Source organism: Rhinolophus sinicus, linkage group LG18, assembly GCF_036562045.2.
Source record: "Rhinolophus sinicus isolate RSC01 linkage group LG18, ASM3656204v1, whole genome shotgun sequence".
Taxonomy (NCBI): domain Eukaryota; kingdom Metazoa; phylum Chordata; class Mammalia; order Chiroptera; family Rhinolophidae; genus Rhinolophus; species Rhinolophus sinicus.
The window spans coordinates 6,568,927-7,426,423 of record NC_133767.1 but is presented as its reverse complement, the minus strand read 5'-3'; the positions used below and the strand labels follow the sequence as shown (position 1 = coordinate 7,426,423).

Here is an 857,497-nt window from a genome sequence, read left to right as displayed (position 1 = left end):
CAGGAGATGTTAACATTTTTAAGAGTGTTGAACTACGCCGTAGAATCTGGGATTAAATATAACCACCTAAATTGTCCGTCATTTTCTCTCTCCAGGACCATTATACTGAAATCACTATGAACAAAATTCTATTTGTGGTCTTTAAGTACATGCATTAATTCTGTTACCATCCAAGGATTGAGAATTTAGGGTTCATAAAGTTCTAATTGGGAATCCTGGTTTTGTATTATATTAACATACTAGTTATAGGCAGTAAAAGCAGTAAAATTTAAGGAAAAAAAGTAGGTAGTGCACTCACTACCTTCAAATACTTAAGTGACAAAAAAGTTCTTTGCTATTTTAAACCCTTAAACACACTCATGAACTGAAAAGGAGATTAAGTTTTTGGTCTGGTATAGTATGATTTAGCAATTTCTTTGTATCCTCGTTTAACTATTTCTCAAGGACACTATGAAATGCAATGTGACCTTTATAAAGTACTTGGATGGTCTTACATACATTCAAGGCATTTGAAAATATTAACATTTGGCTGCTCACTACACTTCCTACATGACAAATTCAACATCACGTATTTCTTCAAAACAAAAATGCTGCAAATTTCTCCCACCAGATCTGGGTTTGTCCAGTAAGTCTCTGGTACGCAGTAAGGACCCAGAAACCTAGTACTGACTTCTAATGAAACACCAGCCACACACACACTCAACCTCTTAACCCACAAGAGCTAACATACTGCATAGATTTCCAGTATTCCCTTGCCCCCTGGGTAGACCACAGCCCTTTCAGCCACCAGGTAAGGTGTCCTTCGTATGGAAGCCTTGGAAATAGAGCACCAAATCAATCCAGACTTTTTCATTTGCAATTCAGAATGGTCACCAATTCATCAACTGTGGCCTTTCACTGTCAAAAAACTAGCATCCTGCTCAAGAAACTTAAATATTATAAATCGGTTTTCAATATAAACAACGCTGAGAATTTACTAGAGAGAACTAGACGCACGATGGAACAAAAAGGTAAACACCATAGTCAACAGGGACCAAACTACAGGCCGAAGAATCACTTGGTGCTGCAAAACCTTTATTTAGCTGGGATTCAGAAACCATACAACCAACCCCCAAAAACTGTCATGTAGAGAACGATCCTCTGATCAGGTACGTGTGCCCTCTGCAAAATGTATCTAAATCTTCCTTTAAATGATGCAAGTCTGTATGTCTACCTCCCCACAGAACCTAATTTCCACGGAAAACATATTACGCCAAATCCCTACAACACATTCAATGTATATATATATATTTTTAATTTTTATCGGGGAATATTGGGGAACAGTGTTTTTCCAGGGCCCATCAGTTCCAAGTCAAGTCGTTGTTCTTCAATCTAGTTGTGGAGGGTGCAGCTCAGCTCCAAGTCATCGCCGTTTTCAATCTTTCGTTGCAGGGGGCACAGCCCACCATCCCATGCGGGAATTGAACCGGCAACCTTGTCAAGAGCTCACGCGCTAACCAACTGAGCCATCCGGCTGCCCCCAACGTATATTCATTTTTAAAAGCCCAAAAGGACAGTGGAATTTCAAATAAGTTTGCATTTTAGAGGTTTTCATGATGTAAAAAGTTAACATTACAGTTGAATTTGTGCTAAAAAGCCACAAACTCGCCTTGCCAGAGAGCCACCTGCAGTTTTGATTCCTGTCATTGTTTCTGAACCACGTGACCTTTGGAAGCCTGGCCTTCCTGTTCTACGGTGACTCTACCACTTCTCACTAGATGTGTACGCCAACTCAAATCCACGGAAAGGCTGCATACTGTCTCAGCGTAAATTGAACAATCACCCAAGTTTAAGAGTCTGCTCTTCCAGCTTTCCAAACCTAGAGGTGCCCCGACTAAGTACATTTACACAGGTTGAGGAATAGTTTGGAGGACGACAGGAAAGCCTATGAAAAGTATTTTCTTGTCTCTAGTGGCAAGATTCAATCTGGTGCCTCTATAATGCCCCCATGTGGATGTTCCCCACTGAATGTGCTAGCTCAGTGCTTTACAAGCTATGCTGACCACTGCTTTGCCAAAACCCACCAAGATACAGCATTAGCACAAGGGCCAAGAAACCTGAGACTTTCCCTAAGTTCCCTGGCTGATACGCATGCAGTGAGCCGACCACTGGCCTGAGGACGAGCTGTGGAAATCTTTGCAAAGACTACTGTACTGGGGCCCAGGTAACTAAATTAGGTTTAAAGTAGATGAGGACAAGGGTTACATCATAGGCATTCAAGTAAAACCAACAAGATACACAAAGCAAACAGTTTACTGAGAAGCAAATGCTACACTTTAATAATAAAATAACACAACCACCAAAAAGCACTGTATTTTCCCTCTGTTATATTAGCAAATACACAGAAGAGCAATTTAAAAAATGGATTCAAGCTACTGGTTCTTATACCCACGAATATATAACAGAATTACTTGTGCAGGTTTTTAAACAGTTTTGTCTAGACCTCATTCTTACGAGAACGCTGCAATGGAGATCAGGACCCAGGTATTTTTCAAAAGGCCTCCAGGCAGCTCTGATGTTAACTTCTGGTTGAGTTCACTGATTTTAGGTCAACTGAGGCACTTTGGGGTTTTTTGGCCATTGTTTGGGGGTGTGGGGAGCTTTTCTTGCCGATTTATTGGCTGTAGTGAAGAACTTGGCCTCAGGCTTTTTGGGTGTCTGTCTTGGGTCTTTTTTCCCCAAGGGAGAGTTTCTTTCCTTCTCCACCTCTTCTTTGATTCTTGGCTTCTTCCCTGGGCTCTTCCCTGGGGTTTTGGGCTCTGCCGTTTTGGGGGTCTCCAAAGCTGGGAAGGACTTTCTCTTCTTCCCGTGAGGTGTATTGGGACCAGGACCCTTTTGTGGAGATTTCTTTCCTGTAGCACTTTTTTGTACCTAAGGAGAAGAAAGTTAAGCGTAGGGGGGAAAAAAAAACCAACTGACAATGTAACTCCTAGTTACTGTTTTGGTGATTTGGGTCACCCCCAGAAGGTACACCATGGCATGACGAAATGAGGAATGGCTTTTCTTTTGGCCTCGCCGACACTTTGAAAGGCAGTCGTTATTCGTGATTGTAAAGACAACCCTGACAGGCTGCCTGGTCCACTCGGAGGAAAACCATCTTTCCCAAAGGTTGAGGGGAGGGCCTGCTGGAAATGCCCACCAAGAGCACAGTAGGGAGACCTGTGACCTCATTCTGACTCTTCTTTACCTTCACCTATGAATTCCTTACACATGCATTAGGGCAGAGGGTTCCCAAACTGTGTGTAAAAACCAACTGGGGTGCCAGTTAGAAAAACCCATGTCCCGATGTTTGATTCAGAGTCTCTCTGAGGGGAGTGTTATAGGCCAGGAATACTGAATTTTCGAAGCACCCCAGTGACTATAACTGGTGACCCAAGGACAGTATTCCAGCAATGAACTCTGTCCATTATAGAAGTAGGTTGTATAGACAAACAAGACAAAACAAAAACCAACAAAACTTTGTTTTTGAAATAATATAAAATGAAAAATTATGGAAAATCTGAAAACCATCAAAAATATAAAAAACAAAACTCCCTAATAACTCCCACAGTATTAAGTATTACTTATTGCCTTTCCCCCATGAGTAGGTATGCATTTAAAAGCCAAGTATTATGCCCTTTTCCCAATTATTTCATTAGTCTTTCCTAAGTGCTATAAATTCTTATCAAACCATTCTTTTGAATAACTTTACAAAAACTACTGCAAGGAAACATGACATTTTTTTCATTTTTTTGCTTGAACAATGACGAAACTTTCATATTTATTACCCCGATCACATTTCCTAGGTGGGTTCAAAGGGCTTACACACTTTGAAGGGTCTTGATATACATCACCCTGTCAGCTAGGCTTTCCACTCTTAATTTCCAAGGTATTACCTGCCAGACCCATTATAACCAAAACATCTTACTTTTTCTATAAGCAATTATATAGTTAATATACTAATCATTTATGTTAACTTCAAGTATTTTGATAAATTCAGTAGTGCTTTGGGGGTACTTTAGAAGGAGTATTTTCACTAACAAATATAAATTATAATACCCTTAAAAATTTTAAAGGTTACTGTTAGGAAGAAATATAAAATAGGTGAAGTGCAGTAAAAGCCCTGGGGGTTCCTGGTGCAGGCTGTGCCCAGAGGGACAGCAAGTCCTGTCTGCACAGAACGGGGGAGGGGTCCAGCCCTCTGGACTCAGGGACCTATTTCTCTCGTTTCCAAGAGGTCTTCTCCTAGTACCGTGTTTCCCCAAAAATAAGACTGGGTCTTATATTAATTTTTGCTCCAAAAGACGCATTAGGGCTTATGTTCAGGGGATGTCCTCCTGAAAAATCATGCTAGGACTTATTTTCCAGTTAGGTCTTATTTTCGGGGAAACACGGTAGTTGGATGGATACTACGTATGTGTCTGAGAAAAATAACATTATCGAAGGGTGAAAAAAAATAAAAACCTCAGTCCCTTTAAATCACCTCTTCTGAAATCCACGAAGTCAGATTTCTGTTAAGAACCACTCGGGGTGGGATGTTTGAAAGGTTTCAGAGGCAGGATCCAGCACCCACATTCCCCCTGGTAAGTTTTCTAAGACTGATTATGTGGTGATCCAGGACTCACCTTCAGAAACTGAACCACTGCCCAGATGTCCACCCTGGCCTACTAATTAAAACCACAGGCAATGTTTCCTAGAATTATTAATATGGTCACATCTCCCTCGATTCCAAGGTACATAAAAGGTTGTGTTTACTAGCCATTGCTCCAATATTTAAAAGAGGGGTCAAGTAAGTCATAGAAAGTAACTACTGGGTTCTTAGGGTTTACCATAGTATTTTTTTTGCCTATAGCTTCAAAATCTTTGGTAGGTTTCCCTTGAAATAGATTTCTACAAACAGTGCCTCCCATCTGTGTAACACGTCTTACATGCATCACTCAGCAATGACTGCCTGACACACAGTGGCCACTAAATCGATCCACTATGAATATTAAATATTAGCAAACATACCTCTACATTTGCTTTAGCAGATTCTCCTATTGGGACCAGTAGCGGAATTTCTTCTTCGGATTCATCTTGCACTTTATTTTGGGCTTTTATTCTGCAGGTCTCTTTCTTTTCATGCTTGGGGGTCTCTTTTTTCTGGGGTCCAGGGTCCTTCACTGGAGTACCACTAGTTTTAGCGGTGGCCTTCTCTGTAGTCAGGGCTGATGCAGCCTGTTTCACAGCACTTTCATTTCTTTTCTTCTCCTTTTGTTTTTCACGATATTCTTTGTGTTTTTGTATTTTCCTTGCTTCCTACCAAAAAAAAAACCAAACGCCATTTAAATAGGGATACTTTCGTTGGAAAATAAATGGCAGGGACTTAGCACTTGCAGCTCTGATTATTCATACGCTCCCTGAAAGGGCCTTGACCTGTACAAGCTCTGAGCACACAAACCCCATTACCAGCACTTGAACCCCAACTCCACTTTGTTTTTGAGTCATATGCACAGGAACATTTTATGTGGTAAATTATAAACAGCAATAATCAGATCGGGTATCTGAGGTATGCAGACACAGGTTTTGTGAAAGTCAATCTCATTTGTAAGTTAAGAATTATCCTAGATTGCATAGTATGTGATGTGAATTGTATCTCAATAAAGCTGTTACCAAAAAAACCAAAAAAACAAATAAATAACTTCTGAGCATTTGTTCCTGTTTCAGGTTGTGGCTGACAATTAAAACACTAAAAAGTTTACATAGCTAGAGGTCCATTATCCTTAGCACGGAGCACTGTTAAGTAACATCTATAATAGCATCCAAATTCCATTTTAACCAGCAATTCCATCTTCACAAAGCCCTCAATTGAATCTGCTGACAAACAGCAAAAAATCCAGATTTCCTGCTTCCAATAATAGCAGTCTATGTTATTTTGGATATGCCTCCCACTAAAAGTCAAAAGGCAGGGTAAAACTTGAAAATTTTTTTTTCTTTCATAGAAATACCAATGAGCTGATTACACTGTAAGAAATAAAAAATGAGGACCCAACGGGGTGAGCCCAGAATCCATTTCTGCCCAGACAGTATCTGCTAATCCCTCACCTCTGACAGCCCTATGGCACCTGGGTGTATGTGTGGGGGTGTTGAAGGGAAATCAAATCCCAGTGTCCACAGCATCTGGGTAGAAATTCTAAAAGGAATCCCTGCTCATAAGCTGGGACCCCGGTGAGTTCCACCCTCAGGACAAAGACCATCAGGAAGCAGAATTGTGCAAATTTAGTGCCATGGTTCAACCTGTCATTCAGGGACCCTCAAGCCTCGACTGTGCTTTCAGGTGGCCCAGGCTGAGAGTGGCCCAGAGTGCCCGGCAAACGTAAATGTCAATCCTCTGGAGAAAGGTCCTCCATCCTACACCTCAAATTATTTCTGCAAATAACTTTCCAAATGCCATGACCGTCACACAGAGATAACCAAACACACAAGGAACCAGCAGCAGAGATGACTAGCTGCAACACCAAGTCTCCTACTATTTGAATTATCAGACAACGATCGAAAAATCATGCTTAATGTGCTTAATTAAGACACACTGGAAGATTAATTATACATAATAGGAAATAAAAAAGTAAAGCCTATTTGAGAAAGAACAAAACATAGAACTTCTAGAAGTAAAAAAAATAAAAGCCCAAAATTAAAAAACTCACTGGACACAATATAGCTAAAGAAAGAATGGAAAACTACGGAGATTGGCCCAACAAAGAGCAAAAATTCCATTTTTTCTCATCCTGGCTTCTTTTGCAATAGTACCTGTTGGCACCAGAAACCAAGAGAAAACTGTTAGCCTAATACAGCCTTAAATTTTGACCATAAATAACAAAGTACTTAAGTAATATTGACTAATCTCATGTAAAAAAGGAATAAGGAGCACGAAAGCACAACCGCTGGAAAACTACTGAGAGATGAAAGCCAGTCAGGCAGGATGGCAACCCCGCTCTTCCTTCTGGGGCAGCATTTACACCCTTACGTCCACCCAGTAGATAAAATTCCGCTCACTTTCTTCTTCTGACTAGGAGTGCGCACGCCGTTGGCTTCATCCTGACTGCTCACAAATGAAGAAAAGATGGGAAGGGCAACCGATCGCTCGGTTTTCACGTACAAGAGTTTCACGCTCTCCCACTTCTGAAACAACAACAACAAAAAGTGATATAATCCACACGTTTGGTTTCTTTTAAATGATTGACCAATTGATGCATCTGCAAGACTATACCTCCGGCAATTTCTGTGAAAGCCTTTTCACGACAGCAACAATGTTTTCCATGATGTGCTGAACTTGCATTCCTGTGTGACCGATGCGGATAGTGCTGAAATTTAACAAAGTTGCAGACACAAAAGGTTTTAAAAAATAATGCTTCAAAATAAAGCACAGGCAGGTGAGAAATACAAATAAACAATCCTAAAAAATGTACTTTAAAGGAAATTTTTCATGTTCTAGAAAACGCCCTGCTCCTAAAATGCCCTAACAGGAAGAGGTGATGGAGGAGCTGGCACCTAACTGTGAGGCTGGGAGGTTCAGAGGGAGTTCTACCTTCATTCTAGAAAACACAGGTCAGTGAGTCGGCCCACAAGCTTTTCTGAGGACAATCACCCCCAGGAGTGGCTGTTTTGAAAGGAATGACCCCTAAGAGGGTTGCTTCTATCTTTATAAGAAGAGGAACCGCCCTGAGCCAGCTGCCATGTCTGAAACAAACATTTCTTTCTCCTACAGTATCTGTCTTCTGGCCATGAGCAAGGCCATCCCTCCATTTGAAGCAGAGTGCAGACATAAGCCAAGTGGGAAGCCCAGAAGTGCCCAGCGCTCAGCCACTGGGTCCGCCTGTCCCCACTGGCCCCACCATGGGAGCCGAGAGGCAGGTGTCTCAGAAGCAGGATGAGATGGGCTAGTGTTTCCGCCTCCCTCCATCTGTGTGCCTGCTGCCACCTACCTGCAAGCACACCTTGGCTTCCCAGATGGGAAAATAGCAATATGGGAAGGGGAGCAGAGGAAGGAAGAGAGGGAAAGAGGAAGGGGGGGATGGAAAGAAGATAGGAAGGGGAGAAGGAAAACAAAAAACGACTGTGTTGTGGAAAGGATATAAAATGGTTTAGGTTTCTTTCCTCTCTCTCTTTTTTCCATTAGTTGTTCACAAGGTTCCTTATGCTGTGGGTTTGGCTTGGAAAAACCTCAGGGGCAGGAAACTGTATCGGCCTACACGGTGCCATCCCTTTGTCCCAGCCACTCACCCACCCCATGAAGCAGGCCTCTGATGTTCAAGCTAACTGCTTCCCATCAGCCACTACTTTGACGTCCACCTATAACCAAAGAGTTGGGGTCTAGGCCTGACGACCAACTCTTCTCAGCTGCCCAATGACACCCAGTTAAGGGGCTTCCCACCTGCAGACAGAGGAAAAGACCAGAGCCCACTGTCTTGCCCAGTCAAGGCTCACAATGCCCTACCTGGAGACACTACTGAGGGCTGGCCTCCCTGGTGAGTAAAGACACTTTGGTGGTCCCATTTCATGGTGTGCGTGACCACTCAGTACACAGGGCTCCTGGGGTATCTTTGGGAGGAAGGACCATATCCTACAGCTGTGCCCTATAGACAGCTGCCCATCCCCACACCAGATGCCCCAATCAGCAGAGTAAGTATTTTATGGGATGATCTTGAACACGGTGAAACCAAGATGGAGGTGGATCTTTACTTCAAAGGATCATGATGCCAGTCAACATGAAAGCCCCAAAGTCCTATTGTTCTCTAAGCATGAATCTTATTCTCCTTGCTGTGCTCAATCTAGAGGCGCCCTATCCATTAAGGTAACCACTGGCCACTAGCCACATATGCCTATTTAAATTTCCATTAAAATAAAGTAAAATTAGAAATTCAGTTCCCCAGCTGCAGTAGCCACATTTCAAGTGCTCAAGAGCCCCTGGCAAATGACACCTATAGGGGACAGCAGGGACATAGATCATCTCCACCTCTTTGGAAAGTTCTACAGGACAGCACTGTCCTAATGAACTGAACACACCCAAGGAACGGATTTTAGTTTTAACAGAAAGATCTGGTGTCATTAACACTGTCCTGTGAAAAAAGTTTACAAAATCGTTATTAAACACGGGTACACATTAATGCGTCTTACCTACCTGCAAGAACCACTGCTAGAGATGTTTAAGACAGTCCCGCCGATCGATTCGTTGATCTCTCTGGAGAGGTTCTTGGCCAGAAGGTTTACAGGAACTGGAACCCTAGGACAACACACAGGCGGTCAGAGCGCAATGCATACACAGCTGTAAGTGTCTTGCTGCTCAAGTCCAGTCACTGCTCAGAAACTTACTTCTTCCTCTTATAGAAATGTCTCCCTAGGTGGGAGGGTAAGAGCCGCCTGATTCTTGCATCCGCAAGGAAGAAGTCAAAACTACCCAGGAGGCGGAGTTTGGCTTCATAGGCTTTATACTCCTTTTTTAAAGTTCGGAAGGGGATAATCTAGAAAATGTAAGACAGAGTAAAAACACAGAAAGTTAAGAAACTGATCAACGACAAGCAGAAATACTTGAGCAACAATTTGTGTTCAGCTTTTAAATGTCCTGGAGCCACGGTTTAGTGAACACGTGAGGGCCTAAAAGGTGCCAGGCACTATGCCAAATGCTGGGACATGGACACAAAAGGGATTGGACCTACGCTGAAGAAACGACACCAACTACAAAACAGGGTCAGAAGTGCCAAGTCAGAGGCAAACACAGGATGGTGCCCTGGAAGAATGGAGGGATGACCTACAGGAGGAACTGACTGTCAGATCTTCAAGAGATAAGTTACCGATGCTCACATCGAGCTTTTGGGTTAACAAACCTCGACAGCTCGGCCATCATAGGAAAGATAGAATGCCCTCTACCTACAGCCAAGGAGAATTAAATTAAAAAGAGAAAATTAAATTCTTCGGAGAGAAATACTAGGTAACACAGCAATGTATTACTTATCACTCCAATTGAATCAAATCTTTTAATTGTCTGCTCCCTACCTGAGAAATGGTTTTAATTCCATGCTTCTTCAAAAGCTTCTTATAAAAACGCTCTGTCTTTTCAGGAGTTACATTGGATTCATCCTTAGTAAATAAACAGATCTCTGCTAAATCCGATCGAATACTATGAGGCAAGGGTCTGCAGAATACACAAGAAGGAACCAAGGAATAAAGCATTATTACAGACAAACTGCATGTCTATATTCCACAGAATATACAATAATTTCACTGTCATTTCAATAACCTTCACTCATGTTATTGAAGCAAATACCGAGAACATTTTTCCACCGTACAGAAAGGAGACTTAAGTTGGAAGGAAATCACCACAAATACCCATAGGCCAAAATAGCAATTAATATTTGAGATACAGTAAAAGTTAAAAATACAATCAAAGACACCCAAAATAGTATATATATAACTATTATTTTATATGCTGCTACATATACACACACTAAAATGTGCTAGAGTAATCGACCTCCATCAGGACAGTTCTGGCTCTGAACCTGACCTTGCAGAAAACTCTGAAGTCCTTAAACAACATAGCTCTTAAAAGCTGAAACAGAAAACAGGCAGGGTTGCCAGATGTAGGTCCCAAATATTACATGGGACCTACTTATACTCAGAATTGACTTGTGTGTCTTTTTTTTTTTTTTGGTTAAGTCTGGCAACTCTGCAGAGGGAGCATCCCTGACCTAACAGTCCTAGCAATAAGAACGTGTCATCGCCCCTGGCTTCTTTTCCTTAAGGGATACACTGCCAAGTTCTTAACAGTCTCTGTAAAAAGGAGTCCAGTACCTCAGGGATTTTAACTTGCAACTAACTTGACATAGAAAGATAACAGACTCTATGAAAATACAAAAACTGTTTAATGTATTCTAACCTTTGTTCTCTCAAAAACCGGGTTTCAGATTCAACAGAACTGCTTAGGTTAACTGTCCACCAAACCCCAGAAAACTCGTGAAATTTCTAGAAAATTTAAGCAGGTTTGAATTTGTATGGTTTTTTAAGGCACAATCACTTAGTTTAACTCAGATTTTTATTTTGTGTTTGCAAAGTTCCCATTAGAAACTAAGATGCGACTGTTCCAGTCACACAGAACTGACCAAGCAGATAAAAACAGCACAGGCAGAAAACCAGAACTTACAATCTGACCCTCAGTTCTTTACTTGGAATTTTCCACAATACAACCATTAAAAAGAAATTTTCATTCTCATTCAAAAGCAATCCATTCGCGTTTTTCCTGGACCTGGAATGTGCCAACAGGGCTTCCACTGCCTTTTTGATCTGCAAAGTGGAGACACACAAATAAATTAACTCTAAGTCAGCATTTGCCCTCTCCCCACACTTTTCCCTTTTTTTTTCTGCTCAAATTCTTTTTTAATAGGCAACCTCCACAGCCATGGTTACTAGGACCCTGCAATTTGTAACCAGAAGAATGTAAGACTCCATCAGAACCATCTAGGTGTCCGCTTATACCACTCGTCTGAAGAAAAGCACCTCTTCTACGTAAGACTTGGTGCCAAATCGAACACCCGCTGCCGGTGACGAAGGCAGTGATCCCATTAAATAAATGCCCGCGCGACACATCCTGCAACTAGCATTTACGGAGCGCTTCCTACTACGTGCCAGGCCCCCGGTTACAGCGCTTTCCGGGCATCACCTCCTCAGTTCCTGGAGAGCGGAGGGCAGCAGAGCCCGTTTTAGATACGAAGTGATTGAGGCTTGTAAAAGTTAGCGGCTTGGCCATAGGCAAACGGTAGGGAAGCAGAGCCAAACGCATCTGCCCCCCAAACACCAACCTACACCTGCAACCCAATACAGGGGAGCCAGGGCTGGGGGAAGCGGGCGGCCTGCCGGTCGTATAAAGGAGCCCGCAGACTGAGCGCACCGCGAACCAGCGACCCCTCCGGAAGTTGCGGCGGGGTCTACGGAGGCGCTCAGCCCGCCGCCGGCATCCCGCGCCTCACAAGGCCACGGCCACCCGTTTCCGAACCTCCCTACCCCGGGGCCACGCACCTGCCCTTTGTCCAGCTGCTCCAGTGCGACCTGGGTCGCTAGAGTCGAGGCTGAGGTTGCGGCGGAGGTCGAGGCGGAGGTCGACTCCGAGGCCTCCATTTCGCTCTCACCTCGTGGAGGCTCGCGGGCAGGACCCCAAGACTGGCTCCCCGAGCGCACGCGCGAGCCCAGGCCCAAACCGGAAGTTACGGGGCGTGGCCGGGCTCCTGACGTCATTTCCGGGCGTCGCGCCGTAGTGCTTTGGCGGGCGCGAGCAAACTGAATGTCGCTCGCCGTGCAGTCTGAGTCTCTTCCTTGAGGCAACGACCCCTCATCTTCCCTTTTGCTCCGGGCTCCCGTGAGGCGCGAGGAGCAACCCGGTGACGTCTCGCTCTCGCTCTTCCACGAAGGAAATCGAGCAAGCGCCTGGAGGAGGCGGAGGAGGCCTGTCCACTCCTCCAGTGGGGTCACCCGCTCTCGGTGGACCCGGCCTTCGGGCAGGCGGCGTGAGACGTGCGGGCGAGCGGGGAATCCTGGCCCCACCACTTACGTGCTGGGTGATTTGGAGCGAACCACCTACGCTGTCCATGGACAGTCTCGTCGCGCGCCAGGGTGGCGGGAACCTCCCCGCAGCTAGTGAGGGTTCCGTGGAATCAGGCGTGGGAAACACCCGACACGTCGTCCCGCGCGGTGTGGGGCCCGGACGAGGAGCCAGAGCCAGCATGAGCTTCGGACGTCACAGAGGCGGGAGGTAAGAGCGTATAAACATAAACGTGCGAGCTGGGGTGCGTGGGAAAGCCTCCCTCCTGCCTCACGTCCCCAGGTGGCCACTGTCACCTGTTTCTCCTGGACCTTTCCAGGGATATTCTAGGCATGTTTAGGAGCTAGTTACGCTTTTGTCTCTTAAGGGATGGTTGGTTTTAAATTTAATCTTTTTTTTTTAGCACAAATAGTAGCTTAGTATATCCATTGTTCTGCACGTTTTTTCCTCTTAATATATCTTGGAAGTTGTCCAAGTCAGTACATAATGCTTTACCTCGTCTTTTTTAAAGGGCCTAATGGCTTTTTGCCAGGCAGATAAACAACGGTTTATTTTGGAGGTTTTTGGTGGCTATTCAGGATGGTTCTAGTCTTTTTGCAACTAGCTAGGGGAACTTTGAGAGAGGAAAACATGGGAGTAGGAGGCTTTCCATGTCAGTTGTTTTTTTAAAAAAATGCTCCTTCCATGTTGCCAAAGCTGGAGAAAGGGCACACCCGCTGCTGACCTCTAATAAGGACTGTCTTTAATCAACTTGTAGAAGAAATATTCTTAAATCTTTGGTATCTACTCTCACCTGTCTAGTCTACTCTCAATCTAGTCTAAGATTGGATTAATTTTAGCACAGGATTATAAATGGTTACATGAGGCTTCGTGTATCACTGTTTTCTAGTATTGTGAAAAGAGCATTAGGGCTGTCGGATGTGTCACCTGCATTCAAGTTTGAGAACCAGACTTCTGGGCCAAGGGAATGCCATGAATTCAGGTGAAAGAGCACAGCGGTGTTTGGAAGTCGTAAGTGGCTGGATCAGGGAGGACGTGCAGAGGGGAGGACTGGGAGACAAGGCTAGAATGGTAGGTGAAGGAATTAATTATCCAGCTGAGGGCTTATACTTTGGAGAAATCGTACAGATACAAGGTTTTTGAACTGGTGCTAAGGAAGAAGAGCAAGTCGTGATGAATTATGCTTTATAAAGTTAATCTGGGTGTAGTATTGGGATGGTTTAAAAAATGTGATATGCCCACACATTCTTTAATACTGAAGCGATGGACCTTCATTCCCTTCCACTTGCGTGTGGGCTGGACTTAGTGACTTACTTCTATCAAATAGAATATGGCAGAAGTGATAGGATGTAACTTCTGAGATTAGGTTATAAAAAGACTGTGGTTTCCACCCTGAGTATCCTTTTTCCCTCCATCTCTCCCTCCCTTTCTCTTTCCTTCATTCATATTACTTGCTCTGGGTGAAGTGAGCTACCATGGTCTGAGGCTAGTCAGGCAGCTTGCCGGCAACCACTTGAGCGAGCTTGGAAGTGATTGTCCCCAATCAAACCTTGAGATGACTGCAGACTCTTGAGACGCTGAGCCAGAACCATCTAACTAAGCTGCTTCCAGATTCCTGACTCATAAAAACTGTGATTGTAACTGCAGAACCAGCTCAAACTGGCGCTATCCTTTTTCTAACAAGATCCTGAGTTGCTTTTCAGAGACAGCAAACCAAAACCACAAGTCATGCAGCTGAAGCATGCGCAGAGACAATTTTGACCTCCAGTTGCTCCCAGAACCAAACTACCCTCCACCTCCCCAAACCAAAGGACTGGAACATGACTGACCAGAACTTGAACACCAAAACCCTTTCAGAAGCGAAGGGTCCATTGTTCCAGGAAGACCTGGTGCTGAAGTCCCTTACCATATCTTACCATAAATGGCAAAGTTCCAAACCTCTCCAATCAAAATCCGCCCACCAGCACTTGCAAACCAGCCTTACTTACCCCCCTAATCCCTTGAAACTCCCAACAGAAAAAATTTTTTAAAGGCAAAACAAAAACTCACCCTAAACCCTGGATCGGGAGACAGATTTGAGCCTTGTCTCCTGTCTCCTTGCTGGCAGACTTCACAATAAAACCTTTTTTCTCAAAAGCTGATGTCAGAGTTTTGGCTTCTGTGTGTGTTGGGCAGCAAGTCCGTGCTTGGTAACAATGTTTGTTATTTAAGCCACTGAATTTTGGGGTGATTTGGTACCCATCAAGAGATAATAGAAGTTTGTAGACTTCCGTCTTCAAACCCATCAACTGTGTTGACATTAGTCCTGTTAGAACCTCACACCCAACAGGTCCAACCATGAACTTATCTTTCCCTCAAACCTGCTCCTCCTGTGTTTTCTAAGTCATTGGTATCAACTGCCTAGTTGCCCAAGCCAGAATATGGGAGTCGTCCTTCACTCTTTTCTCCCCATCCCCCAAATTAGTCAGTAATAGTCAATAGTCTTTTTTATTCCTTTTAAATATATCTTGTATTTATCCAATTCTTTTTATCCCTTCCACCTTGCAGTGCAGGCTGTCTTTTTCCCTAATAGTCTCCTGAGTTGTCTTCTTACCTCTAGTTTTGCATCTTGTAGTCCATTCTCTGCCCTTCAGTTGGAGGGAAAATGTGATTATATGAAATCCGATCTTGTTTAACCATGTAATACTTAAATGAATTACAGTAGTTGCCAGCCAGAGTAAACATAGTGCTTGTAAAGGAACAGTATAGGTAGTCATAGAGCTGACTGTGTTACAGGAAAACTAAATTATCTTGAGCCAGGTATGTGAATTATTTTTTAAAAATAATACATATGACATCTCGGAAGAAATCAAGGTAGAGTGTGCACTTCTAATGGCCATCATTCTGCATTGGGAAGCATATATTCTTCACTACAAAGCTATAGCATCCAAGGAATTGATGCTGTTTTTCTGCTTTAAGATGCATCAATAGAAAGAACTTACGTGTCTGAAACTGGTTCCATGGGCCAAGTGTACAATTCTGTATTGTCAGTTTCCTACCCACTGCAGTTATAGTGCCTATGTATGGTTTGATGTCCAAACACATTAAGAAAGTTGTTCTTTCAACAATGAACAAAATGTCTTGTGGACATGGTTGGAGATCTGGTTATTTAACAATAGAAGTGTGGGAAATGTCAAACCATTTATTTGGAACTTTATATGAACCCCTGCTTTGATAGCAAGCTTGCTTGTAAGTTTTATTCAAGCTAAGGTTCATTTAATGCCAAATATCCATTTGGGACCATATCCCACAAAGGACCAAATAATAAAACCTTGACGTGATTCCTTTTTAAGCAAGAACCCATTCTAACTCAATAAGAGTGTCTATAGGAATGTATTGCTGCCGTTCCATTAACCACTGTGTACACTGCCTGTTTATCACTAATTTCTTCTTGCTCTTGCACAGTAAAGAAGGGCAAGTACTATTTGGTCTCTTGAGCACTATTTAAAATCCTGAACATAGAGGTTTGTAGTTCTGGCAGTATTATCATTGATGTTTCCCCAACTCTGTTCACATACAACCACATACTGTGATAGTTATTTGATTTATTAAGCATGTCTAACTTCTATAGGGTTGCTGTTTGTTAAGATTCAGTCATATACACTGTACAAAGGCCTTGCATACTGTACGCAAGCAGAGCACACGTTTGTAAATTCCTTATGTGACAGCTTATTAGATCCGCCCAATAAATCTGCTGGTAGATGGTTCCAGTACTTGATACAAAAATAAAGGACTGTACAGAAAACGAACAGATGCACTCATAGTATGATACAATACAGGTGATTACAAACAGACAAATCCTTTGAAAGGGTAGTTGACAGTTTTTATTATTACAAAAGCAAATATTTTTATACTTCAGTCATTTGAGTAATTCCAAGAGCAGACTAAGTAAGGGCTTAATCCTCACACAGGCACCAGTCAGGCACAGTAGGTAGTACAAATCATGAAAGATTTCTTCACCTTGGATTCCCATAATTCCTACCTAGAACATTCTGCCGTGCTTTGGAATTAGGTTAAAAAAAAACCTCAGCAAAAGCAAATCTAATCGATTCCCTTTAATTCTGCCTTTTTTCCTTTTTTTGGAGAGCTAGGTATTAACCTTCTGTCTAGTGAAAACTGGTCACTAAATCCTGGCCTGAGAGAGAGCCACATTTCCTTTAGAACAAAAAGGTGAAACTAGCTAAACAAAGTGCGTCCATTTCTGAGAGCGCAATGTGAGTCCATAAAAGGCAGACCTTCCGAGCTCAGACCTCGGTTGCACCTAATTCATGGGCATGACCACCTGAGGAAGGCAGGCGCTCCAGCTCAGCACAAACACTCTTCCCGGGCAGCAGGAAAGGAGGTAGCCTTAGGCTGACCTCTGAAGCGTTCAGCTGGTGTGCCTGGCTGAGGGGAGCCTCAGGAAGCACAAAATGTCTTTCACCTCTGCTGCCCACAGACCTGAGGTTTCCACGGTAAATGTTAAATGGCGCAGTGGTATGTGTAACAAGGCAGAAAGACAATTATTCCAAGGGCTGCTTAAGAAATCCTGTGTAACTTTGCCTAATCAGACATGGTGCCTAGCTGCTTTCCCTTATATTGGAGAACAAAAGGTTTTAATCTCCATTTCCACACTTCCAGGGCCCTTATAACATTCCTTACTAAACAACTTGGCTAGCATATTACTGTTTGAAGGAAGCAAAGGATTACAGGATTCAAAAGTGTATTTACTGAAGGGGAGACTTAATATGTTCTAGGATACTGAAAATCAAAAATATCCTAGAGCCAAAACCATTACAAGATGAACCAAATCTACCCTATCTGAATTCTGAAAGTAAATTGGTTCAAATGGAATCCACTGAACTACATACAGCAAAGTAAAAACATTTCCTATTCCTATGAAATCTAACGGACTGCTAAATTTAAATCTAGTCTTTTGAGTTGTGCTATGTAATTACATTTATTTAACAAGTTGCTGCCATGGCAAGATCTCTAAAGAAAGAAACAAGATCATGTATATTAGATGGCATCTGCTAGAGTCACTATGTAATTTGCTGGAGGAAATAAAAGCCTATGATTTGGAGACAAAATCGTCCCCTAAATCCTATTGATTGCCATCTACCTGACATGTCTGTGAGAGGATTAATGGCACAGTTTATTCTGATAAGGTAGGCCAACACGGAATATAACACTTAACCTACAATCAGAACTCTAGTGCTGGAACCAGAAGTTTCACAAAGGGTTTAAAGTTTGCAAGTTGCCTGATAATTAAGAGCTGTAATAGAACTGTATCTGTCCCTTGACTACCTTAAATCCCTGCCCAGCGCAATGAAGCGATGGTCCATGAAGCAGCCATCCATGGGGAAGTCCATGCCAGTGAGGAAAGGCGCCAGACTGCTGTCGTGTGGAAGCTCATCAAAGACCACGGAGGGAGTAGTCAGAACTAGTGTTCCTGAAGGCTGCCAGGGGTTTAGCTGATTGTTTTCAAAAGTTCATCATGGAAGCAGGTTTTGACCATGGATAGGGCCACCTTTTTCTTGGGCTGCAAACTTGCACCTGTTTGAAAGTATGACCCAAAATATCTGCAGCACTTCAGCTGAGAGGATGCTGGTAACTTCAATGGCATCACGTTCAAAGTCCATTCCGTATTGTAAATCAGTTCTTAAATTTATGTAACTAGCAGACAAGCATGAATTACCTTGTTACAGGAACAACTTGTACTTTTACAATTTACACAGTTTTTACATTCAATTATCACATATTTCAAGACTTTCAATCCAAAGCAAATATACATGGGCTTAATTATTCAAGAACTTCACTATTTGTTATGTAAGTTCATGGCAGTGCATACTCCGTCCAACTCTTCTGGTTTGATTTTACACATAGTTTCCCTGTATAAATCCTTTTTGAATATTAAAAACCAGGAGTAGGTACTGTATTTCCCTCCCCTTTAAATAAGGGTTAAAAATGGCAATTAACGTTTATTTCAATGATCTTAAATTCAGTTAATGAATTTAAAAAACTATAAATAACCTAGCATGAAAGTTATATAAAGAACATTATTAAAGCAAAGAAAATTGTGATTCTAACATATCTATGCTAAAGATAGAGGAAAAAATATTTAGGTCTGTAATACTCTAAATCTGTAGCCAATTACCCTGTTTTTGCATTGTCAGCCACATAAACACACTTGCACTAGCAGAAGACAGAATGACAGCAGAGGAATTTGTATTGCTTTGTCAAGGTCCAACATCTCCACACACTGCCAGTTCATTTCAGATATTTACTTCCTCATCCAAGTAAATAGCCAGTGTAGTTTAAAATGCAGCAATTTTATGAGAATACTTCTCCAAAAAACTTCAAAGCCCATAAAGCATATGGTGTTGGTTAATTTAACAGTGAGGTTTCTTTTAAATAATCTAATTATTTGCACAAATGTGCAAGAATCGATGAAATTTTTCTTTCGTAACTGCATTTATATTTACCATTTATTTTTTAGAGGTAGGCCCTTCACACTTGATACCCCTGCCCTTTTACTGTGTTGGCAACATGCACATAATATTCTAAAAGTGTAAATGTTTTCATAGCAAACATAACTAACTGGTTTTTTAAAATATGTTCAATTTAAAAATGGAAATCTTTGGAAATAATTTCAATGTGCTTGAGCTTTTAAAGATTCATTAAAATCCAAGCAATTGCTAGTATTTTGTTATTAACTTGGAAGTACAAACAGTTATGTACTGGTTAAAACTCCCACATATCCCAGAAAAATAAAAGCCCAGAGATTTGCAAAATAAAATTCAAATTTCACGCAATAGCCATGAGTGTAGTTGTAAGAAGCTACAGGACAGTAACTTTGCTTTGTTCATAGATGTAGCCTTGTTCATGAAATGAATGGGAATTCTATAGTTAAGAAAACGGTTAAATTAATTTCCAGGTTTTGTGACTGGAAATAGTTTGACTAGACTTTTTTTTGAGGAGAAAGATTACAGGGAAGGGACATGTCGTTAAATATATAATTACAAAGTATTTTATTTAGCGATAAATCACAATCTAAAAAGCCAAATCTTTGATAAATGGCAACACTCAAAATCAAAAGAGGCTTCTAATAAGCCCAGAAGTCTCTTCCATTTCCCATTTATTGTCATTAAAAATTTCAAAGTTATCCTTCAACCTAAAATCACCATAATGCTGCATTGTTTCATCCAAATCATAGTTTAACAAATTTCAACTGTATATTTAAGAAAACAGTCAATTTTAAATAGTCGAGAAAAACTTACACTGTGCTTGATTCTACTTATCACTGTTAACTTTAATATGTGCAGATTCTGATGGTTCTCAGTTCATTTAGGGCTGGATGAGATTTAACTTGAACCAGCAAGGACCATCCACCCTTAAAATCAGTGATACAAGTAGTAAACTGAGTAATTTGTAGAACTGGCACTTGCAGTTGATAACAGTTTTCATACTAGATGCATGCAGCTCTTATAAATTCTAAAGGAGGCATTTTTGCCAGGTCTCAACATGCTTTCTTTATTGTAAATTCCACTCATTTAACAAATTAATGGAATTTTCTGTAGGGGTACAATTTCATTACGCTTTACTTAATAAAAACTACAGTATGATGTTCTTTTAAAACAACTTACTGTAATTAAGAAATCTTGTCAAAATATAAATTGGCAGAAAATAATTGATAAAGACCTAATAAAGCAGTGTCACAGTTACATAAAGGTATTTAATTGTATGTATGCATTACCATCAAAAGAAGGGGTCAAACTAATTCTCTCCTTTAATACAAACTTGAATATTGTTTGTAAATGCCTCATTTAAAGTAGTGGATAGGGAAAGGGTTTAGAAAAGTCCAAGTAATAAAATGTATTCAATTACTTGGTAAAGTTAAAAAGCTAATGCAACAATTACATCCAGATAAAAAACGTTATTCAAAAGCAATTCAAATACCGAAAAGGGTTTCAAATTGAACATTTTATTAACACGGTAGTTGTGTCTTTGTAACGTGCACACACACTCGCACACTCAGAATGATCTGCCTTGGGGGGGAAAAGACTAAGTATGCCTAAGGGGAAAATGAAAAATTAAAAATTTCTGTAGGTTTTCATTATTGTAGGCAATTATGTCCACATCACTTACAAAGCTATTGCCAAGTCTGTCCAAGGAAGCAGTTTGAGAGGGGAAGAAAAAAATCTTGGGAAAAATTCAATAGTGGCATAGCAGAGCTCTCAATATGAGAAAGCTGACATAATGTGGACTTTTGCTGTGAATTTTGTCTTTGCAAAATATGGGGAGAGGTTTGTCAATGGGCAGAAAATAAGAGAAGGCGGTGTGAAGTAGGCTTTTGCAGTCAATTTTCCTCACAGTATTGTGCAGGGTCATCAAGAAAATGCTTAGTCTTTCTCTGGAACCAATTTCAGAACTTTTCCAATTGCAATGGTCTTACCTAAAAATGAAAATTAAAAACAAAAAAAAACACCTTTTCAGTAGTTGACAGCAAGGCTATGTAAGGTATTAAAGCTTATTATTTTAAATCATAAAAATAATGTTTACGATGTAAATTACTTATTAACTGGCTTTCCTACTGAAGGCATGATTTCTGATTAGGCAGTCTTAATAAGTGGGTCTTCTAAGTGGGAGAGCGGAAAAGAAGACAGACACAATTTCTTATATCAAAAACCTCTACTTGGATAAGTTAAATGTGGGACATTGGTACAATGGAGTACTATTCGGCAATATACAACACATGCTATCACCTCAAAAACATGCTAAGTGAAATAAACTAAAGACCACAAATTCTATGATTGTATTTATATGGCTCGTCAAAAAAGACCAATAAGGAGAAAAAGATGATGTGGTTGCTTAGGGCTGGGGGTAGGAGTAGGGAGTGACTGTAAATTGGTGTAAGGGCTTCTTTTTAGATATTCTAAACGTTCTAAAATTAGGATGTGACGACTGTACAGCTCTGTAAATACAATTCATTGAACTGTACACTTAAAACAGGTCAATTTCACATATGGGAATTATTTCAACAAGCTGTTAAAAAGGGCTCTCTGTCTTGTAAAAAACCTAAAAGTCAAGCGACTCTTTAGGAAAAATAATTCATGGGGTTAAGAATTCTTGCTATATTAATTTCCTCTGATTTTATCTGGTAACTAAAATTCTCACTTCGTTATATTAATAGGACAAACCGTTTGTCCCAATAACCAGTTTCACTATCATCAAGAAGAGTTTTTAAACTAAAAAAATGTAAGGCCTTTTAAATAAAATGAATACGAATACCATCTTTATACAGAATTCTCTGAACTAAGGTTCAGGGACCACATTCATCATTATATTCCCAGTGTTTATTTCCGCACAGTTCTTGCCATGCAATATATATACAGCCAATTTTTGCTGAATGGAATTGGAACTAACATGTGAATTGACTATTCCATATTCCAACTGAACCATAAAGTTTTACGTAAAATTTTCCAGTCTTAAAAATAGTTATCTAAGTTGACAATCCATAGAGAAATGTTTAATAAAAATCATTTTGTTTTCATGATACCAAAGAATTTCATGACCGCCAAGATAGAAAATTACAGCTGTTTGAATTCACTCAGAGGTAGGCAGAAATGGAAACATACACACATGAATATTAAACCTCTAAAAATAGGTGTTAAAAGACTATCAATCTATGTATCCCTTTTATTTCCACCCCCATATGAGTGTAGTGAATTTATCATATTTGATTTTAAAATGATTTCTTCTGACTACAAAAATAACAAGATGTATATCTCAGATCCTTGCTTAGCAAAATCTTGAAAGGGTAAGATAGGCTTTAATCACACACATTACAAAGGATTTCATCACAGAAATGTCTTTTTTAGTAAATAAATGACTCTCGAAACCAATTATTTAGGAAATATCAAAACTCTTCCTCCAGAGCATTACTGCTAACATGTATGGTTAATTCTGTCTGCTGTTCAATGCATTTAATTCATATTTATTATATGACTATATATTATAGAATATGCATCCAAGTTCTCTATAAACTAGCTGTAATGTGCACTATACTTGGATGAAAATTACCAAAGCTGAGCATCTTAGATACATGACACGACATCGATGTAAAGGCTTACCCTCATCTCTTAAGGTAAATCGACCCATCTGAGGGAAGTCTTTAAAGGTCTCAAGGCAGATGGTTCCTGCTGTCCTTAAGCGAGCAATGCATACTTGATCTTGTTTCACAAAACGGGGTCGAGTCTTACTTTTTTCTCCTGATTTCTTGTCTACCAAGCAAATTAAGGCCTATCCAAGAAAAAAGGATGAGAAGACATGAGAATAATGGCAAAGAAAATAATCTTTAAATTAAGAATAGGAGTGCAAATAAGAGTACATCACTATTGCCAATCAGAAATTATCCCGATTATCACGAAATGGTCTTAAAACACACAAACAAAAACTCCAATTATCTTAAAACTTACTGTTATTTCGACTTCCTCAATGCAGGTATGAATATGCAGCACTGCATTATAACCCGGGCAGATGATGGATTTGTGCTCTATAATCACTATCTGTCAAACAAACAAAAAGATTCACATCTTTATCTGTAGGGCAAAGGAAGAGCTGAATGTGCTCAAGTGCCATATAGTATCACAAGAAGGAGTAACTCACCATCTTACGCCAACTTATTTTTGTGTTAGAAGTGACAGGTCAGGTTTCCTGACCTCGAAGCATGAACTCTGATATCCTTACCCTACTCATCTCCTTGGCGAGTGCCCAGTCGAACTTTAAAAACATAGCAGGCAGACTTTCTTCTCTGGGAAGGCTTTCCTTTATACATCTCCCAAGTAAGTTAACCACTACTGCTCATATGCTACTGGGGTTTTGCCCTCCTAGATATGAAATTATAGTTTTATCCATTTCTCAATATCCAAGGTCCAATATCCAAGGTCCAAAAAGTATCTGGCATCTAAATCTAACTTGATTAGTTGTCATACCTTGTAACAACTCAAAAATTCTGAGAGCTACACCAGTCATTTACTCTTGTCACTGTCCTGGGGAGGTCAGGTTGCAAATAACATGGAGAAATTGTGCATGTTTTCCTGTCTGGAAAGTTATTTGCCCTGAATGAGCAAACTATGACTTCCAAGGCAATGTGTTCTACTTCAGGTGAAAGACACTGAGCAAAATATAAGTAGTGATAAATATAAACAGGAGATCAAAAATAAAAAGGAACTTACAAAGAATACTACCTACCCCAGTAAGACCTTGTACCACCTTGAAGACCTAATGTTTGCAAGATGTACATCATGGCTGTTGTGACATATGTGATCATATGGCACGTCACCCGTAATCAGGACAAAGAATATTTAAATTCTAATTTCATTTAGAGAGTAAAGATCACTAAGACAACTGGCTTACCTGGGCATCAAATGTGCGTCCAGAATGACAAAGATTATTAGGATCACAAAGTATGAATCCTGGAAGAATCTCCTCTTCTTCAATTCCTTTCAGTCTGATTTTGAGGTTTTCACCTGGGGCTACAGAATCAGTTTCTACATCATCCGAAAGGATTCCAAGAACTTCCACGTTGTGCTTAAAAAGAAACCAAGATGGAGGTTTTCCGACAGTCACTGCATTATAGCTCATAAAACGACCTGTTTGCTGAGTGGTTACACGTCACATTTCTCTGTGCTTGTTGATTAGCCAAAATACTTACTACATTTGTATGACATGAACTTAATGAAAAATCATATCCTAGAAGTACAACTGCCAATTAAAACATTAATTTGTCATCTTTCAATAGCATATCCTAATAATTTCCAAATAGAACATTATATAATCTAGCATTTGCCTTTTCAACTTTTTCAAAATTAAAACATTAAGTTTATATGGTTTTTTAACTTTATATAGATACAATTTTTATTACGGAGTTTCCAGGATTTAATAGACATAGCTTCCATTACTTATCACTACCCAAGAATGTACATTTCAGAAGGGTATACATCTCAGAAGTAATTTGAACAATTATGTTTAAAAAGCATATTGACTGTTTAATGGTACAAGGTTTCATTTTGGGGTGATAAACTGTTGTTGCACAATACTGTGAATGTACTAAATGCTATTAATGATAAATTTTGTCTTTTACAATAATTTCTTTAGGAACCATATAGATGGGGAAAATGTTAGAAGCAATACCCACAAGTATTCCCTTATTTTACTCCACTTCTGCCCTTGGTGATAATTTACATTTTTAAAACACATACCAGAAAACAACACAGCCTTCAAGACAAAATGAGCTATCTCATGACGGTAAATGAACTGTGGAGAATGCAGCAGCATTATATTCCGTATTAGAATTCTACAAACTGTCACTTGCTAAGCTCTAGTAGCTTTACCCCTCTCCCCAGTAATGGTTTTCTTTTCCAAAAGGTAACTTCTACCTTAATGATACCTGTTTATTGTTTTATTGGAATTCATTCAAGAAGTGAAACAGCAGTATTTGTTAGGTAAATTCTTTACAGCAACAGGACAAAGGGGTAGAAACTTAACAGTTCTATCATATACAAACTAAACAAGTACTGTTTTTTGCTCAAGTAATCCAACACAACAATCCTTTCTCTGCAGATATGGCCTTTTTTTATGGCTAAACACAATAGCATTAGTATGAGATTAAGTTAATCCATAGTTATCAAAAATTAAGGTTGAGACCAACAACTTCTCTTACTTATGAAAGGTATTCAAGATAACAACTTTCCCATCCTCTCTAGAGATCCAACACGTAGCTGTACAAGGAGTGATTTTAGGCTACACTGAAGCAATTTGATAGGGACACATGTTACTATTTCTAAGGAAAGGAGTACCTGCAACTGTCTTCATGACGTCCCTGTCTTTTCTGAGATGACTGCGGTACGGTACCCTGTCTCAGTTCAAAAAGTTTTGGACTCAAGTCTGCGATTTGTCTGACATTCCTACAGCATACGATCTTAAATGTTTCAGCCCACGTCCCTAATAATGTACGAGCTTTAAGTTTATACAGATATCCTTGAGTATCTCAGCTTCTCAGAAATGAGCATTCAGATTACTGCGCTGAAGGAGGGAAAAGACACTTTGCACTAAACTTGCAGATTTAGTTACCTCAACTTTTATATTTCTGTGTACAAACTCAGAGCCATTGGATTTGTAAATATCAGAGCAACATTCAGAAATTCCATCACACAAGATAGTGTTTTATCTTCCAACATCACATCTTTTGCTTCACCTTCCTACTACAGCCCAGCATAGGAAGTAGAGGAGGGATGCGGGTATTAGAACCATAGGCTTCCAAGGACTCCTTTTAAGAACCAAGAGTTAACAAGTCAGCAACCTAGAAAAGCTCTAAATACCAATCTGTACCTTAGAACAATTTTGTAAAATATCAAAGTAAAAAATGATCAATTTTTAATTTTACTCATTAACTTTTCAAATAATTTTTAAATACTGGGGTAGAATACAGAACATAAAATTTACTATCTTAAACATTTTCGTCAGTCCAGTAGTATTGAATACACACTGTTATGCAATCAATTTTCAGAACTCTGAAATCTTTTAATCTTGCAAAATTGAAACTCTGTACCATTAAACAACAACTCCCCATTCCTCCCTCCCCCAGCCCCGGCAACCACCATTCTACTTTCTGTCTCTATGGTATTTTACTACTGTAGGTACCTCACAGAAGTGGAATCATGTATGCATCTTTTTGTGACTGGTTTATTACACGGAGCATCATGTCCTTAAGATTCATCCATGCTGTCGCATGTGTCAGAATTTCCTTCTTTTCTAAGATTGAATATTCCACTGTACGTATGTGCATTTTGCTTATCCATTCATCCACTGATGGATGACATTTGCTTCCACCTTTTGGCTACTGTGAACAATGCTGTTATGAACATGAGTGTACAAATATTTCTATGAGGCCCTACTTTCCATTTTGGGGGTTATATACCCAGAAGTGGAACTTCTGGATTATACGGTAATTCTATGTTTTAGTTTCTTATGGAACTGCCACATTGTTTTCCACAGCAGCTGCCCAATTTTATATTCTTGCCAACAGTGTACAAGGCTTCCAATTTTTTCACATCCTCTCGAACATTTGTTATTTTCTGTTTTTTTCATAGCAGCCATCCTGATGGGTGTGAAATGTTACCACATTTCGTTTTTCATTTACATTTTCCTAATGATTAATGATGTGGAGCATTTTTCATGTGCTTTTTGGCCATTTGTACGTCTTTGTTGGAGAAAAGGCTATTTAAGTCCTTTGTTCGTGTTTTTAGTCAGGTTTTTTTGTTGAGTTGTAAGGAGTTCTTTATATATTCTGCATATTAACCTCTTATCAGATTTATAATATGCAATTATTTTTCCCATTCCATATGTTGCCTACCCATTAATTTTCAAATGTAAAATAATCTGGTATCTGTATCTTTTAAAATATTTAACTCTGTTCCAGAGACTCAGGAGGACCAAAGTGAACTGAGTAAATTTTTAAGGCTCACTTAGCCACAGGATATACGACACCTGCCCAGTAATCAGTATAAAGTGACAGCTTCCACAGAAAACAGGCACTTCGTCTGTAACTACCATGTTTCCCTGAAAATAAGACCGGGTCTTATATTTATTTTTGCTCCAAAAGATGCATTAGGGCTTATTTCATATTATGAACATCCTGAAAAATCATGTTAGGGCTTATTTCCCTAGCACGGTAGTAAGTTAAAGCCCCTCCCCTATACTTACAGCCCCCATATTAAGTTTACTTGCCTGTACTGAATTGTACTTCTTTCTATTGCAGTAAATACTCATCATAAAACTTATCTTTTAAAATCATTTTACATTGTACAATTCAGTGGCATCTAGTACATTCATGTTGTACAACCATCACTACTATCTAGTTCTAAAACATCACCACCCCAAAAGGAACCCCCCATTCTCCCTCCCTCAACCCCTTGCAACTACCAATCCCCCTTCCGTCTCCATGGAGCAAACTGCACTTCTGTGACTGCTCTGCAGACAAAACCGACCCATTATTTTCATTCAGTTGTCACTGACCTTCAAGTTGCAGAGTTAATGATCTTACAACAAGTAGGCTTTCAAGTAGAAACACTTTAGAACAAAGATACCGTGGTAGGGTACGCTAATCTCCAATGCATGAGGCATCAGGACCTCCAAAGTATAATTTGTAAGGTGCCAATTATACCTCAACACTATACTGGTAATGGGTACTTTTTCTAATTCACTGCGCCTGAAATTGAAAATGTCACTGAAATCTAATACTCCTGGAGTTTCTGATGATTCAGGTGTTTTCCTATATAAGCAACATCTTTGGAGTTGTTAGAGAAGCCCTCTCTGGAAAACAGGTAACAGTTTCTTAGTAACACGTCATCTGCAAATATCACCAAGTAAGCAGTCAGAAATAAGACAAAGGAATAATTCATGGAGATTTTGCATGTTTTACTAAAACCCTCTCCAATGATGAAATCACAGTAAGGTAGGAAAGAGTCAAAAAACCCATTTATGAGAAAGGCAAACCTTTTTCTCTTAAAACAAATTAGGAACATAGCTTAGACACATTATTTTATAGTGTCCAAAGAAAGAAAAAGAAAGCTAACTATAGCGTGATTAAAGCTGCATTTTCATCCCAGGCCACTTATTATACTAACCCACCAGTGTGTTAGCGGAAACAACGCACTTAACCACTCCAGATCTCTACTTCTCATAAAATCATGGACTTGAAGTTCTCATGGGGCATCTTTTAGCTCTAACATGTTGTTGATACTGACCTCTCCCCATTTGTTAATGAATAACCCCACATATTCTTTCTTAAATTTTGTACTTGACATTAGTAAAATCCCTGAGCTTTTTAAAAGTTCTGGCTCCTTGCTAGTATTTTCAAGAGAAAAATTAAACAGGAAAGAGCACTACAGATTCTTACCTTGTTTGGCATCATCACAAGCTGCTGGCCTTTACAAATGGATCCTGATTCCAGCTTTCCCAGAACCACAGTGCCCATATCCTATTGAAATTGAAAGTGAATAATCAAGTTTCAGATTTTCATTACCACTCCACAACAGTTCAACCCAAAGTGAAATCTTGAGAGCTTATTCACAAAAGAAAATCACTAGATCACGTGGTAGAATCCTTAGAATTAATCTTCAATACAGGATCGCTAACAAATACTCTAATATTTGTGTCATAAGCATATGCACAATTATAAAACTTTAGCATGGAGCTAATGAAAGAATAAAGTATTTGAGGGGGGCAAAACATTATATATTGATATTGCAAAACTTAAAAAATCAAGTTGAAAATCCAGCTAAAAATAATGACAACTATTTTTTAAAGACTAACATTCAGTGTTGGTGAGGCTATGGGAACCCAGCACTCACTGCTGGTGGCAGTGAGTCAGCACAGTATGTTGGAAGGCTATTTGTTACTAGGCATCAACTTGAATGTGCGAATCCTTGGAGGCCAGCAGTTTTACTTGTATGAATTGCTCTCTAAAACATAATCATTGTTGGCTCACTGGGGAACAGCTGAAATAATTTAAGCTGGTTGAATAAATTATGGTCCAGCTATATCACTAAATGATACATAGCCATTAAAAAGAGACATCTGTGTTACGTTATTAAAGTTGTTTCATAATTTAAAACAAAACACAACATTTCACCACCCATAAAACCCAGTTTCTTGAACATTTGGGTACCTTGTACTTATCCACAATTGGCAGCCTGATTGGTCCATCAACTGATCTATTGAAGTTTGGCAAATTATCCAGATATGGAATAAATGGTAATCCACTGAGAACACAACAACAGCCATTAAAGAGAGGCAACATAAATATCAAAATTTTTAGAAGTTACATGACTAACTTTATACAAAAAATGTGGTTATTACAATTTTCATTCTATGCAATGTTTAAATGTCCTGGTGTTTTTAAAGCCATGTTTACAGTCAATATTTTCTTAAATTACTTATTAAGAAGTAAACTGTTTTTTAAAGGAAAAAAGGTTACTTACATGTACCAAGGACAGAAATCTGACTGCTCTTTAAGATTTGCTCCAGTCAGTCCTGAGCAGGGCATAAAGTGGATGTCCTTTTTGGGATTGAAGCCAACTTTTTTCAAAAATGGCACTAGTTTCTCTTTACATTCTTCATATCTATGAATATTTGTAAATAATTCAATTATAATGTAAAGCAATTGAACTCTAGTTTCATCATTAAACAAATTAGTTACGTATGTATAAAAACCCAGTAAGACATCTGAGTTTACCTCTCGTTGCTCCAATTCACTGTCGGGTCATCCATCTTATTAATGAGCACAATTAAGTGTTTTACACCTGCTGTCTTTGCCAACATTGCATGTTCTCTTGTCTGTCCTCCTTTTTCAAATCCAGTTTCAAACTCTCCTTTCCTGGCTGAGATTACCTAGTCCAAGAAATCAAATAATTTATTCTTACACATTCAGGCACACCCTTCTAGCAGGAAAACATCTTTCCTTTCTGTTTTACCAGAAATTTTCTGTAAGAATGTTTATAACATACATGAGTTATAACATACATGCTTTTGAGTATCGCCAACAGTGTCTAAATGGTTTAAAATTTCAGTAAATGTTTCTTCTGATCCCCCAATTTTCCAAAGTTTAGTATACCTGTACATTTTGCAATTCAAACATGTATGTGATTTAGTGCCAGTACACTGACCAAAAGGAAAACAACTGTAAAATGACAGAAGGCACCAAGAAAATATCATTTCTCACTCATTTTTGTACCCAGTACCTATTAGTGGGCTTGGCATTTAGTGGACACTAAGTTCTGACACAGTAATGGATAATAGCAATGGCAGAGGAAAGTTGAAGCATACTTTCATAAGTAAATCAAATTATAAAGATTTCTTGAACAGATCAGTGAGACAAAAGTGAAAGTTGTGACCGTATATATTACAGTTCACCACAACCTAAATTCTAGCTTTTAGAAGGTAAATTCAAATATTTAAAATTGAAATGGGGCTGCTAACAAATACAAAGTTGAACTGGAAATGTCTTTCTTACCAGTACAGCCAAATCAGCTTGAGAAGCACCACCAATCATATTTGGGACAAAACTCTTGTGGCCAGGGGCATCTAGAATGGTGAAATGCTTTTTTTCTGTTTCAAAGTAGGCACGACCCACTTCTACTGTTTTACCCTTGTCTCGTTCTTCCTGATTTGTGTCTAAGGCCCATGACAAGTACCTGAAATAATTTTAAAATAAGAATAATATTGATAAGGACACGAGAATTTTAAAGAGATGCTTCTATGATTAAAGGTGTAATCGATGACATCCAGCTTTATGTCCATCATACAACATTTAAATCAGGAACAGGACTGGGGAGAAATGAAAATTAATTGACTAAAACTTGTGTTGTTGTGATTCAAACATATATCCAGTCAACTACATATTCTAGAAGCAAACATTGTGTATTAAAATAAGCTGACAACACACACAGAAGACTAGTTAGTACCAATGCCATTATCATCATGAGTTAAGTAGTAAGTTCCTTTATATGTCATTTCATAACCACCTGGCACAAAGTATAACACAAATAATGTCTGTCTAAGGATATTTTTCAAAAGTGAAGGCCACTAACCTGGTATTGGGAGCAATAGTTACTTGCTAAAAATTATTTCAATATTACTTTGCCATGTAAAAATTACTTATATAAGTTCAAACCATCCATAATAATAGGGGTTAATTTAGATCGCCTCATCTGTATTTCTCTGTATATAATCCATTTTTTGGTATAATATTATTAGAGGATTTTCCCCCTTAATGGAACACTATAATAAAAAAAAACACAATCAATGTCCCATTAGGATAAAACTTGTTAACTTTTTAAAAATAAAACAGATAAGGTTAGAAAAAAGAAAAAAGCTGACCTTTTTTATCACCAGTCTAGGCAACCACTGTCAATAATTCCTTCCGTTCTTTTTTCTTTCTAGTGTTTATTTATATAATGATCATATCCTAAGTACTATTATGTTTCCTGCCTTCTCTCCAAATTCCACTGTAACACCAGTTCTACTCCTGGTTACTATGAAGTCCATAAATGCAATTTTTAAGTGGTTAGGTAATGGCCCGATTAAATGGATGGTTTATAATTTATTCAACAAATTTCCTGTTACTGGATGTTTCCAAATTTCTCTGTGAGTTTTGAAATCATCAGGAAATGATCTACTGTGTAGTATGAGGGGAAAGGAAACTTTTCCTTTGTTAAGACACCATTTTAGACATCAAGAACTTTTAGTAGACTACAAAAGCATTAAGTTGGCAGTGTTTCCTTAAAAGTAATTTATAGGGTCATAAAAGTTTACTATATACCAAGTTTCTCTGTTTTTTTCTTTAGCTTCTCTTTCATATTTCTCAAGCGTCCGTTTGTCAACCATTCCAGTCAAATACCTAAAAGTGTTTAAAGAAAAAAGAAGTAAACAATTACTCAATGAAATTAGGAAAACTTTAAAGCACTCGGGGGGAATTTCAACTCCAGAAAACAGCTATTTTAAAGTAAAGGTACCTCAGGTAGATGCTTAAATCAGGAAGTTTCAGTAGAAAAGATATTTGCATAGTCTCAAATTAAGTCCCACAAAATAAAGAAGAAAAAATAATAACCTTACAGTAGAGAATCCTGGTAGAGAGCACCTCACCAAGTAATTATGGCTAATATTACCAATAATAAAAAAACATACCGAATACTGACATCATTTACCCCGATAGGAGGCCCTGAGAAGAGCACAACATATCTTCTGTGATATTCTTGCCCCAAATGACTAACCTCAATCTAATTGTAAAAAACATCAGTCAACCCAAATTGAAATATAGCTTTTAAGTGAATAGCATTCTTCAAATTATAATGGTCATGAAAGGTAAGACTGAGGAAATGTCGCGAATTGGGTAAGATTAAGGAGACAAAACAACTAAATGCAAAATGGAATTCTAGAACAGAAAAACGTTAGTGCGTAAACTGGTGAAATTCAAGTAAGATCTATAGTGTAGTTTACTGTAGCAATGTTAACTTCCTAGTTTTGATGACTGCAGTATGGTTATGTACCGTGTTATCATTGGGGTAGGCTGAATGAAAGGTGTTCGGGAATTCTGTACCGTTTCAGCAACCTTTTTGTAAGTCTAAAATTATTTCAGAATAAAAGTTTTTTAAAAAGCAAATGTAAACACTCTAAAAAGAAAATGATTCCAATAGTGTCCAGGCAATTAAATTTTACCAATACAGTTCAATATTTAATATTTTACAAATATTATTCTTCAAAGTGAAATTATTTTAGCATAATTCCTTAGTAATTCCAGTTCTTGCTTTCATCTCTGTGCTTTCTGTGTAGTCACCTACAATGCATGTTTCTAACCATTTGAATGTAGAATCCCAGTGAAATACCAATGAAAATTATAGCCCATAAGCAAAAAATATACATTCTTCTATAACACAAGGTCAAATGGGTCTGACACTTGCATCCATAGAGCCTTAGGTAAGGATCCGTTTAATAGCCTGCTTTAGGGTCGTTGGGGAAATCTTCAGAAGTGAGAATTGGCAAGATCACCAGTCAAGATTATTTAACAAGGCAAGACAATGGTGATATACCCTTCTAGATCCTCTGGCTACACTGTTTGAAAAAATGGGTCTCATTTGGAGTGATTAAATATTTAGGACCTTTTAATAAAAAAGATTTTTTTTTTTTAAAGAGGGCGCAGCTCATGGTGGCCAGTGTGGGGATTGAATTGGCAATCTTGGTGGTATTAGCACCACGCTCTAACCAACTGAACTAACCGGCCACCCCTAAAAAGATTTTTCAATACTAGAATATGTATTACTGAAAGCCAACCATGGTGTTTTCATATCTCGATAGCTTCTATAATATAAAAAAACACCTTAGTATGTTAGCCAGAGTACCTGTTTTTGATTAAATCCACATAAACTTGAGTTGATGAATGAGGAAAAACCAGTTCCCCCCATGCACAAGATTTAAAAGCTGGTTTCAGTATTCCTGAGAAAATTATATTCAAAGACTAAGATTTCCTATAAGCTAGGGTTCTATATTAGTTTTTATAAAAAGCATAAAAGACAGCTTTCAGAACTATATTTAATATTACATGACAGTCTGACAGTGCTAACAAAAGAATTTTAGTGAAAGCCTACAATCCATCAGAAAATACTAAGAATGATCACATTATAAAAATTATTCCTTAACATCAGCCTTCCTTACAGTTAATGTCATTTTATTATTGTTTTTAACTTGGGGTTACCCGTTTTATCTCCTTTGCATGACTTTATGAATGTTTACAATGCCCAAAATTCCTTCAATCCAGTTAATTATTGTTTAACAAAAAATACAGACTTACATAATTTGCCCTCCGATGGTTGACTTGCCAGCATCTGAAAGTAACAACATCATCAACAACATGCAAAACGTAGGTGTCAAAATATTTTTAAAAACCAACCACTATATACATTAACACACTAAAGATATGGTTTAGTATATATAATTAAATCTTGCAAAAGCAACTAAAATTAAAGAAATCTAGGGCATAAGCCCTGGTTACCCTCTCCCTTGGAAAATGAAGCTAAGGCCCCCTATATAGCTCAGTAATGATTTAGAACTACTGTACTGATAAAGAACAAAATAATTTTTGAACAGATTGCTCCCTGACCTTCAGCTAAGAGTACAACAGCAAGAGAATATAAATTACCCAAGGGGAGCCTCAGAGGAGAGCAAAAGTAGCCTAAGCACGGTGACTACATTTAGGCATCTGCCTTTCCCTTTCAGCAAAGAGACAGATGTTCCTTTACACATTTTAAAGGCGTTCTGGCAACTGAAAAACTAGAATGGTGTATCATCACATACAGGGGAAGGCAGGGAAGAAAAAAGGTCACATAATTCTGTATTTTCTGTTCACAATTTTGGGGTAGGTCAGATGATTAGAGAATATTTGAGTAAATCAAATGGTTTGTGTGTATGTGTGTGTGTGTGTGCGCGCGCACGCGTGCTACCCAGCAACCTGATTCCAATTTATTAATTTCTTACATCACACAAAATTAAACTACCTAGTATGGTTAATCCCATAAAATGAACAAATGAAGTTCACACACAAAATAGGCACATTTCCTGGGATATTAACAGACGTCATATACGCTGAGCCATCATCAGTGGACTAATTATGCATTACATGCAAATACACTGAAGCTTATTTCCTTCTAGCTTCCATGATGTTACAATATTGTTAATCCCCACAACCTTGAAGACAAAGTATTGGCAATTTTTTGCCTGCTAAAAAAATCTAGAAAGTAAAAAATCAAGACCTTTCAGATTAATTCAGTTTAGTTTCCCTAAACATCTCCAAGTAACTAAATAAGATGTTTTCTGTGTGATGTGCCCAATATCTGGTCATTTCTGACCATGGCTCCGAGTGCAGCTTACCGACATGCCCAATGAACACCACATTTACATGTTCTTTTTTAGGAGCACCGGGCGGCGCAACCACAGATTTCGGTTTTGGAATTTCCTCTTCCTCCTCCATCATTTCTTGGGCATTTTCTTCTGGAGGCCTTCCATCTCCCAAGGAACCAACCCCTGACTCTGCTTCACTTATTTCGTCTTTGTGCTCCCATGATTCTTCTGGGGACATTTCTGTCTCTCCATTTTCTACTGAAACAAGGCATTTTAACTTAGTATTCTGAAAAAGATTTATAATGTTTAAAACACAGAAGCTTTCAAACAACAAATGGAACTTTGCACACTTAGATCCATTTCCTAAGGTCTAGTGACACATAAGCAAGAAAATCTTTCACAACAGAAATGGATAATAATAGCTTTCAAGCTGGCCTCACTGCTGACATCAGAGCTCTGACTCAGACGATGAGAGATTGCTATTTTAACAAAGCCTCATTTTCATAAGGACAAACAACATATAAACAGGAGATCTAACATTCCTAATAGTCCTGTTATTCCACTTTTAAGATGCCAACAGTAGACAAAAGGGAAAGTTTAACATCAGAACACAGGAAAAGTGTGAAAGGATTTAGAACATATTTTCTTTTTTCTCTGCAAGTAGTAACTCTGGCATCAACTTTATTCATCGCCTAGGGAATATGAAGCCCTTAAGAGTAATAAAGTTACAAAAGAAAATTTTTCACAAAGTAAATGGAACAGGTACAACTATTTAAACTGACTTTAACATTCCTCCACTCAATTCTTTTATATTTGCAATCATTAAATTTATCACAGCAGTGTTAATGCCCGATTAGTTCTGCTTTCTAAATCTTAAGAGCAAGACTTAATGTCAGTTTTAATGCAGGCATTCCAATAATCATAACACTTACATTTATTTGCACCTTAAATCCTGAGAGTGAAAGAGTTTCTTATTACTGTATTAATATGGTCAGAAATTTTCTTACCAACAGGTTCTGAAAGTTCCATGCTAACAGCTGAATTTGAACCTAGACAAGAAATTGAGATATAATATATATTTACAAAACAATATCTAGCTTTACGCACCATAGACAACTTAAAGTTTTCTCAAATTAGATGGTCAGAGAATCACATCATAGAAAATTACCTTCACATAACAATGACTGTTCCTCTTGAGAAGGTTCCACAGGTGCTGTTTAATAGAAATAAGTTCTATTAAAACTTAAGATCTATACATCAGTTTTACTTATATTTTTAAAAACAGTAAAAGCAAGAGTTCAAAACACAACAAAAACTTCAACTTCCAAATTCAGACTAATGGCAACTCACTCAGGTTTTCAAATTAGAAATCACTATCTTCCTTTTTAAAAATCTATCAATCACTGCCAATTAAAACATTTTAAGTAACTGAAGTGTATTCATGAAAGCATGCTTATTCTTTTAATTTGCTTCGTAAACTTTTCCTTTACAGATATTGTAAAAGTAATCTGTAGCCCAGCAGAGATCAAATTAGTAAGTTTTGCTCAACGAATATACTATATTAGTGCTCTAGATTCTCTTTTGGTAGCTCTAGCTCAAGCAAGCTATGATTGGCCCTTTTTAAGAGTCTATAATCATACACATTATCAAGATCCTTGAATAATTACTTGATAGCAATAAAATAAATTACTTCATATAAAAATCCCTGAAATACACATATAAGCCCTGACAACATCTCAGAAAAGGTAGTTACAATGGTGCCAGTTTTGAGTTATATTAGAATTCTAAGATCAAGCAACAATCCAGTTTCCACACCACAAATCTACTTATGACATCACTGGAAGAGACATGTGAGAAATATATACTGATACCCAGTTATGAAGTCTATTTTTTATGTCTGATAAACTTAAAGGATACTCCAATATGAAAGTGCCCTTGCTTTAAAGTATCACCAAGATACAAAAAGACAAAGAATTTGAATCACGTGAATCCTGCACACCAAGAGATAAAGAATAATTAATTCATAACCGCAAAACTCATATTTGAAATCACTGCCCAGAATGTATTAACACCTGTAGGAGTCAAGAAAGGGTTTTGCACCCAATCTTCAATAACACCCAGTGTTAAAGAAAGCAATTTCCTGTCCCTGATAAAGGGCAATTGGGATTTTTTTGATAGAAGTGACATGTCGAGTATCACTCAGGAAAATCATTTCTTCTGTCATAGCACATAGATGAACTAGAGAGGGAATGAAGCCACAAGCAGAAAGACCAACATCACTACTACAAGAAAGCATGCCATTAGGACAGCTGAGCAGTGCAACCAGAGGGGAGGGTTAAGTGCAAAGATAATGGACACAACATCTGACAGGAGAGGAAGAAAGAGTGCAAGGCTAAGATGACCTCGACCTATGTGACCGATTAGCGGGATAGGAGAAAATCATTTGAACTAGGTTTAGAAGGGAACAGGGATTATACTTCAGATATAATAGAGATTTACTTTTTTTTTGTTTTCCTATTACAAAGCAAAGTTTATGGGTAAGGTAAGGAAAAATCATTTAATTTTCTGAGAAAGCCAGGCAGTGCTAAGTGAATGAAGTTCATATGCCACCCGAGAGAGGGAGGAGGCAGCATGGGGTAGTGATGAGAGGCCAGATCTCAGCTGACTCCTGACTTTTAATCATGGCTTGTCACTAACAAATTGTGAGATGCAATTATTTCACAGGAATTATGGAAATGACATGCCATCCACCTGACTGGATTGTTGCGAGGATTAAATGTGAGAATACGTTTGTTTAGCATCAACTGAATAATAGCTGGCACCTGACACCAACAAATGAGTCTTCACCCCATAACATGTACTATCAATTCAATTTTATCAACTCCTATGTACTCAGTATCTATTATGGGCCATACAGGATATGAAGCACTCACAGATCCGTGCAGCGCTGGAGGTGGCGTGGAGGTGGGGGCAGATCACCCTCACTCCAACTCATTGTCACCGAGCTTATGTGCTGAGTGCTGTCTCATTTAAATCCCACCCAAATCCTAGGCAATACTGTCATCACTACCGGTACCATCGAATGTACAGATATAGCAGACTCAACTGGGCTTTTCCAAGTTATACAAGTGCCATCTTGCCTTTCCTCAAACAGCTTTTGTTGAAAATCACTCAGTAAAAGTGAACCGAGTAAGTTATGAAGTACAGTATTTTAAGGCAGGAAAAAGATTCCGACAACTGGTATGGTGGGCTCTATCACCCACTAAGATATCCCCCAAACTGTAACTGAGTTTCTCAAAACCAAACGGTACATACACCTGGCCATCTAGTTCTACCACCAAGCCTTAGATTTACAAATACGAGTATACATGCATAAGGTCTAAGGCACTTCTCAGGACAGTCACATCAGTCGTGAGACCACCTCCATGGCTGCATAATGCAGCATAATGCAAAAAACCTGTTCAGGGTTTTAGTTTTCAAAACACTCTACACTTATGTTTGTCTTAAGTTTGTAACGCTCACAGAGGCAGAGACAGAGTCAAGTACCACAAGCAATGAAATGCTTAATACACATAACGATGATACTAAAGGGCTCAAACTAAGAAGCAGACCAGAGTTTAGCTGTGCTGGGAAAAAGCTTTCCACATACTAAGATCACAGATCACATTATAATAGACCTAATGACAATGACAGCAACATTTGCCAACTGATATTTTTCAAATCATGGGCCAGAAAAATCACAGATATAGCAAGATATTCTTTAAACTTCTCAATATTGTTGAACCCAGTCTTCACACATGCACAGGCAACCCTCTCCCTTCATCTCCTCCGGTCTTACTCAGAATGCACACCACGTCCCGGTTTTCCTGACTACTGATGAGCAGGGGCTTAGAATCCCCCCAGGCCCAAAGTCACTGGTTCATGGTTAGCAAACAGATGACCACTAGGGCTCGATTTCTCAGGTGCTGCATGGTTCACGTCTGCTGGTGAAAGAGTAGTTAGTAAACCTCCTGAGGAATGAAATTATGGTTGTGGATCTTCCAATGGTATCTCCATGTTAAGAAACACACCCTTATCAAATAGTCAAAAGAAGGACAATTCTAAGTGGGAAAGTTACCTGAGTGTACCAGTGAATAAAACCGTCATACCCCAAATTAAAAGGAGAAGCTAATACTATTGTTTATGATAGAGGAAGACTAATGAGCTGGCTGTGATACTAGGTATATTACCACAAATTTAAAAACAAGGACAGATTTTACCAGAAGACAGGCAACAGTACTACCTGTGGTGTAACATAGATGATAATCTGGATTTTTAAACTGTTAGTTAAAATTTGATCGTAGTGAGTGAAATAAGCCAGCCAGACACAAACGGTCACAAGTTGTATGATTCCATTAGAATGAAATACGCAGTACAGGTGAAGCCGTAGAGACAGAGAGCAGATTGGAGGTTGCCAGAAGCTAGGCGGAAAGGGAAATGGGGAGTGACTGCTTAATGGGTATGCGTTTCCTTTGGGAGATGAAAATATTGTGGAGCTAGATATTAATAATTATACAAAACTATGAATGTACTCAATACCACTTGACTGTTTGCTTTAAAATGGTTAATTTTATGTGTATTTCAGCTCAGTTTTTGAAAATATAAAATTTCTTTCCTTTTTTTTAAAGATTTGTTCATGGATCAGAGGACTTGAACACGATGACTATTTCACCAGCTCATCGATACAGCACAAGTTAGTCAAGGACGTCCGTGCGGTAAGTAATGAAATGCCATCATTTGATTCAAAGTATGTTTTAAACACAGGTGTTTTGCCAATTCTTAAAAAGTGCTTATTAATCCATATTTCGTAAATCAGCAATTTAAATCTGTACTGCTTTAGATATAAAATTAATCTTTAATCTTTACACACTAAACAGTGCTATTTAAAATAGCCATCCTAACTCAAATTTCTTAGTCCTGTTACCTAAATGGTGTGTTCATTAAAGGGAAAAAAAGAGAGAAACAGTGCGACAAGATTCCGTCCAATACAAGCTTCTGCAGTAACAGAAACATTCCGTATCTGTGCTGTAATGACAGTCACTAGCCATGTATGGCTATTAAGCATTTGAAATATGGCTTCTGTGAGGGAGGAACTGAATTTTAATTTTTATTTAATTTTAATTAATTTAAATAGCTACTTGTGATTCTCAATTATGGTACAAATTTGTCTTACCGGATTTTCTATTTCTATACCACTCCCAACCCATCCCATCACCCTGAAGGACTAATGGTCTCTCTTCTGAACGCCTCTAATATATGACCCTTCTTTCAATTACAGCACTTTTATTATTAGTTCTTGTTCCCTAGGAGATTATATAGCTTCAGAATGACTGTGGTTTTCTGAAATATGGAGACTTTTCTCTCTACTCTTGTAGTCTCCAGGGTTGGCAGTATACTGTATAGAGTAAAAACATACAATTGATTTATACTGAATTAACTTCAGTAGTTTTCTTTTGAAAACTACTAGCCCCTTGTAGTCTTATCACTTCACTTTTCTTACCATCCCTAGTGTCTACATGTTTACTGCATTTCCATTAGGGTTCAGTAGAGTAAAAACAATTTCATACGGGCCAATTTTCTAAGATGGGTTTTAGAGAAATACAATATCCACGACATATTACAGACTGAGTAAGTAAGTAAAAATTCTCTAGCACGCAGGTAACCATATAGTCTTACCAAACTTGCACGCTGAGGTATTTTTCTCCCTCAGACAATACTGGAATATAGTAAAAGCAGACCTCCGAAAGAAAAGACCACAGAACACATACAAATATCCATGGTGTTGCTTTAATTACCTAACACTCTAAAAATAAAAAGGCACAACACTACAGACAGTGAACGGAGCTGTTCAAAGTGTTTTCTATCTTCATTTCCTAAAATGCAGGAAGAAGCAATTTCAAAATATTGCTTTAATTAGAACATTACCACTCTGCTAGTACTGAGACAAACATGGAGACCACGCCGTAGTCCACAAACTCATGGGCCCAGTTTCTGAAAAAGTGTCTCAGCCAGAAAGATCTTTTAACATCAAATCACAAGGAAAAGACTAGCAGAGTCAGTATTACTAGAATAAGCTTTGAAATCAGACCTAGATTGAAGCCTAGCTCCTGCGTTTATTCATGGATTCACCTTGCTAATTTATTTAACTTCTGAGCTTTAATTTTCTTATCTATAAATGGGCCAACAGTCCCTATACCTCAAGAGATTGTTGTGAGGATAAGGGCATATTAAGCACATGGTAACTGCTCAATAAATTATTACGAAGCATTTCAAAGCCCCATAATAATTACAAACACTTTTTTTTTTTCATTAAATTTATTGGGGTGACAATTGTTAGTAAAATTACATAGATTTCAGGTGTACAATTCTGTATTACATCATCTATAAATCCCATTGTGTGTTCATCACACAGAGTCAGTTCTCCTTCCATCACCATATATTCGATCCCCCTTACCCTCATCTCCCACCCCCCACCCCCAATTACAAACACTTTTAAGAATCAAATATAAGAAAGGCAATTCCAAGGCCGCTTGCTCAGAAAATCCATACTGGTTGTAGTAATTAGCTCTTGGCAAGTTGTTTTCCATTGTTAAACAGCATGGTGTGGTGGAGAGAGCACTAACCTTGCAGTTGGCAAATTTGAATTCTAGACTCAACTGTGTCATTAATTCTTGTGAGTGACCTTAGGCATTCACTTCGCATCTCTAAACTTTATAAAATGAGGAGATTGTATTACTTACTCGCTAAAGCAATGCTAAGCCAATACTTATTCCGTCGCTAAAGCAATGCCAGTACCAATACTTATTCCGTCGCTAAAGCAATGCCACGTACCAATACTTATTCTGTCGCTAAAGCAATGCCACGCCAATACTTCGCTAAAGCAATGCACCAATACTTATTCCGTCGCTAAAGCAATGCCACGTACCAATACTTACTGTTAAAGCAATGCCACGCCAATACTTACTCCGTCGCTAAAGCAATGCCGTCCAATACTTATTCTTCGCTAAAGCAATGCCACACCAATACTTATTCCGTCGCTAAAGCAATGCCCGTACCAATACTTACTCCGTCGCTAAAGCAATGCCATACCAATACTTACTCGTCGCTAAAGCAATGCCACTCAATACTTACTCCGTCGCTAAAGCAATGCCGCGTACCAATACTTACTCCGTCGCTAAAGCAATGCCATGTACCAATACTTACTCGTCGCTAAAGCAATGCCACTCTAAGAACCTACTTATTCCGTCGCTAAAGCAATGCCACGTACCAATACTTATTCCGTCGCTAAAGCAATGCCACGTACCAATACTTATTCCGTCGCTAAAGCAATGCCACGTACCAATACTTATTCCGTCGCTAAAGCAATGCCACGTACCAATACTTACTCCGTCGCTAAAGCAATGCCACGTACCAATACTTACTCCGTCGCTAAAGCAATGCCACGTACCAATCGGCAGAGTAACTAAGTCCCCTAAGTTCCCTAAGTCCTCCTGCTCCAGCCATTCAAGCATGAAATGAGCCCAAATCTAGAAATTTAATAATCAGTAAGTCAAGGTAGGAAAAGAAGTAACACTCCAGGAAGAATACTTTTCCCTGATCTCCTCTGCCTACTCTATTCCGTTTACTGTGCTACAGAAGCCTGAAAAATCCTTCATATTACAACGGTTATTGCAGGTATCTGTTATAGGAAAAGGAAAAAAAATCTAAAGCCAAGAACCTTATCTGTCATCTAAACTTATCTATCCATCAACAGGTAACATTTAACATAACAATAAAGTGTAAGAATCCATCTGGAGGAAACAAGCATGACTACTTTCATTCTGTTATGGTCTCTACTCTGGGGCCCTGAAGAGGTCCCCTTTGAAACTACTCAGTGATGAACAAGCATCCACCAAGTAAGGATGGCTGCATAACTGTGAATAGACTAAAAATGAATGAACTGTACATTTTAAAAAGGTGAATTTTATGGTATGTGAATTATATCTGGATCATTAAAAAAAAGAAGAAAGAAAATCCCCCTGCACAGTAACATTCAGCAAAACCCAAACACTACAAAACAGAACATTTCTCTTTAAAATTCATGTTCCACAATACAACGTAGCACATTTTGGAGACACATCCTCCTATGAGGACCTACTGAGGACTGCTAGTTTATTCTATACTTATTTTTCAATGGCAGTGTTTAAAGGTGTTAAGGATAGAATGGTGGAAAGAACACTACACCATTACTTTCGAAGTTGTGGCTGTTCTAAAATCCAAGGGCTATGGTCTGAATGTTTGTGTCCCACCCAGCCCCCTGTACCCCCAAATTCTAAAGTTGAAATCCTAAAGCCTGAAGTGGTATTAGGTGGAGCCTTTGGGAGGCCCTAGGCCATGAGGGTCAGAGCCCTCACACATGGGAATAGTTAGTGCCTTTGTAAAAGGCATCAGAGAGCTCCCTTGCCCCTTCTGCCCTGTGAGGACACAAGTCAAGTCTAATATCTGAAGAGGGCCCTTGCCCAACCAGACTGGCACCCTGATCTCAGATTTCCAGCCTCCAGAACCGTGAGCCATACATTTCTGTTGTTCATCAGTTACCCAGTCTGTAGTATTTTGTTATAGCAGCCAAAGGACTAAGACCCCAAGTAACCTGAGTAACACTGCTAAACCTGTTTCTCATTTAATTAAAAACAACAACAAAAAAAACAAAAAACACTGCATAGGTGCAAATCGGAACTTAAAATAAGTACAGTCTATCACAGAAAATGTTTGTTCTAGTACATGTAATCCTTGTCTTCTGTATTTTCATCCACTTCAGGACCTCTACTTGAAAGAGCATGCCTTAGCCAATCCACGTGGGTATGTAGAGGATGCACTAAAAAGAATGACACTTAAGTGGGTTCTACTTAATCATTTCTTTGGAACCCTATATTACATTTTTAAAGAGATCCTAGGTCAACACTGAACTTGGCATGGCTGGAAACAGGCGTAACCAGCAGCCTTCCAGGGAAGGTGAATGACAGTATACAAAAGCATCTTCCTCTACTGGTTGCTCAAGGCACCCCTATAAGTAGTAAAGAAAAGAAGGAAGGGACTAGGGAAGGAGGGTGGGAGGGAGGGAGGAAAGGAGGAAAGAAGGAAGGGAGGAAAGAAGGAAGGAAAAAGAAACAAACTAGCCCATTTTCAAATGAAATAGATACTCATCATAGACAGACATATTTTAAATCATTCATTCTAGTGCTCTATCTCTTGACACCTTCAAAAGCTCTCCTTGTATCTAGTTTAAAAACACACCCACCACAAATTTCAGCTATGGCTTAACAAAAGGAAACATGCTAGCCCTACTGTCTGTTTCCTCACTATAAAAAACTGCAAACTTTATGGTTCCCCCTTTATAAATGTCAATCTAAGTGTTATTTCCATTTTTTCTCCTGCTTCGTCCAAGCTTAGCTCTCTGCTCTGATGATGACCTGAATGGACTGTAACATGCAATCCAAGAGTTGCACCGAACTTGGGACCTCAATTTAGAAAATCCATTCTTTTCAAATAGATATCCTACAGAGGATTTTTTTTTTTTTTAACATTAACTGATGTTTTGTAGAAGCAGCTGGTAAAGTCAGTAACACCAAAACAGGTTTCTGATAAAAAAGAAAAAGTTGACCATAATATAGGGGCTTTTCTTATAACCACTTCCCTACACCTTTTTACATCTCTAACTTCCAGCAGTGCCACAGAGAAAAGGATTAAGAGTAAAATTGCAAATTAGCAAATATCAGGAAGAGGAAAAAGTTCTCCTGCGTAAGAGGTAATGCCTAGTCACTCAACAATAACCACCACTCCACACTGGCTGATGGCTAGATAGGCTGGAATTGCAGCTTTAGGTCTAGCTAGTGTGGTGCTGGTGGCTCTAGAATAAGGAGGGAGGGACAAAAAGAAAATGTCTGGATAAACGGGATCTGCATGATAAGGTACGGGAAAGAAGCACTTTTAGGAGCTGGTAGGTGACGTAGTTTAGATAGGCAAAATGGCTTGATCTCAGCAAAGAAATAAAAGCTAAGTTTCCTTGTGCAAAGGGAAAAACATCAACTGCCCACAAGTAAAAGAAATATCAGTCACTAAAACAACCAAACCCCAACTGTGTGGTCACATACGTACTTTGCAAAAGTTATTTCTCCAAATTTTTTGCCCCTAGAGAAAAAACTGTAGCAAAAGTTTCTCAAGAAACCAAACTCAGAGTTATAATGTCCACTTATCTAAGAAAGACTACTGGTTGGTCAAGTCTCCCCTGTAAGTATTATAGTTCTATATAACACAGAACTCAAAAAAGAAATCAATCTGCTTTCACAAATTGTTGGGAACGGCTATGATCCTGTCCCATACTCTGACTATAATGCAAGGACTTTCAGCCTTTTCCTTTCTTTTTCTCTTTAAGCCAATACTGACAGTTCCTAAAATAAGCACCTTTATATAGGGAGAATACTTAAGTTCACTCATTTGTTATTCCTACAAAATCAGTACCTGAAAGCATGCTATCACTTAAGCAGCCCCTAAATACAGGAAGATTTTTAAAGATCGAACTTAACCACAGAAAGTTATGTGTGGTAGCTATAGTTAGAAAAGCACGTGATTATTAAGTTATAACAAACGCTCGAGTGTCTGAACATACTAATTACTGACACACGAACAGAGAAACAGTGAGGTATACCAAGCAACCTGAATAAGGTAAACGATTTTAACGCAATGAAAATCATAAACGTGTCACTGACAAGGGGAAAAGTCCAACTCCCCCTTAAGAAAAAGGGCACACAAATTAATGTAGTTTCCCACCCACATTAACATTAAGTGAGGAACTCTAATTTTGTGACACTCTGAGCTTTACGAGCTTACAGGATGGTAAGGATGAAAAAGATCTTTGTATTGATAGCCAACAGTTTCTGCCGGATCACAAGACTGCAATGCATCTTGGGATTCCTACAGGCCGGTTCGGTGCCATAGACATTTAACACGTAATCACAGCTTCAATAATAGAAATTACAGCCAGAGACGCTCTCTGGCCTAGGCCTCAGGTGAAGGGAAAACTCGAGCATTCGTCCTCCCCAACTCCTCGAATTTCTCCACCTCCAACCAACAGACTCCTGACTCCATCTGCCCTCACTGCTAGGCCTCGCGTGGCTGACCGCCGCCGCCCCCCGCTCTGTCCCCTCCGGTTCCCACATCCAGTGGGTAACTGTGGCCCTCGGGGGAGGAGAGGGCCTCAGGCCCCGCCGGTGTCCCCGGCGCGCCTCTCCCGCCCCAACGGGCCCTCAGCCGCGGCCGCCCCACGCAGGCCGCCCCACCCAGGACTGGCGACGCCGCTGTCAGCGCCCCACGTGCCGTCGAGCCCACGGCCGCGCGTCCCCTGGCCCTGCGAGGCGCCGCCTGACCGCATCCCATCCCCACCCCATCCCGGTGGGCGCCGGCCCCCAGGCCGCTGCTCCCGCCCTAGCAGCCGGCCTCCGCCCGCGTCCCGGCCTTTTACCCGAAGGGCCTCCCGCGCCGCTGCCGGCTCCGTGGTTGTTGGCGGTGGCGCCAGCTGAGGGAGGTGGCGGCTGGGCCGGGCCCCGCAGGAAGGACGGCACGAACTCAGCGGCGTGGACGTTGGGCACGAAGGGTTTGGCGTTGACGTTGAGCTGCCGGCTGAAGGCCGCACTGAGATGTTCACGCTGGGCCTCGGCCGCCGCCGCCGCCAAGGGGCCGCTGGCGCTGCCGGCGGCGCCGCACGGCCCCGGCCCAGGGGCTTCCATGTCTGCCTGGTCCCAGCAGTCGGGCGCCGAGTCGCTGCTGCTGCTGCCGCTGCTGCTCCCGCCGCCGCCGCCGCCACCACCACTGCCCGGATCCATGATCGGGGGGGCCGTGTGTGTGGTGAAGAGAGGGCGGGAAATGGAGGCGGGGGCGACCGGCCGGGAAGGAGCAGGCCGCACTGACCCCGAGAAGCGGCGAGGCAGAAGGGCCAGGGGCTAGCGACACAATCCCCGGCGTCGTCGCGGCGGCAGCTCGGGTCTCCACTCCGCACACGCGACGACGGCGGCGGTAGCTCAACCCTCCTCGTGTGTGCGAGCGGATCTCCTCCCACCCAACCCCAACCACCTCCGACCGCCTCAGCGCCAACCCCACGCCCGGCGCGGATTGAACCTCGCCGCCAGCCGTACCTTCGCCTTGGTAGTCTCGGCTCTGTCCGTTCCCGTTTCCGGCTATGGAGCGCAGCTGAAGACGGAACTACGAGTTCCGGCAGTGCCCGCGCGACCCTGTTGCGGTTTTCCCGGGGGCCGACGGGAGTCGAAGTTCCGGGGGCCGGAGCAACCGGAAGCGACTCGGGCTCCCAGCAAGCAGTGCGAGGGGGCGGAGATCTGGTGGCAGCTCGGCGGTCCCAGCTGTCACCGAGTGGGGGCAGGGGCTGGGGCAGCGGTGGCGCGACTGGGCGCCGGGCCGCGGACAGCGAGCCTTTCAGCCCCTGGGGGTGGCCCGCCGTCCTGTTAGGCACAAGATGGGGGGAAAACGGACAGCAGTTCTAATGTGGAAAAAACCTCTCAACTCCTGAAAATTCCGTCCTTCTCATTCACCATCCTCTCCGCGTTCTCTGCCTCACAGTCTCGCTACCTTGTTCTCTTTCTTTCCACCTTCTCCCCTCCCCCAGCCAGATTTTGCCCTACATTTCAAAGCCAACGCAGAGCGTCTTTCATTTTATGTATTCATTTGGTGGAAGAGACAATAAAACCTTGAGACATTATAACTTATACTACGATGTGGCTCGTAAAGCGCTCGGGCCCAGGCTCCGCCCGGCAAAGGGGATTATTAACTGGAACTTTCAATGACTCACTGTTTGACTAGTCATTCAGAGCCTTCACCCAGATTTTTCCATCTCGTCCTCCTCCTGGCCAAGTGCTTTGCAAATTAAACAGAGAGTTGCCATATTCCTTGATGGAGCCAACTGTACCCAACTAACAGCGTTATTTTCTTTCTTTTTTAACACGGTTACTTTGATGTGTCCAGCTTCTGTATGTACCATTAGGTGAAGTGGTTTTCTTTTGAGTGGTCCGATTCGCTCACGTAGTCTGAATTGAGTTTAGGTGAACATGAGAAAAGAATGAAAAAAAAGAAAGGAGAGAGAGAGAGAGAGAGAGAGAGAGAGAGAGAGAGAGAGAGAGAGAGATACTTAGACCCAACTGCATGAAGTAGGAAAATAACGTGGCTCTGAGGATCCATTAAGTTTTTCTGAAATTCACCCCTGTAGAAGCCCAAGCAGAGAAAAACATTTTTGATATTTTTCTGCAAGGAGTCTAGACAGAGTGCAACTAACCTGCTAGTAATTAATGGTATGGACACACAGAGAATAGATGTTTCTTAACAACCTATGTTAAGGTCCAAAATGTAGATCTAAATACGAATTTTACTTTTAAACATATGTATTTTAAAGATAAAACAGAACTCAGCCTAATGAGACAGGTAAAAAACAAAGCTGTCAGTTACCTTTTAAAACAAGTCCTACACTAAAGTGGTTTGAAATTGTGTTTAATATTAAACAAACAAATTTTATGTATTTAAAAAAAAATTTTATTGGGGAACAGTGTGTTTTTCCAGGACTCATCAGCTCCAAGTCAAGTCATTGTTTTCAATCTAGTTGTGGAGGGCACAGCTCACTGGCCCATGTGGAAATCGATCTGGCAACCTTGGTGTTATGAGCGCTGTGCTCTAAGCAGCTGAGCCAACCAGCCGTCCCTGTATTTTTTTTCTTTAATACATGACACTTGGGAAATTGACCACTATAGATGTGGAAAAAAAGCAAACAGAGACCTCCATTATAACAAAGCTGGCTTTACGTTTCTCATCAGGTCTGTGGCCTATGCTCCCTGAAATCTTTCGGACTTTTTTTTTCAGGAGAGATAATGTATTCCTCTGATTAATACAAAGTCCTGGTTACAGCCTATTATAATTCTCGGAAGACCCAATTGAATCTTTTTTTGAGAGTGTCCCACTTTAATGTTGGTATTAAGTGATTGCTTTCAGATTTACAGAGAACTCATAGAAATTGATATAAAAATCATACATTCTTTCCTTGTATATAGGAGACCTGCATTGCTATTGAATGAGATATTTTCATCTTATATTCACAAGAAGAAAATACAATATATTTGAAATAAAGTGCTTTCTCACTCAAGATTTGCACTCCCCAAACTACTCTTAAGAAACTGTCGCTTTTTTGCCCAACATTTTAGCGAGGCTGCAGCGGTAGCAGCTGCCCTCGGAGCTTCGCTATGCCGCCCAAGGACGACAAGCAGAAAGATGCCGGAAAGTTGGCCAAGAAACACAAAGACCCAGTGAACAAATTTGGAGGCCAGGCCAAGAAGAAGTGGTCCAAAGGCAAAGTTTGGGACAAGCTCAGTAACCTGGCCTTGTGTGACAAAGCGACATGACAAAGTGTAAGGACGTTTCCCCCTATAAGCTTATAAACCCCACTGTTGTCTCTGAGAGACTAAAGATCCGTGGTTCCTTGGCCAGGGCAGCCCTTCAGGAGCTCCTTAGTACAGGGCTTATTAAATTAGTGTCAGAGCACAGAGCTCGCGTCATTTACACCAGAAACACCAAGGGTGGGGAGGTGTCAGCTGCTGCTGAAGATGCATGAATAACAGGTCCACCAACTGTACATTTTGAGAAATAAAACTTTATTAAATAAAAAAAGAAAAAGAAATCGTCCACACAAGCAGCTGACTCAAATAGGGGACCACGCTGTCCTTCTCTAAGCCCTTTGTCATTGGACACCATACTTCACGGGGTATCACCCATAGGGCACTGGATGGTAGGTTAGTTCTTCACATCGAAGTACATTAGCGGTTCTTTGTGCCTGCTGCTTTTCCTAGGGACAAAGACAGAAACGGCGAAGAAAACTGCAGCTTAGAAAAGCAGTTGATGTCATTAATTTCCATGTCCCCGAATAGGATAATTATGGATATTCAGGAAAAAATCCACTGCATTGGTTTTCAAAAGCCTTGACCTGCCAAGGTTGAGGCACTGCTCCAGCCAGAGAGGGAGAAGTTCTTCTTGATAATGACTGTTGAGCTAAGACCGAACAACTTGAGGTCACAGTTTCTTCTTCATGTTCTTTATATTCCCAATGCCCAGTAGAATGCTTGGCATAGAAAACGGGCTTACTACATGTTTAATTAACGGATGGGTGCATCAATAGAGAGTTTGGGATGATACTGCCCTTTATGCTTATCTAGGGCAGTTGAGACTCAGGACTATCAACTTTAAGAGAGTTTTTCAAAGGACATCCCGCTATATTCTCTGTGATGCACACCCAGGGTGAGCCGGACAGCAGCTGTGCTTTGCCAAGCTACATATGCTCACTCAAGGTCTGAGCCATTTCACAACAGATTAATTCCCATCTTCCAGTGCAGATTCCAACAGCTGACATTCCTAGCAGTCTCTCGCTTTTGTTCTCTGTCTACCTATCCTCCCTTAGTTATTCTGCTTTTAAACTGAATCGGGGTCTCAGCATTAGCCCCTTTTAGTCAACTACACCGTACTTTGTTTTGTTTTGTTAATCTGAGCGTTTATTTTTTATGCTTCCAACCATAAGGCTGATATGAAAACTCAAGGCTGTCCTAGGGTTTCTGTGGGTGCACACAGAGGGACAATGGCCATCCCATTCCGGGAAATGTTTTCTACAGAAATATGAGCACAGGTGTGAAAAGCTGTTTTTTCCTGCATTTTTGCAATAGCTCCAAACTGGAAACAATCTAAATGTCCAATAACATGGAAATGGTTAAATACGTGACATTACACCAATGTTATGGAATGATATGCAGCTATCAAAGAGTAAAACAACATAGAGATACATTTTTTTTTAAGATTTTATTGGGGAAGGGGAACAGGACTTTATTGGGGAACAGTGTATACTTCTGGGACTTTGCCAAGTTGTTGTCCTTTCAATCTTAGTTGCGGGGGGCAGAGCCCACCATCCCTTGTGGGACTCGAGGAATTGAACTGGCAACCTTGTGGTTAAGAGCCCACTGGCCCATGTGGGAATCAAACCGGCAGCCTTAAGAGTAGGAGCACGGAGCTCTAACCGCCTGAGCCACTGGGCCGGCCCCGAAAATACATTTTTTTATAGATTTGTATTAAAATATAGCTAACATACAATATTATATTAGTTTCAGGTATACACCATAGTTATTCTGATCACCATGATATAAGTCCAGCAACCATCTGACGCTGTACCACACTACCACAATACTACTGACTATATTCCCTATACTGTGCATTACATCCCCAAGATTTAATTATTTTATACCTGGAGATTTGAACCTCTTATTCTTCTTCACCTTCCCCCACACTTTAACAATTTTTCAATTACAGTTGACAATCAATATTATTTTATATTCATTTCAGGAGTATAGCACAGTAGTTAAACATTTATGTAATTTAAGAAGTGATCCTCCTGACTAGTCTAGAACCCACCTGGCACTATACATAGTTATTACCGTATTATTGACTGTATTCCCTGTGCTTTACTTTACATCCCCATGGCTACTGTGTAAAACCAATTTGTACTTCTTAATCCCTTCCCCTTTATCACCCACCCCAACCCCCCTCCCATCTGGCAACCATCAAAATGTTCTGAGTTTGTTTCTGTTTTGTTTGTTTATTTTGTTCTTTAGATTCTACATACAAACAAAATCACATTGGGTAGAATATACAGTGTATCAATGTATCTAGTACAATTCTATTTCAAGTATCTAGCTTTTTTAAAGAAAAGATGAAATAGTGCCATTTGCAACAATGTAGATGCATCTGGAGATTATTATGCTAAGCGAAATAAGTCAGACAGAAAAAGTTGAAAACCATATGATTTCTGATATGTGGGATATAAAACTGAGAGCAACAAAGGAATAAGACAAACAAATACTCATAGACATAGACAATAGTTTAGTGGTTACCAGAGGGTGGGGGAGAAGGGGGGTGGTAGAAGAAGGTAAACGGGGTCAAATATAGTCTGGTCATGGAAGGAGAACTGACTTTGGGTGGTGAACACACATGTGATACATAGATGATATATTACAGAGTGGTACACTTGAAACCTATGTAACTTTACTAACCAGTGTCACCCCAATAAAGTTAAAAAAAAAAGTACCTATCTAGCTTTTTTCTTTCCCTGGAATATTCTTTACCTAGATCTACCTTGCTAGCTCCTTATTATCATTCAGCTTAGATGTGTATTCTCATCTCAGAGACCTCTCCTAGCTACCCTGGTGTGGGGACAGAGCCCCAGAAAGCAGTTTCCAGGCTCTCGGCCTCACATAGACAGGTGCTGGCTCAGGTAGTAAATGGCCATCAATGTGATTGGATGGCCATCAGCTTTGGCTAGTTGGCCGTCAGCTGTAACCAGTGAGCCATTGGCCACTAATATAACTACTGTAGCTACGATAGCAAAAAGAGAAGAATGGGGGCTAGCAAGAAGATGGCGGTTGGGCTGGCAAGCGTGGATGGCGGTTTGCGGACAGTGTGGATCCAGCCTCCAGTGAGAGTATAGTGCCGCCAGCGAGAATATAGTGGTATGACTCCCCTACCTATGGCTCCATGGGTGTTCCTTTTTAGCCTCACCATATCCTGCGTTCTTCTGTGGGGAGTGGGAGCAGAGACCCTGCCGGGTCTCCCGCACGACACCTGACCTCTACCAACCCACATCACTCTCTACTCTCTTACCCAGTTTAATTTTTCATAGCTATGGGGACCTGGCCCACAGGCAGCTAAGCTAGCAGGCAGTCAAGGTCTCCGAGCTCCATGGGAACGCTGCTTATCAGACAGCCAGTTCTGTACACTAGCCAGCAGTCAAGGTCTCCCGGCTTCTCGGGATGCTGTGTGCGTGAGAGCAGGCCTGCAGTGCCTGCCGGATGACTTCTCCCATGCAATGCTCTTTGTTTGCTGTACCCATATAACCTTGCTTCTTCTCTGCCTGGGTGCAGAGTGCTACCCCTCCAGCCGACAGCCACTGGAGACTCTCCCCCATCAGTAAGTCTCAGTAAACCATAAACTCAGCCACCTGACGTGTTCTTCGGGCTTGTGGCTTCTCAGGCACAAATCTTGGATCAACTCGGACTCAGTCCAAGCAATAGCACTTATCTTGATCTGAAATTCTTATTCATTCCCATCTCCTCCTACTAGAATATTCCATCAGTCTGTCTTATTTGCTATTGTGTTACCATCAACATTGCCTGGGTTGGTAACGTGCTCAGTAAACATTGGGGAAAGAAAGAAACATGCATATCTCTTTGTATGTTATCAAACTTTTAAAAGTGTGAACAGTTACATATGCAGCAGTTAATGAAAGATATATTTATGGGATGGGATTGACTGTGGAAAGGACAGCAGCTGGAAGAAGAAGAAATTGCAGTTATTATTTATATGTTTGGATTTTCCCACAAGCAAATTCTTATTTTTTTTTATTGAGGTGAAATTCACATAACATAAAATTAACCATTTTAAAGTGAATAATTCAGTAGGATTTAGTGCATTCACAATGTTGTGTAACCAACCACTTTTTTTTTTTTTAAGATTTTACTGGGGAAGGGGAACAGGACTTTATTGGGGAACAGTGTGTACTTCCAGGACTTTTTTCCAAATCAAGTTGTTGTCCTTTCAGTCTTAGTTGTGGAGGGCGCAGCTCAGCTCCAGGTCCAGTTGCCGTTGCTACTTGCAGGGGCGCAGCCCACCATCCCTTGCAGAAGTCGAACTGGCAACCTTGTTAACCAACCAATTTTGTCTAGATGCAAAACATTTTCGACGTGGTACAAAGAAACCCATAACCATTGTGGGAACGGTTCCCATTTCCATGGGAACATGCTTTCTATTCTCTCCTCTTTGCCCCTAGTAACCATCTTTCTATCTCAAAGATTTATCTATCCTCGTCATTTCATATAAATGGGATCTTAGATTACCTTTGTGTTGAGCTTCTTTCACTTAGCATAATGTTCTCAAGTTTCATCCATGTTGTAGCTATCAGTACTTCATTCCTTTTTATGGCCAAATAATATTCCATTATATCAATGTACCACTTCTTGCTTATCCATTCACTCATTGATGAGCAAACGGTGTTTATAACTTAAAGATAAAAGAAAAGTTAAGCTAATAAGTTGTGAAATTCTAATAAGGGTTTAGTCCTATAAGACTGCCTTCCCCCAACACACACACACACACACACACACACACACACACACACTTCAAACACCAGACACAAGCCCAGGTTCCTTGTGGGCTTGTGACCTGTGACCTGTGACCAACTAGCCACAGGTTGTAGGTTCCACCAACCCCCTCCAACTCAGAATGCCAATCACAAGTCCAGGTTGTCACCTGTACTTCTGACCAACTGGCTATAAAATCAGAGGTTCCCACAACCCCCTCTTTGGGTTCGATTAATTTGCTCGAATGGCTCACAGAACTCAGAGAAGTGTTATACATACTTGATTACTGGTTTATTATGAAAGGATACAACTCAGAAACAGCCAGATGGAAGCGATGCACAGAGCAAGGTATGGATGGGGGAGGGGCGTGGAGCTTCCATGCCCTCTCCAAGCACACCACTCTCCCCAAATCTCCATACTCACCAACCTGGAAGCTCTATGAACCCCAACCTTTTAGGTTTTTATAGAGGATTCATTGCATAGTCATAATTGATTGAATTACTGGCCATTGGAGATTGAATCGGTCCCCTCCCTGGGGTGGGGGATGGGACTGAAAGTTCCAACCTAATTACACAGTTGGTTCTCCTGGCAACCGGTTCCCACTTAGCTGCTTCCAAAATTCACCTAATTCGCATAACAAAAGATACCTTTATCACTCAACACTTAGGAAATTCCAAGGGTTTTGTGAGCTCTGCACTAGAAATGGGGAGTGAAGACCAAATCTATGTGAGAAATATATTTTGGTTATCTGCATGACCAAATGTGTATTTCTCATAAATCTCAACATCGCAAACAGCCTGCTCAGCACACCAACGTCCCTCTCAGCTCTTGTGGAGACTCAGAATCCAGGAAGAGAGATGCCCATTGGCCAAGCTTTTGTCACTTTCTTCCCCCCAGCTGAAGTGGACATGGAAGGCACTCCTATGGGACTGCTTCCCAGCAAGGGACAGATTACCCACAAAGGGGTTTCCCCAGCCAGAAACCCATGTGTCATTAGAAAGAGGGAATGGCTGTAGAATAGACCAAAATAACAAACACCAGGACACGGAGTCTGTATAACAGCCACTCGTGACAAGGACACAGCACGACAAATTCCAGGGCATGGAAACTGCATGACAAGTGTCAGGATATTAGACAACTCAGCCAAACTAGCAGAACATCATCCTTCCTGCTTAGTCGTTCATTTAAATAAATATTATTTCCCATCGACCATATTCAAGGTTTATTGAATAGTATTCAAGGTTTATTCAATAGTATTAGTGTGCCTTTGGTCATGCACTCAATCCATTTTTGCTGATCATAAACCTCGCAAATAATAATAAGCCATGGAGAGTGACTCTTGATTCACCCTGTACAGGGCAAGGTATGGGGAACAAGGTAAACCCCCCAGTTATTTTTATATAGGTGAATCAGGTCATTGTGACCACCCATAAAGAGAAGTGCTGAGAGTCTGTAAGTTTGAGAAGATCCAGGAGAGCAAAGTAGAACACAATAGAAAGAGTCCAACTTGGAGTTAGATAGACCTGGGTGGGAATCCTCCCACGGCATCTAGCTGTGTGACTTTTGACAAGTTACTTAACCTTTCTGAGCCTTTTCTTTTAAAGCTCTTAGTATGTTGCCTGTGCTCAGAAAATGGTAATTGTGATATGTTAAGAGACAAGATTGTGATGGTAGCATCCCTCTATTATTACTTAAGTCAAGACAACAAACTGGATTTGGATTGTTGCAAGATTGATTTAGGTTACACATCAGAAAGAACTTGTACTTGTTAGTCTGCCCAAATTAGAGAGAGGGCAGGGTCTGGGCTGCTAGGGCTACTTGGGAGGGCCCATCCAAGGTACAGATTGAGGGTCAGACCATGGGAGGGGCCTGAAAGGAACCCCTTGCCTAGAGGAAGAGCTGAGTTTTATATACGAGTAGGTGATGGGCCAGGTTCTGTGTAGGCCTTTGGGACCAGCCCACTCCCAACCTCCCTTTTCCCTCTCCCCCCTGCCTTTTTCCCCATCAGCTACTCTGTACACTTCGGCTGCTCTGACCTCCTTTCTGATCCCCCGACTCACCAAGCCTGTTTCCTCAAGTCCTGCACCCCGGCTGCTCTTCTGCCTGGCGTGCTCTGTTCCCTGCACCTCACATGGCTGGCTACTTCGCATCATTCAAGTCCCGACTGAGATGTTACCTCTTCCTCTGAGCGATTCCCGATGGAAAACTGACCCCTCCTCCTTGCTCTCTAGAACATCACACTGATTTACAGTTGATTTTCAGTATTTGCAGATTCTGTGTTGCCAATTTGCCTACTCGCTTGAATTTATTTGTAATCCCCAAACCCATACCCACGGGGCTTTCACAGTCATTTGCAGACGTGCACAGAATGGCAAAAATTTCAGTCACTTTAAGTGCACGTTCAGGGCTGAGCAGGAGCAAGGCCACGGTCTCTGCCTTCTTGCCTCTGCTCTCATTTTGTGAGCTGGTGTCCTTTTCAGGAGGAGATCGGCCACAAGCTGGCCAAGTTGTCCTGTGTGATGTGTCTTATTATCTAACCCAGCTCTGTGCAGAGGCTCTGGGAACAGTGGCCTTGGCCTTGGTTTCCACATTCCTTGTTATCCTACCTCCACCCCAACCCCAGTGCCCAGCAGACACTTAATAAGTATTTGTCACAACAGTGAACAACAGTGAAAATGATCAGGCTGTTGGCACTCAGGAGAGAGGGTCAAGAGCTGGGAGGGTCCAGTGTAAAACAAAACAAAACAAAAGAACATACGAAATAAAACAGAAAGAGACTCACAGATACAGAGAACAAACTGATGGTTACTAGAGGTGAAAAGGAATGAGAGGTACAAACTTCCAGTCATAAAATAAATAAGTCACGGGGATATAATGTACAGCATAGGGAATATAATCAATAATATCTTAATAACTTTGTACAGTGACAGATGGTTACTAGACATACCATGGAGATCACATCAGAAGGTATGTAGATGCAGAATCACTATGTTGTACACCTGAAATTAATATAATATCGTATGTCCACTATACTTTGAATAAAAGAAAGAAAAGAGATGGAATGGGTCATCCATTGACGGGATGGGTCATCATCCATTGACGGGATGGGTCATCATCCATTGACGGGATGGGTCATCCATTGACGGGATGGGTCATCATCCATTGATGGGATGGGTCATCATCCATTGATGGGATGGGTCATCATCCATTGACGGGATGGGTCATCCATTGACGGGATGGGTCATCATCCATTGATGGGATGGGTCATCAGCCATTGATGGGATGGGTCATCCATTGACGGGATGGGTCATCATCCATTGATGGGATGGGTCATCCATTGACGGGATGACCATACTGGGAAGTGTGAGTAGATGGGGCTGGAAAAGATGAAGTGAGAGGTGATCTGGGCCTGCATAGGGTGGGACTAACCTGGGAATATCCTTGTGGGTGCTGCCTACATGGAACGGATGGGTGCACTTCTGAGTGTTTACCCAGACACCCGGAATGTAGTCTGGAGGTAGGTGGGGCAATGGTGACATCAGTAGCATCCATTGAGTGGCCAACTTTTATGAGTCAGATGCTGTGCTTGGTGTTTCGCTCACATGTCTCTTCTAGTCCACACAACTGCTCTGTGGGGTTAGGATTATCCCCTCAAACGAGTGAAATAACTGGCTCACGGAACTAGCAAGTGGCAGAGCCGAAATTCAAACCCAGCCCAGTCTGATTCCAAGCCAGGAACCTCTCACCACCACAGCCGTGTGTCTCAGGCTCTAGACTTCACGTTTTTGCCATTGGCACTTACCATCTGTCCTAGTATTTACTGCATGCTTTTCCTTTAACCTGACACTCTTTCCCACCCAATTTATTTTCAAAGGAAACTTTATTACTTCTGTAAATGGAAAACAAGTATCCCTTACATGAAAAGAAGATAATTTTGAAAATATATACAAAGGAAACAATATTACATTTTGACCAGATCTTGTGGCCCTGATGGAGATCGACTCTCTCTTTGTTCAAAATGGGGGTTGGCAGGCCTTGGAGAAGTGTTACAGACAGAGTAGAATTTATCTGAGACTGTCTTCTAGAACACATCAAAGGCTAATTGAACAGAGTAATTGTCTCACTGTGTGACTCTGTTACTGAGTGCTGTGCCTCTTTACTACACACAAGCTTCTCTTATTCCTCCTAAAACCCCTTCATGTACCATTTTAGGCTTCAGGAAACAGCAGCTCACCTTTGTGGCCTTATGCCCCGATGAGCTTCCCTTCTGAACAGCATGAGGAGGCAAAGCTTATGTCACGGAAAGTGGTAGAGGGAATTTAAGGCGCTAGAAACGCAGCTCCTTGAGCTGACATTTGATCCAGTTCCAGAGAACAGGCTGAGAGAGCAGCAGCCCCAGGCAATGAGTAGCCTGCTGTGTTCGCTTTCTAGGGATGCAGCAAGGTCACGATGTCTGGCTTTGAGAATGGTGGTAAGGGTCATTGGAGGAAATCAAAATGCATGCTAAGGGCACAGTAGGGACACTGGTAATTGTGGAGTGGCACACTGCCTATAATAAGTGGAAAGCCAGTTTAGAAGATCATGACATAATATCTCTGTCTCCCACTCCGAGCCTTCGTCTGCAGGCCTTCTAGAAAACAAGCCAATTATTTGATGTGCAAAGAGGAAGGGAAGATATTCCCAAATGAGCAGGGGCAGAGCGGAGGGAGTGTCAAGCTGGAGAAGCTGTAGGACTCCTCGTGGAGCCTTAAGTTACACAGCCTGATTGTGACATTGGAGGCGAAGATGCATTTGCTGTGCGGTGCATGAGACAGCCTGGGGTTTCAATCAAATGACATCTGGTGGCCTCTCAGGGAACTGGCAGGTAGCTTGGATGTTGAGGGGAGAGGTTGCTAGAGTAGGTCTGGGGAGAGAGGAAGGCAGACACTGTTTTCCTACTTGCTTTTCTCTCTCCCCTACTTTTCGCCCTTAGTCATTTTACAGTAAACATATATCAAGGGGTCTCTATCTATTCAGTCATTCAGTCATTCGGCCAACAATCCTCGTCAATTACTACGTGCCAGTCACTGTGCTAGGCGCTGGGCCACCATAGGTGAACGGGATTGTCCGTGCGCTCAAGGGCTTCACGGGCCGGTGGAGAGGTGCTGGTGGTAAAATAAATGAACACAAAATACAGGATCATAGTTAAGACCCATGGATGAAAGAGACTTGCCTGAGTTCGGTTCCTGTGCTTCTTCCAGTTGTGCAGGTTATTTTACTTCTGTGTGGCTCAGTTTCCCCATCTATAAAATGGGGGAATCAATAGTACCTGGTTCACAGGGTGTTTTGCAAGGTTTAAATGGATTAATCCAGGCAGAGCACTTGGCACAAAGCCTAGGCTACCGTAAGTACAGCTCCAGAGCTCAAAACTATTAGGTCGGTGCGAAAGTAATTGCGGTTTAAAAGGTTAAAAATAATTGAAAAAAACCACAATTACTTTTGCACCAACCTAATATTGTTACTAATATTTTAAGCAACATACAAAGTAGAAGGTGAAGTAACAGAGGAGGGAATAATTCTATGGCAGCTGGGGAGGCTTTCCTGGAAGAGGTCATGATTTGTAAGTTGAGGTTTTAAAAAGACAGGCCAGAAGCACTACAGGGCGTAAAGGGGCGCAGGGCAGGTGGCACAGCAGACACGCGATGACACTCTCTTAGTAGAAGCCAGGAAGAGCAAGGGAGCAGTGAGCTGTGGATGTGACAAAGTAGTTGTCTAAATTGGTTCACACAACCTCCTGGTTTTCATAATTACAGCTGTGTGGGAAGCATGTAACATCTTCAGCGTTCCAGCTCCCAGTTTCTTAATAGTGTTCTCCAACATCAGTCACCAAGAGAATCCCTCGAGGAATTGATGAATAATGCAGATGCCTGGGCACCCATCCCAGAGGTTCTGGCAGGCCTGGTGTGAGGCCCAGGATTCTGCTTTTCACATAAGCATCCTAAGTCATTCGGTGCCAATGGTCCAACTGTCACACTTTGAAAACCTTTATCCTAGGGTTCCAGCTCTCAATCTGAAAAACACTCACCTAGACCTGTGATTATAGCCAAGCCTAGAATGAGTATAATCAAAATGGACTTTGACTATCTACTGAGAACCATCGCTTTGAGGATCCACATACCAGCCCTCACTCAGCCCATTTTCCCTTCAGCATCAGGATGGCTACTGTTTCTTTAGTTCTCTACCTGACTGTGTTAGGGGCCTATGATGTACGCACACACACACAAAGCCCATTTCTAAACCAATGCTGTTCACTAGAACTTTCTGTGAGGATGGCAATGTTTTATATCTATACTGTGGCTATTGAGTGCTTGAAAATGTGGCTAGAGAGACTGAGGTACTGATAATTTTTAGAATTAATTGAAATAGCCACATGTGGCTTACCGGATTGGACAGCTGGGATCTAAACACTGGAACAATGCTGAACACAGAGAGCCCACACTGCAAAGGCCGGGGACTGAGACAGCCTCAGAAGCCAGCAGCTGTGTCTTCTCCTGGGCTCGCCCTGGGCTTTTGGAAGAGAATGGAGGGCAGAGATTCTTGCATTATTTAAATGGTGATTCTCTCTCTCTGTCTCTCTCTGTCTCTCTCTGTCTCTCTCTGTCTCTCTCTGTCTCTCTCTGTCTCTCTCTCTCTCTCTCTCTCTCTTATGTATAATTAGATGTACCAAGTTAAAAACATGTATGATATGACTCCACTATGTAGGTTTTCAAAGCATCCCCTCATGATTTGTGTTTTCTGTGACTTATAAAAATTATTTAAAACCCCAAAGAATGGGAGAACGATAAGGGATCATATCCAGAATACATAAAGAACTCTTATAACTCAACAACAATGACAACAAAAAGAGCCCAGTTAAAAAATGGGCAAAGGACTTAAATAGACATTTCTCCCAAGAAGATATGCAGATGGACAATCAACACGTGAAAAGATGCGCAACTTCACTAATCATTACGGAAATGCAAGTCAAAACCACAATAAGCAACTATGTTGCACCCATGATTACTATCAAATAGGAAAGAACAAAAAACAAAACAAAAAAACACCCAGAAAATAATAAGTGTTGGTGAGCATGTAGTGAAAATGGAACCCTTGTTGGTGGGAATGTAAAAACAGTGTAATTGCTGTGGAAAATGGGAGGGTGATTCCTCAAGCATTAAACATAGAATTACCATATGATTTAGCAATTCGACTTCTGGGTTTATACCGAAAAGAGAGGAAAGCAGGGACTCAAATAGATATTCGCACATTCACGTTCCTAGCAGCCTTATTCACAGCAGCCAAATGGTGGAGGCAACCCCAATGTCTACTGATGCATAAGTGAATAAACAAAATGTGGAATATTATTCAGCCTCAAAAAAGAAGGGAATTCTAACACATGGTACAACATGGGTGACCCTTGAAGGCATTATGCTCAAGGAAATAAGCCAGTGACCAAAGGACAAATACTGTATGGTTCTACTTCCATGAGATACCTAGAGTAGTCACATTCCATGGAGACAGAATGTAGAATAGAATGGTGGTTGCCAGGGGCTGGGGGAGGGAAGGATGGAGAGTTGTGGTTTACTGGGGACATAGTTTCCGTTTGAGAACAGGGATGGTCGTGATGGTTGCACAATAATATGAATGAACTTAATGCCACTGAACTGTACACTTAAAAATGACAAATTTTTGTTATGCATATTTTACCGCAATAATAAATATAAAAGGAAAAAATATAAGGCAGGAAGATCTTAATGCTGCTTCCCCACCTTTTTAAGCCACTACTCCAAAAGAAAAAGTCCCAGGAGTGAATCCTAGAGGAAAATATCTCTGTAGACAACTTCTCCAAGGTGGGGGCCGGGGGGAAACCAGTAGGAAGGGTGGAGGGATCCCAGCCTAAAAATTCCCCCAACTTGATATCCACACCCTCACCTTTCCTTGTATCTGTCCAGGGTGGATATTATTGATTTATTTCTCAGACATGTCTTTACTGACGGTGAAAATCCTTGGCAATAACACTGCTTAGAGGGGCTATTGACACTGTCGATTAACTGCTCTCTACATCAATTAAACATGCAAATCTTGACGTGCAGTTTACAATTACAGCGGAATCTTACCAATACTTTGATGAATCAAATCATTCTTGCGGCTACAACCTCAGTTGGCACTATTATGATTCAGCTTTACAGGTAGGCTGAAAAATTGATCTGTTTGAGGATTACAGCCGTCTTTCGCTGGATGTTTTTTCTGAGCCTGTCAGTTTCATCGTGCTTATAGTAACTGTGGGAGTATAATGCAATACCCTACTTCTTACAAAAAATAGACATATATAAGAAAGAAAAAATTAGCTTGGACTGAGGGATCAGTTATTTACTCTTCGTCAGGCTGGAATAACGGAGGTAGATAAAGCCATTGCAAAGTGTTATGACAACCCCCTTCTTTGAGTAAGTACTGCCTTTTTACTCACTGAGAACATTGGTTGTGAGCTCATTGACAACTAGACACTTTGTTGTTTGAGACTATACCAGTAAGAGCATCCTGCTCTTATCTGGGGCATTTAAGTCACATTGACACAGAGACGCTGCCTCCCTTTCCAACTCAGTGCAGAGCATCAGATAAGAGGTCCATAAACACAACAGTCCACATCAATCATAACTGTAGTTTCCAAGGCAACACGACTCTGGATGTACTTTGCAGTCCAGACCTGATCTTGACCCCATTACTCACAGCCCTCTTTTGCTCTGAGCCTATCAAAACCCTGTTTTATTTAAATTTCTCCTATACTCTACCCTTTCCCTAAATTCTGTAAGGATGCTATTTTTTCCCTTTGGTGAGATACCCCGGGTTTCCTCTGGTGCATGGTCTCCCTTCTTGCAACAAGTCAATAATGCTGACTTTATGAGGCTACACATTTGTCCCATGTGACCCTGAGCTGATCGGGCTAAGACAATAGAAACCTCAATTGACAATAAAAAAAAAAATTAGTCAGTCAGGGTTTAATTTGTGAGTGTGTGATCACAGGAAAAGTAGTCACTGCAGAATCTCTTTAAATTGTGAAATCCCCCCTACTCTTCACACATTTAAAATTGCTCATTTGGATTTACTTGTAACATTTCATTTCAACATTAGTTTTGAACAAGGAAGAACAGTAGCCCTTGCGCTGCAGGACGGATTTGGCTTTTTCATAACATCCCCACTGAATTCCAAGGGGCCACCAGCAGAGACTGAGCCTAGATAAGGCCCTAGTGGTCCAGCGTCTGGTGAGTTCCCTTTGTGTATGTTTGTCAAGTCATTCGGAGGTTATCAGATTCAAGGACTGGTTAATAATTATGAACATCTTAAGACTCTGACATAGAAAGAAAAATGTCAGTTTGTTCCTGGACCTAGAGAAATGTCATAGCCAAGTAGGTTGGAATCCTGTGCTGGGTTCATCACAATTGTCTGCTATATAGGAAAGTATACACTAGAATCACATTACTGCAAAAGAGTTGTTTGGTGAGAATTTTAAAATTATTACTTGATTTTATGCATGCATCCATCCATGCATTCATGCATCATCCATCGTGCGTACATGCATCTATGCGTGCATGCATGTCAATTAGACCAAGATAATAAATACTGACTAACATTTACTGAGCATTTATTATATGTCAGATACTAGTCTAATCATTTTACAATTATGGACTCACTTAAGGTTTATAGGACACTTAAGGTACTATTATTATTCCTTCTTATCGATGAGGAAGCTGGGCGCAGAAATCATAAACAACTTTCAGAAAATCACAACTAAGAAGTGCCCGAGGAAGGATTTAGCGTAGACCCCAGACACATAGTCTTTTTTCTTTTTTACCCAGATTCCTCAAATGTTGACATTTGCTTTACTATATTTGCTCTATCTATTGCTATATAATTTTTTTTCTGAATTGTTTTAGAGTATGCTTTACCAGTAAATACATCAATTATGTGTGTATCTTAAGGGCAAGGACAGATCAAGATAGTATATTACTGTTTAATATCCAGATCTCATTCGATTTCACTAATTGTTCCACAATGGCCTTTTATAGAAAAGAAAATTCTGGATCATGATACATTTGGTTGTCATGTCTCTTTAATCTCTTTTAATTTAGAGCAATTATATAGTCTTTTTATATGTTTAATGTCATTGGCATTTTTGAGGAATACAGGCAAAATTGTTATACAATATATCAATAAGGATATACTGACATTGTACAGTCAAGATTATCACAAGGATTCCTCATGTTACCTTTTAAAGTTCTTGTTTTGTTGTCGTCTTTATATATCCAATTGCTTCACCAACAGTGTCTCCTCCATTGAATTCCTTTGTAGCTTTATAAAAAAGTCAGTTGAATATATTTGTGTGGGTCTATTGCTGGGTCCTCTGTTCCATTCCACTGACCTATGTTTCTATCCCTTCACCAGTACCATACAGTCTTGATTACTATAGCTATATAGTGTCTTGATGTTGGGTAGACCAATTCTTCCCACTTTATTCTTATTTTTTAAAATTGTTTTAGCTATTTTAATTCCATATACAGTTTAGAATGATCTTATTTTATACCTATAAAAAATCTTACTTGAATTTTGGTAGAATTGACATATGTATTATGTTGAGTTTTCCAATCCATGAACATGGTATATCTCACCATTTATTTAGATTGTCTTTGATTTCTCTCATCAGTGTCTTTTAGTTTTCAGTATATAAATCCTATATGTACTCTGTTAGATTTGCACCTAAGTATTTCACTTTTTCTGAAATATTGTAAATGGTATTGTATTTTTAATTTTGGTGTCTACATGTTCATTGCTAGTATATTAGAAAAGGCTTTTGAAAAAAATACAGATGTCTTGATCTCCAGGCCCACCTTCCAGTATTTGTCTTTTTGTGTTTGGCTTATTTCACTTAGTACCATTTTACATTCCCACCAACAGTACTTAAGGGTTTCAATTTCACATCTTCAACACATGTTGCTGTTTTTTTTTTTTTTTTTTTTTAATAGGCATCCTAATGGGTGTGAAATGGTATCTCATTGCAGTTTTGATTTGCATTTCTCTAATAATTAGTGATGTTGAGCATTTTTTTTTTTATTTATTATTATTGTTGAGCATTTTTTAAAAGTACTTGTTGGTCATTTGAATATCTTCTTTGGAAAAATGTCTCCTCAAGTCCCATAAGTTCTCTATGTGCCAGGATACCCAGTTCTGTAACATCTTTTTTCATAGCTGCATAGTCCTCCGTTGTATAGATGTTCTACATTTGATTAAACCAATTTCTCAGGGTCGGATGTTTTTCATTATTTTAAAGAACATGACTATGAACATTCTTGTAACCAAATCTCAGAAGGCTTCCTTAATTCTGTAAAATAATTTCTTGGATGTGAAACTTCTGGATCAAAGAATACAAAAAGGTCAGACAATGAAGTTCGCGAACTTTCTACCATGTAAGTGCACGGTGGAAAATTCACGAACTTAATTGTCCGGCTTGGATGCATGTTCCAGAACCTTCCAATCCACATTGCCTCCAGCCCCTTGGGGGCAGGCGTGCTGCCCAGACTGCTGTCCATGGTGGAACCCACGGTGGAAAAGAGAGCCATGCTGCATGAATATAGAGTTCAGAAACACATTTTAAGCCTTTTCCTTTATAAATTATAATTGTGTCCTGTTTCTTTGGGTTTAAATTGCCTTTGTCAGATTAGCTCGGCTGGTGCGTGCTAATTCTCACGACTGTTACTACCAGACACTACTAATGTTACTTAGCTAATAACAGCAGCAATGTTAGACTCAGAGGAGGTCCCCTTTTCATTTCCAGCCAGGCGATTCAAGTCTGTTTATAATTGCTTGGCGCAGACACTGGCTGATTTCCAATTAGCAAACCAGACAAATAGCATTCGTTTGAAATTTTTGTTTGTGTGCAATAAACAGTGTTTCCATCATTTAATTTCTCATTAAGTATAAAATCAGAGAATGATAATTTGCCTGATATTTTCTGATACTTCCTGGATAAATATTTGCACCCTTGTTATTTAATGATTGTTTTTGAGGATGCATTCGGCTTTTGTCTCCACTTGCTCCATGGTCTTTCAGCTTTGAAGTGTTCAATGTCGCCGTGACACAAAAGGCTTGTGTAGACCTGGGCAATGATATTCAAATGACAATGGCTTTGTCACAGTGCACCACCTCTTACTTTTCTTATGTCTACATGACATTTTATGTTATTCTGTTGTGTCGCCTGTCATGAATGGATGGTCCAGTTCTAGGCAGATAACATAATAAGTTGTGGTCTAAAGCCCTAGACTCAGAGAGATTTGGTTCCACCCTGTACCAGTTGTTTGACTTGGACAAGTAATTGAGTCTCTGTGCATCGGGTTTGTATATGAAGAGTCATAATAATAAGGACAGCTCCGCTTTAAATGAGAGAATGAATGTAAAAATGCTGAGTGTGTAAGACTGGTCCCTCAGTAAATACTAGCTATTGTTACTGTTGGCATTGTTATGTCATTGATGTCATGGCCTTCGGGATCATCCTGGGGGAATTTGCAGTAGAACATTTGAGAACAAACTGTAACAAGAACGACATTCGTAGTGATAAGATTGGTTTCAGGTCTGTTCAATTGACCTTGCTTTGAGTATGATCAGGGCTCTCAATTCCTATAAGGGACGTGCCTTATCAGCTCATAGTCTCTATGTGGGTTAAGGAGAAGAGCAGCTGGGACTGAGTTTATACTGTGGGGCCTTCACAGAGTAGGTGCACAATAAATACCTGTTGAATATTCTTCAGGAATGTAGCCGTTGGTGGATTGGGGCAGGCCATCACCATCTCATGGATTCTTCTCTCTTCCTTCCTGTTCTTCGAAAGTCCTTCTCACAATCCTTTCTGGAGTGGTGGCCCTAGTTGGTCATGTCTGGACTGCTTTACTCCACCTCTTCGCCAGGGATGCTTGGACTAAGGGGGGCACCTGGCTCAGAAACTGCCATTCTTCGAGGGAAGAATCCTTCCTTGCCTCTACTAGCTTCTGGTAATAGGAGGCAACTCTGGGTGTTCCTTGGCTCATAGAAACATCACTCCATCTCTGCCTCTGTCTTCACATGGCACTCTCCCTGTGTGACTGTGTCCAACTGTCTCTCTCTTCATCAGGACACTAGTATGGGATCAGGGCCCACCCTAATGACCTCCTCTTAACCCGCTAACACCTACAAAGACCCTATTTCCAAATAAGGTCACATCACAGGTGCAACACATCTCATTCTAGGGGACACAATGCAACCTATAATGGGTCAGGTGCTCTATGGGGAGGGGGACAATTGTCAGAGACCAGGGAAGGGGGGCTCCCGTCCTGAACCAATCCTGAGGAACAGGACAGCTTGGCGTTCTTTGGTGGGAAGAAGCTGGGTGTGTCTGAGGACAGTGTGGCGGGGACAGAGTTCGAGAAGGAGCTGAGTTTATCGTGGGGCAAAGGGACCCAGATGGTGGGGCTCAGGTCTCCTCTAATGATGCAGACCTGCCCCCTGTACCCCATCTTTGCCACGGGGCAGTGCTGGCCCAGGAGAAGTAAAGCTTTCAATTGTTAAAGAGAGGCTAGAAATCTAGATTTTTAAAATGTGCAATCTCCCGATTTTTAAATGTTAATAATGAATTCAAGTTAAAACAAAATTTATTTGAGGCTGTCAGTTTGCAGGATGGAGTTGGAGGAGGGGAGGGAGTCAGGGAAAGTGTCTCAGAGAAGGTTTTGGATGGTGAATAGGAGTGAAAAATAAAGGACGTCAGAAATGTGGAATGAGGTGGCTTGCATCCCCCATCCTCCTGCACTAGGGGCCTTTTCTGTTTTCTTTCTCGTTTGGAAGTCTGGCATCATCTTTTTAAATATCCCCACTCACCAGCTCTCTGATCATGGTTAAGTCCTCCAGCCTTTCTCATCTCAGTTTTCTCATCTGTGAAATGGGGCAAGTCCCTTAACTTCTCTGGGCCTCAGTTTCTGCTCTGAGCAATGAACTACCATGGCAGGGGGGCAGGTAGGGTGGGGAGGGCAGCTGTGAGGATTAAGGAAGACTCAGTTCTTAAGAGCCTCTGACCTGGCCTCCTCTTTTTCACCCCATGCCCCTCCCCCGCCCAACTGTGGAGGATTCATCCGCATCCCTGAATCAGCTCTTGAAGGGAGGGCAGTTGTCTCCCAGGTCTGCCCCCCTGGGAAGCATTTAGGTACAACCGTGGGGGCCTGGCACCCTTGGGAAGAAATTGGTGGAGGGATTTCTTAGCGGTTCCCAAGCACTTGCCTTGTTTCCTTAAACAACTGGCGGTGGTCCCAGCAGCTCTGCCTAGTGGGCAGATGAATAAGCAAACCAAGGGTTCCTGGGTGGGGGAGGGGGAGATAGAAGAATGGACACCCAATTACTCCTGTCATTCTGCCTGGATAACTCCTGGGCTGTGATTATGGCTCTGTGTGTGTATGCGTGCGTGTGTGTGTGTGTGTGTGTGTGTGTATTCTGTCACTGAGTGGGTCACCAGGAATGCCACGGTCCAGCCACAAAAACGAGAGGAAGCCGGCTAAATGGTGTCCCATCATCTGGTGTCCTTGACTCTGATCCCTTTATCTGATGCCCTTGGCTCTGGAAGCTTTATCACTGTGAAGGTTAATTTTATGTGTCAAACTGAGAGGACACAGGGTACTCAAATACTTGGGGAAACGTTATTCTGAGTGTGTCTGTGGGAGTGTTTCTGGGTGAGCTTACCATTTGAATGGCTAGACTGAGTAATTGGATGGCCCTCCCCAACTTGGGTGGCCCTCACCCAATCCACTGGGGACATGAGTGGAACGAAAAGGAGAAGGAAAGGGAGCTGAGGATTCTAATACCCCAGCCTCTTCCCTCCTGTGCTGCTCTCCTGCCAGTGTCTCCCATTGGCTGAACCATCTATAAGCAAGAGGGCACGGATCAACTGGTGTTGACGTAGTCGGTACCCATCCGCCTCCTGGGGCAGGAAGCAGGGTGGGGGAGGTAGAGGGCAGATACGGGTGGGTAAATGGAAAACATTCAGCACAGGAAGCGACTCTAAATGTCCTCCGCAACAATAGGCAGAACTTGCCAACAGTCCAAAAGATGGAACGGTCCACCTGATGAAAGACAAGGGTGTTTATAGGTAACTTGGTGGGAACAGCCATCAGCTGGGACATTGGACTACATGACCATTAAAGTTCCTATGAAGGACTTTGAGAGACTAAATGATTCTGTGAAAGCTGCGCCACTAGGTGCCATTCCATTTTATCCTTAGATGGGACAGCAGTAATAGTAATAGTAACATTAATACATAGTAATAACAACAGCCATAACTGCTAAGGTTTTAGGGGCTGGGGCATTTGGGAGGTGCTTAAGTGATAAGGATGGAGCCCTCACGAATGGGATTAGTGCCCTTATAGAAAAGGGTCCAGAGAGATCCCTCCTCCTTCTGCCAGGTGAGGACCCGAGGTCTGTGACCCAGAAGAGGGCCCTTGCCCAACCCGGCTGGCACCTGATCTCAGATTTCCAGCCTCCAGAACCGTGAGCCATAAATATCTGTTATTATGAAGCCACCCAGTCTGGTACTTTGTGATAGCAGCCCAAACTGACTGAGACACTGACGCTTTGGTCATTTTTATTTGGATTCTGGAAGAAGGTTCTTAGTGTTAAGCTTGGCGTAGGGTCTGGCAGGTAAATTATGGTAAAGACGGGCGAGGGGTGAGGGTGAAGGCATGTCCTCCAACTTCCCTGAGCCCTAGAGAAATTGTGTCAGTTAGAAACAGGTCGGGGTGGTTCAAAGAACAAGAAATCAGCTACTACATCAGACACACTGTGTGAGTTATTCCAGGAAAGCATAAACCTTGCAGATCTTTTGTCGAGATAGTAAAGCACCGTTGCCAGCAGCAATAAAGACAGGCTGGGAGCAATCGAACTGAAGTGTCTAGAAGGGAGACTGACCACTATGTGTCCACATAGGCTTTGCTCAGCCCCCAGCCCTCAGGTAACTGACTCGGTCTGGCATGTGGGTGGAATGAGTTGGGTCATTCATTCATCAGTGAGTCCTCAGCTTTTCAGCTGGTACCCTTCCTAAGACGTGGTCCATGCAGCTCTGCTTTGCAGGACTAGAAGCTGTGATGTGTGCCTCCGTAAAGATTACTCAATGTGTGTCAGTTATGTGGCACATACAACGGTCTTAAAATTCACTTATACATTGAGTCTTGTCTTTGAAAACAGCTTTATTGAGATATAATTCACCTACCGTAAAATTCACAAATTCAAAGTGAACAATTGAATTTTTTTGGTATATTCAGAGTTAGGCAACCATCACTGCCATCAATTTTGGATCATTTTCTTCATCTCCAAAAAAACCCTGACCTCATTAGCAGTCACTCCCCGTCTCCTCCCAACACCTACTCCCCAGCCCCAGCTAATCTACTTACTGCCTTTCTGGATTTGCCTGTTCTGAACACTTCATATAAATGCAATCCTACAATCTGTGGTCTTTTCTCACTGGCTTCTTGACCTGAGCATAATGTTTTTATGGCCCAGGAAGATTGTAGCAGGTACCTGTACTTCATTCCTTTTAATGGCTGAATAATATTCCACTGTACGGATAAGCCACATTTTGTTTACGCATTCATCTGTTGATAGGCATTGAAGATATTTCCATTTTTTGGCTATGAATAGAGAGTAATGTGAGTACAGAGAGTAATACTGCTGTGAACACAAGTGTACAAGTTTTTCTGCGGACATATGTTTTCGTTCTCTTAGGTACACACCTAGGAGTGGCATTGCTGGGTCATATAGTAACTGTGTGAACTGCTGGTTTGTCTTCCAAAGCACCACTTAACATTCCCAACAGCAATGTACGTGGGTTCCAATTTCACTACATCTTCCCCCATGCTTGTTATTTTCTGTTTTTTTGTTGTTGTATTTGTTTGTTTTTATGACCATCCTAGTGGATCTGAAGTGGTATCTCACTGTGGTTTTGATTTGCATTTCCCTGGTGGCTAATGACACTGAGCATCTTTTCATGTGTGTTGGCCCCTTGTATATCTTCCTTGGAGAATTGTCTATTCAGATCTTCTGCCCACTTTGCAATTGGGTACAGTTTCCTTAGCAATCACACTCTGGAATCCCTGCAGTATCTGATTCACAGTGGGTGCTCGTGATAAAGTTCTTGGCTTGGATTTGAATCCCAGCTTGGTCACTTCTTAGTACATGACCTTGACCATTCTCTCTGGACCTCAGTTTTCCCATCTACAAGATGCAGATATAATAGACATGTTAGCTAGTTCACAGGGTTGTTGGGATGTTGTGCGGATTAAAAAAGGCACTGCATGTCAAAGGCTTAGTTAGGACTCAGTAAATGTTACCTGTAATAGTAATTTAGCAACTCTTGCTTTGCTTTTTGTATTTTATTATGCGCACAACCTGGCAACCTTGCAAATAGGTATTATTATTTCCATTTTACAAGTGAGAAAACTGAAGCTCAGAGAGGTGAAGGAATGTGTCCAAGGCAACAGAGCTGGTAAGAGGCAGAGCAGAGATTCCTACTCAGATCAGACAGTCCAGGGCCCTCTGCAAATGTTAGCCTCCGGGAAGTTTCTTCGTGTCTCCTCTTGTGGCTTCTGTTATTCACATGAAACTGTAATTAAGCAAATGCTATCTGACAGGAATCAGAGAAGAACCCCGTAATTATTCGGGCAGAGAAAAGCTATAGCAACCCTAAGAAGAATGCATTCATCTCGCTTTGGGCTCGCGTTTGAGTCAGAGAATCTTTTCACAAAGTCCTGGCCTGCTCTCGGGCTTGGGTTTTCGCATGGCACTCTGAGAACCTCACAGAGCTGGTCAGAAAACAATGCATCGCTCCCTCTTCTGGAACCACTACTTAGGATTTCTGTGTAGTTCCCTATAGCAACATTGGGTGTCACCTTCGAGTTGCCTGAAGCCAGTCTCCCCGAGAAACTGACAAAATGCATTGTTTTCTGAGTTTCTGGCTCTCTAAGATCCAGTTTGCAGACCTTCATTACAGCACACCTGCCCCCACCTCGGTCTGGATAAGCTGGTTCTCGTTTATAAGGCCAAGTGTGGCTCTGAAAGAACAGGGCTCCTTGGAGCTGGATAAACTCTGAGTTTGAAAATGGGCTCCATGGCCATGACTTTGCACCTGATTTCAGTTCCGTTGAAAGGAGGAGAGTTTATGCAAAGCCCCTACCAACGAGGACGCTTTATCTCCCAGAGTTCTCTGCAATGTCCCTTTTCAGGAAAGTCATCTGCTCACACACCTGTGTCCACACTAGGCTGTGAGCAATTGTAAGCAACGTGCGGCAGGGACTCGACACCCTTCCTTCCTTCCTTCCTTCCTTCCTTCCTTCCTTCCTTCCTTCCTTCCTTCCTTCCCTCCTTCCTCTATTCCATTCCATTCCATTCCATTTACTGAGTACATATTATGTGCCAGACAACATGTACTGAGGCAATACTTCCTTCATGGAATTAACATTCTAATTTCTTATTTATCTGTATGTTCTCAGCACCTAGCACATAGTAGGCACTTAGTAACCGCTTTAGTGGCTTGGTCTGTTCTCTTCCAGTTATATATGCGATATTTAAATTTTAGATGGAAATGAAAACACTCCTTAGTGCTACCCTGCGACTCCCCCGTCCCACACCTAATAGTGTATTAATGACCTTTTTCCGTGTTAGAACATAAACATTGACTCCCGTCTTTGCATGTACCCAAATGCTATTTGGGGTCTCTCTGTCCTTCAGAATCTAGAAAAGACTGGTGTGAACCCCAAGTCCGTTCATTCCCTGTGGATTCTTAGGGTCCGGTTAGGAGTGGGAATGGGTTCCAATGCTCAGGTCTCATGGTCACGTCTGGTCCCCTGTTCATGCTTCTGCTGAATTTCTTCCATCCCCGTGTATTTAACCAGGCTTCTATGGATGGACAGTTAGGTTGTTTCCAGTATTTTCTGCTGTCACAAATGCTGCTGCAGTGAATAACCTTGTGCACCCTTTGTTTTATGCATGTTGAATAAACTGCTAGAGGTGGCATTGCTGGGTCAATTTAGCAATAGATGTTCCTTTAGATACAGATATAGCAATATTTGTCGATATTGCTAAATTTTCTCCACAGAAGTTGTACGAATTTTCATTCCTGATAGGATGTGTTATAAATTGTGATCTTTTCTTATCTGCAAATACACACACACACACACACACACACACACACTTCTTTTTCATGAGAAGTTCACCATCTCTCCTCCCAGTTCTTCCAGATAATGGCAAAGGAAAGTTACCCAAGGATGCGGATGGGTGGGGCAAACGTTTAATCACACTCCTTGTGTCTCTTCGCTGGAGCCTTACTCTTGTTTTGGAGACAAGAAAAAATGGTCACCCGCATGATGACTCAGCCAGCCCCAGGCCTCTTTGTGCCACTGCAGAATCCCCACAGACCCAAATGCTTAGCTTTGACCACCAGTGTTCACTTATTTTTTTAATCATCCCAATGGCTGGCAGGAAACGACCATCAGTCATGAGTCATGTAGGAATTTGTCCTCTGCCCTCTCCCATTTGGATGTTGTTTCTTTGAACAACAACACCCACGTTGATGGGCACGTCTTCCGTGCCATCTTATTTTGATTTGGCCTGTCTGTGTCACTGCTGAGTCACTGAGAACCAGGGCTGAGCCCGGCTTTGTGGGCTGTCTCCACTGACCCACATTGTGTCTCAAACATGGTTACTTCCTGGGGAACTGCTCTCAGTAGCTATCTGGTTAGAAAATGACCTCAAGCACAGTCCCCAGGGACGTAATGGCTGAGGGTGTTGGTGCTGCTCGGGGCCAGCCCAGAAACCTCCTTTCAGGGCTCTCCAGGCTGGTTCCTGAAAACTCCTTGTCATGGGGGGTCTCAGCTCCTCTCCCCACATAAGAACGCAGGACATGATGAGGCCCAAAAGGAACACCCACGGAGCCATGGATGGGGGAGTCACACCACTATACTCTCACTGGTGGCTGGGTTGGAGACACAAAAGCAAACATCCGCCAGCACCCCAACAAGGGATCTTCCTGCACCCCAGTCTCGCTGGCGGCCGGGGAGACACAGGAAGTAGGATCCACACGATCTGCAATCTGCCCTCTGGTTTTCTGCCTGCTAACCAATCAACCAACCAGCGCAGCCACGGCTGTCATATCAGTGGCCAATGACTAACTGGTTACAGCTGATGGCCCACCAGTCACAACTGATGGCCATCTACTACCTGGGCCAGCACCTGCCCACGTGAGGCCGAGAGCCTGGAAACTGCTCTCTGGGGCTCTGTCCCCACACTCCTCTTGCTCCTGAGGCTCCCTCCTTACTTGGCTTCACCCCAGGTGGACTGAGCACTGAAGGGGGTCCTGCCAGCGACACCCCCCGGATGGCCTCATAGCCGGCCCTGCCCTCTCATTTACAGAGCATCAGTTGTTCCCAAGATGGCTGCTCGTTCTCAGGATTTGGGAAGCTGAGGACCCACAGGGGTACAGCAATATCCAGCAATAGCCTAGAGGTGGCTGCAGCTGTCTGTCTGGAAGCGTGAGCCAGCAGCCTGACTCTCTCTACAAGACTGACATGAGCCCAGAGCCCCGACCCTGTACCAGCCACCATGGTGCCTTCCCCACGCCAGCTCCCTGCAGCTCCAGGGCTCTACAGACGGGCATTTCATGATTCTTATCTCACCCAACAGGAATCGGAGGCTCTCAGGGAGATTAAGGAACTCACTGAAAGTTATGCAGTGAGCAAGTCATGAACCAGGGTTTTGAATCCAGGTCCTCCAACTGGAATGTTGGCCCCAAGGCGCCCTTTCTGATGTTTTGATCTTTTCTTCTTTTTTTAGATCCAATAAATCAGACAGAGGTCACAGCAGAGCGGCCACTCAATAAGACCCACCTCCGAGGACCGACTTGGGGAATCCAAGAGCAGTAAGACCAGGTAGGAGGTGGTGTGAATATTAAAAGTGACACTTTTCCAGGTATCGGTGAGGTCCAGGTGACGGAGCCTTCTAGTGAGAAAGCCAGGGAGCAATGATGGGAGGCTTTCTAGCTCGGTGATGGGCAGCATTGCGCCTTTGGGATGTTCTCACATCGCAGCCTGTGTAACATGCAAAATCAAGTGCTTTGCCTCAGCCGGGGGATGCGGGGACTGTGATTTTACGCTGCCTGCGTCATCAGGGTTCAGCCTCTAGCGAAGTACGGAACGCCAGCGTGGTAGAAAGGATTTGAGGTACGTACAGCATTTGGAGCTAGGGATGAGGTAAGGTGCCTGGGACTTCAGAGGTGAGGAGGGTCACTGCAGGGCCATAAGAAGAGCAGATGTCCAGTAATTAGTACTTTGCCTTGCCATATAGATAGGTCAAGAAGGTTATCTCTGGTAATCTCTTTTTACAGGCAAAGCCCCTAATTCAAATTCTTCTAGGGAGTTAAAGGGGACGGGCAGAAGTTTCTCTTGAGCCCATAGCGTTTCCGTCGCTCTTAGCTCGAAATAATCTGCATACCACAAAGCAACATCTTGGGGTGACTCATTCTGAACCCTTACACCGGATTAGGGCAGGAACTGATCTCCTGGCTGGTATCCTCCTGAGAAGAGGGAATTTGCACAGAGGCAGACACAAGGAAGAGCGCCAGGGGAAGATGGAGGCAGAGGTCGGGGTGGTGGGTCTACAAGCCAAGGATTGTCAAGGCTTGCAGGCAGCCATTAGAAGTTGGGAGGCGCAAGGAAGGCTTCACCCGCAGAGCCTCTGATGGAACCAACACCTGATTGCAGACTCTGGCCTGCAGCCCTCTGAGAACGTAAATTTCTGTGGTTTTAAGGCACCAAGTTGCGGTCATTTGTTACCTAGGAAACTAATACAGTTGGTAATTATTTTGTTTGCTTATTTGTTTATGAGTTTTCTTCCACTTGAGACTTTTCTTTCTTTACTTCTTTTCTTGTATCCCTAGTGTCCTGCTGTGTGTCTAACACATAGTCAGCACTCACCAAATATTTTTGGAATGCATCGATTCTTTCAAACCATCAGCCATAACATCTTCTCAACTTGAGCTTGTCTTGTGTTCATTGCTCTGTATCACGTCCATTTTTTTGTTCATCATCTTCCTTTGAATCATTGTGAGAGCCTTCCAGCTCGTCTCCTCGGTGCTTAACTTCTTTTTAACGTAAAGCTAATCTTCTCAAATCTCTCCATTTGAAACCCTTTATTCTTGCCACATTGCCCTATCCTAGCTATTGGACCTTGGACACGCTCCATAAACTCTCAGCCTCAGTCTCAGTCTCCTCATCTGTGGAATGGGAGTAATTATTGCACCTACCTTACCAGGCTGATGGGAAGATGAACCAAGAATCAATGCAAAACACTTAGCATGACTCCTTGCACATGACAAGGACCCTGTGGGTGCTAGCTTTCACTGTGAAGGTCAGCATTAGTTTTGGATTGAGGTTAGAGACCCGAGGCCATATAAAGCAAGTTCTTGGTTCTGATGGGGAAAAGGTTTGAAAAATCACATGTTCAAAGCTAGCTTGCCCAACAACTGTTAAAAGGATGAAAGAACAGAGTTGGCCTAGCATTTGGCCTGCTGAAGTTGAACAGGTTGGCCTGTTGAAAAGACATCTATTTTGAAAGCATGAGTTTGCATATCATTATATGCACAACAAAAATACGTTAAATGGAAAATTTAAAGTAGGCTCACATTTATATTAAAATCATATCATTTGCACTACAGACATAATCTTAAATACAGGAATAAAGGAATTTATTTTAATCATAGTTCAGAATTGATGCTCTCCATTTCTGAAAACCTCTTAATCAGGAAATTAAAAAAAATGTTTAAAATGCATGGTAACATATTTCAGAGCAATTCCAAAATTTAATGTGTGCAAATTATTCATATATTCATAATTTCATTCTCGTGCATGAGATTTGAAGAATCAAGAACAGGGTAAAGGGAATATCCATGAGCTGTTTTAAAAAGCCTATAAGTGAAATGAATTTAAATATTTTAACTACCCTCCTATTGACTCAGAGCTGTCGCCAAAACACTAGCTATTTAATAAGATTGGAAGTTCTCATTGATTTGAAAGGCTAAATTGGTGAGAACTTTTTTAAAAAGCTTCCTTTCAAAAAGTCAGGCTTTCTGTAGAATTGAACCAAACTGCGATATGGTCCGCTGCTTTTCTGAAGCTGCTTTGGTTTGATTTGGAAAGTTTTAAAAGTAGTGCCAGCAAGGAAGGGAGTAAATGATTGAAAATGGAAGTACAAACACCCCTTGATAATGTAACTAGCCCTGGGGAGCTCCCAGCAAAATGAGCATGCCGTTATTTATTATTTATTAAAATAAGAAATTCTCCTAAAAGTTGAGTAGGAGAAACAGAGGCTTTTGGCCAAAGTGCCATGTAACCTGGAGGGTAGAATTGATGTTTCAGGCAGCCACCTCTCCAAGCGGCACACTCTGCCTGTCCATCCTTCCCTCCCGAGTGTGTGTGTGTGTGTGTGTGTGTGTGTGTATTTAGTGACCTTCCTGCCTTGTGATATGTCTGTTTCATGACCTGTCCCAGCAGTAGTTGTGAATCCTTGCGTTCCTGGAGTCACTCAGAGGAGGCAGAGACTGACAGGAAGACCTGGGGGAATGTTCCAGGCCATGAGAACTGAATAATGACCTGGCCCATGCCCAGTGAGAGAGAAGAACTCTCTCCACTGTTTTATTTATTAAAAAGTAAAATCTTCTTTATACAAGTAGACCTTCACAATGTATACAACCAAAAGAACACATGAAATGTTAATGTTCCTTGACCCACTACCGACCCCCTCCCCCTCTCCACCTGGGACCCTCGTTCCGCTCATTCCAAGATCAACAGGCATTGGTGCAATTATTTCCACGTGTCTTCTTCCAGATGTGTTCTATGCACTTGCCAACACACATGCACGTACAGCAATGGCTATAGGTTAACATGTGATTTCTAATTTACATCTTTTAAAATTCCAAGTTATACACGCTCCTAGTTTAAGGCTCAAATCGTGATATCAAACTTTTATGAAGAACACCATCTATTGAGTCCTAACTGAGAGCCAGAGACTGAGCTACCGTGGCGATCAAGGCAGTTCTCAACAATATCACAGATTGAATCGTCTTTCCCTCTGGGTGGACGACGCCCACTTAATAGCCCCCATCACTGGTGTCTGAAGTATTATCTCCTTTAACCGTCACAACAACTCAAGTGGTAGGTGATACCCTTATCGTTTCTCTTTTACAGAGGAAGTAGCCAAAGCTCCAACCAGTGAACAAAAACCTGACAAAGCCACGTGACTAGTAACAGGCCCTTTGCGGAAACCCCAAAGCAGGCAGCCGGACTCCATGAGGTAATGACTCGATGCAGGAACATTCCTGTTAGTTAGAAGGTTCTCTTGCATTGAAATGACAGTAAAGGTCAGGAAAAGAAATGCATTCAAAGGCAAAGCAAAAGGAGACGGAGGACATGCAACTTTGCATTCTGTGTCCCCGAGAGAGGGGCAGTCACCTTGAGTCAGGGCAGCAGTTCACTCACTCTTCGCATGTAGTTCAGAGGCCTCGGTTCCGGGGCGTTCTGTGCCCTGGAGAGGAAACTTTACGGAAGCTGGTGATAACATGGTGATGCGTATTGTGTCGCAGAACACAACCCCTGCTTGGGGTGTTGGGTTCCTTCTCAAGGTCAATTTCCTCACCGCGTTTTGTACTTGACCCTCCATCATGAAGAAAGCAAAGTGAAGCAATTGTGGAAAACGCTCTTGCTTTCAGATATTGGAATGATTTCACAAAACAATGTAGTCTGCTAGGGCTGCCGTGATAAAATGCTATGCACTGGGGGCTTAACAGAAATTTATTTTCTCCCAGTTCTGGAGGCTGGAAGCCCAAGGCCAAGGCGTCATGGGTTTGCTGTCCACTGAGCCTGTCCTTGGCTGGAGGTGGCCACCTTCTCACTGCGTCCTCCTCACAGGACCTTCCTCTGTGCACATCCATCCCTAATGACCTCATTTTATTTTAGTCACCTTTGTAAAGACCCACGGAAAACTAGCAGGAGCTAGCAGAGGCCCTCTGGACTTGGCCTCAAAGCAAATTAGCCTTTTCATGTCCACAAGCAATCAAGACTTCTGACGGAAGTACAGAGGTGATAGTAAGAGGGAAAGAAGGGGGCGTGGGCAATATCTTTGCACTGGACGCTGCTGATACAGGACTCGCTCAGCAGGGCTCCTGAGCTCTGTGCTTCATGAGGTACCGGCTCCAAGCTGTTTCATCTCCTTCAAGTTCCCTTAGCACAAGGCCAGCTTCCCCCTGGCTCTGTTTCAAGTTGAAGAAGAAACTAAACCATCTGCAGTTTATGGGTACATGAGAGGACTTACTGTTTGCTGTGCTTGTTAGTTTTGTGTTCTTTGGAAGTTTCTTTCATTTTGAACTGCAGTGCACTAGAAAGGGCTTATTCAGTAATATTTAGTTCTCATAAAGAAGTTTTTCGTGCCAGCGAAGAGGCAGTACTGCCCAGTGGTTCACACCATGGCCTTGGACTCTGTATCAGTCAGGATAGGTGAGGCCATGTTGCAGTAACAAACAGCACCAAAGCTCATTCACACACTGTGCCTGTCTTAGCTCGGGCTGCTATGCCAAAATATCATAGGCTGGGTGGCTGGGAAGTCCAAGATCAAGGTGCCGGCAGACTTGGTGTCTGGTGGAAGCACTCTTCCTGGCTTGCAGCTGGGTGCCTTTTCTCTGTGTCATCCCCATGCCATGAGCACAGAGCTCTCGGACATCTTTTCTTATCTGGGCACTAATCCCATCAGGGAGGCCTCACACTCATGGCCTCATTGAAACCTAATGAACTCCCAAAGATCCCATTTCCAAATACCATCACATTGGGGGCTATGGCTTCAATATATGCATTTGGGGGGACACAGAGCTGTCACCTTCTGGGGCACTGCCATTCACCATGGCAGAGAGAAAGAGGACGTGGTGAAGTAAGCACTGGCTCTGAACGCTGCTGCTTTTAAGTGGTACACGTCCCGTCTGCTCACATTTTCTTGATCAAGAGCAAGTTACACATTCCCATGTAACTTCAAAGAGGAGCATGGAAAGTACAATCCTGCCTTAGTCTCAGAAGGGAACTGTAGTGTTGGGAACACCTCCAGGGATCCCCAGTCACACAGTCAGAGGTTGCTGGGAAGGTATTTTCTAGGCGGGACTAACGTTTAAATCAGCAGACTCTGAATAAAGCCGATTGCCCTCCATCACTAGGTGGCCCTCACCTAATTAGTTGAAGGCCATAAGAGCAAAGAACTTTCTTGTTCCCAAACAAGAAAGAATTTGACCTCAAGATAGAAACCCTACTTGAGTTTCCAGACTGCCTGGCTTGCCCTCTGCATTTTGGACTGAAGACTCTTTCCTGAATTATCAGCCTGGTGGCCTTTCCTACGATTGCAGACTTGCCAGCCCCCACAATTGCATGAGCCAATGCCTTAAAATTATCTATCTGTCTATCTGTCTATCTATCTATCTATCTATCTATCTATCTATCTATCTACTATCTATCTATCTACCATCTACCTATCTCATAGTGGCTCTCCTTCTCTGGAGAACCTTCACTAATACATGATTACACCTGCATTATAGAATCACTCCCACATCCTGCCAACATCCTGTCCAGAGCTAAGCCTCGTTTCCTTGAACATTCTCCCAAATCACCTAACACAAGTTCAAATCCTTTCATACGAACTTTCTAACCTTCGCTAATTGAGTCGCCTAGTATGGGCTACATAACGTGCGGGGCTCAGGGCAAAGTGAAAATGCAGGGCCCTTATTTAAAAACTACTGAGTTTCAGGATGGCGACAGCACAGCGTTCATCCAAGTGCAAGGTGTGCGACCTGTTTACTTGCACATGGCCGGGCGCTTACAGGCCACATGCCCACATAGTCGGCTCTAGAAACACCCCACGGTTCCCCCTGGTTGTGTTCAGCTACCGGTGTGTCCCTCGTGGTCTCTGGCTGGAAGGCATTTTGAGAACTTCCTTCCAACCGTTCATATATACGTAATCTTAAGTGAGAACATATTTTCTCTCTTTACATATATACATTTTTCTATCCTGAACTTGTCATATTAAAAATTATTCGAAACCATAATATTGATCAGTTGCATCATATTTAATATTATATGTATCTATAACCATGTATGGATAGGCCACATTCCTTGTTACAATTTGCTGTATGTATCTGATTGCTTGTATGTGTCTTGAAGCAGTGAAAAAGAAATGATCCAGAAATATGTGAGAAATGAGCTTTTAGATAATACATATGAGAGCACATGGACAGAAAAAGCATGCTTGTGTTTATTTAAGTAAGCTCGAGTATTAAAGAAAGTACTAAATAATTACCCAAATAATGTTGTAATAAATACATTCTATAACTATCAAAGTAAACGATGTTGAAAGCATTTAGCTATAGATGCAGCATTGCAACAATATTTGAATTTCTGGATAATGTTTCTCAACTTAGAGAAAAGGGAAGGATTTGTCGTTGGTCTGGACTTGTTGTTCCCTCTGTGCCTGCTCCGTGCCACACTTGTCATCCTGTCAGAAGGGAACAACTCTGGCATTTTACGCATCACCTTCGTACTAACCGTTTGCCTGGATTCATTTCTCAGTCTCACATGCATCCTGTCCTCTGGCCTTGCAGTACCTCCTTGCCTCGTCTGCCTTTACGATTCCAGCATTTAATGCACAGTGCTGTTTTCCTGGCTTTGGTTTGTGGGGTGACTCTATTGATGTGGGGACTCCCCCGTTAGACTGCCTTAGCCAGCCTTGGGCAAACAAACTCCCCAGAGACGTGACTGGCTCGGAGCTTCTTGTTAATAGTAACAAAATCACTGCAGTTTGCTGGGCACTTACTCAGGGCCAGGGAACTGTGCTCTTAAATTATTTGCACCTAAACTTATGTGCTCTATAAATTAATTCTTGCAACAATCCCAGGAAGTTGGTACTATTATCGAGGACATTATTCCAGATAAGGAAACTGAGGCTCAAGAAGGTTAAGCCACTTCCTCAAGGCCACACAGCAGCCACTGTGGTGAAGCTGGGCTTCAGATGTTTCTGTCTCCAAAACGTATGCCTTAATCACAGTGCTGTGTCCCTCTTTGGGCAGGATCTGGACAGTTCTGCGTGAATATCTACATTGTAGGTTCAAAACAGGATTAAAGATGTGTGGTCAGGGTTGGTCAGGCAGCTGAGTCACCAGCATAAGAGACACTGTAGAGGAATCAGACCTTCCACAATTAAGGGAGGGGCTAGGGAGGCAAGAACCAGAGGAGTCTCTGACCAACTGATCCGAGAAGCCGGGGACATCCAGCTGCTAACGGGGGGTCGTGAAGGGGAACACGTAGAATGGTCCAGGTCTCCCCTGCGGATTCTCCATCTGGGAATCAGGAGCCAAGCATTAGGTGGTGGGGTCCGGGCCGCTGTTGGTCAGCAGGGCCAGCAGTTGGGAAGAAGAGCTGGAAGTGGAGCAAAGGACACTGAGGAGATACTTGAGCCCATTAGCATCTTTGAGACCATCTGTCACTGCACGCAACCATGATGTCCTTCAGAGAAGAGTGGTTGCTGCTTCCCGCCCACTTTCCAAGTTTCCTGCACGTTCCTCTGTTGGCAGTGCCCTCCTGGAACCATACAGAGATGGAGAATCTGGGAGACACAGCTCCCAGAGGAACCAAGTAGACACAACATGATGTAGCAGAGCCTATTCAAGGAAGTTGAGAGAAGACAAGGCTTGGATGTGTAGTCAGGGGCCTTGTGATGGTTAATTCTGTGTGTCCACTTGGCCACGGGTGTCCAAATATTTGGCCAAACATTATTCTGGTGTGTCTGTCAGGGTGTTTTTGGGTGAGATCAGCATTTGAATGGGTGGACTGAATAAAGCAGATGGCCCTCCCCAATGTGGGTGGGCCTCGTTGAGTAAGGTGAAAACCTGAATAGAACTAAAAGGCTGACCCACTCTTGAGTAAGAGGGAATGCCTCCTGCCTGACTGTTGAGTCGGGACATTAATCTTTTCCTGCCTTTGGGCTGAAACTGAACCACTGGCTCTTCTTGGGTCTCGAGCCCGCTGGCTCTTGGGCTAGAACTTACACCTTTGGCTCTCTTGGTTCGGGCTTCTGACTCAGACTGAAGCTGCACCATCATCATCGACTGACTCTCCTGGGTCTCCAGCTTGGCAACTTCGCAGCCTCTGTAACTGTGTGAAGCAATTTCTCATAATAAGTCTCCCTCCCTCTCTCCTGCTGGATCTGTTTCTCTGGAGAACCCTGACTACTACAGGCCTAGATTTATTTCCCTTTCTGAGTAAAAGAATATACTACAGTGGTTGGAAGAAATTGTATACTTTTGTTTGGAGTTAACTGCTCACGGTCAAAGTGTTCTGCTGTGAAAACTTGCTTATAGCTTTTCCCCAGTTTTGGAAAAAGCATCTTTTAGTTGGATTGACTTTTCCTTGGAGTGCACGCTAATGGTAATGGCTTTGAACATCTGAGGCAGCGTCTCTTTGCTTCTTTGGAGCTGTGAGTGAGAGGCAAAGCGCCAGGGTGACTCGGGGGTGGCTTTCCTCTGTTCTGTGCAGAGCGACGTCAGACCTATCCCTTTTTTGGTGATGCTACTATAGCAGCAAACTATCAGAAAATATCCTTATTTTCAAACCACGCTACTTCTGTTTTATCATGGTTCTGCTAAGTCCCCAAATCACAGTCTTTGAGAACTGAAGGAAATCATGGAAATAATCTAGCCTTTCTTTTTCCAAATGGTGTTCCACAAAACATATTCTAAATGCTCATAGGTGGTCCCTGAACAAAAAGGGATTCTATGGCCAAATAGGTTTGAGAAAGGCGGAATCCAAAAGTTTGAGATTCCTCTTAGACTTTGGAATGGAAATGGCAAGTAGGCAGTTGGTAGATGGTTCTGAATTTCAGGGAAAAGGTTAGCATTGGATGTACAGGTTTGGAAGTTAACACATTTAAAACATGGGAGAAGATGAGATGTCTCAGGAGAGAGTTTAGAAGGAAGAGTCTGTGAGATCTGGAGGTGCTGTAGCTCTCCTGCGACCCTGAAGGGAGGACCTAAGAATGAAGCCAACACCCAGAATATGGCGTTGCTGAGCCAGGTGACAGAAACCAGGAGATTGCTGGATGTAACTCAAGCCACTAAAGCTGATTCTACCATCGCACTTTTCAGGTATAGCCAGGAAATTCCTTTCCAGCTTAGGTTTTTGGCATTTAGTATAGAAAGAGTTCTGACTACTATATCTTCCAACTTCTTTTGCACATTTATGTCTCTTAGTCTCTGTTTCCCCATCAGCTTACCTGTCCTGGAAGAGAATCAGCTGACCCTAAGGTGTCAGAATTAACCAGTCACCCCTATCTTGAGGCGCAAAGGGGAAAGTATGACTTACCCCAATCAGTGTTGGTTGTCGACATTTCAGGCATGAGTGGAGGAAGCAGTTAAGAATTGGTTAATATGGTTAAGAATTTTATTTTTATGCTTGAATTGCTAGCAATCAACCAAACCTGACGCTGGCTAATTTAAGCCCCAAAGGGATGTTACTGGAAGGACCACAGGGTTCCCCACATAATGAGAGACAGAGCTGAAGGCGCTCAACAGCAGACCTGGGGAGGGGCAGGACCCCGAGCTGTCCTGGGCAGCCTCAGCAGGCTTTCACTGAACCCCTCTGGGCTGACCTTCAACATGCGGCAGCACCCAGGCCTGCCCACTCTATGTTGAAGCTCGAAATGACAGCGAGAGAGAATATGTTTGGGGGGCGAGAGCGTGAAGCCCCTTGACCTTGGTCCTTGGGAGACCACCCTGCATATCTGAGAGGCTTGGCGACAGGCCAAGAAGGGTCTGCTAGGACCTTTTGAGGGTGGAGCCAGCCCTGGGCTTCTCCAGGTTGCCCGAGACCTGCAGGTAATGAATAACCGCTGTAGGCTTCAGTGCTCTTAAGGCCAAGTGAGTGCGCCCGGGAAAGGCTTCCTTTGATGCTGTTGGTTTTCAGACCTCACACTGTCCCAGATTCTGCCCATCAGTGGTCTCTCTGCCATTTTTAATGGTCGTTCCTTTTTCCTTTGTCTATGCTCTTTAGTCTGAGACCTACCTCTCATTCTACTTTCCTCCCCCAAGCTCCCCGTCTGCTATAGATGGAATGTTTGTGTCTCCCCACCCCAATTCCTACATTGAAACCTAACCCTCACAGTGATGGTACTAGGAGGTGAGGCTTTGGGGTGATTAGGCCACGAGGCTGGAGGCCTCACAAATGGCAGTGGTCTTATAAAAGAGGCTTCAGAGAGAGCTCTCACCCCTTTTGTCATGTGAGGTTATAGTGTAAAGACGGCTGTTTATAAATGAGGAGGTGGGCTCTCACCAGACGCCAAATCCGCTGATAGTTTGATCCTGGACTTGCCAATTTCCATAACTGTGAGAAATAAATTTGTCATTTATAAGCCACCCAGCCTATGGCATTTTGTTATAGCAGCCTGCACGAACTAAGATACCACCCTTTAAAAAATGATTATTATTATTATTTTTTAAATGATTATTTTAAAAATAATCATTATTATTAAAAAAGAATTATTCAAACGGTACCAAAGATTTTTCAATGAATAGGAAGTCTTCTTCCCATCTTACATTTCCTGTCTCTTGCTAGAGGCAATAATTACTGTCGGTCTCCTGTGTATCTTCCCAGATGCAGCCTGTTTATGTCTCTATCTACAAAGCCTGATTTATTCATAAACACAGCAGATTATGCCCCCTGTTCAGTACCTTTCATTTTCCACTCAGTGATGCAGTGTTCCTATCAGAACACGTCTGTCCCATTCTTTTTGACGGCTGTGTAGTATTCCACTGCAAGGACCCCATGGATGGAGAGGCTTTTGCAGATACAAGTGATGCTGCAGTTAACGTCCTTGTACAGGTGACTTCAGGTACCTGAGGAAGCAGATGTCGGAAACAACAATGCTTTCTTTTCTAAGAGGTCTCAAAGGTTTGTTCTGCCCGTTTCCCCCCGACTGCCCGGCATGCATGCTGGCTGCCTCCTCCTTCTCCACTCCCTAAATACTGCAGCACGGCTTCCACCCACTGACACACTCAAAAGTCAACCGTGATCTCCTTTCTTAGTGCATCACCGCTGACTTTTCTGTAGAATTTTGATCTCACTGCCCATCACGTCCTGAAACTCCTTGCTTGGCTGTTATGGGAGATAATCTTTGTCCTCTCTCTAATCGTGCTTTTCCTGTGCCCTTCGCTTGTCTTCTAAAAGTCATCATTCGGCAGGAGGTCGAGGGAGTAGAACCTGCTGGGCCAGCCCTTTCCACTCCTGGTTGTCTCACCCAGGTCGTCTCACCATTTAGCTCACTGCCTGGACCCAGAAGAAGGTAAGGTTTCGGTCAATGTCCAGGGTCAAACTCTCTTTAGGCTCAAGTCCTTCATTAAAAAAAAAAAGGTGCTGTTTGTAATTCCTGCACTTTATTATCACTGTTCATATTTATTCTGTACTATTTAAAAAATATGAAAAATTGTAAAGAACAACAAAAAACAGAGTAACACAGCAAATACCAATGTACCCACCATTCAGCTTCATAAAGTGTGACCAGGACAGGTGAAGCCTCTTTTGTACCCTCCCTGCCTTTGAGAGATAATCATTATATTGAATTTGGAACTTGTCATTTCCTTGCTTTTTAACTGAGTCCTGCATTTCTGACTGACCTCTCTGGATATCTCTATATGGGTATCTCACTCAGCATGGTTAAAAGCAAACACAAGTGATTTCATTTATGCAAAAAGGAAAATACATTATATAAATCCATCCATCCATCCATCCATCCATGCATCCACAGAAATCCTTCTAGAAAGATCTGTATCAGGTCTGTTTGTAACCTCTGTGAGATGACATAACATTAACAGTGATTATTTCTGGATGCTAGGACTATGGGTAGTTTTTCTATCATATTTTCCAAATTTTCACCAATGGAACATGCATTACTTTAATAATAACAATTTGATAATACCCCAAACTTATCTTCCCCACCAACCTTCATGCCAATTTAGCTCTGACCCTAGACTTCCCTATTTCTAGCAGAATTCTGGCATCTTCCTAGGTTCAAAACTTGGTGGTCGTGATTGATACCCATTTCCCTCTCTCACACTCCCTATATTTTGGCATTGAGTGAATTTCCATCTCTTCTGTTAGATTGTAAGTTCCAAAGATAAGACCTTGTCTTATCCAGCTCCCTGGGGCCTGTCACGTAGCAAAGCTCATAAACAGATGCTTCAAAAATGGTCGCTGAACCTTCTGCTTGATGCCTAAGGCTTGTCTACATCTTGCAACTGTCACCTGGCTGAGACACTGTCGCTATAAATAAGCAGTTTCTGTTTCAGGTATGGTTTTCCCTTAATATTTACACACCATCTCTTACCCCACCCAAGCCTCAAACTTCGAGAGGGAGTTAGAGCTGGTATTCAAATCCTTAGCCCCAAAGCAAGGAGGCAGCCCCCGTTAAGACCCAAGCCATCCACGTAAGCTGCTTTTTATCTCCTCGGCGTTGTAGCTGCTGTCACTCCACTTGCTGGGGAATTCTTGACAAGATTTTGCTTGTCTTCCCATGCTGTTCTTTCTGTAGTCTCCTTGTTTCTTTTTGCAATCAAGTTCCAGATGGCTCAGCAGTGCTCCTCCCCAAATCAGTATTTTGACGGATTGCTGAAGGCTTGCAAACCGTGTCACCTTCGCTGTCCTAATGGCCCTCCGACATGTCAGCGTTACTGTAATAATACAAGTAAGTGCTACAGCTTGAACAATCCTTTGTCGGGGTGGAGGATTCTCTCTCTATTGACTATTCAAAGAATAAACATTAGAGGGAAGACGGTGAGGTTTTCCGAATCAAAAGAGAAAGGGAACAAGGCAATGATTTAAATGTCGACAGGAACCAAGTAATTATTCAGAACTAAACTCAATGTTGTTCAGCACCGTTAACAACCCAGTATTTTATCAACTCTTCTAAATAAGTGTTATTTAGAATTTGAAAGTAAATGCTGCTGAATTAGGGGAATTGGATGGCAAATAATCTTTACTTGGTGTGGATGTTATCAGTTCATTCTCTCTCTGACATTTCTTTTAATTCAGTGAAAGGAACCAATGTCATTCTCTGGACCTGTTTGGGCCTGAGCTTGCTAGTGTCTTTGACACTTTTCATACTGATGTTCTTGCTGAGTAAGATGAAATCTGAACCACTGAAGGATGAATTTAAAAGCACAGGTTGGTTTGATGGTCAATCTTTGAAATCTATTTCCAAGAGGTGATTATTGCGAGTTTCAGTTCCTTTTCTTTCTTTTTTTTTTACATTGACTGTTTTATTCAGTTAGAGCCCTCTGGAGTATTAGGGGACAGTTATGTTAAATGAACTTCTTGGTAGAAGGGAGCTGTCTTTCTGATGTTTACACCTTTGCAGGTGTCCTACCATGTCAGCCGTCTCCCACATTCTTCCCTTGGCAATTGCTCTTTTGAATCACTGAGGCTCCTGTGGGAAACCTCCATCTTTTGACGAGAGTTAGCACATTGATTAATATCATGCTGTCAGAAACTTCTAGCCAACTCTGTTACTATCGGGAAAAGTATATTTGGCAAGCTCCACGGCCATATTCTTAACACAAACATATGTTGTTTGCTTGGGTGAATGTTTTACTGCTGAAAATGCTAGAAATGTATAACCAGTAGTTCCTGGATTATTTGAACAATCATCTCAAAGATTATTATCTTTATAAGTTGTAGAGAACCAGTCCCAGAGAACTGAATGTTCCTTGAGAAATAATTTTCCTTAAGATCCTCAAGGTTAAGGGCTTCTCAAGGTAAAAATATTTCTGCAGCACTTTTGCCCATGATCTGATTCTCAAACACTCTGCAGCCATTGCCCAATTTTTTATGCATTTTTTGGGCATAATCTGCAAAGCATCACCTTGTTTTCAAGTGTAGGATGGAGAGATAAATAGTTGTGCCATATAATTCACTCATTTTTCTCTTTTGCCTGGAGTCTGAGAAACAGGTGGGGAGTAACTTAGCGGTGTTTTGGAAGATGGCGTTCGTTACATTGTGGAAGGTTGGGGAAGTAGTAAAACTTATCTTCACAGGCACATAATGGGGACACAGTGAAGACTTCTTCCTTAGGTGATCACAAGAGTGCCAATAAAAAAAAAAAAGTAATCTGCCGCAAAATGTGCAATGAGAAGCATCTTTACTTTGAATTCCGAAGTGTTTCCCACAGGCTGATTTTAGTGTGCTATAGCATATGGTAATTTGTCATTTCACGTATGTAAAAATAGGGCCAATACCTCAATGCCACCAAGGGCTATGGAGGTAACAAATGAATGTAGGGGGCCTGGTGAAGGCTTTGGCAATGGGGGAGCCCACAGCCTGCCTGAAGGAGACAGGTGCTATCGACTCCAGCCCATTGTTACCATGTAGGAATATTGACTCTAGGTTGGCGCATTTTGTTGTATTAAAAATAAAAGAGGCCAGTTGTCTAGATTTATATGTAAAATCTTGATTTTTAAATGTGGGCCAACATAAGCCAACACTTAAAAACACGCTACGTCCTAAAGCATGTCTTCACGGGCCGTGGGCCTGTGGTCTGCCACTTCGTGACTTCGAGTGCAGGACACCCTTCAGGTACTGCTAAGACTGTCACGGCCACACCCCCCGGGAAGTGTAGGGTAATTTTTCTGTTTCTGCACAATCAGAATCAGCTCTCCAGAACCAGGCGAATGCTGACCGGGACGCCAGAAAAGAGAGCAGCACCGGGGTGGAAATTCTTCTTCCCAGAGGCCTGGAGTACACAGTAGAAGAATGTACCTGTGAAGACTGTGTCAAGAGCAAACCCAAGGTCGATTCTGACCATCTCTTCCCACTCCCAGCGATGGAGGAAGGCGCCACTATTCTGGTCACCACGAAAACCAACGAGTACTGCGATGGCCTGCCGGCTGCCGGGAACGTCACATGGACGGAGAAACCAGTTTCTCCCAGATAATTCACCATGTCGACTGGCGCAGAGCTGATCGGAATATCTCTGGTCACAAGGAAAGGATAATACAGCAGATCTCTTTAGGGTGATTGCACTTATCAGTTGCTGATATAGCTTTTTGTCCTCTAATTCTGGAAAATCTTTATGTTAAAATGTATTTCTCTTAGTGTTGGAAGCTTAACTGTGGAAACTTCCTCGGTTTCATGATTAAATTCTTGACTCACTGAAAAAAAGTATTGCAATGTGTAGATCCCAGAGTCACCCACTTCTATGGCTGGACCAGTTCCCTTCTATCCACGCACATACACACTTCAGGACACACTGAAGTTTTCTGTTTTTGTTAAAGGAAAGCGCAGTTATCCTATGTACTTCTGTAGCTAGGAGAAGCCTAGAGTCAGCCATCCACTCAGTGTGCAATGCATGGGGAGTTCCTGACCTTGTCAGCTTCCAGCTTAGGCCTCAGGCATTATTATAACGGTATAAATATATGTATAATTGCTAACTGTGATTAAAGTATGCTAGGTATTGTTTTCAGACCCAAATGCAGGTAATACTGATGGCTACACGTATGTCGTCTTACTAATATGCCAGGGATTGTTCTAAGTGCTTTACCTGTACTAGCTCATTTAATGCATATAACAAACCAGAAGGTAGATGAACCATTATCATCTCCACTTTACAGATATGACAGAAGCTAAGTCAGAGCAAGGTAACATAGCCAGTAAATGGCAGAACCATAACTTAAACCCAGACATCTCAATCTATTTGTTTGTTTCCCTCTTCACATCGACTTAGTTCCATCTCTGACTTCCCCATCTCTTTGGGCTACCATCTTAGTCATTATAGGGGGGAGGGTTCCCTTGCTATGGTTGTGCAAAGTTCCTGGGGTTGTGTAAAGCTCCTTATGGAAGGGCTATAAAACAGGTGATGCCCTCTGGTCACCTGTTGACTTTAATCCTTATTAAGATGCCTAGTGGCACCACAGTATAGACCCTCAAAGTCTTGGGGCTTCGTGGCTTTTGTTTTGGGTTTGGGCTATGCGGAAACTTGGTGGGATCTTTTTACCCATTTGGGGCCCATCCTGGCACCATTCCAGGCCCTTGAGGGCCACAGGAGACAATACAGTAAAGTGGTTAAAAGAATGGCTCTTGGAGCTAGACTTCCAGGGTTTGAATCCTGTGTCTGTTACTAGAAAGTGATAAACCTTGGGTGACTATGAGCAAGTTCCTTAACCACTCTATGCCTCAGTCACATACACACTTACTTACCTTTTCCATAAAAGTCTCTGGTTCATAATAAGTAATTTGTGTTAGCTACATTGCTGTAATGATTTTTATTCGTCCCTTTGAGGTCCCCTCTCTGAGGGCAGGCACGCACATACTCCTTTCTTGTTATATGGCCTGGGAATATTGCTGCTTGCTTCTCACAGGCCCTCTTCCTTTTGCTCTCATCCCCTAGTACAATCCCCTCAATGAGTTTAGAGAGCTGCTGGCATTAGGTGTTTGATTCTCAGTCCTTCAGGAGCAGGCTAATATCTCAGGAGGAAGGAATGACAGTACTTAAAGAGTGGTTGGTGGTAGAAAATGTAAAGCACCAACTACATTTTCAGTAACATTCTGCGTCAAGTGCCACGAAGAAAAGGTACAGGGTGCTATGAGGTGTCACACCGCATCCCCACGACAACTCCGTGAGGCAGGTATGTGATGCCTTACCAAAGGTTAGAGAGGCAGGCAGACCTCAACTAGGCTTTCTGGGGGGGGAATTCAGACACATTGACTCTTTAGCTAGCATAACATTAACAATTGTATAATTTTGAAAATGGGTAAAATAACCCCACCAACTACACAAATATTTTCATTTAAAAAAATTAAAAATAATTTTTTTCAACTACAGTTGACATGTATTACATTAGTTTCAGGTGTACAGCACAGTGATTAGACATTTAAATAATGTGACCACCGAAGTGATCACCCTGATAAGCCCAGTACCCATCTGACAAGTATTTTCATTTTTACATTCTCCCTACTCATGGCTGTATGTTGACCCAATTGTAATCATGGTGTACAGACCATTTTGCACAGGGCTTTTTAAACATAATGTATTATCACTGGCCTTTCCCCACTTTTCCATAATCTTTATAATTAGCATTTTCATCTACCGCAGAGAGTCCATGTGAGGCGGGCCACGATTTGCTTAGCTATCCTCCTGTAGGTGGGCTTTGGTGCGTTTCCCATTTTCACTATTAGAAATAATGTTTTAGAGCATCATTCTCCAAAGAGCTCTTGACCTCTGTTGAGTCCAAAAGATAAATTCGCAGGGGCCAGAGATTCCCTGTTGAGAGACAATGTAGTAGGAGGCCTTGGGGCTATGGGTCACACAGAACTGGACTGGAATTCTGGCTTTTCCCAGTGGGGCTTGGTCCTCAAGTCAGTGTTTTCAACTGTGGATCAACTGTTTCAGTCAGCATTAAAAAAAAAAAAAAGAATACATTACTCACAGAATTGTTCTGTTAAACAACTACTTAAATGTACGCATGTATGTACGGGGTTGCAATGTAAAATGTATTTTTTCACTCTGGGTTACCGGCAAACAAATTGGGAAAATGCTCCTTTAATTTTTCTGGGTCCCCTTACTCCCATCTGTAAAATGGGGGCAGTAAACTGCATTTATAAGATTGTTGTGAACAAATGTTTGCACACAACCCATGCACCTACATCTCCCGTGACACCACCGTAGCCCCAGGCACTATTACCTCTTGCAGGACAATTGCAATGGCCCCCTAACCAGACGCCCCTTCTCCACCCTGCCTCACTACGGTCATTCTCAGCACAGGAAGGGTGATCGTCTTACAACCTACTTCAGAGGGTCACCCTTCCCTACTCCGAGAGTTGGGTAGAAAAGCCCAACCCCTCACCATGGCCTGCAAGGCCCTCCATCCACCTCTTCCATCTTCTCTCACTCCCCTCTCCCTACTCACCCTCTCGCTCCAGGGAACCACTCGAGGCAGGGCCTTTGCACTTGCTCCTTTTGGGACCTTTCCTGCAGATCTTCCCGGGCCGTCTCCTTATCACGGAGGTCTCAGCTCTAAAGTCGTCTCCTTAGCGAAGCCCCCGGGACGACCCATCTCCCTCGTCCCCACGCTTTGGCCCATTACTCCTTTTTCATTTTCCTTCTCAGCGCCTAGCGCTGTCTGGAACGACGTCTCACTTCTCGGGGCCTAGTTCACTGGCTGCCTGGCAGACTGCGAGCCCCGGAGGGCGGGGAGGCGTCCCGTTCGGTCCCTACGCCCCCGGGGACTCGCTGACCACAGAGCGTTCCTGTGGCGGTTCCAGTTGGCCTGAGGTCCCCCGCCATCTCCGCGCCGCGCAGCGCCCCAGCTCCTGCGCCCCACGCGGGCACCGGTGTTTACGTTCCGGGTCGGGGGGCGGGGCCGCGCTCCACTTCCGGGGCGGGGCGGAGGGCGGGGCGGGGCGCGCTGTCGCCCGGCCTGTCGGGAGCTCAGCGGCGGCTGTGGCGGCAGTGGAGGCGGCGGGGCGCAGGCACCGGACCCGGGAGCGGCACCATGAGCGGTGAGTGGCGGCCTCGCCGCTGTCACCCACCCCGACCGCCCGGGCTCCCGCCTCTCCAGCTGCACCTCCGGCCCCCGAGCCCCGCGCCCCTCTCGGTCGCTTGCACCCCTCGTCCCGTTGCTCGCAGTGTCCTGACCCCACGTCCCTCAGTTCCTGGCCCCGATCACCTGCAGTCCTCTGGCGCTCCTAGTCCCTGGACTCCTGTCCATCACTTACAACCGGTTCCTCGTCCCCGGTGCCCCAGGGCCTCCCAGCCCTCCGACCCCCTTGCCGGCTCACCCGACCCCCAGCTCGGAAATCTCCCGTGTCTCGGCGCCAACTCACTCCCAGACCCTCTCAGTCCCGGTTCCAGTTCCGGGCGCCCTGCGCCCCAGTCTCTCCTCCCACCGGACCCCTCGCCCCCAGTCGCCCCACACACGCGGTGTCCCCTCGCGACGCTGAGTTTGCTGACCCCCGAGTCCCGTGCCCTCGTAGCCCCCGGTCCCCGACGACTGTTCTGCAGCCGCTTTGTTTTCCTCGTCCCTGTTATCCTCCTGCTCTGTCCCCCGGTGCTTCGCTTCTGTACCGGTCGTTCCCAGTTACTTTGTTTTCCACTCCGGTCCTTGGTTCTCGCATTTTGGTTGTTTATTGTTTTTCCTACTCCAGCCCCTTCCTTTTCTTTTCGCAGATCGTTGGAGGTGTCCCTTGTCCTGTCGTGCCAGCCTTCCCTATTCATTCCCAGGCTGAGCCCCTTTGGGGACCGTCGCGTGCCGCCCCTCCCTTCCGCAAGGGGGCGGCGGGTTTGGCGGGGAGGCTGCGAGGGGCGGGGGGTGTGTGTGGCCCGCCGGCCCCGGCGTCTCGGAAGTTTGGCTCCTCGACTTGGCCGCGGGTTCTCAGCCCTTCGCTCTGAGGAGATGCGTTGTGTTTTGGTGCTAAGTCATTCCTGGGTGTTGCGTGTGGGGCTGAGAATGACTCAGGGAAGCCGCTCGGCTCCCGCCGGCTGGGACCTGCAGTCGCTCAGGAGGACCCGCCTCCCCGCACCCGGCCTGTTCTCCTCTCCCCGTGGGGTCGCCTCCGCGAGTCCCTGCATCCAGGTGCATCCAGCCCCCTGGCCGTCGCCTCACACCCGGGCGTCTCCAGAGGCGAGTGTGGGCACGGCGCGCGCAGTCCGTCCCGCTTCATTTTAAGAGAGAACTTTTAAGTTCTCCCTGTCGATCGGTGGTTTTTCTCTCTCTCTAAGTTATGTGCCTTTATGTTTTTGCCGTTCAAAAGCAAGGTTTGTGACATTGGTGGTCCCAAGGAGGGACCTGGGCGGTTTCCTGGGAGAGTGTCCGTCTTCTGTGTCCAGAGCGAATGCGTTTTGGTCCTTGAACCAAAGTTCCCTTGGTCCTTGAACATTAGTGATACCACAACAAAGATGTGATGAGCTGGTTTCCACCCAGGAGGTAAGTGCAGGCCCTGGAACCAGGCAGCCTGGGTTCAAATCCTGCCTCTGCCACGTAAAGCTGTGTGACTGAGAGCGAGTTACCTGACCGTTCTGGGAGTCCCAGCAAAATGGGGACAGACAGGAGTCCCTGTCTCCCAGGTTTCTTGCAATGACCAAGTGACATTCCTAAGGTAAAGTAATGTGCCTCTCACATGGAATTTAGAGCTGTTATTGTTGTTTCCGTAAGGACCCATGTGGGGTTCAGGTGGGGTTGTTTGGTGGCCCAGCTCTGGGACACGGGCTGGGGCTAAGTACTTCCCAAAAATCTCTTCCTTTTAATGTGACCAAGGAGGGTCAGCCTCAGGCTCACAGTTCTGGACCGTTTTCTCATCTGCTTTCATCACGGGAATAGGTAAGATTGACAAGCCAAGGAAAATTGATCAATGAGCAGTTTAATATTAAAGTAAGTTTTAAAATTTAATATAAAAAATCATTAGGTCTAAGGCCAATGCATTACAAAAGGAAACCAACAAATGGCTTTAAAAAAAAAAAAAGGGAAAAACTATTAAGAATGAAAGCCCTCTTTTGGAAAGATTGTAATTGAGACAGAAAAAGTGGTTGCTGAGGATGGAAGGGGAAGTCCAAGGTATTTTCAATTCTTTCTTGAGAATACAGTTGAAATGGGTTTTTCCCACATGTGGGATTGATAATTGGCACATAATAAAATAACATGGCATGGAAATATTTCCTGCTTTTCTTGTTCCTTTTATTAATAGAAAATTTCAAACATCACCAGTGGAGAAAATAGTCTAATGAACAATTTCCAACTCATGACCACTTCAACCTATATACCTATTTACTTCCTACCTCTCTCCCCAGTTTATTTTGAAACAAATCCCAGACACTATATCATTTCGTCAGTAAATATTATAATATGTATCTTTAAGACTCAGGGACTTCTTTTTAAAAACATAGTTCCATTTTCATACCTATAAGAACTTAGAAGTAATTTATTAGTATCACCAGATAGTCAATGTTCAAATTTCCATGATTACATTATAATTTTTTTTTATAGTGTATTTTTTTTTTTTTTTTTTTTAAGGAGAGCGCAGCTCACAGTGGCCCATGCAGGGATCGAACCGGCAACCTTGGTGTTATTAGCACCGCACTCTAACCAACTGAGCTAACTGGCCACCCACAATAGTGTATTTTTAAAACTCAGGCTCTAAATAAGATTTAAACAATGCAAATTGCTTTGTCTTTTAAGTCTTTAGGTCTCTTTTTTTTTTAGTGAAAAAAAAATTTAAGTGTTTAGTATACTCATAGAATTGTGCAAACATCACCGTAATCAATTTTAGGACATTTTCGTTACTCCAAAAGAAACCCTCTATCCATTAGCAGCCATTCCCCATTCTCCCTCGCTCAGCCCCAGGCAACCACTAATCTACTTTCTCTCTCTATGGATGTGCCCATTCTGGACATTTCATAGAAATTAATCCTACAACATGTGGCCTTTTGTGTGGCTCTTTTCATTGAGGATAATGTTTGCATGGTTCGTGTTGTAGCATGTACTTCATGTTTTGGTCATATTTTGTGCTTCATTCCTTTTTTTGGTTGAATTCATATTGTATGAACGTTCCACGTTTTGTTTATCCGTTCATCAGTCGATGGACATTTGACTTGTTTCTACTTATTGGCTATGATGAATTATGCTGCAGTGAACAATCCCATACCAGTTTTTGTGGCATATATGTTTTCATTTTTCTTGAGTGTATATCTCCGAGTAGAATTGTGGGGCATACGAGGGTCACATGGTAACTCTAAGAGGAGAATGGCTGGATCCAGTTGAGGAACTGTCAAGACTGCTTTCCAATGAGGAAGCGCCGTTTTCCTTCCCACCAGCAGTGCAGGAAGGTTCTGGTTTCTCTTCCTGGCCAGCGGTCGTTTTGATAATCGCCATTCTAGTGACTGTGAAGTGGTGTCTCTTTGTGGTTTTGATTTGCATTTCCCTGCTGACTAATGATGTTGAGCATCTTTCTATGGGCTTATTGGCAATTTGTATACCTTCTTTGAGAAATGTCTGTTCATATTCTTTGTCCATTTTTTAGTAGGTTGTTTTTCATTTTATTGTTGAGCTGTAAGGATTCTATTTCATTTCTGGATAAAAGTCCCTTATCAGATAGGTTATTTATAAACTTTTTCTCCCATTCCGTGGGTTGCTTTTTCCCTCTCTTGGTGGTATCCTTTGAAGCACAAAGTCTTCTTCTTTTTTTTTTTAAATTATAGGTTCCCCTCTCATCTTTCTCTTTTTCCTCCCTCGCAATTTTTGTTGAAAGAAACAGTTTACCCTGTAAGGTTTCTTTGCAGGATTTTGCTGATGTATCCTTTTGGTGTGGTTTCACGTGTTTCTCAGTCTCTTCTCTAGCCTATAAATTGGCAATTAGAATCCACTGTACTTTTGAGTTGAAAATGTTTGAGTGGAGTCAGAGGTCAGATGGGTTGAAGGCCAAATACATTAAGTGAGGAGAACCAGGAAGTGGGATGGCTCTAGGTAATGCATACGCAAGACAGATGGGTGTCAGGAGGCCAGAAACAAATAAGATGACCATAGGGAAGTGGATAAATATATGTGGGAGGGTCACATGATGGAAAACCTCAAAGACGTTAAAAGGAATAAAATGGATTTATATACATCACTTAACATTAACGTTCTCTAAAAATAAAAAAAAGCAGGGTACAGAATTATACCTAAAATATAATCGATGTACGTTAAAACATGCACACAAAACAGTGTTTTTGGATTCATATATGTATGTAGGAGTAAGCAAAGTGTCAGGAGGAAGGACATATCCACATACCACATGTGGGTGGTTGTCGTAGGGTGACGGGTTCATGATTTGTTTGTTTTTCTGTTAAGAATCCTGTAGGTAGGAATACTTGATTACCAGCCTCTGCTAGCTGAGAAATTCTGATTTTGAGATAATGCTTTTGCTGTTACTGGAAAGTAAACTTGTAGGGCCAGAAAGTCATGATTCTCAAGCATTGTCTTTTGTAAGACTTTACCTCTGAAGCCCCTTTGCTCGGTTCCATCGCTTGTTACTCTGTAAAGAATTCTTCTTAAGTTAGAAAGACACTGAAACTCCCGTTTCAAGGGTGGGGAAAGCCAGACCCAGAGAATCAAGTAGTTTGTGGAATAGAAAAACTCTAAGGGCCGGATACACCAGGGTTTGGGGCTTAGTGGGTAATTTACTGCTCTTCTTGCCTGATGTTTATGTACATTTTGGTAGGTTTTTCTTTCTTTTTTTTCTTGGCAGCTTTTTTTCTTCTTCAGTTTTCTGGAATGTTGAAGGTCATGGTTTTTCTCTTTGGTATTGACTGGGTCATCTCCAGCAGTGGCTTGTGTTTAGAATAGAGAATCAGCTGAAACGAGTCAATGGAAAAAGGAATATTTGTGGTTTTCATTCAAACAGAAAAAGTGATGATGTCAACTGTTGTTTTTCCCCCTAATGAAGGCCCTGAGTTGATCTTTTATGGCAGATTGTAAGACGTAAGTGTTCCACCATCAGCAAAGATTTGACCGTCTCCTATGTGAGCAAGTGGCGGTGGACTAAATGCCATTGACACAGACTCTCCTGCTCCTTGTTGCATGGCTCTGCCTGGGTCAACAATAGGACGTTAAGTTCTTTGTGTTCTTAAAGTATGGAACTGAAATCCAAGATTTTATGGGCTTCGCTAAATTCTGACAATGTGAACATGATTCCAGGTAAAGCGCCTTCCATCCAGGCATCTTGTCTATCCATAGGCCATGCATCTCCACGGTGGGTGATAGCACCCCCCGTGGGGTGAAAATCTTACTGTTATGTATACATCATCGATATGCAAGCAGTACATAAACAGATGTACAGTATATCTGTGGTATTAAACTTTCATGGAGAGGGTGATTAAGGAAAAAAACTCTAAAAAGAATCTTAAGGGGGAAAGTGATAAAAAAAGTTTGCGAAACACCCATATAGGCGGAAGTGATTTTACTATTATCATATACATTTGTATTTTGCTTTTACCCCTGACATTTCTGGATAAAACTTCAACACATTGCTACATGGTCTTCATATAGATCACTTTTATGGATTTCGTTAGCCATCGTTAATCCATCATCTTGCATGTAGCACACTTTTTAAACCATTGACTCTATGTGTGGAAACTTAGCTTGTTTCCCCCCACCTCCACCCCTTATTTTGGTTCCTACAATAAGTAATGATGTGGTGAACATTTGTGTTCAAGGTAGTTTTCATTCCTTTAGATTTTGTCTTTAGGACGATTTCCCTGAAGTAGCATTAACATGAAAGTGTGGATCATTCTTGATTGTTCTTTCTTTCAAAGTTGTTGTAGTAATTTACAATGCTGCCAGGAAGAGTGAGGGCTCTAGTGGCAGCAAAGCCTGGCCAGAAATACAGGGGTCAACATTCAGCAGACATTTATTGGATGAAAATTTGGAAGTCTTCTATCACTTAGCAAAGGGCTATACTTTTGGTGTGTGTTGAAGCAAATTGCATGAACCCACCAAAAAATGTGTTGGAATCATGGGTGTGTTAGCTAGGACCCTCCAGTTGCATGTGGCAGAAGCTGATTTCAGCACTAGTGGAATTTAAAGTGTCTTGTCATGGGAACGTTTAGGTATGGGGCTGGCATCAGGCTGAGCTGGATGTGGGTGCGTAGGGAGTCGTCAGGATTACTTTTCCTTCCAGCTCGCACCCCCATAGCAGAAAGGATTATGGGGAATCAGAAGCCTGCTCCTTGTGCCAGCCCTGGGTGGTGAACCTTCTCGGGGATGGAAAGAAGCCTTAACGCACCCCTGCTCACAGAAGGAACTCAACAATTGTTGAGTAGGACTTCCAAGGGGAGTTCCATGGCTCCCCAAGTGGCTGCTCTAAGTGGAGAGGGTCAGAACGGGCCAGGCGGCAGCAGCAGCTCGTATACGTACAGCCCAGAATGAAGAAGCAGCTTTGTCTGCTCAAGCACCAGCCCCATGAACAGATAAAATGGACAAGCATTAGTCCCCAAAGTCAGGGTGCTGGTTCCCTGTGTGGTGGGGTAAAGCGGCCCAGCTGGGCCAGGACAAAGGGACAGACTGTCCGCCACCACACGATGAAAAGAGGTGGCTCTGCCTTGAGACAGATGGGCTCAGGCCATCCGAGTGGCATATGCTGTCTAAGATCAAAGACCAAGTTAACAGCGGGTTTATAAATGGACGAAGAATTTACTCTAGAGCAGGGGTCAACAAACTGTCTGTAAAGGGCAAATGGAAGATATCTTAGGCTTCCCAGACCATAAGGTCTCTGACACAGCTACTCAATTCTGCCATCATCGTGTGAAAGCAGCTACAGACAACAGTAAAAGAATGGCTGTGGTGTGGTCGTTCCAATAAAGCTTCATTTACAAAACAGGTGGCTGGCCCACTTTGCCAACCTCTATTGTAGGAAAAAAACACCAAAATGGCAGTGTACAAACACTTGAAAGAGAAAGTGTATCTTCCCCCATGGCTGGAGAACTGCACGTTATATATACTTAGTAAATTAACTGCCACATGTTACCATTATGTATCTACTAACACCACCAAGAAACATTTAATGTGTTGGTCAAGCTATGGGGGAACAGGTACACACCACCAGTGACAATGTATCATTGGTGTGCTAAGTTCTTGAAAAGCAAAGTAGCAGGAAATACCAAACGCTACCAAAGTATCAAATTACTTTCCTGGCGTCTTGGAAACTGAGCTAAGAAGGACTAAGGGAAATGAGAAAAGAAACAAGTAACTATTTCACCAGTCCCTCTATATAATAAGGCACTGAATAAGGCACTGTACATTCATCACTTGCTTTCATTTCCACTTTCTGATAGAATTAAGAATCGGAGAAGTTTAATAACGTGCCAGTTCTACCTTAGGGAGTTAAAGCCAGGATTGCCTGAATCCAGGTTTTTTGTGCTTCAACACAATGATGGACTAAACATAGCACCGTGGGCGCACAGATGTTTCTTGCCGTGTTCTGGAACAGGGGTCTGCAAACTGTAGCCCCAAACCAAAACCAGCTGCTGCCTGTTGTTCTAAATAAAGTTTTATTGGAACACAGCCACGTGCTTTTGTTTATGACGTGCCTTTCGTTTACGATGTGCTTTTATCCTACAGCAGGGCTGAGTATCTGGGACAGAGACCAGAGAGCTTGCAGAGCAGAAAATATTTGTTCTCTGGCCCTTTGCAGAAAACATTTGCCAATTCCTTCCTAGAACATCATAAATGGAATTTACTTTCTTTTCCTACAGTGAGAGGAAGGTTAAGTAACTGTGGTTCATCAATTTTGTGGAATGTTATGCAGCCTTTTCTGATAATTGTAAGAGAAGAAACATGAATAAATGCTGTAAGTAGGAACACTAATGCAAATAATAGATTCAGTGCAATTATGTAAAATGCATATGCTTTGAACAAAGACAGACGTGGAGTACCTAAAAATCTGAATATTTAATGTGCCAGGAGCCTTCAAGATTTACTTATAAGGGGGCTCTACTGAAGAGTGATTCGCAGCCAGGGTGATTTCATCCCACACACCCACAAGGGACATTCGGCAACATCTGGAGACAGTTCTGGCACAACTGGGAGGGTGCTACTGGCATTTGCTGGGTGGAGACCAGGGGTGTGCTAAACATCCTGCAATGCATAGGACGGCCCCCCAACAGAATTATCCAGCAAGATGGGATAATCGAACCTGCTTTAGGGCAGAATTTCCTAACAATGGCACTTTTGGGCTGGTGGGTCTCCTTATTTGAGTGCGCCTGTTTCCTGTTAGGAGCTTGACTGATGCAGAAGTTAAGGACCTCCTGGGATCAGACTCTCCCCTCAGTGTAATCAGAAATGTGAAAGAGAAATGAGCGTGGGGTGGCTTTCCCACTGTGAGATTCAACGTGGGCGCTGGGGGCTTGCTGCAGTGGTCTTGTCCCACCCGTCCTGCTGTAGTTGTCCCTTTGGCTGGCATGTGCTCTGGCCAATTTGCAACCTGTTGCAACCCTTCCCATAAAAATATTTTTTTATTGAGGTGAAATTCTCATAGCACAAAACCGTTTACGGTTTTAATACCGTTTAAACAATTAACAACTGTTATTAGAAATTTAACAATTGTAAAAATAATGACCCACATTAAAGTGGACAGTTCAGTGGCATTTAGTACATTCCTAATGGCATGCAACCTCCACCTTCATCTAGTTTCAAACCATTGTCATCACCCCAAAAGGAAACCTCGTGCCCATTACGCAGTTGTGTGTTGTCTGAATGGATTTACCTGTTCTTTTCCTCCCGTTTTTAAAGCACCGCTCAAGTCCCTGCTTGTTCAGGAAGCCCCCCCCCCCTGGTCCCCCAACAGAACAGCCTGAGTCAGGCAGACCGGGGCCACAGCCTCTGATGCAGCACTTGCTTGGGCAGAATTCCTGGCGTGCAGTGGGCACCCAAAGCACGTTGCCCTCTTTTTCTTGTCTCCCTTCCACCTGCTTGGCGCGTTGCTAGGATTAGCCTTAGAACCCAGAAATGCCTGGCCTGATTTTACCTCGGCCACTGTGGAGAGGCAGGCTGATCAAGTGACCTACCTCCCCTGTGTGTGAGAAATGCATGCACCTTGACCGCCAGGGTTGTTGCAAGGATTAGAGAAGGACCAGACAGAGGGTGCCTGGGGTGTCTTGCTCGTTTCCCCTCCCCACACACCGTGGACCCTTTCCCACCTTTTAACCCGCCCAGGGCAGTGAACTTGGATTGAATTGCTTTGCCTGTGCTTTGGAGAGAAGAGAAGTTAGCCAGTTGAAAGAATTCTCAGAGCCAGAGCTCTGGCTTACACCACCACCACCACCAATAGCTAACACGTATAAAGTGCTTGGTATATCCATGCCACTGTTGTAGGTGCACGATAAATATTCACTCATTTAACAGACCTAGGAGGTGCAGAGAGGTTAAGTAAGTTGCCCATGGTCACACAGCTGGTGGTGTAGGATTTGCACCTGGGCTATGCCATTCTTAACCCCTGCCCATCTCCCCAGGAGGTCACTGAAGGCTGGATGTTTGTGGTGAGAATCAATGTAGGATCCTCAGGGTTCTAAACTTTCAAGACAACAGGGCTGCACCTGAACTGGGTGAGTGGTTTTCACACATAGTGAGATGTCTGAGTTAGAGCCCTAGGGGGTCACTGAGTAGCTCTGACAGGTTTGTGGCCCCCTGGGGGTATTTCCTGGGGTGCCTTTGCATATTCTGTTTTCATTTTGATGGTGATCTCCCAAGAAATTAAAAAGAAGTCTATTCTGGTTTATCTCATTGGTAATATTGACTGAGGGCGAACGGAGAAGGAAGGAAGCAGGAGGGCTGGGGTTTCACAGAGGAATCATTCCCAAACCTGCAGTCACTGGTTTGTTACAGGAGTTGAGAGTGAGCAAGATTTAGAGTTGGCCCAGCCAGGAGCCAGTGGCCCTGACATTGGATTCTGCTTCTAGCACTTCCCATAGGACAGGCCTTGGGTGAAAGTCTTTTCCTCTCTGAGCCTCAGCGCTCTGGTGAAGGGATGAACTGTGTCACGTAATGGCTTAGCCCACAGTTGGGCTCAGCGGGTGGGCATCCGTTTGAGGCTGGAGGAGTCTTGTTGGCCCTGGCTGGGCACTGTGCTCTCTTTGGCACTGGGAGACGGTAAGAGAGAACCGTGTGGCTCTGCCTGCCTATCTCTGCCGAGGCCCCACGTTGGCAGACTGCAGAGCTCCGAGGGGCTGAACTCATGCAGAAACCAGTGTCCAGGGAAGGGAAATGAGTGTCCCTGTCACATGGCCAGCAAGCAGCCCCAGCGGGATGAGGACTCATGATGCCTTGTGACTTCCTGCCAGCGCTCCTTCTTCTCTTGGCCAGGGGCCTCCAGGGCACCCCCTGCAGCTGCTCCCTCCACCCTGCGAGGCCAGCCCTTAATCCCTGCTCAGGGCGAGGTCGGCCCCAGGTGCCCCTTGTGAGGTCAGGGTGGTCTCAGTGCGCTTCTCGCCTGTGGAGAGATGGCAGCCAGCGAGGGTGAGCTGTGGGCTGAGCCTTCACAACCTCACGTTGTTTCTCTGCAGAGAACAGGCTTTTCTTCCCCCACGAAGAGAGGCTTTGCAAAGGAAGGCAGAGGAGGCTGCCGACATCGCATCGAGAAGCAGTGGCAGCAAGATACGGTAGCAAAGACCTAGGGTCACTCTGCCCATCATTACATAGATGCTAAACCCTTGTGATTCAAACGTGGGCCAGGAACCAGCAGCGTCAGCACCACCTGGGAGTTGGTGAGAAATGCAGAATTCCAGGCCCCCCCCCACAGACCTGCTGAATCGCAACCTGCCTTTTAACAAGACCCCAGGGGATTCGTGTGCATGTGAAAGCTTGAGAATCACTGCACTAAAAAGGATCAGTAGTGAGATCTTGGAGATTTTTTTCTTTGTACATTTTCCCTGATTTGTTACTGTATTTTTCTTTCACGTGAATTACTTTTTTATTGTGGTAAAATACACACCCAAGGCCCACCCAAGTAGACACTATTTGTTCCTTCCTAATAGAATTCTCACTCCACAAGAGGGTGGCTCTTTATGCCCTGTAACCCCGGGGTCCCCAGCACTTAGCACAGGAGCTCAGGAGCTGCTGAGTGAGTCCGTGCACACAGCTGCTTGTCTTCTCTGAGCTTCCGATTCCCTGTCTGAGGGACGGGGACCCTACTACCTGGCTTGTAGGGTGGCTGTGAACATTACAGGACATAATCCATGCAGAGCACTCACCTGAGTGCCTGGCCTACAGAAAGTGTTCAGTGCTACGTCGCAGTTGTTATTAGCCCTGGCCCTGGTGTGACTCGGATGAATCTTCGGCCATCTCTGCAGTGATGCCCTGCTGGCACCCGGGGAGAGAAGCAGCTTGGGGGCAGTTCCAGGCCTGCAATGTGGAGTGTCTGCTGTTGTAACCAGAATTTGAGTCTCCTTTGAAACGACTGTGTTATGTGTCTGGGGCATCATAATACGTAGCCGTGTCTTTGTGGATTGGAGTCAGGGGGCGGTGTGTGGAGCATCAGATGTAGTTCTGACTATGTGCTTTCAAGTGTCCTGCAGCCTCTAACGTGGAAGTTCGGTGGATGGCCCCTGAAACGCTTGGGGATGCTTTGGGCTGCAAGGAACAGCCTCACCTACAGCGGTTTGAACAAAGGGGCGTATGTGGTGTGTTAGAGGGAGGAGCTGTCCAGCACTGGCTCGCCAGCAAAAGGATGTCGGGGTTGGTGTCTTGTGGTGCCCTTGGCCGTCACTGCTTCATGGAACCAAGAGGCTGCTTGGTCCCACCCCATGTCTTTATGATTAAGGCATGAAGGATGGGAGAAGGAATGAGGAAGCGATTAACAGCTGTTTATCAGGATGGTATACTTTTCCCAGAACCCTCCAGTGCACTTCCGCTTATAGCTAGGACTTCTTAAGGTCAGTATTATGAGAGAGACTTAGAAAAGGAGTAATTAGCTTTTTAGTGTATACTGAAGAAGGCAGCATGGGAAAAGGGTGTTGGGGACGATGGAGAGGTCAGCCAGTGAGCAGTGCCTGCTGTGCTGGGAAACCTGTATTTTAAGTTAGACTATTGGTTCTCACCTGGGGCAGTGTTGTCCCCCAGGGGACAAATGGCAGTATCTGGAGACATTTTGTTGCCACAACTCATGCGTGTGTGTGTGTGTGTGTGTGTGTGTGTGTATATACATGCACTAATGGTGTCTAGTGGGTAGAGAGGCCAGGGGTGCTGCTAGACACCCTACAATTCATAGGGCAGCCCCCACCACAGAGGATTATCTGGCCCAAATGTCAATAGCACCAAGGTTGAGAAGCCCTGAATTGGACCATTGTTCAAACTGGGACCGTCGTTTTGCTCTTTCCCTTGATGCAGTCATCTGGAAACGGTCAAACGTCATCGTAATGACGCAGCTTATTGGTACCTGGTCTTGTTATTGAGATTGTTAAAGAGAAGGCTGGTGCTATTGGGGTCAGCCGTGTACTACCCGTCAGAAAGTCTTAATAGGAGGCTAATGCCAAACAGAACTAATGAAATCTCATTGCATTTTAGGATCACAGAACAATGACTTGAAAAGACAATTTCTGCTGGAGCGACTGCTGGATGCAGTGAAACAGGTAAGAGGAAAGCTCACGTTTGACCTTGAGATCAAGTAGTACTGTCATAATTAATGTAGGAGTCATTTCTGTCCTTCTGTAGACAGACTACGCCTGTCCCTGTGTATCTGGGAACAGTGAGGCCAGTGGTTTCCCCAGGAAATGGGAGAGCAGGTGGGGATGGAGGCGCTCCTGTGTCCTGACCTTCCAGAGCTCTGGAGGACCACGTCAGGGATGTTCCTTAGAGGAGGGCACTGATGTGGGTTTCAGTCTCATTGCCAAGCAGTGTTAGGGCAGCTGGTACGGGGGTGCTGAGGTGGTTGCCGTTAGCATCCCGTGAGCATGCGCAGAGACAAGGCGGGATGAGCCACGCCCAGGATCCCCGATCCTCCAGAACTCTGCTCTGATTGGCCAATGCTGTTTTGATGCGGGCTTTTGGCTGGGTGGGGAGTGAGCTTTGACAGGAGCTGGCTTGGGTTTGCCTGCCTGCATGGGCCGGACGTGCACCATCCACTGCGCGCTCCTCATGTGCTGGGCTCTCTGCTGAGTGCTGGACGTTTAACCCTGCCAGCAGCCTTACCAGATGGTTCCTACAATTATTTCCATTTTACAGCTAAAGAAACTGAAGCTCAGAAAGGTCCCGTAACTTGCGGAATGTGTTATAGTTAATCAATAGCAGAGCTAGGGCCCGGCCCTGGGAAATGTAGGTAGCTCACATTTTGGAAGGGGCTGCGGACAATTCCATGCGTGTAATCACAATACAGGGAGGTAAGTGCTTTACAGAGGTGTGTGTTGTGAGTTGGTGTGAGTGCAGAGGATTTCGCCTCTGCCCAGGCCTTGGGGCACCCTGGTGTGGTGGTAAGGACACCGGCCCAGGTGAAGCGGGGGTCGAGGGTCAGCTTCATCTCCCCCAGCTGTGTGTGCTGGGATGACTCACGAGCCTCTGGGCGCCCCTCTTCTCCGTAATCGGGTCACTGATCCCCACAGGGCCGGTGACGGGCTTGCATTTGTTAAAGCCGGTGAAAGCCTGCCCAGCGCCTGCTCCACTGTAAATTCGGAGCCCACTTTATGCGTTTCTACTTTCTTTGCTCCAGAAATGGAAAGTGTGACAACGTGAGAAGGCAAGTGGAACCACTGTAAATGCAGCAGTTAAACAGAAATACATGGGAGCTTACTCCCAGAGCCGCTGTTACTATTATTATTTGGGGAGGTGAAAGTGTTATGTATCTGCCTTTAAAAAATCAACTTTATTGAGGTATAATTTGCATATAATAAAATACACCAATTTTAAGTGTGTGGTCCTATGAGTTTTGACAAAGTATCATTTAAAATTGTGTGTGTGTGTGTGTGTGTTGGATAGTAAGCTCAGGAATCTTGGAAGCCTGCTCCCCACAGCGGAGAGTCTACACCTGTCAAAGAGAGTGCTGGATTGAGGTGATGACTGCACAATATTGATTGAGTTGTGTAACTAAAAATGGTTAAATCGGTGAAGTGTATGTTACCACTGTTTGCCACAATTAAAAACAAAAGGAGGATACGTTGCTTTCGTTCCTACCTCCCTGTAAGTTGTCACCCAGCACAACCAGACGACTTGTTTGAAGCGTGATTCACGCTGTCGCCCTTTCCTAACCAGTGATAACAACTTTGGGGCCCTGTGAACAGGGACCCATCGCTGCAAGTCTGTGGATGTTTTCATTATTTCCTGTCCACAGCTCTGTGTCAGCTGCTGACACATAGAAAAAGCTTCCCAGATAAGGTGCGGAAAGCTGTGTGCCTTTGTTTTCCTCTGTGCTGTTTTCCCACAAGGCGCCCTTCTGTACACATGGGTGATAAGGGCTTCCTTTAAGTGGTGGCTGGAAGGCTGTGTGTCCCTGGGCCTCTGTCTTGGGTTGACACCCAGGGCAGGGGGAGGCCCTGGGGGTTCTGGCCTGTGTCCCTCAAGACCCCGAGGCCTGTGTGTGCTGTTTTGTGACGTTTGAGTGTCCCATCCCAACAGCTGGTCTCAGCAGCTTCTTTTTCCGTGCAGTGCCAGATCCGCTTTGGAGGGAGAAAGGAGATCGCCTCGGATTCCGACAGCAGGTAAATACGTGATTTCTAAAACCGTTTACCATCAAGAGCAAAAAGGTGGCCAGAGATGACCAGCTTCTGTACTGTATTTTACCTCTGCAGCCAAGTGGTGCCGTGATTAAATTTGGGTGATCTGTAGCTGTCTCTGCAGTGATTAGTGTAAAATATTTCCAGTTTCCCATAGTTCTCCTTCTTGGATTCTGTCCTGAGGGAATTACTTGAAATACCTTTCTGCATAACATTATTTTCAGGGTAATTTATAATGATGAAAACCAGAAATCTGAATGCTTGGCAATTGGGAAATGGTTAGTAAAGTGTAGTGCATCAGTAGAACGAAACATTGTGTAGCCCTTAAATTGATGTCCCTACAGAGTTTGTTTTGGGCAGGAAATGTCTATGTAGAATTTAAAAATTATATATTTACTAAAAATAACAAGAGCAGGATACAAACTTACATGGACACTGAGTGATTGTGGCCGTGTTAACTCTGGCAGCAAATGGACCAAAATGTGGGCAGAGGGAGTGTTGGAGTTAAGAATATTGGAAATCTTTATAATTCCTCATATTTTATACTGTGATCATGTGTTCCTTTTATAATTAAAAAAACAAAACCAAGTCCTAAAAATTGCCACTGACCTTGGTGACCCAGGAAAGGCTGATATAATTGCATCAGCTTATAACATGGACTGCGAGGAGACACAAAGGTTTTGGCAGCAGCAAGAGATACGCAGGCCTTTGCTGGAAATGCTCTGCGAGTCACTGGGAGACGACCTGAGCTCTGCGGCCCTGGAGTGGCAGGAAGTGCATTCCTGCAAAGGAAGGGAAGGGAAAAGAAGGGAGATGGGAAGGGGATGGTAGGGGAGGGTAGGAGAGAGGAGGGAAAGGGAGGGGAGTTGGGGAGGGGAGGGGAAGGGAGGGGGGATGAGGCAGGGGAGGCGGAAGGGAAGGGAAGGGAAGGGAAGGGAAGGGAAGGAAGTCATTCGCTTAGCACTCTTCTCACCCTGGAGACTGTCCGCGTGGCACCCTCTTACCCAGCCCACCCAGCCTTCTGCTCCTCTGTTCCCTACTCTGTTCTCTCACACCCTCGTTCTTCTGTGACACTTTACCAGCCATGAGCAAAGCATGTAGCTCTACATTTTGGTAGAGCCGTGGGGACTATTGGAAACTGGTGCAGATTTAAAATGGTGCCCCCTGCCTTACGCTCTCTATCTGTTCTTTGTTTAGTTTTTCTCCGTAGCACTTATCACCAATGAACAGACTGTACATTACGCTTTTTAATTTTGTTTATTTCTGTCTCCTGTACCATAACGTCAGCTCTGTGCCGGCAGGGAGGTTGGGCTGTCTTGTTCACTGATGTATGTATCCCCAACGCCTAGAAGCATCTAGAGGTGCCTGGTAACAATTCATTGTTTGGTCGAGTGTGTGCATTGCATCGCACCATAGTCAAGTGTTTAAATACCTGTGTCACCACAAGGCTTCGGAGCTTTGAGGGCTGAGAGCAGCTTCTCCATTTTTTTAATTCTCCATGTGTGGCACCAATATTTTGGGGCTGTTGCACATTAGGTTCCCAGTATACATCTGTGGCGTTAGATCGCTCGACCGATTTATTGCTTCAGTCTTTCTGGGGGCTGTGGATATGCCCTGGGCAGGCTGGTGAGAGAGCATGGTCTCTCAAGGCCTGGCTTTGAAGCCTGGCGTTTCCTCTTTCCAGCTGTATCACCTGCCTGACTTCTCGAGCCCTCAAATTAGATCTACTGTGATATTGTGATTTATAATAAGAAATATATATTTTGTCCTTTGTCCTCATTCCTAGGACTCAGCTCCTAAAACCCCTGGAATTTCCAAAGTGAGGATAGCCATAAAGGTGTCTTTTGTTATGTCTATGTAGTAACTTTCCTGAAATCACTAGAGGTGGGGGCCGGTTGCCAGAAGAACCAACCATATGAATTGGAGGTTGGAACCTTCAATCCCCACCCCCACCCCTGCGGAGCCCAGGGAGGCTAGAAATTGAGTTCAGTCACTAACGCCAATGATTGACTCAACCATGCCTTGGTCATGACACCGCATAGAAACCCAAAAGGCCAGGGTTTAGAGAGCTTCCGGGTGGGGCAGCACGGGGATGCCCAGAGAGTGGCCTGCTCAGAGGGGGCATGGAAGTGCCACACCCCTTCTTCACACCTCGCCCTTTGCATCTCTTTCATCTGGCTGTTCCTGAGTTACATTCTTTTATAGAAATCTGGTGATCTAGTGAGTAAAATGTTTCCCTGAGTTCTGTGAGCTGCTCCAGCAAATTAATCCAACCTGAGGAAGTGGTCGTGGGAACCTCTGAGATCTATAGCCAGTCAGCCCGAAGCTTGGTGACAACCTGGACTTGTGACTGTCACCTGAAGTCAGGGGCAGGTGCAGTCTGGTAGGACTGAGACCTTACCCTGTGCCAGCTAATGCTGTCTCCAGGTAGATAGTGTCTGAATGGACTTGACTTGTGGAGCGGACAGCTGGTGTTGGACATTGGTGATGTGGGGAAAACCCGCACGTTGGTCTTTGCCTCGCCTGCTGTGGGGATTCAGTCGCATACTGTGTGTCAAAGCGCCAGACGTGTAGGCGTGTTAGTTTCATTCCATCTGAGGTCCTTGCTTCTCAGGAGTGAAGTTTGGCTGGACACTTGTTACCGCTTGTGACACCGACCCGCGCTGAGGCACATGGGAGATGACAAAGAGAATGGAAGGCAAAGGTGAATAGTGAGCCTTCTGACTATTTTCTTTTGCTCTCCAAGGAACAGCTGAAGATGCAGGATTTCTGTCCATATAACTCTGGGCATAGCTCTCAGTCCCCCCGGGAAAATGGAATTTCTTGTATATGTTTCTTCCCACATCATTCTCCTCTAGGAATCGAAGAACCTGTGTCCACTAAGAAACAACGGATAACTGGAAGAGGTTTTTCTTAAAAGGCCAAGTGTTGTCTTTGAATGCATAAAATTTACTGTCTAGGAGCAGTTCTAGGCAGGACTCTGAGGTTTGGGCTTGTGGTTGCAGCCAGAGAGTCCAGCTGGTTGGGAGAACAGCAGCAGGAACCTTTGGAAGGAGGGCACACTGGTGTATCTGCCAGGGCTCTTTGGTAACAAGCAACAGAAACCTACTGCACTTGGGGATATTGTGAGCCCATGCAATTGATGGCAGGCGAGGTTTGGAAACAGGAGGGAGTCATGCAGCTTTGGGAGGCTCCTAAGTTGGAAATAGGAGCTGAGAAATGGTCTCCTAGCAGAAACCGTGATCCAAATAAGGCTCTGCTGGTGGAGTGAACACCAGCTGTTTTCAGACTCTCGTTCTGCTCAAGATTGGCATTCGAAGGAGGAAGCACCTGATGCCCAGTTTCAGGTCACTTGGCCCCCCCCAGCTGCCAGCAGAGGGATTTAGCTGAAGGAGTTTCCTGGGACCCTGATGGCTGTATAGTGCAAAGATGTCTACTTGTCTGCACCATCCCGCTGAGACAGTATCCAGGGAGGAAGAAGTGCCCCCTCAAAATGACATCTGGGGGCTGTTCTGGAGGCTGAATGGATGCCGGGGGGCCAAAATGCCCAACGGTTGTCCCCTGTTGCTGCTGTATTGAAATGACCTTTCTCGTGACAGCACTGTGTGGTTGGGAGATGTTCACGTCTGTGTCATCAGTCTCATTTGATCTTTGCAATGACCCTGGGGTGCAGGAAAACAAGAGGGGGGTCGTTTTCTACTTTTACAGACACGAAAGCTTCGAGGCCGGTCATTTGTGCAGCTTTTGTTTATCATGTCCTAAGTGTCGCTGCTGGCGGCACGGGCTGAGGTCCGCTCGGGGGCCGCATGGTTGTGAGGTCGTGGAACGGCCCAGAGCTCAGACTGCATGTTTTCAGCATGGGCCCCACTCTCCACACCCCGCTCCCTCTAGTTTTGCTAGCAGTTTCCCAATTGAGAGAGTTGTGTCCCTGCAAATGCTCACCGTTATTTTAAGTGTTAAACGTCATAGCATTAAATCCCTTTCACTTGCCTAGTGGCTCAGTTATTCTTCCAATTCCTTTTAATTCTTTTATGTTATTGGGGGAAAGATTAAATTGGGCTGAATGAAATTGCTAATGCTTGATCGTTTTTAACCTACAAAAGTAACAGTATCATACAGTTCCACTAACTCATCTGTCTCTAAACTTCCCTTTAAACAGAGTGTGCAGGTTTTAGGCTCAGTCCTCCCCTGGCCGTGGCAGAGATGGAATTTAATACTTTGTTTTATTAATAGTTACATTTACTTTGAGGACCACTGTGTTTAGGGCCCATGACACCAGCTTTCCATTTGCAATAGCAATAGAGCTTTACCTTTTAAAACAGGCTTATTTTAAGGGAAAAAAGGATGTCAAACTCAAGACAAGTATATACCCTCAGATGTGACAGAAGTGGCCAAGCTGTTTGTGAATGACCGCAGTTTGGGAAAGAGTGTGCCGGCAGGTCTGCTGGTGTTTGGTGTTTGGTGTTTGAGCCTACGTGATGCACAGCGTTTTTCTGCTAAAACCAAACCGCACAGTGTGAGTGTGTGAGTGCTCGTGTGTGGGACAGAGATTTGTCTGATCTTGTGAGATTACACAGCAAGATGCCACAGTCCTCACGTGAAGTGTAAAATAGCGTTTACGTGCAGAGGAATGACAGGTGGGGCTTGTTTTGCCCCATCAGGTTTTGTCCTTAGAAACCTCAGGAGGAAGTGGCTGCAGTCGCCGGGCTCCCTAACGCGTGTGTTTCTCCACCTCCCTTTCTGTTGCTGTTTCTCCTCTGCTTTCCCCTGAGAACAAAGACCCATTCTTGTGCTTCATTAAAATTATTCCACATTCTGTCAGTCCGACTGGCCTGTGGAGAGGCTGTAAACATATCTTTTGAATGGTTCGCCTTCCAGAAATAATGGCCCAAGCGCTCAGCAGGCACTGGACGTTACCTCAAAGACTCATCTACGCTAGCGTCCCACAGAAGCATCTTCTTCCCATGTTGAGTTACAGAACGTAATCTGGAAGTTTTCCCTTGGAATTACAAATAGCAACCCAAACGGCGGGGTGGCAGAATGAACGTGGCATTTGGAGCTCAGACTTTGAATCCTGCTGTTGCTGGTTCTGAGTTGAGCTGGACTGTGGGCAAGTTTCTGACGTTCTTGTGCCTCAGTGTCCTCATCTGTGAATGGGGACAGTAGTCACGACATTCTCTTCATGAAGTTGTGGGTTAGTGCCTGTGCTACCCTTAGAGCAGTGCCTGGAGGCCAGTAAGTTTTCAGAAATTGTTAGCTATTGTTATTGTCATTATAATTTTATGTCAAGTGTCTTGACACTTGGTCAATACTCTGCACACTGGGTCTCTTTGCCACTGTGGGTGGCAATGGGTTGGCTTTGGGTATTTGTGTCAGAACATGTAGAAATTGTCAGAAGACCATGTCAGAGGAAATCAGGAGAGCATGCCAGGGAAGAATGATTTGTTTCTGGTGATCTTTTTCTATACCTGTTGAGGAATTAGGAACATTTTTGAACTTTTTAGGAAGCTGAAAAACAAAACCAGCCGCCCCTTGCTGTTCCCCAGTGTCATTCTCAGCACGGTGGCAAGCTGTCACGTGTGCGAATTTTCCTCTGGACACTTAATGAAACCAAATGGCTTTTTCAGGCATTCCTTCTTTTCTAAATGTCTCTGGATGGTCAGCATGTGATTTTCATCTTCGGTGCGTCAGCAGTGTCTTAGCCTTTTGTTAGTTTGAGGTGTTGACTGGGTGGCTGTTCTAATTCTTCCCATCCTGGCCAAAAAGTCCCAAGGTTTATTCCTCAGACTCTTCCTCCCCCACCCTGAGCGCTTTTATTTCCACTTTGAGGCTCTGTGTTAGGTAGTTCCACATTGCATCCTCTTCTATTTTATTATTTTGATCAAATGAATTGATTTTTTTTTTTTTTTTGGAAAAAGTATTTTTTTAGCAATTGGGGAGCTCTAAGAAATTTAGCAAGTCTGAGTACATTTTCATGTCTGAATTTTAATACATATTTATATTGTGTGTGTGGCTCGCTGTTGAGAGCACGGCTTGGCCCATAGGAAACAACATGTAAGCACTGTCATTCTCTTTCTCATTGTCATCGCTATCACTATCCTGGTGGTGGAGAGATGCCGTGAGCAGGAAGTATGCGTTTTGGTGTCAGACATACTTATCTCCATGGCCACCGGGACACAAATCACCAGTTACCAGCTGGGTTTTTGGACTTCCTTAGCTTCTATCTAGGCCCGCAGCACCGTCTGGAAAATGAGATGGTGATCACGGTACCACTTCCTAGGGTTGTAGGAAGATTAGTTAGATATAATAATGTTTGCTTGGCACACCCAGTAAGAACTTGATAAACTCAGTCCATTTTCTTTCTGTGACTAGACATACCAGGGTTTTGGCTAATTTGGAAACTAAAGGCAGAATGATTGCTCATTAATTCCTTAACTTCACAGATATTTATTTATAGATCACTATGTCTGTATTGAGGATGCAAACTGGATGAGATGGTTGTTGTCTTCAAGGAACTCAAAATTGAGTCCGGAAATGGACATGTGGCTTGGGGACAGTGTGGTGGCCTGCAGGGTAATTACACAGTACAAGTGTGAGAGGTGTGTACAGGGTCTTTAGTGGTCAAATGGGCAGGATGGGAATTCCAGACAGTGGGAATGGCACATGCGTAGGTGTCATGGATGGTGTGTCGTGTGTGTCGGGAGATGGGCCGGAAAGTCATTACTAGATCCTTCTCTTGATTTCATGGGAAAGTCTTTGAACTTTATTAATTAGGGTATTACTTCTTAAACTGTGGTGATTTGTGTAACATTTTCACATTTTTTTTGGCCATTTCTGTCTACCACCTGAGGCCAGAGAACCTACTCTGGTCTTGTCATCAGTAACACCGTCAGTGGAATCACGACTGGGGGCTGGTTGTATTTTTTTCTTGACACGTTAACAGCGTTAACATAAGAATGTTCATCTATGTTCCCCCTAAAATCATGTCATATACTGTATACTCGTAGCAAAGTGTGGTGTGGGTAAGAAACAAGGAGAGTGACAGCTTTGCATTTCAGAAGGCAAGTTTCTGTTCCGGGTACCAGGGGGTGGGCGGGGGGCCACGGGGTCGGGGAGAGCAGTGAGAGGGCTGAGGGGAGGTGATGGGAGAAGAGATAGAAGCATTGAGAAGCCTTAGGACTGAGCCTTGATAAGACAGTGACCGCCTGGACATAGCGCATGAGTCATAAATGCTCTGGCGCTAAGGTGCGGCCGGAAATCAGAAAAAATGTGTGTTGTTTCAATTGCTTTTTTTTTCCAGTGAGCTTTTGGTGTGGAGTCTTTTTCTCCCAGGCTGTGGACTCTGGCCAAATTTGGGGAGTCCGTTGGCCCTGACTTACTCTCACGTTTCTGTTTCTTCATTTCCCGTTTATTCACTCCTTCTGCATCTAGGCGTTCTTGGTTTTCTCTATTCCCTTTTCCCCTTTTGATTTACTGGCTCCTTCAGCCGATTTCTTCTCAGCTGCCATCTTCTGTTCCTGATTTTGAAGCTCCTCATCTGCCAAGAGAGTTCCAAGAGGCGTTTGCAGCCAGACCAAGAGCTAGATGTCTGTCTACTCCAGTTACTGTGTTTCTATGACTTTTGAAAATGGCCAGAAATGATGATTTAACCCATTTAAAAATGAGTTATTTTTCCAATTTCTGGTTCCTCTCCTAGAACATTCATTTGATTTGGTTTTACATGTCTGTCTGCCTTTCTCAAACCTTCACACGTACAGTATCTTGTAAACTACTGCCTCGTGAGCTTTCACTATTACCAAGTTTGCATTTTTGTCAACTGTTATTTTTTTTTTTCTGGCCTGTTTTTTTTCTCTATCATGTCTTCTTCCTCCCTTTGGGCAACTTAAGTTAATGATCAAGAATTATTTGCCCTATGTTTTTTTTCCTTATTCATTAATCTTTTACAAATAAAATATACATGTGTGTAACACACAGGTTTTATTGCCATTGGTTTACAAAAATTGAATTACGTGTATACAGCGTTCTGCATCTGTATTATCTCTTGTAGCACCATCCTGTCAAAACCCTTCCAAGTTGTAGTTCTAATAATTATTCTTATTAGGCTGAATTATATTGCATGATGCAGATATATAAACAATTGCCGATGAAGTAATACTGAATTTGTGTGCAGTTTTTACTGTGGTGGACAGCGAAACAATAGACACCCTTGAGCAGCTTTGCTTATATACTAAGGATTTTATTTCTTTATATGGATTTCCAGGAGTTGGGTTGCTTGGTCAAAGAGAATATGTGCTTAGTTTTAATAGTTGCAGTCAGGTATCTTTCTAAAAATTTCTACCAGCAGTGCAGGAGACTGTCCTTTACTTTTTTGTTAACGATAGATTTGAGTGTTGCTTCCAAGTTGCCTCAGTTTGATGGGTGAAAAGTGGTGGTACACTGTCACTTTAATTTACATTTCCTTGATTGCTAATGAATTTCAGTATCTTTTTCTTTTAATGTTTGTTGACTATTTGGCTTTACTCTTTTGTGAAAGCATCTTCATATTCTTTACCCATTTTCTTATTGGGTTATTTGTCCCCTTGTCAAGTTATGAGAGCTCTTTGTATATTATAGTAACTAATTAACCTTTCCTCTGTTTTCTGCATTGTAAATTCTTTTTTCCAATCGGTTTGCCCATTATCTTTGTAAGCACAGATATAGTATCCATTGTAACACCACATTTAAAAATCTTTGCATGAATAAATGTCTTTTAACTGACCATTCCTACCTACTAGTTTCTGGGTTTTCAGTGTTTTAAGTTCTTCCCCAATGTTAGAGTGTGCATATGGTCTTTTTAATTTTCTTGTAAGATTTTTATTATTTACAGTTAATCCTTTAATCCATCTGGAATTTATTTTTGTATCGTCTATGGGATAAGTCATGGATCCAATTTTAGTTTCTTCTAGATGGTTGCCATCTTTTCCATGTATCCTTTTGGCCCTTTGTCTCGGGGCTGCAAGTTCCTTTCATCGCACTGACTTAGCCCAAAGAAGGGGTGCTCAGGGCCAAAGCACGGAGGACTGATGGAGAGCGCTGTGCTCCTGTGCTGCTCTGGTCCTGGGACCCCTGGCAGAGCAAGGAGTGTGGGCGCGAGGCTGGTGTCATGCTGAGGAGCAGGTACCGTCTCAGCCCTCATTACCCTTCCTCTAGACGAGTTTGCCGGAATTTTCAAGGATGCTTACGTCCACCCGCAGGATGGCAGACATGCAAGGAATTGAGAGGACATTCTCATCGGATCCCACTCCTTTTTCTCTTTCCCCTCTGCCCCTTCAAATGGGAGTCATACCATTGATATTACTCTGTAATTTGCTTTAAAAAAATAAACCTGGCCATATATTTCGGACATTGTGCCAGGCCAACAGATAACATAATGGTGCGCTTACCACCAGTGGCCTCTTTATGTGTAATTAGAAAGCAAAACCAATGCCAATTTTAATTGTATACTTTCATCAATTATGAGGCATACCTAGAGTTCAGAGATGTTAAAATGTGGGGGAAAAAGGTGCTTCTTAATGTCGATTAAGTATCGTAGCTCATTCTTTTTAAATTTGTATGGAACATTTTGCAATGTGGAGGTGCTACACCGTACGATTCTCCTGTTCCTGGAAATCCAGGTTGTTTCTAGCTTTGTTTTTGCTTTTGCTGTTGTAAACAGTCCTGCAATAAAAATACCTATCTTTGTATTCCTATCAACAGTACCCATTCACACATATTCTTGTTAGATCCTTGATTGGTCTTAAAATCCATAGTCCTAAATTGATATGTTGGTATTGTGACACTTTCTTGGCCACTAGTGAGACTGAATATCTTTTCATATGTTTATTGGCCAACTGTATTTCTTCCTTTCGTGATTTGTGTGTTCACCTTCTTTAATGTTTTTTTATTTTCATTTTTTGAGTTGCTTGTCTGTTTTTTCATCCATTTGTAGAAAGCTCTTCATGTACTATAATTGTCAATCCTTTTTTTTTGATAGTTATATGTGCTGTAAATATTTTCTCCATTTATTGTTTTACCATATTGACGTCTTTTGCCATGTAGAAATTTACAAATTTAGAAATTTTGTGCAGCTAATTCTCTGAACTTTTAAAGCTTTGGTTTTAGAGTAATCTGTCCTGAGGGTCTTATGTATTTTTCTCTATTACTTTTGCATTTTAATTTTTGCAGCTATATTTTTCTTTGATCTTGATCCATCTGAATTTAGTTCTGTCTGTGGTTTGAGGTAGAAGTTTGACACAGTCTTGTAGCCACTTGTGTCAGTGCCTCTGGAAAGTAACCCACTCTTGCCCAATGAAATTGAAGTGCTACCGTTATTATATATAAAATATTTCCATATTTATTTGGATTATTAGGGGGTTCTCTCTACTGGTCCATCTATTTGTTTATCCCTGTGCCACGTCCTTCCTGTGGTTATAATTGGAATTATATTAAATTTATACAACCATTTGGGAGGACTTGATATTTTTATTTTAATAAATCTACCCATTCAAGAAAATGGTATCTATTTATTTTGATCTTTATGCCTTTTAAGAAAATGTTACGGTTTTCTTCATATAATACTTGTATCCTTCTTATTAAAAATATGATTTATTTTACTTTTGTTACCATTGTGAATGGAATTCAATCAATTTTGAATGTTATAGTTTCTTTTATTGCAATATTTTTTATTTGTGGGTGAGAAACATTTTTATAACTTTATACAGATCTACTGTTTTTTACTTATCATTATAATCTAAGCTTTTAATAAAATGGTATTTCAAGTTCTCTATAAACATTTAGAATAGTCAAATGGTTTTTCCTCACCATAACTTTTAAACCATATTTCTTCATTCTTTATAGCTCCAGGTAGCAATATTTCTGGTTCTTAGGACATGATACTTTTGTAATGCTTGTTTTAGAAAAATGCTAAGTTCAGAAAAGCAAAGAGGTAAGAAAGATATCACCAGTAATTTTTTTACCAAATGGCTCTTAATTCTTTTCACATAATTCCCTTCAGAATGTTTGTGGGGTTTTTTTGAGCATAAATGAGAGTATACTTAATATACAGTTTCATATCATGCTTATTTCATTTTATATTGTATTATAAACACGTTGTCTTATCATTATAAGCTCTTGGTAAACATTTTTAAGGCCTAAATAGCATTCGATTATATGTTGTGCTATCATTTATTTAACCAGTTCTTTAAGTGTTAAATATTTAGGTATTTTTTTTAACTTTACACTAGTATTAAACATTATTTAAGATAATTTTTATCTTAAATTTTTATCTGACTTGTAGATTACAGATGAGGATTGATTTCTGCCAGTAAAATTCATGGGGTAAAAGGTATGAGCTTTTTTGGGAACTTAATTTATGAAACATAAATGTAGGGCATAGCCCATTTTAAGTGTTTGTCATGTAATGGCCTTGCTTTGCAAGGCTAGTTGATAATTCTACTGTCTTAAATACGAGACATGGCTAAAGCTGTCAACTGGCTAATTTTTATGGATACAGTTGACTCCTTTTCAGGTGACATTGAAGCTTTCCATATGAGAATAGTCCAGTCCATTTTCATGCTTGTACTTGGTTATTCCCAAAAGGTTCTAACAAAGCTGTACCACAGTAAAAAGGATTAATTTGAACCCTTCTGTCACAAGGTTAATTTGGTAGAGTTTGTAAAAAGGCAGCGTTTACTGCTGATCCTGTCTGTTGTTCTAATATTTGCCATAAAAAAAAAAGCACAAGAGTCTTAGGAATCTTATTATAGACTAACATGGCAGGTTAAGCAGTCTTGAAATATAGGACAAAGCTCAGGAAAACCAGTGCTTGCAAAATTTTATCAGTAAGCTAGTTAAGCTTGTAGTGTCCAGCTGTGCTGGTATTGGTGGACACTTTTAAATTCTGCAGGAGGAAGTTATTTTATTTTTCATTCATTAACTCCTTCACTCCTTCATTAAACATTTACTGAGCACCTTGAGGGAAGTGTTTTTTTAAAAAACAACTTTATTGAAGTCTTATTTGCATACCATAAAAACCTACCCCTTGTAAGTGCAGTGATTTTTTTTTAGAGTTAATTTGTAGAATTGTATAACCATCACCATAACCCAGTTTTAGAATATTTTTATTATCCCCAAAAGTTCCCTTATGCCAGTTTATAGTTAATTCCTGATTTCACCCAGCCCTAGGCAACTACTAATTGACTTTCAGTTTTTATACGTTTACCTTTTCTCAGCATTTCGTGGAATCCTACAATGTGTGCTTTATGGGTCTGACTTCTTTCCCTTAGCATGATATTTTCCAGGCTCATGCGTGTTACGGCGTGTACCAGTACAGTGGTACTTTGGTTTTCAAATGTCTCCAATGACGAACATTTTGGTTTATGAACGCTGTAAACCCGGATGTAAATGCTCCGGTTTTCGAACACGACTCAGAAGTTGACCATATCACATGGCTTCCACTGAGTGCAAGATTCTGAGGCCTAGCTGTTAGCTGTTTTCGAATGTTTCAGAGCTCGTGGATTACGTTAAAAAACCGAGGTACCACTGTACTTTATTCCTTTTCATTGCAGATAGTACTTCACTGTATCAATACACCACATTTTATTTACCCATTCCTCTGGTAAACAGCTGTATGAATAAAAAGTTGAAGTGAATTCCTTGACTGATGCGTTTTGAAAACATTAAGACATTCACTGTTGATTAAGTGCCCCACTTCGTCAGAAAACATGCCCCCGTTTATTAACATCTGGTGGAAGTTAGATGCAGTATCATGCCCTGGAGGCAGCCTACCCACCACTGTGATGCCGGAGAGCACTTAGCAGAGAGCATTCTGGGAAATAGGAGAGCCTGAGATGAGAAAATAAAGAGCTCCAATAAAGCCGGTGCCCCTTTCATTTTGCAGGAAGTATCATATAACTGAGTAAAGATGAGAAAAATGGAAAACCTTAGGGTGACATGGTCATAAATCAGTGCCTGTCGTGTGCTCACCACAAGCAGCGGGCTATTGATTCATGAGGTTAGACATGTGTGTTCTCCTTGATTCACTAGTCTTAACTGACCTGGATTTGGATTACAAATTAGACAAGATCTCCGGAGATGCATCTCTCACCTAAATATACATCAAGTCCACATTCTGAGTTTCCAGAGGGGAGCGATCATTTTGGTCACATTTACGACAGACATTGTGCTAGGTACTGGGACAACTTAGATGAATGAGACATGGTCCTTGCCGTCAGGGAACTCAGGTTAGCAAGAGGAGACAGCTGTGGGAAGCAAATCAGTAACAGAGAGATTCACCAAGTCCTGTAGTAAAAAGATGCTCTGAATGAGGAAGCATCCAGGAAGGCTTCCTGGAGGAGGAGACCTTTGAGCTAAGTCTTGAATGACCAGTAGGTATAAGCTTAGGTCGTCAAATGGGGAGGTGAAAAGGGGACATGGGAGGGTGTTAAGTAGAATGACCTTCAGCAAGGCAGGTGTCATAATGAACTAATTATAGGATGGGGCCCACTGGGGTTTTTTGATGTGTTAGGTAGATTGTGACCTGTGTACATCTGGAAGGTAATACTGCTGATGTAATCCACACCTTGGCGGCTGGGTTTGTGCTGTTCATCTGCATTCCATTCCCCTCAGGGGCCTGGTGTTATCCAGAGTTGTCAGGGCAGTTACTGACTCGTGCATTGGAGCCAAGCAAACTGACGGGGATTGCTGAGTTAATCATTGTATTTACAGATGATTTGTTTAAAGGTACAGGCTGTGGTTTATTATGGAGAACTATACACACAGTCCAAGGTTGGGGTCTCCCCCCTTCCCCCCAAGACAGAGCCCTGGTCAGGCTCCATTTTTGCTATACCTCTGTTTTGGTTCCTTTGGGATTTAGATAGTTTGGGTATCCCAGCTCTCAAGAAGCCCTCAAATGTGTGTGCCTGCGTGGCTACGTAGAGAGACGAGCATATGCACATCTAATATTTAAGTGACATCTGTCCAGCAAAAAGGATTGTTTCATTGTGGGGGAATCAAGATTAATGACTCATTTACTGACCCACTGAAAAACCATTTGTGGAACGCATGCTCTGGACCAGGTGCCGGGGAGCCAGGAAGACCAGGTAGAAGGTGGGGACCAAATAGTGTAGTTGAGGACAAGTGGTAGGTTTGGGAGGCTAAATAGGCTTCCTTTCTGGGCACTGCCAGCTTTGCTCATTGGCAGTGGTCGCCTCGAATGCTGGCGTGGACTGGTGAAGGCATGGAATGGAGAGTAAATGTACTAGTGCTGGTATTTGCTGATGCTGGGCTGGGGTTTTCTGCTGTAGACATGACTCAGGTAAAGCTTGGGTATGGGAGGGAGAAGGCTTTTGTCTTCCAATGGAGCATGTTTGTCTTGGTGGTGTGGGGTGTGGCAGGATCAGCGTGGGGTGGATAGGACTGCAGAGCACATATTGCTGCTAATTTTGTACTGATTGTGTGCTGTCTCTTAAATGTTTTAAGCCTCAGTTTCTTTAAGTTGTAAAATGGAGAAAATAATACCTGCCTTACGTATATCATAATGTTGATGGAAGGAGCTAATGAATCATGGGAATGAAAATATTTTGCCACCCACAGAATGATAAACTCTTGGAGTATTATTACTACAGGTGTGGGGGTGGGTGGAGTAGGAAATGCCTGTCGTTAGGCAAGGTTGCACTGGATGGTGGTGGCCTCAGGGCCTTGGCACTGGGCCCCTCTACCCAGCTCGCTGACTCTTGTCACATCCAGGTCTTAACTCCAATGTTACCTTCATTCATGCCACAGAGCCGAAGCCCGTCTCTGCCCTGTCTCCACTTACCACCTCATCCTGTTTTATTTTCTTCAAAGTTCTCATCGACTAAAATGGTTTGGTTGGCTTCTTTGTTTGTGTATCTCCCCCTGCTAGAACTGTGCAATGTGGTGAGGCGGAGACCGTGGCCTGTCTCACTCCCACCTTCCTGTCCGCAGAGCCTAGGGTAGAGCCTGGCACATTGGAGAAGTCCAGGATTTCTTCACATTTGTCGCATCAGTGAATGGGAGGGTCTCACAAGTCCACAGATGCAATTGGGCTGGAGGCCCAGGGTCCCTGGGAGGGCCGTTCAGAATCCAGTGTCGTTACTGTGGGCTCATCTTTTTGCCGACATGTTCCTAAATCTCCAATTTCTTTGGTTATTGAGAAATGAATTCAATAAAATGCACAGTAATTATAGCTTAATTGAAAACTCTGTCAATTCTGGATCTGACTTCACAATGTAATCTCTTACAAGATAAAGAACAAGAATCAGAAATCATATTATTTTTTAGTGTATGTAACAGGCCATGAAATTACACAGTGTTTCCAATTTGGCAGGCTGGTGAATTCAATCTCTTAGAAGATAATCTTGTTCCTTAAACTACATGTGATATAAGCTTGAGTTGAAATTTGTGAATTGGATAAAATTAACACCCAGCCTCTCCCCGAACTGATTTGTTCTTAAATTGGCTTTTTTTCTTTTCTTCGCCCTCCCCTGCTGGCTGGCACCAATTCCATTTTCCCTTGTTTCTTGTGAGTTGTTATTGTGCTTTCGGCAGTCTTAGGAATATGCTGGACTGTGTGGGGCTTCTGTGAAATGAACATACACAGAAGAGGTGTGTGGGGCAGCCTGTCAACTCCATGTCAATTACCGGCCTGTAAATCCAGGTGTCTGGTTGCACCTTCACACCTGGCCACGCGCTGGCTCCCTGGAGATGCTGGGGCCACCCTGCTTGTTTGTCTCCCTTCCCAGGGTGGACTGATGAGTCACTGTTTCTCTTGCAGGGTGACCTGCCTGTGTGCCCAGTTCGAGGCCGTCCTGCAGCATGGCTTGAAGAGAAGTCGAGGACTAGCTCTGACGGCAGCCGCCATCAAACAGGCAGCAGGCTTCTCCAGCAAAACCGAAACAGGTACCGTTCGGCCAGATGCGGCCCGGAGGGCGCTCTCTTTCCGCTTGCTCTCACTTTATGTTTTCGTAGTGAGCAGGGCAGTCACTGTAGGGGCTGCTGGTGCAGAAAGCCATGTGGAAAGATGTCCATGTGTCAGTAATGGGGATGTCTGGCGCTTTCATTTAAATGAAGTCATCCTCTGTGCAGAATTCTCAGAGCCACATGTTGTGGTTCCTGAAGGGTTTGGGGGCCTGCAGCCAAGGTGCTTGTCTCACCACTGTCGTGTGGCAGTTGCTGGGAAATTAATAATCTGTTTTAATTTTATGCATGGGGAGAGCATGACATTTCATAATGAAATCCATCTTCAGTAACAGCCACAGAAACCACGCCGGTGTCTGAGCTTGTAAGTTCTGCTACCGTCCGTTTTAAAGTCGTCAAAGCATTTCCCAGCGGCCATGTGCTCCTGTGTCACTGAATGGCAGGGATAACGCTAATAATAAAAACGATGAACATTTAGGAGAATTTAGTGCACGCCTGGCGCGTTGTTAGTCTTCTGGTAGAGGAAATCATTCACTTCTCACAACAGCCCTGTGAGGAGGATGAACCTTTATTTTCTCCACTGTACAGATGAGATGCTGTTGAGAGTGATTTGCTTTGGATGGGAACCTTCCAGTGTATTCCATCATGTAAAAAAACATCCTCCGTCCTTTTCCTCCCCCCACATTTTGCTTGTGTCCCCTGCTCTCAATCCCCGAATCTTTCTTGTCACTGTGATGGTCACTGCTGAGTAAAATGTGTCATTTTGAACTGGTTCCTCACCTGTCACAGCTGAAACCCAGCCCTCACCGTGGTTGGGGGAGGTGTGTGGAAATCCCCTGCACTCCGGACCCTTTGCCTTTCCCTCTCCCTCGTGTTGGTGTAGCTCCCTGCCTTTTCCTGTCTGCCCTCCAACACACCTTTGATTCCTGTTCATCTCACCAGTCGCTCGTTTTCATAAATGCATTTGGTTCCTGTTGGGTCAGGGGACAGCTGCAAGAGGGATTCTTGTCGCCGTTGATTTTTCCCTGTGCTCCTGGGTCCCTCCTTTAAAAGTCAGAGATGTAGGGGGCTGGTTCAGAGAAAAGCCTCGGTGCTTGTAGAAACCCCTGCCAGCTGTGGCCACCTCAGAGGTCAGCCTCCATTGTCTCACGTCCAGGATACTTCCCTGGGCCTCTGCATGGGGGTGGCCGAGGGCGCTGCACTGGTTGATGAGCTGTTCCAGGACATAGCTTTTCCCACCATCCCCCTCGGCTTGCTTGGCCCTTGGATTTCTTCTCATTCCCATCTTCCCTGTGTGTGGGGAGCTGCCTTCATGAAACCAGTGCGGCTCTGGGTCTGCTTCCATCCACGTGAGGGCCGCTGCCGCCTGTGGCAGAGGCAACTCGGACTTTGGAGTCGGACTGGGAGGGTGAGTCTGGTCTGAGCCTGGGGGCGCTGGGGGGTTTAGTTGTTTTTACCTGTAGAGACAGATAGTCTCGTCTACCTGGGGGCTTGTCAGGAGGAGTCCGGGAGAATCGCATGTAAAGAGCTGCTTCAGTTCATAGCACCTAATAAATGTTTAACCAGTCGCCCTTCTTTCCTCAGAACACTTTTATCCTCCTCTTCCATCTCATCCCCTCTTAGGCGCTGACCTTTTGGCTGTGAGTAATGGCTCTTTCTGTTCCCATCAGACGAGAATTCTTGTCTTTTTGTTACTTGGCTCTGATAGTAGAGAAGTACCAGCACGCTGACAAGGCATCTTCAGGTTTGCGTTCTTGCTACTTTCCCATCTCCTGGCCTGGTTTCTGCACCTGCATCCCGAAGAGACTGATGTCTGGGTCTCTGGCTTTGTTTCCTGCTGAGGAGGATGCACCGGGCCGCTGCTGAGACAGTGAGAAGCAGGGGAAAGACCAGACTGCGGTAGCTCTGGAGGGGCTGCCACGGGCTTCTGCCTTCCCTGCTGGCCGTGCTAGTGAACAGTTCACTGGTCCAGGACAGTCCAGGGCTGACTCAAGCCTCTTTCCTGCTATTGAGCGTGTGATTAAAAACCTCACAAGAGAAGGGAGCAGGTGGTCTTTCAGCTGCTAAGAGCTGGGAAATACGACATCAGTGGCTTCTTGAGGCTGTTCTTAATGCCACTGGAATGACCCTTCCAGGCAGAATGAAGAAAATGACATATGAAGAGAAGAATGGGTGGAAATGAGCATTGTTCTGCCCCTTCGTCCCTGCCGGCTGCTGGTCAGGCCCTCGATGTAGCTTAGCAGTTTCTATCAGACTCGCAAGGCAGACGGCAGGGTTGACATCCTGGCTCAGGGACATACCACACAGGAGCTCTCTGGGACACCCCTCTCTGTGCTCCTGTTTGCTCATGGATAAAATAGGGTTAATAACAGCCCCTGCCTTGCAGGCTGGCGGTGGGGACTCCATGAGAAAGTGCCTGCAAAGCCCAGGCCTTGGTACGGAGCTGCGGGAGCTGGCACTTGAGGAAAACATGGTGATGACTTTCCGGGGTAGACGATGGTGTCCTTATTTTTCAGACGACAACAACAAGGCTCAAATAAATTGCCCAAGTCCCACCGCTGGGAAATGGCAGAACTGATGTCAGGCCCATGTCAGGTTCCGGGCTGTTCCCAGCTCGCCCTCCCCTGGCGTCGGGCCTCATGCCCATCAGTGCTCCTCTGCAGCCACTCTCGCTCAGTTCACTGCATGGAAAGTGACAGGAGAGAATAAACAACAGTAAATTCATCCACAAGCCTGCTGCATTAGCTCAGTGTACAGATGAGGAACATTGTTACCCTTTCGAAGAGAGAAAAGCAGCTGAACTTCAAAGGAAAGGCTGAACAAAATGACGTCGTTGAAAATCACAATACAGTCGAGATTCCTGGGAGTCGGCCAGAAGCATGACTGCATTTGGCCGTCTGCGGATAGGGTGCATGCGGGACTGAGTTTGGAAATTGGTGCCTTGTACAGCATACGTGAAAAAAAAAAGTTTTTTTAAGTTGCCAATATTTAAAAATTATGGGATGTTATGTTGAAATATGGATTTCTGGCTTTTCTTAAACTTGAGGACCTGTGACTCTGGGCCCGCCTTTAACTACTGACTTTGGTTGGAGCCCAGTCAACCCCTTGCCCTGTAGAGGGGGCAGCGCCCCTGTCGCCACACTCTCCACCTCTCCCTATTGCCCCCAACACTGGCGATGAGTGTGGGTTGGCATTTAATTTTGCACTGTCGTTATTGTTCCCACTGTTCTTACCTAAAATTCAGTGGATTTTAGGCGCAAACACCGCTCAGATTGTAAGCCTTTGCAGTCAGTTTCTAGAGTGCTGAAACAGTTGTTTTTGTCAGTTTTGTCCAGGTTTATAGTTGCTTTTTGGGGAGAGGGTTTGTTAGCGCTCATCTGGCTGTAGCCAGAAGTCCCTTGTTTTTTTTTTCATCTCCATTTTGAATACACTCTTGCCTTTGTGCGTGCCTGGTGTTTTCAACTGAATGCCAGATGTGAATAAAGAATTGCAGAGATGATTTGAAGTTTGGGATGATGTTATCTTTCTTCAGAGGGGATTTACTATTTCTTCTCAGGCAATTAGAGAAGAGGACGATCTATTTAATCCAGCCAAGGATTGAGCCAGTTCACATGTGGGCTTCAGCATTTGTGAGGGCTGCTGCCTTATTTCTAGGATGCAGGTCTTTGGGGTTTCTGGCTTATATCAGTTTCCTAGGGCAGCGTGACAAATCTCCACATCCTGGGTGGCTTCAAACGACAGAGAGAAATGTATTCTCTCACAGTTCTGGAGGCCAGGAATCTAAAGTGTAGGTGTCAGCAGGGTGGGTTCCTTCTGGAAGCTCTGAGGGAGAATGTGTTCCTAGCTTCCGGTGGTTGCCACAATCCTTGGTGTTTCTTGGTTGGTAGCTGTTCCAATTTTGGCCTCTGTCTTCACTTGGCTGTCTTTCCTCTGTGTCGTGTCTCTCTGTGCCCTCTCCTTAGAAAAACACCAGTCACACTGGATTTAGTTCCCATCGCCCTCCACAGGCCCTCATTTTAACTAATTACATCTACAAAGAGCCTTTTCCCATATGAAGTCCCATTCTGGGGTTCCAGGTGGACATGCATTTTTAGGGGACACTGTTCAATCCGGGACACGGCTGAATCCTTGAGGTGTTTACAGTGCTGTTCCTCCTTGGCAGGCCCTGAACTCTATTTTTTTTTTTTTTTTTCGTCCCTGTGGGAATTCTGACAGCTCAGCTTACCTTTTCATTGGAGCAGTTCTATAGTTGGAAAAAGCCTCAAGGGCAGAACAAGGCTCTAAATGTAGGAAGGACTCATATCTATGGACTTTACTTCTCTCCTAGGCCTTCAGTTTTAATTAAAAAAAGTTGTCTAGGTTTTTCCATTGCTGTTGTTTCTGTGGGAGAGTTGGTCTGATCCCGGCTAATCTTCCGTAGCTGAAAGTGGACTCTTGAAGTGACTCTTTCATTGTGTGCCTTTTCCTGTTGCCAGAGGTGCCACCTTTGTGTGTGACTATCTTTGGTTCCTTTTCTACACATCAGGTACCAGGTTTTCCCTTGGAGATAAACTAGAGCCTGGGAAAGGGAGTCTGCAACCCGTTTTCCCTCAGTTCTGTGATGATTTGAATCAGTGCCTGCAGACCTCTCCCATTCCCTAGTTTGCTGTCTGCCAGGTGTTTTTGTTTTATTTGTTTTCAGCTTAGCATTCAGGTTTCTTGTTGTTTTTGACTTGGGGAGTTTTGCCCTGACTTATGAAATGTTGGTAAGACAGACATAATTGTAAGCAGTTATGCTAACTCAGCTTTGTCATGCCCAGTATTGTTGGCGGGCTTGGCAAGCGGTGAGCATGCCTAACTGAGATCCCCTTGAAGACATCGTCCAGGTAGTGGGGTTACGAAGGCCCAGAGGGGCTGGGGATGAGGTTACGCAGTGCGTCTCTAGGAGTCAAACCCCAGAAGTGAGAGAGAGTCTGCTTGTCTGGAGGAGCCGGTTCCTTTTGCTTTGATAAGTGACTGGATTTGTCTACACAAATGATTGCCTCGGTTGGTGATGGTGAGATGGGAGTCTGCGTTTTCAGAGTCTGGTCCTGCTGTGTGTTCGAACTTTCCCTTCTAGTTATGCCGGTTAGCATGAGTGATTATAGCAAACATTGGTTTTCCCCCACCCAGCAGTTCTGTCCCTTCTTCTTTGGTCATAGAACTCTGATTTTGTTCACATGTTGGATGGCCAAGAGCTCCAGGCCTGCAGCTAGCCGCGGGGGGAGTGAGTCCGCATCAGGCCAGCTGTGATAATTATCAGCCTGCCGGTAGCTGGTCAGGAATAGACATGAGGTGCAGTTCTGACCAAGGAGAAGGAGGAAGTCTGGAGGGGCTCCTGAGACCGTTCCCCACTGATGAAGCAGAGACACAAGAGAAGGCTCATTGCAGGGCCTTGCAGTGTTATTTGTAACTGTGATGTTTGGACGTGTGGGAATGATCTTGCAGCCACGAAGGGGGATAAGTCTGAGGACAAATGCTAGTACACCAAGGATGGCAGCTCCGAAAGATGGGCAGTACCTGGATCCTTGATAATGTCACTGAGCTACTGAATTAACCAACGGTGGCCCTGCCCAACTGCTGGACATGTTACGTGAAATAATAAATTCCCTAATGTTTTAAGCCATTTTGAGTTTGATTGCCTTTTACGTGCATCCCCAAACATCCTAACTTAAACAGTAGAGAAAAGTAAGAACCTTAAAAAATCAAGTCAAAGGCCTTTGCTCCAGAAACGGGAGGAGAGACGTAATTAGCACATTAATCTTTGAAATGACACCTGGATGTTTTCTGCTCTTTCTGTAAATAAAGTTTTATTGGAACACAGCCGCACGCATTCATCTGCTTACTATCTATCTATGGCTGCTTTGAGGCAGAGTGGTGATTGAGACCACATGGCTGGTACAGTCTAAAGTAGTTACTATTTGGCCCTTTACAGAAAACGTTTGCCACCCCCTGTCTCAGAGAACAAAGGACAGGGAATTCCACTTTATCTTACATCACACATATTTAGTTGTTGACCATATGCCCCATTGGATGGTAAGCTTTGGGAAAGCAGAGCGCCGTGTCTGTTTTACTTCCTCTTGACTTTCCAGCTCCTAGAATAGTGTCTGGAAATACACAGGTTCTCCAATAAAAATATGTCCAATAAGTGCACTTCGGATGGAAGGAAGAGCATTACTCAATGTGCCTGGCACTGTACGTCACGTTTCCTGTGTTGCCTTATACGAGGATCCCTCCAGCGTGCTACTGAGCAAGTGATTCATTTCGGAGAGAAAAGCAAAAATTAATTTTTAAATTGATTAAAAATTAGTTAAAAGTGATCGAAAACTCTGCGTAGGCTGGGCTTGGAATTGGTGGGTCTTGCAGCCATTGGAAGCCAGTAGAGAATGCAGCGTGGAACAGTGAATTCTTTCCCCTTCTACTGGAGAGAGAAGAACCGCTGCAGTTAGTGGCTGTCTTGGTCCATTCAGGTTGCTCTAACACAGCATCACAGACTGAGTCGCTTATACACAACAGCAACTTATTTCTCACAGGTCTGGAAGCTGGGAAGCCCAGCATCAAGACGCCAGCATGGTTGGTTGAGGGCCCTTTTCCTGGTTCATAGCTGGTGCCTTCTCGCTGTGGCCTCAGGTGGTGGAAGGAACAAGGGATCCCTCCGGACCCTCTTTCATAAGGACACTGATTCCATTTGGGAGGGCTCCACCCTCATGACCGAATCCCCCCCCAAAGGCCCCACCTTCTAATACCATCACCTTTGGGGGTTAGGATTTCAACATAGGAAGTTAGAGGAGACACATTCAGATCACAGCAGTGACAGTCCATGGGCATAATCTCGGAATTTGATGTTGCTGTTAATCAATAATATATTCTCATCAGGTTATGCGTTGGCAGTCTATTTATAAGGTGGTAGGCATGATTTAGCACATACCAGAGACACACTTGCTGTAGAATTTAAGTTTAATTTTTGTTCAGTAGCCTTTGGCACCAGCGACCCTCTGACCTTGACACACTGCGTTCCCCTCTTCTGCAGTGCCTGACCTCTTGGCATACTTGCTACTTCTTCGCAGATCCATCTTGGCAGATCATTTCTACATACTTAAATACTATCATTCGTCTCTGATTCTGTTGTTGCCTCTCATTCCTACACATGCCGTCGGAGTTCCTTGGTGAAAATATCTGTCTCTGGGTTGATTCCTCTAAGTTGTGCCTCCGGCAGCTCACTCCCTGGAGCTCTGTCTCCCTCTTGCAGGTCTCTGTTTGAATGGACCACGGGGCTGTCAGCCTCCACGACTGAATCCTCATCATTTCCCCACATTTGCTCCCGTGTCCCTTGCTTCGTGAATGGCTCTGCCCTTCACACAGGACCCCTGGGCAGCCCTCGGGCTTCCTCCCAGCCTCCTCCTCCTCCTTCTCCTCTGCCCCCAAACTAGACCTTCACAAAGCACCATGTTCTGCCTCTCAGATGGTCCCCTAATCCACTCACATTTCCTCCACCTTTAATGAGTTCTCTTCTCTCCCCCAGTTATGTCTGTCTGCCTTCAATCTCGGTCAGCTCTAACCTACTCTGCGTATTACAGCCAGAGGAGTCTTACATAACCGACTCGCTCTCTCACCTAAAAGAGTTGGGACAGAGTTGACGTGGCTTCGAAGGTCTGCCCCCTACCAGCTTTGTCTATCTCTGCTCTTCCTCTAAACCCTGCCACACACCCAGGGCTCTCATGCAGTGGGCAGGTCAGACATTGCAACGCTTCTATCCAGTTGATAAAGAAACCATGCCCTGATTCCCACAGGTTCCTCTCCCGGCACAGCCCCTGCCCGGGGACCCCCGGGACCTCCCCACAATTCAACAACCACATCGTTAACGCTGGATACTCTGGGGAGAGCATCTTTGTACGACTGTCTTTTCATTGCTCGGTGCCTCTGCCCAGTGGAGATGGTTAAATGCTAAATTCTGAAGAGCCCTCCTGGTTTCTGCAACCCGGAAACTCTTCATGTCTGGTAGTACCCTGTGTTCTTTCCCTTCCACTGCTCTTCCTCCCCAACCCTCACCCAAATGACAGCTGCTCAAACTTCTATTTTCATTCTCTCTCTCTTTTAAATTGTGATAAAATATACATAACATAAAGATGACAAATCTAACGATTTTTAAGTGTGTAGTTCAGTGGCATTAAGTACATTCACACTGTACAACCGTCACCACTATTCATCTCCAGAACCTTTTCGTCTTCCCGTATCGAAACTCTGTACCTGTTAAACAATAACTCCCCATTCCCTCCTCCCACCCGCCCCTGGACACCGCCATTCTACTTTGTGTTTCTATGAATTTGACTATTTTCGGTACTTTATAGAAGTAGCCTTATGCAATATTTGCCCTTTTGTGTCTGGCTTATTTCATTTAGCATAATGTCCTCAGGGTCCACATTTGTAGCAGGTGTCAGAATTTCCGTTCTTTTTGAGGCAGAATAATTCCAGTTTATGGACAAACCCCACTGTTTATCCACCCATCTGTCCATGACGCTTGGGCTGCTCCTAGCTATTGACTGTTGTGACTAGTGTCCCCTGAAGGTGGGTGTGCAAACAACTGTTCAAGTCCCTGCTCTCAATGCTCCTGGGTGTGTAAACCCAGAAGTGGAATTGCTGGGTCGTGCGGTAATTCTATGTTTAATGTTTTGAAGAAACTCCATACTGTTTTCCATAGTGGCTGCTGCATTTTTACCTTCCCACCAGCAATGCACAAGAGTTTCATTTTTTCCACATCCTCACCAACATTTGCTATTTTTCTGTTTTTGGGAATAGTCCTTCAAGGGGCTGTAAAGTGGTATGTCATTGTGGTTTTGGTGTTTTCTCTCTTGAAGCTTCAGGCCACTCTCAAAAAGTCATTCATGAGCTCCCTACTCAGTTCAGCAGGACTGTTCCCCTCTTACAGGTGCCCCCCCGCCGCCCCCGTAGCCCTGAGTCCTCATCAAACCTGTGTATAGAGCTACCTGGGTTTTCGTTGACTCTCGCTCTCAATGGTCACAGATTAGATCCATCCCTGCTCATCCTTGTACCGTGTCTCCCCCAAAATAAGACCTCGCCGGCCCATCAGCTCTAATGCGTCTTTTGGAGCAAAAATTAATGTAAGACCCAGTCTTGTATAAGAGCCATAATATATTATAGTATAGTATAGTATAGTATACCTGGTCTTATAGTAATTTTTGCTCCAAAAGACACATTAGAGGTGATTGTCTAGCTAGGTCTCATTTTCGGGGAAACACAGTAGCTCCAGTGTATTGCAAGGTGCTTGGCCACCAAAAAACTATGTTTCGCTCAATGACTCAAGGACCGCGACTTCGGGACACACTGCTGACTCTCTTGGGCAGCCAAACCCCACCCTCTGCTGTCTGCACGTCTTCTCAGTCGGCTGAGCAGCAGGTGGCATTAATATACCCACAGCTGTAAAATTAGAGAATCCAACTTCCTTGATCCTCAGTGGGGATTTTTGAAAACGGTTGATTGCATTTGACTCAAATCAGAATTTATATTTTGCTTCATTGGGTCACCTTGGGCAACAATTTCATTTCTGTAGAAAGTGAATTATGGAGGAAGCCGCATGTGTCAGGAGAACCCTGGGCCCATCCTTTTGATGGTGAGGGGAAGTCAACTCTCCCCCCACCCTATCCCTATAATGTTTCAGTTCCCTCTTTGTGTTTCTCTGTTATATTCGTGAACTTGCAAATGAGCTACTTCTGGTGAGAGAGACCATGGAAGGATGTCTGCGGAAGGGGCTGACAAAATACTGAACTCTACCTAGGGGTGGTGATAAAAATGTTTAACAGCTGGTAGGGACTTGCCGGCCATAAGGAGGGAGCCAGAATCCAGAGAGCTGTTCTCCCTGGGCTCAGTGTGAACCTGTGAGTCGCTAGATTATGGGGTGTCCACAGGGTCCTGGGGACGGCCGAGAGCTCGGGCTGATGGCTCTTTACTAAGGGACACGAAAGTGTCCAAGCATATATTAAGATCTGTAATTGCTGGATTGATGCCTCTTGGCCCAAGGTGACCTTGGGCTGTTTCAAAGGTGTTTGATCCCAATGTCTCATAAACTAAGACTCAGGTTTGGCCTCCAAGTTGTCAGTTTTTAGCCCATAATCATCCAGCTTGTTGGTTCCATGGATCCTTTGCTTTGCTCCTGACAGCATGAAAATGGCTTTTCAGCAGCGGATGGGGCACACCCCTAGAAGGAAATGAGACACTTATTTTAGAAGTCCTTGTTTCTTTGGTGCTAGAGAAGGTTCCCGCTTTGTAACAAAGGAGGTGTCATAGACTCTTGTATAATGTGGGTGAATGCCAAGTGTGCTGTGCTGAGGCGGCAGAGCTTGGGACTCAGACCTCAGGTGCTCGCAGGGGCCGGACAGATGACAGAAATGAGTGAATCAGGCCAGTGAGAGGCACCTGCGAGTAGTGGAAACGGTGTCACTTGGCCACTGCAGAGCAGGCTGGGAATCCAGTCTGTCTGGGGGTTCCGGAAGAAGAGCGGGTCGATGTGGATGACGAGCTAGTGGTCTGCCATGGGTGGAGGTTTTACTCTTCTGTGTAGAGTGTTCAGACAGCCTCTTTCTGGGGACATTTTAATAGAAATCTAAGGAAATGAGGGCTCGCCGTGCTGGTATTGGGGCAGGAATTCCCAGTGGTTCAGCAAGTTCAAAAGTGTGTTCCAGTCAGTGCCTGTTGCTCTCAGGCTTGTTCTCTGCCCTTTCTTCCCCTGCACACCCTGTCCTCCCGCTTGGTCAGGTGGTGCTGCGTCTAGAAGGAGGGAGGAGGACGGGAGCTAGAGTTTTTCTCCCTGTCACCTCTGCTTTAGGTGACATCTCCGGCAATGGCTGTGCTTCGTCCATGGTCCTGGCGGCCCCACATGGCCCACGGCTTAGGCCTCCCTCTTCTCCTCCCACAGGCGTCTTTGGCACAGTCCCGCATTGCCCCGCAGCCCTGGGAATCCAACCCTTTCCTCTTGTTCCTCTGGCTCTAGGGATGGGCTGGGTTTTTGACATCGGTGATCGCTAGGTTGGCTCCTTGTTCCTAGTTGGCTTTTTAGCTCTTCCAAAATCTTTGTAACGGATGCCCTGTGCTAAATTCCCTCGATGGCCTGCCAGGTGTGCTTGCTTTTTCCTGGCTGGCTAGGCCCCTAGGCGTGGCCTGGTGGAGAAACACCCAGGAGACCAGTGCAGCTGCAGCTGGGCTGGTGATAGGGGCCGTGGGGCCATGTGAAGCAGCGCCGCAGTGGAGGCGCCGGCTCTCGCCTGGCCGTCAGTGGCAGCTTCTCCTTGTCTTCTTGCTTCATCTCTGTCCTCCCCTCCCACTCCACCAAGATCACTGGCATTTGTTCTACAGAGTCAGTAGTGATGCTTAATTTTAAAATTTAAGTCTACTGAAGCCTCCCAAAGTAATCTAGTATCTCAGATTATTGTGCCTTTATTCATTCTTTAAAAATGTGTCAAGTTTTGAATTCTATACTTGAAAGTGGTTAAGATGGTGAATTCAATGTTAAGTGAATTTTACCACAATTTGAAAAAAGTGGCCAAGTTACCTTCAATTGGCAGGTTTAAGATTTTTTTCTAACTGAAAGGGAGTTTAATAACAATTTTTCAGTTGTGGAAAAATAAAGGCAGTTCTACCTCCACCAAAAAAAAAAAGTATCCATGTAAAATGGTGCAGCCGCTGTGGGAAATAGTTTGGTGTTTCCTCAGAAAGTTTAACGGAATTAACCATATGATCCAGCAATTCTACTTCTAGATATTTACCTAAAAGAATTGAAAGCAGGGACTCAAACAGATACTTGTATATCTATGTTCATCTGAAGCATTTTTTGCAGGAGCCAAGAGGCGGAAATAACCCAAATGTCCATGGACAGATGAATGGATAAACAAAATATGGTCTATACATATAATGGCATGTTATTCAACCAAAAAAAGAAATGAAATGCTGATACATACTATAACATGGATTAATCATGAAAACGTGCTAAGTGAAAGTAGCCAGACATAACAGGACAAATATTGTACTGTTCCACTGATACGGTATCTAGAACAGCCAAATTCCTAGAGACAGAAAGTAGAATCGAGATGACCAGGGCCTACTAGGGACTCATTGATTAATGGCTATGTTTGGGATGATGAGAACATTCTAGAAATGAATGGTGGTGATAGGTGCACAGCATTGTGAATGTACTTTATGCCACTGAATTATACACTTAAAAATGGTTAAAGTGGTAAATTTTATTATACATAGTTTACAATTGAAAAAAAGCAAAAAAGAAAAGGCATCAAGTTGACATACTTTGTATAAGTCCTTATTATTTATGTATAGCTCATGTGCAAGCCACAGTCCCTGTGTTCTCGTTCCAGGAGGCAGTCTTGTGGCCGGTTGGGAGATGGCCAAGTGACAAAGCTACAGCCTTATTGGAAACTGCTTTGCTGATCCATTTGTGTGTTGAGGTTGGGCTCATCGGCCTTGGGGTGTGATGGGATTTCGGAGCACCTGCGCTCATCCCCGTCTCAGGCTGGGATACAGACGCACTTGGTTTGCCCTTTGTTCCTGGAATGGTCCATTCTGTTAGTTTCCTACCTAAAATCCATCTCCCTTTTCTTTTTTGTCTTAATTGAACCTGATTTTGCTTGGGGCTGTGGGCTGTCCTTCTCTAGGTAAAGGATTGTGAGTGACAAAGCCAGTCTTGACGTCCTATTCTCCATTCCCTTGGGGTTTTCTGGGATGACTTATCCTTGCCTGAAAAAGGGGTGATAAAGCTGGGTTTATCTTGTCTTCTTTCTTCCTGCTCCGATTGTGGCTATGATTCCCCACGTGGTGACAATCCTCTGAGACAGTGAGGTGAAGGTCGGGAGATTGGAAATGCTGCTGGTGACAGACTTTGAACCAGTGTCTCCCTCCAGTCTAAGTGTGTGAGGAAAACAAGCCTTTCTTTGTTTACGAGGAGCCTGGCTCTTTGTAGTTGGGTTTTTTGTTTCTTGTTGAGTAATGCTTTTGGTTGTTGTTTAGTTTTGCGGGACGCATTTGCCCCTATAATGCACGCAGGCACTGCTCTGAGCCTGGCGTGCTGTCCGTCTCTATAAATGATTATCAGATGATTGAAGAACACACCCGATCTCCCTGCATTAGGCTTCTCCTGGTTGTAAGTGTTAGCAAGCCACTTAGACTTAAACAAAACAAAAAAAGGCATTTGTTGACTTAAGAAACTAAGAAATCTAGGGTTCGAGCTGGATTATGTCCCCCACCCCCAATCTGTCTCTGTCTCAGCCCACTTCTCTCTGGGTTGGTGTCTTTTCTAGGTGGGCTCGCTCTACAGGATCACACAATTAATGAGCTCCTGCTTCCCAAACAGTAGTTGGCAAACTTCTTCCTGAAGGGATTAGATGCTAAGAATTTTAGGCCATAGGGCTCCGTCACAACTCCCTAGGTCTGCCATTGTTGCAGGAAAGCAGCCACAGACAATATGTAAACAAATGGGTGGGCCTGTGTCCCATAAAACTTTACTTACAAAAACAGGTAGAAGGCAGAATTTAGCTCTGGGTCCCTTGTTTGCTGACTTCTGTTCTAGAAGGACACAAGACCTTGCTTCCAGTAGTTCAGGTAGAAGTTGTGGGCCGGACCCTGTGGCCCAGAGCTGGGACTGGGTGAGGGCAGTGAGGCACTCACTTCAGCCACAAAATTTAAGGGAGCACCAAAAACTCAGCAATCAAGGTAAATAGTATTTTCATGCAGTATTACAAAAAAATCATGGTAAAAATATAGAAAAAAATCCGTGATACACAAAATATGAAACAGGGCCAGGAGGAGGGTGAGGCAGGTGAGGGTTGAGACACATGCCCTGCTGTGGGCAGGTGATCGCCCAGCCTGCGTTACCTGCCCAACCCTGTGGGAGGGAAGGGTGGTTGTGCTGGAGGCAACTTCAAATGGATCATGGTTCCCCTCGGAAAGAGGGGTGCAACTTCCAGAAGAAAGAGGAAAGGCTGTTGTTTGCCTGCCTTGGTGTGTTGGCACCGCGCTTCACATGTACGCTTTATTTTCTTATTTTTTCCCTCATAGCAAACTCATTTTACAGATGAAGAAGATGAAGGACAAAGTAAGTTACCCAAGGTCACACCATCTGAAATAGAATTTGAGCCAAGGTTTTGGTCCTCTTTGGCCTCCAAAATATGAATTCTTGGCATCAATTAAAGTTGAGGCCCGTTAGAAACTTTGCCAAGGCCTGTGCTATTTGTCATCCTCTGTTTCCCAGTGGCCCCAGGTCACTCGCCTCAACACCCCCTTCCTGGCTCCAGTTCTTGTTGGCAGATGGCTTTCAGGAGTTGGGAGAACCAGAAGCCCTTGCCCACTTTTTGAATTAGCCCCTTGTTTCAAAGCAGTAAGAGATCGGCGTATATTCCCAAATTAAATTACGGACACTGCAAGTGTTAAGTGGCAGGTGAGCTGCTCTTTAAATAGATCACATTAATTCTGGCAGTGGAAGCGGAATCCTGCTGGGATAATTCTTATCATCGTCAGCATCGCTCTGGCAAGCTTTAGAAGGATTCTGTAGCAGTAAGCAATTTGCGAAATTGAAAGGTGAAAACACCGTAGAGTGTTTCATGTGTATTCAAGGTCAGAGGGAGGTGACTGCAGTTTTCAAGAAAGACAGGACGTGGATGAGTCATTTGATTTGAATCGTGATGGATAATATTAATACAGATGTTTGTCTGGTGTGTTTCAAAACAGGTGGTTGGCAGGCTGGCTTAGGGCATCACTCTCACCAAATTCCCCCATCGTGGTTTCTGAGAGAGGCTTTGAGTGGAAAGAAGGCTATTAAGCACTTGTGTGGTTTGGGCTGATCTAATTCGTTTGGCATTAGTTTGGCATTTAGGTGTTGAGACAGAAGGTAGTCCTGAGCAAACTGCCCTGTTGGTGGTTTTTCCAGCCATTCTTGGGACGTTCATTGTAAATGATCCCAGAAGTCACACGACGCGCACACACACACACACACTCATATGTACATATACTGGGGGGGCCAAAAAGTGTACACACATTTTAAGAGATTTTATGTATGTATTACTTTTCGAAGTTGAATTGAATTATGGTAGCAATGTGTAGTATGACGTTCATTCAAAAGATGGCGTTCATCAATTGAATGCTAGTGTCACCATGCGACAGGCAGGACAATCAAAGAAAATGGCGGAAGTGCAGTAGTCATTCAAGGAGCGCAAGATCATTTTGAAGGGGTGTTTGACATTCGAGAACGTTGTGGAAGTACGACGACAATGGAGGCTTGAGTCTGCAGCAGAACCTCCAACACGCCTACCAACTGCACGCATTCGTGACAAGTCTGAGACGCATGGCGCTGTGTGTGACATGCACAAGGGAAGACCCGGGAGGCCTCGCACAGCGACACGTCCTGCTGCTTCCGCTGTGGTGCTGGAAGAGTCTACAGCTCACCACAGAAGTCTACCCAACACTGTTCGCCGTCATCAGAAGTGTCTGGACGCTGATGTAACCACTCTGAGCACCTCTTGTCATTGCAGAAGTCAAATGGGACTTGTACTCACCTTTCGTTATCGGTATATATTGAGTATTACCATTTTAACACAGTGTTTTCCTTTCTTACGATGTGTTACATGTTTTTGGCGCCCCCTGTACACTCATGCTGTTACAAGGAGGTAATTACTGAGTAAACCGTGGTTGGTCAGTGTGGGCTGAGCATCTCCGTGCTTTACTTCCCTTTCCTTCAGTTACAACCCCCAATAACTGAGGTGATTCTGCACTTTGGGGCTTATGCTAAGGGAGAAGAATCCAGAGCTTAGCACCGTCGAGTGACCTGCCCGGGCTCATTCCACTGCACGACCTCTGCGCCTGCTGTGCTGTCCGCTAGACTGGACTCTTGGTAGGGACGAGCCCTTCTTGTCTCTGCCTGGTAGCCCATAGCCTCGCCCAGTTCGTGGTGCAAGGCAAGCTGGGCTGAAATATTACAGTGAGCTTGTTATCCTGGCGTCGTGTATGGAGATGGGTGTATGTGCATCCTTCTGGATGGAAGGTTCTCGGAGCCTGGTTAGCTCCTGGATTCGAATCCCCATCTAGCAGCATTCTAAGCACTCTTTCCCATGGGATACTAAGCAGTTGTGAACATACATGATCATTTCAAAGAAGGTAGATGCCCGCTCACTTCACAAGGCCGGGTGATTTTGTGGTTTGTAGTTAGACAGCTCTGAGGTCCCATTCTGCTGTAGTGCTTACTGACTGTGTATCCCTGGGTGAGTGACTCCACTTGCGCAGGCCTCAGACCTTGTCTTTGACATGGAGATGGCAGGGCGATTGTGACAACTGAGGTCAGTGTTTGGCGCAGTGGCTGGTTTGTAGTTAAATAGTATCAGCTCTTGCTGTTGTTACTGTTACTATTATTGGTGGCATGAAAAAGTGTGGATGAGCCAATGTTAAGGACAGAAACTTGATCACAAAATTAGGAAGACACTAAAATTACAACCGTGGAAAAAGTCTGTGTGGGTGTGGATAATAGAGGCAGGATGGCAATAAAATGACTGTTTTTTTGGATAAAAAGAAAGTTTCTTGGTTTTCCCTTAAAGTCTTAAATCTGTTCCTATTCTCAGATCTGTGGAAATCTCTCCTAAGGAACTAGAAATACGGACAATTAGTTGTGTACAAAGAGGTTCAAAACAGGATATAGGGACAATTGGCAACATATCATGTTTCCAGCAGTCGAGATAGTTAAATTATGTTTAACTGGGAAGTCATGAAAAATCATGTTTCCAAAAATGTTTAAATGTTACAGGAAAATGTTTATGATGTAGACAAGAAAAGAAACAAACCAGAGCACAAAATTATGTGTGTGTGTGCGTGTGTATTTTTATATATATGTAGAAAAAGATATGTACAAAAAAAGATATGTACACGCACATTTATATGTATGTATGTGTATATCTATACACAAAACACACAGTGTGATAGTGTATTAGTTTCTTGTGACTGCTATAACAAATTACAACAAACTTGGATGTCTTAAAACAAATTAATTTTCTTACAGTACGGAAGGCAGAAGTTCAAAGTCAGTCCACTTTGCTCAAGTCAAGATGGGAGCAGGGTTGGGTCCTTCTGGGGGCTGAAGGGCAGAATCTGTTGTTGTCTCTCCCGGTTTCTGGTGGCTTTTTGTGGCCATGGCTGTTCCAATCTCTGCTTCCTGGTCACATGGCCTTCTCGTCTATGTGCAATCTCCCTCTGCTCCCTCTTGTACAGATGCCCGTGATTACGTCGTTGGCCCCACAGAGACTACCCGGAATAATCTCTTCTTAAGGTCCTTAATTGAATCACACCTGCAAAGTCCCTTTTGCCATAGAAGCTGAAATTCACAGGTGCGGGGATTGAGACACGGTTATGTTTGGGGGTTATCATCCAGCCTGTCTTGGACGTCAATTCTGTGTAAGAAAGAAAAGTACAGGAAAAAAGACTGGAAGGAAATACTGGAAAACGTTAACAGTGGCTGCCTCCGGAGGGTAAATTTGGGGGTCATTTTTATTTCGGGGATACTCTTCAGTATCTTCCTTTTTCCTGCGAAGGCAGTAACTCGCGTACAGGCCCCAAAGATGCCCAGGGAACGGTACTCTGGAAATGAGGCGCGTGCCCGGCCGAGCCCCACGCGCCTGTCCTGCTGTCTCCGCAGAGCCCGTGTTCTGGTTCTACGTGAAGGAGGTCCTCAACAAGCACGAGCTGCAGCGCTTCTACGCCCTGCGCCACATCGCCTCGGACGTGGGCCGCGGCCGCGCCTGGCTGCGCTGCGCCCTCAACGAGCACTCGCTGGAGCGCTACCTGCACATGCTGCTGGCGGACCGCGGCCGGCTCAGGTAGGGCTGCGGGTCCCGGGTCCGGGCGGCCGGGGGCGGGTCCGGGCGGCCGGGGGCGGGGCCGGGCGGCCGGGGGCGGGGCCAGCCGCTGCAGGCACCCAATCTGAGTCAGGCGCCTGGATTGGCATCTCAGGCCCACCGTCTGGGGCACTTGGGTTTCCCTCGGGTGCCGCTTGGCTGCGGGGGCAGTTGGTTTGGAGAATAAATGAGAGAAGGCCTGTGAAGGGCTCGGCATGACGCCTGCATACAACAAGCACTCAATAAATGCTTATTGGTATTAAGGCGGTGGGGGTGTGTGTGGAGAGAGCTATTATCTTAGGACAATAGCCTGCTCTTCACTTATGGAACTTTAATTTGAGCTTCTTTCAGATCCAGAATTTCTTTCTCTTTAGATGCTGGGTGTTTAATACCCAGTTTCACGTTTTGTCTTTCCTGGTGTGCTGGGTTCTTTACAACTCTTTCTGGGTTTTTTTTTCTTTTTTCTTTTTTTTGTTGAGGTTAATCAATACCAAACTGACTGAAAGAATATGGAAGTTTTAAATTGGGTAGAGAACTCATTTGTTATTAAGAAACAACTCCCCATTTTCTTGATCAAAACCACAAAGTTCCCTCTGTCGGGGGTATTGGCCAGATTATGCCTCCATAACAAACACCATGAAACCTCCAGCCACGTTCCCTTCAGAAACACTGACAATCCTGCTGTTTTCCCTGCACTCAAGATGTTCATGGTGTCTCTGTCTCTCTGTCTGTCTGTTTTTCTGTCTCTGTCTCTCTTTGGTCTGTAATTTTCCCTCTGAGAATGGTGGATCAAACAGGTAGTTTTGTGTCACTTGATGATACAAGGGGACAGTGATCAGTGCTGCCCTGGTCTCTTGAATAACTTCCAGCTCAGCAGGGTCCAGATCCTCAACAGTGAAATTTCATTCAATTCAATAATCTGGGATTTCATTAGTGCCGTGACACAGTCCTGTGATTTCATATCTTGCTGTGCGTTCCTTGGCTCAAATCTCCTGTTCTGTTTCTGCTGCCCCTTGTGGTGACCTCTCTACCGGTAATTTTTGAGGCACCCTGGGATTGTGCGCTAGGTCTCTAACAAATACCCTTGAAGTTCTCCCGTTGATGTTGCCTGTGGTGCTTTGTCTAGTTGTATGCTCAGACTGTGGGTCCAAAATGGGAGTGACGGGGGCCTGGATGACGTGCTGGCTGCACCTATGTGCTGCTTAGAGTTGGGAGGCTGCGGATGTCTGTCTGTACTGTTTCCCTGAAAATAAGACCTAACCAGAAAATAAGCCCTAGCATGATTTTTCAGGATGACATCCCCTGAACATAAGCCCGAATGGGTCTTTTGGAGCAAAAATTAATATAAGACCCAGTCTTGGGCTGGCCCGGTGGCTCAGGTGGTTGGAGCGCTGTGCTCCTAATGCTGAGGTCGCTGGTTCGATTCCCACATGGGCCAGTGAGCTGCGCCCTCTACAGCTAAGATTGTGAACAACAGCTCTCCCTGGAGCTGGGCTGCTGTGAGCAGCTGGAGGTCGGTGTGAGCTGTTGCAGGCTGCTCTGGCTGAGTGCTGCCGAGGGCTACTGTGTGCTGCCATGAGCAGCCGGCAGCCAGTGTGAGTGGCCGGCAGAGAGTGTGAGTGGCCAGCAGCCATCATGAGTGGCTGGCAGCCGTAATACCAGCATGGGCCAGGGAGCTGTGTCCTACACAACTAGACTGAGAAACAACGGCTTGAACCGGAGTGGGGCGGGAGGCAGAAGAAGGGGGGAAAAAAAGACCCGGTCTTATTTTTGGAGAAACATGGTTCTTCTTGAGAGTTAACTGGCTTTAGTTAAGGAGAACATACTTACGTTCCTTAAAGTGAATTTTCATCAAGTCCTTCTCAGCAGATCCTTTGCAAGTAGTTCAGAGTTGTACACTCAACATCGAAGTTGAATTTAACACGAGCAGTTGAAGGAAATCCTGCTGCTAAGAATCACAGTTGAACTTACCTGAATCACTAGCCACTTATCTAACTCCAGGTGGGAAAACCAGATTCATTTAAATGCACGAAAACTTGCTCAGATTTTTAAAGAATCACAATTTGGGGACTCAGAGGGACAGTTGCAAGGCCAGCTTGAACATGTGGCTCCTGCTTCCTCTGACATGCTGTAGGTGTATTGAAAACGATGCGTCTCATTTCTCTTTCTGTTCGTTGTGTTCAGTCACTTCAGCAGCTAATGTGTTCAGTCTCTTGCTGAACTATAGGTCGCTTATCGTCGACTGTGTTTTAGTGACACTGAACTTTGACTCCATTAATTTAGAGTCCGCTGACCTGGTGGGGAAGTCGGGGCTGAGGATTTTTGCTTGTTACTGTTTAGCAGGAAGCTGGATAAAGAGCTGGGGAATTGGACTGGGAGACTTGCTTTTGACTCCTGGCTGTACCATTTATTGCCGCATGAACTTGGACAGACCCTGTAGGCCTCTCTGCCCCCCTGCCCCCAACAGCTGTTTCGATATGTGGGGCCTTTTTAGCTCCCCAGCCCTTCCCTGGATAACTTGGGCTTTTGGGTCTGCAGCTCAAGCGGGTATTACATACGAATGACCTGGCTGATGGAGCCATGGAGCGCTGTAATTTCTGAAATGCTCTCCTTGCATTGGCCCAATCAGGGGGTCCCGTGGCCCAGCTTGGGTTTCCTGTCTGCCTCTTGGAGACCCTGCCTGAATGGAAGTCAGCCCTCCGTCCGTTTCTGCTCTGCTGCTTCATAAACACCACATTTACATCTCACGCCTATTTCAGTACTCTCAAGCTCAGGGGACTCTAAAGATCTCAGGGGACCAATGAGGACGTCATACGATGTGTACAGTCAGTCCTTTGTTTATAACCCGAAGCTTCAGCCCAGCAGAGACCTCCTATATCCACTCTGGAATGACCAGGCACGGATTTTCCAGAACCCATATCATGGAATTGTCTGGCTGAGGGACGCAGAGAAGCACTATTCAGAGCCTTTTCCTTTCTCTTTCAATTTGCAGCACTTTTTATGAAGACTGGTCTTTTGTGATGGATGAAGAAAGGTCTAGCATGCTTCCTACCATGGCAGCTGGTAAGTCTGGCCAAGGCCAGGGGTGGTGGGTTCCGGGGAGCCTGGTGAGCCGAGGAGAATGCTTGGGAGAGAAAGTGTAACTCCAACGGGTGCTATGATTTTCCCTGTCCCTCACTGACTTTCTGAATCACTTGCCACGGTTCTTCCTTGAGTGGCATTGAGCATTGAGTCCATTTATGTAGAATTTGATGCCCTCCAGGGAAAACATGGGCTTGAGGGTGTTTGGCTGTGGCTTTGCAGGTATACTGTAAAGACCCAAGGAACTGGAGGTGAAGCCTGGCTCTGCCCCTCCCTGGCTGGTGACCTGGGGCACGTCCTGTGAGTTCCGTGACTTCTGTTTCCCTCCTCTGCGAGGTGGGAATCCCGATAGCTTGCAGTCACCTTTACGGGGCTGTGAGAGCATCAGATGTACACCGTTAGTCAGCGTGAAAGCCCTGGAATGCCGTTCTGGTAGTTGGTGAATTGTTAAATTGTTTATCATTTGACTCTCGCTCAAAGGGTGAAAGATGGAAACAACCCGACAGGAGCAGGCAACTTGCTTCTTTCTTCCAAGTCCTTTGTTGGCTGCTTTGCCCCACCTCCTTTCCTGAAAGTTTGTACTGAGCCCCACAGACTGAGCGTTATGTTAGTCTAGTTCATGGATGAGGAAGAGCCAGACTCAACCATGATTTCCTCTGTTGGCCCTAGGATACCAGTGTGGACGTTGGCCTAAAACAATGGTAACGATACTGGTGCCCACTTTGTGATTGCTTGCTTAGCTGAGAGTGTTTGGTGGGTGATGGTCTTTTATACCTACTCTATGAAAGAGATACGGCGTCCCCATTTTACAGATGAGGAAACTGAAGGTCAGAGAGGCTGTAAATGGCTTGACCAAGCTCTCAGAGCTCGTAAGTGGCCGTGCTGGGGTTTAACCCAGTCAGTCTGACCCCAGAACTTACTCCTTAACCTCCCTCCCGACAGATAGCGAGAGAATTTGGAGAGACTCGGCTCCTGTGGTAGCTGGTGTCTGCTGACCCCAGTGATGGGGGTGGCGCGGTTTTTCTCAGCGTGTAAGATCAGCGTGCACCCTCCTGTGTAACTGCGATGTCTGCACCTGGTTCTCGCATCGGGGGTGGGATTCTGTTCAACAGCACACACTCCAGACTCTTCTCTGTTGGGGGCAGGTCTGAACTCCATCCTCTTTGCCATCAACATTGACAACAAGGACTTAAACGGGCAGAGCAAGTTTGCGCCGACAGTGTCGGACCTCTTAAAGGAGTCGACGCAGAATGTGACCTCCTTGCTGAAGGAGTCCACGCAGGGAGTGAGCAGCCTGTTCAGGGAGATCACGGCGTCCTCTGCAGTCTCCATCCTCATCAAGCCTGAGCAGGAGACCGACCCTCTGCCCGTCGTGTCCAAGCACGTCAGTGTTGGTGAGTGGGAACGGGCGCTTGAGGTAGAACCGAGCGGGTCATTGGGTAAAAGGACAACAGCCTGGGCGAAGGCGGACTCACCCCATCACCTGCCAGTGCCGAGGGGAATGAAATCTGATGCACTTGCGTGTGCAGTTCACAGTTGCGTTTATTTTTCTTACCCTTATTCACTCTAGAAGAGATCTGAGAGCTTTGCCTCAATGGGAAGCTGATAGGGAAAAAAATCTACCAAGCCGATCTACCAAGCCCTCTGGCATCATACATAGTGATCACAGTACTGTTGGCTATACTTGTATTCCCCGTGATGACTTTGTTTTGATTACATTTGTTTGGGTAACATTTGTTATATAAGTTTCAAGTGTACAGTTCTATACTCCATCATTTGTATATTGCATGCGTGCTCACCACCCAGTGTCTAGTCTTCTGTCGCCATGTGTTTGACCACCCGGTACCCTCTTCATCCTCCATCCCCCTTTCTCTTTGGTGACCACCGTACTGTTGCCATGACCATTTTTATAACTGATAATGTGTACTTCTTAATGCCTTCATCTTTTTAACCCATCATCCGCCCAACACCCTTCCCATTTGGAGATGGGAATTGTTCTCTGTATCTATGAGTTTGTATCTGTTTTGTTTGTTTATTTATTTTGTTTTTTAGATTCCACATGTAAGTGAAATCATATGGATTTGTCTGTCTGTCTGACTTATTTCACTGAGCAGAACAGCCTCTAGGTCCATTCATGTTGTCGCAAATGTTAAGATTTCGTTATTTTTTATGGCCAGATAATATTCCTTTGTATGTATCTACCACATGTTCTTTATCTAATTGTCTGTTGATGGACACTTACGTTGCTTCTATATCTTGGCTATTGTGAATAGCTCTGCAGTGAACATAGGGTGCATATATCTTTTTGAATTAGTGTTTTGGATTTCTTCAGATGAAATACCCAGAAGTGGGATTGCTGGGTCATAATGGTAGTTCTATTTTTAATTTTTTGAGGAACCTCCATACTGTTTTCCGTAGTGGTTGAACCAATCTGCAATCCCACCAACAGTGCAGGAGGGTTCCCTTTTCTTCACATTCTCACCAACACCTGTTTGTTGATTTATTGATGATAGTGATTCTGACAGGAGTGAGGTGATATTTCATTGTGATTTTAATTTGTGTTTTCCTGATGATTAGTGACGTTAAGCATCTTTTCATATGTCTATTGGCCTCTTTGGAAAAATGTCCTCTTTGGAGAAATGTCTATTCAGGTCCGCTGCCCATTTTTTAATCAGATTGTTTCTTTGGTGTTAAGTTGTATGAGTTCTTTATATAGTTTGGATATTAACCCCTTATTGGATGTATCATTGGTAACTATCTTCTTCCATTCAGTAGGTTGTCTTCATTTTGTTGATGGTTTCCTTTGCTGCCCCAAAACTTTATTTAATGTAGTTTCATTTGTTTATTTTTTCTTTTTCCCCCCTTGTGTGAGGAGACATATCCAAAAATTGTTTAAATCAGAAGTAGAGGCCCGCATCCATTTTGCTCAATCTCCTGTAAACAGATGTTTTCCCAAGGATTTAAAAAAATATCTGAGTTTATCTTACAATTTATTTTTCAGTAAAGTAGTAGAAGGTGCTTGACTACAGCCAAGGTCATTCGATCGTCCCTTTATCTTGCCTACTTTTTCTTCCTCCATATCTTCTCTTCTGCCAGATGCCAAAAGTAAAAAGGAACGGAAGAAGAAAAAGAAGGTGACCAACATCATCTCATTTGATGACGAGGAAGACGAGCAGAACTCTGGTGATGTTTTTAAAAAGATGCCTGGGGCTGGGGAGAGCTCGGAGGAGAACTCCGACCGCTCCTCAGTCAATATCATGTCAGCCTTTGAAAGCCCCTTTGGGCCAAATTCCAATGGAAGTCAGAGCAGCAACTCATGGAAAATTGATTCTCTGTCTTTGAACGGGGAGTTTGGGTACCAGAAGCTCGATGTGAAGAGCATCGATGATGAAGATGTGGATGAGAACGGGGATGACGTGTATGGGAACACAGCGGGAAGGAAGCACCCAGGCCCCTCGGAGTCGCCCGAGAAGTAAGTACCAATTTAGCTTCTAACGAAGGGTGGTTCGTTAGCTGCTTCCGCGTTCTGCAGTGTTGGGTGAAATAAGGGTGCAAGTTTTATGTTTGTTTAGGTCATCTTTCATTTTTCAGATCTTGATTTAGGAGGAAGGACTGTTACTAGCTTGCTGAGAACTAAAAGAGAGGAAGGGAGCCTATTTGAAGGTACTTATTACAAAATTAGGGTTGAGATGTGTGCCTTGAATTTTTTGCTTTAAATACACATCTTTCATTCTTGTTTCCTGGATTTCCCTCCCATCGCTTAACTTGCTGTAGCATTGGAAACTCAGGAGAAAGGCAGGGTTATTTTAGAGAATAACAGTCGTGGGCTAGTGACTTCTCTGTTTATCTGCCAGGGTGTGAACAGCAGTAATTTGCCTGCGTTTGCTGCTTTCACACTTGAGTTGCTGTAGATTTGTGCCTGTGGTAGGGGCTTGTGTGCGAAGGCATAAAGCAGGGAAGCATAGCTGAGAGCGTGGATCTTGGAATCAAGACAACCTGGTTCTCATTTACTAGCTCCGTGGCTTAGGCTGGACTCGGTTGGACAAGTTACCTCACCTCCCAGAACCTCAGGCCTCATCTGGGACCTGGGAGCAAAACAGTACCTGCTTTGTAGGCTTGTTGTCAAGATAATGGGATACTGTGTGTGGGCCTGTTGGCACGGGTGCTGGCACGTCACGAAAGACAATGCAGGTCAGCTGCTGCTGTCATGCTGCTCTTGTAACAATTCCCAAGTTTGAGTTTAGTCTTCATGTCAAATAAACTAGTTACCTCTTTGCTTGGGCTTCGTGGTGTACAATTGCCATCCTGACCACGGCTGACTTCAGAGCCTGCCCATGAAAGTGCAATGAAGAAATGGAGAGCGCACTGTGTGAGTAAGGGGTATGGTATGTCTCTAGCCCTAAGGTTTTCATTTTCATGTTGTTTTAATAAGAGCGTTTTTTCTTTCTCAGGAGACTATGCCTGTTTTTGTTTTTGATTTTTACCCTGGTTCTCATTCACGTGGATCCCTGTGTTAGTAGCATTACCTTGATCAGCAGTGATATGCCTGATGCTGCAAGCCGTGTATATACCTTCTCCTAAGCCTTAGGTTAGTGGGGGTCACCCCCACTTGACAGGAAAGAATGGGATTCAGTAGAGAGTTGAGATTTGTCAAAGCGATGGGCAAAGCTGGGGTTCAGGTTAGGTCAGGCTGTACTCCAAAGCTTCCACTGTCAAGTGTTTTCTGTGTTTCTACATCGCTGTGACTATCGATTGTTTGAGTTTCAGTCAGATCAATATGTCATGATTTGCTAAAGGTTCCCCAATTGTTGAGTATTTAGATTGTTGGCATTTTTGTTTGTTTTTGCTTTGTTGTTGTCAGCCATCCTAAAATGAACATTTTCATGCACAAGGCTTTTTTCTCCGGAAGTATTTGTGAGGGTAGCTTCCCTGTAGCATTGTGTTTGCTCACAGGCTGTGATTTTTTTTTGTACCTGGGACCCAGGTGTTGTGACATGCTGTATTAGTCAGGGTTCTCCAGAGAAACAGAACCAATAGGATGTCTGTCTGTCTGTCTGTCTATTCATCTATCAATCAATCATCTAACTAGATTTATTTTGAGGAATTGACTCACATGATTGTAGAAGCTTGACAATTCCAGAATGCAGGCTAGAGACCCAAAGAAGAGCTGCAGTGCAAGTCCTAAGGCAGTCTACTGGCAGAATTTCTTCTTTGGTGAACGTCAGTCTTTTTCCAGTAAGGCCTTCAATTGATTGGATGAGGCCCACCCAAATCTGGAGGGTAATCTGCTTTGCTCAAGGTCTACTCGTTTAAATGTTAATCACATCTAAAAAACACCTCCCCAGGAACTTCTAGTTCATATATCTGGCTACTGTGGTCTAGTTGACCCTTAAAATTAACCATTACACCTGCCTTTAGTTCTTAATCTGGGCCTTTTAGGAAATGCCACTTGCATTCTATGTCTGTGTAGGTGGGTGCCTCTCTGAGTTGATTCACTTTGTGGGTTTTTTTATTGGCCTCAAACACAGTCATTTCTCTTTCTGCGAGCCTGGTGCTGTTGAGGGGAGGACAGCTTGCAAGCCAGGGTAGCCGCCTGCATTTGTGATGTGTAAAACACAAAACAGTACAGGGTGACCTTTGCAGAGCCCAGGCCCTTCGAGCCTCCTGAGGTGACAGACAGCCTCTCCCAGCCTAACGGGGGTCCTGAGCGAAGCTTCCGCCGAGCATCTTGGGCAAAGCGCAGAGGAATGATGAGGTGGCCACTGAGGAATACTTTCCTTTTGATTCTAAGCTAATGTTCACATGAAGGGTTTCAGAGCATGAAGGGGCCCATACTTTAGCAGTTTAGCAGCACAGCCAACTTTGTGAGGGGGACATGGCCAGGCCAGGAGAAGCGTGGGGACGCGAGATTGTCTCTAAGATGCTCTGTTGGCCAAAAGTGACATTTTAATGCCTGTTTTTAGCAGTTAAACCACTTCTTTGATGACGGAGGAAAATCTTGTCCCACCTGCCTCAATACTTACAAGTGTTGGCTTTGCTTTTTGTCTTTTTGCTTAAAAGCAGATAATATATTATTGAAAGGAGTTTTTCTGTCACTTCTTACGTGTTCCGTGACACTGGTAGGGAAGTGGTGTGAAAACTTAAGTCGAAAAGAATTACAAACAGGGAAAATGTTGCTCCTCACTAATAATTAAGCAGATGCAAAGTGAAACCAGATACCATAATTTGCCCATAATATTTGTCAAGATTTAAAGTGCGAGCTGGACAAACAGCGAACCCTGGATTAGTGCCCTGGGTACAACTTGCTCTCAGTATGTCTTCAGGCTTGGTACCTCCCAGGCACACAGTGGGCGCACAGGAGCGGCTTCCTACATAGCGAGGAGTGTTGACAGCCTTCTGGGAAAACAGTTTGACACAACGTCAGGAGCCCTAAAAACATTTATCCCCCTCGATTTAGCAATTCCACTGCTGGGGAATCTCGGGAGACCTACCCTGAGGGCAGAGTCTCAGGAAAAAGGTTGCTGCATCTGGGTACCAAAGTCCTTTGGAGAAGCAAAACATTGACGTTACATGTGCAACCACAGAGGACAATTAGCAGCAGAGTATCGCGTTGTTTAAACCTTAGCATCTTAACATTTAGGATCTTAAACCTTTTAAACACGTTTAAGAGTGTCCAAATAATATGAAGACAAGCTTGTAAATTAATATTGAATGAAAGAGTCACATATAAGATCCTGCGTTTAGTTTCATTGTGACCTTGTAAAGTGTAGGTAGAAAGAAAGAAAAAAGACTAAGGAAGTAGTTTCTGACTCAGTTGTGTTTTGGGTAATGTGGCTTTAGGTGTAATTTTTCCCCCCTCCTTTTTTTGGTATTTTCTAGGTTTTCCAACACGTGTCTTACTTTTCTAATGAATGTTTTTCAGCCAATGGTGGCACCATGTTCTGAATTGTTCTCAGCCTCAGGGATCACACAGTGTAACTCATTTTTGAGGTGGTGGCCCGTGGCCACTTTTACTCGGGTTCCAAACCCCAGCTGCTGGGGCCTGGCTTCACCTTGTGCCCTGCATATGTTTCTGGAAAGTGGCAAGATTTCCCCCTCAGAAATCAGGGCAGCTAATCCACCTGGAGCCAGTGCAGTGGTGGGGAAAGGACTGGTGATTTTGCCGCCTTCTCCTGAGGGTGCTGTGACCACCTCTGGGTGTCCAGAGGTCCCCTTGGTCACCAGCTGCTGGATCGGAGCCTCAGGAAGGGGCGTCTGTACAGATTCTAGGGGCACAGCCAAGTTCATCTAAGAACGGGCTTCCTCTTTTGGGCCCCAATCTGCCGTCTGAGAGTCTCGTTGTGTGTGTTACCTGTAGGGTTAAATGATACATTTTGTAAAATTCTGGAAAGAATTTTGTTCAGTGCCAAATGTATGACCAAAAGCTAGAGAGGGCTGAAAGCAGAATCTCTGCATGATGGCCCCTGAAAGAGGAGGGGGCCAACTATGCCTGCAGGTCAAATCCACCTCCAAGCTAAGAATGGTTGTTACATTTTTACAGGGTTGTTGGAAAAAAAAAAAAAGAATGTATGGCCACGAAGCCTAAAATATTTCCTATCTGGTCCTTTATAGAAAAATGTTGTTGATTCCTGCTCTAAAAGAAAGGAAAACTGTACATGATGTCACGGTGGGCAGTGCCCGGGACACCCATTGTGATTGGGTTTGGAACACCTGGGCTCGAATCCCACAAGTTCTGGTTCTGTCCTCAGGGCTGGTGACCTCACACAGTCACATAATCTCTGAGATTGTTTTTTCTCCTCTCTCCTCCCTTCTTTCTCTCTTTCCCCCCTTCCCTCTGCCTCTCCCTCCTGCTCCCTTTCCCCTCCTCCTCCTCCCTACTCCCTTCCTCTATTAGGTAGGTATGATTGTGATCTGATCTGCTTTGGGCTTTACAATTGACTTGCAAAGTGATTTTATAGACTTTAAATACACAAATGTATCCTGGTGTTTATTAATATTTCCCAATTGCCAAGAGGCAAATACTGTGTCAAACAAATTTAGCTGAATCAGCCTGCATTGTGAAGATCGTACAGGTTACTTTTGTCCTTTGTGGATAAAGTGACAATATAACAGATCATATGAGCCTGGTTAATATTTGAGCCGACCCCCTTTCTTGGAAGGGACCCAGACATGATCTGGTCTGATTCTGCCCTTTCACCCAGGAGGGTTGGAGAACCAGCAAGGTGAAATGACGCAGCCCAAGGTCACGTGGCTGCCCCCATTTCAGAACCCGGAGCACACCGTGCTTCCACCCACTTCAGCGCTTTGCCCATGCTGTTCCCTCCTCCATCCCTCTTGTCCTTCCCCTTCACTCAGGGAACTTGTGTGCTCCCTTCAGCTCTCATCTCAATCCTCCCTTCTTCCACGAAGTCTTCCATGACCTTCCTGACCAGGTCCAGAAATCTGAGCTGCCATTTTACACCTTCTAGGGGGATTATTTGATTCATGTCTGTGTCCCCCACCAGACTGTGTAAGCTCCATGAGGGCAGGATAAACGCCAGCTGCTGGCTCTTTTGCCAACACAAAATGTCTGTGCTGTACACGGCCTGGCATATAGTAGGTGCTCAGTAAACACCGGTGGAAGGAACAAATGCAAGGGGTCTGGCTCCAGACTCCATGCTCCCGACTCCACCTGCGACTCCTCTGATGCTCAGCCCGTCTTGGCCTGGTTAGTTCCCAGGAGGAAACTTGTGAGAGGCCCAGCAGAGGCTTGCGGCGACCTGAGCCATGTGGGGCCCTCCACCCTGTCACACAGCTGCATTTTTTCTCTGTAGGTCACTGGACGGGAACACCTGCGTCTCCCAGAGGCACAGCTGGGCCCCGCTGCAGATGCTTCACGGTGACGCGGAGGCCCTCTTCCCGGTCAGCGGAGTGGGTTCCTACAGCCCTGCAGGTGGGTGTCTCCTGTCCGCTCTTTCCCTCCAGCCAGGCTTGGGCTCCGAGAACCAGCAGGGTGTCTGGGTCCCCTCTGCCGGTGGGAGTGGGACCAAGGAGGCATGGGGCTCCGGGCAGGAGGGGCTTGTTGAGATTAGGGGTGACGGGGGGTTTGGCTTTCCTTCCTGCTGAGCCTGGGTGATTTGAGGTGCCCTCGCCTGAGTGAGTTTTGGGCAGAATGGGCTGGCAAGTCACCAGGGAGCCCTCAGGCCTGTTTTTCTTCTTGCCAGTGATTTGTTGAACTTGGTCTTGTATACGCTGACCACAAGTGGTGACCAGGATTTTTGCCTCTTGGGAGGGGGGAGGTGACAGAACCCAGAGCTCAAGGCCCTGGCACCCTTGGCAACAAAGTGCTCGGGGGTCAGGGAGCAGCTTGCTGAACACCTGTCTGTGGAGTTCTGACCTGTTCTGCTGTTGAGCAGGCTTGTGTGTGGTTTGTTACTGTCTTCTTTAGCGAGAGCCAGTCACGGGGAGTGCACGTGGGGTGGCACGTGGATGAGCCCGGCTCGCCCACGGGGCTGGGTGTGCAGTGCAGCTGACGGCCTGGCGCAGAGAAGTGCTTGGTCACCTTCCCTTCCCCGCAGCACCGCTGCTTCAGGGAGGCCTCCGCCCCCCTCCCTGCCCCCCTGACCTAAGTGCCCTTCTTATCTTCCCAGGGCCAGGTTTAAGAAACTGGCGGGGCCCACCTACTGCTCAGGAAGCTGTTGACATTCTGAACCGGATGACAGACTAGTTCTTGTCCCTGGCAGGGAGCAGAAAACCCCTCAGACCAGCTCAGGTGCAGAGGAGGGGCTCTGAGCGGGCTGTTCCCGCTGTGCACCGAGGCTAATGAGGGCGCGGCTCAGTGGCTTCCATCCGCCAGGCCGGGCTCCTCCTCAGGAAAGTGCTAGACGGTGATGCTGATGGCCTGGACTCAGTGCAGGGCCGCAAGGGACGCGCCGGAAACTCATTCATTGACCACGGCCCGGGAGGAAGGAGGGGGGGTCGTTGTTGTGCCACTGTCCTCTCAGCTCTGTGCTGAAGGGTCCCGAAGGTCCTGTGGGAAAGGTGCCCGGCGACACTCACTGCCAACTCTGCAGCGCTGACGTGACAGGACGCTTTGTGGGCGGCCGTGTGGCCTGGCCGCTGGACACGGAATGGAGAAGACTCGTGACCTGGCGAGGTCCTGCCGTCTTCCTCACTCTGCGCCCACTTCCTTACGGGATCTGCCCCCGTCTCCTCTTTCTCCGGGTCTGTCTCTGCTCCTTCATCATTCTCAGCCCCTCCCCTTTGGCCTGTACTCGGCTGAGGTGCCAGCATCATTGAGCCTGTGACCTTCCCTCCCAGCCAGCGCTTCTCTCTGGGTCTCTGTTGAAAGCCCCAAGGACAGCTGGCAGGCCTTGGCCAACACAGTGAGCTCCTTTCCAAGGTGACCTCCCTTGGTCCAAGAGGCCACTGCCCATTCAGTGGCAGTGCAGACGCGGGCAGAATGTCTGAGAAGGGGCTGGGGGTCTGCAGAGAGCAGGGGGTCCTAATGTGTGTGCAGGACCACATTCTGATGTTTTCGTTCATGGCTTCCAAGTCGTGAGCCCCTGGAGGGACCTTGCAGTTGGGTTGTGAAGTATCGCTGGGCTGTTAGGTGTGTGTACTGGACAGTTCGTTTTGTTTCCAGTGGCTTTTTCGTTTCTTACCTGGGCGCCTCTAACCATCAGATGCTGGGGACAGCTTGCTGGCTGCTCCAAAATGCAATTTGCCATTTAGTTGGGCTTTAGCCTTAGAGAACCCAGCGTTCTTCCTCCCTCTCTGGGCTTTCTGTCGACCAGTGTCTCCAGGGGAAGTAGCTTCTGGCCAGCTTCCAGGGTCCTGGAGAGAAGACATCACCCGGTCCCACCTCTGGCTGTCAGCCTCACACACCCGGAAGCTCCCCCTGGTCACTGTTGATGGGACCTGAGCTCCAGCTTATCTCGTTTACCCCTCCAGAGATGCTGTGTAGGAGCCAGCCTGCCAACTGTGTTATTTACTACAGTTACGAAGCTGCCAGGAGTCTTAGAAGCTTGTGACAGCCTGAGGGGCCACCTCGCGTGGGCAGGAACATTGCATGGTGAGGCAGATTATTCTAGGGCTGCATGAAGACACTAGAATCAGAGTGGGGAGACTCTGTTACCTGATGGGAATGCCAAGCTGCATCAAGTCCCTCCTGGCCTGACGCCCCGTTTCTACGGGAGGCACGTGGCCCAGGTGGTGCTGGCACCAGCCTGCCTGCAGGGGGGCCCTTCCCTGGCCTCTTGTGGAAGCCAAATCTTGGGAGGGAGAAAGCGGCAGAGAAGGGGACCCTGAACACAGAATTCTCTTTCTGAAATCTCGGAGGAGGCAGCTCTGTGGGGCAGGGGCCCGCGCTTTGGGCTGCATTGCTGCAGTTAGGGAGGGGCCCGCGAGGGGCGATGCCCGCTGATGGTCCCACGAGACCCAGGCAAGCAGATGGGGGACTGGATACAGTCATTCCTCCAGCTGTGAGCATTACCTGCAACAGAGCAAAGCGCCTTTACCGCCGTCTCTTGGAGGCTGCAAGGGAGAGAGAGCCCCTGACGTCTTTTCCAACTGAGAATAACATGGAGGCGAACAAAGCGCCTGCGGCACAGGGTGCGTGGGAAACTGGTGCTGCCCATGCCCTCGCTGCGGGCCTGTGTCTAGTGTGGGGCTTAGCAAGAGCAGGGCAGTGTCCCATGGCCGCTGTGTATTGGAAACCTCAGCCTCCCCTCCCTCGGGTCTGACGTTCTTCAGCGTCTCCTCGTCCTGCCGTTACTTGCTGAGGGTGAGGTCTGTGGCTGTGCTGCTCTCCTCTGAGATGGTTAGTGGCACAGCGTGGCTTCCAGGAACTGATTTTACTATTTGGAATGTCACGACACTTGTGGTGGCCTCAGGGCCTGCTTTGTGTGGTTTCTACACCATGTACGTGGGTCGTGTGCATGGTTTGTTGCTCATTCAGTGGGCGATTCAGCTCTGGGTCAGCACTGTGCCAGGCTCTGGGGGACCCAAAGGCAGAGCCTCCCTGGAGTTCTGTGTGCAAGGAGGGGACAGGGACATCATCTTATCACCTGAGGTGAAGGAGAAAGGAATGAGTGGTGGAGCGTGTTGCCCTGAATCCCTTCACCACCCTGTTCTAACTCAGCCTTATCTCCTGCCTGGGCTATTGCAAAACAGCCTCTCAATCGCTCTCTCCGCTTCCACTCCTGCCCCACACCCCATCCATTCTTCTTTAAGTAGCCAGAGTGATTTTTTAGAGTGTGAGTCAGATTGCCTCATTCCCCTGCTCCAGACCCTTCCACCACACCTGGGATGAAATCCAGAATGTTCCCCGTGGCCACCCAGGCCCCCGCTCACCCCAGCAGCCTCATGTCCTTCCGTTTCCCTTTTGCTCGGTGTCCCCAGCCACACCAGCCTGCTTCTGCTTCCTCACACCGAGCGCACCATCATCTCTCTCCTCATGCTCCCCCAGCCTTCCTTCCCGTACCTTCAGGTCACGCATGCCCGGTGGGACTACCTCCCTGTCCCCTCCCCAGGCAGGCCAGGAGTCACATTTCATGATGTTGTCAACCCAGTGTGTCTCCAGGGCGCTGACCTCAGTTTGTCATTGTGTGTTTGTGTAATTACTTGTTAATGCCTGTCCCCCTCTCCCCCCATTAGTCTTGCCCATGAGAGCAAGACTGTGTGTCTCGATTCCAGTGTGACCATGACCCTGGCCAGTCAGGCCCCCAGCTGGGCTCAGGAAGCCTTTGCTGAGTGGTGCGTGGATGGATGCAGTAGGTGGGGACGTGGGCATGCTGTAGGGCGTGATATCTGGCTGGGGACACAATGTGGATGGAAGAATAGAGGCAGGGCCACCACGGATGTGTAGAGGGAGAAGCAGGTATCTCGGATCAGCTGAGCAAGAGACTGAAGTGGGCAAGGGCTCCGCTCTGCCGCTGGCCCAGGTTCAGATCTTCGCACTTCAGCTGTGTGGTCTCGGACAAGTCACTTAAATCCGCGAGGTCCGTTTCCTCGTCTATAAAATTAAGGTAGTAGAAGTACTGGCCTCAGAGGGGGCCTGGAGCGGGAGTGAAACAGCCTGTGTCCCTGTGATGCTCTGTGGGCCCGCTGCCTCAGGCCCCGTACAGCTGTCAGCTGGTCGCAGGCGTGTTACGATGGGAAATCCACTTGGGCGGCCAGGCACTGTGTCTGGGATGCTGGTGGGCGATGTTGGCCTTTCTTCCAGCTGTGGGTTTCCAGGGGTGTGCTGGGGTCCCCATCTGCTTCAGGGAGTGCAGTCTGACAGATGGGAGTGAATGGATGAGACAGGGAGGGACAGAACTGGGGGGCCTGCTGCAGGAGACTCCTAGAGTTCTGAAGCCTTTGACCTAGGGTGGCAGTGGGACAGCGTGTGAGCCAGGAGTGGGACATAATTAGTTGGAACCGGAATGTCTTAGGCACCACGAAGCTCTGTGACGGGAGGGAGGGTGAGCGCCACGCTCTTCTGTGCTTACAGCCCAGTGGGAAGTGGCGACAAGAGTGGCTTGGAAGGTGTGGTCAGTTGGCAGGCCCTGAAGGACGTCCCATAGCGCTTACTGAAGGCAGTTAGAAATGTGGGGCTGGGCTTCAAGATTCCGGTCCGAGCCAGAGACGAGGCCTGGAGAGTTGTCATTTGCACAGAGGTGAGAGCTGGAGCCAAGACCTTGCCGGACTCGCCAAGGGAGCAAAGGCCGCAGAGCCGCGCTTCAGGGATGAGAAGGAGGGTGTGGGAGGAGGACGCAGGGGTGGTGTGATGAAGGCTGAGAGGGGAGAGCTCCGAGGAGGCGTGCTTGCTCAGCCTTGTCACGGGCTGCAGGAAGGTGGGGAGCGGGGGACGAGAGCCTGGGGGTCCTTTGAGAGCAATTCCAGTTGACTGGAGGATGAGCGCCGGGGGTAGGCAGGCGCGGCTACAGAGCGAGTCGGTGCTAGCCATCGCTCACTGGGCGTTCTTACTGGGTTTCACATGGATCACAACTTCCTTACGTGGTCGGCGTTATTGAAATGCTGTGTGGTAGGCACCAGTGTCATCCCATCTCATCGATGAGGAAACCGAGGCAAAAAGAGCCTCGGTGACTTGCTGGATTAAAGGTGGGAGGCAGGGCTTGAACCCAGGCAGCGGGGCACAGCCTGCATCCTTAAGCTGACCACAGGCCCGGGAGTGAGGGAGGGGCGGCCGCGTAGACACTGTCTGTTTCCCCTTCGAACTTCTTCAAAGAGGTAGGAGTGAGGGGACTAGTTTGATGGGGACAGCAGGGTGAAAAAAAGGTGAAAAACCCTTTTTTCCCCTTAGAGTTCCCTTAGTTCAACCCCTTAAGAGCTGGGGAGTCTTGAGCAGGACAAAACCAGCACAAACAGCAGGAATGATGTGGAGGAGGTATGATGGGTGGCTTAGGGACACCGGATTGCTCCCTTCCATCTCTGTGTCCCCTGTGCTAATCCAGGCCTGGTTCTGTGGTGGACATTGACAAGCCAGACGTTTCTCCACTGAGCAAATGTTCTGGCTGACACCGGCAGTAATGTCACCATCCGGCCCAAGGGGCTGAAGATTTGCCCTTTTTCCTGGAAAGAGGCTTGAACGGCAGCTAATAGATTTATGAAAATCTTTAGTGCCTCTTGCCTATTGTTTCTAGAGATTTGTGGCCTTTCCCACGTGCCACTTAATGCAGGGCAATTGGCTTTTTAGAAAACCGCAGTCTGTTTTGACCTGAGCAGACGCTGTCAGCGATTAGACTGTGCTGCCCTCTCATGTCCGTCCTGCGCCACTGCAGCCAGGAGCAGCTCTGTGAAACAGAAAGCTGATTTATTTACTATTCCCTGATTCTGAGGTTGGCTCTGAATATGGAGTTCCTGGGAAATTCTAGGTGGCTCAAGGTCAAAAAGGTCAAGTGAGAGAATAGGGCCTTCTACCAGTGACTGATGTAAAATCGGAGATTGTAGCCCGAACAAAACGAAGCGGGCAGCAGCTAAAAATCCAGTGTGCCAAGGAGGAAAACATTTCTAAGTCAGCTGATGTAGCCGATGAGCCCATGTCTGCATTGTGTCCTTGTCTCCTGGAGAGAATGCAATGAAAACAGGGACCTGACTGTCCGTCTGCAATTGTGTCGTGCGCAGATGCCCCCCTTGGAAGCCTGGAGAATGGGACGGGACCCGAGGACCACGTTCTCCCGGAGCCCGGACCTCGGTACAGGTGAGTGAAACAGTCCTCGTCACAACTCAGCATCTGATTCTCTTGTAAAGATAGGAGCGCACCTGCTAGGATGGACGGGAAGGCCTTCCTTCACATTGGTGTTCAGGTCGAGTCTTAACGTCGCAGAATGTGACGTGATCTCAGAGCACGCGAGACTGTAAGAAACACGATTTGTCGAACTTCGTGTGCATGCCACCTTAGTTTGTACACTGCTGGGACCTCCTCCATTATTGTGTGCTGAATTTTAGTATTTGATAATAATGTCGAACAATTTTAGTATCGTATAATATTTAAGCTACTGAGATAGCGTATACTTCAGAAGTGTTTAGTCTGGCACTTAGACGTAAGTGCCATATTGATTTCATTTTTTCAAATAAAAGTATCTCAAAGACTTGCCCAAAGTCATTGGCTGTTTGGTGGCCAGGCCAAGGTGGACACCAAAGTCCCCCTTACGCATGCTTCTTGTTGCTGTTGCCATTTTCTTCCTTCTTTCTCCTCATGGTTTTCATTTGGTGTCCTGGGGAGACGTCACGTCTACATTTGCAACCTTAGCTCCAGGCTGGGAGTCAACGGTTACCCCACACCATGCTTGGTGGTGTGACCTCGCCCTGAATAGATGGGGCTCTGCTCACTGAACACCACTCTACCTGTAGAGGGCTGTCCCACTTAGTACAATGTGAGGAAGGATCGCTGTCACCAGGCCCGTGCAGGACTCTGAGTCCTTTGTGCAACAGCACAATTTTAGAAAAATTGGAAAACGCAGCATTAAATGAAAAAAATGTCATTCTTAACACCAACTCCATTTCATTGTTGATATTTTGGTCCCTTTTCTCTAAGTCGTGTGTGTGTGTGCGCGCGCGCGTGCTAACCACGTTATGGCCATGCTGTTTTCATGGAAGATGTGTAATTTTTTCAGGTTGCAAATTCTTTGTAAATATATGGTCCATCCTCATTATTTGTGGTAATTCTGTTCTATAAAGTTCCCATGAAGACTGAACCGCTGCTTCTGGGGGAAATACGGGGTTAGGTGCCTACGAGCCCCTGGGCCCTGCAGTTTTGTCAGCCAGTCAGCACATAACCTTGCTTCCTGTCTGTCCCTGTTTAAAGACATCTTATCTGACATACGTATTGTTGATTCACTGACGTTGAACTGATGGCCAACAGCCCTGTAACACGTGCTGGGACAAACGTTACCCAACACCCGTGTCTTCTCTGTAATGGACGTCACAGCCTCCTTGCTCTTACAACACCAGACAGCACTGTAGCACCACGTTTGGGGGCCTTTTTAAGCAGCAACATCACCAGGAAAAAGCATGAGGTTGTGAACAGTGTGGCACTAAACAGCCGCCTAAAGGACACGGGGACAGTAGGACAGTGAAGAAGGCAGAGCCCACTCTGTTGCTGTCACCTGGGAGCAAGTGTGTCTGGTGACCCAAACGTTTGGTCGCTCTGCTCCCATCCGTGAGTGACCTTGACAGCACTGTAGGCATTGATTTTGGGGTGGCAAGTAAACTTTAGAGAGCAGGTGAATTTGCAGGTATGGAACCCTCAAATAATGAAGACTGACTGTAATTTCAACGGCTGCTCTCTGTTCCTGTCCAAAGTGCACCTGTATAAATTAGCAGCAGCGAGCTTTCTGAATGGGGAGGCTGTGCTCTTCAGGTCACCGCATGTAACTTCTTTCTGCCTGCCTTTCTCCCAGTGTGGAAGCCAGTCCTCCGGGCCAAGGAAGTCCCCTGAGCAGCCTGTTACCTTCTGCCTCGGTGCCGGAGTCGATGACAATCCGTAAGTACTTTCTGAGTCACCTCCACCAGCGCCGGCACGCCATGTCTGTACCTTTGTGTTTGCCCCTGCGTGACTGCAGACTTTGCGAAGCGTGGGATAAAGGCAGGTGTGTGTGTCCTTGGTCGTGGACTTGGGAGTGCGTGACTGTAGGCTTGCTGGGCCATGGTGAACATGTGGCGTGCAGGTGTGTGCACGCTTGAAAGGACACACTTCAGGAGTGGAGCCGCACTGAGTTAGAAGGGAACCTTCTCGTGTTCAGGGTTTTGGAATGCTGTCAGCTACAGAGGAACTGTCCTAGTTGGGTTTCCTCTGTAACCCCAAGTGTCTTACTTCCTGTAAGGAAAGGTGTGTTTCTCAAAGATGAATGGAGATGGCTAATGATGAGGTTGAAACTTTCCTACCTCGCTACTCAGAAACAGTATTAGAGACGCGGCAATTAGGATTAGGTCTGAGTGGCTTTATATAATAAAGGATAAACCATCTGTGTCTTAATGAGATAGAAATGCTCTCTGTCCAGAGGTAGGCAGGCTGGGGCTGGTGTGCGGCAACATGGTCACCGGAGCCCAGGACTCCTTCTGTCTTGCTTTATAGTCCACCATGTCTGTTTTAGCTCCAGCCATCTTTTCCGCATCCCAGGTAGCAGGAAGGAAGCATGGGGGAAGGGAGAAACAGCCTCCATTTCCATAGATAAGACTCAGGGATCCGAACTTACATAGGGAAAAATTTTACATCCTTTTCGTGTAGCCTCTGATTGAAATTTAGCATTTTCTTAATTGGGAAAGCAGCGGCAAACCATAGAAATTGCAGTTGTGTTAGAAAATAGGTGACTGTGTCACTGAAAGAAGTCACAGGTACCTGCATCAATTGTGCCACGAAAAAAAAAGAATCTCAGGATGTCATTTCTGCTAAAAAATATGTCTTTTTTTCAATGTGATGATAAAGAATTGTTATTATTATGCCAGTGTTGTTTCCACAATGTGGTAACGCTATTTCAATATAATCAGTTTCCTTTGTAATCTTGTATGTCTTATTTTATGTAATTTAAAACATTTTTGGTTTTTTTCTAAGAGGCCCATGAGCCTCACCAGACTGCAGAATGGGTCCATGGTCCAAAAATCGTGACACCCTCACCCTCCAGCTATAAGGACCTTTTCTAGAAGGTGCACACAGTACCCCACTCATATGGCTAACATCAGTCCCTAGGCCTAGGAGGCCGTGTGCCCCCCCGCCCCCATCCCAATTAGGGTTTTCATTGCTAAGGAAGGAAAACAGTGGTGTTTGCGACACAAACAGTGCTCTCCTAAAGGATGAAGAAGGGAAGGTAGGTGCTGTAAGGCTGCTGTGCTGGGAGTGACCGGCCCCACTTTGTGCAGCGGAAGCGTGGGGTTTATGAGGGGGCTTCTCGGTCTCGCAAAGTGCCCAGCGTGTTCAATGCTCAGTAACCGGGAGGGGCTTCTGTGATTAACGTCCTCGGAGGGACCGTGGTGGCTAAGCCTCCTGAAGATGGTATCCGCGGCTTCCTGTTGACCTGCACGTGGGCAGCTCTGATTTCCTGCTTTATGTGCCATCTACTCCTTAGTCTTTCCTCTACTTAAGAGGAGATTAATCCCTACATTCTTTCTGTGACACGGGAGGCCTCAAGAATGGAAGTCTGATCAGATAGGGCAGTAGTTCTCAACTGGGGGAGATTTCAACCCCCATAGGACATTTGGCCATGTCTGGAGACGTTCTGGGTTGTCACAGCTTGGGCGGGGGTGCTACTGGCATGTAGAGGGTGATCCCAGAGATGCCGCTAAACGTCCTGCAGTCACAGGACCAACCCCAAGACAGTTACCCGCCTAACGTGTCAGCAGCGCCAAGGATGGGGAACCCCGAGAAGGAGGCGGGCGGCTATTTTCCAGGAACCATATTTTGTTTCAGCTCAAGGAATGAAACTTAGGAGACAAACTGACCTAAACGAAACGATAGATCCCAGAAAGCATTTGTCCTTGTGTGTGTACTTGGGAGCTATTTAGTTCCATCACCTCTGAAATGAAGATGGTTCAGGGGGCTTTAGGTGCATAAGGATTAAGTGTAGGAGGTACCAGAATACGTGATCCCCAACCAATAGCTGCAGAAATAATCACATTCAGCCCATGAGCTCACAGGTGCTATTTTTCTGGGACCTGTTGAAAATGCCTTCAGTCAGTCTTTATTGGTACTCACGTCAGCCTCACATCCCTTCACTTACTCTTTAAAAATGAGTTTCTACTCTTGAATTCATTTCTTTTGTTTGACTGATTATTTGGAAGCAGGAAGTGGCTCCATTGCTGCTGGTTGCGGGAAGAGCAGCCCTGGAGCCAGCAGGGGGCGCTCTGGCCCTTTCTTTGCTTTCCTCTGCGGCTTCGCTTCTGGAGCTGTGGGTTTTTGCCATCTCAATTTTGATGTCCAGTGCGGGCGTCCTATTTTAACAGTGAGGTGGGAGGGTGGTGGTGGTTGGAGCAATGGTCTCTTCTAGTTGAAAAACATCAGGCCTGCACAGAATATCCTGTTCCCCACCAGCATGACTATAGTACATTGGCTTTCTGAAGGGCGGGTACAGGTGTCGGGCCCTGTTCTGAAAAGGAATATACAGCTCATCAGAAAAGATTTCTCCTGTGTCATTGTTTTTCATGCGATATAATGGATTATCCATGGATATTTATTCAGCATTCGAAATCTAATCATTGCTTTCTTATACCTTTTTATTGGTGGGGGGTGGGGAGTGACGGGTAGTGGAGAGAGAGGTAAGCCCAGACAATCAACCCGACTGTTTTCTTTTGATTTCGCCTCACTTTTGATCTTGTGCCAGGGCAGAGAGGGCCAGGAAAAACATCCTCGGCTGTCAATAGGCCTTGTTGACCAGGTCCTTTTTATTCTCGGCTATTATGGGAAGGGATTCTCAATATTAGTGAGGAGGTCTGGCTCGTCGCCTGGCAACGCAATTCCAAACATTGGGCTGCCTGAAGGGGGCCTAGTAATGATGGAGAGGGAGGCGGCAAGGCCCAGCAGCTGGCCGGTTGCCTGACCGAGGGTTTGATGATACAGTTTTTGGAGGAGATGGTGGGGCCCGCAGCCATTACACTGGTGGCTCCCTGAGCCCACTGCCCCCTAACCTCAAGGAGTGACAGCCAACACAAACCCTCAAGTTTCCTGAAAGGGGAAACTTCTCACTTAGTTGTATCTACTAGACCTTCAGTGACTGACTTGGTAATTGGAACGTTCCAGATGGAATTTAGACAAGCCTCACTTCTCTATTGATTTGTTTATTCAGTCCAGAAATGTTTACCAAGCATCTGTCGCATGCCGGTACATGCTGGGGAGTCAAAGGTGAAGGGGACCGAGCGCTGCGCCGTGCCTCAGTTTCCCCATCACTGAAACGTAGTTCTAAGAGCCAGTACCATCGGTTGTTGTGAGGCCTAAACGAGGTGATACGAATAAAGTGCTTGTGCCTGTGCACTCGGGGCTCCGCAGCTACAAGCTCTCGTCATGCAGACCCTGCCCACAAAACCCAGTGGAAATAATGCTGGTGATAAAACACAGAAACAAAGAATGGTTGGATGGGGAAAAAGGAAGGCCGCTGGGTCACGTGGGGATGATGTATTCTTTGTTACCTGTGGGCAGTGAGTGACCTCACAGTGATCTTCCCCCACCCCGACCTGGCGTGGGCTCCCCGAAGCAGGAAGGCCCATCGAGGTTCTGATCACAGAGTACAGCCTCGCTCCTCCCCTGGAACCACAGGGCCTGGGGCCCACTGTAATTCACATAGATGTTTGTTTCCTCCCTGTCCATGCCTGGGGGGCGCGGGGGGGCTGCTGGGGAGAGTCTAGGGTGTGAGTGTAATGGGATGGGGGCCTGGTGTAGAGGGTGTCATGGTGTAGAGGGTGTCGGAGGAGGGAAGAGCTGAGGGGCGGGTGCAGCGGACCTAAGGAAACCCTTGCAGGGGGTGCTTGGCGAGGAGGGTAGGCGCTCCTGGGAGAGGGGCAGTGACACGCAAAGGCTGCAGGAAAGCATCAGGCACCGAGGCAGTGCTGCACGGCGCCAGCTGGCGGTGGGGGGCTTGGGCTGGGCTCTTCACACCATCAGGAAGCACTTGGGGAAGTCATGGTGATGCTACTGCTAAGTCGTCTGCCCCTGGCCACGTCCACTCGCTTTCCACAGCAGTCCCCGGAGGGAGGGGCTGCTGCTACCCCATTTGACAGACAGGTGACGACGGGACTTGCCCAGCATCGTGCAGCTGGTGGCGGGCAGAGCTGGGACTCCGCGGTGCTTAGCCCAGGAAGGCCGTGTTTAGCTTGGCCGGAGACCCAGCCCAGCCTGTTCCCCAGGGCGTGTCCATGAGTGTCCCCTTCAGGGTGCCCTCCTGCTTTAGGCTGGCGTCACTGCCGGAAAGCTTTGCCTTGACTGTGGTCAGCCATGGGGCTGCTGTCAGCTGCCCAGGTCGCAGCATCGTATCTGTGGGCTTGGCTGTCTTTGGAGTGAAACGTGATTTTTTATTTTCTCTTTTTGTAATTTTGTCCTTCCAGTGGAATTCTGTTGCATTCCTGCTGACCCCCCTTAGCAACTCAGACTCCTAATTTGTTTACAAACGTTCAGGTGGGGGCTCTCATTGACCCCCTCAGCTACCATTGACTTTTGGTCTTGAGCTTTCTAGTAGCCCTTTTCTCTCCCTCCTTCCCTGTTTCCCTCCCTTCCTCCCTCCCTCCCTGCCTCTCTCTCCCGCTCTCTCCCTCTCTCTCTCTGTGCTGGCCTGGCACAGCTTATGTAACAGTTTCATGCAATTCAGAGCTGAGCCAAAACAGGCTCCTTGCTCAGGGGATAAGGCACCATCAGACTTGTTTGAAATGTACCAGCAGAAGAGCCGGGGCAGCTCGGTTTGCACAGTTGCATCTGGGCCAGTTACTAGGTTTGAATTCGGGGGTGGGGGTAGCCTGGCTGGGCTGGTCACCCTGTGCTGTGTCATTGAAGGGGAGGGAGCGGTGAGGCTGGGAGGACACCCCTGCCCCTGCAGCCTCGTGGAGGGGCTCACATGGTGCCCTGCTGTCTGTTGTGCTTGTCAGCCCCCCTCCGGACCCCCATTTCCTTAGCTCTAGCAGGAGGTGAATAATACCCGCCTGTGAAGTGCTGAGCACACAGAAGGCCTGGTCAGTAAGTGGAGGGGTGCGTATGCGTGGGTTCCAGCCTAGTTCTTCCTCTTCCTCTTCCTCCTCTGACTGACGTCTGTCCCCCCACCCCCTGCCTTCGACTCTTCCTCCTCTTCTTCCTCCTCCTCCCCTGGATCTTAAATAGTAACTTTAAAATTTACTGTTCAATGTTTTGCTTTGTGCATGAATACATTTACACGGGAACACATCAGAAGATACTAATGGGACATAGGAGAGAGTATGTCTCAGCCCCTGGGACACCCGCCCAGGACTCTAACCTTTGGAGTTGGGCATCTGGAGAGCGCAGCTGCCAGACCGAATGGGGTCAGACAGAGCACTGCGCTTGCACTTGACCTTCCCGCGCGTGTGCTTGGTAGGCTGTCACGGTGCTTTGCAGCAGCCCCGAGTGACCGGGGCCCCTGCGCACAGGCAGGCGCATGTGCTCGTGGTGCTCGTCCTTCTGCCTGAACACCCTTCCCGCTCCCCTTCTGGCCTGTTCTTCCTGAGCTGTCGCCTCTTCCAGACTGAGATGCTGAGTAAAATGGTAGCTTTGTTATTCAGAAAGCTGACTGGGAAACAGCTGTACACCTGTGGGCAGGTGGACTTGCAAATATGTCAGCCCTGAGTTCACAAGTCATGGGAGACACCCCCCCCCCCCGCAGCTCCTGAGCGTACCCCATGGGTGGGCGAGCAGTGGGGGGTCCCCGAGAGAGAACCCCCAAGGGGCTGAGCTGAGCGTCCCTCCTCCCAGGCTTCTGAGCGAGACCGTCACCCCTCCCTCCTGGGAGCAGTGAGTGAGGGGCAGAGAGAGAGGGGTGGGGAACGGGGGGCACCGTTTCCATGTGGAAAGGGAAAGTCAGAGACGGGGTGGTCCTCCAACAGCGAGCACCTCACTAGGGAAGAGACATTTAGGTTTCAGGCTGTTTTAGCTACGTGATCGCGGGTGGGTGACTCTCTTGGGCTCTGTTTTCTCATCTGCAAAATGGATCCATAACCTCTTCCTCACAGGTGTATTGGGGCATTTGATAAAATAAAGCCTGAACCTGCTAGCTGACTGATGACCTGCATGTTAACTCCACGACCCTCCTCACTGATAGCTGGGTTTCATTTTATCGTGCCGCCTTCTCCCAGATCTTTCTCGAAACCCACATCTTCCTCTTTTTCCCTGAAGCAGGAAAGTGGAAGCACTGCTGTTGATTGGAGGTTCAGACCTAGTAGGGAAGTTGGTTTCGGTGAGGGAGGGGACAGCAAGTTGGTGCCGCGGGGTCCTGGGCAGTAGGTGACAGCCTTCAGCTCAGCGTGTTGTCACCCTTGGCCTACCACCTCCTGTGTGCGGGTGCACACGTGCTGGGGCTTCGTTGGACGCATACGTTACGGTGGGGGGAGGGGGGGAATGCCATGGCCTAGGTGGGTTTTGGCCTCTCCCCTCCCCACGCACACACACTCTCCAGCTGAGTTTTCTTACTCGGCCAAGAATTCGGAAGGTAGTGGAAAGAAACAAGGAGGCCCAGGGACCAGGAGCAGACGCAGCCCATCTTAGGCGGCCGTGCCCTCGCCTCTGGGCTTCTTCTCCAGCGTCTGGCTGGCCTTGGCGCCCCGTGCCGCTGGAGGCCCGCCAGCCTTGAGAAGGAAGCGGTCCTGACCGCGCCACTGCCCTCCCGGTCTTAGACTTGCTCGTATTCAGGAGGAGCCGCAGCACTTTTCCCTCAGGCACGCTCATCCGTCGGGCTTTCCTGGGCAGAAAGCAGAGAGCCCAGAGGGGCCTGTGCCTGCAGGACCCTGGCACATCTGTCCCCGCAGCCCGCCCTCTCTCTGTGCCTTGATACCTCGCACCTGGCTGGTTCTGATGGGGACTTTGACTGAGGACCCCAGGCACGAGTCCATTCCTCCCGGGGCATTGTGGCGCGGTGCCCGCCAGGGAGCGGGAACTCGGTGAGAAGGACGGCCTGGAGGAGCTCTGCGTGCCAGGCGCCGCTGTCACACGCGGCACCAGCTCCCTCGTCTGATCTCACGACAGCTCCGCGAGGCAGCCTCTTAGTAGCTGAGTGACGGCGACTCAGGGTACACACACTGGTGCTCGACGGGAGGTTCCTCAGCTCTGTGCCCTCCTGCTTCTGGCTCTTCACCATCACTCAGCCATTTATTCAACAAATTCTGAGAGCCTACTGTGTGCCAGGAGCTGCACTGGGCTTTCGGGCAGGGGGTCTCGGCCTCGGCACTGCTGACATTTGGGTGGCATCATTCTCTGTTGGGGGGCTGTCCTGTGCATTGTGGGATGTTTAGCAGCATCCCTGGTCTCTCCCCACTCAATGCCAGTAGCACCCCCCACCCCCAAAGCTGTGACAACCAGAAATGTCTCTGACTTTGCCGAATGTTCTGTGGGGCACAAGATCCCTCTCAGGCGACAGCCAATGTTCTAGGGACATAGCAGGAAATGTGGAGCTGACATTCTAGTGGGGGAGCACGGAGACCACAGACGTCAATCAATATCTCAGGTGACGCTCTGTCCTCTGAAACAAAATGAAGCTGAACAAGAACCCAGCTGGAGCATGGCCAGAGGGGCTGCTGTGTCCTACCGTCTTCGAAGGCCCCTGTGATAAGGGGACACTGAGAGGAGGCCTGATGAGTGAGCAAGGGAGCCATGGGGGTATTGGAGGAAGAGTGTTTCCAGCCCAAGGGGCAGCCAGTGCAAACAGCCTGGGTGTGGCTTAAGCTGAATGAGCCAGGGGCAGGAGGAGATGAGGGCAGAGAGGTCGAGTAGGGGTGGCTTTCTCTTTGACTCACAGTGAGTTGGGAAGCTGCGGGGGACTCTCCAGCAGAGGAGTGACACAGTCTGACCTATGTCCTAAAGGGCCTCTGGCCACTGGGTGGAGAGTGGGCAGACTGGGGGGTGGGCTGGGACCGGAAAGCAGCTGGTAGATGACTGTCATGGTCCAGGGAGCAGCTGCCGTCACTTGGAGGAGGGTCTGGAACTCTGCTTTAAGACGATGACCTGTGGGTTTTTTTATGGAAATGGTCAATACAATACATACCCACGGTTAGAAGTCCTGGCTGTGGCCCATCTCACTTCTAACCCTGTTCCTCTTGGAACTAAGAGTGTTAATCTTTGAGCGGTTACTTCTGCAGCTCAGTGCTTTTCCTTAACCACCATTTCTTGTATCAGCACTTTTTAGAAATGATCAATTAGCTTCCTGCTAGAATGGAAGGGATTGTGGGCACCCCACTGGGCTGAAGGAAGCAACTTATTTTGTTCTTTCTCAAGACTGTTATTTTTCCCTCCTCTAAATCCAGACGTCCTAAGGTAGCTTTTTGCCCCATTTTGCCTTTCAGACTGTTAGTTTCCCTCTCATTGTGTGCCTCCCTCTCTTAATCACAATTTATCGACCCCCCTAATTAATTCTAATCATTTTATATTTGCAATTTTCATTAGTCACAGATGTCCCTTGATAATAATGAAAAAGAAAAGTGCCTTCTTAATGTCTCCTTGTTTCCATTTATCTCCCCATGGTGCTCTTGTAATGAATTTATTCATCCATTCCTAGAGGCCTAACTGTGATTAGGGCCCTTCTAAAATTTGCTGACAAAAAGATGAACTATAGCTAGTTGGAAAAAAGGACCGGTACTCACTTCAGTTTCCTGAAGTTGCAAACCCACATCTCAGGCGCTCATTCCAGATGTGGCAGCAAAAAGTCAGAATTTGTTTCCTTGAAACTGTGGCTGCTACTTGGTCCCAGACCATCTGACAGTTGCCTTGTTTGAAAGTCACGGTGTGGTTTGATGCTTCTGGGCACTTAGAGGCCAGGAGAATCTTCTGACCGGAAACCAGACACAGAGCTCACCCTTGCAAGACTTCTCTGAGGCCAGTGCTTTTAGAAAAGTTCTTGCCACCCACGTTGCCTGGTGACGTGGCATCATCCAGAATCACTCCAGGATTAGCTTTGGGTCGGTGCCATCCTTTTCACGCACTGTAGTTGAAATGTTCTATATAATAAGCACACGAAATAGTTGACGCACTGAATACCGTGAGTACGCGAAATCTGCTACATATTTCGGCGCAAATCTTTGTTAAAAATAGTTAGTGACTCTTGTTTTTATTGCTGTATCTTATGTTTAGAGCATTCTTTACCTTCCAGAGACAGGTCCAAAAGACAAATTGCGTTGAGGAAAATGAACTGGAAAAAGGCCAGAGGCTTGCTACTGCAGTATCCGCACGTCTGCTGGGAATGTCAACTTGGTTTGCCTCTCTGCAGGTGTGTTGACTTGGCCCTGAACTTGGACTGACGTGCATTTTATGAACGCTTCTTTTTGCCAGTTGTCTGGCTCATCGATGCAGGAAGGCTTACTTGGGGGGTTTCTGGGAAGTCTGCCTCAATCCTTGGAGCGTGAGGTGACACGATGAGCCATTTGCCTCACAGTCAGAGCCAGTTAACTCAAATATGAAGCCGGGACTGTGCTAAGAATCTGATATGAAAAGAGCATTTTGGGGAGAAAAATCCACCAATATATCTTTAATGAAACTTGACCCTTAGTCTCAATTAGTTGTCTTCTGGGTAGCCCTGATGCCGTAGAGCAGCAGATGTCTTTTTTCAGGTAATATGTTAGCAATGGAAAACTAAAAAAATGGGAAAAAGTGCTGTCTGTGTTTTTGTGGATTCCTGTCCCTTCGCCCCTCCCCTCCCAGAAGCCTTTAGATTCGTCAGCATGGTCCTGTCACACCGTGGAGCCGCAGTCCCTGAAGTGGAGCGATCGCTCTGGAAAGGAGAGTTTGGCAGAGTTCTCTTTGTATAGATATTAAGCTCAGGTGATTGAGCTGAGAAGCTGGGACCGAGAGACCCCCAACCATATTTAATAGAGAGCTCAGCGGTGGGCGTGCTGGTTGGTCTAGCGTGGGAGGAGATAAGCACTGATTGCTTTCCTAAGGAGTCCCTCTGTCATCCATCTTCACTAAGACGGCCCGTCTAGAGGGACGGAGCACCGCCATCTGTGTCCCATCAGGGAGGAGGCAGAGACGCTGAAGCACGATCGTCGTAGCTTAAGTGACACGCTTCCAACCAGGCACCTGAGAAGTTTGGCTTCTGTAAATTTCATCTGCTCATCCCGGCTTGTGCAGGCTGAGGGTTGGGACTGAAAAGTCACCTTGCTCATGGGTTGATTCCTTTGTCAAGAAATGCATATGGCAGTGTGTGAGGCAGGAAGTTGCTCTGGCTACTGTAACACAGACCTGGAATAACCCTGGTTTAAATGAGACAGAATTTCATTTCTTCCCACATAACCGCTTGGGACGCGGTCTCCTTTCACCTGGTTGCTCTGTCATTTCTCAGATGTTACCTTGTCTACACGTCCATCACACTCACGTTTCTGCTAGAGACCAGGCACGGCCCCTTGGAAAGGTTCAAGCTCAACTGCCACATCACTTGCCACTTACCTCACTGTTGCTGGAATTAACCATGTGACCACAGGAGAAGATGGGACATGTTTTACTCTGAGTGGCCCTGTGGCCAGCTATAGAAAAAGAGGAAAATGGGTCCATGACCACTGGCGTCTGCTCCACGTGGGACAACACTGTCAGTCTGACCGTGGCACCTGTTTTTGAGGCATATGTAGTTTTATTCTTCTGTTTTGAAAGAATTTAAGCCTTACAAGAAATTGTAGAAAATAGTAGAGAATGTCTACGCACCCTTCCCCCATCTTCCCCCAATGACAGCATCTTCCAGAAACATAGTACGTTGTCAAAACCAGGAACTGACACTGCTGCGGACCTTATCTGTATTTCACCAGGTTTTACACGAGCCGTTGTGTCTCTGTGTGTATGTGTGTAGAAGTGAGAAATTTTATTGTGTGTCGAGATTCATGTGGCCCCCGCCGTAGGGGGCACTGATCCTTCAGAGGTTGCCCGTCCCCCCCAGGAGCAGCCCCTGCTCATGTTCCAGACTAATCTCCTTTCATCCTTGATCTTGAAATGAAATATAAACAGCTGGCGGTTCTCTTGTGTTTCCCATGTGGTTCCTTCACTTTCTGCATCTGCTTATGCCCATAGGTGTCTGACTGGCGGTCCTCCGAGAGTTTTGTTTGGGTTGCACAGTGTGGAAAACATTTTTTGAATTAGTTGCCAATGTTTAACCATTGGGAGATTTTCATGTTAAAAAAACAAAAACAAAACCCAACAACAAACCAAACCATTTGACCTCAGTTAGAAAACATCGGAACATCTAGTGACCACTAGACATCTTTGCACAGCATTCAGCAGGTGTCAAATAGTGGCTGCCCACGTCAGAAGGCCATCACCCGTTGCTCCTAGTCCCACCTGGCCGGCTCCCTGCCTGGGCCCCTAGGCAGCTGAGTGTACAATGCCTAACATAAGCAGTTTTCTCTGTTATGGGGGGGCTTACCCAATTTTGGGGGGCCAGCCACATACTCTTCAAGCCTTTGCACAGTGTTTCCCCTAAGGAAGCATTTCTTGACCCTCCTGCCCCACAGACATTTGGCGACATCTCTGCTTCTCTTCACACTGCTCCGTACTCACCCTGTTTGCCTGTCGGCGTCCCCGCACGTCTGCAAGCTCTTTGAGGGCAGGGGCTGGATCATGGCTCGTGCCTCTTCTCTCATCCGTCGGTGTGTCCCCAACATCTCACCTGATGCTGGGCACCTTCTGGGTGATTAGTAGGTGACCATGTGTTGACTGCCCCCCATAGGCCAGGCCTCTGCGTGGCCTCATCGCCCGCCTCCCTCCTCCTCTCAGGACTCTGCAGGAAGGGGTTCTTTTTCCAGCTTAGGAATGAAGAGACTGCGGCCCAGAGCGATTAAAGACCTTGTTGTCAGTGATAGAATTAGGTACCAAGGAAGCTATGCAATGACTTCAGCCATGGCGTTTGTTTCGCGGATTGATAGACAGTCCCTGAATGAGATGTAGACGTGTATTAGGGATTGCGAGAAAAACACAGGAATGAGGGAAAGGTTATTGTTGAGCCCTAGAGATTTTCCTGTTGATATGTCAATTGCTGTTTGCTGTCCCCAAGAAGATAATTTTGCCACTCCAGCTGAGACGGCACATGGGCTTGGCATCAGAAGGCCAGGATCTTTTGGACAATCCTTGGACACGAGAAGCCCTCTTGGTGGCAGAGGAAGTTGACTTTTACTAACCTTGTGTGACAGTCGTTGAGGAGAACTGAGGGAAATGTGGAAGGGTTTGGGTGAGTCTGGGGGAGACTGGCACCTTGCTCTTGGGGCTGGCAGCCCTGATGTCCCTCTGAGGGCCGTGCCGGGCCAGGCTATGGGGAGACTTGGTGAGTGACTTCCATAAGAAAGGAACTGTCTGGACTGACCATGGAGACCACGGCAGCTGGTATACCAGAAGCGCCGGACGCTGGCCCTGGCCCCACCCCTTAATCCTGTGAGTCTTGGAAGTGTGTTGCCTCTCCTTTCAGGAGCGGGGTAAGAGGCCTCCGGGCTATGTCTGCTACGTCACTGAGCTGGCAGGAGCTCCTGAGCGTATAGTCTGTAACCCCTTAACTCCCCCGACGACCTGTGGGTTGGGTGATTGTATCCCCGAGTCCAGATGCCATAGTTGGGGACGAGGGAGGTTCCGTTCGTTCCTCAGCGTTCCTCAGCTGGTGATTGTTGGAGCAAGGATTTGAACTCCGGCTCAAGGCTAAAGCCTCGGCTTGGTCACTGTGCCCAGCTGCCTCCATTCTCTGGCTGTGGCCTCACTATGGCACTGTCCACTGTGCGTGCCCACACAGAGCTGCTGCCAACTGGAGCACAGAGAGAACGCACAGGTAGGAAGCCGTCCAGTTCTCCAGCTCAGAAAGCCAGCCCCAGACTCTAGAAGCTTCCTGTGAGAAGGGCGTGGGCATGCTTACAGGCCCAGGGTTAACCTCTTTAGTGTCCAACGTCCTCATCTCTGAAATGGGCGTGATTGCCCTCACCTGCTTTCCTCACAGGGCAGAGTGAGTGTCAAGTTTGCGGGGGCCTTGAAAATGGTGAAGGGCTGCCCCTCTGGAAGCTGGGGCTGGTGTCGGGCGCGAGCTGGGTGGGAGGGGTTCTTGGAGCCACAGCTTGCCTGTCTCAAACTGCATCAGGTCTAGGACGACGACTCTTCCCATGTCCCTGCTTGGGGTCCTGAGGCAGGAGAGAGGGGGAAATATGATTTGTTTGCTTCTGCTCAGCTGGCCCCACCCTCATGGGGTTCAGCCGCCAGTCCTCCCCATTTAGTGCCACTTGCTACCACCATGGTGACCATGCATTAGTCTGAGTAAAGACGAATTTTCTAGCTCCCACGAGGGAACTTGGCACAGATTTTCATCTCTCCAGATGAGTGGGTTTTACGCAGATGTCTCAGATCCTAGAGCACGAGGGAAGGCAGACACGAGCTTTCCGTGCTGCCTCAGCCTGCCGAGCCCAGTCATGAGAATAGGAGAGCGTCTCACTATGGGGAGCAGGTGTGAGAGGGAGGGTGGGCCGCTTCATCCCCCTGATTTGCAGAAGAGGTAGAGGCTGGGCTCCCCGGCAAGAGTAAGGCCCAGGCTGATCACTGCAAACGAGGCTCTGTTGTCTAACGCCAACCTCTGTGCCATGACTCAGTTTACATGGCGGCTTTCTGTGTAGGGTCTGCAGACTTGAGCCCCATGAAGACAGGCTGGCAGCTAAGAAAGCAAACCTGACTATTAATAGAAAATGGTATTTTTCCTTGGAGGCCCACAGTTTTAATAAAATGGAACATGCACAAGGATTCCTGGAAAGACAGACAGTGTCGTGTGCACTGCACACGGATTCTTTTGAGTGAGATGGTGGCCTGTTGGGGCATGTGGGACACAGGTGCACATCCAACGCTCTCGCCCTAGCTCACTTCCCTCCTCAGAACCCTACTCTGGCCTTTTCTATGCTTGGGGCAAACGCCGAGTTCCCGCCACTGCGTCCCTGTGTGTGAGCTCCAGCCACGCCAGCCTTCGGGCACCTCTCAGACTTGACAAGTCTTTCTCGCTGCCGCAGGGACTTCCTTTTGCTTGGAATGTTCTCCCTTCCCTCACCCCCCCCCCCCCCCCGCCTACCTGAAGGACTCTTATTTAGTCATCTTTCAGTTTTCACCTTATTTTTCCTCAGCCTGGTCCGACCACTCCCTCCTCACGTAATTCGGTCCTTATTTTTTCCCTTCCCAGCATCTCTCTCAGTTTGTGACAATTTCTTTGTATATGTATTTAAATTGGGGAATATTAGGGAACAGTGTTTTTCCAGGACCCATCAGCTCCATGTCAAGTCGTTGTTTTCAATCTAGTTGTGGAGGGCGCAGCTCACTGGCCCAGGTGGGAATCGAACTGGCGACCTTGGTGTTATGAGCACTGCGCTCTAACCATTGAGTCAACTGGCCGCCCGACAATTTCTACCTGTGTTTAGTATCTGTCTCCCCTGGGGGTCTGAAGCTCTGTGAGAGGGTCCCCGAATCTCCATGGGCTAGTGCCATGTGTGGCACCCAGCAGGTGCTCGGGAAGAGCTGGTGGATGAGTGAGTGAGTGTTCCCGGGAGGGGACGACAGTAGACCAGGTGTATGGCTCTATGAACTGCCCAGGGCAGGCACCGGTGAGAGAACTCGGAGCCGCCCAGGTCCCTGAGGAGCTGCCCTTGTTGGAGCAGGTGGTTGGGAATTTGAGAGTGAAGGAGGGAGGGGCAGGGCTGCCAGGTGGAGACCAGCGAGAGGCCACGAGCTAATTGGCTTTCTTCCCTCCCACCTTGGTTTTAAGTCCACAAAATGGACTTGTGGCTGGGTGGCAGGAAGGGGCCTGGGTTTGGGTGCTGGCCCCCGCTCAGTGCTCTGTGTGGCACAGGCCGTGTGACCTGGGGGGGCAGCACCTCCTCCTGCGGGGAGCTGGGCTGGGCCGTGAGCCCCCTGCCTGGGGCCTGATGCTCATTCACAACACCTGGTCCCTGCCTCGCGCCTACTTATTTAGGGAAGCCCACGGCTTCCGGCTTCCAGTCAGTAGCCTGTGCTTGCCGGCCTCCGCCTCGCAGCCTCTGCTCACCTACGGTGTTTTGGAGCGTCGCTGCCAGGAGTCACTGTGAGTAATGGAAGCAGCCCAGGATTTGTGACTCTTAGCACAGGGAACACCCACACCGCAGGTCCGCGGGAAACGGAGGCCTGCCGCCTGCCTGGGGAGTGTCGCTCAGTGCCTGGCTGGGCCTCCTGGGGCAGACGGGGAATGGGAGGTGGCCCTGGGGATGAGGTCCGAGGCCCCACTGCACCTCTGAAAGCAGGAGCGCCTTCCTCTGTGGCTTTGGGGTTCAGATGAAAGAGGGAGATGGTTCTCTTGGGCGGCACTTGATGTGAGGTGCAAGCCCCCGGCCGAGTTAGGGGTTGACCATTTATTTTTGCCACGAGCAGCTTTTCAGCCTGTTTACCCTGTTTTCCCTGCCTCCCCTCTGCTCCTGTCCCAGAAAGGGAGCTGAAAGGAGCTTAGTTGCACAGACTTGTCTGCACACAGGGGATGTGGCCGTGTCCTCGGGCTTCCCTGGGAGGATGTGTAGTGGGGGGATTCTCTCCCGGGTGGGGGGCATGAACAGGAGAGGGGGAGGGGTTGGCTTTCCAGTGCCTATGGATGCTTGACTCGGTCCCTTCATTCTCGTTTAATCGCAAAATAGCCGTAGGAGGTGAATATCGATCTCCCCATTTTATGGGTGAGGAAATGGGTTAAATCATTTGCCTGAGGTGAAACAGCTGGTAATTGATTGACAGCCAGCCAGGTGTATCAAACCTAAGCCCATCGGAGCACTGTCATGCGGGAGACCCTGCTCGCTGCACCATTTGTCGTGCGGGGCGTCCGGTGGGGTCTCTGGTCCCGCTCCCCACACAAGAACGCAGGATATGGTGAGGCCAAAAAGGAACACCCACGGAGCCATAGGTAGGGGAGTCATACCACTATATTCTCGCTGGCGGCATCCGCCTCTCTGCAATCCGCTCTTGCCAGCCCAGCCGCCATCTTCTTGCTAGCCCCCATTCTTTTCTCTCTCTCCTCTAGCGTAGCCACAGCAGGTATATTGTGGCCAATGGCTCACTGGTTACAGCTGACGGCCATTTACTACCTGAGCCAGCACCTGTCTATGTGAGGCCGAGAGCCTGGAAACTACTTTCTGGGGCTCTACCCCCACAAGCACCAAGCTGGAGTTTTTTGTTTTTGTTTGTTTTGTGTTTTTTGGCTGTGCTGTGCCGCCTCCCAGGGAAATGAGTGAATATTGGGGACCTACTATGTGTGAGTGATTCTGACACCCAAACAAGTATTTTATCTCTTTCAGTCCCCAGGGCCGACCGTGGCATAGGTAATGCAATCCCCATTGTAACAGACGGGGACTCCGCAGCTTGGAGAGGACAGGAAACTCAGTTCTGAGTGGGGTTTGGGCTCAGTGTCGGGGTGACCCCGGGGAGGGCTTCAGAGGCCAAGGGCATCAATGTCATCATTGTTGACCTCCAGGTGGGCCTGAGAAGGGTGCCCTGTGGAGGTGGTGAGTCAGGTAGGAATGCTTTCAGCTGCGACTAATCAGAATCCCCACTAATAGGGACTAACCGAGTCCCTATTATAAAAGGCAGACCTCGCTTTGTTGTGCTTCACAGATAGTACTGTTTATTTTACAACTTGAAGGTCAGCGCCTCCAGCAAAACAGTTGTGACTTGCTTTATTGTGGTACTTGCTCCGTTAGCGTGTGGTGGTGGCCTGGAGCTGAGCTCGCAATGTGACTGGGGTATGCCTGTTTCTCACCTGACAGGAGGCCCCGAGGTAGGGGTTGCTGGTGTGTGGTTCAGCAGCTCCGTGCCACCAAGGGTTCAGGTTCTTTCTGCTCTAGCTTCGGTAGTTGTTGGCTGTTATTCTAACGCCTGTTGTCTCACGTTTGCAAGATGGTTGCTCTGTTCCAAATACTATATCCATTTTCAAGGGGGAAACAAGGGAGCTCGGTGTTTGCTGGCCCCTGGGCTGCTGAAGTCCTGACCAGGTCTGGTTAGTCCCTTCCACACACCTGCTCTGCTGGCAGGAGCTGTGCTTGGCCGGTCATGGGAGGGAAACCCAGAGGGCATGGGCTGAATGCTGCCTGCACAGAACTCCCCAACTAACAGGAGAGATTGTACAAGCTAAAGTGAAGGTCTTCAGGCTGCCCCAGCAGGGAGAAGTGTTGGCTACATCTTACAGTTTCCAGAAGGCTTCCTGCGGGAGAGGATGTCTGAGCTGGGTTTTAAAGGTGAACTAGGAGTGCAGTGTAAAATCCACGAATGCTGAAGGCCCCTGGCTGCTCAGCTCACCATGACGTCCGTTCTCCAGTATGGCTAGTCCTGCCCATGCTGTTGTTAGTGCAGGCGTCTCCTTTACCCGCCCCGGGCATCTCCTTCCTGCCGGGTGAAGGGAGCCCCCTGGTATTCCACCTGAGGTTAGTGATTCCTCTGCTCTCCGCATCGGGGACTTGGAGAGAGTTCTCGTGGCATTTGGCAGCGGCAATGGGAAACTCGATGCTCACGGACAGCGTGGTGAGCTCGGTGTCCGGAGAGCCAAGCGATTCCCATGTTTCCTGGCCTCGTGGGTGCTGGGTGTGATTGTCACTGTGCCTGCTGGGGCCTCACTGGCCTCGGCGGTAAACTCGGGAGCATCATTCTGCTTCCCTACCCTGCTGTCCGTGGCTGACGGGTGACTGGAGGGTGACTGCTTAGCCAGGCGTGAACGTGGCATCCTGCACTGGCAGGGCACCTCATGCCCCTCTCTCCTTGATCCACCTCCATAACCTTATAGGTGGGTGGCAGGTGCCATCACGCCCATTTCAGAGGTGGGGGACCTGAGAACCAGAGAGGGTGTGTGCCCCACACATGGCTGCACAGGAGGTCAGTAGCAGAGCTGTGACTGGAAGCCAGTCCAGCTTGGGGCGTGGAGCTCGTGTTCTGTGGAACAGCCATCATGGCATTGAGATGCAGAGCAGGGCAGCCCGGCGTTGGTGCCAGTCATTCTGGTGTGAAATCTGCCTGTGCCCTCTCAGTGGCCCGGTGCGTCTAATTAATTGCAGATTATGTGTGTGGGTCTGTTTTGAGATTTGCCCGTACGTATGATACCACAGCCTGAGGGTGGAAGGAAGCTGTGCAGCTGACATCCTAATTATTTATGGGCATTTCACACGCAATTAATCCTCCCTGCCATCCGTTAACCCCGCTACCCTGCTGTGCATGAAGCCACTTGCAGCAGATGTTGGTGTCACAGCCCTTGAGGCCATGGCAGACCCAGGGCTTTCGACAGGTCACGGTCACATTTCTGCTGGTTGTCCAGCCAGTGGACAGGAGCAGATGACGGGGACGCCTTCCATGCCACATTTGCTACGGGAGCCAGAAACTGGAAAGGCTCGTCTCCTACTCCTGATGAATCACAGCATCTCTCAGAGCTAGAAGGGGCTAGAGGACCAGCTGGTCTAACCTCCTGTTTTACAGACTGAACATCGGAGACCCAAAGTGGGTGTGAAATGCCGAGAGCACCTTGCCAGTTAGTGGCTGAGCAAGCCGTGGACTCGGAGTTGTTTGTTACCTGTCCTCACATCGCATGTCTTTGCTTATAATACCCTCTTCTCATCCTGTGTCTATCCCAGCTTACTGATCGCACTGGCTCTGCTGCCAACTCAGTGTAGGTTCCAAGTTGCAGGCTATGAGATATCACTCATTTGGTTGCAGGTGATAGGAACCCGCTTTAGTAAAATAAGGGAATGTTATTGCTGTCACCCCTTCAGTGTCCAGGGGCACAATGGCATTTAGGCAGCACTGGATTCCCGGGATTGGATGGTCTCCAGGTCTCCTGGCAGCTCTGTTAGGAGAGATGCTATGAGCGGAGTGAGAGCATGTCCACAACCAGTGGCCATGCTGACTCTGCCCGGAACCTGCTGAGGCTCTGTCTTTTCAATGACCATCTTGAGCACAGTGATTTTGGGGTACAATACAGAGCCAGCATGGAACCCTGGTCTGTTTCTGAGATCCCACTGTGGGGTTGGGGAGACAGTATCACATGGTAACTGTAGTTGTGGGTCCCAGTGTCAAATGGCCTGTGTTCTGATCTCTGTGTCTCAGTTTCTTTTATCTATAAAGTGGGGTTAATTCTAGCACTTGCTTCATGGGGTGGTTTGGAGGGTTTAATGACACAATTTACACAGAATTTCACTCATGGTTCTTTTTATACAGTCAAGTCCAGACTATCCTTCAGGTTCTCGGTAGCTGAAATATTGTCATGTGTAGAGGGGCAGCTGGAACCCGAGGCCCTGTCTCCTCGCTCTTCATCCGCTTTCCCTTTTGGCATGCTCACCTAACACTGAAAACCCCATACGTCCTCTGGGGGTGCTGTGTCCCCTTTAATGTCTAATTCTGACGTGGACTGTGCTCCTCATGGACACATCTGTGATCAGGCTGGAACAGTTAATAAGGTTTGTCTGAGTGTTGGGGTACATGTATGAGCCACCTTTCCCCCAAGAGGGAAAACACTCGCAAACTTCCCCAGAGAAACCATTGTTATTGTTCAGGACCAAGGACAGAGGCCTCCCCCATCTGGTTGTGTCCTCTGGTGGTGAAGACCTTGCTTCCTAGCTGTGTGACCTTGGGAAGATTATTTAACCTCTCTGAGCCTCAGTTTGCTTATCTGTAAAATAGGAACAGTGACAGCATGTACCTTGGGGATTGTTGGGAGAATGGATTGAGGTAATTTCTGTAAAGTCCTTTGGGCAGTGCCTGTCCCACGGTAGGAGTTTCTGTATGTTAGCTGCTGCCACTGCTGCTGGGCTCAGTCGTCTTTGGCTTGGGATCTCCTAGCTTGGAGATGTTGCAATCAACTGAGGAACTTTCCACAAAGACATCTGGAAAAGGAAATTGCATAGAGCCAGAAAGCGTATTAGTGGTTTCTGGCCAGGAGGAGGGGGAAACGTGGGAGACACTGCTTCGTGGGTAAGGGGTTTTACTGTGGAGTGGTGTCAGGAACTGTTTTGGAACCAGGTGGAGGTGGTGGTCACACAACATTTTGAATGTATGACATGCCACTGAATTGTACCCTTTAAAACGGTTGATTTTACATTGTGTGAATTTTACCTCAATACATTATTTTAAAAAACCACAACTGTACCCCTCTCCCACCCCCTTCCCTCTTCTTGCTGGCCAGATAAGTCACTCAGTTCTATTTCTTCTTCTTGAATCAACCTTCGAAACGTTCTCATTTTAGTTCTTCTGGCAGATACCTCTTTGAAACTAAATGATGTGCTGATGCCTTTTGTTTATTTTAACTTTAGAGATTAAATGTAGAGACTACTACTTGCCTCCTAGATGTGAAATATGTGGCAATGTCTGGAATTGAGCGACCTCCCTGCCCCGAGTTACTTGGAGTAATCTGACAATTTCATGAGTGCCCAGGTCCTGTCTTTTCTGGGCCTTTCTGAGTGGGGCAGGGCGGGGGTGCCGGGGCCCTGTTTGGTCCCTGATTTAATCACGTGGAGGCTCCTGGGGACCTGCCCTGAGCTGTCCAGTCACCACTGTCCTGTCTCCTGGAGGCTCTGCTTCCATCAGACACCTCCTCAGCCTCCTTCCAACTCCATACTTTTGACATTCTCTGTTGTGGGACAGAAAGCTGATTAAAAAAAAGAAATGGCTGTGCACATTTGTGCTGTTTATTTTCACCTGTTCAAGCTGACTGGTGGGCTGGGGGTGGGTCCCAAGGTAGGTGGCTCATCGCCAGGGTAGGTTGGGCCTGCCTGGTAAGAACCTTAAAATTGGTTTGTATAAAACCGGATTCTCTTGACAAATGAGACCTGGGGGCCGCCTGGGTGGGCTCAGCAGAAGGGACCCGGACCCTCTTCCCACCATCGCACGTCCCTCTGAGGACTTCATTGCGTCCACTGTCATTACCTATGTGGCCCTGTCCGCATTTGCTTTTGAGACACCTGCCTTAAAGTTCATACTACAAGTCATTATAAACAAGCACTGTGTGAGTGAGTGAGTGAGTGAGTGTGTGTGTGTGTGAGGGAGAGGGAGGGAGAGAGGGAGGGAGAGAGAGAACACAGACGACTGAGCAGGAGGACCCCAAATTACATGCATGGAAAAGTTAGTGAGGGTCTAGAACTTTAAGATATTACAGATGTTTTTCTTCTGTCACTTGTGATTTTCTTTTACTTCTCAGTCTGTTCTCAGGGGTTCCTCAATCCTTTTCTTCTCCTTTCCAGATTATATACCGTGTTTCCCTGAAAATAAGACCTAGCTGGACAACCAGCTCTAATGAGTCTTTTGGAGCAAAAATTAATATAAGACCTGGTCTTATATTATACCTGGTATTATATTATATTACATTATACTATCATATTATAGAAGACCCAGTCTTATATTATAGTAAAATAAGACTGGGTCTTATATTAATTTTTGCTCCAAAAGACGCATTAGAGCTGATGGTCCAGTGAGGTCTTATTTTCAGGGAAACATGGTAGAAACAATAGTTTTAAAGCTGAGGGGTGGAGTGTGTGTGTGTGGTACAGATTTAATCAGATTGCTGATTTTCCAAGAGCACAGAGGAAGTTTGGGGGAGTTGCTGGAGGCCATTGGGAAGTGGTGAGGGTCTTGAGGACATGTGCTCCGTGGGAGGGGACAGCTGGCCTGGTGCTGCCAGTACAGCTTCAGGACAGGCTTCTGAGGGCAGCTGACCAGTGCGGGTCCTTGCCCTGCCACCTCCCCACTGTGTGGCAGGGGGCAGTCACTTCCCTTCTCTGGGCCTCTGGTTGGTTCCCCATTCATATAATAGGTGCAGTAAGCCTTGCTTCTCGGGGATATTGTGAGGATAAAATGAGATTGTGTACTTACAGTGCCTTCTGCCTTGCTGGGTATACAGAAGACAATGCGTGGGGGCCACTGGCCACCCCAGCACTGGGAACATATTTTGGAGCATTTTTTTTTTTTCATCATAACAAATTGCAAAGTAGAAACTCGAGGTGGGCAGGGGAGAGGTGAGGAGGCAGGAGAAACAAAACAGTAAGCTAGAACAGCCTGAGATGGATTTTAAAAGTTACGTTTGGAGCTCAATAGAGTAGATCCTTCCTCTTAGAGATAAAAGGAAAGGGAGTGGGTAGGCGGAAAAAGATTGCAAATAAAAGCAGCATGTGAAGTTTGAAAAATGACGGTCTGGGTTAAGTTTATATCCACAGAAGAACATTTTTTATTTCTGTGCATGTGCCCTCGTGAGCTCTCGCTTTATGGGCCCCAAGGGAATATTTGTAAAGGCTCTTTTGAGGTTTTTGGAAAAAGATGCTATACAAAGTCAAAGAAGGATTGCACAGATCTATGTATTAATAAATGACGGAGACTGTGTGTGTGCACGCGAGCCCAGATGTGCGGATATGGCGGTCATACTCATCGAGTCTCCTCCCATTTACTTTGGCAAAGGGAGTTAAAGATCAATTTATCTCAAGATTATTTCCCTTTGGAGAGCCTTTAGTGTCTGAAGGTGGGAGGGCTCCCCGCTCCCCCTCCATCTCCCTGTGTCAGCGCTTTGTGTAGGAACCTTTGACACCCGTCATCATTGCCGAGTGGGACAGGGTTACCTGGAGGATGCGCCCGTGTTTATGTTTGCGTCCCTGGGGGCTGGGGGTCCGTCCCTGCTCTGCTGATCTGTTTGATGGCGGGGCTGGGAGTCACGTGGTCAGTGCCAAGGAGGGCGGGGAATGGTTTTGTAGGCTCGTCCAGTTTTAGGTCATGGAAGTGATGCATAGAATTTGTCCCCTCCCTTTCATGTGTATCCATCTGAGGCACATGTTGGAAAAAGCTCAATTTGAGCCTGAATCCCTGTCACAGGGGCAGGAAATTACAGCTGTGAACCCAATGGTTAGCATTCTCTGCTGAGGCCTTGAACTTACTATTAAAAGCAGTTGACATTTATGTCCGGCCCATCCCGTGCTCAGTAATGAGGGGCACAGCTTCCCGGGGGCGTCAGTCAGTTCCTCGTTTGTTAACTCAGTTGTTCATCTGGCCGTTGCCTCATTTTCTAGAGTCTCATGTGGGTACCATGGCCAGGGGCAGTGCGGGGCCCTGGGACCCCTGCTCTCAAGGGACTCCCAGGCTTGGGGCTGGGGCGTTGGTAGCCAGATCTGCACATGAACAGTCCCAGCCCGGGACAGATCCCAGCTTTCAGGGAGGTGTAAACATGGCGGGCGTGTGGGGGGGGCTTAGGGACAGAGGGATCTGGTGAACTCTCCCGGGCTTTTTTGGCCGTGAGGACGCAGGACCCACTGAGGTTTAGAATTCAAGGGCAGAGAGAGTCGTGGGCTCCCGGGGACTGGTGCTGGGTGGGGTCCTGTGGAAACCTGGGGGCCGTCCCTCCGTTGTGCCTGCTCATCCCTGTGGCCGCGTGGTCTCTGATGTCGCCCTCAGACAGCTGTCTTGGCTGCATTCGTACACAGGAGACCAAGTCAGCAATGCTGAGTTACCGAGTTGATAGGGGTTCTTTTCAGAGTGTGGGCTCCTCTGTGGTGTCTCCACAGCGTCAGGCTGCAGGGCTGTGTGGCGCCTGTGACATTGAAGGTGGCAGCTGCTTTGCTGAGCTCGGTGTTTTCTCTGCGCTGCGTGGGCTTGCCCGGAGGGGTTTTCCTGGCTCCTCTCTTTGATGGGTTTACGCCCTGTGCTTGCATCTCCTTTGTCCCCGGCCAGGCCTCTGGGTCTGGTGGCAAAAGAGCCCCTGTAAACTGTCCATGGCTCAGCTTTCAGCAGGTGGATCTTGTTGGAGCGACTCAGCACTGTCTGCTGCTGGGTGAGACGCACCGCTCCCATCCTCCATCTCTAGACAGAGACTTGGCCCATCTCATACTTCTGGAAGATTCTGTGTGATTGGCTCAGTTTGACTCAGCCAGCCCCCCAGGTCCCACTGGCTGCAGCATGGCGTGGGTGGGAACTAGGGGTTTCTAAGGACAGAGGAGGGACATAAATAAGATGGGACAGGTCTGCCACAGCAGGTGGGTGAAGGCATCACAGAAGACATGATCCTGAGCTGAAACAGGAGACAGCCAGGCCATCCAAGCCCTGGGTACAGCCTGTGCTGAGACACAAAGGCCCACGAGAAGGGGAGTGGTGTGATGTGGTGGGAGACAAAGGGGGGAGCCGAGGGGACAGGCCGTGGGTGAGCCAGGGCTCAGGCTGTGGTGTAAGTGGCCTGGAGCCTCGGGCCTCGGCATGGTGGGGGTGGTGGTGCAGCCCTGGCTCTGGATGCAGCTGCCCCTGAGGAACCTGTGAGGCTGGAGGAAGAAGATCCAGGGCAGGAGTTGGAGCAGGGTCAGCAGGAGGGACCAGATGCAAAGCCGAGGGGGTCTCTGAAGAGGTGGGGAGGGATGCAGTGTCTGCGGCAGCAGCTGCTCCACTGCCGTTTCATATCTGTTAAAGCCTGGTCTACAGTCTCTTGTTGGTGTCGAGCCAGCGGCCCCACCAATTGGCGCCTGTGTCTGGCAGGCCACATGCCTCACCACAGTGAGCCACCTCCAGCCCTGAGCTGGGCACAGTGGGGAGGGGCGGAGAGGGAAGAGCTTCTGGATGTTCTCCTAAGACGGGTTGGCGACCCTTTGGACAAAAGTCAGCACACCTTTCCTGTAAAGGACCAGGTGGTAAATATTTCAGGCCATGCAGGCCCCTCGGTCTTTGTCACAACAGCCCAGCCCTGCCACTGGAGCGTGAAAGCAGCCCTGACAATATGAGATCCAGTGAGTGTGCTGTGATCCCGTAAAGCTGTGCCGACCCCTGCCCTGTCCCGTGAGGTCGGCAATATTAGCACCATTTTTCCAGCCCAGGAAACAGAGAGGCAAAGAGGGAGTCATTTGCCCAGTGTCTCATGGGTTGGTGACACATGGGGATCTGGAATTTGATTAGAAAACCCCTTCTTCTTTCTACGCTGCCTGTTTGCTGCCCTGCTGGCAGGTTTGTCAGATTGGCCCTCGACGTGTGCACGTAGTAAAAAATCCCCAAAAATCAGAACGATTATTTCCTTAGCGGAGTTGTTCCTCCTCTCATGTTAAGAAAAACTTCTGCTGCTACAAGATGCCGTAAATGTTTGTTCACATATTATAGAGGTTTTATTGCTGCAGTTCACATATTTAAATTATTCTGTCGGAAATAGATTTCGATACATAGCAGAAGCAGAGCTTTAAGTCCTGTTTCTTGCTCCCCAAACGGTTCCTTGCCCTGGCCGGCCGCATTTACGGGCGATACATCTTTTCCAGTGACTTGCAGTCCTGCTCTTTATCCCGGATCGATTGCTTACGGTTCCAGTTAACATGCTTCTGTGCACTTGACCAGATGGGCTGTTGGGTTCTCTGAAGCCAAGCCAGGGACTGATTTTGAGATGGATGGTCCTTTGCCTGTGGGCCCGAGGTGCGCGGGAGGCCCGGCTCAGCCAGGCTCTGCTGAGGCTGCAGTGCTGAAACTCTGCTCTGTTGTCACTGTGATGTGTGCAGTGGCAGGTAATAACGAGGAAGGAAATCACAGTGATAGACTAAACAAATGATGGCATGCGTGGTGCTGGGGAGAGGAGAGAAAATGACAAGTTAGGCAGCGCCTCTGCCAGTGTGTGTCACTGGTGCTTGGAGAAATATAATATTTACGTGATATATGGAACTTAACCTAAATGTTTACCTACTGGCTTTACTGCCCAAGAGAAGTCAGGAAAGTGAATGTGTTTAAAGTGAAAGCCAGTTGAAAGAGTGTTTTTTTGGGGGGTGGGGTGGGGATACCAGCTCTCGCGCCATTTCCTTTCCTACCTTTACCATGAGTGTTGGGGATGGCAGTGTGGGGAAGGCAGAAGGGACCGTCTGACAGCCTTCTTTCTGTGATGGGTTTTTCCCTCAGATTCCAGTATCAGAAGTTGTGTGCTAACCGCAGGAGACAGAGGCGTTTAATTATTACACAGTCTGCAACTCGCCTGAGGGGTAGGGGAGTCACGGAGGCTTCCCGATGAATTTCATCAGGTTGGGAGTAGCGGGGAGGTGAACACGAGGAAAGACGGGTTCTGACCGGGAAATCCGTGCAATAACAATGTCGGAATAGTATTCAGCCTTAACAAAGAAGGAAGTCCTGCCATATGTGACAACATGGCTGAACCTGGAGGACATTATGCTGAGTAAAATAAGCCAGACACAGAAGGACAAGTCCTGCATGATTGCATTTATATGAGAAATCAAAAATAGACTCCGCGAGGCAGAGAGTAGAATGGTGGTTGCGGGGGGCTGGGGGAGGGGAGATGGGGAGACGCTGTTCAGTGAGTGCAGCGTTTCAGTTAAGCAGGATGAGTAAGTTTGAGAGCTGCTGTGTAATATTGTGCCTATTTACAGCCATTCAGAATCTAAGAGGGGAGATCTCATGTTGAGTGTTCTTACCACAATAAAAAAACCAAACAGTTGGGTTTGCATTTTACTCAGGGAGAGGCTCTCACAGTTGTGGGTAGGGACAAAATAGTACCATCAAAGTCACTCGGGAGAGTCCCTGAGGAAGGCCTGGGGCAGAGGCTGCTCCCCACCCCCCACCCATGGCTGAGTGCATCTGAGGCCAGGTAAAGGGGTAGGTAACGCCCGGTGACAGCAGGAGAGGGCATGACACAGCTGTCTCAGCATAAGGAGCCCTTCTGCAGTCGCAGCTGCTCCTTCCAGGGGAGGCTGGGCAGAGCCAAGGGACTGAGTGCCTGTGGAGCGTGTGCTTCTGTCCCGTGCGGTGCAGGCCTGCCTGTGCCGTGCGCTCTGCGGAGAGCTCGTCCTGCGTAGATCCAGTGCGAGTGGTTCGCTTGTGCAAGTCAGACGTGCAAGTGGTGTGCGGCTGCCCCTGAGCAGAAGCCTGGCGGGTCGTTTCTTTGATTAAAAGGCAATTTCACCAGGGCTTGGGGGAGGAACGGGCGACTAGGCAGAGCACAGAGGATTTTTATGGCCCTGAAACTAGTCTGTGTGATGCTGTAATGGTGGGTAGATGTCATTACACGTTTGTCCCAACCCACAGAATGTACAGAACCAAGAGTGAGCCCTGGTGTTACCACCTTTGGGTGTTATGCCCCAGTGTGGGTTCATCACTTGTAACACATGTCGGTTCACATGTAAAATGGATTGATCAGAGAGGCCTTCCCAGTGAAATGGCATCACTGCCCACCGTCAGTCTCTCTCACCTACCTCGCATTGGTTTTCCTCCTGGCGCTCCCATCACCCTGAGTGTTATGTGCTTGTTTGTTTGAGCGTCTCCCCTGCTAGAGAGGAGGCAGCTGAGCAGGCGGGGCTTTGGTCTGTTTTGTTCCTTCCTCACCCACGGTGCCAAGCGCAGTGCCTGTACCTCGTAGCTGCTCAGTGAATATGGGTCGACTCGGTGATTTTTGAATCTTTCTTAGTGAAGCCTTGGTGACATCACGAGGGGGATACCTGAGCCATATACCCCCTCACAGGCACCTTGGGAGGCCCCGTTTCTCCGCAGTTTTCACACCTTCGAAAGTACAATGGGGAAGCCAGGTGAAGACCTCTTAGGTATGTCCTCACCTTGCCGATGTGTCTGCTGTGGGTTCGACAAGGCAGGGGAGGGTCTATTGTTTGTCACTCCTCATCCGAACACAGGGGCTTCTAGTGCCCAACCTGGAGGCTGGGGAGGAGCCCCATAATTTGTTTCTTCCCCATGACACCTGGGCTGTGGGTGTTGGTCTCCACCCTTGCCATCTGAGCACAGCATGGGGTCCGTCACCCCATTTCTCCCTCAGGGTCTTTGGCAGGCCTCTGTCCTTGAGCATCTGAGTATGAGGGGGCGACACCCACCTATTTATCTCTGCCTTCTTCCTCCCCCATTTGCTCCTTCTTTCCTTCTCTGCAGTTTATTTAGACCCCAATAGAATGGGACAGTGACATGCATTTCTTAGGTGTGTGTAAAGGGTTAAGTGAGATAGTGCCAGCAAGGTCTTTGAACAGAGCTTGTCAAGTGTAAGTGTTCAAATTTTTGCTAAAAGGAAGAAACCAACAAACCAGACCTCTTTCCAAAAGAGGGTTTGAAGCAGCATATTAAAACATTTAAAAAACAATAAAGTGAGGCCAGTTAGAGGTAAGTTGGCACAGGTTGGTAAGGAGGTACAGGTTGGTGAAGGAGATCAGGGGGAGGGCTGGGGCATGTCAGGGTTGCCTCATGGCCGCAGAAATCACCAGGTGCGTAATTCTGGCTGGGAGCTTCCTAGCAACGCTCCCAAGAGGGAAATATACTTCATAGGGCTCGTGGGGGGTGGGCGGGGGGAGGAAACACAACCCCAAACAACTGGCTCTTCAGGAGAAATTCCAGGTTCCTGGTCTTGAGATCTGAGGGATAACAGTGAGTGGTGTCTTCAGTATGTGGATGGAGGGTGACAGCAGCTGTTTGATGTGGTAGGAAACCTGAGTGGTTATGTACTTTAAAGGTGTGGTTTCCTGTGGATGAATGCGTCCCTACAGAACAGGTGCTCAGAAGAGTAGCCCCTGTGGGTGATTAGGGACTGTGTATGGGAGAGGGGCACCCCCTTTCGAGTGTCGCCTGTGTACTAGCCATAGAAGTCTGTGCGGGAAAACCTGATGTCTTAGTAAACTTGGGGAGGCATTTCTATGTCAGTATGGGCCCAAATGTCACTTGCCGTGCTTCTGTCTGACCGTGGAGAAACAGCTACACGGGGAATTGGTCATTGTTCAAACCAGATGTTGTCCAGGGGCAGAGACTTGGAGAAGCACTTAGGAATCACACACCTGTTCTTTCCGGAGCAGCCGAGTGCATTCGCCACGGCAGCACCTCCATGTTCTGGCTCGTCCTGCCCTGTCCTGTTCTGTGTGGCTAAGCAGAGCGAGCAGCTGAGTCCACCAGATAACACAGGCCGTACAGGAATTATTTTTTTGAAAGGGAAAGGGAACTTGTGTAGACAAGTCATTCTGAATAGTGCGGAACGGAGGTTGGTGAGAGGACGGTGTCCCAGGTGAGACCTGCGATTCACGTGCCTTTGCTTTCTTCCCTCAGATGAGCTGCGACAGGCCATCGTGGCCATGATGAACCGGAAGGAGGAGATGGAGGAGGAGAACAGGTAGGTCAGCGCCAGGCTGCAGGCGCCGGGCGCAGTCGGCCCCCCACCGTCTCCCTCGGGCACAGAGCGAATATCACACAGGAAGGCCATCTTGCTTTAGGGGCAAAATTGTGACCAGGGGTTTCTTATTTTTCGTCTGGGAAGTACCATTGTAGTGTACATGTTGTAACCTGACTGTTAACAAGGAATGAAAACCTGACAGGTACAGCACCACCTCAGAGAAAACGAAAAATGTGGTAAAGCAGTCTTTTTTAAACTTTTTTTTTTTTGAAATGGCCTTTATTGAGATGTAATTCACATAGCGCACAATTCCGTGGTGTTTAATATATTCCCATCTGTGTGCAGGAGTCATCACCACAAGTTGAGAACATTTTATTCACATAAAAAGAAACCCCATACTGTTTAGCTGTCACCCTCTGACCCGCTAAAGCAGTCTTTTGAGTAACCTTTAATTTAAGGCCTATGGACCATGTTCCAGGCACATGAATACTTGTCTTAAAGTTTTCTCAAATACGGAATACAAGGGGCAAGATGGTATTTGAGTTTTTTGACTTCCTTAAAAGCTCCCTTGCAGACATGGAGAGGGCAAAAGGTTTTGTCTTTTATTCCCCGTGGAAACCGATGCTTGATACCCGGCTGGTATCAGCTGTGTCGCTACCAGCTGGCTGCCTGCATGGGAGCTGCCCGGCTGCCAGGACCTCGTCTTGGCTGCACGGTGGTCAGTGGAGGGATATGGCTGTAGTTACCTGCTAAGCTTCTGCAGGTGTGATTCAGATGCCTCTGTGGGGGTGAAGGGTGGTTCGTGTGCACGTGTGTGTACATACGTGTGTGTGCATGTGTGAGTGTGTGTTCACGTTGCCCTCTTATTCTTTTACTCAGAGCAGGCATTAAGCAATCATGGTGACATGTAACCCTGATTCTCCTTTTTAGACCTTATTTGGGGCCCTGCTTGACTAGCTTCTCTCTCCCCCTTTCTGGAAGCGTACAAGCAAACAAACATGATTTCTAAAACAAGGATCTGTAGAAAGCACAATTTTCCAACTGAAACTTTGAACAAAGTGCTTGTCGGCACCGCAGGGTGGCTTTTCCTTGCTCTCGCTGGAGCTGTTATTTTGGAAGAAGCCATAGGTTTTGTTTTACCTCGTAAGGAACAATAGTCATTGTCTGTTCATGTCTTCTGCCTAGAGAAAGAAGGAAATCATACCATGCCTGCGTTGGGGTGTCCCAGGCCCCGAGAGGGGAGTTTTCTCAAAACTCGCAAGGAATACAGGTCATGGAGAGTTTGGTGGACAGTGGGGGTAGGGAGATCAGACACTTGCTTATCTTCTGATGTCACATGGCAAGTGTCCTCTAGATTTGGGAGGTAGATGCACCAAAGTCAGTAAGTGGTTTCTGGGAACAGCCATTTGAGGTCCAGTGAAGTAAATGGTGAGCAGAACCATGTTTGGCTCACTTTTAGATGGTAACTTGTTATTTCTGCAGGAGCTGCTGTCTTCTGTGCTATTTAAGACCAAGGACAACAGCTATGCAAGTTGACATGTTTTGGAGGGTTAACAAGCTCCAGCTATAATATAAAACACGAAAAATGCAACATCAAACTGCATAGCTCTATAAAACACGATATATACTTGATTAACCTGGAGATGGCAAAGGACTAGGGTTACAGTGTGTTCTGTGGGTAGACATGGAAATGAAAGTAGACAGCTGTCACATACCCTGAGCCTGTATTCTATGTTTGTGGCTCTGATTATTCTTTGGGCCTGTCCTGACGTCCTTTCCTTTGTGAAACCTCTTCTCCAGGGTGGTTGTGACAAAATGGTCTCAGTGTAAGGTGAGTTGTCTGTAAAGGGGCTGCCTGGGATTCACTCAACTCATTGTTTTCCCTTGGTTTAAGCTGCCCACAGGCTCTGAGGGACACGGATTCTAATTCTTACCCTGAGGCCCTTGAGCCCAGTTTGGCATCTCCTTAAATCAGTTTGTATGAGATAGACTTGAATTATGGTTTATGCAGCGTCTTGTGGAAAATGAATGAATTAGGACTTGACTTAGGTCAGTAGCTGTTTCCTGGGCTTGATGCATTCTGTCTGGGTTCAGCATCTGAATAGATGGGCTCCCCTCTTCCAGATCACTGCGGAACCTGCTGGACGGGGAGATGGAGCACTCGGCTGCCCTCCGGCAGGAGGTCGACACCTTGAAAAGGAAGGTGGCTGAGCAGGAGGAGAGGCACGTCATGAAGATCCAGGCGCTGGCAAGGTAAGGAGGGCAGCGGTTCCGTGAGGTGGGCATGGGAGGCCTTGGAGCCCAAGCACGCCGTTCACCAGCACTTCTTAATTAAAAAAATGAAAAAGACAGACAGTGACTAATAGAAGTAAAATGTATGCATTTGAAATTGTAATCCAGAGTTAAGTATTGAATCAATAGTGAGTAATATGTATACACGTGGTTCAGAATACAGAAGGTACAGATGGTTAAGGTCTGCTGGCCCCAGCCACCCAGTTGGCCCTAGAGGTGGGCCATGTCACTGATTCCAGAGCTGCTGCCCACGTACACAGGCAGATACGGGTACACGTACTTCTGCTCATTTCCCTCCCCTCCTCCCTCTCCCCTTTTCTTCCTTATGCACAGTGGGGGCGTGTCTTCCCCCCCCCCCCACTAGCTTTATGTCATAGAGATTGTTCTGGATCCGTGTACATGGGGCTGCCTGCATCTTGAATGGCTCATGATATCTCATTGTCTCACTGCACCAGAGTTCATCTGGCCAGTACGCCAACAGTCAGCCATTGAGATGGTTTCTAGTCTTTTGCTACTTCCAGTAATGCCACCGTGAATATTCTCTGCATTTGTCATTTTGTTCCTATATGACTGTATTTGTTAGAAAAATTCCTGGAAGTGGAATTACAAGGTCAAAATTGCTGTGCTTTTTCTCAGTTGGATAGAGGTCATCAACTTGCCCTCCACGGAGGCTGAGCCAATGTACTTTCTGCATCGGCTGGAGAGGCCCCGGTGGCATAGCTGTGCCCACAGGGGGCGCTCCAGCCTGGCTGGCAGAATAGTCTTCACTTGCATTTCCCTAATTAAGAGCCTGGTCGAGCCTATTTTTATTTAAGCGCTATTTTATTTCTTTTTTTCTTTGTTTATATCTTTATTAAAGAAAACTGTAAAGTGAACCCCCCGAAAGTCCCAACTCCCATAAAAACATGCCTTTTTCCTGAATTTGTTCACATGCAAACATATTTTTATGTACTACTCTTACTATCATCTACGGTCTGTCGTTTCTTAGTCAGCCTCCTCCTCTGCTTAAGCTTCATGTGAACCATTTCTCGATGCCCTGATGTGGCATTTCATTGAGTTCATGTACCATGTTAAAATAACCACTTCCAGCCGCGGGATATTTGAGCTGTGCCAGTTTTATCCCCATTTTAGTTACACAGTATATTGGTGGTTCTTTAAAAGTACTTTAAAATAAGACCAGGAGAGAATGTCTGGTGGACGTGCGACGGACTCCAGAGTTAATTTCACAGCAGCAGCATTTATTGTCCCTGTGCTGTCATGATGTGAGTGGCATTGATGTGATTGTCACATGGATGTAATTGAAACTCGGCATTGTGATCCCATATTTAACTTTAATTTGAACTTCTTTCTTTACATTTGAAAATGACATCTCAAGAGCATCAGGGGCAGTTAGATGACTATGATAAATAGAGTAATCAGGGCCTAATTTGGCATTTTATCAACTCGACCACCATTTTACCTGGCCAGGCTAGGGTTCTGGGGTGTCATGGTGTTTGTTCACCGTAAAAGCTGCAGTCTGAAGAAACTCTGGTTCTGAATCATCAAAGAAAGACAGACTTACATTCCCTGCCTTTTTTGGGTTGTGTTAGGAGTCAGCTTAGCCACGAGTCACTGCTCCATTGCTTGAAGAGTGTGTGTTTGTGGGTGAATTGCTTAACTTCTGCAAGTGTGCATTTCCTCATTTATAAAATGGAGAGGCTCACCTTATCCACGTGAGGGCCCGAATGAGGAGTGTGTGTGAAAGAACGTAAGGTGCTGGCCACGAGCTCAATATTCTAAGTGTATTTTACAGTAAGTGTCTTTTAGTATGTGCGAATTCTTGGGAAAATTCTAGCCTATGAATGGAATAGAAAAAAATTTCTTCACCGAGCAATTTTATAATCTGAAGTCTCCTCATTTAAACAGTGGGTAGCGGAGAGTTTAAAGTGTCCGAAAGGTTGCCATTTGCTGGTAGAAGGAGCATGTGTACACTAGGCAAACACTTCAGGAAAAAACAGGAAGAAATCAGATGGAGAGGCGAGACGTGTAAGTTTTGAAAAAGTCAACTGCTGACATGTTGCAGACAGAGTTCACCTCTGCCAACTGTCAGAACTCTCTTCTTGCTACAGAAGGAGCAGGTGTCAGTCATCAGCTGGTCAGCCCGTGTGGTCACTTGTTCCTTGGGGGCTCTAGGGCCCAGGCAGGGCAGGGCAGTGAGATTGGAAGCCAGGCCCATGTGTGTGCATGGGGGCCACCCTGTTCTCAGGTCTACGTGTGTTCAGGTGGCAGGTATCGCAATGCATGTGGTTTAGCCTAGCGTTTGGTGGCCTGGATTCTGGCATTGGACCATGGCCCTACTGCTTATTTGTTGTATGACCTTGAGCAAGTTAATTTTTCTGTCTCTGTTTCCTTAGTTATAAAATGAGGAAAAGAAAATTCTCTGCTTCATAGGGTGGTTGCGTGATAAAATGAGACCATATGTCGGCTCAATAAATGTGCTTCATAAATGCTCAATAAATGTTAACTACCATTATCATTTTTCTTTATTATAATAGTTATATTACTAAGAAACCTTGCCTAATCTAAAGTTATATTTTAACTGCAGTGGTGCAGAAAAAAATTAAGTGCTAGGCTATTTCAGACTCAAAAGAGTGAAATTATTTTTGCTATAAGTATTCCAAGAGTGTGTTTGTGTGTATGATGAGTGTTTTACTGGCTCTGAGTATATGAGTAGATGCTAGTTGCCAAACTGAAACATCCCTGAACACATTCAGCATTTTATTACACATTTCCTTTTGCTCAAAATTAATGGCTTTCCTTTCGTGCTATCATGGCTTAGCCAAGAACAAGGTCATACAGCCAGCCCAGTGCTTGTGCGGCCCCAAGCAGCTGCTTCTCCCTGAGGCAGAGGCGTTATAATCAGTAGCAGTTCAGGGTGGGTAAGTCTCATTCTCTAAAGAATTGATTGATTGACTTATTTCCCAGTGAATTCATGAAAGTCAAGCTATGAGACAGGTGTTCACAGGAAGAAGACACACATTGACGCAAGAAGTACCTTTGAGAGAAGCAGGTGAACAGGGTTGTTGGATTATTGAGGAGACATTTTCTGTTTCTGCTCGTTGTATTAACTACCTCTTGCTGTGTAACAAATTATCTCCAAACCTGGCATCTTAAAACAAACTTTTATGATCCTCCACAATTTCTGTGAGTTAGGAATCTGGTAGTGGCTCAGCTGGGTGGTTCTGGCTCAGAGTCTCTCCTCAGGTTGCAGGCAAGCTGTTGGCCAGAGCCATGGTCATCTGAAGGCTTGGTGGGGCTGGTGGGGCCACTTTCAGGCTCACTCGTGTGGCTCTTGGCAGGAGGCTTCAGTTCCCTGCCATGTGGACCTCTCACAGCACAGCAGGTAGCTTCCCGGAGTGAGGAACCGAAGAGCCAGAGAACACACCCAACATGGAATCCACAGTGTCTTTTATAACCTAATCTCAGAAGTGAGACATGATCGCTTCCGCTCTGTTCTGTTGTCACACAGATCAACCCTAATTCAGTGTGGGAGGGGTCTGCACATGAGCATGAATGTCAAGAGGTGGGGATCGTTGGGGGCCATCTTGGAGGCTGCCGACCATGCCCACCAGCATTCTGTTCCCCTGGGGCAAACACTACTCCCGTCTTACATGGTGGGCTCTCCCTCACTCCCATTCTACTCATGTGGTTTGGTGTGAGGACCCTACCATTGCCCACCCTGGGCTCTAGGGCAGAGCAGACCACCCAGGCCTGGACAGTCAGCTTCTTCCATCCCTTGGCCACCATGATGGGGTCACAGAAGGCATGTGGCCAAGCTGATCTGACAAGAGCTGGTTGTAGCGTTCTTGGGAGGAGGAGATGCAAGGCAGGAGATGTTGGCCGCTGTCTTTGCTACTGTGTGGGAAGATCCTGACCCCATGTGGCAGCAACACAGTGAGAAGTGGAAGCAGAGAGAAACCCACAGGTCCTAACAATATCATTCAGCTCCTCCTGGGTCCGGTCTTTTCTGAAGCTAATTTTCCGCGGGACATTTTAGTTATGTGAGCTGATAAATTCCTTTTGTCTCGTGAGCTGGTTTGTGGCTGGTCTTTTCTCAGTTACAATCTGAGTCCTGGCTAACCAGGCTTCCTAGTTTGGATGTGAGGGGACTGGGGCAAGTTGTGTTTTCTCTCTGCTCCCTCAACAATCAGCCAGCTGGGTCCATGTGATTCCCCAAGGCTGTGAAGATGGCGTCTTGAGGGGAAGCTGCTGGCTTGTTCCACAGAGCACTGCTCAAGCCGTGTCTTCCTGGCTCGCGTGTCGGGACAAGTCTTACTCTAACTCTTGTGTCACAACTTTTCTCTCTGGTTGAGGGACTCTGGTGTACTAACAACATGTGGTTGTTAGTTGTGTGACCACAGCCGTTCCCTGTACCTTTCTGAGCTTCTGGTTTTTCATCTGCTTAGAAAATTGAAAGGAGGAGGTGGTGTGGGGCCCCCTGCTACCGCATGTGAGGTGACCTTAAGTGGGATGCTGTGTGTGTCATGGTCACTGCCGTCTCGGAAGGGCTGTGTCTTATTTAGGGAAGCAGCATGGTGAGCCTGTCTCTTAGTGACTCTTCAGATCTCAGTGTCCTGGTCCGTAAACTTGGGCGTAATAATCTTAACTAATATCGATATGCTTTGGGCAGTAGAAACCCAAACCAAATGAGCTTGGGTCAACGGGGGAATTTTGTGTTGCTGTAACTAACTGGTCACTTTCTTCAGATGTGGTCCAGTGAGGCCCGTGCCCTTTCTGCCCTGCTCTGTGTCCTCTCTGTGTTAGCGTCCCTTCTCAGGCAAGGCCTCGTGCAGGATCCAAAGGGAAGAGACGCTCCCTCCTGATGTCTACACGTAACATTTAGGACGGCGATTCACTGGGCATGTCGTGGCCAGGAGGGAGCAGAAGGTTGCGATGGCAGCTTCACCAGGTCCTCCGGGGAGGCTCTGTCTGGGCAGATGAGTCACGTCTGTTGAGCTTCCTCATAGGATCGTGGGGAAGGTTCATGAGCTGATGCCCCTGGAGCAGTCGGCGCAGCTCCAGGCCCATCGTAAACATTCAGTGCGTGTTCCCTGCTGTCTTCTTCTTAGCTGGCGCCTGGCACGTGGGTGGCGAGGGATGCTGCGGGCAGGCCAGAGCTGTGTCTCCCTCTCGTATCCCAGCTCCCCCTGCAACGAGCATCTTGGAATCTTTCGCCCCTGACCTTCATTTGACCTTCACCTCCTCCTGTTGGTATTTTTCCAGCCCTGCCTGTCCAGCATGCGTCCCTTTGTTTATTTGTCCCTGATGGGCTGCTGAGCAGTGACCTGCTGTGACAGTGTCCTGTGTGTGCCATAGAACCGTTCTGCACGATTGTAAGGGAAGGCTAGACCCCCGGCCTCGGAAGCCCTGCTCCCATCACGCCATCCAGCCCCTCTGGGAGAACCTCACTGGCTTTGAAATCTCCGTTTCTGCTCTAAGGCTCAGTCTCTGCCTTTTTACTTTGGCCTTTGTTTTTAAATTATCGGAGAAACATGAAGACTATGCCTTTTGTGAAAAAGGACAGTAAATTTCTTCAATGTCCATCTAAAGACATTGATTGTGTTTTTTATCACAAGAGGTCAGAGTTGAGAAAGGCAAACATGAGAGATACTGGCTTGAAATCTGAGCCTGTCCTGGGGAAGGGACGGCCTTTGGAAGCAAGAGCCTGGTTCTTTTCATTGCCAACTTCCCAGGGATAATACGTGCTCTGACAAGGAACGCCAATGGCTTTCATCTTGTTGCTAACTCCGGGTGTGGCTGCTTGGCATTCTGGGTTGAGCGGGGATTCCGGGGTTTCTTCTGGGTTCAGCAGGAAGCATTGCTGTTACTGATTAGCAATGCCTGCCGTGGCCATGGGCAAGGGAAGTGGTGGCAAGTATGCCAAGAATCTACCATTCATGCTGGTGGAGCAGTGGACACTGCTTGAGAAAGTCCCAAAGCCAAGATGGCAGTGTCGTACATGAGACCGAGAAAGGGAGAGTTCGTCATCCTGTTATGAAGTCCCCACTGCTCCCTTCTGTCTGGTAAAAGAAACGTGCTCCGGAGGAATATCTAAAGCCCACTGTGCAAAGCAAAATGAAACTTTGCTCTCAGGTTTGGCAGATACCAGAAATAAGGCCCGGTTTTTGTGAGTGCGTCTTTTGAAAAATTAACGTTCACTCTATTGTCTGATTCAAAAAGCCCATGTTTCTTGCCTGAGTTGGGGAGTAACAGCTGCTGTCGTGGACACTGTATTTTTCTAAAAGTCACCCCCCACCTCCATTTCTCCAACATTGGGGGACCAGCCTTGGCTTGATTTCTTTTTTTTCCCCCCCCCTTCCCCTTAGTTGGTGGTTGGGGTTGAACTCTGTCAAGCACCAAACTTCAGCCTGACTTGTCTAATCCGGTCAAGATGATTCCATTTCCTTCTATAGGGACTGGTTCAGGTGACCATGGCTTGAGCCAACAAGGTGCGGTGATTGGACCTGGTTCAGGAAATGGGCACACGATGTAGTTCTGGCCACGGAGACGTGGTTGGAGGTTTGCTGGGACTTTGGAGGGAGACGGTGCCTTGGTTGTGGGTGTCTGGGGGTCTCCCTTCTTCTGGGCCGTGTGCTGTGAGGGTGGAAAGGCTGGACCTTTTCACCACTTGAGGGAGAAAGCCTTAGGGAGAGGCTTATGCTACAGCTTGGAATGGAGTGGGGAGGTGAGGGAATTGGGTCTTATAACGTCAGTGGGCCGCTGCAGGAACTTGCCCTTGAAGCCCGATTTTCCACTTAAGTGGGCCAGTGAATCCCCTTTGCTGTTTATGCCAGTTTGTGTGGCATTTTCTGCTTCTTGCTACAGAAGGCCTGGACTTTCAGGACAGCTGGTGTCCCTGGGCCTTCATAAATGCTGCTAATTTCCCTTCACCATGTGATGGCCCTTAGACTTTGCCGTCCACTAGTCACCAGGGGAACTTGACAAGTACCATTGCAGCTGGAAGGCAGTACTGTTCCCCAGTGAGAATCATTGCGGCCGTTCTTGTCCCAATGTTCTCCTTTTCAGCACCATTTGCAAATGCATCATCAGAATTTTGTATTCAAGGGCCTTCCGGTCCCTTTTTGGTGGCTTCACTCTGGAATCTGTGGCCAGGGCTGGAACCCTGACCGCACTGAATGACCCACTGAGCTCCTGCTCCGTGTCGTCTCCTTGGGCACGAAGCTTGCCTCCCCCAGCTTGCTGGCTCTCTCACTTGGCTGAGTCTCGTCAGCTGACTGAGTTGTGCCCTTCGTCATTCTCTAGCACGTCCTTGTCAGCGGCTGGCAGGTCCTAATGACTTATCCCATTGCGGCCAAGGAGCGCTGAGTGCATGGGGAGGGACCGGGAAGCGGACACGACCCCCATGTCAGCTCAGGAGACAGGTGGCTTAGGAGGACCTGCTTTCCTGAAGTCGAAAGCTACCGGAATCCAGCGAAGGACGCGTGGCTAGTTAGTACTCGTTTGTGGACTCGCTCATCAGACATCTAGTCTGTGTTACACGTAGCCAATCAGAGAGAAACAAGATGCAGCGGACTCTGACCTCTAGCTGCTGGCTCATCCCTCTAGGAGGGATGATGTATAAACAGAGATTGTGACCTTTGGCTGACAATTCCTTATGCTCCGGCTGAGTTGGCCACGTGAGAAGGAGGTGCAGTGGCATGGGCGTTGAGCGCTGCTTCTGCAGGCCAGGCCCGAGGGTTAGGTGAGTGGGGCGGGAGCACCTCGGCTGCAGACTTCAGGGAGGCACTTACTCTGAGGGTCACGCAAGTGCTTCTGCCACTTCCAGCGGTGTGATTTCAGATGGTCATTTTATCCCTGTGCTTCTCATCTAGAAAACTGGGATAATAATAGTCTCTCCCTCATAGGTCCTGTGCAAGAGCTGAGGCATGAAAAGTGCTAAGCACAGTGAGTGCCCTGGTAAGTACTTAGTAAAAGCCAGCCACAATGGCGATTATTACTGGTTTTGTGGAAGTAAATTATTCCTCCATTCAAGGCTGTAAAGAGTCATTTTCTGGAGTTCATCTGGCCTGCTGTTGCTCAGACGTAACTAACTTTCTAACAAAGAAATCTCTGGGTTGAAGAGCTAAATGCCTTGCTTAGTCTCTGCTATACATTACAGTCACCAGGGGAGCTTTTAAAACTCTGTCCAGGCCGCCCTCCCAACCAATGAAGTCGGTATCTGTGGCGGTGAGAGCCTCGCCGCTCAGGTAGTTCCATTGTGCAGCCGAGGTTGACAAGTGGTGGTTCAGAGCAGGGCCTCATGCACCCGGGAGATCATGGTAGACTTCGGGCTCGGTTTCAGCAGGTCTGGGGGGTGCCTGGTAGGTATTTCTGACCAGCTCCCGGGTGATGCTGATGCTGCTGGTTCCTAGACCCCACCTGGAGTCGCAAGGGCTCAAGCAGTGTGCTGGTAATGATCTGAAAGGGCATTCAATTATCTGGGATCCCCAGGCCTCGGAGGTGAAGGCACCTGCGATTTTTATGTCAGGACCGAGTTGAGAGTTAGTTTCTTTTTGTTGGTTTGTTTGAAAAATACTAAGTATGCTATGACCCACTGTAAGAGCTAGTACTATTATAATAGCATTTGTAATTTTTGCTTTCGATTTTATTTTTAAGTGAGCTATACACAGCACGTCATCTTGCTCTGGGTGGACTTTAGGGGATCTGCATGTGAGCTTTTCACATGAGCCTATAGTCCAGCAACTTGTCACCCGACACCAAGCTGACTGCTTTCAAGAGAAGGGGCGTGCAGTGGGGCTCTCCGACAGAAGTTTGCATGACTAGCCAGCTTGAGATTTCTTGACGAAGCTCTTGTTTCCAAGCTTTAAACAATTAAGTTGTAAAAACAACATAACCCGAAGTGGAGAAAAGAGCCCCAAATTGCACAACCCTAGCATGACAATTATTTCCACTCTTAGTTCATTTTCTTTCCGTAGTTACACCACCACGCGTGTGTACGTGCAATCTTTATTCTCTTTATTTTTTTTTTAACATTTTCTTGTATTTCTATGTAGATTTCAAATTATGTCTAAATAGAAATCCCCCCCACACCCCTCTCCTCGCCAGGGAAGGACAGAAAAGTTTGAATAAGGAAATCACCTGGATACAATTACTTTTAATGTGTTTTATTTATTATTTGTGAGGCATTTTATCCCAGTTTATGTGTATATTCATTTTACATGATTTATATCTTTCTGCATCTATAAGTTGATGGCCCGCTTTGAAGAGCAGTTAATCTCACATCATAAACGTTTTCTCTTGTCATCCACTTGTATGGATGTCACCTCGGCCGTGTGGAATTCTGTGTTCGGATATGTCCTTGTTTCTCACACCATTTTCTTAAACATTCCTCCCCACTCCTCCCCTCCCCCACTTTTAGCAGCAGTATTTCCATGAACATATCTTTTTAGTAAAGCTCTTCTTTTGTTTATTTGGTTTTTTAAAATAAATCAGTTTCTGAATCTAGATTCCTAGAAGTGGAGTTCCCGTGTTAGACGGAACGAGGGTCTGTAAAAGCCCTTGATTCAAACTGCCCAAATCCTTGCCAAGAAAGCGGTCTAACTCGATACCTCCGCAGCGGTCTGTGGAGAACCTGCCTTGGTGTCATTTTTAATGGCCGTATAGCACACCACAGCTTATGGCGTGGTTTCCACGCGGGTTAGTGTTTGGGTTGCTTCTGGTTTTGGAGATTGTAGACAAGGGCTGAGATGCTCCCCTAGTGTCTGTAGGTCGTTTTCCCTCTGTCAGATTCATTCCTCAGTGTTCCCAGGAATGGGATCACAGGGCAAAGGACATGCGTGTTTTAGTGGCACAAGTTATGGGCTGTTCTGGCCCGAGGGTGAGGCTGGAGGACCCGCCCCCTAGAGCTTGAGCCGGTTCCATCATCGTCCTGCTTTTTGTGACCTTGGCATGAATGATTTCGCAGCTGATTTGTCTTTTGGGAGTAGAGATGTGGGAATTCACACAGGTAGGAGAATGGAAATGCCAAACGTGTTACCGTCTGAACTTAAAATTATGGAAGCACCTCCTCAAACACCACGGACAGTGGAGAGTCATATCAGTTCCTTCACAAGCCTTCCAGAATTCTGTGACCAGTGGAAGTTGCCTAGATGTTTGTCCCTATGAAAATGGTGGGCAGGATCAGATAGCGCCTCGTGGCATCTCTCACAGTGAGGCACACAAGCGAGAAAACCACGCGCTTGTTTATTTTCTCGAATGCTTCCAGAATCCAATCGAAGACTCAGGTTTTGTTGACGAACTAAAATTTTTAGGGAGTAAGCAGCAGAGTATATTTGTACGAACATCTGCATTTGGAAGCATGTGCCCACGTTGAGTGGTTAAGCATCAGAGCCATTAGTAGTTGGTGCCAGATGTTCTCCCCAAAATGTGCACCAAACACGGACTTCGGCGGTTCATCAAGTTGCGAAAAATAGGCAGCTGCTCAGGGAAGAGGGAGAGGAGGCTGCGTCTGAAACGTTCCTGTAGCCCATCACTTCCCCCATCAAAGCACGGAAACGGGAGGAGATAAAAAAATCATCAAAACCAATAACTGATAGAACCCTCATTAAAAGGTGGCGATAATTACCCACGGGGGAGGGAAATGCGCTTACCATTCATTAAAGCTCCGTTTGCTGTCTTTTTAAATGAGAGGCAGGTAGAGAAGTCTGGAGGAGTAAATAAGAAGAAAAGAATTTTGAGGGATGACAGAAGTCCAGGAAGGAGAAAAGTTGGGAGAGAGATGGCGCTCCTAAGTGCATGTCAGGATTTGTGTCACTTGAGAGAAATGGTGGAAAGTGACAGCCAGTCCCAGCTGATCCCAGCGCCGGAGCCTGTTGTTTCATTGAACGCCCTGGCTTCCCCTCTTTGCCTTGGGAGAGGCAAACTTTGTAACCTGGTTATTTGTAGAAAATAATTTTTCACATCTTCCCTTTCCGGCATGGTTCACAAGGTGGCAATTTCCATGTCACTGAACATGAAGCCCGGGTCTTAAATATAGCCAGCTGTGACTACCCTGCAGGCGTGACAGTGGCAGTGACATCACTGCCAAGTAACTTCTTGTTGTTTTGGAGCTGGGGAGGGACCAACAGAAAACTCAGTGGAGGGGAGATATTCTTGGCAGCTGCAGTAATGCGGTTTAAAGTGAGACCACGGTCCAGTCTAGTGATTCTGGAAGCTCCCAAAGTTTTTGTTCACTGAGCAAACACAAGGTCACCGAGTTCGTCCTGGGTGCCAAACCCCCACAATGCACAGGTGTGTGAGACGCTCAACCTACTGTCCCACGGCACCAACTGCCAAACAGTAATCAGATAAACGTTTTATTTTCAGCAGCGAAACTGTTTCTTCAAATACAGACTTACTGGGAAGCTCCAAATGTAACCTTACTGAGAGCTGAGCTGCGCAGTTTGAAGCAGAAAGTGGGGCTCCAGGAACCCCGCCCTGAGCTACAGAGCCCCCTGTTCTGAGCTACAGAACCACCCGGAAACGGCAATTTACAAATGTCTGTCTAGGGTGGAAGTGGTTTTCCTCTGAGTCCAGTTCTCTCTCGCTTCTGGTAGCAGGGAGTGAGGGGATGTTACGGCTGAACTCAATCCACAGAGAGTCTCCTCCACGTTTCTTCTCCATCTTGGGAGGCTGTTTCCTTTCCCAAGTTGGTTTTACTGGGAATGAAGTGAACTGCCTCCTATTAGATCTTGTATTTCTTCTCATTCACTCGTTTGTTTGTCAGATTTCACAGTGCGATCTCTCCCCTTCCCTGCATTATCAGTCTCCCCTGTTTTTCTCTACTTCTTTTTTTCATAGCGTCTGTCATCTTCTGATACGTTACTTACTATGTTCACTATTGCTTCCTTTTTCTCTTACGGTGGAAGCCTCCTGAGGGCAGGGGCGTTTGTCTGTGCTCGCTGGTAAATCTTATCTCAGAGGGCCTGCACACGGCCTGGTAGCGATAGAACTGAGACATTTGTTGAATGAACGAATGAGTATTTGTCAGTTACTTGTCCGTTGTTGCTGTGCTGTGTTTGGCTTACGTTTCTAGGGTCCTTTCATGGTGTAAGATGCCTGCGGGCGCCTCAGCCATCACAGCTGCGTTCTGGGCAGCAGGAAGGATGAAGCAGGGGAGGCACAAAGCGTGTGTGCCTGTTCCTTTTAAGGAGGTTGCCTGCAAGTCCTGAGGACAGAGTCTCTTACAGCTCAGTGGCCTCAGCTTACTCTGCCAGGGATGCGCCTTTTGGTTTTTTTTTTCTTTGGTTTTTAAATTTTTTATTGGGGAATATTGGGGAACAGTGTGTTTCTCCAAGTCTCCATCAGCTCCAAGTCGTCCTTCGGTCTAGTTGTGGAGGGTGCAGCTCAGCTCCAAGTCCAGTCGCCGTTTTCAATCTTTAGTTGTAGGGGGTGCAGCCCACCATCCCATGCGGGAATTGAACCGGCAACCTTGCTGTTGAGAGCTGGTGCTCTAACCAACTGAGCCATCCAGCCACCCCTGCACCTTTTGTTTTTTGAGTAGGGCACATTGTCACCCCAAATAAAACAGAAGGGGAGATCAGGTATTGTGGAGGGCGAGCAGTGGTCCACACTCCGCGCCTTGCACATAGGAGACTCATTAGAAAAGCTCACTTCTTTTGTTAGCGGGAGTGACCACATAGCTGAAGGTCTCTTCTGTGGTCGTCGCTGTGTCAGATCGCCCCTGGCGTGATTAACAGAATGGCTTTTGAGTCAGAAAGACTTTGGCTCAAATCCCTGTGTGAAGCACTGGCTACGAGCTGTGTGGACTTGGGCAAGTGTCTTGACATCTGTGAATCTCAATTTTAAAAAATCTATAAAATGGGGATAATATAGGCCCTCCTCATGGATGAGGGTAAAGGTAAAATGCCTGAGGCGTAGGAAGTGAATAAACGGGGCTGTTACGTCATCCCGTGATCTTTGTCGCTGTCAGTCATGTCATTTGTAGGTACCAGGGATGCAAAGATGACAAAGACGTGTGTTCTAGAAGCTCCCAGGAGGGCGTTCCAGGCAGAGAGAACAGCTTGTGCAAAGGGAGAGGCAGGAGCCAGGATAAGTGTTAGGGAAGCAGCAGGTAGCTCCTGGTGGGGTCCAGGGTGTGTTTGGGAGAATGACTAGGAAGGTTCTGGAAGAGTGATGTGGGGACAGATTCCAAAGGCTCCAATGAGGAGTTTGGCCCTGGTCTGTGGACGCTGGGGAGCGAGCAAAGGCCTTTAAGGAGGAGGGTGACCGATCAGGTCTGATCCGTGGGCAGTTCCCTCTGTCAGGCTTTTGGAGAACTGGATGGGAGGGGCGAGTCTGGGCTTGGAGGTTCTTTGAGATTCAGGGAAGACATGGTTAGAATTACACCTAAGCAGGGCCAGCGATTCCAGAGAGAGGATGTGGTGGGTGAGACAGCGGGTGGACTCAGCAGTGGTAAGTGCAGTGCTCGTTGTTCCATTCTTGGATTAGCGTCCGTCTTCCCTGTAGACTTTGTTGCCCAGGGCTGAGGGGAGGAGAAACAAGATGCACGTGAAGTGTTTGTGTAGCTGCTTTAAGTAGAGGACCAGCTCCAGCCCAGGGCCTCACTGGCACCAGTATCTTCACTGAGGACGTTCACTGTTCCTGAGCCTGTGCATCCGTGGTTGCCCTGAAGCCCTTACCTGGCAGGTCTTTTGAAGAGTGAGGCAACATCAGGACCGTGAAAACACATGCCCTGTGGCAGGTGTCACCACCAGGAATGTCAGCCAACGAGCTAATCGTTGCCCAGGGCTGACATCCTGAGAGCGTGTGTTGACACCGCGTCCCTTTGTAATCACCACAGTCAGGGCGTCAGCAGGTCCCAAGCCCACAAGATGGACGTTGTCCCTGGGTCACCAGTGGGGTTACAGCTTGTGATTGTGTTTCACTTGTGCGGGTTAGGGCTCTTGTGACTCCTTGAAAGTGGGAATTGCTCAGCTGGGCAAGAGGTCCAGTCATTTAGCGGATAGACGCCCACGGGAATGGACGTTGTGAGGTGGGATTTCCTCCCAGGTTTATTGCTAATAAGGATATGACCTTGGCTTTCAGAGGACCGTAACCAGGCCAGAATGGCTTCCCCTCTGCCACACGGCCATACGGTGAAGCTTTTCATACCTGTTTGCTTTTGTTTCTTATTTAACTTTTTTTTAAAAAATGACATTTGTCACCCCAATAAATTTAAAAAATAAATTGAAAGAAAGAACAACAACTTGACTTGGAAAAAAAGTCCTGGAAGTACACACTGTTCCCCAATAAAGTCCTGTTAAAAACAAAAAAAACAAAAAAACAAACAAACAAAAAAAAACACCAATTTTCCAAATACACACAAAAGTAGACAGACTATGTGGTATAACAAACCCCACGTACCCGTCACCCAGCCTTGGCCGTGATTAACATTTTATTACTCTCGTCGCACCCATCCCTTCCCATTCACTTTGTTTTTTTGCTGGAGTCCTTCCAAGCAAATCCTAGATATTATATTGTCTGTAAATACTGGTTATATATGAATCTCTACCAGATAAGAATTAAGAACAACCACACGCTACAGTATCAGCACAATTAATATTATTAGCAATAATCCCTTGGTCTGCTAGTTTCTAGATTCAAAGGTCCTTGGTTGTCTTAAACATAAACAGTGGTTTTGTCGGAATCAATTCTGATTGCAGTTCATGAAGGTGTAAATCGGCTCATGTCAGTCTCATGATTAAAACCCTCTGTTGACTCAGAAAGCAAATCCTCACCCTTTGCATGGCCTGCAAGGCCCGTGCCATCTGCTCTGTGCCCACCTGCTGCCCACCGAGCATCTCTGCTGTTTCTTCTGCCCATTACACCGGCCCCAGGGCTTTGCGTGGCTGCTCCCTCTGCTCATCTATGAAGGGAGGGCAGGCTTCCCGCCACTGCCCCAGTCATCTTCTCTCTCCCTGTTCTGATTATAAACTTCCTCGTGCTACCAGTTTTTGTACATTTGTGTTTTGGTTTGATGTGGACCCTTCCACGCATGGATGCCAGTCATTGCGGGCCTGGGCCAGGCCTGCTTGGCCACTGCCGTTGCCCCAGGGCCTGGCACACGCAGCAGCTGCTCAGTGGGTACGTGTAGAGCACAGCCACTCTCCGGGGTGAGGCCTGGAAGCCTGGAACACTCACCTCTTTGGGGAGAAGTCCTCACAAAGGGCGTTGCTCTTTCCTTTTCTCTTTTTCTTTCTGTAATTGTACTGTTGGCACAAGCGGTTCAGGCTCTCAGAAGAAGCCATGCCAGTGGCAGTGATTATTTACATTATTATGGCATCATTATTTGCTGTGGGCACTACATCGTGGAACCCTTGGTTCCTATAATTCTTTTAAGAGGAGGTCCCAAACCTGCGTTTGAAGTTTCCCCTTCCACAGCCAGGATGGGAAGCTGGTTTACAGGTGGGGATACCAGGGCCCTCCCAGTGGTCATTTCAAGGTTGTGCCCCAGATGGCAGCTGGATGGAGCGGAGATGGTGTGGGGAGGTGCATTGCACCCCGGGTTCCAGAGTAGGGCTGCTGGGAAACAGCATATCCCCGAGCGCCTCACTTGCCTCCTCTGACCCTCACGTTGCTCATGCGTGAAGTGGGGTGAGCTGACGTTTCCACACCAGCGGCAGCAAGGCCTTCCCAGGCTCTCTGTGTGCCCTGCACAGAGACACAATTTGTATTAGCAGCGACCTAATGGGGGGCTGTGTCAGGCCAAGAGGGTAATGCAGCACGCGCCCCACAGGTCCCGGAACAGATGCTGCCCCGTACTTATGGCAGCACGTGTTTTAATAGCCGTCCTTTTTCTCTTTTCAGAAGGGTCTCTGTGTGCCGGGCATTCTGCTGTCTGACATGCATCAATGCGGTTAATCCCCGCAGTGGCCACTGCGCTGGCTCTGTGATTTTCTCAGTGTACAGGATCATGGCAGGTTTAGCAGCTTGCCTGAGGTCACACACAGTGGCCGGCCTGTGGCTTGAGCCTCTGTCTGCCACTTGACTCTGTTTTTAAGTCCCACTGACATCCACTCTTCAGGGTCCTCAGAATGGCCTTTGTCCTGCGTGATTGTCACAGGCTGCCCCTGTTGTCATGTCTATGACTTTAGTGGGGGGTTTTTTGGTTTTTGTGTTTTGTTTTGTCCGAGGCCTGGCTGTTTTCAGTCAAGGATACTCATAGTTTACAAAGGGCTACATCCTTCCTCTACGCTGTAAGGAGGGGCATTTTCTCTTTCAAAATATCATCTGAGTCAGAATCTTCCCTCTCGTTCCCCCTCAGTCTCTCGGCCAGTCTCACACCAGGTCACAACGCTGGCCCAAAGCTCCCGCTCTGTCCTCACTGCTTTCCTCTCCCTGAACTGTTACGGTGAACTTCTGAACGTGGCTTTCTCAGAATGTTTTATGTAGCAAGACACTGTGACAGGAAGACAAATCGTTGAGCTTTAAATTGAAGAAAACCAGAAGGCAATTTGTCTGATGGGTTCCAGTTCTGTTATTCTACCTCCTTCGAGTTTGAATTATGGAGATGGTTGCCTTTCGCTTTGAAGGTTAAACTGCTGGGAGGTGTTTTATCGGGGAATGTTCTATTAAAGCATTAAGAACAATTAGATATAAAGTCCTTTTTGATTTTTACAGATTTTGACATACAAGGAAATGGAAGTTTGGCTCTCTCTCTTTTGCTCGTCCTTAAAAGAATTCTAGAATCACTGGAATAAATGGGCTTTAAGGGGAATTTGGCAGTAGGCTTACTGTAACTGCTCAGAGAGGGAAAAAAGCGTATTTACTGTTAGAGATGGAAACTTATCAGAGCCCGGCTCTGAGCAGTCACAGAGGATCTGGAAAATGCCAGCCATGTCCTTGGCTAAGCTTTGGCTTCAGGTGTCCTGGGTGAAACTTTTCTCCCTAAAGATGATGCTGACGTTTCACCAGTTGTGTTGGTGAGACTCAGGGCCCCGCGGGCCACCTCTCCGTGGGGACACATGGAATGTTAATCAGAGGAGGTGACGTCAGCAGCAGTAGGAGAACAGAAATCCCCACTGATTGGGAGAACTCACCCCTCGTGCCCACTGGGCTCATTGCCCCTAAGGAACAGCTGAGGGAGGGGTGAAAGCACAGGGCCGGTGGTTCGCTGCTACTTCTGCATCCCGTGCTCATGGCAGCCATCGTCCGTCAATCCCTGCACTCTTGCTGGAGCCCCAGCGTCTTGTTAGTCCCCTGTCCAGGGAGTCACTTTTGAGCAGAGTTGGGTTTTCAGTGAAAATCTCTTCTTTACCTTTCCATTCTCTCTGAACCCTAAGAAAGGCCTTTTCCAGAAGGAGTAGACGAGCCAAACTTCTCAAACATGGTTCTAAGGCTACGTGGAGATCGTGATCTTCAGCACAGCCAGGAGAAGGGCAGAGACCTGAGTGGGGGCAGGCGTGGCAGTGATGCCAGCGCGGCTGGGAGTGTCCCCCACTGACCAGGTCGCCAGTTCTGTCACGAAGAACTGCCTCTCCCTCTCTCCCTCACTGTATTTGCACTGCAGGTGGCCATCGTAGGGACAAAGGGCAAATTTTCACATGAAGAAACTCTTGCCTGGGTGGAGAATGCTTGGCCCTCACTTGGTTTGGACTCACGATTTGTTTGAGCCACTGAGTCCGCTTCCTGGGTTACACAGCAGAGGGCTTATGTGCTCTGCTGACCAGCCCACCAACTCTGGGAGGTCACAGGCAGAAGAATGGCCTTAAATGAAACATTGAAGAAGAGCGTGGTGCTCGCACAGTCCATAGAATTAGCAGATTTATAGAGACAGAAAGTAGATGCCTGGTTGTTGGGGGTCTGGCGCTGGGGTGGGGGCCATTGGGAATGACTGCTAATGGATACAGGGTTTCTTTCCGGGGTGAGAAAATGTTCCGGGATGGTGGTGATGGTTGGGAATGTACTAAAAATTGCTGAATTTTACACACTTTTAAAGAGTGAATTGTGAATGATATCTCCATGAAAGATGGAAAAAAACGCGTGGGGATTTTAAGCAAAATAAAATCCAATTGTAATAACAGCTACTATGCATTGAGCACTTAAAGAGTAACTTGGTGACCCAAGTGTTAATGTCCTGTTTCCCCATTTCTTGTTCTTTCATTAAGATCTCAAAGTGGGGAAGACAGTGGGTTTTCTCTTCTGGGTCAGAAGTAGTAGCAACTCGGTTGCTTTCCTTTCTGACCTTGTGCTTGGAGCACGTGTGATTTTGAGATATGCAGACAATCCTTTTTTTGCTTTCCTAATTCTTCTCAGGAATCCTGACATTTTATAAGTGGTTCAAGCACACATCTGATTACGTTTTTGACAGAGACAGTAACAGTAATTTCATCCTTCATTTGCGTAGTGCTTCTTTTCCCCAAAGAGTCGGCATATTTGGTACCTCAGAGCATCGTCTGAGGTTGTATTATTAACCCCAGTGACGGCCCTTGCAGCCACAGCTGACCTTTAGGTTTACAAGGAATGCCGTACAGACTGTGTTTTCCCTCGGGATTTACTCTCCACTCTCCTCTCCCTTGTTCTGCACCCCAGAAAATGCAGCTGATGAATTCTGTCCCTGGGCTTCCCTGCCCCCACTTCTGGTGGCGCTTGGCCTGTTTGGTCAATGGAAGGCGTGGCTGGAGGAAGGCAAGGGCAGGACATTTATTCCTCCAGCGCCCTGCCAGGCCTCGGGTTGGCGGTGGCTGTGTCCTGTCCTGGAGGCCGCAGCCCCTTACATGCCCGCCTGTGTCACGCTGTGTTCCCGTAACCACCACCTCCCTTCACTCTTTGTTCCTGGAGGACTGTGGGGTGATGGCTTCCCACCGCTGGCAGCCCCTGAGTCCATTACCATCCCTTGCTGGTTTCTCTTCACCTTCCCCGCTATAAAGTCTCTTCATGAAACACAATGGTCTCCCCCTGTGTGCCATCTGTTGTCTGTTGGGCTGTGACTGGGCTTCACCTAGCTTCATGGCTTTGCACTTGATTGTTACCCTTCTGGAATGTTCTTTCCTCAGATCTTGGCATGGTTGGCTCCTTCTCAGGATACCCAGGCTCAGTGCAGATGTCACCACCTCAGAGGGGCCTCGTCTGTCTACCTACTCCTGTCCTAGGACCTTGACATGTTTTCTTTGTGGCACTCTGACCCCTGAAATCAGCTTTTACTTGGTTGGCCTGCTGGTCTTGTCCAGGGGCCTCCACCCTCCTGGTAGACCAGAGGTTAGCAAACATTTTCTGTAAAGTGCCAGAAAGTAAATATTTGTGGTGTAGCGGGCTATATGGTCTCTGATGCCACCTGCCACTGTAACAAGAAAGCAGCCGCAGAGAATAAGTAAATGAATGGGCATGACTGTGTTCCAATAAAACTTTATGTACAAAAACAAGTAGAGCAGGAATTTGTGGTAGGTAAATTATATCTCAATAAAGCATTTAAAGAATGACAGAAAGTAGGTGGCACGATGGAGTTGGCCTATGGGCTGTAGTTTGAGACCCCGAACTAGACGGGAAACTCTTGACCACTGGAGCTTGTCTTGTTCACGTTGGGCCCCTGCTCTCTCAATGGGGCCTGTTCCATAGGAGGCGCGTAGTAAATGTTCCCTGAATGCAGATGCTTCCTGAACGCCTGCCCCGTGCAGGTCAGTGTGCTGCACAGTGGCAACGATGGTAAAATAAGACGAAACCCTTGCCCGCAGGGTTCAGTCCGGGCCGGGGGCCACTCCCTGCCCTGGCACTCGGTGTGGGGAATGGATGCTCGCCGATGCCGGTGCCGTTTCTGGATGGCTGGAGGCCGGTGGTAGTGCCTGGTGCAGGGCTCAGGCAGGAGTGGGTGGGGAGCAGATGTGTTCAGATTTGGACATTCGGGTGGGGTAGAGAGAGGGATGGTAACAAGGAAATGAAAAATCAGATTTCACATAGTGTAAGTACCGAGAAGACAGTGAAAGATGGTTGATGGGCAGCTGGCAGGGACATGTGGGGAGGAACAGCTGCTTTCCTAGGGAGGACGGCCTTCCGGTGGGGCTGGGCACAGAGGAGCAGGGAGGATGGGCAGATGCTCCAGGTGGACGGAAGGGCATACGCAAAGGCCCTGACGTGAGAAGGAGCGTGAGGTGTGTAAGAACGTCAAGAAGGCTAGTGTGACCGGAGCAGAATGCGTGAAGGGGAGTGAGGTTCCAAAGTAGGCTGAGGAGGCCGCCGTAAGGAGTTTGGGAAACAGTTTCCAGTTAACGGAGATTTCTGGTTAACAGTTACGCCAGTTGAAGAAAACCTGTGCAATAGTGAATTAGTAGGTCCTCGGGACCTGTGAGATGTACCTGGGAATCCTTGATTATATAGATGTGAGGCTTTAGCTGCTCCATTTTTCCTACGGCCCAGCGTTACAACTTTGAGATTTTTAGTACTGTTTACGAGTGTGTTCCTTTTTGGTTGATAATATATTTTTTTAACTTCTCACTTGGAAATGGGCTGGCACTTGAAAGCAGTACGAGCAGTCTGATCATTTGGCTTGTTTTTAATCATGGGACTGTCTTATTTTGGGCAGTGAAATTCATATGGAGTGTGTTTATTCCTGCTTCTTTGACTCACTTCTCCCACGGCTGTTCTTGAGTTTGCATCACGGCCATATGAATGAATCAAGCATTTGTCGTGTTCAGTCTTTTGAGGGACAGATAAGGAACACTTATCAGAACTTTGCGAGAGACAGTAACTTCTCATTAAGTGGAAAACAGCTGGTTTCACACAGAAATGAGGATGAATGTAATGGGCCCATGGTTTTGCCTTGCTGTCATCGTCACTCAGTCTTGCAAACATGCTTTTTCGAGGTAATCGACCTGAAGCATAGAGTCGCTTGAGTGACACCCCATCTGCAAACACCTTTGTCTTTACGACACTCTGCTTTCTAGTCATTTGGTGGCACATATGTGACTTGTAAGCCATTCATCGATTTAGTGGCGTGAGAAGATAGATAACGCGCCGTCATTTTTTGGTTTCAGGTCAACTCCCTGATGCCTAAGGAAAGGGACGAGTGATATATGCAGTCAAAATTGTCGAGCCTTCAGGTTCTGAGTGCTGACTCAGCGAAACAGTTTTTCTCAGCCTACTTTTCTAGGTCGATTTTTATCCTTGAAATATTCAACATAAGCTTTGATTGCCTTTTGGAAGGAGGGCAGTGTCTTCTGAAGCACTAGTGCGACCGACTGCTCTGTACACAAGGACGCTCTGATACCAAGGACGCCGGAAGGCGCCTTCTTGTGTGGGACGCTTCGTGGGATTTCTTCCTAGAAACGATTCTTGGAAGTGAAGAGCAGAGGAATTTCTCCTGGCCAAAAGGGTAGAGAGCCTAACTTTTCGGGATAATACAGCATGGGGGTGAAATTCATGTTTCTCTAATGATGGTTGTAGGAAGTTACTTTTCACATCAGCCTCTGTCTCCTGTGTCCCCAACTCGTGGCGTGTCAGGGATTTAGTTTTACTTCTCAGCTGTGCTCTTTACCAGCTGTGTGCCTTCAGGCAAGTCTTTTGGCCTCTCTGGGCCTCCGTTTCCCATGAACCCCAGTCTTTCTGTGTGTGAGGGTCGAATGAGAACCCTGACTTGCTAAACAAGTGGCATTGTTCTGGGCACATGTTGTTTGTTTTGTTTTTCTAAATTACACCAGAAACGTTGAGTCCATATTCTGGCAGAATTACTTTCTGATTCAGAGGGTTGTTTTGGTGGTGTTTTTCCTGCTTAACAACATGAAGGGCTGCATAAGCACGAAGTGCCAATTGGGACCCGAAGTGACTCTCGTGTTGTCTGGCTTTGCTCAGGAAATGCAGGCTCTGTGTGTTTTCTAAAGAAATAAACTGAACATGGCAGCTCTTCTTGGCAATTTTAGGGGGAGAGCATAGAAGAAAAGAGAGGGGCAGGGCTGGAGGGGAAGCAGGGAGACAGGCCGGAGGGTGTCACGGGGGCTGTGTGGGGCTGAGAGCTGTCATTTCCCTGGTGTCATGGTCAACGCCTCCAGCACCTGTGTCCCCGGGTCCTGAAAGAGGAAGAGGGGGACCGATGCGTGCGGAGCTGGGATTGAACCCCCACTCGCCGTTTCCTAGGGGTGTCGTCTTGGTCAGCATCCTTCACTCCCCTGAGTCTCGGCGTCCTCATCTATAAAATGGTTCCCGGTTCCCTAATATTAGCCTCCTCATAGGGTGGTTGTAAGGATGAAATTAAATAACCCGGACAAAGTGCTTACATTCAGGGCTCAAAGCGTTATCGTTGTCATTAATGTGGTATGATGCATGAATTTGATTTTTATAACCCTTTGAGATAGGAAGGACAGACGGTCTTGCACTTCTCACTTGAAGGGGAATGGACACTGACATTCAAAGATATGACAGTGACTTGTGTCAGGTAGCAAGTGGCACAGAGGTCAGCAAACCTTTTCTGTACAGGACTAGGTGGCCTTCTGGGCCATGTGGTCTCTGCTACAACTACTCAGCTCTGCCATTGTGGTGTGAAAGCAGCCACAGAGGACATCGTCTAATGATTGCGGCTGTGTATCAATACAACTTTATTTACAAGAACAGGTGGCGGCTGGACTTGGTCTGTGGGCAGTTTGGTGAGCTCTGGTGTAGCTGGTAAGTGGTCAGGTGCTGAGGTAGGTCTTGCATCCGGGTCTTCTGACTCCAAATTCCAGCCCTGTCCTGTCCCACTGTGGCGTGCAGCTTCCCCTACGTGCATGTCAGGAGATGCTTCTCTGCCAACCGGCAGCCAAACCCCTGCTTCTGGAGCTGATTAGAACCTGTGGGGAAGGGAAGGCTTCATCTCCCAACTTGGGAGATGCCTGCGGAGATGTTTCCTCTCTTACGTCTTTTGCTGCCACCCCTCTGCTGCTTGGTGGCAGTTCAGCAAAAATGACTCTGATTAGCTCAAAGTCTCCATCTGGAATGAAAGGCTCCTGCTAGTGCCCATCTTAGACTAACTGCGCCGTCGCTAAGCACAGCAGCCACCTGCTGGGAGGTAGCTGGGCACCTGCCCTGTGCTCCTGAGCTGCTGGAATAACCAGCAGTGTGGGAGGGATGAAGGAGTGAAACATCAAGAGAGCAGGTGGCCCTCAGTTACCTCGTAACCACCGTGACTGCTGAAAGGAAGGGCAGGGAGAAGGCCCCACCTTGGCCACATAAGTCATTGGAGATTTTCAGCCTTGACCTCTGCTCAGAGGAAAGGGTGAGAGGAACTAATATTTCCGCTGTGGGGCAGACGGGAGGCAGAGAGATTTAGCGTTGCATTTCAGCCAACTCTGCAGCAGCATTAGCTCAAGTTGACCTAAGAGGACTTCACGATGGCAGGAAAGCCACCTCGTGTGGCATTCACCAACTTTCAAGGTGGCATTTGAAGCTGCACAAAAGAATTCTCCGAGCTCATTTAAAAACCAGAGGAACAGGTTTGTTTTCCACACGCTGATGCTCTTGGTGCTTTATAAATGAGTGATGAAAAGCTTAGGAGGTTACAAGTGATAGGAACATGTAATCTGTGTTGAGTGGCTCATTTGGAACTTGCTAAGTTCTCTCGCCTCTTAGCAATAAACAGCATATTTAAGGAGATTTTGTGTCTGGGGGTTTTGCCCTTTGGATTTTCAGGAGAAGAAAATGTTTCTGTAAAACGCAAGTATTGGTAATCTTTTAAAATCTCGATTCTTTTGTCCCTGAGATAGGCGGCTTAGTGTCCTCTCCTGAGAGGTCCAACAAAAATTAATCGTATTTCATTTACTCTTTAGGTAACTTCTAGAGGCAGATTGGCTTGGGAATGCTCATTTGGGGATTATTTTATTTTTAGGGTCAATGTTGAAGGATTATCTAAATGGTTACTTATCTATTACTATGCTGCGTTTCACTGCCTTTGTTATAAATTTGCAGCAGGCGTTGGCTGCCTGGCAGAAGTAGGTCACCGTTACGGACTCAGCTATGTAGTCCCCACATTTGTATGCTGAAGCCCTAACCCCCGATGTGGCTGTGTTTGGAGATAGGGCCTTGGAAGCGGTAATTAAGGTTAAATGAGGTCATGAGGGTGGGGCCCTAATCCAATCCATGGATGGTCTCCTAAGAAGAGGAAGAGATACCGGGAACGTGCACACAGAGGAGAGACTAGTGAGGGCAAAGAGAGAAGGCGGCCATCTGCAAGCCAAGGGAAGGGGCCTCAGGAGAATCCAAACCTTCTACATGGCGGTCTGGGGCTTCCAGCTTCCAAAACTGTGAGAAATAAATTTCCATTGTTCAAGCCACCTGGTGTGTGGTATTTGGCTATGGCCGCCCTAGGAGATGAATACATTATTAACTGATGTCTCTTCTCCCAACTTTGGACGAGGTACAAGTTCAATTCCTAGGTCCAGTGCTTACTAGCTGTGAGTACTTGGGACAAACTGATTAACCTTTCCGTGCCTCAGTGTCCTTTTCTGTAAAATGGGGGTAGCGCATGTCCCAGAAGTTATGTATTCTGGGCATATGTGCTGTTTTAGTGTGAGTTGTGATAGGAGTTGTGACGCCATCTGAGCCCTGCTCTCTAATAACAATCTACAGGATGAATGATGCTCACTGTCCCCACATGATCCTAGCTTGTTTTCAGCAACTCGTGTTTGTCAGTGCTGGAGGCAAGTTTCTCCCTAGGATTTGTGACCAAAAGTGGTGTGGTGTGTGGGAAAATATGCTACTTCTGGGGTCGGGCTATGTGGATTTTCATCTATTTTGCCTCTCTGTTGGGTGTGACTATTGGCTAGCTGCTCTCCTTACAGCCTCAGTTTGCTCAGCTGTAAAATGGGGATGGGAGTGAGTTGGGCTGGCTTTTCCTGTATGTGATACAAACTTGATGAATTTATGATTCCATTTTAATAATCCACATGTGATGAGGCCCCTCATGACTGTGCTTGTGGTTTTTCTTCCCTGGTGGGGGGATTAGTCTGTGTAGGGTCTTAATGAAAGACATTCACCTTCTGGAGAGGCAGAGCTTGTTGGTTACATCTCGTGCTTGTCTCAGTGCCTGGTATATATATATTAGATGCTCAATTATTTTTGTTTTTTAACAACTTTATTGAGATATAATTGACACATCATATTATTCACGCAAAGAAAGCAATTTAGTGTTTTTTAGTACATTTACAGTGCTCAGTTATTTTTTTTCTCATTAAAAAAATGAGTGAATGAATTCTTTATCTAGTGCTTCCTATGTAACATCTATTCATTGATTGTGCCAGTATTTGCCGAGTACTTGCTCTGTGCAAGGTCGGAGGTAATTTCAACACTTAGGATGCCGCAGGGTCCCAGTCAGGAAATTCTCTGTCTCCATGGAGCCCCCCTTCTTGTCAGGAAAGTACTGTGAGCCAAGATTCGGTGGTATTTGGCCTTCCCTAGCTCATGTCACCTCTCTCTGACTATTGAAAAGAGCTACCCAGCCATAACCCACAGTTGTCTTGTCTTAGACTTGATTGTCCCCACCACGTTGCTCAGATAGGCTTTGCATCATTGTATTTTCATTTGATTAGTATTCATTGGACATGGGATGGGACCAAGGCAGGAAATATCAGCTGGAGTTTCCACGATGCACGGAGCTCCAGAAGAGGAGCCGTGAGGGGACGTGGCAGGGTGCACATTACCTGGTTACAGGGCTCAGCCGCAGTGGCCAGGCGACTCCTCTGGTCTCTTTTGATCATGTTCCCTTCCCTCTGCCATGATCTGTGGGTAGTTATTGTGTTGAAGGGGGCTGCTGTCTGCTGTTACTGTGGAGGGAAGAGATGGGAGGCTTGAGTTGTGCTCATTTGAGAGGGAAGGTGGAGGCAGTCGTTGCCCGTGGCCCCGTGGAATGCAGCCCTGTCAGGACACCCACCAGATCCGGAGATTCCACAAAGCCTCCTGGCTCTCAGCAACCTTTCAATCAACCAGGACCACAAAAAAGCCAAACTTCCTGAAGAAAAAGGCCTGTGGTCCTGGAAACAATATGGAACCCAGAATAACCAGGAAGCTCGTTTAATAGGCCTTTTTCTCTTCTTTTTGTGGAGAGGAGACTGGTAGGTACGTGGATTCACCAGGCAGTCAAAGCAGGACTGTCTGGTGTGCAGTTGACCCTTGAGCAACATGGGGCTTCGGCTCCCGACCTCCTGCACAGTTGACGATCTGCATATAACTACAGTCGGGCCTCTGCATACACACGGATTCCCACCGTGGACTTGACCCTTGAACAAGTCACCTGTATACCATGGGGTCCTCTCCCTTTTCCCTCTCTTTGACTTTCCAGTGGTGGTCATGTATCTTTGTGGACCTGAGTCATTAGAGTTCGTAAAGTTCAGACTAATTTGAATGATGTCTTGTTTTCTTTGTACAAATGTGTAACTTGGAAGGAGCATATTGGGCCAACTTGAGTCCCTACTCCAGCAGTATTGTTATTCTGAGTCTATTGTGTATACATTGTGGCAGAAAGCGCATGAGTTATGGTGGTGTGTGCTAATTCTATGATCCTGTATGACCTGGACATACTTTGTATGAGGCGAAAAGCACATACAAATGTAACGTAAAAGAGGGTAAGTAAACAACTCTGTGATAATGAATTTAAATTGGAAATAGCACAAACAGAGGTAATTTATTTAAAAAATATATGTTTATATAAATATATATTCCTATGTATAGATAATCTGTAAAGTCTCAGAATAACGCCAAAAATACTGGCACAATGTAATTGCTGAGAACAGATAAAATTTTTCACATATGCTTTCCCCGTTCTCCTCCATTCTTGAAAAAATATTCATTTTATATCTATATTACCTGAGAATAGAGCCAAAATAGACTTTACTCTTTCCCCTTAATCCTTGTTTAATCTTAGTTCCAGAAGTTGACGTAAATTCTGTGAGTTTTCCCAGCAGTTCTGTTGCTGCCTTGTCATTTTGGCAATCTCAAGCTTGTTCTTTGATAGATTCTGCAGGCGGGCTCATGGGAACAGTATTTTTCCAGTAGTTCTTAAATGTTATTAGGAGTTTGTGTTCTTTGTACTTGAAAATCAATTTGGTGGATCTCAAATCCTTACATCATGGTGTTTTTTGTTTTGTTTTGTTTGTTTGTATGTTTTTGAGTATCTTACATGTTAGTACATTTTGGGGAAGCATTGCTGTCAAAGTTGGATGGTAATGTCATTTTCATTCCCTTAGGAGTCACTTGCCCGAAGGAGCTCTTCTCTTTCTCTAAAGTTCAGTAATTCTGCTGGAATGCATCTTGGTGTTACTCATTCAGAATTAGTTATTCTCAGGTACTTGGTGTTCTCTTTCAATATGCAATTTCAAATTTCTTTATTTCAACAAAGTTTTTTCGTACCCTTGTTTAGTGTCTGTTCCTTCCCTTTGGTTTTCCTCTCCAGGGGAGGCTTTTTCCCCTATGTTGGCTCTTGTTTGCCTATTTTAATATCTGTTACTTTCTTGTCTCAAGTTTTTTTTTTTTTTAATCCCTTTTTTTGTTTCCTTTTAGTTTTTTTCTTCTTCTTTTTTTTTTTTTTTTAAGTTTGCTCTTGTCACTTTCTAGGTGTTCTTCTGAGGTTGGTCTTCACTTGTGAATTTTTTTCTTTCACTTTTCTGTGTTTTGTCGCCTCTTTATTGAGTTTTTCTAATTCTGGTTTATGTTCTTTCATGTCTTGTATCATGTCCCTGTTGTCTTTTAACCTGGTTTGAAATGGAAGGTTTCAGCTGAATGGATATTTCTGGCATGCCTTCAGTTATCTGTAGATATATTCTACTTGTTAGTCTCTTTTTTCTTCTAACTTTGTATGGCATTTTATCTGGATACTTCCTTGTTGCTCTTGTTTATGTGTAGTCAGGAAACTAAGCTTCTGGACTGAGGTGAGGTTGAGGGCAGCTTTTTCTAATTTTAGAGCTCAGCTCCCCTCCCTGTTGTTTTCATGTAACAACCAGGTTTCCTTAAACTTCTTTAACTTCTTGCCTCTGCTTTCCTCCCCTACTTTTCTCTAGAGCTTTTCTTTCCTTCACCTCTAGTGTCTCTGTACTGCTCAATTATAACTGCACTGCAGCATTTGTTCCCCTCACTGTGGGTTCCTGCCCTGGGAGTCCTCGTGGGACAGTTCTGAGAAGAAATGGAGGCCAGCCTGCGTTAGCCCTTCAGCGTCACTGGGGTCCCTTGTCCTCATCGTACTTGTATTGTAGCTCTTAACTCGGCCCAGCATGCCATCCTTTCCAGGGAGCACCTGGTGGTGATTTGGGGGTTCTTTTCTCAGGATATCTCATCAGATGCCCAGTGTCGTCTTCTGCATTCTCCTCCACAGATGCAGATGCCACACAGACCTCGTGGCTGTGGTGTGTCCTTGCTGGTTATAGTTTGGGGTTTGGGGGGCACCTTGCCACCCAGCTTAGTTATATTATCTGTGGGCTTTTGTTTTACTATCCAATTATTATGAACACACAGACACACACACACACACACACACACACTTAAAGAGACTAAAAACTTATGCTGGTGTTGTTACTGTCTTTCCAGAATCCCTTTCTAAATAGGCTTTTAAAATAATACTAATAAATTCTCCCCATGATAATAATCCCACCAGACAAAACAAAAGAAGCAAGCGATCAGTGAGGGTGAAATTGAAGGTGAACAGTCAGCTGGTAATAGGCCTATTGATTCCTGTGGATCAGAGCTCATTTTGCAGCACGTTAGTGACTGCTCTGCTGGCTGCGAACAACCTTCACTCATTGAGAGCAGAGCTGCCCGGCGAGGGTGCCACCAGGCCTCTGGGGGCCACCACAAGGGACTGAGGTGGCCCGAGCCCGCAGCCACTTTCCTCTGGTCTGAGTGGCTTCATCCGTTCACCTTCAGTGGGGTGTGGCAATGTCATTTTGAGCCTTGCTTAGAGATTTATTATGCATTTGTTTATTCATCAAACATTTCTTAATTTTAAAGAAATTCCCTGACTTTTTACTTTGAAAAAATTTCAAACCTAAAGAAAAGGTGGGAGACTAATACCATAAACTTAGGTACACATACCCTTCACCTAAATTCACCAGTTGTTCGTATTTTGCACATTTATCTTTATTTCCACTCTTTTTCTTAATAAATAAACATGAGTAGACAGATACACATGTGTATATGTAAATATATATTTATCCATATGTATTTTTTTTCTGTACTATTTGGAAATTGTTTCAGACACTGTGATTCTTTACCCCTCAAACCTCCTACATTTATCTCCCGAGAGTAAGGATAGACTCCTACGTTACCACAATATTATTACCAGGCCCACGAAAACTGGCAATAATTCTATGATATCCAACACAGTCTTTATTCACAATTCCCTAATTGTTCCTAAGGTGTCTTTTTTAGCCATTTCCCCATTCAGCTTCCAAACAAAACAAGGTTTATGAATTGCCTTTGTTTGTTACAGCATCAGACTGTCTGACCTTGAGCCTGAATTCTGTACCATGCACTCTGCTGGATTTGGGGATGCAGAAATCGGGCAGGGCCAAGTTCCTGCTTTTAAGGAGCTCATGGTCTAGAAGCAGCCATGTTACGAATAAAAGCAGTACAGATTTGGATCTCTCCCACCTTCCTACTGGTTGCTTTATTCCTGGGAGTTCCAATTCACCTTCACAATAAGTGGCCTCCAGCTCCCTCCATGCCTGGTTAGCTTCCTGGACTCCATTGGTATTTGGGCACTCATCTGATTGGCATCAAGGCAAATGTGCTTATTGGAGCAGCCAAGGACAGTTCTGTCGTGGCTGCTGAACAGAAGCCACCTAAATTTTATGTCAGTGCTTGCTTTGACCCGAAGTTCCCATGGTGCAGCTGTCTCTGGAATTTGTGTTCATGTGCAGTAGAGAGTCTGAAACTGGAATTCCTGCTGGGGCCAGGTGGGCAATGGGTATGAATAAAGCAGGCCATGTGTGAGCCAGAAGGAGGGGGGAGTCCTTGGGGAACTGGACAGCGTTTGTCCTCTGAATGAGCAGCAACTCCTTAGCGCCAGCCGTGAGTGACCTCAAGGGCACATCGGCCGTGGGGTTAGGCACGGGGAGTTTTCAAGAGAAGGTGGAAACCTAGATCTTTCAGGGAAATTGATTTTTAATTATTTGCATCTATTTTAAAACCACATCAGTCTCTCTCTCTCTCTCTCTCTCTCTCTCTCTCTCTCTCTCTCTCTCTCTCAAAAGAGCATGTCTACAAGCCACACCTTGGGGCTCGGATGAGTGGGAATATCCCCCTCCTTTGTCTTATTCTCTCTCTCTGCTGCTTGCCTTCCATTGTATTTTTGTTACCTTTTTATTTCTGCTTCATTCATAGTCCACATTTTCTGCCTGTGGGCTCAAGAGACTGGGATTTGATGAGACTGTTGTGACTTGTTCAAGAGCCAACTTGAATTTTCAGCTTGGTGTTCAGATGTGGGATGTCTCTCTCCCTCTCTCTCTCTCTCTCTGTCTCTCTCTCTCTCTCTCCCTCTCTCTCCCTCCCTCTCTCTCTCTCTCTCCCTCCCTCCCTCCCTCCCTCCTTCCCTCCCTCCCTCCCTCCAAACCCTGTGTCCGTCACAACAGCTCCTCCATGGCAGGTCCAAATCCCAGGCACACAGTGCCTCTTTGACAGAATGGGAGCCATCCTAGGCCTTTCCCCGCTTTCCTCATAGGCAGGTTGCAGATAATAATAGGGACCCCCCTCACTTGTACCTCTCCCTCCGAGGTGTTTTCCAGGCTCTCTCAGTGGTCCCCCCGGCATTCCCACAAAGGAGGTGGGCAGATTTCGTGAACTCCATCCATCTGAACCACAGCATTTATCAAAGTACTAATAGTAGCTGGACCTTGTTATTCCAAGTACTATTTAATATTTAATATGTTGTATTTATATTTAGCAAGCAAAATTGCTTGGCTTTTCAGTGCCAGTTATGAGCTATTCAGTAACCCTTTCAAACCTACTGTGTGGGCTGTTATTACAAACCCATGTTTTTGTTGACTGGGAACCTTTGTTTCCAAAGGGTTTCTTTTTTAAAACACTTTTTATTTTCAAATTATCTTAAATTTGCTGAAGAATTGTAATTATAAAAAGAACTCCCATCTACCCTTCAGTCAGATTCACTAATTATTAGTATTTTGCCATATTTGGGATGGATTTATCAATCTCTATCTATATTTATCCATGTAAACGTTTTTTCCTGATCCATTTAAGAGTTAGTTGTAAATATCATGACATTTTACCCTTAGGTACTTGTGTTTCCTAACAACAAGGGCAGTTTCTTACATAACTACAGTGCGATGATAAAATTCCAGAAATTGAACATTGATGCAGCCCATATTCATATTTCAACAATTGGGGCAATTAAGCCTTTTATGGCCATTTTCTTTGCCTGATCCAGGATCCAGGCCAGAATCAGACACTGCATTGAATTGTTCCCATTCTTTAATCTCCTATAATCTGGACCACTTCCACAGTTTCTTTGATTTTTCATGACCTTGACTTCTTTTGTATTTCTCTTCTGGCCAGTGCAGTTTACAGGTGATAAAACCGGGGCCCAGAGAGGTTAAGTGACTTGCCCAAGGTCACACAGAGGCAGAGCCAGCCTGTCTGACCTCAAAGCAAACACTTCTAATGGCACAAAGAACTGCAGTGAGCTGCCTTCTTGACATATAAATGCCCCAAGAAGTAACTTGAAGGAGTTTTGAGTGAGTGAAGTGACAGTCAAGTATGATTCCGGCTATTAAGTTTAGAACCCTGTGATTTTTCCCGTTGTGCTCAGGGTATTTTGGGTGTATGTTATCTGCAATTAATTACCTTCACGAGTTACTGGAGTTGTTTGGGCTGTTTCCCTGGCTCTGGATATGAAATGTGGGGGCCAGCATGCCATTCTGAGTGGAATTTTCCAGGTGGCTAATGAGATCTGGTTTAGAGAAGAAATCGTGAAATGATGGGAACAGGGGCGAGAGCACGAAAACTCAAACAGGCTTTTATGCACTGCCTCCCCGCTCACACAGCTCAGGTCAGGGAACAGTCAAGGAGAAATGCAGACTTCCTGGCAGTCTTACTAGAGAAAATGGCTGGAAAGAAAGGAGAAGCAGCCAGATTTCCTGAGCAAGGGCGGAGGCCACTGTTTTCTAAAAGGGTTTGAAGACAGGATATGGCTTGAGCGGTTCTTGGGCTCGAGTGTGGCCCGGAAGTGTCTCGGATGCTTGTTGAAATGCAGCCTCCAGGCCCACCCTGGAGCATGTGTTGCTAAATTCTGCAGCAGTGCCGGAGAATCTGCTTTTCACTTCTTTTGTTTTTTTAAACCCCTGAATGTGATGGTGTGTTGTTTCCTACAAGCAAAACATTCTCCTTCAGAACTGCATGCAATAGTCAAAATCAGGAAATGGACCTCGGTACCTTTCTACCATCTACTCCTCACTTCACATTCCGCTTTCACCAGCTGGCCCGTGATGGCCTTTCTTGCAAAACGATTGAGTCCAAAATGACTTGTTGCATTTAATTGTCATGTTTGTCCCCCCACCTCCGTCTTTCCCCCGAAACAATCCTTCTTTCTTTGACTTTTGTGACTTTGACAGTTTTGAAGACGATAGGCCAGTGTGTTTTGCAGAATGGCCCTCGGTGTGGTTGCTTTACTGTTTGCTTATGGTTTGATTCAGTGCTTGCGTCTTTGGTAGGAATATCGCAGAGGTGGGCCGCACAGGCGGTGCATATGCCTTCATTTTGTCCCATGACTGATCCTGTTAGCTTTGATCCCGACTGAGGGGCTGTCTGCCCCCCTTCTCCACTGTGAAGTCATCCTTTTTCTCTTTACAATTAGGTATTTTGTGCGGAGGTAGTTGGAGCCGTTGGAGCTGTTACATTATACATTAGACTTTCCATTTATTTACGGAGTTCTATTTTATTCAGTAGCTCATGATCCATTGTTACCACTGTACGTAACTGGTCTCCTGTGGCTTTGGAAAAGCGGGCTGGGGGAATCGGTTTTCTGAACGGCTCCTCCAGCTGATTCCATTGTAGGAGATCCTGCATCCTCTGACCACATTGGAAGAACCCTGGCCTGGTCATAAGGATGTGACTGCAGAGCTGCCCATGTACTGATCCCAGCTCTACCCCACGGTGACCTTGGCCCATCATCCACCCCGCTGAGCCTCATTTGCTCACTCGGCCAAGTGCAGACAGTGGCAGTATTTATGGTTATGGGCTGAAATGAGATAACTAAGATCCAGCCATTCTCCTCAAGGTCTCAGTCTAGATGGGGGGAGACGAGCACAGGCGAGGGTTACTAACGTGCTAGACTTGTCGAGAGAGAGAGGATTGTCTGGGATACGGTTGTGCGGAAAAGGGAGTGGTCACCAACCCTGGGCGATAAAGGTGGGTTAGCAGGCAGGGCTTTTGAGGACACTCTTGCAAAATCTATAGGTGTTCACCTGGGAGCCGGGCAGACAGGGGAGTTGAGGGCAGAGTGTCAGATCAGCCGCAGCACAGGAGTCCCAGCGCCCGGCTGGGTGGGTGCAGTGACGGCTGATGGCCACATCCTGGAGTGGGTGGGGTTCCGTGTTAGCCTGTCACCTGAGCTCCTCCAGGAGCCCTGGACCGCTGAAAAGGGAGGGAGGGGGACAGGATGGCCTGTGCGAAAGCCTGGTACAGTCTCCCCACCATGGCCCTGGGACGGGTGCTCTAAGAGGCATCCTTGACTCCCGACCTTGAGCCTCTGGCTGCCTGGCTGGGTGGGTGGCTGGGTGGCTGGGTGGCTGGGTGGGTTTATTTCCCCTAACCTCTTTTGGTTGTTTGTTGTGTTACAAAGGCATTTACAGAAGGGCAGTCAGGTTCTGACTCTGGAGTCACACTGCCCGGGCTTGGATCCCAGGACTGCCTCTTGTCACTCTCGTCACTTGGCAGGATAATCACTGAGTCTCCCTCTTGGCATCTGTATTTGTAGGTGTCTGAAAACCTGGCTGACCCTGCTCCCTGTCCTCCTCCCCCAGCCAGTGCTGGACGGTGTTCGCTGCTAGTGTCGTCGTCACGGTGAAGGCTAACGAGGGTGGGGACGCAGAGTATTCTGTGAAAGGCAATGCAGAAACATGTGCTGTGCTCATCCTAGGGATGGGCCGAGAGGTTCCAGGGCCTCAAAAAGGTGCTGGGGCTGGAGTTGGGGTCTGAGGAGACGAACAGAGGAACACACAGTCTGAGAAAAAGGATTTTTCAAATCTGACTGTTTTATTTTGCAGTGAGCTTGACCTTGAATACTTAGGAGTGGCTATAAACACCACAGAACGGTGGTTTATGCCTCCCTTTTTGCCTTCTGTTGGTCGCTGCTGGGGACAGTCGTCGTGTTTCCCCGGGATAGCCTGGTCACTCAGCCGTGTTCTTCCGGTCGTTGGGCTATGGCTATGGTTAGCGCTTACTCGGTCCCGCCAGACAGTGGATCGCAGGTGCCCTCGTGCCAGCGTCGCTGCGGAAAGCAGATCCCCGCAGGTGCGTCACCTGTGATGTTTTGTGCCTGTGAATTACCAAACGCACTTCACAGGGTCCTCGGTTTTGTTTTGAGTAATTATCCAGTGAGTGGTGCTGTGTGGAGTTGCGGTTGTTTGTTCTGACATTGGGGCAGGCGTAATTGCTTTGACTTACAAACATTAATTATTGCAGTCATCGGAAGCTGTTTGAGAGGCACTTGCCACCTCCTCCGTGATTTACTTCCTTTCCTGATGCTTTTAAGGAAACCGGCAGGGTGGCCAGCAGGCGTATTTGGGGCTGAGGGTGGGAGTTGGCAAGGCTTTCTGGAATCCTTCACATAAATATCCGAATGCTTCGCGTCTCCCCTGGTACCCCCAGTCCCCCCAGTGCTGGCCACCATCACTTCTTGCCTGGCTGGGTGATCACAGATTGCTTGTGGGCAGCACACTATCTACTACCCCCCTCTGTTTTCCCCACGTAGCACGGCCCCTCCCCTGCACACACCTTTTACTGGCTGCTCCGCAGGCTTCAAGTGAAGTTCTCATTTCTTACCACACCTCTCCAGGGGTCCCTGGAAGTTCCTCACCTGTTCCAGCCTCTTTGGCTTCTCTGAGTTCCGGGAACAGGTGCAGGATGGCCTTGGGCCTTTGCCCTGGCTCTTCCTCTGCCCAGAACCTCGACACTCCACATGGTCCAAGGTCTGGCAAGACCGGCATCCCCAGGAGGCTTGGCGGAAATGCTGAGTATCAGGCCCAGGCCCAGACAGTTGGAATCAGAATCCGCCTTTGGGCAAGACCCCCAGGCGAGCCTCCCCCCCCACTCCCAGAGCCTTCACTTTCTTCAGGTCTGGCCTCTGCCACCTTTCAGAAGGGCCTTCTCAGACTCGCCCATCTAAAGTACCGCCCTGCTCTGTATCCTTTCCCTTTGCTTTATTTACTTATTTATGCATTTTTTAATTAATAGGCTTTTTGGGGGAGCAATTTTAGATTTACAGAAACATGAGCAGAAAGTAGCAAGTTCCCACACTCTCCTTCCTCGCCCTCCTCCCCCATTTCCCTTATTGTTAACACCTCACAAAGGTGGGCACATGGGATACAATTGAACCCATGTTGATGCCTGATTAACTAAAGTCTGTAGTTTCCATCAGCGTTCACTGTTGGTGTTGCACATTCTGTGGGTTTGGCCACACGTATAATGACATGTGCCCATCATTACAGTATCACGCAGACTAGTTTCCCTGCCCTAAAAATCCCATATCCCACCTGTCCATCCCTCTCTCCCTCCTAACTCCTGGCAACCACTGGCCTTTTCACTGTCTCCTTAGTTTTGAATGTCATGTAGTTGGAATCAGTCTGTAGCCTTTTCAGGTTGGCTTCTTTCATTTAGCAACATGCATTTCAACTTCCTCCACGTCCTATTAAAGCTTTGTGGCTGCGTTCTTTTCATCACTGAGTTATATTCCATTGTCTGGCTGGACCGTTTGTGTATCCATTCACCTACCAAAGGCTATCTTGATTATTTCCAAGTTTTGGCAATTATGAATAAAGTGGCTAAATATTCTGTATAAAGTTTTGTGTGGACATAAGTTTTCAGCTCCTTCGGGTAAATACCAAGGAGCATAATTGCTGGGTCATATGGTAAGAGTATATTTAGTTTTGCAAGAAACCGTCCAAACTGCTTTCCAACGTGGCCGCACCATTGGGTGTTCCGACCAGCAAGGACAGAGTTCCGGTGGCTCCACGTCCTCGCCAGCATTTGGTGTCGTTGGTGTTTTGGATTTTAGCTCCTTTAACGGGTGGCTTCTGTAGTTAGTATTCAAGGTCCTCATTGTCATCTGTAGCCTATTCACAAACTGATTTGTGCATCTCCCCTTTGGGAATATCACTTCCACGAAGGTAGAGACCTAGCCTTTCTTGCTACCACCTCCATTTCTGTTGCCTAAACAATACCTGGTACTTAGTAGGTCTCAGGAAAGTACAAATTATTTACTTTCTGTAGCAATCCAGCGAGGTCCTCAGTACGCTCCCATTATTCAGATGAATAGACTGAGGTGCAGAGAGCGACATCCACCTTGCACACATTTGGCTGTGTGGAAATTCCTCAGACTGCTGGACTTGCACTTTGACAGAGGAGGGACTCGAGGGTACTCGGGCCCATGATTTGTCCTCTCTGGTGTTTTTACCTCTCTGTTCCTAGACCCCCAAAGTGAGGATCAAACCACCTCATAGAATTGTTATGAGTATTACATGAATGAATATATGTAAAGCTGTATTAGTTTCCAGCCATGTAACAAATTACCCCCAAATGTAGCAGATTAAAACAGTATATTTGTCGTCTCATAGTTCCTGGGGGTCAAAAATCTAGCCATGGTTTAGCTGGGAGCCTTTGGCTCAGGGTGTCTCATGAGGTCGTGCCAGGGTGTTCGTGGAGCTGTGGTCCTTTCAAGGCTCCACTGGGCCTGGAAAATCTGCCTCCAAGCTCATGCACATGGCTGCTGGCAGACCTTATTCCTCACAGGGTGTCCAGGGATCCATGACAGGGTGGCTGGGGATCCGAGATGGAGAGAGGAAGAGGGAGAGAACACGAATGATCAGGAGCTAGAGAGCGTCCCAGATGAATGTCATTGTCATTCTAACTGAGCTCAGAAGTGACAGCCCATCACTTTTGTTGTTAGAGGCAAAGAATAAGACCAGTACCCACTCAGGGGCTGGGTATTTTACCATGGTTGTTAATACTGAGATCACTGGGGACACTTTTGAGACTGAAAAAGTTTAGTGAACCCCTCACGTGGGCTTGGGAACGTTCCACATTGGGAGACTCTGTTTCAGGGCATTCTCTTTGTGTTGTGTTTCTGTTCTTTGAACTGTGAGGAAGTTGGATCCCACCACCCTTCACAGAAAGAATTGGACAAGTACTACAGAGGCAGCAGGGGGCGGGGGTGGGGGAGTTCCTGCAAGTTTGTCTGTGTGAGGTTGGATTCCCACTGCAGTTGGTTGGGTCACAAAGGAGTCCAGCTGACCAAACCCTCACCCCTGGGCCTCCTCCTGCTGTAGACTTCTCAGTGTCGCCATTACAGAGTAATCTCTGAGGGATCCCCCCCACTGTACCTCCTCATTTAAGGCAGATGTGTGAGTTGCAGCTGAAAGACTAAAACCTGGGGGAGAGGAGCCCAACCGGCGACAGATGCGTCACTGACCAGTCTGTCACACATCAGAGAAGTTCCCCAGCGGCTCCTGGAGCCCCAGTGACGATACTGGGGGCTGGGGGGTGGGGGAGTGGTGGAGAAACTGGTTGAACCCTCAGGACCTCCAAGCAGCCCTTTTCATGGAAGGTCTGAGCTCTGACAGTTCCTTTGCAACGGCAGCAGCTGTACCCCCAACTTTTGCAGGTGGTTTTCCAGGGGGAGTGTTAGGATTTGATTTACTCTGTTAGTTGCAGGAAGAGCCAGGTCTCACAGGCCGATCTTCAGCTGAGCTCTGTCCACCCAAGAGCCGGAGAGGACGCAAGTCCCATGCCGTGAAGAGGAGAGTCGCTCTAAGACGTAGTGGCAGAGTGGCACCCTCTGTGCCTCCTCGCTCAGGCGCACTGGCCGTGCCACCAGGCCGACGGCGCCTCCCCCGCCTGGGAGGAGACAGAGGGAAGGGGTGGCCTGCTCCATAGCAGCTTCGTCGTCCCTCTTAGCATTTTCTTTGTGTCACAACATTTTAAGACGAGGCCATGAAAGTGTTTTTTGTTTTCTAACATTACTTCGATATAGAAAATTAGACAACGTAGTCTAATTTTAAATTAAAAATTTTTTTTAACTTGTCGAACAACAAGTTAAAAGCAGAAGCCCTGTGTGTAGCCTTTTGGGCCCTGTCACTCTCACTGTCACATGTGCACACATGTACACACATGCACACGCATGCACGTAGGGTGGTGTGTAGCGAAGACAGGCCCAGGGCGCAGGGAGTGAGGTGGGCGCTGATCTCCGCTCACCTGGCCTGTCACCTGTTCAGGCTGAGGCCACCTGGCGCGTGACTGGTGCTGGTGTGGAAGGCCCCGGGGACGGGCTTCAGCCATCGCGATTCATCAGGCCTTTGGTAGCCAGGATGCGTGTAATTAATCCATCCATTCCATTGTCTCATGAGGTGTCAGATAAAAAGGCGTTTTATTTGATAATCATAACAGAGAACTGGGTAATCAGAATGATAAATTCCATATGGTTCTTCTGTCTACAAATTAAAGTCCTGTTAGCTGCTTGCAGGATAGTTGTTCAGAGTCTAGGAATTATCTTCTTGGGCCACTGACGTCTTAAGATTTAATGCCTTTTGGTGGGGCAAGACCTGTGTAGTTTGCCAAAGCACCCTGGCCCCTGTGTCCTCCTGTCCTGTCCCTGGTTTGCTTCACTCACTGGCCGGGCCCGTCTGACTGCCGAGGCCATTTATGTCTCTGTGACCATCTCAAGAGACACACCTGGCAGCGGGCTGTTCTGAGCAGCAGGTAACATAATGAGCTCGATAGGACCCCCCGCCACGTGCCCATGTGAGTCCTGCTGTTGCTATGGTACCACAGATACGTAAGATGTAACCCCTGGGGAGACCGGGCCGAGGGTGTGCACACCGACCTCTTGGTATTAGCTTTGCAACTTCACGCGAATCTATAATGACTCCAAAATAAAAATTAAAAACCAGAAGGGCCTTGTCCTGTCTGTGGGGTCAGCAGCCGGTTGCCTCTTCAGAGCGGTCAGTGTGCCCTTCTGCTCCAAAGAGATTGATCTAAACCAGAAGTAAAGCAGCCACTTGAAACGTTTCAGTGCTGGCTGCCAAGTCACAGATGAACAAGGAAGCCGAGTGTCGGCCTGTGAGGTGGGAGCTAATGGGAGGGGACAGCAGCCAAGCCCTGACACGACTCATCTGCCCGTTGGCCGAAATGAACCCGCCTCTGCCACCTCTTGGGGGATGTTCTGCCACGAGCTGTTGTTAAATTGTGCCACAGAGAAGTGCATGTAAATTGCATTCTTCCCCTGCTTTTTCAGGTCACGTGTGACTTGAATTCACATGTGGACATTAGGACTAGGCTGGATGCGTGACAGGACTCGGGCTGAGGGAGCCCAAGAAAACAAGCTGTAAATCCCTGTACCTGGGAGAATAGTTTTCCTCCCACAAAGCTTTTCAGGATGTTAGTTGTTTAGCTTCAGATGTTTGCTATTCATGTCACAGACAGAGAAAGTGCAGACACCTGTAAAAACACCCATGACAGGCTGTCTAGGAGGAGCTGACAGTGAAGGGACTCCTCCGTGTGTGCCTCTCTCTCAAGCTTCTGAGACGCGTGTAGCGTTCTTAGGTGACCCCGAAGTAGGTGGTGGTGTCGGCAGTTGGTACGGTTGTTCTTTCTGCCAACATATAGTGCAGAAAAGCCAAATATAGGCAAAATGCTGTCTTTGGCGGCTGAGTTGTAGGCAGATACATTGAAAACAGACGGCAGAACCAATGAGGGGTGGTCTCAGGTTTTTCCCCTGAGTAAATTGTGGCATATCCATAGCAAGGAATGCCATTTCCACCCATAAATAGCTCAAGTGAGAAGCTCCCTGTGGTGAATCATTAAATGAAACAAACCCAGTTGCAGAAAAATGTATAGTATGATCCAGTTTTATAAAATCAACTCAACTTAAGTGTGTCGGGTTTGCAGTGAGTAGATGAGCACGGAAGAAATGTGTTCATTACCAGGTTTGTCATGTTGACAGCCATGGGAAGGGGTGAGAGATAAGCAAACAAGGGGAAAAGTCTTCAAACAAAAAAAGGAGTGCGAAAGACATTTCATCTAAAAAATTATATATGTGTGTGTGTGTGTGTGAGCATGCGTGCGAGAGGCGTGATGGGATAGCTGTGAACTGTTGGGTTTATTTCAAGGTGTTGGGTTTTCAGCTGATTATTACACTCCTTAAATGTCTTCTAATTGGGTAATTTGCAAGGAGCATTTTTATTTTTAAATTTATTTTCCTAATCATAAAAGAAACCCAGTCTTAGCTCTTTTCATCATGACGAACTCTTCCTAGCATATTTAAAGGTAATCAGGGTGACGTGGAGACAGAAAATGTGGAAGAGCCCCTGTTTCTGGGGTAGCTGGGGAGAAACTAACTCCAAATCCTGAAGAAAACTGAGAAAAGCTCTTCTGGGCTTTGGGACCGAGAGACCTGTGTTCGGACCTTGGCAGTGCGCCCTATTTGTGACCGGGGTCAGAGACCTTATCCGTGCCCCCATTCCTTTCCTGTAAAACGGGGACAGTCCTACAGGGCCATTATAGGCACTGAGTAAACACTTCGCCACTGAATGAAGAATGGATACGTGAATGAATGCATGCTTGATTCAGTGAGGTCACATGTGTGAAGTCTGAGCTATGTCATAAATACTCAACCAAGTGTAGTTTTCTCTCCCCAGCCTCCCATCCGTCTCCTTGACCAGTATACCTGGGGAGTGAGTTCAGAGTGGGGTCTTGTCATCGCCTGAGTTCCATGTCTCACAGTACAGTCTTACATGGGGGCTGGTGTGGACTTGGTCGACTGCTTCTCCTCCTTGTGCCTCAGTTTCCTCATCTGTAAAATGAGTTGTGATAATACCTTGGAAGTATTAAATGAGATACCTGAAGACTTCGTATGGTGCCTGGCAAATGGTGAATAGTCAATACAGGTAGCAGTTAATAAAAATGTTAAGAGGATTCATTCCCCAGGTTGCATACACATGGTAGTATTTGGTTTGTGCTTCCGTAAATGGACACAGAATGGGCACCTAACAGACTGACAGATTCAAGTAACGTGAGCACAGCAAATATCAGCATCCTGAATTTGTGGGCACTGGAACCAGTTAGCTTATTTCCACCGTGAAAGAACAGTTCTTAAAGGCATTCTGCAAATGTGCTCTTGCTAACGTCGTCTTTTCCAGTGACAATCTCAAACATGTATTAATATTTATAAGCTGCACATTGTGTGTTTTTCTTTACACAGACTCCCCTCCTCCCTGCCCCAGTCTCAATTGCCAATGTAAAAAAATATTTTTTTTAACATTCTTGTACCTGCAGGGAAAATGAGGTGCTCAAAGTCCAGCTGAAGAAGTATGTAGGAGCTGTCCAGATGCTGAAAAGAGAAGGCCAAACAGCTGAAGGTGAGGGGGAGACGGAGCTGGGGTGGGGAGGGGGCCAGACTTTTGCATCTTTATCACGTCTGTGCCTGGCACATAGGAGACATTCTATGTGATGAGTACATAGGCGGATGCATTAGAAAAACAGGACTCCAGAAAATCAATTAGATGGAAAGCTCTGCTGTATAGTTTTGCTAAACTAACATTGTAAGACTTACCTGCTGGATTATTAGCAACAGTCATATAAGTTTGTGTACTTGAGGGATTTTATGTCTAGAGTCTTGACACACTTACAAGGTAGTGAACCTTGCAGCGTGATTGAGTCACCTCAAGGCTGGGGTGAAAGCGACAGAACGCCAGGGCGCAGGGCTTCGGCTGACCACATTCCAATCCCGTCTGGCTAAGCTTCCTAGTCTCTCTGTACCTGGGTTTCTCATCTCTGAAGTAGGGGTGGTTGACAGCACCGGCCTCATGAGGCGATCCATGTAGACGTCTTAGCATAACGTCTACCAGAGAGTAAGCACTGAGTACGTTTTAGTTATTGCTGATATTATTAATCAAAATACAAGTAGATAGAAAAGCGATCACTTGACACGTTCTCACAAAGGAGGTGGTGCCATATGCTTCTTCTCTCTGCAGTTTGGCTGCAGTTTAACTGTCATGAAAACACTAAAATGGTTCTCAGGTCAGCATGAAGAAAGAACAGTTTAACTTTGGCTGTAGTGTCTTGCAACCTTCAGCCACACTGACCATTGTAAGATTTTCTGAAACAAAAATGAGCTCTTGGAGTGTGGACATTTTAACAAAGGGTATACACTCCGTGCTCACAGGTCATGGGAGTCACCCAGACCTGGATGGGAATTCAGGCTCAACCCCTGGAACGTGACCTCTTGGAGTTATTTTGCCATCTGTAAGAGGAAACATCCCACCAGTGGCATGAGGTCATTGCAGGGATTTACCAAAACGACGCCAAGCTTGCAGTGTGACATCTGCCACATTACAGGTGCTCGGTACATGGTATTTTCTATGTGATAGAGGATGCAGGATTGGAATCTGGATATGGCTGGCATAGTAGTATAAAGACTTGGTTTTTCTTTGAAGTTTTTATTTCTTATGGTCTCAGTTTGATCAGACTCAACATATTGGTGACTTTCTTTTTAATAACATGCCTCACTTCATGTATGATTGGTCTGTAACTCTTACCAGTCTGAGGGTTTTCGTTGCCGAATTAACCATTAGTCTTGGCTTCCTCTGTGGGCTTGTCACCCTTTTCATGTGGTTGTTGCTCTTATGGCCCTGAATTTATTTCGTTATGTGGAGTTATGTATATGTTGGTCTACCGACTTTTCACTTCTCGTCTTTGTTTTCCCAGTGCCTGGCTTTGTAGTCATTCATTCCATTCCTTACATGTTTTGAATGAACAGTATTTGTCTAGCCCTTGACCCTTTTGGAGCAAGTTCAAGCTATTCTCATTTGACTGCGTAACTCTGTGGTGAGTAGGTCTCTTTCCTCTATATTAAAAAGTTTGATATCAGAGGCTCAGGACAGCTTATGGAACTAGTATATGTATCTGGGGTGGAGATGAACTCGGGTCGTTTTCTTCCAAATCCCTGGTTCTTTGCATTGTAAAGTTCTGAAAGTTCAGTGTGCAGAGGAATTACCTGGGGGGCCTATTAAATCTGCCTCTTCTCAGAGGAGAAGAGAATTCCTCTCCTTAAGCGTTCTTACAGTGGCTCCAGGCTGGGGCTCTAGATATGTGTCTAGTGCAGGTGACCTGTGGGCCACACCACCGTGTTCTGAGAAAGCTACACTCTACCTACACAGAACTTTGATTTGGTGCAATTAGAAAGTCCGGCCTGTTACCAGAGGGTAAGGGGGGTGGGGGTGGGAGATGAGGGTAAGGGGGATCAAATATATGGCGATGGAAGGAGAACTGACTCTGGGTGGTGAACACACAATGGGATTTATAGATGATGTAATACAGAATTGTACACCTGAAACCTATGTAATGTTACTAACAATGGTCACCCCAATAAATTGGGGGGAAAAAAAAAAAAAGAAGTCAGGCCTAGGAAAAGAGGAAGCCCCGCTGGGCTTGCTTTTGACTTAAAAGCCCAACCCTATAAAATGCATCTCCAAGTAGGAGCATTTTGGGAGTGATTCCCTCCGAATGGGTACATGGAACCTACAGTGTGCAGAATGGTTTCTCACGGCCGCCGGGGTTGCCTTTTCTGAGACCCGGTCTGCGTGCTCGGAACCAGAGCTGGGCAGGAGACATTTCAGCACGAGGTGGAGCTCGTCCTTAAATGCTTCGCAGCAGAGATAGTTATGCTATTGTGCTGCTCCGTGTAGCTGCGGTCCCTTACCCCTCTGTTTCTTAGCGTGTAATTCAAGGCCATCTACCTCGTCTGTGAGCCATCATCAGTGGAAGGTTTTTATGAAAGTCCTCAAGTGTGGGCACGCGCGGATGCCCTGTTTTGCTTAGTGAAGTCCGTCTCTCACTTGACAAATACTAGTGAGCAGCAGATATGTCCGCACCATGAAGCAGCCTCATTAAAAATTGCACTTGGGAGAGCATTTCAAGAGCTTTCACCTAATTTTCAAGTGATGTCCTCTATTACTCAGCTTGAGATTCGCTCCTTAACCACAGCTGGCTGCTGACTCAGTTCATTGAAAACTATTGAGTGTGAACCCTGACCAGGCTGCAGTGGCTGGGGTCTCTCTGGCCAGGCTGGGGTGCTCGGGTGTCTGGGGAGTTGGAGGAGCAGGAAAGGGAGAGTCCTTGCTGATCTACGAATTCCTTGGCTCTGGGTATTAGCGGGATGGCCGCAGAGATGGATGCTGGTTTCCCAGTTTCTAGGGGGGAATTCAGCATGCGTTCTTTACAATATGAGCCTCCTAGTTTGAGGATATGAAGCTTCTTTTTATCTTTTGGCAACAAATTATTTATGAAACTGTGAGCTCATCTGTAGGGGAAAGAGTAAATGTAAATTTCAGCCCAAATGTCTTCACGGTCGAAGGGATTGCTGAGGACTATGCTGGGATCCTCGCCTTCATTATGACATTGTTGTGGGAAAATGCCTCCAGGATAAAAACAAAACAAAACTTAAAATGGACCTTTAGCGTAGGTTCTTGACAACCTCTAATTTTACAGATACCGAATTTCAAATTCCTACCCTCCTCCTTTTTTAAAAAAGCGATGTAGTCCCTCTAAGAAAACCATGATCTAATCAGCAATATATGGAAGGGAGTTTTGGGTGGCCTCATCAGCTATTTGCAAGAATATTTTCCCCTAATGTGGTCCAGGAGTGAGGGTGGGTTACTCACCACCCAAATGCTCTTGTTCCTTGGTGAGGTCCAAGGATTTCCCAAAAGCTGTGCCTCCGTGTGTGTTTTTGGATCTGTCTCATCCTGGAGCATGTGGGACTCTCCCTCCAGCCTTAGAGCCATGTCATGAGGACCGTCGCGTCCATGGGGACCTGGCTTGGCTATTAAATTGCCATTGTGCCTCAATGGACGTGTGATCCACTCTCTTATCAAGGAACTTGCACAGCCTGTGTCCTCCCCAGGGAGCCAGGCTAGGGCAGGCGCGTGTCCGAGGATGAGCAGGAGGGCACTGCAGTCACGTTTCGTCTTCAGCGATTTTATGGCTGCAATTTGAGACAGGATGTGTCCGAGTTGGCTTGCTGTCCGGATAGTGAGGGGCCCGGGAGCAGGTGAACCCCCTTCACCTCAGATACTGTTCTCTTAGGAATGGACTCCTGTCAGCCAAGCACACAGAGAGTGATGTGTAATCAGAAGAGCAGTTACTTCATCAGTCACGAGAAGTAGAGCCACTGGGGAGACCAGAGGCCCACACTGCCGTTTAAGCCTGACGTCCTCTGGGCTGATGAATGTGCGGATCTGGAGTCTCACCTGATGGCTGCTTATTGAGTCAGAAGGGGGAACTAGTTGGGGGTTCACATGTCCAGTGGCTTGGAGAGGGAAAGGTCCCTAGGCCTGGGCAAGCCCCCCGTGGAGAGACGCTGTCAACTTCTGGCTCCTCACAGGGCCCTTTTCCTGTTTTCAGCTTGGGGGCCTCGGAGTTCTGAGCAGCGCTAGTTCCGTTGGATGTTGGTGGATGGAGAGGGAGAGGGAGGGGGAGGGGGAGGGGGAGGGGGAGAGAGAGAGAGAGAATGAATGAGAAGCTCTTACCTGTGACACATATTTTGTACTTACTTCATAACAGGTGGTCAGAAAATAACTGTGTTTCCTAAGAGATTGTAATTAATCACGGCCCTTCTCCTTCCCCCTCAAGTTTCCTATAAGACATAGATACAGGAATCAGACACACAGTGAGCAAAACAACATTTTTCTTACTGACAGTTGATTGGAAACTCCGGCTTGACCTGTAGCCAGTCTCATTCCCTGATACACTGCCACCCAGGGACCCCCTTTGTGATGGATTGTTGCGTCTGCAGAATTATTCTCACCTAGAGGGAACCAAGAGGGAAGAGAGTCCATGGGGCTGTTTCATTGTTTAATACATCAACTCTACCCAACAGAGAGTCTCACCAACCGGGTGTGAGGTGGGGAGTGAGGCCCAGGGCGTTACTATGGTGGAAGTCTCCATGGATACATGGCCCCAGGATAGAGGCCGTCTGCCAAGAGCTGTGATGATGGCAGCTGCTGAGGTGCCTCCTGAGGGTGATCCCAGGGCAGCAGGGCTGGGTCAGGGAGTGGACACCTCCTCCATCGCCTCCGAACGTCGGGAGAAAAGCCGTGTTAACAGAAGGAAGGCTTGTCTCAGCTGTGTCATTCGTCTAGGGTGTCACTTCATCCTGGTGCCTGCGTCTACCCCCGTGGAAGCAGACGTGACAGCCAAAACATTTGGGAAACACTGTGCATCCCATATGCTTCTCACGTGTCATGATGGGTATTAGTGGATGAGTGACTTCTGTCATAAAGACACTGAGCACTCCCCTGGGCTATGACCTTTCTGTGACTTAGTTTCTTCCTCTGTAAAATGGGAATTATACGAGTACCTTCCTCATAGGGTTCTGGAGCAAGAAGAGATGTATTAGTACATGGAACGTACTGAGAATAATGTCTGATACGTAGCAGCCACTCAATACACGTTAGCAATGAATATTATTAGTATTTTTACTTCTTCACGGTGTCCGTCCTGTGACGTGGGTAGGGCTCTACCCTCCGCCCTGCACTTGACCGTAGCCAGCTAGCTCCAGCTGAGTCTTGGGGCTCTAGTAGGCTACCCTGAAGAGTGCGGTCCTTCTCTTGGGCCTGCAAAGTGGGGGCTGCTGTCATTGTTTTGTTTCCTGTGTGAGGCTGGGAATGAGGCCATCAAAACGGGGAGAGGTGCCAAGCTGAGAGGCAGAGGAACCGAGTTCTGAGCGGGTCCTTTGAGCCCCTGAGTCCAGCTGTGCATGATGTGACAGTCCAACCCTGAACTTCTTGTTAATAGGAACAATAATTGCACCAAACTCCCCTGCCCCTATTTTCAAGCTTCAGTTGGTTTTCGATAGCTCCTATGCTCCGTGGCGAACTATCAGCTCTTTACTGGATGTGGAGCCCATCCTGTCCTGGGGAAGGGCTGTTGTTTCTCTGGGGTCTGTCTTTCCAAATGCACAGTGTCTGTTGCTGTGTCGTGAGGCTCTTCTTCCCACCCTCCCTCTCGTGAGGTCCACTTCCGGTCATCAGCTGTCCTGGCTGCCATAGTCCTCGAACGTAGGGATGGATTTGAAGGCTGCAAGCTCTGGTCGCATCTCCACTTAATTCATCTGCTGGAGGCTCAGGGACAGAGGAAGAAATGGCCTGTTGCTGGTGGCACGTAGAGTAATCAGGAGATGGAGTGGGAGGAACTCGACAAATGAGGGAGGCTTGGGAGCAAGTTTAAAAGTTTAAGAAACAAAAGAAGTGAAAAAAGGAAGTCATCAGCCTCTCTCACATGTCGTGCTGCCTGCATGTGGCATGTTCATTTATCCCTGTCGCAGACTGCATGAATATGTATGTACTTCATGCTCTCACTTAGGGGTTTTTCCCTGGGAGCCCAGAAAATAGGGCGGGATGGTTGAGAAGCCTGATTGTGTGGAGATGGATGGTCATGGGTGAGAGAAGATTAAATCTAGGCTGGCAGCCTCTTGCCAGCATGAGAACACCTGCCTGCAAATGGAGCCAGCACCCAGTGGGGCACCAGAGCGGGGGCACAGGTAGAGTCCTAGAGCCTGCCTTGTTTCAGGGGCGCGTGCAGCGTAACTTTTTATCCTGCAGCCTCGATCACACAAGCTTTGGGCCGGCTCCCCTGGGGTGTAAGTGCAGTTGAAGGCACCCTTACTGACTGCACCCACAGAGGTTTCCAGATGAGCTCCGACTGGCCCAGCGTGGGTGGCACGCCTCACTTCAGCTAATCCTGGGGACTGAAGGGGTGGTTAGAACTCTGAGGGGCCTAGGCAGGCTCTTGCTCATTCCTGGAAGGGGCTGAGGGGGGGCAGTGTGTGTCATCCACACACACTGGATTGAGAATGGGAGAGGGGCGGGCCCCCAGAAATAGGATGGATTCTGATACGAGAGGAGATGTTGGCGTGCCGTGGGACTCAGTGGTGCCTCCAGAATTTTTATGGGAGACGTCTGGCGTGTTTGGTGGGAGGCGGGTTCGGAGGCCTCGTCCTGAGGCTGCGTCTGTGTAGCACGCACTCCGTTTTTGTTGAATTTGTGTGTTTCTTTGGGCTCATGTAGCAGGTGGATGAGGCGTGTCTGATTAGAAAAGAAAACCCAAACAACAGTGACTTCCGCAGGTTTTTCTCGGGCCTGACACGCACCCAGAAGTAAGTAGTGTAGTCTAGGGCTAGTGTGAGGGTCTGGGGGTCGCTGGGAACTCAGGCTGCCTTTCCCTCTTTCCTCCACCATCCTCAGCACGTGGCGTCTTATCTTCATGGTACCTCGTTGGTCGCTGGTGTTCCCGCCATCACATCTGTATTTCAGGCAGGTAGGAGCAGAAAGTGGGGAAGGGCGGAGAGTGCATTTCACAGAAGCATTTTATGAGGATTTAAAGCTTTAAGGATAATAGTCTCTCTTTAAGGAGTTTTTAGGACCTTGCTCCCCCAAATGACTTCTACTTACAGCTCTTGGGGCCCCCTAATTGCAAGGAAAGCTGGGAAATGTGGTTGCTTCATTGGCATCTAAGGAAGGAGGGACGATTGGCTATTGGATAGGTCCCTGTGCCGGGTGGCTTTTGGGAAGGTGAGGCTGATGGAAATTTTGTGGGCTGTGGGGGGTGGTGGTTCCTAAAATCCCCCCAAGCTATTTCTTAGTGCCATCACTACTGGGAAAAGCTTCCTCAAAGGCACAGAGTCACAGTTGTGAGAGGATCCAGTCTGTGGTTTTAGAAGTGACCTCTCGAGAGACTTCCATAAGGGATAATGTTTTATTTGCTCAACCTGATTTTATCCCCTGCAGGACGCTTTCCTCTCCTAAATCATTGCAAAAGCAATTGTCTGGAAATACCAAGTATCGATTCATGATTTTTGTTCATTTCCTTTTTATTGTTAGGTAGGAAACAAAGGCCCAGAAACAGAACAGGAGCATTTGGGGCACTTCGGCTTTCTCCTCAGAGGCCTTGGCCAGACATAGATTCGTCATTGTGGTCGTTACTTTTTAGAGCTTTCTCAGCGTTGTGCTTATTGTCATGTCGTTTGTCCATCAGCATCTCGTTTGGTGTTCAACTTCTCTGCTGCCTGGAAGCTGACACGTGGCCTGCTTTGCTACATGCCACTTTGGTTCTGAAATCTCTGTTTTAGATTTCTAATTATAGCTTTTATAAGGCAACTGGTCATTTTGCTTTGCTTGAGTGGATAACGATGCCTTGTACCTCGGCTGAGAGTGACTTGTCTATATATATATCTGTTTTTTTTCTTGGACTGAACCGAAAAATAGACATCCTATAAAGAGATAAAGCCCATGTCTTCATCTGGGGTTATTTCACTGTTTTATGGCCTCAATTTCAGTCTTTCCACTTCAGTAGAAATACACTGCCTCCTCACCCCTCTCTGTGGAATGCCTCCTTGCCTTTCTGCCTTCTCTTCACTCTGTCTAGAATCTTCTGACTGCCCATCTGACTGCCCCTGATTCCTAGTCAGATGTCACTGCCCCCAGGAAGCCCTCTGTGATTCCCCCGCCATCACTTGCCCCAGATCTGTAGTATTGCTGCCTGTTGTGTACTATAAAATGTTTATTTCTTCCTTTCTATAGTGACATATTCAATAAATATTTACCAGGACGTAAGTTCTGAGAGCAGAGAATGACTTGCTTTTGATACTGCTGTGCTCCCAGCTTCTAAAACAGATACATGACGCCCGGTAGATGTTCGGTAGATGTTTGATGAATGAATGAGTGAAGGGATGAAGGGACTTATCGAGGACCAAAATTTTAACAATAATAGATAATATGGATTAAGCACCATGTGCCAGGCCCATGCTAACTGCATAGTAGGCAGCTTCCTGTGAGGTCGGTACTATTGTCCCCCGCACTTGACCGGTGAAGCCTCGAGAGGTCAGTGAGAGCGCACAGTGGTGCTGACCTGTGTGAGTGTCAAACTGTCCTCATCATTGCCCAGGCGCCCAGCTGGGCAGTGGTGAGCCGGACCAGGGACGCCCTGAGACAGAAGTGACACGCAGTGCCTACCCTGTGGAGCTCCCAGGCTGGGTGACAGGGTAGGGACAGTAAGTAGCCTGGGCTCCTGGACACGGAATGCTGGAAGCCAGTGAGCAGAACAGGCGAGGAGGTGGGCTGAACCATGTGACGTGTTACAAGGGTGCCGTTGACCTAGTTACTGGGAGGCGTTCTAGGTGCATGCTATGCCCCAGACTTCTGCCCTTGCCAGGCGCCCCATCACCCTTCCATTTCTCTCATCGTTTTGGGTACCCAGTCCTTTCAGAGGAATGCCTTCCTTCCCCAGGTGCAGCCACTAGGCCAAGCCGGCTCTGCCTTTGATGACTCTTGCCTGCATTTGCATTTGGGTTGTCTCATTAGAATGCCGGTAGCACCAGGCAGGGGTCCCATTGCCAGGCAGGCTGGAATGGTGCATGAACAGTTTCCAGGCCTTGTTTCTGTGGTCTTGGCTTCCTTCTGAGTAAAAGGAAGGACTTGGACTAGACAGTAAGCAAACATACACCCATGGGCCAAAAGCAGTCTGCTGAACTCATCACGGCTTGCCTTCAAATTGTTTTTCAGCAACTTTATTGTTGGAAAATAATTTGTGTGTACTTTCCTTGTTAAAAAATGAAAACATATTCATCTAGAGAATTAAAAAAAGATATAGATGAGTGGAAAAGGAGAAAATAAAAATAATTTCCCAACCCTCAAGCATTACTAAAATGTAGCAATATATTCTTGCAGATAGGTGTAGCGCTTTGCTCTGTGAGCACACTTGGGAGAAACACCCTGCCTGAAGGGCTTAGAGACACCTTACTGCCTTACTTGACACATGGACTTTACGGGCTAAAAGGAAAGCTCATGGCATTAAAAAAAATAACAAAAAATTGGTAAGTATCTTAATGGGAAAACCAGGCAGTGGTACAAACTGAGTGTAAATTATGTCAAGCGCCTGTCAGCAACACGTGCGCCGTGTGCCGAGATGACAGGAAGCAGGGTTTGATGGGCCTGCAGGCTGGCTGCTGCTGTCTTGGCCCCTTCCCACCTCTTTTCCAGAGGCGAATAGGACAGCACTCATGAAGGCAGCCCATGCCTGGAAGTGTTAGAGCACCAAGGTGTAGCCCATGGGTGTGGCCCTTTGCCAGCACTGCGACCTTGGGCAGGTTGCTTGGCGTTGTTTTTTCTCTCTCTGTATGTTTCATTTTGGATAGTTTCTATGGCTAAGGCTTTCAGTTCATTAATCTTTTCTTCTGCAATTTGCTTGTGACACTTTCGTGTGGCCACACCTAGCTGCAAGGGGTGCTGGGAAGCTTAGTCTCTTTTCCACCCACGTGGCCAAGTGCCCAGCACTTTGAAATTCTCCCCCCGTTTGGGTGAAACAGAGTCATCCTTCTCTCTCTGTCTGAGAAGCAAAGTAGTCTATTATTTTGTATCCTATGCTTAATTACCCTGTGACGCTAGCGTGCCCTTGTAGCATAGCACGAGGGATTGGATTTACCATTGGCACATGTCCTATCTGTCAGCTACTTGTCAGTGCCGAGAGAATTTGATTAACTAGGATTCGGACCTGGGTCTAAATCGTGGCTTAATGTATAGCTGTCACGTCGTTTTGAGATGGCATAACTCAGCCACTCCATCTGCAATCTGCGGATAGTAACTGGCTCGATTAACAGTGGATCCCAGGTTTCTAAGCTTAAGTTTCCAATGAGGCTATGTCATTTGGTCTCTCACCGGGAGAAGAGAATACAATTTATTTTCTTGGTTTCCCGTGACTTAGTACACTTTCCACCTTGTTTGGACAATTTCTAGCTGCAGAGTTCTTTGTATGACAGTTGATACCCAATTAAATATGAATTCTACAAGGTCTCTTCTGTTATTTGCAATGGTAAGAAAATGGTTAAGTATATTAGAGAGAATTGATTTTAATGAAAGCAGTCACTAGTTTGTATTTTATACATATTTTTATTATTGACTATTTTATTGGAATTTAAAAAGCAGTTATGTATACTCTTTACAACAAGCCCAACAATACAATATACCAAGCCCAGCGATGTATAAAGAGGTTAATAATCTCCCCCCCAATGCTATCCATTTTACACAACTAGAGTTCATTGATATATGTAAACTTATGCAAATCTATATTCTACAAACACAGGTATACCTATTCTCCTATTTCTCCCCCGCCAACCCAAATGGGATTACAGTGCCTATCAGAGCTTGGCAAACTACGGCCCATGGACAGGTCATCTGTTTCTGTACATAAAGTTTTACTGGGACACAGCCACACACATTTATGTATTGTCTGTATGTGCTTTCTCGGTATAACAGAAGAGTTGAGCACGAGTTCCAACAAAGAACACATGGCCTGAAAAACTGCAAATATGTACCATCTGGCCCTTTGCAGAACAAAACGCTTGCTGACCCCGATGTACTTTGCCTCTCTCAGATAACAGTGTATCATGTAGCAGTCGTGAAGCTTCCTCCAGAGAAATAGATACAGATCTAAAGCATTCTTTTGAATATCTGCATATTAGAGTCCATTGTGGCTGTGCTATAGGTTTTTAAATCATTCTGCTGTCAATGGCATTTAGGTTGTTTCTAAGTTTTTGCCACCACAAGCAGTATTGCAATAAGCCCCGTATACGTGTGTCCTTAAACCCTGGGGGCTTCATTTTAGTGGGAAAGATTGATAGAAGTACAGTCACTGAGTGAAAGCATGGTCTCTGTGCCCATCAGTTGCCTTTTGGTTAGAAACCAGGATGTGATGTCATCAATGTCCTCTCCGATCTGACATTGTTTTTTAGGGTCTGACGTCTTTTATAAAGTGGTTTTCAACCCTTTTTTTGCCTGTGACTCACAGTAAGAAATATGCTTTTAAGCACACACACTTATGTATGTATATAATCGACAGTCTTCCTGGAACAATACTTAACCTTTACTACGTGCAAAATGTTCTCATGTTTTATTGCCTAGTCCATTTTAACAAACATCAGTTGTGATGCGCTGAAATTTTTTTTGGCATCTTACTAAAGGGATACAACTATGGTTTGAAAAACATCATTTTATAGAAAAAGAGTATTCTGCGTTCTTGTGAGCTAGTGCAGAAGTTTGATATTCTATTCTCTGGTCAAGGCCATTCTTCCCGCCTTCCCTTATTTAAGGTCTAAATGGTATTTCTCTTACTGAAAAGTCATACATATTTTAATACATAGTGTCTTTAGAGTTGCAATGTGGGACACAGACGGATTTCCTTTGGTAAAGGGAGTTGTGCTTTGGTCATCCTGTCTCCCCAAAGAGAGTGCACTGGGGGCTTTGCCAGCATGTAGTATGGACTTGCCTTGAGTCAAGCCATCTCACAGGTGATCTGTCTTCTCAGGTCTCCCCGATCGCTCATACTTTGATCCTGACCACCCCGTGAGCCTAGCATGTGGGTGCATGCACACCCCCCTCCCCCACCTCGCCCACCCCCACCCCTGCCGGGCCTCCACTCCCACTGTGTCCCCTGCTTAGTGTTCTGTGGGCTTTGGCCTGTGATTCTGCTATTCCCTCAAGAGCTGTTGAAGCCTGCAGTCTTATTTTAGTACTGGAACTTCTCCCCACTTTGGCAAACAATAGACGCCACTGAGGCCAACAAAAAAAGTGTATCTGTCTCACAGAACTAAGAAGCTTAGGGTGCAGGTATGGCTGGATCCAGGTGCACAAACAGTGTGTCAGGAAGATATATCTCTCTGCCTCTTGGTTCTACCTCCAGTGTAGGTTCGTTTTATTTTCAGACAGGTTTTCTTTCTTGGAGGGAGGAAGAGGTGAGAAATGAGCTGGAGATACTCAGGGGTCAGAGCAAGGAGCGCTCCATGTGACTGGCTAAGAGGCTTGGGTTTTATCCTCAGGCCTGGGGGGACCCGGTGAAAAATTTAAAGTGGGATGTGACATGAGCCGATTTACATGTTTCCTCCCCTCACACAAAGATCTTCATGTGTTGTATTGTTTCTATGCATGTCAGAAACTGGATTTTGCCTCTAGAGGGACGGTTACTTTTAGACACCCAAAATATTTTTCTTTCTTTTTTTTTCCAAATTTCTGACATTGTTTGAATTTAATGATTCATATTACGAATTATTCATGAAAATGATCTTTTAAGCTTCTTATAATAGCTGAAATTATCCTTCATTAGATACTGACAGTTCCTGTGATGGGTGTAATTATAAAAAAAAATATTCTTAGGCTAGCTATATTCTGCAGTGTTAAAATTACGCAAATGAGCAAGGGCTAAGAATAGAAGCTGAGTAGGATGGTCAGATTTTATGGGAGAGGGAGGGTGGCAGCATTGACAATTTTCTAAAAATGCATAAATATGTGCTGTACACATTAAGTACGTTTTTATTACAGTCTGCGCTGGTGCTCACCCTCTCTTCATTGGCAAGGGAGCGAATTAATTTTAGCTCCCTGAATTGTTTGTAGCTCCTGCCCATGCAAAAATCTCATGAAGGAGAATTTATTTTTTCTCTCCTTCTTCATTCCACTCAGCATTTTCTGGAAGGCACGCTGTAGTAATTTCTAATAGTTGTGAAGACTGGCAGGCTCGTGACGAATACAGAGAAAGCTGAGTGGGGATGGCAGAGATCAGAGGGTGGGGACAGCAAGCCGTGGTCCATCGGGGGGGGGGGGACAGGGGGGGCGGGGCTCTGTGTGCACCTGAGCCTGAGAAATCAGGACCTCCTCTTGTTTGTGTCTAAAGGATGGCGAGGTGGGGTGTTCATGGCTTAGAGGGGCCAACCTTCTTAGGTACAACCTCTGCATGTGGGGAACCACTGTGGTGAGAAGAGCCGAGCAGCATCTGTTATAAAACCATGGCGGCCAGGGCCCCGTGGGACCGGGCCCTGCCAGCCTCCCCAGGGCCTCTGTTAGTAATGCCCCTTCCTACCTCCTGCTCCGGCAGTCCCTTCCTTCCTCGGGGCCTCTAAGAAACCCCAAGAGACGGGCAGGTTCTCAGGGTGCCGTCACTGACTGTGCCACCTCAGTTCAGCTCTAAGCAGAACCGATGGAGTGGACACTCCCATCTCTCTGTCTTTGGACGGGGCCACGCAGCAGAATGCTCGGAGGTGAAACAATGCTGGTGACTTTCCATTGCTCGGTGGCGGTGGCCCTGGCCAGCCAGAGGTGCTCAGACAGGCTTGGACCTGTTCTTGTGCACAGGTCTCTTCCTGTTACCTCTTCTGACTCCATCCTCCTTCCCGTCTAGGTTCTGAGCACGCCATGTGGCATGGGCACCACCCTGCTACGTATGGTGTGTCACGGTGGCAAGGGGATGGCGTGGTGTCCTCCTTGCGTTGTCTCTGGGCAGCGCTCCTTGGTGTTTGGTTTGCTCCCAAGACGTGCACAAACCTCACTGTACCTTCAAATGGCAAGAAGTAGATTGTTTACTTTCTGTTATATCTTAGCCACCAGAGGTTGGCAAACCTTTTCTGTACAGGCCCAATAGTGACTATTTTATGTCTCCTCATTTCTTCATCTCCCCCTCTCCTTCCTTCTTTCCCTCCTCCTCTTCCTCCTCCTCCTGAAACGCATAGTTTTTACAATAAAATAGGCCACGGGCTGGATTCCACCCACGGGGTGTAGTTTGCCAACCCCTGTTACAGACATTTGTTGGTGCTCAGCTGCCGCTTTCAAAACATGTAACCGCGCTCGTTCTCGTTGAGTCTGTCTTTGCTTCAGGGGGCTTTTCCCGCAGTTATTTTGTCAGCTTGTTCCTGAAGTGCTCTGGACGCACTTCTGTATTTTCTTCATTCCCTGTTTGTCTCCTGCCTCTCTGTCTGTTCTCGTTTTGCTCCAGACACACTGGTGCTCTGGAAATTGCTCTAAGGTTCAGAGGTAGTCGAATTAAGGGTGAGGGTTGTTTGCTTCTTGGTACTTTTCTTTCCACGTTTCCACGGTGGACGTGCATGTCTTTTATAAGCAAAAAGTCCACTCGATAACCAGCTGACCGCCAGCCTTTGTGTTCCGTCAAAGGGTTACTGGTTGGGGCCAGGCCCTCCCTGAGCTTCTGATGATGCAGGAGGTGGAGGGCCTCCTACCTCATTTTGGAGTGAAGCCGTACGGTTTGCAGACTGCTGGCTTCTGATCGATCCTTCGCCAGCCTTTTGAGGTCACCAGTGTAGACATCAGTCTTCTCACTTTATAACAGAAACCTGAGGCTTAACACAGGACTCCACAGCTAGCAAGTTGCGGAGCTGGAAGTTGAGTTTGGGTCTTTGGATTCCAAGTCTGGGACTCCCGCCGTCGCCTTCTTCAGACACGAGTCCTTCTGGAATGCTTTTCCTCAGTGAGGCTTGTGGCCGAGAGTAGGGCTTCTGGGGTCAGACTGTGTGAGGGTGAACCGGCTCTACTACTCAGCGGCTGTGTGACGTTGGGCAAGTTACTCACCCTCCCTGGACCTCTGCTTTCCTGTGTGTAAACTCGAGCACTGCCCTCGTGGGGTGGTTAGGACTGTGGAAGGAAATCACTAAGATAATGCTCAGTAAAGATTCACTATCATTGCTATTGCTTTTTTTTTTTTAATTGGGAAATATTGGGGAACAATGTGTTTTTTTAGGATGTCAAGTCGTCGTTTTTTCAACCTAGTTGTGGGGTGCACAGCTCAGCTCCAAGTCAGGTTGTTTTCAATCTAGTTGTGGAGGGTGCAGCTCACTGGCCCATGTGGGACTTGAACCACTGACCTTGGTGTTATGAGCACTTGGCTCCAATCACTGAGCAAGCCAGCTGCCCACTGGCGGCTCAGCTCCAAGCTCATGCCGTTGTTTTCGATATAGTTGTGGAGGGCGCAGGTCACGGGCCCATGTGGGAATTGAACCGGCAACCTTGTTGTTGAGAGCTCGTCCTCTAACCAACTGAGCCATCTGGCCGCTCCGCTCTTTCTTTTTTATAACGTTTATTTTTCCTTGTAGGAAAATACACATAAAATGTACCCCCTTAACCGTGTTGAGCATGTACTTTGGTAATGTTTATTACATTCACCTTGTTGTGTATTCAATCTCCAGAACCCTTTCCGTCTTGAAAAACTGACACTGTAGCCATGAAACAACGCCCCACTCCCTTGTCCCTGGCCCCTTGCAGAGCAGTGCGCACTTGGAAACAGCACCTAAAGTTTGTAGGCAGCTGTTCTGCTTTGCCCTGGTGTGGGCCCAGCACTCCTGGGCGGTGTGAGGCATTTAGACTCAGAGGGGCCGCTCTGTCCCCTGCCATCTGCTGCGTGCTTACACGCTGCCAGGCTTTTGGTGAAGCACTTCATGGTCAGTGCCTGACGGAATCCTTAGCACAGTACTTTCTGGCATGTTCTCATGGTCGCCCTATTTTACATATGGGGAAACTGAGTCTTAGGGTAAGTGTCGTCTTTAAGGCCAGGTGGCTAAGAGGGGGCAGAGCCAGGGCTCTTAACCCTGGCCCAGGGGTGTGGCTTTGCTTTTCGCCCCGTCCCCAGGTCTCGTTGTTGGAGAGCTGTAGTGAGACTTTTCTTAGTGCATGAGATATGTGTTCACTTGAGTAGTAGGTTATTGGGGCACCTGCCTCAGACTTCAGGAATGGAATAGATGTGGCAAATCATACATCTCCCTCCCTACTGCCCCTTTCTCCCTCATTCCTTCTTCCACTTCCTTCCTGCTCCTCCCTCCCTCCCTCCCTCCCTCCCTCCCTCCGTCCCTCCCTCCCTCCGTCCCTCCCTCCCTCCCTCCCTCCTTCCCTCTTTCCCTCCTTCCCTCCCCTTGCGTCATAGTTTTCTCTGACACACGTTTGTAGAGTGACTGCCGTGACCAGGCCTAGTGCAGGGTGCTGGATGCAGCCGTGAGACGGTCACTGCCCTCGGAGCTCACTGACAAGTGAAGCAGACGGACGAGTGGGAGAAGTTATAGGACAACATGACCCCTCACCTAACGTGGCACTGAGGAGAGTCCACGTGTGACAAGAGTGCGGCAGAGAGCCGTCCCCCATGCTCGGCCTAAGGACAGCACCAGGGAAGGGTTCTTGGAGAAAAGGCCATCTATTTTGAGGGCTGAAAGCTGAGGAGGGAGTCTCCAGGTCAAAAAGGGATGGCTGACATGGCCAAAGCGATCTGAGGAATTCTAAAGAAAACCTCTGTGCAAAAGCTGGAGGGTGGTTGAACATAACAATGGCTCTTTCTGTAGTCAAAGGATTTCTTTTTTAAACTTCTTTTTTTAAAACAACAATCAGGCACAAGACCGGGTAACCTACCAGGACGTGCTTAGTGGAGTCCCACCTCTGTGTCTTTTGGGTGTTTCCAAGGGGCCGAGGCACATGTGACAGCCTTCTAGGGGCAGGATCAGGTGACAGGGACTCAGACTAGTGGCTGTACCCAAGGCCAGCTCAGAACCAAGTCTGGGGCCCCCCAAAGAACAAAGGCTGTGGACTTGTTGGCCATTACGTTCTAGCCAAGCAAAGACAGTACATGTATGATGTTTTGAGCTAATCCGTAAATCTTGGTTTCCTTTCGCTTCAGTGAAAAATCTCTAACACTTATTATTCTTATGAACAAAGCCTCCAGGGGTGATCAGATGGCAGGGGTCTTCACAAAGGCATCTTTGTGAAGCTATGTCTATAAGAGGCATCTTTTGTACTTGGTTCTGGACGTGTGGTCAGGTTGCGGCAGGCATTTGGGTCAGCCCAGGCCCAGGACGCAGGGTAGAGGCAGCACAGAAGGGAAGGTTAAAGGTCCTGTTCTGAATCATTTGAAGATCTGAGCAGCTGACACAGGGATCTGACCCGATCTCAGCAAAACCCAAACAAGTCGCCATCTCCGCTCAGAACTCAGCAGGCCTTCCTCGACCTACATGTGTCGACTCTCCAGTGTCCAGAGTTAACCATCTTCACTGTTAACTCTGCAGTAAAACGCGAGTCAAAGAAGAGGCCCTCTGGCCTTCTCAAGGGCCCCCATTAGACAGATGAAGCGACTGAGGTCTGTGTTTTACATGTGGACACCAGCCAGCATCCAGCCTGCATCCTCCGGCGTTCTAGCAAGACGCGACTTCACCAGGGTGTGAAATCCCTCGCGTACAGATTTCTTTGCTCTCCCACTTCTTCCTCACAGTTAATCCTCATGATGATTAATCTTTTTGCTCCTACATCATCTAAAGAACAGTCTTGTTCAACATTCTGGCGACCTGAAAAGCGCCGTACGTGTTTAATGTTCATAGGCAGCCACTCAGAAAGGTGCAGAATGAATTGAATTAGCATCGTCTGGGGGTGTGAGATGTTGTACCCAGCCGAGGCCTGAAAGGGAGGTGTATGCTGACTCGAGAGCGCGAATCACATCCTTACGAAAGGAGAATGTTCTCATGACTTTTTAATGGCCCCTGAAAAGGAGTGTGCTCTATTAAGGTAAGCTCTTTAAAAACTAAGGCTTTTGTAAGTCTGAGAGTTTGAAGAGAGAGAGAAAGAGAGAGAGGGGAAGAAGAATCTGTAGACTGTATGATTCATCAGAGACAGGCAGCAGGGTCTCTGTCGACTTTAGAAAGGGGGCTTTGGTTTCCTGGGGATACCGAATGCCTTGGACTAAGCCTCAGGTTGTGAGAACATTTATTTAACACCGAGTCCACTAGCCAGCTGGTTTCGTCTGCAGGCAGCAGGGTCTGGCTATGATCCTTGATCCAGAATTCATTTGGATCTGCCTTTGGGACGGAAATTTGGACTTGGCCGATGCTCATAATTAGTTGGGATTATGGAGCAGGACTGTGGTGGAGAACAGACAGGGACGCAAACTCCCCTTGGGGCTTTTGTAAGAGCAGGTGTTAGTGTTGTAATGCAGCATCGCGATGGGTCCACCAGGGGGTACAGTGTAGTTCTTCTGGGGACTTAATTGCGGCCCCTCTTTGTTTCCTTACAGTTTCCCTGTTATTCATTCCACAGAGCTCAGAGTTCAGATCACCCTGTGGTTAGAAGCAGCCCCGTCAAGCTGATTTCTAGCCTTTGCATGTTTATCACTTCTTCTGTTTTGGAATGCATTTCCCCCATTCAGTGATCTTCCACTGAGTTAGGATGAGGTGTAGCTCCAGAAAAGATAGATGTCGGATACATATGTGTGATGTCGGTCATATTCCAGGGTGATGCTTTCTTATGGTCAGCTATCTGGAGAATTTTTGGAGTTCTTTTTATAGCGGTTGAGGGCTGAAAAAGTCAGCAAAGGTGAGGGAAAAAAAACACACAACTCAATTCAATGAATATTTGTCGAGTGTCCATTCTGTGTCAAGCTCTGGGAGCTGGTGCTCGTCCATGCAAATGTCTGGAGAAAAAAGAGTAAGTTCTCTAGATTGTTGCTCTTCAAAGTGAGGTCTCTGGACCAGCAGTATTAGCATCATTACCTGGGAGTGTGTTAGAAATGCAGAATCTCAGGCCCAGCCCCACTCTTTCAGAATCTGCGTTTTAACTGAAGATCCCCAGGTAGCTGTACACACATTATAGTGTGAGAAGCACTGCTTGAAGTTTATGTAGATAGATGGAGGGCAGATATTGGCGCACGTTGCCGTTACTCCCTCACCTGTGCCTGTGGCAGGCATTACTAATCAAACCAGATGCGTCGTCCACCGTCCCCTCCCCCCCCCCCCACGAAGAGCCCTGTCTGAGCTTCATAATACATCTCAGCACAGTCTTCTTGGTAGCCACTTCCGGTTGTTTAAAGCAATGAAATTGAGAACAAATTCATCCACGTTATCCCACCTCTACCACAGCCTGCGATTATCTCTTACGTGGACAGCAGTGACACCTGGTCTCCCTGCTTCTGCCCATGTCTACAGAGTCATCTTTTAAAAGTGCAAAATTTCCCTGCTTAAAACCCTTTAGTGGCTTCCCATTGCAATTGGGATAAAATCCAATTCCTTCTCATGCCTTGTAAGACCCTGCGTGCCTTGGCCTCCCTTTGTGCCTCCCTTTCCCCTTTGCTGCCGTTCTCTGACCCTCTGGCCTCATTCCAATTCCTGAAACATGCCACATTTTTCCCACCTCAGGGCTGGGACAGACCAAAGTCACAGTCTCCCCAAGTTTCCCCACTGTCCGTGTGAGAAAGGTGGGGAGCACAGTGATTTGATCTACCTGAGGCCACACAGCCAGTCAGAGCAGGAGCCAGTTCATTTCAAAGCCAGAGACGCTCGTGTGCACCACCTTCCCTCAGAGGACCACAGCGGGCAGCCTCCAGCCAGGCCTCCAAGTCGTCCTGTGCTTCCCGGGTCTGGAATGCGCCTCTCTCCCCCACCCCAATGCTGTGTGTGGCGGCTTCTCCTCATTGCTCAGGGCCGGCCTTGGGCCATCACGTCCCCAGAGAGCCCTTCTCTGGCTATTCTGCCCCAGCAGGCCCCACTCTTCTCTGTCTCGGCATCCCAGTTGTGTTCTCCAGGGCACTTGTCATAATTTGCAGTTAGTTTTACCTATTTGTTATTTGGCTTGTTTTCAGTCTCTCCGCTAGTATCTAAGCTCCATGTTTGTGTTATAGGCCCACACCCAGAATATCAGCACAGTTTCTGGCACATAGTAGGTGTTCAATAAATGTAATTTGGACATATGCATGAATGAATTATGGCAGTGGAAGGACAGTTTGTTCTAAGATGTCCAAATTAAACACCAAAACCAAAAAAACTTGAAAAGCCAGGTAGCTTTCGTTTGTTGTCCAAATTCGCTAGCAACGTGCCTGGAAAGATGGCTTTGAAGCTGTTCTTTGGATTCGGGAACTGGTTCTTCAACTTGCGAAATACTGTGTTTGGCTTCCTGTTTGGGCAAAGAGTCAAGCCATGATTTATCAGTTGCAAAAAATAGTTTTTCTTTTTCAAATAAACAGTCACATTCTCTTCATTAGAAACCCATCTGCCGGGCCCTCTGCAGTCCCGAGGAAAGGTTCTTGTAAACACAGTAGAAAGATTGCGTAGTCCAAGCTAACCCTGTTTCTTTAGTGGTAGCCGTTTTGTGGACATTGGACTGTTCTGGTGATGGCCATCTTTGCCCGGGTGCCAAGAGCCCATTCAGCATTAGTGGAAATGCCCGTACGCTTCAAGATGGGAACAAACAAAATTCACCAGAGTCAATCTGGAGACCTAATCTGGCTTTATTACAAGATTGATGAATCAGGCAGTATCCTGTCTAATGACCAGAAAGGTGCTCCTAGGAGTTGTACAAAATGGACGGTGTCTGTAGGAAGGGGGCTGGGCAGGGGAGCGATTAGCGAAAGAAAATAAAGGGTGATGTTGGGGCCAGGACATCTTTTCTTTGGGGGAAGAAAATGGACTGTGTCCATTTGAAAGTGTCACCAGTGAACAGGGCTTCTTGGCCACTCGCTCCAGCCTTAATGGATGGTTACCATTTAAACACCAGTAGGCAAAACTCTAGTCAGTTGTATTTGTATTTCCTGAGTTGCTATGGAGATGGAATACGTTTTTTTCCTCTGTATTTATAAATCAAATTTCCTTTTGATGAATTATCAGCTCATTTCCTTGGCATCCATGTTCTACGTATTTTTGCCATGGGTTATATGAGGGCTTGGCATCAATAAAGATGCTGGCTATTTTTTTTTTTAACCAGCAATGCCTCTTTTATTAATTAAGACTATAGCACAAATAACTGGCTTTTTGTTTTAATGGGTTCAAAGTTCTAGAGTCTAGGAATAGTTATAAATTGTCCTTCCCTTTTAAACTGTTGCCCAGTAGGTTTTTAGCATTTTGATGGTCTATATGTTGAGGATGACACCCTCAAGCCTTTGCGTGAAGGTACTTACAAGGACTTATGATCATTAAAGGGGAAAACGCATCGGTAAGCCCTGTTGAAATCCCCCTGCCCTCTTTCCCAGGGTATAATTTCTTTGGTAGTAGATATGGTTTAAAGCCTTGAACTCTGGGCTTGCTTTTCCTTCGTACACAAAAGAACAGCTCTGGTTTTCAATCTCCCAGTGAGACTCACAGTGGTGAGGTTGAAGTTTCCAGAAACATGGCTGCTCACGAGAGTGTAAATCTCCCCAAAGCTCCAAGGACTCCGGCTGAGTTTCTGTGAGGAGCGCAGCGCTGTAAGGACAAAGCAGGGGTTTCAAGAGCCTGTGTGATGGAGCGCTGGTGCCTGGCAGTGTTTGATGAGCACTTGTTTTGTGCTGAGCCCTGGAGCTCAGAGAGATGCTCAGGGATCAGGTGAGCTGCGGGGTGGGTCTTGGCCCCGCCCGTCTTTTGAGTTGCATCCCTTGGGAAGCCATGTGTCTGAGCTCTATGTTCCGCATCTGCAAAATGGGTGTGCTAATAGTTCCCTGAGAGCTGGCTTTCCAAAGACCACATGAGATGAACGAGCCAGTCCCAGCCTGGCCGGGCCTATGGCACAGGAGGGACTCTGATTAAATTTTTCTTCCTTGTTCTCTGTCTCACATCCGTGTACCTGGAGTTTATACAGTGCTTTCTTATTTATTACCTATTTTAATCTGTAAAATAACTTCATGGGTGCTGGCCTTTGAATATGCAATTCAATTTGTACCGTTGTGTCACTGCTTAAAAACCCTTCCTGGGCCCCTCACTGCTCTTAGTGTCCGCTCGCCTCAGCCTCAGCCCCTCGAGCTCAGCCCGCTGCTGCAATACACACACCCTTCACCCGTCTGTCTGCTCCAGCCACGTGGTCCAGTTTGCAGGAGCCATGTCCGTCTTCCACTTAGGGCCTCTGCATTGACCATTTGCTTTGCTTGAACCTCCCAGGGGGAAAAAGCCCCCCGCAAATTCCTTCCTTTTCTGACCAGCCAGTGCCTGTATCCTTTTGGCTTCACTCAGCCAGAGGTCCAAGGCCAAGGGGTCCAGGGGCTGGTCAGTCAGAGGATGCCGGGCACATCATTTCTCCTGTACTTGGCTTTGGGGGTCACCCTGAGAACAGTTGCCGTTATGTCATCGTTCATGTAAATCTGTGCTCAAGTTCTGTCTTCCCACTGGAAGCAGCCACTCCCTCCCTCCCACGCTCCCTGCAGCCCCTGGCAACCTCTGGTCTACTTTCTATCTCTATGGATTTGCCTGTTCTGGACATTTCGTATAGGTGGAATCGTGCAACACGTGGTCTTTTGGGTCTGGTTTATTTCACTTAGTGTAAGGTTTTCGGGATTCATGCACATTATAGCAGGTATCAGTGCTTCATTCTCCTGGAGTCCCAATAATATCCCTTTGGATGAATAGGCCACATTTTATTTATCCATTCACCCATTGATGGATATTGGCCTGTTGTTCTTACTTTTTGGCTATCATGAGTAATGTTATTACGAAGTTCATGGAAGTTGCATGAATATGTTCCTCATTTCTCTTGGGGATATATTTAGGAGTGGCATTGCTGGGTCATATGGTAACTGTTTAACTTTTTGAGGAACTGCTACACCGTTTTCCAGAGCCTCTGCACCTCTCACCAGCAGTGGAGGAGGGTGCCCGTTATTCCATGTCCTTGCTAGCAGTTGTTAGCCTCTGTCTTTTTGTTTTGTTTTGTTTTGTTCAGGCATCCAAATGGAAGTGAAATGGCATCTCATTATGGTTTTGATTCGTAATGATGGGTAACGATGTTGAGCATCTTTTCATGTGCTTACTGGCCATTTGTATACCTTCTTTAGCGAGATATCACTTCAAATCCTTTGCCCATTATTTAATTCAGTTGTCTTTTTTAGTGTTGAGTTGTGGGAGTTACTTGTATAGTCTGGACACGAGGCCCTTATCAGATATCTGATATGCGAATATTTTCTCCCATCCTGTGGGTGGTATTCCACTTTCTTGATGGTGTCCTTGAAGCACACATGGTTTTAATTATGATGAAGTTCAGTTCATCTATATTTTTCTTTTGTCACTTGTCATTCAAACCTAATTGAGTTTGTTTTTGAATTAATGTTTCTGTCAATTTTATATCTCAAGATGATTTGCTATTTAGAGATTACCCTTTGGCTCTGGCCCAATGATTTTGGGAGTCTTTTGGATGGAGAGCTCTTCATTCCCTGTCTGGACTCAGCCCTGTGCTGGACACACCTCTGTTACCGACACTGACATTACTTAGGGTGTGGCCGTCTCCCTACTGAGCATCATAGCGGGTGCACTGGGCACAGCTCTCTCCCTACTGAGCATCATAGCAGGTGCTCTGGGCACAGATCTCTCTCTACTGAGCATCATAGCAGGTGCTCTGGGCACAGCTCTCTCCCTACTGAGCATCATAGCAGGCGCTCTGGGCATAGCTGTCTCCCTACTGAGCATCATAGAATAGCTGCTGAGTGGATGATGGTGTGAAAAACGTTCCTTTCTGGTTCTTGATTTCCCACCATGCATGCATCACTGATTCTTCTGCTGCTTCGCTTCTCTATTCTCTCTGTCTCTCTCTCTCTCTCTCTGAATGTGTGTTTCTGTATATGTGTATGTCTCTCTCCCCCCCTTTGTCTCTATCCATCCTGCCCCATTTTTTTTATCTCTGTCTCTAGTCTCTCTGGCTTCGTCTCTCCAGCTCTCTCAGAGTCTCTCTCTCTCCTCTCTTTTTTTCATTTTTCTTTAACTTTTTCTTCTAAGCAGTTAACCGTGTTAAAGGTGCAGAAATAGCCAAACTAAAATCAGTGAATCACTGAGGTGGTGATTAGTAAAAATGTCTTGTGCACACACCAAAAAGACCGCTTGTAAACGAGGAACCCTCACAGCAAACATGGCCTGAGACTTGGGGGCCGTGTGTTGTTGCAAAGCAGCTTGTACAGTGAGGAGGCAGTGACTGCTTATTCTTCAGAGTGTTGGTCACAATGTCAGAATGTTCAGCGTTTACCTCATATGGACCAGTTCAAGTTCTGCCTGTGATTTTCAGCGGCACAAGCAAGAAATGGCCAAGGCCAAGTTCGTCTTGCAGTATATAAGGACCTTTAGCTTTGTGTGACCAAACTGGTTCTGTCTGCTCAGGGAACCTGCCAGGTTGGTCTCCATTTGTGTTTAACAGCCACATCAGATGCCCTTTGCAGGTGATTGGAGGCAGACCTGCGCTCTCTCCGTTTCTTTCTTTCCCGTCTCTCTGTGATTGTCTTTGGTGTTTCACAGGCTTAGGACAGTTGTACACAAAATGTTGAATTCTTCACTGATATGGCCCAAAGTTGGCAGAAGTTACCGGGGAGTCAGCTGGTACCGTGTGGCCACAGAGCTCAGGTTTCCATGTTCCCTATTGGGAGGGAGCCTGGCCCCCTGGCCTGCAGTAAGTACTTAATTTGAAATTTGGTTAGAAAAGCACAACGATACATTTTCAGATTCTGAGGTACAGTTTTGGCATGTTGGAGGGGAGCAGTGCAGGCAAAAATTTCCTCATGCACTGTTATTGCTGGAGTTTGCCAGGAGTTTTATTATGGAAATCACTATTTCTGCCTTTCCATTTTCCTGTTGCTCTCCTATATTGTTATATTTTCACCTGTACAATGTTGGAATATTCTTCTGGGTTCTTGCCTTATGATTCAGCAGCAAGACTCAAAATAACACAGAGGAAAGCAATGCAAAAAACCTCTGGGTAAAAGAGATTTGCACACCACACTTGTTTTATTGAAAGGAAAATTAATCAGTGTTTTGAATAGAAAACTGAAACACGATAAAAGGTGGCTGGAAACACAGGTTGTAAATTTGATGTGTGTGTGTATGTGTGTGTCTGGAGTGTAGATTCTGATTTATAATCACAGCTCTTTTTGACAGTGTATGGGAACCTGAGGGAATTGAATGGTAAGAGGTAAGGATTCAGAAATAAATAACACGTTAGGGGATATTGGAAAAGTACCGTTTTTTGTTTCTGTACGACTTGTTTCTGTCTGGAGGCAGGGAATCTGTGCGAAGTAAAACCTGGTCTCTCCGTTTTTAATGTATGCTGCTTCTGGTTGCATGTATTAAATAACCCAGGACTGCTTTACATATTTATTTCCCAATACTATAGGTTTTCATTTTATGACTCTGGTTTCTTCATACCAATGTGACATAAATCTCACTAAGTACATGTCCATCAACTGTTCAGCAGTTATAGGTCCTGTTGGTTGAACCAACAGACTGGGTTGGAGAAAGGAAGGCGTTAGTTAAACGTCTTCATTGGAAGGCCCACGTCCAGGAGACAGCAGGACGCTCAGAGGGCTTCCACCTGCCCTCTGTCCTGTGGTTAAGGAGCTTTCTTGCAAGTCTCCTCTAACAACTTGTGTTTACATCTGCCTGGCTGGATTTAGTGGCACCCCATGGGTGTCAGGGAGGCGTGAAGTGTGGTCTTTGCGCTTCCTGCATGGCTCTCCTGGGTGAAGTGGGAGGAAGGAATGGGCGACCAGGCAGGTGCCCCTGCCGGGCTGGAGACGTGGTGCTGGCAGGAGCCCGTGTTCACTGATGTCCACTGAGCACATTGCGTGTACTAGAGACGGCACGTGGGGAACCCGCGAGCCTGTATCGGTCTGCCGCAGCATCCGGCATTTGGGCGGCTGGTAGATGTTTAAATCGTTCAACACCGTTTCCTGGGCTGCATCTCGCTCGCCAGGCTGCAAACTCCTGAGGACAGGAGTACGTGCGTTTGGCCCCTGAAGTACCTTGCTCAGTGCTACGTACCTAGGAAATATCCACACACGTGTTGATTTATTAAACCGAGACTATTTCTACTGAAAAATGTATGTCTCTGTGTGTACGTCTATGCATTTTCTGATTATAAAAGGCTATACGTTTATTAGAAAGAATTTTTAAAACAGGGAGTAGGACAAAAAAAGCAAAAACTAAATCACTTTTAATCTCATCAACCAGAAGTAGCCACTGTTACGATTTTTGAAGTGCGATCTTTTTTCATTGTTTTCATGTCTCTGTGTGAAACAAATTTGGATCGTTCTGTGTATGTCATTTTGTATTCTCTCGTTTCACGTGGGATGATGTCATAAGCATTTTCGCATGTTGTCGGATATTTTTTTCTTAACAGATTAATGGCTTCATTGTGTCACACTTCCTGTGGCAGGGCACTGCCGTGAATTGTTACTCCTGCTGTGGTGACTGTCTGTATGCCTCCGTATGCAGATGTGTTAGTGGGTGGTTCTAATGATTTCACCAGGGTCAGCACCTATGAAGAGACTCCCTAGGCCTAAATTTAAGGCTCTTGACAAAGACTGTCAACATGCTTTCCGTGCCTGCTTTCCTTCAGCCTCACTGGTGTTGAGTGTCACTATTTTAACTCTCTGCTAATGTGGTAGCAAGTTTTATTTTCTATTTCTGCAGCAGTTGAATTTTTCCAAGTGTGTTGACCATATGTTGTGGTGGTGGTGGGTTTTTTTTCTGGCTGTGAAGAGTCAATTTATTGTCAATTTTGATTTTTTTTTTCCCATCCGATTTTCAGGTTTTCTATTTTTTGTTTACTTGTGTATATTTACAAGACTAGCAACACTTGGCCTTTTTTTTTTGTGGCGAGTATTTGTTTTCCTTTTATTTTTTTGCGTAATGTGTTTTGACCTGTAATGGTTTATGATTTTCACCGAATCAAATCTGTTGACTTCTTTTTGTGATTTCTTCCAGTGGTTTGGAAACTTCTTACAGGTTCTGAGAATAAATGTCTCCTTATTTGACTTATTTTAAACTTTTAAATATCTTTAGTCCATTTGGAGTTTATCCTAGTGTAAGATGTAAAGACAAGGTCTGACCTCTCCCTGTTTCTGTCCTCTACCCATTAATTTACCAGTTACTTTGTTCTACGTCCTTTAGTAATGAGTCTTCTCCCTCAATAATTTGTGAGACTGCTTTTCTGGGTCTGTCATGACATACAAAACCAATCATTCTAGGGCCTGTATCTGGCTGTCTTTCCTGTTGCATTGAACTGTTTGGTGGATACTGGTACTATATTCATTATTGTAACTTTGTTGTGTGTGTAAGTGTTGGAACAAGTCTCAATTTACTGGTTTTTGTTTGTTTTTTAAGGAGGGCGCAGCTCACAGTGGCCCATGCGGGGATCGAACCTGCACCTTGGTTAGTAGCACCATGCTCTAACCAACTGAGCTAACCGGCCACCCCTAAAGTAACCTTTTGTTTGCCCATTTTCTAGATGAGCTTTAAAATTGGGTCAGATTAAAAATATAATTAACTAGGATTTCAATTGTAATCTCATCAAATGCCTGGATGGCTTTTAAGAGGATTAACGATTTTTGAGTAAAACTCTTGTCGGGCCTGGCCTGCTGGTGCCTTAGAAGTCATTGTGATAAACAAAGGAATTGACGCAGGACTGAGGCAAGGAACCCTGAAGATTGCTAATCCTGTTTTACACTAAAAGGGAGTTTCGTGATAAAGGTGTCAAAGTTTTCTAGCTTCATGCAGTGCTTCATCAAAGACCTGGTGTTACCAGGACCTGGTGTGTCCCCATGTCTGCCGTCTGTCTGTCTGTCTGTCTGGGCCTGTGTGTGCTCTGACGTCTGTCAGTAGCTCTCGGCCTCTGCTTCTCTCCTTGTCTGTCTCTATGTCCCTGCCTCCCTCTCTCTCAGTTTTCCTCTCTTCCAGGTCAGTCTCCCCACGTGACTGTGAGCTGATTACAGCAGCTCCAGGCCTTACTTCTTTCTAGTTCAAGGCCAGTGTGGAAGAGCTCTTGCCTCCTCGGTCACAAAGCTGTGTACCCATTTCCTAAGTTGTACTGACTCTGACATGCCCATCTCAAGCAGTGGCGGGCCGGGGAGATGACAAGGCTCTGATGGGCCTGGCACAGGTCGCATGCCACTCCCGCACCTGGGCTGGAGGCAGTCCTGGGGTAGAGTCAACAAAAGTCAAGTGCTCTTTCCCAGAAGTTGGGTGAATGGAGTCCAGGCAAATGTCTGCACTGATTTCTTACGAGTGGAGGGACGCTCACAAGAAATGCACCATGGGAGAGTGCAGGGGCGTGGAGGGGCTCTTGAAGCTCCCAGTGCCCTGACCTTTCCTGGAGGAGTTGCTTTCGATCCTGATCTCGAATCCCATGTGTATTGGTGTTCATGGCCCTCTTGTATGTTGAAAGCTGCCAATCGGTCTGTCTTTGTGCTCAGAGGAGCAACAGGCCGCTAGGTTTCACAGGGAAGAGTGTTGATGCCAAGAGTTCATTGCTGTCTCTTGTGGCTGGCTCGCCTTATTACCAGAGAGACCCAACCCCAGGTAGCCCCCCAGAGGAAGACACTCTTGCCGATTTATTATCTCTCCAACAGCTGATTTCATGGAGGGATGAATCAGAGCAGCCATTCCTCATGTGGTTGTTGCTGCAAACCAAGACGGTGGTGGCTGGCCAGCCAGAAATTGTATGGAGGCCTTTGTGGTTAAGGATTACTGCACGAGGAGGAAAAATAGGTGCTTTGAAGAAGGCAGTCAGTGAAAGTGAGGGCCGTCGGTCTAATGAAAATATGTTCCCTTCTCAAAAAGCGCCGTTCATCTTCATGTTTTTTCTTGTCGCTCGTGTTTCTCCAGCACATTGTTCTGGGGCCCTGGGTGGCATTTTGTGTTCCCGTGAGAGGTCTTGCCAACCTTGGAATAAGTGGCCCGGTGATTGAGTCATTGGTGGCTCAAGAGGTGCCTCTTGTCTGTTAGGGACGCTCATGGCCTCTTGGGGCCTCCGTCCCAGCCCAGATGTGTGTGGGGCATTTCATCAGGATGAATAGTTGGGCTGGGTTTCAGGTCCGTCCATTTAGGAGACTCCAAAGGCACGGACCGCAGGCCTGGCTCTGCGCTCCCGGGAGCTTGGTGGGACCTTGGGCATCCCTAAGTGCCAGGGGTTCCTCTGCTCACACAGAAGAGCCACTGGTTTCACCTGCGTCAGTGAGTCACACAGATTATGTAGGATAATATCTGTCAAGACCTGGTGTGGCTATGTCAGTCCGTTCATCGCACCGGTGTCCGTTATCTCACATCAGGGTCCTTTGCGGCTCCTGCAGAGGTTAGGCTCCAGCAGCACGGATGAGGAGAATCACTAGTTAGAATTGCTCTGGGCAATCCCGTAGGAGGTACCATTTTGTAGAGTCTCCTTCTTCCAGCAGTAGAATCGATGGTTGTTTCTGAAGTCAAACACCAGATGAAGTGGCTGGTGGGTATTTGAGAGCTAGGTTGTTCTCCCTCCCTCCCTCCCTCCTTCTTTCCCTCCCTCCCTTTCTGTTAAACCCCACAACCTCTCACTTTAGGAGGAGCCTTGTACTAGGAGAAGCATGTGGCAGCTAAGACTCCCAGGGAGCAGTAGTTCTCATGACTGTTTCGTGCGTGTCTGGAGCTGGGGGAACGTAACTGCGGGGGGCACACAGTGTTGGCCTATTTCTCTCCCTCCCCTCTCTTCCTGCACCTTTCAGTGCAGGCCTGGTGTCTGTCTCACGCGTACAGTGATCAAACACTGATCCACGCACGTGGTCAAACATGAATAAACTAAATGTGCACTGATGTCACTCTAGGGCATGTGCCGGACGTGACTGAGGCCGGTCGCTAGCCGGGGCTGTCCCCCGGCTCGGAGAGTGAGTGCCGGGGCAGGTTTCCTGTCCGGCCCTTGCTGACCTCTGAGTCCGGGCTTCTCCCTTTCTGCCACCCGGCTATTTCTCTCCCCCACGCCTGGCACCTCCTTCTGTCGTTGGTGATACCTGCCACCTTGTGAGGAGGTTTTTAATGGTGAAGTCAGTGAGAACACATTGGGCTGAAGGACTCAAGGGGTGTGGGGTTGCAAGATAACTCGAACTAGATCCCGGTGACGACTTTTGTCCCCTCAGAGTGATAACGTGGGGTGTCAGGTTCTGAGAATGGAAGAAACTATTCTGTTTTTTCCTTCCTATCATCCCATGAATCACATGGGCTGAATGGAGCATTTCTTGTGCTTCCTGGAAGCAAAATCATCTTTGCAATATTGATTTGGGCCCCGGAGTGCCTAAGTGGAAGCTGGTTTACCGTCTCTGAGAGGCCGCCCCACACGCCTGACAACTGTTTTCTGCGGGAGGGACCGGGGAACGGTGCGGAGGGATTAACGCGCAGGATCGTCAGTCACGTTCAAGCACAGATGTGCGTCGCTCCCGGAGTCACATTTCTCACCATTTGTTACTGTTACTTAATTTGAAATGGCAGTTTTGTGCTCTGAAAAGAACAGTCACGTTTCTCCTTCCAGATTTGTTGTGGCAATTTACGGGTGGCTCTAATTATAATGTTTGTTCGCTCAGGCTGCAGGTAGGGCCCACCTAAGTGGTGATAGCGCTGCTTTAAAAATAATTCTGAAAGGCCATGTTTTTCTGATAATGACAGAGAACACTGATTTCTTTCTTCCCTACAAAAATTTCTCCTGAGTGGTAAATGGAAAAATGCAGTTTCCCTTTCTTGCTGGATCATTTCTGTGGTGGGTGAGAGTGTGGGTTCTGGAATCGGTCATTCTTCAGGCAGAATCCTAGCCTTGCTTCTTCTGAGCTGCGTGACCTTGGCTGAGTTCTGTGATGTGGCCCAGCCTCAGTCTCACCATCTGTCAAATGGTGGAATAAGAGGAGCTTCTCACAGGGGTGACTGGTACTGACATATCTGTGATGTGCTGTGACAATGTGTGTCAAGCGCTTAGTGGGGGGGGGGAGCCCTTCCCTTCCTAGAAACTGCCCGATACGTGTGACCGCTATTATGATTCTTTGCTTTCATTCTCATCATCGCTTGGCTTTTGAAAGATAGTGACAACTTTTGTTTCCTCTAGCTAACTTTTCCTAGTTTTATTTAAGGGAACAAATTCTCTTGAACACATTGAAAAGTATAGTGCCTAAAGAAATTTAATTTTACTCTTTTTTGGTTTGTTTTCTTTTTTACCAAACCCAAACTGGTGGTGGCCATTTAGCTCACGTCACTGCCGCCCACCTCCTGATTTATGGCAGGACCGCAGGCCTTGGCTCTGATGGATTCTGAACCAGACGTTGTCTCCTGCAGCAGCTGCATCTGTCTCTTTGGCTGGAGACACCCTTGTGCTGGCTGCTCTGGAGCAGGCTGGTTTTGCGGTTGGTGGTATGTTCTGGAGAGAGGAGTTGGTTGGGGACATGCAGAGTTTCTGCTGCAGGCACAGGCCACCTTGATTTCCCATGGAAGGGTTACCTGTTTGGACTCATCAGCCATTTGAAATTGGGTTAATAATTTCCTTAAGACTCACTCTTTTTCATCTGCGAACTAGGGCTATTAACGATGGTTACCGATTAAATGAGTCCACCAAGGGTAATTGACACAGTGCCTGGTGGGTAAGCGCTCCATAAATGTTAGCCGTGGTGCTTTTATTTCTGTTGCTACTTCCTTGGAGAGCGCTAATGATGACCGAGAGGGTGTCCACAGGTGTTGACGCTGTCATCCCTTTCCTCGGAGTCTGTCATTTGGGCTGATACATATCAACACTGAGAGAAGTTCGCTGGTAAAATGAGGTGGTACCTTTCTTTCAAAGGTGGGCACATTGTCTGGATGTCTCCAAGAACATCTGGCTTGCAGAAGTTCTGACGTGTGACTGGATGGTCCAAGGAAGGGAGAGGATGCAGGTGGGAGGCAGAGCTAATAATTAGTTGCGGCCAATAATCCTCCTGTTTGGGGCTGGGGGCGGGGGTCACTGCTGGGATAAGCCTTGGATCAGAAACAGTGCTCAGCGTGACCATTGGTGACTGACTCCTAGAGTCACATGTGGCCTTCAGGCCTGACCAGCACGGAAGAGCCAACTGGTGGCGTTCTGAGAAGATGCAGCCCCAGGCCCGCAGCCGTCACTGTCAAAGGCGACAGGTTCAGAGCATCTGCTCAGGTGTGTGTGGGGGGGGAGGTCGGGGACAGCTGCTCTGAGAAGAGATGCTGGAGCTCAGACAGTGAGGGGGGTGGGGTGGGGCCCTGAGCACGAGGACCTCAGAGGTTTCAGGAAAGGATTTGACCTTTATTCTGAGATGAACGGGGGACTGACAGGATCAGATCTGCTTTTTAAATTTCTCACCCTCCCCGCAGAGAGTTGAGGAAGGCAGAGTCCTGTTTGGGGTGACCAGTTGGCCACTGCAGTGGTCACCCAGGCCAGGGATGGTGGGTGGCAGCTGGGGCGGAGGTGATGGGAATTAACAGACGACTGAAGGATTTGGGAGCGTGTGTGGGGGTGAGTGGACAGCGCAGGACTCCGTGTCTTGCAATTTTAGCCAGAAGGCTTTGTGATCGGACTGTTCGTAATTCAGTCCTTGTGCCTTAATCTTCCTATGGCCTGCACAGTCGATTTCCTTCTACTTTTCCCTGAAAATGATCCTGTGGGTAAAAATATCTTGCAACTTCTTCAGACGAAGCAAATACACGCGTGACTGAAAGCGATTTGTACTGAGAAAGCAGCCGGCGGTCCACGGTCCGCTCAGGCGTCGTGTCTCCTCCCAGAGCCACTGGTTCCATGCTCCTTTTACCAAACACACAGCAGGGCCCACGTTTTGTGGTGGCGTCACCCAGCGCAGCGTTACAATATTTTGTTTATTTTCAGCTTCAATGAAGGCTGAAAAGTCCCACTTCCAGGCGGTCTCCAGGCTGGTTTTACTTTGCTTTAGATTGTTTTTTTTTTGTGTGGACTCTGCTTAGGAAGTGCTATTGTAGTGTGTCTTTAAGAGAAACCCAGCTGTAATGGAGGCCACTTGTGTTTCTGGCTCCAGCCCTGCCGCTGTCCAAGAGCGACGATCAATCTAATTTCTGTCCCAGAGAAAGGTGGCGAGTCCCCGTTGTGGTGTTTACCCGCGTGGGATTACCCCCCCCCCCCCAGTCCCCAAGCCCAAGTCGCCCTGATCACATGCTTGGATTGTCGCCGCCCCAGCCCCTCCTGGCCCTCCCTGCGTCCACCCGGCCGCACCTGCCCTGCTGTGCAGTGTCCGCTGCCTTCACAATGACCCTTTGACAACAGAAGTCAGGTCATGTCCCTCACCGGCCCCAGCCTTGCAGGCCGCCCTTTGTGCTCGGGACCCAGTCAGACCTGAGCGTGGCCCTCAGAGCCCCACATGGTCTGGCCCCGGCTCCTTTTTCTCTGTTTCCTGCCACTGCCCTGCCCCGGACACCTCCCCTCCTTCTTCCTCGGCACGTTTCAGTCTCAGACTTTGTTCTTGCTGTCTCTTTGGCCTGGAAGGTTCTACTTCCAGGCCTTTGTATAGTTCTCTTCCCCCTTCCGTCAGGTCTCCACAGTGGGGAGAACACCTACTCAATGGGATACAGGAGAGAATTAAGGGAGGTAATGTGCGCTGCCCAGTTCCTAGTAAGTGCTCAATAAACGATCGCCGAAACAGTGATCCAACACCCCAACAATCCATAGGAATCACCGTTATTCATGAGTATGCGCTGCCTGTGAACCGTGCTCGTCTCCTTGGCCTCTCACTCCTGCTCATAAAGGGCCGCTGTAGAACTGTCCCCTCCCAGTGCTGGCAGCCTCACCTCGGCCCCGCAGCATTACGGGGATAGCGCCGCTTCTCTGGCTCACATCCCCTAAGAGGCAGCAGCCATCTGGGGGGCTCTGGGCACTCGGCCATGCGGAGCCTTCCGTGGGCCACCAGCCGCCTCTCCAAGTGGCGCAGTGCCCATGGCGAGGGAGCAGCTGTCTCTTCCAGCTGCCTAATTGCTCGTCAGATCCACTTGAGCACCAGCTTAACAAATTCATTGCTTCAGCGCAGCCGTCTTCCTCATGATCTGGACTGCCATGCCTGGGGGTCGGGGTGGGGGAGGGACCGTGTGTCGGGCCCGAGGAATCTTCAGACCCAGAAGACGCTGGTGGTATTTGGGTCTCTGGTTTGTCTTTGTGGACCTGGCAGCCCCAAAGGAACGGACATGTGTTTATTCAGTAGGCGTCTTCTAACCCCCGCCATGTGCTAGGCAGGTCTTGAGATGAGAGATAAAATAAAAGGTGGTGGACGCAGTCATTCGGGCCATAAGCCACTGGTAACTGGACATTGACCTAGATGTAGTCCTTCGTTTGTTCATTCATTCCTTATTTTAACAAATACTCAGCAAGTGCCTATCATGGGCCAGATACTCTTACAGGCATTTAGGCAAACAGTGAACAAAACAGAAAAAGATCCCTGCCCTTGTGGAGTTGCATTCTAGTTGAGGAAAGACACATGACATCAACAAACATGATAAACAAGGTGTGGCCATATCACGGTATTTAAAACCCCAAGATTGGATGAGATCCCCAAGAGAGCAAGTGTAAATGGACTAGGACTGAGCCCCAGGGCTTCCCATGGTAAGAGGATGTAGGCAAATTAGGAGGTACCAGCAAAGGAGATGGAGGAGTGACCAGAGAGATGGGGGAACCAACAGAGTGTGGGGTCCTGGAGGCCAAAGGAAGAGTATGTTTGAAGAAGGAGAGAGTGAGGCAACTGTGGTGTGTCCAGGGCTGATGAGGGATCCAACGAGATGGCAGCCGTTGGTGACACTGACCAGCACAGGTCAATAGACTGGTGGGATGGAAGCTTCATTAGGCAAAGTTGGAGAGAGACGAGGAGAAGGGGAATTGGGGCCAGTAAGTGTAGACAGCCTGTTGGAGCAGGTTGGTTGCAAATGATACGTCGCGAGGAAACGTGGCAATGGACAGCAGGGATGTGGAGGAGAAACGTTTTTGAAAGACGATAATCAACACTCATTTGACAGTTGTTTATGGAGCACCTGCTGTGCGCCAGGTGCCGTGCTGTCTGCCTTCCAGCGGGGACAAGAATAGCTCCTGAGTACATGGGACTTAGCTCTACGGGGGTTTCATGGTAGGAGGGGGCGTGACCCTGACCTGTCCCCTTGGTTCCTGATGTGCACAACCCCTACGTTCTTCCCTGTTCCACTTGGGTTGTTGACAGCGGAAATGGAACACCTGTGCTGCCCCCAGACGGGTCTCTCTGGGCTGCACCTGAGGTTGGGGCAGGATTGTGTTCTTTTCTGGAAGCTCTACAGGAGAGTCCATTTCCTTGCTCATTCAGATGTTGTGGAATTCGGTTCCAAGCGGTTGTAGAGCTGAGGTCCTCATGTCTTTGCTGGTTCTCCTACCGGCCTCTGTCCAGTCCCCGCGCATCGGCTCCTGCACTGCAGAACCAGCCGTAACACATCGACCCCTTCGCACGCTTGGAATCTGACTCCCCTTCTGCGCGTCTCGTCTGTCTTCCTTCTCTGCTTCCTTTCTCTTCTGCTTCCAGCCAGAGAAAGTCTCTGCTAAGGGCTCGCATGATTAAATTGGGCCCAGCCCCTCCAGTAAGCCAAGATAACCTCCTCACATCCGTTTTTCTGTGTAAAGGTCCGTTTTTCTGTGTAAAGCAGCCTAGTCGCAGCTCCCGGAGATTACGGCGTAGGCATTTGGGGAGCTGTTCGCCTGCCACACCCATGTCAGTCAGTGCCACCAACTGGTTGTTGACACCAGAAATCTTGGAGTCGTCATCCTTTGTTTCTCTGTATGCTTCCTGTTCCATTTCCAACCCATGGGGAAGTCCTGTCAGCTCCAAAATACATCCCAAAGATGACCGACCTGTGTGACCTTCTCTCCCCTCCCATCCTGGGTCGGACCACACCGTCTCTTGCTGGGGGTTGTAGAAGCTTCTGACTGGTCTCTTTTCCGGTTCTCCCCCTTCGCAGTCCGTTCTTCACACTGCAACCAGATTGACTTAAAAATAAGCCAACAGAGCATATCACATGCTTCCCCTGCTTAAAGCCCTCCATTGGTTTGCCTGCTCCTGAGAATAAGGTGGAGAATGCTCTTCACAGCCTGCAAGGGCCTGTGTGATCTGGCTGCCATCTGCCTTACCGTTCTCATCTGTGACCCTCTCCTTGTTCGTGATGCTTCTATCCCACCGGCTTTCTTTCTGTTCCTTGAAGAAGCCCCCTCGATCCCATGTCCCAGCACTCACCAGTCCCTTTGCCGGAATATTCTCCCCTAGGAGATTTCCGTGACTGATCTTGTCTCGTCAGAGAGGTCTAATCTCCTCTTGTCTACAGGAGCTCCCCCCAGGTACTTTCTCCTGGTTTATATTTTGCATAGCAGGTGTTACCATCAGAAATTATCCTCTTTATTTATTTACTCGTTTGCTGCAATCCAGATGTAAGTGCTTGGTGTCCTCCCCCCGTGGGAAGCAGCGCATAGCCGCCTCTTACCGTTTATGTGCTGGGTGAAAAAACACGATTGCGGCATCAGAATTCTAGAGCTGTTTTGCAGAATGAGTTGTATTTCTAAAAGAAAAAGCACTTTCTCTTACTCTACTCCCAACACTTCTGGCACCAAATGTGGGCGGGAGGGGGGATGGGTTTCGACACCAACCGATTCTCCAACTTTCCTGACACCAGCTGGGTGCCCTGCAATTCAACTCCGGCCTGATCCTGACTGGAATTGGTGCAGACCCCACAGGTGAAGGGCCTGTTCCCATGAGCCCCGCCCCCAGTCCCACAGGCCCTGTCCCCACCTGGATGCCAATCGCAAGTGCTCGGTTACCTCCTGTGTTTCTGACCGATTGGCTATAAGTCATGGATTCCTCTTCCTCAGGCTTAGGAATTTGCTAGAGTGGCTCACAGAACTCAGAGAAACCTTGACTTACATTTGCGGGTTTATTATAAGGGTTATCACAAAGGACACAGATGAAAGGCCAGGTGAAGAGGGACACAGGGCGAGGTCTGGAAGTGTCCTGTGCGCAGGGGCGTCTGTCCCCGTGGAGCTGGGGTGTCCACCCTCCCAGCACGCGGTTGTGTCCACCAACCCTGAAGCTCCTCTCCCCCCACCCTGTAGTTCAGGGAGTTTTATGGAGGCTTCATCATGGAGGCATGAAGGAGCTTTAACCTAATCTCCCGCCCTTCTCCCTCCCTGAGGATGGGGGTGGGGCTGAAACATCCAAGCTTCTAATCTTCATCTTTCCGGTGGTCAGCCCCCACCCAGGGGAGCCCACCCAGTGTTACTTGATTAAAACAAAAGACTCTCCTATCGATAATCCAGGAAATTCCAAGGGATTTAGGAGCTCTGTGTCAGGAGCCAGGGTCATAGACGTGTGTGTGTGTGTGTGTGTGTGTGTGTGTGTGTGTGTGTGTGTGTCGGGGGGGGTTCTTATTATTTCACAATTTTAGCTAAAAGGAAACACTTTCCATCTGCCCATGTCACATGGGGCTTGTCAGAGGTGTCAGTGTGGCGAGAGTGGTTGCTTTTTGTTTAATATCCAGTCAGACACCCAGGAGGACTTCCTGCCTCCTTTGGGAAAGTTCCTTGAATCTCAGTCGGAGGAAGACTTCTGTCATTATCTGACCATAGTCATCACACACAGAGAGACTGCCGTAAGCAGACGAGCCGTCTTATCAGCACAGAGACACAGAGGGGGATTCAGGCCTTCTGCTTGGACTGTTCCAGTTCTTTCCCCAGGTCCCTCCTGCTGTGTCTTCTGTCCTCGGCTTCATCCAGCTCTTCCTCACTTTGGCTTCTTAGATACAATTAAGATTTTCTGGGAAGTTGTCAGGGCTGCTGAAAATCTCTGGGCTGCTGGAAATAGCCTCTGGTGCGTCATTTATTACGGTGTTCCAAATACATCCTGGTCTCTTTCTCACGTGGGAAGGAAATGCACTCACTCAGCTCCCAGGTGTCCAGGGGAGTCTGTCAGAATCCAGAGTGGTCACGGCTGGGCCACCTGCTTCCGCCCCATCTTTGAGGGGGCGCCGTAGGTTCTGTTGGCCTAGTAGGGTCACTGGCTGACCTGGACTCCTCCCTCTGTCTGCCCTCCTGCAGCTTGAACAAGCCCCATGGTGCCCAGTGGGGGGAGGGCCAAGTGTGTGTCTGCCTTGCCTCTGCCAGCAGCCTTGATATGAGCTGTGACGGAGGGCACTGTGCCAGGCGAGGCTCGTGGAGTGCCCAGGGGCGGGAGTGGGGCCAGCCCTGGCCCATCACGTGGGGCCTGCAGGACAGCCCCCGGATGTGGTTTTCTCCCATTTCCTAGTTTCTCTGTCTTAGGATGTTTTCGCATTGCCTAACGCACTGGTTCTCAAACTTAGTGCGTGCACTGAAACCACCCAGGTGTTTATTAAAATGCAGATTCCTGCCCCCCCAGACCCACTGAATTAATTTCTGGGAACAGGGGTCCAGGAACCTGCATTTAGGCTTCCCGCTCCTATCGCGTCGGTGCTGACCTAATGGTTCTCCCTGCTGGGGTCACCACCATGGCACGAGCCCCACTCAGCAGCCTTCCCTGCCCCCTCCTGCAGGGGTCTCCGCCCTGGTGAATGCAGCCGCTTGGACCTTTGCATCCACTTTTCCTCGGTCTGCTCTCTGTCCCTAAGCAGGTGGTGGCCATGTCGAAGCTTCTCCTGTGTGTCTCTTGTAACCTCTTTTTCCTTTCAGCTGTGGCCTGACCTGTGGCATTTTTTAGAATTCATAAGAGATGTGAGCTTTGAACATGATTTCTTTTCTAAGCCAATTTCTTTTCGCCCCTTGAAACATTACACTTCCCCATGGCCTTGAGTTTCAGGGATGATGATTGTCTATTCGCTGCCTGAGTTCTGGGCATCTCCATTTCTGCCCTGACACTGCTCTCCTATGGGTCCACAGATCAGGGACGGGTTTCCAGTTTTCAGCATTAATTGTGTGAGCTTTCCTTTAACCCCCTCTCTCGACAAAACCATCTTCCTTCTCCAGTATCTCTTGGATTACGGGCTTCCGTTGACTGCCTCTGTGCATTGGCTGTGGGCGTCCGGGGTGGTGACCATGCTTGCACACTGCTCCAGGTGCTTGCTTGATCGTGTGGTTTACACAATGAACGTTAGCACTGAAATCAACTTAGAAGGTCTTTTGCTTGGTTTCATCCATGAGGACGCTGAGGCCCGTGGACGTGAGGCGGCTGTTCAAGGTCACAGAACACTCTGTGGGAACTTGGGGCTGGGGAACATTTGTTAGCTATCAATTTGAATTTTTTTTTTACTGAGATATAATTCACATGCCGTATAATTTGCCTGTTTTAAGTGGATAGTTGAGTGTTTTGAATTTTTTTTTTTTTTGGCATATTCACAGAGTTGTGTAACTATCACCACTGTATAACTCCAGAACATTTTCTCACCCTGAAAAGAAATCCATTACCAGTCACTTCTCACCCACTTCTCCCCTCCCCAGCCCTTGGCAACTATGAAACTGCTTGCTGTTTCTGTGGATTTGCCTGTTCTGGACTTTTTATGTAAATGGAATCAAGATTTATCTATGTTGTGGCATGCGTCGTCAGTACTTCCATTCATCAAAGAAGTTTTTAATTGTGGTAAAATACATATAACATGCAATTTACCATCTTAACCATTTTGAAATGTACAGTTCAGCGGTATTAAATACATTTATATTGTCGTGCAACCGTCACCCCCGTCCATCTCTAGAATGTTTTCATCCTCCCAAACTGAAACTCTATACCATTAAACAGCAACTCCCCATTTCTCGCTCGAGCCCCTGGCACCCACCAGTCCCCTTTCTGTCCCTATGAACTTGACTGCTCCAGGTACCTCACAGAAGGAGAATCAGACAGTGTTTGTCTTTTTGTGATCAGCTTATTTCACTTAGCATAATGTTGTCCAGATTTATCCATGTTGTAGAACGTGTTCCAATTTCCTACTTTTAAAGACTAAATAATACTCTGTTGTATGAGTATTTCATGTTTTGCTGGTCTGATCCATTCACCCGTTGATGGACGCTTGAGCTGCTTCCACTTTTTGGCCATTGCGAATAATGCCGCTGTGAACATTCGAATACAAGTTTTTGTATGGACATATATTTTCAGTTCTCTTGGGTTGAATTTTTTAAAACAACCTTGTGCTTTTTGTATTACTTTTGAATTTATAATGAAATGGGACACAGAAAATAAGTGGGCACATCTAGAATATCAACTTTTCCGGACTCAGTGTGTTTTCCGGGATGCGGCCGGGTACGTGGGAAAGACCCACATCCTGGGAAACAGCTTACCCAATCCGTCTGAAGCTTGCTCAGGCACTTCCTCTGGAATCAAGATTCGTGTCGGTCTGTGCCAGGCCAGACTGCTGGTCGAGGGCAGGGGTGGGAGCTCCTGTGGATGGTGTAACACAGTGGTTAAGACTGTGGACTCCGTTCCCCCGCTTGTGGAATGGGAAGGAAGATGAAATATGTCAGTGCGTGTCAAGCGCTTACAATAGGGCCAGGCACTTAGTAAGCATCCAGTCAATGTTAACTGACTACTGTTGCTTTATGATTGGGTCTTCCCATCTCGGACAGCTGCCCAGCCCCTGAAGAGCTGCATGGACCGAGTGAGAGAGGAGGTGCTTACCCACCTTTGAGAGAATCCGAGCTGTTTTCGACATGCAATGGCTTCTCATGTGACTTGTCGGCCAGGTCGGGATTCACACGCTCGCCCTGTTCCTGGATTTGCAGGGCTCTGGTGGACATGTATGTGCCCCAGTGGCATAAAAATACCGAACTGGATTTGTTTTTCCTGCAGTGAGCATGTGTTACTTTCTAATCTGAAAAAATAAACCTGTTAAAGAAATAAAAGGACAACATATCAAGGCCCGAGCGTTGTGATACACATGCCTGTCAGTGAGATGGCATCTCGGGTGAGAGCAGCAAATCTTTATTGACCAATGTTCTTGGTAAGTTGCACTGTTGGGCAGTCGGTCAGGAAGTACTGAGAGTCAAATCTGTGCCCCGTAGATTCTGAGCATTTTGTGGGTTCAGACGAACAAGGTGGAGCCTTTAAGATGCTTCTATTCTAGGCGGATAGACAAGGTCACGATCTGATGTTCCATTAATTCCCTGACTCCTCCCCCCGCCATCGCCGTGGACAGAGCGTGCTCACCTCTGCCAGGTGCTTCGTCTGTGTCCTTGTTGAATCGTCCGACGGGAACCTGCGAGATGGGTGCGGTTGTCCTCTCTTTACCGAACACAAGTCGGGGCCCAGGACAGGAAGGGCCTTGCAGAAAGTGATGGAGCTGGGATTTGAACCCAGGTCCGTCTGACTCCCGCTCCTGTGTTCCTCTCATTCTCCTGACAGATCCTCTTGTGTCACTCACTGCATCTTATACGTGCGGAATGGCGTGGAATCCTAGGGTCCAGGCAGCTGAGAGAAACCCTCCGCACGGGAGTTTGAAATTCCGGGAGTATCTTCTTAAGGGCGGGTTGTACAGCGATTTTCCCAGGGAAGGTTTTGATTCCCATAAACCCAGATCTTACAGATGAACCATTTTTGCCTCTGATAGGTAGAGCTCCGCTGCTTTGAGAATGAATTGCAGAAGTCACACATGCTTGTTGTTTCATACAAAATGGTACAAAGGTTGAGAGTGAAGACATTGGCGGTTGCCTCCTGCTTCCCGTACTCAGGTTACCAAGGCTCACAGCTGGCTGGGCCCTTTGTCCTTGCTCTGGCCACCAGGTACACACCTGGACGGTATCCTTCCTCCCCCCTCCTTCCCGCCTTCCCTCCCACCAAAATAGAACCGTGTCACCCACATTTCTATTACTGGTTTAATCCTCGAGCCTAGACATGGCTGCATTCTGCAATGAGCAGTTTTACAGACAGCATTTGGAGCCATCTGTGTCACCTTGTCCCGCTGTGGGCAAGCTGACCCTCCCTTGGGCTGGGGCGTGCGGTCGGGCCCAGAGTCCTGTTCAGCAAACAGTCTGCACCACTGAGGGCAGGAAGTCGCTCTGTCTGGCATACCTCGCCACTTGTTTTATTTCAGCAAAAGAAGTGGTTTTCACTGTCAAACTACTTTTCACTTGGGAGAAAACACAACTCAAGTTTGTATCAGAGCGTCTGCAAAGCTACATCACATGAGCAGGTGAGAATGTGCTTGGCGAGGGGTGTGATGACAGTTCTGGTTTTATGCAACAGCCCTGCCCAGCTGTCCCTGTACACGTGTTATGTATATTTAGATGCTCTCTTGGCAGAGAGATGCGCCATCTGAACAGGTGAGCAGATTTCTCTGGAAAGGCCTGGAGGAGATGGAAACTTCTGATGAAAAGGCTTTCTGATTTGAAAAAGAAGGCAGCCTGTCATTTTGCATTCGCCTTTTAACATTTGATCGTATCTTTACTACTTGGAGTGAGAATATAAAGTAGTTTATATCCTTTTGTTTCATCTTCACCGAGAGGCATCATTCTCCCGATTTCACAGATGAGGAAACGGGAGCTCAAAGAAATGCAGCAGTGGGCCTGGGGTCTCACTCTCGTTCGTGACGGGCCAGGGTTTGAACTGCCTCTCTGCCCCCACTTCTCATCGTATGGAGCTCTTCCTCAGCTCTGAACAACACCCCCCAGTCCACAGTTGCCGGTCATGTTCTTGGGGGTGCAGACGAGTTTGCACTCTGGGTAGATTTCGTTGTTGTGGATATCACAGGGTAGGACCTTCTTTGTGTAACCTTTGCATAGCTTGGCTCTCACATGAGCCCCCTGCTTTGTACCAGACAATTGCCTGTCTGGGAGATGGGGGGGTTGATAGTAAGTTTTTAAAGAATTTGGTTTCAACTTTTGGAGTTTGAAATTTATAGCGTTCTTATACCACAAGTAGGCAACCCAGAGTGGAAGGGTGTTTTTTTTTTGTGTGTGTGTGATGCATTCGGGGAAGTGGCTTTCCTTTGGGGTTTTAGCACATGGCCCTGGAAGTCTGTCACAAGGGAAATTGGTACCACGGTGCTGAGTAGGCTCTGGATGGTAGGAAGGCACGTGGTGACCTGGGAAGAGCACGGGGCTTTGAAGTCAGGCAGACGGGTTAGTATTACTGGTGGTCTGTCCTGTGCTGTGTTTTTAAGAAAACCTGAGTCGCTATTTTCTGCTCTGTGCAGTGGCGATGCTGTGCAATGGATGTCAAGCCTTGAGTGAGACGATGTGAATCAGTGGGGTTTTGCTGTGCTCGTGGGGCTCAGTAAACAGGTCCTGTTTCCCCGAGAATAAGACCTAGCTGGACAGTCAGCGCTAATGTGTCGTTTGCAGCAAAAATTAACATAAGACCCGGTATTTATATTATATTATATATTATATTATGACCCAGTCTTATATTATAGTAAAATAAGACGGGTCTTATGTTAAGTTTTGCTCCAAAAGAGGCATTAGAGCTGATTGTCCGGCTGGGTCTTACTTTCGGGGACACAGGGTAGCTCTTTGCCTCTGTCCTGCCTGAGCCCAAGGCGGGGTGGTGGGACCTTCTCCTGCACCAGTAGGGAGTAGCCACTCCTTTTCAATGCCACCATCTCTTGTTTTCCTTCTTCCCCAAATACTAGGGCCTGGCTTCTCCTGAGAAACTCTAGGTTGAGTACAGATTTCTCAGTTTTGGGGGACTCCCTTCCCCACGGTTGGAATGAGCTGAGTAGCAGCCAGAGTTTGTTGTTGCCCCATCTCTACAAAGCCATAACGTGTTCAGTGTTAAATCACAGCCCCTGACAGAAACTCGCCCGAGATGCCAGGCCTGCTGCCCTGCTGACACCTGGTTTTTCTGAACTGAGAGCCGAGCTGGGGGCTGGTGGCAGTGGTGTTTCATCCTGTGGCTCTTTGGAGTTGTGACTATTATTATTATTGTTTTGTAATAGGAGGAAACTGAGCTTTCAGTGGTGGGGTGATCTCACCTCGTCCTGTGGTTTCTATCATCTTTATGCTATTGACTCCCGATTTTATATCGCCAACCCTATTCTCTCCCCTAAATTCCAGATTCATAGGCTAATGCATTTGTGCTATCTTTTTTCTCCGATGACTGAGGGTTGTATCAAATCTGAGTTGTCTGAAAACCCACTCCTGTGCTCACTCACCTCTTCCCGACCACACCTGCTCCTTCCCCAGTCTTGTCCAGCCCAGTAAAATGATAGCTCCACTCTCCCAGGTTCCTGAAGCTGCAAATCTCAGTGTTACGTTGACTCCTGCCTTCACCTACACCCCACGTCACATGTGTCAGCAGTTCTTACTGCTGTCCCTTGTCAGTTCTTACTGACTGTTCCTTGTCACCTTCTTCTGCGCCTTCTGACACCGCTGCATTCTGTGTGGTCCAGGCCAGTGTCTTCACCTCCTGCCTGGACCACGGGCCTGGCGTCCTGACTAGCTGTGTCTGTTGGATCCTCTAGGAAGCAGATCCGAGCCAGTGTCCACACTGCAGGAGGGACACTGGGGATAATGCCTGTGCAGGGTGAAGGGGACAGGCGCGTTGGGCAGGGAACTCTCAGGCTTGGATACAGAGCTAACGAAGTCTCACCACCCAGCCTGGGGGGAGCTCTGTGCGAAGATGGCCTGTCAGAGGGGTCCCACATTGGGCAGAAATACCTCTCTCTGCTCATCCACTGGCTTGGGCGGCCCAGGGGGAAGGAGTAGCACATCTGGAAGGTGCTAGAGCTGGAGGTTGTCAGCTAACTGTGCCCCTTACAACAGAACAGCAAGCCCTTCCTGGAAGGGAGGCTTGAGCTGAGTACCTTCCCTCCTAACCTCCCCACTGTCTCCTTCACAGAGAGGGTAGACGACCTTTACAAAAGTAAGTCTTGTCAGAATCTTCCAGGGGCTTCCCATTTTGCTCAGAATAAAATACCATAGCCTGAAAACCCTTGCCATCTTCTTGGTGGTCTTATTTCCTGTCAATCTCTCCCTCATCCATTTTACAGCCACACTAGCCTCCTTGCCTGTGGCTACCTCAGGGCCTTTGCACTTGCTGTCAACAGGAATGCTGTCCTCTGGGCCTTCACATGGCTCACACCCCCACTTTGTTCTGGTCTCTGCGCAGATGGTATCTCCCTAGTGAGGCCTTTCCTTACCCTTTATTTAATTAGTATTCTTCCACCGTGTTTTCTCCTGCTTTAACCCCCCCCCATAGTAGTTCTTGTATCCTGACCTTAAATAGTTCTTTGTTTTCTGAGTCTCCCCACTCGAGTGTAAGCTTCATATCAGCATCCCCTTTTAACACATCCCTGCATCTCTAGTGTCTAGTGCCTGGCACATAAGGAATCTTTAGCAACTAGTTTTTGAGTGAATGCATACGAGACTTTCTCAAGGTCACTCACTGGTGAGTGGTGGAACCAGACTTTCCACCTGGTATCAGATTGCAGCGCTCACGCTCTCTCGTTCCCCATGCTCTCCCCTTGCCATAGCAAGCTCTTGGAAAGTGGGAGATGCTATTATTATGAAGGCTGTTTCCTTTGCTGAAACAACTGTGGGCACCGGCTGTCCTGTAGGGATCCCTGTCACCTCCCCCAGGAGGACCCTTCTCCTTGGGAACCTTAAAGAGTCCCGATTTCCCATCACACAGAACCTGGCACACCTGCTGTTACAGGACCTCGCACACCTCCTTTTGTCCATTAGAATGTTCAGGAGAACCGTCTCTGAATTGAAAATGATTTTTTATCCTCTTCCGCCACCAGCGTCTCCCACTGTTTGCATGTGGGGTCCTGCTAAGCTTGTTCAAATTGAAAGCAAAACAGTAACCTTATCATACTGTTTGCCAAACTGCTCTCCATGGTACTTGAAGTTTTGCTTAAAATAATTTAGGCAGAAAACCCCATGTGTTCTCTGGTGCCTGACAGCGAGACCAGCACAGTGTCTCCTTATTGCAGATGACTTATCACAGACACTTTGAAGCAGCAATGGCGGGCTGCAGGGAGCTGACAAACAGCGTCCCGTTCTCCAGGTGTACGCGACCTGCTCGCGGCACTCACCAGCCCACAGCTTTCCTGGACCACGCGAAACAGTTCTGACTTAGAGTCAAGGTCTTTGTGCTTCCACCAAACACAGAGTCAGTGTCTGACTATTTGGATTTAAAAGGAGAAGGCTTATTGTTTGGGCCAGATTTTTCTATTTGAAGTCTAACTTCTGTAATTTTTGCCCCACGGATAAACAGGACAGGATGGCTGACTATGGGAGTGCACGTTGATGGAGTGCAGCTTTTCCTGAGACACGGGGAGCGTTTATACACAGTTTATTATAAAAGACCTTACTGTACAAGATAGGATGCTTCTAGCTGCCACCCGCCCCGCTTCCCTCTCCCCACAAACAGCTGCTTCAGACGTTTCACTGATTCCTTTGCTGCCTTGAGATCTCGCTGTCTCCTGCCACTGGTTGATTTCTCCGTTGTAGGCGCCATTGATTGATTTCTCCCTGTGGAAGATGAAGGTTCGCTTTCTTTGATCCCTCCACCTGCACAGAACACACACACACACACACGCTCTAGCCCAGACATACAATCTTTTCCGTCCAGGCCCCATGATTACATTATCACGACTCTGAAAACGCTCCCCAGCCGAGCCGTGAGGTACGTAATCAGTATTTTTGAACAGCTTTTTGATTTCTTTTGAGTTAATACTTCCCTGTTTCAAAAACTTTGGTTGGTGTTGCATGTACTTAATACCAGTTCAACTCCGAATGCTGCCTCAGCTATGCCAGTCTCCTCAGTATGTTAAAAAACTAGGCACCGGTCAGTTCCATCCTGAGGCAGCCTTTCCCAGCCAGTCCTCAGACCTGCTGTCGCTGGAGGAAGCCTGGCCGCTCGGGGGGACTGTGTCCAGTTCACTGTGGCTGTTCCGACAGGTGCCGCTGGGCTCCTCCTCCTGCCTCAGGAGAGGGAATTCACGTGCCAGGCAACTTACCCTTTGAAAGTGCCCAACTCACTGGTTTTTGGCACATGGGCAGGGCTGTACAACCATCACCGCTGTCTAATTCCAGAACACTTTCATGCCCCCCAAAAGAAACCCTGTGTACTCATTAGCAGTCACTCCCTCCTTCATTCCTCCCAGCCCCTGAAAACTAATACTTGTTCTGGACATTTCGGATAAAGGGAATCATACAACACTAGGTGGTTTGTGTCTAGCTGCTTTCACGCATTGGCTGTTTTTAAGGTTCATCTGTGTTGTGACATGGAACAGGGCTTCATTCCTTTTCATGGCTGAGTGATAGTCCATTGTATGGATGGACCACATTTTCTTTTATTTAATTAAATTTATTGGGGGTGACATTGGTTAGTAAAATTACATAGGTTTCAAGTGTACAATTCTGTAATACATCATCTGTGTACCACATTGTGTGCTCACCACCCAGAGTCAGTTCTGCTTCCATTACCATATATTTGATCCCCTTTTCCCTCTCCTGCCATACCCGCTCCCCCCTCACCCTCTGCACATTTTCTTTATCCATCAATCATCTGTGATGGCTGCATGTGTTGTTTTCACCTTTTGGTTGTTATGAAAAATTTTCTCCCTTGTGTTTGTGTTGGAGCCCTTATTTCTTGGAATCTGTTTTCTCCTAACTAAGTTTTTCAATCTTTTTGTTTTTGGTGGGAGGTCAAATTTGTGAGAGGTTGCATGTCTGAAAACGTCTTTACCTCCTTCTCAACACGGTTTGGGTTGGTGTATTAGTTCTAGCTTGGAACCAATTCCCCTGAGGATGCTGACGGTGTCACTTCATTATTTTCCAGCTTAGAGCACTGCTGTTTAGAAATCCTATGCCATTTCTAATTTTCTCTCCTTTGTAAAATTCTGCTTCCGCTCTGGAAGTCTGTGCCCACTTCTCTCTGTGTCCCCACGTTCTAGAATTTCCTGATGAGGTGCAAGGGCATGGCTTGTCCCTCATGCTGGCTGCTCGTGGAGCGTTTCCATCTCAGTCCTCGTGTCTGTTGGTTCCAGGACAATTCTGGGGTTGCATGTTTGATTCCCTCCTCTCTGTGTTTCCCTTTTTTTCCCCCCTTCCTCCTTTCCTGAGCTGCTCTCATACGGTGACTCTCCATTTCGTTTCTTCTTTTCCATTGGCTCTATTTTCTGGAAGTTTTCTGACCTCCTAGCCTTTATATCTAGTGTTCCATTTCTGCGCTCATAGTTTCACTTTCCAAAGAGCTTTTTTTTTGGAATGTTCCTGATAGTTTGCTTTTGAAGTATATGTCTCCCTCAATTGTGTCTCTCCTACAAGTTGTTTTTCTCGGTTTATTTTGGTCCCTATTTTTCACGTTATGTCTCAAATGGAAGGCGATTTCTGCCTGTCTGCTCAGAGGCAGGAGTGAGGTACTAAAACGCGAATTTAAAACTCTATGATCATTTTTTGGTGGGATGATCTGACTATGCTATTTCGCTGGAGAGGTCCCCCCCTCACCCCCCTAATTGGTCTGTTTAGGTCTTTTCAGCCAGTTAGATTTCCATGAAAAAGGTTTCTATTTTCTTGCTTAGAGGGCTGCCTGCTGTTCTGCAAATGGGTGGTGGCAGGGGGAAATGGAAGAACTTCAAAATTTCAGCGTGTTTTATTTTAATGTCTCTGTTTTCAATTATATATCCCTGCCTTCAATTCAGTGGAGACCCACTGCTTTACCTTTTCCAGAGAACAAACTCCTAGTCTTCTGTTAACTGCTTCTTAGCCCCAGGTTCACCACCGCTTCCGGAAGTGTCCTGTAGTTGATCAGCCTTTGGCAAGTTGTTCCATTTTAATTGGGCGGTAATTTGGTGTGGCCCCCTTGAAGCTAAGAATGGAGTTTTCTCAGGCCTGTCAAGTTATTTCCCAGTTATCTGTCTGCTTCTTGGCTTCTAAAATTTCGTTGTCTTCTTTCCTCTCCTTCTCTTTTTCCTTGAGGGCAAGGCCTTTAGAAAGAATTGGTTTAAGTTGGTCTTTTAATGGGATTCTAAGAGGATGTGACTGTAAATTAGTGTGTTCAGTCTGCCACCTTTAACCGAAAGTCCCTTAAATTTTTTCTTAATACTTATTTCCGGTTTCAGGTTGTTACTGGGTCACTCCCGACTGCAGTGGCTGGAGCCGTAGTCACTACCGGGGTGGAAGAACTTAGGGTTTCATTCTAGTATGTTTTGTATTGTCATTCAGGGGCCTTGCTGCCTCTGCAGACTCCCACTGGCTGTGGCCGGGGGACGCTTAGTGCAAGGGCTGAGGGTGGAGCCCCCGGTCAGTTCAGGCTCAGCGACCCCCACATTTGCTCAGTGCCACTCCCTTTCATCCTGTCCCCTTGTCTCTCAAATCCCTGTCACGGGAGGGCTAGCCTGACATTGTTCTTTTGCCTCATTAGCATCTCGTCACACTTAGTCGGGGCATCCAGGAGCCTTCCCTCCCAGAGCACACGGGAAGCTGGGTCTGCAGAGTTGATGAGACGTGGGCTCATCCGTATTCTTGACACACACCGTTGGATCGTTCTTTTCTATTAGTTTCTTTGTTTTTTATTAGTTCTTTTTTATTAGTTTCAAGTGTACAAAACAAGATACTGATGAGACATTTGCATCCATACACGGTGATCACCCCAACCAGTGTACTCTCCATCTGACCCCATACGTAGCTATTCCAATGCCAGTGGCCATATTCCCTACGCTCTACTTCACGTTCTGTGACTGTATTTTTTAAATGATAGTTGACATACAGTATTATGTTAGTTTCAGGTGTATAGTGTCGTTGTTAGGCGTTTGTATAATTTATGAAGTGATCCCCCTGGTAAGTCTGGTGCTCGTCTCACACCACACACTTAACATCACTGCCTCTATTCCCCGCGCTGTAGTTCACATCCCTGGGACTGTTTGTGGCTACGAATGCGGGCTTCCTAATCCCCCACCTTTCTCCCCCACGCCCCAACCCCCTCCCATCTACAGCCATCAGTTTGTGCTCTGAATCTATGAGTCTATTTATGTTTTGCTTGTTTGTTTATTCTGTTCTTTAGGTTCCACAGATAAGTGAGATCATATGGTATTTGTCTTTCTCAGTCTGACTTATTTCACTGAGCATAATACCCTCCAGGTCCATCCACGTTGTCACACATGGCAAGATTGCACTCTTTTTTCTTTTTTTCTGAACAATGTTCCATTGTATAAATGTACCACCTCTTCTTTATCCAATTGTCTGTGGATGGGCATTTCGGTTGTTTCTGTGCCTTGGCTATTGTGAATAATGCTGCAGTGAACATAGGGGTGCTTTGGACCTTTTTCTTAACCACTGATGCAGGAGTTTTTTTCTGCTCTTGTTTTACTTTTCTTGGGATTATCTGGCTCATTTGCAGTTTTGTATTTATTATATTTACTCTTCTCTACAAAGCGAGCACATATGGATATAGACCTAAAAGTAGGAATACCTATTGGTGCCTACCATGTTAATATTTTTTTTATGGAAGTTTTTCTTTTGATTTTTTAAATTTCACATATAAAGCCCACTGGGGTGGCGTTCAGTTCTGTTCAGTTAGCTTTAGAGAGCACGCAGAACAGACTATGTTCAAGAACATTTATGAAATCCTGTTTTGTTACTGAATCACTCTGTGCCAGATCCTTCCACCCCCTCGAACCATTTTACCATCCTTTCCCTGCTTTTAACGTCAAACCTCTGTAAAGGCCTACGTGCTAATTTCAAACCTCTGTCATAGCATTCCTGGACTAGTGCCATATGGCTCTTCCTTATTCACCCACCATCCCCTGTCTTGTGTAAATAAATACAAACTGGGAATGAGCCAGAGAAGTCCAACAACTATTGATGGAGACTGTACTATGTACCCTACCTTATCTTCAGACAGACCCAAGTCCTACCTCTGTCATCTGTCTTCCTAAAACATTGTTTTGCAAATTAATGTCACTGCACATGCAAAACCCCAAGGATCCTCTACTCATCAAAGTCAAAGCTTCTTAACCAGAGCTCCCTGGCCCCACCTTTTCTCTTCACTTCACCTCCCAATACCGTTAATTCTCGCGCTGACCTGGGAGCAGGTCTCTGGGTAAGACATCTTTGCATTGCCATTATGCATTGGTTTGAGAGGTTTTTTTCTTCCAGAAGCTGCCTTGCTTTCACTCTTAGTACAGTTTATCAACGCCACTTCTTAGTGGCTCTGCATGTACTCTGACCCCACTACATGGGCTATAGGCGGACGCTACCTCACTGGCAAACTTTATTGTTGGAGGAAAAGAAATTGGAGCCATATGAAAGATGCCGGTACAGGCCCTTCTGTCTCGCCAGTGCCTTGTCTGTCTCCCCCTGGAATGGGAAACAGTGACATGAGTCCCCAGACTCCTGTGCCTCTGTCTCTGTGACAGTTCTTCCATTTTTAAATACAGCTTATCATTTACTTCATTGCACTTGGGTGGAAAATGTTGCAGTGTCAAAGCAATTAGTATTGTGATTCTTTTTCCCCTTAAAAAAAAGAGCTTTCTCTCTAGAGAAGCCATTTGGAAAAGTTTTTTTTTTTTTTTGGCTGAGAGAAGAATTTTTGATTACTGCTAAAATATGTGTGGAATGCCTTTTCTTTTCCTACAGTTGTACCAAATCTTTGGAATGTTGATGGAGAAGTAACGGTCACTGAGCAGAAGCCGGGAGAAGTCTCTGAGGAACTGGCAAGCTCCTATGAAAGAAAGCTCATTGAGGTAAGGCTGAGAGAGGCTGTGCCTTCCTTGCAGATGGGGTGCCCTGGGGACTTTCCAGAAACAGGCCCAGCCTGTTAAACGGACGTTAGCAAAACAACCAAAGCATCGCACTTGGTTAAGAAAAGTAAGAGCCGGCTCTTTGAAACGTATCATTTAATTGAGATTTTTGGGTACCTTTGGCCAGGAAATAAGAGAGAAAACATAAATACGTAATGTTAAAAATAAGAAAACAAATGTACTTTTGGACTTGGAGAAGATTAAACACAGGAGAGAATACCACATGCAGCTTTGTGCTGGTAAATGTGGAACTATGGATCAGGTGGGCTATTTTCTAGGATAACGTTTATTAAAATTAATTGAAGACGAGGCCGACTATCTGAAGGTACCAAAAAACGTGTGGAAGAAAGTTGTAAAAGTAACTAAAGAACTGCTTCCCTGGAAGGTAGCAAGTTTCATGGTGAGTTCTAGGAAACCCTTCAAGGTGTACACAGAAGACCTTTGCTGTTTATATTTCCTTAAATCATTCTCTACAGTTATACCTATGTCTCTATCAATACTTATATCTGTCCCTCTGGATTTTGGTTCATGTGTGCTTTACTTTGATATTTAAAAAGCCTGACAAAGATACTATAAGAAACGATGCTGTAGACTAGTCTCATTTGTGCGTAGATGCATAAAAATTTTAGAAAAATACTAATCAAATTCAGTCACATATTAAAGGCACAGTCCACATAAAAATGGGGTTTCTTTAGAATTTCAAGGATGGCTTAATGTTAGGAAATTCATCAAGTCAGCTCATTAATAGGTCAAAGGAGAAAAACCAGGTATTGATCTTGATCGGTACTAAAAAGTCGCTTGACAATGTTCGTCATTGGTGCCTGATAAAAATATTCTTGGTAAATGCAGAATAAATGTACTTCTTTGATATGATAGTGTTTTTATTTTTTATTTTTTATCAGAAACCATTATCACCATACTCAATGGTAAAGCTGGGAGGCTGAGTTTTTGATTAGGTTACTAATATGTAAAATATGTATAGGTGTGTGTAGTAGTATTTGGTTGTAGTATTTGTTACCAGTCATCTGGGTTTGTGTACACACACATATAAGTACACAACTGTACTTCTGAGTTATTGTCGGACCCCCTTGCATTGTTTCCCATCAGCTGCCAGAGGGTTAAGTGTTGAACTCCCTCATCAGAGGGAGCGGTGGTCGGGTGTAGATTTGTCTTCTAGCCTTAACTTCTTTTCCTGTCCTGGTGTGATTTCCTCACCCCTGGAGGGATCCATAGAGTTGATGGATGGCTCTCGTCAGCATGCTGATCTTTGAGGTTGAAGCAGAGACGGTCCCCCAATGAGGGCATTTACTACCCCAGATTGATTTTTCTTCCTTTGTTTTGGTTGTGAAGTGAGAGCCTGTCAGTGAGCTTTCATCTGTGAATATCATTAGCATTTCATTACAGCAAGACTTGTGCTGTTAGCATTCATGGAGCCCTTTACAACGTTCTTTGTGATGCTTATCTGTCATTTCATTCATGGGTTGGTTGGCATTTACCAAGAAAGAGTTGTAAGCACGTGTGGGAGTGGAATAATGAAAGAACGTGGGGGGACAGTTGAGGTACTTCTTTTTCTATTTCAGAGGGGCAAACACAGAAGAAACATTTAAATTTAAATAACATAACTCTTTTAAATACCCCAATGGTGGAATTACTCTTCTGTGTTTCCTCCCAGTGAAAAGGGAGTTCCTGAACATTCTTTCTCTAGGTGTCTCTCCAAGCATTAAAACCACCTCACCCATCTGCACACACACACTGCACATTTGTGCTCAGTGACCTGGAATCCAGCCCCTCAGACAGCTCAGAACACAAAGTCAAGACTGTAAGTTATCTTTCAGTAACTGGGGGCGTCAGGGGCCAAGAGTGGAGGGTAGAAAGATGGTCTTGATGCCCAGTGATGGTGACTTTTGGAAGAACGGGAAAGAGAATGCTGGCAGGTGTAGGTTAATCTGGTCCGGGAGAAACGCTGATACAAACACGGGATCTTTAACAGCCACTGTAATACTAGCAGCTGGCTGTTAGGCGCATACTTCATTTCCAGGCTCCGTGCTAAGGCTTTTACACAAAGTGACTCATGGAATCCTTAGCTGCGTTCCTGGAGGAAGAAACTGTTCACAGACAGAGTGTTGAGCAGTTAAGTAACTTGCCCAGCATTTCTCAGCTGGTAAGAAGCAGAGTGGGATTCGAATCACCTGCCATCTAGCACCAGAGCCCAAAGCCATCAGCCTTCTGCTCTGCTCTGGAAGGCTAAGCTCCTTGAAGAAACAAAAGATGAACTTGACAGAAGGGAAGGCAGTTACTAGCCGTGTCTGGGAGAATGAATGGAAAGAGGTGAGGAAGAAAGCTGGCTGTAGATGACCGCAGTTTGCAATTGGGCTGGGAGGAGGCTCTCCCACTCCCAAGTTACTGCAGAAGAAGGTGTGGTGTCTTTTGTGCTTGGAATTACCTGCTTCCGAAGCAAATCGTAATGGAAAGCCAGGCTGGGAGCCCCGTGAAGGGATTGTGAGCGTTGTCTTTTAGTTGTATATTCATTGCCTAACGCGGTTCCTGCGTGCAGTAGGATTTCCAGGAGTATCGAATGGAGTGACAGTCCATTGAATGGATTCAGCTGTTCAGTGTCATGTTGAAAGAGTGCTCGATGTGACTTCTGGAACCCCAGATTGAGAAGGAGTCGTACCAAGGCCCCCACGATAGCTCGGAGCGCCTTGGTGGGAAGGAAACGGGGGTTCTTTAGAGGAGGTACACTTTCTTCTGGCACTCAATCGAGGGGAAGGTTTAGCTTGGAGAGCCTGGGGTGGCATAGAGTAACAGACAGATGGATGCCTCCAAACTCTCCTTTGGCACGTTTACTTGGTCCCTCCTGTGTGCAGCCTCTGGCGCCCCTCCTGCACCTCCAGTGCTTCCCCTACCCTGGGAGCAGGAGACGTGATGGTTCGAGGAGATGAGCCACGGACGGTGCAAGGTTGCAGCAGAGAAGGTCCCCAACTGGAGCTTCTCGAGTGTTCCCTCTTTTTCTTTGGGGATCTTAGTGATGACACTCAGAATTTCTTTGGTGAACTTTCCATCCCTCTTGAAGATGTAGACATCAGAGGACATGGATGGATCTGTTCTGAGAGTCCGCTTTACCTCTCTTAAGTATAATTTCTTTGGTGTAGACTCATGTCCAGAGATTTTTCCATTCTTTTCCAGCATTTTGCCATCAAGAAAAACATAAAATGCCGGTGGCATTTGGACTTATCTTGCATTTCTTCGTCACCACCTTCTGTGGCCTGGTCGTGTGTAGAGACCACATGGGACAGACTGAGTTCAGATTTGTCCCTTACTGTCATGTGCTCCTGGGCAGGCCACCTGAGCTCTCCAAGCCTCAGTTTCCCCGTCAGTGAAGCGTCGTCAGCGATATACGTACTTGGAGGGAGGCTTTGAGGACTCAGTACAGGGTCAGTGCCTGCAGCAGACGGGGGCATGTTTATGCTTCTCGTCTCCCGTCTGTTCTCATTTCCTTTGCAGGAATGACCTCCCCCATTATTGGCCGTCTCTCTGGCCAAGTCCCCACTTTGGCCCTGGGGTGGCGTGTGACCTGAGCCAGGGAGACGGGGCTCTAAGTCCTGACTTACACAAGCGTGGCTGAAACGCTCGGGAGCCATTTACTCAGTGGCGGGACCCTGGTACCTCTCCAGACGTTCCTGTGTTGGCCTGTTCTCCTTCTGGACCCCCCCCACTTTTCTGTCTGCTCACAGTAATTCCCTGGTAGCTGAGGCTAGACCCGTACTGTTCCTCGCCCCAAAGCTCATGTGTGTCTTCGTGTCTGTGCATGAACAGTGGGTGCTGTTCCCGTCGTTTCTCCTTCACTCTCTGCTCACCAGGCCACTCTGTTCTGCCCCGTGGTACTGTCCCGAGTCTGGCCTCACAGCCCCGTGTCCCCGCTGTGTGCTCACCTGTGCGCCCCCTTCTTCAGCGCCACCAGCCCTTGCTCTGTAAACAGATCTTTGCTTCCTCCCAGACTAGCTGGTGCTCGATTTTTCAAATTATAGGGTACTTATCATTTACTGTGAGTGTAGTTAGTCTCGGAATTTTGGCTCATGGGTGACATAAATGGTATATTAGCTACATTTATTGTCATTTTGATGGCAGAGTTACTATTAATGGAAAAGTAAGCGTAAGCATCAAGCTGGTCAAAAATGCATTCATTATTACACACCGTAGATAACTGAATGTGCTCGCCGTTCCGATAAAACGTAGAAGTTCCTGCAGCGCCTCAGACCTCGGGGGCAGTTCTGCCAGCAGCGCTTGCTGCATAAATTGGCACCAATGGATTCCAACACTCTTGATGTATCTGAGAATCATTTTTATACAAAAAAGGAGGCTTTTATATAAAATGCCAGATTCCAGGTAAGGATTCAGGAGAAAGAACTTTAAGCTGAGAACAAATTGAACTGATGCTCAAAATGGAAAGTATGATGTGACTTTGTTTTTATTTACTTTTATTCATACATCCAATATATGTAGGCATGGACAGAAGGATCTCATGGGCTTTCATGTACTCGTCACCAACTGCCACAGTTGTCAACTCGGGGCCAATCTTGTTTCAACCAGACATCCTCTTACTTTCCCAGCTTCTCACAGTGGTTTGAAGCAAATCCAAAGTACAACACTGATTTCATCTCACAGTATTTTGGAATGTATCTCTAATAAAATATAAGGGCCCCTTTTTAAAGAAGAAAAACCCCTATAATATCATTAACATACCTAAAATTTAGCAATAATCCCTTAATAGCATCAAATATCTGGTGAGTGTTCAAATTTCCGCTTCAAACAAATGTTTGGATAAGATTCTGATGGGGTTCGTCCACGTGTTCTGACTGGTGAATTGACCTCTTAAGTCTCTTTTAATCTACAGGCTCTCTCATCTCTGTCTTCCCTCCCCTCCCTTTCTTCTTTGCTTGTAATTTATTAGTTGAAGAAACTGGCTTGTCAATCCTGGAGAATTTCTCCCACCAGTGTGTTTTGAGGGTCTATTATGTGCTTGGTGCTCTGTGACCTGTGGGGCTTTGGGTGACGTTTATGTAAGGAAAAGAGCCATCAGACGTTGATGATGACAGCGTAGTTGAGGGCTTATTCTGTTCTCAGGTCCTGTGCTAATTGTGCTACATGGGATTGTCAGATTTAATGTTCGCCGCATCCTTTCTGCTGAGGAAACTGAGGCTTGGACGTGAGTCACAGGGCTTGCTGGTGTGGAACCAGGGTGTGACCCCAGCTGTCTGACTGCGGAGTCCGCGCTCTTCCCGTTGACGTTTCTCTGTGTCTGGCGAGAAATGGGAATCAGGCCTTCTTGCATGGCTTTCACTTTTAACTCCAAGGAGAGCCGGGCCCATGAAAGGCTGAGGGAAGAACCCCATTCAGACGTGGAGAATGAAAGCTGGGAGGGGGCTGGGTCCCTAAGTGAAAACTGGGACTATTGGATAGGAAATGGATGCCAGACAGGCAGGCAACCACGGTCCACTTTAGTGCTCAGTGAATGTTTGAATGAATGCGTGAATGAATGAATGAGTAAATGAACAAATGCCAGATTAGTGGATACATTGAACAATCAACCCTCTCCTTTGCCTTAAGGGACTCACAGCCTACTAGGGAAGTTAGCTTCCTAAAATAGTAATTTATAGCGGCAAGTGATTGCTGAACCAAAAGAAATAATGCAGGAGAGAGGGGGATTAACTCTGAGACCTGGTGGTGGAGGAGGCATGGTTTGCTGTCTCAGAGAAGACATTGCAGAACTGGTCATTTCTAAATGGGCTTTGAAGGTAGAATAGGAGTTTTTCCAACGAGGAGGGGAAGGGCAATTGGATTGCGGGAACAGCATGTGCAAAAGTTTGGCCAAGTTGTCAGGAGGCAGGCAACTGACTGATATGTGGCAGTGAGACAGAAGCCAAACGCCTTTAGATTTTCTTTTTGTTTGCTCTCTCGGTTTGTCATTCTTACTAGAGAGAGTCTTTTCTGTTTCAGGTGCTATGTTTCTTTTTCTGAAAGTGATGGGATTAGAAAGTTTTCTCTTTCATTTGCCTTTTCCTCTCTGAGTCTCCCTGACACAAGCATACATGGACTGCCACATCCCACACCCCCTCACTGCTGTTGGTTATTTGATAGAAATTTCTTTATCAAGTTCAGCCAGCCATCTTCTGACCTTCAGGAAGATGGAGGTTTGTGGGTCAAGTCAGTGGTTCTGGGAGACTTCTCCTTTTTCAGGCTCTGTACTTTGGTCCTAAGGGACGGCACCTGAAGACTTCCCGTTTGTAGCAGCTTGGCTGGGTCTCCCTGGGAAACATCTGGTGAAAAGTGTTGCCTGAGAGTGCCTGTCATTTCCAAGTGGCTCTTGATGTGTGATAGTCAGACTTGGGACTTTGCTTCTACTAGCTTGGTGTTCTTGTTTGTGTCATTTAAAGGAGCTAAAACCTTCTGTCACCTCCCTGTTCTCTTCCACTGAGGGGCTGACACAAAGCACAGCGGCTCTGGTGACAGGCTTGCAAACCTTATATCTAAGAATTGCTGCTAACATCCATCTGAGCAACTCTTTTATGTGGAATAAGTGGAAATCTCCCCCAAAGTGGCTCGCTCACCTAGAAATGAATGAGTAAATGAATGAATTGTGAAATACAAATTACACAGTTGATACCATTAAGTAAGCACCTACTATGTGTCACACACTGGACTGAGGCATCGCATGCATCCTCTCGTTTAATCCTTACAATAACGGGTCAGGAAACTGAGGCTCAGAATGGTTGAGTAGAATATCCCAGTCACACAACTGGAACTGGTATCCTAACCCAGTTCTGAGAACGGCACTGGCTGGGATCCTGCCCCGCCCCGCTAGTCACACCTTGCCTTCATTTACAAAGGTGTCACTGAGATTTGATGGTCCTTGCTGGAGGTTAAGCTCACCAATTCTGTTTCCCGGTGCATTTTATGACTGTCTTGCAGCTTGAAATAGACTCAAAATTGGACTTGGAGTGACACTGAGGTTTTGTCGCTTCTCCTGGTTCATTATAGTGCAAATTAATCAAATGAATTATGTAGCTCAGCTAAGAACCTGCTTTGATCCAATAGCTCTGTAGAAAGGAGTTGAATATTTTTATTTAATCCACTTTGGGGGTGTGTTTGAGTGGATTACAAGACTGTAAAGCACAAAGAATCCTGTTTTGATAATTAATTTTGAGCCATTCTTTTGGGTGGATATCTTTCTCAGTAAGCTCCTTGTCAGGTTGGCTGGTTTACCTTCGTGCAGTGTGTACACTGGTGCCAGGCGTTTTTCCTAGTCTGTTGGTGTCATTTGATGTGCTGGCATTACTCTTATCCCTGTTTTATAGAGGAGCAAACTGAGGCATGGTGAGATTTATTGATGTCGAGGGTCACATAGCTAATTGGCAGCAGAGCCGGGAGACAAACTCCAGACCCGAAGCTCATAACGACTTTGGGTCCTTGAATCCAGGCTCAATGCAGCCAGAACCCCGGGGAGGAGACGTCTCCCCATTCCCACCTCCTTGGTTCTCCACTCCTGCTTGTCCTGGGACAGACTTGACCAGAATAACGAGCAGTGGGGTCCTCGGTTCCCTTTAAGGAAACCCACAGCCCAGCGCAGGCAGAGGTTGGCCTCCTGCCTCACTGGAATCCACTGTCACCGCTTTCCAAGACCTGCGTGTTTCAGACTCATCCTCAGGGCAGTTCGGAGAGGCTGCCAGGCTCCCTGGACCTGCCTCCACTTCCTACCCACCTCAGCACTTTCCTTCGCCAAGTTGCCCACAGCTTTCCTAGCTTGGTTTTTTCAGAAAACTACTCTGTCTCACAACTCCCTTTGTCGCTGATTTTGTTTTTTTCCCCATTAGCAGCCAGCTTTTTCCGCAGCTTCCGTTGACGAAAGTAAATTTTACCTCTGGAACTGCTGAAGCAAAGAGCTGAATATATACTCTACCTCCTTAGGCTTCCTCGGTGTGACTCACAGGTTCCATTTTCAGTCCCCAAAACTCAGCTTTGCCAGGGCAAACTGTCAGCCTCTTTTTTTTTCTCTTCTTTTTACAGTGGCCAAGAACTTTAAGTTTCTTTAACCTTTGTGGAAACTTTAAAATGCCCCAGTTCACTGACTTCTCTGGGTTGTGCAGGTGACCCTGTGGACTGCTTGGGGCAAAGACTATTTCTTCAGCAAAGGAGATTGAAATTGGATTCTGCTGAGTTTTCGTTTTTTTCCTACACCTTCCAGGTGGTTTCAAAGAAAGATCCATTTTTAACAATGTAAAGATAGGGCAGGGAGAGCAATGTTTCAAAAACTTGAAAACTTTCTTTTTCTACAAAGACCCGCTTCTGTGCAGCAGCTTTCTTTCATTTCCAGGTGCCTGAGATGAATGCTTCTGAAAATCAGTCTTTTCGATTCAGGTTTTCTCCCCTGAACGAAGTGTGTGCTGTGGTAACAGCCCAATCCCTGCTATGTCGTATGTAGAAATTAGTTTTCCTTTGTGAAGAAAACTAGATTTAAATGCTAACATATTACCTTTTTGTCTTCTTGAAAAATCTTTTCTGCCTTTGGTCATAAAAGCTTCTAAAATTAATGGAAAATATCCCCCATCCTTGTGCTCTGGCTCAGGAGGAAAGCAAGGTATTGGTTTCTCTGTAAATAGCATAGCAACCACCTTCCTGGTGCTTGAGGTTTGAGCTGCTCTGATGGCATATGTTTTCAAGCAAAAGCGGTGGTCAGTTTGGGTAGGAAGTGATAAAACTGAGTGGATTTAATTGGTTGTCAGCAGTTGAAATGCCATTTTGTGTCTGGAACTTTGTGCCGACAGCCTTTATGTACGTAGGGAAAGAAATATAAATTTTCTACAATTGTTGACAAAACAGAATCATAACAATTTTTTTTTTTTTTTGGTGTCACACTTTACAGTTTCTAGATCACGGGTCAGCAAAGTTTTTTGTTTTATAAAGGCCACATGATAAGTATTTTAGGTGTTGCAGGCCACACACGTTGTTGTAGCTACTCACCCTGCCTCTGTGGTGTGAAAGCAGCCCCACGCAGTTTGTAACAAAGCGACATGGCTGTGTTCTAATAAAACTTTATTGACCAAATCAGGCAGCTGGCCAACAGGTGGAGTGTAGTCTCCATTCCATACGATGCTCCTGCTTCGTGATGACGGTGGGGTCGTGCTGGGAATACTGCTGTCAGCTCCTGTGTGGAGCGCCTGTCGGGCCAGGCAGTCTGCATATTTAGTGCGGATAATACGTGCATGAAGGGTGAGGGTGATTATTGCTGCTTTACAGAGAATGCAGAGAGGCTCAGCTGTGTTCTAATAAAACTTTATTTATGAAAATGCATTTGCAAAAACTAAAAATGGAAATCAGTGCCTTCAGTTAAGGATACCCACTTCTGTGTGTTTTTCTGCACCGACGCTGTAATTTTCTGTTTATTGCGATTGATGATCTGCTTTTCTGTCATTTTGGAAACTCTCCGTTAGAGAATATCTTTTACAAAGCACAGCGGGCTATCTCGGAGCCACGTTTTACAGTGAATGCATGTTGAAAGAAATCTCGCCATTTTCTGAAAGCTTTTCTAGTTCAGGACGATCCATTCTGGGCTCTTCAGGAGAGCGGCCATTTGCACATCGAAGGTAATTGGCTCAGTCACATTCTCATGTCACTAGGAATAAAAGTAATGTGATCGTTAGGGGAAAAAATCCAGGTAAGTAAAGAAAACTCACTTGCAGCTCATCCCAGAGAAAATCACTGGAGACACTTTTGGGTCTGTTATGACATTTTGTTTCCATGTATCAATAGTATCATCATATAAATATGGGTGCTCACATAATGTACTTATTTTTGACTGGGATGTATTGGATTTTTCAAACGTGGGATCATAATCTCTGCAGTTTTATCACCTTCTGTCATTGAAATCAAGTCCCCAGTCTGGAGGCGATGTCAGTCGCTTAGTAGCGCCATTTCCAAGTGCATTGTGTGACCTAACAGGTTGTCAGATTTTCCTCCAACCCCACAGTACAGGGTAGGGCTCTGCCTTTGGGCACAACCACAGACGTCTTCCCTCCGGGTTTGCGTGAGTAGGTATGAGGTCAAACTTTCTGCCATCCGAAAGTCTTCAAAAACTCATTTCTAAGAAATGGTCTTCACGAACACCTGCCTGAAGGTCACAGGGTCTGTTCCCGTGAGGCCCTTTTGTCCTTGAATTAAGCTAGCTCATGGGCAGGAGCCAGTGGGGCCTGCAGTGTTTTCCTGCTTATAGAATTATTCTTCTGCAGTTTCCCGTGAAGGTGTCAGCCTGTGTTGAAGGCTACACACCAGCAGCTGGTAGACCGTGTCCAGCCCACATAGACTTGGTCCACATAATGTTCTTTGTACATTGGAATTCTGTGGCCAATATCAAAATCGAGATTTTCAGCTCCACCCCAGAGAAACACTTGCCCATGGGCCCCAGGAGAGACACACAGAGTCATGGCTATCGCATTGCTCACATGGCAGAAACATTCAGTACAACTCAGATATCCGTCAACAAGAGAGTAGATTTAAAACAAAAAAGTGGGGCATAGCTTAGAAAGCAGCACAGTAATGAATAAAGACCTGAAAAATGTAGAATGGAAGAGGAGCTAGGTGAGGGATGTTAGTTACTCTTTTGGATACTTGAACTATTTCATAATTAAAACATTGGTTTATCGTGAAGCGTTGGGCCCAAATTCCTACATAGTAGCTGTTGGCTGGAGCTGAGTCACAGCTCACCCATTTTCAGTGGCATTTGAGCTTTGACCTCTGGCCTTGGGATGTTAGGACACAGAGCCTGCTGACAATCGTCATTCTATTTTCTGCAAGCATGTAGTAAGGATGTTGCTGATTATTTACGGTACGTGTCCTGTGAGTAATTTCTATGTGAGAGCAATTTCTCTCAGGTATAAGTACTAGGAATGAGCCTCTTGACTAAGTAGTCAAGTCTTTTGGATGCTCTGAATGCTGTCACTGATCATATTTTCTTCTTTGCCTTGGCTGCTAGGAAGCTCAGAGGCAAATGTGGGCTGATCTTTGGTTAAGATGGAGACATTGTGTCATATGTTTTCGATTCTAACATTACTATTGGCTTCATCTGTTCCCCTACCTCTTCTCTCTCCTTTATTTCCTTGCTTAATTTTGAAATACAATTCCATAAAGAACTCTTTATAAGTGGCCATATTCTTTTCTGGAAAAAGAGAGGATGTAAATTAAAACTCTGATTTACCTAGAATGATGGCAGAATATGGGTTTGTGAGAACCTTCTGGAAATCCGAGCTTTGTCCAGAATGTATTATTCACAGAGCTGCCTTGATCGTCTATTTCAGCCGTGTGAGTTACTAATTTTCCAAGAATGAGGATATAATTAAAATATACTTAACTCTAAAATGCAACCGAACATAATTTGATCTTCGATAATTTAGAAAGCAGTTAAGGAACTTGCCACGCTTCAAGGCCATAATTACGAACATCAATTATCATAGTGTGACACTATAAAAAAAATGTGGTAGTTTCAGCTTTCTGATTATTTGAAATCTGTGGGAACTAGAATTTAGAGTCTACGCGTGCAGTGTATAGATAGGTCTTTCGCGCCCACGCATGTGAGTAGTTCATGTATGAGTTCATAGCTGACAGGGTTCATTAAAGGGGAGGCAGGAGGGTCGTATTGGAAAGAGTTTAGTTCTCCCGACACTTACCAGGTGGTGCCGACCATGTGTTGCGTGCTGGAAAAGTCTTTGCCTTTTGGTTTGATGCAAAATACAGGAATGCAAATAGATGTATTTTTTTAAAAGTGGTGAGTGCCTTGGCAGCACAGATTGGCCTCTTACCTCAGCATGAAGTGGGGGTGGGGGGTAGTGAAGGAGTCACTGTGCTGGGAAGTAGCACGTCCACTGGGAGAGAGAGTGTGGGTGGACGGGGGTATGGAAAGCTCTAAGAAGGCCCGAAACAGCCTGCTTTGCGTAAGGGGCTTATCTCCTTTTTCATCCTCATCCGCTTGGTGATAGCGGGGGTGGTGTTATTGATGGAGGGGATGGAGGTGATGGTGATGATGGGGATGGAAATGATGGGGATGGAGATGATGGGGATGATGGTGATGGTGGTGGTGATGGAGGTGGTGGAGGTGATGGTGATGGAGGTGGTGGAGGTGATGGCGATGATGGAGGTGTTACTGATGGACTTGGCCATGCTGGTCCTTACGATGGTGACATACGCCCCCACCTGTCAGCAAAGTGCTGCCACCAGCTCCTGGTGTCCTTGTCGTCCCCAGTGCCCTGGACCCTTTGGCCCCGCGGCCCACCGGCCACCTGCTCTGACTGTCTTCCATCCAGCAGCAGACATGCCTCACGGGGGTGCTGTACCTGGCAGGCAGGAGCCTGCTGCTCACCTGTCCCCACCCGCTGGCATGCTCCCCGCTCGCCGTTCGGGGTGGCCGCTGACACATGCAGCCTCTGCTCTGTCTCAGATGGGTCAGACTTGTGAACATTTTCTCACAGTGTCTGGGCTAGTCCCGGATTCGCCTCAGGCCGTGTTTGGGAACGATTTTGGTTTCTGAAGTCCTGTGGTGACGCCAGTGTACCCAGAGAGTGGGGTGTGAAGAGATGGGCCCCCCCTGAGAGTTCAGGGCCTACTGGAGTTGTGTGCCGCTCACAAGACCTCTGGTCTGGACGAGGCGCTCACTGTGTGAGCTACTGAGCAGAGAGGGTCTCACTCTGACCCAAGGTGCTCAAATGGGGGCGATGCACAGCTCTGCCCCCCGCCCCCCCACTTCTAGTCGATAATGTAATGATGCCCCTCGGGAAGCCCTCCTCCCCGAGCCTCATCTCCCAAGTGCCCCGCCACTTCCCGTCATGCTCTGGCGCCCTCCCCCACACCCCATTTTCTTCACAGCGCCGGCACACACGTTTATTTGGGAGCCATCTGTCTTCATCAGCTCGCCTGTCTGCTCTGTGAGAATGGAGACGGCTTCGCTCGCGTGTGACCCCGGAGCCCAGCCCGGTTCCTGGCATGTAGGAGGTTCTTCACAGACACGTGTTGAATGACTGAGTGAACAGTCACAAGGCCTCCTGGAGGAGGGTGCCACTGTCCTCGGGACAGTGAGGCGTGGGGACGGACGTGCACCTTTCAGTCGCTTGTGCCTGTTATTATCTGGCTGGCAGTGTTGGTGGTTTGGAGAAACTGGAAGAGTTCCCTTTAGAAAGGGCAGTGGAGTTGACAGCTCCAACGGAGGTGTCGCTTGGTGCCCTTGATCGTCCCTGACCTTGGCCTGAAGTCCGTGTGCGTCCTTTTTGCCTGGAATGTTCTTCCTGAGGCCTGTGGCTCCTCAGCCTTCAGCTCTGAGCTCTCACTTCCTCGAGAGGGAGCTGCCGACCGCCCGAGCTCAGAGAGAATTCTCAAACCCTCCACCTTACTTCCTTCAGCACCACACAGCCTGAATTACCGTTGCCTTGTTTCTTGTCTGTCTCTAGTTGCAATGTGGGCTCCGTGGAGCAGAGACTGTGGCTGTCACTGCTGTGTCCCTGGCCCCTAGACCGGGTGAGCAGCATAGGTGGGCATGTTTAATGAGGGCACTGATTAAATGAGTTACTGGAGGTGAAGGGGTTACAACAGTGCCTGGCACCACTTATGTCTTTGTTTGAAGAAACTAACTTGGGGTCTTAGCATCGTCTTTCCCGTGAGCTTTTGAAACTGAGGTTCTTTGACTCTACTTACGGTTGTGGCTGAGCCGAAAGGAAAAGCCAGAGGAATAGAAGCCAGGCATGTCTTGGGCCCTCGATAGATCCTGGTGGATAAAAAAGTAACACAAATGGCACCACTTTGTCTCTACAAGAAGGCCTGGGACACCAAAGTCCCCTGTCTTCTGAGCAGTCCTTGAGTGGTGTCTGAATGCCACTGGAGGGTGTCACAAACCACGTGTTCTACCTGCCACCTTGCCGTGGGGCTGGCCTGTGACAGGTGATTCTGTTCCCTCATTTCCTGGGCATCTCTTAATTACAACTTCATGGCCTTGTGCTTTTAATCTCTGGTTTCCTGCTCTGAAATCTTCCGAGGCCGCTCTGGCTGACTCGGGGGAGTGACGAAACCACTGGGGATCGCGAAGCGAGATGGCAGTATCCGTCTGCTTAGGACTGGGCTCCCGTGGGGTCTCGTGACTGAGTCATGGGGGGAATGAGGACTGTTGTGCCACCTTCACCAGCAGGAGCCTTGCTGTAGCCCCGGAGCCAGCAAACTTCTGCAAAGGGCAGATGGTGAGTTTTTCAGGCTTTACTGATTTGATGGCCCGTGTTGCAACTACTCAACTCTGCCCCTGTAATCCCAACGCTGCCAAAGACCGTGTGTCGGCAAATGAGGTCGGCTCTGTTCTGTAAGGGCTGCATGGTGGCCTCCCCTGGTTCCCATGAGGAAGCCCTGACCCCAATGTGACTGTGGTGGAGACTGGGTGTTTAAGGGGGTCTTTGAGGCTAAATGAGGTCATCAGAGTGGCCCTAATCCACTGGGACAGGACTGGTGTCCTTATAAGAAGAGGAAATTTGAACACGAAGGGGCACCAGGGCTGTGTGCTGACAGAGGAAAGGTCACCCGCAGACACAGCGAGAAGGTGGCCACCTGCAAGCTAAGGACAGGGGCCTCAGGAGAAAGCAGCCCTGCCGACACCTGGGTCTCTGGCTCCCAGCCTCCAGGACTGGGAGCAATTGGCTTCTGTTGTTTAAGCCACCTCGTCTGTCGTGTTTTGTTGTGGCAGCTCTAGGAGACCAATACAGTTCTAATAAAACTTTATCTATAGAAACAGGTGGTGGGCTGGATCTGGCCCATGGCCTGTAATTGGTTGGCCCTGCTCTAAACCACACGAAAGAAATCAATAGGAAGCGTTTGAGCAGATGTTCCGGGCTAAGTGCTGGAGGCCTAAGGGAATAAGCCAGACGCACGTTCTCTGCTGCAGCGGAGATGGCGTCCCAGTGGAGGAGACAGTCAATGAAAGCACAAATAGCCAAACCAGTCTCTGTGTAAGAGCCAAGTGGTCTGAAGAAGCCACAGCGTGAAATGATCAGGGACTGCTGGGACCGGGTCAGGGCGGGGCAGTGGTCAGGGGGCCCTTGGAGGGATGATGCTGAAGTACAAAGGTCTAGGAGTGGAGTGTCCCCCCAGAGAGCCAGTGAAGGTCAGACGCCAGAGGCAGGAGCCAGCTCGCTAGGTCGGGCGGACAGGCAGCAGCCTCGAGGGCAGAGAGTTTGGGGTGGGGTCCCCAGGGATGGGCTGACTTGTGTTTAGACAAGCGTCATAGGCAAACGCCCTTTTTTCCGGAATCAAGCTCTTATTCTCTGTCACCTCAGGGGCCATCCCTGCCCACTTTGGGTCACTCCCTCCACACCTCACGGTCCTCACTGCCACATCCCCTGCCCATCCCAACGTCCTGCCCCTTTTGCAGTCAGAGCAGACGCGTCCTTCCTTCTCCTGTTTCTCTGCCTGCTTTCCCCTCTTGGCTCTTTCGTGCAGCCGTGATCTGGATCGAATGACAAGGGCAGGGCTGGTGCATGGTGAGCGGGGAAGACGGTGGAAAGTGAGACCGTCTGTGGGAAGTGACTGGAGGGTTCTGAGCAGAGGCAGCTTTTAAAAGTCTCATTCTGGCTGTTGGGTTGGCAGCAGAGCACAGAGCAGTGGCTCGGGCAGAATCCCCAGGTCCCCAGGGGCTTAAAGAATCACATTTTATTATTTCCTTTATTAAAGGAAATATGACTTGTACTCTTCTTGCCCAGCTTGCTTCCTGCCTGCTCTGTTTGGAGGAAATCTAATCACAGTCACTTTTTTGTTTTTGCTTTTCTCCCAGAAGTTTCTCTTTCCACCTTGGCATTCCGCAGGAACCTGCGTTTCCCAGGGAAGTCTTCTGCTCCGCGGGGCGTGGCCGCAGCTGCTCCCAGTCTCCGTGCCTGGCCGTCTGCAGGCAGGGGACTCTCATGGGGGCTGCCAGTCCCTCCGGGCCATGCTTGGTCACAAGGACATGAGCACAGGCCCCCAGTACATGAGGCACCCCCCACGTCCCCACCTCAAGGTCCCGACCCCTTATCCCTTCTCCTCGGCCCTGTCTTGGCTCTTTCCCGCAGCCTCAGAAATAACCCTCCCTTTCTTTTCCTGTCCTTTCTTATGGGGGGGGCTTAGTGACTCATCTAGAGATTCTGGGGAGCTTGGGCCTTGGGACCCCAGACCCGAGGACCACGCAAGAACTGATGGCCTTTCCTAGGTGCTATCTGGAGACCCAAAGTAACAGCGGGTCTCCTGTCTCCTAAAGATGGGAACTTGCTGCTTGTAAAGCCACAGAGAACGTGTTGTAGGGTTTAAATGTCCATGTCCTGCTATATGACTTTGTCACCTTCTCAGCTCGTGAGTAACTCAGTGTACACTGAGTTGTTTACTACCTGACATCGTCTGTGAAGGCAGACTAAGTGTGTATTCTGCACCATTGTATGCATACAGTAGACACTTAATAATGTAGAATGAATGTGAAATGAATCAAACAGCATTATTAACTAACTGGGCGACACTGAACACATTCCATAACCTCTAGGCCTCAGTTGCTTCAGCTGCAAAATGGTTATGAGAGTCATTCCCTTCCCTGTGTTGGGAAGTTGAAATGAAATAATGCCATGAAGCGTTTGGCCCAGGACCTGCTACTGTTTATCAGCGCCCTGTGTTTGCAGCTGCTGGGCTGGTGGGGGGCACGCTCGGTGTAGGTGGTAACACGACAGGCTCAGCAGTAGAAATCACAGTACCGTCGTCCTACGGATGAGGTTCGGCCTTGTGTTTGGCTCCGTGCTGGCTGTTGGCACTCTGGGCTCTCAGCAGTACTGTGATCGAGGCACTGCTGGCCCATTTTACAGATGAGCCACTGAGGCTGAGAGCATGAGTCACTTTCCCAGAGACTGCACGCTGAGTGTGGCAGGAAGCCAGTCCTGCGTGGCAGAGCTGCGACTGAAAGTCACGTCTTGCTCAGAGCATGCACACACTTGGGAGCCGTCTTGTTCTTGCTGGAATTAGCAGCCAGGGGGCCCTGGCTGGACCACAAATAGCAGCCTTGGATCAGGCTGAGGCCCGGTGGATAGTGTTACTCTTGGTTCCCTCTGAGCAATAGGAGGCCCTGTGGGCACCGAGTTTTGCCCCATCTCGGTGCCTCATCCGTCTGCTCGAGCTGGGTGGGAAGCAGCGGGAGGCGTGCTGGCTTTCAGTCCCCGGGGGCAGATGCACATGTGCCTTGGGTACAAACTGCTGCTTCTGGTGCAGAGAGAAGCTAGTCGGGAAGGCAGAACGGTGCCACTTCATTTGTGTTACTTTTTAGCAAGAGAAAAGGGAGGGGCCCGGCAGCTAGAAGCTGATTTCTAAGGGTGTGCAGTTTCTCCCAGGGCAGTAGTCAGGGGAGTTTAAAAATTTGGGACATCCCACCACCTCACAGGGATCCTCATGAAAGTACCCACAGCATTTCCGGCTGCCATGTGTTGAGCGCCGTTGTCCTGAGAATATGAATGGCAGTTTATCTCTGATGCTGCATTGACTCACCCCAGGAACCGAGTCAGGTAGTGATTGCAATACCCATTTCAAAGACGAGGAAACTGATACCCCGGGAGGAGAGGAAACAATACCGGCAGCAACCAGATGAAGTGTCTGCTCTGTGCTTTGCATGTGTTAGCTCAGGTCCCCACAACAGCCCAGCGAGGTAAGCGTCACGTCTTGCTTTGTGGACTATGACACATTAAATCCAGAAGCATGAGAACAAACACTCTTTCTCTTGGAAATTTCCTGGACGGCAGGGACTGCTGGGGCTCGACCAGAGTTGGTTCTTGGTGGCAGGTTTCTGTGATCTCCTGCACTGGAAGAATCAGGATGGTGTTGAAATGCCCCTTCCTGCCAGCTCCAGGCCAGGGTGGTGTCTCTCTTCCCTCCAGTCACCAACCCCAACACAGGACATACGGCCCCGGTTCAGCACTGAGGCAGCCAGTGGCTCCAGACTGACTCACGATGGTGAAACCATTCTTTAATCAGTGAAGTTTTTATCGATTGACTGGTGACTAAAGCAGACGGGTCCAGCTTACCTTCTAGTGGGGCAGACAGAGAGGACAAGGGTTTGTCCCAGCATTCCCGACAGAGGACCCGAGATAGAGCCTGTAGGCCAGTCACGCTGGTGGGTTGGCTTAACCTCGTCGTATGTTGCTCCCTGGAGCTGGGTGAGGAGTCTCTTTCACGGAATTCCATGGGGTCTCCAGTGAAAAGCGGGCGCCATCGTAAGGAAGGGCAGGGAATGAATGGACGCCGGGGAGGCCACCAGGGTGTCACTACAGATCTCTTGAGATTCCGCCCTGTGGGAAAGCACGAGGAGGCTAGTCCAGTTCATGCCTGTGCTCAAGTTTTTTTACCTGGAACGTGGGCCTGCCTCACAGCGTGGTTGGGATTCAGTGGAATCGTATTTTCAAATCTTTCCACATGTAATATGCAGTTGATAAATGCAAGCTTTTATCATTATCGGTAAGAGTTATTTTAGCTGTCCCATACTTTGTAAGAGATACTTTTAGCTTAAAAATACTAACATGGAGGTTGATTTTAATTGCTTTTTTTTTTTTTAAATAAACAAACTGATTCCACAGAAGAATGTAGCATACTTTCTCAGTTCCTCCAGGAGGCCTGAGATCACACTCGTCTGTAGAGACCCACATTGAGCCGTCATAGTATATATTTTTCTCCATGTGAGTACAACTTTGTCACGAGTCCATCCTCTTTGTCCACATCCCATGGCCCCTTGGGGGTCCCATTGCTTTACATGGAGGACGATACCCTCAGAGCTTCAGAAAACAGGATGGCCCATCACTGGTCCCCGGATGCTGCAAAGGTAGGCCTCACCAACGCAGATGCCAGCGAGGTGCAGGCTGGTGGCATTCGTGAGGGACGGTGGCCATGGGAGGACCGGGAAGAAGGCAGGTGTGTCCACAGTGTGGCTGTCACTCAGCCCCAGCAGGTTCCTGGGCTGCGGAAGTGCCCTTTGGCACTTAAATGTGGGCATCTGGCTAATGGTGTCTTTCTTTCAGTTGTATTGGGTGAGCAACGCCTACTTGCCATCTCAGTCCTGGGCCCTTCTGTTAATTGACTCCACCCCCCTTTGTTTTGCCCCCATGTGGTTTACCTTGAAACTCAAGTCTTGGCTCTTGGCTCATTTCATAGCCCCTTTGATGGTAACCAATGCATGAGCACAGCTCAGAGCTGACACATGGTCCTCTCGACCTAGGAATCCATCTCTCTGGAAAATTACTGAAAACTCCCAAGCTGCCTAGACATCTGTTTCTAAAACCCCAATAACTCCATCAGGTAATGAAAGATACTGAGGGAGATTAGAACAGTAGAAACAATGGCAGGAGAGTTTCAACCAGGACACAAGCTCTGAGTGAGTTCACCCCCAGAAGGCTTTCTTTCCTCCCTCTGGCCTTCTGTGTAATCTTCCATAATGGCAGTTGCATCACAGCAAGGCTGCAAAACGACTGCCCTGTGAAAGGTGCAGAAAACGTGTGACGGTTCCGAATGTTCAACTGGCTTTCCTTTGCGAAATTTTGCCCTTCGCTAGCAACTTATCCCATTTCTGTAGTTCTGCCGGCCCCTCCCTAATGGAAAGAGAGAACAAAACTCCAAAATGTCTGCAGGTTGACGGTAGCCTTTCCAGCTGGCCTCCTCTGAAGGCATTTGTAAGAATGAGGGCAGCATTGTTAGAATGTCACAAGGCAGTTATTTGCATGGTATCGTCGCAGATTTAATTTGACAAGGAACCTGTGCCCAGGAAGAAGGATTGGAAAGCCAACGCGAGGTGATTTGGAAATGGTTTGCTTTGTAAAAATTAGTTAAATGCATTCTGGCAGCTCTTCTTTGAAGGTTAATTGCGATACCGATTGTTAGGGAAAATCTAATTAATAATAACAGGAAAAACACCTACATTTCAGTAACACTAAAGTTGTGACAAGCACTTTATAAAACCAAGAATTCAACAGTAAGGCTTAGAATGGATCTTCCTTCCACCCTGTGGCCCATTGTTCCCAGGTGGTGAAGCAGATAAAATGCACTAATGAAATATTTGGGAAGTGCTTTGCTCATTCTTCTGATTTATTATCTTGTGTGAGGCTGACGTTTTGGCAATTTGGGAGAACAAAACGAGCTGCAGAGATTAGGTTTGTTCTTCCCTTTATCAGCAGGATTGTATCTCAATACAAGTCTTGTCTTTCTCTTTTCTTCTGTCTGGGTGTGCGGGGCAGTCAGGGTTGGGGCTTGTCCTGGAGGCGGGGAGGTGGGTGGGCATGGCACGGGGTTACGAATCCACAGCAGGACTGGCAAACTTTCTGAAAAGGGCCAGATGGTAAGTAAGGTCAGCATTACAGACATCTGGTCTCTGTTGCATCTATGGAGCTGTGCGGACGCAGTCAGACAACACAGACGTGAATGGGCATGCCAATAAAACTTGACGTATAAAACCAGGTGGCAGGGCTGGATTTGGCCCATAGGTCATAGTTTGCCAACCCCATCTAGAGTTGGGAATTCATTTCATCAATCAGCAAAGGCTCTGAGCAGAGATGTTCAGGAGTAACGATGGCAGCAGAATATGCTGTTTGCGTTCTTATTGTGCGCTCGACAGCATGCTACGTGCCTGAGCCAGATGGTTCCAGTTATTTCTTACAGTCACCCCATAAGATACGTGCTGAGCTTATTGGTGTTCTGCTCAGGAAGATGTCAGGGCTCACGATGGTCCGTACACGGTCGTGGTCACAGTCACGGCTCATAACTGGCGGGATCAAGCTTTGAACCGGACATCTGATCACGGCTCGTAATTGGCGGGATCAGGCTTTGAACTTGCCATCTGACTCGCCACCCCCACGTGCTCCCCTGGGGCGAGGCACATCCATAAAGACAGTCCGTCTGGAACTGTGTGTGAACAATGGCCAGGACACGTTATGTCTGCATTAAAGCATTATTATAGTCTAAGAAGAACCAGCTGGTGTTGAGGGAGGCAGGAAAATATAGTATTTCCATTTAAATAAAATTAAATCAGACCTTGCCAGAGACCCAGAGGCATGGACTATTCCCAGAGTAGCTAACAAGGTCTCAGTTTTTAGAAAGTTTTCGTATGGAACTCACTAACACAGGTAGAGTCATGGGATTCCAGATAGACTGTCAGCATCCTGCCACGGCATGGGAGCCATAAATAAATTTGACTGCAGAGCAGTTCTTGGCAGGAATTTAAAAAAACAAAAAACAAACTAAAAATGCAAGCTGACAGCAGGTGACACGAGCCTCTGTGCGTACTGTCCTGTCTGTCATGGTGCTGCTGCGCTCGGCCAGGGCAGGTTGGCTCGAGGTGCTGGCTGCTCTGGGTCGTGGTGGCTCTAATACTGTAAAGTCATATCCTCTTCGCAAAAAGTCATTGGGATTCTGTGTTTTCTCTTTGTCGGGGGTTTACATTTAAACCGGGGGGCACTTCTTTGTGTATTCTGAAGGGATTGCAGGTGAGAGATCATTTGCTCTCCCATTTATAGCTTGGAAGACCGAGGTACAAGGAGGCTGTGTCCTCCCGCCGCCGTCCCCTGCTGCTGGCACTTCAGGAAGCCATCGACGGCCAAGGGACTCATCACAAATTCAGCCAGGCCTTCGAGAATGTTTTTCTCGATTTTATCTTCTTAACCATCCTAGGCAGCAGGTAGCAGCAGATGCCTTTATAATCAAGGGCACTGAGTATATGACACTGAGCGTACATGATGTCACCTCCTCAAGGCCACCCAGCTAGTAGATGATGGAGCTGGGATGGAAAACTAGATTTGTCTTCCTCCCAAAAGCCTCGTTTATGTCGCAGTGCCACATCGTCACCTGCATTCCCACTGGTGATTCGGTGATCTGAGCCAAGCTGGCAGTGTCTGAGCAGAGCCCAGGAGATCCAGCATGGCCGGCCAGAGCAGTGGGAGCCTGGTCAACCCAACAGGCTTTGCTGACCTGTGACCCCACCTGGGGCTGCTGGTCCCCACTCCCTTCCAGACCCTCCTCTGTCACCTTCCTCCTCTTTCCCTGAGCAGAGAGCCCTTGAGGAAGGTGTCCTAGTTCGTTTGGGCTGCTGTAACGAAACGCCGGGTGGCTTATAAACAACAGACACATATTTCTTACACGTCTGGCAGCTGGTAATTTTAAGGTCAGGGTGCCAGTAGATCCATTTATTGGTAAGGGCCTGCTTCTTGCTTTGCAGATGGCCACCTTCTCCTCATAGCCTCACATGGCAGAGGGAGAAATTGATCAAGCTTTCTCGTCTCTTCTTACAAGGGCACTGCCATGGTCTGCATGTTTGTGACCCCTGCACCCAAATTCATACATTGAAAACCTAATGCAAAGACATGGTGTTAGGAGGGGGGCCTATGGGAGGTGGTTAGGTCACGAGGGCAGAGCCCTCAGAAATGAGATTAATGCCCCAATGTAGAAGCCCGAGAGAGTTCCCTTGCCCCTTCCACCATGTGAGGACACAGCAAGAAGTCAGCAGCCCACAACCCAACCAGCGCCCCCACCAGAACCCCACTGTGCTGCTTCCATGGCCCTGGACAACAGATTTCTGTTGTGTACGAGCCCCCCAGTCTGTTGTGTTTTGTTACAGTGGTGTGAGCAGACGAAGACAGACAGGGATCCCCCTGGCCATCTCCCAGGGGCTCTGCCCTCGTGACCTAACCATCTCCCAGGGGCTCCACCTCCTGACACCATATCACCGGGGGTTAGGTTTCACCAAACGATTTTTTTGGGGGGCAGGGGGCCAGACATTAAGTCCATAGCACCAACTCACATCTCAAGTGGAGGAGTGGGAATGAAGGTCATTCTCTGTGGAAACAAGTCCTGGAGTTCCGATGTCCTGGGATGTTTCTTCTTCATTTTTTTAACATTTTAAAAATGCTTACAGGACACTTCTCCTGTCTCCCCACAGCCACACATATTTATCGAGTGTTTCCTGCGTGTTGGGCACTGTTCCTGGCACTGGGGTAGAGCAGTGGGCACAGCAGATGGAAACCACTGCCCTCCTGCTGCTTACCTCTTGTGAGGAGAGCGTCCTCATGATAGTAAGGGCTGTGTGAGAATCAGAACAGGGTAGGCAGTGGTGGGAGGGGGGAGAGCTTGTTTACGTGGGCTGGGCTGGGCAGGCCGTGCTGACAACGTAATCTCAGGATGAAGGCCCATGGGTGGGGCGGATGGAATGCGCAAGGTGGTTCATCTGGGCGAAGGAAGTCCTGTGCAAAGGGGACAGCAAGTGCAAGCGTCTTGTGTTTATAGAACAGAAAGGAGGCCGGTATGACAGAGAATGTGGCGGGTGGGTAGGAGCAGAGATCAGCGATGTCAGGGCCTGGTCAGATGGTATGGATTTGGCTTTGACCCGGCGGTACAGGGAGCCACCAGCGGGTTTTGAGCAGAGTGACCAAGTCAGTGTGCTGGCCACTCCGTTGACAGCAGATGGACGGTGGGCAGGGCAGGGGCCGCGAGACTCCTGGGTGCTCTTGCAGGAGTCCAGGTGAGGTGGCCTGATGGCTTGGACCAGTGCACAGACGAAGTGTGGGGAGATGGCAGGGTTCTGGGTTTGCTTTGAAAGGAAAGCCATCGGAATTTGCTGTGGATTGCACGGAGAGAAAGGAGAGTCCCAATGACTCCAAAGTGACGGGGTGGAGTGAACGGATGGCTGGCAATTATCCTTCATGAGATGAGGAAGGCTGCAAGGGGGGCAGGTCCGGGAGGAGAATCAAGAGTTTGGTTTGCAGACCATTTGCTTTGTCGTCCGGGATGCTTGTTAACATCGCAGTGCAGCTGTTGGGTAAGCAGCAAGGATGTGTGAGTCTGGGGTTCCCAGCGGGAGGTAGAAATCAACCGTCATCAGTGTACGGATGGTATGTAAAACCCCGGGACTGGCTGAGGTCATCGAAAGAGGTTCTTACAAATCTCACTGTGAAAAAGAAGGCTTGCAAACATCTCCTAAGCCATTTGTCCCCAAGCTTAATGAAGACGTGAAGGATTGTCTGCCTGTGCCGGCGAGGGTGGACTGCCTGGCAAGACAGAACAACTGCCTGCTGGGGAAACCCTGGGATCTGGCGGTCCGTGGCGAACAGCTGCCACTTTCAGCATCTTCCCGCATCCTCCCAGCTCTGGAACAATCCGTCTCAGGTCCTAGGAATATAAAAGCACTAAGGCAGATTTTGCCATGGAATGGGTGCAACGTGAAAGTGTGTGGGGTTGAGTAACCGTTGCTCACACTTCCCTGCCCTCCCTCGGCTGCTTCAACTCCAGTGTGCGACATCCTTGAATCAAAGTTGTGTTCTCTCTGCAGCTGCTTCCCGGGGAGCCGGAGAGGCATCTGCAATAGGAGAATATTTAGTGCGTCGTGCAGTGGGTGTATGATGCATTTTCCTTCTCGGCGTAACTCGATTTCCACCTAACTGTCTCATCAGTGTTTTCAGGGGCTGAGTCATGTGAAGGTGGGGCTTCGATCACTTGTTTAGGCCAGACGTCACCTTTTCAACTTGCTGAAGGCAAGGCCTCTATTTTCTTTGAAAAGGGAAGAGCTCAAGGGCAAGTCCACTTCTTTAACTAGTGTGGGGGTGACGGTGAGGCCCAGGGTTAGAGGGAGAAAGGAGGTGTGCTCTGTGCAGAGCCTTGCTGATAAATAGGGACGCCCCTTGGGCACTGGGCCGGCAGGGGCTGCCTTCCTACTGTGACATATTCCCGGTCACAATGACGTGTCTTCTTTTAACGGCGCTTTCACTGTGCAGCAGGTGCTGTGCAGTATATCACAGGTATGTCAGTCTCTTAACAGCTCCGGAAATCCGTATGGTTGACATTCCATTTTACAGATGAGAAAACAGAGGCTCAGAGAGGTGATGTAATTTGTACGAGGTCACACAGTAGCATTCACACCTTCAGGTCTGCCTGAACCCACCATCCATATACCATCCTGCCATAGCCAAAAGACATCGTCTTATAAACCTCTTGATTGCCTGGGTGGCAGGGGCCTGGGAGATGGTACTGTGTCGAATTCTCCACAGCCCACTCCTTCGCACCTTGTACACACAGAGGGCCACATGGAATATTTGCTCAATAAAAGAGGATGGAAGAAAGAGATTTAAGAATGTGTAGCCCAAGACGATACAGCGTTTCCCAGTGGACCATTCGTCACGCTGTCCTGTAGCTGAGTCCCCTGAAAGAGGGCATGTCCTAGAGAAGGAGGGATTGAGCTTGTTCCAACGCCAGTGGTCCTCATGGGCCAGCCCTCCAACTCCACACAGACCACTTCCGGCTCACAGAAAGGAGGAACGAGCCATTGTTGCTGTGTACAGAGGAATGGTGGTGAGTGAATTTCTTGTGACTGGAGGTGCTCAAGCAGAGACTAGACAGTTACCTGGCGGCCCCGTTAGTCAAGACTCTAAGCCACGTGACTAAAAACCCCACTCAAACTGGGTTTTAACAGACAATGAAGCCTGTTGGTTCATGTAAAGCCTGGATGTCTAACCTAGGGTTTGTGTAACTTCAGGCCAGGCAGCATCCAGGGGTCAAATGGTACAAGGTGGGTGTTCTCTTCTGTCGCTTGTCTGCTTTCTTCTGTGTGGTCTTTTCTCAGGCAGGCTCTCTCTTGTGATGGTTTCCAGCAGCTCCAGGCTTAAATCCTCTGAGCCTAGCAATTCTGGTGATAAGAGAGGATTTCTTGGCCATTACCTCCAACAGGATTCTTGGAACTAAGTTCCGTTGGATTGGCTTGAGTCTCCTGCCATCCCCGGACCAGTCACTGTGGCCAAAGGGATGACACATGCTGACTGGTAGGGCCAGGGCACACGCCCACCGGGCATTGGGAGGGGGTGTGGTCAGCCCCACCTCCACACGGCTTGAGCTAAGATTGGAAGAGCTGTGTTTCCCCCCCAAAAAAGCAGGATTCCATGAGCTAAAGAAGGTCTTTGACTCAGCTGGTGTAGAGTGAGCACTTAGGGACATTGTGTGGTTCTTTTCAGTCGCTTGTTCCTGGTGGCCAGTTGGACAAGAGAACAGCTGGGAGGGCCCAGAACAGCTGAGAGGGCCCAGAAGAGATTGTCTTGCCCCCTCCCCTCCCTTCCCCCACCCCAGGGAGGAACATCCCGGGGAATCTGATTAGACCCCTTGGCTCTGTGGTATCTTGGGCAGAGGCTTCTTTGTGGGCTCCTGAAGGCCAGGAACCTCCAATAGGGCCTGCAAGTCCCCTGTTCTGTAACCATTTGTGTGGAGCACTTTACTCGACCTTCATTAAAGGGGTCTGTGTCCCTTGCCCATCCCTGCCAGCGTCTTACATTACCATCACATCATGAGAGCTCTGCCTATAGTCTCTTCAAGCCTCAGTTTCCTGACCTATAAAATGGGAATGATGCCTTAAGGAGACGTGACAATTGAAGTATTGTTGATAAAGGACCTAGGACAGTGTCTGGCACGTAAAATGCATCTAATCTGTGGTTGCCGTTATCATTGGAGCCCATTGAGAAAGCTGTACTGTATTTGGGGCCCTCGCAGAATGTGCAATGCATTAGAAAGTGCTTTCTGGGCCCATGTAGGACCCAGAACACAAAACCTTGGGATGGATAGAGCTGGTTTCAAGTTGTGGTTTCAGCACTTGTTAGTTGTATGACCTTGAACACATGATTTAATTGAACTTGTCCAAGTTCAGTTTCTTTTGTGGTGAAAGGGAACATGATACCTTCCCATGGGTATTGTAAGGCAGTCTTACATAAACTTCTGGGCCTCTATGCCCTTCCGCTCACCTTCGTGTCCATTGTTGGAAAGTCAGGGAGATAGAGTTGTGAAGCTGAAGGATTGTGTTAGGGTAGGCTTGGTTCTGCTGCAGTAACAGACATCCCCAGTATCAGTGGTTTAACAGAACAGCAGTTCATTTCCTGTTCGTATTATGTGTCCTCCGTGGGCTGTCCAGGGACAAGGGTGGAGTGTTCTGCTCCATGTGGTCACTCAGGAATCTGGGCTGCCAGAGTCCCCCCATCTTACAGCCACACCATTGGGAGAACCTGGATTTCTCTTGGTGGCAGGGGAAGGGACAGCTGTAGGGTTGCACAGCAGTCCTGTGCTCAGAAGAGACATGTGTCACCTCTGCCTGGAGCCCGCTGTCCAGAATCGTCAAAGCCTGGGCCCCGTTGGGCGAAGGGGGCTGGGAGACATGGGGAGCAGATGGAATGCTTGTCTGCTGCAAGGCCCTGTTTGCTGTTTTAGTGTCATTTCCAGTGTGGGGCTAGAGCAGCTGTGGGCTCCTGACTGCACAGCCAAGCCAGGCCACTTCTAGGCCAGTGCTTTCTGCCCGGAGAGAAATAAGTTTAGGCCCAAACACCCCCGCTTAATCGATGCTGCTGAAAATGTGAATTCCCTTTTACTTCTACCAGATTCCAGGTGGTGGGCATGGTCTTGTTGGGCAGCTGATTGCTCAAATAATAGAAAACAGAGGAAAATCTCTTTTTGATAAGTCACTCTGTTGGGGTCATTTGGGGGGGGGGGGGGATGTACTGTGATTTTGTTGCGTTTATCGTTTATCTTCACCAAATATGTCACGAGGGCTTGAGTGACCCAGAGAAGAAGTTGTATTTCTTGTGGCCCTCGGTGGAAGGAGGAAAGCTAACTGATGTTTGCTTCGTGTCTTAAATGTGTTCCATCCCACAGTACACCTTTGGGAAAAGAGGTTATAATCTCCATTTTACTGGTGAAACATGAAAGCTTAGAAATGTTCAGAACTGTAGAGAAAATAATAGCTTCTCCTGTTCATGGACATAACCAGTCAAGTGTGGTCCCAGCTTCAAACCCAATCTATCTGCCTTTACCTTCCATGATCATTCATTCATTCATTTATTCATTCATTACCATCCCATCTTGTCTTTCCATTCTGAGGGCTATGAAGTTTAAAGCAATTTAGAGATGCACACATTTTCATGTGTTAATAGAAGACGTAAGAATCTGAATCCTAATTGCAGCATTGTTTGTTGAGCCCTAGTTATGTATCACCTCATTTAATCCTCAGAGCAACACTGTGACGTCAGTGCTTCTGTGGCTCATAGACGCCCACACCAAGGCCTAGAGAGGTTGAGTGACTTGCCCGAGGTGACCCAGCAGGTGAATGGCAGATGGGGACCCCAGTGCTGGCCACCGGCTTCAAGTTCATCTTCCAAACCACTGCGCTACATGGCCCACTTCTGTACACAACCTTCCTTCTATACAGGTGTCTGTGTGCACGGTTTACTATTTGCATCCTGGGGAAGCAAGGTGGTCGTTACCTGAAGGGGGCTCCTTAAGTGAGTGCTGTTTGGTACAAGACAGGGAACTCTCCGGGGAGAAAAACATTTTTTGATGCTCATGAAATTTAATGTTTTCCACTTAGTGTCTTTTGAGACTTGGGCATAATGTACTGAGCCATGTTTGAAATATTCAGGAAGTCTCTGCAGTCCTTCCAAGGGAGTATGATTAAAAATGCACACTCGGCCTCCCCTGATTTCTGGAGGACATTAGACTATGACAAAGGGCCACATAATTTCCGAATTGACACCTTTACACAAAATTCTGTGCTTTCCAGCATGTGGCACAATAAATATAAAAGCAACACTTCAGGGTGAAATATTTTCTGGAGAAAACTCTGAATTGGGGAGCGAGTGTGAGAGACCTGTGCCAGCCAGGGGCACGTTACCTTTCTTCCTCCCGCAGAGGGCTCCTGTCAGTGCTGGTCCCATCTGGTTCTCCCCCAGCCCTGCCCACTCTCCAGGACGGATTCCCATTTTCCAGCTGAGGAGACGGAGCCTACGAGAGTGGGGGCGTGGAAGTGGCCGGCCTGGGCTTGAACGTGTTCTCCTGCCTCATGCGGGCTCACCTCCTCCCACCCCGCAAACCTCAGCTTCCTGTCACTTGTTCTGGAACCCTCCCTGCCCTCCTGAGCTCGATAGGCATTTCTCCTCCCTGCTCTCAGGACCTCAGTGTGTTTCTCTTGTGCCACTGGCCACACTGCGTGGGGACTGTGAGTGACTGAGTCCTGTGGACACAGGGAGCTCCCTGAGGGACCCCGCTGACGTTCAGCACCCAGGACAGCGCCCAGCTCATGGTGAAGGCAGCAGCTGCAGATGTGCTGGAGGCACTTGTGGCCACAGACAGGAGCGGCTGCCCAGAGTCCTTACCCCAGAGCCCAGAGGACCACGTGGTGGGCATGAGCGTGGGCTCTGGGGTCAGACCCCAAGTCCTCTGTATTGGTCTGGACTAGGACCAAACCTGTGTAAGGCCCCCACCCCTCGTCTGTCAGTGGGGTTGACAGCTGGAGCATAGAAGCCACAAGGCAGGGATTTTTATCTCTTTTGTTGGCTACCTTGTCCCCAGTGCTGAAGACAGGACCTGGGAGATGGTAGATGCTCCACAGAATTTTGTTGAATGAATGAATCTGAGAATTTTCAGATATGGAAGATGAATTTCTAAGGAAGGGTCTATGCTGTGGCCGGGCCTCGTAAGGGCAACTGTGCGTGAGCTGATGTAGGGACACCGCTTAGACCTGGGGCCACAAGCGCATGTGCTCAGTAAGCGTTTGCTCTGAATGAGGGTCTCCCCCGCCTCCTTGTCCCCCTCCCCTCCCTCTTCCCTTCCCTTCTTCACCTCCTACTGGTCCCCCTCCCCTCCCCTTTACCTCTTCCTCCTCCCCTTTCCTTCCTCCCTCGTCCCCCTCCCTCTTCCCTTTCTCCCCTCCTCCCTCCCCCTCCCCTTTCCTCTGCTCTCTGTCCAGCGGGCTGGAAAAGGCTTTCCATGGGGGGGAGGGGGGGCAACGAGGCCACTGCTGAGCTGCCTTCCACCCCTGGGATCCTCAGAAATCGATAGTCATCTGAGAGTAAGACTGTAGCAGCGCTTTTGAACAGCGAGGCCCGCACAGCCTTTTCAAGTAATGCTTGACCCATTTTCACGAGCTCAGCTGAACACAGTGTTTTATACTTGTAATGGGTTATAATTACATCCTTTGTATGATGCCAGGTAAACTACATTATCTGCTGAGTTAACAGAAAGGAATCCATGCCCTCTTCTCCTCCGTTCCCTCCCCCACCCCCTAGTGATCCAGCAGAAATAAGCCCTGGAAGTGTCTAGTTTTGTCAGTGGCTTTGGCAGCGATTCCAAGTAAGATGAGCGGAGTTGGGTGAGACCCTGTTCTCCGTGCCAGGACCGTGAACTGCCTGGGAGACAGCATTGTCTGTTGGGCTTCATGGAGGCTCCCACACAGGGCCACACCTCCTTCTGTGGGAGCTCCTCGTAACCAACAGTGTGGGTCTGGACACCTCCTGTTGGTCATCCCTGTGTGACCACGGGCAAGTATTCTAGTCCCTTTGGACCTGTTTCCTCCGCTGTAAAATGGGAACGCCAGCAGCACCGAGCACAGTGTCCAAGGCTGTGGTATGCACTCGTGCAGGTTGTGCACTGTACCAGGGTGTGTGGCCCTGGGGACCCGTGGGCGGGGGCTCTGTGTGGCCCATGCTCCACTCGCTGGGCTGTCATCACCCAGAGTGGACACCTTTTTCTTATTTGTACAAAAGCACCTCTATCCATGACCCTGAAAGCACTTGACATCTCGTGAGTGCTCAGAAAGTAGGAACTGCTGATACTACTATTGAGGAATCATTTACGGAGAAGATGGATGAATGGATCAAAGCCACTGGGAAGTGAGATAAACGGAGATTTGAGTTAAGCTTTGGAGGCGCATGGGATTTTAGGAGGTGTGCTGGGAGGGTGGTGGGGGTGCAGGACATACCCCAGGTGGTCACTGTTACTCTTTTCCTTGAACTATTTCCTCCCCTCCCCTTCCCACCTCGCCCCTCCTCCCGCTGACGTACGCCCTGACAAGGAAATCGGAGGGAAGCCATTGAAAGAGCTTTTCAAATTGGATTATGAAGAAGTTTGAATGTAGACAAAACAGTGGCCCCATTGCACAGGCCCACACTGCCCATCTCCCAAGGCCGGTCCTGCTCTATGCTGACGATCCTCCGTTACCCCCACGTCCATATCATGGGAGCAAATTGCAGATACCATGTCACTTTCTTTGTCCAAATAGTGAAAGGTTTTAAGCAGAGAAAGGGTGTGATCTGGTTTGGGTTTTGTTGGAGGGCATTTGGGCATCAGCTTGGGGGTGAGGTAGTGGACAAGGGGCCAGCAGGATGGTAGCAGGGAGCTGACATGTTTGTCCGGGGGGAGCTGAGGGCACTTCTGAACAAGCCTTGGGCAACAGGGATGCAGGCGAGGGGGCAGACCTGAGAGAGGTGAAGGCTGGCGATTCTGGAGAACCAGTGGCGGTGGGTGTTTTTACTGGTGCCTGTTTGATGGCTCATAATGGCTGACAGTTATGGAGCGCCGAAGGTATGCAAGCTTTTATCATCCCCATTTTATGGGTGGGCAACTGAGGCAGAGATGAGAAACTGAAGCAACTTGCTCAGAGTCATGGCTAGGACGGGGGGAAGGTAGGTTTTAATCCTAGGTCGCCTGGCTCCAGAGTTTGCGCCTTAAACACCAGGCCTGCTTTCTCTCTGGTAATGTCCATCGGGTCGGGCGATAATCGCTGGGAGACTGTTCAGAAAGCGTCACAGCTCTGTCAGGCCTCTTGTGTTCTTACACGAATGCGTCTTTCCGTGGGGAGCTGGAACCCCTGGTTTCTTTTTGGCTTTTCCTCTCCTGTCATTGCTCATTTGTCTCGAATGACCTCCAGGAAGGGGTTGGCTACAGAAATGAATGGCATTTCTGTACATTCTGCTTCTGTTCCTTACAGGCCACTAGTGGAAGGCAGGAGAGAAGAGGTGTTATCTGGGCTGTTAGCAGCTGTTGTTCTGGGGGTCCTTTTTCTACCGCCTGCCTCCTGTGTTCTCAAAAAGGTCATGTGTAGGAGAAATGGGGACCAACCTTGGGGCCTGGGACCCAGCAGCTCCGTGGTGGAGCTGAACCAGTTATCTACACATCTGCTTATCAGAGGTGTCCCATTATTAACTGAGCTGTTATTAGTTCTGGGTGTTTCTCCACCCCCCCACCCCCCATTAAAGTGTCATCCCAGCCAAATGTTTGTAAGTATCATTTCTCTCCTCAGCACAGAGGGGCTTGTTACAGAGGAGATTAAGGGGGGTCTCTTAAATGTGAATTTCTCACTGGGTTTTTTAAATAAACATTTACTTACCTCCTGGGCTTCGTCTGGTGGCTTTAGGATGTGATGTCAAGGAGATTCAGTCCCCATCAGGGTGAGCCTGAGCAAACCCCGGGGTCTGCCCCACCAGCAACCGCATCAAAGCAAAAGGCAGACTGAAAGGAAGAAAGAAACTGGGGGAACCCGAAAGATGGGAAATGCGGGGCTGCAAGCTCAAGTCAGGCTGACGCCCTCTTGCAGACTGCTGACTTTAGACAGTTGCTTCACCGTTCTGAGCCTGGGTTTCCTCATCTGTGAAATGGATGTAAAGCTCGACCACCAGGCTGTCATGTGTGTTCCTGTGTAAAGCACCTCGTACACTTCCCGAGTCCTGGAAGTGCTCGCTAAGATCATTTAAGGACCATTCTCTGGGGCAGGCACTCTACCTGAACTCTAGTTCTTTGTTCTTCATGACAATCCTGTATAGTAGGGGACAAAATCCTCATTAGACAAAGAAGATAGCAAGAATCAGAGACTGAGATTATTGACTCAGGGTCACACAGCAATGAGTAGACAGGAGCTGAGTTTGACCTCCCTGACCCTTCTTGTTCTCTGCACCATCCAAGGCGTCCCCACGTAGCGGGCTCCTGACGCCAAGCGTCCTGAAGTCTTACCTATCTGTCCCCTCGAATGTCTTCATGTTGGAGTTGTTTAGAAACTGGTTTCCAAAATGCCTTCACATGAAGCCAAACCACTTTGAAGAAGGTTCATTTTGGGCTGCTGGAGCTCCTGGAATCTTCTCTAGTTTCTCATTTGGTGTCTGAATCCCACGAGGGCCTGTCTTTGCTGAGGTTCTCGCTTATGCTGGGTGTTCCTTCCCTTACTGCCAGGGTCCCCCCTGAGGTAGATGTTTGCAAACTGGCCTGTGACAAGCCCTGCTGGGCATCGGGGCTCCGAAGGCAGTGGGAGCTTCCAGAGGTGGTGCCTTTTCTGTTTGTGTGTGTGTGTGTGTGTGTGTGTGTGTGTGAGATGGTGACGGCACCCCTTGCCTTGGGTGATGCTCTCAGCCCTTGATCAGGTTCATCACCTCCTCCAGGGCCTCTGCTGGTTTCTTGAGACGCCAGCTCAGCAGCCTTGGGATGGTGTATGCCAAGATGCAGGGTAGAAAATCCAAAACACGGGCTCAGGAATATGAATCCCAGTTCTGCTTGCTTTCTGGTTGGCCTGTTGGCCAGCAGGCTCGGTGCGCTTTTTCTCTGGCCGTGGCTTTGCTCACCTCGGTGAGAATTCAGTATTTGAGAGCTGACGAGTGGAGGAGCTTCTGCCACATCTCTGTTTTACAAATGAACTGAAAATCGAGGTTTCTGAAACCAGGGGACGGCCCACGCAGCCTAGACCTAAGTGTGTGGAATCCTCCTTTGTCTTCACCAGCGGTTCCCAAATCTGATTGAGGCTCGCGGTCACTGGGGCCTTTAAAAAGTACCGCTTTGGCCTCCCTCCCTCCATTGAATCAGAATTTCTGGGAGTGAGGCCCAGAGATCTGCATTTCTCGGAAGCCCTCCCAGTGACTAGTGATTAGCTCGCTTAGGGAGCCACTGTCCACACCGCTGTACTTTCCTCTATTCTGTGGGCAAACTCATCTCCTGAACCCCTGAAGGGCTCGGCTGTCTACCACACCCGAGGATGGGGTACAAACAGCACAGTCAGCAGGCTGTACCCGCCCAGCCACTGCCTGACTCTCTGAGCCCCAGGCTGAGGCCTTATCCTACGGAGGCAGGCCCCTTCTGCAGGAGGGTTGTGAGGGGCTCACCAGCTGATTGGATGTGATGCCTGGAAAAGGCCTGGCATGTCGTTGGTGCTCGAAGGTGTGTCAAGGCAAACGGGCCCTGGGGAGGCTTGGTCTTTACCAAGGCAGGTGCAGTCTTGGCGTCACAGAAGGAGATTCCAGATCCCTCCCCACAGCCCGTGTAAGTGGGACCAAAAACAGCTTGTGAATTTTATCAAACTTAGGGCGATTCGAGGCATCTAAGTGGATGTTCTTGGAGATATTGGGTATGTGACCAAAAGAGCCTCAGTTGCTGTTAAAATTTGGGGTTGTGGGTGTCTTGATCAGATTAATCTGGAAGTGTCTAGGGAGTCTAGTCTGAGGAGGGTGAAGCATGATTTACGTGAATGTGATTAGATAGAGCATTGTGATATGAAAGATACGAAAGGAAATGCCAGAGGCTTGTTTTTTTTTTTTAATTTATAATCCTTTCATGATTTGGCAGGTAATTATGATAATTTCTGGGATTTTCACAGACTTAAAAGCTTTTTCACAGCTACCTTATTTTTGGAGCTCATCTTCCCTGATGCTCCAGCTGGAATGGATTGCTCAGACTCCTGAAGCTCCAAAAGCATCGTCTTCCAAAACCCAACTCAAATGTCACCATCTTGATGACACGTTCCCCCATCCCTTATGCCAGAGATACCAAGTAGGTGTCGTCTTGTAAGCCGACACACTGAGGGATCAGTTTTGGCTGCCCGGGGTCGTCTTAAGGAGGAGTGCAGCAGTTGACTAGTGATGTCTGCCAAGGCACGAGCCTTGGGAGGGCGTAGCTGAACCTGTATTTCACCATATCCTGAGTGGTTACTGAGGTGGCTTGCAGCCATTTGGAGCTAAACTCATGCTTTGAACACATATGTCAGTAGAGGGGCAGGATAACGCCCCAGCAAGTATCGGCTAAGTCACAGTGATGTGAAAAGTTTGATAGGTGTTGCCAGGCAACCATGTGACTTAAACTTCTTAAATCTGTCTACCGTCTGTTCTCCAGCATAAAGGGTGAAATCCAAATGGTGAGTGAGAAGCATTTACACCTTATTAATTACGAGTTGTACACTTTCCAAGTACAACGTAGGAACTACGTCTTCTAGCAGACAGGTGTCCTTTTTGGGCCTTCCAGAGACTCATGGTTCCATTTTCAATCCTTCGGCCCATGTTGGGCTGTGTTGGAAGCGGCATCAGCTGTGGTTGGTGTATCTCCACTTGGCATTTGGTTTTGATTTGTCACTGTCATTACTGTTGTCAGTGGTACCTCCTCCTTAAGTGCCTTCAGATTAATTTTCCAGGACATAAAACTGCTGAGAGTAGAAAGAAATACGGCCCCAAGCATTGATGGCGCCAGAATCCAGTGATTTAGGGCGTGCGGTGGTGATTTAGGGCATGCGGTGGTGATTTAGGGCGTGCGGTGGTGATTTAGGGCGTTGGTCGGCCATGGAGGCTGCCTGGCATGGGCCAAGGTAGGTTAGAGAAGTGACTCCTTCGTGTTTTCTCTAGGGGACGCCTTCCCTATACCCCGTCTTCCTTTCTAGTCCTCCTGTCTCCCTGAGCTCTAAGTAATATGACTGTTAGGATGTGAACCCATGACTTTCCTGCCCCCCAGTACCTAGAACAATGCCTGGCAGATGGCTAGCAATTCTGTTGATGTCATTTCCACTTTGGGGACAGTGAGTCTCTCTCCACAGCTGTCTGAGCTCCTTGGTGCGGCACATATGGCCCTTTTCCATCTGACTTCTCCTCCTCCTTCCCTTCCCTTTCCAGGATCGCCCATCATGGAAAACCAGCTCTTGTTCACTGAGCATTTGCCAGGCCCAGACACAGTGCCAGGCCTCCTAAGAGTAGCAGCTCATTGCATCCAGTGACCCAGTGAGGAGGGGATGCTTTGTAATTCCCGGGGTAGCCTCAGGCTCATGGAAGTTAAACTATTTGTGCCGGGTGCACACTTGGTAGAGTCTGAGCCCTTAACTGTCTCTCTCACCTGCCTCCCTGTCAACCTCTGGGCCTTTGCACCTGCAGTTTCCTCCGCTCGGTGTGCCTTTCTCTGCTTTGTCTACTGCGTGTCCTACAGCTCACCATGTTTATGGAACATAGAAGACCTGTGGGGCTGAGTGAAAGTTAGTGAGACACCAGTTGGAGGGCGTGGGAGATGGGGTTAGAGAGGCTGGCGCCAGGTTGTGATGGCACTTGTGTCCTATTCTTTGGACAGTGGGAAGCACTGAAGGTTTCAGACAGCAGGTGACAATATCTGGTGTTGGTTTGGGCTGATCACCCTGCCTGCTTGGCGGAGAATGGTTTGGAGGGCACCTCGTGTCTCTCTGTCCTACTCCTAGTCCTGCCATTCTCTGTAGTTGTTGCGAAAAAGGAATGAAGGTGAAATGAGACCGGTAAGTGCCCTCAGCCTAAAGAAATTCCAGTAGGCAGTGGTGGTGCTGCCGCTTTGTTACGTGGATGGCAGCTGTTTGTGATCTCAGGTTCCTTTTCAGAGGCTCACTCTGCGTTTTGAATTCATTTCTAGTGATACGAGAGTTTGGAAAGAGTTATTTGAGGAGCAGCAAGCTCAGAATGGTTTATGTAAGATGAAAGCTGTTTGTATCCATGGCTGTGTATAAGGATATATAACATAAAAATTCAGAATTTCAGAGCTCAGCTTATTAGCTACCAGTGAACACTGCGGTTTTAATGGTTGCTGGAAATGATTTCATCAAATTTTGTCTCCTCGGTGCCAGCGGATTTTTTCCCCATTCCCTAGTGAAACGAAAGCTTTGTCTGATGTGCTCGTCACTCTCCTGGCTGCAAAAGAGAACCAGGCTCTCGACTTTTTTCATCTGACTTCATTCGCTCAGCATAATAATCTCAAGATCCATCCATGTTGTAGCAAATGGCACTATTGCATCTTTTCTTATGGCAGAATAGTATTCCATTGTGTGTATATACATCTTCTTTTTCCAATCGTCTGTCAAAGGACACTTTGGTTGTTTCCATGTTAATTTTACTAACCATTATCACCTCAATAAATGTAATTTTTTTTTAAAGAAGAGAGAGAGAGAGAACCAGGCTTTTGACAGCTCATAATAAACGCCACTTGAAGCTGGGATGTTGTGATGTTTTATGCATTTATGGAAAGTTATTTTAACACTCTGGCTCCTACTGCAAAACAAAATAAAAACAAAAACAAAGCCAAGGCCTGCTTGACTTTGGGAATAACAGTGTCATCTAGTTAAAGCTCCAATTTGGTGGGAGCATATTAGCAGGTATTTCGTAGTAGTATTGCCAGTTGTGTTCCCTGCTAACTGTGTGGTAACTGGATTCTCAGCTCTGAGGAGGCTCCTGGGGGGTTTATGTGATTGCAGTGTGGAGAATCCACACAGGCATTATTAGCCACATTGCATTTGTGTGTAGAAGGCCAAAAGAAGATTCTCTTAAGCTTTTTTTTTTTTTTTTTAAGTACGAAAGGAATAAGGCAACTGGGAAATATTAATTTTAGGTCTGCAATGAAAAGACCTGTTTAAAGGCCCAGTGACTTGTTCTCCCATTGTTAATTGCATGGTTCTTGCAATGTCATTTGTGCCATTTTCACTTTGCATTTCACACCGGTTTGAAAGAGGTGGGCACCTGAGGGACAGAGGACATGCCGTCCCCAGAGCGGGCCTTCACTGAGCAAGTTAATGGATGCGTCAGGATTACGATGGGGAGCCTGGTAAACTTCATGTCGGTTGCAGCATGGCTCCCTTTCGTTTTAAGTCTTTTAAAGCATCTAAGTGGTTATTCTGGCTGATAAATAAAAGAATGTTCATTATTAGGAAACTGAAAAACAAGGAAAAGTAGAAAGAATGGACTTGACTGATGTTCATCTCTTGGTGTATTTCCTTTTTATGCCTTTTAGCCTTTATATAACAACCTATCCAAAAAAGGGAGGGCTCCCCTTTATTCTTCTTGAGGCATCAAAACTCAAGTTAACGATCCTTTTTTTTTTTTAAACAAAGCTTCTCTCAATAGCTCTTCTTAATTCTGAGAAGACATTTTATATTTCGTGTAAAGTGCTCATTGCAAATGGTCTGATGTTATTTATGCGTTACATAGAACATCCTAAGTGCCGTGACCGTTGTTTTTTGCAAATTACAGCTGGAAAGATCTGTTGTTTATTCTGCACATCGAACTACCTTATGGCCCCCTCCATTTTTATTTACTTGGGATCAGCCACGAGTGTTGCACGAATGTGGAAAACTTCGAAGGCTCATGGCCGGCCCGAGCGGGTTGCATCTGAGCACAGTGGAGTCATAGGATTGTAGCAGGTGGCTCGGTGATCGAGAGCCAGGGCTCCAGAGTCCGTCCTTTGCCAGCTATATGACCTTGAGCCAGCACCTTAAACTATGACGTTGTCTCTGTCCCCATAAGCCAGAAATAAACATCCCTGCCTCGCCGAGCGAGTGTCATGAAGACACAAGGAGCACCGAAGTATTTTCCCGGCGTAGGGTAAGCAGTGACTGAAGCGTGGCCTCTGAGTGTATAGTCTTGGTTTTCAGAGCCAAGGCTCTGACGAACAGAAACGATCAGTGTTCTAGTCGTGCCGTCCACAGGGAAATTCTCAACAGGCATAACTCAGATGAGAGAGAAACCCTTTGTTAGCAAGGTGCCCGTTCATTAAGGGTAAAGACTTGAGGTGCACACGTGACCTAATGCACGCCTGTCCTGACCGTGAAGTGGACTGTGGAGTCTGTCAGGCTATTGTCAACCCTGGCAAACACGTAGTTAACGTACAGGTGGGTTTGTGTAGCTCGTATGTGAGCGGTGTTACTTACGCCTCCAGCCCCGACAACCTCCCAGGGCCTTGCTGACAAGTGCCAGGCGCTGGCTCAGAGAAGGTGGGGCAAGTCGGCGGGGAGGGTCTGCCCTGAGCTGACTGTTGGGTGCTTGTGTGTTCCAGGTGGCGGAGATGCACGGCGAGCTGATGGAGTTCAATGAGCGCCTGCACCGGGCCCTGGTGGCCAAGGAAGCCCTCGTGTCGCAGATGAGGCGGGAGCTCATCGATCTCCGGGGACCGGTGAGTCTCCCACCTAGGAAGGTCTCGGCCTTGCCGTCCTGCCCGCTCTCTGTCTGCCCACCCGCCTCCGCGGCCCACAGCCCCACTGCTGAGTGTGTTCATTGCTAGCAACGTCAAGGGTACAGGAAAGTAGAGACTGAAACAGTGAGCGTTCACGTACCCACCATCTAGGTTGTACGCACAAGTTTCCTTAACCACGTTCGCTTTTCTTGATGTTGCGAGGGGTAGGACGTATAAAATAAATTCTACAAATTCTATCAAAGCCCCCTTTGCACACATTTTATGTCCCTGCCCCCACCCCCCGTTATCAATATTCTGAAACTGGCATATAGCCTTCCCCTCTATATTTTCATACTTGACTCCATGAATACATTCCCACGAGCAATCAGTCTTGGTTTTGCGTAACTTTTACCTCTATGGTATTGCTTGTACATATCTCTTGGCCCCTTGTTTTTGTTTTGGATTCACTATTATGCTTTGGGGACTATCCCTCATAGACTTAATACAGAGATTTTAAACTGTGACACTCTTGATATTTTGGGCTGCGTAATTACTTGTCGGGGGGCCGTCCTGTGCATTGTAGGGTGTTCAGCAGCATCGCTGGTCTCTACCCACTAGATGCCAGTAGCACCCCAGCTGGTCGTGGCAGCCAAAGATGTCCCCAGACAAGGCTGCATGCCCCCGGGGGGCACAGCCACCCCTGGCTGAGAGCCCCTGATCTAGTTCACTCACGTCCTCTGTAGAATGAGACACCACAGTATTTTCCACCCAGTCGCGTGCTCATCGTTGCCAGTATTTGCTATTAGAGCTCAGTGCCGAGGGCGTCTCGTCCTTCTGAACGCATCTACAGTAGCTGCGTCTTCATTGAAAACCGTTTTTATTGTGTCAGGTGTTAAATACCAGGTGCAGACAGATTAGTATAATGCAGCTCATATGTCCATTGTCAAGTTGACTTATTATCAGTCCTGGTCAATCTTGTTTGAAGTTACCCACACCCACTTCCTCCTCCTGTGTTGTTTTGTATCAAGTGCTGGGTGTTATTTCATCTATCGACGTGTCACTATACATTTAAAAAGCAAGGAAACATGAATCTGATATCATTGTCACCCCTCCATCACCAGTCATTCCTTTATACACCATCAAATAGCAGTGTTCAAATTTCTTTTTGTCTCGTAATTATCTATAGTTTTTGTTTGAATCAGCGTCCACATGAGGTCCATGTGTTATATTGGTTATGTCTCTTATGTGTCTTTTCTCTGTTTTAAATTGTAGGAAAATTTACCGTTTTAGCCGTTCTTAAATGTACAGTTCAGTGGCACTAAGTCCATTCCCAGTGCTGTGTAACCATCACCACCGTCCGTCGGCAGGACGTTTCCATCTTCCCCAACTGAACTCTGTCTCCATTAAACACGAACTCCCCCTTCGCCTCCCCCAACCCTAGAAACCACCATTCCACTTTCTGTCTCTAGGAATTTAATAACTGACTCCCTGTGTTTCTTACCGAGCCCTCCTTCATCTCTCTTTTTCTTAGTTTGTTTATGGGGTCGCTGCACCCCCTTGAAATGTGCCAGTGCATCTCTGCAGCGCTGTTTGACGTGCTCCTCTGTCCCTGCGATGTCCTTACATTGGCATCGGGACTCGGGGTGTGGATTCACGTTTAATTTCGCTGAAAACATAGCTCTTAGTGGGGCGATGTTTTCTGTCAGGAAGTGCACGGTGTCTGCTGGTCTCTCTTGGTCTGATGTCAGTAGCCATTACTGTCACTTCCTGCGTCCATTGCGCCGAAGCTCCCTTACGGTGAACACCGGAGTGTGGAATGGCTGGGTCGTGGGGCGTGGTGCTCTCCCCTCACCTGCGTTTTGCCGTATTGTAAAACGAAATCCCTATTTAGGATCCTGCTGTCCGCGGACAAGAGTTCCTGACAGGTTTACATCCTCACTACCACTTTTAGGTGTGAGGTGGTTTTCCTGTGCACGTCCCTCATCACAGGCGAAGGGGACTGTCTTGTCATTTGCCTGTTGCCCGTTTTGGTTTCCACCTCTGTGACTTGCTTCTCATAGCCAGTGGCCATTCTTCTGGAATTTTCGTTTTTCTTACTGATTTTTAGTAGTTCTCGTATCCAGGTCATTTACATGTATTGTAAATATCCCCCGTGGTTTAAACACTCACTTTTAGTAAAAGTGGAAAATCTCAACCATATGGAAAAGTAGAGGGAATAATGAAACCCCGTCACTTGGCTTTAATCAACTCTGGGCCATCCTGGCTTTGTTGATAGTTAATTCAGTGCCTTCCCAGTGCTGATTATTTGGATGCATGTCCGAGCCATGATGTTATTTTATTCATAAATATTTCAATATTTATCAAACAGATGCTTGCAGTACCATTATCATGCCTAAAAAATTAATGGTCATTCCTTAGTATTATCAAATGCCCAATCAGTGTGCAATTTTCTGCAGTTCTCTCCAAAATGTTTTCAATTTATTTTGTCTAATCCGGATCCTAATAAATACCTATGTCGCAATTGGGTGACGGGTCTCTTAAGCCTCTCGGAATCTGCACATTTCCCCTCCATATTCTTTTTCATGCCCCTGCTTTTTGGTGTTCCTGTTGAAGGGACGTGGCCCTTTGGGTTGTAGGATTGTGTTGATTGCAGCCCTGTGGTCGCGCTCACCATGGTCTTCTGTCCTTTGCATCCCTCTGAATTGGTCATGACCTCTAGAGGCTCTATGGGTTTCAGGTTTGATGTTTTGGTGACACAGTGGCTTCACAGGAGCCGGTGTGTACTTCTGTCAGGAGGCCTATTTATATCCTGCTGTCAGTGGACAAGGGCATGCAGGGAAAAAGAAATCTCCCTCCTCTCGCATCCCCCCGTTTTCCTACCCAGAGGCCATAACAATGGCCAGTCTTGGATTGGTCGTTTTAGATGCCTAGATGTTTTAATATCAGTAACCTGCTGTATTCATCGTATACTTAACAAATACTTCGGAGATCGTCTTATTTTACTTACATGCAAATCAGCGTGATTCTTTTTAAGAACTGTAGCCTAGTCCCTTGAACTGGCAATACCCAAACTTATTTAACGAGGCCCCTGTTGATGGGTATTGAGTTGTTTCCCATTTTCGGTTTTACGACAATGTTGGCCTAACATTCTGGTGAAGTTCTGCATTTAGCTAGGAAGTTTGTCTGGCAGCTCGTGGGGCCCAGCTCAGCAGGCTGACGCCCCGGAGACCTTGCCTTGCAGTTAGGAAGGCCCACCACCACCTTCTTCCATCCTCCTCCGCCTGTTGCAGGCAAACCCTTCCTGGGGGCCGGCATCCGTCAGGATCTCACGGTTTATCACGTTCCAACAATGCGTCAGGCGCACATTGGGTCTTCACCTTCATCCTCTCATTTAATGTGGAAAACAAGCCTGCGAATCACGTGGGATGATTATCCTCTTCCATAAATATGGCAACGGAGCAGCAGAAGGGTCTTGACCCCGCAGGCACTCTTGTTATGGGTGCCAGGCCCCCCGCCCATCGGCTTTCTTCTGCTCCAGACCCCGTGCTTCCTCCCTCTACGGGTCTCCTGCTGTTCCCTCTGCCTGGACTCTGGGCCCAGGTAATGCACCCCTCAGTATTAACCATCGCTTCCTTAGGAAACCTGCCTGATGCTCCGCCAAGGCCAGATTTTCCGTGCTAAGTAGGATGTTTCTATGCATCTCTCCTTTCTTCTCTTAATGTAATGTACGTTTCTCTATCACTGATCAGTGTCTGTCTCCCCTGCTTCATGAGGTCAGGTTCCCTGTCTCTTTCTGCTTCCTTGCATCCCAGTGATTCACATGGTAGGAGCTCCATACATGTGGTTTGGCTCATCGGGTGAGTGACGGACTGACTGACTGAATGAATGAATGAATGAATGAACGAATGAATGAACATCACAAGTAGCAGGTGGCAGAGTCCAGAATTTCCCTGGGCCCCTGTGATATGCAAGCCCACCTCCTGTCCTCCATGCTGCATTCCCTTTTGCTTCAAGTCTGAATGCCCCTGAGGGCAGCGACCTCCCTTCACACAGAGGTAGCGCTGATTGTCTCGGGGTCCTTTCCTGAGCGCAGGTTGTGATGGCCAGAGGGGGGAGAGTAGGCTGACCTTACGGCCTGAAGGCTGTTGGGCACAGCTGCCTTTGGGCAGTGGGACAGTTGACCTCGGCATTAGTGCCTCAGGCCCACTCTGTCCTCTCCCCTGAGTCAGACAGCTCTGGCGAAAGGAAGGAGGAAAATACAAGTTCACCTGCAGACCTGGAGCTTCCTCTTCCTCTTCTTGGGAGAGGCAGCCTTTCTTCCCTTCCCTTCCCCGTGGCCTGGCTCTCTGCCGACCCTGGGTTAGACTCCCTCCCAGGCCCGCAGAGTGTTTGCGAGCCTGAAGGGCAGAACCAGGCCTGCTGTATTGGGAAACCCCAGTTGCCTCTTCTGTCCAGTGGGGATAACATGGCATCAGCCGAATGGGGCAGCTCGTGGAGAGGCTGCCAGTAGTAAAACAGCTCAGTGGTGGACGTGCGGTGAGGCCCGCCCCGATTTCATCTCTGACTCCCCAGTGCCTGGCACTGTGCCCTGCACATAGTAGGTGCTCACTAAATGTTTGTTCAGTGAGAATTTCATTTTCATAGAGCAGAAAATGACTGCGTGAACCAAATAATGTATATTTTAAAATATAGGCACAGCGATGCAGTTTCTTCTCATCAGTATCTTTTCATAACAGACTTTTAAGCTAAATCACTTATTTTAAGAAGGACTATGCGATAAGGGCTGAATTTTTTTCCTTTTCTCTTTTTGAATGTAAGTATTTTTAGAACTCTCTCCTCATTTTTCTCGTATCCTCTGGTATAAGATGTGAATGAATGGCGGAGGTGTTTTTTGTTCTGTTTTGTTTTGTTTTACCTTTGAACAGGATTTGATTACAGCCCTGAGAGTTCTCTGGGAGAACAGCTCCTATTTTGAATAATACGTGGAGACAGGGAACTAGAACCTTGTAAGATGCGAGACGTAGAGGTCAATTAAAGCGACAGCACAAGGGAAGCAAGTCTTTCAGTGCAGGTTTGTTCCCATGGGGGAAGCAAACGTGGTCTCACTTGATGTAATTGAAGTTGGGGTCCCCTTTTCCTGCACCTCTGTTTCTCTGTCCAAGTTCCCTTTAAGTGGATCCCCTCCACTTAGCTGCACATGTGGTCCTGTGGGGTCTGTTTCTACGAAGTTTTCCGAGAACTGTATTTGGGAGAGTTAGGGCCAAGTTACGTTTTGTGCTAGTTTTCCACACATGGACTGGCAAGAAGCGTGTGGAACCTGGTTTGTCACCTGCCCCAGCATGGGATCTGCAGGACTTGGAGGAGGGGAGGTGACATGTGTGGCCGTGGGGTGCAGTGAGCCTGCCCACAGCCCTCCCGGGGTGAGTGACAGGCTGCTGTTCAGTCCCGAGTCTGACTGGCCTGCCGCCCACACCCCAGCTGGCCGGCGTCTCAGTCACAGCAGCGGGTCCCGGGCACTTGTGCCCCGCCCATTGCCCCTCTGTTTCTCTCCTGGATCGTCAGTCCTAGCTCTTGCTCTCTGCTTCTCTGTCTCTGCTTCTCACTCTTTGTCCTTTCTTGGTCTGCCTCTGTCTGTACTTATCTCGGTCTCTCTGTCTCTCACTTCCCATCTGCAAACATGACACAACATCCGTCTGTCTGTCTGTCTGTCTGTCTCTCCCCCATGTCTGAGTTTCTTTCTCTGTGGTTGCCTCTCTCTGTCTCTTCCCTTCCCATTGTCTCTAGTTCCGTAAGCATTCACGTCCCTCCCTGGCATGACAGTCACTCTTTATCGCCATTGTCTTCAAAAACTCAAAGTCCTTTTTGTTTCCTTGTCATTGTCCAAGACTTTTGTGTTTTGCATGGGGTCCCTGGGAAATGACTCCCAGTAGAATGCACTTCCATGAAGCCCCCCGCCCTTGCCCACTGCCCCCCTCAACACTCGGCTGGTCCCTCATCTGTTTCCATGGCGCTTTATGCTCTAGCATTTGTCACTCTGTTTCATCACTTTGTGTTGAATTCTCTTTTTTCCACCTGTGGACAGAGAGCTTCCCTGAGACTGGGCTGTGTGTTCATTTCCCTTTTCTCGGGGGCTGGCACACACGGTCGCTTACGGGGCAGCCGTTGTATAAATCTGACCCTGCACCTGTAGTGTCTGTGGTACCTTTCTGTTAACCACAGCCCTTGACGAGCCAGAAGGGAATTTCCTCCCCCTGCGTAGGCTGCCTGGACCCGACTGGCTACCAGACACTTGCTGTTAATCCTTGCTGTAGGGTGCTTGGTGTTTCCACGGGACACCTTTCCTCTGTTGTTGAAATGTCTGAGCTGGTGGGAAGCAGAGACAAGTCATTTAAAATTCAGGGGTGAGAGAAGTGGAAAAAACTCATCCCAACTTTTGTAATAAGGTTCACTTTGAAATAAAATGCTTCCTGGGACTTCGTAGATATTTTTAAAACCTTCAGAGGGAGTGATTGCATTGGAGGTCTGATGCTATTTAAGCACAGAAGCTTAATAAGAAATATATTTTCCAGCTGGGTGGCACTTGCTGACTATCTAATGATCAAGTACCAAATTGCCTGTGGTCCCACAGCAGCTCTAAACATCACATTCCAGATTATAAGAGGCTTTTTTATGCGGCACTCGGACAGCGTGTTTTAATTGTCTACAGTCTTGACTAAGATTATTTTTTAAAGTGCCATTTAAGAGAAGCTACTAAAAATATGTCTCACGTACAGGCTTAGCTCAGAAATATTAGTTTTTGCCACAAAATCATCTGGAAAGATAATTGCACAACCCACTTCAAACTTCTCACTGCCAGTGAATAAAAGCCCCTCTTTGGGCCCAGCCGTGATTTTCTGTCTATGGGCAAATAGACCAAATAGTCACATGTCCCTTGACATGAAGGCAGACGCTTCCTGGACCCAGGAGGGCTCCCCGGGTCCCAGGTCTTTCCTCCTGCATGTGCCCGTGGCAAACTCCACTCCGGTTTAGGCCTGGCTCGCCCATCACCATGGGAGTTGGGTTCCACTGGCAAGCTGCCAGGGCTGCAGTGTAGGGTGTGTGTGGGCGGAGCCTGGCTCCCCATTAAGGTCAGAGGATGTGACCAGCTGCCCCAAAGCTGGTCCCACATTGATGCAAATAGGAAGTGTCCGCAAACTAAGGTTTATCCGCTTTGGGCTCCCTGAGGTTCGTTCAGCTGTGGCCGAGGGAGGAATTTCCTCCCCCTGCGTAGGCTGCCTGGTGCTTGTCACTTGTGTTTCATGTGGTGGCTCATACGGAGTGTGAGGTACCCTGAGGGGATGTGGCGGGTGTGGGCAATGCAGACTCTGCCCTTGACAAGGTCAGAGACCAGGCAGAATGTGTGTGCTGTGACTTGCATCTCTCTGGTTTCACTGCATTGTGACTTGGCTTGGAGACTGAGGTCCAGAGAAGATGGCCCCGAGACCTTTCCTGCCACTGATTCTGAAGACGTGCAAGCTGGGATTGTGAGACCCCCGTTGAGCCCCACTGTTGTGACTCGCTCTTCTCCAGCATGATTTGGGGACCGTTCCCTTTGAGGTTGCTGCTCCCAGCCCCACCAGCGGGAAACATGACGGCAGCGGCAGCCAGGACGCTCTGGGGTGCCCAGGCCCCGGGCGCCCCTTTAATTTACCACCAGGTCATTCCTAAAATGAGCTCACGCTGCTTTTGTTTTCATCTGACCCAGGTACTCAGATGTGGATAAATCAAAACCCTGAGCTCATGTCACACTCTCATTATCGGTGCACAAAGCCTGCTCTTCTGTATTTGATAAGTTCGCTCTGATCTCTCTCTCCTTTGTGTGGAAGCTGCTCCCAGGCTCCATCCCCACCTCTCCTGGGAAGCATCCTTAAGACCGCCTGCCCCAGGAAGCGGCGGCCTCAAGACCCTAGGGAGTGTGGCTCCTGGCCACGGTGTGTTTTATTGGCATGCCGGTTCCTGTGCCGGAGCAGACACGTGGGACTTTGTGTGGGCTGGTCTGGGATTGGACCTCCCTCCACGCGGTCAGACTGCAGCGCTGTCCTTGACTCGTTCCCTTTCTGTCGTCCTCACAGTGGAGTCTCTCCCGCCCCTTCGTTCTGCCTCAGCTCTGCCCTGTACGTCTTATCGACCACGACAGATCCTTCTAAATCCTAATTTAATTTATTCTATTTGTGCTAAATTGACACGCACAGTATTTCTAAGGATACATAATACCCCATGATTATACTTGTAAAACCCATCTAACGATATATGTACTTATTGCTTAATAAGTTTCGTTCTCCATGATAATAGAGTTTCCTTCTGATTAATCTTACATACCCCACCAAGTGCATGCGACTTTCTACATTTTTAAAAATATTTCTTCCTATGTTTTATAATCATAAAAAAATTAAAGGCTCGTCTCTACTTGCTTCTCTCCTGGCCCATCATTAACTTAGGGCTGAGTCGGGAAGTAAGCGTCTTCCCTCTTGAGCTGAGTGGCATCTGGCCATCGAAGGGATCTTATAGTTTGTTCTAGAAGCTTTCCCCGTCTCCTTGAAGTGGATTTATATCATCTGCCAGTAAAAATTCATGCTATTTTTGCTGTGTGTTTCATGGAAGTTGAGTCTCTGCCCAGTTGGATTGTGCAATCCAGAGCCCACTGGGTCTAGATGACATTGCTGTCTCTTCCAGGAGACCAGCCCGTTACGCGATTGAATTGGAACAACTGCATCTTGGTAAAGAGACCTGCTGAAGTTGCGAAAAGCCAAGCCATTGGCTCCCTTCATCTGTTCATTTGGAAATGGCCTCTTCTTGAGGGACGGGCACCATCTAGGAATTGCCCATGGGTTTCCTAAGCCTTCTCGCCCCTGGGGTTCGCAGCTCTGTGGAGCTGGTTTTGAGGGCAATGGTTTTGTTGACCGGGGTTCGAATGGTGTTCCCCAGGTACTCAGAGACTAGGGGCCTTGTCCACACCCAAGTGGGTGGCTGTGGTTTGAGACGAGACCGCTGTGGCTAGCCAGGCAGCTGAGATCTGACTTGTCCAAGGCTTTTGAGAAAGTCGGAGGGACGTTGGGGAACCTTAGATTTTTATTTCTCTTCTGGAAAAGTGGCTTTCTTTTCCTTTTGCTGTCCACGAGTGTCACCCTCTGCCAGCAGGAGTGTGTGTGCCTACGGGGCCCCTCTTCCTGCCCCTGGTGCAGCCAGGCTCACTGCCTCCTGTTACCCCAGTGCCTTGACACAATGCAGATGTTTCCGCTTTGTTCTGGGACAAACCCAGACCTGACTCGTACCTTCTTCCTCCCCTCCTGCTATTGGCCCTTTGGCCATGGAGTCCTGTCCCTTCCCATTTGCTCTTGCTCTTCCTTCTACTCACAGTGCCTTTTTTTCTCTACCTTTTGTCCTCCTGAAGACGTGCCTGACGTTTTTCCCGAGTTGCATAAATAATTGAAGAACATACTTTTGAAAGAAATAATAGGCAACTGGAGAGAGTACGAAATACCAGTGTCCCCTCTCCCAGAGGTCCCTCCAAGGGAGAGTTTGATATGTGTCTTTCTAGTTGTTCTTCATACACTTAGCGACGTGGACATCCACTCACCCGTCGTTAATGCAGATGGGGTCATTTATGTTGCTCACCTGGTTGAGACTTGACTTCTCCACGTGTTGGCTTCGCCCTCCTGCCCAGCCTTCCAAATCGTCCCCGTCCTTCAAGGTCCAGCTCCTTCTTTCAGAAAACTCTTAGTGGCCCTGTCACTACTGAGTTGTTTCTATTTTAGCCTCCTCGGAATTCCTCTAATCTCTCTTTCCCTCTGGATCAGCCATTTTGTCTCCTTTTGTTATATTGTCCTTCAGTTACTAATTAATTAGTTGAACTGCACCCAGTTAATTTTCTCTGTCCCCTAGCAGTTTGTTGTCCCGGGGAGGGCAGGCGTGTTCATTGCAATGGAGCGAGTATACGAGGGTCTGGCAGAGGGTGGGCCCTTGAAACACATTTCTTGAATGAATGAATGGAACAAAGAAGAAATAGAATTAGAGTTACATTAGTATTGGGTGTAATGGCACAATGATGGCTTAATTAACTGCTGGGGTAGGTCCCGGAAGGCTTCAAAGAGGAGGTGATTGACTTGGGTTTTCAAGGATGACTAGAAGTTGGTCGGGAAGATGGGCCTGTTAGGCAGGGGTGTGGTGGTATGAGTCAACATGGTTTGTTCAAGGATATTATCAGCCACTAGTCTCATGGGTGTATCTTTTGGCTTTTCCATCGGATAATAAAGTCCTTGAAAGCGGGAGTGGCATTTGCACTCCTGCCTACAACAGATGACAGTTACTGGCTGCCTGTTACGTACTACGTCCTTTCTCAAGTGTTTTACATGTAGCAGCAAACGCATGATGTAGGCATTCCCATCTCCATCTTAGAGATGAGGAAATTGAGGCACAGGTAAGACACATGACACCCCCAATCCTCATGAGTCATAAATGATGGAGCTGCTAAGTCTCTCCCTTTCCCCCAGTCGTCATGTGCTCACCTTTAAATGGGAGCGGTGATGCTGACCAGAGAACTGTGTGAGGTTTGGATGAAATGAGGTAATGCCTCTAAGTCATCCAAAGCAGGGGATCAAATACCTGAATAAAATCGTACCCCCTCCCCGGCTTTGTTTTTCTTCATAGCACTCACTGCTGCTTGGCATAGAGTTGTTCATTTGCTGTGCCCTTCTTTGTGTGTTTTATACTTGGCTGTGATCCCAGTGCCTGGTAGAGAGGATGAAATATTTGTGGAATGAATGACTGAATATTGGTTCCCACTTACCGTAGCGTTCTCACTGTGGGTGCCCAGAAAACCCGTGCTGAAATCGACTGAAACTAAACATTCTATGTCAAGGCAACATGCCACCAGGGACCATGAATTTATTTGTCACAAGATGATCAACATTGTTGTTTTCATTTTTTATTTGCTGTCACGTGCAAGGAGCTATCATATGTCTCCCACCCTGATTTTCCTGATGTCTCAATTCAGGTGGTTTCCACTTTGAGTAGAAAATTATCCGTCAGTCACAGAGAGAGGTGGTTTGTGGCCACATCATTCCAGTTTCTGTCTTTGTCTTCACGTGCCTCCTCCCTGTGTGTCTGTCCCCTGTATGTGTCTTATAAGGACATTGGGCACTGGAGTTAGGGCCCAGCTGGATAATCCAGGATGATCTCCTCTCCAGATCCATAACCTCAGTACATCTGCAAAGATTGTTTTTCCAAATAAGGTCACATGTACGGGTTCCATTTCTCCCTGGCAGGACAGCTTCTGGGGTCGGATCTCTGGGGAACGGTTTAGCATTCTGTTTGTTCTTTTTTAGGTGCTCGACCTTAATTCATTAAGTAATTAATTCTTTTCAGTTGCCGTTGACATTCGATATTATTTTATGTTAGTTTCAGGTGTACAGCACAGGGGCTTGACATTTGCATTTTTAAGCAGTGACCCCCCCATTAGCCTGGCACCCACCTGGCACTGCACATAGTTGTTGCCACATTACTGACTATATTCTCTCCTCTGTACTTTGCATCCCCATCACTGTTTTGGAACTGCCGATTGGTATTTCCTAATCCCGTCACCATTCTAATTGAGGGTGTGGGTGACTGACTTCCTAAGTCATCAATGCGCGTAAATGGGGGCCGCCCAGCTGTGACGGGGCCGCGTTTAGCTGGTTGTGGGAGGCACTGGTGTGTGTGTGGGTGCTGAGGGGGCAGAGCTGTCACCTCCTACGTGAGAGTGTTTCTGGAAGGTACTGCTACTGCTAGTCTGCAGTGTTGAACATCACGGAGCAAGTTGTCCAGGAGGCAGGTCCCGGAATATACCTTTTTAGTGTCTGAGGACAGAGAGCTCAACTCCAAGAGTTCGTTCTCATTTTCTGCTATCAAAGCTATAATCTTTCAGGCCCACACAATGGAACTCCCAGGGCTGATCAGCTGCCTGAACTGTTCCGTGAAATTTATTTACCCAGCCACCCACCCACCTGGCATTTCCAAGAGCTGACAGTGTAGTGGATCGCGTTGGGAACATGATTTGTACTGCTAGTCACCGTGTTCCTCACGAAAGAACATGTCCCCGCACGGTCCCCTGCCCCCAGCCTTCTGAAATGACCGTCTCTACAGCAAGTAACACCCTGAGCCTGCCGTGCTCATTCCTTCAGGAGATGAGCGTCTCGTCTGTGTCCAGCTCTGGGCTACACACACCAGGCTCTGTGTTTTTCTCTCTTTCACTTGATCCGTGATAAGCCTACCAGGGAAGTGGTGTTTCCCTGCTTTATAACTGAGAAGAGTGAGGCTCACAGAAGTCAGGTGCCGTGGCTGGGCCTGCAGAGTCTGCATGCAAAGCCTCGACCTGTCGAACACCAGAGCCAGGCTCTTTGGGGAGGGGGCTGTGGCCCAGGATGGACGCTGGACTCTCGCTGCCTGTTCTGTACTCACGACCCTGTGCCCTTGAGCAAGTTGAGTCCACTCTCTGGGTCTCAGTGTCCCCGTCTGTGAAATGAAGCTGATGAGAGTATCGACCCCTGAGGCTGATGAGGTATATAAATGCATGACACGGCCTGGCGCCGAGCAAGAGGCCGGGAAATGGAGCACAGACACACTCACACTCTCAGCGCTGCAGGCTGGAAGTCCAACGTCAAGGTGTCGGTCCCGGCAGGGCCACGGTCCTCTGGCTGCAGGGGAGGCTCCTTCCTGCCTCTTCCAGCTCCTGGTGTCCTTGGCTTGTGGCCACATCGTTCCAGTCTGTGCCTGTCTTCACGTGTGTGTCTCTTCTAAGGACACTTGTCATTGGAGTAGGGCCCGCCTGGATAATCCAGGGTGATCTTGTCTCCAGATCCATAACTTAAGCACATCTACAAAGACTGTGTTTCCAAATAAGGTCAAAGTACAGGTTCCAAAGGTTATTTTTCCAAATAAGGTCCCATTTACAGGTTCCAGGGCTTAAGGTTTAGACATACCATTTTGGGGGCCACCATTTAACCCACTGTAGCTGCTATTATTAAAAATAACCTTTTTGGAAGGCACAAGTAATACACGAGTACATTCTCAATGCAAACATTCCGCCAGGAAGGGAAACTTCCTTTGAGTATCACTCGCGATTCCATCCCCCCCCTACAGATAACTGTCCTGAGGCGTTGGGTGCTTATCCTTTCAGATGTTTCCATTCAGATGGAAAGATACATGTCATCATGGATTATTTCCCTATTGCCAGGCACCAGGAGAGGTCTGGGCATTCTGAGCTGAGTTAAGGCACGGCCTGGCGCCCAGTCAGCCCGCACCCTTCTAGGGAAGTCGGAGGTGAGCCGACAGCCTCCATACACATAGTAGGTGCTGTAACAGACACACATACAAAGCGCTCTGGAAGCGTTCAGCCCTCTTTGCAGGAGGGAAGTCAGCTTCTTAACGCTTTACTCAGCAGGGACACCTGAACCTTGTAGGGTTTGAAAGATGGGAACTCGAGAGCTATGTGTCTGGGGAATTGTGTAAGGCAGGAACCTGGAATGGATGCGGCCACTCCGTGGCAGGAAGTGAATCCCGATGGGTACTTCCTGAAGGAGGTTCCTGAGGATGGTCACACTCAAGGGACTGGAGCGGAGTTTGCCGAGTGGGAATGTGGAGGGGTATGGGGTTTGGGACTGGAAATGCAGTAAAGAATGAGCCGCGGTCTCTGCCCTGGAAGCTTTTCCCCAGTGACATGCCCGCCCTTGCAAGCTCAGGAGGGGTGTTCTGTTTGCAGGTAGACCGCACTGGGAGTGACAGACATGGCAGGTACCTTCTGTTGTCCTCGCAGCGTGAGGTCTGCTGCAGGGGAACCCATGTAAACCAAATCCGCTGCTGTTTGCAGGGAGGAACGCGTCAGACCTGCTGCTCGTAGGCCCCGGCTGACTTCTAAGGGACAGTGTTAGTGGTGTTTGCAGTGTTCTTAGGGAAATCCTACACTCACGCTCCAGTTGTACCACAGTACTAGTGAGACAGGGTTTGGCTTCTAGAGTTTGCACAGCTCTGCATTCCTTTGGCATCTTCTGCTTGCTCTGTGCCTCATTTTCCCTGGTTGTTGAATAGGAGTTCAGCGTGACGTGAGAGTGAATGAGGCAGTTTGTTCAGTGTTTTCTAAAGGCTGAGAGGCTGGCGTGTTGTCCCGTGTGCACAGCTGACGTGCGTGCGCGTCTCTGCGTGTGTGCGCAGCTGTCTCCTGGCTCTGCCCTCTTGCCTGCCTCCCGACCTCTGTTCTGCAGCCGCAGTGACTCACTGAAACATGAGCTTGCCCAGTGTCACGCTTGCTTAATCCCCACAGTGGCTTCCCTTGTTTGGAGCAAAGACCAGAGACATGCTGTTTTCCCTCGGGCTTCAGCCTCAGCTCCAGCCACCCTCCCTCCAAGCCGCTTTCCCTCATCCGCTTCCCAGACGCCTGTTATCCTGGTGCTCCGAGGACTTTTCACCCTGCAACTGTACAATTACTTGTGTCACTCGGTTGCTTGAAGACTGTCTCTCCTGCCGGACTGTGTGCTTCGTGAGCCCCAGGGCTTCATGTCTCCCGCTCACTGCCACCTGCCTGGTACCCAGAGTGTCTGGCCCATGAGAGGAACTTGGTGTGAATTTGTATAGACAGCGGAATAGCTGGGGAGTGTGTGCCTTTGGGGAATGGAGCAGTTGGCCCTTCACTCACAGGCAGGGGCTACCTAGCCCCCAACCGCCTGTCTGTTCTGTCTGACACCCTTGAACTCTGTCCGTGAGCGATGAGAGGAACTGCCACTTACCGAGCAGCTGTTCTCTGCCAGGCGCTGGGCAGGGGTGGTTCTTACGGGATCGTGTTGAAGCTGGCAGCCCTACAGGACTGATTCTGTTGCTGCGTTTACCAGGAGGAAGGGGAGGCCCAGAGAAGTGTGGTTACTTGCTCGAGGCCACACAGCCACGTCAGAGCTCAGTCCCAGCCAGCCAAACCCCAGTCGAGTCCTTTTTTTTTTTTTTTTTTTTTTAAATTAAAATGTTTATTTAGAATGGGGAAAGAAATCACAATACGTGATCATTTTTAAAGACCTGGTAAATACTACCAATATCCCAGAATCCAGAAAAAAATAATGGTTTTATTAATTAATCATCTGACCCAATCCTACATGACCTTTTCTCCGACATTTTTAAGCTATATGCTCTGGTAGCCTCTTTCTAAGACAGTGATATTATAATGTCATTTTTTTTTATGCAGACAATATAAAGATAATTCAGTTTTTCTTCTACATGGTTGATCAAAACTTATTTTTTCCCAACATTTTACTTGAAAATTTTAGAATCGCTTAATGAAAGCTTTCCACAGTGGACGCCTGTATACCCATCCACATGCCACCGGTAACATTTGACTCTGCTTGCTTTTATCTTCCCTCCCGCCTTCTCTTTATATACCCATCAATTCATCTTTTTGTTTTTGATGCATTTCAAAGTAAATTGCAAAAGTTAGTTCCTATTGCTTCCAAAATACTTCAGTGTGCATACTGGCGTTTAATACTTTTTTGTTTACAGTTTTCTTCTTCTCTCGAGGTAACATTTATATACAATGCAGCACACAAGTCTTAATTGTATGCTCAAGGGGCTTTGACAAGGGCATATACCTAGGTCGCCTATGTTTCTGTCGAGGTCTAGACCACTGCCACCGTCCTCAAAGGTTCCTGATGCCCCTTCCCGCTCAGTCCCCACGCCACTCTCTCAGAAGCAATCACTGGCATGTTTTTGTCCCACCATGGACACAGTACTTTTTTCTTTTAATTTGAAGTTTCAAGGTCATTACACTTATTTTTCAGAAGGGTGACAACTCATGTAAGTGATAAACATGTATAAGGTGTAAAGAATTGCAGTAAAAAGTCTTCCTCTTGCCTCTGACCCTTTGCTTCTCACTGCCTTTCCCTCAAAGGCATCGCTATTGGCAGTTGCTTGGGTTTCTTTCTAGAAATGGTTAATGCAGATCCAAGCACGGAGGCACGTCTGCCTCCCAACTTCATAAGGAAGATAGTAGCGTGCCTGCCGTACTGTTCTGTGTCTTGCTCTTGTCATTTGACATTATATCTGAGCTCATTCCCTATTAGCAGACATCTGTACTGTTCTTTTAGTTGCTATGCAGTCTGGCTCTGACTGTAGCAATATTTTATGTAACATTTCATTACCTGTTGCAATAAATGTTCTTGTATACATTTCTTTGTACATATGTTGTCCATGTATCTTCAATTACTTAGAAAGAAACTAGATGTCCATCTTAGTAAACTGGATAATTTTCTCACCCCCTCATCCCCTTCCCTCCTCCAACCATCCATTCACCCATCCATCCATTTGTGCATCTGCATATCTGTCCATTCAATGGGAACATTCATGGAGCAATTGGTATGTGCCTGATACTGTCTTGGGTTGAGAAATTGTCCTCAAGACTCTCATAGTCTTTTGAGAAAAACAGACACGTCCAAAACGAATACACAGAAGTGTGATTGTCTGCATTTGTGCAAGCTCCGGGCTCCTCGGAGGATAGAATGCAAAACCATTTAAAACTCTTATTTGCCAGTTCCTTATTCCCAGCAGAGAGTCTTAGACCTGAGCTGATTTTTAAACCACATGTGGCTCTGATACCTCTAACTGTGTATTTGTAAAACGAAAGAACAAAGTAACAGATAAACACAGAAGCGTGCAAGTGGTCCAGACCCTGGCCAGCTGCCTCCTGGAGCCCAGGAAAGGCCAGGCCTCGCGTTCTCGCAAAGCAGCAGGCCCGGGTCTGTCTCTCCCCTGGCTGGGCCAACCACGCTGGCAGACACAGCCGTGATAGCCGTGCCTTTTCACGTTTCACTCCTTATTTAAAAATGAGATGGGAAAGCAGGAGGTGGGAAGAAAAAGCTGAGTTAGTGGGGTGGGCGCTAGTAATTGTCGTTTTGGGCAGGCAAAGTGAGAGCTAATTGTTTAAGGGAAGGCTATTTGAAAAGAGGGATGAGTGAGAAAGTGATTCTGGGAAACATAAATTAGGGGTGTCATTTCATGATTGGGGCAGAGATTTGCTGCCCTGTGATGTCTGCCTGTTGCCTTTTCTTTTGAGCAGTGAACCTGAGAGCCCTGTGTTTAGAGGAGGGAGAAAATGATTCTCTTCTCTCGGTTCCTCTTATCTCCAAACGAACTTGTCCTTATCAAGCATGAGGATTGCTCATTTGCTACAAAGCAGTTTTACAGCGGGTTGACATTTCAGTGTGGAAACACAGCTTAGCTCCCATTAGCATTCCTTCATTTATTCAGCCACCGTGTGCCCGGTGCTGGGCCAGGCTGCCGTGTGTCACGGTGCACGAGTAGATGTGTCCTGAGCTGGCAGAGAAAGCACAATGGAGTCCTGTGAACAGTACAGGGTAGTAATGGAGGATCTCTGTAGTTGTTGTGTCTTGGAGGATGAGAAAGGAGCCAGCCATGCAGAGAAGTTGGGGGACGAGGGAAGGGGAACGTTCGATAATCGTGCTTCACAGCATCTGAGGATTAAAGGGGTGAATACTTTGGCACATAGTAGGTGTTCAACACATGTTGTTCCCGCCCCCACCATCTATGTTGATTCTTGCTAACTGGTTGTCATGGGGCAGGTGAGGAAGAAACCGAGGTTTGCTGAAGCCAAGTGACTTCTCTAACGATCAGGGGAAGCTAGGATTAGAATTCAATACCTGAGTTTCCCTTTGTCCCTGAGACCTTATGGCTCAGAGTCTGGAGGGTGATTCATGCATCCAGTGATGGGACAGGACCGGGGGCTTCCGGGCAAGGCAGCCAGGCACCTGGGCCTCGGCCAGGGCTGTGCCGAGCAGCCCAAATCACTGTGGCGACAAAGAAAGCAGGTGTTAATGAGGGGTTTCGGCTTTAGACCCAGTTGTGTACCTGTGCACGTCTGTTCCTGAGCGCGGAGTCCTTCCAGCCTCCGCACCACTGAGGTCCTCACTGTGGCTCTGGTTCCTTCATCTCCTAGGCTTCCCCGTGTGCAGTTGCAAAAATGCCAGGAATGGGGAGGGGGGAGGTGGTGTCCGTGGTGGAAAGTACAGACTGGAGCTGGACCACCTGCCTCTGAACCCCACCTTTGTCACTTACTCGCTGAACGACTGCGGGTACATCTATTGCTGTATGTCAAAGCACCCCAAAACTTAGTGGCTTAACAAACACATCCATTTTCTTCACCTTTGTGATTCTTTGGGTTCACTGGGCTCAGCTGGGTGGTTCCGCTCCATCAGACGGTGTCGGCTGGGGCTGCACGTCTAAGATTGAGGTGTCGTGCTCATTCACGTGGCAGCTGGCACTGGCTGCCCACTGGGACCTTACATGGGGGCTGGGGGGGGCGTGCACTTCTCCATCTGGAGAAAGTTGAGCACCTGGGGTCATGAGGCTGGGGGACAGGCTGCTCAGGAACCAGGGGCTGGGAGGTTCAGGTTGGGCTCTGGCACGTCCACGTCCTCTGATCATTCACACTGAGCCGCCTGGTCCTCGCCTGTGAAATGGGGGGGACACCTCCCCCCATGGGTTGTGAGGAGGAGGCTATGGGAAGAGTTGCGTGAAAGTGCTTTGTAAAGCAAGAAGCGTTCGGTGGCGGTGGAGTCGCTGTGCTCGCGTACCCCTGCGGACTGGAAGTGAGGGCAGCTCCAAGGACGGGAGGGTGCCCTGTCCTTTGCCACCTCCGCCTGGGTCCCGATTCTGCCAGTGGCCAGAGGCCTCGTGTGTTTTCCCCACAGCTTTGGCAAGTTGGCTGATTCTGTGTTCCTGCCTGTCTTTCCTTCCTTCCTCTCTTCCTCCCCCCCCGCCCCCGTCCTTCTTTAAATAAGCATTTATCCAGCACGTGTATCACTCTTTGTGGCAGAACCTCTAGTATCTGAAGCCCCTTCCCAGGTATGAGGAATTCCCAGAGTATCAGGATGAGCCAGTGTCCACGTTCCACACTGGCATGGGGGCGAGGGCAGCCGTGTGCTGGCCTGTCCCGGCTCCCCAGCCTGCAAGCAACGCAGGAAATCGTGAGTCAGGAGAGCCTGTGCACGCCCCTTTGCTCATGCAGCTCCGATGCTGATTCTCCGTGGGTCTCCGGGTCTCGTCGGCCCCGTTAGTCTTCATGTGTGCAGCCCAGGAGGCTCCAGCAACCCCGGCTGCTCTGCTTCTCCAGTAACAGGCTCTGCCTTTCCTGGCACCTGCGTTCTGCCACATGACTTCCCAGACCCCGGGCCAGCCAGTGAGCTGCCTTCTCTGCGGGGTCAGGGAAGCGAATGAAGCCGACCATTCCGCTGCTGGCTACCTTATGCCCGTGGGGAGGGTGAATCAGACACACAGCTGCCGCCCAGGGCTGTGTTGTCCACATTCCCTGGGGCTTCCGGAGGTAACCCGGGTTGCTTGCAGCCAGTAGCAGAAGAAAGTTGATTTTTCTTACGAAATACTCCCTGCTCCACGCTTCTTTTACCGCCACAATATGAAGTAAAACCAGCTTTCTGAATGGTTACTGTAAACCCCAGGTGACATCTGCATAGTCAGCATGAAAAGACAAAACTTGCAGACGTTTAATAAGTTTGACTTAGTTATCGTCATGCAGTTGCTATGGAGCCCAGCCTGATTTTGCAGATGTATTCCACAGAGGTCAGAATGTTCACAGATCCTTTTCCCAGCCAGCCTCCCCGGAACTCACCGAGACACTTAAATGTCTCCTGGCTTCCCGATCCCAGTAATAACATGTAATTAGAAGCAAAGCTCCGGAGTCAGAAGGATTTAGCTACTCCCAGCTGCTTACATCCACTGTCCAAAGGGTTCCCGAAATGTCAGCATCTTAAGGAAAAACTGTTAAGAAAATGCCTTCTTCTAAGAAGCCATCATTTTGGAAGAAGCTCTTTCTTTGTTTTCACCATTGTAAAGTGACACCTGTCCTGGAAAACCCCACCTTGTCTTCTGCTTTGGTCCTTCTGGTCACCCTTCCCTTCTGTATTGTGGGGGAGACACAGTCAGAAGCTTCCTTCGTGTGAATCAGTGTCCCTGGGTACGAGCTCTGTTCACTTCTGGTCTGAAATGAGGCCGCGTCGCAAGGTAGAGCAGTGATGGGCGTGATGGTGCAGGTGGTGTCCCCATGGTGTGTCCCTCCTCGGGTCTGCTTACCCGATGTCAGGAGAGATTCAGGTGCCGCGGGGGAAGCTCAGCAGAGGGCAGAGGCCGAGAGCCGCCCACAGCCCCGTCAGAGAAGGCACTGGAGCCTTTTCCACAGGGATCCACGCAGAAGCCCCAAGGGGAGAGTGGTGTCTGGAAGGTGGGGAGCCTTCAGAACCTTCCTTCGCCCGTTTCCAAGCCTGATGCATAAAGGACCCTGAAGGCAGATCTTTCTGCGTTCTGGAGAAATGCATTGGGGCAGTGGTTGGAAAAATGTATGATTTACTTTACATAGTGCTACGCTCTTAAATTAATACACAGTGTGTATCTGTGCTGACTCGATTACCGCATTTGCAGTGTAGAAATCACAGGAAGTTCAAACATAATCCAGATGCATCTGGCTTCTCTCAGGTAGCTCCCACCGTCGTCGTTTGGATCGATTTCATTCTCACCCCATTGACGTGTGGGCTTGTAAGTTATATTTAGGGCTCACACTGGGCATTCGCTGTCCATGGTGGCTTTTTATTAAACAGACCAGGAGCTTTCTTCTGTGCCGCTAGAAATTTCTCAGAAGTGCTCTTTCGATGGGATTATACATTTCTATTTAAATTTTGGGGGGCAGTAGTACATTATTTCAAAAACTCACGTGATGTAAGAGGGGGTTCAATATACAGCGTCACTGTGAGCGCACCAGCCGCCTGCCCCCCTCCACCCCATGCACAGGCTGCCCTTTTTTTGGTGCCTTAAATTTCACTACGATAGCTTCTTGATGCGAAAACAAACCAGCACAACTTGGTATTCTTAATTCTCCATTTTTGCACCCAAGATAGTGCATTAGGCCCATGCTTTGTTTTCTTTTGATGATCTTTCTCAGGGATCATTTCAAAACAGCACATGGAATGCTATCTTGTTCTTCAAAACATGTTAAAAACTTTTAAAGCAGTTCATTCAAAAGATACTTTTTTTTATCCTACAGAAAGATAGTAAATGATAAATACGCCTTCTTTTCTCGCCAATCCCATTCTTAATCTGTGACCGATGATAGCCACTGCTACTATTTTCTTATCTACTTTTCCAGAATTATTTTTATGCTTGCACCCTCGTGAGTGTGTGTGTGTGTGTGTGTGGGGGGGGTCCCCATTTTTAACTCGGCCATCTCATATCGACATGCCATAATTCTCGAATCATTCCTCTATAGTTGGACCTTTAGGTTGTTTGTATTTCTTTCTTTCTTTTTTTTTTTCACTTGTCTAAGCAATATAAATGTTGGTGTCTTTGGTTTTTCTCTTCTAGATAAATTCTTGCGAAATGAGATTTTTGGGTCAAAGGATGTGGCTGTTTGCAGGGCTCTTGGTACAGGCAGCGTCACAGCTTCCTGTCCCCCCCCCCCCCCCCATGAAAAGCAAGGCCGCCCCGACCCCTAGCCCGAGAGTTCCTGATCTTTGGAAACGAAGTGTTATTCAAGCGACCAGGCAGGTTTCTCCTTGTTGGGTCGGAAGGCGTCTCAATCGCAGCTTCTTAGCAGTCTGCTGCCTGGAGCCCCATTTAATTGGGCCATTCTCCCTCTGGGCTGCCAGATATGTGGTGAGGGACACCCCTGTGTTGTCAGGACAGAGTGACGTGTGGTGCCCAGGAGAAGAGAACCTGCTGCTCTTGTTTCTCTAATTGTCACTTTGGGAAAGTACACAAGTCAGGTAAGGAACTTTCTACCTGCCAGGCATTGTTTTGCATACTGTACAGGTGTGCACTCCTTTTGCCCGCAGGCTAACCCTGTGAACTTTACTACTGCTATGCCCATTTTACAGATTAGGTCAGTGTGGCACAGAGAAGTCAAGTGATTTGCCCATGGCCGTACAGTCAGGGACAGGTGGAGCTGGGACTTGATCCCGAGCCGTGTGGCCCCAGAGCACAGCTCCATAATCACTGGATTCTCCTGCCCCCAAAGGGGACCCACTGCTTCTGTAAGGGCTACCTTCTAGTGTCTTCTAACCCTCTGCAAGGGCAGCACTTGTGCAAGTCTCACCTTCTCCCTTCACCTTTTAGCTGGCTTGTCCTCTGTTAGGGAGGATTTGTAGCAGAAAAGCCTTTTCTCCTTGGACAGACCTGGATTTGTATCCACTTCCCCCGTGTGTGACCATGGGCAGCTTCTACAGCCTCCCCGAGCCTCAGTTTCTTCATCTGTAAAGTGGGTGGGGGGGGGTAATCACCCCTGGGGTTTTACCCAGACTGAGGAAGACTGTGATAACATGGAACCTCTGACAGGTGCAAAATGTGAAATAATGTTCTCTTTCCTTCATTACCTGGCACCTTTCTCTGCTTCACTGGTTCCTTTTAGTTTTGATCCACATTCCTTTTTTTTTTTTCCCCCTGTGTTGTTGGTTTTTAAATTTGTTTAAATTTGTTTTTCAGTTACAGTTGACATTTAATATAATTTTATATTAATTTCAGGTGTACAGCATGGTGGTTAGACATTTATTTAGTTTACGAAGTGATCCCCCTGATGAGTCTGGTACCCACCCTGCACTAGACATAGTTGATGCAACATTATTGATTACATTCCCTACGCTGTACTTTACGTCCCTGTGACTATTTTGCAACTCCCAATTTGTAGTTTTGATTCACAATCTTAATTCTAGCCAGTTCAGATTCGATCAGCTCATGAAAAGAAACTTACTCCCTGGGTGTGATAACATCGTTGCCGCTTACTAAGCGTCAATCACTGCTGGCCATTTTGCTGTCTCTTCTGCATAAGAACTGCCATCACATCAGGCAGTTTAGTTTCTTTCACCCAGTCATGTTCTCATGGGCCATATTCTGCCTTAAATAGCTCAGAGGTCATGAGGGGGCAGGATGGAGCCATTGGGGGGCAGGCGATGGCCTTCTGTGTTTACATGCTGAGTATGTCTGTGTGTTTCATGTCCATCATGGTGACACCGGATATTTTTTCTACTGCACCTTTGATACCTTGCATCTCAGGTCTAAACTAGGCCTTAATATTTCCCAGATGACATGCTTTTATGTGCCTGCAATGATCTCAATAGGTCTGATAGTCCTTTTCGTAAAGATAATTGCGATCTCTCATGGTGGCACATTTTTATTCCTGTTGCTAACCATCCTCCCAGAAAAATCTCTTCATATTTTCCAGTAACTGCTTTCTCACCTCATTCTGGACAGGAACTGTTCAGGGCTCATTGAGAGGTGGGATTCTTTCATGATTGTGCAAACCATGGTAACCGTGACGCATTTTTTCCTCTCCTCTTTCCCGTCTCCTGATGGCAGGTGCCTGGAGATCTGAGTCAAACATCCGAAGACCAGAGTTTGTCGGATTTTGAAATGTAAGTGAACGGCATCTGCTCATGAGGAGCCCCTTAAGAAACAGGACTCTGTTGTTTGGCTTGGGTCCCAGAAGGACCACAGCGGGGAACCGAAATCAGTGCTTCAGTCTGCACAGGCTGCTTCGGTTATTTCAGAGGTCAGGTGTTGTTTGCCTGCAGCCTGAGTCCGGCCTTCCCATGGGTTTTATGTTTCCCCTTGGGTGCTGAAAAACAATTTATTTTTTTGGCTGATATTTAAGAGTTGGAAGATATCACATAAACATTTAAATTTCTCTATTTTCTTTAAAAGAAGACTCAAATCCCTGCGAGGCCACAAGCAGAGCCGAGCAGCGGCTGCCGCCTCCACACAGGGCGACTGCTGTGCGGCTGCCGCAGGCATCACTCCTCCCTGCTGGCCCACACTGGCCCACGGCACTCATTTCACTGTCTGCGGGGCACCTGTCGGAATCTGAGTTTACAACCCCTGGGTTGTCAGAAGCAATAGTAACTCAGCATATTGGTCTGATTTTTCATTGGCTTGAATTCTGTCGGGTGCCTCTGCTGATGGCCCCTAAGGAGTTGAGTTGGTCTTCAGACTGGTATTTCTCATCAGGTTGCTGTGGTTTTTGGTCAGATAATCCCATTGGGCTGGTAAAGAGAGTGGAGTGAGTCTTGGGGGAAGGGCAGGCAGAACCCCTGTTCTTTCTCATTCAGCTGTGCTGAGCGGAAGAAGGTTCGGCCTCCCTGAGAGAAGGTGTCATCTGGGAAAAGCCTGCTTCTGGAGAGAGAGAGGGCAGGATATCTGAAAGAGCAGTTTGTCAGAGCCAGTCTGGCCCATGTTGAAGTCTCAGCTACAGGACTCACCTAGGTGTGACCTTGGGCAACCCATAGGCTTGAGTGTCTTCTCATAAAATGAAGGTCATGATACCAGCCTTGCAGGGTCGTGGTCGCAATTCGAGTGAGATTATGAAAAACGCAGAGGGCATCAAGAGGCTCCTCAGTGCTTGACTGGCTGCAGTGGCGCTGGAGGTGGCAGTTAGGTTGGTAGGGCGAGGAGGTCGGCCTGGTTAAGATGTGAAGGATGAAAATCAGAGGTGAGTTTGCCTCCCATGGGTCAGGAGAGTACAGCATGAAGAAGGCAGTGGAACGGCAGCCTGTAGAGGGCCAGGGTGGGGACAAGCTGGGAAGAGAAGTGAAAAATGGACAGGGGAATCCCAGAGATGAGTCAGTTATGACCGGAAGGGACTTGTTATTAAAGTAAGAATTCGTCAGGCACCTCCTGCAGGATGGTGTCATGCCAGGTCCTTGATGGAGGGATGAATAAACCACAGTCCCTGCCCTCAGGCTCCTTTTGCCTGGTCCAGTCACATCCATCATCTCTCCCCCTGGAGATTTGCAGCCTCCTCCCACCAGCTTTCTCATCTTCACTAAAACCAGAGGGAGGCGCTGTTTCCCTCTCTTAAGATGGAGACCCAAATCCTCTGTGTAGCTTACAAAGAAGGCCCTTGCTAACCTCTGGCTTCACCCCCAGCCCTCCCCTACCCCCTCCCTGCACACCAGCCACCCTGGCCGACTTGACTCCTCTAATTCACTTGGTCTTCCCTACTCAGGATCATTATTTTATTTCTGGAACCCACACTGGCACAGCATTTTCTCAGTGGTAGGCATTGTTCTAACCCACTCAGTCCCTGCAACAATCCTCTGACATGGATATCATCTACAGATGACAGATTCGAGCCAGGATTCAGACCCAGGCAGCCTCGATCTAGACTCTGTGCCCTTAAATGTTAATCCCCCTGCTGGAAGCACCTTTCCCAGGCTCAGCCTTCCCTCCCCAACATGGCCAATGCTCAGCATCCCTCAAATCCCTGCCCAGACGTTGCTTCCTCAAAGAAGCAGGCCCTCCAACGTTCACTCTCCTTACAGTCAGCATTCTTTAGTGGCACCTACAACAATGGGAATTAAATTTCTGTGTAACAATTATAAGCATATATGCGCCTAACAATAGAGCTGCAAAACATGTGGTATAAAAATTGACAGAAACGAAGGGAAAAAATAGTTCTACAACAATAGTTGGAGACTTCAATACTCCATTTTTAGTGATGGAAAGGACATCTAGAGAGATGCTCAATAAGGAAACAGAAGACTCAGGTAACACTATAAACCATTTGGATCTAATGAACACTTACAGAACACTCCACCAAACAGCAGCGGAATACACATTCTTCTCAAGAACACACGGAACATTCTCCAGAATAGACCATATGTTGGGCCACAAAACAAATCTCAGTAAATCTAGAAAGATGGAAATCATGCAAAGTATCTTTTTCGACCATAGTGGAATAATTATTATGCGGATTTGTCTCTCTCTTGCGTTAAATTGCACACTGCATGAGACCAGGGAGTAGACCTGCTTTCTTCATTGCTCTATCTCCAGTACCTAGAATAGGATCTGGCACATACTTGTTTAATTCACGAGTGAACAAACAAAAGAATGAGCAAATGAACTAATATCTAGAAGGGAGATGGCCATGTTAACAATCCATTGTAATACAATGTAGTAAACGCTCTGAAAGGGAGAAACGCCTAACCCAGCCCGGGGTGACCTCAGTGTAGCTCTGAGAGGTTGTCCAGCCTCATTAATCCAGGAAGGTTTAATAAAAACCAGGGTGTTAGCTACACTTCTCGACCCCCCCCCCCGACCCCCCCAAGCCACGAAAGGGGAATACTCTAGGTACTAGAATGATTTTGGGGACCTTTATAGGAAGAATATCATTAGCTATGCAAACCAATTAGGTGACTCAGAATTGCAATTTGTATTGGGGCTCTGGGGAAGAGATCAATTGGGCTTATTTTGCCCCACGAAGGAGGTCAGCACCTCAGCTCAGAGCTTAGAAGAAATGCTGTTTCAGGAGAGGGCTTGGTGAAAACAAAATGCTCTTTAGAGGTTGTGAGACTATTGAGTCATGGAGTCTTCCATAATCAACGTCTCAAATTGAGTTTCAAGCACTAGAGGCCGGGGAACTTCTACGAGCTGCTGCTCTTTAGAGAGCAGGAAAGCGTGGGGGAAAGGACTCTGCCCTGGAGTAGCTCTAAGTGGAGGCAGCCTCCTAGCCCTGCCAGAATCGCACGGTACTCGTGAGATTGATCCCAGAGTTTCAGCAACAGTCCACGTATCAGGTCCTTGTGACCTGGACCAGCCTGGCAGGAGTGTGGTGGTGGAGTGCACATCCCGTGACTCATGAGTTAAGTTCAAGGTCATCACAGAAGGCACCTAACCAAAAATAACCCTTGCAGATTCCTTAGCCTCTGAGGGGTCACTGATATGGTACAGATAAAAGTGTGGAGCCGTAAGTCGTTAGATACTTGGTAAATGATTCTGTATTGGAGTTTACATTTTGTGTTATTAGAGCCATTCACACTGCTTTTGGAGAAGTTGAAAGAGGGGTATTTGCACCTGGCTTCCTGGTACCTCCATCCCTGCACCCCAACAGCTGCTGGTCTCCTGAGCTCTTTCATGGCATCTGATCTTACAGTGGGGGTCAGGGTCTAAAGTGGGTGCAGTAAGGAGGCAGCATGACTCTGCTGGGTGGTCCAGAGACCCTGTGCACATGACTTCATGCGACGTTCCATAGTCTCACCAGGGCCTTCTGGTTATGGGCCCCTTCTTCAGATGAGGAAACTGAGGTGCAGATAAATTATGAGCCGTGGTCACTCAGAACAGAGGGGCAGCTCTTTCTCGTTTCAGGATGCAAGCTGCATATATCAATTAAATACGCACACACACACACACACACACACACACACAAACGCACATGCTTCCAGTTCTACTGTTTATACTAAGTCCTTAGAAATAATCTTGGGGGACTAAGTAGCGAGACTAAAACTGGTCCTTTAGCTTACTATGAAGTGTAATAAATTGTCCTAAATTGTTTTTGCTTAACGCCTCTTGGAGAAGATAGTTTCTTCTTCTTTTTTTTTTTTTTTTCTAAATTGGAATGACCGATTTTGATCTTTCCTTTGGACAGATCAAACCGGGCGCTGATCAACGTCTGGATCCCGTCGGTGTTTCTCCGGGGCAAAGCTGCCAACGCGTTCCACGTGTACCAGGTAAGGGCCGTTTCCAGTCAGACGTCGCCACTTGCGTGGGGCCGGCCGTCATCTGTTAACACTGTGGCGCTTTTGCCCCGGGGTGACGGAGTGCTGGTGCTGTATGCAGGGGGCCGTCGCCTCCAAGCGCCAGCGTCCCCGCTGCCCAGTCTCCCCGAGGAAGTGGCCCTTCGTCAGTCGGACGGGAGGGAGCGCGGTGGAGCTTCCTGCACAGGTCAGGCCTCTTGGTGTAGCCCTGACCCCTCAGCTGCTTGAGCAGAAATGAGGTTGGTAGGCTGGTGTTGCAACTGAGAAGCCCAGACATAGGCCTGGCCTCCGGCACGACTGGACCCGCGTTCAGGAATCTGCCGCTATCTCCTGTTTCCTCTGCTGAGGCATCATTTCAGGCTGGCGCTCGCTGGGTTGGCCAGAGGACTCTCAGCGGTGCCAGACCCTGCGCCTATCGTGGTGGTTTGAGCCTCGTCCTGTGCGTCTCCCCTGGGTCCGTCCTGGATCATGAGCCCCTCCCTAATCCTCAGGTAGGGTGATGGACTTCTGTGATTGGCCAGGTTCAGATCATGTGACTCCCACTGGCACTAGGGTTGGAGATGACCTTGCCTGACCACGTGACCTTGCCTGACCACGTGACCTTGCCTGACCACGAGGGCAGGGAGAGGTGGCTCCCAAATGAAAACCAGGTTACTTTTCCAAAGAAGGGGCGATGGGTAGTTGGCAAGGAAAATCTGCAGACGTCTCTACCACCTGCTGGCCACCCCCTGGCTGGGGATTGAGTGTCTGGGACCATGGGACCTTGGCTTTGGAGGTGATTTTGCCCCATCACCTGGGACCCCAGTTTTCCATCTTCTCTCTGATTTTCTGATGCCTCTTCCAGCCCCGCCCACTTATCTTCCTTTTGTCTTTCTTCTTTCTCTTTCTCACCTTGGGTCCTGATTTCCAGCCTTTGGTGTTCACTTTTCCTGGGACTGTTTTGTTTCCAACTCTTGACTTGTAGCTGTTTCCGGTTTTACTGTCTCCTTGTATCACAACAATATTCATTAGGTTTTCTTCTTCTTCTCCATGAGCTCTGTGAAAAGCCTTGGGTTTTATTGCCATGTTTCTTAGTGGGGAATTGACCCATTGAATTTTTGTCAGCTTTAATTAAGATACTTTCCCCAGAGACTGGGATGGTGAAAAAATGACACTGAACTTGAAAATAGAAGCCCTGGTTTCAAGTTTGTGGCCTTAGGTAACTCTTAGTTTCCTTATCTGCAAAATGGAAATAATAATAATACTTACCTTGCAAAGCTGTTGTCAGCATTCGAGTTATATGGCGCCCAATAGACACTTAGTATTCATTCCTCATCTTCCAAAATGATTGGCGTCTTTGGTCTTTGGTGGCAGGGCTGGTGGTGGCATGGGTTATATAGGAATGTTTATTCGTTGCTTGTGTCCATTACTGGAAGTCTTACCGACAGATGAGTTTGGCCAGGAAGCCTGTACCCGGAAGTCGTCCAGTTCGCTTGTTCAGCTGGGTAACAGTAGCACTTTAATAAGGGCTTAGAGAAGCCAGCTGTCCATGTGCTCTCAGCGCTGGCTTAAAAAGAGAATTAGATATGACAGATTTCCAAATATTCTCCTCTCTTTCTTTCTCTTTTTATCCCAAACCAAAAACAAACTAACAAAAAACCAAAAAACCCCCTCTTCTTTGAGTGTCTTTCAAGTTCTGCTTTGCGGTCATCAGAAAGCTGGGAGAGGTTGCCTGGAGGGTGAAATAGTGAAGCAGACAGCTTTATTTTAGAGCAAAATTAAAATGTGCTATCACTTGAGAGGTTTCCTTGACCTTTCATTTTTGACTCTTTCCCCCCCACCTCACCCCAGGAAGCGACTGGGCAGGTTTTAGCTTCTGAAAGTCAGTTATGCAATGAGACAGAGCAAATATGCCGTTGCCTGGGCGACGGTTTCCACGGTGGTCACAGTGGCATCGAAGCCACTCTCCCCCCCATACACTGTTTGCAGAGCTTTCCTGGGGCTGGTCCAGCTGTGCACAGAGGCCGTGGCTGAGATTTCATGGAGCCACGGGCCTGGCGGTTCCCACGCCACCCAGAGCACCTCCAGCCCTCACCTTGGGCCTTCTGAAATCTTTCTTGCTGTTGGAGTGTGTAAAGGAGACATTGTTTTTCTCCTTTTAGCTAACAGTGTTTCTGGTTGGTACCTCAAGCGTAAAATCTGAGCACATGTTTGGAAGCATTTTAGAAAGCCTTTGTGACAATGCTTTTTTCTTTACTTTTTAATTTAAACCATAAATGATATTGAGTAGAAGGTGACTCATTTAAAATACTGGTAGCATTGGACATTATTTTTCTTAGTTAATAACAAGGCATTCTACGTAACTCCACAAAAGGTAATTTCTAGAGAAACTCATAGAAAAGAATGATAAAAATAAGAAATGAAATATTAGAGTCAGAGAAAATGTACACTGAGAGCGTTACTGTTAAGGAAACAGTAGAAATCATATATACCTCTCACAGGACTGCACGGTTGCTGTCATTGATTTGTAATTTCCTGTGGGCTTCCTGGCAGCCAATGTGAATATGAAAACGTGGCTAATGTGGATAATTCCATTGCTAATAAGAAGAAAGTAGGTCCATTTCTCAAAGAGAGCTCTGAAAGAAACCACACCCGGCTTTCGGTGAAGCAATAATGAGGGATATTGTAGACAATCCCCCATTACATCCTGATGACAAATCGGGTTTTCTAAGCTCTCCCTCCAAGGAAGCAAGGGCGTAACCCCCAAATAAAGTGAAGTTTACTGGAAGAACCCAAACCAAAGGGTCGGCGCGTGTCGTTTTCTCAGTAAATCTGAGTTATCCAACAGGACAGCCACTGGCCACGTGTGGCAGTTTACATTTCAATTAGTTAAAATGGAAGGAAATTAAAAGTCCAGTTCCTCAGGCACACGAGCCACATTGTACTGGGAACTGCCCAGTAGCCGTCGTGACGTGGGTAGCGGCTGCCGTAGCGGACGGTGCAGGTGATAGAACATGTCCATCATCACAGAACGTTCTATTGTATCTGACAGTGATGCTCTAACCAGCGTCTCCCGGAGTGGCTGAAAGCAGGCTGACTTGATGTGTGCTTGTAAGATGTTAGAAAGACAGAGGCTGGACATTCAGCCGTAAATTCTGCAGGGAGAAGGCCATTCGCTTGTCAGGTCTTTGATTGCTTGTGATGACCTGGAGGAAAAAGTCTCAGGGTGTTGTCACTGCGCTTTTAACACCCTGTAATCTTTCTTTTTTAGCAAAAACACAGGAAGACTCAGGGTCCGCACCTTTGGCAGGCACCAGACTGGAGCTTAATTAGTACATTGTCTTGTTTTCATTATATTTATTTTTACATTTGCCTTCTAGCTATGGTGCAGAATTCTGGTTTTCCACTTAACGTGTGATGTACAGTTTCCTTTTAAAATAAATTTAAATAGAAAGGAAGTGATTCAGCTTAAAGAAAAACACTAAATGACAGTGAAAACAGCAAGAGGTTTAGGACGGTGCTGTGTGAAAGAAAAATATTTGGGAAACACTGTTCTAAAGGGATGGATCGATTGTAATAAAACAGTAACCATAGTAATACAGCAGCGGCCGCCTCCCACTGGTCTGTGTGTTACATAACATAGCTCATTCAATCCTCACAACAACCCTGTGAGGTCAGGACCTCTTATTATCCCCATTTCACACATGAAAACAAAGGCACAGAGAAGCATCTCATTTCATAACATGTTTTTCCAGTGCAAATCGCATTATCTGACCAGGTATCAGTTTGCAGATTCCGTGAATGAGGGTGTAGCCCAGCGCTTTACAAATGCATGAAGCAGGTGGGACAGTTGCTTCGACCTGCATGGAATGGCCCCCTGTATCTCTCAGAGGGCTGTCCAAGGGCACGCCTGCGGTCCAAGGCGTTTTCTGTAGGACGGCCCCGGTCACTGCACGTGCAGACGCTTTTCCATCCAAGCCCTGCCAATCCCGGAGGCAGGCTGAGGCAGTTTTGCTTTGGAAAATTCTTCAAGTTGGTGCCGGATCAGTGAGTGCTCTGGGCCTACAAGGCTCGCAGGGATGCCCCCTTGGAACCTCTGCTTGGTGCAGTGTCAGGAGACACTGCCTGAGCGCTGCCCAGACGTGTGGAAATGCACTCGGAAATGCCAGAGGAATTAAGCTTGTGCCAGGGAAGAGGTCTGGAATCATATTTGGCACAAAGTGATCTGCCCCTGTGTCCCGAGATGGGGGCTGAGTTGTTCCGGCAGTGAAGTCAGAAATGGCAGCGTTTGGCCAGTTTTCAAACCAAAAGTAAAATTGACATCTGTCCAGAACTTTCCAGTTTACATTTTTCATCCATGAATATTTCTGACACTTCTGCCCCTGCTCATGTTTGCCTGCTGCCCGTCACTAGCAGAGATAAAAATAATTAAGTAGCAACAAATGAAACGGAAAACACACACACACACACACACACACACCCCAAAACTCAGTCTACTAACTGGTCTTGCCCAGTTTTTTCCTCCCTCTCTTCCTCTCTCCGTGTTAACACACTTGTGCTCCTGGGTTTGACTTTTTCAGTCCCTTCCATTTGATATAGTTACATCTGTTGTTTATCAATTGCAAATGTTTGGTATTCATCCCTCAGTGGCCTGACTTCCAAATAAGTTTGAGGTCCACCATCTTAATATCCTACTCTAGTGCTCATAAAGGCATGTTAGGCCTTAAAACACCCCTCCTGTTTTTTTCTTAAGCAAATATCACAGCCAGTAAATTGGTCTGAACCCTAAGGTCTCCCCCTGTGAGAAAAACCGTCCGTGTAAGTGCAGCTGGAATCAGACCTCTCTGTGGGATTAATTTCAGCCTTTGAATTTCGCTACCAGAAACACTGGCTCCTGTACAATATACCGTTTGCACAGCACAAGTAATTAGGTCTCCTTTGTAAAGGAGGTCGCTTTGTTTCAGCAAAGCTTTTTCCTTCCAGAACAAGCCCCCTTTCCTAGACACCACAGGGTGTTGTCTTGGCTTAGAGGGGAGGTGGTACCCCAGGAAGACTCCCTGAGCATTTGAGGCCACTTCCACCCCCAAGAGGAAATCATGTAGGTTGCGCAGTTATTTTCAAGGTTTATTCTAGTGGACGGTGTTTATGTGTGCGATGCAGGGGAAGTCCATTCTTTCCTTTTAACCATAGATCACAGGGTCTGTGCAGGCTGTGGGGGTTTGGAGGGTGATGATGCTGTTGCATTTTGCAGGCTTGGGGTTTTCAGCTCTTCCTTCTCATCTTTCCTAAGCCGCCTTACCCCTCGGGCCCTCGAGTTTTCTCTTCCCTGCAGGTCTGTGTTTAGGCGTGCTTAGTGTATACGTAGCTATGCAGAGAGGGCGGGCTACATTAAGCAGAGAAGGATGGAGCAGTTGAGCCCAGCACAGAAATGGGGGCCAGGGCTGCTATAAAGGTGCCTGTAAGAAGCCCGGGCCCTCGTGGGTACCATGCCAGATTTGGGGAAAAGGAGCCGTTCTCAGGGTGAGGTAGTTCTCGCTTATTCACGTCTGATCCTCCTCGCCATACCTGCTGTGTGCAAGGCAGGCAGGAAAGGCAGCTGTGGATGGTTTGATTTCCGAGTTTCATTCCAGCCACCGTTGGCTTACGTGCTGCATGATAAGCGAAACATGGGGGCTTTTGCCTTTGTTCTTGCTCTCTCCTTTCTCCAGAACTTTCCATCCCACAAACTCAAGTACTTCAGTAACTCTGAGGATTGCAGCCCATTAGCCGCCAGCTGCTCAAGGCTTCTGGGAAAGTCCAGATATAGGAGAAAACAAAAAGCAGGAAAAAAGCCTGTTTTCCTCCTCTTGGATGTATGTGTCACTATTATTTTCTGTTACTATTTTTATCCTTCCAAATAGTGGAACCCTTTTTTTTTCTATCACAGTGTAATTCCTTGATTCATCCCAGAGCTGTTCCTTGAGGGCCTCCCGTATGCCAGGCATGTGCTAAACTCTGCAGAGCCAGTGGTGAGCAAGAACTTGGCATTGAACTCACCCTCACAACCTTACAGTCTGGTGGGGGAGACAGATGCTGTGGAATAAACAACATTCTCTCATGACAAGGACTGGGAGGGACGGAACGCCACTCACCTTGCAGAGTGACAACATATGATGACAGATTAAGTGTCCAGCTTAGTGCTTTGCACGCAGCTACTGTGTGAGTGCTACCTTCAGTGACCTAATAACCCGGAAGTAAACAGGAAAAGAACTTCCCGTTTAATTGAATGTCTCTGGCATGTCCGTATGTTCAAACAAGCCTTTAGTTAGCATTTACGTGATCAAGGCAGCCTTCGGGGCTGCAAGGAGCAAGATACCTTTGTCCTCAAGGGCAGTGTCTGTTCCAGGCTCCGTGGAGGCTTTGCAGGGGGGTGAGCTCTTCTGGCTGGGGAGGCCTGCGCTCTGAGAAGAAAACCTGGTACCGTGATTAACTTGCCAAATGGGATTCCCAGAGGCCTGAAAGACTGAAGCTTGGCCAGCTGCGTTTAGGTGTGGTCGTTACTTACTGAATAGTGAATCTGAGCAGTGACATTATTCACCAGCGTCTCCAAGGGTCCTGCACATGACCCGATCCTTGGTGACCCACCCCGCCTCCCCTGTGGAGGTCTCCCGAGGTGGCATCACCGTTGACATGGCCTCTTTATCTGGCGCCATGAACATGGCGGATGTGCGGGTCTGGGTGACCTGAACACGTGTGTGTCCTCGGTTTCAGTTGCTGGATTTGGAGCTGGGGGTCGCCTCAAGGCAGGTCCTGTCCCCAGGCCTGGTGTGCGGGGCCACCCCCTCCCCAGTGCATTACAGCTGGATTTGGTTGATGGTGACCATCCAGGGCGTCGTCTGCTGCCAGATCTGCTCTGTAAAAGCACTGTCTTCACCACGGCTGTCCCTGACTGGGGATGGCATCAGTTCTCAGAGCAGACTTTTGGGGACACCTCCATTTCTCGTTTGGCCTAGGAAAGGGCCCTCGTACAACTGCTGAGTGTTAAGTGCAGCCACACCTCGGCCATAGCGTGGGTTCGGTTCCGGCCTACTGCAGGAAAGCGAGTCACACGAGGTGTTTGGTTCCCCAGTGCGTACAGAAGTTATCTTACTCTCTGCCGTGGTCTGTTCCGTGTGCAGTAGCATTGTGTCTAAAAAATCAATGTACATACCTTAATTAAAAATACTGTATTGATCAAAACACTAACCATCTGAGCCGTTAGCAGGCCGTAATCTTCTTGCTGCTGGAGGGTCTTACCTTCAATTTGTTTTTTAAAAAAAAATAAATCCACAATCTCTGTGAAGTACAATTACATGACGCGCAATAAAGAGCGGTCTGCCTGTGCTGTGCTGGGAGTGCTTCCGGCTGCGAGGGACAGGTTATCTCACTCAATGTGACGCAAGCAATAGATGCTACACCAAAATGTTGGGGAGTGAAGGGGTCAACCGCTCAGCGGTACCAGGGCCTCTTGAGATTGTCCCGGCTTCCCCCTCGGGCCGTGAAATGGTTTCTAGAGCTCCTGGCACTGTCTCATTCCAAGACGGGGTCCCGCTTGGAAAGGAGAAAGGTGTTTACTTGCATGCATTCTTGTATCAAAAAGGACAACCTGTGCCTGAAGCCCTGCTGTGGCCTTCCCTTCGATGCCCTTGGCCCAACCAGAGGTTACATAGCCTTGTTCTGGCTGAATGGGCATCTGCTCTTCTCAGTCTCTGGATGGGAGGTGGGCTTTGCTGGCAGGTGAGACAGGCGGGGCGCTCCCACTGGGGGGACAACCAGTGGCCTGAGCCGCAGGCCTGGAACATACACTGTCATTTATTCCTTTCAGCCACCGTCTGAGGGAGGCACTGTGAGCGTCACCCATTTTATACATGAGGAAGCCATGACCCCGTTGGTTAAGTACCGTCCGGGTCACAGCCAGGCCCCGCCTGTGCCTCTCCTCCTCCCCTCACTGCCCACCACCTTGGCATACGCCACAAGGATGTCTCAATGAAAGGAACCCCTTTCCATCACTCATTTCCTCCAAGGAACTCAGCCCACAATTTCATTGATGCATTGTTCATTGTCAGAACTGCCATGGGCAGTTGATATTGGTGACAAAGTAATATCCTCACAGGGCAGAGAGAGCTGCAAAAACCAGAGCGTGGAATTGATGGGTCCCTCAGAGTGTGAGAAATTCATTAAGACAGAGACTTTCAACCTAAATTTATGAAGTCGTAGGGTATTAGAATTTGAAGAAAATGGAGAGCTGACCTCTATGGTGTGTGTGTGTGTGTGTGTGTGTGTGTGTGTGTGTGTGTGTGATGAACGATGTATTCAGAGCTGTAACTTTTTGTTTGGAAAGCTGACAAAAAGACACGGGCTTTGTAAAGCAGTCCATAGGGAGAGGTAGACATACCATCCTGGAGGGGAATATCCAGGCTTAATTCCCTTCCTGTGTTTGCTTTTCATATGAGGAAACCGAGACATGGCTTGTCACGGACCCTACTGCCAGTAGCGTGCAAAGTGAAACACGGATATGTCGCCTTTGGGCCCTTCGTCTCTGCTGTGGCCCTCCCTCCACTTCCTAACTCACTGTGCCCCCAAATGGTCCCCGTTTTACCCAGAGAGCTGCTCAGGACATTTATCAGGCGGGTGTTCTGGAAGGTTAGAGTGCGTGATACTAACTAGTTTGCTCATCCCAGGGATCGGCAGCTTTTGTGTTTCCCCCTGTTCCGTGGTCACAGTTGTCACTTACTGAATACCTGATTGAGTTGGGAAGGAAGGGTGGGGCTGGGCAGGTTACAGCTGTGAACGAAGCAGCTGAGTTCCGCTGGAGAAGGTGGGTGTTAAGTAATAGTTACAAGCATGGAGAATATTTCCAGTGGGTGGGGATGTAGGAAAACAATGCAGGGTGCAGCCCAGCCACCCTTGTTGGTGTGGTGGTGGCGGTGGTGGTGGTGGTGTCGGTGTCAGTGGTGTCTCCTAATTGTACGCAAGCTCCCCGCCCCCCGCCCCCCAGCCTTGGTCACCTCCAGCCTGAGAAAGATGGTCTCTGAGTCCCTCTGAGCTCAAAGCCATGGCTTCCCTGCCACAGCTGGAGCCCAGACTCCCCAACACCCCCCAAACACCCCCAGGAAATCTGCCCAGACTCCCTGCTCCAGGCCCGCTGTCCCAGCCTTCGCAGCCCCTCCTTTGATGTAGAAACCTGGGGAGGAAGGAACAGTGCCATCTCTGAGGCAGAGAAGGAGGTGGTCAGTTTTACTCTTCAGTGCAGCAGAAATGGCCTCGCCCTTCCCCTTCCCGCTGAGTTATGGGTGCAGGTGGGCAGCACGTGCGAGCGGCACAAATGCTGGGTGACCTCGTTCCAGGTGCCGCGGGCCCTGGTCCTTCTTACCTAAGGCTTTCCGAGCTGCCTTGCCGACGGAGTTACCATCCTCACTGGTTTTAGTTGGTGGTATCTGTTTTTCTAAGTCTACCTGAGTTTTCCTTGCAAACGAGGCAGGATGTGGATAATTACCTAAGAAAGTAGGAGCGGTGTTTCATAGTGCAGTAAGCAGGCTTCCGAGGACCCTCGGAAGGTCATGGTGACCCTTGTCAGCGTGGTCACCATGTCCCATCCTCACTTCCACCGTTAGAGAAACAAAAACCTGAGAAATAATACAAAAAACGGGTACCTAAATGTAAACAAATGAAAATTTGAATGTGTTTTTTTTTTTTTAAAAAAAGGAAAGGAACGGCTAAGGCCGTCGTCTGTGTTGTCATCCAGTAATTCTCTCTCGCAGGTTCCCCAGTCACATCCAGCTGGCCGTTTTCTGCTCTGTGTCTGAAGGGAGACTTCTAGTGAAGTACAAGTCTGACAAAGATATTTCCTGCCTCGCTGTTGTTTTCCAAAACCTGACATTTTTTGTTTTTTTCCCAAGAGTTTCCTTGCATTTTATTGGCTTCTTGAGGAGACAGGCGGAGGCTGGGGGAGCGGCTGAAGCCCCAGGTGGCAGGGCCCCAGGACAAGCAAGATCTGGGGGGGCAGGCTGCTGACCCAGACCTGGCAGAAGTCCCAGCCTGCCTTGTGTGGCCTGGGGACCGAGACTGGCAGCAGGCAGGCCAGTGTCAAGGTTGGCGGCCCCTCTGCGTGGTCTGGGCGCCGTGCAGGCACCCACCTTATCCTGCAGCTCGGGACAGGGCAGGTCCCAGGAATGGCTGAGATGGCCTTTCCCCAGCGCCATCATGGAGTCGTGACTGAAATGCAATCAAGGGTTACCTCTGGAAACCTTGACTTTCCTACCCACCCCAAGACCATGTATGTTTGAATGAAGTCTTGTAATGACACAGGAAGGACAGGCTGCCCCTTCTCTCTGCCCCTCTTGCCTGAACCACCACCACCACAACAGTTCCAAGATGAATTAATTCAGCCGTGAAGGTCTCCTCGCTGGAGGGGTGATGTTTGTGTCTCAGAATTCTGCGGCGCAGTCTAAGGCCCAGCGTCTGCCTCCCTCAGACCTTCCACCCCGCCTGCTGACAAGGGCCGGCCTGTCATTTGCAGCAGGAAGAATGAGGTGCCCAACCTCCCAGGACATTGTCTCCTTCCTGCAGGGGATGAAATAAGGCCGGGAGAGGGGACTTGGTCTGTGCTGACAGGTAGATGGAGTCTTCTCCTTGCCCAGGCTCTGCAGAGAAAACATGGCATATTCCGTCAAGTGCCACCCCACATCGCCCCAGCGCCCTCACCCAGGCCGGGAGTGCCCGATCTTCCCTTTAATGCACCCAAAATGGTTTGATGTTTTTAGGGGTGGTGAAGCAATGATCTTTAACTTCTTTTCTCTTGGGGAGGAGCTCTTGGGCTCGAGGACACAGAGGAGACCTCCCTGAAGGCTTGTCTGGGAGCCTTGGTGGTGGAGAGTGACTCCCTCCCAGCATGCTTCTCTTTCTCTCACGCCTGTCCCCCACCGTGGCAGGTGGGCTCAGGGACCCTGGGCACCTGTGGGCTCATCCTCAGGTTTTGAGACTGCAGCAGCCCCTTCACGTCAGCCTGGGGGTAGAGAAAAAACCAGAAGCGGCAGCATTCTGCCCACAGATTCCGAACCAGAAAGGTCGCTGATGGTCCCTCCTCGTAAAGCTGAGTCCCTTCCAGCTTTTCTTCAGCTTTCTCCTTCAGTCCACAGAGGCAGAGAAAGCCAAGGAGCGTGGGGTCACAGGCCAGTCATGTATTCATTCATCAAACACGCACTGAGCCCCTGCTGCGTGCGGGCCAGCTGCTGGGTGATATCAGCAGGAGGGACAGGCACGGGCCTCCCTGCGGAGCGTCCCACCCAGGAGCCGCCCTGAGCCCTGGGGCTTCCTGTTCCACGTTACTCAGTGCTGGGCACCGTGCATGCTGCGCCCTGACCCAGCCATAGCTTATCACTTAAAAATTGTGTTTTCCCCTGGCTGGTCTACAGTGGAAGTGCTGCAGGTTTCCTGTTTAGCCCAGACTTTGCCCCGCGCCACACCGCTTACATTCCGAGTCTACAGGGCCCTGGTTCCAGAAGGAGCTTCCGTGGAAGCCGCCTCTTTCCGGGTGTACTTGTTCTTTGTTGCTCTCTGGCTCTCCCGGTAGCGCAGCATCGGTCTGAGGGCCAGGGGATTGCGACCGCCCTCGGGGACAGACGTTGGAAAGGAAGATGGGTTCGGGTGTCAGATTGGGGGGCAGGCGTCTCATTTCCTTCCTCTCTCTCTCTCTCCACGATTCCTCTCCCTTTCGCACCCTTCTCTCCTCTCCCTCCTGTTCTAGTCTCTTCCTCACTTTCTCACTCAGCTCCCTTTTCTCTTCCTTCTCCCATCCCACCTTCTTCTTCCCTCCTCCCTCTTGTTTTCTTCTCCTCCCCCTTTCCTCTTTTCCCCTGTTTTGTGTCTCCTTTCTCTCTCTGTCTCTGCCACTTCTTGGTGCCCAGCCTTCTTTTCCTTCCTCCCTTTCCTGCTCTCTCCTTGCCCGTTCTTTGATCTTGACCGAGAGGGACGTTCATAGCCGCTGTACCTGCCCATTTTTCTCATGTCCTGGGAAGAGCGGTTTTGCAGCCGTACGTGGGTGAGTGTTTTCTACCTTCAGTCATCGGAGGGCTCCTTGGTATTCCTCTTTCTCTCGATTTGGCTGCAGACTTTCTTCTCTGAGCTTTTGGGGGTAAAGGGAAGGGATTAGATAAAATGTGGGAGGGGGTTTTTTTCTCTGGAAGCCTGCATTGCATGCAGATGTGGCAGCCCCAGAGTGCCTGCCCATGGAGGGTGTTTGAAATCAGAGGGCCCCTGCATGCGGGGAAGATGTCCTCGGTCATTCTTACTAATATTCTCCCGCAGTGTTTTAATGACCAATTACTGTTCTATTACAGAGTTTAAATAAGTGTTAATTGGTTGGTGATATTTTTATTCTTAAAAATGGGAGAACTTTAAATATTACTTTTCATCAATTGCAAAAGCCCGATATCAGCGTCCCCTAAATTAAACCTGATTAGGAAAGAAAGCAGATCTCTAGTCACTATGTGAATCAGGTGGAGAATGTTTGTATTGACGGTGAGAGATTTTTGACAAAACGTTGTTTTCTGGAGTGATAGGAAGGGGAAAAAGGGACCTGTTTTATCTGGTTGTGGTCTTGGAGTTTCTGGGCATGGTTTGGTCATCACCAGTTTCTGGGGTTTTCTCCACGGGCCCGATAGCGGTTTTGGTCCCGAGATGTTGGGTTCTCCTACTCAGTCGGCACAGACGTCCCCTCTCTAAGAAACTTTCCTGCCATTGCCAGGAGCAGTCATTGTAAACCTACCTAAACGTGTGTGATGTCTCTTGCAAGATTGAGGCCAGGGGGCGGGGTGGGGGGGTAGGGATGCGTCTCGATATCCCATCACACGCAGGACAGCCCCCCAACAACGGCCTGGCCCAGGACACCAGCAGGCCACCGTCGAGAAAGCCGGTCTCTAGGAAGCAGCGGGAGCATCGTTTCGTTTAGTTCTGATGCTCCGCTCGCTGGTCCTTGTGCTGGTTCCCTGTGGGCAGCTTTACACGGGGACCGTGTCTCGGTCCAAGGGTTCCCTGGCTCCCTGGAGGGACAGGTATCTGGATGCAGCCATCGCTTCGGCAGGAGCCACCCTGCTCCTGTGATGTGGTCCCTATTCACGCCCAGAGCAGGGCTCCTCAAACTGGGACAATGTGAGAGACGAGCTGACCACCCGATTCTTCTGACCAAGGCACGAACTCTGATCTATGCCTGCGTCCTCTTGGTTGTGGGAGAAGACACCCAGGTCAAGCTGGCTTAAGAAACAAAGGACATTCATTGGTTGCCTGTGAAAAGATCAAGGTCATTCATGGTTTGAATTTCAGGGGCTGTGTCATGAGGTCTCAGCCCCTCCTGTGCTGGCAGATTTAACTGAGACTCGGCGACCTGAAGTGTAGTCGGGAGCTTCTGGGCTGAGAGCTGGTCAGCTGCAGCTTCCTCGTCTGAAAGTGGTGATTGCTCAGCTGACCCTGACCTGAGGTTGTGGGGGGCGGGGGGGGGGCAGCAGGTAGAAACAGTTTGCAAGCAATAAGGCAGCTGTTCAAATGTCAGCTATTAAGATGTGTGTGTCTGTGATCAATGCTTTCCCAAGGCCTGCGGCGTGGGAATAATAATCTTATTTCTGTATGTGAAAAACCCAGCCCTGTGCCTTGGCGCGTAAATGCCTCTCCTGGCGGGGGTGAGCTCTCTTGCGATCTTCAGAACTTGGATTGTGCTGGCCTTGGGGTGTGGGGGTGGCTTTTGCATCACCTGAATAGTTGTCATCTGAACCGAGGCACTTACACTGTTAGGGCTGTCATGTGTTTTGGGTGGTTTTGGTTTTTTTTTTTTTGTCCCCCACGCTGGGCTTTGAGAAGCCTTGGTCTTATAATGAGGTAGAAAGGGTGGGGCCATTGCTTTAAGCTTTGGATATTTTCCCCCCTCACCCCTTCCAGGTACAGAAAAGCATTTTGAGTCTCCAACCTTTAAAGGTTATCTCCTTGTGCCGCCAGCAGACTCATCCCGAGAGACTGTGAGGCCCAGCTCTGTGCCAGACTTCGCAGCAGAGCACGGTTCTGTCAGACTGCTCTGGCTGGCTGGAGCGGAGGCAGCCACTCACGTTGGCAGCGTGGAGGTTGCTTTTCAGGGGCCAGTAAAGAGGAGTGTGTGAGCTACGTGTGGGGTGCTGCTGGGGGCCTCAGGAAGTCTCAAAGGCCTAGCTTCTGACTGGCGCGCAGGGCGGTGGGGCTGGGTACAAGGCATCCACCCCCCGGGGCTGCGATGCTGCTGGTTTACGTGGCCCAGACGACAGGAGACTGGAGGCAGAGAGCCAGGAGAGATGTGGAGGGAAACACGGGTCAGAAGACGAGGAAAGGAAAAGAGGCAGCATCTGATTTAGAGGAAGCTGCGTGCTGGACTGTGGAAGTGACCGAGTCATGTCACCAAGGCTGCCCCTCCCGTCTGTTTCTACGTGAATCTATTTATGACAAAAGGACGTGGGAAATAGGGCCGCAGTGAAGAGTGAGCCCTGGCATTTATGGAGCCTCTACACAATTCTGATGCCTGGCCACCACCTGTGAGGGGAGGTATTGGCATCTCTGTGTACAGATGGGTAAACTGAGATCAGAGAAGGGCAGTAACCTGCCCAACATAACACAGCTAGTGAGTAGCAGGGCGGAGCTACAAATCTAGGCCTACATAACCGTCCAGCTCTGTGCTCTTTAAGAGAAAAATGTGCCTCTTTATTGCCTGAGTTGCCCTAAGAAGGAAAGGAGAGAGAATGTGAAATACAGATGAGGATGGATGAGGGTGATGGTCGAGGCTGCTTGAGGAGGAGGATAGTGGATGATGATAAGGACGAGGAGATGAAGCTTCCTGATGGCAGCAGCACGTGTCCTGAGTGCTTTCCATGTACCAGATATTGTGCCACGTTCTCTCCATGTTTCAGCTCCTTAAACGCTCACAACGCTCTGATGGCAATGTTCTGACTGCAGCTGCAGGAATTCGAGGGCGCTCGTGTTTTCCTTCAATGTCCCGTCTGTGTTAAGGAAAAGCATCTCGAGAAAGATCCAGGAATCTTTTCACTGTCGAGAACATTTTCTGCACATTACAGCTCGCTGGCTTTCAAATATTCATGGCTCAGGGCTTAGCAGGGAACGGAGAGGCCTGTCTAACCTCAGAGCTCCCTTGGGACCTTAGTTTGCACTCCCTCCCTGACTAGATCTTTGCCTGGACTTTCTCAAAGCACAAAGAAGGCTGCTTTGAGTTTCCACTCCCTTGGCTTTTTGGAGTAGCACCCGTCACTTTGGACTTCCTGGTCTTTTCATGCAACATAAAGCGGCTAGGCTGGCTTAGCTTTTGTTAGCATTTTAAACACCTCGTGCTTTGGAGCCCTGGGGATCAGGATGTGACGCCCACCTCTGTTACTTACCAGCTGTGTGACCTTAGGCAAGGCACTTAACCTTTCTGTGCCTCATCGTCCTCATCTGTAAACGGTCCTACTGACCACCTCATGTTTAAGGTTGACATGAGACTCAAGTGAGCTATGCAGGAAAGGTGCCAAACAGTGCTTGGCACATAGTACGAGCTTAGTACATACGTGTCTCCTCCGTGTTCCCATCTTACTGTCACACGGCAACATTGTATTTAATTTATGTGCTTGCTTGTTTATCGTCTGTCTTTCACACTTTCTCCACAAGTGCTGTCTTACTTTTCTGCTGTATCCTGGTGCCTAGACCAGGGCTTGTTGATAAACATTTATTAAATGGAAGAACAAGCAAACATATGTGTCCACGCCTGAGGGAGAGACGGCATGTGTTCAGCTGGCTCCTGAGTTGGATGCTTCGGATGTCGCCAACAAAATGGGGATCTTCGAAAGCGAGTCCCGCTGGTTAATTCTAAATAGAAGTTTTATCACCATAACAATACGAAGCAAAAACCAGGCCCTCTGAGGGGGTGGCTGATGTGGGTCGCTTAGGTTAGCGGGGCTCAGGGTGAATGTGGAGGGGCCAGGAGAGAGCAGAAAGCTGCATCACCAAGCACATGTTGAGAAACCAGGACCCTGGGAGCGGCGGGGTCCAAACATGTTAGAGTGGGACGGCCGGTAGTCATTAGCTCGACAGGTGTCATAAGGTCACGGTGTCCCCTTTGAGGAGTCCAGCCTCTGGATTACCACCCGTGTATTTATTATGTACTCGGGGAGCAGCAAATCGTTTCGGTTCTGAAAGCAGAGGGCCCGTATGGAGAAGAAGGCCCAGGGGGCTTGGTTGTACAGGCAGCCCCGTCGCACAATTTGTTAGATGAAGGCCACTCTCCTTCACTGACCAAAACAGTTTTAAAAAATAGAGAGAGGGAGAGAATGGAGAAATGAAGAGGGTTCTCAGTGGAGAGAGAGACACAAAGAGAAACAGAGACCAGATCCACCCGGCCCAGTTTCCTCCCGGGGGAGGCCTGGGCCAGTTCCTCCACTCAGGGAGCCCTTGTCCCCAGTGCACAGAAACGACACCGGTGGCAGGGACCTGGTCTTCCCTCGGCCACGTTCCTTTCATACTGTGAGCGGCTGGCTGCTGAAAGCTGTGTTTGTGTTGGTTCTGCTCTCTTCCACTCTTGGGCACCACTGACACAAATAACCATCTCTGTCTCAGCCACGAAACTTGGCGTGTTTTCTGCCCGGCCAATCTGGACCCTCCCCTGCTGGAGCCAGCAGACGCATAGAGCCGCTGCCCCAGCCACCTCCTGCCCAGACCTTTAGGGCCAGGCTTGGGCACTGGCCAGAGACCTTTCTCAATGGTTTTAGTTCGTTTTCTTAGTTATTTTTAAAAAGTGGCTTATATCGGTCAGTTGAGGCTAAGTTATACCATTGTGACAAACACTCCCCACGTCTCGGCTGCTTACAACAGTAGCTTTGTTACGTGTCTGTCCCCACTCCTGCTATACATCCATTGTGGGCCAGCTGTGCTTCCGTGTCACGTTGTCTCTCTGCCTGGATCCAAGATAAAGAAGCTGCTCTGAATGGGGCATCCTGCCCTCATGGCCAAGGGAGAATATGGATAGTTCAGTCCTACTAAAGAAAAGGCCCCCGATTTTAAATGTGTATAATAGCATAGGAAAATGAAATGGAAAGATCCAGACCACATATAGCAAACCTGGGTGTCTGCAGAGCCCAGGCAGGAAATGAATCAGGTCAGCCACTTAGCGCCAGCCACTTGTCACTGGGCAGGAATTTGGGCTCTGTGTCTGCCAGTCTTTCAAGCTTTAAAAAATAAAAAAAGAAAGAAAACAAAAATCTGGATTTAAATGTCAAAACCTCTCATTTTTAAACGTAGACAAGTAATTAAAAATTTTAACCTGCCTGGGAGGCTAGTTTGCAGCCTCTGATGTGAAGCAAAAATGATTTTCTAGGGTGGTGAGATTTTGTATGTGTTTTTTTTTCCTTTTTAACTATTTTCTAACTTTACCACAAAACGGGCATTTCTTTGTGACAAATAATGATGGAAAAAACAAACAGGAAAATAATCAATAAAGGGAAAACTATATTTTAGCTACAGGAATTGCTCTTGACTCTCACTATTCAGTTGGTGGTGAATCAAAAGTTACTGATCCAACACATCGAAAGTATTGTACTTGGACTTTTTAAATGTTAATCAAATGGCTCAGGACCCATTGCTGTGATCAGGAAAGGCTGACCCCCAGGAGGTCACAGGGAGCAGAGCTCGGGGTCCTCCTTGGTAGTTTGCTGACCCCAACCCCCAGGATCCTCTCTGGCTGTCTTCTGTTGACACAGAGCCCTGAGCGTCTTACAACGCCAAGACTGGGGGATGCAGAGAGAAGCCAGCTGTTTTAGTGGGAGAAAGGAGAGACGTGCTGAGGGCAATTTCCCAGAAGAGTGGCTAAGGAAAATCAGATGAAACACTTGGACTGCCATTTAGCAGTTATTTAAAGCACGAGTGCCAGCAGCCCCTCCATTTACCAAATGTGCCTTTTGGCTTTAAGGACGCAGGAGATGGCCTGGAGCGGGAAAGAAAATCTGTTGATGTGAAAGAGAATGTGGGATTAAGCTTTCGATTCAGTACGTGCTGTTGAATATTCAGGGTTTTTGTTTTTTGTGTTTTTTCTTTTTTTTTTCATTTCTTTTTTCCCCCCAACTGTAATTCCCTGCCTCATCACCCATCATGCAAATGTGATTCTTATGCTTTTTCTAATGTGACTCTTTCCCTAAACAAGTAATCAAAACAAGGTTTTGAGCTGTATTTGAGCTGCAAATAAGTTTAGTATAAAATGCAATTATTCGCCTCAAAAAATCAGAGACAATTTGGACATTTGAAAGGCTTGAATTACCCTTAATCAGAGCTCAGAATGGCGTCCATTCCAAGGATTAAAATAAGCTAGAACTCAGCCCTACTTGATAATAGCCAGTTTCTTAAGAATCAAAAACAAACAAAAAAAAAACCTTTAAAAAATGCTAAGAGTAGTACATGCTTATTATAGAAGATTTGGGAAATAAAGGAAAGTTAGAAAGAAGGAAAACAAATGACTCACGGTCCCGCTACATAGCTATAATGACAATTAATATCTTCTAGTCTCTTCTCTGCATTTTTTTCTCTCGATAAAGCCATGCTTTTGTCCTGCTTTTTAATTTGACATAAATGTTTTCCCCATGTTACTTTACACTTAAGTCAAATCATCTTTCACAGGTATACTCTTCCACCAGTAATATAATTTCTTTGATCATTCTAATAAAGGACGGACTGAACTGAGGCATATTAAAAATTTTAAGAGTTTGAGCAACCATGGATTCAAATTGGGCAGCACCAAACCAGAAGTGGTTAGAGGGCTCCAACGCCTAGGGTTAGGGGCAAGGTTTTTATAGAGATGGTGTAGAAACAAAACAAGGAAATGATTGGATTGGTAGTTGAAGTGCTTGCTTTGTTTGGGAAAGCTTCGTTGGCTGTTCATGATTGGTTGTTCTTAATCTTGAGGTGTTTCCAACGATTGGCTCTGGGTTAGGCTTCGGTTAGGCGACCAAGGAGTTAGAGCACCTGGGCCTAATGGCTTCCATGTCTGACGAGTTCAGCAATTCCTGTTGTTCAGCATTTAGGGGTTTTCCAATTTCTCCCTGTCCCAGGCAATGGCAGAGACCCACGTCATCCTGCAGGCCTCTTCTCTAGTTCAGATTTTCTGTGTAAATAGGTCTGAGGTTGGAGGAGGTGGCAGCAGTCTGATACATTGCAATGTGCGTGGACCTCTGGGTGGACACAAGTTCCAACCCTGACCCGACTGTTTTCTTGCTGTGACCACAGGCAACTTATTAAAGTGCACAGTGGGGACACTATCACCCAGACTTTCAAGGTCATTATGAACTGTAAAATCACGACTGTGAGGGACCTGGCTTCTGGGGGACACTTTGTGTGCTGTTGGCTGCAGGGAACAGAGGACCTGATGAGCAGTGACCTTGAAACCAGACACAGCGGCTTGGGGAATGGGGTCATCCCCAAGTTTACCTCTCAGCTCTGCCCTGAGAGAGCTGTAACCTTGGGCCAGTTATGTGACACCCCTGAGCCTCAGCTTGTGCGTTTGTACGAAGCTCACAAAGGGATGATGAGGATGAAATGAAATTAATAAGCTGAGATTGTATGTTCACCTTATATAGTGTCTGGACTACGGTTCATCCTCGGTACAGGAGAGCCATTATTATTACTATTATTATGATTATTCCCGTCATCCTCATTATTCTTATCAGTGCGATCAGTGAGCTCTAGAGAAGCTGCTGTGGGAGAATAAGGAGAGACGCCTCCCTCCTTCTGTGAAGGAGGTGGCAGTGATGCCTGAATCAGTCTTTACTGCTGCGTCCGGACGAGCCAGGTGGGTGAGAGGGGCAGAGGGCCCAGCGGCTCCCAGGCCCAGAGATGAGAGCAGACTGGGGCATGGCTGGGAGGGGGTGGTTAGAAGAATGGCCAGGACCCCAGTGCAAGTCAAGGCAGAGCAGACCCTGAGAATATCGGCCCAACTCACTGAGCCATGGGGGATGGGGAGGAGGAGAGTAGGAGAGTATTAAATTCTTCTTGCTGTCTCATCTGTAGGGGCTGGAGCCTTTATTTCTTTTCTTCCACTGCCGTTATTGACCCACAGTACGTGAGTGACGCTCCCCAGCTCTGTGCTGTAATGAAAAACTCTGATGAAACACATCAGAAAATGAAACACTCATCCCCCCTTTTAAAAAAATTGAACTTCTGCAAAGAGTTTCGGAAAATAGATCCACGTGTGTGATGTAAAGTGGCCCCTCTTGTTTTCTCCCTGGGATGAACAACGTCAAGAAATAATGAAGGAAACATTTTCTGTGTGGGAGTGGTCAGCACTCAGGGTCTGCTCTTGTACCCACTGTCTTTTGAGCTGTTCCCTAAACCCTGGCACCATGAGATCAGGTAATGCTCACACGTGGGGAGAGCTCGCACGTGCCTTTCTGGAAGTTTGTTTATGCATTTGTTCATTTATTCATCCAACCAACTTACCAAGAAACCCACCAACAAATACGTACTGAGCACCTTCCGTGCCAGGCTTTCTCTGTGCCCTGGGGATATGCTCATGAGCCAAATGGAAAAGACCCGTTCCCACAAAGCATACCTTCTCGTGCAGAGACTCAGTAAAGAAACAAATAAGCAAACACTGGGGTTGCATTTAGCAGCTCGTGCTGGGAAGGCGATGAAATGGGTGATGGGGTGGAGGCGCCTGGGGTATATTCAGGTAGCGGCTGCTTCAGACGGGGTCACCTGGGACGGCCTTTCTTCGTTTCGCGTGGTTGGCATGGGAATAAGGCCTGGGGCTTGTTGGCAACAAGTGAATGGGTCCTCCCCAGTCACAAACTCAGCAGTTATTGGTCCTTACAGCTCTTTGTACGTCTTTGTTTCCTAAGCCTTCACCCTTGTCATCAGGGCACCTTAAGGCCTGAGGAGGGAATATGCATTTTTTGGGTAAATGCTGCCATTGTAATGTCCTGTGGTGAATGAGGGGAGAACACAGGCACTTAGCTGTGGCCGGTGGGGGCGTGTTCCGTCAAGACACATCGTTGGAGAAGAGATGCTTGGGGAAGGGTGGACAGGCAAAGATGGGCGGGCAGGGCATCCCGCGTGGAGGGAGTGGCCCAAACGGGAGCCACGACACACCACACGTGTCAGAAGCAGCATTGCTGCACTCACGGCCGCAGTTCACACACGCTAGGCCCACAGGCAGAGCCTCTCCCTACTAACTGTGAAGGCCAAGCACAGGGCAGGTTTATTCTGGGTCCTTTGCCGGACAATGACGGGAACTTGGTTAGTTTCAATGTTAAAAAAGGAATGAATGAATGAATGAAAAGGTGGGCAAGAGAGCTACTAGTCTATGCTGGTAGAATACCATGGAAGCTCACAGAACGGAGTGGTGGCAGCAGTCTAGTCCCTGAGGCCAGGAAGTTGGGGGCTCCACCTCCATGACTCACTGCCTCTCTCTTCGTGTTTTTCCCGTGACGGGCCTTCTTCCAGGGTTAAGAAGGCCAGTGGGCAGAGAATTTTCTCCAAGGTCGTGACCACGTATCACTCTTACGGAAGCGCTTTGGGGGGTTCCCCTGGGGTGGACATGGCCTGCGCATGGGCATGGGGCATGGGGGCTAGGATTGGCCAGGACTGGGGCCATGTCATGGGTGCGAGGCTGCGGGCAGAGGTGGGGTCCATGGCAGCGCCTCCAGGATGACGAGGAGTGGGGCTGAGGTGGTTCCAAGAGGAAGGGGCCCCAAGCAGACAGGACCAACCATGCTTCTCTGGAAAGTGCATTTGCCCCATGACTCTCAGACCATCGCAGAGGTCTGCTTCCGCCGTGGGGAATCACGGTTATCATGTGTTGGGTAGCCACAGTCTGGCAGCTTTGGTCAGTGAATAAAAAGGGGCAGGCAGGAGTGTCTTGAGGGGAAGTATTCGTCTGACAATGAGCCTCCTTCCTGTTTTGTTTTTCATTAAATCTGTTAGGGGTGACATTGGTTAATAAAATTATATAGGTTTCAAGTGCAGGGGGTGACATTGGTTAAGAAAATCATAAGCCTATGTAATTTCTTAACCAATGTCATACTAATAAGTTTAATTAGTAAAAAAAAAGTAAATTAGGGCCGTTCCCCTTCTTAGCTCACCCTGGTGGCCACTCTGGCTGCAGGGATAGCAGAGGTTCTGAGGACCTGCCCGAGACACCCAGCGTGGCTTTGGGTCCCTCCGTTCTAATGAATACCATAGGCATCTCCTGTGCCACAGCTGTTTGAGGACACTGCTTAGAAAACACTAGCTTAGGTACATATCCCCCCTGATAAATACAGTTCTAGTGCTGTGTCCAGGAGGGCCACCTGGGCTCTCAGCAGGGCGTTGCTCCTTCTTTGCTCCCTGGAGCCCTGGCAGGAATGGTGGCAGGTCCATCCAGGCATCCTGGTGCTCCCTGCAGGAGCCAGCCACCACGTGGTGAGGACATGCCTGCGCAATGTCCCTGGACTGGCCACTGGGTTTCAGAGGCGCTGAGCTCGTGGCAGCTGCTGGGATCAGGTGAGACAGCGTCCATGTGCTCAGTTGGGGGCCGTGGTGGCCCCGGGGCTTTTAGATTGCGATGCAGCCATCTCTAGGGTTGCTTTTCCAGAGGGTTAAAGCTGTTTTCTGGGCATGCCCAAGCCGGCTCCCCTGCCCTGCTCAAGCCCCCTCAGTGAGTGGCACTGGCTCAGGTGAGGGCCACACCCCCACTTGGACCAGGTGGCAGGCACTGGACAGGAGGCAGCAGGTCAACTTGCTCACAGACAGGTTTCTATTTGGGGGGGAGGAGCCAAGACAGGAGCGCAGCACTGTTTTTAGTACAGGAGACAGGACAGCTTGGCATAAGCGCCGTGCGTGCCGTCTCCACGCGGAAGGTGTGCTGGAAGTGGAGTGGGGAGCGAGCACCTGGCCACCTTCCTCCCCACCAGATGCCGCTTCAGGAAGCCGCCTGTGCTGCTCAGATGGCGTTCGCGTCCCTGACTGCTCAGGCGCTGGCCTGACTCAGGATTTGGGATGGTGGAGGGGGCCTGACTGAGTCCCATTCGTGCCTGGTAGGACTCTGGGGGGCCCCTGGCCTACGCACTGTGTTCCCAGCCTGTGGGGGAGAGAATCAGGTGTTCAGACCATTGTGATGCGGGGAGTCAGGTGTGTAGAGAGAGGAACCCCTCCACCCCACCCCCCCAACCCCTGGTGGTGGGAATGCAGAGGTGGGTCGCCTCTGTCAGGGAGGCCGTCATGCAGGGCTGGTGTCACCTTTGCCCATTTCTAAATTTCGTTATCTTTTAATTTTACTTTTGAGTTGTAAGAGTTCTTTATATATTCTGGGTAAAAGGCCCGCATCAGATATATGACATGCAGATATTTTCTCCATTCTGTAGTTGCCTTTTCACTTTGTTGATGGTGTCCTTTGAAGCATAAAAGCTTTTAATTTTGATGAAATACAATTTATCTGTTTTGTTTTTTCCTTTGTTGCTCTTGCTTTTGGTATGATATCTAAGAATCCTTTGCCTAATCCAAGGGCACAAAGATTTAGACCTATGCTTTCTCTAAGAGTTTTATAGTTTTAGCTCTTACATTCAGGTCTTTGGTCCTTTCCGACTTAATTTTTGTACATTATATGAGGAAGGGATCCAACCTCATTCTTCTGTTTGTGAATCCAGTTGTCGCAGCACCATTTATTGAAAAGATTACTCTTTCCCCACTGAATGGTCTTGACACTCTTGTCAAAAATCAGTGTAGCATAGATGCCTGGTTCAATTGCTGGACTCTCAGTTCTATAGCGCAGTCAGAGGAGGACGGTGCCGCACTATCTTAACTCCTGTGGCTGTTAGTAAGTTTAGAAATCAGGAAGTGTGTCTCTCTTCTCCCCGCTTCTCCCATTTCTTATCCTTTTCTCTGTTCTGCTTTCTCTCCTTTGATCTTTTTTCTTTTCTTTTTTGCATTCTTTAGAGCAAGGGTTCACAACTGTTTTCAGTAGAGGGCTGGACAGTAAATATTTTGCGCTTTGCAGGCCATACCGTCTCTATCTCAAGAACTCAACTCTAGTCTTACAGAGTGCAAGCAGTCTCAGATTATATGTAATGAATGGGCATGGCTGTTCTAATAAAGCTTTACTTTTTACTTGACACCGAAACTTCAATTGCACATACTTTCACATGTCAAGAAATAGTATTCTTCTCTTGATTTTCTTCCCCCCGACATTTAAAAGTATGAAACCCATTCTGAGTCTGTAGGCCATACAAAAACAGGCAGCAGGGTAGTCAGTCCCTGTTCGAGAGGAGTGAATCTTGAGGCATTTCAGAGGAAGGCACAGTGACCCCCTTACTTATGTGTGGCCCCAGGCCTAGGTGGGTTCTCTCTACTAGCACCCCCCTCTCGCAGAACCCACTCTTCCCTGTGGAAGCTGCTCAGTAGGTCCAGCTGGGGACCCGGCCACTCTGCCCTGAGCCTCCAGGACACCGGAGCTGGTGTGGAACCAGAGTTGAAGTGCTGGACAGCTCCCTCCCTCCGTGACAGTTCATCAGGCCCTGACCCCCGGAAGCACGGGCCCTCCCCACAGACCCTCTGACAGGCCAAGCCAGCAGCAGATTGTCCCTTTTCTTCTGGGAAAACCACAGTCCTCCTTGCACGTGCACCCCCCCACCAACTGATCAGCTCTAAATCTTGCTCAGGAGAGCACGGATTTTAGAGCCAGTGCAAACCCAACCAGATGCTTCTACCTCGTGGGACTTTGGTCAGGTTAGTTAGCCTGTTTGAGCCTCGGATCCTGGGGAGTAGAAGGCAACCGCACCCGTTCTTTGGCACGAGCTGGATCAGCTGGGTCTGGGGGAATTCTGATTCTGTACCGGAGTTAACCACTCAGGGCCGCCTCTGACACGGTACCTGCAAAGCTTTCGTGGATCTTCTGAGTGAGGAGAATTTTCCTCCCTGGCTCCAAGCCTGACGCCCAGGTCACAGGCCTTTCCCTTATCTCCTTTGTCTTCCCAGCAGCCCCAGCTTCCGCCCGCAGGTTTTGCCCATTATCTCTTCCGAGAAGCTCACTCTAGATCAAGGGTAGCAGACTATGGCCCATGGCCACATTGGCCCCCTGACAGTTTTTATAAATAAAGTTTTATTAGAACTCAGCCATACCCAATCATTTAGATCACTGGCTGCTTTTATGCTACAGTGGCAGAGTTGAGTCTTTGCAACAGAGCCCATATATTCTCCAAAGCCTGAAATATTTACTGTCTGGCCCTTTACAGAAAACGTTTGCCACCTCTGCTCTAGATGTCCCTCCATGCTGTGCAGTGATGGTCTGTCCTGTGTATGTCTCCCCATCAGAGCTCCTTGAGGGCACGCGTGGGTCCTTTTGCCCCAGGTCCCCATCTCTCTCGCAGCATAGACACATAGTAGGTGCTCAGTACTTATGAGATGGGTACATGACTGGCTGAATGAGTGAATGAAACAAACCTAGCAAATAGTTTACAAAGATGGAGTTCTTCCTGAGTGGACCTAAGCTCACCTTTTCCACCTGCAGAAATGTGGCCTCAGTGTCCATTCAGCCCAGAAATTCTCTGTCTGCAGTCCATCAGCTCTCTCCCCAACCCTCACAATAAGTACGTGTCACAGATAAAAGCAGCTGACACTTGACATGGTACCTACTGTGTGCTAGGCTCATGTACCAAGTGCTTTAGGGGTATTAACCAATTCCAGCCTCAAGACAACCCGAGGAAGGAGGTGCTATCACTAATTCCATTCTACAGATGGGGAAATCGAACCCTGGAGAGGCTAAGCGGCTTCCCCAGGATGCCCGGCTGGTAGGTTCACGTGTGAGGAGCGGCTGCATTCAAATCCACACAGCTGAGCTCTGGAGAACCTGCTGCAGCCGGAATGTGCAGCGTCTTGTTCCATTTGTTTTAAGGCAGGAAGCGTCCCCGCTTCAGATCTTAGAAGCACAACACAGTCCGTAATTGTTCTGTATTGTCTGGTGGCATATTTAATGTGTTAACCTCCTTTAATTGAATGGGTAATTCAGGATTGGTCTCGCACTCCAAGAGGCACCCATTGTGTGCTCAATGAGCAGAGAAGAGAGTCGAAAGAGCTTGTCAAGAACATTTCTCAAAATAGGAGCTAGCGGTAAATGTTCCGTGTGAAAGAGCTGGCCTGGTGGAGGGGACTCCTCGCAAGGTTTCATGGCAGCGGAGCTCCTGGTGACTTTTGAAAGCGCTCTTTTCCCTTTCTGAGGTCTAGGAGTCAGTTGGCTTAAAGTAAGGTCAAGGGACAGGACCTTGAAGGAAAATCAGGGTGTTGTAACCAGAGAACAAGGAGTGGCCAGACTGGGAAGAAATACTGTAAAGTGTGTGTGTGTGTGTGTGGTCACTGCATTCTTATTTGCTCCTTTGTTCGTTCGTTCATTCATTCAGTAAATATGCTGGCCACTGTGTTAGGCGCTGAGTGGGCACTAGTGAGCAAAGACTCCCATCCTTTGCCTTCGGGGCAACTCTGGCCGAGCATCGGAAGTCGGATCCTAGTTAGAAGGATGCTACATACTCAAGACCCCAGGTACCGTTAGATGAAGTAATCCCAGCAAAAGCCTCACCAAATCCTTGGGAGGTCATGTGCGCATTGTTGAACCGATCCCTGTGGCCAAAGGAATGAGGGAATGAGCTGCTTGGCTGGGGCCTGGGTCGTAGATGCCATCCAGAGCGTGCAGTATGAGAGAAGGAAAGACGGTGCCTTGTCAAAGAGCAGTCAGGCCACAGTAACCAAAGAGGGCGCTGTACACACCAGGCCCAAAGTAACCGAGGTCCAGCCAGTTCAGGCTGGCAAAGGGGCTTTGCCTGCTGTGCCCAGGAGCTTGGGCATTACCCAGAGTGTGACGAGAGCTTGTGAAAAGAGAGGAGTGACATGTGTGATGGGTGATTTAGGCCGGTCATGGTGGCAGTGGGGAAGGTGGGGTTGATTGGGGGCCATTTGGGGGTCCTGGCAAGAGCCGATGAAGCTCTGACTGAGCTCAGGAGTGAAGAAAAGGGAACAAACCCAGAACACTCGAGGCGGTAGACTTAGCTGGCCTGGGTGTGCCCCTTTGCCCAGTGAGAAAACTGAGTGGAACTGTGCTGAGCAGTCAAGTTGGGGGCCCAGTGCTGGGAAGTGCAAGGCTTTTGATCCTGATTTTAAACTGAATGCTTACCCTCCACAAGCAAGGGAGAAAGTCCACCCACTGCCAGCACAGTAGCCACTTTTGCCCTTGAATGTGAGGTCTCCTGGAGTACTTACTGCTACTTGCATTTATTCAATAATCTACTCCCCAGTGGCCCCCAAACTCTTGAGATCGATGTCCTCATTATTCCTCGCCAGACTCCTCTCAAGTGCACATTAGGTCCTAAGCACAGTTGCAGGGCTCTGAGGAGATGGAGATGCGCTGTGATGGAAAATGAGCTCGCCGCCAGCACCGCCGGCTCTGGATCTCATTTCCTCTGATGAGAGTGTTCTTGGTGGGGGACAGAAGGGGCCCTCGGGTTAGGAGCATTAGAAACTCATCACCCCGTGCTAGCCACCTCCTGTGACCCATCATTTAATGATCTGGTGGTGGCCCAGTGTTGCAGGATGACCTGTGACCCACAAAGCATGTCCCAAGCAGCAGCCTTTCAGCACTAAGATAACTACGAAAAGCTGCCCGGTGGTGATTGCGTCGCTTCAAGGAGCAGATGGTTTCCAACCCAGCCGGCCTCGCTGGGCACCTCACACTCTTCCTGTCCTAGGACAAGGGGCAATGTGTCTTACCACGCACCAGCAGCTTTCACCATACAGGTCTTTGGATTTTGTGTTCTAGAGAAGGGCCATTTATGTCCCAGCTGTTTGACTTTGGGCAAGTTATTGAGCCTCTCTGAACCCCAGTTCTGTCATCTGTATTGGTGGGAGGCTTAAACGAGATGCCAGACAGTTGTAAGGTGCCAGACAGGTAGTTGTGTGACCATGGACGTCTCTGCGATAATGTTCTCCTGTGACTCTCTACCACGAGTGATTTTGCCCCTGCAGGAACATTTGGCAATGCCTGGATGCATTTGTGGTTGTCACAACTGGGGGGCTGCTGCTGGCATTGAGTGGGTAGAGGCCAAAGATGCTGCCACATACCTTACTGTGCACAGGACAGCCCCCCAACAAAGAATGATCTGGCCCCAAATGTCAGTGGGGCTGAGGTTGAGAAGCTTGGATATACAAATCGCTCAGTGCAATGCTTGTCCTGAGTGTGTTTTCAGTAGAGGGTAGCTTCCAAAGAGTGGGCGCTCTGTGCCAGGGACTGTGCTAAATTTAGGGAGCGGAGATCAAAGACGATGGTCCCCGGGTGGTGGTGATGACGGTTGCAGAGCTCAGAGGAGAGTCGTCTAACCCAGCCTGGCAGCAGGAGGGACGAGGGGTCACGCACCGCTTCTTGGAGGAGAGGGCACCTGAGCTGAGTCTTGAACTTGCCCTGAATCCTTTTCTCTCCTCCATTTGGCTCGGTTGATGTCAGAGCTGGGGCAGCAGCCCTGGGGACAGGGCGTGGAAGAAGGTGGCCTGGAGCCCTCTGGATTCAGTCACGTGGGCCTGTGGGAGTGGAGGAGCCGGGTGGTGAGGGTGCTGGCGGACCTGGTGCTCCAGGAGAACTGGCTCCTGCTCCAGTCTGAGCGCGGCTCTGTCCTTTTCCAGTTGCGTTTTTAAATGAAATTGCTTCTTGTTGTGACTGTCGCTGTCGCTTCTTTTGTTACTTGTTCGTAAGAGGCATAATTTAGGGCTTGGAGGTAGCCTTCGTTTTGGCAAGTTGCTAAGCAGCCACTTTCTCAAGGCCGGGGGGCCCTACATGTAGAAAGGGTCCTTAGCAACAAGACCTGGGCCATCTCACCTAGTGGCAGCACGTGCCTCCCCACCTACCCTCCACCTGCCACCCTCTGTGCAGAAGTAGACACCAGAGGACAGATGCAGCGTTTCCGCAGACACACGGACCCTGGAAGTCTCTTCAACAGGAATGTTACGTACCCGGCTCTTCCCATCCGCAGGTCCGCGGCAGGCCGAGCTCCTCCATCACAGCCTTTCTCAGTGAGCGCAGGCCCGTTCTCAGAACCCCCTGTGCACAGCCGCTGCCTTCCCCAGGCAGCCGCCAGGACTGGGCCAGAGTAGGCAGGCAACTCGAGACTTGGCAGCTCTGCCATCCTGATTCTAACTCCTGAGTGGCTCTGTGGCCCTGGGCACATCACATGACCTGTCCACGTGGGTTTCCTCTTCTGCGAAATGGGGATAATAATACCTACTTTGCATGGTGACTATGAACACGAGAGAGGTGAAAATATACAAAGTGCCTAGCATATCCCCCATTATACATTAAGTGCTTAATAATCATTCATTGTTTTTCTATCTGCGAACAATTGCTCCTTCAAAGACTGCAGCAGGACTTGTGTACTCCCTTCCGCTGTTGTCATTCATCTCTTCAGCTGCATTTTCCTTAGTCCCCAATTAGGTTGTGGGCATTTAGAGAACAGCAGTGGTGTCTTAGGATTCTTCAGTCCGCTGGCCTTCCATCGAGACGTGATAGTTGGATAGATAGGAATGTGGCAGAGACTGCTAGTTGCTTGCACATAATATTCATTTCTCACCTACCTCTTAGTAACAGAGTCCTGGCCAGTGAGCCCAAGTGGAAAACACTACATTTCTCAGCTTCCCTTGCAGCTGCATGTGGCCACGTGACAAAACTCTGGCCAATGAGACATAGGCAGACTCACCAGGTGTGGCTCCCCAGAAGAGCTGATTAAAAGGAGACACCTCATCTGAGTGGTACGTCTGTTACCCTTCTCCTCGTTCTCCTTCCGGATGCCTAGGATTCAGACATGATAGCTGGAGCTCCAGCAGCCATTTTGGTCCAAGAGGTGTCTTTGGGGATGGCAGGTGTGTAGTGAAGATGGCAGAGCAGAAAGATGGAAGGCACATGGTCCCTGATGACTTTGTGGAAAAGCCATTCCACTCCTCGACCGCCTCCTGCCAGGCTGCTTGTACACGAGAAAACGAACCCCAAATGATTAGACCCCTGCTGTTTCGGAGCCAAATGCAATTCCTAACTGCTACAGAGGTCTTCGAAAGAGGTTGAGACAATTGCGTGACCAGAACCCTAGAGGTGATTATAACACATGGCATTTACGGATCGTGGAGTTCAGTTTTATTCAACAGCTATTTATGACTTCCTACCTGGTACATTGCCCAGTGTACCCGGTGCTACTGGGCATATGGCTCATTGTGGCTTTAAGAGGGAACATGTCCAGAGAAGAATCTGGGAAGAGAGATGCTCAAGGGAGGCTCATGCTGTGCCTTTTACTCCCTGTCCAGGGACTTGGGCTGAACCTTGAGCGCCATGGAGAGAGAGCCAGTAAAGGCCTTGAATTGGTGCTTTGGAGCCGTCGCCCTGGCTGCGCAGTAGAGAAGGGGTGGGAAGGGAGACAGCTGGCTTCATCCCTGCTGGCAGGGTGCCTTCCCCCCCCCAGGAGGTGAGCCTGGCAGCCAGCTGTAAGACCCCCTCTCTGCACCAGAGCCCTGAGTCTTACATAGACAACCAGTCAGACCATGGTTTGTTTCTGTTGTTTTCTAAAACACCCACAGCTCTTAACTTTCTGGGCTGGGCCTTCTAGACCCTGGGGTCTGCCCCTGTCAAGGGGCTTTTAATTCGGAACCGCCTCCAATCCTGGTGAGGGACAGGCCAAGCAAACAATGGGAAAGCTTGGCCCACGCCTGTTGTGTCTGTAACTGACCTCTAGGTGGCGGTGGCTGCCCGCTGCTGCTCCGGCTCTCAGCGCCATGGCAACCTGAAGCCCTCCATCCTCCACCTTAGGCAGCGTTCCTTCTCTTCCCTCCCTGGAGTTTGGATCCAGGTCCCTACCTCTGTCTCTATCTTAACAGTTTCCACTGCTGTGAATGTGTATCTTCTTTACCCAGTCTTTACTCGTGCAGAGGCCTGGCTGGGGTCTCACACAGAAGTCTGCACATGGGGACCTTGGTCTCCGTCCCCAGTGAGGACAGGGGTGTGTGTGCGTGTAGGTGACTGCACAGAGAATGAGCAGTGTTCCTGCCTGCCCTCGCGCCCTCGCTCCCTCCCTCCCGCGTGCCTTCTTCCTTCTTTCCTTCTTCTCCATCCATCTATCCATCCATCCAAACATCCAGGCCTCACCTATCTGCCTTCCCCTGGCCGACACCCACTGAGCACCTCTAGGCACTGAGATTCCCAGGAGCATCTCACCCATGGCTCTTGGCCTGGAGAATGTATCACCTGGTAAAGACAGAAAGACTTGTAAAGGCGCAAATGCAGGGAAATGTTCATTCATTCATTCATGCGTTGAACAGTGTTTATTGGGCATTTATTATTTTCCACTCACTGGGCTGGGTACTGGGGCATAGTAAATTAGAATTGTGGAGTTTGCATTCTAGCTGAGAGGAAACAGAGGGCAGTTAATAAATAAATCTGCAAGATAATTGCTGATTACGCCAAATGCCAGGAAGCCACAGAGAGTAATATGACGGAGGATACTTTGGGGGTGGGGCTATGACAAAAGGTTCCAGTTCAATGGGGGGAACCACTTGGGGAGGGCAGCAGGAGTTGAATGAACTGTCTTGGGAGATGTGTGGGGTTGTTGCCAGCAGACTGACAAGGGAAAGGCAGAGGGCCTGGCACAGAAAAGGCCATGTGGAGGGGAGCACTTGGGTGGGGGAGGGAGAATTCCGGGGTCTCTGGGGGTCTGGCCCCAGCTGCAAGACGGAATGGGAGGGGGCTGGGGCTGCTGAGGCAGGCAGGAGGGGGTGGGACGACCGCACGTGCTTTGTCAAGGAGTGTGGACTTGTTCTTCTACATGAGTTGGGGGCTTTCAAATTGGGTTTGTGATGCCCTAGCCCTCCGCTGAGGTGTCTCCAATCCACCCTGGGTAGAAGGGGACGGGTGGGGCCCTAACCCCCTCTTTGCTTTAACCAGAGCTGCTCAGCCTGCATCCCTTACATGTGTCAGAGCTGCACATAGGATTTGATTTGAAAATGGGGGTTGGTAGCCAAAAAAGGATGCTTGAAAACTAAGAGTGGGAGTGGGAGAGATGTCTGAAGATTTCTCAGTTAAGTGTAGTTATTCAGCATCTGGGATTTTGTTATCAGAGCTGGCTCTCTGATCCTCAGTTTGTTTGTGAGAGGAGAACAATAATAGTACTTGCCTCTCGGAGTTTTTATGAACATTAAATGTGGTATATAGTAAACTGCTTAGCGCTGGAGCCTGTTACAGTCAGTGCCCGGTAAATGGTGGTTGGTATTAATATTATCTTAGTATTAGTTCTCACTTGTCTTTTATTTTTCCTTCTTCTTCTCCAGTATTTAACATAGTTCTGGGTACACAGTCAGCACTAACAACAACTAGTTTTAGTTGTCATTTCTCATCCTTCCAGCCCAAGATCCCACGGCAGTAAATAGAGATCATCTCCTGATTCCTCTTTCACAACCAACACAGTGGAGGCCGGAGCCAAGGCAGCATAACACAGTGGCCACAAGCTCAGGCTCTGAAGGTCAGGCAGACCGAGCTAGAATCTCTGCTCTGCCACTAACTAGCTGTGCGAGTTTGAGCAAGTCATGTAACCCCTCTGAGCCTTCGTTTCCCAGGGCTTGTGTGGATTACATAAAATGTGTGGGAAGCACTCAGTATAGTAAAAAAGAGTGACCACATCGTGAGCATTCAGTAGAGTAGCTTCATATGCCCTATTCTAGCCAAGTGTGTCAGTCAGCTATTGCCACCATAATACGGTGTAACAAACAACCCCCAAACTCAGCCGCTTAAAACTATTTATTCTTGCTCACTTATCTGTGGATTTTTTTGGGGTCGGCTGATCTAGGCTGGGCTTGGCTCCAAGCTGCCATTGGGCTACTCTCCATGTCTCTCCTTCTTGGACCAGCAGACTAACTGGGACATGCCCTCCTGGTGAAGGCAGAGGTACAAAGACCAGCCCAACCATTCAGTGTACAGCAGGCCTCTGCCTGAGTTACGTACATTTGCTAGTTGACTGTTGATCAAAGCAAGCAACCTGCCAAACCCAGTGTGAAAGGAAGTACAACCTGCCTCCAGTGGGAGGGACTGCAAGGTCACATGGGGAATGGCCTGGGGTACGTGGAGCGGGAGGAACTGGCGTCACTACGTCAGTGTTCTACCAGAGGCAAAGGAAAAATAGAGAAAAAGTGGAAATAGTGCAGCCACCCTACTTTTCTTTCATCAAGTACCTTCAAAGAAGCATAAACTAGGAGGCAATCTGCTGGCCCTTTTCTTGGTTGTAGATGTTAAATGCTCCCAGAGTGTAGTGTTAAAGTCTTGCCTCTTTGATCTAATTAAAAAGCTTATGAAATTACATTTTGCATATAGCCCTGAGATACTACATCACGCTGTGCACACTGTACGTTTATATAGCCAAATTACTGCCTGCGGATGTGTAGCAAACCAGGTTTACTGTGCTTTGTGGGCAATTGAAGGATTTTTGGGCATAAATTTGACCAAGCTTACTTTTTGCCTCTAGGCAGATTTTAAAACACAAAGTTCAACTTCATTTAAATGGACTCTTATTGAAAGTCCATAACCCCTTATTCAAAACTCTCGAGGTCAAAATTCAAGATACATGCTTTCATTTATCTTTTCTTTTTGGATTTTAGAAAGAAATAAGTTCAGAATAAGTGGGTGTGGGGCAGCGCCCAGTAACCAAGCGCGGGTATTTCCGCAGTAAACAGCCGCATTCACACTGTGTGGGATGAGTCAAGTTTATAAACACCGTTAATCTGGTTCAGTCAAGTTTTGCCGACAAATGGTTTGCAGTACATTTACAGAGAGCCTTTTGGTTTTCAGAGCTTTGTGGATTTGGAAGCTGTGGATGGGAGTGTGGGTGAGGGATTGGGCCTCTTAACATTGCAGCTGTTGGCATTGCCAGCCAGTGCCACACAGGCCAGTTGGTCCTGGGCCCTAAAAGCCCCCTCCCCCAAGCCCAGCGGAGGCCAGTTTTCCACCTGTGTCTGTTGGCCTGATGTGTGGTTAGCTCCTTCCTACAGAGAAAGTTGGTCTGTCTGCTCCTGGCACTGTGGGCTCTGACGCAGGCTTGGCGGGATCTTGGGAGAAACCCGTGACGAATGGTCTCCAGTGCTCAGCTGCTAGATCCCAGGGGGCTGTCGGGTCACCAGCTGGGTTTACTGGCAGCCCAAAGCGCAGGCGTTCCCTCTGCCTTGGCAGTCCACCGTGGGGGACTCAGGTGGGCTGCTAGGATCGGGGGTGAGAGGGCTTCCTACAAGCAGGGCAGCGTCTTCAGTGCGGTGAGGTCTTATCTGCCCCTGTTGAAGCCAGAAGCGCCCTCTCACCCATTGGAGGCGGTGTGTCTCCCCCTCTAAAGTGGAAATGTGACACTGGCCCTCTGGGTTGCTCCAAGGAGTAAATGTGAGTGGACGTGTGAATGCCACTTAGCACTGGCCCACAGGGCCACTGCAACGACGGGCCTTCAGGGTAGCTTCCTCGGGAACTCGAGAGCTCGGACCTGGCAGGTGCCACTTCCTCACTGTGGTGGCTGGATGAGCCCTGGCACTTCCTCAGATGAGCTGAGATATCTGTAAAAGTGTGTACCTGCTGGGTGCGTGCGTGTGTGGCCTGCCCCTTGGGCTGCATAAGTGTAATTGTCTTTTTCCAGGAGAGAATCTGCAGGCTTTATGATTTTTTTTTTCAGGGGCCCTGTGACCCAGGAACAGTGGAGAGATTCTGAATACTGGCCTGAAGGGAGGCATGCCAGGGTAGATAAGAGCTGTTCAGGGGCTCCCCGCGCATGCGAACTCCTGGGAGGCAGGGACCTTCATCATATCTGCCAAAGGCCTCCCGAGAAAATGCTTTGCGTGTCTCGGCACCAAAGGAGTTTTTGAATCAAGTTGCTAGATTGTGACAGCTTTGCCGCCATGCCACTGTCTTTGGGGAGCAGTAAGCTGAGCTATCAGGCAGAACAGGCCTCTTTGTCCTTCTCTTCCCCTACCAAGTAGTAATTCAGTCATGAAAAGTCAGCCATATTAAGTATCCATCTAACATTTAACAAGAACTCAACCCCTCGCAAAATGACTACTAAGACGACAGACACGTGGCTTATGTCGTGCAGGATGTCATTGGGCCGTGATAACCCTGTGACGTAGATGTTACCAGTATCCCCATGGTACCCAGGCCAACAGCGAGGCGCAGAAAGGTTAAGTAGCTTGGCCAAGGTCACCCAGCTGGGTGGAGCCAGGGTTTAAGTGAGGCCGCAGATCCCACAGCCTGGGCTTTCGCCTTTCTCCCTGGAGTAGAGCCTCCACTCCCGGTGGTCAGGAGGCGCTGACGGAGTGTTGCAGAGGCGTGCAGGGGCCTGTGGTTGCCTGCAGGCTGCTTTCCCTAGGGCCCGGCTCCTTCTCTGCTGCGTGGGTGTCATGGGAGAAGAAACACAGATTTGGGGCTGGTAAAGACAAAAGTGCAAGTCAGATCTCCACCACGATTGGCTCTGGGCCTTCGGGCAAACGCCATTCTCACTTCATTTACCTCACCATGAAAAGCTGTGGCCGAGACCCGATGACACACTTTAAGCGCCTTGTAAGTGAGAGAGGTGAAAAAGCAATGTTCTTTCCAGCCCCATCGTGGGCATCAAACTTTTTGTTTTTGAAATGTTCTCTGATGGGCATGACTAGGAGCAGGAGATGAGTTCTTGGAGCAAATTAGCTGTATCATGACGTTTGTGGTCTGCCGGCGGGCAAAATCGGGCTGTGTGGGGAGCTAAAAGGGCTCTTCCTATGACGAACGTGTCTGTCTAAGCGTACGTTCCAGAGAGGTGCACAGACTTCTCATGTCACATCTGAAATGTTCTCTTGTCCTGTTCATTGTTCATGACTCTGAAATGATTACTGTAACAATTCCTAAATTGGATGCTTTTCGGAGAGAAAAATGAAAGACCATATAGGCACAGGCAGCAGCTGTGTCGGAAGAAACGTGCGTCTGTGTTGCTTGGGTAGATTTTAGTGGCTTCCCCTTGGGCTCTCGATAGCACGTGAGAAACGTCCAGGCCCGCTGCGGAGGGCATCTGCCGTGCTCCCTCCACGAGCCTGCGTGGAGCTCAGTTGGCATCTTGAAGCTTGATGCCGTCCTGTGGGCGTTATTGAACGAAAGCCCCCTAAATGCATTTCGATGGGGGATGGGTCCCTATAATTCCAAGACAAGGGTGCTGAGGCATTCTGGGACACTCAGACAGAGACCGTGAATGAATGCATGAGATGGAGAAAAATCTGGTCTTGACATGCCCACCAAATCGCTGTGTAGTCTTGCTTCAGTGCTGGCCTGGGAATTCGTGGCTTTTTGATTAAGGATCCATTCTCATTGGAGAGCCTTCTGCTTATTAGCCACAGTTTTTATTGTTGTTGTGGGAATGTCACCACCTGGCCTCTTTCTGGAGTGAGGAGGGAAGTAAGTGTGTGAACTCCTGGTGCTGGCTCCAAGGTTGTCCCAGCCCACAATTACCAGAGTCACTGCCAAGGGTAGCAGAAGCTTTGCTTTGTTGTGCAAACAAGTTAAAGGGGCCTCTAAACCCAGCAGAGGGAATACTGTGGACACCCGGGAGGAGATGTCCTTTGGGGTGCCTTACCAATCTACTTCTCCTTCTCCGGGAATCGCCCCCTCCTCCCACATACACATGGCGCAGACCCACAGAGGCGATGCCTGCCGCAGCTCATGGGCCAGAGTGGACCCCCACCCAGGAAAAACTGTCCAGATCCTGGCCTAGTCACATGCTCTTTTGGTCTGAATTCTTTCGATTGCAAGTGGCAAAACCTCATCTTAAACAAAACAGAATTGATTGGCTTATGTAAGGAACGAATTCAGGTGTGGCTTGATCCAGGGGCTCGGTCACTCTCTGTCCTTTGTCTCTGTCAGTTCTGCTTCCCTCCCTAAAGGCTTTACTATCTGCTATGTTTCCTTCTTGTGGTATTGCCAGCAGCTCTGAGTTTACACCCTCACAGGCCAAGTATAACTACAAACACCCTCACCTCCTTCCCAGCCATACAAGCTCCTGAATGGCCTGACGTGAGCGAAACACCCTTACTGGGGGGCCTGCAGGGTTCAGCTTGGCCAGACCTGGATCTTATGCCCGAGTCTAGGGTCCGGGCTGGAGTGGGGTCCACAGGACGCACAGAGACTGAGGTTGGGTAGAGAGTGGGTCCCTGGAGGAGAATCAAGGTGCTGTTGCCAGAAGAGGGGGCCAGGCAGAGAGAAACCCCAGAGTCACTGTGGAGGCTCTTTCCCGGACCTCTGGGCTTGGGCAGGCATTGACTGGGTCGGTCTGAGTGTATGTGGGTTCGGGGCTGAGGAGTGTTGTATGTGGACTGTGAGCTCAGGACAGAGACAGGGAGCCTGCAGAGCGCAGAATCGAGTGGGCGCACAGACAGACGCAGCGCGTGGGTGTGCAGCTAACGGCCCTGGTTCTGCTCCTGGCCCAGCCCCTCGGGGCCCCTGCAGCACTGCCAGCCCTTGGTCCTCGAGATGCCTTTGTGTTCTTCCAGCCACTCTGCACTTCCCTGAAGCCAAACCGAACTGGCTTTTCTTCCCGGCAATCAAAGAGTCCGTGACCACAAGGAGGGCCACCAGGGCCAGCTTAGCCTGGCTCACAGGCTTCCTCTCCAGGAGAGAAGCGCCTGGCTCCCGGGGGCCTGGCACCCCCAGAGTGGAGGCGTGATGAGATGGAGCAGACCCTGGCGGGGATCGAACGCTACTCGTCAAGAGAAGCTACCAGTTCCTTAAAGGGCCATTAGCAGTGGCAGGAGGAAGAGGGTCATCCTTAATCACATTAGAGAGTGACACGCTAATGGCCGTCCTGGATGAATTATGCCTCCCCAGCCCCTTCGTTTACACAAGAGCTGCTGGGCTGCACGACACTTCACCATTCAGCTCACGTCTCGGAGGCCAGATGCAGCCAAACAGGCCTAGTGTGTGTGAAACTCCTCATTCAGAAGAGGAAGACCTAAGCTGTCTTTTGGGGACAGCCATTCCTCTGGTGTCTTCCAAGCTGAGTGCACTGCTTGTTCAAAGGCCAAATTCGTGTTTACGAATTTGCTTACTTATTTGCTATTCTCAACATTTGATTTGGAATGGTCTTGGTGTAATCAAGGCAAGTTGAGAACTCCTTCTGTAGCTTTGGCCTGCATTGCGTTCTTCGCATCTCCCCTCGCCTGGGCCAGCTCCTCCCCGTCCTTTAAGGCTCTGCTCAGACGTCACCTCTTCCAGGGAGTCTTCCAGGATGGCTTTTGCCCTGAATTCCGTGCTGTCTCTCTTTGTCTCCTGGCCTGTGCTTCCCTCTCTCATAACTCATCCCACTGGACTATGTTTTTTTTCTGTTTATTTGTCTGCCTCAATAATGCATGAACTTATTTAGAGGCAGGCATGTACTTTTGCTAATAATGGCTATTTTTTGTTAAATATTTACAGGCCAAGCAAAGTAGTTGATCTTGAACACAATCCTAAAAGGTAGATGATAAAGTTTTCCTCATTTCAGAATTGAGAAATTAAGGCACGTGGAGAGGTTTAGTAAATTACTTAAGGTCACACAGCAAATAAGACGATGACATCAAGAAGGCAACCCTCGTCCCCGGACTCTGCTCATAATCACTGCTCTGAACTGTCGATTCCCCCGTCTGTCTCCTTGTGGCCGACACAGGTCCTGGCACTTAGTAGGTGCTCAGCGAACACTGGGGAAACTGAAGTGGATTAGCTACCTCTGTATAATAGGTAAACTCAGCTTAGAAAGACATTGTTGGTGGCTTTGCTTCTTTTCTTCCTGTGATGAGAGCTACAGACCGGTTGGTAGCGTTGTGCAGTCAGAGAGCAGGTTCTGACCAGGGCCCTTCTCTCCAAGGCAAACACACTTACTCTGTTTTTAAAACGTAGTTCTTATGCCAGCAGCTTGGTCAAAGGTACTAGCTCTGAGGATACAGGGTGAAAAGTCACTTCTCATCTATCGTAGCATCACAGCTGTTTGGGGCTGAGAAACAGTTTGGAACAGCAAATCCTCCCAGAGGGTTTCCTTTCCGTTGCTTTCCGTTGGAAGGATTCAGGCACGTCTGGGGATAGTGATTACGAACCCCCTGGCTCCCGGCGCTGGCTTCACACAGGTTGGCCGGGTCGGGGCTCTGCCCCCATGGTTGGCAGTGCTTTCCCTGTTCACTCGGGGGGTTTTCTTCTTGGTTCCTAAAGGACAGAGATATTGCTTTTATTTTCAGATGGAGCCATGCATGTCAAAATAGCTCTCAGTTTTCACATTTCTCCAATTGTGTCTGGAGAGAAGAGGGAGGGGAGGGTAGCTATGCAGCGTCTTCACCGTGCTCACCAGAAGTCCCACTGCCTCGAAAAAGACCATTTAATTGTTCTATTACCAAAGTCAGTATTTAACAGAGGAAAGACATTTGGAAAACTCGGACAACCATAAAGAAACCATAAAGATAGTAAAAATCTAATATTCAGGAATAGCCCCTGTTAACGTTTTAATTTGAATCCTTCTGGCCTTATTTTCAGGGATTCAATTGCACACATACCCGTGTGGTTGGAGTCATATCAAGATGTCATAAATAGTTCCTAAATTAAATTATTTCAGAGTAAACAGATCTCTGGCTTCTGCTTCCCTCTCCCCGTATTCCAGAGAGACTTGGCTCGTATATGTATCTGTGAAGAGAGAAACAGAAGACTTTTCTACTTTCCCACTGGGTCTAAAACTCTAATTTCAGTGCTACAAACGGAGTAAGCAGCTTTGAGCAAATGAACGTGTGTTGCAATGCACGTGGCTCGGGGTATGATCTTCATGACTCAGAGATCTAGACGGCATCATGTGATTGCAGGATGAAGTCAGATTTCCTTTTTCAACTCCCCACATATGAGCATTGGAGCCCCCAGCCACTTGATGGCCGGAAGTCAGCTCCCCTCCAAATGGCTCCAGCTATTTCTGAACTGCCCAGGGACTGTCTGATGGGTACTCAGGGACCTGCCCCTCGAGGTTTTCTCCGTGGCCCCTGATGCTGCTGGTTGTGCTGAACGTGACTTAGGCAGCTGGGCTCCTGGCACAGCCGCCCCCCAGTGGTTACTGTTGCTCTGGCTGCGGATGGGGGAGGGCAGGTACAGTGCTGTCTCTCCTTTGTTCTTCAAACACACGTATGACAGCTGGCCCTGTTCCTTGTATCCCCAGCAAAGCTGAGACCAGGCTAGAGCAATTCATAAAACTGCCCGGCTCATGGCAGAGAAACATAACGGGAGGGAACTCGCAGTTGCTGTTGCTAGATGTGGCTACCATGAGGTCCAGGCCCACCACGGGCTCTCTGAACGGTGTCTCCTTGCCCGCAAAAGGGATAGCTTACGCCCCATCAGGGAGGCTTCCAACCGGAGCCCAGGCTCAACAGCCATGAGCCCCAGAGCATGGCTGCGTCACAATTGTCCTCCTTAATTCTCGGGCAGAGAATTAAGTGTCAGCAGTGGTGGGCATCCGGTGGGTCTGATGTGAGAGGGACACTGCCCCCAGATGTCCTGAGAGCCCGTCTGCACCTGACCTTCAGCCTGTGCTATTGCCCATGACTTACTGAGTCATAGACTTGTTTTGGGGAGACAAGGGGTGAGCACCAGAGTCAGGAACTCAGCGAGCCAAGGGGCCTCGTGTCCCTGCCTTTTCCTCCAGCTTCCTTTGGTCCTGGGGAGGAGGTGCTGGGCAGTCATGCGAAGACATGGGCCCTGGAGTCCAGCAGACCTGGGCTCCCACTGTTGCTCCTTTTCTAGCTCTAATCGTTCTGTGTTGCACCAGGGGCTCAGCCTCAGGAGACAGAAGGACACGTGAAGTGAGAGTGAGCGGGTTCCTGGAGGCAGTTTTTAGGAAGAGTGTCCTGTCCTCTTAGAGACTTACACCTGTGTTCTCCCGCCCTGCATGGAAACGGTGTTCACTAAAGCAGCACTCTGTGCTCATCACCCCCCCTCCAAAAGCCTAAGAGCTGTAGGTGGCCGTCCCGTGCTCCGAGCAGCCCCTGGAGCTTGTATTGGACGCACATCTATCCAGCACATGCACAGATGAGGGAGGTGACATCCTGCTTTTGTGGGACGGGCAGGGGTGAGGCCTGAAAACTGGAAGCTGCTTGGCAGAGCTCTGACCAGCGTCTGGCAGAGCGCCTGTGCCTGCCCGGCCCTGGCCGCCCATCTGTCGGTCCATCCAGTCCATTCTTTCTCAACCTTTCTATCGGTGAATGTGTATGGGGTGCCTCATTTGTACGGGGCAGGGGGTACAGCAGAGCACACAACCACCGGATCCCTTCCCCAAGGGAGCTTAACCTCTGGTTGAAAGAGACAGACAGTAATCAGGGAAAGAAGGAACACCTAGCTTGCCAGGTGGTGGTGGGCACCAGGGATCAGAGGTGACAGTTGAACCAGAAGCCAAAGGGAGTGAGGGGACAAGCGTTCCAGGGACAGGGAGGAGCAATGCCAATGGCCCTGAGGCTCTACCCCCTTTGTTACCTCGTCACATCTGAAACGTGACTGCACACCTCCTCTCGCATCCCTCCTGCCCTCCTGGCCTCCTTTCAGTCCTCTCCTGTTCCACACACCTCCTGCCACAGGCTGTGCCCTGCCCTTTGCCCTTTGCCCTTTGTCCTGGAGCTGTTTCCCAACCAACACTGGGCCTCTCTGACTCACTGTTTTTGTCCTGCTCTGCTAACTCCACCCGACTCTCAGGCCTCATGCTGCGGCAAGAACCATGCCCGTTTCCGTACAGCCTGATGTCCCCCTGAAATGCTATGTGCGTGTGTGTGTGGTTATTTGCCTCAGGTCGGCTGTCTGGCCGGCTGTGGGCTCCGGGAGGGCAGGGTCATGCCCGGTTTGTTCTCCATCAGCCAGGACCCAGCCCTGAGCATGGCACCTGAGAGGCACCGGCAGTTACCCAGAGGAGGGGACACCCAGGTCTGCTTGGGGTGCATAGTGGGGTGCGGGATAGAAGAGACCTGTCTTGAGCAGGATCCCGGAGGACAAGTTGATGCTCTGAACCGAGTGTCCAGCTCTCGTCACCTCCAAACCCCAGCCAGGTGGGCAGGCGGGCCATGCTGCTCCCAGAGGCGTGGAGATTGGTGTCAAATGCCCGGAGCCGGGAGAGCCGGGCTGGTCTGTGTGAGCCCGTGTGTGTGCTCCGTGGTCCTGCGTGAAAGGGGGAGTCGGCATCAGTGGTGGTGGTGTCCCCAGTGCAGGGACAGCAGGGTCGGTCCCACTTCTGAACGGCTCATTCCGTATCCTTCCTGGAAAGGTGTGGGGTCGTGCTGGCAATTCTTAGTAAATAATGCATTTCTGCCGTCAGGAGTCCGCCTCATTTCCACCCCCCAGTGAACTGCAAAGTCGTTTTTCTCCGGCTAAGTTATTCATTTTCCTCTCGGCATTTGGCTGCAATAATATTACTCCCTCAGCATGGTCATACAGTAATTCAGGCATTTTGTCCTAGCAACGAGGACACTTACAGTTAATAACACATGAAGCTATTTCATTAAAAGGAAAGTTTTGTTAGGGTACATTAACAGAGGCCACCAACCAAAACACAAATCATTTCATTCCTTGGATATTAAGGAAGCAAAATGAATTAAGAACCTAAAGCCGTTTTAAAAGAATCTTTGTTATCCTGATGTCATCTGACTGTCTTTAAATTTAACAATCCGTGTAAAGGCCATCGGAGTTGAGCGTTCGCAGCACTTGTTTTTCTCTGAGCTGGAGATGGTGCAGCGTGTACTTTGGGTGTAGTGTCGACTTATGGCCCGGTTCCAGTTCCGCCGCTCACTCCCTGCATCGTCCTGGGCACGTTACCTAGTTGTTCCCAGTCCCTGTTTAAGGGCATATAAAATTGCAGGTCTCCTATGAGAATCGTAGGTGGAAGGTCTGGCACGTGGGAGGTGCTGCTAAATGGTCCATCATCTTGGTTCAGTCCGAGGGCACAATCGTTTCCAATGCACGCTTTCACTCCCGAGTATCACGTGCATAAAATGTGTTTGCTTCTGGGATGGAGGAGTCAGAGATGAGAAAAGTCACCTGAATTTTGAAGTGGAGAGAGAGGGATACCTTGGACTTTTGCTACAGGAAGCAGGGGCAGCCCAGTGTTTTGTTTCCAAACAGCGGAGTGTAAATGACCGGGTTTTTGTTTGTTTGGTTGGTTGGTTGGTTGGTTGGTTGGTTTTTTCCCAGAGCTCTAGTTGCATTCACAGCCAAGGGTTCTCTCTAAGGCTGATCCTTGCAGAGGGTCACAGCACCAAGTGTCTCCTATGAGGTCCCCTCCTGAAAACGCACTCTTGTCTGCCCACCTCGGTGCTTGTGTGACAGGGACAGCATAGATGTCAGGTGAGCCTGCACCCAGCAGAGGTACAAGCTCGTTCTGACTCCGGAGCCCACGTGACACTTCCCAGGTTTGGTTTCAGTGCTTAGAAGACCCACCCGAGAAGGTCATTTGCTGAACTCTGCTCTTTCTGCTGACAGTGTTTTAGAAGCCACGGGGATGTTTAACTGCCCAGCCCACAGACTGCATTCTGTTTGTGTTTCCTCGCCTGCGTAGCATTTGACAATTAATTAGGCATGGTAATTACCTGCTTTAATTTCGTGATTGCGCATCCTATAATTACCCCTAATTCTGTAATAGGGAAGTTCATGTACACAAAGGCAGGTGACAACGAATGGGCGGGGTTACAATATTAATAGCCGCCCCTGCTTACTGGCTGCCAGGCACAGCGTCTCACAAGCACCCAACCAGATTGGTATTGTCCCCATTTCACAGACTGGGAAACTGAGTCTTGAGGAGTATCATTCCCAGGGTCACTGCTGGCCGGGGAAGAGCTGGGATTTGAACCCAGGCCTGTGCGCTTTCACTGTGCCATTCTGCCTCTTGCAGGACAGGCCTCACATGTGCCTAAGATTCAGGATGCTGCTGGCTGACAAACCTGTACCTGCGCTTGGCAGACCCTTAAAACAGGTCTGGGCCTTAAATCGACCGAAAGCAAGCTTTTCTTTCTTTTTAAATTAATTAATTAATTAATTTTTTTAAAACATTTTTTATTAGTTTCAGGTGCACAAAGCAATGTAATAGTTAGACATTTATCATTTATATCCCTCACGGAGTGATAACCCCCCATCCACTACCCCTCTGACATCGCACACAGCCGTTACATTTCCACTGTCTATTCCTAATGCTGTACTCCGCTTCTTGTAACTATATATATATATATATAAATAAAATTGTAGTTGACATTACTGTTCAGTAATGACATTACTGTTCAGCCTCAGCGTCAGGTATGCAGTGCATCTACACCATCACCTCATCAGATCAGGCATCTACACCATCCCTGAGGCGGTCTCCCTAATGGGACAAGTGTCCATTGGATACCCTACAAAATCTTTACAACATTATTGATTACATTCCCCAAATTGACTTTCGTGTCCCCATGGCCATCTTGTGGTTACCGATTGTGCTTTCTAATCCCCTCACCTTCCCCCTTATCCACCCCCCCCCCCACATCTAGCAACCCTCAGTTTTTCCTCTGTGTCTCTGAGACTGTTTCTGGTGAGTTCATTCATTTATTCTTTTCTTTAGATTCCACATGTAAGTGAGATCATATGGTATTTGTCTGAAAACAAGGTTTTCAATCTTCCTTCTCCCTCTCCCTGTCTCTCTCTCCGTTTTCCTCTTCCCTCCCTTCTTTCTCCCTCCCCCCTTCTCTCTAGATGGATAAGTGGGTGGATGGATAGACAGACAGACAGGTAGATAGATAGGCAGACATAGAGACAGGTTGAGAGAGATGTACCATATAGATAATGTAGATCTATCTAGATGTGTGTATGTTTCAAAGGTACATTTCACCCTGGAACATCCAACGTGTGATGATTAGACCTGTTGTTAGTGGATGTAAAGAACGTTGCCTCATACGCTATCAGTCCCCTCCCCTCAGGAGCAGTCACCAGCACCACCCTCCTGTCCAGATGGAGAACTGAGGCTTAAGGGGGCAATTACTGGGCTTGTAAGAGGTGGAGCTGGGATTTGAACCCCGGTCTGCCTGAGGCCATCTTCCAGTCTCCACCCCACCCCCAAACACTGACGTCTGACTGCCTGCCGGGTCCTCGTGGATGGTCACCCACCACAGTCTACTTGAGACGTCCCAGGACCATAAATCAGGATACAGGTTACTCTCCTGAGGATAGTAAAGGCATAGCCTTTTTTTTTTTTTAACTTTTACCTTTAAATCTAGGTTTAATATGAATATCACCAGGTGCATAAATCTTAACTTTTAGTTCAGTTTTTACTCCTGCCACATCTGTGTAACCACTGCCCAGAAAGAGAGAGCGGACACGTATAGCACCCAGAAGGCTCTTTGTGCCCTTGTGTTCTGTGTAAGAATCCGTGCCTATCCCCAAGGTCCTCGTGATACATTTTCTCCTAGTACCTTTATGATTTTACTGTTCGTATTTAGATCTATGATCACAAAAGAAATGAGTGCCAGAGCCATGCTCGTGAATGCCCATGACGGCCTTCCCTGTCATGGTGCCAGCTGGAGAGAGCCCAAATGCCCACCCCAGCAGAGCGGGCGAATAAGCTGGGGGGTACTAGGCAGCAGTGAACAAGGGCAGACCAGTGCTCTGTGCGACAACATGAAGACATCCCACAAACCCAATGTGCAGAGAAAGAAACCGGACACAAAGGAGCACAGTCTGTGTGAGTCCATGTAGATGGAATTCGAAAGCAGAAGAAAGAAACCAGCGGCAGAGTGTTCAGCAGAGCAGGCGAGGGGCTGATAGGAACGCTCTGGATGGAGGGGGTGCTCTTACGCTTCTAAATGAAAGCATTTCCCAGAGGCCCTATTGACACGAGAGTTTGTTGTGGATGCGATGCATTGATGGACTGAGGTTTTTGCCGTTTCTCACCGCTAATCTCTCCTTCCCCTCAGTGTTACCATGTTTCCCCGAAAATAAGACATAACCGGAAAATCAGCCTTGGCATGGTTTGTCAGGAGGACATCCCCTGAACGTAAGCCCTAATGCGTCGTTTGGAGCAAAACTTCGTATAAGACCTGGTCTTACTTTGGGGGAAACACGGTTATTACAGGTATTACGGGGGTCGTTCTTCCCAGTGGAAAAGAAATCTCAAGATTCGAACTTCCTTTTATAACAGAGAAGGGAGGGTTTGTCCTGACTCCTGATTACAGATATTACCCTCTTATTTTATTTTTCTTCTGCTGAGTCAAGGAGATTGGACTTGGAGTTGCTTTTTATTGCTTGTTTTAAAAGGGAACTTGGTTTTTCCAGAGGAGGTCAACTCTTTTTATTCCTCCAAGGAATTATTATCTTTATGGCTCAAGCAGAAGAATTGGGCCTATCAGACTTAATTTGGATGGCGGAGCTCTTTAAAGGAAAAAAAAAGAAAGGGAAAAAAGAAAGAAGAAGCAATTTGGGGTATAAGCTCTTTCAATTCTTTAATGAAATAAGTACCCAATTTGGCTTAGTATAATTCAAGGACAACTTAATTTGCAGAGTTTCCCAATTTTGGATGCTAAAAGCATTGCCGTTGAGAATGGACCATTCAAGTAATTCTGGGTGATTTTAATGGCATTAGGTTCCTGAAGGGAGAGGCGTAAATGAGAAGGTGCGATTGGAGACCGTTCTGAGGATATGTGATCTGCCCAGCACAGGGGCAGTTGGGCCACAGAGGGATCATTCAGGGACTGTCCTTGGCAGCTGCTGTCCCCAGCGTTGCTGGCTTGCGGTTCCCAGGCGTTCAGGAGCCTCGGCTATGGCAGTAACGTGCTGTAACAGAAAGCACCAGGCCTCAGACACGTCAGGCAGACCTGGGTTCAAGTCTTTTTTCTCCCCGCCCCACGCCCTCAAGGAGACCTATTCTCTCCGAGCCCATGTCTTCCTCTGTGGAAGGCACAAGTTCTCACTTTCTGCCTTGCTGATTAACTGAGGATGAAAGGTGAGGCATGTGGGTGCTGGCGTAGCCCGCAGCTGCTTCATAAATGGCAAGTGTTAGCATGAAGGTATTTGTATTTTATTGAAGATCTAAAAATATGATTTTACTCTTTCGGGTGTGGCGGTGGGCCCTCCACTCTTGCTGAATTTCTCCTAGAGCTGTGTAACTTGGACTACTAACCGGAGAGATGAGGGTTTCAGCAGCATCCAGATCTCAGCAGAAAATGGGAACGTGGGTGCCCAACCTGAAGTCTGTGACTGTCCCCCCCTCCATTACCCAGTGGCCTCCGGATGTAACAGAAGCTGGTGCCACAAATGCCCAGTGACCACCTTTCACCTTCGAGAGGGCCTCAGTCCAGTGATGCTCTCAGAGGCAGGAGTGAGGATGGTCACTGAGCATGATGGAAGCACCTAGAAGCCTCTCTGCCCTTGGTTCTTTGGTGAGCCTCAGCGTCCCTGTGAGGCTGCTCTCCCAGCGTTGGGGGGGGGGGGGGGGGCTTTGAAGAAAGAGGCTGCAAGGATGGTTCTGCCGTTTCCTTTCCTCTCGCGTATTAAATCCTCCCCGGTCAAGGCCCAGGCCAGGCCTCCCACCTGGTGCCATGGACACCTTGGTCTCCACAGTGAGATGGGAGTGCAGTGTGGGTGGGACAAGGCCCAGTGAAGTATTTGGAGTTTATGGATCACCTGAGGACTCGGAGAACAAAACTTGAGGGCTGTGAAGGGACCCAGAGACCGTCTGGTTCAGCCCCGCACGTTAAGAACAGGAGCACACACACGGGCCAGGAGAGGCCACATCGTCCGGTCTCAGCGGGCACAGCTGCTTTCATGCAGCCATGAAGTAATATGTTTAGGGGTTCATTGTGGAGCTTTTTAGGGGGGATGGGTATTATCATTTATATTTTTATTAAATCATTTTAATGAGCCACACCATAGTTTGTTCTACGCCCTAAGATTGTAAGTGGTAATTTCCATACTTGTTCTTTACTAAGCACCGATCTTGCAGTAGAGATCATAAAGCGAAATGATCACCACAGTACGTCTCGTTAACATCCCCGATAAGGTTATTTTAAATTACTGATTTACTGAACACTCACATGGTGTCCTCTATGTACCAGGCCCCTGTCTAAGCCCATTACATGTGTGACACTCATTGAATCTTCCCAAGACCCACTGAGGGAGGTAATTGTGTCCTCATTTCTCCAAGGAGGACATGGAGGCACAGAGAAGTTAAGTGTTTTATGCCCCCGTTGTGTTTATCTCACTGGACATGACCTTACAGCCCCGTTAGGCTGATCTCAACTCTGACCCCTCCCGCTCCCCAAGGTGAGGTCTGCCTCCTGTGCATGGGGGTCTGTGTGGCCCAGGCACAGCTGCGTTGCCTCTGCACCTGAATGCTGTCCGTACCACCTTGGGAGGAGGTCCTGTTAGTCATCTATTTTACAGACGAGGAGACGCATAGCCAGAAAGGGGGCACGAGTCTCACCAGCAACCTCTCATTGCTGTCATATGCGTGTGACAGGAGAATGAAACACCCATCTCTCAGATAACTGGGGAAATGATACACAGCGTGTTGTTCCCCTAACCAGCCTGGTCCATCTGCCGTGTCCCCATTTGTCCCCTCACGACCACTGAGTCCCCTCGCTGTTCCAGGCACTGGGCAGCCGTGACACCGGAGATGAATGTGGCCTCTGCTCTCGCAGAGCTGGTTCTCATGGGCGGAGCGTTGCCGAAATCCCACCCCTTTGTAATGAAGTTTCAAGAGAAGCTTCCATTTTCTTCCTCTTTCCTTTTCTTGACAGGTCTACATCCGGATAAAAGATGACGAATGGAACGTCTACCGGCGCTACACAGAGTTCCGGAGTTTGCACCACAAGTTACAGAGCAAATACCCTCAAGTGCGAGCCTACAACTTCCCACCCAAAAAGGCCATTGGAAACAAGGTACCGTCTGTCATCTCAGCCCTCGTGCCTACACTAAGGCAGACGTTTTCTTCTTGTTGTTCTTCAGTTTATGGTTTAAACACACGTGCCCCTGTAAACGTACAAGTCAAATGCTAGCTAATATAAGAAAAAAGAAGGTAGTCATCCATAATTCCCCACCTAAAGCCAGTCACATTATGTTTGTTTGTGTATGTCTTATTTCTCCAGGGACGGGGTTGGCAAACTAGTTCTCTAAAGGGCTGGTGCCTAAATATTTCTGGCTTTGTTAACTGTACCATTTCAGCTAAAGATACCCAACTCTGCCCCTGCAGTGAGAAAGCAGCCATAGTGTGGACACCAGTGGGCATGGCTACGTGCCAATAGAACTTTATTTATAAGGATAGGTGGCAGCTAGATTTGGCCTGTGGGTCGTAGTTTACCGATCCCTGTTCTGGACTCAAAACACGTGTCCTAGTGCTCATCTGTAGTTGTCATGCTATCTGTTTGGACTTCTGTGGCGAGATCTCCCTAGCAGAGTTTTCTCAGAGGAGCTCCGTGTACTGTAGGGTCACTGCCCTCACAGGGTTAATCATCTGTCAAGACACCATCTATCCGGGTATTCTTCCAGGTGCCCTGGAGGAAGGAGGCACCAGTCCTCCACATTTGCTGGTTGCTTAGTTCTCATTCATTCACTGAGTGTTTACTGAGCGCCTATTATGTGTCAACGGCGTGAGGGGCAGGTGCCCAGCACTGAAGAGGGCAGGCCTGGGCCTAGCACCCCGTTGAAATCTGCTTCAGCCTGTTGGCCTTATTTTGTCATCTCTCATGTTTGCTTAGAGCAGCAGTTCTCCATCTTGGCTGCACTTGGGATCACTTGGGGAGCTTGAAAAACTACTGAGACCTGCCCGTCTCCCACCCCCATTCTGATTTAATTGGTCTGAAGTGAGGCCTGGGCCCTGAGGGATTTAAAGTTTGCACAATTGCAATGTGCAGCCAAGCTGGCAGCCCCCTAGCTTCAGTGAGATACTTCAACAACTATGGAATATTACCTAGCATGGCAGGGACAGTTCGGTCAGTTGAGGTAAGGTCATGACCCTTCTCAGAACATGTGTGAAATTAGGCCTGTGGAAGAGGGCTCCCTCAACTGCCGTGGTTCTAAGGATGGTCCCTGAGCAGCAGCAGGAGCTCGTTAGAAATACAGATTCTGGGGCTCCACTGCAAGCCTCCAGGCTCCCAGGCTGGACCCAAAAGTCGGGGGTGAACAGGCCCCCAGGTGGTGTGGGTGCTTCAGGATGGGTGAGAACCAGGTGCCATCTTGTACTGACAACGCCCTGTGGTGATTTCCACATGTGATGAATTTCCTGGTTTCTTTCTTGAAAAGGTACCTTACTAGGATTTCATACCCTCTTTTTTATTTCTTAATTTAAAAAGTGTTTCAATTACAGTTGACATTCAATATTATTAGTTTCAGAGGTACAGCATCGTGGTTAGACACTTACATAACATATGAAGTGATCCCCCTGATAAGTCTAGTACCCCTCTGACACCATACATAGTTTTGTTTGTTCATTTATTTTGTTTTTTAGGTTCCACATATAAGTAAAGTCAGATGGTATTTGTCTCTCTCTATCTGACTCATTTCACTTAGTATGGTACACTTGAGGTCCATCCATGTTGTCACACATGGTAAGATTTCATTCTTTGTTATGGCCGAGTAATAATCCATTGTGTTTATTTACCACCTCTTCGTTATCCGTTCCTCTATGGTTGGACACATAGGTTGCTTCCATAGCTTGGCTATTGTGAATAATGCTGCAGTTAACATATGGGTACATATATCTTTCGAATTAGAGTTTTGGGTTTCTTAAGTTAAATACCCAGGAATGGAATTGCTGGGTCATAAGGTCGTTCTGTTTTTAACTTTTTGAGGAATCTCCGTACTGCTTTCCATAGTGGCTGCACCAATTTGCAATCCCACCAACAGTGCATGAGGGTTCCCTTTTCTCCGTTTGCCAGTAAATGAGCCTGGGAGTGTGAGGTCTGTGTTGGGCCTGGCCCAGCGCTGACCGGCTTGTACAACCGGCTGGTCCTTAACTAGATTTTCAGTCCTGCTCCCTGTGGTCAGGGGTGGGTGTGACAGTTTCCACTGCTGCTCGGGAATCTGACCACTCATGAGCAGTCCTGGGCCCTCTGCCTCTTGCCGAGCCTGTGCAGCCCGTTAGCTTTCCATTGGCTAGTCACGCCATGATTTGCTCTTTCCCTGGCATTGGGCTAGGCTGTGCCTAGGTCCCCTTTGGCTGCCGCCCAGCACAGATGGGAGGGTCCACCTGGTCTTCAAGGGCAGATTGAGTCAGAATGCAGGGATGCCACGTCCAGCAGAGGCTACTGATGAGCTCTGCTGAGACTCAGCTCGTGCCTGCCCTCTGCGCCTAACAGTATAGGGTACTCTCTGTCGCACCCTGAGGGCAACTCTACAGGAGCGCTTTGATTCTAAATTGGCCCAGAAAATTCCACCGGGTCAGAATCTTTTCTTTGGTTGGGTCACTTTAAGAATGATGCCCTTGGACCATGAAGGCGTGCAGATACAATACCTTTGGGTGGCCTGAGTCATGTGTACCTTGCTGCTCTCAGCCGTGGACCCGTTAAATGAGTCACTCCGGAATCCACAGACCTGGCAGTCCCCAAGGAAGTATTAACCAGTTCAGCCTTTTTAAATTCATCACACAGGTCATCTTTCTAGCCTGAATTTCTAGATATTTCCCCAATGATGCCAATTCTAGAAGTAAAATGTGATCTTAACCCCAGTTTGAAATTATTTGAATTGATAAAATGAGCACATGGTAGAGCTTGTGGATGCGGGATTTGTCTTGATCAAAGCATTTCTTTAGCTTCAAAAGGCCATCACGTGTTCAGTTGTAAAAGCTCAGATGCCCGGAGTGCTCTCTGGAGAGAACCATGCCTCCCCCTAACCACGTGAAGCCCATCTTGTTAAAATGGTTAACTGAGTATCAGTCCGGCACTTGATGCGGTTTCTGCCTTTGTAGCAGAGGCAAGCCATGGCAGTTGCATATTGAAGGTTCTCATTAGTGTTTAAATATCACAGGCATAGGGCTTCCATCAGTCAGGATGGGCTCGGTTAGGCTGCGTTAACACACAGCTCCTTGGTCTTGGCAGGCCAAACAGACCGAGGTGTATTTTCGGCTCATGTTCTGTGTCCGCCATGGGTTGGCTGGGAGCTCTGCTCATCATAGAACCAGGGGCCCAGGAAGCTGGAGACTCCTCTCTGGGTGTTGTGACAGTCATGGCAATAAGAGCAAGGGACAGAGGCAGATCAGACACTGGTTCTTCAAGCTTCTGTCTGGAAGTGACACATGTCAATTCCACTCATATCTCATTGGCCACAGCAAATTACAGGGCCATGCCTGTCCAAGGGGCAAAGGAGTCACTCCTACCACGTGCTCAGGAGAACCAGAATCTTTACGGTCAGCTCTCATGACCCCCGCAGGAGTGCCATTTCTCTCGAACCTCTATCGAGCAGAAGTGCCATAATAAGCAAGCACAGTGCCACCAATCCAAGCCCTGTGCTTTCTACGTCTCCATAGCCCCAGTCCCGCCGCTTCCCTCCATCCCTGCTTAGATGATCTAACCCACGCCACTCTTATCTCTGACGTGGCACCTGCAATGGCGGCCCCTTTCCACTCTTGCCTGCCCACAGTCCATTTCCTACCCTGTAGCCACAGTGAGGTCTGCAGGACACAAATCAGATTGTGTCGCTGTTGATTAAAACCCTCCAGAGGCATCTATGGCAGTTAAACGCGGGACTCTTTACTGTGGCCTCCTGGGTATCCCCCCGTCTGTCCCCCACCTTGCCTCATGCCCCACTCCTCTCCCTCTGCACCCAGCCACACAGACTTCCTCACACTTCCATGCTGTTCTCACCTTCACACCGGCTGTCCCCTCTGCCTGCAATGGCTTTTCCCTGATCTCTGCAGGGACAGCGCCTCCAGTCTCAGCCCCAATTCCACCTCCTCAGAGCGAGGCCTTTCCTGACCACGCTTGTGAATGCCGCCCATTTCAGTTTTCTCCTAGCACACGCCGTGAATTGGAATGATTTATTCGTATATGTACTTGCATTATTGGTCTCTCTGCACTGGAACGGAAGTTCACAAAACGGGGCCTCGGTCTGTTACTGCTCCTTGCTCTCTTCTCAACTCCAAGAATAGCGCCCGAGATACTCATGGCCTGAATTAATGAATAAATGAACAGAAATTAGGTGGAAAACTTTCCCTTTTATATTCTTTCCTTCACTGGGTTCTCAGCAGAAATTAAAAACAAAAAAAAACTCTACCGAGTCCCAGAAAATAAGATCTAGCTGGACAATCAGCTCTAATGCGTGTTTTGGAGCAAAAATTAATATAAGACCTGGTCTTATATAATGTAATATAATATAAGACTGGATCTTATATTAATTTTTGCTCCAAAAGACGCATTAGAGCCAATTATCTGGTTAGGTCGTATTTTTGGGGAAACGGTAAATTCCAAAAGTGAGTCGCGTAACTTTGAGGCGACTTGGAGGTTATTCTCACTCCACTTTTGGGGCCCACTTTTTGCAGCGTGGGCAGAAGGCTGGCAACCTCCAGAGACTGGAGAGAGGGCTCTCGCACCATCTGCGGGAGCTGCCTGGCCAGCTTCCTGTCCACACGGACTTGGCCAGCGTGAGAGCTGAGGTCCAAGGCTCGGTTTGGATGATGCTCCTGAAAGTGGACCTTGTTGTTCCAGGAGCAGATGAGGGCGGAGACTGTCACTCCTTAGGGTAATGGAATCAGCCTCCGCAAGTTCATTCAGCATTAACGCAAGGCAAATCGCTTTCCCCAGAGCCGCAGATAATTCAACTTGTTGGAGAAATTATGCATAAAACCCTCATTAAAAACACATACACCAGTGTGCGGCGGAGGAACTGACTGGCGCTCGCTGAGCCATGGAGCGCGCCTTTGCACGTCCCTGGGAGTCACAGATTACGTGCAGTTCTGGGGACGCAGGGCCCCAGTGGGGGAGGGTGGGTACAGACAGGGGTGGAAATGAGGGGGCATCGAGAAGAATGCTGAAGCTGGTTAATTCTTCCCTTGGGCGAACACGTCCAGAGTGCGAGGGTGTCATGCTAGGTGTAGAGGTTACACAGGTGATTTGAAGTGCAGTCTCTACCTTCACGAAGTTCATGGTCCTGTAGGGAGACAGACAAATCAATTCTCACAGAGGAGTCCTCTGAGCTGGAGGAGGGTCCCAGCGCGCTCTGGAGGAGAGTGAGGAGAGGACGCAGAGCTGCTTTCTGCAGGAGCGAAATGCTTACAGGGCCAGCAAGAGTCCTGGTGATAAGTCCCACATGTGAGGAAGCAGGGTCAGTTCAGGTGACATCCTTAGCTTCTGCCCACCTTATTTCCTCGCTACGTCTTGTATCAGTTTCAGATTGCTGCCATAACATGTGACCTCTGACCTGGCTTAAAACAACACTCACGTAGCACCTGGCAGTTCAGTGCGTCAGGAGTCTGACACAGGCCTCACCGGACGGACGTCAAGGTGGCAGCAGGCCTGGCTCCTCCTGGAGGCTCTGGGGAGAGTCCGTTCCCTGCGTTTCTTGGCTCGTGGCCCCTGCCTCTGTCTTCATCGCTGCATCTCTCTGACCATGCTTCTGTAGTCACGTCTTCCTCTGAGCACCACAGGGAAAGGCGTGTAATGGGACTGGGCCCACCCCGGTAACCCAGGATCAGCTCCCCTCGCGAGGTCCTTACCTGAATCACCTCTGTGCAGTCTGCTTTGCGTGCCCAGGGCCTGGGGAGAAATTATTCTGCCTGCCTCACACCTCTCTTTCCTTCCCTGGGGAAGAGCTGCATTCCTGTTACCGCGCTTTACACGGGGGGAAACGGAGGCACAGGGAGGTGAGGTGACTTGTGCAAGGCTCTCGCTCGGCAGTGTCAAGGCTGATATGCGGGCCCGGCGGTCGTCCTGCAGAGTCCTAGCCTCTGCCCTCTGACACACAGACCTCCGTGTGCGAAGACAAAAGGAGATGACTGAGCCGTCGCCCAGTCTGTGGACATTCGTGTTGCCTCCATAAGTAGTTCCGCAGCCTCGGTGGGTAGAAATCAGGGAACAGATGACGCCGAGGCCTCTGCTGGCCTCTCCCTTCTGCTGAACCGGCCACCCTTCACCCACCCCCCACTCTCACTCAGGGGCCATGTTTAGAGCTAAGGGCTGCCAGCCTTGTCAATCCACAGGCGTACAGACGTCCCTGGTAAACCCGTGTACGGACAGATATTCATTCATGTATGCTTCTACTCATTCAGCAGGCTATTGTCAACTCTGAGAGTAGAAAGCAAAAGAAAGGAAGGAATGTCCCTACTGCTTCACTAGCTGTGTGGCCTTGGGCAAGTTATTTGACGTCCCTGTGCCTCAGTTTCCCCTTGTATATACCCAGGATGGGCTGGGAGTGAGAAGGAGCACGTCCTCCTCATAGAGGATGCTGGGGAGCTGCTCCCTGCGGTGGATGAGCCCGACATGGGTGGTCCATCAGACCCCTCACCCCTGCGTTGCTCTGTGTAGTCACATCAGCCGTCACGTGCCCGGCTTGTCACGCACACCAGAGGCTCTGTTAATTTCCTCATCGTGCATTCTTGTCTTGCTCCGGATGAAACGCCTTACAGAGGAGGAGACTGGGCATGGAGGCTGTAAGCTTCCTGCCCAAGGTCCCGTAGCTCTTATCAGATGTTGAGTCAGACTGGTGTTACTGCCACTGTGCCACCTGCCCCATGGTCGGGAAGCCTCATAACCCCACGCCAGCATCTGGGAACTGGTACAGCAGGAAGTCACACGTGACAGCGAGTTTCTATGTGGAGATGCAAGATTTCGGGGGATTCTGCCAGAAACACCCTTCTATGGAAGAGGATAAAAGACGGTGCAATACCCTGCTTAGAACGGAGACCCGGGGAGCTCAGACACCATCCCCTGAAGATGAAGGTTTTCTAGAGAGAAACGGGGAAGAGACAAGAAGTTCCGACCGATTGAAGCCATAAACTCAAGCACATTCCTCATTTGACACCCTGCCAACCATGGTGTAAACAGTCCTGGTACTTAATGTATTAAGCAAGAAGAAGAGAGAAATTGGGCTCATTATACATCACACATTTTTGTTTTTCTCTAATATGGTAAAAGCCTCTTAAGATATTTTCCGGGAGAGCAGTTGCTAAAGTTATCATGCCAGAAAAATGGGCTCAGGAGAGAGATGTGGCTACGCCGCAGACCTGGAATGTATATTTGTGCGTCCACATGCAGATATACACATGGATTTAATAAGTGGGGGCTTCTCTAGAGGACTTTTTTATAATACCAAGTTAATAGCTAGCAAAAAACACACAAAAAAACTCAGGTCTTTTTATAAACAAATAACCCAGGGCCAGCAACCAGAAGTGTCTTTGCCGCTCTGTTCCCATGTTTCTCTGTGGAGCACATGGAAACACTGAATCAAAGAGAATCATCTTGATGGTCTCAGGTCGCAGACCTTGCATGTCCCACCTCCTCCAGGAAGCCCTCCCTGAACTCCAAGTGTTAGATATCCCTCCTCTGGGTTCCTTTCTCATACTCTCTCTCAGCCACCTGCTACACAGGTCTCTCTCCCCCATTTCCGCCATGAATTAGAGAGCAAAACCAGGCCTTCAGAGTCTTGGTCTTTTTCTGTGCCTGGTGCATAGTAGGTGCTGAGTAAAACGTGTTTGAGGAACAAATGAACTCAAGCTATATAGAAATTGGTGTGACACCAGTGTAGTATGGTTACCAATTCCCTTTGTCCCCAGTTCCCTTCGTTACTTTAGCTTACAAGTCTTTGGTAATTGTTCATAGAAAGATGCCCGCTGGCTATCAACACAACACTGCACATATTAGCAGAAGGTTCTACAAAGACTTTGCCTGAGCCATGCCTGGTGACAAAGAGGAGTTATGTGACACATCTGGGATCTGGCCTTCCCAACTCACCAACCAGAATTGGCCAGCCCCTTAACTTCACTCATCTCTGGCTGAGCCCGAGGTCGCTAAGGAAGCAATGCTGAACCCTTTTGTTTGGCAATTGACATGAATTATAAAAACACTTGACTCTCTGTTGGGCAGTTAAGGGTTGTCCAAAATATTTCTGGGGCTGTTAAATTGTGTCATTATTTAATCTCTTCTAGTAGCTCTGAAGGCCTTCTGAGCATGTTTCACCCAGGCTACATCTGGTTTTTTCCTTCTCATTTTCGGACAACTGATTAGCATCACAGCCCAGAAGAGTCCTTCTCAGCTCTTACTCTCTTCTCCAATAATTGAGAATCACTGCTCCCCCCCCCCTTTGGCACTCACATTAATATTGAGAATTGTGTGTTGCAGTCTTGGTTTATCTTTAGCAAGCAAGAAAAACATTTTTTAATTTCTCACGTTGCCTCTATTTTAGCTATTTCCCCATCACCAGGTCTCGGGGGGTCAGAATCCCTCACGTATCGAGGAAGCCGTCCCCTTCTCCTAACGGTCTCTGCAGCGTCACAGGCCCCACACATTTTGAGAAGACATTGCCCGAGGCCAAGAGGTTAAGACTTTGGGCTGTGGCATCTCACTGGCCTTGTTTCAGATCCTGTCTCTGGCAACACTGGCTGTGTGACGTCTAGTGGGTCACCCGGCCTCTGACGCTCAGTTGTCTCAGCTGCCACATGGGGCGAGGGCGCATACGTCACAGGCTCTTGTGACAATCCCATGCAATGGTGCAAGTTAGCCATTTAGCACGGCACCCGGCATATCCTGAACCCTCAAATGCTCGTTTAAAATAATACTTAGGTCTACACAGGAGCCTTGCTAATTTGGTTTCCATTCTTTTGTCATTTGTGATACCTCTGACATGTGCAGTCTGGATTCTTCTTTCTTCCCTTTTCTCTTCTTCCTCCCCTCTTCTTTTCTCTCATTGTTGTGGCGGTGGGTTTTTATCCCCCCCACCCCCATTTTGGGGGGTTGTTTTCTTAAATTGAGGAATAATATATCCCCAACCTGAAGTGTACAGCTTGAAGGATTTTCACAAAATGAACACCCTGACATAACCAGCACACAGACTAAGAAATGTACCATCAGTGGGGCTCCGTGCTCCCCTTGTCACTCTCCCCACGAGGCTGGCCACTGCCCTGATATCAAAGGCATAGGTTAGTTTTGCTCCTTTCGGACTTTACGTAAATGGAATCGTACAGCATGTACTCCTTTGTGTCTGGTCTCATTCTCCCCACGTCACATCTGTGAGAGTCATCCATATTGTTGCAAGGAGCAATTGTTTCTTTCTGTGTAGGATTGCATTGGATGCCTGACTCTACCACAATGTATTTATCTTTACTGTTGAGGCAGGATTGGGTGGCTTCCAATTTGGCCTGATTCCACATAATGCTGTTATGAACATCCTTGTATATGTCTGCTGCTGGCTATACGCCTGACTTCTGGGGGTTTATACTTAGGCATGGAATTGTGGGTCATAGGGTGTGTGTATGTTCCACTCCCAAGTGGGTATACAGTGACATGTGTTATACAGTGATGGTTTCTTAAAGGGAGGGGACAAATACAAAGAATAAGCGCCCGAACTCCCACCACCTACAATTGACAGCTGTTAACATTTTGTCTTATTTGCTTCTAAGCTCTTAAAAATTGATTGCAAAATGTTTCCAATGTGCCCCAGAATACGCAGAGAAATATAATGAACAAACATGTGTCATCATCCGATTGAACAAATGTTAGTGTTTAGAAATTAAACATTACGGAGACAGCGAGACAGCGGAATCCTCTTCATGTCCTCCCTCCCAGAGAGAATCGTTCTGTGGGATGGTTGTGTATCCTTCCTGTCCGTGGTTTTATACTTTTATTACATAGGATTACGAGAGGGTTTTTTTCTTAACTTCACCTGAATGATACCGCCTTTATCTTTTCACACCTTGCATTTTTCACCAGTTTCACCTTTTGAGATTTACACATTTGGATTCATGGGGTTCCAGTTCAGTACCTTGAAGTGCTACACTTACTGATAGTCCTTTGTTTGAATAGTCAATGTTGTATTTATTCCCCCTTTGATGGGCACTTAGGTTGTTCGCAGCTAGTCCCCATTCAGACAGTGTTGCAGCCAGCGTCCCGGCCACGTCTCCTGGCACGTTTGCTTCTCAGTGTCTCCAGGTTGCACATCAGTGAATGAGGGTGGTGGCTATAGGGCATGCTCTTGTCTCCAACTTTCCCAGCGGTTGCCGAATTTCTCTGCAAGGTGCTGGCACCAATCGCTCACCCTCAACCAGGTGGATGAGGGTTCCCATTGTTTCATGTTCTCAATGACACTTGGCATCATTAGATTTGCAATTTAATTATGTTTTGCATCCTTTGATCATTTTTCCACTGGGGTTTTTGTCTTTTTCTTACTGGCTTCTGGGGTCTCTCTCTGTTTTCTGGATGCCAACCTTTGTGCATTCCTTTAAAAAGATACAACTCTTGCCGCCTCCTCCAAGAAACCTCTCCTGCTCCCCTCCACAGTGGCACCCACTGCCTCTCCTTCGTCCCTGCGTTTCCTGTGTGCCTGGCAGCCATTTCCCTCACAGCCCCCAGCATGCTTTAGTGCACGCGCTAAATGTCTGCTGTGCTCACCGGACCGATTTTCAGACTGTGCACACCAAGATGCTGGCACGGGGTCTTGTATCAGTAGAGGCTGGAAGAGGGGTGGTTTTTAGGAGAAAGCATTAGGCCCCAGATGTGGCCTTTAATATGAACCCCGAGTAAACCCTCTCCACAGCTCCTTGCTCCTAGATGGGGCCCAGAAAGCTTTGAGTGGCCTAGAAGCGTTGCACACAATTTCCTTTGCTGCTTTGGAGAGCCGTCTTCTCTGCCACTTCCCAACTACATGGAGCATCGCCACCCCTCTGAAACGTTCTCATCATTCATTTCCCAGCTCCTCTGCCTTCTGAGGGAGAGTGAAGTTCTTTTTTATAATGAGTTTCGAAGCTTTTTGGACTTAAGTGCCTGATCCTCATAAGCCCGTGAAACTGGAACTGTTTTGAATCATGAAGGAACCTTTGTTACTGGCTTTTAGCTCTCCCTCGTGGACTGGGCAGCCTTATTCAGAGCAGCGGGAAATCATCAGACCCTTCTTCACATCAGCAGGGCCTCTTCCTAAGCAGCACAGATGTTCATCTATCCATCGAGTGCTAATTACACACCAGGTACCCCGGGCTCTGCCTGCTCTCTCCCCTTTAATCCTGCCAGCATCCCGGTGGTGGAGCGATTATTACCGCGGCTCACCTCATTGCCACTGCGTGGCTCCCCCTTAGACCTTGACCCCTCCAGCTCTTTCTTGTCTCAGGGCCTTTGCACATACAGTTCCTTCTAGAATAGTCCACATCCCACACTTCCTGTGGCTGGGTCTTTCTCATCGTTCAGGACTTAGCTTAAATCCTATCTCCTCAGATATCCCTTTCCCAACTACCCATAATAAGTGATCTCCCTCCATGAGGGGCTTTCCTGGCCCTCCCAGTTTTTCCTTTGTAGCATCATCACATTTTGTACTATAGTTATTTGTTTAAACGTGGTGTGTGTGTGTGTGTGTGTTGGCCAGTGAGCAATTGAAGGGTTTTAAGCAGAGGAGTGACAAATGGGACTTATACTTTGGAGACACTGCTGCCCTGTGGGGCAGGACTGGAAGGGTAAGCCGGGGGACCCCTGCCAGGGTGTGGGCAGAATGTCTGCACCTGGAGCTGCTGAGCTTTGGGTTAGTGCAGGGCCCCTGAGGACCGAGAGGGTAGTTAGCAAACCTGGAGGTGTGGGGTCCACCTGCAGAGACGGAGTCTTGCAGGAAAGACAGACATATGCATAGGTGGCTGTGCTCTGGTGTGGTGGTCCTGGAATTGGGCCACATTCCATCTGAGACATGGTTTGTGGTGGTGGTGATGGTGGTGGTGACGAGGTTTACAGTGGCAATAATAATAAACCTATGCCTGCAGCAAGGGGAGCCTGGTCTTTCTCTTTAGCTAAGGTTTGCTCATGGCAACAGTTGGCAGGAGCTGAATGGAGACACACCTTTACATGGGAAACGTATTCTCCAGGTCGCCAGCCAGCCTGGTTCTCCCACTTCCTGGTTCCTGAAAGCTTCTGAGTTTGTTACCTCTGGGAGTTCAGAGCAGACTCCTCGGAGGAGATGATTTTTGGAGAATTACATAGAATTTTGGAGAATTAAGTAGAGAAGGAAGGGAAGGGCATTCCAGTTGGAGACACATCGGCAAAGGACCAGAAGCCTGAAAAAGTAACAGACTAAGGTGTGTGTTGGGTTCTTTATTTCCCAGTGCTCCAGGCCTCACCTGGGCGGCATAGGGGCCCAGCAATGACTTGGGTGAAGTCCAGGTAAGTCCTGACATGCGGCAGGACTAGGCCCCTGGGTCATGTGCCTTCTCAGCACCTTGGGCCTGCCCCTTCCGGTTATCCCCAGCTCTCTGACTTCAGAGAACGGAAAAGCCAGCGTTCAGGGCAGCAGAGCAGACTGGTGACAGAGAAGGCTCTGGGGAGTTTAAGAGTTCCGAAGTGAGCGGAAAGCTTCATTAATTCCCAGATAAACATTCCTTCCTTTTTCATTTGACGGGTCTTTATTGGGTATCTGTGGTACACCAAGTCTTGCGGCTACTGAGGCAAATGAGATGTGTTTCTGGCCGTCAGGGGGCTCATCGTAGGGCAGTTGGCAGGTCCCCTCTCAGGTGGTGCTGGAGGAGAGGCTAAGTCAGGGGAGAGTACATCATCTGGGGTGCTTTCTGCTGCAAGTGACGAAAACCAAAATCAGACTATTTTTAATTTAAGAAAAGGATGTATTGGCTTGTATAACTGAGAAGTTTAGTGTTGACTTCAGGAACGGCTGGATCCAGGAGCTCAGTGACATCATCAGACATTGGTATCTTGGCCAGTCCCTTTCTGTTTTGTTCACTCACTCTCTTGCTTCTTGTCTGTGTGCCTACCTGCTTCTCTCTTCTCCCAGCTTTTCTTTTTCTGAGTTTGCTGCATTCTCAGACAGGCTCCCCTCTCATGGCAAAGAGGGTCACATGCCTCTAGGTGTCCTTGATGTCACCTTAGTGCCTCAGGCAGAAAGAACAAGTCTCTTTCCCGGTAGTTCTGGTCTCAGGGCTGATGCTCGTCAGCCCACCTTGGGCCCTGTACCCATCCCAGGACCAGTAATAATGAGTGCGATTAGCCAGGTCCTGTGCTCAGCCCGGGGCTGATGGCGGACTCAGTCCTGTCCTAACCCCAGCGTCTGAGAGGGGGACAAGGACATGGGTAGTGAGTAGGCTGAACAACAAGGGAACCAGCCTGGGGGGGAGAAGGGAAAGAGAGCATCTGAGGAGCTTCAGAAGAGAGGTGACCCCAGAGCTGAGCCTGGGAAGATGAGTTGAGTGAGGGAGGGCATTGCAGGCAACGGAAGCAGCATTTCAGGTGGCAGAGTTCGTGGAGCAGCCAGCATGACCTGCTCAGGCCTGTGATGCCTCCTGAGCAGATGACAGATGACATGGGGTGCCTGTGAAAGGGCACGTGATATGTGAGGAGAGGACTCAGAAGAGCCAGGCGGGGACAGTTAACTTACATGCCTAGTTGAGGAGTTTGGACTTCTATCCTGAAAGCAAAGAAATGGCATGGTTTACAAAAAAATGATTTTGCATTTAAAAAAAAAAGAAAAAAAGAAGCTCCCTCAGGAAGCAGTGTGGAGGGTGAATGGCAGCAAAGGAGAGACTGGCCCAGAGAAATGCCCAGAGGGCAACAAACATCAAGAGGAACAGCATTTACTCACACATCCATTTATTCAGGAAATATTTCTTGAGCACCTACTATGTGCCAGCCACCGAAAATACAGCAAGGAGCTAAACAGATAAACTCTCTTCACATAGGGCTTACAATTGGGGTGGGGGTGAGGGAACAGACAGTGTAACTTAAATAAACCTATCGGTGAGTTCTAATAATCTGTATATAATGAAAACTAGGTAAAAGAGATTTAGCTCTAGAACTGTCCTGGGAAAGTTACCTGGGTCATAGGAGGTGTTAAGTTACGAACTTAACAATATGGAATTTCTTCGACCTGCAAATTAAAATAAACAATTTTTTTCCCCACTGCTGCCAACCAAAGTAAAATTATTCAGCTCCCTTTGAAAGACAAGGGTCAAAATAGAGAGGTGGTAGGTTCTCAGCTGGCAGTGAACTATCGTTTGGACTTGACCTTCTGCTGTTTGATGTTTGAAGTGGCTCTGTGAGCTGGGTAATGGATCCATAGTTCAGTTTGGACAGGTGCATTAATCTTTTGGGGAAACTAGAAAAATGAGCCAGCCAGGCAGACCTGGCATTCTACGTAATCCCCATTTCCACCTTTTTTCTTCTCCCTCACCCTCTGTTCATTCCTCTCTCCTACAGCAGGAAATACTTGCATAAAAGCCCAGACTGGAGTTTCGCACAGACATTCTTCTAGCTAGAGCACAAAGAAGCAATGGTTCTGCTGTCTGGGGTCTCCCAGCAGTAATGCCATCAGTGTTCAGGCAGGTCTGCAGAGCTGTAAACTGCGTCTCTCATCATGGCTTTGGGGATGGTAGAGATGCTGCCAATGCATTGATTTGGGAAATAATTGGACATAGCTGTTTTTCCCTTTTCCAATGGGTTAGGCTTCACTGCCGTGCTACAGGTGCCTGATGGGTGTGCCAATAATGCCAGCACGCAGGCAGGGCAAACGATGGCTGTCTTCGCTTCTGGGCATCCCCTAAATCTGTATTTAGACCAGCTCTGGTCAGCACCACGGACAGTTCCACCATGGCTGTCGTTCCACTGATGGTTTCTCCCTCTGGACGGGTATCTGAATCATTGGGTTTAAACATATTCAGATGCTGAGACCACAGCCAGACCAGTGAGTTAGAATCTCTAGGGCCGGAGCCCTAGAATCTGTGCTTTTGAGAAATTGCTGGATAATGCTGCCATGGCTGGTCTGCAGACCAGTGACTGGGGACGCCGACCAAAGGCCCAGGAGGAGGAAATCACTTGCCCAAGGTTACATGGTGGGGTATTCAGAGAGCCAGCACTGGGACTTCTGAGCCCATTTCTCCTTTATGACCTCAGCAGGCTCACTTCCTGTCAACCTTGTGCTGTCACGCAGAGGAGCAAAGAACTCAGTGGCGAATATTTTCATGAGTTGGTGCTAGGCTTTCCAGCCAAAATCTGGCTTCAGATTAATGATATCAAACAGGACCCCAAAGAATTATCTCCATCTTCTGTCTCCTATCTGTCCTTTCTAAAGATCTTGCCGCTTAAAGTCTGGTACGTGGACCGGTGCCATCAGCCTCACCTGAAAGCTTGTTAGAAATGCAGGCTCTCAGGCCCCACCCCGGCCCTACTGAATCAGAATTTGCATGTTTAACGCGTGGGTTGTGTACACATGAAAGTTTAGGCAGCACTGTTCCATGTTACTTTTATGTTCATATCTGACTCGACCCTTCAAACAGGACTCTTCCCCCATCTCCTTTCTGTTCTGCTCTCCCTTTTCCCCTCCAAGGTGGAAAACGGCTGCTCTGGTTGTCATATGGTCAGGTTCCAAGCCACACCTGTCAGTGGGCAGTCACCATGGGTTTCACTGGTAAACTAGGGTGTGCCTGTGTCTGCTCTCAACCTCCGGGGCTGAAATAGGAAGCTTCCCAGAAGCGGCTGGCTCAGTCCCTCGCTGCTTTCTCTTCTTCATTCATAGTCGTTCAACAGTTGTGCTTAAGGTGGTGGGGAAAGACAGATATGGTCCCTGCCCTTGTGGAACTTTGCGTTTAGCAGGGATAGACGTTAACCAAACTCTTAAAGATGCTTTCAAATGGTGCCAAGTTTTTACTGTAGGAATGGTGCTGGGAGCTGTAACAGAGATGACCTGATTTCGTGCAAGAGTCTGGGAGATGTTTAAACGTAAATACGGAGGCTGTGTGGTAAGTAGTTAGCTAGGAAACAAGTCAGAAAGCGTGTTCCAGGCAAGGACCAGTCCAGGCCTGTGGACAGCTCCACACTGGACATCGGGTCCGAGGCACTCTCTTCCTGGCTTTCCATCTCATTGGAATGAAAGGTTCTAGTTCTTTCCAGTGAGCATTTGGGGTCTGCTCTGTCTCTAGGCTTCGGACTGCCTCTGACCTGGGCAGAAGAGTGTTCCATACAGATGTGCAAGGTTTGGAACCAAGGCCTCCAGCGCAAAATCAAGTCTGACTCAGCTTTTCTTCACCTCCTCTGGGCACTTATCTCCCTTCGGACTCTGGAGAGTGGGAGTGAGAGGCAGTGGAGGACGGCCTGGCTTCTGGGGTCGGTGCCGTGGTTTGAATCCTGACTCCAGTGCACACCTGTGTGTCACCTCTCGGTGCCTTGTATCCTCAGGTGGAAAGATACTGGCGTCTCCCTCTAGAGTTGCTGCCAGGAGTGAGTGAGGAAATGTAGGGAGCAGGCTTAGAACACGGCCCAGCCGGCAGTGAGCGCTCGGAAGCTGCTGCCGGTGATTACAAAGCCCTTTCCTGGGTCTCTGGGCCACATGGCCTTTTAAGGCCATCCCTTTTCCTCCCCGTTCTAATCCCCCTCCCCACAGTGGGCCAGGCACCATTCCCAGCCCCGTTCTACAGGTGGGGAAACTGACTCAGATTTGCCTCAGGGGCCCAGCCTCATCCAGCCCAAGGGTTCTTATCCTACAGTCTGAGGATGAAACCCAGGTGATCAGTGAGAAAGAATTGCGCGTTCATTTTCACTAATATCTAACCGAAACATGAACTTCAAACGTGAATTTAGGCCACAAACCATAACAGTAGTCATGGTAGCTGTGACTTTGTCCCCAGTAGAAATCAATTGTATGTATTTTCATATCACATGACCGTTGCTGCAGATGGCTCCAAATATCCTCAAAGCTCATCACTGCTTTGAAATGACAGTAGATCTTGCTATTTAATCCCTCAGCAAAGCAACACTGGAATTGCTTTCACAGTTTTGATAACTGCTTAAATATAAGTGCTTCCCTTTCTAATCCTATGTATCTTGTTTCATGAATTTAAAAACACAATTCTGATGAAGGGATGGATGGCAGCCTTCACCAAGGCCGCAGAGAGAACCCTGGCAGTGCCCCCCGCCCTCCCATCACGGGCTCTCTGCCGCCCACACCCCATCGCTCCCTGCCCTGGCTACGGACCACTATCCACCATCGCAGTTTTCAGCTGCCTGTTCTTTCCAGATTCTCCTCCCTAGTCCTTCCCTGCCAACTTCTCTTTTTTGTGAAGCAGGTGCTAGATAAATAATTAATAGGGTGGGAAAACTTGTTGGAAACAATGCAGCTCATGTTTATTTTTAAGCAGCTGAGTTACAGAGTCCTGCTCCAGGTGCAGTCCAGGTAGGGGAAGTGTCTTTGGCTAAAAGGCAGTGCATGAGGTTGATGGCGGCTGCTGTGAGCAGGAGAGAACGGATTTTCAGAGTAGCCTGTGCATTGGGAGAGTTGGGGTATTGAGGGGCAGGGAGGAGGAGCTTCCAGGGTGGGAAGCCCACTGGGGAGGAGGGGCCTGTGACCTGAACAGTCACAGTGGCTGGAGGGGGCCAAAGGAGAATCAAAATTGCAGTAAGGACTTGAACAAAACTCCTCCCAGATTGGCAAAGGCAGGCGAGGAATTTGATTTATGTGAAAAAGAGCAGGAATGGATTTCGACTTCAGGCACAGCTGGCTCCAGGGCTGATGTGATCGATACCATCAGAATTTGATCTCTCCCTCCCCCTTCCCTCCTTCCTTCTCTCCTTTGCTTTCCTCTGTGCTGGCTGCATTCTCAGGCTTTCTCCAAGATAGAGCCTCTGGCAGTTCCAAGCTTATATCCTCCTAAAAGCAACCCCAGAAGAAAGACAGCTTCTTTTCCCGAGAGTTCCAGAAAGAGTCCTGGGATTAGACTTTACTGGTCTGTCTGCGTTATGTACACACACTGTTTGTTTGTTTTTAACAGCTTTACTCTACTTTTTGTATCTACAGATTTTCCTATTCTGGAAATTTCATATACATGGACTCATATCCTATGTAATATTTTGTGACTTCACAAAAGCATAATGTTTTCACGGTAGGCTATAGCGTGTGTGGAAGGAAAAAAAGGGGGTTTCTATGGAAAGTAACCTCACAGGGTGCTGTGATCATAAATTTCTAGCTGGACACGTCATGATGGGTAGTCACGCCCCAGGCCTATAACTTCTTTAATAAAAGGCTTCTCTTTGCCTTAAGCCAGCCCTGTCCATTGTTTCTGTGCATCTAGGTTCACACACCTTTGAAACAAGCGATAACCACCCTCCAGAGAGCACATTTGTTAACTGTCCTGTGATCCAGTCCCCTCCCTGCTTTCTCCACCCCCATGTCGTCTTCCTCACATCCCTCCTTCATCTCAAATGCATAAAAGAAGCTTCAAAACTGTTATTCTCCAGAGCATTTGAGATCTTGATCCCCAGCATCTGTCCTATGAGTTTGGCTCAAAAAAAAAAACTCATAAAAATTCTCGACAGGCGTGGACGTTTCTTACGTTGACACTTGTGTCAGCACTTCATTCCTTTTTATTGCCAAATACTATTCCATTACATGGGGAGACTGCATTTGTTTATCTATTCGTCCATTGATAGACATTTAGATTGTTTCCACTTTTTGGCTGTTATAAATAATTCTTTATTTTATTTTATTGGGGAACAATGTGTACTTCCAGGACTTTTTTCCAAGTCAAGTTGTTGTCCTTTCAATCCTAGTTGTGGAGGGTGCCGTTCAGCTTCAAGTTGTCCTTTCAGTCTTAGTTGTGGAGGGCACAGCTCAGCTCCAGGTCCAGTTGCCGTTGCTAGTTGCAGGGGGCGCAGCCCACCATCCCTTGCGGGACTCGGGGAGTTGAACCGGCAACCTTGTGGTTGAGAGCCCATTGGCCCATGTGGGAATCGAACCAGCAGCCTTCGGAGTTAGGAGCACGGAGCTCCAACCGCCTGAGCCACCGGGCTGGCCCACGTAATTCTTATTTGGACATTTGTGTGTCGGTTTGTGTATGGACATATATTTTCATTTCCCTTTCATGTCATTCTTTTGTTTCATTTCATTCCACTGAGGAGTGGAATTGCTGGCTCATGTGGTAACTCTGCTGACCATTTGGAAGCAGCCCATTTTCCAAAATAGCTGTTTTCCTGAGTTCTGTGAGCCATTCTAGCAGATTTGAATCCAAAGAGGGGGTCCTGGGAACCACTGATTTATAACCAGTTGGTCAGAAGTCAGTAGCAAGCAGGTGTCTGGCAAGTTGAAGAATTGGTTGTTGTTATGGAGGGACAGAAAGCCCCACGCAGGTGGTGTCAGAGCATTGCAGATAAAAACAGTTCAGTTTGCAGAAACTCAAGTGGCCTAAAAGGTTGGGCTCCTGCCCTCAGCCTCGCTCATCCCACCGGCACCTAGCATGGGGGGGGGGGGGGGCTCAGTCACGGTTTTTTAATTGAGTGGAATCTTTTTCAACATCCCCTGTATGCACTAAGGGACAGTGTGACAGCAGTCCCTTCTGCTGCCGGTGTTTGCAGCTCCTAGAAGCGACATTTCTGCATGTGGGCAATGTCTTGTTTTTCCTCTCTGGGTTCTTCCCATAAGTGCATGAACCAGCCTTTCCCCTCCCAGCTGTCCGGCCTGCAGTTTCCCCTGGCTACAAAGTCAGTAACAGAGAAAAATAGGCTTTACCTGCAATGGAGCCCCCTGCTTTCCTGCCATGCGATCATTTGTTGTGTCCTGCCGAGGGCCCAGCCTGTGCCAGGCCCCGTGGAATGTTTCAGGCAGCTCCCACCTGTGGCGCACAGGCCACCATATCTAACCCATGTAATAAAAGAGGCTGTGAGGAGGCCTCTGTATGTCATCTCCCCTCCCACACACAGGGGCTCTGTTGACGTAAAGACGAGAATTCATCCAGCCACAGATACTATTGCCATGCCAAGAGGAGGGTTTTAGAATGATGGTATTTTGTTTACCCCGTGTGACCTGCAAGACTAGTTTGCCTTTTATTTCTGTTTTTAGCACAGCTGTGGGTCTCCTGTGGTTGTGACTCCACTGCTCCTGAGTCAGGACAGCCTGGTGGTTCTGAGGGGAGCGCAGGAGGCCGCGGCCGTGACTCAGCTCCGCTGCTCAGCAGCGGGGTCACCCTAGGGAAGGCACTCAAGCTCTTGGAGCCTCAGTTTCTTCATCTGCACTTCGTAAAGCTGTGGCGGGCCTGTTGATATAATGCAAGTAAACATTTCACATAGTTCTTGGCGCACACGAGGCGCAAAATAACGAGCGGTATGAGTATCATCATCGTCGTCACTCTCATTGTTACGAGCAGCGTGTGGGAGAAGAGTGTGAATGTACCTTGAGCTCCGTGTGGATCCTCTGCTCCTGTTTTGAAGTAGACGCGTGCTTTCTTTCCTGCATTTGCAGTGAAGGTGTGGTGTGCACGTGCCTTCCTGGCAGGTGGGGGAGCGGGGTCAGGGTTTGTTTTCTGTTCTGACATTTGCCATCATTCACTGATACCATGTTAGTGCTGCTTTACGGCTTCCTACTCTGTCACGTGTTGTGTTCCCTCCTTGAGCTCCCAGCCCTGGGGTCTGATCTGACTTCGCCCATTTCAGAGTAAGATCGTGTAAGCAGTGGGGTCACCCACAGCCTCTCTGGGACCGTTTGAGCAGGAAGAGGAGGGTTTCTTGGACCAACAGGAAGAAGAAGTTTGAGTTTAGTGTGGGCGCTAAGCCACGTGGCCTCTTCCATGAAGGAAGTGGGGAGGGGACCTTCGGGTATGTGACCTCCTCGTGAGTCGGCCCTGTGTCTCCCTGTCACAGGCAGCACTGCGCCCAGAGGCCTGGGGTTTTTCTAAGTGAGATCGGTTCGGGGTACACCCTCATTCTTCACAAGGCTGGCCCCATCTCAGCTACAAGCCTCAGGAGCAGTACTCACCAGAGGCAGCGTGGCACGTTGGTGAGAACGTGAGCTCTGGAGCCTGACTGCCAGTTTGGATCCTGGTTCCACCTGCTTGACTCTTTGTGACACAGGCAGGCTAGTTCCATGCTTCAGTTTCCCCCAACTGTGAAATGGGGACACTAATTCCAGCCTCACAGGAAGCTACAAGGAGTACATAGGTTAGCTCATGTAAAGAACGCGGGTGCCGCCACTGTCAGACTGAAGGCATCCACCTGTTAACTCTTTCCTCTTCCCTCCCTGGCCTCGACCTGCACGCCTCCCTACGTGAGCGCCGGCGTCTCTTCCACACTCTCTGAACTGACTCTTTCCAAAGCCTGGCTCATCGCCCTGCTTCAGTCCACACACCCCGTCACTGACACCCGCACCGCTCAGCCAGGGGTCCCTCACTGCTCCTGACTCCCCTCACTTCCCTCAGGCACCCCCATCCGAATGCCCCGTTCCTCCTGTCACCATCTGTTGAAATCCCACCCACCCCTCCGGAAGTACCTCCTACCTCCACACCGGCCCAGCTAGGCCGGCGGGCCACGCTCCCCTCTGAGAACCTGTCATGTTCTGCCACACGGTCTTGTTAGTGATCACACTGTCTGTTGTCCAGCTGGCCTGTGTGCTGGCACCGTGACTTGTCATCTAATCTTGGGAGCCCCCAGCACAGTGCCAGGCACGACAGCCTCCTGTTGGCAAAACGAAGGGATTCTAGATTTGCAGCCTCTGTGAGGACAGCTCAGCTGTGTGCTCAGCTTCTCCAGCGCCATCTCATCATGGGCCCCGGTACAAGGCAGGTACCGGTGAAGGGTGGATGGATTCCCTGTACGACAGCGCCTGATGAAGGCGCGGGTGTATGAATGAGTGACAGACCGTTGGTGCCTTTGTGGGTACCCTGGGTGTTCTGCAAACAGGGCCTGGCACGGAGGAGGCGTCAACTAAACGTTTGCATAGACGGATAAGTGTATAATGTCCCAAGGACGCAGTAAATGTTCAGAGACGGAGACAGTGACCCTCACAGGGTGTGGCCTGTTTCTCCTCTGTCTTTCCCAGTCAGTTACCAGTCCACTTGCTTGGTAAATGGTGGCAGAACTGAGTTGCTGCGGTTAAGTAGTTCATGGGATTTTGCTTCCCTGTCCCTTCAGGAAGGACAGTGACTCTGGCCTCTAAATGAGTAGGTGTCTGTGGAAGCCTGTAGCATGGAATTCTCACCAAGGGCGCCTCAGACACGACTGGCCTTCCTCTCCCCTCCACCCCCCAAACTGCCCTACATAAAGCCCTCCTCCTCCCCTCTGTCATTTGTACCTGGTGCATGCCAGCCAGCGAGCACCCAGGGAAAAACGCTTGCCAAACAAGTCCCGTTTCAACCGGCCAGGTTGCTCACCCAGCTGTTTGGAGCCCCTTCTCACTGTAAAGATTAGAAGGACAGTTTTCTTTCCTAAGTTCGCACTTCTCTTATTTCCCTGAGTTAATCAAGCAAACATACTTTGTGCAGCTTTACTAAAACCACCTCGCCAGAAGCCTATACAAGGGGCTAGGTGACGTTTGGGAAGTGGCTGGGAGGGTCCATCGTGCCCGACTGTTCATTGCTCTTCACATGTCTCCCCCGGGAGTGTTTAAAATGGCAATAACAGGAATTTTCTCTCCTCGGTTTCCCAATTAGCGATTGCACAATGGTCTCCGTAGAAACAGCTGCTCAGGCATCGGTGCTGCGAGCTGCTCCTGACACTCGTAATACCGCAGCGTTCACGGGTTTTCCGTATGTGCAGTGGAACGCGTGGCTCCGTCCCCGTGTCGCAGGATGGTGGGCTGGGCCTGTGGTTTACGTGAGCTGCGCCCACACCTCCCTGCTGCCGGATACTGGGACGAGCAAAGGCAGATTTTCAGTGCTCCGGGAACCAAATAGAGCTTGTTAAAACTGAAGCATCAGAAGCTTTCCAGTCTCATAGAAGAAGAAGCCGATTGTCACTCTGCTGCTTGAAATACCCATTACCCAGGGTTAGAGTCCAGATTCTCTGCCATGACCCCCCAGGTCTTCCCCTGCTTTCTCCTCCGACTCTTCTCTCAGAGCCCCTCTGATCCTGAATCCGGGGCTTCACTCCAGCTGTGGCCCCACCAGGCTGTTCCCTGACTGGAACCCCTTTCTCTCCCGCTGCTTTAGAGCAGAGTGGACATAGGCCCGGCGTTTCTGGGGCCAGTTCCTGTTTCCACCTGCCCAGTGTGTCTGGGCACCTGCCCTCAACCCCTCAAGTCTCAGCTTCCTCTGAAACGGGAAGACTTAAAAAGTCCCCATCTCAGCTGGCTTTTGAGGGTTAAATGAAAAAATGTGTAAGTGTGCTTAGGCCCGTGCCTGGCAGAGAAACAGCTCGGTAAACGCTGCCCCTATTATGGTAACTGCCACAGCACACAGCCCTCTGGGAGGGCGCCCGTGCCCCAGGCAGCGACCCTGTGCTCACCTTGACCTTGTGTGTTCATGGCTTCCTGTCCCGGTTCAGGATGGTTATCTTCTCCAACTGCCTGAGCTCCGTGAAGGCAGGGCCCACGTCTTGTTTGTCTTTTTATTCACAGTGCCGGCCTCACAGGCAGGATAAATGAATGAGCTGTGTGGCTGGGTCATCGCGTGAGGGAGTGAGTGATTCCACCCCATCAGCACGGCCTGCAGGTTGTTGGCTCTAATGCAGAATCAAACCCATTTGCTTCTCTTCGTAGCCACAGGCCTAGGCCACGTCTGGGCTTCTGCCTGGGCAACCTCACCAGTCTCCTGGCTGGTCGCCCTGCCCCCGCTCTGCCCTCCTCTCCCTCTGCAGGTCTCACGGCACCTTCTCCCGGGCGGAGTCCGTCCTGCTTCCTCCGGTGCGCCCCACCCCATCGCCCCCACACACCGCTCACTGTGGATGCGTGTACCTGCTTGCGTCTCCTTCCCCCGCTAGACTCTGCGCTCCTGGAGGGCAGGGCCGCATGTCTTTAGCGGTGTCCCTTCAGGGCACCTGCCTTGTGTGAGCACCGGCGTGCAGCAGTCAGTGAGCGAGCCACGTGCGTCAGCGTGGAGAACATGAGCGCCTCTAACAGCGTGTGGCGTGACTCCGGCTCTGGCTTCAGCAGGGGAGGCACTTTCTCACTCATGTCCCAGCCCAATGCAGAGCGGGTGGCTCTGGTGGCCCTGCTCCTTCACGTGGTTCTGCCGTCCCCACATGTGGCCTCCACGTTGCTGGAGGAGTGGGAGAGGGGACGAGGGGAGGGTTGCAGGGATTTTCCTCGTCGTGGCTGGTCCTGGGCACAGCTGCCCACTCCCACGCAGGTGGCGTTGGCCAGACCTGGCCCGTGGCTCCCCAGGTCACTGCAGGGATGCTGGGAAATCTTGTCCTTTGTGCCCAGTCTCATCAGAATTGGATACGAGAGGGAATCTCGTAGCCAGAAGGCCTTACTGCCCAGCTCCTTGGGAGCCTGGTCAGTGTCCCAGAATTCTCTGGCTAGTGACACGTTGTCAGATCAGCTGACTCTGAAGCAGCCGTCTCTGAACAGCCTGAGCTGCGTGCTGCTCCTGATGGAGCGGACCTTCTATTTGTTTTAGAAAACGCCGTGATATTCCTAATGAGAATAAAAAGGACCTCCGGAAATGCAGTCCCCTTTGCCCACCCAACAGCTCACACGAAGGGGGGCTCCTGGGAAGGTCCCCTTGGAGAGGGGGGATGTGTGCTTGTCAGGAGCAAACCAGGGAAGAAACTGTTGTAAAACTGCGGGGGGCAGGAGGTCTGATCATTTGTTCTAGAAACTGTAGCTCATCATCTTGTTCACAACATTCCATCGTTTTTAAAATAGCTGCTCTTAATGTGATGGTGCCTTTATGTTCTTGAAGCTCAAAATAAAATTAACCTTTTCTGGAGGGAAGAAAGAATCACTCCCATGAAAATAGTCCCGAGCGCTCTTTGGTAAAATGAGAACCAACTCCCGGTGCTGTCTGTTATTGTTTCTACACCGTGACTGACAATAATATTACGAGTGGAATGCTGTGTGAAATGAGAGCAGGGTGGCGAGCAGGAAGGACTCGAATCCACCACCAGGGGTGTCTGGCAGACCCCACGAGCCGGGCTTCCATCCAGTGCCATCATTTCTCATGCCGAGCCATCTATCCGCCTGCCCCCACCCTGTACACATAGAACCCCCACTTCCATGAATGATCCACACCTATCACAGAGCCTGGCAGGCGCTTGGCCTAGGTGGGCACCACCCTCATCCCCATTTTACAGATGAGAAGCCTGAGGCTCTGAGTGTTTTAGCACCTGACTGTAGAGCTGGGAGTCGCAATGCAGGTCGCTCCGCCTGCCCGAGGGAATGTCATCTCATCTTATAACGTGATCGTCTCATAGGGTGCTTTCTTAGATGGTTGTGTACGGCCTCGGCAATCCTGTCTGTGCAAGTAGTATGACTTAGGGGTCTCAAACTCTGGCCTGTGGAAGCCAGGCAGGGGATGGCACCGAGGGGAGCCGGCTGGGTGGGATGGTGACACTGCTTCCAGCCAATGAGGGCAGGGCTGCTCATTTTTCAGGGGAGGCCTGGAATCTGGATTTTATGCAGCAAGATCCTGGTTTTCATGTTTTGAGGCCACATAAGCCATTAGCAGCTTGTGGTGAAAAAAGTGGGACTATCTTCACCAAAATATCAGCACCATGATCCCCAAAGGGGACTCTGTCCTAAACAGTGTCACATTCTGCCTGCTAAAGAACGGCCAGCTTCCCAGCTTGTTCTGGGATGGACCTCCACCCCTTTTAAAATTCCAGAAGCAGCAGGTGCATTTGAAAACTCAAATGTTTGAATACAGATTAGGCATGAGATAACACACAAAAAAACCCCACAAGCCAACAACAACAAAAAAACACATTTATTTTGTGGTTAAGTAGAAAAATGTTCCTAGTAGTTTAGAAATTCACACTGAAGTATTTAGGGGTGAAATGTCATGCTCACCATAATTTACTTTAAAACATCTTAACAAAAAGTGTGTTTGGTGAAAACCATGATGTAAAAACTGACAAAGCAAATATGGAAAAGAATTAAGACTTTCTTAGATAAAATGGGGATTCATTGGCTCTGCTTTTTGCCATATTTTGAAATTTTCATAATAAAAAAAGTAAATAAAACAAAACAAAGAATGGCAATCATAGGAAAGACTGCAACCTCCCAGGAATTGTCCTGAGAGCGTCCCTGCCCCACTGCGTTCTGCCAAGTTGTGTGTGGCAACGCGAGGTGTTGGCACCTCTGGGACCAGACTGAGACCCAAGGGAGCAGCGTCCAGGGCAGAGGTGGCCGTCAGGCAGCCAGGGAACAGGCGTCCTTCTCGTCACACAGTGACTGGCTTTTGCTAAAGCCGTCGGGCAAGTGGAAGTTGTGTGAACTGAGTCCTGGTGTGGGCAGGCCTCCGCTTTAGAGGGCCCGCAGACCTTTCTTCTGTGAGTTCTGGATTGAGAGCGGCTCTCACTGCTCGAAGGTTAAAGACCCGGCCCCGGCTCAGCCACCTGCTAGCTCCGGGCCCTGGGGCAAGTTCCTTACCCTCCCCCAGCCTCAGTTTCCAGCCTCAGGCCTGCTGTAAGGACCCGGGCAAGGAAAGAGCTGAGCTCAGAGCGGAGGACAGACTGCAGACATTGTTGTGGCTTATTCTGAAGGGCGCAGGCTGTCAAGTTCAGGTTGCTGCCATGTCGGATCTTCTCAGGAGCCGGCGGCTCAGGGAATCAGCACATGGGAAGAAGGTGGGAATCGTCCAGGCTCAGCACGTCCTGCCAAGTCCCTCTTGCCCCTGGATTTGGGTGAGAAAAGTCACTGGTCAAGTGGAAATGGGTGGATTCGACTCCTGGGTGGAAGCCTCTGACCTTGCTTTTGGGGTCCTCACCTTCCTGGGACCCTGTGGCCCAGCCCTACAAGTCACCTGAGGAGCCATCTCCAGTCTCTCCTTGGGGCTTCGAGTGTCTTGAGCACCCCCCCCTCCGCCCCCCATAAAAAGGAGCGCTCTCTGTTCTTCCTGGCTGATTAGCTCCTTCCTTATCCTCCTGCAGGGCCCTTCAAGCAGTTTGAGGGTTTCTTGGGCAGATTAAAAACTAGGCTTAATTAGCTGGATTCAGCACTAACGTGGCATATTAACCACCTTCCCAAGGAGACGCGTCTAATTGTTTAATGACAGGTTGAAGCTTGGAGACCACGGAGCAGAACCTGGCGTTCAGGCCGAGCTGGGCAGCAGAGCCCGGGCGACTCCCGCTTGGGCCGAGGGCCTGCAGCCCTCCCTCATTCAGCACGCCTCGCACCAGGCTGCAGGCGATCTTGCCGCCACCTGGGACGGCGCCGGCTAGCTGGCCATGGGTTGCAGTGGCCAGCCACGTGTGCCACCGCCACCGCTCCTCTGGAGGCAGATCCCTGCCCAGGCAGCTCCTCAGGGAGTCGCCTTGTGCTGGATGACCCTGCTGCGGGTTCTTCTTCCCACCTGGTACGCAGAGGGCGGTGGCCAGATGAAACACAGGACGCTCAGTGAAATGTGAATTTCAGATCAACAGTAATTCCCTCAACATGTCCCAAATACTGCGCGGAAAGCTTTTATTGTGTGGTGCATGCCTGAAGACTGAAAAATTATTCAGTGAGGAATTATTGAATATTGGGTTATGAAAACTGACAAATGACTCACTGCCTATCTGAAATTCAAATTTCACTGGGCGTCCTGTATTTTTATTCGCAAGATCTGTTAACACCTAGGAAAGAATCTCCCAGCCGTGCTTGGATCCTTGGCAGGGCCTTGTGTGGGGTCTTCGTCAGAGACCAGTCCACGGACAGGGTGGGTTCTCAGGCACCTCTGAGCACGACCTTGTTCAGCAGACTGTCACTGAGCTGTGCCTGGCTGGGGACGGGGACCGAGCTGATTGTTCCATGGGGCCTCATGGCTGAGGCCGCAGTATCCTCATGTGTCACGTGATGTTAAGCAGAGTCCGCTTCTGCTGTTCTCATGAGGAGAAAGGACCGTGGCCTCTCTCTGCTGCCCCCCTCTCCCTGCCTGTGGCCCCCAGTCCAGGAGAAGCCTCACTTCCTCAGGGAGCGTCTTTCCTAAACCCACACTGGCCAGGGTTTCTTTGTCATAAAGCAGGGCCCCCGGTGCAGATTCGAAGGAGCAGGGCAGGCTTCCAAGTCTCTGGGGCCGAGGGAAACATGAAAACGTGGAGCCCCTTGTTCCAAAATTATTAAGAATTCCAGGACAAGGACAGCACATCACACAGGTCCACGTTTCAGCCCTGTGTGACTGCACAGGGCGCACACCTGGGAAGCTGGCCCTGCCTACAAGCCAAAGAGATAAGGGAGCGTGGTGGGGGCGAGGGGGGGGTTGTCGGTGGTGAACAGGAAGGTTCGGAGCACAGAGCCCCTGACCGGGAGGGGTGGAGATTGCACAGGTGGGGGGGGGGACATGCTGCCCTTCCCAGCAGGTGAGGCCCTATGGGTCAGAGTGTGCTGCCATGTCTCCTAGTTTCTCAGGAAAAGGTAGAATTTGTTTTTTAATACAATCTTTCTTAAATTGTGGCAACTGATGTATATGTATTTTGGAAAATCCCTGTGAGGGCCAAATAAGCACCCTCTCTAGAGAGTGGCGTTTAGTGTGACTCGTAATTATACACTGACCTGTGTGGTCCTGGATTTCCTTGTGACTCCCCCACTGGCCTGGGACCTCCACCAGTGACTGACCGTTCGTGCCCACTGTTCTATCCTTGGTCCCTGGCACCAGGCTTGGCACATGATAGGTGCTCAGTAAGTGACAGCCACAGTTGCTAAGACCTCATTCATTCATTCATGGGAACACAGTGTAGGGAGTTTTAGGGACCTGCTTTCCCCCACTTACTAGTACCATGAGCACCTTCCACATGTGACTGCATGTGGGAAGTGCCCGGCCGGCCCTCAGTTAGTGTAGGACGTGTGCTGGTGAGGAGGGATGCCCTGCGTGAGCCGCGGGGACGTTCTCGGCTAGGCGAGGAGAGCACCTTTGAGCGCACCTGTCTGTCTGTCTTCTCAGGATGCCAAGTTCGTGGAGGAACGAAGGAAGCAGCTGCAAAACTACCTGCGCAGTGTCATGAACAAAGTCATCCAGATGGTCCCCGAGTTTGCCGCCAGCCCCAAGAAAGAGACCCTCGTCCAGCTGATGCCCTTCTTTGTGTAAGTACCATTCCCGGGGGCATGCTGCATCCAGCACGCCCTCCTTTCTCTTCCAAATGTGTCTGCGTCCCTAGCACCCTGGGACCCGGCTGTGACCCAGGAGCTGTGGGAGGTGTGGACAGGGAGACATGGGCCACGACGCCTTGGAGTTCCTAGGGGCTCGTGAAGGGGCGAGTCTGCACGTGAACTTCGGTGATTCAAGGTCTGCAAATCCATGCAGGGCCGGGGGTCCTATACATTCGTACATTTTAATCACAGGAGAGATTCGTTTTCCGTGCAGCTCACAGGTCTTCTCTCAGTGGCCTCAGCTTGGTTCGTGAATCCGAGGAAAGGTGCTCACAGACTCCCACTGGTACCGAGTTGAATGATTTTCATGTTAATAATCCTTATGTATGAACAAGCGTAAAACTAGGTAAAAATTCCTTGTTCTTATATCTCTTAGAAAAGTATGAAACATTTAAAGGGGTTTGCATGTGAAGCACTTAACGAAGTTGGTATGATTCAAAGTTGTCATTCAAAGCAAAAGGTGCTGCCGTTTTCCTGAGGCCAAATCTTCGCTCCCAGTGGTGTGAGGCGGGCAGCGTCTTGTGTTTGTCATGCGCCAGTGTCCGCCTGCTGACTCCATTCCCGCCGCTCTTCTCGGGTCACATGGCCTGGAAACATGTTTGTGCAGCACCTTGGGGCAGGTGGCCGTCACGTGGTGCCACCATCTTACCCCTGCAGCGAGGCCACTCTGGTCAGCAGTCATCAGCCTGAGACATTTCCATCCTTGGAATTTTGAGAACTGAAATGACGAAGCAGTACTTTCAGTTTTACAAAAATTAATATGTGTTTATTGTTTTTAGATGCCATAGAATACAATTCTATCATTTCTAAACTATTTCCATCTAGAAACACCATATGGAAAGGTCCGCAGAGCAAAAGTGTGGCTCCCCCAAAATGGGAGCGGAACTCGTCGTGTGAGAAGCCCTGGTCTGGGTCTGTGAGATTTGCCGGGATAAAGAATCTCCTTTCCCTGTAGCTCTTAAAAACTGGTACGCTGAGGGTTTGGGGGTCGGTTTCGTTCTAACAGTGATGCTGTGACTCACAACAAGGGGCTCACTTCTGCTTCTGAATGTGGGGTTGAACTGTGGGCATCACACCTCCCAGAATTTGCAGGTTGAGCTTCCAGCCAGATGAATGTGGGCAGGGCTGCCCCACTTACCTGCTTCAGGCCTTTGAAATTGTAGCTGCGCTAGCCGCTGGTATCTCTACAATTGTTTTAAGGCTTTTGTGAGAAGACAGTAGGTTGGTGCAAACGTAATTGCAGTTTAAAAGGTTAAAAATAATTGCAAAAACCACAATTACTTTAGCATCAACCTAATATAACTGTATTGCGCTGCCTGTGATAAAAGAGCCTTTTTTTTCCGAATAGAATACATCGTGTGGGAAACTGTATTTTTCTTTCCTCTGGTTATTTGTGATGCCAGGACCTTGATCTCTCGCCGTTTTGTAAGTTAGTGGGGGGGGGGGTCCCGTTCTTCTGTGCAAGGCAGCTCCCAGGCCCATGATGCCTGTTGGAAATTAACTTTCCACTGAGTCATGTGCGCGTCGGTTAAATTCTCTGATGGAAATTGAGTCAGAGCGTTGGTCCTATGGCCAGGATGCTGAGAAAGGCTGCCCGTAGTAAGTGAGAAGGAGAAAACTTTGCCCCACTCAGGCAAGCCGGTGGCTCTTCTGCTGGCACGGGCAGTCGTGTTTACCAAACATCAGCCTGCGGAATTGTGAACATTGTGTGTTAATGAGCGCGTCTCGGTGTGTTGTTCAGATCTCAGCTGCACTGGTTGCCATTAATCAGAGCTGGGAGAGAAACCCTTTGTGCCTAATTAGCACAGAGAACATAAGGTTCAATTTCATTGGCTTTAAAAAATACAGAGAATTTCCGTAGGAGATTGTGGCAAGTGACATAATATTGACACAAGATTTCTGACTGAACCTTGGTACGGACCCCAGATGAATTAAACAGCCTTTGTCTGCTGGTCTCCCCGCAGCTCCAAGTTAAACTGCTCTCTCCTCTGTCTTTTGGAGCAAGATGGAATTACAGGTTAAAATCTGCAAGTTGTTTCATTTTGGGGTAATGGAAGATGAGCCAGTGAATCTCCCCGTGATAATTTCCTGTCTGTGTGTGCTCAGGAAAGCAGCGAGACTGCTATCTCAGCGCTACAGTTCACCCTGAGGTTTCCAGGTTTTTGTGTGTTTTTTGTTTTTTTTAAATCTCTCTTGGCTAAGGAAATAAACCCCAAAAAGCATAATTAAAAAAAAAATATATATATATATATATATAAATCTTGACCTGTCCTCGGCTCTTTCAAATGCTGAACACAAATGCACTTGTTTGCTAGGCTGCTGCCGCCACTTCCTTCCTCCCCTCTGTTTGCCAGACTTTAGCGTATGTCCTGCCTGATCTCCCTGAGATCCTGTTAGGCGGACACCATGTCTCCATTGTACTCGGTGGAACCTTACACAACTGCCAATAAAAGGGCAGTTCCAGAGGGTTCCAGATCCTGATGACAAGGAACGTGAGGCGCCGAGAGGGGACCTGGCTGACCCCAGGGTTACCCACCAGCACATGGGAAGCCTGGGCTGTCCGGTGCCATGGCCCACGTTTTGGGGCTTGGGTGACAAACCCACGACCTGTGGGGCGACCTGAGCCTGACCCTCTGACCTGTCTTACTTGACCAGTCCAGTGGGGTTTTGTTATTCCTTTGTCTTAATTAAAGTATTGCCAGCATCCAAAAATGAGAAGGTGTCAGATTTCTAAAAATCAGATATCGAGCCTCTCTTGAAAAATGAGAATCGGTCACACCTTGTTATGGACTGACTGTGCCCCCCCAAAATCCATAGATTAAAGTCACCCCCAATATGATGGTACTTGGGGCCTTTGAGAAATGATGAGGTTTGGATGAAGTTACAAGAGTGGGGCCCCCACGATGCCATTAGTGCCCCGACAAGAAGAGGAAGAGAGAACAGTACTGTCTGGCTGCCATGTGTGGACACAGTGAGGAGGCAACGTCCAGAGCCAAGAAGGGAGACTCCACCCGGAACCGAGTCTGCCGGCACCTTGACGTTGGACCCCAGCCTCCAGAACCGAGAGAAATCAATGCTGTCGCTTAAGCCACAGACACTGCTGTTTTGTTACGGCAGCCAGGACAAACGAATATCCACTTCCATTCCCACTCAGCCACACTTTGGCTACAGGCTATAGCCGACTGTGCCCCGGCCCCACCCCCCTTGTCTCCACTCAGCCGAGCCTCCCCTGAGTCTGTGTTGGTATTTGGCCGTTTTTCTCATATACTCAGGTGATGTCACACATTTGAGTTACCTGCCTGGCCCCTGTAGACACCTGAGTTGCCAATCCTGCCTCACCCTCTACTCCGATGGCTTTTCCATACAGGCTTTGGTGTGAGGACCAGACACTGCGTGTGACCCAGGATGCATTTGGCTTGCCCTCTGTCCTCCCACCATGCGCTGTGAGCTAGTTCACTGCCAAACTTCAGTAAAGGTGGCCCCCTTCCCATTGAGCGGGAGAGAGAAGGTGGTCAGAGGAATGAAAGCTAGTAGGTAGAATTTACTCATGTTTGTCTTCCTTTTTTTTCTCCCATAAATATTCCTTAAAACTTTCAGGTTTATGCATCCTGGAGTCCAGTATTAGATGGGACCTGCTTTTGTACACATGTCTCCAGTTCCTTTTTTCTGTTTACTGTGTCAGTATTTCACTGTGTTCTGCAAGGGACATCATGACTTCCAAGTATTCTACCATCTGTACAAATCTGAGCGTGAAAGCATCAGCCAGTTGAATGTTTTTTCCCAAAATCTCTCTGCCTCCCTTCCCTGCAAACACTGGCAGCGGTCTAAGTTAGAAAGTAGGACGGTAGGAAGTGGGCCATTTCTTTTCCGTGTTGAACTCTATGTATCAGTCTGGCCCTGGTGGGAACCAGTGTCCGCCCACCAAAATGGTGAGCAGATGGCAGGCCCCCAACACTCTCTTCTTTGGGGAGCCCCATATTCTTTGTGTCACCCTGGTGTTTCAGAGAAAGGTGAACGCCGAGACGTGACATGTGGCACATGTTAGTGGAAATATCAGGCGTGCTTTTGAAAGCTAATGAAGGGAAGCTTGGATTCCAAGAATTCATTCTGCAGAACTGGACCGCATATCAGTGCAGGCTTAAATGATTTGCTGTGCTGTCATTTAGCACATTATTAAATTTTTTATTTTTCGCAGAGTAACTCATCCTTGGGAAATATTTCATGTTCTACTGTTCCTTGAGGGGAGAGACAATGTTACGGGGGTGGAAGCTAGAGGAATGTAGGTCGCAGCACAAATTCCCAACTGGATTTTCAGCAGAAAATTCAGCTGAAAATCCAGTTGATGTTTTCCCCACTCCCCTCCCCACCCCCACCTGCTGCCACAGTCACTCTTAAAAGTTGTTCCGTGTATTTTATGCTGAATAGGAGCTGCCGTGTTCTCCCCGTGAGCAGGGGATTAGCTCCCCACCTGTGCACCAGCAGGGGTCACCGGCGCCTAAATTGACACCTTTTGCTTTACAAGTCAGCTGCTCCCTGGAATTACACAGCTCCTACCTGGAAACCTTTAGCTCACCTTGCATCTGTGAACTGGCCCAAATTCCAGGTTCCTAGGTCTTGAGCGTTGCCCAGCTGCCAGGACAGAGTGTGGGTGCTACTCAGGGGTCTCCAACATGTGGCTAGACTGGTTAGGTGTGGACAGAGTTTTACAATAAAATATGTAAAAATATATAAATAGAAATAAAATTAAATATAAAATAATTTTGTATGGTGACGTATGTTAACCAGACTTATTGTGATCATTTTGCTATATATATGCTGTATACCTGAAACTAATGTAATGTTAGTTGTCAATTACACCCTAATTTTTTTTTAAAGACTTTTTTCTAGTAGGTAGACTTATGAGTTATCTTCTTGCTTGTTTCCATTTTTAAATTTTCCCCATAATTAATATGCATTGCTTTTTAAATAAAAAAAAGTTATTTTTACCAAAAAAACAGAGCGAGGGAGAGAAAACAGCATATATCTCGCATACTTTGAAGTGGTAATAATAACTTGTTATTACATAGATTTGAAAGGCACAGGAAATAAAACTATCTATAAATGCGAATGACTTTCCCTGGGACAAGTATGCCCGAGTGAGTCTGGCACCTTTCCAACCCCTGCCTCTCACATTTCCCCTCAGCCTGCTTCACTGACTGACCTCAGCCACCTGGCCCTCAAGGCAGATGAGTTTGAGACCCTGGTAGCCAAATGGAAAGCGTGGGGATTGGGAGTCAGCAGTTGTCACCAGCGCTTCCGCTGAGGAGAGAGGTGATCTTGGGCGGGGATTTGCCTGAGTCGGAGTTTCCTTCTGTACAAAATGAGAACCGTCCTCACTGATCTGTTGGGAAACTATTAGAACGTGAGTTATCCTAAAGTCACTCCTCACTCCTGTCCCTACTAGGGACCTCTGTCTCTGGATAAAGCGGCCCAGGGCTGCCCTGGGAAACTGGGCGTGGCAGCTGTGGTCTGACTTTCCAGGGAGGCTGAGAGGTTGGGGGCCAGGCGTCTCCTGCAGGAAGATGCCAGTCATTCCTGGTCCTTGAAGGTCATTCCCTGGGGGATCCTGTGGCCGGGAGAGATGACCTGTGAAACGCCACTTCATTACCTCCAGCCGCAGGCCTGGCTTTTGTTGGGCTGCTGTGAAGCGGTGCAGCCAAAGTTCGGGTCCCTAGGCTGCTGGGTGCTAGCCCTCCAGATCTGCAGGGCTCCCACCCAGGGAGATCGTGGTCAGTCACTCTTCCTGGAAGTGATGAGGGCACAGCTGTTCTCTAATGTTCAGATAGCTTCCCTGACCCCTAGGCAGCCCCCCAGTCACAGTAACTACGTTCCATTTCTGCCATTTCTCTCCATTTGGTGGCGATGGGGGAGAGACCACTTCTACAGAAAGGAGGGAGACGGGGGAGGAGAAGGATGATGACGTGGCTACAGGGAATCTGGGACATCTCCAGGACAAAAGCTCTGCTGAGTGGATACATGGAAAGTCCCCTCAAAGGGGCCTGTATTCAGCAAACATCTCTTTTCATGCAGTCACTGTTTATTGAGCACCTACTAAGTACTCAACAAGTACTGGGGATATGACTGAAAACAAAACAGAAAAAGGATTAAAATCCTCTGACTTTATAGAGGAGGGTAGATGAGACGGAAAATGGACAAATATACAATATACTGCCAAATAAAAACGAATTTGACGCTAATTAATGCAGAGTTAGAGACTAGAAAACCACATAGGTGGTGTTCCCCATAAAATGGTCGGGGAATGCCTCTCTGAGGAAGATCCTGTGAATTTCTGGGGGGAGGGTGTTCAGACAGCGGGAACAGTGAGTGCAAAGGCCCTGAGGCGGGAACAGGCAGGGTGTGTCAGCTGATGCCATTGTGGCTGGAGCAGAGAGAGCAGGGCAGTGAGAGAGTGGAGGTCGCCATGGCCAGGTCACACAGGGCCGTGGAGGCCGTGACAGTGACTTGGGGATTTACTCTGAGTGGGTTTGGAGCAGGGTGTGATATGACCAGGGTTATGTTTTTAAAACCTCATTCGGGATGTGGGGTAGAGAATAGAACTGGACGGGGCAGGTCACGAGGTTTTATAGGGTCTAGACAGGAGGGGTTGGTCACCTTGGTCAAAGTGACCGGAAGGGCAGTGTGACAAGCGCTTGGACTGAATGTAGTGGAGGCCTGGCTGTCAGGTGTGAGAGAACTTCCCTGACGGGCCCGGCCTCCTGCCAGACCAGGCCGATGCCGCAGCTGCTCAGTATACACCCTCTGTATTCAAGTCAGTGAACTTGTATCGAGTGCCTACTCTTTTTTATTTTATTTTTTTTAATTTATTGGGGTGACAATTGTTAGTAAAATTACATAGATTGCAGGTGTACAATTCTGTATTCCATCATCTATAAATCCCATTGTGTGTTCACCACACAGAGTCAGTTCTCTTTCCATCACCATATATTTGATTCCCCTTACCCTCATCTCCCACCCCCCACCCCCCTTACCCTCTGGTGAGCGCCTACTCTTTACCGGTCCCGGGGCTGGCGGGGAGCTTGGTGGCGTGGTCCACAGATGCCTAACCATGGACCCAGCACTCAGGGGCCAACACGTGTGCCGGTCATGACATCCCAAGGCCGCCTGTCTCCCTTCATGTACTAGGAACATGCATGGTGCCCAGTTATGTGTCAGGCTGCCCGCTTTGTACCCAGCTCTGCCACTGGCTGGCGGCGTGGCCTTGAGTGAGTCACAAGCCCCCCAGGGCCTCAGCGTCTTCCTCTGTGCAATGGCGGTACTAACAGCATCCCCCGGACCAGGGGGCCGTGAGGTGACATGAGCACACGTATGTCAGGCTTTCAGAGCAGCGAGCGCCTTTGCGTAGTAAGCTCTGTATGTGTGTTGCTGTTTTTACCAGCAGAAGGGGGGCACGGGGGAGAGTCTGGGGAGCAGACGTTTTGGAGGAAGTGATAAACTTATGGTATTAAAAAAAAAAGTACAGCACTACAGAAAGCTATAAGACGAAGCAAACGTCACACCACCCTCGCTGTGCATCGTGGCCCCACCCCACGCTGTGCTCACCGGCAGGTTTCTTATGTAACTGCAGAAATTGTCAATACTTAGGTAAGCCAGAGCCACCCTCCACACAGAGTTCTGTAGTTTGCCTTTTGGGTTTAATAAAGCTGCCTCATCCTTTTTTGAAAACTACATCGTATCCACTGCAATGGCTGTTTCGTAACTTGTTTCACCATTGCTCTATTTGAACATTTGAGATGTTCCCAGATTTTTCTCCCTCAGTGTTGCCAGGATTATTTCAATAGATACACATTTCAGCAGGTAGGTCTGCAGCATTGATTTTTAGGCTCAGATGGCATGTGCATTTAAAAATTGTTCAGGTTATCCGTACCCCACCGTCTTACACCAATTTGAGATGCAAAATTTTGATAGGCGTAAGGGGGAGATGTTCTTTCCACATGTTCAGGGCAGCTGCCAAGTGCAGGGAGCCCCACGTCATCCACTGTGGCTGGAGAAGCTCTGAAAAGCAAGGCTGGGAGCTGGGGCTGCAAAGTCCTGAGGGAGTGTCCATCTTGGTCTCCGTGCAGACAAGTCCTTGCAGACCTTTGAGCTTATGTCTGTGCTTTAGGGATCATAATGGCAGCTGGGGGAGGGTGGGGCGGGGGGTGGGGACAGGAGACAAGATAGGGTGCTTTCATAGTAGCCCAGAGAAAATGGGGGGGTGGTTGGCAGATGATGCCAAGTTTTTGAGGCTGGAAGTCTGGACCAATGATGGTCAAGTGGATGGAGAGGGGGCAGATTTGGGAGCAGGCGAGGTGAAAATGAGCTGTTGGGTGTAGAAACTGGACTCCAAGAGGTCCTGAAGGCAGGCTGGGAGCCTGGCAAGAGAGACAGGTGAGCTGGGCACCAGGTAGGAATTCCTTCCTGGTGCATCTCAGGAAACATACATCTCCAAGCTCCAGAAAAATCAGTGAAGAGATCAGGAAGTATTATCCTTCTCCTGTGAAAATCAAAGTGCAGCCGTGAGCATTCCTGGTTTGCAGGTGCCCATGCCCAGGAGGCAAAGGCAGGAAAGCCCACACACAGTTGGAGGTGAAGGTCAGTGCTTCCAGGAACCAGGGCGGGAGCTCGTAGGAGAGAAATGGTCACGGTCTCATTAGTCAGTCTTGCTTTTAGCTGGTGCCGTGTTATTAAATGTGTGTTGGTGGCTCTATCTGCTGCAAACAATGAGTCATTCTTGCAAATAAAATAAATACGAATAAGTTTATGTGCCGGGTAAACCTGATGTGCGTGGCAGGCCAAGAAATGGCAAGTTTGGGAAGCACAGTAAGTCCTTCTGTTAGCAATTTCCACACGCACTTCTGTGCGATGCCGTCAGCCTCGGTGTGAGACCCCTGGTGCTATTATTCCACCAGCACCCAGTGCGTATGTTGGCTGGTATCTTCCAGAATATTCACTCCAGGCTCCAATCCTTTGTAAATGCTACCAAACTAAATGTTTCTTGCTTATTAAGCAAAATCATTTGAGATTTCCACAATAATGAATAAAAAGTATCAAGAATGTTGGGACTATTTTAAGACTGAGTTACGATCTTGGGAATTCCGGAGAACTCCCAGGAATTCTGACTTCTTTGCCAAAGGGTCACAGCTCAGGAATTTGGAAATTGAACCCACTCCTTGGGGTACAATTTCCTGATACAAACTTGGGAATGGTGATCACGGAAGTGGGGAAAGTGCCCAGGGAAACGGGGAGAGGAAGCAGAGGTGCAGCCCAGGACACTGAGCCGCCCTGTGGGGCCAGCAGAGCAGAGGGAGAGGTGGAGGGAGCTGGGTCAGGGTTGCGAGGGGGTGCTGTTGCCCAAAGAAGCCTTCCTCTGCGTGAAAGAGCTGCAGAATTAGCACCTAGTCTTGGAGCGTCAAGAATAGCAGGCTGTCCTCCTCCTCTGCTGCCAAGTTGGCTAAGGACCCACAGAGCAGGTGGCACAGCGCAACTGTGGGGGCATCCCTGTCACCCTCGTCACAGGGAGAGTGCTGCGAACAAGTCATCGAGGGCAGCAGAGGGGAGCTGCGCCTTCTCAAGCCCAGCCTGCCTGTCGCCTCCCTCCCGGTAGGGACGGTGGGGTGGGGACAGGATCAGCTCCACCGCCTCTGACAGGCAGTCCTCCCTGCAGGAACGAGGTTCTGGAACTGGGAGCTGTCTGAGGCCTGGGGGGTCCCTTAGCGTCATTGTTTCGCGCACAACGGAGCAGTTTATTGTGACGTGGGCACTGTGCGTAGTTCGGAAATGCACTTCAGTGATTGTTTGGGGAACCACGGCCCTTCGGGGTCCTGGAATAACTTTAGACCATTTGGACTTGCAGAATCTTTGACCCTTTTCTGATGCGCTGGTGCTTCATTGGACATGACGGGACAAAGCGCTGACGTGTCACTCCCAGCTCAGAGGGGACCGTGAACAATGTGTATAAATTAAAAGGGAAACCTTTTTCCCATTGCTGCAGCCTTTTGTCATCCCCAGCATTATTAAGGCAGCTCGCCACCAGCACTGACCCCTGATTGGGACAGACATGGCCTTGTGGGAGGACCCCTCCTGCCTTGTTTGCTTCTGTGGTCGGTTAGCATCTTACCTTCCCAGCATCTGGGATCAACAGAGCAGACAAACACCCCAAGTTTCCCCTATCGACTGGGGGACTGTAGGGGACTCAGGTGTCTGTAGGGTCCAGGCAGGTCATTTCAGTTGAAGGAAGCCTCATGTTGTGACCGCAGGAGGGGTGTGGAGTGGAGCTCACAGACCCTGTCTAACGGGTCAGCTGCTGCTCACCCCGCGTGATTATTGCTATGTGGGGCTGCCGCTTGCCAGATGGTGGAATTTTCCAAGATGGCAGAAACCCATATCGAGAGATGAAAATCTGATTTTCAAGTTAGTTGGAAACTGATTTGAGGGCTAAACAAAATGTTTGTGGGCCACATGTGACCCACTGGATATCAAAAGCTTTCCAGGGTGAAAAGGGACTTCATTAGATGAGTCTGCTTAACACATGAGGACATAGGGGCAGAAGCTGGCAGTAACCCACTCAATTCCACGGGACGGTGACAAGATACTGATCCAGTACCTCTGACACCAGATGCTCCAGACAGAGCAGGCCCTGCCATTATGACTGAGGTCCCCTGAACAGTTTGGGCCTGGTGAGTAATGGGTCCATTGGAAACCGCCAGGCACTAGATTTCTGCCCATCAGCTGGCCCTCTCCCTGTGGGGGTGGCCTGTCTCCCCAGAGGGCCTACTAACCAGCACGTTGTCGATTCTTCTGGGCAAAGCCCCCGCCTGAGTTTCCCCCACCTCAGAGCAGCTCTCTCTGTTGCCGGTCTTTACATGGCCAGAGGCAGTGCTTGTTTTCCTGAAAAAATAACACAACCAGGCAAGGCAGGAATGACGCAGTTTCCTTTCAGCAGCTCCACCCCCCAAGGACTGGGGGTCCTTGGAAGGCACTAGTGTCTATTCCGGGGAGCTGGTCACAGGTTATTAAGATTGAAAGGAAATCTGGGTTCTCACCGGTTAAGACAAACTGTTCATGGGTACGATTGACCCCAAAGGGTTTTGTGCACAGTGGCTGCTATGGGGCTTTTCATTCTGGTTTTGTTGGCATTCCTACTTTCACTCACTGCCGCTGCCCCACTCGGCCCCAGTGGGTTTCCTCGTGCCTCAGCCCCATAGTGTAAACAGGGGGCAGTGCTGCCTCGCTTGGCAACCCCAGGGACAGTGTCAATGGACAGAGATGTTTTTAGTTGTCACAACTCGGGATGTGGGAGGGGCGTACTATTAGCATCCTGTGGGTGGAGCCCCGGGAGGCTGCTAAACATCCCACAATGCACAGGGTGGCCCCCACAGACAGTTATCTGACCCAGGACCAAGTGCCCGGTTGAGAAACCCTGCTGCAGTCCAAGAAGCGGGTCTGTCATTGGATCTAGTACAACCAGCCGTAAAGCCCTGTGGCTCCAGGGCCAAGAAAGAGATAAGGAGAAGACAGCAGGTGTGAAGCCAGCAGCTTCTTGCATTACGTCCTCACATCTACCTTTAAGGCTGGTGGTGTTGTTGCCCATTTTTCAGCTGAGGAGATGGCATCCCTGACAGTGACGGGACCCAGTCCTGGTCTTGCAGCTGGGAAGTGGTGGAGCGGGGAGTGTAAGCCGGTCTGTATGGCTCAGCCGCCTCTATCTTTGTCACCATGACATCAGAATGAGGCCCATAACAGAGCACTCCTAACTGGCTTCGTGATTGGCTATTTCCAAGGTCTCAGTTTTCATTGTGGGTCCTCCATACCCCTAGAACAGCAGGCCCATGCTTCGTCACACGCGTCTTGGGCCGCCCTGCCTGTCCTCTGCAGGGTCTCCGCTGTGGGCTCTCAGGGCACACATCTGTGATGCCACAGCTGGCTGCTGCTGTCCGAGGTCCTAGCCTCTCCAGCGCTTTGGGGTTAACTCCCAAAGTCAGTGTTGCCCAGAAGGGAAGTGGGGCTGGGGGCAGGGGGTTAAGGAACTCGCGAGGCTGTGACCCAGTTGAAGGAAGTGGTCTGAGACCTGCTCAACGCCCACTCCCCACCCCTCCTCTTGCCAACTGGTTTGCTCCTGAGCTGCGGCCCCTTCTTGTTGTTCATTAATGTGATAAGCCCTGGCGGTTTTAACTGCACCAAAGCCCTGCTTTGGCCCTGGGAACGCTCTCCTTTCAGCACACAAGCTGCTGGCTTGGCCCGCGTCGCTCAGAAGATAAAGCAGGTCACGGACCGCTGAGTAAGAACACGATTCCTTGTTGTTATTTTTCTTTTTCACACATGAGAACTTGCTGTGACAGAGTTGTGGATGTTTTTCTCACTAGCTTGTTCTGGGAAGGCAGGTTGAGAAATTACCAATGCAATAGGAAACGAGCCGTTCTGTCAGGGTTTGGGATGGGGCTTGTTTTAGGGCTTTCACGTGACAGGGACAGGCAGAATGGCATCGTCATTCAGAGAAACGGCTGCAGTGAGGCAGGCCTGGGTTTCACTTGAGGCCAGGCCATTTATGACCTTAGCGAACTTGGATTAGACCCCTTAAGGACTTTGTGCCTCGATGTTCCTATCTGTAAAATGGGACTGATAATAGCTCTACAACAGAAGGCAGATTCAAAAATTTAATAAGACAGTGCCAGAGCCCTTCACACCAGACACACAGCAAGCACTTCCTAGTTTAGCTGTGGCTGCAGTGGTAACAGTGACTGCTTCTGTCACTAGCAGGAGTTTACACGGCTCACTCCTTGGGGTTTTGAGGGGAACACACAGGAAGCACACTCGCTATCCACCAGGGTCACTCCTTTTCCCCCCAAATATCAGTCAAGTTGACCTGGGACGCTGAGACTCTGTGTTAGGATCAAGATGGCATCCCCATGGCCAAGCCCTAAATTGCTGAGCCCAGAGGCCAAAGTGCCAGGTTCCTCCCAAATAACAGACCTTCGTTTCGCCCCAGTAAACTGTTCAGTGTGATGGATAGTCAGATTTCATTATAATACATCAGCCAAAGCCCTGTTGTGAGTTTCTTATAGGATTCCAACAGCAGCTCGGTACCTAACTGAAAGCAAGACTTGGAAACAGACAGACCTGGGCTCAAATGTTAGCTCTACTACCTAGTGGCCTTGTGATCTAGACCTCCCCGTGCCTCAATTTCCCTATCTGTAAGACAGGGCCAGTAGCACAGACCTTGCGGGCTTGTCGAGAGGATTAAGTGAAATGTCACCCAGTGGGAGCTTCTCCGAGGCGAGCTATTGCAGCTGCTGACACACGTCCCTCGATTCTTTATTCAGACGCTCACTTCAGTCTCAAAATGATTTGAGTTGGCAGCTTCACTGTTATTACAATTACTTGCCCTACTTCATGTCTTTTATTTTTAAACATTGGAGCATCCGAAAATTCAGTTTGGAGCAAGGGAAGCAGATTACGTTATTTTGGGCACCAGAACCTCCATCCGACTTTGGATTAGTGAAAAAATAATAATTGTCAGGCTCTGTGATAGCTTTTATCTCTGGGCCAGACAACGTCACAGCATTCCGCACTTCCCGTGCACTTTTTAAGTGATACCTGTGAGTGATAACTGAGAACGGTCACTTTATTGGGTTATGTATCCGTTACCTACTGCACGTTAATACTGTGGAGTGAACAGCCATTGTAAGCTTGGTGGCAGACAGTAATAATGACATATTGCTCATACATTGGGTGATAGGCTGCGTTTCCTTCCATGTCTGGGGCACAGCTGGCCATCTCCTGGTCCGAGGTGGCTTTGGCTGGGAACAATGGGGCAACGGGGACCAGCGGGCTAGCCTGGGTATGAATGGCAGAGAGTGTGAACAGGGGAAGCCCAATCATTGTAACGTTTTCCAAGCTCTGACTTTGGCACGTTTGCTAACAAACGTCCCACTGGCTCCGGTGAGGCCCGAAGCAGAAACCAGAGTCAGGGTGGGAGGGCACCGCAACGTCACATGGCAAAGGCCAAGCTACAGACAGGGGTGGATAGTTGGGGCCATTTTTGCAACTCCCACAGATTAATAACTTGTTCTAGGTAGGATGTGAAAGGGTGTGAGTGGGTGGCGGGGCACAGCTGTGAAATTCTAAGGCAAGTGATAGTTCAGCTTTGAAGAAGGCAGAAGGAAAGCCAGTGAGTAGAGCCCAGAGAGTCCATAAATCAGCAGTGGGGCTGAGCGGGCTCATTTCACTGTATGCTGGGAAAGGGCCAACGTGGGGCTAGTAATATGCTGACCAGAGTCCTGCTGGCCCTGACCTTTAAAAAAAGCTCTGGCAGACGGTAAAATTGACTTTTGTTTCGGTGTTCAGTTCTAACACATGTGTAGATTTGGGTGACCGTCCCCATCATAATCAGGACACAGAACAGTTCCGTCACCCCCAACGCTGTCTCTTTGTGGTCACACGCTCCCCCAGCCCTGGGCCCTGCGACCACTGACCTGTTCTCCATCACTACAGTTCGGTTTCTTTGAGAATGTCATCTAGTCATTACTTTCTGGAATCAGACAGTAAGTAACCTCTTGCTTCTTTCACTCAGCACAATTCCTTTGAGATTCATCCGCATCCCTGGGTGTCAGTAGTTAGTTCCTTTCGCTGCCAAGTAGTATTCCCTTATATGGATGTACCACAGCCTGTTTATCCACTCACAAAAGACACTGGCGTTGTTTCCAGTTGTTGACAGTTTTGAGTAGAGCTAATACAAAGGTCCATGTGCAGCTTTTTATGGGAACTAAAATGTTCATTTCTCGAGCGTAACTACCTAGGAGTGGGGTGGCTGGGTCCTGTGGTCAGTGTAAAGAACGGCCAAGGTTTCAGGTGCTCTGCGCCCTCGGCAGCTTGCTATGGTCATTTGCTTTGTGGCCATTCGAAAGGCTGGGAACAATGTAGGTCTCATCATGGTCTCAGGTCTCAGCTGGCATTTTCCTAATGGCTAATGATATTGGTCATCTTTTCATGTGCTTATTTTTCTTAGCTATATTCTCTTTGGGGAAACGTCTATTCAAATCATGTGCCCATTTTTTAAAAACTGGGTTGTTTGTTGTTTTACTGGTGAGTTTTGATGGTTCTCTATCAGATAGGTAATTTGTAAATATTTTCTCCCGGTCTGTAGCTTGTCTTTTCATTTTTCTTAACAGTGTTTTTTACATTTTGATGAAACTCAGGTTTCTCAATGTTTTCAATTATGGATCAAGCTTTTGGTTTCATGTCCAAGAACTCTTTGCTAAAGCAAAATTACAAAGATTTTCTCCTAGGTTTTCTTCTAAAAGTATTATATTAGAATTTTACATTTAGATCTGGGATTCATTTTGAGTTAACTTTTGGGTACGGTGTGAGGCTTGGGTCAAGACTAACATACTTCCCATGCCTGTACCCGTCCAGGGCCAAATGGAGGGGACAGAGACCAAACAAGGACTGAGTGTTTTCCCTGCCCTCTTGGGGCCACAGCACTTCTGATGGAAAAGGCAGATTTTCCCCTGTATTAGTTTTCTATGGCCGCTGTAACGAATCGCTACAAACTTAGTGGTTCATAAAATAAAATCCAACACAAATGTATTCTCTAACAATTTTGGGGTCAGAAGTCCAAAATTAGTCTCACAAAACTGAAGTCAGAGTGTCAGCAGGGCTGCTTCCTCTGGGGAAGCTGGAAAGGCCTTGTTTGCCTCACTCCAGCTTCTGCTTCCATCCACAGCTCTGTGACGCTGCCTTCCCGCCTTCCTCGTTCAGGACCCTTGTGATTGTGTTGCCCTAGCCCCAATCATCCAGGACAATCTCCTCATCTCAAGTCCTTACATTAACCACATCTGCAAAATCCGCTTTGTCACAGAGTAACCGGGATTAGGAGGCGACATCTTCCGGGAGCCATCAGTCATCTTACCACACCCTCCCTCAGAGTTTTAGGTGCTTGCGGACTGCTGCAGGCTGCGGCAGGGGCGGTCCCCCACTCCCTCTGAGTATTAAGTGGGGTTCCCCTGAGGCCTTGTCTGCCCACACCCTGCCCACTTTCGGGCGTCCGGCTGCCTGGAGTCCAGGCTGGAGGGTACTGGAGGGAACACAGGGTAAACTCACCTCGGGTTGGGTGGTCCACCTCCCCATCCACCTGCCAGGATTTACTTTCCAGTCCTCCAACAACTCCGGGTTTTATAGCTGCATTTGCTGGAGTGACTTTCCTCCATCTTACCCAGACCTGGAATCCCGGCCACGCTGTCTAACCAAAGTGTGTGGAATAGTTGTGCCGTGTCAACACGTACGTGTCAGGGAGTGGCGCTCAGTGACAGGAATATTACTGGCAGTTAGGACGGGTAGCGTTTCTTGAGCACTTTCTGTCTGTTAGAACTGTCTTCTTTAATTTCTGTAATTCTCCCTAAGAAGGTGATTACCACGTTTAGGACCATTTTACAGGTGAAGAAACTGAGGCTCAGCAAGGCCAATGAACTTGCCACCAGTTCCACACAAATCATAGCCCCAGGTCTGTGTGAGTCCAGGGCCCCAGGCCGTAGCCACTCTGCCCTACTGGGGACTGCCAAACCGCTCTCCACGGCCTGACCTCTCCTGAGTTCAGACCTTGGCAGTGACTCGGTTTGGCCTTAGCAGTCCTCTGTTAGCCGTCCTGACACTCATTACTATGGCGGGGATGTGGGCGCCTCTCGATTCCTGTCACCACATGTGCTTCCCGCCATCCTGGCAGCCAGTGCGTCCTGCTGACCTGACGTGTGGATGCTGTTTCTCGCCCCCGCCAGTGTAAATGCCCAGAGGGCAGGAACCCTGCTCCCCCTCCTTTGACGCTGACTCTGAAGTTCAGTGTTGGGAAATGGTAGATATTTATTGGAATGAGCCCAAAGCGACTTTCCATTGATTTCCTGCAATAGGGAACTCCCCAGACAGGATGTGTAATCCATTTAAGGAGACTTGGCTTGTCTGTTAAATCCAGAAGGGCTCACGTTTGCAACGCTACTCCTGTTCTCCTTTTAGAAATTAGTAGCAGAGATAGACCTAATCACCAGTTAGCGCAAATCTTGTAGTATGCCCCCCCAGGCCCCCCCCTAAATGGAACCACCGTTTCCCATTCAGCCAGGTCACCTGGTGCCCCTGCTGTTTGAGGGCCTGTGTTTAGCGTTTTACATGCAGGGTCTCATTTAATCTGCAATTCGAAGAGAGTAGCACCTATTGTTCTTCCCATTTATAAGCGAGGAAGTAGAGGCCTAGAGTGATTGTAGGACCTGGCCAAGGTCACACAGCTGCTGAGTTTCAGAGCGGCATCTAAAGTGGGTCTAACTCCTAAACGTGTGCTGTTGGAAACCAGTGTTGGGAGCGTGCATCTTGGGCCCATATATAACATCCTTGTCTCTTGTAACCCTTTCGATGTAAAATCTATTTTGTCTGATGTCAGTAACAGCCGTGTCAAGGGTGGAGCGTGAAAAGGAGACTTGCCACCTGTGCTCTGAGATTCATGCCTTTATTTAACATATTCCTGTTGCGCCTCCTCTGCTGCTTTCCAGGCACCGCTAGGCTTTAGGAAGACAGCCCAACAGTCTCTGTTCCCAACGAGCTTCTGCGTCAGCTGGGAGGCTCGGTTCTGGGGCCAGGAGGTGCAGTCAGTGGAGGGGTCTGTGTTCTGGGGGTGGCCCCTTGGCATCGCCACCCTTAGAGAGAGTGAAGCATGACCTACCTATAAGGGACCCATGCGAGGTGCTCTAAGACGTGACGTGGGAGCCGGACTTGGTCTGGTGCAGGGAGGTCTTTGCTGAGTGGGGAAGAGCCTAGGGGTCAGGGAGGAGTGAAGGCAGAGGGAGGGTCCGGGGCCGGCAGTAGGAGATGGGGTCAGTCCGGGGCAGGGGCCTGGATTCCCGCCTGAGACCCAGGGGCAGCCTTCACACCACCGCACTCTTGTTCACTGGGCGTGTGGGGCTCTGGTTGGTTTCCTCATCAGACACTGAGCGCCTGTCTGTGCAGGCTGCACTGGGGACAGGGACCGTCCTCTGCTGGCTGCGCCGGCCTCTCCCATGGCACCCGCCGCCTCATCCAATTGCTCCAGCTGCCCGAATCCGGGCTTCCACAGGGAGCCCTGCTCTGCCCCACTGCCTCCCTCATCACACGGGCCTCGGGGTCTGGTTCTCCTGACCCCCCACAGAGGGGCAGAGGTGGGAGTCCCTTCTGAGAGCAGAAATACCAGGGAGGGAGGGGAGTCTCAGGGGAGCCTGAACAGCCCAGGGATTTGGGGGATGTTCATTTATTCTGTACTTTGGTGGGGACTGTAGCTTGTATATCTGGATGTCAAAAAACACGACTGAAAAGAATGGAGTCGGCTGGGTTCAGGTCCCCAGTCTGTCCCTTGGATGCATGACCTTGGATAATTTCTTCTCTGCAATATGTGGTATATAAACCTCGTATTTCTTCATCCATAAAGTGAAGCTAATAACCCAGACCCCATAGCGTGAGGACACAGAATATAAAGCAACGAGGCACACAGTAGGTGCTCAAGGCCATAAAGTAAAATTAGTTTCCCTTTGCCATCCTTTGTCTGGCCCAAGGAGGATAATACAAGTAGAATATAAATGCTAGACTGGTCAATTAATAATTATAAACAATTATAAAGAATAAAGGGAGGAAATCTTTATTTCTTAATACATATAGAAACACTGCGATTAAGGCTGTTGTTTTGACTGGAAAACTAAGAAAACATGATGAGAAAATTATAGAGATTAAAATTAGTCTAAACACTGAAAGGTAAGATCAGGCTGCTTGGTTCTCCCCAGGATCCGTCAGAGCTCTGGGGACAGCCGCTTCTGCATGGGGGGCCAGGAGAGCAGCCAGATGTCAGAGCAGGGCCTGAGCAGGGAGGATGTGGAGGGAAACTCCTCAGTCCATCTGTCCATCCGTCCCCCCAACAATACTTACTGTGCACCTACTATGTGCTAGGCACCATGTCAGATACTGAGAGTTCAACAAAGTCCCTGCCCTCGTGGACATGCAACGGGGGTAGACAGACACTGAATGAACAAGTAAATGTACATATGTCAGGTGGTAAGTGCTCGGAGAAAAATAAAACGAAAGGGCATCCTGGGGGGGGAGGGGGGAGGGGAAGGAGCCCGGCGGCGATGGGTTCTGGGTGCTTGGGGAAAGCCACAAGGATGGTTTGACACAGTGTGGAGACCTGAGGGACTGAGTCAGGCAGAGGAAACAGCATGTGCAAAGGCCCTGAGACAGAGTGTGCTCAGCTTGCTGGGGAAACAGCAAGGAAGCCAGTGCAACCGGAACAAAGTAACCGAGGGAAAGCAGTGGAGGTGAGGTCAGCGAGGTGATGGGGACAGCTGGGTCCCACAGGGCCCTGTAGTCACGGGAGGGCTCTGGCTGCCACTTTGAAATGGCAGCCATCAGAGGGGAAGGGCTTTGTTGTGCATGATGACATGTGACCAGAACACTAGCACGGAGGTCAGGGTGTGGCCACCGTGCGAGAGGAGATGGTGGCTGGGTGAGCCTGGGAGCGGTGATGGTGAGCAGCAGACGGGGGCGGCAGGATTTGCAGGTGTGGCGACATGGGTGGGAGGGAAAAAGAGGAGTCGGGACGGCACCAAGGTGGTTCTGTGAGGACCTAGAAGAAGAGTTGCCATTTACGGAGCGGGGACCGCCGAGGGCGGAGGGGGATGAAGAGGTGGCCTTGGACGTGGTACCTCTACGATGCTTGTCAGACATGCGCATGGGCTCTGAGTTCCGAGTTCAGGATGGCCGTGTGGCTGGACTAGAATCTTAGGCGTCATCACATGTAGGTGGCACTTAATGCCATGGGACCGAGTGACACTGCTAAGGAGTGAGAACAGAGAAGAGGGGAGGACTGAGAGGGAGCCCTGCTCCCCCATCACACACGTTTAAGAGGTTGGTACCTGAGAGGGACCAGCAGAGGAGATGGGGTGGGGGGGGCAGGGAGTTCCAAGAAGAACCAGCTGGGAATGGAGAGTGAACCTGGACAGGAGGGCAGACAACACGAGGTCTGTGCTCTCCCCGCCTGGGAGACCCGCCGAACTTTGTCCAGGGGCTGCAGTGGGAGAGAGAGCCGCACTGGGGGTCAGGGAGCCCTGAGCCGCAGACGCAGTCACTCACTTGGCAACCATGTGGGGGCCGCTGGCAGCTACCCTCTGAGACCCTGGTCTGGACAGGACACTGTTGTCCATCTCGAGGGGAGGCTCTGCCTACGTGAATTTCCCTGAGCCTCTTCGTCCACTCCCACACTGCTGCTCTGCGTGACACTGCTCAGGCGCCGTCTTTGACACCCCTGAGTAAACAGCTGCCTCCAGGCGATGCTGGATGTGGAGAGAATGTAGAGCAATGGGCGAGCTGGGCAGAAAGCACGAGGCGGGCAGGGTCCCAGGCCAGGCCACACAGGGCTCTTTCCATGAGGCTGATTCTCTGCCTCAGCCTAGGGTCTGTCCCATCATCTTTATTCTTTTCCAGATGGCACCCTTGACTTGGGAGAGCAGTGGCCATATCAGTAATATAACACCCTGCTATGGCCACCTGCCCCCTTTTCAGCTTCTGAGACACTGAAGGTCCCTCCCTAAACTGGGGCCTGGCACAGTTTGCCAAGGGCAGTGTGCTCCTGAAGGCGGTCTGACATCAGGTGCAGAGCCCAGGAGGGAGCGGGAAGGATGCCCGCTGGGCACAGGGTGGCTTGGCCTTTCGTTCAACAGCTGGAGGGAGACCTCCAGTGACTCGGGTCCCCTCCCTGAGCCTCAGCTCCTCAGCTTTAACGGGGGTGTATCGCACGAAGGGTCCCTAAGACTGTCTGCAGTGCCCTCACGGGAGCAGGGGGAGGTTTTTGCAGGGGATGAGGAAGTGAAGCATTTTGGGTCAGAGGAAACACAGCCATATCCTGGCTGACGTACCAGTCTGGCAGGCTCCCTGGGGGAGGTGGCTTCAGTCCCAAAGTGGCCTCACCTTAGCCACGTTAGGGCGGCACCCGGAATGCCCATCCATTTGGGTCCGACTGTGGGCCGCTGCCACAAGCACTGACGTGGACGCCTCCCCAGGCTGACCCCTGGCACACAGGCCGCCCCTCCCGTCTGCCCCCGCGGCTGACGCAGCTGATGAGGCTCAGTGTCGCTCTAGCTTCGTGCTGAGGTGGCGTCAGCGTGCTCTTCCAGACCTTGCTTTGGCGGCCACTGCTAGCCAAACGGGGCTGGGGCTGAGGGGGACCCCAACTGGTGGTTCTTACAAAGTAACAACAGTATCATGGCAATCATAGCTGTCACTGATCAAGAACCTCCCTCCTCTGAGCCTGGGGGAGACGCCTTATGTGCCATTTCTAGCCTCGTCTTCAACCCTGCAGTATAACTTCTGCTGTGCCCGTTTCATGGGTGAGCAAGTGGAGGCTCCGTCGATGAAGTGACGCGCCTAAGACTCTAACCCTGACCTTCCTGAATCCAGAGTCCGGGCCTTCCTTTTCCCTGCGGCAGCAGCTCTCAACAGGGGCAGCCCCAAATACGCAAGGGCTGTGGGATGGCACCAGGGCTAAAAGCGGCATTATGGCACAGCCTGTTAGCCTGGTCTATAGATAGGCCGCAGGTGGCAGAGGAACCCAGCAGAGAGAAAGCCGCCCTTCTGATGCCTGACCTAGAAAGTCCACCATTACTGGGACGCCAGTACAGAAAGCTGGGGGGCTGCACCTTGGTTTGCCTCTTTCCGGATAAGCACGGCGCCGCAGCAGCCATCATGCACTTAGTCACTGGGCCAGCTGCTTTCGTTAGCGTGTCACCTTCTTTGGCCCCAGCGCCCCTTCACGCAGCATCTCTGTAGCACGTGAGGCACTCTCTCTGACAGGGCTGTCACTGGCTGGCTTGTAACAGAGTGTAGGGACAGTTGGTTACAGTTTGTGTCATCTCTGACCTGTGTGAATTGCCTCTGTGTGGGGCCCCTGTAGGCTCTCGATAAAGGTGGCTTGAACTGGAGTCTTTTCCCCTTAAGCCGCATGAACACAGGGCCAGTATGTTCTGCCCAGCCCTTGTCTAGAACAGGTCCTGGACTCACGGCGCTGTCTGTGCTCAGCCTTGCTCTCCAGCTAGACCTGCAGAGGCTTTGGGTCTGAGGCCTGACCCATGTTGTGCCTGGCCCACGGCAGGCCTGGCCAGCTTTGTCTCCAGCCAGGGTCCTTGGCGTGTATCCTGAAGATGCTTGCATTCATTTGGGCAGCCGGTGTTTGGCGGAAGCCACAGGAAATGGACAGGTGAAGCCCTGCTCGCCTGGTGATTTGGGCCTGCTGGGGCAGCAAAAAATTGAACAGGCAATTCTAAGTGTAGGCCAGCGGTCAGGGCAGACATCTCTGAAGAAGTGACAAGTTGGTCGCGTCGGGGCCTCCAGGCAGGCATTGCAGCGTGGAGCACGAGAGGGTGGAGCACGTAGGAAGAGATCGTGCGACATCTTAGAACTTAGGCCACACTCGCAGCTGGGCCTTCATCGTAGCCTTTGGCTTTCTGTTAAATGACGTAGTTTCTTGGGGACACAGCAGATGGAAAGTCCTGGGGTAGAATTCTGACCTTTTATTTAACGATTTTCATCATTGTCATGTTTGCCGTGCGCTGCATGGCTGTGTGTCTGCGGGCCGGACCCCCCACACGATGCTTTGCGTCAGGGTCCTCTGGATTCTCTCACACGGCTGGCTGGGGTTGGAACAGGGTTCCCCCAGGACGCCAGCCCAAATGCCATGCCTTCTGCACACGTCTCTGAAAAGAAAACAGAGCCGCTGAAGCCAGCTTGAGGTGGCCCCGAAGCCTGGCATCTGAAGTCCTGGATGCTGCTTGGGAGCCAGTGGCATGGCCAAGCGAAATCTGTTCCGTAATTTAGCCGGAAATGTGTTGGGTAATAAACAGATGGGTGATCTCTGTTTGCAGTCAAGTGCTCGTCAAGGAGAGAGGCCTTTTCGTGGTCCCCGCGCTGTGGGCCAGCAGGCTGTGCCTCCTATGCCTTGTGCAGCCTTTGATGGCCACGACTGTGAGGAGGCAGCCACAGTAATTAGGCTAGAACAGCGGGCAGCAAACCACGGCCCGCGGGCCAAACCCCACCTCCCTCCTGTTTTTGTAAATGAAGATTTACGGAAGCTGCCATTCACTTACATACTGGCTAAGGTTCATGCTCCAAGCACACAGCTGAGTAGTTGCAATAGGGACCACTTGGTCCACGGAGCCTAAAGCGTTTCCTGTCTGAGCCTTTAGAGACGAAGTGTGCCGACCCTGGATGAGAATATCAGGGCCGATTTAGATGTGACGATGTGGGAAATCTCCACGATCCAAGACGTAGCACAGAGCGTACATTTCCATTTTTACAAAGAGCAAACGAGAAGTGTATGTAGTACATATACAAACATATACGTATATATATGCACATACACACACGTATATATTTGTATGCTCCGTGAGACGGGATAACTCTAAGACTACATTAAAAAGCGGTAACCATGGTTGCCTGGAGACGGGGTGGCGCGGAAGCTTCACTTTTTATACATTTGCTCTACGTGCTTTTCTGTTTTGCACCACTTTGTGTTACCTATTCAAAAAAAATAATTTAGTTCACAAAGTATATTGAGGCTGAAGCGTTGAGAGAAAGAAGATGGAGGAAGGAATATCTTTTGTGTTAACGCCGTGGTTCTCGGCCCTGGCGGGCACATTGGAGCACCTGGAATGCTCCTGAGTGCAGAGGCCAAGCCCAGGTCAGTACGACGTACATCTTTGGAACTAGGGCCTGAGCATCAGTGTGTTTTTTTTCCCCTAAGTTGCCCAGGTGATTGTGAAGTACAGCCAGGGTTGAGAACCCTTGCTTTAAAAACACTGCAACAGTCGTTGGCCCTGGGGTCAGACCTGGGTCTGAACATGAACTCAGCCACACATGGTGCCTCCTGGGCCCAGCAGCTTTCTCTCTCAGCCTCAGTTTCCACATCTGTGTGATAGGTGTGCCAGCTCCCTCACAGCCGGCTTACGAAGGCTGAGTAAGCCTTGTGTAAGGGAGCCGCTGACTCCATCCACAGTGTGTCCTCACTGCCTGTCACACGTGAGCAGCGGCTCCACTGTCACATGCATCATGGAGCAGCACGTTGGAGTCTCACTTCCGGATCCCAGCTCTGCCACTTAACAGCCAGGCAACGGGGGACAAACTCTGACATGTCTGAGCCCCAGTCTTCCCATCTGAAGGGTGGGATTGTCATACCCAACCACACAGAGCTGCCGTGAGGATTCACCAGACGACCCTCTCCGTCGATCCCCAGCGCAGAGCACTGCTCAGTAATGGCAGCTCCTGCTGCTCTGCCTGGCGTCATGGCCGGGGCTGTGAGGCAGGGATCGGAGAGGAGACAATTTCAGCTCTGCAGGCTGCTGAGTCTGTAACTACTCTGCTCTGCTGCTAGAGCGTGAACACACCATAGACAATATGGAAATGAATGGGGGGCCCATGTTCCTGTAAAACTTTATTTACAAAAACAGGTGGACCCCGGGGTTGGCCGGCTGTGCTCTAAGGTAATCTGTGGGTTTTGCGTTTCTCTGTAGCTCAGCATTGTACTCTAGGGTGGGAATGTATTTACCTATCGTTTTGTAAAAGGGGACCACCCCCGGCTGAGAAAGACGGTGTGCTCTGCTTACGGGCAGGGCCTGCGGTTCACCCTGCCAGCCGTCCGACCCCAGCTCCCTCACTCTTGTGCTCTGAGCCGTGGGCCAGTTAACCTCTGTGCCTCAGTTTCCTCACTGAGAAAGGGGGTGGGGGTGTAACAGCTGGACCTCCCTTGCTGACTTCCTGTGGATATAATGAATACGTGTAAAGCCGCAAGGACGGTGCCTGAAAAGGTCAGGCTAACATGGAACGAGCTCTCCAGTGAGGTGACTTCTAAGCTTAGCTGCAAATTCACGATGAGCAAGGACTTAGCTACATAAAGGAGGGAGCGTGGCCTGTCAGCTGGTCGTCAGCAGCGTGGAGTTACTCAGAGGGCAGCAGGCAGCCTCCAAGGGACTGTGCCGTGATCAGCTCTGTGTTGTAAGACGCTGTGTAAACCTAATGAGAGGAGAGCGCACCTCAGAGCTGCTGGGTGTCAGGCTCGGCCTGGGGTTGCAGGCTGGGGAGGTCTCAGGCCTCTGCCTCACAGCTCTGACCCGCTGGGGGTTTTTGACTCCTCAGTGCACAACTGCCATTCTTTCCAGGGACAAAGCTAGAGGACCGGGACTCGGGAACGGCGGGGGGTGGGGAGGAAGAGACCCTGCAAGACCCTACTGCCGGGGGGGCCCATCCAGGCCCGTGAGGGGAGCCAAGTCAAGAGGGTGGGAGACAGGAGGTGAGAAGGTAATAAGTTGAACTGGTTATAAGCCATTCTAGCCGCCGGCAAACAGCTCAGACGCGCCCGAGATGGCTCAAGCAGGGACAGCAGGTGTGCGCTGGCCGTGACCTGTGGGAGGGGGTCCACGGAGCTGCTCCTCGGGGACCTCGAAGCAGCAGCCCAGGGACGTCCACACGGTGTTTTCTTCTTTATCGTGTTTTTACTGACTGAGTCGTGCGATTAGGGTCTGCTTGGGGACATTTTAAATGCTGGATTATCCAGAGCAAACGTGAACATGGCCCGAAACCACTGACCGTCCCTCTGGTCTCCGCTCGTCCGCGCATGGTGACGGCCACGTGCGCGCTGTGGCACCAGAGGTTGAGGTTTTAGTAAAAATAAGATCTCACATCATGTCTGGTTCTGTAACCTGTTGTTTCACTTAAACATCTTGAAGGTGTTTCCGCGTCAGTACAAAGGGGTGTGTTTCAGCCTCATAACGCCGCGCAGGGTGGGCTTTTTATGAAGGTTCCATCCATCACATAGTTAGTGGGCAGGGAGGTAGCTGCCACGCTCCCTTATTAGAAACCACACTGCGCAGACCGTCCTCGCGCTCACATCTCTGATGCACGAGTGCTTCTGTGGTAGAGGCGCCTGGAGGGAGCTCCTGAGCCAAAGGGCTGGCACAGGTGTGTTTGTGTGGGTGACAGTGTGTGGACACACACGCAGCTCACTCAGTGATCCCAAAACCTTTCGCCCGTTTGTGCATCGACCGACCACACGTGACCAGCCTTTCCCAGCATCCTCACCAGCGCCTGGCAACAGCCGTCTTTTAACTCTTGCTAGTTACCGTGTTTCCCCGAAAATAAGACCAGGTCTTATATTAATTTGTGCTCCAAAAGACGCACTGGGGCTGATGTTCAGGGGATGTCCTCCTGAAAAATCATGCTAGGGTTTATTTTCAGGTTGTTTTATTTTCAGGGACACGTGGTAGCATTTCCCTGGTGGCTAATGAGGGTACCCACCTGGCCACGTTGTGTGCCCCTCTAGGACTCGGTGTCACCCGCTCTCTAGGTGCTGGGGTTACAGCTGTGCCCAAGGCCCACAAAGATACACCTGTACAACATCCAGAATGATAGAAAGTGCCGAGCCGGGGGTGAGACATGGGGAGGGGCAGCGGCACGAGAACCACAGCAGAACCGAGGCTGGAGGAGGTGGGGGCAGCGCCGCGCACAGAGCCCTCCTGTCTTTGGGGATGAAGTGACCACCAAGGCCCAGGGCAGGGGGTGCTCAGCGCCTGCCCAGGACTCAGGGGAGTATCGTAAGGGGTTCCCCACAGAAGGGAGGGGAGATCGGAGGGTGGGGAGCAGAGGACTGCCACCGACTGGCTAGTTTTCCCAGCTGGATCCCTCGGGTGCAGTCCTGAGACCGCACAAGGGAAAGGAGGGGGTGGGTCATTCAGCCAAGAGACACTGGGGCCCGGGGCCGGTGTCACCTCCCCGCCTGAGAGCAGGGACGCCGCTACTTGGCACCTAGAATCGCCCTTCACAGATAGATACCAGCAGAATTAATGCACAACGTGCTTTTGTCCTGTGACGTGTCCCTGTATCCTCTCCCATGTCTGCTGGGCTGTCAGCCTATTGTTGCTTTGCCAGAGCCCTTCACACGCCACACAGTTCCCACTCTGCCTGTTGTCTAAGGAAGTCACAGCTCGCCGTCTGTTCCCTGATGGAGTTTTGCAGCTGCTGTTAGGTCTGGGCATGTCACACTGATGTGTCATGTCACCTTTATGCTTCTCTCTGCCAGTTTGGTCACTGCCCTCTGACTCATAACCACTGTGCTTTTGCCTGATGCAACAAACTTGGGAGATGCTTTGGAGGAAGTTACTTTTCTTATTAACCCCATAAAAGTAACATTATCTCTACGTTCTATGAGAAGTGAGCATGGGTTTTTACTCTCGTTTTCTCAAACTGAACCTCGGAGGGGTTATATGGCTTTTTCACAGTCCCACAGCCGGGATGCTGCAGTCAGGAATTCAGCCTGGGGCTTTCTGATTCCAAGGCCTGTGTTCTGGGTCACACAGCACCTTCTCCCCTAAGGTGGCCTGTCCCAGGTACTGTCAGACCAGGAGGACGCGTGTGGCATTTGCAGGCCACTTGGACTTCGCTCCAATGGTTAAATACACCAGCCGTCCTCTGGGACGACAGTGGTGAAGCTGACACCTGAGAGAGAGACAAGTGCTGTAAAGAAACTAAGTGACATGACGACGTCTGACTGGAGGTGACTGTTAAGTGAGACCTGAGGCACAAGAGCAGTCCCAGTACAGCTACAGGAGGCGAGGTCAGAACTGGCGTCATGGCCGCAGTTGGGTCTGAGTGCACGGGAATCACGTGGAAGCAGGGAGGCCACTGGAGAATCTGCTGACAGAGTCCAGGCAGGCGGTGAGGGGATGGTCACAGTGGAGACACGGGAAGGACGGGGCGGGGGGGATGTGAGGGGGTGGGGAGACACCAAAGGGCTGTGTCCGCTTCCGCTTTGAGCAGGTGGGTGGGGAGTTGCACCACGTAAAGTGGAGAAGACCAGAGGAGGAAGAAACGTTTGATGGGGAAAGTCAGAATTCCCATTTTGGCCACACTCAAGACAGGGATAAACACGCCAGTGGGTCCACTGGGAACTTGACCCGAGCCCCTGAGGGAAGGTGGGGCTGAAATGTGCGTCTGGGAACCATCACCATTTAGACAGATGTGAAGCCACTGGCCTGGGAGAGGTCACACGGAGGGAGTGAACACAGGCAAGGTGCAGAAGCGAGGCCTGGGACCCTCCACCATGTCAGCTGCTGCTGAGACATCGAGGTCACCGCAGGCCTTGACAACATGGAGGTAGCCAGAGGGCTGGAAGCCCAGGGAGGGCTTTAGGTGAGAAATACCCCAACCAGTTACAGGGGACGGAGCCGAGCGTGCGGAGAGGGACAGGACGGCTGCATAGCTCCGTCCTCCAGAAAGTCCTGGGGAGCTGCTCCTGGGCCCCGTGAAGGGGTTCGCCCCCCAGGGCTCCATCTCAAGGCCTGTCTCTGCCCCTTCCCTCCCAGCCCCACTGGGTGATCTTTAGAAGCTGTGTATCCAAAGTAGGTTGCACTCCCAATGGAGAACCCAGAGTCCCCAGGGGCTCACGTGGCCGGTCCCTAATCTGGCCCCTACCAGCTTCTCTGGCCATCAGAGCCCCTCGTGACAGCACACCCCACGTTATCTTGTTTAATCTCACAGCCCTATTTTTCAGATGGTGATAATAGAGATTAAGAGACTTTTCTTAGAAACAAGCCTGGCCTAATAATTAAGGCGCTGAAAGAAATTTCTTAAATAGATGATTACACAGGAGCTAAACAAATGGGGTGGGGAGTGGAGAGCATGAAAAGGCTCATGTGAGGCAAGTAAATTCATAATCAAAAGTGCAGACTCCTCCCAGACCCCTTTAGGCCTTGTTTTTCTGCAGATACCGCCCTGTCCCTGCTACTCAGCCCAGAGTAGGAGACGTGCTGCCGGGTGAGGGCCCTGCAGCCTCCTCTGTCACGTGGGGGGCAGGTGGCATTACACAAGTCCCTGCAGCTCTGGAAGCCACATTCAGTGGTAACTTCTTGAGTTCCTACGTGTAAAACAGAGCCCTACCTCCCATGGTTGATGGCAGGGAGAAGTAGATCAAGTAATGGTGCTTCGACCTGCACCTGCCGCACAGCTAGTACTCAGTAAACGTTACCTGGTGTGATTCTGCATCATCACCGTCACTACCATTTGCCAGGCCATGTCACAACATCTGTGGCACTCCGTGAACAGAAGGACTTGATTTAAAAGAACATCAAATTTCAAAGCATGTTTATCTAGGAAGTAACCGTTTTCGTTTTGAAAGATTCCCTGTAAGAAATACACACAGCAAATGACCTGGAAAAAATAGATGCACACCAATGACTGTCCTAATACTGGTCGGCCACGCAGGGCGGGTTACATGCCAGTTCTGTTCCCTCCTTCACGCCTGGAGGTATTTGGTCCTTTTTTTAAAAAATAACAATGAGCCTGTGTCACTCTTCTTTAACTTTTTCTAAAAGAGGATTCTCCATTCTTGCTTCCCTTTGTACCGCCATTTAATTGGTGCTTCTAGAACAGTAATTACCTGGCTGGTGCTTGGAGTAGAAAAGCTTAAAGGTAAAATACTAGACGCGATGGACAAACGACAGTTCTATCAAAAGCACACCTGAAAGAGGAGAACAGAGTAGTAGGTTTACAGAGCGGGGTTGGCACTCATCTGGGGACGATGTGTCCTCTGGAGTTTGGACTGTTTGGTGTCCAAAGGCCAGGACATCCTCCAGAAGGCCTCTGTCCCTTCTCCGGTACCTCTGCGCCAGTCATGCCTCCTCCGGTGCAGGTCCTTGCTGTCTGTGGCGCTGAACACTGCTCAGTGGCAGCACTGAACACCTCCCCATAGCTCTGGGAGGTTGGTCTGTCTGTCCATCCCCCGTCTGTACCTCTGAGAAACTCGTGAGCACAGGGGCCTAGCCTCAGGCTGCTTGTGGCCCCTGCCTAACTGCCAGGGCTCGTGTCGTCCGGATGTGGGCTCTGGGGCCAAACTGCACGTTCATGACCAGCATCTGCGCCTTAGTCGCTGGGGGACCTTGGGCATGTGACTCACCCTCTGCTTCAGTGTCCACCTCTGTAAAACCAAGTACCGCCTTCCTAAGGCCCAAAATGAAATGAGAATTTGTGTACTTTTTAGCCCAAGACTTGACAAGCAGTGGCCTTCTTGAATCCATCCAAAATAATTACATCACCAGGTACCTTCTGGGGCCGGGAACTGTGGGGATCCCAAAGGACCATAGTCCTGCCTGCAGGGAACACTTGGTACTGCCAGAGCCATTTCCGGGGCACGTGGGGACAGTGAAACTCTTGGGATCTATGATGAAACCAAGGGGCAGGAAACAGGAAATGCTGCAGAGGCCTCCTTCCACCCACCCACTCGATGGTGGTCCCAGAGAAACCTCTGAGATGTTCGCAGAGTAACAAGGAGCCTGTGGGAACAGTCGGATCCCCCTGGGGCCCCAAACGTGGTCCTGAGGCCTAAGGTGGCCCTATGAGTGAATTCAAAGGCTGTTACCCTGGCACACTTGACCGACATGCCTCTTGCAGCCTCACGACCACCAGACGTGGTGTGCAGCCAGCCCGCCCTCCCAGCCCACAGGCCTGAGGGCATAAGACGCAAAGCAGGCAGCGGTCCATGGGCTGCAACCCTAGAGGCAGCCCCGCCTCCCAGCTCCCTCCACACAGACTTCATCTCAGGGGACAGCGGCCACATCTCGGCCCCAGCTGTGTCCAGCTTGGCTCGTGCATAGCCACCCGCCTAGCTACAGCTGGTGGCTCCCAGCATACGGAATATTGACCAGCCTTCGAAAGCTGGTTGGTAAGTGAAATGAAAACCTAATCTCTCCCAGGGGCCATTTTCACTGATGAGTGGCTGAGAGCATCCGATCAATCTCACTGTGTGCTGGGGACAGGGACGCCCTGGCAGGGCACCCGGGAGGCTTATTAAAAAGCAAAGTCACCCCTGGGGCTCCTGGCAGGGGCTACTTGCACAAACATGGACTCCCCTGGCGCCAGCCAGCAGCGGGGAGAGACTGATCAGACCAGTGAGTTTCTGAAATGAACACCGAGCTGGCGACGGAGGAATGGGAGACCCGATGGGGAGAGGGCTCCCTGCCTCGGCCCCGCAGGAGAGGGAAGGGGGGACAGTGAGGACCCCGGGCGACCACCACTTCTCTGGAGGCTGCTCCTCCTGCCGCCTTCCAGCTGAGCGCCCAGGCCAGGTGCAAAGTGCCAGCCACAGGGAAGTGACGTCCCCAGCGATGTCATCTTCGTGACAGTTAGTCCATACAGCCCGGGAAGGGTGGCCTCTCACGGATTTGGGGAAGAAAGCCTGGGCACCATTTCCGCCTTGTTGCCTGCTCACTGGTTTCCACCGGGTCTCTAAGGCCATCCCCTCATGGACCTTGAAATGGCTCCAACAGCACCAGGTGCGAAGGACGGGACTCAGTTATGACCTGGGGACAGTTTTCTCAGAGGAGGCACGAGCCACGCTGGAGGTGGCCAAAGCCCAGTTCAGCAGCAGATGAAGGGAGGGGACATTTACTAAGCACCCCCGGTGCTGCCACCCTCTGTCCCAGCGTTGAATCTCGTCCCTCAGCTTTGCTACGAAACCTGCCAGAGAAGATCCTGTGCTGGTCTTTTTTCGCTTGTGCCATTTTTAAAAACCTCCTTGAGCTCTTATACTTCACGTATCATACACTTTGCTCATTTAAAGAGTAAACAGATCAATAGTTTGTAGTATATTCACAGATGTACGTGGCCTTCACCACCATCGACTTCCAAACAGAGACCTCAACCTCTCCCTGCTCCTCGAGAAGCCACAAATTGACTTCCTGTCTCTATAGACGTTCACACGCACGAAATCCCTGACTATGTGGACTTCTCAGGCTGGGAGTGTTCTCCAGGCTCACCCACGTGGGAGCTCCTGGAGGGTGTCACATTCCACCTCTCCCTCCTCAGGGTTTTCTCACCGGGGTCTGAGCATTAAACTAACATACGACAGAGTAACGAGAAACGCATACAGATTTACGGGAGGGGTACATGACGCAGGGGCCCTCGTAAATGAAACGGCAAACCGACCTGCTTTTCTACTGGGTTGGGCAGGCAGGCAGCTATGGGAAAGGGATTGAACGGTGCCACGTGGGGAGGCCGAAGGGAGAGGGATTGTCACAAGACCTGTTGGTACAGAGTCTGCTCGGCCCCGACTTCTCATTCTTGGTGACAGAAATGCTACTTTCCTGCTGGTAGAGGGAGGATGTCTTTCCCATGGGAACTGCATCCCCTGCTTTTAAGAAACCAAAGGAAGGCTGCTTTTCAAGTGCCTGTAACCCCAAATGGTCAGAATGCGGAGCAGCATTGGGCCGGGGGCCGGGGGCGGGGGGCGGTGTACACTGCCACCCGTCACATGTATCCGTTTATGGCTGAATTGTCTGCGTGCACCATTTTGTTGATTTCCCTTCCACTGATAGACATTTGGGGTGTTTCCACTTTGGGCCATTGGGAATAACGCTGCTATAAACACTCGGGTACAAGTTTCTGGGTGGACAGGTTTCATTTCTCCTGGGCATATACCTAGAAGTAGAATTGCCAGGTCACAGGGTGACTGTTTAATCACCTGAGGAACTGCCGACTTTTCCAAAGCAGCTGCACCTTTTACATCCCACCACAGTGTCTCGCCATCCTCACCTCCTGTCTCCGCCCATCCTTTCGATAGCAGCCATCCTAGTGGACTGGGGACGCTGTGGTTTTGATTGGCATTTCCCGATAACTAATGATGTTGAGAATCTTTACATGTCCTTATGGGTCATTTGTACGTCGCCTTGGGAGAAGTGGCTATTCAAATCCTTTGTCCCTTTTTTAATTGAGTTATTTGTCTGTTTACTGTGAGTCCGTCTCACACGTGAGGACTCTGAGTCCCGTGGAGGGTCAGTGACCTGTCCAGGTGGCTCAGTTGCTAGAGTCGAAGGTTTCTGTCCCCAGGGAAGGGACAAGGTCACCGTTGCCTGGGAGACCCAGACAGATGAGAGGTGCTCATTCATGCTAAAAAAAGAGGCTTGAAAAGACTGCCTTTTTCAGCCAAGCTCCCTGAGATTGGGGTATAATTTACATGGTAAAATTGGCCCCTTCTGCTGCGCAGTTCTGTGCATTTTGAGAAATGCAGGGAGTCACGTCACCACCACCAAGCACAGAACAGCCCTTCACCCCCAGAATTCCCTGGTGCCCGTCGGTAGTCGGCCCCCGGCACCCACTGTCTGTCCCTGTGGTCCGGCCTTTTCCAGAATGTCAGGACTGGAACGCCCCAGCGCGTGGCCTCTGAGGCTTTCCCAGCATGCAAGGACGCGCATTTTGAAGACGCCACCATTCACCCCGTATTGCAGGTGGTACATGAACTGGTGCTGGTACACAGGAAAAGTTTCTTCAATGTTTTACTATGCATTAAATCCATTACATAGGCTAAAGTAACCTAAAAGTAACAGTATTTAAAGAAAAATCTTGAATATTGTATAGGGGCTATGCAGATATGAGGGAATGTAGCCAGCACAAGATAAAACGCGATCTGAGGAACATTGCCACTTGTTCTAATCACAGCTCTGGGCACAGGGACCTGGGCCTCGGTGACGGTTACCCTGTTTCCCCAAAAATAAGACCCAGCCGGACCATCAGCTCTAATGTGGCTGTTGGAGCAAAAATAAATATAAGACCTGGTATTATATTGTATTACATTATATTATGTTATATTATATTATACCCAGTCTTATAGTAAAATACGACCGGGTCTTAATTTTTGCTCCAAAAGACGCATTAGAGCTGATTGTCGGGCTAGGTCTTATTTTCGGGGAAACAGTACATCCCAGGAGAAAACGCAGTGATTCTGATAATCGTGCCCCATGAGTGGCCTCCTCCTTCATCACTGACCCTGGGGACCAGAGGAGCTTCAAGGTCATTTAGACCAGTGGCTCTGAAATTCCCATTTGCGGGCTGGCGCCCACCCCAGAGTGTTCTCCAAGTGAGAAAACGTGCATCCTACTTACAGACGTGGCTTTTACTCTGAGACTGTGTCAGCACCAGTGACAGTGCCCACAGATGGCACCTGGCCTGTGGAGTGTGCCCCGCGTCCTTCGTTGGCCCGTGTAGGCCCTACAGTACTGTACTGTAGGCTGGTAACAGTACTGGCCCCGGGAGTAGACCCAGTGCTGGGGAAGCCACTGCCCAAGGCCGGAAGATGTTGTTTCGCTGCCTTTGGAAAGTTGAGTCATCCCTGACTGAGTGTGTCTACACCAGGGGTGTCCAAACTTTTTTCAACGTTTTTCACCAAGGGCCATGTGCGGTAAAATACACAAACAGCCGGGCCACTCACTCCCGGTGAAGTACGCATTGCCTCACCTGGTTTATTTAACTAAACTAAATGTATTTTTGGAATTTGCTGTGAGCCAATTAACAATGGATTGTGGACCACAGTCAGCCCGCGGGCGGCAGTTTGGACACCCCTGGTTTACACCTTTGGAAAGTGGGTGAGGAGGCTCGTGGCCCTCAGGGCCGTCCTACCTGCACGGCGCCTTGCAGACTTGGGTAGCTTCGCCACCACAGCCTGTCTTTCTCCTTTGGGAGCCTTTTCCCATCTGTTCTCCTGCCCTCCACACTCTATGGGGCCTTACTCACCCCCACCCCACCCCTTGGCTCAGGCCCCAGCCCAGGGCTGTGGGTGGCTTTCGTCTGGCCACTTAGCCTTTCAGCCAGGCTTCTTGCAGGTAGCATAATGCCTTTGACATTTTTCCAACGTGCTACACCCCTCGTCTGAGCAACTTGAAGGTGGCAACTGAGTCTGACCTCTGTTTCCCCAGAGCCGAGCACAGGTCTGGCCCCAGCCACAGGGACACAGTGCCCGTCTCATGGAGCCTTGGGCTTCATAAGGGCATGCCCGCGGTTTCCTCGCCCCTGCCCCTGCTCGCTGGCTTATTTCTTCCAGCTCTCCCCACACATCCCTGCCAAGTGCCTGTGCCGCTCTCTCAGCTCTGTAGCTTTTTAGGGCCCCAGGTAAGGCTAGAGACCACCCGGATGTGTCAAGATTAAGAGGCTAATCTTGTTCCAGAAAGGCTAGGATGGTCTCCATGGGAGCGTCCTTCTGCCGCCTCCCTGTCCCACCCCCCAGGTCTGACGGACGTAGGGGGTTGAGGAGTTGGTTCTGGGAAAAGGAGGAATGGGTGGCCTGGGAGGTGCCTGCATTTTGTAGTTTGTAAAATCTTTGCGAAAGCCTCTCCCCGGTGCCCTTGCTAGACAGATGCCGCTGCACTCAAAGCATGTGGGACTCTGCCAGGCTCTGCGGGCACTGCTGTCACTCTACGTCCGTCATCTCAGGGCCTGGAAAGAGCTGCGTGCATTCCTCACTAGAACAGACTCACAAGTATGTGTTGAATGATGTGTGGATGGTAAGAAGGACTGGCGCCGCCCCTATTTCACAGAACTGCGTCGGGGGATGGTCGTGTGTCTTCCTCCCAGGTCCTGACGTGTTTAACTGAAAGACCCCAGGTTTCCTGTTAGGTCCACTACTACACACAGCCTCTAGAAACCCATTCACAGACATGGGCCTTTCTGCCATCCAGACCCCCCTTTTCTCATCTGCAAAACTGGGGCAGACACAGCCCCCACGAACACAGAGGCAGGAGAATCAGGAAGGGAGTGTCGCTTTGCTCACTGGCTCTGCTCCTGCCCGGCCCCCGAGTCCCAAGCCCGCTTGTTACAAAAGTACAGACGTGCTGGAGAGACAGCTGGTTTCCCACAGCCAGACTGGCCTGACTGCTCCCGAGGGGGCAGGGGAGGAAATGGCACTGTCCTTCCCAAGTCTCACCAGCGCGTGCGGCAGGGACTCAGAAAGTGAGGGACTCAGAGGCTGGGCTGCAGCAGGGACCTCGGGGAGCCTGGGTTAAAATGGTCAGTGGCCCTTACCTAAGGCTGTCCTCATCAGCTCGAGGCCTTCCCACTTCCCCGGAAACTGCCCGCACACAGCCCTGGGCGCACACGGCCTAGGCCCCAGCTCCCCGCTATGGTGGTTGGGGTTGCGGGATGACACACCACACACCAGGTCTCTTCCCCTTCAGAGCAGGCCCCGCCCCTCTCCATCCACCCAGACCCCTGCAGTCTGCACAGCCCACGGCCCAGGCCCGCAGACGCTTCACCCCCAGGAAATTAATATGCGACCCACCCGCTGGACAGATTTTCAGTGTGTAACATCATTGCCGACTATGGGGGCAATTCCTCAGCAGCGCCCCAGGACCTACTCATCTCGTGCAGCTGACACTTTGCTGCCGCCCCACCTCTCTCCACCTCCAGTGACCATTATGCTAATCTTGCTTCTAGGAGTTGGACTCTTTTAGGTCCTGTCCTGAGGTATGTGTCCTTCTGTGACTGGCTTGTTTCACTCAGCATCCTGTCACCCGTGTTGTCACAGGCGTCAGAATTTCCTCCCTTGTTTATTCCGTTGGACAAGCCACCTTTTCTTTGCTCACCCCCCGGGAGAGTTAGGTGACCTGTGACGAACGCTGCGATGAGCATGGGGGCGCTGTCACTCGAGACCCTGCTTGCAGTTCTTGTGGATAAATATGCAGAGTGGGATTGCCGGGTCGCGGGGAAGTGCTACTGTAATCTTCTGAGGGGCCTCAATACTGTTTGCTGTAGCGTCTGCACCATCTTACGTCCCCGCCACAGTGTACAGGGCTCCCCGGTCTCCACATCCCACACCCTCGCCAACACTCGGTGTCGTGTGTGTGTGTGTGTGTGTGTGTGTGTGTGTGTGTGTGTGTGTGTGTGTATAAATAACAGCCATCTTGAGACAGGTGTGAGGTAGTATGACTGTGGTTTTCACTTGCACTTCCCTGGTTAAAAAATGGCCAAAGGACTTGAATAGACATTTCTCCAAAGAAAACAAGCAAATAGCCAACAGGTGTATGAAACTATCAGACGGTTTTTGACCCAGCAAAATGGCCGCTCTGTGTGGTTTGGCCTCATCTACGCCGTGACTTCTCACCCTCTCCACTCCAGCTCAGGTCTTTCAACAGAACCAGCCCTGTTGATCCAGCCACTAGTTATGGACGCCTCCTGTCCCAGCTGGCTCTTCTCCAGCTGTCATCTGCTGAACTTGTCCCCAGCTAAGCTCATCCTCCAGTGGCCTCACCCCCGTCCACTCTCCTGTGTTTATGGGAAGTGTTGCAACAGCCCCTGCCACCAGACAGCCTAGCTCCTTGTCACTGGCTGCTGTGGCCTTTAGGGCCAAGCTGTCTCCAGCTCACCCAGGCCCTCTGATGGGCGGTCACCGCGCCCGTTCCACCTGTGCTCACCTCACGCCCTCAGCGACAGCAGCCGACACTCACGGAGCTTCCACAGGGACCAGGCATGAGCATTTGACAGACAGTATCTCAGTGACTTCTCACTGCACCACGAGGTAAATCCTGCCTTCCGGGGAGGGGAGGGGCTGGCCCAGGTCTGCACGTCCCTCCCAGGCCCTCCTGCCTTCACGTGTGCTGTTCTCAAGTCCAGAGGGGCCTTCTCATGCTGACCCATCCACCCACCCCTGCTCACACTGGGTTCACCCGCGCTGAAGTGGCCACCATCCCCTATTGTAGTGATCTGGCCCTGGGTCTGCCCTGCCCCCTCCCCAGTGAGACTGGGGCTCCTCAGACTAGTATTAACCTCTGTACCCCTCACTGCTTTCTAGCAACCTCGCTCCCATCTTTTGAGTGGTTACTCTAGCCAGGCATTGTCCCGCTGAGACAGGTTAGCTAGCGTGTCCCTAGGTAGACAGGGAGGTCCCTGGTGGAATAAACAGACAACAGCCATATCCTAAAACTCCAGACTTTGAAATCACTCCTTCGCTCCAGGACGTAATGTAACGAGGCCTTGAGGTTAATCATAAAATTCCTTTTGGCCTGACAAATGGAGCAGATCTGATACATAAGAGTGGGTTACTTTACTAATTCCTTCAGGATGGGCAAGCAGAACAAACCTGGTGGACAAATTTCATTAGAAGGCGCCAGTTCCCTTCTTCAAACAGCTCCCCTTCCCCAAGCAGACAAGAGAAGGTATAAAAGTAAGAGCTTTTGCCTCAGTCACTGGGCACCCCATTCGGGACCCCCTCCCGCTTGGGAGCTCTGACCCTTTGCTTTCAATAAACTCCTCTTTTTAAAACCCTTTACCTCTTCTGGGTCCGTGTTTCCATTCTTCCGTCTCATGAGACACGAGCCCGGCACTCGCTCACTCACTCCAAAGTCCCCCCCATCCTTTGGGGGCTCAGAGACATATTCCTCCTTCACTAGGTACTTTATCCACATAATGCTCAAAACAACCCTGCCTTCATTACATCCAGATGCCAGGTGCGGCGCGGGCAGGGAGCTCATCTAAGGAAATGCAGCCCATAAGTGACTCTCAGGTCCTTGTCATAGCACCGTGAGGGCCGTACGAGCATCAGCCCGTCCCCGTGACACACGAGGGAACCAGGCTCCAGAATAGCGAGATGCACAGGAGCCTGGAGGCAGAGCCAGGGCTGAACGAGGGCGTCCTGACCCCCCCAAATACAGTCGGTGCCACTCGTTGAAAAACAAGATGAAATGGCTGGTGTCCTGCCTCGCTACTTCCCCCCCTAGCTCTGGGGCATGACCCCCGTAGTGGCAGCGGCCCCTGGAGAGGCCAGCTGGACCTCCAGGGGGAGGAGCAGGGTTGGGTGAAATGCTGTGTCTAAGCCCACCCTCCCCCCTCTCCTACCCATCCCCTCTCTAACGGGTGTTCAGGGATAAAGGGGCTTTAGCAACGCAGGTGTTTTGAAAGAAGAAAGGGCCCAACGCCATTCCGAAGGGGGACCGCGCAGCAAAGCAGCTGGACTGGCTGCAGAGACAGCAGGGGCTGCTCCTGCTGGAAACACATCCGGACTCCCAAGGCAGAAAGGAACAATTGGGGCTTTTGCATTTTGTCATCTTATCGAGATATCACCCTGAACTCAAAACACTGAGCAGAGTGTCCCTGCAAAGGTGTGAAAATCAGAGCATGGTAAACAGAACCTCTCCTGAGAGACTGGGATCAATCGGGATATTTTAGGAGCCCTGAAGGGACCCCCGGGGTGGGGGGGGAGAACATGATTTCTTTCTGAGTGTGACTCATTCCCTAATTCACCTGGACTGCGCTGGCACCACCCCAGATCTGCCACCTACTCACCGAGTGGCCTTGGTCCTCCCCGGCCGCTGTGCCCTGCAGAGTCCAGTGTGGTCCAGGACTCACCGGGAGCTGAAGCCACATAGGATGGAAGGAGGAGCCTCAACTTAGTTAGGTGTGTTTTCCAGAAGCATTTTGGACCCGTGAGATATTTGTTAGACAAGTTTTTTCTTATTTCTCATTGATGTTTTCTGTCAGCTGTAATATCACCCTTTAATTTCCTATTCAAATCTCAGTCTGCAGCAAAGGAAACCATCAACAAAATGAAAAGATACTTGCTTTGCTAATGCTACATCTGATAAGGGGTTAATATTCAATATATAAGGAATTCATACAGCTCAACACCAAAAAGACAATCGAATTAAAAAAGGGCAGAGGACCAGAATAGACATTTCTCCAAAGAGGACACACAGATGGCCAATAGACATATGGAAAGATACCCAACATCACTATTCATTAGACAAATGCAAATTAAAACCACAATGAAATATCACCTCACCCTGTCAGAATGGCCATCATCAATAAATCAACAAACAAACAAAAGTATTGGCGAGGATGTGGAGAAAAGGGAACCCTCGTGCTTTGTTGGTGGGATTGCAGATTGGTGCAGCCACTATGGAAATCAGTACGGAGGTTCCTTAAAAAAATTAAAACTAGGACTACCTTATGACCCAGAAATTCCACTCCTGGGTATTTATCTGAAGAAATCCAAAACATTAATTCAAAAAGATATCTACACCCCTATGTTCACTGCAGCATTACTTACAATAGTCAAGATAACGGACGCAACCTAAGTGTCCATCAGTAGACGACTGGATAAAGAGCAGGTGGTACATTATACAATGGAACATTACCTGGCCATAAAAAGATTGAAATCTGACCATGTGTCACAACATGGATGGACCTAGAACATTATGCTCAGTGAAATAAGTCGGATTAAGAAAGACAAACACCATATGATCTCACTTATGTGTGGAATCTAAAGAACAGAATAAATGAACAAACAAACTCCTAGATGCAGAGAACAAACTGATGGTTGCCAGATGGGAAGGGAGTTGGGGAGCTGGGTGAAAATGGTGAAGGGATTAAGAAGTACACACTGGTAATTTCAAAACAGTCATGGGATAGAAAGTACAGCACAGGGAATAGAGTCAATAATATTATAAAAACTGTGTATAGTGCCGGGGGGTACCAGCCTCATTGGGAGGGGGGATCACTTCGTAAGTTATAAAATGTCTGATCACTATGTTGTACACCTGAAACTAATATAATATTGTATGTCAACCGTAGTTGAAAAACACCTTTTTTAAAAAGAAAATGCAAATGTTAGCACCTAGCCACCAATGAAATGCTTTGCTGTATGTACTTTACAGCCATTCAAACCAAAAGATTCACGAAGGTTCAGTGACACAAAGTTAATAAGTGATAGTAAAAAACATCTCAGTCTGTGCTCAACAGAATAATGCCCCCCAAATGTCCACACCCTAACCCCTAAAACCCGCGAATGCGACCCCTTACATGGCAAAGGGGACTCTGCAGGTGGGAGTATGGGTCTCGGCACCAGGGGGATTTTCCTGGCCAGCCGTGTGATCCCAGGGTCCTTATCAGAGGGAGAGAGAAAGATGTGACACCCCTACACTGCTGGTGTCTCCCCTGGAGCCGCCAGGAGAAAGCAGCCTGGCCGACACCTTGACTGCAGCCCGGGATGACCCCCTGTGGACATCCGATGTCCAGGACTGGGGGACAGCGCATCTGTGTTGCCTTAAGCCACTCAGGGCCTGGCCCGTTACAGCGGCCCTAAGGAATAAACCGGAGGTCACCACGTCTGCATTCACAGCGGCTTCTGCGCCTGCTCCCTGGGCCCAGAGCACTGGCCCCTCCAGTCCACTGTCCACCCAGCAGGCAGTGGCCACGTCACATGCCACCAGCCTGGGGAGTCCCCTGCCTCGGTGCTGCTCCACGGGCCTCTCCCAGCCGTGCCCTCAGCCACACAGCCCTCTCCAGGGCACTTCCTGCCCTCCTTCGAGCAGCAGCCTCAGGCTGGCCTCTCAGAGACGTCCTGGGGACATTGGTGACCTTAAACTTTTATAATAAATGACACTGTCACTCCCACTCATCCCGCCGTGAGCTCCACGGGGCCTAGGAAACTGTTATGGTCACTTTTGTCCCCAGCGCTTGGCCACGTGTGTGTTCAGGAAAGCTCCACGGGATGAAGGAATGAACGAGCATATCCGTTAGCGTTTTCCTCCACGTGGCAAGGTTGCACCCTCCCTGCTTTGTCTCACCCTGTGTTCTCATCACATGACTTTACCTACTTCGTTCTCTTCAGTGGCTTCCTGTTGCCACTGAAGGTTTTATACCCGGCTCGTGACCCTGTGTTGGACTCATCAGCTGGTCCCCGTTTCTGGCTCTTTTGCACGCACTTGGATAAATGCCCTTAGAATCGGACCTCGGCACCCGCCTGGTTATTCTCAGGATGAATTCCACAAGAAGCCCCGTCCTGGGTTTGTTCTACCCACACTTTACGACTTTATATGCAGTGTTCTCCAAAGCATCTTATTTTCTTTGAAAGGTGCCTTTGCTGGAAGATCAATGAAAATGGGGGTGAGGGCTGGGGAGAAAGCCATGACTAGTACCTTCACAGCCTTAAAATGGGGTCTGGAAGTGGTGGCCCCACAAGCTAGCTTGAACCCACAGCTAAGCTTGGGTGCTTTCGACAGACAGAACGCAGAACGTGTACGTAACTATGGATTTCCCATTCCTCCACGTCATACTCTGGGCAGCACCTGTTCCCTCTGACCACCTGGCCATTCTCCCACCCGGCTCGCTGTCCACCTGCAGTGTTTGCCTTTGGAACCCCGACTTAACCAGATTCTCCCCTGCTCTGTCTTGCAGGGACATTACCCCTCCTGGAGAGCCACTGAACAAAAACAGCCGCCCCAAAGTGGCTGCCCGCTTCCCCAAGCTGTCCCGCAGTCACCCCAGGGAGACGGCGCGCAACGTGGAGCCCCAGAGCGGCGACCTCTGACCTCGATGGAACCCCAGACTCGGGCCCTACGAGCTGCGCCAGCTGCCTCTCCCGGCCACTCTGCATCCAGTCTGGCCATGGCAGCTGGCTCCTTACACCTCGGAGTGTCAACCACATCCAGCTGGTGAACCCCAGCGAACACCCCTTCCCCGCCGGTCACATGACACCCCGATTAAACTGGTCAGAGAGCAAGGCAGCTCCTCGCTGGACAGACTTGGACACGTGGGCACTGCCCTCCCAGGCTCTGCCCTGAGCGGCAAGGGTCATTCATCCCCTTCCTGCAGCCCAGGGTCAGCAGGAGGGTGGGCACCAGGCCGGGCTGGGAGCCCCGGTGGAGCTGCGCGACTCCAGTGTTTCTCTTGGTCAGATGGTTCACTCAGAAACCACCTCTTGACTCTTTCCCACGTGGGAATTAGAATGACTGTTACTCTTTTTAATGTTATTGCCTGCTACAACTTACGGCCACGTGGGGCGGGCTGGGGCGGGGGCCTGGCTCCTTTCCCTTTTATTTCCCACCCGTGGTCATCGCCACCACGGCCAGCAGGAGCTCCGTGGTGTCATGCTCCAGGGAGACAGTCCACGGCCTTCACGGGAAGGAGCCAGTAAGTGACACTGCACTGTGGTCCTTGGAGCACACCCCTGCCCCACCTCCCCACAACTGGCTTCTGGAAGGACCAGCCCATGCAGGAAGCCTGAGGCCCCCTGGGCCCCCATGCACCTTTGTCAGGCTTGGGGGTCCTCACCCACCCAGGCCAGCTGTCAGCAGCGACCTGGTGACCGCATGTCAGAGAGCCCTGAGCTGTCCAGAAATCGATGGCCTTGGCCTCACAAGCCCGAGGCCCCAAGGTCATGAGAGAGACTCCGCTGTAACTGCTGCGGACGATTCTGCCGGCCCTCGGCTTCCAGACCTCCTCCGGCACCATGGGCCTCAGGTGGCTCAGTGAGCCTGGACTGTGTCCTCTCTGGACAAACCGTGACTGTCCCTGGAAGACAGGGTTCGCCGTGCACCCTCTGCCCCCAACATGCTCTCAGCGGGAGCCAGGACCCTGCTGACAGGTGCAAATGGGAGAAAGACGAGGGCACGGCGGTCACCCAGGCTTTGCCTCCAACAGCCCCGGTCAGGCGCCTCCCAGGACCAGCATGGCCCCACCAGTTTTAACAGCCAGAACCATGGAACTGCCCCCCTCCTGCCCCCCGGGCAAGAGCCATCCTCAGCCGCTGAGTACACTTAGGAAGAGTCTGCATTTTGGGGGGAAAGATTACAAAATTAGGTTGTCAGATGGACTATACGCAGATAAGTGACCTGAGGAAGACGACACGTAGGGAATGTGGTGACGACGTGATCGTCCCTGAGACATGGGCAGTGGAAGCCTAACCACGGACTGTCCCTGGGACTCGCGGAACGGCCCTCCTCGGGGAGACGTCATTGGACTGTCCCCATGCCCAAGCTGCCCCAGTCCTGCCCCCCACGTTTGCCTAACTCCCCCCGGCCCCTCTGAAGGAGGGCCAGGCTCCCAGCTAGACAGCTGATCCAGAAATGCCGGTCTGCACAGTGGGGCCTGCCCCCCAGAAGCCCCGTTTCCGTTTGTGTTCGATACAGAATGGAAACACCCACCTCTGATGCCACCCCCCCCACACCCCACCCGGGGCCCAGAGTTCTGATCAGCCAGCCTTTCTGGCACCTGACCTGACACACCTCTGAGTGCCAATCGGCCTGGTCTGCAGCCACCGCTCCAGGAAGCTGCTTTGCCATTCTGCACTGGAAGCTAAAATCCAAGTGACACAAAACAAAAAAGGCCCCCAGGCCTATGACAGGACGGATGCTAAGCTGGGAGGAACAAGTCCCACTCAGCCTGTATTTAAAAGGAGAAACCCTGCCCCCACATTTCTTAAAAATTAATCATGGAAACTATGCCCTGCTCTCTCAAAGTGTGGATTCTAGAAGCAGACTCCTGGGGCCACACAGGCCCCATCGGGCTGCTGGCTCCTGGCACCCCTTCCTTGTGGTCATGCAGAAACCCTGGAATCGTCTTCAACATGCAGACTGCCCCTGATCTTAGCTCATCACAGCACCTCGTCAAAGCCTTAACTTTGGAATCACATAGAATGTTCCGCAATGATTTACTCTATCCAGCTGCCCCAAGTATGCCTGGCCCTGCTCTGCAGTGTGGGGGGGCCGACGTTGAAGGGAGGACGCCCCAGCTCCTGGAGAAAGGAGACAAAGCACCCAGGCCAGTGAGGTCCCGGCTGAGAGCTGTGGAACTAAATGCCACCCCCTTAGGACGCTCAATGCCCTTCGACCCAGATCCAATTCAGAGTGCAGGCTGTTCCTCCCTTGGAGGACGCACGCAGCCCCTGTGACCTTCGGGGAAAGACGGCCCTGCAGAAAGGACCAGTTGAAGTTGCTTCTATGTCCTGATCCAGTTAGGAGGGTCTTTGTTGCCTCCAAACTTGGCAGCGAAGAGACGAAGCCTCCGCATTCAGAGGGAAGCCAAAGGGGGCTGCCTGTCTCTAGAGGACCTTGACCTTGAGGACACCAGGACTGGGCAGAAAGCTCCCTTCTAGGTCCTGTCACCTAAGGCAGGCTGTCTGCTCTCAGGCTGCTTTAGCAAGAGCAGGGCAGCCATCAGCAATCTCTGTCTCTGCCATCGTCTCGTCTGCTTCTTCCTTCCTTCCCCCAGATGAAAGAAACCCAGGAGGAGTGGGGCTGGCAGAGGTGTCTCTCCTTAAGAGGAAGCCAGAGCTCCCCGGAAGGGAGTCCACAGCTGGGGCACCCCCAGCCCAGAGCAACTCCTGACCCAGGAGCGGGCCTTGTCAGCCAGCTGTCCTGCAGTCAGGTCACCAGCGCGGCTGGGCACAGCTGGCTCCAGCTCTCAATCCATTCACCGGCTCGTCTGCTCGCGTTACTGACACGCAACCTCAGAGAGCTGAGCCGAGGTTAGAACAGCCCGCATTTGTCCAGTCCGGCCCTGGGGGAGGAGGTGGCTTTCACAGACCGCAATGCCAGGGTGGTCGCCAACAGCCAGGCATGTCCCAGGGCTCCCTGGTTACCAAAGGGGTCACCTGATTGAGTCACAAAGACGATACCACCCAGTGAGACCCAGCAAGGCACCAACAGTGAAAGCGAGGGCCGTGGGCCGGGGCTTGTGGACAAGGTCTGATGGCCGCACGCGGCTCCGAGCTCATTGAGTTCTTTGAGAGCCACTGCAGTTTTACAGGCGTGGCAGGTGGTTGTGTGTTGTGCCTGTAGCAAAACAGAGGCCCTCGGAGCTGTTTACATCCACAGGACCGCACAGCTAATGCTGAGAGGCAGCGAGAATGGATGCCCAGATCTGGGGCGCAGTCAGGAGCCAGGAGTGAAGCCCAGCAGCCAGCCCGTGGACCAGACGCTGCTTGTCTCCCAGACCCAGAGCCAGCGCTGTGGCCAGGCCAGCCAGTGCCCTGCTTTTCCTCTTGGTATCACATGGGACAATCTGCCCACCTGAGGACCAGGTCACAGGGTTGCAGGCCTCGGCCCCCACCCCACCCACTCACCTTCACATGGGGGTGACAGCCCAGAGATGCCAGCCGGCCCCTCACGTGGAGGCCAGGCCCTGTCCTCTGGGGTCTCAGCAGGCACCCTCCTAATCAGTCCCCTGCAGAATCCTTCTGCCATCCTGCAGCCTGCCCCCTGCCCAGCACCAGTGCCCATCATGGCGAGGCGCTCGCGTCATACTGTCTCAGCTGCCCTGTACCTGATGGCAAAGAACAGGCTGGCTTTTCAGGCCTCAGCAGGGGATGGGCATGCCCGGGCCTGCCTGGGAAAGCCCTGGCGAGGGCCCAGCTGCCCATCAGCCTGGCTGAAAGGCATCTGGACGGGGCACATCTCATGCTCAGCTTCAGCCACCGAGGCCATATCTGTCTTAACCTCTCCTTGGTGTTTCACACGCGCTGGGCCATCTCCGTAGCCTGCGGCTGCACTCGGCAGGCAGAGGGGCTTCCTGCAGGCAGTGCCTACTTCCCGAGCAAGGCCTTTTGCAATGATCCTTTTTCAAAATATTGTGCATTGTTTCATTAAAGCTCACATGAAATATGTGCTGCAGATTGGCTTCTGTGTTAATTTTGTACTGTATATTTTATCTAACATTTCCATGCCAAAAAGTTCGTTTTCATGCTTCTGGAACATGTGGTCTTGATTATGTTTCTAAAACAGAACTTCGGCTACTGGGTCACTGGGAAGGAGGGTGGAGCACAGACGAGCTCCGTGCTCCAAGCAAACCCGCCGTCTGCGCACCCCACGGTCACCAACCAGTGCGACGCGGACGTCTCAGCCTTTCCGCCATGAGCCTTTGCCAACGTAAGGGCCTGGCTTGGGTAGCTCTGTGCTGCCACAGAGGCCTCACTTTTGTCGCTAAACCCTAACGACCACATTAAATGGGTTTCCTTACCTCCCTAATCAGTTTCTTCAGAAAGAAATTGGATTTCTCTAAAAGACAGTTGAGCCTACAGTATGGACGAGCATCCCACCAGTAGGACATATGGGATTCGTTAGTGTTTTGGGGTCCAGTTCTTTCTGGCGCATGAATGTTTTCCCATCGTAACTGGACAACCACTAGCTGACCTGCCCAGGCTGCCACCGTCCCCGTGGGTCTGCTCAGGTCTGCTCCTGCCATCGTGAACTGCCAGGGGAGATGCCACTCTTTCACCGTTGACGGTTCTCTCCCTATCAGTGTTCACCATTCAGGGGGTGCCCCTTGCAAAAACTGGGGCTGAGGACATGGAAGGGTACATGATGGTGGATTGTACGTTTGCACCCAGAGTTGCTCATGGGTGACTCCAGACATGAGTCCAGAGAACATGCGTGTCTAGACGTGAGGGGGTGTTGATGAGGATTTTTTATTATCGAGGGTTCATCCCGGAAAGAACGTGCCTCTGCAGCCTTAGCTTCACCGTCCCTGCTGCTGGGAGGGGGTCTTTTGAATGCATGAGCCAAGGGCCCCACAACTGGGTCCCAGTGAGTGTCTGTCAGGGGTGCTAAGGCGACACCTAGAGGCCGGTCTGCTGCGTCTGTAAGTGAAGCCTGGACAGCTGTGGATTCGCTCGGAACCGTGTCGTGTTATCTACCCTCTTAGGTTAAGGTTTACATGAGAGAATTTCTAAACAAATGTGTTTAATTTTCTAAAACCTCTTGTATTACAATTTTCTTTTGGAATAAGCTGTGGTAATTTTGTTACAATCTGGTTGACATACACCTCTTTACAAGGACAAAATAAAAACGGTGACATTTTATACATGACTCGGTGTATGCTGTTTCTTTGTCTCAGTTATTTTCCAGCAGGTGGGCTGTAGGTGAACCTTCAATGCCCATGTTACAAACACGTCCACCAAGGCCGCTCACCACCTCACACAACAGCCCGGACAACAGCATTTGTAGCGGAGCCAAATCCCATTTTGCCTCATGAGGTGATCTGTATAAACTGGACATGCATGATCAAACTTCCATACGGGAAAAGCCCTCATCACAGGTTCCTAGGCCATCACTCAAAAACACAGTTACTGGGCACCTACTGTGTACATGTGGGGAACAAGACGGAAGACCCCACTGTCCTGGTCTTACAACCAGGCAGATGGACAGTGAAAGGACCTCGTCGGCCGTCCAGCCTAGTACAGACGGCAGTAAGCGCCGCGGAGGAGAGCGTGGGGTGGAGAGAGAATAACGGGCCGGCACTGCTCACACTTGGGGTGGACACCTAGGTCGCGGGGTGTCCAGGGCACGGCAGGCTGGTCACAGCATCCCGGGCCTCCACCCACTAGGTGCCAGCAGAATGCGTTCAGTTGTGACAACCAGAAATGTCTCCAGAGACGGCCACATGTCACCTGAATGAGGGTGGTCCCCAGCTGAGAACCGGGACTAGGCCAAGGAGTGCGCTCGGCAGAAGTGACATTTAAGCCGCCACCTGCTGGATGAAATGCTATCCCACCCCTGCCCCCCAATAAAAATTCATACCGTACAGCAAGGAGCTTCACCTTTTTAACCTGATATGGTAACTGGGAAGAAAAAGTTCTCAGGAGTATAAGCGCCCGGCATGAGTGTATGTAACTCACACCACCAAAAGCTGGGAGATTTTGACCAGGGCCCACAAAGGGTGTCATGCAGCCCGCTGGGCCCCGTGCTGTGGGAAGGCTACGACTGGGCTGGGAAAATGGGCGTAGGACAAACACGTGTTTGAGGGCACGTGGATGGCTCTGGACCCCACCCTGCAGCCCCCAGCTCACCCAACACTTAGGCCAACGCAGCGAGGCAGATGCTTTAGTCTGTATTGGAACAGATGAGGAAACTAAGCACGATGGAGTGCTGGCCCGAGGTCCCCAGCTCCCAGGAGAAACCGGGGGGACAGCTTCCATGTGGAACACCCCAATTGTCTTGGCCACAGCCCACCCCAATCTCCCCTCCCCGGTTTCCTCCCTGACGTCCTCCCCTCTCCTCCATGAAGTATCTCAGCTTCCTGGCCACCTCCCCACACAGCTCACCCTCCCAAGGACGGGACTCCCTGGAGCTCTCCCATGTATGGGCTGTCATTTTGTTTCTCCTTCAATCCACATTCCTGACTCTCGATTTCCCAATTTTAAACCACGTTGCTTCCTTAAAAACATTGGTTCCTTTGAAGCTCATGCCATCTGCCTGTCACCCCCTCTCTCTGAGGCTTGGGCTCATCTGTCGACCTCTGAGCTGCTTCTCACTCACTGCGGGTTAGCACCCCGCTCCAGCTGACACCCCGCGTCTCACTTCTCTGAGCTCCCCCCCTCCAGAGGCTTCCCCCCATGGCACGTGCCTCTTCCAGGCCAGGGCAGCACAACTGTCCCACCTCTGAAATCTTGGCTTCAGAGTTTCTGCTCTGACCCACTCCTGTCCTGCCAATGTGTTAACTCTAGTGTCCCCACAGCAACAACTCTTCAAATTCTGCATGACCTCTAATCTGTCACTTAAACAACAACTCTGTCCTCCTTTCCCACCAAGCCACCTCTCTCCCAGCACCGGTTCCGTGGCCAGGATGGTCCCCACTCCTTCCAGACTCTCTCAGGCGCCTGCCCCTCGAGTCAAGACCAACAAACAAGCTAGTCTACAAGCCAGTATTATCGGTTTGTAACTCCACACTTTGTTGTCTACAGATACAAGAGATTAAAGCAGTTAAAAGAATTATTCGTTTGTTTTGGTGCACACAATGCATAAAGACGTAACATCCACGTCCCAAAGGGGTGGGGATGCAGCTATAGAACAGCAGAGTTACCGAGCTGTGTGTCACCCAAGTTGAGCTGATACCAATTCAAATTATTCTTCAAAATAACTTGAGGATGTTAAATGTAATCCTCACAGTAAATCACAAAGAAAACAATGTCCATCGATAGATGAAAGAATCAAGACACAGTCATACCTCCAATAGAATATTATTCAGCCACAAAAAAGAATGAAATCTTGCCATTTGTGACAACATGGATGGACCTAGAGGGTGCTGTGCTGAGTGAAATGTGTCAGACAGAGAGAGACAAATATCATATGATTTCACTTATGTGTGGAATCTAAATAAGTGAAAAAACAAACAGACAGATCCACAGATATAGAGAATAGCTGATGGGTGCCAAAGGGGAAGGGAGTGGGAGGATGGGAATCTTAAAAAAATGAAATGAAGAAAATTCAACACACTTTTATGATAAAAAACACTCCATAAACCAGGAATGGAAGGAATTTACCTCAGCATAATAAAAGCCATATATGAAAAAAAATTCTACTTACAAACCATCAAAAAAAACCAAAAAACAAACAAACAAAAAAAACCTTCATAAATGACTTGACCAGAGGTGAAAGACTTGTACAATTAACTACAAAACGTGGCTGAAAGAAATTAGAGAAGACATGAAAACATAAATAAATGAAAGAAACACACCATGTTCATGGATTGGAAGCCTTGATATTGTAAAGATGTCAATATTATCCAAAGCAATCCAGATTCAATGCCATCCCTTTCAAAATCCCCATGATGTGCTTTCAGAAATAGAAAAAAATCCCATCTTAAAATTCATGTGAAAGCTCAAGGGACCTCAAGTAGCTAAAACAATCTTGAAAAAGAACAAAGGGGACTCATATTTCCTGGTTTTAAAACGTGTAACGAAGCTCCACTAATCAAAAGTGTGGCGATGGCATAAAAACGGATATACAAATGGAATGGAGAACCTAGAAACAAACCCTAAACTGATTATCCACATTAAAAGAAGGAAGTTGAATCCTTACTTCACACCATCTCCAAAAATTATCTCAAAATGAATCAAAGACCTCAATGTAAGACCTAAAACGATAAAACTCTTAGACGAAAACATAGGGTAAAACTTCACTCCATTGAATTTGGCAATTATTAATTATTATTATTATTATTATTATTATTTGGATATGACACCAAAGACAGGCAACAACAACAAAAAAGACAAATTGGACTTGTGAAAATTTTTAAATTTTGTGCAAAGACAGTACCAACAGAGTAAAAGACCAACCCACAGAATGGGAGAAAATACGTACAAATCACGTATCTGATAAGGGATTAATATCCAGCACACAGACAACTCCTAAAACTCAACAACAAGAATCCCCAACAACCCATTCACAAATGGGCAACGCACTTGAACAGGCATTTCAGCTAAGAAGACATAACAGACAAATGACCAAAAGCACATGAGAAGCTGCTCAGCATCAGTAATCATGAGGGAAACGCAAATCAAAACTGTAATGAGATACCATCTCTTACCCACCAGGACTGCTACTATCAAAAATAAATAAGAAGCGTGGTGAGGATGTGGGAAAACTGAAAATTGGAAACCTCGCCTGTTGGTGGGAAGGTAAATTGTACGCACAGCCGCTACAGAAAACAGTATGGAGGTTCCTCAAAAACTTACAAGTGTCCACAGTGGCAGGCAGGGGCCCAGGGACTGTTATTTTGGGACCCCCTCTATTGCTAGGGATGATTATTCTGATTTATTGAGCACCTGCTGTATGCCAGGCACTGGGCTAAGCCCTTCACAGCCTTTATCTCCCATGAGCCTCACAGCAACCCCAGGAGGAAACCGAGGCCCAGAGAGGTGTTGGAATGTGCCCAAGGCCACACAGCACTGCAAGGCGTTATGGGAGCAGAACATGCTGGGGGTAGGGAAGGGGGCTGCTGTGTCCCAGCCTCGCACTTGCTCCCGACCCACTCCCCCAGGTATTGTGGAAAGGAGCAGCCCAGCTAAGATGTGCCTCTTCCAGAAAATAAAGAATTTATTCTCATTTCACGTTGTCACTCTGTGAATGCTCTGACTTCCGTGTTACCCGTCTGCCCGCCCTGCCCGCCTGTTCTGTTTCCTTTGTCTCACGTTTTCCTGACACAGGATTCCTCACCCGTGTTCTCTGTGTCCCTGTAGTCACAGGGTTCCGGGAAAGAGGCAAGTGATGATTCCAGCAGAAGTCCTACTTGTGCAGGTTTTTGCCTTCGTAAATCCCCAGGGTGGCCTGACACGCTGTCACCTGGGTCACTTGTAGGCCGGTGGGTCAGAGAGGCCACCTTCTGCCTCTGGAGCATCCTGATGGTCCCTGTCACTGTGGGGACGGAGGCACCAAGGTGGTGAGAACAGGACTGTCAGAGGCTGTCAGCCCTGGGCCCAGCTCCGCTCCCTTGGAGAAGCATCTCTGTGAGCAGCTTTGTAGGGACTCACGTCCTCAGTCCTGCCAGCGTCTGGCCCTCACCTCCTGCTCTCCCGTGAGCGATGCTCAAAAACACCCCCCCACTTCAGGGCCCCCCCGTCTCAGGAACCCCCGCATCTCAGGCCCCCCGCATCTCAGGCCCCCCGCCTCCATATTCCGTGCCAGGGGAAGTCTGTGTCTGACGCAGAGTGGCCTCTTCTAGTTCTTTCTGTGGGTACCTAACCTGCCTGGGAAGGAGAAAGTGAACCTGGTCAACCAGAGGCTGGAAAATTTCTGATGCTGACAGAACAGCTTTTTCATTCTTTGAAAATCAGAAGTGGTTTCCTGTCCCACTTGAAATGCATTAGGTGAACTTGAGCAGGTTGCTTTGTCAAGTTACATGAACATGTGGGAAACATTCCTGATTTCTCTCTGTAGTGCAGCTGAATGTCTTCAAATGCCACCTTTTCCTTTTACTGTTGTTACTGTAACTTGCATTTCTGTGTCTGTGTATTTGAAGGTTCACAAATGCTGCTGGTGCTCCTCTGTCTCTTCCTCCCTTTCAAAACCTCTCCGTGTTAGAGACTGGAAGATGGGTGCCAGCCTCTCTCTTCTCTAGCGACACCCCCCCCAGAGGACCTTAGCCATTGCTTCGAACACCATCTACACACTAGTGATACCAGAATTTAGTCAGCCCGTCTCCCATGGGAATGTCTAACAAGCATCTCAAACTCAGCGGGCCCCCCACACAAGCCCCAGGCCCCCCTAGACTCACACCGCCTTCAGCTGCCCCGGGTCATGGTTAAGGGCACCTCTCCCCAGTTGTTTATCCTAACACTTGAGTCACACTCCATTCTCTTCTTCCATCACCCTCTGCCCATTACATTCAATCCCTTTCTGCTCTGCCTCCAAACTCTGTACGGGGTTGTTAGTGTCCCCTAAAATTCACGTCTGCCTGAACCTCAGAATGTGGGCTTATTTGGAAATAGGGTCTTTACAGGTGTAATTAAATTAACACGCTGTCACACTGGATTAGGGTGTCCCAAACCCAGTGAGTGGGGTCCTTATGAGAACAGGACATACAGAGGGGAAGGCGTGTGAAGATAGGGCAGAGATTGCAATCGTGTAGCTACAAGCCCAGGACTGAGGGTAACACAGAAGCCGGAAGGGGCAGGAAGGGGCCCCTAAACCTTCAGAGGGAGCGTGGCTGTGCCAACACCTCCACTTGGGACTTGTAGCCTCCAGAAGTATGAGAGAATTTTATTTTTAAGCCACCAAGTTTGTGGTGATTTGTTATAGCTTCTTTAGGAAGAAACTAATACACTATCCAAAGCCATGTACTTCTGCCACTACCCTACCATTCTCTCCCACGGGACCATCAGCCCTCACCAGGAGCACCCCAACACAGGGCAGCTGGCCTCCACGTATCCCTCGATACACACACACACACACACACACACTTATACATACATATATACGCACACACATATGTACAATATGCGATTACATAAATTACATGTAAGTCCCATCGGTGCATATATGTATATGCCATATATGTTTGTGACATAGACTAGTGTAATCCCCTCAAAACACAAGACAGACACTATTTCCGTCTTCCCAGAACGTTCCCTCCTACCCCTTTCCAGTTAATTAATTCCCACCCGTGACTCGCCAAAAGCCCACTTTCCGATTTCTGTCACCACAGGTTGGTTTGCCTGTCCCTGGGCATCACACAGGTCCAATGGGCGGGGTGGCACTTATCACAGCTGGCTTCTTTTGCTGCGACTCATCGCTGAGATTCATCTACGCTGTTTTGCATATCAATGACTCAATCCCTTTTACTGCTGAGTTACCCCACTGGACCAAATAACGTTCTAAAAATACAATCAGACCGTGTCAATCCGGGGCTTCAAACGCACTACCAGCTGCCGGGGGCTTCGGCGGAAACACAACCCCTGACCGTGGCTCCTGAATGCTGCCGCCCACGCGGACTCCATGCCTGGCAGGACCGGCACTGGCCTCGTGCGCCTGGGGGGCCACTGCGCTGCGGGCTCCATCCTCCCCCTCAAACACCCCTAATGTCTTCTCCCCTGGCCACCCTGTGCATGACCGCACCCCACGCCCCACACCAGGTTGTTTCATTCCACATGATGCGGCTGTTTGCTCATGTGTGATGGGCCCACCCCGGACCCTCGAGCTGCGTGAGGGCAGGACTCGGCCTTACTCAGCAGCACAGTCTCGGCCCGGGACTCACCCGACCACAGCGGTACGTGCTCGACAATAGTTGTTGAATGAGTGACTGACGTGCAAGAAAGCTGAAGTCCAGGTCATGCCTTTTGTGTCAGTTATTAGTGCTGCTCATTGGTCCTTCCAGGCGTCCCTGGACGTTAGGCCCTGAGGTGTGGCTTTCCAGGGGGAGGCTGGAAGGCGGGTGCACGTTCGCATGCCCTTCCCTGCCATGGTGACCACACAAGTTCGTGTGGACAGAGACCCTCCACCAGCCTGGGCAACAGGGAAATCCCAGTGACTGGAGCCCCCACACGGACCTACGTTAAATAGGTGAGTTTCTTGTTCACATATGATGAACAAGTGACTGTTAATGCGTGAAGACTTTTGGGTGACGCCAGTTACCACAGTATCATCTGTGCCATCCTGAGCGACCTGTACAGCTGTCTTCTCCTGTGCATTCTCCACACCCCACGCCTCCACTCTCTCCTGAACTCTTCTTACCCGGCGTTTGCCAGCCACTGACCTGAAGCTGTTCTTTGTCAGCGTGACCGGCGACTGGACTTCTGCTCAAGAGGGTAGAGAAGGTAAACACCGCTCACCTCCTCCCATGACGTCAAGATTACAACTAATTACACAACCATCACTGCTGACGACCAGCTGAACAGAAGTCCTGTAACTAAGGATATAAAGCAGCAGTCACGTTCACAGGTGAATTTTACCATTCAAAGAAGAATTAACACCTAGCCTTCTCAAACTATTCCAGAAAAGTCAAGAGGAGGGAAGGCTCCCAGGCTCATTGTATGAGGCCACCATTGCCCTGATTACAAAACCAGACAAAGAGCGAAAATGACAGACTGATATCCCTGATGAACATAGATGCAGAAATCGTCAACAGAATATTAGCAAACCGAATTCAGCAACACATTAAAAAGATCATATATCATGGTCAAGTGGGATTTATTCTGGGAATGCAAAGTTGGGCAATATTCACAAATCAATAACACGATACACCACATAAAAAAAAGGAAGGATTAAAAACCATATGATCATATCAACAGATGGAGAAAAGGCACTTGACAAAACCCAGCAACCATTTATGATAAGAACTCACTGCAAAGTGGGGATAGAGGGAACATTCCTCAACATAATAAAGGCCACATATGACAAACCCACAGCCAACATCATACTCAATGGGGAAAAGCTAAAAGCATTTTCCTTAAGCTCAGGAACAAGGGTGTCCACTTCTACCACTTTTATTCAACATAGTATTAAAGCTGTAGCCACAGCAGACAAGAAAAAGAAACAAAAGCCATCCAAATTGGAAAGGAAGAAGTAAAACTACCATTATTTGCAGAAGACATAATACTATAGAGCGAGAACCCTAAAGATTCTACCAACAAACTATGAGAACTGATAAATGAATTCAATAAAGTAGCAGGATACAAAATTAATATTCAAAACATTTGCATTTTTATACACCAACAAATTATCAGAAAAAGAAATTAAGAATACAATCCCATTTGTAATTGCATCAGAAAAAAAAACAAAAACCTAACAATAAATTTAACCAAGGAGGCAAAGACCTAGACCCAGAAAATTATAAGACACTAAAGAAAAAAATTGAAGAAGATACAAATAAATGGAAGGATATTCCATGCTCATGGATAGGAAGAATTAACATCGTTAAAATGTCCATATACCCAAAGCAATCTACAGATTCAATGCAATCCCTATCAAAATACCAATGGCATCTTAGAATAAATAATCCTAAAATTCCTATGGAACCACAAAAGACCCCAAGTCGCCACAGTAAACTTAAGAAGAGCAAAGTTGGAGGTTTCATGCTACCTGATATCAAACTATACTACAAGGCTATCGTCATCAAAACAGACACATAGATCAATGGAACAGAATAGACAGCCCAGAAACAAACCCACACCTATATGGTCAGTTAATCTATGACAAAGGAGGCAAGAATATACATTGGGGTAAAGACAGTCTACTCAATAAATGGTGGTGGGAAAACTGCACAGATACATGCAAAAAAAAAAAAATGAAACTAGACCACCTTCTTACTTCATATACAAGATTAAACTCAAAATGGATTAAAGACTTAAGTGTAAGACCTGAAACCATAAAACTCCTAGAAGAAAACATAAGCAGTAAACTCTCTGACACAGCTCCTAAGTAATATGCTTTTCTGATATATCTCCTCAGGCAAGGGAAACAAAAGATAAAATAAACAAATGGGACTATATCAAACTAAAAAGATTTTGCACAGTGAAGAAAACCATCAACAAAATTAAAAGACAATCAAATAGAAGATATTTGCCATGATACATCTGATAAGGGATTAATATCCAAAATCTATAAAAAACTCATACAGATCAACACTAAAAAAACCGAACAATCTGATTTTAAAATGGGCAGAGGACGTGAATAGACATTTCTTTAAAGAGGACATACAGATGCCAACAGACATATGAAAAGATGCTCAACATCACTAATCATCAGGGAAAAGCAAATTAAAACCACAATGAGATATCACTTCACAGCAGTCAGAATGACCGTCATCAATAAATCAACAAACAAGTGCCGGCGAGGATGTGGAGAAAAGGGAGCCCTCGTGCACTGTTGGTGGGAATGCAGACTGGTGCAGCCGCTATGGAAAACAGTACGGAGGTTCCTCAAAAGATTAAAAACAGAGCTACCTTATGGCCCAGCAATTCCACTGCTGGGTATTTATCCTTAGAAACCCAAAACTCTAATTCGAAAGATATATGTACCCATATGTTCACTGCAGCATTATTCACAATAGCCAAGATATGGAAGCAACCTAAGTGTCCATCAAAAGCCAAATGGCTAAAGAAGAGGCGGTACATATATTAAATGGAATATTTTTCAGCTATAACAGAGAATTAAATCTTACCATTTGTGACAACTTGGATAGACCTAGAGGGTATTATGCTAAGTGAAATAAGTCAGTTTCACTGATTAACAAAATCAGAAACGTAAAAGGGGAAGTTATCACGGACACCACAGAAATACAAAGGATCATCCAAGAATACTATGAAGGACTATATGCCACCAAATTCAACAACCTAGAAGAAATGGACAAGTTCTTAGAAACATATAGCCTTCCAAGGCTGAACCATGAAGAACTGGAAAATCTAAACAGACCGATCACCAGTAACGAAATTGAATCAGTCATCCAAAACCTTCCCAAAAGCAAAAGTCCAGGACCAGATGGCTTCACTAGTGAATTCTACCAAACCTTCAAAGAGGATCTAATACCAATTCTGCACAAACTCTTCCAAAAATTGAAGAAGAGACAGTACTCCCTAACTCATTTTATGAGGCCAACATTACCCTGATACCAAAACCTGGTAAGGACAGCACAAAAAAGAAAACTACAGACCAATATCTCTAATGAATACCGATGCAAAAATCCTAAATAAAATTCTAGCAAATCGAATACAACAATGCATTAAAAAGATTATTCATCACGACCAAGTGGGGTTCATCCCGGGGCACAAGGATGGTTCAACATCGCAAATCCATCAATGTGATACATCACATAAACAAAATAAAGGACAAAAATCATATGATTATATCAATTGATGCAGAAAAAGCATTTGACAAGATACAACATCCATTTATGATTAAAACACTTAATAAAATGGGTATAGAAGGAAAATACCTTAACATAATAAAGGCCATATATGACAAGCCCTCTGCTAATCTCATAATTAATGGAGAAAACTGAAGCCCTTTGCTCTACGTTCAGGAACACGACAGGGATGTCCCCTATCACCTCTGCTTTTCAACATAGTGTTGGAAGTCCTTGCCAGAGCAATCAGGCAAGAGAAAGAAATAAAAGGCATCCAAATTGGGAATGAAGAAGTTAAATTATCACTCTTTGCAGATGACATGATGCTATATATAGAAAACCCTAAAGACTCCACCAAAAAGCTATTAGAAACAATCAACGAATACAGTAAAGTTGCTGGCTACAAAATCAACGCACAAAAGTCCATTGCCTTCCTATATACTAACAATGAAATCTCAGAAAAAGAAATACAAAAACCAATTCCTTTTGCAATTGCAGCAAAAAGAATAAAATACCTAGGAATAAACTTAACCAAGGATGTGAAAGACCTATATGCTGAAAACTATAAGACATTTTTGAAAGAAATTGAAGAAGACACAAAGAAATGGAAAGACATTCCGTGCTCATGGATTGGAAGAATCAACATAGTTAAAATGGCCATATTACCCAAAGCAATATACAGATTCAATGCAATCCCCATCAAAATCCCAATGGCATATTTTAAAGAAATAGAACAAAAATCATCAGATTTGTTTGGAACCACAAAAGACCCTGAATAGCCAAAGCAATCTTAAGAAAAAGAACTATAATGGAGGTATCACACTTCCTGACTTTGGCTTGTACTACAGGGCCACAATAATCAAAACAGCATGGTATTGGCAGAAAAACAGACACATAGACCAATGGAATAGAATTGAGAACCCAGAAATAAAACCACATAAATATGGACAGATAATTTTTGACAAAGAAGCTAAAACATACAATGGAGCAAAGACAGCCTCTTCAATAAATGGTGCTGGGAGAATTGGATAGCCACGTGCAAAAGAATGAAACTGGACTGCTATTTGTCACCATGTACCAAAGTTAATTCAAAATGGATCAAAGACTTAAGCATAAGACCTGACACAATAAACTGCATAGAAGAAAACATAGGTACTAAACTTATGGACCTTGGGTTCAAAGAGCATTTATGAACTTGACTCCAAAGGCAATGGAAGTAAAAGCTAAAATAAACGAATGGGACTATATGAAACTTAAAAGCTTCTGCACAGCAAAAGAAACCATTGACAAAATAAAGAGGCCACCAACTGAATGGGAGAAGATTTTTGCAAACAGTGCCTCCGATAAGGGGCTAGTATCCAGAATATACAAGGAACTCATGCAACTCAACAACAAAAAACAAACAACCCAATTGAAAAATGGGCAGAGGACTTGAAGAGACATTTCTCCAAAGAGGACATACAAATGGCAAATAGACATATGAAAAATGCTCAACATCACTAATCATCAGAGAAATGCAAATCAAAACCACAATGAGATATCACCTCACCCCAGTCAGAATGGCTATCATCAACAAGACAAATAGTAACAAATGTTGGAGAGGCTGTGGAGAAAAAGGAACCCTCATACACTGTTGGTGGGAATGCAGACTGGTGCAGCCGTTATGGAAGGCAGTGTGGAGGTTCCTCAAAAATTATAAATAGAATTGCCATATGACCCAGCAATCCCTCTCCTGGGTATCTACCCAAAAATCTGAAAACATTTAGAGATAAAGACACGTGTGCTCCAATGTTCATTGCAGCTTTGTTTACGGTGGCCAAGACATGGAAACAACCAAAATGTCCTTCGATAGATGAATGGATAAAGAAGTTGTGGTACATATACACAATGGAATACTATTCCGCAGTGAGAAAAGATGATATAGGAACATTTGTGACAACATGGATGGATCTTGAGAGAGTAATGCTGAGCGAAACAAGTCAGACAGAAAAAGCAGAGAACCATGTGATTTCACTGATATGTGGTATATAAACCAAAAACAACAAAAGAACAAGACAAACAAATGAGAAACAGAAACTCATAGACACGGACAATAGTTTAGTGGTTACCAGAGGGTAAGGGGGGTGGGGGGGGGAGGTGAGGGTAAAGGGGGATCAAATATATGGTGATGGAAGGAGAACTGACTCTGGGTGGTGAATACATAATGTGAGATATAGATGATGTAATATAGAATTGTACACCTGAAATCTATGTAATTTTACTAACAATTGTCACCCCAATAAATTTAATTTAAAAAAAAAAAGAAATAAGTCAGTCAGACAGATACAAATACTGTATGATTTCACTTATATGTGGAATATAAAAAACAACATAAATGAACAAATAAACAAGAAACAAACTCAGATACAGAGAACAGATCGATGGTGGCCAGATGAGAGTGGGGGTGGGGGAATGGGTGAAAACAGTGTAGGGATTAAGACATACAAATTGGCAATTACAAAACAGTCACGGGGATGTGAAATACAGCCTGGGGAACAGAGTCAGTAATACTGTAATAACTATGGATGGTGTCAGACGGGTACTAGACTTATCAGGGAGATCCCTTTGTAAGTTCTATAAATGTCTAACCACTATGCTGTACACTCGACACTAATGTAATATTGTATGCCAACTGTAACTGAAAAATAAAAAATAATGACCAAACACTAAAGCCCAACAAGCTGTGGTAGGAAGAAAAAGGACCCCATCTCCACAGCCTGATCAGTGGAACATGCGTGTGCTCTGCTACACGTCGAGGGCCGACGAGGGGCCAGCCAGCCGCTGGGAGACGGGGCCCAGTGTAATCACAGGGCAGCTCGGCTGGAAGAGAGAGACAGAGAGGGCGGGGGAGGTGCACTGTGAGGAAGGGTCCCCCTGCTGTTTACTGGTTACTGGCTTTGGAGGAGGAGGGAGGGGCCATCAGCCAAGGAGTGCAGGCGGCTTCCAGGTGCAGGAAGGGCCAGGAAACGCTTCTCCTGCCAGCCTCCCACACCCTGGTGTTTAGCCCACTGAGGCCCGTGTCAGACTTCTGAACCAGAGAACTGTGAGGTAACTTTGTGTAGTTAAGCCACTGAGTTTGTCATAATTTGCCACAGCAGCAACGGGGCGCGAATACATCCAGTCCCTTTCCTGGCACACAGGAGGCCTTGGGTGTTGCGGGAACACCAAAATTAGTCTTGGGGCAAAGGGAAGCGGGGCAGTCGAGGAGGCATTCTAGAGGTGGCAGTGCCTGAGCGAAAGCTTTGGGGTCGAGCCCCAGAGGGGAGGGGCTGTGGTTTTCACAGAGACCCCCGTGGAGGGATAAGCTGAGTGATGGTGCTCAGAGAACTGCAGGCAGTGGGTCCTGCACAGGGAGAGGATGGAGCCGGCCCTGAGCGTGGGGAGTAGGCGGCGGCCACGTTCAAGTTCGTGGACTTGATTCCCGATGCCAAGGGGAGTCTGCAGGGGCTTTCTGGGGGCAGGGCTTAGTCTCTCCAGATTTGCCTCCTGCAAAGCACACCCTGGGCCGCCCTGTGGGTGGGGGGGGGGAAGGTGAGACTGGAGAGCACAAAAGAGGTGCCTGCAGCATCCAAGCTGCGGTGACAATCCCTGCTGGCTGGCTGGTCAACTGAATCGATCAGGGCGCTGGAGGGAGGAGACACACAGACACGTCCGAGCAGTGGTCACAGGGGCTGCTCGCCTGGGCTTGTGGGGGGTGAAGGAGGCACATGAGTGATTTACTTGAGGTGCTTGGCCGGTCCCTTCTACCACACTTCTACCAACACTTTTTACCCCGTCTCCCACAGCTTTTCCCCACTCCTTGACGCCACTGTAAGCTCTCCCCGTGTCCCTAGAGGAGCGTTTGACACAGAACAGGCGTTGTCATTTTCCATCTGCTGAGAGAGGCCCGAGTGGAGGAAGAGGCATGTCAATTATGAGGGGACAGAGGAGACGGAAAGAAAATGACCGCCATCTGCTCTGGTGCTTTGGGGAAGGGGAGGGCCTGGGAAGGGGAGGGGATTGGTGACCCCAATTTAGTTCAAAGTGTAAGCGTCTTAAGGTCTGAGCCGAAGGGACCCCGGTGTCCTTGACAGTGTCCTTAGCAGGCTGCCAGTTTCTGTGGTCCCCACCTAGAAAGTGGCCCTGGGCCTTCTCAGACAGAGCAGGGTCACCCGGTGTCTGCATGGGGGGGTCCGTGGGACAGGTACCTGGGCAGGGAGCGTGACTGGGGAGGGTACAGTGGTGGGAAAATGAGTCTGCTGGCTGGAGAAGACAGGCACAGGGCAGAGGAGGAAGGAAGGTGGGAAGCTGGCTCCAGGACAAAGATTCCGGGGGATGGGGGGTCCCTCACATCATTCTAAGGAGGACACCATTTTCTGGGCAAAGTTGGGGTAGAGGTGAGGTAAGATCCTTCTATATCCCAAATACTGTATACAGTAAGAATTTTTAATAACCCATTTAGTCTACAGCAATCGTATGGGGGTGGGCGAGGGTCCTATTATTATGGTCATTTGATAGATGGGGAAATTGAGGCCCAGCTAGACTGAAAGGTCAAAGCTTGTCCGTGCACAGCCTGGACGGAAGTCCCGGCCTGGGGCTCACACATGCGGTTTCTCCACACACGTAGGCTGCAAGCTTCCTGAGGGCAGGGCCACCCACACACACACACACACACACCCTCCCCAAACTCTGGGCCCATAGTGGTTCATCCCTGCTGGCTGATTGGTCAACTGAATGAACCTTCTCCCAGTTCTGATTGGACAAGCTGATGACAGCATAAATCCCAGCTTGGGAAGAAACTGTGGTTACAAACCAGGGTCAGCAAACTTTTTTTCTATAAAGGGCCAGTTAGTAAATATTCCAGGCTTTGCAGGACATTAGGTCAACTACTCGACTTGGATGGCTGGGCCATGGCTGCGTCCAAATCAAACTTTATTTACAAAATGGGGGCCAGGGCGGATTTGGCCCCACATTCTGCATAGATTTACTAAAATCCAGCTATGGGGACACGGTGGATACTCGACCTCAAAGAATGAGGTTAGTGTTTCTTCTTCCTGTAAGAAAGTGAGCAGATTCTGTGAAGACAGGAGAATGTTTACATTTAATTTGGTGTCGACTGCCTGCCAGGTGCCTTCCGTTCATTAGCTGTCACCCTCAGGATAACTCTCAGAGGAGATGGTTTCAGCCCTGTTTTCCAGATAAATGAAGAGGCTCAGAGAAGTTAGGGAAGTTGCCCAAAATCACACAGCCGGGAAGGGGTAGAGCCGGGATTCGAACACAAAAGCCTGTTCCTCTTTCCATTAGGCATCCTGGCTCTTGTCCTGACCTGGCCTCAGCTCCCCCGTCTGTGAAATGGCTTCAGTGGATAGTCACTGAGACAACAGTGCCTGGTCACTTCTGGGTGTTCAGGGCCCAACAGAGACGCAAGGTTCTCGGGAGGCAGCAGCCTCGCCCACCCCCCACCCCCTCACTCCCCAGCACAAGATAACGTGAGACAGCCCAGGCTGTCTGCTGACTACTTCAGCGCATATAAAAATTTGGTAGAAGCATAAAATCAGAGGTCACAATGAGCCCATCAGAAACCTCTAGGGATTTGGGGAAATTTTGGAAGGCACTTTCAACCTCCCCAAATCCCTGACATAGAGGTTTAAGCCAATCTTACGTCCATCTTTAAGGTGCTGGGAGACTCTCAGCTGACGTTAGGGCTCCACACCAAACTGAATGTAAAACTGATAAGGGGTGGGGCTACTCTGGCTGAAATGGGAGGTCATGGCCCCCAAAAGCTGCTCCCTGCATTTTCCCCTTTTTCCCCCCAAATCACTGGGCTAGATGATGCTGGAGATCAGAGTCTCATTTAGCCTTGAGATTTGATAATTTAATGCAAATTGTACATTAGATGAAAACCACACTCCAACCAGGGCGAGTGGATACAGGGAAAGAAAGCCCCTAGTCAGGCTCCCAGGGAGGAAGCACAGAGCAGAGGTTAATAACTTGCTAATGGACACACACTTGGGGCGGCTGCCCTTGAACTCAAGGTCTGACGGGATTCATGCTCATTTCCTTTCCACACCTGGTACCTTCCAACAGTCAGTGTTCGGGGAAAACTATCCAGGACGAGACATCAAAGAAACCTGGTGCCTCAGGGTCAGAGCTGCATCGTGCACATTTGCTTTTCTTTTGGGGCTCACATGCTACCTTCTGGCAAAGTTGTACAAAATCAGTTTGTAACTTGAAATCAGCGAGAACCCCGATTCTGAAACGTAACAGACGTTTGCATGTACTATTGTCTCTTGATGCGTGAGCCCCAGCTTTCTCATGGGCACAGTTCACCTTTTATCGCCAGCCAACCTGCTTTATCTCAGGGCACAAAGCTCTACAAGTGACTCTGGTGTTAGATTTTAACAACGCGGGTGTTATCTAAAAACCCAAGTCACTTTATAGTCTGTGGGATGATCCTCAATGGAGAGGCAGGAAGGAGCGGGCAAAATAGGTCGGGGTCCAAACACGAGTTGTCTGTTTTCGTCCTAACAGCCTGTGGAATGATGATAGTGATAACAGATAATAAGAACTAACAGTGGCCAAAATGCCAGTCTGCCAGGTATTGTCATTTACACGGTGTCTGGTACGGCTGCCAGGACAAAGTGCCACAGACGGGGTGGGTGGCTTATACAACAGAAATTGGTTTTCTCAAGTTCAAGATCAAAGTGCCAGTCCGGCTGGTTTCTTCTGAAGCCTCTCCCTTGGCTCACAGACAGGCACCTTCTCCCTGGGCCCACATGGCTTTTCTCTCCTGTGCGCACTCCTGATGTCTCCTCCTCCTCTTATAAGGACTCAGTCCCAGGTATTGGATTCGGGCCCCACCCTCGTGACCTCATTTAACCTTAATTACCTCCTTAAAGGCCCCCACCTCTAAATATAGTCACACTGGGGGTTAGGGTTTCCACATATAAATGGGGGGGAGGGAGGGACACAATTCAATGCATAACACACACCGTCTTCATCATCACCTCTATCTACTGGTAGGTGCTATTTTCCATTTTACATCTTATAGACGTGGCGACTGAAGCTCAAGGTCCACAGTGGGCAGACTGGGATCTAAACCATGCATTCTGAGTCCAGAGCCTGCACTCTTGACCACTGGGCTGTCCCCGATTTCACAGGTGTAATGTGCCCTTCCTGTAGGAAGACCTGTGGAATCGTTCCCTGGTAAGGACACTTTTAGAAAGGTGCAAGGTGGATGAAAGACTTAAGCTTAAGACCTGAAACAATAAACTGCATAGAAGAAAACATAGGTACTAAACTTACGGACCTTAGGTTCACAGAATTTGAATTTGACTCCAAAGACAAGGGAAGTAAAAACTCAAATAAATGAATGGGACTATATCAAACTTAAAAACTTAGGCACAGCAAAAGAAACCATCGACAAAATAAAGAGGCAACAAACTGAATGGGAAAAGATTTTTGCAAACAGTGCCTCCGATAAGGGGCTAATATCCAAAATATACAAGGAACTCATGAAACTCAAAAACAAAAACAAAAAAAACAACCCAATTGAAAAATGGGCAGAGGACCTGAAGAGACTTCTCCAAAGAGGACATGCAAATGGCAAATAGACATATGAAAAAATGCTCAACATCACTAATCATCAGAGAAATGCAAATAAAAACCACAATGAGATATCACCTCACCCCAGTCAGAATGGCTATCATCAACAAGACCAATAGTAACAAGTGTTGGAGAGGCTGTGGAGAAAAAGGAACCCTCATACACTGTTGGTGGGAATGCAGACTGGAGCAGCTGCTATGGAAGGCAGTGTGGAGGTTCCTCAAAAAATTATGAATAGAATTACCGTATGACCCAGCAATCCCTCTCCTGGGTATCTAACCAAAAAATCTGAAAACATTTTCCATAAAGACATATGTGTTCCAATGTTCATTGCAGCTTTAGTTATGGTGGCCAAGACATGGAAACAACCAAAGTGTCCTTCGATAGATGAATGGATAAAGAAGTTGTGGTTTATAGACACAATGGAATACTATTTGGTGGTAAGAAAAGATGATATAGGAACATTTGTGACAATATGGATGGATGTTGAGATTATAATGCTAAGTGAAATAAGTCAGACAGAAAAAGCAGAGAACTATATGATTTCACTGATATGTGGTATATAAACCGAAAACAACAAAAGAACAAGACAAACAACTGAAAGAACAAAAACTCATAGACACAGACAATAGTTTAGGGGTTATCAGAGGGTAAGGGGGGCTCTAGAAGAGGGTAAACGGGGTCTAATATATGGTGATGGAAGGAGAACTGACTCTGGGTGGCGAACACACAATGGGATTTATAGATGATGTATTACAGAATTGTACACCTGAAATCTATGTAACTTTACTAACAATTGTCACCCCAATAAACTTTAATTTAAATAAAAAGAAAGAAAAAAAAAAAACGAAAGGTGCTTGGGCGAGTCAGTGGTCAACGCATTTGAGGACCAGGAGTTTGTCCCCAGGCTCTGCCTCCACCTAAGAGCTGTGACACTCTGAGCAGCTACAGAACATCTCAGTTCATCTCATCTGTACAAAGGGGCACTAATCTCTACCACCCACTACAGTGAGAGTCAAATCAGGAGACGGGAATCAACCAGCGGCAAAATCCTAAGCGATGTGCAAATGCATTCCATTGTTATCCTCAATCTCAGTTTTTTAAAAGCTCTGAGCACTGAAAAAGTCCTTAGGAAATCATTGAGAACCATGCCCGAAGGGTCCCTTGTACAGGTGAGGTGACCGACCTGAAGAGGTTACAGAATCAACAGCCTTGGAGGCAATGAGCAGCACTGACACCTCAGACAATTCATTTGTCCCACAGCAGAAAGGGCCCAAGGCCAGAAAGCGAAGGAGAAGGTAATGCATCTGGAGCAAGAAAGATGAGTGAATCTTAAGACTCATGGTTTTCCCAAGAAATTAAAACGAGGAATAAGCAAAGACATAGTTGACGAAACTATTTGGCATTGAAAAATGTTCTTAAAGTTTTTACGTTATGAGGATAAAATAATCTCTAAAAATACCCAGGAAGATACAATAAAGGTTAGCTACAATAAGCCACAAATTTTTCTGAAAAAAAAAAAAAAGAAAAAAAAATCAGAATACAGTGGAAAAAAATCTAAAGGACTTTGAGAGGAAAAGCCATAAATCTAACAATATTATGCCCAACCAACCTGTTGTTCATGCTTAAAGCTGGAAAAAAAAAGATATTATCAGAAAAATAAGGCAATATTAAAGAAAAATTGAATACTAATGACCGGTGGTGACTAAGTTATCTATATATTAAAACACAACATACAGCTGCAATAAATAGAGCAGTGTAATATTGGCATAAGAATTCACTCTCCAAAAAATCATAGAATACCACCACACAGAAATAATAGACAACAACAAAAAGGCAAAGAAACAATGGAGACACAACCTTACCAGAAAACTAAAGCTAGAATGATAGGAAATCCTCACATACCAATAATCACCCTAAATGTAAATGGACTGAACTCACCAATAAAAAGGCACAAAGTAGCAGACTGGATCAAAAAACTAAACCCACCCATATGCTGCCTCCAAGAGACACATCTCAGCTACAAGGATAAGCATAGACTCAAAGAGAAAGGGTGGAAATTGACACTCCAAGCAAATGGTACCCAGAGAAAATCAGGTGTAGCCAAAATGGTATCAGATGAAACAGACTTCAAGGTGAAAAAGATAACAAGAGACAAAGATGGACACTTCATAATGGTAAAGGGGACTATACAACAAGAAGACATAACAGTCATCAATATTTATGCCCCCAATCAGGGAGCACCGAAATACACCAAGCAACTACTAACAGAACTAAAGGGAGAAATTGACCAAAACACAATTATACTAGGGGACTTAAATACATCATTGACAGCTATGGATAGATCATCCAAACAGAAAATAAATAATGGAATAGCAGCCCTAAATGACACATTAGATGAAATGGACATAATTGACATTTATAGAGCACTTCATCCTAAAACATCAGACTATACATTTTTTGCTAGTGTACATGGAACATTCTCAAGGATAGACCATATATTGGGACATACAAGTAGCCTCAGCAAATTTAAAAAGATTGAAGTCATACCAAGCATATTCTCTGATCACAAGGCTATGAAATTGGATATCAACTGCAAAAAGAAAGCAGGAAAAAACACAAATACATGGAGATTAAACAACATACTTTTAAAGAACGACCGGGTCAAAGAAGAAATTAGAGGAGAGACCAAAAGATACATAGAAACAAATGACAATGAAAATACATCCAATCAAAATTTTGGGGACGCAGCGAAAGCAGTTTTAAGAGGGAAATTTATATCATTACAGGCCTATCTCAAGAAACAAGAAAAATCCCAAGTAAATAACCTCACGTTACACCTTAAAGAACTGGAAAAAGAAGAACAAATGAAACCCAAAGTCAGCAGAAGAAAGGAAATAATAAAAATCAGAGCAGAACTAAATGAAATAGAGAACAAAACGACAATAGAAAAAATTAATGTGACAAAGAGCTGGTTCTTTGAAAACATCAATAAAATTGACAAACCCTTGGCTAGACTCACTAAGATAAAAAGAGAAAAGACACTAATAAACACACTCAGAAATGAAAGAGGGGAAGTTATCACGGACACCACAGAAATATAAATGATCATCCAAGAATACTATGAAGGACTATATGCCACCAAATTCAATAACCTAGAAGAAATGGACAAGTTCTTAGAAACATATAGCCTTCCTAGGCTGAACCATGAAGAACTGGAAAATCTAAACAGACCGATCACCAGTAACGAAATTGAATCAGTCATCCAAAACCTTCCCAAAAGCAAAAGTCCAGGACCAGATGGCTTCACTAGTGAATTCTACCAAAACTTCAAAGAGGATCTAATACCTATCCTGCTCAATCTCTTCCAAAAAATTGAAGAAAAGACAATACTCCCTAACTCATTTTATGAGGCCAACATTACTCTGATACCAAAAGCTGGTGAGGATAACACAAAAAAAGAAAACTACAGACCAACATCTGTGATGAATATCGATGCAAAAATCCTAAACAAAATTCTAGCAAATAGAATGCAACAATGAATTAAAAAGATTATTTATCACGACCAAGTGGGGTTCATCCCCGGGGCACAAGGATAGTTCAACATACGCAAATCCATCAATGTGTTACATCACATAAACAAAATAAAGGACAAAAATCATATGATTATATCAATTGATGCAGAAAAAGAGTTTAAGACACAACATCCATTTAAGACATTTTTAAAAGAAATTGAAGACACAAAGAAATGGAAAGACATTCTGTGCTCATGGATTGGAAGAATCAACATAGTTAAAATGGCCATATTACCCAAAGCAATATACAGATTTAATGCAATCCCCATCAAAATCCCAATGGCATTTTTTAAAGAAATAGAACAAAAAATCATTAGATTTGTTTGGAACCACAAAAGACCCCGAATAGCCAAAGCAATCTTAAGAAAAAAGAACAATAATGGAGGTATCACACTTCCTGACTTTGGCTTGTACTACAGGGCTACAATAATCAAAACAGCATGGTATTGGCAGAAAAACAGACATGTAGACCAATGGAACAGAACTGAGAACCCAGAAATAAAACCACATAAATATGGACAGATAATTTTTGACAAAGACGCTAAAATCATACAATGGAGGAAAGACAACCTCTTCAATAAAAGGTGCTGGGAGAATTGGATAGCCACATGCAAAAGAATGAAACTGGACTGCTATCTGTCACCATGTACCAAAATTAATTCAAAATGGATCAAAGACTTAAGCATAAGACCTGACACAATAAACTGCATAGAAGAAAACGTAGGTACTAAACTTATGGACCTTGGGTTCAAAGAGCATTTTATGAATTTGACTCCAAAGGCAAGGAAGGGAAGTAAAAGCTAAAATAAATGAACGGGCCTATATCAAACTTAAAAGCTTCTGCACAGAAAAAGAAACCATTGACAAAATAAAGAGGCCACCAACTGAATAGGAGAAGATTTTTGCAAACAGCGCCTCCGAGAAGGGGCTAATATCCAAAGTATACAAGGAACTCATACAACTCAACAAAAAAAAACCAAACAACCCAATTGAAAAATAGGCAGAGGACTTGAAGAGACATTTCTCCAAAGAGGATATACAAATGGCAAATCATCACTAATCATCAGAGAAATGCAAATCAAAACCACAATGAGATACCACCTCACCCCAGTTAGAATGGCTATCATCAACAAGACAAATAGTAACAAGTGTTGGAGAGGCTGTGGAGAAAAAGGAACCCTCATACACTGTTGGTGGGAAAGCAGACTGGTGCAGCCGTTATGGAAGGCATTGTGGAGGTTCCTCAAAAAATTACGAATAAAATTGCCATATGACCCAGCAATCCCTCTCCTGGGTATCTACCCAAAAAATCTGAAAACATTTATCCATAAAGACACGTATGCTCCAATGTTCACTGCAGCTTTATTTACGGTGGTCAAGACATGGAAACAACCAAAGTGTCCTTCGACAGATGAATGGATAAAGAAGTTGTGGTTTATAGACACAATGGAATACTATTCGGCGGTAAGAACAGATGATATAGGAACATTTGTGACAACATGGATGGCTCTTGAGAGTGTAATGCTAAGTGAAATAAGTCAGACAGAAAAAGCAGAGAACCGTATGATTCCACTAATGTGTGGTGTATAAACCCAAAACAACAAAAGAACAAGCCAAACAAATAAGAAACAAAAACTCATAGACACAGACAATAGTTTAGTGGTTACCAGAGGGTAAGGGGGGTGGGAGATGAAGGTAAATGGGATCAAATATATGGTGATGGAAGGAGAACTGACTCTGGGTGGTGAATACACAATGTGAGATATAGATGATGTAATACAGAATTGTACACCTGAAATCTATGTAACTTTACTAACAAGTGTCACCCCAATAAACTTTCATATATATATATATATATATATATATAAAAAGAAATAAGATCTTTATGTAGACAACTATCAATCTTTACTGAACAAGAGACTTATACAAATGGGGTGACATACCATTTTAAAATGAGAAGACTCAATATGATAAAACTGTCAGTCAATTCCTCCCAAATTATTTTATATATTAAATGCAGCCCCAATTAATCAAAGTCCTAATCATATTTTTCACAGAATTTCACAAGCGTATTCTGAAATTCTAAAGAAGAGCCAGGACAATTTTAGGGGGGAAAAACAAAGGAAAGCTTCTCCCACCAGATACCACAAATGTGCTACAAAGCTACGTGATACACAAATACATCAATGAAAGAGAATACAGACCCAGCAGAAGTGAAGGTTCAATATATGGTAATGGAGTTACTTTACATGAGTAGGGAAAGAAAGACTTTTCAATAACTTGTGTTGAGACAATTGGCTGTGCATTTAGAAGAAAATGTAAATTGAATCCCTACCTCAGATGACACGCAAAAATAAATTGTAGTCAAAGCCAAAACTATTAAAATATTACAATAAAATATGAGCAAATGTTTATGACTTTGGGGTTTTCAAGTACTTTACAAATAAAGTGTTTTTAAAGCCATAAAAGAGAAGACTGATAAATTTGACCATACAAGTCCTCAAATACATTGTTTTGTTATAATGTTAATGAGATGCTATAGGCACTTGACTCTTATTTATAGCAATCAGCTTATGGTAAAATTGGTTTCATTAGATGCAGTTTCACCACAGATCTAAGAACCTATCAACAACGTTAAGCAAGGACTTAATGTTCTAAAACGTTAAGGTTCAGCATAGCAAAATATTATAGCGACCAAGTTAAAAGGCAAGCAACATTCCAGAAGATATTTGTAATACATATAGTCACTATTATTTAGAATAGATGTACAGACATTTGGAAGGAGGAACCCTTTACACTGGTTACAATAAATCAGAAGGAAAACGCGCCATTCCCAGGAAAGGAAACACGAATACCCAGTGATCCTATGAAAAGATGTTTAACCTCATTAGCAATTGGAGAAATGCAACTTAAAACAACGAAATAACAGTTTCCCCCGTTCAACTGCCAACAACGTAAGTATGATCGTGTACTCTCACACACTGCTGCTGGTAAATTGCTAGAACCATTTTGCAGAATATTTTGGCAGCAAAATAGGCCCATACCCTAGGGAGGAGCAATTCTGTATTTCATTGTCTCCTCCGGAAAAGCGTGTGCCCATGTCAACAAGAAAGCTCAAACCAGTGTGTTCCCCGCATTGTGTAAAACAGCCAAATCAGAAGACCACCCAACTGCCAACAACTCGGTGAATGACACCAAAAACAACAGTTTCTATGGATGTTAACACGTAGCAAAAGGTCTGGAAAGACACACTCCAAACCCATGACAGCTCACGTCTAGAGGAAAAGGAGGGGATTGCGGCTGTGGTCAGACAGGACGATAGTGTTAATCCACAATGTTTTAAAAACATCCTGTTTGTTGAGAATGTGGTTCTCTAAAGGGAGTGAGACTCACTCATAGTTGGTCAATATATTTCTTTTTTTTTTTTTGTCAATATATTTCAAGTCTTGAAAAGAACCTTGAGAAATATCTGAGTCCTAAGAAAATGGGCAATGGATGTGAGCAGGAAATCACGCTCCCAGGTGTATCAGGTTGGATTTGCTTAACGTAAGTGACCTGATCTCAGGAGTAAAACGTTCTGTTTGTTCAAGTTCCTGGAGGTCAATTTAATGACCTAAGAAAGTAGCATTTCTTCTGGTCCCAAGTGACGCAGCCTGAATCCAGTGGAAAAAAATCAGAATGCCTGTGACCCAATCCCAGCTCCACCACGTCTAAGCTGGCAATCTTTGGGCACACCATTTTACATCACCGCGTCCAGGATTTCTGTGTACAAAGAACGGGGTAACGTGGCCTGTCCTAGCCATCTTCTTGGGTCATTTTGAATCTTATACAAGATTAAGCAAAAGTGCTCTGAAAACTGTAAAAAACTATAAAGACACACAACAATATGACTCTACTCAAAACACAAAAAACACCAGGATACAGTATGCACATGCTCATTGAGTGATTCAAAACTCATTTAAAATTGCTGTTTTCCCCCCAAATTTCTCATCAGTTCGATACCTCATACCACATTCTGAAATAAAGCCCAGATGAAATAGTTAAATAGTAAAAACAAAACCATAAACAAGACAAAACCATCAAATAATATGGTTTCTTAACACAAAGGAAATATTTGAGCACACAAAAATTTTAAACTTCTTCACATCAAGTAATATAAGCAAAAATAAAGAGGCAGGCAACAAACCTCACAAGCAGTAAATACCACATTTAATGCAGAAAGATCATTCACAAACTGCTGTGAAAAACACAAATTCTCTAATAGAAAAATAGGCAATTTTCAGAATTATAAGCCCATAAACTCAAGAACCTCAGTGAAAATCAAGGAAAGAAAAATTAAAAACAAATGAGGTGTCATTTTCGAATACCAAATTTAACAGTCTTAATGCTGTTAAAAATACATTTGATGTATCTTTTAGAGAAATGTTGTCCAAGGAAATATATGCAAGCCCCACATGTAATTTAGAACTTTCCAGCATCCATGTTAAAAAGTGAAAATAAACCAGTGACATTAACTTTCGTGTATTTATTTAACCCAGTATATTAAAAGTGTTATCTCAACTTGCTATATAATTATTAGCGAGATACTTTTTATTTTTTTGAGGGACACTAGTGCTTTGAAATTCAGTAGTTATGCATTTTCTACTTATACCACCTTAATCCAGATTTCTAATTTTTATTGGAAATATGTTTTCAATTTCATAAAATTTTCAGTTGAAACAGGAGATTCAAATACCCAAGGTTATTCCAAACATCCTTATAAGTTTTCCCCGGTTACTGAATTGGGTGTCAGGTTTTAGAATTGATTCTCAATTGAAATGAAACAAAACTCATATCCTCAGTTTCTCAGTCACACTAGCCACGCTGCACGGGTAAAAGCCACACGTGCCTGGTGGCTACCGGACTGGACAGTGCAGTTCTCAAATAAATCCACCGTCGAGATCAGCTCCGTGCCTGCCAGAGGCAGCTCGCAGCCCCCTGAAACCGGACTCAGTGGCTCTCAGATCTGTAGTCATGAAAATGTCAAGACTTACCTGTGCTGTCCTCCCGTCTCCTACGCAGGCCCCTTCTGCTCCTCCGAGGACGGAACCTCCTCGCACCCCGTTTCTGCTGTGCCTGTTTCCACAGGGCCCACAGGCCACTCCGTAATCGGCATATTCTGAGTTCTCAGGCTCTACCTAGTAAATAACAATGGGAATAATAAGAATGATAATATAAAATCCTATTGAATGTCAACTGTAACTGAAACAAAAAAATTAAAAAGAAACAGCAGAATTTGCTGGTATTTATTAGGTACTTGGCTTTACATCAACGCTGTGCTTTTTACCGTAAATACAGTTAAATGGAACAAAAAAGAATAATAAAAAAAAGCAATAGGTTCCATCCATTGAGCAGACCAGGCCGTAGTGTCCGATGCTTTCCATTCTGCATAAATAATCTGTACCGCTCCCGTTTCCAGACAGGAAACAGGCTCAGAAAAGGAGAGCAGCATGTTAGGGTCACACAATTACCAAGTGGCAGAGTGCCTGACTGTTGGAATGGAAGTTAACGAGCCCCAAGCCCCTGCTCTCCCCCGGTTCTATGCTGTTCCCTGTTCTGTTTGTGTTGTGTCCCTTCCCCTGTGCCCTCTCATCTCTCCCCCAGTCACCAACAGGGCTCCCAACTCTCCTTGGGGGATTCGGGAGAACTGGGGGCCCATCCGGGACCCCCATCACTTCTTAGAATATCATTAGGCCAAGATGGCGCAAAGGGGAAGGGGACCGACCACCTGTGGAACTTACTGTGTGTCAGGCCTGTGTGAAGCCCTTTGCGTAATAGAAGCCAGAAAATAAAATGCCGACCCCTGGACCAGGGCTGGGCCCCGACCTTCAGGGGACTCCAGCCTCCTCCACACCCTTCCTGGGGCCATGGGGCAGTGTTCAGGCAGCCACCGTCACCAGCCACAAAGCGTCCCACTACGGTGTGACCACAGAGAGCAGTGGCTCGGAAGGCCTGTGGCCTGGGTACTGGGCCCTGTCCTGGCCAGCAGACCCCGGTCAGCCTGGTGCTGTGGTGGGACATTCCCAGAGCTGAGCTTCAGACAGAGTCAGGCAAGGACCCTGGCCCCACCAGCCAGGTGCTCCAGCTCCCTCCCATGTGAAAATGGAAACGTAGTAGTACCTGCCTCATAGTGTTGAGCGTAAGCAGTGCCCAGCCCAGAGCAGGTGTCCAGGAAGTTCTAGCAACGATCACCTGTGTGCTGGAGCTGCGATTCGCTGTGGTGAAATGTGTGTACTGCCCGGCCCACTTTCAGTTAAGAAACAAATGTGAGGCTGGCGAAGGGGCTGGATGGGAAGGTGTCAGTGGGTCTAGAACCCTAGAACCAGGATGCCTGGGTCGGGGCCTCGCTGTGGGCTCTCAGCCAGCGCCTTTGACATTACTGAACCTCAGTTTTCTCATCTGCAAAGTGGGAATAATGCGGCGACTATGTCCAGGGTTGATAAGAGCACTTCTCATGGGAAGGCAGGCAAGATGCTTAGTTTAGCACCGCACCTAGTCGTTAGTGAAGAGAGTTGTTACAAGGATGAAAGGAATGAGCTTTGCAAACGGTAACGTACTAATTCCCAGAGAACAATCCCCAGACCTACAGCACCAGGAGCGCCTGGGAGCAGGGCCTGTGCAGTTACACTGGGTCCTGGGCTCAGAAGGGCCCTTGCTTGGTGTCATGCTCTCACGTCTCCCATCTTGACCTTCTCCATTTGAGCAAGGGGCGCTGCAAAGTGCCAGGCCTGCCTGGGAGATGGTTAGGGTTGCAGACTCTCAGGCCCAGCTCCAGAGGGACTGAAGCAAAGACTCTGAGGGTGGGGACCAGCCATCTGTATTTAATAAGCCTGATGCAGGCGACAGCTCAACACCCACTGCCGACAGGAGGCAAGCGGCACGGCACCCTCCGAGCTGTCCGCATAAAGCCTGTAGAATTTCTCCACTGGGGCAAAGCCCTGGGCCAGCCCTTGCGAGGGGACGGGACCAACCGGCCTGTGCTTCCTGCTTCCAGCTACGGCCTCCCCTCTGACGACACAGAGCTGTCCATCCAGAGGCAAATGTACTGCAAAGCTAAGGATGCCTCCCCTGCTTGCAAAAGCCCCTTCCATGACCCAGTATGTTCCCATTCCTTACCTATAGTTTTGTCATCTTTCCTTAAAGAGGCGACCAAATCATCTCGGCTCAGGCCTGAAACACATAGACCTACTGAGGTCTAGACAGGCAGGTGGGATTATCTGAGCTCTGATGTCTCAGTTCCTAAGTAACGGTGACAGTGCTTCTCAGGCTTCCCCCCCCTGCCCCCCCCCCCCCCCCCCCCCGTGTCACCAGGAGGGTTTGTTAACACCCGGATGGCTGGGCCCCACCCTCACATCTGGGTCAGCAGGGCCAGGTGGGGCCTGAGAGGTGCATTTCTAACTGTCCCAGGTGAGGCCGACCCTGCTGGTCCGGGGACCACAACTGAGAACTGCCGCTCTTCTTCCCACCTACCCCCAATGCCCCAGTTTCATGTAGCTAAAGCTGCTCCCTGGCCCATCAAACACCCTTGATTTCTGCCTCCGAGGGGCTAGCCCTGCTTGTTCACCTCCTCCAGGAAGCCTCCCAGGCTGGGCTTGGGGCCCTTCTTTCAGTCTCATCAGCTGCCCCTAATTAGGGGCATGAAAAAATGGCCTTTACCTGGATTTGCCCGCCTCCACGCCTGATGAATAGGAGCCCCCCTCCCCTCTCCTTTCCCAGGCCCCCATCCCCCAGGACCCCTCCTGCCCCCACTAGGCCCTGCAGGCTGGGTCACACGAGCCCCTCCTCAGGTTCCCCTAGGAGGACGGCCCCTTCATGGAGGCGTCCTGAAAATTCACTGGAGAGGGAGGGCAATGCATGCTTTCACAGGTGCGGCTGCGGGAGCTGGGGACTTGGGAATCTGCTTCTCCCAGGGTGAGTGACTACCTGGGAGGTGGCAGCTGCTCCCAGCACAGCAGTCTCCAGAGCCACTTCCTCATTAGGTCACAGCCAGCAGAGGGACAAAGGGACTGTGGGGACAGAGCCCCAGAGAGCAGTTTCCAGGCTCTCGGCCGCACCCGCACGTGGAACGGTGCTGACTCGGGTAGTAGATGGCCGTCAGCTGTGGCTAATTGACCATCAGCTGTAACCAGTTAGCCAGCTGGCCCCTGACACAACTGCGCTGGTTGGTCAGGGAGTCGAGTGAATTGGTTGGTTTGGCAGGCAGAGAAGTGGACGCAGGTCGTGTGAACCCAGCCTCCAGTGAGACTTTAGTGGTGTGACTCCCCTACCTATGGCCCCGTGGCTGTTCCTTTTTGGCCTCACCCTCTCCTGTGTTCTTATGTGGGGAGCGGGACAGGCGGCCCCACAGGTCACCTCGCACGACAAACGGCGCAGTGAGCAGGGTCTCCCGGCACGCACAACAGGGACGCAGGGGGCGAGGGTGGAGGAGGGAGTCGCTCTCCTTTCTTTACACGGTCCCTCTCCCCATGGACACAGCCCAACGGGTAGAGCCTTTGGTTTAAAAAGCAGGGACACCAGCTAGGGGCATCCAACACTTGGTCCCTTTCCCTCTTCCAGCCATGGTGGGTCCCTGCAGGGCTCACAGGGGCCATGCTTTCTCCTCCTGACAGTCCAGACTTCTGTCCCTCGCCATGCCTCTGCCCCTTCCTGCAGGCTCAGCTGTCTTCAGTAACCCCCTCTCCTCCCTGAACCCCAGCAGGGAGTTGTGTCCCGGGAGTTGAGGGGGGCCTCAGAGGCCTGGCCCCAAGCTGGGTCCCCAGGGACGGGCACGCTCATCTTAGAACCACGGGCAGAAGGGGAGCCGCTCACCTCTGGCTTCCAGAGACGTCCTCCGACGGGCTGGCTGGAGATCTGGAGGGAAACAGCCGTCTGTACCTGGGCTTTAAGGGGTCTGATTAATACAGCCCACAGCTGACGACCCTCGGGAAAACTTGCTGGCGCCTCAGGGCAGAACCTGGATCGCCAACCCCCCAGGCCCAATGAGTCACAGCTGCTGCTGGGGGTGGGGCCTGGGGTCCCCACCATACACACAGAGGGAAGTTTGGGGACTATATTCAGGACGGAGGCTGTTATGTGTGCATTTTCAGGCTTTTTATTACTGGGGGTCGGAGGGGTGCGGGGGTTCTTCTTTCCTCAGGTTTATTTAATGAGGAAAGGAGGGGAATGGTGCTTAGCTCTTACAAGGGAGCAAAGCTTTATTACAAATCACCCCCTTCCAAAAGATCTCTCCCTCTGTTTATTCACGTCTTGCTCACCTATTATAGAGAATGTGGAACTTAGAGCAAATCGCAAAGTTCCAGGCCTGCTTCCACTGTGTGGCTTTGGGAAACTCTTGTCTCATCTGTAAGACGAGTGAATAGTAATATTCATCTATCTCAAGGGGCTATAAGTATTAAATGAGATAATCCCTAATAGAGCTCATTAAATAGCAGCTATTTATTTTATTAAACATGTATCGAGCACCCTGGTATGTTTCAAATCCTTCACTAAGAACTGGAGATTAAAAAAAAAAAAATCCTAAGGTGAAATGGTCTTGGCTCTTAAGTAATTCAGTCTAACAGGAAGAGGGGTAATACATAATATTTCACAGTTTGTTTTCAAAATGCTTCCCTATTTATTAATTCATTTTTGTGAAAGCCTCGGAGGTGGCTCTTACTGACGGATATTTCACAGATGAGGAAAGGAGGGTTCAGAGAGAAACAGCCGTGTGCTGGGGGAGCAGTGCTGTTTGTCCTCCCCCCACCCCCCAAACGCCCACCCTTCCCTCTGACACCAGCTGTGTGGGGTTTTCCCCCACCGAGCAACGCCCAGGCACACCAGCCAGGTGCCTACAATTCGATTCCGACACTCCTCAGCGTTAAGCTAGACCCCCCCAGGAGAAAGGCTCCGTCCCACGAAACTGCCCCCCACTTCAGATGCCAATGTCTGGTAGCAGGTCCCCGGGTCACCCATAACTTCTGTCTGACTTGGCCACAAACTGGAGGCTCCCACTCCCCCCAGCCCCCACCTCGGATTTGGTGATTTGCTGGAAGAGCTCACGGGATGCAAACAACGGCTGGTGGTGGGTGGCACCAGGAATGAACGCTGCGCTTTGGAAGGCTGAGAGGGGCTGGACTGAGCGTGTAGGGGCCAGATACGTGGGACCCTGTGACCCCCACCGAGCTGGCTCTGCCGAGTGGGAGGGTTGCTGAGGACACTGGCGTCCCAGGCAGGTACACAGCTGTGTGACCTGGGGCCCTTCTTTCCCTGGCCGACCCTCCAATTCTCTTCTGAAAACACTGCAACCGTTCTGGGCTGCAAGGAAAAGAATGCGTGGCTAAAAGTGACCCAAATGACAAGGACATCTGTTATCTCACCGAGTGAGCAGCCTGGGGGAGACAGGGGGTTCCAAAGTTGCTCCACTCAGCCCTTGATGGCAGCGTGGCTCTGGGACAGCCACTCTGCAAGTCTTGTGTTGTTTTGTTTTACCTTCCTCCTAGGGTTGCACGAACAGCAAAACTCATGGTGCCCCAAAGTAGGCAGGGCGGGCGGCGTTCTCTGAGGCTGTCTCTCTTTTAACCAAGGAGGAAAACCTTTCCCCAGACCCCAGCAGACTTCCCCGTACATCTCACTGGCATGTGTCCTGCCCAGACTCATCACCAGTGGAATCTAGACGGCTCTCCGAGGTCAGGGCACTGCCACCCTAGTCACTGTCCCCACAGTGACTAGGCTTCCTTGAATGACATGGCTTTCTCCTGCTACAGGACCTTCTCACATAACTGTCCCTATGTCTGGAGTGGTCTCCCCCAATCTGCCAACGCACCCTTCGTATCTCGATTAAGTTTCTCCAGGAGTTTCCTGAGCCTCTCTGTACACCTCGTTTTCTTCCCCAGTAAAACGCACTCATGTTATTTAGTTATGATTCACTGTCTACAATTCTGTGGGGACACATGCCCAGCTGGGTTGCTCTTTGTTAGTCTGACTTGGGGTCTCATGCAGTTGCCCTCAGATGGTGGCTATGGCAGTTGTGACCCAGATGGCTTCACTCGTATGTCTCGTGCCTTGGAGGGGACAGCTGGAAGGTGGGACTTCTCTCCCTCCTCACGGGATCTTTTCATCCGATGACTTCTTCACCTGGTCACTGGATCCCAGGCACACAAATGTGGGAGATGCCAGTTCTTCTGAACGCTTGGGTCCAGAGCAGCCATGTTGTCACTTCTGCTATTTTTCACTTGGTTCAGATGAGTCACAGAGGGGTCTATGCAGGTCTGAACCCTGAGAGGCGTGACTCACTGGGCACTATCTCTGAACACTATCCATCATTTTAACAAGCAGCCGAAAGGGAATCCAAAGAGAGGAAAAGTCATCCCTTAAATTCAAGGCCTCGCAAGACATACTCAGCCAATGGAATTAATATGCTCAGGCCCCATTTCTTCTAACCCTCAACGATGTTCTGTCCCCCAAAGCCCATCTTACGTAGGAAGACAACTAAAACCATTACTTAGCCTTTTCTTTATAAAGGCTCCACATCTAAAGTCTTTACTCCAAAGGAGCTAAGGCTTTGGGGAATCTCTTCCCGTCTAGGACCAAGCCTTTCGTCTGGGAAAACAAGAAGGTAGAACTAGATAAGGTTTCTTCTAGGGCAGGGTTTCCCCGATGATGGGGCCGGTACCACCAGACGGGCAGAAAATAATCTCTCATGACACACCGCGTAATTTTAGGTGGCACCCCTGCCCCGCACTAGAGAACACTGAGTCGCTTAGTGAGAAAGTTATCTCATCTCAAATTCTTTCTCAGTCTTTCTGCTTCCATCAAGGGGAAAGCCACAGTTGGGTGTTGGTATGTCTTTAACCGTCCAACATGTGGTGGAGTAATCGAGTGAGACTAGCTGCTGTAACAAACAACTGCCAAACTCTTACTGTCGTAACTCAATCCAGGCTTTTTTCTTGCTCACTTCTTGCCCTACCCAGTCATTCAGGAGCTCAGCCTCCATCCGTCTGCCGTAGCTCCACCCAACTCCAGGCCTTGGGGTCTCCCTTATCGCTCTGCATCCAGCTGGAAGGCAGAGGGAGAACGGGAGCATGGAGGATTCCTTGAGAGGGTTTCAGAGCTGGGCCCAGAAATGGCATGTGTCACTTCCTTCCACATTCTCTTGGCCAAAACTACCACAGGGCCTCCCTTAGAAACGAGAGGGCTGGGAGGAGAGAGAGAGAGAAAACATTGCTACTGGTGAACCATTGGCCAGTCACTGCCACACTTGTCAGTCTTTAGAGCAAGAGCATTCTGGAAACCACAATGCCTCAGCAGGCTTCAGTCCCAGTGTCTGGTTTTCAGAGTGGCTGTCTCCGTAACCTTGTCTTTATGGTAAGCAATCCTGGCTTGCCATTTCAGTTGGTGAGGTCAAATTTCCTTCGTAAATAAATACCTTTTTTTTTTTTTTAAAGGGAGTCAGTGTGGCAAAAGGTATAAAGATATGTGAATGCCTGACATTTGGGAAACGCTGATCTATGGCAATGCTGTGTGGAACTGTCTGCAAGGATTGAAATGTTGTATTCTGTGCTGTCTGATATGGTCGCCACTGGCCACAGGTGGCTATTGAGCACTTGCAGTGTGGCTCGTGTGACTGAGGAACTCTATTTTTAATTTAATTTTATCGTATAAGACACTGTGCATCTAGGGTGAGAACCATGATTGACAATGAATGTCTGGAACGTGTCTCTGGGAGAATTCAGAGGGCGATAGTGCTGTGATAGATTATTAATGTCTGGCACGGGTAAGAGGTGGGGAGGTGATGGTGAGAGCGCCATATATTGGTTATTGTTACACTAGATTTTCTTATAGGATCTTTCTAGCATTAACATCCCAGGATTATATAGTCTTCCTTAAAACTTCCGTAGAATTTAGTGGAAATGTTTGTCTCTGGTCTCCAAGCTCCTTTTAAAACCTCCTGCCCTCTGCTCCTTTCCTGATAAAAGTAGAGACTATTGAGTAGAGATATTAAATTGAAGGTATTTACCCATATCTGCATGCATTTGCCCCGAAACTAATGATTTCAGGCTTGTGAGATGTGAGTCACCATTTCTTTTTCTCAAGAAAGACACTGAAGAGCCACCTCTTCAGAAGCAGGGGGTCATTACCAGTGGAAGAGGGAAGGACCCCTTCTGTTTAATGTGTGGCTAAAAGTGGGATGCTGGAAATAACCATTCGTCATGTGACCTCAGAGGTGGGACACGCTGTCATGAGGCTTCAGCTGTCTTGGCTTCAGGAGTCCACAGGTTCCACTGTGGAGGAAGGAGGTAGGGCACGGAGCAGCACTCTCCCCAGAGAAGCCAAATGTCAGGAAGGCTGGAGCTCGCCGACGGCGTGGCAGGACGGGTCACGGGGCTGACCCGGGCTGCCGTTCCAGACAGCTTCATAATTACACGATCTATTTTTCAACTAACCAGTAACCTTTTGATCTTCTCATTTGGGAGCTTGTGTGTGTGTTTTAGATGCATCTTTTATCTCTGCCTGATACCCTAACCGTCATTTTCTTTTCTTCTCTGGTATTTGTCATTTAGACCACAGCCCTGGGTCATCAAGGCCAACATGGTTTCTCTTTCTTTCTGCTTTTTCCTATAATTGAAGTACCTTGAATAAGCCCCATCACCTCTCTGACCCTGTCTCCCATTTGTGAAATGAAATATTTTGATTGTATCATAGGACTTAGTGACATATAACTCTTGACTCAGCTCACCATGTTTCTGTCACCTCCTGTTGCACTGCCTTTGTTTCCTGCCATAGTTAGGGCTGTGGTCCTAACATTCCAAAATAGCATCCCAGCATGGTCAGTTTCCCAGTAAGGGCTCTCTCACTGGTTTGCAGATGGCTGCCTTCTCACTGTGTCCTCAGGTGGGAGAGAGAGAGAGAGAGAGAGAGAGAGAGAGAGAGAGACTCCACCATCATGACCTCATCTACACCTAATCACCCCCCAAAGGCCCCACATCCAAATACCATCACATTTGGGGGGTAGGGTGGATTTGGGGGCGTGGATACAAACATGCAGTCCATAGCACAACACTAAGGATTTTCTTTCCATAACCAGACATCTCTTGAAACTCAATAGCCGGATTAATTGATCCAGCTCCCCTCAGATGAAAGATGTCAACAGAGAGAAACAGTATGACAATATCAAATAGCATATCATTAAACAGAGCATCGATTCATAAGTTGTAAATGGAATAGATTTTGAAAAATATGAGTGTCCATTCTATTTGGCAGAATAAAAGCCATGCAAGTGGCAACCTCATGACATAATAAAAGTCCCTGGGATTGTCACCTTTTTAATGCTCAAGGAGGGCAGGGAGGCTACCTGGCAATGGTTGCATCATGACAGGAGGGTGTGATCAGACGTACGAGCCAGTGGGCTTTAGTTACCAGGGAGCCCAGCTCACCTGTCCACTGTTCTAGCCCTGGACCTGGAAGAGGGCCTGGTGAGCAGTAGTTGCTCAGTACATATTTGCAGAACTGAAGGTGCATCTATGAGGTGCTGGCTCACGCCTCCAAAAGGACAGGATGAGGCTGTCCCCTCATCAGTCACCATGAGAATTTGCAGAATGGAGACATAAATGAGCGAAATGCAGGGGGGGGGGGCTTCGGGGTAACTGGCAGGACACCAGCCTCACTTTTGGGAACTGGGGCATGTGGAACTGGGGGGAGGAGATGGAGCTGTAAGCAAAGCAAGGTCTTGCTTGGTCGGCCACGTCAGGGAGGTGGGGGGCGGTCAGAGCTCAGAGAGAAGGCTGGGAACGCAGGGGGATTGGGGACGGGCCCAAAGACAAAGGTCAAGAAGCCAACATCATTAGAGCCACAGAACACACCTCCTCAGCCATCTGATGGCACATGGCCTCCTTCTGACAGATTTCCTGGAATGGAAGGATGTGAAACCAGAAGCACTGTTGCCAGACTGACATTCTCTGACTCTAATTAACTTTGTTAAAAATCTTTACCTCTCCAAAGCTCAGTGGAATCCTGCCACTGGGGAACTCAAATTATTCCCCTGCTTTCCACCCTCCCTCCCCCGCCTTTTCAAGCAAGAGCATATTGTGAAATTTATCAGTATCAACTAATACTTGCATCCACTCTAATCCTTTAGACATTGAACCGTTTTCCTTCCTGCTGCGTTTGATTTTGAGACAATAAATGGGATTCAGGGGCACATGATTGCACTGCTGGTTTAGTCTGAATTTCTGATGCTTGGCAAAATTCATCCCAGTGTAAACAATTAGCTTCAGAGCCCTGTGAGAACCCACCTGGAGCCCAGGTCGGCAAGGTGTGTAGGACAGCGAGACGCAGAGATGAGTTTCTAATTTCTGCTTCCCCAGAATCTGGCGTTATCACCTTCAGAAAAGCCCATCATGCACCAAAAGGGTGTTACAATTATCGGCCCTGTTGGGGAGATGGTGCTGAACTGTCTACACAACATCAAAAAGCTTGTTTTCTTCAATGATGATTAGAGCATCTCTGTGGGAAAGCCAGTTCATAAAGCCGCTCCCTATGAAATCGCTTCATCCACACAAACAAGCCGGACGGGGTACCGCGACCGGGAGGGCAGAGACCACCGCTAATTACACGTGACATCAGCATTTATACTCCACTGGCCAATTACGTTAGGAGAAGTAAATAAAGCGAATGAAATTTCCTTTTCATCAGCCAGGAGCTGCAGAGTCTCCATAGGTGTGTGAGGTCGGCCCAGAAACCCTTTTTCTGGAGATTTTCTGGGGAATGTGTAACTTTATTGCTAGAATTCCTGGTGTGTGTGTGTGTGGGGGGGGAATCTACTTAACTCAATTGAATAGTTAAATACTAGGCTGGTGCAAAAGTAATTGCGGATTTTGCAATTATTTTTAACCTTTTAAACTGCAATTACTTTTGCACCAACCTAAATAAAATTTGGTTCCATTTGTCAGAGGAGACAAAATTTTAGGATGGAAAGCATTTGCTTTCCAGTCTGAGTCTGAGACGAACAGAGGGACCCCCATGTTGGATGGGGGACAAACTGGGGTCTTGCTGGGTAACATAGACGACACTGTGCAGCCAAGGGGGTATGTGTGCTGTTTCCACCCCTTCCACTGCAGGAGGCTGGAGGCTGGCCCCAATGCCAGACCCTAACAGACCACTTGGAAGCTTGGTACAGTGTAGGAGTCATGGGTTTTGGAAGCACATGCCTTGGGTTTGAATCCCAGCTCTGCCACTTACGAGCTGTGTGATCTTGGGCAAGTTCCTTAACTTCTCTGTGCCTCAGTGTCCTCGTCTGTAAAATAGGGAGAATAAAATTGCCTTGCGTGGGTTGTTTTCTGCATTCTGTGAGTTCACACACGGGAAGTGATCAGAAGAGTGGCTGGCCATTTAGCTGACTTCCCCATATCTCAGCTGCCCCCTCCCTTACTGACCAGGAGGCAGTTTCTTTTTCCCTTGCGAGGCTGAATTATAAAAATACCAACTGCTGATCTGCTATTTGTTGAACCCGCCTTCTCTCTTCCCTTTCCCTGGTGCCACACTCACTCTCAGGGCCTTTTGTAATTATAACCAATGATGTTATCCTAGGAATTCAGGAATATAAATCTCTCTCTCTCTCTCTCTCTCTCTCTCTCTCTCTATATATATATATATATATATATATATATATATATGCACACACACACGTATATATAATCATATATATATGATTTTTTATTGGGGAAGGGGAACAGGACTTTATTGGGGAACAGTGTGTATTTCCAGGACTTTTTCTTGGGGAACAGTAGTGTGTTTTTCCCAGGACCCATCAGCTCCATCCAAGTCAAGTTGTTGTTCTTTCAATCTTAGTTGTGGAGGGCGCAGCTCAGCTCCAGGTCCAGTTGCCAATGCTAGTTTCAGGGGCCACAGCCCACCATCCCTTGTGGTAGTCCAACCGGCAACCTTGTGGTTGAGAGGACGCGCTCCAACCGAGCCATCTGGGAGCTTAGCGGCAGCTCGTTGTCTTCATTCTAGTTGCAGAGGGCGCAGCTCGCTGGCCCATGTGGGAATTGAACCGGCAGCCCTGTAGCCCAGAGCTCGCGCTCTAACCAACTGAGCCACCCGTCCGCCCCTATAAATCTATTTTTAAGGGGCCAATCTGGGAGGAGCCCAGGGACAGTGGGCCCCTCGTGATGCACTGCAGGGCTCCGTCAGGGTGGGGGTGGGGAACCAAACATGCCATGTTTGATGATGACCGGCATCGTTATTATCTGTCGTGTGCAAATTCTGCAGCAACACTAGTCAGATGCACTGAGGAAGATGCTCATGGAAACCTTATGGGGAAGGTACTTACATTGTACCCATCTTATGGATAAAGAAACGGAGTCCTCCAAACTGGGCATTACCTGCCCAAGGCCACAGCGTGATGAAGTAAGAGGGCCAGGACTCAATCCCGGATGGGCTCTGTCCTATTAGCAACTTTTCCTCCTTGCCTCCCTGATCTGGAAGGGGCAAGACATCCACAAGGCCGGGGGCTGGGTTAGGAGGCTGCAGCCATGGGTCAGTGACCGGCTGACAGCCGTGGCTATGGGGATACCCACTGAGCATCCTGTGTGCCCGGCTCAGGGCCAACAGCTCCACATGCATTGTTTCACTGACTCCTAACCAGGTACCATTATTATCCTTGTTTTTCAGATGAGGACGTGCAGGTTTGCAGAAGAACTTGCCCAGTCAGGCAGCCATCGGTGGCCCAGATGGGATCTGGATCCAGAGTCTGTCGTTGGAGCTCCCGCTGTCAACCACTGTGCCAAGGACCCACGGAGCACTGAGGTAGGCGGACACGGCGCGTGGCTAGAGGCAGAGGTGGGAGCTGGGTGTCCAGCCCAAGGCAGATGTGTGGGGGATGTTGCCACTTGTCAAGACCGGGAACAGTAGAAGAGAAAGTGTTTTCGGAAGGGAGATGCATTACATTTTGGAAACAGAGTGCCTGAGTCGTTTTTGGGACATTGTCATGCTGCCCAGTTGGCATTTGGCGTATGTGACTCCAAGGCTTAGAAGTTCCTCTCATCTTAAAAATAGTTTATGTGGGAAATATCATCCCACAAGTGGTAATTAATGCAACTGGTGTCACGGCTTCCGAGGGACAGAGGGAGCAGAGAAGGCTGCCTGGGCCATAGGAAACATCAGTGTGTCACGGCTCGCTGAAGCCAAAGGCTGGTCTGTTTGCTGGTACTTGGCCCAGGGCGTGGTCCCTACAGAACAAGTGGCTTTGGGATGGATGAGTAATCAGAGCGGGGAAAGGCTGGTGATGCGGGAGGGTTACTGAGTGGAGTGTATCAGCAGTGAGTCAACAAATATTTGTACGGAGTGCCAGGCCCTGAGCCAGAACAGAGGCCAACAGGCTGTTCCTGTCCTCAGGGTCTTGTGTGACAAACACTGGAGACCTGGCAACTGCAGCCCACGAGGTAAGTACAGTACTGGGGAATCTGAGACAGCGAAAACGTGTGGTGGAGTGATGTAACGTTCCAGTTGGCAGTTTCAAAACACGCAAATCCAGGCAGCCTTTCAGAGACAGTATGAGAGAGGAAAGCTTTAATGCCCAAGAGGAGACTTTCATAGGCACCATAGTAAGCCACACCCTTAATACGCCGTCCTTTCAAGTCCAAAACCCTCCATTCGGTCTGCCCCGAGGCAGAGCTTCAGGGAAAGCCTGATGGATACCAGTGGTTCAGAGACAGTGGCTTTTGCCTGACAGGACCAACGTGAACTGTACCTACATGCAGTGTGTCCCCTCTGCCCCACAATGCAGCAGACACACAGCGCTCCTCTGAGAAACCCACTCGCGGGAGTGGAACTTGCCTGTCCGTCAGTCAGTCAACCAACAGATCCACCCAGGGTCTGTCCACTGTCTTAGGGTCACCACCCTGTTCCATCCTCTCTGTTCCCACCTCACCACCACGGATGTGTCCCAAACCCCTTCCTCGCCCCTTCTGATGTCCTTGGGCCATCAGTTACTGTCCTTGTCCATGTCCATTTTTACCCTCTTCCTGATGGCGTCTTCCTTCTGTTAACACGCTCAACCCACACCTTTCTGCATTCACTCTGTCTACTGCCCTCCCAAATGCCCTGGAAAAAGCGGTCCTTGCTTATTCTTTTCTTTCTTGCTCGTTTCTTTAGCAACGTGTAGTGTGGCTTTCCTGTACTCAGTGGGGCAGTCTTCCCCAGTCACCAATGGCCCTGTCTTTTTTGGTGTTCTGTGACATCTGCTGGGTTGTATATTTGGCATTTCTGGTCCTAGTAGCTGCTTTACTGCCCCAGTGTGACCATTCCAACATCTGGGACATCTTAGGGTTGTCTTTTCCTTGGACAGTGGCTCACATTTTCTTCTTTTTGTTTGTTTGTTTTTTTAAAAGTTGCACGCCAAGTGTTTCTGAACAGATGCCTGGGCATTGGACACGTTATGTTGTGGGGAATCGGGATTCTGTTATATTCCTGAATGTTGAGGCTTTTGCTTGAGCAGGCAATTCACTTGATGAGACTCAAAGTGTAAATTCTCTGTTGTTTGCTCTGGGCGGTAGTTCCAACCTCAGTTCAATTTTTTAAGCTTCTGCTGCTGTCTGTTCTGTTCATGCATATTTAAGAGGTAAGCCCGAGATTTGTGTGAAGTTCACATACAAAATACGGGGATTCCCATCCCATGTCTCCCCTCTTCAGGGATTTGGGCTTTTTAAATAGATGATGACTTTTTTGATAAAAACGTTGTCCCTCCCTGGCTGCTCTACGAAGTGTGTGTAGTGGGAGGAGGGGTTTTGCGACCGTCTTTTGTTCCCTCTCTGAATCAGCTGGCGGGGTTCAGAGTGTGGATACTGCAGAAGGGCTGCTCTGTGGGGGCTGAAACCACTAAACGCCAAGGGAAGCCAATCCCTTTTCCTATTGTTCAATGTGCACCAGTCCGAACTTAAAAAAAAAGATTACCCTTCACTCCTTTTTCTGAAACAAAGGTGTTCCCTAGAAGTCTATTTTAAGGTTCTAGGGCTGCTGACGTTTCTCAGAAATCTCATTTATTCATGACTTATTCACGAAGCACTTCTAAGATGCATTTTTCCCTTTCCGGGTTCTAGACTTGTATCTCCAGCCATCTCACTTACACAGTCCTATAGAGCCGTTGTCTACAACCCGTCCCTTCTCTGGGCTCATGTGCTTTGGTTACAGGTACAGCATAGCATGCGTTCAGTGAGCGGGGCTTAGACTTGTAAAGAGTCAAGGACACTTCTCTCATTGCGCCCCCCCCCGCCCCCCATTTCTTCACTGTGAGGGGAGAACCCAAAATATCAGGAATGCTGTGAGCTACTTACTGACTTCGACATTACGTAACTTGGAGGACAATCTCGGAAGAACTGCCACAAGGCTTAGGAATGCGGCCTCTTTTCCCTCCTTCCTCCCCTGTACTGAGTGTTAATGTTGATAATTAGTGCTGGTCTGTATCTTTACTCATGTTACTCATTCCACATTCATCGCCAAGTATTCACTGAGCAGCTACTCTGTGCCCCAGGCAGGTTCTAAGCATCAGGAAGAGACAGAAGAGACAGACGAGGCCCCTGGTGCTCTGGAGCTCGTGTGTTCTGGGGGGTAGGGGGATACACACCAAGAGCAGGAAACAAGCGGAGGGGAGGTGATGCCTGGGGGTGGGGTGCTGAGGAAAGGACTCTCTGGGGAGTGACTTTTGGGATCAAAATGACCACAAGAAACCAATTCCCATCAGAGGAAACACCAAGTACAAAGGGCAGGAGAATGGCTGGCAAGGGCGAGGCGGTCCAGACGAGGCCGACAGGTAGGAAGGGGGCAGAGTCCGCCGGGCCCAGGAAGCCACGGGAAGGAGTCGGGACTATACTGTCGGCGAGACGCAGAGGGACTTTGTGAAGGCAAGTACCAGAACAGAGTAATGAAAAGTATCTTGTAATTATTCACATTCAATCAACTTTCTTTACACAGATAAAACCTAAAGGAAACAGTGAATCTCTATATACTTCTGTGTTTGTAGAGTCACTAATGTTTGGAAAAAAAAAGCTGGAAGTAAAAATTAGAGGAAAAAGAGACTTTAGTCAGTAAAATCTTTTCGAGAAAGATGCTAGAAGTCATTATTCCTAAAAAAAGAAATATATATATATCCCCCCAATGGCATAAGACAGTATTTAATGAAGTTATTTTTTTTTTTTAAATCAGCATTACCTGTCAAGTACTATCTTTTGCATGTGCAACCCAAACTGCTAAGGGTATCTGAACAAGAAATCCCTAGTGTCTATTACACAGAGCTTTTAATAGGACTTGCCTTGACAGTTTATTCCTAAATCATCTTTTCCCCTCCAGCTCAATATAATATTGCGACTTAATTTCACGACTGCACAAAGCTGTTTCAGGCACCACTTGGGGAGTAAGTTTTAAGATTCCAGGTAAAAGCAAATGATGTTTTTGCTACCTTTTCTCAAAAGATTTCACATTAGAATAGAGATTGTGACATTAAACCGCATTGTGTGTATAGAGTTTCTATGGTTATATATAATGTAACTCGGTACCTTCTGCAGGTAGTACTGAAGGTAAACGGTAGGGTTTGCTTGCAACTGTTTATCAGGGACTGACAATCTCGTGATGCTGAAAAGCACGAGATACTATGAAATGTTCTGTTTAGAGCTGGTTCCATGATGTTTACCAGATATCCCCCCCGCCTCCGCCCCATTTTCCAACCGCAGGAGAAACTTGACTGAAAACTGGAGATAAATTTATTTATTATAAAAAGTGAATGCAGTTAGATGATCATTTCCCCACCCCATCCACACACTTTTCGGCCTTGACAATTCAATTTTAGATCATTCTAAGTAACCTTTCCCTCTTAGCAGCCCCTTGTTGGTTCCCCCAATTAAAACGATTCATTGGAAAGGGCCCATTAGGTGACATTTCTTAACTTAACACAGTTGGGGGGTTTCCTAAGCCCTGGGGGTGGAGGGGGGGGGCGGGAACAATGAACAAAGAGTGCAGCAGCATCTGACAACCATCGCGCATTCACCCTTGTGGGCAGAGCTGTGTCCTGGGGCCCGTGATGGTTCCATTCTGTTGCTCAGTCCGTTCCTGTGAAAATTCTCCATCTGTAGCAATGGGCTCCTTGGATAGGCTTTGCCATCATGAACCTGGTGCAATCAGGGAAAGGGTTTCGGGGCCTTGCCTGGGCGTCGCAAACCTCAGGAGGAAGTCCCAGGGCCTCCAGCTACCACTGGGCTCCCACCCAGGAAAGATGGCCAAAGGTGGTGAACATTGGAGTGTTGCCGTGGGCTGAGCTGGGACAAACCCCTCACCCACGACAAACGTTTGCCAGTGCTAAGGAGCATGGGCTTGACAGTCGGACTGCTTGCACCATGACCCTTCCTTCCCCGTTATGAGCTGTGTGACCTTGGCCAAATGGCCCCAACCTCTCTGAGCCAAAGTACTTAGGACATAGCATGTAATAAAAAGTCAACACCATGGCACTTACGATCAAATGTTTTCTTGTTTTTCACAGTAGAAGGCACTTAAAAAAAAAATTTTTTTTTAAGCAAAAGGAATCATAAGTGAATGCACTGGTAATTATTATCGGAATAATGCACGCTCATCTATAAAATCATTTCCTTACTTCTTTCTGAACTTCTCTCCACTGTGGTTTGGTCACTGTAAACATGGTGGGAAGTTCATGATTCCCTCTTCTTAGCCTAGTCTTGCTGAGTTTTGAATCAATTCTTTTGCTTATTGGGCTTTTAGGGAAGGAGACTTAGTTTCATTTCCATTGCTTTGAATTATCTTTGTATCCTCTCCAAAACTCGAGTGCCACAGTCCAAAGCAATTTGCACGCGTAACAAGACAGAGATGGCACCATCAGTGCCCTGTGATTAAACTCTTCTCATTTCCCCCCAGGAAGCCCCACGTCCATGTTTACGATCCTGAGACACAATTGGGGCAGCTAATTCTCCAAGTGTGACCACATCCCAGGCCTGAAATATGTGGCTTATTAGTTATGCCACTTACTGACTTCCTCTTCTTAAACTCTTATATCCACACCTGTTGTAAAGAAAAACGAATACAAAGCAAGAATGCAGCAGAACACTAAAACAAGAGCCTTCTAATTAAAAAAAAAATTTTAATTTTCTTGTGCCACGTATCAATGACCTACCGGTGTCACCGATCTGTGGTGTAATTAACTTGTCTTCTGTCCCTTACGAATTTACATATCCAATTATCCTCCTATGTAACTTCTCACGGCTTTCCTACAGTGACTAAAATCTTTTAATTTAATGGATTTTGCGGTTCATTTGTAACCAGTCGGTTGTTAAGGGCATTTTAAGATGTCGGAATGCTACTGGGCAACGCCAGGAGAGGCCCCTGGCAGGACCCGCAGGACCTAGGTTCCTTGTCCACCAGGACAACTGCTGAGAAAGACGATGTGGGCGAAACAACACAGTGGTCGGGAGCTGCGGAGACGATGCAGCAAAACGGGTTGCATGAAAATAATGCTGATTTGAACCATCCACGCTCCACTGCACTGGGGCATTTGATCAAAGTCAGCGCCAACTTAGATAACGTGGCTGAAAGCGGTTTGTGCCCCACCAGAATTTCTGCTTTGCTTCTTTGGAGAACTCTGCATCAAATCCTACTTTCTCCGTCCAAGGCGATACAGTGAAGAGTCTCAGGAATGGAGCGTCATACCGATCACACGAGGACACCAACCTGCAGAGTGACTGCAGCATTGAATGTGAATGAACTCAGAACACACTGCACTTAGGGCTCTGGTTTTCGTCTCCTGGATGAGATTTTTACACATGGCTGATCTGTGTGCAGAGGTCACTTTTCTAGTCACCACAAAGGCCAACTCAAGCTTTGACTTGTATCGACCACATCAACAGCAATCGGAGAAATCTCAAAATTTAACAGCGAATGTTGGCTACTCAGCTCCTTGTTAAAACGAGTCTGCATGGGACACACTGTTTGTTGTGTCAGGAGGGAAAGGAGAAGACCTTTGTTTTGCCGAGCACGGGAGCCATGACCACAATTTAACACGATCAGAGGCAGTTTGTTCAAGGAATTATCAAAGGTCGCAGTTGGATGTCAAGTTGGGACTGAGGTCCACAGGTAGACATTTCACCATATGCTACCAGAAAACAATCGAATTCGGAAGCAGAGAACTTTAGAAAGTTGAGAAACATCATCAGGAGGATTTATTCAAACACCCATGCAGAGCTGTTCCAATATCATTTATTCTTTTATTGCCAGGCTCCAACCCCCATCCCCTTCTCTTTTTTAAAGGGAGGGCAGTTTTATTTCAAATGTAATTTAGGATAGGCCCCAGCTCTTTGATTTCTGCAAAAGGACATAAATTCACAAATCTGCCTGGTATACTTTCATATTCAATAAGTGGTTGTGTGCAGCTGCTGTTTCTGGCAAAACGAAAAATAAAAAATGAAAAAAGAACGTGGAAGGAAAAGTGAATGCATCAAAAATGAAGGCAATCATTTTTTCTTCATCAAATCCATCAGGTCATCTTCTATTCCTCTCTCACTTAGCTCATCTAAACTGTAGTAGCGATGGATGATTTTCTCAGCGGTCACCACCACGACTCGGAGCCCATGGGTGTCTTTGCCCAGCTGGCACCCGAGGGCAGACGACACCACCATGTCAAGCGTCTTGTAGGTGCCCCCTGCATTCCTGTGGTAGTGGCCTGCAAATACAGCTCTGATACCTGCAGGGAATGGAAACAAACATTAGGGGGCCGAGGACTTCCATGCAGGTGACCTGGGGGCGCCCATGGTTTTTCCCTGTGAGCAACAGTATATGATTATATGAAACGCATCGTGTTATCCAGTGTGTAATAAAGAAGAAGGCAGCATAGATGGCAGCCAGAATCTTTTGCCAGAATCGAACTCATATGCACAATATGTCATCATCACGTGTGTGATAACTAGTGCAGGGACGTGCTAGGGAACCAGAGCACAGAAGGAAGAGACGGTGCACGGCTTTGGGAGAGATGGAGAAGGCTGAGGGAAATATTTCAAGGCCTATATAAGCAGCCTTGTGAAGGAAAGTTACACATCTATGAAAAAGAATGTTTATGCAGTTCTAGTCAAGATAGCATAGCATGTTCAATATTTAATGTACCTCAGCTCCAAACTTAAAGCAGTGATGGATGAAACATAAAAAAGAAAACTGAAGGACAGAGGCAGCCTCAAGACCAAAATAAACAGCTCCATGGACCAGAAACAAAGCAAGAAGGCAGAGCAATGAGTGGGGTTACACTGCTGATGGGAGTTCAGCTCTTATTAGAAGACAATCGAGACTGAAAGCACTTTCTGAGACGAGGAAATCAAGCCTGGCCCCCATGTGAAATAGTGGGGGCGTGAACGCCTCTGTTTATGAAGGAGATGGAAGAAAACTGCCGGCCACTGCCTGGGGCCAAGGCCGCAGTGTAACGAAGCACTCCAGAAGGGAAAGAAAGACCTGATCTGTAATGTCCCTAATTTCCATGGTTTAAACACTCTTATCACAGCCGATTTTAAATTATCAACGTGATGTCACTGCTGTGGAAAGAGACGCCCCGTAACACTCCATCACATAGTGTTTCCACCGTACAGATACGAGCTCTGAACACAGCCTTGAGAGCACGGATAACAGTCCTATGCAGCAAGGTCATTAGAAAACGGCAAGTTTTGAGTGTGTGTTCCCTTTGCTTTTTAATATATTTAACGATGAGTTTGTATAATTTAATTTTTAATAATGGCTGTTTAACAACCAACTTATGAAATTACTTAACACTTAATAATTGGTTTTCAAGAGCTGGTAAGAGCTATCTCCAGCACACCAGTGGGCAGGGCTCGTAGCAGGCAGCCTATGGGTCTAGGAAGGGAGGAAGACAGGTTCAAGTCTAGGAACTGAAACACGTTTTCCCAATATTACTGTGGGGCAGGGGCGCAAAAGCACCATTATAAGGCCTGGTCCCAGATGGTGGCTCGGGGGGAAGTAACCAAAACCACTAGACAGGGAGAAGTTAGTCAAGAGAGAAAATAAGAGAAAAACGAAACAAAAAAATACCTCTTACTCAAATTGAACCTGAAATAAAAAAATCCACCACCCAGGAAGAACTCTCATGCTAAATAAGATAGTCCACAAACTCTTCAATCAGGAACATGAATTAACTCCAGATGATATCAGTGATATAAGACTGGAAAATATTTTAAATAAATGTGTTCAGGATGTCAGAAAGTCCTTAAATAAGGACTAATATCCCTCAAAAGAGCAACATGTTATGAAGTAAAACAGGCATGAATTGAATAAGAATAGCTGGTAAGGAAAAGTTAGAAATGAAAGACATAAAAGATATAACCATTAAATTTAAAACAAAAACAACTCTCAATAAATGGCATAAAATCTAGACTGGACACTAATGAAGGAGGAAATTCATGAACTAAAAGGTAGAGCTGAGGAATTGAACCAGAAGACAACACAGAGACCCAGACACAAGCAGTATGAACAAGCAGTTCAAAGAACCCGAAGGACAGAGTAAGAGGTTTCAATGGGTGCTTAAGGGGTGCTAGAACAAGAAAAAGGATGAAATAATAGACTAATTCAAAAGAATAATAGCTGACAATTTTCCAGAATGGCGGAATATATGGATCTTCAGATAAAAAGTACTAAGTAGGATAAATGTCAATTTAAAACAACATATATCACAGTAAAATTGTGGAGCATCAAAGAGAAAAGGCTTAAAAAAGATATCATGGTAATAGTATTACAAAGAAACGACAATTAGATAGCAGGCATCTCAACAATAACAGAATCAGGGAGCTATACCTTCAAAATGCTGAGCGCAAGTAACTATGAACCTCGTATTTTATACCCAGCAAAAGAAATACATGTTCGGACATATAAAACTAAAAGTTTACCACCTCCAAACCTTCACTAAAAGAATTATTAGGAGAGATGTTTTAGCAAAGGAAGGGATAAATTAAAAAAAAAAAAAAATGATGCGCCAACACTGATAAAATACTTTGGTAAATTTAATTACCTATTTATTTTCTTTGAAAAACTCCATTTTTTAATGTTAAAGTGAAACTAAAACTCAAATAAGAAAATGAAAAGATAACCCATGGAATTGGAGAAAATATTTGCAAATCATGTATCTGATAAGGGTATAATATCCAGAAAATATAAAAAATTCTTACAATTCCACAATAAAAAGACAATCACCAAGTTGATAAATGGACAAAGGAGTTGAATAAACATTTCTCCAAAGAAGGTATACAAGTGGCCCACAAGCACATGAAAACGTGTTCAACATCTTCAATCACCAGGGAAATGCAAATAAAACACCAAAATGAGGTAACACTTCACACCAACTAGAATGGCTATAATTCAAAAGATGGAAAATAACAAGTATTCATAGGGATTTGGAGAAATTGGGACCCTCATACAGCGCTGGTGGAAATAGGAAATGTTGCTGGTGGAAATATGAAATGTTGCAGCCATGTTGGAAAAAAACTTTGGCAGTTCCTAAAAAATGTTAAACATATAGTTACCACATGACCCAGCAATTTCCCTCCTAGGTATACAGTCAAGAGAAAGAAAACATGACATCAGGGCAAAAACTGCACAGGAATGTTCCTAACAGCATCCTTCACAAGAGCCTAAAAACCATCAACAACCTAGATGTCCAGTGACTGATGAATGGATAAGCAAAAGGTGGTACATCCCTACCGTGGAATATTATTCACCCACAAAAAGGAACAAAGTACTGCTACATGTTACAATATGTATTGACCTAAAAAACATGATGCTAAGTGAAAGAATCAGATACAAAAGGCCATACACTGTATGATCCCATTTATATAAAGTATCCAGAATAGGCAAATTCATAGAGAAAGAACGATTATTGTTTGTCAGGGGCTGCAGGAAGAGGGGAAGGTGGGGGGAATGGGGAGTGATTGCTGATGGGTAGGGTTTCCTCATGGAGTGGTAAAAATGGTCTAAAGTTAGATTGTGGTGATGGTTGCACAACCTTGGGAATATATTAAAACCACCGAATTTTGTACTTTAAAAGGGTGAATTTTATGGTGGGTGAATTATCTAGTCCAATTTTAAAAAAATGCAAAAAAAAGGTAGGGGAAGGGGAGACTGGAATGACCCATGTGGTAATGGACGAGAGCTGGACACATCAGTATGAACTCACGTTTAGCATTCTACGGAAGCAAATTATTACACCCTGCATAGATGTGCATACGTGCAGGGTAGTATTCAGACACACGTCCTTGCTCTGTCGGCTGCGAGTGTTGAGAAGCAGGGTCGCATACTAGCAATAAGCACACCTAGCGTCCAGATCTTGGCTTCTCCAGCAAGATGAACTATGGATTCTTGGAGAGATGGCTGACCGTAAGGCTGGGGCAGGGATAATACAAGATGAGCCTGCAGGATCTTTCAGAGCCAGAAAGGAAGCAAGTGCGCAAAGACTCACCACGGTGAAGCATGTCTAAGGGACACAGTGGCCAACGGAACGAGCTCCCAATGGCCAAACTTAACGGTCGGAGAAAAAAACAAATAAATAAAACCAACAGAAAGCCCCTAATATTACATTATAACCCAAAGTATATATAATCCATGAGTGCAACTAATATAAATGACTAAATAAATACACGTGGGAAAAAGACACCAACCTCGCATACACAAGAGTAACAATAATTTACGCACATCCTCCTCATGCCCTGGAGGAGGTGGGACATAACCAGCCCCCGGAGGTGCGGGCCATACACGGCCACTTCCTCCCAAGTGTCAATTCACAGGAGAAACTGAACAATATCCACAGTGAGGGTAAGTCCTGGGGATAGCACGTGCCCTTGAAATGACTGGGAGGAAAATGGCACTTTACCTGCCTGGTCATCCCCAAATCCATAACCTCAGCGTGCGAAAAACACCACAAATCCCAACAGAGACACAGTTTCTAAATGCTGACCAGTACTTCTCCAAGCTGCCAGCTGACGTGCACAGTGAGGGACGGAGAGCAAGGTGACTCAGCTTCCCCTACAGCCAAGGGTGGGGAGAAACAGCTACTTCTATGGCATTAGGATGCAAACACACACAACTGACTCATTTCAGAGGGTAAAGAGGTGCTATCGGCTCACATTGCATTGTGCCCTTGAGCCAGCAGCCCTGTTTTCGTAGAAATTTATCCTTTAGAAATACCCAGCGAAGAGGCCACAGGTGTGGTGGGCTCTGTCTGGGGGCCGAGACACCCAGTGCAGTGTTCACTGAGGCGGTCCGTCAGGTCCACTGACGGGAGGCCGCATGAACTATATCCACAGGACGTATGTGTTAAAAGAGGGAGACTTACACGTGCTGACAGCGGAAGGCACCAAGTATGTTAAGTATAAACAAGAAGATATAAGTGTTATGCGACCCGTTTTTGTAAAATGAAGCCAACATATGCATAAGAGGGTGTGTGCGCACGTGTCTGTGCCCCCCAAGTAAACTGGGGAGATCCCCACACTCAACGTCTCCTACTTGTGATTTCACGATGAGGATGGTGGGGTACGATTAACGGGGGGGGGGGGGCAGCATCACTTTCCACTTTATTACTGCAACGTTTGTAATGATCAGGCAGTGACCGATCATCAAGGTGCCGTGAACAGCCTAGAGGTGGTGTGACAGGTGACAGGGACCGGGGAGAGGACGACAGAGAGGCAGGTGCCACCCTCCCAGGGCCTGAGCCGTGCGCTTCAGCAGCTGTAGCTGGAACCACGGGATGGTGCCCACTGGGTCCCCGCTCAGACTGGAGGGCTGTGGAAATGACTGCTTCCTCTGCGGCCTTCCTGGGGTTTCGAAGCCTTATGGCCGTCGGAGGCTCCAGTGGGAGCCTCTGCTATTAGTCCCGCCTCGGGGAGCCCCTAATGGCCAGTCGGAAGGCACTTAGCATTATTATTTCGCTGTATGCTAAATTATGTTTATGAAATTGGGCTCTTTAGGCTTAATGCATAGCTGCAGACTGTACTATTCTGGAAGGAACATTCGGCAATTTTGAAAGTAGCTCGCATTAGCAGTAATTAGCTATAAAAACTCATTTGTGTTTAAATTTCACGCCATATTAATTGGCATTCGCGGAGACGCGAGAGTTAATGGGGACTGTTCAAGCGACCAGTGGGACTTTCAGAGCAGATCTGGGTGGACCGCACAGCGGGGCGGCTCTGCAGTGGACAGTGCCATCCATCTTCCCATCCCAGCCCCTAGGGCTCACCATTGATTGTTAATGTCATAAATCACAGAAAATGTGACCAAATGTGGGTTCTTACATGAGCAAAGATGCCTGACTAGGACTAGAAACAGAGACGCAAGAGGCTGTCGGAGAGCAGAACCATGTGGCAAGGACCTTCCCCTCTGGTGAACGAGCTCACCCTTCTCACCCCGATTATGCTGCGGAACTTGACAGTTTGGAGTCGTGAATGAGAAACCACGCAAGGACCAAGTTTGCAGAGGGATGGTCAGGCAGGAGGCTGAAGCCGTCTCCGACGTAGGAGCACAGGAAGCACTCCCTTGGGTTCTGGGGCAGAGGTCAACCTTCTAGGCTGTTTCTGGTTGGCCTGGTGAAAGCCGAGACACAGGGATGAGACTCGGGATGAGACACAGGGATGAACTGTGGGACCCTCTTCTTCGGTGGGAACCAGAACCAGAAGCGTGGGGAGTATCTGGTAGTGGGAGTTTCTGAGTCAATTTCCTTCCTCCTGGCAAGTCTGGGATTATGCTGTCCCTGTCATGCCCCAAGGAAGGGCAAATACTGAGGCAGAGTGGGGCGAGGATAGCACAGGACGCTAAGGACTTTTCATCCATCCTCTTGCTGAATCCGCCCCATGGGCAGAGTCATCTGCATTTTACAGATGAGACAACTGAAGCCTGGGGGAGTTAAGGCACTGAGGCAGTTACACTTAGAACACAGAGCAGCCAGGATCCGAGTGTGGGTGTTCTGATGTCAGAGCCCAAACTCTGAACTCAGGTTCTTTCCTTTGGGACCTTTCCTTTGGTCGGTACCTGAAACTTGTTGAGTCTTGATTTCCTCATTTGGAAGATGAATAGTGAAACACCTGCCTCATGGGCGGCAGAGTGGTTTGGAGGAGAGCCTGGATGCTGGAAACAAGCACCCAGTAAACAGTAGGCCCATCACCCCCTGGAGACGCCCTCCAGGGCTGGGCCATCAGCGCACTGCTGGAGTGGGACACGCGTGACGTGCTGGCTCTGACGCGCAGGCTCTGGTCCGAGTTACGGTCCTGCCCCTTGCACACTGACAGGCCCCGGGGACTTCTAAGGAGTTTTACCCATCCCGGCTTTCTATTAGCTTTTGATAGGGAAGCATTGATTCACGACTCAGTGGAGGCAAGGAATGTATTAATAAATCATGGTTTCCCTGACGGGGGATTGATTTTAGCCGTGTTTTCAAGGGTCGTGCAGAATTTCCATTCGGGCTGTTCATCAGTCATCTGGCCAACATGCCTCTATAGTGCCTTTGTTGAGTATTACGTATGGATTGTTTCTGAATTATGAGCTGCTGCACGGAGATGACAAGCGTCTTCTTAAATTACCGCCGGAAGAGGAATTCCCAGCAAAGGTAGCTCCCGCATCCACACAGGGTGACTTCTGTGGCACTAGCTTCATATTTATTTCTCTACGGTATCAAGCTATGAAGATGCTATAAAAGCTATTTTAAAGCTGTCTCCATTCAAATTCACTTCAAGTCAATGTGAGGACTAGGATGCAACCTCTGTATAACTTAATATTCTAATATCAGAAACTTGCCTCACATCAGTCAGGATATCGGGACCCACCCCAGTACAATTTTGATATTCAAAACGGACTCCCTCATGGCCTGACTTTAGGCCCGGGAAGTGTAAATAAGTTCAAATTGGGCAGCTTCTGCTTTCATCCTGCCAGAGTATCTGTAAACACCACACACCTTTGCAATGTCAGCTGTCACAGTGAACTGTCATATATTATTAGTCACACCCGATTTGCTGTCTCAGGGGCAAGGAAGAAATTGTGACTCATAAAAAGAAAGAAAAGTAAGTAAAAATAGTCTGGGTGTGAACGTACAGAAAGCTGGTGTAAACAATCCTCCCTCGGCAGTCAGAGGCCTGGGTGGCAGAGACAAAGTCGGGGCACGGCTTTCCCGAGCAGGGCTGGGAGGTGCGGCTGATAGTTTGAAACAGGGGTCCAGGCCCCCTGATTCATGCAGTCGGAGGTTCTTCACTATTAAGTGACGGTTTTGAGTTGCCAATTTGGGAATTCTGGATTCCAGCACAATCACTCTCTGAATGCCACCAGCATGTATCTTTTCAAATGTGGAGGTGCGGCCCCCCCCCCACCCCCGGACTGCCAGAGAACGTGGGAGAGGAAACGGCCAGCTCCACGTTCTCTGGGCGAGGCAGGAGGCTGCTTCTTCAGCCAATTTGAGGCAACAGACATTTGCACCGAGCTCTCTCTGGTGCAGGGTGATGTGGGAGCGCCGTGGGGTACCCAGATCTACCATTCCTAGCAACTAGGAGCTTAAGGCCTGCCTTGCAGCTGGGTAGTAAAGAGCGATTCACAATAAAATGCGGACAATGAGAAAAACACAGTTTAGTGGTTTTATTCACTGAACACCACTCTGAGCTGAGCATACTGCATATGTATCATCTTAGTTCAGCCTTACAAGGACACCCATGAGGAAGACATTACCCACCTTTTACAGGTGAGGTAATGAGGCACAGAGAAGTTAAGTAACTTTCCTGGGGTCACACAGCTAGGATATGACCCTGGATCACGAGGACTCAGAGGCACAAAGTGCCGAGAGTCACAACACTGGTGGCTTCGCCCTAAACACACCCCCAACTGCGTCCAGTTCTTTGCTCGCATGGAAGACCTGGCATTTGAAGTCGGATCATGACCATGGCGATGACAATACGAACATTTATGGAATGTGCTCACCATCTGCAGACATTGTTCTCTGCACTTGACGTGTCTGTCAGTCACTTAACCCCACCCTTTCCCTATGGAGAAGGCAGGCTATTATCCCACTTTTGCAGAGGAGAAAACTGAGATGTAGTGACAGTTAGTAGTTTTTGACCTCAGCCTGGAAGTGGCAGGACCGGTGTCAGAGTTTGGTCACTGAGACTTCGTTCCTCGGTGATCTGACAAGGGAGAGCCTTCAAAGATTAAACGGGAGCTTGCCCAGGACCACGTGCGAGGCCAGCACCCTTCTGTGATCCAGAAGTTCTGAGTCACTGCTGCCCTCCCTGTTCTTCCATCATGCTGGATATTCCCTGCCACCCTGCTCTCATCAAAGCCCTTTGACATGACTTACTCGGGTGGACGTTGTCAGCGTCCCCGCCAGTCCCCTTTACAGGCTGTGTGTCCATCCTCCAGCTGTGGGAGGGTTGGCTGCTAACAGGTCACAGCTGCCTGTTCTCCTGAGACCTGACCAGGCGGTTACTTCCCCTTGGTGGGGGTCATAGCCAACGACCAGATGACGGGGGGGGGGGAGCAAAATGTGAGCCCCCAGACCACGTATCATATGTCAGTTTATATGAAATACCCAGAACAGGCATATCTACAGAGACAGGAAGATTTCTAGGGCAGGGAGAGAGGGAGGGGATTTCGGAGAAAACGGGGGAGAGACTGCTAAAGAGACAGTGTTTCTTTATCCAGTCATTAAAATGTTCTAAAATTGACTGTGGTGATGGATGCACAACTCTGTGAATATAAAAACCACCGAACTGTACACTTTAAATAAGTGAATTGAATGGTACGTTAATGGTATGGCGTGTCAAGAAAGCTGTTACAAAAAAAAGGGGGGGGGATAATGACTATAATAGTAATAGCTATCATTTGTTGAAGCTCCATTACGGGCCAGGCACTGTGAACAAGTCTCCTTATAAGCATTATTTTAAATTCTTCAGTCTTCCTAAAATGGGTTGTTGCCCCTGGGGGTGGGGGAGCTGGCCCCTGCCTCAAGGCGGGTCCACCTCTGTCTTAGGATTTGTGCCCCGGAGTCCTAGCTGGGAGTCTGGCTCCCGCTGAGCATATCTCCTGTGCTTGGTTTTGTCCTTTGGGGGCGGGGGGCGGGGGGCGGTCCTACATCCTCAGATCCCTGCTTCCGGGAGCCCCCCCACATGTCCTCCAAACCGGGTCTTGGGGCTCTGAGCCCAGGGACCCCGATCTGACCTAAGCAGGCCAACTGGGCTTCCTGCGGCCTCTCACTCTGCGGTGGCAGGAGCAGCCTGGGGGCGCCCTGGGGCCCGACTTCTCCCACCGTCCCACCTACTTTGAAAAGAACAGACTGTCTATTAGAGTGTCCGCTTGCTCTCTTCAGTGGCTTTTACATTTTCTTTCCATTATTTCTCTTTGTTGTTTTCTGCCCTCACAAGTAATGCAGTTGAATTAACTATGGTCCACACACTGCAGCTGTAAAGAACCAGGAAGATCTACATGCACAGATATGGAAAGAGCGCCAAGAAGAATGATGTGAAGCCAGTGCAAAAAAGCACATACAGCAGCCTTCCTTTTGTGTAAGAAAAGAAGGGAAAATAAGCAAACACACATCACTGCATGCAACTGACCCTCGGGTCAGAGAGAAATATATGTATTTGCAGTATCTCTCACAAATAATAAAAATTAAAGCAATCTAGGAAAAATGTCAGACAAAGCTAGGTAAAGGGTGTCTGTATATACGTTCGTTTTTACTTGTACCTTTTCTGTAAGCTTAAAAATATGTCTGCATAAAAAGTTAAAAGAAAAAAACCAATGCATGCTTGCTAAAAAATAAGATCAAATGTAAAAATACAAAACATAAAAATATAGGCCTATAGAAATATATATATATATATATATATACACACACACACACACACACGCACACATATAATTTCACACCAATGACATCTGCTGTCTATGGATTTGCAACTTGCTTTTATTCTCTCAACACTATCTTTTCATTGTCCCACGCAGGACCTCCAGCTCTATCTCTACAGCTGCCCTATAAAATCTTGAAAACCATATTTCGCTATGTAACATCGAGGCTGTCAGACGGTCATTCTATATTTTAAACTGGGAGGTCAGATGGGTCCTGAGCCTTCCAGCCCTCCAGGGACTGCTCAGGTGGATGGGACACTGGCTCAGTGAGTGCAGCTTCTGAGGGCCCTGGCACCTGGAGCAGGGCCACCTCCTGGGAGGAAGGAGTCCATGCCCAGACGGATGGCAGGGTCTCAGGGGAGCAGCCATCTGCCCATTTGCTGAGGGTCATTAGCACAAGAAGAGACTCAGGTCAAGCACCCAACCCAAGCAGCCCTGCCTCTGCGTGAGCTGACTGGGGTGAGGGGGCATTTTCCCCTACAGGAGCCAAACCCCTACCTTCTGAAGGGTGTGAGCGGCTCAGACGGCTGGTGACGACTTCATTGCCATGGGACCAGGTGGTCCTGGGCTGCGCCACTGCTGGAAACCTGGGTTCATGCCTCTCCTGTGGCCACGCAAACATCTGGTCACCGCAGGCATTCGTTCAGCTATCTGGTCCACCTGCTGTGACACACCTGGCTTGTCTTAAGGATTCACAACCACCTCTTGAAATCCTTTCCCTGTCTTTCGTCTATTCTTTTTACCATTCGCTTGGGTAGGAAGTAACAGCCCAGCTGTCGAAATGACCTTCACCCAAGGCCAGCTCATACTCCATAAGCAGAAGAGATTTTTCTTTTTTCTTAAAAAACAACAACAAAAAACCCAATTTCCTCCCTTAAAAAACAAAAACAAAACAAAAAAACATGTAAATTATACTTTTCTTGCTTCACCTAAATAATAATCAACAGAGATTATATTCTTCCCTTTCAAGGCTCCTCTTAATGGAAACTATAGAAAGTGAGAGAGGGAGATGAAACCGCCATTCGTGACAGCAGAGAAGTAGATCAGAGAACCCACAGGCTGTGCAGTTTCAGCTTCATCAGGACAGAAGCGGTTCCAACACAAAAGTCCCATAGACAAGGGGATGGGGAGAGAGTCACTGGTCACCACGCCAACACCGGAAGGCAGCCGAGAGGGGCCCAGGCCCTGCTTACAGCACGTTTCCCCTTCTACCACTGCACCCCCCTAATTATAAAGGACAGCAGCCGTCCCCAATTTGGAGCACGGGAGCCCACAGGATCCTGGGTACAAGGCAGTGCTGCCGGGAAACAATTCCCCTCCGGGCCGGAGGGCCTGGCTGCCCTCGCCTCCCCCAGAGTCCCCCCCAGAACCCAGGGACGGTGACTTCAGTGCGGCCTCACACTTCCCCACCAGGACTCAGGACTCATGATGCTCCTGCACCGTCACTCACTCCCTTATTCTTTCCTACATGGGAGGCTATGCTCAGTGTTTAATTTTTCCCCTTCCTGATGACTTGGAAATTCAAAACCTGTGTGTGTGTGTCAGAGAAGGGCTGTATTTTATCATGTTAGTATTTGGCTGCCAGAAAAGCGGTGGCAGCTTGGGGTAGAGGTCAGATGACGTGGGCTTGAAACACAGTCTGCCACTGCCGAGCTATGTGAGTGTGGCACGTCCGTCCACCGCTCGGAGCCACAGTGTCCCCATTTGGGAGGTAGGAATGATACCAACCACCCCTAGGGTCGCTGAGGAGATCAAGTGAGAGAGCTGTGCCCGAGGTCACGCAGCAGGAAGCTGCGTGTGACGTACTCAGGCGGCATTCAATAATTATACCTTCCTCACATCCTTCTCTAAGTATCTGATCAGAAGGTCTTTTATTCATTTGCACAAAATACATCTTTTTTCCCCCCGCTATTCATAATCTCTTTATTTTTAAAAGAAGATGGCAGGCTTGCATGTGAGATGGAACGTGGGGCACACATTAAGGTTCCAATCCAGAACGGACAATTTTCTAGATTTCCATTAGCCGTTTTCAGGTCCTGTCTTAAACACAGCTGTCAGGACAAGAGGCTCATTAAAAAGATTGTTTTGACTGACGGCTCGTTCATGTATCAGATTGGAAATCCATCCAAAAATATTCGAGGGAGGTAGTCAGACGTGGTGGCAAGTCACAGAAGGGAGGGTTTTGTTTTGCAGAGCGTTGAAGATGAAATTGGCTCGGGAACAAGTGCTCTGGGTCAGACTCCAGCCAGCAGGGCCCAGAGGGCAGTGCTGCAGCCGGCGAAATGTGAGGAGCATGGGAAAGCCAGTTTCGTTGTAGTGACTGAGGAGAGAAAGCTTCCAACCAGGCAGAGATTCCTCCAAGATCACGGCATTCGCCAAATCGGCGTGCTTTTCCATGGCCCTTTGGCAGGTGGCCTTTCCCGGGCGCTGTCCATGCCCATGCTCAATGGAGGACACAGCCGCTGCTGTGACCTCTGCCACCCCACCTGCCCATGATTCCGAATCCGTCCCCAGCCCCGACTTAATTCCAGGACTGCTTCAAGGACCTCGCTGACGCCCCTGCAGGCACTGCACACACACACTCAGTCCTTTCGCCCCAATGCCTGCACCGCCATTGGGGGCTCCCTGGGCCAGCACAGTCCCCTGGTAATGCAGGAGTCACCCCAAACTCCCTTCTCCTCCTAGGATGTGCATCTTGTTGGTTTTTCCATCTGAACCCGCTCACAGCCCTCTCTGCTCTCCATCCTCGGGGCAGCCTTTGGTCTTTGTGGCTGCGGGTCTCCTCAGCCTCCTGCCTTCCCATCTGCCCTCCTCTCTGCCCCCAGATGTGTCAGGACATTCAGCTGTCAGTGGCTTACACCAGTCAAGGGTGTGCTTGTGTTCATCTATGACGGCCGCTCCATCTCACAGAAAGAAAGGGGGTGGGCAGTCAGAGTGGGTGCAGCAGCTTAAGGATTTTGCTAAGGACCCAGGCTCCTTCTGTCTGTCTGCTCTGTCACCCTCAGTGTGTGGCTTTGTCCTCAGGGCGGCAACATGGCTGCAGGGCTTCCAAGTAACATGGGGAGGTAGCACTGCGTCCAAGTGCCAAGCAGGACGAAAAGGGAAGCCCCACTTACTAAATTCCAGTACTGGGTCACACGGCCACAAGTAGCTGCAACAGGGTCTGGAGAGAAGTGTTTTCAGCTTGTCACACTGGTGCCCTGAACAAAAACCAGGGAAGGAAGAAAGAGAAAAATGCATCCTGGACAGGCTGAGCAAGGCTGTCACTCTGAAATGCAAAACCGATTGTGCCACTTGTCCTGGAAACTTCCCCACGCTTCCCGAGCACCTGAAGTTTCCGACTAGGCCCTGCTCCGTGTCACCAAACACCTGTACCCTATTCCTGTCCCCGAGCAGCTTCAGCACCAGCTCCAGTGCACGCTGGGCTGTCCTGGGGCTCCCATGCTCTGCCTGTGTCTTGCATGCCCTCTTCCTGCCCACATCTGCCTGATGAACTCATTCATCCTTCAGGACCCTAGTTGCTGCTCTCCTTGGGGAAAACATTCCTGTTCATGCTGATTCTCCTTCCTCCTGCTCATTGAACGTTCTTCTACTTTTGATCTGAGATTTCTTGTTTCCACCTTGGTGTTCCCTGCTGGTCTGGGAGAGCAGAGACCAAGTCTATTTAACTGAATATCTGTCTCCAGAATGAACAGAATAGAGCTGCTGCTCTGAAAATGACGGATGGATGGATGGATGGATGGATGGATGGATGGATGGATGGATGGATATATGAACCTTATGGCAACATAGAAGCTATGTTTTAGGTGGTATCCTGGAGGACAAACAGAAATTGCCCCTTTGCCAATGTTACCTAAAGAAAAGGAGCCCCAGGATTTTCTGGTGACAAAAGAACCACCATGCTCCTGAGGTGTTATCCTTTAGTGAGGAAGCCAGGCCTCCTGATGGGTGGGAGTCAGACAGAGTGGAATGAGCACGGGTTCTGAATCCTGTCCGTTACTTAAGGCTGCACGACGGGCCACTTTACCTCCCTGGTTTTAATAGTGACAGCAGATCCCTCGTGGAGTTGCTGTGAGTCTCCAAGACTCACGCTGTGTGGAAACCCCCTGCGGCACACGGGGACACAGTGCTTTCTGGAGCTGTTTTGGAATAAGGTGTGATACGGGGTCCTTTCTTCTTTACCAGGGGAGACAGTGCTGGTTGCCTCCCAGTGTCCACACCCCTGTTCTCTTTGCTAAAAGAATCCTGGTTTTGTTCTGGGAAATGTCCTGCTCTGGGAGTCAGGGGCTTCATCCCCAGAACCCGGATGGAGGCAGCTACGGCCACTCTTTCCTGTGGCCCCTTCAAGGGCGGGGAAAGGACTTGTGTGGCCCAGGTCTGGATAGGGAGCTGAGGGAGAATGCCTACTGGGGGATGGGGGTCTTGGGAAAGTTTCTGCTTCGTTTAAAAAGTCCCCTTTGCTGCCTCTGAGGACTGCCAAATCTGAGTGTGAGCTGTGGCAGCCGCCTGAGAAGATCCAACCCTAGAGAAGGGCCACATGGGTGGGGGGAGCAGAATCACGGCGAGATCCTGGTCCCTGAGTTAGCTCGACAGACAGTCTGAATCTCCCCCAGATTTCTATTTACATGAGATGATAAACTTCTTAATTCTGTGCGCCGGGTGAGCTGGGCGACAGCCGAAAGGAAATAACACGAGCCTATACATTTTAGAAGAGTAACTCTCCTTTCCGGGTGACCAGTACTCCGTTTTTGGACCGTCTATAAGCCTGCCTTTGGAAGCTCTTACAAAATAAGAGGTCCCAGGACGTTTCCTTACAGTGTGGGATGCAGGAGGGTTCCACGGGAATGCTGTTTTGTCGATGACCTTCTTGACATGCTTTCTACTGCTTGGGAAACTGCTTTCCGAAGCGTCTTACGTCCAACGGAACTGAGGCTGGGATCCAAGGCAGTGCCCGGCACAGAGGAGGGGGAAGAAGGTGGCTCAGTAACCTTAGGCCATGTCCACATGACAACTCAGAGGCCACTTAGAAGTGAGAAACAGACAACCATCAGGCAGAGTGTGAGTTATTAAAACACCCAAAACACGGTCAACCAGAAACAAAGAAAGAAAATCTTTTCCTCCCTTAGATGTGAGCCTTTCACTTGTGGCTAAAAGAAGAGATTAAGTGTGAAAAGGGCTAAATGGGATACATTTTTGAAAACGGATGGCTCTGTAACTGTTATCCTTAAATGTAAGTGTCCATAGTGATTGAGCTTAGGTACCTACACCCGGGCTCAGCAAACCACAGCCACCGTCTGTTTGCTCATAAGGAATGTGAGCTACAAACGCTTCTTGCCTTAATAAATGGCTACATTTAGGTTTCTACAAGTACTGATTACTCTTCTCAGTATTGCCTGGGTCCCACAAAGTCTAAAATATTTACTGTCTGGCCCTTCACAGAGAGTCTGCCACCCCCTGACCTAGACTTTATTACAGGGATTTTTTTCATCATTCTTTTCCATTTTCTGAGAAACGTAGAAGATGCAGATGAGCACAAAAAGTAATGTAACACTGATATTCGCACCACCCACAGAGAGCAAATATTAACATTTTGTAGGATCTGCTTTCACAGTTTTTAAGAAAGAAAAATATTATAATTACGTAATTTTTATCCCATTACAGCCGAAGTCCCCTTTGACTTTGTTCTGCTGGATCAGAGGCATTTGGCTTCACCTTTCTAAGGGGTGGGCACCTTTGGCCGGAGGCTCAGTGACCTTGACAAGGTGAAGATGGCCGTCCCACGCCCTGATCTGAAGGCAGGAAAGGGGGGGGGGCGGGGGGCACTGACCACAGTGCTTCCGTGTGCTGACAGATCAATCACCCAGAAAAGGTGTCCTTCCCTTGAAAGTTGGTCTTTGCCATGACCGCTGGGGGTGGCACAGAGTGGGCAACTCCAACTTCCGGAATTAAGTGAGTGGCTGCCCCCAACGCAAACACTGCATGGGACGATTTCATGAAGACACAATCGTGACGTAAAGGTTGTTATTTATGAAAGTAAAGGAAGGAATGGGAAAAACGCCGAAGGAAGAAGAAAGGAAGGAAGGAAGGAGGGATGACATGTCCCTGATGCTGTGGCCATCCCTGCCAACAGGTCCAACGTGATTCACTCGGGCTTAAGGGACCCCACGCCCCATCCCACAGGGAGCAGGCAAAGTACTGACTCAACTTTAAATGCGATTTATGGAGAGAGGAACGTCAACAACATTAAAAAGAAAGTGTCATGAAGTCCTCATTCTGACTTGTACATTGATAGGAATTCTCGGGTTCCTTCCCCGACTGCTCCCCTAGACGCTGAGCTTCTTGAGGGTGGGACCGAGGCTTACGTCTTTGTTCCCCTCCATTTCCAAATGCAGAAGGCACGCGTAGGAAGTGTGCACAAGCGCACAGGTGAATGTAACAATAAGCAGAGGCCCCCGATTCCAGTGTCAAGAGCCCCCCTTACTCTTCCAGTGAGAATGTGGAACCTCTTCCACGCAACAGGACTCTCGTCACATCGGGCCTCACCAAGACCAATTTCAGGCGTGTGTTTCGTAAATGTTAAAATGTGAAGCCTTTTTATTTTAAGGTTTGGGCCTGTTTGTGCATGACAGTAGCATTTATCACAGGGAAAAAGTGGAAACAACTTAAATGTCCAATAACGCAGAGTTCAATGAACACGATATGTCTATGTCGTATAAAATATCTGTAGTTTGGGCAACAGTTTGAATAATAGGAGATAACACTACGTATGACACAATCTTATGCTTCTAAAAGTGCTCCTCCGATGGTATGACTTCAGCTTTATGAGAAGAAGGAACTTATTAATAACAAGGAAACATTAACGAATGGATTGCTTATAAACCAAGCCCCTGCTCAAAACACCAAAACCTGTGCAACCAGGCAGATGGACGGCCCTTTTGTGTGAAATCACAAATCATAACTAAAGACGGAGGATTTCATAAAGTCAAGAAAGTGACAGATTACGGGGAAGGCACTGACAAAGAAGGTTGTGGCAGAGTAAACACACATTAATTCCCAAGAAGGGCAATAATCGGATTATCGACGGTTCAGAAAGAGCCCCTTAGGAAAACTGGTGAACCTGCACATATTTTTTTCTCTTACAAAAATGACCCTCAATACCACTGCTGCCAGCTCCAAGTGTGAAATGCAAGATACTGTCAGACAATTATTTTAAGACCATCTCAGCCAAGGAAACCAAACTGACATGTGACTCATGTTTCGTTCATTCTAAGGGTTAGTGCCGATTTTGCAGTAACAACCAACTCTTTATCCAAGTTGAAAGAAACTGGTTGCCATATTTGTTTCTTTTCTCAAGATTGTCTCAAAACCAACCTTTGTTTTTATTTTTTTCGCTATTGTCTAGGCACTACGGTCCCCATTTTTCAAGTGAGATTTTGCTGGTGCTCCGAGCCCTCAGGTAAGAGCCCACCTGAACTTGTACCCCTGGGGAGCTGGCCAGAGCGTCTGTGGGGGGGTACAGATCCCCCCATTTCACGAAGAACTCCAAACACAGCACCTCGCTCCACAGAAGGCACAATTCACACACTCAGGGTGAGGGGATGAGTAAGGGCCACGCCCTGAAAAAAAAGTGCTGCTTGCTGAGGCCAGAGGGGCACCCCACGCCTGGTGCATTCCCAGGGCCCTCACTCTGCAGACCCCTCGGACATTCCCGTTCTCAGCCTCTTTGGCTTCTGGCCAGACCAGCTCCCGAGAGCCCCTTCGGAGGGCAGGTGGGAAGTGGACGTGGTGGGTGAGCAGCTGGGACCGGCCCCCACACGAGCTGGCCGGCTCCTCTCAGCTTGCTGTCAGCACCCATGCCTGGTACGCACTCATTACCCCGACGGCACCGTGGTGAAGAGGCCGGGCCCTGGATTCAGAGCCTTGGGACCAGCGCCCAGCTCTGCCACTTCCCAGCTGTGTGGATCTGGGGGAAGCTGCTTGGTCCCTCTGGGTCTCAGTTTCCTTGTCTATAAAATCAGAAGAGTACCTGTGGCTAGAAGTTACTACGTGGTGGTTATTATGAGATGAATGTAACATTAATTGTTCAACAGCTTATGGGATAAAACGGAGAGTCGAGGCAGGTGGTGACCCTGTGGGTTTTGGCACCCACTGGTGGCACAACACGGGGCTGTCTCTGAGACGTGGCACCCCAGTGAGGTGGGCAGAGCAGCCGTAGAAAGAACGCAGTCAGAAAGACCTGGGTTCCAATTCTGGCAACGCTCTGGCAACCCAGCAGTGGGTCAGAGGTGTGAACTGATGGAAAAGAGTAAAGTGTTCCTTATACAGCAATTTCTCTGGTGTTGCCATTTACAGATCTTAACAACGATAACGATGACAGTAAGAGGGGTCATATCAACAGCACTGGCGTTACCAGGAAGCAGGACCTGCACCAAGGTGTCGGATAATCTCATCCGACCCCCACAAAACCCTGCTTCATTCGTAGCTCTGTGACCTGAACACGCGATTCAGCCCCTGCAACTTGAGTTTGCTTGTCAGTACAATGCAGAGGTGCCAGCACCTCGCAGGCTGTGGTGACAATGACAACGGCCCCTGACAAGAACGTGCCTGAGCATAAACTGCCCATTAGCCACAGCTCTCAAGGAGCTCGGTAATGGTTGGCCTTTGTCAGGAGAAAAACTGCTCTACGACACAGGTGCCTTCCTTCAGTGGTAGCACAGAAAGTGAGGGCACAGACCCCAACCCAGGCAGGAGGCCCCATGGCTGAGGCTGCCTCCCACCTGCCCCAGGCAAGGCCCCTTCTACCTGGGCAATGTTGGGGCAGGGGCTCCTGGCCTGGACTCCCACAGCCGTAGGACGGTGCCTTACGCACAGGAGACATTTCAGAAAAACTCGTTTCCTTCCTCTGATGTGTCTATGAGTTCAATCTAAAATGGACTCAGGAGCCAGACAGCCTCTGCTTCTTCCTACTGTGTGCTCGGTGTTCTCACCGGGGCAACAGCCATGGTCAAAATATCCTCCAGGTTGTGAAGAGCGGGCGTGCAGCACCATGTCTGCACCCGGACGCTTTACCCAAAGGGGAGCCATGCTTTCACGTCCACAGGAATCAACATGCAAACATTTTTGTGAAGTAAAATAGAACGATGGAATTAAAGCAATCTCTCGCTTGCTTTGGGTAGCAGGATCCTAAAATGGTACTTACACCGTTGGACACCGTGGGGGCAAATGCCTCTTAACTGAAAACAAGTCCAGTAAATACAAAACACTGTGAGCCAGCAGAGGAAGTAAGAAGAGAGTTCAGCTAAGTGAGGGATATTGCGACTTGACAAAGGAATCCCACTGCTCATTTGAAAATGACACTAATTGCTATTTTTAAAACATGACCTAAAAAAAGGAGATATAATATTGTGACTTGATAAATTCCAACAGATACGGCTATTTTCCACACACCTTTCTGAGACGCCAAGTGCGGTTTTTTGACAAGCTCTGTAATTCTCAGTGTTATAGCGACCCAGCATCCCCGAGAAGGGGCCTCTAGCCGTCTGGTTCACGGCCGTCCCCAGTGCTTAGCACAAGGCCCGTGCTATCTACTAAATGAATAAACATTGACTTAACTTTGGGAACCAGCAGCACACATTTACACACGCCAGATTCTCAATTTGTAAATATTTACCGTCAGGACTGGATTTTAGCTTTAATGAGCCCAACTGTTAAGGGTACCTCCAAAGTGAAAAATGTAATCCATCACTTCACACCAGATGTAGCTTCGGCAGTTGGTCTTTTATCTGGGTTTATAAAGAACAAAACGCAGGCATCACATGACTAAAGCGTGATGCCCTATGGTGGTGAACTGATGGAGCCATAAAATAGACCCAACCTGGGAAAATGAACTCAAGACCAAATTGTCAAAAGTTAAGTTTTCAGAGGGTAAACTCCTCAAGCTGATGTGCCCCAAACACTCTAAACTCTGCGGATGCTTAAAAAGGACTGCTAGTGAGTTCTCCCTTGAAAGTTGGTTTAAAAAAAAAAAAAAAAAAGAACCATTAATATCGTTTTTAAAATGCTTTTTAAACAGAGGCCATCACAAGATGATTCCCACTCTCTTGTGGGATTCAGAAAATACTGACTGTGAAGTTATGCATTCAAAGGTATGTTTACCAAGAGGTTAACAGGTGAAGTATGTGCTTTAAAAAAATAATGAAGAGTCAAATACTATCACTAAATTCCATAGGAACTTTCCATCCAGTTCAGTGCTCCCCACCCTTCTAAATAAACACACCCTTTTGATAAAACATGCATTGCTCACCCACCCTGAGAAATCTCAGATTCCCTGAGACACTTTATCTTCCTGCATATCCCAGGTCCCAGGAGCCAGGAGTACTTTTGTCTTGCTTCACTCCCTGTAGTTTGGATTAGGAAAAGAGTTACTAATTCCTTCCTCTTTCAATTCATAAAGTCATGCCAGCACACCGCAGGCATGGCCCCAAATTCAACATGCCTGTCTTGCCTGGACATTCTCATGGACAGCGGGCGAGCAGACCCTGCCCCACTCCTGCCAGCACCCCAGGGGTAAGAAGCGCTACTCTGTCTAAGAGATGAAGCCAGACCCCCACCAAAGCACATCTGCCTGCTGGGGGCTTGCAACACGGTCCGGGTCGTACAACAAGCAGCCCTTTATCATGCACATACCGTCGACGCCAAGTGCTTCTGCGCATGCCTCACTCTACTTGATTCTCACACCAACCCTATGCGCTGGGAATGGTGGGGACGATGGACACCCCATTTAACAAGTGAGCAAACAGGCAGAGACACGCTCAGCAGCTCACCTGGAACCACTGAGTTGGGGAGAAGCACATAAGATTTGCGCATAGGATTTGCATGGAGGTCTGTCCCAAGTCAAAGCCTGCCCGCTCCCCCTCACTGTTCTGTGGCGTCACCCATCCTGCTGGCATGAACACGTTGCCGCTGCACCACCTTCACAAGTGCTGCCTCACCTGTGTACCACACACACTGTTATTTACTTAGTCTTTTCGTCAAATGGATGAGTTGGTCGTATTTTTTTCTAGCATTTGTGAAAAGAAACATTCACGGGGTAAATTTTAAGTGCGCCCTGTACCCTCCCCCCTCCTCCCCCACCTCCCATGACATCATGGGCGTCCAGGGGAAGGTGCCTCCCTACACATGCCCTCCACTCGGGAACCTGAGCCTCGTTCAGGCAGGCGTCACAGTGGAGTCCCCGGAAGCATTCTGGAATCGGACGTACATACAGAGTGGACAGGGTCTCGGGGCGAGCTAGAGCGTCACCCTGTAAAGGGAACATGTCTCTGTGCTGGGGAACGATGGCCTGCAGGCCCACCGCCTGTTTTTGTAAATAAAGTTTTACTGAAACACAGCCACGCCCATTTGCTCTGTATCATCTGTGGCTACTTTCATGGTTCAAGGGCAGAGACTGTAGCTCAAAATGCCTGACCCTTGGCAGAAAAAGTTTGCCAACCCCCGCTCCAGCTAATGCGTTTCCCATCGCAAAGTCAGCTGGTGAACACCAATCCATAGGTAATCTGGCCAGTACCTATGCTTCTGCTGATAAATAGACTGGAATCAAGTTTAAATCAATTTCACTTAAACAATATTTATTTACTGCGGGGCTGCTGTGTGACAGCCTTGCCTGGCGCTGGGCGTACAAAGGGGAACACAGCTGGGATCCCAGGCCTCAGAGCACCAGGGTATAAACAAATAATTTCAGTCCAACGCAGTAAGAGGTTAGAGTACAATTTGATGTTTTATTTTTCCTATAAAGTGAACCCTGGAAACCTAATCTTTTTGTTCTTTAAAACTTTGAAATTCTAAAACCATAACCTTGGGCAAAAAGATCTCTCTCTCTCTCTTTCTCTCTCTCTCTCAAAGCATAAGGACTAGAAATGAAACTATAATTCTCTGAAATTACTCATTAACTTTTTCAGGAAATAGCAACTTATTGGCATTTTTTGTAATTGCCAATTCCCTCTGGGCTCTCTCCTACACGGTTCTAATCCCTCTGTTGAGAGTGGAAGAGAGAAAAGGTACTGCGACATCAAGGCAAACAGTTAGGGGAGAGCTCGACTTTTGTTTTTTTCAAAGTGAGTTTTTACACTGGAATCCCTATTAGCTGGGTCACATATTAACGTGCTGCTGAAAAAGGCAGGAGAGATGGAGACAACGGCCAGGTTCAACCAAGATTTCATTATCTACTGTCGGTCTTTGCAACTCCAACGAGGTATCAGGTGAATTAAGAGGAAAACCCATTTCTGTATCCCATGGAGGTGATGAAATTGATTATTCTCGGGCAGAGCAAAAAGAAGACAGAAAAGACGGTGCCGCTTCACATCTGGGTATCTGTGCTGCTCTGATAACTGTTTATTTGTACTGGCTGTTCACAACATTTCTGCATCATACAGAGAAGGTTTTTTTTTTTTCCTCTGAGCGTCAGAAGTAGAAACAGAACGCATCCGTTTCTAGGGAAACCTGAGCTGGGGAGCCAGCGGCTGGCTTCACAGATGGAGTCCGTACACACACACGGTGGCCCAATGTATAGTAACACCCCTCCTCCTCGTCTACCTCGTCCCATTTAGAAGTTAATGCAACAATGTGAGATGATTGTTGATGCTCGTTATTAAATCACTTATTCATCCCACACAATGATTCAGAATTATTCATTAAGCGTGCGGGAAGGAAGCTGGGTTTTACCTCCATGGTGGTTTGAGGAGGGGTGTGCTCTTTCAAAGGGTATTTTATAACAACACAATTATCATAATTAAAAGCTACGATGAGCTTCTGACATATTTTTGAGTACTGGCATTTTAGCACAAGGAGATAAATGAGCCTGAAATCATATGAGGGAATAATATTTGTCTGGGGGAAAGCCGAGGCAGGGTTAAACACCATCTGCCACCATCACCCCAATGATATCTCGATCTTTAAGTTCATGAATTTTACAAAACGTCACTTGAACTTCTGGCTTTCCAAAATGAGTTCAAACTACATTGCTGTGACCCAAGCAACCTCCTGCGTTCCTGAGTCCTGGGTGCCTACAATTCCCCATGACAGACGACCTCCCTGGGCTGCCCACCCAGGAGGTCACTCAGCCTGCCACATCCAGACCTCTTCCGGACATTGCCCACAGTTTGTTCTCTGTCGGAAAGGCCATTAAGCCTGGTTCGGTGAAGCCACTAAAACTGAAAGGTGACTGCAGGGAGGGCACCAATCTCTCTGGTTTTCCTCGTGAGCAGGTTTAGTTAGGTGAAGATCCTAAGGCCGGTAGCCAAGAAGAGGTAACCTTCTCATACGTTAAGGTGCTGCCTGGTGGGAATATTGGGGGGCCACTTGTGCAGAGAGAAACTGACTGCCGAGTGAACCTGGAAAGCCAGCACATGGAACAGAGCGGAAGACGCACAAGTGGCTTTACCAAGGCCCAAGTGATGTGTGCTGACACTCGGACACACCACGAAACGCTGTGCCTGGAGTTCTGCGAGAACAGGGACCTGGTCTGCTCTCTGCCTGGCACACAGCGGGTGTCCATCAAAGGCAGAGCTGTGGCAGTCGGCCACTGAGGGCAGGAGCAGGAGTCAGAGGGTTTCAGGTCTCCATTCATCCCACAAATGTTGACGAGGCACTTTGTTACGAGCTAAGACCGGAGCCCCCTGAATGCAGTGGTGACGATAACAGCGTCGCTGTGCTCAAGGAGCTGAGAGTCAGACAAGCAAAGATGTACCGATCTGCTGGGATCCGGGAAAGACGAGGGAGAACTCAGGGAGCGGAGGGGCTGGGGGGCACCTCATACAGAAGGTGTTGGCCAGGTGAGATGACGAGGCAGGGGAGGAGCTGGCCTTCTCTGGGGGTGAGGGGCCTCAGAACGATGGAGGTGTGGAGCCATAACATACCCCCCTGGCTGCCAGGTGAGAAGAGACGGGAATGGGGTGAGTGGGGCAGGGGGGCCAGCTCAGAGCTGTTGCTATGACCCAGGTGAGATATAATGGTGTCCTAAAGAAGTGGACGCACGTGTTCCATCCCACAATGGGAAACCCAGAACCATACGCCACTCAAAACTGGTTGACAAGAACGGAGAACAAAGAGCAGCATTTGCACCATTTAACATCTGATATGAAAGGAATCATTTCAGTGGCATTAAATGTTCTCTCTGACGTTATTCTCTGTTACAAAATAGTCTCCATGGCGTGCTGATGCCATCCTGACACCTCGTTTCCTTGTCAGCAGAACGGTTTTCTGCACCAACTCAAGCATGGCATAAAATTTCAAAAGCCTTAATAAAAGTTTTCTAACTTCATCTCCACGGAACAGTTGGAAAATGTCTCCAATTATGCAAGCTTTTTGTAAAATGCCTCAAAAATATAGAAGGGCCTATTGTACTTTCCACAAGTAAATGCGAACACATTTAATGCTCAAAGATGAAAAGAGAGTGCCAGGATTTTTTTTTATTTTTTTTTTAATGAATGCTTGCTCCTGGGTCAGGCCACCTCCCTCTCCCTACCCCCTAACAAATAAACGCATATATTTAAATTTTAGAAAAGTCTGATGAAATACACACTGGAAAGATCTAAAAGGAGGCATTAGGACCAAAACAAGAGAAACACCATTTGTCAAAACTGGAATCCTGCCAAGGCACTGGTAACTCGGGATTGGCTCAGAACATACTGTTTTTTGTGAGAGGAATACTGCAGATGCTACCAGGAGAAATGAGGTGTGCCAGCTAGTCCCACACACAGCACCCCTGGAAACTGGGATCTCTACAAAGGGAGAGTCTTCATTTTGTGTGAGTGTGCACGCACGCACGTGTCACATGTATGACCAGTTAAAAATGTACAGCAAGGTGCGATCACACTAAATATGCTTCTTTCTCCTGGTTCTGGCGGAGAACTCAGTCCTCTCAAAAGGAAAACCGAGGAGGCCCCAGGACCTACCTGCCCGTTACAGCCCCGCCCCAGGATTTCCCAGGTTATACATCTAACACCAGTGTGAAGCTTGGTCTCCAAGGTCACCTGACCTCCAGCAAGTTCCTGCTTTTCAGAGGAATCAGAATAGGTGCCCCTGGCATCTTCCCTCTTCCAGAGCACACAGAACCACACTCAGACGCCCCACCCCAATAACCCCTACCTGCAGGGCCCCTATTCTCAGCTACTCACAGCTGCCACAACTTTAAGACTTGTAGGCTAGGGGCAAACTGTTCTAATGCTTTACAGGCCACTTCTCATTTAATCCGCACAACCAGCCTATGAGAGCTACTTCTGCTATTCCCATTTCACAGATGAGGAAACTGAGGCCCAGAAGGGGCTATGCTGCTTGTCCAAGACCACAGAGCCAGTGAATGACAGACAGAGCTGAGAGCTGGGATCAGGACCTAGTTCTGCCCAACGCCCCATCCTCGCTCCCCTTTGCCAGGCTGTAGACGGGCAGAAGGATCTGGAAACCTCTTCCGACCACCCTTCCGCCCAGACACTACCTGCTTTGAGGAACTTGTCGGCCATCTCCTTCCGAACGGTCTTGGAGAGGTTGAAGTAATCGTCGTCCTCGTCGATGCTTTGGAGGAACAGCGGAATGTGCTGGAAGACGACGGCGTGCCGGCACTGGCGCTGCCCCGCGGTGCTCAGCTGCTGCTCCAGCCACCGGTCCTGGGCCTGCTTCAGGGCGGCGCAGCGGGAGGCGTCGCACAGGAACTGGGAGTTGAGGACCAGGAACAGGACGCCGCCCACCCAGAAGCTGAAATAGTCGTCTCCCCAAGTCTGCTGGAACTCGGCGATGGTCTCGGGGGTGGGGGCGTTGCCCACGTCGTGGTTGCCGCTGACCAGGACCAGCGGGATCTCCCTGTCCACGCGCCGCAGCACCCGCTGCAGGTCCTCTGTCTGCTCCTTCCGCCAGGGCGCCCCTGGAAGAGTGAGGGTCACGTCCTGAAGTGGCTGAGGCTGTTTGTGCATTTACTAACATAAGAGCATAATCTAGAAATCTATTCAACCAGGCACATGGAAACTGCAAAAGTAACCATAAGCAGGGTGGCCGGTTAGCTCAGTTGGGTATAACCAGGTGTTAATAACACCAAAGTTGCCTGTTCAATTCCCACATGGGCCACTGTGAGCTGCACCCGCCTCCAAAAAAAAAAAAAAAAAAGTAACCATAAGCTAAAAGCAAATCAACAAGTGACATGGAAGGACCCTTGTCCCCAGGGGTTCCCCTCAGGATGCCTTGAAAATTCAATGCCTAAGTGGCCATGTGACCCAGCACTGCTGTAGCATTAAATATGAGTGAAGCTTAATTTCTTTTATTTAGATAAAAAATAAATAGTTGTAACCTTTCTGCCCCATCTCAGTGGGTCATCTTGTGCGCCCCTGCGGTGCGTGGACCCAGCTTTGAACAGGAGTCCCAAACGGAAGGTTTTCTTACTAAACTGGCAGCCCTGCAGACTGTGTGTGCACTTTAATGGGAAAAATTCTTAGAGTCCAGATGGCTTGGCTAACTGGCACATGCATGTCACCAAATGCCCCTGATACAGGGCAAGAGACATTTTATATTCCACCAAGAGTGTGAGCGTGCAAGGGCTCAGTGTCTTCGTATTATTAAGCACCTCGCTGCCGGCACACAGGATTCAGTGTGGAGATAATTATTTCCATAAAGAGTTGGAAAGCGTGTGGGGACCCTCCTCCCTCTGATTCCTGGCTTCCACACTTCCTATAACATATTAAAACTTCACTAAATGGGCTTTAAAATGACCAATTCAATTCACATCTTTTTTTTTGAGCCCCCCCCCCCCCGTGCCAATTTATTCAACAAATATTTATTGAGTGCCGACTACATATAAGGCACTGATTTAGTTACTGGGGGACAAGCTGTGAGCCAAAAACACACAAATTCTTCCATTCAAACTGGGAGTTGGATAATTTGTCGAGGAAATTTTAGAGGCGCACCCATCTGTTTCAGGTGTTATGAAGCATTACTGAGAAAAGCAAAGTGGGGACAGGCCGTCATTCCTGCACTGTGTCAGTCCTGGGGAATGTGCTTGGTATCATGCAAAGGCAGCGTAAGAAACATGACGGCAATGAGCAGCCCACCTTCTGTAGGGATGATGAAGACTCACCTGGAAAAAGCTGCCACAAGCAGGTGAAAATTACACCCAACATTTCATTTCTACCGTGAATTTAAAAAGGAAGCAAAAAAGTCTTTATGAGGAAATTACAGCTAAGACCAGAAAGCAGAAATAAAGAAATTCAGTCTAGAGGATCATAAAATAGGCAGAAGTGAAACAGGAGCTGGTAGAACTAACGGAGGAAAGACACCGAGGGAAAAGACAGAACCATTTCAGAAACGATGACTGTAGAGACATGAGCAGCAGCGAGATTTCCTTTACAGCCAAGTACATACCAGTTTTTCCAAATATCCCGCGTGAGCTTATGTGCATTCTCTGATTGCTGAATATGGGATTCTTTACATCTCCACTCACTCCAACTTGTTAATGGTATGATTCAAATCTCCTATTTAATTATTCCTTGCTTTTGGCCTATTGATCTACACCAATTTCTTGAAGACTTGGTTAAGTCTGTGACTCTGGATCGATCCATTTCTCCTTGTAATTCCGCCAACTTTTATGTTCATTTACTTTTACTTATGTTGTCAGATGCCTAAGAGTTGAGAATTCCCATATCTCATGGACATATTCTTATATTTAATTCTACTAAAATAAATAAAAAGAGGTAGATCCAGTCATTTGCATGTGGGTGTCCAGTTGCCCCTGCACTGTTTGTAATAAAGACTGCCCTTTCCCCACTGAAGTATCTTGGCAACCTGGTCAGAAATCAATTGACCCTAAACGTGAGGGTTTATTTCTGGACTCTCAATTATATACCACTGATCTATCTATCTGCGTCTGTCCATATGCCAGTGCCCCAGTGTTTTCATTACTGTAGCTTTCTAGGAAGTTTAAAATCGGAAGTGTGAGTCCTCTAACTTTGTTCTTTTTGCAAGGCTGTTTTAGATATTCTGCGGAATTGAGGCCAGCTAAGGTCCACCACCCAAGCAGCTCACCGTTTTTTGGAAAGCCTGTTTGGGTTTCTGTCACTGCAGGCACACCCAGAGCCACGCCGGCTGTTCTGGGACTGGACCGTGACCCAGCATGGTTGCCCCGTGTCCAGAGTTTAAGTGATGTGTACTTCTGAAAATAATGTCCAATGACCCAGGCACCTGCACTGTACAGGAGAGGGAGGCAGGGAGGGTGGGGGAGTCCTGACGTGTCCTGAGAAGGGTGTCATGTTAGCAGGACTGTGTCCTCGTGAAGATTTACCTGCCGAAGGCAGACAGGACGGTTCTGAGGGAGGTGAGTGAAGGGAGAGAAGATGTCAGAGAGGCGATTTTATGGTTTTCAGCCAAGAGGTGATGAAAGCTGGAGCAGGGCTGTGATACTACAAATGGGGAGAAAGGAGACCATCTAAATGTGGGGATGTGTGTAAGCTTTGTCCTGTTTGAGTAAGAAAACACGGAGGAGAAAATACGTAAATGTTCTGTCACTGTGTGAACTTGTTACTACTGGCCCACGTCTCCCATAAATTATTTCCCCCCAAAGTGACCACCTCCCTGGTATTTATATTCCTTAGAGCCAGCTTTGGTACCACAATAAGATAATGATGGAATATTAATTTAACAAACTCCTACTAGGCACTTGGTACATGCCAGACGTGGCTCCAGGCTGATACTGGCAAGAGACAGTGCAATGTCCCGCGACCAAGCAGTGCCAGGAAGTTCTAAGCAGATTCACCTCTGGCACTGGCAAGTTGCCTGAGAGCAAGAAAGGAGCCCAACTCACCTCTGTTTAGAACTGCTGGGGTGTCGGATGTGTGAAAAGGTCTTATTTAGAATGACTGCCTCTTTTCACTTTAAGATTCCATTTCATAATCTGAACTCTAGCTATGACCCAAAATCTTTGGTCCCATTTGGGATTTTAAATATACAACCTAATGAAAACTTAATAGAAGTTTCACAGTTGAACTCCAAATATAGCCACTGTTCTTTCAAAGTGAGAGGCGAAATCGTAAAAGCCCCAGTCATCATAGGGCGAGAAGAACAGACATTATTTGTGTTCAACTAGGCATTTATTCAACACACAGCTACTCTCCTACTGTGTGCTGGGCCATGGCCACACTAGCATAAGTAAGATGTTATCTTTATTCTCTTGGAGCTCAAATCTAGAGGGGAACCAAAAGCAGGCAATGACCATGTGGCATCAGATGAATTGTTGAGTTAGGTGATGGGAGCACCAGGCCCTGTGGAAGCACAAGTGGGGGTCACCAACCCAGACGGGGTGTGAGAGAGCCTTCCCAGAGACAGCAACACTCCAGCCAAACAAAAGGCTTAGCAGTTTCGGCTTCAGGTGTACAACGCAGTGGTCAGGCATCCACACCGTCCCTGAAGTGGTCTTCCTAATACAAGTGCCCGTTGGACACCCTATAAAATCTTTACAACATTATTGATTATATTCCCCAAACAGTCTTTCGTATCCCCGTGGCAATATTGTGGCTACCGATTTGTGCAACTATAATTTAATATGTATATAGTCACAGGATGTGGAGCACAGCATAGGGAATAGAGTCAGCGGAACTGTAACAGCTGGATACGATGTCAGAGGGGTAGTAGATTGGGAGAGGGGGGTTATCACTTTGTGAGGGGTGTAACTGTCTAACTAATACATTGTTTTGTACGCCTGAAGCTAATAGTGAGAGAGAGAGAGAGAGAGAAATGAGAAATAAGAACAACAACAGAAGGCTTAGGAGCAATTAGGGCCTGCTAAAAATAGAAGGGGACGTCCTAGCTAAGGAACAGCAGCGAGACAGGCAGGTGGCAGAAAAGGCCTGGCGCTTTCTGGGAAGCGGGACAGTGAAGAGTGGACATGCCAGAATAATCAAAAGCTTACCCTTTTGGAGTGCCTATTATGTACTCGGCACTGAGCTAGGTGCTTTACACAGATGGTCTTATTGGCTCCTGCCAGACCCTATGCAGCAGCAGTAGTAATACAAATGGGGAAACTGAGGCACAGGGGAGACACTCATTCAAGGTCACAGAGTTCATAAGAGGCATGGCTGGATTTTAACCCGGGTAGGGCTGCTAGATAAAATACGAGACATCCAGTGAATTGTGAATTCAGATGGATACTTTTTTAGTATAACTACATCCCACACAGTATTTGTATTCCTGTATGTATTTGTATTTGCTAAATCTGGCAACCCGAAATTCAGCTCCCATCCAGGTTAACCCAGCCTGACTCCACAGCGGGCGCTGTCAGCTATGAATGGAAAAGGGTACACACACCATCTGAGCAGACGCCAGTGAATGTGATCAGGGAGAAGAGAGGGAACCCCGGGTGACTCCATGAGTTTCCACGTTGAAAGGATCAAATAATGTCTTTTGACGGAAATACATGAAATACCTATTTCTAAAACTTAAAAAAAAACACCAAAAAACTCTCCTCTAAGAAGTTCTCATATTTATAGCACACATTACCCCATGGAGTAGGACAAACTATTTTCCAGGCCTTGAACCACAAAACCAAAACAAACACAACTAGAAAACATGTTCTCCATACTAACTCTGGCATCAGCCCCAGGGGAGGGAGAAATGACAGAAATCCCTCTGTAAACGCGAGCTCAGAGCTCCCCCTCCCCCCTCAGATCGCTGAGTCACCCTTCTCGGAAGCCATTGGGAAGAGGAAAGGAGAGGGATGGCTGCGTGGTGTAGGCGCTTTCATGCTGCCATCTGGATAAATGCGGACCTGAGGTCAGCACCCTAGTGCTGACCAGGGGAAATCACTACCCGTAAGATGGGCCAGGGGAACAGGACGCAATCGTGGAGAACCGTACAATGAGGAAGACCTTAGACACTCTGAAAGGGACTGCTGGAGGAACGGGGAGACGGGCGGAAAGGGAGTAGACCTTTCTCTCTGGTGCGTAACTCCACAAAACACATTTACAAAATCTTCTCAGTGTTAAGAGACAGGTCCTGACGCACAGGTATCAAGAAAATGTTTCTGTCTTAAAGTATGTAAAAATAGCACTGAAAACATTTTTACTGAAGGTGCTGTACCACTGTTTTTTCGTGAGCATTTCAAAATCCTGAAGGACGGCGATTCTTTATGAAGGGACATTATACAGCCATTCACCACCTATGCCTGTACTAACAAGGAGGCTGGTTGATGATGTTCCATGAAAAATCACAGCACACAGAACTATAAATAATGTATGAACTCAGCTTTGCGAAATAATTTTTTTTTTAATATTAGGAAGGAAACACGCCCAAAATATTAATAGTTATTACCTCTGGGTGGTATAGAATTATGAGTGATTTTTCTCATTCTTCCCAAATTTTTTTCAATTGAGCACCTATTACTTTTATAATCTCTCACACACACAACACACACGTGATTTAAAGAAAAAAACAAAAACGGGTGCGGGAATGAAATCTCTCTGAATATTTTAGTTCACGAAGGCATAATGTAAGTTGTGGAGATGAATACAGATGATCATTGTTTCATTTATTTTGCAAGAAGAACGCCGGGATTCTCAGGAATAATATAGGGCAGAAAAGCCCCTGGCAATGTGCCTTACCTACCGAAACAGGAGCAAATTATGCAAAGTATTTAGAGTGTTAAGAGTCCAGACTAACCCCTGGGTACATGCTTATTAAATAGCGCACCCGACAGAGCCCTGAACTAAAAATTAGAACCTCGCTCATAAAATGTGTGTCACCTTATTAGACCCCCAAATGCAAAATCACCCGAAATCACAGCTGCAGTATTATTAGCCAACTGTTTCTGCCCACATATTGGATGTAGAAAGTAACCTCTGGCAGGCTAACAATCATTGCCCTCTGGTATAAAAAAGTAAAATGTGGCAATTTTCGTAGGATCAGCTGTAACGGGTCTGGGAGGCAGTGGAGCATTGTGGGAGGTGAGAGGGCTTTGGGTCTGAGCACCGGTTCTGCCCCACAGAGAGCTGCATGACCTGAGGCAAGTCACGTCTTCTTTCCAAGATTCCATTTCTAACCCCCAAATAAGTGTACTGTCTAACTTGCCAGCACCATCATGAGATTAAGAAAATGTGTGTGTAGAGTGACTAGTGGAGCTTGGCTCATACGGGACAATGAGTGAGTGAATGAGCAAATAATCACAGCAGGTGAGTTCTTCCTACCTGCCCACTAATAATACCACAGTACTTGTTTAGGTCAATGCTGGGGCAACAGGGGTGGAGAGGGCAGACCAGAACTGGTGTGCTAGCCTACCTCCCCTTTCCTCCCTTGGTCACTGCCCGTATAGAGGCTGGAAAACATGGTTTCCAGACTCCTTTCTAGCTAAAAGTGGCCAAGTGACAAGGTGACATAGACAGAAATTGGCTGGGCAGAGTCTGGGGAAACTTCTGCTTTCTCGGAAAAAGGGTGCAATGTCAGTGGTACCGCCTCCCAAACTTCCTTCTTATTTTCATAAACATGGAGGAGATGGCTGGGCCACAGCAGCCATCCTGCAACCATGAGTCAAGTCACAAAACACATGGCAGACACACTGATGGTGACAGTGCTAAGCAACCGAATCAATGCCAAGAGTCAGACCTGTTATGGAAGAAAAACAAGCCCCACTTTATTGAAGCTACTTTTTTTTTGTTTAAACCTGCAGCCAAAACGTTCTTAAAGAATTCAGATCAGGAGTATAATTAGGCCTGGTCCTTGGTCCCATGGAGCTCAATGTCTACTGAGGATAAGGACAGGAAAAAGGGCCCACAAATAGGTATAAAAGTAGCCTGTATCATTAGTGTGATGACGACAGGGGTACTGGAAGCTCGAACCTTCGTTTATCAGGGGTTGTGCGCCTGTCGAGAAGGTCGGGGGCAGCTTTCCTGGGTGGGTCATGAAGCTATTCGGGACGGGGTGGGGGTGAAGGAGACAGTTCTCAGCAGAGTGAACAGCAGGTGCCAAGGCCCTGTGGTGGGACAGGCGAGTACAAGGTGTGAGGCTGTTTAAAAGGACAGGGGGCTGGTACACAGACACACGGAGGATGACATACAAGACCAGACCACAGGAGGTGGGCAGGGCCAGGCCTCTTTGGACCGTGTATTTATTTAAAGTATTTCATTGCTTTTCCCCCCTAGGAGACAGGGGAAGCAACATGCTCATAAATGAGTTTGGCAAAGAGGTGACGGGCTCCTCCTGGATCCTGGTGGTGATACGGCATCTACCTGTGGGTGGTGCGGTGGGTGAGCGCGATGAAGAGCGCACAGCTGTGGCCGACGCCGTGCTCCCTTCCTCCTTGCCAAAAGAAACCAAATTTCGCTTGGGGCAGCCATGTGCCATGCCTCGCTAAACTGGACCGTGACTGATGCAAGCCAATAACACATCCCTTTTCCCTGTTTCCCAAAACTCCCTGGAGTCCAGGAATGGCCATGTGACCCGGATCTGACTGATGAGAAGTCGGGGTGCAGGTGAACACAGAGGGCACAGTCCCAGGGACATGTCTGCTTTCCTGACAAAAGGGGACCCGCATGTGGTCAACACGACCACCCTGAGGTCCCCAGGCAACAAACCAGAAGATGAAAGCCGGAATGCTGAGGACGATGGTGCTCAAAGTCGGGGGACCCGGGTCCCCAAGGGCACTGCTGGGCTGGTGAAGTGCGGAACCTGTGTGTTTAAGCTGCCAAGACGTGGATAGTCTGTTAACTACAGCCAAACCCTTTCCTAAGGGATGCACTGGCTTTCCTCACCTGATAAAGGAGAAAAGGCGAAGGGTCCACAACTACTCAATGTGTTCCGTAATAATTTGCGTAACAGCTCTAAGAGGCAGCAGCGCTCTAGGTAACACTCCCATTTCTAACCCAGGAGCGTTGCCTGACACAGCAATAGAAGGGGACCCAACGATGACAAAATACACCTGTAACTTCAGGCCAGCTAGCCGGATGGTACTTCCAATGTGGCGGGCAGGACAGCGGACGAGCTAAATCATCAGAAAGAGCTGTTCTGCCTCATAAGTGGCACCAGAGACACTCAAAATGGTTTTATATCAGACTTTAAAAAACATGGGCAGAAAAAAATAAATCCTCCTTTGGATGCTTTCCTGTAAAATAAGTGGACTGCGACAGATCTGTTTATGGAGAGCCGTGGAGAATCACGTGAGTGGAGAGAGACTTGGAGAGAGCAGCCATCGTTAGGAGTGATAAAGGGACCCCACTCACTGCCGGTGAGCTTTACGGCTTGTTTAAGCTCCATTCAGAGCGGTGTTTGAAACAGGCATGCTCATTCGCTCGCCCTTCATTAGGGGAAGGAATTAGTTGGCCACTGCCGATCTGTTCACACAAGCCATCAGAAAAAAATCACTGTCGAAAAGCAGGCCAGGCATGTGAATGTGTGTGGGACAGAAGACACGGAATGGCCAAAGAAGACAGCTGCTGGAATGCGAGGAACGGGTTCACAGTTAACTGTGTATAACGCCAATCATGGGGTGTGTGCTGACCGGCTCACCTGCGATCTCTGGTCAAACAGTCAACGGGATTTAAAACATGACAACATAGAGACATTCTTATAAACACATGATTCAAGAATTATGTACAAATGACCGCTATGCTTTAGAAACAAAATGTTTTGAGTAACGGCAGATACGCCTTTCAACATATTTTCATGGGAATCGTTTAACTAATAAGAAACATTACATGAATAAAAGCAACTGGTTGAAGAGCTGGCTTTTGCCACGTGAGAAATCACACAGTGACACGTCTTGGTCACTTCGGGCTGCTGTAACAACACACCACAGACTGGATGGCGTATGAACATCAGACACTGATTTCTTGCAGTTCTGGGGGCTGGAGGTCTGAGTTCAGGGTACCGGCCTGGTCGGGTTCTGGTGAGAGCCCTCTTGCAAGTTGCAGGCAGTCAGCTCCTCGCTGTGCCCTCACATGGTGCCCACCAGTCAGAGAGGAACGCCACTGCGTAGACTACTCCAGGGGTTTGCTTGAGTAGTGGGCAAAATTAGCACCGAACCAAGCTGCTCTGGTCCTTGAAACTTAAAAGCAAGACAGAAAGGACTAGTTGTTTCCGAGTAACTTAACCGTGTCCTAGAATGGCTCACAAATATTTAGAGGAAGACAAAAATATTTAGCATCCAACCAGGTAAAATTCACTATGTCTGGAATCCAGCCAAAAATTACCAGAAATGCAAATAAGTAGGAAAATAACACCCATAACAAGGAGAAAATTAATCAGTTGATTAATCAATGGAACAGAAAAGGGAAGATACAGTAGCAAGAAACGGAAAACCTCTTATATGTCCAACAACAACATAATGGACAAGTAAATGATTGTACTGTCATATACTGAAATACTCTCCAACACTGAAATAAATGAACTGTAATGCTATCTGTGAAAGCAGATGGCTCTAACATACAGCTGAGTGAGGGGGAAAAAGCAAGTTGTGGAAGAAGATACATAGGATATGATACCCTTTACACGAAGTTTAAAACCACATAAAATAAGCTCATATTTCTGAAGAACACATACACATATAGAAAATAATAAAGAGATGCAATTAAAAAAAACAACAAAAACTCTTACTTTAAGATAGTGTTTAGCATGACCCAGCAATTCCTCTCCTGGGTATCCACTCAAAAAATATGAAAACATTTATCCGTAAAGATATATGTGCTCTGATGTTCATTGCAGCTTTATTTACGGTGGCCAAGACATGGAAACAACCAACGTGTCCTTCGATAGATGAATGGATAAAGAAGATGTGGTGTATATACACAGTGAAATACTCTTCTGCCATAAGAAAAGATGAAATAGTGCCATTTGCAATAACATGGATAGATCTTGAGATTATAATACTAAGCGAAATAAATCAGGCAGAAAAAGTCGAGAACCATATGATTTCACTGATACGTGGGCTATAAAACTGAAAATAACAGAGGAACAAGACAAACAAATGAAGAAACAAAAATGCATAGAGACAGACAATACTTGAGTGGTTACCAGAGGGTAAGGGGGTGGGTAAAGGGATCAAATATATGGTGATGGAAGGTGAACACACAACCAGATATATATAGATGATGTATTAGAGAATGGTACGCTCGAAACCTATGTAACTTCACTAACAGTTCCCACCCCAATCAACTTTAATTAAAAAAAAATTAAAAAAGAGAGTTTCGCCGTCAGGGACAAGGGGTTAGCTGCCCACCTAATCGCCCCTCTGTCTTTTCTCCCTTACTAACCGAACCCACACTTTGACGGCAGCAAACATGGTCTTTGCTGATAACTACACTCTCCAGTACAATTCTAGTCTCTGGAATGGAAGTCACTGGGTGGGCCTTCCTGAAAAGCCTTTTTGCCACTGGCCTTTCCTCCTTCGTGGAACTCAGACGTGATGCCTCCAGCTCCAGCAGCCGTTTTGTAAAAAGGAAAAAAGGGCCACACCCTAAAGGTGATGAACAAGGCTAGGAAAGCCTGGGTCACAGGAATCCCTGTCTCCAAACTCCTCATTACCTGAGAGAGAAAACTATATATGCCGCTGCTATTTGGATTTTGTCATATGCCCTTAAATCCCTAAGTGAAACTGGCACACAGGCGGCTTCAACACCGTTGCTAATGTTCTAGTTCGTAAGCTGGCTGTGTATTCATTTTATTAATCGTTAGCCTATTTTTGGTGTTTTTTATGCTTTTAAGTTTTTCAGGTTTCCAAAGTGCTGAAATACTTAAAACTTAAAAAAAATATGTAGCCTAATACCTAATCCGCAGTAAGATTTTGAAGACTCGATGATAAAATATGAGAAATGCCTACGTAGGCAACTCAGTAAATAAACTGAACTGGAAATAATGAGAAAGCTCCCCAGTCACTGTGCTAATAGAAATTGGTGCCAGAACTCAAACCCCGTTTTGTCTGACCTCCAGGTCCAAGCGTTTCCCACTGCATCTTAAATTAACGAGTAGCTGAATACAAGTCTGCCTTGAAGAGAACGCTTTCTCAAAACAAACCAGTTCTAGTGTATAAAATCAAACACGACAGGGATAGGGCAGAGGTTAAAGTACTATTTTAAAATGAAAGGGCTCATTTTCTTCTTCACGAAAATCTGCTAAAAGAGCATCATAGCTTGTAACTGGAGTTTGGTGAAAAACATCCTTTGGATGTTAAAAAGCCTACGTGATGTTAGTTTATAACATCAGCAAGCACCTAAATCGCTGTTCGGGTTTTAATGAGTTGCCACACAGGATAAGAAACGCTCATGTTAGCTATTCCTCTACCACACACAAATGGGGAAGCTTTGTTTAATCTTGACAGCTCCCACTTAATTCTCCCTAAATGCCTTCTGTTCAACCACAGTTGCCTTCAGATTGGTGGGGATAAATCAATTTGTGTCAGTTTTGAGTGGATCAAATTTATTAAACTCTGAAAATCAGTTACTTGAGGGCTATCCTGGCAGGTAAACAAATGAATAAACAGAAAGAGCCTGTATGTAATGGTATGAAAAATTACATATGTGTTTTATTCTGCCTGTGTGGTAATACCAACTTCAAACTCACTTGCCTTTCAGATTTACAAGCTAAAAACCAATAGCAAAATAAAGTTAAAACAAATTCAACTTGTCTGACCATCATACATTCAACAGTGCGAGCTTATCATTGAAATTGTTTTTCTTATTATCCTATTACTGTGTCAACCACCAAAATATTTCTTTGAAACATGACTGGATTTTTTAACACATTATGGACTGAATGTTTACGCCCTCCCCAATTCATATGCTAAAATCCTAACCCCCACCCCCACACCCCCGCCCCCGTGTTGGTATCAATTGGTATGATCTTTGGGAGATGATTAGATCATAAGGGTGGAGCCCTCATCAACGGGATTAGTGAGTGCCCTTGTAAGAACAGACTCAAGAGAGCCTGCTTTGTCTCTCAGCTCTCTACCAGGTGAGCACACAGAGGGCGGCTGCATGCAAACCAGAATGGGGGCCCTCACCAGGCACGGGATCTGCTGCCACTTTGATCTTGGACTTCCAGCTTCCAGAGCTGTGAGACATAAAATTGTTGTTGTTTAAGCCACCCAGCCTGTGGTAATTTGTTATAGCGGCCTAAGCAGACTGATACACATGCTGGCACTTTCAAAAATTATACCAGACTCCTGGCTATCTGCAGGGCTCTCCTCGGCATCTTGTTTCCCATGGCTCTCCCTGGGGAAGAGTCTGTCGAATCATTCTGCATTCATGTCTCCTTTTCCTGGTGACTGCACCACCATTCTGGCTTGCAGGACTCCCTTCCCCAAGCGTTCACCGGCTCTACTGGGACCATCATTTAAGATGACACGGTCTTCTGCTCTTCCAGCCCAAGGCTGGGTGTGTACACCAACTGGGCCGGTCTACCTTCCTCTCCCTGAAACCGACTCTTGAGTAGAGTGACACAAGGATAAAAAATGGCAGGAACAGCTCACCTGTACGGCTGTGCTGTGGAACGATCTCCCATTAAGCTCCGCTTCCCAGCTCCCCAGAAGGAGTCAGTTATCTGCTTTCCAGGCACCTATTTTTCAGCTTTGCCTCCAATCCTACAAACCACTTCCTATCCTTTCAACCAATTTCCTTAGTTTCTGTTGCTTGCATCCAAAGAATGTTTAAGCCACACACTGCAATGTCTCCTCTCTAGGCAAATTTTGGTCGATACCTTCTCATGGAAGACACCAGCCCCTTCCTGCCCCCACCTACACACATTTTTGGGGCTGAGCGCCAGGAGTCCTGTCTGTACAGTGTGACCTCAGCCCCAGAAATGGCTGATTGGTTTCGGGGGACATCGGACCTGAACTGAGCCAATCACACGTTCTGCTTTTTTGGGAGTCTGCAATTGGACCTTGCGACATCCGTGCATGTCACTGAAGAGCTGAGCTGAGAACTAAGCGAAGGCAGACCCTGGTGCACATCATCCTGTATGGGCCCCAAACCAAGAGAGCTGGTCTTCAGCGACCAGGGGCCATGAGGGCCAGTCCCCGACAGCTGCCTCTCCTGTCTGTCCCCACAGCTCCCCTCCTCCCTCAGGTCTTACCGCATTCCTGCCCCTGGATTCTGCGAAACCCTCCTGAGTCCCCACCACCCCCGCCGCAGCCACCCTTCTTCTTAAGCTAGTTTGACTGGGCAGCTCTTTCTTACCACAGAAGCACCTTTCTTCCAGATGCTCATAAATCCCCACTTTCTCCAGAATCCTTGTGTCCGTCACCACTGCGTGGGCTAATTTAAACATATGTCCTATTTTCTACATGGAGCCTGTGCTTCTTTCTGTACTTGGATCATATTCCCTGCGGACACCCCACCCCTTTTTGGGGTTACTCCTGTAAGTTTAGTCTTTGGGAAATCCAACCCTACGAGTATTTGGTAACTGATCCGGGAAAAGAGGACTATAGCTGTTCCTCCAGTGTGGACTGTGGAGAACCAGGAAAAGAATGAACCAAACAGCCAGCCAAGAACGAGGCTTTGGGTTACTGAAAAGTGTACTGTGGTCATTTCATTACAATGCAGGCGACCCCACTGGGGTTCTCACAGCTCTTCTCTTACGTTCCAATTCTTTATTTCTTTGTGTGGCACAGCCTTGTCGGGTAGAAGAAAACAGATTATTTGGTCTGCAAACTGCATCCAGTAACAGACCGCCACACTTGGTCGGGCACGATGGCCTTTGAACCCATCCACCAGACGTTTCAGAGTCTCTGTTTGATGGCAAATGAAAGAATAAATAGTGGTTTTAAAACTGGCTTTAATCTCTAGATCACTTGACAGGATGTTTTCAAGCCAAACCAAAACGAGAGAAAGCTCTCTTGGTTCAAGACGACTCTCATGAGCAACTGCTTGTTCACACATGTGCACACCCACGGGCTGCTCCCCCACACTGACGGCCATCGTACTGCATACATGGAGGCGAAGGGGGTTCACAGTTTCTAAATCTGATCTACACAAATCTGATTAAACCAACTGCGGGATGAGGGTGCAGTTCAAGTTCACTCTTCACCTTACGAAAGAATGAACTGCAGAGACCCCCTGCGATCCTCTGCCGCGCTCTATTTATAAAAATCCAATTTTTTGCAGGAACTTCTCTACTGCTGACAGGAAGAGGCCAAGAAAGAGAATCCCAGCTTTCCTCTGACCTTACAGTGGACCAACGCTTCCATGCAAGCGTTGGAATATTCAGTCTATCAGGAAAACGTGGGGTCAGACTCACTGTAAAACTTCTGTACCAGGAAGTTACAGGGCAGGTGGCCTATTCAAGACTAAAATGAATAGTTTTCTCTCTCTAGGGCATGAGATGGCAAAATGGGACCAAACCGTCTCTGATGGGTGTCTTTTGGCACTGGCATTGCATCATTTTCATGACTACTATTACAGAGACCCCCATGGATTATTCCCTGAAATTCTCTCAGGGTGACCCTCCTATGAGCATTTCAATATATATCTTTATGTATCTACTGGCTGGGATGTTAGATCATTTTTGTAATAGGTATAAATACTTTCGAGAAGGCTCATATCCATATAATAAAAGTAACTTGCTCTCTGTTGCTTTGTCCTATGAGACCAACTAGACACATTCAACAAATCTGGAAGGCATGTTTGGGACAGTATGATGTAAAATCCAGGTTAAGTGGCATATTTGAAATTTGCTCTGGGGGGCTCTGCACGGTGCCTCAAAAAAGCAGAAGGTGGTTTGGCTGCACAGCACTTGAAACGGGTACAATGAGATGGCCACAGGTTGGGTTACGGGGGGGGGGGGGGGGGAGATGCTGTCCGTGGTGCTGAAGCCGTGGACACAGCTGTGGTTTTAAATAAGTGTCCCAAAGGAAAAGATACAAAGGCAAAATGCTGCAAATTAGAGGAGTGACTTGTGACAGACCTGCCTCTCACGTGGGTAGTTCTGTGCAAACTGCTCCAGGGGAAGTAGCAGTAGAGATGTATTTATTTAAGAACAGTTAGTGATTCTCTTGAGAAATGCCAGGAAAGCCACCCAGCAAAATATACCAGACAAAAGGAAGCAATTCAAGGAAAAGCTTAGGGTACAGCTTTAACCCCTGAGATCAAAATCACAGACCTCAAGTACTATGATGCTCCCCAAATATGTACCCAGTGGGTTATTTCCTAGACTGGTGAACATTTATATTAAATGCGTGTATCAACCACTTTCCATGTCTCACTTCTAAACCGTTTAGTTACAATGAAAATGTTTATCTCCACAAAGTACAATCTGGGTAGAGGAGAATCTTATTATAGCACAAGGAGGGTGACCAACCATCTCAGTTTGCCCAGAACGAAGGGGTTTCCCAGGATTCAAGAATTTTTGGTGCTGAAACCGGGACAGTCCCCAGCAAACCAGATTGGCTGGCCACCCTAATTCAGAATAATATACATTTAGAGCTCCAAAGTATAACTACAAACCTTACCACCAATGCTAAGAGCTCCATATAATGCAGTCTCCCCACAGGGTTTGCACTGTAAGGAAGGACCTTAACACACATGAAAATAAAAGCCTATAATTAAGTCATGGGGATGTAATGTGTGGCACGCTGACTATAGTAAATAATACTGTTTTGCATATTTGCAAGGGCTAAGAGGGTAGATCTTAAAAGTTCTCATCATAAGAAAAAAATTTGTAACTATGTGTGGTGACTGATGTTAACTAGAATTAATATGATCATATCAAAATATATATAAATTCAAGTCATTGTACACCTCGAACCAATATACTGTTATATGTCAATTACACCTCAAAAAAAAAAAAAGATTCAAATTCAAAAATAAAAAAAATTTAAAAAGAAAATAAAAACCCACATGACTGAAAGCCTCGACCTGCCCACCTTTCAGCACCTGGCATTATGGACAGTGCCTCAGACACTAGGTGTTGGCATTCTCCGTAGGGTACAGACGGCAGAGGTATCCTGAGTGAGTAGCATTTTACATCCACGGCAGGACTCAGTCCTTCGGGATCAGCTACCAAACCAGTCCTAATGGCAACCTTTTAAACAAGGACAACAAGTCCTCCCAGCACGCTGTCAGATGATGCCACATTCAAACACTGTAATTATTGACAGGAGAGGGTGGTGTGTTGGAGCATTTGGCTGAATAGCCATGTTTCCAAATAAATTTGGTAGCTAGCTAGGGCTGCTCTAAAACACAGCAAAATATATGGCAATGAAACGCAGAAGAGCAAAGAGTCATTTTGGCAAATCATGTAATCAAACATCCACTTCTCTTCATAGGGATCTCTTGGCTGTTGCTATTTTTCCGTGCAAGCGTTGGAATATTCTGAATAAGTGCTGGAAAGTCTAAGGAAGGAAACACAAAGCCCCCGTTTATTCTTCACATTTCTGCTTCCTACAGGAAAAGGGATACAGTCCTACTACATGGCCCAGCATGGTGTCACAGGATAAAGGAAAACAAACCAGGACACCACTCCATCACTGCCACCATCAAGGTCTGTCACAGGCTCTGTAATTTACAATCTTGTTGAAACCCCCAAACAGGCCAGGAATGTAGATATCATCCCCCTGGCTTCCAGATAAGGAAGCAGACATTCAGTGAGACTGAGGACCTTGCCCACAGTCAAACAGCTCCTAAATGACACTTAGTTTTAAACTCCAGTCTGTCTCCAAAAAGCGTATATGCTTGGAGCACCTACTATGTGTCAGATACTGTGGTACGTTCTGGGATACTAATGAATAAATGGCAGAGAACATGTCTTCAAGAGGTTCACAGGCTGGGAGGATTACGACAAGCAAACCACTAACAGTCATGACAATTACTGAGTGTCACCAGGGGCCAGATACCACGCAAAATGTTTCCCAGTCTGTATTTCAGTGAATCCTCCCACAGTCCTTTTTAATACAGCTATTATTTTCGGTGTTTTATGGAGCCTGAGGCTTGGAGAAGTTCAGTCACTAGTCCAAAGTCACAGGTCAATTAGTCACGTCTTCTGACTCCAAAACCCAGGCTCTTTAACTAGACTGTCCATCAGGCAAAGGCAGCAGATGGCAGCCCAAGCTCGGCACCGCATTAATGCAGGAGGTGGACTGCTGAGTTTACAAGTAGAAGGAATCACTAAAAACTTGTACTTCTGTCGAGTGCCTGAGTGGGTGGGGAGGAAAGACGGCTCAAGAAGGAATCCAAAAAGTTCACCTCCTTGTGAATGAGAGAACAATGATGTACCACCAAATTCACAGGAAGCTCCAAGAAGAGAGCAAGTCTGGTTTTCGCATGACGACCCTGAGGGGTAAGTGGAACAACCAGGCAGATGCACGTAGGGAGAAGCACCGAGCAAACTCCGGCCCCAGGGAGGTAATTTGGGAAGCAACTAGAGGAAGTGGTGATGGAAGCTTCTGTCAGTCAGGTTCTTTGTTGCAAACAACTGACTCTGGCTGGTTTAAGCAGAGAAGCAATTTATTAAAGGACATCAGGAAGCTGTGAGTCTTAAAGAAAATGAGAACCAGGTTTCGGGGCTAAGAGGGCAGAAGCAGCACCTGAAATCACATGCAATGATGCTTCTAGGGAGAAACACTGGCCTGGGCACAGACTACCTGCTACCCTGGGAAAGTGGATGCAAGCTGCCAAGCCCAGCACCAGCACAAATCCTGCCTCCTCTGTGTCAACAGCTGAAGACTCAAAATCCACTTCAGATGGGTCTGAGTGATTGAGACCAGGTCACATGCCTGAGTCCTAGCTGCAAGGGAGGCTGGAAAGAGTATCAGGGCATCTGGGTTCAATCATGGCAGGTGGTTTCTGCCTCCCTCCAAGACACATACGTGATAGAAAGTGGAGTTCAAAGGTACTAGCAGGTGAAGAAGGATAAATGTCCACTGCAAGTATCTTGTTCTGTCTTTTCTAAATAATTGTCAAATTTTACATGTCTCAGAATGAACAAAGTATTTAAGATGGCAATGCTAAGATTTTGGACAAGATGGTCATATTCCCCCTCACTGGAGTCTAGGGGCTGCTATAACATTAGGGTCTATTTTTCATGTGGCTGGAGGTCCACTGATCCCAGGGTGGGCTGTCAGCAGGCCTGCTCACTGAGAACAAACCTGTCTTCCATTCAGAAGTGCCAGGAGTTTGGAGATTCCTGGGTTATCGACTCTGGGGACCATTTTTAATTTACCGATAGGTGAAATTTTAAAATGTGACATCTTTGATTAAGTACTGCTGCGCTGGTCTATTAAACAAAGAGAAGTAATTCCCATGCCAACATCTTCCTATTAACCTAGATTGCAACTAAACAGCACCTATTTCCACTTAGAGAAACGTGGCTTCACCCTTAGACAGGTACGGAGACAGATGAGCTTGTATTTTGTAGGTTTGGATCCAAAGGCACAGCTAGGGCTGGCTGTCAGCACATTCTAGTATGGAACCCTGACCTCCCCCTTCAGCAACCTCTTCCCTTAGTTTTCATGCAGCCTCAGCCCGTCAGAGGGCGGCAGATAAAAGGATTTGCCCTAGGGCGCCTGGACTTTGTGAGGGTCCTGTAAAGGGGGTCCACACTCTGAGTTCCTGGGCAGGGCCCAGCCACAGCCTCACATCACCAGCTGTCAAACCTGACAGCTTGCTCATCCAGAAAAGGGGATCAAAACACTATTATTTTATCATAATAACAGCTACCTTGTTGGCTCTACATTCTCATGACTACTGGTTTTTATAGTAATGGCTTTTCCCAATTTCTGGTGTCCACTTAAGTTTAGCTAATGATAAGGAAGGAATCAGGAAGATTGGTTTTCAAAGTAATTACTTAAAAGGAAAGAAAAGACTATGGATGCCAGCAACTCATCTAAACTTAGCAAACTTCCTGTTTATTTTTCAGAAGTTTGGGTTTCATTTTCAGACAAAATATCTTTAATTAAAACTGTGGAAAATGAAGAGTTAGAGTCTTACAAAAACCAGGCTCTCAGCTACACGAGGTGGCAAACTGGGGTTTGCCTGAGCCCTTCTCTCTACTTACTGCTCGGGAACTTTCATTTCCACATTTAAAACACCCTCTCTTTCATTTTTACTTTTTTGTGGGGAGTGGGGTTAATACAAAGAAGATAGTTAATTTGATCTTTTGGGCTCCTAGGGATATTATTTAGTAATGGAGTAAAAAGATTAAAATGTCCTAGTTGTACCATATTATGAGGACAAAAGCCTAATTTCCACTTTTCTTTACATTACCATTTGATTCAACAACCTATTTCTAAGAATTTATCTCACAGAACAACAACAACAAATAAACCGTGGCCGGCCTCCGCATACAATGGAGCATTATTCAGACACAAATGGGAACGCAGTACCAACACATGCCACGATGTGGATAAACGCTGTAAACATGACGCTCAGTGAAAGCAGCAGGTCACAAGGGACCACAGATTGTAGGATTCCATTCATACGAAATACCCAGAAGAGGCAAATCTGTAAAGACACAAAGTAGATTAGTGGGTCCTCGGCTGGGCCCGAGGAGGAGGCTGGAGACATATGGGGAGTGATGGCTTACGGGGACCAGGCTCCTTTTGGGGTTGATAAAAATGTTCTATTCCAATGGATGGTGGTGTGGAATGCATAACTGTGAACAGACTAAAAACGCAGAACTGTACACTTTAAGTAGGTGAATTACATGGTATGGGAATTATATCTCAATAAAGATTTATTTTAAAAACAACAACTTGTAGAAGTAATTGTAGTGGTTGGATGGCATTACATGCCAGACAGTGTTCTAAGCCTTGTTTTAAGTTTTACGAGAAACCTATGAAGTAGGTACCATTACCATCTGCATTTACAGATAAGGAAACTCAGCTACGGAGAGATGAGTAATTTGCCCAAGGTGATCTGGCTAGGAAACAGGGGTCAGGCTTTGAATTTAAGCAATGTGATGTCACAGCCCTGTTACTAACAGAACAGGGGACACACCATAAATACCCGCCACTTGGGGACAGTTCAAACACACCTGGTATCTTGTCCTTTGAAAAGAAGACACGTGGGTGTGCTGCTATGGAGACACAACAGAAGCAACATAAACAGATGTTGTATCTTTTTTGCCCCATCTGTGCCGTTTACAAAATGCTATATGTGCAAGTGTATATAAGCATGACAATTTTCTGTCGTCTTTCATGGAAAACTAGTAACTGCGGTTTTCTCTGGGGAGAAGCAAGTCAGTGGTGGCAGGAAATTTGACTTTTTTTCTGTGTACCTTTTGGTACTGTTTGACTTGATTTGGTGTTTTCAAACCATAAGCATGGTGAGGCTCCCCAAGCCTACTGTTTCAAGGAAGCCTGCTCTAACCCAGCAGACCCGTCAGGGCCACATGCTGCATCTCCTCAGCACCATAACTCACCACGCCGGTGGTTACCCCTCACTCTGGGTACCACTCATGAGGCCACCACTTCATTCCATTTGTGTGGCTTTTTGCTTCCTTCCTCTCCCTGACCGGACTTTAAGCTTCCTGAGGGCAAACACTGGGCTTGTTTCTTGCTAAGCAGTGCCAGGCGCAGAAGCAGACCCCCCACACTGACTTACTGTTATCGATCAGACAAACATGTGAGTAAATGAATCAAGATCGAACTACCTGGCTTATTTTACGTGCCAAAGTCAAGGGCACCAGCAAGTGATGGGTGGCACAGGAGGGCACCAGGACTGGCGACATGATGGCATAAGCAGCCTTGGGTGGAACTCGGAAAATGATTTATGACATCGATTAAAAACATTTACATTCCTCTAGTCCCAGAGAACTTCTGGAGCCACAATCCTTTCCATCTCAAATCCTTTCCATTATCTTTTCCTAATGAACGGAGGTCTGTAAGTTCACTGATCTGAAACTTTGCAAGCATAAACATTACTCACGTAGTGATCCGGCCCCACAGTGCTAACAGATCAAGCTTAATCAGGTTCCACCGGCTTCTAAATTACACATGTTATTAGACAAGATTCATTTAATTTTGCATCTAACAGCTACAGCTTATTACACTGGCTGCTCCCAGACATTTATAGCAACTCACTGTTGAATCTGTACTATGAGCCAACTTAGGATACAATTAATAAAATAAACTGTTTGACATGATAGGAGACTTTGGTATAAAATATACATGAATGTGTCTTGGGAAAAAAATAAGATGAAGGAAGGTATATTATCCAAGTGAAATTTCTAACGTCGCTACCTTACAGATCAATACCAAATTTCTTCACAAGAATATTTATGGATTATGACAGCAGTATGTCACCCAAATAATACTCATATATTAAAAAAAAGGAGTAGTAAATTTTTCATACAACCCCAATAATGTATATATATTGAAAAGAATGTATGGTTTTCCAATAAACTATTTAAGAACTGGAGAGAATGATAAAGAATTCCAAATATTCAGGTGAGCTTCTAAATTCTGGGTATTCATTGCAAAATAGGTGTCCTCGGCATTTCAATGTGCTCCGTTTTCCAACCTCTCATTATTTTTTTCACCTCACACTCTGGTCACCTGACCAATTACTTGATTATTAAACTCCTTTGGGACCATGCTCCTTTTTAGTATTGCATTAGTTGCAGAAAATAGGGCCATCAAGGAGGTGAAATGTTCCAGTTTCAGGAAATGAGTGTTCACAGCACAAACATTGAAAGGAAAGATGTAAATATTCTAATCAGCTAAACACCAGCTAGACGGGCGTTGGTTTTGTCTGCACCATATCAGTTTGCCGGAGGACTCTGCAAGCTTCCACAGCGTCCACCACCCTCCCCAGGAGATCCCTAAGGAAGAGCCGACTGTGGAGTGGGCTGCTAAGCTGTTCTGCTCAGAGGGCGGGCCCAGCATCTCTGAGCACAGCCACGGTCCTCTGCCTGACGGCCTGTATAGTCACGGTCCACTCCGGGGGACAGCGTCCCCAGCTGGGAGTCCAAAGCAAGCGCACGCAGATCATAAACCATGTTTGCTCCTTGGCCCTTTGTCCTGTTGAGCCATGGAGCCGTTAAAGGATCTGGTGAAAGCTACAGACCTTCTCCCCACTCCATTCCTCAAAGCATCTACGCAAAACACACTGGAGTTTGCGCCTTTTTATGGGCTCACTGGCCAGACGAAGCCTAGTCATGGACCTGGCAGCCCGGTTAAGAAACCTGCCTCGACAAATCCCCCACTGGACACTATATTATAATACTTAGCGCCCCAGAAGGGAATCCTTATAAAAAACTTTTTTTTTCATCTAAGATTTTCTAGGAAAAGCAGTGTCCCCTTTAGATATAGTTATGATTTTGTTTTGTTGACAACTCCCTCTTTTTTCTGTGGCTACCCTTCCATCTTATCAACCACAACAGCCCTGAAGCTCTGTCTCCCTCCCTCTGGCCTTGACTTCCTACATGAACTCACGTTCTCTTTGGCCCTGATTGCTTGTTTCTCACTTATATTTTTCCATTGTGTGTTTCTGTTCATTTTAAGCCCCCTCAAATGTTTCATGGAACAAAAAAATACATGACAAGTATTTCTCAACTTTCCGTTTTTGATCCAAACACTGGAAACCAGGGAGAAGAAATATGGAAGGTTTCCTTTTTTCCTTAATCCAAAGACAAGTGTTGACTAGTGACTGCTATTTGGCTCCAGTCATTTATTCTCATTGAATAATCAAATGTCCATGTTTTCTGAGCTATGATTAAGAAGCCTTTAGCCTTTAATTAAAGATAGAGTTTCTGTCCTTGAGTTTATACGTTGGTCAATTATAATATCGACATATTGACTACGAAGAGATAGTTCTAATTCGTCAAACCAGAGTGTGTCCCTATGTGCCCCTGGATAAGGGTTCTTAACCCAGGGTCCACGGGGCTCTGCGAACCTGGATGGGGGGAAAAAATGACATTTTCACTAACCTCTAACTGACATTTAGCATTTCCTTCTACTATGAAGTTGGGCAGAAAATCACAGAGGCATTCATGCTCTTGGGACTTCGTCACCAATTTGAAAGCACAGGATTTTTCATATCCCATTACGATGACTGTAGATACCTCACAATATTAACTTTGAAATTATGGCAGTTATTAGCCCCACGATCAGATTGTGTTATATAACAGAGCAGCAAAGAAGCATGCATTTCACGCTATCGAATAATTTTTAAATAGTTTGATAACTGTATTTGCATCTAACTGGTTTCCTTTGAAATCCTGTGCATTTTATTTTATGTGAAAATATTCTGAGAGGTGGTCCAGAGGCTTGACCACCTGCCAAAGGGGTTAAGACTGAAACTAATATAACATTGTATGTCAACTGTAATTGAAAAACTTAGCTCCCCTCTCCCCCCCAAAAAAAACACAGGGTTAAGATGCCCCAACTGGGAACAAAGAGTTGACAGAGCCAGCAGCGCGCGGAGCCCTTTGACCATGATGCTGTGTGGCAAACGCTGGCGGCGGTGGGCGGACGTCACGGCTTCCAACAGCGCCACTTCTGATCGCACACCTAATCAGAAACAACGTTGCAAGTGGTGCTCCAAGTTCCCTAATTAGCAATATTAGGTAAATTAGCTCAAACCACTTTCAATCAGCCTCAGCAGACGGGAGGGAGTGTCACTGATTGCCCGGCTGCTTTAACAGCGCTTCTAATGGATGTGAAGGAGCCAGGGAGCTGGCTGATTGCTCAGGGTACCACTGCCCCTCACGACCTGCCAAAGGAGCTGAGGAGGCCTGGGCCTGGTGGCATTTCAACCAAGGCGCGTCACTTTCTGGCACTCGCGTAACCCCCTTTTTATGTTTCTGTATGTTAAACTGTATAGCAAATTGCCTTTCAATCTTGGCATTTCTTGTAGCCTGGAATAGGCACCTAAAAATAAAAAACCAAGGCTAATTATACAGCTGTGGAAATAAACCTGAGTTAACTAAGCTTCTTTGAAAAACAACAACAAATCCTACTGTAATAGGGACAAAAGCGTTTCTGCTCAATGGAAACCTGAGTATCTACGGTGAGGAACGCACTGCAGGGACGCCTCACTTGTATGACAGGCGAGACGCTGGTTGCATAAAAGACCCCATGTGGAAGGAATGGGTGGGTCAGGCCCAACATACGTCCTCCAGGGACCACGTGGCCAACTGGCTAATGCTCACGCAGTGAAAAGGCTAGAGCGGGTCCCACGCATAGCCCATCCCCTCTGACTTCAAGCCTAAAGAAACAGTGACCTGAGTACAGAACAGGGTCTGACAGCAGCATTTGTAGATGAGCTCCCACACCAGGAGAAGATCCCTCCTAGTCCCGACGAGGAGAGAGGATTCACCAATTGTGAGATTCCAATTCACGGAATGCAATGCAGTTATGAAAAGCCTGGCATAAACTCTAGGTATTGACATAAAAGGAGTTTTCCAGACAGACAGGAGGGGAAAAAGTAAGTCACAGAACAATGTGCACAGAATGACGACATTTACCTAAGACAAGGGTAACTGTAGTGACCCCACAGAAGGACCTGGGGAGAGTGAGGGTACCCGGATTTTCTAGATATAGATTTTAAATCTTGACAAAGAGAACACATTCCCATACTGCTCGTCTAATTTAAAAATCTAATAAAATAACAAAACAGATCGGCATCTGCCCAAGTTTGAATCCGCAAAAGATCAGAACGAAAAGAATGGAACGTTTCCATGTGTCCGTCTTCCTTATCTCTGGGTCAGGTTTGGATTCTTATCTGCTGTATTCACTGAGGGAGTACAAGCGTCTACAACAGTGCCCGGCACAAAGTAAGCACTCAATAGAGATTTGCTAAATAAATGAATTGATGACTAAATCCAGAAATTTGCACTGGGTGCTTCCCACGTGCTCGCTACTTGCTAAGGATCATGGGAAACTTACAGTGATCTCTTTGACCTGCATTCACTGAATGCCTTTTGTGTGCCCACCCGCGTTGAGTACTAGAGGCGAATCCACACCAATAAGGGCACCCACTCCCACTGTCCTTGAGGAATTTAGAATTAAGCTTGGGGGAAGGCGAACTTGTGGCGGGTTGGAGGAACGAGATAAGGCCTTTTCCTGGCCAGAGCCTTAATCCTGGCTTTGGTTTTCAAAATTATGACTCTGAGGCTTTGCTTATCTTAGTCTGTCTTGTACCAGAATTATGTTCGTGCGTTTATGCCTGCCCAGCTGGAGGGGTGGGGGGGGATGAATGCCAACCTTCCTGGATTGTGTGAACGACAAAAGAACAAATGGCTTACTCTCTGCCTGAAGCCCAATGCACCCAATCATTCCACCTTTGCTCAATGGCTTCTTTCCCGATTCTATGCATTCGTTATAGAATTAGAAATCTCCAAATGGGGAGGGAGTCTTGACCATCCGTTGGCCATGGCTACTCTTGTCTGGACTTCGGCCCAGCCCTCCACATCATATTTAAGATAAAGGGCTACCGAACTAGATGAAATAGAACTTTTCCGATGGCACACGGGCCTTCACGGAAAAGCACAGTTCCAACTGTCAGTAACTGTACTTCACACTCCCATAGCGTCTCCTGTTCCTCCCACCACACAGCTGACTCCTTTGCTCACCCTCCAGCCTTCTGCAGCCACATCTGCAGCTGCAAGATGCAGTCCTTCTCTGCCTTGAAGTTAAGACTTTTCTATGTAAGCGAGTTGCTCTACACTTAGCTTTGTGCACCTACCCTCTCCTTCAATTTGTCGGGATCGTTTCTGAATTTCATTCCATTTTCATACTGAGCTGCGTCAGTCCCAACAGAAAAGGTCCCCAAAGTGCAGATATAAGACGCCTGGGATTGTTTTAACTTGGAAGCTAAAATGTGGTTACTGTGCAACAGGTGTGCAGAAGTGAACGTGGGGAACAACATGCAATCATAGGGAGGATACAGCCTTCTGTTACCACTGATGAAAGGGTTCTTCGTCTATCAACCCGGAATTATCAATATCGTACATCCATATGTTCTCATCCGCAACGCTCTGGGCCAGATCTGATTTGAAGTTTGGGGTTTTTCAAACTTTAAAATACCAGTCCTGGGCACAGGACACAGATTAACTAAACATAACTAAACCCCTCGAGCTGGGTCTGGAGTAATATTTCGCTAGCAAAACACATGAATATTCTCAGCAAATAGGATAAAGACAGACTGTAAGTAGCCTCCTGTCAGTTCAAGTAAGTTTTGCTACCAACGGAATTAGTTTCAAACTTAAGAAAAAACTCTTAGTTTTCAGAGCTTTCTGAATCTTGGAATGGCAAATAAGGGGTTATGCCCACGTACATGACCCCAGTCAAGGATAGTCTCCTGACCACTCCACATAAAGATCCTTTCAAAGCATGGATGTGTGTCTGTCTTCCTGAATTCTCTGGTCCAGTTCTGTTTTGGAAACCCTGCATACCAGAGGGCGACCGGCTTTGTTATTTCAACTCTTGTTTAGCAAGTAAAACAAAACCTGCAAACTTAAAGCATTTCCCTTCGGAAGCTGAGCGTGGTAAGTCAAAAGAAGTGGTAGTAGTTTTCTGGCTACATACCAGTATCTCTAACCATGGAAGGGAATTTTCACAAACCTCTGCGTACACACAAAAATGGTACGTGATACTTTGAAAAGGAAAAAATTCAGGGCCCTGGGCATTTGAGTATTGTGCTCCTCAAACTTGACCACACGTCCATTAAAATTCACCTGGGGAATCCTCTTAAAATGCTGACTCTGTCTCATTAGGTCTGAGTGACGCAGAAATTCTACATTTCAAACAAGCTCCTGGTTGTTGTCTGGGGACCATCCTTTGAGTAGCAAGGCTGCCGTGGGAACGTGCCTGAAGTCTGGAAGCAGATGAACTTGAGCTAGATCCTGACTCCACCATTTGCAAGTTGGATGACCCTGGGATAAGTACTTAACAGCTCTGAGCCAGTTTCCACCCCCAGTTAAAATGGAAATAACAAGGACACCTCCTCTTCATAGCTATTGGTAGGTAAGCTTAGCAGCACAGCTCCTGGCAGACAACAGACCCTGAGTTCCAGCCTATGCCATCTGTGGTAGGTTGAATAATGCCCCCCGCCAACGGTGTCCACATTCCAGTCTCCAGTATCTGTGAATATTTTACCTTAGTTGGCAAAAGGAGAATGTGTAGATGTGATCAAGTTAAGGATCTTGAGATGGAGAGACTGCCCTGGGTTATGTGAATGGGCCGATGTAATCACAACGGTTTTTATAAGAGGGAAGCAGGACGGTAGGAGGAATAGAAATGAGAGGATGAATCTAAGGTCGGCGAAGAGAAGATGCTGTTTCTGGCTTTGAAGATGGAGGAAGGGGCCACAGTCCAAGAAACGCGGGCATTCTCTAGAAGCTGAAACCTCTAGAAGGCAACTCTGAAGATCCATTTTAGACTTCTGACTTCCAGAATTGTAAGAGGATACATCTGTGTTGGTTGAAGCCACTAAGTTAGTAATAATTTGTTATAGCACCCAGTAGGAAACTAATACGCCATCTACTGGAATAATGCTAATGCAGGCTTGCCTCACTCTACATAACACAGCACTTCCTGGCACTTCCTGAGACTGAATCCTCAACCGAAAGGAAATTCTGTAACAGGTGGAGATCAATATACAAAGAATTGTCAAGGAGACTATACCAAGGGAAGAATTCCTCCCGCATTATCTGTTTCATGCGGTTACAGCAATTGAAAAAAAAAAAAACAGGGCTGGACACACATGCTGTTAACAAACTGCGCTAAAGGCTGAAAGGAATCTCTTGCACTCTCATTGTATCAGCAGGTTCTGATTTGTCGGCTTCTCACAAAATTGCTGAAATCTAACAAGGCTCCTGGGAACAATATCAGTACATTGATGCCTCAACGTCAGGGGGACAGAAGAAAGTAATCCTGGACTTAAGAGTGAAGGACTGCAAATCAATGGTCTCAATATTTGTACAAATCTTCATTTGCTATTTCTAATGTGGCTTATCCCATAGAGAAACTTTATAAAATAAGAAAATACCAAGATAACGAAAACAATGTCTGCAGAACGAAACGTGTTTCAAAACTAAATGGACGTCGTCCTGCATTCTTCAGCTCCTACGAGCCTCTTACCAGCCCTGGTTCTGCACTTCCCTTAAGTAGCCTCTGAGCTCCATGAAAGTCCCTGGTCGCTCATTTCCAGCTATGACATCCGCAGCTTCCACCACTGCCACTGGCACTCAGTTTACACACAGTAAATATTAGGACGGATATTAATAATGGAAAAGTGTATTACGGCTTTCATTAGAAAAAGAATTACCCATCATGTTCTCTTTCTCCAGTTTGAACTTAAATCTACTTGGTCCAAGATACTATTTATGGTAGAATTAAAAGTTCGCTTTCTGATTTTACTTGCCTATTAATATAAGCATTGGATAATTAACAACGTGCTAAGCAGTCACAGCAAATAATTACTTTCTTGGTGTTGGCCCCTGCATAGGAGCTACATGAGGGAAAGCCACTAATTGCATATTAAAAAATGGTAACTAGTTTGAAAACATTCTGTTTAATCTCAGACCACAGTATTCAAAACAGTTACAGTGCTTTTGCTGGCTCAGGTACAACCTCACAAAACAGTCCAAGTCTTTAGAACAGATATAAATTCTGCTTGGGTCGCACTGAATATAAAATACATATTCAAAATTTACCAGTTTACATTTATGAGGTCTTCTGACCAACTGGTAGGGTCGGCCATAAAAACTTTTCTTTTCATTTTCTTGTGTTTAGTATATTTTGCTTAAGAAGCAATGGAATCCCATGGAAAGCATTCGTTTTAAATCTTGGTTTAAAATAGGACTGAATACATTAACATAATTCAGAACAAGTCGGTAAACATCGACAAGAACACATACTATAATTCTAGTGAGTCCCGCAATACTCTATCTCCAAAGAAAAGAAACCACTGGACAGAAAAATGTTCAATTCGGAATCTGATTTTCAAGTGTCCAATAAAAACAGAAGTTTGCTCACTGTGTGGTCCACAGTTAGAGTCTAGCTGATGCTACAGTACTTAGGGGCCAAATGATTCCCCGGCAACCAGCTAACGGCACAGCAGACCACTTGGAAGTAGCAGTAATCTGTCTGGTCAATGAACACCTTATGTTGGTTTACCATGTAAACCAAGCCTTTGAGTCCTGCTAAGATTTCTAGGCCCCTTTAGGTTACGGGGGTACTCTGTGGTCACATCAGCACTGTACATCCCAGCACCTGGGAACCCTTGGCCAAAAGCCACCAAGGGTGGCCAAGTTCACATGCAGCTAAGACTTGACCCCTCTGCAAAATGAAATTCAGCAACTCCCTGTGAACGTGCTTCTGGACTGAGCGGCTGAGACGCTCGGCACATGTGTGAAGGTCTAGCGGCGTCTGCCACTGCTCTGCAGAGCCCCGGACTGTTAAGGTTTTAGATTCTTGCTACATCCATGGGCTCTCGGCTTGGAAACCAAGACCCTAAGAAGGTAAAGGGTCTGTGCAAGCTGAGCCAGAGTGTCGGGGCAGCTGGGGAGCTCGCATGCCAGTCACTGGAGCCCTAGTTCATCTTCCAGGTCCTGTCACCTGTCACCTAGAGGCCCAACAGTAGGACAGGCTGCTCCTCCATGGATGACATCCTTGGGCTCTACTCAGTGGGAGTGGATGACGTGGACATCTGCACATGTGTGACTTGTGTAAAATGCCAGGAAACAGAACGAGGGAAGGTCTGATGGATCGCCCCGCTGCTAATACTGCCTGCACTTTGGGAGAGCGACTCGGGGCAGCCCCTTTTCCAGTCTCACCTCTGCATTCTGGGATTGTTCTGCATAGGTAGACTGCCAGACGAGTGAGCCCTGATGGAGAGGAATTAATGCAGCTCGACTTACGGCAAAGAGCCTCAGCTTCTAAAGGCCCTGGACATGGTCGCAGGACTCAAGAGTCTTGGTTTACAAGGTCACATTAGATGAAAACAAACATCCACGGCCACTGCAGTGCTTTCTGCACTGGTCTTCGGGTCATGGCTATTCCACTAAGCAGACAACAGGACCCGGCTAAGAGTGGCCATTGGTACCGGCTCTGCCTCCCTGATGGGCAGGGGCAGTTTCTACTTGCTTATACTTGCTCACTGGGCTTTATTCTTGCCTGAGAATAAAGGAACAGAAGGATATTTAGAGTAGGGGAGGAAACAAGAGGAAGCGAGTTCTAGAAGGCATCTATTATTTTGACACTCCCAGCATCTCAGTCTTCTGTAGGGGGACCACCCTGTTCTTCAGACCACGTGGCTGCAGTGCAGCTGACCCCTCCCCTGGCCCCGGGGGCCTTGTGAGCCGATGGGTATCGTTCGGAGACTTTGATTGTACCACCAAGAATAAGGCACTGCTTTCCGGTTTCCGTAAGAAGGATGTAAACCCCACTCCCCAGAGAGCCTGCATGAGAATGAAGTCAACCCAGGGGAGGCGGGGCTGAGCAAAGGAGAGACCGAGTCCTGAAACAACCTTTAACCCTCGGGATCCAGCCATCGCTGAAACCCAGGTCTGCCCCTGGTCTTTACAGTCCTATAAAATAACACATACCGTGTTTCCCCGAAAATAAGACCTAGCTGGACCATCAGCTCTAATGCGTCTTTTGGAGCAAAACTTAATATAAGACTCAGATATTATATTATATTATATTACATTATATTATATTACATTACATTATATTATATCTGGTCTTATAGTAGAATAAGACCGGGTCTTAATTTTTGCTCCAAAAGGCACATTAGAGCTGATGGTCCGGCTAGGTCTTATTTTCGGGGAAACATGGTACCTTTAAAACAAAATAATCCAGTTTAAGTTAGGTTTCCATCACTTGACACTGGAAAAGCACTAACCAATACAAGAGAAATAAAAGTGTAAGAAGAGGAAAACTTGAAGAGAAGATGACATTTTACGGATATCTTATGTGAAAGCAGTTCAAGTTTGCCCCCTGGAAATAAAGAAAGGTGACACGTGGGAACGCGTTCCATTTTTCACATTAAGCTCAGATCATCAAAACTGCAGCTCTGCCTAATGACTGTGATTAATCTCGCCAAATTCTAAATAGAAAATGAGTGTGCATTTTCTGCTGTTCGAGGATACTGCAACAGTCATGAAGAAGAGAAATGAGCCATTACCGAATAAAGATATCTTTGAAGGGAAATCATTTGTTCTGCCCAAACTTGGCCATGACTGGGTGAAGGACAAAAGGTCACAGCAACAACCCAAGCCTTACCTGGCATGGCATGGATGAGGTCGCCACACAGAACAAAGAATCTGGGTTTGGGGTTCAGCTTGTTGATGGCCTGGATGGCTTGCTCCGTGAGACGGATCTCCTGTTCCCACTCGTCCCCACCGCTATCCGAGTCCCCAGTGGACCAGGCCTTCATCAGTCCAAACTGTGGGTCTGCCCCCTGGATGAAGTAGAACGGGCCTTTCCATTCTCTTTCCTTTTCTATAGAAAGAAAGAAAGAAGGAGGGAGGGAGGGAGGGAGGGAGGGAGGGAGGGAGGGAGGGAGGGAGGGAGGGAGGGAGGGAGGGAGGAAAAGAGAAGAAATATTACAAAAACGATCAGGGAAAGCATCCAGGTTACTGTGTGAGGGGATACAATATTTTTCTTAAATTAAGTAGGTCATTTTAATAAGCTGCTGTTCAAACATACCATTTTCCTGTCATAGTTGAGAGGATTTTGATTTATACTAATTATTCCTGGGACCTGGTGATTCCCAAAGGCCAGGAAAAACCACGTGGGCTGCAACAGCCACACAACCAAGCTGTTTGTTTAAAAGTTAGCTGGCCAAAATGGAGCTCAGAGGCGCAAGAGCACGCTGTATCGAGGATATTAGTATTCAATAATAGTTTTTTAATTAGAATTAAAAATACCCCAAATTGAAAGCTGCCTGAAGTATTATATTTAAATTACTAGGTGAAATGCTTTCAAATCTTTTATGCCAGGCTTAATGGCACAATTTGCACTGTTTTGGGGGATGTGACAGAATTTTAATTATAAAACTTGGAGCTCGGTAGCTCTGGCTATCTGGTGGGAAATGCCAGAAATGAAATCTTGAAATGAGTTAGTCAATGTGAAAAAAAAAAAAAGGATGTTAACATTTCAAAGGCAGCATGATGTGGGCATACGTGAGGTGTGAGGCTGGAGGGGTGGGGAGGAAAGGGAGCTGGGTCACGTGCACCGAAATGATCAGGCTTTCCCTTCCTATTGGTTCTGCTGGCCCAGAGCTTCTCTGGCCACGGGCCGCTACAGTTATCTGCCAAAAGAACCACAACCAGTGCCTGCTTCTGCAGAGCTGGAATGCCCATTCATGGGCATGGGTTTCAAACGTTTTTGGTTTTATTTTAGAGCGGGGGACACAGAATCCTTCCTTCAACCAAAACCTCATAGGGCAGAGCAATGTTGAAAACACGGAGCTGCCTCTGCCCGACTGGGATCTGGGCACAGAGCAGTTTATCCTCTAAGGAACCAGAAGCCCAGAGAGGTGACATGATTTGCCTAATGGCACAGCTGCAATCAGTGACAGGGACAAAACTACCCTGCAATCAGTGACAGGGACAAAACTACCCCACAATCTTGAGACTGTTTTCTTCTTTTTAATCAATGCATGTATTCTGCATGTTAACTGAATAAGCGGTCTTTCCTTGGGACGTCATGAAGATGCTACAATTCCCAAAAGCGCCTTGGGAGCACCGCATGTCCGTGTGTCCGCTTCAGTCGTGTATCCTGTAAGCACTTACTGAGAGCCTACTGTTTCCCAGGCCCCATGCGAGATACACAGAAGGGACCAACACAGGTGATGTCCCTGCTCGCCTGGGCTTAGTGCTCCTGGGGCAGATTGACAAGGAAACGAGCAGAGCCTCGAGCCAGAGGGTACCAAGGGCCGCAAAAGGATGAAGAGGGAAGCAACAGCTACGTTCAATTGGATGCACAGGGAGGGCCTCTCTGAGGTGCTGTCGTTCAGAGGAGCCAGTTGTATGTAAGCTTGTCAAAGTCCAGGGCCACCCTGCCCCCACCACACCTCACTTACTATCATCTTAAAGGAAACCTCTGGAATTAGGCCTCCATTCCTTCTTAAGTCCTTTTTCAGAACTTGAAAAGACAAGCACGCAAACCAACAAAACAACCTGTGCATATGTTGTAGAACAAACTGCATATGCACATTCATGCAGCAGTTCCTGACCTACAGCTCAGAGTGTTAGCTGCTCAGTGAAATCACAACCAAGCTGAATATCCTGAAACCCCGGCGTGTGCCTCTCATCACTGTCATTGCTAAGGACAGCGACCCAGCTCATTCACGGAGACCTTACTGTGTGAGGCTGCAAGACTCCAAGATGGCCCCAAAGATGGCGGTGCTGTGACAGTGACATACTAGAGCAACCCTTGGACCTAGCGACTCACTTCCAATAAACAGAATACGGTGATACATGTCCCTTCAGGGAGCAGGCAGGCCCAAGATGTAGAAATAACTTCAGTGCCTCTCAAGGGATGAATGAAGAAAGAAAATGTGGTAAACGCATACAATGTACTATTATTCAGCCTTAAAAAACACACCCGGAAATCCTGCCACATGGAACAACATGGCTGGACCTGGAGGACATTATGCTGAGTGAAATAAGCCAGCACAGAAAGACAAATACTGTCTGATCCCATTTACATGTAGATTTTTAAACGGTCAAGCTCAGAGAAGCAGAGAGCAGCCTGATGGTTGCCAGGGGCTGAGGGCAGGGGCAGTGGGAGGTGATGGTCGAGGGTACAAAGTTCAGCTGTGGGGGATACAGAAGTTCTGGAGATCTATTATTATACAGCATGGTGCCCAGAGGTGACTGTACTTTACTGCACACTTACAATCTGCTAATAAGGTAGATCTTATGCTGTGTTCTTACTACATAATAATAATAATAGGAGTAAGAGGAAACATTGGGAGGAGGTACTGATGGTTTCACAGGTGTATACTTATCCCTAAACTCATTGAATTATACATATCAAATATGTACAGCTTTCTACATGTCAATCATACCTCAATAAAGGGGTTTTAAACAGAGATTAGGCTAGTGAAAGAGCATGACTTTCATCTTGCTCGCTCTTTCTTTCTCTTCCAGAGCCCCGATTCTGGAGGAGAAAGGCTGCCTATGGAGAGGCCAACGTGGCAAGGAACCGAGCGAGGCATCAGGCCAACCGCCTGTGAAGAACTGAGGTGCTTCACGCAACAACCCAACGACATGAGTGACCCGGGAAGAGGGAGCCTCCCGACGAGACCACAGCCCCAGCTGACACCTGGGCTGAACCCTGTGAGTCCCCAGGTAAGCTGCACTGAGAGTCCCGACACACGTGAGTTGTTTCAAGCTGCCAAGTTTCAGGGTAACTTGTTAGTTACACAGGAAGAGATACCAACGGGTCAGGCATTAAAAACAAAGGGCCAGGAAGGAGTCAGCAAGACCTCCGCTAGAGCTGACGGTGGGTGTCATAAAAAAACACTGAGAGTCTGATTTGTGTTTTAAAGTTAATTGTGAGCATCGTTTATTTATTTTACTTGAAAATAACCTTTTTGCACCGAGGAATGCTTTGACTTACGTTCCTGTTTCTGAGACAGTTTGCAGAGCTGTTTAAACTGGATAATCAGAACCAGGCAAGGGAGGTGATTGTCACCCCCAAGGTTGAAACGTAAATCAATATTCTATAGCAAATAGACTTTATAAACAGTTTTCTACAGCAAACGTTTTAACAGATTCAGTTTCTTATGACAAACCACCACAGTCTTGAAAAGTCAATAGTTCTTGGAGGTACTAAAATACATTTTTCATCATTACTTGTTTACTTAGTAAAATCTCATATAGAATCTCAATTTTATGATGACGAGGCACAAAATAAATAGATTTGACCTAAAATGAATGACCGGTCACATTTCACTATTCCATCTATTAACACCTTATCGATCAAATAAAGGCAATTCGTTGACTCAGGGTCCTGCATTCTGGGTCCTTTTATGGTTCCTGCTACAGATATTTGCGGTCTTTGGTCTCATCTTAATTTTAACCAAGGCTGAATTCTAGATATTTGAGGCTTATGATGCTTAGTTCTAGAAAGAAGAATCTTTTGTACATTTATTCCCCCCCACCCCTGATGAAAGTGAATTGTTAATATTTGCATTAAATTATTTCACCAAAGCCCAGCGCTACCAGCAGAGCAGAGCACAGGTATTAGATAGCTGACATCTATGAGAGCCAGGGAGAGCCCGCAATGCCATCCCTTCCAGGGCAGAGCAAGTGTCTGCCCCTGGCACGGCCCAGCATCTTTCCTTAGACCCCCTGAAAGCACTGTCCTGGCAGTTCAAGCCGTGGAGTTTGAATACACTGAGGTCCATTCCTAAAACGCCCTGACACATCATCAGAGCATTAGAAAAGACATGTAAGCATCCAGTGGGGAGTTTTTTTGTTTGGTTTTGGTTTTGTTTTTTCCCTAGTCAAAGAACTTAAACATGAAACTGCCAACGGAAGAACTGGAAAATGTCAATGAGGAGGGGATTCTCCGAGTTCCTTTCACCGACTCTCTTATTTAACTAACGGGGACACAGAGGCCTGGCTAGGGAACCTGACTCATGGTTTAAGTTCAAGGTGATACAGTAAATAAGCAGCAGCTTCCACTGTTCAGAATCTCAGTGCTACCAGGCTGGTCCGAAGAGGAGAGCCGCAAAGTAGATGGAATGGGCCCTGAACTCCCCAAGTGTTGTCCACCTCCAAGAAGACATTTTTGTCTCCAAAAATTTTCCTTGGTAAATAAGAAGACTGTTCCCAGAAATGACGCACAGGCCAGGCTCAGAGCTTTACCCAGTGGGCTGACACTCACTGTCCCGGCCAACAGCACAGGGCCAATTCCGGGTAGAGGCTGCGGACCAGAACCACCATCTTCTGTGAGCTGCTGCCAATCTCGCCAAGAGATTACAAACTCCAGATCTCTGGATGTGGTCTGGCTAGCAGATGTGTCCTGTTTGGCTCCTACGGTGTTTATAAAATTTTGAATTTGTTGGCCAACATTTTTGATTCACAAGTTTCTCTATACATACACCCGGCTTTGTGATTTCTAGTGGACAATCCGGCCACACCAGGTCCCAGGGGAGGGTGCCAGCGGTTGGCTGGGGCTGAGCAGTGGCTGCCCCTCTACATGGGCTCTCGAATTCACCACACTCCACACCTGGCCCAATTCACCACCAGGCCCCTGTAGACATCTGCGATGACAAGCCAAATTCAACAAGGAGTGAGAGGCAGAACCAGGCTTATGAGGCCCAGAGCCCTGCCCTCAAGGCAGCTGTTTAAACTGGACAATCAGAACCTGGGAAGAGGGGGCCACCCTAGACATCTAGGTGGTAAGTGCAGAGAACTGTCCAGCTAGGAGTGCTGAAGTCTGCCCACGTGGCAAGCCCGGAAAAACAAGCTCTGAGTTACCACCGTACATTACCATCATGTGTTACCATAGCCGACATCAAATAGCTAATACAGCCTAAATCAAATGTTTTAATTCATTTAAAACTATTTTTCAAAGGAAATGTTGGCCTTAAAAAGAAATCTGACTCATCCATCATACAGATATTGGGCCACCTCCAAATTTTACCTGACAGACTACGGACAGGACCTGGGAGTCTTCTTTAAGCAATAGCAGATGCAAAACAACTGCACAGAGAAGAATCTCACAAACCTTTAAAAATTCACACAATGCCTTTCCATTAATCCTTCCTATGAGACTCTGTTCATGTGCCAATATCCTGCCTGAAAGACAGATAATTCAAATTGCAATCGCTCTTTACCGTTTGCACTTTGAATATCACGAACTAAATGTTTTCTCAAATTTGTCTCTGCCAATATTCCTCTCATTTTTAGTATACCTTTTGGGCATATTTGTCAATCGCTAATGAAAGCTGACTTTTTAATATATACCAAGAGTTAGAAATGTCATTGATCCTTTCTCTATTGCCAGTTAATCAATGACTGACTGTAATAAAAACACTCCCAAAAGCAAAGGAATCACTGCTTTCATCACCCAACTAGGAAAAGGCCAACGGGAGTCAGACATGCCGTCCATTAATACCTAATACTATAGTAATTTGCGCTCTCATGATGTGCTGCACCTGTCACTGTATAGGAAACCTCAAATAACTCAAGGTGGAATACAATGATAAACAGCTTTTTTAATTCCTACACATGCTCATTTTCTAAATCTACCCATTTCTTTGTTCCCCATAGCACATGGGGGGGGGGTGTCCAGAAACTATCTGATGATGTATATACATACATATGTATATATACACACACACATATGTATTTACATGCTTCGGCCTTTACATTTTTTCCTTCACATATTGTGGGTATTGATTTGGTTATAAAAAGGCAAAGATGGGAGCTTTCACAGCTGCCTGGAGGCTTTCGGGCTAAAGAGCAAATGCAAACAAAATGCAATTTCGGTAGTTTTTCACAGCAGTGATCTGCACACTGAATCACTGTCTAAATATCTTCAGCAATAACCCTAAAATCTGGGGACTAATCTTATTTTAGTGGTAAACAAAAACAAAACAAAAATCCAGGAGCAAAACCGTCTTCACCACACTGGGGTTCTTTCCGCTTTAACAACCCAAATGTCCCAACTATAAAACTGCCAGGACTCAATGCAACAGTCAACAGTGGGTGCGTCGGGCTGGGGGGGAGGGAGGGGTGACCACTAAGGGGTGCGGGCTTTCTTTTTGGGGTGGTGGAGATGTTCTAATACTGACGGTGCTGATGGTTGCACAACTGTGAACAGACTAAAGCCATTGAATTGTTCACTTTAAAAGGATGAGCTGTGTGGTCCGTGAAGCTGTTAAAAAACAATACTGTCCATAAGGACCCCCTACGGCCCCCAAATCATGAACTGACAGCAATATCCTCAGAGTCTCCAAATGATGCTTCCTAGGTACCAAGTAAATTGACCCAACCTGTCTTTCCTTGGCCTAAATGCATCTGAAAGGTAGTTTCTGAGATACACAGAAGCTTCTGAGTCATGGCTTGGCTGCCACACTTGCCATCTGGGAAGGAAAGACCTGCCAAAATCTTATCTGCAGCCCTTCGGAGGAGTGAGAAAGCAGACGGGCAGGACGGCTCTGCCGGGCGGCTTTCAGCACCACTGGCTTGGCAGACGCTGTTCTAGACAACGGCCAAAGGGGGAAGGGCATTTCCCGAACCTCTCTCTCTTTTCAAAAGCAGAACTCCACTTAGGGTTTGCCTGTTCTGGGTGGATGTTGGCTATGGCTGTTTCCCGCCATCCCCCATGTTCCCCTGCCAGGTGAGCAGGCGGTGCTTGGGGGACAGCTGAAGGCGGCACTGTCCCTGGGCAGACGCAGCAGTCACAGGGCCCGGCAAGCAGACCCTGGACGTGAAGGCAATGCTTCCTGGGGGCAGACGCAGCTCCATGCGAGGGCAGCCAGAGGGCAGCCACCGGGTAACAGAAACCTCCTCCTGCAGCTGTGCGAGTAAAGCACCAACCACAGAGCAGGGTGGTTTGCAAGGGTCCTGTTGGTGGGCTCAATACCGTGGCTTCTGTTTTGTTTTGTCCAGAGACTACGTGGTACGTGTAAGCAATGGGTTAGGCAGATCCATACACGTGACCCAGAGGTAGTATATTCATTCATATTCATTTGTTTATTCATACAGCAAATGGCCACTGAGTGTCCGCTTCTGCCGACACCTTCCTACGAGCCGGCTTCCTGCCCTCCAGGGAATTCTAGGTGAGTGGCAGGAAAAGACATCAAAGTCACCGGAATAAATACACAACTGTAAGTTCTAGTAAGTGTCATAAAGGAATAGAATGGATGAAGGTGAGTGACAGGGGACCTCATTTCGAATGGGAGAATCGGCATAAGCCTCCTAAACTGCGACCTAAAGAATGAGAAAGCACAGAGCGAAAAAGAGAGGGGCAGAGATAAGCCATGTCGAGGGGTGACGACCCAGTTTTGGTTTCAAAGAGATGACTCTGAATGCTGCCCAGAGCCTGGCTTGGCGGGGCCGGAGTGGCCCCAGAAGACTGCTGGGAAGGAGAGAGGTGGACAACACCAGGGTGAGCCCTGCAGGCTGGCCGGACAGGACTGTGCGTGGTGGCACATGGAGAGGAGGGGCGCAGCGGAGGTCAGGAATGACCCCTAGGCTTCACCAGACAGGTGTGTGCGGGAGGACGGGGAGCAGCGGAAGAGGAAGCACCTGGCCTATTGCAGGGGGTTCTGGTGCGGAGGCCAAAGGGCTGGGAGCCAGGAGAGCCGTGTTCTCTTCTTGGTCCCCCACTTACTAGTTTGGGACCGGAAATCCCCAAAGTGTGACAGCGTCCTCACACAATCAAGTCAACGCATCCATTCACGCAGCTGCAGCTCACACATCAGCCAACATCTGCCTTCGCTTTACGACAGGATCTGCAGCATTAGCGCGACTAGGTTTTGTTCCTTTTCTTTTAAACAAGGCGACATGGGGAGCTTGGGCGTTCTTTCCCTCAACAAGTAGTTGCTGAGTATCCGACTGCCCATCACACTTGGTTCTGAGAGGGGGTGGCAGCAGTTCTGGGGCTCCCGGAGTCTCCAGCTGCCATGGCCCCATGTTCCCACCCCTTCCGCGTTGGAGGGTTTCACAAAGCTCAAAACACACGCTGCACAACCGCAAAAAGTTGTCAGTTGGTCCTCTCGGTGAAGAAGACACGCTCATAGCAGACCCCCACCAGACCAAAGGGAAGGGCTTCCCGACACTCGCCCTGCCCTCTACAAAGGAACCGATCGCCATCAGGGCAAGCTGATGGCTGTCCCATGCTCGCTCAGTGCACCGCTGCCCCCTCAAGGGCTTTGCTCACCCCGAGTCCATCACGACTGGCCCCCAGATCTGCGTATGCTGGCACTTCAAACACGAAGCCAGAGAAATATAAACATAAAAAGGGATGCTTCTAATAAAACTAACACGGGTGTCTTGGGAAGACTCAATAAAGGCAAGCTGGTGAAAATAAAATACTATTGAATTAGGTGCTGGGGAGACAAGTGTAAAAGATTTGCGGAAAAAGAAAACATGAGCCTAGAAGCATTCTTCACTAGAGTGCTTTCCAAGTGGTTTTTAACTGACTGCTCCACTGGAAAAAATCCAAACTGGAGAAGATTCATTATGGGCGTTTAGGCAAGAAGGGCGGCATGGCAGGCCCATCTGCAAACCATACTCCAAGACAAGTCCTTGGCACGACCTCAAAGACTGGTAAATGAATGTGCATTTATAGTTTACATTAAAATGAAATGTTTAAAAAAAGTGTGGTATTTTATGATTCCCCTCGTGAACTAATTTCTTCTATTCATTAGCCAAATGAACAGGCTTCTACTGTAGTTCAAAAAAACAAAAAAAAAGGAAATTTTCTAATAATTAGACCTTTACCCTACACCAGACATAAAAATTTTCTCAATGTGGATCAAGACCTAAATTTAAGAGCTTGAACTACAATACTGTTAAAAGAAAACATAGGAGTAAATCTTCATGATTTGGGGTGGACTAAGATTTCTTACATATGACATCAAAAGTACAAGTGATACAAGTTGATCATTTGGACTTCATCAGAACTAAAAACTTTGGTGCTGCAAATACTGTCACCAAGACAGTGAAAAGACAATCCAAAGAACAGGAGATAACATTTGCAAATCACATATTTGTATCCAGAATATACAAAGAACTCTTACAACTCAATAATAAAAACAGACAAAAACCGTATTAAAAATCGGGTAAAAGAGCTGAACAGACATTTCTGCAAAGATTACAAGTGCCCAGTAAGCACATGAAAAGATGTTCAACATCATTAGCCACTAGGAAAATGCAAATCAAAACCACGAGATTCCGTTTCACACCCATTGGGCTGGTTGTAATAATAAAAAGAAAACAAAGACAGACAATAAGAAGGATATGGAACCCAAATACACTGCTGGTGGGAATGGAAAACAGTTTGATGGTTACTTATATGACCCAGCAATTCCAATCCTAGGCGTCTACCCAAGAGAAGTGAAATATATGTTCATACAAAGATCTGCCTGTGGATGCTCTTGGCAACTTTAGTCATAATAGTCAATGTCCAGATGGGGGAATGTCCATCAATGTCCAAAAGACGTCCAAATGTTCGTCGGTGGGTGAATGGATACACAAAATGCAGTTATCCATACAATGGAATGCCATTCGGCAGAAAGAAACACAGCGCTGTTAGATGCTGCAACAACACTGGTGAATCTTGAAAAGGTTATGCCAAGGGAAAGAAGCCAGTCACAAAACACCCCAGATTATATGATTCCATTTATATGACGCGTCCAGTAAAAGCAAAGCTACAGAGGTAAATTAGTTGAGTGGAAATAGGAAGAAACTGGAAACGGGCACAAAGTTTGGGTTTTTTTTGGGGGGTGGGGGACTGAAATGTTCTAAAATTGTGATGCTGCACAACCCTGTAAATTTATTAAAAACCAATGAATTATAAACTTAAAATGGATGAATGTTATGGTACCTCAATAAAGTTATTAAAAACTAGAAAAGCAAAGAAAAAATGGCATTCAAAAATAGAAGTTCATTTGGAAATCTCATAATGGAAATGTTATAATGGGAACTTTTTACACACTAATTGTGACTGATGATAATGAGGAAGAGATAAATAACCAAAATTCCTGTTTTAGAAATAGGAAGCCTTCTCAAATAGATAGCTGGTTTGACATGAATTACAGCATAATTAAAAGCATTCATTTCATTTTCTTCACTGATACGTTAGAATTTTTTTAACCACAATATTTTCAACCCTGTTCAGACTTGCATGAAAATTTCCAGGTCTACTCTTTCCAGAAAAATTCTTAGGTGAAACCTGGAAGAGAAGGAGATTTTTTTTTTTTTTTTTTTTTTACAGAGACTCCATTTATTCTCTGCATGCGAGAGGGTTACTAGAGGGCACCAAGAAATATTCAGGATTAGTGAATATAATTGGCTCCTCTGAAACAGCTTCAGAGGTTTAAAATGTCCAGGGAAGTAACCTTTTTAAGAAAACCAAGGAAGAGCCCTGTTCGCTAAGGTGGAAATATCCTCATGGTAAAATGAACTGGGAAAACAGATTAGGACCGGAAAAAAAAAAATTAAGGATACGTCATTTTTAAAACATATTTTATCTTGACATTTCTCCCTTTGAGAATTCCTTCAAAACAGATGTTGCAAGCTTTTCAGAAAGACAATTATTTGCTACGAGAAAGTGGTCTTAATTAGGATACGTGACAAGAAAATACAACGATCAATTCTCCTGATTGACATGAATATTTGAACCTGCCTGAGGAATGTCAGCCTTCTCGGGTGAGACATATACAATTTGCTTTTTGTAAACACCTGTCGACAGAGCCCAGCAGACAATGCTAATAGGGAAAGGGTGGCTGAAACCAATTTCACCCGTCACACTGCTGGGTCACCCGTCACACTGCTGGAAGAAGCGTGTGGGAATATCACTGACGCATGTGAGTCACTGAGGTGGGAGGGTGGCCTCAGAGGAAAGGGCTGGCCATAAGCTGAAGGTTGGGTCCCCAAAATTCTTACGTTAAAACCTAACCCCCAATGTGATCATATTTAGAGGTGGGGCCTCTGGGAAGTGACTAGGGCTTGAGGGCTTAGGAATGGGGTGAGTGCCCTTATAAAAAGCACCCCAGAGCTCGCTCCCCACTTCCACCTGGAGAGGGCACAGCGAGCAGACAGCAGTGTGAACCCGGAAGAGGGTCCTCACCGCACACTGCAGCTGCAGGGGCCTTGACCATGGACTTCCCCGCCTCCACAGCTGTCATTATAAACCACCCAGACTGTGGGATTTTGTTAGCGCTGCCTGAACAGACCAAGACTGAGCTCTTTCATGGACTTGCCAGGCTTTCCTAGAGAAAGAAACTGTCTAGCTCATTCCAGAGGGGGCTTCTAGAAGTGAGTGTGACAGCTGAGATAGGCATGGTTGCTTGAATCAACCGAACCTCTGGGACAGGCCGTATGTGTGCAACAGACGGGGAAAACCAGTTCTTTTCCTTCCTCTTCCAGGCCTGCCCTTGAGGCAAGTCTACCAGCTTGAGGTTCTACCTGCCCACAGAGCCTTGACGGACATCGGACCCTCCAAGAGCATCTCTCAGGCCCCAGCAATGCTAACAGGGAACTACAGCCCAGGGAAAAGTCAGTGACAGCAACAGAGGCAGCCTGGGGACGGTCCAGGGGTCCGGTACCTAGGGAAGCAAACCCACAAGACTGGGTATCCTAAGCCTAACCCTCCCAGGCGGGGCCTCTGGGCTGTGGGACCCACGGAACATGCCCACTGGGGAGCTCAGCCCAGAGGAGACCGAGTGCAGGCCCCACTTCTAGAGAAGTCCAGAGTCATTTGCCCTCTTTCCAGCTCATCAATTTATCTTCTAAGTCTCTACATCCCCCTCCCATCCTTTTCCAGGTGAAGGACTCTCTCATTCTCTGGTCCTACTGGCAGCCCTGTGGCAGCTCCAGTGGGTTAGGACGCTTCAACACCTCAGCACCCCCACAATCTCCATCGGAAGCCCCCAGCATCAAGACCACATGCACCTCCAGTTACTGAAAACAAATTCAAACAAACCATGTGGCGCTATGGAAACGATGCTTCAAGACAAGCTCCTCCAATCAGATGGCGCCCTAAGTTCCTCCCGAGTAGAAATGCTTTTGTTGTCACTGCTGCCGCCAGAGCATTATTCTCAAAATGGGTATCTGATTACATGTCCTTGTTGCCTCATCCATGAAGCTTAAAATGCTTTGATGCTATCAGGAAAGACAAACTCCATCACCCGCCACCGCACTCTCCAGTGTACCACACGGCTCCAGATTCAATGGCTTCCTTCGGCCCCCATCCTTCCCTTTCCGGTCTCACCGCGCTCTGCTCATGGCCCGCAATGGTCTTGCCTCCCTTCACGGCCCAGTAACTCATACTCAGCCTTCAGCCATCAGATGACAGAGCCCTTCCTCGGGGAGCCCTCCCAGCGTGTCATTAATAATCCAATGATAGGATCTCATGGTACCTAATCCGTCACTTCTGTGCCATTTGCCACAACTGTGATTTACCCGGGTTTGGGTGACCGACAGTTGGCACAAACCTTTCCAAGTAGCCATGTGCCAGCGGTGCATGTTTTTCACTCATCACTGCACAGCCTACAACTCGCTGAAATTGTTCTCTTCCAGTGATAAAACAATCAAACCTGCCATCCTCTGCTCAGGTACCACTCACGTAGACGTCTCAACATCTAACTTTTCCCCTTAGCAATGCCACTTACTGCTACAGAAACACCACTGACTCTCTCTGTGGATGGCATCCACACCTCCACCCGCAGCTGTGCGCTACACCCCACAAACTGCCTCGGATTTCCTGATGGCACCTCAAAGCCACCACTTCCCCAAATCAATCCCATCAAGTCTGACCCTACCCTACTCCCTGATTTCAGTTAATGGCCCCACCGTCATGCAGGACCAATGCTTGAAATCCAGACTCCTCCCACTGCAGTGGCCAAAGGAGCACCCCAGTGGCCAAGAATTATGTTTTGTGCCACAGCTCTGTGCCTAGATTACAAGCCCCTGAGGGCATAAAGCTGCCTTCCCCACCCCCTTCTTCTTCTACTTTCCACAAGATACTAGAGGCTACAATAGGAACATAATAGATACTTCTTGAACTGAAAACAAGAGATAGCAGAGTAACAAAGAACACTCACTCACTGCTGGCAGGTGTGTAAACTGATGTCAGGGTGTCGTGCGGGAGACCCTGCTCGCTGCGCCATTTGTCATGCAGGGCGGCCTGCGGGGTCTCTGCTCCCGCTCCCCACATAACGCAGGATATGGTGAGGCCAAAAAGGAACACCCACGGAGCCATAGGTAGGGGAGTCATACCACTATATTCTCTCTGGCGGCACTATACTCTCACTGGAGGCTGGATCCATACTGTCCGCAAACCGCCATCCACACTTGCCAGCCCAGCCGCCATCTTCTTGCTAGCCCCCGTTCTTCTTTCCTCTTTCTCTTTCTCTGCTAGCGTAGCCACAGCAGTTATATTAGTGGCCAATGGCTCACTGGTTACAGCTGACGGCCAACTAGCCACAGCTGACGGCCATGCAATCACAGTTGGCCATTTACTACCTGAGCCAACACCTGTCTATGTGAGGCCGAGAGCCTGGAAACTACTTTCTGGGGCTCTGCCCCCACACAGGGCTTTGGAAGACGTTTCGACACAATTTAGTAAAGCAGGGGGTGATTATACCCTACACCCCAGAACTTCGCTCCTGGGTATGTGTGGGGACAGAGCCCCAGAGAGTAGTTTACAGGCTGTCGGCCTCACGTGAAGGGTGCTGGCTCGGGTGGTGAATGGCCGTCGGCTGTGGCTGATTGGCCGTCGGCTGTGGCCGGATAGCTGATTGGCTGCTGGTATAACTGCTGCGGCTACGGAGGACTGCCGAGGAGCCGAGCAGAGCCGAGAGAGAGGAACAGAGGAGAGAGTGGAGGAGAGTCGTCAGTCGGTCGGTTGGCGGAAAGGCGGACGGCAGGTCACGCGTCCGATGGGCCCAGCCTCCAGTGAGACCATAGAGGTATGACTCCCCTACCTATGGCTCCTGGGTGTTCCTTTTCGGCCTCACCATATCCTGCGTTCTTGTGTGGGGAGCGGGAGCAGAGACCCCACAGGCCGCCCTGCCTGAAAGATGGCGCGGCGAGGCCTCCGCGCACGACAAATGGCGCAGCGAGCAGGGTCACCCGCACGACAGTATGCCTTAGAGAAACTTACCACGTGTCCACACAAGACTTGTGCAAGAATGCTCAGAACAGCACTGTTACCAAGAGTGAAAAACAAACAAGTCCATGTCCAGTTATATCGGAATGCTAGCAGGAAAAAGCTGACATAGTCGAATGCGGATAATTAAAGGAGGGTTTTAAAAGGGGTTGTTTGGGATGAGTTCAGTGTAGAAAAACTATGAGGGGCAGTTTGGGAGCCCAAAGATAGAAAAAGCAGCGCTCTTGTCGCTTCTACATCTGAAAGGAGGGAGGGAGGGAGCGGTTACCCAAATCTGAAAACAAAGTCCCAGAGGAAAGGCTACCTTAAAAGAAGCAGTGACCTTCAGTAAGGAATACAGCCAGTCCCAGGCAAACCTACAGGGAGTAAGCTGAGCGAGTAAACACCCTGACTTTTGCTCCCTCCTCCCTCTGCTCTCAGGTTGGGAGTCCCAGTGGTTGAACTCAACCGGAAGCCAGAGGTCCGTAGAGTTCAACCTCCTGTAGCACAGCGGAGAAGGGAGAGAGCAGATTTGGGAAGACAAAGGGATGAGACTCATGTTATCCAGCAACCAAATATATAAAGCACAGTATATGTTTACACAATGGAACGTTGCCCAGCAGGAAAATGAGTGAACTCCTTATGTCAACATGGATAAATCTCAAAATCTCACATTGGGGGGGGAAAAAGGCATCGTAAAATATTTAGAGAATGGGCACTACAGAAAATTGTATTTTCCAAAATCCACCACGGCTATATTTCTGGCCCCCACATGCTCTTCCAGAACCTTGCCACTCCCCGCTAAGAGCTGCAAAGAAAGAAGAGAACAAGGTTTTAAAACAGGGAATTACAGGAGAAACCTATTTTAGAAAGGGTAGCCAGTGAAAGTCCGTCTGAGGAAGTCACTGAACTTGCAATAAGGTATAAGGATTGAGAAAGAGCCAGGCCCACCAGCCCACCTATTAGCTAAGGGAACAAGGGAGAGCCACCGGCCAAGGTCCTGAGAAGAGAAAGGCCTTGGCCCTTTCCAACGCAGTTTAAAAAAAAACCAGTGTGGCAGAACCGGGCAAGGGAAAGAATGGAGCATGAAGCAAGAAAGGTGAGCATAAGCCAGAAGGAGCAGGGCATTTGTGACTCCCCTTGGCTTACAAAACTGGTGCGTGCAAGGGTGGGAATTTGACTCCAGGCAGCAAAAACTCACAGAGACGACAAAGGAACCAGAAACAGACTTCCCTCTTGATATCCAGCTCGAGGGCTAACGTTCACTTAGAACCTAGGTGTGTCAGACACTGGGTTACAGAAATACTTTGAATCTAAAAGAATAATCTGTTTAATCAGTTACCTAGGACGTACTAACGAACAGCGGCAAATTATCTAAAACCAAAGGTCAAGCAATTAACTCGAACACAACTCCTGACGGCCTTCCCTTTCCACTGTCCTGATGGGCACTGTTGGGCGACTCATATTATAAATAACCCTGATTACACAGTATAATGATCATGGTGAACAACCATAATGAAAATATCGGTATCTAACACGCTCCAGGGGCATAATGCAGTGCCACACAGAACTTTGCTATCATTAGTCCCATTTTACAGATAAGGAAACTGAGGCCCAGACTTGCTAAGTAAGGAGTCCAAGGCAAGGCTTGGAAACCAAGTCCAACTGCAGAGTCCACGTTATTAACTGCTTTGCTGCCTTACTCTCTTCTCTTGTCTCGGGGAAAATAGGTCAAGGCCAGCGAGGTTTCATGACCAGACTCCTAAGGGGACATTCTTTTCTCCACAGCGCCCCTGGAAAGCCCTACGAGCGGGCGGTGCGATTATTGTGGTCCCCAGCCCCGGGGTGTAGCCCCCAGAGGATCCGGCTGGAGGTGCGCGCACCCGGACTGAAGGTTCCCCCGGCGAAACGTTCCGCAGCCCTGAAGACACCCCCCGCCCCCGGCGAAGGACTGGCAGTACCTGCTGAAAATGCGTCCAGGGTCCTGCCCTGGGCTTTGTGGAAAACACCCCCCGCCTCCTCAGCCGACATGGTAAGCGAGTTTCTGGCCTCGCCTGAGGACACTGCGTGGGAGGGACAGACGCGACTCCACTCAGCCCAACTGCCGGGCTCGGCCTGGCCGGCTCGAGGAGGTACCCTCCGCGCGGGGCGGGGCGGGGCGGGCGGCGGGCACGTGGGGCTCGGCCGCTCTGAGCGCCTCTAGTGCTGCCTGGGCGGGGCGGAAGCTTGAGCCGCCCATCTAGGATCGATTGAGGCGCCTGGCGAGTGGCGGCTTCGCATCGGGGCGCGCGTGCGTAGAGGGGGTGTCTTTGGGCTCCAGCCGGGCGGCGCGGCCTTCCCTGAAGTTGGGGTTGTCAGGTTTACCAAATAAAAACACATTTCGCCCAGAGAAGCCACAAATGATTGTTTAGTATAAGGATGTCCCAGGCAATATTGGGGAGGTACAATACTTACGCTAAAAACGTTTTCGTTGTTGGTCTGAAATCCCCATCTAACTGGGCGCCTGTATGTTATCCGGGGAGCCGACCTTGCGCTCAAAAGGACTGGGTCCTGTGTCAGGACAGTCCTCCCAGCCCCAGCTGCGATCGAGGGCCCTTAATCACGAGGCGTCCTTATCTGCCCGCTCATCACCACGCCGCCGCCATCATCATCGTCGCTCCCTCGCCCTGCGAGCCTCTCATCCTATGCACCGCAGCCCCAGGAGGTCGTGCTATGTCATTGCCCCCATTTGTCAGGTGGGCAAACGGAGGCTCAGAGAGGTGAAGCAGCTTGCACCAAGCCCCACGTCTGCAAAAGGTAGCAAAGCTGGGACTGACCCACGTGAGGACCTGTCCCGCAAAAGCCACTGAACTGCTAAACCAGCGTTTGTCAAACTTGTTAAAAATACAAATCCTAACCAAAACGAGTTCGTTTCTAACCTCCCAGCATAGGTTCCCTGGGAGGATTAAATGAGTCGGTGCATCAACGTGCTTAACACAATAGTTCTAATAGCAAGTGGTAAATACTCAATGAATATTAGCCATTATCAGTAACATTATGATTAATCCCTATATCCCTACTCCCTGAGTATGGCCTGGCCCAGTGAAAGATGCCCGGGAAATATTCAAGGACAAAATGAATCAATGAGAATCGAAAGTTCTCATTATGGCCTCCAGGCCCTGCAAGATCCAGCCCCTGCCTGTCTCCCACTAACTTTGCAGCCACACATTCTCTTTTAGTTCCTTAAACACGCACATTCATGTCCCTCTTGTATATGTGGTTCCTTCTGCTTGAAATGTCTCTGCTCATTTGAACATCAATGTCTCTGCTTAAATCACTGTCGTGCGGGGCAGCCTGTGGGGTCTCTGCTCCCGCTCCCCATACAAGAACGCAGGACATGGTGAGGCCAAAAAGGAACACCCAGGAGCCATAGGTAGGGGAGTCATACCACTATATTCTCGCTGGCGGCATCCACCTCTCTGCAATCCACTCTTGCCAGCCCAGCCACCATCTTCTTGCTAGCCCCCATTCTTTCTCTCTGCTAGCGTAGCCACAGCAGGTATATTGTGGCCAATGGCTCACTGGTTACAGCTGACAGCCAACTAGCCACAGCTGATGGCCATGCAATCACAGTTGATGGCCATTTACTACCTGAGCCAGCACCTGTCTATGTGAGGCCAAGAGCCTGGAAACTGCTTTTGGGGGTTTGGCCCCACAATCACCCTTCATGGAGAAGCCTTCCATGCTGGCACACACTCTTCTGAGCTAAACTCACCTCCCTCACTCTTTTCATCGCACTCTGTTCTTGTCCCTCATCCCTTTGCACAGTTGCTAATGATATGTTTACAGGTGTAACTGTTTCTTTGAAGTTGTCTTTCCCAACTGTACGGTAAAGACCACAAGGGCAGTTACCTTGACTGTCTTGCTCACCAAGCAGGGTGCCTGAGGCATAGATACTCCAATGGCTGTTGCATAAAGAAGTGAATGGATTATAAATATCTTTTCAGGATAACCCCGTTTTGACCCTGGGCAGTGGCTAGGCACAGCTCTATTGGCAGTGGTGGTGAGTAAATTCAGAATTGCACTGCTGCCATGGGATTACAGTGTGAACAAAAAGGGGTTCTATGGAAAGTAACCTCACAGGGTACTGTAATCATAAATTCCCAACTGAGCAGGTCACGGTGGGTAGCCATGCCCGAGGCCTACATCTTCTTCAGTAAAAGGCTTAACTTTTCCTAAAGCAAGCCCAGTCCATTGTTTCTAGGTAACTACATTTTTGAGATGCCCCCTTCAAACCACTCCTTTTAAAGCATGACCACCTTCAAGAGAGCACATAATCTTAACTCTCCTGTAGTCTGATACCCGCCCTGCTTTCTCCCACCTCCATGTAACCTTCCTTATGTTCCCTCCTTAAACTCAAATGCATAAAAGAAATGGCATTTTACTTTAAAAGTAAATACTAAAGTAAGCTTACCTGCCAGCTACACTGTTGAGCATTTAGCTTATTGTGAGTCCTCACAGCCACTCTGAGAGGTAAGCATTGGTATCCCCATTATATGATGAGAAACTTGGGCTCAGAGAGGCTTCATGGCTTGCCCAAGATGGCCTTGTACCTGTATTAGTTATCTATTGCTACATAACACATTATCACATGCTTAGCAGCTTAAAACAGCAAATATTCATTATTTTGTAGTTTCTGTGGGTCAGGAGTTCAGGTATAGATTAGTGAGGTCCTCTGCTCGTGGGCTGTCACAGGCTGCAATCAAGATGTCAGCCAGGGCTGTGGTCTTATCTGAAGACTTGACTGGGGAAGGATCTGCTTCCAAGCTTACTTACATGGTTGGTTGTTGGCAGGACTCAGTTCCTCGAGGGTTATTAGCCTGAGGGCCTCAGTTCCCTGCTGGCTGTGGGCTGAAAGCTGCCCTCGGTTCCTTGGCACATGCCCTTTCCAACATGGCAGCTTACTCCATCAAAGCCAGCAAGAGAGAATCTAGCAAGACAGAACTTGCATCTTACATACCCTCATCACAGAAGTGGCAGCCCATCACTTTTGCCATATTTTATCGGTTAGAAGCAAGTCACTGGGCCAGTCCGCAATCAAAGTGAAAGGGTTACATTAGGGGACAAATATGAGGAGGTGAGAATCCCTCGAAGATATTATAAACTGCCTGCCACAACAATTAAATAGCAGAACTAAAATTTGAATCAGTCCTTTCAAACCCTGAAGTTCCCCAGTTAACCACAATGCTCTACTGCCTTCCTAGACAAATTAATGATTATTTCTCAGAAAGATCAATCTGGTTATTCTAATATGGACTCTAGTATTTTTTCAAAATGTATTATCCTTTTAAATGTAATCTCCCAAGTGGGAATCTGAAAGATCCATCCAGGGGTGGGTGCGTTAACTAGTTCCATGGGTTTTATTTAGGAGTAACTTTAGAACGTAAGACTAATGACCACAAGACTTCCTATACTACATCCTGACCCCTAGATATTACACTTAGCCTTCTCATATGATTTTTAGACCATCTGACCAATTTGCCTAAGGATAAATACAAATTGGCAGGTGATTAGATTCCAAGCAGATAAAGCAATACTTTCCTGGTAGAAAGACTTTATATCATTCATCCACTCCTTTTACCCCTCCCATTTGGTGTCTTGAATCTGTAACTAAATTCAGGATTGAAATGACTAGCCTTAATAAACATCTTCAGACTCAGCCATACATCTGTGTGTGATTTGGTTTGGGGGAGAACAGAAGAACTGGTTCATGGGGGCATCTCTGTGGGCAGAGAAATATCTTCATTTATTGAAATGTTCCTAGCAACAGAAGTTGTTTTCTTTTTCGCCCCCAAATCTTCAAAGTAGAAACAGGCAAAATGATAATAAGAAATCTGGAAAATTGTAGATGTATTTTAGTTTTTGTTTTTCGGGTTTTTTTCTTTTATGAGTACAATGGAATTGTAAGGATATCGCATAGCATTTGCCCACATAAAATCGATTTTTAAAAATTTCAATGACAAACATGGGTTCATGTGGATTTTTTTCCCCAAAAAAGCTAACTTCTAGAACAGCAGGTAAATGCTATCATATTAGACTGCGTTGGGATTGCTTTGGCATTTCAATTGCATTTCCCCTGCATGATGGTTTTTCCTTAACTGTTTTCATATTATTCAACTATGCATGTATTCAGGACTTGCCAGCTTAATTCCTTGTAGGAAGTGACAACAATAACATTTATTAATACATTTTATCTATTACTTATAGTGTTTCTTACTATGCTCTGCATTTTCCATTGTTTCATTTTCTCTTCATAATAATCCTAAAAGGAAGGCACTTATCCCAATTTTACAGATGAGGAAAATGAGGCTTGAGACACAAAAGAAGTTAAGCAACAAGCCCAAATGCACGCAGCTGGTAATTTGGTGGAGCAGGATTTGAGACCAGGCTCTTTAGACTATGTTGCACTGAACAAATGAATGACCAATGAGCGCAATTACAGCAGGCCTTGCTTCTAATTATATGAGCCAATCATATTTTCGCAACTCTCCCACCCTCCCTTGGCTACAAGTGCGATATAATACAACCTCAGGCTGAAGGTGAAGGGTGTAAACTGTGAAATCATTCTAATTCAGGCTTGCAGCTTTTTAGCTATATGACCTTGGGCAAGATATACAACCTGGCTAAGCCTGTTTGCTCCTATAGAAACCAAGAATAATGAGTGCACTCACTTCTTACAGTTGATACGAGGATTTTATGAGGGTATGCAAGCCAAGTGCTTAGCACAACGCCTGACATTATGGGTAATTTTTACTCATTGGTAGTTAATATCAGTAGCACAGGGAGTTACGGAGAGCTGGATCTGAGTCCTGGTTCTGTCACTTACCAGCTCTGTGACTCGGAGGAAGACACTTGCCTCTATAAAACACACATCATAATATCTTCATTGTCACAAGGGTTGTTTTTTTAAAAGGTTGGATGGCAGTGGTCCTCCAATGTTACCAAGCATATAGCCAGTAATGTTTAGAGACGTTTTGGTTGTCATAACTGAGGGGCCGTGCTACTGGCATTTAGTGGGTAGAGGCAAGGATGCTACTGAATATCTTACAATGCACAGGACAGCCCCCACAACGGTTAATTATCTGGCCTTAAGTATCGATAGCTTCAATAACAGGACAAACCCTGTTGTGTGGGGACTTCACGGGGGACATAGCACTCAATAAACGCTAACCATTTTAATTTCTTTTCTCTTTGACATTCCACCTCAGTCTATGTGTTATTTCTAAGAGCCCTGTCAGCTTTAAAATTCTCTGATTCAACATAAGGGGAAACGTAGATCCAACTACATATATGAGACAAGTAGGGTACGAACATGGTTTCTAAGTGTCCTCATCAAGACCAATTGAAAACAATGATTTATTTTGGCAAAACGGAAAATTCATGTCTTTTTGTGAGTGGAAATTTTGTAGAAATCTTGGGTGAGAACAGCAGTTGAAAGTCGTCCTTACAAGAGCTAGCTTTGCCCCTATTTTATTTTACGAGTATATTGAAAGGACAGCTGTAGACGGGAACTACATGTGCTATCATTCCATCCCTATTGCCAGGGTTTTATAAACCTCAGGTTTTCTGAGAAAGAAAATGTCCATTTACTACTGATTTTTGTGTTCTGAAAAGTTATGGTTATGGGCATATTTGTGCACTTAGGTTTTAAGAGTTAAAGTTCATACATCAGGCCTGCTTTTCCCTGGAGATCAGCCTTTTTTTTCCTCTGTGTGTGTGTGTGTGTGTGTAAATCATTGTGGAAAACTTGCAGTGTCTAAAGAAAAATTAGGAGAAAGAAGAAGAAGAAAATCTCATTGCCCAAATATACAAAAATATGGTACTATCAATATTTTGGCATATTTCTTCCTAGGGTTCTTTCTCTAAGCATTCCTATAAATAGTTGAAATGATACTATAAAGAAGTTTTATCTTACCTTTCCCACTTAACATCATAGCACAAAAACTTCCCCATGTTATAAAAATACTTTCTAAACATTTCTAGGGCTGCAGAATATTTCATAGTAATATATACTTTTAAAATTTATACCCACTTCTAAAAATAGTTTATTATACAATACATTAGTTGCAAAATGTCAAAAAATACAGAAGTCTACAAAATAAAAATTAAAAATTAACCTCTCACCTCTCCTCAAATTCTTTCTTCAGTTGTAACTATTTTTAAGAATTCCACATGTATCTTCCAATATGGTTTTGTGGGAGTCAGCAGTGTTGTTTGCCAACATTTCCATTTCTCTGTCTTCCAGGCACATATGATTGCAATTGCTGGCTATTTTTTTTTACTTATTTTTTGGTTACACCATGTGACTAGTTCTGGCCAATGAGTTGTGAGTATTTAATTGCTGCTATAAGACCCTTCAGGGCTTTTGTTCCCTCTGCCATGACAACTGGCAATGCTCTAGTCAGTAGTTGCTTCATCAGTCAAATTCCAGAGAGAAGGTGACGCAGTGAAGAGCTTCTAGACTACTCATGATGGACGTGTAGAATAAATAAGAAATAGCAGCTTGTTTCGTTTAGGGGTTGTCTGTTACAGCAGTATAACCTATCATATCTTTACTAATAGATTAGCATATGTATATATATATATATATATATATATATATATATATATATGTATAAACACATGCATAGCACACATGAACACACACATATCAGCTGTATTGTCCACATTCTTTTGTAGCCTATTTTTTTTTCTTTTGGCTAAGAAATATATTTACTACTGAGAAGTTGTTTTTGAGCATCTACTTGGCTTGGTACTCTTCTGGATGCTGATAGTGTATCAGTGAACAAAACAGAAGAAAAAAGCCTACCCTCAATGGACTTTACTTACATGGATAGCTTTCCATGGGTGCACATATATATTTACTTGTAATTCTTAACAGTTGCCTGTTATATGGATATACCACCATCTATGTAACCTTACTTCTACTTATAAAGCCTATATTTAGGCTTTTCTCAATTTGTCTCTCGTTGAAAAGCAAGGCCATATTAAATATCAACATAAACATATTTTGAGCCCTGGGTATCATACATAGGTGCACTTGTGGACATATCTTTGTTTACTTAACCATTCTCCTGTTATTGGACACACGAACCATTTCTAATTTGTTGCTATTATTCATGCACCGGTTTTTATAGTTACAATTGAAGAAAGAATTGTAACTATAGTTTTCATCTATTTATTTGAAGCTTTGGGGATTATTTCTTTAAGATAAGGACTCTAAAATGTTCCTACTGGGTCAAAGGGTTTGGGCATTTTTAAGGCTGTTGATACATGTTGGCGTGCGTGACTCTCTTGTATAGATTTCCTACTTCAGCAGGAATTGTCCTGGCATCTGTCGTTATTTTACACATGGGGAGTAAGGGGTTCTGAATTGCCCATCATCAACTATTCCTCCTCAAGGTCATCTGAGGAACCAAGAAAAATCAAGCCAGGCATGAAAAAGCTCAGTTAATACTGGTGGACAGACTAACTTTTTCTTTTTTAGCAGTTAGCGTGTTTTCTATTCTTTAGCTTTCTTTTCTAGGCGTTGCTGTATTTCTTTGTCTTTAAACAAAGTTGTTACAGCGGACACTTTAGTTACATGACTTCCACCGTAGTTGGCCTTGAGCCCAGTAGGGCACACCTACTGGGCTTCCCCCTGGCAGTTCTCTTTCTTACTGTCTAAGACAATGGCTCGTCTCTTCATGCTCCCCCACCCCCATCTTCCCACTACCACATCTGCCACCTCCCTGCATCTGTACTACTTCCCTCTCCCCCTTCCAGGGATAATATAGGGACAGACTGGGACACCCGCAAAACAGTCCCCTTATTTTTGTACATTGCACCCATTCCTTCTTATGGCTACGTAGGTAGTGGTTCTCCCTCTTCCTACTCTGCCACTCACTTCAGCATGCCATGGTGAGCAGATTTTCGTTATGGCAGACGTTTAGCCCCTAAAGTACCTGGTCTCCCTCTCTGGAAAGGGGATAAACAAAGATGCAAAGGGGAACACCCTGTCAGATTTTCTAATCAAACCAGAACTCCTGTGCAGTGAGGTGGGCACAGCTGTCCTATCCTGGAGGGTCTGCCTGGGGGACAGACCAGCTGCTGCCCACACTGTACAATGCCCCACACAAGCTGTGAATTTTTAACTGCTCATGGTTACTCATTTCCAGCCCCAGAGTTGTCGTCATGACATTCAGGATCCCTAGTTTGCACGCAATCAGCAGAGCAGAGGAGCCGAACAAATGAAATTCTGTTTTCTCACTCTTCGTACAGTACTGCATTTATTCAACCTTTATATCTCTAGAGCCTAGGACTGTGTCTGGTACATTGCAGGGGCTCCATAAATATTTATGGAGTAAAGGAGGAAATAAGTGAAGGAGGTAAGCAAACACACCAACTCTCTTATTTCATATACAAAGTGAAACTTCAAAGATCATTCGCCAAATCACCTTGACAATTCTGCTGCCCAGAAAAGGACAGACTTGACATTATTTTCAGCAATAAGGTTTTACAAATTAATTGATTTTTCTGACTCATTTGGTGTGGGTTTAAACCATTTATCTGAAAGCACAGGAATATATTCTTTGAATTATTCCAACAATAAGAAACAAAAGCTGAAATAATGAGTTAAACGCTTAGTTGAACCATCTCTATCAACCCCTTTGCACATATTACCTCTCAATGTCACGGCTGCCATGCCAGCCTCAATCCACGTGTGGTACTTTCTGGGGACCAATCTGAAGAGTCTTCTCCCCATTTCCCTCCCAGCTCCTGCGAGAAAACTGCAGGCCTGCCCTTTGGTGACATTACCTCCTCTCAGCTCAGGAGCCTTTGTCAGAAGGCTGCCAGACCTTCCAAATAAAGCTGCTTCCTCGTCCCAGCCCTGGTGTGCCACCCACCCGCAGCAGTAATATTTAATAACACGGAGAATACAAAGCTTGGCTGGATGAGTCACTGTTGTGAGTGACCAGCCAAATTGAAATCTCCTTTTTAACGAAAAGGCCTTGAAATGCAGCAACGAAAACACACTCCTTTAATTTCCAGTTTTAATGAGCGTGCTATGCATTTCCAGGGACAACACCTGCATTTTCTGCTTTCCTGTTGAATGTTATAAAACACCTTGGAATCTGCGTTAGGTTCAAAGTGCATTCTTAGCCCAGGGTTCTGCAGATGTGGGTCATTTGCATTCCATCTTCCGTCATTTTCTTTGCATACCTCACTTTCTTTCATCTGCATACCACCTTGTATTGTTATTTACTTCCTAGTTTTCTTTACTGTAACTCATGTTTGTTACTTAGATATCTTTGTTTAAAAGAAATAAAATTTTTCTCTCGCTCCTTGTGGTTCTGGCAAACCTGTATCTCTTGCCACAGATAGACATGTGTAAATAATACCAATCCTTGAAGAGGGGAGAAAGCTAATAATACCCGTACTTGTTAGGCAGTTTCTGCTGTCTGCTGGGGACTCTGAGGCTGGGATTTGTGATGTCTCTGATAAAGAGGGAGAGTGGACAGTGTTAGGTATTAAAGAAATATTATAGTGATTACAGATGGAGACGCTCTCCTTGAAGTTATAAAGTGGATTGCAAGGGGGTACAGATGAGGCAGCTTCTTTCTGGAGGTAAAATCCAAGAAGATGCATTTGTCAGACCTTGAAACCCTCAAGGGTAGTGTGTATTAAGAACAGTAAGAAGCTTAGGCTCTGGGTCACATTGGAGGTGGGTGGATCTCAAATTCCCTTTTATCTTGGGCAACAGCCTTAACCTCTCAGGGCCTACATTTCTCTGGTTGAAAAAGAGTGGGATGCCTTTCTCACAGGGCTTTTTTGGGGGCTGTGTGAAATAATTCAGGCAAAGTACTTAGCATGCTACGTGGCACTTAAGTGCTCCATAGTTATTTTTCTTATCTTCTTTCTCTTATTCTCCCTCTTATCATCACCATCATCATCATCTTTGTAGTGGGTTGAATTGTTTCCCTCCAAATGATAGTCCAAGTCTAACACCTAGTACCTATGAACATGACCTTATTTGGAAACAAGGTCTTTGCAGATGTACTTGAGTTAAGATGAGGTCGTACTGGAGTGGGGTCGGCAATAATCCACTGATTTCTGTCTTTATAAGAGAGATATTTTGAGATGGGGACTCAGGTAAGAAGGCTATCGAGAGATGGGAATTATACTATTACAAGCCAAGGATTTTTAGCAACCACTGGAAGCTAGAAGAGGCAAAGCAGAATTCTTCCCTAGAGCCTTCAGAGGAAGCAGAGCTCCCTCTGCATTCCAGACTCTGGGCCTCCAGAGCTGTGAGAGAATAAACTTCTCTTGTTTTAAGCCATCCCATTGGTGGCCATTTGTTACGGCGAAACTTGGAAACTCAGTACTTGGAAGTGGAGCACTGCTGTGACAATGTGGGAGTGGCTTTGAAACTGGATAATAGATGGAGGCTGGAAGAATGTGCAGGTAGTTAGTTGATGAAAAAGCCTAGATTGCCTTCGAGACACTCTTAGCAGAAATATGGACACTAACGGACACACTGGTGAGAGCGCAGAAGAAAGTGAAGACAATGGGAAGGAAAGCTGCTCCTGCCTCAGAGACGACATGCATTGTCACAGACAGTATGTCAGTAGAAATATGAATGTTAAAGGTTCTTCCGCCAAGGCTTCAGAAGGACACGAGGAAACCAAGGGAATTATTGGACATTGGAGGAAAGATGGCCTTGGTTATAACGTGGCAGAAAACTTGTCTGAATTGGGTTCTAGTGTTGGGTGGAAAGTAGAACTTGTAAGTGATGAACGTGGAATTTAGCTGAGGACATTTTGAAACAAAATGTTGAAGGTGTGGCCTGGTTTCTTCTTCCACTTATAGTAAAATGGGAGAAGAAAGAGATAAATGAAGCAAACGGGAGCCAGAATGTGATGAGTTAGAAACTTCTCAGCCTATCTGTATTGCACAAGATGCTCACGCAAGAGTGTGGCTGGACAACCATTCGCTAAAGAGATTGGATGTGTGATGAATGGATACAACCAATCATCTCAGGAATAGAGATGGGGTTATCCAGGAAGGATCTATAGGGGACCCTCTTGTCTGATGGAGTGAAACCTGTGAATTGCACAGGAGACCAATAAGGTTTTTGAGAATGTTGTACCAGCACAAACACTGCCAGCCTCGACAAGAAGGGATAGAGACAGCAGGAAATGAAGGAAGGCTGTTGGACGTCCACAATTGTACAGGCAGGGCACAAGCCAATGGAGGCACTCAGCTGCCAACCCATGCTATCCTTCAGGAAAAAGGAAGAATGACTCCAAAGGCAGCCCTGAGGCTGCCACGGCTGTCAGGGCCTCCACGGGCCCAGAGAACAGAGCATCAAGCCACTGCATATTATTCTCAGTCCCTGAGACCTAATGGAATTCTCCCTGATGGGTTTCAAACTTGCTTGGGAAAAATGACCTCATCATTCCTTCCATTGTCCCCCTGTGGGAATGAGAATGGGAATGTCTATTCCATATTCGTTCCACCACTGTATCTCAGATACAGATAATTTCTTTTCTAGCATCATAGTCTACACGTGGAGAGGAGTTTTGCCCCAGGATGGTTCATACCCCAAATTTCACTCATCCCTGATTTAAATGATAAGATTTGGGAGTTCTTGAGTTGATATTTATCTGAGATTTTTGACTTGGAGTTGATGATGGAGTTGGGTGAATATATGGGAAGGACATGAGTTGTTTTGTAATTGTTCAATTACAGTTGACATTCAATATTATTTTACATTAGTTTCATGTGTACAGCATAGTGGTTAGACATTTATATAATTTATGAGGAGATCCCCTGGTTAAGTCTAGAACCCACCTGGCACATACGTAGTTATAATATTTGACTATATTCTCTATGCTGTATTTCACATCCCATTGACTATTTTGTAACTACCAATTTTTACTTCTTAATGCCTTCACCTTTTTCACCCAGCCCCCAACCCACCTCCCCTCTGGCAACCATCAGTTTGCTCTCTGGGTCTGTGAGTCTGTTTTGTTTGTTTATTTATTTTGTTCTTTAGATTCCACAAATAAGTGAAATCAAGGTAGTTGTCTTCCTCTGTCTGACTTATTTCCCTTAGCTTAATACCCTCTAAGTCCATCTATTAGGTACATATATACAATGGAATATTACTCAGCCATAAAAGAGAAGGACACGAAGTTTCGAGGAGCCAGAGGATGCACTGTAGTGGGTAGAACTGTGCCACCAGGAATTGGTGAACTGTGCCACCATGAAAGAGATTCAAATTGACCTCATTTGGAAATAGGGTCTTTGCAGATGTAACCAAGTTTAAATGAGATCATACTTGGTAAGGGTGGGCCCGAATCTCCTGACTGGTGTCCTTATAAAACGAAGGGGGAGATTTGGAAATAGAGACACAGGAGTAACACAGGAAGATGGCCACGTGAAGATGGAAACAGAGATTGGAACGATGCTGCCACAACCTAAGGAATACCAAGGATTGCCAGCAACCACTAGAAGCTATAAGAGGCAAGGAAGGATTCGTCCCTAGAGCCTTCAAACAGAGTACGGCCCTGATAATACCTTAATTTTAGGCCTCTAGCCTCTAGAAGTATGAAACAATAAACCTCTGTGTTTTAAAGCCTCCAAGTTGATGGTAATTTATTACAGCAGCCCTAGAAAACTAATACCATTGTCCTTATCATCTAATCAATCTTTGCAGTATTTCAGTATCTATCATATATCATTTAAAAGACTCTGTGAAATTCAGCAGAAAGAAGCGCATTTAACTTTCTTTGCCTTGTGTTTCCAAACTTCTGTGACCAGGAACTAGCCTTTGGGAACGACCAACTTCCTCTCATTTCAAATGAAGAAAACTAAGAACCAGTGAGAGCAGTTGATTTTACTCCAAGTCCTAGAGTAAAAATAGTGTCATATCTGGAATTATAACTCAGTTCTCCTCTCTCCTACTCCATCTTAATAACAACAGAAACACTAATCACTGAGCCATGAAATCTGAACTGTCGGGACCTCAGAGCGCATCTAGTCGGTATCCTTCTTGAGAAAACAGAGGCCCAAAGAGAAGTGATTTCCCCAGGTGTCAAAGCAAGCTACTGTATTTTTCCTACGTGCACAAAATGCACACCCAAATTACCCAGCAATTAACGTAAAAGAATAGGTGATGCTGCCCCTAGTGGCAGAATGCTGCAATACAAACCACCACAACACATTTTTAAAGATACGTTTCTTAACAAAAACAATAAGCCACAGACCACACAGCTTATCAGATGTAAAAGTAAGGTTAATTTCTGAACATGTTAGACTTAAGTTTATGATTACTTTAACTTTGCTATGGAACATTATTCATTGATACCAAAATATTTCTTTCAGCTGATTTTATACCCTTTTTTTTTTCTGGTAGTAAAATACGATTGCACCTATAGAGCTAATGATTTTCTGTGGGATTTTAACACATAGTAAAATGTACTTAAATCAACCAAAAGTAATGTGTTTCCTCCTACTCAGATTACTGGAAAATTACTTTCAATACATGTACGATGAAGAAAAATATTTATATTTTCTCCTAAAAGCATAATGTAGAATTGGGATATATATCTTATACACCCTCATAACTTATGTGCCAGCAAAAGTGGGAGTAATAAGGAAAAACTGTCTTATTTTTAAATGTATATGTCTCAATGGGGAATCTTATTTTTTCTTTTAAACCATCTTGCCCTTAACTTCCTGGTCAATGCATATATGAATTTCAACAAAAACGTGATGGGCCAACAGTGTACTTAGCACCCTTCCCCCCCCCAACTCAGAGGAGCAGTTAAGCCAGACACACACGGATAAGGTCTACTTTTTGAGGAGTGCAGGAATAGAACAGTTCTGAGGAGTCGCTTTTCTGGAAAGATCAGAAAGTGCTCATTGTCTCAGATTCTTCCACTGTAGATAGGGTTTCCCGGGACTCATTGGTCCCGTGCTTGACAAATAGCCTCAGGAGTGAGCATAGCCCTAACTCAGGTCTTGCCATCCCCTGGGAAATAGAATGGTGATGCTCTTACACCAAAAGAAAGAAAAGGACCAACTCACGTTGATGCCACCTCACGTAGCTTTCTCTAAGAAGAGGAAGACTGAAGGACACCAAATTTTGTTGTGCCAGACAATCACTTTAAATACTTCGTTTTCTAAAATCACAGCAGTACACATGAGGAAGACGCCACCCTTGTTTTGTAAACGGGGAACCTAAAGCTCAAAGACGCTCGTTTGTCCTTGCAGTTGTGTTGTCAACTAACATTTACTGGTTCCTGCCACGTGCCAGGAGCTGTAGGATGTATTTATGTGTATGATTTCCTTTAATCTTCAAAATCTGTGGCATCAAAAAAAAAAAATCTGTGGCATCATCCATATTTCTCAGAGGAGGAAGTTGGGACTACTGAATGCGGAAACTTTTATATCGCCTTAGGGGACTGTAAAACCTTAGATAAGGTTTTCTGGAACCAACTGAGAAATAAAAGAAAGGAGTCAAAACAGCTTGTGGAAAACCAGAGGCTAAGTGGATGGATGGAGGCCTCCTCCCAACATGTCACATATCCAAGGTCGCATAGCTTCTAAGCAGAGAAAGTGGGATTTGAACTCCGAGCTGCATGGTGCCAAAACCCAGACTCTTATTCTCCCCTCTGTCCTGTCCTTATTCTTTCTTTTTCAGGGAACTAATGGGATGATAAGGACATGCTACAAAAACAAGTTCCATCCATTCAAACCTCAGTTCCCTATAGGGGACTCTCACTGCTGCCATTAACTGGTTAACTGAGACTTAAAGAATACTTCAATTCTTTTCATTATAATCCTGGGAAATGAAAAATCTATTGAAAAGTGATCTTCTGCCTGATTTAGCACACACGATCAGGGCTCTTGATTGCAAGTGACAGGAGCGCAACTCCAGCCAGCTTAAACAAAAGAATACACGTGTCAGAAGGACAACCGAGACTCACACAAAGAAGGAAAAGGCAGAATTGAACTAGGAGAAAGCAGATGCTTCTGATGCTTCCATTTGAGGGCGATAAGAAACGGGATGTGCCAGAAACTCCGCCCTGGCTTCTCCAGCTGCAAGGGAGTGTGGTGAGTGTCCTGTTGCAGCTATAACAAGTGACTGCAAGCTTACTGGCTTAAAACCACACAAGTCTATTATCTTCTAGTTCTAGAGGTCAGAGGTCTGACATGGGTCTTGCTGGGCTGAAATCAAGACGGTAACAGGGCTGTGTTCCTTTCTGAAGGCTCTGGGGGAGAACCTGCTCCCTTGCCTGTCTCAGTGTCTGGAGGCCACCTGCTTTGCTTGGCTCCTGGATGCCTTCCTCCATCTTCAAAATGCTGCCTCTCTCCCTGAATGTCCTCCTGTTTCTCCCGTCTCCCTCTGACTTCCCTCTTCGGCCTCCTTCTTTCATTCCTAAGCACCCTTATAAACACACTCTCTCCCTTCCCCACAATCCAGGACAATCTCCCTGTTTTAAGGTCGGCTGATTAGCAACCTTAATTCCCTTTTGCCATGTACCATAATCTATTCATGGGCTCTGAGGATTAGGGGATGGACATCTTTGGGGGGAAGCAATCATTATTTTGCCTACTATCACAGGCAAAATATCACACCTGGATTGACCAACCAGCCATTCTGAACGCCATGGGCGAGGGCAAATTTCCTAAAGGAAAATTGGAGCGTAGGAATGGGGGGAATGATTTATGAGTGGTCAAAAGTCCTCCAGTGATGGGGGGATCCGTTATTTCCAAAGGCGGAAGGGCTGCTGAGGGACACAACCACGTCTGCCTACTACAGAGCAAAGTCAGTCAAATCTCTCTCTCTGATGATTTACGCCCTCAGTGTCTCAAGGTCAGTCTTACGACTCCCACCAACTGGATATGGTGCTAATAGGAAATACTAGTGCAAGTGGATTTGTATTGACTTGGAAAATATCCTGAAGTGTTTTTGTTGTTGTTGTTGTTTTTAGTTCCTACCTAAGTTGTTCTCTTGTTGTTTGTCCTTTTCTTATAAAAGTGCAATATCAAAATCATAAAAATATTTATGTGAGGGCACCGATACATTGAAATTTTATTCTTTTGTTTAAGAAAATAAAACATCTTAAAAAAAAAAAATGGTAGTAAGACTTTCTCTCAATTTAAGGCATGAAACTTGTTCTGATATTTACTAAGATGGAATCCAAAGGTGGTGAATTTTTATGGCCAGATAAAAACCATTTAAATTCTGGGCTGCTGTGGAATCCCCCATCTCATTCCATTTCCAATAGGTAACTAGTTTAGTTTGGTGTGTGTCTTGTTGGCCTATTTCTACCTGGGGAAGACTCTATATACCTGCCTCTTGTATAATGACTTTAATTCATTCCTGAAAACTCTATTGATAAGTAAAAAGCCATTACATGGAAAAAAATATTTCCATTACTTTTAATGGGAAAATTATGATGCATTCTATAGATCTTTTTCTATGCATCCTTAGGTAGAACATACTATAAAAAAGTTTTTCTTGATCTTTTTTTCCTCATGTCAAATGCTCTGTAGAAAACATTGTAGGTCAGACCGTGTAATTCCACCTTGTTCTTTAATATAGGTCACTGTAAGATCTTGTGAATGGTTTCAGAGAAGCCATAGATTTTTATGGGTAAAGTTCCAATCTTTTAAAAGTTTGCAACTAGTTTGGAAATGTGACAAACAGTGTGAAAGCTGAACTGAACGTGCCTGTTCATCCTGTAAATGGCTAGTCTGAGACCTCTGAATGGATGTGCTCTCAATGCAGCCGCACCTGCGTGGTTTTGGTAGCATGTGCCAAGGTCTGGAAGGAAAGGGATAAAAAAGAACAGCAGACTCAGACAGTCATGGTGGAGATGGCTATTGTTTGCCAGTATAAGAGAATCATGCTTCTCAGCTCCCTTAACGTTGGGCAAGGCTGGATGACTAATTCTGGTCACAGGCAGGAGAAACATGCGTCACTGCCAGTCTGCTGCAAAACTCTCACTCTGCCCTTTCCCCCAGCAATCATGGAAGCACATCCTAAAAAGGAGCTTCCAGCATCCTAGGTCCCTGGGTGACTATTCTAAGAGGAGTCTTTCTAATGACCCACATCCGATATTCGTGTGAGTGAGAAATGATCTTTGGCGGATTTGTGATTGTGAGATTCTGTGGTTTTTTAAATAATTTCTGAACTGCAGTAAAATGGTCTCTCCCTACTGGTATGGGGTATTCTTGTTTTGTATTGCTGCGTAACAAATTACCATAAACTTAACAGCTTACAACGACACTCTGGTATTTACTCCTAGTTCTGTGGGTCACAAGGCTGGCATAGTGTGCTGGAATCTCTGCCAAAGATGCCACAAGGTGGAAATAAAGATGTCCATTGGGCGGCATCCTCATCTGGAGGTTCGATTAGGGAAAGGTCAACTGCCAAGCTCCATGGGTCGTTGGCAGAATTCATGCCTCAGTTGTCGGACTGAGGTTGCCATCGTCTTGCTAGTTGTTAGACTGGGACCATTCTTAGCTTCTAGAAATTGATCTCAGGTTCTTGTCATGTGGCCCCCTCCATCTCAGCCACCAAGACTCTCCCTCAGATTGAATCCCTTTCATACTTCGAGCCTCTGTGACTTCCCTTTCTACAACCAGCCAGAGAAAACTCTCTGAATTTTAAAGGTTAATGTCTAAAGCCAACTATGCCAGGGAACAATCTAATCATGGAAATAAAATCCATCATATTTTTAGTCCTGGAGATTATGTAGGGAAATTTATATCAGTGGGACAGAAAATCTTGGGGTCCGTGTTAAGATTCTGTTGGACATGTGGAGAGAAAGTAAGAAAGAGACCAAGTGAGTGAGAAAGAGTATTTGTTGGCCTGTTTCTGCCTGGGGAAGAATCTATACACCTGTCTCTTGTATAATGACTAATTCATTCCTGAAAACTCTGCTGCTAAGTAAAAACCATTAAATGGGGACAAAAATAATATTTCCATTACTTTTAATGGGAAAATTATGATGCATTCCGTCTCAATCCAAAACATCCTCACAATTTGCAAAGATAGAAAAATGTACCAATTGAATAATGAAAACATGTTTATATAAGTAATACATTTAAAATGGAAAAGTAAATAAACCTATGTCGTACAAAAGATGTAATAATGCAAAGAAGGTATATTGCACTTGCCAAAGAGGGAGAAGGTAAGATTTAAGTGTGGAGCAGGTATGCACAGGAATCATTCTTTGAATTGTGTATTTTTCTTTCTGCATCATTTTCTTTGGTAATTTCTGAACCCCTGGGAGGTGGGTTGGTCATCTTGCAGTGCAGCTTCGCAAGCATACGTGCGCGCACATACGTAACAGTAGAGCTCAGATAAACACTTTCAAGACAAAACAGGCTTCCCCATGAGCGTGCTCATGGAAATAATACATATGCAAAACACTCTGGCATGCTACAGGAGATGCTGCCTCTTTCCCCCTTCCTCTTGGCGAATCTATGCAGGGAAAATCTTTGGGGCTCCTCTAAACGTGGCCTGCAATTCATCTTTGTTCCATTTGTTATTTTCTGACTCGAGAATGTTGTGTTGGGTGAACAGAAGCCTGTGTCTTTGCCTGAAGGCATTGTGTCAAACGACCACTTCTTGGAGTATATTTATTTCATGTGTTTTGGGGCAAAGACATCAGTATTCAAAAAAAAAAAATAGAAAAAAAAAGATTAGTTGTCCAAAAAGTAGTATAACTTTTCAAAAGCCATTATGACAAAAATTGACTGAACAGCTATAATGTGATCTAGTATTTAGATTTAGTATGTACTAGGGTGCATGGTTTATGGACCTCTGAAATACACAGACCCATAGTTGGTTTCTATTGGATGATTTTGAAAAATCAATCTTCGTTGCCATAATTACACTGAAAATTAACAAGTCAAGTATCATAAAGGAAAAAAGAAATTGAGATTAAGTTAAACCAAAATGACCCATCTGGAGGTCATCACTAATTAGGAATTGCTGGGAGAGCCATCTTAAGAAATGAATGTAGAGCTTAAAGTAGATAGCTATTGGGTTTTATAAATCTTTTTATGTAATTTTTTTTTTTTTTAGAAAAGGAAATTTCAAAGTTAAATGTTAATGTCATATTTCACGGTGTTATTTCCTGCAGCACAAAACATGATAATGAAAATATAATTTTAAAAAATCAGCACAAAAGCAATAATAATGAAATTCTCTATCTTCCTATAAAACCGTCCATTTATGATAAGTATTATATCTCTGTTTTCGAAATGCCATGTAGGGCATTTTCTTAGGATGTTTTAATCCGGTAGAAAGGCTGTAAGTCTCAGCTTTTGTCTTGTTGTTTTTCTAAGTTAACCTTACTTTAACAATTCCTGGGAATGAGTTTATCTTTACCTAAAATGGACAAAAGAATATTTTTAGTGAGGTCCCTTGACAGTTCCCAAGGAGAAAATCCAGTTTTAAGTGAATACGATATAAAACACGATACATTAAAAATAATGTTTATAAAAGATGTTTTATGTGTGTCCTTAATACCTTTATAATCTAACGCTATTTTGCTTCAATTCTGATATTTCCTAATACACTTATTCAGAACTAGCCCACGCACTATACTTATGGAGAAGTAGGTAAAGCCCTTTCTTTCCCTCTCTTCTCCATATTCCATCTTGGTTTATTACTTTGAGCAGGAATGCTGAGCGAAGTGAAAGAGAAGTCAATATTTGATTGTGGTGAGCACTGAATCTCAAAGTTCACCCCAAACAGAGTTCAACACCATTCGTTTCAGGCAGAATTCCATTATTCATTCCCTTTGAAAAAGCTGTATTTGTGGGTATTGCCTTATGCAACGGAATCAGAAACCCAGGGGGTGAGGTCCAGCAATGTGTGTTTTAACCGCCTCCAAGTGATGCAAACTCAAGTGTGAGAACCCAAGAGACAGCATCTCTCCCAGGACAGTGAAGATTGAAGTTTTCTGTTTGTTGGTGGGTTGTTCCTACTAAGGATGGCTACTATTTATCTAGTGCTTCCTATGTCCCAGGTGCTCGATACATTAAACTAGCAATAGCCAGCATGTATCGTGTTTAATGTGTTCCATACACTATTCTAAGTGCTTTCTTCTACCATCTCACTCATTTCGAGCACAATCTAATGTGCTAGGTGCTGTCCTTACAGCCATAACACAGATGAGAAAACTGAGGTACAGAGAAATTACGTCCTTGGTGCAAGGTCAGGAAGGCAGCAAAGAGAAGACCCAGGATGTGAAACAGGAGGTCAGACTCCAGAGCCCTCACTTTGTAACCACTATGCACCATCATTGGTATTCAGAGGTACACGAATTCATTCAGTGCATCATTTTAGCCCCTCCACGTTACTGAGAAAGTGAAATTCCTTACACAAGTGTGGAAGCTGGAGAGTCAGAGGCTCTGAGAGATCAATGAGTTTTTCTCAAATCACACAGCTCATTAGAGACTCAGCTGGACTTAGAAGCTGGCCTGTCTTCTTCTGCGGTGGGTTCTGGGAGCTTATTATGTCACACTCCCTGCTCTTCCCTGTCATCCTGCCGCCAGACTGATTCAGAGACCAGGCTCCCACCCTATTTGGGGGCAGCCCGACCCGTTCTTTAGGGAATACAAGGAACGGCTCCTGCCTTCACCCCCAAACTGGACATCCCCAGGACCCTCCTTGAAGCTTTCTGTCAGACGCAGAGGAGGCAAGACCTGATTCAAATTTGACTCATTCGAACAGAGTTTTCATTCGTAAATAAATTGGAAAGAGACATCAATTGGAATTCGTGGTTCAATAATTAGAAATATGCAGAAAGTCCTTACGCCTGGAGGAAATCAGCATGTTGCATTAACACTAGTTAAGAAACAGAAAGGGGCGGCTGGATGGGCTCAGTTGGTTAGAGCACGAGCTCTGAACAACACGGTTGCTGGTTCGATTCCCACATGGGCCAGTGAGCTGCGCCCTCCACAACTAGATTGAAGACAATGAGCTGCCACTGAGCTTGTGGAGGGGCCGCCAGATGGCTCAGTTGGTTGGATCTCGAGCTCTCAACAACCATGTTGCCGGTTCAATTCCGCCGTGGGATGGTGGGCTGCACCCTCTGCAACTAAAGATTGAAAACAGCAACTGGACTTGGAGCTGAGCTGCGCCCTCCACAACTAGACTAAAGAACAATGATTTGGAGCTGATGGGCCCTGGAGAAACACACTGTTCCCCAACATTCCCCAATAAATTTGTGTAAAAAAAAAAAAGAAAGAAAGAAACAGAATATCTTTTCCAGGCTAAATGAGGCTTGAGATTCTGGAAGAGAGGGGTGGTGTCGAAAGTCTGGCTGCTTTCAAGTTTGAGCAACCTGGTCACTTCACGGTATCAAGGCTCAAATCCTCACCAGCCTCACGGGCTGGGGAGCTTGACTCAGGCTTTAGAGTTCGCGGGGCCTACCTTGGAGGCTGGTTCCAAGGACCCACCTTTCTAATTGTATCTCACATGAACTCACTCTGCTCTCATCACACTGAACTTACTGCTACACTGGTCCACACTCTGGCCCTTTGCTGGCTCTTGTCTCCACCCAGGATACCCTTTCCTCCGATTTTTGCTCAGCAAACATTCAGGGGTGGGATGAAGGTTCTTGTCACTCCAGAGGCCTTCCCTGATCACCTTGGTACTGCTCTTCTTCACGGCCCCACTCCAGGACACTTATGAGCATGGCATTCTATTTAGTCTTCACTCTCTGAAACCATTTTCATCACTCAGTGGTTTACTGGCCCTGTGTCTCCCCTTCTTGGAACCTCAGCTCCCTGAGAGCAGTGGGGGCCCTCACCTGGTCTGCTCACCACAGCATCACCTGTGCTGGGACTTGTAAGGGATCCCCACCCTATTGCTTCGAGCCTCCTGGGGGGACATTCCAGATTCCTCACCTTTCGTGCTATCGTGGATCGGATTTGATATCTCTTCTGGCTTGGCACTAAGTGGCCTGCCCCATAAGAGCATTATTTACAGTGCAACCCTTGAGTCTGCACAGCCCTGCTGTCCGCCTGGAGCAGGGAGGATGACAGGCCAGGGTTGCCTGCTCAGAAGCTGCCTTGCTCCAGGCTTGCCTAAAACGGGCAACCTGAGCTCACCTTCCCAGGCCCCAGGCCTTTTTGTTTCCGTGGCGATTATTTGAATGAGGCACTTTTAACTGCAGTGTGACAAGGGCTTCTCAGCAGGGGACCCATTAACACTGGCCTAAATGGGAGACACCTGGAGGGAGTGAAGCCCCAGGGACCCTTCTGAAAGCTTTAAAAGAGCGCGTGGCCACCTTCACCGCGGAGGCTTCCCCAGACAATTAAATGCGCAGCAGACAAGATTGCTCACTTAGCATCTCTAGCCTCTGGTCTGAGGCTGCTGGTGGTGATTGCCTGCCCTGCAGACTGCAAATCACCCGTCTGCCTGCCAGGCTCCCTTCCGCCCTCTCTCCATCTTTCCTTCTTCCCTTCCCTTCCTTTCCTGTCCAGTCCTGTCTAAGAAAATCACAAAAGACTTATGAATTCTCCAGCTACGTCCTATCCTTGGCTATTGGCTCTACCCTTTCTCTGGCATCTCTCCTGCCTCTAAGTCTGAAATATCTGAGGTGACCTACTTTCACTTCATAAGGGGAGGCTGGGGAGCTGTGGGTTAAATGACTGAGAGAAGTGGGCAGAGGCATCCAGCTGGCGAGAACCGTGGGGCCCCACAGGTTATCTGGTGGGGCTGGTGGTGGCTCCTGGCAGGTGTAGATGTACAAAGCCCGGCACCTTCGGCAGCATTCATGCATCTGCAGTTCTTGACCTGAAGCATTTTAGGGCAGATCTTCTGATAGCAAATTGAACAGCAGCTGAAATTTATTTCTATAGCCAGAGTGCTATGGTGGCCCAGCATTTACTGAGTGTTACCACCACTGCACTAAGTACATGAGATCCAGTTAAGAATCACTGTGCACATTTTATAAGGCAAGCACTTTGCACACACCTTCTATGGTTTGTTACCCAAGAGAAGCTAACTGATACAGGTGTGGAAGATGAACCCACCAATTCCCTTGAGATGCTTACATTTCATTAGGGGAGATAACATATTCTTAAACAGAAATGGTCTGTAATGCATAAGGCCAGGTATTAAAATGATAAATCAGTATCAGATGGCATGGCAGTAAAAGATGCTTACTGTGTGCCTGGCTGTGAAATGCTGTGCATTCATTAGTTTACTCCATCCTCACTGGAACTCTTTGAGGTCAGTGCTATTTTTATGTCCATTTCATCGATGAAGAAACCGAGGCCTAAAGAAGAGCTTTGCCTGAGTTCACTTCACCAGCCAGTGGCAGAGCCAGGATTCTGTCGGACCCAGGTGTCTGCCAGGAGAGGATTTATGCAGAGGGTGCCCCTGGCTTCACTTTGAAGGCGAGGCAGGGGTTATGGAAGAGGGTTATGGATGAGAAAAAGAATTTCAGACAGAAGGAACAACTTGAGCAAAGGTGAGGGAACAAGAAAATGTCAGGAAGAGCGAGGAGTTTCACTGGCAGAAGAAAGTGTTTCAGGGAAGGACGGGGGCAGAATTTTAAATTCCGAGCATCCCAAAGATCCAGATTTAATAATCTCGTTGGACACGAGGTGTGGAAAGGTTATTTGAAATATTATATTATATTAACAATGTCTCCTGCATTTTAGGTAGTGTGGTCTCTGAATTGATTCACTGTTGGACGATACTTTGTACATAGTTTGAAGTCGTTAGACTTGAAACGGCAGGGAAAATATTTTTGTTGTTTTAGTTTACACACTCACCTAAATTTTTCATGTAGATATTTTTCCTTGAAACTTATTGAGAAGGTACAACCCTTCTCCTTCTGCTTTCTTCTCCGTATATATAAACAGCCAAAAGAGGGAATACTTAAATGAGCAGCTAAGAATGCCAACTGTGCCCAGCCCTGTGCCATGTTGCCCACAAGTCAAGACACTGGCCCTGCTCCAAGGAACTTAGCAATCTAATTGGGTACTAAACGACCTGGCACAAATTCTAAGGATCATTAACAGTGAGAGAGAGAAAAAAATGAGTGCGGGCTGGGGAAACCAGGAAGACCTTCACAGAGAAGTCAATATTGACGTAGAAGGAAAACGTCGGAGTTTCCTACTGACGTTCAGTATCTTAAGGCCATCCTTCATATCAGCTAGAATGCACTCTTATCCGATTTAGAAAAATAAGAGATGACCTTCTGCCTAAACATTTCTTGGCTTTTATTTTTTTTTCCAATCTGAAATAGCAAATGTGTTTCACCTCTTGGATCAATTCTGCTCGAAGTGCTATCTTGAAAAGGATGTTGAGTCTCTGCCAGCCTCTGGGGAAATGAGTGCTGGAATTGGTTAGTGAAGCCTGCCGCAGGTATGGGGCGATCAAGGCAGAAAGAACATTCTACACCCATGACTTCCCTCTTCCACACTTTTCCCTGAAAAGTCTTGTAAAATAACTGTTTTCGTGTACCAAACTAGCAGAAATCTTTAATTCTCTGGACTTCATGTTTTGCTTCTGACTTTCAGGACAGAGGCACATAAGAAAAATTAAACACATCAAATATTCTTAAAGAGAATCTCTTCATACATTGCTGTTAGAACTAGTTAGATTTTAAACGTAATGCCCACACTTCACTTAGAGGATTGTGAGTTGATTCTTTTACCTTTAGAAAGAAGACCCCAAGGTACAGGAAAATGCAGAATTAATCATAAAGTTATATCTATATAAACAGTTGTGTTCTGTTGAAAATATATGTTCTTGGTTGGTTAGGTGTCTCCTTGCATTAAGATGGAAACACTCATTGGAGGATGTAGTTACTTACCAGAGCAGTTTTAGGTGATTCTAAGGCGTTTGAGTCTAACGACCTTTAGATAGCACCTCTAGACTTTGGAGGAGAGAAATCAGGAAGAGAAGTGAGTCACATGGAGAACATTTTTTCTTGAGAGACAATAGCGAGAGGAATGGAGGTGCTGTTAGTAGGGCTTCTAAATTGCACAACCCTAGCTGTTGGCAACATGGTCATTTGCAACATGGCGAATCGTGCTGTGCAGGCTTTTCCAGTCTAAGCCAATTTCAAATTCAAATGCCAATTTCAGTTCAGCTCAACATATACTTATTTAACATTTACCAAGTGTATTAGCCAGCGTTCTCCAGAGAAAATGAACCAATAATTTATATATACACAAATATATACTGGGGGTGCCAAAAAAATGTACACGTTTTAAGAGATGTCATCTATGTATCACTTTTTATTTTTATTTATTTATTTTTCTAAAATTTATTGCGGTGACAATTGTCAGTAAAATTACATAGATTTCAGGTGTACAATTCTGTATTTATGTATCACTTTTTGAAGTTGAATTACGGTAGCAATGTGTAGTATGACGTTGGTTCCAAAGATGGTTTTCATCAAATGAATGCTAGCGTCATTCATTGTATTACTATTTTAATACAGTGTTTTCCTTTCTTAAAATGTGGATACATTTTTTTGGTACCCTCTGTATATCATATACAAGATTTATATATACATTACATATATGAGATTTATATATATATATATATATATATATATATATACACTATATATATACATATATATTATGTATGAGATATATATGTAAAGAGATTTATTAAAAGCAACTGACTCACTGGATTATGGAAGCTGAGAAGCCTCAGGACCTGCTGTCTAAAAGCTGGAGACCCAAGAAAGCCAGTGATGTAGTCCCCGTCCAGTCTGAAGGCCCGAGAACCAGGAGGACTTATGCTGTAAGTCCCGGCGCTAAGGCAGGAGAAGACCAATGTCTTCTCAAAGAGTCAGGCAGAGAGAGCAAAGTGTCCCTTCCTCCAGCGTTTTGATCTATTCAGGCCTTTGATGGATTGGATCAGGCCCACCCACAGTGGGGAGGGCAATCTGCTAAATTCAGGCTATGGACTCAAATGCTGACCTCATCCAAAACCACCCTCACAGACACCCCAGAAATAATGTTCAGCCAAATATCTGGGCACCCCATGATTCAGTCAAATTACTACAATAATACTAACTCTCATACCAAGTGTGTGGTATTGTGTTGAACACCGAAAATACAGAGATAAATAAGAAAGGGTCCCTTACCTCAAGGAGCTCTCACCATAGCGGGGAGAGGCACTGACGGTTATACTGCACATTAGTACAGAGAGAAGTGCCTGGTGATATGGGGGTACAAGCAAAGGACACACAGCCTGGCCAAGGGCGGGGCATGGAGCCACCAGAATCAGGGTTTCCCGGAGGAGGCTACGCGTATAAGCTGAATCTTAAAAGATGGGTGGGAGTGTATGCAGAAAAGATTTGGGGAAGTTGCTCCAGGCAGAGAACAGCATGGCTGAAGGCATGGGGGTGTGAAAAATCACGGAGTGTGGTGGGAACCATAAGCTGCTTGGTATTGCTAAAAAAGGGAAGTGTGGGACTGTGTGTGGCCGGCAAGCCTACTGGGGAGCTAGCTCCTATAGGACCATGGCGCTGCAGTAAGGATTTGGGACTTCATCCTGAGGGCGCGGAGAGTCAATGCAGAGTTTCCAACATGGGTCAGGTTTTCCTTTCAGCTGAATCACTCTGGTGAGCAACATAAAGGAAGTGCAAGAATATGCATAAGGCAGAAAGTCCCTTTCCTTCTTTTGCAAAGAGATGCAGAAGGGTAGAAAAAGTGAAGGAGAGAGCCCCCAGGGCTTTGATCTCAGAATACGTTGAATGCTAAAAACTTGGAGCTAAAGGGAGATTCAGGTGCATGTTGGAAACTTTATGAGGTTCATAAAAGATTCGGAAGAGTTGCTTTTTTTCAACCTCAGACATAGTGCAGAGAAAGATTCTGCAGATATTTTTGAATTAAAATTTGGTGAGGACATACCCTAGAGAAACCTGTGTGCATGAGCTCAACATTCACATTCTAGAGTGTTCATGGGAGCATTGCTCAAGCTAGCCCCAAAGTGGAAACAGCCTAAATATGCCTCATCCATAGACTGGGGAAATACAGTGTATATTCAGGTAATATATAATATATGAATGGAATACTATACAGCAACGAAAATAAACACAGCAGAGCTACATGCAACTGTGAGGATGAAACTAAACGTAACACTGAGCAAAATAAGCAAGATACAAAATAACACATCCAGTATGAATCCATTTATATAAGGCTCAAAAAAAGGGGGGACAAAATGAAATATTGTTGAAGGATGTGTCTATAGGTTGCAAAACTACTAAAAAAGGCAAGAAACGCTTACATCACAATCCTGGTACACAAAGTGGGCCCCACCGACGCAGGGCAAGGACAGACTGAAGAAAGAGACAGGTTAGTAGGTGGCGATTTTAACAAGCAAGGGAACTTGTCTTGTGTGGCTACGAGACGGGTAGGTCTCTGCACTGCCCACCAGAATCTTCAAAGCTTATATAGGGTCCTTAAGCTTATAAGTTGTCCGTTCTAAAAATGATTGGCCGGCTGTAGCTGCATTTGAGATTGAACTTTTTAAACTGGCAAACAGTATGATCTCCTGTGTATGGGTTGGCAGTTAAGTGTGCTATTAAAATGAGATGTTGTTTTGCTCTTTACATATGATGTGCTGATACAAGCAAACTGGCCACAAAAGACACAGCCAGGACCTTCTCTCAGCAACTTTTCCCACATCTTCTCCCAACGTACTTTTCGTGATGTACTTTTCAAATTAGACTCCAAGTCCATTTGGGTCTTGCCTCAATTTCCGCCCCCACCCCCCCCAACAGTAGGAGCATTGCGATTCTGGGCAAGCTAGTTGCACAAATGCCACCAGGCTTATTTCATGGACTTTTCTTCTTCCACTCTCCCCAGCGTTGGTGTAAACAAGCACATCCAGAGGGCCTATATATACCTTTAATTTTAGTTCAAGAAAAGATTCTCCACTGTTGACAAATACCACGGGAGAAATCTAACCGTAGTACTGAACTACAATATTTTTGCATCAAGAAATCATCTATATTGCAATTTCATTGTCCCTTTGCAACAAGTCTACCATTCCGGCCCCTGTTCCTGTCAACACATCTGCTTGGTAGATGTTACACTAACCTGTGATCTCCCCGGAGGATAAGCAGACACATTTTTCCAAAGCTCCTTCTAATGCCAACCTTTTTCGCTCTCTGTGAAGTGATGACAGCCCAGGTTTGCCTTCTCTGGCTAATATGGTTTACAGAAGATTAACCCCTAGCTGAGCCAGAGGGACCAGCGAGCGTCCCATCCTAGCCTATCACGTTTGCATCTCCCGACACAGAAGAGGCAAGATTTGACCTCTCCAGGGAGGGCAGGTCAGTGTTTTTAAGACTGTCTGAATCATTTTGAGGTAAATGCATCCTGGAAGCCCTCCTGTCCTGCCGAGGCAGAACCAAACCTCCTCCCCTAGGACCCAGAGCTTGACTTCTATTTCTGCTGGCATCCTATTCCCTATATAGGGGATCAGCTACATAATTGGTGGGGACCCTTATTCAAAAATAATCTAGAATTTCAAGAAGAAAACTGCAGAGCCTCAAATCAAGCAGGGGACCCCCTTGAACATGACTACACAGATTGCTTCCCCAGGAAGCCTGCCCTGCCTCTGTATTCTATCGCCCCCTGGAGATGTTGACATCTTGCTGAGTAAGGTCTCAGCTCAGCCATTTCTCTCCCCAGGACTCAGTTCAGTGCCTGCAGATGCCTTGTAGGGCCTTCAGGTGGACATGAATAACAGTGACCCTTTATTAAGCAAATGCCAAGGTTCCATTTACTGTGCTAAGCAAGCTGCACAGGGTAGGGAGTGTCTGTAACCTTCCTGGGGAGAGGCACCATTCTTATCCCCATTTTACAGAAGAGAAAATTGAGGCTTAAAGAAGTGAATTACCCAAGTCATAAAGCTCATATGATAAAGAGCCAGGATTTAAATGCAGGCTTGATTGACTTGGTGGTTGTCAATTGATTTTGTTCCCGCCACCCCCACCCTGGGGACATTTGGCAATGTCTGGTTAAGAGTTTTCGGTTGTCACACCTGGGGGGTTGCTACTGGCATCTAGTATGTGGAGGCCAGGGATGCTGTACAACATCCTACATGCACCTAGGACGGCCCCACAGCACAGAATTAGCCTGTCCCAAAAGTCACTCGTAAGGCTGAGAACCCCTGTCCTGAGAGCAAAGCCCACATTTCCTAAACTTCGGTGTTCAGTACCAGACACTTCCTATTGTTTTCTTTATTTGTATTTCATTAACAAATACTGTGATGTATTTATTATTCGTCTTAAATTGACTTTAAGTTGAGGGATTTAAAGGAATTAACTACACCTTAAACATTGATGCCTGAGAAGCCATGTGTTGGATGTGTCGTTCTTTTTTCTGATACATACTGAAATAAATATAAAACTATTTTAAAAAATCTTTGCTGGGGTACCACCAAAAAGTATCTCACGTACCACCTCCCGTCTGGGAGAACCATACTTCAGACTCACTTCACTTCTATAAGGCTTCTCTTTATCTCTTCAGAAAAAGAGAATAAAATATATCAACTCAGGGTGTTGCAAGGTGTTAGGTACATTTAGGCTTCTGTTGGAGAAAGCCATTGAGAGGACATGATAGCAGAGTGACCCTCGAGCTAGACCCAGGCCATCAGAGGCTGCTCACCCCTCCTCCGTCCCCTGTACATTCCATTCTGCCCACTGTTTCTGCACTTTCAAGGCTGCAGCCTTGAGAGAGTAACGTATTGCTGAGACCATCTGGATGGGACACATGACAGAATTCAGTTAAGGCCTCCGTATAACTTTAAGATTCTGGTGGGCGGGTGTGGAGACCTCCTCATCTTGAGGCACCTAAGACAAGCCTAGTAGTAAGTTCCCTTGCCTGTTAAACCTGCCACCTACGTATCTGGAGTGGCCTGCCTTTCTTCGGTCTCTCTTCGCCCTCTGCATATGGGGCCAGTTTCAGATTTCACCCAGGGAGCTCCCGAGGTTTTTGAATTAACAGCGTCTGTTTCATCTCTTTTTGGCTCAAGGCTAACAGTTGCTTAGAAACCTCTTTGAACCCTAAAAGCCACCTGATGAGGACGATTTTGAGGGTCACAGCACAAATAATCTAATTTGTTGAGTTGCTTTTGGACATTGGTTGCAAGTCCTGGTAAGCACACACCCTTTGTCACGTGGCTCTCTTCCCTCATTGTTGGGGAGTACAAGTGCATTCTCTTTGCAACATGCACTGTGGTGTGACATAATTAAGGTTAGAGCTAATGAAAGTCTTCAGATATTAAAAGTACCTGTGTTGTAAATAATGTCATCATCTCTTTCTTAGAAAGCGCTTTCATTAAGAGCCGCATTTTAATTTCAACACATTTGCATGAATTCATTTGCGTAGTGGTGGGGGGTGGCATTTGATGATGCTTTTTCATCTTCCATGAACTTGCCAGGTGTTTCAATTAGGAAGTTTACAACACCCCCACCCCTCAGGAGCCCTGAAAGAAATACCACCTCAATCATCTCTTCCAAAAGGGGGGCATGTTCCCCCAAATCACACATCTGTTAGGAGGTAGTAATTATTTGCTGACTGGACATACAAAGAGGACATTGACTTTTTTCTTTTGAAGAGTAAAATGAACCAAGATGATTCCTCCCACTTCTAAATAGCTTTCAAGGTTTGGGAAACAGACTCCGGCAATATTCCAGGGGTTAACCGCAGCCTTGGTGAGCAGGAGCGGGAAGGGACTTTGTTTTAGGGCAAACCTCAAGGGATGGGAGGTTCCAGGTTCGGAATCTGACAAATAAGCCATGCAGGGTGGATCTGGTCTGTTTCTCTCCAAAGCACAGTCCTGCACTCCCTCTGTTACAAACAGGGGGCAGCCTCTGTTAATTAAAGCAGGGAGCAGAAGCTAGAGCCCTTCTGCTCTGAGGACTGCATCAAATGTCCAGGTGACAGGCAATATTTTACAGAGATTGGATTTCACTAAAGCTTTTTTTTAAAAAAAAAAAGAATCAGATTTGTAAGTGCCTAAAACCCCCAACTCTTGTGGGAAGGTTCTGTGACCTACTCTGACCAGGTTTTTGCCCTTAGCTCTCAGCCCGGAGGCATGCCGGGCAGTGCCATGGTAGGGTAGGGTGCAGTGAGGTGGGATGGCAGTCTGCACGCAGCCCTGGCTTTCCCATTTGCTGGCTTGCGACCTTGGACAAAGCCCTTCACCTCTCCGAGAGTCAGCTTCCTGGACCTTAGCAAGCCTGCTTGGGCAGTCCTTCCAATTCTGACTCAGTGTATAGAAATATGCCAAACCCTTTGCACGCGTCAGGACAGCAGAAACTCTGTCCTCCTTCTAAGTATTCCATTCCTCTCTTGGTTTTAAGACAGGGTGTTGCCTAAAAGATCTTAATTAGTTAAAGAAAACAGCCCATAGATAGATTTTGAGTGCTTCCCACTGTTCTTGAGCCTGGGGATTCTGCAGCGTGGGGGGTGGGCATTTCTGTCTCAAAGTTACATTTCAATGTGGGGAGACAGAAAAAAATAAATGCTAATGTAAGGTCAGGTGGATGGAGTCTGGAGGCCTATTTTCGGAAGGCACCACTTTGCAGCGGTTAGAACACAGGCCCCAGAGTCAAATTTCTTGAGTCAAAAGCCGACTGTGCCCCTTCCTGAGCTACCCGGGGCCACCACAGGTTTAATTGTTCTGGGCCTCAGTTTCAACCTCTGTTGTGGGGGCCGGGCAGCATTACCTGATGGACAGAGTTAAATGAGGTCCGTCACTCAAGTGGTTCAGCAGAGATTTTCCCAGATTGTCTGCTACGTGCGAGGCACAGCTCTGAGCATCCGCGAGGAGGTGATTTTAGAAAAAGCACGCGTGGTGGGGATGTCATAAGCACTGAATAAATGTCAGCTATCGTTAGCTCACACACCAAACTTGTGTTTGTGGAGACTCACACAGTGGTGGTGGGTGTGGGTCCACAGAAATGCCACACTGTTCTATTTTGGGGACCCAGTTATGATGAACCAGGTAGATTTAGGCTCAACACTCTCACACCATGTCCAGGTGGGTTTGGGACATAATACAGCCCATAATTCTGTGAGTCTCCCAGGACTGATATACTCCTGGATATATTGTCAGTGTTGCCCTGGTGTGTTTTTGCTGGAACAGGGTCACTCTTTGCAAGTCTTTGGGGAGCCTGTAAGTGACATTTCTTCAGAGACAATGCACAACTAGCCAAGCTCCCCCTCATTCTGAGAAAACTTGTAATAGAATCCCAAATAAAATGCCCCCTTGCTTTTTACATTAACGGACCCCAGTATGTCATTTTATATGTGGCCCAACTTCTTACTCCTTTGACGATGCCCCCAGAAGCCCTTAGAATGCAGCCAAATGGAGAGCAGCGTGGTGGAAACATCAAATCACTGCAAATAGCCTAGCTGACTGCAAAGTGTATACTTAGTTAATGCAATTAAAAAACAAAACGCAGGGGCGTGTGGAGATCTAAATTTGGTGTAGCAGCTTTGGTACAAATCCTTTTTCGGGGGCTACTGGAGTCAAATTGAAGCAGAGGAGAGAAGAAATGGGAGAAATAGGAAAGGGCTGATGACTGGCTGGAATCGGCTGAGTTGAGAGAGGGCAACGCGAGGCTGGAAGCCCAGGAAGCAAGGCTGGCTCCGCAGCTCCTGGTGAGGATGTCCTGGGGGTCTCGGTGGGGACAGGGGCCAGCTGGTTCCGGGGACCCATGCGCGGGCTCCAGGTCTGGGAGGGTGGCTGAGACTGGGTGCCCAGGCCTTGCATTGCACCAGATCTGGGCGTGCAGAGACGCACCGCCGTGTGCCCTCCTGTGGAGTGCAGGGAATGCTGCGAGGGCTGTGAGGGACAGAAAGTGGCAGGTCCGGGGGCCTGGGAGAATCCCAAGGAAAGACCTCCCGAAACATGTCATTGCCTCGGCCTTGTGGGCTGCCTCTCCTTATCTCCTGCGCTTCTTCTACTTTAGTTCAGCCCAAGCCCCTCTCCAGTGGGTGCTCGCTCACCCTGGGCCCAAGGGCTTCCCACCCAGCCTTCCCAGCTCAGCCTTGGTCCTCGCCTCTGCCCAAGGAGTTGAGCCATCGGGTGACGCTTCTGGCTGGAAGGGGGAAGGACAAGGTGGCCCCGCGCACCTGGGAGGGGCGGTCCAGATCCGACTGCGCCTCAGTCTGTCTTGGCGTGGAAGCTGCCTAGTCTGTCCCTATCGCCTCCGAGTCACCCTTTCCCTGTTGGGCGGGTTTGAGCCGCAGCTCCTGCGTCCGCATCCCCGAAAAAGCCACGGGCGGAGCCGCCTCTGCGCCGGGAACAGGTCTTAGCCGCGCCTCGCGCCCAGAGAGGGCGCGGGAGGTCCCGCCGTCGTCCTCCACCTGCCGGGAAATCCGAGCTGTTCCCTCCGCGGCCGCGAAGCTCCCTCTTGCCCGCCCGCCATCCTGGCTCGGCTCTGCACGCCCCCCAACTCGCTCCCGCCCGCCCAAGTCACCTCCAGCGCCCCCGCCCCTCTCGAGCTAGTGCCCGCCCCCCTGCATTCCGCGCTTTCTCTGCCCGCCCTCCTCCCCCTCCCCCTTCCCTCCTGCCCTCCCTTCATTCCACAAGTGTCGCTTCGCTCTCTCCAGCGCACTTAGCGAGCTGAAGAGGTGAGAGGGATCCTGCGAGCAGGCGCTGGGCGGTGAGTCCCCAGCCACCCGCGGAGGGGAGGCTCGGACAGACCGACTGTTCCCCGTCCCTGCTCTCCGGCCCCCGCCTCCCCCTAGAGCCAGCCGGACCTGCACTCCGCGCTTGCCCCCGCGCATCCTCCCCCCGCCCCGCCCGGCGCGCTCCTCCCCGGCCAGCCCCTCCGCGCGCTGCGCGCTGGAGGCGAACGCGGGCTGAGCCGAGCGCAGTGGCCGCCGACCACCGAGCGCCCCGCGCCGCTCCCTGCATGTGCGGCCCGCGGCGGCTCGCAGCCCCTGGCAGCAGCCTCGGCAGCTTCGGCCGCGCCTCAAGAGGCGGCTGCAGTGGCTCCAGCGGTGGCCGAGCGGCCGAGTCCGGGCTGGGAGACACGATGCGCCGCGTCCTCCGGCTGTTCCTTGGCTGCTTCCTCGCCGAGCTGTGCGCCCGCGTGTGCCGGGCGCAGGAGCGAGCGGGACTCGGGCAGCTGGCGCAGCTGGGCGGCGTGGTGGTGCTGACGGGGGGCAACCGCTCCGGGGCCGCCTCCGGAGAGGCGGGCGAGGGCGTGGGGGTCTCGGACGCGCCCCCGACCCGGGCGCCCACGCCGGACTTCTGCCGGGGCTACTTCGATGTCATGGGCCAGTGGGACCCGCCGTTCAACTGCAGCTCGGGCGACTTCATCTTCTGCTGCGGGACTTGTGGCTTCCGGTTCTGCTGCACGTTTAAGAAGCGGCGACTGAACCAGAGCACCTGCACCAACTACGACACTCCTCTCTGGCTCAACACCGGCAAGCCCCCCGCGCGCAAGGACGACCCCCTGCACGACCCCACCAAGGACAAGACCAACTTGATCGTTTATATCATCTGCGGGGTGGTGGCCGTCATGGTTCTCGTTGGCATCTTCACGAAGCTGGGGCTGGAGAAAGCGCACCGGCCCCAAAGGGAGCACATGTCCAGGTGGGCTGCCTCCCCTCGTCCTCCCCTCAGGGTGCTCTTCTCCCTCTGCTCCCCTCTCCACCTTCCCCAGGCAATGGCGCCCCCACCCCCATCCTCTCCGCCGGGGGATGTCACGGTGGAATGTCACCGGAGAAGCCAACTTAGGTTCTGAGCGCGGAGAGGGGGCGCTGGGCCCCGCACAGGTGTGGAGATGAGCTTGTGTGTGTGTGTGTGTTTGGGTGGGTGGGGGTCTCTGCTGTCCCTCACGCTCCTTGCGTCTCTCCTCCTCCGCCGAGGATTAAAGCGGACTTGAGCCCGAGGCCCTTAAGTCTTGGGTTTTGGGGAGGGGTCCACCCTCGGGTTCCAGATTCTAGCTTCTCGGTAAACAGAGGCCAGCGGGAGAGCCAGAAAGGGAAGGGGGGCGTGTGTGAGCCCCATCGCGCGTGTGTGATGGAGGGAGGGAAGGAGGGAAGGAGTGTGTGCCGCCTGCAACTCGTACGGCTCGCTAAAAGGAGGCGAAGGAGGTGGAGAGGCCGGGGAGGGTGAGAACAAAAGCCTTGCTTGGAGCTGCCGCCTCCTTGAGCTGCCAGGTCTCTGCAATCCGGACATCGGCTGCCCCTGGCCCCTCTTAACTCCTTCGCCCGGCCCCCCTGTCGCTACCTCTCCTTGCGCCCCTTGAAGCGGCTGGCGTGGACTTCAGGGGCCTGAGCCCCCGCCCCACGTGCCCTCACCCCCCAGACACCCTGATTCATCAACTTTCCCGTTTGCTTAATTCATTATGCAAGTCCCAGCACGAGCAAGGCGCAGCAGATGGGAGAAGGCATTTGGGGATTAATGGAGCTATTTGCCTTTTGCTTGTTTTTTTTAAGTGTCTAAATTGATTCTCACAACCCAGTAACTTTGGAGGCGAGGACGCAGCGGCGAGGACGCAGCCCCAGACCCGGAAGAGGCCAGGGGTTGTTGGTGTGAGGTTGGGCGGGAGGGTTGAAGAGCGACAGGCGGCCTGCGAACATCTGCATGGCTGGGGCCAAGCTTTATCCTCTTTTCTGAGTAAGGCCAACGTGGTCACCATGTGTCCCCCGTCCACATACAAACACTGAAACCACACTTCCGCCGAGAGCCTGTGTGTGCGCGTGTGTTATGCACGCGCTCTGGGCGCCTGCCTAAAAAATCTGAACAAAGAGACCCAGCAAAAATAGGCGAAGGAACATCACTACCTCACTAGTAATTATTTTCTATTTATACACAGAGGATCGATGACTTTTTTTTTCTTCCGGAGGGGCAGGATTTGGGGGTCGAAGTGAGGAAGTTCCTCTCGGTTTGGGTCAGCAGGGAGTGTGGATGGATGATGGGGTCTTGCCGCATAGAAGTAAGCTCCGAGGGGACTCAGGAATCCCTGACCTACTAAAAGAGTGCAGTGGTGGCCCTGCCCGTCTCCTGCCACCCCAAGGTGCCCTGTCACCACCCCCACCCGTGGCCGGGTGGTTTCACTTCCCGCAGTCTCCGCCATCGCCATGGATTCCCAGGGTCGGTGTTAAGATGAGGCTAAGATAAAGAAACGGGACTGCAGCAGTGAGCCTCTCCTAGGCAGGGAGAGATTTGCCCAGGGATAGGTAAGCTGCCTTGCAGATTCCTTCCTCTGCTGAAATCTTGACGGAGCACTTTCCTTACAAACCAGCGCTTAAAAGGAACCTTCGGTGGTGGTGGTGGTGGTGGTGGGGCTTTTGGAGGGGGAAGGAGATGGGAAGGTGGGAGAAAAGCTAACCTTAGAGCGCCTCTGGGAGAGGTAGCTTCAGGCGCCCCTAGAATTGCTGTTCCTGTGGAGACAGCACTCCACCAGGTACCCTAGTGCCCAGCAGGGGCTCAACTTCCTGGCACTGCCCCCTGGTAGCTCCGTCAGGGGAAAACGAATCACTGCAGCCCAGCCGGTTGCAGCCCGGCATCCAGTCCTCTGGTAACAGCCTCAACACTGGCTTGCCTTGTACACATTTTGGGAATTCCAGGACAGAGTGCAAGTACATACACCCAAAGACAAAGAAGAGTTGATTTTTACAGTCAGCTTCCAAGGTGTCATTTTCAACTCTGACCGCTGTTTAGGATTATCTAGAATGCTTAGCAGCAACAACAACAACAACAGTCACCCTAGGGCTCACCATAGACTGTTAATTAAAATCTTTAGAGGGAGGGCCTGAGCGGCTGTACTTTTGTAAAGCTCGCCAGGCTTTACAGCCAATCACTGTGAAGGAAAAAAGTAACATTTGTTGAGCACACTTCTGGGTGCCAGGTACTGCACGAGTGTGTGTGTGTGTGTGTGTGTGTGTGTAAGCATTGTTTAGTTCTCACAACTACCCGATGACACTGGTGCTATTTGAATTCCCACTCACAGAGGAGAAACTCGTGGCTCAGATTGCATGGCTTGTCCAAGGTCATAGTTAGAAGATTGTGCCCTACCTAGTCCTCTGGTTTCCATTGTGTCTGGGGTAGACGTGTTCAGATGGAGTGAGCATGAGAGTTTGGGGGAGCTTCCTAAAATGCATTCTTGAGTTCTATCCAGAGAGATTCTAAATCGAGAGGTCTGGATGGGCCTCCCCCACCCCCAAATCTGCATTTTAATAACCTTCTCCAATGGCTGATAAAAAGTGGCCCGCACTATAAGACTGTTCTTGGGTTTGGGAATGTTTTTCAGGGCTGGGGGATGGATGAATCAATCCAAGGTAGCTCTTATTTACATTCTGTTGCTTGTTTTCTGCACGTAGTAGGTAGCCTTTGTATGTATTTCTGCGGTGCTAGGGCTGCCCCAAGTACCCTCCAGGTGCACCTTGCATAGCTTATGCCGTTCACTGTTTCTAGTCTCAGCCAGAGCAATGGGCTCTTTAGCCTTTAAGGTGTCAGGGATGCTTGGGTGGGGCCGGCTTGCCAAGCTTGGGCTCAGAGAGGCGATAAGGTAGCTTCCAGGTGAAATTAGTGTGCTGGCCACGCTTCTTCATTTGTTTTGTCTCGGGGTGTGAGGGTCACTGAGATGAAGGGTTTGTTCTCATCTTCCCTGAAAGCACCTCCCTTCCCAAGACTTAACAGCACATTGCTGCTCCGTGTCACAGACTGCCCCTGGTGACCAGTGCGCTTGTGTTTTCCTAGAAGAGGCCTCTGTAATGTGAGTTTTCAGGCTCAGCGTCCTAGGCGTGTTGCCTGCTTCCTTTTGGGCTGATGAGGACAGAAAGTAGGAGAAAGACAGTAATTCCAGGAAGGTGGGGGTGGGGGTGGGGCCTTGCAGTTGACATTGTAAGAACTGTACAGGTGCTCACTCAGCAGCTGTTGCAGCAGCTACATTCAACCATGATTTATCGGGAGAAGTGACTACCAATGGCCAGCTATGGGGACCCAACCCTGCAGACATATGTTGTTTGGTCTGCAAGGTATAGCTGTTTACGTCTTCTTATTTTTTTATTTTTAAGTTTTCCTTCATTTTTTTTTTTTTACGGTGAAACATGGTAAGCATACAAAAAACTTGAAAGAATAATCGCAAGGAACTTCAGTAGCTCTAGACCACGGTGTCTCACCCTCAGCCATATTGACACTTGGGGCTGGAAAATTCTTTGCTGTTGGGGGCTGTCCTGTGCACTGAAGGATGTTTGGCAACACCCTTGGACTCTACCCACTAGGTGCCAGTAGCACCCACCACACAACCCAGTTGTGACAGTAAAAAATGCCCTCAGATATAGCCAGATGTCATCTGGGGCAGAATCACCCTCAGCTGAGAACTACTAATCTAGATTCAACAGTTATTAGTAGTTTGTCATATTTGCTTTATTGCTGCTTGCCTCTCTTTCTCTCTAAACAGTCCTTTCTCCTCCCCTCCCTCCCTCTCTTTTTTCTTTGTTTTTTGGCTGAAGCATTTGAAAATAAGTTGTAGATGTGGCACCTTGTCCGTAAATGCTTCAGCATGGATCTCCTAAGAACAAGGACATGCTCCCAAATCACACAATTCCAGTGTCACACCCAAGAAAAACAACAATTCCACAGTATCATCAAATGTCCAATCATATAAACATTTTCCCAGTCATACCAAAAATGTCTTTTAGAGCTCAATGTTTCAAACCAGGGTCCAGTCAAGGCTCACTGCATTTGGCTGTGAAATCTCTTTAGTCTCTATTATATGCAGTGTTTTAAAACCAACTTAGAACCCATTGCCAGTGTTTAAAACCTGGGAAGGTTCACACAGAAATCCAGATGTCTGAGTTCTCTTGAGAGATTGGTAGATCTGGCAACACTGCATTTTCGCATGGCAACTATTGATTGCTACTGACTGCTGACTGCCCCATTTAGGAAGCTCTCAAGTTCACCTCAGTGGCCACCCCCACGCAATTCACTTAATAATGTGATCTGCAATCCCTAGAGAGGCAGTTAGGTTGATCTGAACGGCATGGGCTCCAGCCACTGGCCCCAGATTCAATCCCAGCTCTGCCACTTAATAGCTGTGTGACTTTGGGAAACTTACTTCACCTCTCTGATCTGAGTCTTAAGTTCTTATCTGTAAGAATAAGAACTTAAGAGATAATGATGATCCCTATGTCATAGGCCTGTGTAAAGATTCACTGAGACTGGGCTTGGAAAGCTCTTAGCACAGGCCTGTCACAGGGTCACTGTTGAGTGACTATTCCCCTTTTATCATCATCCTTATTAATAGAATTTCCTAGCCCTTGTCTACTGAAGAGGATAATGTTGTAGTCTGGAACTCAGTACCTTGCTGTTGCTCTGCTGTGTATATTTAGCTGCGTGACATTGGCCAAATCTCATAACTTCTCCAGACTTGCACTTACTCTTAGCAGGAGGGGGTGGCAGGTTCAGGACGGGAGATGACGTCTCCGTCTCCATAAATGCATAAATGCATGACAAAGTGTTGGCCTAGATCATGTTGAAGAAACCTTTGCTGGCTTTGCTCTTCTGCTGGAGGCTTGTGTGTAAATTCCCAGTTAATTTCATGTTGCTCCCCAGGGAGATGGGCCTGATGACAGTCTGCCTTTTAAGAAGCACACATGGCTTTGGGAGAGGGTGAAGACGCCCCCCTGGTGACTGGAGGGGCTGGACTTCAAACTCAAGCAGTGTGAGGCCAGAGCAGAGGTCCTTGACCACTAGGCTGCACTGCCTTGGAGCACAAACGTGCAGGACTTCAGGCGTCTCAGATCACAGAGGGCTCCATGCCCTGCAAATTCCAGCACATCCTTGGGTCCAGTTCAAGGAGCAGCTGTAAGAAAGAGCAAGACTAACAGTGTGTTCTGCCTCTGCCCTTGGCAGGGCCAGCCCTCTTGGCGGAGGCGCTGATGAGAAATGACCTCGGGGGCAGGAAGGCGTGTTTGAAGCTCTCTACCCTTGCAGCCAGCAGGGAACACACGACATTATTTTTTCCCACCTTCAAACAGAATCAGAAATCCAAGCGGCAAGTTACATACCCTGTTTCCCCGAAAATAAGACCTAGCCAGACCATCAGCTCTAATGTGTCTTTTGGAGCAAAAATAATATAAGTCCAGTTCTTATAATTGTGTTATATAAGACCTGGTCTCATGCTAAAATAAGACTGGGTCTTATATTAATTTTTGCTTCAAAAGACGCATTAGCGCTGATTGTCTGGCGAGGTCTTATTTTCAGGGAAACACGGTAGCACAGTGTCCTGTGTGTTTTTCAAACACACTTCAGGAGAGCGGGAGTCCTTTGCAAAGAAATGGCATCAAATCATAAATGTCCCCCCTTCTCTTGCCTTTTCTCTCTTCTTCCAACTTCCCTTCTACTTCCTCCTCTTCTGATACATTTGAGGTTACCCTGTGGCTTCAATCAGCTCCCAGGCTGGGGGAGCGCATGCATGCATATACTATTAGCCACGGAAAAGTCTCCAAATTATTTTTCTTTGCAGGATATGTTTGCTTCTCTCCGGGCACTAAGTCCTTGAATTTTAAAAGTCACCTTCATTGGGGTATAGTTTACACATTTTAAGTGTACAGTTCGATGAGCTTTGACAAATGTCCACACTGGTGTAACCACTAATCCAGAAAGTTATCGCGTGCCCCTGGCTCTTGCGATCTTGAAAAATAAATGATGGTTCTGGTGCAAGAGGAAATGCTTACGAATCCTAGTCACGTGTTTAAGAGTCAGAACATAGTTTAGACCTTGTGGCCCCTTGGAAGCTGTGAAGGAAGATGCTGGGACACTGAATTCTATTCAGAAATGTTGGGGTCCTTTATTTGCTCACTGTAATTGGAAAGAAAAGGGACGCAGCCTTTTCTTTTTGTTCCCTAAATAGGCCAAGCTCATTGCCACCTTGGAGCTGTTGTGGTGGCTTGGCTCAAATTCTCTCCCGTTGGACTTTATGTGGCTGGCCCCTCCTCGTCCCTCAGGCCTCAGCTCAAATGTCACCTTCTCTGAGAAGCTGTCCCTGACCACCCCGGCTGAGTTACCGCTGTCCCTAATCCCCTCCTGCCTGTCGCTCAGTGTTGTTTGCTTCATTTCACATTACTGTCTAAAATGAACTTACTCATTTACTGTCTTACTAGTGTATTATCTGTCTCCTTCCACGACCGTCCAGAGCAAGGAGAGCAAGGCCACCAACAGTTTCACCCACAGTTCTAGCCGGGTGTCTCGAATAGAATCTGGCACAGAAGAGTTCCGGTTTCTGACATCCGGGTTTGCATGACATAAGAAAGTATCTCATTCATTCATTCATTCATTCAATTCACCCATTCATAGTCTCATGCAATAGGTATTTATTCAATAGGTACTTACGGTATGTACCCAGCACTGTGCTGAGAGCTATCACAGAACAGTGAATAGTACAGATAATTCCCGCCCTCCATAGTCAAATAGCGAGACAGGTAACATACAAAGAAATCTACAAGTACATTGGTACTAAGTCGCAGCTTATGGACTTGCCCATATTCAGCCAGCTTTGCCCTCACAAATGGCAATAAACATAGTTGTTCTGAAATGGATTAAGGGTTATCAAGGAAAAGTGTAGTTTCTTCCATAAGTTACCTGTATTATTCAGGGCTCTCCAGAGAAGCAGAACCTATAGGGAATTAGTGTATGTACACACACACCCACACACACGTTATTTCTCATATGGAACTGCCACTGACGAGTCCAAAATCTGCAGAGCCCATGGCCCAGTTTGAGTCCAAAGACCAGCAGACTACATAGAACCAGGAAGAGGTGACTTGCAGTTTGAAAGCCATCAGGTAGGAACATTCTCTCTTATTGGGGGAGGGTCAGCCTTTTGTTCTATTCAGGCCTTCAACTGATTGACGAGGCCCGCCCACATTAGGGAAGGCAATCGGCAGTATGAAACAGCTGGGTGTTTACAGAGGGCATCCATTCTGATTAGTCAGTGTCTCCGCCCTACTAGCTGATGGATGTTGAGACTATCCTGTCTGCAGGTAAATGAACTATGGGGGTTGCATAGGTTGAAATACTGTGCCGCAGTTGCAAGTGAGTAAAAGACACACACGCAATCATAACTACAATGTTATGTATCTTTTGAGGATGTTCATATATCTACGTAAACACACGGTGGAGGGTAGGTAAAGAGAAAAAATATGTGTTGGTGAAAAATAAGTGCAATATCTGTTTGAAAAAATAAGTGCAATGTCTGTTTGACAATTATCTTTACTCTGTTTTGTGTGCTAATGCTGAGCTTCTTTCCTAAGCTTACATGTAATTGGGAAGGCCACTATTATGGGTTGAATTCTGTCCCTGCCAAAAAAAGACATATTGAAGTCCTAACCCCCCTGGTCCTCCAAGTGTGACCTTGTTTGGAAATAGGATAATTGCAGATGTAGTTTGGATGAGGGCAAACTGGAGTAGAGTGGGCCCCTGTGACGGGCATCCTTGTAAGAAAATTTCCATGTAAAGACGGAAATCACCCTGTGAGCATGGAGGCTGAGACTAGAGTGACGCACCCACAAACCCCTGAATGCCAAAGATTGCCAGCAAACCCCCGGAAGCTAGAGTGAGGCAGAGAGTTCCCCGCCAGGTTTCAGAGGGAGCGTGGCCCTGCTAACACCTCGAGTTTGGACCTCTAGCCTCCAGAACTGCGACACAGTAACTTTTGGTTGTGTAAAGTCACCCAGTGTGTGGTATTTTGTTACAGCAGCCCTGGGAAGTTAAAACCATCACTTGGCTACCTCTCAACTTGTTTCCTTATTTATAATATAATAGTGATAAGAATATTAACCCTTGGGTGAGTGTCAAGGGGATTAACCATGATGATAAATGGAAAGTGCCCGAAACACAGCAGGTGCCTCAGGTTCTATGCTTTCCCTCCATCCCTACTCATTAAGAACAGCAGCAGCCTGGGGTGTGGATGGATCACACCAAATCCTCCATAGGTAACGGGAACCCAGCGCACACCAGGTACGGGGCTGTGAACACAGACTCAGGTTCAAATCCCTGCGCTACTCCCTACGGGCAGTGTGACCTTGAGCAGGTTAATTCACCTCTGTGAGCCTTTGTGGGGCCAAACCCCAAAAAGCAGTCCCAGGCTCTCAGCCTCACATAGAAAGGTGCTGGCTCAGGTAGTAAATGGCCATCAACTGTGATTGCATGGCCATCAGCTGTGGCTAGTTGGCCGTCAGCTGTAACCAGTGAGCCAATGGCCACTAATATAACTGCTGTGGCTAGGCTAGCAGAGAGAGGAAAAAGAATGGGGGCTAGCAAGAAGATGGTGGCTGGGCTGGCAAGCGTGGATGGCGGTTTGCGGACAGTGTGAATCCAGCCTCCATTGAGAGTATAGTGCCGCCAGCGAGAATATAGTGGTGTGACTCCCCTACCTATGGCTCCGTGGGTGTTCCTTTTTGGCCTCACCATATCCTGCGTTCTTGTGTGGGGAGCGGGAGCAGGGACCCCGCAGACCGCCCCGCATGACAGCCTTTGTTTACTTACCCGCAAAGAAGTGGCAATCTTCCTAAGGTGTGTGTATGCTGCCTTCTTGAGTTAACATAGTGCCTGGTTTACGGTAAGTACTCAGTAAATGCTATTTGTTACTAACCGTGGGCCATTGCTGTACATGAAGCATTGGTATCGAGTGTTAGATATTGGGGGCATTAAATATATGGTGTGCACATTAGGTTTAGTCATCCTTTGGTCTTTTCAACAGCTCTGACGTGGGTAATACTGCTGTTACACAGCTGTGGTGGGCAACATGGCAGCTGTTCTACATGAAGCCTTTATAGCCTCTCATTGCAGTGAGCTTACTTGCTTGCTTGTGTCTTTCCTCTGCTCCCACCTCTAACCAGAATGGTGGCTCCAGGGAGTAAGGGGCCTCGCCTTTTGTTCCCAAGCACTGTGCCCAGAGGACAGCGGATGCCGTTCATTGTGTCCTGGATGAACAGATTTCAACTCTTTCTTCTTTCAGGGCCCTTGCAGACGTCATGAGGCCCCAGGGCCACTGCAACACGGACCACATGGAGAGAGACCTCAACATCGTCGTCCACGTGCAGCATTATGAGAACATGGATACCAGAACCCCCGTGAACAACCTTCGTAAGTAGAGCTGTGCGATCCATTTCCAGTCCCACATGGCGAGCCTGGCGGTGGTCACACCTCCAGCGTTCAAGCTGTGTGTTTGCGTTCATGAAGAGTTTCTCTTCATTGACTAGTTAGACGTTTTACTTCGTCTTCCCTGGAGGAAACTGTGTTTGGCACCGTCAGAGTTCACTTGGTTTGTTTCTCTGTGAAAGAGTGATCCACTTGGTTAGTTTCTCAGGGCTGGTTCTCCTGTTAACTAATGGCCCCCTTGGATGAGTCATCATGGTTGGGTACTTAGTTAACCAATTGATTGCTTGGTTGGTTCATCTTAGATAGTTAATCTGTTAGCCAATAACCCATTGGGTTGGTTCATCTTGGTTTATCAATCAGTTAACCAGCGGTCCATTTGCTTATCTGTCTGCCTCCTGAGGTAGACCAGTTGTGACGTTTAGGTTTCATACTATTTTCAATGAATTGATACTAGTTCAGAAGAATTAGATCTATTTTTCATAAAACTAGAGTTTCATAAAAAGAATCCACAAACTATTTTGTGTGTGTGTGTGTATGTGTGTACGTACATGTACATGTGCATACGTGTACACAGGAGCGCCTTTGTGTGTGGAGTGAGTTCTGGTTTTGTTGTTTCAGGCTGAGTATATGTGATTCAACAGTAGCAAAAAGAGCTGCATTGGTTACTGTGTTTCAATAGGTGTTCTCCAGCAGCGGATGGAGCATGCTTGGGGATCTTGGTATGCTCCCAAAGATTTTATTTCCCTTCAACGGTCTGTGTATGCAACATACATTATGGATCTGATGTACTGACTAATGGGAGTGGGAAAAACAAGATGGTTTAGTTTTTGACAATAGCATACTCCTCTGGGTATTCCCAGCAATTATGTTTTCAAGTAACCCCCACATTAGAGTAATGCGGAGGGTTTGGTTTAAAATAACAAAAGCCAGACAATTTAAAGGATGCATTTAGTTGTGGCTGGAGGTTCTTCAAAATAGAAACAGTTCTGCCATTGAACGTTTTATAGTCTGGGTCGTCTTGGCTGAAGTTCCACCAGGGGTTGCATTGGTGTTTTATTTGCTGAATCATCATTTTGAACTGTTTGGTTGCAATTTTTTTGTGCTCCAAGGGTACAGGAATTCTGTGGAATTTGACATGGGTGACGCAAAGTCTCTGAGTCTTCACAGTGGTCATTTCTCATGGCCTTGGAAATGTCGCAGTATGTTCCCGAAGTCAGTATTCATATGGTTTGAAAATGGGCATCAAGTTTTAGGTTTCATTGGGTTAAAGAAGTCAACATTATATATTTATGAACCAGGTCATAAAAGGGTATGAGAAATAGCCACATTTGAGAACAAACTACACCAGCAATTGGAAGTTTTATGGCCAAATCTCCCAGCCCTGAAAGATATGGTGTATTTCACCAACTCTGACACAGCAACTGCTGTGAGCCATTCTGGCGTTGATGGAAACAAGCACATTGTCTTTTAGATGGATGGCTCTGGGAAATAAGTTGAACTGAAATGCGTGTGAGTCCTAACCATCCTAAGTGAGTGAATGTGATCGTGGGGAGTAGACAAAGGTGAAATGGGGGAGTCCCTGGCTATCAAAGGTGACTGTTAACCCTGTTCTCATTTGAAGTTTCAATCTTTAGGATGATGTTTGAATCAGCACTCACAGGGAATAACTAACTCACTGAACTTACCCAAGCTTTTTCATTCCATCAGGCAAAGGGCGGGGTACATTAAGGAATCTTGCTTTACTGAGTGACTTTTGTTTAATGTTATACTGAAAAAAATACACTGCTTAGAGATGGGTGTTCAGGCACCGAATAATTCAGACGTCTCTTGTGGCAGACTAACTTGATTTATTTCTGATACTTGCTTTTACTCTGTATCTGTGTCTCAGGGGTCATTGATCTTTTATACCAAGAAAAAGAAATGTGCCTTGTAATATTCTAGTGGGTGGAATAAAACCAGAGCATTCCTGGTGAACTGCAAGGGAGAATTCCAGGTGTAATGGAATTCTCCGCAGATGTTAATATATAATCCTGCTAGGTTGATCTAATCCTTATTTCCTAGAATGCTTGGGAATATCTGGGAAATAAGCATATAGCTTTTTCACAGATTTATATTAGTAAGTCTATACAACTAATTCACTAGTTGGTAGTAATGATAGGTTTCCTCGTGATGGCTTTGTCTTTTTATTGATTTTCAGGAGCTATTTATGTATGATAGACACAGGGGAAAAGTGGCATGTTCAGAAGAAGGAACGATTTTCAGAGTTCATTGAGAGGATAGGACTAGATGACTGATATCTATCAATTATTAGGGATTCAAGAAGCCAAACAGAGAGCAGAGCTCGCTTTCATCAATAGAGGACTAGGAGAGAAGGAATTCAGTCTGATGATTGGAAAGCGAGGCCAGCCCTTAGTGCCAGAAGTAGAATGCACCTATTGAATATAAAAGCGTCTTCTGGACATTCCAGGAGCTAGAAACATGTACTATTAGAAAACATGGAAAGAAAGATGTGTCTGCTTATAATATACAAAAGGGGGCATGTTCATGCCATTTTTAAGGTGTTCTTCACTAGACATCCAAGTTACCGGGTTTGACTGGGAACTCAATAGTCCCCCATCTTAAATGTCATTTTCATCTCTATTCAATGATCCACTCAACATTCCTTTAAGATAATATGTTAATCATTTCCATCTATTTCTCCCTCCTCATCTTCTTAATACTAATGCTAACTCACGTTCTGAGCTTGCCCTTGTGCTGGGGTCAAATGCGAAGAGAATCAAAAGTCAGTGTTGAAATCTGGACATTCAGAAAGAGGGTTGTGGAGAAGAACTAGGGTGGCGTCAAATAGGGAGGAGAAAGTTTCAGTATGGGGACATTTTGGCCAACATTTCTGCATAAATTTCCTGTGGTTGATTTGTCCTGCGATAGGCAGGACTTGCCTCTCTCTGAAGACGGATTTTTCTTCTCCTGATTCTGCTCATGTCCCTTCCAGGCATTCACTGATATTGCCTAAAAATATTTAGTCTGATAATCAAAAAGGCCTTGACCTCTTTGATTAACAGGATGTAGATTCAGATGAGACAGTGATTTTCTGCAAATGCTCTTGGGCGTCTGTATAATTATAGTTTGCTTTTGAAGGCACATTTTGTCCTCAAGTGCTATGAACATACTCTGTCTCCCCAACCTCAGCCTCCCTGCCTGCCACCCCTTTTGGGAGTGCAGGGTAAATACAGGCTCCCTTCAGTCGTAAGAAGGGGAGATGTGAGTGGGGTTGTGGATACGAGGATACAACCTGGAGCAACGCTTCTCAACGTGTTTGTGTTAATATACTTTAAAAAAACTTTTTCTTGAATTTTGGAATTACTTTGTATTTACAGAAAAATGAAAAAGGGAGCACACAGTTCTGTATGCTCCTCACCCACTTTTCCCTAATGTTAACATCTTACGTTACCATGGTTCCCATGTCAAAACTAAGGAATCAACAGGAGTATATTATTTTCACCTCAACTGGACACAGTGTTTGAATTTCACTAGTTTCTTCGCAAATATCTCTTTGCTGTTCCAGGATCCAATCCAGAACTCCATTCTATTTAGTACAGCAGCCTCGGTGGTCGGATTTTGGTTATGCAGTTGTGTTTCATGACATGGTAAAGACTAGAAACAATAGTAAGTCGGCAGCTAGGACACCACGTTTATTGCCACAGTATAAAAAGTTTCTCCCAGTGCCTATAAAAACATCCACATAAAATTTTTCTCCAGGTCAGTGCTGGAATGGAACCAGTGGCTATCCTGACTGTGGTTTCACACTCACGGGACAAAGTACCTTCAGTCCGTACAAACATGTGACCCCTCTTTGAAATCGGGTTGATGTTACACTGTTTATTTTACAACATAAATGGAGCAAGTGAGATCTCACCTCAAACTGAGGAAAATGCTGACTTCCTATTTCAGGACAAAGAAGCCATCAGAAAGACCAGGCCCCGATTCCAGCCTCACCCCACCCCTATTCCCCCAGGACCATTCCCCAGTAAGAAGGAGGCAGATGAAAAGCAGGTTCATTGTTTAGTTTCTGAAGATGTTGTACGGCTCCTATCTAGGGCCAGATGGATTTCCGTTCATTTCTCCATATTAACCAAGGCACCTGGAAGCCCTATGACTTTTGGAGATACTGGCAGGGATATTCCCAAATATTTAAAAAAAAAACAATGGGGGGTGGGGTGGGGAATTTCCTAATCAGGGCAGGCAAAAGGGTAAATATAGATATGAGTGTATGAGATTATAAAATATGTAAAATTGTGTAATGTGAACAGCGACTTAGACAAACAACATTCTAAACCCCCAACCCGTTAAGTCGTCAAAACCTTATTAGGTTGGTAACATTATTTTCACCACCATAAGGTTGGGAAACTGAGACTCAAAGGTTAAGTGGCTTGTCCAGAGTTCATACAGCTACTAAGTCATGGAGCTGGGATTTCAGTGGAGCAAGTAAGACCCCAGGGTCAGTGTTGTTTGCTGTTACACTACATGACCTCTCCTTGAGGTACAGGTGTTTGCAGACGGGGACGTCTTCCCCCAGGAGTAGAAGGCGTTAAAGGATATGCTATGTGAATCGAGAGATCTCTCAGCACCCTAGGAAAGAGAGCTGTTTCCAAAATATACTGCCGTGTATTTAGGGTCTTGTGACGAGTTCTTCCTTAAGGGGAATAAGAAGTTGTGTTTGTGGAGCCCTTGCTATGTACCAGGCATTGGATGCTAAAGCTTTGAATGGATTAGCTCATTTCGTACTCAAACCAACCCTCAAACAGCCTGGCTCATTTCTGCGGCAGGGTCTCGACACTTGCGCTTCTGCTCCCAGACCTCCTTGCTCTCACAGCTTATGCCTATTACCACTTCCTTAGAGGACACTTCTTTGGCTCCCAAGTCACCTACTATTTGTTCCCCATGTCTCCACTGTTTCCATCATAACTTTGATTCTCTCTGAAATTGTCATACTCATGATTCATGCCTCTTCCACTGCATACACTGTAAACTCCATGAGAGCAACTGCTGTGTGTTGTCACAGCTGCACCCCCCACGGCAGGAACCGGGCTGGCTCATGGCAGCAGCTCCATAAATTTTTGTCCAATGAATGAAAAAGCCTATGGAAGAGGTGTCATTATTTCTGTTCTATGAAGGAGAAAACTGAAAATTCATGGAAGTTAAGGAACTCATCTAACATGATGACTGAGATTTCCTTTTAAAATCTCCAGGAACCTACAAAATTGGGGTGGGGCGGGGGGTGGATCGCAGATGAAACAAACTGGGGAAAATATTATTATTGCAGCTGGATGACTAAATACCTGGGTACTCAGTATCCTATTTTCTTTATCTTTGTGTATACAGTGGTACCTTGGTTTTCAGACGTAATCCATTCTAGAAGACCATTCGAGTTCTGAAACATTCGAAAACCGAGGCATGGTTTCCCCATAGGGAGTAACGTAAAATGGATTAATCCATTCCAGACCTTTAAAATCAACCCCTAAAACTGCAAAGTTAGCATGAATTTTACTATCTAATGATAGCATAGATCCATATAATTTACGGCGTTCGTAAACCGAAATGTTCGTCAATAGAGACATTAGAAAACCGAGGTACCATTGTATTTGGAAATGTCCACAATAACATTAAAAATTAAAGAACTTGTCCCTGATACCATAGTAATAAACAGAAGAGCCGGGATTCAAACGCATGTCTGTCTGCCCCCATAGCCTGGATGCACAGTGGTTGTCTTCTGGTGAATTCCAGGCTCAGGAAGGGTGGGACGCAGGACCAGCACACCGGCTTCAGGAGGTGGAGTGAGTGAAGATGCATCGCTGCCTTATCTGTCCTTCCTGTGGTCAATCACTCTGTCCTTTAGTCCATATGATCCAGAGAGACAAAGTGGGATGGGTTTCCTCTGACCAGCCAATGGCCTGGCTTCCCCTGGGGCAGCTGTCTGACTCCACCCATTCTATCTGTTGGGTGGGGTGGAATGTCTTAGGGCTCCCAGTCAGCACTGTAGGGGGGCAGGTCCTCCAAGAAGGCCATGCTTGAGAAGCAAGGTGGGGGCAGGGTCGCATTTGCTTTATTCATCCCTGTATCTCCAGTGCCTAGACATTATGCAGCGTGCAACAGGTGTTTGCTGAATGAACGAGTAGACACACACATGATTGGATCTCTAGCCCAAGCTCTGTAAGAAGCCTGGTGGAACCCACGAGCAGATTTTGAGTTTTGAGGGAACTCATGTGAGGCTTTAACTCTCTTCTATGAAGCCTCAGCTACCAGCATCTGACGATCTGTGACTGCAATGGTTTTGGCCCATGGGTCAGTGAGGTATAGGGTTCATAGGAGTTAGGGGGTGGACGTATACTGCATCAGCTAAAGCCGTTTGTAGGCTCAGCTGAATTGACTTTGTGTGGTCTTAGACCGAGAGCTCTGGCTTTGTCTTGAGGTATTCACGTTATAGGGGAGACCCTGATATGTGGGTGATGCTCACTGAACATGTCTCATATGTCCTTGAGACAGTGCAGTGAGGAGATGAGGGATACAGGCTTGGGAGTAGGCATAACTGGACTGGGTGTCTGCTCGGTCACCTACTAGCTGTGCAGTCTTGGAAAAACTAATTTAATTCTCCGAATCTCAGTTTCCCATTCTATAAAGGGAGCAAAATAACATTTCCCTTTCAAGATTGTTGTGAGGATTAAATGAATGAACACAAACTTGAGCATAGTGCCCGGTAGCATAAATGTTGGTGGTTACTATTATTATTTGTGGAATCAGGGGACATTGGTGGTAAAGTGGTCCATTCACCAGGGGACAATGGTACATATCACCACGAATTCACTGTGCAGTTGTCTTCAACAGTGAAAATGTTTTCACTCTGGGTGTCAGCTGATAACACGATTTGTGTGTGTGTGTTTGTTACTACTAATGTTTTTGATGCAAATGAGATCTGAAGAAACTGTCAGTTCCTTCTCAAGGAAACAGCTCTAATGGAGCAGCTGTCCCATTCTTCACCATTTGTTCCTGTCTTCTGTTTTTCTTGTATTCCCATTTAAAACACATGAGCTTTTGTTCTGCTGGAAATATTGATTTTTAATATTCTATTTACCCTGGCAGACCAGGCCAGTATGAATCGGTATGGCCCCAAACGTGTCTTGTATTTCTATCCAGAAAGTGAGATTGTGTGTATGTGTGTGTGTGTCCATATGCAAGCAACAGAAACAGAGCAAACAGAGCCCTTAAAAGAAAAAAAAATCACCACTTTCTGGAAGTCATCTCCTGGGCTCTTTTCAAAAATTGCTACTAATGCTGGCCACATGGCATTGCCTAATTAGATTTGCATTGCCTTTCCAAAGTACTTCCAACCAGCTGTAGCACTATTTGTAAAGAAAGCCGAAGTGCTTATCACAGTGTCTGGTTTAGTTTAAAAGATGCCAAGTTCTGTTCCTTCCATACTAGGAAAAGCCTATCCTTGGACACAGTTCCTTTGGGAGAGCATTTCTATTTATATATTAGGATTAAATGTTGCAGCATGCCGATGATGTGACTGACACTTAGCATGGATGAAAAAAGAGGAAGAAATAAAACAGAATCATGTTTGTTCTGGACCTACCACGCGCATGCATTATACTTCTCACAACTCCAGGAAATAAATGAAATAGGCATTTGCATCCACATGTTAGAGAGGAGAACCCACGGCTCAGAGAGTTTAAGTAACTTGCCCAAGGCCACAGAGATGTTTGGTAAGGAGTTCAGACACTAGATGTGGGTTTTAAACCCTGTATTTCATTCATGACCTTTCTCATGCCGTCCCCAAGGACCCACACTGGGTGATGTACCAGATTATCTCTTCTTCTCCTCATGTATTGATTTCCACTAAGAATCACTATATTAGATTACCCTCATCTTTGAAAATAGACCGACTGAGATAAAGTCACCATTTCTGTCCTGGAGGACTCAGATTTCTAGACAATTCTTTGCTGTCTTGTCGTTAATATTTCCATGTAATCAATCAACGTTCAACTGGTGTTTATTAAAATCTTGCTATGTATCAGGCAATGTGCTAGGCATTGGAGGTATGAGGATGAATGAGACAAAAATAGGAAATGTCCTGTCGGGTGTATTATGCGGGGTCAGGGATGAAAGAGCGGACAGGTAATTAATTGCACAGCAGCAGGATAGGAGTAAATACCAGATGCTGTGGGAGCATGCAGGCGGCTTCTTTAAAATGCCTGAGGCTGAGGGAGAGGGAAGAGAGAGTAGGACAGATTTTCCTGAAAAGCTGATATTTTGTTCTGGAAGAGAAATACCACCCCCCCCTCCCCCCAACAACTTTCCAAGAATCGGAATGAAAGAAAGCCAAAAATTTTCATGTCCTGACTTTTCTCATCTTTGATTGTCTTAGAATATAGATGTCTCTTGCAGGTCTGGTTAGTTTTATATAAATTGTATACAGGGTAAGAGGGTTTTGTTAGGGTCACACTGCTTTTGGTAGGGAAATAACAATGACATGTCTGACACAGGAAGATCAAAACTTCAGGACCAGGTATCGATCGTTGAATACAGTTTCTTTTCCAAGACCTCGTACAGCTCAGTTAGCTTGCATCTCTTCAAGGTTAGTGTTGAAATTTTTATTCTTTTAAATATAACAGCCAGCATAAAGTTAAGCAACATAGTTTAATACCATAATACATATATTAGAATAATTTATAATGTTTTAGGAAACTGCCAAAAAAAGAAAAGAAAATCCCAATAAGAATTCTCAGGAAAGTTAATTACAATTTGAAAAGGAAATCCCAACACATTAGTCTGAGAATGCAGTTAATGAAACTAAGTGTAATCATAATCTGAATATTTCATTAAATGAAGATTTAAACTCATTAAGGTAGGTATTAGGCCTGGAGTTGGGCTCACACGAAGGCTGCCATGCTCAAAGCACAGCCAGTATTTTATTCATTTAAATCTAACCTTGTGTCCAGGGAGATGGACCGGCTCCTCGGAGATCTGTCCACGGTGCTGAATCGCGCCCTGGATGTAATTATTCAGTTCAAAACACCCAGAAGGAAAAGTTTATCTTACAGAATTTCGGAGCTGGAGGGAACTTTAGGAATTATCTTGCCTTTGGTTCACCATACTTTTGGTTACAAAGATTATTAAAAATTAAAATTAACTGAAGAAATGAGGGCCCAACATAGTGTACTAACTTTCAGTTTTGCCAAGAAAGGAAATTAGGTAAACGAGTAACTACTAAATACTCTCACCATCGTTTCATACATGATATGGACATTTTAGCACCAAACATTTAGTTAAGAAATCGTTCTCAAAATAAAATGCAGTTCCTAAATGAAATGAAACTAGTGTCATGAGAAGTTTATTCCACCATTCTCATTTTTGTTTCTCCCTCCAGTCAGTTGAAAACAAGAACATAGATTTGCATTTTTAGTAATCACTGATCATTCCTTAAATGGTCTTATCATATATGTGTCTATATGTGTATGTATATATGTATATGTAGAGAGATTATAGTCATCCCATTCTCTTCATTGTTTCAAATAATGAAACTGAGATCCAGGAAAATGTATGGTTTTCTTAATGTGATACAACCATGAAACCTGTTAGGTTAAAAAATGTTATTGACCATTTAGGACACAATTACTGGTCACAAATACCGGTTGACTGGGCCATTCTCTGAAATGGACTTCAGGATATAAAAGAAGGGATAGATTTCATAGCTACTGGTGCAGCACTGCTTTAGTTTGATGCCTCACCAATTATTCAAAGGAAGCTCTTTGAAATATTCAGATGTCCTTGCCGTTTTAACAACATATTGAATTTCCTAAAGCCCATGAATTGGAAGTTGTGCAAGGGAAGGGCGTGGTATTTGATTTCCTTTATTGAGTAGTAACAAGGAACGGAGGCGGAAGCGCCTCATTGGGCAGAGGCATTATTTAAACAAATTGAGTGCATATATTCAAAGTCAAAGAAGGTCCTCAGTCAAACAATTCTTTGATAATAGCTGACAAGGACATTGCATAAGCATGTTTAAAAAAATCTTTCTTATGAAAATTTTTGTTCTGCTAATCAGCTTAGAGGTAGCTAGGTTCAGATCCTGGTACTGCTTTAAAACATGCATTGATTATTATTTTAATTACATAATTATTGTGTACATGCATATAATTATAAAAATCTTCACATAATATGGTACTGAGACTCTTGTTTCTGTCATTGATGATGACCTCTTTATAGATACAAACATGATCTCCAGTCATAGAATTATTTATTCTATGTGAACTAAGTATTTTATTTCAGCATGAACTAGGTCCATAACTTTGTTGGTGAACTGTTGAAGAGAAAAGTCACTGCTAGGGTTACTAGGAGGCTAGAATATCCACCTGGAGCTGTTGGAAGCTGTCTTGCCACTACAAGGGGAGAACGTGCTCTGAAATAAAGACATTGCAGAGAAAGGCAGAATGTAGAGGTGAAGAGAGTGAATTTGAGTTCCTGGATCTGGCCATATCTGAAGCCACAGGGTTTCCAGCAACATCAGAGAATGGCTTTCTTTCAAACTCAATTTCAGATGCGGTTCTGTCCCTTGCAATGGAAAGAATGCGAATTTCTATAAGCAAAAGCTACCATTTATAAATTACCCACGGTTTTCAAAGCGTGTGTCTCATTTAAATCTTACAAAAATCACCTGGAATTACAGCGCCTTAGCCAGGAATACCCAAATCTATCCATAGATGTACTGACTCTGTTGAGATTTTATCCTTCTAGATCGTGAGCTCTTTGAGGACTAGGATTATGCCATTTTTTGGTGTGTGTATCTTGATTCCCAGCGTTTAGACCTGAGTTCACAACAGGCAATTAATAAACGTTTGGTGAATAAACTAGTGAATCCCTGCCCTTAGCTGGTTGTGATTGGTCTTAGCTCACAGAGCTGGTTAAGTGGCGTAACAAGGACCACAAGCCCATTATCCAAGCTCCAGATGTAGTGCTGCTGCGTCCCCACCTTGCATTTGGATGTGGGGCAATTTGGGGGGTGCAGTGACATTTGAGTTTTCACCTTAACTTCATTACACCACTCTATATCAGTTCGTTACATCACTTTCTTAAAACCATCCAGTTGAGCTTTCCATTGCTCATTTCCACAACAATAATAATAATGATAATATTAATAATAATAAGTTAAACTTATCGTATGCCTGCAAGGTCCAACATCACCTGCCTGAGCTCCGCTCCTACTCTTTGTCTCACTCACTTTATCATAGAGAGGTCTCTTTCCTCTCATTGGGACCTGCCAGGATGGCTTCTACCTTAGGATCTTGAGTTTCGCTCATCCCTCCGCCTGCAATACCCTTCTCCAGATCATTGCGATGTATACTCCTTCCTATCGTGTAGGTCTTGGCTAAACTGCTATCTCTTCCCGGAAGCCTTCCCTGTAGAAATCAGCCATTCTAGACACAAAGAATCCCACCACCATGCCTCTCTATTCGGTCACCGCTTTATTTTCATCATAGCTCATGTCACTACCTAAACTTGTCTTGTTGACTTGTTTCTTTTGTATCTTTCCTGCCAAGATGTCAGTTCCGCGAGACCAGGGACCTTGTGTGTCTTATTCCTCACTGCATCTCAGTGCCTGGTGCATATAGGTGCTCTATAACAATTGGTGGAAAGAATGCTCTCAAAATACGATACTGGACACATTTCTCAAGTAATTGCTACTATTACTTTGTCAATTCATTGGGTTTTATTTCTTGTGGACTAAACCTTCAGTGTTGTTTTCAGAGTTTAGCAAATGCCAAATTAGGTGCCAAGAGAGGTTGCATACATTTAAAAGATCACAAATACATATTCCACTACTACCTGGAAATTATGAAATGTCACACAAAAGCAAGGTTTTCAAAGTCCAGTCCACCAATTTAATCACAGTTGATTTTTTTCTCAATAGTATTTCCTCCTGTTTCATTTCTTTCAGCTTTTCTGTATCATAGATTGCCTTATAATGTCTCTGTCTGTGCTGACTCTCAATTTCATTAGCATGAAAGCAAAATAAGGAGGGGATTGGGTATGTTTAATATTTATGAAATAACTGTTGTGTTGATATGGATAATAAAAAAACCTTTAGTGATGCAAAGTAATCTTAATAATCCCCTGCTTAGGATCACAATATTGATTTTAATGTATTGCAAAGCAGACTCTAAATCTCCAGCAGCTATGTTCCACATTTAATTATTATATTTAAAAGAAAGTCTTAAAACCCAAAGGGAGGAGGTGGTGGGTGCAAAGGAAAAAAAAAAAAAAGGAACAGATACACAGATCAATTTCCTATCCTATAATTGGGCAATCACCCAATGACAAGCCTTAAGCCCTGACTTCTCAGGGGCTAAGATCAAGTATTTACCTACCCTTTGACTCTGAATCCCAAAATGCCCCAAATATGCCACGGGATTTTATAATCCTCACCCTTGGAGCAAAATCAGGTCAAGCTAAGAAAAGCACTTAGGAACAAAAGATGCAGTCTCTGGATTTTTAATCACGAATGCTCTGAGTGAGCATTGCTGGCCTCCCAGGATACTTTTTAGGAAAAGTACAAGAGGAAGATGGGATATATCATGCCGTGGATAGAGGGGACAGAGGGAGATTTTCGTTCTTGGCTATCTTTTCCTGTTTTTTTTTTTTTTTTTTTTATCTTGATGTCCCATTGCAGTTGCTTCAGCAAGGTTTCTGTTCATTTCAGCCCATTTTATGAAGCAACCACTGTATATGAAACACACTCTGAGGCTTACTTGGGGGTAAAAGTAATAACATCAATAGGTAGCATTTATTGGATACCTGCTGTGTGCCGGGTATTTCAAATATATTATCTCATTTAATTCTCTTTACCACCCTGCAAAGTAAGTAGGATTATCTATATCTGATATATTAAACAGGCTTAGGCTAGCCATCTGCTCCATGGATTCAAATACAGCATAGCCTGATTCCAAAGTCTGGGCTCTTTCTTCCACCCAGAGAAGGCACAGGTCTCCTTTTGGGTGCTGACTGCTGACTGCTAGTGGCCTGAAGTGAAGTGTTGGAAGGGATTTTGAAGCCATATTCAAGCAGTCAGTGGGCAGGAGTGCTGAGATTGATTCGCCATGTCTGCTCTGAGAGAAGTTTAGAAGCGTAGTACTTCTGTGCCACATATTTACACCCGTTTGTTTAAATTTTTTTCCCAAATACATACAATATTATATTAGTTTCAGGTGTACAACACAGTGATTAGACATTTGTATAACTTTTGAGGTGATCACCCCATAAGTCTAGTACTCACCTGACACCACCCATAGTTATTACAATATTATTGACTCTATTCCCTGTGCTGCACGTTACATCCCCATGACTATTTTGTAACTACCAATTTACACTTCTCAGTCCCTTCCCCTTTTTCACCTATACCCCCACCCACCCCTCCCATCTGGAAACCATCATTTTTTTTTCTCTGTATCTGTGAGTTTGTTTCTATTTTGTTCGTTTGTTTTTAAGATTACACATGTAAATGAAATCATATAGTATTTGTCTTTCTCTGTCTGCCCATTGCACATAATATAATACCCTTTAGGTCCCTCCATGTTGTCACAAATGGCAAGATTTTGTTCTTTTTTATGGCTGAGTAATATTCCATATTTTGTGTGTGAGTGTGTAACTGTGTGTGTGTGTGTGTGTGTGTGTGTGTGTGTGTGTATTTCACATCTTTATCCATACGTCTGTTGATGGGCACTTAGGTTGCTTCCATATCTTGGCTATTGTGAATAGTGCTGCAATGAACATAGGGGTTCACACCTCCATTTCTGCTACCTATGTGATACGAACCCCTCAAAGAACTTACGATTTTGTAAATGAGGGAAGATAAATGTAATACAACGTGAGGGACTGTAAACCAGATTGATGTGTTGGAGAGGCCTCAAGCGCGTGGTGCCTAACATATGGTGTTTGCACGTATATTGGGGATTAGCATAGTTTTGCTTAATGGATAAGTGAGTACATGAATGGGGAGTTTGGGGCATGTGATAGGAGAACCTTTTGTTCTCCTATGATCTCTAAGCTGTTTATGTGTATCGAGTCAGAACATCATAAAACTGCATATCAGACCTGCATTCCTTTGATTGCTACAGAAATGCCTACCCAGAACTGTGGTTTAATGGTATATCCTTGATTTTTTAAAAAAAATCATGGTTGATATAGCAAAAGCAACATGAAGAATGCATATGTATTCTTGTAAATCTGCTATTGAAAATGGGGCATGTTATGTTCAATATCCTTTACGTGGAGAATGACTTCTGTATTATTACACATATATGCAATACATCTTTTTTTAAATTACTTTTTATTTATTTATTTGTGTACTTACTTAATTATTTATTTAAGGAGGGCACACCTCCCAGTGACACATGTGGGGATTGAACCGGCACCCTTGGTGTTATCAGCACCACGCTCTAACCAACTGAGCTAACCAGCCACCCCTTAATACATCTTTTTCTTGCGTTATCTAGTTAGGCACTGTGCTAGTGGAGCAAAAAACAAGCCAGGTCTCTGACCTTTAGAGTCTACATTTGAGAGGGGGAAGACTGTTCACATATCCAATAGGTAAAACATTTTTAAAGGTAACAGTTATTACCTGTGATAAATGCGGGAGGAAACAAGTACTGTGTTTCCCCCAAAATAAGACCTAGCCGGACAATTAGCTGTAATGCGTCTTTTGGAGCAAAAATTAATATAAGACCTGGTATTATATTAATTATATTATATTATATTATATTATATTATATTATATTATATTATATTATATTATATTATATTATATTATATTATATCATATTATACCTGGTCCTATATTATAGTAAAATAAGACTGGGTCTTATATTAATTTTTGTTCCAAAAGACGCATTAGAGCTGATGGTCCGGCTAGGTCTTATTTTCGGGGAAACATGGTAAGATGATGGGATAAAGAATAACAAGGCCAACTGAAATCACTGAAGAAGTGACAAGGTGAGACCCAAGGATGAATGAGAAGGAACCATTCAAATGACAACTTAGGGAAAGTGGCATTCTAGATAGAAAAACAGAATGAGCAAAGGCCCCAGGGTAGGGAAATGCTTCATCGTGCTTGTGAAAATAAAGGAAGCCCAATGGGGCTTGTCCGGTGAGGGAGAGGGAGAGATTGTATGAATAAATGTGGAGAAATGCTACTCAGAAATGGGAACAAAAGGAGATGCTATTTATAGACTATAGCGGTAATTTTTGAGCACCTACTGTGTGCTAGGCACTTTGTTAAGTGCTTTACATCTATTATATGGCGTCTCCATGGTTGATCTGTCGCTCTCATAGTGCTTCCCAATCGGTGTTCCACTGAGCACTAGTCTTTTGAGATGTTCTGCAAGATTCTAATTTCTTGGCCCAAAATGTTTGGGAATACCTACACGCTCTCCCTACCTCTTGGAAAATTTTCAGTACATATTAGCACATTCAAGATAGAATAAATGCCATAAAGCCATTTACAACTGTGTTCACGTCAATGGTTTACAAACCGATATCCTATCTATTACACATCTTTCTGTGTAACAATTATTGATAGATAGAGGAAATAATATTCTAGAGAGCCGACTTTGAAGGATCCTGCTGGATTAATGTTTGCATGGCCCCATTTATCATCTTCTTTGGTGGTAAACTCATTAGGTTCCAAGGTAATCCATTCTGCTTTCAGGCATCTGATGCATAGGGAGTTTACCTTATGCTTGTTGCAAACTTATCAGCCAAACCTCTTCGAACAGCTTAACAAAGGACGGAGAGGCCAACGCTGCTAATACTTTTTTTTCACCCCGCTCTGCACCCTCGTAGTCTGTTATCCTTCAAGGCTCAGGGTAGCTACTCTATATCTGGGTATTTTGGGTACAAGTAGCAGAAATCAGAGCTGTGTGATTTAAGCAGACAGGGAATGTCTTGGAAGAATACAGGTTGGTTCACAGAACTGGAGGAACAGCTGAAGAGCAGAGCTTGGGATGGCAGGACCCTGGGCAGCTCTAACCTGGGTTGGTGGCGTGAGCCAATGCACCATCTCATCAGAGCTTCTCTGCTCCTAGGAATGAGTGTAAGGGTTTTTCTCTTTGTGCTCGCTGCAGTAACGTGTAAGGGGCTAGGGAAGTGTCCAATGGGCTCATATTGAGTCACATGTGACCCCCTGGGCTAGGGAGGCGGGGCACCTTGATTGATAGTCTCACCAAGACTGCAGAGTGAGGAAGAGGAGAGTCTTCCAAAGGAGAAGAAGTAGGGAATGGATGCTAAGTGTTCAAAAGGAGAAACAAACACATTTCCGAAGGTCCAGAGAAATCCCGTCTTCTGCCTAGTCTCTGTCTTCTGGTATCTGTCCAAGTCCCTTCCAGACCACTCAGTTCTACCAACATCTGGATGCTGCCCGGCCACCTCCCCTGCATGGTTCTCCTTCCCAGTGGCTTAGATCTTGTGTTGCGCTTTAACTGTGGGGACGTGTTGGCCTCATGTCTCTAATCATGCCCAGTAACGTCACCAGTAAAAACAAGTGCTCACAGGGTCATCAGTCATGGAGAAAGGGAGTCAAGGAATTGGAAGAGGGTGTGAGATGTGGGCTGCCTTAAGGGGAGGGCAACGTGGTTGGTAAGGAGGGAAACGTGAGTGGAAACATCTGTACGTGGAGAAGAGAGTTTGTGCAAGGCTGCTAAGCAGGTGGAAAGGAGCTAGCCTTGCTGGGGCAGAGGAGCCGCCCCTGGGAGTGAGGAGTGATGGAGTTGACTGCAGAACGGAAGACCTCGGAGCCCAGAACAAGGAATTCGCAACAGAGCCTCTGTGAGTTCTGGAGCAGTGTGTTACCTTCCATCACTTCTTTGCCTAATAGGTGTCGTGTTGGGATGCTGGGGTGATGGACCACAAAGGCCTTTGAGACAATTTGGGGAAGCTCTCCAGCAATCTGAGAGCACAGCTGCCACACCCTTACCCGTGAAGTTCTTGTTCCATTCCAACTCTTCCCCAAAGCGTTTGGAGGGTTGCTAGGAAACCGGGGATGCTTGAGCAGTTGGGATCTGATTATAATAATCCTCTAACTTTCCATGGTTGGAGGAGGAGCCAGGTCAGTCCAATGCCATATTTTATCTTACTACGGAGGACAGTGAGGCATAGTGCCTTTGGGATATGTGCATTCAATGCTGTGATCTCAGGTCAGCGATGGGAAGAAGCGAAGGGGAGGGGGAGTGAGCGAGAGAGCGAACAACATAAATAATGTAAGTATTTCTGTTCCCCACACCACACAATGAGCATATGCTGAAAGTGAGATGGGAGACATGACTCTGCTTTTGCCTCAGACAGACTCACTTCCCACGAGCTTTTCCCGAGTGTGATTCTAGCATTTAAAGATATGCATTTTTCATATAACTTGGCCCCTACACACAAGCCAGTTACTTCATCTGCTGTTCAACCAGAGAAACAGCCATCATGGGTAATTTTGGCTGAACGTGATTTTAGCCACGTCCTCTGGCCTCAGATCCCTGCACAAGATAGGACCGCAATGTAAAACCCCTACTGGGTGCCCGTGGATGTAACTGCCTGTTTACTGACTTGCCCACCCCTTGGCACAGTGTGGGCTGGCTCAGGGCAGTGGGGCTGATTTGTTTGTTTGTTCTTTATCCCAGTGCTGTTTCTTCTGAGATCACAGTTAATACACTTAGGTGGGCCTCTCACCCACCGTAGCCCAACCCCTGTGTTGTATAAGCCCACCACTGCCCCAGCGTTGCATATTCAATTTTTAGATGGTTTATGGAGCTGGGGATTTCCAAGAAAGACAGCTTATCCAGGCCTCTGGGCAGTGTCTTTTGCCACTTACATATTATATATCTTTATTTTTTTTTAAATAATGTATTCACCTATTTGGATAAGTCAATAGGTATGCGGTAGAAAAAAAAAAATCGAGTGATACAAAAGGGTGTAAACACTAGGTGTCCCCTATCCTCCAGGCCCCAGCTTTCCTCCTCACCTGAAAATTATATAATGTTATTAACCAGTGTTACCCCAGTGAATCTAATTTTTAAAAAAAGGCACCAGCGCTATGGACTAGGGCCCCACTCCTACGGCCTCTTTTAACCTGTATCGCCTTCTTACAAGCTCTGTCTCCAAATACAGTCACCTTGGGGTTAGGGCTTTAACACGTGAATTTCAGTCCATGCCAATGGATATTAGAGATTGTCCCCTGTTGGTACATTTGGGCATAGATTCATCTTTCGCTCCTCTGGGAGGCTGTGAGCTGAGCTTGGAGGATTGGTAGCAGATGTGCCTTTAGAAGGTGAGGAGCAGAGGACACAGAGAGGTGGATGAAATCTCACTGTCGGTGCTTCAGAGAAGCATCCGGAGATCTTAGCAGGTGGGCACCTTCCTCTCCTGGATGAACTGATGCCACACGGTGGCTGCGACCCAAGGTGTGGATACTGGTCCTTTATGAGGCCGTGGCTCTCCTCTGGGGTTAGTGACAGAGGGACAGTCTGGGTCAGGTGCTGGCCCTTCACAATATGGATATTTTTGGGTGGGTCATTCGTTAGTCTTCCAGAAACTCAGCCCACTGGGCAAATCAAGACCACAGTGAGGCTATCAATAGTCTCCTGCAAATGTCCCATAATCCCCCGCTTCCCTCAGGTTTGGTGATGGTGGAATACACATCTTGTACTGGTCACAAGCTCTTTTCATTTACTTTGGATGGGAGCTTCTGGTTGACTAGGAGCTGTCATTTACTGAATATCTACTTAGTTCTCATTGACTGTTCAAGTCAACCCCGTGGGAAATAGGCTCAGGTTGGTTGTCACTTGTCCAACCTAGGGATTTGAATACCTACGTCTGTCTGCCTTGTGTTTTCCCCACGTCCTCAACTTTTCTAGGCCTTCCCACTCCTTCTCTGCCTCTACCTACCCTTATAATGATATTCAGTGAAACATCACAGAATTGGTAGATATGACAAGGCTCCTAGCATATACCCAGCATAGAACAGTTTCTCTGCAAGTGCTTGTTGATACAAGTTCCCATTGCCAAGCCTCATTCTCTTAGGTAGAGGTGCCGAGAAAGCACGTTTGGGTTTGGGACTGGAATACATGCCCATTTAGCAGCCTAACCCTCCTCTCAGGTGATTTGATGTAGATGGTCTTGGGTCCATATGTTGAGAAATACTGCCTGAAGGGTCCTAATTATCTAGCCAACTAATTCTTACTCTAGCGTCGATGGTAGATATTTGTCATATTTTAATGGTGTCCCAGATGTCATATTTTAATGGTGTGATTCGTATGTGGCCCTGATGAGAAGGAAGTCATTTTTGATTGAAACCCCAGGGGTAAGGGTTTCTTCTGCCACTTGTGGTTCCATGATGTCTCCCTCCAGGGTCTGAGGCAGAGGCCAGGGCATGGGCTCAGGGGTCCTTTAGACATGGGTTCAGATGCATGGCTGTTCTGCCTCTTACGTGATGGTGTGGCTTTGGGGCAAAGTATATAACCTTTTTCTCATCTAGGAAATAGTGGTGTTACTATCTAGTTCCTTGGATCATTGTGAAGATGAAACAAATAATGCATGTAAAGCTCTTGGCAGAGTTCCTAGGGTAGTGAAAACAAAAACAGACACACAAATAATCAAACTGTGTCTCCCCTAGGTCACAGTTACAATACTTTGCTACGCACCTGCCTTTGTGCATGGTGTTGGGGTGAGACATGGTGAGAATGTGCTTTATCAAAACATCACCACTCCAAGACAAGTTTGGGGGCAGGCACAGTGGCAGTTTTTTTTTTTTTTTTTTTGCTTTGTAAGGACAGGGAGTATGGAACAATCTCTTATTGGGGCTGGAGCCATGTGAGATCCTCAGTGCGGTGACAGCCTGATGGTAACGTGAGATCCCAACAGCTTGAATTAATCATGGAGACAGGAGGTGAAGACGAGGGAAGCTCTCGCGGGCGGACCCCGACATCTGCAGGCACCCCAGTGCAATCTTCTCAGAGCTGAAGGGCAGGAGCTTTAATTCTCTTGTAGTTCCCCGGCTGGCAGGAATCTCCAGAAGCTGCTACAAGTGAGCTTATTTCGAGGAAGGAAAGGCAGAAGGGAGCTCAGTATTAGTAATGGTTACAGTGTTTTGGAACCAGTTCCGGGGACGTCCCCGTGCACTCTCAGAGCACATACTCTCTGTCCGGATCCCACAGAATCAAGCTGACCAGCTATGGAAGGGGGATCCGTCAGCATCCCCACAGAGTCTGTAACTAACAGCTTTGTAAATCCCATTACTGCTTTCGCTGAACGGCGTTGGTCGACAAGGCCATCACCCTCCACATCTCAGTATTTCCTTCTACAAAGCCCACTGTGTTCTGAAAAGCCAGTGCCAGGGAAAAGCTTTGTTTCCCCCAAGGATCTGGAATGTTCTCATTGCACACATAGTGAGAACGCTATAACTGACCAGCTTTCGCTTTCCACTTTGTCCACCCAGAATCACACAGCCAGTTTTGAACCTGCATTGACCCTCATCTCCTGCTCCTCGGTTTCCATTTTGCTCTCATCTTGACATACACCCTGTACTGTGTCAGGATCTTTTACATTCAAGAGATAGAAACCTAGTGCCAACCAAAAGGAATTTAGTGGGTCATGCCACTGGCCTTTGGGTACAGGTAGGTCTGAACAGACGTTCTCAGGGCTCGCTCTCTCCATCTTTAGATTTTGTGTGCTTGTCTTGGCTTAATTTTCAGACGGGCTCTTTCCCTGGGGTGTCAAGATGGCTCCTCGCAGCCCTAACCCAGCATCGTCCTTAGTGGTCCAGGCTCCAGAGCGGTAGAGAGCTATTTCCCTACAACTTTGGAGAAAACTTGGGAGAGGTCTGTGATTGGTCTCTGAAAGGTCACATGCCCATCCCAGAACCAATCACTTTGACCAGGGGGGAAGTGGTGCTCTGATTGGTCAGTCTGGGATTATGTGTCCACTGTTGGATGTGTGTGGAGTCAACTCCATCTAAATCTCAAACAACGTCACTATGGAACAGGGAGAGTGTGTGTGTGTGTGTGTGTGTGAGTGTGTGAGATCTGAGGGGGAGTTCTTCAGAGAAGAGATGCCAACCAAACAACCACCACAATAAAAAACTCTACACACCCCTTTTTCGAATTTATATTGTCTCTGTTTTGGGTGTATGATTATTTGTTTGTATTTTACTTCACTGCCTCAAACTCTTTGTGAAATGAGGTGGAATAAATAAATGATAAGATGTGTAAACTGGCTGAATAGACCCATCAATTCATCCCTCCTTAGGAAAGGAGGGTGGGCTTGATTAGCAGTAACAGCCGACTCAGCACCAGAGTGAGCTCTGGAACGAACTGGAGGTGGAAAACGTGTCCCTGATCGCCCACGGTGTATGGCCGAGATCTCCATTCCGTTACACGCATGCCCCTTAAAAAAAATGACCCTGCCTGCATTTGTAGATGTTGTTGATAGCTCAAATCAATAGTTTGCAGATTGATGACAAAAGCTAAGACCCCAGCTCAGGGTTCACATCTTGAAATTCTTGTTTTCTGAGAGGGCCGCTTCCGGGGGCATCAGGCTTTGGCACTTCTGCTTTACCTCGTGGAGGTACCAAGTGCATTTTCCAGCCAGAGCAAGTTAGCAGGCCGACAGTTGCAGGTGTTTGCAGCTGGCAGGGCTGAGTGTAGAGGTGAGCGCTGAAGGGATGGTGGCAGGGCACTGACAGTGTCTGCTACGGGACATTTTGTGGACAGGGGCCCTGGGGACTCATCCTCTAACACACAAACTGCCTCTTCCAAGGAAGAACCATCCCACCCTGAGCGCTAGTAGACATCTCTGAGAAACGTGATAAATGAGAATGGCTATTTCTTTTCTCTTTTGGATTCCTGGAAGAGAGAACCCTTTTTGTTTGTTTTATTTTATCTGTATAAGTAGTGATTGTTATTTTTTTTTCTGGCTATAAATGTAATAGGTACTCCTTGTAGAAAATGTGAAAGTACAAGAAAAAAAACTTGGAAAGACACACAGCCTGGTGCATTTTCTTTTTATTCCTCCCCTACACGCTAGTAGTGGTTACAAAAATAGAGTTGAAAGTCAGATAGTCCTGGGTTCAAATCAAACTCCATCACTTAGTAGCTATGGGGATTTGAACAAGTTAGTTAACCTCTCTGAGCCTCAGTTTCCCAACTGAAAAGTGGGAATGATAAGATCTTATAGGGTTGTTTTGAGAATTAAATGAGATACTATATATAGTGTACTTGACTTATAGTAAGCATTCATCAAGTATGGTATATATGACTCTCGCTCCTTTTAAAAATGAGAATAATATTTTTAGCCTGTGATTAGAACCCAGCCATGGTTGTTCGTTCACATATTGTCTGTGGTAATTTGTGCTACAATGGCAGAGCTGGGTAGCTGTGACAGAGACTGATGGCCTTCAAAGCCAACAATGTTTACGATTCCCAACACCTAGTGTGGAGCTCAGAGAAGAGAGAGGAATTCAGAGTAATCTGGGTGGCCCCCTGGTGGAGGTCACTTTTCTCCAGGACTTGGAGGAAGAGTGAGGTTTGGGTTAGCGGTGAGGAATCTGGAAGACCTTTAAGAACTCGCAGGTAAGGTGGGTACAGGGGAAGCAAATATATGCAGACAAAGGTAGAAGACTGTACCCAGGGGGCGTGAGATGGTGAAGAAACGTCTCTCCAAGGACCACGTGACTATCTGGGACAGTAGCTTGTTTAAGTGAAGAAATCCACTTAAGGCTCATTTGCAGGGAAGAATCCCATTTAGAAACCCTTAATCAGAGAAGTGCATGGTCTGTGGTGTGCTAAATGCAAATGCATCCAGACGTACTTATTTGGAGCAGCTATAAACAAGCCGGGTCACTTAAGAGAAAGACGTAAAGCACAGACTTTGCCTTCCTAGGAGCAGCCAAAGGAGAAAAGGGTGTATCAGTCCTTGATACTGGTGGGTGCTGAGCAGGAATTCAGACATCACGTGCTAGCTATCAGGGACATCGGGACAGCAGCTCTTGAAACCCACGGACTATTTTTGTCAAAGGAGCATTCAGTTTTAAATATTCGATGCCTTTAGGATACCTCATCTATCACTGGGCCAATTTAAGTTTCATTAATCATCTAAAAGAGAAGGGAAAGCACTCCTTGCCCCAGGAAGCTGTTAGTGGACAGCTGTGAAATAGAGGCCTGGTCCCCCTGAGCAGGGGAACTCAAGTGACACAATTATGCTGGGATGGGAGTGAGTCCCCTAAGTGGGGACTCTTCCTTGACTCAAAATTGCCCATCATGGATTCTACTGCAGAGCCTGGGACAACCTGGTTTGAGACAATTTGGACAGTCATGCTGGGATTTGCAGATTACCTTTGAGGAAGCATGCAGTAGGGTAAAAGACCATGACTTTTGGGGCCAGGTAGCCCCTTTATGGATCCACTACCGTGTTTCCCTGAAAATAAGACCTAGCTGGACAATCAGCTCTAATGCGTCTTTTGGAGCAAAAATTAATATAAGACCCGGTCTTATTATAATATAAGACCAGGTATAATATAATATAATACCGGGTCTTATATTAATTTTTGACGCTTTAGAGCTCATTGTCTGGCTTTGTCTTATTTTCAGGGTAACACGGCATCTACAGAGAATGTACTGTATGCCAGGCAATGTGCTGAGCACTTTAACACAAATCCTCATTTAATCCTCATAACAACCCTTTGAGACAAATGTCACTGTCCCCCTTTTTACAGGTGTGAAAATTAAGGTTTAGAGACATTAACTCATTTCCCCAAGGTCTTAGAACTTGAGAGTGACGGAGCTGGGGTTTGAACCCTGTTCTGACCATTTCTAAGCAAACCAAGCTCTTTAACTGTTACACTGTACTGAACTCAAGGAAAGCGAAATGTCATCAGCAAAAGAGCCCTTACTGACTTTGGAAAACTGCAAAATACAGGATGATAGGAAGTGGAAGAAAAACAAACAACCATTAATTCTAATTGCCCAAAGTAAATTATCGATAACATTGTAGTCTATTTCCTTTTAGGCTTACAAAAAAATCTTTATATTTATAAAAACACTTACATTCACACGGTGAATTTTGGTCTTATTTTTCCGAATCAACATTATACCATAGGTATTTAAATGTTATCATATACCTTTGTAAGTATAATTTGAAATAACTCCATAATATTAGGTATTGTATCGCTGAATATACTTATCGGTATTAGCTTCCTTACCTTTAAAATGTGGCTAATCTCTCCCACCTCATAGCTTCCTGGTGAGATGAGATAATAGTTATTATCTGACATGATAGGTACTCAGTAAATACTTGTACTCCTCTCTCTCTGCAGTAGGACAAGTTCCCTAGAATCAGAGCCTGAGATGACGATTGTCACACAAGTCATTTGTTGTGGGAGCGCTCTCAGGAAAGATCTGGAAGGGAGAGATGGTGGCAGGATTGGGCAGGAGAGCAAGTGAGGCAAGAACGTGATCTGAACCAGAGCCCAGCTGCAGCGGGATCCCTGAGGCGCTCTGGGTACCCCAGAGCTGGTCCCACTTTGAGACAACGGGGTTGACCTTTTATATCTTCTTGTTAGCGGTCTCCCTCGGCTGTGGTGTGGTATAGGGAAAACTTACTCTTCCTCCTGTGTTTTTCCCCTTTGGTCTCACACTAACACTGCAATCACACTTCTGACACTGGATGTGTCCTACAGTTCAGTCCAATTCTGACACTAACAGGAGTTAGCGCAGACCCCACAGGTTAGGGGCTCAGTCCCATAAGACTGTGCTTCCATCCTCCACCCCCACTTCAGATGCCAATTGCAAGTCTCAGGTCGTCAACTGTACTTCTGATCCACTGGCTGTAAATCGGGATTCCCCACTTGGGATCAATAATTTGCTAGAATGGCTTATAGAACTCAGGGAAACACTTGCATTTACCATTGTAGTAATAGAGGGTATGATAAAGGGATATAGGTGAACATCTAGGCAAAAGAGATACATACATATGTGGGGCAGGGCAGGCAGCTTCCATGCCCTCTTTGGGTTCACAACTCTTCAGCTATTCCATCTGTTCAGCCACCCAGAAACTCTCTGAACCCCGTGCCTTTGGGATTTTTATGGAGGCTTCATCATGTAGGCATGTTCGGTCATTAACTCAATTTCCAGCCCCTTTCCTCTTCCTGAAAGACAGAGAATGGGGCTGAAAGTGCTAAGCTTCTAATCATGGCTTGGTGTGTCTGGTGAGCAGCCCCCACTGAGGAGTCCACCATGCATGACATCATTAGAACAAAAGACTCTCTGATCATCCAGGAAATTCCAAGGGATTTAGGAGCTCTGTGTCAGGAACTGGGGTCAAAGACCCAATATTAGAACAAAAGATGCTCCTAGTGTTCTAATCACTTAGGAAATTACAAAATATGTATTTTCTATTATTTCAAAGGTGAATAACCTCTGTGTGAGGCATTTCCTATTTAATCAAAGGAGACTTTCTAGAGGAGCCTGTTCCAACATTGTCGCCTGTAGCTGCATGTGACTATTAAACACTTGAAATGTGGCTAGTCTTGATTGCGATGTGGATGTGTTATAAATTTAAAATACACACCAGATTTTGAAGACTTAGTATGAAAAATAGATATCCACATCATTAATAATTAAAACTTTTGATTGCATGTTGAAATGATAATATTTTGACTACGCCGGTTAAAGAAAATCTTGTTAAAATGAATTTCACTCATTTCCTTTGCTTTACTTTTTTCATGTGGCTGCTTGGACATTTGCAATTACATGTGGCTTGCGTCTGTGGCTCTCATTGCGTTTCCGTTGGACAATATTACTCTGGAGTATGGGTTGGCAACCTTTTTCTCTAAAAGGCCAGAGAGTAAGTATTTTAGACTTTGTGGGTCATATGACCTCTGCTGCCATTACTCAACTTTGCAGTTGCAGAGGGAAGCAGCCACAGACAACCCATAAAGGATAAGTGGCATGGCTGTGTTCCAATAAAACTTTATTGATAAAAACAGGTGGTAGGGCGGAATTGGCCATGCATGTCGTGTGTTGGCCTCTGCTCCACTCCAGAGACAAATAGCTGTGAACTGTTAACAGCCAGGGCTGACACCAGCTGAGGGGAGGAGGGGGCGGGTTGTGGAGGAGTTGGAGGGGGTACCAGTCTGGTCAAGGGGATTGGGCGAGATCTCGATAGTGTGTCCTTTATACGTTCATGCCTCTTCTGGTTACGAAAGAATTCTTTTTCCAGATGATTTTCCCCTGCTTTTGACCTCTGGATATTTTGACTCTAAAGGACGAAGCTTTGAGGCGGGGAACTTTCCTCAGGAAGCTTAGACTATGAAACTTGCCTGTGTCAGAGGCTAGAGATGGAGAAATATGCAGAAAGAAGGAAAACAAGGGCAAACATTTATTTCCTTCTCAGAATTGGAAAAGAGGAACATATGCGTGTCAACACGGCATTTGAAGATGAGACTTAGTATTCTGAAGGTGGAGGCAGTGTCCTCTTGGTGATTCCAGTGGATTTTTTTTTTTTTTTAATGACGCCCTCCTCTCCCCCACCCCCCAGTTTTTGCCAACACAACATAAACTTGGAGTTTTTCAATTGGGAACAATTAACGTAAAATGCCTTAGGCCAGGAAATAATTAACACAAAATTCTGGGGAACCAGCCGCTCTGCAACTCATGTTTCCCCAAGGTGGAATTGCTCAATTAAAATGCTTCTTTGGCCTCCAGAGAACTTTCTGTGACCTCTTTAGACTGGACCCATAAGTGTCCACTTGCTCAGCGCATGTCCTCTGGCCGGAAAAAACCCTGCCCCTCCTTATAAATGCTGAGGCTCCTTCAGCTGGTGTGCAGTAGACCTCCCCCACTTTTTTTTTTAAAAATCCATTGATATGTAAGAACGGTCTCCTCAGCCTTCGGTCTCCTTCTATCAGAACCTGTTCCTTCAAGGCAGAATTCACATCTCCTTCTGGTCCTCTTTTCCTTTCACAAATGTTCCTTGAATACCTTGCATGGGCCAAGCCTATTTTAGACGCCATGTAGTAAATCAGGTTTAGTGTGCGAATGCGGAGGAATAATAACACATGTGTAAATAAGTAAATAACTTCAGGGAGTTATAAGGGCTGTGGAAAAAATTAAAAAGGGCAAAGGAATAGAGAGTGGTGGTGCATGTGGTGTCTGGACAGGGGACGTCTTTGTGAGGCGGTGACATTAAAGAGGCCTAAAGTACAGGCTAGAAACAGTCAGTGCTTATATAGTGCCTGCTCTGTGCTAGCCACTGTTTGGAGCGCGTCACAGACACTGACTGATTCATTTCAGGACAGTACAGTGAGGGAGACTTCTGAGAAGGACCATTTGGCAGAAGAGAGCCTGAAGCATAGGAAGATGACATCGTTGGCCCACGGATGCCAAGTCATCAGTGGGGTTTGTGTATGTGGGCGGGATATGGGGTTTGAACCCAGGCCCCTGGCTTCCAATGTGAACATTTGACTCATTGATTTATTCTAATCTCTCACTCACAGAGGACCTAATAGGGCCAAGTCGGTATAAATAAAAGCTACTTTTCTCTTACTGCCTGGGGGTAGAGAAAGCCTTGGGGGCTTCTGCTCCATGAGACGTGTTGTAAAAGCGATAAGCACGCGATCTTGTCTCCATCTGGGATGGTGGAAGGATGATCCTGGAGGACCATTCACAAGCAAGGACACAATGAATCGCGACTTGAAGGAATGTTGGACTGGAAAGGTGGAAAGCGGGGAAAGAGGAGTCAGGAAGGGCCTGGCAGGCAGGCAGAGGAAACAGCCCGTGCGCAGGCAGCGTCCTGGCATGCTCGGGGAAGCAGAAGTACTTAAAGATGGCATAGAGTATGCACAGGGAAACAAGAGCTCATGAGATGCGAAATGTGGAAAGAGTTCAGCTTGCTTCAGGAACTTGGGTTTTATCCTGAGGGCACGAGGGAGCCATTGAATGATTCTAAGTAAGGGGTGATATGGTTGCACTTCTGTCGTTAGATCACATGGGCAGTGGTGTGTGTGTGTGCATTGTGGTTTGATGGGGGACCGTTCTCCCCTTAGTTCTTCTCGGTGCCTTGTCATCAATCAAGTAGAAATGGAACTTTCTCCTTAATTCTTAGGTATTTTACTGGAGAATAATAGCGGCTAATTCTTATTGGGCACGTACTACAGACTGAGTAGATTCTGTGTTGAGTCCTTCACATTTTTGACTTGATATAACCCTAAAAGCACTCTATGAAATAGATGTCACTTATTTCTGTTTCACAGATGAAGAAACAGAAGGTTACAGAGGTTAAATGGCACATCTGGAATTACAGAGCCATTAATTGGTGAAGCAGGGCTTATCGCCGAGGTGTTATCATTACAGAGGCCCCAGAAGACTGCACTGTGCTGTCTCACTCATCTTGTCATGTGTACCTGGCTTACGGCCACACGTAGAGGGCAGGGAGTGCATGAATGCATTTACTGAGCATTGCCTCTGCACTAGGTACATGGGGGACACCTCTGCACATATGGCCTAGGGTAGTGTATTCCCACAGTGGCCTAGAGTAGTGTACCCCCTTGTAGCAGATGAGAAAATGGAAGCCCAGAGGTGGGGGTTGCCCCGTGTTTCCAATCTTTTCTCCCTGAGGGTTTCATAAGCTGCCTTCTCAGTTTTCTGCATGTCTAACTACCTCTACTTCTTGTGGGATTGCCCACACTTTCCCCTACAAGGACTCGAGCCAGTGGCCACCTTCGGGTGGGCTGGGCTGCCACCAATCTCAGATGCGCATATTTTTTCTTCTCCTTGGTTCACTTCAGGCTCATGGCTTCCTGATTTCCCCGCCCTGTGACCTCTTCCATCAGTAGCCTTCTCTCCAGCCTGGTGCTCATTACACCCTGAAAATACCCAGCCAATCCAGGCTTTGGGCCGACGTGTGCCTCCCAGTGTCTATTCCCACTGGGGGCCTGGGGACGGCTGGAAGGATTGCATTCCCAGAGACTAACTCAGGTCCCAAAGACCCTGAGTTCACTTTTCCTCATGGTGGCATGACTTATTTATTATAGACCAAAGAACGTGTATTTATATATTGCTTCTTATTCCTAAAGTAATATATATTCATTATTATTTAGAGTGTTTAGAGAAGCAAAAAGAAGGAATCAAAAGTAGCCTTTGACCTTACCACCTACAGGTAAACACTGCCTGCATTTTGGAGCACATTCTTCCAGTCCTTTCTCTTCTCTCTCTTTTTCTTTTTATGACAAAATGAAATCGTACTGTAAGTGCTATTTTGCGATTGGTCATTTTCTTTTCACAACTCAGCAGAGTCACCTTGACAATCTTCTCCAGTGATGGTTTTCAAAATTGTTTTAGCAGCTCCCGAACCCTTTCCACAAGCACAGTCATTGAAAATGAAGTTTATGAGACAGATTGTCTGAGTGTGCTGGGGTTGCTATAATGAAAACCATAGGCTGTGCGGCTTAAACCACAGACATTTGTTTCTGACAGTTCTGGAGGCTGGGAAGTTCAAGATCAAGGTGCTGGCTGATTCGGTTCCTGGGAAGCACCACTTCCTGGTTTGCAGATGGCTGCCATCTTGCTGAGTCCTCCCTCACATGGCAGAAGGGGGGAGGGAAGAAGGGAGGGAGGGAAAGAAGGAAGGTGGGGGGGGGAGAGAGAGAGAGAGAGAGAGAGAGAGATTGAGATTGAGAGAGCAAGCCAACGTGCTCTGGTGTCTCTTCCTCTAATCCCATCAAGAGACCCCACCCTCATGAACGCATCTAAACCAAATCAACTCCCAAAGGTCCCACCTCCTAATACCATCACTTTGGGGGAGGCGGTAGGGCTCCAATGTAGGAAGTATTTTTAGGAGGACACTGTGTTATTCAGTCCATAACACAGATAAAAGCAGAGCCTCTCTGATCAAGGAGACATTCTGCCTCGTTGCTTTGTTTTCTTGCCCAAATGGGCTCCTGAGTCCCCTCTGTGGATCTTCTAGTTTTCCAAGGAGCATTGTTGGCAAAGACACTTTCTCATCTGCCATTATTTAAAGTGGTCATATTGTATTTTATTCTATGGATGTGTCCAGTTCCCTACTGGTGAACATCTGGGTTGCTTTCCATTTTTCACCAATATGAACAAAACTGTAACGAAGATCTTTGTGCTAACAACTTTGTGTGTATTCGGGATCATTTCCCTTGGATAAAGTCTTAGAAGTAAACATGCCTTTTGATTTCTGGTTTGTAGAAATTTCCCTCCAAAGTCCCAAATCTTTGTTTGGCAGAGCAGGAGTGAGGGACCTGGTTCAGAGTGTGTATGTGCTGGACACAATATGTCTTCATAACAGACGGCTGGTGTTGGCCTGCTGAGTCATGCTGTGTTGTCAGGATAGCAACAGACTTTTTCCCCTGGGTCTGGGCTGGCAAGATTGATGCTGATGATACTATCTTATATTTGCAATAGCCTTTTACAGTTTTCAAAGCCTTTTTCATCACAGTCACTCCAAGAGGTAAATGGGGGAAAGAGATAATATAACTTTAAAAATTTAAAGCATGCCGAGGTTCAAAGGGGTCAAGCAGCTTTCCTACGGTTATGCATCCAGGAAATGGTGGCATTCTGTATTAGGCAGCTATTACTGCAATAATGCCGCACCACAAATAGGCCCCTCACCATTCCCCTCGCCTCCAAATCTCAGTACCTTACACCCTCTGTTATTTTCCTTTCTCCCATGACAGTTGGGTCTGAGGGTTGTCTGTAGTTTGGCTGATCTCAGCTGGGCCTAGGGGCAAAGGGGACAGTGACACCAGTTAATGTCATAGAGGAAGACTTGGGCAAGAACTTTAAAGGCCAGTGACGGGTCTGAATCTTGTATTTATTGGTCTGATTTATGTTTTAAAAGATTATTTGGACTTATTTGTTCAATGTTAGATTTTTACTGCCTGGTTCATAATCGATGCTCCATAAATATTTTATTGGATTGTTCGTGAACCTGCTTCCGGGCAATGCAGGGCAAGATCCGAGGAATTGGGTGTCGTCCCATTCTGTACAAGGTGCTGGTAAGCTGGTGGTCTTCTCTGACCCACATCCATTCATTAGCTTGTTTATTCACTTAGTCATTCATTTCACTAATCCCGATAATATTGAGTAGGTACTCCTCTGGGGTGTCTGCAGCAGGAGAGGAAAGGCTGTGACTTGGCAAACTCTCAAGATCATGGATGAAACTCTGGTCTCATTTCCTCTGCCATCTTTCTTTTCTCCTGGGGAGGAAAAACTCAGAGCAGCTGGATAATAACCTGGGCCCAGCGTCAAAGGGAGACAGTCGTTATTAGGGCTGGACCCCTTTAGTCATTGTTTCATTCAGCTCCATTGTGGGGGATGGCAAACTGAGGCCCTGGTGTGTGGGGGTGGTGGTGACCTAATTGCTCAAGACAGCCCAGCGAATTAGCACATAGTCAGGGGACGCCAGGACCCCTGGCTTGTGCTCCTGGGGTTCTTTGCACCATTCTGCTTCCCCACCCCACATTCTCCTTTAAGCTAACAATGTACTCTCCCGAAATACAAGTTTCGGGAAGAATCTAGTGGTATTTATTTTGAACTGAAATGCTTTTTTGATTAAAACACCAACCCCATAAAGATAGTTTACATTTAAAATGAAATGTTAAAGTGCAAAGGTTTCCTTCAGGAATAGGAATTATGTCTAATTATATAGTATTTGGGACTACATATTTATGGAACCTTTGAAGAAATACTTTATAAATAGGTCATAAAAGGCCTCACAGTCCTTATGTGTTTATTTGCTTGGGGTGCTTGTTTGGCATTTGGCCCTGATCTTGTGTAGCCGTGAACTCTAGTTAAATTTTCTTGTGGGAATGAATCATCTCCTGCTAGACTGGAAGCAGGATTTTTTTTGTCTTTCTATTTATCATTCCCTTACTCTCTATCCCACTGTCTAGCATAATGCCAGGTACAGGGAGTTTGCTTAATAATATATCCATTCCCTTCCACTCCCCTCCAACCTTCCTTCTCCTTCTTTTCCCTCCCTACCTCTCTCTCCTAACCCCTCCCTCCCCACCCTTTCTCACCACTCTCCTCCCTTCCTTCCACAGACATTTCTAGAGTAAAACAATGCCAAGCACTTGTAGGCACTGGGGGTCCAGGGATGAATAAATGAGTTTCCTGTTCTCACAGAGTGTTGAGTTTGGTTGTGAATCCCCGAGCACTAAACAGCTAGAAGTGCAATGACTTGTAAAACAAAATTTGTAACACGTGGAGTAAAGGCCGGACCACAGGAGAGCATGAAATGAAATGGGGGCATTTGGTCAGGGATCAGGGAGTGCTGTCCCCAGGTATGACGGCTTGAGCCCAGCCACCGAACGGCCAGGGTGGGATAGCAATCCAGGCAGAGTCACTGCATGCTTCTGAGAAAACCTGGAGGTGAGGAGTGGCTGGGTCTTGCACACACAGGAGACCTGCGAGGCGCCAGAGAGGAAGTGGAGGGGGACGTGGAGAGATCACACAGGTCTCAGAGGCCATGGGAAGCTTTGGCATTTTTCTTGAGAGCCATGCAAGGGGTTTAAGCAGGAGACAAACACAGAAAGAGTTTCATTTCTGGAAGGTCACTTTAGGCCAGAAGTGTAGGCGGCTCCTGCGATAGATAGGGAGTAGGTTAAATAAACTAGTGCATCCCCAGAATGGCATGCTCTGCAGATGTCACAAAGAAAAAGGATGATCTCTGTGTCCTGGAATGGCAAGGTCCCCAAAATAACTGTTACATGGCGGCAACTAAGGTGCAGCTCATTGTCAGAAAGAGGTGGATAAGACTTTACATCTATTTCAATTCCAATTTACATCTCTTTGCATAAAGAAACACTCGAAGGATACAGAAAAAAGGACTAAACATTGCTGTATATTATGTGTGTGGGGGGCCAGATGGATGCGGACAGGAGTGGGGGGTGACAGACTTCCCCATGTGTGCCTTTTCATATTGTTTTGATTTTTAAGCCATGTGTATGGTTTATTATTCAAAAATTGAATAGAAATGAGCCGAGCTGGGCTCTAACAGCAATTGTTGTAAGTTTGGGGGTGGGGTGAGGGGGATGGAAAAGGGGCTCTCAATTCTTGATGGGATTCGCTCATTTAACTTTCTTCTTGCAGGGCTCTTAGTCTAATATTGATGTTTTAATCATTTATTGAACAAACAGCTCCTTGATCTCTTACCTCCTGCTCTATCAAGACTCTTGTCTTAATAACAGTGATTCATCAACGTTTTGCCTTTAGCGAAGGTTGCAGAGGTGCCTCAGTGGGAGGGTAACATTCTCTGACTTTTATTGAGCACGTACTGCATGCCAGACACAGAGGGCTCTACCTATATTCTCACATTTAATTCTCACAACAATCCAGCACCACCATTGTGTGGACAAGGAAACTGAGGCAGAGAAAGGGAAGGTGATTTGTTCAAGGTAACCCTTGGAGATGACCCCGTAGGGGACACATCAGGTCATTTATTAGTATGATGGCTATTGGCAGAGTGCCTACGCCTACTGGTGTGTGCCGGGCTCTGGGTGAAGTGTCGGGATTCTGCTGGCGAATAAGAAGCAGTTTTGCTCTCTCAGAGTACAACAGGGCCGGATGGAACTTCCACACATACCTGCTATGCAGTGTGACTGAGGCTTCCAGCCAGATATGTGCAAGGCCCAACCAAGTGCAGTACAAAGACTTGGGGGGAGGCAATCAGGGAAGGCTGCCTGGAAGGAGAAGAGGTGCTTTCCCAGGGTCCTGTGACGGGTATAGGACAAGCGGGTGGAGAATGGAGAACCTGTTGATGGGAGGGCATTCTAGAGGGAAGGAACAGTGTGAGCAAAGGCACAGAGGCAGGAAGTGATGGATCATGATGGTAGAAATGTAAGTGCTCTGGAACTGACATGGGAAAGGACCTGGAGAGGTGGTGGGGGGGCAAGATCATGATGTGCTTAGACTTTATGTCACTGTTTTCCAGGCAACCCACTTCGGATGTGCACCTTTCCCTGCCATCCGTGTGTCCCGTTGTCTTTGGGATGTGTCTATACTCAGCTCCCAAGATTCATCACTAACTCAGCTGAGCAGTTGCTTCGGGTCAGGCTCTGAGCTAGGGGCTCGATGGTAAAAATGATGAGGTGGTGCCTGGGGTGAGTCAGGCAGGGAAACGGACCATTTCCGTGTGAGAAGTGGCATAAGAGTAGGAAACCCAGAGAAGGGGCATGCAATGAGAGACAGGGTGTGGCAGGGAGGGCTTCTTGGAAGAGGTCCCCTTTGGGCTCAGTTTTGATGGATGAGGAGGAATTGGTTGTAGGAAAGAGCTGGTGTGGCCTCATAGTGGAGGGGACAGCAGGGACAAAGCCCAGAGGCGTGATGCAATTAAGGGTGTATGTGGGGCTGGAGCGACAAGAAGTAAGGCTGCAGACATAGTGGAGGACCCTGGGACGAAGGCCTGTAGGTTGCATAGGGTGTTTTCCAGGTGAGGAGGGAAGAAGGAAGAAGGAGAAAGAAGGGGAACAGTGACATCATCATATTACAAACTCCTAGTGAAACCAGAGTGCGTTTGCCCCGCCGAGAGCAACCTGTAAATAGTACGTCGCTCTGGACCTTCCCCCGCCCCCCCGAAACAGTGAATTCTTCATAATAGGTCAGGTTTCTGCCAAGCCCTGCACGTTGGCTGGCTGTCGGGTGCAATCACACATACCTGCCAGAGCTGGCCATTCCCTGCTGGGGAGTTACATCTCCCAGCAGGGCCGAGATTGAGAACCAAGGGGCTGGCCCCTCAGGCCTGGTGAGAGTAATTAAAATGGGATCAGTGGTCCCTGTGGCGATGGCGACCTCAGTGCTCCCAGCACGAAGGCCTCTGGCCACGCCTGGACTTGCTTCTTGAGGACTGGGGAGCCCTGCCTGCCTTACCCACTCTGGCCAGGCTCCCCCAGTCCCCCGGCCATTGTGTGCTGCCACTCTGCTGTTGTCATTTCCTATACGTGACCTCAAATGCTCAAGACAACAGCCCTAGGAGGCAGGAAGGGGAAACTGAGGCTAGAGAGGCTTCAAGGACCTGCCCACGGACAGTGGGAGCCAGAGTCCAGATGGGACCCCGGGTCTTTGGGCCGCCGTCAGTTCTGGGTTTTCTGACCTTTCCCACCCTTACTTTTCACTGTAAACTTGTGAGGATGGTGTTTGCCGTGTCTGCTTGTGTTATGGACTGAATGCTGGTGTCCTCCCCCCCATTGTGATGGTGTTTGGAGATGAGGCCTTTGGAAGCTGCTTAGCGTTAGATGAGGTCATGAGCGTGGGGACCACAGACTAGAATTCATGCCTTAGAAGAAGAGGACGAGCCATCAGCGCTCTCTCTCTGCCACGTGAGGACACGGTGAGAAGGCTGCCGTCCACCAGCCAGGAAGCTCTCCCTGGGAACTGAATCAGCCGGCACCTTGACCTTGGACTTCCAACCTCTACAACTGTGAGACATCAGAGTTTGTTGTTGAAGCCACCCAGCCTGTGGTATTTTGTTATAGCAGCCCGAGCGGACTAGGACAGCTGACATTCGCCCCCCTGCCTTAAAGCACCATTGGGAGAAAATTTCCAATTGGGAGAATTTTGTTCCCCTCATCAGCTGCATCTTTTGGGGACTGACCAAGGCGTGGCCGTGTAACCATGCCGAGCTCATCAGAATTCTTCTCCTAGAGCTTGGTGCCTGCGGTGGGTCCTCACAGCCCAGCACATTCCTCCCCCAGGGGCACACAGGGAGCCAGGGAGGGAGTGTACGTCCTGTCCCTGACCCCCGTCCAGCTTCAAACACGTTGCTCAGCTCCTCTGTCCACTCTGTATGCTGCCTGTCCATCCCGTCACGTTCCTTTCTGTTTGGGTCTTTCACTGTTGTTTTTGCTGCTTGTACCCAAAGGTGCCTGAGGACAGGGGCAGCCTGGGTCTGGGCACCTTTGCTGACAGTTAGCTCTTTGTGTTTTAAACAGCTTTACTGGTATATAACTTACACACCACACAATTCACCCTTTCACAGTGTACAATGCACTGGCTTTAGAATATCCATGGAGTTGTGCCTCCGTTACCACGCTCACATGTTAGAACATTCTTCTCACCCCCAAAAGAAACCCCTCCCCCTTAGCAGTTTTTCCTCCTTTTTTTCCTCCCCTCAGCCTTGGCAATGACTCATCTCATTTCTGTCTCTGTGGGTTTTCCTACTGTAGGCACTTCATTTAAATGAAACCCCACACTACGTGTGGCCTTTGGGTCTGGCTTCTTGAACTTACCAGGTTTTCCAGGCTCATCCACCGTGTAGCAGGCATTAGGACGTCATTGCCTTTTTTTTTTCCTTCTTCTTTTACTGTGGTTAAAAAACACAACACGAGACGTACCCTCTTAACTCACCTTCAAGTGTCCAGTAATGAGTGTTACCTGCAGGCAGAGCAGACGAGTAGGCCATTCTCATCTTTTTCCTTATTGTTTGCTACAGGGTCTCTGTTGTTCATCTTACACTACGAAAACCTTATACGCCTTAAATGCCCCCCTCCCCCTTTTAAATGGTCAGCTGAATGTATGTCGTGTGTGCATGTTATGAATAAGGCGAGTGGGGAAGGAGAGAAAGATGGAGAATGTCTCCACTGGACACAGCACTGGGCGTGGAGGGAGATACAGGGCGAGCGTCTGGACGCATTCCTTCTGCACGAGCTGGGCACTGGGGGCCAAGGGGGCATGTGCCGCGGCCTTGGCCTTCAGCGGCTCAGAGTGTAGCAGGGGAGACGTGACGGGGGCATAAATAACCGCAACATCAGGGTGAGCGTAGCAAGGGCCAGAGGAAGGAAGACAAGACTGGGGTGGGTGGGGATTCAGAGGAGGGGATGGTTCAGAGTGTGGGATAATTAATAACAAGAACAGTGATACTAGGGAGCATCTATGGGACCTTTGTATTATGCGCCAGGTGCCTTAATGTTTTATATATTTCTGTCATTTGATCCTCATTCTAACCCGAGGAGGCAGCTACTACTATTTCTCCCATTTTCCAGATGGGGAGACTGAGGCACAAAGCGGGTCTAAAACTGGCGTAAGGTTACACGGCCAGAAAATTGTCAGCACGGTATTTAAATCCTCTGGCTCGCCAGCCCATGGTTTCACAGAGTATCACTGGGGTGGAGACTTTTGAGTTGAGTTAGGAAAGGCAGCCTGGGGAAATTTAGCCCAGAGTCAGATAATACTCACCCAAGGCAGAAGGCATGAAAACAGGCTTCTTTGTTCACGTGTTCAGGATGCTGTAGCCGGAGAAAATCATTCATGTAATCTCTTACCTCCCTCTAGTCCTCGCCAAGGAGGCTTCTGGAGCCCTTCAACTCATAGCCTCCTAATTAACTAAATGAAAAGCTCCCTGCAAACAAGGAATCTCCAAAGGGCTGCTGCTTGCAGACTAATAACACTGACAAATCATAGTTTTCCTTAGAACAAATTGCTGCTGAAGTTGGGCCGGGCCCCAGGTCTGCCCCGGATAGGTTAAAAATCAGGCCGTTTCTAGACCTGGCCTGAGATGCTGGGTGTGAAAAGAACTTGAGGCCAAGATACAGACAGAGCTGATTTTGAAGGCAATGAGCATGTGTCCAGTGTCCTTAGCCCCAGGGCCTTGGCACACAGTAGGTCTGCCAATAAATCTATGTTGCCCAAATAAAGAAGGTTCCAGAGAAATCCCGTGGAATGCTACAGGTATAACACGAACCCAAGACTTTGAGGTTTACTGTTTTTTATGCAGCAGAAATTCAAGCTGACTTATATGATAGGATTTATTGGCGATGGAACGACAATATCCAAAGGTACGGTGGCTTTAAGGAAAGGTTTGAACTAGCAATGTCAGTGTCAGCAAGCGATTGTTTTTGTTGTGAAAGCTTAGCCCTTGGGACACTTAAGAAAGCATGTGTTTCTACAACAAACTTGTTTGAAGCCTAATGTCGTGGCATGGTCAAGGGCCGTATTTTGCAGACACAGTTTGGTCTGAGGTAGAAAGAATTCCCTGAGTTGTCAAGCCTCTGCGAAGTACAGAGGAACAGGTAACAGCGTTCAAGAACGTGACAGAGAAGGAGGGAATTCCTAGCTGTGCTAAGCTCAGAAAAATTGCTGCACGGTCCCTGAGCTTTGTTTCCCCATCATAATCAGGGGTAGTAACGTCTGCCCTGTTTCCTTCTCAACAAGCTCAGTTGAGAAAATATATCCATTAGAATTCGACACCAGTGAGCAACTATAATTAGTGACCATGGGAATTAAGTGATTATTCATCATGGTGATTTCTTCTAGTAAGTGCTGAGGTTGATTTATGCATTCATTTTATATGTACAGCCTTCAGGAAAGGTTTGATCCACCAGTGTCACTGGGTTATTGTTTTTGTCTTGAAAGCTCAACCCCTAGGAAATTTAAAAGGTGATGTGTTTAAACTATAGCCCTGTTTGAAATGTGTGTGTGTGTGTGTGTATTTATTTGAGATATAATCCACATATAAAATTTCAGCCTTTTAAGGTGTACAATTCAGCGGTTGGTAGTATATTCACAAGGTGGTACCACCGTCACCAGTATCGAATTCCAGAACGTTTTTTTTTTAACTAAAGTTTATTGGAGTGACAATGGTTAGTAAAGGTATACATAGGTTTCACGTGTACTGTTCTGTAATACATCATCTATACATCACATCGTGTGTTCACCACCCAGAGTCAGGTCTCCTTCCATCACCATATATTTGATCCCTTTTACCCTCATCGGCAGCACAAATTCTAAAATTCCAGCACGTTTTCATCACACCTCAGAAAGAACCCCAAACTCGCTGTCAGTCACTCCCATTCTCTCCCCCCAGCACCTGGAAACCACTAATCTTTCTGTCTTTTTTATTGAGTACCTACTGTGTGCGAGGTACCGTACCAGGTGCTGGAAATATGATCATGAAAATATTCTCCCGATCGATTTGGAGTCACATGAATGTACTGTAAGTGACTCAGGCCAAAAAAAAAAAAAAAAGATGAATGGACCTGGCTGACTGCCAATGTCACTTAGGAGGTGACTGCCTTTTCAAGGGCAGTCTAGGGTGGAGCAGAGTTGACTCCCTCTGTCATGACTTGGCAGCCGTAGTCTAACTGAGCCTCCGTTTTCTGAACCAAAAAAAGTGGTTTTTATTGAGAGAGTGGTAAAGGCAGGTGAGTGCTTATCTCAGGAGTTGAAAATGCTACATTGAAACTGGGGTCTCTTGACCTTGTGGGGGGTTCCCATCTACTTGAGGCTCTTTAGAGGCACCCTTAGGTTCTATCTGCTGCATGCCATTTGTGTTTTCCAAGTGATAACAACCAAAATCATCTCCAGACATGGCCACATGTCCCCTGGAGGGAGAAATAGTCCCTACTTGGGCACCAGTGATCAAAAACGAATACTCACACATTCTCGGAAGAACGCTGTGCTTTTCTGTATCTGTGATTTTGCTCACCTCAGGGACTTCCACGTCCCTAAACCCACAGTGTCCAGATCCCACCATGGACCTTAAAGGTCCAATCTAAGGCTGCCTCCTTCCTGTATCTTCCCTGTTGAAAGAGCTTCTCCCTTCTCAACTCCTGAAAGCACGTTCTCTCTACCTCTTGTATGATAACAGGGAGTGCCACCCATGTGTCAGATCTGTGCTTTGCAATCCTCACAGTTCCACAAGGAAGGCAGCACTGTTCTCACTTACACATTAGGAAGCCAGGGCTCAGAGAAGCTGTGTGACTTGCTCGAGGTCCGTAACAGAGCCAGGACCTCTCTGTGTGCCTCAGAACTTTTATGTTTCTTCTCCCACTTCACACCGTCTTTGTAAAGATCTCTTTCTCCTTTGCGCTGGAGCGAGCTGTGCACATAACTTAGTGCCTTTCAACACTGGGAAGCCCCTGCCTCACTCATTTCTAGCACAGTGCTTGGCGCATAGCACATGCTAAAAAATATTTGTCGAATGCATGAGTGAAAAGAAGTGTCAGAGGAGGCTGCCAGCGGAAAGATTCAGGTCTATCCAGGATGCTGAAATATTCATCTTCCTGCAGGAAGGCTGTTGTCTGGATTGTCTCTTGAATTCTTGTCTGCTTCTCGTGATTCAGCAGCGGTTTCCTGAGTCCTTCCTGTGAGCCAGGACTTGCGATAACCCCGTGGGGTCCAGAAATGAATCAGACATGTCTTGTGGGTAGAACTGTTTTAAAGACCAATTGGGAAATTTCCAGGAACATTGAAGATGCTTATACTCTCGGAACCAGCAACTTCTCTCGCAGGTATAAATCCTAAAGACACTGTTGGTCATGGGCTCAACGAGACATGCAAAGAATAGTTATTGCAGTGTCGTTGGTGGTCATGAAAAAACGGGACAACCTAATTCAGTGGTTGCCAAAGTTGTCTGCATGTTGGAATCACCTGGGGGTCTTTTAAAAATTCCAAAGTTCAGGCTACATCGCATATCAAGTAAATCACAATCTCTGGTGGGGGGTGGGATGGGTGGGAGGGGGACCCACAGCTGTTGCTTCACTATGTTTTGAAGTTCCGAGGTAACACCATTGTACAGACTAGTTTGGGAACCACGGATCTCAATATCCATCAACAGGTGAGTGACTAAATAAATCGTGGCCCAGTTACATAATGGATCACCTTGCCGTAATTACAATCAATGAATGACAACGAAAGACAGGTACAAGAATGTTTATAACAACACTATTCATAATAGCCCCAGGCAGGAAACAACCCAAACATCCATCAACAGTAGAGTGGATAAATAAATCATGGCGTGATCATGGAGTATCATTCGTCAGTGAAAAGGAACAAACTACAATTACGCGCATGAGCCTCACAGACGGTTGAGTAAAAGAAACCGGCCCCAAAGGTGGACAGACTGTAGGATTCCATGTATGTCATGTTCTAGAACAGGGGTCAGCAAACTTTCCTGTGAAAGGGCAGACAGTAAATATTTTTGGCTTATGAGCAACATGGTCTCAGTCGCTAATCAGCTCTGCTATTGCAGTGCAGAAGCAGCAGTAGATGATAAACAAGTGAATGGGGCTGTGTTCCCATAAAACTTTATTTATAAAAATGGTCGGTGTGCTAGATTTGGCCCACCATTCATAGTTCGACGTAGTTTGCTGACCCCTGTTTTAGAGTGAGCAGCATGAATCTATGGGGAAACCAGCATGAAACTTGTTACCTTCTGGAGAGTAGTGAATAGAAAGGCAGCTGCTGGGACTCAGGAAATGATTTTTTCCCCTTTTATTTGGCGTCTGTGTCCACTTTGTGGAAATTCACCATTCTGTGCGCGTTGATGCGTCCACTTTGCTGTGTGATATTATTCTTTAATGTTAAGCTTGCATGAGAAGCAGCAAATAAACAAATTGAACTAAAATGATATGCATTAAATCATAATGTGCTAAGACGTGAGTTTTGGAAGATAAGAATGTAAAATAGGCAAAACAATATAATAAATGGGTTAGGGACTGGACACTAGGTTAAGATTAGGAAGGTGTTAGGGGAATGAGAACCACCAAATTCAAGGTAGTAGGTACCCCAGGGTGGGTGGGGGGGTGAGTGGGACAGGGAGGGATGCAGAAGAGGTTTTTTTGTGAAGTCGTAATTTTTTATGTCTTGAACCGAGTGGTGAATAAGTGGGTTTTATCATGTTATCCTTTACTTCCTTTTATATGTTTCAGTATTCAATAATAAGAGCAAAACGAATAACAGATAAAATCCCTGTTTTTCAGGGGCCTATGTTTTAACGTGGGTTCCAAAGAATGTGAGCCCAGGAGGACCGTGGTTTTTATCTGTTTCATTCATTTATTTATCTCCAGTGTCTAGAACCGGGGCTGATACATAGTAAGCACTCACAAAATAGTCGTTGAATGAAACGCTCATCCCACAAGACAGAGATTGATTGAAGGATACAGTTTGGAAGTGTCATGGGAATTTGGAGAGAAGGGGAACCAGAGACTCTCAGGCCCCACCTGGGGCCTGGGGAATAAGGTGGGCACTACCAGGGGCTCCCCTTATGCCCAGTCTTCACGTGTACTCGTTTCCTAGCTTAAATGGCAAGATCAAATCCTTGGTGCAAATATTTCAAAGATGACGCCTGCTGACCGTATTATTAATGCCATCAGCGTTGTTCTTGGGGCGGGGGGTGGGGAGGTGTCTGTGCGGTCATTAATCAAAGCAGCTTAAATAAAGGAAATCCTATAAAAATGGAGAAAGCCAGTATTTGGCAGACTTTCCGAGCTCCTTCTCAGCTCAGCATTCAGCTCAATTTTAGTGGTACCCATGGAGTTATTCATATTAGCTTACTCTTTAGAGGATTGCCCCGTGGATTCTGGCCTGTTTTGCACTGTATTTAGTCTATTGATGCCACAGAAATTTCCCTTGAATCCTTACTCCATGCTATGGCAATTTTAGGTTACTCAATGTGAAAATTATTTGGAACCAGGCAATATCTGTATTTATACATCTATATCTGTATCTGTTTGTATATCTCTCTACCTATACCTATATCTACATCTATTTGTCTATACCTATATTTATGTAGACTTTTGAGGTTGGTACTCAGTTAGCTGCGATTCAGGCTCTTGTGTAATACACTGTTAATCTGCGTGTACAATATTCATCCATCCATTCATCCATCCATCCAGCTAATGTTTGCTGAGCGCCTGCGATGGCCAAACACTGTATTTAGTGCTGTGAATACAAAGGTGTATAAGACACAATCCCTGCTCTTGAGGAGTTTTTGGTGAGTGTGGGTTGTTGTTAAAGAACAAACTGATGGTTGCCAGATGGAAGGGGTTTGGAGGGCAGGGTGAGAAAGGTGAAGGGATTAAGCAGTACAAATTGGTAGTTACAAAACAGTCATGGGGATGTAAAGTACAGCATAGGGAATATAGTCAATAATATGATAATAACTGTATAGTGCTAGGTGGGTACTAGACTTATTGGGGGGTCACTTCGTCAATTATATGTCTAACCACGCTGCTGTACACCTGAAACTAATACAACATAATATTGAATGTCAACTGTAATTGAAAGAAAATTACATGCATTGTTGTTGGGGCGTCGGTGGGTGGGGAGACAGATCAGGTAACAAATAAATTGGCAGATTCTGTGGTCAAAATGATTAGAATCATATCCACAAAGTGTTGTGGGAGGAGCAGAGCTCTTAGCCCTGTCGGAATAGTTGGGGTTTATGGAAGCTGGGTGTTTAAGGATTATTAGACATATTTAAGTAGTGCTAACCAGGGAAGGGCAGTCAGGCACGGTAACGGAGGGTCAAAGGCATGGCATCGTGACTAGGTCTTGCCTGGTCAGGAACTGGTGAGTTTAAGGTAGAATTTTTTGGGTGAGGGAACTGGCATCATCTCTTGGCCTGAAAGGCTTGAGATTCAGCAACGTGTCCTGCTACTGGGTCAGCCGACTCACAGAGCTTTGGAAAGATGCTTAATTCCTCCAAAATTCAGTTATCCTGCATGTTGGGACCACAGTGATTTCCCCCATTCTCAGAACCTCTCAGAACCACTCCAGGTATTATGCTAAATGGTGCCTATGGCTTTCTACTGCAAGGTTCCTTCCCAAGAGTGGAGTAACAAGTTGTTTTTGGGCAGGTGAGCATTTCAGTGGGAGACAGAAACACCTTGCAGCTGAGAGTCAGATGACCCTGGTTCTAAGTCTGACTTTGCCTAGGTCACCCTGGGCAGAGAAAATGAAATAGCGTGGTAGAAATGGGCAGTTGTGTCATCAGGGCATCAGAGGAGAAGGGCTGAAGGTAAACCAGTGAAGGCTTTTAGAAAGAGATGCTACTTAAGTTGACCCAAAAGAACATCTAGGGTTGTATAGTTTCTCTGGAGGAGGGGAACATCGTGAGCTTGAGTGATAATGGGAAAAGAGGGAGAAGTATGAGCACAGAGCATGTGGGACATTTTTCGGGGGGTCAGAGCTTGGTAGACGGATTGTGTATTAGTCACGATGGTCTGGGTTATGTTGCAGCCACAAATAATTCCCAAATCTCAGTGGCTGAAAACAAAAAGGTTTATGACTCTTGCTACAAGTCTGTTGCATGCAGGGTCTGCTCCAAGTGGTACCCCCTCAGGAACCCAGCTTCTCAGGGCCTCCATTCTCTAGGATGCTGCCAGTCTCTGAGGCAGGGGGAAGAGATGTCACTGGACAGGCAGGCGCATGGCTATGCCTAACTTCCTGGGGATTGTACAGTCTGGTCCTACCTGGAAGGAGGAGTGGGCAAAGCAGTGTACAGAAGGAGTGGCTACAAACACAGTTATAACAATGGTTTGGAAGCATTTGCTTTTACCATGCCCATTTCATGTATGAAGAAACCGAGGTTCTGAACGGTTAATCTAAATTTGCCCGAGGCTATGTGTTTACTCGGAATCAGTTTTCGGTTCATGACTTGAAACCAGGTTTCTCGCGCATCAAAGTTCAGGTTCTGTCTTTCTAGTTGCAAGGGAGGTGGGGCAGTTCCTGTCATGGGGGTACGTGTGGGCTGATGTTCCCACTGGACAGTAAGCTCCGTGAGGCAGAACATTCCTGTTTCATTGGCCACTGTGTCCCCAAATGCCTGAAGAGTTTCTAGTAGATGCTCACCAAGTATCCTATGAATGAATGAGAAGGGGAAGATCGTATGGACGATCCTATACTAGTCACTGGGCCTACAAATGAAAGAAATGGCCCCTTCTTCAGGGAACTTACGACAGAGGGAAGCATTTAGTGGAGAACACAGTCCAACTGGGGATCAGCTAAACCTTGGGAACGGACAGCTGAGCAAAATTGTGACGCATGAGAGGGAGTTACTCACCTCATGTGAACAGGGTGGCAGGTGGGGCGGAAGCTTGCCGAGGGACTGGATGTGCAAAAACAGAGAAGAGAGAGCAAGAAAGGGACTGCTTACAAATGGGCAGATGACACAGTGATGGGATATTGTTCTCCAGAAAACAAAATGGCAGCCGTACTTGGCCTACGTCTAGATGACATGTTCATTAACCAAAATGGCACCACCTTGCTATAGGATAATTGGTCTGCGCACTGTTTATTCTGGAAGAAACAAGCGTGACTTCTCTTCCCCCTTGGGGGATGAATTTTCATAAGTGCAGCCCTCTTTCATCAAATTATGATTGCTGATTTATATAGAGAAGAGAGCTATGTAACTCAAAGACTCGATTTTGATTATAACTGACGTCTGAGTATTATTTGAAGCACTCAGAATTTAATTATGCTCCATGTAAATGGTAAATAATTGGAAATGTTAAGCAATGAGTGTATTTTCAAACCCCAGACCAAATGCCAGTGATGTGAATTGCCACCTCTGTAAAACTCCCATAAAGAATAATTAAGGACAACAGTATTTGTTTTCAGACTAGTCTGTTTAATATCTAATGTGAATGAGGTTAGAAACAGCCCCCAACAGAGCGCCGCTACCTTGGGTGGGGTTGCAGGGATGACCTGAGATCGTTACAGAACATTTGTTTTCTGTTTCAGGACATGAGACATTTTCTTTTAAATTTCTTTTCTTCTCATTGCAATATGACAGAACATGTCACATTAAAAAAAAAAAAAAAAAAAAGATGGGTTGTTGGGTGGCTGGAGAGATAGATAAAAGGTTAGATGTGTGTGAAAGAAAAGACACCCAAGTATTAGTTGTAGAATGTAAGTGTGAGTATACAGGGGTTCATCACACAATTCTTTCAAACTTTCTGTATTTTGGAATGTTTCTGTAATAAAATCTCGGGGGATTAAAACAGTGTCTTTGAATTATGGGAATGGTTCGTGATGTGTTTTGGGCTCCCAGAACCTGGTTGCCAACCTTGATTTCTCTCTTCTCTCAGTCCCCATATCAAATAAACCAGCATGTCCTGTGGGTGCTACATTGTGTGAAATCTTCAGACAGCATCTTCCCCTCACCTGTTCCCATTACTCCTGCCTCCACCCGTTCTTGCCTGGGTTATGCAGCCACATTCTCTCCACTGGTTTTTACCTGATCCCTCTCTGACCCTTTACATGCCTGTCAAATAATCCTCTATTTTTTCATTAAACACCTTTTGAGTATCTGCTATACCCAAGACGCTGTGCCACATGGTTGGGCCTCAGGTACACAAAACTGGATTATAATCCTTGGTTTATAACACACTCCCAGGGTTCCATGCAGGACGTGCTTTTGTTAATTATGTTTAAGAATTATAATTAATTGTTTTTAATAATGTAGCAACCACCTCTGAACTTATGCCCCAAACAAAAGCTAGAGTGTTGACAATAATATGCATCTAAGCACATGGTTCTCTGTCAGCCCTCCCCCACCCACCCCCACATTAATCTTTTTATTTTGATGTTAGTGATCTCATCTATCCTCCATATCACTTGACTTTAAAAATGTTCTTTTATCTTTTGTTCTTCCTTCGAGTAGATTTCCTTAATCTTGTCTTCTAGTTCATTAATTCATTCTTCAGCTGTATCTTTTCTGTGTCTATTTATCCATTTCAACGATTACATTTTTCGCGTCTGATATTTCAGCTTGGTTCTTTTAAATATTTTCTTGTTCCTGTTGTATATTGTTACTGTCTTTTTAAAATCTCTTTAATATTAATGTTTAATAAAAAGGCTAATTTTAAATTCTAAGTCCATCTGTTCTAATATTTTGCTTTTGTTGGAACCAGTAACCCAGTATGTTTTTCTTTTAAAATGGTTGTATCCCTCAAATGTCTCGGTTGTTTTGCGTTGTGAGCTCAGCATTCCCTGGAGGCATTGGGCGACTCTGATGGGCATTGTGGCTGGGCAATGGCCAGACCCCCATGTGAGCGCCAGTGAGCTCAGATGGTAGGAGGTGGAAGGATGCTAGGATGGAGAGCCCTAGACACCAGCAGCCCACCGCCCATCATGGCTCACCATTCTGAACAGCTTTTCAGACATCACTTTGTAACCCCAAGGGAAGGGACATTAAGAGGAGACACAGTGGAGGTACCAAGGGGAGAGGTCCTCACATCTCTTTGAGGAGGCAACTTCTCTGAGGTCAGTGAGTCCTCACCTGCTTTTCTCCACTCCTCACAAGTACACAGCTTTGCCCTGCCCCGATTTTATTCTGACAGCATATGGACCAGAGACCTGTGGGGCAGGGCTATGGGCCAGGTGCTGTTTGCCCCAGGGTGATGGTGGGGGGGCACCATGGCCAAACTCCTACACCCCCCTTCCAGTTTATCCCCCCGCATCCATGCCGGCCAGCTTCTGCCTCAATCCCGTCAGTCCTGCCTCCTCCGGTCCAAAGCAGCCCCACCCCCACTCCAGCACCAACTCCCACGTCCTCTGCTTTTCTCCCTGGTTCCTCCAGCATGGATTATGACATCATCACAGCTGAAGGGAGAAGCCAATTAGACTCTTTACTTGGAGAATTTGAACCCAACGATACCAACACTTTCATTGGGTGTGACGGGTATTATTGAATGTAATTATAGATATGGGTGGGCTCACGCCCTTCATCCTGGTATTTTCCTCCAAGTGTTGTTTGGAACCAGAATCAGGGGGTCATTTTGCCATTCAAAAGCCTGATGAAGCAGAAAGAGCCAGCCTGCCGAGAAAAGCATTTAGAACATAATAGACCCAGAGAGAGAGAGACTGAGGCAGAGCTTGTGTGGCCGGTGGCAGAGGGCAGACATTTGGAAGACAGGGTGTGAATTCTAATTTTGTTGCTTTCAAGCTTGAGAAATTTTCCTTAAACTCCTGGCGTCTCAGTTTCTCCATCTGATAAATGGGGATGTTTTACCACTGAGAGGTTCTGTGTGGATTAACTGTGAGATAATGCAAGTAAAGCATTCAGTACAGCGCCGGACACATAGCAGGAACTCAGTAAACATTATTATTATTATTATTATTTTATTTTATCCTGTATGGGGTGTTGAGAGAGTGTTTCCAGTTTTTTAACTTTCCAGTTATTCACTCTTTTGAGTTCTATCCTCTGCCCTTGATTCTTTCCATTAAAGTCCCCTTTAGCTCAACCTAGTTTCAGTGGGTTTTTGTTTCTTAAAACCAAATGGTACACGATTAGCATCATGAGTGCCTGTCGGTTCGTGGCCGTGGCTTCTGTGCATGACTCCCCTATTGGCACCCATTCCACTCGGCTGTTGGTGTCTTTTTATTTAAATACTTGGTAGGTAACCTTGATTTTGAAGCTCAAGACCATCCTGGATTCCTCTCACGGGACCTGGCATTCACGTAATCCCAGCTTTCTCAGCCTGGGGCCCCTGGCCTTCCCACCGATTTGCTCTTGTCACCCCACTGCCAACTCACTGATTCCCATCTCTTTAAGCTTCCTCAATATCAGAGCCTCAAGCATCAAGGAAATGACCAAAGGTACAGCGGAAAGCAATGAAAGGCACATTCAGTATCTGCCATGGTAAAAACTGAAGCCCTGTAATGTATTCAATCATCTTCTTTGTTGAAGGAGGTCATATGAAATCTCAGTGGCCTTTTATTTTGCCCCAAAATATGAGCTCAATTTGCCAAAGTTCTGTGAACAGTCAAATTCTCTCTTATTTACTGTTATCTGTGTAAGTAAAGCTGAGGACTCAGGGACAAGCTACTCGATTACGTCTCCCTCTTTCTGTTGATGTAGGAAATGGGATACTTTCCTCAGATTAGAGCCCTGCTCAAGTAATCAGCTTTTGAAAATGGTTTTTGAGATGATCTTTAGAATATCAGGAAAGAAGACTTTTTTTTTTCTTTTCCCCAGACAGGAGGGAAATTGATTCTTGGGGTTTGAAGCCAAGGGTTCTGGAAAGTGCTGCTGGGCTTGGATAAGAATGATTGATGTCGTGCATTGTCCAGATACCCTCCAGTTCCTTGCATGCTTCTGCCGGATGTGCTTCTCAAGGGCTGCTCTGACTTGCTTTGACGGATTCCTTTGGGCTCCTGGAGCCACTCTACCCGAGGGTCTGTAGACCCTGAGTACCTGGTGATGCAGGCATATGCATTCTCTTACCTCAAGCTGGAGCTGACCCTAAAGCCTAGTGTATCATCAGAGCTCTGTATAGGATCAGGCTGAGGCTGGTGCTTCCTCTGAAGTGGCCCCTTGCTCTGTTTATTCCCCTTCTCTGTCCTATTCCTCCTACTCACTTCCAGTTCTCCCCTGCGAGCACTTCCTTCATAATGTGTTGCATGTGACCTGAATTGCATGTTTGCCTCAGAAGGAGGTGGTATTGGGTGGGGATGGGGGTTGGAAAGAACATAAACTCTGGGGTCTGGCAGGCTTGCGATTGAGTGGGATTTCTCTGTGACCGCTTCTTTGTTGCGAAACCTTTCCCAAGTTTCTTAAACTCTCCCAGCCTCAGTTTGCTCATCTGTAAAATGGGAAGAACATGATCACCTTGAGAAGTTGTGAGGTTGGACATATCATCTGCATGGTCCCCAACCCACGCTATACATTTCAGCTCTTAGCTCGTATTTGGAATTGAAGGGGATGAAACTGGAGGCAAGGAAGTTGGTCCAGAAATGAACCCCTAATCAGAGAGATGTGAGCACCTGTGTGGTATCCCACGTCACTATATGCACTTTGGCCTTTGGACGTATTCCTTCCCCACCGAAGGACTTGGGCCATTGTGGACAGTGCTGGAGCGCCACTGAATACACAGATTTGTAACCATGTTCATGGGCTCCAACTTTGCACTTCTCCATGCTTTTGCTTCCAGCGGGCAGCACCAGTAGCTTTTGCTGGGAGGACTTCCCGTGCTGCCACTGCAGCTGCTTTGTTTTGCTTCCTATCCTGTTCCCAGGACAGCCCTTAACTAATGCCTTCCGGGCGCACGCATATGAAAGGCCGGCACTCTTGCCTCAGATCAGGCCAAGGGGGACCAAGATTTATCCTCCCGACCCCCCTGTGGGATCAGGTTGAGGTTGCCATCTGCGGGTCTTTGATGAAAGCCCTCCTTCTGGCGAGGCTTCCTTCCGTCCTCTGTTCTGATACAATTGCGTCTTTACTGCTTTGTTTATTTGATTGCTTGTTTTTGTTTTCCCTGAGAACAGTTTCTTAATAAATCACCCACATACAAATTCTCACCTCAGTCTACTTCTGGGGACTCAGGCGACGACAGCTGGTGTGCACAGAGTGTACATCCTGGGTATTAAAATATTGACATACTTCCAGGCCAACTGGGGAACAGCTGTGGTGTCCCGTGTCCGCCTGCCACCCTGACCCTTCTCTTGGATCCCCTAAACCTTCCCAGGGGTTTTTGAAAGGGTATCAGCAGGGGACTTCCAGAACCTTCTTCATAGCTATGGCCAGTGTCCATTCTGATTGGGCAATAGATGCACTGTCAGGGTTGTTATTTTGTCTGTCACCCTGTCAAGTAGGCACACATGGGGTTACTCAGAAGTGTGTGTGAGTGTGTATGTGTGTGTGTGTGTGTACCAAGAATTGAGAATGGCAGTCAGGCTGCCCCAAATTTATCATGTTGTGGTGGCATGTCTCCCGGACATCACAGTGCTTCCCTTGTTCAACAAAAGCTTCAAGCACTTTTGTCTGCACCAATGTCCAGACTCATGCCAGGGAAAAGGAAGAATTGGCTTCTGTTGGAAATCCGCTCAAGACCGTGAGTCTTTGCAGCTGGGGGATCACCCGGAATGACCTGAGGGGGCTTCTAGGCAAGCAGGTGTTCAGGCAGAATAGTCACAGGGGAGACACCTGTCACCGGTCTGCTCTGTCAGGTGAGGCTGGGGAAGAGTGTGCTCAGGGCTCCAGACTCATCCTCAGTGTTCGTCCTCAGACAGTGACTTCACCATCCTTTCCTGCACCTGCTCAGTGAGCGGCCTGCCTCCCTCCCTCCGCTCTCCCTTCCCTCTCTCCCTTCCTTCCTTCCTTCCTTCCTTCCTTCCTTCCTTCCTTCCTTCCTTCCTTCCTTCCTTTTCCTTTTCCTTTTCCTTTTCCTTTTCCTTTTCCTTTTCCTTCTGCCCTCCCTCTTTCCTTCCTTCCTTCCTTTCTTTCTTGATAAGGAGAGTGGGGTATTATTTTTAGAAGTGTTCCTTTCCATTTATTATAGAAAATGGATGAATTACTCTTTACAGCCAAGAGTGCTTTTTTTGTTGTTTTTTTGTTTTGTTTTTGTAAAACAATGCAGGTGTTTATCTTGATTCTGGAGAAAGTTTCCTCTAGATCTGGGTGGTGATGCTGGGGGAGAATTCAGGTGTGATCAGATGAGCCCTGAGTTCTGCCCAGACCGAATACTGGAAGGTGTGGCTTCCCACCAGAAGTTCTCACCCATCTGCAGGTCAGAGAATCAGACTTGCTTTCCAGGATCCATACTTCTAGCCACCTAGATTTTAACAGCAGTAACAGCTTACATTTATTAAACACTCTGTGTGTACCAGTTACAGTTCCCCTTATTTTGCCCTGCCAACAACTCTATGAGGGAGAAGCACTACTGTTATTACCCCCATTTTACAGATGAAAATGTGGAGGCTTAGAGAGGCGATGTAACCTGCCCAGGTTCACCTGGCTGGCAGGATCTGCAGATAAAACCAGGGTGTGTGGCTCGAAGGCCTGAGCGCTAACCAGGACCTTCCTAACCATGGCTGCTTCCCCCTTCTCACTAGATGGTATCGCAGTCAAACGAAGTGTATTTGTGTCTCCCACATCTGGCCTCTCTACGGGATTCTGGGCCATTTCAGTATCCTTAGGACCTACCCAAGACGGGCATATCAGTGCTGAAGGGCTGAGAGAACTGTGGTCAGAAAGAAGCATTGCGATCACCCTGGGACACCGGAGAGGTCTTGGCGGGGCCGAAGGCTGGTTGCCTTTCATCCTTTGTGCATCTGCTCTCTGACCTCCCCTGTAGTCTGAATTTCAAAAAGGCAAATTCCACTTTGAGGGACGTTGGAGTTCTATATTTGGAGTAACTTTTGAAAAAGTAATTAGAGCTGCCCTTTTGTCGAGTGCTTGTTGGTGGCCCCTGGCACCCTGCTCGGCGTGTGACTCAGCCTGGGCACTGTCGTCCGTCTCGTGTAGACGTAGACGTGCAGGCATAGGTCCATGAAGTAAGTAACTCGGCCGGAGGGACAATAGCTTATACGTGGTAGACCCAGGATTCTCCTCTAGGTGGTTGGTCTCCAGTTTCCCTGTTCTTACACACTAAGCTATTCTACTTGTCTAAATACAGCAATAGTCAGAGACCCAAAAAGGAAAGGGAACTGGCAGAAAAAGGCAGCAAGATCTGGAAACCAAGTGTCCATATTCTTTCTGTATGTCACCATGGCCGTACCTAGGGTCCTCTGAGATTCTCCTCCAGTGACCCGGGACTCTTGACTATCCAGGCTGCAGTCCAAATGGACCAGAGCACACACAGTAACATTTCCAGATCCAATTCCCAATGTCTCTTCGTAAGGCCCTTCATTGGTAGTTTAAAATTGTTAGACAGTTAAACTCTTCATGGCTGTTGACACTTCAAAGTACTCTTGACTTGAAGCTCTCGCACCGTCCTGTCTAATTCAAATAACATTTTTCCACAGGTCGTCCCCTTCTGCCAGCTGGATTTTTCATCCCTGTCTTCATTTTGTCACTAACCGTGTTCTGCCCGATGCCAGGTCCCCAACCATCAGCGATCACTCATTCTTAGGCAGTGGCTCTGCCCAGAGAAATGAGACAAGTTCCTTCTGACTCGGGATTGTGTATTTGGTTTCTTTTGAAGGAAAACATTTTAATTAAAAAGGGAGTACCTATTCATGACCAGTAATCTTTAACTGAATACTTACAACCTACCAGGCACAGTGCTAAGTACTTGACTTGCACTAATTATGTCATTTACTTTTTACCGCTCTTTGCAATTGGCACACGGTCCCCTTTTTATAGATGACGAGTTAGTAAAAGTTAAGAACTGGTAAGAGTAAGTTGGAGCTACAGAATAGCAGTGCTAGGATTTAAAGCCAGGTTTTTTCAGACTAGAAATCCACTCTCTGAGTTTCTAGAACCAATAGTTGTTTTGAAAGAGGAAACAAAAACGGCTTTTTATTCTATGACTTAAGGACAATCTCGGCGGCACTTGCTTTATTTCCATTCATTGTGTTTTTCTAAGAATAAGTGGCTAATTAAATAATTCTTTGCTTTTCTTCACTTACTATTTTGTTATGATTAGGTGTCCATGTCATTAGATACCCATTACAAGCAACATTTTAAATGATTACATAATATTTTGCCATATGAACAGACCATACGTTACTTGACCATTTTATTACACTTGGACATTTAAGTGGTTTTAAAGGTTTTATTCTTAGCTCAATGGTTCTCGGTGGGGATATGCCCCCCAGGGGACATTTGGCCATGTCGGGAGACTATTTTGATTGCCATAACTGGGGCGGTTGGGTGTGCTCCCAACCTCTAGAGAGTGGAGCCCAGGGCTGTGCTAAACAGCTTGCAATGCACACGACAGCCTCTCCAACAGAGAATTCATTGTTGGGTTGCAAATGTCAGTTGTGCTGTGGTTGAGAAACCCTGATCTTAGATGTACCATAATGATGGACAGCCTGTCCAGTAAACCAGACATATTTGACAGACAAATCTATGGTTTTCTTTTGGTTGATTCCTAGAAGGGGAATTGCTGAGTCCAGATTATAACCTCTTTGAAGGATGTTGAAACACGATATCCAATTACTGTCCAGAAATGTAGAAATATTATTCTTCCAACACCAGTTTCTATTGCACCCCACTCTAACTAGCAAGGAAAATTATTATGCTATAACCCTTTGTTAATTTGACACCAAAAAAAGCGCTCTCATGTTGTTTTAATTTGCATTTTCTTCACTTATGAAGGAGTGAGTACCTTTTCTTATACTTATTGGTTGTTTGTGTTTCTTCTCCTGTGAATTATCAGTTTATGTCCTCAGCCCATTTTTCTACTGAAGCTTTAGGGATTTTTAATGGATTGGTGGGGAAGTTTTCCTTTTCACACTTTTTTCTGTTTTTCTTTTTTTTTTTTTTTTAATTTCAAAGGCAACTCAGAACGTACATTTTTGACTCATTATGCATAACTTATGAAATCTTGTTTGGTAAGAGCTGTCTAGAAGGATGATTGTGGGCTTTTTGAGTCTTTCCCCTGTCAGATACAGAGAAGTCATTGAAAGTTGATAATATCCTTTGAAGATGAAAACATCTCCACCTGGGTGTAAACGAACGTCCTTTTCAACTGAAGAGGAGATGAAAATGCCTGAAGTTGGGAGTGTGAATTGAAAACGGAGGACCTGGAAGTTCAAGACTATTCTCAAACTGACAAGAGCCCTAGTCTCTGGCTCAGGAAAAAAGTTGTAATTGCTGAATAATTACTCAATTAACGTCACTCTGTTCATTGCTCTAGCAGAGTGGGTTGGAATTAAGATGAGTTGTGTCAATCTTTTCTTCAGGGAAATTCAGAACCGTACAGTTTTGAGATGTACAAGGGGTCTGACATATGATCCAAACCTGTGTGTCCAAAAACAACGACCTGACATCACTGAGATTATAGTGGCAGCATCTGAGATTATAGGTAGACACTAATGGACCCGTTTCCTCTTTTTATTGTTCTGAATTTTTGTAAGTTTATTTGAGCCAAACCGATGACATATACTGAGGAGCAAGATCTCAAATGCTCCTGGACCCATTTCCCCTTAATAGTCCTGCATTTATTTTAATGTACATTCGAGACAAAAATCTATTTTATCAATCCCATGAGTTCATGGATGTTATTGATTAGGATGGAGGTAAAGTAGACATTAAGTTAAAAAAAAAAAGAAAAAGGTCATCTAGAACAACAGTGCTCGGTGCCTAGACGTGTGTGTGGGTGTTGTCAGTGCTCAACAGATATTTGTTGAGAACATGGTTATAAATAAAAATATTAAATCAGTAATATCATGGGTGGTCTGTAGACTCTTCACAGTAAAAACGGAAGGTGGTAAGAGAATAAAAAGTTTGAGGAACAGTGCTACTAAATAGCATTCTTGGCTTTAGAATTCTTTGAGTTTTTAGGGGAAAAAATTGCCCAAGGTCACATGGGAAGAAAACCAGGGCTAGATTCCAGAGTTTCTGTCTCAGAGGCCAGGGCTCTTTGAGCCACAATAAAAACTTTTTTCCAGCAATTTTATCATGGAATTTTCTTCTTCACTGTTGTAACTGTAGTCTCTACAGGTGTCACTCTGTCATTTTTGCTTTGGAAAATGACACGTGGTGCCTTGCATTTTGAAAAGGTGTGCCTTCCAGAGAGAGCCAGCATTTAATCACTGCTCACCATGTACTAGGCAGTAATGGAGCACTTCACATGCTTTTTATCTCATTGCTTCCTTCCCACGCCTCTCTGAGGTAGGTTCTAGCATTATTATCCCATTTCACAACTGAGCAAACTGAAGCCCAGAATGATTACGTCTTCTAGTGTAACATTGCCTGTACCACCTGTTTGGCCTTTACGCAGGCACTGCCTGTGACATAACCCTCATTTCCATCTTGGATTCTGAAGGAACTTGTCTTGTGTGTATTTGTAGCTCCTTTTCTAAAAGAGATTGCATGTTTCATGGTGGGGGTTGGGTGGAGAGGAGAATGGTAAAGCCTCAGTCCTTTCATGAGGCCCCCACTCTGCCTACCCTCAGATGTGTTTTCTGCAGGGAAAAGAGTTGACCTTCTCCTTGTCTTTGAGGCTGCGTGAGGTTGCAAAGAACAGGGACCTGGCAGGTTGTCTTAGATCCTGAGAATACTTTTGGGTTTCCTCTTGAGAACGCAACATCGCACAATCGTTGATTGTGTGGACTCTGGAAATAGACACAACTGGTTTGTATGTGGGCTCTGATTGTTTTCCAGTGATGTGACTTTTTACCTTTCTGAGCTTCCATTTCCTCGGCTTAACGTACCGAAATCAGGCATGAAGATGCAACAGAACAACATAGAAAGTGCCCAGGTGCTCTGTGAAAGACAACCAGTTATCAAGCACCTACGATGGGCACTGTGTCCCATGCTGATGACGTGGTGGTGGGCAGAAGAGATGCAACCACTGCCCGCATGACATTTACCCTGTAGCAGAGAGGCAGACATCAAGCTGATAATTGCCCACCTATCATTTCAATCTATAATAAACCGGTTCTTTAAGAAACGAGTATGAGGAGTCCATTTAGACTGGGCAATCCCTTGCCATCCCGAGCAAGAGTGTGTTACGATCTGCAAGGTGAATAGAAAGAAGCCCATGGGTGAGGAAAAGAGAGGTGTCAAGGCTGATGCCCCCATTTCTGACAGAGGCAGCTGGATGGATGGAGGTGCCATTCACTAAGAGGCAGAAGATGAAGAGTTCAGTTTTGTTCTTGTTAATTTGAGATACCTGTGAGGTACCCAAGTAGAGATATCATATCTCAGACTCATGAGCGATTTCTGGGATAAAGATACACTTTTTTGTTGTTCCGAGTGGCATGTAAGCAGTCTCAAAGCCCCGGGAGTGTGGAACACCGTTTGGCTAGTGTTTTTTGGACTTAGTGTGTCTGAATGTCCGAGGATGCTTGCTGAGAAAGCAGCCGTGGCAATACCCATGGAGATTGCAACTCAGGAGGCGTTGGTTAGGACCCAGGGGTTTGCATTTTTAAGAATATTCTCCCAGGTGATTCTATAGTAGGGGGTCTGTGGGCCCCATTTGAGAAACACTGGCCTGAGGAGAGAGAGCTGTCTCAAATCCAAATGAGAGTGTCTTTTGAATGTCCATTTGGCTTTCAGCCCAACAGCAAGATGTGCTTGGTTTCTGAATTTATGCGGCTCTTTATTGCTCCTTCACTTGGCTTCCACCTTCCCACCATGAGAGTTCCTGAGCCGCAGAGGATTTCTTAAAGTAATCACACGGAAGAAGGACTTGAAGGGAAATGAGATGGTTGCATTCATTTCTATGTATTTGTTTATAATGTAAGGTCTGATCGCGTTTTAGCTCTCTCTACAGTCCTCTGTACCAGCTGAGCTATGGAAGGGTGCTAACAAGCATTTTAATTAAGCCGTTTTATCTTGTTTATTCATTTAAGTGGTGTCTAGGCTGAGCTACTTGAGGTAGGGACCTGCACACCATAGTCTCATAATTTGCGCCTTTTCCTTGGTGGTCACTCGGGTGCATCCCTGGCTAAGGGGGGGACAGGTGTGCCGTGGGCAGTACCCACAGCTCTCTCTGTGCTTCCTGTGTTGTAGCTTGTGCCCGTGTCTCTGGTAATGCCGATGGCAGAATTCCTTAGAGATGGCAGGCGAGTGTAAGTGAAATGTCCAGACAGCTCAAATTGTTGGATGTATCCAGGGCACAAAGGGCTGATACATACGTACCTCTTTGTATGTGTTGCCCGGAACTCAGATGCTTTTTGATTAAAGCCTGAAACCAAAAGTTGCAAACTGGTGACCTAAAAGGGAGGGTTTGTCTTGCAGAGATGTCTAATGTGGGCTATACCATGTTTTTAAAATTAATTTAATTCCCAGCATTTAAAAACTGGGAGACTTTATATAAAATCCAGATTTTTGGCTCTCCTGAAAAAAAATTCAAATCTGGCAGGGCCGAGTCCATTTTCCCACATAGCAACAATCAGTTGGGGGTGAGTTATAGCTGTCCTCTTTTAATAGGGCTGTTCACCAGTTTGCCACAGCGCCACCCCTCCCCCCCCACACCTGCCTGAGCTTCATGCTCTGGCTAAGTGCTACTTACCATTTATCATCTTTTCTGGGCCTACTTGACTTGCTTTTGTTACCACTATGGCCCGAGGGCCACTGCATTGCACACTTCCAAGGGATACCACTCATATAATAGTCTTCAGTTGTGCAGTGCTCGACTGTGCAACTGAACTCAGAAGCCCCGCTGGCTTCCTTGGATCATGGGTTGAAAACCTAAGGGTCCTAAGGGTCTTTGGATATGTCCTAGGGAACCTTGTAGGGTGGAAGGGGAGGCCCTGAGGGTGGGGCCTTTGAGGGACTGTCAATTTCTTTTCTCCACTCCAAACAGAAATGCTTCCTTTTGGTTGGTTATTTTGGAATGATGAATAATATTTTTATTTTGGAAAAAAAAAAGTTTTATGGCTAAGAAAATTGGGAAACTATGACGGCTAAAATTAGCGGTGTATAAGGCATCCAGTGCTGAGTGCTCTGGGGATAAAACCTCTCCGCATGCATGCCGTTGGCTTCTGCAGCCCCCCAACTGCCAAGTCCTTAGCCCAGAATTTGTTTTCATTTGCATCCAGTCAGCTGCACAGAGCGTAAGTGAACAACTCAAGGAGTTTTGACAGATGCGTATACCCATGTAAGCAGCTCCCCTATCAAGATGCAGAACCTTCCCATCACCCCCAAGTTGCCCGTATTCCTTCTCAGTCAGCCTACCCATCCCCTGGAGGGAAGCACTGTTCCTATTCTTCCCCCATAGAGGAGCTTTGCAGCTTTGCATGCGCCTGAACATTGGACAAACGCAAGCACAGCACACGGAGTCCTTTGTGTTTGCTTGTGTTTCTCCTCGTCCAGCTGGCCAGTGCCACCGGCCCCCTGACTAAGGGTCAGGAAGACTTTCTGCTCCTTCCTGGCTGTCCGCCCCTCTCCAGAGAGCCCTAGGGTGGATGCATTTACCTAAGCCTTTGGTTCTGAATCGTGACTTCTCAAAGAATCTTCTCGGGAACATTTACAATTGCAATGCCCCAAACGAATGGATGGCAGGAAGAACAAATCAGAACAGTAGTTGGTTCTGCAGAGTGGAGGGGTGGATTGACTGCAACGTAGTCTGCAGGAACTTTCTGGAGGGATGATCACGTTCTATAGCTTGGTAGAGATTGGGGTTACATGGGCGTATGCCATGCTAAGCTCATAAAATGGTACACTTCAGATCTGTGGGTTGCATGCTCAATACATTTTATCTCAAAAGAAAAAAAAACGTAAATATTAATAGGTATTGAGCTTCAGGTAATGACGTGACATGGATGTTGAAGTATTTGGGGGGAATTATGCTGATGTCTGTAATTTAGATCTGAGCTGCCTAAAAAATCAGTGTGGATTGATGGGTAGATAAAGGGATGGATGGACAGATAACTACATGAGAAAGTAAGAAGAGTGAAATGTTAAATGTAGAAGTTAGGTTGTGGGTATATAAATGTGCCTAGTAAAACGTGTTCAACTATTACGTGTGCTTGAAAGTTTTCATCATAAAAATGGAAAAAATCCCCAGGGCCCTCCCCCAGATGAATGGATGTGCTTGGCCGGGGTGGGGCCTGGTCATCAGTGCTTTATAAAGAACTGTGATGGAAAGCCTGACTTAGAGCAATAGCCTTTGTGCTTTATAAAGTGCCAGGAGCTTTACATACCCCGTCTCATTTAATCCTCACAAGAGCTCTGGGTGATCAAAGGGGTGTGTCATTGTCACACAGCTACTGATTGGAAGAGCCCGATTTGGGAACACCACGCTCCCTTATCTCTAAACTGTGACCTATTATTACTTCCCTGAATATGTGCCGGGCGTGATGATAAGGCTGCAGAATGTCGCTGCTTCTCCCGACCATCACCCCGGGAGTTCGTCATATTATCCTCATTGTGCAAAAGCAGAGGCTTAAAGAGGCTAAGTCTCTGACTCACTTATTCATCCTGTTGGTACAAGTCAATATGCCAGGTACTGTGCTGGGAGCTGGCGATGCACTGTGGACAGTCACTTGGTTCCTGTCCTTATAGAACTGACACTCTAGTAGGAAGGTTGGCTGCAAAATGTGTTCTTGGCTGTGCACTCAGTGACAATAGTGGTATGTGCTACTGAGATAGAATTAGAGGTTGTTATGAGTGCATCTGAGAGAGACTAGACCGAGCCTTGGGGGTGGGAGGCCGTCAAAGCAAGCGTCCCTAAGAGAGTGACAGCGAACTGAAAACGGAAGCACGGGTTGGTGTTGTCAAGGACGGCCCATTCAAGCTGGACGGAGCAGCAGGTGCAAAACCTTCCAAGTGGGAAAGATTTCAGGAGCACGAAGGCCAGTGTGGTTGAAGCAGAGAGAGATGGGAGGGGTCTGGTGGGTGCAAGGCAGATCCCGCAAGGTCTTCAGCACCGTGGGGATGACTCGGAACTTCAGCCCGAAGTGCCTGGGGAACCGTGGGAGGGTTTCAAACATGGGAAGAACATGACCCATTTTGCTCCAGGTTACATAAGTTAGAAAATGCCCAAATCCAGATTTAGACTTGGATCGCTCTGCCCTCAGAGCCTTTGTTCTACTCCCTAAGCTTAATGGAATTCTCAACTTTTCAAATGCGGGTGTATTTTCTAAGAATGAGTTGTCAGGGCCGTGTACAAAAGTCCAGCCTTCTTGATCGAACAGGCAAGAAAAATTCTCTCCATTATGAGGCGAAGGGCATAAAAGCAACTTGCAGACATCACTCACAACAACAAACAATAATCAGAAGTTACAGCATCCCTCGATTCTGTGTGGCAGGACTCACCCTGAGTTTCGGATGAGCCGTGTGCTAGCCATGCATTCTTTATGACTTCTCTTACAGAGGGGTCCTGGGAGAACAACGTGTTGGACCCAGCAGGACAGAAAGCAGGAGGGGAGGTCAGGCTGGAGGTGTTTCACAGGGTCTCTGCTTTATCATGTTTGGAAGACGTCTGAGAAGAGACCTGTGGGTCTTCCTTAAGCCTGCCTCAAAGGGGCTGTAGGAAAAGCCCAGCTTTTGACAGGTCTGGAAGGGTCACTAGTGAGCCATTTGTCCATTTTAAGGAGACCCAGAGGAGGGATGCTATGCATTCAGGGCTCAACAGTGAGCCTGTGATAGTTCAGAAGCCAGGTTGCCTGATGGCCAGGCCAGCGTGCTCCATATTTCCAAAATCAAGGTGAAAAACTGTCCATGGTGAGGACAGAGGGCGGGGCTGGACCAGTCCATGCTCTTTTGGGGGCTAAGGTAAGGATTTTGATTTTATTCTAAGAGCCCTGGGAAGCCACTGGAAGGCTTGAAGCAGAGGGAGTGACTTGACCAGATTTACATTTTATCATACAAGGGAGATGGCTAGTGGATTGGCATAGTCACCCAGGTGGGAAATGGTGGTGATTGAGTCTAGGGTGGAATGGAGGAGATATTGAAAAGGGGATAGTTTCAAGAAATATATAGGAGACGCAACCAACAGAACCCAGTGATTGTTTAGCTATGAGGGTGGAGGAGGGAGGTATTTGGATGCCTTCCGGATTTCCGAGTTGGGCCATTAAGATGAATGAAGGTGCCGTTCCTGAGTGAAGGTGACTGGTCCGTGGAGCTGGGGAAGGGAGAGCTTGCTTGAATTGAGGCGCTGTTCAGTTTGGGATGCTTGAGAGACATCCAAACAGAGATGCCAAGCCAGCTGTTGGATAGATGAGTCTGGAGTTCAGAGGACAGATCAGTGCTAGAGATTTAAATTTGCGAGTTACAACAGAGATGAGATCAGCTTCTGAGGAAGTGTGGCGGGGGGAGAGGCTGGGGTGCGGGGAAGGACAACCCACATTTATGAAGTACCTACTATGTGCCAGATCATCTCGCACCATGCAAGCTCCACATGGGTGGATGCCCATTTTGCCAATGAGGAAAATGAGGCTCAGAAAAGTTAAGTCATTTGCCCAAGGGCACACAGCTAGTAAGTTTTAGCAGAGGTGGAATTCAAAACCAGGCTTTTCCCTCTTCTGCGTCTAGAAAGAAATCTCCTCCTGGTCAGTGGATCCCATGAGGGTCCCTAGGTTGACTCACGCTGGACAAATCTGAGTACTTTTGCACCACTCAGGCCAGTGGGACCTTCTGATTGGCCAGGCCTAGGACAAGTGCCCACACCTGAAACTGGGCACTGGTACTGGCCCCATGGACCACCCGGCTGGGGAGCAGGGGCGGGGCGCAGCGGGGAGAAACTGTTACCAGAAGGAGGAGGACAGAGAGCAGAAACTCAGCAAAAACAAACCTTTGCCCCTTGGGTACCAGCATCCCAGGGACTGCTGCCTGTTTGGAAAAGCATTTGCTGCCACATGGCGGTTCTTGGGTGACCTCGGCCAGTGAACAGGGGAAGGTCTGAAGCAGTGGGAGGCTCTTATTTCAGAGCGTTGAGCACAGAATTTTGGAGTCCTTTTCAATTGCAAAGTCACCCACAAAGGCATATGTCTCCCTGAAGCGCAGGCTACAGATGGGCAGTGAAGCCACACACACACACACACACACACACACACACACGCGCACGCGCCCTGAGAGACTGATTTCAGACAAGCTTTTATTAGCTAGCATATCATCTGTGCAAAGGAGAGACTCACATTGGAGCATTTGCATCATGTGAAGGAAAGAAAAAGAAGCCTGCCACACTTTTTCCTTTCCTCCTCCCAAGGGAGGGGCCCGAGTGACCTCAGCCAGCTGGGGGGGGTGGGGTGGGTGTTTGCTGTGAGCGCCTGCCTCTGGGCTTGTTCTCTAAACCTGGGAGAGGAGAGGTCAAACCACAAGATATCAGCAGTGAGAGAGAGTCTGGGGGGGAGAAGGGTCCTACTCACGCCCCCTCCTTGCTCCCCATCAACATAGCAGTCAGCCCATGTCACTGGGTCAATATTTATTGAGCACTTTCTCTGTCTCTCCAACTTGTGGCAGAGGGCAAAGTGGATGTCAGTGAAGCATGACTCAGAGCTCTGTCCTCAAGGACTTTGCAAGTCACTTGGGGACTTCATTCATTCATTCATTCATTCATTCATTCATTCATTCATTCTCAGACATTTTTTTCCGTCTTGTGCATTATAGTTCTTGCCGGTAACTTGTGTGATGCCTGGCTCACAATAGGTACTTAAGTACGTATTTGTTGAATGCATGGTGAGGGAAGAAATGAGAAAATGAAGATGAAAGGACTGGGAACCTGCTCGTTAGGGGGCCGTCGGCACCCATCGTCGAATCTGGTGAGCTGTCCCTCCAGCCTGCTCGGCTACACGTCATGCTTGAGTCTATAGTCCATTCTCTGATGTTTGAAACGCACCCCTCCCTGGGTTCTCATGCTCTGCTTTCTCCTCTGCTTCCCTCCACCTCTCAGACCAACTAGTTCAGGCTGCTCTTTTCCTGCCTTTCCCAACCGTAGGCGTCCATAGCTCTCTTTTTTTGTCACCTTCCATACTTTCTGTACACCTGCGGCCTCAGGGCCCTCTCCATGCTGAGGAGAACCCCAAATCATTCCCTCATTCAATCAACAGATATTTATGGGGCACTATTCGTGAGCCAGTCTATTCTAGATGCTGGACACAATACAATGAACAGCCCAGACCCAGGCCTTGTTCTCAAAGATGGCCTGTCTTTCACTGTAAACTAACTAACTAACTAACTCTCTCTCTCTCTCTCTCTCTCTCTCCACACACTCATGCAGCCAAATGTGTACTTGACATTCTATTAGAAACCCAACAGGAAATTCATTGTCTCCCCCACAGAACATCCCCTCTTCCTGTTTTGTGGGTCTCAGCAGATGGCTCTTCCCACCACCTCGTTCCCCAAACCAGAGAATGGGGACTCAGCCTCTTCCCACTCCCAGTGGGTCCCCACTCCTCTGTCCTGCACACTTCCCGTATCTGCCTCCTCTTCTTCACTGTCCCAGCACAAGTTCTCTTGACCTCTTACCTGTATGTGTGGCCGTGGCTGCCATATTGGTCTCCCCGCTTTTGCCGGGACCTCTTCCAGCTTATCTCCCCACTGCAGCCTGAGGTGCTAAGATCCCCATAAGATCACATTTTGCCATTGCTCCCAAGCTTGAGTGCTGTCCACGGCCCCGGTGTGAGAACCCCCGCTCTGAAGCACGGCCTCCAGGGCACATGGTGACTTGCCCCCTCCGTGCAATTCCCCATCTGCCTCTCTCACCGTGGCCCGTGCAGCTCTGCTCCCAGTTCCTTGCATGTGCAACCTTTTGCCCAATGCCCGTCTTTCTTCTCTGCAGCTGTTTCTTACATGGCCCCTCTGCACAGAGCTGGCCTCTGCCTCCTTCAAATAGCCCTCTTGAGCCTTGTAACCTGTCTCCCCTCCTGCAATTCCTACTGCACGTGCTGCTGACATGTCTTTCTCTTTGAATCCCGCAATGGAAGAAGCAGTGTCTTCGTGGCCCCAGTGCCTGGCACGTGAAGGTGACCGTAGCAGACACTGTTGGTGCCCTGCCCTTTGCTTCCTACTGGCAAGGACCTGTGACCGTCTGCCTGCTGGCTTGCTCTGGCCACAGGAACTTACCTGGCATGTGAATGCGGATGGAAGTGCCAAGGAGTTAACGCTGTAGGGACATTGGTGAACAATAATAATTAAAATATATGTTAGCTAAGGGTGGGCATGGGAGGATTAGTAGCCTAGCTTCCTTGCTCCTTGGCTGTAACACTCTGAGATGTTTTTTCACCCTCTCCCCAAGCTCTCCATTGCGAATGTGCCCCAGTTGTGTCAGTAGTCACCTCATTAGCATACCCCTCCCCCATATCATGTCCCCAGGCCTCTACAGGGACTTCCTGGAATCATCTCCCAAATACACCATTGCACCCACATCTTCTCTAGGGCCCCAAGTAACAGAGTGCCTTAAGACGTGTTTGATGATTGACTAAACGAATGTAATAATGTAATACAGTGACTGTAAGACATCCATAAAACAGTAAGAAACAACACAAGACAACTTACAAGCAACAGTTGGCAGTTCCAAAGCCTTTGTAAATCAGAGGAGAAGGTCCCCAGGGCCGATGGGAAGTGGGCATTGACTGTGCCCCAGGCCTGGTTTTAGGGGTGTGTCTGCACGTATGTTTTTCTCATTTAGGTGCTATTTATAGTGCTTCACCAATGAAGGATTAAAGTGGGGCACAGAAAGGATAAACCCACGACTCCCCAGCTGCAGATGGAGGAGGTGGGGGCGGGGCTCCTGACAGTCTGGTTTCCAGCCGAGTTCTGAAACCCCGCTGGGCCTCATAGGAGGGGTGAGGTTTGATCTGGGTCTTGAATGTCTTGGGGGGGTAGTGGTTGGCAAGGACATTCCAGGAGGCAGGTCAGCAGGGGCAAAGTCAGGGAAATGAGAACACACAGGCCTTGCTAGGGGTCATATACCTTGTGGTGGGTGGGGTGGGGGTAGGGAGTCTTTATTTGCAGGAAGGTCTGCATTCTGCAAGGACCTCTTTCCTCCTCCACTTTTCTGGTCCCCCAGATTATTTTCAGCACCGGGGCGCATGGGGAAGGCTGAAGGGCCAAAAGCTGGAACCAGAAACCTCTGAGGGACCTGTGTGCAGTGCCCCAGCAGATTCTCTACAGTGTTTCTTCTTGGTGCTTGGAGTTTGCAAGTGTCTCAGACACACCCTGGAACTCAGATTCAAAGTCACAGGGTCCCGAAGCCTCATAGCCAAGGTTGCAAATTCAAATGCCTGCAAGGGCTGGGCAGCCAGGGTGCACAATGGAACACCCCACTGTGAGATGGGGTGTAAATGGAAGGGCCTATGTCTTGCCTAAAGGACGCAGGCTGCACCCCATCCTTGCCTGGTGGGAGCAGGGGCTCCGCATGGCTGTTTCTTCCCTTCTATAATAAAGGAGTGGACAGATACCCAGTTTTAAGAGGTGCAACAGCCCAAGTTTTCAATATTAGCAATAAATTAATATTTAGAAAGCACTTTGCAAGTTGACATCGAGGAGGTCAGACAAAATATGTCAGTAGGTCGCTTTTGGCTCCCAAGCCCGCATGTGAAGACCCCCTAGCGTAGACAATAGACTATCGGACTGAGATGGACAGACTCCTGGGCTTGGAGAATCTGAGCTTCAGAATCATTAGTGTTATAGATTCTTAGACTGAAAACTCTCTCTTAGGATACTTAACACATGGAATCATTAGCACGTCAGATGTAGACTTTTAGCAGAGCTCTCAGTTACGTAGAATCATAGAGCCAGAAAATCATTGTAGGCAGTTTTGAGTCTGAATCTTTACTTGTTAACCTCTAACACCTCAGAATCAAGTATTATTGGAATCAGACGCCGTCTACATTGAGTATCTGCCCTTTAAGAAATGCTAGGTGAATAAATATACTGGCCAAGTCTGCTCTTGAATGAATCCCCCCCTCCCCAGAAATTCTTGTTCATTTCTTCATGTTTTTATGGAGCACCTAATATGGGCCTCAGGGAACCAAGATAGACAAAGTGCCTTTTGTCGTGCAGCTTACATTCTTGAGCAGGTGGGCAGGCAGTAAGCATACACAAGATTAGCTTAGACAGTATCATTTCTAAGGAGAAATGAAATAGAATGATATTAGGGAAAGTGACACAGTGGGGTGAAAAGATGGGGTTTCCTTAGGCAGGTGTGGAGGGAGGCCTTCTCGGTGGAGGAGATCCGAATGATGAGGAAGACTCAGCCAGGGGCAGATCTGGGGACAGAGAGTTCCAGGGAGGGTGATGAGCAAGTGCAAAGGCCCTGAGGTAGGGGACCAGCTTGTGTGCTCGAGGTGTAGGGAGAACACTGGTGCGGCCACAGCACAGGGACTGGGAGAAACAACAGAGAGGAGACCATTGAGCAGGGCAGGAGTGCACCCTCTTTTCATTTCAGATCAACGAGAAACCTTCGGCACACCTGTGTTTAACCCGCCGCCCACGACACATCGTCCTCAAGTGCTTACTAAGTGTTTTTGGATGCAGAAACCAGGTCACAGACAGTGAGGTGGGCGTTAGCAGTGCCCTGGTCCCAGCATCCTGCACGGGTCCACTGATGTGTTTCCTCAGTGCTTTTGAAAGCATTCTCTTCTAGCCTACATCACTTGCCCATCATGGCTGCCCTGTGATGTCCCTTCTTCCCCGGTTCTGTAGCGCTGGGGTCCTATAACTCCATCAGCGACTGCCAGACGGGGAGGAGAGACAACTTTCAAAAGGGTGTGTGAAAGCTGTCACAGCCTCTGTTCTTGCCATCTCCATGGTACCCAGGCAGGGGGACAATCTAATTAGGCTATTTTCAGCATCCCAGAGGGAGGGGGAGTAGAGGGCGAGAGGGAGAAGGGGACCTGTCTTTCCAGCTGCCTGTCTCTCTCTCTCCTCCTCTCTGAAGTTATTATTGATTAAGCAGTCAGGGGCCAAGGAGGCAGGACCTTTCCGCGCTGTGTGTTGGGATCAGAGGAGGCTTTCTGGCAATGCGGTGTGGCCTTGCCAAGCGTGTCAGGGTCCCCAGGGCTGGAAGGCTTCCAGGCGCTTGGTGCTAATGAGCTCTGAAGCCTATAGCTTTGACCGGAAACATCCCCTGTAGGCTCTTTGTCCAACTGGGACTGGCTGCCACCAGCTTGCTCTGGACTGATGGGTCTAGAGACAGGGATGCTGGCAGCTCTTTGTTGCTTAGCCTGAGGCTTGTGTTGGCCTTCAAGGCTTTTGCCTGTGATATTCAGAGCCTTGGAAGGAAGCTGGCTTTCATTTGCCGGGACCACATGTGGCCAGTGGCTCCTGGACGAGACTCATGGGCTATGGACTCAGTGGAAACCCACTCAACTCTTAAGTTCCAAATGGCCAGAGATCACATCCAGCTCACCCGTGACCCAACCCCCAGCGCGTATTAGGTGCTAAACATTTATCCACCAAATATTCTACTACGAGCCGCTAAGAACTGGCTCTAAAGGGACCTCCTTTAGCTCACACGGCACCACTTTTCCCATCTCCATGGTCACTCCTGCTTTGTCCAAACTCTGCCCAGGTCTGCTGGGTCTAGATGACACTGTGGTTAAATCAGGCGGGAAATAACCGATACCTTCAAAGCCCTCGCTATAGGTAGGAACTGGGCCAGGTGACCCATGTCCATCAGCTCATTTAACCCCCGCCACAACTCAGTAAAGTGAGGAAACTGAGGCACAGCAGTAAAAGGAACATATCCAAGATAATATAGCTGGTGTGAGGTTTGGAATTAACACTCAGGTTTGCCTGACTTCAGAGCCGGCTTCCCAAGGTAACAAATGTAAATGGGATTTTCGGCTTCAAAATTCAAAGGAGTCTTTACGAGGTTAATGTGAGTTCTGAGACTCAAAGAAGGGGCATTTCCTAAAATCATTTGACCTTTCCTTTTTTATTTCCTGGGCACACTTGTTAACATCTTCTGACAGCAGTTAGGGAATGGCTGTTAGGAGGTAATTAAACAGAGCAAGTGATAATGTCCTTAATTAATCCAATTCACTCTCTTTCATTTGTGCTTATTTCCTTATATTGTCAATAGCTCCAACAGGAGGCCTTTTAACAGTCAAATCCCTGGTTATTCCTTCTGACTCCAGAAAAAACATGAGCACCAAAAGGGGCATTTTCAAAGAGACTCTAACTTGGGGTTACTGCTTTGCACCACTCTGAGATGTGAAACTGCCGGTCATAGCAGAGGGCTGGCATGAATTGTGAACCAGAGTTAAGGCTGTTGCACACACATGCGTGTGTCCCCAATCTCCACCCCCACAGCAAAGAATCAGACCTTACTTTGCCTTTTTGTTTAAGATATTATGAGGTCACAGGACTTCAAAGGAACCCCTCTGATGTGTTTCCATCGCCATATTCCTTTTCGCCCACGAATTACTTATTTGGTGTGTGAATATTCCTGAAAGGTGGGGGCCTCATCTGTCTGCCTGTTCCTTCTGTCCTTCAGTGTCCAGCAGAGGCTGGGACACACAGAAATGCCCAACAAATGATGGTTGGTGGCTCTTCTGCTCTCATCAGCGTTGCTATCATCATCGAGGCAACCAGGTGTTGCCTTCTGTCTGTAGACATTGGGCTTCGTCCTGTAGAGCCAGGAGTGGGCACACTACAGCCCATGGGTCAAATTTAGCTGGCTGCCTGCTTTTGTAAGTAAAGCCATAGGAACACAGCCATGTCACTTCATGTTCGTATTGCTTTTGTGCTGCAATGGCAGAGTTGAGTAGTTGGGAGGGAGACGGTAGGACCCTGCAAAGCCTAAAATCTAGACCATCAGGCCCTTTACAGAAAACATTTGCTGACCCCTGCTTTATACACATACACAGGGTCTTATAATTCATGTCAACCTTGAAAGGTGATGTGCCCATTTCACAGAGGAGAAGACTGAGGTCCTAGGAGGTTAAACAGTTTGCCCAACTATTTACTTTGCTCTATGCTCCCCATTCCTCAGTTCTGCAGCAAATTGAGAACAGACTGAATTTTTTTCAGTGTTATTTTTGAACCAAGTCTTCTGAGCATCTGGGGTTGATTCTGTTGGGATCTGCGAGGGCACCACCAGCCTAAACTCCCCCGAGAAGGAGGGCAGGATGCCTGGGTAGTTTGTAGCTGGAGGGGACTGTTACTCTCCACATGGATACACAAATTTCCTCCTGGAGATCAAAGGTGTCTGGAGCAGCTGATTCATCAACAGCTTTGAAGTCTGGTGCCAATTTCACAAAGACAAATTAATTTCTTGAGCTTCTCAGCCTGATGCTTTTACCTGGAAAGTCTCCCCAGTTTCTCTTTCCATCACGGATTCCTAGGGCCATCTAAATCTTTGGTGACTTATCTACACAGGGGAGGAGGGGGTGGGTGGTGAAGCTCAATCAACAAGCATGAGTCCAGGTGCAGTTGTGTCCTTGGTGGTGGCGAAGGCAGCGACTAGTCTTGTCTCTGGGGAGAAGACTCAGTGGAGCTGGTCTCCAGTTGTTGGTGGAGTTTTGACCAGTTCCATTTATGTTAGGCAAATCCTGCAAGGCTACTAACCAACCCAAACGGGGCACATTTCCCTTGATTGATTGATTGATTGATTGATTGATTGATTGACTGGACCTATGACCTATCTTTGTGTTAAAAGTATTACAGAAGCATGACGTTATGTGTTAAAAAATTGGGCTTTGTGGAAAAGCATGAAGTGACATTAAACCCAGATTATCTTGGAATCATTACTCCCATTTGGTAAAAAAGAGAACTGAAACTCAAAATTGTGAAGCAATTTGTTGAAAGCCTCATGGCTGCTGGCTAAGCTGGGGTTCACATTCAGGTCTGTCTTGTTGTAAGTCCTTTTTTTTAGACAATAATGGTATCAACAACGATAATAGTGGATGATACAGATGGCTCACGACATGCCAGGCCTGTGGAAAGCACCATCCGTGAATTTCATCCTCACAATAACCTTATGAAGCAGGGTATACATTACACATTATTCCCATTTCACACGTAAGCGAACCTGAGGTGCAGGGCAGGTAAGTGACTAGTTCAAGGTCCCCAGCTTGGAAATACCAGGGACAGGGCCTGACTACTTCGCCGTGTGATACGAACGCTGCAAGGACATAAACTTCTGCCTACTCAAGTTGTACTAATTCCTGCATTCAACCCAGAATGTCTTTGCCTTCGCGGCCATCTCATCCAATTCCCTCATCCAGCAACGGCTCAGATCGGACTTAGGGAACTCTCTTGTTCCCCTCTTCTCAAAGGAGATTTTTAACTACTTAAAGGAGAAAGCTCTAGACTTGGCCTTCTTTCTAATACCAGCCAAGACCATTCACTCCGCCCCAGGTCCTGTGTTGCCCCCTACTGAGGGGCCAGCTCAGAGCTCCCTCCCCTGGTTGGACAGAGGCAACTCAGCTGGACCCCTGCCCAGGCCAGCCTTTGCTGCCCACTCTGCCTGCCTTCGAAATACTCAGCATCAGCAGACCTCCATTGTCGCGAAGGTGTATGGCGCTGCTTGCTGGCCTGGCTTCCCCTTATCTCTGACACCATGCAACCAAAGCACTGGCCCCAAATCTGGCAAGGGGATCTGGTTTCCAACTGGACTTTGGTTTCCTGCCCGTTGACCCCACTTCCTGAGGAAGCCATTGACAACGGTCAATTGAGACCAGTTACTTAGCATTTCTGGTTCTTTCCTGGTCTTTTCTCTTCTCCTATCCTCAGCTTGTCTACCCTACCTCCTGGCATTTGCCCAGCCCCCAAATCCTCCACTTGTGTGAGTCATTCTTTACAAGCTATACCTTTGAGCAAAATGGGGGATGAATCCATGGGAATTGCCCATAGGGATGAAAGCAGTTTTCAGAGTTGCAGAGAGAAGAGTCGCAGGCAGGACACGTTGCAGACGTCTCTGTGTTCTCTCTGCCTCCATCACAGTCATTTCCTGCCCAGCGCAGGCACTGCAACGGGTAATATTTCCAAACGATACCTCTGTTTACAATCCTTTATTGATTCCCAGGTGCCTGTCAACTTTGGTTATACAAGTTTGATGGGCATTCATCAGTAGGGTGAGGTCTCTGCTTGACTGGAGTCGTGGTTGTGGAGCTGGAATCTCACTGCCAGGCACCTTCTGTCAAATGCCAATGAAGGAGGCAGATACTGGGGGACGGACGTCTGGGTGCCAGACTGTGGGATCCTGTGGGACTTTACCTGGACGGGCTTTTATTGAATAGTAACTATGAGCCAGGCCCTGTGCTGGGGCTTCACTGCCCGTCTCTTTTATGCTCAGTGTCACGGTGGGGTTGGTGCCAGTCTTTGTAGAGGATTCTTTAAAACTCAGCACAGCGTCATCTCCTCTTGGAATGTTCTTTGAACCTCCAAGTATATGTGATATCCCAAGTATATGTGATACCCCACATTTTATTTGTCATAATACCTGTAGCATTGTATTGTAATCGCCGGTTTATTAAAGAAAATTATAACGGCAAGGGCCAGTGCTTCTTTCTAAATTTTCTGAGATGAATGATATTTAAAATTGGGTCCCATCACTTGTAATTGTTAGAAATGGGAATTCAGGACATGGCTCAGACCTACTGAATCGGAGACTCTGGGCGTGGGGCCAGCAGTCTGTTTTTAACGAGCCCTGTGTGGGATCCTGTGCTCAGACTGGAAAACCACGGCCCTGACCACTCGTCCTCACATTTGGCTATGTCCTGGGACCCCGGGGGAAGCTTCAGAAAATAGGGACGGCTTGGTCCCATCTCCAGAGGTTCTTACTTGATTGTTGAGGGGTGTGGCCTGAGCTTAACTCCAGACGAGTCTCGTGTGTAGCCCCGGTGAGAACCACCAACGTGGAGTCTCACTCAAATAGGCACTCACCATGCATTTACTGACTAGTAGAAAGTGGTGGGTCAGTGCCTTTTTGGGAGTCAGACAGACACAGGTGACACCCCGACCTCCATCTTCCTGACTGTGGGTCAGTTGTTTTTTTTTTTCTCTGTGGCTGACTTATTTCACTCAGCATAATGCCCTCCAGGTTCGTCCATGTTGTCACACATGGCAGGATTGCCTTCTTTTTTTAAGGCGGCATAATATTCCATTGGATGTAGATACCACATTTTCTTTATCCATGCATCTGTCAGTGGACATTTAGATCGTTTGCATATCTTGGCTATTGTGAATGGTGCTGCAGTCGACGTGGGAGAGCAGATATGTCTCTGAGATCCTGATTTCAATTTTTTTTCTTTCGGGTATAATACCTAAAAGTGGGGTTGCTGGATCATACAGTAATTCTGTTTTTAAGGTTTTTGAGGAACCTCTCTGCTGTTTTCCATAGTGACTATGCCATTGTATATTCACTGTGTATCAGTTCTTAACGTCGTTAAGTCTTAATGTCCCTACCTGTGAATAGAAGCAATGGGTATCGTCTCATAGGATGATTTATATAACTACCTATTAATGCCCATAAAGCACCTGACACATGGAAAACTTCCAATTAGCTATGATAATTAGTGTTAGCTCCATTTTGTGGAGAAGAATGTGAAGGTCAGAGACTTTTTGGACAAGGAAAGAGGAAATCAGTTCCCCTCCTGGGTCAGAGTCAAAACTTTAAATTTTAGGTTTGACAGCCCTTGGCTTTGACTGGAAGGAACCGTAATAAATACCTGAGTCTCATGGTCTGGGTGATACTTGAAGAGACTTCCCCTCTCCATCTCAACCTCTGTGCCCAAGCCTTTGGGGGCTATAACTCATCTATTGAACAGCAAAACATTCAGGTATCCTTAGGTTTTCTGTTCTCAATACTGAGTGATACTATTTGTTGTCAAGTGTTGTGTGAAGAATTTCCAGCTTTCTTTGGAAACTAGCCAACACTTAACGGATGTTATTACATGGAAGATGGATTCCATCAATATTCTTTCTGTTATAAGCAGTAGCAGTAAAACCCATGTCAAACTTGCTTCAACAGTTAATGGTATTGTTGAGGTTATGTAACAAAAAATTCCAGGAATTCAGCTAGACGCAAGTACTCAAAAGAGGTTGTTATGAAGTCTGCCTTTTGTTTCGTATAAAGTGTAACATACACTTAGCATATAACTCAGAATTTCCACTTCTGGGTATTTATCCAAGAGAATTGAAAATTAAAATGATATTGACCCAAATCTGCACCAGTATTCACAGAAGCTTTATTCATGATAGCCAAAAACTGGAAAAAACTCACATGTTTATCAGTAGGAGAATGAATGAACAAACTGTGGTATATCCACACAATGGAATAATTCTCAGCAAGAAAAAAGAATGAATATTGATCCATGCAAAACATAGTTAAATCTCAAAAGTGTTATGTTGCATGAAAGAAGCCAGGCATATATTGTATGATTTTATTATATGAGATTCTAAGGAGGTAAAGCTATTGTGATAGAAGATTAGACCAGTGGTTGCCTGGGGTTGGGATGGAGTAATTGACTACAAATAGGAAACTCCATGGCAACTTATACGTGTACCACAGGCAACACTGGTGTTCAGAGGAAGCATGCCAGTGTGGAATGCATGGGGACCCTGGAGTCTGGGTTTGAATCTTAGCTTGACCACTCACTGGGTCTCTGAACCTCAATATGTTCACTTTTAAAATGGGAGAAAGAATATCTGCGTCATAAGGTGAAGGCCAGGCTCACATGAGATAGTTCTGTGATCACATTTGTCCCGGAAACATGAATTTGTTCCAATGAGATCGATATATTAGGAAATAATTTGACCTTAATGTGAATTTCACATTTGCTGATGTGCAATTTCATCAGGGACAAACAGTAGGTGAATGAAGAAAATTGCTCTCAGCTAAACTGAGCCATGGAGTTTCCTGTGTTTGTTTGTTTTTAAATGTGTCCTTGATAGAGATTTTGAGTATTGTGCCCCCATTTGCGCATCCGCTCTGTAGTTTTTGTCACACAGCTTTGCATAGTGCCGTGTGTTTTAAGAAGAGATAGGTTGTGTTATAGCAGAACTGACTGTACAATGCCTAGCATAGCGCATAGTACAGAGTAAACATTAGCGTGCCCTCATCCCCTCACTTTTCATCCTCATATGGGAACAAGTGGAAAGACCTGAATCGTGACGCTTGATTGTCAGTAAGAGAAACTACTTGAGCTTTATAGGTAGAAAAGAGGAATTTACTAGAATTCTATAGGGATTTCTCTTGGACAGGAATGTAACTTGGTTTCAGGGAAGACATCGTTATGACCTTTGGTTGTAAGAAACAGAAAACACAACTCATACTTTTTAAGACCAAAAAAAAAAAAAAAAAAAGCTTATTAGCTTGGAACTAAAAAGTTCCTCGAAAGTTTGCTTCGGTCACAGCTGGATCAGGGAACTAAAGCCATGCTCTGTCACTGGGACTTAAGTTTCCATCTCTCACCCCTGCCTTCGGTCATGTTGGCTCTATTTTCAGGCAGGCTGTATCCTCTTGTGGCAAGATGGTGGCCAGCAATTGCTGGCTCATACCACATAGCTTCAAGCCCAGTGCAAGAGAGAGGCTGCTGCTTTCTTCTAGTCTCATCTGCCTCAATTCTGAGATTTACTGGCTCCACTTGAGTCATATTACCATCCCTGAAATTATCATGGTTGCCTGAGGGATGTCATGCCCAGTGTCATACCTCCATTGGCACTGGGGTATGAGCTGTACTTATGCAAATAACCTGGACTGAGAGTGGGATGAGAGATGGTTTTTCAAAGGGAATTCAAAGTAATAGTCCCTGAATGAGGAGGAATGAATACTGGATGGGCAAAAATAACAAAGTTCCACTATAAGAAGTCACCCAAATTAGGGATACAGAAGCCAGTTAGATTTCCTTCACTGCTCTATGTTTTATTGTTTTCTTTTTCTGAAACCTTTCTTTCTCTGCTTTTGTGGTCCTCATAGTGGGCAGACTCTGCCAACCACACACTTCCCAAACTATTACAGAGCCAGCCACCAGAGAGGAATGACTATCTCAATTCCAAAATTTAAAGGAAGGATTCTGACCACATTGGACCCGGGGCCCACTCACATTCAGATAACCTGACTCAGGCATGGGATGCTGCTGTTTCATTGGATAGACTGCCGGGAGTCCACTGTTATGTCTGTAGATGGGGAAACCAACAGGTATGGTCACGGTGGCTGTCAGACTGCCTGGTAGGTGCCCATAACTGGGCAGGTCTAATCAACCTGCTCCAACCCACCTCCACTGTTCAGGACCACGTCCAAGGTGGCTCCAACCATGGTTGATAAAGTGAAGGCGGCTTATTAAGATATGCCAGCTAAAGCCAAAGTCTTCACCTCCCCCATGCAGGGAATTAGTCTGCTTAGCTCCTTGGGATGGAGCCCATTTAGAAGGAGAGAGGGGAACACAGAGGGATGGAGTTGGTGGGGGGCAGGGGCAGTCAGCCGCAGCAGCACATTCTTACAAATGACCCAACTTCACAGCTTCTGTTGCACCTCCTGGCTCTGCTAGCCTTGCTCATGACCAGCAATGCTGACTCACATATTATAGAAGTCAGGTCATTTGGGATGTTCTTTCTTGGGAGGAAGGAAATTGGACCATAGATATTTAGCCTCTGTCCAGAATTAGTGAGACAGGAGGGCAGGAAGTAATTTAAGTTTATCTTTTTGGTCCACTTAGAGATTGTTTTGTGTGGAAGATTATCACAAGAGACCCAATTCTTCAGTCCTCCCTGGATGCACACTCTTTGCCACATGACTTAGTTTCTGTCACCAAAGAGGTGAAACTATTTTCTCACCTCTTGAATTTGGTCTGGCCTGTGATTTTCTATTGACCAATTAAATATAGTAGAAGGGACTGTGAGCTGAAGAGCCCTTGTGTGTTTCATCTTACTCTCTTCCACTTCCACCATTGCCCAGACTACCCGCTGGACGATGAGAGACGTGAAACAGACTCGGGGTACCCTGTCACCCCATCTGAGGTTATCCTAGATTAGTCAACAGTCAGCCGGTCCCAGCAGTTTTTTTTTTTTATAAAGTTAAATCTACACTTACCATATGACTCACCAATTACACTCCTAGGTATTTAAAAGACATGTAAACATGTCCATGCAAAAAGACTTGTACACAAATGTCCCTAACGGCTTTCTTCATAATAGCTGTAAACTGGAAACATCTCCCAAGTCCGTCTAGATAGGCGAGTGAGTAAACTACTCATGGAATGTTACTTAACGATAAAAATGAAGAAACTACTGACATGTGCATTAGTATGTATGAATTCTGAAGAAATTATGGTGAGAGAGCGAAGGCAGATATAAATGAGTACATAGCAGGTAATTCCATTTACATGAAGTCTAGAACTGACAAATCAAATCTGCAGTGACTGAAGGGAAATAAATTTTTTTCTGTGGCTGAGGTGGGACATTTATTAAGATCGGACCTAAGGGGACTTTTGAGGATGATGGAAATGTTCTGTATCTGAGTGTTGATGGTTAAACTGGTGTATAAATTTGTCAAAGCCATCAAAATATACAATTAAAATGGGTGCATTTAATTGTATATAAATTATACTCAGTAAAGTTGATTTTCAAAGAGACTTAAAATTATGTCTTCTGAAAGTCATATGGTTAGAAGTTCCTGGGAGATTGTGGATGGTTTCGCATAATGAGCTTCCTGAAAATAGGAGAAAAAAAGCCCCCAGCTGCCAAAGACAATTCAGAACCACGGACAGAACTTCAGTATTAAATGATGAAGTGCCTGGAAAGCAGTTAGCACAGAGCCTGGCGACAAAGTAAGCACTCACTATAAAGCAGTTCAAAAATCCCTTTAATGAATGCCTACTATGTGCCAAGTATCACGTAAGACCCTATTTATATGCATTATTTCATTTTTTCCTCACCAGCCACTATTATTATCCTTCCCTTGCAGTTGAGAAATCAAGCATTTTCCTCAGTGCCATTTTATAAGGAAAAGAAAAGCAGGAAACAATGAAACACAGTTCTCTCTCTCTCTCTCTCTCTCTCTCTCTCTCTCTCTCTCACACACACACACACACACACACACACCCGTTAAACTTTAAAATGTTGGTCCCAGGTCCTGAAAGGGGGAAGGGCGTTCTTGCATCTCTTGTGTAACCACGTTCTGCTTCCAGGGCGGGCGTCCGAAGGCAGAGCAGTCGGCAGGCAGGCAGGTGTATGTGCCATGATGTGGCGGAGCTATAGGTACATTTCCCCCGAGCCTCTGGCAGGTCGTTTTTTACATGCAAAATTACTTGTCAGGCAGAATTTTTTCTCCCTTAGTTCTCATAGGATAGAAACAAGACTGTTACATAACACTCATCAGCTGTGTTGGTTTTGCACAGCATCTGACCAAGATTGGGGGGGGGGCAGCAGCAAGAGACGATGCAAGTTATAGCTAAGAGAGCCTCGAAGGCTGAGATTCTGTGCAGGCGTCTGTGTGAGAAAACCCTTCTTAGAGGAGAGTGGGCAGAGGTCCTGGCCTGCCAGCCTCGCCTCCCGTCCACACTGTTGTCACTGTCATGCCAGCCCCCATCTCACGCCTGAACTCCACAAGGAGCCTCCTAACTTCTCTTTCTACTTCCAGTCTTTCCCAGGGGTGAGCCTAGAGCCTTGTAGGCATATACCGGGGGTGCCAAAAAAATGTAGACACATGACTTGGATTCACCTTTTGTGATCGGTATATATTGAGTATTACAATTTTAATAGTTTTTTTCTTTCTTAAAATGCATATACATTTGTTGGGCACCCTCTATATATCTGATTTTTTTCACTGCCCCCTTTCAAATGTACTAAACATTCCCCCAAACTGGTCTTGCTCGTGTAGAGTCCTCCATAAGCGTCAAGTATCATTGAAAACATGGGCTCTGCTGCTTCACCCGTCTCTTTCCTTGCTGCAGCCTCGAGCCTCAGCCTGTTGCCCTGTTTGGAGGTCCCTGAATGCACCACGCTATGCTGAATTTTGCCCACCTGGTTCCTTCTACCTGAGTGACCTCTCCTGTCTCAATTCTCTCTCGAGCTCCCAAATAACCTCAAATCAGTCACTCAGGTGTCAGCGTCTCTCAGCAGCTTTCTCCTCTTTCTTCCCCCACGACACTGCCAGCTGGTTTACAGATCGCTTCTCTAAACCCCGTGCTCCTACAGTACCCATTATAATCCCCTATTAAAACATTCACAAGGTAACAATACATTGGTCTGTTTAATCCTTCTCCAGTTTGCCTTCTTTTCTCCATTCTCTCGCTTTCCTTCAGAGCAGCTGGGGTAACCGTGCGGCCCACAAGCCCCTGCCCCCAACTCCAGCCTCATCATGAACGTGTCCCTGCTCTTGTTCACTCTGTTCCAACGACCCTGGCTTTTTCTGCGGTCCTCCAAAGGGCGCCATACCAGGGCCTTTGCACATGCGTTCCCACTCACTGGCATGCCTCATCATGCCCCGTAGTTGCCCATCTCATAGTTAACCCACATACATCCTTCAGAGTTCGGCTCCATCATTTTCCCTGGGACGCCTTCTCCCAGCTTTACCATCACCCGACATGTTCCTTTAAACACAAGTACTAACAATGTGAAATTACACGTTTGCCAATGTGGTTATTGGTTACTTCTCTCCCCTACTGGACTATAAACAGCACGGAGGCAGAGACCACGTGTCATGTCCATTTTACCTACCACTGAATTATCAGCGTCTGGCACGTAAAAGAAGCTCAATAGCTATCAAATAACTCAGTGGCTCTCTCTACCTCATTCCCTTATTTAATACTAAAAAATTCATAATATTAACCATGATGTCACAGCTTTCAGTTCACAAATGATTTTCGAGATGCGGTGTCTTCCGTGATTCGACTTGAACTTTCTGAGATTGACAGGACAGGGAAATTACCCCATTTTTTTTACATGAGGAACTTAAGGTGCAGAGCGGCGAAATGATTGTGCAGGGTCGTATAGCTGTTCAAAACCCTGCACCTCCAGCTCTCTCCACACTCCCACTCCCAGCTTCATTGTTTGGAGAAAGACATGCCTGGATGATGTGTCAATGCCATGGGTTTGTTTATTTTCATAGCTCGTAGAGGAGATTGTGAGACTAACGAAGGTGGCATATTCAGAGCCCAGAGAAAGCAACAGTATAATTCAGGCCCTTATTACATTACCCTTTGGAAGATGAATTGGAGCTGCCAAGCATTTGCCTAAATCAATAAGCAGCATGGCATTAACTAGTGCGAGGTTCATTTTTCCTCCCCAAATGAGGAGCAGTTGGCACACAGGGAAACACACAAACCCCACACACCTGTTCCTTGGCAATGGCCGCGAGAACAAACGCGCCACAACGAGAAGGCAGAATGGAAAGAACATGGGGGCTCTGGAGCCACACAAAACACTGGCGTCAGATCCCGGCTCTGACCATTTCCAGCCGTGTGACCTGCACCTCACTTTTCCTTATCTGACGAATGGGGATGATAAAGCCATTCCTCATCCTCCCCATTGGTTGTTGGTCTGCCTGATTCTTGGAGTGCTGTCAAGTCCGACTACTTAATGTGTCCTGAATCTCTGCTTCTTGGCACCGTCTTGGTCCAAGCCACTGTCATCTCTCTGCTGGTGAATTGCCATAGCCTCCTACCAGGATTCCCTAATTCTTGCTTCCTTGACAGTCTGTTCTCCACACAGCAGCCAGGATTGTCCTTCAAAAAACAAATCAGCTCATCATCAAATGATCCACCTGCAAACTCCTCACTGGGCTTTGCAAGTTCTACTTGATTTGGTCTTTGCCTCTCTTTCGTCTTCATGTACCCCTTCCTCTGCCTTCACTACTCAGGTCCAATCTCACCTCCTTCTAGCCCTCAAACACGTGATGCTTGTCCCCACCCCAGGGCCTTTGCACTTCTTGTTACCACCACCTGGTGTGCTGTTCTGTCTCCTGTTTGATAACCATCTTTCCTGTCATTCAGATTTCAGCTCAAATGCCACTTGTACAAATGGTTGCCTTTTCTAAAAAGCTTCCTGCCCTACCAGTATCTTTCTTTCGCATCTCTCTATTTGAATTTTTTTTTAGTATTGATCACATTCTAGATGATCTCATTCATTTGCATGTTTGCATGTTTATGGCCTGACTCCCTCATTAGAATCTAAACTTCAAGAGAGAGGGAACTGGCCTATTTTTCCTCCTGCTCTAACATCAGGGCCTTACGCAGTGTCTGCTGCATAAAACACCCCAGCAGCATTTTTGAATTAAAAATGTTAAAGAGTCACTCAGTTAAAAAAGGCTTCCCTGTCTTCCAATCATGCGAAGGTCTGAGGACTTTTAGAGGTAGATTTTTGGTGCAGGTGAGTAATTCGTGTAAGATTTTAAGAGTCATAAGCAAACAGTGCTTGTCTTAAGCTGCCCTACTGGGCTTCACAAGCCCCTTTTCTAGAGCCAGACTGAATTTTCTGGACCTTGGGGTGGGGAGCAAGCATGGGATCCTGGATCCCACCCCAGAGACCCCAACCCGGAAATGTGTGCCTCTGCTTCAGAGGCAAGTAATGGGTTCTGTGACAGATACAAAGCCCTTCATCCATCCATCCATCCATCCATCCATCCATCCATCCATCCATCCAATAAATACTGCATTGTTGAAGGCAGACTCTATGCAAGTACTGGGTGAGGTACCCAGGATGCAACACTGAACAAAACACACATCTTTTCCTCCCAGTAGCTCACAGCCAGGTATGCCGTCTTGGTGATGGTACTTTATCAGAGCAGCGTAACCCTCCCCAAAGTAGCACAGGTCCCCTCACCCCCCGAAGTTCCCTTTCATCACCATCTCCTCCCGAGCCAAATGGAACCTGCTAATCTGGCCAACGTGATCGCTTTGCCACTCTCTGTCCCACCCCCGGTCTCCCTTTGTGCCTTGGGCGGCTCCAGATTTAGGACCTCCTGCCTTTGGTTCCTTTGGCCACTATCAGGTGTTGTGACTTGCCTGGCTCCTCCCCCACGTCCTGCTCTCTCTTTGGCTGTCCTCTTTCCTGTGGGAGCCAGGCAGTGCCAGCCATGGCTTATGTAATACACACTCCATCCTTACCAGCCATCCTGAGGCTCAGGCTTGTAAACAAGGGGCTGTACGAAGCTCTCGTCTGATACGCTTTGTGTTTGGAGAGCCTGATGTGGAGTTTATTTTAAGGAAGGTTTCTGAGGCTCTGATCAAGTTTCAAATCCACTGATCAGATCAAAAAAACGCACAAACCAGTTTCTCCTCGTTTCAGCAAAATGTCAAAGCAATACCTAGCCTAGCAGTTCGCAAACTTAAGAGTGCACGAGGCTTGTCGAGGAAACTTGATAAAAATACCAATTTCTCGGCTTCACCTCCATGGATTCCAATGTAGTAGTATGTGTTTGCTGGATTCAAGAATCTAAATTTTTAACAAACTCCCTGGGAATTCCAGTATAGGTCCCAGGGTAATATCAAGAATATCTGCTACATGTCATAGCATGAACACCGTCCAATCATCAAAGTCTTAGAGCATCTCCTCTCCCCCTTACCAAGTGCCCAGCTTGATTTCTGGATTGTGAGGAGGTCTAGGGGACTTGGAGGGAGGGAGTGTGGCATCTGGATAATTAGATGGCTATTTCGGTTCTCAGGGTCGTAGCTATGACTGACACGTATGGAAATATTTCTGTATGATAATCACTGGTGTTCCTGCCAAGCCCTTCCGTGATCTCCTGGTTAGAAGGTCTGCAGCACACAGTGTGAACACAGGCTGTCAGGAACACCGGGAGTCTTGGGCCAGTTCCCCACCCCGTCACCCCCCGCCCCAACTGTGTGTTCGTGTTGACCAGCGTCTGCCAGGGGCTTCCTACCTGCTACTCAGCAAAGTTTTCATACTGTGCTTGTGCTTGCTTTCTGCTCATTGACAGAATTTGTTCCTTGGGGGGCTGATCGGTAGGATTAATGAAATGATAGATTTGCTCTGACTGTATTTAACGGAAATACAATAGCAATTTATAGGAAAAAATAGAGCTGAGCCAAACTCCCTGCACACCGCCACGCTTTGGGAGCACGTGACCAGGCTCTGGATGGATACCTGTTGTTCTCATCAAAGTCTTCCTGAGCCAAGATCCTCTGGCTTCTGTGAGTTGGATGTCCAACTTCTCGATGACGGGGATCTCAAGAGGGGCCCCTTTTTGATAGTTCCCTGGTCCTCTGGTGTGCAGAATGCTTATGGGTACTGAAATGGAGTTCCGTGTCTCGGGAAAAAGGAGGCGGGAAACGATTGCGTTTTTCAGGGTAGGTGTCTTTCTCCCTACTCTCTAGTTACATCATCTTGTTTTAGTTCCTTTCTAGCTCTCATCATGGTCGAAAATGATCATCTTTGCTTGCTTGTTTACAATCTGTCTCCTCCCACTAAAGTTGTATAACCTAGAGGACCGTTCTCTCACTGGTGCCTAGAAGCATCCCTGGCACATAGTTGATGCTCAGAGAATATTTGTGGAATGAACTAAGGCAAGGTGTGTATTAAAGGTAACGCTAGCAGCTTCCAGAACAGAGAAACCCTAGAATCTCAGGGGCTTACCAGCTCAGAAGTTTATTTTGTATTCACATTAATTCCAATTCTATATTCCTGGAGAGCAGTTGGGGGGCTCGAGGTTGGGGTGGAATGCTCTGCTCTGTGCAGTCACTCCAGGACCCAGGATGCTGGTGGAAGTTCCACCAGCATCGCATAGCTTTCAGGGTTGGCCGGGGTACCAGTGTCCAGCCTGCAGGTGGTGGGGAGTGGTGTAGGCACAGGATCCCATGGGAGGTTTTAACAGGCCTGACCTGGAAGTGGATACGTTAGTTCCATCCATATTCTGTTGGCCAGAACGTAGTCACATGGTCACATCGAACTGCAAGGGGGCCTGGGAAATGTTGCCCAGCTGTGCACCCAGGAGGAAAGAGAAATGGACTTGCTAAACAGCGATCCACTCCCTATCTTGGGGGCTTTTGGGCTTGATCTCTGATTGCTCAATTGGACTTTCAGGTGCTTCTGTTTCTCTGAGCACCCAACGTTGATATGTCTCTTCCTGCAGCACAAAGTCCAAACTTCTTAGCATTCCACAGGCTGGGCTCACTGTCCAAACAGCATCGTTTAACACCGTGTCCCTCTTTGAACCCATGTTCCGTCGTCCAGAGCCTTGCATGTTACACATCAGGACGGTTGCTCTTCTCTCTGCCAAGAATGCCTTAATGACTTAGGCTTGTTGAAATTTTGCTGACTGATCCTTTGAGGCCCAGCCCCCACTTCCTCTCCTGCAGGAAGCCCCCTTGGCATTGCTCCAAGCAGAACCAACCTCTGTCTCTTTGGGTCCAGCGGCACATGGCTTGCTTCCCTGCGTCTCTGCACTGTACTTGCCCCTGTAATTACTTGTTTTCTCAGCGTGCCCCCTCCTGACTATAAAACACTTTTTTCTTTTTGTATCTTGCTCCAGAACTTAGCCTGGCCAAAGAAATGTCTGCTTATAGTCCACAAATTAAAGCAGAGGGCCCTGTTTAGACTTTGCTTGGAAACTGACTCACGGGATTTCACATGCTCAACCTGTGATCTGTCTCACAAGGTAGAATCTGAAAATCCCATTGAGGGAAGGAGTCCGCGAAGAAGTCTAACTTAGTTCCCCAGTTTTTGACAGGCAGCTATCAAATCCACATGGCGCTTGTGGGTATCTGTGCAGCAGGAAGAACTTGGATCCAGAAAGACACAGGTTCGAATCCCAGCCCTGCTGTTTACGGGCTGTCTGACTTGGGGCAAGTTACTGAGCCTCTCTGAACCTTGGTTTTCTCAGACATAAAGTGATGACTTCAGCAAAGCAAGTGTTTACTGAGGGCCTACTAAGTGCCAGTGCTGAGGGAGGTGCTGGCAATATGGGGGTGAATAAAGTGGCTGTAGACCTTAGGATGAGGGGCCCTGAACGAAAGACGAATAATGAAGTCTATGGTTTCAGTGCAAAGAGGACTTCAAGGGAAGGTGTCCTGAGAAGCTGTGGGGGTGAGACCGGAAGGTGAGCACATATGATAGGCGATTCCAGGCAGAGGTAACAGTGTGTATAAGGCCCAGAGGTGAGCAGGGACCTGGGTATGTAGTTTGGGGGGTTCGATAAACCGCTGCCATTTCCAAGCATGTGGAGAGTGACACATTGGTGGCTCCCAAGGTAATCACAGTGGTAGATGAGTGATCAGTCAAAACCTTTTTTAAATAGCATTTCACTTCTTGTATGTTCACATTTTCCCACCATAAAAATGTCATGTAAAAATTCATATTGATGTTGACGCTTACACTTTTTAATTGGAAAGTTATGTGAGTATTTTATGGAGCAGGTAAGCACGTCGATTCTGGAACCCTGAGGCCTGTTTGAATCCCTGCTCTGTGATTCCCAGCCCCATTACTTTGTGCCAGGTCCTTGTGCCTCAGTCTCCTGATCTGTAAGGTGGGGATAATAAGAGTACCTACCTCATACAGTTGTCGGAGATTCAACATGTGTGTTATCATCAGGAGGAATAATTTAAAGTTTAAAATGTATTTAAGCCAAAATTGGTAGTCAATATAAAAATAACTTGGAGTTCTTCCGAGGTACAGTTTTAAGTGTCTTACGCTTTATATGTCTTACACTGAATATTTACCATGAGGTGGGTGTTATTAGCCCATTTCACAGGTGCAGACAGATAAGTCATTCTGCTCAGGGTCACACAGTTAATAGCAGGGGAAGGATTTCAACGCCAGCATTCTGCGTCCAGAGCCCACACTGCTCACCATTACACCGAACTGTCTTGGTTGAAATAGTAGGGTCCATGGATACAAACATGCATCCTAAAAGGCTGTTCATTCACTTATTCACTCAAGAAATATTTCCTGAGCATCTGTTTGCCTGGCTCCATAGCAAATGCTGGGATTACAATGGTGAACAGTAAACCTCTTACAGAGTGTCTACAGGTGATAAATCAGTAAATGAAGACACAAGCCAGATAATTTCAGACCCAGATACGTCCCATGAAGAAGGCAAAGCCTGGTGATGGGGTAGCAAGTGACCTGAGAACTTTCATGCAGCTGCCCCCTGGGAGAGGCCAGTTGGTGCCTGGAGAGGAAGGGTTCTGCCATCTTCCCAGCTGCAGCTTGTCTTTCCTGGTAAATCAGGCCATGGCACTGTTACGAATTCAATCCAAATTTCAAGATGGTCAGGCCTATTAAGTCAGACTTCCCAACGAGTGTGCAGAGCACAGATTTATTATACGTCAATGTTTGTTTAAATCCGTAACTCTCTCCCAGTGGAATTGAGGGGGCCAGGCTCCAAATAACCATCAAAGCCCATTCATTTTCTCCAAATGCAATAGCATATTAATCAGGCATCACCAAGAAGCTGATCTAAGACAGATACCTACTCCCCAGCCCCCCTTTTCTGGGATGACAAGTTTTCCTCTGTGGCTGTGTATTGTACACAGACTTGTTCCAAGATGAATGTAAAACATCCCAGCATATTTGAGCCAGAGGGACTTTATTGAGGGTGGCTATGGCTGTCTTCTGAGCTTAAATTCAGGTCCTATCTGGGCTGACAAAAATTGTTTGAGCTGCCTCTAAGTGTGAGAGGCATTCTGGATATGGACTCCAGACTCTAAGCCAGCAGAGTTTCTGGATGGTTTGGGGGCTACGTGCCACAGGGTTTCCTGAGCCTGCCCTGGGGGGTGCTAGGATGCATTCTCGCTATGATTTTGCATCCACACTTCTTTTTTTTCATCTTCTAGAAAACAGAGCTCAGAGAAGGCATGCATAACCCGTAATCACACAGTGAGTTATTGAGAGAACCAATATTCCCTACAAAGCAGCCAAGGCACACTTCATAAAAGGGAATGTCACTGGGCCTCCTTCTGTCTAAAGCCCTCCATGGCTCCCCGTTCCTCTAACAAGGAGAGTTCAACTCCTTGCCCTAAGCCCACCACACGCTGTATGCTCTGGCCCTGGTCTGCTTTGAACTGTTCTCACTTCTGTCTTCCCTCACACTTTCCCCAGCAGCCATCAGGAATTCCTTTCTGTTCCTCAGACATTTCAGTCTCTCGTTCACCTCCAAGTCTTTGATAATATTATTTCTTGTGCCAAAAACACACTGTGTCTACTTCGCCTGGCTAATTTCCGCTCATCTTCATGCTTCAGTTGAAACAGTATTTCCTCCAGGACATCTTCCTGGAACGTCTGGTTAGACCAGCCCCTGCCCTGTCTCCCCTTCACACCCTGTATTCCCTTGCATATTCCTCTGGCCGCTGCTGGGCACAGAAAGGAAACCCAACAAGTAGTGCTCACGTTGACGATGATTTACTCTGCGTTTCTCTCGCCAGTGGGTCTGGTTTGGTATTTTCTGGAAAGATAGACTGAGGAAGGCTACAAGTTTGTTCCACGAGGATCGCCCCAAATCCCAACTCTTCACCCGCGCCTTGATTTGTTGCCTCCGGGGCCGGTGTTTTGAGACTTGTACTGGCAGTTTCTGCAGAGTTTTCACAAACCCTTTCTTGCCCGCTCTGCCCACTGTGGGAAGAAGGAACCAACTCAGTCCCCACCAGGCCAGGCAGCTGCCTGGCCCTTCCATCATCAGACCGTCAGTCCACAGCACCTCTTCCATCGCGGGGAAAATCAGCAAGATTTTGTGGAGCCTTTGGGGACACGGCCAGAGCCTCCAGCTGTGGCTTCCAATGCTGGGACAGATCCAGCCCCAGACTGTGGCAGATTTGCCATTTTTTATTTTAAACAAACTTTCTTAGGCAACAGAAGGAAGTTTGCAGTCTGTCTGCTCACCCAGGGTGTGAGCATTAGCTTTCAGATAGTAGCTTTCTGGAGGGTGCCTGGATGTTTACTGCATAATGGTTCTGCCCTTCAGAAAAAGAATAAATACAGAAAATCCCCAATAGGGCCATCTGGGAAAAGCGACAAGAAATAAACATATATCAAGTACCTCCCGAGTACCAGAATCTCTGCTAGATTATTTACATTCTTTATCTCACGCGAGGCTCACACAGTTCTGTGGGCTTAAATACAACCACTAATACTTCAATAATAGAATCGCTAAAGCATACAGAGCACTTGCCATGTCCCAGACTTCAGGTTGAGCGTTCACATGTATCATTTCATTGGATCATTACCACCCCCCCTGTAAAGGGGAAGTTATTCATGTGCCTTCACATAGAGGGGCGTGGAAACAGACTCGGTCATTTTCAGCTTTACACCCTCTGCAGGTGGGATTCAAACCCTGTCCGGCACATTCCAAGGCTCCTCGTCCAGCATCCCTGCCTATGATTAGCTGAGCTTGTCACCAAGCCGTCTGAGGCTTTCTGAAAGGTATCATCCCAGGGAACCCTCCCCCCCCCCCGCCCCCCACCACACACACGCGCGCCAGGAATTTCTTGAGATGGATTCGGAAGGCTTAGCGTTGAGGAGGAAGCAGCATGCGTACAACACGTGCACGCTAAATAACTCATTCTCATGTGTTGTCCCACACAAACTCCATTGTTCTGAGCAATGGCATATCTCAAAGTATGATGATGAAGTGACACATGATTTCTTTGCTTTTATTTCATTTTGCACAACTCAGAATCAGACGGGATCATGAGGACGTCTGATCAGCATGATAAGGGGGCAAGCATGTATGTGACACATGCTGGCATCTCCTAAGTGTGCCATTCCTAATAAGCTCTTGGAGCCATTGAGACCTTAACAGCATTAAAAAAAATACATCGTGGACTCGGAGTCTAGAAAGAAAGCTGTATTATAAGACAAAGTCTGGAATTCAAGAGAACGGCATAATGGTTAGAGCTCATGAGACCTAAGTGATCAAATATGTGTAGGTTTCATTGAATAGGCCATTCATTCAGACATAATTATTCAGTTAAATACACTCATTTAATATTTCATTTCTGCTGTTATTGATTCATTGATTGTCGTTCAACTCATTAAACCCTTTAGTCATTCAACAAACATTTCTGGTCCAGTGTGTGAGGTGCTGGAATCTCCAAAAGGAAAAGTAACCTTGTTGGGGGAACTTTCTGAGGGATACTAGAAGGAGGACGGGGCCGAGAAACCGAAGAAAGGCTGACAACTCTAGAATTAAAGAGTTGTATTTAATTCTAGTATTAATACTAGGATAAATGCAAGTTCTAGTATTAAGGGAATTTGCAGACAGAAGCAGAGTCTTAGTGGCAGCAAGAAAGTGGATTGCTTTGTAAGACTGGTATATTCCAACGCAGTAAAGAACTTAATAAGCCTACTTATCTATGTAAGAGCACTCCTTTCAGGTGATATGGGCCCAGCCCTCCTGGGCTGAACTGGTGGTCACTGAAAGCAACTTGCTTCCTAAGATGGCTTTGGTCACGTCAAGCCCTAGAAACCATTTTGCCTAACAGACCTTAAAAGAAATCTGTTTTTTGTTCCAGGCTCAGCTGGCTCTAGCCAGGAATGACTGGCAAATCCAAAGCCTTGAGTAGCCATTGGAATATTTGGTTAGGAGTGTGTGTGTGTGTGTGTGTGTGTGTGTTGGGTTTGCAGGCTTTCTCTCAGTATTTTTCTAAGTAGAGTCATGGAAGTGTTTTGTGGCTTAGGGGAGGAAAACATTGATGAATGATCCCAGACGGCTTTGGGTTAGAGGTTAGCACACGTGGGCCATAGGATGGCCCTGCTTCTTAACAACTGTGTCATTTCTGGTGGTTAAGAAACATCTCTTAAATGTCACTTTCCCAATCTGAGGAAAAAGCAGGTCGACCAGATGACCTAGGATTCATTTCATGATTGCCTGTGGAGAGCCCAGCCCTGTGTTTGCCGTGTGGTCAGCCCTGGGTAGGTCATCGCTTTCTTTACCTCTCCTCCCCCAGGTGTGAAATGAGAATTCATTGACATGCCCCAGTTGGCCTTTGCTGTTTATACACTGGGGAGAAAGATGTGCCCTCTCTTCTGTTGTCCCCAGTGAATCGTTCCTAGTGGCAAAGAAGCAGGATATCGTGGGACCAGCTGCATGTGTTATAACTAAAACAAGAACAGTTCTTGACAGCACAAATTTCTTCCGTATCCGTAGCTTAAAGCTTCCCTGTCAAGAGGGGAAAATTAGACAAAGGAAAAATTCTGAAGGGATAATGAGTCCTCTCTCCTTCCTGCTGCTTTCCCTCCTGGGACCAGTGCAGTCAAAATGTCCTGACTTTACGCTCCTGTACCCACCTCAGCCTGCGCTGCCAGCTGGCTCTGACCTTGGCAGTGCCCAGATTGGCTGTCGAGTGACACGGGGTCAGATCCTCCCTCTCTGTGGCTTGGTACAGCACCTGGAACCCCACTCTTGATACGTTTTCTTTAGTATTTTTTCTCATTTGTCTCTACACATGTCTCTGAAAGTCTTCAAAGGTAGAGGTTATGCATCTTCTCAAAAGGAGAAACTACGTCTAAGAATTTATTCTGAGGAAATCAGCTGGGCGGTATCAAACTAAATGCCGAAAAAAGGGGATGTTATATCAATGAAATACCGTAACACAGTATCGTGACGATGTAGAGTAACTTGACACGGAAAGAGATCTATGTCAATACATCTACGACGAATTGTTAAGTTTTAAAACAGCATCTAATGGGGGTCAAGTATGGGTTGAAGGAAGGAGATTTGACTGGGTGGTGAACACAATGCAATATACAGACGATGTATTATAGAATTGTACATGTGAAACCTATATAATTTTATTAACAATGTCACCCCAATAAATTTAATAAAATAAAAAGCATGGTTAGCATTGTTATAATATATATATATGAATAATATGATCCTTGTGATATGGAGATATATATATATATATATATATATACACACACACACACACACACACACATATATATATATATATGAAAAAGGTTAAAATTAACCTCTGGGTAGAGATGTTATGGGTACGTTTTATGTTTTCCCTTTTGTACTTGTCCGTGGTTTTATAATTTTCTATGATAAATATATTTTGCATCTATAAGGAAAACTACAGTCAATATTATCGTAGAGCCCAAATGGGGAAACCGGAGCATAGAGATGTCATCTGTCTTTTCCTAATCTTAACAAGTCTGTAATAGATTAGGTTTCAGTCTTCCTGCTTCCATGCTCTAATTCTTTTCAAGAGACATCTTATTGCCTAAAGATTCATCCAGAAGGGTGCACCAGGGAAATCTGAAATATTTTGCCGTGTTTCTCCCATGAGATAATCTCTGTGTGTAGAAGTAGTGTAACTTAGTGTGCTCTAGAGTTCTTTTTCACCATTTCACCATTCTGTGTGACTTTGGGTCTCAGTTTTGTCATCTGAAAAATGGGGTTAATAATAATTCCTGCCTCAAAGGGTGTTTGTGAGGATCCCATGAAATGATGCTTCTAAACAATGCTTAAAACAGAGTCCATATCGAATACCTGTTAACTACTGTTGGGCACACTGAAGTTTGGGGTTCAGAAAATATGATTACTCTCTATGCTAGTAGCTCTTACTACCCACCTTATTTTACCTACCTGCTTTCTTCTTGTTCTTGTTCTTCTGCTTCTGCTTTTAGTAGCATGAGCAGTTATCATGCTAGGACAGCATGGTTTAAACAAACAAGTGAGCAAGTAAAAGTGACTGTTGGATGCTAGTCCCTATTTCCAGAGGGAGGACCACTGAGAATTGAATTTACCCTCAATCATGCCCCTATACTGTTTTTGTGCTTTTAAAGCATTTTTAGACTTTTAATACTTCTCGTCACAAGGAAGAAACAAGTAAATCTAACTTACCTAGAGATGCTGGAAATCCCAAGTCATTAACTAATAACAAATGAAGAAAAGAAAAAAAGAAACAAGCAATATTGTATAAAGCTCCAAATTAGAACCCAGTCTCTGAAGGGCTTCATGCTTCTATTAGTGATTTAGTGTATTCCTCCCCCTGCCCCCTTTTTTTTTTCCGAATATACTTCTAGGCTGTGGAAATGAAATTGTTTTTCTGTAATAACTCTTGGTGAACATGTCACCCAAACTGTTTGGCTCTAAAGATGATTGAAGATTATGTCTGAGGGAGCAAAGAAATAAGGCCAAGGAGCCCTTTGGTTGAGCTCTGTCTCCTGAGAGCTCTACAAACAGTCATTATCAGGAGAGATTCCTGCCTCACCCCACGCTGGATGATGAGTAATGACTCAACCACATCTCTTAAATCCTCATGGCTGCCAATTGCACTGAAATAATCGAGTCTTGAACCCAATCTATGGCAAAAATACAACTGACTGACACACACGGTGTAAAAACTCTATTCAGATGAGTTCACTGAACCAAGAAATCCATATGGCTTCAAGTTGCAGGAGAGCCATTTCTGTTTTCCTGGATGAAGTTAAATGTCTTCAACCATCTGATGTTCTTTTCCAGTGGCAGCCAAACCTCCAACACGCTAATGGAAAAACAGATTGTTTTTTTTAAGTGCTACCCGGGCCAGGTCCTGTGCTGGGCACCCCTCCGTGTGGGCTTGGTCCTTCTCATTCGTGGCCGGGCAAAGCTGAGGCTCAGAGAAGTTGAGTTACTCAAGTTGATACAGCTATTGAACATCTAACCCTTCCCTCTCTACTCCTTGCATCTAACCCTTCATCAGGCACTGGCATCTCATCTCCATGACGTCATTTACACCTGGTCACTACCTGTCATCTCCACGGCTTCCCCCCTGGTCCAAGTCTCCATCACCTGTCACCTAAGCTATACCACCAGTGCCTCTAACAGCAGGTAGGTCTCTCTGCTACGTACCTTACAATCCATTCTCCACGTAACACTCCAAGTGGTCGTTGTTAAGAGCTAAATGGGATTATGTCATTCCATTATGGCGCTCCTCCAGAGTTTTTTCCATCCACCTGGATTAAACTCGGAATTCCTCCGCATCACCTTTCTCTCTGACTTCACCTTGACCGGTCCCTTCCTCTGTCACTGCACTCAGGCTGTCTCATATTTATTCATCGATCTTACACCTGCCAAGCACCTTCCTGCCTCAGTGACTTCACATTTGCACTTGCTGTTCTCTATGCCTGCAAAGCTCTGCCTCCAGATGTTGGACAAGGCTTCACGGTCCGGCTGTCAGATCGTATGTCACCTCCTCAAGAAGCCGTCCATGACAGTCCCAGCCAGAGGAGTCCACCCTCATCACGCTTTCTCCTTTATCTTCTTTGCAGCCCATATCGATCCATGACATTATTTTGTTTACGTATAAGTTAGTTTAATGTTCGGTCATCCCTATGGCAGTTAGAATATGACTTCTACAAGGACAGAAATTATAGCTGTGTGTTTCTCGTATATAGAACCAGGCCTGGCTTTCACTCCAAGTTCAACAGTCATTTGATGGCTGAATAAATGATTCCATTCTTGGGGTTGGAAAATGTGGGCATTCTATGTGCCATCAGTGCTTACTGTCCTTTATTCTTACCCGATTGTACTTAAGTTTATAGGGGTTCAGGAGTATGAGCAAGGTTGCCATTCAACAAGGTGCTTCCATGTCCAGTAATATTATTCACCCCGAAATTTGCTCAGGACCCTGCCTTGCAAGGATTTTTCTGGATGCTTTGGCACAGGGGGCAGGGCGGGAACCATGGTGGTTTGCCAAGGACTACGGGCTTTCCTGGGATGTGGGACTTTCCTTGTTACAATGGGGATAGTCCCAGGCAAACCTGCAAGGGCGGTCAGCTAACCTGGCACCTTCACCATTGCTTTGTCTTTCTTCCTCACCTGACCACTGATCAAAAATAGTAGGAATTGCTGTAGGTTCAAGCTTTTGTTTTAAATACTGACCTTAGGCAACCCGTCTCAGGAGCTTAAGTGTTGCTATCTGGAAGAGGGGGGGTAATAACATCTTCAGCTTCCAGGGTGGGTGTGAGGACAAAATAAGAAATACCTGTTGCAGAGACCACTGCCAGCTCAGCGCTGGGTGCGAGGTTGGCCCTCAATGAATATTACTCCTTCCTATCCTTGCGCCTTTTTGTGTAACACTGAAGTTTCCTCGGCAGCAAATGCTGACTGTTCTATTTTAAACTTCCCGATATTTCTGGGAACCAAGGAGCCTTGTAAGTCATTTGACTACACACACAGCCATGGAAGATCTTACTGGCGAATCAAGAAGCCTACCTTTAACTTTCCATCAGAACTTCCTTTTAGCAATAGCTGACAAATTTGACTTATTTTCAGGGTACCAATAGGACTTTGCTAAGGGGGTTTGTGAAACTTCTCTGGAGGTGATAGAAAAGCAAATGATGACGTTGCCTGGTACGGGGAGGGTTTAGACCTGCCTCCAGGCAAATGTTCGGATTAGTGAGACGTCTTCACCATGGCCTCTGCCTGCCCCTCCAACCCTGTCTTCACTTATGTTGCCCTCACCCTCTGCCTCCCGCCATGCTGAGCTCCAATCAGTGCTTGGAAATTGCCACGCTGTCTCCTGCTAAGGGGCTTTGCACATACTGCTCTCTCTGTCTGATTCACTACCGTCTCTCGTCTAACCTGCGTTTGCTTTCTCTTGTCCTTCAAACGTCCACTCAAATAGCTCTTCCGTAGGGAAACTTTCCCTGACATCTCCAAATCAGATCGTTTTTTCCTCCACTCTCAGTGTCTCAATGATCGCAGATGGAAGTGTGCATTTATACAGATGCTCCTGGGCTTATGATGGGCTTACAACCCGATAAGCCCCTTATAAGCTGAAAATGTCATTAAGTTGAAATGCGTTTAATACTCCTAACCTGCCGAGCATCATAGCTCAGCCTAGCCCACCTTAAACATGCTCAAACACACATTAGCCTACAGTCGGGCAATTATTTTGAGTTTCGTTTCAAGAGTAATTGCCTTCATCTTCTTCTCACCAGAAGCAGGAGAGGCAGATGGCCATTTTGTAGACATGATGGGACGTGAAACACAAAATACAATCCAAAAAGCTCTGGCAACGCGGGACACTGCAGGGTATTGGTTGTTTACCCTGGTGATCGCGGGGCTCACTGGGAGCTCGCTGATGTGTCCAGCATCGTGGGAGAGTATCAAACCACGTATCACGAGCCCAGGAAAAGGTCAAAATTCAAAGTATAGTTTACACTGAATGCGTATTGCTTTCGCACCGTCGTAAAGTTGAAAAATTGTAAGTTGAACTATTGAAAATCAGGGACCATCGGCATCACTATCATCATCACCACCACCATCATCATCACCACCATTATCACCACCATCACCACCACCATCACCACCACCACCATCATCATCATCACCACCACTATCACCACCACCATCACCACCATCACCACCATCATCACCACCATCATCACCACCATTATCACCACCACCATCACCACCACCATCACCACCATCACCACCATCATCACCATCATCACCACCATTATCACCACCACCATCACCACCACCATCATCATCATCACCACCATCATCACCATCACCATCATCACCATCACCATCACCATCACCATCACCATCACTCACACTTTTAGAATTCCTTCTCTGTGTCAGGAATCGTTCTAGGCACGGCCCTCGTGTTAGTTTAGATAATCCACACACCAACCTCCTGAGGTAGGCACAGTGACTCTGCCAGCATTTTTTTAACCTCTCGTTGGGCCTCAGTTTCCTTATCTGAGAAGTGAGGAGGGTGGAACTGAGCATAGAAGGTGATGGTCAGGATTGGAAAAAATAATGCCAGGAAGCAGCCTAGCACCAGCGCTGGGCAAAACAGGCTGTCGGTGGATGGTAGCCGAGGCTGTGATTACCTGGAATTGGGTGTTGGCCCCTTCAAGTCAAGGTGCTAGTTATGGGGGAGGGGACTCTGGTCCCAATGTTTCTATGTCCACTGGGAGCAAAAGAACTGGCATGTAGGAAAAGCAGGGCTTGGTTTTCACCCTGCCACTTGCAAGCTAGTTCCCATTTAACATCGTAAACAGCAGAGATGATTTTTTTCAGGTCCTTTACATGGGGCCTGATGTGGCTACCACGAGACCTACTAGAATAGGCTTCCAAAGCCTTTGCGTGTGCTCCATGCTGCAGCCAGAGTTATAAATATGCCTCACACACAGTGTTAAAAGAATCATTCCGCAGCCTACACAGATGTCAAAATAATAACAGGATGATGTTAGGCAAGGAAATATTTTTGATGATTATTCCCCCATCTAGAGTTATATAATACTTCTTTTTGGTTGTTATTGTTGTTCAGGGAAGTAATCTAAAGGTTGGTGAGTTTGAAGGTTTATTAAGTGTGTTCAATATGGGCAAAGCCTTTGAACTTGGCAGGTTTATGGACTTGTCCGGGTTTGAGGGAAAGTGGGTATGAGGTCTCTTTGGAGGAAGCTTTGGGAACAGGTAAGATGCTGCTGGATTGGGGGTGCCCAGTAGTTATATTGACTCAACACATTTGTTGTGCACCTACTGTGTGTTGGGCTCTGTGCTAGGTACTGTGATAGAAACAGGAATACCTGGGCATAGCTGCTGCCCTCTAGAGCTTGCAATCCATGGATCAGAGGCAGCCCCACACCAAGTAACCGGCCCTATGATAAAACCATTGCAAGTTGTGACACCTGCTGTCAAAGAAATAAGAAGCCGAGAGAGAGAGGGGGTGAGGAATATGAAACGATGGGAAGCATTCTCTGAGGAGGAAGCATATAAGCCAAGATTCAAAGGACAGAGAAACCTGAGCGTTGAATAGCGAGGGAAGGAACAATTTCAAACAGACGGGAGGACTTGTGCAAGGTCCTTCAGTTTGGAAAGAGGTCGGTGTATCTGAGGACCAAAGAGAAGGAACATAGGACTGGACTTGAGTGAGGGAGGAAGCGAGGGATAGAAGTAAATGCCCACTTAAGTGATTATTTTTCTTATCTGATATTTTTATTGTCCCAAGTCTGTTGCAGCTTGGGTTGCCACATAAAATATAGGACACCCAGATAAATCTGAATTTCAGATAAACAACAGATAACTGTTTAGTATCGGATGTCCCAAATACGGCATGGGACTTATACTACAAATTATCCATTGTTCGTCTGAAATTGAAATTTAATTGGGTGTCCTGTATTTTTGTTTGCTAAATCTGGCAACCCTAGCCAGAGTGACCAATTGATCCAGTGCCGACCATGAGGACAGCTAGGTAGTCAGATAAATCTTAGGGGAAGAAGATGATGGTTTGACATATAAGCAAGGGATGTGTGAACCTTTTAGAGGCAAGAGAACAGAATTCAAGACTATAACCATGCCCAGGGCACAACCAACTGAGACTACTTCTGGTCACATGAAAGAGGACACATTTGTTCAGCCATTTGCTATAAAGATGATAACTTCAGGCACCTAAGTGGCCTTTTACCCATGTTTCTAGCGCTCAGGTGTTACTCCCCCTTTTTAAGCACTTTTCATGTTCTTTGCCTAATTTAACAATTCTGTTGCCATGGAAGAGTTAGAAGCCTTGCTATGTTTCCCACACTGCAGCTCTTCTGTAGCGAGGACTAGAGAAAGGAAAAGCAAAGTTTCTGAACCGAGGTGTGAGCCCTTTGAATTTTCCATGAAAGGCGGAAGCAGTCAGTGACTGCTCGTCGCTGCTTGTCAGGATGACTTTGCAGGTCCCTTGTCACTCTGAACTAGATCTTGACAACGCACTGCCTTCCACAGCTCAATCTGCAAGTCTTGGCCTTGTGTACCTGTGAGGCAGGGACTGCCTTTTGTGCCAGGGTCCATTCTAGCAGCCTTGCCCACTGAGCAGGTGTGGGTTTCTGAAAGCTCAGCGTTCATAACCCAGTCCTGCAATTTGCTATCCTAAGGGCCTTCTCTGATCTCTCTACTCAAAGCAGTGCCCTCAATTACTCTCCCTCCTTCACTGAGGGAGACACCAGAGGGCTGTCACAACACTCTTTCTTTATCTCCCAGGGACAGAGCTGCATTGCTCTTCCGCACCCATTTTGAAGTTAGGGATAGCCATGTGACTTGTTCTGGCCAATGAAATGTGTGTAGAAGTGACATGTATCACATCTCGGTGGAAGCTTTAAGAGCCAGTGTGCGGTGTTCTGCGTCCTCTTCCCCTGGCCGTGGAGATCATGCCGAGATGGAACATACACTGAGATGAATCCTCCATCAGCTTGGGTCCCTTTGTGACTTCAGTGAATGTGTCCGCCGCCCTGTGTGCATTTGACATGTACTGTGAGTGACATGTGGACCTGCCACTGAGACTTGGGGGTTGTTTGTTACTATAGCATCACCTAACTGAACTGAGTGGTTCAACAAGGGAGGCTCTGAGAGCAGGCACTGTGGGCTTGAATTGGGGGGTCCATGACCATGGGAGGTGTCAGCCCTTAGGTAGCACTCTTCACCATCCTGTGCTCAGTTTCCCCATCCATAAAATGGGCCAACAGCAGTCACTGTTGTGCGGCTGAAATGAGACAATACCTGTAAATGGTGCCTGGTGCAGAGGAAATGCTTTAAAAATAGTGGTTATTTTTACCACTTTCCTGTTGTTTTGTGGACCTGGAAACAAAAGAGATTCCTAAGAGGGTGTGAGAACACATGCATGGATACACTCATTCTACTCTCCCTGTCGCTGTGGGACATTGGGGACAGTCCCCAAGTACCAAACCTTGTGTAGCAGTTAGGCTGGTTTAGGAGTGGCCCTGCTTTTAGCTGGAGAACAGGACTGGTTGTCTTCCCAGGCTCTTCATCCTCCCCATCCAGGAGCCCCATCAATAAATAGCTTTTGAGATACGGCTTTGACAGATTTCCCAAATGCCACTGACTACCCCAGCTGGACCATCAGGAAGCCCAGCGCCCCTGGTACTTGCAAAGGGAAAAGGGTTCTAGGTGTTTGTGTGCATTTTTGTATGTGTGTATGTGTGTGTTTATAGGTGTATGTGTGTGTGTGTGTATGCGTGTACATGTAGTATGTATGTATATATGTGTATGTATGTGTATATGCACGTGTGTGTGTATGTGTGTGAAAACAGCAGCAGAAGAGATGGGATTTCCTTTCTCCCTCCTTCCACCCTTCTCCATGTCTTCCTGCTGTGTCGCTGCCTGTGTCACCTCCTCTCTGTGCCTGTCTCTCTCCTCTGTCCTCCTCTGTGTCTGACCCTCGCTCGGTGGGCCTGCCATTCCCTGGGCCTTTCTCTGTGTCTTCCCCTTGGCGTCCCCTCGCCCAGCACCCAGTCTGTCTGTTGGCAAAGGAGGATTGGTTACCTAGGAAACCACTGCAGGGCGAGCACATGTGATTGGCCCGGCTGGGGCCCGCCTCTGGGTTGGCAGGCAGATTTTTGGGGTGATTCTTGGCCTCAATCCCCTTTGGGGGAGGGACATTCCCTGGGTCAAGAATGTGTGTGTCATGGTGAGCAGGGCTCCTTAGCAGGGGAAGGGATTCCTGCCCTAATGAGGACTCAGACTTGCAGAATAAAAGCCACACTAACAAATTCCCGAAAAGGCATGCGTGCAGGAGGCCGGGGGAGGAGGGGAATATCATCATCATCATCACTAACACCTACTCATCAGGCACTATTTGCTAAGCTCTTCATGTACGTTAGCTCCTTAGCAAAGCTCTGCAGTAGGTGACCTTTCGGCCCATTTTACAGATTAGGAGAGGGAGGGAGGCTAAGAGAGAAAGGGCTTGGCTAAAACTGGGCAGCAGACAGAGGGGTAGTAGATTGGGGGAGAGGGATTATCCCTTTGTGAGGGGTATAAATGATAAATGTCTATTCCGTTGTTTTGTACACCTGAAACTAATTACAAAAACAAAAACAAAACCGGGCAGCAGCGATGGGATTTGAACCCAGATGTTGTCTTGTATTTAAGAAATCCGCACGGCCTCCTTTGCTGGGGACTCTGAGGGAAGTGATGAACGATGTGGGATCAATGGTCACAGAGACAGGGACAGATGAGATGGCTTCTCAAGATGCCCCCTGCACGCTCCTCACCGTGATCCTTTAATCGGGGTCTCCTCTCTCTTGAGGAACGAGCCAACCACACGCCCTGCGGTTCTAAGGAACTGTCCTGTCACACGTTCTTCCTCATCTTCTAAGAATGACCGGGGTTCTGGAAATGGCCGGTGGGGATGGCTGCGTACTTGAGATTCTGCAAAGTTGAGGAATTGCTGGCGTTGACATAGCCTAGCCCTGATTGGACCTCAGGACTTTCTGTCACCAGAAAGCCTCCTCACTGCAAGTGGGGATGCCAGCGAGAGCCCTGCTTCTCTGTAGTCCCGCAAGATTAGATGATTCTCATTCTTGGTTCCAGCTCAGTTCCTTCTGAAGGCTTGAGAGCTCGTCAGTTTCCTAGCCAGCAGTTGGCTGTCCCAGGCCATCTCCCCAGTGTCCTTACAGTGTCAAAGCTGGGTCAGGAAAGCGGTGGCTGGAAATAAACCCGGGACCCAAGGCAGGTAAGCTGGCCAGACCAAAGCTAATGAGGCACGTCCTTGGGAAACGCAGTGGAGGTGGGCAGCATCTCCTGTGATTACCTGCCATTTATCGCTTCTGGGGACGTGGCTGAGCAGTGCCTTGGTGGGAGGGGAAGAATTAGGGGCTCTGCAGGGCCAGGAGAGAAAGTGGTGGGGCAGGACACACACCCTTGCAGTCATCATATGGCAAAATGAGAGCCGGCGTCTGTCTTGCTAATTTGTCCATCACACATCAGCATCTGGGCCATGTCCCAGGACGCCTGGCTTGCTGCGATTTTGAGCAGCAGCAAATGCTACATTTACATAGAGGGGCCATTCAGCCTGCTCAAGAGCTATGATTGGGCGAGTCAAGATTCTTGTTCCCATTTTACAGAGGCGAAAACTAAGGCTCAAAGAACTGAAGCGGCTCATCCAAGCTCACATAGCTGGCAAGATGCAGAGGCAGGTCTGGCTAAGCGCAGCCCCCGTTTTTTGTACAGTTGGCCTTATTTCTTCCTGAAGATTATTTGGGGTTACTAGGGAGTCAGGGCAGGGACTTCTTAGGTGGTCCAAGATGAAAGATAGAGTCTGTTTGGCTGGGAGATTCATTATGTGGCATACAAAAAAAGTATTTGGCATCTTTCATAGTTCTGTTCAGTGTAGATATCTGACACTTGTTAATCGGACATCTGATCCCTGGGATGGGGAGCTTTTGCCTAAGGCATTGGTTCTCAAAGTGTGGCCCCTGGACCAGACCCATCAGCATCACCTGGGAACTTGTTAGAAATGCAAATTCTGAGGGTGGAGCCCAGCAGTCTGTGTTGACTGGTCGCCCCTCAAAAGACATGTCTACCTGGAACCTGTGACTATGACCTTCTTTGGAAAACAGGTCTTTGCAGATGTAATTAAGGTAAAGACTGTGAGATGAGATCATCCTGAATTAGGATGAGCCCCAAATCCATGGACAAGCGTTCTTCGAAGAGGAGAAGAGAGGAAAGCACACACAGAGAAGAGGGTCCCGTGAAGACAGAGGCAGAGGCTGGAGGGGTGTGTCCACAAGCCCAGGAACGCCAAGGATGGCTGGCAGCTCCCAGAAGCAGAGAGAGCTCTGAGCATGGAATGGATTCTCCCCGAGAGCCTCTAGAAGGAACCAACCTGCAGACACCTTGACTGTGGACTTCTGGCTTCCAGAACTGGGCGGGAATAAACCACCCCGAGTGTGGTCCTCTGTTCCGGCAGCCGCAGGAAGCTCACACCGAGGCCGCCACGTGACTGCTGCACATAAACTTTGGGCTCTCCTGACTCAGAGCAGTACCTCTCCAAGTGTGCAAACACAGATAGCCGTCCCTTGCCCGCCCAGTCAAAGTCAGCCCAAGGACGTGCATATTGCTTTGAAACAAGCTTCTGTGGTGATTTTGACGCATGCTAAACATTGAGAGCACTTCACCTTGAGGGGCGTTGTGCTCAGAGTACATACCTTTTGTCTTCTTCCCAGCCTGGCCATGCCAAGCCCCGTGAGAACCATCCTTCTTTAGCCAGCTTCCTACACTTGCAGGAGCATTGGTATTTTTATTATCACAGCATCCTTATTTCTGTTGCTAGTTTTCTCTGCTTCTCTGCACTTGGCAGGGGAAGAAAGCCAACCAGGTTTATGGTAGAGACACACGCACCCATATAGGACCCTACATCTGCCCTATACCACAGTGACTCAGGCACACTGCCCAGAGCGTTGGGGCCTGGAGGGGGGGATTGCAAAGCCACCAGGCATGAGGCTTCGCTCCCTGATCCACGTCTGGGGGTGGGCAGGACCCCTGAGGACGCAGAGCAGGGGTGTGGACATTTCCTAATCCTCTCCTTGGAGGGTGTCACGAAGTAAACACGCCACATAATTACGTACTTGAGAAGTTTCCATTATTCACTGTATGTTGATCTCCAGCACTGAGTGTTGGCCCTTCTGGAGATGGAGGGCCGACATGGCAAAAGGTCCTTGTCAGGTCCTCTCGGTCCTAAAACCAAGGGATCCTGAACACGTCCTCATGGCTTGAACCCTTGGGAAGGTCTTTGGATCCACGATGCTCTGTTGAGCCTGCCGCCTGTAAGAGACAGGAAGATGGGGAGACCCACTGGTCTGGGCTGCGAGAAGCATCAGCTAAGACTGTGGGCTCCCCAGGGATCCTTCTGGTTGTGAAAACAGCCTGGACATTTCTGAAGATGCTGAGCAGAAGCAGCCCTTTCAGTTACCAATGTCTGTTGATGGCTTTGGTTGTCTCCCAAATATATATGCGAGACACGGCATGTATATTATCTTAGTTAACCCGCGTAAAAGCTCTATACTGAAGGTATTATTGATTCCCATTCTGTAGAAGATGAAATAAGGCCCAAAGGAAAATGTAGCCTGCCAAAGGTCCCACGGATGGTAAGGCAGAACCAGGATTTGTGGAAATCAACATTTCTCCACCTCGGTACTATTGATATTTTGGGCCGGCTCAGTCTGTGTGGTGGGGTCGTCCCACGTATTGTGGGGTGTTTAGGAACATTCTTGGCCTCTGCCTACTAAACGTCAGGAGCACCCCCCCACCCGCCCGCCCCACCTCCAGTTCTGACAACCAATAATGTCTCCAGACTTGCCAATTGTCCCTGGGAGCAAAATCACTCCCCGCCTCAGCCCATTGAGAACTACTGGTCTAACTTTGGGTCTTGTGTTCTTTCTAAGATGCTGCTGGGTCTCAGCAAATGTTCTCTGTCTGATCACCTCTGTTTGAGGCACCAGAGTATAACATCATATGTGGTACAACTTGTTAACCTCATTACCTTCTAGTTAAATTCTCTCTCTCTCTCTCTCTCTCTCTCTCTCTCTCTCTCTCTCTCTCTGTCTCTCTGCCATTTTAGAGGTCTGGGACAACATAGAGGTTCGCTGGCTTGTTTTAAGTTCAAACAGCTTGTAGTACCTGAATCAAGGCTAAAGCCCGGTTCTGTAGGCCCTGTCTCATTTCTCCATTCTCTCCCGCCGACATCCCTGCAGCTCCAAGGCCTGTCTGTTGCTCCTGCATGTGTCTCGATGGGCTTCTTGAAGATTTATTACGTGGCATTAGCCATCGCCTCTTAGAATAATTGGTTTCCTTCCTTTCCCTCCATTCTTTTCCAAGAATCTACTTGATTTGTCATTTCCACAGATCAACAGCTGTTTTGATTACTAATAAGGACACACAACAAATTATAATGAACTCATAAACATGTGGCACCACGATTGAAAAGAAACCAAGGAGGATGAAGCAAAGCCTGAGCAATAGAAAGCCCAGGGGACCTGCTTTATTGCATAAAACCTTGGTGGTTGTCATGAGCACATATGCAGTTGGAGCGAAAACAGGTGCTCGCTTGATTCTCTTAAGTAATCATCATGATAAGAAAGAAAACCAGCAAATGCATCTACATTGTTTACTATGTGGGGTACTGGTCTAAGTGTGTAATAGATTATCAACACATTGAATACTGTAGGAAGTCAATTGTGGGGATCCTAACAATTGAGGTGGAGGTGGGGGGTGTTCAAACTCTCCAAAAATACTTTTGAAATGAATTAGGAAGATAAAAGGGGACGGCATGCTTGTGTAACCTTTGCTAGAGGAGGCAAAACAGGGCGGTTAAAAGCTGGGACTATGCAGCAGCCAGAGAGCCTGGGCTTGCATCTGGCTGGGTGGCTGACCTTGTGCGACTTACATAATCTCTCTGAGCCTCAGCTTCCTCTTCTGTAAAATGGGGATAATGAAACCTATCTCATGTGATGGTGGGAAGGTTTCCGTGTGACCTAGAACCTCTGTGAAATGCCCAGCACAGCTCCTGGCACATAGAAGCCACTTAGTGAATGTGCCGTGATATTGAGGACACAGGGTCTGGAGTCCAGCTGAGTACTTTACGAGCTTTGCACACTTGGAATTACTTCTCACTAAGCTTCCATGTTCTCATCTGGAAAACACGGTTGACGGTAGATCCTGCCTCGTGGGGTCTTGTGAGGAAGAATTCAGGTAATGCAGGTGAAGTACTCAGTGGGGTATCTGGCGTGTTGTACGTTTTCACTGCATGCTGTTACTATTATTAGCATTCTAGGATGATGGACCGAAGTAACGCAGAGAAATAGGTGGGTCATTAAAACTGACAACATGAAACCCATTCCACTGTTAGATGATTTGCCCTGTACAATTAGCAAATTACACTTTGTTTGTTTGTTTGTTTGTTTCCCCCTCCCCCAAAATGCTTTACCAAGAGGAGGACACTCATACCAGTCATGGCACCCCATAAATAATTCATTTCCCCTGAAAGATCTATTTTCTCCTGACAGTGCTTGCTCAGTTTGACGGCATTTGCATTCCCCTTGATTTGCCTAATTTTAATGAGACTTTAGTTCAAATCACAAAGGTAATTTCAGATTACTTGGGTTCCTTGACAAAAATTCTGCTACCGTGACATTATTCGGTTTATACATGGAAAATCTTTGCCATTGATTTGCAGGCCCAAACCCTTACATACTGCCAGAGCACGTGTGAAGAGGTTATTTTTTAAATAGATAATTAATGTTTTAAAAATCCGAAAAGACCTTTTCGGAGTGTAAACACTACACATTAGTGTTCATTGATGCAAGCGGTGGAAACCAACCTTGGCTAATGTAAGTGGAATGAGACTACCCGGAATGAATAAGAAAGGGGAGTCTGGGAAACAAGGACCGAGGGAGTCAGGTGTATAGGAAGCAGGACAGCTGGACAGGACCTATGTAGATGCCACCACTTGGTCAGCTCCGCCCTTTATCTTAGCCTTGTTTTGTTTCGTTGGAGGGTTGAGGTCCTAGGAAGAGCCCCTTGGTCTAGCTTTGATCCTATCTCTGCTCCTTGGCTGGGTAGAAGAAGGTGACACATGGTGAGGTACAGTTTGGTGGGGGCATGGTGTATTTGTGTGAGAGGCACCTCCTTTTCTTTAGTTGTCACTTACCCGAATCCCAATTAATGCTTTGCCGTGATGGATTAACGTCCAATTTATCTACGTATTGCCTGTCACTGGAGCTATAACATAGCTATGCTATGGGAAAAAGGAGTCGCTAGATTATGGAAAATGGGGATTTGCATAGTCTCACTTGATTTAATTCAGGGAGTTTTTGCTGTACCCAAGAATGGATAAAGAATGTGATCCCCACAGGTGAAGACTCGTAGTGATCTGGGCTTTGCAGTCATTGCATGTGGAGAGGGGGTACCTCGTCTGGATTTCGACTCAGAGCTGTGGGAAGGATTGTTTAGCATGGGGAAGCAGAAGAGAGAGAAAAGACAACTTTATAGCCTCTTAATCCTGACTATAATGGGGTCAGATGAGGCTGACAAGCCAGTCCTCACAGCTGGACTAGAATTGCTCTATGAATTATTTAGGTCGAACATGAGGACGGGCTTTCCAGCTGCAATGGGAGTCAGTCAGACTGCGGTGGCCATCCTTCAAGTACGGTTTTGATCCAAGTGGCCAATTAGTGCCGACTCCGCCCTTCTGCCCTATACCTGTGATGTATTCACCAGGTAACCACAGCATTCCTTCTGGGCAGGTTGGGATTCCTGAATATTTCTCAACCCTCCCTTCGAGAAGGCCTCCACTGACCAACTAGATTAGCAAAGGGCGTGGGGTGGTATCCTTTACTGCCTGTCATCTAGATTCAGAATGGAGGTTATGGGTAGAAACAGGGGCCGTGCTAAATACCGATTTGATATTTTGTCATTTTTAGGAGTCACTGCCAACTCATTAGGTAATTGTCAAGACAACAAGAGAAACCCCAAGGAAGGGAAAACCAAGGGAATCTTGTAGGGGTGAATTCTTTGAAGCAGAAGTGAGGTATTCGCCAGAAGTGTTTAACTCCCTTGAGAACACACAGAATGGATACATATCATTTAAGATCTTTTTGCTTTGTACACAAAAAGAAAACACAGACCACTCTGGGTTACACAATTTGTGGCACTTATTGACTAAAGCACAAGAAAGTCAAGAGATGAGCTCCATTCAGGTAGGGCTTGATCTAGAGGTTGAAAGACCTGGTTTCCCCTTTTGTTGCCTTACCACGGTAGTAGTTCCATCCTCAGGCACTTCTTTGTGGGTCATCAGTAGCTACACGGTCTTTTCTTTTGGTCTAAAAACAACTGCAGCAGCAGCAGACTTTCCATCTTCAGCCCACACTATTCAGAGAACAGAGAATATCTCTTTATGTGCCTCCTACTCAAGTCCTGGGATTCACTCTTTCTCATTGGCCAGGATTGGGTTTCTTGCTCCTCTCTGAACACTGGTTGGAAGATGGTATAAAGGTCAGTCCCCCCCAATCACATGGCTGAGATTGGAGTGGAGGTAAATTCCCCAAATGAGAAGCAGGGACTGATTGAAAGGAGAGGGGAACATGGATATTGAGAACGCAGTAAGAAATATTCTCTGTAAAGGGAGTTTGTGCCTGTGTGAGTGGAAGGATGAGGGGCTGAAGTCTGTTTCCCAAATGCCATTCCTTAAATAAAATGGAGTAAAGAAAAGAAAGAAAGTCCATCGTGGCCAGGGTAACAGGATACAATTTGTGTATAAAATAAGTTTGTTTAAAATGATCGAAGAGACAAAAGGAGGATGAAAGACAATACTGACAGCGCAAGATATTGTAAAAAAAAGATTTTTTAAAGCAACTAAAATTTATAGAAATCAAGACTATTGTCATTGAAATTAAATACTTGACAGCAGAGTTAAACAGCAGATTAGACACAGCTTCAGAGAGAGGTAGTGAATTGAAAGACAGACTGGAGGAAATTATCCAGAGTGCAGAAAAATGGTGTTGATGGATTGGAAGAAGTCAAGAGTAGATTCAGAGGATGGTTCAGTTATAGAGGTTAAGAGATGGTTGTGGTGTCTTGGACAAAAGTGGTGCCAGTGAAAATGGAGAAAAGGGGAAAGATTAGAACAAAATTTAGGATACTTTCAGGATTAAGAAACAGAGTATGCCACGGCAGAGAGAAGTGTACTTGACCTCTGAAGGGAAAACAAAGACCAACGGATGGAAGTTGGAGAAAAGCTAATTTTCACATATTATATGGAAGATTTTATTTTTCTAAGAACCAGGCTTGGTGGGATTATGAATTATTATGATGAATTCCAGAGACAAGAGTACAAACCCAGCTCTTTTTGACACCAAAGGCCATTTGTAGAAATACAGAGCTGGGATGAAAAGGGATGAAACTTTGAGGTTTCCCTGGGGACATCGAATCTTGAATCTGATGGACAGCAATGGAGTTGGAGTGGGTGGAGAACAAGGGGCATCAGCTCGGGGGGCTGGACCTCTCTTTTCCCCTCTTTTTCTGGGTCTTGGCCTGGGACTTGACTTCAACCTCAGGTGACAAGATGACTTAGACAGAAGGGACTTCTGTTGTAGATCCTGCCTCTGACTGTAACAAAGGGGCTCAGAAAAGACTTATGAATGGGACTTGCCTTTAATGGGTGTGGCCTTTTCCCCAACTCTGCCAGTAGCTGTGTGACCTAGGTCCAGTTGCTTTCTGTCTCTGGGCCTCTGTAACATGGGAATGGATGCTAATAAGATGCGTCTTGCAGGGTTTTAGACTAGATTAAACCAAGCAATGCATACAATGGCAAGTTGGTTGTAAAATTTATAATAAATGTTAGCAGAGTATGGTTACTCACGACTCTTTGTGGGTACAGTTTAGAACTTGGGGTGGGAAGGGTCCACATAGGAGGGGATCTGGACACATTAGCTATCCTGGATTTCCAGGTCAGGAAGGAAAAGAGTGACTTTTGAATGAAAAGTCGAGGTATGATGTGCATGTGGGTTATGGGGAGAGCTGGCAGATTGTAAATCAGAGGAAGCCAGGCCTCTGGGAAAATCCTGTTTCCTTTTGGGTAGCTATTGCTACCAATTCAGCACTGGATTTTTTCCCCAGATGCTTAGGTGTGTTTTGCGAATTTCCGTGGGAGTGTGGTATTTTTCTGCGTCCCCGTGCTGCAGTCTTTATATCCCTTTGTATCTCACTGTGACAAAGCCTCTCCATAGATCTCTATGGTACTGTGGGAGATCTATATAGTGGGAGGGCAACCCAGTTCAGAAGAAATTGTAGCTGACTCAGATATTTCTTCCTCTGGCAGAAGAGGGAGGCGCCAGAGGGTTTACATAGGAGTGGTCGGCCCGGCCCGTCCTGCCTCCTCCCTCTGACTTTCCCCGTTCCACGGCCCAGCTCCAGGCCACACCCATTAAAGGCAAGTCCCATTCATAAGTCTCCCATTTCCAGGAGGCTGCCCAGGTCCCCAGATGTTAGTACTTTTCCATTCTCTCATTGTCCTTTGCCCAAGGCGCCAACAGAAGGGATTCTGGGCAAGAAAAGATTGTCATTGCCTCCAGAAAGGAGAAAAGGTAAAATATTGACAGATTCTCCAAGTGTGCTCCTCTGATTTGGGACAAGGGTAGAAGATGCATTTTTTCTTCCTCCTTTGGAACTGCATGAAACAGTTGAGAAAACATGCAACCGAACATCCCATCTTCGGAAGATGACTTTAAAATAGGCCATTAGACAAAAGTAAGCTAAGAGCCAATTTAGTGCTAAATATACCCATTCTTATAAAATCTGCTATTTTTGAGTTAAATGTTGCAGAAATTACCAAATTTGCATTTAATTATTTTAATAGATCTTGTTTACAGATGACTAGGCAAAAAAGAAAATAAAAAAGTCCCCTAAACGAATTCACTTTGACTGCTCAGATTGTAACTGTGCCTAAAATAGAAAAACATACTCAGAATATTTTGTCAAAGTCAGAGGGAAAGCTAACTTTAATTCCATTTTGTCTCGGTGTCAACACCACACATGCTGTTTCTCCTATTAAATGAGATTTGTACTTTTGAAATTGGGGATGAAATATCTTTTCCCTGGTGAAGGACTTTTCTGGACTTGTCTCCTAATTGGCTTGTAGACTTTGCTGTGGGTGTAACAAAGAGTAATGTTTTATATAATCGACAAGACCATGCATGGTCTTTGCGGTCAAGCATGGCTGGGGTTGAATTTAGCTTTTGCTCCGGAATAGCTGTGTGTCCTTGGGTAAGTCACTTAACCCCTCTGAGTCCTGGTTTCGTCTCCTAAAATAGAGATATTAATTTAACTGTGTAAGAGCGTCAGAAAAATTAACAATAACACCTGTGGAAAGCAGCTAGTTACATGCCTGGCACATAATAGATGCTCAGTAAATACATATCCCTTCCTTATCCTCCTCCCCTTTTCTCTTTAGATGTAATCAGGTTTTTTTCCCTCCCTCCTTGATAGAGCAAACTTGCTAGGTTCAATGGTTTGTCTAATACTTCCTGGGCCTCAGGGATAGCTGTGAGAGAGAAGAGCAGAATTTTCTGAGCAATCATTGTTTGTGGCCATACTTGCAGGCACCTTGTATTTGGAACATGTTTCTCAGGAGACTGGCAGACATCTACTTGAAATGTTTTTCATTCCTGTTTGTACTTTGGGGACCGCCTAACCCATTAGCCCACAAGACACAATTTGTCTTCAAGCTTTCAAGCTAAGCTAATGACGCTGGGAAGTAGTCAGGTCTGTTGTTTCCTTTCTGTGCTGGTTGACGCCCGATATTCTGCAGAGGCTGTGTGTATGTCTTAATTAAGTGGGGGAAGAGACAATGGGTGAAAGAGGAAAATTATCGTTTCTCAAATATGAGTATGGCTACCTCATTGGGCCAGGGGAGGGAAACCAAAAAAGAAAGTGTTGGGGGGCTGCCAGCATCCTTCTCAGGACCGTTCTAGCTCACCTGGACTTTTGGCACAATACTTGTTATGTGTCAAGGAAAAGGATTGTGGTTCACACAGTCCTTATTTTACAGAGCTCTAGCCTTGGGGTTTCAAGTGTAACATGCATTCAACAAACACTGGACCGTTAGCACCATAAAGGCATGAACTGGCAATGGTCTTTTCTTGTGACCATATTCCCAACGTTGTTTAACATACTCTCTGACACCCAGTGAACACTCAGTAAAGAGGGAGTGAGTTTATACTGCTAGATAATAAACACTAGCACACAAACTTTCAAACTTGAGCATGCGTCAGAATCACGTGGAGGGCTTGTGAAAACATAGATTGCCGAGCCGTATGGCTAGAGTGTCTGATTCATTAGGTCGGAGATGGGGCCTGAGAATTTACGTTTCCACCAAGTTCCAAGGTGACACTGATTGATGCACTGGCCCAGGCGCCACATTTGGAGAGCCACTGCTGAGGTAGTGTAGAGTGACAGCTTTGGAGTCGGGAACACCTGAGTCTGAATCCCTACTTCACTAGGTGTTAACTGGGTAACTTTGAGCAGGTCATTTAACTATGCTGAGCCTCAGTTTGCATATCTACAAAATGGGGCTGATAACACCTCAGGTCGTAGGGTGGTTGAGAGGATGAGAGAATGCACCTAAAGTTAGCGTGGGCCTAGTTCATAGCAGATATTCAATCACTGGAAGCTAGTTGGACTGTATCGCCTGGCTGTGATGGGCCTGGCTCTGCCCCTTCCAGGCTCTGTCATCTTGGACAGCTAGCTCCCTTTGCCTCTGAGCCTTGGTTTCTTGACCTGCAAAATGGGATGGCTGTGCAGAGTAAATGGAGCGAGTAATTAGTTAAAAGAAAGTGTTGTATATAGTAGGTAAGGGACTGATGTTAAAGCTGCTGAATTTATTTTTAAAATACTTAATTGAGTACACACTTAATGTCTATGGGCACAGTTCTAGGTGCGGGTTTGGAAAATTGTAGCCCGCAGGTGAATCCAGCTACTGCCCATTTTTATAAATAGGGTGTTACTGAAACACAGCCACATCTGTTCATTTACGTATCGTCTACGGCTGCTTTAGTGCTACAAGGGCCGAGTTTAGTTGTGACAGAGACTGTATGGCACGCAAATCCTAAGCTATTTGCTATCTGGTCCTTTACAGAAAATGTTTGCTGACTCCTGATGTAGGTAATGACAGAGAATAAATGAAACATGCATACATCGCTTCCTAATGGGATATCTAGCAGAGGGGAAACAGATAATAAACCAAATACATAACTACATTTTATAATACAACGGTGCCAAAAGATGTATGCACATTTTAAGAAAGGAAAAAACTGTATTAATTTTAATACTCAATATATACAGATAACAAAAGATGAGTACGAGTCCCGTTTGACTTCTGCAATTATAAGAGGTGCTCAAAGTGGTTCCCACCAGCGTCCAGACACTTCTGATTACAGTGATTATTGCTTGAGCATAGATGACATCTCTTAAAATGTGTACACATGTTTTTGGCACCCCCGGTATGTTAGAAGGTGGGAAGAACAATAGAGAAAAATGAAAACAGGTGGGTGACCAGGCCTCCCAGGGAGGGGATTCCGTTGTGATCTTAAGCAGGTTGACCAGAGCCAGCTTTGCTGAGAAGGTAGCATGTCAGCATTAACTTGAAGGAGGTGAGGGAATGAGCAGTGAGGTATCTGGGGAAAGAGGGCTCCAGGGAGAGGGAATGGTAAGTGCAAAGGTCCTCAGGCTGGGCCGTGCTCCATGCATCCTAGAAACGGTGAGGCGTCCTGTGTGGCTGGTTCAGAGTGGATGGGAGAGAGAAGTGGGGAGAAGCAAGAGATGGAGAATCTTCATCTCGGAGGCGGACCGTTGTCTCAGACTGTGGGGGTTCTTCTGAGGACTCTGCCTTTTCCCCTGAGTGATCTGGGAGCATTGGGCGGAGTGAAGCCGAGAAGTGACGTGATCAGACTTGTACTTCACAAGTGCCACTCCAGCAGCTGTGTTTGAGCTGGGGCAAAATCCAGGAGATTGGAAAGCCTGGGGTCTTCACATGGACCTGTGAGCCTTCTATCCCTGGCCATTTCCTGTGACACCTGAAGACAGTGTCAAGAGCCCAGAAACACGGGCCAGGCTGGGCGTGATTCAACGGGAAGCGGGGACACATGGCCCTGTAAGGGACAGCTGCTGTTCAGTTCCAGGCCGTGGTCCCCATATGGAAATGGGAGCTCAGTGTTCCTAGAGCCGGCTCCCCAAGAGAACTCAAACATGAAGATTTTATAGCAAACCTTCCAGCTTTTGTGTGTTCACTAGTCGATTTAACGTGTCTTTTTAAACACAACGCACGACAAATAATGTCTTTCCAACCCAAATACAAATACTAAATACTTCCAGTTTTACTGATTCTCCACACGATTTGGGCTGTGGGCTTTGGATGTTGCCTGTGTCCCCCCGCTCCCCCAGGTGGGCCATGTGAGACCTGGCCTTAAGAAATCTTTGCTTCTATGACTGTGCCCTAGCCAGGGCACAGATAGGAAGGACTGCATGGGGGGGCATGCCATGGGGGTTGGCATAAGAGAATGCATCAAGACTTGGGTGTGAAGGTCCCTTTTTGGCTTGTGATGTGTTGACGATGTGACTTGCACAGCAATGGTGGATGCTGGCCGGCTCATCCACCCTCCAGGCTGGACCCGGTGCTCAGGCCTGTCCAGGAGACTGAGACTTGCTTTTGTCTTCCCCAAGTTCCCATTCTGGGAGAAAGGGCAGCACAGTTGTCCTTATCAACAGAGAAATACTGACCAGTGCTGGGTTACACGCGGGCGTTCTCAGGCGGAGCTGGCCAGATATCATAGTTTGTTTGGGTTACACAATCTTTTATACATATAAAGTCAACACTTTTAACTAGGTGCTACCTTTTGAAAAGCAAAGCATTTCACAGTAATTTTGAGATGTGGGCTGCTTTTGGAACATCAGGGAGATCTGGCCACACCAGGCCCCCGTTCCTGCGTGGACGTCCTCGTGATGCTGAGAATGGCCACCTCCTTCAGGGGGGTGTGTGCTCCCAGCTCACCCTGGGTCCAGGTCCACTTTACTCACGTACGTTCCCTGCCTGTCCCGTCCTCCCACAGGCTTTTGTGTTTGAATCTCTTGAAGTGGGGGCCACAAATCTGAGTGAGGCTCACCTGGGACCGTGTCCTGTCTGCAAGAACTTCCATGCTCATCCCTGGGACTCAGAACCTCATGTGTGTGCTTGACCAGTTGCGGACCCCAAACACCCAGAGCAGTGCTCCCGGCTCAACCTCCCTGGCAGAGCAGCCTTCAGAAGGAATGGCGAGCAGCTAAAGGTGGCTATTTAGGCAGAATTCCGACCTGCCCTGTGTGTCCTAGAGGTAGACTTTCTTCAACTCTGCCAGCTGCCTCTGTCATCACCTGGTGGCCCAGATGCTCCATGTCTCTGCGTGTGGCCATGAACCATCACTACCCCTCTGAAATACTGAGGGTCAAGAGAGAGAGGACAGATTTTCCCTCCATCCCATCTGATGTCCCAGTGCAGCCTTCTTGGGTATGCTGGTCACATGACAAAGTCAGGGTCGCAGCTGGGCCTTGGGAAGCATTTCAGCCACGACACTGTAATTGATTTTCCTTCTTTTGTCCTCCCTCCTGACCCCCCCTCCGCCTTTCCCCATTTCTCTGCTGCGATGATGCTTCACTGATTTCCCTTGACGTTCTGGGAGAAGTCACTCTCCATGACTTGTTTTGTCCTTGCTAATCCCCAGTCAGTCTGTGGCATCCAATACGGAGAAAAATAATTATTATTCTACCTGGGCCAAAAGTCGTATTAATTTAAAGGCTACATTGCTAAATCAACTTTCAGATTTTTAATTTTTAAGGGAGTTAGGTCATGGGTTGGCAGAGGGAGGTGACAATTCCTGATAGTTTGTTCATACAGCAGTACCTTACAATGTGCATTATCTCTGGGGAAATTGAGGCAAAGAGCTTGCATGACTTATGCAAGGTCATATGGCTTGTTGGTGGCAGAGCTGGGATGGGAACTCAGGTGTGTGAGGATCCAAAGCCCACTCTGTACCTTGAGGCAGAGCGGGACCGCCATTCCCCTGCCTTTCATCTTTGTCCCTTCCCCTGGACAGGCTGAAAGCTCCCTTCTCAAAGGTCTTCTCCCTTTGAGGGATGAATCTGATGATTTATGTTTCTCCTTTGAGCCTGATTTATACGCGTAGAGTTTTGGTTATGCATAGGGGGACTTGATCGTGTTTCTGGGATGAATTATTGCACATGCAAGGTCAGAAAGTGTCCTTAATGTCTCATGAGCAAGGTGAGTGGAAAGAAGCAAGAGCTGAGAGGAAGGAAGGCAGGGCCGCATCTGCAGAGCTAGCAGAGTCTCAGGTGAGAATGAGCTCTGCTCTGGAACGTGGTAGCCAGGCCTTCCCAAGCTACTCCGCTTATGGGGAGGATGGAGACGCAGGGTTTCTTGCCCCCATCATCATTCACACACAGGACTTCTGTCCTTGCAATTTCCCCTATGATGTCTGAGAATTCTTGCAGCAGATTCAGAGTGGATTTGTGTTTGTCCAGCTGCATTCATCTCACAAAGTCCGCCATGTTTTTTTGATTTTTCTACTTTGGCTTCATTGCCAACGTTTGCAGTTTGAGAATGTCTCGAAGGTGCTTCACAGTGTTGATGCCAATGTATCCCCAGGCCACAGACTCTGTCTCGCCATGTTCACCAGGGTGTCAATTCTAAACTTTCCAGAGCAGCGAGAAGAAGGCACTTCTCCCCAACTCTGGTATAGACGCTAAGCTCCAAAGCTGTCCTGCCTTGGCTTGGCATTTGTGTCTCAGGAAAACAGATCTCAATTTCATCTCCATTCATCTCCTCTGTAGATCACTCCAGGGGCCACACACCTGGTTCTTGGGAGACCAAAGCTGCTTGCTTTCTTCTTCGTCGCTAACCAATGCCCTCGCGCAAGGGACTCATGGAAAGCCTTGTCCTGGGGGCCCAGCTCACCCGTTCTCCATACTCTCAGACATGGTTGACTTTCAGTTTGGCTTCAAGGTAGGCTATGGTCATACTTAATAGTGTGGGCTTGGATGGGAAGGTGAAACGGGGCAGCAGGTTGGGAAAAATGGCTTGGCAGTTACTGAAAAAGTTAAATATAAACTTACTATTACAACCCAGCAGTTTCACTCCTAGGAATCTACCCAAGGGAAATGAAAACATATGTTCACACAAAGACCTAGTTATGAATATTCATACAAGCATTATTCGTAATAGTGCTAAAGCAGAAACAGTCCCAATATCTATCAATCTTTGAGTGGATAGGCCAAATGTGGTACATCCACTTAGTGAAATACCATCTAGTGATGAAAAAGGAATGAAATGCTGGTAACCGCTCCAACATGTATGTAGACTCTGATTCAGACAGACCTTAATGTGAGTTCCCACTCTATTGCTTACTAGCTGTACCATCATGGATTAGTAAACTGTGTCGCCTTATCCATAAAATGGGCATAAATACTACTCTCCTGAGGTTTCTGTGAGGATAAAAATTGGTTAGAGCATGAGAAGTGCTCAGCACCAAGAAAATATAATAAAAATTAAGACATTAAAAAATGAACATTTCTATATTGTGCACTCAATAACAGTTATTTTTTATTGTTGTCTTTTCTTGATGCTAAGACTTTTTTTATATTATTAATGCTAACCTAAAAATAAAAGGACTTTCAAAGTAAGAATCAAACACGCGTTTATTTGACATAAGAACAGCTATTCGGGAACCACTAATTTAGGCAGAAGCCCAAATCGTATTCCGCATAGGAGACCAAGGGTGATGGGTGTTTATGAGAAGGGGAAGGGGAACAATATTATCAATAGAAGGGAGGCATTTCTATTGGTGCAATAGCATAAGGTAGTGATGTTTGTTCTAAATAGTGTTTTTAATTTTCAGTGCGGTAGTCGTCACTCCTGTCGTCATAATATTTGCTTTCTTGTTATCCTTGCAAACAGTTCTTTGGGACATAATGTTTTTTTCAGGCCCAGTCCAAAGGTTATTTTGTCCTATTTTAACATTCCAAAGTTGGAGGTGCAAGGGACTTCTGGGATGGCTCCAGCTCCATTTTAAAGTGGCTCCACTTCTATTACCGTTGACATTCCCATTTTTGAAATGGACCTTAAGAGCGTACACCCAGCCAAGTAACTGGGTTTCTTTTATCTTGGAAAGTGTCTCTGAATGCACGGTGAGCGATTGCCTGTCGCATTCAGTCCCAAGTGAGTCCTCACTGAACTGCATTTCAGGCCACCAGCCTCCTCCCTCCTTGCTCCCCACAACAGGTCTTCCTGTCTCCCTGGGCTCCCGCTTCCTATTTTTTGCAAAGCATCTTGTAGGGAGGCTGAAAGGAGGCGGGCAGGACGTCCCCACGGGGCTTCCCGCAGCCTCCCAATTAGACTAGTTGTGGGGAGACTCTGGAGGAGGGAGGTCTGGGCTCCTGCCAGCAGGACGGCTGCGAGTCTGGGGAGAGAGAAAATAGAGCGCGGAAAGGGAGCTGAACTTTCTAAGCAGCCAGTTTCATTTTGGGCATGGCAATTGCTTATGCTGTCACAAGGAATCAAGCTCATCTGCGGAGGAGAGCTGCCAGGGGCTCAGACACTCCATCCTTACAGGTTCCCCAGCTCCTCTTGGGCTTACTGAAAACTTGGCCCTGCCTGGTGGGGGACGCAGAGCTTCGAGGTTGGGAAACGCCGAACTGAACCTCAGAACACTATCTGAGGTGATTGATTGGCATTCAAAGTCTTCATCCTTTGCCGTCTTCCGTGGACACTCTTTACTCTTGCAACTCACCCGAGTTTGACTCCCCGTGTGCCCTGATCTCCCAAATAGGTACTGTTTTCCCTCTGCCTTTTTGTGTTTGTCCCAGAAGCCCTAACCCCCGTCTTTTTGCAGAGGAGGAAATCAAGCCTGAGAGAGATCAAGCGACTTGTTCAAGGTCACATGGCTAGTAAGTAGCAGAGAGAGAATTAGAACCCAGGTTTCAATGACCCAAGAGCTTGAGCTCTTGCTTACTAAGCCCTATTATCTCCCCAATTTTGGTGTGACTTAGAGCACATGTTATCACAGTATCATTGTATGCTGGCATATCTGCTTCCCCTGTGCACAGATTGTATCTTTTTCATCTCTGTATTTTCTGGGTCCAGCACAGAGCCCGACATACAGGAGCGAGACCCCCCCGTTCACCACTTACTAGCTCTGTGGCTTTGGTGACTCATTTAAGCTTTCTGAGCCTCCGTTTTCCCATCAGGGGATAACAGTACTTATCCAGGGTGTTTGTGAAGATTTGGTGAGGTGATGCATGTCTGCTATCTCATGCTAACTAGGTGTGGTGGGCAGTTTTTTGGGGGAGGGGCACCCACTCTGTTCATTCTCAGCCCAGTCAGTTCAGGCGGGGTTAATCTCTAGTTCTAGGGACAATGCCAGGACCCTGGCTGCACTCGCCAGCGTGCTGAATTACCCTGGCCACAGGGATTGGTTCACAGGTGGACCTGTGACCTGGGTGTGCCAATCCATGCCTTCTCTGGGAATTTGGCTAGAAATACCAGAAAGAGGCACATTCTATCCTTCTGAGATGATGGGTGCTTGGGCCATATAAACAGTGAGGTGTTGTCATCAGGTAGGAAAGCACTTTCCTGAGAATGAACTGAGAATAAAGACAACACAGAGGAAACAGGATTAAGAGAAGGAGAGTGAAAGAGAGAGTTCTCATCATATTGTTAGTGTCTGGATCCAGTCATGCCTGGACTTTTCTAGCTAAATAAGCCAATAAATCTTTCTCTCTCTCTCTCTCTCTCTCTCTCTCTCTCTCTCTCCTCTCTTACCCTTCTCTCCCCTGCCCCTGGCTTTAGCTAGCTTAAGTTGGTTTTTGTCACTTACAAGTGAATTTCCTTTATCACGTAGTAGACATTTAAAAAGGGCCAGTCTTCTTTTTCTTTAAATGTTCAGTGAGTGAGGAGTGAATGAAGTAATGTATGCTTGTAAAATTATCAGAGTTGAACTTTAGATTCAGTAAAGATCAAATAATTAGCTAGGCAGGCAAGGTGCAGGCAGGTAACGAGGGTCAGAATTCACAGAGCGTAAAATTCTTCCACAGAAAGCAGGGCGTTACGGTTGAGTTATGAGAGCCACGGTGGGATTGGGGATTGGTGAGGCTGACCAGGTAGATTGGGGCCAAGTCATCAAAGGCTGAAATGTCATGATGTTGCATTGGAGGACACATAGTGGGTGGTGAAACAAAATGCCAGTGGCTCGTTTTGGGAGGCTGTAAGGGGATAAATCAGGATAGTTGCAGTGGGTCTGAGGCATATAGACAGTCCTTCATTTTAAATCAGCATGAACCAGACTGGGGAGAGGGGGTAACTAGGGTGGGGTCTAGTCGTGCATAACACAAGCCCTACACCTTAGTCCTATAGATGTGAAGTTTGATTGGGTTTTTTTTTAAGGAACTGAGCTTGTCAGCGATAGTTTTGCAGTATCCTAAGTTTCATTCACTTCCCTCATTCATTCATTGGATATTTTTAGAACCAAGCACTGCAGTAGGCACTTGGGATTCAGTGGTAAAAAAAGAGCGAGTTCCTGTCGTCTTAGAGTGCCCTTCTTACGGGGTGATGAGTATGTCATATGTGAGGTGGTGGTCAGAGCTAAGAAGAAATTTGGCGGGGAGGACAGAGTGGGGAAAGAAGTGCTATTTAAGGAGGGTGGGCAGGGCAAGCTAAGCTGGTAAGGAAGTCTCCCTTAGTTCAAGACATGGGAAAATGTTTGTAATGTAATATTAAATGGGAAAAAAAAATCAGCATAAGAACTAGAAAGCAGACTGGGGTACAGTGAGGTTGCTTTACCACTGGGGAAATCTTGACTCTAAGCCAATCTTTTTTTTTTTTCTCTTTTGAAGCAAGTCACATACAAATTTTGGGGGTTTTTGTTTCCTGGTTTGAGGGGACTCATATCACAACTGATTATAACATAATGACTATCGTGAGCCTGAGGTGGAGAACAACTCCCCCGGGTGGAGTCAACTTTTTCAGTGTTCCTCCTAAAACATAGTGTCCTGAACTGCCTAAACCCTTCCAGAGTGCTCTGAGCAGTGTCATGGGAAGTGGCACAGACGAGACTGTTGTCTCCTAGCCTGTGACAGGTACACCATGAGTCAGGGTGGCTGTTTTGACCTGGCTCCAGAATCATTTGATATTTATGAGCTTTTCGGGATGCTGAAAATCAAATCATCTTTTTTTCACCCCCGCATTAACAAGTGTTGTGGGCGTCAGACACCGTATCCCATTTACACCCTTCAGGGGTAACTGGACATTAACCTTATTCCTTGCCAAGTCTCTCCTGGTGCTCAAGGATGGGGGGATGGTAGCTACCTGTCAAGGTGTCTAATACACACATTATTCAGTAATTTAAAAAATGTAAATGTTTGATGATTAAAAAAAACACACGCCGAATAGTATTCCATTGTGTATATATATCACAACTTCTTTATCCATTCATCTATGGAAGGATATTTTGCTTGTTTCCATTTCTTGGCCACCGTAAATAAAGCTGCAATGAACATTGGAGCACACGAGTCTTTATGGATAAAGATGAAATAGGACCATTTGTGACAACCTGGATGGATCTTGAGAATATAATGCTAAGCGAAATAAGTCAGATAGAAAAAGCAGAGAACCATATGATTTCACTGATATGTGGTATATGAACCAAAGACAACAAAAGAACAAGACAAACAAATGAGAAACGAAAACTCACAGACACAGACAATAGTTTGGTGGTTACCAGAAGGTAAGGGGGGTGGGGGGTGGGAGACGAGGGTAAAGGGGATCAAATATATGGTGATGGAAGGAGAAGGGACTCTGGGTGGTGAACACACAATGTAAGATATAGATGATGTAATATAGAATTGTATACCTGAAATCTATGTAACTTTACTAACAATTGTCGCCCCAATAAACTTTAATTAAAAATAAATAAACAAATAAACAAATAAATAAATAAATAAATAAATAAAATAAAATAAAAAAAACCCAGCCTTCGGGAGGTATAATTTATGTAGCATAACATTCACCTATTTTAAGTGTATAATCTGGGACTTTTAGTAAATTTAGTGAGTTGTGTAACTATCAGCGCTGTCCAGTTGCATCACATGTTTATATCACCCCAACAAAATCCTTGTTCTTCTTCTGATTTCTAGCTCCAGGCAACCACTATTTTCTTTTTCTATACACTCGCCTAATCTGGCTATTTAATATCAATGGAGTCATACAATATGTGGTCTTGTGTGGCTGGCTTCTTTCCCTGTTTTTGAGGTTCATCCATGCTGTAGCAGATATCGCTGCTTCGTTTTTTGTTAGTGCTGAATAACACTCCATTATATGGAGACCACTCCATTTAACCGTTGGTGGACGTTCGGGCTCTTTCTGTTTTGGGGCTATTAAAAATAATGCTGCTATGTATATTCTAATGTGAAGTCTTTGTGTAGGTAGAAGTTTCCATTTATCCTGGATAGAAATCTGGGCATGGAACTGTTAGGTCATATATAGTAAGATTATATTCAGGTTTTTCTAGAAACAAATGGCTTGTTTTTTTAAGCCATGTTAAAATGTCCACCCAGTCTCATCTAAAGGGTGGTGTCTCAGTGTCCTTTGTGGCCAATGGGACTTTCAGGACCTTTCATATCTTTCTGTTTGCTGGAGGTTTACCCTCCCCTCCCAACCCCTGGTTGCCCCTCCAAGCATCTGCCTGCTGCCCCAGCCAACTCCAAGGAAGAGAGAACACAGAGACGGCTGAACTTTGCTTTTTCTCCAGATCAGACCTGTGAGGTTTTGTTAAAGCAGCTGTAATGTTTCCTTGCTGAAAAGGCCTTTTCATGCAAGAGACAAAAACGATGGATGTTATGCTAGGAAGGTGAATGTCGGTAGCTGGCATGAAAAGCGTACAGTGTTTGTTCCTCGTTGTTCTGGGAGGAGTCAGTTGGGTTGGAGATGCAGTCCCTTTTCAGTCTCAACTATTGCTTGGGTCTATTTCAACATGCGAAAGCACAGAGAGGGGAAACCAGAACCTTTCACAAGAATATTGTAATAATAACTATAGTTGTATAGTGCCAAGTGGGTACTAGACGAATTGGGGGCATCACTTCATAAATTGTATACATGTCTAATCACCATGCTGTACACCAGAAACTAATATAAAGAAATACTGAACGTCAACTGTAACTGAAAAAGCAAAACAAAACAAAAGAATCTAAGTTTGCTGGAGATAGTCTCCCAATGGTGTGACAGGTCAGTGAGGCCAGCCAGCCAGCGAAGGAGCTGTGATGAAGGGAGAGCACTCATGGCACTGAAGGTGATAAAAAAAATAATAATAATAATTCGAAACTCAATTCCCAAGATTGAATTGTAGGTCAAGCTGTAAACTCAGGTGTGCAAGAGGTACACCTCCCTTGTTCAGAAGGTGATTTGGGGCATCAGACTGCCAGAGTTCAAATCCTGGTTGTAGAGCCTCATTGGATAATTTATTTCACTTCTCTATGCCTTGGTTTCCTATCTGCAAAATGGGACTGGAAAGAATACCTCCCTGTTTTGGGGATTCACTGAGATAATCTATGTAAAACACGGAGCATAGTGATGGATGCATAGGAAAACCATGGTAAATAAACATTAACCATCATCACTGCTACTTTTTATGTTTTATTACTAAGGTAATTTTCCCTTTCGAGTCTATTCTACCAGATGGGTGAAACTGGATCTTGGTCTATTCCAGGTTATCGCAGGCAATTCGGTATTGCCTCTCCCCAAAGGTTTTGATTCTGTAAAGGGGCTGTGTCTGAAGCAGGGTGGGAGAGGATGGTGACCCCTGGCTAGGTGCGGGGCTATCTGGTCTTCAGTTAGTATCTGTCCAGGCGATATCCATGGTGGCCCACTTTATCTTGTATTTGTAGATTTAGGAACTGAAGCTCAGAGAGGTTAGGAAACTTGCCTAAAGACACACAGCTAAGAAATAGAGCTGAGATTCAAAACCAGGTCTGTCTATCTTCAGGGCCCTTGTTCTTTACCATTTGTCTTCTTGACCGCCCCGTGATTGGGTGGGGAAAGGCCTGAGGACTTACTTGAGCATCTGCTAAATAAAATGTTTTGCTCGGTTTGGAAAGCAATCTGGGGTTTTGGTTAAACAAGCTATTAGGTTGGTGCAAAAGTAATGGCGGTTTAAAAGGTTAAAAATAATTGCAAAAACCGCCATTACTTTTGCACCAACCTAATATATTCAATGCGTATTTGTTGAATTGAAGGAAGGAGGGAGGGGAGAAGGGAAAAAGTGAGAGAAAGGGAAGAAAGCAAGCAAAAAAAATGGAACGAGGGTCAGAAGGGAAGAAGAAAGGCGAGTAGGAAGGAGGGAAGAAGGCTAGAAAAAGGTTTGGTTTTCATTCACGAGGCACTCCTCTGACGTATATTGATGGGACTTTATCGGGGGAACTTTTTCAAACTATGTGTTGTAGGGCCACTCCCCACACCTACAGATTTAGAATTCCTGGCGTTAGTAATGGGCACATAAACACGGGATTCTAAATTGTATCTCTCATGGAGAACCGGGAGTTTGTAGGTTTTTGGTTTGAGTGGTTGTTTTTAAGTACATTTAGGAAGGATCGAGGCTTAGTGAATGATTTGTTCCAGTTCCTGGGTCTGGGTAGCCCGTGGCTCCATCTCTTCCTTGGATGTTCCCCAGTGATTTTCATGTTGGGAGGAGCCATGTGGTGATGACCTTCAGAGGCCAGTGAAGGGCAACCCCTGGGTGTCAGAAATGGGAGTCACTTTTCACCCTTATCTCGCCTCAGCTCCCTGATTGGAAGAGCAACAAATTTGAATACATTTTCCTGATTTTCATGTCTAAACTGATCTCACCCAAAAGTGCTTTCACTAGTTGTAGTGACGATGGGGGTTGTGGTTCCCAAGGGACCCATAATACAGCATCCAATGTGTGTTTGGGTCAGGGGGCTCTGATAGCCCTTGAGGGGGAGGGTTAGGGTAGAGTTAGATTGCAGTTAGGATTAGCGTGATCTGTTTTTCCAGGTAGTACCTGTCCTGACCAAGCTTGGAGGTTGCCTGATCTGAATTTCCCATCACCCAGCGTAGAGGATGGTCGTCCTTACTTGGTACAGCATTTCTGAATTGATTGGCTGCCTTCGTCAGGACTTGTAGGTGTCACCCACTGGACAGGAATAGACATTCAAGCCCTGGGAAAATTGTCTTGCCCGAGAGGCTCATTACTGCGGCCAATACAAAGGAATTTGGGCAGGGAGGTCAGAGTTAATGTGTTTAATATTCAGTGGCTGCAGGAACCCAGCCAAGGAATTGAGACTGTCCTGAAAATTACTGGCTCATTTGTTTGCATTGTGTGGCTGTGTTCTTGGAACCCATGGTGGAAGGAGGACTGAACACAATGGAAATTGGAAAGAGGCCCAGGCCGGTATCTTAGGGAGGAAAATGGTTTTGTGGCCAGAGTCAAGAAGTCAGTCTGATTCTCAGTCGATGTAAGACTCTACCCTAAACTACCTACCAGGTTTCCTTCCTTCCCTGCCTTCATCCCTCCTTCCTTCCCTCTCTCCATCCCTCCCTCCTTCATCAAACACTGATGTAAGCCTCGAATTGTGCTGCTGTAAGCCTGGAATTGTGCCTGGAAAAAGTGGGGAGATCACCTGTGTTGGTTGAAATATTCCTAGAAATAAATGACTGCTGTTCCCAGAGCACAAAGACTTAATTAGGGAAGCCATAATAATATTGAAGTTTCCCCTTCTCCCAATTGTCTTCTTCTTAAATTATGATTTTTATTTTGAGGAAATTAAAAATAATACAGAAAAGTACAAAGAACCAAGTAACAATCACCCAGCTTTCCACCTCCTAGAATCAACGATTGTTAAATTTGGTCATATTTCTTCAGACATTTTTTGTTTTGTTTTTTGACATCGGAACTGAGAAGTGACAGATGATGTTGGAATTGCCTCTTTTTGATTGTCGTCTGTATCCCACCCCTTCCCAACCAGGCAGCTAGAGTTATGAATTTTATGTTGTTTCTTTTTTATATCTAATCCTACTACCTTTTAACTTGAAATGTTTAAAAGTTATTTATTTTTAATTGTGGTAATGTTTACATAAAATTTACTCCTTTTAAGGGTTCAGTTCTGTGGCATTAAATACATTCACATTGTTGTGCAACCATCACCACCCTCCATCTCCAGAACTCCTTTCTTCTTGCAAAACTGGAACTCCGTGCCCATTAAACACTAACTCTGAATTCCCCACTGCCCCCAGCCCTGGAAACCACCATTCTACTTTCTCTCGCTGTGAATTTGACTTCTTTAGGTACCTCATATTCATGCAATCATATAGTATTTGTCCTTTTGTGACTGACTTATTTCACTTAGCATAATGTCTGCAAGGTTCATCCATGTAGCATGGGTCAGAGTTTTGTTCCTTTTGAAGGCTGAGTAATGTTCCATTGCATGGACAGACCACATTGCGTTTATCCATTCATCCTTCCCTGGAAACGTAGGCTGTTTCCACCCTTTGGCCATTGTGAATACTGCTGTAAACATGGGTGTACAAATATCCGTTTGAGTCCCTGTTTTCAATTCTCTGATGTATACCCAGGAGTGGAATTGCTTGTTCCTATGATAATTCTTTTTTTTTTTTTTTTTTTTAAGGTTCAGACTCTTTTATTTAATTTTTAAAATACTTTTTTTTAATTTTTCAATTACAGTTGACATACAGTATTGTATTAGTTTCAAGTGTACAACATAGTGACTAGACATTTATATAACTTACGAAGTGATCACTCTGATAAATCTAGTACCCATCTGACACCATACATAGTTATTACAATATTATTAACTATATTCCTAGGCTACATCCTACATCCCAGTGACTATTCTGTAACTACCGATTTATATTTCTTAATCCCTTTGCCTTTTCACTCATTCCCCCAAGCCCCTTCCCATCTGGCAACCATCAAAATGTTCTCTGTAACTATGAGATGTTTTTTCTGTTTTGTTTGTTTGTTTATTTTGCTTTTTACATTCCACATATAAGTGAAATTATGTGGCATTTGTCTTTCTCTGTCTGACTTCCACTCAGCATAATACCCTCTAGGTCCATCCATGTTGCTGCAGATGGTAAGATGACACATAAACCCACAGTTACACAGTAGAGCAGGTGAAGGTGGTGACAGAGGGAAGCACAGAAAGGGCAGGGAAGTGTGTATGTTTCCAGGAATCTTTCCTGGAGCTTATCTAAGCTGTGTCCCCAGGATCAAGGAGTTAGCCAGACAAGGAAGCGGAGGGCATGTCAGTAGAGGGAGCCGCACACACAGAGGCAGGAGACAGCAAGAAGAGGCAATCATTCCTGCCTTCTGGACTCTTGGGAAGGTCACATAGCCACCGAGCGTGCTTCTCAAACATTAAGGTCCGCAGGGATCACCTGGGGGTTCTTGTTAAACTGCAGATTCTGCTTCAGGTGGGGCCAGAGATTCTGCAGTTCTTAGGCGCTCCGAAAAGAGGCCCATGCTGTTTCTCTGTGGACCACACTTCGAGGAGTAAGGCCTGAGGATTCTGACGTGTAGAGCACTTTCCCCCATTCCTTCCCACATTTGAGCCTCCCCTGGAGATAGCCAAGTCCTCCACTGGTTTGCGGCTGTGAAACCGGAAGCCTGCAAAGCGGAGGTGCCCATCCATGCCCAAGGTCACGCAGCCTCAAATATCTTTGATTTTAGATCTAGGACTTTTGACTTGGAATATGGGTGCTCTTTTAAATAACTACCATGCAATTTATGTCATGCAAACAAGGGCTCGATTTTGAATTTTTTGATTCAGTCTGAGAGTCTTTTTATGTTTATAGATTGTATTAATTGTCGTCATTTTTGGGTGATGTTCTTTACATGTTCTTGCTATTTCCTTTTCTTTCTCTCTTGTATCTTTTGCTGTAGAACCGTACTTCCTAGCGTTAGCCACACATTGGGATCGTGTAGTACAAACCTTTAACGAATTCTGACGTCTGGTTCCCACTGGAGATTCGGATTTATTTGCTCTGGCATGTGGCTTAGGTATCAGGATTTAAAAATCTTCCCCAGGTATTCTAATGAGCAGCTAAGGTTGAGAATCACTGATGTAAATCTTTTTCTTAGCCTTGGTTTTTTTTTCCCTTCCTTCTTGCTATTTCTATGATACCTATAGTCATTTTTAAAGTTCTTCTACTGGTCACTTTTGTAACTAGTATGTTTACTTTTTTTCACTTGTTAACAATAAAACTGAAGTGGAATCTTTTAATTCTTTATTGTGAAAACGTTTGAAAAAATGTGGATATTCACTCACACATGTATCTCTCCATTGTCCCTTCTAGTCCAGTGAGTCTCACTTTCATTTTAATTAGTAACTGTGTGTGTGTGTGTGTGTGTGTGTGTGTGTGTGTGTGTCTGTCTCTCTCCCAGGCCTGAAGCTTCTTACATTCCGTTGGTTTTGTCTATTTTGTATTACTTGACTTTTCATTTAAGACTTGTAAGATTTGCATTCTTTTCCCAGGATTGTTTAGCTTTAGTTTTATATTTGTGTGGTTTCCTTTGTTAAAACAATTTGAAGAGGCTGAAAGTGTTACAATGATGGAGGCAAAATTATTATTTTAATAATAATAATAATAATACCATGTACCAAGACAAGTTACCATCATTATCTTTAAATCATGACATCTTACGAATTGGGGCCAATTACTGATCAGGTACCAACCATTTTAGGGGTCCTGGTTCAGTTAGGTTTTATGTTTCTGTTTTGCATCTGTGTTTATAATGGAGATTGGTTTTCTTGTGTGGTCTTTGTTCAGTAAGAAAGATTGGGTTAGGATTCATTTTGTACGGTCTTTGTTCAGTCTTGGTACCAAGATTATACTAGGGTCACAAAGTGACTAGGGTAACTGCCCATCCTTTCCATGTTCTGGAACAATCTAACGAAAATGGGAATTATCTGTTGCTTGAAGGTTTGCTAGAATTTGACTGTAAAACATTCTTGGGAGAAGGCTTTTGCATGAGTGTATTTTTTACCTAGACTTTTTGTTTTGACGTTTTGACAAATGTGCAACTTACAGAAAAATTGAAGAGAAGTACAATAAAAGTGACTTCAATTTTTAAATGGCTTTTGGTCTAGTGTGGCTTTCTATTTTTTCTTGGGCCAGTTGGGTAATGTAAATTTTGCTGGAAAAACCGGCCATTTCATCGAGATTTCTAATTTATGGTGAAACTTTTAAATAATATTCTCGTATCACTTCCCCTCGTCTCAGTTGTGGCTGTAGTTATAACTTCTTTATCCTTCCTCACATTGGTTTGCAATATCTCCTCTAATCCTCACATTGACTTTATGAGGCAGGTACTGCATTGTATCTTCATTTTATTGGTAAGGACACGGAGACTGAAAGAAATTCAGTGATTAGCCCAGGGCCAAGTAGCTCGTGAGTGACGATGCCAGGATTCTAGATCAAGTTTTCTGAGCTTGGAGCCCAGCCTACATCAGCTGAACCTTTATAGCCCGATGGTTTGCGGACCGCTGTTTGAAGAGCACGGCTGACGTTTCTGAAGTGTATAGCACTTTCCCCCATTCCTTCCCATGTGGGAGCCTCCCCTAGAGATGGCCAGGTCCTCGATTTCCAGTTGTGAGACTGGAAACTTGAAGAGGGGAGGTGCCTCCCTAAGGTCACATGGATGGACTGTTGGGCTTTAGAACCCAGGTTTTCTGACTTCGAATACAGTACTCTTTTTCATAATTCATCATTCAGTTTTATTACTAGGACATACAGATTAGGGCCAGATTTTAGCTTTTGACCTTTTAATAGATTGTTACTATCCTATTTCCAGTTAAGGATGTAACATGGAATGTTTATTAATAATAATTATTGTTTATGTTACATATTATTAAATAACTATATACTTATTAACTAATGATTAGCATTACCACCATTCATTAATAACTAAATGAATTATCATTAAGCTGCCTCCTTTCAGATCCTCCCCCAACGCATGGGCAGTGATCTGTTTGCTGCTTCCTTCAGGGAGAGAGACTCACTGGGGCTTAGGGCCGGATGGGGCTGTCCCCAAAGCTGGGTGCCCCCTGATCAGGGCCTCAGCGGACCCCAGTGTGGCTCTTAGGCTTAGCTCAAGGCAAACTGCTGTTGCTGAGTTTTGGACCAATTAGTTATATCAGATAAATACTGAATGCTAAAAGGGAGCTAATGTGTTGTGATTCCAGATTCATGAGATGTCACGCATGTCCACCTACAACAGCAGCAATAACTGGGGGGGGGGCATAGTGGGCGACCTTGGAAAGAGGGGATCAACTCCTGGGAGGACAAGTACATGACAGAGTCATAAAGGGATGGAAGAAGTGTGGTCTTAGAGGTCAGGTGGCAATGGGGTGACTACCTCCAACATGGCCTTAAAAATGGCGTGATGATGGTTGACCCCTGGAGGGGGCAGGTAGTGCAGGTGTGTCGGCAGGCAGCGCTGAGAATGCATGAAAGGAATTCTGTCTGTATTTCTTAGCTTTGGTCAAGCTCGTTTGGGTGCAGAATTATTCCCACCATTATTCACATGGGACTGTCTATAATTATGCAGTGGGAGCTGATAAATTCCATTCTACAGCCTTGGAGCCCTTGGCATATCAGCAAGGACCTGTGACCAGGGGACTTGTGAACAGCGGGCTGCACGTCCAACATCTGTTCCTCCCCATGACTCAGGATGAAGCTGGTGGCCCTGGCGCTCCACGAGGCTGCATGGTAGCACCATGTTAGTAGTGCCTCAGAGGGCCACCCCCCCCCCCCCAGCTGTATGTAGAGTGGAGAACACCAGGGACTGTGCGAACATATTTTTACACATAAATATTTATGTCAAACCAGCTCTGCTAAGAAGGTGCTGAAATAAGGCGTGAAAACAATGAGACAGAGCCCCTGACTTTTTTCAAATATCTATGGGGTGAGGGGAATGCTGAGAGAGAGAAATAGTCCAGGAAATTTGGCAAAGAAGGAACGAGAAACCTCAAGGATGCCCCGAGCTGTGGGAAGGCTGCCTTCTTAGCGGAAGAAGGGATAGACAGCAGGGATAATCAAATAATAAAGCTTTTAGGGAGGGATGAACTGACACTTTTTATTTGTGTTTTTAATACCTACATATGACAGTGTCTTTGCCAAGCACATGTAATCCTTTGAGGTAGGCATTAATAACCCATTTTACAGATAGGAAAGTAAAGGTCAAAGAGATTAAGGGATTTTTTTCCCCAAGTTACTCTGCTAGTAAGGGAGAGACCGGGGGTTCCATTCACCTCAGCTTGTCACCAACCTCAGTGGTCTTTCTGCCACTCATTCTACCGCAGTGCCTGACCCCTTTCAGTGTGATGGGCAGAGAGAATCTGTGTCCCCATTCTGTGCTTTTGCTGTATATTCATGTATTTGTTTTTTAACCCAAAGTGTAAACATTAGAGATATTAACACAAAAACTACACTAGACAAAAGGTCTAATATATGAAGAACTATATTCAATAAGCCTTTTTTGGCACAGGCAATGTCTTCAAGTGTCTACACGGAATGGTATTGGTGTTAATTTTGAGGGGAGAGCAGAAAGGGAAATGGGCAACTGTAATGTTTCATTTTGTTCATTTCTGTTTAAAATATTTACAAAGACTATTATGATTTTTGTAATAGATGACTAAATTACAGACAGACAGACAGACACACACGACAGGTCTCTATAACAGGCATATCCTTTTCTCTCACCCTCAGGAAAACGATAATGATAAAAGTCCTATTTCGTGGGATTCTCTGAGGACTTCGTGAGACAGTCCACATAAAATACTTCAGTGCCCAGAACACCTGAGGCTCTCAGGCCATGTCAGATGTTGTTACCGTTTTTTTCCAGCTCATTGAAGAAGTCCCTAGAGTGGTGGCACGGTGGGTGTCACATGTGCCTTGCGCATAGTAGGGCTCAATGCTTTCACTATTGCTGCTGAAGAAGAAAGAAACACACTGGGACTGACAACGGTTTTGAGAGAAGGAAGTCCAGCCTCTGCAGTCCAGCTGTAGGTAGTTACCAGCCATGGCAGAATTGTGTCGCTGTTCAGTCAAAGTCCTCTTTTGATGTCCCTTTAGGATGCGGCCATTTCTTGCCAAGCCACCAGCAGTTGTTTCTGCCTCTGGCAAACAGTTACCCTCAAATTGACTTGAGAGTCCTGTTCTTTTTTAAATGCTGGAGGGACTGGAACAGGAAAATCTCGGGAACATAGAAAACCAGCCAGAGCTGTGATAGGGGAGGAGGAAGGAGATGCCCCTAAGATGTTTGGGCATTTTCTCAGGAAGACATTGGGAAAGAAACACTTCTCCCGGGTTTGTGGGTTTGCTGCATAGTTATTCAGCACTAGGTTTCTATCAGGAGCAAAGACAAAAGTATAATGCTTGATGGTTGGGAGCAAAAGGGAGAAGCATGTTGGCAGTAACGGACTGTCCACTGTCCAGGCGTTGTGTTTGGTGCCCGCTGCGTGTTTTCTCATTTAATCTTCCGACAATGCTGCAGAGATGATAATATGTGTGTTGTATAGTTGAAACAGCCAACTTGTCTACAATCATGTAACTCAAACAAATGTGACAGAGCTAGGGTTCGAGAACTAGAATATCTGTCTGGACCCAAATCTTTGGGAGACTACGTGGGGGATGGAGAAGAAAAAGATGTGATAGCAAATACCTCCGTTAGAACCTCCTCGGTTTGTTTTTCTTCTGCTTTCTTGTGTCATGGGGCAGGAAAGAAGAGATTTTGTTATTCAAAAAGTAAATTGGATAAATTCTGTCATTTACGTAGGAGCTGTGATTGGCTTGGGTCATGGCTGGCGAGTGGATAAATCTTCAGTGCCTAATCTGATCTGTTGATAATGGCTGCTCAGTGGGAAATCGATTAATGATGCCTGTTACAGATATGGGACAGGGATGTATGGTCCACTTGCCATTTCTTTGATACCTACTCAGGAAGCAGAGAAGTGGCTGTTCTGAGTAATACAGGAAGACGTTCTTTATTGAATGGCATCAATGAGGGCGGTGCATTAGACCTTTGTAAGAACAAAGACATGAGGTGGGCAGTGAACACAGCTGGCAGATACTGGGAACCCAGGGGTAAGGGGCAAAGATCTCATTTTGTGTTTTAACAGATGGTCAACTTCTAATTCTTCCACTGCATCCAAGCAAAGCAGCCCAGTCTGGGCAAAAAGAGAGACTTTGGGAAAAATCCAGGAGTGCGAGCCCTTCTCATTGCCATGTTTCCCCGAAAATAAGACCTAGCCGGACAATCAGCTTTAATGCGTCTTTTGGAGCAAAAAGTAATATAAGACCTGGTCTTATGTTAGATAAGATCCGGTCTTATAGTAAAATAAGACCGGGTATTATATTAATTTTTGCTCCAAAAGACGCATTAGAGCTGATTGTCCAGCTAGGTCGTAATTTCGGGAAACATGGTGGTAAAGCAGTTCTTAGCAATGGGACTTTTGGAGCTAGACACCATATTTCAAATCCTGACTCCACCACTCACGTGCTGTGTGACTGGGTTTTTCCCTCTATCTTCTTATCCACAAAATGTGACTACTACTCGTAACTCTTGGTGTTATTCTGATGGTGAAACAAAATAACATTATTCACGTGCTTTGCATACAGCAGGTGCTCAATGCAGCGGTACCTCAGTTTTTGAACGTAATCCACGAGTTCTGAAACGTTCGAAAATAGCCGACAGGATCTTGCACTCAGCAGAAGCCATGTGACGCATTCGACTTCTGAGCTGTGTTTGAAAACCGAAGCATTTACTTCCAGGTTTACGGCGTTCATAAACCAAAATGTTCCTCAATGGAGATGTTCGAAAACCGAGGTACTGCTGTATATGATTGTTTCCTTCTCCACCCACCCCGTGGGGCCCTGCAGGTGAGAATGCTCTCCTTGGTGAGGAAAGACCTCGTTGGTGGGCACCAACTCCTGACCCAGACTGAGTCCGCCCTCGGGATGCAGGTGTTTGTAATGCCACTCTCCCATGATGGAACTTCAGGACCCACTTGGCTTTCTCTGTTACTATTAATGGAAACCGTGTTCCTAATTCCCCTCTCACTATGCAATCAATTTACCTCTTAAAGCCGAGCGGAGACAGCATGCAGAAAGATTGACAACATTGTTCACACTGTTTAAAGGTTCCGCTGTGTGTTGAAAATTGTCTAAATGGGGGGGATAATGAACAATCACCAAATTGGAGCTTTCTCGAGCTGAGGGGAAAGAAAGCCTTTGGAGAGGAGTTGCCACATGACCCAAGTTATTAGCTGGGGTGGGGAGGCAGAGAGAGATAGTGTCAGTTCTCCAAGCCCAAGAGAGATTGGACCTGTTAGAGCATGAAGCGTTTGGAGCCTGTCACTCTGTGCAATTTACCTGGTAACTTCCCAGGGAATTCTGGGATAAGAGAGACACCTTGGACTCTGTTGGCTACAGACAGCTTCATAAAATAGTGAACCCAGTGGCGTCCATCACAGTCTGGACTGACTTGACATGTAAATGCGGCACTGATTTCCTGATAGTAACTGGGCTATCCTGGGTGGAAGGACGGTGTCTCAAATTCTGGCTCTCGGTTTCATTAGCAGCATGTCTGGGTGGGTGACTGCACCTCTTTGAGTCTCTACTCTTTTCCTGAAATGCGGGGTTGATGGTACCTAGCTCACAGAACCATCACGATGAGTTATAGTCATGATATTTAGAAATCATAAGTATCATTTATCAAGTTCTTATTTTACGGTGGAGGAGACACGGTGCTAGTTTCCATTTTGCTCAACAGCCTGCACTGTCGGGGTTATTACCCACATTGTAAAAAGGTGACATTGAGCGTCGTAGAGTTGAGGTTTCTCATCCAAGACTTCACAAGGAGGAACCCAAATTTGTTGGACTCCAAATGTAATACTTTATTCCATCTACCCTAGACCACCTCAACACGATGCACTTACTAATTACGAAACCACTCCGCCTGGTGCAAGAATATAATAGCTGCTCAATAAATATTTATGGGTTTGTTGCTCATTACTCTGTTCTCACAAACACTGGGTATTGATCTGAGGTTAATGTTGGACTTTGGCTGGTTGATGTCTGAGATTACCTGCCTATATTGATGGTTACCTGGGACAGGATCAGGTAGGCAGACAGCAGACTATCTTCTTTTTCTCTTAACAATGAATATGGCTGTGTCAGCAATAGCCAGCCCTGCATGAAATTGACAGGATGTGAGAAAGGGTCCAAGTCCATGACATATCCTAGCTAGTGGCAAACCCTCAAGCGTCTTATTGCCCAAGGTGAGAAGTCAGTGATCTACAGAGGCTGATGAAACCTGGGCAGCCCCGTGAGTACAGATGGTGACATTCTGAGTTTGGACAGCAGTTTCAACAGTGATGTAAAGCCTGCCTTAAAGAGAAAGCCTTCCTTGGGGCTGTCCTCCATGCTCCCACAGCCCCTTCTAATTCCCCCCATCACAATGCTTACCTTACTACAGCTGCTGTCTGCTTTGCTTTTTCTCCCCCGCCTCACCTGGCTGAGAGCTCCCTGAGGACAGAGACAGTGTGTAAATGATATGCCTGTTCCCTATGTGTTGCATTTGGCCAGACAAAGGGTAGGTGGGTAATTAATACACAGAGAGAGTGTGTGTGTGTGCAAGAGAGACTGAGGAAGGGAGAGCGAGACAGAGAGACTGAGGGAAGGAAGGAGGGAGGGGGAGACAAACAAGGAAAGGAGGGAAAAGAGAAAACAAAGGAGGGATGAGAGTAAAGAAGAAGGTTAAAGAGAAAAGGAAATTAGAAAGGAATGGATGGAGGAAGAGGGAAGAGAAGGTGGGGGGAGTGGAAGAAAGAACAGCGTCTACAGGACAATTCTGGAAGGGTTTCTTTGGCTTTCCTCCAAGACATGAACTCGGAAGCTGGAAATGTGACAGGTTCCCCAGGACACGGGGCTGCAGGGTGAGCTCAGGAAGTTTGTTGCAGAAGATCCAACTTTTTCTAAGTCTCAGTCCCCTTGTGTGTGAAATGGGCTTCACTACGTCTACCTCACACGATTGTTGTGAGAATTAAGTCACAGAATTATGATAAAAGAGTCACAGCCCCAAAGTATGGGAACCTGAAGCAGAGATGAGCCACTTTGGAGGCGGAAATGTCCTGAGACGCTCAGACAGAGGGAACAGATCGTCCTGGGGGAGCCCTGATTCCCGTGATAACCTGTTGGCCTTTCCTGTTCTGGGTACTGTAGTCGCTAAATTCTTTTAATAGATGCTTTTCTCTGGCTTAATAGGCCTGTGTCTGAGAATGGGGCCTTTCCTGGGATGGGCTATTCTGAATTTTGCATCATTAAAATAATTAGGTGCTCAGACAGAGTTTCAATACGATTAAGGGTTTGGTGCACACAGGCTGGCCCTGGTGGCAGAGTCATTTGGGGACACAGCCTCTCCTTGCTGCTGGTTTTCGGAGCTGAGAATCTTGATGAGGATGAAATGGTTCTCCTGGGCAAAGACAGGGAAGGGAAGGAAGGGGGCATATTACCAAGCACCTTCTAAGGGCCAGGTGATCTGCAGCGAATTCTGCATGCATTTGCCTAATTTAATTTCCTCCTCCTAATACACTTAGCAGGTGTGCGTAGTTGCTCCCCTTTCGCAGATGAAGACAAGTGATGGAGAGGTGAAGGCATGTGCCTGGGACCAAGCACCCAGGACGCTGCTAGCTAGGTGGCCGCGAGCAGTTTCCTTCAGCTCTCCAAGTCTGAATTTGCTGGCTTGGAAACTGAAGATAATAACAGTAAGCCCTACCATGTGGGGTTGAGACGAGAATTAAGTAAGATGGGTGTGGGGACAGAGCCCCAGAAAGTAGTTTACAGGCTCTCGGCCTCACGTGGAGGAGTGCTGGCTCGGGTAGTAGATGGCCATCAGCTGTGGCTAGTTGGCCGTCTGCTGTAGCCAGTGAGCCAATTAGCGGCTAATATAACTGCTGCGGCTACGGAGGAGAGAGAGAGAAAGAACGGGGGCTAGCAAGAAGATGGCGGCTGGGCTGGCAAGCGTGGATGGCGGTTTGCGGACAGTGTGGATCCAGCCTCCAGTGAGAGCATAGTGCCGCCAGAGAGAATATAGTGGTATGACTCCCCTACCTATGGCTCCGTGGGTGTTCCTTTTTGGCCTCACCATATCCTGCGTTCTTGTATGGGGAGCGGGAGCAGAGACCCCGCAGGCCTCCCCGCACGACACATGGCGCAGCGAGCAGGGTCTCCAGCATGACAATGGGACATATGTAACTCTCTTATCATGGGCCTGGGAAGCTGTGAAGGACTCAGGAAGTGTAAATTCACATTGTGATTCCCGAATGACCTACACCCAAAGCCTAAGCTTGGGCTGTGACACCGAGCCGAGCTTATGTCTCACTGGGACATGGACAGAGGATCTGAAAGTCCCTTTTTCTGTTTGGACCATGAGCACTTGTGGTCCCCGTCATGCTATAAGAAGACAGACCTGTGGTGCCTTCACCAGTGTCTATACCACGATACGGTAAGAACTTGGTGTGCCTCTACCTGCATGTACGTACGCTGTGCCTGTGTGTGTGCAAACCCTCCCCTGTGGTGACGGTAAATATTAATATTTGTACGGAACTTCACTGTTGACAGAGGAGCAGTTTGTGTGTATGCTTTTATCACCTTTTCTCGATGACTCTAGGTCATTAATTGCGACTCACTTGTTCTCAACTTGCTAATATTTTTGTCTACAAAAATTTTTTGGAGCAAAAGTTAATAGGCATTATTTTGTCTACAAATAATTTTTGGAGCAAAAATTAATATAAGACCTGGTATTTTATTCTATTCTTTCTATTCTATTTTATATTATACCCGGTCTTATAGTAAAATAAGACCGGGTCGTATATTAATTTTTGCTCCAAAAGACACATTAGAGCTGATGGCCCAGCTAGGTCTTATTTTCAGGGAAACATGGTCGATGGGAGGCTTTTACTAGGATGGGATTTGAGGGACAAACATAATGTCTCCCTGGGTTCCATTGGCCAGAGCTGTTGTATGGTTGTACCTAATTACAAAGGAGGCTGGTGAATATGGTGTAGCTCATTTCCCAGGGGAAAAAAAGAACCAATGTATAAAAATGCCTACATCCTCTGCTACCGTGCACGTGAGTGTGGTTGTGCGGTGCTCTGTTGTGTGTTTGCAGCTGCTTGGGCTTCTTTGGAGGGGCTCAGAGGGGCTGCTGTCTGCAGGAGAAGGAGGCATCCTTGGTGGACATGTAGTGTTCTCTGTGGCCTCATGATGTTCAGTAGGGAAGTTTGACCTCTAGGCCTGCCTTTTTCACATACTCCTTTCCCTCCCTTTGCTATCTCTTACCCCGGGGCCTATCCAGTGCTCAGATTTATCCAGTGCTCTGCTTCTGTGCCTTCTTTCCTTCCCCGAGTTACTTCTTCCACTCTTGTGAATTCACCCCCCACTACCACCCCTCAAAGGATTCTCACGACTGGGTACCCAGATAATGGCTTGTACCTTTCAAAACTTCTCAGCCAAGAGTAGCCGTCGTAGTCATGCTGACACTTAATTTGAAAGGCCCTTCCAGTTTTCAATGAACTTTCATGTGCTTGAAATGCATTGTTCAAGGTCTGTCTATTCCGCCAGACCCTAAGTCCCAGGATGGCAGGGACCATGGCTATCTGAGCACAGTTGTACGTTTGGTGATCGCCATGGTCCCTGCCATCCTGCTACCCAGTGGGGCATCCATTTGACACATTCAGCAAACAAATGAGTAAGTCATTGAATACTCCCAGAAACCTTGGGAATGAAGTATAATTATCCCCGTTAGGCATTATTCCCCCTCCCCAGTTTAGTAATATCCTCAGTTAAGAAAACTCAGACTCAAAGAAATCTGATAACTACTCCCAAATCGTAAGAGTAATAATTGGTTGAACTTGGATTCAAACTCAGGTGTGCTTGATTCTAAAGCCCATGCTGTTTTTGTTTCTTTCTTTCTTATTTACTATGTCATATTGCATCCCCGTCATTTAATATCAATACCACGATGCATGAATTTCTTAGTACTTCTGCAAAGTACTGTCACATGCATCATTTTATTAGAGCGTCACGACATTTCAGTGTAACATGTAGCACAGGTATGAGTTTTCATGTTCCTACTCTACAGATTTAGAAAGAAAACCTACAAAGAGATACCTCTACACCAGGGCTTGACAAGGTTTTTCTGTGAAAGACTAGATAGTAAATACTTTCAGCCTGTGGGCCATACAGTCTCCACTGCAACTAGTCAACTCTGCCCTGGGAGCACAAAAGCAGCCCTAGACAATAGTAAAAGATGGGCATGGCCATGTCCCAATAAAACTTTATTGACAAAAACAAGTGACAACCATGTTTGGTGCATCAACTATAGTTTGTCAACTCCTGCTTTACACAACCACAAGAAGCGCTAAAGTGGAAAATACCACAAAAGAACAATCATGCACGAGAGCTTGAGTAACTTGCCCAGAGAGCTGTGCACTGAATCCTAGTTTCTTGCTTCCTGACCTAATGTTCTTTCCACTACACCAACCTCCCTCGTTAACCATGATGGTGGAAATAGAAACTGATCTCAGACTCATGAATCTACCATTTGTTTTCCCCAACTGCAAGCATTAGTCACTGTTCTGTCTTCAGTCCCAATCTCGTCCTTCCACAAACACTTACAGAAGTGCAAACTTTGCTTTGTTGCGTTCTAAACTCAGCCACGAACACAGGATGCTGTGTCTCTTTCTTAAAGAAATGAATCTGGAAGCCAGGACAGGGCCTCTCCTTGACTTTCAATACTCTGGAGTGGTTAAGAATATAGATTTGGAGCTAGACAGATGAGATGGGAATAGCAGCTCTGATGCTCGCTAGCTGGGTGCAGTGGGTGCCTCGGTTTCCTCATTAGTAAAGTGGGGATCACCCTCCCTGCCTCAAAGGGCTGTTGGAGGAAGATTGACAGAATTAAATTGTAAAGTTCTTAGAAGAGTGCCTGCCATAGCAGATGTATACTGCTCTTGCTACTGTTCTCATTCTAATTACATATCCCACCGTGGAATTTCTGACTTCCTGTATTTAACGCTTTTCAAGTCCAATGCCACTAATGCAAAGCTCCTTACGTTGGCACTGCTGACATTTTGGGCTGGATCATCCTTTGTGGTGGGGGGCTGTCCCCGTACATTGTACTATGTTTAGCAGCAGCCCTGGCCTCTAGGCAACTAGATACAGTAACCTCCTCGTCCCCCAGTTGTGACAACCAAAAATGTGTCCAGACATGGCCAATGTCCCCTGAGTCCTGGGGGCAAACGCTCCTCCTGGTTGAGAAACTGCTCTAATGTCACTGCCTCTTCGTTGGCAAGTCCTGACGTGTGTCTTCCTCGTGAACAGAGAAAATAGCAGGTGTTCATAAAAAGTACTGAGAGCAATTAACCCCTAGTGGAGACCCTCTCAGTGATATGGTGAATGGAAGGTCGTTGGAGAAAACTTTGGAGAGAAAGTGGGCAGCTTGTGGGAAGCATTTCTGATTGAAACCAAACATTTGGGGATTTGTCCGTTGGCCCAGATCTCTAAGTGCTCATGGGGAATTCTCTGTGTGACCAAGTCAATCACTTGGGAAAGGTACTAGGAGACACTCACCAAGTAGACCGCTGACAGAGGCAAAGTTATCATTTACTCAACAAACCAAGGGCTATTTTCATAGCTCAGGAAGCAAAGAGGAATGGGATGGCATCTCCATATTCCAGAAACCTATAATCTAGTCCAGAAGACAGGCAGGTAGACAAATAGGTGAGCCGTCTCTCACATGGGGACGACAGAGGCAGGTAAGATCTTAAACAAGCCCTTCATTTTTTTTGGATCTTGGTTTCACCCTATGTAAGGGGATTTTGCATTGATGTGAAAGTGTAGTCATGTTGAAATTCCCATCCGCTACTATGATAAAATGTCCATAAAATGATCATCAAAAGCCCAAGAAACAAAACTTACTCATAAGGAGTGTCCATGACTTTTATTTCTCTTTTTCCTGAAGGAGCAGCAGTTTAGTGAGCAGTGGGCTGTGGAAACTTGGGTCACTGCCCGATAGTATCTGTCCCAATTCAGATACCAGATTCCATCCGGAATCCCACTTGCCTAGACAGCGGCACCCAGGGGAGATATTTCTCTGTCCCCACCCCTCAGGTTGCTGGGTGATGCCAGGCCCTTTGGGTTTGCAAAATGGATACTTTTCATCCTTTCTTGAATGCCAGGCCCATCCAGCTGGGTTGGCTGGTTTCCCCCCAGTTTCGCCCACGTTACCCAAGGGAGCCAACGTATCACACTAAGCTATAGGCTTTGCTTTAATTGAAAGTCATGGAAGTAATTGGCCTGTTCTCTGACAACTGTTGCATCTTCATGATTCTCATTGTCATCAGTTCTATCAACTAGATCATTCATTCATTCAGCAGCCATTCAGCGGGGTGGGAGACGGAAGGGATCCCCCCTGACCAGGACGATTCTTCTGTCACTGACATTGTTTAGAATTGCCGGTACATGGTGAGACTATAAAGCAGACCAAATTTTCAGTGGTTTTATTATAGTTCATACATTTTCATGGTCCGTGTACTCCCTCTATACGGACACTAGGAATGGGTCCCTCCAAATACCCTGACTGATACAAGGTCTGACAATTAAGTTCGTGAACTCATCCTAGAAAAAGTGCTGCATACCTCATTGCTGAATATCACTATGGTCACATTTGAAGTTCTCCCCTTGGGAAGCTATGCACCGATGCCAGCGCCTAGTCCACCCTTCAAAGCAATTCTGGAACTCTTTTTCTGGAATGGCCATCAGAGCTGTCATCATATTACCCTTGATGTCCTGAATGTCATCAAAATGTCTTCCTTTCAATATTTCCTTTATCTTCGGGTAAAGAAAGAAGTCATTGGGGGCCAGATCAGGTGACTAGGGAGGGTGTTCCAATACAGTTACTTGTTTATTGGCTAAAAACTCCCTCACAGACAGTGCCCTGTGAGCTGGTGCATTGTCGTGATGCAAGAGCCATGAATTGTTGGCAAAAAGTTCAGGTCATTTTCATCTAACTTTTTCACGCAGCCTTTTCAGCACTTCCAAATAGCAAACTTGGTTAACTGTTTTTCCAGTTGGTACAAATTCATAATAAATAATCCCTCTGATATCAAAAAAGGTTAACAACATCATTGCAACGAGTTCACAAACTTAAGTGTCAGACATTGTAGCTACTCGCACACCACTGTGCCACTGCTAGTGTTCAGCGAGTGTCCACTGTGTATAAGAAGCTTAGTTAGAACTGGGGCACACGCAGATTGCTATAGGACAGCCCAGGGACTGAGAAGTGAGGGATAGAACCAGACCACCTGGTGCTGTTGCTGCCAAGTCCTAACGAAATTACTTCCACTCTCTGGGTCTCATTTGTAGAATGGGAAACAGTAGTAATCCCTACCTTCATGTAAGTAAATTAATTTAGATAATCTACATCAAGCACGTATGCCGGGCACATACTAACACCTCAGTGTACGCTAGCTACGATTCATTCTGACAAATATTTATTGAGCATCTGCTCAATGTGCTGGCAATGTGCTAGGCATTGGGCAGGGATTAGCAAAATAGTTTCTACCCAGGCCAAATTCCATCTCAGCATCTGCTTCTGGAGAACCCAACCTGTGACATTGTTATAGTGGTAATAATGAATAAGGTAATTATCATTACAGCATACAATAATATCAACACCAAGATGGATGTATTTACTTTACTCCCTATCAAGAGTGAACAAAGGGAAATAAACCAGGTTGCAGAATTAGTAATTAAGACAACAGATGATTCCTTTGAGGTTGTTCTGACAAAGCCACCATATTTTTTCTTAAGGATTTTGTGCTCCTTGGGGTAAATATTCAAGGGCTACTATGAAGTCCTTTCAGGATCTACCAGAAGCTGAAATCTGGGTCCTAGAGCGTCTGAAACTCGAGATTCTGGGCCAAGAAAGTCCCTTTAAGAGAATCCACTGGCTCTTTTAACTGCTACAGCTCTCTAGAAATAACTGCCCTGAGGCCCTTGATGGTCTGTGGTCCTGTTTTTCATCAGTACCATATCTGTGATGCTTCTATTTGAGTGTACCGGAAAAGAACCCATATTGGAAGCCCGAGAGACCTGGGCTTGAATCCAAGCTCTCCACCAATATTTGACATTAAGCAAGTCCCTTAACTGCTCTGAAACTCCTCTATGGAATGGGGGTGGCAGCACTGAGCCCATATGGTTACGATACAGCGAGGATTAGATGAACGTTCTGTATGTCAAGTTCTTAGGAAGGTGCATGGCACACAGAAGGGGCTCAGTGTATGTGTGTCTCCTCAATAGGTCGTTTGATCACGCCCCCTGATAACCCTGGAATAAGGAGTCTTCTTGTTGAGAAATGTGTACTTTGAAGAAAAATGCTAGTAGCGCTTTTTTTTCTGTGCCTGGTAAAACATTTATTTTGACTAACATTCTCAGTCATAGATGCCTAGAGAGCTGGGCTGAGAGGATTTTTTATGATGGTGTCTGGGCTAAGTAGGAAAAAGAACAGAGATTGATTACTGATGTCTGTCACAGGGACAGTATTAGGAATTGGTGGCATATGTGCCACGTGTACCATCTTTGTGGCATTTCAGTAGGATGTATCCTTCTTTCCCCCTCTAGGACTTTTCAAGCCTGTCTCAGCTTATGGGCAATCATGTCTAGTTTTGCTTTGGCAATGATGTTGACCTTCTGTGTCTGGCTAAATGAACAAAAACTATTTGTTGGAGCTGAGATGGGAGGCAGACAGTGGAATCTATGACAGATGCTATTGTATAAGGTTCTTTTATTGTTAAATGTATTGGGAGTGACGTTGGTTAATAAAATGATATAGGTTTCAAGTGTACAATTCTATATTACATCATCTGTATATTATACTGTGTGTTCACCACCCAAAGTCAAATCTTCTGTCACCATATATTTGATTCCCTTTACCATTTTCTACCTTCCCCACCCCATTTTTCATCTGGGAACCACTATACTGTTGTCTGTGTTTATGAGTTTTTTGTCTTGTTCATTTGTTGCTTTCAGTGTTATGTCCCCCATGTGAGTGAAATCATATGGTTCTTGACTTTTTCCATCTGACTTATTTCTCTTAGCATGATAATCTCAAGATCCATCCATGTTGTCGCACATGGCAGTATTTCATCTTTTCTTATGGCTGAGTAATATTCCATTTTATAAATGTACCACATCTTTATTCAGTCATCTATCAAAGGACACTTGCCTTGGCCACCGTGAATAATGCTGAAACTCAACAACAACAAAACAAACAATCCAATTAAAAAATGGGCAGAGGACCTGAAAAGACACTTATCCCAAGAAGTCATACAAACGGCCAACAGATATATGAAAATATGCTCAACTTCACCAGCTATTAGGGCAATGCAAATAAAAACCACAATGAGCTACCACCTCACCCCAGTCAGAATGGCTATCATCAACAAGACAAATAGTAACAAATGTTGGAGAGGCTGTGGAGAAAAAGGAACCCTCATACACTGTTGGTGGGAATGCAGACTGGTGCAGCCGCTATGGAAGGCAGTGTGGAGGTTCCTCAAAAAACTAAGAATAGAATTACCATATGACCCAGCAATCCCTCTCCTGGGTATCTACCCAAAATTTTGAAAGCATTTATTCGTAAAGATGTATGCATGGGCTTGTTAACATGGCAGTTTTACCTCTTTCTTTAGGCCTCAGTTCAAATAGATCCCCAGTGACGCTGTTTCTCGAGTGTTAGCATGTGTAAGAATCACCTGGAGAGTTTGGTCAAACACAGATTTTCGGGCTCCACCCCCAGAGATTCTGATTCTGTGGATCTGGAGCGAAGCCCGAGAAGCATTATTTCTGCGGCTCAGAGTCATGATGTGCAGGGACCACGGGCTGAGGGGCTCTGTTCTCGGCCCTTCCCCATGTGGTCTGGGAACCAGCAGCATGAGCAGCACTGGGGAGCTGGTTAAGACACGCAGACTCGGAGGCCCCACCCCAGGGCTCCCGAATCACAACCTGCATGCAGCAAGATCCCCCGGGAATTCACATGCAGACTCCAGCTTGAGGCCCACTGGGCCAGGCACCCTTCTCTTTCTCTCCTGTATTGGGATGGGAGCTCGCACTTTCTTCCCACCAACCCTCTCCTACGCTGCGGGGTGTCCCTATCTCACGTTATTATAAGCAAAATGGTCTTCCTCTTAGACCTGGAGCTTCTGAGACTAGACGTCACATTTTTATCCATGTGTATCCTCCTTCTAGAATGGTATCTGGAATATAGGTGGCCCTGAGAAAATGCAGGTGGGAACAAATATGGCAGCCCCCAGACCTTACTCTCCACCAACCACTCTCACCCAAGTCTTATTCAAGTTCTCTTTTGTGCAGTCTTGGAAGAGAGATTTTTTCTGAGTGTTTTGGGATTATGGAAGCCTCACAAGGGGGGACATTAGAGCCATTTAGGAGGACAAGGGATTTCCAGGCGCAACAGCACCTACTGAGCTGCAAACGGTTGCTGCCCTCATTGTGACTTATTTCCCCCATTCATGCAAACAAGTCATGGGGGTTCTCTATTGGGCAGCAGTTGTTTTGCAGGCTTCATGGCTCATGAGATGGCCAGAGTGTCTGACCTCCTATGTGAAGTTTTTAATTTCCACGATACCACTTTGCTTTTCACTTCACTGGGCATCGTGGGCTTAGTGCTTTTGTTACGTGCCCTATGGCATTGTGGGATGGAGGGGAGGAAGAGGAGGCCAATGGAACATCTGTATTCAAACACGGTACTGAGTTGGGAATGCGGCGGCTAGATTCGTCATCATGACGGTGCCATATCCTTCCTCAGAAATATCATCTCTTCTCCCCTGACTCCATTTTCTCTTGACAGATTTGGATTTTCTTATGTAGTAGTTTTTCTTTTTTCTTTCCTTTGTTTGTCTTCTTTAAACTTCCTCCCACCACCCTCCCCCTTTTTCCCTCCCTCCCTTCCTCCCTTCTTTCCTTTTCTTTCTAGTTTCCTCCTTTTCTCTCTCCTTCCTTGGTTTTGTTTCTCCCTCCCTCCATCTCTCTCTTTCTCTTTCCTCCTCTCTCTTTCTTTCCCTTCATTTTCATCCCGTCTCTCTCCCCCCACCTTTTTTATTCTTTCTTCCTCCCTCTCTTCCTCCCTCCCTGAATTGTTTTCAGCAGAACCAATACTTCAGGAATTTTCTGTGGCGTGGCTAAGCCAGTTGCAAAAGGAGCTCCCTGGTTGAGGTGCCCATAGTCTGCAGCCCCTGTCTCCTCCACATTCTGTATCTCTGACACACTTCCACAGAGTCCCAGATTTCTGTCAAAAGCAATTTACAAACCACTGGATTTAATGACCTCTGATGGGTATTTTGTTCCAAACAATTTAAGACATGGATGCGTCAACAAGACAAGTCAGGTGAGAATCTCTTATTTGGCAGCTTGCAGCAAGGCAACTATTAAACTCACCTGGGACCTCAGACGATGCAGCCCTTGCTTCTCTGAATCACTCACATTGGTTAGGACTCAGGTGAAGTTCCTGGTCATCTGTGTCCTTGGGCCTTTGTCATGGCTCCACGCTCCTTTCACCTGACTTCCGAGCATGCCTCTCTGGCCCTCTGCTTTGGCTCTAGGTCAAACCTTCTTCTTTTTTAAGTAGGTAGTCCTCCCTTCTGAGGGTGGCCAAACATCTGCTCATGAGTCCATTCGCTAAATCCACCCAACAAACATTTATTCCAGTAAGTTCCATATGCCAGGCCCTGTACTAGTCAGTCACCAAGGCTGCAGTGATACATCAGACACTGACCTGCCCTCGGTGATTTTGTAATCAGGTTAAACATATAAATATATCAACACAAGTCAGTGTGATAAGTGCGAGGATAGAAACCTGTGTATGGCGTTGAGGGGAGAGCGTGAATTCTGTAGGGAGGCTTTGTGGGGTGAGGTCAGGGAAGGTTGCCCAAGTAAGGGGATAGCTAGGTTTGGAAGGGAACATACAAAAATTGGACTGGGGCGGATATAAGGCATTTGAAGCTATAGGACTCTGGGACAACTGTGGGCATTTAGAATGATCCAGAAATACTGTCATCTAAAGGTGGATGGGGGTGTGGGGGATGATGAAATTAGAGAAATAGGCCAGATCATGAAGGTCTGGTATGTTACATTGAGAAGCTCTATGTTGTAAGATGGTAGGGCAACAGTGAAACCGGTTTGCAAATTCTTTTCCACCAAAAGTAATGGTGGAACATTTAGAAGACAAAGGAAAATTAAAGAAGTAGAAAAAACAAATAACTCTCTGCTTTACCTATGGAAACTCACTCTCCAAAGGCAACTTATCCTTCCTGCTTATTTTCTTCCAGTTTTTTTTTCTATGCCAGTTTTTTACATAGAGGACGTATTACCCATGGAGAGTTTTAAACAGAAGAATCATCTTCAGATGTGCCTGTTAGAGCTGTCACTTTATGGGGCTAAGTGATGGCTGGAACCCTACCCCAAATGTCAATGAACTGAAAGTGGCTTAATAGTCTTTCGTTTTTTAAATGTTTTGTTTTAGAATGGGTTAGATTTACAGGAAAGTGGCAAAGATAATCCGGTGAGCTCTTGTGTACTTCTTACCCTAGTTTCCCATTTAATAGTCTTTTAATGAATCGAGGTGTATTGCCGTCGCTTGTTAGTCAAATAAGAAAATAGGCAAATCCCAGGGCTTTGTCTGAAAACACAGTGGCTGGCTGCTGCCTCGCGATGCCTCCCCTGCCCCTGCAGCTGTAACTCTGGATGTTGACAATGAGAGTTCACATTGATAACCCTGCAGGGACACATCAGTAGATCTGCCGTGTTGAGGCAGGAAATTAACTCAGAGGGTAGAAAGATTCCCCACCACACAAGCTGAAATCAGCAGAGCTTTCTGTTCTACCTAAAGTAAAGTTACAGCATCTCTGAGACTCATCCTTGAAAACCACAGCCAGTTAGAGGTGGTTCTGCTGGGTCTGCGCTAGGTCTTCTTTGTCTGGATGTGTGGACCGGGTGAAGTGAGAGCCCAGAAATCATTATACTGTACTAGAAACAGGTGTACAGCACGGCCAGGCTCAGTGATGCAGCCACAGCTATTTCCTAGGTGTTTCCCAACTCAAATTAATAACAGCCCACATAGTCTCTTATGTAGCTACACGCTTTGGTTCCCCCAAACCGTACTGCCTAAGCCAGGCAGCTGGATTCTTTGCAGCTTCTGAGTTCCGCCAGGCTCTACTTGGTTTTCACACTCTGGCTCAATGCAGGTAGTCAGAATCGAATGTATTGGTCACCTGTATGGCCAGCTGCAGTGAGAACGGTACAGGTAGGAACCCATAGTCACAATACTGAACCTCCAAGTCTTGGTAGTAAAGTTGTACATAATTATCTCCCCCCCTCCACCTGCCTCCCCGCCAATGAAGTCTGCAGACGGTGCATTACCACGGTCCTTTGGATTGTCCATCATCTGGCTTAAAATATCTCTACCTCTTATTTACCCAAGTTTACTATTTTATTACCATCTCATTATTTTACTGAAGGGGGCTGTTTCTATGGTAATGTAGACACTTTACCACTTTGAACCAAGTTAAAGCACATTAGCATACTCTTTTAGAACGTGTTCTTAGAGAGGACATAACTCAGGATGCTATGGTGACAGGCCCTTCCTCATTTCCCTTTTTTATGTATATTTTATGGGAGAAGATACTATTCAAGTTAGCGGGGATGAACTTAGCAGCGTGTGGGGGTGGGGAAAGGTCCTCAGCAGACATTTCCGTTACTCTAATTCGCTTGCTTACTTCACATATTAGGGTAAGTGTTCAGGCTCACACCACAGTGGGCCAGGGAGGACTATGTCCCAATACCTGTCCTGGAATTCACAGCTCCCGGAACAGACTGCTAAGGAAGGAAACCAATGGTTATGACAGAGGCTGATAAGAATTTCACACGATGCAAAGGGAAGGCCCGTGGGCAGCTGCACTGGTCCCCAGTGGGAAGCCATACTGTATTCTGCTCCCCAGGCTGCAGCTGTGCTCCCCAGCCTTGTGGGCTGTCTCTCTTGGTATGTCTAGCTCTGGTGACAGACTCCCACTCGACGGATGTATAGCCATCATGACCATGTCTAATATCTATTGCTACTGAAGGAAAGAGGGCCATCGAAGTGGACAGTGTTGAGGCAGATAAGTGACTTCTTCCCTACCATGGGCCAAACCACGTGAGAAGCTAGATTACAATCTAAAAATTTCCGAGGCCTTACCACGGAGGATACCAGGGCCCGCTTGTTTTGACCTACAAGAACCAACTGTACACATCTCTTCCCATATCCACAGTCAATGGATTGTACACATCTGTACACAAAGCATTATACACGTCTCTTCCCAAACCTGACATTCACATTGGTGGCTCGCAATAGGCCATGATAGGCATATCTACATTGTGATAACTGACAAATGTTACAAACTAGAGCTTTTTTTCTTCCCCAGATATCTGGTCATTAAACATTTACTAGCATACCAGTTGAGCTATTAAATCTGCCATAAGATGTGTGGACGTTAGTAGAATGCTCTGGGCAAGACCCATTGTGGTGGATGGATCAACTGTGACATCCTAGCGTGAGAGATTTTTTTTTTTCTTGCTAGTTTTTTAATCGATATTACTTCTATTCTGGTGTCCAGCCTGCATTCTGTGGATAACCTGGTTTCTAGATTCCAAATTCTTTGGGGCCACGTCACCGTTGGCCTTGGGTGCACTAATTGGGGGGGGGGGGAGAGTGGAGAGATAAGACAAAACACAAGAGTGAGGAGAGGCCTATTGTGATTGTTAGTGACCGTTACCATCTGTCATTCAACGTCTTTCCTAAAACAATGTAAATGGATTCAAGGGAAGCTTACAGTTCACGCTAAAAGTGGCCTTCTGCTGGTCTTGGTCCTTGGTTTGGACAAGAGGAAGGCAGCGGAAGCCACCACTACGTGGGTTCTGCTCTTCTTACTGAGAGCTATAGTGCCAAAAACAAAAAAAAATTAAGTTTCTTTCATTAGTGAAAATGAGACCCCTTCATCAACTTGTACATTATACGCAGAGAGACAGGAAAAAAATACAGGCAGACGATAAGGGAAGGAGCCCGGACAAAGTAAACAATTATTTTTGATTTATTGATTCCCCACAAGAAGAGAGAGCTTTTGGCAGAACAAGCAGCATCTTTCTTAATTAGTGTCACGATTTTTTGGCAGTTATTGACAATGCAGTGTCTTCATCCCCGACGTATCCTTCCTGCCAGCCCCTCTCCCTGGGTTTCTCATCATCGAGTTTGGGGACACCACCAGAGGGATGAGAGGGAAAAGCGGTGCTCTCCTTCTCCCCAGGAAAGCACAGGAGGCCGCGGATTGCAGCTCTGCACGGTGCTGGGATCAGCCCGTGGACCCACATCGCAGTTGGATCACTTCGTGGGCATGTGGCCGTGGCAAGTTCCTGGCCTCACTGGGTCTTACATAACCGAGCTCGCTCACCTTTAAAATGGAATAATTGGACGTGTCTCATGATTTCATTGAAAGAATTAGGGATGCGGCGTGGACCATGTTTCACAGTTCATGGAGAAAGTAGCAATTGTTAGTAATAGTAACGACTGGGCAGGTTAATTTCTGCACCTGCTGACAGGTGCCGTGTGCATTATCCTAACCGTTAAGTTGGCGAACTCATCCTAGAAAAAGTGCTACATCCCTCACTGCTGAATATCACTACGGTCACCTTTGAAGTGCTCCCCTCGGGAAGCTATGCACTGATGCCAGCGCCTAGTCTACCCTTCAAAGCAATTATGAAGCTCTTTTTCTGGAATGGCCATCAGAGCTGTCATCGTATTACCCTTGATGTCCTGAATGTCATCAAAATATCTTCCTTTCAATATTTCCTTTATCTTCGGGTAAAGGAAGAAGTAATGGGGGGCCAGATCAGGTGGGTAGGGAGGGTGTTCCAGTAAATAAACAGTTCTTTATTTATTGGCTAAATCCTCCCTCACAGACAGTGCCGTGTGAGCTGGTGCATTGTCGTGATGCAAGAGCCATGAATTGTTGGCAAGAAGTTCAGGTCGTCTAACTTTTTCATGCAGCCTTTTCAGCACTTCCAAATAGTCAACTGGGTTAACTGTCTGTCCAGTTGGTACAAATGCATAATGAATAATGCCTCTGATATCAGAAAGGGTTAGCAATATTATTGCAAGAAGTTTGCGAACTGAATTGTCAGACCTCGTACTCACTGAGAACCTACTGTGCGCCAGAAACTGTTCTAGACACTGACATTATATCAGTGAACAAAGCATCCCTGACCTCATGGAGCTCACATCCTAGCGCATCATTGAAAATTATTATTTGAGTTGAGAAGGCACTGGATGCCTGAGCCCAGTGGACAAGGCTCTCAACGGAAGCCCAATTTCTGCATTCAGGAAATGAAAGGGGCATGATCCACGTCTACCGGGAGGAAGTTAGGTGCACACTTCCTTCCTAAAGCCAGTATTTACTGAACCCTTATAATGATGCAGCATCTGATTAACCTTTTGAGATGTTTGCAGAATGAAACCATCGAGACACAGAGAGTTTAGGAAACTTGCCCAAGACCACACATCTTAATGTTGGCAGAATCAGGTTTCACGCCCAGGACGGCCTAATCCTGAACTCACGCTCTTAGCCACGACTCATGAGACACCAACTTGATACATGGGGCCTTTCCTTCAAACTCTCCTTCCCTCCAGATTCAGGAACAGGTTCTGGGACTAGGTTTCTGGAGAAAAGTCTGATTTCAGTTCATTTTAATATATAAGCTTTACATGGGCAGGGAGCCTGTCTTTCTGGCTGTCTACCTCATTCTAGAAGCTAATTGAATTTCGGAAACTTATTGATTACCCTAAACTATTTTGAAAGAAATAACGAATGGCTCAATGAATGAGTATGGTAGGATATATCCTTTCTACATCCTTGTTGGTCTTTCTGCAGAAGGGAAGACAGACGAGTTATTCAGCACAAAGGACAGCAACACATGTTTCTTTGTGGAGGAAACATTGCCTCTGATGAACAGTCAGTGGATTGGTGAACTTAGAAGATATGGTTGCATCGAAAATGGCAGGAAATGAGAAACTAGTAGAGTCGGGTCATGGAAGGTCTCGCATGGTGTGATAGAGACTGAACTAGATCCAAGGGCCTCGGGGGCCAATGAAGTGTTAAACGTGGATGTACATGGATGGTGGGGTTAAGTGTTAAGACAAAGATTCTAGAACCAAGAAGAGGAACGGGGTGCTCAAAGGTCAGACCATGGAACAGAGACAGAGCCAAAACTAGAAACGCAGAAGCTAGAGAGTTCCTTCCAAGCCACACTGTGTTTTCTTAACTCTTACAGAAAATTGTGAAGTAGATTTACCCCTAGGCTATTTCTGCTCAGGACAGGTTTGTTTTTCTGTTGTTTGTTTTTGACCATCTCCATCAAGTGGGAAAATCTCTGCCTATAGACCAGAGTTTGAGAGAAGCACAGACGCACCAAGAAATGCAAACTGCTGCAACCCCTATGTGCCTGGGCGAAGGGGACTTTAGGGGTCGAGTCCCAAAGGGCCAAAGGAGGGCAGCGGGTCGGGTTTCTGGAGAACACCTTCAAATCTGTCTCTGGAAATGTGTTGGAGGGGGATCTAGAATATTCTAAACATTGGGGTGCGGTTCTTAGGATTCTGTGACTATGTTTCCTGGTGTTGTCAGCCATGGTGTGTGCATTCACACACACACACACACACACACACACACACACCTCTGCACGCTCAACTCATACTTCTGGCCGTATCCACACGTGCATACTGTCGACACTTTTCCCACACATCCCCACACAACCTGAACGCACACAACACACATTCCGCACACTTAGTGAAATACGTCCTCCACACACTGACATAAGCAAGAGCAGACGCAATGCCTTAGGTTCACAAATCCTCACACATCCCTGCAAACACATGAACACTGCACGCGTCCTGCAGTTTCTACCCTACACCATACAACTCAGGTTCTCAGCCTCAGAAATATACCCCTCACCTGTGTCAAAACCTTCCAAAATATACACACCTTGTGCTCAACTCACTACCTACCGAAATCACCCTGATACTCACTCATCTACCACCTCACATCGCAAACCACAGCCCACATTCTATATTTATATCTGTGTCTCTATCCATATCTCTCTCTATATATATGCATACACCACACACACACTCATTCATAGACACATATGCACACACAAATGTGCCACAGCTACCCCACTCATTTATACCATATTTATTTCCTAGGGATCAGAATTCAACAGTGAAAAAATTGCCGGTGGTCAAACCCAATCCTCACCTGGATCACTAAAATATATTGTCTAAAGCTTAAACATGTTATGGGGAAATAAAATTCTATTTGCCTATTTTTAGCTCCCCTGAGGTTAAATATGGCCTATTCCAAGCTCAGGCAGCTTCTGGGATTATGTAACTCCAACAGCTCTGACTTCTGACGTCAGTGCCTGCTCTACGCTTGGTGACGGCCCTTTCATCCACCAGCAGCAGCGGCAGCAGCAGGGGTTCCAGGCAAAGGGATGCTTGCTGCTGTGGTGAATGGCTGGCATATTTGGGGGGAAGCAATGCCCTCAGCCGGTTGGATAAGCTTCCTTGACCACCTTGCTTGGTGACGACTGAGGCCCAGACCAACACATGAGGAACGGTGTGTTCTTGCCACATACCCCTTCCCAAGCTCTCCTGGTATGAGAAACATGTCTGGGAAAAACAGTGAGGGTCTCCCGCTGACCAGGCTCAAGTTCAGAGCCTGAGTGTTAAAGGGCGGTTGGGAATAGAGACGAGGGGGCCTGTGTGGGGAGACTGTGGTTCAGTGCCTCGCTCATGACCCCTGGGCACAGGGTCATGGAGGGGTCCCACAATGCGCCGACCGGCAGGGATGGAGAGCTGGGAGTAGGGTACGTAATGGTTAAGCATGTGGTGCCTGGAGCCCGGTGACCTGGGCTCAGATTCCAGCTCCCTTATCTCTTAGCTCCTTGGCCCTCGGCAAGTTATTGCACTTCTTTGAGCCTCACTTTTCCCAACTCTAAAATGGGGATTGTTGTGATATTCAAAAGAGATAATCATGCAAAGAGCTCAATACAGTGTCTAACACATAGGAAACAGTGGTCATCGTTGTCACCGTGATCATCGGTGTCATCATTATTAAAAAAAAACAAAGCCTATTTTCCTCTGGCCAGGATTGAATTCTAGCAAAGCCCCGGTTGAAGACAGTACTACCCTTCACCCATATTCACCTTCTAGTAGCTCCCCCATTATTACTACGTTTGCTCGCACATCTGCGTCTTTGCCCATGCTGTCACATCTCCCTGTGCTGCCACCCTCTCCCGTGTTGACTTAGCAAACTCTTACCCTTCAAGAGTGGGCTCAGCCGTCATTGGTCCTGCCTGGCCTTCCCAGGTATGTAAGGCCAGACAGCTTTCTTCTGCTGTCTTCCTGCTCCTTATGCAAACGTGCCCCAGAATATAAATTCCCATCCTTCGCTTTGTGGCAGAGTCTGTCTTTGGCAGCAGCAAGAGGCAGGGAGAGTAGCTCAGAAGGAGGCATCACCACAGTCTCCAAGGTAATGAGGTCAGTCCACTCCTAGCCTTGTTAGAGATACAGAGTTTCAACCGTACCCCAGACCTACTGAGTCACAATATACGTTTTAATAATGAAGTGGTTCATTTGTGTAATTAAGTTGAAGAAGCACTGCTAGGGCTCCCCCAAGGAGTGCGAATGACAAGGAGAGCAGGTGAAGTCATGTGCATCCATGAACACTTGCTTTATGTAGTCTGGTTTCAACCATGACCATGGAAGAAACCACAGGTAGATGTCCTAGGTATGCAAGAGGCAGTCAAGATTACAATCTTGGTCTATACTTTTTATGGAACCCCCAAATCTTTCTCTATATTATCTTTGTCTTTGCCGTCTCTCCCAAACTCTATCCCAATATTTCTAAGACAGAAGCAGCAGACTATGGTTTACTCTGCCCCTCATTATCATTTACTTTGCTTGCATATGGATTTCTTTTTGTATTATCATTAACATAAAGTGGAAGCTCAGCGAACGGGACATCTAAGAGTGGTACGCAATCTCTTTGAGGTTCAGTGAACTGTATTCTCTTTTCATTTGGCTGAACAACAGAGTTCACTTTCCTCTTATGGTCACAAGACTATAAAGACTCTGCAGCTATATTGTCTTTATATATCGTATCCACCAAGACACGTTCCCTTAAATCTCCTCAATTAGTATCTATCTCTTCTGTTGTTAATATAAAGAATATTTCCAAATTTACACAACTGCATAATTAAACCTTTCTAAACTCTTGAACTAAATGTTTTGTATGCTTATTCATTAGCCAAATACACGTCTCTCATTCAGAAAAAAATAGATTTCCCCCGATCATTCTTTACATCACCACAGGCCTCCTTTATAATCTTTATCTCTAGACGCTAATCTCTATGAGAACAGGACCATGGACTGGTTGGCATCTAGTAGGTGTGCTCAGGAAATTTTTCTTAGATGAATGAATAAGTTGGACCCATGAGCCCAGGGAGTCTGACTTCTTCCTCTCCACACCCCCAAGGTTCCTGGCCTAAAGTAAAGTAGGTGTTCAAATTTATTTTGAATGAATGAATGGACAAGAGTGGCAGTCAGTTCTGCAGCCATTGCCTGTAGGGAACAGGATGGCTCTCTAGGTTAATGATGTGAGAAAAAGATCAGGGAAGAAAACAAAGCAGAAATCTTATTTTGTACATATTATCATATTGCTTTTTTTCACTCAGTGTAAACAAATAAAAGGGGCAACTTCCAACAATGGAACTGTGAAAATATCCAGAGATGCATATAACAAGTCTACCATTCCCTAGAAATAAATTCATCTGGTCAAGCTATTTATTTCATTCCCTTCAGGACGAGGCACAAAGGTGCTTGATGAATGTTGCCTCCATAAATCGATAGATAGCAGAACTTCCTTGCTCGTGGTTCTCCCCACTGTGCTCAGTGGATCATGGAGGTATTTTGTGCCCACTGTTCTAGAACCTTGTGGTGGAACGCCAGTGTGTGACGTCCCACAAATGGAGGGGGTCCTTAGGCCCTGCTTCCCACAGAACCTTTAGAGAAGGCAAAAACATGCCCCAGAGTACACATTCCACCCATTACAGGCTCCAGCCAGCAGAGAGACGTGACCCTCTGGAGGGGCCACACCTGATCTTCCAGGATATTTGCCAGTCTTCTCTGGAGCTTGAGAAAATATTGTACTTGATGATCTGTCATTTTGATTACACTTCTGCTCTGGGGAGTATGGTACTTTTTTTCCCCTGCAATGTTTGGGAACGAAGCATCTCTGGGTATTGGTCTATGCCCGTCAGAAATCGGTGTTGTGATATAATTACATTTGTGAAGCAGATGGAGCATCAATGAGCCCGTGGCTGAAGCTCCTGTTGCAAACAGAGGCGACAGATCTGAGGGCTGGGGTGGGGGTGGGGGTTGAACGCTCCTCTCCGTTCCCAGATAAGAGCCATCTCATTTGTGTCTCTGATGTTTCTGTAAGGAGGTTGGCAGGGAGATAAGTGCAGAGGCTCGGGAAAGGGAATTAATATTTATTAAGTACCTACTGTGTACTGGGTTCTTTCCATACCTGTCTCATTTAATATTTACAGTAGACCTAAGACATCGGTTTTAATTATTCCCATTTTGCAGGTGAGGAAACCGAGGCTGAAAGAAGGCAATTTAAGGGGCCTGTAGACACTTACCTCTTGGGTACTCGAGTGTTACCCATCAAATATTTCCAGTGTTCCTCCCACACCCATGAGATTTCTCTGGTCTTCGTGCCATTTCTCTTCCCTGGCCTTTGGATGTGGGTAGAAGCATGTGACTTGTTTAGGACAATGAAATGTGAGCAGAAATGAAGTGGATCTCTTCTGCGTGGGAGCTTTAAGCGCCGATACCTTATTTGCCACGTACTCCTTTCCTGTATTCTGTGTTCCAGATAGAGGACACTCTGTCAGCTGGGTCTTGGCAGGGAAGGTGCCGTGAGTGGAGCAGAGCCCCAGCCAATGTATGAGAGCCTGGAATCATGGGTGGGAAATGCAACTTTGTTTTCAGCCACTGAGCTTTTTGAGGCTGTTTGGTGCTTAACCCTTGCTAATAGGTTTGCTACAGAGGTGTCTAGAATTCGACCACTTCTTAGTGTGGCTTTTTTTTACTCTGCATGGCACCAAAATCTGGGTTTCTTATTCCCGATCTGTGTGGAGAGTTAGAACTTCGGGTATTTTGCGTGGTACGATGGCGTGAAATGCTCAGATAGGATGGAATGGAATGAATTGGATGGAACAGAATTATTTCATGCCTGGGGGCATAGAGGAAGATCCCAGACCAGAGCCAGACACCAGACTAGCAATTCCTGGGCCTGACGAGAATATGGCTGCGTCAGGGGACATTTAGCCAGTTCCATTTTGGAGAAGCACATCTTACTATCCCGTCAGCTTCTCTGCCTCTTCCCCACTTCTCCCCTCCCGCTGCCCCTGTTCTGTGATCCCTGTATAGTACCAAGAGCCTTTCTTTGCGTTTTCCTCCCCTCTCCCAGAAGGAGGGAATGTGCTTGGAAACAGTCGCCGAGGGAGCAGTCTTGTTTTTGAAAAAGAAACTATTAAAAAAAAAAAAAGTGTGTTTGTGGGGATGCCAAAGAGGAGTGAGTCTTATTTAAGTGAGTGGGGGTAGTGGGAATATGTTTACACAGCAAGAAAACGCAGGCTGGCTGTCTGCTGCTTCTTAAGTGGATGGCATTTTGAAAGGACTTTATGATGTCTTTTAATTCCTCAGTACTCCTGCCAGCCCAGGAAAGTGTGCCTTCCCGGCGTCATTCATATCACTGGGGTTCAGCAGCAGGAAATTGACAGCCAGTTGGAGCCTGTGCTTACACAGCTCACACAGTGCTGTGTGCACACGGGCGTAACCGGGTGTGCCCATAACTGCTATGAGCATTAAACGCGGTGGAATTTGTGACGTGCTCAGGACAGAGCATGGCACACAGTAGGCTCAAATTCCCGTTACCCATTGTGCACTGTGTGCACATGGGTGTAGGCACCCGAACCTGCAAACACACATTGATTGGCACCGAAGGCTGAGCACACCTGTGGGATTCTGTTTATACACAGACCTCTGTACACATCTCCAAGGATACGTATGTACAACCAGATGTGCTCTCGTCTGTCCGTGCACATGACACCACACTCAGCGCACTGTCCAAATGGAGGCATGAAAGAAGGAACTGAATTCTTATAGCGCGTGTCTATCTATATGTACACACACACACACACACACACACACACACACACACAACAGGTGCATAGAAGCAATTTGCACGTTTCCTTTGGAAACTTGGCTCAGGGCTTTTCAAGCATGCATCAGAGGATCCGCATTTAGAGGCTTATTTCTCTATTCTGCTCTTTCTCGGATACAAATGACTGTCTCCTGTCCATTTCCTTGCTACCACCTGAATCCTCATCTTATGTGTTCGTTTGTTCGTTCGTTCGTTCATTCATTCATTCATTCATTCATTCCACTAGCATGCTTTCTAAGCCTGTTGTAGGTTAAACATGGTGCTAGGTTACAAGACTCATGTGTCTTCCTTCTTAGAACCGCTCACCTATCTTGGCCTCAAGTAAATTGTTTGCTAATACGCAGGAAGCACCTGACAGTCACACCGCTCTTGTGCACACGTTGAGATACTGGATTAGTACCGCACTCAGGATCTCCGGTTTTGGAGCTGGAATCCCGGGGTTCAGACCCCAACTCTACCAATGACTTGCTATTGTCGGACAGCTTCACCTTTCTGTGCCCCACTTTCTCATCCATCCAGTAGAGATCACAGAAGTACCCATTCCATAGGGCACTTAAAACAGCGTGTGACACATGCCGAGTGCTAATTGCTGTTGCCAGTTCTCTCAGACACACCTGTGCAGTTAGTGGTGGTGTCCCCATTTTGCGCATATGAAAACGGGACCCGAGCGGTTCAGTGCCACCCCTGGGTGACTGTCGCTGCCTCTCAGCTGTCCTCCCTGCCTGCCCCCACCCCCGGGCCCGATAATCATTCATTCCTTCTCCTATTCTCCCAGGAACTGGCGGTGAACACAGATTTGAATGTTGTTCTGAGAAGCGAGTTTGAGAAATAGCTGCGGCCCAGTGAGCCGCCGCTTCTGTTTGTCTGTCCTGAGCACACTCCTACTTCTGCTTATCTCCAGGGTCTCATTCCCTCTCAGGTGGGCTCCTCAGTTAGTGGGAAACAAGATTTTTATGTCGGGAAGTGCTGGTGGAGAGTAGTGGAGCTACGGGGTGAGTTGTGGCACCTTCGAAAGAACCAGGGGCTTGCAGTCCAGACCTGGGTTCCAGTCACGTCCAGGCTGGGTGGTTACCTCTCCTCTGTGTGCCTTGTCTCTAAAATGGGATCAGAGTCTCCCCCCCAGACTTCCCCCTCAGAATAGTGGAGACATAGTGGAGAAGGCATGGGCTTGGCCTTCAGACTGACCAGCATCCGAATCCCAGCTCGGCCTCTCCCTGCCTGGGGCTTGCTTTTTTTCTCCAAGGCTGAGTCAGCCCGAGTTCTTAGTTGCGAGCAAAAACACCCAACTCTGAATGATTCTAGCAGAAAACCAATTTATTGGAAGGGTATTAGGGAGCTTGTAGAATTTCCAGGGTGTCTGGGAAACTAGCTTGGAAAATGAGCAGAGACAAAGAGAGACACAGTAGCCAGAACCACCAGCAAAACCACCCACAGAAGCCGTCCTGTAAGGACCCTGCTGTTGCCCCCACAGGACACTGGATGTTGCCATGGTACTTCTGCTCCCAAGGTAGCTTTTTCACCTGTTTCTTGTACCATCAGCTCCCAATTCAAAGTCTATGGCTGACACTTGATTGGCCAAGCCTGGTCACATGCTCTTGCCTGAGCCTCAAGGGAGCCTGGGAAAGCAAGTATCTGGTCTTTTCAACTTTTGGGAGTAGACTCTCTCTCTCTCTCCAAGACTCATAAGAGAAGGAGCCCCCCCCAGACACAGGAAGAGATGATTGAAAAACAACAACAAAACAAACATAACTAACGCTGTCAGTTACAACATTGATTCCTCCTCAGTAAAACTGGGAAAACAAAACTCATTCCCTAAGAATTATTGTGAAGGGTACATGAGTTAACTCTTGTGAAGTGATTAAGCATAGTACCTAGTACCTTACATGTGCTCAACAAATGCTTGTTTCCCAGGATGGTCAAAAGTCAAGAGAGTGGGGCCTGTGCTACGTTGATGGGTCACTCTCTGTGACGTCACCAAGGATATATCTTCCCCAGCTCCTCAAGGCTTTATGTCACCAGACTCAGCTGTCAGTTGGACAGTCCCACATCAGACCTGGACTCAGACACCCTCTCACTGCTCTTTCTCAGCAACTTCTCTTAACCTACCTGGTAACATTTTCCTGACCAGCTACTGAAACAGTTGATCAATCGCTTTCATTTTGCTCCTGAATTTTGGTATTTTTCCCATCTCAACCTCAACTACAGCTAAGATGCTATGTCCACACAGACTCAAAGGCATTTTTCTGTCTCAGCCATCCTGAATCTCCTATATTGGCCCAGACCCATGGCCGGGCCCCAGGCAGTGATGAAGCCACCTATCTTTTTTGTCTTTGCATCCCAGGCCTTTCATCTAACCCAGATCTTCCAGCCTCTTTTATAACCTGTGGGTCCTTTGGGCATTCACCACATGTAAGATAAAATTATGGGTGGGCTAGGGTTGGAGAGTTTGGACTCTGCCCTACAAGAAAAACCCATTTCCGGTTCTTTTTCCCTATCAGTGCTAGAAATGGGGAGTTTCTAAAGATTTGTTTCCTTGGAGACTTTACACTAGGGAAGGGGAAAATGGGGTGACAGAGGTGGGTCTCAGATGTAGCTGTCAAGAGAAGCTGAATTAGCTCAGGTGGCCCCAGTATTCTCAAGGAGGTAACATAGTGTTTAGTGAAAGCAGCCAGAAAGGTGGGTGTTGGGAAGGGAGTGGGAGAGAGTTTTTTCTTGGAGGTGGGGAGTATGCATATCCGTCTTGGGTTCTTTGGAGCCCTGGTTGGTGTAGAAGAAATGAGAGTAAGTGTGAATTTTTAAGATTTATGAGTGAGTGTAGAACGGTATAATTCTTTTTTGGAAAACAGGAAAGGAAGGAATTTGTTTGGATATAGGAGTCATTAAGATACAAATTAAATAAGATTTTCTGGTGATTCTTATAGGGCTGTCAAGGAAAAACACAGAGGTCAGGGTGTTCTTTTATACCCGCATTAGCATCAATCACTGTGCTGTGTGTAGAGTATATCTTTAATACATGAAATCGATTGCTAGAATGATAAACCAAATTCCATTGGAACAAATTCAAGGCTCGTCTCCAAATTCTTTTCTGCGATAGAATTGGGGTATAGCAAATGAACTTGGAAATCAGCAGGCCACAGGGGCTTGGTGGCGTGTTCTACACAGGATTTTGTTGTCATGCTCTTTGACACAGTAGGTGGCTATTTTCGAGTAGTTATATGATCACTGTCATAAGAGAAAATGGGAAAGAATTTCAGAAAAGGAGATGTCAGAACACTTGAGAAAAGGCTTCAATTGCAAGTGCTCTGGAAAGGAAAGCAAATGAAGTTAGTCATTTATATGAAAAATATCCTGATATGAGAAGTGGTTTTGAAGACATCCTGTTTTATTACCTTGGAGTAGTTATTCATCTGTCAAAAGACGGTTCTCAATCCTGATTCTTAAGGTGAATGTGTTACATGTATTTATAATGTTTTCTATTTGTCTGGAAGGAGAGAGAGAGAGAGAGAGAGAGAGAGAGAGAGAGAGAGAGAGATTCAAGTCAGCCTATACCCTTTTCTTTTTCTTAAAGACCATATTCTTAAAGAACATGGACAGAACCTGAGTGACCTTGAGCAAATCTCTTCACTTACCTGAGTCTAAGTTTTCCTTTTCTGTAACGGAAGGTAATAATGCTAAACTTAATAGGGTCATAATAAGGATGAAATGAGAAAACGTGTTTGGAAATACCTACTAGAACAGGTCCTGGGGAGCAGGGCAACTTGAGTGCCCAGGAAGTCCCAAATGTCATTTAAGGAGGAGAAGAGACATGATCTTCATTTGACCTTGGGAAAATTATTTAGCGTCTCTAAACCAACTTTATTCAACTTTTCAAAGTTGCTTTGGTTATTACAGATCTTTTGAATTTCCATATGAATTTTAGAATCAGCTTGTCATGTCTCCAGAACATCTGCTTGGATTTTAATTCGGATTGCATTGAATCTATATATGATATTAATTTGGGGAAAATTGACATCTTAACAAGACTGAGTCTTCTAAACCGTGAACACAGTGTATCATTTCATTTATTTAGGTTTTCTTAAGTTTCTCGCAGTAAGGTTGGCTTTGTACTGTTCAGTGTACATGTCTGGCACACCTTTTCTCAGGTTTATCTCTATTTAATAGTGTTATGCTATTGCAAACGGCATTTGCCTGACCTTTTCCTTTCTAATAGTCTATTACTGTTCTATAGAAATACATTGAGTTTTGTATATTGATCTTCTAGTCAGCAACCTTGCTAAAATCATTTATTCAAATAGGGTGGGTTTTTTCTTTTTTGCTTTTGCTTTTTTTTTTTTTTTTGTATATCCCAGAGAATTTTCTACATATGTGATCTTACCTGAAAATAAAGACAGGTTTAATTTTTTTTTCAACATGGGTTTCTTTTCTTTTCTTGCTTTATTGTGCTTACTAAATGTTGAGTAGAAGTGGTGAAAGATATATTCTTGTTTTCTTAACTAACAGCTTTACTAAGATATAATTCACATTCCATGCACTTCACCCATTTAAGGTGTGGTTTTAGTATATTAACAATGTGTGCAACCATTACCACGATCAATTCCAGAACATTTCTATCATCCCCTAAAGAACCTTTCTTGATTTTAGGGGGAAAGTATTGGGTATCTCACCATTGAGAATGACGTTAGATGTACATTTTCTCATAGATGCCCATTATCAGTTTAAAGAATTCTTCCCTATTCCTAGTTTGCTGAAAGATACTGAATTTTTCTGCTCCCATGGAAATGGTCCATATGACTCTTCTTTTTCCGACGGTTAATATTATGAATTACATTGATTAATTTTAAAGTGGTAAACTAACCTTGGATTTATAGGATCCTAACCACTCAGCCATGATGTTTTATTTTTATATATTATTGAGAGAGGTTAAGTGACTTGTTCCAAATCACCCAGAAAGTAACAGAAGCAGGAGGGGCACTCAGACAGTCAGACAGCACAGCCTGGAGTCCTTACCACTGTAGCTCACTGTCTCCCTAGTATATCACCTCAATGCAGCAGATACATCCCTGGTTGCACAGAAGAAGACATTAGGGGGTACATAAATAAATCTATGACAATTTTGATCACAATTTATTAGAAAAAAATATAACTAGCTGTCGTGTGGGGTGGCATGCGGGGTGTCTGATCCCGTTCCCCGCATAAGAACGCAGGACATGGTGAGGCCAAAAAGGAACACCCACGGAGCCATAGGTAGGGGAGTCACACCACTATATTCTTGCTGGCGGCTGGGTTGGAGACACAGGAAGCAGGAGCCACACAATTCTCAACCCTCACTGCGCCGCTTGCAGGCTCAGCCACCATCTTCTTGCTAGCCCCCCATTTTCTGCTAGAGTAGCCACCGCAGTTATATTAGTGGCCAATGGCTCACTGGTTACAGCTGACAGCCAACTAGCCACAGCTGATGGCCATTTACTACCTGAGCCAGCACCTGTCTATGTGAGGCCGAGAGCCTGGAAACTGCTTTCTGGGGCTCTGTCCCCACACTAGCATATCACGTCTGCAATTGTATTGGTGTTACTGCTTAGAATGAAACAAAGGTAGTGAGTGGTTTTAGACCTGAGTTTAAGAATAATTATCTGACAAACAGTATTTAATTAATTAATTAAGAAATGGGGAGTGGGCAAATTTGGCAAAAACCATGAAAGGGTCAAAAGCTTAGGAAAATTTCTATGGCATCCCCTATCCCATTGGGTAGATGGGGAAACTGAGGCAGAGGTGGGTTCTGATTCCTCCGACCAGGAGTGGAGAAGGCACTTTAAAAGGTCTTTCCTGTCTGTCTTCAGGAAGCTCACAGTTTCCGTACACCAGCCCTTCCCACAAGAGGCAGGAGAGTGGGCATATTCTCATATGCTCATCAGTGAGCAGAGTTCTTTCTGCTCTGAATTTACTAAGATTAATTTACTAGGGTGGTTGGCAGATTTATTGAGCACTTAAAAATGTTAATGGACAGCATTCCCAATAAATCATGTCAACAGAGCTTTATGAAAACAGTGGGGAGCTATGAACTTGGGCCCAAGAAGCAGCATTGGCTCCACGAGGTGGGCGCCGTACAACCCTTTCAAGAAAATGGCAGATATCATCAGCCACTCAGTCTGCAGTCTGTGATTCTCAATGGGAAGTCATTCTCATCATAATAGCTATCATTTGTTAATGCCTACTGTTTGCAGGGGATGGTGCTTGGGATTTTATATATGCTGTCTTTGATCCTGCAAATTCAGTTTCGTTATGTCCCATTGAACAGATGTGATAATCCAGGTCTCGAGACGTGAAGGGACTTGCCCAAGATGGTGGCATATCCGTCCCTCCCCCGCAGCTATGTCAGACTATTAACAGTTATTGCATGGTTCCCGGCCTTTGTTCCCATCGTTCCTTCTGTCTGGAGCACCATCTTGCTCCTTCTTTATACAACACTGGCCAACTTGACCTTTACATCTCAGCCCTCTTGATAAAACATGTGGTCATGGGACTCCCGTACTTACCAGGCTTACAACACCCCCTTTTGCTTTAAAATCAAGTGCACACTTCTTAGCATGGCCGACAAGGCAAGATTGGAGAGGACTTTCCCACCCAGCCACATCTAATGAAAGCCCCCTCCCTTCTCCTTCCATACTCACTGTCTCTTTTTCTGCTTTCCTTTTCTCCATAACCTCAGTATTACCTGACATTATACACTGAACTATTCTGTTGTCTTTCTCTCCCACCAGCATGTCACCACCACGAGGGCAGGTATTTTTGTGTCTTGTGTTTACTGCTGTGTCCCTGGTACTCCCCCAAATGTTGCAGAGGAGCTGTCAAAAATGAGGACAAAGGAAAGGTCATCGGATGTGATGGCTGGGAAGCCACTGTTGACCTTCACAAGGTGACTCTGGGCAAGGAAGGCAGACCATGATGGAGGAAGTCTGGACTTAGAGGAGACCGTGGGTGCAATAGGCTATGAAGGTGTTGTTTTTCATTAGGAGAATACTTTCTCATTCTCATTTCACTCGACTTCTTAGCAGCATTCGGCACAGTCTCCTACTCTCTTCATTTATGGCCCTTTCTCGGTCTCATTTCTTAGGTTTTCTATGCTGTTCTATCTGCTTGGAGCATATTTTCTTGTTCTTCCCGTGGCTGATGGCTTCTCATGAGTCAGGTCAGCTCACCTTTCTTTGTAATAACCACGTTTTCTAGTTTCTGTATTTGATGCTTTGACACCGTGACACCTTGCTGGACCCTGGTGGGACCGCCCATCCCAGGGTAAGCCAATTCCTGGAGATGGTAAAAGATGCACCTCACGCGTGCCTTTCATATGCAAACCAACCAATCCGGAGCCCGGAGCCCCACCCCCTCCTCTGCAGGATTCTTACACTGCAGGCCACTCACAACCCCTCTACCTTCATCACCCAGGTCTAGGTTCTAGACTTTCAGGGATAGCTCCCCCGCCACACAGCCCACTGCAGTTACTCAGAGCAACCACCCCTAAGTCTGCCTACCTTGCGTTTCCCACTCCTTCCTGCAGAAACCACGCGTTTTCCCTTGCTCCTCCCTCTGCCTCCTGACCGACCCTGGTGTTTCCCCATGTGCCCCCCCCCAATGGTTCAGCGTGCTCCCCCACCTTGGTATCTGTGAGTATAGCATGCTATCTTTTCAATGGTAATCATTTGTTTTCTGGTCTCTTGATCTCTTGGCCTTGCTATCCCTGAAAAATAATAAAACTGACATTTTAAGACATCTCATCTCTCTGGAGAGCCTTTTCCTGACTACCTATAATTCTCAACCTAGGCAAATTGTTGGTTTCCTCCGTGGAAAGTGCCACAGGCTGTAATTATTTAATTTGTGTGTTCATTTGTCTACTTATTATGTCTCTACGTCTACCAGAGTCTATATCAGAGAACCAGAAGCAATGGGAGATACCTCTCTCTCTCTCTCTCTCTCGCTCGCTCTCTCTCTCTCTCTCTGTCTTTGTCCCTATTTCTATCTCTGTCTCGTGGAAGTTCCAAAGCCAGCAGTCTTGAGACCCAGGAAGAGCTGATTTTTCAGTTTGAGTCGGAAGACAGGAAAATACCAGTGTCCCAGCTCAAGTATTCAGGTGGCGGAAGCTCCCTCCTACTCAGCCTTTTGTTCTCTTCAGGTCCTCAGTTGATTGGATGAGGCCCATCTACATATAGGAACTTTTTATCTCATCCAGAAACACCCTCCCAGGCACAGCCAGAATAATGTTTGACCAAATATCTGGGCATCTTGGGGCCCAGTCAAGCTGACCCATAAAATGAATTCACAGAGAGCCGGTGCCTGGTGTGCAGGCGATACTTAATAATGTCTGAGGATTTAATATAGAATAGAGACATGATTATTCTTTGAGAGGGTGGTCTAGTTAGGTGAGGCGAGGCTATGCGTCAGTGATGAATAAATCTGGAAACTCAGTGAGCAGTGACCTGGAAATGGCTAATATCAGGTCTGCCAACACTCCATTGGCCAGCATTTGATCACATGGTCCCAGCCCTCCAGTAAAGAAGGCTGGGAAATGTAGTCTTGCCGTGTGGCCAGGTGTGGTGAACTGCAAAGCATTGTGTCTCTGTACTACCCCACTAACGGGAGGAGGGGGCCTTTGAAAAGGCTTTGAACTGCTGCCCTGGAGCAAGCTGACCAGGAAGCAGTGAGGAGTTTGCTCTAAATCTCACCAGCACCTAGTTTCTCATTTTTCCATCATCCTCTGAAAGGGTGGGAACCCAGCATGTGAAGTTAGAAGGGCACTATTTACATCCACCTCTGCCATCGACAAGCTCTGTGGCTTTGGGCAAGTCACGTCACCTGTCAGGTCCTGTATCAGGAAGTGTGGCCTCAATACCTGGCTCATAGAGTTGACGTGAGAATTGGAGATTAGGCATGAATTGAGCCTGGTGCGAACACTTTGCTCAATGCGTGGTTTACATTATAATTGTTTTATCATTTTGATAATAATGATAGTGAAACCTACGGAGGCAAAGAGAAGGCAGCTTCCAGCTTTTAGATTTCCAACGCCATGTCTATGGCGACTCCATGAAAGAAGCCAGAGAGAAGAGAAAAACAGCCGCCCTGGTTTTGGCCATTTCCTCTTTCTTACGTCACATGTGACCCTCACCCTCCCTACTCTAGTTGGAAGGTCAACTGCAGTACAGCCCTTTCCAGGGTAATCAGTTTTTAATGTAGACACAATTAGTGAATAAGCACTTGATTAGGTCATTATGAAAATATTGAGAACAACGCCATTTGCGGTGGCAGAAGCTCCAGGAAGACAGATGAGCTTTCTTTCTCTTTTATCAGTTGGGTCAGAGTGCTGGGAAAGTGAACATATTTTACCATAATGTTAAGCCCCTTTCACACTGAAAGGCCATTATGGTAGAAAAAAATTCCCCCCTCTGGGGTATTAATTAGAGAGATGGTGCTTAAAAAATATCATAATCTCATTAAATTTCTCTCTTACAGTTATTTTCGTAAGGAATCCTTAATGTGAAATTGGGATGGAAAAATGCAACTCTGGCTGAAGAATTTATGAAAAACACCAAGCAGCTGATCTATCATTTTTCAGGGAGGGAGAAAAACAAAACATTTTGTCAGATTCCTGGCTTTGGACTTCTAAAACAATTACGAGCAGCCCAGGCCAGAAGTCAGAGAATAATGCAGTCTTTGTAGTACAGTCTCTAGTCCCCCCCTCCCGCCCCCCCCAGAACTAATGATGATGGATGATCTCTCTGGGTAGAAACTTATGCTCTGTGTTCCAGCCCTGAATCATTCTCGTTTCTTGGGGCTTTCCTGGATCGCGCTGTGTCTCTGGCTGGCACCACCGCAATTTAGCTCTGAATTCTTGCACGTGTACTTAAAACTATAGACATTGAAAATGTGTGTTACTTTGTGCCTGTATTTGTCCCTGTGATAAATACCCGTTGAGCCACTGTGCGTGCCATGTACCATGCTAGGTGCATGGGATACAGTGGGGAACGGAATAGTCCTTGATCTTAGGTGTTTCTAGGGTAACGGAGGGGCTGTACATTAATTAGGAAGTCACAGAGACTGCTGTGATCTTGCAGGTGGGATAGGTGTGATGGGAGTGGGAGGTGTGAGGTGCTGAGGCCATTGGTGGTGTTATGGAGGGTGAGGACAGGCCCCCCCGAAAGCTGACGTGAAGGGAGGGAGGGAGTTAACTAGGTGGGCTCAGTGGGCAAGTGGAGTTGTTTCAGGCTGAGGAAGCAGTATTTGCAAAATTCCTGCGCTAGGAGAGAAAGAACCAAGGACATTATTTGCAGTAGCTGTGACATGGAAGCATCCTAGGTGTCCATCAATAGACGACTGGATAAAGAGAATGTGGCACATTTATACATAGAATATTACTCGGCTGTAAGAAAGAATGAAATCTTGCCATTTGCGACAACATGGATGGACCTACAGGGTATTAATGCGAAGTGAAATAAGTTAAGAAAGGCACATACTGTATCATGTCACTTATAGGTGGAATCTGAACAACTACACAAATGAACAAACGGACTCATAGCTGCAGAGAACAAACTCAGGGTTGGGTGGTGAGGGATGGGCAACAACAGTGAAGGGGACTAAGAGCTACAAACTTATGACATAAATATGTCACAGGGATGTGACGTACAGCATAGGGAATACAGTCAATAATATCACAATAATTTTGTACGGTGTTAGATGGTTGCTAGATTTATCATGGTGATCACTGCATAAGGCAAATAAATGTCGAATACTATGTTGTACATCTGAGACTAATCTAATATTGTATGTCAACCATACTTTAATTAAAAAGAGCTTTACGTTTCAGGAAGATAAAGGACATTTGGGAAACTGAACAGAGGCCAGGTGGCTGAAAGTGTGACTATGAGGCTGGGGCATGCGCAGGGGCTGTGGGCTGTCATCTCATCCTAAGAGAAAGGAAAGCCATTGGAGCGTTTTAGGAAGTGACATGGTCGTTTTACAAGTATGTATACACATAGGCACATATACATGGGATAAAGACGCAACGTTAACTGCGTGATGCTGAATGAATTGCTTGCTCTACCTGATCCTTTTCCCGTGTATTAAATGATACTAATAATGGGACTTACCTCCTGTTTTAGTTGAGCTATTATATGCAATAATCGAAGTGTGAATGCGACTCATAGTATTTGGTATGTTGTATGTATGTTAAGAAATTTATTCCCTCCCTCCCTCCCTGCCTCCCTCCCTCCTTTCTTCTGCCTTTATCGAGCTAATATTCCCAGTGAGGAAAAACAAAGAAACAAACAAAAACCACAACTAACCGAAGAACATATTTTGCTCTTTTAACTTTTAGGGCTCAAGGCTTTTTTTCCCTTTTTTTTTTTCTTTTTCTTTTCTTTATTTTTTTTTCCCCAGTTACAACTCTGTGTGTCTTTAGAGCATTGAGCGCTTAAGCAGTTCTTACTGAAACAGGTGGCATTAAGAGTAGGAGGCCCCACAGAAAGCAGGTATCGAACTCCAGCTGGCTGCTCTTCCTCAGGGGAGTTTGTTACTGAGCCCCGTCATTAGTCAGGGCGTCAAATCAACACACGGGCCCCTTGAAAGGTGCGCTGTCATCTTGATTACGGTGCACTCAATTCTCTCGTCTGTGGCTCCATCCGTGGCCCCTCCGTTCCTTTGTGGGTGTGTGAAACAATAAGGAAAACACCATTTCACCATCAACAGCAATCGTTCAGCCTCCCAGCGACTGTTTTTGCCGGTCTATTTCGGCTCACAGAAAAGTGTTAAAAACAATCGTGTGACTTAATCACAATTCACTTATTCTGATGATTTATTTATTTAGTTTTGTTTTGTTTTTATTTTGGTAAATAATCTTGACGTAAGCTTCTGGTGGGCCATGAAAGAGGAGGCGGAATTTTAATAAACTGGTGATGAAGTGGAAATATTTTGAAATATCGAATAATGTATTTTGCTTGTCACCTAATTATTTATCTGCCGTTTAAGAACACATTTCATAATATCTTACTTCCTAATCTGTTCATCTGGTAATAAAAGTACCTCCTTTTGATTGCCATGTGTTCCCAAGTAAAGACTAATACATTAGGGACTCAATGTATAACGATGCTTTAATGACCTAATAAGGTCTCTCTTATGAAAATGGCTTTCTTGTTTCACTGAAAATTTGTTTTCTTCTCCAAGTGAATGTTGTTTAAAAGGGAACTATTATCAGTCAAAAGAGATCACACACACACACACACACACACACTCACATTCACTCACACACTCACCAATCCAGGAACAAAGGGTTGTTAAATTCTGAATTGCACCAACATTTTCTGTTCCTTTTGTTTTAACAATGCAACATAAACACACAGAAAGGTTAATTGCATCCCAGGAAAAAAAAATCTTACATCCTTTGACAAATTATTTTGAAAACCATGATGTGGGAATGGCACGTGCAGTGTGCACACACACACACACACACACACACACACACACTTCATAAGTACAGAGTCAGTTTATTGTATGTTTACCAGATTAGAGGAGCTGCATAATGCAATACACAGAACAAGAAGATACTGTTTCTGCCCCCAGAGACCTCACAGTCTAGATTAGCAGTTATCGATGGGAGGTCGGGGGGTGGGGGTGGAGATTTTGCTCTCCCGCCCTTCCCTCCCACCCCAGGGTCATTTGGCAATGTCAGGAGACATCTTTGGTTGTCACAACTTTGGAAGGAGGGACTACTGGTACCTAGCGGATAGAAACCAAGGATGCTACTAAACATCCCACAACACACAGGACGGTCCCCACACCAAAGAATTATCCGGCCTCAGATGTCGGTTGTGCCAAGATTAAGAAACTGTGGTCTAGTGGAGAAGATGAACAACAAACCCAGCAATTACAATGGAGTCTGATAAGTAAATTCTGTGCCAGAGGAAGCCTGGAAGGCTGTCAGGGCAAAGGGAGTAGACTGTCTAAGCTAGGTTGGGGGTTCAGGGAAGGCTTCCTGGAGGAGGTGATGGATAAAGGGTGAGAAGACATTAACTAGAAAAAGAAATGAGAAACATGTTCTGGGAAACATCACCCTGACGGGGGTGTCTTAGTCGTGGCAGAGCCCACAGGCCAGCTCATCGTGTGGCCTTAAACATGTCACGTCACCTCGCTTGGCCTCAGTTCTCACCTCTCCCCTCCACCATAAAATGAGAGCTTGGACTAGCTGATTTCCTGGGTCCTTTCTGACTCCATGTGTATTATCCTATGCCTCTCACTGGCATCCCTATGTAAAATATAGTATTTGACTTGTGCTTGTTTTTGTTTTTTTGTTTTTTCATTGTGGTGCCTTCCAGCCTCCTGTTTGTTTATCCAGTAACAAATGTCTTTCCTCTGGGCACAGCCTCTCATGCTGGCTTCCCAGAGCATAGACAAGACATTCCCCGTCCTCATGCCACTGAAAGTCTGGCCCTGCAATCCACTCACAGACGCTCCCCCCCCCCACCCCCCATCGTTATAAGGATCCTTGAGCATCTCCTGTGAGTTGAAGAGCTGTGAGCCCACTGGGGCCTTTCCTCCTTCCTGAGCAGTGGTCCTCAGAGAGATGGTGGTGGCTGAAATTAGGGCAGGGAACACGGAAATGGAAATGAGGGCAGGGATGGGGGCCATGCAGCTTGAGGAATGTTAATGAGAAAGGATGAATGGGATTTAGCCTATCTGTGGGGGCAGAGCCCCAGAAAGTAGTTTCCAGGCTCTCGGCCTCACATAGACAGGTGCTGGCTCAGGTAGTAAATGGCCATCAATGTGATTGCATGGCCATCAGCTGTGGCTAGTTGGCCGTCAGCTGTAGCCAGTTAACCAATTAGCTGCTAATATAACTGCTGCGGCTACCGAGGAGAGTGGAGGAGAGTGAAAGAGTCGTCGGTGGGTTGCAGACAAAACGGACAGCAGGTCGCACGTCCAGCGAACCCAGCCTCCAGTGAGACTATAGTGGTATGACTCCCCTACCTATGGCTCCGTGGGTGTTCCTTTTTGGCCTCACCATATCCTGCGTTATGTGGGGAGCGGGACCAGAGACCCCGCAGGCCTCCCCGCACGACACTATCATTAGGGTTTGGGGGGGTGGGTGTCAGGGGGCAAGACATAAAGTCCAGGAGGAGGCGTGAGGTTTTGACTTGGGCCCTGGGTGAGTGGTGGGCCCTTCTCACAGAAAGGGGGGAGGCACAGAAGGAAGGAGCTTGTTTCATGTGTGGTTGGTGCTCTAGGTTCCTTCTCCCTGGAGTGGGGGGGCCTGTGGGAGGGAGAGAGGTCCGAAGGGATCAGGCATATTCCCTCACTATCTCTAGAAGGAGTCAGCTCTGAGATACATATGGAAAGGAAGACTCCTTGTGGGGAAAATACCGCATGGTGCCCCAACCCCCGGTTGCTTCCTGACCACTTGTAACCAACATAGACCAGGGCACAGGAAATCTGTGAGCAAGTCCCAGGCCTCAGCATGGGGCACCAAAGGCACTGGGATTTGGAAAGAAAGAATCTGAGCTTGAGTCCCAGATCTGTCTGTGGGGTGTTTGCTCTGAGGCGTCACTCTTCCCCCTTTTAAAAAGGGGAGGCGATTCTTCCTACCTCCCAGAGATGCTGTAAAGAGTAAATGAGAGGATGATAAGAGTGCTTTGGAGGAGGGGAAGTGCTGTGATTTGGGTGGGACATGCGCAGTCGCTGGGTTCTGAGGTGGGCATAGACTCAGGCAGCAGGTGAGGGTTATGTGGGACCCATAAGAGCAGCGGGGCTGGTAGCCTCAGAGGGACTTGGGATTACTTCCCGTGCTGCTCAGCAGGGGGCGCTGTCCGCACATCCGGTGGGGTGAATCCCCAGGTGGGACCTCACAGGTCTAGCACCCTGATTCACCGTGCGGGTGGCCTCCCCTTTGTCACTTTGGCAATTTAAAAAATGGCCTCTGCCACACATCCACACGCTTCCAAGGGCGGGTGGGGGTTAGAGTCACTCTGGTTAGAAGGTCTTATGTAAGAAAATCAGGCAAGAGAGAACAGCTAATTGGGGCAGAAGACACATAGCTATCAAGTGGCAAAATTGGGATTTGAATCGAAGTATGTTCTAATTCTCTCTCTAAAATGAAATATACATACATAAATATAAATAAATATGTAAAATATATAAATTATATATACTTTATATAAAATATATATTTATTATACGTAATATGTAATTATAAATTATATAAATATAAAGCAAAGGTTAAGCTAAGATATACATAAACTAAGATATAAATATATACATGTATGTATACACATATATTTACATATATACATATATTTACGCCCTTCTCTCAGAAAGGGGGAGGCACAGAAGGAAGACGTATATTTATAATCTTGCTTAATCTGTTTATGTGCTTTTCTGCCTAATGTTAAAAGCTCCACACCAGTCAATTACATCGGTCAACTTCCTTACTCAAATTATTCTACCTTCCCCTGGTCCCCAAGATTGCATCTAGATTCAGAGGGGGTTACATAACCTCCAGGCATATTTGGGCTCCAGGCCCGGCCTTTGGTCATTAAGTATCTATAGTGGCTTCCACTGATGGACGCATCCCCGGTCTTCTTCGTGGCCGACATGAGGCATCTGTCCTTACACCTGAACAGGTGCCCATTCTCTTCTCCAGTCTTTGGGGGCACGGTCCATGCCATGCCTGCTGCTGTGTCTTTGTCCTGAACCCAAGGTCTGTCCAAGTTCCGCAGTGGCCTTTCAGAGCCCAGATCTTCACCACTATCTACCTCTCTTGGGTCTGGTGGTCCGATACCAGCCAGGGCCAAGGGCTACTGGTAGGCCTGGCCCAGGGCAGCCAGACAGACCTAAGAATCCAGACAAACCCACAGTGGAGGTTCTGAATTTAGCCTGACTTGGCCCCCTGCCACTTACGTAACTAGTGGTACCAGTTACATCTGTGAGCTGGCTTTTGACTCACCACTATTTTTTTTTTTCACATGTAAAATATAATTGCAGGCTTATTGTTATATTATAACCTCAGATGGAGGAGTGGGTGGTAGGGTGGGCCGAAACTCAAGACAGATAACGGCCTTATAGGGCTGCAGCTCTTGCATCACCCACATCTCTCTCTTCTTCCTGTTTTCAATCTCTTGTTGAGACAATAATTAAGCCGTGCTGTTGACTTGGTGCTATTTTTCCGAGTGGGTAATCCAAGGCTGGGGAAGACACAGGACTCCAATTATCGACTGTTTGCCAGCCTTTGAACTTGAGGAGGACCCAGGGCTGGGGAACCTTCTCATGTGCTGCCTGGGGAAAGCCTGATTGTCTCTGAATTTCCTTCTCTCTGCTCAGCCCACGTCTGATCCAGGTCCAAACTCTCAGAGGTGCTTGGGGATCTGAAGTGCGGACGCCTGCATTTCATTTCTACCATGGGTTACACACAGAACCCGATTCAGAGAACACATACCAATAGCTCACTCAGTTGCTCTCGTATCTAACTTTTTCCTCTCCTATAGCCCTGAATTCCTCATATCTTCTGGGCCAGACACAAAAATCTAGCTTAGCAAAGGCTCGTCCATCCACATCAGTGCTATGTTTTGAAAATAAAAAACCTGGACTTTGACTCTTTTCATCTCTGATTCTGTTATGCAAACTCTCCATGAGACTCTGGCTGCCCTATGGCCATCTGCCCAATGAGGAAAGGTCATGAAAAGACGTGTGGGGGTGCACAGTCAGCTCTTCATAGCATCCTCCAACATTTGGATTAGGCACAGCTAGTGCCCAATACTTTTCCTTTAAAAAACTGACATAATTTTTAAGTCTATATCCATTCATGTGATTTTCTTTTTGTCTAATATCTGTCTTGCCCATGAAATTATGAGCTCCCAGAGGCAGGAACTTGGTCCATTTTTTTTCATTAATGTATTTCCATCGCTTGGGATGATGCTTTGTACACAAGGCATGCCCCAAATCCCTATTGATTGGATGGATGGATGAAGGGATGGATGGATGGATGGATGGATGGATGGATGGATGGATGGATGGATGAAGGGATGGATGATGGATGGATGGATGGATGGATGGACGAATGAACGAATGAATGAACAATCAGGTCTATTCTGAGGTTCTCGAGAGAGGGAGAGGTGCTTGGACTGGGAGAACAATGTGGGCATAGAGAGGGGAACTGGAGTATTTTATTTTCAAGTCCTCAGCATCCTGTCCACCCACGGTTAGGTATAAGTTGGGTCAGGTGTGTCTGTGTGGAGAGAGAAGTAGTCTAGAATTCTGGAGAGCTGACTCTCATCCTGGCACTAATGCACATTTGGCTGAGTGACCATGGACAAGCCTACTTCTTCTTTAGGTCTTGGTGAGGGTTTTTTGGTTTGTTTTTTCCCATGTGTAAAACTCTTGAAGGGACTGGGAGAGTCTTCAGGGTACACAGTTCTTAGTCTCCTGGGGAGGCTTCTGCCTCCGGTCTAGGGCCTCACGCTTTACCGGTTGCTTCCTCCAATCCCTCTCCGGGCTCCTGACACAGCAGATGGAGCTGATGCCCACCCACGAGTGACAGATGAGCCTCATTCACAGCCCTCAACATTTAACCACTTGGCTATTTGGCAGAGTCATCTAGCTCTGAGACGCTGGGAGAGCCCTCGTGTCCCCAGCAACACAGACAAATTCCCACCTCCATGCCTCTGTCTGTGCCAGAGACCTGGGAACATGGAATAGAGAAGCCAGCCCCCAGCCATGGGTCTATGAGGCCTTAGAGAGAAGCCATATTTGTGCCTCGCAATAATGTCCAGAGAGAAGATGAGGTGGTCTCTAGGAAGACACTGGCTAGCTTGGGGTAATCCCAGGTCTAATTTCTCAGAGGCTAGCTGGATTCTTTTTATTGCCCCATTCAGTAATAGTATTAGTAACTCTAGAAAGGCCTGATATTAAATACAATGTGGCCTGAGAACTGAAGCAAATTTTATTCCTGCCTCATGTGTTGATATTTAACGCTTTGAGTGGCCAGTTATTTCCATGACAATAACAATTCTCAAATCTCTAGTAGAGTGTTGACAATGCGCTAGGCATAAAGGATTATACAGGCTTTATCTTATTTTATCCTCACAGCATCATTACAAGATAGGCATTTTGGTTGTCACTATTCTATAGCTGAGGAAACAGAACCAGAGATGTTAAGAAATTGACTCAAATTCATCCAGCTACTAAAAGGCAGAGCCAGGCTTCACACCCAAGTAAACCCACATTTCTCCTCCTTTTCTGTTCCAGTCATTGAGGGAAATCGTCTCTTAGCTAAGTGTGCCGCTTGGCCTTGGGAAGGAGCGTGGGGCTGGGGAAAGTGAAAGTCCTCTCCTTTCAATGAATTAATAACTTTGAGGTTCAGTATGGAAATCCAGGAACTCATGGCCCAATTGGAAAATTAAAGAATGTGACAAGGCCATTGGATGGGAACAGAGTCCCCTCAAGGGAAAGAGGGACAGTCATAGCTCAAACCTCCCTCTGCTACTTCTCCCTGGGAAAAGGATGTGCGTGTCACAGTACAAGTATTGTGTTGGGGACAGGATGACACGGGTGGGACGAGACTGGACATATTTATGTAGAGCTCTGTCTTTGGGTTGACGTTGACTCAGGACTTTGATGGCTTTATAATGTGAAGGAGTTATCGGGCAGGTAGGAGACTTGCTGAAGAGTCTGTGAGGCAAATAGCCTCTGGTTAACTTAGTTTCTTGACTTAGATGACCCAGGAGTCTGATGTCCAGCTCCCATGGGTCGTTAGGACCAGGTATTTATAAGGTGCCCGAAGTGTTTGTTCAATGAATGTAGACTCTTTTAAATTACTTTTACCCTTGAATTCTTGGTTCCCACAAAGATGTGTAGATATATTCGGGGTGTCTACCTGCTTTCTAACTTTTAAGGTGAACTGACTACCCACAGCTTGGTTGACAAATATTCACCATGTTGAATCCTACAGGACTCTGACCCTGTACCAAGTCACACAAGTTTGAAGAAGCCAGAGGGATGGGGAAGAGGAAGGATGGTTTGGGATCTACGTACCTAGCAGCGACTTCCATGAGAGCACAAAATTAATAACCTGGCAATCCCCTCCCCCTCCCATTTCCAGTATCTCCCACCTCTTGGATGTTTGACTCTTATCTACTGCAGCTCGACTCTCTGGCTCAGATTCCGTTTTTAATCCAATCCCCTTTGGGCCCCATGTTTCAAACATCCCTCACAGCTTTGTGGTCTGTCAGCAGTGCTCTCTTTCTAAGCAAGGCGATGCCGTCACGTATTTCTTTAAAACCTTTTAAATCTATGTTGTAATTTATATACAGTAAAATTCATTCTCTTTGGTGAATAGTCCTTTGAGTTTTGACAAATTGCATAGTCATCTAACGACCACAATCAAGGCACATAATGGTTCCGTCTCCCCACCTCACCCCCAAAGTCCCTACAAAGGCTGCCCCTTTGTAGCCAACCCCCCCTCCAAACCCCTGGCAACCACAGCTCTGTTTTCTGTCCCTGTACTTTTGCCGTGTCCAGAATGTCACATCAATGCCATCATGTAGTATCCGGCATTTTGCATCTGCCTTCTTTCACTTAGCATAATAAGTATATTAATAGTCTGTTCCTTTTTATTCCTGAGTGGTATTCCATTGTTTGGATGTTCTGCAGCTTGTTTGTCAGTTCACCAACTGAAGGCCATTTGGCTTGTTCTCAGTTTTTGATGACCATGAATGAATGCACTTTCAACATCATACAGGGTTTTGTGTGAGCCTAAGTTTTCATTTCTCTTGGTGAAGCACCTAGGAGTGGGATTGTGGGGTCCTCCTTGTATGTATGCGTTTAACTTTGTAAGAAACTTTGAAACGACTTTCCCAAAGGGGTTATACCATTTTCATTGCTACCAGCAGTGTGTAGAATTGCAGTTACTCCACATCCTCCCCAGGACTTAACATTGTCAGATTTTTATTTTGTTTTTGCTATTCGTATCGATGTGTAATGATGTCTGATTATCGTTTTGCATCTTTTACGTTTTTTTTAATATTTTGATAATCATTTTTAGGAATTTGGTATAGGAGGGATGACAACATCATCTTGAAACAGGGGTTGCCTCTGACTTTGTAGTTCCTTTACTATCACGTGTTATAGGGAAACTGTCTACCTGTCTGCTCCCCACATTGGACTGGGAGCTTCTCATTGGCAGGGTGGGTTTTATTCGTTTCTCTTTCCCAGGTCTCCGGAAAGAGACCTGGTTTAAGATTGGCACCTGGTGATTATTTAATAAGTGGGTTGTTCAATGAATAAATTTGCTCAGCCTGTAATTAGAGAGGACTTAGTTTATTCAACAGTCTGAGAGTTCGTAGGGAAATAAATGGTGAGGTTGTTTTTATTGGGGCTTGAATATTTTTTAAAAGTGCAAATGTCATGGTGAAAAGGATCTCACATTATAGACACTTCTGTGTGCCTACTGCTAAGGTCAGTGTTTTCAGGATATGTCTGGTTTTATCCTTTCCTGAGCTCTGCCATAGATAATCAGATGGTATGGAAGAAAAAGCACTGGCTTTGGATTTTGTCTCTGCTGCTTGTGACCTCGAATAAGTGGTTCAAAGCCTCCCTTTGCCTCAGCCTTCTCATCTGCAAAATGAGTACAGCAATACCTAATTTATGGAATGGATTTGGGTATAATCAAGGGCATGTGGATAAAGCACTCCGTGTGTGTAGGGCTTTTTTATTTTTTTTCAAATTGTGGTAAAGAATACGTAGCATAAAATGTACCATCTAAGTATACAGTTCAGTAACATTAAGTATATTCACATTGTTGTGCAACCAACTTCCAGAATTTTTTCATCTTGCAAAATGAAAACTCTCTACCCATTAAACACTAACTCCCTATTCCCCTCCTCCTGCCCGCCCCCCACCCCCAGCCCCTGGCACCATTCCACTTCATGTCTCTGTGACTTTGATTACACTAGGTACCTGATAGTACAAGTGGAATCATACAGCATGAGTCTTTTTGTGACTGGCTTATTTCACCATGTTATAGGATGTGTCAGAATTTCCTTTTTTTTTTTTTTGGCATTCCTATTTTTTAAAATTAAATTTATCGAGGGGGACATTGGTTAATAAAATTATATAGGTTTCAAGTGCACAAACAAGACAAACAAACAAGCAAAAACTCACAGACACAGACAACAGTGTAGAGGTTACCAGAGGGTAAGGGGGACGGAGGGGTGGTAGAAGAGGGTAAAGAGGGTCAAATATATAGTGATGAAAGGAGATGTGACTTTAGGGGGTGAACACACAATGCAATTTTTGTGATGTATTACAGAATTGTACAATTTCCTTCCTTTTTGAAGCTGAATAACATTCCATTGTATCACTATGCCACAGTTTGTATATCCCTTCATTTATCAGTGGACACTTGGGGTGCTTCTACATCTTGGCCGTTGTGAATAATGCTGTAATATACAGGGGGGTGCAAATATCTCTTTGAAATCCTGCTTTCAATACTTTCGCTGGCATATGTGTTGCACTCAGTAATTCTTAGTTTCCCATTTCCCCCATTTCATATGTAATGAAATGGAGGTGTCAGAGATCAATGAATTTCCTTAAGGTCTCACCGCTGATATGTCACTGGATGAGGATTTGAACCCAAATCTTCTGTCTCTAAATGATCCATTCTCTCTCCATAACATCACTTTGCTCTCAGATACTTCTCAAGAGGAGAGATTGGCATCTTGAGTGACAGAGGAAGCGATGTGGGGGAACTTTAGAAGATCTCGAAAAGGGGAAGAGAGATAGTTCATCGCTGTGAATCCAATAACTATTCACTTATCCTCTTTGTGACAGACCTTTAAAAATGGAATTTCAAAGCTAAGTGCGGGAGATTTGCAGTCGCAGGTGTGCTCCTTAATAGACAAAATGTATGGTGACAGGGAAATCAAAGAGCAGCACGTCTCTATGCATTGGCAGTATGAAGCTTCAGCCAAAGCACGAGCTCACGGCCTATTGGGTGCCTATTGAAAAATTCCTCCTCACGCAGCCCCTGAGGTGGGACTGTCTAGAGGGTCTTCCACCTGCTGTGTCAAATTATCTTTCCTAGAGACTTGATGTGGGACACATCTCACCCTCCATCCACGGGGCCTGTGTGCTGTGTCTCACTTGAGGGATACACACCTAGCATCCTCCGTGTTTGGGTAAGCTGAGCCCAGTTTGCTCATTTGTCATGTTGCTTTGCTTTTTTTTCCGTTGCTATTATTTGCTATCCCAGACATCAAATGGTCCATAAACAAAGCACTTATCCACTGCACACACACTCAAAAAAGAAAAAAACAAATTTCAGAGCAACTGAAATGGCTGTTGCCAATACATTCAATGCATGGTTTTTTTTTGTGTGTGTGTTTTTTTGTTTTTTTTTTAGAGAAAGAGCTGACTTCTAGGTAAAGCATCTTGCATATTGCCCATCATACAGCAGATTCCCGGGGGAAAAGTGTTCTTTGTTTCCTCATTTTGTCCTGTATTAGAATTCAGTTCTGTGTGAGGAGCCAGGCTAAGCACTGGAATGAAGGAGTAGAGGAGAAAAATTCCCTGACTTCAGAGGTGTGGGAAAACAGGCATTGAAAAGAAACAAAAGTTTCCATGTGGATGAAGAAGGGAAGTGAAAGGAATGTTGCAGGTTGAATTGTGTCTCCCCAAATTGACCTGCTGAAGTCCTAGCCCCCAGTACCTCAGAATGTGGCCTTGTGTTGGAGTAGGTCCTTGCAGATGTATGGTGGTCCCCCCTCACCCATGGTTTCAATTACCTACCGCCAACTGTGGTCTGACAATAGTAAAGGAAAAACCCCAGAAATAAACAAATCATAACTTTAAATTGTGCACCGTTCTGTAGAGTGTGATGAAATCTCGCGTTGTCTCACCCGTGACGTGACTCTTGTCTCCACGCCACGCTGCCGCCCCGACCATTAGTCACATAGTAGCCACCTTGGTTATCAAATCTGCCGTGGTATCACCGTGCTTGTGTTCAGGGAGCCCTTATCTTACTTAATAATGGCCCCAAAGTGCACGAGTGGTGATGCTGGCGATGCGGAAATGCCAAAGAGAAGCCGGAAAGTGCTCCCTGTAAGTGAAAAGGTGAGTCCAGTCCAATAAGATAGTTTGAGAGAGAGAGAGAGAGACCACAGTGACACCATTTTATTACAGTACATTGTTATAATTGTTCTATTTTGTCATTAGTTATTGTTGTTCATCTTTTCTTGTGCCTAATTTATAAATTAAACAACCACACCACGCCGGGGCTGTTGAGGGAAGGGACCATGGTTGTACGATCTCAGGACGTTGACTCCCGGGGAAATGGCAGCTGTGAGTATCAAACCACCTCTGGTGTTTACCATGGTGATGCTGAGCCATCAGTGGTGCGTTTAGCCGCCTCAGACATGTCCTGTTTCGGAAGTGAAACCAATCCAGTGTCGCTTCTTGACCATACACATGAGGCTACTTCCTCCTCTTCCTGGGATAGTCTCTCTTTTTCAAAATGTAGACGAAGAAGGTCCTCTAACCGGGTTTGGTACCCTCTCCCGTGTGCCTTCATGGGACTCTGTGTTTTGCTGTATCATGGCACCAACCATGCTGATTTTAACGTCCTACATCTCACCTTACTCTTGGCCTGCCTCCTAAGCACAGACTGTCATCTCCTCGGAGTACAACCTGAGATTTGAAATGTTTATCCCCCAGAGCCTGCATATAAAGCTGGCCGAAAGTGAGCATTAAGTAAATATTTGTTTAACAGCTCCAGTTTTAAAATATTCCCATTGTAAGTGGTCACAATAAAAAAAATCGCATGCTTAGAGATATAAACCCTTGGGTAACACAAATGCCTCATTTGCTATAGTTTTTACAATGAGACGTGCATTTTTTTCTCAGTTGCAAATCCCTCTGCCACCAAGATTCAGTAAGATGGATTTAATTCTTTTTTCTACATAAACCTTTTCTGGTGAGAGTCTAGCCTGCTATGTTCTCCTTTGACAAATTCAGGGTAGTTTTGAGTTGGATTTGATTTGATTTTTTGCTTGCTTCCTTGTGGCCTGAGAAAAATCTATGTGGTGTTTCAAACTATAATTTTCAGGCTTTCTCTTAAAAAGGATGTTGAGCATCAATGTTTGGAAAGGATAGAAAGGAAAATAGAGCTAAAAGCCAGGGTTCTGTTATGATTTCTGAAGGTCTTTTCTCTTTTCTTGTTGTTAAGAGAATTACCAGTGCAAATGGCCCCTGCAGGGACATCTGCTGCCTGGTCCTTCCCATTTGTCCAGTTCTGAGACAGCTGAATAATCTGGAATATGTCCAGGAATTCTGAGTCCAGAGGGCCTCGTGGAACCTAACACCCTCTGCTTCTCATGGCCACCCCATCACGTTGTGTTGGTTTCCTGGACAATTGGAAGCAATAAAGCTTTAGCTATGATATGTTGGATGCGTACTATGTTTCAGGTGTGATGCCAAGATGGGGTACATACAGCCCCACAGTAACCCTGTGAGGAAGCTGTCGTCCCATTTTCGAGCTGAGAAGACTGAGGCTGAGAAAGGCTTTGTAACACACCCAAAGATGCTGCTGTTGGTAAATAGAAGAGCCAGAATTTGAATCCAGAACTGACTGACTCAAAATGCAGTTCTTATTTCATTATGGCCTTCTGGATGGTGGTGTCTGTGGAGAGAGTCTGTAGAGGCTGCGTCATGGGGCACAGAGAGAGTGCTGGAAAGAGGGATGATGAAGGAGGACCCTGGGCAGAACCAACATGGCCTCGTGGGCCAGGCAACAATGTGGTACCTCTAAGCGACGAAAAAGCTTTGGGAAAATCGTATGAGTTCCTTTAGTTAGTAAGTGGTGTGAGAGCTCGGACTTGTCCATCAAGCACCATGGCTGGCACACCTGCGGCACTCACATATGTGAGGAGGAATGGATGGGCGAGCCACGTCGGAGAGCTCAGAACACAGGTGGCTTCCACAAGGCAGTAGGGGATTCTTAGGGTGGCGGGAGGCCTGCGTGTTCCCTGGATAAAACAGTAGGTTCTCCTCTCTGGACAAAAGAGGAAACAAAAGATCTGGCCAGGGGTTTACTCGTCTGAGTGGGAGATGTTACAAGAAGGAAGAAACTCAAGACAGAAGGGTCTCTCTCATAGAGGAGGCTCAGTGATGAGCCTGTAGTTTCTCTCTGGTCCATGCTAGAGGAAGCCTCACTTAGTGGAGGAAACCCCAATTTTGCCAGCAGACAAAGCTGGTACCAGATCCTGATCGTTACTAACATGCTGTGTGACTTTGGGCAAGTACCTCAACCTCTCTGAGCTTTTGTTTCCTTATCTGTAAAATAGGATTGTACTACTTAGAGGAGCCAGGGTAAAATTTTTTACTTTGTTAATGTGCTTTTCTATTTAGCCTTTCTGAGTATATGACTTTTGTCTGAGTTTACCTGTGCTAACTGTCTGCTTGGGAGAGAAAGAAGAGTCTCACTCCACGCCACTGTATGGGACCCATTGCCCTATAGTGAAAGGTTCTGTGGCAGGACCCCTGCTCTCAGGCCATTTGGTATATGAGGGTCATTGAGGCATGCCAACTGGGCAATCTTTTAATCAGACCAGTGTTTGTGACTGAGCCTTTTGACCTTAAGTGCTCCTATCTGAATTGCATTCATTTCACTTCTCTGTTTGGTGACTAAGATATACGACATAATAACAGCACTTACATGGCATTTACCGTGGTAGTATAAATCTGCCAGATGCGTCCAATGAGAGTAACTGAATTTTCACTTTCTTTGAAGCACAGCTGTCAAATCCAGGAGGCCCCTCTTCTGTCTTAGGCAGGAGAGGGACGTCCTCAACTTCTCGTATGCAGACCCCAGGGTCTTAGCGAATGCAGCATCACAGGACAGCAAGTCCTTGCTACGTATTTCTAAGCATCAACACGAGGTTGAAAAATTATATTGAGGCCGGGAAAGGCTTCTTGTGGCATTGGGTAGGAAGTGTCTTTCTACAGACGTGAGCTGGGTAAGATGCCTCTGGGACCAAAGTAGGTCTAGCAGGGAAATGCTGCTGCTGAGAATGAGACATTGTTGGTCCTACTGCGTTCTCTCTATAGTCATGACTGTGCAAAAGATAGAGAAATAAAAAAATATATATACATATGTACCGGGGGCGCCAAAAAATGTATACACGCGACTTGTATTCATCTTTTGTTATTGGTATATATTGAATATTACAATTTTAATGCAGTTTTCCTTTCTTAAAATATGTATACATTTTTTGGCACCCTCTGTATACCTATAAATGCATACACACATATACACACTACATATACACATATATTCAAATCTATCTGTCTTATCTATCTGTCTATCTACCTACCTACCTTTATATTTGTTCTCTCAAGTGGCAAAGGCAGGATTTGCAGATTATAACCCAGATCTTACCCACTCTTCACTCCCCCTATTATTCTATTTTTCTTGGATGCCAAGCTGGGCTTACCTCCCAGCTACACTTTTGTTTCTCCTCTTTAGCTGGATGTATTTGTGGAAAACTCTGAGAAACTGGGTTGCCAGGGCTGGTCCATCTTCCTATTCAGGAAAATGAAAATAACATAAAAACCCAGTCACAAATGTCAGTTTAATAATTCTTCATTGCGGCCCAGAGACTGGATTTTAATATTTCTGAATCTTCGGTGCCTGGAAGCTAGCACGAAATGGCTTTCTAAAACTGCCAGAAATTTGCTTCCTGTGGTTCTGAATGTGAAAGCGGGAACGTTGGGGGCAGCCTGGGCCCCTCTTTTGTGCAGGATCGCTTTGGTGACCCATCTCCGTCTCGCTCATTTACATTAAGTAACTACTCGCTGCCCTTGAGGCAGCTCAGGACTTGGGAGAAATCGCCCCAAAGCAAATACTTTGGAATGGAATATTAAATATGCAGTTTAATAGTATAAAAGGCTGTCCCAAGCCATGAGGAACATCTCTACAGGTTTTTTTTTTTCCTTTAATGAAGTGTTTAGCATTTCCCCTGGCAGGCCTGGAAACAGGATTTGAGCCAAGTGGTTGGGACCTGGGCCTGAGGACGCAAAGAGATGGGAGAAAGGGCTCCCACTGGATGATGGGCTTAGGGGGTGTCAGTTCCGTAACTGGACAGGCTAGCGTTTGGGATCTATTTCCAGGAAACAAGAAAGACCTCCCATTAAGACATTAGTTAGTTAGCTTAGGAATATCCTTGGGTATTCTCTAGGCACTATTAAGGCAATTTTAAATACCTGCTGAAACTTCGTAGAAAACCTAGGGGCAACACCTTTTCCTTCTGACACACTCCTCTGGCTTTGCCTCCCTTCTGGTCAGGTACAGACAACAGTCGCACTAGTCAGAAGTCTGCATTGCCAGGGACAGTGACCCCAAAGCACACGAGCTTATTTAGGAAGTGTCTTCCCTCTCTCCTCTGCTTCTCTCCTGTTGTCTTTATTCCTTCACAATAAAGACAGATTTTTGTCCACAAGGTAGATTCTAATTCACTTGAATTGATGGCTGCCTGGTTCCTTGACTCCCAAGGTTCCCCATAGAAAAATTCAGGGAGGAACTCTGATTGGCCCAGCCTATACCACGTGCTCACTTCTGGCCCAATCACATCACTGAGTAAGTTTCTCCGGCCACCAGAGCTCACTGTGCCCATTACCAGGGCAAGTTGCAAGTGCCAAGGAATTACTGTCTCCCAGCCCTCATCCAGTGACTAATGGGAACCGGGGTACAAATACGAAGGGGTGACAGAATTCTGAAACATTCTGTTCACCAACAAACCAGAGTTCCAGAGAGGGATGAAAATCCACTTTACCCGTTGCCTTTTGCTTGGCCCTGCACTCGCTATCAGCTTTTCTCTTCCCTGCCTTACTCCTCCACCCCCCTTTCTTACCAGGATTTCCTGAGATCCCTCCCAATTTTCCTTGCACTTGAGTCCTTATCTCAGTGACATATTCTGGGGAAACCCAAACTCAGACAGTTTCCATGATTGGCGGCTCATCCTACAACTCAAATAGTGATGAAATAGTGTGGGGAAGGCGGTTCTGAACACACAGAACAGTAACTGTCCACTAGAAAAGTGTATCATTAAAAAACACACACAAAACCACAGAACAGCAAACAGTGAGAACTTAGTATAAGCCACTTCCAACTGGTGTGACATTTGGGCACAAATCCCGTCTGGCCTGACAAGTCCATGGGAAGCAGACAGACCTCCCCGGAAGGTTCCTTGGGAGAGGAACATGTCAGAGGATCTTGGAGTGAAGGGTGTACCTCTCCCACCATTACTTCATTCATCTTCAGCCTCCCCTGCCCTGGCTGAATGTCAGCCAGAAAGCCATCATGGCAGAAGGCTATGCCTGCATCCTCAGACGCTGGCCACAGGCTGGCTTACTGGGCTTATGTTTGGCAACATTTCCATTAGACAGTTGGGCTTGTGTGATGGCCCCTGTATGTGCAGTGATAAAAATACTCTCCTTATCTCTGCGTCTCAGCTGTGCAATCGTGGCCTCTTTCCATTTGGGTTTATTGGTTTCTAAAGCCCAACATCATGCATTTCATGGGTTGAATTGTCTAGAAGCAGCATTTAAAAGAGGGGTTCAAGTGCATGAGACTCGAGGGAATGCCCTTCAGGTAACACATACACACACTCACACCCTCTAAGGCTGTAAGGAAAACAAAATAGGAAAGATAAAAGATCTCACACACAAGGATCTCAGATAAAGTCTAGGCCAGGAGTTGAAAAACTACAGGCCTTGGACCGAATCCAGCTGCCACCTGGTTTTGTAAATAAAGTTTTATTGGCACACCCGTCATTTACATATGTCTGCTTTCTTGCTACAAGGCAGAGTTGAGTAGTTGCAAAGCCTCAACTATTTACAATCTGGCCCTTTACAGAACAAGTTGCCAACCCCTGCCCTAAACCTGTCCCAATCCATAGGAGGTCTGTGGTATCCATTGCTCCATAAGCCATCCCCACCTTGCCTCAAGGGGCTGGTCTTTGTACCATAGTGTCAGCCGGGCATTGGTTGCAAACCAGCTCAGGTGGTGAGGGTGAGGTATACGGAGCACCTTAACCATGGGTGGTGGCTCCCACCAGCCTAGAGAGCAATTCTCTGAATACTAGAGGCAGCTACGAGCTATTAGCAGCGGGGGGGTCTCACAAAGCATCCCCACACCAGTGCCATGCGTATTTGGATGTGCACACGTGCTTCATGAAGTTGGAGAGAATGCATATTGCCGCTCTGAAATCGAGCCATAATTATGTCATGTAGACTGCTGTCTCCATGTCACTCTTGCCTCTTGTCCGTCCACCCCGTGGCGCTCAGGAGGGAGACAGAAACATTTAACAAGGTCTACTAGGTCCTGCCAGCCTCTCAGCCCTACCTCGTCCCACTTCCCTCACTCTCGGCTCTCCAGCCACGCATGGCGAGAGGCCAGGGAACATCCTTTCAGCTTGTGACAATGAGGCGTTCCTTCCAACTTCATGACTTTTGTCCGTACTGTTCCCTCTGCCTGGAACACCCTCCCCAGAACCTTCTTTCTTCCTCCACACTTAACTGACATGTAGGTCCCCAGATCTCAATTCAGAGGACATTTCCTCAGGGAAACCTTCTTGAAACTCTGTCTCCATGAATCTTATTCCCTGAAGTAGCTGGTATTAAGTTTGTGTGTTTTCACTTATTTTTCTGACTTCGCAAACCATGGCATGCAAAAATATGCATAGATTTCCTTTTCTTTAACAAAAACGCTATATTATTTGCTTTGCTTTGACGTTTTCTTTTTCCCCCTTAACAATATAAACCATAAGAAACTCTCCAGTTTGACCTGAATGGAGTTAACTGATTTTTAACTTAATGTTTTTTTATCGGAATGGTATTCCATCATACGCATGTATGTATTATGTACATAACATGGATGTACAATAATTTATTTAAGAATTTTGTGAGCGTGGATTGTGTTCTTGTTCCTAAGTTGGCTGGTGGGCTAGTAACTTATATAAATGTGTTATGCAGATTTGGCATAGAAATCAATTATTACACAATGAAATAAATTTAAAGAGTGAATGGGAATGAGAAAATGAATATGCTCAAAAGTAATGAAGTAAAAGAAATGAGTATTAAAATGAAAAAAAATTCCCATATTGATAGAAGCTCAGATTGTATATCTGTGTGGGTTGTTGTTGTTGTTTTCCACTTTACAAACGGTGCAAAGAACATCTCTGAGAAAATACCCTTACATTCTGATGCTTGTATTTCTGAAGGCTCAGTCTCTAGAAGTGGTATTATTTGGCCAACACAAGCACGCACTTTACATTTCAGCCCACACTCCCAGGTTCCTTTCTGCACTCCAAACACATGTCCGTTGTCCGTTTATGAGACGGCCCAGTTTCCAGTCTTTGCCAGCATTGGTGTCTTGCAATGCTTTTAATGTTTGCCACTCTCTTGGTAAAGGAATAGCTTCTTATTGTGTCCTGACTTGCATCTCCTTGACTCTTCCTGATGCTGACCATCTTCTTATACGTCTATTGTTTCGATGACAAAAAGTGTCCCTCCAATGATAGGACCCTGTGGTAATTTAGAGGGGGGGCGAGTTCTGGGCACACCCTTCACCCATCTGTCCTCAGCCGCTCCCCAGTGAAGACTGTGTTTGGTGATCCCTGATGTGTCTGCATATCCTCTGCCATTCTTCCTCTCGCGTCCCTAAAGGAATTTTGGGTTTGACAGATGTGGTGATGGTGGGCGTGGCCAGAAGGTCCTGCATTGTCTGTGACCATGTCCCTCTGTGTCTTTGCTTCCAGACACCACCCCGATGAACAACGCCATGCCCACCTCGCCTCTGCTGCAGCAGATGGGCCACCCACACTCCTACCCCAACCTGGGCCAGATCTGCAACCCGTACGAACAGCAGCCGCCCGGCAAAGAGCTCAACAAGTACGCGTCCTTGAAGGCGGTCGGTAAGAGCCTTTCCGTTTAGCCTCTCTCCTGCTCCCCAACTTTTTCTGCCTCTTTTTCTATTTTTCCAAACTCTCTCTTTCTTCATCTAGCTATATCTAGCTCTCAAAATCTCTGCCTATCTCCATTTCTCTTCTGTCTCTTTATCATCTATCTGTCTATCCATCATCTATCTATCTATCTATCTATCTATCTATCTATCTATCTATCTATCTATCTATCTATCTATCTATCATCTATCTATGCTGTGTCTCCCTACCCGGGATGCAGTCTCCGTACATCTACAGCCCCTCAGCTGCTTTCTCTCTGACCAGATCAAGTCCCCCCGTGTGTGGGCAGGGTGGGCGGGCAATGGGCCATGTGGGGCTGTCTCCTGGGGACGAGGACTTGTATGCTCATTGGGTCCCACTGAGTCCTCAGCTCCTTTATCATCCACCATCTGCCCTGGTGAATCCTCAGGGAACCGAGACACAGAGTCCAGACATTCGGTGTCTGAATGCCTTGCCCTTTAGGGGGTAACGCTCGTCATCCACATAGTCACCCCATCTTTGAGGAGCCGGGAAGCATACCGTCCCTGGCCCAGGAAGCTTCTGCTCTTCTGGATGTGAATATTTACGAGGTGGGTGGCCTGGAGTTCTTGCCAAGGACCAGGCCTGTCCCTGGACGCTGTCTCACTGTCTCACAGTGATCCAAAGAGGAAGGTGCAATTATTGTCCCAATTTTCAGATTAGGAAACTGAGACTCCGGGAAGTCCATTTCACTTGCCCCAAATCAAGCAGCGTGTGGGTGTGGGTGACAGAGCTGTGCTTTGAACCGTGTTTTGATCTCTCTGGAGACTCTGCCCTGCCACTAGCCTCTCACCACCCTGGTTCTCCTTCAGTCCATTCCTCTCCCTCATCCGTGCGGGAGCGTGCGGTGAGCCAGGCTTCTGAACCGTGTACTCACAGGAGAGTTCTTCTGCTGGATGAAAGCAACAGCCACAGCAGTCAGACGCTGGGCAGGCAGAAGACACTCAGACCATGTGCTTCTTTCATTATTAGCTTCTCATCTTTTCTTCCCTCCACTGCCGAGCCCCTCCTTAGAGATGGAGTGGGAGACATTTACTGATCGATTCTGGTATGAAATATCCTAATTCCATTATAAACTCACACCAGAAACCAAAGCACAGACGCTGCCACGTGTCTGTGAAGCTTGTGGTTGCCACGGTCCCCCTACACACGTCAGATTCACAGAACAACCATATTGGTGCCCAGCAGGAGGCCAGGCGCACACTAGGAGCTTATGAAGTGTTTGACCCAGGAGTCTGTCTTTGGGAATTCATGTTCCCCGAGCTCCTCGGACATCCAGATGGAATCATTCAAAGAGGGGTTTAGCCACATCTACAATACCAAGGACACAGGTTGTGCAGACTGACACAGGCTTTCCTAAATCCAAAGCTTCCTAATACCTTACACACCAATCCCCTGTGTACAATGTTGAATTTCTATACCTAACTCCACCCTCATCTGCACCCCAATGGCCACAGATTCCTCTATCCTGTATTGCACGTTTGCATAGCATCTGCAGCTCAGGCATGTTCAGATAGACTCAAGTATTACCAGGAAGGGATTAGGGCTGTTGCCTAGGAGAGAAAGAGGCAGGGCATCTGTGCCAGTGTAACTGGGGAAGCCTTCATACCTTGTTTGGTGGCCTGCCTCCCTTTCTGAGCCTTGCATTTAGGTAAAAAATAGTGTCTGCTGTTATATTTGATCTTTCTTTTGGCACTAAAAATGTATCGGTCCAGACGTCTTTTTCTTTTTGAATTGGTCATGTTACCCTAAACAACTCATTAGTTCAACTTAGTCCCAGTGTCTCGCCCCCACGCTCCCCCCTCCCAACAACAACAACAACAAACACCCAGTAGCTCTTTGGGCAAATAATGGAAGGCTATTCCAACAGAGTCCTTCGATTCTCTACATCATGTGTGCAGGGCCCCCATGCACAGCACACGTCTGCAGTGCATTTGGAATTAAATTTGCAGTCTGAAAATTTATTTGACGCTCCCTGAGTAATCCTTCCACAAAGGAGGGACTCCTGAAATGGTTGTTGAATGAATGAATCAGCTTGTCTTTGAAAAGAAACGAAGAATAGCTTAGTGGGAAGGGAGCACCCCTATATCTTCTAAAAACTCTGAATGCTCTCAGTTGGGGAACACTCCCCAGTCCTGGAGATGGGTGATCTGCCCCTCTTCTTTTCCATCCTTCTACTCTGACTCTTTGGGAGGTCACGGGCTGTAGCTGCATCTCAGATGGTCTTGTGACTCTCTAGTGAATGGAGGTCCAGTAAGGAGCCAACTGAGGAACTGCCTGACTCAGTGGGTTACCCAGGAGTCCAGCATCTGCCTGCACGAATGACGTGCAAATCCTATAATAAACATTCTTTCGAGGGTTCTTTATTAAGACATAATGTGATGGTCATGTGACTGATGCAATGCATTTCATTAAGGAAATCATTGCCACCCAGGAGAGAATGTGTTTAAAAAATGGTTTGCTGTGGAAAACTCAGCAACCTCTGATAACCAGACTCACTTTCTAAAAATTTTAATGAAGTAAATAAGGGGAGGCTTGGACAGCGTTTAGGGTTAACTGCCAAGTTTAAAAACACCTCTGGAAAATAAATTTCTCTTGGTGGCTTTAATACCAGAACAACAGATGGGTTTGGGCTGGTCACTGAAACTCTCTAACCCCAGTTTCTTCATGTGAAAAATGAGGAAGGTAAATTACACGGTCTCTAAGTTCCATTCTAATTTGGAAATTAGAAAATTAAACAATTCCTCTTATTCTAGTTCGTAGAATACCTGTGGGCCATTGCATTGTCCCGTCCATTCACTTCCAACTCTGGGGAGGAAAGGATAGTAACTGTCCGTTATTCCTTTTGCTTTGATTTTATTTTGTTATTTTAGTTTAGTTTGTTTGTTGAAATCACACTCATTCACATTTAAAGAGAGCTCGTTTCTCGCTCCAGGTCAGGAATTTTGGCAGGTAACCTCTGCTTCTACGTAGCATGTGACTATAGAATGGTCTCTGTGCCCAAGGGGTTCACTGCCGAGTCACCAGCAAAAGATTAACACATGCCAGGCAAATGTCAGAGGCTACACCTCCTGGGACTCTGTCCAAGAATGAGTGATGGGACTGACTTATCATCGGTTTGATTGATGGATTGATTCATTCATTCCCCAAACATTTAATCTGGTATCCCTTGATGGTGGGACCCATTGAGGCTGAACCAAGTCTGTCCCATTCATCAGTGTATCCCCCACATGTAGCACCATGCAGGGCATGTAATCAGTGCTCTGAACCCACATGTGTCAGACCAGTGAATAACGGCCAGTCCGGAGCATGAGATAATCAGCGAGAGGGCAGACGGTCTCATGGTCTCTGCAATAGGTCAGGACTGGATTTCAGACCTAGCTCAGACATTTAGCAAGTCATTGCGGAAGTGACTTAACCTCATCGAGTCTCAGTTTCCCCATCTGCTATATGGAGATAATAAAAATACACAGCTCCAATTCGATGGTACAGTGCACAGAAAGCACTTAACCAGATCTATTTACCAATCCTTAGTAAATCCTGCCACATGTTCAAGTCTCCAGACCAGAGTTGTCTGTTGCTCTTATTTGCCCTTGAATCCCCAACATGCATTGCGACCTTGATTCACATGCAATTGCCCAGATTTCATTTTGAAAGAAATAGAGAGTTAGGTCCCTAAACTTCACCCCAGTTGGATGGGAAAGACATGCACGAAAGCGAACTCCCTTTGGGAATCTCATAAAACAAACAAGCCAACAGCAGGTGACTTTTCTGAGCCCCAAACCTTTCCACCCTCCCCCTCTGTAGTCGGGACAGCAAAGACCCGTGTCCAGAGGAAAGGCTACCACAATCTGACAAAGAAAGATTCTGTTCCAATCAATTCACTCTCCTTACTAAGTCGGAAGTGTGGGTTCAAACATTTTAGACATATTTTCCACCCAGACTGAAGTCAAGAAGTGTGTCTTACAATACACTGAGCCGAAATGTCACCTGAACATTCAGTTCAGCACACAAGTTTTCTGGCCCGAGCCACCCGTGGGAGGGGTGGTTGCCCTGTGAGAACCCATGTTACGCTTCCTCAGAAGTCATTGTTTATAAGACGAGAGGTGTTTGTCAAATATCCGTGAGGGTCACCTGATGGTTCAGACAGGGGTGACCTCTACCTCCAGAACTGGAAAGCGACCGCCGTTTTATGTAATTTCTGGTGGGCTTTGCAAACAGAGAATTGGCCTCTCACTGGCATATATCTGCCATTGGCCCCAGGTCTAGTGTTTCCTCCAGGGATCTGAGTGTTTAACTCCTCGGCTGCCAAAGGTTCCTGACCACAGACCCTTAGATGCTTCAGTGTAGCTCTGGTTACCTAGTGAGGGAGAGGAGATGCACCAGCAGACAGATAACACGCTCCGGTGCTTTTATTTTTCATTCAAAATCTTAACCAGAAAATATTTTCTCTGTTGCTATTTGACAGAAGATGGACTGTTTTGCCAGAACCACGTTACATTTTCCTATAGCACTTAAAAAAAACCACTTTTGTTTATTTAAGTGTGTTTTTCCAGGCCCCATCAGCTCCAAGTCAAGTAGTTGTTTCAATCTAGTTGTGGAGGGCGCAGCTCACAGTGGCCCATGTGGGAATCGAACCGGCAACTTTGTTGTTAAGACCAACTGAGCTAACCAGCCACCTCTTCAATAGCACTTTTTAAAACCACAGCAAAATACACTAGACATGGCCGGACTTCCTCCTTCACTCCATCTGTAGCAGTCATGTGTGAGAAGCGTAAGAGATACGTAAGGGCCTCAACCATGAATTGACCTCTACTAGTTTATTTATTCAAGTTCTGGCAGAAAAGGAGCTGATATCCTTGAGCTGCCCAACAGTCCTGCTCTGAGGGAGGCATTGGTCCCACTGCTTTGCAGATGGGGAAACTGAGATCAGCATAGATAAGTGATTTTCCCAAAGTCACACTCTTAGTAAATGGCAGAGACAAGAACCATACTCAGGATTGCCTGTTTCAGAATTCTATGTTCTTGCCATGAAATGATGTTGTCTTCCAGAGAGCAATTTCTGGCATCAGAAGGATATAATCAGGCCAAAAAAAAAATGAAGGAGGCCCATTCTCCCTTTCTTTGTGGGGGGGGGACTTAATAAGGTATTAATTGTTTTTCTTTGAAGGTTAAAGTTTTCTCATGATGCTGAGTATAGTTGAGGTATAACATATTTAAGGTATACTATCATCGAAGTATAATTTACATATAGTGAAATACACAGATCATAATTTTACAATAGTGTGATTGTTGAAGTATACATACACTAGGGTAACCAACATCCCAGGAAGAATAAGAAATACTTTCATCTGCCAGCAATTCCCTCATGTCCCCCTTCCTCTCAATGCCTTAGGCCCCTCCTCTTTGGATAAAAATTTATTTTTTCACCCAAGAAATATTTACCTCATGTCCACTAGTGCCCACAAGGGCACAGTGAAGCCTTAACTATATTTTTGGGAGCCTGCATGCCATCTGATTAAGTGCCCTTATCGGCAGTGGATGGATGGAGCGAAGGTTGTTACTGCTTTGCCAGAGCTAAGCCCTGTCTTAGTGGGGGCAGAGGTGGCCGCAGCGTGGTTCCTGCCTTCAGGCAAACAGTGATGGGTTTGACTTGGGGGTGAGGTCGGCTCCTTGGGGTCAGTGGCTCTGACTCAGTCAGGGTTCTGTCCACCCGCACAGGCAGATCTGGGGTCACATCACTATTTCCTGATTCATTGACTCTGGCTCAGAGGGAGCGGAAACATCAAGTCATCCTGGGTGGGTCCCAATTAACTTGAACTTCCTCGCTCTTCTCCTGTCACTCCAATCTCCCCTCTGTTGTGAGTGATGAGGGCATAGAGTTCATATCCACAGGGGGGGATGTGGCAATTTGAGCGTCCTTTGGCATGCCTAAGAGGCCAACCGGAAATGTTTAAATGGGGCATCTCTGTGCTCTGTAATCATTCAGATCACAGACCGTTTCCCGCATCTCCTCAGCTGGCAGCCTGTTACATCACTGGAAATGGTGCACAAAAAAATGTTGAGGACTTGGTCTTTCCAGATAGAGCCCTATGAAAGAAAAGGGGGGCTGGTAGCGCACGCTGATTGGTCAGGCCTGCAGCCAATGGGCAGCAACTGCCGCACAGACACGTGGGCAGGTTTGCCTCGCTTTGAGCAAAACCCAGTCTTACAGAGACGGCCTACCAAAGACAGGGGCAACATGTGTAGCCATTGTCATCCTTCACTTGATGAAAGAGGTCCCCATGGTGTTCTGCTAATAATGTCAGAGTCCCCCGGGGCTCATTCAGGATATCCGAAACGGAATTCAATTTGGAAAAACGGATTTATAACCCCAATTCCAGGCATTATGGGATTCTCGGATAACCAGCTTAGCTTTGCGGGGAATTTCAGTACCTTAGGAAAAGTGACTCCGTGGAGAAACTTGAATTCATTCATTCATTCAACAATATTTTTCAAACACAGACTGTGTGCTAGGGCAGGCCTCACCCCACGTGGCCTGTAAAGCTGCCCTCAGCGGAGTGTGTCCCAATTTGGAGCCAATGCATCCCCCCAAACCCCCCAACACACACACCGTTTCCAGGAGAGGGATTGCAGCAAAACAGGATCAAAATTTATCTCGTCAACAGTGTTTCATTAGCCAAAATGACCTCCTATAACTCCAAATTTCCTTTCTTTCTTAAAAGTTTGAAGCTTAGCACTAGTCACTGCCAAAGGATTCTCTCTCCCTTTACGTCACTGAAAACATCTAGGCCTTTCGCAGGGGACATGTTTTGGTCCTCTGTTGGGCGTTGTCTTGAAACTGCTTCAGAGCCTTGCGGAAAGAGGTGTGCGTGTACTGCGTTCGCACATTCGGTCCCTTGCCCTGTTCCCCGGGTCCCCCGAGGCCTGCCCCCCCCCCGCAGCACCTGGGTGTTTGTGAAACAGACCAGCATCTCTCGATTATTATTTTTTAGGAAGTTCTGGTAGTGACTGGGCAGTGACGACACTTAAGTCACCGAAAGGTACCGTATGGCTTTTCTAGCCCTTTCCTCCAGGTGTTGTTGGATTTCACATCAATCCGTGGTGGCACAGAGAGTCCCGGTGTCTGTGTGTGACCCCGTGCACACGTGTGTCCGTGTTGGTGAACTTGCAAGTCTGTCTCCACTCCTCTGTGTGTGTGTGTGTGTGTGTGTGTGTGTGTGTGTACGTGTATACACACGTGTGCATGGGGCCCTGGTGTGGCGTGTCTGTGTGTGAGGCTGAAGAATCACTGCTCCTTGCTTCCCAACAGTCATTGCCCGAAGGAAAATGTCACTCTCAGAAACCGTCCCAGGTAAGACTTCCAGGAAACGTTGCTTTTTCTCAGAAAGCTGTACAGGCAAAACACAAGGCATATTCGTGCAGGGGCCAAAACACAACTTACGGGGGAGAGAGAAACAGTCCGAGTGTTGGCCCAGGGTCCTGGCAATGATTAGGCTTTTAGGGAACAGAATGCTATTTTCAGCTTTCCTGAGGTTGCATCCAAAGTAGAGGAATTGATGGACGTGACTCTGAGTTAACTGGCTGCGTGGCTGGACCAGGAGAAACTACAAGTTGTTACCTCCCTACTGTGTGCCACACGGAGAGCTGGGCCCTTTGCAGCATGCTGTTTAAACATCCGAAAACCCAGGGGTGCAGGCGTTGTCGTTCCCTTTTAGAGATGACACGTGAGCGAGGCTGTCTCGCTTGTCTAGTCGCAGAGCTACTCAGTGGTAGAGCTGCAGTTTGAACCCATGTCTGTCTGACTCTAATTCCTGTGTCACTTTCCACCGGAGCGTGACGGGGACAGCTTTTTTCAGAATAAACCAAAAACTCGGTTCCCTTCTTTCTTCCTTCCTGGTGCTTTGTTGGATTGCGGGGGGGAGGGGGGAGATATAGCTGTCCCAAGGAGGTGAAGGTCGGACTCTTTAGTGACCTTGAACTGGGGCAAATGAGAAGCCATTGCAGGGCTGTAGGCAGGATGCTAGCAGGACCATGTTTGCATTCTCAAATATTAGTCTGCTTTTCCAGTTGAGGCCGGGCTAGGGGACGGTGGAGTGGCATTGGTGACACCCATGGGAGGCTCTTGCAGTCATCCAGGGTGGTGGTGACCTGAGCTGGTGTGGGGAGAGGATGGAGAGAAGAAATGGAGTGGAGGGTAATTAAGAAACTCGACAGCATAGTGAGTGGGCTGGAGGGAGCAGCGCCCAGCACTGATCTCACATTTGAGCTATTTGAGCCTGTCTCAGCGTCCCCTGGAGCCGTGCTAAAACCCCGACTCCTGGGCCCCACACGGACACTCTGCTTCATGGGCCTCGGGTGGGTGCCCTGATGGGCTGAATTGCTAACAGGTCCTAAGGGGGTACTACGGCTGCTCGTCAGGGGACCACACTGGAGTAGAGAAATCTTGCTTGTAGAAAAACAAGACCGTTCTGTGAGGTTTCCAGGTATCTTTCTGAGGGGTCTGAAGAGGGGAGTTTGACCTGAGCTCTAGCGGGAGGAGAGGAGAAGGAAGGGGGCCACGCTGTATCCTCATATTCCCGGAGAGCTTTAGACCCGCGTGTCTAATGAGTATCCTTGGACTACACAGTTGTTGCTTTCAGAGAGGCAGATTTTTGGGTCTTGCTTTAGATAATAACTGTTCACATGTCAACGTCCATTTTTAGAAATGCAAACAATTTGGAACATGACAGACCTACTAATTTGAGGCATAAACTTTTTTTTCCTCCCCGGTGAAAAACAAAGCCATTACGATTCCCGTGACAGCGTTTGGAGGCAGCCAGCCTGCCTGTCCTCACGCCAGCCTCTTGCTGTCTGATGCACGTCAAAATTATTTCAGGCTGGGTCAAAAGCAAGGGCTTGGAAGCTGTTTTTCTACCCAAATGGGGCTGATTTCACCTGTCTTGCTAAAGTGCACCTTTATTTATCCTGTCTTGTCTGGGGAAGAGAAAAAGGGTCCCAGAGATAAGCCAGGTTCCTCAGGGGTCATTGATCCTCCCCTGGGGTTCTCTACTCAACCTGCAGTTGCTGAGTCTCCCGAAGGCATGACAACCAGGTTGGGGGGTTTGCATGGCCCCCACACCCCACATCCTAGAGTGTGATGGGCTTCGCCTCACACACACCAGGGTTCCAAACATGGCCACACCATTTGGGGTTCTTAGTACCTTCAGCAAGTTACACAACCAATCTGGGCCTCTATTTTTTGATCTCTAAAATGGAGACAACGCTCTCCACCTACCTCCTAGGTTGCTGTAACAATGCGATGAGATGCCATGTACAATACATGTCACAGGGCTTGGCAAGCACTGTGCTAAAGTGATAAACACAGGGAGACTATCGCTGGTATTATTACTGTTATTAGCAGGTGAGCAAATGAAAGGCTCTGAAAACTCTCGTGGTAACAAAAACTGTCAAGCTCTGTATAAGCCATCATTTTCCCAATGCCTTTGACATCGGATCTCTTTTCAGGGAAACCAGTTACTAGCTTAACATCCGGTCACACAAATGTTGCTGGGAACCCACTTTGGGAACATAGGGCAGGAGTGGAGAAGTAGGCAGAAGAGTGGGTGTCACGTAGAAGGGATGGGTAAAGGGGGAGCTAGCTGTGAGGAGAAAGGATGAGGTCCCTGAAGGGACAACTGGCCTACTTTTACCCACATTGACTGTAACTCACTTTGGAGGGGAGCAGTTATCTGCCAGGACAGGAAATGGCAAACAGACCATACCTATTTGACCCAGTCATTGTTCACTCCCGGTGGTTTCCCCATGCATGTCGCCCCCTAGTGGTCACTACTGTTGATCCACTCATGCCCAACCCTGGGAACTCCTGGCATTCTTGTTTAAAACTCTCCATGAAAATTTTTCACCACCACCTCAAGCCCAGTGGACTCTCCTAATCAAAATGACTCTTTGCACCTGCCTTGTCTGTGCGTCCAGTGTTACACTGGAACACTGAACCTGGGGGAAACTGCCAGCGTGGTGCTGTGATTTCATCCCTCTGGCGCTGATTAGAATCTGGCTGTGTGCTCTTGCTCAAGCCACTCACAGGCTCAGAACATCCATTCCCACATTTCTAAAACTGAGGCAATGATGATATCTGCCCTTCATCGGGTTTGGGGGAGTAATTTTCTGACACAATGCAAGTAATACACTCCAATGAAGGCAATCAAGAAAACACAATCCCTTCGGCCTTCCTTCTGGCTTTTACACATGCGGGACCTGAGTCCCCCTGAGATACAAAGTCACACAGGACAGTTACGTCACACCCCGCCGCAGGACCCAGACTTCAAAGAATAGCTTAAAGCCTTGACCCAAAGGTATGGGAGCTGCTTCTTACAGGCATAAATCTTAAGTCCACCCACTGCTAAGAAGCTGGAACCACTGGATGTGGGGCCCCCACATTTTTTTTTCCTATTTTTTTCAGTCAATTTTTAGATGCACCTTCTGGGTAATTCTATGCACACTAAAGTTTGGACCTAAGGCCCAATCGTAGATGCAAACACAATTTGCCCTAGAATACCAGTTTTCACATGCCAGCGTTCCTCCCGACATGGGTATTTTTGTTGTTTGTTGAAACAAAACTGTTTTCTTAGTTGGGGTTTGAGCTGGGGCCACAGCTGGAAGGTAAGAAGTTTGGAAGTGGGACAGTCTTAGATTTGCTGTCCTGCTCTGCCCCTTATCAGCTGTGGCAGAGTAATTTGGCAGCCAAGTTACTCATTGTCTCTGGACCTTGGTTCTCATCTTCCATGGAAAAAATGATACTGTCTTTATCACCCATCTTTAAGAGGGGGTTAGATGGGGCGATGTTGGGGAAATGGCTAAAACACTGCGTAGTACATAGCAGGTACTCAATAAACCCTACTACTTTCTTTCGTCTAAGAAAATGCATGTAGCTCAGTGGTAACGTCCATCCGAGAGATGCTACAGAAGACACAAGACAATAGAAAAGCTGTGATTTGGGGTTACCGTCCTGTTGGAATGCACATATTCTGGGGGAGAACCCACCTCAAAGCAGCCTTAAAATGTTACTTCATGCAATTCGAGCTTTTGCAGTTTTCTGGTTTGGTTACTGGTTTGCTGGTAGCAGTAGGGCACAGAGCAGGTAGGGGGCTGGGAGTTGATTTTTTTTTTTTTCATAAAAATCAAATCCCACCAGCTCTTGAGTTCGGCCTCTTTTGTAAAGCATGTAGCAAGCCTCAGAGTTTTGACGAGCTTCCTTGGGCGCCCATAGGGCTTGAAGGGAGGCAGGGAGGAGATTCTTTGCTTTGCAGAAAACTCCACTGCAGCAAGATTGCAGCAAGCACTTGACTGGTTTGAAGGTACGTCCCTCCGAGGCGAAGCCAGGTCCCGTCCATTCACACTTCCCCAGCACCTAGCACGGTGCTCCCGGTGCCCTGTAGACACTCAGTGTACACTTTACTGATATATCATTAGGCGAAGCTGGGCTCCTGGTCGCTTTTCTGAAGAGACTCTGGGATACACCAGAAAAATCAACCAGGTAGCAGTCAGGAGAATTATATTCTAGACCCCGTTGTTGATGTGGGTGTTCTTGAGGCAACAGCTTCAGTTGCCTCTCCTATAAAATGGGAGATTTGGATGACTGAGCTGATTAACCCGCTCTATCGCTATAAGTAGAGATCCCAGGCTTAGCTTTGATTGGCTTGTCACGTGCCCACCTCTGAACAAATCGTTGTGGTGAGGGCAATGAGATGGGTTGTTTGTCGTCACTGGGGCATGGCTAGAGGGTAGAGGAGTGGAGGCGTATGTCATCCAAACCGCATGGGCTAAGAATAGGGGAGAGGTTGGTCCCCCCTCAAAACTGGGGCTCTTCCTAGAAGTAGGGTGAGGGGCTGATTGGTATTTGTATCAGTTATCCATTGCCACCATAATGCTGTGTAACAAATGACCTCTCATCGCATGGCTTATAAATTATGTAGCTCATCATCTATTGCGATCAGGCGTCTGTGTGCCGGCGATTCATGCTGCTCTGGAAGGTTCTCCTCATCTCCTCTGAACCTGCCATGTGTCTGGGAGCTGGCTACATGCTGGCTGATCTAGCTGGAATGGCTGGGGTGACTTGACACTGCCCCAGGCGTCTTTCATCCTCAGAGCGGGTGGACATGTTCCCATGATGATGGCAGAGGTGCAGGAGAGCCACCCAACACCAGCAAGCACTTTTTCAAACTTCTGTTTGTGTCATGCATGCGTACATTCCTTAGTTACGTGGATGAACTCAGAATCCAGCGGTGAGGAAGCCAGGTCCTCCCTTCTGGGGGGGAGTTTCAAAGTCACATGAAAAGAGTGTGGATCCAGGGAAGGGTGAAGAATTGAGGTCATTCAGGCATTAATCTAATATAGGGTCCCAGATCTTATCATTATCTACTTTGAGCTGGTCCTTTGCTACAGCAAATTGGAAGGAGGTACATAAGATTAAGGATAGTTAAACTTTATTTGCTTCATTAAAAAACAAAACAAAAAAAAAAACCAACAAAAAAAAACACACCAACAGTTGAATAAAATTTCCCCAGCTGGGAAATTGATTAGAAGACAGAGCACACAGTGAATTTCTGAATAGAAACGCCTCCATGTATGGAGCAGCAATGCAGGATGCGTGCAAAGGCAGTGAATGAGTATACAGTTTCCATCCCGGGCCTTTCTGTGCAGAGGTCTGTGGTCAGCCATGGCTGGAGCCTGAGATCATCCACCTTTGTCCAACCACCTTTCAGAAAGTGGTGACTGCCTAGCAGGACTGCCTAAGGGCAGGGACAGAGGGCCTGAGGTTTCAGAGACCTGTCACAAGCAAGACTTTGACACAGGGCTCCCTGCAACAACAACAGAGGGGCTCATGGGACATCCTGGACAGCTTAGGTACAAAGCTCCAGCCAGGTGCTAGTTCAGAATCCTCTCCAGCAAAGGAAGTGGTACCCCCTATTGGGAACCTTCATGGTTAAGACCAAAATAGGCTAGGCTCCTGGCCTCCCCTTACCAATTGTCTCCCTTAGGGAGACATGGCTTCAGGGAAGGTACGGGGCCTCATGGGAAGAACCTAGAGCCCAGAGCTTCATTAGAACCTGGTTCAAATGTGATTTTCCCTACTTGCGTCTCTGTAGCAAGGCCCAGAATCAGATGAAACAGAGCTAATTTGCCATAAAGACAAGTCTTCCCATCTCCTCCCCGGCCCTCTCTTGCCTGTGAAGCTAGGCCTTTTTCCTGCCTTTCTTGTTCCTGCCTGCTGAGAGAGCCTCAGGAACCTGTACAGCTTTGTAGCACATATTTCAAAAGGAGAGAGAAATAACTGGATATTTTTTTACACCGTAAAACCGTTTCCCCTTTTACTTTTTAATTCAGCTTGTGAAGGAGAAAAGAAAAGCAGAGATACTGAAAATACTCTTCTATAAGTAAAAAGTAAATACTGTCCAATTGTACCAAAAGGCCACAATACAGTGGCTTTAAAGAAAGAAGTCTATTTCTCTCTCGTGTAGTATCTCCAAGGGCCCAGCCTGGTGGAGCAGCTCTGCTCCAAGTTGTCATTCAGGGACCCAGGTTCCTTCAACATTGTTGCTCTACCTCTCTCTACCATATTATCCTCTTCTGCATTGTTGTAGTTCCTTGTTGGCATAGCCTATGGGAAGGCGGGAGAGAGAAAACCCAGGTCAACCAGTTTTCCTTAAAGCAAGTAAAGCGAAGTCAATATCAGATGCATTACTTTTGCTACCTTTCCATTGGTGAGTGATTAGACACATGGCCAAATTTAGCTTCCAAGGAGACTGGGAAAATCTAGTTTGGAGCTGAGCGATTGTGTGCCCAAGAAAAAAGGTAGAAGAGGTCTGGGAGACAAGTAGTAGACTTTTACAATATTTTCTCAGGTCAGTGTAGACGTTTAAGGAGTTGATCTCTATACCCCTGGGAGCTTGTATTCTAGTCGAGGGAGACAGTTAATACACAAGTAACTAAGAAAGAGAATTTCATAGAATGATACAGGCTACGGTCATCCTAGAGAGGTGATGGTAGCAATGGGTCAAGGGGTGCTCTGTTTTGGTTGGGTCATCAGGAGGGAGTTTTTTGAGGAGGTGGCCTTTGATTAGAGAACCAAATGACAAGAAAGATCAAGATTTGCAACCAAAAATAAGAGCCTCTGGCAGAGTGAAAGCAGGCACAACAGGTCCAATGGCTCTGAGATGAAAAGCTTTGTGTGTTCAGGAACGGAAAGGAATCCTGTGCAAACTGTATTGAATAGTGCCCTCCACCCCCCAAAAAAAAAAATTTGTATCCACTTGGAACGTCAGACTGTGACCACACTTGGATATAGGTCTTTGCAGCTGTCATGGAGTTACAGTGAGGTCATACTTAATTAATGTGGGTCTCAATCCAGTGACCAGTGTCCACATAAGAAGAGGGAAATTTGGATGCATAGACACACCCAGAGAGGACGGCCCTCTGAAGCCAGAGGGAAATCCCGGAACGATGCAGCTACAAGGCACGGAATGCCATGGATGGCAACAACCTCCAGAAGCTAGAAGAGACCAGGAAGCGTCCTCCGCTAGAGTGTTCAGGAGCATGGCTCTGCCGGCACTTGGATTTTAGACGTCTGGCCTCCAGAACTGTGAGAGAATACATTTCTGTTGTTTTAAGCTGCCCAGTTCGTGGTGATTTATTATGGCAGCCCTAGGAAACAAATCCACTCTGTGATGGGTTCACAATAAGTGTGGAACAGATAAAAATGGACAAACAGCCAGAGACCAGGTCATGCAGACCTTGGGGGCCATTGCGAATAATTTGGATTTTCTTTGCAAGTGTGGTGGGAAGATTAATCACACCATTTCTACATATTCTTGGAGCAAAGACAGGGACAAATGAGGAATGGTGAAAGCTTTGCTTTGCTTACTAGGTGAAATCCATCACCTGAGACCCAAGAATATCACCAAGTGAGAACGAGCGATAGGAACCCCTCCTTAAGACATCTTTGGCCCAAGGAAAGAAGGTAGGTGGGAGGCCACCTGCCAAGACCCTCAGATGTGCAGCTTGTTTTGGAAACTGGCTGTTACCTTGACTCTCTCCATTTCCACGGAAGCAAAGCTCCAGCCCCTTTCCCACCTGTGTAAGTGTCTGCGGCTAATTAAGAGAGAGACAGATGGAGGGAGGTACCATTTAATTTTACAGCGTCTATTCCTTCAAGGCAATTAGGCTCACTGGAAGGAAAGCACCTTTTTCTTTCTTTCTTCCTCTTTTTAAATGAAGAAAAATCAAACTGGAGAGGACCAGTGTTGTTGAAAGGCTCACACATCTGTTTCCTGGTCTGCTTGTCAGCCATCTGCCCGTGAGGTATCGGGGCTGATTAGGTTAATGCATTCATTAATGGGGCTTTCAAGGCTGTTCAATGAATCTGTTATTTCTTGCACAAAGAGCTTTTTAATATACTAAGACAGGGACCACAGTGCACAACGCTGAGAGTGGCCATGAAAGCATTTCTTCCCCCTCCTCTGGATTCAAATCAGAGGGCACCAGAAACACTGGAAAGAGAGTTTCATGAAAATTCCATTTCCTGGTTATGGGAACTGTTCATCCACCACCAACCACATTCTTATTGTTGAAATAATCTTGAAAGTAATTCTCTGAAGGACAATTTTGTGCCCCAGGCAACAACTCTGTGCCTCCTCTTCGCTTCTCTAAAACATCTGAGTCTAGTGGAGGAAGGGAGGATGGTCAGGCAAACGAGTGGGTGCGGATGACGCACGCTCGTAGTCTTGTCTACAGGACATCCGATAAGCGGGTGACCCCTTGCTTCCCTCTACCCCACAGAAATCTTTTCAGTTTCTTGAAGCCACCATGCTCCTTCCCACCTGAGAGCTTTTGCAAATGCTGCTCTGTATCAGTTGCCTCCTTCTGCAGAACAAACTACCCCAAAGCTTCCGACTTAGCAGCAACCATTGACGGGGCTCCTGATTCTGGATGAGCTGGGCAGCTCTGGTGCTTTGTGCTGCATTGGTTGGTCTCGGTCAGGCTTCCTTGGCAGGTCAGCTGGTGGCTATAGGGTCTCACATGACCGCACTCAGTATCTGGCAATGAGCAGGCTGTTGGTTGTGAACATGGGAAGTGGCCTGGGGTGTCTCGTCCTCCAGGAAGCCCTCCCGGGCTTCCTTCTTCACGTGGACGCAGGTTTCCAAGATCCTGAGAGCAGAAGTTGTAGAACTAAAAGGCCAGGGTTAGGACTCGTGTCACATCACTTCTGCTATAGTCTCCCGGTCACAGCCAAGGACAAAGCTGGGCCAGGTTCAGAGGGTGGGGAAATAGATGCCACCTGTTGGTGGAAGGAAGTGCAAAACATTGTGGCCATTTTGGCTCTACACCACGTGTTCCCTCACCTGAGACGCTCAGGAGCACATCCACAAGGATGCCTTCCCTAGTCAGCGCTCCATCCCAAGCAGATCAAGGGCCCTTCTCATGCCAGTGAGGGCACACATGCTGGGTAGAGGGAAGTGACGAGAGAAGGATGGTTGGTTTGGATGAATGCCTCGTTTGTGCTTAGCAGGTTGCCTGGCCCAGAATGGGTGCTCAATAAATGTCTGTTGGATTTCCTCCAGATCTTTTATACGCCAGGAGACAAAATACATTCATTGCCTAGTTACTGTACTCCAGAAATGTGCTGTGTAGCTTCTGTGTCTCGTATAATTTATTCCTCATGATGAACCTAAGAGTAGTTTATATTGTTCGCACCTAAGAATAGCGTTATAAGAGGTTAAGTGACAATCCTGAGGTCTCATAAACTCAGGTGTGTCTGATTCCAGAGCCCACCAATTTTCTCGTCCACTCCACTTGTACCCCACGTACCAAACACTTTCTATGCTCGGGGAGTACCCAATGCCAGGTTCACCAAGAGACCAATTCAGAGTTGGGTGGGAGAAAGATGTATTAGGTTGGTGCAAACGTAATTGCGGTTTTTGCCATTATGTTTAACCTTTTAAACCACAATAACGTTTGCACTAACCTATAGATTGTCCATGTGAAGCTCCACGATTCCTCTTCATAGGGGCTTCTCCGCACACCTGCACTGATCTGCTGAGAGCTGAAGGCCTCTAGGGCTGTTTTTATGTAGAACTTTTTGAGAAGCCATCACCCGTCCCAGCTGTTGGGACACCCACCTCATAATCTCTTTTTCTCGGCTTGTCAGAAACAAGAGCCCTGGAGTGTATCCCTTGCTCTGAGCAGACGTAGACTAGTTCATTGTCTGGAAAAAACAGACATGGGAATGGATGGTTCTGGATCATGCCTGGGACATAATGAGGGCACGTGAGACTTTCAGTGAGAGACTACTGGGAGGAAAGGAGGAAGGCGTATCTACCCAGCTATTGCTCGCATAGTCTCTCTGCTTTTGTGGTATTTTGCGCTACATTCATTCAGTGACTATTTCTTGAGTACCTCATGTCCACTAGAGAGAGGCCGGACATTGCTTATGTAGCGATGAGCAAAACTCAGACCTGCCTTGCCGTCTGGGAACTCTAGTGGGAGAGACAGTTAAGAATGAATGGACTGCGTCAGCAAGTGTAAACTGGCAGCCATGATCCGTGTCATGGATCAAAGCCTAGTGGGGTGGGATCTGACCTAGTGTGGGGGGCAGTTGGAGATAACAGGAGGGAGATGGGAGGTCACTTCCCTTTAGTTCTCGACAGAAAGCTATGTGCCTGCACTGTGTTAGGTGCCGGGCTCTGCCTGTCGTCCTTAGCTCTGGATGTACATTAACCAATGTGGGGACAGGAGCGGGTGCTTTAAAAAATCTGTGTCTGAGCTGGTGGTTTGTGGGAAGGACCAAGGAATCTGAATGCTTTAAACGCTCCCCCGTGTGATTCCATGTATGGCTGGGGTTGACAGCCAGTCACACAGATGGAAAGATAAGGTCCCCTGCTCTCAAAGCACTCAGAGTCTAGTGGGAGAATATAGATGTGAAAATGGAAAATTATAAAGCAGCGTGGTCAGTGTGGTGATACAGAGAGGGCGGGGGTCCCTGAGAGAGCCCGAGGGAATCGAGAGGTGACACCAGCTCAGTGTTGAAAGACAAATGACAGAGGGTCCAGTGTGAATGCAGGGTGGGGACACCTCAGCCCTGGTTCTCAGACCAGCACAGAGGTCTCACTCCAAATATTCATAGGACTGGCTGTTCTACTGAACCATATTTATGCTTTCATGTAATTTGTGGGATTATTTGGTCACTATCCACCCTCCTTAGTCGAATGTACACCTCACGAGGACCGGGGCCATGTCTGTTTCTGATTCTCCCTTATATTTCCATTGTGCAGTGTATGCCTCGTGTCTATTCGGGGGTCACTAAATGACTGAACAAATTGCTGGAAGAGGTCTTGGTACATGAGCGACGCCATCAGTTGTGCGTTTTAGAAACATGCCTTTGGCTGCAGTGTGGGGAAGGGACTGGAGGACATGAAATGAGGGAGGGAGTAACATTCCAAGTGGGGAGCAGAAACGGAATAGGTTAGGGAGGCATTTGTCCGCTAGGGCTAGAAGGGCCTGGTGATTCAGCAGTTGTGCTGGGGGACAAGAGGACGCGAAGGCAACTACTCTGCCACATTTGTGGCTCGAATGACCCGTAAGCTGGTGTTCCCATGCGAGCGAGCAGGGAGAGCCTGGGGAAGGATGGGTGTGGGTCATGGTTTAGGTGTCAGGCGTGGCCACCTCAAGTGGGAGGTGCCACTGAATCTCTTCTGAAGTCCAAGGGGGATTTCAGAGAATTTTTCTATGGGAACTTCATGGCATTGGGAACTTGGCACCTAGAACTTTCTTCTGGAAGACCGAAAGACGGGGCTCTCCCATCGACGTGAAGCTGACTCACGCCACGTTAAGCAGCGCATGGTGTGGGGATGTGAGCTCATCAGTAGCAGATTCCCGGGTTCCTTTTGGCGTCGACATTCTGGATCTTCAGGCAGCTCTAGAATTTATGGAAAGGGGGACTTTCCCTTGAAAGATGGCATCCTCCAGGGTTGCTGGCATGAACAGGAAGAGAAACCCAACTGAAAGTGTCTTAAGCCTGGAAAGTGAACATGTATGCAGCTTCTGGGGGTGTTAAGGGGTCTGAGCGGAGGCCACACTTGCCAGGAAACAGTGCAATGATCAATAAGTGACGTCTGTCCTGGACCCACAGGGGGCAAATGGGGTGTATTATTGCCCACTCAGTCCTGAAACCAAGGCTTTCCCCTGCTGGCCTTTCCGAAGCATTGAATCATGTCTAATGGACTTAGGTTCTACCCTGGCTCAGCCGCTAGCTGTGGGTTACGATTTAACCTTAGTTAACTTGTTTCCCAGGCCTGAGCTTGACAGTTTCCTAATCTGCCAAGTAGGATTAAAATCAGGGTTCTTGAAATGAGGCAAGAGACCTGAAACTGTGACTGTCTCCATGAATTTACATAAATTCACACGTGTGATAGTGTGGGACGTTGTTGTAAGTGTGACTGAAACAGCAGCAAAGATTTCTGGTCGCCGGAGACACGTTAATTCAAAGGCATATTGATAAGAATTTAATTTTAAAAGTATGGAGGATCTTTAAAAATTTGCAAGAGAAAAAAAAAGAAAAGGTCTCATAAAATGATCAAATAAATAAATCAGGAGAGAAAGAGAAAGAGAGAGGAAGACGGTTGGGGGGGAGAGTGAGAGAAAGAAAGAAGGGTACGGGGGGAGAAAGAAAAGGAAGGGAGAGAGAAAGAGAAAGGAAGAAATAAAGAAAGAGAAAAAAAGAAAAAAAAGGAAGAAAGAAAGCAGTGCTGTAGACGGGTGAAACAGAGTGAAAATTGGCGGCACGCTCTTGTAGCTTAGTCGGCAATGTGTACCAAGGGTCTTCATGATGTTTAGGCCCTTTGACACAGTAATTTCCCGTCAGGTAACTCATTGCAGGGCTGGATGGTAAATATTTCAGGCTCTGTGGGCCTTGCAGCACATACTCTGGTCTACACTGCAGAACAAAAGCAGCCGTGGACAGTAGGTGAACGAGGGGGAATGGGAGTATTCCAGGAAAACTTTATTAATACAGACACAGGCGACAGCCAGTGGCGTCCATAGGCAACACTCTGCCATCCCCTGATGGAGACTGAGAAAATAGTTTTAGAAGTGGTCTAAATTCGAACTTCTCACTACAAGGAGATCTTTAGTCCAGAAGATTCTCATCTCAGCTTTATTTATATTAGCAAAATATTGGCACAGCTTGAATGGTCATCAGGAGGGGGAGTGATTAATCTCGAAAGTTTCATTCGATGAAATATTATGTGGACATTAAAATGCTGTTGATGGATCATTTATACCAACAGGAAGCGATGCTTGATAGATGAGTGTGAGCAATCGGTTATTTACGGCATCGTGCTGGTGGCTAATATCTACACACGTAGCACACATCGTATCACCCAACTCTCCAGACAGCCCAATGAAATATACTTGTGTATTGTAATTACGTGCCTTGTGCAGAAACTGAGGCTAATAAACATTAAGTAACTGAGCCAACGCTTTGCTGCTAGTAGGTGGCAGAGTTGGGATTTGAACACGGGTCTGCTTCCCTGCTGAAAGCAAACAAACACACTAATAAAAATTCCCAGTGAAACCCTGTGTGCTGAGAAGACCAGGAGGAAAGACACTCCAAGGCTGATACCGGCTCTCTGGAGCGGTGGGGATAGACAGAATGTTTCTCGCCATGTTCAATCGTTTTGCTAATGAGACTGCATCAGCTTTAATAATGAAGAAACAATACCTGCATTTTGTAAGAAAGCCGAGTGCTGGATGTGCCTGTGGTGGGAGAAGTGTTCATTTGGGGGGGGGGTCCTCGAGATTCTGTTGGGGCTGCCCTGACCCCCCCAGTCCTGCTCTTGTTTGTGAAAAGGACACGATCTTGTCCTTCCGTCTGTTCCAGGTGGAGTTTCTATTTCTAGTGTGTGTCTCGTGTGGACTGTGGCCCTCTCTGACGCTGTCCTCGGGTTCAGCTGCCAATCCCTAACTGTCTTTCTCTCTCCTCTCTCCCTTCTCTGCTCTCTCCTTCCCGTCACCATCCACCTGTCCCACTGTCCAGCCGACAAGGTCAGTGATGACTTCTACGCCAAACGCCGGCACCTGGCCGAGCTGGCCGCAAAGGGGAGCCTCCCCCTACACCCCGTCAGAGCGGAGGAGGAGCCGCGGGCCCTCAGCCCAGAGCAGGGCCCCGCCAAGCAGAACGGACAGAAGTCTCGCACCAACAAGATGCCCCCACATCCCCTGGCCTACAATTCCACCGCCAACTTCAAGGGTTGGGACCCCAACGAGCAGTCTCTCCGGCGGCAGGCTTACGGCAACAAAGGCAAGCTGGGCACGGCCGAGTCAGGCTCCAGCGACCCCTTGGGGACTCGCACCCAGCACTACCCACCCTCACAGCCGTACTTCATCACCAACAGCAAAACAGAAGTGACTGTCTGAGCTTTTGCTTCAGAGCGTCCTGGAGACCACACTCAACTGAGAGGCAAAAAAACATCCCCGCCCGCCCCCTCCCTGGCCCACTCCCGACAGCCACCCACTCACTCACCCTCTATACCAACCAACCAGAAACCTGCTGGGGACATGGAATCACACGTTTCCTGGGTCATGCCTAACACGTGTCGGTGGGCGGCTGAGCAGGACCGAAGCATGGACGTCCAGCAATACAGCAGAGGGAAACTGAGGCACGCTCTTTCGACTTCAGGCCCAAGGTGGCCGGCTCACAGGCCCAAAACATGGGGGTAATTTTTCTTTTCCTCCGAACTTGAAACTAAAAAATCCATGATGAAAAATAACAGTAGCACAATTTAGAGAAATTGTCCATTTGAGCACATATACCACTTGCCACGTGCTGTCTGTTTCTGGGTGAGCGAGCCCCGCTAGAAGGGGGCAGAGAATGAGGTGGGCACTGGAGAAGAGTGTGTGTGAGAAGAGGCGTCGTTCGGGAGGCACCTGTGCACATGATAAGCCTTTTCTAAGCCTGAGGCGTGGTGACACGGACACACAGTTTTGACGAGCGTGAGACAGTAATGAACCCCAACCATATTTACAGTCCTTTTCATATCAGCAACGTGGGAAGCAAAAAACAACACTCAAACTCAGAAAAACATACATGACTCCGAACCCACCGACACTGATTGGGAAGAACGTTTGAGAACAGCCCTCAGGATTGTGCACATGGAAATAGGGGGGATAGGCTTCTGTGGCGGGGACAGGGTCCAGAGAGTATTAAGTAACTTTATTTTAAGAAAAGAAAAATGAACTATAAGCCCACTACAAAAGAGCCGAGAACAGCAAAGCAAATTAACTGTTGTCCCAAATTTCCAAGGCTTGGATATATCAACAACGACATCAAGGAAAAAAAAAAATCACAGATGAAAAGTCTGTAAGAGGTGAGACGGGGACCCGAACCTCTGAAGTGTGGTGTGTCCCCCTCGCCACCGAGACAAGACACAGACACACACACCAGCCCTCTGTTAACTGTCGGTCCCCTGAGTCCCTTCCTTTCAGCCCGTTACCGCCGCCGCTGCCGAACTTCAACTGCTGTGGACTGAAAAATGTCATAAGCGTGGGTGGTGCCTTCAGTGTGTCACTGTTTAACGACAGTCTTGTTTCCCAAGTGCAACCTGTGTTCTCTTTGCCCCCCTCTGTCCTGTTTTTCTGCAGTAGTAGGTGTCTCCATCCTCCCATTGTTGGTGAGCCCACCCCATCACACCCTCTGAGGGGGCTGCTGCAGTGTCAGGGGAACCTAAAGACTGAGACCTCCCTACCCCCCACATTGTCAGAAATCCATGAGTTCTACCATTTTCTAGCTCCCCAAACTGTCAGGCATTTCTGCGTCCCCCAGTTCCCACGGGCCCTCCAAACGACCTCTCCAAGGTGTTCATCTCCCATCCAGAACTCCCTGAGGATGTTTTCAGATGGGTTCTCCAGCCCTTGGGTGTCCCAGCAAAGGCAATTTTCGGACTAATTCTCTTTGTTTAGTGGAAGCCCAAGAAGGTTGCTGAGAGAGAGGAGATTTTCACTTAAGGTGAGATGTTTTCAACCAGTCCCTGAAGGTCTTAGCTAATTAACAGGAACCTTTGAGAGACCCCTTAGCGGTTTTGGTTTCAGAAGCTGCCCTAGGTCTGGTTTCTCAACACTCAGAGCACTTCCTGGGACGCGGAACTCCAGCGTCTGCCTCTCCCATCTCTCCACTCTGACATCGTGGATTCAGAGGAACCCGGTGTTGGTTCTCCTTTTCACTCCCAGCTGATCTGGCGACTCTGACAATGCATCTTGGTCTCCCATTGGAAACACGAGGAGTAGGGGCTAGATTGAGCTTTTCAAGCTTTTTGAAATAGCAGACCCTCTGCCCATTAAAAAAAATAAGTGAAATCATGCACAGAAGCCCCTATAGAAGATCCCTTTTATAATGAGGCTCTGTGCTGCACGAAGCAGGGGTGGGACATTTACTGTCCACTTTCTCAGTCTTTCCCCTGAGACCCCAGCGCTCCCCCCAGAGCGGAGTAAACACCGCTGGCCTTGGAACTGATTCATTTTTTAACACATTTAACTTTTAAAAAGGAAAACTTTCCGCCATCATCACAAATAGAAAACCAGTTATCAGTCACCCTAAGTAGAAAGTAAGTATAAAAATAACTACAAAGAAGTGGCTGTTAAGTTCTAGCTACATACTATTGTCTGTGGAAGGCTCTGAACCTACAGCCTGGCTTTTGTGTTCTCTCTCTCTCTCTCTCTCTCTCTCTCCCTCTCCCTCCCTTTTCTTTATCAAAATGAGATCAGATGTTAAAGAGTTGGCAAAGATATACCAGCATCTAATGGAGACTTTCTCCTTGAAGCAACCAGATGGACCGACCAAAATGCAAAGGGAGCCATGTTCTGTGTGACTCCGTGTTTAGTGCTATACCCGTGTACTTCTCATGGTCATTTTGTGTACGCTAGTGGTTCACACACAGCCTATACTTCAGGAAATACGGGCTTGGCTCATCTCTGAGGTTCCCTCCAGCTCCAAAGGTCTGTAATCCTGGTCTCCCTTTTGGCTCGTATTTGATCCTAGCCCTCATCTCACCTTTATCCCAACCCTGATCAAGGACCTTTCTTGGTCTCTGAATCTGCAGGATTTTATTGATTCTCCACGTTCCTTCTCTCCTGAGATAATGTCATCCAGTGAGTTTCGTTTGTGGGGGCCCCGCAGCTCTAATTTTGGCAGGAAAGTTGTGGCATGGTCGAAAGGACGCAGCAGTGATGGCAGTCCCAGAAGAACGGCACTTTCCAGTTGGCTTTGGGAACCCAACCAAGGGGAGAAGTGTGGCCCAGGGAAGTTCATTCTTCACCTTCCCCTAGGGAGGGTGACAGACCTCGTGATGCTGAAAGAGTATCATAAGGGAGGACGTAGGGAACTGTGCCTGCCAAGGGTCCAATAGCCCAAGTGGGGAGACATAGAAGAGAGAAACCAGAGCGAAGCAGAGACTGACTCTCCCTTCCCCCTCCAAGCCGTCACTAATCTCGACTGGCCTTTAGCTGTCCCTGACTTCCAACCCAGTGGGTCCAGTCTGACTGCCCTTTGCCCTCCCAGAGCGTCTCAGCCTCCATCTGCCTTGGGCTCTGCCTGGCCTCCCCATCAAACTCCCCCAGTTTTTTGTGCAAATGGAGCATCTTTTATGTGCGAATATTTTAGTAACCATATGTTCTGCAAGTAAACCTGTGTTAATACTTGTCAACAACTGCAGAGTTTATGATACCAATAACACTTCCTACAATGAAGAAACAAAAAACACATTTGTTTGTTTTCTAAGAATGTTTATTTGTAAACATATGTATTCACTATATTAATATGAATTTCTTACCTGGCAATAAAACTGATTATATGTGATGCTGTGGGGTGGCCATGTATCTTTCTAGGGTCCCATATCCTAACCTGAGTGTTCACCAGGGAAGACCAACATTAGCAGAGAGAGCTAAATCTTTAATGCTCGGAATGTATGGGAAATCTTTACAGTAAAGCAAAGTTTTAGTGAATAGCAACTTACACATGTTTTCCAGGAGATGTTTTTTGGTTGAAGACTTTTCTTTTAAGAGTCTGTGTCCTGTCTCTTAGTTTACTTCCTGTCTTAAAAATATATACCGTGGCTAGATCTCATCATAACTAAATTTATCCTTAATGGTCAAGAATCTTGCTAAGATGTGCACTTCGTTTTTTTCTACCAGTAACCAGGGTTGTACAAGACACACGTATTGAAAGGATGAGCGATTAGATTCTTCCCCTACTTGTTAAATTGTATTTCCTGCCTGGCTTCTGTTAGCATTACATTCGAAATTTTCAGGTAGAAACCTGCCTTAGTATGATTCCCTCGCAAGGGGCTCTGAGACAAGGATTTGAATTCAAGTAGTTTATTTGAGGTGTGACGAGAAGGCTGGTGGGTGGGTGGGAGGGGAGACAGAAAGGACAGCCGTGAGTGAAGGACGCCAGCTATGACAATGAGTGACGGGAGTTTGGGGAACAGTGTAGAACGGACACAGAATTGTCCAACCCAAGGGAGATGGAGTGGGGGTGTTGGCACACCAGATCCCATCAGACGTCATTTGAGCATTCTTTCAGGGAGTGTCAATATCAGACATTCCCAGGTTGTCACGTGCCAGGGCAGAGCGATTTCCATGATGTGGGAGAAAGCCCCAGGCATAGAGATAGAGATGCACCCACCGGTAACCGGAAGTCAGCCCTTGTGTACCGAAGCCCTGAGACCCAAGGGGCGGGGGCAGGAGCTCTGCTCAAAGTCTGAGGTCTCCTGGGAAGGAAGCTTCCATTCACTGGGTGCTCAGACAAGTTGTCAATGTCAAGCGAAGGGGACAGTGGACCACACCTTGTAGCCAGGGTCATACATCTAGTGGGTGGCACGTTGGGATTCAAACCCAGGTTTGTTTGATTCTGAAGCCAACCCTGTGACCTACCCCAACGGCCCGTTTCATTCTTGTATGAGCAGTTCCCGTGCTTCCTTCCTTGGGGTCGGGAACCGTAAATGTGTAGTAAAATTGTTCCAAGGAGACGCAGTTCAGTCCGGGGAAAAGGTATGCAGCTCTGGATCAGGTAACGTCCAACAGTCAGGGTCCACTCCGACCAGCTGTCACTGACCTGGGGGCACCGAACTGGCCGGATGCTGCCTCAGTTGGTGTTTCTGTGCTTCAAGTCTGTTCATCAAAACAGACCTCGTCCTCAGAATGCTTTAAGGTCCAAGGTGGAAAGACAGCAGGTCCAGAAGAGGCGTCTGGGGCTCGCAGACAGGGCACTGCGCATTTTGACTCAGTGTGCCTTCATTTTGTATGACCTGTGTCTGACTTCTCCTCTCCAGGAGGCAGCGTAATCTTCTGGGTAAGAGCAGGACGTCTGGAGTGAGGCGGGCATGACAAGGGCACCTATAAGGGGTAGTTACGAGAAGGATATAAGGCCGTCTGTCTGCAGAAAGCTCCGAGAACACTTCCCAGACAATACTGTTTTCCAGATTTTCAAACT

The 857,497-nt window shown here is 47.0% G+C and overlaps 6 protein-coding genes, 1 long non-coding RNA gene, 1 other non-coding gene and 1 pseudogene across 17 annotated transcripts; 4 read left to right on the top strand and 5 right to left on the bottom strand.

Annotated features, from left to right (window-relative positions):
* Positions 1-2,290: 2,290 nt before the first annotated feature.
* On the bottom strand, positions 2,291-12,240 carry RSL1D1 (ribosomal L1 domain containing 1). Its single transcript, XM_019715160.2, has 9 exons — positions 12,064-12,240; positions 11,192-11,331; positions 10,048-10,186; positions 9,367-9,515; positions 9,176-9,277; positions 7,265-7,358; positions 7,051-7,176; positions 5,029-5,316; positions 2,291-2,910 (listed from the first exon to the last, which is right to left on the bottom strand). Exons 1-9 carry the CDS (start codon positions 12,160-12,162, stop codon positions 2,584-2,586), a joined length of 1,464 nt encoding a protein of 487 aa, XP_019570719.2. The 5' UTR covers positions 12,163-12,240; the 3' UTR covers positions 2,291-2,583.
* A 43-nt stretch (positions 12,241-12,283) lies between these two features.
* Positions 12,284-90,950, top strand: TNFRSF17 (TNF receptor superfamily member 17). 4 transcript variants are annotated; one of them, XM_019715156.2, is made up of 7 exons: positions 12,284-12,793; positions 39,724-39,810; positions 75,190-75,284; positions 86,233-86,769; positions 88,041-88,167; positions 88,515-88,646; positions 90,125-90,950. In XM_019715156.2, exons 5-7 carry the CDS (start codon positions 88,047-88,049, stop codon positions 90,409-90,411), a joined length of 540 nt encoding a protein of 179 aa, XP_019570715.2. In that variant the 5' UTR covers positions 12,284-12,793; positions 39,724-39,810; positions 75,190-75,284; positions 86,233-86,769; positions 88,041-88,046; the 3' UTR covers positions 90,412-90,950. The 4 variants fall into 4 exon arrangements, with proteins under 4 accessions (XP_019570715.2, XP_074179055.1, XP_074179054.1 ...); XM_074322954.1 differs by lacking the exons at positions 12,284-12,793; positions 39,724-39,810; positions 75,190-75,284 and having other exon boundaries at positions 86,233-86,378; positions 86,655-86,769; XM_074322953.1 differs by lacking the exons at positions 12,284-12,793; positions 39,724-39,810; positions 75,190-75,284 and adding an exon at positions 87,585-87,772.
* GSPT1 (G1 to S phase transition 1) lies at positions 16,424-47,203 on the bottom strand. 2 transcript variants are annotated; one of them, XM_019715150.2, is made up of 15 exons: positions 46,593-47,203; positions 36,225-36,269; positions 36,064-36,105; positions 35,087-35,314; positions 34,011-34,044; positions 31,986-32,063; positions 30,678-30,858; positions 29,901-30,055; positions 29,647-29,787; positions 29,334-29,427; positions 28,563-28,643; positions 24,020-24,193; positions 23,080-23,169; positions 22,735-22,903; positions 16,424-21,056 (listed from the first exon to the last, which is right to left on the bottom strand). In XM_019715150.2, exons 1-15 carry the CDS (start codon positions 46,951-46,953, stop codon positions 21,004-21,006), a joined length of 1,926 nt encoding a protein of 641 aa, XP_019570709.2. In that variant the 5' UTR covers positions 46,954-47,203; the 3' UTR covers positions 16,424-21,003. The 2 variants fall into 2 exon arrangements, with proteins under 2 accessions (XP_019570709.2, XP_019570710.2); XM_019715151.2 differs by having other exon boundaries at positions 35,087-35,311.
* Positions 48,316-49,752, top strand: LOC109436532 (small ribosomal subunit protein eS25; annotated as a pseudogene).
* Positions 90,951-92,190: 1,240 nt separating the features above from the next.
* On the bottom strand, positions 92,191-93,813 carry LOC141569488 (uncharacterized). The gene is made up of 2 exons (XR_012493186.1): positions 93,383-93,813; positions 92,191-92,856 (listed from the first exon to the last, which is right to left on the bottom strand). It is a non-coding gene; the product is annotated as an uncharacterized LOC141569488 (long non-coding RNA).
* A 52-nt stretch (positions 93,814-93,865) lies between these two features.
* SNX29 (sorting nexin 29) lies at positions 93,866-519,013 on the top strand. Of its 3 annotated transcripts, none has more exons than XM_074322948.1 (21): positions 93,866-93,974; positions 106,502-106,566; positions 108,572-108,624; positions 124,451-124,575; positions 142,304-142,484; positions 145,495-145,565; positions 146,729-146,977; positions 148,680-149,055; positions 154,397-154,515; positions 160,692-160,767; positions 162,470-162,552; positions 191,701-191,764; positions 193,889-194,017; positions 235,538-235,620; positions 287,323-287,429; positions 326,406-326,522; positions 349,941-349,996; positions 354,004-354,085; positions 402,914-403,054; positions 432,067-432,206; positions 518,879-519,013. In XM_074322948.1, the coding sequence occupies exons 1-21, from the start codon at positions 93,968-93,970 to the stop codon at positions 518,880-518,882; spliced, it is 2,328 nt and encodes a 775-aa protein (XP_074179049.1). In that variant the 5' UTR covers positions 93,866-93,967; the 3' UTR covers positions 518,883-519,013. The 3 variants fall into 3 exon arrangements, with proteins under 3 accessions (XP_074179049.1, XP_019570704.2, XP_074179050.1); XM_019715145.2 differs by lacking the exon at positions 518,879-519,013 and adding an exon at positions 474,336-479,743; XM_074322949.1 differs by lacking the exons at positions 93,866-93,974; positions 106,502-106,566; positions 108,572-108,624; positions 518,879-519,013 and adding an exon at positions 474,336-479,743 and having other exon boundaries at positions 124,453-124,575; positions 142,200-142,484.
* TRNAV-UAC (transfer RNA valine (anticodon UAC)) lies at positions 263,165-263,235 on the bottom strand. Its single transcript has one exon. It is a non-coding gene; the product is annotated as a tRNA-Val (tRNA).
* A 3,936-nt stretch (positions 519,014-522,949) lies between the features above and the next one.
* On the bottom strand, positions 522,950-600,011 carry CPPED1 (calcineurin like phosphoesterase domain containing 1). 3 transcript variants are annotated; one of them, XM_019750676.2, is made up of 4 exons: positions 599,810-600,010; positions 583,287-583,505; positions 551,607-552,029; positions 522,950-525,941 (listed from the first exon to the last, which is right to left on the bottom strand). In XM_019750676.2, exons 1-4 carry the CDS (start codon positions 599,877-599,879, stop codon positions 525,712-525,714), a joined length of 942 nt encoding a protein of 313 aa, XP_019606235.2. In that variant the 5' UTR covers positions 599,880-600,010; the 3' UTR covers positions 522,950-525,711. The 3 variants fall into 3 exon arrangements, with proteins under 3 accessions (XP_019606235.2, XP_074179053.1, XP_074179052.1); XM_074322951.1 differs by lacking the exon at positions 522,950-525,941 and adding an exon at positions 546,401-546,513 and having other exon boundaries at positions 599,810-600,011; XM_074322952.1 differs by lacking the exon at positions 551,607-552,029 and having other exon boundaries at positions 599,810-600,011.
* Positions 600,012-633,486: 33,475 nt separating this feature from the next.
* SHISA9 (shisa family member 9) lies at positions 633,487-853,228 on the top strand. Of its 2 annotated transcripts, XM_019750674.2 has the most exons (5): positions 633,487-634,509; positions 643,886-644,013; positions 830,737-830,892; positions 837,954-838,001; positions 852,050-853,228. In XM_019750674.2, exons 1-5 carry the CDS (start codon positions 633,824-633,826, stop codon positions 852,427-852,429), a joined length of 1,398 nt encoding a protein of 465 aa, XP_019606233.2. In that variant the 5' UTR covers positions 633,487-633,823; the 3' UTR covers positions 852,430-853,228. The 2 variants fall into 2 exon arrangements, with proteins under 2 accessions (XP_019606233.2, XP_019606234.2); XM_019750675.2 differs by lacking the exon at positions 837,954-838,001 and having other exon boundaries at positions 633,488-634,509.
* The last annotated feature ends 4,269 nt before the right edge of the window (positions 853,229-857,497 follow it).

Bases quoted from the DNA above. Each gene is read 5' to 3' on its own strand.
- SHISA9 (XM_019750674.2), top strand. From the start codon at position 633,824: ATGTGCGGCCCGCGGCGGCTCGCAGCCCCTGGCAGCAGCCTCGGCAGC. The intron at 634,510-643,885 runs GTGGGCTGCCTC...TTCTTCTTTCAG, and splicing joins CAAAGGGAGCACATGTCCAG to GGCCCTTGCAGACGTCATGA. The intron at 838,002-852,049 runs GTACCGTATGGC...CCCACTGTCCAG, and splicing joins GACACTTAAGTCACCGAAAG to CCGACAAGGTCAGTGATGAC.
- RSL1D1 (XM_019715160.2), bottom strand. From the start codon at position 12,162: ATGGAGGCCTCGGAGTCGACCTCCGCCTCGACCTCCGCCGCAACCTCA. The intron at 11,332-12,063 runs GTGCGTGGCCCC...TCCACTTTGCAG, and splicing joins AGCAGCTGGACAAAGGGCAG to ATCAAAAAGGCAGTGGAAGC. The intron at 5,317-7,050 runs GTGAGCGGAATT...TTTTTTTGGTAG, and splicing joins CTCCTAGTCAGAAGAAGAAA to GAAGCAAGGAAAATACAAAA.
- SNX29 (XM_019715145.2), top strand. The intron at 194,018-235,537 runs GTAAGGAGGGCA...TTGTACCTGCAG, and splicing joins AAGATCCAGGCGCTGGCAAG to GGAAAATGAGGTGCTCAAAG. The intron at 287,430-326,405 runs GTAAGGCTGAGA...TGTGTGTTCCAG, and splicing joins ATGAAAGAAAGCTCATTGAG to GTGGCGGAGATGCACGGCGA.
- GSPT1 (XM_019715150.2), bottom strand. From the start codon at position 46,953: ATGGATCCGGGCAGTGGTGGTGGCGGCGGCGGCGGCGGGAGCAGCAGC. The intron at 34,045-35,086 runs GTAAGCTGCACT...TGTTACTTTCAG, and splicing joins GGTGTTCATTGGGCATGTCG to ATGCTGGCAAGTCAACCATC. The intron at 22,904-23,079 runs GTAAGTTTTAAG...TTTCTTGGATAG, and splicing joins TTGAGGAAGTCGAAATAACA to GCCTTAATTTGCTTGGTAGA.
- CPPED1 (XM_019750676.2), bottom strand. From the start codon at position 599,879: ATGTCGGCTGAGGAGGCGGGGGGTGTTTTCCACAAAGCCCAGGGCAGG. The intron at 552,030-583,286 runs GTAAGGCTTGGG...TCACTCTTCCAG, and splicing joins CCTCATCCATGCCATGCCAG to GGGCGCCCTGGCGGAAGGAG. The intron at 525,942-551,606 runs GTAGTGTCTGGG...CATTCCCTGCAG, and splicing joins CGACAAGTTCCTCAAAGCAG to GTATCAGAGCTGTATTTGCA.
- TNFRSF17 (XM_019715156.2), top strand. From the start codon at position 88,047: ATGGCTCAGCAGTGCTCCTCCCCAAATCAGTATTTTGACGGATTGCTG. The intron at 88,168-88,514 runs GTAAGTGCTACA...CTTTTAATTCAG, and splicing joins GCGTTACTGTAATAATACAA to TGAAAGGAACCAATGTCATT. The intron at 88,647-90,124 runs GTTGGTTTGATG...CTGCACAATCAG, and splicing joins GGATGAATTTAAAAGCACAG to AATCAGCTCTCCAGAACCAG.